The sequence below is a fragment of the Syngnathoides biaculeatus genome, chromosome 9 (genome assembly GCF_019802595.1).
Source record: "Syngnathoides biaculeatus isolate LvHL_M chromosome 9, ASM1980259v1, whole genome shotgun sequence".
Taxonomy (NCBI): domain Eukaryota; kingdom Metazoa; phylum Chordata; class Actinopteri; order Syngnathiformes; family Syngnathidae; genus Syngnathoides; species Syngnathoides biaculeatus.
In genome coordinates, this window is record NC_084648.1 from 10501564 (window position 1) to 11449054 (window position 947491).

The window sequence follows — 947491 nt, forward strand, 5'->3', positions numbered from 1 at the left end:
ATTTCTATCAGAGGTCGGAGTACAAATTCTCTCTTCTGACAGCGGATTCTACCAGACGTTCCCACCAGACCCTCACAAACGTTTTCATCAGTCCATCTGAGATGAGCCAGTCCTGAGACACCAGCGTCCTTTCTAGGTGCTGCTGATATAACACTGAAAGAGTCCCGATTTAAGATCTGTGGACGCGGTGACAACCTGTGAACTCACGATGGTTTTCTCAAGTGTTCCTAAACCTACATGGAAACATCCTTTACACAGTAATGTCATTTGTTAACGCGGTGCTGCCTGAGCGATCGAAGGTCGGGGTATTCGATGTTGCCTTTCAGCCTTGAATCTTACGCGCAGATTTCTCAAGATTCTTTGAAATTTTTTTATTTATTTTTAATATGTATGTAGATGGTGAAATCCCTAAATTATTCACATTTGTAAATTTAAAGATGTTCTGAAAGTGCTGGGATTATTTTCTCGTGAAAATGTTGAACCTCACTCCAACCTTGCTTGTGAATAATTGAGCCTTTTGGGAATGCTTTCACACAAAATGACTTGTTTCCAATTTTTTTCCTTCTCATTTACAGGCATTAAATTCTAAATAATAGGGGGTAAAAAAAATAAACCCAATGTTCATCAGTTTAAACATGAAATATCTAGTCTTTGTATTCAACTGAATACAAGTCGAAAGGATTCCCACGTTCATTGAAATTGGGTATTTCCGCATTACCCTTTTTTTTTTTTTTTAACCTGGAGGCTGTTCAGTCCCCCAAAATGTTTGCATTTAATGTTTTTGTACAATATTAGAGGCAACAGAAGGAAGGCATTTTTCAATTAACCCATTCATGGGCAGGGTGGCAATTTTTTGCCTTATTGAGATAAAAGTCTCCCAACAGGCCACAATCAAGGAAATAACACTTCCTTTTTGTTTATGGTTAAGTTATATGATAACTTTACTAATTTATAATCTCGTCTCAAAAATGGGACGTTGCCCACGAATGGGTTAGGATTAAATTTCGTCCAGGTTCAGACAACACACTGAATGTTCAATAAAAACAAAGCCTTTTTTGAGTCAAAACATTTTTTATTTAAAAAAAAAAAAGAAACAAGAAACAGGAACAAGTCATGAGTAAGACTCCTGTTTCCGTCCACTCGCACAATCAAACTTGGAACAAAAACCTACTTTGAATGACTGCTTTTTCCTCTGCATCCAGTGTTGCGTGACTCCACAACAGATTTGTTTACCTTCCGAGCCTACGAACGCTCACGCGTCTATCTAATAAGTGCAACAATACCAAATGTAAAATGACGCCACGATCGCTCCAATTCATATTGCGAAAAGACGCCCTCCAATGTAGGGCAATCAAAGTGTGACCAAGAATATTTACAGGGAAACGGTATTGATTCATAACCTGGAGAAGGAAGGAAAAAAATGCTGAAACATTGGATCGCCATGAAAGTGTGACTAAGAATATTTACAGGTCAATGGCATTAATGCGCGAGATCCATCACAGGGAAGAGACCAAGTTCCTCGCGAGGGAGGGAGGGAGGGAGGGGACCAAGACTTCCTGGTTTTATGTACAGTGAACTAACAGGCTGCGACATGAAACTCCTGCGTATCCCTGAGTAAATCGAGTTCCAAAGTGGCCTCAAGGTTGGGGACCTGGCTTCTGGCCCTTCCTTCAGCGTTTGTCATCATTCGAGTTCCCAGTGACGCCAAAGTTTTGGACATATAGGTTGAATTCCCGGCTCTTTCATCATCAGCCTCGACGTCCTCTCGTCCTAGCTCTTCTGATTTCCAACTGTTATCGTGGAGAGGCCTGGGTTTTAGCTGCTCAACCTCAGCTTTGACTTCATCTGTCTGTCATTTTCCTCTTTTGGTTTCCAGGCGGCATCAAGGTTTGGAGATCTCCGCGGCAGCTACGGCCTGCGGCTCTTCCTTCTCAGGCTTGGCCTCCTCGGTGTCCTTGTCTTTGCTTTTCTTGTGTTTCTTCTTCTTGTGTTTATGCTTGTGCTCCTTGTGCTCACCGACCTCCTTCTCCCCTACTTTGTGCTTCTTATGCTTCTTGTGTTTCTTGTGCTTCTTGTGTTTCTTTTTCTTCTTCTTGTCACCCACGCCGGCGGCGCCGGTCGAGGCAGAGGCGGGGGAGTCACTGCGATTGCTGTTGGAGCGCTGGCTGGTCGTGGGGCTGCTGTCCGAGGCCTCGTCACCCTCGCTGTAGTCCGGCACAAAGGCGGCCTCGTCCGTCTCGCGGCCCAGGTCCGAGCAAAGGCGCTGCCTCCTGGGCTCGGGGCAGCTAAGGTTCTTCTCCTCCTTCCCGGGTGAACCTCGCTCCTTCCCTTCTCTTACCTCTGCTTTTGACCCCCTTTCCCCCCTAGTTGCCTTCTTCTCCTCTCGGATAATCTTGACTTTGGTGGGTTTGCTGGTCTTGCTTTCGTCCTTGGGCACCTTCTTTTTCTCCTCCTTGGCCACAGGCTTCTTGTCAGCCCTCATTGGCTCAGTCTTCTTCGGGATAGGTGACGGCTCTTTGAGAGTCTCTTGAGGAGCCGCTACCGCTGCAGCCAACTGCTGCTGCTCCTCCTCCTCCTCCTCGTCATCTTCCCGCTCCCACTTGGAGCGAGGAGGCGCTTGAATGAGGAGCTCCTCCCCAACGTTTTGGGGGCCAGACTGAGTCGTTGGCTCCAAAGTTTCCGAAGAGTCCCTGTTCTTCTCTTCCGTTCCAGTGTTCAGCTTGGGCTCCTGGGCGGGTCTACCAAATGAATGTATGCAGTGAACGAAAGACAAAGGCAGAAAGTAAGAAAAAGAAAAAGACAAAAGGAAAAATGAAAATAAAAACAAAATGATGGAAAATTTAAAAAGACAGAAAATGCTGAAAACTTAAGTTGAGGCTCTTAAATACACCGCATCAACCTCTTACCTGGCGGTGCCGGCAGGCTGGCTGGCTAAGACCTTGCGACTGATCTTGGGTTTGGGCTTCGTTTTTGTCTCTCCATCTTTCCCTACAAAGAGAAAATCCAAAACTGTAAATATATATTAAAAAATAATTTTTGAAGAATTCTATCATTTTCCAAGATCAATTTCCTATACGGCTAGATATATTAAACAGATTCCCGATTTCTCAATTGTTCAGTCAAATAATGCTCAATGTTCCAAACAGGGAACTTGTTGAACAATTCCATATTCCCAAATTTCACAAAATCCAACTCAAAATACACCTGCCAAACGATTCACAGAAGTCCAAATATTCATCCTTCCCAAAATCCAACATTTGGAAAAGGGGGTAAAAAAATAAATGCACCCAAGTCCCCCCTTACCTTTAATTTAGAATGATTTTTCAAATTTCAATTGAATAAGTGTAATTTCGTCGCTTGGTGATGGCTTTGGCCATGCAGTAGAGCAGAGGTGTTAAACTTTTTTTGTCACGGGCCACATTGGCATTCCAGTTTCCCTCAGAAGACCGTTATGACTGAAAACATAAAATTCTTTAGCTGCCTCATCATATTTCCACATGGAACTTATAAACTACTTTTGGAATCGGGAATCAAGGGTAATGGGTTTTTCAACTATTGTTTGGTAACACAACAATGCTTGCAGTACCTCAATTTTATGATTTATAATGTAGTAATTTTGGTACGGATTCAAACAAAAATCATGGAAGGGAATACAAAATATGCCCACGCGGCGGGCCGATTCAGGCCCCTGGGCCTTGAGTTTGACACCTGCAGTACAGGGAAGTCGTGGTGGCTCATTTGGCCCTTCAAAAGAGCCCACCACGCAGAAGCGGGTTGTCAACAGTTCATCTTTGGGTATGTTGACAAACGCGCACGATAGACATAATACACCCGCTCACCATTTCACATTGGCAGAATCAGCTTTAATGGCCAAGTATGTAATAACACAAAAGGAGTTTTTCTCTGGCAGTCGGAGCCGCCCTGGTGGGACAAATCCCCACTTCCACACTTTTAGGATTAGATTTTAGGACCACAAACCTCCTATCTTGGAAGTCCTGCAGTTCACACTTGGTCCAGATCCAGTGTTATCCAGACAAAACAAAAAGTCATATGATGTTGACACATGGCCTTGTTGACTCACCTTCTTTGGGAGTGGGGTCAGGTTTCTTCCCGGTGGATGCAGTCTTCGCAGGTCTCTCCTTGGAAACACTACTGGGAAGATGAAAAAAGGAATAAAAAAGGTGCTAGAAAAAAAAAAAAAAAAAAAAGAGTCAAGACACGATACTTTGCAAGACCCACCGATCTGATTTTGCAACTTTCTCCGTGGTCTCCTTGGAGGAATTGCTCGACTTCTCTTGGTTGGTTCCCTGCTTTTTGCTGACGGCCGATTTCTCCGCGATGGTCATTTTGTCCAAGCAAACAGATCTGCTGGCTGCGCTTCCGGAGTTTTTACGGTCCGTCTTCTGTGATTTTTCGCCTACATCAGCATCTTTCACTGCCGAGACCTTCTTTGAGCTTGATCCAGAGACTCTGTCGCGCTCTCTCTCTGATGCCGAAGTCCTGTCCCTGTCAGATCCCGAAGTTTTTTCTCGATCTCGGTCAGAACTAGCGGCCTTTTCCCTCTCTCTATCTGTGGCTTTCGCACGATCTTTGTCTGAACTCGATGCTTTTGCACGATCACGGTCTGAAGTCTTTTCTCTGTCTCTGTTCGAAGCTTTCGCCCAATCTCTGTCGGAACCCTTTTCCCGATCGGAACCCTTTTCCCGATCGGAACCCTTTTCCCGATCTCTGTCTCTGTCTGAACCCCTTTCCCGATCTCTGTCAGAGCCTGTGGTTCTTTCCCGATTTCTGTCAGACCCCAAAGTTTTTTCCTGATCTCTGTCCGATCCCAAAGGTTTTTCCCGGTCTCTGTCAGAGCGCAAGGGTTTTTCCCGCCCCCGATCTGAACCTCTTTCCCGCTCTCTGTCTATTCTCCAGTTACTTTCCCGCTCTCTGTCTAATCCTGAATTCCGGTCAGCGTCTTTGTCAGACACCGAGGATTTCTCCGCAGCTTTTTCTCTTGAGATCCCCCCGTCAGAGGAAGAAAAACGCTCCTTTGCGTCAACGGCTTCAGAATTACTGCTGGGTCTGTCCGCATCTGGATTGTTGGCAGCACCAAATCGGTCCGCGGTGGTCTTGTCAGAGTCCGAGGTGGGGTTGTCTTTTTTGACATGGTCTCTGCTCAGAGGGATGCTTCTCTGGGTCACTGGCTTCACCTGGATAGACAGAACAAACATTACTTGATAGGTTTATGCTTCATTTGGACATAAAATTAATTTTCTACTAGCTTACAAGTAATGGATCACTTGCTGCACAGTGCACCATGATTCTCACAGGCCAAGTTGTCAATTATACACGGATCTTGGTTAACATAACTTATTTCAGCATGTATCATTATTAAAAAAAAAAAAAAAAAAGCCATACGATATGTATCATCAGTCATATGTGACTGCATGAATGTCGTGGCACAATGCTGCATCTCACAGGTCAGTCCTGGTACTACAACAGACATGGAAATACATGTGGTGTGCCTTCTTCCATGTCACATGAACTACACAACAAACAGCTGTTGGTATGCCAATTTTTTTCTGTGATCACTGAGTGGGGTTTGTATCATTGAAAATTGAACTATGTGCCACTTGATTATACTTAACCATTTAAATGACATTAGAATCTACATTTTGCCTACATGCTTCTCGGCTGAACCAAACTCAAGCAACGAAGGGGTGATTGTGTGGATGCCGTTTCTCGGGTGTATTGCAGTAAGACCCACCGGCAAGTCCATGAGCGGTCTGATGGGGCCTCTGTCTTTGTCCGCCCAGACAATCTCGCGGCCCACAAGCACGGGAAGAAGACCAGGTCTGTCAGGCGTGTGTGAGAATCTCGGGAGTGGCAACTGATGGGAGTCGTGGAGGTGCGGGAAGACCTCAACGCCAATCCCGGGTCCATCCAGTCTCCGGAGTTTTCCGGGCGGGGAGCCTAGCAAGGAGCGGCCCTCCTCACCCAGCCGCAAAGGAGGTCGGTGGAGGTAGGGAAGCACTTGTTGGTGGGGTAAGGGGATGAGGCCGCCGCCATGTGGGGGCTCTCTTCGCACTCGGTTGTCATTGCCAGGCCGGAGGCTTTCGTGGAGAGATGGATGTGGTAGAGGTAGGCCTGGGGTGAACAATGGGGGGGTCTTTAGGAGGGGTGGCCTCACAGAACAGCTTTTAGACTTTTCCTTTTTTGGAGCTATTGAGTTGTGGGATTCTTCAGGTTTGGCTTTGGTGGTTTTTGATGTTTTAGCAGCGACAGTAGAAGAGGGCTCTTTCTTTTTGGTCACAACAGACTCACCAGTCTTCTTCTTCACTTTGTCATTTTTCACTTTGGAAGCATCAGTCTTTGCTTTAGGTTTTACTTTCTGAGCCTTCTCTTTCTTTCCCTTGTCAGTCTTAGACACGGGCTTGACCGAGGCTTTTGCGGGTGCTGTGGTAATTTTGGAGGCAGGAGCCTTGGAACTGGCAGTAGATGATGCTGGCTTGGAGGCGATGGGGGACGTTTTGTTTGGCGATAGGATGTCATCCATGGGTTCATCTCTGACGGGCGTGGCGTCACCCCTGTCTACAGAGTGATGCGATTGCTCCCCATCCTCGCCGGCTCGCCTCTTTTTGACTTTCTTGGTTTTCAGGAGCTTGACATTTGTCTTAGATGATGAAGGATTGTGAGTTGGTGGCACTTTCTCATCTCTACATCTTCTCCCTCTGGCTTGAGGGGAGTACTCCCTGTGCAAGGGGGATACCCGTTCCCGCTCTCGTTCCCTCTCCCTGCTACCGCGTCCCCGATGATAGATCACCTGGTGTTGGTTCTCACAGTCTTTGTAATACTTGTTGTACCATTCTCTATACTCGCGCTCCCATTGCCGGTAGCTATCCCGTTCCCAGCGTTCGTGACTGCCGGGGCTGAGAGTCTTTAGATCATAAGGTGGTAATTCACGAGGTGGAGGCTTCCGTCCACCTGGGCTGCGGTTCCGGAAACCGCCAGGGGAGCGGGAATGAGACCTGGACCGGAACGAGGATGCCCCTTCGCCGCCTTCCCAAGTGGCACCACGGAATGAAGGCGGCGAACCAGAGCGACGGTACCCATATGACCTCGAGCGGGAGCGGGACCGGGACCTTGAGCGGGAGCGTCCATAGCTGCGTCCATTGCGTCGGGAGTAAGGTGAACGGGGATACGGCCGCCCGTGGGAGCGTGAACGTGACCGCGACCGACTTGGGGTGTATGAGTAAGACCTTGATCTGGATCTGGACCTGGAGCGAGAGCGAGTGTAAGAGCGGCTGACTGGAGAGCGGCTATATGATCGAGACCTGTTTAGGAAGGAGAGAAAGAACGCAAAATGAGTACAAGTTGATGTTTTACTGACAACACATTTGTGCTGCAGGATATTAGCCAATTTTACTTAATTGTAATTATTTTACCACAAATACGGTATCTTTGTTCATCTATCCCAGCGATGTACAGTGACAGGTACATGTATGCATTTAAATGCTCTTCCACAACATGGGAGAAAGCCATTTACACAGCAGAATAACTGTGTTCCAAGTAATTGGGTCCAGATTTAACACGGACTAGGTACTTCAGGAATTACACAGCAACATACACAACGTTTCAGTCCGTGCATATGTTTTGTGACGTATACATGTGGTGGTCTGCTAAGATTTTTCTTATGTAGAATGCGTATTGCTACTTACTACTACTGTTTTGACGGTTTGGGACAAAATGTGTTGAAGCAATGACAAAATTTGGTTACCTAGAATACGAAGGTCTCTGTCTCTTTGGCGCATTTCGGTACTTCATCAGCTCTTTGTGGAAGTCTTTTGTGAACTCGTCAAGTTTGGATGTGATGCTGTAAAACAAAAAGGTCGCATTTATTACACGGTGGGGCAGCTGGAAAATATTGGCCTCACAGTTTGGAGGACCCAGGTTCAATCCAAACCCGCCTGTGTGGAGTTTTCATGTTCTCCCCGTGCCTGCGTGGGTTTTTTCCGGGCACTCCGGTTTCCTCCCACATCCAAAAAACATGCAACATTAATTGGACACTCTAAATTCCTGCTCGGTGTGATTGTGAGTGCGGCTGTTTGTTTCTCTGTGCCCACGGATTGGCTGGCATCCAGTTCAGTTCGCCTAATGCCAATTGAAAGCTGGGATAGGCTCCACCACTCCTGCGACCTTTGTGAGGACAAGCGGCCAAGAAAATGGATGGATGGATAAATTGTACAAATCTGTACCTTATCAGTGTCACATGAACAGCAAATGAACAGGGTTTCAAATTAGGGTTCAGATTTTTAACTAGGCTAAATTTTCAAATCAGGGCTTCAAACTCAGGTTAATTTTTTTAAGATTTCAAACTAGGATTATGGTTTGTATAAAATTCCTTGGATTATTCCAAGGAGTTCAACTACTCACTTGTCTTGCCGGTGGTGCCGCTGCCTGTAGAAGTCTTCTTTGGAGAGAGAGGGCTGACTGAGGGAGGCGGGCAGGGTAAGTAGAGGGGGCTGGCCGCTGGGAGCTCCCCAGGGAGGGTTGACGCCTGGCGGCCCAGGGCCGAAAATGGGCTGAGGGTGGTAACCCAACGTCGGCGGTGGAAGGAGGCCAGGGCCTGTGGGGTACAAGGGAGGGTATGCCTGCGGTGGGGGCGGGTAGAGAGAGGGCGACACGTACAGGGAAGGTGTGGAAAGAGGGAGTTGGGCCGTCTGGAGGTGGGTGGAAGAGGGCTCGCCTCTGCTCCTGTAGGACCTGAAATTTAAAAAAATGATTTTATTTTGTTTTGAGAGATATATAGTACGAACATATCCTAAGGCTGACCGGCAATGTATTTGTGTACGGTGTGTAGCCGTGTGGCTCGAGCATGTGTCTGTTACCACAGTAATGAAAAATGAAAACATGTAGTGTAAATCTTAATAACAATGCATCACCAGTTTTTAGGCAACTACAATCATCGTTAAGAGTTTCGCATTGACCAAATATGACCACCAGACTACTCAAGCCAAAATATTTTTGATTACATTTTTTACATTTTAGTCTTGAGTTCATGACACCTGTGCCTTTTAGTGTGTCCTCACCTTTCCCAATGTCTCCCTCCCCTGTCCCTGTGAGGTTGGTGGGGCCGGGAATGGGGACCTAAAGAGAGCAAAACACACAATTGGTCATTTGATCATAATGTTTTTTTTTTTTTAAATTACAATCACAAAATATCCTTGAATGTGGTGAATGGTTATTACCTGACAGAAGAGGCTGCCTCGAGGCCGAAGGTGCACTGATGAGAGGCAAATTGTAAGCCTGCGTAAAATAAATGTTGAAACAAAAACGGATTTTTTTTTAAGCTGACCTTTTACAGCATGGTTCATTCAACAATTTACTTTTTTTTAATGTACTTGAATGTATGTTAAAAAATGCACAATGTGCTGTCATAAGTTTGCTCCCTGTAACTAGTTTCACCCACTGGTGCAAACTGACTAAGTAATTACTAGAGTGCTTTGGCCCAAACATATTTTTGGGTGGGTTGCTTAGAAAAAAATGTTTTGCCACTAGTGCTGGTTACAGCACTGAGACAAAATTACTCAACAAAATTCCTCAAGTATTGAGGGCTATAACTATTTTTTAAGAGCAGTTTAGGTTACATTTTGCTCTCCACAACGGTTTCACCAATCTGTGTATCATGCACCTATGGCCTGCCACAATTTTAGAACCCACTAGAAAAAAATACATCTTGACATCAGTTTCACCAAATGATGTGAAATTCTGTGAACATGTTTGTTCCAAAAGAACGCAGGACAAAGTCTGAAGAACACACCAAAAAGACAGCAAGTCTGTAATTTTGGAGTCATGTTGACCATTTTTGAGGTTCCTTCAAAGACAAATTTGCCCAACTCGGTTTGTTCGATTGCTGCCATATTTGAAGCAAGTATACTAGACAAATGGACAAGACTGAATTCCAAAAAGTGAATATTTGTCCCTGCCCAGTCTAAATATGACCTAAAGTTTTAATGAGAGATTTCTTATAATCAAAACAATCACCTGTGATCTGCTTTCTGTATTTTTAGTTGGGCCTTGCATCACAATGGGTGCAGGGGGTTCCGCATCACTATCACACAAAAAAGCATGATAAATTAACACTGCAGATTTGTTGTCGGTTTTGGGGCTAGTCTGTTGAACTCACCCTGGCGGTGGTGGCTCATCCTGATTGACGGCGACCCGAGGAGAACCGTGATCAACGACCGGCGGCGGAACTGGCGAAGCTTCTTTCCTTTCCTCAGTGACATCAGAGTGATGGGGCGGCGATGGCGTAGGGGTGGGAGTGTTAGTGGCAGGAGGGGCCGCGGGTGGGGTATGATCCTGAGGGGTAGCCACACTAGTGGTAGCAGGAGCGTGAGGAAGAACAGGAGGTGGTGGGTGGGAGATGTTGGCCACCAAGGGGTCCTGCTGCCTAGACTGCAGAGGCCGATTGAGAAGGTGAGGCCGTGGAGGAGGAGGAGCTGAAGGTTGGATTTGTTTCCGCCCGTGTTTCGTGTAGCCGGTCTCATTCTTGAAGTTGTTCACAGCCTGCGTGGCAAAATATGAAAACTCAAATCTAACTGTAAAAGGACAACAACTTATAAAAACGTGTTTGACAAAGGGTACCTGTCGAAGGAACTTGTTGGCAATGAGATTGTCAGGCGAAACATCGGATTGTTTGCATGTGAAGCAAATATGTTCCTCAGAATCCAACAAGGTTGTTCGGATACCTGGAGATGGAAAAAAAAAATAAAACAGGGTAATGTTCCGATCTGGACCATGTCTAACTAAACTGGTTACATTCACTTACTTTCCGGATGACAATCTGCTACTTTTTCAGGCCCTGTAAAGCCTGCAGCATATTTAACGATGCGGCTAGAATATATGTGTGTGTAAATTTTTCATTTTATTTTTTTTGTCGCTAGAGGCTATGAGTTTAAAAGTATAAGAAAAAATTGTTCGAACAAACAGGTTAAAACGTGGCCATTCTCAACAATGCACTAAGGTTTGGGCATGTGCAGATGGATGAGGAGGACGCTTTACTTTCACCGCACGTAGAAGAAGAATAAACCTGAATTGTACATAGAAGAAGAATCTACCTCAATTCCCAGTAGAAAAAGAAAGCTACCTTTAGCCTGTGTAGAAGACTGCACAAGTTTTTGGTGCCCTCGCTTAAACCAGGACTGTGCACGACAATCACCAAGCAAAATGCAGATTTTTCACATTAATTTAAAAAGCTTTAACAGAAATTGGAAAAATGCAAAGATAATCCAGTGTTTTTTTTTTTTTTTTAATGCGTGGAGCAGCATTAAAGGAACTAATAACGGATTAAATGCCTGGCCGGCTACATGAGGAGGAACAGCACAACTTCAGTGATAACTCAAGATAAAAATGACTGAGAGGGACAGAGATTGAAATGACGTGAGACTTTCTGAGGCTGTTCAACTCTGATACTTTAGGGGTTTCAGTGAATATGAGGAGGACGAATAAAAATGACTTTTCTGTTACGTTTGAGCCGTTTTACAGATCTGCTACAGTTACTGTTTGGAAACAAGGTTGTAAAAGAACATTTACAAAATGTTTGAATTATCTAATTTCACAACGTACTAGTGCATACAGAATGGGCCAGGAATCTATGACACCTGGCTCTTTTGGTGGTTGTGTATGGCTTTACAGACCCCCCATAACGTACAATGTTTGGTTACATGAATAATGGATGGAAGTCTCAAAGGCTGCATGAAGTTTCATTTAATGACGTATGAAACAGACGACTAAGCCATCAGCAAAGGAGTCGCATTAATGGTAAAACGTACTTTTGTCATCATTGGTTAGCAACATTATAATGTTATTTAAATGAATTTTGAGACTTATTGTACTTTTAAAATGTTGGTATTACATAAAATGCATGAATACACCATTTTGAAGATTCACAATTGTAAACGGCATTCAGTAGTGCATCTACTGACACTTTTCGGAATCACTTCACCTCTGGCAGAGGTCGGCATTTCCGCTCGAACAAATTGTAGTTCACTCGTTTGATACTCACATTCGTCACAGTAACTGTTCCCGCAGCACGGAATGACAACAGCATCCGTCATCAGATCGTTACAGATGGGGCACAGCAGCTCGTCGGGAATGGGATCGGATTCATCCTCAGAGGACGACTGCTCGTGTGGAACAAACGGCGGGCGCTCCTTCTTCCCCTGCGCGTACGCCTCCCTACAGCGAGAGAGACATTTACTCATCAAGGGTCAAAGATTCTTCAGGGACACGGTGATTGTAGACGGACTTTAAACGTACGCGTCTATGGCCGGTATGGCGTATTCTCCCGTGCTGGTCAACATGGCTCCTTTGGTGCCAGGCTCCGCTTTGACCATGAAACTCTGAGGAATCCCCTTGCTGGTTCTCACCTGCTTGGGAGCCTCCACACTCTTATCCTGGACCTAAGAACATGCAGTATTTATTCGAGACAACCACACTCATACACACACGCAAGATATGAATAAATACTTAAACGAATAAAAATCAATCATTACCAGTAGCATTGGGCATTGTCGAATGTAGTGACCAGTTTTTCCGCATCGGAAACAGAGGTAGTGAGCCGGCGGGGGTCCGACTGCCTTCTTGGAGTAACTACAGAAAAAATGTCCAAGTGTCACTTTTAATCCAGTCGTGCCACCTACAACACAAAATACGCAGGGATCTGGCCAAACAGGTTTAAAGTGAGGGCATACTAACTGAATAGGGTCATATTCGTGGTTGGACTGAGTCATCATGGCTTTAATCTTGTCCTCCTCGGATGCATTTGCATCAACCAGATTAGCGGTCTAGAAAAAAAAAAACCCCAGACAACAAAACAGTCGAGATTAAAACTAAAAGGAGGGAAAAGTGTGGATGTATTAGCGGTCCAAAATGTTTCATATAAAAAAGATATGCGCCATCTTCGAGAACGAGTCAACATAAACTCTACCTTGGTGAGCTGGGCGAGAGACATAGACGGTGAGGAGTCGGTCTGCGGGAGAATCAGAATACAAGACATTCAAAGTATTACAACACAATCTCAGATATCCTGGATTGTGGCCAGTCCCTCACAGACGCAACGCCGGAGTGATGAAATCTCATATCTGTCACTTTTTTTTTTCATAAACTAAGTAACAAAAGTAAAAAAATTAACAAAACTCTTACTGAAGACTTTATAGCAGTAGACAAATCGTTAAAAACATGAACTGGGTATACATTGCGCTGACGTAACTAGGTTGACCATTACGAATTTTGTCACGCATACAATTAGCTGTCGAAGACTGGTCATACAGTAAAACAGAACACGATTCATAATTCCAACCAACGCAATGACTACCTAGAAGATTTCCATATTAAGGGAGGCTTTGTTTTGCACAGTAGCATTTTGAAAATACTGGCTCAACATCGTTATTTGGTTTATTAGTCAGTAGCAGCTTGAACAATTCAGATTTGCGTTGGTATCCTTAAAAAAAAAAAAAAAAAACATACTTTAAACTGCGACCTGTCGACTACCACCGAGGCTGCTTAAAATAGTCACCTTGCCAGGCAACTAACAAAAAAGACAATTTTTCATTCGTAAAGGAGGCATTTTCATATGATTAAAAAAAAAAAGGAAAAAACTAACAAAAAAAAGTAGCCGGCTGTTTGGATTGTAAACTGGGTATTTGTGGAGGGAACACACAGGGAATGTGGTGCAAAAGCGGTTCTGACATGCAGAACTCGCTTGAAAACCTTTATTGACAGGCTTCTACAGCTTACAGGACAACTACACCAGCAATAACCATTGACGTGCCACTCAAACGGTGCTGGAAATTTTTTCTTTTTTTTTTAAACTCCCTACGCTCGTCTGTACGTCTTGTGTGTGCACTATCAAAGATGTGACCCTTAAAGTGTGCTTTATGTGTAGTCCATAAAACAAGACATCTTGTACATGAGGAATCAGCTGACAAATGTGACTGAATTACATTAAGAGCGTAATCAAAACGTTTCAATCGGCAAAAAAAAAAATATGAAAAAGATCAAAGAAATCACTTAAGATTCCCCACACACCCCATTCAGTCAGGAATTACATTTAATCACAGCCACGCTTCTCTGCATTGATTGCTTGCAAACCACATGTTATTTTCACAGAAAATACAGTGACATTATCATATGACATTATCATTAGGTGACAAATATTTGCCCGGGCGAAAGCGGGCTACAAAAGCCATTTTCAATATGAAACACAAGTCAGGATAGTGCATACTCCCTTTCAAACTAGCAAGCACAGTACATCAGTAAATAACTGCTTGACTTGCCGTAGACAACGAACAATTTAAGCCCTTAAGACGCCCTCCCACTCCCCAAGAGAGACAGCCAATCACATGTAGAACTGTCAACAGAAATAAACATGACGCAACTAACAGCATCTTGTTACGAAGGAAGAGGGTAGAGGAGTGAGAGGAGGCATGAGTGTTGTTTTTTTTTTGGGTGTGTTTGCTGTTTTTTTGCTCGTTTTTGTTACATACGGGTCTTGATGATCCCGCGACAGACGTGTCAGAACGATCTCTGCGGGGACAAAGAGATGAGGTATCCATAAATAACCACAGCTTTGATCATCAAACGAAATTATAAAAATAGTAATTGACGTACACAATGAACGTCCTGCCAGCCGGTTTGACGCCACCGATTGGTGTTCTACGGACAATCACCGATGAGTGCTTGGGGATGTGGGCTTCATCGTCAGTATATTCTAGAAAAAAGACATCATGTAAAAATGTAAAACATTCAAAAATGTTCGTGTTACTCGGAAGAGAAAGTTCACTTAACCATATGGCCTCAATAAGTAATTTAATTTAACAAACTTTAAGCCCATTTCATAAGCATGATCAGAATCGGGCAATCATTGGCATTTTTTGGTGATCAGCTGACAGGTTTTAATGTCATAATTACATTTAACAAACTTTACGCCCATTTCATAAGAATGATCAGAATCGGCCAATAGCTGGCATTTTATGGTGATTGGCTGACATGTTGTTTTAATGTCATATTTGGCCAATCTAATCATTGACACACTGCAAAAATCATTTACGCTGGGCCGCGGTCGTGCGCAGTATATTTGGGTCCAAAACTTACATTCAGCAATATACATATAAAATTTTTTTGTGCGTTTTGACATAGTAGTGTAAATATCTCTCAACAAATTTAGTTATTAAAAACAAAAACAAAAAACAGCAATATGGGGGAGAGAACACAGATGAGACAACGAAATAATGTGCAGTTCAGACTTCAAGACAAATTTGCTTTCACGATTGTCCAATCTCAGGCTACTGCAATAAAATCTTGTATTCCGATACACCGCATCATGTTTTGTATTTTTTTAAACGATTGGTGGGCTTTATCTCGTCAACTCAAATGCGAATAAAATCGTTACCACGGCAATGACAACATACGTGAATCGCACAGAGTATGTTAGAAGAAAGTGGTGCAAAAACGTGTTGATGGTGACCACAGTTTTAAAACAGGAGAGGACGTTCATATAAGGCTTGCTTGAGGTTTGTTCACGTACTTTTAATACGATATGGCTCACAAGCCATCAAGAAAGCGTTACATAGTGCTCGCGCTCCTGGTTATTTGTAAACATGCTGCCGTTCTGTTGAACACGATCAGACGAGAAGGAAATCACAACCTTTTTGGAGCAAAGGGACATCCTGATACTTTTCAATTGAAAAAATCTCTGGGCACAACAACAAACAACAATGTCACAAAAAGTAGATACATTAATCACTGTATGTACTTACTGCCATCTGGTAGAAGACCACTAATTTTGTTCTGTCTCTATGCCTCACCATCATAAAAATATACATAACATACATACGTACACAATCACATAAAATAAATAAACAGGACATTTTAATAGACTCATTGCTACATCTTGTGATCGGTTAGTTTTTTTTTTTTTTAAACCCGCTTATAGGCCACAAAAATACTGATTGTGTTAAGCTTAATTTAACAACCGAGCAATATGACTGCTTCCAGCCAAAATAGTCAAGTTCATGCAAAATTCGTGTACATCTGTCCTTTGCTTGTGTCCTCTTAAGACATTTAATTCCCATCAAGTTAGGACGTTGTGCAAAACACAGATTAAAATAGAACTCAATTATTCCCAAACTATTTTCAAATTGTATTCAATTGAATATATTACAAAGATATTTGATCTACGAACTGATCAGTTTTGTTTCTTTGCATCAAATCTAGTTGATCATTTACAATTTGATGCCCATGACACATTTCATTAAACCAGAGACTGTCACTGTTACATCACCTTTCCTAACACAACACCAATGGTTTGGAAACTGAGGACTCTCATTGAAGCATTGTAGGTAGAATCTGTATCAATTTTCTCATGTGTTCAACAGTCTGGTGTCTCCGTTGTCATATTTTAGGCTTCATACATTTTCAACAGGAGACTGGTCTTGACTGCTGGCAGGCCAGTCTAGTCGCAAAATTACATTGCTTGGATGTTACAAAACCTGGATCTATCAGCATAATTAGTGCCAGTACCACTAGTACTTTTGAAACATACTATTTCAATTAACAAAATGACAAATGTGAACAAAAAGGCTTCTTACTCTTGACACATCCCGATTCACAGACAAACCACCAGTGTCGTCCCAAATACTGACATGGTTAAGTATTAGTTCACGAGAACCCAATATCCAAAAAGGCTAGCATCAGTATGAGCCCTGTTCTGATATCGCTTATTATATAAATTAGTATAGTAGTGGAATCGGTGGTTACCTTCTCGCGTCTGCGCGTTGGTGATCTGCAGGTCGCAGTCTGTGGCCTTGAGGCGCTCCCTGGACATGATCTGCCGCTTGAGCTCACTTAGCGTGATGTGCAGCCCATCGAACGTGACCGTGTTGTAGTCCAGTTTGGAGGAGAACTTGTAGTGAACACACGACATTTTGCCACACTTTTCTTTTATAACAAGGGTTGGGGAGGAAGAGGGTTGGGGGACGGGTGGAATAGACACAGGCTTTGGGTAACCAAAAACAAACAAAATAATAAACAGCGTCAACACTCAAATCACAGGAGGCCAAACCTGGTAACTTTTTAATACGTCAAATTGGGCTTGAGACACTGGACAAAAAAAAAGGAAAATGGAGGCCGAGTCAATGACGCAGAGTCCTTGTTTAATCCCAACGCAAGAGATGAAAGGCCATGTGCCTTTTTGTCAAGTCCTCTCGAGTCCAAAACCAAAGCGACACACACAAGCCCCCCGAAAATACAAGCAAGGGGGTGGTCCAAGGAGGTCCGAGCTCGCTTCTACCGAGAGAGCGGCGTTCTATCGATGGCCACGTCCGCCACCGGTAGTCCTTTTGCGGCAGAATAGGAAAGAAAGCGAGGGCAGGCCGCTGAGTTAGCAGCTAATGTTGCTAACGACAGTCCAGCCAGTTGCGGTTGTGCGGTGGGGAAATTCCCCACGCCTCAGTTCGTCACAAAACAGTCCACAGAACGAGTCCACGGGATTTATGTCAACGCCAAGTACCCCCCATCGCCGAGACGACAATAATTTACTAATAAATGCAGAGAAAGACGAAAACCGAAAAAACGAATGGTGCCGAGCTAACAAGCTATGGGCAATGATATGACTCCGCTACCCGCGTAACGGTGCCTTTTTCCTCTCCGGGTCCATCGGGGTGCGCTCCTTCTCCTCCACGGCGCGAGGAGGACAAAAAGGTGTAAAAAGAAAAAAAAAAGATAGTCTCCTTGTAGAAATCACACGACGGCGAGGCAGGCAAGCGATTTCTACGCCTCAGTTTCATCAAAATGGCGTCGGGCGGAAGCAGCGGTAGTGTAAAGAGTAACAAACACATGACGATCAGATGGGAACACTCGTTGTTATTCCGTTTTCGTCCGACAAGATCCGTGACGTTACGTTCAACCAATTTTCCCGAACGTTACCTTTTTGGTTGATACCAAACCATTTGATATCAATGCAGCACATTTTGAGGAAAAGTCATATTTTTCCCTGCAAACGGTTATTCCCAGTTCCCTTGCTGTTGTTGTACAGCATTGAGTGTAACCGTATGCAACACGATATGCCGGCATCCTTGTTCTTGCATCCCATTCATATGGACTGGGCAGAGGACGTAGAATAAAAACTGGACTACGCACACGCCCCTTTCACGTGGTCAATCCCCGGTCAGGGCAAACATTGCTTTGGGTACTATTTCACGTGAAAGTTGAAGTCATTTGACATCCTTACAATTTTACACTGTGAAACATAATAACATCGTATTTAATTGGGATACGTTTATCTTTTTCTTTTTTTTTTTTGCACTGTTGGTAGTCGCAAAGAAGTAACTTTTCACCCGGAAGTTTGTTTCATCTTAACCGTCGTAATTAATTATCATAATTAGTTATTATATATTTATTCCATCGTTTTCCATAACAATGTGTGTATGTTTACCATACTTTTTGCCCTGACAAGAAGTCAGAGCCTGTTAACCATGGAGGAACCAATGATGTTCGCAGACTGCGCAGTCCAGTTTTTATTCTACGTCATTGGTCAATAATAATCACTGTCAGTTTCCTCACAGTTTAGACAGTTTTGGCAAGACATGCACTAGAAACATTTCATCGACAAAACTCTCAGAAAAGAGAGTAATTCATTTGCCTGACATATTTGTGCAAACTACAGTTTCCTTCATCAGAGAACATTTCGCATGTGTTCAGTATCCTAGTGGCCGAAATAATGAATTAAAACTAGCAATTTGCTATCAGGGTAGCATGGCCGTAAGTCTGAGGATTATACGGTGATGGAGCTAATTTGTGCATATTTTACTAACGGCCGCAAGGGGGCACTCAAGCGGAAAAGGAGACCGGTGGAATATATGTGCCGAGGAAGTGACTTTTACCGGTATGTTTTTATTTTATTTTTTATTACCTGCCCTCTTAGCGCTGTACTAGCATTAGCGCTGTGCTAGCGGGTTGCTGCAGAGTCTCCGTGATTTTTACTGGTATGTTTTTTTTTTTTAACTCGCTCTATTAGCACTGCGCTAGCGTTAGCACCGCACTAGTGTGTTGCTCCTGTGTTACTGCAGTGTCTCAGTGATTTTTACCGGTATGTTTTTTTCAACAGTCTCTGTGCTGTGCTAGCATGTTGCTGCTGTGTTACTGCTGCGTCTCAGTGATATAGGTATGTTTTTTTTTTTTTTTTAAACAGGCCCTTTTAGTGCTGTGCTACCGTGTTGCTACTGTGTAGCTGCTGCGTTTTTTTTTTTTTTTTTTTTTAACATCCCTGTTCATTAAGCCAACCCAAGGTATTAAAACTTTGAAAACGCTTTATGTGTACAGTCTTTCTTTGTAAGTATCTCAAAGTGGGTATTGTTGGAGGATGTTTTTTTTTTTCCTCCGCGTGTTCGTTTCATTTCGGGTAGTGAGAATGTTGGTTATCCAAATAAAGGCTGGAGACGATGAACAGTTTCTTCGAAGTTTTTTTTTACTTACAGAATATTCCGGGCACTTATGAGTTACAGACAATGGCTGTAGAGAGCAGATCACAGGTGCGACGGTACAGAGAAAGCACACATCCTTTATCTTGTCGGAAGGGCGGACCATGGGTAGTATCAAACCTGTGGCATGACATCTGGACTTTCCACTTAGACAAAGGGTTTCTGTCTCAACCCATTCTAGCTAGCAACGGATTTTTACAAAGTGTCCAGTCTGCAGTTCAGCAAGGTTAGCCTATGTGCAGAGATGCAGATATTGACTCAAGGACAAATCTGGCTACAGAGGAGGGCCCCACTGAGGACATGAGGAAATGATGCAGTCATGACGAAATATGGGCTTAAGACACACTTCAGTTTCAATGTGGGCACTTGCAGCTTTTACACGGGTGCGGCTTATGTATGTACCAAATACTGGTTGAGGCTTATAAGCAGGTGTGCTCTGTAGGCCGGAAATCACGGTAGTTGCTAGCTCATGCTTCGCTAGTAGTACCAGTTGCACACAGATGTCAGTGCACAATTTAGCATGATACTCATTGTACAAGTAGCATGCAGATGTCAAGTAGTGCAGTTTTGCCTCACAAGTAGTTGCCCAACTACTTTACCAAAGTTGTCCTACTAGTCAGTAAAGTTAAAGTGTGTGCTAGTACATGGGCCAAGTATTGGGAATTTACCACAGTACTAGTATGAAATAAGTTTATTTTAATCAGAATGAACCGAAAATGTATTTTCCCCAAGTATTGTATAAATATGCTGTATGTTTGCCATGATCTCTATCTTATATTCGTGGTGCGCAACCCCCCGAACCCCCGCAGAATAAAAGGTGAGACCTGACACAGTTTATAATTGCCTATATTAATGTGTAAATATACCACTAAACACATTTATCATTTCAGAGTGATCTTTCAACATATCCTCTAAATAAATCATTTGCAGTTGAGTTTTTTTTTTTAATAAGCACTCAGTGGAACAAAAACGCACTTGTGTGTTAAAGCAAGCAAGCCAATGTATTTATTTAGCGCATTTCGTACATAATGTGCTTTACATGATTAAAAGCATCTGAGTACAAAGAAATAAAACAATTAAAACGGGAATTTTTTTTTTTTTTAAAAGATAAAAATGGCAACAACAAATATATTTAAAATGTGAAAAAAGTACCATTAAAAACAGCGTCCAGTGCAAGAAATATCATTAAAAAGTGAAAATACACTAAAAAGCATGAGGGAAAAAAACATTTTCAGCTTGGATTTAAAAACATTCACACTAGGGGCTGATATCACCTCTGTTGGCAACTTATTAATTTTTTTTTGCAGCATAATAGCATAAATGCTGCTTCACCACGTTTACCTTGGACTCTGCGCTCCATTATTTGACCTGAGTCTGTCGCTGTCAGAGCTCTACTGGGTTTATATTCCGTGAGCATTTCTTTCATGTATTTAGCTCGTAAACCATTTAGTGATTTAGAGACCAGTAGCAGAACTTTCAAATCTATTTCAAAACTGACCGCAAGCTAACGTAAGGACTTTAGAATTGGAGATATATGCTCTCACCTCTTCGTTCTGGTCACTACTCTTTTGGTTTGTTTACATTCACCCAAGAAGCATCAAACAAACAAGCACATCTCTGAGAATTATGGAATAGTTCCTGATATTATTTGTCAAGTCATTTAGGATGGACGCAAGAAACGGCGGAAGGTTTACTTTTTAGGGCGGAAGTAGAGCTTCTTGGTGAGCATGGAGGCAAAACACGGCACCTGCTTCTTGCCGATGGACCCCCGGTCCTTGCTAACCAAGACGCTCCTCTCGGACACGATGCGGTTGACCAGCGTCAGGAGTTCGGTGAATTCCAGAGAGTCTCCGTACTTCCTCAGCAGTTCGCACAGGTCTTGAATGTACCACGAGCCGTTCGCTGTATCCCGATGTGAGTAGTACCCTTGAGAGCGGAACACCGTAGAAATTCCGGTTATAATGCTGTATGATGATAAATGATTCCAAAGCAAAAACGCCTTCAAATTGGGACTGACCAATTTCTAATTTTTTTTTTTTGGGGGGGGGGGGGGGGGCCTCTAATATCACTGCCCCAACCCTTCAATAAAAACTTGGTCTGAGCTCCCAAGAGGTTACATTTCAAGGCCGAAGATTCAGATTCATGGGAAAGCTGTCTCAATTTGAACTTCTCCAAATGTGATCTTACATTTTTTCCAGGTACACAACAACTGCCCTTGCTCCCAGACTCCTTCGCCACAACTTCATTCGAGTTAAGAGTTAATTAACTAGGATTGATTTGAAGGCCATCCTAACTTTGCCAATGATGTCATAACAGTAGAAAGAGACCATTCAAATTGAATAAGTCCTTCACATGTGACCCCCTTCTCCCTTTTTGGGGGGGTAAGGCTACTACTACCCATCTGCTTCTTTGTTTCACCTCTGGGGTTGCGTATGAAGGGAAACAATGTCAACACTGTGGACAAGCTGTCCCATCTCAAATAGTACTTCAAATGTAGCTACCGTTCCCTTTTTGGGGGGAGGGTAAATGCCACTATGATCCTTGCACCAGCCATCTACGAAAACTTCAGCTCAGTTCAGAGACAGTTTTGAGTCAGATGCTTTAAAGCAGGGGTTCCCAGACTTTTTTTCACCCCAAGATCTACTTTTGAAGCAGCCAGTCTCTCACGAGCTACCGACGACGAGGGGTGGGTGATGTAAGGTAAACTAGGAAAAAAAAAAAAAAAAAAAAAGAGTGTGGCGGAGCAGCGGTTGTTAGAAAAAGTTCTGTGTGCTGCCTAAAAGAAGCCAGTGGCTTCTTTTCATTTTTGCTAGTACATATGTAAATTTTGCCTTTGGATGTAACAACCAGTCATCCCTCACTCATTGAATCACATTGCAAAATGCCACAAACTGAATAGCTGAACGTTATACTTTCAATTTGCATTGGATTTTTTACTTTTTTTTGCGCGCAACGCATAATATCTGCCGAGAGACTGGATCAGTGGTGCACAATTGCGCACACGCAGTTTAGAGGGAACATTGGACGATGTCCTTTTTTTTTTTTTTTTTTTTGGCACACCGTCCTGCGATCGACCAAACAATTGCGATTGACGCATTGAGCACCCCTGCTTTAAAGATACTATGGGAGGGCTGTCCAAAACCAAGTACGCCACGATTATACTTGCTACACCCCTCCACAAAAACGTCATCCCATTAAGTAGGCTGAATTTGAAGGCCATAAAGCGAGTGCATAAACCAATGACAAAATTAGCTTTGAAAATGGAAAATAAAAGTTCTGTTCTGGGTCTAGCTGCTGACCTTCTGCTACCGAGTAGCACATGATGAAGTCAGCTCCGGCCGGAAGCGTGTGAACAGCGCTGGCGTCGACCACCACCTCGTTGGTCTGGAAGTGGCTGTCCACAGCGTCACAGGCCAACACAGGTTCGTCGTGCTTGTCTCCACGACATGCCTGATGGCGGGTGGACATTTTCATTTCCATCTAATCGACAGATAGTGCGCAATCAACTCGTCGGGTGCATACCTGCCAAACAAAAATCTTGGGTTTCCCGACTAGGCTTTGGCACTTGTCTCCTTTGAAGAGCGACGTAATGTGCTGGATGCTGATTTTTCCGTCGTAGGTGTACACATGCTCGTCCTCGCCGTGGCTCAAGAAAATGAGCACGAAGCAATCGGCATCCGAGTGGTTTTCCTCGGCAGCTGGTCGGACAGCAGGTGTTTATCAAACCATCAGAAAACAAACATTAGTGGAGCATTGACCCCTTCTGCATCAAAGACTACATTCCTTTAGATAAAACAAACAAAACAAATGTTAGGCTAATCTAAGACTAAACAGTCTTTGACATTTGCAATGTATATGAAAACCCGTTTCTATATTTTCAATATTAAAAACATACAGCTATATTGCATTTGTAAACAGTTGATGTGGTATAGAAAATGGATGTATGGATTTAATATAATCCTTCTATCAATCAGCGGTAACAAGCTGAGCTCTAGAAAGAAACTTTTAGATCATCACCTTTATGGATGATCTCAAGGACTTCCTCATTTTTGTAATTGTCGTAAACTTTCACCTCGAAGTTGAGCGCCTTCAGCCTAGAACAGACAAATCGACGCATTGCAGGTTTGTACGCAAAAACGCTGGGTAAAAATGGAGGTTGACCAAACCGGATCTCCAGGTTGTAGCGGTCAGAGTTGGTGCCAAGCCGGTCGTTCATGCCAAGGCGCCAGAAGAAGCGTTCCTGGTTAAAAATGAGCGCCTGGCCTCGTCGTTTGTAGTTCATCCTGTACTCCTCGGTGGGGTCCAAAAGCTTCTCGCTTTGTGATCACGGAAGACTGATAATTAGAGGTGGAAACTAGCAGGACCCGAGCTTAACAAAGTGCCATCGTACCTCCTGAAAGCATCCGTCTCCGTTAGATTCTGGACGCATTGAGCTGAAACGACAAAATAATGTGAGTGTTCGCCGTTCATTAAATGGTCACGTGGCGCACCGTTGTATACACATTACAAATGGGAGGTGAGCCTTATACTTTATCCAAACATTTCACCGTCTGAACATTTTCCAGTCAACAAGTGGATGATTACCACTTCTGTGCATCAAGAGACTTGTAGACTTTCATTACATCTAGGCCTTAATTAAAGGTACATCGCCTCAGGCCAGGCAAGTCGGAGGGATTTGGGACCTCATTTATCTGTAACTGCATACATGTATTTCAAGGTCAAGTGTCATCCCGATAAACGTTCTAAAATAGATATTGAAATGAAAAATGCATCCAACATGATTCACTACAATGTCTGTACTAAAGAATAAATTTGAGCGGAGTGCGCGTCATGCATGTGCAAAGTTGCGGAAGTGTCATTCGACATCCAAGTGGTCGCCATATTGGCTGCATCTTCTCTCCGTGACGTCACCCTGGACATTCGCCATTGAAAACACCCTGTGGCCCCCACTGTGGGACACGCCCCTTCAGATACATAAGCTCTTTTCGAAGAAGAGAACATCTCACAATCGAGTGAAGGGTCCGGTGCAATATCACCCTATTGTATTGAGGCATATTTAGATGATATGCGGATCACGGCCACACCATCTCCCCACCCGATCCACCTCCGCGCGGCGGTGATTAAAAACGACGCTGCCCGCAAGCGACGTCGCCGCCGTGGCCAGACGCCTCCCCGTCCGATCCACTTCTGCGGCGGAGATGGGCCACCGCGGTCCGGCGCCGTGACGGGACACCCCGGCCGACAAGACCGGCGGCCAGCTCGGCCTTGTCGACAAGGCCGGCGGCCAGCTCGGCCTTGTCGACAAGGCCGGTGGCAATTCACAAGGCCTTCGGAGGTCGTCCTTCAGCGGCTGCTGCACGGAAGCCTTCTGACGCGCACATCAACACATTTAGCACCCCTGGTTTACGGTTTACGACCCCCCCCCCCCAACTATTATTTCTTTTAGTAGCTGTATACACACCTCCCTGTCATTTGGAACCCTCGAAGCTCTCGTGCAATCCATTTTTCACGACGAACCGGATCTTTTGGAAAAGTATGAAGAGCGAATCCATCCGCCTGAGTGTTTGACCAATATCCGGCAATGCAATGAGCCGGCATTTTGGCTAACACGAAGGAACAACAAGCTACCTCCCCACAGGTAAAACTAATAGAAATAAACGAGTCCGCTTGAGCGCGCGACTGCCCCCAATGTCACTTCCTGCTTCTTATCGAAAACAAATCCCTCGAGAGGATTTTCATGGCGGGAGTAACAAAAGCCATATCCGTCAAAATCATGTTTTGTGGTGAAAAAAAAAAGATGGGTCCATACCGGCTGCCGTTTTTTCATTAATAACACACAAAAAAAATCATCCATTTCATGACACTTGACCTTTAAAGAAAATCCTTGTTGTGAGTGTTGGAAAAAAGCTTTGCTGCATGTCTTTACTTAGCATCATCTTTCACAAACTTGCACACTGCGATTAAAAACCATGAAAACCAGGTTTCTCAGCCAACATTATATGGAAGTACCAATCAATATTGTGCACATGCGCATAACTATGTCATAATGACATTTCATAAACTTTCCCATTCATTATTTATTCAACTTTGAATCAAACAACTGCAGAAGTGAGTTTTTTTTTTTTTTTTTTTTTAACCATGTCACCGTCAACTAGGTGCATCAGCACTGCTAGCATGGGGGTCAAGCAGCCATTGTTGGGCCAGTTTAGAGCGGCATTCAATGGTAAGCGGACAACTGGAGAAAGATGACACCATCGCTAGATTCCTCTTTGAGTACTTTTTTTGTTTTGTTTTAAAAACATGTAAGTTGGGATTTTCACAGAATTGGAAAACTTATGACATTTAAGCAAACCAGGCTCGGAGACAAAACCTGAAGTAGTGGGAGGGGAATTTTTATCCCCACATGGGCCATTCCAGGTTTTGGTTAATAATTGGCTTACAAAAAGGACACAAAACGAAACTTGCCCAATTATTGCTCATCACAAATTTCATGCGTATTCATTTTTTTTTTTACATTTAGATTTTTTTCATGACATATCTTGTATCTTCCGTGATGCTTATCTACTTTTTTTTTTATTTTTATTTTTTTACGTAGGCACAATATAACCAATTTTTTAAGTGGCGATGACTACATTGTGCGTAATTTATTGCAAGATTTAATTACTGTAATTTCATTTACAATACCGGATGATGAACCCTGCTTTATATGTTAAATGATTAAACTAAATGCATAAACAGGAGGTTTCACTTTCAGAAGTTTTTCCATTCATTCCCATTTTTCCCCCAAGTAATAATTTAGAGGAATTTATGACTGAATTTTGGTTTTTAATTAGAAAGTTAGAGTTAATGACTTACTCGTGCTGTCCGTGACGGTCGTCTTGTCCATAGCAACACTCGCTACTTGAAGAAAGAAAAAAATGAAACTAAAGTACAAGTGCAAAGTTGCTTGGCGTCTTCCTGATACTTTTTTTTTTTTTTTTTCAAGAAAATGGCGTGACAGCAGCCGCCTAACATTAAAAAGAGTTGCGTGGCAACTTTCGCTATAGCCTTATAAGACGACAATTATTTAAACATATACTGCAACGAGGAGCTTTCGCGTCTTCGCCCCTCCACGTACAATACTGAAATCCATGTCTGTGTGTGTCCAGATGTCCAAATGTGGTTTTACCTGCAGCGCACTGTTCTCTGGAATGGTCGACGTTTGCCGCCCTGCTCCACCTTTGCCTTTTCCCCTGACGAAAAAGCTCGACAGCTCCTCACAGATACTTCAACTAACCCCGCCCCCCTGCGCTCATTGGCCAAGAGGTGAGAGGCGATTGGCTCTCACGAGCTGTCAATTCCATTTCTTTTCTCCTCCTTCCTTTAGGAGTTCTCCTGTTTTTCGCCCCGTGTGGGTGGATCTTTTTTATCCTCCCTGTACTGTACTCCTATCTCCTTTCCCTTGACTCATTCGCCTTGTATTCTCGTCTATTCTTTTCTGACTTGTTTCCTTCTCTATGTCTCCTTCCCTCCTTTCTTCCTCTACCTTTTCTCCTTGCTTGCTTCCTTCTCGAATTACTTCCCTAGTGTGCTCTTTTGATCCTTCCGTTTTTCTGTCTTCCTTCGTATCGAGCTTTATTATCCTTTTATTACTGTCCCTTCACTCCTTCCTTAGTTCCTTTTCTTAATTCCTCTCCTTGAGGCCCCCCCCCCTCAACTTCTTGTCTTCCTTCCTAACATTTTTTAATTCTTTGCCTCCTTCCCTTTGTGTTTTCCTAAACTCCTTGTCACCTCATTGGCTAATTTCCCTCCTCCACTCTGCGTCTCCCTCCTTTTCTTTTCTCTTTGACCTTTGACCTTTAGCTCCATTGTCTCCTTCCCTTTCTCTTCCTGGTTTGTGGTTCTCGTGTCCTCCTCTTGAACCTCCCCTGGCGTCCTTCTCCTTGTTACCCTCAACTCCTCGTCTCCTTTTTGCTTGACTTCCTCCCCTTGTCTACATATTTACGTGTTTACGTCCTCCTCAGCGCATTCATCTTTCATTTCCTCCATTTTGGCTCGGTCGTCCCATCTCCTTCCCTTCTGGACTTCTTTTCCGTGGATCCTTCCTCCCTTTCCATCTCCTCGCCTCTGTAATTTCCGTGGATCCTTCCTCCCTTTCCATCTCCTCGGCTTCTTTTCCCACCCTTGCGTCTCGCCTCTGTAATTTCTGTTTTGTCGCCCAAGACTCCAACCTAATGTGAGCGCAAACACGTTTTAATGGACCTTTCCGACCTGTCAATAACTCGTACAATAATAGCCAATCAGATAGCCACACTGTCTTAACCCCTGGTTTGATACGCCCCTGCCGCCATATTGTCCCACAAGCAATGCTGGTTGACAGTAGCGTGCGCTTGGAAAAGTTAATGTTACGAAGAAAATGGTATGCAATTCTGATGAAAGATATCCTGCTAGGTTACAAGGGGCCCAGTTGATTCATTTTCCAAAGCCTAAAACACAGTTGATGCAGTCTCTACGATGGATTAAGGCTCACTAAAGAGCGCACGTAGAACTAAATGTGAACAATATCATCAAACACAAGGCTGTACGTTCGAAGGTAAGTGAGGGAGAAGTATCTTCTCTGAGTTGGATTGAATTATTATCAGTGCTTTGTACATTGCAGGAGAACAACTTTCACTTTGTTAGCATATCACTGACCTGCTGAATGAAGTGTGTCGTGTTTTATGCCAAAGAGTCAGGTCGGTGATACGTAAATGCGCCACTTCTTGCAAGAGAAATGTCTATTTTCCCATTTGTATCGCATCAAAGTTTTAAGACAGGGCACTGGGTTTGATTACGAGCTAAGTCAAATGAATACACCCACTCACTTATAAAGACTACAATGATATTACTGATGATCTTTCCAAATAAAAAAAAAATATTCACCCTGCTTTACATGCGCAGTATGATTCCACTATTTTATCCTGTTGGATTTCAATATTAAGTTTGTGAGGCATCAAACTTTTTTTGCATCGATCGCCAACATTTCGCTGTAACTCTGACATTGCGTCCTGCTCCGTCGAAAATCTTAATTCCGTGTAAATATCCTCACGTGAAATAGTTGAGATCTTTCTGTAGAACTCTCTTGGACAGGTCTGACGCATTTGGCAAAAAACATACCGCAATATTATCTGGAATACGCGGTAGAGAATGGACTTTTGGAAGCTTGTGGGAGATGGCTAAGGGGGAGGAGCTTAAGATCGCCATCGGAAAGCTCCATTGCAACTCCTCGTGCGTCGAGTTGGACAGGTTCTGCCGCCAGTGCCTGTAGGGCTTGGAAAAACAAAGCACCGCAACGTAACTTAATTATCATTATTTTAATAAAAGTAACCACTCTCTATGTAAGCATCCAGTGTAAAACTTTTGTCACTTTCCCCTAGCGGAGTAGAGAGTCATTCCAACTCACCTCAAAAAAAAAAAAAAAAGTTATCAAATTAAATTCATCGAACACAGAGGTGATTAATAATAAATTATCTTCATTTTAATGACATTTTCATGTGGGTACAGAACACAGTGATCGTTTGAAAATCTTGAAGTATTTTTAAAACGTGAGTCGATGTGCTTACTGCTCTCCAGATAACCAACATAATCTGTTGTAGTACCAACACTGACCTGTTAGAGGCAGCATGGTGCCACAGGACAGCCAGACCCCACTTTACCCAAAAACCCACAAGTGGACAAAAAAACTAAAAAGCATAAATAACTGAATGCATTTCAAATTATATACATAACATCAGTCAAAAGTCAGCATTTATAATTCTGTGGCAGCTTTTATCCCTGAGAAATCAAGAGTCCGTGCGTACATTTGTTCACAGCTCCTTCTTCACTTCGTACTGACACACGCAGGACTCGCGCTGGCTGTCCATGTACGGCTTGCACCCCAAATGCATCACGGCGTCGAACAGCAGCGTCACCGCCGACTCGCACGCTGAACATAAAAAGGGGAAAAAAAAAAAAAAAAAACAAAAAACAGGAGGAGCAACTGAGTGTAGAAATATGTATGCGCTTAGTTTCAGAATCTCTAAATCAATATTGTGTTTTACAGAAAACTAACACTCAACTATCTTTCAAGAGGCAAGGAAGTTAACGTCTCTTAATCGTAAAACAATAATGACTCTTTAATTATAAATAGTCACAATTGTTATTTCTCTTATGAGTAAACATTGAGATTTTTTTTAATGGGGCCAGAACGGATTAAGCGAGCATCCAATCATTTTAATAGAAAAAGATGATTTGAGAGCTGAGTGTTTTGCGTTCAAATGAAACGAGCAAGTCAAGTCGCTGCCGCATTTCGGAATGAATCAACAGCACCTCTGCTGCCAAGTTGCACGCTCCAATTTAGTTCAATTGCGTCAAGAATTGAAATTTTTGAGCTTGATGAGAAGAGCGTCATTCCCCTGCATGCTTCTCTCTTACCTTGGACACTGTGGGCCAATCCCAAGGTCCGTTGCACGTTCCTGCAGATGGTCTCCAGACAGTCCTGGAACTCCTCGTCGCAGTCGTGTTTGTCGCGGGCGCACGTGTCGTAGCAGCGGTCGTGCTGGTTGCAGCATTTGGTCATGGACGGGATGCCGACGTCAAACTGGAAGCACAAGGAACTTTCACGCTGCCGGCATTTTTTAAAAAGAAAAATGAAAATCACACTGGTGACTAGACCTGGAAATTTTCAGGTTTTGGAGGAGGCACCGCGACAAGCCCTTTTACGCAGCTACAAATAATTCTAACAAGTCTGACTTCGAAATATCTTTACATCAAAGTTACGTTTGTTAGCGTAGCATACACAGGAAGTAAGCTCTTTTCGAAGAAGAGAACATCTCACAAACGAGCGAAATGACCGGGGCAATATTACCCTATTGTTTCGAGCCATATTTAGACGATATGTGGATCACGGCCAAACTGCATGCGGCCACACCACATTGTCGTCTGATCCACCGCCGTGATGCGTAGATGAGCCAACCCAGCCAACGCTGTGATCGGCGGACACGGCGCCGATGGCCACATCGACACATTTAGCACCCCCGACTTGCTGACGCGAATCTTTTGTTACGTTCTGAAAGGATTACACAACCCCCCCCCCCCAACTATTTATTTATTTTTTTAGTAGCTGTATACACACCTACCTGACATTTGGAACCGATGAAGCTCTCGTCCTTTGCACCCGTGCGATCCATATTTCACGATAAACCGGGTCTCTTGCAAACTTATAAAGGGTAAATCCATCCTCACGAGTGTTTGAGCAATATCCAGCAATACAACAAGCCGGCATTTTGCCTAACACGAAGGAACAATGAGCTACCTTCCCGCAGGTAAAACTAATAGAAATAAACGAGTCCGCTTGAGTGTGCTGCTGCTGTTAACGTCACTTCCTGCTTCTTGTCGAAAACAAATCCCTCAAGAGGATTTTCATGGCGGGAGTTACAAAAAGCCAAACACGTCAAAATCATGTTTTGTGGTGAAAAAAACAGATGGGTCCACACCGGCTGCCATTTTTCATTAATAACATACTCAAAATCATGCATTTCATGACAGTGGCCCTTTAAGGTTGTTTACATTGGCAATCTTTAAATGTTCCTGGTCGCTGACATTTTGGCGAGTCACATGACCTACGTGCGCATGTGACATGCCTTGTGCTCAATCTGAGGCTCGGTTACATTCCTACACAATTATCGTCAGCGCTGATTCCACGGATTGATCGTCATCTGATCGATCGGGAAGACGGAGGAATACGCCCATACAAAAGCCCCGCCGAGCTCGCTCGCGGCCAGCTGCCGGACGAAGCTCACTTGCTCGTGGCCGGCTGCCGGTGTGATGGTCTGAGCGCTCCCGGTGCTGAAAAGTCTTCTTGTGAAATGTTTCGAGGAGTGGCTATATAAGGACGAGAAAGACCGACAAGGAGGCTTCTTCTCACCGCTCCTCTGGGAAACTACGCCGCTTGGAACACTTAACTACACAGACACCAGGCTGCCTTTCATTTTTGGACCGGCTGGAACTTTCGCTAACTTGGAATACCCGCTGGGACGCACATTTGCTTGTTTGGGAACACTCGTTCGACATTGGTGACTATTCGCCGTTGTTTCTCAACTACTCTGTTCTTGAACGCCTATTTGGTGCTAGCTATTTTATCGTGTTTGTGTTGTCATGGCGTGCGTGAGATTAAATTGTCAGAAACGCAACACAACTGCCTTGTCGCATTTTGCTGGTTTGAACAAAGGGGACGTTAGTCTACATTCACTCTATGGACATCTCGGAAAGACGAACACAGCGAACGTACGTATATGTGTATATCATTTTTAATCAACTTTTGTTTTAAGGTTAGGTTAGTATATAACGTATGTTAGCTCCCTCTATGTAGAAGAAGGAGGAGGAGGAATTAGCGTCGGCTAAGTACCCAGAGTTCCCCTGTTGGTAACGCATGCGCAATAATCACAAGGAGACGTTTCAGCACGGGGGAGCGCTCAGACCGTCACACCGGCCGGAGCTCTGGGGGCTTTTGTTTACGCATTTATGTCCCGCGCGTAGGCCTCCGAGTAGTTGACTCCGCATCATTCCCGTCCAAAGAACCACCCGAACATTCAACATTATTGACAGCCACAGGTTCAAATCTGTATGGACGTATTCCTCCGTCTTCCCGATCGACCGATACTTCTATTTATTCATCAGATGAGGATAAATCCAATAAATCAGCGCTAATGATAACTGCGTAGGAACGTAGGAACCCATCTGCTCCATTGTTACTTTCAATGAGTGGACTTCCCCTTTAAACAGCACTGACGCAGTCAAGCGGCACTACCTGGAATCCAAAGAGCGGCGTCCCACATCCGTTGGGCGGCGGCAGCTTGTACCCGGGTCGAGGCACCGGCTTGTAACCTGAGAGAGGAGGGCAAAGGTGAACCGACTGCGGCTGATGAACACATCAGCAGCGTGTGCCACTCAAGGTGCAACACACACATTTGAAATGCTTATATTGAAAAACCCTCACATAAATAAAATCACACCAGGTGTGTTTAGTTTACTTGAGTACTTGTTTTTCTGATTACTTTCATACCTGACATTTAAAAACAGATTTCTGTAATTTCTTACATTAAAACAGTCTCGTAACTTTATTCTCCAACCTCCGTGGATGACAATGCAAAGGAAAAACGACGAATAGATCAATGTAAGTTCATGTTAAACACAAAATTGTGAATGCAAGATTGCAACATTGTTTTTGGAGGTAGATGTTTTGAAATATACATTTATAAACGTGAATTTTTTCAGTTTTTTTTCGACTTCATAAAGTTGGTTTGAATTGATCGTCAACTGCAGTTGATTGATTGATTGAATCCATACGAGGCAAAAAAGGACCCACAGTGACACGGACAAAAGTGAACGGGGAGAATTGCTAAATTGTCAAAATGAGTATTCTGTATACTTGTATTTTTTTCTCACTTTATTCGACTTTTATTTAAGTAAAGAAGTTGAACGTGTAGTTGGGCTTTAAGCAGAGCACGTGAACTTCTATTCAAAGCGAGCGACGAGACCAAGTTGGACTTGGCAGCGTGACTAAAACTGTAAAACATCCTAAATTGGTGTCAAATGTGCTTACCGTCACTACACTTGTATCGGCACAAGCCGTCGTCGCCGCCGAACAAGTCGAGAGCCGCGTTGAGGTACGTGTCGATCTTGTGAATGCCATTGCGGATAGTTTTCAGAGTCAATCGCCAGTCGGGAGTCTCCGCTTTCTGTCCACAACAGGACACGGAGGCCACGTATACGACCAGGGCGAAAACAACATGTCTTATCGTTAGCATGGCCCGCTAGGTACAAGGAAGAACTGATAACGGGTAGAGTATTAAAGTAGCACGCGTCGTCTCGATGGCATTTTCGACTGTGTTTGCATTTTCTCGCCAGGTCTTTCACTTCCGGGCTTAGGACAGTCACGTGATGTATGCTGCATTCAAATTGACCGATGTATCTTTCCAAAGTGTTCCGTTATTATTGTTTTGTCTAAAAGTACGTTTTTATTCATCTTAAAAAAGTGTAAAAATTGTTAGAATTCCGACGAATAGCGAGCGGTGTTACTGTAGCTCATTCCTGGTCGAAGGTTGAAAAAAATATATCCGATTTCCGAGTGTTACTGATAGCACCGTCATGATAACCCAACGAGAACATGCCGAGACTTACCTTTACTTATTGTGACGTCATGTTTGTAGGTTACCGAAATTTAGTGGGCCAAAGAACATATTTGACGTTAAAACAAACTCGTGACACGCCAACAAACATTAAATAAAAAAACATATATAGTTTTTTTTAAATTAACTTTTTACTTCTTGATTATTGGTGTTGGACGCGGAAAGCGAGACGGGACCACGATTTTGCAAGTGTTAGAATCCGTCATTCTTTGGGTATGTAACCTTTATAAAGCAATAAATAAATAAAAATACAGAATCTGCAGATAGTCATCCATCTTTTCTACCTCGTTATGTCAGAAAACAGAAATGAAATAAAGGGCCAATTTTTCACCTCAGCGTGCTGTTGAAGCAAACACGTTGCTTGAATTATAAAATTAGAAGTTTATTCACCCTTGTTGCATGATTAAATGTCTTAATCTTAATATTATCCGAAGCGCATAATTGCAGAGGTCATTTTAATTTCCTCCCACGAAAGATTCAGACAACCAGGTCATTGTAATCCAGCATACATAATAGGCAACTCTTGTGGTTTGTTGATTTTTTTTTATAAAAAAAAAACAAAAACATCTAAATAAGACTTATGAAAACATGCTATTACGCTAAAGATAAGTAGCTTGTATCATTTATTCATTTTTGGTACACCATAGATAGGTTTCCAATTACCGGTTGTGACACACAAGATGGCAGACAAGGGAATCCTGGGATTGTGGTGACATCATCGGTAATCTATGTAAGTCATCTACCTTTACTAAGACAGATGCTTCCAATTATTAATATTACTTTATTTCCTTGATAAGTAAGGGTGGAAGAAAATCACTTTCTTCTATAGTTACATAAATATTTGCATAAAGGTCCACCATTAAAAAAACAAAACAAAAAAAGAACATGTACATCTAGTATGAATGCGTGTGGCGAAGTGAGTCCAGTGTTCTTCAGTCCACCGGTGACGTTTCCATCCTTTTTTTCCCCCACATGGATATTCATTCATGCCGAAAGCTGATTGGTGACTTTAACAACACGGGGGTGGATCTACTCATTGTTAGCCATTTTCCTTCCCCCCTTTCGATTTTAGGGAAGCAGCAGAAGAATCGAAAGTAATGGCGTCATTTTTTTTTTTTTTGGAATGTCAAGGTCATTTCGGATCTAACAGTGAGGTACACAAAGTATGAGATATTTTCAGTAGTAGTTTTTCCCTCTCTGTTGCTCCTAGTGTAAATTCTCTTAAAAAAAAACAACAAAAAAAACCCTGAACATACACATCTATTCATATACATTATAAGATTTAACGGTTGTTTGAGCGAGTCATCCGCCCCGAAAGAGGTTGGTCAGTCTGTCCAGTTCTTTGCAGTTGTCCATGGTCATATGCTCGGCCTTCTTGCGCATGCGGTCGTCCCGGTACACCTTGGCAGCGTACAGCAGGTCCGTTTCTGGTGCATAGGGGAAAACATTTAGTTGGATTTTTTATTATTTATTTATTTTTTTTTCAAATTTCAAAATACTTGGATGCTCTATGATAAAAGCATTTAATGCAACATTAATTTGCTGTCATCTATTGATTCTAATTGTCAAACAATTTGATTATGACTGCATTTCTATTAGACATTTTCATATTCAATGAATGTTGACTGATTTGTACTTCAATTTGATTGCATAATATTTCATAAAATGTCACCTTATTTATTGGCATTTTTATTTTTCCTGGACGGAATGTTAATCTCGACAAGAACATTTATTTAACCCATAGATGCAGCGTCCCATTTTTGGGACATCATGATTTTCACGCATTATATCCTTCAATATATCAAAATATTTAAGTGTTTTAATCTGAAGCCATAATTTGGTATCAGGAGAGGATAACTCATTGGTCTAAATTACCGCAGCGTTATTTCCCTTTTCTTCCTGAACCAACATGGCTGCCTCAAGTTATCATATAACTTAACCATAAACGAAAAAGTGTTATTTCCTTGAATGTGACCTGTTAGGAGACTTTTATCTCAATAAGGCAAAAAATTGCCACCCTGCCCATGAATGGGTTAATATAATTATTTCCTATTCAACAAATTGTTGATTCATTTAACTCGATTTTTTTCTCTATTGATTGCATTTTCAGTTACTTTTTTAATTAAATGAAATTGACTTTTATCTAGAGAATACTTTTTTTATTTAATAGAATGTAAAATAATTTCATGACGTTTTTAGTTTTTAAATATTTTCAATTTAATGGAACTAACTAATGATATTTATTCACACTCATATTCATTGGCATCCAGTATGGCATGATACACGTACTTGTCTGCCTCTCCTTCCAGCAATTATTCTTGACATTTGTCACGTAGTCTTCCTCTACATTTTTCTCAACCTGCTGCAACGCCGCCGCCGTCTTGTACTCCGACTTGAAGTCTCTGGTGACGTAGTAGTCCACGTGCAGGTTCTCCGTTTGCCGCTTCACCGTCTGACCCGTGGACCTGGAGAGAATACGTGGAGTTATAATAACCAGGAATCATTGCTAATTTCAGTTAGCTTTCCTCTCTGATATTACACGTCTGTCTACAGCCAGTAAACATTTGTTGGATGAAATGAAATTGAAGATTTTGGTCTTCAAATATATGCCATTTAATTCTCTTTTGTTCAGTCTTCTTGTATGGGATGCAGTGTGACAGTGTGGGGGACATTGAACCGGAGCAGAATGTTCACAATGCCCGAGACTTGTTGTGCTGTTGGTTGTTACAACAGACGAGACAGATATTCAAAGAGGTCATCCTATAGAATACCATCTAAAAAGATGAGAAAAGATCAATGGATTTCGACAATTGAACGTGAAGGATGGTGCCCAACCAAATACACACGACTGTGGAGCGATCACTTCAGGTCGGAATTATTCTTCTCAATCTCAAATTCCCAAGAAGTATTTATAATGCCAAGTTGAGAACAATGTATTTAAAAAAAAAATACAGGGAGTCATCTCCAAACTACACAAAGGGTGTTGAGGCTACACGTTAAACTTTGGTAAACCTCTCCAACAGATTTTTGTATTTATTACGCATTGTTCTCAAATGAGTCTAATGATTCGGACAAAACTCATGTGCAATACATTTTGAATGGATAATTAAAGACAACAAATGTTTCTATATTATTTACTACTGTATTTTAATATTTGTCATTATGGTGGTAATCGGTGAGCTGTGTTTTTCTTAAGGTGGTCCTTGGCGTGAAAAGTTTGAGGGTATAAATAAATATGTTGAGGATTTCAGGAGAGGGATGCAACGCTTACGGTCGAGAGTAGAGGCTGTAGGGAGGGGGAGAAACCATCATCTGGCTCAGTATTGACACCAAGATCAGGACCACGATGGGCATCAGCTGGATAAACATGGAGAAACCCCCCTGGAGAGAAAGAAACGTGGGTTGAACAACGGCACACACTGAGGAGAACGCGAGGAATGTCATGTCACGACACCAAAGGACGTACGTCTCTTCTTTCGTCAGTCCTCTCCTGTCGGTAATCGCCCTGATGGCTGTAGCTGGTCCTGCCGTTGCTGAACGACTGTGGGCTTGCTGAGAGGTGGAAGGGAGAACAAAAATCTATTACTGACCCTTGAAACATTTTTCTTTCTTGTCTTTAGGTAGGGCTTCCCACGACTGCCGGAGAAAAATTCTTTGTGTGTTTTTACACATTTGGCCAATCAAGCTGATTCTGATGGAGATACATCAATGTTCCTTTGTGACACATTTTCAAATTCTTTTATTTTGGAGGTTAAAAAAAAAAAAAAATTATATATATATATATATATATATATATATATATAGTTTCTAATTAGATATGCAGTATGATAAATATTCTATTTCAAATCAGAATACATTCACATTTCTACAATTTATTTATGGTATGATTTTTTTTTTTTTTAAATCATTTTTATGGTGGATCAGCTGGTAAGGTGTTGGCCTCACAGTTCTGAGGACCCGGGTTTGATCCCGGCACCGCCTGTGTGGAGTTTGCATGTTCTCTCTGTGCCTGCGTGGGTTTTCTCCGGGCACTTTGGTTTCCTCCCACATCCCAAAAACATGCAACATTATTTGGAAATGGCCCTTGTGAGGATAAGCGGCAAAGAAAATAGATGGCTGGAAAATGTATTTTAATGAATTAAGATCAAAATTCTGATTTGAATTAACAATTACATGTTTATCATACTACCTACATTGAGCTCGGCATTTTTTAATGAGTATTTTTTTTTTAAGTAGTATATGTAGCATATTCCATCCATCCATTCATCCATTTTACTTAGCCGCTTATTCTCACAAGGGTTTCACGAGTGCTAGAGCCTATCCCAGCTGTCGACGGGGACGAGGCGGGGTACACCCTGAACTGGTTGCCAGCCAATCGCAGGGCGCATAGAAACAAACAACCATTTGCACTCACAATCACACCTATGGGCAATTTAGAGTTTCCAATTAATGTTGCATGTTTTCGAGATGTGGGAGGAAACCGGAGTGCCTGGAGGAAACCCACGCGGCGCAGGGAGAACATGTAAACTCCACACTGGCGGGGCTGGGATTGAACTCGGGTCCTCAGAAGTGTGAGGCCAATGGATTACAGCTGATCCACCTTTCCGCTGTAGTATTTTTGTTATACATTTATATGTTAAGTTTGCTTTCTATTTAATGAATCACGATAAAAAAAATATTAAAATGGTCATTTGTGATCATTAAAAAAATGTAATTGCAAAAAACATTTTTCCAGATTCTTTCTCCATATTGAACTTTGCTCTTAAGCCAACCCAAAAGACTGACACACGTAATCATATGTTTAACTCACAGGATGGGAAGCCTCCTCCAAAGAACATGTTGAAGAGGTCTTCAGGCGTGATGTCGGCCTCGAACCCTCTGTGGAAGTCAAACCCGTTGCCGGCGCCGTGCGCGTGACCCGGTCCGCTCGGCTCTTCGCTTCCCGTGAGATCATACTGCCGCCGTTTACTCGGGTTGCTAAGCACTGCGTACGCGTTACCGATCTCTGGTGGGCGACACGGAGATCCTATTAATTTTAGATCACGTTGTTTGAACGGCATGCGACCGACTGAGACACACTTTTGAAGGCGTCCGTTGCTCCAGGGGCGTGGTTCTTGTCCGGATGGAACTTGAGGGCCAGTTTCCTGTACGCCTTCTTCAGCTCATCCTCACTGGCTTCTTTGGTGACACCGAGAACTTCGTAGTAGTCTTTACAGCGCTTTATTCTGACAAGGAAGAAAAAACATGAGCAAGTAGTAAAGAATAAATGCTATGCCCCCCCCCCTCCCCCTCAATTTAAAACACTTCCCAGAGGTTCAAAAGTTTTGGGTCAAGGGAAGAAATATTCGGGAATGATGCAGAGTCAGACGAGCGAGCTCTGGCGGCAGCCGCAAGCCGAGGTTCCAGGCGGCGGAGGATGTTAGCAGCAGATGCCGAAGCTAGGCTAAAGGCCTCCGCTGCCGCGAGCTCCGGCGGCGGGCCACGAGCCGAGCTTCGACGTCCGGGGAGGCCTTTAGCCGAGCTTCAGTGGCGGTGGAGGCCCTTAGCCTAGCTTAGGTGTCCGGGGCTAACGAAGTGGGCAGCAGCAGGCCACGAGCCGAGCTTCCAGGCGGCAGAGGCCGTTAGCCCCGGATGCCAAAGCTAGGCTAAAGGCTTCCGCTTCCACCGAAGCTCGGCTGTGATCGACTGGAGATCCAGTCCTAAGCGTACGCTGCCTCTCTCGCCCAAAGTCAGCAAGGAATAGTTCCCCTATAACTCTATAATGAGGACAAGCACTACAGAAATGGGATGATTGAGTGTCCTAAGATGAACATTAACTAGTGTCGCCATCATGTTTTAAGCCAGACCTCTCACCTTTGCACGCCTTCCACCTGCTCTTGCATGAACACCTTGGACGATCCCGCTCCCCCGGACTCTGGGCATTCCCCCGCCGCCCGTGCGGCGCCATCTTCCGCATTGTGCGCTGGCCGCCTCCGATGTGCACCGTTAGCCGCGGAGCTCCCGTTCCTGGTTAGCGCTTCCAACAAGGCTGTGATTTTAAAATAAAAATGTACACAAAATTATATGAATGTATTTGATATATAGACTCCTTTCAAGTCATTCATGGTCACCTTGTAAACAGTTAAAAATCAAGCAACGTAAAACCACATTCACTATTTCAGTCACTGTGATTTGACGAGCACGTCGCCCTCACAAATCTGCACAGTCGAGTACAAAAAATAAGCGTAAAATTTGTTACAAGTAGAAAAAAAGACATTGAAAGACGTCGCTTATTTTGTGTAGTCTTGACATTAAGTTACGCGTTTATTTCATAAACATTGTTCACTAAACAAGCCTGCACCTAAACAATCAGTATTCACGCGGAAACAGGAAATGCAAGTTAACCGTACTGAGCATGTACGGAAGTGACGCCAAAAGTGCATGTTCTGAGCTGCTTCACATACTGCAAGCGCATTTACGTTGAAAGTCATCAACATCATGAGCCATGTCAAAGGAAGTTCAGTTACACCAGGGGTGCTCAATGTGTCGATCGCAAGGCAGTTTTGGTTGATCGTGTGACGGCGTGCCCCCCCCCCCCAAAAGACAGACTATCATCCACCTCGTCGCTTGATTCAGGTGTAGCCAATACGTTAACGCACATTAAGGGGCATTCTAGCTAGTCGGCCTCCTATTTACGGCAGTTACGGCAATGCGTACACCCCCCCCCCCCAAAAAACAATACATCACGATTGCCGACAGAAATGTTTGTTCCAATTTATCACTAACTTGTTGCCACTAACGGCGATTATTTTGAACTAAACTTTCAGCGTTTTCAAAACATTGCGGGTACAGACCATTAGTCTTCATTCCTTGACAGGCCAGTGCATTTAACTTTTTTTCAGATACAGTCTATCAGATCAAAAATTTTTATTGATGAAATATTTTAAATACCATTTTATATCATGTTCTACTAGTATCATTTGAAATTGGAAATGATCATTTTTGAGTTTGAATTTTTTGTCCATTTTAGTTATGGATTTGTTTATTTTATTTTTCAATTTACGGTTATGTTACATTAATCCAGTAAGTTATTTTAAGGTCTTGAGATTCCATCCCTAATCACACCCTCAACTTTATCTGCGGGCATGACTGACCACACCCGTACATTTTTCAAATGTGAGTGACTGCTATTTATATTGACAGTAATAAATGACTAAATAAATACAAATCACAATCTGTTATTCTTAGTGCAACTTCAAAATAATAGTCCAAGAAAATGAAAAATCCAATTTGATTATTCGAAAACTGGTAAGACACTTCACTGGCACATTTTGACCGACGTGTTGTACTTCCTACGTGTGCATACAGCAAACTTTTTCTTTTAGCTTAAAATGGCTAGCTTACCACAATTCTTTGCAGTGGCTATGCCACAGGTAAAATTCTGGGGTGTTTCATACTCATCGGTGCCAAAAATTGTTATGGACCGAACCAAGATAGTGCCTGTCTAGCGAGCCTTCTCCACCTTTCCACTACGTTGGATCAACTGTCTCCCATTAAATCTGTCCCTAGGCTGCAGTCACCTTCTCCAGTGATGGCTCCTGAAAATTGCTTAGCGCTTTTCACATAACATGATCTTCAAATATACTAGAAAGATTAAGATGATTTCTGTTTCGTAAATTGGGAGGGTTTTGATTGAGAAAATCATAAAAAGGACATAGCTTCACCTTCAAAACTGTATTTTGGTATATTTCTTTTTTAAACTGAGAACAAGAATATTATGTACCAAATAGTCCTTATTTGTATAGCAAACAATGACACCAAAAGAAATGTCGTCAAGACAAAAAAAAATGCCTTAGTTGGTAAACTTTCAGGTAAAGCCAGTCATGGCTATCAACCACTCGACATTGGCAGCATGTTGATGACGTCACGACACTGTCGGCAGTGCAGTGGCGCTTTGCTATTAGCTCAAATATTGTGCTAACGCGGACAACTACACTAAATAAATACATTTTAGGCTTGTGGATTTATAAGAAATATGAGCACACATAAACATTTTCCACGATGGTTGTGAAGGACGCTCACTTAAAATTGAGCTAACTAGCCGCACAGCTGAGTTTATCTTAGTTTATTAGCGTACAAGATTGCAATTTGCTTTGACAAGCCTTCACTTCTTGGCAACATTTCTTTCACAACATTCTGCGTTTGAAACATGGCCTTGTGGTACTTAAATATCTGCAACGTACGTAAATGTATAAAATCCATTCGTGCAATCGACAGCTCTGGCCGGCTCGGCTAACCGGAACCAACGGCTTACCTTTGGCTTTCCCCGTCGGGAAGAGCTTCTCCGCTTTGTGGAGGAACTTTAGCGCCTTCTCCTTGTCCCCGGCGTCGATGGCTTTCGACGCGATGTTGATACATTTCTCAGCTTCGTCTCGGTTCCCTTCCATCTTCTTTCCTCCTCCTCCTCCTCCTCCTCCTCCTCCCGACACGCGTCCCGGGCGGGTCACATGATACACCGTTTGACTTCTATCTGATTGATAGCGGTTAGCGTTTTTTTTTTTTTTTTTTGGAGCGATTATGTCATGTGGGTTCGGAAATTCTCAAATTCCAGAATTTAATTAACTTAGATCTGTGAGTAAATTGTTTATATTATTATTATCATTTCTCCAGTAAATTATTATTTAGTGTGTGTCTTTTTTAATAGTGACCCCCAGAACTACTATTTTCTGTTTAACCAGATGAAAGAAGGAAACCCCCCCCAAAAAAAGGCAAAACTGAAATTTGCGAGTACATTGAGAGAAGATATATATCCATATGTTAGATAAACCCATACTATTTATACAGTGAGATCAAATTTTCCATATATCCATTCTTTCCAAGGATGTCCTTTGTGACATTTTTGTTTTGGGGTTTCAGCGGCGTAAGATATTTCTGTAATGTGAAAAATTGTGTTTTCACATTAGGAAAGAAAACTGAATCTATATGATGAAAAATGTATCATTTAAAAGATGCTATTTTTTCCACCACAGCAGTAGTTACCTAGTGAGCCCATTTAACCCTTTCCGGGCAGGGGTTGCAAATTTGCAACAGGTTTAATATAATCGAAAATTTCAAGTCATTTTATGAAAGTTTCAGATTCTATTTCGTCCGGAGAGGGTTAGACCCCGTTGTTTGCCAAAACAGCAGCAATTACTGAAGTATGTATCTTACCAACACAATTATTAAGGATGATCTAACATCACACGGAGACCCCATCTTTGACGACAATTAAAATCATTCCCCAATTCATTTTCGTTGCCGTTTATCCTCACGAGGGTCGCGGGGAGTGCTGGAGCCTATCGCACCTGCCAACGGGCAGGAGGAGGGGTAGACCCAGAACTGGTCGCCAGCCAATCGCAGGGCACATAGAGACAAACAGCCGCACTCACTATCACAATCACACCTAGGGGCAATTTAGGGTGTGTTTGGGGTGTGGGAGGAAACCGGAGTGCCCAGGGAAAACCCACGCAGGCACGGGAAAAACATGCAAACGCCACACAGGCGGGGCTGGGATCGAACCCGGGTCATCAGAACTGTGAGGTCAAGGCTATACCACCTGAGGGACCGTGCCACCCTTCATTCCTCAATATTTGATAATAAAAATAAAGATGCCCTATAATCTGCAGTCGAGTAAATAGACACCGCTGGCCAATTACTGTGTGAATATATGTACAGTATATATACCGTTTTATGAGCCGCTTATCCCCACATGGGTCGCGGCAGTGCTGGAGCTTATCCCAGCTACCTCACTTTTCTCACTGGGGGAGAAAACGAGTGGTAACTGATATAAAACGATCTCATTTCAGAGATCATGTTAAAGAGTTGGTAGCTGAGCCTCTTTTAAAGTTGGTTGCTAACCAAAACAGCAAACCCTACAGAATACGGTAAACAACCTATCGGTAGTAAAGAAGTCTCCGGCAAAGAATCAAGGACGATCTGGTTGAACTTTCAAGTTGTTTAATATAATTCTAAAAATGTGTGCAGTTGAGTAAAGATCATTTATATGAGGAAATACAACACTTAAGCACAATAATCCAGTGACAACATCACAAATAAAAAGTGGATTAAAAAAAAACACATTTATGAAAGTTGTGGTGTAAATACAATATTTCCAAAGCCCCAGTATAAGGCATTTACAGTAGAGTAATAAGATGCCCTCGAGTCATGAGGCAGCGTGGAGGAATATGACCATCCAATAATAGAAAGTGCAGTCATGGGAGCGTTCACGCCGGCGTACGCGAAGGCGGCATCTTGGCCGGCAAGGAGCCCAGGCTGTTGAGCACCGCGTGGATGCGGAAGTGGAGCCGCGACTCCATGCTGTAGTCTTTGTAGTCCATCCTGCAAGCCACAACGGCTTCCTTTCGCAATTTGTTTCGGCAAATGTTAAATGAAAGGGCATTGGTGCTTTTATTCGATACTTACTTGGCGCTTTCGATCATAAAGACGGCCTTGTCGATGTCGCCCCGCTGCTTGTGCAGCAGGCCCATCTCGTACATGGTGAACGGCACCAGGTAGTTGTCGTGCTTCAGGTCGCTTTCGCTGCGACGAATCAGCAAAAGCGACACCGGAAAATGAGCATCAGACTGCTTGACTTTCAGTTTTCGAAGAAAATACCCACTTAAAAGTACCCAGTCAGGTTCCTAAAGTACGATGTAAGATAAATAGATGGACCATGTTTTGACTAGACGTGGCCAATCTCCCTTTTTCCCGCCTTTTTTTGGGCATCAAGCAAAACTGTTCAGGCCTATTTAAAGGTCAAGTGCCATGATTTTTAGTATGTTATTAATGAAAAAACGTTTTTTTTCACCACAAAACATGATTTTAACATATATGGCTTTTTCTAACTCCCGTCATGAAAATCCTCTCGAGGGATTTGTTTTCGACAAGAAGCAGGAAGTGACGTCGGACGCAGGTGCGTGCTCAAGCGGACCCGTTTTTTTCTATTAGTTTTACCTGCGGGAAGGTAGCTCATTGTTTCCTTCGTGTTCGCCAAAATGCCGGCTCGTTGCATTGCTGGATATTGCTCGAACATTCGGAAGGATGGATTCACACTTCATACTTTTCCAAAAGATCTGGTTCGTTGTGAAAATTGGATTGCACAGGTGCAAAGGAGGAGAGTTTTGTGGGTTCCAAATGACAGGTAGGCCTGGCTACTAAAAAAAAAAAAAAAAAAAAAACAATAGTTGAGGGGGCGTAATCTGTAAATCAGGGGCGCTAAATGTGTTGATGCGCGCATCGGAAGGCTTCCGTGCATCAGCCACTGAAGGACGGCTTCCGCAGGTCTTGTGAATCGCCACCAGCCTTGTCGATAAGGCCGAGCCGGCCACGGGCCTTGTCGGCCGGGGTGGCGCCGGGCCACGGTGGCTCATCTCCGCCGTGGATGTGGCTATGACGGGGAGGCGCTTTGGCGAATGACGCACTCTCTGCTCAGATTTATTTTTTTGTGTAGACATTGAAGTGAATAATGTTATCAGTATTTTTCAAGTCAATATCTGTTTTAGAATGTTTATGGGGATGACACTTGACCTTTAAATGTTAGGTGAAGTCAATGTGGATCTCACCTGGATAAGACGCGGTTGAAACAGACCATGGCCTGGTCGAGCTGCCCCAACTGCCTCAGACACAAGCCCTTGAGCAGCTGGACCACACACTGGTCATCCAAGTGGTAGTCGGACGGGTCTGTTTAACAGTGGCAACGCGGCGTTATAGTTTTGGAAAAGAGCCCTTTAGCCGCTACCATTGTGTCTTTCTCCTCACTTGAATCGTACTTGAGCTCCTCCTCTGCTTTCTCCAACGTAGCCAGGATGTTCTCCGTCAGGTCGGCCCTTTTGCCCACGATGGTGAAGCCGTTCCACACGTACATCATCTCCTGGAGGGGGGCGGACAAAACGGACGACATTTGTGTAAATGTCGCTTGTTAATATCACCTTCAATAAATCACGTGCAGCACTCCTCACAAGGGCTGGGACGACCAGTTTGACGGGCTTGGAGGAGGCGTAGCGCTGAGCCTTCTTGGCCGCAAACTTCTCCGTTGGGATGGACTTCCCGGCCATCCTCAACCTCAGACCGTCCACCTCCCTGCAAATCACACGTGTGTCACTGTTGTAGATCGAGGTGCAAAATGCTTTTTTAAATTGTTTTTGGCATACCTGTATAAATCCACCACATTTTCACCAAGTTTCTTGACGTCCTCTTCGGGGAGCATGCTCAGTATGGAAGCCTTCTGGAACACGTAGACGGCCTTGACAAAAAAAAAAAATGCATTAAATGGATGAAAAACTAACATGAATTCATCCATCCATTTTCTGAGCTGCTTATCCTCACAAGGGTCATGGGGAGTGCTACAGCCTGTCCCAGCTGTCAACGGGCAGGAGGCGGGGTACGCCCTGAACTGGTTGCCAGCCAATCGCAGGGCACATAGAGACAAACAGTTCCACTCACAATCACACCTAGGGGCAATTTAGAGTGTTCAATCAACCACACTTTTTGGGGATGTGGGAGTGACCAGAGAAAAGCCACGCAGGCACGGGGAGAACACGCAAACTCTACACAGGCGGGTCCGGGATTGGACCCGGGACCTCAGAACTGTGAGGCATAGGCTTTCCAGCTGAGTCACCGTGCCGCTACAAACATTCATAAAAATCAAACAATCTACTGTACATTTCTCAATGAAATCAACAAAAGTCTTTGTTCGTTTTTGTAAACATCAGATAATAACGCAATATTTAACAAATGGCAACGTCAAGTCTTTAATACATTTTTTGTTAAACACGCAAGACGATGAATTTGATGAAACAAAAACCACTTGAACAATCTTCAATGAATCTAACATGCATTTTTTAAAAACATATTTCTTCATTTTCAATACACTCAATGTATTCATTTGTTTCAGTAGACAATTTCACGCTTAACTAACCGTAGTTATGTTATTGTTTCTTCAAAATTGATTCAGTCTGTCACGAAACTAGCGTACATTTTTGTAAATGTCAAAGAATATAAATAAACCCATCAAACACCATTTAGGAAGTTTGTGTTTTCAAATTGGCTCGATAAACATTGTCAAGCATGTAAACTCTGTAGTGAATCGTGAAAATCAAGAAAGGTTTATAACTGCGTATTAATGCCATGAGATCTGCTTGAATGAAGCGCCTCAACTCACTTCAACATAGCTCCTTGGCACCAAGATTCCACAAGATCGGACCATAGCAAAATTTGCATTGCATATTCTGAGCACAAAAGCGGCAAGACAACAATCTGCAAATAGGTGAATAAACTAGTCGCAAATGTACTGTGGAGTACTTCGTAGGTACTGTATTTTTTTCCGTACTCACCCGTGACCACTTGCTCTCCTTGCAGAGGAGATTAGCGTAATGGTACGCTTCCCGCCACTTCTGTTCAAAGGAGTAGGCCCACATGAGCTCCCAGTAGCACAGGTGGTGAATCTGCCGCCACTCCTGCTGCGCGGCGAAGCACGCGTGGAACTTTTCCTGAGCCTGCGCGGGGAAATGCGACAGTCAACACAAACGAGCGGATCCAAAATGCCGTGAATTTCCGCGGGGAGTCCCTTACATAAGTGATGTTTCCTTTGAGCAAGGCAATTCTTGCAACGTAGAAAAGCATGATGGCTCCCTGTTGGATACAAATACACATGAATACATTGAAAAACAATGGCAATTTCTGTTGTTGTTCTTGCTAATTTCCAGAAATATTAAAGAAAATTTCGGGCCTTCAATATATCTATCTTGCCTGTTTTTGTATATATATTATTAAGGACGATTTTGAGTCTTTGATTAACTTAGTAAATGTGTTTTGGCAAACATTTAAGAGCGTTTCGTCTTGTAACGTCAATGTTTTTGGAAATATCAAAGACAGTTTTGAGTCTTCGGAGAGCCCAATATGTGTTTTTGGAAACCAAATGAACACATTTTGTCATTACTAAGGAGCATTTACACTTTAACACACCTGAAGTAGGTGTTTTTGCAGACATAAAAAAATATTTGCTCTTCAGGACACCGAACAGTGACAAGAAACTACCTAGCGTACATCTTTTCCCAATCATCAGAAAGATATAGATTATACTTAATTACAGATCATTTTTTTAGGTACTCAGAGTAGATGTTACCTATTTGAATTTGACAAATTTGTCATTTTTTTGCTACATTATTCCACACTGTGGATCAATAGGTTGCATTTGATGATCCAATATTACTTTAATATCTTACATTTGGGAACCTTTTAGCGTAAGGCTCCAGCAGGGCCTCAGCCTCACTCAGGTCCACGTCGCCGGAACCTTTGTGTGGAGGAGAGAATGATTAAAATAAAATAGAATAATTATAATAATAGCATGCTTCAATTTGGAGGTCAAAAGAGAGACGTCCGTTACCTAGAATGACCGAGATGTAGAGGTGAAACATGAGCAGAGTCAACGTGCTGAGGATGGAGCGCAGACTGTCGCTGGACGCGCCTGCTCGCAACTCGGACAAACCCATCTCCTGTGGAAAAAAATATAGATATATATGTCCATCCATCCCTCCATTTTCCTACCTGCTTATCCTCATAAGGGTCACAGGAGTGCTGGAGCCAATCCCAGCCGTCATTGGGCAGGAGGCGGGGTACACCCTGAACTGGTTGCCAGCCAATGGCAGGGAACATAGAAACGAACAACCAATCGCACTCAAAATCACACCAGGGGGCAATTAAGAGTGTGCAATTAATGCATGTTTTGGGGATATGGGAGGAAACCTACGCAGGCAGAGGGAGAACGTGCAAAATCCACATTGGTGGGCAGGGATTTGAACCCTGGTCCTCAGAACTGCGAGGCCAACAGTCTACAGCTGCGCCACCGTGCCGCCATATCCACATATACAGAGGCACTTAACACACAAGTATACCTGGTAAAGTATTCAGAAAACCATAAGGACACCTACCCTGTCCCCCGAGAAACCTAAAAACTCCATCAGTTTGAGGATTCTACTTGGTAGTAGCGATAGCATCTGAAAAAGAGACAAGTTCATTGAAATACTGCAAGCACTCGGGATGCTTTTCTGTGAACGGCTGTGAGTGCGCGAGCGCTCCCACCAGGTTAAAAGATCCTATGCCCATGCTGACGCCGCCCTTAAAGTGAATATACGTGCTCTTCTTCTCCATTTCTCCACTGGCGTGTACCATAGCCTGACACTCCCTGCACAAACGCAACACAGTATTTCATTTTATTTTTGATGGATTTCCTCAGCCGTTACAAAAGACCCAACACCCGCATCTCGCCTACTTGAAAATCTGATAGCTGTTTCGGATCCTCATGCCTCCCTTGATGAAACCGATGATGGTCTCGTCGAGGAACGTGAGCGCCGCCTTCTGCAGCAGCACTTCGGCGTAACAGAGCTCGGCGTGCATCTCCTCTGTTTGTTAAACATGACGGGATGGGTTTCATAAACCTTAAAATGAAGCCGTACATGTCTAACAAAAGCAAAATATGCATTTTTGGAAATAGAAAAGCCAATTTAGAATATTTAACAAACCTAATGTACATATTTTTGTCAACATCAAAGACATATTACAGTTCGCAAAGATGGAAGACAATCAGCAAAACTAATCTACGATATTTTGTAAACATCAAAGTGAAATTGTGTTGTCATAAATGTTTGTTTTGAATGAAAATAATATCCGCATTTAAAAACATCAGACAATTTAGATTTAATGAAATATAACATGTTTTTGTGACCATTAAAGGTAATTTAGTCATCAATGAACCCATGTGTTTTTACAAAGAATGTAGAGATTTGTCTGTTTTCTATAATCATTTATCTACGTCACAGTGGATTGATCACCTAGAGCAGCTGTGTCAAACTCATTTTTGTCGCGGACGACAATTCATTTCGATACGGTTTCCCTCATAGGGCCCTTAGGACTGCGAAACCATAAAAATCTTTAATTGCCTCATCGTATTTACATGTGAAATTTATGAACTAGTTTTGGAATTAGAAATTAAGAGTAATGTGTATTTCAACCATTGTCAATGTTTGGTAACATAAAAATGCTCATAATCTTTCAACGTAATCATTTATGATCGATGACAATTTGAAATTTTGGTACAGATTTTCAAAAGAATCCTGGAGGTTCACGCAGATGATTTGCCTTTGCGGGCCACATTAAATCATGTGGTGGACCGGATCTGGCCCCCGGGCCTTCAGTTTGACACCTGTGACCTAGTGGGGGAGTGATGTCTCACCTTCTGTCAGAGTTTCAGGTGTTTGTCTGTACCACAGATTGGCTAGAGTCTCCATTATTCCCATTTTTTTCCTAAACCTAAAGGTGGATGAGACAAAACCATGTTTAATGGTCTATAAAAAAGCCAGTACGTAATTCTGTCTTGTAATCGCGTCGCGGTTCCGACTAACGGACGGGCCCCACACCTCTGGCACGTCAGCAGGGCGTCGCTGAGAGACTCCATAGCGACGTTCATGTCCTTCGGGTCAAAAGTCATGCCCGCCTGCATCACGAGAATGCTGCTGTAGCCCATGGCGTGGTACATGCTCTGGCTCTTCCTGAAGCCAAGGCAAATACATCTTGTATCATATCTCGTACTGGACATCGTGTTCACGTGTGGAGACGGAGAAGTGGGACTTACCAGGGTTCTAAAAGAGCTAAGGCATCTTTGAACCTGTTGTTCAGAAAGAGATCAAGGGCGCCAGAGCATTCCTTCAACGCAGCCTCTAAATCCATGGGTGGCGTTCTGGAGGGAATAATAAAAAGCGAGTAAATATGCATGTATATGTATACAATTGCCGGCACGGTGGATCAGCTGGTGAAGCGTTGGCCTAACAGTTCTGAGGTCCCGGGTTCAATCCCGTACCTGCCTGTGTGGAGTTTGCATGTTCTCCCCATGCCTACGTTGGTTTTCTCCAGGCACTCGGGTTTCCTCCCACATCACAAAAACATGCAGCATTAATTGGACACTCTAAATTGCCCCAAGGTGAGATTGTGAGTGCGGCTGTTTGTCTTGGTGTGCCCTGCGATTGTCTGGCAACCAGTTCAGGGTGTCCCCCACCTCTTGCTCGTTGACAGCTGGGATAGGCTCCGGCACGCTCCGCGACCCTCGTGAGGATAAGCGGCAAAGAAAATGAATGGATGTATACAATTCCCCACAAAAGTATTGGAACAGTGAAGCCCATTTTGTTCCATTTCGCTGTGGATTTGGAGCAATATCCAGCCACCGCTGGCCCCAGGCACAGATTAACAAATGGGTCACTGTCAAATCCCCTGATGGGACAAGCGAAAGGTCGCAACAACAACGACCAAATGGTTCAAATCAACCCCACTATTTATGTGGTACGTGACTGACCTGCGAGTACTATTGCCACTTAATCATCATCATCAATGATGTTGTCGGCACCAGAACGAGGAACGAAAGGCAGCATATGAAAGGATGACGCAACCAAACGGAAATGTCACCATGCAACGACACGGTGGGAAAAACTAAATTAAACATTAGTGCCAAAGCAATGGAGTGAATCCAGGGAATGAAGTGAAGGTTTCTAGACTGCCCAAATTAAGCTCCAGATTGAAACCTTACAAATGCATTTTAACAGCTAAAGCTGAAACAGAAGCGAATGACCCACCTAAACTTGACCCAAAATGGAGACCACATGAGTCACAAAGAGGCAATTTGAAAAAAAAAAAAAAAAAAAAAAAAAAAACCCTTTACTGCAAAAATAGTAAAGACATTTCACGCGGTTAATAACAGGGTGACCAAAAGTAATTTTCCTGGAACATCATTTTTATTTGTGCAGGGGTGCAATATAAATAAAACAATAATAACAATTAACCAATACATTTATTAATTAAAAGTACTAAAAATCTTGAAAATAAATTCTGGAGTTGAATGTCTTCATTTTAGAATTTTCATGGGTAATTTTACATTCAGGATGTGATTCATAATGCACTTACTGCCCTTTAGTGTGTGTACAGCATATTACAAACGTTTGGTGTTTGAGCAATGTCTGAATAGTTGACCAATTAGTGACCCAAAACATCCATCAATCAATCCATCCATTTTCTTAGCCGCTTATTCTCACAAGGGTCATGGGGAGTGCTACAACCTATCCCAGCTGCCAACAGGCAGGAGGCGGGGTACACCCTGAACTGGTTGAGAGCCAATCGCAGGGCACATGGAGACAGACAACAGTCACATTCATAATCACACTTATGGGCAATTTAGAGTCTCCAATTAATGCAAGTTTTAGGGATGTGGGAGGAAACCGGAGTGCCCGGAGAATACCCACACGGCCCCGGGGGGTGGGGGGGGAACGTGCAAACGCCACACAGGCGGGGCTGGGATTGAACACAGCACCTCAGAACTGTGAGGCTAACGCTTTCCAGCTGCTCCACCATACTGCCCTGACTCAAAACAATTACATTAAATGAATAATATTAAAAACAAAAAAACTTACAAATTGTCAGAATACAGTTTGTCCACCTAAAAGCAAATGGAATGGGGGGAAAAAATATTTTTTGACATAATAATACGCCATGATTTTTATGTTCATGTCAATTTTAGGATAGCTTTTACACAATTTTAACATGTTGAAAGGAAATTAGTATCAAACACTAACCTGCTTCCGGGAATAGTCTTTAATCTCCATTTGCAAGAATACAAATCTTTTCTGTGCACCTCTGAAGCTTCGTTTAGGAAAATGTTCATTAGGGAGTCCCTCGCTTGATATTTATACCGTGCTGAGGTTTCTAGGGCCGGCCCACTCTTACAACTCCTGATATCACACATATACACACAGCACCACTGTGAGTGCAGGCAAACAATCCGGCGGTTGTTTCGCAATCTAAAAAGCGACCGATGCAGGCAGGGCTGCGGTGTGAAATCACGATTAGCAGTCGGCATTGTGCTCCCGGGATGTTTAAAAGGTCGATCAAAATGCTAACAGAGGAAACTCAAGACTGAGGGAAAGGTTTATTATGTACTCTATAATGAGCATGGACAGTATAGGGCCAAGGGCCATAGGTTGGCCACCCCTTCACTGTATGACATCGCAATGGCTGCTGGAGCTAATTTTCCAACAATATTTTTAAGCTTATTTTAAAGGTAACGTAAGACTCACCAACATGTTTTGTAAACCCCCCCTGCTTTTTTTTTTTTTTGCTTTTCCAACACACAACTGGCAAATGACATATTACATGCCCCCCCCATGTTAGTACATTAAAGGAGGTAGTCTTGTGCTATAAAGCACAAAACAGGAGATTGTTTTATATACAAGTTATAGTTGTTTCATTTCATTATCTTTTTTTTTTACATCCCTATATCACAATCTGTCAAAGATGAAATGAGGAAAACTGACAAACATACATAACAGATAAAAGGACGCATAATAGGAACATAATTTTAAAAATGCCAGGTGTCACAAGTAAAAACCTAATTAAATGACATCCATACATTGAAATGGAAGCATATCATGTTTTGATAGCTGACTTTTTTTTTTTTAACAACAATGTTATATAGTTTTAATTATTTCATAAAGACAAAGAATTGGTTTTCAAATTTTGCGACAAATAATAATAATTATTAATTTGCCCTATTTTTTACTCTTCACAATTGATTTCAGTTACATGATATTTTGTAAAAAAAAAAAAAAATGGCAACATAACATTGCATTGCATTGTGCTAAAATGCTACTACACTGCCTAAAAAAAATATCATGTGCGGACCATTTTTGTGTGTGTGTGTGTGTGTAAAAGTATGAATTCCTGTCCGTACTTTGAGTACTCTACTTTGGACATGGGAATTTTATTATTTGCCTAACTACGATGAGTAGGTGGAAAACGTGGGACAAACTAAAAAAGTAAACACAGGGTTTCACTGTTTTCAAATATATGTTATCTGATATGTTACCCACAATCCCCTGCGTGCCGTATTTTCTAGGTAAAATTTAAACCAGACTTCCTGTCAACTTGGCCACAAAACCACAAATTTTTCCGGACCGATGATATTGTAACCATAATTCCCAGCCAAGCCTCCAACATGATTATGAACAAGACTTTAGTGTTGCGGCTCTGCGGTACCCGTCCTACATTACCCACAATCCCCAGCGAGAGGCTGGTCCTCACTAAACATGGCGGCCTCGACGCCGACGTCGGACTCCAATCCAAACATCCCAGAATACGAATACAACCACGCGAATAGCACAACGTTTCATATCGACTCGTTCAGAAAGGAGTGGCTCAGTAGACTCAATCCGTCAGACTACTCCCACCGGGCCGAGGACGAAGACGCGTTTCACGCCGAATTTGCTCACGAGATGGGAATCGGCGTGGACACGATGCGGGCGCTTAAAGAAATTTGCAGGTTGTCAGGATATAGTCATATCCCATTAAGCAGGCGACTGCTCATTGACTTTTGCTACCGCCAGGATGTGGCTATAACCCTTTTCCCCTTGCCATCTGGTTTCTTCTGTCTATGATTTTGTCTTTTGAATAGCACTGATGCACTCCGTTGCCATCCCGAGGATCAGCAACTTGACCCAGAAGTCGTACCAGAGGACTCAACGTTGAAAACGCTTGTGTACGACTTTTTATTGGCTTTGAACTGGTCTATTCCCAGCTTCGAAGACCCATGTTGACAGCCCGCTTGATTTTGTCTCAACAGGGAGAGGAAGAAGAGGCAAGATTACAAATCCTCCCTAAAAATCGCAAAGAACAGACACGATGCCTACGCAGATGCGCAGGCGAGTTGGCGAAGCCGCCGATGCATGCCTTGGCCTTTGTGTGAAGGTAACGGCTTTAACGAGTTGCGTTCCTGCGTTTCCGCAGGAGCGACTGACCTTCATGATGAAACCTGAGGCCGTGAAAAATCTGGTTCCCGAAGGAGACGTCATTCTGACGATCAATGTCTACTACCCGGCCACTTTCGAAAAGGTGACTGCTGACCTTGGCATGAACCCTTCAGAGCTCGCAGAACTTTTAACAGATGTTGGTTCAGGAAGTAAGTGTTAGCTAAAGCCAAAGATCTCGAGGGGGAACGTTCCTTGTCTTCAAACTTTTTGAAGATTATCTTCTACACTTTTGTCAAAACAAGAAGAGTCTATTTTACTTGTAGCAGTTGTTGGCTGAGAAAATGGATCCCTTTGCCCTAATAGTTCTGCTACGTCCGACCCCACGTGACGCTGCTGTTGCTGGGCTCCCAAAGCTTGACGGAGCTGCGGGACGCCATTTGCTGCATCAGCGACCTGCAGGTGTATGGCGAGTTCAGCGAAACGCCGGACGTTGCGCCGGACTTCGTCAGCAAAGTGAGTGCGAATAGTTGCTGCCCTCCCGTTTCGCACGTTTCTAACGAAGAGGTTGTTTTGTCGTCTTTCAGGACCACTACAAGTCCGCTTACTTTTTCTTCGAAGGGGTGTTCTATAACGACATGCGCTATCCGGAGTGCCGTGACATCAGCCAGTGAGTTTGAATATGCTTCTTTGTCGTGCACAATAATCCATCCATAACTAGTCATTGTTAGGACATTTTGGCGCCTGAGACAAACGGAGCCTCTCATGAATTAAGAGTCCTTGAATAATTGTGCAGACAGGTTTCCGACTGAGTTACCGATGAAAGAGCCTGTGGCATTGGAACTGGAAAGTGGGTTGGTGGGGGGGGGGGGGGGGATTTTGGTGAAAGGCTTGTTTGTGGTCAAATCGTCACTTCGAGGAACCATTTACTACGATAACCACATGTCAGGACTTTTTGTCTCCACTAAAAAGTAGAATTACTCATTTGCAGGAACTTATCTAACTTGGGGTAACATTGGGGGAAACTACTACATGATATCTTGCTGAATTTGTTTTTTGGCGGACTTTGGTTACTGACAAAATGATTAACAGTTTTGATTATGGTCATAAAAACAAAATCAGTCAAAAACATGTTTAAAAAAAGTTATAAAACGTGTAAGATTTGAATTTCAGTGAAGAAAACAAGTATTTGAACACCCTGCTACATTGCAAGTTCTCCCACTTAGAAATCATGGAGGGGTCTTAAATTTTCATCGTAGGTGCATGTCCACTGTGAGAGAGATAATCGAAAAAGAAAAATCCAGAAATCACAATGTATGATTTTTTTAATGATTTATTTGTGTGATACAGCTGCAAATAAGTATTTGCACACCTTTCGATCAGCTAGAATTCTAACCCTCAAAGACCTGTTAGTCCGCCTTTAAAGGTCCACGTCCACTCTATGTATTATCCTGAATCAGATGCACCTGTGTGAGGTCGTTAGCTGCATAAAGACACCTGTCCACCCCATACAATCAGTAAGACTCAAACTTGCAACATGGCAAAGACCAAAGAGCTGTCCGAAGACGCCATAGACAAAATTGTACAACTCCACACGACTGGAAAGGGCTACAGAGAAATTGCCAAATTGCCTGAAAAAAGTTCCACTGTTGGAGCAATCGTTTGAAAATGGGAGAAACTAAACTTGACGGTCATTCTCAATCGGAGTGGAGCCCCAAGCAAGATATCCCCTCGTGGGGTCTCAATGATCCTTAGAAAGGTGAGGAATCAGCCCCAGGGCTACACGACAGGACTTGGTCAATGACCTGAAAAGAGCTGGAAACACCGTTTCCAAGGTGACAAGACGTCATGGTTTGAAATCATTCATGGCACAGAAGGTTCCCTTGCTTAAACCAGCACATGTCAAGGCCCGTCTTAAGTTTGCCAATGACCATTTGGATGATACAGAGGAGTCATGGGAGAAGGTTTTGTGGTCAGATGAGACCAAAATGGAACTTTTTGTTCATAATTCCACAAACTGTGTTTGGAGGAAGATGAGTGATGAGTTACATCCCAAGAACACCATCCCTACTGTGAAGTATGGGAGCGGTCGTATCATGCTTTGGGGGTGTTTTTCTGCACATGGGACAGGACGACTGCACTATATTAAGGAGAGGATGACCGTAGCCATGATTGTGAGATTTTAGGGAATCTTTTTCCCTCCATTAGAGCATTGAAGATGGGTCGTGGCTTGGTCTTTCAACATGACAATGACCCGAAGCACACAGCCAGGAAAACCAAGGAGTGGCTCCGTAAGAAGCGTATCAAGGTTCTGGGCAGTCTCCAGACCGAACCCCAATAGAAAATCTTTGGAGGGAGCTGAAACTCCGTGTTTCTCACTGACAGCCCAGAAACTTGCCTGATCTAGAGAAGATCTGTGTGGAGGAGTGGGCCTGAATCCCTCCTCCAGTGTGTGCAACCTGGTGAACAACTACAGGAAACGTTTGACCTCTGTAATTGTAAACAAAGGCTACTGTACCAAATATTAACATTGGTTTTCTCAGGTGTTCAAATACTAATTTGCAGCTGTATCACACAAATAAATCATTTAAAAAAATCATATATTGTGATTTCTAGATTTTTCTTTTTAGATTATCTCACACGGGACATGCACCTGCGATGAAAATTTCAGACCCCTCCATGATTTCTAAGTGGGAGAAGTTGCAATGTAGCAGGGTGTTCAAATACTTATTTCCTTCACTGTAAGTATTTGACCCCAGTTGGAGGAATCCCTCCCATACCATTCAGTCTCTATATCACCATGGGAAAGACGATGTCAGGGGCTGCATTTTTTTTTTGTAATCGTCGTTGCAGGACCACAATCACATGGGCCAAGGACAACAAGTTCCCCTCGTATTCCCAGGCCAAGATGGAGGACACGAAGCTGGTGGATCTGAAGGTGAAAGTGGGCTTCCCGTACCTCTACTGCCACCAGGGCGACTGCGAGCACCTCGTCATCATCACGGACGTCAGGTGAAATGAAACGTTTTGGTTTTTAAATAGTAAACTTGAACTGGGAGTGGCACCAATCAGTTTGAAGCCGCTTTGTTTTGAAGAATTTGCCAAAGTGCCGCTTATGAGTTGAGTCCACTGCCCCCACCAAACAGCGCTCATATCTTAAGTATGCATTTTGGCACATTCATAACTGCATTTGAACAATAACCCTACTGATTTTAAAGCTCTCACGAGATAGCCGAGCTGAAACGTCAGACCAACGCATACCAAAGATGTCATTGAAGTTTTTTTGCTCTTCACCCCATCAGTCCCAATTTTCAACACATGAAGGGGACCCACCTAGATTTGGATATCAAAGCAAGAAATCGATTGATTGGAAAGGCTTTCTTTTGTAACAGGCTCACTGCTTTGCTGAGTACAATTGTCAACCGCACTTCTCGAAATGTTTGCCTTAATATTCCAAGGACGCTATCACTTATGAACAGCACACAATTCAGGATCGAGGGGCTCAAATTTTTAGATTTAGAGCCATAATCTTCTGGTGTAAATGACTTTTTCTTATTATTGTTTTGGGTGAAATTGAGACTTCAGCCGTTTGTTCTTTTTGTAGAATTGTTCAGTTCTGCACATTATCCTCAGATTCAGGAATTACGTTTCTCTGCTTTGTATCCTGAAACTTTTTTTTTTTTTTCTTCCCAAAGCCACTGAGAATTTTTTTTTTTTTTTTTTTAGCCCGAGATCTTTCAGTTAAATTCTGTGACAAATCGCCTTAAAAGAGGTTTCTAAAAAAAACTTTGAGACATAGGGAAGATTACCTGCGAGTAGATCTCGTTTCACGTGGGACTTCAGAGTCCATCACCTAGATTAAAAAATATTTAAAAACATTCACACTTGGGGCTGATGTCACCTCTGATGGCAACTTATTCCATTTCTGTGCAGCATAATAGCGAAATGCTGCTTCACCATGTTGGGGCTCATGCTTGGACTCAGTCTGTCATTCTGAGTTCTACTGGGTTTGTATTCCGTAAGCATTTCTTTCATGTATTCAGGACCTAAACCATTTAATGATTTATAGACCAGAAGTAGAACTTTAAAATCTATTCTTAAAGCTGACTGGAGGCCAGTGCAAGGATTTAAGAATTGGGATTATATGCTCTGACCTCTTTGGTCTGGTCAGAACTCGAGCTGCAGCATTCTGAATGAGCTGCAGCTGTTTTGATGCTCTTTTTGAGGAGTCCAGTCAGAGGACCGTTAATCGTAGTCAAGCCTACTTGAGATAAAACCGTGAATGAGTTTTTCCTGGTCTGCTTGACACATACAGGTAAAAGGCAGTTTTTGTGATTGATTTGATATGGCTGTTCAAAGTCAGGTCGGAATCTATCAGAACACCGAGGTTTCAGACTTGTTCTTTGGTTTTTAAAGATAGTGAGTCCAGGTATTTACTAACAGCAATTCTGTTTTGTTGTGGTTTAGTTGAAGAAAAAAATTGGCTCATTCAATTTTTTATCTGCTTTAGACAATGGCACACCATCTCAACTATAGTAACTGTGTGTCATCTGCAAAGTTATGATAGTCAAAATTAAAATTTTGAAAGATTCGACCCAAGGGTAGCATTTACAGGGTGAACAGAAGGGGTCCAAGAGCTGACCCTTGAGGGACCCCATAGGTCATTGCCATTTGTTGAGATTGAGCACTTCCAGTGATTCCAAAGTAGCTCCTTTCCTCCAGGTAGGACTTAAACCATTTTAGGACCGTTCCATTTTGTCCTCCCCACGTTTCCAGCCTGTTCAGCAGTATATCATAATCATACATGTCCACATAGAATCCCTCCACATTCTACAGTTTATTTGCTCCAAGGCCGAAGTAGACAATGCAAAAATATTCTATTTATGACGGTAATAAAACGAGAGGTACGGTCACTTGGCTGTTCACAGCCAACCCTTCAGTCTACAGCGAGCGAGTCAACCATGACCTACGCCAGAAACTTGTGTTCAGCGGCGGAAATAAATCGAGTCACACACCTCTCCGGATGAATGAACTCCACCGTTGTGCCTCGGCGAAGCAAATCGCCTCGCGGCCTCTTGGTTTTTAAAGTCGTGACGCGCTTGGGAATCTCTCGTATCGGGTGATATGAAAAGCGGCTTGTGTAAATACTCTTCACAAGAGGCCCTTGTCGCGCCACCAGGCAAACGTTTTTGATGCGTAAGGGCGGGGGCGCTACATGTGAAAGCAGCCTCAACAAGAGGTGAATTTGCTGATGCTTTGCATCTGCTAAAGCAGATTTTTTTTTTTCATTTTATCAAGTGTGTTTTTGTCTGTTTTTAGGCTTACACACAAGGACGACTGTCTGGACCGGAAGTTCTACCCACTGCTAACGCACAAACACCGGGTCACCACGCAGAAGTGTGCTGTCTGCTACACCTTCATTGCCAGGTGTGCTTTTTGGAAAAAAAAAAAAAAAAAAATAATAAAATAAAACACCCAGTCCACACATTTGCCCATTTACACCAGGGGTACGAAAAATGTAGCCCGTGGGCCACATGCAGCCCCCACAGTTTTTTTTTGCGGCGCAGTGCCATTTACATAAGTCCACTTTATTGCATTAATTTACTGATTTTCTCACCCTGAAAGTGGTATGTTAAAATTCATGTATTTTATTCAGCTCGTTCAATAATTCAATTGACTGGTTTTAAATAAGTACCAGAATTATTTTATTGAATGATTCTTCCATCCATCCATTTTGTTTGGCGCTTATCCTCACGAGGGTCGTGGAGAGTGCCGAACTGGTTGCCAGCCAATCGCAGGCCACATAGAGACAAACAGCCACACTCACAATCAGACCTGGGGCGCGATTTAGAGTGTCCAATTAAATGTTGCATGTTTTTGGGATGTGGGAGGAAATCGGAGTGCCCGGAGAAAAGCCACGAAGGCATGGGGGGGAACATGCAAACTCCAGACAGGCGGGGCCGGGGTTGAACCCGGGTGCTCAGAACTGTGAGGCTAACGCTTTAGCAGCTGATCCACCGTGCCGCTTCTTCTTTCCTTACATCCATTTTGTTATTTTTAAACAACCAACTGTTCATGCTCACGTTGACACCCAGGGACAATTTTTAGCCTTCAAATAAGCTAGGCCATGTTTTTGGAACGTGGGTGGGAAGCCAGAGGACCTGGTGAAAAGCCCACAAACAAGGTGAAAACATGCAAACGCCGTCCAAATTCCAAAAATTTGATTTGGGCGGATGCTAGTCACACAACCACTCTGCTAAACTACATTAATCATAAGTAATGACATATTACAATTTAAATTATTCTATTGCGTTACCTCATCTTCAAATGATCTGAGCTACGTGTTCATATTGAAAATGAAACGTGGCTCTTGAGCAGAAAAGTTTGCCCGTTCCGATTCACATCCACGATTGACACCACAGCTGCTGTTTTTCCCCAGGTGGTACACCACGGGCGACCAGTTCGCCCCAACTCACCCGTGTCTGTTTTGCAACAAGTGCTTCCGCATGCTGCACTACGATGCCGACGGCAACAAGCTGGGCGACTTCCTTGCCTACCCCTACGTGGACGGCGGTGCTTTCAACTGACGGAGCTTTTTCTCCATCCTGTGGCTGACTTCCTGTGTTGTACACTTTTATTTATATTTCTGAGACACTCGTAATAAAGTTAAGACTTTGAAAGGTTGCTGATTGTGGTCAAGTAGTTCAAAGGACCAATGAGAAGTGGGCGTAAATAACTTTCAAGCAAGTCAAAGCTTTTCGCCAAGTTTCAAGCAACTGTGGAAAAAACCAAACCAATCGTATGATCTTGCTTTTCAACAACGTACTGGATATTTGCACATCAACCACTTCACACTATCTGTACTTGCTTTAATTAGCTGTAAACATGCATTCAGAATCGGTATTTTATTGGACCCAAACCAGTATCTGTATAGAGCTCGTGCACCTACGTCATAAAATCACGTGACTTTTGTTTACGTCGCCATATTGCTGATCAAGCTAAGCATTGGTAAATGCTAAGTCGATTGGAGACGACACGGAAATATGTCTTGTAGCACGATGCCGAGAGTCTTGTCCGATACCGTCAGACATTTGGAAGGTGAAAATAAATGACGGTATGTGAAAAATTAGATAAAACTCTGCATAGAGGAAGATGTTTTCAGCGATAAGATATTGGACAGTTAATTCGCTTCTGCTTGTCTTCGACAACTGGATCTACACATGGATCTGGTGAGTAAGTCGTTGAGACTTACACAGAAAAGTTTGAAAGCGTAAAAAAGTCTGGATGGATACGAATACTTTGTTGCTAGATCTGTTCTTATGAGGAATAAAGCCCACATAATGACAATTTTGAGAGCTTGTGAACGCGGAAGTGTGTCTGGCGACACGTTGACCTTTGCCGGAAATCCATCGATCTTTTCAGCTAGTATTCAATACAAATGCCAATATTTAAATAAATGACCCCTGGTTTTACACAAACTCGCATTCATTATGATTGGAAAAAATAAAAGAGGGCGGAGTCGTCTCCATGGAATGTACATGGAAGCGATTGCGGCCACATTTAACTTCCGTAAGCCTCTGCGACAAGACAGTTTTTTTTTTTTAAATACGCATTGTTCTCAAATGAGCGAAGTTGGCATTATAAATACTTTTTGGTAATTTGATATTGAGAAGAATAATTCCTACCTGAAATGAAGCGATCGCTACACAGGTGTGTGTGTATTTTGGTTGGGCACCATCCATCATGTTTAATTGCCGAAATCTATCGATATTTTCTGGTCTTTTCAGGTGGTATTCCATCAGATGATCTCTTTGATTATCTGCCTCGTCTGTTATGACAACCAACAGCACAACAGGTCTCGGGTATTATAAATATTCTCCTCCGGTTCAATGTCGCCCACAATGCCGAGCAGCTCTGTTGGACCGGCGATATGGAGCCGTCACGTGCACGAGCTCTATTGGCGGTTACTGCCTCAATCCGTCGATATGAAGCTTAGTGACAAATCTGTTTGACCAGCTATCAGATAAACTGAAGTTAAAGGAGCTTATCGGTCTTTCTGGGTTTCATTATGACATAAAATGGATGTCTGACGTCTCTCAAAGTGGCAAAACATGCATAGTGCCACTCATAATTTCCATTTAAACTTTCAATCCAAATTTAGTAATCTGAATCAAATCCTAAACGGATAAAGGCCACATCTGGAGTCAAGACACTGATCTCGACTTGAATGGTTAATAAATGGTTTTTAAATTTAACTACACTACAAAAAAAAAAAAAAAAAAAATAGTCATAGATCACTGGATAGAACGTTGCACTAGTTTATTTGACGCTGAAACAGTTCAAACCAAAAGGCACAAAAATAACTCTTATTTACACGTTTAAAAGAAACTGCATTTAAAAAAAAAAAAAACTTTGGAGTTCAACATTTTCTTCTCTTCCCTAAGTAAAAGCTGACGAACTGCGTCGGCTTCAACTAGCACGACTACTAAAGGACTGGTAACTTGAAGCAGCGACTTTGACGACAAAGGTCATGAACGTGGAAACCAGTTAAGGTGCTCAGTCAAAAGCAACTAGACGGAACATCCCAGTGTGAAGACCTTGAGGGACCAGTTGAGGTGAGTCAGGTGGAGACCTCCTGGGACACGGGAGCACTGTGGAAGAGCCGACCACCCAAATTAGAGCATCCATCCGTTCATTATCTGAGCCGCTTAGCCTCATAAGGAGCCAATCCCAGCTATCTTCAGCCAAGGGGTGACGTACGCCCTGAACTGGTTGCCAGCCAAACATAGGGCACAAAGAAATAACCGTTCGTACTCACAATCACACCTCAGGGCAATTTAGAGTCTTCAATGAATGTGTGTTTTGGGGATATGGGAGGAAACCGGAGTGCCGGGAGAAAACCCACACAGGCAGGAGGAGAACATGCAAACTCCACACAGGTTGGGTCGGGATTTGAACCCCGGTCCTCAGAACTGTGAGGTAGACACTCAGTTGTCTACCGTGCCGACAAATCAGAGCAGTTGCAGTAAAATCTAATATTCTTAACCTTGAGAACAGCCACCAGTTTCATGCTCAAGAACAATGTAAAATGATATTTGAACACAAAAGGCGGTGCAACACATGTAGAAAAATCATATAACAATTCGTACTCTCTATCCTTTATGAAAAATGACTAATATTGCAGCATCTTACAGAGTAAACTACAGTACACTAATAGAAGCAGTCCATTCTTCTTTATGTATTTTAGCATGCCACAGGTGCTATACTGCCTCCTGGTGGCCAAAGTAAGCAGAGCAGAAGGAATAACTGATTGAATTGCATTGCAGCATCAAACCATGATGCACACATTTCTTACAGTCTATTTATGTTATCATTTTAGTAAAGTACAATATTATAGACCACCACTTATATTATTTGATCATGGTATTTGTATCCGTTTCATTGGGGAAAGAAAACGTGATGAGCGAATTGAATTTGTCTCAAGGCTACGCACGATGCACATTTCCCAACTTTTTTATTGTTTCTTTATGCATTTTTGACTGCTATTGTAAAATTTTAAAAAATAATTAAAAGTTCAGAAGGAGATATAATCAATATCTAATGGACCACATACCAGGTTTTTAATGTATTTATTTTTATTATTCATTTATTATCATTATTTATTTTTCTTTTCCTTTTTTTTTTTTTTTTTTTAAACTAAGTGGCTACCTGAGGTTCTCTCCCGGCGAAGCATCTTCTCGTAGCTCCTGCTTGTTCTCCTCGGCGCTTTGATCTCCTTCGCCGGGCTTGTCTACGTGGTTAAAGCGCACATGAGCCCAGACGTCCCGAAAACACCACAGCAAAGATGATCATTCGGAAGCATGTGATGACGCGTGTCTTAGCCCCAGACCTTGGGGAAATCATTACAATTTTCCATCAATTGGCCGCACCCTCCCCCGAGAAAGGAACATTTTCCACCGAGGCAAAGTATTCATCGGTGTCGGACCAGCCGCTCGAGCTCAGGATGTGGCGTGCCCCGCCTCCCACCCCACCGCAACCTCGCTCCTGTGACCTGCTGAAAAAAGGACGCGGGATGCAGACCGGCAGCGCGGTTCTCAGGGTACTTGCGTGACTTGTCGGTTCGGAATGGATTTCACGGGGGGCCGAAGTGAAATCAGTCAGAACCCCGAGTGACTCGGGCAGGCGTTTGCTATTTTCGTCCCACGTATGGCGCTGTGCTGCGTCCTTGCGTTAAGTACAAAACCGCTCACACGCAATGATAAAACCACACAAAAGCACACGTTGTATAGGCCTTGCAGGGATTCTTTCCACCCGCACCGCTTCCATAGCTAATCATGTGAATCAATAAATGAATCTCTTTGCCCAGCTATCTCCTCCATGGAGGTCATTTAATTCTAACAATCATTACTTTCCCAACATTGTCTAGTATTCTATTTCAAGATGGTTATATTATTTTTCTCCGCCCAAGAATGTAAGACGTTTTTTTTTAATGAGCAGGATGGAGCCCGAATCCTTTCTTGCGTTTTATTCACGAAAAAGATCATAAGTCCTTTATTACATTGGAACAAAATGACGTGTGTTAATGCACACAAAATATCTATCCGGTACAAAGGAACCCCCCTGAACACTACGAGTGCTTCTTTGGCTTTTTCATTTTTTATAAAAATGATTTTCTTTTACGATGCCACCTGAGGAGGATATCAGTGATTGGCTCAGGCCATGCTGTATGGAATTTGTATATTGTCCCTATGCTTGTGTGGGACTTCTCTTGGACCTGCTATTGAGTGGGGACCAGTCCAGGGTGTACCCGGACTCGATCCCAAAGTTTGTTGGCCTGGTACGGGTTACGGGGTACCTACTACCCTAATAAAGAGACACCCTTTTCAAAATGGCTGGATGGATGAAAGCATAATCGTAAAATTTAGCAGAGAAAAAGGCTCCTATGTTACGCTTGTGAGACGGTTAAGGAGGTTAAAATGTGACATAAAATATTGCTCAATGAAACTGGAACAGATTACAAGGGATTCTCAGTTTATAACGTTCAAGGAGCAGTGCAAAAATATGAATGAGTAAGCAAGCTCAGTTACCGCCGTAAAAAAATTTTAACACCAAATTTTCAAATGTTTTGTAATCATTTGGTTTTAGTCATGACTTTGTCATCTAAATATTCATTTTTTTCGACAAAATACCACAAGATTATTGACGAAAACCCATTTAGATTCAGTCGACTAAAAATAAAGTTAGTAAAGGGTGATATTAAAACTTTCCTTTCACTTAGATCAGCAGTTCTCAAAGTATGATACGCAAGCTGTCTTTCGTGGTACATGAAGGAATCACTGCATTCTATTTACTCTTTCATGGAGGGACAAGTATTTTTCAAGGTGGTACTTGGTGTAATTTGTTTGGAACCACTGAACAGGCAAAAACAAAAATCAGAAGACACTTTCGTCATTGCCTTCACTGTCTGAAAATGCATTTTTATGTACCGTAATTTCTCGCGTATAATGCGCACCCATGTATAATACGCACCCCCAAAGTTGACTTTGAAATTCTTACAAATATTTACTTTTAGTAAGATTTCACTACTGCGTTAGTGAGAGGCCCCGCAGCTCAGTGGTTAGACCACTGGTTTGGTACACCAGGGGTTGTGGGTTCATATCCCACTGGGGCCTCCACTCCCTGAGAAGGGTTGCGTCAGGAAGGGCATCCCACGTCAAAATTGTGCCAAACATATATGTGCGTTCATCTGAGATAACACGCTGTGGCGACCCCGAAAAGGACAAGCCGAAAGAAACTTTTTTTACTGCGTTAGTGTAGACTAGTGATAGAGTACAGCGCGTTGCGAGTTGGTTACAAATTCAGCTGACGTCACCACTGAAAGAATGTAATGACCTCCCCCGAACTCTTTTTTTTTCTTTTCCGCGATAGCCAAACAAAATGGAGGTAGACCAGGTTGCACGGTATTTTCACTTACCTGTCCCCGTGCTGTTTTCCTGCGCTTGCTCAGCTTTCCTAAGCGTTCCCTTCTTGGCCTCCTCGTGCTGCCGCTGCTCGGCTAAGGACCTGTTGAGCACCTTGCTCAGCATGCACTCGCCCTCGCCCACAAGGAACATGCTCTTGAACTTGTTGTACAGCATGGTGGCTTTGTCCATGACATCCTGGCTGGCTTTGAACCTGCGGATCTGGACCAGGACTAACAAACGTGACGCGGAGGGTTGGGACTGCGATTTTTCTTTTTTGGGTGGCGGGAGCTAGTCTTGCCTTCTTCAGTGTGGCGATGAGTTCGCTTTGCTTCTGCAGGTGCTGAGTGGTCACCTGAAGGGTGCTGATCTCATCCAGGGCGTCCAGGCACTTCTTCACATCCTTCATACGAACAAATGTGCACACTGTCACAGTTTTTCAAAAGCAGTGTCATGGGAGAATCTCTCATTATAATTCTGGCCTCCTGGTACAACACATACTACCTAGCGGAGACTTCATTATCGTTCCTTTCGCTCATCGACACCAAGCAAATTTACACAAAATGTCGTTGAGTTCCGTTGATTAGTTAAGTAGTAATTAACAGTAGTGAACTATAAAGGAAACCCCAAGCGTTCAGCCTTTTTCGCTGTATCAAATGTTCCCCGGCCTTTTTGTGTTTCACATGTGAACTCCCCTTTTCGAAGGTATCCGTTTGCAAAGTATCATCCTTTAATTGCTTAAAAATAACTCCTTTGGGTATCGTGACAAAAGCATCCCGCGGGCATGCGACGGATCTACAGAAAACTGTTTTAAATTGTAATTAAGGAAAAAAAAAAAGTTTCCTGTGTATGGTCAGGGTCAGAGTGCCCGTAGCGCATTGTCCTTAATTCATCGTATCATCTTCTCAAAATGAACGGAAACACCTTTGCACACATCCTGTTGACATCAATGCAGTAATCAAGCGTGGCAGTAAATTATCACAGGACTGTATTTAAGGTACAATCACAGTCTTATCAACTCACAACAGGATCAATTCTAGCTATTCATCTAGCACAGGGGTGCACTCATTTTTTTGGCTCAGGGGCCACAATGACGTTTAAAAGTCGACAGGCGGGCCGAGTCACAAGAAACAGCTAACAGGACATATAAAAAAATAAACAACACCAAAAAAAGGCATTGCAGTGTTAATACTTAGAATGGGAAATGTGTTGTTGTTGACATTTTTTTTCCAGTCCATCAAAATCTGGTGTTAGTTTGTTGTTGCAATTCTTAGAACAGCAGCTGCCAAGAGGCAGGAATATCATGTGTCCACTACAAAAAAAAAAAGCATTAGCTTAACTGTACCTATTATTTGGTAGTGCACCACACAGGTTAGTTACATCAACATGGACCAATCACTTAAATATTAGTGTGAAAGAACAACTTAGTACAGAATTGACATGACAACACAGTATAGTAAGTAAGTACCTAAAAATAAACAAGAACACTATTCCCAATATACTTCTCTAAAGTGATACCACAATTTCTCGAGTATAATGCGTCCTCAAGTATAATACGCACCCCCAAAGTTGACCTAAAAAAAATACAAATCAGGAAAACCCTTCTACCAATGTACAATGCGGACCAACAATTTGCTCCTATCCATATGCTCAAAATATTAGGAATTATTTTTGTTTATATTTTGTTAGGTTTGTACTTGTGTTATTTTTCAAAAACTGTCCGTCCAACAATCATTAATAATAATAATCATTGTCCATGTGCCGATGTAGCGGTCATATAAAAGTCGGGACAGGCCACAGGACACGCTTGTCCTGGTCCCTGTAATTGTCAGAACAGAATCCCTCAACCGACTAAAATAAATGCTCATGGTGGCATAGCATTTTATTAATAATGTTGATAAGACATATTACAGTCTTAAATTTAAATAAATAAACTATCAAACACTGTTTAACTTAAACATTTTTTTGCATTAAATATTTGTTCATAAAACATTTGTGCATATTGCAGTTTATCCTCTACATTACACATCCTTGGCCAAGACTTCAAAAGAAGCATCTGACTCATCTTCTTTTTCTTTCGGCTTGTCCCGTTAGGGGTTGCCACAGCGTGTCATCTTTTTCCATCTAAGCGTATCTCGTGGATCCTCCTCTCTAACACCCGCTGTCCTCATGTCCTCCCTCACAATATCCATCAACCTTTTCTTTTGTCTTCCTCTCGCTCTTTTGCTTGGCAGCTCCATCCTCTAGCACCCTTCTACCAATATACTCACTCTCTCGCCTCTGGACATGTCCAAACCATCGAAGTCTGGTCTCTCGAACCTTGTCTCCAAAACATCCAACTTTGGCTGTCACCCCATATGAGCTCATTTCTAATCTTATCCAACCTGTTCACTCCAAGCGAGAACCTCAGCATCTTCATTTCTGCTACCTCCAATTCTGAAAAATATCCACCGTAGCTACCTGTGGTGCCTCACTGTCCAACTCATCATTGATGACTTGGTACAGTTCCGGTGCCTCTTGCATTGCATCATGAACATCCCATCTTGCTCCCACATCATGTCATCTTCTGTGCTATGGCGTTTGGGGCACATTTAGAAAAAAAAACAACCATTTCAATTGTCTACGCTCTCACGTTTTTTTTCAAATGGAATCTTTACGCTCGTGCTACGTAGTTTGAGCTCACGTTGTTTTGACAACGACCTGAAGCCATTGAGCTCCGTTGTTTTGGCCTGCTGCGTAGCTGACGGGTTCCTCGTGTCAGCGATGACGCATTTCTTTTAAAAGCGACTGCACAACTAGTCATTGTAGTCGACATTTTTTGTAGTAGTTTAAGTTAAAACCAACTCACGGGGAGTCGTTTCTGAACTTTGGTGCAGGAGCAACAAATACGCAACGCTAACAATCGTAAAACGCGAAGCTCCCCCGAGGAGCTCACAGAGCTCAGGTTGGTGGTACACTTTGACGTTATATAAATGTGTAACATAAGACATCGAATATCATATCGAAATATATAAGTTTCTTCTCCGTGGTCTACTCATGGTGGTTAAAGTATTCAGAGGTGAAGCAGAGTAAATCTGTGATTTCCAACCCTTATAGAGCCAAGGCACATATTTTACAATTGAAAAATCCCACGGCACACCAACAAAAAAAAATGTCATCAAAAATGGATCGATTAATTACTGTATGTAATTCCTGCCATCTAATAGAAGAGGATTTTTTTGTTCTGTCTGTCATTGTGCCTCACTGGCATAAATTGATGAATAAAGATACATTATTTCTTGGAAATAAATTGTTTTGTTTTTTTTAGCAATTACATAAAATTGGATAACGTCCCACGGCACACCTGAAGAGTGCTCACAGCACACTAATATACTCTGGCACACTGTTTGGGAATCACTGGAATAAATAGCTAAAGTCAATTCAATGTATCACTGGACCGACCACCTGGCGGAACCGGTCGGCATTACAAACCAATGAATTTTGTCATAATTTTGATACGATTAGGGCATTTCTATACCAATCTTTGGCAGGCCAGATTGGATTGGTCAACGGGCCGACTGTGGCCCGCGGGCCGTAGTTTGCCCACCCCCCATCGAGCAGACGGTAGAACATTAGTAGAATGACCTCAGGTTCTATTTACGGCGAGGTGACCTATCACAACACTTGATGAAATCATGTAAAAATTGTTCTGTGTATCACCTCCGAAGGGACCCACATGAGACTTTGATTTCCCCAAAATCAAAAACAAAGAGCAACTCACAGGATTGTCTATCTTCAGCGAAATCTTGATTTCACTGTGCAGACGGTGGAGCTTCACATCTGTGGAGATTTCTGTGAACGGAGTGGCCCGATTCAATGGTGCCGTTCACCGATTTCCAAAAAGAAGGGAGGCGTTTAACGGGGGAAACACAAAGAATCACACAGTACTGAGAGGTTACACCAGGTGCTGAACGTACCCTTTTTCTTGACGCCTGAGCGCTCTTCATTTTTCTTGGCTTCATTTTTGTTTGCTCTGTTTAGAGACGGTACCAAGAAAGAAAAAAAAAAAAGATGTTTGACAATTCAAATGACGCAAAATGGGCCTAAAATGAATAAAGGCTATGATTCTTAGCACCACTGTCGGGACACTCCACGTTTAAGGTAAATTAAGACTAATAAAAAAGTGGAACACGAGTCTTTGGTGATGTGTTCACGTATCACATGCACACAGTGTAGTGTACTGATTGCTTCCTCCTCAAGTTCCTTCCCGCTGTACTTCATGCAACTAGCAACACACGTGTCCACTTACTCCTCTTTTCGCCGGCGTGCGTCCTTGTCCATGTCAGCATTCTGATGTTTTTTCTTGCTTTTGTTTTTCTAAGATCAGTAGAAAAAGAAGAGAAAAAAATAACAAGACATATCTGAGAATCAGGGTTTGAATTGCCACTTGGGCCTCCTGGTGTGGAGTTTGCATGTTCTCTCTATCCTTGAGTGGCTTTACTCCAGGTACTTCCAGACACATTTGAGATAAATGCATGGTTAGGCTTATTGAAAACACTACATTCTACATAGGTGTGACTGTGTGAACCATTATTTATGGTGTATATAAAAAGTCGACACACCCCAGTTCAAATGCAACCTTTTTGTGATATGAAATAGGAATACAAGAGAAATCATTTCCCAAAATTTTCCATCATTAATGTGACCTATAACCTATACAACAAAGTTGCCTTTTTTTTTTTTTATATTTTCAAGGTGAGAACTAAAAACAAGTGAGATAGTGTGATTGCACAAGTGTACACACCTCATTACTTTGTATATGGCTGAGTTCAGAATTAACCAGTCCCATCCAAATTCGTTAAAGAGTCAGCACACACCAGTCACCATTTAAAGTGCCTCTGATTAACCATGAATAAAGTTCAGATGCTCTGGTTGACTTTTCCTGGCAGTTTTTTGTTGCTTCCTAATTGCCACATTATCTTTGTAATTTTACTTCCCTTCTTGAAAAACATAAAACATTTTTTTCAATTAAGTTATACATGTTACATTAATGGTGGAAAACATTGTAATTACTGTTTTCCACACTATAAGGCGCACCTTCAATGACTGACGTATTTTAAAACTTTTTTCATATGTAAGGCGTACCGTATTATAAGGCGCATAGAATAGACGCCACAATAGAGGCTGGGGTTCCGTTATGTATCCATTAGATGGGCTGCGCTAAAGGGTCAATATTGATCCATATATAAAGGTGCACCTGATTATAAGGCGCACTGTCAGCTTTTGAGAAAATTAAAGGATCTTAGGTGTGGCTTATAGTGCAGAAAATACGGTAATTATCTTGGTTCTCATCTTTTTTTTTTTTTTAAATCACAAAAGCCTGGGATTTGAACAGAGGTGTGCAGAATTTTTATACCCACTGTATATGTTCCCTGTGATTGGCTGGTGACCACACTTGCCTCGTCATCATCAGAGGCGCCCGAGGAGCTGCCGTCTTTGGATTGTTTCTTCTTCTTGGTCTCGGGCTCTTTCCCGTCGCCGTCCTTGGCTTTCATGTCGTCCTTCCTTCGCTTGTCCTCCTCGAGCGTCTTGGACTTGTCCTCCGCCGCCCTCTTCCTCTTTTTGTCCGACTCAGCCATGTCTCTGAAGGGCCAAGAAAACCAATGTGTCAATTCCCATATTTTTAAGCTTTATGTTTTGCACCGAATGTGTGTGCATATGTTTTTACATTTCATTCCCTGATCCTGGACGGTCGTGTTGCTGCAGCTGAAGCAACTTTTCATTTTTGGGCTTCCTGCCTCGTCGTTTGGGTGCATCCTCACCTGAAAAACACATATATTATTAGTTATTACTATATTATGTGGAATATTATGTGATGACTATGGACATTTCAACTTACCTGCAGGACTCATTGGACTTGCTGGGGGAGCTTCCGCGCCATCAGTCTCCCGCTCACCATCATTCTGAATAAAAACAACAATATCCATAACTGATCTCTAATATCAATAACTGATCTCTTTCAAACAGTATTTCATACACACACACACACACACCACACACACACACACACACACACACACACATTGAATCGGGCCACTCCGTTCACAGAAATCTCCACAGTGAAATCAATTTTATATATATATATAAATAAACACCTAGCGACGTCATTGATTTAAATAAAGAATAAAAAAAAAAGACCTTTCTTTTTCGTCCTCTCTTAGGTTTAGGAGCATCCACCTGGGATGAATCCTGTAAAGTGACAGTTGGAGTCAATTTCCACACAAAAGAAACATTTCAAATACCGGTACATTTATTTTGCTCATGTAGTGATTGAGTAAACAGTTGCTTTAATACATTTTTTCCTCTTGCACCATAGCGACATCTTGTGGTGAGGTAAAGAATGGCACACTTTTCATGGTTAAGCAATGCACTCTTGAAGGGACCCATGGATTCTTAACAGTGGCTTATATTTATAGTACATCTGCGTATAAATGTATTTAAACATTGTGACAAATCTGTTTCAGTTCAATTCAAGATGTATTAAACATATTGGGAAACAAAATGCAAGTATCTTATCAAATTTTGTATTGAAAATAATCTTGCTCTTTTTTTCTTCCATAACATTCTCATTTCTCAATAGGGGAAAATTCAAATTTTCATTGGTTGGAAACGATATACAAAGTTATTGAAAATAAAAATAAAATAAACTATTTCACTCTAAAATTTTAAGATTTAGATTTTCCCTTTTTGAAATGAACTGCTGAATTTTCCATATGCAAATTTATTAAAATGGACACATTTGGGTGTCTGTATATTCTTTTTACTGGAGGACAAGTTTTTTTTAAATAATAAAAGCAAAAAAAAAAAAAAAAAAAAAAAAAAATCAGGACACATCTTAAAAAGAATGAGAAATTGTCGTCGTAACGTTTGACTGTAATTGTGTATAACACACTACATGGATTATAATTCAAATTTACAAGATGCAAAAATATACATCATGCACTACATTAGATGAAAATGACCACGACAATCAGAAAGTTCCTATTGGATCTGAACCAGAACCCTTTTTATAGCAGCATAAATGAAACTGGAATGGAAATCCCCTTTAAAAGGTTCAGATGCAGAATTGAAAGCAGGGCAATAGTGAAACATGCAATGCAGAAGTCGTTTAAAAAGGTCTTGAACATGATGCAAACCACAAAGCTGTGACCCCGAAGTCCAAAAAAGAAGCCATGCGGGAAATTCACTCAATCATCACAGTGTTCGATGACACATGGGCACAGACGTCATACACATGTTTATCTTAATTGTCCTCCAACAAGGTTGAGCGCTTGCTGATGCACTTTATGGAAGGGTGTATTAATTTTAATATAACCACGTTGATGAGTGAAACAAAGGCTGAGCACCTAGTAGAAGCAAACCATGTCCCCCCCACGGGAATTTACACCTCCCGGCATGCAAAGTACGTACATCCTGGTTCTGAAGAACCTGCTCAGAGATCATAGGCCCTTCTTCCTCCACCTCAGCCTCCCTTCCTGGAACCTGAAAGGTTAAAGGGGGTGTGTTCCATTTGGAACCTCAAAATTAGTGGACCTATAATTGGGAAAAATGTTGTCCCCCCCCACCCCTATTTGCCCATTTTTGAAATAATTTGGATTTTTATGCCTGTGTTTTTAGTTTAGGGTCCTAGTAACGCCATAGAAGAAACATGTGATGACACAGGAAACAGAACAAATTGTGACAGCCTTATGAGTGTCAACGTAAAAACGCAAGTAAATGAGAGTAGAATTAATGCATTTTAGCCTCAGTAGACCTAAAGTGGGCGGCACGGTGGTTCAGCTGGTAAAGTGTCGGCCTCACAGTTCTGAGGACCCGGGTTCGATCCCGGCCCCGCCTGTGTGGAGTTTACTTGTTCTCCCCGCGCCTGCGTGGTTTTCTCCAGGCACTCCCGTTTCCTCCCACATCCCAAAAAACACGCAACATTAAGTGGAGACTCTAAATTGCTCCTAGGTGTGATTGTGATGTGGCTGTTTGTCTCCATGTGCCCTGCGATTGCCTGGCAACCAGTTCAGGGTGTACCCCGCCTCCTGCCCGTTGACAGCTGGAAATAAACTCCAGCATTCCCCGCGACCCTTGAGAGGATAAGAGGCAAAGAAAATGGATGGATAAACCTAAAATGTTACTGCTTAAAAGAGGTAACATGTTTTGTATTCATTTGCATTATGTTATTTTTGCAGTTATGTTATGCCGTTGTCATTTAACTATTGTTTTCATGTTTAGCTTATCACACAGTTGTTCCAGTTAATAAAGGTTTTACGACGAATAATTTGAACCAGGAATGGATTATTTTGTTCAGATGCAGCAATATTTTTCTCCAAAATCATAATGTATGTGATTTTAATTAATAGATAAGAAGGCAACAATGAAACAAGAAGCTGTGATGAAGAACAACCACTGTCAGTGAATTCAAGCAGATGACTTGACAGGCAGATTTAATTAAAAAAAAGAACACTTACATTTGGTGAGTTTCTTCCCTTATCATCCACCTCATCCTGTCGCTCTAGGCCAGAGTCTGAATCCTTCTCTGACAAAATTTCAGGACGAATCGGCTGTAAAAAGATACGAAAATAAGGTGAGATGGAGAGGAATGTCATTTTTACTAATACATTTTTTTTGCCCACTCTCGGAGATGCAAACCTTGGGTGCCGTCAGCTCCACTTTGGGGTTGTTCTCAATCTCCCACAGTCCTTCGTTGAAGCCCTTCCTCTTGTTGGGTTTGGCATACTTCTCCTTGTTGGGTTGGTACGGAAATATATCTTTGGGGCCCAGAAAGGCACTGTTGCGGAAATCGTGACTAATGTTAATAGAGCAGTGCCGAATACCTTTATTACCTATCAAAAATTGAGTAATGCCGATTCTGTCAAGTGCCTGTGTGCATATTTGAGTGTGTTTGCGTGCGCGACATCATGATATTTTAGGCTAGTGTTATTTAGATTGCAAAAGCAATGTAAAGCAAAAAAAAGCTAATACATTGGGTAAATACTGACCGACTGCCTTTTATTGGTGACAATTGGTAATAAATCATTTGAGCTCCAGTTCCTATCTCACCAAATTCACTATATTTGTATCATTTTATTCAGCTACATTAGACCAGGGGTCACCAACACTGTGCCCACGGGCGAATGGTAGCCCGCAAGGACCATATAAGGCGCCCACCACGCGGTATGTTCTAAAAATACCATAGGCCACAAATTGTTACTATTATTTGTGCTTTAAATTCTTAACCTGACTTGCTTACATTAATTAAAATTTTAAAATACCCGGAATGTCGATTACTACGATAAATTAAAACAAAAATATTTTATGTACGTATAATGAACTGAGTCGGAAATTTGCCACAAACAGGCCACGTAGCCCTTCATACGATCGGTGCTCACGAAGTAGCCCTCAGCCTCAAAAAGGTTGCTGAGCTCTGCATTAGCCATATTTGAGCCTCTCAGTATGATGAGGTACAACCACCCAGATCTGGCCCACCATATGGTTTTATGTGGCCCGCAAAGGCAAATCATGTGCGTCGACTTCCAGGTTTTTTGTTAAAATTTCAAATAGCCATGTCATAAATGACAACTTTGAGATATTGCAAGCATATTTGTGTTACCAAACATGAACAATAGCCGAAAAACCCATTTACTTTGATTTCTGATTCCAAATCGGCGTAAAGATAATGAGCTGATTAAATTTTTTTATTGTTTCACAATCATAACGGCCCTCAGAGGGGAACCACAACTACAATGTGGCCCGAAGCAAAAAGGAGTTTGACACCCCCAGACACCTTCCAGGCTGTACTATGAAGTCGCTGTGGAGGCGGTAAAAAATTTTTTGATGACATGTTCCTGTGCCACATGCACACAGTTCAGTGTACGAGGTTCCCCAACTATGAGTAAAAAATAAATAAAGCTTTTGTGTCATCACTCACGTTTCATGGGTACCGAAGAAGAAGATGGGTAATTTGATGTTGGATGGCTTTACGGCACCATCCGGGACTTCATCGATCTGTCAGAGGAATAAAAAAAAATAATAATAAAAGAAGTGACTATTATTGATACCATCACAAAATTTCACTTTAAAGGTCCCATATTTGGGCTATTCAGACCTCTTAAGAGGAAGTTTCTTGCATGGAGTCAGGATAAAATTGTCAATTTCATAGAAAAAAAAAACACTTTTGTTTTGTCACATGAGTGTCAACAAAAGGCCCCTGTGACAGCTACTTCTGTTTGACCCAGTTTTGTGTCCACTTTGTCCAAATTTGCACAAGACCACCCCCATTCTCTGATTGGTTGGCTACATTTAGAAGCTCCAATTGTGAGAGCATGTTTGTTATATTGACGGGAGTCGAGAGCAGTGAAATAAGCAGAGTGTCGCTAGTGACGTAAATATATGTACTGTATCGCCAAAATTAAGAAGAACCAAGAACTGAGTCATATTAAATCAATTAATGTTTGTGCATATTTGCAGTTTCAATTTGAAATGTCTTGTTTTCAAATTAGGGGATAGTAAATTGAAAAAATGTATTTTAATCTGATGACTATTAATGGAGAGGTTTCCAATTACGCCATCTTGTGTATCATAGAGGTCAAAGAACACAGGTGATAGGTGAAGCATGAAGTTTTTTTTCTATCGTTAATTTATCCGATTGGTCTAAGGCTGGTGGTGACACACAAGATGGTGTAATTGTAAACCTATCCATTGAAAACTCGGCAGATTAATTGATTATTAAAAATCGTTAGTTGGAGCCCTGCGCAGGAGGTGTTTCTTTTCACTTTTGTGGGTTACCATTTGAATTATAAATACAAATTTGGTGCATACCAGTACCTAATAGTTGTTATTCATAATTTATTGAGCCACAAATTCAGGTCAACTGAGATCAAATTGGGATGAGTGAAGCCCGCTATGTAAAAATAAAATAACACCTCTGAACTTAAACAAGTGAATGTGAGCAATATTTGACAGCAACTAGCTACTACCTACAATAAAGGAACAATTACCCTCACATTCCAAAAGTAACACTTTATTTTTGCATTAAAATCAACAACATTTTTCCCCTAATCACCTAATCAGGAACTAGTGCGATAGCCTCGCAATAAATCATTTGGCTAAAAGTCCACTTACAAAATGATAAAAACAAGGCAAAGCCACCGTAGTTAAATGAGACATAAATCATGTGACTCCGATGTAACCAATGACAGAGGGGTGTAGTGAGTCCCAGAGCGGCCAGACTTTTTAATTATTATTATATTTTTTTTAATTTATACCGTATTAGACTTTGATCCGACCACTGGCAGGTCCTCTCTGCGGTTGAGTAAATAAAGGCCAGATGCACTTCTCATGAAGATGACCATGTAAACGTGCCCGAGTAACATATGTACTTACTCTCGCTGGCCAGTGAGGATAGCCCTTCATTTTGGCAAAAATCAGATCACCAGGCTTCCAGTCTCCGGCCATTTTTTCTGTTACAAAACATGAAGAAGAAGAAAAAAAAATATGACGCTAATACTGACAACACATGACATGCGGGTGCCCCTCCCCCTGACCGCCACCATCTTCACCCATTCATTCGGACACGCAAATATAATTCGCATAGCACACCAATGATTCAATTTCACACGGAAATTTGAATAAATATGACTCAAATCCTCAAGCGCCGTCACGTGGGGTTGCAGCACCGGACGTCAACAAACGCGCTAGCATCTCGCTAGCAGTCGGTAGTTCGATGCTAATGCTTTAGCCACAATAAAAAATAAAACAGCGTCAACCGACCGACTTTGAGCCGCGTGGAGAATACATTGACGTGAACTAATCGTGAATTATTTACTTGACAGTCGCTGCGGCGTAACGTCTCCCCTCTCAGAAAGGCTTCCTATTCGCACACAATCCAAACCACGTTTTCCCCTCCCGCGCGACACGTCATCGGACAGTACCACTAAGATAAAAAAATATACAGGGGGCGAATACAATTTAGACAAATATTTTACAGCGATTAATCATCCAGGTTTCAACTAAGGTAAACAAAAGGTCTATTTTAATAGTATTAAAAAACTAAAATATAAAATTATTTCGCTTGGACAATTTGTTTTATACAGATAAATATATATACAGAACGGCCCACCCCCACGTTACAAGTAGATGGGAGCCGCTATCGTTGCCTAGAAACATGTATGCGCCATGCGCCATGCGCTGATGTCACACCGAGGACAGCAAGGAGGAAATTGTCATCGCTCGTTTGGTTGGCGTGGTGCGGAATTGCTGTATGTCTCCCAATATATTGTCAAATATGTACTCTAATTACCGATCTTGCATTGTTTTGAATGTATTTATAGGAATGCATTTGCCACAAGCGTGCACCATATCGAGATTTATTCATATTATTTAATGGGTTTTTTTTGTTGTTCCTTATCCTTTCTGTGTCCATTACTTTTATATTTCTATTTGTCGATATTCCGGACTTGTTTTGCTTAAATGTATGGATCTGTGCACGTATGTTGTAAGCAGTTATTCATTACTGTATAACAGAAGTTCAGGGAAAAATAAAATTCTGTACAATATATCTATTATTGCAGTGGTACTCTATTCTTTGATCCCAAGTTCCACCTAAATAAAAACGTGAGCCCTCCAAGTACTACCAAAATGACAAACATAAAAATACAAAATCCTGAATGAGGTGAATGGAATGAATTGGAGCAAAACTTCAGTTTCAAGCCAATTTTGACTTTCCAAACACATTTTTACAGTTTGTGGCAATATGAACAAATTGATACATTCAATGATAAGCATCTCTAGTAAGTATAATGTGTTTTATTAATTGAATGTGTTTTATATTATTCGATAAACATTGATTCTGGTATTGCTCCGGATAATGTGAATAGCACGCTTTCACGCTTTATCTATCTATTTATTTATTTATCTATTTATTTAATTAATTATTTATTATTTTTTGTATATTGCTGGTTTCTATAAGTGGGTCGTGTTAGTGGGTGAAGGTAGATGAGGTCGAATATGGGCCCAGGTTGAAAATACATGTCCCGCAACTGCAGTTCATAAATAGTGATTTCACAAATATCTTCTTTTTTTTTTCAGCTTGTCCCGTTAGGGGTCGCCACAACGTGTCATCGTTTTCCATCTAAGCCTATCTCGTGCATCCTCCTTTCCAACACCCACTGTCCTCATCCTCACAACATCAATCAATCTTTTCTTTGGTGTTCCTCTCGCTCTTTTGCCTGGCAGCTCCATCCTCAGCACCCTTCTACCAATATACTCACTGTCTCGCCTCTGGACATGTCCAAACCATTGAAGTCTGCTCTCTCTAACTTTGTCTCCAAAACATCCAACTTTGGGTGTGCTTCTAATGAGCTAATTTCTAATCTTATCCAACCTGCTCACTCCGAGGGAGAACCTCAACATCTTCATTTCTGCCACCTCCAGTTCTGCTTCCTGTTGTTTCTTCAGGGCCACCGTCTCAAATCCGTACATCATGGCCGACCTCACCACTGTTTTATAAACTTTGCCCTTCATCCTAGCAGACACTCTTCTGTCACATAACACACCAGACACCTTTCGCCAGCTGTTCCAACCTGCTTGGACCCGTTTCTTCACTTGCCTACCACACCCTCCATTTCTCTGGACTGTTGACCCCAAGTATTTGAAGTGGTCCACCCTCGCCATCGCTTCTCCCTGGAGCTTCACTCCCCCTCCTCCACCCCTCTCTGTCACGCACATATATTCAGTTTTACTTCGGCTAATCTTCATTCCTCTCCTTTCCAGTGCGTACCTCCATCTTTCCAGTTGTTCCTCCGCCTGTTCCCTGCTTTCACTGCAGATAACAATATCATCTGTGAACATCATGGTGCAAGGGGATTCCAGTCTAACCTCGTCTGTCAGCCTATCCATTACTACCGCAAACAGGAAGGGGCTTACCGCGGAACCCTGATGCAGTCTCACCTCGACCTTAAATTCTTCTGACACACCTATGGCACATCTCACCGCTGTTCTACTGCCTTGATACATGTCCTGTACTATTCTAACATACAGTATTTCTCCACTACACCAGACTTGGGCATGCAGTACCACAATTCCTCTCTTGGTACTTTGTCAAAGACTTTCTCTAGGTCTACAAAGATCCAATGATTTAACAAATATGTACAGAAAAAAAATCAGCAGTATTGCTGCAACTTTTTAATATAATTTACATAGTTTCTAGCCTTGGCAAGCTGCGGGTATACAGTATATTTATCAAGCAATGTTGCCGTGGTGTTAATGAACATACTGACCTGTCTTGTGACTACTTTATCATTCTCCAGTGACTTCTCGCAAACACCCTGAAGACTTGCCAGCAAAAAAATGGGGAAAGATGCCAATCCATGTGTATGACCACACGCACGCGCAAGCTCAAGGACGCCATCACTCATTCAAGTGCAGGAAAGGTGCCCTTCAACACAGGGGTGCTTCCGTGGTCCAGAATCAATGATTTTAGGGAGATATGGATTTTTTTTCGTGTTTAATATTTAGGGCGACGATTTGAATTACAAAAAAGTTTTTGAACAGACCCTCATGAAATTTAGAATTTATCTGTTTTAGACAGAAGGGTCAGATTTTGATATCGCTCAGTCTCTGCAGTGAAATCTCAAAACTGTCAAGGATTTATGAACCAAAGCGTGCTTGGTCTTTCTTTGCCACATCGGGCACAGAGCGTGTTGTATCTGTGTGAGTTACAGTGAAATTTGAAGAGTCTTGAAATGTTCTGGGGGGAAATGTGCCTTCACTGTCAGAAAACTTGGTCTCCATTATGACATGAACGCACAGATATAAAAAAAAAAAAATCACAGGAAGTGTTCTGACAGCTTTTGACATTCCCTCATCAAATGACCGTTGTCATTGGCGTGATGGTCAGAGGGCAGCGGCCAAACAGGGAGAAAGGCAAAAAGTAGCTTCTCAGCGTGACAGCGAGGTCGCGGCAAAGAAGCTTGAACAAATGAAGGCTCTTTGCGAGACCCTCCGGAGACAGAGCGGGCCGGGATGTTGTGCCGGTGCCTCGTCTGTCGGGGTGAAGGATACGCGCTCAGTCATACGCGTCGTACACACTGTCATCGCCTTGTCTGAGCAGGACCCCCACCAAGCTGGCTTAGGTCCAACACGGAAGGTCTCTCACCTGGCATGTTGGGCAGGGGGGGGGGGGCTGCCTCAGTATTATTCCTGGACCTGCCGGACCCCCGTTCTGGCCCCCCATCTCCAGGAGCGTGCGTGGCACGAAGACAAGCGTCCTTCACGTATCACCGGCATCCTTCAATGTCTTAAAAAGACGCACGGGATGTGTGGAGCCCTAATTGGTGGTGTCCATCACGAGAGGCCGCAAGTGCTGTGGAGAGCGTCCCGCACCATCTGCACCGTGTTATTCTTATCATGTGACAAATGTACACGTTTAAACTCTCTTCAAAAGATCACTATTTTCTAAAAGAGCAAAATAATCCAAAGGAAATCATGGACACAGAAATTAGGTTAGCGCTGAATTCAAACAATGTAATCAATGCAGAATTCCTCGATACTCGTTTAGATTTCATTACACACTGCACCAATTCAGATACCTTGTGCCGGATGCATTAAATTTGCCTTGGAACATATACAGTACAAGATTTTTGACACCAGACAGGACAATTTGCTCCCAAATTCCTTGTTAATCTTGAGATTTTATTGTACATTGCACATTTTCAAGACACCCATTGTTGGATGTGGCATCCTTGAGAATTCATTACATCTTGCATCGATTCAAAACGCTGTGGCGGATGTAGTGAAGGAGCCTTTAAACAAAACAAAACAAAAAAAAGATTTCTGGCCCTGGACAAAACATTTCGCTCTATAAGGCTTTTATATTCTTGAGATTACATTGTTCCCTGCACAGATTCAAGACACCCTTTGCGGGATGCAGCACAAGCAGCTCCAGAACATACCTAAGACGTGCTCTTTACATGTGTGTTTCAACATTGAGTTGGTGTGACTTGACAAAAAAAAACATTTTTTTTTCTTTTGTTTGACTTTTGTGACTTGTTAGTTTGCATTTTGACAGATTGCAATATTAGTTTACAGTCATTTCAGTGACCGGTGCTGCTTTATCTTTCTTTAATGAACCACCATTTTGTCCATATCTGTATAAAGTCATAAAACTTACCTGACAATGGTTGAGCAAAACATGGGACAGGTTGCAGTGTGGGAGATTTTCCAAAGGAGGCGTCCAAGAGCTTTTCATGAGATAGGAGGTGAATGTAATTGGGAGGGGATTTAAAGGGGAAGACAGGACCAGTCAGGCCCTCGGACAGCAGGTGAGTGTATGAAGGCAGGGGGATGACAGATGCTTCTGTCAGAGTTCCAACCGTCGCCGCTTTGTGGGAGCTGCGCAGATGCCCAGAGAACCCCCCCCTTCCCTGCACCACCTTCCTCCCATCCCTCCATTCCTGCCGACAGGCCATGAAGAGGGGCTAACAAGACAGGAGCGCTCCCTCTCAGCGGTCAAGTGACCGCGCTGGCACTCCAGTGATGGAGAGGGCCCCGAGTCTGGGTCCGAGGCTTAGGGGGGGTTATAAATGTGAGGGTCATCGCGCGAGGACAGCGGAAGGGCTGTCTCCCACCGGGGCCGCAGCGGCCAGCTGAGGCGCGGGGTCCTGCGGGGGTCCGCGGCAGTCGCGCCCGTGAGGAAAGCAGATGTTTTCGCTCAGGGGCGAGCCAAGTTTGCCGTGCAACCTTCAGCCGCTTGGAGGTCAGCTGTTCAATAAGGGGCGGGGGCCGGGCGCGGGACATTGCCGAGGCAAACGCTTCAACTTTGATACGACAACATATTAATTACAGCGCCGGAGCGTAGGGCCAGAGGGTTGTAGCGGAACATACCACCCCACTGCTGTGTAGCCTCCACCGTGTTGGCGTTAGCCAAAAATGGCTGGCAGAAGTCCTGTTGTCCTAGTACTGACCCTCAACCTAACCACTGGCATGCAACAGAACTGCTACCTCTGAGTCATGTCCAACAAGGAAGTTCTATTAAGATTTAAGGGGGCAAAACTATTCTCCCTCTGCTTATGAACAAATACAGAATACTAAAAAAAAAAAAGCCTCTCTAGTTATGTCAGTAAAACTCTTTAAAAAAATACACTGAAAATGATCAAAAGTAAAATTGAGCCATTGTTATAGTCAATTACTGAAAACAACACAATGAAAAAAACCCCCACAAAAATAGTTCTCCTCCCTTATTTACTTTAATTCTGCTTATAATGAATAGAACAGAGAGCTAGTTGAATATTACATTTTTTTTTTTTTTTCAAAATGATACGTTCACTTAGCTTTGCTCACCAGTGTTGACAGCCGAGGCAATCTTGAACTACAGGAACATTTCATTTTTAACATCCTCAGAGTTCTTTGCCACGAGGTGCAATATTGAACTTCAAGTGACCAAAATATTAGATTAGGAGAGTGAACGAAGGAAATTTAACCCATCTGCTCCAACTGAGGCCTTGTAACGCGATACAAGGAGGGGAAAATGACTACCGTAATTCCCGGCCCACAGAGCGCACCTGGTGGTAAGCCTCGGTACACAGGTAGAGTTTAACGCTAGCGCGGCCGTGCTAACGCTAACGCTAGCGCGGTGGTGCTAACGCTAACGCCAACTCGGGCGGCGGCTGTGAAAAAAGTTGCGGCTTGTGGGCCGGGAATTACGGTAATCATGGACAATTTGGAGATTTTCACTTGGTGTTGTGTTCATTCCCCCCACCCCCCAGCAGTTTAGACATTAAGGACTGTGTGTTGAGTTATTCTGAGGGAACAGTAAATTTACACTACTTATATCGTACAAATGTAACGGTGGCGATCCTGCGTTGGCCAACCTGATCCTCAAACATATACAAGTCTGATTGATACGTCTAACTTTGTGGGGAACAGTTTGGAGAAAGGCCCTTTTCTTGGTCCAGCTGGCCGAAGCGAGGTCTACCAAGGCATGCTTGGATGAGTTTGGTGTGGAAAATGCACGTCAAACACCAGTCAGGATGAGCTTGAACGACAACGAGCCAGCATCGCATCTTAGACCAGGTGTCTCAATAATTTCCTTTCCCGTACAATTAAGGCGCAAGATCATGAAGATGATCAGACTTTATAATGAGTTCAAAATTTAGGGAATATTTGTCCGATATGGTGGAAAAACAAAAAATACACAGAGGCTCAAGATGATGGACACCCTGTGAAGCGGCACAAGAGCACGAAATCATATCATTAGTTTCATCATGGCGCCACTGTGTTTGCAAAAAAAAAAAAAAAGTGATCCCAAGACTTTATCACTTCCCAGCTCGATGAGTTAAGAGGGAAGTTTCACCCCCTCTCAACCTCAGCATCGATTTTCCAAGAGAGTGGGAGATCTAGGGATTACGTCGATGAAGACCTGGCTTACTGGGTCTTTTTTTGTATTTGGCAAAAAGATGGGGGAGACAAAATCTAGGGCTTACGGCCGTGGCACCCAAACGGGGGAACTTGAAAGCGGCGGCGGGATGGGAAGATGGGAGAGAAGGTGCCTCGTTCAGGAGGGGTAAATTTGGACGGGTGGGCACGGGGAAACGCTTTAAGTAAACCGCCGATGCCCCAACAATCGTTAGGAATTGAGACGTTTTTAAACCTTTAACGGGGGACTGTGATCAAAGCCGCCGCCGATCCTCGCTGAAAGCAAAACCGGAGGGAGCAAGGGAGGGATTGCGGGGAGGGATCACGGCAGGTTGAAAACGTAAAATCAGCACATTAGCTTTTATAAGGGGCGTCAGAATACGGGATGATCGGAAGGGATCACGGGACCCCTGGGGAGCCCGCCGGAATCCGACATGTTTCCGAGCTGAACGCGCGAAAACCGGGCCGCTGTTGAGCAGAGAGCCTCTTATCAACTGTGCGCTGAATCCACTGGGGGGGGTTGCAATAGAAAATGAACAACTGAATACAGCATTTCCACCAACGGGTGCACTTATTTACTCATTACCATTCATAGTAAAATGGTATATTCCAGTTTATGACAAGTGGAATTTGAGTGTAAAACGAAACTAAAATGACTATGACAGAGAAAACACAGAGACGGCGAGAATTGCCCGTTACACGGATGCACGCAACACAGGAGAGCGACCACCTAATTGTCTCCTGGAATGCTAATCACCCTCCCCAAGTAATATCCTGAATCCTGCGCAGGGGAATTTATTCTGAACATGCGGGAAATTCCCACACTTTATTTCACGTGAGAGACTGTTTACACGCTTTGGTAGGTGCTGCTATTTTGGTTAGCAACTGAGCACAAACAAGCTCAGTAAGTTAAGACTGTCATGCCTGTGTTGGGAACAATCCATCCATCTATCCATCCATTTTCTTAGCCGCTCATCCTCACAAGGGTCGCGGGAGTGCTGGAGCCTATCCCAGATGTCAACGGGCAGGTGGCGGGGTACACCCTGAACTGGTTGCCAGCCAATCGCCGGGAACATGACCAATAGGATTTAGGAAATGAGGTTATGTTGACAATGTCTATTTGAGGGAAGTGTTTTTTTTTTTTTTGTTTTTTTTTTTTTAAGTGGAGGATACACAGAGAGAGTCTCTGATGGTGTAGTGGTACATGTGCCTGACTTTGGTGCAGGCAGCGTGGGATCGATATCTGCCGTGCGACTGACCGGCGACCAGTTCAAGGTGTAGTCTGGCTTTCGCCTGAAGGTAGCTGAGATAGGCTCCAGCTTCCCCGTGACCCTTGTGAGGATGAGTGGCTTGGATAATGGATGGACACACAGAGCAACTATTTGTGGAAATATAGATGTCCTTATTAAAATCAGGGCAGCACGGTGGATCAGCTGGTAAAGCGTTGGCCTCACAGTTCCGAGGACCCGGGTTCGACCCCGGCACTGCCTGTGTGGAGTTTGCATGTTCTCCGTGGGTTTTCTCCGGGCATTCCAATTTACTCCCACATCCCAAAAACATGCAACATTAATTGGACACTCTAAATTGCCCCTAGGTGTGATTGTGAGCGTGGCTGTTTGTCTCCATGTGCCCTGCGATTGGCTGGCAACCAGTTCAGGGTGTTCCCCGCCTCCTGCCTCTTGATAGCTGAGATAGGCTTCAGCACTCCCTGCGACACTAGTGAGGATAAGCGGCAAAGAAAATGGATGGATATCAAAATCATAACTATGTCAGCATTATGCAGTTCAATGTACAAATTGAGAGTGGTGGATTCCAGAGGGAATTTTAGCGTTACAGGGGCAATGCCCTATGCCAGAACCGCCACTTGCAAAGGATCAATTTGACAAAGTCAACATTTACATAGTCCCCTTGGCTGTGCTGTAAACTTCTCACCTGTAGGAGGAGTCATGGAGAAAAAAAGAAAACTTAACTAACTTCTCCTTCTGAAGTGACTGATCCTGTCTTTCATTTATTCAGTTCATACGCTGCACCTTCTCCAGCTCGTCTCGGCACGCCACATTCTGTGATCTCACGCCTCGCAGGTGCAGGTATGGACCTCACGTCTCTACCTTCCCTTTTTAAATCCACCTCAAACGGAGCACAAATTAGGCGTCTTCTTTCGCTCCAGCCCCTCCACCTCCACCTCCACCTCTCCTCCCCGCTGCTGCAGACTCTCCCAGTCGCGGGTCTCATTCCGAGTCATCCCCTTAGCCTTGGGTTAGCAGGGGGTTAGGGCGGGGTACTACTTGCTTGCTTGCACTGAATTATAAATCAAAGTGCAACTACGTGAAGCTCTCTAATTGCATTGCTTTCTTTCCTTAGCGTGTCACTTTAGTCTGTCAGTGCAAAGTGTGAGGATGCTTCTGAGCGACCATTTTTCTGCCATTACCTTACATTGAGGTTAATGGTCCCTACTTTGGGATCTGTCATGTGCGGCATGTGGCCCAGTGGTGGGTGGTCAGGCCCAGCAAGGCCTCAATACTGCACATTTACAGCCTGAATTATGATAGAGGGGCGCCTTGAGATACAAGTTCAATTTGTTCCGTGACCGCACTTGAAACTCAAAACACTCAAAATGATTATATCTCATATCATTTTCACCCATTGAAATGAATGGAAATGCCGCAATTTCCTTGCACTCTCACGTCAAAAACAAACAAACAAAAATAACATGTTTGTGTATTCATAATATAAAATTAATAATAATAATCATAATAATATAAATAATTATTATTTTAATGACTTTATAACCCTCTTTTTTCCTTCTCAGATCTTTTTGCTCACATTTTACATTTTATTAGTCTTAATCTGGCGGCACAGTGGGTCAGTTGGTAAAGCGTTGGCCTCACAGTTCTGAGGACCCGAGTTCAATTCCGGCCCCGCCTGTGTGAAGTTTGCAAGTTCTCCCGTGCCTGCGTTGGTTTTTTCTCCGGGCACTCCGGTTTCCTCCCACATCCCAAAAACATGCAAAATTAATTGGACACTCTAAATTGCCCTTAGGTGTGATTGTGAGTGCGACTGTTTGACTGTATGTGCCCTGCGATTGGCTGGCGACCAGTTTAGGGTGTACCCCGCCTCCTGCCCATTGACAGCTGGGATAGGCCCCAGCGCTCCCCGCGACCCTTGTGGGGATAAGCGGCAAAAAAGATGGTTGGATGGATGGTTTCAGCTAACTTCATCTACCAATATAGGTCTGTATTGACCTGGCCACATTAGTACAGTTTATAATTAGTATCTCTGTTGAGTAAGGGGTATTTTATTAAAAAAAAAAAATCAACTACTAGATAAATATTACTTGGTAACTGCTGCAGATGATGTTGCATGTTGTGATTTTGTGATAGCGGCGGTAGTCAGAGATGGTTAAGTCCCCACTGAAAGCCTTGGTACCAAATGGAAGGCCCACCACTGGTATGGGGTTCTGTTTGTAAAATTGGAGCACTACACCAAAGATATTTTTATCTACACTGTCTGTATTTGTGACTTCCTCATCCCCTTCGTGTCCTCTGAGTGTCATTCTCCGCCCTCGCCTCCCAAGTCTGCGAGGCGAACCAATTCATCACCAGGCATCACTTGTAGTCTGATTTCCAGGGGTGCTCCTAATGGAAGGGGATGCCGCGTCCTGACCAGTCCACAGAGACTTGTGGGGGCCAAGAAGTTCAGTTCCAGAGTCCAACTTAGGGAAGCAATTATCCCTCAGATGGACTGCTCCCGCACAGACGTCGGCCTCAGTTGTTAGAGAAGCGCCCCGAAGCTGGACGTCATCTGACCTGCATGTGGAGGGGTGGACTCTCCAGGCCTTGGCCCGTGGTTGCTGGTATTGGCGAACGCACACGAGGATCAGTGCCAACCTCAATGGAGACCAATGTGGGGATGGGGGAGGGAGGGGCTTTGACAGGAAGAGGGATGGAGCGTTCCACCAAGATAAATAACGAAGGCGGGTAGTGGGCAGTGGGTGACCCTCAGCAGGGCGGCCTCGTTGGGACAACGACCGACTGACCTACAGGCTGGCTCTGACGGCGTCTGGGCGTGTATTTTGTATTTTTTTTTCACAATTCACAAGAGTTTCAAGGTGTCTGAAAAGCTCTCTAACATTCATTCAAAATACACAATTGATGAAAAGATAAAATTACAGCACAGTAAGTAATATGCATTCTGCCCCAATTCAGTCCTTTTCACTTGGCGACTTTGTGCCATGTAAATCCCAGTACATGTTACCATGACAACCGGGCAGAGATAGGACATTAGCCTTCAGTCAATTGGTCTATTCATCCATCAATTTTCTTTGCCGCTCATCCTTACTTGGGTCGCGGGGAGTGCTGGAGCCTATTGCAGATGTCAACGGGCAGGAGGCGGGGTCCACCCTGAACTGGTCGCCAGCCAATCGCAGGGCACATAGAGACAAACTTTCGCACTCCCAATCACACCAAGGGGCAATTTAGAGTGTCCAATTAATGTTGCATGTTTTTGGGATGTGGGAGGAGAACCCAGGTCCTCAGAACTGTGAGGCCAACGGTTTACCATCCGAGCTACCACTGTGCCGCCCGAATGGTCTATTTGCAAAATCAAATTTACTGACCTTTATGCAACCTTTTATTAACCTTGGTGAAATACTGTATGTCATCAAGTGCAGGGGGGTATGGGAAGCTACTTTTTTTTTTAACATAAAAAATGTACCGCACTGTTTCAAATGAATTTGACTCCACGTTTCCTCACGGACTTCACTGCACAACGCCGAGTTTTGTATTGCTAACGCAAGTCTCTAGCATTCTTTCTTTCTTTTTTCGGTCGTCATGCTCTCTCACTCACAATTTTAAAACTCACATGTTCGTGTAGTTTTCTTTTAACGTAGGGATAGTAATGTTAGTCTTTCAATTATTGAAGAATTAAAAAACAAATGTTCATATTGCAACTTTTCTCTAATACTATATCTGTTTCTTTATATACACTCATCTATTTAGTTATCAAATAGTTAACATCTTTTTAAAGTTTCTAGCAAGAAACACTCAGGTGGACTATCACTATCACTTAAATATGGGTGCCGTAAAGGATTGTGGGCAATTTGTCCTCCTCCTTTTCTTCTATGAAGGTTGGCAAAGAGTTAACTTATGCCACAGGTAGCTTGGAGGTTCCTTTCCACCCTCCATATCTAGAATTTGAGCTATCTATCTTCCAAGTACTTCTGGGTTATCTGGCTTGGATATGAAAAGAAAGTCCCCCCCCCCCAAAAAAATGCAGAATTCTCAGAGGCCCAACAAAACCATAAAATGAGACTGGGATTCCCCCATTTGACTCCACAAACAGGTGAACATCATAGTCATGATATTATGTCAATGCTAGGATGTTGTTAGCTGTTGGCCAAGCGCCCACTGTTTTGTAACAAATTAATTGAAGGTAGATGGTTGTACATGCAGACAGTAAAATATGTGCGAGTGGCCACTGTCAGGACAGTAAACTGATATTTTTGCTGAATGTTAGCATTTAATTAACGCACATTGGACTTTCACTTATCAGCATGATTCAATTAGCATGTTGACTATATACTGTTTAAATGTACGGTATTTTTAATTTCATGTTGAGTTTGACAATATCCAACTACACTTAATGTGATGGATGTTACCAAACATAAATGTAAATGTAAAGCTCAACAACTAGCCAGCCACTGTTTAGCACCCATGAATGGGGAAAGACAAAATGTTTGTTGTAATTTCACTGAACACATTAGAGCGTTTCTCAAAGGGTTAGCAACTGCCTAAGGATAGGCTAGACAGGAATTGAAGGGATACATGCAAAATGCTTGATATGATTTTGTAAATACAGTTTACCTGAACAAACCGACTGCATAGTTCATCTGCCTGTTCCCATTTCAGTTGCCGAGTTATTGATTTCATGGTGGATGGGTTTAAAACAAATGTTTAATGTATAGAGCCAGAACACTTGTCATAAAGTTTTTCCAGTGAAAATAAATGTTGCCGTGTAGTAAAAGTTGAATTCACACCAAAACAAATGTTATACACCAAATTAAGATCCAGAAAAATAAATGAAGATAAAACAAAAGAAAAATATATCAACAACACTGAAAAATTTAATACAGGTATTAAAAAAAAAACAACACATTCATAGAGTGACTAGGTTTCTTTTTCATGTCTAATTGTTCATGAACTGCCCTGTTTTTATTTTTTGTTCAACGTCCTGGTTTTTGCGTTCATTCTTTTTGCAGTTTTAAATTAATTAGTTTTGGCATTTAGTGAATCGTCAAGAAGTGCATGAAAATGCACACTCAACTCTGCTGCTCATTCTGCAGATGAATGTGGCACCAATTAAAAGAGGAAGAAATAATTTCCAGTGGTATGAGACTTGCTGCCAAAAACCCATTGTCACAACAAAAAAATAGTTTACTCCACACAAATCTCCTTACATTTTGTGTTTATGTGCCTTGGCTCGATAAAAGTTGGGAAACTGCATTTACTGGTCTCATCCAAACAACGAGCATTGAGAAGAGACACTGAGCAATTCATTAAAACCGCTGCGACGAGTCACAGTCTTTAATCTAATGCCTGCAAGAGGATCCAGGAGACCACACTGGCTCTCTTCCATTGTCTTGATTGCGGCACGGTTAGCGTGAAAGGGGCTTTTGGGAGACTCTTATGAGTCTCTCACAAACACATCATTGCCCTAGGTGGTCACATGAAGCCGAAATGGTCACAGGGTGACAGTGGGCTGCTCTGTGAATTCAGTGGTCGTTATGATGGCGAGTCGATACTTGGTAAGGGAGTGGGGGGTGTTACATCTTGAAGGGGGGGGGGCAATGGTTGAAGGAAGAGGAGATCAATTTTGCTGTTTGATCTCACGCAGGCTCTGAATAAATGTATATTTTATTCTCTCTCACCGGGCGCAAACATTGACATTCTTCGTGTTGATTCTTGTGTCTCATGTTTGTGGCGAGAGACCTGATTTTTAGCTAAGACAACCCACTTGTAATTCCTCAAGCGCTGCTTTTTACGGCACTTCTGCTGCATCTCAGGCCACCAAACACCAAAAAAAAAAAAAAAAAAGAACTTACAGTATGCCCACTTGTGGAACCAATGGAACCCCCAAAATCAAATACCGGTACCCCATAAGCGCTACGGTCTATGTGCACCAGCCAGGTCCGTGACAGACTTCCGATCTCGCCACTGATCTACAAATTAGTTTCTAATTAATGTCCTTCTGAAAATGAACAGATGGTACAGACCATTTATCCTTAGGAGTACAAGTAATTTGTTTTTTTCTGAAATGTCACTTACCTATCTTTCTATACCGAGTAACTCCCTTTCCTAATTTTATTTTCACTGCAAAATGGTGGAAGCTAATTTGTCTCTTAAAGTCACGGTGCAAAGTGGCATATAGCAGTGCAATTTTTTTTTTTCTTGACTTATTTTTTCTGGCATTGCAAGCGTACTGTCTGTTCCAATTTCCACTGTTATGAATAGAGCATGAATTTCCCCAGATATTAATTTGTTGATCACTGGCAGAATCAAAGGTATGCCACGGCCCTGGTACAATTACAGTAGTCCATTTCTGGATTTCTACCGATGTTTGAAAGATTTCCACCACTTTGTTTGTGGAAAATATGCCTCAAAACCAGGAAGTTCATTCATCAGTGGTCATCCACAGACCATAATGTGGTGAGAGAAATTTCAAGTGTCGTGGTGGTCTACAATAATAATTACACATTTGGATAGTTGTGTCCACCTAGATGTATTAACTTCCCAAGACCATTGATAAATATTACATTGATTTTATTTTTTTTCTGGGAGGGGGGTTGTAGATGAGAAAGGGTAACTGTTTGTAATTGTTAGGTTTATCACCTAACTTGCTGGAATAGTTGCACAAATAACGGACAAGAAGTCGTCTTTCTTTTGATCAGAAGGACGTAAGAGACGGGCTAGTGTCTCCAAACACGTTCTGAACTCTCTTAGGTACTCTTTTTTTTTTTTTTTTTTTTTTTAAATATTAGAAAACACACAAGGTCAAAAGAAGGTGTGAGCAGATGAAATAAGCAAAGGTACAGTTTTGGTGATGATGTGGCGCTTCGTACGATGATGATTTAGCACATTCTTTGGTTATGATGGAGTTGTCCTTGGTCACTTATAGGAAGATACTGTTGGATCTGTGTGTAGGAGCTCGTCCTGTGAACAAGACTCTTCGAAGCAAGGATGATACTTTGGCTTTGTTGCAAGTCCATAATAAATATATTAACGATAACTCTAACAGTAATCCACAAAGATGTCATGGTTTGAAATCTTGCGTGGCACGGAAGGTTCCCTTGCTTAAGCCAGCACATGTCAAGGCCCGTCTTAAGTTTGCCAGTGACCATTTGGATGATACAGAGGAGTCGTGGGAGAAAGTTTTGAGGTCAGATGAGACCAAAATTGAACTTTTTGGTCATAATTTCACTAAACGTGTTTGGAGGAAGACCAATGATGAGTTCCATCCCAAGAACACCATCTCTACTGTGAAGCATGGGGGTGGTAGCATCATGCTTTGGGGGTGTTTTTCTGCACATGGGACTGGACGACTGCATTGTATTAAGGAGAGGATGACCGCGGCCATGTATTGTGAGATTTTGGAGAACGTCTTTCCTTCCCTCAGTCAGAGCATTGAAGATGGGTCATGGCTGGGTCTTTCAACATGACAATGACCCGTAGCACACAGCCAGGAAAACTTAGGAGTGGTTCCGTAAGAAGCATAACAAGGTTCTGGCGGGGCCTACCCAGTCTCCAGACCTAAACCCCATAAAAGAAATCTTTGGAGGGAGCTGAACCTACAGGAAACGTTTGACTTCTGTAATTGTAAATAAAGGCGACTGTACTAAATATTGACATTGGTTTTCTCAGGTGTTCAAATACGTATTTGCAACTGTATCACACACATCGTTTAAAAAAAAAGCATACATTGTGATTTCTGGATTTTTCTTTTTAGATTAACTCTCTCAGAGTGAACATGCACCTACGATGAAAATTTCAGACCTCTCCATGATTTCTCAATGGAAGAACTTTCAATATAGCAGGGTGTTCAAATACTTATTTTCTTCACTGTAACTGAAGCCACGTTCGAGTGTGTCCAAATTCCAATGTAGCTTCCATCACTGACCCAACTTTGCATCCAGATCTAAGTCGGGGACTGGTGGTACTTCTTGCATCTCGCTCTTTCCAGGACAGAAGACACTCTTCTATTCAGCTCTGACTGATGCAAGCTTGTTGCAAAATGCCCCAACACTCGGACAAATAAGCCATCCATACATGGTAAACAGTGTTGCATTGGGTTGCATTTGGCTCCGCTAGCTCTATCACACGTGCGGTAAACAACCAGGCTTGTCTGCGCGAACCTTGGTGTCAAACTGATGCTGTGCAAAAAAAGTTTTTAATTGCCCATCGATGTCTCTGGATGGCAATCAAAGTACGACTTAATCCCAAATGAAACTCCTCACCTCACATCAACATTCTACCTGGATACCAAGATCCCAGACGGCGATGAATCAATAATTTTGTTGCGTTGGCCTGAGCACAAAAAGAACAAATCGATGAGTTTTTCAGAGAATAGGCTCCCCCCCAAAAAAAAATCATTAACGAGGCAAATTCATGAACGCTGAACTGTGACCATGCTGGGATTCACTGACCTTTTTTCCTCAAAAGTGCATCCTTGAACGGGTTGAAAAGAGCTCCTCCCCCTCCTGCATGTCGTCATAATGATTTGATCTCATTTCGGAGGGCCAGATTAAAGTGTTTCAAGGCTGCGCAAATTGGAAATAAAAAGGGATTTGGCCCAGTGCTAATGAATTACGCCGAATGGACATTGGTGTGAATTATTTATTGTCTGTATGGTATTAAAAGCTATGCAGTGATTATCAATTTAAATGTCTCGGGGTGCGTTTTATGACGTTCTTTATACGGTATGTGAAGGGAAAAATGAAATCATTTTTTGAAAAATCAGCTTGTCAAGCCGCGCCTCTAATGTGTTGAAAAAGCTTATTTATTCCTCATCTGCTAGATTTGCATGAATTATGCATACCAGCAGGGTGTGAAGCTGTTTTATTTTATGAAATGCAGTGTAAGTGCAACAAAACTCAAATAACGTGACATCAATGAGAAGAGTAGCTGGGACTGTCAAAAGGTTAACCATGAACTGAGTATATAGGATACACATACTGTGCAATACTGCATCTCTGGAGGAAACTCCTTCACTGTAAATAATCACTCATTCAAAATATCATTGGAGTACATCCATCCATTCATTTTCCAATCTGTTTATCACATTTAAGATAAATTGTCGCTACAACTAGAACAAATGGCAATATTGTTACTGATGTAGTTCATGACAACATTAAAAACACATGCTATGTACAGTTATGTTGTGTTAAAGTGTATTTTTATGTTAAATTATTTTTGTAACTGGCTTATTGAAATTGATGTAAGAAGGGGTGATGCTTGACATCTGTGCATCACATTTTTCTATTTTCATAAGCAACAGAGGAATTGAGAGGACAAGCACATTAGACGTAGATGAATAACATTTATTATACTAGGTTACTGTTGCGGGCTTGCTCGGTTTTGCATTGTAGTATAGTTTGCTTGAAGCATGAAATCAACTCAAACTGATTTTAATGCCTGGTCTCAAAGGCTATTATTATAATTGTCAAAGTTGGCTAGCAGTTTTTGACCAGAAGAATTTCCTGTATAGTTTGCAGTAATAGTTTCTTGGTTCTGGTTGAATTAAAAAAAACAAAACAACATATTATAGTGACAAAATATCTTTATTGATAGACCACGTTTAGTTTTCATTTAGCAACTGGCTAATGTTAGGTAATGCAAGACCTTTGTTTTGGTAACATTTAATGGGAGAGTGGCTGGGGGGGAGACCATTCTGCTGCAGAATGAGAGGAATGAGGTTGATTCTCAGGAAGGTTTGTTTCTTCTACATCAGAATTTGATTGTGTCCCTTGTAGCTCAAACATGTTGGGATGTGTAGGCATGAGGAAGTTGGCAGATAATGTATCATCCATTTTCATGTTGGAGTTGTGTTTGATTGACAGCTGAGCGAGGGGCATGGGTTCAGAGCATTCACGCCCACAGGATTTGAGAGGAAGACGACAGCATTCTTTCACCTCATTTTCCGAGATTTTTTCAGTCATTTAGAAACCATACACTTTTGACGGTGTTTTCTTTCATCCATCCACACGGAATTCTTTCTGTAATTTGGATACAACGTAGTGCAAATCCACTCTGGAGGAGCCTGACCATTATCACCATTAATGTCTCTGTGTTTTTAATAACTGTTTAAAATTTTGTACTCAATCCTGTGATGAAATGGAAGCCAGTGCTAGGACAACAGTGAAATTTGAAAGAAAGGAACAACAAGGGAATGTTCTGCACATGGAAGAATATTTCGTAGGATTTCCATCTGTCAATATGGACTCTTAACCACCTCAGTATATGAGCGAGTGGCGCGCTACGTGACAGCATCTATTTTGTATTCCACTGTTTACACCACGTGTACTCACAGGCTCTCGCTTTGGACCGCCGAGTGCGACCTGGCTCACTAATAACGCGGCGGCCCGGCACTGTGGGGCTCGATGACCCGGCGACCCAGGACCGGGCTAATGAGCAGGTAGCACCATCGCGCCGGGTCTCTACAGCTCCCGAGCCTTCCTCCGTGACATCTGTCCATGAAGGCTGCGTGGATGTTTTATTCGCGGAGGCAAACTGAGACAGGGGGTGTTAATTATTCACTAACGGTAATTATGACATGCCCATGTCTCAGTTTGGCGGGGACCACCCCATTCTTCCTTAGCTCATCTACGACCGACCAGCCACTGGTATCGGCCAGCCAGAGTCAGAGAGAGACTGCCACATGGGACCTAATTAGCACAACATAAATTATGGGATGCTGATAAAGTAGTCACCGGTGGCATCCGAGGGCGAGTACTGCTGAGCCTGTTTTCGCTGTCCATGCGGTGCAACCGACATGGCCGACTGTGCTCACTCGCAAGACTGAGTCTGTTTTGTTGTGTGTGTGCTTGTGTGTGTGTATAACGCCACTCTTCTGAATGCGAATTAGGTTTTTTATTTGCAGGCCCTCTGAGACAAACTTATTGAGTTACTGTATTCAATTAACAACTGTTTTAAAAGACAAAACCATTCAATTTTCATCCCATTGACTGCGTTCTCCCACGGTGAGATGGTCTGCTGCAATCAATTGCTTTTGACAAAAGGCCAGGAGAGGGGCATCAGAATGAGATGTCTACCTTGCACAATGGACTACCCAAGAGATTGTGGTGGTGGTGGAAGACTGGGCAAGTTGAGCCTATACCAAAAACCACCCCTGGTCGTGGATGAGCGGGAGCCCAATTCCTCCTGACTTTGGGGTGAGATTGGTACACCTTGGACTAGTCATCAGCCATTTAACATAGTCAAACATGCATTCCAAACTGACAAACATACAGTCTTCAATTAACCTAAAATACAGGTTTTTGGAATGTGGGAGGAAGCCAGCCGGAGTAACCGAAGAAAACCCACGTAGGCCCAGGGACAACATGCAAACTTCACGTAGGAAGGCAGGAAACCAGATGCAAACTCAGAACTGAGAGGTGGATGTGTTCACCATTAGTCTCCTGTGCCATGCCGCCTCTTTTAGTATCCATCCATCCGTTCTCTGAACCGCTTATCCTTATTAGGGTCGCTGGTGTTCTGGTGCCTGGTGAGAAGCAGTGTACAACCTTAACTGGTTGCCAGCCAATCACATTATTTGAATGCCATTTTTTGAAAATTTGCATTTTTGACAGACTTAAAGTATGCTCTGTATTACTGGATACTCTTACAATATTCTTAAGTAGGTTTATCTCCAAAAAAGTACTGTAAAAAATGGAATGGTGGTTGAATTCTGGAAGTCAGGAGCCAGTCAGCTAATCTAGACATGTCGGGGACCAGCACAGACACCAGACAGCTGACTTAAAAACACTGCAGGCATGAAGGCTAGTTGAGAAGAATAAAGTGAAGCAAACTGTGGACTGATGAGCCATGAAAAGATGAAACCCACCTGCACTGATATCTCCGCCAAGACACAAACAAATAAAAGTCTATTGAGGCGGCACTCGGGCAGTTTTGTTGTCTGTTTATCCGGGAACGAGTGAGGGGGGCGCCTTCCTCCTCCAGGTGCATTGTGGGCATTGCCCATGTGCCCTTCTCGGACGCGGTGTTTGATTCGCGCTCGGCTTCGCTGTTGTGCATTTCTGTGAGCTCTTGACATGTGCACCGCCGCATGAATAATTGAGGCCTCGCACGCAGTCAGGCTCCAGCAAGCACTGCTTTGCTCCGGAGCGTTCGCGTTCCCTCGGACTCGAGAATCCCACTATCCGAATGTCTCACTACCCTCCTTTTAAATGGACTCACATAGTCTATGTGAGGAAGTAGAAACAAAGGTTTCTCTCTCAGCTTTACTTTCTGGTTTTAGTACCCATGGTAAATGTGACCCTCCAGCACGAAACCCGTCAGAAGTCACACAGCTGTCTTTTGAGCTAGCACCTGTAACGCACGCCTTCTGTCTCTGGCGCAATCAGTGGTAGCTGGTCAATAGAGGGTGCAAGGGTGCTCCCCCACTACTGGCGGTAGTCACCACATTACTTTCTTGGAATAAAAGCAATCGAATCAAAATAGTATATAATATGTATATTCCACAAGTGGCAGGGTGAGCTGTGGCTCATTTGCATGAGACAGGACTGCCCAACTCTTAAGAAAAGTTCACTGAGGCTAAAAATATAGGTTGTAAACTAAGTCTACTGTCATTCTTGATCCTTGGGCTATTTTGATGAAATGTGATTTGCTTGATTTTCTGTGCCTTGCAATTGGCTGTCATCTCTCCAGTTTGTACACCGCCTCTCGCCCAAAGTCAGCCATATAGAAAATTGGTTTATAGGGCCACCTCTTGCTTTGACAATATAGCACATAATTACATGGGCAGCTATCCATTTATTGAGCAACTATTCATTTATTCATTTCCTGTATCGCGTAACCTCACTGGGGTCGCGGGCATGCTGGAGCCTATCTTGGCTGGCGCTGGGCAAGAGGCTGGGTACACCTAGGTTGCCACCAATGGACCTTTCCGATGGGGATCTTAAGCTCTGCCCCCTTAGCCATGTCCCACAAGCTTCCAAATAGGCGACTGAACAGAACAGGTTTGAAGTTGATTCTCTATCGCGTATTCCAGATAATATTGCGGTATACAGTATTTTTTGCCAAATGTGTCAGACCTGTCCAAGAGAGTTCTACAGAGAGGTATCAACTATTTCACGCAAGGATATGTCCACAGAATTAAGATTTTGGTCGGAGCAGGACGCAGTGTCAGAGTTACAGCTGAATGTTGGCGATCGATGCAAAAAAAAATTTTGACCCCTCACAAACATCATATTGAAATCCAACAGGATAAAATAGTGGAACCATACTGCGCATGTAAAGCAGGGTGAGTACTTTTTACTTGGAAAGATCACGAGCAATGTCATTGTAGTCTTTATAAGTGAGTGGGTGTATTCATTTCACTTGGCTCGTAATTGAACCCAGTGCTTTGTCTTAAAAGTCGGATATGATACAAATAGGCAAATAGACATTTCTCTTGCATTAAGTGGCACATTTACGTATCCCTAACCAGACTCTTCAGCATAAAACATGACACACTTCATTCAGCAGGTCAGCGATACACTAATAAAGTGAAAGTTGTTCTCCTGCATTGTGTAAAGCACTGATAATAATGAAATCAAACTCAGAGAATATACTTCTCCCTCTCTTACCTTCGAACATTCAGCCTTGTGTTTGTTGATATTATCCACATGAAGTTGTACGTGCGCTCTTCCGCGAGGCTTAATCCATCGTAGACACTTTGTTGACTGTGTTTTAGGCTTTGGAAACATGAATCAAGCAGGCTCCTTGTTACCCAGCAGGATATCTTTCATCAGAATTGCACGTTCCCCAAGCGCATCTGAGGACCATTTTCTTCGTAACATTAGCTTTTCCAAGCGCACGCTACTGATAACCAGCATTGTTTGTGGGACAATATGGGGAGAGGGGCGTGTCAAGCCAGGGGTTAATACAATGCGGCTATATGATTGGCTATTATTGTACGAGTGACTGACAGGTCGGAAATATAGATAAATAAAGATACAACCATTCACACTTAGAACCAATTTGGATTCTTCAATTAACCTCCATTGCATGTTTTTGGGACTTACACAGGGATGGGGAAAACATGCAAACTCCACACAGTTGTGGCCAAATTTGAACCCAGTCCCTAAAAAATTTGAGGCAGATGTCTTTACCAGTCGGCCACTGTGCCGTCACCATTGCTACGCTATCGTCAGATTTTTGATCCAAGGAATACAAAATTTCTGAACTGCAGTCAGTGTACTTTATCAACAAATAAGTATTCCTCGGCCTTCTTTAGCCTTTTTTTGACTGACACAAGCTGGGCGGAGGTTGCTGTCAAGCCGGCAGCAGCGCTCTCAGCTGGAGCGCCAGATAAAGAGCCTTGCGTTAGCCCGGGTCAGACGTGATGAAGATGTGCTAAATCATTGAGGAAAGACCAGAGGAGATGGAGAATATACGAGCATGCCGTCCTTCTCTATCTTTTTTTTTTTTTTTTTTTACCTTTCACTCTTCCTCAAGTCTTTGGGCTTCACGCGGGCCGGGGCTGTTATCAGCCCAAGCAGATAAACCCACTCGGCTGCCAGATATAACTCGAATATGTGGAACTCAATCATAACTCCGCAACAAGCGGCTGGGAATATACGACGGGAGGGAGGGAAATGAAGACTGCTGTGCCCACAGGGCGAAAAAAAAAAAAATCCCAAGTCCCTTTTGGCAGAGAAGTATCACTTATTTATCCACAAAAAGGGGGTAACTCCTCCCCTTTAAATAGATTTTTGAACACTTTTTTAATTTTTTATTATACATCCCAAGGAAGGGAGGGTCATTCCATTATCTGGACACAAGGTTCTTTGTTTTTACACTTCTTTATTGAGCAGGATTTTTCCAATTTCCAACTTGTGAGCATAGAACAGTGATTCGCAATAATTTTGCCATAGGTTGAGGTCCAATTTCACAAAATTGGTCTGGAAATGATTCATTTACTATAAATAATACATACAGTACATCTTTCATCAACAATCTATACCATGGTTTATTCACAGGTACAACATTCTCACGCTCTTCTATTGGATTGGCAGAAGGTCCAATTAACCTGTGTAGCCAACTTTTGCCATTCATAAAGAGAAGACACTAATAGCTTTGTGGTAAGCAGGTCCATATTCTGATCTAAGTACATTTGTGAGCAAATTGAGTCCAGATTGTCATTATTTCTGTATACTGTGCAGTGTTGCACTTACTATTACCCCAGTGTATGTGTTTTTTGAGGTATGAGTATTATGAATTATTATTTTTTTGGATTGTGTTGAATGCTAGCAAGATGCAGATAAGTCGCTGCGAGATTGCAGGTGGGGTGGTGGTGTTGTGGGCGGGGGGGGGGGTGTTGAAGAAATGGCAACAGTTGTAATTTAAAAGGGGGGAAAGTATGTCGAAGAGCTTTGACTGGACTCTTTTGACATTGAAGACCCGGGGAAGGAAAGGGGGACCAACAAGCCCACGAAAGCTTGCAAAGGGAAGAAGAAGGGGTTAGTCAGGAGAGGCTTTGCACTGCCAGGGGCTGCTCTCAGCTTTGAAGCAGCGACTAGAAAGGGGCTGCGGCCACTCTCAGCCCCCTTGATGTGGTTTCATCACGTGTCACTCGTCCAGGCATCGCCTCGAGCGGTGGACAGTTGGTCTCTTTCAGGATGACGGACGCTCACCTTTATGTAGTGACGCCGATCAATAATCAGACCACTGCTGTATTATGTAGCGGGCCCGTGTTGTGATGCTCAGAAGTAGCCCAGAGAGCTGCGCGGAAGTGTTTTTGTTTTGTTGTGTTTTTGTTTGTGAATATATTCACAATCGATGAAGTTATCATTTAAAGTCTTCTGTGATCAGTAATAACACCTCATCAGGCTCTGAACCAATGTTTTGGCAATTTAGTCAGCGTTTGAAATGGACTGTATGTACTGATTTCTAAAGTTGTCAGAGATCTTGTGTGTGTGTGTGTGTATTTTCAATTAAAAAAAGGATCTAAATACTAGTAACAAAATTATTGACCATATTTTAATGGGTGCTTAAACTGTCCGGGTGATTTTTTTTTTTTTTTCATTAACAAAGAATGATCATATGTTTTAAGTCTATTTTAATGAAACTTATAATTACTTTTAAATCTATTTTTTATTTAAAATATAAGCAGTCATCAAGTAAAAATGTTTTGTCAAAAATAAGGATAAAAATAATTAATTTTAATATTTAAAAATACAACTGTTTAAATTGAGTTTAATTAGATTATTGAAATAAAGAATCATTAATAATAAATCAGTGAGTAAAATGTGAACACAAATGACATGATTGTTGACATAAATATAACAATAGATGTTTGTAATAGAGTACTCCAATAATTAAAAAAATGGTATTTCTTAAAAGAATCAAAGTATATATAAGGTATTTTATTGTATGCATTCAAAATGGAGGGGGGATTAATGACTGATCATTATTTAAAAATGTAAAAATAGCAAGTATTAGTAAAATAGTAAAAGTAATATAGTAAAGCATTAATTCTGAATTTGTATTTTATTGTAGTTATTTCAGTACAGAGCCTTATGACATTTTAATAATGGTTTTAATTTGTAACCGTCATTAAAATGAATAACTGATGGTGTACATGCAAAGTTATGATGCTACAAAAAATTGCTACTTTATATTTGATAATGTTGCAGTCTGCGTTAAAGAGCTAACACAATAAAAGATATTGAATAGAACATTAAAATTGTGTTTATGTTGTAAACTCAAACTGGTAGCGGAGGTATTTGAATTAAAAGGAAAAAACGGTCGTTATTTTGGATGGTACAGTGAAAGATTCATGTTTCTTTTTGAGAACCCATTTTGATAGCGAGCCCTCGTCATCATACAGATGTTCGCTATAAAAGTGCAATATAAAATAGTCTGCTGGTGCTCAATAAAGCCCCCCATAGCTCCCTGTAAGTACTATTAGTATTTACTGCCTGTGTTCTGCCCTCGCGTCTCCCTAAAGATAGATTATATCCAAGACAGCCTATGACCAACGGAAAGGGGGCCACAACGCCGCAGCCTTTGGAGAAATATGCGCTTATGAAATCATAAATATTATCGCAAAGGCTAATTAGCATTAATAAGACCGGTGATTGTATTTATCGACTTTAGCCACAATTAATAACCGCAGCCTTGAGAAGAGCAGCGGGCAGATAGGCAGGACATGTTTGGGCGCGTCAAGGCCGTAAACCCATTACACTAGCGTGCTGATTGAGGCGAGCCTGCGCCGTGGGGAATAAGTAATTGTGCCGGAGAATTTTTAATTGCTCCGAAATGCGTTCTAGATTACACTACCTTGTTTTTAAGACAGGAAGAACATGGCTAAAGGGGCGGGATAATAGTGCCGTGTCGCTGCTCTGCCGTGGCCTGCCAGACTATGCATGATTATACAGACAGAGGCCGGTTATCTTAGAATTATGACGGCCAAGGTTAGAATATGTTACCGTAAGTGTAACTGCAGTATTGACAACGCTATACATGTTACAGACAGATAGGCGGTTTACTTTGGCTGTTCAGAGAAAATATTCGTGGTACATTCCGTTCGACAGGAAGAATGATGGTAGCGTCAAGCTAGATACAGAAACAGGTTAAATTCTTGTTGCTTCTTCATGTTAACTTGCGAATAATACAAAGGTTTGAGAGTTCAGAAAGCCGTGGCAAGTTAGCATTGAATGCTAACTAATTATTGGGTGCAATGAATTTAGTTCTACGGATAGATGAAAGTTATCGTGAGTGGTTAACAGTTACATTCTTGCAGGTCAATCTGTGTCGACAATCACATGTGCGTTGTTCCAGAATGCTAGAATATATATTTGGGGAAAAAAGGAACATATCGTAGAAAAAAACCCAAATTATTTTGGTAAATCTGGACATGTACGTGTGAGTGTACAGTGCAATGCTAACAGAAAATACAGCAACATGTTTTTAGATAACTCTTTCTCTATTTTTGTATGCTAACTGATATTTTTTGGTAAAATTTGTTCTTTTACAGGCAGATTAAATTTGCATTGTAAGACTTAAAAACTTGCCTTGCAATACTTAATGTCACCTCTAGCGCTATAAGCATATAGATGTTAAAATGCCTAGGGCTACATTTTAAGATAAATATTCCACACGGAGCAATCAATTATCTGTGAATGTAAATTGTCTCTGGACACTTAGGATGGACTGCTAACATATTTTTTTAGGTGCATCTTTTTGTATAGGGGCGTGTTGCTTATGTGACGAACATGTGAGCATTTAGTTCGGTTCATTTAACTCTTCCGTACGAGGGATGTTAGTCAAGAATCCTATCACTGGATTGGGACAAACCTGAACACACGGACTGGTCTTATTGTCGGTTTCTTTCCAGTGCACGGTTAATGAAATGATCATCTTTGTAATGGTGAAATAGTTTTTAAAGCACGAATGGGTAAAGCTAACCATGGGGGATATGAAGCGATGGGGCAGTCAGTGGTCTCATTGCTAATTATCTTTAATGTGCTTCTCTGGCAGTTTTTCTGTGTGGGGCTTGTCGTTGGCTCTTGTGTGGGATGCTCTCCTGAGCCCCCCCGCATCCCCACCCTTCCCTTCCTCAATGGCCTCTGGCTAATAACTACTCTAGGAACCGTTGATGGGTCACAAGGCTTAGTTCAGTCCTGTTTAGTCCCTGTTGGTTTCATTGCGCTTGCAGGAATGTGTGAACGTACATATGTTCATCTGTAGATGTGCTTTTCGAGAGCTTTTGGTGGTGGGCTTGCAAAGTGTACCCTGGAGTATCAGTGGTGGTCTTAGGGAATGTTGACACGAGAACAATTTTAAACTGATGGTAACGATGGAGTTTCTGCAATTGCTTACTTGACATCTGGAGAACTACGTCTAAATCTACACTGCATAAAATCTGATATGATTTGATTATCTGGCAATGCAATACAAACAGACAAATTGACCCCATCAACATGAGAATAAGATTCAAGATAGAAGATGTTTATCATATGCACACTGACACAAGACAACGGTTCCACTCAGCAAAGACATTCTTATTTTATGAATCTCTCTCCTTATGCAAAGAATGTAAATGATAAAAAATAAACCATTTTAAAAAATGAAAGAAAAAATAACGTGCAAAGATGCAACCGTTCGCCTTCAAGTATACCAGGTAGCAGAGGTGTAAGCAGTCCAGACAGCAGGATTACAAATGAAAAAGTATTGCACAGTAACAGCTCCTGTAAAATCTGACAGATGAAAGCCGTTTGCAAAGTGTGTGTTGTGAATCTGTGCTGTCTCTGATAATGTTCTGTGGCCTCTTGGTGGCACGGCTGTCATAAACGTAGTGTAGTGTTTTGAAGGCTACTCCGCAAATGTCTCGTGTCGCGTTAATCACACGCTGGCGAGCCTTCCTGTCATGTACAGTATATTACTCTGATTGAGGTGCTCAGGATGGTTTCCACTGTCAATCTGGAGAGTTTGCTTAGCAGTTTGTGGGGAACTCAGAATCTTCTCGGCTTCCTCAAGAAGTCCACACTCTGTTAAGCCTTCCTGATGATATGCTGTGTTGTGGATCCTTGTGAGGTCATCGTTTGAAGGTTTTCTCCCTCTCTGCCTCAGTCTCACTGATCACAAGATGTGGAAACTGCTTTTCCTCTCCGTCTTTTTCGTCTTTACAGCATTTAGGAGTTAGTCAGTTGAATTAGAAATATTTTGCTAGACTAAGTCATTTTTTTTATACACAGATCGATGACACTTTTCATTTTTTTTCATATTACATTTCTAGCTTGTCTTTCCCCTCAACTGGATAAAATTAGATCTGATTGGATTTTGTCTCTGCCAAACATTTTTGTCGTTTTTATATAGTGATCAAGGAGTCATTTTGATTTGTCGTAGATTTTGTTTTTGTTTCTTTTTCATCTGAAGAAATAGGTCTGTCGACAACAAGCAAAAGGAAATTATTCATCTGTGAAATTAAAACTGTATTTCTCTCAATATAGCCCAATAGTAGAGCAGTAAGTTGTCTTGTGGTATCTCAAGTGATGGGAGGAGCTTCATTCAGTCAGGCCCGAGCCTTGTCTAATCGAAAAATCTCTTGCTGTCACCTTGTGGCATCTACAGGCAATTAAAAACCTTGCCATATTGTTGTGGTGATTGTGCTTCTTTTATTTCTTATGCCACATTACTTTCATATGTTAAACTCTGAAGGGGGAAAAGGAGACAGACAGAGGTTTTATTCCCAAACAGTATGTTTAATAGAAGCAGGAGTAAGCGACTGTGGGACTATGCATAGTTTGAACATTAACACTGTGTTTAAATGTAAGATTTTTAAAAAAAGTACTTATATAATGATTCAATAAAATTTTAGAGTACTGCACATAAAATCTAACATTTTTAGCCTAAATAAATATTTGGAAACGACATGAACTAAATTTCAATACATGACTTAAAAGTGAAATGCAACTGAAATAAATTACTAAACAAATGTACTGGATTTTAAAAAGTATTCGAATGGTTCCAACCACATTAAAAAAGACATGTTGAACATTTAATTCAATTATTCTTTCACGTGCCAGTAGTAGTATTTGTACCATACTCTGAAAATCACCGAGATTTTGGCAAGTTTTGTGTTCTTGTGAAACTCATCATAAACACTTTTCACTTGGTCACGCTCATGTAATTGTAACGTCGGCACATAATGTCTGGTTTCGGAGACCTGAGGGTAAGTGTGGGGCTCTTTTCTACACGCTTCTCGCTCTCCCACTCTTTGTGTTGTGTGTGTTGGTGGGTGATGGGCCTTGAAGAGTCAAGTAAGTATCATGCAAAAATTTGACAGCTCTCATGCTGCAGGAGACAATGGCCCGTCTCTCTTTGCCCTCCATGATGTGCATTGTGTTGAATTACTATTCATTCAAATGCTTACTCTAGCGCTTGCCTGGCACTCACTTTGGAGCGCTTGCTGATTTTTGATGATTTATGCTCCTCTGAGCTCTGTTTGAGCTGCTGGTTGTTACTTGAGTTTGCATCACCTACATATATAGTTCTGGGGAGGCGGGAGCGGGACCTATCAGATGGATGAAGATTGAGCTGATGTGTTTGCAGAAAATGAGTAAACAACATTAATTTCATATGAAAAAGCAGCGAGTAATTCTCAAGCTGATAAACTTTTAAGATAGAATCCAAGTTTTGAAGTACACTCTCAAAAGTTATTTGACAGTAAGTGCAGTAATTTTACCCTACAACATGCATTTACTGAAAGACATACCGAGTGATTCATCAATCTGAGGCCGTAGAGGGAGCGAGATGCTGATTGGGGTTGGAGCATGCCAGTTGTAGCAAAGACTTCTCTGTACGGTACACTTCTGCAGAATTAGCACAAGAGCCAGTTGATCTTTGTCGCTTGGGGGGGAAAACAAGCACCCCAAGTAAAGCCCGATCTAGTTTGAAAGCACCCCGAGATCATACAGTCTTTAACATCAAAAAAGGTGTCCACACGGATATTCTTAATGGGTTTAACGTGGATGAATTATTCAAATCTTCCCCGACTGCCTCACCGCCGAGCGAATCGACTCTCAAATGGTCGCGGCTAAATGTTATTTTTCTCTTGGTGTGGTGATCTTAAATGTAAATGACATGAAATATGTGTGCGTGACAGTGGGAATAGTTCAAAGTCTGCATTAAAGCGTCAAAGTGTTAAGACAATATCGTATAACAATCTACCCACGCGGCCCTGAACCTCAAAATGGCATTTTTACTAGCGTGTTAGCATTTAGGGACATAATTTATTCCCTTTACCATTCACACATTACACTACCAATGTGAGCTGGAATTATTACATCAAGAATATTTTTCATCTGCCAGTGTGCTAATTCAATTTGAAGCCGAGAGCTGTGGGACAATGATGAGGCACGGGTGGAAAAGTTAGTCAGAGAAATGGGTAAAAACAGGCCCCATGCTGCGCTGTCACTTTGCAGATTTCTCAGGATTTCTGGTGTGCTGGTTTTTTTTTTCTTCCTTTTCCCAAAAGATGCATGTGGTGTTTTTGGAGGGCTGGGGATAAGAGGTGGCTTTAAAAAGCTCAGTTGGGGGAACCTGCTTTGATAGCCGAACCAACATGGCTTACTGTGACAACGGATCACAGGGGGGCCTCTGTGAAGCTAATCTCTAATAAGGGATAAAGCACTCCTCGCGATTGAATAGCTTGGCTGATCTTTAAAAGGACTGCTTCAGGGTTGACTGCTAATGACGACTTCTTCAGGTGGTCGCAATAAGTGACGCTTCTCTCGGATCTGCGGCCGTTTAATGGATTTATGCGGTACACGGCCTGAAGGAATCGCAGCTATTATGCTGCTGGCATTTGCTGACAGCGTGGGCGTAACAAAAAAAGACTTGGGCCCTTCTAGGATGAGTCAATTTGAAAGTTCAATTTGAAATGAGTTTCCTCCGCAGGGTTTCCGGACTCTCCCTTAGGCAGAGGGTGAGGGGCTCAGTGTTGAGCCGCTGCTCCTCCGCATTGAGAGGAGCCAGATGAGGTGGCTGGGACATCTGATCCGGATACCTCCCGGGCGCCTTCCTGTTGAGGTGTTCTGGGCCTGTCCCACCGGAAAGAGACCCCGGGGACGACCCAGGACACGCTGGAGAGAGTATGTCTCTTGGCTGGCCTGGGAACGCTCTGGAAGTGGTGGAGGAAGTGGCTGGGGAAAGTGAAGTCTGGGTATCCCTACCGGATGGATGAATCTGAAATGTTAGTTTTAAATGGTAAACACAAACCTTTACCTCATATCAGTCATCTAAACCGACATATTGAGTTTCTCATTCTCTATGTACCAATCAGAGAACTAAATTTTATCGAAGTCCATTCAACCACTGGACTACACAAGAGTGCCACAAAATGGAATGGTACAGATCGGGTTGGTCGATGGCATCCTTCACAGCTTTTGTCAATGGAAACGAAAAAGCTACAGTGCTTATAATAGGATAAAAACCTTCTCACTGCCTGTAAAATCCAGCATACCACGAAATGGGTGGACAAAGTCAAACTGGCAATTTGCCCTACTTAGGGATAATATCTGAGCAGTAACATAAGTGTGAATTGAAATCCGATACTCAATTCTCTGTTACAAGGAAACCTTTCTGGGAAGATTGGATATTATTGCTCTAAAGCCATATTTCCACTCAGTGATCCAGTTCACTACGGTTTGAAACGGTAAACTTCACGCAATCCTTAAATCATCCCACATGAATGACGATTCTCTGTAGACCAATCAAAGGGCTTGAGTGCCTTGTGGTCAAATCTAGCATGACCCAAGTTTGCGATATTGTACAGATCGGTTATTTTGATGTGCTTCAACTTTTGTCAATGGAAACGCAATGGAAAAATTTGAATATGAGCCTAACTTGACTTCAACCTTTTTTTTTTTTTTTTTTTTTTACACGCTATCTGTGCAATCGTCCTTATTTTGGTGTTAAACGACTATAGCGCAATGACGTTCCTTTTTTGTGTTTCCCAGAAAATAAGCAATAAACGCCGCTGATGATCTTGCTGCCAGAGCTTACCATTTGGTACGTAACGGATCAAATTATGAGAGACCTTGCAGCGCGGCGGTGGGCTCAGCGTGGGATTAGGGGGCAACTATCTCAAGGCTGTGCTTCTCAGATAACTGCACCTAGAGCAACCTTTCCTCAGACACACAATTACCCGCTCCCTCCCCTGATCCCCTTTCCGACCGCCTCCCCTTTGAATTTCATCAGGGGCTTAATTAGTATACAAATAAAACTTCCCTTATCTCCCGCTCGCCCTAATTGGCCTGTCTTTACTTATGCCTGGCGAGTGTGTGAGAGAGTCGGGGCCCCTGTAATTAGAGTGACCGTGTTCACCTTTCCACTCAAGGCACTCGGGTGTTCAGGCGGCCCGCTGGGAAGGTGCTGCCAGCGGTTGCGGTGGGGTTCTCCTCACATGAAAGTATTTGAGCGTTTCTACCGACGAGCGGGGAGTGCGCTCAGGATTATTACCCCGCAATCATCCTCGGACCATCCCCAAAAGTATTCTCATGAGCCAGGAGGGCTTTGGGTGCTGCCGGTTCCCACTGAACAGAAGCACCGTCGTTGCCTTCATTCTCCACACCCTCGCCAAACTTAGTGTTTATCGACTACCTCGGCCCGGCTCCCCGACAACTTAATATTGGGTGACAGTGTGCTGTGTTCTCAACGTAATTAGAGTTCAGAGCTTAGTTGGGTGGGTGGGGGTTGGGGGGGGGGTTGCGAGAGAATGGCGGGTGGGGCAGGTTGCGGGGGGCAATTAGAACTCTTTGTTATTAAACTTGATTCGTCTCCTCCAGCGTGTCTCTGCCCTGCTCCGCTCGCCGATGCTTACCAAGGGTATCGGGCCATCCAGCTCACTGAAATTGGCTAACCTGCAAATTATCGCGTCTGCTGCCAGACGTCCCCCCCCCCCGTTGTCTGCCCAACACCATAACCCCCCACCCTCCTGCACTCCCGCCCTTCACAATGCCAATAACCGCACACTAATAACTGTAAAGATTCCCCAGTCCATCCACACAAATCGACTGGCCTAACAAACATAACAGAGGTCCTAAGACGGCTATGACAACGTGGTCTTTGGGGTATGTTTTGATCTAAAAAACGTTTCTAAAATGGACCGAATACAGGAAGTGAACCAAATGTGTTGCCTTCACAAAGAGGATTGTGCTCCAGAAGATCGTTGGTTTATGACAGTACTAGTGATGGGGATGGCAGTTCTTTTGAGTTTACTGAATCACTTGAATCAGTTCCTTAAATAGATTTTTTTCCATCGTTCACATCTTTTGGCTCTCGCCGGCCGCCAGGACTTTTCTGCATTCCGGTTCACAGCATTTCTGCCATCAAACTGCCACATTGGCTTCCTGCTCACTCACCTTACTGTTATTGTCATCTGATTAGTGGAAACTGTCCGAGTGTTGAGAAATGCTATATAAGTTTAATGTATTGTTATCATATAAAAAAAAAGCCTTTAACAATAGCATTGGAGACACCTGAGGAAATGTGTATGTATATACATTAACATTCATTTTTGATGGCCTTGTTTTTATATGCTTGACTCCCTCAAAATTAGTTAGCTTGAAGAAAGTGAAAGCTATCCCCCCGCGGACATCAGGACTACCTCTTAAAATCACTTATGAGTGCGCTCACTGCGTAGTGCGCTATCCCTCTCGCAATCGAATCGCTCATTGTACGAATACATTGCATTGTAGCGGATCACAAACAAACGAACCACTCTTGCTTGATTTTGGCTGCTCATTGGTCATTCACCTGGTGAGTTGCAAATCAGTCCTGCCCCACCTGCCCTCTCGCTGTGTTCACAAAACTAGTTGGCGTGAGAATATTTTTCCATATGGTACCTGTTTTTCCACACAAATATTGTGAATTTAATCCAGCGTTAGCTTAGCTAAATTCTTTGACGTGTTCCGATCTACCAAATGTGCCGTTGTGGGAAGATTTTTTTGTTTTAAGAAACCAAATTAAGGCGGTGTGAGTTTCATAGTTTACACTCCTTGTTCTTCAGTCAAAGTTCAAGTATTCTCTGCCCCTATTTACCCTTAAAGGCAACAAAAACTATTAGCCAAGCAGTACATGGATGGCCTCTGGAGTTTTTTTTTTCACCCCAGTGAGAGTTTAAATAGAGGGTGAAATCTGTTTGTATTTTGATAAAAGCATGTCCCAGATATTTTTAGTTCTGGGGAAAAAAATTAGAATAACATGGCTCAGTCGACTTAAAAAATATGTCAACACAAAAATTATGCCTCGAGCCTCCGCCGGGACAAAAAGAAAAATCCTCCTAGAACCATGTTTGTGCTGCTGGTGCCCATGTTTCACATGGACTTTTATTGCGGGCAGACGCAAGGTTGGGCCAGTGATAAACTTTGCCAGAATGACAAAAGAGCGTCTGTAAGTGATTTTTAAGACACTGTTAAATGCGTAATGTATATATAAAATAACTATGAGTGAGCTGAATGGTAGCTTGCGTTTTTTTTGACAGTAGTTGTAATCCTGTTTTCTTTTCCTACCCCTCTCTAACCGCTATTAGTTTGATAACACAATGGCTGTTGACAATATCCTTCACCCCCCCTCACTCTCTCACCCCATCTCCACTGCCTGGTGCCCCGCCTCTCCGCCCAACCTTTGTCTGCAAGTAGTCTCCAGGAGTTTGATACCGAGCGTTAAAAAAAGAGAGAGAGGATCAATTCCGGTGTCAGCAATTCAGCGTCTGGCTCTCACAGCAGTGGCAGGACAAGTGTCAGCTGGAGGAGAGGCAGCCATCATGCGGGGAGCAGCGAAGGCGGGAGGGAAGGTGGAGAGGAAGGATGAGAACCCAGCCCTGGAGGGAAGAAGGGGGTGGGGTGGGGACGCATCTCTGCTAGACAAAGATCAATTCCCTCCACTTCACTTTCAGCTCCTTATAACAAGCAAAAGTTCAGCAAGCCCAAAGAGCTGTCTTGCCTCTGAAATGCGCATTCTACTGTCCTACCCGCATCCGAGTGTGTATACTCTGTGACACTCGCAATCGTCCCATTAACAAAATAATGCACTGACGAAACTAGAAATGCAAAAGTGGCGTCCTCTTTAGTTTTATATAACTGTGAACCATCCAAGTTAAATCCCCTTGAGTTTTTTGCCAACAGACTCAAGTCATAAGGAAAACTACAGCTATAAAGTCTCAACCTCAGCTCAGTTGGCATAAACTTCTGGGTCGACAAAGATGGAAATGTGATCATGACCAGAGAAATGGATCTGGGAGTCAATGGTACACATTTTTCCTGGTTGCTCGGTATAATATGGCTGAAGCAGGGTATGAAAGGGCCTTTTGATAGGATCTTTGAAACAGGAAAGCTTCAATGTCGATTTGGTCTTCCCATTCCACATCAATGGCTTTATACAGAAGCGTGAGGAAGGAAAACCAATGAAAATGCTGGCTTTCAAAAGCAGTGTTAAAGGGGCTTCTGTTTCTACCTCAGAATCTGGAGAATTGACCTGTCCCCATCCCACCTCTCCCATTCCAGGTCCGTGCCGTTTATACAGAACAACGACTCAGGGAAAACCTGAGAAAGCGGTGTTTTTTTACAGGCTGTGGGAAAGGAGGCTTCACATACGATTTCCTAAGCCCTTTCTGTCAGTCCTGTTTAGACAGAAGACTGACATGGGGAAATCACGGAAAATGACGTATTTCAATAGCAGTGGGAAAAGGGACCTGTCAGGATAACTCTGAAGCTGTAAAAGTTACTGGTCGACTTTGCCCTTGTGATACCTCAGAATCCAGAAATTGTTGGGTCAACTTCACCCTCCCCATTTACAGAACAAGAAGGGAAAATTACTGACTTGACCAGGAGTACAAAAGGAGTTTTTGATACAACATTGGATGTCGGAAAATTGCAGGGTCGACGTAAAAACCCCCATTGAGTGCCAATGCCGTTTATCCAGAACAGTGGTATGGCAAAAAATCCAGGTCGCCTGAAAAGGGCTTCTAATACTATTCTCTTCGACTGTGGAAAATTCCCACATTGATGCAAAATGAACGGAAAACCAGTTTCTTACTTACCTGTTTGGTGAGGTTGACAAGTCTTCATTTCTGTTTGCTGTAATCTGCTGCGAGTGCTCGGAGGACTCTGCAGACTTCCAGAGAGCCTGATGTTTTGTGACAGTTCCGGAGCTGGTTCTGCTTAAAGACGACCACAAATGGAGAGTACATTCAGCAGAGGGAAGGTTGGAACGCTGCCGCTTCTCATCAGACTTGAAACCCAAGACGAGGATCGCCCCCGTGAAGGTATTCGGCAGACTCACAGTGGCCTGACATTAATCACATGTTGATAAGCTTGGGATCGGTGTTATTTCATTCCTTCCCTCTGCATTCTTTCTTGTTTTGGAGTCCATATGTCACAACAGTCTGGTTAATAAACTTCATGATGAGGTTTCCCTCAACAGATGGCCCTCACATCGTCCCTTCTGTGCATTTAAATGGCAAACCTGTCATGCATTGTTTTTGTCATATTCTTCTTGCAGAGACAGTATCACGCAATTGACCTTTTACATGATTTTCAATTATAGAAGAACGATGAGAGGGGTCCCCGCGGTGCAGCTGTCTCCGCCGTGTCCCGAACATCTGCCCGTCCAACGTTGGCGGCATCTCGTCCTCCCCCTTCCGCTCACGAGGTTGCCAGCCCTGCCCTGGGTGGGCAGGTGGGAACTGGGCCCCTTCTGTCATTAAGCGGCCCAGCTGCGCTGTCACGTCTGGCAGCGAGGCGGCAGTCGTCATCTGTGACCCCCGTCGGGGCCCCCTCGGAGGTCGGCTTCCAGACCTTGACGGGGCGGCCGAGGGTGAGGCTAGCGCGTGGAAGGACGACCGTCCCCCTCCTTTTGCGCCACCTCGGCATGTTTGCCCACACGCCTGACCAAAGGCCTGATGGGTGCCCACCAAACATTTTAACTGCCACTTTGTGAGCCCCTGCCCCCGGGAGTCATGCTGTTAATCACTCCAGACTTGGAAGACATTTTTGTCCTTGCCAAAAAATTCAAATAATCCATGCACAAAATACAGAAACATGCAATTGTCCCGAGACAAAACATAATTGTAGGTATAGTGAAACTGATTCTCAAATATTTAAATAGCTCTTGAGCTTTTTGAGCCATCTTATATATCTAATATAACAGATAAAATACGTTTGAATCCGTTTTAGGTTTCCGTTAGCTGTAAGTCCAAACACAATTTAAGAGGGTGGGGGGGGAATGAAAAAAAAAAAACGTTTTTTTTTACTTTATTTAAAAATAAAGCATTTTTTTACAGAATGCATTTTTCAAAAATGAGGTTTATAAACACCCTTTGGGTATCACTTACGATGTGTAAGGAAAAAAAAAAGTTTGTTCAGATAAAAAAAAAAAAAAAATCCTAACAAAGTTTATTGAGGTACCCACGTTTCAAACAAAGGTTTTCATTTTTTTTTTGGATGTTAGAAGTCAAGAAATTGACTTTTTTTTTTTTTTTTTTGCATGTCCCAGCTTCCCCTTGTACACACACACAGGCACACACAGACACACTGGTATTATTGGCAGCGTGCCTTTATTCGCCGACACCTCCCGGCGTCCCTGGTGGCCTTTGTCACAGAAGAAAGAGAATGATCAATATCCCAGTTAAACTCCATGTTCAAAGCTGATGGCGGGGTCTCGTTCGGGGGGGGGGGTTTACTGGGTATGGGGGGGAGTCTCCTGTTTTTAATGAAGCCGCTTTCATTCCGTGCAATTTTTTTTTTTTCTCCCCTGAAACATCAAACAATAAATCGGCCACGGCGGCACCGTAAAATATTTAGATCTATTGACTGTGTTTGAAAAATGCAGAGGGCAAAAAAAAAAAAAAAAAGACTCCTGTGGTTTTTACGCTGATATGTTGTGATGGCTTCAATCCGTCCGAGTGTTTGCATTTCATCTGGCCAGGTTTTCACTAAAAGCAGACCTCAAAAAATGTGCTCGAAGATCCAGAAAGTACTTTCTTAAAGATCCGTATACTGTATGCTAATAAATAATCGTGTGCCAAAAATGATATTTCGAGGTGGCCCTTTCACACAAAGACCGCAAACTCAACAGAACCCAGCAAAAATACGGATGATATTCAAATGACTCTTTTTTGACACAATGTGGTGGGAGAAGTGAGTGAGGAGTTTGAACTTCCCATCCCTGTCTTATGAAATATCTTCATAAACAGACGGCATCCCTCTTTTATGAATCTGATACCACCTCCGTAGCTGGAAAATTGCTGCATAGACTTAATCCCCGCATTGCGCATTGGTGCCGTTATACAGAACAGCGACAAGGCAAAAATGCTGCAAAAAATGTTTTGCTGTCACATGCAGACTAGAGTTTGCCGTCCTGGCTTTGACCTCTGACAGGCTCCGTTCTTTTTTTGATCAATCAACTGAATGACTTGAATAATTAAGCACCACACCTCATATACATGTCTTACAACACATGTCGCCTGGAGAGAAGACCTGAAGTTTATGATGCAGTACAAAGAAAAAAAATCCTTTTCCAATCATTGCTTCAACACAGCAGGGCGGAATACAGCGAAGAAAATAAGTATTTGAACGCCCTTCTATATTTCAAGTTCTCGCACTTAGAAATCATGGAGGGGTCTGAAATTTTCATTGTAGGTGCATGTCCACTGTGAGAGCGATAATCCAAAAAGAAAAAAATCTGATATTTGTGTGATACAGCTGCAAATAAGTATTTGAACACCTGTCTATCAGCTGGAGTTCTGACCCTCGAAGACCTGTTGGTCCAACTTTAAAAGTCCACCTCCACTCCATGTATTATCCTGAATCAGATGCACCAGTGTGAGGTCGTTAGCTGCATAAAAACACCTGTCCACCCCATACAATCAGTAAGACTCAAACTTGTAACATGGTCAAGACCAAAGAGCTGTCCAAAGACACCAGAGACAAAAATTGTACAACTCCTTACGGCTGGAAAGGGCGACGGAGAAATTGCCAAGCAGCTTGGTGGAAAAAAAAAAGGTCCACTGTTGAAGCAATCATTAGAAAATGGAAGAAGCTAAACTTGACGGTCATTCTCAATCGGAGTGGAGCCCCATGCAAGATATCACCTCGTGGGGTCTCAATGATCCTCAGAAAGGTGAGGAATCAGCCCAGGACTACACGACAGGACTTGGTTAATATGTCCGAGGTGACTGTTGGTAATCCATTAAGACGTCATGATTTGAAATCATGCATGGCATGGAAGGTTCCCCTGCTTAAACCGGCACGTCAAGCCCCGCGTTCAGTTTGCCAATAACCATTTGGATGATATAGAGGAGTCATGGGAGAAAGTTTTGTGATCAGATGAGACCAAAATGGAACTTTTTGGTCATAATTCCACTAACTGTGTTTGGAGGAAGATGAATGATGAGTTTCATCCCAAGAACACCATCCCTACTGTGAAGCATGGGGGTGGAAGCATCATGCTTTGGGGGTGTTTATGACTGCACTGTTTTAAGGAGAGGATGATCGCGGCCATGTATTGTGAAATTTTGGGGCACAACCTTTTCCCCCTCAGTCAGAGCATTGAGGATGGGTCGTGGCTTGGTCTTTCAACATGACAATAAACCGAAGCACACAGTCAGGAAAACCAAGGAATGGCTCCGTAAGAAGCATATCAAGGTTCTGGCGTGGCCTACCCAGTCTCCAGACCTGAACCCAATAGAAAATCTTTGGAGGGAGCTGAAACTATGTGTTTCTCAGTGACAGCCCAGAAACCTGTCTGATCTAGAGAGGATCTGTGTGGAGGAATGGGCCAAAATCCTTTCTGCAGTGCGTGCAAACCTCGTCAACAACTACAGGAAATGTTTGACCTCTGTAATTGCAAACAAAGGCTACCGTACCAAATATCAACATTAGTTTTCTCAGGTGTTCAAATACTTATTTGCAGCTGTATCACACTAACAAATCGTTAAAAAAAAATCATACAATGTGATTTCTGGATTTTTCTCACAGTGAACATGCAACTATTATGAATATTTCAGACCCCTCCCTGATTTCTAAGTGGGAGAACTTGCAATATAGCAGGGTGTTGATGTACTTATTTTTTTTCACTGTAATTGTTTTGTGATGTAACCAGAAATGAAATCAAGACGAATCATGACAAAACAGAAAAAGTGTACTAGAGCAGCTGGGGTTAAATAGCGGCACTTTTAAATGATGGCTGGTGGGTGCCGACTCCCATTTAGCATAAATTTGAATGAACTTGGTTAATTGTGAACAGAGCCAAATCTCTCGTGATAACAGGGCTTGCAGCTGTTTGGTTTTACTCCCCTTCACTAAAATATTTCATCCGTCCCTATTATTTTTGTGTGTGTAATTGAGTTATACAGATTATAGATCACAAAGTTTCGAAATGATTCAGCGTGGTCTCAAAACCTGGCATTTGAACAGGGCCGTGTAGACTTTTATATTCGCTGTAATAATAATATGCTGTTTTTCATATGTTTAATATGGCCCTCAGAGGACTTTTGAACGTTCTCGTGAGGTCATTGCGGCCCTTCACAACGAATGTGCGCTTGAGTGATGGTTATTTTGGGATAAATTTGTATTAGACTGTGCCTTTTTTTCTGCTCCTATTGTGGTAACAAAGTGTACTCTGTGTGTACTTGCCTTTTGCCGTGGCGTGCGTGTGACAGGCCGGCCTCGACGTCAAACATCTGCGGGGTCATTCGATTGGCCGTGAACACGCAGCGACACGCAGGCCCATCTGCCGACGCGCGTGTAGGCGGGCACGGGCCAGGCCGGGCCATCCCTGCAACCTTTGCGATTGCGTCATCCGCCCGTCTTCCAGCACGGCTGCTTCACCAAAGTGACAGCCGCCTCCTCTCCCCCGGTTGCGGACGCGGCACGCCGGCAGATGCCGAGCCTCCGGGAGGTTTTGAGACATGGCAAACGCAATGAACCTCAACTACTTTGTGTGTTTTGCAGGAGATGAACAATCTCAGAAAAATGCAAGACGATGACCTAGTGGATGGCGCGTTTGTTTCATAGATCTGAGGTTCTCCGTTAGAGTCCACATTTTATATCTTCTCTTCGTGCCTCCCTATTTTGAGTCAGAATCGTTGTCTGTATGTGCCATGTAATTGTCTGGCCGGGTCGGCTAGCTGGATAGATTGCAAGATAGCCTGACAGAAACTTGAAGTTAACTGTGCTGTTCGTTCAATATGAAATACACTTAACGCATGCAAAATTAGGTACACATGCCGAATCTAAAGCAGTAGTTTTAGTATTACTTTTACACCTAGTAGCACCTCAGAAATGACTTGGGTTGAATTAACAATGTATCAGGTAGGTAATGTCATATGTACTGTACCTTGAAAATTTGAGGTTAATCCGATATCATTTGATGGTGTTTTGAGAAGATTTTTATCAGCAATTACGAATTTTCATGGATGCCGCCATTTTGGCGAGTCACACGACCTACGTGGGCGGATGTGACGTATTACGTGTGCAAACGAAGGCTCGCTTACGTTGTGACACCACTCCGGCCAGTGCTGATTTCTCGGATTTATCTTCATCTGATGAAGAAATGGCAGTATCGGTTGATTGGGAAGACGGAGGCATACTTCCAAATAAGTTGCTCAGTACTGAAATATTTTATGCCTTCACATAGAATTTAGATGCTGAATTTTATACAGCAAATTGTAGCCGGTTGAATCTCAGGAGACTGAAAATATTGCATTTGAATTTGAAATGTTGAATTTTTATCTATCTATCTATCTATCTATCTATCTATCTATCTATCTATCTATCTATCTATCTATCTATCTATCTATCTATCTATCTATCTATCTATCTATCTATCTATCTATCTATCTATCTATCTATCTATCTATCTATCTATCTATCCATCCATCCATCCATCCATCCATCCATCCATCCATCCATCCACAACCCATCTAATTAATTGTTAATTCAACAACCGGACTTCCGCTTTAAAAACAAGGCAGAAACTGTATTATTAAAAGGTATATTTAATATTATTATGAAACATTATAACATTATGCTCAGTTAGCACTGCGCTGACATCAAGAAAATAAAACAACTGAAATAATGTAAGTAAATAATGTGTATTTTTAAGGACAATTTTTGATAAAATTTCAACTGTTCAATCTCAAGAAAGTGATTTTAGTGCAATACGGGACTGTCTTGTCAGTTTATTACAATTTGGGGAGATGACACATACTTCTCCTGCCTTTATAATGAGGCACATGACATCCATTTTGCATTGAAGTTTGCAAATATGGTTCCCACAAAAGCCGTGTTTTTCTAATCTTCTCCCTCCATTATGAAACCAAATTGCATTTCATTTTGCCTGAAGAGCATCTTTCCGCTGTTTTGCTTACATGAAATCTTTTTATTTTTTTAGTTGAGTAGATATTTAATTTATCAAGGACTCTAAGGCACTTTTACAACAAGGATATGCATATTGTTCACATGCAAGTGATCATTATTAAGTTCAAAACAATAAGGTTTTGATGGATTACTCTCAGAAGAGACCTCCTGGTTGCCAAATAGCGAGCAAACATTCAGATCCAACGCTCAGGCCTCTCGCCACAAAGTGGTCGTGGCTCATTAGTCACAATTTCATGCTGTGACCCTTGTTCCTGACTTACATTATTATAATTATTATAATAATTATTATAAAAATTAAATAATTATGATAATATATTTATAAATCTTTCCGTCTTATAATTTTGTAGGGCTGTGAGTGCATCTCCTGGGCATCCCAGATGTTCCACTTCTTGTTTATTTGCAGCGGTAGCGCCCACCTATGAAATATCAGAAGGACTCTTCCATTAAAATAAATCGCAACGCTTTTATATTTCTTTGCATGGTTGAGCAAAAAGAGCCTTGAGACCTGAGCGCATCCTCATCTCCAGCATCACGAAGACGTCGCTTGGTCATTATCCTTCATCTCATGTTCAACTAAATATACGACTCCCAAGCATGTCGCCTCCTTCAGATGTCATCCTCGCTGAAATAATACAATATCATCTTATTTACAAGGAGCTCACTGAGGCCATTAAAAAATATCAAATAAATTTACTATGGTAGTAGAAGACCAGTAGGTGGCAGTATAATACCTGAATCTACATCCAGGGGCAACCGAGTCATAGCAGCTGATTCTGGTGGCAATTTACGATTTGTATTCATATTATTTGCTATTAACGGCAATTCTGCATTATCATTATTATTTTTAACATGGTACTATGCTACTATTACTGTTTTATTACGCTGCTGTACTTTTTTTCCTCACCAAATTCTCTAAATATATCAAGTTTAATAAGAAATGCTCTATAAATAGCTACAGTGATGAGTAAAATAATTACTTTTTTAAACTTTTGTGCTGTTTTTCTATTTTTTTTTACTGCAAACCTTGAAAGACTGGAAATATCCATTAAACTCGAGCCCTTATTTATTTTTCATTTTTTTGCTTTTTAGTTTTCAGACATTCCCAACATCCTCTTCCACTCTGTAACCTCATTTACTCTACCTGTACTTTTTTTTAATGTTAACATTTAAAATTTTCATTTTTTTTCCAAGCAATTTTTTGCACGTTGACAGTATCTTTTGACTGGCAAAGTATAATTTTCTTAAATAAATTCTCACCAAAGCACTGGAGGCACTTATAAGGTGCCTTTTCTGACACTGTTGCTTCAGTCTACTCATGATTTTATCAGTTTTTTGTTTTTAACTGCAGAGCTCTGCTGACTGGTTTTAGGTTATATATATATATAAAGTTCCAGTTCACAATACAATTAGGAACCGTTTAAAAAAAAAAAAAAGTAAAAAAAGGCACAAAACATTTAAACCACCAATGGTCCTAATATGTAGTAATAAAAATTTGTTGCATCATATTTTAAAGATATATTTAGAGGAGATTAATGGATACTATCCTGGAAAAGTCTTCCGCACTGCTGCTTCTTCAAAATGGTGTTGAATATTTTGCAGCTGTGTCCAAATTGGGAAAATACAGTACAGTTTTTCACTGCCTTCTCTTAGAATTAGAGATGTATTTGTAAGGAGGAGAACCAAGAGAGAAGGCGGTTAAAAAAAAAAAAAAAAAAAAAAAAATCAATTAGTGCTAAATTTATTCATGGATTTCTCGCGATCAATGCGTCCGCTGTGAGGGGCTCGCTGGGACCCGGTTCATCCCAGTTAATGTGTTTGAAGGGGGAATTACCATTGATGTTGTTTTCTCTTCCTCGCAGGTCAAAGGGTAGCAAAGGAGCTGTCACCGCGGCGGATGGAGGAACTCGCTTCCGCTCCAGTCCTTTACCCACAAGGCACCTGGATGAGGGGAGAGGAAGGAAGGATGCGCTTGGAGTGATGTAAATACGCTAAAGGTCAGTTGGCTGTGTGTTTGTGAGTGGAGTTAATTGCGAATCCAATCTAGGTAGCGCTTGAAGGGCGAGGAACCATATTTGGTATCTTAGAAAATGCACGTAGAACCAGGGTGTGCTCAGCTGAAACGTCTACGGAATCCACAGTGGAAGTTGTACGGTAACCCCGCTGGGACAAAACTGCACACAAACTGAGATGCTGTTCAAATGGAACAAAACCCTTGTTAAGTTCTGGTTCATTGAATTTCCACACATGCACGCGCGCACCCAGCAGGCACGACAGTTGCTTATTTTAATAATTTGGTGTTAAAAATAAATTATGTGAAACAAAATCATACTTAAAGGGGAATTTGCTATTCCCTCCTCACCCCCCACACACAAAAAAAGTCACATTTATTCAAAATGTCAACATAACTTTACACCTGTTATGTGAAAAATATATTGCACTCTTGTGGAAGGGGGGGGGGAATAAGAGTTTACAAAAAAAAAATCAGATGTCACTGGTCCCATCTTGTGCCTTTAATTTGATGTACTGTACAAGAAAACAATCCATTTGAGATCGAGGGCGTCATTGACATGGTGCCACTCCTTTGCTGCACTTGGGCAAACTCATGGTGGGCACTCCCCACCGTAGGTAGGCAAGCATAACATTTCATGAAAACGAGAAAATATGTAAACAATAGAATAATGTACGGAGAGTTGAAATGATATATGATGCTGAGATGGTTGTGCAATACAGTAGATTTAATTATTGTGACCAATGTTAACCTTGTATCTGTATATTGCAGTACACATGGGACAGGCTTACACACGGAGGATTTTTGCTATCCTCTGAGGGCCATACTAAGGCCAATTTTTATGATTCTTACTTTTTTAAGCATATGTTAAGTCCACATGCAAATGTTCTTGATTGTCCTTGTGAAGGCAGCTTTTGGTCAAATTTAAACACCAGCGTGGCAGACAACTTGCCAAAACGTTCGTTCATTTTTCTTCCTTGTGTGATTTAAAGTGTTCAATGTGGCTTTACTGGCACTTATAGAGGAACCAAAATACACAATTTCACGTTTTTTCCCCATCTATCACCTAATATATCAGATATTAAACTGTGTATTTAACACTTGTTAGAATACTTAACACTCTTAGCCAACTTAACTGTACTTAAACATGAGGTTGCGTGTGGTACACAATAACTACAGTACGTGGTCGCTCACCACATTAAGGCACGCTCAGTTACTCAGTTTTCATTTGATTTTATATTTCTGATGTTCACGGTTTCACTTAGGGGTGTACTCACATTTGTTGCCGGTGTGATTTTATTTATTTATTTCAAATGTACTGTGCCATGAAAAGATCTAATGCAATTTTTACACCCACATTTTTAGTAAAAATGAGTTATCATTAATCTACTGTGTATTTACATATTCTGCAAACCCTTTTACTGCCAGCCAGTTATCGCAAGGTGTGTATCATTGTAGGATAAAATTACGAAAACTATAATGCTCATTAATAAGTGTAAAAACATCTTTTAATTGACAACGATGACGTTATGTAATTCTCAATCTCCACATCAATTTAACATAGTGTGACATAATTACAATGTTTTTTTTAATGGGCTCGAACGCTTTTAGTTTTAATTGACCTTTCCTGGCCACCTCTTCCCTTCCTCCCAGTTCACGCACGGCGCTCGATCCCACCTCAGAAAAAAAATAACCGGCGCAGCACCGTCGTCCACCTCTGAAATCAATTTTCAAGGCTATCATTCTCGCTCCCCGTATTGATTTGAAGCCATTTTTGCACACTGCGTGATACTGCAGGTCAATTAGACATATTTGTGCATTTGCAAATCTCTCTTTTTGTGTGTGTGTAAATTATCCCCCTCCCCTCACTGCTGCATCCCGAGGCTGTGAAACTGCACTTTTGGCCTCACAGCGTTGCACACGTTCTCGGCGGAGCTTGACATTTTGATCCGCAACAGAGACTAAATGATAACGGTTTCCTTGTAAATGCGCATGCCTGCAGGGGGGGGATGGTTTAAATAGACAAAGGAGGACTTTTCCCTCCCTACTTATTTTTTTGTATATTTGTTGCTCACGTGAATGTGAAAAGTGAAACCACACAGACTGTTCTCTGCATCGTACTGGCGTGCCTCTTTTTGAGAGCGACCTGCGAGAGGTGCCCTGATAATTATTGCCGATGAATGTTAATAATTGACTCCAATTCTCTGCCTTTTTAAAAAAAAAAATGTACACAATGACTTTTTTTCACTCCAGGCTTTCCTCGCAGAGAATCACTCTCTCAATTAAATCTCTTTCCTTTTTTGTCACCCCCTCATGCTTTAAAGGGAATAATCTTTTGGTTATTTTCAATTTCTGCTCAAGCAGGCCCCTTCATTTGAAGTGTGATCGTGCTCATTAAGTCTCTCTCTCTCTCTCTCTCTCTCTCTCTCGCCCCCCCCTCCCAAATCACTTATTTGGTTTCCAAACATTTCTATTACACTGCTGTGTGAGCCTGTACCAACATCTGAGCGCAACAACGACAACAACAAAAAAATCTTCATTTGAAGCCAAGCTGATCGTCCTCCTTAAATATAAATGACAGCAAAATCAATTCAGTTACATCTTTTTTTCCCCCGCTTTGCTACAACTGGAATGAAAGCGGAAGGTTCCCAATGTTCAAATTTGGAGTCCAAACAACATTTTCTAGAAGAATGTGACTCAAAAGCAAGCACTCAGGGTTCAATTCCCACTCGTTGACAATGTGTGAGGGTCAATGGTGGCCCTTTTTCTATGTGCCCCTGTGATTGACTGACAACTAGTGCAGCTCGCTAGATCCCGGAACTGGATGAGCAAATTTTCTGATTAATTAAATATGACTCAAAAGTAAAAAAATAAACCACAAACTTGGATTTCAAACTGGGATTGCACCGATACCACTTGTTTTTACATGAGTTAAAAGTAGAAGAGAGAAAAAAGTACTCACTGATACCATGCACCCAAACTTGATCATTCTTACAATTGTGATAATCTTTTATTCCTACCAAATTTGGACAGAAGTACAAACATCGTATAGGTTTCACTCAAATAGGGAATATTTTTACTGTCATTTTAACATCCGACTGAACTGAGACTCGCCACAAATGTACCCTGCAATGCAAGGCTTTAAATGTACAGTTTTTTGTGTCTGTCTGAAAAGTAAAGGGATCTTTATACTCGCATGGCCGGTAGCCGCGCTAATTTAACTGGATATCTTGCACGCAGTTCCCCTTTAGCCAGAGAACCAACCAAAAGGACTTAAAAATGTGCTGCAGTTCTCCTCCAAGTCAGGGGTGTCGCTAAAGCCAGTATTTCCTTTGCATTTTATAGCCAATTCCAGTAGTAGTTTCTACCTTTGCTGGCGCTCCAACACTTGTAAAACTACCACTGTGGAAATTTCACGCCAGGAGTTCACTGCGTCGTTGTAACTTTTAGCACTAGCATTATAAAAGATGCAAATATTTATGCACTTATTCACACAGCATCTCTTCAATCTGTTCCATAGACAGTGAACACTCAGTACCCGAATGTCTCCGTTCTCGAACAAATCGGTTTCAAATGAAAAGTTAGAGATTTTTTTGCTTCTTTTTTCGGACGAAAGTCGGTACTTGAACGCCTGGGACCAAACCCGGAAATAGCATAACGCCCGCGGCCCAACTAGCTGACCCACGACGCGCTTTGTTGTGAATTCCCACGCCACTGAAAACCCCCTAAATAACATAACACGCGCGGCCCGATCAGCTGACGCACGACGTACTTTATTGTAAATTCGACCGCACCGCGAAGAAACCCGGAAATAACATAACACGCGCGACCCGACCAGCTGATCCAGGACACACGTTATTGTGAATTTGAACGCAACGCGAAAAAAGCCAGAAATAACACAACGCACACGGCCCGACCGGCTAAGCCACGACGCACGTTGTTATTGTGTATAACACAGCCGCTGTACGCAGACGTGGGAAATATCGATTCGGTTTTCGAACAAATTGCTTCTCGAACAGCCTTCTGGAACGGATTGTGGTCAAGAAATAAAGGTCTTACTGTATATATATTTTTATTTTAAACATGGCAGTATTAAGGAACCAAGGGGAAAACTTAGTACGTGGTCACAGCATGTGACTAAAACGGACCAATCGCGAGAGATGATCTCCTTGGCATTCTGTGTTCGGCGACGATGTGTGCCGTGTCCTCGTCGAGTGTCTCGTAGGGGCCGAGCAGCCCAATGCGGTGGTGACAAAGTGCAATGCAGGTGGCGTTGCCCATGCGAGCGCGGTAGTGTAAAGGTGCCTTGAGGAGCACAATGTGAAAGGAGTGCATGGATGTGAGACAAAGGTAAAAAAGAAATGACCAGATAGATTTGTGAGAGTAAATATGGAATGTTATGACTGGGTGATACATTATTAAACCATTGCTTTCTTCTCTTGATGTGTCACGCTGTGGCCTTATGATGGGGTAAAAAGTTTTACTACCTATCTTCACTAAAATGGCTCCCACTTTGAAGCTATATGTCCAGCAGGGGAAATGGTAGAGGTGTGTTTTTTAGAACTACTGTGTAGCACTGTACAGTATCGGAACCGATCCAGTTGTTGCATCACCTACTCAAACTATTCCGGGAAATGATAAATAAATCTCGTGAGACCTCAGCCAATGTAAGGCCACCACAAAAAAGACAACCGTCAGAGCAAGAACAGGAAAGGGGTGATGATAAATAACTTTTTGTGGTACAAGAATGGCTTTGGCTGATGAATAAAGGCAGTTCCTTGGTTTGTGTTGTCACAGAATTAAATGTAAGTAGTAATCTGTCAGTCTACCATGAACATATGGTAATATAGTAGAAAAATCATAATCCTGATCGCAAGCATTGCTTATCTGGTTGTATTTGGATCTACAGTACCATTCTATTGTAACGCGTTATTCTTAACACTGCTCATATTCAGTAACAAATGTTAAAAAGGTTGCCTAAAACATCACCTGTAGAATTAATCCAGATTTTATCATGAGAGCAGTAAATGCAGTATGAATTCACTTTTATTTCTTATGGGAAAACTTCAACCTTAGAAGTTCCGCTTTACATAATTTTTTCAGCGCTACATCTTGACCCTCGTGTGAAGTCATGACAACCCCGTGGCGAGCACCTGACGACTTCCTCCTCCTACTTACAGCAAAAGGCTTACGATCCTTTTTCGTTACGAGCGGAGATGCAGTGTGATGTTGATGTCATTTTATCATCCCCAGTGGGTGGGTAAAAGATCTAGAAATGTATAATTCATATGCTTGCAGATGGTATAATGTTCCAGTTTTCATCGAGCGCTCCCAGATCGCTGATAGTGTTTAGCGCGATGCGGCGGCTGGTTCCGGGGGAAGCGTTGCTTCATGTCACATCCTTATCAAAAGACTGTTTTGTTCCCTCTCATTCTGCACTCAAGGCCTGTGATCCATCACATGCGTACTGCTAATACCCCCCCCCGCCCCCGCCCCCCAACCACAACAGTCTGCTCTGCGCGAGATCAATTGTGATTGTACTCTATGTGAATGTGTATCAAAGAGTCCCTGCAGTCAATGCAGTCACTTATAAGGTAATTTACTGACATGGGAGAATCCGCGGGGACTGAGCAGAGGCTGCGCATGCAACTGGGATAGGCTGGGGGGGGGTGCGGGGGGGTCATGGCAGTCATAGTGCGGGAGGAGGTGAAAGGGGGGGCGCGTGTTGATAAATTATCCCACTTACACAACCCTACGTTCAAGTGGAAAGAGTAAATACATGCACGTGGAATGTCATAAGAGGGTGCTTTAAATAAAACCAGGAGACCTGAGGCATGCGTGCCCCTTGTTGATGCAAGTGTATTTTTATAGAGACCTTACAGAGAACAAAAATCTCAAACACCACATGACTGGATTTCCCATACTGGTATCAGGAAAACAATAACTGTCGATGGAGCCAATGCGAAAAACTCTCGGCTATATAGTAGGCGTGATTATGATTAGTCGAATAGTCGACTTTACTACTCTGCATTGAGGTTCAAAGCTTGAAGTCGACTAACTGAAAATTGTGTTTTTGGTATCTTGTCTTCCAATCGTCCAGTTTTCCAAGGACTTTTGACTTTCAGCAACAGTGAAATGTGAGCATTTTCTGACCCGCAATCTCACTGAGACCTCCACTCGCCCTGAAGGGTTGCGTCAGGAAGGGCATCCGGCGTAAAAAACTGTGCCAAACAAATATGAGCGTTTCATCTGAGATGACACGCTGTGGCGACCCCTACCGGGACAAGCCGAAAGAAACTCAATCTGTGGATTGCGTACCATTGCACCATCTTGGCCAAGAAAAAGCTATCTTCAAAGCCTGACCCTCTCGACTCTGTTGACCTGTCATAGTTGAGCTCAAATCGATGATTAAAAACCTCACCAACTTTCCTGCTGTGCTGCATTTGGGTCCGAAGTCACATTCCCCTCGTGTCAGTTTGTAATGATTGCTAGTCCATAAACCGTGACTAGATTCAGTTTGCTTACTCAAAGATTGGATTCACGTTGCTTTTTATCTATGTTATTGTAACAAAAATAAAGCAACAATATGTTTTGAGTTGCTATTTGTTCCTCCCTGTGTTACTTTCAGCAATGAAATTTTAAACCCCGCACACAGATGTAAGGTATTCAAAATATGATTTTGTGTAAGACCCAGGTACTTCAGTTCTTGGTGAACCTGTGATAAAGGTTTCTTTCTGACATCACCTACCAGTGGCCCGACATGCACTTACACTATTTTCAGTCATTTTGAAAGGTTCACAAAGACCATTTGGTACCACGTCGCTGTATGTTCAACAATTTAAATACAGACTATTCTTGATTTTATGAAATAATGGTCATATTAACATACCCTATGTGTAGGACGGGTGCCTGCTTCAGGCCGTAAAGAGGAGAAGACTGCATTGTGCTGTGGTGTATTCAGAAAAATGTTCACAGAGGCAAAAACTCTTCCTGCTTGCTGTATTAACAGTCAGACCTGCCTGAGCATGGGGGGGGGGGGGGAATAATTCCCATGCATTCCACTATGATATTGACCTCCGAACTAGTCAAGTTTAAGTCATAAATCCATAGTTACTCTGAGCTCCTCCTCCTCTCGCAGCTAAGGTGGGCGGCAGGTCAAACACAAGGCCGGGATTTTTCTGGATTTAGATGTGCCGATATGTATTTTATTGGTAGCCTTTTGATGTGTTTGTATGCGCCTATTTTGCAACGACAGAAGGTCACCCCGCCACACATCAGCGTTTTATCGTGTCTGGTTCATTTGCTGTATACCCGTTTCCACTGGCTGTCAGTGTAAGTGCCCTGGGAAGTCTGATGTTTTTCTTTTTTGTTTTTACCTCTGGAGCCATGCCGTAACGTTACAAAAAAAAAAAAAGCTCAGTGACAGGTTCTCAAAAATCACCCGGGCCATGAATATGCAGAACAAAAAGTCAAAAGAGCTGCAGAAAGGGAAGGAATAAAAAAAAAAGGGGTGGGGGAGGGGGAACCCCACTGCTTGATGTGGCTGAATGTAAAAATAAGTGATTTTGCCATCTTCAAGCAGCAGCGTTGACACTTTGTGCTGCAAAGTGTTCTGTGAAAGTCTCCAAAAGAGAAACCTGTTTCATGCGAAGATAAAAAGTCATATTGCGAGTTAATTGTCACAACAAGCTAAAAGCAAAAAGGCGTTTGCTGCGGGATGAAAAGACATCACGATATTTTTGACAACACACGCATTTCCCTCTAATTGTGTGATTTTTTTTATTTTTTTATTTTTTGCACCAGTAATGCGTCTTGACTGATCGGGACGAGAACCTCCTCTCAGCTCCAAACTTGCTTTCAACCTCGCCTGTTTAATGGAAATCAAGCCAATACACGCCTTTGATATTGAAATCATCCGCGTGCATTCCGACAAACACTTTTAGCTGCCCTGGAAGAAGTGAATTACCCGCTAATCGGGGCCCTCGCCCCCATCGGGACTCCGACTCCCTTTTTTTTTTCAACTCTATTGCACCAATAAAAACATAAGCAAAACAAATATTCAGGAATGTTCTACCTGGAACAATGGCGCAAAATCCTCTGGCGGGACGTTACCGCGTCCAGGGCCAGACAACTTCAAAGCTCTTCGGGTCCGTCGACGGTCCTGCATGAAGGGAAAGGTGTGGCAATGCCATTAACTCGACTGCTTTCCTGTTTAGAACTCATTCCAGCGCAAACACTTTCACCGGCGGGGCACTTATGAAAACATTCTGGAACGTGAGTGAGCGCAAGTACTTTTTATGTGCTAAACAAACTTTACACTTAGTATACATTTTTACGACACACCACTCGCGTGTCTAAATGCATGCGCACGACTCCCCCCCCCCCCCGTCCGTCTTCCTGCTACTTTGTCTCTCTCTCACACACTCCCTTTACTGGAAGGCCACTCTGATGGGCCCTGTCCTAAGGAGACCACCATCCCAGCTGATTCCGAGGGGAGTCCTTCAGAGGCAGCACTTCCAGTGGCCTCAGTGCATTAAGGCTTTTACCTTTTGCTCCTAAAGGCATCGGGACAAAAACAGGCCGGGCTCTCTCTCTCTCTCTTTCTCTCTCCACCAGGGAGCCAGAGAATGCATTGTCTTTGGCGAGGACACTGATCACTTAGAAAATCGGTCATTAATTATTCAAAAAATGGCATACGCGATTGCCTGCACCTTTAGTGACAGGGCGGCCTCTCAAGGCTGGGAAATGCAGAGACACTCCCTGCCCGGTCCGTAAGAATCAATACGAGGCCCCGGGTCGTTTGCTGGCATGCTTTTTTTTTTTTTTCTCACTGTGCTGTCCCACACGTGCTGTAATTTTTATTTAAAAAAAAAAAAAAAAATGAAGGCATTTCTTCGTGAAAAACCTTGAAGTGCCAGCTGCAGACGGAGGCCACAAGGCTGAGGCAGGCCACCATGAAGGCCTGCAGGCTTTGGAAAGGCGCCCTTGGCGTGTCGCTCACTGCTGCCGTGTTGTCAAATTCTGCCCCGGTCGCTTTTTGGTGTCTGCACCGCCGCAGCTGATTAGCTGCAAGTCAGCCTGCTGAATTTCCAGCTTTCGTTCTCTGCACCTGGAGACTGAAGCTGCCTCAAAGATGGACACGTATGAAAAAAAGAAAAGAAAAAGCAAGGACCAGTCTGGAGATGGGACCACCCAGATTTTGAATGCTTGAGGTTTTTTCGACTTTGCTTTTCTTCCTTCCCTTCCACTCGACGGTGTTACCGAGTTTTCCCTGGACCAGACTTCTGGAACACTTTGTACTCCTCAGTCACTGTCACCGGCGAGAGCAGGCCTGTGTCCTGTCCCAGACTGCCAGAACGCCACCACCCAAAACCCCTCACCCTAGTCTGACTTGGAAGGCCTCCCTGCCTCGCTAACACATCCCTCCTCTTACTCGGTTTCAGAGCCAGAACGTTTATTTTGCACAACCGCAGCTCACCAACAAAAGGTCAAACACCCCACGCCAGTGACTCCATCAAACAAATGAAGTGCGATTCTCAGTCGGCTACGGGGAATTCTTTATTTTGCTCTCATGCTCACAATCAGTGGAATCGTTTGTCGTCCAACGCAATCAGTTTCAGGATGGTAGTCAATCTCTGGTTCCTTTGGATTTTGGAAAAACTGCATGAACTCAAGAGTTGACATTTTAAAGTAACATTATGTAGTGTCATTCTTTGCCTGCTCAACTGAGCTCATGTAAAGTTATTTATGGCTTGATATGCTGACATTGTTCAATATGTCATGCCAATGAGAGTCCCTCTATATATTTTTTTAAAAAACAACATTCATGCTGTGACTTCATCCTTTGCCTGCTAAACTAAATAAAATTCTTAGAGGTCTTGTTTGGATACGTTGACACCTTGCATAATGTCATGCACGACGACTGTCCTTCATGTTTGAAGGACATAATTTAACTGACTTTGCAATATTTATGTGTGACAGTTGTTTATCACCTCTTTTTGATTTCTAAAGTGATCGCGCATTCCCCCAAAAGAAAACCTCAAACTCATTAACACTGAGGACTGTATTTTTGGAGACATCTGTGCCGGGGCGGAAATACCAGAGGCTCCTAATTTTCGTGTAAGCCTCGCTGCCAGGGTGTGTCCTCGGACATGCGTCTGGTGGGGTGACATTTTGGTCGTCGGATACTGAGCTCCGTCGACATATATTTAAATCTCTAGCGCTTATCGCCGGCTCTTTCTGTGTTTAACAAGGGTACGGGCTGACATTGTCTTCGTCACACCGGCCAGAGCAGAGACAACGCTCCCCACACACATGGATCGCTTTGATTGACGCGTTGTCCTCTTCCAGACAGCCAGCACTTCCATGTCTCTGCCGAGACTCTGTTTTGTTACATTTATAGGGAATGAGATGAGCTGCTTTGATTGGTGGCGGCTTAAGCCAGGTGGGAACACACCCTGACTTTTCTCGACATCCGCTGGCCTGCGCTGATCTATGAAATAAAGACTGGTATAACTCACCAGTGGTGGAAATCCGCATGCGTGGAGTGCAAATTCTCCAATCACATAGTACTTGGACCATCTTGGAGTAGGGAAATGTTTTTGTACTCCCACCTAGAGTCACTGAAGTAATAAGTGCACTTGCATTCAAATCCTGCTGACAGTTTTAACTCTCAACACCTGCACTTTAATGTAGCAAAAAGCCAATGAAAAATTAAAACTCATGCCGAGGCAGCAGCTTTTCATTCTTTGCTCGCAGAACAAAACTTTTAGGTTAAAGCCATGTTGTTGGCTGAAATGGCGACAAATTTGGAATTCTACATCTTCGGGGACATTTTTTCGGTTCCAGCGCATTCCTCAATGCTCTCCGACACTTCACCTTGCCGGCTTAGGGTCAAACGGTACGTCGGGGCTGTTTATTTGCGGTTTATTTGGCCGCTTGGAGTGCGTCTGTGGTGTAGTGTGTGTGTCACGAAAGAGTGGAATAAAACAGTGTGTGGAGAAGTGGGGGGGAAAAAAAATCACAAGGGTGAGGAAAAGTATGGGAGGACATGACTTGGAGTGGAGCGAGTATAGTGGAGGGCTTGGATAGCGCTGGCTGGAGCCCAAGGCTGGCTAATAGTATCTGACACACTGCAATTTTGAGGCTTATATCAACATTGTTTTTACAGCTGTAATTAAGCCACCTAATCAGAAGCACATTGGTCGGGACAGTCTGGGGCCGTGAGGGGGCAGACACACATTCACTCAACTGTGTTTCAGCCCTGCGGCAACGCAAGCAGCAGCGGTGGCGAGGTGGAGGCCGGCCAAGGCAGCTGTGGGTGGGAGATCATCCGGAGTGTGACACACACACTCGCATTGCACGTCAGCGAGCCCCGGCCACGCTGAATGCAAATGTAGCATCATGTGTGTTTGGCATTACGTTTGCTTGTGTCTGTGGATTCTTGCCATAAATCATTCGGCTGTGTGTGTGTGTAATAGTCATGTAGTGGCGTGCATATCTGTGTTTATCAAACGCTCCCAATCTTACTCGCAATGTGCGCTCGAGTGCGTTTCCATGTGTTTAGCGTGCATGTGTGCGGTCACCGCAGCACCGCAGAGGTTCACCCCACCCTTGTCAGGGCTCACTGCCGAGTCACCCAAGTCTCAAATGGCAACCAAATACACACACGCACACACGCGCGCGCGCGCACACAGTACAGGACGCGGGGCTCAGCGGGGGCCAAAGTCAACAGATGAGCTGGTTTGAACTGGCTCACTGTGTGTTCTGATTGTAAATTGTGCTGGTGATGATTAGAGAACTCCAGCACAGGATGTCGACTCTTAAAACTGTCCAGAGAAAATAATTTTCTACCATGTTCAGGAAAGATTTTTTTTTTTTTTCGTAGCTCCCCCCCCCCACCACTCCTCCTCATCCGTTTTTAATTTAAACATCATGGGGGATGTGGATGAAGTTGGTGTGTAAATTGGTTTAAGCCTTCAAAGTAGAAAGAGCCAGACAATGGAGGTGATTTTCTAGTTTCTTCTTGCAAGAACAGAGACTACAAAGGAGGCAAGAAAAAAAACCAAAACAATTTATCGGGGGCTTTCAGCGGTTTATTACCACTCCCGTTCTCAAGTATATTGCAACTACGCCGTGGCGGCCTCTAACAGGACAAGCCGAAAGAAACTTACTTATTAACTACCTCTAGCTAAATGCTAACACACAGTGCTAAATGGCTTTGACTGGCGAAAAAATGTGATAGCCCTTCAAGCAACAGATATTTGGACAAGAAATGGCAGCAACACATATTATAACAATGTGTTATGTCAGGGTCAAACAGTACGTCTATGTGTTATGTGTTCTGTTGTTTATCTTTGGATGACTAAAAGTGTGCCGCAGCTTACTGAGTCACTTAGTTGTAAAACTCTTCTTCATTTGTTTTTGTATGTCTGTTATATTGTCCCTTGGTGCCCAAAGCATGCACACCAGATTGAGAACATTCTGGGGCGAGAAAATTGATTTCCATTCATTCTTAGGGGAAAAAAGCTTTGAGAATTTCAAGTGGTTTGAGTTCAAAACCGGATACGATGAAGTAGATGTCATTTAATGAGTTTAAAAAAAAAAGTGCAATTCAGTTGTATTTTACGGAAAATACTTCATTTTAGAAATGTTTATACCATTAGAATGTTTTGTGAGACTGAATTCAGAATTTTACCATTAAAAAAAATCTGAATATTGTTGTAAATCGACGGCACGGTGGATCGACTGGAAAGCGTTGCCCTCACAGCTCTGAGGTCCCAGGTTCGATCCCAGACCCAATTGTGTGGAGTTTGCATGTTCTCCCCATGCCTGCGTGTTTTTTTTTTTCCAGGCGCTCCCGTTTCCTCCCACATCCCAAAAACATGCAACATTTATCGAGACACTCAGAATTGCCCCGAGGTGTGATTGTGGGTGCAACTGTTTGTCTCGATGTGCCCTGCGATTGGCTGGCAACCAGTTCAGGGTGTACCCCGCCTCCTACCTGTGTACAGCTGGGATAGGCTCCAACACTCCCGCGACCCTTGTGAGGATAAGCGTCTAAGAAGATGGATGGATGTTGTAAATGAAAACATAACTGTAAGCATATATTATATCACAATTTATTGGAAAAAAAATCATAACACATGAACTTAGTTGTTAGATCGTGAATAAAACATTTTTAAAAATTTCATGGGCATACTACTAATATTTTAAAAATATGTTTTTTTTATAAGAGTAGTAATGTTACAAGAATAAGGTTATCATAGTAAAACGGAGAAAAACAATTTACAATTTTTTTATGGGTATACTTTACTGTTAAAAAACACACTATAGACTATAAACCCAATACTATCATAATACTGCGAGAAAACTGTTGTATATTGAGAGACACGTTTACAAGAAAAAAAATCCCAAGGCCACAGAAAAAAGTACAATATGATGAGAATAAATCACAATATCATAAAACTGGAATTTTAAAGCAGTTTACGGAGGTAACGAGCATCGACATTAATGAGACAAGTTTGATCTTTCTTTTCCTCAAAACTTCTCGACTATTCCCTTAACAGTGCGACTTCTTCCTTGCAACTTTACTCTCGGAATTCTGTTTTCTTTCTCCGTGGCCCTTGAATGTCCCTCTATCGTACAGCCGTGTGCACACACCCACAAGTATCCCTAAAATGTCCCATTTGTGCGCGCACATCTGCAATCACTTTGCCTTATTTGTGTATCTTTGAGCTAAAGGAAAGTCTTCCACTAGCTCCTCGCAGTGTTAATGTGCGCATAATCAACGTTATCTCTCTTTTTGTTGTTATTATTCCAGTGTATCTGTCAGATGCAAGATCAATGAGCCTGCGTGTGCATCATAGGCTGCGGTTGACGGGATGAATTATTCTTGTTCTGCCATTACCTCCCACTCGCCGTGTCATGATGTCATCACCCCGAGACACACAATTCGGACTCATCATTCACTGACCACTCTGAAGCTTCTTTTGTCCGGAGAAACAAACTAACAAAGATGAATGACTGTTGATAAGCGGTCCCTTTATTTATTTCTGTCAAAAAAAAATTTTTTTTTTCCCTTGATGTGGAAAAAATGTTACTTTTGGCATGGAAAAACAGGAACCAGTAATCCAAACTGGACACTTGAGTTGTTGCGCATTATGCAGCCAGCTGGCACTTTGGAGTCTCACATTCTTGCTCTCCTGCTGCGTCCGCCGGAATGTGTTACTGGCTACCGAGACCTCTCGCCACATCCGCCTACCTAATTCAGATTTATTCTCTTTTCTTTTAAAAAAAACAACATATTTTAAAAAAATTATTCTGTTTGAAACATGTAACACTTGATGAAATGTCACAAAGAAGGAGGGAAAGGGAAGTTTGTGTGACTTTGTGTGGGGGTGCAATGGGGGTGGCAAATTAAAGTTGGGGAATTTAGTAAATGTTTCAAATTTGTGAAGTATGGGAATTTTAAGTCAATTGTATAATATTCACGCTGGTTCACCCCAAGGACAAAATACCAAGAAGAAAACTCAGCTAAGTTTCTCAACAGTGCAGTGAGGAGAGCAATGACCTTTATTTTGGAGAGGCTAAGCGGCCGCTGTACATGCGCATGCCGCAACATGGGGGTCCAGAATCAAAAGGCACCATTGAACTTGCACTTTTACAGAGGAAAGTGCCAATACTTTATTAAAGATTTGTTTTTTCTCATTTCCAATGCAATGTTATGCCATTATGTCTGGAGAAAAAGGTCGGAATTTTGCTAGACAAAATTCTCAATTGTCACATCAACGAAATTGAGAAGTTGTGCTCTAATAGCAGAAAAGAGAGGCCATTTTTTGAAAGAATTGTTGCCTGAATTAACAAAATCAATCGACTGAGAATCAATTCAAATCTGAAAAAAAATGAATACTGTCCGATTTCTGTTCAACATTCCAATTAGGGCTGTAAAACAAAACAAACAAGCAATCTCCCCACCCCATGCTAACTCAGCTAAGTCAGTAAGTTTCTTTCGGCTTGTCCCGTTAGGGGTCGCCACAGCGTGTCATCTCAGATGAACGCTCACATTTGTTTGGCACAGTTTTTACGCCGGATGCCCTTCCTGACGCAACCCCTCTTGGGGAGTAGAGGCCCCCAGTGAGATACGAACTCACGACCCCTGGTTTATCAAACCAATGCGCTAACCACTGAGCTAACTCAGCTAAGTCAATCACAAAAATTGGTTCACACAAAAATTTCCGTCTCGTGGCAACAAAAAACATTAATAAAAGCAAATCAGGAATTAAGCTGCACTGCCCGGAACCATTTTGCTACCGTCCATTTACCGCACCTGCGTTTGTTACAGGCGGACACAATGTTGAGCCAATGTAAAAACATTTCTAAAATCAGCAGCGTATCATCTGTATGTGATTTTTAAGACACTGTTACATGTGTGATGTACATAAAACCTGATGTATGAGTGACGTAAACTGTATTTTTTTTTTAATGCCTAAAATGGTGATTGCTAACATGCTAACGGTTTAGCAATGGCTTTTTATCGACTGAAATTCTTTACGGTTTATACCAATACACTCAGTACGAGCATATGCAGTTTAAGGAAAGAAATAGTAAAGTTATTTTTTTTCTTTCTTTTCATGCGGCGATTACTTGAGTACCCGACAAAATAATAGGATAATCGATTCTAAAAAGACTTGATAGCGGCATTGCAAATTGCAGTCATTACGATAATAAAATCTGGTCAAGTCGTCGTACTGTACATTACGAGGAGACGTGACTCATAGCAATTTAACGTTGTGGTACGGCAGTAGAGTTTAGGGAGAACCTGAACTATGCTATTACAATGTCAACACAGCCAGGCCGATGCAGCGTGAAGCATGTGTTCCGACTGCGGTCCCGTGTCTGTGGGGACCCGCGTCTCACGTTGTTGAATGTGCACGAGGGGGGACTTGGAAAGAAAATAGCCCAGATTTATACCTTCTGCTCCTGGAAAATCCTGGGGATATATTAAACGCGACCAGGGGGGATTTTGTGAAAGTCCGCTCAGGTTTCTCTGGTTCAGCATTTTGTCACCGTGAGACTATTAAGCGACGACAACGGCAGCCATTAAAATATGGCCTCCCCTCGTCCCATTTACGCAGCCGTATGTCTTGCTGTCTCTAATTGTTTTCCGTGTCTGGCTAAAACACGTTCCATTTGTATTTTTCAGAAAAATAATAAAGCTCGGACGTGGCTCAGGAAATGGTCTCGCTTTGCAGTTGCAGCTCGTTTCAGCACGTAATGAGTCGGTCTCTTAGCTACGTCGCGCCTTGCGCTAATACAGTGAAGGCCTCATTTCAAAGGCTTTTTCCTCGGAGCTAAATACTTCTCTTATTATAATGGCACTCCTGAGGATGGACCGCTTATTCTGATATGAATGAGGAATGTGGAACTCATGTACAGTACAAAAATGGATGGTATAAAACAGGGATGGTCTGGTGAGAAATAGCTAAGAAGTCCTTTGAGTCACGTTTAACAGTTCCACATGTTGGTGGCCAAAGTGTTTGTTTTGTTTTGTTTTGCTTGGGAGTTTACAAATCATAAAATTGATAAAACATTTTTTTTTGTAAAATTGTACCTTTTAACCCTATATTTTTGTCATTGTCCCAACATTTTTCTCCAAAAGTTGGACTTTCTATTAAACTGTTCATCATATTGCTACTTGAGTACAAATTCACTTTATTCCCTTCAAATTCAGTTTCCTCCAAAATTGTTGAACACTTAATTCACCATTTCTCTTGTTGCCAAAATGTTTTTTTTTTATCATCATGTTCTACCTTTTATTCTTTTGAAAAAAGGTTTGTCCTAGTCGTCTTGTTTTACTGTCTCTTGTCACCTTTTGCCCCAAAATTGCCTTTTTCATTGTAAAATTCAGTCCTTGATATACAACAAAACCAAATCATAGTATTCAGACAGTTGTTTTTCTTGTAAAATGACAGCTTTTCCCTAAAACATGTCAGCATTTTTCATAATTAAAACCTTTTTTCAACATTAATTATTCTTCTATAATTACAGCTTTGTCCTAAAAAAAGGTCTCTCGTAAATTCTGACGTTATAATTCTTTTTGTAGAATTTTGACTTTGTAACGTTCTTTTTCTTTGAGTCTTCATGAGTCTTCAACTCATGATTCATTTTTGATTTAAAAAAAAAAAAAAAAAATCAGAGCCTGAGCATCAAATAAAAAAACTCAACCCCCCACATGACAAAGCGTTTTTTTTTTAATTGCACGTGCAATAATGGATACATTGACGGAGCGGCTACTATGTTGATCCTCATAACAGAGTAAAAGTGTCGATTCTTCATATTTATACTAAAAAGTAAAACGTGTGTTGTTTTCAAACTACTCCAGGGGTGTCAAATTAATTTCTTATTGTGGGCCACATATGCCTTCGGTAGATGTCAAGTGGGCCAGACCATTAAAATTATACCATACTCTACTATAAATAACCAAAATATCATGTCTTCCATTTGTTTTGGTGTAAAGAAGCACAAGAACATTAGGAAAATGTTGAGATTTAATGAACATTCCTTTTACAAAGCATTTCATGAAACACCTCAGATTTCCTCAGACAAATGTGCAATTTACTTTTATCATTCACATATGTCCGAAATCCTCTCTGCTGTAGTATTCCTCGTCAGGCTAACATCGGCAAAATCTTGTTGCTTCTCTGGACATACAAGTTCAACCGCCTTCAACGTGCATCGTTTTCCAAAGTTACCGTCGAAATATGGCTTTGATGCTAATGCTATTTCGCTACCAATTAGCAATTAGCTGGCTTTTACTGCTGTTTCACTGACTTGTTGGCTCTGGACGAAAGTTGACTGCTGTTTCCTCAGACCCGCCTACAATTCGTTGATCTTAGCTCCTCTTAGCTGTCCTTGCAAGCCGTCATATTTTTCGCTGTGAAGAATCTTGAATATTATATTCCCTCAAAACCGAAACTTGTTGCAAACACATTTTGCATTTCTATAAAATAAATAAGAGGTGGTCCATTTTTTCATTGAAAATTCTACTTTTCTCCATTTGGATAATGACATTTTGGCTAATGTGGGCGTGGGGCAGGGGTAGAGACCAGGGTAAAAACAAAGTCGTCACAAGAAGCAGATTATAATACTGTCTGCTGTGTTGGGTCTATCTCAGTGACAGACTGAGAGTGCTGTTCTCTTCTTCTCTGATCAAAACAATATTGTCTTCTACTCTGATCCAACCAGTCCATCCATGAATTGCATCTTATATACTACTATACTTATTACTTAATACTTATTTGTGCATTTTTTCACTTTTAATTGATCCTGCGGGCCTGATTGAACATCCTTGCAAGCCAGGTCCGGCCTGCGGGCCATATGTTTAAAACCCCTGAACTACTAGTACAATTAATGCCAAATGTTACTCGAGATAACGTAACGGTGTAAATGTACGTCTTTTATGTGTAAGCGATTAGCCATCTTTTTTCTACGGAGCTCCTCGCGCTCTCTGGGTTGACATTGAGTGAACGGCAGACCATATCCTGGACCGGTTGTTATTGGAATCACTGGAGAACTTCTAATTTAGTAAGAAGGAACGATGTGGTTTCGGCATCCTGTGCAATAACATGGCAAATTGTATCCAGCGAATGGTCAATATCCCCGATCGATGCCGTTCAGATTCAGGCCTTGCAGACATGAGTTGTATTATTTCAGGCAGAGTAAAGAAGAAGGGACGGACGGACGTCTTGGGATTGTCCAGCACTGGGAATTTGGAAAACCGACTGTTTATTTTCTTTGCATTTATTTGCAGTGTGGAGTTGGGGGAGGATACGCGGCAACTCTTTTGGATCAAAAACACTTGCAGGCAAACAAAGCAGGCAGGAATTTGTTTTCTGTTGCGCCATGTGTACTTTGGAAATACTCTTTGTTTCTTAAGGGTGAGGTATCTGGCAAACAATGTCAAATTTTTCAAGTAAGGAGGACTAAAAAGGTGAAAGGAAAGTTGTTAGGTTAAATGTAATCCTAATTTCCAAAATGTTGTTTCTAGATTTGCTAATTTTATAACACCCAAGGAGAAAAAGTCGAGTTTTTCCCTTTTTTTTTCTTTTTTTTTTTTAGTTGTTGTTTCCTTCAAATTGACCTGCAATTTATCAAGAGGGTTATCAAATTCTGTACAATTAAAATAATGATTAACATTTTAATTAAAAAAAACAAAACTAAAAAGAGTTACGGCAAAGCAAATTCATTTGTACAGCACATTTCATACACGAGGTAACCCAATGTGCTTTACATGATTAAAGGCATTTGAAAACAAATAGACAAAACAGCATGAAACAATAAAAATGACAAACAAAATTTTAAAAAAGACCATTAAAACAGCATACAGTGCAAGTAATATGATCAAAAAGTGGATATATTCTAAAAAGCATGAGAAAAAGAAATCATTATCTACAGTGGAAAATTTGATTTACGTATTTTTTGTAACATTTTTTTTTGGGTCAATATGACGCTCAACAAGAGGGTTCTCAAATACATCAAAAATATTTTTTTTCACATTTTAAAAAAAGGAACATGTGTTTAAGCTTTATGAATCTTATGCCAGTGTGTATGTCCAGTGGAGAAACTTTATTTTCTGTTATTGTTTTGCTTTTGTACTTATATTTCTTGTCAATTTGACCCTTGGTGTCAAAAGAGGGTTATCAAATACATCCATAATAGTAATGATAAATTTTCAAATTTTAATTCTGAAATACAAAAAGTGAAACATAAGTGTAAGTCTTATGAATCTTAGTTGTCAGTGTGTGTATATGCGTGTGTACGTCCAGCGAGAAAATGTTATTTCCTGTAGTTTCGCTGATGGTTTTCCACGTTAATGTGACCTGCGGCATAGGAGGAGAGTTAAATTAGGAAAACAACAATAAGGCCGGCTTGCGACCATCTGTCAGTCCGATGTCGGGGAGGTGCTTCACGAGGTGAAATCAAGCACCAGAGCAGAGGGAGAGGAGGTGAAGTGCGATGGAGATGCCAAGCAGCCAGAGGACTACACGGCGAGAAACTGAGTGCAGGGCAGGGAAAACACCGCCGCGGTGTTCGTTTGGAGACATTCTGTCAAAGTCCGGCTTGGGCCTGACACCGCGGATCACAGTTTGACGGACGGTATGAGTAGCTCTCGCTGACTGGGTCCTATTAAGGTGAATGTTTTCAAAGTTTCGGCTTGGCACTGGGGAAAAAATAGGAAGGACACAGAGGGGAAGTGGAGCCTGAGTGGAGCTGACATGGTTCAAGACCCTCTTCCCCAACCGCGCTGTCGGGGGTCAAATTGCTTTCCTTCCTTCCTTTAAGTCCTTTGCCCACCCGACTGGATGTCTAATGGAGAGCTGGGAATAGCAACACTTCTTACAGTCGCAAACAGGCTCCCAAAGAACACGGGCGGTAGGAAGTAAGTCGCTTACACATCAAGCCCTAAATGACAAGCCCCCCAGTTACTGTGGCAAAAGTCTGGTTCTTTATTTTTTCTCTCGCACCTTGCTTTCCATTCTGCTGCATTGGCCGTGTCACACCTGAGAAATGGCGGAAGACAGTTTGTAAGCGGTACTGATAAAGTGAACAGTCATCACATGACTGGGAGAACCAGTTCTAAAAAAAACTGCTTTTCAATTTCCGTCACTTCTAAGGATATTTAAAATGCCATATTTAGCTGTGGCTCAAAAATGAAGCGTGAAGAGTCCCCATCAATGAACGGGCTGTACATGATCAGCAACATGTCAAGTATTTAGACTATCTCCATTGAGTTTCAGTCTTCTTCTTTTCCTTTCGGCTTGTCCCGTGACCACGGGCATCTGCTTCTTCCTTGATAATTTCACCATGTTGATTTGGGTCCACTACAAAATATCACTGTACAATGTGATTGGACCCTCAATGTCCCCCTACCCAACTCCCCCATGATAACAACACAAGAACTCGATGATTTTCTGTTATGACCAGTTGGTGTGCAAAGGTCAAGGTGTGCGGATTTGAGTTATCGACCGCAATAAGTTTGGGATTGTCCAGTTCGGTGACATTACGACTCTGTTGTTCGGTCTGTGGCAGGCCTTAGTTAGTATCTATATTGCTATTATCTGTATTCCCCATTATTGTTGACTCTTTACTCTTTTTTTCAATTACATGCATCCCCGACATGTCGCTTAGTTCATATATGATGTCGCTGACTAACATTTTCATTACCGCTTATCCTTATTATGTTCAGGGGTGAGTTGGAGCCTCTTCCAGAAGACTTACCGTATAGACCAGAGCTGTCAAACTCATTTTTGTCGTGGACCACATTGTAGTTACAGTTTCCCTCAGAGGGCCGTTTTGACAGAAACCATAAAAACCGTTCATCATATTTACACATGAAATTTATAAACTAGTTTTGAGATCAGAAAGAGAGGGGCGGAGGACGAAGATTAAAGCTCCAGGGAGAAGAGATAACCAGGGTGGATGACTTCAAATACTTGGGGTCAACAATACAGAGCAATGGAGAGTGCGGTAAGGAAGTGAAGAAACGGGTCCAAGCGGGGTGGAACAGTTGGCGGAAGGTGCCTGGTGTTCTATGTGACAGAAGAGTCTCCGCTAGGATGAAGGCCAAAGTCTATAAAACAGTGGTGAGGCCGGCCATGATGTACGGATAAGAGACGGTGGCACTGAAGAAACAACAGGAAGCTGAACTGGAGGTGGCAGAAATGAAGATGTTGAGGTTCTCGCTCGGAGTGAGCAGGTTGGATAGGATTAGAAATGAGCTCATTAGAGGGACAGCCAAAATTGGATGTTTTGGAGACGAGGTTCGAGAGAGCAGACTTCGATGGTTTGGACATGTTCAGAGGCGAGACAGTGAGTATATTGGTTGAAGGGTGCTGAGGATGGAGCTGCCAGGCAAAAGAGCGAGAGGAAGACCAAAGAAAAGGTTGATGGATGTTGTGAGGGAGGACATGAGGACACTTGGGTGTTAGAGCGGAAGATGCACGAGACAGGCTTAGACGGACAAAGATTACACGCTGTGGCGACCCCTAACGGGACAAGCCGAAAGAAAAAGACGTTTTGAAATCAGAAATTAAGGATAATCTGTTTTCCAACTACTGTTGATGTTTGCTAAGTCAAAACTCCTTGCAATATCTTGCATGTTATCATTTATGATATGACAATTTGATATTTTTGTACAGATTTGAACAAGAATCATGGAAGTTGACATACATGTTTCACCTTTGCGGGCCACATAAGATCATGTAGGGGGCCGGATCTGGTCTGGGCTTGAGTTTGACACCTGTGGTATAGCCAAACAATAATTCAAAACAATTTCAAGTCTTCAATGAACCTATTGTGCATGTTTTTGGAACGTGGTAGGAATCCAGAGAACCTGGTGAATACACACTAGCACTGTGAGAAATTACAGACTCCTCACACTAATACCAGAGCCCAGATTCGAACTACCAACCTCAGAACTCGATCAAAAAAAAAAAAAATGCATTATATCACATGTCAACAGAAAAAAGTTCTAGAAGAGCAAGTCCCCTATCCTAAAATTGCAGACTTAATTCTGACTCAAGCAAAGTCATGTGACTTGAGTCCGGCGCCTCTGCTAAATCCGCACGCACGTGAAGAAACTGCACCCGAGCATGCATACACTCAGATGTGCGATTTTGCACATTTCAAATTCGTTTTAGTGTTCCAAGACCAGAGCATAGAATACGCGGCGAGACCTTTCCACAGTTCCCTCCTGCATCAACGCTCCCCTGCTGTCACAGTTCTGTGAGCAGACAGAATCAACCGAGAGAGGCCTGCGAGAACTGCAGAGGCACAAAAAGCACTGAGCGGTAGCGGAGGGAGGTCGGTCGGCGGAAGAGCGAGGGAGGGAAGGAGCGAGGGAGGGAGGGACGTTGGACGCCACGCTTGGATGTGTATGCGGCGGGTCGTCAAGCGAGAGGGCCGAAAAAGGCAGACACGCCGCACCTTGACCACCTATTATGAAGCTCTTTGCCACGATGTCAAGTGAAAGCAAGTTAATTGGGTGAAGCTGTAGAGCATGCGAGGGCGGCGCTGCAAGCCTCTCGACCGCTTGACAGTTGAGTGTCAGCGGGACCCAGTCAAGTGTGGCTGAGAGACAGAGCCCTGTCACCGGGCCTAAAGCGGCGCCGCTGGGGCCGTTAAAGCGCCGAGATGCCCCCTCTCCTGTCTGCACGCACGTGCACATCACACACACCCAATTATACTCACTCATGCCCTCTGGCGCACTCTCACTCATTGTCCCAAATGATTATTTTGAGACACAAGACCCCCGAAAAATGATTCATTCGCTTATTTTGTGCGAGCTTTCATGGCACGACGGTGGAGGAGAGGTTGACGCGTCTGTCTGACATTTGAGAGGATCTGGGTTTGAATCTGGGCTTAGCACATTCCTCAAACAAGTCGATTGGACGATAATAGATTTTTGGTCGTTAGCAATGTTGCTAATTAGGAGCATTTGTGTCGTAAACATAATGGGAGCTGTACATTTTGATGGTTTCAATTTTAACCAAGCGTAACTGTGATGTATCTGCAGGTATGATGAAAAGTACTTTGATGCTCCCACATTAGTCAACTTATCAAATAAAGTCAGTTTTGGTTCACATTATCAAGTATTCATTTAGTTTTTTCTTCTGTTAGCAGGGTCCTCCACAAATTATTTCAGCATGGCCTGAGGCGAGTTCTTCATTCATTGTCTTGGCTGCGGATTCAAACATTGAATTAAAAATGCATTTAATAGATGGCGCCGCGATACCCCGACATTTGCATTTAATTGGGCGGGCTGAGATCGGAACGCCCGCGCCGTTCTGCGCGGTGCGACAAAGATGATTCCGCGCAATTAGCCTAATCGGAGACCGCGCGGTCGGACAAAGTCCTACTAACAACCTTGTCAAATGCTTTGTGCCCTTCAGAATAGAGACCGTGTTCTGGCCCATCAGTTTCATAAGGCCCACCTTATGGATGGTTGAGTATGTTGAGGCACCCATGGCAGGGGGAAATCTACTGCCTACCCGCTGCCAGTGGGTAAACGGCCGCTAACCCTGGCCTCGCATCTATCATTCAGTCCTCCTTAATTAGGGCGTTTTTTGTCATACGGAAAGAAAGGCCACTCAGTAGCACTTGTGGGGGAGCGAATGATACAAAAGAGATGGTCTCATTTCCATCTGACAGCGTGATGGAGATTGAACATGAGCTTTAGGAAGATAAATGGACTCGCCGCGAAGACCTCACTGACATTGTCAACAACGCGGCTCTTCCCCTGGGAGCCGCCTAGCAGTGAATATTTTGGAGCGGTGGGGTCTCTTTCATTAAGTTCTGCTGAGCTCGGTCAATGACATGTCAGGTACGCGACTCCTGGCCATTGTGTACTAGGCAAGCACCTTCAGCGGTGAGAGAGAACCTGAATCAAAGTACTTGAAGGGGGTATAATGCTCAGTATTGTCAAGAATTTTGTTGTTTTAAACGTTGTATTGAGTTTTTGTTTCCAGGACTTTAATAATAACAACAAGTCGGTTTTATTTTGCTTAATGACAAACCTATTGTCACCTAAAACCAGAGCCTCATCTTTCATGCAGTTGGACACACTTCTCATTGCTTTAATATTTCCCCTGTTGTCGGAATGTTCTTGACTATTACCATATTTTCCGCACTATTAGGCACACCGCATTATAAGGTGCACCTTCAACAAATGGCATATTCTAAAACTTTTTCCAATATATAAGGCGCACCGCATTATAAGGCGCATAGAATAAACGCAACAGTAGAGGCTGAGGTTATGTTATGCATCCATTAGATGGAGCTGCACTAAAGGCTCAATATTTATCCATATATAAGGCGCACTGCACTATAAGGCGCACCGTCGGCTTTTGAGAAAATTAAAGGCTTTTAGGTGTGCGGAAAATACGGTAACTGTTTCATGGCTCATGAAGTGTCTGTAACAGCTCAGTAAACCGCTTCAAAGAGCATTACGTTGTCTTGCTTCCTTTGGCATAATGGGTTAAATTTACCGTCAGGCAATCAAGTTAAAAGGCTATAAACATTAGGACTTGAACAACATCATGCTGCGTTAATTTTTTTTTTTTGTAGACATTTTCCACACTTTTAATGTAAATGCAGATTTAGGTTCAATGATTACTTAAAAACTGAATATTTTTTAACCCCAAAAAATACATTTTCTATACTTTGTTTGTCAGACTGTATTACTGTAAATATTTAAATATTTTGATACTGTGACATCCCTTTATTTATGTTTTCCCACAACATGGTGTATTAAAGTTGCCTAACAAAGGGCAACTAAAAGAAGGAGGGAAATCAATAAGCCATTTTAGTCTCTATCTATCAACGCAGATTCCTCCTTGTCTGTTTTAAAGCGGGGGGACGTGGCACTTTAATAGGATAGCGCAGGGCGGTTTGAAATGTATGCCAATGATTCCTGTCATTTCATGGCAGCCCGGCCATGGTTCACTGAGCGCCCACTTCCTCCCTGTCAGCTCGACTGGAGACAAGCATTTAGTTGCAAACTTTGAGCAGGTTGCACAAACCAGATATGATGTGACTGCTACTTCCAATCCTTCTCTTTCATGCTGCGATGCCACCGCCGGGCAAAAGCGAGCCGCCGTGTGAGTGTTATCCCCCTCCATCATTTAGCTGAAAATAAAGGTGAATAACCAAGCAGAAGGGTCACAATAAAGTAAACCAACATGGTTGCTGGGACTGTAAGGCTTACTTAAAGCTACAATTAAACAATTTGTAGTGTACAATTCCAAAAATGTTCTGCTTAAACACGCCTCTAAGAGTGGCCCAAAAATTTTACGTTCCCGGCGTGTCATGTATGATTTCATGACTTATTCAGTTAGCTCTTTTTAAATGGAATATGTTTGGATACTTTAAAAAAATATACCATTTATTCTCATTAAGAGAGTTGTTTTCACCTGAAGGACTCACTGATGGGTTAGCGGTACACACGCCTGATTTTGGTGCAAGGAGCGTGGGATCAATTCCCGCTCAGTGATGGTCTTGAAATGTGCCCTGCGACTGTCTGGCGACCAGTTCAGGGTATATCCCGCCTTCCACCTGACGTTAGCTTGGATAGGCTCCGGAACTCCCGGGATCTTTGTAAGGATGAACGTCTCGGACAATGTTTTTCAATTGAAAACTGATGCGTATAGTTTGTTATAAAGTAGTACAATAAAAATAATCAATATTTTTTCCTCACATGAGGAATAGTCATGCATCCATCCATCTTATCTTATCTTCACAAGGGTCGCGGGAAGAGCTTGAGCCTATCCCAGCTGTATACGAGCAGGAGGCGGAGTACACCCTCAACTGGTTGCCAGCCAATCGCAGGGCACATTGAGACAAACAGTCGCACCCACAATCACACCTAGGGGCAATTTAGAGTGTCCAATTAATGTTGCATGTTTTGGGGATATGGGAGGAAACCGAGGTGCCAGGAGAAAACCCACGCAGGCACGGGGAGAACATGCAAACTCCACACAGGCGGGTCCGGGATTGGACCCGGGACCTCAGAACTGTGAGCTTTTACAAGCTGATCCACTGTGTCGCCAGGAATAATCATGATGACAAAATTGATTAGAATAACGTAATTATTATTTTGACTTTAACCGTGCAACTCTACTCCTGCGGTAAACGCAAATTTCTGGAACTAGCCATAATGATTGGCAACCGAAAAGGGTTATGTCCAACCCTGCATATGACTGTTTAGAAATATTAATTAAACTGAATTTGGAATGTATCCTTCCCGTATCTATTATGTTCTGTGGGAAAATGTTTGTAAATCTGAACAAATCGGAGTTCGAGCATCCCGAATGAATTTAAACTCAGTCTATGTTCTACTGTATTGACCATTTTTTGTTCGTCACATTGGGCTTCCATTTGTAAATCACGTCCAGATTTATTTTACAGCCATTGATATAATGTCGTCGCCAAGCGTTTTACCAAACCCTGCGTCTCAACAAAAGGCCAGTTTAGTCCGTATCAAGTTGGCCCTGCGTGGCCCCGATGACAGTTTGTGTGCATCAAGGCCACGGGCCTGCATTTTCTGCCTTGTAGCACACCAAAGTAAAATCGCTTGTCAGGCCGAGGTGTCTGTGAGCTGACAAGATGCCCTGGTGACATTTCAGCTCGAAAGAGCAAGTGTCTTGCAACTGAGTGGTCAAATATCAGAGAATAGGTCAAGCAGGGCGGAGCTGAGTGCTATGCGGAAGGCCGGTCTCCCCGCCAAACGCCCTCTTGACTTTGACAAGTGGGACCGCTCGGGGGGTCAGCGGGGGCGCCTTTGCAACGGTACAAAGTGATGTTCTGTTGGGCATGGCCAGACACTGTGCACCTTATTGGCTTCAAAAAGGAAAAGACATTGACATTGATTAATCTTCTTAACCCCCCCTTTCCTACATGAATGATGTACGTGCTGTACTTGGTGGTGGTGGGGGAGTTTGGCAGCCCCATCAGATGGCCCACTCCAGTGGTTTGTACGGAGCATGGCCCCTTGAAATGTACTCTGGCATTCATTAGAATATCTTTGACACCTATCATGGGGGGGAGTCAGCCAGGCTCGAGGGGCAGAGCTTGCTCTCGCGATCCCTGTCACCTCTGAAGTCTCTTTAGACTGCTTCGTATGGACAAAGTTTCTTCCTCCTTAAACATAGCAGTCGATCAATAACAAGTGCAGTGAATTCCTATTCACATTCGGAACGCCACGATACACCTTGGTCTATTTTCGTGATGAGCGCTCCGCTTGTCGTCATTCTGTGAAGGGGGGCAGGCTAGTTTTGGTAATTTAAGCACATTTGAAATGGGACATCTTTGCTGCTCTGCGCATCACCGCAGGCGGCTTCACTCCTATCCAATCAAAGCAGTCACTTTCCTCCCCTTTAAAAGTGACAAATAGTTTCTCGTGGAGACGTCAATATATGCTGGAGAGGACTCAACAATCCGACTGTAGCAATGGATTTTAGCGGTATACCCTTATTAAATACAGAATGCGCTTCTGCAGACCTCATTGTCTGATATTTCTGCCAATGATCATTAATTTAAGCCAAAGTGTCATCCCTATAAACATTCTAAAATTGATATTGTAATGAAAAATACATATAACGGTCTATACGGAAAAATAAATATGAGCGGAGAGCGCGTCATCCATGCGCAAAGTTGCAGAAGTGTCATTCGACATCCAAGTGGTCGCCATATTGGCTGCATCTATTGCCCGTGACGTCCCCCCGACATTCGCCATTGAAAACACGCTTTTCTGCCTACTATGGGAGACGAACATGCCCGTTCTGACACAGAAGCTCTTTTCGAAGAAAACATCTCAAAATCGAATGAAGTGACCAGCGCAATATTACCCTTTCATTTTGAGCCATATTTAGATAATATGCGGATCACAGCCAAATCACCTCCCCGCCTGATCCACCTCCGCACAGCGGTGATAAAAACAATGCCGCCCACGAGCAACGACGACGCCCTGGCCAAACCGCCTACCCGTCCGAACCACTTCCGTGGGGGAGATGATCCACCGCAGCCCTGCGCCGCAACAAGCCACCCCGGCCGAAGCCGTGTTGACAGGGCCGGTGGCTGGCTCGGCCGTGTCGACAGGGCCGGTGCCGATCCACAAGGCCTGCGGAGGCCGTCCTTCAGCGGCTGCTGCACGGAAGCCTTCCGATGTGCACATCGACACATTTAGCACCCCTGATTTACGCATTACGCCCCCCACCCAACTATTGTTTTTTTGTTTTGTTTTTTTAGTAGCTGTATACAGACCTACCTGTCATTTGGAACCCATGAAGCTCTTGTCCTTTGCGCCTGTGCAATCCATTTTTCACGACGAACCGGATCTTATGGAAAAGAATGAAGAGCGAATCCATCCTCCTGAGTGTTCGAGGAATATTCAGCAATACGAGCTGGCATTTTGGCTAAGACGAAGGAACAACTAGCTACCTCCCAGCACGTAAAACTAGTATAAACAGACGAGACGCTACTACCCTGTGCGTCACTTCCTGCTTCTTCTGGAAAACAAATCCCTTGAGAGTTTCATGGCGGGAATTCCAAAAAGCCATATACGTCAATATCATGTTTTGTGGTGGGGGGAAAAAAAAAAACGGCTGGGTCTATACTGGCTGCCGTTTTTTCATTAATAACATACTAAAAATCATGCATTTCATGACAGTGGACCTTTAATGTATACAATAATGCATTCAAAATACTAAAATGGAACCCCATGTGTCGAGTGTCGGGACTTGAGCTGTGGTTGACGGCAGTTGTTGCGTGAGTGTACTCATTGTGTGTTTCACTGTTCTGCAGGTGTTCAATAAATGGTTGCAAAGTACATTGGATACTCCTTTGCCAAATGTCACTGCATTGCAGGAAATAAGTATGTTGTAGAATAACACAAGAAACAGAAGATTTCACCATGTATTGGGGATTTGCTCTACCGACTAGGGGAGTGAATGATGAACCGATGGAGCCGTGAAAGTGCATTTTACTTTATCTTATTTTGGAATGAGTTGGTCAGTTGTCACTGCCACTAGAGCGTCACTTACTTTTAGCAAGAATTTGTGTTTTTAGCTCTTTGTTCCTCATAAAGTGTTGCAAAGATGAACAGAGCCCATTTATTTAGCTTTGACTTTTTCTGTCTTTCTGATGGTTTTTTTCCCCCCTACTTTTGCTGCATTTTAATGCCAGCAGAGAGAAGAGAGGGAGAGAGGGAGGAACGGAGAAAGAGAGAGCACACGTGTCAAAGTCCTGACAGCCATCACGGCATTACAGCGGCGCTGACATAAATATTTAACACTGAGGGGCAACCTACAGCATGTCATGTCACGGCCGTGATTAGGGTGAACGGTGACCCCCTCTCATATAACATGGTTTCTTGTTGGAGAGTGGCGGGCAGATGGTTGGAGGGGCGGGGGCATGTGTCAGTGCTTCGTAGGTTCCTATCAGAGGAAGGACACTGTTCCTTTTAACCTTCATTTCCATAAAGTCATTCCTTTGGAACAATGTAACCCTGTCGCTCTCTCCGCTCCCTACCTGCTGATTCTTCACGTCTAGATGGAGCGGAACTGTTGCCGATCCAACTCTCTCTAAATCATACACGATCGGGGCCTGTTGGACGCATGTTTGTGTGCCATTTGCCCCCGCCTACCTCCCCTTTGCACCCCCCGACACCTTTAAGAGCCTGATAGTGCCGTTCAGGAAAGGGCCGTTAATCGTCGAGCCAACGTTTGTTTATCATCGATTGGCTCAAAGATGTTTTTCCAATGTTATGTCATTTTCTTGGGTGCCGGCAAGGGTGAGCCCTGTGTGAATAATTCCGGCCTTAATTGGAAAGAAATCCATACCTGGAGGATGCACGCACCTTGAAATAATTACAAGGGATTGAGGGGTAAGCCATGCCTATGCCTTGCCATTAAAATGTGTCTGAATAACTGATATATAACAGTAACAAAAGTTAATAAAGAAACTGAATACTGTGACCCGGAGTCTGTCCCACCAGACATTTGGCAAGAGAGCCGGGCCACAAACTGGACTGCCATCCAATCGCAGGGCACATATCGACAAAGACAGACGATTTGGTCTTCAATGAGCTTATCGTGCATGTTTTTGGACTGTTGGAAGTAGCCAGAATATCGGGAGAAAATCAACACAATCATGGGATTTCATTACAAAATGTTGGTTGTCTCAATAATGGCTATTACCGGTATGTAGACTTTTCGGAGCTCTGGGTTCAAATGGCCATTAGAACGTCTCCCGTCGAGGATTTCGCATGGCTTCTTCTTGAGTTCCTCTAAATAGCCCATAATTGTGAATGGAAGAAGTATCGTACGTAGGAATGACTGGTACCGAGGATTGTTACCTGTGAATTTAGACGAACGTCCCCTTTGTTCAAACCAGTAAAATGCGACAAGGCGGCTGTATTGCGTTTCTGACAATCTCACACACATTGACACAACGCAAACACGATAAAATAGCTAACACAAAAATAGGCGTTCAAAAGCAGAGTAGTTGAGCCACAACGGCGAATAGTCACCGATGTTGAACGAGTGTTCCCAAACAAGCAAATGTTCGTCCCAGCGGGTATTACAAGTTAGCGAAAACGAAAGGCAGCAGGCGTCCGTGTAGTTAGTGTTCCAAGCAGCGTAGTTTCCCAGAGCAGCGGTGAAGTCGTAAGAAAAGCCCTGTTGTACGTCTTTCTCGTCCTTGTATAGGTAACCCTTGAAATATTTCAAACTTCCGTGTCTCAAAGGACATAGAATTGGCGTCACATGGACCCAAGACCATTAGAGGAAACCGTGTCACATCATAACGACTTAAAGGTAGGAAAGGAAACAGTGTCACAAAGATTTTCATAACAACTTAAAAGCATAAAAGGAAAATAAAGAGAACAAAGAATAAAAATACACACACACATAACAGGATTGATTTCAATTTTTTGGGTATGTTTGCTGCTGCGAGCTGCTCGATGTTGTGGCCTCACTTTGATACATTTGGGACAGCGAACCACCAAAAGGAAGAGATGAAAAGTGAAATGACTCACTGATAGAAATTGTTTGATTGTTTGTTCAGGGGGTCCTCATTTTACGAAGACACTTCATTCCTGTGGTAGCAATGTAACCCAAAACTCAATGAAAGCCAGAACTAACCTACGCTAATGCAACAGTAAAGTCATAAATGGGACTTGGGCGAAAAACATTTCTAGGCCATAAATAAGAAAAACAGTCAAGTTGAAAAGTATGCACAATGCTAACGAAGCTTGCCTTCTTGTGGTGCATGACGATTCCTAGGTTTATTGAACCCTGAAATGTTGTGACTTAGGAACCCCTCCGCCGAATATTTTTCAAAGAAACTTAACATGTGAAACTGTCTCGGGTTTACGCTCTGCGATCGGGAGCTGACTCATTTTCCACTCGCTAATCGGCCTTCCGGTAAATGTCACATTACACCAGCGACTGTGGTCAAAGCGCGGCTCCATCTCTGCAATTCTGTGTTAAGTCACACATCATTTTGTGGCCTCCCTTAAGTGCATCTGTGCTTGTTAAGTGCCCCGGGCCATACCATAGAGTGCGGTGTTAATCCAATTCGGCCTTCGCATTTTGCGAGCGGAGCAGTCGCTGTGTGCCCGCGTGGTGGACGGTGAGCGGTCGGGACACACCTGGGGGTGGGGGATGCTAGCGACTCTCCCTCGGTAAAGAAAGGAAACAAACAAGAGGCGATGAGGACGGCCTGAGTGCTGTTACCTGTCCCTGTGGTCATTTACGCGCACACTCTTAGTCGCGTACAGTGAGACAAAAGTCTCCTGTTAAATTTTAATGGGAATCCTTTTTAGTTCAGCACTATTGTCTTTCCCATTAAAGACTCGGGAATACTTGTATCTCTCCAGTGGACGGTGACAATTGAGGGCCCCCCCCAGTCTTATGTCATGTCCACCTCTTTAGCGGGCTGACGGAAGTGGGATGTTATTATTATTTAATGCCTCGCAAGAGTCTGCCGCTCACTTTAGGGGCCCGGGCTTTGCCGTCGGAGCCTCGTTGCTCGGGGAGCGCTCTGAGTGCACACGCTATTGTTCACTTGCCATTTTCTTACATGGCCCCCGAGCGGAAAGAGAAGCGTTCGCTCAGCCTTGTTTCGCTTGGTAAGACAAGAAAAGCATTTAGTGCTTCGGCACAGGTCAAAGGTGGCAGGCGGAGTAATGGACAAGCAAACGGTGAAGTCCTGTTCACAAGGTCTGCCCCCCCCCCCTCACGCACTACAAACAATCCAAAGCCAATTTACAAATGGAATACACCTGCATTGGGGGTGGGAGGAAATGAACAAAGACAACAGAAGCAGCATGCTAGAATAGTAGCAGATTACTGATAAAAAAAATACATATTGACATTAACAATGGGATCTGGCAGTGTGTATGTTCCGTTAGGGGTCGCCATGGATTGTCATTTTTTCCCATCTAAGCCTATCTCGTGCATCTTCCTCCCTAACACCCACTGTCCTCATGTCTTCCCTCACAACACTCATCAACCTTTTCTTCGGTCTTCCTCTCGCTCTTTTGCCTGGCGGCTCCATCCTCAGCACCCTTCTACCAATATACTGTCACATAGAACACCAGACACCTTCCGCCAAGTGTTCCACCCCGCTTGGACCCGTTTCTTCACTTCCTTCCCACAATCTCCATTGCTCTGTATTGTTGACCCCAAGTATTTGAAGTCGTCCACCCTCGCTATCTCTTCTCGATGGAGCTTCACTCTTCCCCCACCGCCCCTCTCATCCATGTACATATACTTTGTTTTACTTTGGCTAATCTTCATTCCTCTCCTCTCTGTATGTGCCTCCATCTTTCTAATTGTTCCTCCACCTGCTCCCTGCTTTCACTCCAGATCACAATATCATCTGCGAACATCATGGTCCAAGGGGATTCCAGTCTTACCTCATCTGTCAGCCCATCTATTACTACCGCAAACAGGAGGGGGCTTAGAGCGGATCCCTGATGCAGTCCCACCTCCACCTTAAATTCTTCTGACACACATACGGCACATCTCACCGCTGTTCTGCTGTCCTCATATACCTCCTGTACTATTCTAACATATTTCTCCGCCACACCAGACATCTGCATGCAGTACCACAGTTCCTCTCTTGGTACTCTGTCATAGGCTTTCTCTAGATCCACAAAGACACAATGTAGCTCCTTCTGACCTTCTCTGTACCTTTCCACGAGCATCCTCAAGGCAAATAATGCATCTATGGTACTATTTCTTGGCATGAAACCATACTGTTACTCGCAGATACTTCTGTCCTGAGTCTCGCCTCCACTACTCTTTCCCATAGCTTCAATTTGTGGCTCATCATCTTTATTCCTTTATTATTTTGTTGGACACAAATGCAACAATGCAACACATGCCACATGCACTAATCGACAATTAATTTGGCGGTTTTCTGATGAAGTGCTGCCCCCATGGGTGAAAACACAATCCATGACTTTACTGTCTCGCATGGGCTTTGTGCCCCAATCAACAAGTAACCTGGCTACAATTCGGGGTCTATCGCTGTAATACTTAGTAATCGTAGATAAGTGCGGAGCCTTTTTACCCTCACATTCTTAGTGATTTTTTAATTCTTAAGACACCTTTGTGGTTGAAAACTCACTGAATATTTTGCTGGTAATACTGGAGCACACGTTCTGTCCTCTGGTCCCGCCAAGACTCTCTTCGAGCCGCATCAAACTTTAATGCTGTTTGCATTTGACTACATGCGGGTCTGTGGAAGGCATCGGGCTCATTAGAGCGCCACACTTAAAACTGAATTCCTGGAATATATGTGGAAGTAATGAGGGCAAATGGACTGTGCGAGAAATCTAGTTTTAAGATACACAGTAGTGCAGTGAACCCCCGTTAAGCACGGGGCGTAAGTTCCAGACGCACCCGCGGTAGGTACACATCTGCAAAGTAGAGGCCGTATAAAAATCCCCTTAAAAGTAGTTTTACCCTCCCACATTCTTTCAACACATTTAAGGTAAAGAAAGAAAATATGTATCAATTTCCACTGATCGTTTGAGGACATTTCACTTCAGTTAGTGCTGAGTCCATGTCACAAAACCTGTGTAGCTAAGTAGAAATTAAGTCATAAATTCACACAAGTATGGTGCGTAGAGGGTGACACGGTGAATCAGCTGGAAAGCGTCGGCCTCACAGTTCTGAGGTCCTGGGTTCGATCCGGGACCTGCCTGCGTGGAGTTTGCATGTTCTCCCCGTGCCTGCGTGAGTTTCCTCCCACATCCCAAAAACATGCAACCATAATTGGACACTCTAAATTGGCCCTAGGTGTGAGTGCGGCTATTTGTCTCGATGGGCCCTGCGATTGGTGGGCAACCATTTCAGGGTGTACCCCACCTCCTGTCCGTGAGGAAAAGCAGCTAAGAAAATGTATGGATGGATGGATGGATGGTGCGTACATTCCTACTTTATTTTAAAGCGAGCAAATATCTCGTTTTACAGCGAGCGTAATGAGTCTTATGACATGATGCAAGTGAGAGTGGGTCCAATTTCCAGTAAGAGTAAGAAGTGATCAAGACTGCACTACGTAAGCCCGGAATTGTGTCTTCCCAGCACTTTTCAGCCTTTTTAACAGACAACAAGAAAAATCTTGTGTATCATTCGATTTGACTTTAGGGTGTTTGACTGATTGCTGCCATGTCATTATGAATCTGTGTGGGTTCCGGTATTATCTGTGACACAGGCGAGGGCGGCTGAACATGAATGAGCATCGTTGGCTGTTCCTAATAACGAGAAGGAGCTTTTGGTTCCCAGATTGAAAAAAGATGCCAACTTTTAACCACCGTCTTATACAGTGAGCATTAAAGGGGGCGTATTTTGCCAAACCAACTTTTTCTAGTCTTAGGGATGAGTTATTGTCTCTCCCGCGCATCAGTAAACGGGCAAGTTCATTGTCGTGTTAAAAATTGAAGCCCGCAAAAACACCTCAACGTGGAAATATCAATTTATTTATGTATTCCTCAGTTCCGGTCTTTCAGCGGCCATTTAAGAGGCGTAGCGCAGACGTCTGTGGCTGTAATTAATGAAGGAAAGAAAATACGAGTGGCTGTGACCTTTTGAATCAATTGATTGGCACAAATAGACGCTTACAATCTTCTAACCTTCACAAATGTCAAGAGAAACCTAAATTCTGACACCTGTCCTCCCTCCCCGCCCATACTTTGAGTCTCCTTATGTTTACTATCACCTTATTGATTTGTTTGCCAGGAGTCTGCGGAGCTCCATTAAATATTCACAGCTTGTTTTTCCCCTTTCGCCATCACTTTATTCTAAAATGCAATTTGTCTCCGCGGCTCCTCTTTATAAGCCGAGTTCAGCTTACAAGTTGTAGATACATGAAGGAAAATCCTTTCTGCCATTAATTTTTAAATCTCTATTTCTTTGGATCTCTAAATCCCCTTATCTCCTTTGGCAGTTAGCTCGTTTTGTCGAGGAGCCGCTCTTCAAATAATAGCGGGTAAAAAGGAGCCCTCGCGCACTTACACGCCCGATAACTATCACTGTCTGGACGCGGTTCATAAGAGGGACCATCCCGTCTGGCCTCGTAATTGATTCATGGCCTGATGCTCGGATTTTCTCCGCCGCGCAAATATCAAAGTCAACTTGGTGCGTAATTCTGTCGAGTAACCCAAAGTTTCCTGGTATTGATCTTGTGGCAAAACTTTTCCTTTCCCCCTCGTAGTTTGTTGTATTTGGACAGAACATTGTTCAAAACTGTGGCACATTAAAGGCTTGTTCGTGCTTTATTTTTTTTCCCCGGTATTTTTTTTTAGTGTGGGTGTGTTTTTGGGGGGGTCGGGTCCCCCCCCCTCCCCTCAGCATTAATTGTGACGTTCCCAGTAGGGCGAACGCTGATGTCTTTGCTACCGTCAGAGTGATTAGGTGTGGCTGCAGAGGCCAGCATCCCACCCCTCATCTTCACCGCCAGCTAATTTCATTTGACGAGCAGAGCAGAAACGATGCGTTTGGGTTGCGTTTGAGCCTTTTTTTTCACGTTGGAAAACTTCAAAGGGTCTCGTCTCGTCTTCACCTACTCTGAGTGACAGCACAGCCTGGGAGAGAGAGAAGGATGGAAGCGCTCCTCTCTCTTTTGCTGCGTGTTTATCGATTATAGTGAACTAGTTTTACAGTATCAATACACCAAAATTAGATATTGACAGATTTATTTTTTAATCTTGAAGTGTTCACACTACTGTGGTCTATTCTGGATATACTGATGCGCAACTGTATTTAAAAATTGCCCAATTTTCTGATGTGCAAAATTCCCGGGCAGCTTATTTTGTGAATTCTGGGAGGAGTACACGCAAACCTAGATGAAATGCCCAATTTTACAGTATATTTTGTTTCCGTTCGTGTTTTCATTTTTGAAATGCCAGAGACAAAAATGATTGCGCAAATCATCTATTCAGCAGTGCAGGGCCTCTGTTGCATCCACATCGCCAGGAGGTGTCATGCCATGTCACAGATGACAAAAAACGCTTTCAGTTGGGCATTTGCGTGCATTTGTTATTTGGTTATTTCCGAGCAATGTGTCAATTGAGGCTGGCCTCTCCTGGAGCCTTTTTCCATGTGTGCTGTCTCAATTTTTAAATGCAATGCTTAAATCGGCACATATCAAGGCCTGTCTTAAGTTTGCCAATGACCATTTGGATGATACAGAAGAGTCATGGGAGAAAGTGTTGTGGTCAGATGAGACTCATTACCAAGACTTTACTCACGTAAAATTGCAAAATTGTTAAAACAGCCATCCGTCTCGACAGGTTTTCTTTAATTTAACCCTTGTTTCCGATTCTATGGCATGGGAAGGTATCACATCGTAATATCCCAATATCGTATTGAGAGTTACTCTCCGTTCGTCTCCCGCAGGTGAGGGCTGTTAATATATTAATGGAATCCTCCTGTTGGGTGTCTCCTCGCCTCTCACGGAGGGCAGTCATCAGTTAGTTCCTGTCGGCTGGCTTCCTGCGAGGGAGCGGCGGCACTAATCAGAAGTGGCGGCGCTCTCGCAGGCGCCGGGCGTAAAAAGGAGGGCGGTGGGGGTGAGCTGCGCACGAGATGACACCTCACAGATTTATTACCTCCATCCCAAGTCGGGAGAATCTTTCGTAAAGAAGGCAAAAATAAATACAGATTACGTTAACCAAACGTGGCGCACGTGAGTTGAGTAAATCTGAATGAACAGACACCCTGGTAATACTCTACTCATATGATTTTTACTATATAGGTGCATTTTTAAAATATATTTCAGAACTTAAGAACATTTGTATTAGATATGTAAATGTTTTAATAATTTATGTAAATTTAATTCAGTGGGGAAAAAAATTACAAAAATGAACTTGAATATTATTACATTAAATGTATTTGTTGTTTTTCTGTGACCTTATTTATTTACCATCAAACATATTCAACTTTTCTTCAGAAAATTGTAGTTTAGTCAGATTATCCATCTAAGTAAATTATAATGAGAAAAATAGTTCATAATAATCACCATCATCTGAAAAAAATGTTTTGTATTTTTAGGAATCCATCATCCATTTTCCTCCACTTAGCCCTATTCAAACATTAAATATGTACTTCAAAAGTAATAATCATTCTATTTTTTATTATTGTTCAATTTATATAGTGATTTTTATGGTACCCATGGACTTTATTGATATTAATTACATATTTATGTTTTAATTTAATTTTTCAAATATGTAGTTATTTTTTTTAAAATACAGTTACTGATTACAATGTGTCAACTATAAAACCATCACAATGGTTAAATATGAATGCATTTAAAAAAATGAATGCACTGGTGAGGTGCAATGACCCATACGGTACTTAAAGTACGTTATGAAAAACAATATTGACGGTAAAACACGCATTCAATCTTGATATTATTTCCTTTTGTTGTCGCGTTTGTGATGAAGTTTGTTGCCCTAATAATTTCCCCCCCATTGAGCCTCGCATGAAGGCTTTGACCTTTCCATGTACCCAAAGTGGCCTTTTCACCTGCGCATGTTCACCTCTGACCCCCTGCCTCTCGGCACAGGTTATGAATTGAGTATTGATCACGTCTTCAAGATGGTCACACATCGATACTTTTCAGATTTAGTGGCCGATCAGTTGTCAGGTTCACCGTCGACGCGGTGCGATGCCGCATCTCGTCAAACCCGATCGAACACTGCCGTTCGTCTGTTTCCGGCCCCCCCAAAACATCTCCAAAAACATTCACGTTCTTCAATCATAAAAATAGCACTGTACCCTATTGTCCTTGTATGAAAATATACGGTAACAACATCATTAAATAGAACGTTAAGGATTAATGTGTTAGTTAAATTGACATTGTGCGTTTGCATCTCAAAAAAATCTCGTTAATCAGGTCACTTGTAAGTCAAGGTACCGCAATACTGTATTATGATTTAAGAGGTTTATTTCTGTTTGCTGAAGTAATCATGCGGCACATACACACAGTGGAACGGAACCAAAAGTTAAAACGCTTGAATATATTTTGTGATTCTTATTTTTCAAAAATGCTTTTTTCTTTTGGTCTTGCATTGTAATTTTTTTTTTTTTTTTTAAATTTCCCCCATCTGGGCTTTCCTTTTGTTTTCACAAACGCAAGTTAGTAGATTTTCCTAAACATTTTTGTCATATTGAAACTTCATTGGTGAAAAAATTGTTTTCTTTCTTCACATATACTGGATATCATGTTCCAACTCAATCTCTGTATTCTTTGTAATATTTCTTTGCGTACTGTATCTTACCACATAATACTTCGTGACAACAATTGTAGAATTTAGTGAATTCCAGCTTTATTTGGATCAATTTCAGAATTTTTGAAGTTTTTCTGTATTTTTTCTTCTTTCTTTCTTTCTTTCTTTCTTTCTTCTTTCTTTTTCTTTCTTTCTTTCTTTCTTTCCTTCTTTCTTTCTTTCTTTCCTTCTTTCTTTATTCTCATCTCAACTGGTTGTCACAATTTTGTCATTATTTGACATTATTTTTCTATTATTCCAACATCATCATTTAAAAAGTTAGTAAGAGATTCTGTACGTAATTCCTGCACATATTTTTTTCCCTATTATGAACCTTCTATCCATATGGTTGAATGTTAGGTAATCTACATGCAAATATGTAATTACACTGTACAGTCTGCCGTTTATGTAACTTATTGAATGAATAAATGAATGTGATTTATTGTCGCGTAATAATGTTGTGCCATTATTTATGTACGGTATTCACTTGTGGGCGGCACGGTGACTCAGCTGCTGAAGCGTTGGCCTCACAATTCTGAGGTCCTGGGTTCAATCCCGGACTCGCCTGTGTGGAGTTTGCATGTTCTCGCCGTGCCTGCCTGGGTTTTCTCCGGGCATTTCGGTTTCCTCCCACATCACAAAAACATGCAACATTAATTGGACACTCTAAATTGCCCCTAAGTGTCTGTCTTCATGTGCCCTGTGATTGGTTGGCAACCAGTTGAGGGTGGACCCCGCCTCCTGCCCGTTGACAGCTGGGATTGGCTCCGGCACTCCCAAAACCCTTGTGAGGATAAGCGGCAAAAAAAAAAAATGGAAGGGATGGGTATTCACTTGTATTTTGCTTTTAAATTGCTTAGTTGCCGCAGCCAATTCAGCATTACATATGAGAATCTGTTCTAAATATCCATAATTGGATAAATAATGGTTCAATAAATAAATACAAATATTTTGAAAAAAAAAAAGCTGTTGTACACTTTTGGAGTGAGTTTTTTTTTTTCCTAATACACAATCCATCCACCTTTATCTTTGTACTCTGCTCATGAACGGTGGGGTCACGTGTGTGTGTGTGTACACACAAGCACATGCACACGCACACGCACACGCACACAATTATAGGACAGGCTGGTAAAGGTCAGTGCGATGAGTTCAGGAATGACAGGAAACAATGAACCTTCCCAGGTCCAGTAAATTAACCCGTGTCACAGGCCACTCATTCCCGCTGATCAATACTGAACACTTTGCTTTCAGAAAATGAGGGTCATCCTCCCCAGGCCGCCCACCTCTTCGGGGACGGACAGGAACGCTGATAAAACAATCACCATAAAGAGGTTCCAGACTCCGCAGCTAAAAAGGTGGGTGTGTAGAAGGGTGGAGGTGTGTGCGTGTATTTGTGTGTGTGTGTGTGCGGGTGGGGGGGGGGCTTACTTGGCTTGTGGAGGCTTCCTTGTGTCAGCGGGCTTCTCGCTAAGAGCCGCTTGCCTGGGCTCTGACAGCGGCGCGGTCGATAAAGTGGATTTCAGATAGAAATGTTTCCCAGAGTCCTCTCCATCACGTGGAGACACCTGCGGGGCGGTAACATAGCGTCTCTGTCACCGCAACGCCGTCCCGCGTGCTGCGTCTTTCATCCTTACAAGCAGCTCGGGTTCAGTTTGACCAGTTTTGATATTTGACACCAATAAGTGAATACACTCCCTTTTTGTAAAATTACCCATGATGCACAAAAATATAACTACCGCGGTAGCTTGGCTGAAAAGTTCCATCCGTATCACTCGGATCACTTTTGCACATTGGAATGAACGAATATGCCATTCATTTTTCTTGTGTGCGCACTGGAGGCCAGACTAATACATACATACATATACTTACATATGTATGCACACACATACACACACAGATATATGATAGAGGACCAAATAAGATGTAGTAATATTGGTTGTTTTTCACTGATCAATAAGATTACACCGCAATTTCTGCAATTGCTGCGACTTTTTTCACTTTCAATCCTGTGGTTTATGCGGTGATGCGACTACATTGTGCATTTTTCTAACGGCCGCAAGGAGGCACTCGAGCGGAAAAGGTAAGAATATGATCGGTTTGGAATAGTGCCAAGGAAGTGACTTTTACCGGCCCTGTCAGCGCTACACTAGCGTTAGCGCTGTGCTAGCATCTTGTGTTGCCTGTTGCCCGCGCGTCTCAGTGATATTTATTGATAAATGTTATTTTAACCAGCCCTGTTAGCGTTAGCCCGTCGCTGGTGTTAGCGCTAGCTTTAGCACGGTGCTAGCATGAGGACCAGTGTTAGCTTTAAACTCTTTCCGTGTACCATCTTTCTTTGTAAATATCTCGTGTTTCAATGTGAGTTTCAATGTGGGCACTTGGGGCTTTTCCACAGGTGCGGCGTATGTTTGTACTAAATGGTATTTCCTTTACAAATGTACTCGGTGAGGCTTGTAACCAGGTGCGCTCTGTAGGCCGGGAATTACAGTAATCCTGCCAGTATTTTTATATACTGTGTACGCATTGCTGCTCCATTTTTGTTTGTTTTTGTCTACGATTCCATAAAGTGCGTTAGTATGAAGCTAGCGGACTTTCGTGAAGCAAAGTTAATGTGGTATGGTTAAATACACGTAATTGTCTTGTTTTAGGTTTAGTTTTACAGTAAATTTCTGGTGAGAGCTGTGCTAAAAACCTTCAAGCAAGTACACTTGGCTTTTTTGAAGAATTGGTTGCTATGTTTGCGCACGGCACGTTTACGGAGAGTGGTATACATATCAACCGGATCTTCTTAGCACTCACTTTCTTAATACCCATAAAAAAAAAAACAAAAAACAAGAAAAAGCAGGCAGAGTGCAACAGTTACCTGTGCTTTCACTTTGTTGTTAGCTTCGTTACTGCTATCTAGCGGTGAAGTTCACAAATCGCAAACTGACCGATCGCCTTCCGAAGGGTAGCTTGAAACTGTCCCGAGACCTCTCTGTGTTTCCACCACATTTGCACTGGCTCGCAGCTGTCGGGAGACGTAAACCAGCACAAGAATGATCATACGTACGAAACGTAAGGAAAGATGTCGTACATGGCGCATTTACACGGGTAAAGAGTAGGCACCAGCAAAAACAAGTACCTGTAGTGGAGCAAAAGGAGAAAAATGTGGCATGAAAGAGAAATAAATACATTTCCACACTTCACTGAAACATTTATGAAAGATTAATCATCGATTTGTTGATGTCAGACAGGCCGTGAACACATTTTTGCAAAGAGCTTCAATTCATCGTTTGATATAGAACGTTATAATCGGGATCTTTTTGACCCTGGTAGAAACTGACCCGGCGCAGATTGTCTGTGCTTGGAAAATGAACAGTATCTAAAGGTTAAGCACACCACAACAAATATTTCACCTCTTGTCGAGTTTTCTCAAGGAGCCGAAGACAAGGAGAAAGCCTTTTCCAGAGTAAGATGATAGGACTTGGAAAACATTTTTTTTTCTCATCTCCTTGGCTGGAATAACAGTACAACTGTGCCAGTTAGCAATCAGTTTTTCAAGTAAAAAAATGTCTTTTGGAGAACCCTTTCTTCAGCTGTTGTTGTTAACCTGTTGTTGGTATTCCGGACTATATGACATTTGGGTCTTGGAACTCAATGTTCAAATGTATTTGAGTCGAACATCCACACTCAATCCAGTCCTCCGCTCTTCTGCCTCCTGTCTGACCTCAGTTTGCGGTGGCCGCAGTCTTTCCCCGAGCATATTAACGGCTTAGATAAAGGGATCTGGAAGCCGGTTGGGGCCGCTCCACTGGCCCGGAGAAAATGCTTGAAGCAGCAGATGCAGCGGCGACAGAGGGGTAACCCTCCTCCCTCTCTCGCCGCCGCCCCCATTAGGAGTCAGTCTCTCAGTCGGTGACAAAGTGGCTCCAAGTCTTCATTTTCTGCTGATCCAGTGTGAGCCGGAAGGCAGGGAGGGAGACGCCGTCATCAGTTACACGGGCCGCCGTTGTCTAATTGCAGCCGACTGTCGATGCATGCATTTGGTCCGTTCTCTGGCCTACATTATTTATCGGGGGTTCCGGGGGCGTGGGGGGGGGGTGGTGGTTAATATTCTATTGATTTGAGATGGCACAGCCAGATATAAGTGAAGTTGCTAAAGAGCTGACATGACACTCAGTAACTTTGATGCAAATGTCGTTTCGCTCCAGTAAAACACAGTCAATATGATAAGGAATGACTTTCTAGATGTTACTCGTACGCCTTGTTTTTTTTTTTTTTTTTTTTTTTAAACCAATGCTCTAAAGATTGCTTCATAATTTCATTATTGTTCAGCCACGTTAGCGAAAAAGTATTGGTTCTTACCAAGACAGTAGCAAGTTCTGCCACCTCTTTATGTGAACGCTTAAAGCCCCAATGACACGAAAAGCATAATTTTTAGTATGTTTTTAATAAAAAAAAAACGGGTAGCCGAAATGGAGCTATCTGTTTTTTCACCACAGAACGCAATTTTGACGTATATGGCTTTATATAAATCCCGCCAGGAAAATCCTATCAATGGATTTGTTTTGGAGAAGAAGCAGGAAGTGATGAGGTCAGCAGGAGCGCGCTCAGGCGGTCTCGTGTGGTTATACTAGTTTTACCTGCTGGAAGGTAGCTAATTGTTCCTTCGTGTTAGCCCAAATCCCGGCTCGTTATTTTGCTGCATATTCTTCGAGAACTCTGGAGGATGGATTTGCTCTTCATACTTTTCCAAAAGACCTGGTTCGTCGTGAAAAATGGATTGCACAGGTGTAAAGGACGAGAGCTTCGTGAGTTCCAAATGACAGGTAGGTGTGTATACAGCTACTAAAAAAAAGCAATAGTTGGGGGTGAGGGGCGTAATCCATCAGAATGTAACAAAAAATCCGCATACGTAAATCTGGGGGTGCTAAATGAGTCGGCTTCGGCCGGGGTGGCTCATCGCAGCGCCGCCGGTGGGGTTCATACATACTGTTGGGGGAGTCTGTTGTTAGTTAGAAGTGATCCGCATATCATCTAAATATGGCTGGAAACTTCACTCAATTATGAGATGTTCTCTTCTTTGAAAAGGGCTTCCGTGTCCCATAGCAGGTGCCACTACATGTTTTCAATGGCGAATGTCCCGGTGTAACATCTGCTGACGACGTTGGAAGCAATATGGCTACCAGTTGCATGTCGAATGAGACTTCCGCAACTTTGCGCATGGATGATGCGCTCTCTGCTTGTATTTATTTTTTCGTATAGACATTGAGGTGAATAATGTTATGTATTTTTCATTACAATATCTATTTTACAATGTATCAAAGGATGTCAGCGGGGCTTTAACTTTCTTTTTATTCACTTGCTCATATTTCATGATTCAAAGCCCTACTTTTATTTAGTAAATGAACAAACATAGTTGTGCAGAATTTGTAACACAGGTACCATTGTTTGAAGAACACGGGCGAAACACATTTCATTTTAATTAATGGCATTCAAATTAAAGTGTCGAGCATTTCACAAAGCATAACCATTAAGAAATGAATGATGGTTGTTCAGTAATCGGTCATATTAAAAAAAAAAAAAAAATCTTATTTCAAATTTTCCCAAGGTATATAAACGTATGAGCACTATACATACATGCTGTCGGAAATAGCTCTGTCGTATTGGAATGAAAGTGTACAGCTTTTTCACAACCATTGGATGACGTCACACATTTATAAAAGGTGAGAGCCCTCCCTCCATTTTCCCCCTATACCTATGTATAATGCACATTATTGATGTTTGACCATTTTTGTGGGGAAAAATGGACATTGTAATATATGGAAATTACAGTAAGTCGTAAATTTGCGCAGGGGGCAATAAATATCAAGGCAATCCGAGAATTCTGGAGCAAAATGTAGTTTCAGGTATCAGAAAGCTCGGTCTGTTATGTCATAGTCTTGCTTTGCTGTACTCAGCAGTGTGTTTTGAAACTGCACATGATGCAATCAAATCTCAAGACCATATGAATACCTAATTTAACGGTCGGGCATAGAAGCAAAATCAAAAAAGGATTAAATATGCTACAAATTAGTATGATGAATGTAGTTGTTGTAATTAGTTGGGAGCTCTCTGCTCTAGGAGAATAAAAACCCAAACAATCATCTAAAAAGAACCAAGAATGAGTAATAAGAAAATTTCAGACTTTTCGGAAGAACTTCATCTGAATTTATCGCTGAGAGATATAGAAATTCTTTTAATCTATAGTAGTCTATGGTAGTTATCACATTTTTTAAGACACTTTCATTTGTTTCATTTTACACATAATTTAGTAATATAAAAGTCATCATTTTGGACCACAAAAATGTGTTTTTATTTGAGGAATTCAGTGTTTGTCATGTTCAATGGACATTCGAGTCAATCTATTGTTTGAATGCGTTGTGACATCGGCTTACAAATGAGATGGCGCGATGATCCTCTGGAAACTAACCCAGATGACTTCAGCGCAAAAAATGGGGCACAACCTGGACTGATCACCACCCAATAGCAAGTTTTTGTCTTTTCCCGTGCATTTTAATCACCAGTATGTCTATTTGCTTAGTCAGCGCAAGAACAAATGGAGCACTCTTTGGAAAAGAAAAGTACTTGAAGATTTCAAGTTTGGAGTCAAAGTAAAGTCATTTGGTTATCACAATTGAATCAATGCTGTATTGTAGTCCCAAATTCATGTGTCATCCATAATAATCACGTGGACTTTTTTTTTTCTTTTTTTTTGAAGGGGCTAGCTGGCACTCGCCATTTGGTTTATGAGCAATTTCTGCATGCTGGCACACAAACTTGCCATCGCATGCCTTTCGCTCAGGTCACATCGTCGAACCATTCCCTTGATCGCTTTCCAGTGCCATGACGTCGGTACTAATAAAGACTAGCGGTACACGTACGAGCACATTAGCTGCAGGGGCAATGCAGAGTTCTCCCCAGGAGTCCAGAAAACATCGCTCGAAGGCCGGCCCTGCGTCGCGGGGATCGCTCCAAGTCGCTAATGAGACGCGTTCATTTGCGGTGCGACACGTAATCCAGCGCTAATGTTTTCAGACGTTTTAACAAGGCTGACAAGTCGCCTCAAATCAAAGGCAAACCTCTAAACTGCTCCGCCGACTGTAATACTTGGAAAAGGAATCGCGTTGTTGCCGAGCCAAACTACCACTTTCTTTTGTTAATGTTTTAGAATAATCCTCCAATAAAACAAGGCTGGCTTTCGCAGGCGAGCGGGGAGGCGAGGCCTTTTGTAAATCCTGGCTCTCTCTCTTCCCGTGTTCCTATAAAGACCTTGTGCCTAGCATACCTGCGATGTTTGATTCCGCGTAATTGAAACAAGGCGAGCGTGGGGTCCTTGCCAGCATATGGCCTCGCCATGTAAGGTAATGTTTGCGCTGCAAAAAAAGCGGCTAATGAATCCAAGTCTTGGGTGCTGGCACGGCGACTTCTCTCTCACAAGAGGCTGAAAAGCGCCTCGGGATCCCCTGTCCCCCTTATTTTTTTGCTCTCCATGCATCTGTGAGAACTTTAAAAAGCCTGACCCCATAACATGAAACGTGCAAGCATACATGACTACAATTAAATAGCTGGGATATTGCTGCAATATTATATTGGCATCTCTGGGTCATTATCCACTTTATTGCCATTTGTAGTGGTTTTTTTTTTTTTTATGCAAAGGATTGGCTTATAATTGGGGCATTTGCTTGCTTTTCCTCAGTGTTTCTAGATTCTGAATGTGTGATGGGTCGTAATAGCTTTTCTACCTGCAGGGATCTCAGGAGGTTTCCCCCCAAAAACATTTCATTTTGTTTTATTTACATTTTCATAGACACTTCAGAAAATTGTCAATATATTCTGCAATACTGTGGGAGAGTCTTTGTCATACTTGGCCAATTAGTTTAAAAAGTCCAATGCTAACGGGGTGAAATCCATCTATCCATCCCTTTTCTTAGCCGCTTATCCTCACGCGGGAGTGCTGGAGCCTATCCCAGCTGTCAACGGGCAGGAGGCGGGGTACACCCTGAACTGGTTGCCAGCCAATCACAGGGCACACCGCGACAAACAGCCGCACTCACAATCTCACCTCGGGGCATTTTTTTTTTTTTTTTTTTTAGAGTTTCTCAATTAATGTTGCATGTTTTTGGGATGTGGGAGGAAACCAGTGTGATGGTCTGAGCGCTCCCGGTGCTGAAAAGATTCCTGGTGATATATTTTGTAAACTTCCGGCATCTGTGCTTCGTGTGCCATTCAACAACTTGTCGCCGAGCATTCATGTTTGCAGTGGAGACCTCAGAAAGATGAACACAGCAAACGTACAGATATGTGTATACTATTAGGGTTACGGTTAGGATATAACGGACATTAGCTCGCTCTATGTAGACAAAGTGGCACTATGAGATCGGGAAATTTCCCAGTAACCGTCTACTACGTACTCAGAGTTCCCCTGTTAGTAACGCATGCGCATTAATCACAAGAGGAGTTTTCAGCACGAGGGAGTGCTCAGACCGTCACACCGGAGCGCCCGGAGGAAACCCACGCAGGCAGGATTGAACCCGGGACCTCAGAACTGCGAGACCAACGCTTTCCACCTGATCCACCGTGCCGCCCCGCTAATAATCTGATGGGCCCCAGATATCAAACAAAACAAAACAGAAATGTCATTTTGCGGCTTTGCTTCCTGCTATCCATTGAACCTGGTTGGCTTATTCCGGTAACCAGAGCAGAGAGCGCCCTAACTGGCCTAATCCGGAGCCTCTCTGGAGCTCTCGCAGGTACTGATGGACTGATCGGTGGAGATGGATGCTATCTGGTGCGGCGCGCAACCCCGCCAGGCATTTAAAACGCCATTACCGTCACCGGCTAGGCAGAGGAGCCAGGCGCGAGGCCATTAGAATCTATGAATGATGGTCTCCTGACGAATCACTACGCGTCGTGACAAATGCGCCTTTTATGACAGCGCAGTTGTTTGTGTCAGCGCAGATGACGGATGGAGCTCCTCTCGTTTGCGTGCGGCCGGCTTGATCCGTGGCCGCGCGCTCGGGATGCTGCTAGCGGAACCCGACACAGTTGGACCTCCTCGCTTGACATTTGCTTCAGCGTTTCATGCTGCCTAATTTGTCATGATTGTGAAAAGGAATTTAGGGTCTGCTAAAGGTAAATAAATACCTCCCAATAATCATAATAATAATAAAAAACTTATAGACAACAAAAAATGAGCATCTCAGTGAACCCTCACTGACAAGCTTGCTGGCTATCAGATGGCGGCCAACGCTAACAACTCTGCCGCTAATATAGCGTTATTGAAAGAACATAAAATATGCAAGCTGTCTTTTTTGGCAAATAGCTTTCATGATGTTCTGCAGAAAAATTCGCAAATGAGTTTGTGAACCGAGCGGCACGGCGGCGCAGCTGTAGAGCATTGGCCTCACAGTTCTGAGGACCGGGGTTCAAATCCCGGCCCCGCCTGTTTGGAGTTTACATGTTCTCCCCGTGGCTGTGTGGGTTTTCTTTGGGCAGCCCGATTTCCTCCCACATCCCAAAAACATGCAACATTAATTGAACACTCTAAATTGCCCCTAGGTGTGATTGTGAGTGCAGCTGTTTGTCTCAATGTGCCCTGTGATTGGCTGCCAACCAGTTCTGGGTGTCCCCCGCCTCCTCCCCGATGACAGCTGCGATAGGCTGCAGCACTCCTGTGACCCTTGTGAGGATAAGCAGCTCAAAAAATGGATGGGTGGATGGAATTCGTGACCATTCTCAAATCGGTGGAGTTTTACTCTGGTTATGATGTTTTACTTAAGAGACAATCTCGTTTAAACATTTGTAGTTACGTTTATTCCAGTTGAATTAAGTTTATAACAAAAACAGCAAACACATAACAACAAAGTTCATGTGAAGTGTTCAAGATGATCTGTGCTTCCTCCTTATAGGAAGTGAAGGGTTGCCAGTGATGATAATTTTGGAACTATGCAATCAATGTTCATTTTCTACCTAAGTTAGCTTGAATTATTATTATTTCTTTTAAATACAATTTTATCTAACTCGCAAAGTCCTAAAACTTGAACTTCTTCTGTTTCATTGCAGCCTCTTTTATTTTCTCGATCCAAGGGAAAGTCAATGGCGATTAGCTCGATGATACGATTACGCGCGGGATTGATGTTTACTTTTAAACGCGTCGATACACGTTAGCTTTGAAATCAGGCGTGATGCGCCACGCGAGATCTCATTAATACACAATCATGATGAAATTCAAAGGCGGCCATCTAAAACACTCTGTTTCATATATATTTTTGTTCCATCTCATAAAGTTTATCAGGGTGATGGATGGCCTACTTCGTCAAATTGGGTGACAAATCCAGCACGGTTGTAAGTATTTTGTAGCTTTTCCCAGCATTACGGTATCACAAACCATAAGTTGCCGTATGTCTTCATTCAAACTTCATTACCAAATTGAAGTTATGGCAAAAATGGCATTGATGAGAGAGAGAGAGAGAGAGAGAGAGAGAGAGAGAGAGAGAGAGCGTGCGTGCGTGCGTAGCAGTTTGTATCTAAATGTTGCTAGGCAAATATTCCATTATGGTCAAAATATATGCATTTTTTTAATTTTGTTTTACATTTAATATGTGATTTTAAAAAGATGACTATTTGTCAGATAATAATGATGGAATAGTCTTGTAAAAAGTTCAAGTTTTAGTCTCTCCACATATTTTTTAGTTGACTAACTGTAGTGCACTGTTCAAATGTCACATTTCAAGCTAATTATAATTTGTAATTTTTGGTCTCTTTTTCTTAACTTGTAAGTTTTTCCTGGACACAAGCGCTTCTGTTAATGGTCATAAAACACAATACCGTTATTCTTCAAATGCGGCATTAATGACAGGATAGCCCTTGACCTTTCTTTGACTAATTTCTTGTGTAAGAAAGCTTTTCTCCCGAATAAAACAGTTATAGCATAAATCAGGGGTGTCAAACAAATTTTTGTCGCGGGCCACATTGTAGTTATGATTTCCCTCAGAGGGCTGTTACGATGAAACAATAGAAATTCTGAATCGCCTCATCATATTTACACGTGAAATTTATGAAGTAGTTTTGGAATCAGAAATCAAGCGTAATGGGTTTTTCAAGCATTGTTCATGTTTGGCAACACAAAAATGCTGATAGTATCTCAACGTTATCATTTATGATATATGACAATTTGAAATGTTGGGACATATTTTCACAAGGATTCGTGGATTTTGACACAGATGATTTGCCTTCGTGGGTCACATGAAATCATGTGGCGGGCTGGATCTGGTCCCCGGCCCTTGAGTTTGACACCAGTGACATAAATGATGGATTTTTACTTTTAGTTCTATTCCTGATAACTTTTTAGTTTTAAAGCACTACAAAGAAAGTGTAACTTTTAGTGTGAAAATAGCTTCCGTTTGGAATCAAACAACTTTTTGTGTCATTTCTAGGGGTAATATTTTTCTATTTACAGCAATGAATCATCAAATATAAAAACTTCGGGCATATTGTTGGTTGGCCGTTATTCATTTGAAACCTTAGTGAACTTTTTTTTTTTTTTTTTTTTTTTTTTTAGCAATGAAGAAACACGCAATGCAGTAACCTTTTTACAACGTGTAAAAGCTTTGAGGGGGAGCCTTTAACTTTAACGATCCATGAAAAATAAAGTTTGGCCCCCCCCCCTTCTCATGTCAATCACCTCATAAAATCATGTTTAAATAAATGGTCCGCCATATTCTCAAATACATTCACACAAAGGAACGGTTGCTATTTGCAGGCGGTAAAGTCGCAGCGGTGGTGTTTTCATAAATTTTGGATCTGCTTTGCATTATTGCAGCTGCAAGTGTTGGTGACTTTTAAAATGTGCACACGAGGACAAAAAGGAAAGGGGTGGGTGGGTGGTTGGGTGGCGGGGGATGTTTTGTCCATATAACGAGATCGGTCACTGTGGTCCGTTCTGTGCCCGCCTAATCACACGCTCGCGTAGATTGGTTGAAACCTCATCTTCCCTTTTGAAGACACCCCCCCCCCACCCTTCTGAGGCCCCCCCCACCCACCCCCCCAGTCCCTCATGTGATCTGATTAGTGTTTTTACATGGGAAGCCAGCCCGGCCCAATTACACCGGCTTGACCACAATGTTCCAGTCGTTTGATTGGGACGGAGATTCACTGAGGTGGAATGGTAATTTCGGGCGGTTAAAGACGGACCCCCCCCCCCACTCCCTCCCCCATTCCTCCCCCCTGGACACGTGGCTCCCATAATGCAACCGAGGCGGGGAACAAAGGTGGCCCAATTAGTGCCCAGCCAGGAGCATCTTTGCCTTGGATTGCTAGCTCAGTCCTACATTAGACCAGTGGCGGGGAACCTTTTTCCTATCAAGGGCTATTACAGTTTTTATCAGTCCTCTGAGGGCCATACTTTATATGTGAAGGAAAAAAAAAATGATGTTGCCACAGAACAAATGTTAATCATTCCAGTGAAACCCTGCATGTTTGGAATTCTAGAATTTGCCGATGCGCAAATTTTATTTGGGAACATATCTTCTCTTCCTGACTTAAAAACTCCTACTCACTGTTTTTTTTTTGTACAAAGCAAAACAAAGTTACTTTTGGCTCAATCTTGTTGAATTTAGTGTTGGTGTTGGAAGCTTTCAATGTTGACTTTTCATCCGCTTTTCAAATGTTTTGCTGGCGGCACCTCGGTCACAATTGAAGGGAAACCCAAAGTGTGTTTTTATTATATTCTTGTGATGCTTCTAACCAATCGTCTTTTTACTCTACTTTGCCGACATTTACGATTGTGTGGAAATGTCAAAGGCTGAGTTTAAAGTGCCACTGTCATGAAATCCATGATTTTTAGTATGTTATTAATGAAAAAATGGCAACCGACAGCGGTTTTTTTTTTTTTAACTCCGGTATGAAAATCCTCTTGAGGGATTTGTTTTAGAGAAGAAGCAGGAAGTGACATACACGGCAGGACCCCCCTCAAGTGGACTCGTTTGTTTCTAATATTTTTACCTCCGGGAAGGTAGCTCGTTGTTCCCTCGTGTTAGCCAAAATGCCGGCTCGTTGCATTGCTGGACATTGCTTGAACACTCGGGAGGACGGATTTACCTTTCATGAGTTTACAAGAGACACGGTTTGTCGGGAAAAATGGATTGCACGGGTGCAAAGGACGAGAGCTTCGTGAGTTCCAAATGACAGGTAGGTGTGTATACAGCTACTAAAAAAAAGAATAGTCTGGGGCGGACCACGTAATCCGTGTCTCATAATAAAAGATCCGCGTACACATGACGATGTCGATGTGCGCATCGGACGGCTTCCGCGTCGGGCTCGCCCGCGAAGGCTGCCACATCGTGCCTCGTGGATGAGTACGGCTTCGGCCAGGCTGGCTCATATATCCTCTCCGGGAGTCTGTCGCCGCCGCGGCAGTATGTATGAGCCAGCCTGGCCAAAGCCGTGGTCATCCGTGAGGCACGACGCGGCAGCCTACGCCGGGTTTGGCGCTCCACGTCCGCCGGTCACGGCTTGGGCTGGGGTGGCTAATCTTCGGCGCCGAAGTGGCTTATCACGGTTCCGAGCTGGGCCGCTTTACGGTGTTGACATCGCTTGTGGCTGAGTATGCTACATACTGTCATACTGTCGGGGAGTCTGTTGTTAGTTAGAAGTTATCCGCATATAATCTAAATATGGCTCGAAACGGCTAATATTGCCCCGAACACTTGACTCGAAGACTTCCGCAACTTTGCTCATGGATGACGTGCTCTCCGCTCATATTTATTTTTTCATATGGAGATTGAAGTGAATAATGGTATCTGCATTTTTCATTTCAATATCTATTTTAGAATGTTTATAGGGATGACACTTGACCTTTAATGATTTGTAGCATTTGTGTTAATGTACGTCACGTCAGGTTGTGCTAGCATGTTTTTTATGCTAGTATGCTAGCTCATACTATTCAAAAGCCTCAAGTGTGGGGTTGTTTAACGTGAATAGTTAAAATATAAGAATGAAGAAATTTGTGTAGCATGAATTTATGATTACGTAGCTGAATGAATGTTGGTGATGCTTTGATTTTTTTTTTTTTTTTTGGGGTCTGTGTAGTAGAGAGATTTTTTTGTGCAGCAATACGCAAACACAATGAGCACACTCAGACGAGCACAGTGAAGAAAGGAAAGCAAATCTAATCTACACAAGTTTAAAAAGACAGAACTAGAGAAACAAACAAAAAACTGACTAAGTACAGAAGCACAGAAGTCAGAAAACTGGAAACTACTAACGTGCAAAAGTATTGGCGAGGAAGGACAGATCTCTGGCTAAACATGCCCACTCAAAAAGCACACCGAGACCAGGCCTCTAACTATGAGTAGGCAATATTCCGACGTTCTTTCTCCAGCACTTACGAATCTAGTTGATGTTCATGCAGAATCTGTGGGGACAGGAGGCTCCGACCATCCACACCAACGGGCCACTGACAAATAAACAAAAATAAACAATAACAGCAACCAGACACAATCAGAGGATCATGACAGGGTCCAAATGGGCTCAGCACTTGACTTCACAATGTCAACGATATGAATCAGATCAGAATTAACTTGCATCAGTATTTATGTTCCAAGACACAAAAGGGGTGCGACATGGCGGATCAGGTGCTAAAGCGTTGGCCTCACAGTTCTGAGGACCTGGGTTCAATCCCAGCCACGCCTGTGCAGAGTTTGCATGTTCTCCCCGTGCCTTTGGGTTTTCTCCGGGCACTCCGGTTTCCTCCCACATCCCAAAAACATGAAATATTAATCGGACCCTCTAAATTGCCCCTAGGTGTGATTGTGGCTGTTTGTCTCGATTTGCCCACCGATTGGCTGGCAACCAGTTCAGGGTGTACCCCGCCCTCTGCCCGTTGACAGCTGGGATAAGCTCCAGCATTTCCCGCGACCCTTGTGAGGATAAGCGGCGAAGAAAATGGATGGATAGATAGATTTGAACACAACATTGTGGTCAGCTGCCAGTCGATTCGAACTCTAATTGTGGATGTAAATGTCAGTCTGCAAGTTAATAAATTCAAGAGACTGTGTACGTCGTTTACGTAAGTGCTGCTGTTTTCTTTAGCGACAGGGTGCAAATGGGATCAGGAGGTAAAACTAATGGACTCTCGGTTCAGCAAGGGACAACGCAAACTTTGCAAAACTTTGAAGGAATGTGTATGTGTGTGTGGTCTTGGGGCCGATAGTTGTTCAATTGGGTTCTTGAGGTTATGTTGGTTTCTTTCATTATTTCTTAATCAGAATACAAGAAACAGCAGGCTTTCAACCAAATAAAAAATTGGCATTCCCACAACTTGAGCATCTAATCAAATGTTCTTCCGATTTAAAAAAACAAAAAAACAAAAAAAAAACAAAAAAAACCCAACGTTTTTAGACATGTTTTTTACATGTACAGTAGATGTGAATTGACCGCCGGATTGTGGCTCCAGAAGAGGGTGCCATAGATCACAGAGCAAAACAATCCGCCTTTATTTTCCCCGACACACACCACACACATTTTGGAGGTACAGTAGTTGCTCTTCCTTTTTTCAGTTCATATCTGCCATCTCCTAATTCCGGACAGTCTAGCATGATAAGTATCATCCAGCAAAGAGAGAGAGAGAGAGAGAGAGAGAGAGAGAGAGAGAGAGCAGGAATCCGCAAATGGAAGCGGCACAATACTTGGAAAATCAGGGCTAAAAAAAAAATAATTTGCTGCTAAAAGGGGGAGTAATTATGCTTTTATCCCCGTGTCTTTCTCCCAGTGTTACCTCTTTGTCCTCTCTCACCCGTTGTGTGTGTACGCATGTGTGTGTGGTTTGCCGTGTGTGCGTTCCCATCAGAGCCAGGTGAGGAGTTATTTCTGCATCTGGCTTGAGGTTCCTCCGAGCTTTTACATAATCAAATCAATATTGCTATGATTCAGCCGCTGGCAACGGCTGCTTCACGCAAGTTGCTGGCGTATGGGGGGAGGTGGGGGGGGTGGGGCGCAGTGAGAAGAAACAAAATAAAAACCTTGTTTAAAAAAAAAAAATCTCTTCCTTCTACCACTGCCTTGTATTTCATCACCTGTTTACCTGTTGTCGCATCACCCATGATCGGACCTGCGGTTCCAGGTAGATAAACAAGCGTTTTGGAAGCGGGCGAGGCGCGGCGACGCATCGCGGCGAGATCCCGTTCGTGATGTGCTGACTGACGGGGGCGGAATTGTCGGTAAGAGCGAACCACGACTGCCAGATGTTGAGATGAGTGTGAAAACAAAAAGCCCTCCAAAGGCACACGCTGGTGGTTGAAGTGTGGTTATGGTCACGTTTAGGAGGATATTTGACCAAAAATACAATCATTTGTTAAAGAAATGCCAACCCTCTTGACACTACAGTGAACTCCGGATATTTGCCTTTCATTCTCAAATTCCTCTATTGCCCATGTTTAATATTTTTAGGAACATATCCGTTGTTGTGCACTGCAAAGCTCACCTCAGCATAAGCAATAACGGGACTGATTCGGCGCCACCTGGTGGCATCTTGTCTTCAAGGAACTGAAGTGAGTTGAGGAGCTCCATTTTCGACAAACGTAGTGGTTTTCTGCCATTTTATGGTGTATCTGCAGATGCCACATGCCTAAAATTGCATACTAATTGCAAAGTTTAATTTGGTGGCTTGGCGATGAAGTGCCGTCGCAGTCAGAGAAAATGGAACTGTTGCTTTTTCTCTTTGTGGAGGCTCGTGCGCGTTTCACAGTTCGCCTGGAGTTGTCATAGTAACAAAGCAGTAAAGTGGACAGAGGAAGCGGTGCCCACAAGTGACAATATAATCCGTGCTTGCTCTTGCTCTTTTCTCCTCATTCTGAGCTTCCACAAGTAGCAGCCGCTTGCTTCTCGGCAACTCCCGATCTCCGCCCTGGTTGTTGTGGTCACTGAGATTTACTGAGTTCCCTTTTTCATCCACATTTTCGTTTTCCTTTTTCTATCCAGCCCCAGCAATGACTTATTTGCACGAGATAGGACCACCCCCTCGAAACAGCTGAACTTCAGCCACATTCCAATCAGTGTTATTTGGTGATGAAGTGCTGCCGCCGTGAGTGAAAATACAAGCAATTTTTTTTGTCTTTATGGGTATTTGCTTCCTTTAAATTCACATTCTCGGCTCCCACTTCCGCAAGCAGAATGGTAACGAAAGCTTCCCACGAGATTGGGTCATATCTACCAGAACAAGATTACAGGAATATAAATACAGACACTAATATGAATTTTTAATAACACCTGTGCTGTGTGGTTCTCCTTCCGTCTATCTTCTTTGTCCTTTTGATCGGCATCCCTACCTTCCCTCTGAGAAATTTGAGATGACGGGTGACATCGCGGTCTGGAGATGGAGCACAGGGGGCTGTGACACGGGGGGAGAGTAATATGTGTGTGTATTTGGTTGGGGGATGGGGGGGGTATAATAGCACATATCACATCACATTGATTCATTCCATTTGGTGGACTGAACATGAACCCAATAATCAGATCTTGCTTAAGCACGCGCTTCCTCAGTAATTGACTCTCACGTATTGATTAAGATGTTGATGTGTCCCAGTCCTCGCTCCTCTGCTAATGCAACCGAGAATGAGTCGGACCCCCGCCCGCCCGCCGCCCCGCACTCGCCCGGTGTCACTCCGCGCGCACACAGACACCGACGCAGCCGGAACGAGGCCGTCGTTGGCCCCCGACTAATAGATAAAGCTGTCATGCCGATGCTGCGGTGTCTCAAAGGGGCCTGCGGACCAAATTAGCCCGTCAATAATTTATGTAGAATAAGTCGAGATGCCAGAACGCTAAAGTCAACGGCACTCGAAAACAACATGCAAACAACTTCACTTCTATTACATTTGTAACCAGTTTTTATGGACGTTTGATCCAAAAACCTGCAGTATGCAATGTCCATTTTGTAGACCGCTTGTTCTATTTCGGGTCACGGGTAAACTGGAACCAATCACAGCGGACTTGGTTCACTTTGGACTGGACGCACTCCGATTTCTGGGCATACATTAACAAATAACGTGTCACACACTCATCTCTTTTTACACTTACGCAATGCATTGCGAAAGGCAGGACGTCTTTTATTGTTATGTCATTATCCAAGCCGCTTATCCTCACAAGGCTTGCAGGAAAGCTGGAGCCTATCCTAGCTAGCTTCGGGCGAAAGGCTGACCGCACCCTGAGCTGGTCACCAGTCAGTCGCAGGGTAGATATCGACACCATCACGGAGCGGGAATCGATCCCACGCTTCCCGCACCAAAAGTAGACGTGTGTACCACTACACAATCAGTGACCCAAGCCTTTTATTGTTTTGACATTATTTTAACAGTGAAAGGTTCAGCAATTATTACACTTGTATAACAGTAAACGATACATAATAGCAGCAGTTTCAATGATGAGTCGTTCTAGGGTTTTGTTTTCTTTATTCAGAATGGATTGCGTCTGTGTTAAGTTTATCACTGAATACTGAATTTGCATATTTTAGAAGAACTTTTGGAACATTTTGATCCTTTGCGAGTGAAGCATCTTGGTGTCAGTGAATGCTACGTGACTATTTTCTTTCCGCCGAGAAATTTTCTGGCAGGCTTCATTCGGTCTTGGTCGACATCACCTTTTAAAGGGTGGCACACATGCATATATTGGCCCTTTCCGAGTGAACGTCGAACGCTTTAAATCCGCATCCAATAGTCCAAGTTTCTTTCTACTTGTATTTTCTGGCAGGTTCAGTGGATTGAATTTGTGCAAGATTAACCCAGAAAATGGATGACTGCATGGATGTTTCAAATTTAATCTTCGATTCTTCCCGATTATCGGTACGGCGTTGTTCTTCGGTTAAGACGCGTTACATTTCCACCCATATTTCAATTTTGACAAGCAGTATAATGACAGAAGGTTCTTTTGGGTTATTTTTAAGACATTTTCTGGCATGCTGAGTGGGTTCTTGGTCTCCATCACCTTTGGAGGGGAGCACACATGCATACATTGGCCCTTCCCGAGTGCAGACCGCTTGACTTAACTTCGCCGGCGCTGCGAGGTTACGGCGAAGAAGCGTACGCGCTCTCTTGTTTGAGATTAACCCTTAGCTCGTTGGGACTGCCGGTCCCTTGACAAGGAAGACCGTTGCCAAGGATCCGCTTGAAGAAACTTGTTGTGCCGTCTCCAGGAGCCGGGATGCGAGTGTGCGTGCGGCCTTCAGGTCTTTCCCACCCCGGTGGGACCGCCGCCTGTAGCGAGGTGAACCGCCCCCCCCCCACCTCCTCCACCACCGTATCGCGTGCGTCTCTACGGAGTGGGGCGCCGAGGGGTGCCGAGGAAGACGCGGACCCCCCCGCCCTCCTCCCTTGCCTCTAATCAGCCTGCGCTGCCACGGCCTTCGGCTCTACAGCCATGTGATCAGCTCTGCCTTTTCCGTTCCGCATCGCCCCGCATGAATTCATCTTGTGACCACCCGGCACTCACCGTTAGGAATCCGGGCGCTGTTTTCGCTGGGCTGCGAGGGACTGCTTTTCCAAAGACCCTGACAACCCCCCTCTCACCACCACCCTCTACTCCTGCTTCCACAGCTCTCCTCCTCCAGCAGAATGTTTTAACCTCTCGCAAAGACCCATCCGAATCTGCCGTTACAGTGGCAGGAGTGGGCTTCTTCTTCACCTCGACGGGACCTGTGTGGGAAAAAGGCCACGGCTGCACTATTTAAGGGGTTTTTTTTTTGTTTTTTTTTGCTGCTGCTGTTGTTGCTCTAAGACAAATTGAAACGCGGCGGGGCTGCCGAAGAATGTGTCCGTCCACATTTAACAGCTGTTAGTTTTTCTCTGTGAATAATCAGCGAGGTTGACCCGCGCAAGCCGGGGATTGTGTAACACGCAAAATTAAAGGTCGACGCAAACATGTGGCGGAGATTTCTTTTCTTTAACTCCCTTCAAAGCCACTTTCGCGACCCCAATTACATTATGGTAATAGAAACTCGCGAGGCAGATGAGAGTGGCTGTTGTGTTCCGGTGCCGGGCTCGATAATGCGGCTTCAATGGAAATCGTGTATTAAGAGATACATTTTTCATCAACCTCCAGTCCACATTTGAATACGGTCTCACGTGTGTCGAGCGCTGCCAGTCACACTGCACTCAAATAGCTTGTGGCTCCAAGCATTTGAATTTCATATTTGTCTCTTGTTTGCCTTGTTTGTGCATGCAAAAAAAAAACAAAAAAACAACAAAACCAAGTATGCATTTTTTTTTTTTTTTTTTGGTAAGTGTGTGCTTGGCATCACATCAGATCCACAATCTGCACTTTTCCATAATTGGACTTTGCTGATTATTGATTTCCGCATCCTTCTCATTTTCTTCAAGCCAACATTTGGAAAATAAGTCATAACAGACACACTTTGTTGTTGCAAAAACATCCATCCATCCATTTTCTGAGCTGCTTATTTTTACAAGGGTCCCGAGGGTGTTGGAGCCTATCCCGGCTGTCAACGGGCAGGAGGCACACCCTGAACTGGTTGACAGCCAATCGCAGGGCACATCGACACAAACAGCCACACTCACAATAACCTCAGGGCAATTTAGTCTCCAATTAATGCATGTTTTGGGGATTTGGGAGGAAACCAAAGTTCCCGGAGAAAACCCACACAGGCACAGGGAGAACAAGCAAACTCCACACAGGCGAGGCCGGAATTTGAACCCCGGTACACATAACTGTGAGCCCAACGCACTAACCAGCGTTCCGCCTGTTGCGAAAACACCATCCGGTATTTTTTTTTTAATTGCGTATCATAGTTATACATTGTGCCATAGCTAAAACTGCACATTTTTAATACCCACGGGGAAAAAAATACGAGCATCCAATGAATGTTTTATTAATGACAATGCTGGATATGATACTGTATTTTTGTTTTGTATTTGCCAAGAACATCTTTTAAAATATATATTTCCTTTTTTTGCTACTTTAGACAACAGAGTAAAATGGGCTTAAATAAATAAAATGAACAATGAAACCATTTATGAGCTGTCAAAACAGAATTACGTCTTGTTAATCTATGTAAAAAAAAAAAAAATTGTCAAAAAACAAAAAAAATCACATTTCCTTAAAAAAATACCAAAAGTGCCATTTTAGAAACAAATAATTATACGAATTAGACTTAAATACATTATTCATAAAATATTTCATTATACATAAATAACATAACTTCCACAGATTAAATGCTGCTGTTTTGTACACTATATTACTGGTATACAATTTTATTTTCCACAGACACAAGACACAATCATGTGTTTAAAATATCTGCACATCCGAAGCAGAGGTTTTTTTTTTTTAATTTTTTTTTTTGTAGATAAAAATATTTGACCTGCTGGCAAAGAAAAAAAAAAAAGCTCAAAAACTTGCAACATTTCAGTAAGCATGGATTGACACGTTGACTTTTGTAGCCTCAGCACTAAGTCATCTAAGACAAGTTTTCAGACATCCGAAAGCCGAAGTTCCGGAATGAAATATTAATCAGATGAGTTTTTTTTTTTTCATGTTGCCGGGCCCGCTGTCACTCTCCTCTCATCCGCGGGATGCTGCACTTGTTAGCCGGGCAGCTAGCGGCGACGAGGCCCTCGTGGCCTTCCAAAAAAAAAAAAAAAAAAAAGAAAGTGAGTGTTGAAGGAGTTGCTGAGTGGGCAGGTGTCTTTGTGTCAAACCCTTCTCTCCTTCTCTCTTGCTCTCTCTTGTTTTCCTGGACTAACTGTTTGTACGGGGCTGCCTCTGATCATGAAGGCTAACCTTAATCGCAGTGGATGAAGCCCAGTCGTGGTGAGCTGTCATTAAAACATCCCCCGTGGGCACGAGAGTGGGCTTGTAATTTTTTTGCACCCAGGGCAATGGAAGACACCATCTGAGGAATCTCTTCAACGAGATGGCTTCAAAACTGTTCATCCTCGCGATAGTGTCTGATTGAACGCAGCAGCCGTGGTGTTAAACATGAAAGCGGGCCGTGGCTACATGCTGCGGTTGCGGATGACTTCAAGCGAGGGAGCATCATCAGCTGCTTTTTCGCTCTCCACAAAGTTTCAGGGACCGAAAGTAGCTGAATTCCTTTGGGCAAAAGAAGAAGAAAATCTGGTGCATTTGATGCATTTAAAAAGTCGAATGGCTCAAAAGTTGCAGAAACTGCACGAGTTGTCACAGAATTTTGAAGATAACCAGAGAACTGGAAATGGATGTTTGGTGGATTGCATGGAATTGATTGTTGAATCCATTTTCTGCCGCTTTTCCAGATCGGGTTGTGGGGGAAAGAGCTTTAGCAGGGATACCCAGATTTTTCCCTTTCCCCAGCCACTTCATCCAGCTCTTCCCGAAGGACCCCGAGACACAGTCTCTCCAGCATGTCCTGGGTTGCCCCCGGGGTCTCTTTCCAGTGGGGCATGCCAGGAACACCTCCCCAGGAAGGCCTCCGGGAGGCATCCGGATCAGATGCCACATCATCTGGTTCCTCTCAATGCGGAGGAGCAGTGGCTCAACATTGAGGCCCACCCTATTTTTCTCCACCCTGCGAAGGAAATCTATTTCGGCTGCTTTAATCCGGGATCGTTGACTTTCGGTCACGACCCATAGCTCGTGACCATAGGTGAGGGTAGGAATGTAGATTGACTGGTAAATTGAGAGCTTCACTTTTCGACATAGCTTCTTCTTTTCCACGACGGACCAATAAAAAGTCTGCATCACTGCAGACGCTGTACTAATCCGCCTGTCAATCTCCCACTTCATTCTTCCCTCACTTATGAGCAAGACCTGAAGATACTTGAACTCCTTCACTTGGGGCAGGATCTCATCCCCGACCTGGAGAGGGCTTGCCACCCTTTTCCGGCTGAGGACCATTGTCTCAGATTTGGAGGTGGTGATTCTCATCCCAGCGGCTTCACATCTGCTGCGAACTGCTCCATTGAGCGTTGGAGATCACGGCTTGATGAAGCCAACAGGACCACATCATCTGCAAAAAGCAGAGATGCGATGCTGAGGCCACCGACCCGAACACCCTCTACACCCCTGCTGAGCCTAGAAATTCCGTCCATAAAGTTATGAACAAAAATCGGTCACAAAGGGGGTGCCTTGGCGGGGTCCAACTCTCACCAGAAACGAGTCCGACTTATTGCCAGCAATGTGGATCAAACTGTGACACCAGTTGTACGGGGACTGAACAGTCTGTATCAGGGATTTCGGTAACCCATGTTCCTGAAGGAGCCCCCCCTCTCCCAAACCGTCCCTGCCCCCATAGGACTCGCTGAGGGACATGGTTGAATGCCTTCTCCAAGTCCACAACACACATGTAGATTGGTTGGACAAACTCCCAAGCACCCTCGAGGATCTTACCGAGGGTGTGGAGCTGGTCCACTCTTCCACAGCCAGGGTGAAAACCCCAATGCTCCTCCCTGAATCTGAGATTCGACTTTCTGAGGAACCCTCCTCTCCCGCACCCCTGAATAGACCTTACTAGGGAACCTGATGAGTGTGATCCCCTTGTCATGAGAACACACCCTCCGGTCCCCCTTCTTAAAAAAGGGGGACCACCACCCCAGCCTGCCATTCCATAGGGACTGTCCCCGATGTGCACGCGATGTTTCAGAGGCATGTCAACCAGGACAGATGCACAACATCCATTCACTTTTATGTCATATAATTTTGTTATTGCGCATTTCTCAGTTAGGGGTCTCTTGTCACATGACCAAACTCGAGTGAGACTTGAGTTGCCAATTGTAGGATTTTAGACTTGCTTGGCTAAAACTTACGAAAGACTCAACTGGACTTTGACTTGGTATTCATGAGACATGACTTGACTTAAAAATGAACTACTTGGAATTGAAAAGTCCTCCCTATTTATTTTTGAAAATCTGCATTTTTAAAATAATGTGTATTTGTTTTTGAAAGAACATTTTTTTGTTGTTGTTGTTGTCATAGTGCACGCCAACCTGGCAATCCACCAGTTGGCGATGATGTAGAGTTCTTCCATGTCGCTTCTGTCCGTTTTAACCATCTTTTTGGGGCCTCAAGTTCACAATCACTATAAGCCTCAACCACACTTGACTATACCGCTCTCTGCTTGTCTTTTTTTTAAAATCATGTCTTCATTTGGAGGGATTACAAAATCTCAGCACTGATGTTGATTTTGACAAAAATTAAATATCGTAACTAAGTTTAGTTGTACCTTGATTTACAAGTCGACCAACTTCACTTTTTCAAGATACGAGGCATCACATGGAGAATTTGTTTTGCTTTGACTTGCGTGCAATGGAGTGCATCGTGTAAGATTTGTGTAAGAGGATTCAAACTGTTTATTGCCCCTCCCAGTTGGTTTACGATAAAACTTAACATAAAAGAAACTGAATTTCATATTGTATCTTTAAAACAACCACATCACTTTGAACGTCCACTAGCTTAATGCTAACACACGCTGCAAAATCCTGTAGATGAGCCAATAAATAGGATTTATGTAGCAGTTTTCTAACATTTTATGCTACGAATAATAACAATACATATACAGAATGTACATTGCAATTCTCACAAGCATATATTCCTTATCCTGAAAAAAGACTGCATCGCTATTCTTCTTCTTCATTTGTGTTTTTGTGAGTGCATTGTACCAGAAGGAGCATAAGAGCTGGAGCAGAGGATTAGAATTTCCCTTCATTACTGTGAAGGATTGAGATTTTACAATTAGTCATGGAATAAATGAAACTCATAAATCAAGGCATCACTCAACTTCTTCTTTATTACTTCCCAAAGCTGGTCATTTTAGTTTAGTTTTAGCAACACTTATTGTACCACCGATAACTTCTTTCTGCACTTGGATGACAGTTCAGAATGTCTACTGCATATTCAGCAGTGGGTAGTAGTTTCAGGCCAGTTGCACTCTTAGTAAAAAAAAAAAAAAAAAAAAAAAAGGAAAAATGAACCTGAGCAGAAGTAAACAAAACTAAAATGGACTCGGGGCAGTGATACTTAATTGGGAAGACTGGTTTTTCCCCGGGGCTCGTCAAATCACCTCTGCCAGTTCACTGTGACGTGGCCGAGCGCCAGGACTGGATTGATGCCATCGCTCCTGGCGCGCGGTGAACTTTGCCTGCGCACTGGCTCCCATGGTTTCCGTTTAACCAATCCTCCAATCCGCCTTCAATTGTACCTCCACGCCGCCTGGTCCACTTACTTGCCAACGTGGTAGCGACTGAACGCACTGAAGGCTGTTTATTACCACCGAGCTACGCTGTTCAGTGAAACAGACCCTTAAGATGAGTGACTAGGAAAAAAAAAAAGAGCGCGCATTTAAACTAATGGTGCGAGTTACACCAGAATAGAACTCGGTAATCACCCTCCAAGGTTGCGCGCGCTCTCATTTAGGGTTCCTCCTCCTGCTTGCCGATGCTGCTAGGGACTAATAAGCTTGTCCCGTAATCACGTTAGCCACCCTGTCGGCCCCAGCCGGGGGACCTAATTGGGACAGAACCTCGGACAAAGTGAAAATTAATAACTTCGGTCGAGCTCCTGGCGCACAGTCTTCGCCGAGCAGCGCGGCTCAATTAGAAAGCGTGATACGATAAGGTCCGCACAGCGCGGGGCGGCTGACTCAATTAGGACGGGGACTGGACCGTCGAGCGCAGACCCAGGAGGAGATGCGGGGCCATTTTTTATCCCTAAACTGCGGCTTGATGTGCTGTAGGAATGGGCCGTTAGTCGTGTATGAATGCCTTTTGGGAAGTTATAGGAGATGGCGACATCTTGCAAATTCACTTGAGGTGGTCTGGAAATGTTTTGGGAAGCAAGATGTACAATAAATGCTTGCTATTTTTTGAGGATGGGTAGCAAATCCCGTCGCGATTCTACAAAAAAAAAAAAGACAGCTTTGTCATGCAAATAAGCCCATGCTGTGTTTTCCGCAAGGCCAATGTAGCGAACTGATTTAGCTGCCATGAAAAGTAGCGCTAACGCTAGCGTTTGGGTATTTGTTGAGCGCTGAGTTTATGAGAACTGTAACATGCGACTTTCCTCAGAGAAAACCGATGCATTGTAAGACATAAGCGGCAGCACTTCTTCACCACAATGCCAAATTACGCATGTTGATTAGATTACAGTGAAGCGAAAGTGAGAGAGGGAAATTTGCAAGTCTGAGCATGTGGTCGATGCGGCAGACATATTCCATTCCAGTATCAAGATTGTACTTCTGCACTTGTTTTGGCTACATAGATAGAGTAACATAGATATGCAACAAATGACTCAACTCGTCATATTGGGGGGAGTAACTTAACCAGTTAGCAGTCAACAGACAAATCCAAAACCTGGAGTACTTTTCTGATGTTTCCCCTGTTTGAAATCTTGGAAACGCGTCCGATGATAATTTGCGGGCTGAAGCGGAATTACCGACTTCCTCTCAGTTTTTACGACATCATCATTAACAGCCTTTGTGCGGGCTATTTTACTTTATTATTCAGCCCAAGTCGATCCGAGCGTGCGTTCGCTCTTCCTCCTTCCACATGTGCAAACCATTGTGACCACAACACGTGTAATTTAATTGTCAGCTTTTTTTTTTCTTTTTTTTTTTTTGCTCCGTGTCGATAGTGTGTGCGGCGCAACGCAAGCAGCTCGGCTGTGGCCAAAGAATGCAGGATTGCAGATGCTTTTCTTGAGTCAAACACGAGGTTCTTATCTTTTATTCCACATATTGTCCCACTGTTTCCTGCCTCCCTTGCTGCTTCCCGCTGTGCAGGTCATCTCAAACCTGGCCTGTTTTCCACTTCTTGTCACACATTTTACCGTGCCATTGTTTCAACGGCCCCGCACCTAGACAATTGATGGTTTGCGTTCGACATAGGTGGAAGGGTATGTGAACATAAACATTCACTTTGTGAACTTTTTTATTGCTTGGCGCAGATCCTACACTGGAGCCATAGATGCCAACTGTCCTGATCTTTTTCCTTGAAAGGCCCAGGAGGCGGTATGGACTTCAAATAGAACATATATCGCGAAAATGTAAACTCTATAAAGTATGTATTATACCTAAGAGGGGTCTTAGCCCCCACTCAAAACAAACTTGTGGAAGTAAATTAGTACCACTTGAATTTGAATTTCAAACGCCCCAGAAAACAGGATTTGAATTTGAAATGTGAAGTGGTCACATTTTCAATAGTTGCCACAATTCGCTGTCTGAAATTCAACCGGCTACAATTCGCTGTCTGAAATTCAGTGCCAGCAGGCAGGGTTACTTCAGGTCCGAACTGAACACCCAGCCAATCGTAGTTCCGCTTTCTTAGTCACGTGACGTCACATTCTAAGAAAGCGTAACTGGATTGGCTGGCTGTTTGGTTCTGGCCTGAAGTAACCCTGCCTGGCGGCATAGACGGTGAATTTTAGACACCGAATTGTAGCCGGTTGAATTTCAGACAGCGAATTGTGGCAACTATTGAAAATGTCATAACTTTACATTTCAAATTCAAATCCTGTTTTCTGTGGAATTTCAAATTCCAATCCTTGTGGCACTAATTTACCTCCATACAAACTCCAGTATGCAGTGAAAGCCTGGTAGAACCTCACAAGGGTAAACTCTTGAAGATGTTTTGTAAGTTAATGTAACCTCTTAATCAGTTTAATATATTCAAATTCTTACAAGCTTTTGCATAACTAAAATTTACTATTTCTCAGTTTCTTGTAAGATGTGTGTTATTATACTGTGAGTGTGCTCATAGAGTCACAATTTATGGTCGAATAGATCTGGATTGTGTGTCCTTGCATGTTGATAATGATGGATAATTTTTTTTAAATGCATTTGTGTGTGTGTGTGTGAGGAGACATTTGTAATGTCAGGAACTGTGCTGTCTTCTGGGAAATGGCTAGGGTTGGGATCTCTGGAAAGCTACATCCCATTTACTCTAGGATAGCATTGCGGCCACGTCACTCTGCAACCGGACCACCAAAGTAATAGCTAGTCGCGGGTGAACGGTATTTTGAGTGATTGGGAAGTTCGTAAATGTTGACCAACAGTTTAGTTGAGTTGGATGAGGTGACTGTATTGGTGTTGGCAGATGGAAACGCAAAGGACCAGTCATAGCTCCTGGGAAAGTGCCTACAAGGATTTTTTTCGATGATTGTGCCTAAACTACAAGGGAGTGGGACCAAATATGAGAAGTACAAAAGTTCTTTCATATGTGAGTGTGTGTGTGTGTGGGGGGAACCAAATTTTTCTACAAATCATTGTTCTGAAAAACAGACTACACCCTAGACTGGTTGACTCTTGGACTTGGCCGGTTAACATTTCAAGGGTGCAAAGATCAAGAAATAACAAAATGATGAGTCAATCATGGAGTGTTTCAAGGAAAATCGCTGCCGTGGTTTGGATTTTTGGGTGCAGAGGCCAACTGTCCCATACCTTGCCAAAGCACAGCGACCCCCCCCCCCCCCGTGCCTCTTCTCTTCTGTGCCTGAGCATGTAGGCCTTTGTCCTCACATCATTATACGACAACTGGAATGTCTTGGCTTCTACCGGGTAGTGGTGTCATTGTATCATATTTCAGGAAACATTTCAAGCGGTGCAAACCACTTGTCAAATTATCGAATGTACTAATCAACCATCGGACTGTTGCATTCCTTGTTACATCACGTGAAATGGAGGCAGGCTGTTCAATTGTACCATCCCGTTATTTGTACCATCGTAAAAAGTGGCGATTATCATTCAATCACAAGAAAGGAATGATTAATTGCCTGTGCATGAGCAAGTGAACGTCACTCAAGTACACATCTCACTGCCTGGGAAGTGTACTTTGTGTGACCATGCATGGGGGGGGGGCTTAGTAAGAACCGACTAAAGTGAGTGCACCCTCAATAAAATGATTCTGTATACATCACGGTGTAACATGAGGCAGTACATTCTCAGCGAGTACTTTCTAAGTCCGCAGGTGCCTCGCAATTCAATCTCAGGGTTACATCCGCGTGTAACCTTGTAAAGTAGTCTCCCCCCCCCGCCACCGCATTATTGTTCTGACCGACTGCCGTTCCACCCATGGAAGTCTCTGCTCCGTTTCACGCAGGTAATGTAGACAAATGGTCCTTTAATGCTATCCGCAGTAACATCCGACGTTGCCTCGCTTTGTCATCAGTTTGCCAACCCCCCCCACCCCCCCCGCCGCCCCACATTTTTTAAAATGGGTTTCTTCTGCCTTTTAACCAGCACTTTATTGTGGTGTATTATTTTGTCCAATTGGATTAAATGGACAATAACTCGGGGATCCATTTGAACATGATCCTTTTGCTCACGCTTCCTCGACCAATTCCATTAGGTGTCGTACTTGTCCAGAAGGCTTCTGAAGCAATGGCAAAATGTGTAAGTTGATGCATGGTCAATACTGTACCATCCTCTGAGAGAGTTGTCTTTTAAAAAGGAAAACCTTATAACTTATGTCTTCCCGGCGAGGCGCCAGATCAAATCAAGAACAGTGCCGGCTCGTCTTCAATATGTTTAAACACTGATGATGCGGAACTCTAGACTCCCCCCCCCCCCCCCCCCCGGCATGGGACCGGGGCAATCTCACTATCAGAGTTAAAGTGGTCTCCTCCATAAAGTTAGGAGTGTAGACACAGACGCTGAGCTGGTTTAGTCACATTAGAGACTTTCTAACTGGGCTTCTGAGAGGCTCTCCGCCCTCCCCCACCCCTTCTCGTGTCCCTGTCCTGAAGTCATTTTTCCATTCATCCGCGGAGCCTTGAGAGGGGTGAGGCAGGAACACGGGTGTGCGACTCCCTGTGGTGAGTCTTCCTCTCTGGGCGTGTTCTGTGGATCACACCCTCCCCTAATCCCCCCCTCTTCATCCTCTACTGCTGTGCCTACTGGGACTCTCTCTTGATGCTGAGGAGAAAAAGGACACCAATGCCCTGAGCAGCCTCTCAGATTTATTGAAACTTTGTGTCCCGTCTCGGTAGTTCATTTGTCAGGAGACCTAATTTACACTGGCCCTTAAGACTAATTGCAAATTTGCGAAAAAATGCTGATGTCTTTGGAACCGAGCGGGGATTTTTCCCCCCTCCCTCTCTCGATGTCCCTCGCCATGCATTTGCTAATGCGTTTCATCTGTGGAGCATAAAGTCGACAGTGTTCCTGTCCTCTGCATGTGTGTGTGGTTTTGTCAGAGAGAGAGCGCGAGAGAGAGGGAACGAGACCGGGGGATGGCATGCGAACGAGAGAGCAAACGCTCCAAGACAAACCTCCTAATGGGACCTTTAGTAAACAGGAAGTAGTGACAACAACAATTCAATTCAGGCAGCCCTGTGTCCTCTCGAAAAACAACAAGGGGATGGCTAGTTGTTGAGCCCAAAGGCTCAAGGGGGGGTGGGGGGGGGGGGAGAACTCCGAAGCACACCAAACCCCCCATAAAAATAGTAAAAGAAGCACAGATTCTATTTTCCCTTCTGGAGGGACCACTTCACCAACAAGCCACACGCAGTGGGCACATCTGCTGGCGCTAATACCGCACCCAGTCAATTTTGTAATGCTTTTTCGAAGCTAATGATGTTAGCTAATGCTAATCCGTGCTCATTCTCATCCACCGCAACTCTGGAAAAATGTTGGCTTCGACACGATGATGATGTTTCAGGTAACATAGTCGAGCTGTTGCTTGAAAATGGCAGATCTTCACCTAGCTGAGCTGAAAGTCATGGCGGGATAAATCTGGTATGTCATTTGAGTGAAGATGGCATCAAAATAGTAATCCACTAATAAACACCTGAACTGTCATGTCTCTAGAAACCCAATAGGCCAATCGGTTTTCATCAAATGTTTTGATCAATCTTGTGCGGTGGAACTCTTAATGTTTATTATACGCACCTTTGGGTTGTACCATTAAGAAGCCAATCAACATTTTGGGATGTTTGCTTTTGAACTTGTCAAAGTTTGAATAGTGGAACGGAACATCACACTCGACGTCTGAATATTTCACGAGATAGCGCGTTCCAGTGAAGTTCCAAGTATTAAACTATTAGTATGCTATTATATTTTCCCTTTTTTTTTTTAACATGAGAAAAGAATATACATAATGTTCCGCAGGATCACTGACGTCGCATTTTTTGCTGAACCACTGCGCGCCGCCATTTAACCTCTCTAACACGTACCCAGTGTGGAAGTCTACGGAATACTCTCGGTTACTGTTTGAGTTTTTGTCTTTCACGGGTGTTAGCGTACAGGTACGTGCGCTTACTTTGTGATTTCTATCAAATAGAGTAAAAGATCAAGGGCACAATCCTGTGCCTTTGTTACGCAGTCCTGAGTCCCATGATGTTTATACCAGGTAGCTTAATCGTCTGGGCTTGTTTTGGTGTCGGTCGCGTCAATAAATAAATGCGGTTAGAAACATAATGTCGTCCAACTATGTATGAGTAACAGGAGTTTAGGGATCGAAAATGGCTGCCCTTCGAGGCAGCCCAAAGGGTGACGTCACGTGAAAACAACCCATTGACACATATTTAGGGTGGGTTAAATCAAACAAAGCATGGCGAAAATATTGTGGCGGTCTGTTTATTTTCTTCGTCAGTAATAATTTCATTTTTTTTTTTTTGCCGCTTCCACCAACACTTCCAATTCCACTACTTCAAACGTCATTTTACGCTTTCCGGGTTCTTTCCAAATGTTCCACGGTGAAACCTGCCAGCGCTACCTAAAGTGCAAAACCCTCTTTTTAATCACAAGCATTGCATGCAATCATTTAGTGGTTTAACGCGCAATTCTGCGGCTGCTTTTTTAGGAAAGCAGGGAGTCGGTGTTTTATTGTTTTCAACTTTCAACATCGATTGCGGTGAGCCTATTAGCACTTGTATGACTGTTAAAGGGGAAATCCACTGGTTTTGGCACGAACATTGTATCCAATAGGTCATGTAATATGTACTCTATTTTGACAATGTGATGTTAAATCCTCTCTCATTTAAGTGTTTTTTGAGAAGATTTTAATCGACAATGGAGAATGACCTGCGTGCATGGATGTGACGTGTTACGTGCCGTTCCTAATGATCGATTACATAGGACACCATTACGTCCAGCGCTGATTACTTGGATTTAACCTCATCTGATGAAGAAATAGCAGTAACGGTTGATTGGGAAGATGGAGGAATACTTCCATACACAGCTGTGTGGCTCGAGGTAGCCGTGAGCTCGCTCCCTGGCGAGCGAGGTTCAGGGCTCGGGTAGCGAGCTCCTCGCTCGGCCGCTCGGTTGATTGGGAAGACGGAGAAATACTTCCTTATGAGCCGCTCACGACTGCGTATGGAAGTATTCCGCCGTCTTTCAGATCATCGATACTGCTATTCATCAGATGAGGATAAATCCGAGAAATCAACGCTGGGCATAAATGGTGTCCCATGTAATCGAGCCTTTGTTGCGGCACGGTACACGTCGCATCCATGCACGTAGGTCGTGTGACTTGCGAAAATGGCAGCGCCCCTGAAAATTCGTAATTGTCGATAAAAATGTTCTCAAATCACTATTAAATGAGAGACGATTTAACATCGATGTCAAAATAGAGTGTATGTTACATGACCTATTGGATACATTGTTCATGCAAACCAGTCGATTTCCCCTTTAAGAATGTTCACCTGAACCTTGGCAAGAGGCAAGAAGTTAACCCTGGAGTAAGTTCTTTGTATTTCCTTCGTTTCCTTTTGGGAAGAATTGTTTAGAAATCTGAAAACCTTGGAACAAATTGTGTGCGACTGTAGCAGCTCCGTCGTATATTTGCGCACAGTTTTAAGGCAACTACTGCTGTATGCAGTTTTACAAACTGTAATAGCACAGTTCAGTTGCAGCAACAGTGAGATTGCATGCTTTGAGGACGTCTTAATTACGGAAGGTCAGATTCCTGAGGGTTTTCACGCAAATGCTTCACAGATCTCAACACGCGAGAGGTACGGAACGGCCTGCTCCTTAAGACGGATCGCCGTTTCACCCCGGCTATTACGTTTCATTTATAGACCCTCCAAGAATAATGTTTATATCCTTAAGAGGATGTGGAGTATTTGGGAGTGCGCGGCCGAGGGTCCGCGGCGTTGTGCACGCGGAGGAGAGCCGGCTGCGCAGATGTGAACGCCGAGCACATGCTGCTCGACTGAGTCATGCGGCCGCATATCGGCCCGTCCAATCAGGAGATCTGCCCTCGTCGGGATTTTCGACGGCGTGCTTTGTGGCTCTTTTCATATGCAAGTATTTAGACGCTGACAGATTCTTGTCGTGGACTGTGCGTTTTTCCTTCCTCATGTAATTATTCTCGTGGATACGCTTTGGTAATTCTTGCAAAATGTCCTCAGCGAAAGAGTTTTGGGAAAGAAAACAAAAGCACAAATCCCTCTTGTGTTTTGAGGAAGCAGTTTTGGCACATTATTTTGCAGGAGAGACGGAGAGGGGAAAAAAAAAATCTGTTTAGCCGGAGCTTGAAGGGTCGAGCAATTATCTGATTATGAAAAACATTACATGTCAAAAAGAACAACAATATGTAATTGGCGCGATGCATACGTGAGCTGCGCGGGACCAGATGTAGAGATGTCAGCGTAATGGCTTACAGCTTGACCACACAGTGCAGAAAGAGGGCCTCAAACTGCAATAAAAGAGCCACTGGTAGTACAAGGTGCTTCCATTTGATGGGCAAAATTCACACTAATGGCCTTATAAAGGATTACAACAATGAGCTGGAGGGGCTCGAGCGGTGCCAGGTCGTCGATCCCCAGCGACTCTCAGCACCCCAAACCCCGCCCACACGCTCCCATGGCCGTGTTGGGTTCTGTCCGTATGCACCAGTTACCTGCCACACATTTAAAGAAGTTGCAATTAGGTTGTGTTGGGTTGGTAACTAATAACGGGTAACAAGATTAGGTCTTTTTTTTTGATTGGGAGAATTTTGATGTTACAGTTGGGGCGGCAGCTGGTAAAGCGTTGCCTTCACTGTTCTGAGGATGCGGGTTCGATCCCGGCTCCGCCTGTGTGGAGTTTGTATGTTCTCCCCATGCCTGTGTGGGTTTTCTCCGGGCGCTCCAGTTTCCTCCCACATTCCAAAATCATGCAACATTAATTGGACACTCTAAATTGCCCCTAGGTGTGATTGTGAGTGCGGCTGTTGGTCTGCCTCCATGTCACCTGCGATTGGCTGGCAACCAGTTCAGGGTCTGTTGTCAGCTGCGATAGGCTCCAGCACTCCCGCAACCCTCGTGAGGATAAGCAGCAAAGGAAATGGATCGATGGAAGGATGGATGTTACAGTTGCTTTTGGAAATTTCCATTGCTACAGAAGCTCAGATCTTCTCTTTTTTTCCCCACTTCCACCTTCTAAAGCTCGTGATTGGCTCTTTCTGGTCATGTCCCAATCTGCGGTAGTTTCCAACATGATGTATCTTTTCAAATATGACCTGGTGGTGCGACCTATAACTTTGTTGGATGTTTTAAAAGGTAACACCTTAGAACACAGGTGTCAAACTCATGGCCCGGGGGCCAGATCTGGCCCGCCACATGATTTTATGTGGCCCGCGAAGCCAAATCTAGACTATCAATTTCCATGATTCTATTAAAAATTTGCACCAAAATTTCAAATTGTCATATATCATAAATGATAAATTTGAGATATTACAAGCATTTTTGTGTTACCAAACATGAATAGTCGAAAAACCAATGACCCTTGATTTCTGATTCCAAAACTCGTTCATAAATTGATGATGTAATTATGATGAGATGACTAAATATTTTTATTTGACAGTCATGATGGTCCTTTGAGGGAAACCGGAACAACAATGTGGGCCGTGAGAAAAATGAGTTTGACACCCCTGCCTTAGAACATAAAAGAATGTTGACTTCTGTACCTACGCTTCATAATACAAACTGCTGGGTTGCAGTGTCACAGGATTAGCATAAAAATGCAAATAATGAATTTCTCAATAAATTTCTGAGGATGAATGCAATTAGTTGAATTTGTGAATTGTGAACAGTGACTAAGCGGGTGTTGACTGGACATGGGGGGGATAAAATTCCCCCTGCGCCTTGCCCATATGCGGCCAGCACATAGGGAACACATTCACCCAGGCGATGGTCCAACACTTTACGTTCCCAGATTGTACATTGTAAATATTCTCCCTTGGATCGAGCACATCCCCATTTTTCACATCTCATCCTCCTCCCTTCGATCCCATCAGAGGTCGCTGGATCTGATGCCCGTTGGCAGGCGGTGATGGTGGCCAAGACGGGAGTTAAAAACAAAAGCCAGAGATGGGCTTTGGACGCGTTTCCTTTTGATTTGTGTTGCGGCAGGAATGCAGACGTTTTATGCCCTTTTGTCCACAGAAGATTTTACCTCACGGTTCAGACATGTGAGGTCCAATAAAACATGTTCAAACCCACACCGACCCCTCCAATCCTCACCACCATGTGTTCTCGATGTTTGTACCGTATATTTGTGCACGCGACCTCGAGGTTTGTTTGGTCCGCAAGACGTTACGCGTAATCCCTCCAACACCTTCTTATTGAAGTTTACCATACCAAGATTTGAGATATTATATTCCCAGTGGAATGGTGCTACGGTGTCAATATGCCGTCACATTCTCATTTCTCCAGACGAAACGCGGCCACCAGGTAACTTTGGACCACGTTTGTGGCCATGGCAGACTCGAGTGAAGGAGATGCATACTGTACTTTCTGTCAACAACTTCTTGACTAATCCACTGGTTCTCAAAACCTTTTAAGTGCTGCATAAAAAAATGAAAATACAATATAGCAGCATGGTGGAGCAGCTGTAAATCATTGGCCTCACAGTTCTGAGGACTCGGGTTCAATCCCGGCCCTGCCTGTGTGGAGTTTGCATGTTCTCCCCGTGGCTGCGTGGGTTTTCTCCGGGCACTCCGGTTTCCTCCCACATCCAAAAAAACATGCAACATTCGTTTGACACTCTAAATTGCCCCTAGGTGTGATTATGAGTGCGGCTGTTTGTTTCTATCTGCCCTGCGATTGGCTGGAAACCAGTTCAGGGTGTCCCCCGCCTCTTGCCCGTTGACAGCTGGGATAGGCTCCGGCTCTCCCCGTGATCCTCGTGAGAATAAGCAGCTAAGAAAATGGAAGGATGGATGGATGGATGGATGGATAATATAAAAAAAAATCAAAGCACCACCCTAACAACTGAAATTAAAGTCCAGTAGCGTAGCAGACCCATGTGTTCATTTAAAAACAGATTTTTCATTCCTGAAAAGTATATTTCACATCACTTCCATCCATCTATCTTCTTTGCCGCTTATCCTCACGAGGGTTGCGGGGAGTGCTGGAGCCTATCCCAGCTGTCAACGGGCGGAAGGCGGGGTACACCCTTAACTGGTTGCCAGCCAATCGCAGGGCACATGGAGAGAGATAACAGCCGCACTCACAATCACACCTCGGGGCAATTTAGAGTGTCCAATTAATGTTGCATGTTTTGGGGACGTGTGAGGAAACCGGAGAGCCTAGAGAAAACCCACACAGGCATGGGGAGAACATGCAAACGCCACACAGGCGGGGCGGGAATACAACCAGGGTCCTCAGAACTGTGAGGCCAACGCTTTACCAGCTGCCTCACTGTGCCGCACTTCAAGCAACTATAATACCACAGACAATTTGAACATTAACGTTAAGAGGAAAATGAAAAAATAAACTACAAAAATGATAGTTCAATAAACATGTATTGGATAGAAAAGTTAAATAGAAATTGTACTCAAGTCAAATTTTAATACTAAATGCTACTCAAAAATTAAACAAATGTGTTGAATCTCATAATTTAAATAAAACTAGACTTTATCGGCAATGATTATTTCACGTGCCACCAGAGGGAGCCCCTGTGCCACTGGTGGTACTAGTAGCACACTTTGCGAATGACTGCACTAACCTGGCTCTGGTACCGAAACACGCTAGAACCCAATAGTTAGATCGACATTGCGCATTTGCCAAAGTTAACGTAGCTTAAGTGAGGGAAGGCAGTTGCGATGTTTCAAGGCGTGTCCGGCGTACAAATGTTTCATCCCGAGTGGAGGTCGTCGTTGCGCGACACATTTTCAAAGGTAAATCGGAGCAGTTCCAGCCCCATCTGTCAATTGTTGCGCCTTGTCGTGCTGAATGCTTGAGGAAGACACACACACACAAAAAAAAAAAAGTTCACTGCGTGTTTTTTTTGGCATTTGCATGCGTGTGCGTTACCAGAAGGAATTTAGTATTGTGTTTATTTGATCTGATGTGCGTCTGCTTCCCAGCGGTGGTGCAATGGTGGCTGTGGTGGGATTTTGGAGTGGGTGTTTGCTCCCTTTCAACAGTCTCTCCACATGGCCTCCTGTCTCCTTTGTCTTTTTATAGCCTCCTTCTGGGAGAAGCTGCACTCTCCCCGAATGGAACACAAGCCAAAAACACCTCTCAGTTCCTTCGCCAGGGCCCGTTACCCAGGGAATAACGCTATCCCTCCCTTACTCCACGCCTTCTATCATCTATCCTGCCACCCCCAGCCCGGGCTGGACACAAATCTCCGTGTGTTTGTGTGTGCGTGTGTTTTTGGAGCACAAGTTTTGTTATGTGAATCATAATGTTACACTCCAAACTCAAGCGTGGGCTTTTTGGTTATTCCTGTCACCTTTCTGTCATCTTCATTTCATCGTCTTCCCTCTGCAGTTGGAAAACGGCGTGGATCGTTTTTTTTTTTTTTTTTCTGCGCTATGAAATCATTTGGACACGTTTATTGAAAAAGTATGCTGACCAGTGTTTGCTCCTCGGTACCTTTCTGCAAAATGGCTGCATTTTTTTTTTTTACCCCCACTATCTGTAACGCCATGTGAAGAATAGCGCAACAACTTTGTCGTTCTACATTTTTGTCACATTACTTCACATTGTTTGTAGTAAACACAAGTCCATTAGACTTGCATTATTATTATTATTTTTTAGCTTTATTACAGTTCTATTACAATTGCAAAAAAGCCGGAGGGATCGGTGGTCGGCAGCAAGGTGATTGATTGTTTTTCCACATCTGCTTCGCAGTCAAGAGGTTCTTGGTTTGAACTGTGGTTATGTTGGTTTTCTTCGGGTACTCCAGGCCGGTATCGGAAGTTTTACTAAGCCTGTTTTATTACAATTCAGCGGAGGAAGAGGCAGAAAAGGTCCACAACTACCCATCAGTCATAGTCCGTGTTCCCACAGAGCAGGGAGAATATGTGTAACTAAGTATTCTTATTTGGTCTGTTTAGTTCTTGCTGCTCCATCTGTGTTAAAGGCGCAGACTTACAATCAACTGAATTAATAGGTTTGGATCAACATTTCAGGATTTCAATATAAAACATTTAATTCGCTAGTTTTCTATGCCGGTTTTACAGAAATACATTAGTGTGCCGTGAGCGGTCTCCAGGTGTGCCGTGGGACGTTATCCAATTTTATGTAATTGCTAAAAAAAAAAACAATTTATTTCCAAGAAATAATGTATCTTTATTCATCTATTTATGCCAGTGAGGCACAATGAAAAATCCTCTTCTATTAGATGGCAGGAAGCACTTAGAGTAATAAATTGATCCGCTTTTGGTGACATTTACTTTTGTTGGTGTGCCGTGGGATTTTTCAATTGTAAAATATGTGTCTTGGCTCTATAAAGGTTGGAAATCACTAATTTGGAGATCTTTGTGAGCGAGAGAGTGAGAGCAAGTGCTTAAGGAATACTTTCAAGTGTTTCAAATGTTTTTGAAAAAGTATTTTTTTGTTTCGAGAAGCTTCAATGTGTTTCAAGCATGGGGGAGGGGTTGAAAAATGTGAACGTATCCCCCACGATAAATAGCGGTTCACCCCCGAGACCCAAAATTTCTCATTGTTGCAAGGTTGCCACCCACTTTTATAGATCCATCCATTTTCTTCACCGCTTATCCTCACGAGGGTTGCAGGGAGTGCTGGAGCCTATCCCAGCTGTCAACGGGCGAGAGGCGGGGTACACCCTGAAATGGTTGCCGGCCAATCGCAGGGCACATTGAGACAAACAATCGCACTCACAATCACACCTACGGGAAATTTAGTCTCTCCAATTAACGTTGCATGTTTTTGGGATGTGGGCGGAAACCGGAGTGCCCGGAGGAAACCCACGCAGGCACGGCGAGAACATGCAAACTCCACACAGGCGGGTCTGGGATTGAACCCGGGACCTCAGAACTGTGAGGCCAACGCTTTACCAGCTGCTCCACTGTGCCGCCCACTTTTATAGATGTCAAGATCAATTAAGATTTTTCTCTGAAAACACAAATGGAGTGTATTATAGTTTCATATTAGTTTACAATACTGCCAAAAGCATGTTGCTAGCCATGAAATCTGTCAGCCACTGGCTGCACTGTATTTTATTATTATTTTTTTTTAATAGACTAAACTAGTGGCTAGAGCGCTGATGTCAAACTCAAGGCCCGGGGGCCAGTTCCGGCCCGCTACTTGATTTTATGTGGCCCGCAAAGCCAAATCTCCAGTGTGAATTTCCATGATTCTTATAAAACTCTGTACCAAAATTTGAAATTGTCATATAACATAGATGATAAAGTTGAGAAATTGCAAACATTTTTGTGTTACCCAACGTGAATAGTTGAAAAACACATTACCGTTAATTTCTGATTCCAAAACTACTTCCTAAATTGATGATGTTAATATGATGAGATGATTAAATATTTTTGTTCCCCGTTCATAACGGCCCTCTGAGGGGAAACTGGAACAACAATGCAGCCCGTGAGAAAAATGAGTTTTCTTGTCGCTTTCAGACTATGTTCTGTGCAGGAACTTGGACTATACGCCCCTGGACTGTAATGACACAAAGTCAGAATATGACTAGGCCTACGTGCAAATTTTTTGTTCTATGCTACCTGTCTACGACCCGCACAAAATGGTTCTGTGACTCACTTTTGGGTCCCGACCCACCAGTGGAGAATCATTGGTCTAATTGTATATCTTCCTCTCGGTACATCCACGCTACCTGTGCGTAAGTACGGCGCCACATCACGGACATGCTCGTTTATCTTCTAGACCGTCGTGGCAGACAGAGGTGGGGGCTAGCGAGCACCGCACAGATGTCCGCTAAGTGCTGATGGAGGAAGACGTACGCTTCTTTAGCCGTGCTGATGCAGCCGGATGTCGCTGCGCTCCGCCATTATTTGCTGAGAAGGGCCAAAGCGAGCAGCGTGAGTTAGCATAGGTTTGCATTTGCTGTCCCTCCACAAGCATAACGAGGATGTTAGAAGCGGGGAGGGGAGCACAGGGAAGAGGTAAAGCAGCGAGAGACTCCAAAGAATCTTCAAAGTCATCAATCCTCACGGGTCCCTCACGGGTCCAATGCCGTCAACGGAATCTTAGTCTGAGGGTAGCGCCGCAAAGACTTCAATAATGACATCAGCGTGGCATCGGGGGGCGGAGGGTGGAGAGACGGGCCGGCTTCCAGGCACTTTGAAGTCCCCCCCTTGACGAGGGGCTTTGCAGCTGCCTGATACTGGTCATGCCGCTCCCCGCACGGATCGGCCACAGAAGCCACCCGGGTGGCTTATCAGATTTACGGAGGCTTAATGGTAGACGTTCGAGGCTAGCGTGTGCATGTGTGTATGGATGGAGGACCGGATGATTAAGGGAAGGGTCATCGCTTCAACAACCACACCCATCCACCCTAATTTAAAACAGAGTGTGAAAGAGAGCCACTGCTGACAAATGTTTCCAAGGCAACGTCAGGAAAATCATAATAGCATGAATTGTTGTGATCTATTTATCTCCAGCTGTCAAAAAATATTGATTTTTATACTGTATCTGTAAGGCGTGATGACAGATCCTGTCGTAAAAATTGGACCTCGTATGTTCTTTTATTGGGTTTCCAAGATGATTTGGATCGGAAATGCCCAGGATGCCCCTTTTCAAGCTATTGTAGTTGGTCTTTTAAGCTTAGCAGCTGAGACGGGTGGATTTCTCATTAATGTTCAATATGCAAGTATGCTCGCTTGTATTCTTAATGTAAATATGAAAGAGTTTTGTTCTGACTGATCCTTAGCAAACAGTTCCGTTTCGCTCTTTAGAAGTGGTTTTACGGTCATTTTGAAGCTGAATTGGATTGAAGTGAACGTTTGTTTTTAGGGAACAAGAGCTGAAAAGAGGTATGGATGAAAATTAAAAAAAAAAGGGTTACATTATAAATAATTAATATTATATATATATATATATACTTTATAGACTCTTTTTGTATGAATTGGCGGCAGCTGAGATACACTCGGTCTAAATCCGGAAATGCTGTGTTGGCAGCCTTTTTATTTTATTTTTCATTGTTTTTTTTTTTTTTTGGGGGGGGGGCTATCTCATTATTCTTCCTGGAGTCCATATCTTGTCATCTCTGTTCACCTGAGTCGGGTGGGTGGAAGGAAACCTCGAAGTGGCCAGGTACTTGAATATTAATGAAAAAACATTCTGACTAAAAAAAAAAAAAAAAAAAACATAATATTTGGATGGGATGAACAAAAGTGTTGATGTGTGTGTATGATATGTGCATGAAATGATGAATACGTGTATAATTGTAAAGAAAAATCTGAATTACATATTTTTGTCCTCATTGAGCCCTCAGTTGTTATTGAATATAGCATATAGGTGATTTTTGCTAATTAAAAAAAACATTTAAAACATAAAATCCAAATGAGGACCAGACTGAAAGAAAATAATTTGACCCATAAAATAGCTAGCGCGTTAAATAAATTACTTACTGTCTTGTAAGCACAAATGAAGAAAAATACTGTACGTTTAATACATAAAGATATCAGTATTTTGTCGTACGCCAACTCGAACTTTTGATTTTGACAACGCAGAGGCACCAGTCAGGACTTTTCGCCGAGCAAAGCACTTCTCCACGCCCGATATTTTGTCAATAAATAAACCCGTTGTGGTCCTTGTCATGAGAAGGAATTCAACTTGACAGAGCCTTGTTTATCCAACCCCTGCAGATCAACTGTAATGTCTTTTCACTTCATCGGCAACAAGGTCAAAAATGCCGTTTTGCCCGGCGAAAGTGTCTGGCTGGATCCAATTGCGACGTCTACCGCAAACTAATAGGATGTGGAAATGTTACCTTGAAAATGGCTGCTCTTGGAGAAGACAGTGCGCACCACAATCTTGTCTTGTCAGATTTCCACGGCTAAGGTTTCCGACACACACTTCAAACTCCCCTCTAATGAGTGGAAAATCATTACCAGCTCCCGCACGACATTTTTTGTCTGTCTGTGTGTGTGTGTGTGTGTGTACGCCTGCTTTAGGTTTCCGCCTGTCTTTCTTCCAAATGTTAGCAAATCTTTTTCACCTCCAGCACAAACAAACACTCAAGTATCGCCTATTGAAGTGGGTATCAAAGGCAGCATTTGTTTGCAATAAAACGCTGGCTTGAAATGTCTCCAGCACAGATTTTTGGGCTCCGGCGCTAAGCCAACATTTTTTATGCCATAGAAAGGTGGGGGCGAGGTATGGGAGGTATGACTGGGAGAAAGTAAAAAAAAGAATAGCAAGACAACCTCACATCCCGTATTCAGGTTTCTAATGAATTTTGTTCAAACATTAATCTGCTAACAGTTGTTATGCTAACCATTAGCAAGATAGTGACTTGAGTGACAAAAGTGTGAAAGATGATTTTACATCTTGCTCTGTATTCAAGTACCCCTAAGTGATCCAATGCTAACATGCTAACACTTGTAATGCTTACGTAGAGCAACATATCAACCTGAGTAAATTCCATAACGTATTGATGAGCATTTTACATTTTGCCATATACACCGGTACTATTTTTGCCAACAGTTGGTGTATTAATATGTAGCAAAACCTAAATAGAGAAAAAACGGCAAGGCTAGTTCAAAACACTTTCGTATAATCAGGTGTTATTTTCCTCGCGAACTGAGCAAATGCTAACATGCTAACATTCGATATGTTTACAAGATGGCAACCTGAGTTAAAAAAAAAAAAAAATTTCACATTTTGACATTTGATCAAATGCTAAATTCTTAACAGTTAGTACACAAACATTTAGCAAACTAGCAGTCTGAATATACTCTGACATCGTTCGGTGTGATTTCAATAGCTCCTCGCAAAAGCTGCCTTCTTGCTACTGTCATGTATTTGGAGGCCCAGTCCCATTTTAAGAGCGTATCGAATTTGGGACCCGCTTCCCAGCCTCCGTAACAGATATGGAGAATCGATGAGAGCGTCATTAGGCTGTGACACACCGAACCCCCTCCCCCCTCCCCGAGTCAGCTGGTACTGTGACAACGGCTCTCTTCTGTTCTCCCGAGAGTCGGCGGAGGCAGGAGGGGATCGCATTATCTGCGGAGTGTCGCGAGCACCCGTTAACCCTTCGCTGCGCTTTATCCTTTCAATCTCAATGCATTCAAAACATAATCGGGTCCATAAGTATCGAGACATGGTGACAATTCTTAGCTTTTTTTTTTTTTTTTTATATGTAAACATGATCATAATGATTTGAAATAAAGATATTTTTTCACTGCAGACGTTCATCTTTAATTTGAGCGTATTTACATCCAAATAGAGGGGAAAGACTGAAATCCAAGCATTTTTTGTTCATGTATTGTGGTGGTGTTGAGCGCCAACAAGGTATCATTTTAATATTGCTAAACAAATATGAGCGTTCATCTGAAATGTCACTCTGTGGCGGCCACTAACGGGACAAGCCAAAAGAAACTTATTATTTATGGACCTGACTGTACAACTGTGCACTGTCATCCTTTTTAAAAACATTATTTAACATTGGAACATGTCGTTGGTCAGGTACAGGAAGTAAGTTAACAGTAAATTCTCTAATAAATGAGAGATTTTCAAATAAACCAAAATACAGTACCGTGCATATTTTATACACTTACTCATGAAACGTTAGGGATACTATTGCGTTTTTTGGTGACATTTCTATATGAATCTTAAATGCACTATAACATTTAGAGGTAAACTTAATTTGAACTTTGCTCAACTTTTTAATGCACGTTTCCAATTTTTCAACAGTTTAAAAAAGAACTGAGCTATAATATTCACAACAGGAGTTTAATCTATAAATGGGCCAATACATTTCCTGGTTCAATCAGTATTGCTATCTAAACATTTAGTCCAAAACAAATTGATATCTTCATCACGCGAATGAGATTTTTACGTCTCAAGACCAAGACGACGCCTAAAAATCGATCAACTCAACAGTGGCGAGGCTTCACACAGGAACAGACCATCGTCAGCAGGTTAAAACAGAGATACAGAGAGACTGGAAGAGTCACAGAAAGGGACAGAAGTCGAAATGTATTGGCCGATTAATGGACGAAACACCTGCGTTCCTTTTAAAACCAAAGGTAAGCCATTTTTTTGGGTTTGCATTTTATCCCTGAAGGCCTGGTACACACACTCGCATGATATTTCCAATCTGATATAAGACTAGAAGAGAAAAATGAGGCCTTCAACAAGTTTGGTTGTATTTTATATGGTGCGCTCCAGTTATCTCAACCCAGAACACCACACACACGAAGATTCTGGTCCAACACCGATCTTAAATCTAGTCCGCCAAGAGAGAAATTTCGTGGGACCAAATGGGAATTCGTGAACTGACTTTGAGATTTTACGGCACGGGGTAAGACGTTTGTTTTTCTTTAGGGTCATTGTCGTCATTGTTCCTCAGTAAGGTCGCTTCTTGGCTATTTTCCGTTTCAGGTCACCATTCACGGTTTCATATCTCGGGAGTCGTCTGCTTTCCCCGCCCAGATGAAAATTTCAATTCGTAGTTATTAAACGTTTAATATTCAGGATTGTTGGCCCAGATCCGTGTCAAAGCCTTGAATTGGGACAGATTCTCTCTTAATCCACCTCAAACCACAGGAAAATCTTAGCATAACTGAATCAAACATGAAGTATTTGGGCATTTATTGTCCTTGATCATGACAGAAACAACTCAATAAATGGATTTATTTTTATTGGTATACCAGGTCTTACTGTCCCCAATGTGAACTACATCTTACAAGAGTGCCGTTTTCAAAGGTTTGACTTTTTGGGCTCCAGCGTTCTATCGCCACGTTGAACGTCCGTTTCGAGTCCCGCCGAGCTCGGACAAGCATCAGTCCCGATTCCATTTAGGGTCTAAAAATGTGAAAGTCAATCCCAGGTGGTGCTCGCAAGGGAGCAAAGGGGGTGGGGGGGTGGGAGAGGAATCGTTCACCGCGGATAAAAAAATGAGCAACGGGGTTTGTTCGGGTTCAAGATGCGCCGTGTCTGTTGGCAGCCCGTCGGGCCAACATTGTTTGACGTTCTAGCCCGCGTGCCTTTTTGTGAGCATTTGAGGGCTTTATGGCTCGCTGTGACTCTGCCGCCAATGGCTTCCAGATGCCGCCGGTGTGGGAACCGGTGAGCGGAGCGAGAGGAGGGGTGGCGAGAGGGGAAGAAGAAGCATAACCAGGTGTGACCCATTGCAATCTGGGACGCTCTCCACGGATATCCAACCGATTATGCATGTGTGCACTGAAGCAATAATGGGCCTCAACGTGTTTGCAGTCTGACACCAGACAGTCAGGACAGAACATTGGGTGACTTTATTTTATTTAAATTTTTTTTTTTTGCAAACTTTTGCGAGGCCCGTGCGCACGCACGCTGCCAAGGCACGGAGCTCGCGGTTCGGCACATTTGCTGCTGCTGGCACGGGCCGGACCCCGACATATGGCAGCACTCTGAGCTCTCGCGTCCGGCATTTGGTTTCCGATCTAAACCTGCCAGCCCCTCGATGGCCGACGGTACGTGGAGGGGGTGGTGGAATTGTAAGCGAGAGCGTTTAGTCCCAAAGCACCAATGATAAATGTCCATGTTTCGGCATGTAATTACCTTCAATCTGGTATATGTCCCCCACCCACCCCCACCCCGTTTTATTTTTCAAGAGGCCAGGGAGGAAGCAGTGGAACAAAACAGTTTAAAAAAAAAAAGGCATAATAATTCTCTTCCTGCTGGCTGTTCAGAGGAAAGCCAACGTCATTGTTACTTATTTAGCTAAAGTTCCCCTGTAGCTATTTTAGTAGGTTTCAGTCACATAATGATAAGGAAAAAAAAAAAAAAAATTATTCATACCGTGGTTAAATCTCGAGTTCCGGATGATTTTATTATTGGGGGGTTGGTTATCTTAAAAGATGTTAAAAAGGATGCAGATGTTATGCATACCGCTATGCATTTGTGATTCCTCAGTTTTTCCATTTTGCCTAAAGTCAGCTGGGTTGGCTCCCTGCTCACCTGTGACGCTCGTGAGGATATGCGCTATAGGAAATCGATTGATGATCTGACAAATTAAATATGTAAAGAACCAAGTTGCATCAGATTGTTCTAGATGCTGAAGGTTAGCAGCATCATGTGGAAGGCTGTGAAGTATTGCATTTGCCAACTGTCAGGGATATGAATCATTTTGCAAATATATCGTTTCCAATAAGATATCACCCATTAAAGGGAGAAAATGCATGGCAACTCACCAACCGACCAGGCTAAAAATAGGTTGGACTTAACTGTAACAAAAACTGCAAACAACCACAAAACATAACAATTTGAGGATAAGATCGGGGGGGTTAATAGTAGAAGAAATAGACAATCATCGTCGAAGAAAATGTATCTCACCGGTTATGCTCCATTTTTAGTTTTGTCTTCTCCCCCACGTTTTAAACATGGATCATATGAAAGGTTTGTGCCAACCCAGGCCGAAATGGATGGCATTTTTAGTTCTTGGTTGCTTAATCCACCATCATATGTTTCAAATGTTTCATGCTAAAAGAGTAAGAGAGTCAAAATGTGTTTAAAAAAAAAAAAAAAAAAAACTCTGGAAAATAATTGAACTAAAAATGAGTTATTTATATGCATTCTCCGATAGAAAAAAAATGTATTTGGTTGATTGTCCTGCTTGATTCCTTTCTGCATAATTGGTAATATGAAGCATCCATTCATATTTAATATATTAATATATAATTATAATATATTAATATAGCATGTATTTTAATATATTGATAATATAAATTGTCTGAAAACTCTCATTCCTGTAAAAAATATAACAATTAAACAAATCATTCAAAATGATACTGAATTATTATAATACACCGAAAACTGACTAAAATAAACGCGTCTGCATCAAAACATAATTTCGGATGATCTCTTCTGTTTTTTAAGGATGAGTGCTCTAATACTATCCACCCGTTAAGCATATTTTCGCTGTCAAACCGCGTAAAACTGCTTTTGTGGAAGATTCACATTTAAAACTAAGTGTGAGAGATATTAAACACAGGACATGTGTGTTTAAAATGTGAGAGCATGTGTGAAAATAGGAATAGCAAGTTGATAAAATGGAGGTGTATTTGAAGAATGCTGCAGTTTGTTATCTGATGAACGGCATAAATGCTTCCGACATGTTTATGTTTGACTTTGTGGAGTTTCCCCTTCCCCTTAACCTCCTCAAGCGGGCCACCTTCTCCAATTCCCCCCTTGTAGATGAATTCCACGTAGGCGGATGACTATCCCGTGTGACCGATAAGAGCACAGCAGGGTTCCTGCAAAGAGGGTCAAACCCAAAATATAATCTGGAAAAAAAAAAAGAAAAAAATCAAGCAAATAGCATAAAAATATCTTCCCTCCTTTGCGCCCCCAAAGTTCTCCACGGCGGCGCAAGGCTATTACCCTGATAGAAATTCTCCTCGCCGCTCGGCCCAGCACATCTCGAGCTAATTTACAAAGATCCCGAATTATTCTCTTATCTCGGGCTTTAAAGGTTGTGAGGTTGATTAACAAGGCTCCCCGTCCTGTTTATCAGTTCGGGTCCGGGCGCGGAAAATAGCCGGCGATAAGTGCACAGGCCATTAAACATTCTATTTCCCCTAATATTTGTCGGCATCCATCTGCTTAACTGATCTGCCTTCTCTTTAATTAAAAGGGATTCCCGTCTTGTCGGGGTCATTATGCAGCGGCGGATGCCAGCGGAGGAGGTTTGTGATGAGTTCAGCGTTCCCTCTGTCCCAGGGTTGCCAAAGGGCTTTTTTCATTTCTGCCGTCCGGACTCGTCTCTCTCGCTTAACCCTTCCGTTTCTCGCCGCGCTGGCACATCCATGGATAAGCTGAGGTACAGCGTTTTCAAAAATATCTCGAACTTGCCCCTTTCGCATTGCCTCAAAGCCACCAATTTACATTTTTTTTTTCATTACAGCACTCTTCCAATTTTTGGTGGTCAGAATTATCGGAGAACATCCGTCACTCTTTTTTTCCCCGCTTCGTTGTGTTGAAAACGGTTGTCGCTGGGCTGACGGCTACTTCACACTTGACAATTTTGCTTCACAGTTCAGTTCATAACCATCAAATCATCAACCCGTAGTACAGAAAACCTGTTTTACGTTGGGTCACGTATATTTCGCGTCTAGCAGAAGTTACGTGTGTCTTTAATTTCGGATAACAAGAGAGGGTGACAATGCCCAATATGGCAGCCTTCTGGGATGCATAAATATTGTTCAATTGTTCTGTTTCATTCTTATTCCACAAAAGCAGAATGCAGTGGGCATCTTACAACTTCCAAAAAGCGTGTTTGGGTTGTTTTCCCATATAAAAAAAAAGCAAAAAATACAATTTTATTACAGGGAGTCCTCGGGTTAAGGCAGTCTCGACCTAAGACGTTTCGACTTTACAACGCCCGCCCTCCCGTCCGCCATTTTGTCTGGCTTATGCTTGACCGTGTTTGTGCGCCGGGAATATCTTCGCATTTTTCGCCCTCCTTTTTAGACTTTATCGCCCCAAATAAGGAAGCTGTATCTTTTAGAAATGCTTCTGTAGCCAGAAGAAAATCCGTGACCATGGAAACACAGCTCAAGAACATTAAAAGACTGGAGAAAGGAGAGACGCCAACACCACCAAGGCTTCAGTCGGTCCCATTCGACTGTGGTGACAATTATTAAAGACAAAGCCCGTATTTTAGAGCATGTGAGGGGTTCCGTTCCTATCTCTGATCCAATGATCACAAAACAAGGTTCTTTGATACTTGTCGAGATGGAGAGGACTGAGGACCAGGTTCCTTCGCAGAAGCTAAGCACGGCCTCCCCTTCTTGTTCTTCTCCATCCACCTCTCAGCAGTAATGAAAAGTACATCATCTTGTTTATTTCAATGTATTTGCTTTTTTATACAAAGTATTTTGATGTAAATTCGGACTTTAATGGTGGAATCTGACATCAGTCAAACTTCGAGTTAAGTCGCTACTCTAGGAACAGATCTGTCGTGGACCGAGGACTCCCTGAACAGTGGACGTCTGCTATTTGAATGCAGTAGCGCAAAAAGAAATTACATCTTTCATAAGTGTATGGAAAACAACCCCCCCAAGAAAAAGAAAAAATAAGTAGCTTCCAATAAGAGTGTTTGGGGTTATTTTCCCACAAAAAAAGCACAAAAGAAAATTTAATTAATTCAAAAAATTAAATATATTACAAAAAATAGTTTTACATTTTGAAAAAATATATGAATGGTTATGATTTTGTGGGTGCCGAAAAGCAAGCATGCATGAGTCTACCGGAATGTGTGTTTGACTAGTGCCGGCGACCGAGTGAGAGAAAAAATGTTTTGTTTCCCTTTAATTGCTCCCTTTTTTCCGCTTAAATTCAAAACCTGCATTTTAGCCTCCAACTGGGGAAAAAAAAAAATGCAGTTCGTAACTTGAAAAACTCGAAGGCTGAGGCACTTGTAACTCAAGGCGCCGCTGTCCAGTTTATCCGTTGTGGTGACGTTTTTACTTTTCCGGTGCACACGATGTGCTTTTCGTTTCGTAAAAATCCAAAAACCCCTCACCCCACGGGATGTTCATTGCAAAATCATATTTGATTTTGTTCGGATTCAGGGGTGAAAACGGCGCGTCTTTTTTTAACGGGTGCTTCTCAGGGCTGCGTCGCCACAAAGTTTTCCTGCTCACCGGAGTGCCTCTCCGCCCGGAACCTTCCGGGCTCCTAATGGTTTGATTTGCCCGACACTAGTTGGATCGATGCGGCTGTTTACAGTTTCTCCCTCTCCTCATCCCTTTTGTCTTTTTTCTAATTTAGTGTTCCCAAACCACGGCGAGGGGTGGTGAGCGTTGCTTGCTGCGCTTGCATCTTGGCCCCCCTCCCTGCTCTCCATCACTGTCCATTGATGTTCCATCCGGCCTCCCCTTCCCTCTTTCTCCCCTCTTCCCCTTCTTCCTCGCTTTCTTTCCCCTTCCGCGCTCTTCTTTGCTTTGGAAGGAGAGCTGCAAGCCTCCACACTTCTGGACAAGACTGATGGCTCGTCAATAGCGTTAGCCAGCGTTGCAGGCCTCACTGGCGGAGAACTAAATCAATGACGGAGGAGAGAGAGAGAGAGAGAGAGGGGATTTTGTGCGTATTAGGCAGGAGAAAATTATCTTAGTTTACTTTTCAGATGGAAAATCAACTATCTTCACTGAAAATCATCTTTTGGATCGCACACCTCCTGCGCCGAGATTTGTCATCTAATTTCACTAACAATCAATTAGTCGTGGATGGGAATTGATTGCCACTCAATACAGTCACTATGTATGTGTGCATATGTGTGTGCCTGCATAAGTGTGCGTGTGTGTGTGTGTGTATACACTGAGTTAAATGTTGCCGCTTTCCCAAGTCACAATCGTGAATTTAAAAAAGGAATTTATATAAAATTACAATAAAATGTGACTGTCTTTACAAATGTATACCTTACGTTCTGGAGTAACAGATGAGTGCAGTTTTAGATCTTTGTTTCTATATATCCATCCATCCATTTTCTATGCCGCTTATCCTCATGAGGGTCGCGGAGAGTGCTGGAGCCTATCCCAGCTTTCAATGGTAAGGAGGTGGGGTACACCCTGAACTGGCTGCCAGCCAATCGCAGGGCACATAGAGACAAACAGTCACACTCACAATCACACCTATGGGCAATTTAGAGTGTCAAATTAATGTTGCATGTTTTTGGGATGCGGGAGGAAACCGGAGGATCTGGAGGAAACCCACGCAGGCACGGGGAAAACATGCAAACTCCATACAGGTGAGGCCGGGATCCAAAACGGGACCTCAGAACTGTGAGGCCATCGTGCCATTTCTGCTTATCACCTCCTACATGTATTCTTTGTGCCCGGAGAAAACCCACGCAGGCACGGGGAGAACATGTAAACTCCACACAGGGAGGGTTGGGATTGAACCTGGGGCCTAAGAAGTGTGAGGCCAATGCTTTCCAGGTGCTCCACTGTGCCGCCCGTTTCTATATACAGTAATACAAATTATTACAGATATATTTTTTTTAAAAAAAAGGTTTGGTAACTTTGGGCTATTTTTGTTCACTACCATTCAATAAAATGTTTTTTTATATAATCTGTCGCTACAGACATATTGTATACAGCATATCTCTCTGTAGTGGTGTCTAGGCAATTCATTTTTTCCAAAAAATAACAATTGTGGCATTCATGACTTCATTACTTTTAGGGAATTAATTAATTGATGTGAACGTTTTCCCTCCAGATGTTCTGTAAAATTAGGACGGTGAAAACTGTTATAAGCCAAAATGTGTAAACACACATTAAATTTGAGCTCAACTTGGTTGTCAACTTTATTTTATTTTACATAAAACAAGACAGACGTGTGTAAGGTGCATCCGTGCCACATTGATAGTGTCAATTTATATCGCGGTAGTTGTCATCTTTTTAAACTATTCGGAAAATGAAGATTGTTCAAACTGTCTTAGAAGTCCTGAAACACATTGACCTGAACTTTTCAAATTGAATATTACGTATTTAATGTTCCGAAGTTCCTTAAAAGTATGCCTTTTTTTTTCTTTTACAAAATACATATGTACACAAACATTCTACAATCTTAATTCAAAGTATTCTCTGCTAATTTTCCTCCTCCCAATGACCACGCTGCTCATTTGCAAACGCGAGTCGCGGCTTTGCCTCACGCCGCTCCGCCTTTTATGAACTCTTTTAATCTAATCGTCCACTAATTGGTCAAGATAGCCCGTTCCCCGAGGACTTTTATCTTTCGGTAATTAAAGGGCCCCGGAAAACCTGCCGAAATATCGCATGCTGATGGACGGCCGGGCGCGTGAACGTCTTGCGCCGACACCGTCCGTCGCGCGAAATGAGACGGTGTGACAAAATGCCAGTGACTGATAAATCTTTAATATAAAAATTGTACAAGAATTCTGATACAAATTACAAGAGGTATTTGGACAAAATATGAATAAAATTCCATTTACATCCCAAAACCCTTATGCATTTTATGCAACAACAACAACAAAAACACAAAAGAAACATGGACAGTTATGATACAGAAACAAACTCCAAAAAAAAAAGAGCAAAGGATTTTTTTTTTTTTGTGGGGGGGGGGGGGGGGGGCAAATGGGAAAGACCTTTTGAAGTAACTTTTGCAGCGTTGACGATGCTTCATAACTCACCATCATCGCCCCGGCAAAGCACGCACAATACATCGTCGCTGTGACTCAGGCCTTTTTAAGACGTATACGCAGGTCCTCGAGTGTACTAACCTAAAAACGCTTAAGTATGATTGGCACAAAAACATCAGCAATATGAATTTACAACATTTTTATTATTATTCCTTAAGACTCGTTGACACTTCACAGGTTTCCAGTTCAAATTAAGACGGGTGTGAAAAGAAAAACGACGAAGCATCTATACAAACCGACTCGGTGCGGTTATAACGTGATTCTGCGCGAGCTACATTGATATCACACACGTTCGCTCAGTGACGTGAAAACAGTGTCGGAACAGTCCTCCACTCGACTGTATGGAATTGAACCTAAAAGATTCGTTTGGACCAGCAGCGTGGTCACTGACAGTTTGAGCATATTGGAAGCCACGTTGACGCTAAGCGCCGTTCAGTCCGGTCCACTACGGTACATCGCACTGCTAATTCTGGAGATCGGAGTTTGAATCTGGACTTCCTCTCCCGTTTCAAAAACATGCACGTTAGGTTGATTGAAGACCCGAATTCGGTCGTGATTGGTTGTTTGTTGACGTGTGCCCCTGCGATTGACTGCCGAAAAGTCACAAACGTCAAGGTGGGCCGGGTCCAAATCACCCCACACCCAAATGAGGACATTCAGTACAGAAAATAGATGATTGGATCACAACGCGTACCGTACTGAACGGAACCAAAATGTGCAGCTTTGTCTAAGAGCGTTGGTTCTTGAGCTCCACTTCCTGTCGGGCAACAAAAAACTCATGTAAGGGAAACAGATGTCCGACCAAAACCAAAAGAAATCCGATACTTATTGGATGATGACTTGTTACGTCGTGAGCGTATTGTGAACTTTAGCCTCATGGGAATCGCCGAACAATGTATGACGAAATTATTTACCATTTTACCTTGAGGGTTAATTGGATACATTTACCGCGCTAGTTGAAACGGAAAAATGTAGCTACAATGAGACTTTGACTATTTGTGGTTTGGTATTCAGAAATGTATCCATTTCAATTTTTATTCCCTGCAGACACATCTTCAGCTATTCGCCGAACAACTCACAATTTCGCTTTATTTGTTCTTTCTATAACAAATTTACACTGTAAATTTACGCTTATTCACAAATTTACAATGCTGCCAAAGCCCATGCTAAGAGCAAAGTAGTAATCGGTGTCAAGAAAATATATTTAAGTGATACATTTTGACGATTTAAAGATTTTTGTATGCCTGAGAGGAGATATGTTTAGCCTGGGTTGTTAGTGGAAATTAAGAAAAAGTCTTTGCCAATTGTTTATAAGTGGCTATTAAAAAGTTCACGCATTGCTGATACCAATGCACTTCAGGTGCATTTTTTTCTTTGAATTTTATGGGCAATTCTGTAAAACAGGACTTCAAAATCGCATTTAGTAGTTGATTGTTTGTGGTATATTCATGGTTTAAACTCTTAACGAAGGCGATTATACATATTTTGGTGGGCGTCAGTTACGGCGTTGACTATGAAACAAATGGGGAGGCGGTGTTTTAAATACTGTACACATATCACCACGTAACACTGCATAATTTTTCCTTCTGTGTGTAGCACCAAGTCAAGTAACACAAAAAAGTTGTTGTGTAGTAACACACGGCATTGCTCAGACACTGTTAAAAACAAGAAGGAATGAACATTTTTTTTTTTTTCCAAATAAAAAGAGGCAAAAATACTGGACTTAATTAACACATCTCTACCCACCAATAAATACCCCGTTCCCTTGGCTACTTGGACCACTGGATGTAATTGTACCATAAGACAGTCGTGTGTTGTTTTTTTCTTTTTGTTTGTTTTTTTTTCTGTATTTTTTTCCCCACAGTTTTGCAGCTGACGGTGTCAAAGCAGAAAGATTTTTTTGTTTTTAAAAGACTCAAGTGCATCATATCACTCGAAGGGGGTTTTAAGTACATTAATACTGAAAAGAGCTTTTTTGTGTTAGTTTGGTCACAGTGGAAGGACTATTTTGTTCCGATTCCGTTGTACGGGGAGGACAGTTCTTGTTGACAATGAATTATCCCTCCTTTGTTTTTGTTGAGGAAGCGGGGTGCACACACACTTTTTACTTTTTTGTTGAAAAATTATTACCATAATTTCCGGCCTATAAGCCGTGACTTTTTTCACACGCTTTCAACCCTGCAGTTTATGCAGTGATGCGGCTAATTTGTGCAATTTTTTTTTCCAACACCCGGCACTCGAGCGGAAAAGGTAAGCGTGAGACTGGTGGAATATATGTGCCGAGGAAGTGACTGTACTGGTCTGGCACTGTTAGCGCTGCGCTAGCGTTAGCATGTTAGCGTTAGCGCAGTGGTGCCACCGTTAAACTCTCTTTGTACACTCTTTCTTCGTAAATATCTTCAATTGTGTTTCAATGTCGGTTTCAATGTGGCTACTTGCGGCTTCTATGTATGTATGTACCAAAGGGTATTTCCTTTACAAATGTACTGGGTGAGGCTAATAACCAGGTGCGCTCTGTAGGGCGGGAATTACGGTATTTTTCTGAAACACCTTAACCGACTTTCTCAGGTGAACTTGGAGATAATTGATCACATGAGGATTTTTAATCGTACGTATTGGAAAGGTTAAACCGACCCTCGATCGGGGAGGACAATATTTTGATGCAGGGGAAAATCACGCAGGACTTTGTTCATAATGGGAAATAAAATGATCAAATTATAGGTACGTGTACCCTGCTTAAGTGACGGCGTAATAGGGGAATTGTCTTTTTTTTTCAAGATTTATTTGGCCATGTGCAAAAAGGAAACTGGTGCGAGTATGTTAAAGTTTACCGTCAAACAGCACATCTCTTCACTCACCATTGCAAAAAAAAAAAAGTCCTCACTTCTACTAGTATTACACATCCCCTCGTATAGATGCAAAGTGCAAAAAACTGAATCGTGTACTAATAAAGTTCATAAACATGAAAGGGAAACAAAAGAAAAGGGAAAAACAACCGAGAACAGAATGAAAAATCAGTGTAGGAGCCTCAAAGAGCATGCCGGCCGCCTCTGGATATCTAAAAGTAATCTAACAAAGTAATTCACATGATGTTCTCCCTCCCCCTCCCCCCTCATCCCCCCCCCTGTAGTGATAAAATGACTCAAGATAGTTAAGATGCTACCTCTTTCTTGCCTAAAGCTGGAAGTATTGTACTAGACTGTAACATAAAACCATAAGCGAGAGAAGAAAAAAAAAATACAAACTAAAAAAAAAAATAGGAGAAACAAATGACCATCAATACAAGTCTTTTACACCCAAAAGCCTCTCAGGGGACATTATTTACAAATGAAGCTGTCATGCTCCCCCCCCCCCCCTTCTGTTTTAAGGGGTGTTTAAAAGCTATCATTACACAAATACAACAAGATTTTTTTCTTTTAATTCCTCAATACTATCTTGTCTGCAGGCAAAGTCACAAATAAGAGGTTTGATAGATTCTTTGGAGATAAAACGGGGGAAGAAGTCAATCAAACCTAACAAACGAAACAAAAAGAAGAAGAAGAAGCATGGAGTCCTCGCTTGAGTCATTGTTCTTTCTGAAAGGAGGAAAAGTCAACGTTTCGGGACAGAGGCGGCGGTGGTCCTGGAGGAGGGACGAGGTTTCTGCGAGGGGGTTCAGTCTATGAGCGTGGCGAAGGGCACGTTCTTGTGCAGGTTGGGGTTCTGCGAGTGTCTGTTGCGGCTGCGCACCGAGCTGAACATCATGTTGCAGCCGGGCACCTTGCACTTGTGCATCTCGCGCAGGTGCACCGTCTTGTAGTGCACGCGCAGCGTCCCCTTGTTGCTGTACATTTTGCGGCAGATGTTGCACACCACTCCCCCGCCGCTCTCCACCGAGAGGCGGAACGGCGATTCCGAGCGAGCGCCTCGTCCTCGCTTTTCCCGGCTTTCGTCCCCGCGGCCCCCCTCGCAGTCCTCCCCTTCGCTGTTGGCCTCCCCGTCATCCTCCATACCCTCCCCGCCGTATTCGTCATCCTCCTCCAGGTCGTCCAATAGGATGCCTTCGTCGCTGCCCTCGTCAGACTCGTGCGAGGAGTGGATGCTGCCGCTGGACTGGACGCTGGAGGCAGTGCTGAGGTCCAGGACCACGTAGTCGTCCGGCCGGCCCCGAGAGAAGCTGCGGTGGTGGTGGTGGTGGTGGTGGTTGTTCTTCAGGTCGTGGTGGAGGGGGTGCTGGGGATACTCGTTGCCCGTGGGGGAATGTGCGCCGTGCATCAAGGCGGCGGCAGCCCCGAATCCTCGGAAAGCCATCCCGCCCATCTGCTCCAAAGCCATGTGGTGGTGGTGGTGGTGGTGGTGCCCGGCGTAGATCTTGGCCAATAACTCTGCTCGGAAGTCCTTGGGCAGTGGCGTGAGTTGGGGGTCCAGGACGATGTCGTCCAGCTCTTTGGTCAGCAGTTTGCGATGCAGGTTAATGTTGGAGCTGTGCCTGATGCCAAGAAACAAAAACAAAAATAACACATCAGAACGAGTGCTAATGCAGTTTAATTCATCAATTGACAACGCTCTAAAAGATGCCATGCCCGTATTAAAATATATGGAGGGATGGATGGATAGATACACAATATAATATGTTCAAGAAAGATCATTTTAAAAAGAAAATAAAAATAAAAAGGGGGGCTCCTGCTTACATTCTATGCTCCTCACCCCCAGTAGTTGCTTTAAGGCTTCTTTATATTCGCGTGTGCATCGACTGCGCTGCACGTCACTGGTGCAGTTTTGAAAACGTGCTGCAGTTCCTCTCCAAGCCAGAGGTGTCGCTACGGCCCGTATTGGCTGGGACGCCGCGGGGTGGAGATTCTACAGCACATTTTGATCATTTCCGGGAGGCGTTTTTACTTTCTTTTCCATCACAAGGAACAAAGTAGCAACACTGGCAACCGTGAGAAGAGTGTCTGCTTGAACAAATGGACCTAAATGACCAGGCGATGCGTTTAATTACCCTGCAAAATCGTTTGAAAAGGCAGCGATGGGCGGAACGGTGAGGGCGTCATCAAATCATGTGACTAAATCGGGCCAATAGTGACAGATGCGCTCTGCTTTTTTTTTGGACGTGGGGGTTGAACGCTACACAGTGATGCTACACGGGGCAATGCGTAGGTCACACGACACAATGCGGGCCTTTTCGGCTGCGCGACTGCTGGAGTATCAAGTGGCCTTTACTCTCTGCAGTTAAGTCAATAAATGGGCCCGAACATTACATGAGATACATTAGCTACCTATTATGAATACGTTCTACTGTGTATCATTTTAACTTACGTTACATTTACTGGACATTTTTTATGAATTCAATTATATATAATATAATCTGTACTCATATATATTCTGCATTTGGATAAATAAAGGACTCCCACTTAATTGTGCGCCTAACCCCAAATAGTCGCTCGCTACTGTACGCCTCAGCGGGGTGGAGAGGGAGAGAAAAGGAGCATCCTCCCAGTGTTTACCGCTGTCAGCATGTCTGCACAGTGCACGGCCCTCAAATCCAATAGACCGTGACTCAATTAAATAGTCGGAGAATATTGAATGGGAGTTTATCAATTGATTTCGAGCCGCCGTAATGTGATAAGCGAGGGGGAACTGGATAGCGTATTAGCGCCGGGGGCCCCGGCAGCGTTAGCAGCGCGCCCAAATGAACATGTATTTGTGTCACTATGGATTTAATTAAGCTCAACGGGTGGGTGTTTTGTTTTTAGAAGGGGAACCTTGGAGTGTAACGTGCTCGATGTGACAAAGTGCCATTGAGATGCCGGGATGGGATTATGTATACCCCCCCACCCCCGCCAGTAAACACAGGAAAAGCCATGCTAAGGGGGTGCAAAATGTGTGAAAGGAAAAACATCAAAATTCAATGCTTTTGCTTTGCCTTCAGTTTGTCAAGCATCGTGTGAGAGCAGAGAGCGGGGGTGGGGGGGTGGGGGGGGGGGGTCACTTTTCACAATACAAAGCTGTAGTAGACAAAAAGCCCAGGCCCACCATGATCGCACTCAAGCAAAAATAGTATGCAAAAACCTTGACATGTAAGGGATTTCCATGCAGGGAGGTGACAAATAAAAGCAAAATCCTTATTAAAAAAAAAAAAAAAAAAATGGGGCACATACTTTATGGAGTCACAATGGATAAGTAGAGCTTACCAGCAGTGGCAGGGTGGTGCAGTCAAAAAGGGTCCCTTTCCTTTAATTATTTACTTCCCTATCCGACATTGTCCTGCAAGAGGTAGAAATACATTCATTTGAGGGACCCTTTTCCGTCAAGCAGGCCAAGCGCGAGCCCGTCCACTCGAGCATCGTCAGCACCGAGGAAGAAAGTAGGGCCCGTCCATTGGGATCAGCGTGTGTGTGTGTGTGTGTGTGTGTGTGTGTGTGTAGTTTCATGTGCTTTCTATACTGTGTGTGTTTGGGACAATAGCACAGGTTCCATACAGAGGATCAAAAAGACGGCAACAATCCTTTTGTTGGATTTTAGCCTTTGATTGTGAGGCCGCACGCGTGTGCTACCTCATTGCCAAAACGTGACTCTCGTGATTTATACTGGGCGTGTGGATGTTTGGCAGTAGGCCATATGATTTTTTTCATTTTTTTTATGTTAATAATAAAATGGGGTACCACAATGGGTGCCATTTCTGTGTCTAAAAAGCCACACATTTGGTGTCGTTTTGGTTTTTGGTTTTTTTTTTTAATTATGAACATGACGATGCTGCTGCTGATGCTCTGGTAGGCGGGCCCTTTTTGCAACACCTATTATTATTATTATTTTTTTTCAAATACAACAACACCTTCACTGCTAATAAGCTCTCAGTCAGTCTGCAGTAACTCCTTTGAAAAAAATAAAAATAAAAATTCAACACCATATTAGTTGAAACAATCACAATTGTGTTGGAAAAAAAACATAGATAAGCATCTACTAAAGAATAGATATGGGAATTGAATGTGGGGGAAAAAAAAGTGAAATTCAAAATTTCCAAAAAGACTTTATTTGCTCATTGACTAATTATATTAGTATTAATTAGATTAATAATTATTAATTTAAGGTTAGTCTTAAATTATAATTTTTATTCAAAAGAATACTACTAATAATGTAATCTTCCTGGCAAAAAATGGTGAAAAATATTTTTTTCTAAATAATCCATGTTCTTTAAAAAAAACCACATTTTTATTTAAATGGGAAATTACATTTTCTTTAACAAAAAACCCTCCAAAAAAATCTTCCTTTCAAAAAAGACTTTTGACCAAATCTCTGAGTACTTTTTTCCTGATATAGAAAATAAATGGATTACTAATATTTAAACTATAAATAGTCAGAGCTACAGAAAATGTCAGATCACAATGCACCTTCTCTTGAAGAAATGGGACATTAAAAAAAAAAAAACTCTGGAAAAAATTATAAAAATCTAAATGGGATTTTAAAAAATTACAAGAATAAAACTACTAAATAGTGTAAAAATGTATTTCTAATTAAAAAAAATACAACAATAAGAAAACACTGAAAGTCTGACTTTTTTTTTTTAAATCAACAAAACTGACTGTTTAACTCTTCTAATACCTTTTTTTCTTCCAAATGTGTTCCTGATTCAAAAAAATATATGGATTAGCAAGACAATATTTGAACTATAAACAAACCAGAGCTAGAGAGACATTTTCATATAACTCCGCAACACACCCCCAAAAAAGACGGGGAAAAAAAGTCTGCAGAATGCAAGCAGTAATCTCCTCATTTATCAGATTTGAACTTTCTGCCCACATGTCCCGCCCCCTCCATTGCTCTGATTAGCTTCGCTTCTGATTTTCGCCTCTCTTCCTCCCTGTCTTGTTTTTTTTTTTTTTTTTTTTTTTTTTTGGACTCTGCAGAGGAGGACGAAGACCGAGACGGGCGCAACAGCTTCGCCCGTCCCGCCCCGGCGTTAATCACCTTTCACGCTCATCTTGATTATGTCAGCGAGCGGGCGCCCGACACCGGCTTCTTCTTTGTCTTTGCTGTCATTTCGGCCTTTGTTCTGAGCTTTGGCTACAAGAGGGAGGACATGCATTTTATTGATATTTATCATCTCCCCCCCTGCTGGTTTTCGCTGCCTTGCCATCTCTGATGAAGATCAATGAGTTGGGTCTCGCGTGTGACTCAGGAACTCGACGCCTACTTCTAAAAGCTTCATACATTCATTTCGATTCTCGCATTACGTTATAAAATATATTTAATGTTAACTATTCTCTCTGAGCATCACATCTATTTTTTTAATACAGTATATATAAAACAAAATGCAATAAGGAACAAACAGACTGCGAACGTGCGCTCGGAGGGGCCCTCAGATCCTGCAAGGGGACCAGCGGGAGATGGGGTGGAGGCAGAGAGGGCTGGGGGGCGGGGGTGGGGGTACTCTCCAACATAATTAACCTTCACTCTCTCTGCGTTAGCGCCGGCCCTGCCGCAACGAGGGACTACCCCGCCGTTGTGGCTCAGCCTGAAAAGAACAGGTTCAAGTAGCTAAGCGAAGGCTAAAAATACGCTAAATTAAATTGAGATGAATAACTCGTGTCTCCATTAACGGGTCTAATAACGATGGCGGTTTGCTGCACTTAATCACGCGGCGTCTTTCTTTCAAACCCCTGCGGTGAATAATACTTTCTTTTTTTTTTTTTTTTAACTACATGCTTGCACCTCTTTCTGACTTGCATTAAAATACTGACACACAAATGGACATAAATTAAAAAAAAAAAAAAAATTCTAATTACTTGATATTTTTTTGGGGATCTCTTTCCAAAGAAGTGTTTATTTGTTCAAGCGGATTACAAATTACGGGCCACTATTTGTGAATTCAACAAAAAAGTCTGAGAGGCCTTATAGCAGGGGTGTCGAAGATACGGCCCGTGGGCCGGAACTGGCCCGCAGGGAGGTTCGATCAGGCAAGCTCATTTAAAAGTGGAAAAAAATGCATAAAAGACAGGGCATACATTTTTTAATAGGATGCAATTCATGGATTATTATATTGTTTTGATCAGAGAAGAAGACAACAGCAGTCTCAGTCTGTCACTGAGACAGACCCAACACAGCAGACGGTATCAATGCGCCATCTGCTACTTGTTACGACTTTGTTTTTACCTCGGTCCCTGTAATGTTTTGTAAAAGGAATGTTCGTTCAATTTCAACAATTTCCGAATGTTTTTGTGCTTCTTTACACCAAAACAAAGCAAAGACATGATATTTTGATTAGCATGTTATAATTTTAATGGTCCAGCCCACTTGACATCTACCGAGGCCCGATGTGGCCCACAATGTGAAACGAGTTTGACACCCCTGCCTTATAGGAAGGATTTTTGTTGCTCTCTGCATTGCATTAAAACAGATAAACAGATTTTGCTTCTTCCAGATTTGAAATGGCAGAATGGACATGAAGCTTAATAACATCCAGGCCAGTGCGGACCTTTTTATATTCATCGCTGAGGCCGACTAGCAGAAACGAGTGCCAATTAGCTGTTATTGCCACACAATTGGCTGTAAATAAAATTAGCGGCGAGAAGATTGGAACCTGATTTATCTCCGTCCAAAGTAATAACACGCATTGTTATGTCAACATTTCTTCATCTCGTGGGACTAAAAGGGGCTTTTATGAAAACAAGAGCATCGTATCGGCGTTTTTATCGCCGTCGTTACACTCAAACGTGCATTATGTCATTAGAGCAGTTTCGAGGGATGGAGCGGACGTGTTCCTCGCTTTGTAACGCTCCTGTGAGTAATTCGTCCCACATGTTGTCGGGAATTTATCTCCCACCGAGAACATACTGTACTATGCCCACATGTTCAAGGTGTACGGTTTGATGCTCGGGAATTCTTCTCGACTAAGAAATGATTTGTCGACTGAGTTAGTGTGAGACAAACGCGGAGAGTGAACATGAGGAATCGAGGTGCTTTTTACTGAAATGTAGTTTTCAACTCGTGTGTCGCTTTGCCCCATCATTTGCATGACGAGGGCATTTTGGCCTTTTTTTTTTTTCATTTATTTTTACGAGGACACTCTTGTTTCTGTCAAGATGCTGGAAACTGTAGTGTGAAAACGGAGCGTTTGGTGCCAGAGAAAAACATAGACCGGACGTACCCTTGTCGCAATGTTTGTGCTTCTCACGCTTCACCAGCAAAGTGTACGTTTATTTAATAATGCCGCTGCTGCGTTCAAAGGACTACTTGCATACGCCGACATGTGGTACTTAAGTTGTTTTATGGTGAAGACTTGGGGAGGACAATGATTTGGGGCTTTCCTGACATCGCCAACTCCTGGCTCAACTTGTACATTGCGGCGTTTTTAGTCCCTGTTGTCAGTCCTCATTACCAGGGATTATTTTGAAACTTCACATGAAACTTATAACCTTATAAAAATGTTGAAGTTTTTACTTGGTCTTTGTACGGTTTTTACTTTTGACTTCTTTGGCCTTTTAAAAATCACTTTCAGTAGTATAGACAAATGTTTTACTTTCATCATATCATTAACTTAATAGCGTAACAGCAAATTTTTTCATTTTTAACATCCTGCTATTATCGCTGCAGTTGCTTCTTCTTGCTTTTCCGAAAATGTTAAATTTGGCGACGGCAACTCTGCTATTAGGGTGACACTCAGTTCCCGCTGTATTCCTTGTTTTTAACCAGTTTTGCATTTATGACCTGAAAGTGGTTTCATCCAAATATTTACTTTAGGACTTTTAGTGATTTACTACAATACAGCTCCCGCTTAGATACCAATTGGGATTACGTCGCTGCCGTATGAAAGGAATACCGTCGTGAACGGAGGACCGTGCAAAACAGTTATCGAGTCCATATTCGTTTTTCACGATTCACAAATTCTTTACTGTGGCCCTTCTAAAAATGCCCCGTGATAACCCAGATGACTTGTTTAGGGAGGGCCTTCCTTTTCTCAATGGGAAAACAGTACAGTTGTTAATCCAAGGAAGTACAGAATGTCCAAGTGAGGCAAACGTTTATATCTCATATCGTTAAGCCATTTATTTTTTTTAAGATGAGTTTGTAATAGTATCAAATATAATGAGATGATTGTTTTTTTAAATATTACTCTTTGGAAAATTCTAATAGACATTTAGAGGAGGACGTCAATTAATGGTCAAGTTAGTAATATTATAGTTTTTCCACTATATGTGGCAGGGCGCCGTCCCGATCCCCTTTTCAGTTATTCGATAACATCCCAGGAATGCCTTGATTTGGCCAAATAGGAGAGTATATTTTGAACTTATCCTCACAAGGGTAGCGGGGATTGTTGGAGCCTATCCCAGCTGTCAATGGGCAGGAAGCAGGGTACACCCTGAACTGGTTGCCAGTCAATCGCAGGACAGATGGAAACAGACAACAGCCGCACTCACAATCACACCTAGGGGCAATTTACAGTGTCCAATTAATGTTGCATGTTTTTGCGTAGTGGGAGGAAACCCACGCAGGCACGGGGGAAAACATGCAAACTCCATACAGGCGAGGCCGGGATCCAAAACGGCACCTCAGAACTGTGAGGCCATCGTGCCATTTCTGGTTATCACCTCTTACATGTATTCGTTATGAATAAACAATAGCTGTCCCTCCTCATCCGAAAGAGTTACAGTAGATGACGTCTGACGTCAACAGAACACCCAAAAGGTCAGTCAACTGGTTTGTATTCCGTACATGGGTGCGCACTCTCCTGGTTTAACGACGCTCTTCAACTTCTACTTGCGATAAGGCCTGGCGCGGCTCCCCCGTGCTGCTATGGTGAACATACTGTATATTCTGCGGTACGGGAGGGGGGTGTGGGGGGGGGGGGCGGCCTATGTGTTAATGAGGCTGGGTCTGTGCTCACCTTCTCCCGGCGCGCTAATAAATGCAGCGGTTTGACTAACAGCTGTCAGTGTTAATGCAAGCGCCTTCACCTCTGCGCGACAAGGCAGGAGGAGAGAGGGCAGGTAAACAAAATTGCAGCTGGAGGCTTGACGGCTAACAAGTGTGTGTGTGTTCCAAGCTGACACCTGCCTCTTCTGAACTTGGTGGGGAGCACATGTCACGGAATCGAGCTTTTTTTTTAATTTGCATTTCCTTCTAACAGATGCCAGGAGATAAAATATGCAGGTGAAGTGAATGCACTTTTTAAAGTTGTGATGTGAGGAAGATGCCTTTTTGCGGGTCACCGTTCAGTATAAATTGCGCTAACATGGGTCGGGGAGGGGTATGAAGTTGACAAGTACTCTCCCTTCAGAGGTAATATTAGAACCGCGACAGAATCTGAACTGTGCCCTGGACAGGGCTTTTGAAGTTTAATACCAGATGCTCACTTGTGCCGAAAGCAATGTCGTTTTCCGATTAATATTTTATATCCCAGTGGACACTAATTTTCACGCATTTTATTGTCTCGTTCTGGAATACCGTCTCATTATGTGCAACTGTATAAACAGCACTGATACTAAAATTCTACCTTCTGAGCTGGGATCAGAACTGTATCGAAGGATAGGATGAGTCTTTTACGGAGGGAATGCTGGGACAGGGGGGTGAAATTGACCTAACAATCGATTCCCCGAGCATGTCGCAGTGAAAGCAATGCCACTCTCCGACGCTGACGTTTTCATGCACGGAATATTCCACCTTCGGAGGAAGCTACAGAGCATTAACGGAGGTTATCAATTTCCTGCCTTAACTGGTTTCTGCAAAGAAAAAAACAAAATAAAAAATTGCCAGATATTCAATTATGCCTCTGATGGCGGCCATTAAGCTGCATTAGCAGATAGAGAACAGATATCACAGCATTAAGTTGATTAGATTTAGATTTAGGTCTGGTACTATATTGTGTGATGTTTACCATCCAACAGTAAATTCTCCTGAAATCTGTTACACGCAACGTCATTGTCGGAAGATTGCCATGTACAGCACATCCCGGCGATGTTTTAGTGCGTCAAACTTTCTGATTACGGAATGCTGTCTTAGTAATACGTAACGGTGGTTTAGGCCAGCTACTTTGCTAATTACTGTGCCCATGATCATACCTGTGACCGTACAGTGAAGAAGTAAGCGAGAACTAACCTGTCTCGACTCCGCCGGGAAGGGAACGCGGCGTTGCAGCCAGCCACAGTGCACACGTGCATCTCTTTGAGGTGTACGTTCTTGTAGTGCAGTTTCATGCTGTAGGAGCTTTTGAAGCTCTTTTTGCAGACGTAGCAGATCTTAGGGTCCGGACTCGAGCACGGGTCTCCGTCCGGTGACTGGGAAGTGGGGAACTTGGGCGGACTGGCGCCGTAGCCCATCGAGGAGATGAAACTCTCGTGCAGGGCGGCCATGCTGGCGGCAGCCGCCGCCGCCGCCGCCATCCCTCCGTTGTAGAGGCCGTATTGGCTCATGCAAAACATATCGTAAGTGGGGTCGTTGAGCTCTTCCTTGATCTTGATTGATCCCTGGTGGAGGGGTGGCGACAGTTGTCTCTTGCCTTCCATTTCTTTCCTCAAATGGCCCTCTTCGCGGCCATCATCGTTGTGGTCTTTGCCACTTTTGGAGTGTTTCTGCTGTTCCTCCACATCCATCATGTCGTCCCGGTAGTACATTTTGGAGTCTGAATTCTCCGACTCGTTCTCAAAGTCTCTTTCGTGGTCTTGGTCCTCAGATGTGTAGCTGTCCATACAGCGGAGGTCGCTTGAGCCTCGGAGCTCACCCCTGCTGTCACTGCCGCCTCCCTCCCGGCATTCGTCTTCACTTTGTCTCATCATGCCGCGCAGGGTTATGCCGGGACTCATCTCGTCTTGGGAAGGGGATTGCGGCCCGCTGCCACCGCTGTGGTTTCCTGTCCCGCTGTTGTTGTTGCTATTGTAGTTTCCGTTCATTTTGATGTGCGTGTTGTGAAGAAGCGACGAGTGGTGATGGTGGTGATTGTGGTTGATATGATCGTCGTCATCCTCGTCTTTGTCCTCGTAGTCATCCGCGACGTCAATCACCTCCTTCTCGATCTTTACAGGCATGCTGGATTTACGAGGCTTTTTCTTGGGCGTGGGGTCAGCAGGGCCCGTTGTGGCCTCCTGATTGCCGCCAGGCGCGTTCATGCTGTGCGACATGGCTCCCAACTCGGACATGTGAATATTGTTGTGCGAAGCCACAGCCGCAGCCAGCATCTGCTGTTGCTGGTCCATCAGTGTGGTGCTGTTGGTGGTGGTGGGTAAAATGGGGCTTGTGGGCAGTGAAACAGGTGGACTAACTAGATCTGCCGGGGAGAGTAACGTACGATAGAATGGAGGCACAGGTTGCACCGGCTGCACTGACTTTAAAGAGGGGAACACCAGAGGGCTTTGCAGCGGGGACTGAAGCATAGGGTCTACTGGCGGAGTGGTGAAGCCCAGTGGTGGCCTGCCAGGACTGGTAAGTGCGAAGCCACCATTTTTGGTACTTGAGATGACGGGTGTACCAGAGTTGGAGTTGGCACGGATGAGGTCCTTGTCACGGTTGTTGCGCAGCATGGGCATGTGCAGCCGGGGATTGGGGTTGGCGCTGTGACGGTTGCGGCTGCGTAGGGAGCTGAAGACCATGTTGCAACCCTCGATGGTACAGCGGTGCTTAATCTTCAAGTGCACTGCGTTGTAGTGTATCTTAAGCGTGCCTTTGTCATAGAAGGTCTTGCCGCAAGAATTGCAGCACACGCGGCCTTTGCGGGAGGTGGAGCCCATGCGGCGCATGCGGTGCATTTTGGAGGAAAATGAAGTGTGAGTTATTGACTTGGACTGCTCTTCCTTGACAAAGTGGTGGTGAACCTGGTGGTCGCTCAGTGTGTTGGGCTGCTGAGACTGGTTTTGGGACGGCTGTTGGCCCTGCTGCTGTTGCTGCTGGGTTTGCTGCTGCTGAGCCTGCTGGAGGGACGGAGATGGCGAGATGGGGGACGCCCTGTTACTAGGCTCTACTTTGGGTTCAGTGTTGTTGTTCATGGCGCCGAGTGCTCCGCGGCTCGGACTCTGGCCGGTACGAAAGGGCGACAGGGACACGTCTGACTCGCTAGTCTCCACCTGTTCCACTTGGTTGGGCAGGCTGGGCTCCCGAAGCCGGAGAGCCGCTTGTTCCATCGGCAGTCCGTTGGGGGGCAAGCCGAGCATGGGAGCGGACACGGGGTTGATGTATTGGAACGGGAGAAGGAAGGCTAAGCTGTTGGGGATATTCTCAAAGTGGTGAATGCTAGATGGGCTGCTATTTTCTAAATGCGTAAGCAGTCCCGGGCTGCGTGTCCTGTTGTTGCTCTCAATGAATGTCCTAATCCCGGAGTCGGTCTTGGCCGAAGGAACGGTGACAGCCTGACCCTCCTTCTCCTGAATGGCCATCAGCTCCACAATGGATTTGGTCTCGCCGAAGCGCAAGAACTGCTGCAGGGTGATGATCTCCTCTTCTCTGGACATGATGGTCCAACGGTCCAGCACCTTGCCCGCAGCATCCTGCCCGCCCCAGAAGAGACACAAAAGAAAACAAAACAGTTGTATTATTGACTGGGCCTGGTACTCCATTCAAAGACAAGCCTGCAGAATTTAGCGGTTGCTTTAAGGTCCCAGAGTGACAGGAAACTAACAGTTTTCTCTCTTTTAGGAATTTATTTCATTTTGTTAAATCTGCCCCATCAATAAAAGGGGTTGTGAAAATCAAACCGAAAAGAGTCCCTTTCCTACAGTGGCAACATGAACAAGATTTGTACGCATGAAGGAATTAGCCATCATCTATTACAAAATTATGCTAATGCAGTGGTAAAGACATGATTAAAAGAAACATTTATTTGAAAAGCACCCAAAAATTAAATACATTGGTAACGGAGCACGGCTTCTTCACAGCTTTGCAAATAGTTCGTTACGTGCCGTTTGTAACCTCGAAACGTCTGAAACGAGGACCCCTGTGTGCAACAGAGGATTTGGAAATGATCTTTACTCCATATTGAAGTGATTTTCATCGCTGAGCTCTTTTGTTAAGGATGTAAACTCCCATGTCTGACTCCTTCTCCACAAGCTCGCACCTTGGGAACATCACAACCGTGTGAACCAGGGGAAAAAAATCGGTCTAAAGGAGTTGATAGTGGCTTTGTTGTAATATGGGACATAAATACTGAATGACAAATGTGTTTGTGTTTGACATTTCCAATTGGCGCATTTATCTTCTGAAATGCTTGGGAAGGGCTTGAATTTCTCCATTGGGACTTGGATAATATTACAAATTACAGATCCCATCCCTAGTCGAGAGATAACAAGCTTTCTCATTGTCAAACATCAGGAGCTTGTGCAGGTCTCGGAAAAGAACGCCGGCCATTAGCAGAAGATTCAGAGGTACTGGATGCTTGACGTAGTGCTTGGTAAGAATCCTTCACTGTGTTTTGGTATGAAAACAATCAAACCCAATTATCAACTAATGCCTGGCTGACACAAACAGTACACACAAAGCTTCCTCCGAGAGCACGCGCAAGCGACATCTAGGGAATATACACAACCTCATGACAATTAGTCACATTGATATGAAAACATTTCACGCATTCCTTGCTGCTGGCATCTATGAAAGATAAATGGCGACCACAGCGCACCAAAAGCTGGGGGAAAAAAAAAAAAATCAACATCACAAAGCACAAAGGGCCTGTAAGGAGAAAACAGAAGATAAATGTTTCAAGAGAGAAAGTGAAAGAGACACTGAGGAAGAGGAAAGAAGAAAAAAAAAAGAAAAATAAGTGTGAGAGGTTTGATTTCATGCCCTCAGATATGGGAGAGAAGTGGGTTCTTCTGAGAACAAACATCAATAGTCACCAGGGTATTTGTTGTAAAATATACATTAAAAAACATTTTACACTTTCATTCCGTGTGTGTGCGCGCTGGAGTTTTTGCCTGGAGCTATGACTTTAAATTCTAGTCCGACCCACTATTATTTCAAACTGCCTGGCCAGCCGGACGTAAGGGGTTTCTATTGGATATAATTGAAACTAAATAAAAAGGCACCGAATCTCTTCAGTCGCTTTTTGTTCTTTTTTTTTTTTTTTTTTTTTGCTATCCAAGAGGATTCTTTTTTTCCCCAAACAAGTGGAGATGTGGTATGACGTGAGAATAAAATGTGACAATTGTCATAATAAGAATGGTTAAGCAGGGAATAACATTACCCTGTAAGTGCGTATTAAAAGTAAGAATGTTTTTTTAGTTTTACTGAAAAAAGAAAAAACACAATAAGAAACAGAAATACATGCTATTCATTTGGCAGTCGTGAATGCCAGGTAAATACTTTGGAATTTGTTGTTATCGTCACAATTTCTCATGAATAACTTCAAACATGATAACTAACATCTTCAATTCTATTGTGAAGTTAAGTAAACAAAACAAACGGTGTATTGACCCACTTTGAAAGATGTAGGCCCGAACCCTCCTAGTCAAGTCCACTCCCCCCGCATTAGCTTTGCAGCAAATATGCTATTAGAAGCACTTTTTACAAGTAGGCACTCATCTCCCAATTAGCTTAATGTGACCGTCTTCCTTTCCTTCTCCTTTCCAGGCATGCCCCACCTCTCTACCAGTAAAACCTCATCAATCTTCCGACCCTCCCCCACGTCCCACAGCGCTATGACATATTAGTCTGTCATTATGCGTCCCAGAGTCCTATTGAACAATGCGGCTAAACCTCTGTTTGCCAGGTTAATGACTATTAGCAAATAATTACGACGGCCAAGACGACGGGGGGTACGCCGCTTTATCCGGCACGCAGTCTGCCGCTGTTGGTTTATTTTATCTGCCAGCCTCCATGTCGTCTAAAATTAATCTAGCGACGGCTGTATTTATTAATCTCTCTCGGCAGCTGCGGAGCATTCTTAATTCACGGCTGTCTCCATTACGGGGTTGGGGCCGAGTGTTGTTTAGTGGGTTTGAAAGGGGGTCTGGCTGGCGGTGTTGCATGTGTTCACCTTGCAAATCGCTGACGACGACGACGAGCGAATGATGGCCTTGTCACGGGCCGGGCCACAACTGTCAGTTAAAACAAATCGGGCTACTCGCGCAATTAGCGGAGGCGGACGTCAAGCTTTATTAAGATCCTCGGCGTGTCGCAATTTTAGGTTGCAAAGTGTGAAGGGATTAACAACATTACATGCATATGCCAGTAGTAATTACCCGTCATACCCTGTGATTGGCCATGAGCTGCGGAGAGCGTTGCCATTGCCCGCAGTGGGAGAACTGGTCTTGTCCGAATGGATTGGGTCACGATAATTCAGATTTTCATAGTTCAATGGCTGATTTAGCCAGGTGTTTTTCTTTTCTAAAGATGACAAGTGTCAGGGTGATCAGTCAGCCCTTTGTCTTAGCTGATCTTCAAAACAACTTGAATGAAGGAGTTTCAGCGGATGGAGGTGTTTTGTAGGACACTTGTGACAAACACGTTTCCATGGGTTGTCTGTGTTGGTTTTCATCGTGTTTTAACAGTACACACTGGAATACTGACGTCTCATGATGTTAAAAAGCCAGTGCACTTGGGATGACAACTAGCACGGTTCCGCAATAACAAGGGTGGTTGGACTGATCACGTTAGGGACGTCCGGTTCTCACAATGGCAAAGTGAAGCATGGGAACTGCATTGATTCGCCCATCACCTTGCAGTGGATGTGATCTCCATCGAGCCCCGAGGGAAACCACATTGATTTCCATCCTTGCTCTCAGATCCAGTTTCTTAAAAAAAAACATTGCTGTATCCCTGTGTTCGTCACTTCAAGGAAGGTTAAGCAGAAGTTCCTTGTGATCTGAGAAGGTCTTGAACCTTGCCTCTTCCCTTTTTTCATATTCCCGTCTCTCTCCCCGCCCCGTCTTGGGGCCGTATGAATAATGGAGAGGATCGAGTGGCGAGAGAGGTGCCACGGGGGATGGTTTCGCACAAAGCTCACTGCCTGGAGCCATCACATCAGAGGCCAAGAGCTCCCAAGACGCGCACCGTTCCCCCATTGGCTCCCTCGTCGCGGGTCAGAGGTGAGCAGTGAGCAAGTAGCGCTGCTTCTTTCTCTGTGATGGACCGTTGGGAAATCAGTAGCTGTGTCCAGACGTGGGTGGAGGACATTTGTAAGAATCAGAGAGGTTAAAATTTGCAGTGTGATCATGCTAAATAGCTCATTCAAGCGAGACACGTCAGAGGCTTCTGACCTCACGTCTACCTTGCATGAATGCCGCTCTGGAACTCCACCATGGGCTTTGTCCTATTGTTCTATTTCTGCCACAAGGCTTTACACCAATGCAAAACCCCCCAAAAAAGGTGTAAATTCCTGCAATAGATTACAGTAATCTATGCTCTCCAGCTGTCTTACATCACATGTAAAAGCAAAAACTCAACAGAAAAGTTTGTTGCCTATCGCTGATTCTTTTGCAAGTTTTGTGGAATCAATGCCTGTTGTTTTTTTTGCTGAAAATTGTATTGTGGTGCAGAATACATAAATGAAATTATTTTCCGGTTTCTGTGCCAAAAACTCAAAGGCGAGACACCGCGCTGCTATGACCTGAACTGGACCATTCTACTTGCCGGTGAAATGATTCAATTGTCAAAATAAGAGCATGATTAACATTGTGCTGAGGCTGAGTCTACAAGACAGAAGGAGAAGAAGCCGTTGGGCCATTTCTTTGCTCACTGACGCCAACCGGCATGCTTTGCCGTTCAATCGGATTTTAACTCATGCCTGTGGTCAAAAATTCATGACTGTGTGTTAGCTGTTAAGGTGCTAAAGGCACACCAATCAACTAGAGGAAGATTTATTGTCCAGTTGCAGACTGGAAAGGAGGGAGGGAGTCTTCACCGCGGAAGTATAAGTCACGCTCTATCCTTTCCCATTATCCAGGTGGCCCCAGGTAAACTTTTTTTCCCCCTATGTCTGTTCCCACTCAGTTGTCTTTTTTCATTATCTGAAACGGAGAGTAAATCTGTCATTTCGGGGGGAAAAAATACAAAGATTTCCTAACCCCTGATTCATGTAACCCTTCTGACCTCCGCCTTGCTTTTTTTTTTTTGTTCTTGAGCCATCTTTAAAAAGTGGAAAGGACAGTCATTTGGACACAGCCCAGCATAGATGCAGATGGACGGCACATGGAAGCCATTTAAGGCTCCGGTGTGCAGCGAGAACAGAGCAATCCCTCCGAGTTCAGAACCTCTGCCGAACCGCCAGCGACTTCCAATGGGGAGCGGCGTCTTCTCTGAACTATTGATTGGCTCTTTCCCAAAGCCATGTTAGCTCACCTCGCCCAGCTGCTCACCCTAGACAAAACTCAGTGGACCTCGTGCCGAGCCAGAGGGAACGCCTCAGAGAATAAGAAGAGAGGTGGAATGATCGGAGCAGCTTGATGGTTCCCATTTAATTGAGGATGATTCGTGTGATGTGCCGGGTTCTGGCCAGGTCTGTCGCAGGGATCTGCGAGACAGATGTGGGGGCCGCCAATAAGCCCGGGGGGGGAGCAACGAGGCGGCTAAGAAATGGTGGCTGACAACCTGCTTTTCTCCCCCACTACTCTTGTACCACATCACATCTTTCTCTTGATTACTACTTCGGCAAAAGCCAGAACTACGCTGCTTTTATTCATCAATTTCAGTAACTTCTTTCCGATATTTGTCCAGTCTTCAAAACAGTTTAAACATCAATCATTATGTTTTACATTTAATTTTAGCAACTAGTGTGTTCCAACAATTGTCTCGAAAGGCTGTCTAATAATCATACCTTCCAAATAATAATTGATCAGAAGCCCCATGTTCAGGTTCTCCAAAACTGTACAAACGAGATTCTAAAGTTTTACTTTCGGCCGCATTATGTATATTCTTCCACTGTGCCATGGATTGTAGTTGTTTTTTCAGCGGGATTGTCCTTGTATTTGGCATAAAACGGGTGTCACTTTTGATAGTTGGTAGATTTTTGTTGTTCTTGTTGTTTGTCCTGATTACTACTTCGACTACTCTTCAACTACTTCACTGTTTTTGTCAATCAGCCTTCAGTGACTCGCAGGGCATTGCTTCTTTATATGTGGGCCAACTTCCCCAAAAAAAGAACTACTTCCCTCTGACAGTGTGTAAAGGAAATAGAATCAGGCCCTCCGAAGTAAAACGCTCCTACAGTACATTTTGAATTCTTGGCGTTCCTTTCCTTCCGTGGAGAGAATGCGAGAGGCAAAGAGAATAAGCTAATGGACTCTTTACTTAATGTGATCAGAGCCGTTATTGACATGCTGCCAGGCAGATGCGAGACCATTAACTGGAGTCTCTCTCTCATTCTCGGCGGTAGTCAACACTGCCACCTACCCCTTCCACCCGCAGTCCCGCCGGTATTTCACACCCCCAGCTGTCTAGCTTGCAAAGGGGCCACCGGGGGGTCGGGTGCAGGCCCCAAAGGAGCCCGTGTCTGTCATGTTAACTTGCAGTTGGCCTTGTAGGACTTTGGCGTAAATTGGCAACGTGTTAAAGAGACTCCCATTAGGTTTGCAGATGTAAAAACAAGGGAAACAAATTGGTAAAATAAAGCGGCAAAGATTTACTTTCATTCGGGAGTTCCATGACAGTGCTGGAACCATATTTGGTAGTGTTCTATCGTGAGTGTAAAATAGATTAAACATCTCGGAAAAGTAACGAAATTAAAGTCTTGTAATTAACTTCTTGAAGTGTTTGGTTAAAAACTCAATATCTAAACTTTTTATCTGTATTATGAAATATTTTATCCATCCATTCGTTTTCTTAGGCACTCACAATCACACCTAGGGGCAATTTAGAGTGTCCAATTAATGTCGCACATTTTTGGGATGTGGGAGGAAACCAGAGTGCCCGGAGAGAACCCACCCAGGCACGGGTAGAACATGCAAACTCCACACAGGTGGGGCCGGGATTGAACCCGGGACCTCAGAACTGTGAGGCCAACGCTCTCCAGCTTATCCACTGTGCCGCCATATTTTATCATACACTTTTTTTTAAATTTTTTTTTTAATGTAGGGGACATCATCAGAAAAAATGTATTTCTATCTATGTTCATCTAAGTATAAAGTAAAATAAATTCATTTGGAAAATATTACTGATTTATGTCAATAAATTACTGATACATTAGAAAAAAGTGGAAAAAAAGAACCCATATTTGCTCATATGCAGTATGAATTAATCACTTTATTTATATTTAATCTATCAAAAGCATGTTGAGAGCTGCAATACATGATCAACAGTACATTTTTTATAGGATTTTCTTCCGATGTTCTGCAGCTTTAAAGCGCCTTTTTTCCCCCACTGAGTATTTCAATTATTTTTGTAACATTTTCCCTATCAAATCAAGATGATAAACACACTCTATTTTTAAACCTCCTCCCCGGAATGGGTGCCTGGCATGCGGCTCGGCTCATCCATCTTGGGAGGGCGCAGGCGGCGTAACATAGTCGGCGTGCCAGATTACTTCAACCCGTGTGGCCGGCCGGCCGGCTCGGAAGGTACTGTCGGCGTGTTTAACGCGACGGTGCGGCTACGGCAGGAAGCGGCGCTCGGGTCTCCCCCGTCCAACGTCACGTCTTCCGAACACGGTGATTACTAACTGCAAAAATAAACAGCCGTACCATCTGGCGCCGCGTCCTGTCCGGTAACTTACACGGCAAGAAAAGCTGTGGACCATCAAAATGTATAGAACGGAGACGCGTCACGGGAAAGACGCGCTGTTTTCACTCACGTCTGCGTGTGTAAAGCGATCCCCGCACTGGAATTTACTATGTAATTGTATGCTGATAATAAAATTATCAAAGCAGAGGGATACATAAGAGTATGAGATGGGGTTCTCAAATGGAGATCTGGGGGCCGTAGATTAAGGGTCTGCAATCTTGTAATATCATTTGCTAATAAGTGCATACCGACATAGGTGCATCAGCAAAAATGAACATTATAAATCATATACTGGAGTAGTCCTTTCCGCCATAGATTTGGGCCCGTTAAAAGCGCCGTTACTCCGACAAATCTGATATCCCTGCTTGTATTTAAAAAGAGAGACTAAGGGGATATTATATTTTTACAGAAATAAAGTTAAACTGTGTAAAGTTACAGTAGCATAAACATACAGTACTTTACAGTATATTTATGAAGTACAGTTCACTTTAATTTCAAACATTGCCATTTAATATTTAAAAACTGTAGTTTTATTCCTTAAAGTTTGTTTGAAATATTATCGTAAAGCTCATCAAAAAAGCTCATCCATGCTTTTATTTCAAGTAGACTTGACTACTGTAATGGTCTTCTGACTGGACACCCCAAAAAGAGTTTTAGACAGCTGCAGCTCATTCGGAATGCTGCAGCTCGCGTTCTGACCAAAACAGAGCGGTCAGAGCATATAACTCCAATCCTAGAGTCCTTCCACTGGCTTCCAGTCAGCTTTAGAATAGATTTTAAAGTTCTGCTACTGGTCTATAAATCACTAAATGATTTAGGTCCTGAATACATGAAAGAAATGCTTACGGAATACAAACCCAGTAGAGCTCTAAGATTGACTGGCTCAGGTCAAATAGTGAAGTGCAGAGTCCAAAGCAAACACGGTGAAGCAGCATTTAGCTATTATGCTGCACACAAACGGAATAAATTGCCAACAGAGGTGAGGTCAGCCCCAAAGTGTCAATGTTTTCAAATCCAGGTTGAAAACTTTTTTTTTTCTCATGATTTTTAGAATATATACACGTTTTGATCATATTACTTGCACTGTATGTGGTTTTAATTCTTTTTGGTATATTTTGTTTGACATTTTTATTGTTTTAATCCCGTTTTAAATGTTTTATCTCTTATCAAATGCCTTTAATCATGTAAAGCGTATTGAGTTACCTCATGTATGAAATGCGTTATACGAATAAATTTGCTTTGCTTTGCTAAACCATGCTGCACTTACAGTAAATACAGGAAAGTTAAAAAAAATTGCATCTAAATAATTAACAAATAGTTCTTAATGCAAATGCATTATACTTAAAGGTTAAATATAACTGAACTGTACTGTACTAGATTAAAAAAATGTTTTCAAATCACTAACTTAATGTTTTTGAAACATTTGAGTTATCCTTTCATGTACCACTAGAGGGAGCCTGCGTACCATAAGGCAGGGGTCACCAACCACATGGTAGCCCGCGAGGACAATTTAAGGCGCCCGCGAGGCATGTTCTAAAAATACCGCAGCTTTAAATTTTGAATCTGACTTGTTTATGTTATTTACATTTTTAAAATACTTGTAATGTCACATCATACAACAAATTAAAACAAAAATATTTCATGTACGTATGATCAACTATGACTGAAGTTTGCTGCAAACAAGTCATGTAGCACTCCCTACAATCAGTTCTCGCAAAGTAGCCCTCAGCCTCAAAAAGGTTGATGACCCCTCCCATAAGCCATATCACACTTTGAGAATCACCGTAGCATTTAGGACTACACGTTGTAATTGTGTTTAATTCGCATTAAGATTAGAAGAGTGTCCCTGTTAACATTTCGTTTAGACTGTAGCCGAAAAGTTTGAGAACCCCGTTAAGCTCCTCCTCTGCAACATAGGTTGGGCGACGGGGGTCAATCGAGACCGCCGAGCCAGATGTTTGATCCATCCGCCGCACATCTGGCCCTCGGCACACTTAATCTATTTCACTCCGCTTCTCCTTTTGAGATGTTCATTGTTCCTCACGGTCCACTAAACTCAGCACCCCCCCACCCCCCACCCCCACCTCGCCTTCTTTCGCTCTCCCTTCGCGGCCCGCAAATATTCATCCATCATCATTCATTTGAAGAGGGATTTGAACTTATATGCTTTTTCTGAAACAGTCTGTTGTGATTTTAGGCAAGGCGGGTCCAACAACACACACGGTGGCACTAAGCAGCAGGTCAGTGAATGCAATCCCTCTCGTTCTAATGATCCCAGAGAGGATTGTTGGGCGGTTAACAGTGGCGTTGTTTTCTTTCATTGTTGGAAACGCGCAAGAGCGAAGGGGGCGCCTACGCCGACTGTCAACTCCTGGTGACTCAGCCGCGCAATTTCCTTTTGGTAAACGTCAACTCAGTGACCCGACGGCGGTTCGGATCCAACGTTAGTACATAAAAGCATGAGGGAGTTCTTGCGTTTGACGTGTTACGACAGTGTATCCTGTGTGGAGTTTATTGTAGAATTTGACCATTTTTCTACTCCACTGTTCTGTGGCTTAGGGTTCTGCTGTTTCTATTCAGAAAGTTTATCATTGGGTGTTTTTTCAGTCTTGTTTGTGCAGTCTTTTGGTATTGTACCCGTCAACAAATATCAAAACATCACTTTGATTGACCATGTTGATAAGCACTCAAAAATCCTACCAGAATTTCGCTACTTCAGTCGGGAAGTCTGGTCATCAGCCAGATTTTTCAGTCCTTGTTCATCCGATCTCCTGCTTACTGGTCTTCGGGGGGGGGTCAAAAACTCTTGACAAGTAGTACATTGCTTAATAGCCTTACTGTATCGTCAATCACTGACTTTTCAGTCACTGTTCTTGTCGTCATTGTGCCGTAGAGAAGTCAATAATAACCGTATTTTCCGCACTATAAGCCTTTCCTCAAAAGCCGACGGTGCGCCTTATAATCTGGTGCGCCTTATATATGGATCAATATTGAGCCATTAGTGCACCTCCATCTAATGGATGCCTAACGTAACCCCAACCTCTACTGTAGCGTCTATTCTAAGCGGCTTATAATGCGGTGCGCCTTATATATTGAAAAAGTTTGAGAATATGCCATTCGTTGAAGGTGCGCCTTATAATGCGATGCGCCTTAACCCTAACCCTAGTCACGTCTGTTTTCATGCAGCCATCTTCAGTCAACCCAATATATTTTTTTTAAAAACAAATATAGCATCAGATCTTGAAGGATTCTCAATGTGATGCATTCCGGTTTTAATCTTTTTGTTGTTTAATCGTTGCTGTAAATGAGGAAAACGTGCAAAATTTCAGAAGAAACGAGCATGACTTGCTAAGCCATCAACATAAACCACCTGACAATCACTCAAAGCCAGACAAAAAAATCAAATATCATTTTAGCTCCATTTGCACCTAATGATGGCGCGCTAGACATCTTTTGGCTTCCATGTGCGGGTGCGTGTAATGCTATCTTCCTGTGTTTGTGTCTGGCTGGGGTCTGGACTGTTGTGCAGTGTATTGCTATTGATCCCTGCTAGCCTCGCGGTCTTCAGGGTTCCTGTCAGCTGACGAAATAGCCCCGTTTGCCCTTTTGTAGCGCTACAAGCTAAACAGCCATCACAGAAATCCAATACGGGCGGATTCAGCCGCAGCTAGCACCGCTAGCCTAGCGCGGCGTCCCGCGAGGCCGCCGAGTCAATGCGATGTCGGTGTAGCGTCTCACCTTGTGAACCTGTTGCCGGCCTAATATGTCACGCTAATACGTCTCCCTATATCATCCCAGATGCAATAAGTATGGATTTGCTAATGTCTGCGTCTTGTTAGAACGGAAAGGATGGGCGGATTGGACGGGCCTTGTGAGAGTAATCGCCTCTAACAGGGTGTCTGCCTGTGGCTTAGATGTACTGTATGACAAAGGAGGGGGGGGGGGTGTGGGGGCTTCTGGGAATTCTAAGCAGCTCTGGGAAATTTTGTTGAGGAAAAAGAGAAGTGACTGGGAGAGATAACATTGAGAGAACGATTAGCGTGGAATAAAATGAGGCGTTAGCGCTGCCTTTTGTCGATCGATCAGGAGGCAGGTTACTGGTCTTGGAGGGCTCATACCTGGTTTGTTGTTGAGACTCCGTGTTTACTGTGCTTGCTAATTGATTTTTGTTGTTCCTACGATAAAAGTGGAAAGGCGGAGGTACTCGGGGAAAGCATAATGACATCAAAGGTGAGCAAATGGTCAAATCGGTGGTGTTACCATGGTAGTGGAATCTTTAAAAGTCTAACATGATACCACCATTTTGGGGAAAATTGTGAAGTTTTGCAAAAAGATAAATTAAGTTGACATGTATCGCTTTGATGTCACTCAATCTACAAGCAACCAGCCAGGGAACCCAATTATTATTTTTTTTAAACAGCTTTTTGGTGACAAATACAGTTCATAGAAACTTGTGTGCCTCAAAGATGCCCGAGTTAAATGCTAAAATATTTGATAAATTGACATGATTCCTTTTTTATTAGACTTTTTGGTGAATTGTAATCCAAAAAGCCAGAAGGAAAAAAAGGCGAGTACATCGTCAATTGTAATTAAAATTCAAGTCGAGGAGCCATTATTAACATTTTTTTTTTACACTTGCCTAACCTCTCAGAATACAAGAAACACCAATGACCTCAACATTGTTTGTTTTTATTATCACGGGGTTTTTGTTTCGCTCTCGTACAACACTTAAAAATGTTAAAATGTTGCTCCTTACATTGTCTGTACAGTCGGCCGGTTTCTATTTCCTTAATTTTGTGTTTGAATTCCAAACACGTTGGTTTTTCTCTTTTAATTGGTTGATTCAACCACGCCCACAAACAGTATCGCCCCACCTCACTCGGTAGTTGCAGCCGTGGTAAAAATCATAACAATACAAATATCATGTTCCATTACGGTCCATTATCCATTGCATTCTTTACCACAAGCTTGTGCTGCGGTGCATGTAGCCAGCAAAGAACATGCAAAGGCCATGCTTTCCACCGGCCATGCCTGCAGGCAACACGTGTGTGAGTGTGTTGCGTGAAAGTGAGGGAAGGCCGGTCCACAACACTTTGATGGTTATGAGTGTGTGTATGTGTGTGTAAGAGAGGTGAGTGAAACAGCAGAGGGACTGTGTAATCCTCTGACATGCCTGTGGAAAAATACAAGGATCCCTCTGACAGCGGCTTAACTACAGGACCCAGCGGCCAGTTAGCATGTCCACGTTTGTGTGACACACATGCATAGTACGTGAAAGTACGTGCATGCGCATGCACAAACAGTGTACAGTGGCCTCTTTGCTGAAATACTAGGCCTGCAGTCTCACATAATTGTAGCCTAGCTGGGTTGCAGTCCTGTGTTTTGACACAGACACACACCGTGGATCCTCTAATATTGAATATGTCTTCAGTGTCGCTGCTTGTTCAGACTGTGACATTTTCCCATACGAAACTGTGGAAATGGTCACCATCATAAAATCTTCTTTTAATTGTACAAGCAATGGCTTACTGTAAAGCGCATTTTAGCTTCCCGAAACTGTCATGCCATAAATATTAAGTGTAATATATTTATTTTCACATGAAGTAATGGAAATAGTCCATTCCAGGGTCAAACTGTACAGCCAATATTTTAAAGTAACATTTTAATAGTCTGAACATTTGTTAAAAAAAAACGATTAATGGAAATAATCAGTTCTGCGTTAAGTTTTCAACTGTTCAGGCAATGTTTTAAAGTAACTTTTTCACATTCTCCAGTGTTACAGAACAAATAAGAAAATAGAAAAAGTAGAGAGCAGTCTTAACTTTGATGACGAAGGTGAAATATGATTTGCCCATTTTAAGTTTTTAAGTTTTTGCATGGGGGATAATGGAAATAAATCTCTTTACTGTACATAAGTAACATTTTAACACTTTGAATTGTTTTACAGTTCGACGAAGGTTAATCACTTTTCAAATTTAAACACGAGCTATTCAAAAAGAAAGATGGTACACAGAGAGTTTAACGCTAGCACCGCCATGCTAATGCCGCTGCGCTAACAGGGCCGGTTAAATGAAAACATACTGATAAAAATCACTGAGACACGGCAGTAACAAGCTACCGCAGCGCTATCAGCGCCGGACCGCTAAAAGTCACTTCCTCAGCACTATATTCCACCGCTCTCACTCTTACCTTTTCCGCTCGAGTGCCTCCTTGCGGCCAATAGAAAAAATGCACAAATTACCCGCATCACCGCATAAACTGCAGGGTTGAAAGCGTGTGGAAAAAAGTCGCGGTTTATCGTCCGGAGATTACGGTATACACTGAAACTGTTAATTTTAATAGAACTAATTGGAAGCTTTTCAGAAATCTGAATGTTAATGCAAGTGTAATAAACAAATGTAATGTTCCTCTTTTGGTAATCTTTAGCTTTTTAAATAGGTAACACAAAGGCAAAACAAATAAAAACAGCAAAGCCTCTTGCATATTTTCTTGATGCTTCTTTAACGAAGCTCTCGCTGCATTCGCTGGCATTTGAACTGCTGGGACTTCATAAACTTCTGGCTGTGTCTTCTCTGTATTTTGCATAATTTTTGCTTAAATCTTTCCTCTGGCCAAACGACCTGGCGGCATCGCAAAACGAACTTTGTGTGCGTGTAATAAATAAACATTAAGCATATGAATTAGCCACGCAGGATAATGTGAATTCAAACTAAACAATAGCAGACTTTTCACCTCCTTATTGTCTAATGGCCCATCTGACCGGCTCGCTGTTCTTCCCGCTTAACCCACAGATACTCGCTAATGGCCCTCACAATGGAATTATTTACTAGCCGTATCGGGGGGGCAAATAGGTCAAAATTGCGAGCGTGTATGTGTGTCAGCAGTGCCTCCACACGCACTCACGCTGACTAAAAAAAGGGGAGCGGTGGAATCATTGAAGCATGCGGAGAGGGGACGCGCAGAGGAGCGAGTGGCGCTCGGCTAAAGTGAAAAATCATGCCACGGTGCGGAGGGGCCCGCCGGCGTCCGCGGGGACGAGGGACTACAGTACATCCACGCTGGCACTCAAGTGCTCTTAAATACTCCCTCTTATGCTCGACCACATTCCTCTCACAACCCCGCCCCGCCCGCACCCACTCCCACGTCCCCCCTGTCATTTTTCCCGCCTCGCTCCGGTCCAGGTACAAATGGCGATTTGCTGTACAAGTCCCACACCATGTCGAACTCGCGTTGTTGACGCTGACGAAAATAAAGGGGGGGGGGGGAGTGTTTGTTTAGAAAACTGGAAAATGGAGCGGTTAGCACGTTTGACTCACAGTCTAGCGGATCAGGGTTTGAATCTTGACTCCAGCTGTGTGGAGTGGCTTTCCGGCCCATTCTAAAAACGACACGCTCTTTCCAGAAATATTCATCTGAGAGACAAAATCATAATTGCTGGCGTTGCTTATAATTAATTTTTTTTCTTTCGTGATACCGGCTAGTGTTTGACATTTTCGCTGCCGTTTCAATGAGTTGACGACCGCAGAACTTACGCGCTGCACAGTGTTTCCTACACAAGAAATCTTTGCGGTTGAGGAAGCCAAATGTATTATCGCATTAATGAAATTGACGAAAAGCACACCCTCGCAAGTCTCGACGGAAAATCTCGAGTCCTTCCAGTCCGAGACGAGTCAGAGAGTACACCAAAACCTTCAAAACGTGGTCATGGGGGTTACAACGCGACCCCACACCACAGGATATTCGCTCAGTATTCCCTTTTAGTGACATCTGCTCATCGGGCCTTTGCTGGTTTAGATTGGAACGAGGGCAAAATTCTCAAAATTGGCACGGTTATCTTTTCATGTGTAAAACAACTTATTCACTCAACCTTCAGTATTTTGGCATTCCCAAGTGGGCTGAACCGGGCTCAAATTTGCGGCGCTAACGTGGCGGGTAGATGATGTCCGACAAAAGGGATCAACAGCGCTGCAACGTGTCACCTGCTGGGCTCGAACCAATCCGGATGAAACACAGTAGCAGATGCGCCTTTTCATTCTCTCGCCTCGGGGCCGCGTGGCATACTTTCTGTGTGTGTGTGTGTTTCCACAGAGGTGCTTGCGTTGTAGACATATTTCCCCCTACTTCTAATTAGCACGCAGGAGTCCTGGGGGCAATCAGAGGTGAGGTTGATGAGAGGGCGGAAGCATGCGAAAGGGAGGACGGCTGGTTTTGTGGGGCTGCAGCAGAAGAGGGCCTCTCTTGTTATTCAAGATCACGCTTCTCGTCACTGATGTGACAGGTCACAAGTGTATCATATCATATCTCCCACAGTTGTGCCATTTTCCCTTGTCATTGATGAACACGAGCGGCTCAAGCCCAAACTGCAGCGATTTCACAGAAGTCTGATTTCAGCCTGGAGGTTTTTGAGATAGGAGCCACGGTCATATGGTCTGATCTGTTTCTTGATTTCGTTTGCTTGTGCGTTCTGGAACGCAACTAAACTCACTTCACAATGAGCAGCACTTTGACAAATAGTGAACAATTCATAAAAAAAAGAGACTTAAAGATGATTGTCAGTCCCAGTTAATGTTTACCGTCAAACTAAGCGTCAAATAAAGAGAATTACATAATATTTATTTAAAGCAACCGCATAGCTTAGTGTTTCAATCTGCTAGGTTTCTGCCAACGCCAAATGGCATAACCCTTTCGGCGAGGGATTCAACACAAATGGCGCAACAACACACGGAGACAGACAATATAACAGTACATGGTCATATATTATCAGGACTACTCTTAGTCCAACCTACTGAAGAGCTGAGAACATCTTCACCATATACCATTTAAATTTTTTTCCACATTCTCTTCAAACTAGTTTTTACATTTGTTTATTTATTTTTTTTATAGTTGCATCACGTAAATAGCTGTTATCGGCGTTTTTTTTTTCTCTCGACCAAATGCATTAACTGCCCAAAAAAAATTCATATAGAAAATTCTAAAGCTGTACTTAACTTTTTTTGCTTTTATTTTTTTTTGCATTTTGTATATTCTTTCTTCAATAATTGACATACAAATTAACCACTGACTTCATACAATGATTGTAAATTCAACATTTTGTCAATCACCTATTTCTGGACATCATCACTTTTCTTTTCTTTTTTTTTGTGGTGGTACATTTTTAAATCTCTCCCGTGACGCGACGGTATCGGACCCCCACCACTGATGAGGCACACACACACACACACACACACACACACACACACACACACACCACATCGCATCATCTCCGACATGCGCGGCGTGTCACTCGTCTCGTTTCTGCGTGCGAGAGGCCCGGATTCCAAAAAGCTCAACGCAATGCTTCACCTTCTGGAAGCTTCCCTGGCCGAGTTCTTCGAGCGGTTATTAGAATAATGTGTGCGCGCCTAACGGCAACACATGTGCTACATGTGGCTGCGGGAAAAGAAAAAGATGATGTTGAAAAAAATGATTGTAATGACGAGCTGATGCGAACAGCTCTGTTTATTCTAAATTTCTGGCCTGTTATGTCTTCATTCGGCGCACTCGGCTTTACGTTACAGTATTGCATACAGGCACAGGAAGTCATTTTTCTTTTATATTAGGGAAATCTGTATTGTTGAAAAACTTCCAGTATGCATACATTGCATCCAAGAAAACTTGTCGACAGCCATACTGTTGCTTAATTTTTTTTTATGGTGATGTGACAGTATTATTTTTTGGCGATGAGCACCCGATTGTACACTTTCATACGTCTGAATTTCTGACATTAAGATTCATGCATTATTCATTGTAGAGAAACTACCCAAAAAAATCGACACACTGGGCAAAAAGTTGCACGATTAGCTTATAAACCTCGAACATACATATATAAAATTTAGTTTTTAAATTGTAGAATGCTTCTAATGTGTACAATGTGCCTTCATTTATTGTTACTGCGTATATATTTGCGAGCTCAGAAATAACGCGCAAACTTTATAGTTATGGTATTCTAAAGTCAATATTTTGACCATTAGTATTCGTACATACATTTTTTTTTTTTTTTACATTGTGAAATGCGACCCCCAGTCAACACGTGTCATGAATTATTGCAAGTGCCCCGGTTGCGATGCCCCCTTTTTTTCCCCTCTCAGCGTCACTTCACGCTCTCCCCGAGGGGCACATTTGCGCCCCCCGCCCCCCACCCGCTCACTCTCGGTCCCGGCCGTATAATGGCCGCAAGTGGCTGCTGTGGCTTGTGTCGCCGCAAACGCGACGTGACGGGAAACTGCCCGACTTGCATTATTGAGAGGAGCGCCGCCATTTGAGACGTTTTTACAGTAGAATGATTCGATCAGAGCCCGGCGCTGATGCTCCATGCTGACATATTATTTTTCTGGACTCCATCATCCATTGTTGTAGTTCAAGATTTTCTTTTTCTTCCCCACCTGTTGGAGAATTTAACCTTTGACTTATTACCATTATTTGGAACCATCAACATTTAAGACGCACATGGCTTATTTTAAATTAAAAAAAAAAAAAAATTCTTATTCAAATCAAAGTTTTGCTTATTTTGGATTTAATTTTTTAGTGCCCATTTGGCAAAAATATTAACTCTTGACTTCTTCAAACTATTTTAAATTAAAATTGAAATTTCCTAATTTTTAATGTTTTTTTGTTACTTTTTCATAATTCTGTTATTTATTTTTTATTTAATTTTGTTGGTTATTGTATTTATTTTTTATTTACCAATTGGATGAAAAAAAATCAGTTTTGTTAAAATATTTGAAATTCAATTATTTTTTTTTACTATTTTGGGGGTATTTTGTATTTTTTTCTCCAACAATTGAAATAAAAACTAGCCATTCACTTAATTCTAAATTCATATTTTAACCAGAGATATGTATATATACTACACCAGGGCTCAGCAATCTTTTTGAGGCTGAGGGCTACTTCGTGAGCGCCGATCGTATGAAGGACTACGTGACCTGTTTGCGGCAAATTTCAGACTCAGTTCATTACACGTACATCAAATATTTTTGTTTTAATTTATTGTAGTAAATGTCATTACAAGTATTTTAAAATTTTAATTCATGTAAGCAAGTCAGATTCACAATTTAAAGCACAAATAATAGTAACAATTTGTGGCTTATGGTATTTTTAGAACATACCTCGCGGTCGCCTTATATGGTTCTCGCGGGCTACCATTGGCCCCCGGGCACCCTGTTGGTGACCCCTGTACTAGATTGGTCAACAGCATCACTGAGCGGGAATTTAACCCTTGTTCCCCGCACCAGTCAGCCGTCTGTACTTTTCTTTTTTTATTGGCATCACCAAACGCCAGATAAATGATCTGAAATGTCTTTCCAATTCAACAGTTGCACCTTTTGATATTTACCGGACGACTCGACTTTCTCGAAATGTTGCGTTTACGCTCTGCGCGCATTTGTCATCATTTTTATTGAGCAATTGAGCCAATCCTGCAGAAACAAAAACAGCAACAATGCTTTCATAGCAAGATGAATGCTATTCGCCACAAATGTGTCCTCTGCCTGTAATTCACGTCACGGAGCCAAAAGAGGCAAATCATTTCCTCCCCTCGTATCTCTCCCCCCCTCCCCCGCCTCCTCCCCCTCCTCCTTGTTTTTGTATCTCTCACCCGTTAACAATAGCGCTGGGGGCGAGCACAGATGTAAGACATAACAACGCTCGCAAGAAGATGAAGAAGGAGATGAGCGAGCGAAGATAGAAGATTAGACAAAGGGAAACAGACGGCTAATGCTGTTCGCGAGCATCGCTCGTCAATTTACAGCCGCTGCTCCCTGAACCGCGCCGTATAAATTTCCAAACGTGACGTCCGTTTCTACGGCTTCCAAGCCGACCAGATCCCCTCCCCAGACACGTACTTGGAAACCTGATGTCCGCGCGTCGGGCCAGATGCATCTGCCTTTACTTTTATTTATTCATTCCTCGCTTCCCCCCACCCCCCTATTGGAACGGCTATAGGCGAAGGGTTGTTTGATGTGACCGCCGCCGTGCACACATGTGGATGCATAGTAGGAGCATGTGACAGTAAATCACCGGTGTGACTTTTGGGTGAGTGAGAGCGGACGGAGAACGTGGAGGGGGGTGCGCTCGGCAAAGGCCCGATTGACTTAAAACCGAGTCCAAGATCCATTCTTGCGGTACGGTGAAAGACGCTCGAGTGTCACTGCCCAAGTACCGTTCGGTTATATTTAACTTTAAAGGTCAGTGCATTAGCATTTAATCTTTAGTAATGATGTGAACGCATTATGTAGGTCAGGGTCAATTGGTAGAATTAAAACTGTTTAGTATTTAAGAGTGCGGCACGGTGGGTCAACTGGTAAAGAATTGGCCTCACGAGGACCCGGGTTCGATCCCCCGCCTCTGTGGAGTTTGCATGTTCTCCCCGTGCCTGCGTGGCTTTTCTCCGGGCACTCTGGTTTCCTCCCACATCCCAAAAACATGCAACATTAATTAGACACTCCACATTGCCCCGAGGTGTGATTGCCAGTGTGTCTGTTTGTCTCTATGTGCCCTGCCTGGCAACCAGTTCAGGGTGTAACCCGCCTTTTGCCGGGTGCCAGCTGCGATAGGCTCCAGCACATCCCCCAACCATTGAAAGGATAAACGGCTAAGAAAATGGATGGATGAAAGGTATTGTTAGTTGCTCCGTTTGCTATACTAACGTTCATAAAAATATGTATGTGTGGCATCCAAGTATGTAAATAATTTTCTGTTCATGTGCTTGACCTGTTCTCTCATGGATATTGCAGTGGATCAGTTTGTGTGTGTGTGTGTATGTGTGTGTGTGTGTAGGGTGTGAAGGGGGGGGGGGTTGCATGATTACTGTAGGACGATATGACACTAGGCTCCAAAAAAAAAAGTTTTTCTATCTTCTTCTTCTCCTTTCGGCTTGTCATCTTTGCCTATCTCCTGCATCTTCCTCTCTAACCCCAACTGCCCCCATGTCTTCCCTCACCACATCCATAAACCTCTTCCTAAGTTTTTCTATATTTTTTTCCAATTGATTGATTTAGGACAAGTTGGTCGCTAAATCCAAAAATGACATCAGTTTCTCTTGTTCTTGTTAGGTTTTTATATTTGATTTTTTTTACACAATTTATTACATTTTTGTGACATCATTGTTTGATTTTTGTAAATATTTATCATCTGACTCACGTTTTCCTCAGGCAACCCTGGTATAAAGCAAAAATACCTCTCTGTAGTGGCAATGTTCAAAAATCTGACCTGATAGAGCAAAACATATTATCATTAGCATTATTATTATTCATACTATTATTTATTATTATTGTATCGTTATTGATATTTTTATTTAGTACATCAAATGTGTCCTAAATTATCTAAAAATTCTTGGGCATTTTTTTTTTTTTTTTCGCCAGTGTTATCGTTAAAATATCGCTACTTTGTCAACTTTTTGAAACCTCACTGTAGACTCCAAATGAGTCGTCCCAGTTAACCATAAAAAGTCACTTGTTGATGTCTGACTGCTGCGCGACAAACATTTCACTTATTTCATAACCCCCCCACCCCCCACCCCCACCCTGAGACTGGGTGGATTGGCTTCACGATTACAATATCATTTGGGACATTGAGACAATTTGAAACTGATGTTTGCCAGGACTCCACCGAGTTCGTACGCGGACCCCAATCCGTCGACCTTGACGGAGGTCTCTGGCCTACCGAGCGGCGAGTCACTTCTGTAATGCAAGGCAGATGAGAAACGGAGGGGAGGAAGGGTTAGCGGGGTTTCAGCTCCACGTAAGTGACATTTTCTACATCCCCTGCATGTTAATTCATGGTTGCTTTTTTGAAGCGCTGACAAGTTGCGCGCTCCGACGTAAAATTACACCCGTATCCAAACAGCTCCGATGACTCTAAATCATACGGCGGCGCAGAAGAATCCGCAAAGAAAACAGCGCCGGGCGTGTGATCCCAAGGTGCTCGCACACCATCGCAAAGTGCAACACCTGTTTCGACTTAGGCGAGTCGGCGCCCGGTAGCGAGATTAGCGAAACATGCCCATAAAGGGAAAAGAAGGTGGCTGCGCCTTCGCTTCTGATATCAACACAAAAATACTCCATGACTCCATTCTGCGTCCGTTTTTCTGAAGCGCTGACGGCGCTGAGGAATTCACCCCCGCATAAAGCCAAAGAACAAGCGGAGACCGAGCTATTTTCAGCCTACCAATCATGTTGTAAAAAACGTATCTTATTTTATTTTTTTTAAAACAGCAACATTATCCTGTTAGCGGTGCGTTGAGTCACATTGTATGACTCAATTCTGGCATTTTTCGGTAAATCGGCTTAAGGCTTTTACTTAATCGTCAGGATTCAGTTATGCTCAACCGGGTTCACTTTGAGGCGGTCAGCTTTCCGCTTAAAAGTAGTACAACAGGATGGATGGCAAATTCATGATGGACTGTAACATGTCAGCACAAACTCACACACACAAAAAAATAACGTGCAGTGAAGTTGCAACTTGGACTGTTTTCTGCGACGTGTGGGGCAACATTATTCTGCGGTGCTTCCACATTCTCAAAACAAGCGTTTTACATTAATTGGAGAACAAATCTTCCACTGGTGTGGACATACTAGTACATGTCACAATGGACCTTTCCGACCTGTAAATCCCTCGTACAATAATAGCCAATCAGAAAGCCGCATTGTTTTAACCCCTGGCTTGACACGCCCCTGCCGCCATGTTGTCCCACAACCAATGCTGGTTGTCAGTAGTATGCGCTTGGAAAAGTTAACGTTTATGAAGAAAATAGTCCTTAGATGCATTTGGGGAACCTGCGATTCTGAAAGATATCCTGCTAGCTAACAAGGGGCTCGCTTGATTCATTTTCCAAAGCCTAAAACACAGTCAACGAAGTGTCTACGATGGATTAAGGCTCGCAGAAGAGCGCACGTACAACTTCATGTGGATAATATCAACAAACACAAGGCTGTATGTTCAAAGGTATAAGTGAGGGAGAAGTATCTTCTTTGAGTTTGATTTCGTGATTATCAGTGCTTTATACTTTGCAGGAGAACAACTTTCACTTTGTTAGTGCATCACTGACCTGCTGAACGAAGTGTGTGATGTTTTATGACGAAAAGTCTGGTTAGTCTGTCATGCAAGAGAAATGTCCATTTGCCCATTTGTATCACATCAAGCTTTTGAGACAGAGCACTGGGTTCCATTACGAGGCAGGTCACATGAATACACACCTCACTTCTAAAGACTACACTGATATTACTTGTGATCTTTCCAAGGAAAAAGTACTCACACTGCTTTACATGCGCAGTACCATTCCACTATTTTATCCTGTTGGACTTTAATATGAACTTTGTGAGGCATCAAACTTTTTTTTACATCGATCACCAACATTTCGCTGTAACTCTGACGTTGCATTCTGCTCCGTCCAAAATCTTAATTCCGTGTACATATCCTCACGTGAAATATTCGAGACCTCTCTGTAGAAAATCTCTTGGACAAGTCCGACACGTTTGGCAAAAAACATACCGCGATATTATCTGGAACACGCGATAGAGAATCGACTTCAAACCTGTTCTGTTCAGTCACCATTTTGGAAGCTTGTGGGACATGGCTAAGGGGGCGGAGCTTAAGATCGCCATCGTCAGGGTCCATTGCAATGGCAAATTTTGCTGTCAAATTACAAGACAATCCTAGTTTGTTTCATGGACTGTACCCATTTAAATATATGCTCAAACTAGCAAAATATAGCGATTGTCCATAAGCAATAGCCTGTTACTGGTGGTCCTCCGTGATGATGGCGTTACATTGCAACGGTGACAACGTCACCCATGTTTGTATGCAAGTTGGAATCTTCTGTACTCTACTGTGAGCCTTTGCTCACGTAGCACAGTAATAGTCGGAACTACGGTAAATATTTCCACGAAAAACACTTCCAGGCCAAAAATATTAAAGAATCAAATTCAAATCGCGAAGTGCATTGCGAACTGGGCGTTAAGAAAGAAAAATAACTAATATAATACATTGAAAATTTAACCCATTCATTGACAGGGTGGCAATTTTTTGCCTTGAGATAAAAGTCTCCTAACAGGCCACGATCAGGGAAATCACACTTCTTTTTCATTTATGGTTAAGTTATGTGATAACTTTACTAATTTGTAATCTCGTCCCAAAAATGGGACGTTGCCCGCGAGAGGGTACTTGGGTTTTCTTAGTTGATCGTCCCAAAAACCAGAATCAGAATCAGGTTAAAAAAAACTTCAATATTTTAATATACCGAAGGATATAATGCGTGAAAATCATGATGTCCCAAAAATGGGACGCTACCCACGAATGGGTTAAGCTATCTAGCTAGCCCCAAGCTAACCCACATAAGTCTTAAAAGTAACACCTAAACAATTATGTGTATTTATGTATAAAATAAACCCAATTCTAACTGGTAATCAATTCTCAGTAAGAAAATGTAATCATTTTAATGGGGGTAAAAGATGCTTGAAGCAAGTAAAATGTTCTGACAGCAAAAACTGACGAAATATCTTGGCAGGCGTAAAACACGCACTGAAGATTTAATCTTGGTCAGATTGGAGTTTTTGCAGTTTATAACACTAATTTAGCACGTGACCACGTATTTAAATAGTTCATCGCCCACTGTCCGGAACCTCGAAACCTCGTATGTCGGGCCAGACGGAAACCGTGAAAGCACCACGAGAAAAGCCGTTGAGATGCGCTCTGGCAAGCTGTCAATTGGAACAGAAGAAAGAACTGTGCCGTGGAATCTTGCTCTGAAGTGTCATTAGGTTTGTAAAACTCGAAAAACGCTGAGTGCCGTGTCGCCTTCACTGGGTACATTTTTCTCGGGGGAACAATCCCTGAAAAAGAAAAAGGCCACAGTTCCCTGCTTCAAAATGTGACAACACCAACTGCTGCCACGCCGCTGCTGTCAAAGTCATTGTCAGCTTGTCAGGGGGGCGTTAGCACGTTGTTTAATGGTGACTGGCTGCGATTATGTTGTCAGATAGAGCGCGGAGTGGCTGGCGTCGGGAAGTCAGCGAGGGTTTTAACACCTCCGTGACGGCGGCGGCGACCCCAAAATGTCTGCTGATCTGCTGATGCAGGACCTCTGCCCCCTAACTGGCATGACATAAACACACAGAGTGGCGTTGCCACGCGACTGTCGCCTCTCCATAATCGCTTGGTGCCTCGCGGGGCTTTTTCCCGAGCGTTCCCCTCTCTTATCTTTGTTTACGTGCCGGGAAGATCCTCGCGATGAACGGCGTGCCTGTGCGCGAGCCCTCGCAACGAGTGTGTGTTTTGTGTGTGCCTGCCCGTGTGTTCAGGATGTGACGACGACGTGCCTCGCACCAAATCACCGGTTGGCTCCGTGCCTCAGATCGCAGAGATGAGGTTTTGGTTTTTTTTTTTTTGCGACGTGTCCGTCGACACGCAAAAATGAACTGTGGCGGACTTCAGTGGTGTGCACACTTCCACCGAGGCCTCAAAATGTTGGTTTTGTTCTTGTTGTTTCTATTAGAAATGCACACATAACAAAAAAGTTGTTTTCAATATAAATATAAAAACATGTTTACTATTGTCGATCTATTTTATTGACAGGAAAGTATGAATAACACAGATCAAACAAAGCTCTTCCTCTTTTAATACCATTTCTGAATGATTTGAATTTTTTTAGGGAGTTTATTATTGCATTTTTATACATAATCAATATAGATTGAAATGTTGCTACTTCGAGCCGCACGGTGGATCAGCTGGTAAAGCGTTGGTCACAGTTCTGAGGACCCGGGTTTGATCCCGGCCCCACCTGTGTGGAGTTTGCATGTTCTCCCCGTGCCTTCGTGGGTTTCCTCCGGGCACTCTGGTTTCCTCCCAGATCCCAAAATTATGCAACATTAATTGGACACTCTAAATTGCCCGTAGGTGCGATTGTAAGTGCGGCTGTTTGTCTCAATGTGCCCTGCGATTGGCTGCCAACCAGGTCAGGGTGTACCCCGCCTCCTGCCCGTTGACAGATGGGATAGGCTCCAGCACTCCCCGTGACCCTCGTAAGGATAAGCGACTAAGAAAGTGGATGGACGGATGTTGCTACTTCATTACTTGCAACAAAAAAAAAATGGTCGAAAGATTATATTTTCTGTCCTTCTCAGACAACATTTATGCTCACATTCACACCTACGGAAATTTAATTTCCAATGAATGTTTTTTAAAATTTGGGTGGAAACCAGAGTGTGTGTGTGTGTGTGTGTGTGTTTCTTTCGGCTTGTCCCTTTCGGGGTCGCCACAGCGTATCATCTCAGATGGACGCATATATACGTTTGGCACAATTTTTACGCCGGATGCCCTTCCTGACGCAACCCTCCACAGCCTGGATTTGAACCGCCAACCTCAGCACCGTGAGGTGAACACAACATTAATGGAACCAAAAATTCAGCACTATGTTTTAAATTCCGAGACGTTTTGCCGTCGTCTCTCCGGTGCGCTCGAAACGTTTTCTTGGTGTGCCGGCGACAGCTCACCTTGCCCGGTGGTCCTCACTCGCAACCATTTAGCCGTTTAACAAGACAGTCGTTACGAAGACCGAGCCAAGGAGCGCATGCACGGAGCTGGTCTGCGCATTTCGTCACCACCTCATGTTTTTTTTTTTTTTTAACGAGTCTTGCTGGCATGCACTCACGCTGCGCGAGTGTGTGTGTGTGTGTGTGTGTGTGAACTGGTTACCCATTTATTCATTTATTACAACTATTAGCCCACTTTTCTTTCCCTTTCCCCCCTCCCTCCCTCCCTCCCTCCCTCACCTTGGCAAAATCACGCTAATAAACAATTGGGGTAGCACCACGCTGCGATGCCCGTAATGGGCTCCTAATTAGCCACTCCAAACACAGAGAGCGGCCGCTTCACGCCTGCTTTTCTGCACTCATCTGCACAAAGCCGGATGAATTGATTCCATTTGCACGCCACTTAATGTGCTGATTGTTTATTGGCACGGCCCAGTTTGAAAACCAAAAAGACTACAAAAAAAAAAGAAAAAGGCTTTAACCTTGTGAGGAGCGCTGATATTAATCAACACCAAAGCAGGCCAGGCCGCAGAACTTGGGCGCGCCATTGGACCTTGAATGCCTCGTGGAAGTAAAAGCCAGACCGACACTTTGATTGAATAGTTAGGGTTACATTTGCATGACAAAAATTAAAAAAGGGGGTTTTTCGTCTCTAAAATCATCCCCACAAAAATGTTATTATATGCATGCAAGGCCAGTTGGGTAAAGTTTGTTCTCGAAGTTTCATCGCTCGCATAAATATGCTGCTTAGCTTAAAGTACAGATATTCTCGTTACTGCAAGATTGTTGATTACTGTGGGTTTTACTGTACATCCACATCCTAAAACTGAACATTTTACAGATGACTGTTTTTTAGTGTTAGTAGGATTATTAACAGTTAATGTCCACATTTCCAAATCTTCTCCATGTAAATGAGCTGTTGCATTAAAGCCCCAATCGGCATTGCCCATGACCGATGAGCCTTATGCAAGTAAAATGTTCATTTGTGAAATGAAAAAAAAAGTCTTAAATCTTAAAAAGGACCAGGTGTGACTGTGAACTCTAGTGAGCAAAGGCACCCACACACAACACTTATGCAAATATTCTGAAAAGAAACATTTGTTTTTACGTCGTTCCCAACAAAAATGTCATCATAGCTGATTCAAAATTGGTTTAAAGCTTCAAATGTTGGAATTGAGACTTGGGTGAGCTGTTGAGGCCCTGGTTGCAAAGGTGAAACGTGGCTAAATGGCAGATTTCAAAGTGGACGAGTCAATCTTCAGACTTATACCCAATAGAGAATAAATTTCAACTATTAAAAGATTTTCATTTTACAGTAAATTCTCCTCATTGTTCCAAAACTAGGAATACACACCTTGCCAAGTCAATCACAGGGTTGAGTGGGAATGTCAAGGCAGCTGTGTGAACCACTACACTACCAACATCCCTTTTTGGGAGTGAAATTATCCATCCATCCATTTTCTTAGCCACTTATCCTCACGAGGGTCGCAGGGAGTGCTGGAGCATATCCCAGCTGTCAACGCGCAGGAGGGGGGGTGCACCCTGAACTGGTTGCCAGCCAATCGCAGGGAAGCCACACTCACAATTACACCTACGGGCAATTTAGAGTCTCCAATTAATGTAACATGTTTTTAAACCGGAGTGCCCGGAGAAAACCCACGCAGGGACGTGGAGGACATGCGCACTCCACACGGGCGGGGCCGGGATTGAACCAGGGACCTCCGAACTGTGAGTCCAACACTTTATCAGCTGATCCACTGTGCTGCCCATGGTGAAATTCTTTTTTTTTTTTAAATAAGTCTTCAAACACCATCTGTTAAAACTAAACTAAATTAAACTAAACGTAACTGAATTGTATTTTAGTGGTGAGTTCCAGCAGGTGTCAGCCATTGGATCCCATAGGGGTCATTGTCACCATTTTAACCCGCTGACCTTCTGCTCAAAAAAAAAAAAGAAAACCCCATAGATAAATAAAAATGAGGACGTCAGATGTGTTCCACTGCTCTAGGAGCGCGTGTGAGGTCCTTCTCTGTGTGTGTCACGCTAGTCTGCCTGGCTCACTTCCTTTGCCGGCTGCCTTCCCCGCTGCCTTTTATGAGCGAGAGCTTCTCCGGCTTCTCACCTCGGGACACACTCGAGTGTCTAAACGTTTCCACTTGTGGGGGGTTGGGGAAGTGACACGCATTCACTCACGCCATGGGAAGCCTGCCCGCCAGAACTTAACCAACCTGCGTCGGAATGAATCAGCCAGTCAGTGTGTGTTCATAGGTGGGCCGAGCCTGCGGAACGTCACGTCCATGTACTCTTCGGTTACAACTTTTTTTTTTAACCATCATAATAATACTAGCTTAGCTTTATATAGCGCTGGTGGCATCGCTCACGATCACTTCTCAAACCAAATTACTACCACTGCATTTCCGAGCTGTTTTTATATATTTTGTGTTGTACTGATCGCTGTTGGGGTCCCAACGTTTTTTTCTTTTTTTTTTTTTGTGATGTCGATTACGATGTTTCACTTCTCGCACCACACCGCAACTTCATTTCCGGGCTTTTTTTTTTTTCTATCAATTTGCGCTAACCCCATCCCCGTGGGTTCCCATATCACTTTGAAAAACCACGCCGGTGATTTCCGCCGCACTCCTCGATAATTCCGTGTGACAATCAATGCGGGGCCAGAAGATCTTGCGCGGATCGATGCCCGGCCGTGCCGCCGGACCTGCGTCCCCCGCCCTCATTAGTGTCGCCGACCTTGGAAAAAAAAAAAAAAATTCAATTTCCCCCGGACCGCTGTAGAAAAGCCACCCCCGAATTCCAGAAGCCATTTTGCATCTCGCAGCACAGGATATTACAGCTTAAGGAATTCTGATTGAGGCGGTAATTATATCCAAGCCTTTGTGAGGTAAATAAAACTTCCCGATACACAGGCAGGACCAAGTTTTCAATTACGGCGTCTTTGAGAGACTCTCAGATTCTATCCAGGGTCTGAACACTGGGTAGAAAGATAAAGGAGCAAGAGAACCAGAACTCACATTAGAACCATCAGCATCGCGACGTACGATGAGAAAGGTGCCGGTCCCCCCTTAATACAGTCTTGAATATTCTTTTCTTCCCCCATCATGACATGCCGGTACAAGTTAGTTAAGACACTCGGAGACTTGGACTGAGACTTGCTCGTGTCAGAATCAAAGTGAATGTCCAAGTGGCAGCGGGGGCCATGGGAAGCAATGCTACCGGCTCGGCGCATAAAGCTGTAGGATTGGCGACTGCACTTTGAAGTCGGTTATCGGGGGGGATTTGACAGTGGCGAGTAGGGCAATACACTGTGTGTGTGTGTGTGTGAGTGTGTGTGTATCCTCAGATGGGGGGGGGAGGGGAGTAGTCCTCGAGGACCCCAAATTTGGGTATAAAGAGGTGAATTCAGTTTGAAATTCTTAGCTCTGTTCAAAAATGATAAAACCAGAAAGGGATCAGGTCATGATGTCCGATAGTCTCATCTCATTTCTATGGGAGGTGAGCTTGTGCATTTTTCAAACGTCAGAAATTCCCTGAACAGCATTTCCACCCCCCCCCTCCCCCCGCCCCCCCATCAGACGAAGTACAACACACTCTTCCTATACATTTTGCCTTTAAATATTCACAACCTTTAAATCCACCCGGCCCGTGTTAAAGACGTGTGAAATGCGCATCTCGCTGCATAAAGCTTGTAATGCAAAGTGTTTAATGGATTTCTTAATTGCTTAAGTGTCTCTCAGCGAGTAATTTCCTAATAGAATGCGCTTAATCATGTCATTCTCCGAACATCGCGGTTCTTTGTCGTCTCGTCGGTTTAACTCGAGGGATTTTTGGGGGTTTTAAATTGTGAGTGTAAGGGAGGCTACATCAGTGAATCACGTTAAAATAGATCCAAACTGTAAAGAGAATATTCGGCCGGGGAGATATGAGTGACAAGAAAACTGCGTTAGTGTATATTGGACAAGCTGCGCGGCTCATAAATTAGACAGCGAATCAATGATGAATATGATGTCTTTGTAGTAGCTGTGACTTGTTCCGCAGCCAACCTTTAATCTAGTGGAGCCTCTACTTCCTGTTGCGTTTGCCAGATATGATAGATTATCCCAAGATGAAATTGGACTTGGATTCTTTCACGGTTAACGTGAACGTGAATAACTACAACAGGGAGACCTTTAGATGATAGCAGGTTTCGCGTGAACAGCCTGCGCATTCCTGCACGCTTTTTGGCCGCCGGGATCCGCAAATCCCGCTCAAACGGGATTGCGCTGACCTGCTGTGAGACCACGAACGAGTGCCTGATATTGTCCTGAAATCTCGGTTCTTTGCTCTAGAGAATCTGAATTCATACACAGAAGATCACCGGGTACTTTGCAGCGTTTCTGGGCCAAGTTACATGTAAAGCGCCTGTTTGGGCTGGAATCACACTGCTTTGTTCAAGTGACAAAATTCAGATTCATTTTTTTATTGGTTTTAATCTTGAATGAGACAATTGGGATATGCGTCATAAAAAAAAAACCATGGAATCGGACAGTAGACCTCTTCCAAACGTTGAAAACCCAAACCGGATCATGTTAAGTCATTGAGTATGGTGTCAATCCAGCCTTTGTGTCATCAAATGATTGCCAAAGCAAAGGAATTCATTTATGCTGGGTTTAGTTCAGGGTTCAAATTTCTCAGTCAATGTTGCAGCTACAACTTGGTGCTGATCCAAATCTGAATTGGTTCAGGCCTCGGTAGAGTTCGCCCACTCCACGAGCTTGGTTCGCCAGGCCTCGCTGACTCTACGGTCCGATTCCTTCGAATCCAATATAAGGGGAATTATTCCCCAAATTCCCGCATACCATGTAACCTGCTGGTAACCTCGCCACTCCAGCTTGAATTCATTTGGGGCTCAGATTTGGGATCGCGAGGCGCTGAGGATTTGGTGTGCGGTGTATTATTTTTTTTTTTTTGGTCTTTATTTTTCAGTGTGTGTAAGAAGCCTAGTGGCGGCTTTGCGAGCTGTGAGAAAAACTGACCAGTGAGATCCAATCCGACTGATGTTGCCCTGCCGGTGCGTTGGCCGTCCGCCGATCACTGGTTCTCCGTCATGAGCGTTTTGAATCGCGGTTTTGGAACGACATGTTGCTTATCTATAATCTAGAATCACATCCTTTTTGTCTAATGCTTATGTAGGTGAGCAAACTAAACGCAATAAGTGTGTGTCTCTGTGGGGATGGCAGGGGGTTGGGGGTGGGTGGGAATCACCTTGATTAAGTACTGGCGGGCAGTCACGTGGCTAACAAACCGTGCAACCCTTCCAGCAAAAACTGGAGCCTGACCTTCCCGCCCAAATCATAACCATATGAACGTAAGAATTTCCACCTTAAGAGGACGCTCACTCTCACTCTCTCCCATCCATCTCCCGGGGTGAGGCATTAAGCAGTGATAACAGAAAACAGGTTACGAGGGGAAAGGGAGGTGATGGAGGGCGGAGGACGAGGAGGAAGAGTAGGAGGAGGAGGAGGAGGAGGAGGACCGGAGTGGCGTATGGAGGCCAGCAACTGGAGGAGGTGTCGTGAAGGGGATGACCTAAAATGGAAGTTTTAGGCGAGGAGCAGCAGATATGGCCACTTTTGCCACTGATCCGACTTTCTCTAAAGACTTTTTCTGTCCGAAGAAGCGGGTCACCACCTTTTGCCACGGTCTGCACTCCCGGATCAGATTCCGACATAGTTCCTTCTTCTGTTTGGAGGGAAACACGTCTTTTTGAATGTTCCGAACTCCCGATTGAATGGGAGTTGGTATTTAGCAGAATAATACTGGACGAAAGAGTTTTGACGTAGTCTGAATGGAGCGCAACTTCCAATAGCTTCAGGTTGTTTGTCTTTAGACGGCCAACAAGTTGAATCATTGGCGATTACGGCCAAGTGGTGCTCTCCGTTTGCCTCAACTGTGTCATGACCTAATTATTAAAAAAAAATCTATTCCACACAATCAACTGATTTTTAAAAAATATATATATTTATATATAGTTATCGTTAAATTTAGTTCGGACTGACTCGTAATTTTAAATTGAACTCGAGATAATATTGAGATTGCGCCACTAATTGTCGGCTAACTATAAATTTTCTCATTTCCTGAGCTACACACATACTGTAGTTTTTATTGTGATGCAGATGCGAGAAGAACAAACATTTTCTTGCATCTCGTTGACGGGATGTTTCCCATCTACTGCTTCGGTCTGCAGACAACATACATCTGCCGCATTTTTGATTTATTTCTGCTCGAGGGCTGATTTGGATTCAAAGGTTTCTGATTTCCTGAACCGTGTCGTTGAAATTATTCCAGTGTTTGTTTCACTTTTGGGGAAAAAAAAAAAAAAACAGTCTTGGAAGGAATCACAGTTAAAAGAGTGCATATTTCCAAATTACTTTTTCTGGTATTGTTTCCCATACTGTGATCCACAGCCAATTTCACAGTCCTCATTTTTACTGAAGCCCTGAAACAACCTCATCAATTGGCGCTTTTTTGATACATGTCACATTTTTTGGGGCAATATTATCCAAACGTCGAGCTTCTGCTCCCGGTTCCCGAACTGGTGACAACAAAACGAGGAGGCTCCGGCCAGCAAGATTGCACAATAAATAAATCCTGCTTAATTTGGAGCGAATATTGTGTATATTTGACGTGGGACCCCCCTGGTGACAATTTTAGTGGACTAGTACCCAAATTGGAGCCGTATCGTTTGCAATGAAGCTGTGCGGCCTAGCATTAGCCTAGCCTATCTTGCTAACAACAAAACCCGTCTGTAATCAAATATTTGCTGAGGAGGTAAACATCAAATGCCAATACTTACATGACCTGCAAAATTCTGATTTAATTCAGGTTCCCATTTTTTCTGCTCACACGACTATTAAAAGTTGGCTCTATCCAAGCACAGAATTCGCCAATTTTAGCACTTTTATTTGTGCTTGTTTTTTTTCCGCTCTTTACACATTGAAATATTACAATATAAAACAAATAGTACTACCTACTGTAAGGGCTCCACATGAACTCCAGAGACTCCTTGCCTGTCTATAATTCATTCTTCACAAATTCACCAATTGCATTTTTTTTTTGTACTCTATGACGCTCAAAGTTGCCGCAAGATAGTCCTAAAAGCTCAGGAAGTAGAAATTGATGCCAATGAAGTATGTTGTTTATGCTTTGTCCCTATCCACGGCATGGCCCCGTTCTTTCCCCCCCGGCGTTTATCGTATAGCGCCTGGTTTTCCCGTCGCGCCACCACTCCGTATAATTACATAAACCGCACGCATGTTGCTACGCATGTACAGCGTCTTTTGTTGTTGTTGTTGTTCTTTTTTTTTTTTTTGAGCGTGAGCTTGTGTGTATTAACGGTTAGTAGACACCCTCGTGTGGAGGCACGCAGCAGTGAGTGTTGGCGGGCCGCAGTGATTCCGAGGCCGCATGCGCCTGATAGTTTGAATAAGCATTCCTCCGGGTGTGTGTGCAATTAGGGTTAGGGCTGCGCACGCTTGTGTGTGTTGTGTGTGCGCAAAGTGCTGGGAGTTGTTAGTGGTTCCATCTGGGTCTCCTGGAAGCCGTGCGGAGTCAGGAAAACCGCATTTCATAAAAAGCGGAGGCAGCCCAATGTTCTACAAGGACAGAACATTACTGGGAATGTCGCTCAGGAAAAAGCCTGGGACCGGGGCCCGCATGTCAGCTCCTCTCCGCTCTCCTCGGGCCCGGTTCCGCTCGCCTCCCCTTCCTCCCTCGCAACTTTTTCTTTCACCGGGTGAGGGATTAAGGAAGAGGAAGACATAATGGAGAGTGTGGGACATGGAGCGGAGGGGGAACGCTAATGACATTCCCATCTGTGTGCGGCCAACAGCGGAGGGAGCGGCGACGGACTGTGGCCTGAGTGAAATGGAAGGGTGGAGGGGTCGGGGGGCGGGGGGATTGTTGGAAAACAAGCACAACAGTGGGATGACAAGGATGAAGGGCTGAGGGAGGGAGCGTCGTGGTGGAAGGTGGAAGTCAAGGGCTGCGTTCCCGTCGTGTCCCGATTTGAACCCCTCACTGACATCTATGCAAATGTGTAGAACAAGCGTAAACAAGATATTGCACGCAGTATTTTCCACTCATCACATCTGCTCCAAACTACATGTGGAGCGTTGAGACCCGAGCTGCTAAATGATCCGAGGAGATCGGTTGAAATCAAATTGGATATTTGAGTTATTGGCACATCCTTGCTAAGGGGTTTTGCTGCAGTTTCCGGATAATCATAAATTCATGCTCATTTTAGTACAATTCGTTCAGAAAGAAAATTCTGCAAAATCCTTAACAGACTGAACACTGGGGGGAAAATAATTTGAAAAATACACAGAAAATTATGATTGTGGTATTATAATTGCATTGTTTTCAATTTTTTTGTTTTAAACACAAAAACACTCAAATAAGTGGAGAGGTCAATCAAATAAGCATTCTTAAAGAGAGTTACGGCACACCCCACCCAAAAAAAATTTAAAGTGGGGAGAAAAATGGAGGAAAAAAGAGAAAAGAAATTGGGGAAAAATGTGAAAAGCTGAATCTGCAGCTGCAAAACTGGATGCAGTGTCGACTGAGCAGTCTTGTAATTTATTTCATTTTTACTACCGCCTGTCATCATTCACAAGTTCTATGACTGGATTACAAGATTCAAGATCAAATGACAGCATAAACTACTTCTATAATCTGACAAGGCAAACATTAGTGTCTCCACGTATGCGAGGACAATGTGAGACGTGACTGAACAAAACATTAAAAAAAAAGGCAATTATTTATTTTAATGGCTATTGATGCCACGAGTAATTCCTCTCCCCTTTTCAAATCAAACTTCCATCCAGTGCAGCCGTTAATGCTATTGATTAACTTCTGCGCTATGAGCAGCCTATTACAAAGGTAAATTGGCGAGCGTACGCATATTTAGTCACACCCCCCCCCTCGTCCCTCCGTCTGTCTGTTTACTTTTTGTTCTGCTGCAGGCGAGGTGCGCTGTGCTTAATTTCTTCAGTAAATTACCAGCTAAAAGGCCGTAGTGGCACGTGCTATTACTTAGCAGCCAACAATGAGTTCATTGCAGCGGCGGCGGTGGTGGTAATAATAATTATGGTTTCGTGTCAGAGGCACGGCATTGAAGCGCTTCCAGCCTCACGTGCGATTAATTGTGGGTTATGTTAAACAATAAGGCCACCTTTATAAATTGAGTTATGACAATGTAATAACACTGTGGTAAACGGCAAAAAATGAACTATTGCTGCTAAATTGCAAACCCGTGTTTACCTCTTGTAGAAAACAACCTTGCAAACTGAATGTTGACATTTACAATTCATAAGCGCTTCATATGCGTGCCTATATCACCATGGTTTATATGAATGAATATATTTGATGTGTACTCTAATTGATTTAAACAATGATGAAAGTGTATGTAAACGGTTAAATATAACTCAATAATTGTGAAAAGAAGTACTTTGGCTATATTTAGATCCCCCTAAATTAAGTTTACCCCCAAAACACATTTAAAGGCACATTAGATCCAAGACGTATTTACGTCAATGAATGTTGCTGCATAAGTGACCTTATCCAGTGTTCGGAACGGCCAGTCCATTAGGCGCAGGGTCAGCATCTACTGAATTCAGATCATTTTAACAATATTGAAGTTATGTCATTTAGCTATGGGGTAGTCAAAATATTGGGAACAGGTGTCGGTATGATACGGTGCAATTGTACACCTCTGCAAACTACTCGTACATATTGAGTGAGAGTATGTGGACTGTGTGTTTGTGTGTGTTGTGAGTGGATCTGCGAGTGTTTTAAGTCACAGAAGCTGTTTCTGTGCACACGCAGCACCCTCCTCCCCCTTTCCCCAGACACCCCCATTAAACCCCCCCCCCCCCCAACAACATTTCTCCTGCCATGCTGTTCCACTTACACTCTTTGGAAGAGTGCAACACACTTGCATACAGATAAGCACATGTGAACACAACACACACACACGCAGAGTACGAAAACCACATGCATATGTCCGCTCAGTGCACACTAATTCATTCAGGAACACTTTGGGTTTCAGCACCAGAACCCCTTTTTGTGCAGTTATGGAGGAAGAAGGAGGGGGACATGTAGTTTGCTGGCGTGACATTTTTCTATTTTTCTTTCTTTGGGTGTTTTTTTTTCTTCCACCCTTTCTTGTGTGTTGCAAAAAGGGGAAGAAAGTGGAAGTGCGATGGGTTCAAAAGTGGCCCGTAATGGTGGTCTAAAATAAGTGCAAGCTTGCTGCGATACACCTTTTTGTGGACCACTTTTAGAAAATGGTGTAAAATTGCAACCTGTGCACGTACAGTAAATATAATTTTTTTTTAGAAAAATCATCGCGGCAATGCTTTAGAGCAGGGGTGGGTAAACATTTGTGCTCGAGGGCCACATTTAATTTTTAAAACTGCAGCATGAAGAAAAGTTCAAATGGGCATGTAATTTGATAAGAAAATCATAATTCACCCATTTTCCATTTTATTTCATTTGTAAAGATTATTTAATAGAATACAAAATGAATGTAAACTCATTCTGGAGTTTTTCACTCTTATTTACAATAAATCAAGCCATTGTTGAATGAATGAATGAATAAATGTATGAATAAAAACTATATAAAATATAGAATGAACCTTGAATATTTATGGTTCAAACATTTGCAAATTCACTTAAAAAAAAAAAAAATCCAGCCTGTTATCTGCTGAAAACTAAAATCTATTTGCTGTTTTGTTGTTCATGGCAAAGCAATAAAGATACTGCTTTGCCGCCATCTTGTGGCATCTTGGTCCCAAGGAACTATGTTTTAGTGAACAGAGGAGTTTCATTTCAACTAAAGCTGTACTTTGGCGCCATCTTGGTGCCAAGGAGCTATGTTGAATGGAGTTGAGGAGCTTAATTTTGACAGAAGTCATGCTTAGCCACCATCTTCTGGTCTCTTTTGGCAACTATATTTTTACAATGGGCTGGGGGTAATTTATAGAATTTCACTTTTCAATAGATGGCTGAAACCGTGTCCCCAATAAATGCTAGATTCACGATATTTTTTTTTAAGAAATAAAAAAAGGAAAAAGGGAACGTCGCCCGCTTGCCGATATTTTGCCCAGCCCTGCTTTTGGCGGGATCGTCGCTGACCTGCAGTATGTAGCCCCGCACGTAGTCCCGCAGGGTCCAGCCCAGCCCGTGCAGGATGTGCAGCACCTCCTCCTGCTTGAGCACGGAGAAGAGGCGGTCCAGTAGAATCTTGAGCCGCACCGGCACCGCCTGCGTGCCGTACAGCATCAGGCTGCTGATGTCGAAGACCACGTTGGACTGCACGATCTCCACCTGCGTCGGGTGGTACAGGTGCTGTGTGCTCAGCTTGTCTAGGGCTGTGCACAAATAACACAAACACACACAAAAACTGGGTTAGTCATCAGTTCTTAGCTCATAAAAAGTCCTCCACAGGCCGGGGGAGACTGTTTACTTAACCGCAAAAAAGCAAAACTTTTATGTGTATATTTTATGGAATAATGAATAATGATGTTGAATAAAAAATAATGTCAACTAAAAGTGGAGTTTAAAGCAAAAGGAAAAGGACTGAGTACAACTAGTGTAGTAAATTACATAATGCAATCAGGTTTTTTTTACACATTTTTTTGCATATCAGCCACTGTGGCAACTGGTTTCCCAGAGTTACGAGCCACTCAGCATTTTTACCGATTCAAGTAAATTAAATCAGATATTTACTTAACTGCAGCTGTAATGTCACAATGTATCTTAAGTGAAACAAATTGAAAACCAGATAAAAAGAAAATGGTTACGACTAGAAATAGCCTTTATTTATTCGTGGAATTATAATCAACAATATTACCGGTAATGTCAAGCAAAAGTGGTTTAAACCAAATTTAAAAGAGAAAAGATAGTGGAATATGGAACCTGTGAGGAATCTACAAATGCTAATCATTATGACATCGTAGCCTCATCACGTCAGATAAAATGTGATCACAAGATGAACAAGATTTGCCCGTTCCCTTTGAAGGACTCTTTAAATGCTGCTTTTTTGGTTACCAACAGAGTTCAGTTGGGTTCAGCGGTGAAATATTTACATTTAACGACACTTGCTTCCATTAAAAAAACACAACGCGACTTTCATTTTAGGGCAGCACAATGTATTAGCGGTCAGCACGTCTGCCTCACCGTCGAGGTTCTGAGTTCGAATGTCGGCTAATTTCGAGTGGGTTTTCTGCGGGTGCTATGTCTTCTTCGCACATTCCAAATTCCAACCGATGAAGGTTTGTAGTTGGAATTCCTTCCCATTCTTCCTTGATGTACAACTTAAGCTGTTCAACAGTCTTAGGTCTCCGTTGTCATATTTTACGCTTCATAATGCGCCACAGGTCTTCAGTGGGAGACAGGTCTGGACTGCAGGCAGGCCAGTCTAGTATCAGCATTCTTTTGTTATGAAGCCACGCTGTTGTAACACGTGCAGAATGTGGTTTGGCATTGTCTTGCTGAACTAAGCAGGAGCTTCCATGAAAAAAAGACGTTGCCTGGATGGCAGCACATGTTTCTCCAAAACCTGTATGTACCTTTCCGCAGTAATGATTCCCCCGCAGATGTTTAAGTTATCCTTAGTCACTGGCACTAGCACAGCCCCACATGATCATGGATCCTGGCTTTTGAACTGTGTGTCCATAACAGTCCAGATGGTTCTTTTCCTCTTTGCCCCGGAGGACTTGACGTCCACAATTTCCCAAAACAGTTTCTGAGGACAAGCGACTTGGAAAATGGATTGAATTTGAAATGTGGACTCGTCAGACTACACAACACTTTTCCACTTTGTATCGGTCCATCTTAGATGACCTCGGGCCCAGAGAATCTGGCGGCGTTTGTAGGTGTTGTTGATAAATGTCTTTAGCTTTGCATAGTAGAGTTTTAAGTTGCATTCACAGATGTAAGCTGTAAACTGTATTCACTGACATTTCTTTTCTGAAGTGTTCCTGAGCCCATGCGGCGATATCCTTTACACATTGATGTCGGCTTTTGATGCAGTGCCGCCTGAGGGATCAAAGGTCACAGGCATTCATTGTCGGTTTTCGGCCTTGACGCTTACATGCAGTGATTTCTCCAGATTCTCTGAACCGTTTGACGATATTATTGACCGTAGAGGATGATATCCGGAAATTCCTTTCAACTGTACGTTGAGGAACAATGGCCGAAACTGTTGGACTATTTTCTCACGCACTTGTTCAGAAACAGGCGAACCTCGCCCCATCTTTGCTTGTGAATGACTGAGCAATTCACATTTTATGCGCAATTAAGGCACCCCCCCTCTTCTCAATTAGCCTGTTCACATGTGGGATATTTCAAACAGGTGTTGGATGACAATTCCTAAATTTGTCTTTTTTTTTTGCCACATATCCCAGCTTTTTTGGGAAATGCGTTGCAGCCATAAAATTTGTTCGTTATTCATTGATTATTTGCTAAAAACAAAGTTTTTCCAGTTTGAACATTAACTATCTTGTCTTTGTAGTGTATTCGATTAAATACATATTGCAAAAGATTGGCAAATCATATTTTTATTGGTTTATCACAATGTCCCAACTTCATTGGAATCGGGTTTGTATTATAACATAGACAACAAATAGATGGATGACTAGTTTTGAAATAAAAAGTCAACTTTGTTCAACTATTTCGCAAGTTACCATACAGCAAAAAGGGTTCGGTAACAAAAACGTGGTTGCCGTTTTACAACAATATTTTTTTATTTTTCTACAGAATCACGGTGGCTCGAGCACATTATTTGCTTTTGCGGGCCTCATATTGCCCCCAGGCCTTGCGTTTGGCACCTGTGCTCTAAATTGTGCATAGGCGTAAATGTGGGTGTAGATTGTTGTTTTTGCACATGTGCCCTGTGATTGACTGGCAACCAGACCAGGGTGGATCCTGCTTCTCTCCTAAAAAACCAGCCGGGCTAGCCTCCAGCTCAACTCCGACTGGAGTCAGGAGAACTGACACAGAAAACGGATGGATGGACATTAAGTCTTCTTCATTAACTTGAACACATGGCCAGCAATCTAAATTGGGTCATTATCTGCAACACAGTCAAAAAAACCCAAATCTGCTTCACATTGACTTTAGCAGAAAAGTGTCACTTTAGCTCTATTATGCTGAACTCGCCTTGGGGAAGATGTGCAACAAATTGCTACAAGGTTAACGCGCACGGGGGTGGGGAAACCCAAGCAATGCGAGACTGCAACTTTAGTCCCGTCCGTCCACTGTCCTCTCCTTCCTGCGGTCTTATCCCCCCACCTCCTCCCTCGCTTCTCGCACCTTCCTTCCCCCTCTGTTTGGGCGACACCTGGCCCGGGTCTCTCATCCTCTCTGATCCCGGGACGAGGGCCTCGCCTGACAACGCCGCGCCGCCAGACACGAACGTAATAAAAAAAATGAAGAAGTGCTTGTCAGAGTGGCTGCCAATGCTGACATGAAATGAAAAGTTGAGGGAGGGAGAAGGCCCGGGCTGGGCCGGGCCCGGCTGGGGTGTGGGGAGAGGGGGCGGACGCCTGACACTTCACAGGGAGAGGCTGGGAAATATTCACCCAGGTCCTTGTGTTCACTCACCCAGAGAGCCCCACAGCCCGCTACGGTGAGCCAAACAGGTGTTTTCTTTTATCCGACTTTCTTCCACTCATATTTCTCCACGTACTTTTGGGTTCTTTGTTTTTTCATCTTTTTATTACACCTGTATGAAGAAGTTCTAAGGTGTGGTCTCAGCCTTTTTGACCATCAAATATGCACCAATGGAGCTTACCAGAAAAGAACAGTAGAAAGTCTATCCCAGATTTTTGTTGTTTTTTTTTTCTTCTACTTGCTCGGCAATAAAAAGCACAGGTCATCATGCTTTTTTTTCATTAAAAATTAGTTACCTTGTTTTTTTTTTTTTTTAAATGACATGTAGAGTATGAAAATTAAGCTTGTTCAGGTTTTACTTAAAACACTGCCCGAAAAACAAATATTCACTGTGTGCATATTTGGGTTTTTCTTTGGCTTTTCGCAAGAGTTTGATTGCTTTTTAATCAGTTTCTTTTTCACAGTCGAAAAACAAAGAATTTATATGTGATGTACTTCTCATGTAAAATGAAGAAAAACACGAGAAAATATTTATGGCTTTTAGCAAATGTTAATTTCTTTTCTACACGTTAATAACAGAGGTTTAGCCATTCTTTCCAGAAGAGAGAGAGAGAGAGAGAGAGAGTTTGAATAACAGTGATTTACTAATTTTTACATTTGAATGCCAAACGATTAACTGCATTAGTTTTATTGCTATATTATTATTGACTATTAACGGCGGTTAACTTTTCTACGTGGACAAGTGAAATGTGCATCTATGACAGTTTTATTTTTTTACACCTTTATAATTCGAGGGTGCAAATGATTTTTATGCCCCTAAAATTGCCTGTAAAGCTATCAAACATTTTGTGATGTTTGACTACTGGGATGAATTATTTTTGTTATTTTATGTGGGAAAACCCCAAAAAGATTTTACTGTAAATTCATTTTGGAAAGTCGCTTACTTGTTTTTGTACATAGTGACATATGAAATGAATCCGGTCCAAGCACTACACACCAAGTACACGGCAATGCTACAACACCGTTTTAGCGTTTTTAACAATAATAATATTAATAATAATGAGATTCCTTACCGTGAGCCACCCAGCCATGTTTGCACTGGTCACACGTGCGCAGGTGAATCTTGCCCGGCTGGAAGCATTCACACGTGCAGTTGACCAGCGTGCAGCGAATGGCCTGCGGGGGGGGGGGGTGCACAAGCAAAAATCCACGTTATTTCGAGCAACAACACAATATGATTTCATTTCTCAGAATAATTTACAAATCGTGGTCAGAAACAGAGCTCCCCTGCATGTAGCGTTCTGGTTTTGTGCTGTAAATGTGCCAAAGTTCGTTGGGGGGGGGGACCCATCAAACTGTTTGGATGGAAGCTCAATTACCCAATTGGAGGTGCACTTGCGTTGAAAGCTCTCAGCGGCGAGGGGTTAATTGCAAGCGCAACGCATTGCGTCCAACCCCGCCCTCCCCCGTTTGCCCTCGAACGGCGACCCACAAAACGTCGGCCATTCGCACAAATAAAAACATATGTGAAGTACAAACGGGTGGAGCAGCTGCAGGCTGTAAATTCACCTTCGTCAGACAGCACGGCCCGACGAAACGCCGAATAAAACATACGACACGCATTCATCTTAATAAGCCGCGACCGGCCTTTTGTTTAGCTTCTTTTTTTTTTTTTAAATATAGATACGTGAAATAACTTATGGTATAATTTCAGTACAATTAACTGCACTGTTTGATGTCATTTTTACTCAGGTTCACATGAGTCTAAAGCGGTTAACCTCGGATAGGTCACCAGTCAGTCGCAGGACACATATAGACAAACGCTAATGCTCATACCTATGGACAATTCGGAGACCTAACGTGTGATTTTTGGAACACGCAAGGAAGGGGGAGCACCCAGAAAAAACATAGATTCCAACACAAAATATTGCAACTGCGAGGCAGACGTGCTAAACATGACCTCGCTTTGCTGCCTATAGCTAAATAAATAGCAAAAATATGGCAGACAAAGACAATTTCATCTCAATGTGTCTATTTTCAACTGCACCAAACAACCATGTTTTATTAAATTCATACAACTTTTTGCAATTTTAATGAGATGTAGCATACACAATTATAACTTTTTTTTTCCTTCTAATTTATGCTGTTATTATCTGATGTTTTTTTTTTGGGACTGAAACATGACAACGTTAATAAGCGCTATTGGCTAACAGAGCTAGCAGGTACTGCATGGGTGTCAAACTCATTTTTCTCGCAGGCCACATTGTTGTTCCGGTTTCCCTCAGAGGGCCGTTATGACTGTGGAACAAAAATATTTAATCATATCATATTTACATCACCAATTTATGCACTAGTTTTAGAATCAGAAATCAAGGGTAATGTGTTTTTCAACTATTCACGTTTGGTAACACAAAATTGCTTGTAATATCTCAACTTCATGATTTATGATATATGACAATTTGAAATTTTGGTACAGATTTTTACAAGAATATTGGAAATTGACATTCTAAATTTGGCTTCATGACCACAAAAAATCATGTGGCGGGCCAGATCTGGCCCCCGGGCCCTGAGTTTGGCACCTGTGCTGTAGAGGGATTTCTTGGTTTTTGACATTTCAAGGGAATAAAAGTTACCTTTGGTCATTGCCAAACTTAATCTTGTTCATTTAATGTTCTCATTGTTTGTCCTTGCGATTGTGGGCCTCTGCTTTTTTTTTTTTTTTTTTTTTTATTCAGCAGACTCTTGACCATGATCCAGCGTTGTGACTTAACACTTATCACACCATTTATGAATTTATAGTCTGCCGGCGTGAGAATCATGCAAGTCGCAGAATGGTGGCGGGTCATAGTCCGGTGTCTGCGCAATCTGGATTTCACAATGTCCCGAAACGGTCGATGAGAGCGGCTCCGATAGACGACGCTCGACCTTTAAGTTGCACATCTGTCGTAGCTCAGCTCTTTTGTGGACTTTTATGTTCGGTTTAGCAACTAATTATAGGAATTTGAAGTACACTCCTCGATATTAAATCCACTACAAGGATCCAAATCCAAAATCCATCTTCTCGTGTTGTAAACCAGCTCACTGAGTGAAGGTGCCAGTGTGAAAACGAGCTCATCTGACATGAAATGATTTGTTATACCACGTCAGTACATCGTCAGAAAGATTATTCTAATGTGTACATCATGGCCTCGCCACTGTTTTATAATTTTTGCCCTTCATCCTGGCGGAGGCTCTTCTGTCACATAGAACACCAGACACCTTCGGGCAACTGTTCCACACCGCTTGGACCCGTTTCTTCACTTCTTTACCACACTCTCCATTGCTCTGTATTGTTGACCCCAAGTATTTGAAGTGGTCCACCCTCGCTATCTCTTCTCCCTGGAGCTTCACTCTTCCTCCTCCGCCCCTCTCATTCACGCACATCTATTCTGTTTTACTTCGGCTAATCTTTCTCTCTCTCCTTTCCAGTGCGTGCCTCCATCTTTCTAATTGTTCCTCCGCCTGCTCCCTGCTTTCACTGCAGATCACAATATCATCTGCGAACAATATGGTGAAACTTCACTTAAGAGTGCATTAAAAAAAATTCACCGGCAAATTTTGGCAGCGTCTTGCTTGAACTTCGGTTTGTTAGCAAGTTGCAATGCATCCTGGGAGAGCTGTCATTTTTGGTCGAGTTCGAAAGTGGCCGTACTGTGTTTTATATGATTGCTCTTCTATTTTAAACTGGCTAGTTATTCTGTTGGAAAACACTTTTGCGGGTGTTTATCTTGCGGAGTGAACTTTGGTTTGCTAGCTTATTGACAAATAGTGTTTTGAAGTGGCTGTACTGCAGTCTTTCATATTGTTGTTTAACTCCGAACCTACACATTTTTGCAATTTTGGTGGGGAATGTCGTTTTGGCTAGCTATGCCAGGATTCAGTGGATTTCGCTGTCATTTATTTGTCCATTTATCTTCTGATTTAACGTGAATGCTTCAGTTTGAAATTTTAATCCTGCCTCATTATGTGGCGCTCTTTTGCTAGCATTTGCTAGCATGCCTTTTGATTTCATTTATTTACTTGTATCTTATGGCCATGTACTATCCTGTTGTTCTTCAATTGTGATTTTTGTTTTAATACAATCATTTCAGTTGCAAAGTGTTACAGTAAATCATCTTACGCTGTGAAGACATTGTCTGAAATATTCTGGTTTAACCCACCGGTCTCCCCAGTTAGCAGATTGATGCCTTTCGCTAATTAGCTTCATGTGCGCCCGGCCTAACGGTAGCGGCGGCAGATGCAAACAAACAAATGGAAATATCAAGCGCACCTCCGCTGTTTACGAGGCAGCGTCTGACAGCTGACAAGATAGTTAAGGGGCGTCTAATACGGCAATTAGAGCGTGGCACTATCTGCGGGGCTGCCGCTGTGACAAGGCCCCCCTCTAATCACAGACTTATTACGCCAGCTAGCAGCAACCTTTCATATCTGGGCCATTAAGCAGACTGCGGCATTAAGGCACTAAGGGCAGACAGACTAAGGCATCGGAGTTGGGGTGAGGGTGGGAGGGGGTCGCTCTTGTTTTTTAGATTGACTTCGACTTTGAGCCAGGAAGTGATGTTTAAGCCTTCACTAGTAAAGAATGACAGAGGAAGAAGTTGAAAGAATACAAATTGATTACAAGGCTCTTAATAAGGAAACGAGCGTGCAGATGTGTCCAACGCAGCCATCAGAAACATCTGTGTTTGCTTTAACAGACGAAACAAGAGAGACAAAAGAATAAACACGGCTCCTCCAACCCCCCTCGTGTGGGTCTGCTCCGCGCTTGGCCCGGATTCTAGCCTGGCCCGGCTCTGGTCAGGGACGAGTACCGGGCCCGGATCCCACCACTCCCCTCACACATATTTGTCACAGAAGGCTGGGGAAGGGGAGGAGGTTGTGTTATCTGAGGCCAGGCCAGAAACGCGGTATTAGTCACTGTGTTAGCGTCTCGCCAGGGTTTCCTCTTTGGCTCGCAACGAGCAGACGAACATGGGATAAAGGACAGGACCGGAGAAAAAAAAAAAAAAAAGGGGGGGGGGTCTGTGTGTGAGGCTTTTTAGAATAATTTCAGCCAAATTGTATGGCTCAATTCAGTGTTTTTCTGTTCCCATTGCAAAGAATGCCAAAATAACAGACCCACACTTCACGACTTTGCAGCAAACTTTTTGGGCGTTACGAGTCATGTCAGTGCCGGTTGGTTCGGTTTGGTTCTGCAGTTTCTTTGTAAGGATCATAAAATATTTGCCCACACCGTACAAAAATTTCATACTCTTGTTGGTTTTCAGTCACAGTAGCACAGCTTGGTTCATGTTCAGTTCTGCACATTGTTTTTAAGTGTCCCAAAATATCAAACTTTGATGTTTGACTTTTCAACCTTCTTTAGTTAGAGAACCATTTTTGAGTAGTTCTGGTCGGGGTCAGTTCAGTGAGAATTTTCAGCATTTCTTTTGTAAAGACTCCTAAAATATCCCATATGTAGCATATGACCTTTGAGTAACAGTTCATTGCCGTACAGGTCCCAGTCGTACCGGTTTAGTGAAATTGTTAACCCATAACCTGTTATCAGGTATTCAAAATGATTTCATCTGTACGGTTTGACTTTCAAGAACAACTTTGTTTTGGGGGGGGGGCAGCTGTAGTTTGGTTTGAAACACCGTTTCAGCATTTTCTGTACACACTTTTCCCAAATTTGGTTGAGTTATGAGTTGCAGTAGTACAGTTAGTTTCAGTTGTGGTTGGCAAATTGTTGGAACAGTTCCTAAAATATTCAACACGTATTGTATGAATTTTCAGCTACCTTTTGTTGTGCTACCTGTCACAGTTTAGTTTGGAAAGCGTTTGGCCTCCTTTGGCAAACTTTGTTTGGGGCACCATTCACCGTATTGGGTGGTTCTGTTGAGTTTGGTTTTGTGATTTTTGGGGACTTGTATTATAAAGGCAGAGTGCCTTCGGTACAGTTCTCTTGCTTGTTTAGTGGCTGACAAACTTTGAGTCTGGACATACCGAAGCAAATTGAAACACAGCAGAAAATGTGAGTGTTTTGGGGTCTCACATCGCGCAGCTGCCGATTAGCCGTCGCGGTCAACAACTTGACTCATTTTCAGCTCTTATCTGACTCAAGTGTGTGTGTGTGTCATTGCGGGCTAGTGTTTAGCTGGAGGCTTGATGTTTCATGGCTGTTTTGCTTGGCCGGCAGCGCCTGTCCCGGCCCACTTGTAAACACTCATGCGACGGCCTGGACTCACCGTGACGAACGTTAGCACGACAGATGGGTGGAAGCGCTGTAGCATTCGAACAAGATGGTTCCAGGCTGGACTCTTGGCTGGGGTACGCCGTGTAAACAGACCCCGTGGCCTCGGACCAACGGCGACACATGCAACGGGGCCCGAGCAGGAATCAGACGTCAGCGAAGACACAATGAGACCACAGAAGCAGTGGTGATCTTTGACTAATAGCATCCTGTTCAGCTGCACTACCGCGCTGTCGTTTTTAATGTCGTAAATGCACGCCAGTTGGCTTTTTTTTTTTTCCCCCCTCCCAACATCTCTCTAAAATGCAAAGCCACACAGATGGCCCCGTATTGTTCCTTCCCACTTTAATCGAATCCCTTTACCCGTGTTCAACACATTTCCACAGACCGCAATTCTTGTCGGGCGAGTTAAGCAAAGCCGGCTCGTAAATGAAAACCCCGTGTGCGTACCATGTGTGCGCCTCGTGGAATCGGTCGGCCTCGGGCTCGTCCTGCAACACCGGCAGCATCTTGTCCTCTCGTACCCCCCCCCCCCACCCGCGAGATATTATCTCATCTGTGAGCTTTAGCTGCCCAAAACGCTGCCAATTTCCTGACAGAAATCTGCGGCCAATGTGTGCCGGGGAAAAGAGGCGCGGCGGCGTTGCATGTCATAAAGACGGGCCCTGGCCTCGGATTGAGACGTCAGGACCGCACAGTGTCCATATTGGAACCAGGTGACAAATCACACAAGACGCAGAAAGAAAGGCTTTGTACTCAAGCGCAGTCATAACATACAAGGAAGCAAGGAACAAGGAACCTATGCTCAAGATAATTGTTGGTACGTTTTACTTTTTCCTTGACTTTTGTGATGCCACCACAGAGTGGTGGCAATCATGTAAGAGAGGGGCAAAGACTAAAGCATCTTTTTGTGCAATAAAATATGGGCAGTATAATTTTTTGACTATCAAGTACATAAGAGTGAAACCGGCAGATGCTAACATAAATAGCATATACAGTATGTAGATGAAAAGCATTGTTGCTCATGACCAGCTTCCACTGAAGATATTTTAGGTATCTAGCATCTTCAAATGATGAGTTTTGTTACGTTTTCAGTATCTCTGATACATCTCTTTACGCTTTTATCATCGGTAAGGATTTTAAACTCATACTTTAAATGTTGCTTGGACAATAAACTGCCTTGAAAATGATAATTTAATGTTACTCCAAAGTGGTGAACTAACTCTTTAGACGTGTGACAGTTAAGAAAGGGGATACTAAACTGACTGTACGGTGAATGGTGTTACAAACATTTAGAGAACAGCTTTCATCAGTTTTGTGTCTCTTGGGTATCAGCGAATCTGAAGTAGTTTCCCTTCATTTTGTAGTATTTAGTTTCATTTTCTAATGTTTCGATACTTGTTACCCACAAAATTAACAGTTTTAACATCTCGCATGCCATCCAGTAAAAAAAAAAAAAAGTTTTACAACCGGTGACAGTTGTAGCCTAGAACGCATTCATTCACTTCACATCATGCGAAAAACAGTTTTGAAACGAAAACAACTTAGAAGTCAACCGGCGTCATATTTTATATTTTGTTGGCCCCGCTTGTATCGATCGATGCGGTCATTTCGACTGATCCGGATCGGGATTGTTTGTCCTTGGTGGAGTTCTACGCTCCACTTTGATTAGCGAGCTGACTTTTAAATAGCAACGTCATGCGAAGTAAACAAATGCAGATGAAACTCTGTGATGGTTTACCGGAGGAAAAGGATAGCAGTGGACTAGCACAAAAAAAAAAAAAAAAAAAAAAAAAACAGCTTACGCTTGTCCATTCAATCCCGACCGTGCAAAAAATGCCTGTCGCCGCTGTCAGTTCTGCTTTGCAGCCCCAGCGGCTGCCATTCGCCGAGGCAGAGGTCCCTGTCCTCTGTGCAGCTGTGGCTCTGGGCTCTGATACGGGCCGCGGCGGGCCAGAGCTATGCTAATGGCAACCAAATGGGCCGTGAGTCCCTGGTGGATCGGCAGGGAGATGCATGTCTCTTCGCGGATTCATGTGCAGCCCTTCCTTTGCTTTCGAGGCCCATACATGGACGCAACTGCTCTGCTCTCTAAACTCTTAACTAATGATCTCTGACAAACTATGAGTCATGTGTCACTACGGATAATATTAACATTTAGCCGTATTACATGTGAAAATCTGAATTGTAACTGAAGCGGGTTACACGCATACCAATCACCAGGGCTAATTTCAGGATTTTTTTCCTCTCTTCTGAACGAAGTCTGCAAAAGGCCTGATCGTCGGGGGTCTTTGAAGGATCATTCTTCACGATTATCCTGCGATGTAGGGTGTGTTCGATGTGACTTTTCCTCCCTGATCCGCACAGAAAACCCCTTTTGGCTGACAACCGTGAGTGGTAGACCCGTTCAATGTTTACCCTCGCAAATCCTTGAAGTCAACTTTGAGTTGGGAAAATACTGCAACCGCGTACTGTGAAATGATGCATTATCCAATTAAAAAGGAACCTTAGGTTTGCGCTATTTTTGGACAAACAATGAGGTGCATGTAGTTGGGTTGAGTTGTGTTGTGTTTGATGCGATGAGTGACAGGTAGCGCAGCCGACGGTTGCACGACAGAGAACCCGACCGGTACACTCGGGAGGGAGGAGGGACTCAAGCAGAGGCACAAGTTGCACCCAGGTGGAAGAATGCAGCAGGATGTAGTCATGAAATAGCAGAATTTCCCACTTATAACAATTCTTCTTTAAGCTTTGGTGCATTTTAGGAAACTGGAAAACTCGATTTTCCTAGTCTAACTAGAGAAAAGACTTTTACAAGGGGTAGCGAGACAGCACTGCCACGAACAGTAAAAGTTTACAAGTAATTGCTGCCTCCCTAACACAAGCATTACTTTTCTATCAGATGTGGCCATGACTTATCTAAATGAAGCTCCTCACATCACTTCAACATTGTATGTTCACTTGCACCACGATGCCAAAAGATGGTTCCAATACTTTTTTAAAAACAGGGCTTTGGCACAAGAAGTACAGTTCCAAGTTCTTAGACTTCCATATATGCTTTTTTTTTTTTTTTTTTTTACAATTGATATATGGCCTTAGTGTTTTTCATACACATTTACTGTAATTATTGCTGTAGTACTGCATTAATGTAGTCTAATGATAATCTACGACACAGGTGTCAAACTCAAGGTTTGGGGGCCAGATCCGGCCCGCCATATGGTTTTATGTGGTCCGCAGAGGCAAATCGTGTGTGTCAACTTCCAGGATTTTTGTTAAAATGTCAAATTGCCACTTCATAAATGACAACTCCGAGGTATTGCAAGTATTTTTGTGTTACCAAGCATGAACAATAGTCGCAAAACCCATTTACCTTGATTTCTGATTCCAAATCAGTGTAAAGATAATGAGGCGATCAAAATTTCAGAGGGAAACCACAACTACAATGTGGCCCTCTGCAAAAATGAGTTTGACACCCCTGATCTACGGCACATTCTGGCAAATTCAGGTTATGCCGTCGGTATAGACCCATAAACCAAAGATCCCCTCTATATTTAATTGGACTGTATATGTATTACCGGTACCAGTGAATGCATCTATTAGCCAACAAAACTATATTATCAGTCTTCAGCCAGATTGGCTGTTTGGATTTCACCGGAACACTTTTAGCAATCTCCGACTGGGATGTCTCAAAATTCCCAGTTTTCACGAATGCACCACGAGTAGCACGTGGCGTGAATAAACTGATGAAGTTGTGGCAATAGTCTGAGACTGTGGCGGGGGGCAACTGAAGAAAGTGTGAGTCAGAGAGGTTTTTTTTTTTTGGGGGGGGGGGGGGTTTGGACTACGCACACACACTCAGTCACACAAATAGTGTGACAACGACAGGAGGCCACCATTGCTCAGACTCCGCCAGCCTGACGTTTTAGTCATCGCACTCGTCACAGTCGCCTGTAGGGTGCGACTACACATGCGCAAAGCCTCCCACATTCGCGTTAGCGCAAACACACATGCGCAAATTCTTCTTTTCTAGTCAGAGTTCAGCATCTTGAAGCAGCAGAATGTCTTTCACAATATTCATGTAAAAAAAAAAAAAACAACAGAAAAAAAACCTGATCACTAAAAGTGCAACCAGTCCATTATCTTTAAGAGCATTTACCTCCGCCAGCATCGCAAGCAGACGCGTTCAGGTGAGCGGCGAGCATTTCACTTCCATGTTTACCGCCGTCCCGGCCCGGCAGATGACGAGCCACAAGTGAGAGTCGCGAAGGAAGCGATCGAGACAAGACAGGAGGGGGGGAAGAGGCATGACCAATGGCTACATGACGGCCTGCTCCGCGACAAAACCAGAAGTGTGTCACTCCCAAAGCAGCACAAGCGTCTGCTGTGCGTGCAAGTGAGACAGCGCGGCAAAAGAAAAGTTCATCGGGGTGTTTTTCGTCTTTATCAGCCTTACAAAGTTCACGAGATAGAAGAGACGAAGTGGCGGCGAGTCACAGGGAGCAGACTAGAGGCAGATCAAGACATCTGGGACCCTTCAAGATCCTTTCAGACTCCCTGCATTTTTATTTTTGCGTTGAGAAATTCTGCACATTTGATTATGGTCGCTCGACAGTATCAAGACGAAAACTTTTCAACTTTCCCAATGTACTGCCCTAAACTTCGACACGTCAATCATTAGTCGACAGACGTGAATAAAAACACAACCTAAGCTTATGTATTGCATGTTACTGTCACAAAAAGACAATAAACGAGGTATAAGTGTTGATTTGTCGCTTCTTAGTTATCAAGATTGCGCGCCAAAAACACACAACCAATTGAGTCCTGCCCGTACGATGCTCAAATCTTACATCATTTCGATGTGACACCGTGGATGTGTACAACATCGTGTATAACAACCTGCCTACACAAGCAGTGTGTGCAGCAATATAACCTTTTTATAAGCTACCATCCATTTTTTCACTACACGTCATGATGTTGTCATATATGGATTTTTATATCTTCCGCCATGAAAATCCTCTTGAGGCATTTGTTTTGGAGAAGAAGCAGGAAGTGACGGTTTTTTTTCCAGAAGTCCACACTGGCAGTTTTGTGTGTTTATACCTGTTTTACCGGCGCAAAGGTACTGTAATTTCTCGAGTATAATGCGTCCTGAAGTATAATACGCACCCCCAAAGTTGACCCAAACCAATCAGGAAAACCCTTCTACCAATGTACAATGCGCACCACTAATTTGCTGCTTTCTGTATGCTCAAAATATTAGGAATTATGTATTTCTATTTTGCTAGGTTTGTATTTTTAATGTTTGTACTTGTATTGTTTTTCAGAAAGTCATCATTAATAATCATCTTTGTGCATGTACTGATGCAGTAGTAACAAATATGTTACGCTAACGATCGTAACATGTAACGCCCCCCCTCCACCCCGAGGAGGTCAGAGTTCAGATTGGTGGCGCACATTAGCCTAATGTACATAAATGTGTAACATAAGACATCAAATATCATATCAAAATGTATACGTATACCTTTCTTTTTTACCACTCTATGTACCTGTATACGACTATACAATATGATTGTATTTTAGAAACTTACTTACTAGACTTTTCAATATTTAGTGCTAAGTCACTCAAAAAATATTCCCTCTATGAATTCAAATTGTGGAGTCCCATCTGTCTAATATTGTGTTATAACACTATTACAAACGAGAAAGTTTCTTGCAAGCTGACAAACTGTTAGCTAATGTTTCTAAGAGGAATGTATTTGTTTTTGCATTTGATCACGATGGGCGCGTTGCCAAGAATCGGAAACGCTTCGGCCCCATTCTCCTCGGTGGAGTTCGCGTTATTAATTTGTGCGATTGAATCTTGTTGTTTATGTCGACTTGATTTGTGTTGTGATGACACGACAAGATGTTGTGTTTCACCAGGACTTCGCTCGCTGTTTTTCTTGTCCGATTCGCTACGACGCTGGTCCGTTGACTGCCGCACAATTCTGAATGTAGAAATGTATTATTTCTTGAAACTTCTGTTAACAGCTCAGCAAGTGCTATTCTATTTTTTTTTTCCAGGGGGGAGGGGGGGTGTTCTTCATTATAAAGCTATCAACTAAATTCGACATGCTCGCAGTCGTTAACAATGACAAATTGTGACAAACAGCAGATCATGAGAGTCATCCCCCTCTTCCTCTCCTCCCACCCCCTTTTTTTTCTACTTTCCCCACTCTCATTCCTGCGCCCGCCAACCCCGCGTTAACATTTCGCCGCATCCCGACGCAAACGTCGGCCTAATGAATCTCGTGCCTTTGCGCGGGCCCGGCGCGAAAACGGCCCCGTAAAGTGTTCGCAGCTGCGATGCTTTGCCTCGCCTTGGCAGTGGCATTGACTTCGGGTGGGAGGAAGATGGAGGGAGGGTGGAGGGCGGGTTGGGGAGGGGGGACACATGTGAGTGCAGCTGGGCCAGGGGAGGATAGGAGGAAGAGGACGAGCGAGGAGGTGGTATGAAAGGATGAGAGGAGTTGGCAAAAAGAAAAGACCGCAAGTCTCCGTGTTTCCAGCTGCTTTTCTCAGGGGCTCGGTTTCCTAACCCCTCCCCCCTCCCCCACCCTCTTCTTCAGTTGTTTTTTTTTTTTTTTTTTTGTGCAAGGTCCTTCAGGTCCCAGGTTGCTCGCAGAATCACAACACACACGCACACCGAGTCACACAAACACGGCAGAGTTACAGTTCGACGCCCACTTCCCACCCTCCCCCTTCCACGCCTCACTTTGGGCCATCTTTGTTTAGACAGGGCTCAGGAGTTCCAGAAAAGCTCTCTCAGATGTGCTGAAGTAAGGGGAAAAACAAAACAAACTGACCCTCACTCTCTCTCTCTCTCTCTCTCACACACACACACACACACACACACAGGGACACACTCCAAATGTACCAACAACTACTTTGCACTCACACGTGACACACACACACACACACACACACACACAAGCTCACATGTGTCAAAGCCAAAATAACATTCTTAACCACAAAAATCACGCAAAACGGTACACTTTTCTTCACGGAGGTACGCATTCTTTTACGGCGTGTTGGTCGGTGAGCGCTCGCGAGTGCGTGCGTGCGGGCGTGCGTGTCCCGACGCTTGGATCACAGCGGCGCGGCGGGCCCGGAGCATACCTCGACATGTGTTACCTCTTTGTAATATTGACTTTGTTATAGCTAGACGAGTGGGAGAGTCGGGCCAAAGAGCGGGGGCCTTGCAGTAGTGGGGCCCCCCGAGTTCGCCTGAAAACAAATACCTGAATGAACTGTGAAAATAGAAAACACAGAACCACAATGGCGCTCCATAAAAAAAAAGAGAGAAATGGAATCAAATAAACTATAAAATTCTCACTCCCCCTGCCTGACCTTTTATATTGTCGCTCGGATTCCGTCTGAAGTGCTGCATATACCTGATTTTTAAAGTCTGCTTGGTTTTGTTTCCTTCATCAAAGCAGTGAGTAATATTAAGTACTTTTAGCTAAGCCGCTTATCCCTACAAGGGTCACGGAAGTCCTGGAGCCGAAAACTGCTGTCAAATCATAATACCGAAAGTGTTTTTTTTTTCTTCTTCCAAATCTGGACGTTAGCTCGGTGTGAATAGACCACAAAAATATTGTTGGCAAGTGGAATGTTTTTTTGAAAAGGTAAAAAAAAAAAAAAAACAAAGGTGGTAAACTCCTTATAGTAGATTTGGATGAAAGATTATTTTTAATGTTTGTGTAATTTTGCACTAAAAGTGAATTGTTTTGCTTGCTTCGCAGTAAAGAAACAAAACAATTTTTATCTTTACTTTTCAAATTAGTGGATCATGGGTCACGACTCGGAATGGGCATCACCATTGATCAATTTATCGTTGATTAACGTTGATTGCTGATTAATCGTGTCAGTTGCGAATTCACTCTCAAGCAATATGCCACCTAAAAAGCACAAAATAATGACAGGAATTCTTTTAACCCATGAATGGGCAGGGTGGCAATTTTTTGCCTGATTGAGATAAAAGTCTCCTAACAGGCCACAATCCAGGAAATAACACTTCTTTTTCGTTTAACGCATAAAACAAAGGGCAAAAAAGATGTACCCTCTCGCGGGCAGCGTCCCAAAACTAGGACGGGTATGTTATCAGTTCTGTGAAGTGGTACATACTAGAGATATGTCTATTAATGAATTCTTATTCTAGAACGACACTTACGCATTAATAATACTGATGGATTAGCATTTTGAAGACAGACTTGGTTGGATACCGAGAAAGGTCACTTTCTTCTCTTGGAAAACGCTCCACGTGTACTTGAAGCAGCCATGTTGGGTCAGGAAGGAAAGGGAAATAACTCCGTGCTAACTTTGACCAATGAGTTATCCTCTCCTGATACCAAATTCTGGCTTCAGATTAAAACACTTCAATATTTTGATATACTGAAGGATATAATGCGTGAAAACCATGATGTCCCAAAAATGGGACGCTGCCCACGAATGGATAGTCCTCGATCTACGACTGACATCTGTTCCTATGGTAGCGACTTAACTCGAATTTCGACTGAAATCCGATTCCACCATTAAAGTCCGAATTTACATCAAAATACTTTGCATAAAAACAAATACATTGAAATAAACAAGATGATGTACTTAGCATTACTGCTGAGAGGTGGATGGAGAAGAGGAAGAAGGGGAGGCGGTGCTTAGTTTATTGCCAAGGAACCTGGTCCTCAGTCCTCTCCATCTCGACAAGTATCAAAGAACCCTGTTTTGTGATCATTGGATTCGACATAGGAGCGGAACCCTTCATCACATGCGCTAAAATACAAGCTTTGTCTTTAATAATTGTCACCACGGTCGACTGACTGAAGCCTTGGTGGTGTTGGCGTCTCTCCTTTCTCCAATCTTTCTATGATCTGTCTATAATGTCTAAAAATGAGGGCGAAAAATGCGAAGATACTCCCGGCGCACAAACACGGACAAGCATAAGCCAGACAAAATGGCGGACGGGGGACAGGCGTTGTAAAGCTAAAACGTCTTAGGTCAAAACCGAGGACTCCCTGTATAACGATTACTCTCTCAAAGTGATCGCCCGTCGTCACATTTTGTCACTAAATAAACGAAGAGCAGTTGTAACAAAAAAAAGTCTCGTAAAGAAGAGAGAGAAACGACTTTGTACGGACGCCGGCACGAAGCGAGCCCGTTCATGTGTTTATTTGCAGAAATAAAAGATTGATTATCATCTTCCCTTGCGGTCCCGCGAGTGCGACTCCCATCTCGTCTCTCTGCACGTGACTTTTGCTTACGCCTGTGAATAATGAAGATGAGCTATTTGAATATTCCCTCTGTATTTAAAAGGGAGGGGGGTGAGTTTTTTTTAACACGATGCGGCGATTTTAGGCATGCTAATTGGGCTCTTTGGACCTTCCCAATAGAAAGGCTAAATTAATTAATTATGTCGACAAAATGTCAGACACGTCGATCTAATAAGTACATCTGTTTGCGAGCCGCCTCGTGGCTTTGCTGGCGCACTTGCGCGCGCGTCCACTGCACTTGCGTCTAATGAACGAGACGCTAACGCAAAGCTTTGACGTCCTCCTTTTGGTCCTCGAATATTTAGACCCGGCTTCTCGCGCTAATCAGCCACTACGGCATCGAAAGTGACTCTCGTGTGTGTTGTGTGTGTTTTTGCAGTGCGAGCTCATTTTTAATGCTCAAACATGCCTTTTTGTAATTATTTGCGTGCCAGCTCGTGTTTGCACGTCTTTCACATTGGGGGGTTGGGATGGGTGGGGGGGCATGTTGCCTTTTCCCTTTTGCTATTGTTTTTTTTTTTTAAGTCCTCGAAAAAAGCAGCATCAGCGCCTTCTTTTTTTAAATCAAACATGACTAAAACATCGACATGTACAAGATGATGATGAGCCCTTGAAGAGGAAATTAGACTTCTCGCTTATTGTAAGTCAGCAAAGAGTGCAGACCACCAGACTTCGTCACAGACCCCACAAAGAAAGTATCCACAGCACGGTTCAAGTACAGCAATAAAATTCTGTTTTTTTTTTTTTTGTCTTCTGTCAATTGGCACAATTAGGATATGCAACTTGCCAGCGTTAAAAGTAAAAAAAAAAAAAAGATGTGAGCATTCTTCAAATCATAACAAGGCTTTTGACAAATGGGGATTTTAAAAAAATCTGATACATATCAGATATCTGCCCATGTGAATAAGCTAATTCACATTCATGACAATTTTTGATGTATACACAAATGCATCTGCTACTGCTACACACAGATAATTAAAGAGTTAAAAAAAAGCAACCCGCTGTACATCTTAACTACAGCGAGAGCATGGACCATTTAAATATTGTCTTTATTTTGCTACTTAAGAGTTTTAAGCATCATTAAATATTTGCCAACGGTTGTGGCCAGTGGAGCAACGCGGATTGTTTCATTGTGTTCCGTCTGCGTGAACGCAACCATCTCGGATACGTTCTACTTGACAGTCTACATAGAAATACAATATTTAAAAAAATGAATATAAGCATTAACTCAGAAAAGAGAACATGCAAACTCCACACAGGCAGGGCCGGGATTGAACTTTTGATTGAATTGATTGTCCTCAGAACTTTGAGTCCAAGGCGTAACCAGCTGATCCACCGTGCCGCCTTCATTTCCTTAATTTTATATTATTTGATTTTTATTACAAATTGTCCATAGGTGTGACTGCGACCCCAATTTCCTTTGTTTAACTCGCTAAGGCAATCGAGTACCAACTGCCAAGGGGCAATTTAGGGTTCAGTGTCTTGCCCAAAGACACTTAAACAGCAAACAGTTTGAGCTGGGCTTTTACCCGCTCCACCGACCGAGCCGCAACCGCCCAAAAGTGGACCGCAGAAATAAACTCTCTAACGGTGTCAATCACCACAGGCTGAAACTATCTACCTTCTTGCGTGTAGCGTGCATGTAGGCGGGGCGCTCCCCCCGCCCCCCTCCCCGAGGGTCTCGGCCCTGCCACGGGGCGGCGAGCGACAGCTTGCGCAGTGATGCTCCAGCGATAGGCATCATCGGTCTCGCCGCAGACTAATTGGTCCGCCGCTCCTCTGAGTGGCCTCGCTAATTAATTAGAAAGGCAGCCGAGCTGAAATTTTTAATCAGGACATCGGGCTCGCCAGCAAAAAGGTGCGGAGGGGGAAGAGATTTGGGCGGGAGGGTAGGGAAGGTCGGGGGGGGGGGTGGTTCTGGGACAAGCATCACCTCATCATCCTGTGTAATCCACCTGACACTGATCTCCCACTTCATCCTACAAAGTGTCGCGTGTTTCGATACTCACGATCTGGCGAGCGTGATAAGAGAGACCATTACGGCCGTTTTTAATTCGCAGAACGCCGGGCCGTGAGCCCGTTCGCCTCACGGGTTCGGAGATTCGGGGTTGAATCTTGGCTCTGGCCTTTCTGTGTAGCGTCTTATATTCGTCGTTGTGACCCGCGGGTGATCTGAAGTTTCCATTTTCTCTCCTTTCAGCTGCGTAAGAGGTGCCAAATGGTGCATTTTGTGAGGTTTTCACAGCTTTTATTATCAGCAGGATGCAGGTTCTGTATCCGGTTTTTAAACCGCTATTGGAGAACTACCAATGCCACCAAACTACACCTTCTCTTTTGCATAGCCGGTTCAAGCTAGAATAGTCGGGTACATTCCGCCTTTCAGGGTAACAAGAAAACCAGAACGACTGCTGTGTAAATTCTGGAGTAGCAGGACATTGCTGTGAAATTTCGGATTCCTTCCACCACTGTTGTGTCGAAAGCAACGGTTGCGTTCTGAGAAATACTATTTTAAACGTCATACCAAATTGTTTGCTGACTTCATCTGATTACCTGATCGCTGCTTAAGGTGCCACCGGGGCAATATTCCGCTTTCACTGTGGTCTGCATAAAAAAATGAGGCGTTCTTCTTAAACGATTCTGATGCAACTTTTTGTGTTTAAAAGAGGATAATAATGTATGAATCCTGAGACATTTGCAGGCTTTTTAAGCGTACAATTTTGGCACCAACCCAAATTTGGATTGTCAGGCCTTGGTGGAGGTCTGCACGGTACTCCGCTTCGCTTTTCCTTTCTAATCCCATTACAGCATAATATTATTTTCCCCACTTCTCCCCATCTGTACTTGGCTAATTAAAAGCAGTCACTCAATCTTCCTGTAGAGCAACTATAGGAATAACAAGCTCCTTAGGAAAACAGTCGCTCGGTTTCGAGTTTCTTTGAGTGATACTTGAGGGTCGAGGGCGGGGGGGATTTCAGGTTAGGGACAACGTCTGCGAGCAGAAGTCTTACAGATTCAAGAGTCATCGACTTTTTCATCCAAATTTTGCAGTAAAAAATGCACATCGAGTGGAACTTAATGAGGGTCTGGGTCAAACAGAAGGGTACCAACCACTGTGATCTGGTACCTCAAGGGCGGAACTAGATACGCTGCTTTTGCGTGTTGGAATGCGAAGAAGACAGGAAGGCACATTTTCTCCTAGCTGGGATAGGCTCCAGCACGTTGTGAGGATAAGTGGCTTGGAAATGTGTTGTTTAGAGAAACTTTGTCCGCAAACTCAAACATGTTGAAAATGTTTGGCCGCTTGAAGAATGAAACGAATGGTTCAAAACAAACAGTTTCAAACGTGACATAAGGAATGTTTTGTCATAGGACAGTTAGTTTTAGCACAGTTTTTTTTTTTTTTTTTTTTGGGGGGGGGGGGGTTCCAGAACTTGCAAGGAGTACCAAAATTGCCACAGTTACAGTATCAGAACGCCAGAGCTAGCCACACACCTTAACCAAACGCTGTTGCCCCCCCAAAAAAACAAATCCAGATCATAGTTAACTGTTCCAACGCATAAACCATCGTACAACGGCAAGCTGAACTAATACTTTTCTCAACTAAAACAAATCCTGCTGTAGGTTAATCATTCCGTAGCGTACCAGGTTGTCCCACCGTTAAACTAAATGTGGCGTCGACTTCCTCGACCATGATAACAAGCAACACCTCGCCATTGTTCTGCTCCAATCAACACGGCCCGTCTTACCGTCCAAAACAAATACGCGCCGCCATGTTTTATGGCTTTGTTTCACAGGTCGTTAAGCGAAAGAGAGAAGATTAGTTTTCCAGACAGCCGCATTATTATTGCGCAGTTATGGCGATCATCTTCATTAAGGCTGCGGTCGCTCGCGTGGGGAAGACGGAAAGGCGGGTGATTGAAAGTAGAAGGGATGTTCTTATTTAATGCATGTGTTAGACACCATTTCTGTCTTTGAACATCTACTCCAAAGAATCACTGGGGTCGCCTCTCCGGCTCCGCTAATTTGATGGGCATGAAAGAAAAGCTAATGAAGCAGCAGCGGCAGCGTCGCTCCCAGGCCAGGACCTCGCAAGACAGCTGCGCATATGCTCCCAAGGCAGGAAGATGCCTGCCCTGTCGCCGAGCTAATTAGCATGTGTTAGCGGGTGAGAGTGAGTGAACGAGAGAGAGCGAGAGAGAGAGAGAGATGTGGCCCTGTGTGATGTGTACTGAAGTGGAGTAAAACACCGGGGCAAGGACTGCGCTAATGGCCCATTTCCTCCCAGCGGGGGCCCCTCCCTGACGTTGTGTGCAAGGGCTGGCATCAGTGCAGCCACGGGGCGCCCGCCGGGCTGCCAGGGCGCCAGCGGGGGCAAAGGTACGGATGCTGTCGTTTTACGCGCCGCCATGGGCTTTGTAGCGCGGCGGCGGGTGACAACCAGACGCTAATGCGTGCTAACACGTTCGCCGGCCTGTTAAATGCAAGCGAGGTTGACTTACTGGATATGCACATGTTGGGGATTTTATAGAGAACATTTATTATGAAAGGATGCTCTCGAAGTACAACACAAATTCTTTCACTCATTTTTGCAATATGGTTAGAGCGTTGGCCTCACAGTTCTGAGGATTGGGGTTCTAATCCCGGCCTCGCCTGTGTCGAGTTGGCCTATTCTACCCGTGCCTGCGTGGGTTTTCTCCAGGCTCTCCGGTTTCTTCCCACATCCCAAAAACATGCAACATTAATCGGACATGCTAAATTGCCCCTAGGTGTGATTGTGAGTGCGTCCCTTATGTCACAAGGTGCCCTCCGATTGGCTGGCAACCAGTGCAGGGTCTGCCCCGCCTCATGCTTGATGCCAGCTGGGATTGGCTCCTCCACTCCTCGCAACCTTTGTGAGGATATGCGGCTTGGAAAATGAATATGAAGATTGTAGTTTGTGAGTCATTCATGGTTTAAACTATTAGTATAGGGAATTAAAATGTGTTTTACAAGGTTAGTTTTTAATAAGTTTTGAATATATTATTTTAAATTTGATATGCACTATATTAATAATTGATAGCCATGCATTTTTTTGTAGCGGTTGTCCTCATAAGAGGGTGATAGGGTGGTACATCCTGGTTGAGAATCATTTGCAGTTGTTCGTTATATTTGATAGCAATTCCATTAAATCGAAATACACGAATACACAAAAAAAAAGACTCTGTCAAGAATTAGTTATTAGTCTTATAAACAAAAAGCTACATTAATTCACTGTTAGCTAGTTCTTATCTAGTTCACAGATTTCTGCGACTGCATTATTTACCAGACTCCAGGCGGCCTGTTCGGCACTTGTTAGCAGTGGCGAGTGTCTCTCTTGTCAGCGTGAGTAAACAAACAGTGGCGACATGTTTTGACAGAGCAAATGGCGCCACACAGACATGCACGGGGGACAGCAGCGTTGAAAAAGAAGAGGAGATGGAGGGGAGGTAGGGGGGAGGGGGTGCATCCATATTTATAGGGCCTTTCTAGCATTTGTCCCCAGGCCAAATTGTGTGACTACACTCAGCTAATGTCGGAGAAGCACTTAAAGCAGGCATTTCCAACTTGTCGGGGCCAGTGGGGAATACACGGAATGGATACAAGAAATACCCTTTTTTTTTTGCAAATGAAAAAAATGACGCTTTTGTCTTGTTTGCTTGCACGATCGTGTTTCCGCCAGTCAGCATTCGGAGAAGGAAACCCGGAGAATGAAATCTGAGATTTTCTCGTAGTCGACTCGCCTTGCTGATGTCATCGGTGTGACGTCATATTTGTGCGGCGAAGTGTAAAACATATTCGGTGAATGAATGGGCTGCCAGTCATAATCCCGTTTGCTTTCCGTCCCAATTTTATTCCTCAGCAATTTTTTGAGGCCCTTTTCCCCATATTCCTGTTCCGTCTCCACGGGGTCCTCGATTTACACAATTGTCACAAGAAGACACGCTACCAGTGTTTTTGTACTTTTCCACGGAACCTTTCCTTCGCTATACGCTGAAAACGCACGATTTTTGGGACGCATTTTTAAGATGCCAATAGATGGAGCCAAAATTCTGCCAACCAGGAACGTAGTCATTGGTGACAAGGAAGTCTCGTTGAAGTGAGGCATCTCGACTGAGAGACAAACATTGTTCCCTTTTGACAGTTTAGCCTGTGTTGTTAGTGGAAAATAGGGAGAATTTTCTCCACATTTGCATGTGCTTATTTTTCCCTTTAAATCAATTCCCGTTAGAAATATTATAGTGTTTTGGAGTTATGCGTTTTAAATAATTATAAACCATTTGTGAGGGTGTCGATTAGTAATTTTGCATGCTCTACTGTCGCAGTTCTGATGTGGCAATTTTGTGGGATTGCTATTTGAAAGAGTGAACCAAACGTGAACCAGATCTCAATATGTCAAGGTGGACCACCATTTGGTTACGATACCACAGCTGTCGGTACCGGTAATTTGGTGTGGTATCGACTGACTGTGTTGGTACCCTTCACAGGTTTAGACAGTGCTGAGGTGCGCAATTTAAAAAAAAAAAAAAAAAAAGATGTTTACCAATGTTGTTGTGAAAAAAGGGTAATGTCACAACTGTTCTGGAATGGCCTAATTGACTTTGGTCACCTGTTGCCGCGTCGATCCATGTGTCAGACGGCCCCTCCCCCGACACCCTCTGGATACCCCCAACGAGACTGGCGCGAGAGGGGTGTCGGAGCTCCTTTTAGCGTCGCATGTCATCATCTCAGTTAGCACTTAATCGCTTTCCGGAGCCATTACGCGTCCGCTGAGACTTTGGAGGCTTGGTCGTTTTCTTTGCTGCCGGTTGTCCGACGGGATTTTTGAGGCGTACTGAAGTTTTCGAAGGGACATCATTGCACGTTACATTACTGTCGCTAATCCTTGAAGTTTCCAACAAAATAAGCAGAGAGGAGACAGTATGAGGGCTTTTCCAACAGCCTTTGGATGGTAAATTCCATAGACGAGCAAGTGTCACAATTTGCAATCGTGCTTTCAAAGTTTTTAATTTTGGATGTGGTGTTATCGTGAATACCAGTGGTGGAAACAACTATTCTATTAACTAACTATTCTAAAATATAAATTTTATGTTGCGATATATAGCCATGAGGATAAAAAAAAAAAAAAAAAAAACTCCAAAAATAGCAAAGACATTTGGTTAGCAATTGGATTGGGTCTGGTGAAGACAAAAACAGACTTGTTTCATGACTTCCAAGGCCAAGAATGTCTCGTCGGTTTTGTTGCGGGCCACAATGCAGTTAAAGTTTTCCTCGGAGGGTCGTTGTGAGACCATATACGCAATAAATTGACGGCGAACTACAAATACTTGAAAACAATTTGTTCAACTATTCCGATCATTTTCAAAAGTTCAAGAAAATATTGTTGCTGTATCTGTTTTATCTTGCAGTTTTGGTCCAGATTTAACCAAGAAATGTGAATTGGATGCACATTATTTGTTTTTAATGGGCCACCCAAAAAAAATCTGGCTCCCGGGCTTTGGGTTTGCGACTCGGGATCTCGGCTTCAAGTGCAGACAAAGTGGCTTCAACTATCCGTACTTTACCAGTCCACGAAGAAGCCGCTTCGCAATCAAGGCGAGACCTCCACTTAAAGCCCCCCTTAGCTCCCATATTATTATGCATTACCATATTTGGGCCCCGTAGCTTAATGTATGTCAGTGTGGTGTAAAATTAGACCCCCACACACAAACAAAAAAAACCAACACTGCGCTTTAAATCCACGAGTCTTTCCTTCCTTATATGCAGGCTTTCTTCCACTGCCAGACGCTAATAAGCCGGCTAATTCTATTAGGACTTTATCCAAACGCATAAAAAAAAGAGAGACTGTGTGAATACATTTACTGCGGACAGAGGGGGAGGGGGGGACCCTTCTGGATCGGCTTCAGTGTTACAAAAGAGCCAAGTTGTTGCTGAGCTTGTTAGCAAAAGACTCTGATCCGAGGCTGGCGACTACATCGAGGTCTCTTAAGTGTCTGTCACCCTGATCCAACCGGGCTTGAGCGCTTTGTAGGCTCTGCTTCCTCAGCCGGCCTCACTGAGCTGCAAGGGAGGGGGGGAGAGGGGAGGAAGAGGAGTCTCGGCGTGCCTGTAGCTGCAGGTGACAGCGATGCCTTTTTGTTGTCAAATCCTGATACAGCCTCGACATGAAAAGTCCCCCCCCCCCCACCCGCCCCAACTCTGGCCTTGCTTCCTTCCTCTCTCTAGGCCTCAAAGGCTTAGATAGCGAGCAAACGAGTCGCTCTCCTCGCTTTCGCTCCTCCATCGCCACCTGCTGCCTCCCTCGCCTATCATACCCCCTCCTCCGTCTCTGGTTTATAGATCTGAGTGCGCTCTCAGGAGGAAAACACAAGTCAAGCCATTGTCATTTCAAACGGCACCATAACCAGACACTCGGCTGCCCACTGACAACTCTGGGGAACCGGCCTTGGCTTCGACTGTTAGCTCTTCTCTCGCTCACTTCCTCAGTCTTTCTTCCTCTCAAACTCACCTCCTTCCTACCCCCCTCCGCCCCCCACCCCCATTGGAGACCTGGTAGCCAGTTGTTTGTTACTGCGCCTCTCCTCACTTCTGGCAGTGCTCGGGGCGGGAGGGGGGCAAGGTCGGCTCTCTCCGCATGACAGTTCCCTTCTTCTCGACAAGCCGAGAAATCAATACTTTCGGACTTTTGGCGCTGCCCTCTGTGTATCAACAACACTGTCCAGGGCACCGACGACCCATCCCTTAACACCACCCTCCCCCACCCACGCCCTTCAATCGCATTCTTAGCAAACCACTTCAGGCGAGAAAAGATTGCGGCATATTATTAATAAAAATAACACAGAATTAGCCGGGAAGGCCTGCAGCCACAGGAGGAAAAGTGCAATTGAAAAATAAATGGATGGAAATTTGAAGAGCTATTCAGCATCCGTCCAGAACAAAAGGGGGGATTCACCAGATGAGAAATGCGCTAATTGCTCGGTAGTAGAAGGCGGTCAAAGCTGAGCTGAGGGCCACTCTTTTTTTTTAAAACGGCACTAAAGCCTTTTTCACTGCCAGATCGACGCGGGGAGAAGCTACGCGGTAGCACGTCCCACACCGATTGTTAAGCGAGCGTGCGCGAGGCCAATTACCGCCGCCGTCCTTCAGCAGTCAAAGCGACTAAAACTCCTTCCGACCCTGCGGAGGGGGGAGAGCCGCGATCGACCGGCGTCCCCTCGTCCCTCGGCGGGACGCGCTGAGCGTGTTCAGGCGGATCTCCATCAACATTACCCCCCCCCCCACTTGCCTCGCTCCCTCGCTTCGGCCAGAGTCAGGAAAAGGCATCAAATGAAACAGCCACTTTAATGAATTAGATATTGAGCTGTTCATTAAAAAAAATCAAAGTCAGCACGCCAGACACGATGAGGAGTGTAACCCGGGGATGAACGGTTCTTGTTTAGCGGGCTCATAAAACCCACCCCACCCCCTTTACGATCTGATGACTTTACCAAATGTTGGCCAGAAATGTTTCATGTTCGTGAATTAGGTGACTCGGCTGTATTTTTCCTGGCGCGTTGCACTTTAGCGAGGCGACTTCTTGACGTTACACGGAGTGTGGAAGAGTAACGCGATACGTGCACGCAGGAAGATATCTGTTTTCCTTGGCCAGATCCGCGGCTCATTCCTGAAGTCCTTCGAGCCGCTCCCGATGCTGCTGACGGGCAGGACGTTGGCCTTAGAAAGCCTTCTGACAGAGGGGAACGATTCAAATCGAATCAAATCGACAGGAATCAGCCGGTAGAAGACAAACAAAAAGTCAGTCGCCATCGCGGGGATTCGGCCTTCGACCGCAGACGGACATATTTGAGGGAGATGTTTCCTTGCTCTTGAGTCCCGTACAACTCTTTGGATAGGCCGTTGACAAGCTTTTCTCATCAAGAATAAAAAACCCGATTGATTTACCCCCTTTGCGTGATTTTGCAACTCAATGCCATAGAGGTGGGGGTGTGGGAGGGGGGGAGGGTGAATAACTCTGCTAAGTCGACTTAAAAAAATGAAAAATGAGCGGCATAAATTTTTTGCCTCAAGGCTCTGGCACCACTAAAATACAATTTAGTATTTTAAACTCTCAAATTCTTTACAGCATATTTATACCATACACTCACTACCAACAGATGGAGTTTAAGGATTAAAGTCCATCCATAAACCTTCATAAATTACAATAAAAAAAGCATGCTCGTAGTTGTAAATTTAAAATATTTTAGATTTTTTTTTAAAATAGTGACGAGGCAATTATTTGGTGATTATTTGATCAGCAAAAAATATAATTAATTCTAAAAAGTTGGGGGCACTGTGAATCACCTGGTAAAGCGTTGGCCTCACAGTTCTGAGGACCCGGGTTCAATCCCAGCCCCGCCTGTGTGAAGTTTGCATGCTTTCCCGTGCCTGCGTGGGTTTTCTCCGGGCGCTCCTGTTTCCTCCCACATTCCAAAAACATGCAACATTAATTGGACACTGTAAATTGCCCCTAGGTGTGATTGTGAGTGCGGCTGTTTGTCTTTATGTGCCCTGCGATTGGCCGGCAACCAGGTCAGGGTGTACTCCGCCTCCTGCTCGTATACAGCTGGGATAGGTTTCAGGGCTCTCTGCGACCCTTGTGGGGATATGCGGCAAAGAAGATGGATGGATATTTCTAAAAAGATTTGATCGTGACAGCGTTACAATGCTGACACGAGAATGGCAAGATGGGACAAAATGACGGGAACGGATGCTCATTTAATGGCTCGAAGGGTTGATTTCTGATTTTCTTCCAGCTGAAAAAAAAAAAAAATCACTCACAAAAAAAAAAAAAAGCCCACACAATTTGTGTGATGCTCATCTTAGATAACTGCTGCCAAAACAGGCCACTGTAGAAAAGTACCAATAAATAAATAGTGTAAAAATTGTACTCTGTCCATTAATCATAATGTTAATAAGAGAATTTTTGAGAATAATCTATATTCTTAATGTGTATATCTATTCAGTATGTTTACGAGTAGAAAAACAACTTTTTATATAACTATGTATGAGTGAGCTGAAGGGTAGTTAGCTTTTTTTTCTTAAAAGGTCATCGCTCGTGCGCTAATGCTAATCGCGAATGCTTACGGTTTAGCAAAGGCTGACTTGATACCATACATTCAGTAACAGCATATGCAGTTTAAGGATAAAACTCCAGCCCTCAGAATTAATTTTTTTTTTTGGGGATGGGGGAGTATAACCCTAGTTTAAACACATTTTAAGTCATGCGGCAGTTCTTCAACCAAGGAAATGTGTCGGAATACCCATTTCTACTGACTCGAAAAATTTCACATCGACATCCTCCCAAGCCCCACCACACAGCTACTTTTCATGTCGCCTTTGCCAAAAAGGAAGACGCAAAAAAAAAAAAAAAAAGAAAAAGAAGGGGACCACATGAGCGTTGCACATCTGTACACATCTGTACAGTGTCAGCGGCCTGCCTGGCTTGCCAGTGATCAAATAACGAAAAACCAGCACAGCGGAAATAAGTCGTCTGGAGCCCAGGCTGGAAAAAGCCCACTTGTCGTCTCCCGAGGAAGTACGGGGATATCGCAAACAAGAACCCCGAGCTTTATTTTGCTGGGAGCTGGAACCGTAGATGGGCCCTTCCGCGTCATTTGTCCAAAGTGCTGAGCTTTTCTTTTTTTTTTTTTTTTTTTTTTTGCGAAGTCGCGAAAAGGTGGCCGTTTCTCTTTTTTTTTTTTTTTTTTTTTTTTATTCCTCCCCGGCGGACACACAGGGTGACCCTTCCAAATTTTCACTCCACCCTCCCACGATGTACCGCTGCTCGCATCCCAGAAGCCTCAGGGGTGGGATGGCGCCTCGCCAGTAGCTGTTGCTGTTGTTGGCAGCCGGTATCCTCCGTGGCCTCAGTACTTACTTGTGTTGGGGCATATAACACGATACACGCAAAAGGCCGACGAGAGTACACCAGCGCGCGCGTACATGCCGTGCGTGCGCCTCAACACACGTAATTATGCACAAAATCACTCGGCTCGCCACTCATCCACAGACGAGCCGCGGCCTCAAAGGAAACGAGGCGGGTTAAAAAAGCCCCGTGTATCCTTGACGGCTTCATCTGGTTCCATTTTGGTGCAGATGCGCCGCTTTTTATTGCAGCACTTCTTGTGTTTCATGGCAGATTTAGTCGGCGGTTTGGGCGCTGGCCGCTCCAATGGTGGCACGTCGACTTGTAAACTGTGGCGCACCAATAAGGTACTTTGTTAGACCTGACCTGTTGCGACGCATGAACACCCACCTTTTCAATGCACGGGTCTGTTTTTTTTTTTTTTTTTTTTTGGGGGGGGGGGCTCGAGCAGGTAATTGGCCTGTTTGCTGCTGTTGGACGTTGATGTAAAGACAACCTGTAAGGCAATGCAAGCCATTAATGTGTTTGACGCTCCGCGGTCAACACGTTCCGCCTTCATTTTTTTTTTTTTTTTTTAGGAAATGAACCTAATCAACCCTCTTGCAGGCCCTTTGCTGAAATACAGCGCATATCTTAGTATTCATCCCAAGTGTTTTAAGCGCTACTAAAACTTAGCACTTTCCATAATGCAAATTTAAAGGGGAAATCCACTGGTTTGCATTAACAATGTATCCAATAGGTCATGTAATATGTACCCTATTTTGACAATGTGATGTTAAATCCTGTCTTATTTAATATTGTTTTGAGAAGATTTTTAGCCACAATTACGAATTTTCAGGGGCGCTGCCATTTTTGTGAGTCACATGACCTACGTGGGCGTATGTGACGTGTTACATGCCGTTCCAAACCCTCGATTACATGGGACACCATTATGGCCAGTGCTCATTTCTCGGATTTATCCTCTCTTATCTGATGAAGAAATAGCAGTATCGGTTGATCGGGAAGACGGAGGAATACTTTCATACAGATTTGAACCTGTGGGTGTAAATGTTGAATATTCGGATGGTTCTTTGGGCGGAATGACACGGAGACTGACTACTCGGAGGCCGACGCGCGGGACATAAGTGCGTAAACGAAGGCCCCGGGAACTCCGGGCCGGCAGTCGCGGATGTTTCTTCGGATGGGAATGACGCGGAGTCGGATGAGCGAGCTTCCAGGCGGCGGAGGCCGTTAGTCCCGGACGCCGAAGCTTGGCTAAAGGCCTCCGCCATCGCCGAAGCTCGGCTAAAGGCTTCCGCCGCCGCCGAAGCTCGGCTCGCGGCCCGCTGCCAGAGCTCGCGGGCCCACCTTTCGTACTAAGCAGAGTCTAGATCTACATACTACAAAAATCCAAAACATATTTATGAGTATATTGGGGAATCTTCATGTGTAAATGTACGTTTGTGTGCCTTGCATAACCGCATGAGCCAATATTACACAACATAATTAACTTTCAACATTTTTGTAACTATCTGAGTTCACGTTGATGATGATTAAACGCCATACGCATGAAAATGCACACCTGGGCTGTGTCACTCACATCAGTGGATTCGTCAAACTGCAGTGAGAAAAACAATCTCTGATGTCCTTCCGCACATCAACTATGGCTTCACGGCGTATCTATATCGTGGTTTTGTGTTTGCTGATGTGTCTGCTGCATTTGCCACACCCATCGATCCACGCAAATTGTGAAGTGTATGAAGTTAAAAATATGAAGTGCTGCTTCCATTAGTGAAAATTTCTTTCTTTTTTTCTTGTCTTTACAGGTGCTCTAGCCATGGTCGTCATGGGAACAAAACTGTGCTCGGCATTGGCTCAGGAGTTTATAAAGCAAGGTAAACGCTGGCTCACTTGCATAAAACGGGACCACCCTCTCAAAACGGGCTAATTTCAGCGAGACAAGAAATGAGGGGGTATAAAGTGTTCAATAATTACCGGGATATTTATTTCCAAGCAGTCTTGAATGTAGCATTAGTGATGCAACTGCATCTTATGTGTCAAAGAGAGGCCAAAAGGTAAAGAAAGCAACGTCAGAGGCGGTTTTAAACCACATTTCAACAATGTGTGTGTGTGGCAGTAACTGTGGAGTGGAGCTCAGAGTTTTGCTTAACTAGCTCGTTGATGGCTGAAATGATTTCATGACTATCGACAACGGTGACGGCGACCTCCCGCGTTGTTCTGCCAGATGCTCGGTGACCCGCTCGCTTCGTCACGCCGACAATCCTCAAGTCGACTGTTAGGTGGAATCGTTATTCTGCACAAAGCCTGCTACAGCCTTGAGTTTTGTCATCCTCCCTCAAGGTCCCGGTGGAGATGGTGTTTTCGCCCGTTTAAGGCTCAAATGTTGGGGTAACTTACTACGTTTGGATTCCGTTACATCCATCTTAAATTGTACTGCATTTTATTCTGCATTTTTGAAAAATCAAGAAAGAAAAAATATTTGTTGTGATAAACTGATCTTGTTCAACTGGAAAATATTTTCAAGAAAACAGTTCTATTTTACGACAATTAAGTCAGATTTTTTTTTAAAAGAAAAATGGGTTTTTGTGAGGAAAAAAAGTTTGAAATGTTTACTATTTAAAACAGATGAGCTACAAATAGATTTATTTTTTTATTTTTATTTTAATTTATATTTTAAGTTTGACAAAAATAGTTTTTTTTTCCAAGGAAAAATGTTAGATAAAATGTGGATTTTTTTTTTTTTTTGAGAATACCGGTCATAATCGTGGTCTTCGTCTCAAAAAATCCTTACTTTTTAAAGTATGGTTTTTCAGACCCATGTAATATTTTGAGAGGGAAAAAAAAAAGATCAGATTCATGTCCCACTCTATCAGGATGTTGTCATATTCCACGATTACAGTCAGAATTTGACCTCGGGGAACATAGAGCAAGTTGAAGTGATGTGCGAATTTCAACTTTCAGACACACTTGTCACGCATCCATCGCCCGACCGTCCCATCTCTCTCTCGTTCACCCGATTCCTCCACTGCCCTACCTCTTTTTCATGCTTGCTCACAGCAGAAGACTCTTTGCCTCCCATCTGCCTCCCCTGGCTTGGTAAACGCTCAATTGGTCACAAAGCCCCCCCCCCCAACCCCCCCCCCATTTTCACAATCACAGGCGGATGTTTCCAATGCGTGCGCTGTGTGACCTGGCGCTTATTTACAGCCCAATGACTAATCAACATGTGTTTTCACTGCGCAGGTACTCCGGTGTCAGCCTTTTGGACTTAATACAATAACTGATTGCCTTTAATCACAGCCAAATGTGACTCTCTTTTTTTTTTTTTTTTTTCTTTATTTTGTTGTTGTTGTTCAGAAGTAACGCTGAATCACTTCCACATACGTGAAAGTCAGAATATTGATTTAACAAGGCTCATTTGTAAAGTCACTTTGGGAGTGAACTTGAGCGTGGACACTTTGTGTGTGTGCGTGTGTGTGTTTTTGGACGTTAACTTGCACGGTTATAATTTTCCCAGAGCCTCATTGATTCCGAGGCTCCCGCCTCCACGAGAGACAAGGGGGGGGATTATGTGGATGCAGATATTAGGCCATTCATTTCGCAAGCTTACATGTGAAAATATTGACGCTTCCCAGACGCGCCCGACGAGATCTGCTCCGTTCCCGTCCTCGGCCTTGCAGAAATAAATCTGGCCGGCCGCCTCCGCATTGATACGCCATCGATTTATTAGTTGGTGGGGATCTCGTAAATAAGCAAACGTATTGGATTTTGCTAGAATTATTCAAGTCCTCAATTGATTTTTATGGGTATAGTTTAGTATTTTGTGCTAAAATGACAGCCTGAGAATAATTTGATGAAGAATAAAAGGGGAAAAAAAGGAAAAGAGCAGACTTAGAAAGATAGAATTAATCAGTTTCATGGGCCAACTGTTGCCCATCGTTATCAGGAGCACAAACATTTTAATTGTAAAAATAAGCGGAACACAGTGGAAAATAAATTGTGCAACTGTTGCAACTTCACAGCACAAACCACATGTGACTAAAGACAGATCGATTTGGGAAGGGAAGCGACCTCTGGGATTTGTTGCGACTTTAGAGGCCATTTTGCCCAGACCGAATGTCGGCTGTTGCCCGGCTAACCTGTTGAGAAATCCCACAATTTGCTCTTAGCTTATTTTAGCTTAGCCTGTTAGCTAAGAGTAAAGCAGGACATTTGCAACTCCACACAACACCAAGAGAACTTTTTTCTGACACAGACTGACAAGCAAAAGTGTGATTTATAGAGCTAACCCCAAGGTGATGCACTGCCCCCTATTGGCTCGGAGTGTGAGTGCGACCCTCGTGTCTCTAATCGCTCCATAAACGTGAGTGAGTTTAAACGGGTACACGCGCGCGCAAATATACAATAAGTCAGCAGGCTTCCAGTGAATTGGAAGTCATGTCTCAGCATAGCGGACATGGGATGGGCAGTCTAGAGGGGGAACAAAAGAAGCAGGAGAGAGTGCAAAGGTTGTCACACACTAGTCACAGAAGGAGAAGGGTGGAGGAAGGTGGTGAAGTGTGTGTGTGTGTGGGGTGGGGAGGGGGGCGGCGGGGATGTGTTGTGTAGGGGATTTTGCGTTCCAGCCCTCTCACATCTGTTATTCGTTTGTCCCGAGCTGGGAGGAAAATAGCAGGAAGCGTTCTGCCGGTGGCGCGAGATGAAAAGACAAGAAAATTGAATAAAAAAACATGTGTCGCACATACGCCACCGCTGATTGGACGTGTCCCGCAGAATTATGTGCCCTCCCGGGGGGGGCGCTGCCAGCTTGCACAAACACACACAGGCACCAACACGGGAAGATTCCTCTCATTCATAAAAAGAGCTTGGCACACTTTCTCCGTGGAACGACATCACACTGTGGTGTGCGTCCAAACCTCATCCCGATATAATAAAGCCCTGCTATATCGCGGTTCATCTTTTGGGCCCCCGCTATGTTGCCGCTTTTTAAGTAATATTTTTTTAACGGGTTTTTGCAGTGTATAGGCGAGTCCGAATTTAGAGGTGCGTGCTTTTAATGCAGCACCATGTTGGTACAATAATGCCACGCCGAACGGAGCATTTATGAGTGATGTGTAATGTAATAGAATTAATAATTGTCCCCACCCATTGTTACGATTTGTTTTTAAAACCGTTATTGTGCATTTTATTCTCATATACGAGGGATGGATTTTGATCCTCAAATATATCTTGGTACTGAGTGTATGGCATAAATTTAGTGTACAGAATTTCTGACAGCAAAATGCTAAGTGCGAAGCAGTCATAGGTCAAAAAACGCTGACTGCCTGCCCTTCAGCTTACTTATACTTATCTGGTTGTATGTACATTACACATCTAAAAGTGTCTGAAAATTCTCTTGCAGAAGCGACTTTGTCGTTTTTGGCAAAGTTTATCATTGCCTCGACACTGTGTCCGTCTGTAATAAATGTCCGTGTGAAGCAAGGGTTCCGGGCGGAACTAATATTTATGTATCTATACATACTGTCCCGGCGGAGCTGCAATGCAGAAATTTTGTCAGCCTATCTGAGAAGTTGACTTGTTTAACTGAACATTTTTTGTATTTTGCTTTCTAAGCAAGTCTTCTTTTCATTTCCTCAAAGTGATGCTATATTGTATCATTTCTTGACATTGAGAGCATTAGAGCAGGCAAGTTTTAGCTCCATATCGTGGACTTTTCACCTGTCGCTGTTGAGTCCGCAAGACCTCCCCCGAGATAACCGGGACTGACTGCTTTTAATACTGTGTGCAACCAGGAACTCATGTACATAACATAATGGGACCATTCCGTGGGCCGGATCACAACAAAATGTGTACGTGCATGTGCCCTCTCCTGTTTAATTAAATTTCATCTTGGCTTTGAGGCAGAGGCAAACAGTGCTATAATTACCGGAAACGCCTGCTTTAATTTTTCATGGAAATCTATCCAGTGTCTGTATATGTGTTCTTATTTATTCAGCGTGAGCGCTTCAGAAGAATATTTGCTGCAAATAACGTTCGAGTCTAATTTCACCTTTGCAGTGTCTTATTTCACGGGGGCATCAAATAAACATCCCTTGCAAAAATCATTTTCCCCCCTGTTCACTTCTGAACAAGCAAACCTGTAAAATATTTATAGTCGCTTTTTACAGGGCCAAGGAGACAAAAGGAGTGAAGAGACTTCAATCTATCTATTAAAAATGAGCAACACGCATAAAAGTGGGGGTGATGAGCGCGCACAGTCCCGTGGGATGCAAAGGTGCGAGCCACTGCTAAATGTAACACAATTGCAGGGATTTAGGAATGAACAGATCATAAAAAAACAACGTGATTAATAGCACTGTAAAGTGCAAAAAGGATGCGGCATTAGCTCGTGTTCTGAGGCCGGCGGTTCTGTTACCATCGGTGGTTAGCAATGCGGCTGTTTGCAAGTCGGCCAGCGAAAAGTATTGTACATATTTTAAAAATATCCATTTGAGATAAAGTTATATTGTACAAGTGCACATGATCATCCAAAATATTGTTTAACCTAGCTGATTGGTTAGTTCGGAAGAATCACAATTACAGATGCTTCTAAATAAATTTATGGGTTAAAAATATTTTAATAGTAAAGACTTTTCCAAAAGCTAAGAAAGGCATCACATTAAATGAATTAACATTTTGACAAAAAGCATTTTTATAGATGATCAAATAGCAACAAGCTATTTTTAAAAGCATAGCAATTAGCAATTAGCAACTAGCTAGCTAGTTGTTTTGGAAGATTCGTCAACTCAGTCGATCAGTTTCCATTCAAAACGTGTAATAGTTAGTTAGTTAGTTAGTTGGCCAATTATTTGGTAGCTTATTTTGGTAGCTTCACCCCCTATAAATCTTGGGCTTATTTTCGGGTTCCCATTTGTTGCTAGCTAGTGAGTTGATTAGCTTAATTTCCTCAATTGTACTTACACGGACCAAAAATTTTTGACCTTCCACAGTTATAAAGTTTGCCTGTTTGGATTTGGGGGTCGCCGGGTCGGGCAGCGAGCCGCTGGATCAAAGCAGCAGATGGAATCGTGCAGTGAATAAAGCTTGACGAGTCCTGTATGCGGAAGTCAGCATACACGCTGGACTGACAACCCCACTTTCACTTTATCGGATCGGTTCCTGCCATGTCAGCATCATCAGCGACATGAACGTACGCACTCAACGGCAATATGCTAACACGCTATAAGCCCCTGACAGAGCCACACACACATTGTGTGGGGGGTTGCGGCGGGGTGTGGGGGAGTCTGAGCTGCTGGCATGCTTTGCTGCTCTTTGATATGCGCCACTCATTAAAAATAGATGGTGAGCAATCATTACAGGCGTCGGAATTAATCTAATTAGCCCTTCACGCTAGGCCTTTCCCCGTCTCCGCAAACAGAAAGCCACCCGGCCCTCGGCGGTCGCGAACGCTACCTCGCTACTGCTGTGTACTCGAGGGTAAAAAGGCAGAGGGGGTCCGAGGTGGGGGGGGTAGAGATAATCCGCCTTGACTTATTAATACGCGCAAACAAGATTTAGCTCCTCAAAGCAAACAAATGATGGCGAGGGGAACAAGAGGATGGTGGGGGGGGGGTGACAAAGAGCAACATGGAGAGAAAGCGAGCAGGCGTACATGAATTATTTAAGCCTGTGTGGACTTGATACGCATCAGGAAGTGCAGCTACTGGCGGTAAAACACTCAGGGATGGGGGGAAGAAAAGACCGTTATTCCTCACATTATCATGGAAAACACCTTAATTGAGTTGGCATTCTGTACAATTTTGCGCTTTGCAAACAGTTTGAGGGGGAGGGTACTTTTGGAATGAACCTTTCACACGGGCCACCGAAGCCGTCTTTTTCTCAGCTCGCAGTTCTGTGTGGAACGTACCGATGTGGCGATTGGGGGGGTTGGAGTTGATTATCATTATCTGGTGTCCGAAATACTGTGTGTGTGTCACATCTAATTATCTGAATGCGCTCAGCTACAACGGCTCTTCTTCTATTTAGTAGGAAGTCCAAGTTGTGGTTAAGGTCGGGTACACACATCAAGATAAGTAGTCTTTTTTTTTTTTAATTGTGAATTTGTCCCTTCCCAAACAAGGGAGACAAATGTCAGATTATTTTAGTTTTCATCCTATAAATTCATTCTGTGGTCTGCGGTGTGTTAAGAGTGAAGTTGTCCTGATAATAGGGTCCAGATCTTAGATATATATGGTATTTACGAGCAAAAATCGTCACATATGTGGGGAAAGCTGACAACCTCCTGATTTTGACATGAAATGGGATTTAGTCAACCTAGAAAAGACCTGATTAATAAGGAGGCGGCCTTAAACAAAAACCTACAGTGCCTACCTGAAACACAAAGTCCAGGGAACCTCAGAAATAGAGAACCAGACCGTGGAGGGGGGAAAAAAACCAGCCCCGAGACCACCATCATTCTCTCATCTTGCAGGTTCAAATCTTTTAAGAGTTTCAAAACCAGACCTAAGTCTGCAAAGCCTCTCCCCGTCGTCACCTCTGCTCAAGGCGGCTGCCAAGGGGTTAATTTTGCATTACTAAGTGCAAACTGCCCTTTTTACGTTCACCGCTCCACGTTGCCAGGACGTCTCGTCTCGCAAGTGTTCGCAACTCCTCATTCAGCAGAGTTCAAAATGAGATCAATGAATCAGATGCGAAGTCTCGAGTCCAACACTGTTGGAAAGCGGGAAAGACCAGAGGTGAATTTTGTTTCACCCTCCGACTCCCAGAAAGCTTTGAGCTAAGTTACAGTTTGAGGTTTGACCAACATGGTCTTTCATTTCCTACTGATGCTTTGCAATCGGCAAAAGCGTTAATCGTACCTGGTCAGATGGGCCCAAACCATAACGGGGATTGAAACCACCACTAGTCATTTGCTCGCTTCGTACAGAACAGATTGGAATGTTTGAGGACGTAAAATAAACCCACATGCTAATACTAGCAGAACGTATTGCTGCAGTATTAACCCATTCGTGGGCAGCGTCCCATTTTTGGGACATCAAGATTTTGACACATTATATCCTTCAGTATATCAAAATATTTAAGTGTTTTAATCTGAAGACATAATTTGGTATTAGGAGAAGATAACTCATCGGTCCAAATTAGCAGTTAGATTTTTGGAGCAAGATCATAAATTTGGTAATTTATCATATTATAATTTAACCATAAACGAAAAAGAAATGTTATTTCCTTGATTGTGGCCTGTTAGGAGACTTTTATCTCAATAAGGCCGAAAATTGCCACCCTGCCCATGAATGGGTTAACATTCAGACTTTTTTTGGTTTATTCAGGAAAAAATAAAAATAAAAACAACAAAATAGCTTTTTCTCCCAAAATATTTTTCTTCAAATATTTAACTTGTTTTAATTAGAAAAACAAACAATTTTGAAATTGTTTTTTGTGATTCCTTTTTGATGATGAAATTGAGACAATTAACATGTTATTTTTTTTAATTAGTATTATTTAAACTCAATAAATTTGTATAAAACTGAATTTGGTTGGAAAAATATAAATATAAATATTTATAGGCAGACAAAAAATATTTTGTCCATTTTGTTAAATGGATTAAGACATAACTCAAATTCCATCTTTTTTTTTTTTAACCCTAACCCTAACCCCTAACTCTAAGCCATTTTTAGAATATATAAATGCATAAATTCAATAACTGAAGTTAATTGAATGTTAAAAAAAACTTTTTTTTTTTTTTTTTACATTACAGGTTGTGTATTTCATTGAACAGTCAATATAAGACAACAACAAAACAACAGCTGAAGTGCATTCAAGGCATTTTAAATGGCACATGCGTGCGGACTCCTATTGAACATGAGTTTGAATGTAATTTTTTCGTTTTGACCACAACATTTGTTTTTTATTCTTTCTTCACAGATCGAGAACATTACTTTTTTTTTCCCAAATAAGATATAGTAGTTATTGATCCTATTAAAGGTGGCAAAAGTTTTGAAATTATTTCTTGGTCGTTTTTTTTTTTAACCTTTACAAAAACCTATCATTTGAACTGGGGTGTGTAAACTTTTTGTTTTCACTGTAGAAAAATCCCAATTTTTTGTGTCATGTGTGAGTTGCGCCATAAGTGGATTTAGTGTGGGTCCCCACGAAAACACACAAACCGGAAAAGTTAACGACAGGAGACAATTTCAGAAGCGGCTTGCTCTCGATGGGACGTAATCACTCCAAAAGCAAAAGCTACTCTGTGAAACAGGAAAAAGTGTATTTCTTGGATTCCGCTCACACTCCAATTACACGGACATTCTTGGCACGGCTCACCGCGCGCGGCTAACACGGTACGTTCTGTAGCCAAATAACTTTTTCGGGACACTTATCAGGACTTGTGACACCGAACTATTTGCAACACACACAGAAAAAAGGTTTGTTTTCTTGGCAGGCGCTTTGGAGCGTGTCTTTGTTCCTCGTCTCCCTCGCACTCCTCGCCTTGCAGACGCGAGGTGAAGGAATGAGGGAGGCAGAGCGGTAACACACGGTACCATGAGGAGCCGGAGGCCGGCCCTCCCTCGCACGGCGTCCGCTCAACCAGCCGGAGGCCCCCGCGGCTCGCACGTACGCACAATGCGAGCAAATCATACGCTATTCGGACTAAATTATGCCTTATTTTCAAAGACGCCGTTATCGGTTTGAGGTCGGGAGCTGCTGATCTATGGCTGTCGGAGTGAAAGCGTTAACTCATAATTAATCACAAAGTAATTATCGCATTACTCGTGTATTAACTCCGATTAATCACCAAACGTATTTTGACCACGCACACTCCTTTACTATAACCGCAGATGTGTATCTGAATTGCGATGCAGGTTGCTATAAGGTCAGTAATCAGATCAGTGCTTTTGCCAGTGAGAAGCTGAGTCGGCAGAATCAAAGCTGTGCGCTCGCTGGTAAATTCTGCTTTAAGAGTCCCCCTAATGGGACTTTCGAAGAGGGGGAATAAATGTAATTTGCATATAGAAATCACTTTTTATTAAAGCCTAACAAGTTTCAAATGCCATCTGAAAGCAAAATGTGTGGTATGTTTGGTGGCTGTGATTAATGGTGGTTTTGGTATTTGCCTTTTATATAAATCCGCACCTATATGAACAACGTTTTTTGCTCAGATTTCGATTATATTCACTTTGATCTTCAAACGTCACTTTTGCAAGTGGCGAAAGACCTTATTAACATTTTTTGTGAGGGCGGGGTGCTTAGAAAAATGTTGGTTGCTACTAGTGTATAACAAGGGTTCCTCATGTATGAATGCAATTTTTAGCCATACTTTGAAAATATAATCAACTTATTCTTCTTAAAATGCGTGTTTTGTAACAGTTTTGTAAGTTTTGCAGTTGGGGATGAAAGCCCCCCCCCCCATGTCTAAATGTAATATATGTGCTTAAAGTGTGATTATAGCCATCCTCTTCATCTTCAGATGTCCCTATTGTGTTATTAAGTGTGGTTTTTTTTTGTGTGTGTGTTTTGTTTGAAAGAGTGCGGCGCGCAGAAAATGCTGCGGGCTTCTGGTCTCTATACACACACAAACAAACACACACGCCTTGCCTCACTTCCTTCCTCGCTCGCCGTCGGCGCGGCACGCTCTGTATGCGTCCCGTCACATCTCCCCCGGCGCTTAATTGTCCCAACTTGCGACGTCTCTTCCTGCCACCGGCCACAGTTTAGAGGAAGTGAAATCCTCCTAAGTGACTTGTCACTTCGCATCAGCCTCAGGCGGAGGCGGCAAAGGCGTCCTCCCCTCCATCCCCTCCCTTCATCCCTCTTTCTGCCTCCTTCTTGCTGGGATTCTGTACTTCTGCTTTGTCTCCGCGTCGTGCCCCCCACCCCACCCCCATCGCCAAATGCGGTCACTCTGTACTTCCTCCCCCCTTCATTTTTCTTTCTGTCTATCGTCAAGCCGCAGTCACATCATAAGCTGCTCTCCGCTCGCTCCTTGTTCCCCCAACTCGTCTGGAGAGGGAGAACGCAGGCGTCGAGTGACTTTAGAAAGGTACACACGGGCGCGTACAGTAGGCCTTAAGTGGAACCGTGCGGACCCGTGAGGTGACCTTCAAATTTCACAACCCAGTGATGCTTGCGTCACTTTTCCACTTGCTTATGTACGAAATTCCATTAAAACTGAACTTCTTTTCAACAAATTTATTTGCACTCAATCCACTACCTAGATATGATACAATGCTGATAATGCCTATCAACTCCTCGAATATCTTGCTGCATTTGTTGAGTATTTTGTTTCAACCGGCGACATTTGCAGATCCCGCATTTTGCCTCGCGTCCCCTTGCCTGCCGTTTGTAAAAAAAAAAAAAAAAAAAAAAGCTAACAAAACGTTTTGCGTTTCTGAAGCAGGAATGCACCGTCAGCACCCTTCAGCTACATGCACCACCCTCACGGATCTGCACACTAATTGATTGCTGCCTAGATGAGTGAAAATGTTTTGAATGTGTTTACGGGTGCTCCCCCCCCCCCCCCATACCCTGACCTTCATCACCCGTTCTTGTGGTAACGATATCCGGACTCATTTTTGAACCCAGCGCTCCAGCCGCTGGAAACTTTCTGATTTCAGTAAGGCAAGCAATACAGTGTAAAGTGTCTCACGGTTCTTTATCCTTGGAGTATTTTGACAAAAGTGTGTTACGCACGTTATTAAATCACGAGGGAACGCTTTTAAATCCATAATATGTCTCCTGTCTGTGACTTCATCGCTTAATCGCGTCATCTTTCAAGAGCTCGAACTTAGCGGAGGAAGATGTTGGCTAAATGAAGCAAAAAAAGCTGAGGTGGGGAAAATAAAACGGCAATTTGTCATTAGCGAGCGAGCGGATTGCGTGTTTGTTTTGGTCGCCGCCGTGCGTGTTTGCTGATGTTCCGTTAGCCAGAATGGACGCTTTATGGAGCGTTTCATTACGGCCGCGGACGGATCGGGCGCCCATCAATCTATCAACCGTCCACCAATCATGTGCGGCCAGGGGCAGGACTTAGTGGAGGTCGGGCGGAGGGGTGTCTGGCAGAGATGGACATTCGGCGAGGAAATAGAGGGAGGCGGTGGGGGGGGGGGGGGTCACTCACTCATCACTTGCGTCCCATCCGAGTGTGTGTATGTGTGTGTCTGTGTGAGACGAGTGAAAGGTCAGGCTTTGGTCACCAGATGGTAAATGTTTGGGCTGGACCACAGCAAGTAAGAAAGCACAAAAGCAAGGGGGACAGTCTCATTACTCCACTTGAATCCTTCGTTTCTGACTCCCTCAGCCAATCGAAGCAAACACGCACACAGACACACACTCTGCGAGCGATGGCTGATAATGGAGCAGACACTAACAAATATGCACCTCTCGGCTGGAGGCTCTCAGAGGCTCGCTGGCCCGACTCGCTAGAGCCAAGTACAAGAACGGCAGACCGGTGACCCTCACTCGCGAACCTCCCGTAATCTTTTCTTATGAACTTTCTTGTGCACGTGTTTTCTTTTGAGCGGTTTAAATTTGACGTCACGCTACAGTTCAGTTGGGGATGTGTCTTCGACCCAATGGACCTTTCTGAGCTGTCAATCACTCATCCAATGATAGCCAATCAGATAGCCGCATTGTCTTAACCCCTGGCTTGACATGCCCCGCTCGCCATATTGCCCCACAAGCAATGCTGGTTGTCAGTAGCGTGCGCTTGGAAAAGTTAATGTTAATGTTAGGAGCTGCCTGCTCCGTCCAAACTCTTAATTCTGTGTACATATCCTTGCGCAAAATAGTGTAGACCTCTCTGTAGAACTCTCTTGGACAAGTATGACGTATTTGGCAAAAAACATACCCCAGTATTATCTGGAATACGCGAAAGAGAGTCGACTTCAAACATGTTCTGTTCAGTCGCCATTTTGAAAGCTTGTGGGACATGGCTAAGGGTGCGGAGCATGAGGTCGCCATCGGAAAGGTCCATTCAGTTGCTTTCCTGGTCGCTTATGTTACGACGCTAGGTAGCCACATGTGCTTTTATTACAATTTAGAAAAAAGTTCCAAGGTGTCTTCATAAACGTCTGTGACATGCTATCTTTAAGAATCCAAAATAACACCACCCTTTCAAACCTCTGATTTGAGGCTCTGTGAATTTAGCCAGTTTTGTTCCGTTATCATAATAACGAGGGGCAAAGCTGGGAATTGGCTTCTGGTTGAGCTCCAAGTCTACATAAAAAAGGGCAAACTATGACGTGGATATAAAGCCCCATGAAGGAAATCCCAACATGGAATGTATTTTGACTTCGTCACCAATCCATCAGATTTGTTAATCTGGTGAGGAATTGTGGTTATACACAAACAAGAGACCAGAAACCCAATTCTTTGTAAACACACCATTAAACTAGTCCATTTTGGTGTCCCCGAAAAGTCAACAGTTCCACCAAAAAAAAAAAAAAAAAATGTACACACCATTCACAATTGTTTGATTAGCCTCACACCGCAAACCACCAGAAAAAAATCTCCCCAATGTATGTTTTATTGTGATACGGCTTCCCAAGGTGAACAGATATGAGGCGTTCATGCTCCTCGCTGCTTCCAAATGGTATGGCGCAAGGTAAAACAACGTTTCCACGTTATTTAGTTAGCCATCCAGTTTTCGACCTGCCTGCGTCAATCACACATTCACTGTCTGGTTAAAACATTGCGTTCACAAGCCGAAATTGTCGCGACTCGGTTCATTAAAACAAAAATAATGGCGATTCGATCTTAGGGCAGTTCGGGTAGCATGGAGAGAGATTTCTTGTGGGATACTAATGTGGTGTAGTAAAACAAATATTTGTTGGTACATTGAAGAAGACACTGCAGCATTTCATTATATTTAAACATCAATAATGATTTGAATCATGGCCTTCAAATACAGCCTGACGACGGTGATGTTTCAGTTTGCTAATCAACAGACAGCGCCACTGTCTGGTGGCCAAGACTATGCGCTACGCTACAGATTACGTATCGTGATACCCCATAGAACTTTTCAGTCATTCCGTACTGTACCAAACTGTTCTGCTCGGTGGGGTTTTTTGGCTCGCACCGGAGGAGCCGGTCGAGATTTACATAGAGAGAACTGTGCAGGACCTTGTCACCGTGTGTGGCCTTACAATGTGCAGGCTGCCCGGAATATAAGCCCCACTGTTCGTGCGGTTATTAAAAACCAATCCCCCTGCTCCGCGCACACTCACAAAGTGCTTTCCTTTCGGTCTCGAAATCAGCGACATAACAATGTTGGCCGGCCGGTGTTACGCGCGGGGGCCGCAGATGGGAGCAGCTGGACCCAGAAGAAGGGGGATTTGGGGCCAGGACAACCCAGGAGAGAGGGTGGTTTTGAACGTGGGTTGACAAATAAAGACATGAGCGATGGACAAGATGGTGAAAATAGAGATGAGAACTCAGTAAGGGGTTAGGAGAGGAGGAAAGAAAGTAGTACCAGACCAAGCCAATTCAGCACTTTAACAAATCGATGCCCCTTGAGGAGCACCGTCGGCACCCTCACAAAGTGTGTGTGTGTGTGTGTGTGTGTTGATGGTGTCGGTGTGAGGTCGCAAGTCCACGTTAAGGCCTGATAATGTGTTAATTTATAACTCTACCAGCCCACAAGCCGGCCTTATCCATCTGTGTCAGCCGCCGGGTCCGCCGTATTCATCTTCCCGGAGCCCTGAAATGAGCGCTCCGCAGAGATTAAGCCACTCGCTCGCACAATTTCTTCTTTCTTTCCTTTATCTATTGCATCCTTCCAACCCCCCCCCCCCTCTGCCGGCTCGCCGCTCTCGGTCAGGGTGATCAATTAAGGCCTGTCAGACGCCACTCGAGCCCCCACCCAGCAGACATCACTATCTACCCGGAGACGGCACACTTAAGATGGCCTTTGACGGGCTCGACCACCCCACCCCCACCCCCTCCCGACCCGCGCCCGTCCCAGGAGCGCCTGCTGCATGGGTGGCTGCTATTTTGATGATCGGGGGGGACTGAATTACACTCCCCCTTGACTTTTATGAACTCGCCCTGTGTTATTGACATAACAGATTGTAGCGCGAAACAATGCAAACGTGTGTGCAAAAATGGGCTTTATTTAAGGGGGCCCCCGGCACGCATAAATCTACGACGCACAGCTCGGTCTGTCATAACACGTCTGGAGTTGTAATTACTTCCACCAAGGATATTTTCAGTGGCGTTTGGTCGACTGTATTTTTTTTTTTTTTTTTTTTTGTCAGTAAAGCTGAGTACACGCACATTGATTTTTATGATCTTAACCAATACTTAAAATGCGACAGACCTCACACATGATGAAAAAAATACTCTTATCATGTGTCGTGTACGCCACGTGATCAACACACCACATCACACACACGTAACAATTTCCCACCGCAAATCGCGAGTCTTCTCCCTCATGTCTGTTGTAGTGTCAAGACTCACCCATTAGGGGCAGCATTGTACCACAGCACCTCCAGTCTACCGGGAAAATACAAAGAAGAAGAAATAGAAGTAGATAAGGCTGTTAGCTTAGCATCCATCCATCCATTATCTACCGCTTTTCAGGATCGGGTTGCAGAGGAAGTAGTTTAAGCAGGGATACCCAGACTTCCCTTTCCCCAGCCACTTCTTCCACCTCTTCCGGAGGGATCCCGACACATTCCCAAAGCCAGCCGAGAGACACAGTCTCTCCACCGTGTCCTGGGTCGTCCTCGGGGTGTCTTTCCGGTGGGACATGCCCGGAACGCCTCACCAGGGAGGCATCCGAATCAGATGCCCCAACCGGCTCAACTGGCTCCTCTCAATGCGAAGGAGCAGCGGCTCGACACGGAGGAAACACATTTGGGCCGCTTGTATCAGGGATCTTGTTCTTTCCGTCACGACCCACAGCTTGTGCCCATAGGTGGGGGTAAGAACATAGATCGACTGGCAAATCGAGAGCTTCACCTTTCGACTTAGCTCCTTCTTTACCACAACGGACCGATACAAAGTCCGCATCACTGCAGATGCTGCACCGATCCGTCTGTCGATCTCCCCCTCCATTCTTCCCTCACTCGTGAACAAGACCCCAAGATACTTGAACTCCTCCACTTGTGGCAGGATCTCATCCCCGATCTTGAGTGGGCACGCCACGCTTTTCCGACAGAGGACCATTGTCTCGGATTTGGAGGTGCTGATTCTGTTAACCTACCCAATAACTAAATTGTTCCAAACGGTCCTCCTTGTCATGTTTACCATGCTAAACAATACATTATACTCTGTTCGCTACACATATAAGAACTTGCAATCATAAATATTGAACAGATTTAACATTTATGATAGCATATGAAAGACCACCCCCATGCAATGTTAATCAATCAAGATAATTTTTATGGACGTTAAGTGGATACAACATTTTTGAAAAAAGTCCGAAGAACTCTTACAGGGAATACCTAATGCCTGAACACCTTTCAATATTTTACCAGTTCATCAACAAATAAGGCGTCATTTTTAATAACTAAAGTCAGGGGTTCATATGTGCATGTGTGTCGATGCAAATTCATATTGTCCAAGCCTTATCAGCGATCATCTTTGCAAACAGCAAGCTGAATTTCCGCACTTCTGGTGTGAACGTGTCGCCGTAAGTGTTTGTCAGCTTTGTGCAGGTGGCTCACAGGGAGTGCACGCGGGGGTGGGGTGGGGGGGGTAGGAAGGGATCAATACTCATACTCCCGATTCAATTTCACTACATCACCGTCAGCGCACACAAACACGGGCGAACACGTCCACTGAAACGGACTTGATGTGAAAAAGCGGCTCGAACGTGTCCAGTGTTAATATTGGTACGCGTGGGCACGATCAGGTGTTGGGAACGGCGGCGGTCACGGGGCGGTGGTGAGACAAGCGAAAGACAAGCTGGGAATTCTACCTTTAAAGTGTGCGCGAGTCATCAGGAGCGGGGAAAGGAAATCTGCCCATTAAGACTAAGTGGATATCTATTAGATCACGGAGGTAAGGAGGTGGCCATTTACCATCAGTGCAACTCACAAACAACGCCTGCTTGGACCCGACAGTGTTTTGTTAGGCTCTGGCAACTTTCTCGCAAACTTTGTCGTTTCGGTGACGCAAAGATAGCGTCATGACGCATATTGGCAGTGTGTCTACGGCATGAAAGGTAAAAAAGAAGACTCGTTTGAATCATAGAATCGGGCCTTCGGGAATCGGGAACGGTGTCGTTTTGTGTTTTGTACAAGTACTGTCTTAAAGGATAGGAGCAAAATATGCAAAAAAGAACCACTACTAAATAAACGAAGGCCACATTTGAATGAGGCTTTGACTCGGGACGGCCTTCGTGGGATGTTATTACATCACTGGCCTTCAAAAGCAGCCTCAATCTCAGCTAAGAAAGCGACCACCAATCAAAACTTTGGAAAGAAAAAATGTAAAAACAAGCCCGCATTTGAGGTCATAGAATCAGGAAAACCACAGAGCAACGGAGTGTGGTAAAGGAAGTGAAGAAACCCGTCCAAGCGGGGTGGAACAGTTGGCGGAAGGTATCTGGTGTTCTATGCGACAGAAGAGTCTCCGCTAGGATGAAGGGCAAAGTTTATAAAACAGTGGTGAGGCCGGCCACGATGTACGGATTAGAGATGGTGGCTCTGAAGAAACAACAGGAAGCAGAACTGGAGGTGGCAGAAATGAAGATGTTGAGGTTCAGGTTGGATAGGATTAGAAACGAGCTCATAAGAGGGACAGCCAAAGTTGGGTGTTTTGGAGACAAGGTTAGAGAGACCAGACTTAGATGGTTTGGACATGTCCAGAGGCGAGACAGTGAGTATATTGGTAGAAGGATGCTGAGGATGGAGCTCCCAGGCAAAAGAGCGAGAGGAAGACCAAAGAGAAGGTTTATGGATGTGGTGAGGGAAGACATGAGGACAGTGGGTGTTACAGAGGAAGATGCAGGAGATAGGCTAAGATGGCAAAAGATGACACGCTGTGGCGACCCCTAACGGGACAAGCCGAAAGGAAAAGAAGAAGAATAAGGAAAACTGTCAAGTGACATAAGAACGGAAGCGTTTTAGGGTTTTCTCTTGATGGGTAGTGGCAAGGGTATAGAAAAAAAAAAGATGATTGATGGATCCTACGACTTCATGCAATGTCACATTTACCGAAAAACGTTAAATCCTGAACTACTGATATTTTTTCGATAACAGTTGCTTTCCACACGACATCGTTTCAAGTTGTGCACTCGAGCCGCAGTTCCGACTGCAGATTGCGTTGTCAGTATACCGAAGATGCTGTCATTTTGCAATCCAAAATGCTAAAACGATGCCACATTTGAAGGAATCTTGAGTGACAACAGCCTTTGCGTGGGGTTCACCATCTGCCTTTAAGTGCGGACTCCAAACAAATGCAACCCATGAATTGTGGTATAGTTCAAAAACTTTTATGTATCAAGCATGCTTGACTATGTTACAATCAAAACACAGTGGTGGAACGTGGATAACTACACCGTGTTTAACCTAGTCCCGTTATTTACCGAATATTTACGCACAAATCTTCATGGTATCCCAAAAATAGTTCTGGATACGACCTTCAAAAACAGGGAGTTATCTTTTCTGTTTCTTTACATAGTGACATTGTTAACTCCTCTCCTGACATGCATATTACAGCATTTTTGTAAGTCCCCCCCAAAAAAAGCGCTTTTCCTTCAGCGTACTCCGCCTCCTTCGGGAGTTGGATTTGGAGGACGCGTGTGCCTGGGACGTCACCTCAGTAAGAGTGAAGGCCATTAAAAGACCATCAAGAGTCACCGCCCAGTCCTGGGAGATCAAACAAACCCTGTGGCCTCTTTCTCTCTGCTGCCCCCACCCCACCTCCAGCCCCCTGACTTCTTCACCAACTAATCCCCCCCCCTCCACAGCCTCCCCAAACACACGCACACACTTGTGCTTATCACTGTGGTACAGTTAATCCTTCATCCTCCCATCCATCGTTGCGTCCCACCGGGGTAGTCGGGGAAGGGGGGGGGGGTGAGGGGGTCTCCGCTGAAGGCTAAAAAGGAGGGGGGGCACGTTTGCCACTTGTGCTTGCGACACATAATACGGAGCAGCAATCAACTTCGGCTCATCCTTGGGACCCACACTGCAGGGAAATGGAGGGTCGATGGTGAGCGGCGGAGGGGGCTGAGCAAAAGAGTGCTGCTGCTGGTGGGGGTGGGGCCAAATTAACACTTGACATTCAATACGGTCAGGTCCTTAATTGGCCGGGGCCTTCCTGAGAAGGCAATTTTCTATTCCCCAAACTGCGCCCGCACTGCGCCGTGTGTGCCTCTGTCATCTGTGTGTGTGTGTGTGTGTTTAAGTATGTGCACAAGAAAGACCGAGACAATAGCTCTAGTTTTTCCCCGGCTCGCTTCCCCGCATGGAAGCCGCCAAACCCGGGGATGGGAGCGGGGCTGCTGACGGAGAAGCGATCAGACCCGGGACAGATTTACTTGCCCAAGTTCTGCCGAAAGGGAACCCGACATACCCGCGCACGTCATCATCTCAACGTGTCAAACCGCATCTGCCGCGGGAGCCCTCACTTTGCATTGAAGTTCTGTGGGAAAATGACGACTGAATAATCATTACGCCTCCGATTTGCGGCGTGAAAGGGGATTATGGGTGTACACGTGTCTGTCGGTGGAGGAGATAAAGAATGCGCCCGTGACGCTTTCACGCTAACCGTCCGGGGCCGCTAAGGCGGCGAAACAGAAGGTTGGCTTGAAGTCGGGCTTCCGGAGCAGCACCAGAGACGCAACACAGGAGCGTGAGTGTCTGAAGTTTTGCGTTGAAAGCACTGGTGACGATTTGTCGCCAAGCGCGTGGTGACCTCGTTGCGCCGGCGACGAGAACACACAGGGTCTGAAAAGGGGCAAGCGGACAGCCGTCATGCCTCTGCTACACCAATTTGCCGTGAAGGCGGTGTGAAAGGGGCTTAAGGGTGATTGCATATATCTTCCAGAGTGCATTTGCCAGAGGGGACCGACCCCCGCTGGTGGGGGGGGGGGGGGGCGCTTGTCTTGGTCCCATCCCTCGCTCTAATGATGCCAAATGAATTAGTGACACCACTAGAATTGAACGGAAGGGGGGGGGGTAACGTCTGCTCCCCGTTTTTCCTCACCCATCAACCTCACTGCTCCCAGTGTACACGCGCACACCTTAACGTTCAACTGCTTTCAACCACTTCCTGTTGCAGTTTTTTTTTTCTTTTTCTCCCCCCCCACCCCCAGCCTGCCCAGACTCACCCTTGCACTTCCCCGCAGCTCGGGTTACACTTGATGTTATTACAGCTTTCAACCTGAGAGGTATTAGGCTTCCTTGAACAGATCTGACAGCATTTACAACACGGGGCGAGTCGACGCCTCTAATCGCCTCTGTGACTTCGGCCTATTACCAATTGATCCCGCATCCTCCCCCCCAACCCCCCTGCCCCGGACCCTGGGCCTCCCCCTGCTCACACTCCCGCCCTTGTCATAATGCGCTTTCGCCCGTCTTTAAGTGTCATTCCGCTGCAGATACCCTCGTGGGTGTTTTGCCTGCCATTCTCATTGATGTCAGCCCTTAAATCAGAGCCCGAACGTTGATCTTTACCCTCCTGGCCTCCTTTCAAGCCACGGTGAATTTACGAGGACCCGAAACGGGCGCAACATACCTGAGGTCGAGCCGCCTTTTTACAAATCCTCGTCAACGGGAAAAACAAAAGTGGGTTTTGTTTAGGTTTTTTTTTTCCCCCCGCCGGAAAAAACACATCAAATAGATTAAATGGCATGAAATATTAAATGGTTGTCCGAGTCGCGCTCATCACGGAACGAGAAGGCGCTGCAGCCGTCCACTTTACGGCTGAGTGTTTCCCGACAATGGAAGAGGCAGGTCGGGCCATTTACTGAGAAAACATCAACATCAAGTCAGTGTGTGTGTGTGTGTGTGTGTGTGTGTGTGTGTGTGTGTGCCGAGTGTGTCACGGTTCAACAAAACACTTCTCTCTCCTTTTAACACGTAAACAAAATTTCCCATTTAGGCCCAGACAAGATTTTTCACTTTGTTCCGCTGTTCCGTCGCTCCGATCCCACAATGATTATCACGAGAAGGGCAGGTTGGGGAAGGGAGCTGTGGGGGTTTTGCTGATGCCCCTTACATGGGATCGTATGTGACTTAATTGGAGGTATGGGCATGCGACAACACGTGAGCCACCCCCCGTCCCCCCCGCCCCTCCGTCTTCTGTGTGGCCCACACTTTCCAAATAGGACAGAACGCAACCACACAAAAAGTCACTCGGCGAGGAAAACACGAGCTGCGGGACGCCGACGCGGCCGCATTTAACAGCGGCCATTAAACGTTATTAATCCAGCAGCGCAAACAAACGCTTACACATGTTGTAACAACACCAAAAAGTAGCTAATGAGACGCCATGTGTGCAAAAAGGGGAAGAAAAAAGTAGTTTTAACAAAAAGGTTATCTTTTCCTTTAGGATGGAATAATCTGTGTGTTTGTGATGGCACGGCGCCGACAACGGCCTGTACCACTAGCCTCCCGTCTCCAGAACCTCCCTTAAAAAAAAAAAAAAATCCTCCCTGGGCCTCTGGCCATCACATCTCCATTGCGAGTTAAAAAAAAAAAAAATAGAAGAAAGAAAGCACACACGAAGAGACGCGACCTCTTCGTCGGTGGCTTTTCCCTGAAAACGCTCTTTTCGCACCACAATTCTGATAATGCCCGCGTAAAAAGCACTGGCGAAGCACGCGGTCACGTGAGTCATCAGCGAAAATGGCCGTCATTACCCCCGTGGCATGAGGATGATGATTTCAAGTCATAATAATGATAATAACAGCAATCCAGCCCGAGTGCTTTTCTTCAAACAGCGGTGGCGGCATTAGTCACATGGACAACAAGACAAATGAAAGCTTGACCGCCTCGAGAGCTCCCTTCCGCCCGTTTGCCGCTGCTGATGGGGAAAATTGGTAGCCAGAAGACACGGGAGGGAAGTCTCCGTTTGTGTGTGTATGTGTGAGAGGGTCCTTAAAGACAGACATAATCACAAAAGAAGAAGAAAAGAAAGATTTGCCCGGCGCACTGGCCGAGCTCCAGGAGTTGAGAAATAACAGGAAAAGGGAGAAGCCGGCGTGAAAGTATGCCCCGGGTTCCTGTCACTTAGCGCGGGTCACGGGCCGCGTCACCTCGGCCAGGGACGCACGAGGGGAGGTGGAGGGGGGGGAAACAATGTCTCAGACGTGCGCTCACGCCTCCGAAACGCCGACACGCGGGTTTCCCGTCCCCCGAAAAATAATCCGCGAGCGCGACTTCGCTATGGGCCCCAAGCCGGTCGCAGAGTGCATGTTGACCTGCTGGCACTGCAAACGCACACATGCCTTTGCGCGTGTGTGTGTGTGTGTGTGTGTGCATGTGTGTATGTGTGTGTGTGTGAGGCTCATTAGCTTGCAGCAGGGTGGTGACATCCTGAGCAACACACACACACACACACTTTTCCCCTCACACGGGTGACTACTTTCACCGCAAGAAGAAACTTGCCAAAAGCCAAGTATGCGACGCAGCCCTTTTGGACGCTAACCAACGGGGTTAAGAAGGCAATACTGGAAAGTGCTGATAAATCACTTAAAATGCACATTTAATAGAGAGTCTGATTAGCGGCCGGGACGATTACCGGTGCCGATGTTTGGCATTTTGACACAAGTTGGCATCGGCCTTAAAAAAAAAAAAAAAAATTAAAATCATGTGACTGATGAGTGATCAGTTTAAAACGAGGAAAACTTCAGGGAATTATTTCTTTATGTGTCTATCGTCTGATTTTTACCTGTTAACTTTAGACACTGCTGACCTTGGGAGCTTTCTGCACTTTTTATTTTTGCCTTTTCAAGAAAGTCAAATATGTCCATGATGGAAACTTTGTTGACTGTAGACAACTTTTGGGAGCTATCTCAATTAGCTCTATAAGATGTACTGTTGACTCTGGAATCTCGCTATGCACTTTTGTTTTTTGTTATTTTAAAACAAAGTTATCCATTGTGTAAGTTGGAGGGGAAAAAATAACCTCACCTGTTGCAAACGTGAAAAGCTGTTTCACGAAAATATGCTTAAAGTACAGTTAAAGGAATTTTCTCCTTTCAAAAAAGTTCCCTTTGACTGCAAATGAATATCAGCTCCAAATATTGTTTATCGTTCTCTTTGATGACTAATAAGCGGTTTTTATATCAGGCCTGAAAAAATGACATATCCATCTATCGCTCATATTTAAAGCATATTTTCTTCAAATATTAAAATTCAATTAACTGAGTCTGTTAGAATAATAAGGAAATGCACCATAACAGTCACAACTTAAAAAATAATAAGTCAGCGTGGCCATAAATATGTACAAAGGCAGTTACACAGTATTGTGCAAAACAACTCAAACGACAATATGTGCGACGATTGTTGTCAGTATTTTACAGTAGCAATATATCGACTCATTTTTATCATTAATTGTTCAATCATGACAATAATGCCCCCGCGTTGCTGGGAAACCGACACACCAAGGCCATTGCAACCGAGCTGGACAATCGTGAACAAATTGCAGTCGGGACGATTCTCACTTGCATGATTATTATGATTATTCAGTATTACTGTGCTTGTGGTCACATTACATTGCTTGATGACTCTTATTCACAGTGTCATAAATATAGTGCCTTGTTTGATGTAGTACTAAAGTGGACCGAACTACTCGAGAAAACTTCCTTGTTTGTTTTTTTTTTAACAATAAACACGCTTTTGATTGTTCAATCCTCGCTCACATATGTTACTAACTTGCCACAACCAAAAAGCAGGTTTTATCAGTAAACAGCATTTTCAGGCGCAACATCTACGACATACATTTTTTTTGGCATTGTTATTGAATCACAAACAACAGGGTGCAATTGTCAATAGGGAAATGGACTGCCCAGGCTGCTGTAGCATGGAGCGTACAGTCAATCCTGTATTTGAGGGGTTTTTGGCAATGATGACCCCAATTCGTCGACTGCCATCTTGCATTTTTGGTGACAGAGACTCTGCACGCTTTGCTTTTTAGCCACACTAGTAATATAACAGAAGTATAATTGTAAAACATCATATATTTACTGTCTTGGTACAGCTTGGCGGTGTCCCAAGCTCAAGAGATACGATGCATTACATGAGTGAAATTCTGACCCCGTTCAACTGCCATTCAAATTTCAAATCCAGCACGCTGCGCAACACTTCAATCGCGTTCGGCCACATAGTTCCGTGTGCGACGGGCCTCGCTCTGATCTCCTCCCCCATCCCCCGCGTGGCTCGCAGTTCTCACGGGCGGTGTATTTGCATCGCCACGATATGTCGTGATACAGTATAGACCTGATGATGTAGCCCTCAATTAATTCCTTCTTTTGGGCTTTTCTTCACCTTTGACCTTCGTAGCCAAAGGCAATCGGACTCTGTGGTCGTATGTCGCCATGTTTTCTTTGGATGGCCACTGACATGTGCAGATGGGTGGGCTTAAAGGAACATCCATGGAATTATAGTACGCACCTAGCGTTAATATTGTGCGACATCCGCGGAACCAGGACAGAACCAACCGGGCCTTATTGATCTGCCTCAAAAGCCGGGTCCGTGCCAGAAAACATATGCTCGGCCCGGTTTAGCTGTAACGCCACACATGATCAGTACCATGCGTTTGACCAAAATAATATACACGAATGCACATCCCTAAAATTCTGTGAAGATCTGGTTTTGGAGGACTGCCTGTTATGGGACGGTTCAAGATCAAGCGTTCTCACACAACGCACGAAACGCACACTTACTGGACTGTTTCAAGAATGCTAATAAACTATGATATATATTTTAGTGAATGGAGGGTAGGTGTTAAAAGAGTCTGTCACCTACAGCCCGCGAAAGCATTTCGATTTGGCCGGCGATTCATTTCATAAACCGGACAAACCACTTAGGAAAAAGCCTCACCACACAAATGCTCACGATATCAAATAGAATTCATATACTTCTATTAAACGTCTGCGTGTCAGCTCTTGGCAGAAATAAAACAAACATCCTCGCAGGCAAAACCGAGCCGCCGCCGCCACACTGATGGCACTAATGGATCGCTATTTATTTTTATGTATTTATTCATTTTTTTAAAGCACCATTTCAAGGCCATTGTTAAACAGCGTAAAAAGCTTGCGTTCAACTTGTGGTGTTTTTGAGGCTCGGCTGTTAAGATTGAGCAAAATTGAAGGAAAGCTGGCGAACGACAACGCAATGAAAGAGGAGGATGAAGATGAAAGTCAGCAAAGGGAGGGAAAGCAGTGCATCTTTTTCTTGCAAAAAAAAAAAAAAAAAAAATCTCCTTCACCTCGCCGCTCTCCTCCAGCTCCTCCAGCCAGGGCCAGCCAAGAGACACTTCACCTCGCACCCGCACACACATGGAGTCCCGGCCAACACACACGGGCGCGCGCGCACGCACACGACCATACACCCCTCGTGCACGCTCGCCTCGACCGTACACACCCACTCGAGCAACTGGCACATGAGTATTTAGCCACCCACTCAGAAGAATAAGAGGCAAGAGCAGCGGACATAAACTGAGTGTCGGCGCAGTCGCACGCACGCACGCACACACGCGTGACAACAGATATGTAGAAACATCCATCCCACATGCTCCGTGGGTAACGACCCATCAAAGTCAGATATGGAAATACAACACACAATCGGTGTGGATAATTCTGCAAATGTGCATCAAATCTCTGCCGCTCAGTTAACGATACGCACGCATACACGCACGCGCTCGCACACACACACGCACGCATCTCGTGAGTGTATCAATGTGTTACTAAGCACATTATCACTTCCTGATCTGCTCCAAAGCGATTGACAGCATTGTCTTAAAGTTTTTTTTTCGAAATGGGGGAGGCGTCACAATGTATTTTTTTTTTTTTACAAGAATTAAAAAAAAAAAAAACATTTCGTTGTTTTCTGTTATTTCCAATATGGAAGGAATGTTTTTTTTTTCTCCTAATGCATAAAAATGTTTTTTCAATGAAAAAAAAAATGAATTTTGGGGAGGTAGGAAAAGCATTTACAGTCTCACAATTAGACCGAGAATAATAATTCCAAATGAATAAAAACTTGTGTGATGATTATGGATTCACCTCATTTTGTTACCTTTTTGACTGTTTGTTTGCCATATTGCCCGTAACCATTTACATTAAAATTGAAAATGCTGTTCTGACATTTTTAAAGCACATTTTACACTAATCCATTTTTAAGTAGAATTAAAAACAGGTTTACAAATAAATATATATTAATGGATGATTTTCCACGGTGGGGGTGGATAAAAACGCTTACCCCCATATCCGCTATTTATAACGTTTTCAAAGGTTCAACTACGATTGCTATTGCTTCATGTAATTAATTGCAGCGTTTTATGGTGCGTTCAAGAGGTTCTGCTTGCGTGTGTGTTGCAAAAAAAAAAAAAAGGAAAAGGGTAAGGGGTGCTGCTTGAGTTATATATGGGGGGGGGTTGAAACAGTACCTCGTCCAGGTCTCGGCCCATAGTCGACCTGTCGCACTTGATAGGAAGCCGCGTTACAGCACCCTTGCAGGGAGAGAAGGGGAGACGCTTTTTAGAGATAACGCGTACACGCGCGCACGCACGCACACAAAAACACGCAATTTTTTTTTTTTTTTTTTTGCGGCGCTCCTCAAGTGGCGCTCACATTGCAGCAGAGGCGGTCTGCGGGCGGCTTTGTGCGAAAAGCGCAGCGGTGAGGTGATCATTTGCCCCCCCCACCCCAAACAAAATATAATATGCGGTTGGTTGTAAACGTTGCAATTGGGTCGATTTTTCGTAAACATTTAACGACCGCGAAGAGGAAAATAATCGATCGTCTTCGTTTCAATGTTTTTCTTTCCAGGCTTCCCTCCGTAATATGCTCATTGTCTTTGTTTTATTAAACGTGTTTTCCCACTTTTTAATGGAATCGAAGCTGATTTATTGATTTGAGTCACGTTGTCGACTTTTTATTTGGAACTCTTACGCGGCCTTTTTTTTCTTTTAAAGATGTCAAATATTAACATTTAAACAGTTTTCTTAAAAAACAGCAAGCATAGAAAACGAGTCAGTTGAATGTAACAGGAAAATACCCTAAATATAAATTAGTTATTCTTACAAAACGAGAATAACTATTGAAAATGTGGATTTTGTGAAGTGAAATCAACAAGAAGCTGTTTAAAACTATTTCGAAGTTGACGTTTTGAAGTTTTGCCATCTATTTTTCATCTTGACGCGCGCCACTCATCTCTCATCGATGTGTGCCGCAAATAATTTTACATCTCTCGTTTTTGTCTCGCGCATTTTCTCCTCCGTTAAATGTGTATTTTCATTCGTTTATCGAAGGCCGCGTTCCCTGCGAATTCCCACGATTCGCCGCATCTCTTGCATTTTAAGGCCTTCATGGACGCCCAAAAACGCATCCTCTCTCCCTGTTTCTTTTCTTTATGTATTTGCTAGCAGGAGCCCCCAGCAGCACCCAAGGGTGCTGCCTTACACAAAGTCCGTTTTACCTGTTTAGTGACAAGCCAAATAACGGAGCAGATTAACTGTGATTAAATAATTATTTCACCCCAAAAGAGATTCAGATTGAAAGGGGCGGGGAGGGGGGTTTGCAGGTGCTAGACCACTGGATCCCCCACCCCTACATCCACCTGACCCCCCCTCACCCACATAACCATCATCCATTAATTTGCGTCCCAAAATGCATTATAGTTTTTTAAAAGAAAAACAGCTTTAAAATGTCCCGTTAGCATTTGCACAATTTAAAATATTTTCGGGAAGACAAAGATTTCAAATGACAGACCTCCTGCTCGAAAGTTTCTCCCACTTTTTTTTTTTTTTTTTTGCACCCCACATGGTTGTTGCGCAACCGTGACAACGCGTGCCTGGTACCGAGAGCCTCGCAGGTCCCGCAATGATGGACTTGCAAGCCAGCCAGCATCCTCGATCTTTTCTGTCTCCCCTCACACGCGCGCGCGCACACACACACGCGCACACACATATGCATTCACGCACGCACATATCTAGTGCGCCCCCCCCCCCTTTCTTTTAGCGAACCGAAACTTGAATCAAAAACAGAACTGAAATAAAACAACCGATTATCTCACCGTAAAAACAAGTATAAAGTTAAAATAAGAAAGCCTAACATTCGGGGGGTACGGGGTAGGGACAAAAAAATATCAGGGTGGGGTGGTGTAGGGTGGAGGGGGGCGAGGGGGGGCGTTGTTGCCTCTGCACACCGCCTCCATCCCTCAGAGCACCGGACAACCGGTGCTCGCTCCCGGCGCTTCTGCGCTCACGTTACCCAGGCTCCGAGCTCCCTGCCTCGGCCACGTCAAGTCAAATATTCCGCTCCCAGAGACGGAGGTGAAACAAAAATAATAATGAAAAAAGATTAAGATAAAAGAAAAAAAAAGTCCAGGCAGTGAGACTTAAATCAAAAAGCCAACTAGACAGGGCACCACGTCATCCGTCACATTTTGTGTATTTTGCACGAGATGCAAATATGTTTTGTTTTTTTTGTTTTTTAAACAAGATTGATGTTTTGTAAAAGCAGATAAGAATGCAATGGAAAGGAGGTGAGGGGGATCAGATAGATGCTTTTTTTTTTTTTTTTTTTGCGTGTTGTTGAGAAACCCAGCAGCAGCAGCAGCAGCAGCAGCAGCAGCAGTTGAAAGTTTGGCCAAAGAAGCAGAGTGTTGCGAGCCGATGTTCATACCTGCTGGGACATTCTGTAGAGGAGGTTGCCGTCAGTGCTCTGCTGCTGCCATGTCCCCATGAAGCCCGGCTGCTCGGCGCTGGGCGGTCTGGTGCTGAACTGCATGGAGCTCTCGCCCGCTCCCCCGGCTGCCCCCTCACCGCTGCTACTACCGGAGGGCTCGCTCTCCGGGCCGGCGGCTCCGTACTCAGCCTTGGCTGCTGGCTGAGGAAGAGGCGGCGACGTGCTGGGCGTCGACGGGTCACTGCCGGTGCCGGTGGTCGTGGTCGTGGTCGTGGTGGTGGGCTCCTGTGGGGCTGTGTGGCGCTCACTGCTGCCTCTCACATCTGCCTCCTTGGACTTGATGGAGACAGAGAAAGGAGGAGGGGGGTGGTGGTAGTGGTGGAAGGGGTGGGGGGGGGAGAAAAAGTATCAGCGAAGGTGGGTTCTTTTGGGGTTGCTGGCTTTCTTCCCAAACACCTTCCCGCCCTCTTTTTTACGGGGGATGGATAGGAAATGATTGGTGGCAATGAGTGGCCTTGAGTTCACGGTGATGAGAACGCAAAATGAGCCCCCCCCCCAAAAAAAAAAAAAAAAAACCCAAAACAAATAAAGAACCGTGTGTGTGTCCACAATATGGAAAACACACTCACAAAGTGCCATCAAAACACTTCCAAAGTGCCTCGAAAGCAACACACGAGCATGGAAAGCGCCTTACCATCAACTCTGCGTGTGTCCCGGCAAAGTGAAGATGAGGAGTGGCTTGCCCCCCCAGCCCCCCACCCCCCACACCTCTCCCTCTCTCTTTCTCTACTCTTCGACTCTCTCCTAAACTCTTTCTCTCCGTGTTTGACCGCGTCCCCCTTGCTTTTCCTCCTCTGTCCTCTCCTTTTCCTTCTCCTCGCTCCGTAGTCCGCCGAGGAAATGGACTCAGCGCCTCAGCCCGACTCCTGCATGCGCGCGCGCGTGTGTGTGAGATGCTCAATGACATCGCGGCACACGCTTCCTCCCTCTCTCTCTCTCTCTCTCTCTTCTCTCTCTCCTCTCTCTCTCTCTCTCTCTCTCTCTCTCTCTCTCTCTCTCGCAGGCACACACATCTCTTCGGCTCGGGGTAAAGGGGGCGGGGGCAAGAAGGAGGGAGAGGAGTGGAAGGAAGGATGGAGGTGGGGGGGTGTCGGTCCTGCTGCCTCATTAACATGTTTGGTGCATGCGAGTGACTCGGAGCAAGTTCGCCCCTCGCCCCTCTTCTCCCCTCCCTGTGGGACCGTCCCGATACGCACACACACTCGCCCCCCCCCCCAAAAAAAAAAAAAAAAACTTCAATAAATGTAGTCCCGAAAAATATTGAAAAACAATGTATTTTTCCCCATCTTGTGCCAATATCAGGTCAAAATCAGAATAAAAGATTACATAGAGACCCCCTCCATATATATATATATATATATATATATATATATATATATATATATATATATATATATATATAGTCAACAAAAAGTATATACAGATATTTTGCCAAATATTTTAGTACGTGCACTCGGGCTTCTTTGAACAATCTGTCAATGCATTTTATTTTTCGATCCATCAATGAATTAGAATTTTTTAAACTTTTTTTTTCATGACCATCGCTGTATTTAAAAATGAGGCAATATTTTTAATTGAAAGTGCATTAAATGCACAAACATAATTTGATTGTCATCCGGTTACTGGTTTGACCCGTAATGTGGGAATGGAGGTAAAAAAAAAAAAGTGGATTATTGTTTTAAAAAGTGAAAGCAGATGTTTTTGAGTGTCTTCTGAGAATATTTATTAACTGAGAAGCTGAAATTCGGAGGATTTGGATGATTTTAATTTTTTTTTAATTTCAAAAGAAAGAATCAATGAACATGATCAAAGGTTAGTTGTTGATTGATCTTTTTAATCAACTCTTCTGTCCATTCAATCGTTCAGCTTCCTTGGACATTCCAAAATGAGGACAAGCACTATATAGAAAATATTTGCATATTTATAGTACTTTTGGAGGCAATATGTCTTCGCCCAAGAGGAGCCGAGGGTTCTCAACGGGTGGGTCGTGGGTCCAAACAGGGCCCATATGCTTGACCTCTGCTATTTTTCTCTTTCAAATTAAAAATATTCCAAGGCATCTCAGGTATTTTTAGATGTTTTATGTCTATGGTATCATGTCGCAGATGCTCAATATAGAGATATGTATGAAGTGTCACCTTTTCTGACATTATTGACGTTTAAAATGTTGCTCAATAATGTGCATTTTGCATGGACATGTGTCAATGTACCCGAAACGATGCGAACAGATAAAAGATGCTCCGACGACACAAATCCTCCGCCTTTGTCTGACTTTCCGCGACTCTAATGAGAGACTAATGGAACGCGGGCAGTCTGCCACCAGAGCGCACACGTACGCCCGCGTACGCTTCCCCCCGCGGAGACTCTCGGATTTTAATTAAGAAAAAAATGAGGAAGAGGTTCCATTTTAGCCAAATTGGTCCCCACAGCAGCGGCAGTCAAAAAGTGAGGGGGAGGGGGGGGGGCAGGGGGGGGGGCTACGCACACACATGTGGACCCAGGCGCCATCAGAGCATAGAGGTACGCCTCATAGAGTGGCTCACATCTTAAACAATGAAGACATTCCCTCTGCTTCTTCGCCGCCATCTTCTATCGTGAACTCGTCACTCACGTCTCCCCCCTCCCACTTTGTACGTTGGTAAAGCTCAATAATTTCACCTTTTCAGAAAATGATAATCTGGGCAGAGCCCAGACCTAAATCCAAGTCATTTAAATATATATATATATATATACATACCATGCAGTTGTAATAGAAGCGCAGGCATTAAGTGAAGACAATGATTAATTGTGCACCCTAAAATATCATGTCACACTTTATCGAAAGTGTGGCCATAACTCAGACGTAGATCTGGTTTAAAACCTGCGTGGGGGACCTGAAGCGTGTATTGTGCCCGCTCACTCTGACATTCTAGGAGCACCCCTGCACGAATGACTGGTCAAATATCCGCCAGGGTATTTGATTTTAAATCTCAATTTCATTTCTATAACGTTCCTACTCTAGTAAAGCGTTGGCCTCACATTTCTGTAGACCCGGGTTCGATCCCGACCCCGCCTGAGTGCCTCCTGCCCGTTGACAGCTGGGATAGGCTCTGACACTCCCCGCGACCCTTGTGAGGATAAGCGGCAAAGAAAATGGATGGATGGATGGTACAGTGGACGACTGGCTAGAATGTCCATCTCGAAGTTCAAAGGTCATAGATTCAAATCTGGGCTGCGGGCTTCCAATGTGAAGTTTTTCTTGTACTTCCTCGGTTTTCTCTGGGTAGTATGGAGTAGGAAGTGGCAGTATGGAGGCTGAGGTCCACTTTTGCTGTATCATGTTTCAGAACTGCATCCACCCCCCATCCTCGCCTAGGATGTACAAGATTCTGCAGGATGATGCAAACAATATCAAATTACAATTATCCAGGTTCCTTTTTTTTTTTTAAAAAAAAGACTAGAAGAAAGGGCCACCACCAGCCCCCCCCCCACCCCCTCAGGGAAAAGGTCCATGACGAAGGCCGTGTAATTAACTACAGGCTCAGCTACGGATCAATTACCAGACAAGCAAGTGATAGGCGAATCAATGGAAGATCATCAGCCTCGTTATCAGCGTTGCAACTCATTAGAAGAAAAGTGAGGTAGAGAAAGGCAGATGATGCGTGGGAGGTAGGGGCTGGGTGGCTTCTGGTTTTTGGAGGTAGGGAAGGGCGGCGGCGTGGGGGGGGGGATCGGTGGCGGCGCGAATCCCGTAAAAGACAGAGCGCAACCGGCTCTGCGGCAACAGCCGCTGAGGCTTGTACGGATCGATAGAAGAGTGGCGGTGGGGTTAAAGCTCTGCCACTGCATCCTTACTCCCCAGGCGCGAGCACACAAACACACTCTGACATGACAACGACGGCGCTCTGGAAAGTCTGCAGCGGCTCAGCGCGATAACAGCTTGTCTATGTTTGTTGGGAGGAGTGTTGCAAAAGAAGCCCCACAGCTTTTGTAGCGTGTACATTATTTGGGGAAAAAGACAAACAAAATCAGGTTCTATGATTTTAACCTTTTTTTTTCCCTCGAGGAAACATCCAAGGTCCATGGATTTATTCAAAATGAAGAAATGAATCTAAATGTAATCAAATGTAGTTACGTTATTTTACTTTGAGAAAGCAAGTGAAATAGCGACACTAGTATTACATTTTCAACAGGATAAGATTTCCAAAGCAATCTTCCTTAACCTGTTAGCTAGCTAACTAACTTTGGAAATCTTATCCTGTTGAAATTATAATACTAGTGTCACTAGCTAGCTAACAAACAAACTAGCTAGCTAGCTAGCTAGCTAGCTAACAGGTCCAGGAAGATTGCTAGGACGATTGCTAGCTAGCTAGCTAGCTATTTGAAGTAATTTTCCTTAGCTTCAATGCTGCCTAGAAGACACACAAGTTCCTTTTTATAATGGCCAAATCCTTTTCACATGAGAACCAGCGATCAGAACTCGCATAATTTCGATATTCTACTGGTGTGAGTCCATGTTCATTCACCTAAGTGCTGCCTGGACTGAAGCTCAGAGTTGCCATTGTCTTTGGTGTTTGTCTCATATTTTTTACGTGTCATATTTTTCATGTCAACTTCTTGTAACACTGATTGTAATTTAGTTTTATAGTTTGTTAGCTAGCTAGCACGAGTGCCACCTAGATCCAAGCAAGCGTCTGTTAGTTTTCTATTTGTATAGAAGACGGTGCTGAAGAATTGATTTTAGTAAGTCAATGTGGTATTTCTTTGGCCTCGAGCGGAGCTGGAGCACACACGGCTCATGGCCGCGACTGTCAGTGACCCGTTTAGTGGCTTACAGGGACGTTCACACGCACTAAATCTGCACTGTCGGCAAGTGTCCATGTGACACAGCGTGGCGTGTCGATCAGATGGCACTGGGATAGAAGTGTCCCTGTTTGCCGACGGAGCCACAGGACATCACATGATAGCAGCTCGCTTGTGATTGCGGGCGAAGGGGAGCGAGCGGCGGGGCACCCAAAGGTCTCGGCGTAATGAGACACAGCCACATGATCGGCCGGGTGTCACCCGTCGAGGCGCCCGCCTCTCGCTCGATAAGTGCACCTTTTGTCAGCGATGTCGTTCGGCTTCTTTAGAAGACTTCAATAGTCAAAAGGGCGCATTTACAGATTGCAGATTTGGACCAAAGACACTTAGAGGACTGTGGGGAAGAGAGGGTAAAGAACCGTCAAAAAACCGAGGCGGCCTCGTGCAAGGCACCGAAGGGCAACTTTACTGAGATGTGACAGCAATTGCTCCAAAAAAAAATCTCCCATAAATTGACTGAAGAGAATCTGCAACATTTGCACAATCGACGTGACCCTAGACTATCGTACGATTCGTCACTTTGAATTGCAAACACTCCCTGAAGTCTTGACACCCTTTGCTACATTGTCACGGAATTGGACCATCGCTCTAATGAGCATTTTAACCGAGACTGCGTATCCCTTGCGCTTCGTCGTCTGTCAACTGACGGTCTCTCTCCCGTCGTACTCAACGTGTACGTATGTCGTCCTCGGGTCGGCTCTCCAACTGCCGGACACAAATTCCTCGTATGTAGTTTACATACTCGGGCAATAAATCTGATTCTGATTCTAATAAACGGTGCTTAATTAGTGTGTTCTACCAGCACCCGATGCGACCTTTATGTCATCATTGAACAGCACTGGTAATTACTAACATCATTTTCGAGGTTTTTGTACAGATTAATACACCTCCATCTAGAAATGCAAATTATGTCTAAAAAAAAAAATGCAAAGCACGTTATTTATTAAGATGTCAAATGAAAAATACAGACGCACTCACCAATACATTTTTATCCCCCATGAGTTATTTTTTGTTCAGTGTCCTTATATCATCATTATTACTATTATTATTATTATTATTCCTTCCTGACTTTTATATTCCAAATACATGCATGTGAGGTTCAGTCAAGACTCTAACTTGTCCATGTTTGTCTATACATCGAATATAAAAAGTCTACACACCCCTGTTTAAATGGCGTTTTTGTGATCTTAAAAAAGAAATGCAAACAACTGAGATAATGTGGTTGTAGAATTGTGCACACCCTCTTAGAACTGTGGGTTCACAAGAAAGCAATCGATGAATGAGGACAACACGCACCTGGCACCGTTTATAATGCCGCTGATTCACAACCCTCCCAAAAAAAAAAAAAAAAAAAAAAGTTAAGATATTGTCATGGGCTTTTACTGACGATTGTCTGGGAACCGGCTTGAGCTCACCTCTCGCCCGAAGCTAGTGGTGGAAAAAATGGAAATGGGGGGATGGATTGTGTATGGCTCTTAAAAACTGTAATGGTTCTCTGAACTTTTTGGGGCGGATGAAAGACGTGATAATGAGGATGAAGACAACGTTGAGGGAGGAGAGGCGCATCCTCCCGCTCGTTCTGCCGCTTCTTCCCTCCACTCACACTTGGATAATTCTCCTCTAATCATCTCCACCCTCATTTATTTCCCTCTGAGCCCTCCCCACGCCCCCTCCCTCCCTCTCTCCTCACCTCATCAGACAGGCCTCCACCTCATCGCCGCCGCCGCGCCCCCATCCCCTCACTTCTGTCCTCTCCCACTGACCCGTGCTCCCCCCCAGTCACAGGGCCTTGTGTCTCTACCTGCCAGCCTCCCTGACAGCCCCCCGTCCCCCTTTCATCCCCCTTGAGAGGAGACCGCCTGACCATCCGGAACGCTGCCGTGGCAACCCCTGCCAGCGCCCCCTATTTCACACCCCTCTTCCCTCCCCCGCCCTCCCTCCACCACTAGTCTGATCTCCCCTAAACCACAGAGAGTTTGACAAAGTGCTTCTTTGCACTTCTTCTCTTTGTCTCTCATTATTTTCTTTCAAACTTTTTTTTTTTTTTTTTTTGCTTTGACCTTCCTCTGCTCTTACGTCGGTGGAACTCAGGGTACGCTGTCCACTTAGTAGCCCAATACTGGGCCTGGCAGTATAAATCGGAACAAGATGGCAGAAGCCGGGACTGGCGTGGCCCTCGGTTAGGGCGCAGACGTCTGTCAAAGCGGAACAATCCGAAGTTGGATCAACAGTTTTGTCCTCAAGACGCATGAAAATGTTCGAAAATCCAAAGTGACTCTTTGGACCATGGCCCACCGCTTCACAAGGCCTACTGGAACTTGATTCATTGGATTTTTTTTTAAACCGGTACCTCGCAATTGAGAGGTCCCAGGTTCAAATCTGGGCTCTCTGGCGGTTTAGACCTCATCAAACAAAGTGGATATTTAATCATAAGTGCTAGGGATTAAAATGATCTATTAATGTGATGTTTGTGATTTGTAAGTCACACAATTCTTGGGTCTTACACCACCCTGGCACTCGAAGCCATTCCCTGAAATCAATTTCCAGGGATTTCGGGAGATTGGAATCAGAATCCTTGAGTGAGGTATTTCCAAGTAACAGGATTTTGGTTGTTTCCTAGAGCTAAAAGCTTGCCATCAGATATTTTCAGCACCAGAGGTCCACTGAAGTAACTTTTTTGATCAGTTGTACACATCAGACTAGCCTTAGTGCAAAAACTTTGTGCTTCAATTTCAGTATTTAAAAAATTACGATGAGCGACATTCAACTCACTATTTTTATTCACAGATATTCATTATATTATTGATTGTGCAATCTATTTTGGTTTTATTTAGAGACTTGTGTCACGACTTAGTTTCACTAATTCATCATAACTACAAGACCCCGGCTGACTCGATTTGACCAATCAAATGTAGCCAAGGCAGTCACATGACTGTACAAAGTCTCCGCGCGGCCACTTATTTATATACACCATGGGAGAAATCCATCTAATTTATCTTACAGATAGCTCCAGCTCACTTGTGCCCCCCCAAAAAAACAAACAAAAAAATACAGCTACTGTTTATCTTGGGCTGTCATCTGTCTCTGGCGAGAATGGCAGCATTTCAGTTTCCAAGAACCCCAAATGGAACTTGAAAAAACGACGAGACCGACTACAGTGCGGTGGCGAAATGGAATGCTCAATTAATTTAGATATCAAATTAATATTCCCACTGTACTAATACTTTTCATCCATTCAAGCCCCCCTCCCACCACTATTTACACAGTGACGGAACTTGAAAAACCCTCGAATGTAGACGTCGACGCTGAATTCACGCCGACTGTGGCGTTTTACACGACGGGGCCATGTGACTGCAAGGCTACAAGTGCCGTGCGAATGTGCATACGCAGATGTGTTATGGTTGTGGGGGGTGGTCGGTGGGCAACCAGCTGTGCATGTGCGCCGTGGTGAGCTGGTGAAGTAATGGGAACCGCACATTAAACGCGGGCCCCGACTTATTGTGAGTAACGAGGAAGTCCCGCGACTGCTTTTGATATGGCCAACAAAAATGACCTCACGCGAGCCGGGAGACATTCCAAAAGATCTGCGCGCCATCTGAAAAATAAAGAAATAAGTAAATAAATAATACATAGAAGAAAAAAAAATAGAATGCGGCTCTGCAGGAATCGAGGAACATGTGGGTTACATTAGGCGACCGACTATTTATTTACGACGCACACGACAAGGAACATAACCGCTGACAACACGACAAACACTGACGCCTGAATGAAATGTAACGGCGCAAAAAGAACATAGAAATACCTTTAATGGCCGCCGCTTCATTCATGATGAGTTCAAATAAAAAAGAAAAACATTTATTTTTGCTTAGTTTCCTGTTTCTTTAGCATAGTTGATTATAAATTCATGAGGTGTGTGTGTATATATACTTTTGGGATCAAGCTTCAAATATGTAAAAGAATTGAAATTTTTGTGGGGTCTTCATGGAACATAGAGTGGAACAACATAGATGAGTGCTTTCTTCTCTTTTAATGACAACAAGCAGGCCAGCACGGTAGCTCAGCTGGTAAAGCGTTGGCCTCACAGTTCCGAGGTCCCGGGTTCAATCAATGTGTGGAATTTGCATGTTCTCCCCGTGCCTGTGTGGGTTTTCTCCGGGTGGGCTCTGCGGTTTCCTCACACATCCCAAAAAAAAAACATGCAACATTAATTGGACACTTTAAATTGCCCCTAGGTGTGATTGTGACTGCGTCTGTTTGTCTCAATGTGCCCTGCGATTGGCTGGCAACCAGTTCAGGGTGTACCCCCCCTCCTGCCCGTTAACAGCTGGGATAGGCTCCAGAACGACCCGGGACCCTCGTGAGGATAAGTGGCAAAGAAAATGGATGGATGAATAATTTGGCAGTTGTCATGATGGAGAGCTAAATACCGTAATTAGACATATTACTGAAAAAAGTGACGTAGAACGGCGTTACTACCATCGCTGATGGCCAAAACAAGACTGCATCATGGTATTAGCCAATCAGAAGTAGGTAAAAAAAAAAAAAAACGGAAGAGGTGGACTAAAAGTAAAAGACAATTTTTGTCATAAGGTAGGCTTGGCTGTTTCACATTAGGACTGTAATTAGACAGGCATTTAAGTTGGAGTTGCCTTGTGTTAGTGAGTTGCATTCACTGTCTGTGGGACTCTCCGCTTTATGTGTAAATTAGAGTAACCCTAGTCACAGCGATTCTGTGCCTTTTAGTTTGATCGTGTCCTGTTTAGTTGTTAGTTTGCCCCATAGTCATCGGACCTTGCTCCATGTCTTTTGGATCCGCCTAGCCTAGCGTTTCTGTACCTCTGCCTTGTTGGACTGCTCCACTGTCTACGACCCATTTTCCGGTACATTGAACATTATGCCTCTCCCTTGAAGTCCTGCATTTGGACCCGCCCCCGTACCGGCGGTTCGTGACAATTATACACTCGGATACACATCTTTGTTTCGTGTACCTATGTATAATATTCCAATTTTTGGTATGATCCATAACTGTAATGACCTCCAGCACAGCAAATATTGGGAAGTGTTTCCCTGGAAACAAATACAGTGCAGCTCAGCTTCAGGCTTTCGGGCGTCTGTCATAGCGAGTGATATGTTTTAGGTCGTTAAAAAAAACTTATTTGAAAACAATGTGGTGCAAATGGAACATAACATTGAAACAGCTTCTCAAATCAAAGCACTTGGAAATTCTTATTGGTGAAACATTGGTAATATTATGGTACAATAACGTCTGACTGTACGGACTGATGCTATTACATTCGTCCTCGCCGTCTGCTTCCTAAAAAGAATACAATTAATGGGCTTTGCACTTTTCTAATAGGAAAAGGTCTAGGTTGATAAATATAATCGGTCTTTTTTTTTCCTATTGTAAATGTCGTTTGGTTTATATGAAAATCTGAAGTTTAGCAAATGCTAAATTTGGAAGTTAAACACAAAGCTAGCGAAACAAAACAAAATTGAATGAGCCATACCGCAAAATGTCAAAAGGTTAAAAAAAAAAAGGGGGAGGGACCTGCTATAGCTTGCAAAAAAAAGTCGTGATACAGGCTCGTAGTTGATGCTAAAGTCCAAGAAAAATGCTCAGCGAGTGCAGGACGTGGAAAAGAAAGAAATAATGGTTCCACCATCAGGTTTCAATTACAAGCGAGGGAGTGAGGGTTAAGTGAACATCAAGTGGTATTAAAATATATAGGAGGTCACTGGCGTTGGGAGGCTTTGTTGAAAGCGCTCACGTATTAACACACGCTTGCACGCCGCCGAGTCGCGTTATTTGATTATTACAAGCGCAGCCGCAGATTTGGCATGAAAGGCTTTTAGCCTGACACTTTTGGTCCGGGAACAACTTCCACGCAGAAAGCTGGGGGTGCGCCCCTCTCGATTTAAGGATGCTACGGCAGAACAAAAATCATATTTATAAACCAGCTGTTAGCATATGTATGTAAATAATTTGCCTCTAAACAACTTCCTACGCAGTTAAAGGATTTGATCTTTTTCTTTGGCTTTATTTTTATATTTTTTACGAACAACTTTAACATGAAGATTCTAACAATCTAAACCTGTAGACACAAACGTGCACTTTCAACACAAAAACACACAACTTGAAACCGAGTAAATGACCAGAACCTAGAACGACCTCACCTTAAAGACCCCAAAGCACACAACGTGAATCTGAGCACACAAACTGAAGCTGTAGCTGTTGCTTTGTGTTAGTGAGATGCATTCATGCATGGGACTCTCCGCTTCTACGCGTAGGTTAGATTAGCCCTAGTCACAGTGCCCTTTTGTTTTATCTTGTCCTGTTGAGTTAGTTAGTTAGTTTGCTCCAGAATCATTGAACCCTGCCACACGTCTTTTGGATCCCGCCTAGCCTAGCGTTTCTGTGCCTCTGCCGTGTCGGACTGCTACACCGTGTATGACCCAGTTTCCGGAATAAATCACATTGAACATTATGCCTCTTCCTCAAAGTCCTGCATTTGGGTCCACCGCCATACCAGAGGTTCCCGACAGAACTTGACAGCACAAACACAAAAATAGGAATCTGAAGACCACTTACACCCAGCCCAAACCCAAGGACACAGAAACATAGAACCCAAACACAATTTGAACCTGAAGACAAAGACTGAAACACACAACCTGAAATTTAAGACACAACGTAAAGGCTCAATCACATGACCTGAAACTGAGTTCAATACCTAATCCTGACGACACACAACTTGAAGACACATGCTACAACACACAGCAAACCTCATATTGCTAACTAGCTAACGTCTTCTATCTTTTTAAACTCACGACAGCAGAGAAAATCCAACTTAAACATTGCTCTAGCATCAAAAAGGTAACAGGTCCGATCCATCCCAAACCTTTTCCGTTCGTCCTACGGCTCTTTTGTGTGTCGACCATTCTGTCAGTCCTAGTTTGCGCGTCTGTCCTCCATTTTGTCTCGTTCCACGGGGCCCGCAGAGGCCCAGCGATGTCGTCCGGCATCCCCGGAGGCGACAGACATAAAGGAGCTGTGAATGGATGGATGAATGGTGAAGGGGACTAAAGCAGCAGCTAAATTATTAAGCGACACTCCGCTTCACTTTGAGACGCACACATATGCGGCGAGAGGGTAAAAGCATTAGAACATTTAGCCCCCTGAATGCACCCGACAACTCCACTACATGCTAACTCGCGTCAAAATCATCAAACTGGGCCTGGGGCTCTTAAAATTTTTACGCCATGGCTTGAAGGGACGTTGCGGAGCCTCTGAGGCTTTCCGAGAGTGAGTGGCCCTGTCATCGTGGCCATCGTGGCCGATAAATAAGTAACGACGCTAAGCAGCATCGCCGCAGAGTTGACAGCGCTAAGTCATTGTGAACATCAGCGAGTTGACGTGCGTGTGTGTGTGTGTGTGTGTGTGTGTGCCCTCTGACAGCCTTTGGGGGGGGGGGGAGATCGGGGCAGCAACCGTTTGCTCGAATGTGCTAAAGTGGGCTTTTGTTCACTTAGTCGCACCTGGCCTTGATTTCCTCAGGACAAGGAGGAAGCACACCAAGGCCAAGACGCTCTTTAATTTGCACGACGGACCATTTGGCTCGCTGCGGAGACCTGGTTCCACGTTAAGACCGGAACGGAGACAGGAACACGGGCATCCTAGCGCTTAGTGACAAACACGGTTACAAAAGAGGGTGGACTATAGCAGTGGTTGTTAAACTGGGGTCCCCAGACTCCTGGGGGACCCATAAGGGAACATTTGGGGGTGTCAACATAAAAAAAAGTGCATGCCTACGAGGCTTGACTTTACTTCGTTCCTTATGTCGTCTTTTATTTAAACTGTAAGAGCGTGTTTGAACTATTGGTGCATGCCACTTTTAGACTTCAATCCAGGGGTGTAAAACCATTTTTTTTTTCTATGCGCCACATCAGAGTAATGAATTCCCTCTTAGGACTGCGTACCCATGTGTATCACTTATCACCTCACTTATACATACACAACTAACTGATAACTAGTTTACAAATCAGAAGCCTTTCAAGTTTTTCAAAGGGAGAAAAAAATGCTTATTTGCAGTACCTACTCTTAAATGCAATATTGCAATGCTACTCGATGAATGAGAATTGCCCCTTTAGATATTTCCGCAGGAAACATGAACTCGATGCACATTAATTGGTTTTAGGGGGCCAGAAAAAATGATGTGGCAGGCCGGATCTGGGCCCCAGACCCCAGTTTGACACCTCTGCTTTGGCCAAAATGGTAACGCTATCATTAGCAAAAAGTTCTATGCTACGCTTTTTAAAATGTTGCATTTTTTTAAACTCCAAATCAACAGTAACTTTGTTTAAAATAGGTTGTTAGGTTAAACAATTGTATGTAAATAGCCGCGATAACCCTCCATACGTAAGATATTGTGCTTCTTAATTTAAAAAAAAAAATTCTGGATAGAAATTTAGCTTAAACGTGCAAAATATAAGTGTAGTTCCTCTCATCTTTTAACTTTCATGCTGGATGATAAAATCTTGTCTTTGTCTATTAATTGACAACAAATCATTTTGTCTCCATGTGCCCTGCGATTGGGTGGCAACTAGTTCAGGGTGTGCCCCGCCCCCTGCCCATTGACAGCATAGATAGGCTCTAGCACTCCCGCGACCCTTTTGAGGATAAGCAGCTAAGAAAATGGATGTATGGAATAATGTCAACACATTTACAAGTAACCTTCCAAATTTGTTTACTTTTGTACTCTTTCCTTGTAATGTATTGAATGTAAAATATACTAAAATGGACTCTTGGGTACTGGAAAATAGAGAATTTAAAAAAAATTGTGTTTTATTATATTGAGTTAATCATTTTTATCTCTTTAACCCTCTTCAAAAGGGTTTTAAAAAACAGAAAAATGCAGTGAATTGGCTTTCAGCAAGATGAAGCTTTGTTTTTTAATCACAAACCAATTAATCAAATGAAAAAAGTATAAGTAAAATTGGCAAATGAATGCAATTGTTTTTAAAAGCAGCAAGGTCTGAAAATCACTTATAAGCGCGAAATGGAATTCATTTTGCGAGTGGCTATTTGCGGCTGTAATCAACGGTAATCAGAGCTCTCTTTTTGGAGGCCGTAATGAGTAAACAAAACATTTTAGTAGTCCGTAAGTGTTGCTTGAAACAGGACGCAGCGGCGGCGGGATGCCTGCGATGCAACAAAAAAAAAAGTGTTTGTGAATGCCCTTCATTTTGCGCTCACGGCGAGGCCGCCTTATTGCGAGCGCGGACTCCTTTAATTAACACACCGAGAGGGTCCCGGGGGTGGGCTCCAGCGTGCATCGCGCATGTGTGACGAGTTCCTCCGCAGCCGACCTGTGGGACGCGCGAGCCTAATCAGAGCCTTTTAAGTCGTGCCACGCTTGCGTCGGAGGATTCGCCCAAGAATTTTCTTTTTTTTTTTTTTTTTTTTTTTCTGTTTTGAGACAAACGTGGAGGGCCTGTTCTGGTCTGCGGAACAAAACAAGAAAGGCCCTAAAAAATGTTGAGTGAGAAAACAAACACTTTGAAGTCGCTGTTGTTGAAATCCTGGCAAAAGAGAAGAAAAAATATATTTTGGGTCTCGTATGCTGCACGTCGGGGGTAGTGGTTAAGATGCATGCCTCGCAGTTCTGGGGTTCGGATCCCCACTTGCGGCTTCCTCGTCCCTCGGTCAAATTGTTGCTATTCATCCTCAAACAAATTGATATTTTCCACCAGTATCAAAATTTCATAAAAGGTGCTCCATCGGAAAGACTCTTCACTGGCTTTGATGGGTGCTGCTGTTTTGGTTAGCAACAGAGGTCAAATTGGCCTTTAATGTCCATCTTTGACCATGCTAAGAACTAACTGATGGGAGGTTTCTTTTTTTAAATACAAAAATAACCCAACCTTCTCTTTTTCCGCCATTCCTGCCAATTTGGACAGGATCCCCACCCCTTCAAAGACGAATTACACCACATCGCATATCAAAGCCGATCAATCTTACGCCCCTGGAAGGGATCACTCTTCGAAATGAATGATTGCAGCTTTCCAAACAGAAAGTAGCCGTGCCAAATTGTTGCCACCGCCGCCATTTTTTAGGATGCTTGACGACTGATGAGGTCAGTTGGAGGGGGGGATTGCGTGATCCCAGGAGGGGACCAAGTCGACGGGAAGAAAACGAGAAACATTACACTCAAAACAAGCGCAAAGTCCTGTCGAAGTGCCTTTTGGCAACGCGTCGGTTCAAATGTCAGAAATGCGCCCACTCTGGTGTGCTTGGGCTTTTATTTTACACACAAAGCTGTTAAAGTTGGAAAAATGGTGGCCATTTTCTGAAATAGACAGAGTTTGTTTTAATTTTAAGTGATTTGAGCTCTTATTTATATCTTTCTTCATTTGTTTATTTTTGTGCACATGTTCAATTTTTTGCCCCTTTTTTTTTTGTTTTCAGTGAATGTAGATAAGCCAAAACTTTTTTTTCCAATTAATTTGATTGAAGTCTAGTTTTAATTCAATGTCAGTATTCTTTTTTATTTGAAATTTTAAACATTTAAAAAATAATTATTGATTCAATATTTTGAGAAAGTTTACATTTCATTCAAGTTTTCAGTTGATATGTAGAAAAAAAACTTTATTTTCATGTAAAAATATATATATATATATGGAAATATTTAATTTGAGTCGTTATTTTGGTAATTTTTTAAAGGTTTAATTCATTGTTTTTTTATATAAATGCCTTTTAGCAAGTACTGCAAAGATAAGGATGATTGGATTTTTATTTTAATATTTAGTATAGTATTTATTTTACTATATATACACACTGCCATTTGGACCACAGTCCTCAAAATGCAAAAAAAAAAAAAAACTTACAAGATTCCCTTTTTTTTCCCTCTCGATTTGCACATCAAGAAATCTAAACAAATTTAAATTGAAATGTTTAAAAATGTTTAAATTTAAACAAATTTGGTTCCAAATGTCAACAACACCAAATCCAACACCAATAGCAGACAGTGTAAACAAGTGGTGGTTGTCTTTTCCCCTAATTTCTTTCTTCAGGCTTCTGAGTGCCAATTGTTGCGTCGACGTGTGCTTAACGGCGTGTGAATAAAATTTCATTGTCATGATTGGCCAAAAAGGAAAATAAAAAACTTTTGTTTGGATGTAGCCTCAGTCTACACATCCGGGTGGGTCACAATTCATTCATGCATTTTGCCACTTTGGATAGCGGACGTGTTGCGGCACAGCTGACGATGGGATGGAGATAACCCGAATCCCGCGTGATGCAGGGAAGAAAAAAAAATATAGAGATGAATCTTTCCCACGCGTGACAGTAGATAGAGGAAGTGGTGGCGAAGTCGGGAGGGAAAGCAGCAAGAACGACAACAGCACAGGCTGTCGAGATGAGGAGGGGTTGGGGGGGGTTGTCGTTTCAAAAGCAGCTGACTCAGCGATGGCCAGTGGTGGCGCCGCGACACATTGGCGCTCTTGCCACATTATGTAGTCTTTTATTCTTCCTTCAGCCTACCTTTTTTTTTTTTTTTTTTGCTTCATTGCTTCATTGTGTCCCATTACACTTATTATTGACCCAAAAATATGTTGATTTGGATTTTTCCTGTGAAGACTACATTGATACTAGTTTGCGCTGGAACCTGTAAGAGTGATGAAGTGGAGGACTGCAGGAGACCAGCAGTTACTCCACCCACAAAAAAAAGGTATTTCATTTGAAAAATTGCAAATGAGGCATAATGGAAAAAAAAAAATCATGATGCACAATTGAGAAAGTCACACTCACGAAATCAAAACAAACAATATTCAAAGAATTGAAGAAGTATCGGGAATGGATTCCTCACAGCAAGAAGCACGGATTGAGAATTGGAGAATGTTGTATCGATAACAATCTTGCAAGGAACTAAATACTTTACAAATTATAAATTGTGTAAATGGCGAAACTCGGAATTTAAATCACGTCAATGGTGACGAATGATGTTGAATGAGTAGGATAGTTTGAATTTGGAATGGTTCAAATTGGTCAAAAAATGCCATAACAGGAGGTGAATATGTTTTTTTAAAAAAATATATATATATCTGGAAAATAATTTGAACGGTGGTGGCACGGTGGTCAGTTGGAAAGTGTTGCCCTCACAGTTCTGAGGTCCTGGGTTCAATCCCGGACCCTCTAAATTGCCCCCAAGTGTAATGAATGCGGCTGTTTGTCTCCATGTGCCCTGCGATTGGCTGGCAAACAGTTCAGGTTGTAGCCTGCCTCCTGCCCGTTGACAGCTGGGATAGGTTCAAGCACTCCTGCGACACTCGTGAGGATAAGCGGCTAAGAAAATGGGTGGATGGATTTGAATGGGAATGTTAAATAAAATGGCTCGAATCATCTGAACATTTGAAGTGGGACTGGTTTGAATTGATGAAGAAATGTTGAAGGTTGAGGGAATAATGTGGAGAATTTGTCCAAAAATGGAAATTTCATGGGTCAGAAATGTGAAATATTTGTTTGGGATATGGAAAATATTTCATCATTGGAATGCTTTGAATCAGCCGAGAAATGTTGAAGAAGACGGGAATAATGTTGAGTGTCTTAATTTTATTCTCTGGTCAAAGTGTTTGTTTTTTTTTGTCTGTTGGATTTTTTTGGAAAGTTGACAATCAAACCCAAGATGAATTGAGGATGAACATTTTTACTTTGGAATGGAAACGATGCAAATGCATCTTGTCTATTGTGTCATTGGGAATAAATGGTGAAACTTTGAGTCCAAAATAAGGAATTGTGGGAAATATTATGATTATTTTTTTTTTTGATGAAATGAAAAATCCCACCACTGGCACGCATTTTTGGAACATGTTGAATCGGATGAAAAATGGGCATTCGGCATTCACGTAACAAGTCGACAAGACAACAAGGCACACCTGGAATAGGCACAAGTACCCGGAGGGATCTGATTGCCGGACACAAGGTTACAGGGCCGACAAGAACTAGTGGAGATGAAAACCGGACAAGTTGACAAGACCTGAACAAAATATGTGGGGAAGCAAGACGTAAAATGAAACAGAATGGAATTTGTTCAAAACAATGCAAAAGTCAACAAATCAGAGCCAGCAAGGCAGACAAATACACAAAATCCTGGAAGAGGAATGAATGAATCACCGCCACCGCACTCATAAAAGTACATTATTGTGTAAGATCTGCTGATTTTGACACCATCCAGATATGAATCTCGCCGTCGCAAACGTCTCGTAACTTCAAGAGGAAGTCGACGCGACCTTTTTTTTTTTACGAGAAGCGCGCAACAGATGATTTCCAGGGAGAGAGCCCAGGGAAAGTGTGAAGAGTGTGCGAGAGAGCGAGGGAGACATAACTGCAAAATGACTCAAGCCGGCGGGGAAATTCCTTAGACAGCACAACTAGCAGCGAGGGCTAAACACAGCCGCCGCGTCCGGGGTGTTGGCAGACACAAAACACAGCCGCCGTCCCGGGGCCCCGCGCCGACCTTTCAAAAGCCGTCCGCCTTTATCATTTACAACGAGGGCGCCGCCTCCAACTGAGCTTCAGGTGGAACCCCCAAAAATATACAATACGTAGTTGTTTTGTCGAGGTTCAAAGTACTCGTATCGAAAATTATGGAGGGAAAGCCGACCGTGGTTTCAATTCAGTTGAAAAGCAAAAGGCGGTTTTGCTACATCGCGGTAAAAAGAGGAAAATATGCCCTCTAGTGGCAGCATTGGTGGGGGTGGGTGGGGGTGCTGGTGTCGGGAGGGGGGTGCATCAGAGCATCCTTCAGTTTGAAAAAGAAATGACTGTGAAAAATGAATCCTTTAACAATATGCATACTTAGAACATTAAAAACTGCCTGTGCATACGAACTACTAAATGAAATTTAAAGAAGCTGCTGAAATAATGATCCAATTAAAAATGCATTGCACAAATGTTAAAATTGTGTTTAAATGCTTAACAAGAAAGAGCAAATGCAAATGTTGGGGTTCATATTGAATAAGAAGAGGCTGTATTTGAGTAACATTAAAAAAAGGGCTGGACTGGATTTAAAAAGTTCTGAAAGGCTCTATGCATAGCTATAAGCGTCATTCTGGTATCCATCCATCCACTTTCTTTGCCGCTTATCCTCACAAGCATTGCAGGAGTGGTGGAGCCAATCCTAGCTGTCATCGGGCGGGGGACTGGGTACACCTTTAACTAGTTGCCAGCCAATCGCAGGCCACATAGAGACAAACAGGTGAACTCAAAATCACACCTAGTGCCAATTTAGAGTGTCCAATTAATGTGGCATGCTTTTGGGATGTGGGAGAAAACCGGAATTGCCAGCCAATCGCAGGTCACATGGAGACATACACCAGTCGGACTCACAATCACACCTGGGGGGTAATTTAGAGTGTCCAATGAATGCATGATTTTGGGGTGTTTTATTGACTTGCATGTTACATGCTAATGTTACATTTGATTAAATTCAGTGATTCTTTCGTGTACCACTAGAAGGCTCCCACATGCCGCTAGTGGTATCCATACCGTGTTTTGAATATCAGGACGCTAGACAAAAAAAAAAAAAAATGTTCCAAGACCCTTTTCATAACAGTTCTAGGTTCAAAATGTGATCATAAAACCTTTTTTTTTTTCGCCATATGGTCCATCTGTTAGCAAAACGTAAAAATAGGGTTGCCACTGCTGATATCAGCACGTTAAAAACCACGAAACACATCTTAATGTTAGTGATAATTAGCAAAGGCGGAAAAAGAGGATGGTGACGCAAAATGCAGGTACAAAATCCTTCTTGCGTTCCTTCACATGACTTCTGCTCGTTTGGAGTCGGTTTTTCCAAAGCGCCACACAAAAAGCAAGTTCTTCCTGATGTTCATTGAACCGAGCTTGAGGGTTCCAACGCTGACGTTTCACGCGGCTTTCGGTCGATGTCCTCGACGTCGAGGAGCTCAGGGGCGCTCAAGTCCACTTTATACACTATTTCTGTCCCACGGTGTCACATTAAGTAGGCAATAACTGCTCATTAAAAGTCATTTCTTTTTGACTTTGGACCTTGGCTAACGCACAGCTCTGCACTCTCCGGCCTTTTTTTGTCTCGCTAAATAATGCTCAAGCGAACCAGTCAAACGGCGCCTTATGTATTTGCCCAAAAGAAAAATCCGAAGCCTTCATCTTTCATTTTTTCCCCCACTGCCACTAACTTATTTTGCTGGGGACAGCGTGGTCCTAATAGCACGGCAGGAATTCGCAAACAGAGCCGGACGGGGACGGGGGGGGGGCGAACCAAGGTTACAGACACGGAGGGGGCGCGGGCGCGTTCCCAAACGCAGGCGGGCGGCAGTGCGGCCGGCGCAATCTGGGGTCCTTCTGCTGACGAGGACTCACGGGAAGGGAATGCGAGCCCTCGCCGCACGCCAAGTTTTGCGGGCGCGAGGGCAGAACACGTTTGAAGACGGCAAAACCTTGACAAGTAAACTCTGGCTGGCGTCACTCATCACTTCTTGAAGTTGTGGGGGGAAAAAAAAATTTTGGACACACCCAAGCGATATTCCGGAGACGACCAAAGCCTTCTCCTGATGAGACCGATAGGACACTCGCTGCTTGTTTCCTTTATTGAGAACCAAATCATGGAGCTGATACCGCGCAAATATGTCCCGAGTGGCTGTAAGCAGTATCGCGATGCTGTTAATTAATTGACACCCTCCAAAAATGGCCACAAGATGGCAGCAAAGCAGTATTTGTATATTAGACATGGCTTTGGCCGGCACCCGAAAACAGAGTATCAGCAAATAATGGTTCTCCAAAATAATTTCTCCCAAAATGTCCTTGAGTAGGTGAATTCTAATAATGAAGTCCATCCATCCATCCATCCATCCATCCATCCATCCATCCATCCATCCATCCATTATCCACTGCTTTTCCGGGTCGGGTCGCGGGGGAAGTAGCTTCAGCAGGGATACCCAGACTTCCCTTTGCCCGGCCACTTCTTCCAGCTCTTCCAGGGGGATCCCGAGCCGTTCCCAGGCCAACCGAGAGACATAGTCCCTCCACCGTGTCCTGGGTTGTCCCCGAGGTCTCTTTTCGGTGGACATGCCCAGAAACACCTCACCCTGGAGGTGTCCGGGAGGCATCCGAATCAGATGCCCCAGCCACCTCATCTGGCTCCTCTCAATGTGGAGGAGCAGCAGCTTGACACTGAGCCCCTCCCAGATGACCGAGGTCCCCACCCTATCTCTAAGGGGGAAAACTCGGACAACCCTGCGGAGGAAACTCATTTCGGCCGCTTGTATCCGGGATCTTGTTCTTTTGGTCATGACCCTAACCCTCATGTTCTACATTACGATCTGTGACTTTGAGTGTTTATGGCTGTAAAAACCCAGAAAGCGGCGTCGTTTCTGACCACGAGCAAACATCCGACCACATTCATTGGTAGGCCATGTGTGTTAATTTTTTTAGCCAAGGACACGCCCACATGTGCATTTTAAATGGGATTATATGCAGAATTCGAGTTACATGAGAGCCATTGTGAGACGAGCCCCATCCAAGCACATCTGAACTCTCTGCAAAGTGCAAATTTTCTCCTAAAAAGGGCAGTCGGTCAGAACCCGCGACCATTCGTCCTCATTTCCATATTCAGAAACTCACCATATTTGGACCCTTTTAGTGAAAACGAAAAGTGCATTTTAATGGCTCTTGCAGGGATGACCCTCCAAAATCGGCCCAGTAGCGCCCCCTATAAAATGTCTAAAATTCAACTCCCCCAAAGCCAGTTTCACTTTAGCAGGCAAAAAAAAGTCTCAAGAACCCATGCCCGGAAAGTCTTCCATTTTGGATTGGAAGTAGCCATCTTTGGGTCATTTTGTCCATTTTTACAGTCCGTGTTGTTTTAGTTTTGTTCATGTTTATCTTCATGTTGCTTCATTTAAAAAATAATCCTGCGAATATGAATCACATACGTGACACCAAATTGCCGAAAATGTAGGATTTTGTCATTGCGTGTGAGCGTAGCAAGATGGCAAACGTTGAATGGATAAAAGGCAAAACCGTTACGTCAACGCAAGATGAAATGATTCATAGGCAAGCACCCGAGGGTCCGGAATGTGCTGTCTCGCCATCGTGTGGCCCGACGGGACTGGAGGTGCGAGGGCCCGTTAATAGCGACGCTGCTCACAGCTTGAATTTGTCTTGATGTACCGCCTAACAACCCAAAATCTTGCGACATCGTGCCTCTCGCAGCCATGCCAGAACCCACATGACTCGAGTCAACACGGGACTGAGAGGTGCGGTGACGGGTTTATGCGCTTCCTCACATAAACTCCGATTTTAGTCTCATCAGCACAAATTGCTTGTATCCCCCCCCCCCCCTTCCCACGCCCCACCCCATCCCCAATATTTTTACCCAAAACAGCGTTTCTACCTTGCTTCGATTTCTTGGGACTCATGTGAAAGTAATTAAGTTCAGAAAGAGAGAGAGTGAAAGTGAAAAAGAGAAAAGGGGGGGGGGTGCGGGTCTGGGGTGGGGTGAAGTTGGGAGTGGGGGGGGTTATAGTACATTCCGTTTGGCCCAAAGTGAGAGGCTCTGTGGGTGTCTGTGGGCTGCCAGTAATTGCTTCCATATACTGTCGGACCCATCTACGGTCGCACACGTACGCTCTTTGCCATGTAAAAACAGACACGCTCGTTAAAAAAAAAAAAAAAAAAAGCCACCGTTCGAAAAATGTAAAAAGCGAAAGTTCAGGGTGAGTCAGAGCAGCTGCGCACGGCAGACGAGACAGGTTGTTACCTGCGCGAGGGCGTCACATCGCCGTGCAAAAAATAATGACATAACTGTCCTTTGCTCGGAGTCCTTGGAACCTGTAAACCTCTGCACAGACGCGGAGCGGAGTACGATGGAATAAGTGTGTATTGGGAAGGAAGCAAAAACACACTGGTAGACACTCATCAGCTGTGTCTGTTCGGGTGCCAGCTCTAAGAAATAAATCTCATAATCGTGGCCTTTGTGTTGCCTCGTAGACGTATTCCAAAAATGTATTTTTTAATCACACATGTTTTTGTAGTATCTCATTTGTAACATAGCTATTACATAAAACACATGCACAAGCTGTTGCGTGAAAGCAGTGAAGCTACATGTACGGTGTAAATGTTTAGGAAAAAGGTATAAAAAGGAGAAATAATATTGAGACATACGATTTACTCTTTAAATGTTCAATTAAACATTTGACAAAAATGTTGGGGAGAAGTACACCTCCAACCACTAAGATTGATGACGTAACTCAAGGCGACAGCACCAAAACTCACCGTCTAATTTCTCTCTCGCTATTTGCATTGACTGAAATGAGTGACTATCTATCTATCTATCTATCTATCTATCTATCTATCTATCTATCTATCTATCTATCTATCTATCTATCTATCTATCTATCTATCTATCTATCTATCTATCTATCTATCTATCTATCTATCTATCTATCTATCTATCTATCTATCTATCTATCATCATTGCAATATATCATTGTTCTATAAATAAAAACTCCCATTCGATTATTTGATAATGATTTTTTTGGGGGGGTGGGGCGGGGGTGAAACTGACACATTTTACACTGGTGCACAATGACCAAAACATTTCTTTTTTGGCTTACTTTTTGGCTGAATCGGCTTACTTTAACCAGGATCCCTCACCATATCGTGACCTTGAATCGGGGTTCCGATCTGTCTGCGCATGTTTTGTCCTGACGTCGTGTAAATATGGCGGCTTCCAAGCAAGGGGTCATATGGCAGAGATCTTGTTTTTAACAAATTGTAGCTTGTTTTGATCAAGCTGTTGTTTTACTAAAAGTGTGAAAACAATCTCAACAACTGCCGTCATTGTGTGAATGTCGCACGGCCCGACCGGAATAGACCACGTCACATATAAACAGTTTATCAGAGATCTTCAATCGGAATGATTTCATTCGGAAGCACAAAAAATGTCTGCGTGGCTGATCATGACATAGCAAGATGACCAAGTGGAATACAATTAAGATTTTTGTGGCATTCCCCCGAGAACTACAAATCTCGCTTTTCCGTTTTTACGTATTCCGAAGAGTGTGTTCTCAAGGGCCGAACAAGCTGCTCCTTCACCAAACCAAAACATTCCCGAACAAGCCCAGGAATTTCAAGGAGTGTTTCTTTCGGTCCACCCGTGCCCTAAGCTAGGTGAAATTAGGCGCTGTCTTTTTGTCGCATGACTCGGCACGACTCGGGCAATTGTAATCCCTCCCTGCAAGGTACAGTGGTAGAACAAATGGAGCGAGGCGAAGGCAAGAAGAGGATCAGGCAAGAACGATTTGGTTGAAGAAAAAAAAAAATGGGAAAGGTTGAGAGCAGGTTGACACCAGCCGGCACGGAGAAATGTCAGATACTGTCATCACTTTTTCTTCACATGCGTCAGCGGTGGCAGAAGCAGCCAAAGGCATGTTTGATTTTCCTGATACTCAAGCGCGAAGGTTTATGTTTACGACTAATCTAGTATGGATAATGAAAACTACAAAAAGAAAGAATTTTTTTTTTTTTTTGTTGATAAAGCTTTTCTGAAACACTTGACAGTTTCATTTGAATCCCATTAAAATCAAGTTAAATATGTTTCACCCGACCCTTCGTGTTTTCTTAAAAGAATTGTACTGATCTTACAAATTCTGCGAACTAAGTTAAAGTAGGGCTGGGAATTTCAAAATAAGAGCAAATAAATGAAAACATATATTAGAAGCTCCCAAAAAAATACAGCCAATTCTCAGTATGTTTTGACCATATGGCTAGAAGCAAAAAGATGCATTGTAAATATGCATTGTAAATAGGTAGAAGGGTTTTCCAGAATTTTGAGGTCTTTGGGGTACGCATTATACACGAGTAATTACAATACTTGATGCCACCTTTTCAATTTCCTCCCAAATGTCAGAGGTCTTATTCAGCGTTTGAGTTGGATTCTTTTCTCTGTTTTCTCCTTCTCCACTTAGTCCTTATTCTCCCTTATAGAACCCAAAAGATCCCTCGGAATCTCTCAGATTTTGAACGCGGTAGTAGCGATAATTGAAACTCAAAAGAGGAAACAGTTTCCTCCCATCTGACCACGTTAGCTGCCTGTTGGATCCTCCTCATCATCGTCTTCTACGGTTTGCCCGTTCTTCTTTCTCTGTTTGAGAACCCAAAAGACAACGGCTGCGCTCGCGCACGTGACACTACGGCAGGAGCCGATAATGAAAATTTTCAAGTGGTGGTGCTAACCGCCACGTCCATTTGTGTTACCAAATATGGTTCCTTCCCTGATAAACGCTTCACCTCGCAGCGTACCGCAGACACGCTGAGACGTCCTCGATTCAGATGCTAAGAGCAAAATTTGTGGCACTTTCGCAATGCAAAACGCACTCCTTTAACCATATCCCGTGCTCATAAATTAGCTTCCTGTTTATAGACGTCATAAAAGAAGCCGACGGCGGTGTGACTGAATGTGGCCGACGGCACATAAAGAACGCTGCGAAATCCGTATTTAATGGGACTTCATCGTTTAAAAAGCCGTGGCTGCGTGGGAGTCATTGGGAAATCACTTCCAAGCGCTTTAGCAGGTGTAAACGGTCACTGCGACACACACGAATTGGACCAACTATACCATCAAATGGAACCGTAGCTTTACTAGAGTTTAAATTGTAAACAGGACTGACTGTGCAGCAGCGTTTATGTGAGCGACAGCACTTGAGCACAGAGGGCCTATTTGATGGTGTGGGCCCCGCTACTTTTCAGACACTAAAATTAGTGGACGTAACTCACGCAGACACACGGTCGTCTGAACGCGCTCACCAGTTCACGTTCCCACCAAAATTTAATAAAATTAGTTTTTACTCTATTTCTGTTATCCAGGTTTATGGTAATAAATTTTAATGAAGGGGTATTTTAAAATTGTCATTTGCAGTTATATACAGTTATATTTATAGTTATGTACATATTTGTCATTTATATTAAAACTGTCAACCTGACAGTCGAACATTATTAAAACAATTTTTTTAAAAACCATCCTTCTTAAGCTCCGTTTTATCCCTGTAATTTAATTGTAATTATTATTTTGCAACCACTCACGACGCAAGAAAAATAGCCAATCAAAGACTGCAGACAAGGCCACAATTCGAGGAAATACTGTCATCATACGGACAATGGTCCTCATAACTACCATAATTCCTAATGTATAATTCACGTAACGCCCCCCCAAATTGTCAAAAGTCAGTGGTGTGCATTATACATAGGTATAGTAGCAAATGAAAAAAAAAAATCACATTTTTTTAAATGTATGCTTGTAGCTACAGTTGTTGTCATAAGTTCACATACCCTGGCAGAATTTGTGAAATATTTTTTTTTAATTTGACTGATAACTGAATAACAACCATCATTAATTTTTCAGTCTTTTTTTATTGATAAAGTTTTCTGAAACATTTGACAGTTTCATTTGAATCCCATTAAAATGAAGTTAAATATGTTTTCACCCGGCCCTTCGTGTTTTCTTGATTTGTACCCATCTTACCAGTTCTACTAACTAAATCAAAGTGGCTGGGAATTTCAAAATAAGAGCAAGTAAATAAAAATATGTATTACAAGTTGAAAAAAAAACAGATAATACGCAGTATATTTTGACCATATGGGTTAAAGCATAAAAAAATGCATTGTACATAGGTAGAAGGGTTTTCCAGAATTTTGAGGTCTTTGGGGGTGCGCATTATACACGAGATTTTACAGTACTTGTTGCCACATTTTTGTCTTTACTAAATTGTTTTACTAGCCCTAAATTGCATGTATTTTTCTAATCTGCAAACAGCCAAGAAGGAAGCCCACCTTGGCGGCCCATTATAACCATGTTTCCAATCTCCCCCCCCACTCTCCCGTCACCCGACACACATGGCGTGGGCCGCGGCCTCATTGAAGCCCAACCCACATGGGACAACTCCCGCAAGATTGGCGAGCTCCCCGCACATAAACGTGTCCGTCCTGGCGGAGTGGCTGTCACCGTATCAGTCAGATAAGGCGGCGTTCGGCGGCAGTTGCCGGTAATGATGCTGGGACCACTGAGGCGAGTGTAGGGGAGGTGCGCTATCCTGCTGATCTCATCATAACACGGTCGCACAATAACATCCTCGCAGACACACACACACGGACAGATGCACGCAGGTACAGCAAACAAACAAACACCAACAAACAGAATTAGTGGGGAGATTTTGTTTCAGAACTGGACCCCAAAAATGTCTCAAATGAGTGAAGGACATGTATATAATTTTCATGAACCGTTCTACAATAAATGACCAAACATTAACAATGACAAAAATAAATGCTATTGTTTACTGTCGAAATAATGATAGTAATAATGCCTGCAAACCTTGTGAGGATAAGTGGTACAAACAATGGATGGATGATAATAAGCAAAGCAAAAGCAAAACAAATTAATTTGCAATGCACATTTCATACATAAGGTAAGAAAATGTGATTTACATGATTAAAAACATTTTAAAAACAAAGAAACAAAACATTTAATACAGAGAAAAAAAAATTAAAATAATAAAAAATAAAATCAAAGAAATAATAATAATAATATTTGTAAAATTATATTCTTATCATCGATCTTATTTTTTTATTAAATGGCAGTAAACAATTTTTCAGTTAAGTTTTAAATACTGCCATTGTGTTATTTTTACATTTAAAATTTTTTTTTAAAAATGATTTTAAATGTAAAAATAAAATAAAACATAAAAACAAATAATAATAATAATTGTAAAATTATATATCTACTTATTTTTTATTAAATGCAAGTAAACAATTTTTTTTACATTTAAAAAATTTTGTTCAAAAATTTCTTTTAAATGTAAAAATAAATAGAATAATTTCCATAGCACTTCAGTAAAACAAAGACACTTATTTATAAAAATGTGTATATTAATTTAACATATTGTAGTGTCACTCACTTTTTTTTTTTTTGCATTTCTTGACTGAATATTAAACTGAATAGAATCAAATGGGGATCAAAAATATCAACGATAAAGTGGATTAAAAAGATAAAAAGGCAACGGCACAATTTAATTGGGATTTGTTGTCCATAACACGCAAGAATGATTGCAGTGCTGATGTAACAAATACACACTGATTTTCAGGACACATGCTTCTTTCGTCAACCACTGAACTGTGAAAAAACACAAGTGGGTGGTTACTGAGGCGCCCTACTTGGCTGAGTTCGCGTTTGGCAGCCAGTCCGAGTTGATAGAAAAGCAGGTCCAAATCTTATATCCGAGCAGAAAAACAACAGAAAGCGAGCGGCACAAAGTCATTTGTGCGTGGAAATTGGAACTGCAGAACGTAATAAATTCTCCGGCATGTTTCCTCGTCTTAGGCATGACAAAGAGGATGTGGTGAGAGGTCAGAGAAATGACACAACACAAAGCTCCAGCGTCCCGAGCCTAACCCTAAACCGCCGCTGTTTCCTCGTGTCGTCTTTGAGAGGTTTTGCGGTGCAAAACTGCAAGAGCGAAGCGTTGGAACGCTCGCAATCCAAACAGCCTGGCCTACGTCGGATCGCCGCTATGCGCGGCCAGCCCAAGAGTGAAGCCCCCGCCACTGTATGGATGATACGGTGTGACAGTCCATTCGCATAATAAACCATAAAGTATCCACAAAATACAAAGATCCCTTCTAAGAAGGGGAAACAAACAGATCCCCTTCAAAATCAAAGAGGCTCCTCTCATTCCTTTTCAATCCGGCGCAATGGTGACATCTGTGTGGCAGAATACCATACATTGTTGACCTCATGACAAATGTCCACAACTTGGACAACAACCTTGATAAGTCAAGTCTGAAATGATGTCTGAAGGTGTAACTTTGACTCTCATTATTTCAAAATCCCAGGCAAACTAATAGATTATACCACAAGGGGGATCTTGAGGAAAATGTCACATTTGGGACTACGGCAACACCTCCCACACCACCCACGCCCTCAGTGGGGTTTGGCTAGGAGTGTGGCATCGGGTGGCCGGTTGTCATGGCGCCTCAGGCGGGACCCTCCTGGGTCCCTCGGTGTGGGACGTGTACCGTCCGCCGGAAACTGATTGCCGTCTCTCGGGTGGTCTCCTGGGCCCGGTCCCGCCTCTTGATTGATTGGGTGAGGTCCTCAGCCTTCGCGGCCCAGGCCCACTAATTACAGATCACTCCTGTCAGTCCTTGTTGCATGCAAAACGCTGTCAATTCTCTTGCATTTCCCGCAGGCACACACCCCTGGGACTTTTTTTGCCGGGGGTGGGGGAGTTCTCGCTTATTGCGACAAATAACTCAGGTATATGCAAATTACTCGTGTATCCCGTAACTCACGCTTTCTAATTTAGATAGCCACTCCCACCAGTCTTCAATTTTACAGCCGGGTTCACGACCCCTGTCCTTATGCCGTCTTATCTTTTCCTGTAATTTCCTCACAGGGTGTGTGGTACTAGTGTACCACACACCAGTCATATTGAATTTGTCATTGCAGTTATTTTACAAATCTAACGAAAATGAATTCCTCCCACACTGCGTACGTCGGACTGTACGTCGGAGTTAGCTTTAGCTGCGAGTAGAACCTACAAGCCACAACAAACAACCTCTGTGGTAAAAGGCTGCGCGAGGACACAATTTGTACGGTTGCTAAACAAATCGACGAGACTTACAGATATGGCCTGCACGTGTGTGTGTGTGTGAATTGTGTAACAAAAGTACCTCCATCAGAGAGTGACACCCTGACTGAAGAGACGGAGTAGCCGCGTGTGTGATAACGCTTTCCATTAACCTGAGATGAGCCGGAGGACCCGCGAGACCTCGCATCGAGCGCCGTCTCGCTCACACAAACTCGCACAAGGACGCGCATTTTGTGTTCTTGGGGACCCTAATTGTGACACCAGCTGCTTGGAAAAGGACGCTTTTCATTGCACGGCAGTAAGCAAAACGGGTCAGCGGAGGACACAAAAACATTCGCCGCGATCCAACCATTAGTTGCTCGGGCTGTGATCCGCGAGGTGTGATAAAAGCGACCCTTCGGCGTAACTTTCCGAGGAGCCGAGGAGGGACTTAGAGAAACGCAGAGGGCATCAAAGGAGACGGCGCGAGTGGAAAAAGCTCACTTTTGCCGCACAATGGCGCGCCCGAAAGCTTTGACTAGAACCGGGCAGCGGACGCAGGCGGCGGCGGCGGAAGCGGCTCCAGTGAAAGCATGTCATGTCGTGATAAATGGAGGAACCGATAAGAGGCGCAGGTAGCAATTATTGTGGAGAGGCCATTAAGGGCCACGAAGGTGGCTTCTTTAGACTACCGCAGCAGCTGACTAATGGACAACATCTTGTCTTCATCTCTGCAGCGCATATTGTACTCCGTTTTATTTATCTATTTTTTTTAACATTTTTTTTAAAAACGTGGTTATACTTCTTGAAGATGATGTCCTCTTATCATCTGACTTGTACATCTTTGGCACGTCCTAATATATAAATACCCACCAGATTTTACTGACAAAATTTCAAAGTAGTACACAGGGTTTGGACATGAATGTATTAAGTATTTTATATTGCCTTGAATTGTGTTTATTGTACTCCACGTGAAAGCGATTGCAGTTTTCCCCCACTGCAGTTGCAGACTTATTGTGGAATGTATTTACTTGCTTCTTGTGGAAATCCCCTCTATGTCGCAGATATCTGTGGTTTATGGCGATCACTTTCATGGGGTTTTACAGTACTCAACGCTTACAGGGTTAAACCGATTCGTGGTACCAATCCACAGTGATAGTTTGAGATTGAAGACAACTAATTGCCAATCACATGTTTGGGTATTGAGTGTAACAGGTGGGTGGGTTCAGATAGAAAAATAGCTGCAAAAACAAACAAAAAAAGTGCGATATAAGCTAATCCGAACACTCAACCTCAAAACCTCGCTTCGACTGTCAAGTCACAAATTCAATAAATGGTCTCCTGTAACAGAGAAAAAAATGAAAATTAACTGTAGCGTCTGTTTGGACGCCGATAAGTCAACAAACGCAGGTAACGTCGACCGTAAGTGCACCAAAAACAAGCTAGTTTTTTCACTGGGGCCTTCGTTTTACAGAAATGAACCTCTTTTTCGAGCTTTCCATTTGCCCTGCCCCAGATTCACTCACCCGATCGCAAATCATACTCAGACACCTTCGCCGCCTCACAATCGGAATTGATCGCTTTCTATCAAGAATCGACGTACAGCGTCGCTACGACACAAACTATTTCATCAATCGGTCTCGGAATGTGAATCAAGCTAGCGAGAACCGATTTTGATGCTGTTTCTGCCGTTAATTGAATACTGATAGAACAATAAACTACGATGCTTAGATTATTTTCTCCACATTTTATATTTGCTATTTCTTATATATAAGAACACATTTAATGTTGAGTCACTGATGGTGTAGTGGTACACACACCTGCCTTTGGTGCGGCAGCGTGGGATTGTTTCCTGCTCAGTGATGCTGTTGATATCTGCCCTGCGACTGACTGGCGACCAGTTCAGGGTATAGTCTGGCGTTCATCTGAAGCTAGCTGGGACAGCTTCCAGTTTTGCCGCAACCCTTGTGAGGATAAGCAGCTTGGATGATGACGTGACATTTAATGTGTTTAAATTTTTTCATGTGTTTAAATAGTGTGTGGTTTGAATAAAATGCTAACTCACTTTCACCTATAGTGGAAGCTCTAGAACGTGTAGCAGACAAGCGTTGCAACTAATGGTTATATTAATCATAAATTAATCTATTACTTTCTTTCTTTCGGCTTGTCCCATTAGGGGTTCCCACTGCGTGTCATTTCAGATGAACGCCCATATTTGTTTGGCACAATTTTTACTATTTTTATTAATTGATTAACTAAATTTAACACATCATTTTATTTTACATTTTATTAACAAACGGGACTTTTTTTTCCAGTAGACTGCAGAAAATGCACGAACATAAATTGGTTATGATTCAGTCACTGGTTTGTTTTGTAATATCCATCAGAAAATGGGCAAAAATGTTAATCGCAGTTTTCCAAAGTAAAATCAAACCTTTGCAAATGTCTTATTTTGACGAAACGCGACAGAAACGTGGGAACATTTACTGTTGGGAGGCAGAAAATTGATGTTTGGAAACTTTTAAGTTCAAGTTTCAAAATGATGAGCCGTTGAACAAAACAGTTGTCGATGAATCAATTTTTTGGAGCAGAGCGCCGTTTGTTGAGTTGTGTAATACTGAGCAGTTATTCTGGCACTTGAGACAATTTATGATGCACTCGTACTCTGGAGTGCCCATCGCTTACCACTTCGCAGATTCACACACTTCTCCTGCACAAATCTAATATTTTTTTTTCTGTATCGAGCATAACCAGCATGCTTTTCAATCCCATGATGCCCTTCAGCTGGTTGTCCCAAGAGTGGGAGCTGAATTTTAGAAAAAGGGGCATTTACTGCAGCTATGTTGGTCCTTCTTTCTGGAACGAACTACAAAATGACCTCAAATGACCAAGAAGTAATTACGCTATCAGAATTTCAAACTTCTTTTAAAGACTACTAAAGCAGATCAGGTTTGGTCAGGTTTTGCAACTCTGTCTGATACAGCAACCTGTCTATAATCTGAATTCATTGCAAAGATTCTTTGCATGTGCCTGGTCGATTGTTGTTGCAATTCTGTCATTTTTTTCCTGCCATGCGTGGCCAGAGATCGTGACTTGAGGTATCTCCACAATGTTGTGTGAGTCCATGTTTAGATTTGAGGGTGCTTTATTTATTCCGCCCAGTCTGCCTCAATTCTTGCTGCATTTCTATATCCATCTTCCTGTTTCTGTAGTGCTTGTCAGTATTAGGAGTTCATTCCAGATGATTTTGAGCTGGAGGCGGGTACACTCGGAACTGGTTAATAAATGCTCTAAAACTTCCACTTCGACAAATCTCGACTGCACCTTTCCTTGACGATCCGTCACAAGTCAGCAACTTAATAATCACAGGTAAAGGGAAGAGTTGCTAAAAAAAAAAAAAAAAATCTCACACTATGTCCATATGCTTGCAATAGTCTCATCTTTTTCTATATTTTATCTATGCCACGCACACATGGAGAAACCATTGAGATGACACTGTGCTTATTAGCATTTCATCGCCTTGGGTGCCAGTGCTGTTTGCCTTGGGCATGGCTGTTGGCATCTTCCAGCATCACACAAACACACGCGTACGTATTACTGAAGAAGCGCAAGGAGAAAGGAGGCAAAGACTTCATGGTGTGTGTGTTTGTGAGAGAGTGTGTGACATTTAAAGAAACGTGCATGCGTGTTAGCGCTTGTCAGCCAGGCCTTATGTAGCAACTTCAAAATAAACTTACCTTTCATGAAGAAGCAGAGGGAGCGACATGGAAGAGAAAAGGAGAAATGCCAAGTTAAAATTGATCATTGAGCATTTGTTTAAGTAAGCAACTAATTAAAATGTAAATCCATCCATCCCATTTTCTAAGCCGCTTATCCTCACAAGGGTCACAGGAGTCCTGGAGGCAATCCCAGCTGTCATCGGGCAGGAGGCAAGTTACACCCTGAACTGATTGCCAGCCAATGGCAGGGCACATAGACAGACAATAGTCGCACTCAAATCACACCTCGGGGGCAATTTAGTGTCTCCAATTAAACTGTAATACCCGGAGAAAACCCACACCAGTTTGGGGAGAACATGCAAACTCCACACAGGCAGGGCTGGGATTAAACCCGGGTCCTCAGAACTGTGAGGCCAACGCTTTACCAGCTGACCCACCGTTTTATATATATATTTATATATATATATTAAAAATTTCTCCCTCGAGGCAATAAAAAGTATGAATAAATGCATATTGTGGCACCAGGAATCAATTTACGCTGCCCAGAACCTTTTGGCCGCTGTCCATGTGTACTTCGCAAACATTTGTTGCAGACGCACGCACTGTCAGGCCCGTGAAAAACATTGCTAAAAACAACAGAGGAGCCTCTGTAAGTGATTTTTCGACACTTTTGTTGCATAATGTGTAAGTGTTTTATCTGTTTTATCTTTTATTTACCTGAAACGGTCGTTGCTAGCAGGCTAATACTAATCGTGAATGCTAACTAACTGCTAAAGAGATAGATGGATATCTTTTTTTAAAATTGTCATTTGTCGACATCTCGGCCACGATGTTAACGTGAGTTTACGCGCAGGGAGCGAAGGGTTAACGTGGAGCCGCATGTTTTTTTTTTTTTTGAGGAGACAACCTCGCTTCAAATGAGCTGTGCGCCCGCTCTTGTGGCGGTAATGGGAAAATTGCAGCGGAGAGGAAGGACACACGCAATTAGAGTCTGGCGAGTGGCTCTGTGGTGGGTGGGCGGTAGGAAGGAGGAGATACAGTGAGGATTTGGGGGGGGGTTGCTCCACAAGAAGGCAAAAGCCCCTCCACCCTCCCCAGGACTAAAAGTGATTTAGCCGAAAGCTGGCTCTTTGTGCACTCGCGGGCACTGAACATTCCTCGGCGGGTGACAGCGGCCCAGATGTCAATCAAATTAGCGGCCATTTGCGGCTGATTTGCCCGTGTCATTGGCAATATCGCATCTGACGGGCGAGCGCAGAGGAGTCACTCCATCGCAGCCTCTTTCTCCGTGAATGTCATCGGCCCACTTATCGCGCATTCCGCCGGGACGGAAGTGAAGGAGGAGGAGGAGAATCCTCGCTTCCGCCCGGCGGCTCGCGAGCGCATGCAAATAGGCAACACCCCCCCCCCCCCCTCCGTCTGGGGAGAGGTTGGCTCGGCTTTTAATGGAGTTGGGGGCAAAACTCATTTTGCAGCCGAGATCCACAGAAGAGGATGATAATATCAGTGTGTGTGTGTACATGTCTAATATTGTCAATTTCTCACACACAAAAAAAAAAAAGTTCAGTAGTTTCCCTCCAAGTGGCACGGTTCAGTTCCACTTCCCCACGGTGCCGATTTGAATGACGTCATTGTGGACGCCGCTTATTCCAGTACAGACTACAAATCATGAAAGAAATTGCTTCCCCAATTTTACAGGAGCTCTGTGTTCGAGAGGCCGTCGTTGTTGCCCTTTCTGGAAATGACTTTTTTTCCTCCTCGAATTCTGATTGGCTGAAGCCTTGTGGTTTTAGGTTTAATACATTTTGCAATATTTCTTTTTCATTGTCAAAAGTCGGTCACTCATATCACCTGAAGTCCTTTTTGGCAACAGTGGGCACAGCACCTAAAGGTTTAGTCACCGTACACTTGGTGACCCGGCATTTTTGGACAGCTCCAATTGCTTTCAACACAACGGGGAGCGAGAGATGAGCAGCACTAAACTCTCGGCACTGCACCACAAAGGTTTTCATATACCAAGATAATAATAATAATCAGATCATTCAAGATTCAACTTCCTCCTCCGATAGACTGTTTTCAACTGATGTCGCACACCTTCCGATTGAGAACGCGGGCGCCATCTTGGTTTAGGGAATTCACGTAAACACATGTAACTAAGCAGGAATCATTTCAGAAAGGCGCATGAATGGGGGCGCACTGCTATGTTATCCGTTGCTCAAACGAAATTGGGCATTGTAAAGCGTCTTTCTTTCCACTGCCAGCTGCGATCAAGAACCAGTGCGAGAAAACGGAGCAGTTAGCAACCAAACGCGCCAACTGTGGCTGTCTCGTATTAGCAGAGCTGATCTAGCAGCCAAGCGCAATACACGTGTGTGTGTGTGTGTGTGTGTGTGTGTGAATACAATGCAATGCATGTCTCCAATATCTGTATTTTCTGTTTTATTATAATAAATTTGCAAAAACGAGTTACCGCACCGCGAGCTGTTTCATGAGTCGAGTTAAAAATTAAGCCGGGGAAGTGGAGAAAAAGGTACGTGCTCCACTTGGGACTCGTCCCGGTCAAACCTCTCTCTCCCTCTCGGTAACAAAAACGAAAATAATAATCTACACACCTCTTTTGTTGGTATAATCAACATAATTTTACATAATGAACCCAGCCATTGATGAATTGGTTGTAGGCCTCCAGAACTTTGTAATTCTTTAGTTGGTCCACGGTATAAGCGGTTGTCGAGAAGAGGAGATAGTGGACGATGACTGAATAGGTTACCGGTGCCCACACTTCGAAATTCTTGCTACATTTGTGTTTCTCCATGGCAGATGTGTCGTTATTGTAGTCATGTGGTCAAAAACTGTTTTTTTTTTTTTTTGTTAGAGCTGTTAATGCATGAAAAGTGATATTACAGGCAGTGTGAAAGTGGCCGGTTTAAAAAAAAACACGAGAGTTTGTGACTCTTTGAAAAGGACCCAATGCTCTGTGCGACAATTTACACGCGGTGCAGTTTTGCATACGGCGACCGTGACGGGTCGGCCGTCCTCCTGCGCCGCCCAATTTTTATGTCAAGCCGGTGCTATATATGGAAATGAAATGAATCGGTGCATGTTCGCACGCGTCGCTGTTATGTGAGGCTTGATGAGCAGTGGGACGTAGCGTCACGCAGTTGTCATGTCTTGTCCCGGCGGGGCGAAAAATGCGCATGTTTTGGCAGACGCTCGCACGGAGGCAATGGGGGGGCGGGGCTTGTCACAGCTCAGTCACCGACCCCCTCCGTTGAATGCGGGTCCTGTCGCAACACGACGGTGGCAGAACGAAGTGCATCACCTAAAGGCAACACACCTCCGCCACCATGACTGACTGCCTCACTGCTGCACGCACACACAAGCACAAAGACAAAGGTCGTCCTCCACCAGTATGACTTCATCTGTAAGTCTATCCTTCAATTAGGGCTGTCAATATTAATGTGGAGACAATAAAAAAATACTGTTTTAATCATGCATTAACACAGATTAATGACAATTTATTTTGATCAAACACAATTTTGCTTCAGATGTCACCATGATGGATTTTGGGATAAAACAAAGGTCATTTTATTTTGTGTAACGCAAAAGTTGAAAAGAAAAACTCTCAAATCAAAATTTGGTATTGTCTGGTACATTTGGCACCTATGATTTGTCAGGATGAACTAAAATTCAAAAGTGTGATTTATGTATTGGGCGGCACGGTGGATCAGCTGGTAAATCGTTGGCCTCGCAATTCTGAGGAGCCGAGTTTGATCCCAGCCCCGCCTGTGTGGCGTTTGCATGATCTCCCCGTGCCTGCGTGGGTTTTGTCCAGGCACTCTGGTTTCCTCCCACATCCCCAAAACATGCAAGTAATATTAATAATAATATATTGGAGACTAAATTGCCCCCAAGGTCTGATTTGAGTGCGACAGTTGTCTGTCTCCATGTGCCCTGCGATTGGCTGGCAACCAGTTCAGGGTGTACCCCGCCTCCTGCCCGTTGACAGCTGGAATTGGCTCCAGCACTCCCCACGACCCTCATGAGGATAAGTGGCAAAAGAAAATGGATGGATGGATAGATTTATGTAATTTAAAGAAGTGTATTCCGTAATATACACACGTACAAATTACTGAGTTGAGCCTTTTTTTTTTTCCCAGAAACGTCTTTCTTCTGGCTTCTGGTTGGTTAAAATGGATTTAATGTGCAATAGCGCCTCTTGTTGTTGTTTTAAAAATTACAAACCGTCAAGGCAGGATTCACTGTCCATGCGCATACAGTTTGGGTTTGATTGGCGCCCGGCGTGGCTTGAGCGAGACAATGTGGTCATACGAAGTCCAACGGAGGAGGAGGAGGAGGAGCAGTAAAGAAGTACAGTTAATGTCAGGATGTGCCCCATAATGACTCGTATAAGCTCTGCTGGGAGCTTCCTCTCGCGCCAGCTCCGCAGAGGCTAGCTTGATTGGGGATAATTGGCTAGCCTTCACTAGCGGTTAGCATCCAGGCGTGGAGATAGGGGAGGGCACAGGAGAGGGCACGGGGGCTCAAAGCACACACTATGCACAATCACACGCACACACTTTGGAAGATACAAATTCATGCGGACACACAAGGCAGTTTAATAAGACAATCTTGAAGTTCAAAGTAATATCTTCATCATCCGTTCATTTTCTCAGCCGCTTATCCTCACAAGGGTCGCGGGAGTGCCGGAGCCTATCCCAGCGATCATCGGCTAGGAGGCGGTGAGCACCCTTAACTGGTTGCCACCCAATCGCAAAAAAAAACCATTATAAAATGCAAATTGCGCCGCCTGGATCCATGTTTTTACCAGTTGGATATTCATTGCAGGTGAACGCACTTTTGAGCCTGTGAAAAACATTGCCACAAACAACAAAGAAGCTCCTTTAAGTGTTTTTAAGACACAATTATCTGGAATGTAAATATAACATGATGTAGAGGTGAGTTGAATTTTGTTAGCGGTTTTGACCTAAAGAGCTAATCACGAAGCCGCTAATAGACATCGCAATGGACCGACCTATCAATAACTCGTACAATAATAGCCAATCAGATGGCCGCATTGTCTTAATCCCTGGCTTGACACGCCCCTGCCGCCGTATTGTTCCACAAGCAATGCTGGTTGTCAGTAGTGTGCGCTTGGAAAAGTTAATGCTACGAAGAAAATGGTCCTCAGACGCACTTGGCGAATGTGCAATTCTGATGAAATATATCCTGCTGGGTAACAAGGAGCCCGCTTGATTCATGTTTCCAAAGCCTAAAACACAGTTGACCAAGTGTCTACGATGGATTAAGGCTCGCGGAAGAGTGCACGTACAACTAAATGTGGGCAATATCAACAAACACGAGGCTGTATGCTCGAAGGTGTAAGTGAGGGAAAAGTATCTTCTCTGAGTTTGATTTCATTATTATCAGTGCTTTATACATTGCAGGAGAACAACTTTCACTTTGTTAGCGTATCACAGACCTGCTGAACAAAGTGTGTCATGTTTTATGCCGAAGAGTCGGCTTAGTGATACGTAAATGCGCGATGTCATGCATGAGAAATGTCTATCACATCAGACTTTTAAGACAGAGCACTGGGTTCCATTACGAGCCAAGTCAAACTTTTTCATCTGGTGACTGCGGTATTTATTGAGTGAATCACCATTGTTTAAATGCACTGATCGAAAATTGAACTTAGCTCACTTATAAAGACTACAATATTACTCATGATCTTTCCAAGTAAAAAGTACTCACCCTGCTTTACATGCGCAGTAAGATTCCACTATTTTATCCTGTTGGATTTCAAAATGAAGTTGGTGAGGGGTCAAACTTTTTTGCATCAATTGCCAATGTTTCGCTGTAACTCTGACATTGCGTCCTGTTCTGTCCAAAATCTTAATTCCGTGTACATATCCCTGCGTGAAATAGTTGAGACCTCTCTGTAGAACTCTCTTGGACAGGTCTTACGCATTTGGCAAAAAACATACCGCAATATTATTGTTCAGTCGCCATTTTGGAAGCTCGTGGGACATGGCAACTGTAGTTAAGGGGGCGGATCTTAAGATCACCAGTCGGAAAGGTCCATCGCGAGCTGTTACCGTCTCATTGCGATCTCAAATAGTGTCCAGAAATGCAAAAGAAAAATTGTTTCGTCATGTGTCATTCCTGCAGATGCCCTTGTGGGCCACCGTAGTCTTGATTGCATTTGTCTTTTGCCATTCTCTCGGCATTCGATAAATACTATCAAAACGGCATTGTGATTGTGGCTCCCCTCTCTCTCAAGTGAGGGCATATTACAGTAAAGCAATTGCTAAAGAAATATGTAATTTAGTAAGTGGGTAAGCGATGTACTGCGTTAGAGGAGCGGAATGCTCTAAAAGTTCAATAATTAGGAATAAAAGGGTTGTTTCTGAACCACCAACTCAACAGGTGGCCTATCAAACCTTTCCACTATGTTGTTATAGATTTCGGCCTGGTTTCTTAAAACGGCTCTGTAGCAACTTGCCAGTATGATTCATATGCCATCCTAAGATTAAAAAAAAAAAAAAAATAGAAAAGGAAAGCTATAAAAGCATGCAAGAGAAAATTGGTGTTTCATTACTGTTGCCCACACTACACCATACCACCTCCTTCCCACAGCGCCTGTTTTAGCACCCGTGTTACAAGTGGCCCCCGTGCTGCTTTTTTTTAAGGGGTGTGGGGGGGGGGGGGGTGGCTGACCCAGTGTGCTTTGCTGAGTCACCGCTTGGCTGCTTGCAACATGCACACCGTCGCCAAAGCTGCAGGGCGCAACAAGCTTCAGTGGGAGAACACTTGGCACAAGAGTGGGCCTGCGGGGGGGGGTAGAGTGGGTGGCTCTTCTCTCGCTCCATCTCAAAGGAAAGCCATTGTAGTTAAAGGAATGTGTGTATGCATGTTTTTTTTTTTGTTTTACGAGCGCTTCTTCCTTCCCATCTCGTCGCCTTCGCTTGCAGACGCTGATTAATGGACGCTGGAGGAGGCCATCAAGAGAAATGCAACTTTGCACAGCTATTAAACTTTTGCTGGGGTGCGCGCGAGACGGCGCGCGGCCGTCCCGTTCGATCCATTTGCAAAACGCTGCGTGTGCCAACGTGGCGCGTTCCGGCTCCAATTAATTCCCTCCTCAGGCCAGAATATTAGGAACACTGCAGCTAATCCTTAGCCTAATAGCTTGGTTGCCTATGTCCTCTTTAATTATTTTCAGAATGCACAAAATCCAGTTATCGTATTTTCCACACTATCAGGCGCACCGAAAAGCCTTTAATTTTTCTCAAAAGCAGATGGTGAGCCTTATAATCCGGTACGCTTTATATGTGGATCAATATTGAGCCTTTAGTGCAACTCAAGCTAATGGATGCATAACATAACCCCAAACTCTACTGTAGCGTCTATTTTATCTGCTGTATAATGCGGTACACCTTATATATGAAAAAAGTTTTACAATAAGCCATTCAGTGAGGGTGCGCCTTATAGTGCGGAAAATATGATACTTGAATTTTAATCTCTGAAGATTACCATCAAGCAAAATATTTTTTTGGGGGGAAGCAGATTGTTTTTTTCTTGCTTTTGTGGCAGTAAGTAACTCGGGGAATTATGTTATTACCCAGGCTAAAATCATCTCAGATCTCATTAAAAATAATCCCTCTTTTGACACACTTTATCATTGTCACCGCACTAAATCACATTGAGACCCATTGTTAATATTTTGACTCTTACAGAATAGAACATAAACACCCACCATCCAGCCAAATGTGTGTGGATTTCTGCTATGGCAGTTAGCACCCCACCCCCACTAGCCAATTTGGCGATATGCATTTCAATCGTCAAAAATGTACCGTATTTTCCGCACTATAAGGCGCACCCTCAATGAACGGCTTTTGAGAAAACTCAAGGCTTTTAGGTGCGCCTTATTGTGCATGTCCGAACTCACCTGACGAATGTATTTTGGTCATGGAAAAAAAAAAATATATATATACATTTCTAACTTGTCAGTACCACTGTAAAGTGTCTTTGGTGCCCTCATCAATGTCACTCACTTAGTCATCATGAAAATGTAGCAGCTGGGAGCTTTTTAAAGTCTTATGTTCATTGGCCAAACATTTGCGCATATACCAGCACAATGAAAATAATAAAGTTACTAGCAGTGTTGATATTTTTATGGCAAATCCTCAAAATCATCATTGAACTCCACCCACATTAGCTGTCACAGGCAAAATTTTAGCACCATCTTTCATTGTGGGATCCGTGCTTCTAATTGAGGCTCGTTCAGACAAATGACTTTGTCAGGGTTTGTCAAAGTACGAGCCCTGGGACTCACCCAAAATGGCCGCAGAAGAATAAAATGTCCCCTGAGCCGCACAATGAATCGAGGGAATCCCCCTCCGACGTGTCGCCCGACATGTTTGAGCGACCTCCCATTATAAGCGCGACCTCGTGGACGTGGCGTAATCAGCAGAGTTCACGCGGCGGCTTCCTTTTAGCTCGCACGCACGCCACGCGGCTTCACAAAGTGATGTCGCCGGACCCGAGAGGACCCTCTCGCGCTGCTGGGGCGGGGGGGCTTTTAATGAATGGCAGGAAATTCCTTTGTCACTACCTGCTAAGACGCTGAAGGGAAAAAGTTGCTGTGGACATTTCTGGTCTTACAATCTTCCCTCTCTTTGTCACTTAGTATGATTTTTTTTCTTTTCAAGATATGAGCAACTATTTTTTCTGTGACTTGAGAGGGCAAACTTGAGATTCAAGCGCTACTTTGTAGGAGTGAACTCAATTCAACTTCACAATAAGCGGCACTTTGGCAAATATTAAACAATTCATCAAAGAGGCTTGAAGCTGTTTATTGCCACTCCCAGGTGAGGTTTGCTGTCAAATAAAGATAAAAACCAAGAGAATTACACGTTGTGCATATATATAATATATAAAGCACACAGCTTTGCCTTCAGAAACTTTGGTTAGGTTCACGCTTAACAAACAATGCAAAACAACAAATGACGTTAAAAGTTCTGCATTGATTGTTGCAGTTTTAGAAGCAAGAGAACACGAACGGAAGAGCAACGCGTACACAGAAAATTTTGCGATACTTGCGTAGACATATTGTTTATTCTCAATAGTCCTGTAGAAGAAGTACTATTCTTCGTTCGTCTCTAAATGACTGCACCAGATTATACTGCCTCCTGGTGGCCAAGGCCAGTGCACCTGAAGGAGCGCCACAATGAGTTCGAGTGCAGCACTAAATCATGATTCACAAACTCTTTATTTATCCATCCATCCATCCATTTTCTTTGCCGGTTATCCTCATGAGGGTCGCAAGGAGTGCTGAAACCTATCCCAACTATTTTCCAAGTACACCCTGAACTGGTTTCCAGTCAATCGCAGGGCACATTGAGACAAATAGCCACACTCACTATCACCCATAGGGGCAATTTGGACTGTCCAATTAATGTTGCATGTTTTGGGGATGTGGGAGGAAAATGGAGTGCCCGGAGGAAACCCACGCAGGAACGAGGAGAACATGCAAACTCCACACAGGTGAGGCTGGGATCGAACCCAGGTCCTCAGAACTGTGAGGCCAAAAGTACAATACTACACCGACAAGATGTTTCGATTCATTTCAAATGGGAAAGAAGGAGTCCAGAAAAACATTGTTGCAGTCACGGAGAAGCTGCTGTCAACCATAGCTCACAACAAGACAAAACACGCCACCCTGCCAGGGCCTGCCTCTTAAAGGCCCAAAGTACAGTATTTTCTACACATTTTCTATGCGTTTAAACTCTTACTTTTAATCAATTTAAATCCATTTAAAGCACCTGAAAAGGGTAAAACGACTGAATGTAAAGAATTAATGTATACGGTCTGTGTATATCAGTTATCGTCACCTATTGCGGGAGGGCCTGGAACGTATCCGCCTTGATAAACGGGAGTTCACCGTTCGCTTATTGTCTCTCACACACACATGTGCAGATAAATCTACAGCCAGATGTCCACGGGAAGGGAGGCCAGTATGCCCTATTACTCAAGTACACACACAGAGCCTTTAGTGTCAGTAAGCAGGGGAGTGTCCCTGTGCAGGAATGCAAAGGATGATAAGTTCTCAGAGGTGTCAGGGGAAGAGCGGCGCGCTGTTACAGCCAGACACCTAACAACAACTCCACCCCGCTTCCGACTCCTCACTGACCACTTTATCACTTCTTCCCGTTTTTTATATATATATATATATATATATATATATATATGTTTTCCTTTTCTTTTCCTCACCTATCCGCCTGGACTTCCTTCCTCGTGTCTTTGTCCCCTATTTGCTGTTTTTGTGCCCAGGCCAAAGCCATGTCTAACATGAAAATGAGTGCTTTGGTGTTGAGCTTCATTTAGCGAGGTCGGCCGTAGGCTGGTCTAATTACCGTATTTTACCCACTATTAGGCGCACCTAAGAGCCTTGAATTTTCTCAAAAGCTGACACTGCGCCTTATAATCAGGTGCGCCTTATGTATGGATTACTATTGAGTCTTCAGTGCAGCCCATCTAATGGATGCCTAACGTAACCCTAGCTTCTACTGTAGCATCTATTCCATGCGCCTTATAATCCGGTGCGCCTTATATATGAAACAAGTTTTAAAATAGATCAGTCATTGAAGGTGCCTCTTATAATGCGGTGCGCCTTATAGTGTGGAAAATACGGTAATTAAAAAAAAAACACTGCCTCCGTATTGTTCCACTTTTTTGGGTGGCAGTCAGTTCCTAAGAATTTTAATTGAGGTTTCTAATTTGAATAGCAATGTCCATCCAACAACGCAACCTAATAATGAACAGATAAAAACAAATCTGGTATTTTTGTTTGTTGAGCTTCTCAATCAGATGTTTTATTAACAGCGATGCACTTAAAAATTCATATTTTCTCATTTTCAGTAAAACAACAGTTAAAAACTCACATGTGACTCGTGCATCAGACACTAATTTGGATGAAATGTCATCTTTACATTTTTTTTCTCTGCAAGTAGTTTTTTTTTTTTTGGTGTGGCACAGTTCCAAAAAGACAGATTCCCATTGTTGGGAAGGCTTGACTCGCCTCCCATGCTCGATTAGCACTGCTGAAGCTGCAAAACAACAAACGCTGTTGCCAGTGTGACCATATTTTGTATGTCATGGAGAGGAAAGAAAATGTCCACAACAACATACTCGCTCTTCTCTCATTTTGTCAGTATTTCTTCATTTAAAAAAAAAAAGAAAAAAAAGATTTAATATAGCCACCTGGTCACTGTGACCACCGCTGCTACTAACATAGAAAGTAACTTGTTTTTAAGATAACGTCTCCATCATAATTATAGCCCACATTCCTATCTTGATACCAACAAACTAATCAGATTTAATCTCAAAATGATATATTGTGCCTGAGGATTATTCTCGAGATGTCAGGACATAAAATTGCCAAATTTCTTCAAAAGGAGGAAGCAACGTGATTTCTCAGAGGCTAATCAGATGATTTCCAGTAAATGTTGAATATAATACAGATTTGATCACAGTGGAGAAATTTGCCGGCCAATTTTCACATCTCGGGCCGGCCTTGTACACACATACTGATAATTGTTGCCAAATTTGAGCTACATTTCCCCCCCTTCCAATCAAAGTCGGCAAAGGCGCGAAGGATTCCTGTGGTGTGTGGCCTTGAGAGTCATTTTTCCTCCGTGACCTGATTACAAAATAGTCGGGGCCGACGACTCCAAATGTTAAACCGGTTCCAATATTTACGGAGGCAAATCCTTACATGCGTGGTCCACACCAAGTCAGCAAAGGCGTTGTACATCTCAAGCACACTACCCAGTAGAGGTGGAGCTGATTAGTCGACAAGTCGTCTTTACTACAGCACATCGACATGTATAGTTTGAAGTTGACCAATCCCAAATCCCGTTTTTGGCATCTTATCTTCCATTGGGCCAGTTTTATAGGGAACATCCGACAAGCCCGTCTGCTGCTGTCACCGGACTGTAACGTAACTGTGGAGCAGTAAAACGTCTGGCCGACAAGTCTTCATATGTCTGTGTGGCCTCGAAAAGACAGTGGCAGATGAGAATAGCAGTTAGCAACACCATCTTAAAGGGGAAATCCAATGGTTTGCATTAACAATGTATCCAATTGGTCATGTAATATGTTTTCTATCTTGACAATCTGATATTATCCTCTGTCATGTACAGTAATGGTGTTTTGAGAAGATTTTTATCGACAATTACGAATTTTCAGGGGCGCTGCCGTTTTTGTCACATAACCTGCGTGGGCGTATGTGTCTCGTTACGTGCCGTTCAAAATGTTTCATTAAATGGGACACCATTTATGGCCAGCGCTGATTTCTATGATTTATCCTTATCTGATGAAGAAATGGCAGTATCGGTTGATCAGGAAGACGGAGGAATACTTCCATACACAGCCGTGAGCAGCAGAGCCGTTCGGTTGATTCGGAAGACAGAGGAATACTTCCATACAGATTTGAACCTGTGGCTTTAAATAATGCCGCTGAGTGGTGGAGTCGTGAGCTGAGCTCCACCGCTCGGCTGTAAATAATGTTGAATATTCGGATGGTTCTTCAGGCAAAATGACGCGGCGTCTGACGAGGTCGCTCCGCCGCTCTGTATGGAAATATTCCTCCGTCTTTCCAATAGACCTATACTGCTATTTCTTCAGCAGATGAGGATAAATCCGAGAAATCAGCGCTGGGCATAAATGGTGACCCATGTAATTGAACGTTTGGAATGGCACGTAACACGTCACATACGCCCATAAAGGTCACGTGACTCGTGAAAATCGCAGCGCCCCTGAAAATTCCTAATTGTCGATAAATATCTTCTCAAAACACTATTAAATGAGAGGATTTAACGTCACATTGTCAAGATAGAGTACATATGACGTGACCTATTGGACACATTAATGTAAACCACTGGATTTCCCCTTTAAGCTAATCCTATCACCCTGGTCTTAAAATATTCATAAATAGCCGTACCGCAGTCGTTTGCCGCAACACACAAACATCGCGACGCGTTATGAACTGAAAGCGACGTGTGGATTTATGACACTGATGTCAGCACATCTGCACAGGTGACATCTACAAGCCAGTGGAAATATTTCGCCAAAAATGAGAGTAGCAAAGAGCTAGCCGGTAGCATTTACTGCTATCAATAATTTTTCAGATTCTGCTTACGATGTCCCTGTCTTACAACACTTACATCAAGCTTGACCTGACTTTCACCGCATTATAGTCAACCACTAAAAAAAAACTATTTGGTAGCCCCCCACCACCACCACCACGAACTGTAAAAGCAGTAAGCACACTTGTTGCAATTTTTACTTTGTCTTGTGCAAAGTCTTTAAAGTTTTAAAGTCGTATACTGTATTTTCTGTCACCCTGTACTTCCTGAATGATTTAAACAAGCACTGCATGCGTTCCCAGGACTGCGATGACCACATTGTGTCTGCTTTGGATGCAAAACCTAACCTTTGCGAGACCTGGCTTGCGCTTTATTTATTTATCACGCGTTTCTACGAGGGGATTTTGCCATGTTGAAAGCGGCTGGCGGTAGCATTAAAGCGTTGAGTCATGCTAATAAATGCTAGTGAATAAAAGCAGATGGTAAAACTTTCCCCCAGCCGTTAAGCGCTGGCGCAAACGTGCGCAGGAGTGAAGCTGAAGGAGCTGTTTGTGTTTCCAGGCCGCTATGATATCACCTGTTGTTTGAAGTCCTCCTAATGACATTGAGAGGAAGCACAACTTTTACGTGTTAAATGTTTCTTTTTTAGGGGGAAAGTATTCATTGACGCACATGTGCATGTGTCGTCTTGGCATGAGGAGGTGATTGGCTGTTAGCATGTGTGCTCGACAAGTTGCTTTCCAAACGTAATTATTAATTAAAGTGTTTTATAAAACAATAGTACCTTTACAATATTCCTGACTCCTCATGGTAATGTTACACGCAATGCGTATGACACGTTGCAACCAATTTGTGGTGCTGCTATAACGATACTCATCTACTTTGTCAATTTTTAGGGGGGAGGCAGAATAATCCTCCATTATTTGTGGGGGGGTGGAGAGAATCACCTATTCACTCTTTTTATGCTCCGTCCGAAGCCACGTAAAAAGCAAGCAACTATGTTGAATTGAGAGGAGGAGCTTCATTCTGTCAGTCCATAGCCTTGTCTAATAGAAAAAAAAATGCTTTGCTGAAATTTCTAAACTTTGTTGAGCGAGTATCGATTGCCCGAAGATTTGAATAAGTCTGATTATTCACAGTATGGATCTTGGTACTTTACAGTACCATGACTTATTCTTCATTTTATCTATCTATCTATCTATCTATCTATCTATCTATCTATCTATCTATCTATCTATCTATCTATCTATCGATCTATCTATCTATCTATCTATCTATCTATCTATCTATCTATCTATCTATCTATCTATCTATCTATCTATCTATCTATATCTATCTATCTATCTATCTATCTATCTATCTATCGATCTATCTATCTATCTATCTATCTATCTATCTATCTATCTATCTATCTTTCGCTCTCTCTGTCTCTCTCTCTCTCTCTCTCTCTCTCTCTCTCTCTCTCTCTCTCTCTCTCTCTCTCTCTCTTAGTGGTTAGAGCCTTGGGGGACGTGAGTTCGTATCCCACTGGGGGCTCCACTCCCCGAGAGGGGCTGCATCAGGAAGGGAATCCGGCGTAAAAACTGTCCCAAACAAATATGAGCGTTTCACTGTAGAGACCCCTAACGGGACAAGCCGAAAGAAACTTACTATTGATCAATCCCAGGTACTGCTTTTCGTTCCTGTTTTAGAGCACAACGCAATCAATACCGTAAATTGGTTCCTTTTGTAGCACGTTCCGTCCAGTCATCCTCCACATGAGGATCAGCGACAGGGAGAGTGTGTCGGAAGACGAGGCACGTGACGACCTTTGCGCAACCTCTCGTCCCACCCTGCCGCTCCCGGCTGCACCCTACCCCAGAGTCAACGCTTGGCGGCCGGACGAGACGTCGGCCCGGGGTTCGCCGCGAATCCCCCTCGCACCGAAGCGATTATCGGTTTAATGGCTAGACGAGCGGCAATCATTGGAAATTCCACTGAGGCAGAGGACGGGTTCTTCAGCAAGTCTTCCAAGGCGCAATGAGAAGGCGCAGCCTGTCAACAAACATCTGCGCCTCTAATAACAGTGCGGAAGCCAGAGGGCGGCCAAAGGATCCATTTTAGCCCGTCACCGTTTAAGTGGCTGGAATGGGAGTTAAGGCAGCGCGCGACGTGGGGCAACGAGTGGATGCGGGGGTAATTGTCCGAACCGGGTGGAGTGGTTTCCAACGAGGAGGCGGTGCGAAGGAGACACGCTCGGGCGAGCAGGAGGAGGCACGGGCCGGTTTATCACCGACGACAACGGCGCCTCCGAATGGGCGGTCAACTTTCGTCAGTGCGGCACCATTGAACATGTCACAGCCAAATGAAAGGGTTCGACCCGGCCCGGAACAACTGTCAACACCTGATGGATGCAGAGGCACGAGTGACGGATTTGGAAGAAACCGAGACAGAAGGTTGACCTGAACAAAAAGCCTTCGGGTTGAAGTCCAGTTGCCTTTGAGTCAACCTCTGCGGATTACCACAAAGTGTGGTTCTTAAAGTGCCACTGACACCGAAAACATGAAATTTAGTACGCTGTTAACCAAACAAAATCAGCCAGAATGGAATCATCCATTTGTTCACAGCACGTCAGAATGTTGCCGTATATTGATTTATTTTTATTTTTATTTTTTTCCATCTCCCGTCATGAAAATTCACTCGACTGTTATGAGTTGAACAAGATCCAGGAAATGACATTTTTTGAAGACACCTACAGCAGTGGAGTCAAGTGTCTTTACCTCTTGTACCGGCGAGATATCTGTTTTTTCTACGTGTTAGCCAAAATGCCGGCTCGCTGTGTTGCTGGATTTTGCTAGAACACTCGGGACACTTGCTAATCAACAGTCTTCAGAGTAAAAGGTGAAAAGATGAAGAATATACAGGCCTCCTGCAAGATCTAACATGGAAGAAAAAGTCACTTTTGTTCAAGTCAGAACATCTATTTTGTGTCATGGCTGCCATGAATCCGAATTATAATTTCGCATCTGTTTGCCATCCTCCACGAAAAAGGTTTTCTACTTCTTTTGCAGTCATTATATTATTGCTCGAGCAAGCCCAAGTGTTGACTTTTGCGCAGCAATGAAAAATATATAGCACTGTGTCAAACCCGAGGCCTGCGAGCTAGATTTAGCCTGCCATATCATTTCGTTTGGCCCGCGTGAGCAAGTCGTGCTTATTCTAGACCAAAAATATCAAATGTCTTTCCTTTTGTTCACGTTGAGGACTTGTAAGCATTTTAATAAAATAAAGTTTCATGTTTGGACAAAGCCATGACTACTGTACAATGTGGCTTGCAAAAAATAAAATCTGAAGAGCATCATATGTAGGGACCTCCCGGTGCGGGGGCGGACACAAATCCAGGACTTCGAGGCAGAGCCATAATGTTCAGTGTTGTTTATTACGGAAACTGGGTCGTACACGGTGTAGCCGTCAGACAAGGCAGAGGCACAAAACGCTAGGCTAGGCGGGATCCAAAACACATACAGCCAGGGTTCGATGACTCTGAAGCAAACTAACTAACTCAACAGGACAGGTTCAAACAAGAGGGCACAAAATCGCTGTTATTAGGGTTACTCAAACTTACGCATAGAAGCGGGGAGTCCCACAGGGAGTGTATGTAACTCACTAACGCAACGAACTGGCAAATGGCAGTGGCAATAACTTAAATGCCCGTCTGATTACAGTCCCATTGTGAAACAGCCGTGACCGGCAGTGACCTGGCAGTGGCCAAGCCTTGCTCATGACACCAGATGAATATTGCGTATTTATTAAGATTGCGATTGTTTTACGATGTCCCTCTTACTTTCCGGTGCCAGCAATGTCAGTTTCCCGCAAAAAAACACGCCAAAATATTCCCACTCTCAACTACACGACTTCCTGTGGCCGTCCATAAATCTCAGCCGTCACGAGACAAAGAATGTGACACTGGAAGCAGGCGGGGAGGTGCAGGAGAAGTCTTGTGAACTCGCCCTGATCATTGCCAAAGTGCCTTGAGAAAAGGGTGAGGGGGGGGGGGACTGACAAAGATGGAATACCCCCACCAACACACACACATAGACATACTATCCATCCACCCCCCCTCCCCCCAAGCCCTTTCCACTCTCTAATGCAGGTAAAGATTGTGCAGTGCAAGACCCATCTAAGGCCCTCCCCCCTGAGGGGGCGCTGGGGAACATTCCTCCAGCTTTGACTCCTCCACTCTGGGCATTAATCCCCTACAGCTGTGCCCCCCCCACCCCCCCCCCGAGACTACCACCCTCCCACCACTCACTTCTATCTCACCCCCCCCCCCCTCCTCCCCTTACTCCGGCTGTCCCTTAAAGCTCTCGTAATACATTTTTAACAAACAAGTGACATGTGTTCAACAGGCCGGTTCAGGTCCAAGGACGCACAGGAACGCCATCGTCGCTCACATACACAAACACAACAACACGAAAAAGGGCCTCTGGCTGTGCCCCGAAGCCTCTGCCACGGAGAGGAAGGCCGGGGATGGGGGGGTGCGGGGGGCTTCACCGGGAAAGACCTCAGGACAGGCCGACACCACTCCTTCGCCTCCCCTTTGGAGACGCGGCGCACTTCAGCTCCTCCCTTCATATTTAATAGCGAGACGCACAAGCTCGGAATAATTTACAATAGGGCCCCTGCGAAACATCAATTATGGAGGAAATATAGGCGATGGAGACATACGGCGCCGAAGCGATATGGGGAGTCCTTCCTTGCTGAACGTACAGGGGGTCTTATATAAACCCGTAGAAGTCGCACAACTTGCTGTTCGGGGGGGGGGTTAAGTCACATGACCAAAATTGTGGGGCTAAAATGTAGCTGAAGTTGCGCAATTTGGTATTTGACCAGCATTTTCTGAATGATATGAGTCAGAAAAAGTGTCACAATTCAATATTTACCGAAAAAGTCTGTCGTGGGAAAAAAATGTACCTTGAAAGTTGCGCAAAAATTCACATCACGTCACATCGACCTCAGTTATTGTTTCAGTTCCACAAGCACTTAAGGATGAAATCTGCACGTTTCGCTTTTTCCTTCGCTTTCACGCACCCCCGGTGTTCTTTGTCTCTGTCACTTGTTACCAAAGTTACGGTTGACATTTCAAATTTTGACACTCATGTGACAATTAGGGCGGCACGGTGGAGCAGCTGATAAAGTGTTGGCCTCACAGTACTGAGGACCCAGGTTCGATCCCGGCCCCGCCTGTGTGGAATTTGCATGTTCCCCCCGTGCTTGCCTGGGTTTTCTCCGGACACTCCGGTTTCCCCCCCACATCCCAAAAACATGCAACATTAATTGGACCCTCTAAATTGCCCCTAGGTGTGATTGTGAGCGCAGCTGTTTGTTTCTATCTGCCCTGCGATTGACTGGAAACCAGTTGAGGGTGTCCCCCGCCTCCTGCCCGTTGACAGCTGGGATAGGCTCCGGCTCTCCCCGTGATCCTCGTGAGAATAAGCGGCAAAAGAAAATGGATGGATGGATACATTTTATAAAGTGTTTTGACCCAATGGATACCTGGTACTCCTGTACAGTAGTATAAACGCGTAATAACCTAATAAACGCCCTACTTGTATGTATGTGTACCTGACAGGAGGGGTGGGGAAAGTTGGGGGGGGCAGATGAATTGATGGATGTGACAATTATGAAAATGACTTGCATTCATTCCTTTCATCTTTGCGTTTAAATCGTTATACGAGCGATATGATGATCTTAATGTGACACTTTTATGACAGTTGCACTGAGGATTAGCTCCCGACTTACACGTCAATCGTTTTGCTCAATATGTTTTTGCTGTGCGGCATCCAAAGCAAAAAAAAAAAGTTGATAGGTTGCATCTGTGTGTGTGCTTCTGTGCGTGTGTGCGCATGGACATCACTTGGAAGATATTTTGCATGTTTACAAGACCTCTGCTCATCCATGCTACTGACACCTATGATAGTGTGTGTGTGTTTGTGTGTGTGTCCAAACTGAGGAATGTGCTTTGGGTGACAGACAAACACACGAGCGCGCACTATGACGGACAGTAACAGAGTTAATAAGCCATGTCCCGGGAGACGCTGTTGTGCCTTGTGTGCTCATGCGTGTGTGTGTGTGTGTGTTTGTCACAGAGCTCACAGGAGTAAATTAAAACACACTTTAATAAAGTGACCAGAGGCGAGTCCTGCAGGGCACCCGCTTCAACGCACACACAAACACACACTCCTGGGACAGGATGGAGAGGTATCCTGGTGAAAGGAATGTGGACAGATTGGGGCAGGAGGGGGGGGGGCAGCAGAGCGGTCCACAGGGGAGAAGGGTGGAGTGGATGGAGGAGTAAAAAGGGAGGCAGACACGGCTCCAGGGCCTGCAGGCTTATAATGTTTCCACAATCTCCAAGTGGAGCAGCCAGGTGTGTCCGAACACACACACACTGCTGCATCTCCCACCGAAAACATCAAGTGTTTGAATTCTGAATTGATTTTTGTTAAATGATCATCTCTTCTTTTTTTTGTCGGAATGAGTGGGACGAGTACGCCAAAGAAAAACACCAACCAAGACAGGTATATCTTTTGATGTTTGCCTTTTAGAGTTGCCCCCCTCACTAAGGAATATTGTTTGAGTTCTGAATTGATATTCGGTGATGGATATTTTTGATAGTTTCTTTTGAACTCGGGAGTGTGGCAAAATGGAAATGCCGAAGAAAAAAAATCGAGCACAAAAACAAATTCTTTTATATTCGGCTTTAGTCATATTTCCCCTGAGAAGGGTTGCGTCAGGAAGGGCATCCGGCGTAAAAATTGTGCCAAACCAATGTGTGCATTCTGAGATGACACGCTGTGGCAACCCAGAAAGGGACAAGCCGAAAGAAAGAAGAAGAAGAAGAACAAGTAATATTTCCTCTCCCCAAAAAATGTTTGAATTCTGCATATATATTTTGTTGTTCTTTGAACATCACTCATTTCTTTTGCAATGAGAATCACAAAGAAGACAACGAAAAAAGGGAAAAAAATTCTTTGTTAATCCATCGATCTTTGACTTTATGGTCATACTTTTCACAAAAATAGTGTTTGCATTCCAAACTGCTCTTTGATCTTTGATCATATTCTTTTACTTCTTTGTTAGATTCTTCTCTTCATGCCACCCCTTGTCTTTTTTGGGTATACGTGGCACACAAACGCGAAAGAAAAAGCTAAACCCAGTGCAAGCTAAACTTTGTATTCAAATTCTGTCCTATTTTTCTTTTAAAACATTTTGATCCCGAATTGGTATTGATAATTAAATGGTATATCATGTTCTTCTGCTCCTTTTAAGATAAGTGTATCCAAAGGATAAAACGATACGCAAAAGTTTGATGGTTGACTAGAGTCCCATTTTTCTACCAAAATAGTTTGAATTCTGAATCTGTATTTTGGAAATGATGTATTCTTTATATCCTCTTCTTTTAAAGAGTCCCATCAAAGTCAAAGTGAAAAAACAAATTCACATGAGGTAACGATTTTGTTCAACTTTAGATTCAAATATTAACCCTAAGAAATATTGTTTGAATTCTAAAGCTGTACTGTTTTTAAATGCCCTCATAGTTCTTTTGGAATAAGTCTCATAATTTAAAAAAAAAAAAAACTAAATACGTTGTTCAAATTTTGTCATTTCTTCCCTGAAAAAATATTCACTTTTGAATTGATAATTGATCATTTTTTTCTTCTTGTTTTCTTGCATTCCTCTCCTGGCAAAAGAAAATAATTTGACTTTAGAGTCATTTTCCCCTTTCACATCGCAAAAAAAAAAAAAAAAAATCCAAACCGGGCAGATCCCACGCCACCGACTCACTCCCCGTTCGAGTTTCGAGTCAGACGATAATCCGTGAATTCCTCTTCCATGGCTTCATTTGCTACGCGAGGCCAAATACCGTGCAGTACCTCCTACTCGCTCATCCTGTCCCCGCTCCAGTACATTCTAATGGTCCGTTTCCTTATCCTCGCACACACGAGTGGGCTGTCTCCAAGTGCTGGGGACTTCCACTAACATCGCTGCCAAAACTTCCAAAGACGAGGCAGATAGGAGCGTTGCACTCAAACACACAACTCACGAAAAGCCAGTAAGGTTATCTCGGTTGCGAGGGCGCGTCCCCGAGGCCAGGTGAAGGGGTTGGGGTCGGGGGTCCTACACCCTGTTTGGGAAAACCTGTTTTTTGTTTTGTTTTGGAGGATTGCATCCCCGCCACAGCTGTTGAAGCATTCGAGGCGAAGAGGGAGTCCTCCCGGGTTAGGGGTTGGGGGGGGGGGGGGGGGACTGGCCAGCCGGGGCAGTGATGAAGATTCCCCAGGGGAGAAGCGAGGGGAATTCTGTTCTGTTATTTGTTATGGGAAGAAGACTGAGAAGAAAGGGACAGGAGGAGGGTGGGAGGAGGTGATGCTTTATTTTTTATTTTTTTTTTGTGGGAGGGTGGTGATTGTCTGGTCAGGTGCTCCCAAGGCAACACGCCAGCCCAGGGAGCGAGGTGGAAAGTCAAGATTTCGTGGCGGCCGATTATCTCCTACGGATCCCAACATTGGTGGCCCCAGCCGGGACGCCATTCATGTTGTGTCAGAGCTACTAGTGCTGCTAATCTTACTCAGGGTGTTCCGTAGTCCTTGCGCAAACGATGTTGCAGGCTTAAAAGATCAGATGGGTGTAACAAGCTTTGTTAGCGCTTAGCTTAGCTGTAAAACGAAAATATGTGTGAAGTCGTACATTCAAAGCACGCTGATGTTATAACATGGTTGTAGTTGGTCTCGGGGGTGTCGCACCATAACGCCCCCCCCCCCTTCATAAGCCTCCTGAAGGGCACACCATCACCCCTATATTATTATTCGCTGACGGGGAGTGGCTTGTAGGAGTGGACAAAGTTTCACCATCGGAAACTGTTGACAGGGATCTAACAACGATCCCAAAAGGCCCCCTACCCCCTCGCTCGGGGCCCTGGGAAAATGTAAAGTTTTCCTCCAACTTGGACACCCCTGACCTGGTCCACAGTAAACCAGACCTATGTCGCACTTGACTTTTTGCGGTGCTATTTCACATTTTGTTGTTGTTGTAGTTATTAATTTTGATAACACGTAAAGTGTATTTTTGGCACGATATGGTGAACTGGAGAAGAAACTGTGCCAAAGCCATGATGATAATGTCAGTGGAGCAGTTGGGTTTGGGCAGGGCTGTCGAACTCGCTTTTTGTCGCGGGCCGCATTGTAATCACGGTTTCCCCCAGATGGCCGTTATGACTGTGAAACCATAAAAACCTTTAATCGCTTCATCATATTTACACATGAAATTTATGAACTAGTTTTGGAATCAGAAATCAAAGGTAATGGGTTTTTAAACTTTTGTTGACATTTGGTAATACAAAAAATGATAAAAAATGATAAAAATCATTTCTGATGTGAGAATTTGGTTGTAACAAGAATCATGTAAGTTGACACACATGGTTTGCCTTCACGGGCCACATAAAATCATCTGGAGGGCCAGATCTGGTCCCCAGGCCTTGAGTTTGACACCCGACTTCGGGTCAATGCTAATGTTGCTCTTCTCCATTGCGTGCTGTGTTTTCGTCGCGCATCTCAGAAGTAACTTCAAATTGGCTGCCGTAGGAGGAGCACTGCAGCAAAAACAAACAACCCCCCCCCCCCCCCCCTCATTGTTATGTATTGTTGCTTTAAACTCGGCTCTCACACGTCGAACTTTTATGTGAACGCACGCACGGCCATGTGTGTTTATAATGGGACGTTTCCCTACTGTGCACGCATTTGAACGGGACTTGGCAGCGCACGTAAATACCTCGATCCGGCAGCTCTAAACATACACAGACCACAAGTTACAAGTCGCCACCACACGAGCCCACGCGCACGCGATTGCAATAAGGAGTCACGGCCGCTTATCGACCAATGTGTTTCTACTTTTCTAATCTGCATCATTTATTACGGGCAAAAAGCAGAAGCGGGAACGCGGCCACGGTCAATATTTTGCCTTGGCACGGCCGTCGCCGTGTCCTGAATGTACGAGCTCATGCACGATAACACGCGTTCTTCCACATTTACGTTGCTCCCCCGGGACATTTTACAAAAAAACATATGTTTTAATACAAAAAAAGGGGGGATGGCTCAAAAAAAAAAAGAAAGCTAAATAAAGTGAAAATTGCCTTCATAGTGAAATGTGAGCGCTGATACTGAACATGAAGTGTAGAATATGCATTGCTTTTCTGTCCCCACCCCTCCTGTCAGTATAGTTGCTGTATTTCCTCATATAGTGCCCAGGGGGGTTGTTTATTTACTCAATCATTGAAGGTACGGCGTTTATCCTAATGTACAGGAGTACCAGGTATCCATTGGGTCAAGGCAGTTTCTAAAATGTATCCATCCATCCATTTTTTTTTGCCGCTTATCCTCACGAGGGTCGCAGGGAGTGCAGGGGTACCCCCTGAACTGGTCGTCAGCCAATTGCAGGGCAGACATAGCGACAAAGAGCCACGCTCACAATCACACCTCGGGGCAATTTAGAGTGTCCAATTAATATTGCATGTTTTTGGGATGTGGGAGGAAACCAAACTGCCCAGAGAAAACCCACAGAGGCACGGGGACAACATGCAAACTCCACACAGGCAGGGTCGGGATCGACCCGGGTCCTCAGAGCTATGAGCTACCATATCTAGCTATAGCAATAGCTAGCATACCAGCTGCTCCACCGTGCCGCCCTGCAAATAAATTACCAGAACCAAAATAAGCTATTTTTAAAATAATATTTAAATATCCATATGGGCGGTACAGCCCACCAGTGTGGAGTTTGCATGTTCTCCCCGTCCCTGCATGGATTTTCTCCGGGCACTCCAGTTTCCTCCCACATCCCAGAAAACATCCATTAATTGGACACTCTAAATTGCCCCTAGGTGTGATTGTGAGCGAGGCTATTTGTCTGTCTGTGCCCTGCGATTGGCTGGCAACCAGTTCAGAGTGTACCCTGCCTCCTGCCCGCTGACAGCTGGGATAGGCTCCAGCACTCCCCGCGACCCTCGTGAGGATAAGCGGCAAAAAGAAAATGGATGGCTGGATGATTCGAGGCATCTATTTGAGGTGTGGCGTCTAATATTTCCGTTTAAATGAGACACGGAATCATTGTTGTTGTTTTCACCCGTGTTAAATTGGAGCGAGGCGTCTCTGTAACCTCCACCCCCTTAATTGTAATTCCCTAACGTTTATTTATTTGTTTTAGTTTTTTTGGGGGGGTGTCCTTGTGGCCCAGTGTTTCTTTGAGGTGTGGCACAAAAGGACCAACATAAATCCCTGACGCAAACGGAGAAAAGGAAATTGCGGCCGAACTTTATGCGATGAGCAACATAACGTGCGACTTGACCTGCGTGCGTGTAAGATAGGAGTGTTTGAGTAGCACGGGGGGCTCTGAAGGATTAACGGTGGCAGGCCGAGCAGGGTAATCAGGACAGCGGATAAGTCCTGGTCATCCGGGCGTCGAGCTGAATAAACATGAGAGGCCCGCGATATCTCCTGCACGTGCACGGGCGCGTACGTCAAGCGGATCTAGAGGGAGCCACCCTCGTTCCAGAGGAGGACGCCAATCCACAGGCCCAACGTGAACGCGCGTCAAACGGGCCCAATTTCATGCCGTACACGCGATGGACACTTTATTAGGTACACTTTACTGCCGAAAACTTGGCTTTGGGAAAGAAAAAAAAATAAAAGGCTAGCAGTCCCCACCCGTAAGATTCCAATTAACATGACTGTTGTGTTTTAAAAATTGTAAAAACTTTTTCGCAAAATATGATGACTTTAATCATGAGTCCTTTCTCGTTACTATATTCTCAGATTATCATCATCATTATTAGGATATTTTTTTGTAAAAATGTGAATTGATTCTGTCATAATCTTTTGACAAAATCACAAAAATCTTGTAAATTACGACTTTTTTCTTCAATTTGACTTTTCTTCCTTTGATATTGACTTTTTTTCTTGTATCTTTATGGTTTATATTAAGATTTTACTATCAGAAAATGTAAAATAATCAGCATATTGCAAACAATATCTATTGTCTTATTCTGATGTTTATACTAAAAATATATATATTTTATCATATTGTCTTAATATTAAATAAACTTTTTTCTTGTAATATTACCTTATTTTTATAATTTTACTTTTTTTTCTAATGACCCTTCTTATAATATTGATGTTTTTCCCCTTCATAAAATTACTTTTATTCTCATAATCTAACATGTTTCAAATGTCAACTTTCTTTCTCCAAAAATTTGGGTTGAATTGTGGGAATATTACAACTTTATGTCACAAAATTTACAATTTTTTTCCTTACAATAGTGCAAAACTATGACAATGATGAAAATGCTAATAATGTCAATTCCATCTTTCTCACAAAATGAAATATTTTCATGACCTTCTCATAATATAACTTAAAATCATTATCGATGTGTTTGTAATGTCACTTTTTTCTGCCATATCATTTTTTTTTCTTGAAATACATCATTCATTCATTTTCTTAGCCGCTTATCCTCACAAGGGTCGCGGGAGTGCTGGAGCCTATCCCAGGAGGCGGGGTACACCCTGAACTAGTCGCCAGCCAATCACAGAATATTACACATTTATTCCTAAAATAAAGTTAGCTTTCTTTTTTCATAATCATACTGTGTTATTCTGGTAACTGTCATGGGCATGGCCTGGCCAATGCCATGGGCGACGTTTCCTTTCAGGGGTGTGGCCAGGCCACTGCCGGGTTCAACGCTGACAGCTGTTTCTGAGCTGTGTTGCATTCAGGACACTAATTGACCAACCGCTCAAGATGTGAATGTTCTGGGATACTCCACTACTCTGCGTAAGTTAGCGTAGCGCAATCTTTTGTCACAGCGAGTCTGTGCCCTTTTAGATTGACCACGTCTTGTCATGTTTCGTAGTTTGCCTCATAGTCATCGGACCTCGTTTCATGTTTTTGGACCTTGCCTCTACCCTCGTGTTTTTGTGCCTCTGCATTCCAAGCTCTGCCTCGTACTTCGGACTTTGTTTCAGGATTATTGACTTTATGCCACGTGTTTTTTTGCTTCCGCCTTTTTGGACTGCGTAGCTCTGTTCAACCTTTTCCTGAAATAAAACCATTCTTAAGATCATGCCTTCGCCTCGGAGTCCTGCATTTGGGTCCGCCCCCGTGCCGCTAGTTCATGACAGGTAACATGTCTTTGCGCTCTTTGAAAAATCTTGCAATATTACGACCATAACGACCATATTTTGCTAATTTGGCAACGTTGTTCTCAACTAAATGTTTGCTTATTTTTTTTTGTAAAATATTCCGACCTTTCCCCCCTCCCCCTCCATTTCTGAAGTCACAGTAAATGTCGCGTCTTCCGCTCCTGCAATCGTTTAGAGCGAATACGTCGGCCATTACTGAACCTTTTTCTTAGCTTGCTACTCAGAACTTCAACGCACACGTCGACAGCTGCTTTCTTCCACAAGATTTGTAAGATAAAATAATTTCATACAATCTGGGAAAAAAAGACTACCCCTCTCTTGTGTCTGTTACAAAATGCATTCTCATAAACTCAGAACATTACAAGTGGATTATCGTAACTATGTAATAGCATGACTTTTTTTTTTTTTTGTACGGCGTTACTGTGCTATAATCACATGAATGTGAAGATTTTGTAGTGATGTTGATGGCAAAAAAGTGGAGGCCAGGCAGGATGATTCTATAAATAATACTAATTTCTTTCCAAAAAAAAAAAAAAGGCAAACAGGACATGGAAAAAAAATCTAAATATGGAAATGAAAAAGCCCACCCCACCCCCAAATAAAATCAAGATTAAAAGTAACAAAGAAACAAATGGAAACAGAACGCTCACCATGACAGGAAATGTGACAAAATTCAGAAAATGTGACTTGCAGCTACAATGATCCACCCCAGATTTAATAAAATAAATAATAATTTAAAAAGCAGGCAACTAAATACAAGTCAAACTGACGAGACAACGAGGCACACCTGGACAAGACATGAGTGACTGGCGCGAGCTGATTGGTTGACACAAGCCACGAGAGGTTGACGAGAAGAGGCGGTAGCGAAAAACATGAAGACATGAAGGGTAACAAGACATATCGCGAAAAATTACTCCAAACAAAGTCAATAAAAAACACCCGCAGGACGCAAGGTCTATGACTCCCCAAAAACTATTTGCAGCGTGGACACGTCTGACCACAGAAGACTTTTCCACTTTGCGTCACTTCATCTCAGATGAGCTCGGGCTCAGCGAAGCGGGACCGCGGCGTTTCCTAGTTCTTATGAAGTTCTGAGTTTCGACTTGTACCGAAGAACTGTGAAAAGTCTTCCTGAGCCCACGTGGCAATATCCCTTTATGAAAAATCATGCCGATTTTTCATGCAGTCCCACCCGAGAGATCAATGCTGACGGGCGTTCAGTGTTGTTTTTCAACGTTATATGCAGATTTATCTGAATATTCTCAATCTTTTGATGACATTATGGACCGAGCAATAGATGACGGAATCTAAATTCTTTACAATTGTATATTCAGAAAGGTTGCTTTTCAACTTTCGGCATATTAACTCACACAGTTGTCCACAAAAGTGGTGACAGCAAATTTAAAAAAGAGAGAATATTTGCCCTCCTAAGAAAATATCGTGCATCAGTTTTAAAGATCTTTGCAGAGCATCGTATTCTGTTTTTATTTACATTTTGCACAACGTTCCAACTTCCCTGTAATTGGGGTTTGAACATTTTTGTTCTAGTATAAGAAGAATAACTTTTTTCTCCTAAAATGATCTCATCCTCATAATATTATTTCCTGATTTAAAAAAAAAAAATCCCGTTATGTTGTAACATTAAGACTCTTTATCTTGTAATTTGTGTCATTATTTCTTGTCATGACAAATATTCTGGCGACAACACATTTCCAGTCATCTTGTACTAAAATAATTCATTCTGGTAATCTATATTGACTCTCCTAATACTATAACTATATTTTCGTTGATTAATGGCATCTTTTTCCTGCTGACAACTTTCCCCCCCTCCTGAACTTTTTGTGTGTGCGTGCGTCTATGAAACCAGAAGCAAAGTGTGTGCGCCAAAAAGGCAGCGACGAGGTGGGAGAGCGGGACATTCCTGCCAGATGACAAGCCGTCACAGTCACACAGCGGCGCAGGAATGCTGAGAAAACAGACAGCGGTGGGGGTGGGGTGGGGGGGGGGGCACATTGTGGGCAGCAGAGAGGAAAGAAAGCGTGTCACTTCATCAGAACTAGTGGTCACGCGTTATCCACCCCCCCAAAAAAGGCAAACCAAGGGTGGCGGGACTCAAATTAATTTGCGCTCACCAGGAAAGGATGGAGACTTAAAGTGGATGGGAGATGTCTGATTTTTGCCCCCCGCCCACAGTCTCCCCCCCCCCTCAATCCCCCCTCCCTCTTTCCACCCTCCTTGCTGGTCCAATTTCTGTCATGCGACTGAAAAAGCGCCGGAGGGGGCGAAAAAGAGCAATGAGGGGGAGAATCCGGGAACAAATCTGTAGATGCGTGCCTAAACTTTGGAGGTGAGCCCGCCCGTTAACGACAAAGCGGGGGCCGTCCTGAGGGAGGCGGGGCAGCGGGGGCAGTGGGGGGGGGGGGTGCTTGCTGGAATGCGTCTGGTGGCAGCAAGTGTGAACACTTGCGAATATGCGCTCCAGATGTGTCGGCCTGTCATGCCGCGAGTAAACAGCCGTGCTGATGGACAGCTCGGCGGTGGATGGCCGCACTGGCTTTTCCCCCTGGGGAGCTGGAGGGAGGAGGGGCAGTGGGGAGCCGGGGGGGGGGGGCCCGGGGGGAGAGGGGGTCGGCTCTATGGTCAGGGACAGGAGACGAGGGCGAGACGCCACGAGGACGCGCGTCCAAAAACATACACGACAATTCTCGGGAGAGGATGGAGGACTTTTCTGATAAAATTATGACTTTTTTTACTTTTTGATTATATTTTTTAACTAATGGTTGTTTTTAAAAAAATTCTGGTAATAATGCAAAATTTTTACTTGCCCAGTGACACTTTTGTAAATATCATTACTTCATTGTTGTCTGTTTTGTTCTGGAAATATGGTGGCTTTTGTCTTAAAAAGTATTATTTTTCCTCTCCTAAAAGTGCAATTTTATTCAAGTACAAATCTTTAAATCTTCAAATTTATTCCCATAAAAGTGTAAAAATGGGACTTTTTTGACTGGCAATATCCTGACTTTCCAAGTTTTCTCCTCATTACATTACATCATTATTCCCAGAAGATAATTACAATTAAATATTATTTGGCTTGTAACATTAACTATGATTTACAGCTAAAAGCCAAACTTTTTTCATAACATTACAACTTTGGTCTCAGAATATACAAAAATTACTCATTGATGTAAATTACTGGCTTTTTAGCAACATTTTGCACTTTATTCTCAGAATTACTTAAATGTTGGAATTTTTTTAAGGCTAATTAAAAATATATTTTTCTCGAAGAACTTTGTGCTTGCAACCTCTTAATTTTCTATGTAAAATTCCAAATATGTTTCCAACTTTTTTTCCTTATAAAATTGCCCTAGGTATATTACACATGGCATTTTCATAAATATTATAATACAGCATTGTTATTTGGTATTTTCATAATAATGTGACTTAATTTTGATAATATTACAACTTCATTTTCATCTGAGAACTGCAATAATCTGGTAAAACAAATTATTGAAATATTGACTCATGTCATAGTGATGTTTTTCTCACAAGATGAGAACTTTATTCTCATAACAGCACGATATTTTTTTTCAGTTATGATTTTTGTGTGAACAACGTTTTTCCTAACATTCCGTCTTTTTTCTTCATGTCATTACGACTTGATTCTCATTGAATTCCATCTTTCTTTCTCATAAGTAGTTCGACTTGAGTCTGACAAAACGTCCACTTTTTCTTATCAAAACATTACGAGTGGGTCGTGGTCACATTTCGATTTTATTGGAGGACCCGAGCCAAGAGCGGGACACCCCGAGGACCCGTTCATCCTGGCAGTCTGGACACAGACGAGACACTGGGAGAGGAAACGAGAGAACGGGGAAAAAAAAGAAGTTAAGAAGAAGAGGGGGGTGGGCGACGGGGGGTGTAGGGGGGCCGCGAGGAGAGAGGACTGGGCCCGATTGTCCCTCCTCCGTGTGGCCTCCGAGGGGGCTCCTTGCAACCTCAGCAAATTTCCGTCTGGCACGGAGTTGCGAGCTCCTGGGAGCAAACTGAAACCTGAACTGCAAGAGGAGGGGACGCCGAGTAGCAGAGAGCGGGAAGAGGGAGGAGGGCGGGGGGGGGGGGCAGCGGCTGTGGGGGCACCGTACTGAAGAAGCCGCGAGCAGGCGCTCCGCCGGGGGTGATCTGACACATGTACTCCGGGCTTGTTTATTGAACAAAACCGGGCCTCGCTGGTGTTTTAGCAGAAGGCTCATTCCAGTTTCAGGGATAAAATGGCCCGACGTGTAGTACTTAGGCTGGAGTGACACTTTAAGCTGAACAAACACGCCAAGCGAGGGAAAGTCAGTGAGCCAACGCGCGGCCCGCGTGAAAGGTGTAGCGGGCCCCGGGGTTTCCCCCCCACCCCAACTGTGTTGTTTTAGCTGCAACGGACACCGGAGCGCTCCTGCAGAGTGAGGGTGATTGGATGACTGGGCGTACCGCAGGGCAGGTGACCCAGAAGGTGTCTCGGGTCTCTCTGAAACCTTCTGCGGTTCACTTCACATTAGTTCGCTACCATTAGTGATGGCAAGTATGCGACGTCATCACAGAATTGTGTAAGCGGCGATTAATTTTTAGAATGCTTTTCCTGTAACGGCAAAATGTGGAATATTAACCACGGAATGACTGTCATGTAATCGCAGCGTGAGTGAAGTAAGAAATAAGAGTTGAATCGGCACAATATCATAATTCATTGAAGGCAAAAAGCTCTAACTACAGTGGTTATGGAAAGTCTACACACCCCTGTCCAAATGCAAATGATATCACGATAAATAATTTCAAGTTTTTCTACCGTTAATGTAACGTACAATTCACACAACCCCCCAGAAAACATATTTTTTTGCTCAAGTTAACGCAAACATGGCAGCTTTTAAAGTGCCTCTGATTGATTCTACCCCAAATGAAATTGGGCGGGTAGGTGGCACAGCTGGAAAGCGTTGGCCTCACAGTTCTGAGGTCCAGGGTTCGATCCCGGACCCACCCTGTGTGGAGTTTGCAGGTTCTCCCCGTGCCTGCGTGGGTTTTCTCCAGGCACTCCGGTTTCTTCCCACATCCCAAAAACATGCAACATTAATTGGACACTCTAAATTACTCCTAGGTGTGATTTTGAGTGCGGCTGTTTGTCTCAATGTGCCCTGTGATTGGCTGGCAACCAGTTCAGGGTGTACCCCGCCTCCTGCCCGTTGACAGCTGGGATAGGCTCCAGCATTCCCTGCAACCTTTGTGAGGACAAGCGGCTAAGAAAATGGATGGATGAATGAACTTTTGATTCTCTAGTATGGTTTTTCTGATATTTACTCGCTTCCTAGCAGAAGCCTGAAGGTGTTTCGCTGACACTGACCGCTATTTCCTTTAGGTCTTGAATACATTAAAGCATTATTAAAGACATATAAACTCAGTAGGCCTCTGAGATCTGCAGCGTCCGCTCAGATAGTTGAGCAGTGAGTCCAAACAAAACACGGTAAAGGCGCATTTAGACGTTATGCTACACACAAATGGAAGACGTTGCCGACAGAACTGAAGGCAGCCCCAAGTGTCACATTTTTCAAGTTCAGGTTCCAAATTATGAATATTTTTATAGCGCTTCTGACTGAGCATCAAAAATGGTCTGTCTTTTGAGGTAGATTTTCCAGTAATTTTAGTAAACTGTTTCACTGTAGTATGATATTCATGATAAACTGTGTTGTGTTTGCTGCTAACACACATTTTGGAATTTTGACAACAAATGTTAAAACTTGGGTTCATCCAGGGTTGTCACAATCCAATCTTTTTAGAATCGAGTTTTTTTGTAACTAAAGAAGGTGCGTTTAGTTGTGAGTGCTGGAGGTCCATCTTTAAACTGCCTATGTTGGTACGAAGTGTATGATATAAAGTCTGTACCGATTCTGAAACAACAAAATTAGCCACTGCTCAAAGGTTAGCATTCATGATTAGCATTAGAGCTCGCGATTACTACTTTGGGTTAAAAAAAAAAAGGCTGATGACCATTCAGCTCACTATTACATTATTATATTTGCATATTACATCTATTAGTCTCTTAAAAATCACTTACAGATGCCTGTCTGACATTTTTAGCCAAATTTTTAAGCGGCCCAACACTTTGGCCGTCCGCAATAAACATCCGTGTGAAACATTGGTTCTGCCGGTCTAAAAATTGGTGCCGGGCTGAATGAATTTGAACGGAGAAATTTTGCATCAATCTATTATTTGACCTATTTTTAAGTCAACTTAGTCCTACATTTGAGAGATCATGTTATGGCGTGATGAAACCAGGGTGAAGGGTGAAGCTTTTTGGCCAGAATTCTGAAAGGCGTAGCAAGCACTTATTCCCCGAAGAAATCCATACGTATGTTAAAATATGCTGGGGCAGCATGCTTTGGTGATAATTGAGCACATTATAACTTCCATCCAGCCATTTTCTTAGCCGCTTATCCTCACAAGGGTTGCGGGGAGTGGTGGAGCCTATCCCAGCTGTCAAAGGGCAGGAGGCGGGGTACACCCAAAACTGGTTGCCAGCCAATCGCAGGGCACATCGAGACAAACAGCCGCACTCACAATCACACCTCGGGGCAATTTAGAGTGTCAATTAATGTCGCGTGTTTTTGGGATGTGGGAGGAAACCGGAGTGCGCGCCTGCAATAAATATGTAATACTTAATTATCAAGGTTCATCTGAAACACACTTACCGGTGAAAAGTTATTTCTTTGCGACCGCCTGCACAGTTTTGGCAGCCAACAGCGCAACAAAAAAGCCAAACATAACATATTCCCATTAAATTCGATGTTATTATGTTTCACAATGTACAATTGTAAGGATGTCAAAGGACGTCAACTTTCACGTGATATACTGTAGTACCCAAAGCAATGTTTTGCCCTGACCGGGAGTCGACCACGCGAAAGGAGCCTGTGCGCAGTCCAGTTTTTATTCTACGTCATTGGGATGTGCACACTTGTGCAACAACATTATCTCACTTCTTAATTTCTACTTCCCCTCGTAAAAAATCATCTCATTTTTCTCACTGACGTAGAGATTATAACTTGCTTTAATGATGGAAAGAGTTTTGAAATTAACTATATTGGTCTTTTTTTTATATCGGTATCACAAAGTGCTGGCATTCGAACAGGGGTGTGTTGACTTTTTATTTTGACTGTAAATAGGGATCGATTGTTATTTTTTTTGTTTCAGTACATGTTCCGAATCCCTGTTTCAATGTTATATTCAGCAGAAAAACTGGAAAGAAGCTAAATCCCCCTCGGCTGACCGCACGGTTCCCCTTATCAATGCTAAAATCATATCAGGGCCCACTTTGGCGGTGATTCAAACATTGAGAAATGACACCGAGAAGGTTTTTAATCCAGAAGTACAAATCTGATTTCGCAAGCGCACGCTATAAAAGTAATTCATTTTTATCAAGGTGCTGCAAACCCACCACAGTTGATCTACTAAATGTGAGATGGGGGTGGGGGGGAGTCAGGCACGATGTAGCCACTGATGACACCGGTGCATTAAAGCGGCCGTCCACTCCCATGATCATAAGCACGATACGGATGCAGCCGAGCGGGATGCTGCAAAGACAACTCTCCGGGGATGGGGGGGGGGATGAGGGTAGGAAGGAGTTTAAACAACATCCAAGTCACCGGAGCCCCCCGGAGAATCGGCCCAAACTGCTTCACGCACTGACAAACACAGAGGTGTTCCGCTACGTATTTGTGATATAAAAACCCGGTATAGCCACAGTCACAGCGTTAGGAAAAAAAAAAATTTCCTTCCGCTTCTGTTCTCTGTGTAATTTTTCATCAAACTAGCAACCGGTGGGCTAAATAGATAAATAAATTGTCTCCAACAAGCATTTTACAGTTTTGTTTCCCCTGGTACTGCTTTGATGGTGCAGATAAACATAAAAGGAAAAGAACGTGTTTACCTGAGGTCTTCCCAAATAGAAGAAAAAAAAAATATATATATATTTTTTTAAATGTGTTGCAGTTACACAATTCCCATTTTCACCAAATCCGAAATGTGGTCTCTTTCATCAAAAAAAAAAAAAAAAAAATGTTGTTGAAATGTATCATGGTTGGCCAATTATCTTTAAAAAAAACACACACACACACACAATTGAATCCGGGTACTTGGAGTAGTTCAATCGAACAGGTCAAGACGGATCTTCGCTGTGGAAAAAAAAATATTTATGCCGTTGTAAAGTCGAAATGTTTTAGGTTGAGACCGTTTTAACCCGAGAACTCCCTGTACATGTATTTAGCTTTTGTCCGACGATGCCAGCAATAAAGAAAAAATATTCTAGCACGTTCAGGCTCAACCCAACATGTCATCAGCTGGTCATTATTGTTGTGTACGCAGGAAGTTTACCGACTTGATTTCCGGTTCACATAAGGCCCTTTTTTTTCTAACACTGTAAACCTGTAACTTTATTAACTTTTATGGGAAAGAAAAAGAGAATAAATAACATTTCTGCTCGATAGGTAAGTTGATCACCTCTTTTTGATTTTGTATTGATTGTACATTCCCCCAAAAAATAAACTCCTCCAAGTTTGGCAGTTCGAGCTACTTCAGCCTCGTATCGCTGCCGGTCCTTGACATCAGCATCGATTGGTGCAATCCCCCACCCCCCTCCCCAAGCCTGGGGTTCTCCCTCTCCTGCGACCTTCTGTGCCTACGGCCCGGGCCCATCCGCTACCCCGGGATGATCTCCTAGGTCCCGGGGTCGTAGTCGGGGTCACAAGTAACCGTGCGCTCCTGGGAACTCTAAACAACAAAAGAAATACGTTCACATCGCCTCCACTACAATGTGGCGTATAGATATACATACAATACATACGGTGCACTCTAAGAAATTAGCCAAAATGCCGCAAGTTAATTTTCTAATCACGATATATTAGAAATGACGATCTCTGTTTTTCACTTAACGGTAAATGATACACGATGAAGCGGGTGATGATGCTGCTACGAAAGATGACGCCGCTATATTTCGAGTCAGGTAACCGTGTTTGAAAGTGGCGTTCGTGTCATTAGAATAAAGTTGTAAATGTCCAAGGCTAAAAAGAAACTCACTTAAGAAAAATTTTCAAGGTACTGGTAACGTATATATGCTCATAAATTATCAACAAAACGTCGGACCCAGGAATTAACTGGAACTAAAGTGATATATTCGCTACACGCTATAGTCAGTATATTTTTATTGTTCCATCCCAGTTTTTTTCTTGTAGTATCACAAATTTCTTCTCATAATTTTCTTTTTTTTTTAGCATGCCTCTAATCCTCCTTTGTGTAATGGAATTACACGAAGGGGTTAATCCTGCCTTTTGTTTTAAATATATAAATGATGTTACTTTCCTGTTTGAAGGCTAAGCCAACCACCAAAGCAGCCCGAGGGCCCCCCACCTACACTAAAAACCACGGAAGGTGCCCTGCGTAACGCTTCGGGTAGCACGTACGAGCCTTCGGAATCAAATCAAAATCGGAGCACAGAAAAGTATTAGAGCTTAACTTCGTTGCCCTTTAGTCGTCTGCCAGACATAACCTTGTTCTTTGATTATCCCGACTATCTAACCAAAAAAAAAAAAAAAAAGTCAATTGTGGTTAAGACGCAGTGTCTAATTAGCTTAATTACCATCTTTAGGAAGAGGATTAGCAGATATTAATCATAAACGGCTAACGAGTGGCCGAGAGGGGCGGCTCTTTTCCTATCCGATTGGTTGCCGCGAGGTGCGCGACCCGTTATCTGGTCCGAGACGATGGAAAAAAAAAAGCTAATTAAAAGACAGACGAAGAAAAGGCAAGCCCTGAAAAAAAGAAGAATACATTAATTTATATTTGGTTTGTATTTCAGTCCACCTAATTAGCGTTGGTGATTGTGGAGGACTGCTGTCGGTATCGTCATTTCTGGCCATGCTACGACGTCAAGAAAGTTCTTTTGGAAGTCGGCTACAAACGGGGAATTCTAAATGGGGAGGTGGTCTGAATGCTCTTGTACTGGTACGCAATGTCTGTTGTAGTACACATTTCACAGATTTACGAATTTTGTTTTTCTTTTGTCCTCTGAAACCTATGCCCAGCTAGCTAGCTATCTGCTGAAAAACTCGCCTTCGTAGTTACATTTTCTGTGCTATTTCTAAAACTGTCTGCGATGACACACAATAGTACCAAAGCCCTTTGTTAATAGGAAAGTACTATAACGAATACTATGAATGTACTGTATGCTAACCCATTTTGACTTAGAGTCCAGCTTTGTATATGAAAGAGACGCGAAGTTTAGCTTGATTTTCAAATGCTAGCAGTTTCTGTTTTTTTAATATACAATCAATTATAAACTTCAATTACTTATGTTTTTTCTGTATTCATGAGAGGGCTTCCTTCGTATTTTGGGCCAAAGACTTTTGAGACGGGCCATGCTGCCACATTGCATGCAGCCTGCTGGAAGATACCATGGATAAAATAGTAGATGAAAAAGAAGAAGAAATGTAAGAAACCAAGCTAACAGTTAGCTTGTTTGGTAACTACATCGCATTTGGAGTTTTCTCGTTATTTTTTTCGGTGTGGCGCATGACGAGTTATACTCAGTGTCGGTCACAAACGTAAGGATATGGGATCGTAAAATATGAAACAGGTTTAACATTAATGATTGTGAGCCGCGAATGTACCCGACGAGTACGTTTACAGAGCCACGGATGACTCGTATCTTCCGAGCCTGTGGGTTTGAGTGACTACTCGTATCGCGTCGGGACACGGCGTTCCCGGCGGACCGCCGCCTCGCTTTTGCCCGGGCTTGCCGTGCGACGCGGAGGGCAATCAACCCGACCCGGCGAGGCCATTCGAAAAACCACGAGAGTGCTTCCACGTATTTGCGATCGAATCAAACTGGGGGAGTTGAGGACAGAAAATATGGAGGCGACTATTGAAATACCCTCTAATGGCCCGACAAGTGGTCCAAGAATATGAAACAGAGAGCTTTTACAGAGCTTCTTTCAGAGTGGTGGCCCATTGGAAGGATGCCTAGGCGAGTGTCAGTGGATCTGATGTTTATTTTATCCCGCCCGGGAATGCCTCCAGAGCTCTCAGTTCACTCTGAGCCAGAGGGCAGCAGCACAAGGGGGCTCCTGAGGCACTCCGTGTGGGGAAGTCCCCCTCGTCCCGTTAAGGACGCTACACAGTAACATTAGTGTAAATAATCAGAGCACATCTCCAAATACACTGCAACGCGCTACACAGCATCGGCTTTGTGGAGAAATTGCACAAAAAAACATCTGTGATTTACAGCGAGCAACGACAATTTCGTTGCGACAACGCTGACTAAAACTGATGAACATTGTGCAAAGGCTTCACAAAAATATCGGTCATTTGCAACAAAGAGAATGTCAGTGCTAGAGCGCTGACAAAAATAGATTGAAGTACGCGGTCTTAACGCCAATTATTTTGTGTATAGAGCACATAGACTGGGATGTCCTCCTTAATCAGTCATCTAAATAGTCTACTGTACAATGTAAAGTCTCCACTAAAAGATCACTGATTAGCAGTTATGAAATCCATCCATTCATTTTCTTAGCCACTTATCCTCACAAGGGTCACGGGAGCGCTGGAGCCTATCCCGGCTGTCAACGGACAAGAGGCGGGGTTACACCCTGAACTGGTTCCCAGTCAATCGCAGCAGTTACGAAATGTCTCTGTAATTGCAAAAACTGACTAAAACCGCATAGAACGACATCAAGCACGGGGAGTGAGATGTAATTTAAAATAACTAATGCAGTCTATACTTTATATCATACAACGTAAAACAATAAATGATGACCATTGAAGATGTTCTTTTCCAATTGTGCGAGCAATTGCTAAAATCAACATGAAATTGCATCCAGTAGCCTGAGAAAGCCACTACTTTCTATGTTGCTTATATACCGAGGAATATCATAAAATAAAATAAATAGCACCGTATTTATATCGTACAATGTAAGAACTAAACCAACGTAAGGATACACCCTTGGAACGAAGCCATTTCAAACATGTAGAATGTGAGGTCATTCAAATTTAATATTATCCACCGTATTTTTGTACAATGTCAAAATTTCGCTAAAAGGTGACGAAAATGTGCTGCAATTACTCGAGCGTTAACTAAAACCAGCGTTAGAAGACAATTACGGACGTTTTTTTTTATATCACATTCCAAATCAATACCACCCACGATACGAAAAGGTAAGTGATGAACAGTGGATATGTTTTTCTGTAACCGCTCGAGGAAGTTTTAATATCCTCATGTGCTTAAAATCTGTCGCAATGTTTACAAAATAAGACAAAGTTGTGACCGCTAAACAGGAGCATGTCGCATCTCGAGAAGCTTTAGTGTCCTCACGGCTTTAAAGGATCAGCAAAAATATATTGGACTCTAATAAGTTCTTCGTTTCCACCGGGTAACGATTCTTAACGGTTTAAAAATCGTCTCAGAATCGTGACTGCAAAATGAATTGAACTGATGAATAATCCTGTCAGGATGAAAGCTCATCTGAAAATGGTTGTGTGCTGAAAAGGGACTTGTGCAACCTTATTTTTATCCTCATCTTGTGTGCCATCTTGCGCGACGTGCCACTGAAAAATGCTCCTCTGGCTCAGAAACAGTTCGAAGAGCATTGCCTGAGATTTATCGCCGAAATCCCGCGTCGTGCCGCTCCAAACCGCAAAGAGACTACATTGGGACCAGAAGCTCCACCTGCAGAACATCCTATCTCGGCGCCATTTACTAAATTGTGTCCCTTAGACGGAGAGGAAAGAGACTTTCCCCTTTCACATGACTTACCGCCACACTGACAAACGATTAGGCGGCTGAAAGCCTCTCATTAGGGCTATTTACGAGCGAGTCCGCCAGCCAGAGTAATGACAGCTTTACTTCCAATGTGCTACTGTTTCCTCCCCCCCCCCTTTATTTTTTTTCATTTCTACCCCCCTTCCCCCCACCCTCACAATGGGACCCTTACTGCCATCAAAAAGACAGTCAAGCACCCGCCACCCAGTATGTTCTTGCAAACATAAACGACACTATCAAAGTATAAAAACCATGTTTTAAAGTGGTTTTGCTCGTGCAAGTGTAAAAAGAAAATCACTTAAACTGAAATGACTTAAATAATAACGTGCGTACAGAACTCAGGTGTGAGGGAGTGTGCTTTATTTGAATGTTTGGTTTTTTTTTTTTAAATGTATTTGAAATTGTCCATCCATTTTCTATATTAGACTATATTTTCAACAGTGCTTATTTTCATAAAGGAAGTCCAAACCTTTGCAGTGGGCCGGCCATTTTCTCGTGCCCTGTTAGTTTTAGTTTATAATCCATCCATCCATTTTTCTTAGCCGCTTATCCTCACGAGGATCGCGGGGAGTGCCGGAGCTTATCCCGGCTGTCAACGGGCAGGAGGCGGTGTACACCCTGAACTGGTCGCAGGGCACGTAGAGATAAACAGCCGCACTCACAATCACACCGAGGGGCAATTTCGAGTGTCCAATTCATGTTGCATGTTTTTGGGATGTGGTAGGAAATGGGAGTGCCCGGAGAAAACCCACGCCGGACGGGGAGAACATGCAAATTCCATACAGCCGGATCCGGGATCAAACCCAGGACCAGGACCATATCGCCAATCTTTATAATGCCTCGTAAAAAAAAATGCTAATTCAATTTCAGAAGCAAAATTTGTTTTTCTCCACTTTCTGATCGGTGCCAAGGTCTCATTTGTGAAAATATCACTTCTGTATAGACATCAACCTATTAGAGATGGGTTTTGTTTTGGTTCCGAATATGGATCTCTGGGTGGAGCTGCTCTAGTGGAACACAGGGCTGAGGTCCGGCCCAAAATCCTAAACAATCCATTTGCCTAATCACCTTTAACAAAAAACTGTAATGTACCACTTTTTCAACATAACTAATACAAAATATAATTACTTGATGGAATGGTTTTCGCGTCTTCACAAAAAAAGAAATTGAAGAATGTCAAAGTGGCTCTTTAAATTGATCTTTATGTGGCCCTCGAGGAAAAAAGTTTGAACACCCCTGCAAGTAGGGTCACAGGTGAGCTTATCAGTGTGTTTGTCTATATATTTGTGTGTATGTGTGTGTGAGTGTGTGTACACACACAATCCAAGAGAGCAAAGAGATGTCTTATTAGTTTAGATCCTCTTGCCGCTGGGGCCAGAAGGCGATGAGATATTTGACCAAACGCGCAAACCAATAAGTGGCCATCGATTAGAAAAGGATGAGCACCTTATTGGAGACACAGGTGGCTATGTAGAGATTAAAAAAAAAAAAAGTGCAACAAAAGAAATGGAGACGTCTTAAGTTTGAAGCTTCTTTTTACCTCACAGCCTGGAAATCAGGTGTGGGGAAACGTCGCCTCCTGACCAGGGGTCAGTTCTTGTCAAGTCTTTTGAGGGCAATATGTGGGGGCTTTTCGTGACAGCCCCTCTCGGATTTTATTTGTTTTCACAATTGCACGACAGGCGATTTGAATGGACCATAATTGTATGAAGGGGAAGGAAAAAGATATCAAAATCTTTTGTCCATTTACTGGTCACGCGGTGTGCTGGAGTCGACAGGAAGTGACTTTTGGGCAAGAAGCGTGGTCAACCTGAAACTGGTTGCGTACGAGTCTTGAATCACTGAACTAAAATTATTATTTTTTCTTTTTAAATCTGGAAGGAAGTAACAACCACGCAAGGATGACATGCACGAGTCAGAAAGGACGGAATAAAGAATTGAACTGAAACTCTCCAGATCCTCCGTCATTACTTTGTTTTGTAGGCAACATTCCAAATTTATTCAAGATTTTTTCTATTTTCAGTTAGTTCTCCTTATCTTAGTCCAAGCCCAGTGCAATATCCCCTTTTGGAAATAATGGAAATAATATGTGTGTGGGTCAGTCACCATCATAAAACTAATTTGTTTCAACTAAGGTTTTAAAATGATGAAATTTGATCCAATCATAAAAAGTTGTAAGTTATTAATCACTGTTAGTATTTACTTATATATATATCTATCCATTATCCATACGGTGGGTCAGCTGGTAAAGTTTGGGCCTCACAGTTCTGAGGACCTGGGTTCGATCCCGGCCCTTTGTGGGGGTTTGCATGTTCTTCCCGTGCCTGCGTGGGTTTTCTCCGAGCTCTCTGGTTTCCTCCCACATCCCAAAAACATGCAACATTAATTGGACATTCTAAATTGCCCTCACAAGGGTCCCGGGAGAGCTGGAGCCTATCCCAGCTCGCTTCAGGTGAAATGCAGACTACACCCTGAACTGGTCTCCAATCAGTCGCAGGGCAGATATTGACATGACTATTTATATCTATATATAACAATAAGGCCAATGGAAAAAATGTAACGGGATGACGACATGAGCTCATCTGATTTTCTAACCCTTCACAGTTAAGTGTAAAAATAAGTTAATAAGTAATGTCAAGCATTAAAAACAATGAAGGTGTTGCAGTTTTTCTGTCGCATCAACCTAGTATATGTACGCTATCGTTCAGTCACATCGCTCGGTCTGTGGCAGTCCTTACGAGATCATTGACATTAGACGTTCCACTGTATTATAATAATAGTAATTATTATTATTGGGCACGGTGGATCAGCTGGTAAAGCGTTGGCCTCACAGTTCTGAGGACCCGGGTTCAATCCTGGCCGCGCTTATGTGGAGTTTGCATGTTCTCCCCATGCCTGTGTGGGTTTTCTCCGGGGCACGGCGGTTTCCTCCCACATCCCGAAAACATGCAACTTGAATTGGACACTCTAAATTGCCCCTAGGTGTGATTGTGAGTGCGGCTGTTTGTCTCTATGTGCGATTGGGTCGCAATCACTTCATAGTGTACCCCGCCTCCTGCCAGTTGACAGCTGGGATAGGCGCCAGAGCTCCCCGCGACCCTCGTGAGGATAAGCGTCAAAGAAAATGGATGAATGGATTATTATTATAAACTGTTTATTTGTCTTAAAAATGCCTTCAGTTATTGCTTGCTACCCGGGCCCCAATTCGCAAAGGCCGACTGTAGCTTTCCAAACTCAATTCCACATTCCGGCGGGGAAATCGCCGCCATGTTGTCATCGTTTACGGCTCTTTGAAGGAACACGCAGCTCATTTTCCCGAGGTGTAAATGCTGATGTGGACTATCCCTTGGAAAAAAAAAAAGAAAAATAACCGAAAAATGCTGGCAACAGACGCTCATTACAGTCCACGTTTAGCATTGGCACAAAGGCGGGATGATGTTTGTGTTGTAAATACGACACGAGCGGTGGCTGTAATATGAATTGGCTGCAACTGGATACTTGTGACTGGGGGGCAAATGGATCTAATGGTACACTTAATGCCGGCCTTGAATAATGAGGCCTTTGTCTAATAAAACTGGAAAGCCTCCAAATACCTATAGGGACCTGGGCCAGTTAGAGCAATAACAGTCTATCAAAAGAGAGAGCAAAGTCATTACTTAGAGGCTAATAAATACAAACGCCATGCTGGGGGGCGGGATGGAAAGAGTGGAAGACGGACAGGGACGAAAAGAAAGAGGAAATGCATTCTTAATCCCTTTTTTTCCTTTAAGCAGTAAATTGTCAGCGTCTGTGAAGATCGTATATATCAAAAAGTAATACAGTATAATGTTTTCTTCAATCAGCTTATCTTGTGAATATGTTTTCAGCAAATATTAATTCGATTTGGGGGGGGATTATAGCACGTTCTTATTAAATACCTTATAAAGTGAATACTGAGATTTGTTTCGAACTACTTTATTCATGTTTGAAGGTAATTGCTGAAAACGTGCAAAGACTGAGAACGAAGTATGAATCTATTTTCATGGAAATCCGGCCCAGTGGGCGGTGTCGATCTGCACGGAGGTGAGTTAGTGTTGGTAGCGTCGCAGACGAGCATGAGCTGGCATTTTTAAAACGGGGTGTGGCTTGCACAGCTGTGTGACCGAACACAGCTGTCTTCATTTGCCGCCAATCAAAGCAGCTCCTCTCATTCCCTTTAAATGGGGCGCAATGACAGTCTTGCGGAGACCTCTGACCAGGAGAGAACGACGCATAATGTATTCGCAGCCGTTCGTGAGTGACTGGAGCATATTCACTGCTCTTGGTCTGCGTGGCAACAGACAATGTAAACAGGTGCCTTTGTTAAATACAAAATGAGCTGGTGAGAACTACTCGTGACTTACAGTAATTATGTCCACAGACCTCATGTACAGTATCTAGTTCCCCTTTAAACCAGACTATGTTTCAAAGTTTTAAAACTACAGCCCTTATTTTTTATTTTTTTATATGTGTGATTTGAACTCATGTTTTTTTTTTCTTATCCAGAGTGGAGACTTATCAGAGAAATGAGTTAACGTTTGACAATAACACACGTTTATCATTTCAATACAACTTTTAAATCAGGGGTCACGTTTTGCTGCATGCTTTTAATGAGAACAAGTAACATCTAGTATACAGTAGTGCAGAAAAGAATATATGAATTAATATTTTTTTCCATTTTAGAGCATTGAACCCGTTTAAAACCTCTTCAGGTGGAAAAATTAATGCCACGGTAAATATTTTCAGAATAGTTTAACACTTTTTTGTAGAATTTGCATGTAGATTGTGGATTTCTAAGAAAAATGGCTTAGGAAGCTGGACAAAAATAGTCGTGAAGTAGTCTTGAAAGGAGTTTTTATAGTGAGTACCTAAATCTTTTAAATCAACTCCAACCTGAAATATGCTTGGTGGAGATGGATTTTTATTTGTGGGCCATGGTGGGGGGGGGGTGGAGATTTTAATTGTTGTTTGTCGATGAGATATCAAATAAAAAAATTAACAGAAGTTGCTCACTTGCTGAAAAAGAAACTAGGGAATTGCATTAATTTGCTTTCAAATAAAGTCAAAATGTCATATTCAACGGGGCATTTTTGTCCCTCGGGACCAATGCGCCATTTGTTTGTGTAGCTTTTCTATTTTGGCACAAAATGTCCTTAGGATAGCTCAAAGGTTAAAGTAAGCTTGCTTCCCAACACAGTGTGCTAAATGTGAATACAGTCAGCCTTGCAAGTAGTTTCAAAAGATTTGAACACACCAATAAAGACGGATGGACCTTGATCACCATACAGGTGACAAGCACGACTAGAAAGTAACTTTTTTTTTTTCACCTTTAAGATTGAAAACTATTTCACGTGCCGCCTGGTAATTGCTTTGCAAAATGAAGTCAGCTATGCAAGGCCCGCCGAACAAAGAGCACAATCAAAGCCACTGTGAGCGCGTCGACGGTGGCCATGGGCACGGCGTGCACGCACAAAACTGTCCCTTATTCAACGCGGAACAGACAAAAAATAACATTTGAAAAATAGGGGTCAGGTTTAAAAGTCAAGATTGGTTTTTTTTTTTTTCAACATTTTGAAGCACTGATTGAAAAATGGGAAGGTGCAGTTTGGTAGCTTTAAGAGAGGAAACAATCCGGTAATCCTGGTTGTGTTGTGATGTACATTTCTGCACATCCCGACACGATTTGCTTTTCATTGTCTTGTGATCTGATTTGGTTTCGTTTCATGTTTTTTTTTATCCAGTCTCGGAGTTTTGTCTCCACCTCTTCTCTTCAGCCCTGCTCCTTCTATCTACCAATCAGTTGCCTAGCATTTGCCGGTTCATTGCGTTGCGTTGGTGAGTTGCATTCACCGCCTGTGGGACTCTCCGCTCTACGCGTAAGTTAGAGTAACCCGAGTCATAGCGATTCTGTACCCTTTTGTTTGATCCTCTCCTGTTGAGTTGTCAGTTTGCCCCATTGTCATCAGACCTTGTTTCATGTCTTTTGGATCCCGCCTAACCTAGCGTTTCGGTACCTCTACCTTGTTGCAGTGCTACACCGTGTATCACCTAGTGTCTGGAATAAACTACATTGAACATTATGCCTCTGCCTCGAAGTCCTGCATTTGGGTCTGCCCCCGTACCGGAGGTGCGTGACAATTATACACATCTTTGTTTCATGTACCTATGTATTATATTCCAATTTTTGGTATGATCCACAAGCGTAATGAGCTCCAGCACAGTAAATATCAGGAAGTGTTACCCTGTAAACAAATACAGTGCAGCTCAGCTTCAGGATTTCGGGCGTCTGTCATACCGAGCGATATGCTTTTGGTAGTTCACAAAACTCATTTGAAAGCAATGTGGCGCAAATGCAACATGGCATTGAATTAGCTTCTCAAATCAGAGCAATAATAAACTCATTTTGATGAAACATTGGTAATTTTAATACGCAATAATGACTGACTGTACTGACTGATGCTATTACACTCATCTTCACCATCTGCTTCCTAAAAAGAATACAATTAATCTTTTTTGCACTTTTCTAAGAAGAAAAAGGTCTAGGTTGGTCAATATAATCGGATGTCTTTTTCTCCTATTGTATATGTCCTTTGGTTTATATGAAAATCTGAAGTTTTTGGAAATCCTAAATTTAGAAGTTAAACACGAAGCAAGCTAAACAAAACAAATTTTTAAAAAAGTCCTGGATTTGGTTCTGCCCCCGTACCGGAGGTCCGTGACAGATTTGCTGTCGGCTAACAAAGTGTCATTCGTGTTTACCTAAAAGTATCGGTGCCATAGTGTCATTTGTCACATCATGTTGCCCGTGGTCTATGGAGGTGAGGATTTCCCTTGTGTTTCTTTGTGTCTTGTACTTTTGCGTGTTTTTGATCCTGCTAGCTAACCCGTACCTTTGTTTTGCCTTTTCGGAAATAAATATGGATTCCCGCTGAATTACCAATGCTTCCATCTCTTGTCTCTCCCTTGCTTGGGTCACGCTGGTTTGTTTCCCTGCACACCACAACCATGTGGAAAAAGCATACAGAGCCAAGTAGTGGTCAGGCACAGTACTTTTCCTCTTGGCCAGGAACTGTCTGATGCTCGGGGCACTGTGAGCAGGCACGCGCTTCGTCTTGGTGAAGCAGCCACTTATCGTCCTGCCCAAAACTCTTCCCTCTTTTCACACACTGAACAACTAAAATTCCACAGTCCTGCCACAGGATTTCCTTTGTAGACCACCTAGTCTACACTGAAGGGGGAAACTGTCAGTTTGTAGTTTGGATTTGAAACACATCTTTTGTGTCAATGGTCCTGGAACTTTTCTGACACAGCTGTTAGTACAAACCGTTGAAGGAGCAGTGACACTCGTCTGGCTCCTCCTCATTCAAAAACACAAGACCACCATGTTGTCGTTTACAGCCAAACGAGGGCAGGCACTAAGCACTTTTACAGCTGTTGAGGCTATAGGAGGACTTCAAGCATTGAGAGAAAGAGAGACACTCTTGTGACAGGACGACGGATGTAGGAGGAGTAGGAGGAGGAGGCGGTGGGAGTTTCTGTCCTTCCTCGGGGGTCCCGAATTCCTGACCGGCCATTAAAAACTAAAATTCCTACACAAACTGCGTGTGTTTTCACCGCAACTCCTCCAATGCGCTGGTTCGTTCCCGTTTACGTGGACGGCTCACTTTCCCGCCCGCTATTAACGTGTGGCTCGTCAAAGTCGAGAAGAGCTTTCGCCACAGGAGATGGGCGGCGGTGTCAACTTCTTTCCTCCCTGTTTTTTTTTTTTGACCGCCTCTTCTCTCTCCCCTCTGGTCCCGTGGTCCCTCAGAACGGGCCATCTCTCTCTTCATATTGAGTTGCCAGGGTAGAAGGGGGCCAAAGGAATCTAATAACTGTGACAGTGGGGTTTTTTTTGGCATTGTTCCTGAAGCTGTGCAGACTGTCTGCTGGCTCTAATGAAAGGTTAAATGAATAGGACAAAGTGACAGGAGGTACAATAAAGAAACATGGAAGAGGAGAGAATGTGTGCGTATGTGTGTGTGTGTCTCTTGAGGCCATGGCCCTTAGCTAGCAAAAAAAAAAAAGAAAGACATCCTCTCCACAGCGCCACAATATTGAGACCCTATTCAAAAAATGCGTACTAATGTGTTCACTCAGTTGACAAAGTGACATGTTGACTTCATGTCTCATGGCTATCTGGAAGAGAGAATCGACATAATGTCTGCTAAAACTTGAAATTGTAACAATTTTACGCCAAGTTAAATCACTCAATAGTATCCTTCATATTTTCTTTGTACGATTGTACCAAAAAAATTGAACAATTTAAGTTGGATCAGAAAAATGTTGAACCTTTCTTGAATGATCAAGTCAGTAGAAAACCTTTTACTTTCACTTTTTTCCCAGTTATTGCTCATTATGTCCTAAGAAAGTTGTCTTTACATTGCAGGGATTACGTTTGTTTGTGTCAAAAACTTTACAAAGCAATCAAAGAACATGTCACCCAAAAAACATATAATTAGACAATGTCGGAATTTTTAGCTCCTTTTTCCGGGGCTTGTTCTGAATAAAAGTTCCCGAAAGTGGGAATTCATCTGATAAATATTCCGCTTTCCAGGTTACTATCACGGTCAGGCAGGACTGCGCCTGTTTAAAATGTGCTTGGCAATGTTGTTGGGTAATAGTTGGCTAATAATCCATTAATAAACATGATGCCCAGCTCAATTTCCTGCTAAACTCTCACGAGATTGCTTAATAATAATGCACTAAGCAGATGTGTGCATGCCATGCCGACGCAGATGGCCAGGAAGAATTCCAGCACAGGTCCTTTGTTAAACGTTAAGGTCATCATGCAGCAGAACAAGGTGGGGAGGGTGGGGGGGGGGGGCGTGAAGGGGCAGGGTTCCCGTCATCCGTCTTGTGCCTGTGCTTGCGCTTGCGTGTGTCTTGGCGGAATGTAAAGTCACATGAAAGAGGCCCTATTTCTCCCCGCCCGCCGCGCTGGGAGAATTGTCTCTTATGCCCGTCTGAAAAGCGCCACTGTCCCCTCATACCCCCACATCCCCCTACCTACACCAAGCCGACTCGCTACCTGTCAGCAGAATTCGGCCCGCGACTCTAAAAACATTGTCGACGCCGCAACACCCTACCCCCCCCTGTCACTGTGTGAGAGTTAATAATGTTGAAAAATGAGATGGCAGGCATATCTGTCATTTTACGTTTCAATGTGAGCGTTGGCTAACTTGTAGTCTCTTAACAGGTAATAAAGACTGACAAGTTTGGTGGCTGTTCAAAAAGTCCTATGCTTAAGTATATACTCCATAACTATGTAATGCTATATTGAAAAATAGTGTAATGAAAGTCTCGTAATGCACTCCGGGAACTGTCTGGGGTTTGAAATGGAAAGTCGAAAAGTGGCCTGTAAGTGGCTTAAATGCATCAAGGGCTGATTTGACGTGTAACCCCAACGCGACTTGACATTGACGGGGGGCACCAATCCTTTATTTTTTATATTTTTATTTTTTACATGACTTGACGAAAAACTTGAACAAGCTATTGAAGATGCGATTCAATCCAATGAGATCCTGCCCTGATTTATGCGGAATCAAATTCCGAACGAAAGTTGCATGCAGAAAAGAAACAACAACAACAAAAAATGAAGGTCCAATCATTGTCAGTTTAAACCTTGTGACGATAGAAAGAAAGCAGATGAGTGTTTTTGTGAGCCTGTGCAGCATTTTGACTCTCAGGGTTAGGGGTTAACCCTTACCCTGGACTAAATATGCATTATATTGTGTTTTTTACAATACATACAATTCTAGTAAGAATCATTTATCATGAGGGCCGCCCACACAATCTAATGGATCCAAAACAAGTTGAGTTGTGCTGAGTTTTTGTGAATGGAATAGCATCAGGATGTAATTAAGCGCGCTTCAGCATGTTGAACTAGTGGACTAGTTAACCCTAAACCTAACCTCACAGTTTTTAGGTCCAAGGTTTGCATGTTCACCCCTTTGTTGGAATGTACAATTAAAAGAAATTGGACCAGTACGAGCGCCAACTCAATTTGCACATGTTGTCACTGAGCAGCTTTTAAGACAAAAAGAAAAACAACACCGCACAACAATTACACAACTTTAAAGCAGCACCGTGTATAAAAGTCCATCATTGTGATAAATAAGTACTTTCCATCTAATAAATTATAGCATAGCCGCATGATAGATAAAGTAATGGTTTGAGAATTGGAATAAATATAACATCATCATTAGTGATGACATGCTTGTGGTTAGTTTTACACATTACAAAGTTCCCAGAGTGAATGAATGCCACTTTTCTCTAAAAATCTAAATCTCCATATTGCCCAAAGGCCTGAACGTGATTGTGAACTCTTGTTTGCAGATATGTGCCCTGTGAATGACTGGCGACCGGTTCAGGGTGTTCACCTGGGGGCTCATCTGTCACCATAGCGACCTGCGTCGATTTATTTGAAGACACAGTAGCCAACAAAGGTACCGGTGGACACGTCGGGAGAGAATGTCTGGAATGAAAGATGGGGGGGGGGGGGCTACACTTTATCCACCCTTTTGCTGAAAATATAAACAGGTTCTAAATGAGAACATTCTGGAGTGAGCCATTTCGCAGGAGAAGTAACTTTGTCGGGTAGAGCAGCTCCACGCCACCCATTCCAAAGTCAACATGCTACGTCTCGGTCCTCAGGAATTTTTCATGAGCCACCACTTATCTTGTCATATCACATTTCTCACGCCAGCTTTTCGGCAGGGAACAGAAAAGACACCTCCAGGGCAAATGATTCTCTTTTAATCAAATCACCCCCGTGTGGCCCGAGGTGATCTTTTTTCCACCACGCCTTGGCTTCGGAGGCAGACTGGTGTGCAAACATGTAAAGAGCCTGTGAAGAAAGTCACCTGAAGGCACTAAAAAAGAAAAAAGTAACAAAGTTGTTTCCAGCGAGCAGTTTTTATGGCAAAAAGGAGTCGTAAAAGGTAAATGACATCATGTATGCGCAAAAAGTCCCAGCTCAGCCATTTCGCCTCTGTTTGTGAAGGGGTTACTTCCAAAACGTCACTTTGAATTACAGTCGCCTCAACGTATGGATTACCGTTGAAACGCAATTTCGCTACCTGCTGGACCGTTGCCATGACGCCACATGGAAATGTTTTTTATGTAATGTGATTAGTTGTGAATAAACCCAATTAAAGCAGATTACTTTTTCTTCGGTGCTCCCCCTATGGTTGGGAAGCGTAATTGCCATTTAAGACCCAAAAATATATTTGCAGGGGATAATATGCCCTTCAAGTCTGAATTCTGAATAGTATCTTATACATGTCCACGAAACTCACTGTAGCTCAGTTCAGTGAGCATCTGCATGTGCGTGTTTTGCTTTTTTTTTTTCGCACGTATTCCGAAAGAAGGAGTGAAAAGGAACAATTACCGTAATTCCAGGCCTACAGAGCGCACCTCGTTACAAGCCTCACCAAATACATTTGTAAAGGATATACCATTTGGTACATGCATACGCCGCGGCTGTGTAAAAGCCGCAAGTGCCCACATGGAAACACGAGATATTTACGAAGAAAGACGGTACACAGAAAGAGTTTAACGCTAGCACGATGTTCGCGCTAACGCTAACAGGGCCGGTTAAAATAAAACTTACCGGTAAATATCATTGAACCATGCCAGTAACACATCAGCAACGTGCTAGCACAGCACTAACACTAGCGGAGCGCTAACAGGGCCGGTAAAATTCACTTCCTCGGCACATATATTCCACCGGTCTCATTCTTCTTTTCCGCTCGAGTGCCCCCTTGCGGCCGTTAGAAAAAGCGCACAAATTAGCCCCATCACCGCATAAACTACAGCGTTGAAAGTATGTGAAAAAAGTCGCGTGTTGAATGTCGGAAATTACGGTAATTCAAAGCAAATCGATGACATCATTTATTAAAAATATGATTCACTTTTTCGTATACTTGGTTATATAAAATTCAAGAATATAAAAAAAATGAAACTAAACTTGTGTTGTTACTCTTCCGTGCATTACAGAACATTAAAGTCAAGAGTGAGCGTGTTTTATTTTTGTAGACAGTGCAAATGCACATATGTCAGCGGATTCGGATTTTTATGCAAGCGCAATCTGAACCAGGCTAGGGGGTCCCGGTGTGCAGTAGCAAAGTGGGGCTAAACATGGCTGCTCAGACGACATCTAAATCTTCGCGATAATTACGCTAAAGCGCTGGTCTGACTTAATTTTGGTGAATTTGATTGCCGCACAAGCGTATTTAAGTCGGCAGCAGTCGTCACCAGTTCGGTGTGTATTGAAAAATTCACATTGTCGGTTGCCACACCGACCAAAAGCATCAACACTGGTCGACTCAAACACAGATGGCTGCGATTCTCTTCCGCACTGAGATGTCTCCGTGCTAGACTGTCATCACGTCATTTAAGGGGAATGAGAACTGCTTTTCTTGGCGTCAAATGAAGTCGGCTCTAAACACTCCCACAGTGGCGCGCCAACGCCCACTCGGATCCACCGGGGTCCACTGGTCCGCTAAATTACCAACACCGGCCGGCCCACACAGTTGCACCGACCACCGTGGTGGATTTACGCCGGTCCCGAAAGCAGGGCTCAAAACGTTTTCATGTTGATTCAATTTTATGTTAAAAGTATCTAACTTCTTTTTACACTTTATTGACAATCAAGAATGTTTAAAAAATGGGAAAATAATGAAAAACATTTTTTAATAACACTTCCTGATCAGTTTACTGATTTTTATTGTCACTTTTAACAAAGGAATAGCTTCACATTTATTATGTTTTATTTTTTATAAATGTCTTGTACAGTTTTATGGGCTTTTGTGGTAAGGTTTTATGATAACAAAAAGGGATATATATCATCTGTCAAAATTTACTGACGTGAAATGCAAACAAATCTGATGTCAACCAACTTCCCAAACCAAGAGATTGCGTTCGTAATTTTACGTGCTAAACATGATCACATCTGTTAAGTCACCCCTTAAAGGAGAAATCCAGTGCTTTGCATGAACAGGGTATCCAATAGGTCATGTAATATGTACCCTATTTTGAAAACGTGATGCTAAATACTCTCTCATTTAATAGTGGTTCTTCGGGTGGAATGACGCGGAGTCTGACTACTCGGAGGCCCACACGCGACATAAGTGAGTAAACAAAGGCCCCCGGGAGCTCGAGGCCGGCAGCCGCGGATGGTTCTTGGACAGGAATGACGCGGAGTCTGACGAGCGAGCTCCGGCGGCGGGCCGCGAGTCGAGCTTTCATGCGGCGGAGGCCTTTAGCCGAGCTTCGGTGGCGGTGGAGGCCGTTAGCCTAGCTTCGGCGTCCGGAGCTCACGGCCTCCGCCGCCTGGAAGCTCGGCTAAGGGCCTCCCCAGACGTCGAAGCTTGGCTAAAGGCCTCCCCGGACGGTGAAGTTCAGCTCGCGGCCCGGCGCCAGAGCGCGTGGCCCGCCTTCGGCTTTGGCGTCCGGTGCTAACGGCCTCCGCCGCCTGGAACGTCGGGTCGCGGCCGCCAACGGACCTCACTTGTCAGACTCCTCGTCATTCCCATCCGAAAAACTATCCGAATATTCAACATTAATTCCAGCCACAGGTTCCAATCTGTATGGAAGTATTGCTCTGTCTTCCCGATCAACCGATACTGCTATTTCTTCACCAGATATAGGATAAATCCAAGAAATCAGCTCTGGGCATAATGGTGTCACATGTAATCGAGCGTTTGGAACGGCACAGTACACGTCACGTACGCCCACGTACGTCACACGACTCGCGAAAATGACAGCGCCCCTGAAAATTTGTAATTGTCGACAAAAATCTTCTCAAAACACTATTAAATGAGAGAAGATTTCGCATTGTCAAAATAGGGTACATATTACATGATCTATTGGATACACTGCTCATGCAAAGCACTGGACTACCCATTTAAGGTTAACGTGAGGTATCTTGGGCCCCCCCCCACGTTGCCACGGTAACAACACATCTTTTTCTCGCGCTCTCATTATTACAAGTTGGTGAACCATCAAAGCCATTTTGGAATCTATTCCCAAGTTACAGTTTATACAAATTGTTTCTTTAAATCCATTCCAAATTACAGTTAAAATTGTTAAGAATCTCACGTTACTTTGAAGATTGTCTTCCTTTCTAATGGGACATGAAATAGATGCTTTCAACAAATAAAGATGGCAGTAGCAAGTTCACTCGGTGTTTTTGCACATCCCTCCCCCCCCCTGCTATTTTTTCCTTTTTTGAGAAATTGTACTTGGGTTAACATAAAATGGAGCCTTAAAATACAAGTTGGCGTGTCGAAGTACGAGTTTCAGGTTACAGTTTAAACACAGCTTGTAGTCTTGATTGTAATCTGATTAAAGAGCCATCTGTGAGGCCAAAGCTATCTTTTAGATTTCAACTCCTGCAGATAGAAATCTGTGTGATATGGCGGGGGTAAAAAAAACACGCTAAACACTTCTGTCATAACACCCGTTAAGCCAGTTGATCGGCGTCCCTTGTTTATTTAAGGTAGCGAGGAGTTTTTAAAAATGTATTTGCAGGAAATTAAAGTTGAAGCGAGGCGCGAGGATTCAATTTCTTACGCCCGTGCCGCCGAGGCACCGAGAACTCTAATTATATCTATTAAGTGTTTATTGTTTCGGATTATTAACGTCTCGCCCCGTGCTTTCTTAAAATTAGGAACCCGGCCGTGCAATTTGTTTTAAGTACTCCGACTCTCCTGCAGTCGAGTGTCTCATTCCGACATTTTTTCCATCCCGAGCCTCCGCAGGTGTGTGACCCTCGCCCCGCTTCACTCCCTTTTCACAATATTACCTTTTCTGTCGCGGCCAACGTGCACCGTGGGCCATCTGAGACATTACTGGGGCCAAATGGGTGCAGCGGTGACCCGCCCCTGGATGGATAAATACACCGCAAGAATGTTGCTTTGAAATTCACTGTCTGGATGAGTTTCCTCTGAAATAAATGTTTCTTTTTTTTTATTATTATTATTTCCTCTTCCTTCCCTGCGTGTCTTACATACTTTGTATTCACTCGTGCATTGCCGAGGTTTTAACTTCAAAGCAGAACTTTGCGCAGAATGTATGAACATGGAGGCCAATTTGTGATTATCTACCAATCAGTCGTGAGATGATTGATTCTTCCACTACGCTGTGGCTTTACATAATTTTTTCTTTGAAGTCATTGTTCATGCAATCCGTGGACACGCGACATGTCAATCATGACACGCAGCTGGAGTGATTGCTTGTGATAACTTTTAGGCCGACATGATTAAAGCGGGCCATGGCAAAAAAATTAGTTCGCCTCACGTTGCCACACACTTAATGAGTGAGCACCACACATCTACCGACGTGTTGGAACAGAAAAACTGCCATCCTGTATTGAGTTTTATGGCCATGGTAAGCCATGCTGAGCCCCTTTTGGGTTTAATTCTACCATTATTGGCCACTTTTATAGACAGTGTTGTCACTGGGAATGGTCTACATGTCACTCTTACACTACCCAACTTGCACTGAAGTCTTGCCCTGCCTTGCATGCTAACATCTGAATTTTGGCCTGTTTTATTGCCGCTTCTCCTCTCTTCTTTCTTTTATTCCCACAACACCCTCTCTCTTTTGAAACCTGCTTCTTCCTTTGGTGTTAATCTGTCATTTTATGGTTTAAAGGGGAAATCCAGTGCTTTGCATAAACAGTGTCTCCAATAGGTCATGTAACATGTACTCTGTCTTGGCAATGTGATGTTAAATCATTTAATAGTGTTTTGAGAAGATTTTTATCGACAATTACAAATTTTCAGGGGTGCTGTCATTTTCGCGAGTCGCGTGATGTACGTGGGCATATGTGACGTGCACTGTGCTGTTCCAAATGCTCGATTACATGGGACACCATTACGCCCAGCTTTGATTTCTCGGATTTATCCTCATCTGATGAAGAAATGGCAGTATCGGTTGATCGGGAAGACGGAGGAATACTTCCATACAAATCTGTTAGTGCTAGTGATAGTGCTATTCCTTTATCAGATGAGGATAAATCCGAGAAATCAGTGCTGGGCATAAAAGGTGTCCCATGTAATTGAGCGTTTGGAACGGCACGTAACATGTTACATTCGCCCACGTCGGTCATGTGAATCGCGAAAATGGCAACACCCCTAAAAATTCACAATCGTCGATAAAAAAATCTTCTCGAAACACTATTAAATGAGAGAGGATTTAATGTCACATTGTCAAGATAGAATACATATTACATGACCCATTGGATACATTGTTAGTGTAAACCAGTGGATTTCCCCTTCAAGGAAGTATTGAATACACAACATCAGACGCCGATCGCTCATGTGCAGGGTTGAGTTGTGTTGTGGCCCTGTGAAGTCCTTTAAGACTCTTTAGTGAACAAAGGCCAGAGGTGTGTAGAGTAGCACAAACGTCGAAGATGAAGTCTTAAAATAGATCACGCACGCAATAATGGGTATGTAAATGTAGCGCGCGCCATGTCGATCATTGTAATGAAGTAAAAGTATTGATTATTCTTCACATAAATACTCATGTAAAAGTAAAACATACAGGTGGATTCAGACTACACTTACAAGTACAATTTATCCAAAATCTTACTTGAATAAATGGATAGGAGTAAAACTTGAATTGACTCATGTGCATCATCAGAGATCACAATCTGCGCCATGTTGATGGTTAACAGTCATTGACCATCTTTTGCAGTCAAGGAACCATTGAGCAGTCTTTATCAATCATTCTTTGCCCTCGAGTCGCAAGTCAAGTCTCAAGTCGAGACATGCAAGTCCCGAGTCAGGTCCTACACTTTGAGTTTAAAGTCCTTTTCCACTCTCACGTTACCGACAAAATAAAAATGTTTGAATATAAATAATATTTCTAATGAATTCATATGTCCAGTAGATATTATAGACTCCATCCATATTGATTCACAAACATATTTTATAAACAAGTGCATTGAATAAGAAATATAGAAAGCTGATCAATAATTTTTTTTTCAGTTATTCTAGGCAAATGCTACGCTATAATTTTTTCTCTCTCTTCATTTCTGAAGTTACTTGGAACAGATATAACCCCCCAAAAATAAATTGCATCCAGTAGTGCTACCGTTAGGAATCGAGTATTCTCCTGACCGATTTTACCGGAATAATCAAGTATCGGGGGCACGGTGGTTCAACTGGTAAAGCATTGGCCTCACAGTTCAGAGGACCCGGGTTCGATCCCCCGGCCCCCACCTATGTGGAGTTTGCATGTTCTCCCCGTGCCTGCCTGGGTTTTCTCCGGGCACTTCGGTTTCCTCCCACATCTCAAAAACATGCAACATTAATGGGACACTAAATTACCCCTCTCGGGGCACACCTGTAAGTGTGATTGTGCGTGCGGCTGTTTGTCTCTATGTGCCCTGTGATTGGCTGGCAACCAGTTCAGGGTGTACCCCGCCTCCTGCCCGTTGACAGCTGCGATAGGCTCCAGCACTCCCCGCGACCCTCGTGAGGATAAGCGGCAAAGAAAATGGATGGACAATCAAGTATCAGGATAAAAGTTATTCTTACTCGGTTCAAGAGCAATTGTGAATACACGAGGAAAAAATGAGACATGTCCCTTAATAGTGAACAACCAATTGGTTTCCCCTTTTAGATAGTCAACAGACTTTTTTCTTAAATTCACATTGTGCATGTAGCAGGAAACAATTTCTTGTCCACAAACATTTCATATTTCTAATAGATTTCAGTTTCAACTCGACCACCACTTCTCTATGTGTTTTCTGGTAATCCACGACGGCCTCTAAACCCCTGCATCGTGTGACTCGACCATCATCGGTTGTTGTTCCTTTTTTTTCCCTGCAATTTACATGTAGCGGTTACACCCACCGCCAGTATTGTTATGATTACTCACGCCATTCTATTTCAAACAAACAGAAAGGGATATGGCTGTCAGAGGATCAGGCGATCAGGCGGAATGGAGAGGATGGAGTGTTCTGGTCTTGGGCAGTAATCAGAGGAAGTCGGCAGGGGGTAGAGGGTAGGGTTGATGGGGTCGGAGCAGAGCACCTCTAGGCAGCCTTTCTCTTCATTAGCAGCCTCTCTAAGGGGCAACGGCGGAGAGGGTCTTCGCCAGCCCACCTGTCCAGCAGATTATTGAACCGACTAACCGGCGGCTCAGCGCACACACTTCTCTCCCCTCTCATGATTCACGGAGTACCACAGGAATCACGACCGGGCTGACAACCTCCCGGCTTTTTTTCTCTTTTATATTTGCCTTCCACTTCACGTCACTGCTTCATTGGCTGAAGCGGAGCATCTACATCCACATTGCTGTGAATGCTGTGCTTTACGGTAAAAAAAAAAAAAAAAAAAAAAAAAAGGAGGGATGACTTTTGTCCATCCTCAACACTTGCCCAAATGAAAATAGGGAACATTTCCCATCGAATTTACTGAGTGCCTTGTCAAATTGCTCTGATGTCATCCCTACAATGTTGACACCTAATGGGGGAAATACCCGGGAATTGCAATGATATGCTGTGATTCTTTGTTAAATTTGCAGACTCTTTCTGCGGGAATTATGCTTTGTGAGGACTCTTTGTCATTTATGTTTGCTTACAAGACAGCACACAGCAACTCTTATGATCCTAATCCTTAGCTCGCACACTCTCGAGACCTGCACAAGTGAAAGTGTGTTGTTTTGCGGTCAAGGAAATGTGGATTACGCGCACGTACACGCGCATACCTTCTGCACAGGCAAGTGAAGAAAGCAGCATAAAGATAAAAGTAATGAAATGACACCTCTGGAATGTAAATTGGCATTCTTCATGAGCAGAACCGGCTCGGACCTCCAAAACATCCCTGGCGCACAGACACAGACACACATCAGGCCAGGCCGAAAACCTTGTGCGACAACACACACGCTCATTGATGAATGTGCGAGGAGACTTTGGCGGTGCTTTCAAGTGGGGGGGCCATTCATCTCGCACCATTTCGTTATTTCTTCTCCTTCCTTCCTCTTTACCGTCCACTAAAATGTATGACACGCACATCTTGTGCGCGTGTTTAACAAGTTGCCTGATCGCATTCCATCTTCCCTTTTTAATTATGATGAGATGAGACTTCTTTTTGTTCACCTACTTCACTTTTTATCTGCCTTCCAAGTGGGGAAACAAACTTTTTTTTTTTTTTTTGTCAAACTGAACCATCACAAAAGAAGTCAAAAAGTCCCCCAAAACATACCAAAAGTGTAACATGAAGGATATGCACTGCACAGAATAAATATGTGTGGCTCATTGATGACATTTACAAGTCAATTACCCAGTGTAAAAGTGTCTTAAAAACATCAATAAATGGGGCTAGGGGCGCTTTAAAGTGGATTACGTGCAAATGATGTCACTTTTACGATTTCAGTTAACCTTGTTCATCGTGTACATTTGAAATTATGAATGGATTGTACCACAAATTTGCAAAAGTGTCATTTTCTCCTTTACTCTGGAGATGGGGGCTGCATTTAAGGCATTGTTTGATTGACAAGTGTCACGAATAAATGTTTGCTAGGGTAAAATTGTAAAAGCAAAGCAAGAAATGGGGTAAAAAAAAAATAAAGACTCTACTGTACACTGTACATGACAACTTTTCATGTCCTCTGATGTATTCACGAACCCCAGAAAAAAATTTGTAAAGCCCAGTGTCAACATCCACATCTCTGTTTGTTTTAGCGACAGTAAGATTAAATTGGGAAACAAAAAAATTGTAATTACCATGGCTGCATGTCGCATCTGACAGAACCCGCGAACTCCTTTGGCACGTTGGCAAACTTGGCGTCCTGTCGTGCACACAAAAAAGTCTGCTCTCGCCCTCAAGCGGGGAACTTTCTCCTCGTCGCGTGCCGTGAATCGGTGCTCGATTAGAAAACTTAGTAGTTGATACTAGTAGCTGATTATTATTATTGGGGCGGGGGGAGAGCGGGGGGAACGCATCGGAACCGGCTTGTGTGGAAGTGGGCTGTTCGCGGCCAAGTCGCGCGTCACGCAGATTCGGGCGAAAGTTGGACGTTGACGCGTAATCGCGACGTCGCTTTTTTTTTTTTCCCTTCGTCCTGTTTCCCCCCCTCCTCCTCTTCTTTTCTTCGTTTCTCTTCAAAAGATACAAAAAGACAAGCGGAATGTGTCTCTCCTACCTTGAGAAAGAGCTAAGAGAGGAGGAAAAGAAAAACCTAAAACGCCTCCCCAAACACACGCACGCACACACAAAAATACACGCGCGCACACTCCGGTGGAAGGATGGTTGTCCATTTGTGCAGCCCGGCGGAGAAGGTGTGTGTGACTTTTGCTTGTTCGATGAGTTGAGCTGTGCCACGGAAGAATTGTGACGTCTTTGTGCTGCAGCATCAACCACAAGAAATCAGACTCGTTCCTTTTGCTCCACGTGTCGGTCAAAATATTCGAAACGAATGGAGTGCGTTCGAGTTGGTTTATGCGGCATATTGTTGAATGAACCGCGAGCTCAATCGGAAGTGAACGCAGTTATTTTTGTCAAAACATTATTTTTTAAAGCATTGATCGCAAAAAAAAAAAAACAAAAAACAAAAAAAAAACGTTATTTAATGTTATAGTAGGTTGGGAGACCTGGGATCAGTGGTGTCACAAGGCCCATTTTGGGGGGTCCAGCACCCCTAAAACTGGTGGAAGTATTTTTTAGTACAATAGGACCTCGATAGAACGGACAAATAGGGGGCAGGACGAGAAGGGGGGGGGCACGTTTTCGTCCGATAGAGCCAGTTGTCTCTTACATTGAAGCATCAGTTTTTATTTAGTTTTGGGTTGTTGTTTTTTTTTTGGGGGGGGGGTAGATGTCCATATTCACCTACGTTACTATCCATCCATCCATTTTCTTAGCCGCTTATCCTCACAAGGGTTTCAGGGAGTGCTGTAGCCCATCCCAGTTGCCAGCCAATCGCAGGGCACATGGAAACACCACCAGGTATCCATTGGGTCAAAACACTTTATAAAATGTATCCATCCATCTATTTTCTTTTGCCGCTTATTCTCACGAGGATCACGGGGAGAGCCGGAGCCTATCCCAGCTGTCAACGGGCAGGAGGCGGGGCACACCCTGAACTGGTTGCCAGCCAATCGCAGGGCAGATAGAAACAAACAGCCGCACTCATAATCACACCTAGGGGCAATTTAGAGTGTCCAATTAATTTTGCATGTTTTGGGGATGTGGGAGGAAACCGGAGTGCCCGGAGGAAACCCACGCAGGCACGGGGAGAACATGCAAACTCCACACAGGCAGGCTGGGATTTGAACCCTCAAAACTGTGAGGCCAACGCTCTACAGCTGTGTCATTGTACCGCCCCAATTGATTTGTCTTTTTTTTTTCCCCTTGAAGCCTAAAATACTCAGGACATTTTTAATATAAATACATATATTTAAGGGCGGCACGGTGGATCAGTCGGTAAAGCGTTGGCCTCACAGTTCTGAGGGTTCCCGGGTTCAATCCCGGACCCGCCTGTGTGGAGTTTGCGTTCTCTCCGTGCCTGCATGGGGTTCCTTCGGGCACTCCGGTTTCCTCCCACATTCCTAAAACATGCAACATTATTTGGACACTCGAAATTGCCTCTAGGTGTGATTGTGAGTGCGGCTGTTTGTCTTTATGTGCCCTGCGATTGGCCGGCAACCAGGTCAGGGTGTACCCCGCCTCCTGCCCGTTGACAGCTGGGATAGGCTCCAGCACTCCCCTCGACCCTTGTGAGGATACGCGATGAAGAAAATGGATGGATGGATGGATCGATATATACTCAAAAAATTATGATGTTTCAAAGGGATACACCAGTGTGCTTGGTTATGGTGACATTGTTGACGTACAGTACTCATAATACACAAGCCGTTTTCATGAGCTCTGGGGAATTCATGTGCTTTCTTGTTCCAAATCTGTTGCCAAAGGTGAACAGCTTGGATGAAAATTGATGTGTTTAGGGTAGTTGTTCAGCCACTAGCCCTACTAAAACAGGTCTTTAACCCCTTCAAAAAACCTGCAAATATTAGTCTTTTCAAGTAAGATGTGAGGGTAGTGGACTGACAGTTTTGAACATATTTGACAATAAAGCATTAGTAAATTCAAAGAAAGGGAGCAGGTTCTGGTCCTCGGAACACTCGCACTAATTAAATGCCCGAAACCATTCGCGATATGGAAGTGTGCAGGAGCTACATGCGTACAAGTCGGCCAAATTAGTCCCAACAATTTTTTGATCAGTCAATGCATTTGAATTAAAGATAAAGCAAAACCTGCTCATTCCTCAATTGAGTTTCATGAGGGTTACTTGTTTGTAACAGTACTGTAATGGGTTATTATGCAACGGCACTTTTGCGCATTTCTTTATTCATTTATTTTAGCAATAACTGTGCTTTGATGTTCTATCTGTTGATTTTACCCAAGACGTTCTTTGATTCTTATTCTATTTTATTGTCCCTTGCAACTTGTGGAGAAGCAGTCATTATTTCATTGCATGCACAGCATGTAATGACATTAAAGGCTTTTGATTTTATTTTATTTGATTTGTCAACAGAAAGCCAACAGGAGGCACTCGTTAAATAATTTCCAAAAGTGTACTGTAATACACTAATAATAGTTTATTAATACACATTAATTTCACACATTAAACACTGTTCTGTATACAATATAGACCGTTGAGTGGGCACTGTGAAAGAGAGATGGCAGAACCAGGCAATCACAGACATTCCTTAAAATAAAGAAAATCACTGTGATGATTATGAGACAGATTTAGTTAAAAGCGTACTCATTAATTTCGCAATTAAAATGCTGCTCTGTGTTATTTTGAAAATTCACAAAAGTATGACCCAAAACAACGCCATCTGGTGTGCCAACATGTCCACGTGACACCAAATCATGTTTTACAACACACAAGAAAACTGTTTACTTGCTTCGGTGCTGCTGTTTTGGTTAGCAACAGGGTTCCAATGGGTACAGTAGTTGCCTGATACGAAAAGGGAAGCGGCTATTTGTGTCTTAAGCGGATGGAAAAAGGTGGATAGTACAGTCAGCTGAATCCCAAGGCAGTCGTTCCAACCAAGTCAAGCGTCCGGAAGCCTCGCTTGCATGTTTGGTCAAGGGGTAAATAATAGGTCTGGGATTAGGCTTGTGTTGAATTCATTGGCGGCTAACAAGCTACCGAGATCCCACGCTATGCATATTCATATCTTGGCCGAGGCCGTGTGAGAGCGAGGACCATATGCCCGTTAGTCCGAGGGCTCGGCTTTGCTAATTAAATGAGATATTACATCCTCGTATATGAGCCAAAGGCCCACATGTACCATATTGTGGATGTAAACTTACAGGTCACACCATTAGGTACAGCTGCATCTGAAATGATAAACAAACGAAAAAAAAAAAACATCATAATGCTCTGCCAGAGACTGAATTATAATAGTTTGTCAAACACATAAAATACTGAATAGTGACTTATATACTGTATCAGATTTTTTCCTCATACGATTAGTACTTTTTCTCATAAAATTACATATCCATGTGGTGATAACTTTATAAACGTACCTTTTGTTTTGTAAATTTCATATTTTTACTTATATAATTATAATAAGCATGAATATTACTGCTTTTTACTATTTACTATTTTTCTTCATTCCCTGAAAAAAAAAAACTGCACTTTTTGTGCTCAGGCCAAAGTTGAGTAATGCTTCGGTACCATCTTTTTGAATCTTATTGAAATATATATTAAATAGAGTTAAGGAGCATATATAAATATATATACAAACATATTGCTTTGTCTCCACTTGTGGCATCTGTAGCTGATTCTAAAATTTGGAACATAAAAGTACAACTTTTTCACATATTCATATCAGTACAGACAGTGTGCCTTAAAGTTCAAGTTAAATTCGTTCTGTGACTACACTCATAATTCTCAACAGTCATTTCATGAGTTTATTCTGTTCCATCTTTGCAACAACAAAAAAGCCATAAAAAAATGTTGTAGTGCGTGTTTTATGAAAATTGCATTCTGTAAAGTCGTACTTCACGAAAAAAAAACACTCTTTTTTTTGTCACATATCAACAATTGAATGCTGCTCCTTCTGGTGTTCCTGCTTTGCCCACATTGGGGCAATAAAAGAGAAACAAATGGCAAACTGTTCATTGCGGCGTTATAAATCGCGCTTGAGGTGTAGGCAGGACAAGCCCACCTGCCCATGCACGACTGCGTGGAGCAGCCAATCATATTGGAGTCCAGCCTAGATCACAAATGCAGCTCATCGCACACATCTGGCGGATTGTCAGTGCAGCACTAATATTGATTGCTATCTATCTATCTATCTATCTCTATCTATCTATCTATCTATCTATCTATCTATCTATCTATCTATCTATCTATCTATCTATCTATCTATATCTATCTATCTATCTATCTATCTATCTATCTATCTAGCTAGCTAGCTAGCTATCTATCTATCTATCTATCTATCTATCTATCTATCTATCTATCTATCTATCTATCTATCTATCTATCTATCTATCTATCTGTTTGGCTGTCTGTGCGCGTCAGTGTACATGTTGCCTCATTGTTTTAAATCTGTTGTTTAAATGGTTAAAGCAGTGCAAGATAGATGCTAATTAGCGTTACCATCAAGCTTGTGGCCTGAAAGTGGCCTGATTTTCTTTTAAATACACAAGGCACAATTCTTTCTTTTGTTTGACTGTAAACTTCCACTGGAAGTGGCATTTAACAGCTCAAAACCTCTTTTTAGGGAAGAATTGTTCACTATTTGCCAAATTTCTGCCGTTTTTAAAGTGAATTCTTTTGAGTGCACTGCCACCAACAGCACTCGTATTGTAACATTGAACAAATTAAAAAATAAAAAATAAAAATCCCCCGTGCTGTGGCTCAGATATTGGAAAAACACTCATGTTGTTCCACTTGTATGTCAAGGCTCCACTGTACTTGTTAAAATTTCACAATCTCATAACATTCCAAATAAAATTATACATTTATTCTCATGACTATGACAATTTTTTGCTAATTTTTTTTCCAGAAAAGAAGTTTATTCAAATGAAGTTCACACTAATTTTTTTTCTTGTAAAATTCTGGCTTTATTTTCTCATATCCTTCTCATGACATTCCTTAGTTTTTTTTCTCATAAAATTGAGAAACATGCCACAATTTTGTAAATTCCCATACAAATAAACTGTACTTTCAATTGATAGGCATTTTCCATCTGAGGAATACGCAATGTATTATTTCGTCACATCACACAAACAAAATAACACATTTCGAGGCTATATTTGGAAGATTGGGTTAGTTTTAGGGCAAGATTATGGTTTTGATTAAAATTTGTCATGTTTTTCTTTGTAATATACTCTCTAGTAAAGTAAAATCCTGTAGTTTCAGGGCAGAAAAAAACAGCCCGTCTTTCTCGATATTTATCAGTCCAGGCATCAGATTACCACGTTTACACACGGAACAAAAAAGTGCTCTGAAAACAAGATTTCATGGGAAGATCTTTTTTCGATCATAACTCTGTCATTATCACAATCAATCCTTAAATGCTGCTTTTGGCCCATTTTAATGGTGAGCTAAGGTAGTGAGTCAGTAAGTGAGTGTAAAATGAGTGTTTATTTGTTGCTGTGACAAGTTCCCCCACTGTTCATTACTCCGGCGGCAGGTTTAAACGATGGTAATGATAATGAGCTATTGAACCTGTCACCTCCTGGAAGAGTCTTCAGCTACATCAGGACTCATCAAACCCTCCGAGGTTTACCTCTTCATTAAAGTTCCAGTCACTCATGACAGCAGCGCACACGGTAAAAAGTCTGCAAAGGTCACTTGAGCTGCCTCACATTTCCCCAGGCACGGTAGATACACAAAGAACACACCCTTGTTATAATCGTAGGAAATTCAGATGTAAACATATGTGACCGAGATAATTCACAAAGGGGACGCGCTGGGTAAAATTGACTAATTGTAAACAAGGCCTGGAGAAGAGCTGCCATTTTCAAGGGCTACACAGAAGCAGAGCTGCTGTGCTAGCACGGATTACCGATAGCCAAGGAGTTATGAGGAATTACTTTACGTTTTGAACTCATGTTAGCTTTTCCGCTCTGGTTGTCATGTTATTGCAAACATGCCGCTTCCCCCGTTTGATTCATCCACCGAAGATTTAGTTTGGATTTCGCTCAACAACAAAGCAACTTTTATCTTTTTTTCCCCTCTCCTTTCATTTTGGGTTTGAGTTTATTTTGAGAGCTCCTCAAACAGTTGCATTCCTTCATCACTGACCAAGGTGCGTTAGGTGTGTTTGGCATGAGCATTTCATGACTAAACATTTCATTGTTTTAACATTACATTATTAACATATATATGTTTCCCATGGGCAGCTGGAAAGCATTGGCCTCACAGTTCTGAGGACCCGGGTTCAATCCCAGCCCTCCATGTGTGGAGTTTGCATGTTCTCCCCGTGCTTGCGTAGGTTTTTTTCCGGGCACTCCAGTTTCCTCCCACATCCCAAAACCATGCTACATTAATTGGACATTCTAAATTGCCACTAGGTCTGTTTCTCAGCGCAGCTGTTTGTCTCTATGTGCCCTGCGATTGGCTGGCAACCAATTCTGGGTGTACCCTGCCTCCTGCCCGTTGACAGTTGGGATAGGCTCCAGCACATCCTTTTGAGGATGAGCGGCTAAAATGGAAGGACGAATGTTCCTTATAAATATTCACAGAACATTAATTCATTCGTTCATTTTCCAAACCGCTAATCCTCACCAAAGGCGCGTGGCATGCCGTGAATGCGCACGTGGCCGTGGAGACCCACGGCCCTGACATATTTACTATGTGGTGTTAAAATATTGGAGTCGATGAGAATTTTTTAGGGTCGGTCGGGAAATCGGAACCACAAGCTTATTTTTTTGTTTTTCTTTTTTTTTTTTAGGCTTAATGGATTATCAGTTGGCGGCACGGTGGATCAGCTGGAAAGCATTGGCCTCACAGTTCTGAGGTACCGGGTTCAATCGCGGACCAACCTGTGTGGAGTTTGCATGTTCTCCCCATGCCTGTGTGGGTTTCCTCTGGTTTCTTCCCACATCCCCAAAAACATGGCACATTAATTGGACACTCTAAATTGCTACTAGGTGGAATTATGAGTGTGGGTGTTTGTCTCAAAGTGCCCTGCGACTGGCTGGCAACCAGTTCTGGGTGTACCTCGCCTCCTGTCCGTTGACAGCTGGGATAGGCTCCAGCACTCCCCGTGACACGTGTGAGGATAAGTGGCTAAGAAAATGGATGGATGGATCATCGGTTCGCATCAAAAAGTTTCCAATACAGTAATTGAATTGGGGAATTATGAACTTCAATAATGCGGGGATTTCTCTTTGTGGCACTAAATTGGAATTTGGCATTCACACGTGCAGTGTAAAAGGAGCCTAAATTTAAATCGGGTTAGGAATAGGGTAAAAGAGAGAGGTTGACACAGGTGTTGGGAATACTTTGGTCATACCAATGCAGTTTTCACGAAGGGCAACCTTTACATTGGGCAATCAATGTCCTGAGTCCTTGGTCTTTTCCGCTGGACTCAAGGGAAATAAGAACTTTAAACACAGCCTCAACAGTGCAATTTACCCTTTTAGTAAGGAAAGGACAAGATCCCTGGAGAAATTCTCTGATCTCTTGTTCCCACACTCACTGAGTGGATTTATCCAGAATGGTGAGCTGCACGGGACTGCGGACGCGTCAGTGACATGCCCGATTTTACATACAGTTGGTCTGCCTTCAGGAGGCCTTGGAGTGGATCAATTCCTCTTTTATGATGGCTCTTGTGCAGGAACCAGAAGGTCAGCAGCTAAACAAAGGTCCGTGCCACTTTGCTGGGCCTGTGGTAAAGACGTGACCGAGGGAGCTTGTGGGGAAAACATCACATGCATTCAAATACGCACAAGACGGCAACAGAAGAAGAAGAGTAGTGTTAGTGACAAGCTTGGCACACCAGTTTATTTGTCTTCTGGCTGGGACAAATGGAAAAACAAATTAAGGTTATCGTGTTAAATGGAAAGTGGGCCTCTTTTATAACGATAATCAATTGTTTCGCATTCTAGATCATCAAAACTAATATTTTAATACCACTTGTTACTTTCAAAAAGACACTAATACGTGTTCCAAATTACACATTAGGAGTGGGATGAAAACTAAATGCGTTCATATTATCTTGGGCTTTTCTGTGGAATTTTTTTTCCATTGGTTGTTCCTCCTCGCTCTTTAGATCACTCATATCGATCTTGAACATATTTGATAATTAGGTTCACTGATGATTACTGAAGGAGAACCCAGACCTGCTAATAAGTTTTTTTTTTTAAGGTGGAAATCGGTGAAAGGTTTTAAGTACCACTAGTATAGATGATTTGGGGAAAATTAAACTTTATATGACTGATAATTGGCGGTACGTTGGATAAGCTGGTAAAGTGTTGGCCTCACAGTTCTGAGGTCCCGGGTTCAATCCCGGACCCACCTGTGTGGAGTTTGCATGTTCTCCCCCGTGCCTGCGTGGCTTTCATCCAGGCACTCCGGTTTCCTCCCACATCCAAAAACATGCAACATTAATTTGACATTCTAAATTGCCCGTAGGTGTGATTGTGAGTGTGACTGTTTGCCTCCATGTGCCCTGCGATTGGCTGGCAACCAGTTGAGGGTGTACCCCGCCTCCTGCCCGGTGACTGCTGGAATAGGCTCCAGCACTCCCCGTGACCCTTGTGAGGATGAGCGGAAAAGAAAATGGATGGATGGATGCCTGACAATTCAGATCAAAGTCTACATCACGGGTGTCAAACTCAAGTCCCGGGGGCCAGATCTGGCCCGCTGTATGATTTTATGAGGCCCGCGAAGGCAAATCAACTTCCATGATTTTCTTTAAAATCTGTATCAAAATTTCAAATTTTATATCTTAATATGATAATGCTGAGATATTGCAAGCATTTTTTTCTGTTACCAAGCAAACAATAGTTGAAAAAGCCATTACCCTTGATTTCTGATTCTGAAACTAATTCATAAATTTTATGTGTAAATATGATGGTGAGGTTCAAGATTTTTATATTATCACAACGACAATGTGCCCCGCGACAGCCCCGGTGTACACCATTTTGGAATGTTTTTTTTCCCCACAATGTTTCAATGTCAACAGTTGAGCAGTATTAACAACAACAACCCCAGGTGGTAGTTGAAGGCTGTATTATTTAATGAAGCTGAACAAGAACGATAGCATTTAGCAAATGAAAGCGTCAGCTATGCTGCAAGGTGACTCGAGTGACTTCATCTCACTTCCACCCAGCAGGATGGATGTTCTACTAAACATTCTGTGAGTCTTAAAATCCCAGCTGGCATTTGTACAATCACTGTTCCTTTTGTACTTGCGGCTCTTATGTGCCTTTTGTTATCTATGGCAGTTCTTAGGTTCTTTCTCATCAAAGCCATTGACACCATTACTGCATGACAATATCCCCACTTACCTTGAGGCAGCAGGCGGAGACATGCTTTGCACAACTCTCCATGGAGTGTCGTGTTCGGTGTCTCTCCTCCTTGTGCTGCCTGCCTGTGTCGGCACAGTTTTGGAGCTTGTCGTCGGGTTCTTTGGGGATTTTTCTTGCTGCTGCATTTGCATGATCACAATTCTGGGTCCCCTCCTCCTCCGAGCGGTAGAGTCGATGCTCCAAAACAATCGAACTTTTCAGCAAGGATGCTCCGGTGAAAGAGCACTACATCATATTAATGAATTTAAATGGGATTACAGACGAAAGATTAAATATTGTTGCATTTTGCAATAAAAACAGTCAGTTCTTTATATGGGATGGGTCACATTTGAACTACTTTTAAAAGAATGAAATGAATGAATGACGGAAGAAGTGGATCTCTACAAAGAAGAGGTAATTAGCAAGAATGACAAAATAGCATTGATATTTTTAAAGGGTCTTAGCAGTAATTGATCGCCCTATTTATTGACTGTACCTATGCATTTTTGCAACAGAGACTCTCTACGCTTTGCTTTTAACAGCCCCGTTGCGATGAATTTAATGCCCTGAGAATACAATGACCCAAATGATGAGAATATACACAGAAAATGATCTTCCAAGGAGTTTGTTAGTTTTGAAATCATAGATTTGTCTAGATGTAAATTTTCATGGAGATAATTTCATCAATTTATGTGGTATTACCAAGACTGATGTTCCCATTTGTCATGAAATTGGGGAAATACAAGGCTCTTGTGCAGTTAAAACATGGTGGACTATGGCTTTGGAGAGCATGCGAGCGATTGGAAGTGAGCAAATGACAATATAGTATCGGTCTGATGCTGAATTTGTTCATTATTTTTGTAAGCACTTGGATGCGAACAAAATTTTTTTTTTCCAATTTGTCATGCTGTGCGACCAGAAACAGGACCTTTCCAGTGATAGGTGATGTTGATTAATTCTTGTGACTAAAAACAGAAAGGGGAACATTAAAAGTAATCACATATAAGTTTATGTATCTGACCGAGGATGGAGGCAGATGTCGCACATTATCTGCCAATTTAGTGCCACTAAAATGGTTTTCGCAAATGAGCATCTTAATGACGGGCCATGTTCTGGGTCAAGAAAAAGCCCGGCCATGTTCAGTCCGTTGAGTGGAGCAGATGAAACAACATTTGTGTGGCTGCAGGGGAGACAAACTAGTCATCATATTTCTTCATTTTCCTTGAACCCTGACCTCAAGACAGTAAGTACATTAGCCACACAAGATGGAGTTGTCATGTCTGACTGGCGAGGCAGATGTCCATCCAGCCATTCATTTTCTTTAGCAATTGTCCTAATTAGAGTCATGTGTGAGCTGGAACCTTTCCCAGTTGACTTTGGGCGAAAGGCAGGGTACACGGTGGATTGATTGCCACTAAATCGCAGGGCACAAATAAACAAACAAACACTTACACACACATTCACTCTAATGGACAATTTAGAGTCTTCAATTAACCTAAACATGCATACTTTGGGAAGATTGGAAAAACCTAGAATATCTGGCATAGGCATCATTCAAACCTTAATTCAAATCAGAGTTCTGTTTTGTAAAGCAGATGTGTTAACCACAAGACCACTACTAAAAGCTGTTTTACACATTCTAAATTGAAATACAACATATGATTGACAAATTTGAAAACCTGCAATACCTATAAATGGGCACTAGTCTGCACATTATGATTGGAAATTTACAACATTTCCCTTCAAAACGTGCCCCCCCCCCCGTTTTTTTGTTTTTTTTTTTTGCACTCTTCAACCAGTCATTTATTTTAGTTAATGGTAAATTCATCTATGGTTGCTTAGTTGAGTTTTTCTTACTTGTTTTCTGAAAAAAAAAATTATACTGCATGTTCAAAATCAATTAATGAATACCTAAAGCCATTTTTGACAATACTTTTAATCGTAACATAATAGTATTAAAATGTGTGCATACAAAAAAACATTGCAATGTACAAGGACTATGAATGTTATTGTTTGAACTTTATTTTTTATCTATAGCTTATGAAACGTGTTTTCCGTAGGGAGGAGAAATTAAAAAAAAACATACTGGGATATGATGATTTTAATGGAAATGACACAAAATTAATCAGTCTTAAAATACAGAACGGTTCGTAAACGATTCTCTTCATGCCAAATGTTTACTTTTTCTGTCGTAAAATGTCGTGCTTCTCATGACGTCAGCGAGCAACAGCGGGCTCGTTTGAACTCAGGAAGCGACAGCTCGAAAGCGTCTTGGATGCTATTGACAGCCGTCACGTGTGGATTCGCAGGGTCGGAACAGACTTTATAAAAAGTGTCAAGGTTTAAACGCGATGCCTTGGAACACGCACTTGAGTCGTGAGGAAACTTCAGCAGCGGCAGACACTTTTAAGGGAACGAGTGCGTGTCTGCTGCTGGCTAATGCTAGCAGGCAGGCTTAGCTCCGGTGTCCCAAATGCACCAGTTTTGTCAAACGTGCTATCATTGAAGGTCAAACTACAGGTTTGGAGCAGCAATGTCGTCTGCAGACGCCCCTCGTATCTTGGCACTGGAGGAGCAAGTAAGGAATTTGTCGGAGGAGTTGGTGCATTGCCAGGTATGTCGCTCAAACAAGCGCGTCTGGATTACATGTACACTCGTTTACCCAAGTTGTTTTCCCACCTTTATTGATCCAAGGCACAGTTTACATTGAAACGAAAAATCACACGCTACACCAACAAACAAAGACTTCTCAAAAAATGAATTGGCACCTATTGAAAGAGCACATAATTGCTCTGCCACTCGCCGTAAGTCGCTGGCATAGATAGAGGAACAAAGGTCTGCTTAAATACAGTAACGAAAATGTCCTGACTAAAAATCAGTAACAGCAGCATGTTTGTTGTACCTGTATTGAAATACACTAAATCCACCCTCCCCTCGTCATTTAAATCCCGACGCACACAAAAGTCTTCACTGAGGATAAGTGAGAAGGTTCCCTCCTCAGTTTGTGATTGTGGTTTTCCATGCATGCTCACCACCAGGTGGTGCTTAATGACATGTAAACTGTTACCTACTTTGCATAAACCACAACCCAAACGGCCAATTTCCTGCAAGCTCCATTCTTTTGACTAACTCTATTAACGATTATATTAAAGAGCCATTTCTCTGGCAAATGGATGTACTGGGGAAAAAACATGAAAGTGACACATTTTATTTCTCAATTACAAGGAATCCATAATTGAACCATTAGAAAGTCAGATTTAGCTACAACTGCGCAGAATGTGCAGAAAGCTTCAAATGGCGTTGGCCATTGGAAATGGTAAACATTTTGAATTATTTGTTTTTTTTTTAAAAAACTAAAATCAGCATAGAAGCATTTTAGTTCTTATCAAATTAAAGTAAATGGTATGTTATTCTTCAGTTCGTTGTCATTCTAAATCCAAATTCAAGAGTTTTTTTTTTTTTTTTACTGGACTAATGCCAATTCGAGTCACCGCCCATTTGTAAAGAACTGTAATATATTTATAATGTATATTTTCCCCCAAAATGTACGAAAGTAACGTTTGCACACTCAGAGCTCATTCCTTCCTGCTCAGGTTCTTGCTGCACCTAACGTAAAGTGCCCGACACGTATACCGTCCTTGGTGGTCTCATCTTGGAGTACAACATCAGAGCTTCAGACCATCTAATTGAGGGGGCTTTAGTTCTGTAGTGTACCATTTAAATATTGCCATTTGAATACTAGTGATGTCTTAAGTCTCTGGCAAGATGTACTCGGGGACAGCCATTAACTACAAAGGCACCATCTGTCAGCCAGCAAGTGCTCCTGCTAGACTGATGCTAATTTAATTATGATGTGTGGCTGGATTCCAATCGCTCACCCCGGTATGTTTGGCCCATGGTGTTTCAGTGTCTTAACATGTAAAATGAATAATTCATCCAGCCATCAAATCAAATGCACATTCAAGACGTTTAAGCGCCCACTGATGAAGGCCCTGACCAAACACTTGGCAACCCAACGGCTTATGGCGGCTAAAGGGCCAGCGTGTTTTAAAGTTATCTTCTGCTACTTGACTTTAGCTGCATTGCAGGATCTCCAGCACCCCTTCCGCTGGGTCTCCACGCAGATGCACGCGGATTGCATAGCTTGACAGTCCTTCCACTTTATATGTTCTCCTCATGATATCATCAAGGTCCGCGCTGCCATATTTTGCTAAATAATTGATTAGACACTTTTGAGATGGGGGGCGAAAATTCATGTACTAATTGGAGACCAGTGGATTCCAGTGGGAGGTATGACTTTTATCTTGTGATGATGTGAACATAATTTATCAGATAATTTTATATCAAGTCGATTTGGTATAATTCTGTCTTTTAATGTCAGAGTTTTAGTTTTATTTTTTTAGGTTTTATTTTTTTAGATGTCCCTCATTAAACGGAATGTAGCTTAAAAAACTCGAGAGACAATTTGAATTGGAAATGTGTCAAGGGCGGGCTGGGTTCGTCGACTTGAAGATGACTCACTCTGTCATCAGTTTTGAGTTTCTTTGGGGCTGCTTACTTTGGGAAAAACAGATCTAGACTGTGGCTGATTAATGAAGAAACTGCAACCTCCATATCAAAATGGATGTCAGCCCCTCGCCGGTCATAAATAGTGCATTATGACAAGTGTCAATGCACGCTCCCCTTGAGTCGAAGGTCACATCCCAGACGCTTGCGTTCAAGCCACTCATGACTGATTCAGGCAGATCAAAAATTATTTCGTACAAGACATCTTAAATTATTGATCAACTCCTCTTTTTCCTGGTATGCTAATGTCATCAGCGATTCCTCTTCATTTTTTTTTTTTAAGGGAGAGAAAGCTGAGATGTTTTGCTGCTGTCTGTCCGTATCGGAGATTAGCCAAAGGAAAGTGATGTTTGTTAATAAGTGTCAAAACTCAAACAACATACATTCTCGTGCTCTGATTTAATTAAAAAGCGGTGATAAAGTCGCTGTTCTGTGACTGCCTCTTAAGTTGTTATTGTGAGAAATTTGGCTTTTTAGGATATTTTTTCCCCCTTGTATGTGCAATAAAAGCTGAAGCTAAACCAATTAAAATAAACAGTTTTTAATGCCATGTTTCCAGCAAGCTTCTCAAGTCAGCTGCCCTGCAAATTTAGTGTAGACTCTAAATGTGGTCAAAATAAGCTGATGGCAAGAATTCTCCTTCAAAACTTGTGTTCCACATCCAAACACACCTCCCACATTCACTTTTTCACAAAATCTAGAGAAGATTTACACGGATAAGCCATCCATATAAAACATAAACCAATCATAACCACTGTTACCATTTCTCTTTGTCTTTTTATTTTATATATATATCATGTATAATACACACCGCCAAAATTGATTTCAGATTATGAAGTATACATGATTTTTTTTCAAAGAATTATTCTGAAGTTATTTACTTGTTCTTATTTTGAAATTTACAGCCCTAGTGTAGCGCACCAGTATAAAAATTTTGCTAATCCCAGTCCAATTAAGTCATTTTGATCTTATATATTTGGGGCCACAAATAAAATACCGTTTACCGTTAAAATACCATCAAAATCCAAAGGCTGGCCTTGAGGAAAATGTTTCAGAAAACATTTTGCACCAAACCAAACTATTTGTACACAAATAAATACATGAATAAACCTACACTGACCTGAACCTTTGATGCAACCAAAATATCGAACATAACAGAAAAGGTACAGACGTTTGTTTCTCAACGTGTTAGTTATTTTACTTTGGGGGGGGGGGGGGAAATCAAGAAGAGCATGAAGTAAAATAATGCATTCATTTTACAATGTAGTATTTACAAAAATAAGTGTAGAAATACAATGAAGAGTAACTAAAAACAGAACACCTGTTTCTTTTCCCACGTGCAATGATTGTCACCCAGACATTTATTACTTCCGATTGGTCCCGATTTAGCAGAGCAGTGGAGGCTCCACGGTTCTCCTCATCTCACAGATGTATCTCATATGTAAATAATGATGCAGATATCAATCAATACAACTTTTTTTTTCAAATGTATGCAGCAGCACTTATCATAAATATTGCTTTACATTAATTACGAATATATAAATAAATTGATCATCGATCCTTCTCACCACATATAAGTGCCGTATAAATGGCACCCCCACCCCCACATACACACACACAGATCTCAGCAAAACTATCCAAATGTAAACTTGACCTGAGACAACTATTAACAGCATACAGGTCATGCTTGCATTCATACCATAATTTTCAAACGCACCAAAATTGTGTGATGGAAAGTCACAGCAGGCATGTTTCAGTATTGACAGGATTAATACCAGATTGAGCTCACGTAAAATGAGAAATTGGCTTTGTGAACTGAATTGGACACTATTTTAGTCCAATTGAGAATGATAGATGCTCACTTTGTTTTCCCAGGCTGATAAAGACTTTGTTTGGTCCCTGTGGAAACGACTCCAAGTAGAACATCCAGACTTGACCCAAGCTGTGAGTCTGATAGTTGAGCGGTGAGTAGATACATCTTTTTGCAACAAACCTCCATTGCTGTGTATCCCCCCCCCCCCCCCCCCCTTTACTGCTCCAGTTTGGCGAGATAAGCATGAAAGTCACTCGGCAGACGTAAGGCACCTTGGCCGTTCAACTGGAGTTTGGACAGAATTCGCCGCAGATGCGATTTAAGCCTTATTATCCTCGGTATCGCAGTTCAGGCATGGAAACCTTTTTAATGAAAACACTCTTACGCGGCTCCCGTTGTGGACCGCCGAAAGACCCCTGCCAACATGCGTATTTAATGGATAAATAGAGATTGAATATGACCTTTTTCACGGAGTGGCTAAGCCACATAAAGATCAGTGGCATGGGAACGTTCACAAGAGATAGAATATGGACAGTTTTCCCGACAATGCCCATGTGTATAAACGTAATCTAATATAGGAGGCTTCTGTCTTTGGGTATGTTCCTGAACAGAAAGATCCAAGGACGGGAATTTCTGGTGCAGATACTTGAAAGCGCACCGCCTCTAAAGCAAGCCATTCACCCTTTTGACTTCTCAGGTTGTTATGTTTGAAAGCTACATTTTTCATCTCTGAAGAGAAGTCATTTCCCCCGTAAGATGTTGAAACACTTTATCAAGGGATTTTTGAATATGGTTCTGATATCCTTACCGGTTCTTGTCTCTGGAGCTACTGTAGAATTTCTGGGTGTGTACTGCGTACACGCAGGACATCAAGCCATCCATTTTCTAAGCCGCTTATCCTCAAAGAGGTCGCAGGAGTGCTGAAGCCTATCCCAGCTAACTTTGGGCGAAAGGGAGACTACACCCTGAACTGATCGCCAGTCAGTCGCTGGGCACTTAGGACAAGTTTGTTAAATACACTGGTCAACAACAAATTTGTTTTCTAAAAGTTTCTTTTTTCATTGATGTCACATTGGTTTTGCTCAACCAGGGCAACCTATTGAACATTTTTGCTTTAGAGGTTCAAATATAAACGTAGGTTCATGCTCTAAGTATTGAATGAAAATAACGTAACATTCAATTAACAATCAATTCTATCACTATACTATTCACCTTAAAGTAAACAAAGTTTGTAATATTTGATTCATAAACTACGGGTACTTAGCATAAAGATCTGACCTGAACAAGAAAAACAAAAGATTTTTATATTTAAAAAAAAAAAAAAATATATATATATTATTTTTGTTGTTGTTGTTGTAGTCGTTGTACTAGTAGTAGTAATAGTATCCGGTGATATGAAGGTAGTGTGCTTTCTTTAATTCGTCACCAAACTCAAGTGTGCACCAAACAAGGGAACCAAATAGAAATCTCTGGTCAACTGGAAACACGGGGAAGCTATTTGAGGCATTTCGCTGAAATATGACCAGGCTAAATAGACCAAAAAAACAAAGACCACTGTGAAAATGAAAGCCCTGGAAAATAACAAATATGTAATGCCAAAATGCCATCGGACGCACCATTTCGTTGTGGCTGCAAATCAGTGTGCTTTATCACAAGAACATAAAATGTATTCAAAATGTATTTTGTTGCATTATCTAAATAAAAGGCAGGATGTTTAAATTTTGTTTTAAGTGGTGATTTTTCTGCTTAGTAAGTGATATGAAAAAAAAATGCATGGTTTCAATCACTGATGCACTCGGACTCGCACTCCTGCAATATAAATTTAGCTACTTTATTCGAATAAAAAATATCAAGACAAATGAGACCTTTTTTTTTTCTTCTTCGTGCATATGCTAATGGACTGGACCAAGAATCTCTATCTGCAAATTAAGTGACTAGGTTTGGGTGCAAATAAAATGTGGTCCGAACTTATCTATTTATATCAGAAAATAGGTTTTTCGTCAAATTACAACTTTTTTTTTGGTCTAATAATTGGTCAAACACTAATAGGCCTAGTATAAAAGCTAATTTCACTTTTCCTCTTTAGGGCTTAACTGTCTGTTGCTCTAGGCTCCTCAGTTTCCAAAAGATTACAAAACTAGAAAAAACACGGCTGTCAATCATAACGGGACACAGTAACAAACAACAACTTCATGGGAGGAGAGCAACTGTGTTTTTATCTGAGAGGAAACTACCTTAACTTGTATCATGAAATGGTAAAATGTTGTGTATGATAAATCTCCTTGACCGATGTGTGACCACCAGACCGTCACCTGTATGGTATCTGCTTGACACACTTGGCCGATTAAGTACTGGAAATAATACCTATTTGCCAATGAAAACACCTTATAAAACGTGCTTTAGAACTTGGACTGATGTGTGTTATAGCGAATAAGGACAATTGTGGATTGTTTTGGCCTCAACCATAAAACCAAATTATAAGTGCAAACAACAGCTAAAGTAACCATGAGTGCACATTGTATACTATATCAAGGGTCTGAGAGCTGTTAGCAGATTCAGGAGAGTAAAAAATAAACACTGTGAATAACTGCATAGAGAGAGTTACTCAGTATAGGTGCCTCCTTTTCCTTCTCCGCACCCTCTTCAGTTAGTTCATAGCCCCACAGGAAACCCATCAAAGTGTGCCGGTCCACAGAGACTGCCGGGGGAACATCAGCCCAGAGATCGCAGTGTGTACTGTATCACCTGATGCTCAGGAGGATATTGACATGGTAATTGTGTCGACTCCAGTCAAGCGCAGGTTCCCACCGGGATCCTCCGTTCAAACCCCCTCCTTTTCTTCGCGTGGATTATTATTTTTTTTTTTGCAGAGCGATTGGTTGGTTTACAGGGAAATGTGGTAAGTGTAGCCCCGACGCACCAGGAGATGTAGCTAGGGCAGCTCGCGTTCCATCTCCCACCCCCGGGGACCTCACAGATACTTATTTGAGTGTTTGTCAGGGGGGAAGCCTGATCAGAAGAGGCAAAGAGACTGGAGGAAAGGCCTTGAAGATAGGAGGTGTAGCGGGAGTGTGCGATAAGTACATGGAGGAGGGGGGCCCTCGTGGCCTTGAGCAGTTGAAACAAACCGGTCCCCAATTGCTGCTCTGTTATTGTCTCCCTAGAAGTTCACGCGATTAAAGATGTGCTGGGGGCTGAAAGAAAGTTCACCCTGGTGCTGCTGTAAATTTTTTCGAGAGCTACATTTTCATCTGTATTTACATTAATACAGAGAGAGCATTAATTGGCTCCGTATTCATGGCGATGCATTTTAAAGGGCCCACGTTAACATCTAGCCATCCATCTTGGATTGCGCTTTGTCCACATAAGGATCGCGGCTCAGCTGGAGCTTATCTTTGTTGACTTTGTGCGAGTGGCACAGTAAACCCTCGAATGATCGCCAGTGAACCACAGGGCACATACAGTCAAATAACCATTCTCGCTTACCTGCACACTTATGGACAATTTAGTAATCAATAGTACATTGTGCAAATGTGCAATTTCAGTTGCATTGGTAGGAAGCCAGAGTACACACACATGCACACAAAGTCCACACCAGCTCTGGGATGAAACACATAAAGGCCTGAGCTGAGATTTGAAACTGGGGCATCCCAACTACGAGGCAAGCATGCGAACCGCTTGCAGACAGACAGTAGGGCCGCCGTGTTAAGATATTTCCCTCTTATATAAACCACTTTTCCCCATGGAGGAAAAAAAAACAAACTTCATTACCTCAGTTCATAGACACAGTAATTCACGTGACCATTAAAGTCCCCCTGTTCTGCAAATTCATACATTTGTTCCTAAACAGATGAGTCAATGTTTGAAGATAATTGCTGAATATGTGAAGAGTGAGAACTAGTTGTAGCGCTAAACCGTCTTTCACAATTTTATGTGCACTATACTTTTTTTGTTTTGTTTTGTTTTGTTTTTTATGACTTGGCTAAAATGGCTGCTGGGTGACCTTGATGGCGAATGACATGACTCCCCCATCCCTTGTTGTATAAGATCACGATCGCTGCTAATTTGATGTGACCATATTGAACAAAACGATCTGATAAAATGACAGTTAATATACACTGCGCCTTTCACCCCATTAGTATTTTTTTTCTTTTATTTATATTGTTTATTGTATTGTCATTCTGATTGTGAGAAGGCCAAATTGAAATTATATTTAAATTAATTGCCTAGCCCTGAGTTGTCTAGGCATTAGTTTCTCGAAAAAAGAGCATCAATTGATGATTTTGAAGCCTCATTTTACATATTTGGGGAAAAAAAGTAATTCAAATTAGTGTTGTCATCATAACTCTTTGTGACGTGTCAAATTTAGATGTTTATTTGGATTTACATGGACGTTAGTTATTTATTTTTATTTACCATTTAAGTACTTACTGTTACTAAAAAAAACGGCAGCACCTAACAATGCAAGAAAACAGTATCAGGATTTAAGTGTGATCCCTAATGACATGCTGTTAATAAGTCCCCTGCACACAATTAAAAATTATTTTCTATGTAATTGCGCCACTCGACGTGACAATCACTTCACAAATTACGGCTCAGCTTTGTCTTTTATTTGTTCTGCCTGGGATGCTGTGTTATGTGCCGTTTCTAGATTTTTCTCTCTCTCTCTCTCTCTCTCTCTCTCTCTCTCTCTCTCTCCTCTCTCTCTTTTTTTTTTTAAAGATTACTTTAAAATGCCACTTTCTTTTGATGTTAACTTGGTTATCAATACACTTCATTGGCAGTCATTCTTTCCAACTTCTAGCGAAAAGCATAAAGGAGAGATGAAGGACAGGAAGGTGCTAGAGATCCTCCAGGCCAAAGACTACAAGATACAGGGACTAGAACAGGTACTTTTCAGTTTTTATCTCAAAGCTTGTAACATTGAGTAAGAGAAATGGGGCCCTTCTTCTTTCATATTTTTCTCTATCCATTACAGTACACTCCACTACTACTACTACTACTACTACTACTACTACTACTACTTCAACAACCTTTTTTTTTCCAACAGAAGTTTTCATTATTACCCCTAGTTGGGGAATGTGTGCATTCTAAGTTTTCTGTCCTACACTTGAAAAAAAAAAAAAAAAAAACACCTCCCCTCCAATGAGCACAACTGGGGTTCAAATTATTCTCTCCGACCTCATTATCAACGTTTGACTTTATCTGACATGCCCACATCTAAATCTCTGTTAAAGCCCACACTCCCGTGCTCTTAGCACAGTGATCTGAAAGTAGCAAGGACTGCCTAAATCCACGATCTGGATGGATCAGACCAATTTCCTCCATCGTGGCAATTAATTGCATCCCAGAGCACCGTGTTATTTGAGACGAGTGTATGCTCGCAGAAGGCAGTGGATCATAAGACAAGTTCAAATCGCAGCTGCCTGTGCAGAGAGGCCTGAAGGGCCACAAAAGCTGCTGTGGAGCCAACATTAAATTTTTGTCTCTCAGTAACATTGCTACTTGGCTTCAGCTTAGTAAACCTGAATAATCAATAGAAAGAAATATGATTCATGATTGATTAAAACTCATAACACAAGTCTGTCAGTTTAAGTCAATGGTAGTAAATTGCTTTGATACCACCCAGAAGTATCCCATTGTTTACTAACATTATGAAATGGTCTACATCGCTTCCAAATCAGGTGAGATTGTCATTTACTGTGCTTATGTAGGAAGTTTTTACTTTTTTTTTTGGTCCATTATAGCCAGACAAAAATGACCTAATTCTCACCAATGAGATTCTGCATTGAAGGTAAAACTGTATTTCATGACTTGTCTTCTCTTTTGCTGGATGTCTGTCTGCAGAAAGTGTCAGAGAAGCAGCAAGAGGTAAACAAGCTGCTCCAAAGAAACCCTGTGATGGACGAGGAGGCTTCTTTAATGAAGAGCGAGCTGGAAGCTGTGTGTCAACAGCTGCTCGACAAGAGCAAACAACTCCAGGTTAGTCCAATAAATTATTTTTTGTGCGGCATCTAAAGTCACATGTCCCCCTGTCAGTTTCGTCACAGACAAAATAGTGAATTGCTCATGATTGAAGACTGTTATACCGTCATGTCTTTTTCCCCTGGAATTGTTTTACCTCCGACAGCAGAACATACTGTACTTAACATTTGGTAGAGAAAAGCATTTTGTTAACCTGCAGATAAATACTTAATGACTGCATCAGTGGAGAGTAGTGTGAAAAGTGTGTATTATTGCACGGCCTCCAACTAATTATGCCTGCACGGGACCCGACCATGATTAATTGATAGAGGGATGGTCCTCTCACAGTTTTGGTGTGGTCTCACGGTGAGAGGTGGCATGGGGGACAGCATCAAAAGGGGAGTCTAATGGGCCTTGGGGCAAGCGCCATTCTCATTAGAGCCGACACAGTGGCCCTTCTACCTGCATGTGTCCAGCTAACACAGCCAGCGGCTCGCTCGCAGGGGCCCCTCAGCACAGGTGACCTTGGCCAATCAGTCACTTACACAGGCATTTCCTGGATAAAATGGGGGGGGGGGGACAAAATATCAAAGCCTTGCCAATCATTACATATTCATTCAGGCTTAACCCCTTGTGTTACTTATTGGAAAAACCCAGGGGGCCACTCAATCCCGCAATACAGTAAACCGTAGTGCTGTTGGGATACTCAACAAAGCCACCCATGGTTGGAGAAAAAAGGCAATATAAAAGGCTACAGAAAAAAACAATAGTGTAACTCCCCCCACATATTTTAAACAAATTTAGTCATATTGTAATAATGAGTGCTACTTTTATAAGGTATTCCTTAGTTTTCACTTTCGCTCACACGGTTCTCCAAATGAGAAACACAGTGTACTTCAGCTTCTTATTTTATACTACCAACTGTTGTTCACTGTAAAACTGAGAATAAGAATTCAATGTTGTGTATTCAAACACCAAAATATACAACCAAAACATGTATTTACATAATTCAGCTAGCTTAATGCTAGCACACAATGGCTATAGAGTCTGTACATCCCATTTTAAATGTCAAGGTTTTTTTTTTCCATTTAAAAAAAATAATAATTTTAAAACACTTTTGACCATTAAAGGGGCCTGCAACTTGTTGACCAATTGAAATGTCTTTACTCTTTTTGAGAGTGGAAGTTAAAGAAACAACTAAAATAGTGTGATCGTGCCAGTATGCGCGCCCTCATCATCATTAGCTTTGTTCAGAATAACCCAGAAAGCCAAACTCATGTTTAATGGGAGTCAGCACCAAGTTCTGAAAAACAACCCAAAAGAATGATGCTGCCACCACCATGTTTCACAGTTGAGTTTGTATTCTTTTTAGTGATGAGTGATATGCTCACTAAGCCCACATTTTAAAATTATGGCCAAGTAGTTCAGCCTTTGTTTCATTAGGCCATGACATACTTCCTCGTGTCTTTGGGAGATTTTTTGTGGTTAGCAAGTCTACATTTGATGTTGCCCCTTTTCTATCAAATCTAATAAACAATAATTTGAAAAGCTTTGATTTAGCAGGGGTACAAAACATGCCTAAACCGTGATATAGCAAGGGTTCTCTGTTTTCCATTTATATCAAATCTAAATCAGAGGAGTACCTTTTGACTTGTACTGGTAGCAAACAATCATATAAACGTGGGGGAAAGCAAATCCTTCTTCGTAATAACTTTCTTTTTCTTCTGCTATTGTTTATATGGCCCTCTCGACCCCTTCTCCTGACACGCACACCTCCCTCACCCTCATCTAGGAATTGAAGACTGAGTGTGAGAGGAAAGAGGAGGAGGCACAGCAGGCGGCGCATGCACTCGAGGAGGAGAAAGGGGGATTAATGTCCCGCTGTGTCGCCCTGCAAGCTGACCTGGAGGAGAAGGAGAGGCTGGCCAAGCACCACCATGGCCAGAGGGAGGCTTCTCAGGCCAGAGTTAAGGTTTGAATAACACACACAGGATGGTCCTTGTCCTCTATAGCATTTTCCTTTCTTCTGCACACCTTGACACCTGTGATCCCTCACTTCCTCTCAAACTAACATTTGAAATAAAGAAATCGCTGGTGCAAAGTTTAAGACCAGATTCCTGGAAGAACACCATCTGGCATATCTTCCGTATAAAGAAACTTGACTTTTTCTTCTGTGGTGATAGGACACATTGATGACAAAACAAGTACATTTTTTTTTTATAATAAATGAAAATAAAAATGTGTTTTTGATATACAGAGGCAACCTGAAATGGGGAAAAAAAGGAAAATTGGGATAGGCTCCAGCGCTCCCGCTCCCTTGTGAGGATAAGTGGCTCAGAAAAGGGATGGCTGGATGGATATTACAACTACCTAGTACTTATTCTTAGTGTGAGGACTTTATTCTTGTAAAATGAATACTTATTCCTTGTAAAATTAGTTTTTTTGTCGTATCATTTTTACATTATTCCAATAATTTTTCCCTTATTTTTGGTTCTGTCATAAATTACATAATTTTACTTGTAAAATTGGAACATGTTTTTGGTGAAATTACTATTGCATCCTTTTTAAAATTGTAACCTTTTTCCCGCAATCTTACTTTCCCCCCCATTATGACAGTATAGTACTCTTGTAAAGCTATTTCTAATTTCTCATTTTAACTTGATTCTTTGTGTCACAATGTAGAATGCTGACCAAAAGTTATTAGACATTAAAATTGCAATTCTTTTTAATCAGTCAAATTTCTTCCATCGAAATTATCTTTTTGTTCATGAAATTGCATTTTTTATGACTGTTACGACTTCATTCACGTGAAATAATTTCTTTCCCATAGTATAGCAACTTTGTTTTCATAATTTCTTGATACATTGAATTTTCCTTAGAATGTTGCAAATTTATTCTTGCCAACTCCAGCCTCCCCAGTTTACCAACGTATTCTTGTAAATCAAATTATTTTTCATACCATTGTAAAGCAATAGTTCTCCCCGTGCCTACGTGGGTTTTCTCCAGGCACTCTGGTTTCCTCCCACATCCCAAAAACATGCAACATTAATTGGACACTCTAAATTACACCTAGGTGTGATTGTGAGTGTGTCTGTTTGTCTCTATGTGCCTGGCGATTGCCTGGCAACCAGTTCAGGGTGTGCCCCGCCTCCTGCCCGTTGACAGCTGGGATAGGCTCCAGCACTCCCCGCGACCCTTGTGTGGATAAGCGGCTAAAAAGATGGATGTAAAGCAATGATGTCAAACTATGATTCTATTATTTTGGGCAATGATATATTTGAACATGAAAAATACATTTAACAATTCCAGACATGTTAATCTTTGGCAAATATCATTTTTGACAGTCTTTTAGAAATTAGATATCTTACCACAATTAATTCTATGATCAGGATCTTGAAGAAGAAGTATGCAGCGCGTGGCAGGAGATATCCAGGATGCAGAACCTCAACAGCACACTGGCCACTTGTATCTCTATCAAAGAACAAGAGGTGGCAACAAAAGAGGATCAGCTTCGTAAACTTGGGTGGGTTCTGTGTTAGACGATATTCCTCATCTGGTTTCTCCAAACAACTACGAGTAAATTAGTTACATTTTGTGGCGAGTGTCTTTTTTGAATGAAACTCGCTGCGCATGCAGTGCACAGGGATTGATGTAAGTATATTGCTCTCAATACCGAGGCTTGGGGGTGACACTGATATTTCCAACCACGGCTCACCTAAAGCCACTCTGTAAGCCCTGCATAGTGGATGCACTTTAAAGGAGAGAGAAAAGGGAAACTGGGCAGGCTTTGGCTAAGCTGTAGTCGATATGATAAAAACTCTGGGAACCGTTAGGAGCCTTAGAGGTAATCTCAACCTTTTTTTAACTACTTTTCTGTTTTAATGGCCGCTGTGCTCTGATGTGTCAGTCACATTTGGAGCTTGCCAAGCCCTCTCAAGGTTTTAGCTCAGTGATTAAAGATGGCTTCACGTCTTAGAGGAGCACTTTACTCTTGTAATTCCATAGGAACTCAGGGAATTGATCCGTATTACCTGTACTTTATCGGTCACACTGTTGTGCTGAAAATTAATTTGTGTGACACATCTTGTGCGAGTGTGCCCCAGGTGTGAGTTTGCAGAAGTGCAGACGTTGTACAAGCGAAGCGTGGAGCATGCGGAGGAACAGAGTCATCTGATCAAGCAACTGGAGGGATTCAATGTGGACACACAGAGAGTGATGAAGAACCAGGAAAAGGTGTACACCGCTGACACAACCTCCTGCCAGAAGGTACGCACACATTTGGTCTAACAACTTACAATTATTTGAAAAGAATGTTGCATTTGGGCTGTTAATGTAATGATTCACATTGCTGACTTTCCTTATGTTGATACTAATAAATCCCTGGTCAATACCTGATTGACAATGTTGTTTGACTGGCAAGTGGTCATAGGATAAGCAGCACAGGAAATGAATGGATCATGAAATGCATTCACACGTCTTATATTTTTTTCCTACTTGTCCAGATTTTTGAGGGTATCAGTTCCTCCTCACCTAAAAAATATAATGTTTAAGGTTGAATAAAGTCAGTTCTGGGACCATATTGTTTTCCCAAAGTAAACATTGGAAGTCATTTTCTACTTGCAACTTTAAAAATACGTACTAACCCATATTTGTTCATTAAAAGAATTAAATCATTTTAAGTGGATTTGTGCATCTGGCGCATGAAGCGGTCATATCACCAAACACAAATACAGAATCTCCGCCCCCAGATTATTGGAATTATAGTGCAAAACTAAATTATTTAAAGAAATGTACCGTACTATGATTTTCTTCCCCCACAATGTTCAAGAATTGCCAGATGTTTTAATATGTCTGTGATGTTCTTTCATTAAAATATCCAATCCACACATTTCACACTGTTTTTCTTGTCTCTTTGAAATTGGACTGTTTTGAGGGTACGGTTTAATGTAGTTGAACCACTGCTGACCTCTGCCTGCCCACAATATGGCCAATGCCAAGTATGTCTTTCGTCACCTTGATGATGACGAGCAAATCGACGGTGTTAGTACGAGGCGAGTAGCTCTAAAGAGAAAAGTGTAGAGACGTAGTAAAACTATTTGTATTTTTGCTCGTGGATGCAGCACTTCATCACTAATGGCTGAAATGCAGTTATCACTTAGTGTAGCAAATTTGTGCTTTTGGCCTAGCGGACACTGCCAAACACAAATACCCCCTTTCCCATGTCAGTAACCTTCACGGATGTGCCAGTTGTCAGACATGCTGTTTGCTAACACTGCACCTTTGCTTACATTTCGGCTTTGTCACGACAGACATTATGATTAGTTTTTCGGCCAACCTTAGGGACAAGTCAAGGGTGAAGAAATTCCTCCATGCTTCTTCACCTCAGACATTAGCGCATTGTATCCTTCCATGTCAGATTGACTTGACCTTTTTACACACCCCAGTTCTTCCTTTTCCCATCCACACCTTCCATGTGTTTGACAGCTGTATAGTGAGTTGAGTCAGTGCTACCAGACCCTCATGTCAAGTGAGAGTAAGCTGCGGCAGAGCCACCAGGAGCTGAGCAGCCAGCTGGCCCAAAAGGAGCAGCAGATACTGCAACTGCAGACCCAGCTGCAACAACAACAACAACAACAGCAGCAGCAACAGCAACAACAGCAGGAGGAACAACAGCAGACAGCAATTTGCATCTCAAGCAATAAACAAACCAACTTGAAGGTGGGTGAGCATTGGTCTCTTGCCGTAGAGCTGTGATTTCCAGCCACTGTTGCATCATGTTCGTGTCCCATAGAGGATAATTGATAGATTTTTTTTTTTTTTTTTTTGTGTTGAATTCTATGGTGTTGACAAAAGAGTTGACTTCAATTAATCAATGAAGTCTTTCTTATGGTTTTCTTTCCACTTGTCAGTGCCACCAAACAAACCGGTTCACTCACTCCATGATACCAACTTCTTAATAAGGAAAATAGCTATTGGCTATCCTAAAGTGATTTGAAGTCGTGATATACCCATTTGCATAATTTCGTTTAATCTGAAAAAAGAGACATGACTGTTTTCAGAACTAATCACATTCAAACTCATTGAAAGGGTGTCAGTAACCACATACCAGCCACCATTTGAAATGGCCACGACTAGCCCCAAATAGTGTACTACGGTATAATCTAGTTTATAGTTAAAATGTATTTTTTTTTTAATTCTCCCAAATGTCAATTTCAATTTTTTTTTTCGATGGCGCAAAGGTTGAGAAACACTGCCTTAGAGGTTTTTTGGCTGCAAGCTAGTAACAGCCGAGACCAACTCCAACTGAAATGTATAATTGGAGTTTATAGGTGTGGAAGATGATACCAGATGCGTGTGTGTATGAGGTTGCAGTGGCGTGTGATAGCTCGCAATCTTTGAACCGTCACCCTGGGATGATAGAAGGCCTTGTAGTGTGATGAATACAACAGCCAAATGAAGTGGCAATTGGTGCCTAATGAGGTTGAGTTGCATTCTTTCTTTTTTTTTTGACCACACCAAGTCAGACTGAAGTCACACACACCCAACTACGACTGAACTTCGTAAAGATAACATTTGCGGCATCTGATTAATCTTCGTGGCTTGGCAAGCTGTCCTTGCTCTGTTTGAGTTGTTCAGTAATACCCAACCGACTGTCGCACATTACACTCCAAATGTTAAGTAGAAGCTGTTGACCTGCACCACTTTCCCTCATTCCCCACCGTATGTATAAATGGCTCGTTTAGCCAGCAATTAACTGCAGTACTGTATTTTTGCTGCCAGTAATTAATATGGTATTTAGAATAGATGCTGTGTGCCTATAGTTAGTATATACAGTGGATCCTTTAAAATGGAATACTCCTGGGCGTCCGTGGGTCAGTTGGTCGAGCAGGTTGACTAGTGACTGAAGGGTAGGCTTTGCACGGTCAGGATTTTTGGGGCCGATCAACGAGTTTAAAAAAATGCTAACCGATCGCTGATCTGATCACAACATGGCGCAATGAGTATTTAATTTACCTGTTCATTTACTGTATATACTTGTGTACAAATATACTGTATATTTACAATAAATGTATCTTTGTATATCTATGCCAATGAGGCATAGTGACACAACAAATTCATGGACTTCTATTAGATGACAATAAGTACATACAGCATTTCATGTATGTACTTTTTGTGGCACTTGTTTGTTAGGCCGCAGTGAGATTCTTTTATTTGACAAGTATGTGCCTTGGCCCCTTAAAGGTTGCAAATCACTGTTCTGCTCAGACCATGTATTCAACAGAATGGCAGCATGTTGACACACAACCACAGGCGCTAGCACCAGCTTGCAAGGCTATGTAACATTTTGATGACTGCTTGTGACCTGTGTCGTATTAAAATTACGTGAACATCCCTCAAATAAGCCTTACATGAATGTCCTTCCCTGTCTTGATCACCAGTGACCACCAACACGTTTTTTAACCCCCATTTTCTTCTTATAATATAGTCAAATGTACTTGTTGTCATTCTCACAATAATGAGTCTACCTGGTTGTAGTTGAGTTGACAAGATAAATCCCTATGAAAGTTAAAAAAAGAAACAGGATACGGTGGTATCAGAGTACAAGATCTTATTACAGTAATAGTAGTCTTACCTGGGCATTAATGTGTTTTCTCAGCCGTCTTGTTTCTCCCATGCCACCAACATTTTTTTCTTTTTTTAATAATTTTATTGGCTGTCAGACATTAACAGCTCTACGCCAAAAGACACCCATTCATTTCCCAAGTGGGTTATCCTCGGATTGATCGTGAGAGTGCTGGAGCCTTTCCCAGCTAACTTTGGGCGAAAGGCGGCCTACACCCTGAACTGGTCGCCAGTCATTCACAGGGCACATATCAACACCATCACTGAACGCTAATCGATCCCACGCTGCCCGCATTAAAGCCAGGTCTGTGTACCAGTACATCATCAGTGACTCCAAAAGACACCCGCGAAGGCTAAAAACAAACTTGCTTCTTTTTATTCAAACATACTGGGCACGTTGGCAATGCAGAGCAATTGTCTTTTGTGGAGCCATTGATCGGATTGGTGAATTATAACAAAACCGATCCGCATAAAATGCTCATTATTGGCCGATGGCACAATTCAAAACAGCGTAAAGTCTACTGAATGATCGGCAGTTCGACTCCCAGCTCACACTGTATACTGCCGAAGTGCCCCTAGTGAAGGTACTGAACCCTAAACTCCTCCCAGTGGGTCAAGCAGCACCTTGCATGGTGTAGTGAAAAACGTTACAGAAATGCACTTCATTCACACAGCTGTTCATACCTATGAGAAATATATGCAAATTACTCATAACGTTGCTCTTAATTGCTTTTGTGTTTAAACTTTGGGATATAAAGCTTTATTTACTGAACTTGTGTAGCTGTTGTTGTTTGCACTGGCTGTTTTGTTTCTTTAACTTTGGTACCTATTGACAGAAAAGCGACCAGGTAAACAGATCTGCTATCCCATGGCATAGCATTCAGTTGGGCGGGCGTTCTGTTTCCTACTCGGTGTGTTGTGTGTGTGTGTTTGGGTCTACGTGCGTGTGCACGCGTGAAAAGCATTGAATTAAAGGCGCGTGTGTGTTTGAGCATGTAATCGCAAATTCCGTAACAAGTTCCTTCGAAACACCTGTTAAATTCTAATGCTCAGGTTTTCGGGGCAGATGTGATTTTAAATTTAAATGTTTGGTTGGAAGTTACTGTCGGAGGTGATCAAAGTTCTGATCGCAACAGGAGCACAAGGCGGGGGAGACGCAGTGCTCATTTGAAAACAGGCCAGGGTGGCGGCTTTGAACACTCCACACATCCCACGGTGTTATTTTTTTTCTTCTCATTATTATCGTGTGGCTAGGATTAGGGAATAGAAGAGTAGAAAAACATCCATTGTGAGTTACATGTCCATGGTTACTTATGTTTATGCCAAGGTAATGACTAGTAAGGTAGACTATTATGAACATCTGTTTTTGTGCACTCTTGTATGAGGGACTAAGGAATCGTGGCAATCCCTGGCCTATACAAACTCATCATACTACTGCCTGCATATCTACAGTTATACAATCTTACCTTGTATACATCAGAAGTATGATGATCTGAAGTTCAACCAGAATTTTCTGGGAAAAATGTCTTCTTAGAAGTCAAACAAAACTTTAAAACATAATCTGAGTTCAGCAAGTCTCACGAGACCTAAGATCAGTGAGCATCTAAAGCACCAACTGCAAAGGTGTGTTTTGTTTTTCTGTGGCTTTTTTTTTTATTGATGCCACAGCACACATACATTTTTTTAAAAAAGCGTGACATTGACCATCCATTATCTGCTCCTCTTATCCTCATTTTAACCCAGTCATGGGCAGTGTCCCATTTTTGGGACATAATGATTTTCATGCATTTTATCCAGCAGTATATCAAAATATTTAAGTGTTTTAATCTGATTCTGATTCTGGTCTTTGGGATGATCTACTAAGATTGGGTTTTCTTGGTGTACCCTCTCACGGCCAGTGTCCCATTTTTGGGACGAGATTATAAATTAGTAAATCATATATATATATACTTATCATATATATATATACACATGTCATATATATCATATTATTTAGCATATAAACCATAAACGAAGAAGTGTTATTTCCTTGATTGTGGCCTGTTAGGAGACTTTTATCTCAATAAGGCAAAAAATTGCTACCCTGCTCATGAATGATTTAATCGAAAGTCAACAAGTGAATTTAGTACCTACCACATTTGTGTAGATTGATATTACAATACGTTCTTACATACAAGTTCGGGTTACATCACCACCAGAGAGAGCGAATTCAATTGGAAACCCAGAACCCCTCTGTAAGTAAATATACAGGGAAGTTTAAAAATATAGTTAGTTTAACATTAAGTACTTTTCTCTTACTGCCTGCTGACAGTGACAACTTCAAGCAATACTTAAATGGCATTTTTTGAAGGTTGAGTAGTCGGTGAGTTTTATTCAGTTTCATTGGTGAAATTTACATTACATTTGCATTATACATAGTTAAGAATGTTTGCCAGTACAGTTCATGAAGTTTTTCTAATGGCTTGGAATTCATTTCACATTTTCTTTCAAATCTGTTGAATTTCAACCAGGCAGTTGTGTTGCACTTGGAATTTCCACACGAAATTGCTGCTTAGCTAATCCATCGACAACACAGCATCATGTTTACCGTTGTAATTTTGTGGCTGTCTGTCAGTCGCTGCTCTGCGGTGATTAAAGAGAAACATTAGTGTAATCCGCAACAGACCCCTTTCTGGAATCTCCACCGAAGTAGATGAGTGATAATTTGCAGTCATTTCAATACTGGATGCTCGCCCATCAAATACATAAGAGAGGACATTTTATTGGCTTTCAGAAAGTTGTATTTGCTAGTTGTGTTCTGCTTTGTCTTTTACTGTTTTAATGACTCCAGTGCTTTGCATATAAATGTTATTGCAATTAAACTTTTTTTGGGTGCTATGGTAGCTAGAGATGACGCTCCTCTAAATCAAAAGTTAACCACTGTGAGCCGCAGGGATTAGTAAGTATTGTCCAGTCGTTGAGATCGACTGCTATTTGCTGCCACCGGGGTGAGCTCTCCGTTTCTACTACAGGCAGAGTTTATATTTTATGCACTTTGAGCATTTAATTCACTTAATTTACCACAAGAGAGAGCCTAGATCCACCACCTCTAGAAAGTCACTGCTCTAATTCACCTACTGTTTCTTCAATTTAAATAAGTCTCTTCTTTTGATCATCAATTAAGCATCTATGACATTGCTTTTTAAAAGAAAATCTTGGAAGATAATGTCATTCGGTTTTTGTTTTTTCTCGTTCTGACGAACAGTTTACCATCTGCTCCACTCCTTTAGCCTCACCTTCAGAATGTCCATAATAGCATGTTTAATGTAAATGTAATAGTCTGCCATTTCAACGCCATATATTTTCCGCATCTGCATTATTGTCGCTGCAAAAAAAAAATCAATTTCTCACACTAGTCTGATTTTTACGATTTCTTGGAAGTGTAAAACAATATAACAAAAGCCAAAACAATTTTTACATTCCCAGAAATAAATGAACAAAATCCCTTTCCTGCTGTTTCGTCTTTTATAGTTTGTTTCATCTTCTGTAAAAGTGTTTCGGCTTTAGTTACTTTGTTTGCCAAAATATAAGTGTGTTTTGGGTTTTGTTAATTTATTTTTCCCAAAATGTTAGTGTTTTGGAATGTATTCATTTTTCTGAAGTTTAAAAGTGTTTTGGCTTTTGATCATGTTTTCCTAAAATGCAAAACTTCAGGCCACCATAGTTTTTAAAAGATAACATTATCATTGTGAATTGTCATAAGAGGCAAAGCCACTTCCACGGCCAGAGACATTCTTAATGACATAGACTCCAGCGGTGCACTTTTACCAGCACAACCGCTCTCATTAGATGAGAATCGTAGCCCGTCCGCACAGCCCACCTCATTAAAGAAGCACAGCCATGTGCCGCCTTGGCTACATGGCGCTTGTTTAAGCACATATGCACTGGGGTCAAACAGACTGCGTGGGAGGACTCAGGGCTATGTGTACAGACACACACACACACACACACACACACACACACAAATATATACCCTGCTTACCTTCTACTCACTGTCCTTCTATAAAGTCCCTCTCCACACCACTTATCACAAACACTCATACATATATGCACACACTTATTCTTTGAAGAAGTACCCCTTGCATACCAAGTGTACCTCTCGGCCTGGTGGGGGGGGGGCCTTTACCACACAGCCCCCTGCCTCTAAGGCAGCATTTGCCCCAACTTTTTTTTTTTTTCTTGCCTCCGACCACTTCCATACACAGCTTGTTGGCCTCAAATTCAAGACATGAAAATATAAAAATCCTACCTAAAAATAAATAAATATCAAATTCTTTGTCAAAGAAATATTTTCTTTTTATTTGTTCTTTTGTCATTATAGCTCTAAACATATCACATCTATGTACAATTTGAAGTCTTCAATTAATTGCAATTTTGAGAAGTCAGAATACCCAAATGAAAGAAAAATCCAATAAGCTTGCTTGAAGCAGGTCTGGTAACCAATTCACTGTGATGCCACCTAGTAAATATCTGAATCCATCCTTCCATTTTCTATAGTGCATCCTCATTAAGGTCTCAAGTGAGCTGGAGTCTACCCCATCTGAGTTTAGAGTGAGAGGCAGGGTACACCCTGGACTGGTCATTGATTTATTGCAGGGCAAATACAGAAATAGACAATGATTAATACTCACATTGATGGCTATGGACAATTTAGTGTTATCACTGAACCTGACGGGCGTGTTTTTGTAATGTGGGAGGACACACTGGAGTACCCAAAAAAAACACCACCACACAAACAGGTGCTACATGCAAATGCTACACAGAAGCTCTGGGTCCAAGGTTTGAGCCCAGAGCCTCTCAAATGTGACACAGATGACATATCTACGCTGCTGTCTCATGTATGTAAATTAAATAAGGTTATCATGTCAGTGCAGCCTGGTACAAAATGATCCTTTGGCTTCGTACTGGAGACGCTTGTTAGCCTGCCCAATCACATCTTAAAATGTCATCCCTAAGCAGATGATGGCGTGCATATTATTGAATGCAAGTATCTCTGTGTGTGTGTTTGTGTGTGTGTGTGTCTGTGTGTGTGTGTGTGTGTGTGTGTGTGTGTGGCGGGAGGCCCCTCCCGACTTTAGTCACCGTGTAATTAACAGTGATCAGATTTGTTTTGTGGCATAAATGGCACACGGGTAGAACATTAGGTCTGGCAACTCTCATTCTGCATTCAGTTCAAGGGCTCGGCAGCAGACTGGTCATGGGCTTCGGGGAGAGCAATTGCAAGCCTCCCTCCATATGGTCGAGGCTCGCCAGCAAGGCCCGCGAGTCCCAGACAAGTTCCCCCAAGAACCAAATCGTGTTTGGTAATTACCAATGCAGGCTTTTTTTTCTCTTCTTATCTCTCTTCAACATATTCCACCCCATTCCTCTGCCGCCCACTTATATTTGGTGTCTTGTTTTTATATGCGTGCTCTTTTCTCCTTCACACTCATTCCAAATCTATTGTTTTCAACTAATGACATCATTATTATGATCCCTTTACATCAAAGCTCTTCTTTTTATCTTAAACTGTAAAATCAATATGGGGAGTGTTATATATTTTTAGAATCTATTAGAATGTCTTCACTGTTTCTGTTGTACACTTAACTGTGCAGTGGAAGGTAATTAAAAGCTCTATATAGAGGCGTAGCATAACTTGAAAAAAAAGTACAAAAAGCAATGAATGAGCCCTCATTTACAGGGTCCATCTTCTACCACTTTTCTGGATCAGGTCTTGGGGGCAGTAGCTTTAGCAGGGATTGCCCAGACTTACCTTTCCCCAGCCACTTCATCCAGCTCTTCCAGAGGGATCCTGAGGCGTTCCCAGGCCAGCCAAGAGACGTAGTCTCTCCAGTGTGTCCTAGGTTGTCCCTGGGCACTCTTTCCTGTGGGATATGCCAGGAACATCTCACCAGGAAAGAGTACGGGAGCCATCTAAATCAGATGCCCCAGCCACCTTATCTGGCTCCTCTCAATGCGGCGTAGTACCGGCTCGACTCTGAGCCACTCCCGGATGACCAAGCTTCTCACCCAATCTCTAAGAGAGAGCCCCGACACCCTGCGGAGGAAATGCATTTCGACTGCTTGTATTCGGGATCTTGTTCTTTCTTTCAGTCACGACCTAGAGCTCGTGACCATAGGTGAAGTTAGGAATGTAGATCGACGGGTAAATTGAGAGCTTTGCTTTTCGACTTAGCTCCTTCTTGACCAAAACGGACCAATACAAAGCCCGTATCAATGCAGATTCTGCACCGATCCGCATGTCGAGCTCTCGCTCCATTCTTCCCTCACTCATGAACAAGACCCCAAGATACATGAACTCCTTCACTTGGGACAGGATCTTATCCCCTACCCGGAGAGGGCATGCCACCCTTTTCCGACTGAAGACCATGGTCTCCAATTTGAAGGGGCTGCTTCTCATCCCAGCCGCTTCACACTTGGCTGCAAACATTGCCAGTCAGTATTGGAGATCATGGCTTAATGAAGCCAACAGAACCACATCATCTGCAAAGAGCATAGATGCAATACTCAAGCTACCGAACCAGACCAACCCTCACTGTAAACAAGTCCGACTTACTACCAGCAATGTAAACCAAACTCTAACACCGGTTGTACATTACACAAAGTAACTGCTGTGCACATCTTAACCTTTGTGGGGCGGTGTGCTGCACGCAATGAGATGCATCTGAAGTAACAAAGGAAGTAGAAGTTGCATTTGAATTTTATTGAATTTTTCAGAGTTTGAAGAATATATGAAGAGTATTTTTTTATTTCCCCTTTGTATGTTTATACAGTGTTTGTGTACAATTATTATTTTATTTTTTAAACAAGTGCCATGAGTTTAGTGGTAATTTATATTAGCTTATCAATGATAATGTTTTATTCAGTGTGTTAGTTTTGAGCGAAATGATTTTGATGAACAACGTCTGTGACGTATTTTAACAATCTATAGGTGTAAATATCTGTTTAGTAATACGGTGAACTTCAACTGAAGTGTGGAAAAACTTAATGCATGTAACATTGCCACCTTCTTTATTGATTCTGCAGCAAAATTAAACAATTCATCTGGTCATTTCGGTCTTTTTGTTCCACGGTCACCATTGTTGTTGCTTTGTCCTTGTTACAGAAAGGAACGTAATAACGGCTATAGGAAATGACTAAAAAGTGCTGAGGAAACTCCACACTGTTGCATACTAGCCAATACCAGCCGTAGTGACACCTCTGACTTGGAGAAGAACTGGAGCACATTTTCAAAACGCATGGATTGCACTCGAGTATAAAAGCAAACTACTTTCGTGAGAGCCGCAGTGATGTCAGTGCACGCCACACGTGCAAGGATAAAGAGGCTTTTACTTGTTACTCCCTTGTTATGTTACCACTTAGCAACCCGTTGTTGTGATCGCGTAGGCTTCGCATCCCATTCAGGCTGTGCTGGATAGAAGTGCTCGAGCATAGCGAGGAAAGTATTGGTTGTATAAGAGTGGTAAAATCAGAAATTTTAGATCAAGTCTGATATGCTCCTCCCCGATATCGACCAATTTCCAATCTCAAAGATCAGATTGGGACATGCCTAGGAATGGCTGAGTTGCACGTGACGCCATGCTTGTTCATCCAGATACTTGACTGCCATTGTTGCACATCTCCTGTGGGATGTGCCGGGAACATCTCATCTTTTGTCATCATGCCACATTTTTGTTGTCTACGGATGTGGAAATTGCGGAAAGAGAGACAACATTGGGAAGCGATTTCGCCGTGTTCAAAAGATCAGATTGCATGAAGGAGAAGATACAATAGGGTTATCAAAAAAACGGCAACAAAAGTGGCTTGCAAATATACAACGTGCTTATCTGAGCAAAGCTCGAGTACACAAGGCAAATTATTTGAAGGTCTGTTCTGATCATTTTGTGCATTTCTAATGTCCGGATATTCTACTTCAGGCAAATCTTTCAGATCCTTTGAAAGTACATCATTGGGGAGAGTATATAGATCGGTATCTTGGCTGAGGTTGAGCTTCTGTACATATCTAGCTTTGGCGACATCATTGAGTGAATTAAAGTAGGCAGAAAACATCTGCCGTTCGCCACTTACACATGGGTCTGTGGACATTGCCATGGTGATGTCGTCTGCAACACCTAGCTTGCCTGTAGAAATTATCACGTGATTGCAACACAAGCATACTGTATGTAAAACTGAAAGTCAGGAAAACTGCTCATTTATTGAAAACTCCTAAGAAACTAGTAATGAGAGAGAACAGAGGTTTTTGCAGGCACAAACTGCCTACTGGCATTTAATGGGTATTGCACTATAAAAACACCCTCCAAATTGCTTAACATGGCCCTGCTCAAAAAAGTGCCTGTCCACCATTCTTCTGTGAAAGTGATATATAATCGTAGCAGGTACGCTAGTATGGCCGTCGTCCATTAAATTAGGCCCCAGATAATTTGGCCAAGCCCACTTTTGACAGGGCGATTTAATAAAACATGAATAAACTCCTCCTCGGTAATAATTTATCATCTACCTTACCACTCAGCCCGTTTGCTTAAAGTGTATTACTCCAGTTAATAAGATGGCATATGTCTGATAATGTTATCGCAGCCATGTTGGAGGGAAGGAAAAAGGTGATGACACCCTTTTCTGTTCAAGAGTAAGACACAGTTGCAAAGGTCCCTCCTTGTCAGGAGCTGGCGGTGTCGACAGCAGCTGGAATTCATTCCCCCCGTTTTACACCTTCGTGTCACAAGGTTTTAGCAAAGGTGTAAAGATGTCTGCAAATGTCAAGTTTAAAGTGCCAGGTGCCACTTTTCTACAAATCTCATTTTCTTGGTACTTTTTCTGTTCTCGAAGTTGTGGATGGTAGCTAATCTTGCACAAACCAGTTAAATGTTCACATTTTCCAACTTAAAATAAAAGTCACCATGTTCTAATGGGAGGAACTAAGAAGTCTTTAGTACCCTGGTGTCAAACTTTAGGCCACGAGGGCCACGTCTGCCCTGCTCATTACATGTAGCCCGCAAAGTAAAAGTGTGTCAACTTATATGATTTCTGCTAAAATGTCCCTCAGGTTCAAATTCTTATATGTAATAAATAATCATGTGAACTTTTCTTATCAAAACTCCCTTTACGGTTATTTGAAAAATAGTTGAACAAACTATAATGCAATTTCAAAACTAGTTATGTATCAAGCTGTTGTGTACAATATTTTGGAATTCTATGATAAGGCAGTTAAACAAAAAGCTTGTGGGCATTTCGAACAGGATTTAGTTACAAAAGGCGCTGACGGCCATTTACAGGGCACAGTGCCTGTTGAGCTGATACACAGACTGCTGGACTGTCACTCAACGGCACTCTTTAAAAAAAAAAAAAAAAAAGAAGCTTTTCTCATTACTTTTCAATGGCAGGCCACATACTTTCTCATTTAACACTCCTACTTGACTTTCCTTACAGGTGCCTGTGTCTGCGCAGGCAGTTGCTGAATCTCGCAGGCTTCGTCGTGAGCGTTCAGAGGAGAAGGCCCTTCACTACATCTCTCCTGTCAGCAGGCAGCAGGTGGGTCAGCGTCTCCACAGTTTACGCTTTTAGCCAGCTCGAAAGGCGCGTGTGCAAGGAGCTTACATGCCCGCACTTCATGAAAATTACCAGGCTGCGTCAGATCAAAGCCACAGAAGCGACACGAAGGCAGTGGTGTGTTGAGTCATGTGATTCATTAGACCCTTCCTCTGCCAACCTTTTTGTCCTCAACACACACTTACACATGCACACCTCCTGTGATCAGGCCTGGCGTGTGCTGCTGGTTTCACGCATGCCTTGGGCCCAGGCACTGGCTGATTTACCGCTTCAACGGGACATTATGAACACCAAGACAAGCTTTTGATCTTCTCGCTATTCATACTCTTTAAGTTTGGCAGGTTTCTAGATGGTCTCACTCGCACAACGAAAGCTGGCCTGAAGAGACGTTGTTTGATTTCTACCACTGTCCTCATTAAAGCTTCAGCGGGAGGGCCTCTGTTCTTTTTCTGTACACGTGTAATGCAATTATTTTGCACAAAATGCTTTAATGATATTGATGTCATTCAATGTGCTTTCCTGGTTGCTGACTTGTTTGTTTGCCTCAGGACACGCTTGCACATTATGGAACATTGTTGTTGGCACGTAATTATCATTAAGTTGGTGATTTGTATCCCGTTTGCTTTAACATAACCGGGACTACAAGTATATGTATATTGTATGTTTTATTCCTAAAATGAATAGCGTGGATGTGATATTAATCGATAAAAGTAAATCAATATACATGCCTTGTGATTTCTAATCCTTTTTACTCCACGTATTAATCTTTAAAGGTAAATTAATATCCACACCTTATGATTTCTAATGCTTTGTTACTCCACGTAGTGATGTAAATGGGCTCAAGTAGATTGTATATGTGCCTTGTTGTTTTACAGACATAATAGCTAATCCAGTGCTTATCAGACTGAAAGATTTAATTTGAAAATTAAATTGTTAAATTTGTAAAAAAAAAAAAAAGTTTTTGAGGAAGTAAATTATGGGTTTTAGTAACAGAGCACTTGGCTTACCGATACTGAAACTGTATATTTTTATACACTAGTGTTTGTATGGTTGTGTACAACATTTTTGTTCTTTGCGCAAGTTGAACAAAGTTGTGCTTTGAGTGCTCCAGATGAACACGCGACATTTTGCTGAAATCATAAAGAAGCCCATTGATAACCGTGGCCTCTGTCTCTGAGAGATGTGGAGGAAATGTGAAGGGAGGCGAGAAGGTGTCTCTTAAATGTTTCTTCCTGGAACCCCACATCAGCCAATTTTTTATACACGCTCAGAATAGAGGCTGTTTTTAAATGTGTTTTTCACATCTTGCACTCCTCGGTATCCTCTGTGCGTCTGTTGTACTTCTATGTTTGGGGAGACATTAGCAGGTGCAACACGCTGGTCAGGTCGTGGCCGCCAACTAGCTGCACAACTGATGTAGACCATGGCGGCGTCTTTGCTTTTAATCATCATCTTATTCTCGCCGCAGTACTCTGGCTCTTTTTCTGTGTCAAAGAATTCTGGACAAAATAGGAAATACCATCTTTGGAAAATTCCCATTTTGTAGTTTACAAAATATCTTACCTACTGTACCATGAGCTTTTAAATCTGGCGTTGTCGGTACAGTCCATATTACAGTACTAGTACAATATATTATGACTATACAGAGATGCACCAATCACCTATTCAGACAGATGAATTCTGAACAATCTACTAATCCTTTATAATCCTGTTACTAATGATGGCCCTTGAACCTTTTACCGCTCTGAAAGCTGTGAGTTTAACTACCAGTGCTGATTATCCTCCTAAAATGCATTGCGAAACGTTGAGATATTTTTTTATTTTTATTTTTTTTCATTTTAGCTTCATCATTGGTCTTTTTCGGTAGATCTGGGATTCCTCTTCTGGCCATTGGGTTTCACCCCCTGACGTACACGCAGGGTCAGGGCAATTGGCACATCTCGCATCAAGAATATGCTGATCAATCTGCTAATTAGTTGTGTGGAGCCATTCAGGCCGAGTTAAAGCACACATGGTTGGCACTCGAGCAGACACAACGATGGAATGAAGACCACCAGGTCGCTGGAGTCGACCGTCGCACATTCCCACACACATACGCCTCCAGAGTGGGTTTGAATGTGTAATTTAGGATAAACTGCTACAGCGTTTGGTTCAGAAACGGCCATCGGAGCTGGAATTAATGATCTGCCATTTTATCCAGCACTCTTCGTCTTTGCACTTCACACGCACTCCAGCTCAAGGACTGCTGTGTGCTTATACGGTCTGCATTTTTTTTTTTTTTTTTTTTTTTGCCCGCCATCTGGTCAGGCCTCCTGGGCTCCACAGGGCGCCTCCCATCGTCTCCTATTCATATTCCAGTAGCATATTGTTCCCACTGCTTTTTTTTTTTTTTTCATCCTACAGGACCTTTATTTTTTTATGTTAGAAAGGAGGCTGGTGAACAAACTACCCCCCCACACATGCACACACACACACACACACACACACACACTCACACCCAACTCACCCCGCTCCCTGCTAATCGGTTGTCCTATCAAGTGTAACCTGGAGGCCCCTAGTAGAGCAATTAGAGCGACCTCCCTGCCCACCTCTTGTAATGAAGCCCAGCACATTCTGGAATCTATAGCCCCTTTAGTCTCCCCTAATGGGACATCATTATTGTCAAAGAAACAATGTAAATGGAAATGAACATACTCATTAGCCAGTCGCAGAGAAACCTTTGCCGTTCTTTCACACACGCACACAAACTGAACTTTTCTCCCTTCAGTTTACGCAGCCTGGTGCCCCAGCATGCTTTTATTCCTCTGGTAGCCTGTTTGTTTTTGTGAACATCTGTGTGTTCCAAAGTCAGCATTGCAGGGTTTTTGTTTTTGTTTTTTGTCAAGGTGAAGAGTGAGCGATCGGGATTTTTTAATTTTTTTTGGCGGGGGCATTCACTCAGTATCTACAGTACAGATGTTAATTGTTATACTGTTATAAGATTATGCTCTCGACATAGTGCCTCTCTCCGTTTCCCAGGATGCACCTCTGCAGCGATCCCGATCTCTGTCCCCAGCTGGCAGTGCAAAGCTTCATAGTGAGGGAAGAAAAGGAGCACAACAAAGAATTCAAGACCTTGAAGACTTGCTCCGTTTGAAGGTAAACTAGCAAATGTTGATGAAAATCCATAACACTTCAGGATTTGTGCAGTGGGAGATCTAAATATGATGCCCACCCGACAGTTTATTCAATTTAAAAACAGATACAAATTTCATTCCCAAAAAAAAGTCTACTCTCACCTGTAACTATCACCATTGACTACGCTAATGCGATACTGCCGCCATCTACAATGTTTTATGTATTTTTTAATTTCTAGTACGGTGTGTAACTGTAAAGAGTTGTATGACTTATGAATGTTAAAATATTAAAAACCTGCGCAATTGATAAAGGCTTTGTGATGGCCACAGTTTAAAATTTGATATTCGGAAGTCTACCGGCGTCCAGGACCCACTATCATTTTGGTGCCTCCCAAGAAAGACGTGTCAGGAGCTATTGTCAGTAAGTAACTTTGACTTTTGTAAAATTCACTGGTATATAGCGGAGTCCAGCGCAAGACCTGAAACGGGAAAGTTTTGATTATGTGGCCGGTGGCTCACTTATTGACGCTTGATTACAGCTATCAGCTCCACAAGGTGGGAATCTCTGCAGCTCAGTAACTGTCACCATCTTAAAAGGTTCAATTGCGATCCCTCCGTGACCTTCGCTCACAAAAGTGCTATCGAGACACAGTCGGCGTGTGTGTAGACACTGAAGCAGCGGGAGGTAACGACTACACTTGTCCAAAGTGAAAATAATCTGTGCTTCGCTGAACAAATCAGTTTTATTGCTCATTTCACCCAAAATTTTTGATGCAATTTTGTTCATCCCGACTTCATGCTTTCCCTTTGAGTTAAAATTTAACTTTACACTTGTTTTAATTGGGCAACTTTGAATACTTAAGTGCTTTTTAGCTGTCTTTTATTGCACACACAGCACAGTTTTGCTCCCCCTTCGAGGACGACTTTCTTTTGGTGGGCGAAAGTAGGCTTTAAAACCCGTGTTAAGGGTTCACAAGTAATTATCAACATTCTATACACTGGCACCAATCCCTTGAGGTTGTAAAATTTGTAATTCAGCCAACATTTTCTTTAAAAAGTCGGAGAGCGTTAACGGATTAACATTGAGTTTATTTAGCTTGTTCATATCCTTTTGAAGCTTTAAGAACGTAAGGGGTGACTAAGAATGTTCATCAGAACTAAGCACTAAGACTCCCACCATACAAAGAAACCTTATCAAAGCTTATTTTATTTTGTTTTACTTGGGTGAAATTCTTTTTACAATTTTCAATTGGGATGTATCATGCTGGATGTATTTTTCATTAAAGGTATGACTAAAAAGTCTTCAAAACTCTGCAATGTTACTTAATATGGACATACTGTAGGGAAAATTCATTTTCCAGTTGCTCATATAAAAAGATGGTGCTCTGGATTCTCTGCCAAGCTATCAAGGAAAAATCAAACAAATACATTTACAAATACCCCGCTCCCAACCCCCACTCCATTTCGGTCTATCTAGTTCTTATACCCCCACAAATAACAGTTTCACATTACTGGTATTCCCGTTTATTTCACTGAGGAATAATAATTACGCGGCACGGTGGGGGAAGTGGTTAGAGTGTTGGCCTCACAGTTCTGAGGACTGGGGTTCACATTGATTAATGCTTGACATATTTTTCTTAATGAAGTACAAAAGGACAATTTCATATACTGTAGATGGAGCGTAATTGCACCTCCTTAACTTAACCACATAGGTCCTACCCTGGAGCAGTCCTCGTCTTCACCTCTCTCTATCCTTTTCGTCTTTTGGGTTGACCGGCGAGTGAGTGATTAAGCAGAGGTCATCTTACTTTAGAACACAATCCCTGAATGTAGTAGGCATCATTTTCTTGTCAGATCTGAAGTGTCTGACTTAATATCACTCGCAGGCACCTAAGCGGACAGCGATGCTCAGCTTGGATTCAGACGACACGCATGACTGTCTTAGTTAATGGTGCCATTTACGTATCTGCCGCATGAGGAACGTTTCGTGAAGGAATGCACAGTGAGTTAAAAACTGACAAGTCAAATGCAGGGCTGACTGCATTTTTAATGGCTTGAGTGCATATTGGCAGCGGTTACATGCATTTTTTTTTTTTTATTCAGTTTTCCTTGGATTAGGGCTCGTCAATTAAAAGTTAAGCCCGTCCAAATTTCTTCAAGATCAGATCTGAAGCAACATGCTGTATAGCAAGTAATATAAATATTCACATAAAATAAATGAACATTACATTGACTTTTTTTATTGAATTGAGTTTTTTACATGAATGTTGAGCTATAGTAAATAGCCCAAAAAAGAAAAATCGTTAAAAACAAAAAAAGAACGAGCTCGATGCATTCTTTTGCAATAAACTACATTTTCCAACATAAGTAGGACCTAAACAATAACTACTTTGTTCCCAGTAAGATTAAAAAATCATCTAAATATTGGAATCTATAGAAGCACATTTTTTCCAAATTAAAAATGACAAAATATTATAAACTAAATATTTTTTAAAATAAAGACGCCTCCATAAATTGGATCCAAACAATCTGAAGTGATGATAATTTAATGAAAAAAAATGTTGCAAAATTAATCTGTCATTATTAACAGCTAAACAGCAATTTTCTTTGCAGTTGTCTACATTTAAAGCACAACATTGTCTTTTATACTGTGAACTCCGCTCACCACCTGTCTGCCTCGCAAACATCCATTTTCTCTACTCACAAACCTTACTATCATAAATGTCTAAAAATGAGTACATTACAGTAGCTCTTGGCCATATAAAGTTGACACACTCTTGCCTTCACAGGGTCATGCCTGGGCCAGTTGAAGATGAAAAGTATCACGTGTGTATCATGGAGGGCTCTATGAGTGTTGTGTGGATGTCAGTTGATCAATTACTGGTATGTGGTGCTGTGACATTTTTGTTTATTATGGTGACAAACCAAATAATTTGTTAAAGCTGAAACCGATATTACCTGGTAAGCCTTGTGTGTTCACTTTTGTGCCTCCAACTAGAACAAATGCACTTGAGGATTGCAAAATATAGAGTAGTAACATATTACAATAAAGTACAGAAAAATGTAATCAGGACAGCTCATAAATGTAGATTCAAAAATAAATTAAAGCAAGGCATAACTTTCAAACTTGTACAGCAAGTTGATGTATCAATGAACTGTCATTGTTGTGGTCATTGTTTCAGGAGGTGCCTTTATTTAATGGAAATGTAGTTTCTTGTCTGTACATTTAAAATTTTCTGTAAATTACAGTGTTTTAATTTGTACCTAAAGAATACACGAATAGTCTTCAGTGGTGAAAAACTTGAAGGTGATCTTGGGTTTTTGTACTATAGGAAAATGAACACAAATCATTTCAAATGCTTTTCCACCATAAATGTGACCTATATCTTCTGCAACTCAATTGTGGGGAAAATGAAATCTTTTTAAAAGGGGAGGTTTAAAAAAAAAAAAAAAAAAAAAAAACAGGAATGCGGTGGTTCTTATATCAGGGGTTGTGGCTGCATTCAGAGTCGAAACCCATGATGAATTTACACACCTGCTACCATTTTAAAATGCTTCTAATTAATCCCAAATTAAATTAATCTCAACTATGGTTTTCCTGACATTGAAAAGCTTTTGAAATGATTTGTCAGTCTCATTTTTTTATACAGTATCGCCCAAAAAACAGGCAACCCAACATGGGTTTGTAGATTTTTTTTCATTTTTGTTTTTATTTTTATACACTGTATTAAGGCGGTTATTGATGACCTCTGGTCTAGATCTCCTGTTAAAAAGTCATATCGCTGTAAAGTGACCTTGCCTCCAGCCTCTTGCACTCTAGGCTGCGTCTTCTCAAGTCGGTCTTTCGACCAGAATGTCTTTCAAATTGGGATCGCCCGGCTCTGCCATTGACATGTTGACCTTAGCAACTAACGGCGGTGGGGCGGCAAACAAACAGCAATCCTCATTGTCTTCACTTTAAAGCAAACAGTGGCTTGTTGCCGTGTAATTATTTTTCAGCTTGAGAACGTCCAACACACGGGCTGCGTATTGATTTGTGGGCAAGGGGCTGTGGCCTGATAACAGAGTCGGTCCGCCCATGGGAAGTTCTTTAAGAAGCCTGGGAATCCATGATGTGGCTAATGCCCTGCCACTTGTTCCATCCTCCTGTGCGTCATCTCCCCCTGGTCGCTCTACCGCCAGTTAGTAGCACTGCCCCGGCCGTGGACCCTTTCATTAGAGCCTTGTTTTTGAGAGGTTGCGGGCTGCTTGAAGGGGCAGAGGATGTCTTGCAGATGTCCTCTGTGAATAATCCACACTAGGGAAAATCCATACTTGTCATTGGCAGTCTCTGTGTTGGCGTGCGCGTGTGTTTGTGTCTGCACTCGCTGTCCGGTGCATGTTTGTGTGCACTCTCTGTTCTCTTTGTCCTTGTTAATAATAACAGGGCTGAGGGCTCGCATTTCCCTCTCTGCAGGGCAGCCGTGTCATATCAGCAGTAAACAAGCTCTTTCCCTTCAGAAACACAACTCTCCCAAGCCCTGGCCACTCGAGCAGAAACTTAAACCCCCCTCGCCCCATTCCCCTCAAATCCACCAACCTCGCCCCCTCTTCCTTTCAGATTCCTCTTTCTTCTCGTTCTAATTTCTCTGTTTTCACCAGATGCAGCTCTCTCCTTTCACTCGCAACCCTCTGTTCGTCCTGTCCACTGAAAATGTTTTCTCGCTCGGCCTCACTGTTAAGGTCAGACCCGAGGAAGCAGGGAGGGCCTCTCCTGACAGGAAAAAATCCATATGTTGTCTTCTCTTACTCCTCCTTTTTAAATCAGGAGTCCGATCTCGCTGTGTTTTAAAAGCTGTCAACTGTAGTGCTAACAACGCAGTCGACTGTGCAGTGTGAGCTCACCAGTCTTATAGTTTAAGTACAGTGGAACCGCTGAAATCTGACATAATCGCGCTGGTTGATTTTCAAGTTGTTCAGATTTTTTTTTTTTTTTTTTTTTTTAAGGAGGGGATTGAATTCATTTTTTCCTAATTCAAATTTTTGTAACCCATTTATTACCTTTGCAAACCATGTTTTAATATTTTAAAATTCACGTCATACGTTTAACGAGTAGTTAACCACTTCATATTTAGTCAAGGTAAAAGTGATCATGATTTAAACACACCTGTAGCCTGACAGACACGAAATGGAAATGAAAAGGAATGTGTTTGCAGGGGAAGAGATACTGGACTTAAAAATTCCTTGATTACGTGCCATGTGATACATGTATCTTGATGTTGATGCCTTACAGTTCTGAGGTTCTCTGTTCAAATCCTCCTCAAATCCTGGACTTCCTGTGTGGAGTTTCCAAGTTCTCTCTTTACTTGTGTGGGTTTTCCCCAACTAATTCCACCCACATTCCGTAAAACATGCAGTTTAGGTTATTTCATTTTAAATACTCTTGATTGTTCATAGACGTGAATGGTTGTCTGTATTTACTCTACAATCGACTGGTTGTTTGACCAATCTAAGATGTACCCAACTGTACCCAGCTAGCCTCCTGCTCACAGAAAACTTTGAGGCCAAGTGTCATTGAAATTGAATTATAAACATCATTCTGGTCTTTTGATTCAAATATCAGTATCACAAATGGTTTTTCATTTGGCATCAAAACAGTTAATTCCTAAAACAATATACTGTATAGAGTTCTCTATTTTCCAGCCAGTTCCATGGAGCTGTTGTGAGATCTCGATTCAGTTCTATACAGAATTGTTTTAATGACAAAGTACACTTTGCTTTAATTTTTCAATAAATGCGTACTGCATGTTCCTTACAGACAGAAGAGAATGAAGAACTGAGAAGGGCTCACGACAGAAGACGTGAACGTCTATTTTTGGTACAGAAGAACTACAAAGCTGTCAAAAACCAGCTAAAAGCAGTGGAAAAAGCAAATGACATGTATGTACAATGTTTTCATATTTTTATAAATGAAATGATGTATGTTGCGACAGTACTCTGTACATGACCATCGAGGTGCTGTACACTGACAAAGCAGACCAAGTTCACTCACACAAACTGATTCAGACTGCAAAAAATGAAAAAGTGTAAAAGAACCAGACATGCCACAGGAAGTAGTTAGTATTTTCCTCACGAAGTTTCCAAAGTGCTTTCATATTAATGTAGTATTTTAAAAAATAATAATTTTACGTCCAGACCATTCTTGTACTGTACTTCCAAGTACTTTTAACAAACTATTCTTTATCACAGTTAAACCAAAGTGCTTTAAAAGGTTTGTACTGTAAGTACTATTTTGGTTGCTTGACACTGTTTTCTGTCTCCCTCAGCGTTAATGGCCACTCATTTAGTAGAAGCATGTGCAGTGAAAGATGTTTCATCAGGCTGACACTTTTGTCCATGGCGTAATGTGCGTTTGCTTATACACTCTTTCCATGAATTTCGTTAAGAGAAAAGTAATTTCCAGTTAAAGAAAGTCGCTTTGCGTGGAGATTTAAACAAACTCCCCATTCTTGTTCATAATTGCTTAATAATCTTTTTCTAATTGAAAAGAAGTCCAATATAACTAATTAAAAACAACAAAAGCTACCAGGAATATTTGGAAAAGGATACTAGAACATCTCTGATTCATTTGGGGTTAATCACTTTAAATGGCCTGCTATGTATGCTGAAAACAGTTGTTTTTAATATGTGCGTATATGCATTTTTTTTGGGTTGTTATTATTATTATTATTATTTTTCAATTGAGTTGTCCCGGGACATCACAGTGGATGACTGGTGAGTTTCCGCTTCACAGTTCTGATGATGCATGGTTCAAATCCCAGCCTCGCCTGTTTGGGGTTCACATCTTCTCCCAGTGCCTGTGTTAGTTTTGTCGGGGCACTCTGGTTTCCTCTCACACCCAAAAAACCTGCCTGGTAGGTTGTTTGACGTCTAAATTGCCCAGAGGTGTAAATATGAGTGGGAATGGTAATTTACAATATACATGACCTGTGATTAGTAGACCTCTTCACGGTGTACCCCGGCTCTCGCCCGAAGATAGCTGGGATAGGCTCCAGCACGTCCAGGACGCTAGTGAGGATACGCGGTACATAAAATTTACAAGGAAGCCCTCGCTATACGGAGTTTGAAAGGATCAGAGCGAAGAATTTGAGAAAAGGTGTGCACAAATTCCTTCCTCTCCCCTAGAAATGCTTGCTGATTTTAAGACAGGTCAATTTTGAGGCATTGTGTGCCAAGTACATCCTCCGGTGTCTCTCCTATTTCTGCGTTCATTAGGATGTGAGAGCCAGAGGCTCGAGGTGTCTACTCCTGCAGGGTGCAAGGTGCGCAGGAAAGAGAGAAGGCCACTTCCTGCTATCTTTACGAGTAACCACAGGATGTTTTTTTAAAAGTGTCAAAATATAATTAATAAGACTGTACTGTTATCTCCATTCATTCACTGAGGGTGTTTAAAAATGCATGTTCGAGTGCACATGGGTGGCGGCTGAACAGGAGCGAAGTGCAGACCCCCCTCAGCTGTTTTCTCTCCGGGTTAATTAAAGAAAACAGCAGTGCAACGTGCGCCCGTGAGAAAGTGTGGCGAGCGTGCTCAGTGCCCTGGCTCACGTCAGCTTAGCACGGCTCAGCGCTGTGTGGCTCAGGCGGTGAGAACAAAAGGCGGGCAGCGGCAACACTGCTTTGGCCACAAGTTTTTCACAACGCTATCCCTCCAAAAGGGGCATACGCTTGAAAAGTTCGAAGGAACCAGATCTTACACCTAGCACAGTATAATTATCAAAGTGTTGTTTTTACAGTGAAGAAAGTAAGTATTTGAACACCCTGCTATATTGCAAGTTCTCCCACTTAGAAATCATGGAAAGGTCTGAAATTTTCATCGAAGGTGCATGTCCACTGTGAGATAGATAATCTAAAAAGTAAAATCCAGAAACCACAATGTATGATTTTTTTTGTTTGCAATTACAGCGGTCAAAAGTTTCCTGTAATTGCTCTCCAGGTTTGTACATACTGCAGGAGGTGATTTTGGCCCACTCCTCCACACAAATCTTCTCTAGATCAGACAGGTTTCTGGGCCGTCGCTGAGAAACACGGAGTTTAAGCTCCCTTCCAAAGATTTTCTATTGGGTTTAGGTCTGGAGACTGGCTTGGCCACGCCAGAACCTTAATATATTCTTATGGAGCCACTCCTTGGCATACCTGGCTGTGTGCTTCGGGTCATCGTCATGTCGAAAGATCCAGCCACGACCCATCTTCAATGGTCTGACTGAGGGAAAGAGGTTGTTCCCCAAAATCTCACAATACATGGCCACAGTCATCCTCTCCTTAATACAGTGCAATCGTCCTGTCCCATGTGCAGAAAAACACCCCCAAAGCATGATGCTACCACTCCCATGCTTCACAGTAGTGTTGGTGTTCTTGGGGTGGAACTCAACATTCGTCTTCCTCCAAACACGGTCAGTGGAATTGTGACCAAAATGTTTCATTTTGGTCTCATCTCACCACAAAACTTTCTCCCATGACTCCAAATGGTCATTGGCAAATTTAAGACGGTGAAAATTTCAGACACCTCCATGATTTCTAAGTGGGAGAACTTGCAATATAGCAGGGTGTTCAAATACTTATTTTCTTCACTGTAAATGTCAACTGCCATCCGTTTGCGACATTGCAGTTCCACTAAACCCGCTCTTGCCAACTGAGGATGACATTTCATGCTGCTTCTTAATGCTAATGCTTGAAATAACATTAGGAGCATAATAGGGAGCGTCCCTTTTTATTTATGCCTTGATTTGTGCTGACAAACTCCGTAAAATGGTGTTTATCCACTTTCTGGGAAAGCCCACTAATGGAAAAAGGTTCAGAGTTTGAGAAATGTATTTATTAAACTCGGCGCTTCAAGGTTGCGGACGTTTGTGTTTTTTGGTAAACAAATCCCCGTATCTGCACCTTTATCCAGATTTTTACCAAAATAGGCTTAAAGTTGAATGGAACTCAGCTTTGTATTTAAAACAAAATAAAGTTGATGGTGGTTTTGCTTATTAATGTAAACTTCATTCTACAACTAAGAAAAAGTAACATTTCCAGTTATCCAATCACGGTGTTGCTCAGTGACATTCTTCACCAGTGAGTTAACCAGTCAAACGTGAACATTTGAAGCACCAGCCAATCACAAAGCTGGTATGGAAATTGCCTCATTAGAATGCAGGCAGTGTACAGCCCACCAGTCCCAGTGAAACCTCTTTGCTACTCAACATTACCGACATATTTTTACAAAACGGCGTGGTCGAGAACGGGGAAAAGACAACTTCCTGTTTATATTAGAGATGGGAAAAAGTTTTTTAATCATACTGGGTGTGATGGGGGGTGCGCAAATAAAATTAAAGGTTATTAAAGCATCCGTACTCTGATCAAAGCGGCGCCCATAAACAGATTCCCCCTGAATCAGAGCAATTAGCCGTAGCGGTGTGGAAAAGTTCTCTCTGTTTCCCCCTGCTTAATAATGGAAACTAGGATTCCGTAGAGGGGAAGCACTGAGGCCTGAAGACGATAGCTCTCTCATGGCTCTGTGTTCAACAGCTTTTAGGAGCACTCCAAACAAATTAAAATGTATAAAGCTTTACTGTGACTTAATAAAGCATCTTACACATTTCTTTAGAACTAAACTAAATTTCGCACTGAGGGGAGTTGAGAGCACTATTAAGGTAGGTGAGGCTAAATTCACTGAATATAGAGATTTACTAAATGGGCCCATGCGTGACACACATACTAAAAGTTCAAGTGATCCAAATTATGTATCCTGACTGACATATTAGCTGTAATGAAAATGAAAACATTTGTCATTCCTCAGACGCCAACTACTAGGAACCGGTGTTTAAATAGCATTAGTGTGACACGGCAGCGTTTACATGGCCAATAATGGCTTCTCTCGTTCTCTCTCACTCTTGCGTTCTCTCACTCTCTTTTAACTACAATGTCACCTAACCATTAATATACTGTAAAATGTACAACTACCTTTTGATAATAATTGATAAAACATTTTGTAAATGGCCAATAACCAGCTCGCTAACCAGCTGATTTCCAATGTATAGATGCATCTCAAATTTGAATGTTGTGGAAACCTTCGTCAAAAGTTTAAAAAAAAAAAAAAAAAAATTTTTTTTTGTTTCCCTAGTTTTTTTTCCATAACTGATAATTACATCTTGCAGTTTACGAAAACCCCAAATTCTCCATTTAAAATAAATAGTTTTTTTTAAAAATGACAACATAATTTTAACATGGGGAGCATTCTTGGCTTATACATTTTAGAGATTTTTAACATGAAATCGGATAGATGACACGTTCAACCTTCAGGAACTTGTTTTGGGAGAGCTCAATCACGCATAAAAAAAAATAATTAACGGTGGATCCTTGTGGGGATAAGCGGCTCAGATGATGGGTGGATGAATGTTCAGAAATGGATTGTGAAGGCGGTCCCGCCGGGCATACTGTTGATGTATTACAAAGATTCAGTATTGTATGATCTCCAAGAAGACTATCTTTTCTTACATTTTATGTGGCCCTTATTCTATCGTGATTATTTTTATTTTTTTAAAACAAATTAAGCAAGAAATATGGAGGAGAACAAATTATCAGATTAGCAGCCACATCCCAGAAATATCAATAACGAAAAAAGTGTCATATTTATGTAAAAATTAGTCATGGATTGGCCTTTTTTATGGAATACTATACTAATTGTGTGTCCCATGAATGACAGTACACTTTAATTTTTTAAATTGAACTATTGCATTTTTTTTCCCTACTACATTCCAATTGAAATGCCCAAGTATCTTCTCCCATTTGACATGTTCTTCTCTCATTGCGATTGGACCCTTCTTTTAGCTAAAACCCAAAGAAAGAGCAGAGCGCGTGCCGAGGCGTTTGACGCTTAATTAACCGAATTCTTGTGACGCATGCTGGAGTTTTGCATGACATTTCACATTTGGAGACCCCACTGTCCACTTCAGCACTTTGATTTGGTGAGAATGAGAGCGCTTAGTGTGTGTGAGTTGTCGGGGACCGCTTCCGAAGGTGCAAAAACTGGTCTCATTTTTCCAATCTGCAAATTCCTCTTTAAAAGCCATTTTAGTTTGCAAATGAAAGGCTAATTGGAATTGAATACCTCGGGCAACGACTGATTCGGCAGGTGTGTGTGTGTGTGTGGTGTGTGTGTGTGTGTGTGTGGTGTGTGTGTGTGTGTGTGGGGGGGTGTATATATATATATATATATATATATATATATATGTGTGTGTGTGTGTGTGTGTGTGTGTGTGTGTGTGTGTGTGTGTGTGTGTGTGTGTGAATTGACTGGTGGAGCCAGCTATTGAAGAAAAAACACAAAGTGTCATTAAGTATTTATAAGTGAAGTGTAGACATTGGAAGGTCCAAGCCATTACATCTTCAAAGCACACAGGGAATGCTCCGCTGTGTGGCCGCACAAGGCAGCACCCCGGGCTAGAACAAAAACGCATCGGTGGCAACATGATTTGCCACTAAAATGTCAAAGTCAAAGTGACTCATTTGAATATGGCAAAACCGGGCAGGTTAACGAAAACAGTGTGACTAGGGGCCTCGTTAGCCCCCCTCCAAATTAGCCAAAGGCAGGAAGGTAATGTACAGTACCAACCTTTATTCCCATAGTGTAATACGAGCTGTTCATATGTATATCTCTGTGTTCCATAAGCTTTGCTTATGTATAATGCAATAAATTAACTGGAACAGTTTGCTATTGCACGTGCAGGATTTAAACAGTAGACTATATGGAGCTTTCGCTCTCATTTTAACTGGATAATAACTTCCACTATTCTGTAAAAATGTTGAAGATTTTGTCCAACGTTGAATATAATCCATTCCATAATGGTTATCTCCAAAATTGTCCTAATTTTGAAAACAAAGAACTAATATCTCAGTACAAGGCAGTATTATAAGGAGCGTCTCACATTCCCAACAGTAGAAGTAGCCTTTGGCTTTTCCCTGTCAGGGGAATACCACAACCACCACCGGCCTGCCTTACACTGTACATTTGTTTACTGTAGTACAGTATTATAAACAATGGGTGGGCAAAATATGGCCTGGAGCCCACAAAATACCCACCCAGTTTTTTAACTCGGCCCAAAGTGCATGTACAATATCAATAGACTTTTACTATCACATAACATAATTTTTAGGAAATCAAAAAGAGACACCAATGCTCACACAGGTGTCCAAATAAGAGGCTAAGCATGGTTGTTTCAAGCTGTTTATTTGTCACACCCAATTGATTGCAAAAGAAAACACTCAAACAACGGCATGTTTTTTGAAACGTTGTCTTTGCCTCATCAAAGAGAGTAAGCCACTTTTTTTTTTTTTTTTTTTTGCATTGTGCTAGACCATTTGCACTATTATGGCGTTTTAGCTGTGGATTTTCTTTTTTTCTGAGGACATCCACATTCTACGATGTTACATCCAACCTGCATCCCCTTCGTGAGGGATGCAGGTTGGAGAAGGTATGGATGATAGCAGGTGCTGCAATGAAGTAAAGTGAAGTGGCTATTAGACACTTGCAGTTGTTTACATTCAAACTTTAGCTCCTCTAATGCAACTGATGTCATGTGCACTTTTTTAATTTATTGTGATCTCATCTGCAATACAGCCCTTTGTTACAAGTGCAGTTTTTTATGTGCTCCATGAATCAAGTTGCTTTTCCATTTCCTAGCTCTTTGGGGAAAAAAAAAAAGTATGTTATTATGATGTAAGACAGACCCTTTTCCGATTACCATAAGTTCCATTTCTACTTTTAGGGATATCATCGCACTTACCCCACTGTGGTGTAATCACCAGGACAGAAAAAGAGAGGGATTAAGTTCACACACTTTTTTTGTGAACTTAATCCCTTAGAAGCGCTGACATTTTGTGTATATCACTCATTAAAAGGACTTTAATCACAAATTTTACTTGTCGTTTGAGCCATATATTCGCGGAAAAAAAAATTGGTTGGAGTCCAAATTGTTCTAATATTGAGCAATCGCCTTTGAACGTTCCACTGTAGTTCATCCGGAAGTTCGCTATTGGAATGAAATGAATCATGGTATGCACAGGAATTTAAGATTCAGGGAGAAATTAAAGAGTCTCTCCCACAATCGAATGGTTACTTACAGAGCATTCTTCATTCTTTATACTTCAGGCCACATGGACGGATGCCACGTGCCGAGCCCTGGCAGCTGAGACAGGAGAACAGCGATGCTGTGTGGAATGAACTTGCCTATTTCAAAAACCTCACCCGGAAACTCACACTTGAAAAGTAAGTCACTTTTCTAGTAACTTGAAACACTTTTCTGGCTTATCTGCGCCTCTGCGAGAATGCTGACACACTTATTTTTATTTTTTGTATTCACTTTGACCTTCCCAATTTGACAGCATCCCCTCAGTCCGTCACATCATTACCCATCAGCGGGGGTCAGAGAAAGATCATTACACTCTGCTCATTTGCAAAATTGGCCACCTAAACATTCACACATAGAAGCGCACCGGAAACAAATGATGTAGTCTCACCCAAGGGTGTTTTCACACCTTTAGTTAACTTTATCCAGTACGAATCATTTGATGGTTCATGTAAAATTGCCAAGTGCCCCCCCACAAATGCTAAAAAGTCGGCAAGGAAATTTAGCCAATTCCCTCGACTTGAGAAAATTATTCTTTAAAGGGTAAAAGGGAATGTTGTTGCTCATAAGTGACATTCTAGTCTTAATGTAATGTAAGTAATGTATCATTGCTCATCCATCTATGACATCATTGAATCCTGACGGGCAAAATAATTTCACTTTTATGAGGTAGCATAAGGTAAAATTAACGTATATCCACCTGTTGCCATTCATAGAACAGAATGACTTCATATGTGTGTGTGTGTGTGAATATCTTTTTTTTTTTTTTTTTTTTACTCAATTTGATCCTGAATTTACACTAAATTTGTTTGTAAATAGAGACAAGCTCATCATTTCAAAATATACTCTAGATCCTTTGTGATATTTGTGTGGCAGGAGCAACAAACATGCTTTCAATATTTCACTGTCTTGTAAAAGTAGTAAATTACACATTCTTTCTGCTTTGGCCTTCATAAGCGTTCGAAATGCACTTCAGTGCCATCGTACTCAGTTCATTTTTCACGCGTCCTTTTTTCTTGTTGTTGTCTCTTTTTATAGTGTAGGCCGTTATCTTTTTTTGATCGTGTAACTGCACCACTAGGTGACCCTTCGTGACGCTTCACACAAAGCTTGGCCTAAAGCCATCGTCTCGGCTCCTCCCGTCTCCCCCGGCCTTCACCTTTTCTCACCTCCTCCATTCTCTCTCCTGTGCCTCTGCACTTTCTTTCCTCTTCACTTTTCCGCCTTGCCTTTCCCAGTTGCCTCCCCCTGCCCCTCTGCAATGCCGCAGTGTAGGTTGAGGCCACAATTGTGGTACCCCGTAACGCCTCCCCTTCCCTCCGATGCTTCCCGTCCGCTCACCCCCCTACCCTGTCCTCCTAATCCCAGCTGAGCTCATTATGATATAGCCCGGCTGCCTCTCTCCAAGCCTGAGCTGTCTGAGTTAATTACAGACTAGTAGCTCTAGTGCCGCTGATGCTGCCTGTTAAGGGATGTCCATCCGCCAGTTTGCCTGCCTGGAACTGAGCAGTCCACTGGATGGTCTGGGGGAAATCGGGGTTGTGGTTGGGGGGTGGATGGCAAACATACTACACGCAGGGTCCTTGAAACTGACCTGCAAGTGGAAACCATGAGAGCTGACCCGCAGCTGGTGTCTTTTCCTGACGGTGTAACTTGCCCGTCATCAGGGCTTAGAGTTGATCCCCTTCATGTGCCGCTGACCAGCTACACTCACCAGAAACTTCTGGTTAGTGGGACAAGACTAGTTGTGGTCAGTGTATGGCATGTTGTGTTGGTTATGTTCAAGTACAGAGGGATCCTCAATGTACAGCAAATGGTGGTAGTGTTTTGCATGTCTGCCTTCCAGTTATGACATTTGAGGTTCGAAACTCTGCTCCAGACTTCTTGCATTGGTGTGAAAAGTCCTCTAAAAACATCTTAGTCTTCTGTCCTCAGACTGCATAATTTAGTACGGAGTGTGTTGTTTAGACTTTGTACAGAATTTGCGACGACAAAATCAGCCTTTAATAAACAATTAGTATTCGCGATTATCATTAGCAAACTAGTGATGACCATTTTATGGCAGGGGGAAAAAAAGGCTACAATTCAGGTAACTCATACATCATGTTTTATGTGCATTGCTCATCGAATTTGATTTTTTTTAATGTTATTTACAGGCTCTCTTCTGTCATTTTCGGGAATGTTTTTGATGGGTCCAGCAGTTTTTCCATCTGTAGCAAATGTTGATAAGGTAAACATGGACAGTGGTCAAATAGTTCTAGGCAGGTGGGGTGGAAATATAATTTATTTCAATCCATCCATTTTCTTTGCCGCTTATCCTCACAAGGGATAAATGCTGGAGCCGGCCCCATCTGTCAACGGGCAGGAGGCGGGGTACACACTGAACTGGTTGCCAGTCGATCGTAGGGCACATAGTGACAAACAGCCGCAGTAGCAATCCCACCTTGGGGCAATTTAGAGTGTCCAATTAATGTTGCATGTTTTTGGGATGTGGGAGGAAACCGGATTGCCCGGAGGAAACCCACGCAGGCACGGGGAGAGCATGCAAACTCCACAGAGGGAGGGCTGGGATTGCACCTGAGTCCTCAGAACTGTGAGGCCAACGCTTTCCAGCTGCTCCACCGGGCCGCCATGTCATTTATTTCTTTTTTTTATATTAATTTATTTATTTTTGCATTGACCAATGTTCATGGTCGACTTAGCCATTTATTGTAGCTATTTACTGGAAACCCCTCCTTGGTGTACCCAACCTCTCACCCAGTCAGATGGGATGGGCTCCAGCTCACCCAGTGCCCTAATGAGAATAAGTGGTATAGAAAATGGATGGATGGATATTTCGTGGCAGGGTGGTGGACAGATGGTAAGCATATCTGGGTTAAAGTTTGGCCCCTTTCATATGGCAGTTAAATTTTCTCCCACTGCTTGAATGGGTTTTCTTTGGGTACTGTGGTTTCGGTTACATGCTTGTTAATTGATCGTTTTATTTAAGACTTAAATTGTCCTTAATTGCATATCTGTTTGTGATTTTTGTTTGCCTTTATGTGCCCTGCCACTGATTGGTGACCAGTCCAGCATGTATGATGTCTCTTGCACAAAGTCAGCTGGGATAGGCTCCAGCTCACCCATGACCCTAGTTAAATGGTATCCAGTAGGAGGAAAAACTATGTGAAACCTTTGAAATTTCTTTTACAATTTTCAAGTGTCTGCATGAATTGGACTGAACTTTGAGAAATTCCAAAGATTTCACGCATACTTTTTCTTCCTTCTGTAGGAAATGGGTAAATGGATGTTTTATATTTATGGCCTATTTGAGTTTTTCATACACTACTGTAATTATAGTTTGTTTGTTTGTTTGTTTTTTGCCTTAGTATAGGTTAGTGATAGAATAAAGTAATAAAATAAAAATTCCTAGTTAGGTACTAAATCATGTTCCGTCGCTGCCGTAGAAACAAAACTCAATTATGCGTAGTAATGTTACAAAACACAAAACGTCTTTGCAATAGTAGATTCATCGTAAAGCACAAATAGCCCAAATTTTAGAAAGTATAACTCGTGGGGCAAGTCGTCACAGCTTGCTCCACCGTTGACCGTGTGATGATGATTACGCTTGTGAAGGTTATGCTGTGCAAGTGTCGGGCAATAATGTACTAATGGCTAATTAGCTCCCACTAGTTGAGAATTTAGGGCCAAATGAAGACCCATTTAAAAGCTTTAAATGCCAGTGATGTTCATCAGTACATTTGTCTTTTCCTTTCTGTAGCCTTCTTCGTCATGAGATTGCGCGCAGATGTTCCCGATCACTACTTCCGCAAACAACGCTTGTAAAACACCTTCCAGAGGTCCAAAATGACTCTTTGGCTCTTCGAGTACAGCTGTTTTTTTTTTCTTGCACAGTGGGTCTCGCATAGTGCTAAAAGAAGGTTAGCTCCTCGTGTAATATTTCCGCCATAATTTAAGGTTGAGTGAGAAGGTGAAAAATGTGGTTCGATTGACTTTGACTCTGACCAGCAACTGTTACAAAAATTATTATGACTGCAGGAACTTTTGCCCACAATAAGGACCATTATGTGTTTAGAAAGCTCGAACTGTTGTAAATTTAGTTCCATTGTAATTACCCTGGCCCTAAAAGATTTTCCTCCCAGGGGGCTTGTACTTGCTAGTTATTAAGCGAGGTACACAAATTAAGATTTTAACATCTGAACCAATATTCAAAATACATGCTGAGGAATAATCAAACATCTTCTTACTGCTCTTGATGTGCGGTGTACTCGTGATAACAAACACAGTACACTACACACATTGATATCTCCACTGACAATTGTTACTCCTCTCTCAAACCTAAATGGCTTTCATCTCAAAACACCAGAGCCCTTGGGTCAGCTGGCCTGACTTCACCAAACACGTGCAGGTTTCTGATTGTAAATAATAAACGTTTAACATTTACGATTGTCGGCCTAACTGTTTTTCGTACAGATCTGGGAGGAAAAATCACTCTTACCACACTCCACAACATAGGATAATTGCTCTGGATTATCTGTAGAGACATCTGACAAGGGGACATTTGTTGACTTTCACCAGAAGCTCAGGCTCACAAATGGCCCAACATTCAGTGTACTGGTACTGGCTTGAGGTATACCAGCACTATCTTTATCTATTAGAGCAAATTAAATAATGCTCAGTCATGTTCATAGCGGTACCATATAAACTAGAGGTAATCAATCAATAAATCTATCATTCAGTATTCTGACGATTTTGTGAAATCAACTCATTAGTTTGTTGATTCACTTCCAAGTACGGTCAATTATCATTGTACTGTTTTCTTGTTACAAAGAAATTGTTTGAAATGAGCAAAAATAGTTTCAAACTCAGATTTTTTTTCTCATTAATTATTTTTTTTAATACACACACACACACACACACACATATATATATATATATATATATATATATATATATATATATATATATAAATACGTTTTCTGAGCTGATTATCCTCACAAGGGTCGTGGGAGTGCTGCTGCCTATCTCAGCTGTCAACGGGTAAGAGGCATTGTACACCCTGAACTGGTTGCCAGTTAATCGCAGGGCACATCGAGACAAACGGTCAGTCACACCTAGGGACAATTTATTAAATTAGTGTCCAAATAATGTTGCATGTTTTTGGGATGTGGGAGGAAACCGGACTGCCCGGAGGAAACCCACGCAGGCACGGGGAGAACATGCATACTCCACACAAGCGGGGTCGGGATCGAACACAGGACCTCATAACTTTGAGGTCAATGCTTTTCAGCTGATCCACTGTGGCGCCATATTTGTTTTGTTAATAACAAAAATCTCGTGTTACATTTTGGAATAGACTCCACAGTAGTTCAATGAAATTTAGCCAAATGTATCCATCCAAATTGCACTTTACACCTACATAAGGATTAACATTGTTTACATCTTAAACTCCAACTAACATCACGTGTGACGTCACTCAAGATGTCACCTAGCCATCATCAGGTCCTTGATTTCTTTATTTCCACTGCAGACTGAATCAATTAAAAGCAAACCATTTAAGTCATGATTGGATCACAGCAAAATGAGTAGAAATGAAATTGAATCTTCCATCCATTTTCTGAACTGCTTATGCTCACAAGGATCGCGCGAGTGCTGGAGCCTATGCAAGCCATCATCAGGCAGGAGGCAGGGTACACCCTGAACTGGTTACCAGCTAATCGCAGGGCACATAGAGACAAGCAACAGTCAAACTCACAATCACACCGAAGGGCAATTTAGAGTCTCCAATGAATGCATGTTTTTGAAATGTGGGAGGAAATCGGAGTGCCCAGAGAAAACCCACGGAGGCATGGGGAGAACATGGAAACTTGCCACAGGTGGGGGCAGGATTTGAACCCCGGTCCTCAGAACTGTGAGACCAACGCTCTTGCATCACCGTGCCCAAATTGAATCACAACCGAAATAATTTAAATGTAATCAAATCAGGAGGTTCGTCACAATATCCAGCCCTGTGAATCATTAACAACTTGCTGTCAAAAGGCCCATTGTGGTCAAATTATAGAACAAACATTTCTGCTTTTGTGATTGTGAACCTCGTGGTTGACTGGTAAGAATGAAGGGGTGTGGTCTCGAAAAACCCGCAACGGGATCCTTTTATCTGCCTCATTATGCGTCTTTCTCCACTTGGTGTCCGCGCTTGTTAATTGTTGTAAAAGGTTTGTTGGTAAAAAGAGGCAGGGATTATTTAGGCCTCATAAGTAGAGTAAACACATGCAATGCGCCCTCAGACTTAAGATGCTGTACTCAGACAACATCAAAGTATAAATTAGCCAGCGTTTACTGGCGATGGGGGGGGAAAAGCCTTTGAGATCAGTTGCACTGCAGCAGCGGTAGCAGCAACAGTGTGCGATCCTCTACATGGTGACCATTACGGACATGAACCTCCCCAGTGAGCGACGTTGACTGTAATTAAGTTTAATAAAGTTTACCACCATGTTCCTCATCTTTCTGCTCGTTTCATCTTGATTTGCTGAAAGGTAATACAAGTAATGAGTATCTTCTGCCGCCCCCTCGACCCCAGGCAGAGTTGGAGGAGGGACATATTTTGCTCGCACAAACAGAATGTTTTATGCATGTTTTTAAATCAGTCTACTAAGGATTTTCCCCTTCATTAATTATTTGGGAAATTAATTATTTTGAGGGGGAAAATTTGTTTTGCACTTTGTAATTATAATGCAAGCTTCAGTGTTGCCATCCAGACTTAGCCTCTCTAAGTATAAATGAATTGCAACATAAATAATGCACTTTTTTCAATGAAATCGAAATCAGAAACGTAATACACTCCAAGGTAAAATGCTTATCCATCCCCGAAGTTAAATCACGTGTCGATATCATCAACACGGATACGCATTCCAATTGTGTAACCGTGCCTTTTGAGACATCTAAACATCTTTCACGCAGACATCTCCAAAAATTACACGGAAGATCCAGAATTGTGGTTGTGCCTTCTATACAAAACAGTGATTCTGAGATGCATGACGACATGACACATGGAATTATGGTGACATTGTTTTCAAAACAGTGGGGTAGATATGAATGTCAGGTATTTAGTTCCGCACCGGTCTCGCCGTTGTGAAGTACTCTTCCACCCGCATACCGTGTCTAAATCTCTGATACTACCTCTACTGATTAGAAATGATCAGATTGACACTGTCCCTCAAATCCATGTGTGTGTTGTTTATAAGGAAAAGCATTACACCAAAAAGCTGGAAATTGCTGATTTTTCCAGGCATTGTGAAAAGGGGCTTTACATTCCCCTCATCTAAAATACAGCACCACCAACGACCCACTTCAGCCGCTCGAGACCCTCGAAGAACAAGGAGCCCTCCAGCTCAAGTTTGACTCCAGGGGTTTCCCTCAACAGCCCTCAAAACAAGATTATTTTTCCGATAATGGAAATGCCAGAGGTCCTTCCACTTTCATTCCTTGATTCCTTGTGAATTTGTATGTTGTGAGCAAGAGCAGTGTTGTCTTCCGGGCACAAGCACAATAGCTGGGAAGGATGCAGCTGTGTTGCACACCCTTGTGGATCGAGACCAGCGGTGTGCGCTTGGTGCAGCATCGGCAGACCTGAGATTAAATGACATGGAGGGTATTGCTCTGGGCTAAGGTTCTTGCACTCCACAAGAGAGATTGTTTTAAAAAAAAATGGGGCCAAAAGAGCAGCTTGAAACACAGACTGCCAGTGTCAACCACAGCACCAACCATCCATCATGTCTGTTTCTCCAGAAATCTGCTTTTGCTTATAAATCTACTAATCATTTTTTTTTTGCCTTTGACATGTAGTATAGTAGAAGACCAGGTCGTTACTTAATTTTTTTTTTAGGTTGTGTTCTGACCGCATGACAGCTGTGTACAAAGTCAATGACAAGAAAGCAGATTCACACACGAAACTCGCTTCCCTCACCCAGTGGATAAGCAGTTGTGGCGGTTTTCGCCTTCCCTGGGTTTTGTTTAAAGGAAGGCAAGATGTTCTCTTTCTGCTCTAATGTGGCTGTTTTTTGTTTTGTTTTTGCCCAAGATATCTGTGTGAAAGAATGTCAAGGATGTAAAAGTACAGTGGCCGAGAAGGGTCACAACAGCTGTAAATGCCACGACAAAATGACAATAGCCCACATCGCAGCGAGATTAAGCTACAAAGGAAGTGACCGTGTGAGTTTGTGGCTTGTTTAATTCGTCAGAGTAATCAGGGTCCCCTATCATTGACAGACCAAGTGACCAAGTCGTGACGTTGCACAATTTTTAATGAACTAAGTTCAAATATTGATATTACTGGAATCCAAAATGACATTGATCACTGCTATGAAATATTTTCGTTTTGCTTGCTTTTACAACTTTTTTTCATGAAAAGTTGTGCAACCTGCTGCCTTTGGTCTCTTTTTTTTTTCCCCATACATAGTCGAGCTTTACAATTTAAGCGTTACACAAGGAGATAAAATTGAAGAACAGAACATGTAGGGAACATTACATATAACAGGATAGGGAAAATGAATAAAAGTCAGGTCTAGTCAAACAAACTGTAAACAAACTGTACACAGTCAGGGCTTGTTTTTTTTTTTTTTTTTTTTAACAGACTTCAATTACGTTGAAACTGTTTATAATATCCTTCTTGTGCCCGTCTCATTCAAATTGCTCCACTGTGGGACTCATACAAAGTACAGTTCTTGTTACCGTTAAGACTACGTAAAAAGGTAGTGAGGTGGCTACATGTTGAGCATTGATTTTATTTTTACTGAAACCGGCACCTCATCGCTGAGCCCACTTTTCAGTTAGTGCTCAGCTCTGTGTATGAGGTGTATACACAGAGCCACACACATCCAAACACAACCCAGTCCCCCCCTCCCCAGCTCCCTTTTTGAATTGAGACATCACAATCTGGCAAAATTCAAACCGGCTTGCTCACAAAAGATTTACTTGGTGGTTTGAATTTCACTGTAGCATTAAACATGAATGTTGGCAATTTTGACAAGTTTGACCATTAAGGTTGGTGGCGCAAATGTGCTTGAACCAACAGAGAACCTTTTTTAGGGAAAACACTGGACCCTCCAATAACCACTTCTTCTGCAGAATCACACAAAACCTTCATGGAAGTTTTGTGGTAGATCTAGACATCTGTAATGCTCAAACATCTCAAAACACTAAATATATTTTGTTCTGTGCTTTCAGTGTAGCCTTTGTAGCCACTGTGATATCCTTGGATCGGTTTCCCAATGTATGTTAAATCCATTAGTCGCAGAGCATGCTAATAAAGGATTCCTAGTGAAGAATGCACATGGCTTCTAACTCCAGGTTTGGAGGGAAAGCGGAGGCTCTCGGCCAACAACATCCATATCTTCAATTCAATCCTCTCTTCATAACGAAAACATTGTGACCCTTTAACAAAATTGAATGTTTTGCATGTGATTTTTGGCTTTGGCATCAATAACGGAGGCATCTTGACGCACATACAAGAGAAACATGAGCTGCAACAGGCACCTTCCACTTACTGCATATTTCAGCTCATTTGTCCCATTAAGAGGCGGGACACAGGAGGCAGCGATGGTGCCTCATCGACTTGAGTTCATTTATGGAGGAAAATCCATAAAGGAGCGACACATATCCATCTGCTTCCTCTCCCCCACCCCTCAGGGAGAGTCATTTGTGTACTTATTTAAGCTGCGGTCAGCCATTAGGCCAGGCGTTTACTGGACTGTGAGGGCTAAAAAGCTAATTATTTCCTTTCCCTGTGCAATGGCTCTAACTTTTCCCCAGGTCATTTTCCTGACATTTGGCAGGGAAAACATCTGCCGTAAAATTAAAGTTGTCTCGTTAGTTAATTGCCATCGTCATCGCCATTGTTCGCCGCTCGCTCAAGTGACCTCTTTAACTCCACAGATTGGCTCACGTATTTGTTTTCTTTTTCTGTGCAAATGAGGTTAACAGACGGTAGAATGCCACTACACTCGCAGAAGCTTGTTTGTGCCGTTCCACTCTGCAGCAGAGGGGAGGGATATGAGGTGTGTTTTGTTCAGGTGTGCCCGTCTCAGCGGGGCCTTGCGCGTATCCTCACTAGACGTTCACTGTGTCCTAATAATAACTTGAAAGTGCAAAGTCTCCAGAATGGCTCAGCGTAATTAGCCTTTAGCAGGAATCAAGCTAATTGTGGAGTGGTAATTGGGCACACTTTCACAGTCGGATTGTCTGTTGTGTTGCATGCGAACGCTCGATGCGACGACCTCTTCCTACCTCGGCGTTTCATCTCACTTGTCACTTTGATTTCCATGTGAATAAATAAAAGGCACTTTAATTTCTTCCTGTGCTCTTTTCTGCGGGGAGGTGAATGTGGAGAATGGGATTCCAAAAGGAAACTGCCAGCAAATGCTACTAAATTAATGGAATCTGCAGTGGGATGTAATGGGATATTTGTAGAAAATGTAACACTATTCTCATTATACACTGTGTTACAATAAAGAAAATGGCATGTTTTGAATATGAATTAATACAGGGCGGCCTTGGAAGAAGAGATGGACATGTTGCGAGTCCAGGCTGCGATGGATCAGGCTACGGTGAAGGAGCTCCACCTGTGTCTCGCTGAAGAACACCAAGGTTAATCATTTTGCATTTTATTAGGATTTCTTTTGGTGGATTTCCAAAATGTTGGAATGCAGAGTTGATTTATATATATATATATATATATATATATATATAAATGAATACTTTTTTTTTTTTTAATTATAGACTGCACACTAGTTGACTGAATCAACAGTGCCTCAACTTCTTCAAGGCAGACTTAATCACAAATCAATTGCACACATTCACAGAACTTTTGACAATCAAGTAATTGACTAATTGTTCATTATGCCATCCCTACTTAAATCACCTTCTTAGTCCCTTATGGTTCACTTTCCATAGTTCAATAACTTACTACCAAAGTAGTTTTTCCAAAATAAAGGCCTAAAATATAGTTTAAAATGACGTTCGAAAAATATGTTGTGTAGGTTTGAATTTTATGACCTGCATCTTATGGGCTTAGCTGCAGTATTTATGTGGTAATAGTTTGTTAAATAGCTCCTGAATCACAAACAACCTGTTCCAAATACATTTTATTTTTTAAATTTATGTTCTTCCACAATTGATCATCTCAAAACACAAATTGCTGAAAGCCAAAGTTTATGAAATGGCTTTTGAGGTTAATATACTGGATATTATGCTACCGCTGTGATCAGCTGAACTCAAAAGATCTACGATTTTTTTTTCTATGTACACCAAATGCTATTTCTCTCAAATATTCACAAATTTTTTAATCTGTTTTAGCAAGGCCTTCTCTTTTGCTGACATAGTCCATCCATCTCACGGGTATTTCATGTAAGCATGATCATTGTTCAGGTGTGCCTTAGGCTGCCCACAATAAAAGGTGTGTATGTAAGGGGTGGGGGGGTGCATGAGGGTCTCGGAAAAGCGGTCAGTATTTTTTTATTCATTATATTTATACATATTGTTTGTACAACATTGAATTTGTTCATTCTCGACATTTTAATTTATTGCAGGATACTGTTTTAATATTGTTTACGGTTGTTCCTGAGCGAAAATGTTGACATCCTTAAGGTGACAGCACTTTTGACTCCCATCTGTGCCAATTTGCGAGCCAAATTAACGAGGCAACTCTCGTTGGAATTAATTGGACAACTCAATTAAGACTTGATCAACCCCACCGCTAATTGATTGGTAGATCAAGGACTGTTCATCTTGTCAGCGTGAACCATTCCCGATGTTTTTTAAAGCGCATCGCTTTTAATTCAGTCGACAGTCTTTTGTCAGTTGGTGACCACCGCAAACTCTATGGCTTTAATTAAGCAGTTCAATAACAAATCTGTCCTGGATCACTTTAATTTTCCTCACCACCAATGATGGTGTCGGGTGGGAGAGGTTCTAGCATTTCATTAAGAGGATGGTACTAATTAAAATGGAGAGTCCTTTGCAATATTGACACTCGAGGCGGGAACTCAAAGTATTGAGCTACTTGGAAAGGACATTCTAATTTTACATTTTCTTTGACAAATAATCACTCCGTGGAAATGTGTAGTTTCATCTTGTCATTATGATTAATGTTAAGAGTGGATGTTAAGTGAATTACTTCAAAATATATGGTGTCAAAACAGCTGAGTCCCTAAGGGAATGATTTGTCAGGATTTCAGGATTTTTTTTTTTTTCCAAAAACAAATCCATTCCTAGAGTCCAGAATGGCCACTGTACACTATACAGGCCATGTTTTGAGTAAAAATCCAATATTCTGACAAGCCATACAATTCTAATAACAGATTAATTGCTCTAAAAAATGACAACAATCAATAAAATAGAACACAAAACTCCCAAATGACCAAGTGGCATTTAGCAGCTAGCGCTAGCATTAACCACCGACTGCGTAGACTTTCCTGTCTTTTGAAACTCACATTTATCTTTACCAGTATGTCAGTTTGACCTCCAGGTCTTTTCATAGAATTGTGAAGGAAAATTAAATGTACAGTAGCCAATCAACAAAGACTGACGAACAATGAAACGACAATAATGAAAACGTCTTACCCGATCTCCTTTTATGGGTAAGAATGGGTTCCTCAGGTAGTTATTTTCCAAAGCAAGTCATTTTTTGACAACAAAACAATTTTCCAAGGCTCTCGGCACTGGCAGCCGGTAATATTCTGGATCTCGCGAGACTTCAAGATAGGCAGCGCAATAGAATATTTGTGTGTGGTCTGCTGTGTTGAGATTTTCGGTGCACACCACATGCATGACAAACGGAATTGTTAAATGCCCGATTTTGTTTTTCCCTCCATCTTTGGTTGGGGTCTAGAGAAGATAATCATTTGAGTGGAAAAATCTTGTGTACCTTTTCATGAGGGTTTAGGGTTAGGGTGACCAAAAGCAGCCCCTGCAGGAGTTTGTTTTACTTTTCTCCTGGGGTTCACTAAACGGCTGTACAACAACAACTGCGACTCACCTTTCTAAAAAAACGAGGGACATTACAGTATTTATGTATTCTGTAAAATATATTTTTTTAAGAAGGCGGTATAGCTTTTGTGCAAACAATGAACTGCGATATATAAGAGACACATTACCTTTGTGTAATAGAAGAAAATAGGGTGAAAATAAAAAGCTTAACTAATGCTTGTTGTGACAATTGGCTCTGTCACGATAACGTTTGGCACGTTTGGAGTCACATTCTTTAAAATTATTCATCTAATTACCTATGGGCCCCATCACGAATAGTTGGACTGTAACCCGCATGTCAGGAGTTGTGAGGAGCTCACCTTACCAGTACTGGAAAATAAGTTGAGAGTGACTACAACATTCACTCCTGAAACCTCTGTGACCTGATCAAAGAGCTGCGGGGTTGAGGTGTTCACACAAGGATTATCTCTAACGAAAGGCAGCACATGAAAGGAAGCGGGCCTTTGTGCCTTAGCTCATGAACAGACATGGAAGGGGACACTAATGTATGCCGCCGTGCCAGGACCTCCTCCAACAGCGGGTGACTAGGGAGCCACCGCCTCTTCTTTTCAAGGTGGTGCTGAAGTGACAACTCCCAATCCGTCTGAACTGGATAATTTACTCCCAGTGCTGGTTATGTATACCCAACTAGCACACTCTTGTCCTAGTGGGTTCTCCTTCTGATTGGATGTGACATGCCATGAAGACAAAAGAGACGGCTAATTCGAAGTAACAAACTTCCCAGGACAAAGCATCGATGCAACACGAGGGAGCGGGGGCTCCGCCGAACGGATTTTACTTTGTCCTTCTTTTGTCTTTGACAGTGCCCAGATAACTGACCTGAAATGGTCACGTTCAAACTAATTATTTTGGTTGCGTAGTCATCATTTTACCAAAAGAGGAAAAACTTGTTTGCTTGTTTCGTCCTCCAAAAAACTATCATGGAAGCTTTGATTGCAGTAGCGCTGAAAAGGAACACAAACTCCATGATGACGACCCATAGAAACTCAAATTATTAACCCACTGAGGACTGGATTCAGAATAAGACCCAACATTAGGGTGGAACATTAGATCACGGAATTATCCATTTCAAAATTCATGTGTACGGGCTCCAGGCATCTATCTGCACTTGGTTTATTTTGAAAAATGAACATCTCACTGTGCAGATGTTAAGGAATTAAATATTGTAGTTGTGAATGACATGAGAGGCTCAATGGAAACCCAAATTACGAACCCACAGAGGACTCGATTTGGAATAATTTTCAAAATCAAAATGGAAAAATTGAATCAGAAAACTGATCCAGCTCATTTGTGTGCATGTGGTCCACAAGCCCATATGCATTCCTTATCAGTTCTGGGTATGCTTCTGACCCACATAGGGGATGTCATGCTGATTTCCTTCCCTGTGGAATATTGCTGAGCACTTTTCAGTACAATATCACAATATTTTGCCAACGTTAGCATTATTTTATAGGCTGGATGCCATACTCACTGCAGTGAAACTAGTCATGTATTGTCACTCATCAGCTCAAAAACATATGTTCATAATCATAGTTGTTTTCACTTGGTTTATAAAAAAATAATAATATTTAAATTCTATGCAAATTTTTGCAAGAAAAGTCAATGTGACTCTGGTATTGTGTAAGACCCCCATGTGCTTGTATGCGCTCCTTACAACATCTGGGCGTGCTCCTGATGGGACACCTGCAAAATGTTTCATCATTCCCATTTGCACAACAGCAGGTGCAATTGACCCGTACCTGTCATTGCTTCCTCACTGGCCAGGTTGGCGTCCCGGGTGAGCGGTTAACAATATGTCGTAATGATGTTGCGTTCCCTATGTATGGCTATGTTTTAAGAAGTGTATTTGTTAAAGGGCCACGGACATACCTATGGATATTGCAATGAAAAATACATATAACATTATTCACTTTGTCTATACGAAAAAATAAATATGAGCAAAGAGCATCTCATCCATACGCAAAGTTGCGGAAGTCTCACTCGACATCGAAGTGGTAGCCATATTGCCTGCGACATTATCAGCTGACGTCACACTGGGACATTCGCCATTGAAAATACGTAGTGGCACCTGCTATGAGAGTGGAACAACATAGATTTGCTGATTTTTCCGACGCCCCGACACTGAAGCTCTTTTTGAAGAAGAGAACATCGGGGCAATAATACCATATCGTTTTGAGACATATTTAGATGATATGTGGATCAGTTCTAACTAACAACAGAGTAATCGACAGTATGTTGCGTACTCAGCCGTGAGCAACGACAGTGCCGTATAGCAGCACGGCTCGGCACCGCGATGAACCACCCTGGCCAAAACCGATATTGGCGGACATTGCACGCCAAAGCCATGATGTGGATGTGGCACGCTGACGCGCACACCGACACATTTAACACCCCTAACTTACGTACGCGAATCTTTTGTCAAGTTCGGAAAGGATTAGGCCTCTCCCCCAACTATTGCTTTTATTAGTAGCTCTATACACACCTTACCTGTCATTAAAACCCACAAAGCTCTCGTTCTTTGCTCCTGCACAAGCCATTTTTCACAACGAACTGGATCTTTTGGAAACACATGAAGAGTAAATCAATCCTCCTGCGTGTTAAGACAATATCCAGCAATACAACGACCCGGCATATTGGCTAACACGAAGGAGCAATGCGCTACCTTCCCGCAGGTAAAACTGGTACAAACACACGAGGCCGCCTGAGTGGGCTCCTGCTGATAACATTACTTCCTGCTTCTTCTCCAAAACAAATCATGGCGGGAGTTACAAAAAGCCAAAAACGTCAAAATTATGTTGTGTGGTGAAAAATTGGATGAGTCCATTCCGGCTACCTTTTTTTTTTTCTTTTTTTTAATTAAAAACATACTAAAAATCATGCCTTTCCTGTCAGTGGCCCTTTAAGTTTAATTGTGAGCTTTGTTGTATGTAGCAGTGTGTTAGTCTGTTCATGTACACTAAGCTGTGCATTGGGGGAAACCTAGTGGACTACAAAGCAGCGCAGCCCAGAGCTGCATGTACACTGTTCACCAGAGATTGAAATACTTCTCGCTTTTGTTTACGATCCCTTGAGAGAGGTTGAATGTTGTCTGCGTTTTCAACATTGGTTTTGCATTTCTTTGTGGTCTATTAGATAAACACAATATGTTATTTAGGATGTCGATTACTTTGGCTGAGTCGGAAAATGCTACCATGTTTCATTTTGAATGACAGCAAGGAGGGGAAAAAAGCGAATAACAAATGTGCCATATTAAGAAAATTAGGCCAATAGCAGCACTAATTGATTTAATGTATCCCCTTTTTATCGTCCTATTGATTGAGCCGCCTGGTCTTGACGCAGCATGTCACAACAAGCACCTTTGTTCTCTTGCGCAGCACTACTTCGCAAAGTGGAAGAGGAGAGCCGGGTCAAAAGCAGTTCTCCGAAAAGGCCATCTGCTTCTTCGAAGCGATTGGAACATTCGTTTATGAAGGTACAACGCTACGCCATCACTTAGTGTTCTTTGTCACCAGTGCGAAAAAAAAAAAAGAAAAGACAGCGCCTAGCACAATGGCTCTGGGAAAATTAGCCTGTAGTCTGTCAGACATGAAGTGAATGTGCATATTGAATCTAGATATATATATATATATATATATATATATATATATATTTTTTTTTTTTTTTTTTTTTTCCCCTGACACATTTTGGTCAGTGCCTCATCGTGTCAAGTCAACTTCAATAAGCAGTGCATTAAGTATAATTAGTAAGTCATTAAAAAGATAATAACTCATCTTTAAAGTCCCATCCTTTTCACATGCTACCTTGTCACCTCCGGTCTACTTTTGTTGGATTGTCTCCTTCTGGAGGTGGCTGCTTTAAGTTAAGTTGAAAGGTACTATAGTTCACCAGCGAGCAGAACAAATCACAAAAGTAAAAAGGATTTACAAAAAAATGCCCAGAGGCACAGTCCCAGCAGGCATCCACTGATCTATGAGACAATATGCGCAAAAGATCTGACAAAATGATTCAGGGCCTGATTTAGTAAAGGTTTGCACATGCAAAACTAGCACAGACTTGACTGCTCACACAAATAGTGGGAAAAGGGCGCAGCCAGCATTACACCTGCAAAATGCACAGAATTCCCATGCATACCACTTTTGTGCACTGTCGGAGGAGTTCCAAATACTGTAGATGTTTAGCATGCGGAGTTTTTGTTAACCCTGCTTGTGTGACTTTTTTTGTACTATAGTGTTAAAATGACGCAAAGTGTATAGGTTTGAAGTTTTAAAAATCAAGAAAAGATGATAAACCCATCAAGCAGAAATGTTGCTCATTTTGCATCGTTTCTGAATTTTCTCAGCTGCCTGAGGTTCATTCTGCGGCAGATAATCCTATCATGCCTTGTCTTTTTTTTTTCTTCATTGTAGTGGTTTCTTTAAAAAAAAAAAAAAACTTTCCCTTCCAAGTTGAATTTTTTTTTTTTTTTAATTTCAACGATACTGTTGCATGCTCCGACCCTTAATGTTCATGATAGATATCATCACATTGTAACCACAGAGTTGGAGAGAATTTGTTAGAATTTTGATTAGATTTTCCCCGTGGAAATAGAAATTTTATGTCCCTGCTCAAACTGCAAACCTACTAAAACCTTTATTACAACTATTTTTGCCATTTTAAGAACACAAGAAAACAAGCTGACAACAGCATAATATTTCATAGTAAAAGTCATAAAATTAATCTAGTCACCAGAGGCAACCTAAATGCACTGGAACATATAGTGAAAAGGAGATTGAAGATTGCTTTATATTTTTTAGTTAAAGTTGTTGGCATTCTAAACGTTCAAACAAGTGTAAGAAGAGCATTGCTGTAAAGTTAAAAATGGTAAAAATTACACTGCTTCAGAGGGAGACTACAGGGAGGGAGCTAAGTGTCTTCAGTTAAGACAAACACAGGTGACTTCACACCTTCTTTCAAGATTCTTGAGAGGTTGAGCCATATTGTAAAGAGCAGCCAAGATAGAAATGAATGGACCACTTTGGCCACAGGGTCATCATCAGATTTGACCTCTTTTCAATCACCAGTACTTTTCTGTAATAGAATCACAAAATAAATGCAAACGCCAAATAAAAAGAACAACATGCCTGTGGCATTAATCTTTCGATGCTAACTGATCTGAAATCCCAAGAGATGTAATTGAGTCCCTCGTGATGTCATGCAGCAGCTCTGCCTCAGTTTTTTTTTTTTTTAAATTGCAATTAAATCATTTAAAGGATTTGACCATTTAAAGTAAAATGGCTGATGTGCAAATCTCTTTGATACCACCGACGCTCCAAATCCTTGATTCCCTCAGATTGAGCAGCTGGAGCGGAGGATGATGTCTCTGGAGGTTGAGACGGTGTTGCTGAGGGAAGAGAAACAGCAGCTCCTTGAGGCCAAAGAAGACCTGGCCCGCGACTGCCATGGACTCCAAGTCTCAATGGATCATCTGCAAACCCAGGAAGCTGTCCGCCTACAGACAGCCCAAGCACAGGCACGGGCCCTGGCTTCGGCCCAGGAAGAGCAGAACCGCAGTGAGATCGCGGCTCTCCAATCCTGGCTGGCCGCCTCTCAAAAAGAGTCAACCAAGCTCCGTTGTCAGCTCCTGAAACTGAGGCAGGAATTTGGTATTCTCAGAGCAGCTAGGGACTTCTACAGGAAGCGCGCAGCGGGCCCACCACGGTCCAGTGGGACCGCTGGCAACGTTAGCAGCAAGACTAAGTTGAAAACAATAAGGCTCAAGGGTTCATTATGCCAGCGCAGCCACCCGACAGTCATCCCCAATCAAGCCATCAGCTGGCAGGGCCGTAGCGCCAGTCCCTCAAAGGACGAGTGGGAGGACATGAGCGTAGCGAGGTAATGATACACACGCACGCGCATGCACACTCGCTGCTTCCAACCTCATTATTTTTAGGTATTGAGAGTGGGCTGGCGGGCCACAGAACATCGAGGGGACAATGTGCATATGCAAAGCAAAAGCAAATGGGTGATTGAATTTCATCCTCCTGTCTAGTTGGTATTCAGGAGCCAACGAGGAATACAAGCAGGAATGATAGAGAGGTAGGGGGAAACCACTCAGCCCGTCAAATGTCCTGGGACGCCTCTCTCGGAGCTTATTGACTGAAATTTGCATGCAAAATTAGAAGTCTGTATACAAAGTTGAAGTGTTGCCAGAAAAGCCCAGGGATAAGGGGGGTGCCAATGCCTTGATACCTTTCAGCGGTGCCATTTTCATGCACTAGTAATGCAGCCCAGGAATTGACAGTTTGGCAGTTTGATTTAATGTACTGGTCTTTTGAATATTCACTAACACCGCACCACCACCCACCCTTGACAACTGTAAGGATTCCCCTGGAAGCCCTAAATCACCCACCGTACACACAGCGAACCTCGCCCTGTGCCTCATTGTTTCTTATCTTGTCGAGTCAATTCACAAATGTGTCTTTGCCACTCGCTGTCTCTCTATATCTATATATTGCTTCCGAGCACACACATACACACACATTACTCTAGTTGCCTTAATTTAGTTGGATAAATTTTGAATGACCCTGCTCGGCTCTGTACCAGATGTCGACAAGCTGTTTAACAGCCTCTAAATTAAGACCCATCGACAGTAATTATTTCATGTATGTTTTATGCAAAAAAGTCACTGAGCCGTTTATTGAGTGATGGTCGGAATGATTTGATTTCAAACTCTCAGAGCTATTGCTGATGCTTGGTCCCAACCCCCTCACCTCCTACTTCCCACCTCTCCCCCCGAACGCTCCCTTGCGCTCGGCCCTGCCTCTTCACCGACTAATTCATCAGATCGTAATCCACCCCGGCCCACTGGAGGCAGTTTAGCGGGGACTGGGTGCAGCTAGGCTATGGCTTTCCTAATGCCCTCCATGTGGCTAATAAGCAAGAGTCTAATAGATGTTTTACCTGCAAGGAAGGATCTGAGTGGATTTGCAGAGACGCTGTCTAAACTGCGATGTTGTCTTATTTAAGGCACCTACCGACTCATTTGTTAGTGTTCCTGTAAAGCCCTTCCACTTTTCTCATCTCACTGGGCCCTTCCTCAGCAATATGTCGGCCAATGTCGTACTTCTGCCTAAGGAAGTTTATCCTAAAACGTGACAGAGATGTCAGGCCTGTTAAAAGATGCTGAAATGTCTTTGTTTCCGTCCTCTGGCTCTCCCTCTCTTTCTATCAAGTTTTAAACAGCTGGAGGCAACTGACTGTTTTGACCACATCAGCGATTTTGTTGTTTGAGGTCCGGAGCGAATAAGAGGTGGGAGGAAGGGGTCAGAGTCAGCTTGTTATGGAATAGAGATGGGCATAAGGATTGGTTAGTAAATCAAAAATATTCAATTTTTGTCTTGAAGCAATTGAGGCAAAATTGAGTGCACCACTCCAAAGAGCAGAGTTGATTCGGTTTCAACTTGTTTGAATGTCTAAAGAAGAACAGCTCTGCTTTTGGAAGTAGCGCTCCATTCTTCCACAAAGAGATTCCCGTGTCTGACTAAAATAGTGTACTATTTTAAAATGTAGATTTCATCTAAGTCTTTAAAAGCCCTCTTCCATCCCCAAAAATAGTTTTCTCGTTATTTGCAGAACATAGATCAAAATGAGTCTGCAACATGGTTTGTTTGAACGCCATAAGACTTGCAAGACGGGGAGATTTGAAATCGCTGTCATTGTGATGCAGTTTATCTTAACATTCAAATACATGCCCACTTGTTGTTACACACCCACTTACGTTGGCTGAATGGCAACACAGCATTTGCAGGTTTTAAGCGAGCGAGTCGCTTTCAAATCCGTCCCTTTTGTTACCCATTGCAGTTGTTACAATCAAGGGACCAAAACAACACAACTTTTTACACAATTTTTTAAAACAGCCCGTTTTTGTTGTGAAAGCTATCGATGATATTGTGTACAAAAACTTTTTTTTTTTTTTAAATCAGTTAACTTCCTCTTTCCTCTTTGCTGTGCTCATTATTGTGGCACTGAGTGGTGGTCTGCTTCTTCAGGGTCCCTCCATCTGTTTGTGCAAACATATTGTTTGGTATTATGTCAAATCTCTGACGGACCGGCTATGGTGGAGCTTGTGGGCAGCCCTGCGCTACGCGAGCACCTGCACTGGTTCATCAGAACTCCCTCCTGACCAGTTTTAACCCTAACTAGCCTCCGGCCTTGTCATGTTCCTGTAAGATCCCCTTACTGTGGTCTCTCCTGCCGCCGCCTTTCCCCGTGCTCCACCTTAATAACCCCACCGGCGTAAATGTCACTGGCTTCTACCTTCACGTCAAAGGTCACTGTCAATAAACCTGTGTGTGCGTTTGTGTGTCTCAGCGAGAGGCCTTAGTGTTGCTGTCCATCAGACCCAACCTGGTTTGCTTCTGCTCAGCCGTGCCTCTCGCACACGTCTGTCACACGTTGGCTGGCTAATGAAGGCCACAGCCGCTCTCATACATGTTGATGCATTCACTGTCTGCAACAGACGCTGCACTTTTTCCACTTAATTTACACCCACGTTTACACTTCCTGCTTAGAAACTGGATGGGGCATTGATTTTCTGTTAAAAGGTAGGAGGAGAGCTTGAAATGCACATATTTTGCTTGAAGTCAACTAAATCAACCATAAAAGGCAAATTGGATTTTTGGTTCAAGGGTGGTACACACACAGGCTCAGAATCAACTCTCAGAGTGTAATAAACTTCAACTTTCTCCGCAGCGACAGTGAGGAATACTCAGACAGCCTCAACAGCGCGCCCTTGGGCACCACCCCTCAGAGAGCGCGCAAGAGAGAGGTGAGTCTACTCTTTTGGAGTTTAACGTTCATATGCTACATCCCATTTAGCACCCCAAAACACCCATCATAAATAACCTCAACTGCCAGTTTCAGATCTGTCAGATCAGTCTCCACGTTTAATGGTATATAACCTACTGTGGTCCACAAGATTAAGATTTGTGTAATTATGATGAAGGGGTGCGAATCTTTTAAAGTTTGGAAAGGTGTGCTCTACGATGTAAAATCAAAGATGCTTTCCACTAAACGGGGTTCACTCAGATTTTGGAGGAGTCGTGCTACCAGGAATAGTTGTGCTCCAATTCTTTTGAGTTGTAAGAGGCTGCATAACTTAAAATAAGTCTTTTAAACAATATAAAATTAATGTTTGCGGTAGTAATGGATAGGCTGACAGATGACGTTCGACTGGAATCCCCTTGGACCATGATGTTCGTAGATGATATTGTGATCTGCAGGGAGCAGGTGGAGGAACAATTAGAAAAATGGAGGCACACACTGGAAAGCAAAGGAAGGAATATTAGCCAAAGTAAAACATTATATGTGCATGAATGAGAGGGGCAGTGGGGGAAGCGTGAAGCTCCAGGGAGAAGAGATAGCGAGGGTGGACGACTTCAAATACGAGAGCAATAGTGAGGAAGTGAAGAAAGGAGTCCAAGCGGAATGGAACAGTTGGCGGAAGGATTCTGGTGTTCTATGTGACAGAAGAGTCTCCGCTAGGATGAAGGGCAAAGTTTATAAAACAGTGGTGAGGCCAGCCTTGATGTACGGATTAGAGACGGTGGCACTGAAGAAACAACAGGAAGCAGAACTTGAGGAGGCAGAAATTAAGACGTTGAGGTTCTCGTTCGTCCTAAGCAGGTTGGATAGGATTAGCAACGAGCTCCTTAGAGGGACAGCCAAAGTTGGATTTTTTGGAGACAAGGATAGAGAGAGCAGACTTCGATGGTTTGGAAAAGGTTGATGGATGTTGTGAGTGAGGACATGAGGACATTGGGTGTTAGAGAGGAATATGCACGAGATAGGCTTGGATGGAAAAAGATGACACGCTTTGGCGTCCCCTAATCGGGACAAGCTGAAAGGAAAAGAAGAAGAAGACAATATAAAATCAACATAGCAATATGATATGCTGGGTTTATTTAGGAATTTAGGAGGGGTTGTTGCGCTATCGGGATTTGTGGTGTGTCAACTCTGTCAGGGTGTTGAAGGGGTGCTAAGTTTAAGATTAGACAAGGCCTTTCTGCAGCGTAAAATTGCCATACCCATACACTTAACTTCTATGAATTCATTTGTTTTTTGGGAGGGGTGTGGGGTTGTTGTGATAGTGGCGCACCAAATCCTTTGGGAGAATTAAGGGAGTGTGTGGCTTGATAGGTTTCAGGAAAAAGCTCATCTACAACATTTAAGGAAAAAAAAAAAACAGCTGTATACTAAATTGTGTTTAAGATTTCTTTTTAGAATAGAATATTTATTGTCATTGAACAGGTACAACAAAATTTTAATGTGCAGTCATCTAAAAGGTCCATCTTTTTCGGGGTATTGTAGTGCCAGTGGGTGCAGTGCACCAAATAAATATATACATATGCTGGCATTAATAAGAATATTTTTGGGGGGAAGTGTAGAGCTAGGAATATTGGTGTAAATTGTTCGAGTTAGTGTTTTGAAAAAAATTGGGATTTTCTGTAATAATGTAAAATTAAAATAGCAATATGTTAATCTAGGCTCGGTTAAAAAAAAAAAAATCGGCGGGTCTCGTGCGCCAACTCTGTCCGGGTGTATGAATTGAAGCATTTGTAAAAGGTACGTACTTCAATGTAAGGTCAATGAGCAAAAAATGTTTTGTTTTTGTGTTTTCAGATTTGATATCCTGGGATGAGGGTGTGCAGTTTTTTGTTTTGTTTTTTATACAATGATATGATGTATCTAAACTGGGAAGGGAAAATGAAATCATTTGAGCCATGTAAAGTAGATGTTACGGAAAAGCCACACACTTCAAATCAATCATCAATTGTTAACAATCTTCTTATCCCAAGTCCTGCTTTCCACTGGTTTGTTTTGGGCAAGACGGAAAGGAACAATTTTTGAGCCCTGCTCTATTTTTTACTTGAACTTAACAGGATTTGTTGCATTGGTAACTCCATGTCAAAGCTATAAATTTTTAAACCAACCATTTCCTGTGATCCTTTGTTCGGAAAGGTTTCCCGTCTCTCCAGGCCATAAAGCACAGTCGGTGCTCTCGTGTCTATCAAATATCCTCATAGTAGCACATGGTAATCCCAACCTCTGACAGAGATTCTTATGAAATTCCTGTCTTTTTAGAGCGGATGAGAGTAAAAGGTAGAGAGGAATAGTGGATGAGCAGATTGGCCATCTCCACACCAAAACAGATATTGTATTTAAAGTCCTTGCAAAGTGAATTATATACAGTGTGTATATATATATATATATAAATGCATTGCACAGGTTCAGAAGTAATTTCTGAAACATATGCCAAGTTAGAAAACAATGTAGAAATGAGTTGTGGAGATGTAACGTTCAACTGGTTTCACCATTTTAGTACTCCTTTTTAATATTATAAATGTACTGTATTTATTCGTTGTGTCGGCTTTGCAATGATGTTTCTTCTTCTTAACCCAATTGCCTAGCTTTTTCGTTCGTTTCCTGTCCTGAAACTTCACCTCCACTGCTTACTATTTTCAGACCTGACAAATTAGCACATTTCATCAGTAACGTGAATTCTATAAATTTTTGAGTGCCTGTAATTATCTACGCTGTTTCACCAGCACTCATGGCAACTTCTCTTTGGAAAATTCTCACTTGTGTTTCAAGACCACTCTGAAAAAACTAAAGCACAGAGGGGAATCAAATGTGCTTGGTTATAAGAGAATATTTGTCTTTGAAAATAAAAGAAATGGCTTGAAATATTTGTAATAGGAAAGAAATCAGCAATTTGGAGCTCTTCCACCATCCCCCCACCACTCAAAGACAGTGATTTAAAGCAACAAAGGTCTGTTAATCAAAATTTCACTGATATTATGGAGGTGAACCGAAATTACTTCCACCATTTGAAGATTCCTGGACTACACAAAACATTGAACTCGATATTAGAGATCCTCTGTGGAGGAGGAGGAGTGAAGCTCAAGGGAAAAGAGATAGCGAGGGTGGATGACTTCAAATACTTGGTCAAAAATACAGAGCAATGGAGAGTGTGGTCAATAAGTGAAGAAACGGGTCCAAGCGGGGTGGAACAGTTGGCGGATGGTGTCTGGTGTTCTATGTGACAAAAGACTCTCCGCTAGGATGAAGGGCAAAGTTTATAAAACTGTGGTGAGGCCAGCCATGATGTATGGATTAGAGACGGTAGCACTAAAGAAACAACAGGAAGCAGAACTGGAGGTGGCAGAAATGAACATGTTGAGGTTCTCGCTCGGACAAGATGAATAGGATTAGAAGGGTGCTGAGGATGGAGCTGCCAGGCAAAAGAGCAAGAGGAAGACCAAAGAAGAGGTTGATGGATGTTGTGAGGGAGAACATGAGGACAGTGGGTGTGAGAGAGGAGGATGCCCGAGATCAGCTTAGATGGAAAAAGATGACACGCTGTGGTGACCCCTAACGGGACAAGCCGAAAGGAAAAGAAGATTAGAGATGCTCTGTCCCAGATTACAGCATTGGAGCTAATTAACATCTGCAATCCCCTTAGCAGGGAACAAATAGAAAAGTTCAATTAAAAGAGATGGGACTGTCGTAAGCCAAGGACACCCTGTACCAGCTCGCTTTCTAATGGAAACCCGCCAGTACCGCAGTGGAATTTGTTCCCGTGCATCCAGTTTCACTAACTATCCCCTGAAGTTCCTCCCAGGGTGATTAGCAGCATGACTCCCATCACCTTTACAATGAGCTTCGGTCTTTAACAGTTCATCTGTCGCCTAAGCACGGCTTCTGGTGTTCAAACATGGTGCTGATGAAATCATACCTGACTGTCCAGGAAGCAAACAGAGAGGAGTTAGTGAGGCAGAAGAGTGCAGGGGAGGAGGAGGCTTGGAAAGGGCTTGCCTCTTTGATGTCACTACAAACGATCTTGCGCTCGGGAGATGTCACACATTCACGCAAATGACTGCGCTGAGACGTGTCATACCGTAGGAGCGCATCAGGACTCAGAGACAGTGATTGAACAAAGGCGGCCTCCGCAAGCTCCCGTCACGGCTAATATCACTGAGCGACGTTGGCTCCGAAAGTCGAGCAAGCGCGCTCAGGTGAATTATTAAAGCGCCGGGTGATTTGTCTTGTCGTGTTAAACCGAGAGAGGCCTGTGATCACGGTGTCGTTATGAGCTGCGTTGTGGGAAGCGCAACATGTCAACCGCTTGTGTTAGATTATGCACTTGCTTTTCATCACTGTCTCTTGACTGCTCTTTTGCTTTTAGTTCGACAGGTGTCAGCCAAATGCAGACGCACAAGTGCTGGCAGAGTCGGTTTCGAGTGGGAAGCGTCCTGATTTTGGCAAACAAGGTACCCAATGTTCGCCGATTACACTAAACCAAAACTGCCCCAAAAAAGACACTTGATGATGATCCCTCTTAATTACCCTTAAAAATAAGTAACTGACAGATGATTTTTTTTTTAATGCTCCCATGTACATTACTTGAAGACTCTTTGTAATGACCAGTAAAAACTCGGGTTAATCTTGGGTCCAACTCAAAATACAAGGTCATTGGAACATTACTAGCCAAAATAGTAGCACCCACTAAAGCATGTTAACCCTCTCTCAGTTGAACTAAAATGTGAAGACTTACTATCTTGTAAATTTATTTCCTGCACAGTATATAAGTATAATTTTGCATTTGGTAATGAAAACACTAAATTTTGTGTGTGCCTGATTCGTTGCACCCAGTTTCAATTCCTGCTGTTTTGTAGCATTTCTCAAAACGGTACTTTTGCTTTTTTTTTTTTTTTTAAATACTGTAAGCATTCTTTTTACTGTGATCCCCTGCTTGCAGTTAACAATTCAGTAGTCACTTTTTTTTTTTTTTTTAAAGCCTACGTTAATTTGTAGTAGTTTATGTCAAGGCAGTACGTCCAACTAGTGCGTCTCAAGTGAGAGACTAAAGGCCAAATTAGATTTTCCAATTTGTGCACACTTGGTTCCGTTCGTACTACGTTTTAGGGCCCACGTCGATATGCGTCCCACACATGCATATTTAGTCAAAATGTTGAACCCTGTGAACGTGCATCATTTTGAAAAAAATCTAAATTGTTTTAGGATCATTGTTCATGCTATATTAACTTTATATACTAATACAACCTATAGCAGGGGTCACCAACGCAGTGCCCATGGGTGAATGGTAGCCCGCGAGGACCATATAAGGCGCCCGCGAGGTATGTTCTAAAAATACCATAGGCCACAAATTATTTGTGATTTAAATTCTGAATCTGACTTGCTTACGTGAATTAAAATTTTAAAATATGTGTAATGTCATTTACTACAACAAAGTAAAACAAAAATATTTTATGTACGTTATGAACTGAGTCTGAAAATTGCCCTTCATACTGCTCAGAAAGTAGCCCTCAGCCTCAAAAAGGTTGCTGAGCCCTGACCTTTTTTTTTTTTTTGGGGTAGGGGGGGGGCAAACTTTGCTTTACTAAATATTGTACAAATCAAGTCCTCCGAAAATGTCCTTCATCTGCAGTTTCATAAATGGCTACTATTTGCAGGAATGTAGTAATTACGATCTGTTTGATGTGTGTGGCATTAGTCTGTACACTTGTGATTGCTGCATGTGTCTTGTTTTCTCCCGTTAGACAAAGAGCGCAAGCTCAGAACGAGAGGTGAGAAGAGGAAGAAGTGGCCTCTAATAAAGGCCTGTCACGGCTCCTCCACCTCCTCTTCCTCCCTGCAGCACCGCGTCGAGTCCCTACAGCGCCACCTGTACGTACTGCAACGTGCCCGGAAAGAGGCAGTGCTCTCAGCCCGAGAGCTGCGGAGCGCCAACGAAAAGCTTGCGGCACAGCTCAACTCCCTTGCCGAGAAACTGGGCAGTAGCAAGCATCTCACACAGGTAAATCCTGCTGTAAAATATGTGGAAGTTTGTTCCCTTTCTCTTCTGTGCCTGTCATATATTTGCTGCACGGCTGGGAGTGCTGAGTAGCACCTCCTCATACTTGGTGAGTTGCGCTGACTACCAAAGGCTTTGCGGTGCCGCTCCATCGCACCTTGTGTGACTACGTGTTGTCTCGTCCTGATGAATGTTTTAACAGCAATCTGTCACTTCCACTTTCCTTTCTCCAAACATATCCACCAATGCGCCCCTTACACACACAAGCACGTCTGTTGTTGGCTTGAACTGCGACTAACTTTGAATGTTCTCCCGCTGAATTCTGGTTCTACTCTTGTGGCCCTGCTAGATTGCAAATTTTGGGGAGGAACATCCATCCCTCCATTTTCCAAGAGTGCGTGAGCATGTAAACATGAAATCCCCATAGTTTAGCTGAAATATGTGGTTAATAGTGGGGCAGCAGTTTTGGAATGAAATAATAATAATAATAATCCTGCCAAAGTACATAGTAAAATACAGACCCTAAAAAAAACCTAACTGGTTTCTCATTGTAATGAGTAAGTTTCTCATTGCCATTCTCTCAGCTGACATCCTCAAAGCAAGTTGTAGTTTAGAGGTTACCTGAACGCAGGAAGCTACCGCTAGCAGATAAATAAGCTACAACTACCTGAACGCAGGAAGCTAATGCTAGCAGGTAAATAAGCTACGACCCATAAATAGCCATTTTTCGACACTTTCTCATTGTAATGAGTAAGTAACTCATTACAATGAGATACCAGTTAGATGTTTTTTGTTTTTTTTTTTCAATGTCCCTTTCAGGGCTCCGTAGTAAAACACCCATACAGATTTGATTGTATTTCTACTCATGGTAACAGCACCTCATCACCAAGGTATCAAATTAACACTATTAATTACTGTTGCCGACACATCACCAAATCCAAGCACACGTCCAGGCCGATGGTCGTCACTTGAAAATGGCCGTCCTTCATTTTATCTTCCAAGTCATGAGCTGGGAAAGTGTGTGAGTGTGCATGTGTGGTGAGGGGAGGGCAGTTGATATAAAAAAGAAAAATCTACACCCCTGTTCAAATGCCAGGTTTGTGTGTGTGTGTGTGTGGGGGGGGGGGGGCAGACCAATATTAATGATTTATCTTGGTCTGTTTTTCTTCTACACGTCATGTGACATACATCATGTATCCGCACCCACTCGTAACTGTGATATTGCCATGTTCAGAATTAATCTATCAAATTCAAACTCATGTTAAATGGGAGTCCACATACACTACACCAGTAACTGTTATTAACCTCCTCCAGAAAAATCAGCAAATACATTTCTGTTCCAGAAGACTTTTTTTTTTTTTTTTTTTTTTACCTTCTAATATAACCCTGAAGGCATTGTGCTTACACTGACTTCCCTTTCGAACGGTTTATAATTTATCCACATTGTCTAAATCCAAGTTCCAGCTGAAGAAAAATAGCCCCAAAGCATGATGCTGGCACCACTGTGCTTCACTTTTGTTATGGTATTCTTTTGGTAATGAGCGCCAACAAACCACAGAATTGTGGCCAAGAAGTTTTCCCAGAAATTACGAACACATAGGGTGAATGTCCTACCGCATTATTTCAGTTTATTTGTACATCCCCTCTCCAAAATGTTGTCTCTTCTTGGACTTGTACAAGTTTGGTCACTGTAATGATGCAAAATACAGTATTTTGAAATTTAATTTTGTCTAAAATCTTTGCCATAAAACTTGCTGGCATTTGAAGAGCGATGTCTAGGCTAATTATTTCTACTGTACGTAAATCAGTCAACCTGTCAACAATCTCGCACGGAAACATCGGGGAACACGCGTAAAACTATACATTTACTTGGTTGTTTGATTTCACACTCGATGGTCACTTCTGAGACACCTATTCCTGTTCAAGAATGGAAAAAGTAAAGTTTCCATTATATGATTCCCTTAAACACAACACTTAATGTTGATCAGAACACAATCGTTTTCATATCAGGGCTACCTTGTTCTCACATGAACATGTTCGAAGAGATCCACACTAAGGCATGCACACTGAATCCCAGACAGACAAGGTCATTAATCTGACTGGCTGCAGAAACATCTTCGGCGGATTCCAGCATGGGACTTGCCGGCAAAGGAAACCACCTGATTAGGTGTATGTATGTCTGCATTTTCACTCTGTGCTCCTGGAGTCGAGCGGGTCGTAGTACTGACCTTACAGTGATGTTACCTAGGATGTGGCCCCGGTGTGCTCCCCCCGAGGCATCTGATTGCCAAGTCCAACCTCAGAAGTCCACCACACACACAAACACAGACACAAGTGTAGTCAGAAGGCACTGTTGTCTTGTTTGCTTCCTTTTTACCCGTGCAGTATTAATGCCAATCTGCCACAGAAAGTTGGAGCCGACTGAGGTGCACCGAGCTGGGTCTTGTTGCCCTCCCCCGGAAAGGCCAAGAGGTGATGCACTTGGGGTCCGATCCAAATGGTCGCGTGTAATTGGCTTAAGTCAGTCTCTACAGGGGGGATCATGTGAGAAGTTCTATGGCACTTTCACAGGAATTTCTTTGTACTATCCACGGGTGTCTTCACCAAAAAAAAATTACACCGATTTCTTTTAAATGTGTGAAAAATTTACCAGATTTTATAAAACTCAACATTTTCCAAGTTAGATTCAAGTTGTAAAATTTACTGGAGATATTTAAAGTTGAATAAGAAGCTTTAATAAAAACAGGTGACAAAAGCAAAAGCCCCTTTTGACGAAATGTTCCTGTCATGCATATCATCCAAATACAAGATCATTTGCTTGCTCACTTGGATTACTTTGCTCTGCTGATGCAGCCCGTTTAGTCGGTTTTGTGACATTGATCATGTTTTTACCTGCCTTATCTTTTTAAGCGTGAAGTGTCTTACCCTCCTCTTTCATGTAAAGTGGTGGGATTATGGTGGGATTAAAGTGTGCACTGACTGATCAAGGAAAAATAAGACCTAGTGTTAGAAGAATGTAGATGTTGGTTGCATTAAAAAGGAATCCAAATATTTTATTTAACATGATTCTATATTAGTCACTGATGGTGTAGTGGTACACACACCTGACTATGGTGCGGGGATCTTGGGATCAAGTCCCGATCAGTGATGGTGTCTATCTGCCCTGCGACTGATTGCCGACCACTTCATGGCGTAATCCGCCTTTCGCCCAAAGATAGCTGAGATAAGATCCAGCTCTCCCGTGACCCTTGTGAGGATAAGCGGCTTGGATAATGGTAGGATGGATGATTCTTTATTGTTCCCGCCCCAAAAATGAACAAGTTGACGTTTTGCTGGCAAGTGTGGCTTCACACATTGACCGGCAGTCATGGACATGTGGCTATTTCTGCAACCTGTCCTCTCTTATTTATCCCGCACATGATTGACTGTCACTCTGAGCCATGTTAGTCAGGAGATGTGTCCTGTCTTTTCCAGCCTAATGGACTGCCAGTATGTCATCAGTCTATGTCGGTGTCACGTCTCACCAAGGGTCTGAAAATGGCCCGGTTGAAATCAAAGCCAGTGTTACAGGAAGTGTCATCAATGCCACTCTTAATCCGTGTAGCGCTGCCGCCGCATCCGGAGCCCTGCCGACCCCTCTCCATCACTTATCCACCTCTCTGTGGGTGTGGGGGGGGGACACGTGTCTTCAATTGAGCACCAGAAACCGAAAACAAGACTGATTCTCTTAAAAGGTGTCAGGCAGCAACCAGCTATCAATAACCACAGTGGATCCAGTACAAAGATCCAACCTATGGGAATCTGCGGTTTCAAGTGTGTATATGGGTGACATAAATCTTCATGTATCAAGTCTCCTATTAGTGCCATTAGTCATTAATTTTCAGGTAACTAAAATATTCTTATTTTAAAGCATCCGCATTCATATTTACTATCATCAATAGCCAACTTAACCCATTCATGGCCAGTGTGGCAGTTTTTTGCCTTATTAAGATAAAAGTCTCCTAACAGGCCACAATCTAGGAAATACTTCTTTTTCATTTAACGCATAAAACAAAGGGCAAAAAAGAAGTACCCTCTCGCAGGCAGGGTATGTTATCAGTTCTGTGAAGTGGTACATACTAGAGATATGTATAATAATTCATTCTTATTCGAGAATGACACTTGCGCATTAATAATACTGATGGATTAGCATTTTGTAGACAAACATGGTTGCATACTGACCTTTCTGCCTTTCTTGTCTTGGAAAACGCCCGATGTGTACTTGAGGCAGCCATGTTGGGTCAGGAAGGAAAGGGAAATAACTCCATGCTAACTTTGACCGATGAGTTATCCTCTCCTGATACCAAATTATGGCTTCAGATCAAAACACTTAAATATTTAGATATAATGCGTGAAAATTTTGATGTCCCAAAAATGTGACGCTGCCCACGAATGGGTGTTATCGTTTGACACTTGGCACTGGCATTCTACAACCTTCCTTTAGTTCATATCTTGAATATTCATCCCACAAAATTAATTGTAATTGTATTAATATGTTCAAGTGTCAAACTGTTTCCCTGATTAAACCTGTATGAAGATGGAAAATGAAACCCTGGTTATCCATGGGATATAGGGACTGACCCCTGCCACAAATTGCAAACTTTTGTAAATGGTTCATGCAACCCCACCCAAAAAAAAAAAAATACACAAAACCGTGTTTTTATTGCATGCCGATTCCAAAAGTTGGTGGCAAAGGACTGCAAACGGGCCGGATCATTAAGCACCAATGCCATGCATGTACACACCCATGGACCCATGTTACATCAGTGACTGTATTCAGTAGTTAAATTATTCAACAAAAACAAGCCACCTTCACGAGGTTCATCAATTATTAGCTAGCACTGCATCCTAGCCAGAATAACACGCTAGCAGAAACCAACATGATATTACACATGCACAAACAAAAGTGCACACTAGAATGTTATTGAAACTGTATGAAGTAATTAAACACACACTTTGGCAATTGCATACAATAATAAATGTTTGGGAAGCTCTGCAAATTGTAATAGAAAAATGGGTTGAACAATTAATTGAAATGTAATTACGATTTAGGTTTTGGCTTCTCATGATCATACAAAAATAAACGAACAAATATGATTACTGTGCTGAATGCTCCAGTGTGTATGCATGTTCCTGCATTGTAAGAGCACTCTAAATCCACCAATCCTGTTTGCAGTAGCAAGTATGTGATGTATGTTATTCTACCTTCCCTGAGTATGCTATCAGCTGCTTATTGACACGCCAGTTGAAGTTCACTATAAAACTAAACGCGCAACAAAAAAGAATTACACACATTGTAGATATTCTTCGCTTTAGCTTTGTTCCTGAAATGCATCAGCTTGATGTTTCCACATAATTAAAAACCCCATTGATGGGGAAACAAAAAATTGCTAGTCACGGTAGGGATTTATTTTCAAACGACAAATATTCACACTGAAACAGTAGAAACACACAGACAATCGCCAATCCCTACAAGCTATCATTAGTAACTGCAATGTGGAAGAAGCAGAACTATACTTTAACTTTCCCATTTGACAGTGCATGAGACACATTCAAGGACACCAACAAAACAGGGAATCTCAAATGCAGGTTAAAAATTTAATCAAACTAAGCAAAAACACCCAAGATTTCACCGGATGGTGCCAAAGTAATAGTTTTATTCCTTTGGCCTCAACACAAAATCAGACCAAATAGACAAGATTTTCTGCAAACAACAGAGGACCCCCCAAAAAAAATCTGTAAATATGAAGTCTGAACTGCAAATATACCTAAAAAAATGGAAACGTGGGTAGGACTGAATGGAACGGTCATCAAATGGTTTAGGTTTTATCTGGAGGAAACTTTGTGACCATTGGAGGTGCCCGGTTTTAGCGAATGGCAATGACCTATGGGGTCCCTCAAGGGTCAGTTCTTTGACCTCTCCTGTTCAGCCTGTAACCCTTGGGTCAAATTCTTCAAAATTTAAAAAAACTTTTGACTACCATAGCTATGCAGACGACACACAATTATATTTAGCAGTGTCTCCAGATGTCAACAGTTCAATTGAGGTATTGTGCCACTGTCTAAATCTGATAACTGGATGAGCCAAAATTTCTTCTGTCACGATGCAGGGCTCAAGGGTGGACCCAAATGCACGACTCCAGAGACAGCAGACAGTACAGAGGAAACCTTTATTCGGTCCGAGGTCTGAGATCAGGTAGACAGTCCAAACAATCCGAAGTACCAGTACGAATGGGCTTACGAGGGTGGTCAGTAGACAGGCGTGGGTCGGTGCACGGAGATCAGAAGTCAGAAAAGCAGGAGTGCGGGAACGAGGCATGAAGAGCAACGATCTAGCGGAGTATTTGTCGTCCCCCGGGTCCTATATGTACTGGGTCTACTCAGTGTTCATGAGGCGCAGGTGTGCACCTTCTGATTAGCTGGCCACGCCCAGCCCTGGCTGGAATCCAGGAGCATGACATCTTCAAGTAAATCACAACATAACTGGGACAGTTGTTTTTGGCAAAAAAGAAAAGAGAGTTGCTGTAAGTAAACACCTGGACTCTCTATCTTTCAAAACCTAAGTCCAAGTCCGAAACCTTGGTGTTCTGATTGATTCTGACCTGACTTTGAACAATCATATCAAATCAATCACAAAAACTGCATTCTACCATCTGAGGAACATATCGAGAGTGAAGTCTTTTATGTATCAAGCAGACCAGGAAAACCTCATCCATGCTTTTATCTCAAGTAGGCTTGACTACTGTAATGGTCTTCTGACTGGACTCCCAAAAAAAGAGTATTAGACAGCTGCAGCTCATTCAGAATGCTGCAGCTCGCGTTCTGACCATAACAAAGCGGTCAGAGCATATAACGCCAATCCTAAAGTCCTTGCACTGGCTTCCAGTCATCTTTACAATAGATTTTAAAGTTCTGCTACTGGTCTATAAATCACTAAATGATTTATATACATATAATACATGTAATACATGTAAAGCACATTGAGTTACCTCGTGTATGAAATGCGCTATCCAAATAAATTTCCTTTGCTTTGCTTTTCTTTGCAATAAATAAATTACAACAATCAACCCGCTCCAGCTTAGCATGTTGCTGTAGTATTATACGCTATAGTCTCTGTAACTCTGGAGTGCTCCTTTTTCTTTCTTCGCCCTCAGTCTCCTCTGGAACAAAGTAATAAGTAGGTTAGACAAGGTCCTGTTTTCACTGCTGGTCACTTGATCGAGCATTTTTGAGGATACATGGAAGATTCAATATGTATTACTATTAGATAACTGTTATGGCAATGTTATTGCCATTAACCCACCAACTCTTGTTTCCTGGTCACCCTGTAGAAACTGACCGCAGAGTTGGTGGGTGTGGAGCAGCAGAAGAAGGTTCTGGAGATGGAGCTCGAGCAGTGGAGGCAGAGCACTTTCCCCCATCGCGCAGCTGAGTGCTCCTGCCAGGCCCGAGAGGCAGAGGTCAAACAATTTCAAGCCAAACTTAAGGTCAGTCCAATCACCGGACACGTCATTCAATCGACCTCTCCTGATTGGGCTCCAATGTAAAAAATTCTGTTATCAAAAAGATGCTCACTTTCAATGGCACTTTGTACTACTCGCCACCTTTACAAATGAATGTGGATAATTCCACTTTGCTGGAGTGTCCTATATTTTAAGTTGACCATTTTGTAGTGTTGGTGGAATGTGTAGGAAGTATAGTTTATTTCCAATATAGTACTCTCTACCCTATAAGGAAAAGTAGCGAACAATAATGCTCACTAGAAAATCAAATATGTCCAATGATGTAGGATGATCATGTCTAAAAAAATATATATATATTTTCCATTTCCGGGGTATTGATTTTATGTTATTAGGAAGCATCAGTCACAGTGATGAGTCACGGAGAGTAAAGGCCACATCAGATTCTCGCGGTCACCGAGTCGACAACACCCACATTGCATCATGTGACCGACGCATTGCCCTGCGCACCACCTCTGCGTGGAGAAAGTCGGGGAGATCGTCTCTTGTGATTGGTCCGCTTTAGTCACGTGATGTGATGACATACTCATAGTTCCTCCCGGCTACACATACCACCTACGTCGCTGCCGCCTTCAACGATTTTACAGCATAATTAAATGTATCATCTGGTCATTTGGGTCAATTTATTCAAGCAGACACTATTCCATGGTCACCATTGTTGTTGCTGTGTTTCTTGTTATAAAAATGAAAGTAAAAAACGGCTACCTTAAACGAGCAAAATGTGGTGAGGAAACTGCACCCTGTGGCGTCCTAGCCAATACCAACAGTAGTGACACCCATGACTTATCAAAAGACTGTTGTATAGGGAACCTTCCATAATGAACGTTGGCGTCCTTTAGAACCTAAACCTTCAAAATGCAACCATTGTCTGAGAAAAACAAAGATGATAAAAAGATTTTGAATGCTTATGAAATAAGTTAACTTCAAAATGCATTTGGCACTATATAATGTAAACTTGTTTTCTTGCCAATCTGACTAATAGGCCATTTCAGTAGCGTTTGCTATTAAAATGTCCAAAATAATCGCTTTAACCCAAGATGACAAACTTCGAGTTCAATTCCACAGGGTCTGAAGGATACTCGTAAATCATCATTGCTTGCTAAACAGGAAGAAAAAAAGAATCTTTGAGCAACCCTAACCATATTAATGGGGGTGACTCGTAAGTCGAGGTAGTATGCCACTGTACTTCCTTGACACCAATTACTACTTTCCTATGAGTCAGGCTGTTGGTAAAATCTTCTGGTATCATATATATATATATAGAATGAGCACAAAAAACATTTTTTTGTTGTTGTCAGTATCAGTCACTCACATTTGAAAAATGTACAAGTGTGGTCAGTCATGCTCGCAGATAAAGTTGCGGGTGTGATTAGGGATGGAATCTCAAGACCTTAAAATTACTTACTGGATTAATATAACATAACTGTAAATTAAAAATAATATAAACAAATGCATAACTAAAATAGAAAAAAATGTCAAACTCAGAAATGATAATTTCCAATTTTAACTGATGTTAATAGTAGTTTTCATCAATAAAAATTATTGATCTGACAACCTTTATTTGAAGTAAAGATCAATGCACTGGCCTGTCAAGGAATAAACATTGAACAGTCTACAACCCACAATGTTTTGAAGATGCTGAAAATTTTGTTCAACATAATCGGCGTTAGTGGCAACAAGTTAGGGGTACCTTGGAGCAAACATTCCTGTCGGCACTCATGATGGATTATGGGGGGGCGCATCGCGGGACTGCCGTAAATAGGAGGCTGGCTTGCTAGAACGCGTCTTTACATATTTGCTTGACATATTTGCCACACCTGAATCAAGCGACGAAGTGGGTGATAGTCTAACGTCTTTTTTTTGGGGGGGGGGGGTGCACGCCTTCAAACTGCCTCACGATTGACGCAATGAGCACCCCTGGTGTAACTGAATTTCCTTTGACATGGCTCATGATGTTGATGACTTTCGACGTAAATGCGCTTGCAGTACGTGAAACAGCTCTGAACATGCGCTTTCAGCCTAACTTCCATACATGCTCAGTGCAGTTAACTTGCATTTCCTGTTTCCGGGTGAACACTGTTTGTTTTGAAGCAGGCTTGTTTAGTCAACAACGTTTGTTGAAATAAACACGTCAATTAATGTCAAGACTACACAAAATAAGCGACTTCTTTCAATATCTATTTTTTTTCTACTCGTAACAAATTTTACGGGCGTGATTTGTCGTGCTCGACTGTGCAGATTTGCAAGCACGGAGGCGCGCAGCCGTCAAATTTAGTGAGTGACCGCAGTATCCAGTGAATATGTTCCATGGGGGAAAAAAAACATGCAAATAGGTGAGTTCTTGACATGCGAGCCACAAATAAGGCAGAGTTGATTATATAACGTTCAGGGCATGGGCGGGGTGCTTTTTCTAATCAGGGGCCTTTTCTAGTCCTCCAAAAGCCGTATTAAATCAATGAAGAGGAAAAAAAAGATACAACACATCATTATGTATGATGAGCATTTGTGAGTTGAATTTGATTTAATGTTTCTGAGCGACCCCCTTTATCTCATCCACTTCGAGAACTCCAGTTTCCTCTTAACCTCTTTAGCACCTTCCCCCCCTCCCGCTGTAACTATAATGAGGAGGCATGCTGCGCCTGACCTGTCATCAGCCGTGTCGTGAGACACCCCCCCCTCCCCTATGAACCTCACCTCCCCCCATATATTGCACACTAAAACACATTAACACACACCCACAATATGTGCCCATTCCTCCTTCCTCCACCAGAGTACAAGTGCGGAGGTCACGAGGCAGGTGGCGGCTAACAAAGCCTTGCGAGGCCAAGTTCAGGAGAAGGAGGACAAGCTCCATCAGCTACAGGACAAGTTAGTCACTTCTTGTTCTTCTTTTCTTGCTCTCCTTTCTTTCTCCAGCACCCTTCCCCTATTTCTTTGTCTTCCTCCCCATTCTGCTTTTGCGCCGTCGCTGCACTTCAGCTGCAGCTCTATTCTGCAGTGTTTGATTCCACCATGTGGCAGCACACAGACACAGGCTCCTTCACTGTGCATCTTCGTAAAATAAATAAATTTAATTAAATAACTTGCACAAAGAACTAATGCCATGGTCAATTTATCACAAAATATAGCAATTCCCAAATGCAATTGAAATATTTCCACTAGTGACTGTAATCAATCCAGGGATGATGCCATTTGACTATTTTGGTTGTATTTTATTACTTCATGGGTGGAAAAAATATATAAAAAGGTTCCTGCAATGACTAATTAAATATTAATAATGATTTTTTTTATTTTTAATGCATTCTAAAATTATTAAATACTATATTTGTACAATAAATAAATTTAAATATATTATGAATAAATGTCAACATTTTGTTGATTGAAATTAATTAAATATGGTTACAAAAAATGAATAAATATTTAATTATAATTCTTTATTTAATCTGGATAATATATTAGTATAACAAGTTACTATCTCTATTATTATAAAACCATTATTTTTGGGGGGATGGGTCTCCCACTGATTTACTTTACTGGACATATTTTTGTCCTGCCTGGGAATTTTTAAGAGCTCATATTATAGATGGAAATTTTTACAGCATTTAAAGTATTAAAACATGACTATGTATTAATAAAATCCCAATTTTGTTACATTTACTTGAAATATTATATTAAATAGATAAATTATAAATATTCATTCTACAAAATAACTTGCTTACCTCCCGATAGACTCCAGCTACTCTCTGTGCAGGTGAGTAATTAAATGCCCAAAAATTGTAATTTAAAAAAAAAAAAAAGCTGTACAATTGTAACCAATTGAAGTATTTCAATAATATTTTTAGATTTTTAAAATGTTTTTTTTTTAAAAGATGTTTAACATCACACCAAATCCAAATGAGATTCTGATATTGTTTTTTTTTTTTGTTTGTTTGTTAAATACATAATGCAATGATGTGACAAATTTGTATTGTTTTTATTGTGTATAGTGTGAACTCTTGGGTATCAGCATTTACATCATTATACTGTACATGAGCAAGAGAATGCAAACAGCTGAAAGAATTAGCGTGTGGCCGTGTGGGTGTCTTCTGATTCTCTCTCTCTCTCTCTCTTCTCTCTCTCTCTCTCCTCTCTCTCTCTCTCTGTGTGTGTGTGTGTGTGTGTGTGTGTGTGTGTGTGTGTGTGTGTGTGTGTGTGTGTGTGTGTGTGTGTGTGTGTGTGTGTGTGTGTGTGTGTGTGTGTGTGTGTGTGTGTGGTGTGTGTGTGTGTGTGTGTGTGTGGTGTGTGTGTGTGTGTGTGTGTGTGTGCGCGTGCGCGCGCGCGCTTGCATTCTTGCATATGTGTCATGTCGCGCTGCTGTTGTTTATGTGGGCAGCTGATGTGGAGTGCTGATCAAAGCAACGCATCGATCGATTGTGTGCCGCAGGAGGCGTCGTTTTGGCCCGTGACAATAAAACCCACGCAGCATCACTCTTTGCCTGTGGGCCACGAGCCTTAATGAGTTAGATGGCACACACACACACACACATACAAGCTCACACATTGTGGCACCCAATGTGTTACACACTTTTACACGTAGGAGTGTACATAGAGACTTCTGAAGTTGAACACAATCTGTTCTGGAATGCTGGTCAACCACTGAATGATTTGTATTTAAAAAAAAACCACACACACACAAATAATGGAAATATAAAAACAATCCATTCCTAGTTCAAAATGTCACCATACTTAATCATCATACATGTAATAATCAGTTTACCACATTTAATAGTACAAATTAGAACCGACTAAACGGTAAATCTTAACTTTGAGAAAAACATTTTGAAAATACATGTTTATCTTTTAACAGTTTATTATCTTGGTGACGCAGGTCACAAGTACAGGTAGTGCTTGCATGGGTTTCCCCCTCGTATACTACTGCTTTGTCTCAAATTCCCACAACGTGCATAACCTCATTGAGTTCCGTCTTAAAGCGAGGACCCCCTGTACTCTCACAAAAAGCCAAACGCATGTCAGGAGGTAATCCTGATGTGCCATTTTAAAGGCTTTCACCAAATCCATCCATTTTCCATAGCGGCTGTTCTCATGATGAGTACGCGTGGACTAGAGCCTATTCCAGCTGACGTTTGAGAGGGATGCACCCCGCAGTGGTCACCACCCAGTCGGAAGACAACCGAGCAGTTGCACCCACATTCACACCCATGGGCAATTTAGACAGAGTACAGGTGTGGAACTCAAAAACTAACAGAGCGCCAAATGATTGTATGTACCCCGCTAAAGTAAACCATCTTTTCCTCTAAAATGTTTCTAAAATCTGTACCAAAGTTCCAAATTAACACTTTTAATAATGTTTAAATTGCAAGATATTTTTATTACCAAACTGTTTTTTGAAAAATAACAAATGATCATTAAATAATCGGGTAGTGGCACTTCTAAAGGGGCACAGGGGAGGCCAGTGGCCCCCTGACTAAACTTCGTTACTCAAGAATTGAACCGAGAGCTTAGATATTTATGACAGGCTTGCTAACCACGATGCCACGTGCTGCATTATTTTTTTTTTTTCCCACCAAATATGTGTCAAATTTCAAACTGATCACGCTTCCGTTGCATCGTCACTGTTGCTTTCAGGCTTCGTCTTGTACGATCGCTGCAAAGGGTTTTCCATCCTCTCCCACGTTCTTCGCCTTTGTCAGGCATGCTGTGTCGTGTGTGCCCCCCCCCCCTCAATAATGCATCCAGGGCATGTGTAAAATCACAGTGGGTGTGTTGTTTTTGTATGTGACCAAAGCGCCAGGCGGATCACAGCGCAGACAGAGCGAAACATCCCCTGCGCTCAGTTTCTACGACAGCCTCTGACCCGCGCTCCAGAAACCCAAAGCACACACACATTTGTAGCACACCACGCTGTTTGGCTCTTTGGAGGGACCCCTCTTCTCGGAATGTAAGACCATGTCTAGACGCCTCTGCAATATACATCTCAGCGCACACACGGGGACCCGTGCTGCTTCGACTTAAAGAAGAGAGAAGCACACAAAAAAAAGGGAATTTCAAAGTACACCGGCATGTCCTCAGTCAATATCCGGCGCCGTGGCGCTGCTTTATTTATGAAGGCACCGCTTTCATCTTTTAGCCCTGTTGTCTGTCAGGCACATCAAGTGTCCGCTCTATTCTTAACACGGCTGGAAAAAGAATGCGTGCTCGCCGCTGTTATCATTACAATGCGCGCATGTTTGATGAACAATATTGCCGCAACAAGCGCGAGAACAAAGGGAACAAACGCGGCGAGTGATCGGAACCGTAGTTTTCTCGCTCTGCCATCTGCTAACACTCATAAATACAGATCACACACTGGAGACGAGGCGGCGTATATATTCCTCATTCTTTTTCATCCTCTATTCTTTTTGGGCTGCACAAGAAGGGAACATCTAAAATAAATGTTGTCCATCTAATTGCCATTAGCGTCGGGGCAGAGGGAGCCTACCGGGGCCGTTATTGCCGCGCTTCATCTTTAAATCAACACCAGTCAGTCATCTGAAACGTTCAATATGGGTTTTCTCATTAATGGCCAAATCCACTGGGGTAACCAGTGAGCACCACTCTTCGTCTCCTTCCCTCCAAAGTCCCCCGGCCAGACTCCGCTCTTATTTAATTTACTGCCACTCCGATAGGACGAGCGAGCTCGCATTTTTTTTTTTTTTTTTTTTCAGCCGGCGTGCCCTCGGGCACTCCTCCACCCAGAGACGGGGGGGACATTTACTTTCACGAAAGCATTTGCTCAAGCATCATATGTTTAGTTTAAAGAGAGCACGGCTAGGGCGGGTTGCAAGTCACTCACCCACGTAAGGTATCCTTATCCTGATTTTGATTGTTCCAGTCCCCCAAACTACTGACAGCCATAGTAAATTGCTTAAAAACATGAATAAAGGGTGCTGTAGTTAGCCCATTAAAAAGAAAAATACCACAGAGTAGAGCGCAGATCTTCGCAAAGGCCTGACTATTGTAATTCAGATCAGCACCATGCTATATACAGCCTCACTTATACCCATGTTTAAATTTTGATTTATGGATACACAAAGGGTCATTATTTACTAAAGGTTTGCATGCAAAAATGGGTGCATATTTGATTTCACTTGTATCTTCTTAGACAATCTAAACAGTTCAGTTGTGATTGTTTCAGTGGACCTGAGAATGAAATGATCTGGGCAACTGATATTTATTTTGTTTTTTCTTGTCATATTTAGACTGGTAATTGAAATTAGAGGTGACATTAGATGCATTTTGTCAGAATTCAAACAGCTGGTGCAGAATGGGGCGCACATGTCTGAAGAGGATTAACTTCAGCATCTAAATATTTTCTGTCATCCACACTTAGACCCCCTCCTCCTGCGATGCAGTCTTGTATGTGACTTGTGCACTTTGGATCATAATTTAAACATTTCCATTCATTGATTACCATCTGCCATGCCATGTCACTGCTGATTGAAAATGCTGTTTGTCAACAAGAGGACGGATGGGCCCCTCGCAGTCACTTCCTGATCCTCGTCGGCGCACTTAACGTAATATGTGTCTGTTGGGAGGCATCTTTAATTCAGCACCTCTACGTGTATTTAGTTGTCATAATGAGCTGTCATTCCTGCTGCACTCTCAGCGGACACGGTGCCTGCCAGCGTTGCGTTAGTTGCGTGTGCGCCTTCACGCATGTGTCAAGGTTACAATACTTGAGGATTTTTTTTTTTTTTTTTGTGAAGGAAACCTTCCATCAAAATCCTAAATTTACACTGTTTTTGACATAAGTCTGTAATTCTGGCATACAGTGTATGGGGTTTTGTTTGCATTAGGCTTCCAAATTAGTTTAATTTTAATCTACCTTTGTTGTTGTACTATGTTATAATAAAATACTTCAAAATGATCACTTGAAGACAATTTGCCAGGCGTTTTTTTTTTTTTTTGGGGGGGGGTGTTGTCTTTTGGGGTATTTGAGGCTGATATTTTACAGTAATTAGGCAGGAGTCCCCAGACTCCTTCTCTCCTAGTTTCCCTTATTTGCCAGGATAAATAGGTTACATGACCATTTATACAATTAGAAACCTTAATATTTAGAATTGCATCTCATGTCTTTGTCCTTTGCTGATGTCTAAGAGTTTTGTGCATAAATGTGAAGTCAATATACGCTGAATGCAATATGTGCAGATTGAGCCACACCGAGCGAGATGTGACCACGAAGAGGCAGCTGGTGGAGGACCTGAAAACAAGGCTCAAGTTTCTGCAGGAGATGGAGAAAAGTCACCGTGGTCAAGTGGAGGAGCTGGAGAAGAAGGTGCTCAAAATGCATCATCCATCCTATTTCTGTACCTCGTACCTTCACTAAGCTATCAAAGTTTTTTGCTTTTCTTTGGCAAACACTGTCTTTGAGATGAATTATGTCTCCAGGGAGCACGGTTTAGCTAGTGGTTAGTGCATCTAGGTCGCTGATGCAAAGTTTGAGGTTTGAATCCCAGCTCATGTTCGGATGACCTTACACGGGTTTTCTGCGAGTATTCTATCTTCTTCCCACATTCCAAAAACATGTGTGCAAGGTTCAATGAATATTCAATATTTTCCATAGGCCTGAATGTAAGTGTAAATGCTTGTGATTGGTTAGTGACAAGTCCAGGTTGTACTTTGTCTCCCAAAATCAGCGAGAATAGGGTCCAGCCCATCCGCAACCGTCATGAAGGCGAAATGTATCGAAAATGAAAGGCTTGATGATTTCAGGCCTTCATTTTTATGGCGACTGCGGGATTTGTCGCTATATTTCCTCCTCATCTTCTAACTATTTGGAAAAAAAAAAGTGGGGTTTAAATTGATTTGAATAAATTACTTATCCGGAGGAAGAGATTTTATTTTAAGGCCATATTGCCCAGCCCTAATTAATGAGTCTTCCAAAAGGTATATTTTTCCTGGCCACTTTGGTCAAACTGCAAATTTTACAAGCCTTGAAGAAGACAATGGTGGTTACAGTTCTCAAAGATGATGATCCATGATGTCTTCAAATAGCAAATTCCTCTTATCCCTCGATGGAAAATGCAGATTGTTGCAACGTGAGCACACAGCTAATCTGCTGCCAAATGCAACAGTGATGATGTCATTTACCTGACTGATATGTGCGTTCCAACGGACGCAATGCCGCTCGCATGAGTCATCCGATGTCTTCCACACTAAAAGAACATCGGATTATAATCGACCCGTCTGATGCGTGTAGCGACGTGGTGTCATTTGCGCACTAATTCCATTAAGGTAAACAATGAACAGCAGTGCGTAATGGCCTTTGTCAAAGTATAGCTTGCAGGCGAAGGCCATTCAAAAGTCATGGTGTGTGTGTGTGTGTGTGTGTGGTGTGTGTGTGTGTGTGTGTGTGTGTGTGTGTGTGTGTGTGTGTGTGTGTGTGTGTGTGTGTGTGTGTGTGTGTGTGTGTGTGTGTGTGTGTGTGCGTGCGCAACATGGTTCTTATCCATTGTTACACTCTTCACTGCTTGTGTTTGCTTCAAATAAACAATGTCACCCTTTTGCTCTCCCAGGTCAAGTGTTTATCAGAGGAAGCTACCAACAGAAAGGCCTTCATTGAATCTCTAAAGAGGAGATTGAGCATTGCGACCACGGAGAGGAACCAGCATGAGGCTTCCTGCGGCAAACTGAAGGATGACCTGGAAAAAAAGGTTTGGACCTTGACCGGTATAAGTAATAAGCAATTAATTACGACATAAGTCTTTTCGAGGTTTCAAAAGGCGCGAAATGATCTGGATTGCGCTGTGGTATAAGAATATGTCGTCAACTCAGTTACCACTATATTTAATGTTCATTCATTTGATTGTTTTATATATTTCCTAGAATGTTTGTAATACACAAATGTACTGAAATTGTCACATCTACCACTGCAATAGTGTAGGGTAGTGATAAACTATGGTCTATTTCGTTTTACATAAAAACTATGATTTGATGAACAGAACTCCATTGTAAACCAGGGACCACCTTCGTTCCAATCATCCATCCATTTTCTTAGCCGCTTATCCTCACAAGGGCATTCTGGAGCCCATCACAGCTGTCAACGGGCTGGAGGCAGGGTACACCCTGAACTGGTTGCCATCCAATCGCAGGGCACATAGAGACCAACAGCTGCACTCACAATCACACCTAGGGGCAATTTAGAGTGTCCAATTAATGTTCCATGTTTTTGTGATGTGGGAGGAAACCGGAGTGCCCGAAGAAAACTCAGGCATGTTATCGTGGGTTCACTTGTGGTGTTATGCTTTCACAAAGCTGATGATCACCTAGCGATCAGTGTAGGGTGTAGATAGATTCTGTCAATCCTCAACAATTCAGATATACTTCTAACAATATATGCATCCACAGGGCAGTAGCTGTGAAACAAGTACACATCTTAAAATGGAGAAAGTTTAGCAATGTTGCTCCTCTCCCACAGATTGGCAGTCCTGTAAAGATGCCTGCCACAGCAAAATGCTAAATGAGGTGAAGAAGAATCTGAAAGTTTTGGCTAAAGACGTACAGAAATCCCTGGCAGGCGCTCATATTAGTGTTGAAAGATCCGTGATAAATAAAACATTAAACAAGAATGGATCCTATTGGAAGAAGTCACTGCTGTACTGAAAAACATTTCTACAAGTTTGAAATGTTCTGAGAGTGCCTGGATGTGTCACAGCTCTTCTGGCGAACTGTTGTGTGGGCAGATGAAACCAAAGTTGAGTTGTTTGGAAGGAACAAACAACACTGTGCGTGAAGAAATAAAGGCACAGCACACCATTAATACTTCATTTCAACTGTGAAATGTGTGGTGGATTATCGCGGTTTGGGACCTTTCTAAATCAGGGCTTGGATGGAAAAATTAATTCACTTTATCAAAACACGCTGCAGGCAAATTTCTATCAGACAGTTGAAGCTCAACAGAGGATGGGTGATGTAACAGGACAACGATGCAAAGGACAAAAATAAATAGCAGAATAGCTTCGGCAAAAGAAAATACACATGGAAAGGCCCAGCCAGAGTCCCGACCTCAACCCAATTGAGAGGCAGCGGCATGAACTAAAGTTTACACAAATTTACACCATTAATAAATTGAAGCAACAATTGGAAATGTTTAATTGAGGTAATCCATAATCATGGATTAGATTATCTACCGTGGGAGTCAGTTCCAGAACGAACGAGTGATTTTTTTTTTTTTAATATATAGTTTGAACCTAAATCATATTCAAGCCTCAATTTTAAACATTTAGAACATATTTTAGTCGAATCAAAAATTGAAAGCATCAAACTTATTAAAAATAGTTATAATAGAAAAATACACCTCCCTTGTGCTTTAATTACATTGACACTTTTTAACAGTTTTTAAATATAATAGCAAGAGATTAATGTACTGGCAAAGGAGGGTTAACCAGTTAAATTCAAAGTCACACGTACCTTTCCCTACCATGTGATATTTATTTTCTACAGTTATAAAAAACAGTTTTGTGTGGTATTAGTTCAAGCAATATTTGTCCACTTTTATGATGATCACATCACATTTTAGAGCCAATTTATGTATAAATCCAGATATTTTCCAAAGGATTCACAACTTTGTCTTACAACTACGTATTTGATTGAGCCACTCCGGTTCGATTTGTTTCTTCAAATCGGACCAACGCTGTGCAGACCGACGTTCCCCACCTTCTTTTTACATTCCTGACCATCTCTGCGTGTTTGTGTGCAGGAGCAGCGTATTGAAGCCCTCCAGGCTCGCGTGGGAGCCAGCGAGCAGGCCGTGGCCACTCTGGAGCAGAGCGCCACTGAGCAAATGGAGCGGCTGACCCAGCAGCGCTCCCAAGCGTTGGACGGGCTTCAGAGGCAGCTCGGCCAGGCCTCGTCCCATCTGGAGCAGCTTCACTCTTTCATCAAGGTGCTCCGCTTAAAGTCTGCGCTTGATCAAAAGCCAGTGGGGTGCAACATTGAATCATCTAACTCTTCTTAAATCACAGTCCTGGGCCAACAAATTCTTTCCCAGACAAAAAAAAATAAATATATAAAATGAAGATTGATGTCATTATGCATGTTTTTCCTGGGTATAAAGAGATAAAGGCCATCACAGGTAGATAAATGAGTGGTTAGAGGGAATTGGCATGGTTGTTTTTGTGAAGATGTGATCCATCATGTGGAGGTGTGTTTATGTATCTGGCAAATAGTGTAGAAGAGAAAAAAAACGATAAAGACTGTCCCGCAGCTCTGCTCTGCTGACACCTGTCTGTCAAAGAAGGAAGAGGGCAGGTGGAGATAGCTGAGTCTATTTCTGCACATACATAAATCATGCGCTGAATTTGGTAGCGTTTTGCCATAGCGCTTCAGATTTTATGTGGATAAGGGCATGTTTTATCTCCACTCTCCTTTCCCATTTATTTAGCTACCCTTCCAATCTTAAGCACAGACAGCACAATTCATTTCATTACTGTACATATACGCCTTATTAAACATAACGTGTTAGTCTGGCTACTACAAAGAATGTTCCGGTTAGTGTAAAGACTTTTCATTCCATTATACAGTTGATCAAATCTCAGTTCATTACATTTCTCCTAACTGTTATGTGGAAAGTTGTGTCAGTAGTGGGGATGATAAAACCTGAGCCCATTCGTGGCAAGCCCAGTTGTTAGGGCACAAGTTAAAAAGACGAACCCTTTTGTTTTGTACACAAAATAATATAGCGAGCCAGATGTGGCCCCCCAGCCTTGAATTTGACACCTGTCCACTGAACCATGATTAAAATCTGAATTGTGCCAGAGGTCTACAAACAATTGGTGTCAAGAGCGCGACGGTAAACTGGAGTCACTCACATTTGAAAAATGTACAGGTGTGGTCAGTCATGCTTGCAGATGAAGTTGCGGGTGTGATTGGGGATGGAATATCAAGACCTTAAAATAACTTACTGGATTAATAAAACATAACTGTAAATTAAAAATATATAAATAAATACATAACTAAAATAGAAAACAAAAATTTCAAACTCAGAAATGATAATTTCATATTTCAACTGATATTAGTAGAACATGATATAAAACTGTATTTAAAACTTGTCATCGATAAAAATTCTTGATCTGACCAACTTTATCTGAAGAAAAGTTAATTGCACTGGCCTGTCAAGGAATAAACACCAACGGTCTATACCCGCAATGTTTTGAAAATGCTGAAAGTGTAGCTCAACATAATCGGCGTGAGTGGCAACAAGCTAGCGATACGTTGGAACATTCCTGTCAGCAATCGTGACGTTATGATCTAGCGTAATTTACGGCGGTATCTATTGTCCATCCATTGATGAAAGCTAGCAGTAGATAATCGATATCTTCCTAAAGTATGTAAAGGGGAAAAGTTTTCAACTTCAAGATAACGTGTACCACATGAAAATGACCGTTAGAACTTAGATCAAGTCAAAGTAAATAATCTCATACTTGTTATAGTTAGCGGGATGGGGAAAAGAAGGGGGTGCACGCATGCATCGCCGCGATGGCCGCAAGTAGGAGGCCAGCTCGCTAGAAGCCGCCTTTATGTGCGTGTGCTCGATGTATTGGCCACACCTGAATCAAGCGATGAGGTGGATGAGTCTGTCTTTTTTTTATGGGGGGGCACGCCGTCACACAATCAACCAAAACTGCCTCGCGATCGACGCATTGAGCACCCCTGGTGTAGCTGAATTTCCTTTGTCATGGCTCATGATGTTGATGACTTTCGACGTAAATGCGCTCGCAGTACGTGAAGAAGCTCTGAACATGCACTTTTGTCATCAATTCCAGACATGCTCAGTACGGTTAACTTGCATTTCCTGTTTCTGGATGAATACTGATTGTTTAGGAGTAGGCTTGTTTAGTTAACGTTTATGAAATAAACACATAATTTAATGTCAAGACTACACAAAATAAGCGACGTCTTTCAATATCTATTTTTTCTACTCGTAACGAATTTTGCGCGCGGAATTTGTCGTGCTCGACTGTGCAGATTTGCGAGCGCCCTCGTCAAATGTGAGTGACTGAAACTGTGATCTCTTTCGTGGTTAAAACTACTCATGTCAAAGAGTGTTGCTGCTGTTGGTCAGTGAGGGTTCACGTTAATGATGTCATAAGTCAGCTGGTTAGCTAAAAGTGAAAATGGGTACACCGGTAGTTGTGAAGCCGGGGTGAGGTTTACATTCAGTTCTGTGAATAATGGTGTCAGAATTATGATGAGCTGCGAGACTCCGTTAAGGTTACTGTTCCTGAATTTAAAATGAATAAATAAATAAAAATGAACAAAACCCTGTCAGAAGTGGGGCGTTTAAGTAAAAGAGTACCATGCAAAACATTGAATTCATTAATTATTTTGGAAGTAGTTAGTACCATTGGGGTGGTACCTTAATTTATTTACATTACTCGGTACCATACTTAAATTATCCATTTACTAAGGACGCGCATCCATGAGCTCTATTGCACATATCTTCTATAGACAAAAGATGCATTATTTCAATTCATAGCAGCAAAGATGTATCAATATCGAGTCGATGCTTGCGTTGCTTCTACCCTCCGCTTTCCCATAACCTCAGGCGGGCGGGGCCGTTGTGTGGTGTTGTGTTGAGGATTCGCATGATTGTTTGTCTGCCCCTGGCTCCTGTGATCCCCTATAAGAACAGCGATCCCTTTGATTGGGCTGCCTTACGTCCAGAGGAGATTTACTCTTGTCGTGTATTGATCACGACTGGAGGGGCTGTGCATGTGTGTATGTGTTTATATATATATATGTGTGTGTGTGTGTGTGTGTGTGTGTGTGTGTGTGTGTGTGTGTGTGTGTGTGTGTGTGTGTGTGTGTTGTCTCGGTGTCTTTATGAGCCTGTTGTTTCTGAATGTGTGTGCATTTTTTTCGTTTCTACTGGGGGCTAGCAAACCCTTTTGGCCCCTGCGCACGCCTTAGGCTTTTAAAACTGCTAAAAAGTCGCCTGTATGCAGTGGCCAAGTTCAAAATAAGTTTCGCATTATTACATTATTGTCCTCATAGAGTACAAGTAGAATTGGTTTTAAGTGAATAGAATCTGTCAAAACTTTATCTGCGGGAGGCCTATGCTCTTACTAGATACATTTTCGGACATCAAATGAACATTGATCATTTTCTGAAATACTTCGTGTGGTCATGAACGATCCGTGTGTGTGCGTGTGTATGTGAGAAAGAGTGAGACAAGGTTGAGAATGAGCTAGTTATTATTGAAGATGTCTTTTTAGGTGCTCATTTGATCCCCATCGCAACTCGTTAATCCATGCCTCGTCTAAATTGGTTTTCTGGCTATAGCGATTGTGCCACTCGCCCGTCTTACAGTCCTCAACAAACACTCACTCAAGTACTACACACGTACAACTACAACGGCGACTGTGGGTAGGTGTGTCTGTTTAATCATTCATTCACACGGCTCAGAACATCATATGAATTCTTTCCTTAATCTCATTTCTGGTTTACTCCACATGCATGGATAGGTCAATTAAACTTAACTACTTAACAGTGAATATCTATTTAGGTGAAAATTAAAGAATGGGATCTGTGTATGTTGGGTAATGCGCTATGGATAAACACGATCTTTCATCACCAAAACCAGTTTGGGCAGCAGTCACTTACAGTGAAGAAAAAGTATTTGAACACCTTCCTATATTGCAAATTCTCCCACTTAGAAATCATGGAGGGGTCTGTAATTTTAATCGTAGGTGTATGTCCACTGTGAGAGAGATAATCTAAAAAGAAAAATCCAGAAATCATAATGTATGATTTTTTTTTATTTTTTTTTTAAAGATTTGTGTGACACAGCTGCAAATAAGTATTTGAACACCTGTCTATCAGCTACAATTCTGACCCTCAAAGACCTGTTAGTCCGCCTTTAAAAGTCCACTTCCACTCCATGTATTATCCTGAATCAGAAGCACCTCTGTGAGGTCGTTAGCTGCATAAAGACACCTATCCACACCATACAATCAATAAGACTCAAACTTGTAACATGGCAAAGACCAAAGCTGTCCAAAGACAACTCTACACATCTACGGGCTACGGAGAAATTTCCAGGCAGCTTGGTGAAAAAAGGTCCACTGCTGTAGCAATCATTAGAAAGTGGAAGAAGCTAAACATGACGGTCAATCTCAATCGGAGTGGAGCCCCATGCAAGATATCTCCTCGTGGGGTCTCAATGATCCTCAGAAAGGTGAGGAATCAGCCCAGGACTATACGACAGGATTTGGTCAATGACCTGAAAAGAGCTGGGACCACCGTTTCCAAGATCACTGTTGGTAATACACTAAGACGTCATGGTTTGAAATGTATGACACGGAAGGTTCCCCTGCTTAAACCAGCACATGTCAAGGCCCGTCTTAAGTTTGCCAATGACCATTTGGATGATACAGAGGAGTCATGGGAGAAGGTTTTGTGGTCAGATGAAACCAAAATGGAACTTTTTGGTCATAATTCCACTAACCGTGTTTAGAAGAAGATGAATGATGAGTTACATCCCAAGAACACCATCCCTACTGTGAACCATGGAGGTGGTAGCATCATGCTTTGGGGGTGTTTTTCTGCACATGGGACAGGACGACTGCACTGTATTAAGGAGAGGATGACCGCGGCCATGTATTGTGAGATTTTGGGGAATCTTTTTCCCTCCATCAGAGGATTGAAGATGGGTCGTGGCTGGGTCTTTCAACATGACAATGACCCGAAGCACACAGCCAAGAATACTAAGGAGTGGCTCCGTAAGAAGCATATCAAGGTTCTGGTTTGGCCTAGCCAGTCTCCAGACCTAAACTCAATAGAAAATCTTTGGCGAGAGCACCTACGATGAAAGTTTCAGACGCCTCCATGATTTCTAAGTGGGAAAATTTGTAATATAGCAGGGTGTTCAAATACTTATTTTCTTCGCTGTATCAGATAAAATAAATGACTATGATTTACCCATATGCTGCTTGCAATGTATTAAATGTCACCCAGGGATCCTGGGTGTCCAATTTTTGTCCGATTTTATCTACTCAGGGCTGCAAGCGGGGGAGCCACATCACCTTCTGTTAATAAACATGCTAATAACCATTTCAGGTGCCTGGAAGTAAACATATGTTAAGCAGTTAACGTGTTCAAAGAGAAAAAGTAAATCTCAGCACGTTTTGGCAATAAATTAAAAGTTTTTTAAATTTGTGAGAATATTTAAATGCATTTAAAATTTTAAAGTAGAAAAAGTAACTTTCATTAATTGCCATACATATAAGTTGAATATAAATAAATTCTTACCACAAATGGCCACTCGGCCAGCCTTTGGACAACTCTTATGCTGCTTTATCCGTCATTTTTCATGGTAGCTTAGTGAAGATAAACTAGGAAAAAAACTGTAACTTTGCCGTTTTTCCCCACTATTTCAATCAGTATGATATTTGTCTGTAAATTGCATCGCATCCCAACTCTGTTTCTATGTATGTTTTTATTCTTGCTGATGGGCTAAACCCAACATCACCGCAGGCTTTATTAACGCCACCAGTGTGCAACTACGAAAGCAATAGATGTTGCCGGCATGAAAAATCTTTATCAAGCCTTTGTACTTGTACGTTTCCCCCTCCCCGTCCCTTGCTCCGAGAGCAAGTTGCACACTTCTTTTTGTTTATTTGTTTGCGCACAATGAGAGCCGGAGCCATCCCTAGCTCCCCGTGTCTGACCATCTATTCCAAGGTCAGCTTTTCAGCGGGCTTGCAGGGGAATGATACGGAAGATTATTGCCTCGATCAATAAGCTCACAATGAAGCAAAGGGGAGTTTGCTTTATTGACTTGCTCGTGTACAGTGGCAGTTTTAACATTTAATTGTCTCTCCGTATTTAGCGCACACGCTCCCATTTAGCGCTCGGACAGCCGCGCCATCTCGGGCCTTTGCTCACCTCGCTTTGCCATCCACTCGGGCACCATTTTGAAGCGGCCCCTCGCAAGCTTAATTATTAACCGTGTTATGCTGCCCTGTTGTGCCGCGAGACCTTCAGAAAGCAAATAAATAAATGAATGGCTGTATCTTTCACGAGCCCCCGTTTGCCTGTTCTGCCTCTGATGAATGATTCTCTGTCTGTGGAGATTTTAGGAAAAACTCGAGGTGCATTCGATATCAAAGCCACGTTCCCGCAGCTTTTCAATCGACAGGGCAACATACCCTTAGGACCGCATTCCTTCAAGGGAGCGCGCGGCAAAAACCGGAGAGAATCTGTGCGTGTCAAACTCAATATTTCTCCATAATGTACTAAGCCGCTCTGGCGCATGCTTGATCAATTTCATTTATTCATCTGCCGGAGCACGGCCGTCCCTCACACTTTTACTCCGTCTCCATTTCGTCATGTTCTTCTCACTTCTATTTCTTCTCTCCCCCCCCCCCCCCCCCCCACGCAGGCCATGGCGAGTGAAATGCTGTTAGACGTGCACGAGGTCAAACAGCAGCTGATGAAGAGGAGGAGGTTGGGGCAAGCCAACTCTATTGCAGCGAAGGGCGGCCCATCAGCCAAATCCATGATTAAAGCCAAGTCCATCGCCGCCTCCATCCTCAATATGTCCGAGAACGATCTGGCTGACATCATGGACTCGGACCAGGTGAGGCAGAGGCACAAAGAGCCGTTGGTTTAATACAAATATAATAATCAGGGGTATCCAAACTTTTTCTTCCACAGGCCACATACAAAAAAAAAAATAATGCTAAATCCTATCCATCGGTGTAGGTAAAGATTCTGTATGCTCAGCAGTTATGCACTGTGTCCTCTGAGATTCCATAAAATCGTAAAAATCTATTTTTTTTATTACTGTTTTTATTTGTATAATATGCACTACATGGCTACGGTTTTACAAAAACACATTTCAATTTGTTTGCTCCACTAATGGGGCGGTTAATGGGCAAAACTTACTTTATTGGTATAATGAGGATTTTCACTGGATGTCTAACAAAATGATGGTGTGGTCAGGATATTGGGTGACAGAATAATTGTTTTTGTTGTTGTCTGCCATCATTTGGAAGCCAAAGGTGTAGATCAAGTCTTAAATGATGCCCACTGTGGCGTGCATACCTACAATTCATCACACTAACAATGGTAAACACGATAATGTAAAACAACGGTAAGATTTGCTCTGCCACGATGGAATGATTGACTTGTTGCTTTTAGGCATCATCTTTGTTGACGGAGACGAAATGAACACAGTAACCTCAGCCTCTTCTCTGGGAGTCGAAACTGTCGATTGGCAGCGGAGTGGAAAGTCGTTCTGGGTTCATTTTTGTTGTTTAGCCTCGCTGCGCTTCTTTGCTCCTGGTCAACCTTGTGTTATTGATGGGTAAGCAAATGTGGGCAAGGCTGAACACAAAGCAAACTTTTATGAAGAGCATCCATCTATTTTCTGTAACACTCATCCTCATTAGGGCCACGCATGAGCTGAAGCCGATCCCGTCTGACTTTTGAGGAGAAGTGTGGTATTGAACTACTTGTTATTGGTACCTGGACTACTTGCCAGCTAATCACAGGGTAGATTTAAAGAAAAAAAATCATATGCAGTCACATTTACACGTGTGGACAATTTAGTGTCGTCAGTGAAACAAACACGCATGTTTTGGCGATGCAGGAGGTTTCCGAAGTACCTGGAGAAAACCCGCGTAAGCACAGGGAGAAGATGCAAACTTCACATAAGAAGGCCAGAAGCTGAGATTCGAACGCAGAACCTCAGAACTGGGAGGCAAAGACTTGCTCACCATCGTGCTGGACACCCGTAACATCCAATCGATCATTCGTTCATTTTCCATACTGCTTATTTTACTCACAAATGTTCCGGCCACCTACCCACAGCACAGTTTTGGTGCTTACAGAGCTGAAGTCATTTAGATGTTTATTTACAGTATTTATTGACTAATAACATTTATTTATTCAGGTAAGGCAATTAAGAACTGATCTGGCTGCAGACAGCAGAGCAAAATACAAATAAAAGAAACTGCACCGAATGATAGAATTATATGTTTACATGGATACAGTTATGAGGGAGCATGGTGGATGACTGCTTAGCCCATCCACCTCACAGTTTAGTGGTCATAGGTTCCAATCTGGGTTCCGGCCTTCCTGTGTGTTTTTTTTCCAGGTACTCTGCTTTCCACCCAAATCACAAAAGCAGAATTGGTCGGTTCATTGAAGGCTCAAAATTATCCATAGGTGTGATTGTGAGTGATTGGTTGTTTTGTCAACATTGCATGTTTGCATATTACAAGTGGCTGGCAACCAGTTCAGGGTGTACCACATTCTTTCACCCAAAGTCAGTTGCGATAAACTCAGCACACCTATGACCCTTGTGAGGATAAGTAGATGGATAGAATAAAATTGCATGTGGACATAATGAGTTCATTTATCATAGTTCATAACAAGCCAAAAACAAGTGCAGTGTTCATTAACCTTTTGAACAATGATGTAAGAATAAATGACCTGCGTTTTATTCTTTGTTGCAAAGTGTTCTCGTTATTTGGGGAAGATTTTCGTTTTTTTTTAATACTTTGGGAATGAAAGACTAAATTCATCTGCTGCCACAGACAGTGCAGGTGGTTGTATGCATGGTGAGCATAGAGCAAATATAGGGTGGAGTCTGCCAATGAGTCTTTCACGTTAACATGGACCTGGATTGTAGTTAGACAATACGTTTTAATACCACAAACTACAGTGAATACCCTTCTTTTCAACTCTTTCCTCATTCCTGTCAAATAATTTCACTCTTTCCCAGGCTGGCCAACTTTTCTGTCCGCCATAGATCACACCAAACAGTGCCTTCAATTAGCAAATCCGTGTTGCAATCAACCTCGACTCCCCCGAGACGTCCTTTTCGTCTATCAGGAGATGAGAGTGGGCGCGTCCGGCACTTACTCACACTTGAAACCAATTTCATTCCCTCGCAGCTCAGCTCCACCCAGGAGGATGTAAGGGGAACAAAATGTGCCACTCATCACCGCTGAATGGTTTGCGGGTCCACAAATCCCTCTTATCTCAGCGTTTGTTTCTTGACAGCAAATCTTGTCTCAACCATAATGTGGTCACCAGTCGCGGTTGAAATTGTGGACTACACAATATCACAGTATTTTTGGCAACAATAGCAGTATTATACTTATTGTTATTAACTGTCTTGAACCCCGTTTTTTACGGCCAATCTTGAAAATGGTCCGCCAATATTTCACACCATCCTCTGTGCTTAAAGATATTTATAATTTTGCATCATGACCACCACCAAACTTTTGGGACACTTTGCCCCTTTGAGAGTTTGACCGGAAAAGAAAACAATACTCACTATTAAATGTTCTTTTGCGAACAAACTCTCAAAAGGGCAGCGGTAAAACTATTTAAAAAAAAAAAAAACATTTATAGGTTGCTTTCTATCTACAGGGTTTCAGGTGTGTGTGGAATGTATCCCCCGCAATAAATGGGGCTTCGCTCTAATCCTGTTTTAAAAGTTCCTTTAAATGCACGGTGTTGACAGTGCATCAAGAGCAACATTTACATGTACGTCACAATAGTTGACCTCATTAAAGCCAAAGCAAAGCAAATGTATTTGTATCGCGCATTTCATACACGGGGTAACTTAATGTGCTTTACATGTTTAAAGGTATTTGAAAACAAAGAGATAAAACATTTAAAATGGCATAAAAACAATAAAAATAACAAAATATTAAAAAGACACTTAAAACCGCATAAAGTGCAAGTAATATGATCAAAAAATTGATATATTCTAAAAAGCATGAGAAAAAAAAAGTTTTCAACCTGGATTTGAAAACATTGACACTTGGGGTTGACCTCACCTCTGTTGGCAACGTATTCCGTTTGTGTGCAGGATAATAGCTAAATGCTGCTTCACCGTGTTTGCTTTGGACTCTGCACTTCACTATTTGACCTGAGCCAGTCAATCTTAGAGCTCTACTGGGTTTGTATTCCGTAAGCATTTCTTTCATGTATTCAGGACCTAAATCATTTAGTGATTTATAGACCAGTAGCAGAACTTTAAAATCTATTCTAAAGCTGACTGGAAGCCAGTGGAAGGACTCTAGGATTGGAGTTATATGCTCTGACCGCTCTGTTTTGGTCAGAACGCGAGCAACAGCATTCTGAATGAGCTGCAGCTGTCTAATACTCTTTTTTTTTTTTTTGGGAGTCCAGTCAGAAGACCATTACAGTAGTCAAGTCTACTTGAGATAAAAGCATGGGTGAGCTTTTCCTGGTCTGCTTGACACATACAAGACTTCACTCTAGATATGTTCTTCAGATGGTAGAAGGGAGTTTTTGTGAAAGAAAAGAATTCGGGGAAAAAAATAAAATTTTGGGGTCTTCCAGTTATTTATCTGATTTAGACAATGTCACAATACCTCAATTGAACTGTGGTCATCTGGAGACACTGCTAAATATAACTGTGTGTCATCTACATAGCTATGGTAGTCAAAATTAAAGTTTTGAAGAATTTGACCCAAGGGTAGCATATACAGGCTGAACAGGAGAGGTCCAAGAACTGACCTTTGAGGGACCCCATATGTCATTGCCATTCGCTGAGACCGAGCACCTCACATCAGCAAATGCGCAACCACACCTTACCGTACTCCGACATATAGAGCAACTGCATCAACACGTAATACTTCAAGTATGTCTGTCCCCTGGTCTCCAGTGCTGGAGTGCAGTCATTTCTGCTGCTATCTTTTAGTAGACACATTATTTGTGGGAACTTTTCACATAGCACTACTGCATTACTAATGTTCTTGGAGAAAGGAGAAGATACTTGTAGACCTCGTGTAATGTCCCGCTTCTTCTCCAAAAACATGTTTGCCATCAATAAATTCAAGTCGGCAATTCTATTTCTGCTACGTTGATCTTTTCCTGGAGCTGTTTTACTCGATCAACTCATCATAAGTTTCTGTGATATTAATTGGTCTTCATAGGCAATAAAAATCAAACATCTAAGCTGGCCTTTTAGATTGGGACGCCCATGCAAGATTCATAAGAGCAATAGAAGCGTACCTATATAGACTCTGTGCCCTCATCTCCCACTCAAGTACATGCTGCTTCTATGCATGTGTCCATTTCATCGTATGCGGCAAAGGTTCAGCGAGGGGCAAGCAGCTCCGGGCCTTTGTAATCGCCTGTCGAGTGGAGGATGAGTGCATTGTTCTGCATGCAGATCACCTCTGACACGTTTTATGTTTGAAGACCACCTTCTCACACTCCTCTTCTTCTCACTTATGATAAGCACCATCCATTAATTAGGCATACGCTGAAATTAGCCCGATCCGTGGTGTTATCGCAAAGGATCGCACCTGTTGTTCCAGGAAGCTGATAAAAGGCCAAGGGATAAACCCACACTTAATCTACTTTAAGTGTTCAGCCATGTCTGTGTGTGTGTGAGGTGTATAGGGCGTCTTGTTAATATGTACTCAAACTATTGCTTGCGCACTTTCACAACACATTGAGAATAAGTTCCGACTGAGAGTAACTGTCATATTACAATAATTCTCAAAAACTCTTTTATAGCCAACTACTGTAGCTCATGAAAACACACCACAAATGTCTGTTACACAACAGTTTTAGTACCAGAAATGTACATATGTCTGTATGTGGGATACAAATATCCCGATGGTCAAGACAAATGTTTTGATTTTAGTTCTATTTGCGCTGTTTTTAAGTCAAGTGACTCTGAAACATCACAGGTATTTTGACGGAGCAGACTAAACAAAAGGGTTGACAAGCTATGTTGAGAAATAGTTTTACTCTAATTAGAAGGCATTTTTTTTTTTTACCCAATTTGCTGAAGGCAATATGACATTCTGCAAAAAGGCCATTTTTTTTCCAATGCGAAAATATCAATTAGATCAATTAATCAACTAATTCATTATCTTATTAATCAACAATGATTTTTGATAAATCATTTTAAAGACCCTAATTCATTATTATAATATTTATATTACTAATTATATTCCTTTTTATTTTAAAAAGCAGAATGATTATCTGTATTTCTTCAAAATAACAAAAGTACAAAAATCCTTTTACTTTGGAAAAACAACTACCAAAATTGTTCCCTATTTTCTGATGTTTTGGACCAACCCATTAAGTGAATTAAGTCAATTTATGTTCGTACATTTTCTTTTTTTTTAAGAGTTGGATTTTTTAATCCAATTCATTTATTAATTTGTAAAAAAAATCAACAGATGATTCGAAATTAGTCTTTATTTTTTAAAATAAAAGAGGGTGATTTTTTTTTTTTTTTAATTTAAATCCAATTGTTTTTTGTTTTTTTTAATGTAGACATGAATCAGGTTTTTACGTCTTTATTTGCTGCACTAAACTCATTTTCTTGTCATGCTAACATCCTTTTACAATGAGTGGTATTATGTAATCTTCCAGTGGCTGGAGCAGACTCGATCAAAGTACGGTACAAATGAAGTTTGTATGGCCGCGTCGGTTCAGGCTTTACAGGATTTATGACCGTTGGGTCAGCCACACACAGACGGGCACTTTCTCCTCTGCTCGGCCATGTCATGGTGAGACAGTACCCGGCTTGTCGCCTCATTTCGAGCAGTAACACCTGGTCCAAAGTCAAGAGGTAGAGCGGTGTGGTGCAGTCACTCTTGACTGTGTTCATTAGCCGCTACAAGGCTATCGCTCTATAGGGTCGTTTTGCACGAGGAGGATGTAAACATTCGCTGGCGTCTGCTCAGTCTCTGGGGAGAGTCCTCAAGGTCCGGACCTAGTTACTCTTGGAAAAGCCAGTGTTTGGATAAATAGTGGCTCGTTCTTTTTGGAGAATTCAAGGTTAATTTTGGTCCTTGGTATTTCTCTCACTAATTGGCCGTATCATCTTCATCTTTGCAGGGGACAGAGAGCCTTTCAGGTTTCCCCAAAGATCAGGAGTGGATGGACCATGTAAGCCATATCCTCCAGCAGAAGGTTGGTCTTATTTATAAGATTTGATAGTTATATAAGGATGTGTTAAAGTTCTCAATAGTGTATGAAAAACTGCATCTGAATGAAGTTTTCAACATTTTTTTCTCAGACTTGCATCTTGTATGCATCTTAATCTCTTTAGCCCATTTTGTATTTTTGTTGTGTTGGTGAATGGTCCTCCCCAACACACAGATCTTATATCCCAATCTTTGCTCACCATGCTTCCTCAACATCAATGTACTACTTTCCTGTTAGACACGGATTTGCCACCATCTTGTGACATCTAAAGTCATTTCAAGAAAGAGCACAAAAAAACCAGCAATAGGTGAGTTTATCATCAAATACCTGTCGATCGATTCCACAGAGAGAGAAAAATAATTTGTGAGTCGTATACAACAGCGAATATGATGTGGCCTGTCAACTTTTTTTGGCTCACATCTCCACTGCCAGACATCGCCTAGAACGATGCTGGCCCGAAAGGGTCAAAAATGCTCAATATCGGATATGTGGACTCAGAACGTGCTGCACGTCCATGTGTTCGAGGTTGAAATAGTTTATTCACCCGCAGGACTCTGGTAACCCACGCTACGCCTCACTGTAAGGGGTTACAGCGCCACCTCTTGCTTTGGCATGCATTTGACTCTTTCGCCTTTTCGTAAAATGAAAATAATAATAATAAAGCAACAAAATAATTTAAGAATATCCATTTACTTGTGTGGACATGGGCCTGAGAGGCATAGCTGTATCTTCCCAGGGAAAAAAAAAAACAAAACAAAAGAAAGCAACTCTGGCCACTCATCTGCGAGCGCTCCGCAGGAGCTATACTGAAGCGCTGTCAACGTCTGCTCGCTGTGATATGTGTGTGATTGAGTGTTGCGCCGCGTGTGTATGTGTGTGTGTGTGTGTGTGTGTTTGTGCGCGCGTCTCGTCTGTGTTCTTGTCAGAGGCTGCCGCAGGCACTCATGCGTCGCCTCCGCACCACGACACACACCAGCCACAGTTCTGTTGTTCCCCAGATCTTCCTCTGACCTTTCCACCTTCCTCTCCCCCTCCCACACTAACACACGTACACACTCGCCACTCTACTTCAATCTATGTTTTTCCCTTCTAGCTGGACAGCTTTCAGTCCCTGTTCTCTGTCTATCTCTGCCATCCTGCCCTGTCCCACATTTCTCTCTCTCTCTCTCTCTCTCTCTCTCTCTCTCTCTCTCTCTTTCTCTCTCTCTCTCTGGCTCAGACCCCGAGGCAGCTTGTTAGTGGGGAACTAAATATTGATTTGGCGGGCCTGTCGATGCCGGGAGAATGAGCTAGTGTTCACTAGAGACCTCGGCACCGGCAGCCTGCTATCGACGTTTTCCGTGGGCTGAACAGGGGTGATGGAGGGGAGGGGTGGTGGCAAGGAAGAGAGGAGCAGAGTATGACAAGCCTGAGACTTGCCCCCGGGTCCCTATGGGGACCGCTGGGACCCTTAAAGTCAACCCCCCCCCCTTCCCTCCCCCCGCTTACTCCAGCAGACTTTTTCCATCTGCTTTCAAGTCCATCTTGTTCTCTTTTCTTTACTTATTTATTTATTTATTTGGAGCTATTTATTTTTCAGCTCTCTTCTCAATCTGGCTTGTTTCACTCATCTCGGCCTTTGTCAAGGGAAATATTTTGGTGAGGTTTGTTTTTTTGCACTTCAGCATTCATGCATTCACCTATTTCCAGTTTAGCGGTGAACCTTTGTTATTCTCTGAAAAACTCCCCCATTAACTTTCGTGCTTAGGCCAAAGCGAGTAAGTTTTACTTTCATGCCTTCTGATGGCATATCCATGCCTATGTACTTCATTTTGAGAAAATTTAGTTGGTGTTGTCATCTTGTGACACCCATAGGCAATTGGAAACCCCTTTTTTGGAGGGGCAGGTGGATTCTTGGTGAGTTTTTGACGATTTGTGGAAGAGCTCGGTCCCTATCCCCCATCGATAGCAGCGGTTTGCTGTACTCAAAGCCTGGTGATGAGGATAAAAATGTGTGGTTATTGCTCTGTGTAGTTTTGATGACCTACACAATGCAACATGTAGTCACTTGGAAAAATCTTGTCAGAAACATCTGCGAATCGGGCCTTTGCTGACTTTACAGTACAGTATAAATGCTGCCCGATTGGCGGTAGGTCTGTCCCTCGTTATTCGGCTATTTTTCTGTTTCACGTCACAATCACATAGTCCACTGCTTGGCCGTACTTGCATCAGGATTTGAAGTAGGAAATATTGAACTAACATATACGATTGTCGGCTCCAGCTGTTTTCCAAACAGGTCTGGAAGGGAGAAATAACTCTTAATGCAACCCACACCCCCAGACCGCAGGATAATCTTATAGAGAAATCCGATAATCGAGCTTTTGCTGACTTTGATTGCATGGAGAGGGGAAAATGCTAAAATTTGGCCTGGCTATTATTATGTATGTCTATATACCCCACTTAAGCCGTCTCTCTACCACTTCTCCCTTGTACAAGCGGGAAAAAGCAGTTGTAAAGGGCCGCTTGTCAAAGAAAAAGTGAGCTACCACTCTACATCCCCATGTATTCTTCTCCTCCGTCATTGCTTATGAAAAGCTCGCCGAGCAGAACATCTATGAAGTAGCTTCATCCCCGCCTGTCACCCTACCCGTGACACTAATAGCACTCTCCCCTAATGGTGATATCATCCAACTGCGGATCCCCACTTCCAAAAATACAAAGACACAGAGGAAGACCGGAATAGACAGATGAGGAGGAGAAGACGAGTGTCCTTAACTGGCTGGGCTGTCACCGGCGCAAGATGAGGCTGCGTCTGTTGGCGCAGCCTCCTCTTGTCACTAGCAGAGTCTAATAGAGCTGCCAGTGGGACAGCGCTTTATTATCTCAGTGGCCCTGTCAATAGTCGAGCCATCAGTCATTCAGTCGGTGTGTGCGTGTTTGGGCGCCGGTGAGGGCAATTGTTCTCCGTGGCTGTCATGTTCAGCCACATATCAACATAACAAGAGCGGCAAACGGCCAACAGACGTGCTGTAGTGTCTTTTTGCTAGAGGAGAAGCATCAGAGCCCGCCCACTCAAAGCCACATGAAATGTGGCCTTCATCGCATATAGAAACGGGAACTTAGATTAATCAATAATGTAAATAAAAGGCAGATACAGTGGCACCTTGACTGACTAGTTTTGATTCGTTCCAGGATGGAATTCACTCATATACAAAGAAAAAATTTCCCCATAGAAAGGATTTGGAATGTCAAATCAGTTCCAGCCCTCAAAACAACACAATTTTTGTTATGCCTTTTAATAAAGAAAAATTGCTTCTTGCGTTTTTTTTTCAAAGAGAATAAAACTGTAAAGAAATACACTTTTTATAAAGTTAGTTACTGTATGTAACTGTAACTGTATGTATGGGCGGTGGGGGAAGAGTGAAGCTCCAGGGAGAAGCAATAGCCAGGGTGGATGACTTCAAATACTTGGGGTCAACAATCCAGAGCAAAGGAGTGTGTGGTAAGGAAGTGAAGAAATGGGTCAAAGCAGGGTGGAACAGTTGGCGGAAGGTGTCTGGTGTTCTATGTGACAGAAGAGTCTCAGCCAGGATGAAGGCCAAAGTCTATAAAACAGTGGTGAGGCCGGCCATGATGTACGGATAAGAGACGGTGGCACTGAAGAGACAACAGGAAGCAGAAATGAAGATGCTGAGGTTCTCGCTCGGAGTGAGCAGGTTGGATAGGATTAGAAATGAGGTCATTAAAGGGACAGCCAAAGTTGGATGTTTTGGAGACAAGGTTGGAGAGAGCAGACTTCAATGGTTTGGACATGTCCAGAGGCGAGAGAGTGAGTATGTTGGTAGAAGGGTGCTGAGGATGGAGCTGCCAGGCAAAAGAGTGAGAGGAAGACCAAACAAAAGGTTGATGGATGTGGTGATGGTGGACATGAAGACTGTGGGTGTTAGTGAGGAAGATACACTAGATAAAATCGAAAAAGATGACACACTGTGGCGACCCCTAATCGGGACAACCCGAAAGGAATAGAAGAAAACAGCTGTATGTACTGTAGAATTTGTGAGGTGACTGTGTGACCTTACGTGTGGCCTCGTGAGTGACTATAGGACCGAGAGTCTTGTGGACCGGTTGTCGGCCGGCTTTTCATCCAGACTTTTTTTTGTCATTTTGATTGAAATCATTCTGATCAGAGATCTCTGGTCAAGTGTTTATATGTGATGTTATGTATTGCAATCGGGTGTATACTAAACGATCCATAAACCTGCTTAACAATCAGCGATACAACTAGAGTCTACCATCGTGAAAAACTTCGTGACACGAAGCAATTAACTACCCCACAGCAATTGATGTGCTGCAATTGCCATTGCCTGTATCCGGTTTTGAGGCTCCACATACAATAGTGTACTGTATTTTTAAAATCATAGTGCCATTGGCAAGGAAGAAAAGTCATTTAATCATGTGGAAAACATGCAAACTCCAAGCAGAAAGGCCAAAGCCAAGATTCCAAACCTGACCTGCAGAATTGCGAGGCAGACGTTCTAACCGCTAGTCTACCCCGCCGCTTTTCACGATTCTCTAGATGCCGTTCGATTAAGTTTGACAATATTGAGAAGTTTATACAATTTGACTCATCAAACAAATCTTAAATTGCTCGCTTATGGTGGTGGGCTAATGGAATCAAAGCCTACGCCGGTCAGTGGAGAGCCACCACGAGCGGCACTCTGCAGCTGGAATCGAGGGATGGTGCTGTCTAATAATCATGAGCAGGCCGGGGGGGTGCAGTATGGCTCCACCGCAGCCCACCATGAATAATGCCAGCGGTGAAGATGGAGTGTCCACGTGGGCCACGGGGTCCAGGCACCAGCCCAGGGAAGCATTGATTTAATTGCCTTTGGTTTATTTGTGGAGTCCTAATTATCGAATAGAGGTAGATTTTAATGGGCCAAGTCTTTATGAAGACAGGGAAATGACTGGCTTCTGCTGCCGGCCAATAATGAAACGGAGAAACGCGTGCACCCAAACACACACACACGTTCCCTCCAGATCATTTTTCAGACTCATTTTGCACACACACATGCACGTCTCTGGCCTCATGACAGTATATTAACATTTAAAAAGTCATTGGGTCTGTTGATTTCTTTATGAGAGGACAGTGGTTTACTGGCGCGGGGCGACGCCGAGGGCCCGCTAATATTTATTCGCCAATCACACCCCGGGGAGACCTCCGAGCATCACTTCTTATCAGCCTCGGAACCATAACAAGCAGGTGAACATTAGGCCGGTTGTGTAGAGACAAGCTGGACCAATCTGGAAGGGGGCTCGCTATAAAACGTCAAAGGCCTTTATGGATTGGCTACAGGGCTGACATAACTCCTTTCATTTTAAAAGGCTATTGAACTTTGTGAGGGGAGGGGGGGGGGCAAGCTGCAGCTCACTGCTGCTAAATAATACACTTAATTTGTGTTGCCACAGCCGGTTACATCATTATTCCTCTGCGCTAAACATATCAAAGACGCCGCGCCTTGGAATAAAAAGAAACTTTTATTGTTATTATCATCGCTGTTGATGCGGCGCGTCGTGTTGTGTGGCTCATTATGGCTCGGTAATGACAAGGAACGGCTCCGAGTCGGCGCGCTTCTCCCAAGGAAAGTGACTCTAATTAAGCTTCATTTAATTATTGAACTAATTAAATCTTTTTGGGTGCCACTAAATGTGTTTGCATGCATGCGGCGGGGACTGGAGCCCGTGGCTTTGTTCCGGTAAATATGTCACAACACAGTGACAGGGCAAGGAGGACTCTCCAGAGAAAAAGCTTTATTTTTATTTTAGTTTTTCTTTCCCCATGATCCCACACGAAGTTACTTGGCATGTTGATGTGGCTTTCGAAAGTCGAAGAATCCTCATCACGTGCGGCATTTCTGGCCGTTTTGATGTGCCATTAACTTGTTTGTGTTATTAGCAAACACCAGAAGCTGCAGCACAGCGTGGGCCACGTTTTCAGGGGATGTGTGAAAACAAAAAGACCAAGTTGATAAATTGAATGATACTTAACATGGATTTACATATTTTCTCCCCTATTTAAAACAATGGAAATTGAAATCCCATACTGTATTTACAATTATCTCATTATTATTTTTATTTATTATGTTTATTGATGATGAGTTTCCTCCGCAGGGTGTCCGGGCTCTCCCTTAGAGTTACGGTGAGAAGCTCGGTCATCCGGGAGGGGCTCAGTGTCGAGCCGCTGCTCCTCCGCATTGAGAGGAGCCAGATGAGGTGGCTGGGGCATCTGATTCAGATGCCTCCCTGGTGACGTATTCTGGGCATGTCCCACCGGAAAGAGACCCCGAGGACGACCCGGGACACGCTGCAGAGACTATGTCTCTCGGCTGGCTTGGGAACGCCTTGGGATCCCTCCGGAAGGGCTGGAAGAAGTGCCTGGGGAAAGGGAAGTCTGGGTATCCCTGCTGAAGCTACTTCCCCCGTGACCCGACCCGGAAAAGCGGTAGAAAATGGATGGATGGATGGATATTTATTCTTATTCCCCTTCACATCAGGATTAAAAAGATCACTAACTGGCACTGCTTTGATCCTGTTTTAATTCTCGTTCTCTGGTTATCTTTTAAAATAATTTATTTAAAAGGAATTATTAATCTATCGTGAGGTTACAATAATGCTTCATTGGGAAGTGGATTTTGACCATATTTTACTGAGCAGGCAGAGCACCTGCCACTACGTAAGTAATCGTAAATCAGGTTCTGTGGTTATCGTCACATTTTTTTCCTTTTTAAAATGAAATGATTATAAAAATATATATAAATTGATTGCACAGGATTCAATGTGAAGATCAGAGTTGATTGCTTGTGCTTGGAAGGTGACTCTTCACAGTGAGATTAGGGTCTGTCATGGAATACCTCCAAAGTCTCGCGGGCTTTGTAAAGTCTGGCCTATTAGGCTTTGTATTTGTCCAAATGGCACAACTTTTTGGACTTGCTATATTTCCCACAGTTTCACTTGATAGTGCGCCGTAGGTACAAAGTCTGATGTCGATCCCTCCGCTACTTCTTGGCACATTACCCTCGGCCAACGAGCCGTGCCGAAGTCGCCAACGTCTTCTTGATTGCTAAATCCGACCCGAGGGTTGCATCTGCTTTGTATGAATATCACCTTTCTATATTTAAACCCCAGCGGTGCCCGAAACACCTCATTTTCGCACCTAATGAGTGTAGCAACCTGAAACAAAGCTCCGGTGCTTCCTTGTGTTTAATCTGGGGTGTATTTAGGTCAGATCCCTAACAAATGCACGTTGCACACCGAAAATGATGTTTCCAAACAACGTATCAAGCACAGGAGAAGTTTTTTAATTACCGTACGTGTGGCCCCAAGTGTCCAATTCCCTTTCATATCCATCTCTTGTGGCTTAAAGGGGAGAAAGGAGGGATCCACTCCGCTCCAGGGGTATGTAATTATGAAGGAGAGAATAGGCTTGTGTGTGTTGTACTTACCTGAGCCCCACTTTGCAAATGTGACATATTCATTATCGCAGATAATCAAATGCAAGATTTTTATACGGACTTTTTAAATCTATTTATCACCCATGTTGTTGTTGTTGTTATTATTCCCCTGTTTGATTCATTTGATTTTCAAACAAAAGTGAGGAGATCAAAGATCAGCGCTTCTTTATTCCTTCTCCCTCCCCCCCCTCCCCCCTTGTTTGTACTCACCTTGGTTGGTGGCCTACATCAGGGATGCCTCTGAAAGTGGGTATGACAATTCTTTCATAAATGTTGCACCTAAGAGGTATAAAGAAGTGTAGTGATTAAAATAGTGGATGATTTGGACCTCGACTCATCTTTGCTCCCTGCTGTTGACCACAGCCTACAGGAAGGCTCGTCAACATCAGCACATACAGTGAAGAAAACAAGTATTTGAACACCCTGCTACATTGCAAGTTCTCCCACTTGGTAATCATGGAGGGGACTGAAATTTTCATCGTAGGTGCATGTCCACTGTGAGAGAGATAATCTAAAGAGAAAAACCCAGAAATCACATTGTATGATTTTTTTTTTTTAACGATTTATTTGTCATACTGCTCCAAATAAGCATTTGAACACCTATCTATCAGCTAGAATTCTGACCCTCAAAGACCTGTTAGTTCGCCTTGAAAAGTCCACCTCCACATTATCCTGAATCAGATGCACCTGTGTGAGGTGGTTAGCTGCATAAAGACACCTGTCCACTCCATACAACCAGTAAAACGCAGACTTGCAACATGGACAAGACCAAAGAGACAAAATTGACAAAAAATGAGACCAAAATGGAACTTTTTTGTCATAATTCCACTAACCGCGTTTAGAGGGAGACAAATGATGAGTTCCATCCCAAGAACACCATCCCTCCTGTGACGCATGGGGGTGGTAGCATCATGCTTTGTGGGGGTGTTTTTCCTCACATGGGACAGGACGACCGCACTGTATTAAGGAGAGGATGACCGCGGTCATGTATTGTGAGATTTTGGAGAACAACCTCGTCTTTCGTCGTGTTTCTAAGCGACGGCCCAGAAACCTGTCTGCTCTAGAGAAAATCTGTGTGGAGGAGTGGGCCAAAATCCTTCCTGCAGTATGTGCAAACCTCGTAAACAACTACAGTAAGCGTTTGTTTCCTCTGTAATTGCAAACAAAGGCTACTGTACCAAATATTAACATTGGTTTTCTCAGGTGTTCAAATACTTATTTGCAGCTGTATCACACAAATACATTATCTTTTTATTTATAATAAAAATCATACATTTCTGGATTTTTCTCTCTCACAGTGGACATGCTCCTACGATGAAAATTTCAGACCTGTCAATGATTTCCAAGTGGGAGAACTTGCAATATAGCAGGATGTTCAAATACTTATTTTCTTCACTGTACGTACAGTACGGTATTCCCTATACCTTTTCTGCTTCTAATTTTGGCGGTTGTTCAAATACATTTACAGTGCGTTTGAAACGTGTTTTCATATGTTTAAACGTTTAAAGTGTCAGAGCTGGTATGGTTGTTTTTTGTTTTTTTTAATCTGTGGCATAAATTTTGACCTGCAAGCGAGTAGGTTGACTGTTGCCTGTTTTTAACACACTCGAGCTGTCCTCCCCACCCTGGTCTCGTTTTAGATATTCACCCGCCTGACACAGTCTCCCAAATTGAGCCCTTGAAAATAATTGCGCTAACCTGTTCCGAGGGAAAAGACAAAAGACGAATTGATGGATCTGTCTGGTAGAGAAGGGGGAGACAAGAAAGGGGAGTGGGGGAAAAAAAAGAAAAGAGAAAAGTTGGCCCGTGTAATGCCACAAGCAGACAATGGCCACTGGAGTGCCGCAAACTCATCCGCCCTGAGGTGCGCCCCGGGCTACGGAATAGCAATGTCATTTAATTGGCTCATGAAAACACCTTTTGCTTGCACAGCAGCTGTCCTTGTCCACACACATGCACACACACTGCGTTGTCAGTGTCAGTGGCTTTCCATGTCAGTTCACTTCTAAAACATGTTCATGGAATCACAGCGAGACAAAAGGTCTGCTCTGCGGGGCCTGTTGAATAGTAATGGGCGTGAGTTATCATGGCTTAATGCTGCTGTAGCAATTTGCCTGTTGCCAACGGGGACAGGACCTTCTTGCCAGGGTAAAAAAAAAAAATAATAATAATAAAAAAAAACTAGCTCGTCGGGCCTGCTTAGTGTGCTTTTTGACACTCGGCGCCGACTTTCGCGCGCCGCCGAAGGGGACGGGGAGGCCCGGCTAAATCAAGTGTAGCATAACATTAGCGGCTGGCTGCTAACACCTTTGCCGTAAGCGGCCCAGGGGATGCAGGAGAGCAGCTGCAGAGCCTTTTGCGCCTCTAAACCAGACTGCAGGGTATCAAGTGTGCGGGGGATACAAACCAGAGAGAGAGAGAGAGAGAGAGAGAGAGTCCTTCTCGGTCCTTGTTGGTGGATTGGTTGCACAGGCCAACACAAAATCCTTCTTTAAAAACATATTTTTCATAACAAAGGCCGTCTTAATGCAGTAGTACCTTGGCTTACAAGTTTAATTGGTTTTGTGACCACGCTCATACTGTAATGCTGTTACTTACTTAATTGGCCATTAGATGTTTACAGTCCTATGTCAAAAGACATGAAAAAAACTCTATAAATACTACGAAATAAAAGTCAGATAGCTTGACGTCATTGATCAGATTGGCAAATTATGACATCAAAGCCGATCAGCAAAAAATGCCAATTAATGCCGATCAACTCGGTGTATAGTCTACTAATAAGGCCACAAAATCTGCCATATTTTCTATTTTAACTTCTTTAACGCTTTATTGACAGTTAAACTAAGATTTGTGGGACGTATGTGCAAAGCAATCAACTTAACATTACGTCTTTGTTGAGAAACTGACCTTTTATTGTCCATTTTAACTTCGCATTGGTGACTCAGCTGGTAAAGCGTTGGCCTCACAGTTCCGAGGACCCGGGTTCGGTCCCAGCCCCGCCTGTGTGGAGTTTGCATGTTCTCCCCGTGCCTGCGTGGGTTTTCTCCGACCACTCCGGTTTCCTCTTACAACCCACGTGCAACATTAATTGGACACTGTAAATTGCCCCTAGGTGGGATTGTGAGTGAGACTGTTGTCCCTATGTGCTGTGCGATTGGCTGGCGACCAGTTCAGGGTGTACGTTGACAGCTGGGATAGGCTCCAGCACTCCCCCGTGACTCTTGTGAGGATAAGCAAAATGGATGGATGGATTTCTTAGAGTTAAAAACCTTTGTCTGAAGCGTGAATAAACACTTTTTTTGATGGTGACAACTTGAAAATGTGATGGATTTTCAATTTTATTTTCCATTGGAAAAATGACAAAATCCAAGTTCTGTGTCCCAGAACAGATTGGTCTAGAACTTGTTTTCCCGTATCACGTCATGATTCCCATAGGAATTGTAAAACTTAATCTGGATCATCTGTTATTACTATTTGTAGTATAACATTGTCATAGTCAGCCTCTCTTCACCTGGGAGTCCCGTCGAGGCCTTCCTGTGTCATGGCCGCCTCTCTCATATGTTGTTTGGCCCTAGTTTGTGTAATTAGCTGATGAGGAAATAGTGCACCCTTGTGTGGGTGTGTCTTTGCGGGACCTCCCAGGGGAAGCCGGGGGGCCTGCAGGGGGTCGACGTATCAGCAGGTACTTTCGGCACCGGTGGTCCTCTGAGGGCCCGCGCTGTGTTTGATGTTACAGCGGACTCCCACTGCACACAAGTGAGCGCTGCGCGGCCTTGTGTTCCCTTCTCTTGCTACCTTTTAATGAAGAGGAGGCAGGTTTCCAGGGACGGGGAGACTCTTTGAATGTGTGTTTTTTATGAGTTTCTCGCTCTCTAGACAATAGTGCGGACTGATCTGAAGGTGGTTTTGAAGCTCACCTCGGCCGTCAGCGGACTTCAAGATATGGAGACCACTTGTTCTAATGCGAGGCGTTCTCAGTTTACGACGAATTTTATGTGCACACAAGTCGAAAGACAGTTATTCTCAGTGTGGTACAGTACATATCACAGTAAATATTGAATGACTTTTAGGTCATAACTATAAAGCAATCCAATGGAGAACACTTCTTTCCAAGACACTCTTCCGCCCATGATTTCTTGGGATCTCTATTGAAACAGTTTTCTTAGATATTTGAACCCTGAACCTCAAAACTGTGAATTCTTCTTCTTTTCCTTTCGGCTTGTCCCGATTAGGGGTCGCCACAGCGTGTCATCTTTTTCCATCTAAGCCCATCTCGTGCATCTTCCTCTCTAACACACAGTCTTCATGTCCTCCCTCACCACAACCATCAACCTTTTCTTTGGTCTTCCTGTCGTTCTTTTGCCTGGCACCTCCATCCTCAGCACCCTTCTACCAATATACTCACTCTCTCACCTCTGTACACATCCAAACCATCCAAGTCTGCACTTTCGAACCTTGTCTCCAAAACATCCAACTTTGGCTGTCCCTCTAATGAGCTCATTTCTAGTCTTATCCAACCTGTTCACTCCAAGCGAGAACCTCAGAATCTTCATTTCTGCTACCTCCAGTTCTGCTTCCTGTTTCTTCAGAGCCACCGTCTCTAATTCGTACATCATGGCTGTGGTAAGGCACCGGCGTTTTATAGACTTTGCCCTTCATCCTAGCGGAGACTATATGTCACATAGAACACTTTCCGCCAACTGTTCCACACCCCGCTTGGACCCGTTTGGAACGTTTAGCAAAAAGTCATTTAATTACACTATGTTAGCACCCACTATTTGTCAAGTTTTAATGTTGGTTTCACGTGAGTGAAAACTCATGTCGGTGGTCGTTGAATCCCCCCCTACAGGTCATTGTTTGAATCATGTTTTGTCTAAAATGTAATTGAACACTTTCAAAGATACTCATGATACAATACACAAGTATATTCAGTAAATGAAGAAGTCATTTTAATAAACACATTGCTCCATCTTCTAATTGGAACAGTGACAAGTTCTGTTTCTTGTGTTTTTTTTTTTTTTTTTTTTTTTTTTTTTTTTTTTTTTTTTTTTGCTGATCGTTTATCAGCTCCCAAAATCCTCCAAAGATCATGTAAAGCAGTGGTGTCAAACTCATTTTTGTCGTGGTTGTAGTTCTGGTTTACCCTCAGAAGGCTGTTATGACTGTGAAAACATAAAAATCCTTAACCGCCTCATATTTACACATGAAATTTATGAACTAGTCTTGGAAGGGTAATGGGTTTTTCAACTATTGTTGATGTTTAGTAACATAAAAATGCTTGCAATACCTCAGCATTATGATTTATGATATGACAATTTGAAATTTTGGTGCAAATTTGAACAAGAATCACAGAAGTTGACAAACATGATTTGCCTTTGCGGGCCACATAAAATCATGTGGTGGGCCGGATCTGGCCCACGGGCCTTGAGTTTGACACCTGTGATGTAAAGCCCAGCATCAGGTGAATACTAGGCTTTATCAGTCACTTTGATTTGACGGCTGCGTATGCGCCCGCACGCAAATCTGCACACTCGAACACGAAACATCACGCGTAAAATTTGTTACAAGTAGAAATACATAGATATCGAAAGACGTCGCTTATTTTGTGTAGTCTTGACCAATGTTCCTTCTAAGCTGCACCACTGTGCAATTGCGCACTTGTCACACATGCTCAGCGCACATGAAAACGGATCCAGGGCAGTGAATTTGGAAATTAAGTGATTAATTACGAATCCTTAGTTTGTCCTGTATGTTCCATGTTTGGACCGGTTTGTATGCTTCCAAAAAGAGGAAGTCCCTTATCTGTCATGCACAAAGAAAGGTCCCTAAAGATGGTCTTGGATGATTGGGATGGAATGGCCATCGAGGGCCTTTCACTATAGATGAATTTGAACAGAACAAGGCCATATTTTTCACACTGGAGATTCCAAATCTATGTAGGTGCACATATTTTACTGATGGGTACTTGTAGGGTTTTTTTTTTTTCTTTCTTTCCTCTCACCCGTTATTCTGCCATCACCCTGACACCCCCGTGCCCTCCTCCTCCTCACAGATCCCCTCTGCCGGCCAGCTAATGGAGGCTTTGCGTGTGAAGATGAAGGAGAGGAAAGTGCTGACAGAAGAGCTGGCCACGCTGGCAGCAGCCAGCGCAGTCAGCGAAAAAGCCTGACTCCCCGGGCTGAGGCTTGGAAAACTGTCATCCTCTTCTTCTTCTTCTTCTTCTTCTTCTTCTTCTTCTTCTCCTCTCGCTCCCCCCAAAACTCACCTCCCGTCTACCCTCACCCAGCTTCGACTCAGTGGGAACTCGACCGAGCTGAGCCTCAGAGCCACTGCGGGCTGAGCTTCTGTAATGAGCCCCTCAACATCTGCGTTAAAGAAGCACCTTTTAGCCCCAAACTCCTCAATAAAGACAAGCCCTGATAAGACAATGCTTACATTTTTTCTTTTTCTTTTTTTTTTTTTTTTTGCTATGCCACCTCAAGGACTTGGGGGGGGGGGGGGGGCAAGGCTTTAACCCGGGAAACGGCAAGTTGAGACTTTAACATCATGGTATTCATGTGTACGGGAATGTAATCCATTTTGTCTGAATTTATCCCCTCACGGGGCGCACATAATTAATACTTGACTTTTTGTTTGTAATATAAAGAGTTGCGTCTCTTGTCGTGACATATTTAACAAGCAAGTTAATCTAATTCATCTAGTTACAAAATTATGTAAGTGCGTGCCTTTCTGCCCCGTTGTCATCTTTTGGCCTAGTTTGTACAATAACCACCCTTAAATAGTTTCTCCACCCATGATTTGATCAGATAAACTGAATGAATATCCAAAGCCACTTTCAAATGACTACACTGTCTGAAACACTGTTGTGCAGAGTCCCCCACAACGTGCACAGCTGAGACGTATCCAACTGTCATGGGAATACCAAAAGGTAAGCAGAGCTGCATTGCATTTTTTTCCCCTCTCACAGATCTCTGTCCCAGACTGTACGAGCTACAATGAAGAAAATAAGTAGTTGAACACCCTGCTGTATTGCGAGTTCTCTCACTTAGAAATCATGGAGGGGTCTGAAATTTTTATCATAGGTGCATGTCCACTGTGAGAGAGATAATTGAAAAAGAAAAATCCAGAAATCACAATGTATGATTTATTTTTTAATGATATATTTGTGTGATACAGCTGCAAATAAGTATTTGAACACCTGTCTATCAGCTAGAATTCTGACCCTCAAAGAGATTTTTTTGTCCACCTTTAAAAGTCCACTTCCACTCCATGTATTATCCTGAATCAGAAGCACCTCTGTGAGGTCGTTAGCTGCATAAAGACACCTGTCCACCCCATACAATCAGTAAGACTCAAACTTGTAACATGGCCAAGACCAAAGAGCTGTCCAAAGTCACCAGAGACAAAATTGTGCATGGCTGGAAAGGGTCACGGAGAAATTGCCAAGCATTTTGCTGAAAAAAGGTCCACTGTTGGAATAATCATTAGAAAATGGAAGAAGTTAAACATGACGGTCAATCTCAATCGGAGTGGAGCCCCACGCAAAAAATCACCTCGTGGGGTCTCAATGATCCTTGAAAAGTTGAGGAATCAGCCCAGGACTACACGATAGGACTTGCTCAATGACCTGAAAAGACCTGGCACCACCGTTTCCAAGGTAATACTCTGGCACGTAATGGTTTGAAATCATGCATGGCACGGAAAGTTCCCCTGCTTAAACCAGGAGATGTCAAGGCCCGCCTTAAGTTTGCCAATAACCATTTGGATGATACAGAGGAGTCATGGGAGAAAGTCTTGTGGTCAGATGAGACCAAAATGAAACTTTTTGTTCATAATTCCACAAACTGTTTGGAGGAAGATGAGTGATGAGTTCCATCCCCAGAACACCATCCCTACTGTGAACCGTGGGGGTGGTAGCATCATGCTTTGGGGGTGTTTTTCTGCGCATGGGACAGGACGACTGCACTGTGTTAAGGAGAGGATGACCGTGGCCATGATTGTGAGATTTTAGGGAATCTTTTTCCCTCCATTAGAGCATTGAAGATGGGTCGTGGCTTGGTCTTTCAACATGACAATGACCCGAAGCACACAGCCAGGAAAACCAAGGAGTGGCTCCGTAAGAAGCGTATCAAGGTTCTGGGCAGTCTCCAGACCGAACCCCAATAGAAAATCTTTGGAGGGAGCTGAAACTCCGTGTTTCTCACTGACAGCCCAGAAACTTGCCTGATCTAGAGAAGATCTGTGTGGAGGAGTGGGCCAGAATCCCCCCTGCAGTGTGTGCAAACCTGGTGAACAACTACAGGAAACGTTTGACCTCTGTAATTGCAAACAAAAGGCTACTGTACCAAATATTAACATTTGTTTTCTCAGGTGTTCAAATACTTACTTCACTGTACATGCAGTATTTCAGTAGCCACTGCTGTGATCATATGACCATCATGAGCCAATCAAACTGTTTACCAGAAGAGATTTGCAGGAAAAGATGCCGGTGGCATTGCCTGTTTCAAAGTTTGCAAAGTGGACTCAGAAAGAGATTTCAGAGGAATTTGACTGAACGGACCAGAACTTTTCTATTCTTCCAGAAGCACGCGTCAAAACAGTTTGTTGTCTCTCATATGTTATGAGATTATGACTTGAAGAGAAATTGGGAGCGTTCAGCGCTTCCAAATGGAACACAAACCTTCTGGTCATCACTCGCTAACTCAGAACCAGGAAGAGCAAAACCCTCATGATGGAGAACTTAAATAAAATCAAGTGAATGCTTCCTCGAGGTTGCACGTGGACTTCGAGACAATGTTTTGGTCATGAAGGAATGTGTCATTACAACACCCGTGGTAATACTTGAAAGTAAAACAAAATCTTCTTTTCTCAAAATGTGCATCTACCTGTCGTGATGGAGTGGGAGGTTGGGCTCCATTCTTCAAAATATTTTCCAGCAATTATTTTTTGAGCTGCAGGTGTCAAAATACAATTTTGTATTGAAATTTCGGTCTGGTTGTTTTTTTTAATTTGGAATTGTGTTAATTGTTTGGATGTTTTAAAAAGCAATTTGTATTGTTTTGTTTGGGGAATTCTTTGTTTTTTTTTAATGCGTTGTTGACCTTAAAATATTCATTCACGCTACAGGCAGATGGTGTTTTTTTTTTTTCATGGGAAACAAAACATATATTTGCAAAACCACAAATGTGAAAAAGAAATGCGCCGTTTTGATGCTGTTGACAGGTTGACCGCATGATGGGCGACCGCTTGGCACATCCTCCTCGCAGTTCAGAGGTCATGGGTTCAAACCCAGGCTCCAGCATCCCTGTGCCTTCAGTTCCCCCAAGGTTTCTGGTTTTTCTCCGACAGTCCAAAAACATGTACGGTAGGTTAATTGACGACACGAAATTGAAGAAGTTTGGTGTGATTGTTTAATTGAATTTTTCTTTTGTACTCCTTATCGGTTCCATTTTTAAATAAAGCCGTTTGGCAGCCCTGCTTATCGTGCTGCGGGACTTCACGGGTCACGGGCTGTCAGTGAGGCTTTCGGTTTGGTGGGTGGCATTGAAACTTTACCCATCTCTATCCATCTCTCTCTCTTTCTTGCTCTCACTCTCTCTCGTATGATTGACGGGTGTGGGCAACCCCTCACCGTTGACTTCGTTAATGTGCAGAGAACACAGTCGAGGGTCCTTCCTTGACCCCTTTCCATATGTTACGCCTCTCGTTATTCACATTTTAGGCGCTACTCGGGTCTCCGCTGTCCTCGACTGTGCGTCCTCCCCTGGAGACCACACACATTTTTCGTTTACTTTTTTAAAACCACCTCCTTTTTTGTTTGTCTCTCTCTTCGTATTATGTATAATTAACCGTGCAAAGAATCCTCTGTTGAAGAATTAAACCAAAAAGGAAAAAAAAAATCCACTTTTTAATCCCCTCACCAGCAATGCCACCACCCTCCCTCTCCCTTCTCGAGCATATGCTAATGATGTCGTTTTCCTTTATCTTTTTATAATAAAGGCTTAAGCTAGGACTGTCTCCGGCTGCATCTCGGGGACCAATTTAGCCAAGATCCAGGAGAGACGAGCCCTGGTGGTTAATTACCATTCATTAACATAGTTTGCATCTCCTCCGCTCCAATACCCACGAGCCAGCTATTGTCAATATTTGTCCCATATAAATTTCTGCCTGTTTGTGTGTGTGTCTTCCCACCCCCAAATTTCCCCGCCGCCTTTTTGTCACTGTCCTCCGGCGTCTCTAATGACAAACATTAATAACTCGCAGCAATCCGGCGGCCCGCTGGGTTTCGCAAGTGCCACGCAAATTAGTGCCCCTTCTTCCTTTTGCGCAGTCAACATGTTTGTGGGGGGCCCCCCCCTCCCCCCCACACACACAACTATTCTATTTCTGTGACGTATTCAAATTCAGCCCGCCGCCCCTTTAGCTGCGACCCCCTCGGGTTTAATTAACCTGGCCTTGCCGCTGTTGCTCCTGCAGTGAAGACGTGAAAACCATCTTGAACACACGCACACACACAAATGTCCCACTCCAGACATCTTTTTTTTTTCTTCCCCCCCCCCCCGTGTCTGTATGGTGTGCCATTCCCTTTCTTCCCCACGTTTCATTCTCCTCATCTTCCACTTGTCTTTCCTTGTTCTGCTCTCATTAAGAGCAAGGCCTCCACTGGGAACGACTTTGATCGCTTCTTCCAAATGCAGACTTTCTCTTGTCTGTTTATTCATTCCAGCACCGTCAACTCAGTGTCATTTCCCCTCCTCTTATCCCCATTTCTTTTTTTTTACTTTCTCTCAACTTTTTGGAAAAGATTGTCAAGGTCAGCATCGCTTTTGCCCCTTTTTGACAGAGCAGTACCTGCTATTCGGAATGCAGCGGGACCTTGAATTACGAGTTTAATTTGTACCATGACTTCGTTTGTCTCAAAACATTCACATCTCAAATCATTTTCCCCTTTGAAATTCATGGAAATTCCATTCAGATCAGATCATTTGTAGTAAAAAAAAAAAAAAAAAAAAACAGCAATTTGTAACATGGACAAAAAAAAGGTGAGCTACAGTACTGTATTGTACTTTGAAAAAAAAAACAGTAAATTAAATTGAATGTAAAGAATTAAACTAATTGTGCATCATGATTTCAAGCTAGGCGGCACAGTGGATCAGCTGGTAAAGCGTTGGCCTCACAGTTCTGAGGTCCCCGGTTCAATTCTGGACCCGCCTTTGTGGAGTTTGCATGTTCTCCCCGTGCCTGCGTGGGTTTCCTTCGGTACTTCAATTTCGTCCCACATTCCAAAAACATGCAACATTAATTGAACACTCTAAATTGCCCCTAGGTGTGATTGTGAGTGCGGCTGTTTGTCTTCATGTGCCCTGCCATTGGCTGGCAACCAGTTCGGGGTGTAACCCGCTTCCTCCCCGTTGACAGCTTGGATAAGCTCCAGCACTCCACGTGACCCTCTTGAGGATAAGCGGTGAAGAAAATGGACGGATGGATGGATTTCAAGCTTTAATTCAATGACTATTGTGCAGTTCCTGTTGTATGTGCCTTTAACTACCAGGGGGCAGCATAATAATCAAGCCATCTAGCTTCTGAGCCGCATATCCTCACAAGGTTCGCAGGGAGTGCTGGAGTCTATCCCACCTGTCATCGAGCAGGGGTCGGGGTACACCACAAACTGGTTGTCACCCAATCGCAGGGCATACAGAGACAAACTACAGTCGAACTCACAATCATACCTAGGGGCAATTTGGAGTCTCCAATTAATGTTGCATGTTTTTGGGAGGTGGTGTGAAACCGGAGTGCCTGGAGAAAACCCACACAGGCACAAGGAGAACATGCTAACTCCACACAAGCGTAGCCAGATTTGAACTCTGGTCCTCAGAACTGTGAGGCCAACACTCTAACCAATCAACCACCATGTTCTCTGTCTCTGTCTCTCTCTATCTCTCTCTCTCTCTCTCGCTCTCTCTCTCACCCCGCTATTATGTATATATGTATATGAAAGATGAACTGTCTTTTTACATTTGGGGTAAATGTAACGTGATTTCCTAAAAAGAAAATTCTACCAATAGTCAAATTTGTTAGTGTGATTATCTTAGGCTGCTTTGTCCATTAAGGACCTGAACAACTTACGGTGATGAATGGACTCATGAATTCTGCTCTTCCTGATGATGAACGTTCAAGCATTAGTGTTTGACCTCAACCTGAAGCGGACTTGGGTTCTGCAGCAGGAAAATGACCTGAAACACACCAGCAAGTCAACTTCTTAACGGCATAAAAAAAACTAAATGAGGGTATTGGAGTGGCCTACTGCAAGTCCAGACTTGAATCCAATTGAAAAACTGTGGCATGACCTTAAAAGGTTGTTCATGTTCAAAAACCCTCCATTATTGCTGAATTCAAACAATTTTGACAGGAAGAGTGGGCCAAACTATCTCCACAGAGATGTGGGAGACCATTAATGTAAAAAAAAAAAAAATGTATATATAAATCTTATATGTACTTGATTTCAGTTGTTGCTACTGAGGATTGCTCGACGAGTTATTACATTTAGGTAGTCGTTACTTTTTCACACTTTTTCCTGAATGAATGCACTCACGGTAGCACGGTGGCTCAACTGGTAAAGCGTTAGCCTCACCATTCTGAGGTCCCAGGTTCAATCCCGGACCCACCTGTGTGGAGTTTGCATGTTCTCCCCGTGCCCGCGTGAGTTTTCTCCGGGCACTCCGGTTTCCTCCCACATTCCAAAAACACGCAACATTAATTGGACGCTCTAAAATTGACCCTAGGTATGATTGCGAGTGCGACTGTTTGTCTCTATGTGCCCTGCGATTGGCTGGCGACCAGTTCAGGGTGTGCCCCGCCTCCTGCCCGTTGACAGCTGGGATGGGCTCCAGCACTCCCAGTGACCCTCGTGAGGATAGGCGGCAAAGCAAAATGGATGGATGGATACATGCACTCACAATTTTAAAACTGTGCAAAAAATAGAATTTCAGAAGGGGGGCCAATACTTTTTTCACAGCAGTGTGGGTACAATGAAAAGGGAGTAAACACGCTGCATTATACATGTGTCAAAATTGCATTTGGCTGCGTGTCCCGGGTTCGCTTGTTGTTTGCAAAGCGAGTGCCAAACGTCTGCGGCGGGCGATATCAAAGTGGGACGTTGGCAGTGTAGAGAAGTGTGTCAGGCAAGCAGAGTCACCAGAGAGGCTCTCCTACAAACGACTCACCGTGAAGCCGGAACGCTCTCGTTGTTTGGCACTTTTTTTTTTCCCCTTCCCGCCCAAGTTTACATGACGGCGACCCAGTAAAGCATATTAACGTTCTCCTTTGCGATCACGCCGGGAATTGAACTGTGATGTTGCGTTCAGCAGCGTTTCCCAAATTGTTGAGAGATGGTTTTTGTCACACTTTCTCGTTGAATTCAATTCACATTGTGCTGCTCCCTGCCTTGTCCAGTATAAGAAAGATGCATCAGTTCATCGAAGCGTTACGAATCTGACTGGTTTCTACGCAGTCCTGCCTGGTTGCAGCAGCCAATCATATTGCTGTGTGGCATGTCCTGCCTAGAACTCAAGTTGGGTTCATAACGACACTTCATTGAGTTGTGTTAACCCCTCTCAGTTCATCACTACGTCACTAATATTAATACAACAGTGTTCTTTTGAATCTTTGTGAGGAACCATTATCCATTGTATATTTTAAAAGTATCATTTATTTTCCATCAATCAATGGGGTTTTCGTGTTTTTCTTAACCCATTCATGGGCAGGGTGGCAATTTTTGGAGATAAAAGTTTCCTAATAGGCCACAATCAAGGAAGTAACACTTCTTTTTCATTTATGGTTAAGTGAGAAGGGTTGCGTCAGGAAGGGCATCCGGCGTAAAAATTGTGCCAAACATATATGTGCGTTCATCTGAGATGACACGCTGTGGCGACCCCGAAAGGGACAAGCCGAAAGATACTTACTTACTTTTATATAATAACTTTACTCATTTATAATCTCGTCCCAAAATTGGGACGCTGCCCGCGAGAGGGTGCTTGGGTTTTATAAGTAGATCGTCTCAAAAACCAGAATCAGATTAAAACATTTAAATATTGGGATATACTGAACGATATAATACCTGAAAATCATGATGTCCCAAAAATGGGATGCTTCCCACGAATGGGTTAATCAAATGACTTCTCACCAACACCAAAAAAAAAAAGGAATAAAAACAAAAAACAGGTTTTGCACAACATTGTAATGGACAACCATGCCACTGCTTTTTTGCACTTTAATTAAATGAGAAAGATAATATTGAAACTTGTCTTTAGTGGCCCAGTGGCTTTGAAACTAGGTTCCACAGATGTCTGAAAGTCACAGTTCAGGGGTCAGCAAAATGATTTGCAAAAACTTATGTTGTATCATCGTCAAAAGGCCGTCAATAAAGTAAACTAAGCCAACCTTCAGTTTACAATGTAGACGTTTGTATGATAATATCAATGCCTGGCGGGCAGCGCCCTGTCGACACGGGTCGAGCAGGCCAGCATCACTGGGACCAATTAGAGCAGAGCGCAGGTACGTTAGCATGTTTGAACGGAGGGCCACAGCGTGGTAGGTGGTGTGGTTTGGAAATAGAAATACAGTGGTGCAGTAATCACACCACCGCAATAGGTGAAATTGGTCAAGTACCGACCAAATATTTATAAATATACATATATATTATATAATGATATAAAAACTGCAGCTTGCAGCGATATGAAAGACTTGTTTCAGTACTTGAAGTCTTAAAGAAAGGGGGAAACTTTATGCAGCTAATTGAGTCAATGATAGATGTGACATTGCAGCTCGTGTCCACTAGAGGGCAAAGATAAATGATGTTCACTTAGAGAGGAGGCAGTAATGGAATGTAGAAGAATCATTGGGATTTGGAGGTCAGAATTCTTTTCATGTTTATCATTAATGTATTTATAAAGTGATTGTTTTATCATTGAAAATCATCGCACTATCAAGTATCTTAATTTGATATTAAGTTTTATTAAATACTTTAATTTGTTAGAGAATGCAGAAAAGTTATTTTACATTAGGTGCTACAGTTTAAGATGTTTTTTTCTAAATATATTTTTGATCAGTTGTGGAAGGATTATGTGTGATTTGATGTATGAATGCATGAATTATTGCATAAACTCACTTTTATTTGGATATATGGATAGTTATTTTCAATTGACTGTTTCTCAAGATTTTTTTTCCCTTGGTGTAATATTCTTGATCTCTGTTTTAATCTGTTGAACAGAAAATAATGCACATGACACTCCCAAAAATTTTGCTAATTGCAATCCATCCGTCCATTATCTGAGCCGCTTATCCTCACAAGGGTCGCGGGTTTGCTGGAGTCAATCCCAGCTGTCATGGGTAGGAGGTGGGGTACACCGTGAACCGGTCGCGGGGCACTCACAATCACACCTGGGGGACAACTTAGAGTCCCGGAGAAAACCTGCACAGGCACAGGGAGAACATTCAAACTCCACACATTTCAAATCAGGACCTCAGGACTGTGAGGCTCTAACAGGCCGCTAATTGTAATATTGAAAATGATTCTGCTACACTACAAAACTTTTTTTTTTTTTGCCTTTGTTACAGATTAAAAGCATGTTTCTTGCGGCTTGTCCCGTTAGGGGTCGCCACAGCGTTACAGCTCAGATGAACGCTCATATTTGTTTGGCGCAGTTTTTTCTCATATTTTATATGAATATTTTTAACAAGAAAATGTATACATTTCTTTATTTTCCGTTTTTTCCAATTTTAGAGCATCAATGGTTTCCTCCTCCAGGAATACATTACTAATCAAAATAATAAATATATATATAAATTGTGCTACGTTTCAGCAGTAACTTTTTATTGAGTGATTTTTAAAATGCATTTATTTATGCAATCACTTAACTGGAAAAAACACCTGGTCATCTTTGAATCTTCACTATAATAATTGTTCTCAATTACAAGACAATCACAATAATATTACTGTGTGTGTTTTATATATATATATATATATATATATATATATATATATATATATATATATATAATGTATTTTTAGATTTTATTGAATCATGATTTTTTTTCCCTTTTATTATTTTGGATCACTTGTTTAATGGGTTTATAATGTAGTCCTATTTTGTAATATAGAAAATAACCGTTATAATCATTCTCCTGTATCATAAACGCATTCCTTTGTAGTTTTGTCATTATTTTTGCTATCCAAAAATCTACCTTTAGCTATACCAGACATTAAATCAATAAACTAAAGAGGCGAATGGTTGGCAACCGATTGCTGTATTTTTTCTTCGTCACCACTAGATAGCAGCATAACACGTCAAGTGTTTTTGCTTGTTTTTATTGACGCCATTATTCAATGGTCTTTTGATTGTACGGCATTCTGACCCTTAGTACAAAATACAAAATATTATACCACACCATCCGGATAGAGTAACGATTGACCCTGCAGCTGGACTTTGTTAAATTATGACATTTCCCGCTGTTCTGAAACTAACAAGCGCGCCCCTTTTTTAATGTTTATCTTTCTTGCATAAACTCTAATCCCCCACAAGATGGCGCTGCTTGGAGACTAAACCTGGCTGCCTCGTTCCAAACTAGCTTCCGCTCGAACAGTAAGGACGTTGTAATACTTAAATGAAAAATGTGTATCAAATGTCTCACCAAACTGTGCATTATTATTTTTTATATTCCTCATCAGATTGTGCACCTGTACCTATGACTTCCTGGGATACGATATGAGTTTATTTTTATGTGTTATTATTTTATGGGAAGGCAAAATTTTATTTATTTTGGGCTTGCCATTAGTGACAAGCATGCTTGTAATATTTAACTTTGTTTTTGTATTTTGTGTATAAAAAAAATCGATAGAACCAGCACCATGGACAGCACCAACCAATTGAAGTGCATGATATTGATACATTTCTTTTATATTTTTATATTCTTTGTGAGTGTGCAGCCACCATGGCACCCACCGGAAGTCGCCCCCACCCACCCCAACGTCACTTTATTTACACCAAGGAATCACTTGACTCGTAGTAATTATGCTTTAATCGGGGATTTAAGCGGGGGGGGGGGGGGGGGGGGGGATTAGCTCTTGAATGCACCCACCTTCGTATAATTACACTATTTAGAGTTTTACTTTACCTGAATATTAAAAAAAAAAAGGAGTGGAATAATCTTGAGTTCCAACAACTGTTTTAAATGAGATTTTTGAATTTTCGGAGTCCCTTGAGCGAAGGGGGCGGGGTTTGGGTCTCTGACGTCACCCGGCGCGTGGTCACGTGCTCTCTCTGCGTCCAATCTGCTTTCCGAAGAGAGGGAGAGACCCCCCCCCTCCCCGCCAAAGTGAAGACGAACAGCGTTGGCCACACACTCGAATCTAAGCTCACCGTGCAATATCCGTAATAAATTCACTTTATTCCATCTTTTTTTTTTTTTAAGCTTTTTCCGAGAGCCATCTGTGTCGTGTGCCAACATGTCCGTCGCGGGTCTCAAGAAGCAGTTCCACAAAGCCACTCAGGTAAGTCCTGCCAATGTCGAGCTGTTCATTAAAACATGTATTTTTATTAATTCCCGCGTGTCACACCAATATCTAATTTTTCATGTTAATGGCGGGCTGCTTTGTCATCATTGAGTCTTCATCCTACCCTTCAGATGACATTCTGCGTCACGTGACGTGGGCTTGCAGCCGAATAACGGTTTTTGTGTGTGCGTGTGTTTTAGGGTTTTCTTTTCTTTTTTTATTTGATTATTAGTAATTTCAAGACGGCGTCCACGCGCGCGCACCCCGATGAGCGTGTTATGCAATCGTTAAGTGCGACTGGTCGGAAATCCTCTGGTCTCCTCTCAGCTGCGGCACGCCATGACCTGAGCGCCCTCTAAGAGCATTTATAGGGGCACTTCATTAGGCACGCTCCCGCTAATATAATACATCAAATGTAAATCATCATCATCATTATTAATCGGCATCCAATGCTGGAAGCTCCCGTTGTTAAACTATATTGACGATGTTTTTAGTTTGCAGTACAATGCGGCCTTGGCTTGCAAGTTTAATTCATCCCGTGACGAAGCTCTTTACTCAAACGACTGTCTTCATCACCTTTAACCGGGCACGTGCACACATGGCCATGAGGTGGTGCTCAAGCACCTGCAGTTTAAAAATAATAATAATTTAAAGCCTCTCTGCCCTCTATTGGCCCATTATTGATTATTTCTGATTTTATTACTGGTTTGATGACTGAGAAGAATGTGGATCATTGTTTTTGCACAGTCAAACCACCTGGATGTCTTGTTTTGATGAAACCAAAATATCAAGCTGCTTTCATGAAGGATGACAGAAAACAGGGAATATTTCTTATAAAGGAGTAGCAATTCTGAAGATTTTGACGATTTCAAGCTAAATAAGGGCTTGTAACGAATAGTCAATTCATTTGATAATCGATTAGCTTGTTTTGACCACATTTATAAGCTTCATGTTTTCCGTAGCATTTTTAAAACTTATTTTACGCAATCTTAGTTCCATTTGTAACATCCATACTCGCACTACGTTCTTGGGAAGATGTTCCATTTCAAACATTTTGCAGCAAAACATTAAAGGCAGTTTATTGTCTTTTATTGTTTTGGGCGAAATTGCAAGCACAAGTTTTTCACTTCAGAATTCTTCAACATCATACCATGTTCTCAGAAGAGTTTTGTTGCATTTTGACCACTCATAGCAGCATGTCACCTTTTTTCAAAAGACGTTGTACTATTTACAGGATCAATAATATTTTCATGAATATCTTTTGTGATTCTTGACAAAATTTCAGTTTGGAGAAATTCCTCGATTTTAACCACATTTGTAAATGTCATGTTGAATGGACTCTTATTTTGACTATCCAGTTAAAAAAAAGAAAGAAAGAAAATGTACAATCTATTTTTTTCTCCATACCTAAATGGTGTGTACTCCCATACTATGAAGTTAAATTTTACATTATATTTGAAATGTCTCCTTGGGCTCTAGTGGGATTTTAAAGCGCCACTGTCATGCCTATAAACATTCTAAAATACATATTGTAATGAAAAATACATACAAGATTATTCACTTCAATGTCTATACAAAAAAATAAATATGAGCGGAGAACACGTCATCCATGTGCAAAGTTAACGGAAGTCTCATTCGACATCCAAGTGGTCGCCATATTGGCTGCAACGTCATCAGCAGATGTTAGACCGGGTCATTCGCCATTGAACGTAGTGGCAACTTGCTATGGAACACGGAAACTCTTTTCAAAGAAGAGAACACCTCACAATCGAGTTGAAGTGACCTTATCGTTTCGATCCATATTTAGATGATATGCGGGTCACTTCTCACTAGCAACAGACTCCCCAACAGCATGACAGTATGTAGCGTACTCGGCCGCGAGCGACGACAACGCCGTGGCCTGGGCGCAACGAGCCGCTCACGGCTTCGGCTGGGGTGGCTCATCGGCACCATCATCGGCGGGGTTGTTTATCACCACCCCCAACGGCGGCGTTGTTCATTGCCGACGGCGACGTGCTCGGGCGATAAACAGCGCCGCCAACATTGACACACTCGGCCGCGAGCGACGACACATTTAGCACCTCTGACTTATGTACGCGGATCTTTTGTTACATTCTGAAAGGATTACGTCCCCCACACAACTATTGTTTTTTTTTTAGTAGCTCTACAGACACCTACCTGTCATTTGGAACCCACCCGTGCAATCCATTTTTCATGACGAACCGGGTCTTTTTGAAAAGTGTGAAGAGTAAATTCATCCAGCAATATAACGAGCCGGCATTTTGGCTAACACGAAGGAACAAAGAGCTACCTTCCAGCAGGTAAAACTAGTATAAACACACAAGACCGCTTGAGTGGACTACTGCCCTGTACGTCACTTCCTGGTTCTTCTGGAAAACAAATCCGTCGAGAGGATTTTCATGGCAGGAGCTCCAAAAAGCCGTATACGTCAAAATCATGTTTTGTGGTGGAAAAAACGCATGGGTCCAGGTCGGCTGCCGTTTTTTCATTAATAACATACTAAAAATCATGCATTTCATGACAGTGGAGCTTTCAATACCATATTGTGTTCACTTGAGAATTTAGTCATATTTTAACAACCATATTCTAAGATCTCGTACATTTTTCATCGCTTTTGAAGCACCATATCATTGATTTCTCTTGATGATTTTGTATTTTGAACATTTTAGGGACCATATTTGGCTCTTGTGTAGGATCTGTGACTGAACTGTATATCCCTTGTTGTGATGCGGATTTATAATTTTGTATGATTTGGAATATTTCAGTCAATGTTATGTGCTTGTGAGAGTCTTGTAGGATTTTGAGTTCATTTTAAAGCGCTATTTTGTCATGCTTTATATAACTTAGTTAGATTTGAAACATTTTAAGTACCTTGTTGAGTTCTCAATAGAATTTAGCGGTAATTGTGACCTTTATGTTGATATCCTTTTGTCCGTTATTTACATTCAAAATGTTGAACGCGACAACGTGCATCAAGCCAGAACTTTTATTTCCACAATTAGCAGGCCTTGTTTGGCACTCTCGTCTGATTGTGAGTCATTTGTGTTGTTGTTTACGCCATCCACTGAGTGGCTCGCAGAGGTAATTTCAAGCAAATTAATCTTGAAACTCCATCATTACCGGAAGTGTTCAAGAGAGACGGGGGGGGGGGGGGTGAGAAACCCGCTCCCGTCCGTGAGTTTGTTAATCGTGAGCTCATTTTCACCGAGGACTGGCCCCAATCAAATCGTTCCGGTGCGATTGTTTGATTGTCGCCCGTTGGTTGCACTTCTGAAGGACTTGCGTGCAGCGTGATTGGGGGTGGGGGTGGGGGGGGGGGGGTTGGAACGCAGTGTTTCAGCATCGTATTTCTTGTTCCCTGTCACGGTCGCCATCGTGCACCTTTCTTTATGAACTGCACAGGCAATGTTTGATTATTTCATCATTGCATTTCTGTACCAGCGTACTTAACCCGCTTCGGCCTCTCCGACTCGAGCAGATCAGTTTCTTCATCACGTCAAAGTGCGCCGCTTGCATACCACATTTAGAGGGATTGAGAGGAGTCCCTCTGATTGGACAGTGTCGAAGTTGACCGTGAACACCGCCACACCAGAGTAGACATCCATCCATCCATCCATCTCCTCAGCTGGTTATCCTCACAAGGTTCACGGGCAGCCATTATCCAAGCCGCTTATCCTCACAAGGGTCACAGGCAAGCAGCAGCTTATCCCAGCTAGCTTCTGGCAAAAAGCGGGCTGCACCCTGAACTGGTCGCCAGTCAGTCGCAGGGCAGATATCGACACTGTCACTGAGCGGGAATCGATCCCACGCTGCCTGCACTAAAGTCATGCGTGTGTACCACTACACCATCAGTGACCCAGAGTAGAAGTCCCTCTTTAAAATTAAACAAAAATCGAACTGCCAGTGTTGACTTCAAAGTTGAAGATGACACATTGGAAGGTCACTGCATAGAAAGTTAGTTAACGAGTATGTCCATCCATTATCTTTACCGCTTATCCTCACGAGGGTCACAAGGAGTGTTGGAGCCTATCCCGGCTCTCAACGGACACCCTAAACTGGTTGCCAGCCAATTGCAGGGCACATAAAGACAGTCAACAGCCACACTCACAATCACACCTAGGGGGAATTTAGAGTGTCCAATTAATGTTGCGTGTTTTGGGGATGTGGGAGGAAACCGGAGTGCCCGGAGAAAAACCCACACAGGCACGGGGAGAACATGCAAACTCCACACAGGCGGGTCCGGGATTGTACCCGGGACCTCAGAACCAGCTGAGCCACTGTGCCGCCTATTAACGATAGCAGAACAAAATTCTACTTTCACTTTGCCAACAATTGTACTTGAAGATGAAAAGCTCCCAAACACACCTGGGAAAATGTTTTACGGTGTCATAAAAATCAAGTTTGAACTTTGTGGCGATTATTCCTAAAATTATGTTTGGCCAAAATCATCGGTGGTGGTGGCGACGTTTTGCCTTTGGGTTGTTTCTCATCAGGTGCAACTGGGCCTGTCTTATTCGAGCTGGAAAGAATTATGAACAGTTCCAAATGATAAGTCAGTGTTAGAGCAAAATTTTCAGGCTCCTGTTGAAAAGAAACGGCAGGAAAAGCCTACTAGAACTTCAGAACTTTGGTTGGGGTTTATCAGAGGCCCCTTAAATGGTGGCAGCCTGCACGTGTGCATTGATTCCCAATGCAAATGGCTGTTTGTCCATAATTTGTAAGGATATTCGATACTTTTTTTCCCCCCAACTTGATACCTGCACCCTACGAATATTCACTCGTGAGCATGAGTACGCTTGATACATCAAATTTCAAGATCACCATGACACCAATCTGCCCTGCAACTGACTGGCGACCAGTTCAGGGTGTAGTCCGCCTTTCGCCCGAAGCCAGCTGGGATAGGCTGCAGCTTTCCTGCAGCCCTTGTGAGGATAAGCGGCTTGGAACATGACATGACATGACAGCAAATTGTGTTTTATTTCTTTTTGACACACACGAGGATTCGCCAAAATGTCAAATTCCCGTAGAGTCGCACCAATTTACCCAATTTCAGATTTTATTTTTTTTTTGTTTATGTACTTGAAGTATCAACGGCTGGTATCAGCAGCCTTCACAAGTACCCGATACCTTGAAATGAAATCGTTATCATCCCGATATCGATACCTGCTATATGTACTGCGGCTAACTGGCGTTCAGTCTCGGATGTACCCCGTTTCTCGCTCCCAAACTCAGCTGGGATGGCTCATTTGCGACACTAATGAGGACGGATGAAATATGAAATTAATGAACTGATGCTTTGTTTTTGTTTTGTTTTTTTTTTTTCATACTGCAGCAGTTCCTTCCCTTTATTTAGGTCTTCCACTGCACTTGCAGTAGCGCATCCTGCGATTTAAAACCGAGGGGAACGACACGGCAAGTGGCTTATAGGCCCGGGCGGGAACAGATGGCCCGTCCGGGAAAAAAATGCTGCAGTGACCTTAGCCCCGCCCATCTGCTGGTCGCTAACTTAGCTTCGTGGCTTTGCGTCGAGTCGCCTTGTCAATCGCGTCGAGGCGTCGCCAACGGGGACTCAAGGACACGGCAGCCATTTTGCAAAATGCGCAGGAGCAGCGTGAGGGAAGGGAAAAACTGCCGTCTTTCTCGACGCTAATTAATTTGACAGTAGTAGCGAGGACAGCTGTGTGAAAACACGTCAGTCAACTTTACCTCATTACATGTTGCACTCATGTAACACCTCTCGTGTGTTTCCTGTTTTTATTTCTTTTTTGCATCGAGTTGCTGTTTTCCAGTGCAGAGTGTGAGGGGAGTCCTTGATTTTACAGTGTGTGTGCGCGGCATACTAATACACGCTCATTGTCAAGGTGCGGGTGTGTTCAGTGTTGTGAATGATTCATGGCGCCTGGATGCTCGGTGGGGGAGGGGCCGGGACGGGGAGAGGTGTGGGGTGGGGTGGGGGTCTTTCCTGAGGAGCTGGTGATGGCTGCACAGCTTCACCCCAATAGACTTTCTGCTATGTTTAAAATGGGACGCAGTTTAAGTCGTATTTTTGCAATGGCCACACGTCAGGGTGTCACGGTTCTGAGGACCCGGGCGATCCCGGCCTGTGTGGGTTTTGCATGTTCTCCCGGTGCCCGCGTGGGTTTTCTCCGGGCAATCCCATCCCCCAATCACATCCCTAAAAACACGCAATATTAATTGGACACTCTAAATTGACCCCAAGGTGTGATTGTAAGTGCAACTGTTGTCTGTCTCTATCTGCCCTGTGATTGGCTGGCAACTAGTTCAGGGTGTTCTCCGCCTCCTGCCCATTGACAGCTAGGATAGGCTCCAGCACTCCCCACGACCCTTGTGAGGATGAGCGGCTGAGAAAATGGATTAATGGAATTGTATGATGAGGCAAATACTAAAACACACAATTGAGACTGGCTGTTATATTTGTAATTTATGTACACTTTCATTTCAGAAAGTCGTGTCGCGTCGCACACGTCATGCAAACGATCAAGTTTTTTTCCCGTGTCGACGTGCCAGAGGACAAAACCTCCTCTCGCTGACGTCCTCATCTCTCACACGCATGCACGCAGGCTGTTGTTATATGATCACATTTTGTGTCCGGTCCAGCCTTTCCTGTCCCATCTATGTTTTCGTCTCGAGCTGCATGCACCTGCAGCACTTGCTTCTTACTCCTCTTTCTGGGTTTCCGGAAAGAGGGAGAGAGAGAGGGGGGGGGGGAACCTTTTCTGTTTCCTTTTTTTTTTTTTTTTTTTTTGATCACAGCAAAGTCTTCACTTTCCCCTCCGGTGTTTTTTTTTTTTTTTTTTTTTTTTTTTTAAGACATCCTCCTGCAGAGACGAATTGGTCAGCTTCTGATTTAAAGCCTTGTTTACACAGCGCCACTGTTGCGATCAATACAGTAACGCTTTCCGGCGTAGCCACTGGAATAAACTTCCGCTGTACTTACAGGACCAAAAAAATAAAACAATAATGGCAGCACCCAATGAAAGACTTGAGCAATTGGTAGCAAGCTTAGGCCCAGGGGCCCATAGGTGGCCCAAGAGAGTATTTGATTCGGTCGGCCGTGCAACGGTGCCCAGGAAACGGCGAGTCATCAAACTTCACCCACAAGGGAAAACAATTTTAAAAATCACAAGGCACGGTCGCTCAGCTGGAAGGCGTTGGTCTCACAGTTCTGAGGTCCCGGGTTCAATCCCGGACCCGCCTGTGTGGAGTTTGCGTGTTCTCCCCGTGCCTGCGTGGGTTTCCTCCAGGCACTCCGGTTTCCTCCCACATCCCAAAAACATGCAACATTAATTGGACATTCTAAATTGCCCCAAGGTGTGATTGTTACTGGGGCTGTTTGTCTCCATGTGCCCTGCGATTGCCTGGCAACCAGTTCAGGCTGTACCCCGCCTCATGCCCGTTGACAGCTGGGATAGGCTCCAGCGCTCCCCGTGACCCTTGTTAGGATAAGCGGCTATGGAAATGCGTGGATGGATAGTTTTTTATTAATTGGAGATTCGAAATTGCCCCCAGGTGAGTTTGTGAGTGCGACTGTTGTCTGTCTCCACGTGCCCTACGATTGGCTAGGAACCTGTTCAGGGGGTACCCCGCTTCCTGTCTGCTGACAGCTGGGATAGGCTCCACTACTCCCGCGACCTTCATGAGGATAAGCGGCAAAGAAAATGGATGGATGAAATTTGTCTTTGAATGATTCGTAGAAAGGGCCTTAAAATGGAGGCTGAAAACCAAAGTGGCAGACTTGCTGTCTTTTCCGGTGCAGGTTCTTGAGTATTTTCTTTTGTGGGTCTACTCATTATAGACATGTCTACCAGATTTTATGTCGCAAATAAAAACAGTCTCTGGAATCATAAAAATAACTAATAGTCTTGTCAATTTTCTTGGACAAGCCTCCTGGAGAGGTTACCCCAAAATAGATCACCTTCTGTGTCTTTCCTGCCACACGAGACTTTTGACTTTACTCATGACAGAAATGCCAGAATTTCAAGTGCGTAATTGAAACGTTCTTTTGAAACTGTTTTTTTCCGGCAGTTTCCCCCTCGCCTCTTCGTGTTTATTTTCCCCAGACGCTCGATCAAGCCACTTCGACGGAAAAGCCGACTTCCCTCGCTTGCTCTTTTCTGCCTGTGCGTCCAAATGAGTTAAAAAGCCTCACGTGCGAGCTCGACGCATTCCCTGGCGTCGTATTTGTTCCTGGGGGGGGGGGTTAATGGCAGACGGCGGCTGCGCCTATTTTTAGCCGGTCGCGGTGGGAGCGCCAGCGCGGTCACCTCGTTTGTGAAGCCAAAACCAAACGGCGAGTGAAAATGAAGTGAAGATGTGCCGAACTCTCATCCCCTTCTCCTCCTCCTCCTCGTCGTCGTGCTCCTGCTACTTTTGCGGCATCAGTATTCAGGCCACGGCTGATGTTTTATTCAGTGTGTGGAACATTCCGGGGATCCACTTCTGCAGGGAAGAGTGGATTGAAGCTTGAGAGGCTCTGAAAGGGAAATTCTTGGGATGTGCTCGGGTCCAATTTGTTTCCTTAAATTGACCATTTGTGAGTAATAGAAATTGATTTTGCGGGTATTCTCTAATGATAGACATGTTCACACAACTTTGGTCTCGTGACGGCCATTTTGTAATTTTTGTGATAATGTCGAGCTTTGTTTTTCGCGGTTCACTTTTTTTTGAGGTTTCAACGTATTGCGGGTTTTTCATGGGAATTTGCAGTGATTTATTTTTTTTCCCCACTCCGACTGTTACAACAGTGTAGTAAGCGTGGGAAATTTGCAAAGAGTGCATATCGAACAGAGAATGTCCAAAGTTTGGGATCATTTCACACATAATAAAAGATGCTGAAGTGAAACGTGGCGATTACAAAGGGTACGACTGCACATTTACGGTAAAGCTAACATCATTGGCTAATTTACTGCAGCCTCTTTAGAACAAATTGTCATCCTTCTATACATGATTAAGTATCGACAGCGCTACTGTTGCGTTGTGAATCGCTTTATTGAACGGAGGAACCAAAATCAACACAAGCACATATTTACACATGACCTGCCGCTAGTGGCGAACGGTTTAGCCAGTTAACATCCGAACAACGTTCTCATTCGCTGACTCCCGAAGTCTCTCAACAGGGCTTTTAAAAATCACACGCAATCAGTCACAGATACATGTTGAGAATGGGGGGAAATGTGGATGAAAATAATACATGTGCCTCACTTGCATATATTTTGCTATTATAGGCATGAAGTTTTAAAGTCTATCAATGATAAGATAGTCAGCACTTTGTGAATTTGGGCTTGTTCTGGCACGTAACTCCTGGAATAAGTGGGGGTTAGTTTCGTTAGTTAGGTTACTTTAGTCTGCTAAGAAAAATGTTTTTATAGGTTATTAAATGTCACATTTGATGAGTGGCCAAGCCCTCCAGGGACCTCACTACAAAATCAAGCAATTTAAAATGTTGATTCTACAGAATATGTCCCCATGAGGCTGGAAGACCTAAAGAGGGCTTCTGAGGTCCCTCAGCGCGTCCTCATAAATTGTCCTGAGGGTCGGTGATGTCGTCGTTAGCTAATCGAATGGAGGTCGCTTGTCACTTTCTTGTGGTCTCGTTCAGTCTTTTTGATTGGCTGAGCGCATTGACTGAAGGGCGCATCTATACACGGCAATACGTCATGATGAGCACGTGGTGTTTACTGCCTCGGAGACCTTGCACGTGAATATCGGCAAGATCGAAGTTCAGCGATCGGTCAATCGCCGGTCAGGAACTGGCTTCGAGTTCTGCCATTTTGGACAAATGTATCCTTGAGCTGCTGTCCAATGCAGTTGCTACCAAATTTGAACAACCTAGCATATGAAACAGATGGGCGATGCCACGTGCACCCCCCCCCCCCTGCTGTCCACAGCCTGGATGATTCGGCCTGGATTAATCTGTCATTAATCCGAGCGCAGTGACTTTGCATCCTAGTGACTGAGAATCCGTGCGTCCATAATCTTACGTAACGCCCACGCATCGCTGCGCCCACTCCTGCATGTTGTAGACGGAAAAATGTGTGTGGCGTTTAATGGGCCAAAAAAACGCAAGCAATTTGAAAACCATTATCAATCATAACTCAACTGTAATTGGACTGTACAAGTGAGGGAAAACAAACATCTGGCCCTCACTTAAATAGCCAACGTGCTGTGACATTTAAGTACATTTAACGACTATTGTTTGTTGAAAAATATATATTGCGCAATTGTCGGAAAAATGTTGATAACATATTGGGATTATGAGTGGGTTAAATATTTTGGGGCTTTTTATAACAGCTACGTACAAGAATTTGACATTCTGGCTCCCAGAAGCCCATTTCACTAAGCAACATAAAACTTTGCCAGTGAGCTAACGTGAGCAGAACTGCAGAAATAGAATCAAGAACCTTTTCCCTAAACGACACAGCAAGTGTTGTATCCTGGTTTAAAGGAGCCATTTTGTTTTTCTTTTGCTGGGGTCCTTCAATATAAGGTCTGTTTGCGAACAAAATTTCAACCACATGTACCAAACAGAGCAATGACCAGGATTTTAGTCGTTGCAAGTGGCTAGAATATGGCAGAGATGTTTGAGGATTCTCTGTAAAATGCGAAACTCTAATAAGTCAACTCCACAAGGTCCGAGCACGAACAAACTTTATGTGTAATGAAGTGTGTGTGATGTCATAAAGCGCAAAATTAAGTCTGAAGTGATGGAATGGGAAGTGTCAGTGGAAGATCAACAAAAGAAATCCATCACTAATTTGGGGTAAACTAGCAAACATAAATGAAATGACAATCATGGTTACTCACAACGGTCTGATTTGAACGTGCAGTAAAAAAATTATTTGCTGTTTTGAACTTGTCATGCCACCTCCCAAAACGGGCAAAACGTACTGCGGAGCAACTGCACACGAAGATGCGCACGACCTTTCACAATCATCCCTGCATGCAATCTAAAAAAAAAAAAAAAAAAAAACAGTTCAAAACAAATCCCATTTGTTCAAGATTTAGCAGAACAATCAAAAAGCCAGTTTTGGTCTAGATTACGGTAAAATCTAATCAGTAAAGACATCAGATGAAAAAAAAAAAAAAGATAGTCAATACGAAGCGTACAAAACCGCAGATGCGTTCCGTGTTTTTCCTCTTTTATTAGGTCAAGCAGGCCCCGGGATGCTTTGCTCTTTATTATTTTGCCAAAGGATCGTTGCGTCCTGATGGAATGTCTGCAGCGAAGAAGAATCTGTTTTTCTCCCTTTTATCTTCTCTCTATCGATCCGAGCGCGAAGGCGCCAATGCGTTCGGGTGCATTACTGCGCGGCTCCCTCGAAAGACAATTTGTCTTCATCGGGCGCGATAATGAATCTTCTCGCGGGCCGAGCGGCAGTTTCGCGGCTTCGCGCCGTTAAATGTGGAAACGTGCTCGGGGAGGCGGAGTCAGCTTTGTTTGCTTGCCGTGTTTCGGTTCCCTCCCTTTGGCTCAGCCACTGATTGTCTTTGTGCGCTTTGCGTCTTTTCTTACTGCAAAATGAAACAACTCTAATCTAGTCTCGGTTTATGCGGGCTCACCAGAAAGTGGCGGTAATTTTCCGCTCCCAAAAACTACAACATTACTACGATGTTCTCTCATATGGTGGACAGGTGGGAGTTTGCGTGTGTGTTCCTGTTGAGTCACTCCCGACTCAGGGGTGATTAAATGAATCATCACTTTTATTTATGGACTTGTTTGTCGACCTCCCTCTTGTGGATGATTGGACGCACACACACCCCAGAAAAAAAAAAGCCTGCATCGTAGTGACAGCCATTTTTTACGTACATCAATAGTAACCCTCTGGCTCCACCTCTTTTCTTATTTTTTTTGTATATCTGCCCCCCCCCCATACACACACGAACACATTTGTATTTTTGTTCTATAGACATCTATAATTTAGCGAGTTAATCGTAACACATTTCAATTGTACAGTGGGATTCACGACCCTTGACCTGCATGCTTCTTTTCCTGTCCCTGTCCTGTCCCTGTCCAGTCCTGTCCTCCCTTCAAATGATATAGCGCCGCAATCCCAGGCAATATCTACATTTAATTTTGCTTTGTAGTAGATATGTAATGATTTATTTTGGAGATGTCTTATTTTGTAAGGGAGTCCTTGAAAGCACCTTCCGGCTTTCTCCTCGGCCATTACGATGCGGTTGTATAGAGCTCATGCACGTGACGTCACCATTTTCACGGCGCCATATTGCCGGTCGCTTCACTTCAGGTAGGAATTATTCTTTTCAATCTCAAATTACCAAAAAGTATTTATAATGCCAAATTGGCTCATTTGAGAACAATGCATTTAAAAAAAAAAAAAAAAAAAAAACAACCGACAGGGAGTCATCTCCAACGTACACGGAAGCGTTTTGCGGCCACACGTTAATCTTCGGTAAACCTTTCCCCGACAGATTTTTTTTTCCCCCTTTTAATATGCATTCTTCTCAAATGAGTCCAATGAGTATTTAAAAAAAACAAAATAAACCATCGGTCACAGTGATGTTTACGTAGGTTAACGTGTGGCCGGTACATGCTTCTGTGTACAGAGGCTGAAGCCTATCCCAACGTTTTTTGTTTTTTTTTAAATACTCATTGAACTCATTTGAGAACGATGCATTTTTTTTTTTTAAATGTCTGTCACGGAGAGGTTCACTGAAGTTTAATGTGTGGCCGCAACACGCTTCTGTGTACAGAGGAACCGACTCGTTTTTTTTTTTTTCAATCATAGTTAAAGAATGCGGGTTTGTGTAAAACCAGGCGTCATTTATTTAAATATTGGTATTTGTGTACATATGTAAAAAAACTGAGTGGCTCCTTCACTATCAGGGATTTATTCCCTGTCCTGATTGAGAACAGATCCAGCAACGAAGTATTTATGCGTCCAGAATTTTCTATGCTTTCAAACTCTTCCATGTAAATCTCGACGACTTACTCACCAGATCCATGTGTAGATCCAGTTTTCCAAGACAAGCGGAAGCAGGTTAATAGTCAAATTATTTAACTGCAAAAACATCGACTTCAGCATTAAATATGGGTCCTCTATGGCAATTGTCTCTCATTTTTCCACGTACCTTCTAAATGTTTAACAGTATCGGACAAAACTCTGGGAGACGTATTTTCGTCTCGTATCAACAGACTTAGCATTGAACAATGCTTTGCTCAACCGGCAATATGGCCAGTCACGTCACTTCGGTGACGTAGGTGCACGAGCTCGATTCCCTGGCATTTATAATTGTGTGTAAATCCCAAAAGGTGAGTTGAAATGACTTCATAGCCTGGTGTGAAATGTGAGTGCGCATATTTTCCGTTTGTTTGTTTGGTGGTGGTGGTTCACTACGGTGGCTCGATTCATCCAAAATTGTCCACGTCAATTTCTTGTCATTATACAAATTGACAGTTGTGACAAGAACTTGAAGAAAACGCGAAACTCTAATAAGTCAACTCCACAAGGTCAGAGCATGACCAAACGTTGTGTGTAATGAAGTGTGTAATGTCATAAAGCGCAAAATTAAGTCTGAAGTGATGGAATGGGAAGTGTCAGTGGAAGATCAACAAAAGAAATCCATCACTCTGCTGATATTCCAGATTTAATCCTGTAGTTCCACGAAGCCTACGTATATTTTTCAATCACAGAATTTCCCGCTATCTCCTATTGTACTCGCTCTTTATTAAATGCAGAGAGAACATTAAAATATTGATATAATAAGCCAGCACAAGCAGGAGCTAAATGTCAGGCACAGCTCACACAAAGATGTTCACGCAGACTTTTGGCGACAGGCCCCGCCTCTTAAATGCAGAGACCCTGAAACTATAATACATGTATTTTTGCTCCATGTTATGTTGGTGTTTTTGTGTACATGTGTGCATGTTGAAATACATTTCAAGTGTGTTCAATTTGAGATTTTGTGTAAAGTGTGTGGGAGTGTTGAAACTGTTCACAAAAAAACTTCACTTCTATCACGTGTGAGCTTTCTCCTCCCCACAGTCTTCATCATTCATTGTGCATCCCGACCACACACGCACACACGTAGGGCGCCAGCTGGCTTCCTCCCCCGCCGACGTAGCGCCGCAGGGACGGAGGTTGGCGCGGGCCTTCGGCTCCCCGGGGCGACGTTCTCACGGCCATTGTTACGTAAGCGAAAGGCTTTGCCGTCACGTGACAAACGCGCCGAACAAACGTGGAGGTCAGTCACGCCGGGACGAGGCAGCTGAGTCATGTCGTCTGATGTACAGTGAAGAAAATAAGTATTTGAACACCCTGCTGTATTGGAGTTCTCCCACTTGGAAATCATGGAGGGGTCTGAAATTTTCATCCTAGGTGCATGTCCACTGTGAGAGAGATAATCTAAAAAGAAAAATCCAGAAATCACAATGTTTGATTTTTTTTTTTTAAAGATTTGTGTGATACAGCTGCAAATAAGTATTTGAACACCTGTCTATCAGCTAGAATTCTGACCTTCAAAGACCTGTTAGTCCGCCTTTAAAAGTCCACTTCCACTCCATGTATTATCCTGAATCAGAAGCACCTCTGTGAGGTCGTTAGCTGCATAAAGACACCTGTCCACCCATACAATCTCTAAGACTCAAACTTGTAACATGGCCAAGACCAAAGAGTTGTCCAAAGACAACTCTACACGTCTACGGGCTACGGAGAAATTTCCAGGCAGCTTGGTGAAAAAAAGGTCCACTGCTGTAGCAATCATTAGAAAGTGGAAGAAGCTAAACATGACGGTCAATCTCAATCGGAGTGGAGCCCCATGCACGATATCTCCTCGTGGGGTCTCAATGATCCTCAGAAAGGTGAGGAATCAGCCCAGGACTATACGACAGGACTTGGTCAATGACCCGAAAAGAGCTGGGACCACCGTTTCCAAGATGACTGTTGGTAATACACTAAGGCGTCATGGTTTGAAATCATGTATGACACGGAAGGTTCCCCTGCTTAAACCAGCACATGTCAAGGCCCGTCTTAAGTTTGCCAATGACCATTTGGATGATACAGAGGAGACATGGGAGAAGGTTTTGTGGTCAGATGAGACCAAAATGGAACTTTTTGTTCATAATTCCACAAACTGTGTTTGGAGGAAGACGAGTGATGAGTTACATCCCAAGAATACCATCCCTCCTGTGAAGTATGGGAGCGGTCGTATCATGCTTTGGGGGTGTTTTTCTGCACATGGGACAGGACGACTGCACTATATTAAGGAGAAGATGACCGCAGCCATGTATTGTGAGATTTTAGGTAACAACCCATTTCCCTCAGTCAGAGCGTTGAAGATGGGTCGTGGCTGGGTCTTTCAACATGACGATGACCCAAAGCACACAGCCAGGAAAACCAAGGAGTGGCTCCATAAAAAGCACATCAAGGTTCTGGCGTGGCCTAGCCAGTCTCCAGACCTAAACCCAATAGAAAATCTTTGGAGAGAGCTGAAAATCCGTGTTTCTCAGCGACAGCCCAGAAACCTGTTTAATCTAGAGAAGATCTGTGTGGAAGAGTGGGCCAAAATCCCTCCTGTAATGTGTGCAAACCTGGTGAACAACTACAGGAAACGTTTGACCTCTGTAATTGCAAACAAAGGCCAAATACCAAATATTAACATTGCTTTTCTCAGGTGTTCAAATAGTAATTTGCAGCTGTATCACACAAATAAATCGTTAAAAAAAAAACATACATTGTGATTTCTGGATTTTTCTTTTAAGATTACCTCTCTCGCAGTGGACATGAACCTACGGTGAAAATTTCAGACCCCTCCATGGTTTCTAAGCGGGAGAACTTGCCATATAGCAGGGTGTTCAAATACTTATTTTCGTCATTGTAGTTTGAAATCAATTCTTGTGGATGAGAGAATTTTCAAAAATGAATTAGAGATTGAAAATGTGAGGTTGAAGAAAATGGTTTCAAAAAACAGGAATTGATGAACAAATGAAGTTTGAAGGAAACGAACATTTGACTCGTTAAAAAATAGCAAGAGCGAACTGCCGACTCGCCCTTCTGGTTGCCGATTGGATGTCGGGATGTCATCCTAAAAAGTGACTGCTGGCATTTTGATGTTTCGAAAGCAAGAATGGATTTCCCTTGATTGTACGAGGCCGCAACCAAGCGGACCAGTCATGTTCGGTCACGGATGAAGAATCAGTCCTTTGACTGAGAATGGAAAATTTGAGTGGACGCTCATGACTGATCTCTCTTTACTGTTTGTGTGCGTCCACGTTCGGAGGACTTCACTCACGATGGTCACGTCTCTGGGACCCCTGTCCGATTCCCCCCCCACCATGCAAGGTGACGAAAGGGTCATAAGATTGACCGCAAGGACTCCCTGTTCTTTGTTTCCACCTGTCTAATCACTTTTGTCATTTTTAATCTGCCGCTTCCACGCCACGAGTGTATTTAAAGGCAGGAAGGCTCCGATTAAAGCTTTGAGCAGGAAGAGGGGGGGGGTTGTCGTGGACGGGAGGCGGGGTTGTGGGTTTGTCGAGCAGCGTGCGGTCTCACATTGGGAGCCATGTGAGCCATCTAATGCTCAGACAGTTCAGAAGATGGTGCGGGAAAGAAGCCATTCCTGCTCGTGCGCTTGGATGTTGGTGGGGCTCAGCGGGGTGGTGGGGGGTAGCATCAGGTCATCGGTCAAAAGATAGTCCTGAATCTGTTTTGCGAAGTTGTCATTCTCAACTGACACGTTGAGGTTTGAGGCCTTGATGAGGAGAACCGAACGGCTGTTTTCAAAAATGTCAAAGACAATTTGAAGCGTTTGAAAATCCACGATATCGACAAACCTGACAGCACATCGGGGACTGTGGCTGTAAATTCCCATCACAGTGCATAAAGTGAACTGGGAAGTCTGCAAAATAACAGGTTTTAAGACTGCTCATGTTTTGGGACTGTGGGAGGAAGTGGGATTAGCGCCGCAGCACAGTAAGGACTTGCAACTTTGTCATCATCGGGCTAAATGGGCGACACGGGCAAGCATTCTCTTAGTTGTCTTCACGGACGTACGAGACGTCCTCTGGCCACTCCAGGTCGTCTTCTGGGTGCGCGGTAAACGCCGCTGGCCGTGGTGCGGGGGATTTGGGTTGACGAGAGGCCGCGATGTCGCCCCGCCTGCTCGCCCGCGGCGCTTCCTCTCCATTTTTAGACCATTTAATCCGATCTGATTGGGGATGCGTGGGTGCCAGGTGCAGAAGAGATGGGGCGCCTGGAGTGTTTCCCTCCCTGCCATTTAGGACGAACTCGGTGACGAGAATGTCAGTTTAACCTTTATAATGACCAAAAATATTTTATCATTTGCCCCCACACACATCCCTTTACGTGACATTCACAGTGATGCTTCCAAATACTTTTTTTTTTGCGATTTAATGAAAATTATGAATATATTATTTTCTGTTATAATTGATAAACATGACACTTTAAAAAATGTCTATAAAAGTACATGGGTGTTTTTTTTTACTTCTCAATTAATTATAGTTTTAATGGCAATAAGATGATTAAAACTCATTTACTAATTGTTTTTATGGAAATAAAAGGTGATTAAAAATAAGGAAATACATTTGATTAAAAAAATAAAATGCGTTTTTAACTTGTCATATTGTTTTTTATATTTAACATGTATTTTTAGCATTAGAATGTTTTTAAAAATCGAACTGAATAACACAGTGGAACTGTGGAGCACCTGGAAAGCGTTAGCCTCACAGTTCTGAGGTCCCGGGTTCAATCCCGGACCCGCCTGTGTGGAGTTTGCATGTTCTCCCCGTGCTTGCGTGGGTTTTCTCCAGGTACTCCGGTTTCCTCCCACATCCCGAAAACATGCAACATTAATTGGACAATCTAAATTGCCCCAAGGTGTGATTGTTACTGGGGCTGTTGGTCTCCATGTGCCCTGCGATTGCCTGGCAACCAGTTCAGGTTGTACCTCCTGCCCGTTGACTGCCGGGATTGGCTCCAGCACCCCCCGCCACCCTTGTGAGGATAAGCGGCCAAGGAAATTGATTGATGGATGGATAATTGAATAACATGAAACAAACGTTACTTAATAACATAGTTATAGAGTTGCTGTTTTTTTTTCCCATCACTAGTTGTTTGTATATAATATTTTCTTAAGGAATTAATTATGCAAAATTTTTCGGCATCCATTTTGTGTTTCACTTCATGTATGATTAATGCATATTTCTCAATTTGAAAGGTCCTGTCTTTTTTATTTAAATACAATACAATGCTCGAATGCAAAGGTAACGGATACACAAATAATTAGCTGTAATGGATACATTAATAATTAGCCGTATCTTTATTTGTTGTGGTGTCTCCATCCGCGCTTGGGCTCCACCGACGCGCCCACATTTGCTCGCTCATTAGCCTATTAGTGTTCAGTGTAATACTATTTTTCCCATCGGGTACGTACGTGTAGTATGTACAGTATTTATGCAAATTCGGCGGGTGGCTTACGCAGCAAGTACCGGGTGTACCTGACGAGCACGGCGCAGGGCAGATAAAGGTCTCCATGGCAACCGGCGTGGATGGAAGGAGCCGTGGTGATGTGCGAGACAGTAGTGTCAACGGTGTGTGTGCGTGTGTGCGTCTTTCGCTGGAATGACTCAGAGAGCACATAAATCCTCAGGAAGTCGTACGCAGCATGAACGGCTGTTGCGGGCTTAACATCATAACCCTCCATCTCAACATCCATCCATCCATCCATCCATCCATCGCTCTATTACAGATTACCGTCTTTCATCCCCCCCTCCCCCCCCCCACACACACACACACCGGACACTTTATTAGGTACATGTTATCTATTTTAAGAGGTATGGCTCAACAAAAGTCCTTCTACAAAATGAGTATCCATCCATCCACCCATCCATCAATCCACCCATCCATTTTCTTCAGCTGCTTATCCTCACAAGGGTCGCGGGAGTGCTGCAGCCTATCCCAGCTGTCAACGGGCAGGAGGTGGGGTACACCCTTAACCGGTTGCCAACCAATCGCAGGGCACATCGAGACTGACAACAGTCGCTCTCACAATCACACCTACGGGAAATTTAGTCTCTCCAATTAACGTTGCATGTTTTTGGGATGTGGGCGGAAACCGGAGTGCCCGGAGAAAACCCACGCAGGCACGGGAAGAACATGGAAACTCCACCCAGGCGGGGCTGGGATTCAAACCCCAGTCCTCAGAGCAGTGAGGCCAACACTTTCTAGCTGCGCCACCGTGCCGCCTACAAAATGAGTAACGCACTTTATTGTTTTAAATGTTATTCATTGAACAATACATGGTCATTTTTATGGTTAGCTAAAAATGGATGGATAAAGATGGATAAGTGCAATGCATCATACTCGGGAGGGTGTTCATATTTTCACCTGCCCGTCTCAATAAATAGCTTAATGTAAATGTTGCTTGAGTCACTCGTGGAAATGTCGCCTGAAAGTTGTTTTCTTTATTTTTTGTCCCCCCTCCCACAACCGCCATCTGTCTCATTCATTCCCCGTAGGGCAGAGTGTCTTTTTTGTGTGTGTGTGTGTGTGCGTGCGTGCGTGCGTGTGTGTGTGTGCGCGCCCTCATTGTGTCAGCCGACTGGCAGTTTATGAGGCAGAAATATGAATGATTGACGGCGTGCGCGTTTGTGTTTCTGGGGACGGGAACATGCTCTGCTCGACAGCAGTTGTCCATATTTCATCTGAAATATGTCATTGTTCTTTCTTTTCCGTAGCTGCTCTCTGCTTTCACCTCTCCGACTGTCTCGCATGGAGGTTACATTTTCAGCAATTGGCTTGTCGTGCTTTCCTCACATAATCAGCCACAAGTGTGATCAGTTTTTGAGTTGCTGTGAAACAAAGAATTACACATTTAACCAAATTGCGGCACTTGCTAACAGACAGTGGATAATGCAATAGACGGGCTAACAAAATTAACGTAAACGTAAAAAACTATGTAAGAAGACTTGCAGGCATATATTCTTGATCCTCTGTGAAGCGCAACTAATATTGCTGCATCTTACTGAGTCGCATACTTTCATGTATGACGCGTTTTTGTAATATACTGCCCCCTAGAGGGCCAAGGTGCAAACACAACAAAGAGAGCAAAATCAATGGGCACTGAAGCATGAAATTATGATGCACAAGCAGTTGATTTTTTGTTGTTGTTTGTTGTTTTTTGTTTGTTTATATGTATCTATAACCACTTTGTATATCCTGATATTGGTAATGTATATTTTTATAAATTACAATACTGTAGTGTGCTACTTTTTCTTTTAAAAAAAAAAAAAAAAGTTACAAAAACGTATTAAAGATTACCAGAGAGCTGGGATAGGCTCCAGCAGTCCCGCGACCCTTGTGAGGATGAGCGGCTCAGAAAATGGATGGGTGGATGGATGAATTCATTCATTATGTTGTGATTTTCCTTTGCAGAAAGTGAGTGAGAAAGTGGGCGGAGCCGAGGGAACAAAGCTCGATGAGGACTTCACCGAGATGGAAAAGGCGAGACTGCAACTCCATGAATGGCGACTTCGGTGACGCCTGTGGGAAGAATTGTGATCAAAATTTGGTTTCTCACCTTTGCAGAAGGTGGACACCACCACCCGGGCAGTGATGGACATCATGACCAAGACCACAGAGTACCTGCAGCCCAACCCAGGTGACCTGGCTCAGATGCTGTCATTTTTTTTCTCTTCTCTCTGTCATTCGAGTGTTCTGAGCCCTTTTTTATTACCCTGATTCTTCAAAAACTACCGTAATTTCCGGCCCACAAGCCACGACTTTTTTCACACGCTTCCAACCTTGCGGTTTATGCGGTGATCTGGTAAATTTGTGCATTTTTTTCTAACGGGCGCAAGGGGGCACTCGAGCGGAAAAGGTAAGAATGAGAGCGATGGAATATATGTGCCGAGAAAGTGACCTTTGCCGGCCCTGTTAGCACTGCGTTACCGCTGTGCTAGCATGTTGCTGCTGTGTTACTGGTGTGTTTACCGGTAACTTTTATTTTAACCAGCCCTGTTAGCGTTAACGCTCACTTTAGCGCAGCGCTAGTGTTAGCACTAGCATTAGAGCCAGCGTTAGCATTTGTGTTAGCGCCGCACTCGCGTTAAACTCTTTCTTTGTAAATATCTCGTGTTTCAATGTCAATTTCAATGTGGGCACTTGCGGCTTTTACACGGCTGCGGCCTATGTATGTACCAAATGGTATTTCCTTTACAAATGTACTCGGTGAGGCTTGTAACCAAGTGTGCGCTGTAGCCCGGGAATTGCAGTACTTGAGAGCAATTAGCACGCCAGCAGGCACAAGACGTGGATTCAACGTTGAATTAACGTTGTTTTAGGTCGCGACGTCAAACAACCTAAATTCAACGTAAATTCCACAGTTGGATTTTTCCGTTGTTTGAACGTTTCGTTCAGTGTGTGCGTGATGGGTTTGCATGTTCCGCTTGCCAGCAGGTGGCCGTGGGTTGTTTGCCGATGTGGTTGACTGAAGGAGAAGAAGAAGTCCGAGCCCGCCGAAACACAGGCTGCGCGTTGTCGTTTAAGGACCAGCGAGCCGTTGTTTTTTTTTTTGTTTGTTTTGCAGCCACCAGAGCCAAGATGAGCATGATGAACTCCATGTCTCGCATGCGGGGCCAAGAGAAGGGACCCGGTTACACCCAGACGGAAGCCATCCTGGGAGAGTCCATGCAGCGCTTCGGTCGGGAGCTCGGCGAGGAGTCCAATTTCGGTGAGGGGGCTGAGAGACGGTGCGGCAACCGGTTAGAGCGTTGGCCTCGCGGTTCTGAGGACCGGAGTTCAAATCCCAGCCCATCCTGTGTAGAGTTTGGATGTTCTCCCCGTGCCTGCGTGAGTTTTTTTTTTTTCTCAGGCACTCTGGTTTCCTCCTACATCCCAAAAGGTTGATTGAAAACTCAAAATTGCCCATAGCTGGGTGTGATTGCGAGTCCAAATGGTTGTCTGTCTCTATGTGCGCTGCGATTGGTTAGCAACCAGTTCAGGGTGTACCCCGTCTCCTGCACGTTTAGAGCCGTGATAGGCTCCAGCTCTGCCGTGACCACTGTGAGGATAAGCGGCTCAGATAATGGACGGCCGCAGTATAAGGAGTGATTGTGGATGCCACTGAATTTGCTTTCTGTTCTTCAGGCCTGGCTCTGATCGACGCCGGCGAATGCATGCGCGAGCTGGCAGAGGTGAAGGACGCCCTGGACATGGAAGTCAAGCAGAACTTCATCGACCCGCTGCAGAACCTCCACGAGAAAGACCTCAAGGAGATCCAGGTCGGTTTCACATTGTCTGTTGACGGATGACAACGAAGTGGCGGAAGTTATTTGACTCGTATTCCAGTCGCCAAGTTTAGAACTTGGCTTTGGCTCGGCTGAAACTTATGAAATACTTCATTTGACTTACAATTGTTCATTTTCAAGTTTGCCTTTTGTTTTGTTTATGAATGGAAAAATGACTTTCACTAACCTGGGAAATTGCGATTATGCTATGAAAGGATGATTACGTTTTGGATTTAAGGATTCCAAATTTCCGCTATTTGCTAAATGTCAGGATAATTATAATTTTTCACGAGTTTCTTCAAAGTCAAAAGTTTTTAGTATTTGGTACCATTGGCTTTAAATGGGTCAGACATTTTGTCTGGAATTTTTGCTCATTCCAGCCGGCACGGTGGAGCAGCTGGTAAAGCATTGACCTCACAGTTCTGAGGACCCGGGTTCGATCCCGGCCCCCCCGACACTCTAAATTGGCCCTAGGTGTGAAGTTCAACTGTTGTCTGTCTCTTTGTGCCTATGATTGGCTGGCACCCCGCCTCCTGCTCGTTGACAGCTGGGATAGGCTTGTGAGGATAAGCGGCTAAGAAAATGGATGGATGGAAGGGTTTTTGCCCATTCCTTCTGTCAGAACTGGTGTCAGGGAACCAGGTTTTTAGGCCGCCTTGTTTGCAAATCCCTTTTAAGGTTTGGCCAAAAATGTTATTTTTCATGTCAAATATTAAACTGCAAGTCATGTTAACGTGACAGATGATCAAATATGAACTAAGCTTCATGTCACATGCGATGAATCGAAATATGATAATGAAGTGAAACTGTTCTGAATGTCTCACAGCATCACCTGAAGAAGATGGAGGGTCGGCGTCTGGATTTCGACTACAAGAAGAAGCGCCAGGGCAAAGTGACGGACGACGAGCTCAAGCAAGCGCTGGAGAAGTTTGACGAATCCAAAGACATCGCCGAGCTCAGCATGTTCAACCTGCTGGAGAGCGACGTAAGCGTCGAAGTCCGAGCGTTGATGCGGGTCACGATAAATCCTTGGGATCATCAATCAATCTTCACTTCGAGGCCTAATTATAACAAACGGTTGCATAAGTACAGCGGAACCTTGATTTCCGTACTTAATGGGTACCGGTGGCAAGATGCCCGGGCCGCCTCATCTGGCTGGCAGAGATCTCGCCTTTGGGTCTCATAAATCACCATAAGCCTTTTTTTTTATTTCTGCCGTTGACAGATCGAGCAGGTGAGCCAGCTGGCGGCGTTGGTCCACGCTCAGGTGGAATATCACAGCCGGGCCACCGAGATCCTCACGCAGCTGTGCAGCAAGATCGATGACCGGTCCGTTAAGTAATCGAGTGACTTTTTTTGTAATCATTTTTTTTTAGCAAAGCAACATCTTTGGCGCGCGTTCGCTTTTGTTTGGCACCTTTTGACCGTGTCGCGCTTGCGTGTCGCCGGGCCTGCAGGATAAAGGATTGTTCCCACAAGCCCCGGAAAGAATACGTCCCCAAGCCTCGGACCACTCTGGACTTCGCCTCCATCAGCGAGAACCACAACGGAGGCATTCACAGCGCTCGTTCTCCGGGTGAGTGCTGACCCGAGGCCCAGGAACGAGAAATTCCCATTTAGAAACGACTTTTTTTTTTTTCTGGAACCACTTGACGAGTTCTCCTGTTTTTGGACCATTTGAAGCTAAGCAATGTTTTTCAAGAATGAGTTGAATTATCATAATAGGTGTCAATAATTGTTATAATCGATTAGTTATCAATTATTGGTTGCCCCTCTCACGTGTTGAGTGACGTTTCCTTGTCAGGTGGTTTTGTAAGGGCCTTTTTTCCATTTGCTAATGTTCTTTTTTTTGTTTGTTTGTTTGACTTTTCACTTTTTCACGCAATAAATAACTTTTTTTTTCCTTCCTCCCTTTCTTTTTTGTGTTGGGTGGCGCAGGGGCGAGGTCACCAGGTGAGCCTTGGTTGAGGTCACACGTCTCGGTCTTCGCTTGACCTCCGCGTTCATCCCGGGCTTGAACTGACTTGCGCTGTTTTCCCTTCTTCCCTCCCTCCCTCCCTCCCTCTTTTTTTTCTCCCCCCCTTCTCCGCTTCCCCTTTGCAGCGAGGTCTCCAGGTGAGACAAAGCGGAAGCTTCGGCGTCGTCATCCAATCCGTCGTCGCCTCGCCCTTTTTGTGTTGAGAGAGTGAATTCCCCCCCCCCCCCCTCCATGTCCACCCCCCACGTCATTGACAATGTTTCTTTTCACCCGTCTCTCCATACTTCCACCTCCATTGGCTTGTGCTGTGATGCATTTTATTTTTGGCGGGAGCGCTCACCTCTGTTCTCCTCTCCTCTCCTCTCCTCTTTCACAGCAAGATCACCAGGTGAGCGCGAACGAGCAGCAGGAGACGGACGCCACGTCGTCCTTCCTCTTCCGCTAATGTTTTGATTTGAACGCAGCGGAGGTTCCTCGTCCGTCCCCGGCGCGGAGCGCAAAAGCCGCCTTGACTTGATTTTGTGCGCTTGTCTGTCTAACCCTTTTTGTTTCTTCTTTGCTTCTTCAAAGTTTGACACTCAGCAGCCCCAAAAGCAAAAGTCAGCCCCACTTTATGGCAAAAAAAAAAAAGGACCTTTGAAACATGTGGAAATGATATTTAAAAATACAATTTCTATTCTGTACCGCTACATTTATTTTAAATTTGGGATTCAATTTAATTAGTTTTAATTTTATTGCTTGTGATATTTGTATTTTAAAGATATTTTGGGGGATTTTAATTTGAATAAAATATTTTACTAGATTTGAATCTTTTGTATACAATATAAATTAAATAAATATAAAATTTAGGTAAACTTAAATACATTTTAAATTAAATATTTCAATATCAGACTATGTATTTTTTCCAAATGTTACTTTTTTCTTGTAGAAAAAATAATGCCAATTTATTTTGTACTTTTTGTTTTAAAGTATATTTTATTCTTACAATATTTTAATTCCAATTATAATTTAATGAATATATTAATATAATTATAATAAACATAAAAATAATAATAAATTAATAAATGGGTTAACTAATTACTTAATTAAAGGTCACAAAAATGACCCCCCAAAAAAATTCTGTTGCAGTTTGTGAAAGATTGCTGAGGTCAAAGGTCAAATCTATTGGGTCAATGTACCTTGAGCAGTGCTTGAGCTTATCACTAAAATAAAGTTAATGTCATTTTTTCAGTTAACCACAACCAGTTAAAATTGTATTTTGTTAATAAAAGTAACTTTTATTTTAAGTAATTAAATATGGGATTGACAAAAAGGTTTTCATAAGACAGTAAGATTTAGACTTCTTTTTTTTTTTTATTACTGGGAAATATTTTTTTAATTCATTATTAGTTTTTGGGTCATTTATGTTACCATATTTTGTGTTTTTATTTATTTCAGTTTTAGTGTAATGCAGTTAGATTGTTTTTACACTTTTTTCTTGTTTTCTGATTTTCTTGAACTTAATTAGTACATTTTATTTCAGTTATGTTTTCTTTTTTTTGTCAGGGGGGGTGAATATTACACTTTCACCTTTATTGACTTTCATCTTGAAAAAGTGGGCCCCGGGTTAGCTTAGCGTAGCATTGGCTCTGCTTTTGCTGAGCAAAATGTCAACGTACACCTTTGATGTGTCAAATTGTTGTGGTAGCCATCTTGTTACTGACCTTTTCCTTCTCTTTGGGGTTTGCGGCGCATCCTCTCGCCCGTCTTCTTGCCTTCAGCCCGGTCACCAGGTGAGCCCGTCTGGTCAAATTCCAGTTTTTGTTTTTTGTTTTTTTTTGGCGGGGGGTTGTATCTTCTACTCTGAACAAATGTTTTGGGTTTGTGTTTTTTCCCAGCCCCCATGGACCAACCGTGCTGCCGCGCCCTCTACGACTTTGACCCGGAAAACGAGGGCGAGCTGGGCTTCAAGGAGGGCGACATCATCACCCTGACCAACAAGATCGACGAGAACTGGTACGAGGGGATGCTGCACGGCAACTCTGGCTTCTTCCCCATCAACTACGTGGACATCCTGGTCCCCCTGCCGCACTAGAGCGCCCCCTAACGCTCGTCGCTGTAATGCACAAAAAAAATGCACCGAAAAAAGACATCTCTTCCCCGAATAACCCTTTTATTCCCTATTGAACCCAACTTAAGGGGCTCTATTTTCGTTGACAGCACATCCGCGCTGGGGCCCGAAACCCCGGCGGGTCCTGATTTCGAGAAGTCAAGTTTGCAAATTTGGCAGACCGGTCTGCGCCGCGTTTGGCCTCTCAGCGCAGAAAAATGATATAAACGTAAAACCTGCTCAGACCACATCTAAATTTTAGTGCAATGTTGACTGCTGGTTTCATGCGATTTTGGTGAATTTAATTCGGGTACAGGTGCTCAGATATTGCCTGCGCTAGTCTGTGAAATTACCGCGACGGGTCTGACCCACCTCTAGCGCAATATTTGCTCCGCCCACCACGCAGGATTTACGCTCATCAAGAAAATAGAGCCCAAAGAGTGCAAACGTCTATATGCAACAATTAAGCAGCTAGCGGCCATCGAGTAGTTTCAATTCTACATCCGTTTGGTTGTCCATCGTTTTTCCACTCCCTTCTCAGCCCACCATCCCACTTTACGTCCGTCGGCGTACTTTGTGAACGTTAGCTGCCAATAGATCTAATTTAATAGAGTGCATCTTATTTTTTAAGCAATGAAGCGTTTTCACCGATGTCCATGACGCTCGCATCCTCCATTTTTTTTTTCTTCTATTTTCGACAGCGTCGGGTTTCTGACTTGCGTGCTTTTACTTCTACGTGTCATGAGGTGTGAAATTTACCATTCTAGTCATTCATTAATGCTGTCTTGATTTCACAAAACGTGACGTAACGTGAGAAAAATACGAATTGTGTCCGAAATGAAAAATTTTTTTGTTAGATTTTTTTTTTTTTTAATTCTGATATAATTTTATTTCACCTTCTAGAAGAAAATTATAAGTTTTATAAATATTTTTTCCACTTATAACACGTGAACAAAAAAAAATGAATATTGGACTCATAAAGTCCAGTTTTTGGGTGTTTTCTGTTTTTAAATCGGTAACGTCGCTACAATTGTATTTTCGCCCACGTTCTGGGGAAAAACGTTCATTAGTGACGGTAGATAAAACAACCAATATTTCCGTAAATATTTTCGGCACGGCGGAAAATGGCTTCGGGTAACAGACGTCGCAAAGAAAAGAGCGGGAATGGCTTTCTGATCTTTCTCACTATTTTAATTTTGCCTACGTGATGTTGTCGTTTCTATGAGTGTTAATCTACGTCCGAGCCGATGATTAGTGACGATGTGAAAATAATAATACAAGCTGTGATGTTGCGTTAAAAAAATAAATCCAAATTGAAACTGAGTGTGTGACGTCCCACATCCGATAAATGATCAAAGTTGTGCTGCGATTTTACGAAAAATACAAGCTGTGACCTAACGTCAGAAAACTACACAGACGACGTTGATTTTTAATCATCAACAATAGTTTTCTCTCGTATTCAAGAAATAACAATAGCGATAATCATAATAATAGTTCTAAAATAGGACATTTATGCAAGTGTTTGTCACGATACATCCTTCATCGTGGTCGGGTTTTTTTTCTTCAATATTTTAACTTGTAACATAGGCTTCTTATACCAGTATTTTTATTTAGGTGGTTTTGGCATTGCTCAAACGTGACATTCGACGTCTAACGATAACGGTAGATTTTACGAAAAATACAAGTTGTGATGTCACGTACGAAAACTACAGTCCCAAATATCCATCCATTTCTGAGCCGCTTATCCTCACGATGGTCCGTGCTTGAGCCAATCCCAGCTGTCAACGGGCAGAGGAAACCCGCGCAGGCACGGGCAGAGCATGCAAACTCCACACAGGATTTGAACCCAGTTCCTCAGAACAGTGAGGCCAACGCTCTAACCGGTTGACCCACCGTGCCGACACTCACAAATATCTGTTTGCTTTTCTTTTTATCATCAACGTTGTTCTAATAGATCTTAGTTGGTCAAAACAAGCGTTTCGAAGAATACATCCGACACCCTTTCGATGACTTTGACGTGCAAAACGATATTCACCATTTTTTTATTTTTTTGCACATCGGAGATTCCAAAGTGTCTCTGCGAGCGTTTGACTTTGCACTTTTGAGCCAGTCTTCATGAAGTGAAGTGATGATATGATCCCCCGCCCTCCACCCAAAAAAAAAATTGTGGTGTTTTCAAAACAGCAGCTTGTGTACAAAAAAAATGTTGATGTCAGGCTATAATCCAACATGTAGAGCTTTACTGTTTTTTTTTTTTTTTTTTTAATTAATTTCTTTTTTAAGATCAATGTTTTATTTCGTCCGTCTGGGTGCATCCTCGCTATAGTCCAGTAAGAACTTTCTCGTAGTTTAGCCAATCAGAGAAACCAGACTCTTTTTTTTTTTTTTTTTTTTTTTTTTGTTTGTTAGTCTCACTGGCTTGAACTATTAACCCTTCAATATCCATTGATGTCATCTTCGTAGCTAGTGTATAAAATATAAGGAGTATTGCAAACATTCCCATTGAGGACTGCTGGTGGGTTGGTTGTCCACACAGGGGAAAAAAAAAAAAAAAAGTTGTGACTGGAATATTTGTGATGTGGTTGGCATGGTTACCATAATAACAGGCACTGCAAGCGAGTAGCAGCGCGGAAAAAAAAAAAATTAAACACGTGAGTCAAACAGCAAAAGAACAAGTTTGGTTTTGTTTTGTTTACTTGCAGTGCAGATGTCGTTATTGTCAAAAAGATGAAAAGTTGAGCCAAAATAGTGGATTGTGTTGAACAATTTTTGAACTGGATACGACACAAGTGGCAAAAAAAGAAGAAAAAAGTCACAAGTCATAGTTGTGTTATATGCATATAAAATGCTGCAAATTCATGTTTTGTTGTTTTTTTTGGAGTAGACTAGTTTTGTTCGTTTTTGTATAAGACCAAAATATCAGAACATAAATACAGCGTCCCCATTTAAAATGACGCAGAAGGTTGCATTTTTGCAATATATGAAATTTCAAAATATAAAAAGAAAAAAAAAAAGCAATTGTTTGCATATGCTGCTTCTGTTATTTCCACCTTAAAGATTCCAAAATTTGACCAAATGCACTCAAAATGTGACCGGTTTCTGAATTATTTTGGGTTCAGCTGTGAAACGTTTTCTTTATGCTGTGAATGTAATGGGCCGCTGGCACGAATGGTTAATTTCACTGAGCATTTCAGGAGATTTGTGTAACAAATGTACTATAAGCATGTAATTACACAAAATGGTTTACTTAGTGTGCAGCGTTTGGTCGGACGACTCGAAGGGTAATGTACCTTGACAGCAGTCGCGCCGCTTCTTTGAGGGCTGCATTCTGATTGGTCCGCTCATTTTGAGGGGATTATGCTGTTCAAGTTTATGTTGTTTCTTGTCAAAAGGGAAATACAACATTCAATTGTCAGTTGCTGGCTATCCACGAATATCCCCCCATCTATTTCCTGAGCCACTTATCCTCATAAGGGTCACGGGAGTGCTGGAGCCTATCTCAGCTATCTTCAGGCAGGAGGCGGGGTACACCCTGGACTGGTTGCCAGCCAATCGCCGTCCACGAATATCATGTTGTTATTTATTTTTAATAAGGGTTATTTTTTCCCTCTTTTTCTGTTTGACTTAAAAAAAAAATACAATGTGTATCTTTGCCCTCAATGAGGACTGTACAGCTATTTCTGTTTTCTTTTTGTGTGTGCGTGTATGTGTGTATAGTCGCTCAATCACAGTAACGTAATCTTATTTTTGTAACCATGACAAAGTATTGAAATGATTATCTAGATGTAAATATATATATACACATAATATATGATGGAAGGAAGGAGAGATTATCTGTGCTGCACATGATTGTTCTTTTTTTTCCTCCTTGCTGTTTTGTTTCATTCTTGCACTTTTTGGATTTGAAGAGCGTTAAGCTTGATGTAAAGACAACAACAATGTCATAAGTCAATGTCATTTATTCCAATAAACAGAGAAATGTGATATGGTGCGATACCCATCTTGCATTCTTGGACAATGACGTGGGAAACACTGAAATGCAGTTAATGTGTCATCATAACTAAATTGTTCATGAGATAACGCTGACTATAACGATAACACACTTCATTAAAGTTATTCTAATTTCAAAATAAACTACAAGAAGCATTTAGACTTAAGGTGTTAAATTTTTTAACAGGGGCGTGCACGGATAGACCCCAAGTGGTGCTCAAGTACTAGCCACTTTTGGCCTTTTTTGGTCCGGCACCTCCCCATTTGTCAAAGACAACTTTCCCATCGACAAGTATTTTCATCATTCATTCATCATTTTCATTATTCATTCATCATTTTAAAGTAGCGAGGGAATCCTGCACTATTTTTAAGATATATAATCTAATACAGTGGTACCTCGGTTTTCGAACGAAAATTTGGAGATTTTTTTTTTTTTGGTTTGGTTTTCGCACAAAAATTGGTATTCGAACACCCCGACCAGCTGACCCACAAAGATTTGTTATTGTGCTTTTGTTCCATTAACCCTACCTCTAGTTGCAAGTTAATTTTTTTTGTACGTTACATACTTTCTGAGAAAATAATCAATTTGTCTGTCACCCCACCCCACCCCCACCCCCGGTATTGGTTGTTTAAAGGTATTCTGCACTTTTGTTAATTTAAAAAAAAAAGGTTTATAAGGCTGGGGGCCGAGTCGCTACTGATACGGCAATGCACTCCCAGCCTAGCATACTATAGCATACATTTTAAGCAAAAACTAAATACATTTCTTAAATGATTTAATTATCTAAAGTATTTAAACTATACATGCATTCCTACTATGCAGTTTATTATCAGGAAACGCTAAAAAAAAATCGCTTAAAAATGTTTTGTTAGGTTTGGGACGCATTATTTCATTTTCCATTCATTGTTATGGGAAAACGTGCATTGGTTTTTGAACGTTTTTGTTTTCAACCAGCCGAGGAACGGAAGGGTGGGGGTCCAACTCAGACCCTCGCGCGAATGTGTGCGCCCTTCGGGCGTCTCCCGTCCGCTTCGCCGTCATTCAAATAACGCGTCCCACTTTATCCTCCTCCGAGTCACGACGCAGGAGAAGGGAAATACGAGTGGAGGGAGAGCGCCATCTGGAGGCAGCACGATGCACACATGTTCATGCACGTCTCCGAATATCGAATTCATAAATCCAACTTGTTTGTTTTATTACGTGTCGAAGGAGATGTGGTTTGTCCTGACACGCACACACGCCCCTGTTGGCATCCACGCTAAAACGTACACACACACCACACACACACACAAAGGCGGGGGGCAGGGGGCAGGGGGGGGGGTGATGAAGCAACGGAGTAAAAAGCATTCCAAGGAAGCCTCGTTCCTGGTGGGTGGCCCGCATGGACACAGAACCGCACAGACGTGATCCATCATCGCAACTCGTCAAGCGTTTCACACGCGTGACAATTTCCTTGATTTTTTTTTTTTTGTGCAAATATTGTAACTGGTATTTTACATACATCAATATCGCCGACAACGAAGGCGCAACCACAATGCCACGATGTGTGCAATCTATATTTTGTATCGTATGTTGACTAGCTTTGTTTGTGCACTATTATTTTTAGAAGCACTTGTAATAATATAATAATAACGTAATAATAGCCCTTTTTTAATGTTATTTGCATTTCAATGATGAGGTTGAAATTTTTTTTGGGGGGGGGATATAAAACACTGTCTACATCTGGTGGTGGATGTATAAAATTAAATGCTCTGTACTACAATAATTTAATGTGGATTATGTTTTATCCAGCCATCCATCCATCCATCCATTATTTGAGCTGCTTATCCTCACAAGGGTCGCGGGAGTTCTAGAGGCTATCCCAACCAACAAAAGGTGGACTACACCCTGAACTGGTCGCCAGGGGACACATCAACACTGCGGGAACCCAACGTATGCTGAATGCAACGTCAACCGTGTGTACCACTACACTATCAGTGGATTTGCAATGAAATATTTTTTCTTTTTTTTGTCTGACAAAGATTTATTTCCAAATTTGACCTTCTTTCCCTTCCTCTGTTTATCACGTTTGACTGTCTACGCATAAACAGTCGGTTGCTTCTGGCTGAGCCGGAACCACAACGGACGCAAAAAAAAAAAAAAAAAAAAAAAAACAAAAACATAAAGCAGTTGTCACAGATGCGATCGCATTTTCACTCACGCACAACTCAAGACAGGAAACCGGTTCTGCAGATTGTATCCGTGAAGACTTTGCTCGGGGAGCACAGATTCTTTCGCCCAATTATTAATAATAAGCTGTCACTCGAGAGGAACAAATTGAATTTGAAAACAATAATAACGCACTGACATCCATTAAATTATGTGTAGCGCTTATCTACAGCCCACCACCACCACCACACACACACACACACACAGAAAACAAAATGAAAATGATTAATTATGATTAATTACAAATGTACACAAAACCTTCAGGTTTCAGCTAGAAAGACAAAACATGTCGGGAAAAGCCTACTAAAGCAACTAAACTCTCATTCGACCTACGAGTTTGAATGAAGAGGGTGTTCATACTTGTGCAACCACATTAACGCAGTAATGTCAAATGTAATGAAGGGTTAATAAAAAGATGAATAAAAGCGTGCACACACACACACACACACCCACGAAGCAGGTGTTGGTGGGAGTGAGCCGGCGTGTGTGTCATTACACGTTTGGCTGCGGCGTTCTTACATACTTTTGGCTATTCAGCAGGAAAGCTCAGCTCTCAACACCCGACGCGGGCGGCTAATACCCGTCTGTCACACGAGCGCGATGACACACCAGCCAGAAAGGCCGGTCCGGCGGCTACAGGGCCCCACGCGTGTGCGGGGGAAATTTGCTCGCCGTTCAGCAAAGGGCTCGTGCCCGAGTATTTCTTCGCTTCCGCGTGGAATTTCGGAGTCCAGCTTCAGAACAAAATGGCCGACTTCCTGTTTAGTTTTGGGTTGAGAAGTTTTCATGCGTCCTTGTACGATGATGTCTTTTGGTCAAAATTTGAACCAATTTTGAACCAAATTCCTCCGAAAAGTTCAAAAATATTCTTTTTTAACATCTGGAAAAAATTCTGTTTTTTTTTTTTTTTTTTTTTACTTTCGAACCAAAGTTCTCTGAAATTTTCTGTCAAAAATTCAACTTTTTAAACCAATGGACCAAATTCTAGATTTTGTTTTTTTTTGTGGTTTTTTTTTTTTTTACTTTTGAACCAAATGTGTCTATAAAATTTCAGCCAAAAATTAAACTTTTTAAATTATGGACCAAATTTTAGATTTTTTTTTTACTTTTGAACCAAATTTCTCTGAAGATTTTAGTCAAAAATCCAACTTTTTAAACTCTGGACCAAATTCTAGATTTTTTTTTCTTACTTTTGAACCAAAGTTCTCTTTGAATTTTTCAGTAAAAAATCATTTTTTAAAATTATGGACCAAATTTTAGATTTTTTTTTTTTTTTTTACTTTTGAACCAAATTTCTCAGAAAATTTTAGTCAAAAATACAACTTTTTAACTTCTGGACCAAATTCTAGGTGTTTTTTTTTTTTTTACTTTTGAACCAAATTTCTCTTTGAAATTTTCAGTTAAGCAGCTGGCCCACCGCGACAGGCAAATATTAATATATATATATATATATTGCCCCCGGGAAGAAAAAAAAAACAGAAATGACATAACGCGCGCGGTGCTACCAGCGCACTTTTGTTATTCTATATAACGCAGCCTCTGGACACAGACGTGTCCCGGTTGTGACTGTTGTTTGTCCCAAGTGCTGACAACAAAGCCATCTGTGCCAAGTGGAACGAAATCCATAATTTCCTCAAACTTCATCACCCCAATAAATCTGAATGTAGCAGAGCAGTCCAAAATTTGAATGATGTCGTGATGAGCCACTTTAGAAATGTTAAGACACAGCCGAAACAAATGGCATTAGTTTTGTTCTTTGTTAAAAGACATTTGATACGTACAGTTGTTGAAGCATTTCTGCATTTTTGTTTTGGTTGTTAACCAATGTTATTGTGTGCTACTTTTTGTAATAAATAAATAAATAAATAGATCAGTATTGTTTGTTTAAAGTTATTCTGTACTTTTGTTTTTGTGGCAGAGTCGCAACAGATACAGGAATGCACTCCCAGGCTAGCGCACTCTACTACTAAAGCATACATTTTAAGCAAAACAATAAATGTATTTCTAAATTATTTTATGATATCAAGTATTTAAACTATACATGTATTTCTACTATGCAGTTTATTATCAGGAAAAGCTAAAAAAAATGCTTTAAAAAGCCATTTTTTTAGGCTTGGCATTATTTCTTTTTCCATTCATTGTAATGGATTCAGTTTTCGAACAATTCACTTTTCGAACCGTTTTCTGGATTGGATTGTGGTCGAGAATCGAGGCATCAGTGTGTGCAAAAAAAATTCCGGTGTGCTGTAACAAAAATGAAAACGAGAGGTTTGGGTACCTCTGAAAAACAAGCAATTTTCTTGCTCGGCTTCTATCCAAAACCCTTCCTGAATTTCAGGCACATTATGCACATTGAGGAAACTGCTGCCATTTTTTTTAAATTTCTAGGAATTTTTCTGATCGCAACTACTTGAAATGATCATCAAAATTTGATGCTGTGCTTTGGCGCGGACAAAAGAATCTTTGCAATTTATGATGTATCAGATGTCCATCGGGGAAGGATCACTATCAAGTCAAATATACACGTTAACAGAGTGAATCAAATTGTAGGTAATTTAAAGATTACAGCGGAATGTTTGTTTGTTTTTGTTTTTTTAAGAGATGATTACAAAAGGGCGGCACGGTGGATCAGCCGGTAAAGCGTTGGCCTCACAGTTCTGAGGTCCCTGGTTCAATCCCGGACCCGCCTGTGTGGAGTTGGCATGTTCTCCCCGTGCCTGCGCGGGTTTCCTCCAGGCACTCCAGTTTCCTCCCACATCCCAAAAACATGCAACATTCATTGGACCCTCTAAATTGCCCCTAGGTGTGATTGTGAGTGCGACTGTCTCAATGTGCCCTGCAATTGGCTGACAACCAGTAAAGGGTGTACCCCGCCTCCTGCCCGTTGACAGCTGGGATAGACTCCAGCACTCCCCGCGACCTTCGTGAGGATAAGCGGTGAAGAAAATGGATGGATGGATGATTACAAAAGTTAATAAGCAACAACAGCAGCGTTCACAAAAGAGGCCAGCATGCAAAACACGACAATGGCGGCGTGTTTGGCGTGCAAATCCACCGAAAAGTTGCTAGACGAACAATTAGCTCCAGCCCTCCCGCGACCCTCGTGAGGATAAGTGCCTCAGAAAATGGATGGCTGGATAATTTGAAAATGACAAAATGCACTTACTTTGATTGAATTATCTCAAACAAATGAATAAATCAATGAAACTAATTGAATGTTAGACCACTGGGGAACAAATTGTTGATAGCGTATTATGTAACATTTATTGGGGGAGGGGGGTCTCGCAAGAACGGAACTCAAGCTCGGCGCTCCACTGGTTGCAGGCCCCCCCACGTGAAAGGTGGCGCATCGTCGCAGAGCCACGCAGGCTGGTGGAACCTGTCTGCTTCGTGGATCCTTTCAGGCGCATTTAATCCCGGAGACGGGCGCACCCAGCCCGCGGCCCATTGTGCGGGCCGTGCCTCTCCACGCATGACGGCGCCTCTAAGCGCCACGTTTTCGGACCGCGACGTGTCCCGTAACCGCAAACGTGCGCACTCGATGGCCCTCGGTCACAAGTCAATTAACGTCTTGTCTCAGACAGCATGGCTGACGGCTGACGGATGTAAAAATGCCAACGAGGTTTTAGTCCAAGTCCCCGTCTCCGTCCTTTGGATGGAAATGCTTATTAGTTTTCATTTCTACGTGTGATAGTTTTAGTCAAGGGGGAAAAAAAACTAAACGGGTTTTACTCGAAGTTCAAAAATGAAAAAGAAAGTATTACTAGTTTACCTCATGTACATCATCATCCAAATTCCTGCATGTTCTACACATCGCAGTAACAAATTAAGCGAATGAATTGACGCTTGCGGAACAAAGCTACGTTTAGCCTGAAGCTAGCTAGCAAGCTAGCAGCCAATTTGCATCAGGATTTATGTGCAAAACTGAACACTTATTGTGGAATTTTCCACAAAACAAATTGCCAAGTGACTTTTTTCCTACATGAGGTGTATTAAAAAAAAAATCTCGGTGAAAAATTATCCAAAGTCCTCGAACTAGAGAATTCATTCATCCACCCTTCCATCCATTTTGAAAATTGCTTATCCTAATGGGATTGCAATAATTTGCATTGTATCATTTTTGCGGCCAACGACCGATCGCAGAGTACATATAACCGAGCAACCAATCACGCTCACATTCCTTCCTATGTACACTTTAAAGACTGCAATGAAGTTTTGTTTTGGAACATGAGGAGGAAGATGAAGTTCCTGTGGAATTGTGAGTGATATTTGCAATTCTTCGGGTACTGCGGCATCCTCCCGGAACCACACTCGAATGTGTGAACCTGATATGCAGTCCATCGGTGGCACTTTCAATGTCAGCTGTGCGCTACTCACTTCTGCCCACAGCCACGTCTAGTTAAAGGAGGGTGTGCACACATCTGCAACCACATTATATCAGCTGCTTATTTTGAATTTATCCTTTCCAAGAGATTTTTGTTTCAGTGGCATACATTCATGACCGAAAAGTTTTTGAAACGACTTTGTCTCATTTTGTTGCTCCTCAAAAACGCGACATTTGAGCAGACGCGCGCTGGTTTTTCATGCCTGAACTGTCGTAATTCCTGCCATTGACGCAATTCATCTACCTGACTGCACCTTGCCAACTTGCACCCGGTCTACAAGTTCCCACGTAGCACATACGGAACGGATGATAACAGACGGATGTTGCGTGAGTTGACATCAACCCCGAGACGGCGGCGAGCAGACCGTGACGCGACGTTTTATCCCGACAAAATCCGTATTTGTTTTTGTCGCACGATTGTTAGCAAACTGTGGACGACAAGTACTACTCAAGTACCACCGTCATGACTAGATACGTGTTCACCCAAAACAATTTTACTTCCTAAAAAATGACATTAGCGTTATTTTAAAGCTAGCTTGTAAATTAGCACTACGCTTTAAAAACAGTAGATTAAAAAAAAAACTGTTGTGAAATAATGATGAAATGAAAATTGCACCTAAATAAATGATTTCAAACAGTTCTAAAATATTAAATGCAAACATGTTGAATTTTACTCTGTAAATGTACTCTGGCAATGACTGTTGTAGTTACCACCAGAGGGAATCCCCGGACCACTTGTGGTCCTCGTACCACACGTTGAGAATCGCTGTTGTGAACGCAAAAAGACGCAAGCAAAGACGCCGCGATTGCACGCGAGCCCTTTTAAGCTTTTTGCAAAACATCGGAATACGGAGGTCTTATTTTCATCACGGCAGCGGTGCGCCGAAGAGCGCGAGGGACGTGCGCGCTCCCCCGTTCGAGCGGCTCGAACGGCTGCCGGCGCGCACAAGACGCGGCTTGCGTTTGCCTTTTTGACCTAAGTACACATAATCCGCCCACGTCAGTGATTGAGAAGGTACAAATCCTCTTGGTAAAAGACACACAGGTGGAACTGCAAAGGAAGCACATACCGATCTCGACGCTCGTTGCCATCCTGCCACTCAGCTGGCCGGTGACCAAGTCGCCCTTGAATGCGGGAGGCGGGAAATCATTGCGGAAAAATGCAAGATGGTGAATAGACACACACACACAAAGTGCTCAATAAGTATATTAAATCCTTTTGATGGATGTGATTCATTGCGGGTAAATGATATTTTTTTTTCATAACGCAGCATGTGGCTCGTTCATCCTGCACCTTTCTAGAGCTCGGATCCTCATTTTGGTCACAACCCGGGCAAAAGGCGACTTTGACGACAGGGTCACCAGGTCGAAACCGGCCCAAAACTACAACCAATTGGCACAAAAATGTATATCTATATGCCTACTTATGTACATATAGGTGTACAGAAGAAATCAAATTTTAGCCTGAAGCTAGCTAGCTAGCTGTGATAGTTTTAGTCAAGGGGGAAAAAAAACAAAAAAAAGGATTTACTCTAAGTTAAAAACTAAAAAAAAAAGGATTATTAGTTTACCAAATGTGCATCATCATCATCCAAATTCCTGCATGTACTACACATCGCAGTAACAAATTAAGCTAATGAATTGACGCTCGCGGAGCAAAGCTACGTTTAGACTGAAGCTAGCTAGAAAGCAGCCCATTTGCATCAGGATTTATGTGCAAAACTTTTCAATATTTAACCATTTTGAATATAGCTTATCCGAATGGGATTGCAATAATTTCGGTCGTATATTTTTTACGGGGTGCACCACGGACTGACTGACGAGCGATATTTTCCGATATGTACGTATGTAAAAATATCAGAACAATAAGCCCGGTATTTACAATTCCATGAACGTGTTTGCCATGTAAGCCATGTCATGTTACACGAGGTAATGCTTTGTGGATGCATATCCGCATATATAAACAGTTACGCCATCTTAATTATGTATCGATTGCACCGCAAAGGCCTCCGAGTTCCGATGAATGACAGCCATTTCTGTTGTGTGAGTCCCAAAACAGTGACCGATTGTGACCAAAATTGATATGGGTATCCATATTTATGGCCACTTACACCTCTGATATCAGAACAGTCAGCACAATATTTCCAATTTTATTGATCAAAACATTTTCCTTTTCATAGACAACAATTTGTGGAAAAAGAAAGTGCAACATCCATAAAATTCAAAATATCAGTAGGTATAGGTGAAGCTGTCATGAGAGACATCCAGATACATTTTTTTGATGATTGGTGAGTTGAAATGTTTAAAGCTTGTTGGAGGGAGGTAAAATATATCCATCCATCCATTTTCTTTGCAGCTTATCCTCACAAGGGTCGCAGGGAGTGCTGGAGCCTATCCCAGCCGTCAACGGGCAGGAGGCGGGGTACACCCTGAACTGGAATTTAAAAATGGAAAACTCTTTTGAATCATTTACACTCAAATAATGACATTTAGGGGTGAAGCATTTAATTCCGAGGAGGCCTTCATTTTTCAAAATGCATATTGATTTTTTTTTTATTATTTCCCCCTTCAACAATGAAATAGAAATGAAAAATACTGGGAATATTTTTACGGAAAAGGTTTTAATTTCTTTAAATGCATTAACTCTTTAAAAAATGTGATTGAACGCATTTCATCCATTTTCTTTGCCGCTTATCCTCACGAGGATCGCAGGGAGCGCTGGAGATAAATATATATATATATACACAAAACAAATTACATGGCGACTGTAAAACGTGTCACAGATTTTCAACTGGTGCAGGTGCGTCGCAACAAACTGGTGCTTACTGGAATTAGCCCCAAATCTCCTCACGTAACTGAAGAGCCTGAACAACAAGAAGTCACAATGCGTGTCGAGGTGAGCCGAGGTCTTTTTTTTTTCTTCTTCTTTTTTTCGCAAGAGCTCCGGAGGAGCGTGACAGCTGAGAAAACACGAGAGCGCGGGCGGCGGATCTGGGTGGAAGCCCCGTGAGCGCTTGCGTCTTGCCGCCCGCCAGTTCGGGGGGGATTTAAGCGGCGCTGAAAGCGACGGATGCACAAAAGGCGCCTTGTCCGGCGGTCAACGACAGCTACGCCGAAAGCCGCACTTACGATAAGCTGAGGAGTGAAGGATTTATTTTTTAGGAGGATTCATTTGTTTTTATTATTCATCTATGCGCACTGCTGAGCCTTTGTTAAAGCAGACTTGGTTGTGAATAAAAACTAAAACTCCATTGTTGGGTTACACGATAGGTACATAACAGATGTCAGGTAGCATGTTAGCCTAGCTTAGACTAAAAAAAAAAAAAGATTAAGTAAATTCAGTAAAGAAGATTATTAAAAATTGTATTAAAAATCTGTTCATCGTAACTTGCTGCTATCATGTCAAACTCAAGGCCTCGGGACCAGATCCGGCCGCCCACATGATTTTATGGGGCCCGCGGAGGCAAATCATGTGTATCAACTTCCATGATTTTTTGTTCAAAGCTGTGCCAAAAATTCATGAATGAAATAAATGATAACATGAAGAAATTACTAGCATTTTTGTGTTACCAAACAACAATAGTTGGAAAAACCAATTATCCTTGATTTCTGATTCACAAAAGTAGTTCATAAATTTCATGTGTAAATATGATAAGGCGGTTAAAGTTTTTTTTTATGGTTTCACAGCAACAAGGGCCCTCTGAGGGAAACCGCAAGTACAAAAAAATGAGTTTGACACCGGTGGACATACTGTAGGATTTTAGGGGTGCACGGTTAGGGTTGGGTTAATGCAGCCCTATGGGGGCACAAACCAGTGCAATCTGTAGGCCGGTCCCAAGCCCGGATAAATGCAGAGGGTTGCGTCAGGAAGGGCATCCGGCGTAAAAACTGTGCCAAACAAATATGAGCGTTCATCTAAAGAATCCCATACCGGATCGGTCGTGGCCCGGGTTAACAACGCCCGCCCCCGGCACTGCTAACCTACAGGGAGTCGGTGGAAATTCAGCTACTGTGGGTCGAAGACAAAGAAGAGGAGGAAACCGGATCCAGCGTCAGAAGAAAAAGAGGAATGCACAGAGCCTACAACTGAGTGTAGGGACTTTGAATGTTGGGACTATGACAGGAAAAGCACAGGAGTTGGTTGACATGATGATTAGGAGAAAGGTTGATATTCTGTGCATCCAAGAGAGCAGGTGGAAAGGTAGTAAGGCTAGAAGTTTGGGAGCAGGGTTTAAATTATTCTACCACGGAGTAGATGGGAAGAGAAATGGAGTAGGGGTTATTTTAAAGGAAGAGCTGGCTAAGAATGTCTTGGAGGTAAAAAGAGTATCAGATCGAGTGATGAGACTAAAATTTGAAATTGAGGGTGTTATGTATAATGTGGTTAGCGGCTATGCACCACAGGTAGGATGTGACCTAGAGTTGAAAGAGAAATTCTGGAAGGAACTCGATGAAGTAGTTCTGAGCATCCCAGACAGCGAGAGAGTTGTGATTGGTGCAGATTGTAATGGACATATTGGTAAAGGAAACAGGGGCGATGAAGAAGTGATGGGTAAGTACGGCATCCAGGAAAGGAACTTTGAAGGGCAGATGGTGGTGGACTTTGCAAAAAGGATGGAGATGGCTGTAGTGAACACTTATTTCCAGAAGAGGGAGGAACATACAGTGACCTACAAGAGCGGAGGTAGAACCACGCAGGTAGATTATATTTTGTGCAGACGATGTAATCTGAAGGAGGTTACTGACTGTAAAGTAGTGGTAGGGGAGAGTGTAGCTCGACAGCATAGGATGGTACTATGTAGGATGATTCTGGTGGTGGGTAGGAAGATTAAGAAGACAAAGGTAGAGCAGAGAACCATGTGGTGGAAGCTGAAAAAGGAAGAATGTTGTGCAGCCTTCCGGAAAGAGGTGAGACAGGCTCTCGATGGACAACCGAAGCTCCCGGAAGACTGGACGAACGACAGCCAAGGTGATCAGAGAGACAGGCAGGAGAGTACTTGGTGTGTCATCTGGTAGGAAAGGGGAGAAGGAGACTTGGTGGTGGAACCCCAAAATACAGGGAGTCATACAAGGAAAGAGATTAGCGAAGAAGAAGTGGGATACTGAGAGGACTGAGGAGAGGCGAAAGGAGTACATCGAGATGCGACGTAGGGCAAAGGTAGAGGTGGCAAAGGCTAAACAAGAGGCATATGAAGACATGTACACCAGGTTGGACACGAAAGAAGGAGAAAAGGATCTCTACAGGTTGGCCAGACAGAGGGATAGAGATGGGAAGGATGTGCAGCAGGTCAGGGTGATTAAGGATAGAGATGGAAATGTGTTGACTGGTGCCGGTAGTGTACTAAATAGATGGAAAATACTTTGAGAAGTTGATGAATGAAGAAAATGAGAGAGAAGGAAGAGTTGAAGAGGCAAGAGTGAAGGACCAGGAAGTGGAAATGATTACTAAGGGGGAAGTCAGAAAGGCACTACAAAGGATGAAAAATGGAAAGGCAGTTGGTCCTGATGACATACCGGTAGAGGTATGGAAGCAATTTGGAGAGATGGCTGTGGAGTTTTTGACCAACTTATTCAACAGAATACTAGCGGGCGAAAAGATGCCTGAAGAATGGAGGAAAAGTGTTCTAGTTCCCATTTTTAAGAACAAAGGGGATGTTCAGAGCTGTGGGAACTATAGAGGAATAAAGTTGATGAGCCACACAATGAAGTTATGGGAAAGAGTAGTGGAGGCTAGACTCAGGACAGAAGTAAGTATCTGCGAGCAACAGTATGGTTTCATGCCTAGAAAGAGTACCACAGATGCATTATTTGCCTTGAGGATGCTCGTGGAAAAGTACAGAGAAGGTCAGAAGGAGCTACATTGTGTCTTTGTGGATCTAGAGAAAGCCTATGACAGAGTACCAAGAGAGGAACTGTGGTACTGCATGCGTAAGTCTGGTGTGGCAGAGAAGTATGTTAAAATAGTACAGGACATGTATGATGGCAGCAGAACAATGGGAGGTGTGCCTTAGGTGTGACAGAGGAATTTAAGGTGGAGGTGGGACTGCATCAGGGATCAGCTCTGAGCCCCTTCCTGTTTGCAGTGGTAATGGATAGGCTGACAGATGAGGTTAGACTGGAATCCCCTTGGACCATGATGTTCGCAGATGATATTGTCATATGCAGTGAAAGCAGGGAGCACGCAGAGGAACAATTGGAAAGATGGAGACATGCACTGGAAAGGAGAGGAATGAAGATTAGCCGAAGTAAAACAGAATATATGTGCGTGAACGAGAAAAGTAGAGGGGGAAGAGTGAGGCTACAGGGAGAAGAGATAGCGAGGGTGGACGACTTCAAATACTTGGGGTCAACAATACAGAGCAATGGAGAGTGTGGTCAGGAAGTGAAGAAACGGGTCCAAGCAGGTTGGAACAGCTGGCGAAAGGTGTCTGGTGTGTTATGTGACAGAAGAGTGTCTGCTAGGATGAAGGGCAAAGTTTACAAAACAGTGGTGAGGCCGGCCATGATGTACGGATTAGAGACGGTGGCACTGAAGAAACAACAGGAAGCTGAACTGGAGGTGGCAGAAATGAAGATGTTGAGGTTCTCGCTCGGAGTGACCAGGTTGGATAGGATGAGAAATGAGCTCATTAGAGGGACAGCCAAAGCTGGATGTTTTGGAGACAAGATTCGAGAGAGCAGACTTCGATGGTTTGGACATGTTCAGAGGCGAGAGAGTGAGTATATTGGTAGAAGGATGCTGAGGATGGAGCTCCCAGGCAAAAGGGCGAGAGGAAGACCAAAGAGAAGGTTTATGGATGTGGTGAGGGAAGACATGAGGGCAGTTGGGGTTCGAGAGGAAGATGCAGGAGATAGGCTAAGATGGCAAAAGATGACACGCTGTGGTGACCCCTAACGGGACAAGCCGAAAGGAAAAGAAGAAGAAGAAGAAGACGGTTAGGGTTGGGTTAGCATTAGGAGGTAGGAAAGATGTTTACTTCAGCAACTAAATATGGTTTGTAGTCAACTAAAATGTGATGAAAGGCTAATCAAAGTTGACTAAGCGATGATGTCATTGATATTTGGAAGGTTGGACTAGCTGAAGCATGCAAGGCTAACGGTTATTCGCAAAAACTGCCATCTGAGTGTTTTGCCACATTGGCACAGTTTTCTTTCAACTTGAGGAATACACTATATTATAAAGATTTTTTTAAAAATGTTTATTTATGGGCAAAGACAGACTGGAGTGCAAAATTGTGCGTCCAGTCGCATCACTCGGCACTTGACGACAACTAAATGTCCTTCCAAACTTTAAGCAACTTCGCAGAAGGGAACGGCCATCTGTCAGACAGCACCCGCGTCCAAAAAATAAATGAATGGTGCCTGCTGAAGAAGAACAAAAGCTCAGAGGTCCGCGCTCGGGTCCGAGCGCCGCGAAGGGGGCGGCTTGCTCTGCGTGGGCCGGGCGGCGGCGCACAGGCGCAACCGACACAGTTCTGGTGACATTTGCAACCTGGTGTGGGAGTCACGCCGGGTGACTTCAAAAAAAAAAAAAAAAAGGCGGTGGGCCCTGAGTTCAAGAAAACCTGAACTGCAACAGACTGTGAATGGCAAAAAGAGAATGCGATCGGCCACCTGATAACCGACCGGAGGAGCGCCATGTTCAGCAGGCGCAAGACGTGCAAGGACAGCGAGTTTGGCTGGCTTTGGTATGAGCCCAAAATGTCATACAGAGCTGAACAGACCAGCACCAACTCCAAGCTTTATCCCTTGAAAAAACAGCATTGGGAATCTTGCAAAAAATACCCCCCCACCCCCACCCCATCTGTAATAGTTAATGCGCAATTAAGATGAAAGAGTACAATCATCACACTCATAAGATAAAAACAGTTGTCATAAATGTTAAGTTGTAATAAAAAGTTTAATATTTTCCAGATTCGTCATAATAGTATGATAATGAAGTTGTATTGGGGGGGTGGAGTTTTATATCTTTGTAAATATGAAATCTAATATCTTTAAGTCATGATCTTAATTTGTTTGTATTTCCCCAGATTTCTTGTGTCAACCGTCGAAACTTTCAAGTTCTTGGGAATTCCAGCCTCAGGGGACCTAAAGTGGGAGACGAAGATCAAATCCATCCTCAAAAAAGCCCAACAAAGGATGTACTTCTTGCGGCCTGTCACAAGAGCTGCTGAGACAGTTCTACACAGGGGTCATCCAATCAGTACTGTGTCACATGTCACATCACAGTCTGGTCTGGGACCAGCACAATAAAGGACAAACTCCGACTGCAACGGACAATCAAAACCGCTGAACGGATTGTCGGCACCACGCTACCCATCAAGGACTTGCACGCAACGCGAACTAGGTCCAGAGCAGGCAGGATCCTTTCGGATCCACCTGGCCACCAGCTCTTGCAGCGCTTTCCGTCGGGAAAGCGCTACAGATGAATGAAAGTCAAAAGTAGCAGGCATTTGAACATCTTTTTTCCCGTCTGGCAATTAAGTCATTAAATTTGTGATCAGCGAACCTCCTTTTTTTCTGCTCACTCACATCCTGCTGGTCCAATCAGTATTAGCATTAGCAGTTGATTTTGTAGACTATCGCATGATTCATCACTATAAACTGCTACTTTTGCACAATTGTCATTGCACTGGTCTATCACAGGAACCACGATCGGGTAAAGGGACGTTGGCACACTTATGTTGTACCTGTTCTAAATGAAGATTTTACATCTTTTACATCGGAATCATTCCTATAAATAGTAATGTCTCTTGTTCTTTGTTCTGAATGTCGTACCAGGGCAGCACCGACTGCCGGAGAAAAATTCCTTGTGTGTTTTTACACACTTGGCCAATAAATCTGATTCTGATAAATAATTGAATACTTTTGAGCTTCAACTCCTACTTATACAAGAATAAAGTTGGAACTTACATTCAGGACCCAACTCATTTCCGCCAAATGGACTTCAGATGGGCGGCACGGTGGGTCAGCTGGAAAGCTTTGGCCTCACAGTTCTGAGGTCCAGGGTTCAATGCCGCCCCCAACTGTGTGGAGTTCGCATGTTCTCCCCGTTCCTGCGTGGGTTTCCTCCGAGCAGTCCGGTTTCCTCCCACATCCCAAAAACATGCAACATTGATTGGACACTCTAAATTGCCCCTAGGTGCGATTGTGAGTGCGACTGTTTGCCTCCATGTGCCCTCCGATTGGCTGGCGACCAGTTCAGGGTGTACCCCGCCTCCCGCCCGTTGACAGCTGGGATGGGCGCCAGCGCTCCCCGGGACCCTTGCGAGGATAACCGGTTAAGAAAATGGATGGATGGATAGACTTCAGGTGTTCTAGTAGGCTTTTCTCTGATATTATCCTATCTCTGATATTGCCACTGCTTCACTACAGTACGACAAGAGTAATTTTGAGCACACTAAAAAGAAAGTACCCTGTCGGTGGAATATTACGTTTACGGGTATGCCTCAATCACAGCGAATTAACGGCGGCCAGAGCTGGGTGGGTGGGGGTGGGGGCAACACAACGCTTCTTCAGTTATGTAAACCGGCCTGGGATGGGAGCAAGTCAACCGTCGGACTTTGCATCCGCAACAAGACCCCGCAGCTCTTAATGCAAACGTACACAAAAGCTGCAGCCAGGCTACAATATTTTATGTCAGTCATTTAAGCGCAAGAAGAAGTTAACCCCAATTTACATTTAAGGACATAAAAAAAAAACATCTGTAACACTCAGTTGTGTATGCTTCAGTGGCAAACTTCACAAATAATACAAAAGAAACAGCACAAAAAAATATATGTATATATAATTTAAGTGGCCTTTTGTTGTGGGAAGCAAAAAGGCACACGTGATTAATGATCATGCTAATCATGACACCTGTGGATGGATTATCACAGCGCTCAATAATACAGATTTAGCCAGACCTGCGACCGATATTTGAGAAAAAATGGGGGCTCATTAAAACTGGGAGCAAGAAGTGTTGCTCAGCGTCAACGTTAGCCGCCGTGCTTTGTTGGCACGACGCGCTGCCATCCAAGCGTTCACGGCACCTGCGAGCGTTCGTCCCTGCGCCGCATGCTCCAAGTCCAAGTGTTGACATTCAAATGTCTCATTTGTTTGCCTTTGTTTGCTCAGGGAGCATTTCTCGCCGGGCCCAAGTCAAAAAGCAGCAGAACAAAGCGGTCATTTGCCTCCGACGCAGAACACTCGCCCCACACCACACTGACGCCGCCCCCCGCCCCGTTTCACTGAAGCTAAGGAAGACCTCATCTCAGTGAGAAATGCCAAAGATCATCCAAAAAAGCAGAGGCGTGGGCTGGCCCGGGCTTGTTCGCAATCATCCTTCGCTTATGCTGCCGCACGCGCGTGAGAAAGCGGCTGTCATCGTTATGTCAGTCGCGTACGCCGCAGTTCGTGTTGGCCAATTACGCTAATTAACGTTTGCCATCACAATGGCAACATTCATTACTTAGTAACACTTACGACACGGAAAAAAATACGTACACGGCGACACAAGAAAAAAAAATGAATAACACTCATCTGTATATCAAAAGTGCATAGAGACGCTGTCATTATCAGGATAATTTTTCAGTATGAATTTCATGAATTATATTTTATATGCATTTTCAGCTTTAAAAAAAACTTGGAACTCGCACAGCTTTGGCTATCAATGACTACTTCATATTAAAAATGATGCTTCATACTGCCAATCCCCAACTGAATGAAACACAATAAAATAATTTAAAATACTCTTTGTCCCCCAAAATGGCTAAAGATGTAAAAAAAAGAAAATACTTAGATCAAATTAGAAGAACAAATAGCTAAAAAATAAAAAAGTTACAGTATCGTACCATATTTTGGGTGTATTTTTCTACTTTATTATTACCATATGATTATATTTTGGTATTATTTCACTCATATTTTACTTTTATTTTCTAATGAAATAATAGAACAAGAAATATTGGATTGATGTGGTTTATTTTAAAACATTATTGTTACTATTAATAAATTGAGCAATTTATACCAAAATGATTTAATTTCTATTAATTATATTGCAATGGTTGTTCCTTTCTCCCATTGCTACTGTAATAGAATTTATCAAAAATTATTTCTTTTACCACGCTTGTATTGGTTAATAAATTATACATTAGTTTGCTTTTTTTTCCCCAAATGAAAAGATTTCTTTTTTTTTTTTTTAAAGTGTGAATATTTTCAAACTATCACAGCACAATGACTTCACAAGCATAACAATGCGCATCTGTCATACTTGTCATTCGATAATAGCACAATGACACGCTCTTGTTGACCTCTCGGTGCTGCCAATCCATATTTTAATGCGGCAGGCGATCAAGAGGCTCATGAACAAATATGAAGCGTACACATTGTACGCCAGCCAGATGGTGATGCATGAGCAAACTATGGCAAATATGAGCTTGAGCGAGCTGGGAAACGAGTCAGCGGCAATTGTTCGCTGCCACCGAGCATAAGAAGACGTCTTAGGGCCAAGGGTGAGGCCGGTCCATGAAGGGGAGGCGGAGGGGGAAAAAAACAAACGGCTGTCAAACGGAAAAACCAAGCACACAATCAAACTCGCATTATCCCAGGCAGGAAGACCAAACTTCCAAATGTTTACACGGCGCTTCACAAAACAGAAACCTTTTATTGGTGCGAAATTTCCAATTGGAGTCGTTTGGGGCTGCGCCTTTGTTGTGGTAATTGGGGCCATGCACATTTGGCTACTTATTAATTGCACATGCAGGTGATTCGCAAACATTTTACAGCGAGTGCCAGCTAAAGAAAGACAAGACAAACATTACCAGTGGTGATCCAAGATGGCAGGTTTCATTCTTAAATAGTATATTTAAAGGGAATACGCCACTGAAGCATATGTGTCATATGTACTGTACCTTTAAAATTTGAGGTTAATACGATATCATTTAATGGTGTTTTCAATCGGCAATTGCGAATTTTCATGGGCGCCACCGTTTTGGCGAGTCACATGACCTACTTGCACGGACGGATGTGATGTATTCTATGCGTAAACAAAGAAATCATGGCCGATTTGTAGTGTTATCACATGCATTACCGCCACCATCACACACGTGAAAATGCCCTACTGTATCGCGAAATGATGCCATAATTCGGATAGAAATAATCCGAGGAAGGCTCGGTTGGCATATTCTGCTCAGTAAGAAAAAGAAACATTTAAGGACCCCGTGGCAAGCCAAGTGTGGTCACCCTGAGCCGTACAACGTAAGTACAGATGTATTTTGCGCATTTATTTAAGACCAACACTTTTAGAGTACCCTATTTTCTGCACTATGATGCGCACCACATTATAAGGCGCACCTTCAATGACTGACCTATTTGAAGACTTTTTTTTTCATATATAAGGCGCACCACATCATAAGGCGCATAAAATAGACGCGACAGTAGAGGCTGGGGTTACGTTATGCATCCATTAGATGGAGTTTCACTAAAGGCTCAATAGTGATCCATATACAAGGCGCACCGGATTATAAGGCACACTGTTGGCTTTTGAAAAAATTAAAGGCTTTTGTAGTGCAGAAAATACAGTACAATAAGTCTCTCAATTCTTTAAAATAACATTGTTAGGATGTTGCTAACCAATGATGACAAAAGTACGTCTTGCCATTTATGCGACCTCTTGTGCTTTCACACGTCTTGCAGGCATTGAGACTTCCGTAATTCAATTTGATTCTCCATCACGATTGTACGATGGTGAACATTTCTTGCCGAAAAAGGCACGTCTTTTATTCCTATGATTATCTTGTCTCCATGCAAAGTTGGCAAAATGTTGATTGGTAACGTCGAGTACGCGTGCTTTGGCGTACTCCCCGTGTGATCACAGCAGAACACTCCCTTCCCCACAAAGGCTGTCCATTCTTCTCAAAAATAGTCAAAATGACGAAGCTCATACAAAAATGTCATTACTTGGATAAAAGAGCACATTAAAAATATTATTTGGAATTTTTCTGGATATGCTTATATTTATAATGGATTCATAAGATAATCACCAATGTTATTTTAAGGCACTGTAGCATTATGCAAGGTTTGAATAAACACTATGCTTAAATATTGCGGGGACTTGACCAATGATTAAATAAAGATGTACTGCACACAAAAATTGAAATGCAAGATTTACCTAAATATGTTTCAACATAGTGTTTAACGTAATTTCTCGGAACACAAAAGTTAAATACAACCGAACTGTACTTTCGTGGGTATTGATTCTTTTATGTCCCACTAAAGAAAACCACATCACACACACAAGGACAGGACGAGAAAAAGTGAATAATAATATATATATATATATATATATATATATATATATATATATATATATAATCCATTTGATTTAATTCCATTTGTGGCAAAAATTAAAAAAAAATCTGAGGGGAAAACACCTACAAAACATTAGAATTTTACAAGTAGAAAACTACTTAACTCACTAGATGTCTGTGAAATAAAATTGCGATTTCAAGAGAAAATTATTCATTAGAATAAACTCACACTACTGGGTGAAAAACTGAATTATTACATGTGGGAAAAAGTCAGAATTTAGCAAGAGGAAAATTTATTGTGACAAAGAAACTATGGTTTTAGGTTTTTAAAAGTTGAACAAAACTGTCCTATTACATGACAAAAAAAATTTTAAAAATTACTCTATAAAGTTGTTCTATTGAGAAAACTAAAATGTGTTTTGAGGATAGTTGAAAATTCAATCTAAAAAAATACAATTGTGTTAATGATGGAATGAAAAGTTTTGATTCCAGAAGATAGACTAACTTGAGAAGTTAAAAAAAATAATTTATGAAAAAAACAATATGATAATATAATAGTACAGTAATATTGCATGGAAAAACTCATACTCCTCTTAAAAATTATTATTATTTTTTTTTTTAAGTGGGCATGTCCATTTTAATGTGGAAGGATCTGGATTGTTACTGTCAAAATATGGTATTTGGGGGATGTTGGGATTTGTGTAATGTGGAAATTTCGAATTTGCAATGAGAATGATATTTTCTTGAATGTCTCATTAGTAACGAATGGGAAATCTGGGGGTGAAAAATGTGGGTCACACTGCTGACGGAATAACAGGGGATCGGAAACGCGAAAGGCGAAGCCGTCAGGCCGGCCCGGCCCGGAACGACTGAATCTTTCATCGGCGGCGAACCCGGCCGACGCTCTCTTGGCGCCCGCTCGCCCGAACTCGCGGCCGTGTCGTTGATAGGCGGCAGTGTTTCGGGCTGTCTTTCTCGCCTGTTTGCTTAAGGGATTAAGGCGGTGAAGCCCATCCTTGTTCGGCCCAAAGCAGCGCTAAGTCGGGCCATTTACACACATTAAAAACCACAACAACAACAAAAACGAACCGCAGTGAAACTTTGCTACATGTATCACATATTTGGAGGCCATCGTTTTTTAAAGTACGCATTTACTCTGCTACCGCATTGTCCCGAAAAGTGCCAGGCACCCCTGAGCTCTTCTCGATGCAGCTGCCAACCTTTAAAAATTCACTTCCAGAACAAGTTTTCCAAATGTCTGATTTTCCATATTTTCAACATTTTATCAAGAACATTTCCATCCCATACAGTCAATCCTGATGGTTAATAAATGATGGTTTCGATATTTGTCATTTTAACATTTTCATAACATCATCATTGTGTTGGTGGACGCAGTTGCAGACTGAATAAAAGTACAAGTACAAGAGATCTTTACATTTCCATCCATCCATCCATCTATTTTCTTTGCCGCTTATCCTCACGAGGTTTGCGGGGAGTCAAACACCAACACTCACAATTACACCTTGGGGCAATTTAGAGTGTCCCGATTCATGTTGCATGTTTTTGGGATGTGGGAGGAAACCGGAGTGCCCGGAGAAAACCCACGCAGGCTCGGGGAGAACATGCAAACTCCACACAGATGGTGCTGGGATTGAACCCGGGTCCTCAGAACTGCGAGGCCAACGCTTTAGCCTAAGAAATCACATTCATTGTATTAATTTGACATCTCCTTGGATGACGCTGACAGCGGCAGCACATTTTAAAAGAACGATCTCCGTGAGATGTTGGTGGCCTGAAATTTGCATGCTGAAATCACAGTTTGGGGGGGGGGGGGGGGGGAGGGAAACAAAAAAAAAAACCATTTACATCCCTCAAATGCAACCGTCTGGTTTTCGTGTGGGCGCAAAGCAAACATGGAAAGCCACGTAGAACAACAAGCGGCGTAACTCGCCGCTAAAGAGCCCATTTAAGCCCGCAGATTCCAAACGACGTGGACCAATTTCTTTTCTTTTTTTTTTTTTTTAAATAAACTGATGTTAATTTAGGATGAGGAGTTTGCATATTGACTGAAATTAAAGCAACAAGCAGTGACAATCTGGTGAACCCTCTTAAGCAAATTGTCTATATTTTTTGTCATAAATTGATTATTATTCACCCACTGGTTTGTCTGTAACATGTCTGAAAAGAGAAAAACTTCAATAGCAGATGTTTGACAATTTATACTTTTGGTTAAATAAATTTAATCAGCCTGCTTGCATATAAAACTACAGAAATCAGCGAATACTTACTTTTGAGAAACTGAAAAAAGAGGATTTGGACAATTTTAAGTGAAGCAATGGTTCTAAACAATTAATCGATTATCCAAATAGTTAATCTGCAAAATAGTTAATGTTAGTTGTTGATTAATCGTGGCACCTTAGTAACTTTCTCTAAACTGCTTTACTTTACTTTTTACTTTCACCCTTGCTTTATTCAAAAAATTTACCCCTAAAATGGTTCCTTCAAATTCGGTTCCTTTTGTATCCATATTAAAAATGTCAACCAATTCTTTTACGACCTGGGAAACTACTGTCCGTGACAATTTTTTTTTTTTTTAAATGTTTACCGTAATTTCCGGCCTAGAGGGCGCACCTGATTATAAGCCTCACCCAGCACATTTGTAAAGGAAATACTATTTGGTACATACATAAGCCGCACCTGTGTAAAATGCCGCAATGTCCCACGTTGAAACCCATATTAAAACGTGAGATATTTACAAAGAAAGACGGTAGTAAACAGAAATTGTTTTCAAAGTTTTAATACCTTAGCTAAGCTTAACATAGCAACAACACAGTCGGATGAACAGGGCTGGTAAAAAAAAAAACAACAAAAAAAAAACAGCAGCAGCAGCTACACAGTAGCAACAGCACTAACAGAGCCAGTTAAAAAAAAAAAATAAATACCTAAATCACTGAGATGCGGCAGTAACACAGCAGCAACTACCACACAGCACTAATGCTAGCACAGCACTAACGCTACCACAGCACTAACGCTAACGCAGCGCTAACAGGGCCAGTTCAAAAAAAGAAAAAAAACATACTGGTAAATCACTTCCTTGGCACATATATTCCAGGGTTCTCACTCTTACCACGAGTCCCCCTTGCGGCCGTTAAAAAAAAAAAAAAAAAAAACTGCATTACCACATAAGCCGCAGGGTTGAAAGGGTGTGAAAAAAGTCGCGGCTTATAGGCCGGAAATTACGGTACTTTTCAGTTCCGGGGGCATCCTGTAAAGGAACCATAAAATACGTACTTTTGGCAAAGTAAAGAGTATTTTCTTGTAAACACACAAATGTATTCTTGCGAAGTAAGTCATTTTTGAAAATGGCAAGTCCACCCAGTTTCGTGTTGTTTAGCCAAACCGATTTCGTGGGGGCTTTTCCGAGGAGCGCTACTGAGTTGGTCAGGCTAATTAGGCCCTAAAAATATTTTTACTAAACAGTCCTAACTTGAAAAAAAATCGGGAATTTCTGGGGATGGTGTAACCAACAGGAAAATAAGAAAGTTTTTTTTTAATAGCAACTTTTTCAGCTTGCCTGGGGAGAAGTTGACAACTGACTAGTGAGTGAGTTTCAGAGAAAGTTATTTAATACGCAACGTGCCTGTTTTATGGTGCGCAAACTTTATCGACTGTGGAAATCCTGTCAGGTGGTGGGGAGGGAATGAAAGTAAATTTCTTTGCCGATGTAGAAAACCCTTCGAGCATGCAGGGAGACAAAAGCAAAGAGGCATGCGAAGAGCGTGTGATGCTCACACACGGGGGTGTGGCCCCTCAGGTGCTCGCTCGCTCGCTCGCGGTGGCGGAGGAGGTGGTAACGCTCCCCAGGTAGTGCGCTGACTCACTCTCAAACACGCCTCAGACGCCAACGCATGGAGGACGCGCCGCTCGCCGCTTCCACCTGACCTCCGAAGACCCGGTTGCGAACGAGCTCCGAGGCGCCGGGAAAAGCCCTAACTCGTTTGAACGCCTTGGGTAGGAGCACTGGATTTGGACACAGACCGTGAGTTGCCGTTAACAGACGACGTTTTGTTCTGCGAAAATATCGTCAATCGAACGCAGCGTCACCTCGCGATTTTTTTTTTTTACCCACTTGCGGAATTCCTCAGAGCTTACGACAAGGCGAGTTCTCGCTACAAGTAGTTTAAAAAAAAAAAAAACAAAATAAAATTGATTTTTTTATGCTTCTCGCCTCAGTCTCTCAAAAAAGCATATTTAAATGGAACATGTTCAAGATTTTTAAACCTTATGTTGCAATAATTTTTAAAACTGGAGGGGAAAAAATGGAATGGGGATGAGGATGAGAAAGTTTTATGTATGCCTTTTTTTTTTAATTATTCATTTCTAATCTCATGTATTTGAAATAGATTGATTGCAGCGACACAAAAGGCGTTACAAGCGTCAAGTGTAATTTGCAAGGGTTTTCTGGATAAAACTGCAAATATTATACACCCATACTCACTTTTATTTATATACTGTATGTCAAAACATAAGACAAAATATAACGCAAAGCACACGTCGCCAGTTTACATAAAAAGTTTAAAGGAACGCGTTGCCATTTAACCATAAATCAAAAGCTACAAATCATGCTGCTGATTGGCCGTTTACTTAGTTTTATAGTTAGTTGAACACTATTATTATCTTGAAGATGTCTTTTTAATCATGAAAAATTCTGAATAAATTATGTACGTAAATTTCACCTTTAAGACTACAAATTATGTTGATGATTATCTGTTGACTTGCTGTAATGTGAGTTAAATGAACCATTTGGCAGTAATGTAACACAATAATGTTATAATTCTAACACCCCCACCCAAAAAAAAAAAAAAAAACAGGCTATAAGTCATGTTTGTTCTTAAATAAAATAACTTCATGAAAATTGGAACCCTTAAGATCCGACCGTCTGTAGGCCTTCCCGGGGAGCCACAGAGGATGCCGGTGGTCAAAGTGGAGAAAGACTCGCCGGCGGACGCGTCATCACCGGCTCCCGACCCATCCGAGGAGCAGCCCAGAGGTCGGCGACGGAAAAGACCCCTGCAGCGAGGCAAGCCGCCCTACAGCTACATCGCCCTCATCTCCATGGCCATCACCAACACCCCGGACCGCAAGCTGACCCTGGGGGGCATCTATAAGTTCATCACGGAGCGTTTCCCCTTCTACCGAGACAACTCCAAGAAGTGGCAGAACTCCATCCGCCACAACTTGACACTCAACGACTGCTTCATCAAGATCCCCCGGGAGCCGGGGCGCCCGGGAAAGGGCAACTACTGGGCCTTGGACCCCAACGCCGAGGACATGTTTGAGAGCGGCAGTTTTCTGCGACGCAGGAAGCGCTTCAAGCGATGCGACCTCAGCACCTACGCCTCGTACGTGCACGACAACCCGGTTTTCACACCGGTCCAGATCGCGAGGTCAGCACCGTACTCCAATGCGGTCTACTCCAACATGACCGTCAGTCCGTCCTACGGCCAACAGCTGCCTTCGGCCTACTACCCGTCCCCGTCGTCCCCCACTTTCGGCCCGGCCCAGACTCACATGTTCAGCATCAACAACCTGATCAGACCGCCGGTCGGCGTGCTCGCAGCTCAGGGGCCAGACGGCACGCAGCACTCCGCTCGCAGCTTCACCCCCGAGGGGGTCCACAACGGGCCCGGCCCCTGCAGTTTGGCACCGCCGGTTTTCCAGAGCCAGGGGTGCGGAGGGGCAGCCTCCGCGCACCCGGGGTTCACCTACTCCGGACAGAGCGGCCACCCTCACCACCACCACACCGCCCCGCACGGCCCCTACGGACAAGGCCAAGGCTACGCCGCATCCGGCCGCCTGGCCCCCTCGGGCGAGCCGGCGGACCACTACGGCAGGGTCTCGCCGGTGCAGCTGGGGTCTTTCTCCCATTACAACAGCGCCAATGGAGGGGGTTACCTGCGACACCCGCCCTACACCGGGAACATGGACAGATTTGTGTCTGCCATCTGACAGCGTCAAACACTTTTATCACTAATCCGCCTTCGTCTTTATACTTATTCGACTCGGACGTCGTCAGTCAGGCGTGCCCCCGCTTTTAATTCCGAGAGCCGTGTACAGAACAATCTAAATCGTCATTTTTCATTTCTGTCCCATGCTAAAAAAGGGTGGGTAAAGATATCCTAACGAATGATATTATGTAATGTATAAATATTTATTTTTAAAAAGAGATAGATGATAAAGCAAAAAAAAAAAAATCAAAGATTTCTCAGGCTTTTGGGGGTGGCTCTGTGTCTATTTAGAAAAGTACTGAGCAGCAACAAAATCAAATCTCGTCATTTACAACAAAAATAACCGCAATTCACACGAAATTCAGAATTTTGTTCCTATTTAACTTAATACTTTCCTTTTTTTTCTGTTGCAAAACTAGAAAAGCAATATATAAAACTTCTCCTGCCTTGCCAGCCAACAATGAAATTAAGTACAATTCAGACAAACAACACCGACCATATTATCCATCCATCCATTTTCTTTGCCGCTTATCCTCACGAGGGTCGCAGGGAGTGCTGGAGCCTATCCCAGCTGTCAACGGGCAGGAGCTGGGGTACACTCTGAACTGGTTGCCAGCCAATCGCAGGGGACAAAGAGACAGTCGCACAAACAATCACACCTATGCGCAATTTAGGGTCTCCAATGAATGTTTGGGGGATGTGGGAGGAAACCCGCGCAGGCACGGGGGAGAACATGCAAACTCCACACAGGCGGGTCCGGGATTGAACCCGGGAGCTCAGAACTGTGAGGCCAAGTCTTTACTAGCCGAGCCACCGTGCCACCTCGACCATATCAATTGATAATTATTGTATACACCTTGGGACATGAAAATTTGCCTGAAATGGCCCGCGGGCTATAGGTTGGACACCCCTGTCATGAGTTACAATTGTAGCAAATGTTTCCTGGTAGGATCACCTTCCAACCGCAGTTTTCGCTCTGCTCCTCCAAGACGTAATCACAAATGTGCAATAATATAGGATTCAGTTTTTTGGTGCTGGCCAATCACCACACATATAGGTTATATGAAACATTAACTGGAACTTTCTTTAACACCCACACGTTGATGACATCATACCCAGTGCACCCAAATATTCTGTAAAATACTTCTCATGCATTCCTGAGGACAAAAAGAAAAGAAAAAATGACACAGAGTCTTAACCTGACGAGCTATTTTTCATGTGGGCCGTTGGTGAGTGCTACAAAAAAAAAAAAAAATTAACACCACCACCGTTTGAGCATACAAATTTTGGTTCCGTTTTAATTCCAGTAACATTTTGTCGGAAGTTCTTGGGTTTTATGATTAAAGGCTTTGCAATAAGCGGCTTGTATGAAGAATGTAGCATGTGTGGTGTCGCACCCCAAATACAAAAAAAAACCCAAAAAAAAAGTAAATGCTATTTTGGAAATTGTGACATTTTTTTAATAATAAAAAAATATTAAAGTGGACCTTTTCAAATGGCGTCAGCGGGTGCATTTCTCTCATCTCGAAGGCTCCGTCTGCCGTTTCGGCCCAGCTGCTTGTGAAGTAGCGTCTGGAGCCGTGCAGGGTTTTGCGCCCACCACAACACTTGAGATTCGGCGAATCTGCTCAGGCGACAACGCAATGATTTGTAACACGATAGTTCAGCCCGGTAAGGTTTGAGCAGTAGTTGCGTCTCAACCCAGACAAGATGAGACCTGAAAGGAAGCACTTCGTTAGAGTCGGACACGTGGTGAGGGGCGACTAATGCAATAAATATTTAAGGTTATTACGAGCGGGTGCAGAGGGAAAAGTGTTCAAATTTAAAAGCGGGACATGTGGAACAAGTGTTAGAAATGCAGGTGTGATGCAAAAAAATAGAAAATAGAACAAGGAAAGACACAGCAGAAGTTGCACTTTGCAGCAGAGGTGTGCAACATTTGTTTGGTAATTGGAATCATAACAAAACAACCAATTAGTATATTTTGTGTACAAATTATATATGAGGCTGGAGGTGTGGGGGGCAAATCATTTTCCAAACAGCAGTAAGTGACTGTTTATTACACAAGTTACTATACTGTAGTTAATAATATCACTCTTTCACCACTGGAGTTTTTTGACACGCGTGTAAAAATCTTTTTTTGAAAATCACAAAATATTTCACTGTGTACAAATAGCAACAGCTGCTGTAATAACCAGCCGTGCATCTTTATGACTTTCTGCAATTTTTTATTTGACTTTTAACATCATTCGATAAATTGCGCTGCCACTTTTTGACAAACTGTGGTGTGATACAAATCAAATTGACTGCTAATCTAAAATGTAAAACCATAATTCACATTTTGTCTAATGATAGCTTATGTTAGTGCATTTTTTTTTAACAGTGATTAGTTTTACACATGGGAAATTTAACCAAAATAAACCTACGCGCTAACATAATATAAATAAGCTGCACCAACACTTCCTTCAAATATTTACATTAAACATTACAACATAAAAAAGCCCTTAAACAAAACACAGTAAAGTTATAACAAACATTGGCGGAGATTTAAAAAAATGGTTTAATACTTTAATAAAATAGAACACTTAAAAAGTAGCGCGCACAATGCATGTATACAGAAAACAAAGCTCATCTGCCTAAATATTTCAAAAGCTGCTGTAGCTGCTCACACTCCTTCAACTCTTCGGGCAACGAGAGCAACGTCTGCGAGGAAAATTCAAGAAAAATAACAATTATGGAACAGGCAACTTGAACGCTGATGTGTCGGTTCGGAATGAAGGACGAGCGCTTACCTCCCAGACTTTCGCCATCATGTTGTCCAACATGCGCACCTCGTTCTCGCACTTCTCCTGGTTCATTTGATGGATCAATTGCTGCAGCGAGGTGACGACAAAGCGGTCAACACGGAAGCCGCTCAGTGGATGCACGCCGGGCGCTGTTTTGTGTGAGTGTGTGCGCCTGTGTGTCGTCCACTTACATGTCGCTTCGCCCGTTCGATCAGTTTCCCTTTGGTCTGCTCCATCTCCTGAAGGCGATTCTTCAGTCGCTCCACCTAGATAAGATATGAAGGGGGGCTTAGCAAGAATAAATATTGGTAATAACTGCATTATAAACATTTCTCCCCTATATAATTACATTATTACGTGAAATTAAAGTTGAGTTGGAAAGACAATTTCATGGGAATTAAGTCATAACATGACGGGGGGAAAAATGGTAGTTATGAAAATTAAGTTTGAAAAAGTCACCACTACCCGTTCAAATGTTTTGGTGATACAATAAAAAAAAATGCTTAGCAAAATTAAATATTGGTAATAAGTGCATTATAAATATTTTCCCCTATGTAATTACATTATGTGAAATTAAAGTTGAGTTGGAAAGACAATTTGATGGGAATTAAGTCATAACTTGACAGGGGGAAAATTGTACTTATGAGAATTAAGTCTGAAAAAGTCAATTCCCCATTCAAATGTTTTGGTTAAAAAAAAAAAGGTGAAAACTTTCACTTTTATTGTACTTTCTTAAATATGACATTTTACATTTAATCAACAGATAAAGTGTTGTCCATTTGCTAATCAGACAAGGATGTGTTGTGGAGCGCAGTGGCTGTCTTTGATCTTTGTACACAGAATCCTACTCTCCAAGCATTGCCGTGGAGACGACCGACACCAGATGAGGAGCGGAAAGTTACTATCCGGTCCAGGACCAGACTGCGGGGGGGGCAGCCACTTTTACCATGGACCCATACATACAGTATAAAAACCTTGTGTTACAGGGCAGATTTTGCCGTCTTCTTTGGGCTATCCTGCCAGAATACACGTCTCGTGTCCGGCAGATGCCTAGATAAGACCCGGACGTCTGTATTGCACATTCCTTTGTAATAAATCCATTTACTCATCTATTGGTCATCTCTTCCTCGATCCGTGAACACGCTTGGGGTCCAAACTCGCAAATCCCTACAAAGGCTAATTCATTCATCTTCAAAGAATGCACGTTTTTTTGGGGACGAGGGAGGAAACCGGATTCCCTGGAGAAAACTCACGCAGACACGGGGGAGAACGTGCAAACGCCACACAGGTGGGGCCGGGATTTGAACCTTGGCCCTCACAACTGTGAGGCCAACGCTCTAACCAGTTGTTCCACCGTGCCGCACAATTGAAACAATGCCCCCATAATTGGGGATGTGACTGTCTTTAGAATTAACTTTCAATTTTATAGTTATAATCACATTTAAACTTGCATAAATTGGGGGTCAAAACGCAGCTGCCACTATTTAAAACCCCTTTGCTCGACCCCAAATGAAGATCAGATGATCCAGCGGGCTTTTCCTGATGTAATCACAAATAGACTTACCGGTACTCACTGTGAAAGCTGACACACGAGCAAGAATCTGTGATTTATTCTGTCGCATGAATGGCAAGTAATGTAACCAGAAATAAATATCTGGATTCGTTTAACAGGGTCTTTAATTGTTTGGTCTGTCACTAAACATCGCTGGCATTGATAGATGAAGATGGAAGTGGAATTAATAATTTAGTGGAATTGGATCGTTTCCCTCGGCAACGCTGATGATCGCTCATCCAAAAGGACAGCCAGAATGGTCGTACCTCTTTCAACAAGAGAAGCTTCTCCTCAATGACGTCAACCTTGCCGTCCGGATGTCTGCTAGCTTTCATCAGCTCGCCACGCAGGATTTGAACTTCTGATTGAGTCTGCTGGAGAGAGCGACGCAGCTCTGTTGTCTCCTTACGCAACGCCTGTTGAGGGACGAAAATTTTTAAAAAAAGGACATTAAAGGTCAAGTGTCCTCCATATAATATATAATATCTGGATGGAAGAATATGCGTAGCTGAACGGTGTACAAATCCGGCACGTTAAAAATGTAAAAACAAAAGCGAACTGGAGAATGCAGCCCAGAGTGACATTTTGCAGGTTCTTACTTCACAGTCGGTCTTGTACTTGTGCACCATCTCCTGAGACTCGGCGACTTCAGTCATCAGCTTTGTGATCATCTTCACATCCTGTCAGTAGGAAAAACAATAATTTCAATGTTCTTCACTGTAGTAAGTTTTCACAATGGTTCACTGTTCCCATATTTTGTTCATGTTTTCATTTTTAAAGCAGTTTCCAAGGGCTGCATGCAGAAACATCAATGCATGGAAGGGCCACTTTGACATGCATCAGTTTCATTAGAGAATATGGATTTAGTTAATACACTATGTTTGTTTTTTGTTGCTAGAAAAGCTTTTAAAAAAAAAAAAATGTTTTGGCCTCCGACCTCAGCTTGCTGCTGCAGCGCCTGGTCACGGTGGGCAGCCTGGATCCGGGTGCGGCTCAGTTCAAAATTTAGCTCTGACACTGCCGCTGCGTGCTTCTCGTTGGCAGTCTGCAGCGCCATCTCCAGGTGAGAACTGGAAGAAGGGGTAGGAGGGATCAGAACGTGATCATCTCTCTCAAGTCAAGGCATCCCTGTACTTTGACAAAACAGCCAACAATGACATCCTCATGCACAGTGAAGAAAATAAGTATTTGAACATTCGCTATATTGCAAGTTCTCCCACTTAGAAATCATGGAGGGGTCTGAAATTTTCATCGTAGGTGTATGTCCACTGTGAGAGAGATCATCTAAAAAGAAAAATGTATTGTAGCATTACAATAAATAGAAGAAAAAAAATGGAAAAACATCCCTAATTACAAAACAAAGGCATAAAAAAATGAAAAGACCTGCGCCCCACAATTTTAATGTCATAATTTTATTTCTGTGAGGAATATTAAAAATGTATTGTTTAAAATGAAAAAAATGAAATGTGTTCAATCACCTTTTTTAAAAAAAAAGTTAATGCATTTTAAGAAATTAAAACCTTTTCAGTAAAAAGGCCATTTTCCGAGTATTTTTCATTTCTATTTCACTGTTGAAGGGGGAAATAAAAAAATTAATTCGCATTTTGAAAAATGAAGGCCTCTTCCCTATTAAATGCGTCATGTCATTATTTGAGTGTAAATTATTAAAAAGAGTTTGCCATTTTTAAATTTTAAAAAATGAATAAAAAAGAAAAAATACATTTCTTACCATTAATATATATGTGTGTGTGTGGGGGGAGGGGGGTTATGTATACATTACATAATTAAAGTTATAAAACCAAAAAGCACTGCTGACCTTTTCCCAATCGACTGAAGATAGCTGAGATAGGTTCTAGCACTCCCTAAGCGACTCAGAAAACAGACGAATTCCTTAACGCTAATATTTACAATTTAAATGTCACCTTTTTTTGTGGAACAAAATTATGGCAAATTTTTGGAAAATGATCAAATAACTGTACCGAACCTGATGAGTAGTAGACGTCACAATTCCGCTCCTTTACCCAAATATGTTCCCCGGGGCATTGATGTAGGAGATCAGAACCTTCAAAGTGAGATTCTCAAACCTCGATAATAATTCCCTGATAGTTATGGATTGATTTGGGGTTTTCCCCACGGTCGAAAAACCTACAGCAAGTTAACAGTGGTCTGACTTTGTCTACTTACGCGGTGCGTTTCAGTTCCTCCTCCCGGGCGTCTTTGTGTCGCCGCAAAGACTTGAGGGTACTGACGATCTCTGTGACCGTCTTGCTCAGGTGGGCCAGCTGGTCCAGCACGCCGGCCTGCTCCCCGCCCTCCTCCGCTTCCTTTTTCTTTGCTTCAAACTCCTCCACCGCAAAGTCGTTTTTACGAATCACCGGCAGGCGGGTGAAAGCACTCTTCTCGCTGAAGATGCTTTCTCTTGGCAAGTCTACGGCAACTTCAGAGACAAATTATGAACTTAGACATCTTAATTTTTTATTTTTATTCTTTTTTTTTTTTTCAAGGGGGCTCTTTTCATTTAACATTTGCAATGAGACTGCTGGTATTTTCGCATTGGCTACATTTTCATAAATGTTTTTCAAAGCGTTGGGTTGGATGCTTTTTTTTCTTCAACGAAAACTGATTGGACAGTAAAACATTGGGAAGATCTCCCTACAAATAAATGTTTGTATGGATGTGTGCTTATGATAAAACAAAACGTTTATAGTGATGTTCGAATATGATAACATTCCAAAGTCTCCCCCCGTTTAACTTCCTATGGAAATTTACTGGTAATGTTCCAGCCCTTTGAAAACCTTGCATGTGGGCTCACAATAAAATTGTAAATAATAAACAAGTGAATAATTAAATTTAATCAATTAAATTAACCTGCTGGTGTGATAGTTTCCTTCTCCTCGGCAGTTGATGCAACCATGACGCTGTCGACGCCGGGTAAGTCTGGACACTCCACTCTGAGAGCGGGTTCCGACTTCTTTGGTTGCGGCTTCTGAAAAATAAACGTGCACCGGGTCGTTTCAGTCACGACGAAAAGACCACGAGAACTCGCTTTGCTCGGCCACTTTCGCGTTACCTCGCTGCCGAGCATGTCGTGCAGCTCGTCGGTCACCCCTCGCAGCGTGTAGTGCAGCAAGGCGGTTTCCGTCACGGCCCGATCGACCTCCTCAGCTTGCTTTTGTTGAGCCGTGCCAGCTCGAGCCCGTGCCGCCTCCAGCTCCTCCTGCGCACTCCTCTTCTCTCGCCTGAGCATATGCACGTTTTAAAATCAGGGGCACATCACAAAGGGCACACTGTGTTTCCTCATAACTGGTCTGCCACTTTTATCGGCAGATATTAGCAGGCATGTGATTTGCCTGAATGAAAAAAAAAAAAAAGAGTGAAAAAAGAAAAATAGCCAGGGGTCTGGGGGCTGCAAGCATGATCAAAGGATGATCACTAATTTTAATGTGCAAGTTTTATAAATAGTATTATGAATGGAAAAATATCTAGTACATCTATTCATAAATGTTATTCTGTTTTCAAAATGTACACAATATGATCGTTCATTATTTAGATGCATACCTTTACCCCCAAAAATTACTAATTCAACCAAGTAATCTACTTGAAGTGAAACTAAATTGAATTCAGATTTGCATCATGGCATTCAAACGTGTTTTCATAGCATGTATATTGTATCCATTGAAAAATCTTTTAATTCTTGTTTTTGTAAATGATTGAAATGCATGAATTTGAAAACAATTATTAACGATATGTTTTGTTATCGGTAAATAATACAGACATTTTTACAAGTAATTGCTTCTGAACTCTCACCTCGTGTCAGAGCAAACACACTAAAGCCCGTGAGCGCCCCCTTTGACCACTGTGAGCAACATCAGATGTATGCAATGTGGTCAGATCAGTGTCATCCATTGAAGCTACATGGCTCATTCAACAATTCAGATTACAGCATTTACATTCCCATCAGAATATTTTTAAGAACAATTTTGTGTTTTTGCAAACCTACAATGAAAATGTCAACAAACCAAAAAAATACATTGCTAACCCAACCAAGCCAACTATGAACTACAAAGTTGAAAGGTCGCTTCCAACTTTGTTTCATTTATTTATTTTTAACCCACAATGATATCCCTGTCTGTAAAACTGAATCATTGCTTGCAGAACATCTTTAGCAATGCATGTTGAAAGCTGAATGATGCTCCCAAACAGTTTTAGGGTTAATGTTATCTTGCGTCCTATATTTAAAATACAGAATTAGCTTTTTGTGCACTGTATTGTCTGTGCTTTCATCCTCGATCAGGCGGTCCCATGGTGGAATTTTAATATTGTACACCATCTCATCCTGTACTTTCTACTTTGGCTTCAGACCAGACCTTTTTTATTTACTCAAAGAAAGAGAGAAAATCTCATCCAGTTTCAAGACTATTCTTCTATTATTCACATACACCGACATTCATTAAAGCAACAGCACTTTTTTTTTTTTTTTTACTTTTACCATTCTTATCAAGAGTTAACGTAAGCAGCATGTATAACTCTCTTTGCTCTACGTTGCCCGGACTGTGTTGCTCACTAAAGCACTTGGTGGTGGACGGTGTTTGTAATTACATATGTACCCCTTTTAAAGGGAGGGGGGTAGAGTCGGGTAAACAAGGAAGTACAAGTAGTCTGAGCAGCAGACGTTGTGCTTCCATGTTAAAAAAAAAAAAAAAAAAAAAAAAAAAGGCTGTGGTTCACTACGCCGGTCGTTTTCATGTGCACTGAGAATTTGCAACAAGTGCGCAGTTGCATTGGTCTGGAATTGTTTTCTTTTTATAATCCATGCAAATTAAAAAGATGGAATCCCGCCTATAAATGGAAAAAAATCACATCTGTATTATTGTCCTTTGCACAATCAAAATCGACTGGAGTTTTTCTATTTTGCTGCAGCTTTTTTGGCCACCATTTAAAAACAGCAGTTTACCTATCTTTTGTCATCTAACAGGGACAAAGCACCTACTGTACTGTATTTTGAAGGGATGCCATTGAGGAAATACAATAAAAAAAAAGTGACTATGAGGCAATCATAATTTGATAGAACACTCACTGCAGTTGGCAGAGTTCTCTTTTCATGTCTTCACACTGGATGTTCCTCTCGTGCAGAATCCTGAGAATGTTTTCGCTTTCAACAAGCTGCTCCCGGGCCACTTCGTTCTCTGCGTGTAGGAACTGGAACCCAAACGAACCACAATATACAATGCCTTGTCAAAGTATTCGGCCCTCTTAAACTTTTCAACCTTTCGCCACATTTCAGGCTTCAAACAAAGATATTAAATGTAAAAATTGTCATCAAGAATCAAGTGGGAGACAATCGTGATGTAGAATGAAATTTATAGGACATTTTATACTTTTTAAAATATTTTCACCTATTTTTGTTTATGTTTGAAGCCTGAAATGTGGCGAAAGGTTGAAAAGTTCGTGGGGGCCGACTACTTTCACAAGACACTGTACACTAGGGATGGGGAAAGTATGGTTGGCGGTCCACATGCAACCCATTCCATTCTTTAATCTGTTGCACTGGACTTTATCAAGCATCTTGTCATATTTTTTCCATTAATTTAGATGGATCGATAGCCAACCTCATTCATCTCCACCACATCCTTGAACTTCACGCATACGGCACTCAGTTGCCCGATTTGTATGCTCTGCGACTCCGAGAGCGCCTGCAGGCGGCCGAGTTCTGACTCTCTCTCGGCCAGGTTACGACTGAGCTCGTCGGCCCGCTCTTCTGTCTCGCGCAGTGCAGACAACAACCTGTCGGTAGAGGACGCAAACAAATTCCATGCATTTAATTAAGAGCTTGAATTTCATCACACCGCCTGCAAATACGTTCTGGGACGTCACTTACTGATCTGCCATTTCTTTAGCCTGGCTTGCGTCTCTTTGTGCCTGCTGCAACCTGCAACAACATTTGTAACAATAGATGATGTAAAAGTGCAGTACAGTGTATCTTCACTTGTTGGGTTCTAGCTTGGAATTTGTAGTGTACAAGAGTCCTTTATTTATAAAAGAGCTCTGTTCCTCCGGCCGCGATATCACCCAAGTGTGTGCGCAAATTGTGAGGCAATATAGTCTAATATTAACTCAACAGTAAAGCCATTATTGCAGTAAATGTGTATCTATACATTTTCTGAGCCACTTATCCTCACGAGGGTCACGGAAGTACTGGAGCCTATCCAAGCTAGCACTGGGCAGGAGACGGGGTACACCCTGAATGAGTTGCCAGCCAATCACAGGCCACATAGAGACAAGTCAAACTCACAATCACACCTTGGGGCAATTTAGAGTGTCCAATTAATGCATGTTTTTGGGATGCGGGAGGAAACCAGAGTCGTCATCTTCTTTTCCTGGCGGCTTGTCCCGTTCGGGGTCGCCACAGCGTGTCATCTTTTTCCATCCAAGCCTATCTCGTGCCTCTTCCTCTCTCAGACCCACAGTCCTCATGTCCTCCCTCACAACATCCATCAACCTTTTCTTTGGTCTTCCTCTCGCACTTTTACCTGGCAGCTCCGTCCTCAGCACCCTTTTACCAGTATACTCACTCGCTCGCCTCTGAACATGTCCAAACCATCGAAGTCTGCTCTCTCTCACCTTGTCTCCAAAACATGCAACTTTGGCTGTCCCACTAATGTGCTCATTTCTAATCCTATCCAACCTGTTCACTCCCAGCGAGAACCTCAACATCTTCATTACTGCCACCTGCAGTTCTGCTTCCTGTTGTTTCTTCAGTGCCACCGCCTCTAATCCGTACATCATGGCCGGCCTCACCACTGTTTTGTAAACTTTGCCCCTCATCCCAGCAGAGACTCTTCTGTCACATAACACACCAGGCACCTTCCGTCAGCTGTTCCAACCTACTTGGACCCGTTTCTTCACTTCCTTACAACACTCACCATTGCTCTGGATTCGTGACCCGAAGTATTTGAATCAAATGGAAGAATAGTCAGTCCGGCGGTACTCAGGGCATTGAATCAATAGCAACCGCACTGTTCTGGTTGTCTTAGAAAACGCTTCTTATCTGAACTCCCCATGATTTCATTACGTGACAATTGTAACCTTCAAAAAATACAGTATGTCAGCACTAGAACCCGTCATAAATTTGAATAAATTATTCAAGATTTTCATTCTGTATCTCCTTGGCGAGTCGTAGGAGGGCATACTTGGACGTCTCCTCGGCCAGCGTGTGCTCCAGGAAGGTGTGGGCGGCCGTCGTGGAGGACACGGTGGCTGACATCTCCGTCACGGTCCTCTCCAACTGAGCTCGTTCGCCCTCATGCTTGAGTAGCTTCTGCCGCAGCACGCCCATCTCTGGGTGGGGGGGAGGACAAAAGTTACACTCGACAGCACTGCAAATTGCGCCGCAGCTTCTGTTGGGTACTTAGTTTACCTGAGTTCAAAATTGTAACCTGGAGATTTAAATCACCAATCTGTTCTTCGGCAGATTGGAGACTTAGCGTGGCTCGCTTTAGATCCTCTTCCAGCTGGATGTAAGACAATCAATAAGCATTAGATGATGATGGGGCTGGACTATTTTTTGATTTGAATTTGTCAGGATTTTTTTTTTTTTTTTGTGGTTTCTCTAAGTCACCCCATGTGTCCACTGGCACGCACTGCTTACACTGACAACCTGGTTGTGAAGAGAATATAATAATTGGAGGAGCCTGACCTGCCCTCTGTCCTCCAGAGCTCGATCTCGTGCGGCCATGTGCTCGTCTCTCTCTCTCAGAGCGGCTGCCGTCGCCTCGTTCAGCTTCACCATCGAGGGAGCGACCCTATGCATCAGATTACTGACCCTGGACAACTGCAGCAACAACAATCAACATGCGAGGAAAAAGACATTGGTGACCCTCATGCTGACTTTTAGAATCAAGAAAAAGAAATGTTTCAAAATTGAAACGCTACATTAAAAGAGAACATGTAATTGAAAATATACTTTAGGAGGGGGCTAGCAAAAGGTGCAACCCTGTGATGGTACACGTGAAGAAAAAGTTACACGAAAGCTGTTTCTGCTGTCGCTGAGATGCCAAACTCTGTTGACTGTACAAGAAAACAAAAGCACATTTCTGCTAAAAAAAAAATCACTGATCTTTTAAAACAACAATTCTTCGCTTCAAGCAATTGTAATATTTAGCCGGGAGGTAAACGAAATGCTTCCAGAAACAGGAGTAGTTGATATATTTTATTCCTTTAAAATTGGATTTGGTTGCTTTTAGATAAGCTGTGACAACAGCTAGATGAGGAAGTTGGCAGGCGACACCTATTTCAATTATTGAAGTGGAGGGATACCTGGGAGAGTGAGCAATATTCCAAAATCATTCAAAATATTGAGACAGCAAAAAGCACACAGACTGAAACATTTTCCAGCTGTCAACAATTTTTAGTCACACAAGCCTCATCAGTGCCACGTGAGCAGCTTTACTATTTATTGCACAGTATCTAGTAAGTCGGGGATGTAAAAACTCATTTTTGTCACAGGCCACATCATAATTATCGCTTCTCATTGGGGACCGGTTATGACTGTGAAACTATATAAAGGAATTATCACTTATAATTAATTACATGACAAACTGGTGAATTTGGGGGGGGGGGAGCAGATAAAAACATTTTAGAATTACTATATCTCTTTTCAAAGGGGGGTTGGTGACCAAAAAAATGCTTGCTGTACAAGAGAACACATTTATCATTTTTGACATGCTTTCGTGGGCCACATAAAATGATGTGGCAGGCCAGAACTGGCACACTAGCCACCGGTTTGACACCGGTGTATTACGTCATTCATTCAGAATTGCAGTTAAGTCGCCTGCGATGATTTTTAAGTGTCAGTATTGAGTGACACAGTTGTAACGCTTCCCAAGGTCTCATGAAGTACATGAGGGCCGCCGTTAGGACACCATGGTTTATATTTTCACACGCAGGGGCAGCACTTCATCAATAAACCTCTGAAAAACACGTTGCCTCAACTTGAGGCTCTGTACTGGTGTTTGGCTGCATGCGTCACTTGCATCGATTCACTCAAGCTTCGGAAAATTAAAGTTGAGTTCACATTGCTCTGTTTATGTATTTTTTCCCACCACTGCATAGAGCTCATGCACGTGACGTCACCATTTTCACAGCGCCATATTGCCGGTCAAAAAGAGCTGCTTGGCAGTAAGGGGGACATTGAACCGCAGCAGAATATACACAATTCCCGAGACTTATTGTGCTGTTAGTTTTTACAACAGACGAGACGGATATTCAAAGAGGTCATTCTATAGAATACCAGCCGAAAAGACGAGAAAAGATCAATGGATTTCGACAATTTAACGTGAAAGATGGTGCCCAACCAAATACACACGACTGTGTAGCGATCACTTCATTTCAGGTAGGAATTTTTTTTCCTCAATCTCAAATTAGAAGTATTTGTAATGCCAAGTGGGCTCATTTGACAACAATGCATTAAAAAAAAAAAAAAAAAAAAAAAAAAAAAAAAAAAAGAAGGGGCATCACCATAGTACAAGGAAGCGTGTTGCGGCTACACGTTAATCTTTGGTAAACCTCTCCCTGATAGTTTTTTTTTTTTTTTTTAATATGCATTGTTCAATGAAAATGAGTTCAATGCGTATTTAAAAAAAATAAATCAAACCATCTGTCAGAGAGGTTTAGAAGGTTAGCGTGTGGCCGCAACACGCTTCGTGTATGGAGGAGCCGACTCGCTGTTTTTTCCTATAATAGTTAATGAATGAGAGTTTGTGTAAAACCAGGGGTCATTTATTTAAATATTGGTATTTGTATTGAAAAAAATCTGAGCAGCTCCATCACTATCTGGGATTTATTCTTGATTGAGAAAAGATCCAGCAACGAAGTATTTGTATGTGTCCAGACTTTTCTACCAATTTCAAACTCATACAGTCTCCAATCGACTAGACCGTCAATATGGCCAGTCAAGTGACTTCGGTGACGTAGGTGCAGAGCTCTATACCTGGATAGATACAATCTTAAATTTAAAAAAAATAATCATAATAAAACACTGAGCAGAAGTCACCGAGTGCTATAACGAGCAAATATAATCAACCCACTTCTTTGGTCAAATTGGACTGATCCTCCATAGTTTGGCACACAAGCTCCGAAGCAGACTTGAGGGTTTCGGTACTGGTCTTGTTTAGTGCAACCTATGTGGTGTGAAAGATAAACCGGATTAAAAAGGGACATCATAACACAGTCGTGAATTTGCTGTATTGTGTTCCTTTCACCTGCTCTGGGAGAGCAACGTTGAGGACAGCGAGGAGTTCCCGCTGAGAGCCGACGTTTCTCTCCAGCGTCGCCATTTCGCTGGCGCAGCGGGTCCTCAGCTGCGCTAACGTACTGAAGGCCTGGACAGGCGCAAACAAACAAACAAACAGGAAGCCTGATCACCTTTTCTTCCACAGTGTAAAGTGAGGATTAATAAAAATATCTGGGGAAACTTACAGCTTCCTTGGCTGCCAGAGCATCTTCCATTTGAGTCTTCATCTCGTCTCTTTGCCTGAAAGTTTCTTTGACCTTCTGGCTCATTCGCATTTGCGTTTCCTTGAACTTGCTGCACAACAACTTCATTTCACCGTACTAAAAAGGAGAACATTAATGGAATTGTAGCCACACTCAAAATTTGCTGAAAAACCACATTTTATTCACACATTATTCCAACTTTGAAAAGAAATACAACAAACAAAAGATTCTTGGGAAAAAAAAATGGATTTCTTCAGGAATACAACTTCATCTGAGCTATTCCAATTTTATTCTCTATTTTTTTAAAAATACAATCTTGCTTCATAAAATCCAACTTTTATGTTCATAACTGAATTTCTTGGGGGGAAAAAGTAGCGCTTTCTTTATGAAATATTCAGTTTCTCTTTACTGATGATTTTTTTTTTTATTTAAAAGCTAAAGCTTCATTCTTAAAATGTTTTTTTCCCTCAACATTAAACAAAAAAAATCCAATATACCAATATTTTTATTACCATTTTCTTAAAAACAGTCACTTTGTTCTCAAAAAATGTGTTACAAAAAAGAAGTTGAAAATGAAAAACCATATTTTTTTATAAGCCTTACATGCGAAGTGAGACTTTGATGATCGTCTCTCACAAGCGCTTCAATTTGCTTCATGTCGGAAAGTGCTGCAACGGTGTCATTGCTGAAGGATGTCTGCTGGGTCAAAGGTTATCAGAGTTGTGGAAAATGAACACAGTAACAAAAACTCAAGTTCAATAAACAATTGAATTAATGAAACAACAGCAAAATGAGTGTTAAAAAAATTTACAAACTATACACTTCATTCTAAAGAAGCTTTTTTTATTATCCTAAATTATCGTCAGTGCAAATGACACTCGGCATAATTTTAGATTTATCAACTGTTTGATCATAATTGAAAACCAAACAAATGATGTTTTTTTTAATTAAGAAAACTTGAAAACGTACTGATCCATTTGATTATGGGGGGGGCAAAGAAGGGTCCACCCCCCCTTTGGGCACAAATTTTTTTTTTTTATAAAACACACTGTTAAATGGTGACCTCTGGTTGTTTGGATTTCTTCAGAGGATGTCAAAACAGTCTTACAGAGGTGCCGTTTGGACGTGAACTCCCACCCACCCTCATAGAACCTTTTGCTCGAGAATGGGGGAAATTGAAGTTAGGATTATGAAAGTGAGTGTGCTGTGATCCGGGATGATCCGGATGGATGACCACCTCATAGCAACAAGGAGGAGGCAGGTTTATATTTTGGGTCAATTTAAAAAAAAAAAAAAAAAAAAAAAAAAAAAAAAAAACCAGCAGCATAACTCATAGTGGAACCATGATCCATCTTGACCTTAACCCAGTTGAGAACCTTTGGAGCGTCCTCAAGCGAAAGATTTATGATGGTGGGAGGCAGTTAAAAAAGATGTATTAAAAACAGGAAGTAGAGTCTCACCATGGTGGCACGCATTCCTTGGATATACTGGACGACTTCCTGTAGAGACCTTCCATCTTGCTCCAAGTCACCAATCCTGTTCAAAGCCGCCATATACAAGTCCCTGTGCATTGTGGTCTAGGTCAAACACACACACAAAAGAAAAGAAAGATTACACAATGATTTGAATTCATATCTATATTTACACATCAAAGCATTCACCTGTCTGAGCTCAGTGTGGTCCGTCTGCACCAATCTGTCCCGCATCTCGGACAGCGGCGGGCCCGCAGGGTGGCCACGCGCTGGCGCTCGGGCCACGGCCAACTGCTGCACTAAGGCCTCCGCCATGATCATGCTTGACATCAGCCTCTGCTCCAGTTCCTCTTTCGAGATGCACTCCAGGCTGCCTGGGGGACAGCTGCCCGTGCACATGCAACAGTAAAGACTGCTTAGAACTGAGTGAGAAAGTTTCATTTTTATTTCTATTACTTTGATTATTTTATTTCAGTAAAAAAAAAAAAAAAAAAAAAAAACAATATCCCCAAATTAAAAAACATTCTAATAATGTAAAAGTGATGGTACTTTTTCTTGGGTGGAGGGCAGGGGAACAAATTTACTGGTGCGATTTAGCAAAATTTACTCTTACAATACTTCAACTTTCCAAAATAAAACTACTTTCCCACCACCAAAAAAAATACATTATATTTACAAAGACAGCGACAACACTTTAAAAAAATAAATAAATAAACTCAACCAATTCATAACCCTGTAATTCTATAATAATGTCCCTTAGTTGCAATTAAAATGGATATTTGTTTTGCTTGTTTATACTAAACATTGAAACTAAATAAAACAGTAACATCCAACTTTTTTTCATGAAAAAAAAATGTAACTAAAGAAAATACCGCCATAAAACAGGCAGATATTTTTTATACTTTGCAAAATAAATATATATATATATATATATATATATTACTAAGGCTTATTACAGGAGGAGTTTTCACACAGCACAATGCGCTGCTGTGGTGCATTCACAGAACGCCGTCAGGTGGCGGAGTGATTTCAGAGCGAAAAGTGGAGCATGATTTTTTTTTTTTTTTAAATAATGCAAAAGCAGCACAGAGAAGCTTGCAGTCCACCTTAAACCGGTCTCCAATCAGCTGTAGTCCACAGAGGAACCTGAACTGGCAGAAAATCTTTGCTGTGCATTTATCATCAGATCCCTTTCAAACCAGGGGATAAAAAAAAGTCACTGGGTTATCTTCTCTGGTCGCTTAGCAACCAGCGACAAATACAGGAAATCCTCAGGTTAAGACGGTCTCGACCTAAGACGTTTCGACTTTACAACGTCCGCCGTTTTGTCTGGCTCATGCTTGTCCGTGTTTGTGCGCTGGGAAAATCTTGACATTTTTCGCCTTCCTTTTTAGACACTATCGCCCCGAAGAAGAAAGCTGTGTCTTTGAACAATGCTTCTGCAGCCAAAAGAAAATCCATTACCATGGAAACGAAGCTCAAGATCATAGAAAGATTGAAGAAAGGAGAGACACCAACATCACCAAGGCTACAGTCAGTCGACTGTGGTGACAATTATTAAAGACAAAGCTCGCATTTTAGCACTTGTGAAGGGTTCCGTTTCTATATCGGATACAATGATCAGAAAACAAGGTTCTTTAATACTTGTTGAGATGGAGAGGATTGAGGACCAGGTTCCTTCACAATAACTAAGCACAGCCTCCCCTTCTTCTTCCCCATCCACCTATCGGCAGTAATGCTGTAAGGGCTGTGTGAAAGCCTCATATTTCATTTACATCTAAATGAATTATACTTCGATCATTTTTTTGTTTTGATTAACCCATTCTTGGGCAGCATCCCATTTTTGGGACATCATGATTTTCATTTATATCCTCCATTTTTTTCCTTTAAAAATATATCCTTTAATGAGCAAGGTCCTATTTTTGGGACGATCTACTAAGAAAACCCAGGTACCCTCTGGCGGGCAGCGTCCCATTTTTGGGACGAGATTATAAATTAACCATAAACGTAAAAGAAGTGTCATTTCCTTGATTCTGGCCTGTTAGGAGACTCATCTCAATAAGGCACAAAATTGCCACCCCGCCCATGAATGGGTTGAATCGATTCATATGTAAGGTATCGTCAGACTATCGTGGTCAAATCAAGATTTTGAATTACGATTACGGCGCTAACATTTTTCTGCCCGAAAATTCAAGCACGCAAGAGTTTCCAGCACTTACTTCCACAGGAGTGGGTCGGTGAGCGTGCAGGCATCCGCGACGGAGAAACGGCCCTTCCTCTCAAATTCTCCGGACGTATTGAGGCTTCGATCAAATCTTTTCACGGGGGTGACGCCCACGCAGACGCTGCAGGAGGCGGGAGGAGGAGCGCTTAAAGGAGCAGCAGGAGGGGCAGCGAAGTCCATCTTTCCCGACACCAGGATGAGAAACTCTGCCATTTGCCGTAGCTGCTGCTGGAGCGGACCAGCCGGAATGGAAGAACATCCAGGAGCACCTGACCCCTCCAACTTCTTACCCAGATGCTCTGGCTGGGGGGTGTTGCACACAGTGGTGGAGCTGAGGAGGGGACAAGGCATGGGGCTCTCCAAGTTGTCTTCCCACAAAGCGCCCAGCTCTTTATTGTCGGGTGAAAACGGGTTCTTCTGACAGACGTCGGCGGGATTCCTGAGAGCCTTCACGAGGGAAAGTGACCTCCTTCGAACCGGACTGATGAGCTGCAGAGCCGTCGCCAAAGAGGAGCACTCTGAGAGCGCTTTTAAAACCTCGGGCATGGTCGCCGCGAGAGGTTTGTCCGCAGGTGTTTGCACATTTGGTCCATTTTCTGACGAGCCAAGGGCGCTGTCTTTTGCCTCACTGGAACGGCTGAGTTCTAGACGCAGCGGCAAGGCAGGGAGGGGCTTGTCGTCGCTCTGCATCTCGGGTGTCCCGTGGATGTCTTCTAAAAAATATGACGCTGGAGTTAAAGTCTTGCCCAATAGTGTTTCAGGCGTCCCTGTAACATCGTCATTTTGAATGGGATCCATTTTGAGCGATTTGTTGTCAGTGAGAAACTGGGAGGTCAGAGCTTGCTCCCCTGGAATGGCAACAAAAGTGCTCGAGACAACTTCTTGTTGTAAACTGTCCCGATTCGTCTCAACAAGAGGATCCGGGCAACATGTTGCAGAGGGACCATTGTCACAATGACAGTTTGGGGGTTCTTGGGCTTGTAAATTAAGACAGTCACGAGTCTGAATCTCGTTTGACGCTGGTGTGAAATTTCTTACGTCAACGTTTTTGTTCTTTTGAATGGGATCCGGTGTGAGAGATTTGTTGTTATAAAGGGACTGAGAGTTCACAGCTTGCTCTTCTGGAAGAGCTACAACAGCACTCAAGACTCCGTCTTGTCCAAAAGTGTCCACATTGCTCTGAAAATGGCAGTAAGGATGGTCAAAGTGAGGAATGCAGAGCTGCACATCAGCACCTAAAAAGCTCAGCTCTGAATGATCGGTCATTCTTTGCTCTGCTGGAAGAGAAACCGTCTCATCTACCATTTCAGTGACGTTGGGGATTTCCACCTCACCCCCACTGCAAGTGAATGACTTGAATGTTACGTCGCCGGCTGCACGAAGAGCGCCCTCACACTGACAGTGGCTTAGATTAATCTCACATTCGCCGTCCAGTGCGAGAGGAACGGCTTCATCGGGTCGCGTGGAGCCATCCAAAACTTCCACCTCACTGTTGTCGCAGACAAACAACTTCCGAGTGACATCCATGGCACTAACGTTGGCTGGAACAAGATCATCAAGAGAAGGGTCCGTTCGCTCAGAGCGGCTGTAGGGATGTTCCGCGTGTACGCTGCAGGTCTCACTGGTGCCTGTGTCCTCAGTTTCAAAAGTGTGACACGCAGTTTGGCGCTGAGGCAAAAAAATGTGGTCTTCTGTGCACAGTGAAGGCTCCTCAGAAATCTCCACTTCACCACCAGAGCAGATGAAGGATTTAAATGTGACGTCGGGGTGTCCACGAGCAGCCATTTCCATGCTGTGTGTCACATCAGACGGTGGAGGAGAGCACCAGGCAAAACAAACATCCTCCTGTTGGTAACAATGACTGTGTTAGAGTAGCAGAAACACACACAAAATACATACGTTATTGGATTTTCAACATTTTAATTTTAGCTGAAAAAATATTCAAAATAATTATACAACAATATTCTTTTAAAATATTACATGTGTATTAATTATTTCTTTAAATAGCCCCTTCCATTGAAAAAAATAATAATACTGTAATCTACTTTTTTTTTTTTTTTAATGTATGACATAGACCAATGGTTCCTAAATGCTTTTTGCACCGCCTACCTTTTGGAGATTAAATTAATCAGCAGATTTCCGTGTGCTTGTGGTGTAAAAAGATAACTCATTACACTGGAGAAGACAATGTTTTGCGAAGTTAGGTCCGACAGCTGTTTTTAAAAAAATTTGGGAGGGGAATCCAAGAAAAATCTCAGTTTTTCCTCTACCTTGTCAAGTTTTTTTAACTACTGTATCTCCATTTCCTTTAAAAAAAAAAAAAATATCTGAAAAATACATGTGTAAATAAAACACAAAGATGGAATGCTTGCAATTTTTTGAAAAAACAGCATAACATGAAATAGAACTCACAACAGTATGCCCGTGGTTACAAGATTCAGAGAAAAGCCAGCACAAATCCTTTTAATTCCAACTCTGTGAGCTTTCTGTGTGCAGATATTGATAGTCCTGAACTATTAAGTGCCCCCCCCCCTTCCCCGCCACACACAAAAACATTTTTGAAACATAAACTTGGCACCTTTTCTTTCAGTGATTTGGACTTCAGTATGAGTGGCGTAGACCGACGCTCCTTGTCATTCTCCACGCTTCTCAAGGGAGGGCGCAGTACCCATTCCCTGCAAGGCTAAATAAGCGTCCAAATTAAAATACGAACTATTGTTGTGTGCTTGCAAGCGTGACCATATTACAACAAAGCAAAAATATCCTCTTACCGAGCCTTCCACACTTCGGCTCGACATTGCTGGAGTGTTGGAACACGACTGGTATCAGCAAGTGGGACCCTGCTTCCTGTATTTAAAAAAAAAAAAAAAAGGAACGATATAACTGAAACATAGCAACTGACTATCTTGCATTGAGTTACACAGCAACAAAAAGAGACACTTCAGCTAGAAATAGGGTTGGGAGGGTATCTTTAATGGATGGATACAAAAAGGCGACTTTCAACCGTATCGACATGCACTCGCGCAAAATGCGACAAGATATTTTCTTTTAATCGCACGAGATGAAAAAGAGGTCGCCGAAACGCTCAACTCGGTCACAGTCTCGAGCTCTGCATTATAAATAAACTACTTAATGGTGACTGGCAAGAGATATTCGAGTCGCTTGCTGGCAACCTGAAGCTAAACAGTTGTGACAATCCTATCGTATCGCACCGGAATTCGATTGTGTTTGGCAAGACTACAAATGGAAACAAAACCTATTTCGTAACCATCTCACGATATTAATTAAAACGTGAAAATACACAGAAATTCGAACCTAGATGAAGATGTCAACAACCGCGTATCTTTCAAACACTAGCTCCCTCGTTGCTATTGGTCAATTTTCTTCTTTGTCGTCTTTTGACCGGCAAAAAGGGCCGTCTTTAGACTCATTCGTTTAGTGCTGCCTCCTACAGGACATTGCGAAACTGCATCAATCCACCATTGAGCCCTTTTTTATTTTTTTTTTGCACAAAGCGATCCTGGTGAGGATAAACGGTACAGAAAATGGATAATTGTCTTTTTAAAACACACAATAGATTTTTATGGCATTTATGTGATGAAAGCGTAAATATTTTTGCAATTAATTAAATTCAGTCGTGCAGGGGTCACAAACATTTTTCTTTCTTGCAGCAGCCACCTTTTAGAGATAAAAATATTTCCATACAAACACACTTTTACGCAAGTTCGGTAGTGAAATTAGCGCCATCTGCTGAGTGTAACAATACTGTAATGCAAAGTGTTCATTATAGCCCCGCGTCCCCAGTCAGTACACCGGGTCCTCCCCTAGGGGGCACAATCACACGTTTGAAAAACTGAACTAGTTAAAAGTTTCACATTTTTAAAATTTACAGCTATTCAATTCAACAAATTTCTCATTTGTATTATTTATATGTATTTGCATTTTAGTTTTCTTTGTTCCTTTTCATTTTTAGCATTTAAAAAGTAAGCAGTCATGAGATACAGATTGAAAACATACATTGCACATACAGTTGTAGAACTTCTATAACACAGAAAGAAGAGTAATATGTGGGAACCCAAAAAAAAAAAAAAAACTTTTATTAGATAAGAATTTAACAACAACAACAACAAAAATGGCAGCCATAAAGAATAATCAGTCAACGGGAGTCAATGGGGCACTGAACTTGTTGAACTCGCAGCACCTCAGCGAAGCCTGATCCGAACCAGCAGGTTACATGTGCAGCGTCCAGGGTGAAGAAGAAGAGTTTGTCCTTGCATCGAGTCCTCCTGTAGACCGACCTCGGGTCTGCGGACAGCACCCCTCGGATGGCGGCGGCGGCCTCGTCTGAACTGCGCAGAAACCTGAACCTCGGACGATCGCTGTCGGCGGGAACTGGAAGGCGGGACAAGTTTGGATTAGCGCTAGCGCTTCTGTTTTAATTATCTCGTCTGGACTGAAAAACATTTTGAATACTGTTTCCATTGAGTGCTCCAGTTTGTTTCGGTTGGCTATGGTGGCGAATTTTAGCATTGCCATTATCAAAAATAACCAAATAACCGCCTGACTAGGAATCGAAGTAAATGATCGCCTTTATAATCAATCGAACAACCAACCAATCCACAGACCAACTGGATATCTAAATTAAATTACCTTACTGAATTGACGAGATTTTTTTTTAGGGACCACTCTGTGGAATTGTGGCCGATCTGTCGAACAGGAGTCCAAAATGATTACCCGACTGGCTGGCGGGAAGGAATTCCGCCAACTCCCTCTGGGCGTGAGGGGTGAAGCGCACTTCCAGGCTGGCGACTGGCGGCTCTCTGATCCATCCAGCGATCGTGCCGTAGGCCTCCTCGGTGTAACGCGGCCCCAGGTCCTGCTCGGACACCAGCAGGTCTGCGGGGTCCTGCTCCCGGTCGTCACTTAGCTGACCGAGGTCACTTTTGCACACGTAGCACTTCACTTCCTCGAGCACCGCGAGAGGGTCCAGAGGGTTTGAACGATCATTACATTGACATTCTCCTTTTTCAGTCAACTGCCGTTTTACTGGTTCACTAGGCAAGAAAGGGGCAGGCTCTGCGATTGAGCCGATGGTCTTCCTACTGTAGGGGGAGTCGTAATCGGGGATGTAGGGTTTAATATCCAGCACAGGGGTGCCTGCAATCATGTCAATGTCTGACAGATGTATTGTATCACCTGGAAATGAAGGAGAGAAATGTCAGCCCATAAATCTACATTTGTACATTTAGCAAGAAAAATATACTGAAAATGGGGATTAATTTAGTTACTTTAATTTTTTCACATGCTTTCAACCCTGCAGTTTATGCGGTGATGTGGCTAATTTGTGCATTTTTTCTAACGGCGGCACGGGGGCACTCGAGTGGAAAAGGTGAAAGTGAGACTGGTGGAATATATGTGCTGAGGAAGTGACTTTTACCGCCCCTGTTAGCGCTGCGGTAGCGTTAGCGCTGTACTAGCGTGTTGCTGCTGTGTTACTGGCGTGTCTCAGTGATCTTTACCGGTAAATTTTATTTTAACCGGCCCTGTTCGCTTTAGCTAGCGTGGCACTAGTGTTAGCGCTAGCTTTAGCGCCATATTACCAATAAGTTTTATTTTAACCGGCCCTGTTAGCATTAACTAGCATGGCCCTAGCGTGTTGCTGCTGTGTTACTGGCGTGTCTCAGTGATGTTTACCAGTAAATTTTATTTTAACCAGCCCTGTTACCGTTAGCTAGCGTGTCGATAGTGTTAGCGCTAGCTTTAGCACCATTTTACCGGTAAGTTTTATTTTAACCGGCCCTGATAGCGTTAGCTAGCATGGCGCTACCGTGTTGCTGCTGTCTCAGTGAACTTTATCAGTAAATTTTATTTTAACAAGCCCTGTTAGCGTTAACTAGCATGGCGCTAGCATTAGCACGGTGCTAGCGTTAGCGCTAGTGCAACATTAGCGCTAGCATTAAACTCTTTCTGTGTATCATCTTTCTTTGTAAATATCTCATGTTTAAATGTGGGCACTCGCGGCTTTAACACTGCTGCGGCATATGTATGTACGAAATGGTATTTTCTTTCCAAATGTACTCGGTGAGGCTTGTATCCAGGTGCGCTCTGTTGGCCGGGAATTACTACTGTACACAACTGTCACTACGTTTCGTGACTCTGTGGGTATTTTGATGAAAGTGTTCAAGGAATTGTGGCAGGGGTGGTGGAAGTTAACACTGTTACGAACCTACAATTTTGTCCAGCTTTGCAAGAGTCAGGCCCAAAGCGTTGGGCCGGTGCGGACTGCGAGTCGCATACAGGCCGACCTTCTCGCCGTTCAACCTGGGGGGCTTCACTTTGGCTTTGTGGCTCAAGTGACCGTTTTTATGGAAGAGAAAAATAATCCTGGCATGGAAAGAAGCAAAATTCATGAGACACCAATTTAGTCAGCATGCATTTTCATGTAATGGCCTCACAAAAAGATGCCAGAGAGGACACAAAATGGAGTAAGGTTTAGCATCTCTGTCCTGGCTTCCATTAAGAGGAATGTAGTTATCTTGTTGGAGTCTTACTGTGAAGAGACTCACTTCCTCGCACTGCATGCATTGGTGGCAGGATCAAAATCAGTCTTTTAAATAGTATTTTAGTCCACATACTTACTTTAGTAGACTTAACTTTTTCTTACACTTAAATAACGTAAAAATAAAGTTACCTGGAGACGATCAAAAGTACTCATTGTGTTTAGTTTATTAGTCCTGGTTACCTCCGGTTCCAGAAACAAAAACGGAGTCGCCATTTTGTCTGTAGTCACATTTACAGCAAAAGCTGAGAAACCTTTGGTTATGGATACTCTTGGTTCTGGAAAACTGATCAAAACCCAAAAAATTCCATCTTTAGCCACATTTCAGCCTAAAGTTCTGTGAAATGTTGGTTCTGCAAACTTTTAGTCCCAGTAACTGCCGAGACAGGACAGTGAAAGATGAACGTTAACTCTCGATCAGGGGTCACCAACACGGTGCCCGCGGTCGAATGGTAGCCCAAAGAGGACCATATAAGACACTCGCGAGATATGTTCTAAAAATACCGAAGGTCACAAATTGTTACTATTATTTGTGCTTTGAATTCTGAATCTGACTTGCTTACGTGAATTAAAATTTTAAAATACCTGTAATGTCATTTACTACAATAAATTAAAACAAAAATATTTTATGTACTTGTAATGAACTGAGTGTGAAATTTGCCGCAAACAGGTCACGTAGTCCTTCATACGATCGGTGCTCACGAAGTAGCCGTCAGCCTCAAATAGGTTGCTGAGCCCTGCTCTAGATCAAATATCTATTCATGTAATTTGCCTTAATTTCAATAGTGTCAGTTTTCATTTGAACAATTCCGAGTGGTTCCGGAAGTGTGAGACAATACAAACAAAGTTAGAGCATTTTAAAAAATAGATACCGTAATTTCTCGAGTATAATGCGTCCTCAAGTATAATGCGCAACCCCAAAGTTGACCGAAACAAATAAGGAAAACCCTTCTACCAATGAACAATGCACAGCACCAATTTGCTGCAATCCATATGCTCAAAATATTGGAAATTATCTATATTTGTATTTTGCTAGGTTTGTATACTTTTATTGTTTGTACTTACATTCTACGACTATACAATGTAATTGTATTTTTTATTTTTCCATCCAAACTTATATATAATGCGCTCTAGTGACTTTTTGAAAATATTTTTGGGAAAAAAATGCGCATTATTTTCGAGAAGTTACGGTACCAGCCCATGTGACCTACCAGATGTGCGAAAAGTGCTCTAGCCCTCCCAGGGCATGCTCAGGGTTATTGAAAACACTGCGCTGCAAGCGAAGTTCCCCCCTTGAGGGTCCGCAGACGGTTGGCTGCCTGGGCGTGCCATTCTTCTCAGAGAAACACGAATGGATGTAACCAATCGGCAATGTTTGTAACTTCCCTACAGTAGCGCAGACAGTTGTACATTTAGCTTTAAAAAAAAAAAAATAGTGAACACAACAGTTAAACGCTGTTGGTGTTATAGACGTCTGCCGTCATCGTTACCATTCTCTAAAGATGCCTGGGGTGAAATTGGCGGAGGTGCCGGCCGGGTTTTCTCAGGTCCCCAGACACCAGCCTTAGACACTGCGGACTCAAGGGAAAGCATGTGTTTGCGATGAGTTCTGGTTGCGGTGTCCAGCATCTGCCTGTTGGTACAAGCCAAAATACAAGAACTTCAGATTTACAGTAAAGTTCCATTTGTAACTCCAATTTGTAGTCACAACGTGCCTTGTCTCACTAATTTATATTAATTCAGTAGTAAAATCAGCTATCCATCAATCCACTTTCTTAGCCGCTTATCCTCACAAGGGTCGCGGGGAGCGCTGGGGCTTATCCCAGCTGCCAACAGGTAGGAGGAAGGGCACACCCTGAACTGGTTGCCAGCCAATCGCAGGGCACATAGAGACAAACACCCGCACTCACAATCACACCTAGGGGCAATTTAGAGTGTCCAATTCATCTTGCATGTTTTTGGGTTGTGGGGGGGAAACCGGAGTGCCGGAGTGGACCTCAGAACTGTGAGGGCAACGCTTTACCAGCTCATCCACCGTGCCGCTCGTAAAATTATAATTAGAGTAAATATTTGCATAAAAGCCATTCATGGCCATGGATATTAAACTTTTGTATGGAAAGCTAATACATAAGAGTTGTGGCGAGTTACAACATATTGTTATGCCATGGCAAGTGGCGTTCATAACCTCAAAATGTCATCATGAGATGACAACAAGTACATTACTACAAAAATATTGTTTAAATGCCCACCAAATTTATTAATTTTAATCTTAATATTAAGGCGGCACGTTGGGACAACTGGTTAGAGCGTTGGCCTCACAGTTCTGAGGACCGGGATTCAATTCCCGACTCCGACTGTGTGCCGTTTCCACGTTCTCCCCGTGCCTGCGTGGGTTTCCTCCCAAATTTGCAAAAAATGACTTCATTGGAGACTCAAAATTATTCCTATGTCTGATTGCGAGTGCAACTGGTTGCTTATTTCTCTGTGCCCTGCGATTGGCTGCCAACCAGTTCAGGGTGTACCCCGCCTCCTGCCAGAGGATGGCTGGGATGGGGTCCAGCAATCACCCGAACCTTGTGTGGATAAGCGCCTCATAAAATCCATGGATGGAGTCTTTCAGAGGTTTAATTAGACTTGCCCTAAACATTATACGCGCATTTGTATTGATTATTTCATAACTGCAATGCCTTTTAACACCACTGTCCTTTGCAGTAATGTATACCGAAAGAAAAGAGATTATTGTGCAATAATTATCAAGGTTAATACATTTTTCGGAGAGCTCTTGTTTTGTAAATCCTCAACCCGTACATGCGTATCAAATATCCTTTGTATATGTTTAAGGAAACAGTGAAGGAAAATGAGCAAGCAATGGACACGTATACGACTAATCCCAAACAAGGAAAAGGTCCAAATGTATACTTTAATGCCAACCACGGAATCTCATTTTGTTTGCATACATGACGAGCGCTTAGGTGCTATTACAAATGAACTTTGAAAAATTGCAGTAAAACCGTTTACGACAAATACAAAAACAAAAAAAATTCAAAATCCTACCGAAGATTCTTGATTTCTTTTCGCATAACAGACACTTGCTGTTTCAATTTATCGACGTGTTCTCCACAACAGGGGCAGCAGGGAGCCATTTTCTATATAAAACACTCAAATATACATAAAATCAAATATCAAATATATGAAATACTCAAAATAATTACTGAACCAGTTGAGAGTACGAATCTAGTACCCAGGATTCAATGCAAATATACTTCTTTTCGGGTTTATCATGGCAATGTAAAATAGATCACGGAACGCTGCTGCCACCTGTCGATCAGACGGGAACTGCGGTTCGAGGGTGTGTCAGCAGCAATAACCGTGAATAATATAAAAATTACACTAGTTCGACGTTTTGTCTCTTTTTTGGGGCTTATTTCTCTGTTTTGTTTCACATGTGCGTGGCCTTTACGAGTTTATTTAAATTTATATAATATTTTAGAATTCAAACATGAAACTAACAGGATCTGAACTGTACAGGTCATGTAGTTGTTGTTGTTTTTTTTTTTTTTTTTTTTTTTTTTTTTTTGCCAGCTCAGGGCTGCCAAGCGTTTCCAATTGTTCCGTTTGCCTTTGCTTTTTTAAAGAAGTCCGGTGGTTTGGATGAACAATGTATCCGATAGGTCATGTCATATGTACTGTACCTTGAAAATTTGAGGTCAATCCTCTATCATTTAATGCTGATTTCTCAGATTTATGATCATCTGATGAAGAAATAGCAGTATCGGTTGATCGGGAAGACTGAGGATCCTCTGTCCGTACAGATTTGAACCTGTGGCTGTAAATATTGTTGAATATTCGGACGGATCTTCAGATGGGAATGACGCGGAGTCTGACAAGCAAACTCCGCCAGCGGACTGCGAGAGAGCTCCGGCAGCGAGCAACCGGCGGCAAACGAGCTTCGGCAGCGGCACTGAGCGAGCTCCGGCGGCAAGCGACCAGCCGCAAGCGAGCTCCGGCGGCGGGCCGCGAGCGACCTGCGGCGGTAAACGACTGGCAGCAAGCGAGCTCCGGCAGTGCTCCACGAGTGAGCTCTGGCGGCGGGCCCCAAGTGAGCTCCGGCGGCGAGCGACCGGCAGCAAGCAACCTCTGGCAGTGCTCCGCAAGCGAGTTCTGGTGGCGGGCCCCGAGCGAGCTCTGGCGGCGGGATCGAGCGAGCTCCGGCCGCCTTCGTTTACGCACTTATGTCCCGCACGTCGGCCTCCGAGTGGTCAGACTCAGCGTCATTCCCATCCGAAGAACCATCAGAATATTCAACATTATTTACAGCCACAGGTTCAAATCTGTATCGACATATTCCTCCGTTTTCCCGATCAACCGATACTGCCGTTATCTTCATCAGATGAGGATAAATCCGAGAAATCAGCGCTGGCCATAGTTGTGTCCCAATGTAAGCGAGCCTTTGTTGGGGCACGTTACATGTCACATCCGCGCACGTAGGTCATGTGACTCGCCTAAATGGCGGTGCCCATTCGTAATTGGTGATAAAAATCTTCTCAAAACACTATTAAATGATAGAGGATTAATCTCAAATTTTCAAGGTGCAGTACATATGGCATTGACGTATTGGACACATTGTTAATCCAAACTAGTGGACTTCTCCTTTAACAGCAATCTTGTGCAAGATTGACTCAGCAAAGTATGGCTAAAGCGACAATAAGTATACCTCTGTATCACTTGCCATTAAAATGTGAGGATGCGATTTATCATTTTTGAAGTTTTAACAGACTGCGGTTAACTTGATTTTACACTGGTATGACAGTTGAGCATGTTTAAAAATTGTCTGGTCTAGAACGGCTCTAATCTATAAAATGACAAAAATGGGAGTCGAAGCTCAGTCTCAACACATTTATTCTAGCCAAGGGAAGATAACAATGAATAGCAATAACCAGAGACATTCTCAATATATTTTATAGGGTGAAACAGCTTTCACAACCCCCCCCCCAAAAAAAAAAAATCCCCATTTATAATTGCATTTTGAGACAAATAGAGAAATACAAAATTAAAAATAATCCTTGGTAATGGCGAGAAAGTAATTGGTTTTATGAGAGGGAACAATTAATTTATTGTTTGTTCTGGCGCAACATCCGTCACTGTATTTGGAACAAAAATAATACTACAGCAAATAATGGAAAATAAAGACGAAAAAAAAAGCCCGTCAGGGGAATGCGCCACTTGTAATGAACCAGTGTCTCAAGAGCAGTTAAAGAGAATCAATTTCCAGGGAGGTAGTCTTGTGGCGCCACAGGCAATAATGGGATTGTGCATCTCTCATTTTGTTCCGGCTCTTTTTTGGACAAGTTCTTGCTCATATCTGGAAAAGGAAAACTGACAATATGTTGCTATGCATTTAGATAAACTGTCTATATTTCCCCGTGGACAAATTCAATCACCTGCATCAGCTGTTCGGGCCTGAGTCGCAGGTACACCCTTTTCCGTCTCGTCTGCCCCCAAGTCTTCAACTAGGACTAGATCTAGGTTCTCCCTGTCTTGCGTCTTGGTGGACAGGGTCTCCACTTGTTGAGGGGCACTGTAAGGAGTTCCGACTGCTTCTGTTAAAAGGGCTTCGGATGGACCTGAGACTGGAGAAACTTCTGGAGTTGAAACTGAAACAAGATCTGGAGGTGAAGATTGAACTGCGGCTGTGGACAGGTCTTGGGCAGAAGCTGGAGGAACTGTGGTGGGAGGAGGGACAAAATCTGGATCTGATACTGCAGACTGAGTGGAAGATGGGGCTGTGGACAGATCTTGGACAGGAGCGAGAGGAACTACAGTGGGAGGCAGAACTAGATCTGAAACTGGAGATAAAGCCTGATCTGGAGCGGTGGACAGATCTGCCGTGTAAGGCATAGCAGAATTTGAAGTTGAAGTTTGTTCTGAAACGGTTGATAGATTTTGGGCCAAAGTTGAAAGAACTGCAGTGGGTGGGGGCAAAAGATTTAGAGCAGTGGATGGATCTTGGGTTGGCGCTAGAGGAACTGCAATGGGTGGTGTAACAAGATCTGGAGGTGAAACCAGTGCTACGTTAGGAACTGGAGTGAGGGCAGGGTTTGGCAACCATGTCAAGACTGGTTCCACAGATCCACTGGCCAGAGCGGGTAGCGAGTCTGCACCCAATGCTGGTATCACCAAACCTGATTCTGGAGGAACCAAAACAACGGGAGCTTTAGGCTCCACGACCTCACATTCCTGGGTGAAAGAACTTTCTGGTATGTCATCCGCCTTCCTGGGTCTCCCCCTCCTCTTTGTCCCACTCCTCTGTTCAGCTTTCTGTCTTTTACTGAAGCTCTCCAATCTGAAAGACCCCACAATTGGAATTAGTCTCGACAATTGTGTATGTTGTAGTAGCTGTTTAGATGCTTTTAGAAAACCTAATACTGTAGTACAAAGTCTATCTACTTGGATGTGTGGCATCAATAGAGATGCCTAGACGGGATCAACCTTTGGTAGTCGCACTTGCCCCATTTCCAATTTCAGCAGAGGAGTGATAATCTTAAGTGGTGATAATGTTTTCATGCTGCATGTTGTTTGGAAACCACACCCTTTGCAGACTCTGTCATTATAGATTTAATATGTTGAACACGTCAAGGACCCAACCATGCTTTTTAAATGTCACCTAGTGGACTATACAATACTTTCTTTTGTACAAATTTACCCCAAAACCCACTGGTAAGTCTCCTTCTCCTCGGCTTCCGCTCTTCTCCGCTTGAGAAGTTCCCTGTCCCTCAATCGGCGACGGATCCCGCCTTTCAAAACAGAGAAACCAAACTGGTCAACAAGATCAATGCAACATCCTAAAAATGTCCACCTAGCAGAGGTCTTGTTAATCTTGATATTAAAAATAGTATGTCTAAGTGCAGTCATTGGGAAACGCTACTATGATCGGACGATATTTGGTCATCCAGTTCGCGGTAAGCAACTAAATTTGTCCATTGGTTACCGAAGAAGCCTGTAGGAGTTTTGAACAACAAAGTAGTCTGGTTCTTTTGGAATAAAGATCAACTTTATTTAGCACGCTACGAAGAATTCCAGTTTCCTTTGATTCGTCTTGAATTTTTTCTTTGTTCTGACCGACTGTTCACCTTTAATCCAAAAGGGGCTTTCATGCAAGGTTGAACATTGGTTTCTTCAGTTCTTTTGTATTAAAGGTGGTCCTTTCTCACTAACCAAAACCAAATTTAAAAATCAAAGGCGATCGGAACCCTTCTTTGTCGCTGAAGACATTTCATCCATAATCCAAACTGTTTTTGGTATGTATGATTGGCTCCTTCACTTCTTTTGGATTCAAGATAAAAGGTGTTTCACAACCAAGAATAAGTCGAGTAGCCTTGGATTCTTCTGTGTTGTTAAAGATGATTCAGCTCTCACGCAAAAGGCTTTTCCCTTTTATTTTAGAAAAAATATTTATCGTCTTCAACAACCAAGTCGCAGTCTTCTGTTTTTTATGATTACACTTTTTTTCAGAAACCAAGACAGAAATCCAGGAAGAACTGAAGACAAGCAGACTTCCTCTGTTACTTTCTTCTTCTTGGATTAAATTTTCTTTTGGATTAAAGGTGAACTGTCTTCAACAACCAAGGTGTCTGGTTGCCTTTGAGTCTTCATGGGTTTATTCTTGGTTGGTGAAAATTTTTTGGGAGGGGGGGGGGGATTGCTGGATGACAATTCCAACGGCTGAAAAACACTAAACAATTCAAACAAGTGCCATGTTTTTTTTCTGGTGTCATTAAAGTCGCTCTTGATTCACAAATAATAAGCAAGTGTTCACTTTACCTTGGTCTTCTTCATTCTGGCTTTTATATTTAATCTCTTCTTGCGACGTCTCCTCCATGGCAGATCCTGGCTATGAATGAACGGCAGCGTTCAACAACAAAAAAAAAAAGGGCTAAACAAGTCCGTTTTCAACTCCCGCCCAAACATGAAATTATCTGGTTAACCATTACCACCGTGCTGCGTGAGGCCCCGTGGGGCTGGTCTTATCATATTTATGAAGCCGGAGGAGTTGGCATGACTCTCGACAGAGCTAAGTACAAGCGGCGAGTACAACAGGAAATATCGTGCGTGAAAAAATTTGCTGCTTGTCTGTGAGCGTTTAAACAACGTGAAATGTGAGTTGTTGCGCAGGACGGCAGCACCCTTTGACCAACATTAGATAATGATTGCTACATGAGCCAATCTCAAATGGGCGAGGGTGCGAGTATAGCTCTTTTTTGAATTGCACAACAGAAACACTCAACACACAACTCTTGAGAACCCTGGAATCCTAATTTTTACATTTTTTTAATCAAATTATTATTATTTTTTTTCTAATTGTCCACTACACTTATCTCACACCAACGGAAAGGAGCTCAGTAGGCGTGTGTTCTCAATCTTCCCACAGCACACTGACCCCCACCCCCAACCCCCGAGTGTGTGCACGACCGTGTTTGTGTAAGTGTGTCCGTCTAAGTCGAAAGAGGGAGGGAGTGCAGCAGAGTAAATAACACTTAACTAAGCCAATAACCCCCACAGCTACTGTATGTTAGAAGTGAGGATTGCTTTCTTTCTTTCTTTTTTTTTTTTTAAGAATGTGCATGGTACACGCAGCACTTTCAAACAGTATTTCACACTTTCATTTTTCTCTCTGAAAGATGACTTCCATCCCAAGAACACCATCCCTACTGTGAAGCATGGGGGTGGTAGCATCATGCTGTGGGGGGTGTGTTTCTCCACATGGGACAGGACGACTGCACTGTATTAAGGAGAGGATGACCGTGGCCATGCATTATGAGATTTTGGGGAATAACTTCTTCCCTCAGTCAGAGCATTGAAGATGGTTCGTGGCTGGGTCTTTCAACATGAAATTGACCCGAACCACACAGCCAGGAAAACGTAGGAGTGGCTCTGTAAGAAGCATATCAAGGTTCTGGCGTGGCCTAGCCAGTCTCCATACCGAAACCCAATAGAAAATCTTGGGAGGGACCTGAAACTCCGTGTTTCTCACTGACAGCCCAGAAACTTGTCTAATCTAGAGATTTGTGTGGAGGAGTGGGCCAGAATCCCTCCTGCAGTGTGTGCAAACTTGGTGAACAACTACAGGAAACATTTGACTTCTGTAATTGCAAACAAAGGCTACTGTACCAAATATTAACATTGGTTTTCTCAGGTGTTCAAATGCTTATTTGCAGCTGTATCACACATTTAAAAAAACAAAAAAATCATAGTTTTTTCTGGATTTGTCTTTTTAGATTATCTCTCTAACAGTGGACATGCACCTACAATGAACATTTTAGACCCCTCCATGATTTCTAAGTGGGAGAACTTTCAATATAGAAGGGTGTTCAAATACTTATTTTCTTCACTGTAACAATTTCAATTACTTTCTCAAAGTTCATAATGTCCATTTTCCAAGCTGCTTACCCTAAAAAGGGTCGCAGGAGTATGGAAGTACATTAGTGCCACCAGGATTTGAATTTGAAATGTAAAGTGATCACATTTTCAACAGTTGTATGTCAGTGTAACTTTTCAATGTTAACAATTCAAACGGCTACAAGTCGCTGTCTAAAATTCACCGTCTGTGCCACCCCCCATCCTACACAGTAGGGATGGTGTTCTTGGAATGGAACTCATCATTCGTCTTCCTCCAAATACAGTTAGTGGAATTATGACCAAAAAGTTCCATCTTGATCTCCTCTGACCACAAAACCTTCTCCCATGACTCCTCTGTATCCAAATGGTTATTGGCAAACTTAAGGCGGGCCTTGACATCTCCTGGTTTAAGCAGGGGAACTTTCCGTGCCATGCATGATTTCAAACCATTACGTGTCAGAGTATTACCTTGGAAACGGTGGTGCCAGGTCTTTTCAGCTCATTGAGCAAGTCCTATCATGTAGTCCTGGGCTGATTCCTCAACTTTCTAAGGATCATTGAGACCCCACGAGGAGATATCGTGCATGGGGCTCCACTCCGATTGAGATTGACCGTCATGTTTAGCTTCTTCCACTTTCTAATGATTGCTACAGCAGTGGACCTTTTTTTCACCAAGCTGCCTGGAAATTTCTCCGTAGCCCGTAGACGTGTAGAGTTGTCTTTGGACAACTCTTTGGTCTTGGCCATGTTACAAGTTTGAGTCTTAGAGATTGTATGGGGTGGACAGGTGTCTTTATGCAGCTAACGACCTCACAGAGGTGCTTCTGATTCAGGATAATACATGGAGTGGAAGTGGACTTTTAAAGGCGGACTAACAGGTCTTTGAAGGTCAGAATTCTAGCTGATAGACAGGTGTTCAAATACTTATTTGCAGCTGTATCACACAAATCTTTAAAAAAAAAAAAATCAAACATTGTGATTTCTGGATTTTTCTTTTTAGATTATCCCTCTCGCAGTGGACATGCACCTACGATGAAAATGTCAGACCCCTCCATGACTTCTAAGTTGGAGAACTTGCTATGTAGCAGGGTGTTCAAATACTTATTTTCTGTTATAGCACACAAATAAATTGTTAAAAAAATCATTATTGTGTTTTCTGGATTTTTCTTTTTAGATTATCCCTCTCGCAGTGGACATGCACCTACGATGAAAATGTCAGACCCCTCCATGACTTCTAAGTTGGAGAAGTTGCTATGTAGCAGGGTGTTCAAATACTTATTTCCTTCATTGTATAATAATAAATGTGATTGTTGCATTTTAAGTGTACAACATTTGGGAAACCACCATACGATGCCTTGTTGACCTAATCACAAATGCGCACAACTTAGATAAGATTGCATGATCGCCAGATAAGCGAATGTTCCATAAATAGTCACAAATTATAAAAAGGAAAATGTTCAAGATCAAAAGTTTAACGATATATGATGAATCTAAACCTGGTGGCAAAAAAAAAAAAAAAAAGGAATTAAGATTGCACTTGGTCACATTTTCAAAAACTACCTTTAGATATAGGGCAGAATGACACATGACCAGAGAAAGCCAATCACAAGCATCGGCTTTCGAAGGACGTGATATGCAAAAACAATCATAGCTTTTGTGGCTATTTCGCAACTGTAACTAATATTGTAATGACAGAACTTTCCAAAGGCAACTGCATTTTCATTTCTCCCAGTAATGTAAGAGATTACAACTACATACATTTTCTATTGACATTAAGACACAAGGAGACTAACTATCCAACAAGTGAGCTTGACTTCCTCGAAAAGTATGCAAACGTTTCTTAAGGTACATCAATGATGACTGTATGGACGCCATGTGCTGGGGAGGAAATTTAAAAAAAGAAACTGCACAATGCAGCCTATGTTGAAGAATCACAAAACACTGCCATCTTCTGGCACAGCACACTTAGCTAAATACCAAAACACTGAATTGCAATATTCATGTACAAATTTGAAAAGGATAATTGGATACGTAAAGAGCTATCTAACACGCTTAATGTTTATGAACACTGGGAAAATGAAGCTGTTCTGCAGTTCAAATGCATCATTCTTAATTCAGACGAGAAATTGTCATCTCTGGAGAAATTACCAGTGACTGCTGAAGACTAAAATATTGTAAAATTAATTTGATTGGATGGAATGCCAAATGTGAGACTATGAAATGACTGAAGATGAATTACTGTATAAGATATATATGTGTAAAATTCCTCTATAAAGCAGGGACTTTTGACGACAATGACTTTTGAGACAATCGTGTAAAAATATATAATTGACCAAATTTCGGTTTTAGCCTGACCCCGGCGCTTAGCTTTCATCCAACTTGTGAAGTTGTAAATTTAGGGAGCTCCTGTTTCAGGAAGTAAAGGTAGGAGGGGTGTAGTAAAGAGGGGGACCCTGACCTCAACAGTACAATGCTCTCTTTTATCCCCCCCCCCACCTCATAAAAACAAAAACAGCAGCAAGATGAATCCAAAAGGTCATTTATTGATCCACACCCACATAATTACAGTTAGCCACTTTTTAAAAAAACGTGAGACATTTTTGATAAATTTAAGGCCTACACCAAATCTGTTTTCATACTGTACTACGAAAAAAGTGTGTATTGATTGCAATGCATTTTCAAATTGATGATGCATGAACTTTCATATACTGCCGAGTGCGTATATGTATGCACGTGTGTGTACTTATTTGCGTACATGCATGTGAGATTTTTGGGGGGTTCCCAGTCAGCAGACGACCGACCAGTCCGTGAACAGCCCCACCATTGTTTGATACACGTTCTGCAAATGACAAAAAAACAAAAAAATAACCAGCATAAAAATGAAACATGCTGCAGTGTGACGTGGACAAAAATGTTTTTTCACCTTTCTTACCAACGTGTAGGAGTGCATCTGCAACTGCAATTCACATAAAAATGCACATACACCACAAAATATGTATGTTGCTACAGTGTGATGAGGAAAGGTAAAATAATTTCTACATTACATAGTTTTAGTGCACTTCTATGAATAAAAGAACGACAATCCAAAAAAAAATACATATCCAACTCATCTAGCTACTGATGGTCCACGTTTTTTTTTTGTCCACGGCATGCATGATTAGTAAACGTGTAGTTCACGTTTTATTACACGTTGCATGATACAAATTGTAAAACGGAGTAATTGCCCAGTCTCGTCCAAAAATCCTTTTTGACGTTAGTAAAAACTGTTTTAGAGTGTCTTGTTTTTCAATTGATCCGGCTCACCGTGTCTCTCTCGGCAACCACGCCCCTGCAACGCTCCATCGTCAGAAATACTGGACTGTAGTCCAAGTCAAAGACTTCACGGGTAGTCAGGATAGTCTTCCTCTGACATGCAGACACAATTCTGATCAAGGCTACTGCTGCCCTCTAGCGTCCATTTAACATAGTACAATCCCACCCTACCCTGAGATACTTGCTATGGAGCTGCGCCAAACCCGCTATTTCAACATAATATATTAAAAACAAAACACATTTAAAAAACGAAGAAAACATGCATTATTACGCCCGTGGTGCAAAACGGATGTGTTTATGAACACGTATTAACAAGTTCCTTCATATCATACAATGCAAAGGTAAAAGTAGGCAATTTTAGCAGATGACTGTGTCAAACTAAATGCATTATTTTGTTTGAATTCAAAAGCGGCGGCAACATACGTAGGCCTACTGTTGTTTATGAAGCTTTACCGCTTCCCCTTTAGGAGGCGCTGGGCTGGGCGTTTCTGGTCGTAGGTGGCGCTGTTGAGCGTTCGATTTTGTTTCAGTCCGGTTTCCCTCCATGGTTTCTCCTCTCCGACTAACTTAGCGTCGGCTCAGTTCATTATACACGGCCTCCCCCCCCCTCCCCTACCCCCCCTATATTCTCCCTCCGCCGTCAGGGCATCTCTCTACGTTTTGGACTGAAGGACCCTCTTAAGGAAAAACAAAAAAAGCCCCGGCGAGAAAAGTTTCACCTCCGGCGGGCATCATGTTAATGGAAAACAGGATCCACTTGGAGCTAAGAAACAAGACACCGTCTGAAGTGAGTCGTGCTTTTTACCCCCCTTTCTTTTTTTTTTTTTTTTTTTTAAAAGCAAAACCATTTGGTTTTCTCTCGTGCTAACCGCGTTAGCTTAGCTTGCTACTTTTTCCCCCACCTCAGTTGATTTTCCTTCAGAGTACCGTTAACGTAGAGGACATCCGCGCAGTTCTCCTGCCGATCGAAGCGGAGCCTCTAGCCGGGAGACGAGGCGGGCAACGCGGCGTTCGTTCGACACTTTGAGAGGGCAATTCCTCCCGCTCGCTTCGGAGGTTATTGCGGTGCTGCGGTCTGGCTCGAAAGCCAGCCCGAGCCCCTATCCGACAACGAGGACGCTCTTTCTGGGGGATATTTTGCAGGAAATGTACTGCCCCACGCTTGCTGCATTTCGGTGCTCTCGCACTGGGGCTTTCTCCCGACGTGGGTAGCCATGTTTGCTGCTACTTAGCATGCTGTGTAACAGCGCTCCCTTTAAAAGAAAAATACACATTTAACTACTTGGGTTTACGCATAACGCAAAAGGGATTGAAGCGTTAGAAACTTTTGAAAAATATAACCGCCCCATCCATTTCCTTTTGCTGTCACGTCTTTATAACTAGGTTAACGCTATTAGCCACGCTCGGTATGTGGATAACAAAAAAGACACTTTGCTCCTTGCAAAGCCCAAATACATAAAATATGTACCCTTAACTCGTTTGTTTTCCCACGGTTCATATCTGATAATCAACTTGGGAGTGTTTCCGTATTCGGCGTGTTGGGAAGATGTTACAAGTTGAAATGGGAGTGTTGCAAAACTCAACGAAATAAGTCATGGCGCACCACAAAATGACTAACTTTGTTCGTACTCTTACAAACGTTATTTTTCTTTTACCACAATAGTTACTTAACGGCCACAAGGCTTGTTTTGTCCCCATTTTAAACGGCAGCCTCACAACTTGCAGTCTTCCCGCCATATTAGCTGATCCGCCATAGTGGTGGCAGCCCTACAAAAACGCATGGCGTCATTAAATCCCCGATACAACAAAACGCACGCCACGACGACTACGAACGCAAAAGTTGACAAAAATCGACATATTTTCGAAACAATTGTATTCGTGGCTGGGGACCTGATTAACCCGAAAGTCAAGGCTTCCTTCGGGTTGACACGACCTAGCGGCGCCATGCGTAGGCACACAAAAACTCGACGCCCGCTGTTTGTCCTCGGGAGCAATGAAAAAAAAAAAACCGTCGACGAAATGTATTTTAAAAAAGCAGCTTTGATAACGCGTCAATCTCCACAATGTCTATTTAGCTACGCATGTCGCTGATTTTGGGGAAAAAAGGCTCGCAGCGGCATACTGTTTGTCCGTAGGTCGCCATGTTGCCATTCTGTCGTTTTTGAAGGTCTGGAAGAATGAAACAGTCTCCATCTTTGATTTTTTTGTGGGGGGGGACTAAATTTCCGTTCGCAGTGTTTTTCCTCTTCGGAACACTTTTACAACAAAATAGTCGTCGAAACAAAATCACGGGCGCCGTTCGCTCGACGACGAGGAATATTCCGTTTTCTCCACCGAATGCTAACAAAACGTGAAAATGTGAAAAGGGTGTATTGGCAATCCTGCTCGTCGCTGCGGCGAGGGCTAATGGCGGCCGTGCACACTTCTCGTCTATTGCACGGCGGCGTTTAAAAGGGGCAATGGCTGCTAGCTTGTAGCTTAGCGGACCAAAAAAAAAAAAAATAAAAATGCAATTGTCACACACGCTATGCGAACACGCTACTGTAGACCCAACCGGGCCAACAATTATATACACCGACGGTGGACGTAACTTGTGGTGGACATGATTTTAAAATGGAACTGGCCTCCTTTTTTGTCTGTTTTATTCGGAGAAATCCAAACTTTTTTTCTAGTCCTCCAAACGTGTTTGCTGAACAGCGCAGGCAGTTTGTAACTCAGCCGAACTAATTCCACCATCATACCGGCCCCCACATTTTTTATACTGATTATGACTTTGAATAATGTATTAGTTTATATAGTTTTTAAGTGATTAATTACCATTGCATAACTTTGGTTGTCACTGGTTGTCGTAGTAATGTAGTGTGAGTAGCATTACATGTTAGTTGTATTTAGTGCAAAAAATGCCTAGTGTGTATCAAAATTCAAACCACGAGACTGTTAAGAAAGTATATTAGGTATAAAGTCCCAAAAAATTGCAGAAAGGGACTCTTCAGTCTCTTAAATAACAGAAAGACACGAATCCTTAAATTTTCAGAAAGAATACAGTTACAAATCTGTGATATAGGAGGGGATTAGTGTAAAACACCTTTGGGGTCCTCCCTTTTCATTAAATATACAGCTATTTGTGTTCCTCAAACTCAAAAACTATATGACTCCTGTCGTGTCAGGCCGGCGTTAATAGTAATTGATGGACACCTTTGAGTGTTTTCCATATTTCGTCAATGTCAAGATGTTTGTCAGTGTTCCAGAACACATTCACAATCTACATTACAACAACGTAGGGGTACAGTCATACAATCCATTTTAAAGCTCGTGGGTTCGAATCTCAGCTCCTGACCTTCTTATGTCTAGTTTACATGTTCTCCCCGTGCCTGGGTTTTTGCGATCTACATTACAAAAATATGCACATTAGGTTAGGTTAATAGAAGGGTAGGTTTCAGCCCACCCTCGACCATAGTGAGGATGGGCGGTAAAGAAAACAGATGCAGGAATGGATGCCTGCACCTGCATGGTCCAATGAGATCAAGTACAAGAGCCATCACAAAAAGTCTCAGTTTTGTATTTACCGTTGAAGCCTGAACTTTACATTGTGCAAAAACACACATTTCTTTTTTTTTGTCTCACTGTCTGAAGTCAAATCAGATTACACTGGAGAGGTTTAAAGAAAAAGCTACTTGATAAGAAAATGTATGTAAACTTCACCTTGAATAAAATACAAAATTCTGAAAGAATATCTCCAATTATTGTGGCATTGAACAAAATGAAATTTTTTCGGTGATCCTAACCGACCTGAAACAGGAGAGGTTTAGTCCGATTTGACTTCAGACAAAGAGATAAAAAATGAAATGGGTATTTTTGCGCAGTGTATGTAAACTTCAGATTTCAACTGTGCATATATATATATAAAATCTATCTTGTTTTCCCGACTGCAGGTACGAGAACTCGTCCTCGACAACTGCCAAACGGCCGAAGGGAATACCGAAGGCCTCACAGATGAGTTTGTCAACTTGGTTTTCCTCAGTTTGATAGATGTCGGCTTATCATCCATCTCCAATATACCCAGACTAGAAAAACTCAAAAAGGTAAGGCGGTCAGACACTCACCTGACGCTGAGACGCCGCTGCGAAGACTTAACATCTCTTTTCTCTCAGCTGGAATTGAGCGAGAACAAAATCAGCGGTGGCCTGGAGGTCTTGGCACAGAAACTCCCCAACCTCACACATCTAAATCTGAGCGGCAACAAATTGAAAGAGATCAGCACATTGGAACCGCTGGTATGTGAAAAACTCTGAATTACTAAAATCTTTTGTGACTATCTCCAAAGTCCAAGATTCTCTTTTGCCCGTTGACTGTCCCAATTTCTTTCTCATTGGAAGGAATGGAGATAATCTATTTCAATCTCCTGACTGTTAGATCATAAAACACTTTATTTGTTATTTATTTTATTTAAAAATGGAGTACGCTATCAATGAATTAATGTCATGAAAAAGAATTCTGTTATATATGTGTAACACTTGGATTGAGTGTATATCAAAATAATACCAACAATATAGGGTTAGTTTTTTAGTAGACATTTTTGTCTAGCACTATGATGCATACAATGAGAATATATATTTTTTATATATTTACTCTTGGGGTCGGCTCACATACCAGAAGGGCCGCAAGCTACTTCATTGCACGTTCGTGACCACAAAACGCCATAAGTCGAGACCTTCTCTAATCACATCTGGAGGCAAAATGGAGTACAGAGAACCAGTGCACGTTCGTCTTTCACAAATTTGTCAAGTTGTGGATGTTTTGGGGTCAATCGTCCTCTGTTATTTGCTGAAATACTCACCTATTCGCTGTTTGGGCTAAGGCCGTAGCAATTTCTAGTATAAAAATTGCCTTGCTACCATCTTGTCGCATCTTGGTGCCATCAAACTATATTGAAATTAGGGGAGGAGCTTCAATTTGTCAGGCCACGGCCTCACCTAAGACAAAAAAATGTCCTTTCTGCCATCTACTGGCATCTACAGACAATTATGTTTTTAAGTGCGTGTTAAGTTACTGTAATTTCCGGCCTGCAAGTGGCGAGTTTTTTTGACACGCCTTCAACCCTGCGGTTATGCCGTGATGTCGCTAATTTGTAAAAAAAAAAAAAAAAAAATTTAACGGCTGCAAGGGGGCACTTGAGCGGAAAAGGTAAGAATGAGACCGAGGAAGTGACTTTTACCGGGCCCGTTAGCGCTGTGCTAGCGTGCTGCTGCTGTATTACTGGCATGTTTCAGGGATATTTACCGTTTTATTTTAACCGGCCCTGTCAGCGTTATTGCTAGCTTTAGCACTACGTTAAACTCTCTGTGTACCGTCTTTCTTTGTAAATATTTCGTTTTTCAATGTGGGTTTCAAAGTGGGCACTTGCAGCTTTTACACAGCTGCGGCGTATGTATGTACCAAATGGTATTTCCTTTACACATGTACTCGGTGAGGCTAGTATCCAGGTGCGGGCTGTAGGCTGAGAATTACGGTAATCAGATCTTCGGAGCAGGGATCAGTTCGTATCCCCCTCGTGAATAGCGGATGTTCCCCATACACTCTGAATTAATGTCATTAAAAGGCAGTTTTGTCAAAAAAATGGACTGTTACATGGTTGCTTCAAATACATTTTTTTTTGTAAATTATCCAGTAATTTCTGTAATTTTGGCATTGTGGGACTAATAGAGGCTAAATGCATTAAATATGGTCCTATAGTCTAATCATTATTTTAGGATCATCTTATACACTTAACTGCCTCCCCTCCCAATTAGGATAAAAAAAATGTTGTGCACATAATTTTTCCAAATGAACAAGGGTGAGGGTTACATTTTTGGCAAGGGACAAGAATTGCAACTGTCCCATTATGTACCCACACCTCCACTCTGTTCACAAATACGATCCATCTCAGCGTCTGGCAAATGACATTCTTTTGGCAGTACGTCAAACTGTTTTACTCATTTCAAACTCGTCACGCCGATGTCAATATCAGAGCAGCATGTGCAAAAAAAAAAAGAAAAAAATAGTTCAGTGATGCCTCGGTTCCTGACCTCAATCCGTTCCAGAAAACTGTTCGAGAAGTGATTTGTTTGAAGACCGAATCGATGTTTCCCATTACAATGAATGGAAAAAGAAATGTGTTCCAAGCCTAAAGGGGCGGGGGGTATAAAGCATTTTTTAAAGCTATTCCTGATAATAAACTAAAATAATTCCACGAATATATTTATTTTTTGCCTAAAATGTATGCTTTAGTAGTAAAGTACGCTAGGCTGGGACAGCATTGCCGTATCTGTCGCGACTTGGCCCCCAGCCTTGTAAACATTTTTTATTAACAAAAGTGCAGAATAACGTTAAACGAGCAACTTGCCTTCTTTGAAGCCATGATTGGGGGTTAATACGGTAGTCCTGGATAAGAAGAAAAACAACAGTCACTACCAGGACACGTCAGTGTACAGAGGCTGCGTTATACAGAATAACAAAAGTCCGCTGGGTGCGCCGCGCGTGGTATGTCATTTCTTTTTTTTTTTTTTTTTTTTTTTTTTTTACAGGGGGTTAGAATTGACAATAACAATACTCGTCGTGGGTGGGTTAGCTGCTTGCGCGCGCATTATGTTATTTCCGGGGCATTCGAGTACCGATTTTCGTTCAAAAACAAGGAAAATCTCGAAATTTTCGTTCGAAAATCGAGGCTTTACTGTACAATGCAAATGCTTCATTTTCTTAATTGTATTCCTACTCACACAATATATGCCATTTTTTTAGACTTTAGACCGATTTGATCGGCCTTATCGGATCGGCCGATCGGTTTTGATGTCATGATTCGCCGATCTGATCAGTGACATCGTTGATCAGCTCCCAGAAAGACATTTTACTCCGGGTCACTGTCGTGTACAGTGTATCTGAATCCAAAAGCTAGTATATCGTTACACAGTCCTATTTATATTGTATTTTTTTTTCCATGCCTTTTAACATAGTACCGTAAATATTTGATGGCCAATAAAAAAAAATGCCGCCATGGAAGAGACAAGAAGTGAATTCCAACCTTTATGGAGTCAAGTAATATATTTTATAGTTTTAAAGAAGTCTCATGGTACACCAGCAAACAAAAACTGTTACAAAAATCTACATTCATTGCTGAATGTACTGCCGTCTAATAGAAGAATATTAATTGGTTCTATCGCTCCGTCTCTGTGGAATAAATAAATGATTTATTGGGTCCTTTGGTTGAAATTTACTGTAAATCTTTTTGAACAATTAAGTGCACAAGTATATACAGTAAACGAACATGTTATATACATTGACTCATTGCGCCATCTTGTGATCAGATCATTGATCAGTTATCCATCCATCCATTTTCTTTGTCGCGTATCCTCACAAGGGTCGCGGGAGTGCTGGAGCCAATCCCTGCTGTCAACGGGCAGGAGGCAGGGTAGACCCTGAACTGGTTGCCAGCCAATTGCAGGGCACATAAAGACAAACAGCCGCACTCACAATCACATCTAGAGGCAATTTAGGGTGTCCAATTAATGTTGCATGTTGATGGTGTAAAGCCCAGTCTGCTTCCCTTACTGGAATAATTGCGCCCTAAATTCAAATGTGTGTCTCTCTGCTTGAACCCACAGAAAAAGCTGAAACACCTGAAAAGTTTGGACCTGTTCAATTGCGAAGTGACCAACATGAACGACTATAAGGAGAGCGTGTTCAAACTGCTGCCCCAGCTTACCTATCTGGACGGGTTTGACTGCGAGGACAAGGAGGCTTCCGATTCCGATATAGAGGTGGACGACGACGATGACGAAGGTAGGCGGGAAGTAGCCGAGGATCTGTCGCCGATCCAGTGGGTGGCAAATCTTGTGTGGCGTTTCACCGCCAGGCAACCCCTTGAAAAGTTCAGAGGTTTTTATTTTGTTATATGCAGCAGAACCGGAGTGTGACAAGGGTACCTCAAGTGGTTGTCGTAAATCGCAAAACATGGGCCAGACTGAGACTTAAATTGGCCCCAAGGGGTGCGGGGGTCAAATAATACCAGTGAAAAGACTTCAAAAATAGATTGGCACGGATTTTTCTAGTCTCGGAGCTCTGGTAGGACAAAAAAAAAAAAAAAGTACCCCCCCCCCCCCAGAACCTTTTTTACGCTGCCGGAACACATGTTTCACAGACAATGATTGCAGATGGACGCGGTGTTGGTCCAATGAAAAACTTGACCCAAAATGAGAAATGAGTGTCTGTAAGTGATTTTTAAAATACTGATCAATCTGTAATGTAAATATGAGTATGTAATAAGTATGAATGAGGTAAACAGTAGTGTTTTTTGACTGAAAATGGTAATTGCTAGCGTGCTAATGCTGATCGCGCTTGCTAACTTTTAGTATTTAGTATTTTACTTTCTCAAATTCTTATCACAAAATCTATGCCATACTCCTAGTACCAACATAAACAGCAGGAGTGTCAAACTCATTTTTGTTCGTTTTTACAATGTAGTTACGGTTTCCCAAATCAGTTGATGATCCGGTGGTGGGCTCCGAGCTGCAAGTTCGGCTTATTGCTAGCAAAAGCACGACTATCATATGCCGTTCTAACTTGCTCGGTAGTGTAAATATTTGCATTTTGCGACATAAACAAAACTTGTTTGCGACAGATTACTCGATTGGACAACACAGTTATACAGTATAACGATCCAATGGTGTTAGTGGTTAATCGAGTTGCACCATTGCCATGTACGTGTGTTCTCGGTTCTCAGAAATCCCAGTGTAACTTGTTACTTAGCCAAGTCACTAAGTTTTACGATGGCAAAAGTGTTAGAAAAAAAGGATGAAGAATGCAATTGACAAGGATGCTGGAATCAAAAACTGTTTCAGATGGGCATGGCTTGAAAAAAGTGTAACCGTGCAGATAGGACCGAAAACGGTATCAACATGTCTAACCGAACACTTACAAAAAGTGGACATTCCCGGCAAAGTGCTGTGCACTCTGTGTTCCGATAGGAGCAAAAAATATCCAGGAGGACACTCAAACACCCCACCCCCCATCGACAGACATTTTCAGTGTTTTCCAAAATTGGTCATTCTCATCCCTGCAACTTAGAGTGTCCAAGTAATGTTGCATGTTTTTTGGGATGTGGGAGGAAACCCACGCAGGCACGGGGAGAACATGCAAACTCCACACATGCAGGGCCGGAATCGAACTCGGGTCCTCAGAACTGTGGGGCCAACGCTTTACCGGCTGACCCACCGTGCCGCCCGAGAACAAAATACATGAGCAGGGAAAAAAAAGTGGGAGTGTGGAGGGATTATTGTTCAATTATTTGATCTGTAGGAGAATACATTTGAAAAAGATTCGATATTGGCAGCCTAACAAGGAAACTTCCTTCACTCAATGTGTGGAAGGCATTTTCTAACAGGTATGTATAAAATGTTTGACTAACTTGTTTTTAAGGAAGTCAGCGCAACGAAATGCCGAGCCTGCTCGTAAACAATAGTGTGTATCTTTCGACACAATTGACAGTACCTCATGTCTTTTCAATTGACCCCCGGAAGTACCGATGACCCCTCGCGAACACACGTAAGGACCTACAAAATGCTTTGTACCTTTTGTCTTCCAGAGGGCGAGGGAGAGGACGAGGAAGACGAGGACGGAGAGGACGATGACCTTGACGAGGAGGATGACGACGAAGACGACGAGGAAGAGGTCGAGGGAGAGGAAGACGACGAAGAGGTCAGCGGAGAAGACGAGGTGAGGACCGAAAAGCCGTAATGACGCCGAGGAGGTGGCCATCTCGCAACTTGATGTGACGACAACAAAAATCCTCCCTGCTAGGAAGAAGATTATGGGCTGGATGGAGAAGTAGATGATGAAGAGGAAGATGAGGAAGAAGACGATGAAGGTATTCAAAATCACCCATACAGACAACACTTCATTCATTCATGTTCCATTCAGCTACCTCAGATAACTTTGGGAGAGAGGCGGGATACGCCCTGAACTGGTCGCCAGTTAATCGCAGGGCACACTAACGACCATCCACACTCAAATTCTCACTTATGGGCAATTTAGAACCTTCAGTTAACCTGCCACGCATGTTTTTGTGATGTGGGGGGGGGGCCTAAACTCCACACAGGCGGGGCCGGGATTTGAACCCCCCCGTCCTCAGAGCTGTGAGCCACTATTTGGAGTGAAATTCTGAATGTTTCCAGGGGGAAAATCTGAAATTACGAGAACAGTCAATGTAAGAATAGTCTAAATTAGAGATGCCATAATGAACAACAAATCGATGAGCAAATTAATTGACAATTATTATGATAAGCAATCATTCAGAGACACAGTTTAGTATCAAAATTTCAAAATCCTCAGAATTTTAGTATTTCAAAATTTTCTCTTGTCTTCCACAAAAGCCGACTGATTATTTCCGTTTAATCGAAATGAGACATTTGTTAACATCTGCTCCCACTTTGGAAAACAATTATAAACATTTTTTTCTTATTTTCTGAGGAGTTATGGACCAAATCAATAACTGAATTGTAATTTACGTTATATCATGCCATAATTTTGACTCGTCACCGTCGGTTGCACTCCTGCCTTTTATTGAGCTGACGTTGCATAGAGATGCCACAGGATGGCAGCAAGACGCGCATTCCTCTATTAGACAAGGCTACGGCCTGACTAAATGAAGCTCCTCCCTTCACTTCAGCATAGTTCCTTCTTTGGAGTCTTCCAGTTGCGTTTCAGGCTTTTGCGCGGGGTTAAAAAAAAAAAAAAAAAAATGGGAGTTTAATACTTGAAGGTACCTTTTTCTGATTTTGGTTGGGTGGTGTGCAGTCATAGTTTTGAAGTGTAAAATCTGTGCCTTGCTTAAAGTTTGCGAAAAGTGCGGGGACAGTAAAACCAGCGTTAACGCCGACCGACATTTTCGCCGCCATTTCAGATACGGCGGCCGGCAAAGGCGAGAAGAGAAAGCGAGACCCAGACGACGAAGATGAGGACGAGGACGAGGACGAGGACGACTAAAAAGCAAGAGGAGTGCGTTTAGCCACTTCCTCCCCCGCCCTCGTACCAACCCGAACGTCCGACCTCCTTCAACTTGCGATCCCCCCACCCACCCTTCTCCCTTTGCCCCCCCCCCCCCAGGCTCCGACCTCTTTTTCTGGGCCAAGACTGTACTGGATGGGTGGTTCGCGTGGACCAACCGCCACCAGCACCCTCCCACCAAACAACTTTTTTTACCTACCTACCTACCTACCGCCTCCTCCCGGCTCTCCCCCATGGACCTGAGAGCCCCCCCTCGCCCCCGGTACCCCACCCCGCAACAGCCCTGGGGTTCTCAGGCAGCCTTGTCACTCAGCATTCCACAATTTCACTGTCGATCCCGCTTTATGTATCCCGTGTGAGGACTTTGGGACTGGTCTAGTTTTTGGTTCTGTGCTTTTAATATTCTGTTGACTGAAAAAAAAAATTTTTTTTTTTTTTTTTGTTTGGCTTCATTATTTCTTTTTGTTTTTGTGTTTGTTTCCTTTCGCCCCTCTCAACTACCACCACCCCCAATAAAATTATTGCTATAGCAGCCGTGCAGCCAGTGAGCCATGCGGATTTTTTTGTTTTTGGGCCTGGCCACCTGTTGCACAAATCATGGTTGTAGCGACATTTTTACTTTCTGTATGACAAGAAAACAACTTTGTAAATAAAATGTTAACATTTTGTGCTTTCCTGTTGTCCCGAATGTGCTGTGTAGGAAGTAGGGTGGTCACTAAATCTTATTAGAATCAATTCTCCTATCGAATAAGAATCGCACCCCTCACTATAGACCGTTTTTGACCACATGAGTACATCCGGGACACCTGGCCACGTTGGATGGGTTCACTCTATGGCTTTTGCATACAGACGGTCTGAGCACTCCCCCGTGCTGAGAATTCCCCTTGGGATTAATGCGCAGGCTCGTAGAATTTTTGCAATTTTTCTGCTTCCGTGCCAGTCTGAAACTTTCCCATCCGAGCGTCTTCCGCGTGTTCATTTTCGGTCCGCGTGCGTTTCGCTATGGACGTCCCACAAAGCCAAACACAGCGAATGAAAGCTCTGCATGCTGCTGACAATATAAGGTCATTTCAGCGCGTGAAAATGATATGACACTTTCATTATCCCAAATGTGCCTTCATGACTAAGCCCGAACAATTCTCTGTTGATTCTTGTTCAATGCTGGAACGTGCTTTCCAGTTGATAAATAAACAATACGTTCGCATTTGTTTCTGTATATTTTCATTCGCTGCGTTCGGCTTTGTGAGACATCCATAGCGAAATGCACGCATAGATGGGGAACGTTCAGTCTGCCACGGAAGTAGAAAAAGTAGAAAATTCTAATAATTCTACCTGCACCCGCATTAACCTGAAGAAAGACGCGGAAGCGGAGCGAAAATGAACACGCGGAAGAAGCATGGATGGGGAAGTTTCAGACTGGCACGGAAGAAGAATTTTTTTTTTAATTCTACACGCATGCGCGTTAACCTGAAGAAGACCCAGAAGCGGATCAAAAATGAACATGTGGAAGAAGCATGGAAGTAGAAAAATTACAAAAATTTTACACTAATGCTCATTAACCTGAAGAAGACGCGGAAGCAGAGCGAAAATTAACATGCGGAAGAACCATGGATCAGGAAGTTTCGGAGTGGCACGGAAGTAGAAAATGTAGAAAAATTGCAAAAATTCTGTGCGCATGCACATTAACCTGAAGAAGATGCGGAAGCAAAGCAAAAATGAACATGTGGAAGAAGCATGGATAGGGAAGTTTCAGACTGGCACGGAAGTAGAACATCTTTTTAGAAATTCTACGCGGATGCGCGTTTACCTGAAGAAGACCAGGAAGCGGAGCGAAAATGAACACGCGGAAGAAGCATGGATGGGAACGTTTTAGACTGGCACGGAAGTAGAAAAATTTTGTAAATTCTATGCGCATGCGCGTTAACCTGAAGAAGACACGAAAGTGGTGCGGAAATGAACACGTTGGATGAAGCATGGACGGGGAAGTTTCAGACAGGCACGGAAGTAGAAAAAGTGGAAAAATTCCAAAAATTCTACGCGCGTGCGCATGAACCTGAAGAAGACCTTTCAGCACTCGGAGCGCTCAGACCGTCACACCGGAGTTCCACAAATGTATGACTGTTAAAAGTGATGCATGATCCCTAAAAAGACTGGAAAGTTATCGGGGCTCATTAGATGTTGTTTCAAAAAAACGTTCCGACAAAAACTGTGCTTTGATCGACAATATCGACCCGTATGCCGTAGAGAAACACAAATGTGGGCGTCGGTAACCTATCCAGACATCGTCAACTATCTCCTCTTCTCGACAAGCGTTTATATCAGGGGTGTCAAACTCATTTTTGTCGCAGGCCACTTTGTACTTGGGGTTTCCCTCAGATCTTTAATCGCCTCATCATATTTACACGTGAAATTTATGAACTAGTTTTGGAATCAGAAATCAAGGGTAATGGGTTTTTCCAACTATTGTGGTTTGGTAACACAAAAATGCTTGTAATTTCTCGACGTTATCATTTATGAAAGGACAATTGGAAATTTTGGTACAGATTTGAACAGAAAAAAAAAATCATGGAAGTTAATACACGATTTGCCTCCGCGGGCACATAAAATCACGCGGCGGGCCGGTTCTGGCCCCCCGGGTCTTGGGCTTGACACCTGTGGCTTATACCATGGAACAACTAAAGAATGATAAAGGTCTGGAGGCCTACAACTGATTCATCAATGGCGGGGTTCATCTTGCAGCGGTATCCATAGCAAGAAACTTGTCTCCACACTGCTAAGGTTAGTGTACCGCGTGATTACAGTCAGTGTTGTGTTAAATGATGTTTATGATAAGAACAAAAGAGATGTAGATTATTATTTTTGTTTTTGTTACCGAGAGAGAGGTTCGACCGGGACGAGTCCCAAGTGGAGCCCGCACCTTTTTCTCAGCTTCCACGGCTACATTTTTGAGCTCGACTCACGAAACAGCTAGCAGTGCGGTAACTCGTTTTTGCAAACTTATTCTAATAAAACAGGGAAAAAAAACAGATTTTGGAGACATGCATTGCATTTATACGTGAGTATTACGTAGGCCAGGGGTGTCAAAGGTATCCAATACTTAACCAAGAACAAAATGCTTCGAGAAAACTCGGACGTAAGGGAATAACTCGGCTGCTAGATCGGCTCTGCTAATACGAGACAGCTACAGATGTCGGCGTTTGGTTGCTAACTGCTCCGTTTTCTCGCACTGGTTCTTGATCGCAGCTGGCAGTCGAAAGAAAGACGCTTTGGAAACGCCCACTTTCATTTGAGCAAACGATAACATAGCATTCATACGCCTTTCTGAAATGATTCCTGCTTAGTTACTGTTTACTTGAATTCACCAATATGGCGCCCGCGTTCTAAATCGGAAGATGTGTGACGTCAGTCAAAATAGTCTATTACAAACGTTTTTTGTTTTTTTTTGTTATTGCCAACATGAGTTTTATATTAATTTATAGCGGGGTTGACTTAAATCCTTTAGCTGCAAGTTGGTGCTGTGTTTTAGTATAAACTTGGTGTCCATATTTTGAGACCCCAAAATGCTAAATTATTACCAATCGCGATTAGCATTAGCGTGCTAGCGATTACCATTTTAGATAAGGGGCACAAAAAATAAATTATCATTCAGCTCATACACATGTTGTATAGACATTTATACATCAAATAGTGTCTTAAAAATCACAGACGCTCCTTTAAAGTTCATCATTGGCCCAATACTGCGTCCGTTTGAAGCATAAATATGATTCTGGGCAAAACCTTTTTTTTTTTTTGTCGTTGTCTAGGTGGAGTTTCAGGGCAGAACTTTTGCGCCAAACGTCTTTGGAAGTCAACTTTGCCTACCTTTTTGATCGAAGTAGGAACACGAACCGGTACGGTATGTGTTGAGGAAGCCCCGGTACTGATGGAGGGAAGAACGAAGATGGATAAAACCGGACGACTATCGTTAATCGGGTTGCATGTTTAGCGACTGGCAATGGTTGTGAACAGTCATGTTTTGTCTAAAAACCAGACAAAAATTGTAATGCTCAGTCTCAACCACGAGATGGAAGCAGAGAGTACAAATGTAACACCAAATTTCAACCACCAGACGCAGAAAGTTGTCACTACAATGCTCATTTGAAAATATATAACGTGTAAAAGCTTAGAGTAGTACAAGTAAAAAAAATAAAATAAAAAGGTCATTATGCATATATGATTATTTTTAAGAAATAGTCAACACTTGTGAAAAGAAAAGTTATAAAAAGATATCTGTTTTTAAAGTACTGTAATCCATCTACTTAATTCAGCATCTATTTGGAAATTATTACACAATATTATCGATGTTTGAAAGCAAAGTAAACAGCGTATGCTAACAACAAAAGTTTAAATTTGGTAACAGTGGGAGAATTTGATCAACGAGGTCAAGACGAACTGAGTTGACTTGTGTTTCATTCGGAGAAGGGAAAAGCCACACCAGGGGGACGTATCTCAGAAAGGGGGGATATTTTAGCCCTGAGAAAAATGAAATTAGAATAACGACAGTTAAGCAAAACATTGATAGCTGTTCGGGGTGTCTCGTGATCACTGAGGTAATGTTTGATTCCGTTGTGCAACACTATTAACAGTACAAGCAAAAGATGTGAGGAATCGGGACTTTTTTGCTCCTCAGGAAAGGCGGACTATCAGGTCGTTGTTGCACTTTTCTCTTTTCATTATTTGTGTGAAACGTAGTACCAACTAAAAGGCCGAAATGAATTGGATGAAATGAACTAACTAACTAATTGGTGCTAACAAACATCAAGCGAGATTAGCCCAGCCTAGGACATTAGCCACCTCATTATTAGCGACATCAGCCATTCGATCTTTCTCTCCGGATCCAAAACCTATTCTCTGTTTTATTTGTTTTTTTAGGAATGTTTGACCTGATCATTTCTCATTTTAACAGAATATTTTCAAGTTATTAATGTCACACATTTGGGACTTAAGGTTTCAACTTTTGTGACTTGAGAATTTTATATACTTTCCTTTTTGTTGGAACATCTTTCTTTTACATTTCATGCAAACAATTGTGAACTTTTCTATTACGTCAAGAGTGAGTATTCCTTTTCCTCACTTGTTTTTTTTCCTCTATGTTGTTCTCATGTTCAATTAAAATACTGTACTTTTATTTTCTTTTGGATTGTAGTGTTTCCCTTGCTAAACTTCATTAAATTGAGATTTTTGAGCATTTAAAATGTCCCTTCCATTAAAAAAAAAAAAAAATCTTTAGAATGATCCATTTCCGAGGAACAATTCTGAACACTACGAGTGGAAACTGAACTCATAATTCGGGTACGAAAGAATGACAAAGGAAAAACTGTATGACGGACTTGTACAACTGGTCTGAGGGACTTGACAAGATAGCCACTCCAGGGCCCCCACTGCAATTTTAGGCCAGAAAAAAATTATGTATGAGGGTGGATTTTTTTTTTTTTTTATAATCCTAAGAATAAATCTTACCAGAATAAAGTGCAATTTACAAAAACAAAATACAAAACATTGAGACTAAGGTTTTCCAACTTTTATGAAACTGTATCAAACACTCTGAATCAATGTGATTGATGAGGAAAAAAGTAGAAAATTCACCAAATATTGCAGACGAAAAAAAAAATGCAATATTGTGAGAAACAACTTAAATTTTACTAGAATTTTTTTTTAATTCACCAGGAAAAATGTAGTATCAGAAAATATTCCAGGTTATCAGGTATAACAAATTTCAATTTTAAAATTTTTAACATCGGAATATGAAAACATATGAAACATTTTAAGATAAAGCTGCTGTACAGCAAAAATCACTTTTTGATTTAAAAAAAAGTAATGAATGAAATCTATAGCATGTCAGAGAAGGCATTTTGACAAGTGTGACACTTTATTCCTGCAAAGATGAACATCCATCAATCCATTTACTGTGCCGCTTAACCTCCCAAGTGGTGAACGTGCAAACTCCACACAGGTGTGTGCCGGGATTCGAACCCCGGTCCTCAGAACTGTGAGGCCGACGCCCTAACCAGATGCCCCGCCCAAGATAAACAGTCAAAGGGAAACGAACAAGCGGTGCTCACTGACGACTTTTAAATATATTTATATTTATTTTCTTTCACAGTAAGGAAACACGGCAGCATTCATCCGAAAGACGCGCGCGTACATTTTAGCACCTCGACTTCCTGATTTCAGCAAACCAACGCCAGAGAGAAAAGCATGAAGATGCACAATTTGGCCTCCGCGTGTACAAAAGTTTGCTATTAAAAGAGTGGATTAAAAAACAAGTCAAATCATCTTTCAAAAATAATAAAAAAAAAAAAAAGTCAAGATGGAAGCTCAGCGTTGTCAACGGTTTCATTTGTATCAATGAAAATAAAATAAACCTTATGGAAAACGTTGTGCTACGGCAAAATGTTTTTCTTGCTATAGTCCAAGTTTTGTAAGGACAAAATTTACCAAGCAAAAAAATTTTAGTATTTCTATTTAGTATAACACAAATATGGGAATATTTGGGGTATTTGAAAGAGTATAAATACAATCCAAATTTAGACTGCAAATTTTGAATGATAGTCAGGTTTATGGGAATTTTCGTTTTTCTTTTTTTTACAAGAATGGTTGTGAATTTTACCAATTACACTTCACAACTTTTTTCAAGCTACTATTTTTTTTCTTTTCCGTGTACTTTTTGAAAGATTGACATAAACAAAATTGTGTACAATCACTTTTTTTTCCCCCCCAGCGGAAACCGTTGCCTTTTTTGTCTTTCGGCAAATAAAAAGCATTAAAAAAAAGCTTAAAAAATTTGCATAGCTGCGATACAAGATAAACGTGCAAAGTTCATAAAAAGCGTATGGGTGAGAATCGCTGAGTGTATTTACATCAACAATATGTGCACCTTGTGTGTGTGTGTGTGTGTGTGTGTGTGGCGACTATAGGAAGGACTTGCATATTTAAAAAAAAAAAAAAAAAAAAAAAAAACGATGTTGCTAAAAGTGTTCAAGTGAGTTCTGCTGTGAGTTTTTCATGTTGTTGATCTCCAGCTCCAGCTGCTTGATGCGCACGTCTCGCTGGTGGAGAAGATCCACCAGCCGCCGGATCTCGTCCTGCTGCTTGTAGAACTTCACGCGAAGCTGCGGACCACATCGACATCGCGGGGATTACGTGGCGTTCCGGACCGGCGCGTCGTCCTACCTCGACTGACGAGTAACCATTGAGCTGTGTTTTTTTTAACCGATAACCGATATTTGGAGCCGATATTCATTTGGCGGTCAAAGGGAAAAGCTTGCTGGTTGGTATTAATTGATAGGAGCAATAAAAAAAAATCCTAATACCATAAATTCTATAATTTAAAAATAAAGTATTGATTTGCTAGTTACATTTTCCCCAACAATGAACAATTCGGTATTATATTTGTAAATAAAAATATATTATTTTATATAAGATGATTTTTTCACAATTATTTACTATTTTATTAACATTGTTATTTATTTTTTTGTAATGATTTAATAAACATTTTAGTTTGGTTAGTGGTGCAGCGCTTCTTCATTCTATTACCATATTTAGATATTTTTTGGAACAATTTAATTGACATTTTATCCATTCACATCCTGGAGAAAATAAACTATAAATCGCTAAAGACAAAAATCTCCTGCAAAATGACGAGTGGAGTTAACCCATTCTGGATTGCCAATCAAAGGCCACGCCCACGTGACGTCACCCGGGCAACGAGAGTTTAGCGTTACCTCGTTTTCCGTCTTGGGCGGTGAGCAGAGCAGGAAGTCTTGCCCATTGCTAACAGTCGTCCCGCCGTTCCCGGCCACGCCGTTGCTGTCCGTCTTGCCGCCATTTTTGGCGATCAGCCGGTCTCGGATGTACGCCTGATCTTTCTCGCATTCGCCGTCAGACTCCCCCGTGGGGTGGCCCGGCTTCAGCGACATCAGCACAGGGCCTGCCCGCCAGACGATGCAAAGAGAGGGAAATGTTTCAGTTAGCACCGATGACATCCAGTACCACAGATAAAGTTGCAAGACTTGGAAAAATTTGGCTCCACAAAGCAATGTTGAATGAAATAACAGTCATAATAATCATATAATTAATAATATTAGGAGTAAAAATGTCTAATATCTGAAAAAATATGAATACAAACTAATTTTTACAGCTAAAAAAAAAGTCAGATTGTCACTTGTAATTTAATGGGGGGGGATCTGAAAAATGTTGAAATATTTTGAGGGAAAAAAATATATATATGTATATATATATATATGCTATAAGAATAAATGTTAAAAAATACAAGAAAAATAAAATGCCCAAAAATGAGCAATGAGAACAAGAAATTTACAAGCAACAAAAAAAATGTTAAACTATTCCTTACATCAACAAATTTACAAAAATGACTCCACTCCCCCCAAAAAAATACTAGAAAAATATCGCATATTTGTGACGATTAAAAAAAAAAAAGTTTACGAGAAAAAGCAATAACGTACAGCACAAAAGTCTGCCCTGAAGAAAATTGTAATATTACTAGAAATAGAAAACATGAAAAAGAAGAAATAGAAAAGGTCAGAAATATTTTGAGAATAAAAATCACATTTTTACCCACCCCAACCCCCTAAAGAAGTTAAGATAAAACCATGAGGAAAACAAAATAGTACTTAACTACATTTCCAAGACATTTTGAAAAAAATACCACGAAAAAGGAAATATTATAAAAAGAAAGTCAATTTAAAAATAAAGTATTGGTTAAAAAAAAAAAAAAAAAAAAAGCAATGACAATAAAAGGTAATCCTGAAAATGATAGTGACCTCGGTCGATGCCGGTAAGCCACTCGTCCGCAGTCAAGGCGGCCTTGTTGCCCGCCGTCATCGGGTAGATGTCCTCCTGGTACGACTCCGACTGCGGACGCCACAAAAGAACACGTCTCTTAAAACCACTGGCGGCCGGCGTGAAATGCCTACGCCCTCTTTTGTCTTTTTACCCTGCGAGGGACGATCATGGACAGAGGCTCAATGAGGGCCTTGATGGTCACCAGTTTGTAGAACCGGAACACTTCGCATGAACTCACGTCCAAACCTCGCTTTGGCATCACACCTGACAGCAGGAAATGAAAGTTAGTGCAGTTTTGTTATTATCTATGATCAGTGAGTGCTTGTCTACAAGAATGATCTCAAAACAGTTCAGAGATTTTTTTTATCATATTTCTATCCCCCCAAAAAATCAAATTCTATGAAGAATGAATAAAATTTGTCTTGAATAATTTTAGTATTTCACCTGAATGGACTTAAAATGTTACGAGCAAAAAAAAAAGACGCACCATGAACAGACAGAACATTCATTTTGTGGCAAGATTATAGAAAGACGTTCAAATTAAAATATTTCAAGAATGGATAAAAAATTTACATTTAAGAGAAAAAAAAAGTCAGATTATTTGCAAATATAGTCAAAGTTTTACAAGAATGCAAATTGCAAAAAAATATATATTTTTATGTTTTTATTTTATGTTTTATGTTTATTTTTTTACATTTTCTTAATATACACAGTACATATTTTATATTTCTCCTTAATGGATTCAAAATTTTAATAATCTAATGTAATAATACAAGAATAGAAATAAAAAATATAATTGTAAAAATAAATGTACTTAAATCTACAAAAATAAACTACACATTTTACAAGACTAAATATCTTAATGTCGTTGAAAATAATTCGGATTACAACAAAAAACAAAAAGTCATGTTCATAAAAACTTACAATAAGAATAAAGAATACAATACAATAGAAGAATATAAATTTTACTATCAGAAAAAAGTTGGAATTCACTCAAAATCCTCCAAGAAATGGTCAAAATTAAACTTAAAAAAACCCCACCATATTACTATAAAAAAAAAGAGATAGCCCATTTTCTGCTAATATGCGGAGCCTAAAAGGTCAGTTTTCATCCATTTTGAATGTTCAAACACTGCTGACACACATGCAGCTTCAATGGTGCTCAGATAAGATTTGGGTGGTGTGTTTCTTACCCATCCCTTTCTGAGGTAAATTGGAGCGGTACTCCGTCAGGTAGTGGATGTATGGCTTTTCAGAGCTGATCTCGTAGTACCTGATGTTCCCGTCTCCCTGCAGGAGACATGAGCGCGTCTCAGCCAACTCAGAGTGTTTGGTTGTACAGCGGTACTTTGGCTACTACCCCAACTTAAACTTTTCCCCATTATGAATTGTCACATGGTCTAATGGTATAATTTGCCATACGAGTGAGCTTCTGGGAACCCACTGAAAGAGGCAATATATACAGAGAAGTATACTTCACAATAAAGTGTAACAGGACAGTTAAAAGTCATGTGGTATTAAAATAATATGTAAGAATTTGAAAAAAGGTTGAGTGTGCTTGCTTGTTTTTTTGCCACACTTGGTTGAAGTTTACTTAAGAGTGCAACAAGGAGGTGTCTTATTGTCAAAATCTGTAATGGGAATTGTAATTGAATTGATAATTTTCTTCCAGTAATAATGGATTTAAATTACACACATTTTATATCTGAATGACATGATCTCATTATATGTAATTAGTTTACCCCCCCCCCCCCCCATCACTGATTTAGTTGTTATCTTATTTGACTATGCTGTTTTCCTTTGTATGGTTGGTGGAGGCTGCTTGTAGTGGTTGTTTAAAAAACAACATATAATTCTCTTTGTTTCAGAATTGGAATGCTCACCTTTCCAGCCAGGTACAGCATGTGTGTGTCGGGGTCGTAGAACGGAAAGAGGAACCCCGACGAACCATCCAGGTTTTCCTCTAACAAAGGCACTGATAGGTCATCCTTAAAAAAACAAAACAAAAAAAAAACAACTTCATTTTATTTACTAAATTTTCATGCACTGAATACGAAAACTGACATTTATGGCAAACACAGTTACATTAAAAAAAAAAAAAAATCAATCATTTCATAGCCACAAGAAAGCCAGTAAAATCAAGTCAAATAAAGCAAAGTATTGGAGAAAAAAAATGTAACATGGTAAAATAAAGCAAAAGGTTGAACTAAAACAATGGGTGGGAAGTTAAAGAAAGTTTAATTACATTTTTTTATGTAGTAAAATAAAACAGTTAAAAAAAATAATGTCCTAAAATAAATTAAAGCAGAATAAAAGTTAATAGTTAAAAAACAAAGAAGAATTTATAAGGATAAAAGAACAAAAACGTGTTAAAAAGTGAAATAAAACAAATATGCAAAAAAAAAAAAAAAGTAAGGTTGTAAAACCAACTAAAATAAAAACTGTCAGCTGAAAAAAAAATCCAACTAAATAAGGTCGTAATGTGCCAAAATAAAAAGATAAAACAAAGCACGGTGTGCTTATAAAAGTGAAATAAAACCCTGGTGGATAAATACAAGACAGAAAAATTGTAAAACAACCCCAAAAACTAAAAATTAACTACACACATACTTTCTTTAGAAAAAGTATGGCAGTAAAATAGTAAAAAAAAAAAACGAAAAAAGCTGCTTAAAAAGCAAAATAAAATTAGGTGGATATATAGTGAATCAAAAAAGTGTGGCAGTTAAAAAGTAAAGTACAATAAAGGTGGTAATTTGAAAAAAAAGTATGGTGGTTCAAAACAGATGAAAAAAAAAAACAAAACACACATACAACATATTTACAATTAAGTGCAGTGGGAAAATACGACCAATAAATAACGACGGTCTGATATAAAAAGTCTCTGTGCAGGAGGGAGAGAGAGTTAAAAGAAAAAAAAACACTCAATCGCTAATCCTTCATTTTGGACATAATCTTCTTTGCATGTCAAAACACCAACTGACCCCTACTACACTATACTGCACTGTACTAAAATACGAATATAGTGGTGCGTAGAAATACAAGTTCAGTTTGTTCCATGACGCTTGTAACGCAAAGCATTTTTTTTCCCTCAAATCATCTTTGCCCATTAAAGTGAATGGAAATGCCCTTAATCTGTTGCAAATACACACCCCCGCCCCAAAAAAAAGGAAAAATAACCCTCTATAAAAGTGTGCATTATAAAAACATAAAAATAACATTCAAAAGCTAAGAAAGTGAACAGTTTGTGCATCATGATTTAGGTGCAATACAATTGAGTGTACTGCTCTTCTGGTGTGCCTGCCATTGCCAATACTGCACTGTCACCCAGACACAACCAAAAGAAAAACTCAACATATCATCCTTCCAGGAATGTTGTTTCTCAAACTACCAATGCTAACATTAGCAGGTCATCATTTTGCATTGTTGTTTAGCTGTAACCGAAAGTGACTTCCCCTTAGCCAAAGATTTGTTGTCTTCAATACACAGTGTAATATTCTCTTCAAGTTTAGTTTCACAGTAAATGAAGTCAAAGTAAACATCTTGAAGTCCCTTTTTTTTTTGCAAACTGTTCACTATTTGCCAAACTGCTATGTAGTTTTAAGGCAGTTATGTTGTACTTACAAGTGTGCGTATCCTTAAATCTGACCACTAGATGTCAGACTTGTGTTACTAAGTACTTCATCTCCTGTTCCACATACTGGAGTCGGATGAGACTTTAATGAGGCGTTACATCAAGGTGTGTACTGACTCAGGGAGGCTATTTGACACTTGGTTACCTTGCTAAGCATGTATATGGTTTATTATATTTAGTACTGTTGTTGGTTTAGTAGTACTGGACCGGAAGTGATGTCACTGGAGACAAAAGTAAAATTAGGTCAAAGGAATATAATCTGCAGAGGACACTGAAGCCACGTGACAGATGTCCACATCAGTACAAATTGCTGAAAAATATTTTTCCTAGTGTCAAAAATAATGTATATTTATGAATACCAGGGCACAAGTGAAATGCAACTGAATAACAAGGTGGTAAAATGAAGCCAATAATACAAAAATGAACTCTAAAAATATGTTGCTGTATTTCCCTTTTAGAGCGCTCGATAATGATCATTTTCTTTTAAGTGTTAAATGGTGAAATTAATACATTTTAAAAATCAAAGGTATTAAATTGAGTTAAATAAAATGAAGTATGACATTATGATAACACAAAATAAGGTATTCAAATTTAGTGGAAAATAAAAAAAAAAACAATGGTAAAATCAAGTGGGAAAAAAAGTACAATAAAATAATTTGGTCAAAAGAAGTAAAATAAAGCTAAAAGTGAAGTAAAATAAAATAAGGTGGTAACGTCAACTAAAATAAAACAAAGTAAATGTAAAACTGAAATGATTTTGCTAGTTATAAAGGAAGATAAAACAATATACAGTGCTAAAATAAAACCGTAAAGAAAAATTGGCAGCACGGTTGATGACTGGTTAGAGCGTCTGCCTCACAGTTCTGAGGTTAAGTCAAATAAAACCAAGAATGGTGTTAAATAAAATACGTTTTTTTAAAAAAAGAAAAAAAAACAAGGTAAAACGGTAAAGTAAAAATAAAGGCAGTCAAAAACAGAATTAGCATAATAAGGTTTCTTTTTTGTTTAAAGGTAGTAAAAAAAGTACAAAAAAAGTTGATAAAAAAAGTAAATTAGGGGGTAAAATAAAGTAAAATGTAGTTAACGTAATATCACAAAACAAAATAAAAAAAAGAAAAAAACCAGAGTAACAAAAAAAAAAAAGATTGAACAAGAAATTCCAAGCTCAACCTGTGTCCCGGTACAATCCCAATACCTCCCCTCTTAAGAAATAACGGAATAGAAGAACGTTGGTCCTCACCAGATCCCAGAGCGCAATTTGTCTGTCGTTCCATCTAGACGTGCCTGAGGTGAGCAGCTTGTTCACGTTGTCCAGAATCAGCACCTTGCTGGCCTTGTGCGTCTTACAGTTGGCCTCCTGACAACCGACACAACACAGACGCACTTCATCTCCACAAATGTAACTCACGTCACAGCGTTTCAGACACGTTGTCAGAAGCAAAATCACACGTGAGCGTGCGGTCCAAATGGCGGACAACGAAGGGGTCGATGCCCCCGTCTAATCGCCCGCAACGTAACGCGTGGGACAGCCCTGTTGTATCAAAATCAATTGTCATTCTGTATCAATGGCGACTCAAAGAGGGGGATAAAGTTGGGAAAAGGTCCTAACAAGGCCAAAACAGACTGATCACAGCCTTAACTTTCACACCTTATTCTCACTTTTCCCCCATTTTGTGTCAAATTCAATCTCCATTCCGAACCGATTAACTCATTTATACTTCCTGCAGCTTCTGAGGAAACACGGCATGGCACCAAAACTGGTGAGGCGGTTCTATATTTTAATCATCGGATCAGTTCTGTGTTCATCCATCACAGTCTGGTTTGGTGTTGCCGCGAAAAAAATAAACTTCAACTGCAATGGGCCACCAGGAAAAAATGTCAGTACCCCACTACCGACCCTCGAGGACCTGTACCCTGGTAGAACTAGAACTAAGACAAAGACCGACTGACAAGGAATCGGTAGGATGATATCAGAAAATAGTCTGCCTACAGTGCTTTAACAGTCTATGGATATTCCAAAAGAGTGTGAAGTTTAATACCTGATAGCTCACTTCTGTCTCCCTGTTGTGTCAAAAGCAATTGACCTTCTGCATTAGCAGCACTTAACCTGAACATGATGATAAAGTCGGAAACTATTCCTGCCTCAGAGCGAGCTTTAAAGCCATAGCAGAGGTGGGATGTTTCGCACTTGATTCCCTCATCTCCTGCCCTCTGTGTCGAAAGCCGTTGCTGTTCTGTGTAAATGGCAGTGGAAGGATAATCCAAAACGAGTGAATTCTGACACCTGACACTCAATTCTGTTGCCCTGTTGTGTCGGAAGCAATTGACGTTCTTAATGAACACCACACTAAAAACACTTCAACTGAATTTGGGTATAAAGTCTGGAAATATTCCGCTCTGCAAGGTAGTATGAAAAATGGAACGAGGAATAATGGCGCAAAGTTCAACATTTGACATCCACTCGTAGGACGTAAAGCAAAATTGACATTTAATAATCAACGGACACAGAACGAGGGGGATAATGTCAGGAAATATTTTGCTCTCAAATGTAGTATAATTGAATCCGTAAGATATTTAGTTTAACCCCTGATTGAGTCACTACTACCGGTAAGTTGTGTGGAAAGCAATTTATTTTCTGTATTAACGAATACGGAAATAAAGGGATGAAATTAGGGATGATTCAAAGGTAGTATCAGAGCTATAACCGAGGCTGGATGAAACCAATTAACATTCAGTATAAAACTATAACTGCAGTGGCCAGGATGGTTGAAGAAGACTTCCTTCCCATATATTCTAAGATTACCTGCAACAGAGTCCCCGACCGTGGCTCCAGGAGCCGGATTTTCCTGTCCTTGCACGTGGTGGCCATGAGACTGGCGTCCACGTTGAAGGACATGGACAGTACAACATCTGTGTGGTGGCTGATGGTCCGCACGGGATTCTTAATCACCTGCTCTGGACAGTCCAGGTTCCAGATCATCACCTGGAGGTAAGAGGAGACATCGCATGAAGCATGGTAAACTGGCCAAACCTTCATCTTTGGCTTGCTTTGTGACACGAGGCAAGGGCGATTCAGGATCCATCTCATATGTCGCTAATTGGTTCCAAATGGTGTCGCTTGCCTCTTAACTGGAACATGCAACGAGTGAGCACATGACTCCTGTTCTCACCTCCCTCCAATCTCCAAATGGTCTTGCCACATCTTACTGCACTGAGCACAAGACAAGCTCCTTTCGTTTTAGCTGCGGTTGTTTTTCAATGTGTTCTATGAATGAAATTTGATTTCTTTCGTTGCCAGTTTTGTGGGTTCTAAATAAATGGCACTGATTGACAAATGTATCCAGTCCCAGTCTATTTTGTGAAGCTGGGGGCGATCTTTATCATAGGAATGCGTCTCAGGTAAATAGTTAAGACCTGTTCGGCTGCATTTCGATATACTCCAGTGCGTGCTCGTAGAGTTTGAAACAGACTGTCAAGATGTAGCTTGTTACCTTGTAGTCGTACGCGGTGCTGAAGAGGATGTTTTTGGCGGTGGGGTGCCACTCAATGAGGCCCACCCGGCGGCTGTGACCCTGTAGCTCTTTCAAGGCCACAGTCATGTTCTTGAGCAGACCGTGAGGGGGGATCTCCCACACTTTCACCTTTAGATATACATTTAACACCACAACAAAGAGATTTGAGCTATCAAACATCCTATTACATATTTTTTGTTTTGGCTATATACAATGGCCTTTAGCCATTGTTGAGATTTTTTTTTTTTTTTTTTTTTTTTAAGTCTTCAATCACAAAAATTGTGGCAACAAACAGTGAACAATTCAATGCAGAGTGCTTGCACCAGACATTATACACAAAGCAGTTAATGTTTTAACAAAAAACAAAGATAATTACACAATGTATTTGACCAAATCAGGTAACTTATGAAAGTCTGCTAGCTTAATATTAACACCATGCAAAAACACCATAAAAAGTTTACAAAAGAAATGTCTCTCATTCTGTGTCACACTTTCAAATTAAGCTACTCATCTCAACCAGCCCTCAAATACCTTCAAAGCAACAAAAGCTAAGAGCGCTCCTAGCTATAAGGCTGCATAATAACACAAATGGTGCAGACATGAAAACAATACTTACGGGCACAATTTCTTAATTTTCGGGAAAAGACAACTAATATTATTGCTGTTTACAGAGTCATTTAGTTGTGAAATTCTTCTTTGGTGATGCGTCTGTATTAAAAAGCCACCTGGTGGCCAAATCACACGTTTAATTCTTTACATTCTATTTAGCAATCCATCCATCCGTTGTTTTGCCGCTTATCCTCGCGGGGGGAGTGCTGGAGCCCATCCTAGCTGTCAAGGAGCAGAAGGCGGGTACACCCTGAATTGGTTGCCTGCCAATCGCAGGGCAGATTGAGACAAACATCCACACTCACAATGACACCTAGGGCTAATTTAGAGTGTCCAATTAATGTTGCACATTTTTGGAATGTGGGAGGAAACCGGAGTGCCCGGAGGAAACCCACACGGGCACGGGGAGAACATGCAAACTCCACACAGGCGGGTCCGGGATTGAACCCGGGACCTCAGAACTGTGAGACCAACGCTTTACCAGCTGAGCCACCGTGCCACCCTATTTAACAATTAGATTACATTTTAGTTTGCTATTTTTCCATTTATAAAACTATTTTTTGTGGGCTGCAATGGATAAATGGCATTTCCATTCATTTCAGCAAGGAAAAGCTGATTTATGATAATTGTGTTTAAAAAAAAAAAGTGTTGCACTCGTAAGTCAAGGTAGCATTAAAACTCTTCTGAAGAACATGGAAAATATTTTTTTTCCTCACTATTATTCTTACAAAATGGAAAAAACATTTTATAATTGGAACCGCATTTGAAAGTCAACCAGCGAAGTGGAAATGCGATTTTGGAGGAGGTAAAACACATTGTGAGGAATGTGTGGGATGATTCCTGGTGCCTCTTGAAGCCTTTTGTGAGGCACCAGAAAAAACATCTTTCCTCTACTCCCTCATATTCAAGGGAATGACGCCTCAGTGGAGCATGCATTGTGTGTGCACGTCTGTGTGCAGTTCCAAACCGTGGCATCCTCGGAGCAGGAGGCGATGCAGTAGTCATCGAAGGGATTCCATTTCACATCCAACACGTTGCCCCTGTGGCCCGACACTCGCGGGTGGTGAGGGTCTACTTTACCCGTCTGAGGAATAAACATAATAAAAAAAAAAAGTAATAAAATGCACAAGTTAAATCATCATATCACTACTACTTACCCTGTCATTTCGCCCTACAATACGTCATAAATTGCTGATGAATTACATTTAAAGGGACACTACTGAATCAAAACACCCTTTGAGACAAAAATTTGTTTATTTAAATATTTACTGATTTAGAAATATTTTCAACATATTTAATACTTGGATCTCAAGGCATGTATAAATCAAACATCCAATCTGCAAAGAAGATTATGAACATAAGCGGTAATAATACATCCATCTATCCATTTTCCAAGCCGCTTATCCACAAGAGGGTCGGGGAGATGCCTGAGCCTATCCAGGCTAACTTTGGGTGAAAGGCAGACTGCGGCCAAATATAAAATTTAAATGCATTCAAATAAAATGTTAGTAATAATTTATAGTAATAATTTTAGGGCTCTGCTTCTGAATATGAATGTATTTCCTCACCTCCTCAAGTTTTAGCATAGTCCCTCAATACCAAGAAAAGCAAGTAGAATTATTTATTAGTACAGTACTAGTAATAAGCCTTATACTAATACTGCAGATATTATTAAAGATATACTCTTCGTTTTAAGGCTTAATGATGACCCCAGAGAGTATCGATAGTTAATTCCCAAACTAATATACATAAAATATAACATCTTGCGGGATGAAAACTCACATGATGAACAGAAAGAACCAGGAAGGCTCCACCCCCCGCACACTCTGTGACGACGGCAAGGAAGCGAGGGTTGACAGCACAGAAGTTGTTGTCCTGGACGCCGCGCGTGATTGGCACACCGTCGAAGCAGTTCTCCTTGGTGGCCGCCTTGCCGTACACGTGTCGGAACTTGGAGCTGCGGTACTGAGGACGCCATGACATCTGACAACAAATTGGAAGACACGCCATTTATAGACTCTGCGTCCAAGAAGAACCAAAGATTCTACGACAAAGAAAAATCTCCACTACTTTAATACCCCCACCAAGAAAGCACAAGACAATAACTAGGAAAATCAGGATCATATTTTAACTTTGCAAAATGGAAATAATATAGAGATACAATTTAAATGTTTTGATTTAATGTAAAGTCTTAGTTGCCAATTACAAAAATATTTGATCACTGTGGGAAATCATAATGTACTATTAGCATCTCAATACCCAGAAAAAATGCTATACAAGCTAAGAAGAAATAGTAGAAACAGTAGCAGTAAAAGTATATGTGGTAATAGCAGTAACAGAAGTAGTCGTGGAAGTAGTAGAAGATACTGTATATGCCAAGGTGACTGCAGCCTAAACAGAGAGATCCAATGTCACACCAGACTGCTTGGTGTGTGGCGTTTCACAGGGTAGTGTTTTTGATCCCACATTCTTTCTACAAGTCTTTAATCTCTTCATCATACAAAACCACATTTCCAATGACTGTTTTTCATTTACATAATATATTCACCAGTCCAGTATGACAACTCACGCAGAGCTGATTAGAAAACCATTAGTGCATCTGTGTGTCTGTGCGTGTGGAGAGGGTGCGGATTAATCAAACATAACCGTTTTTGAAACCTCAGTGGTTTCTTTCATTCTTGCTAATTAATTTTCTATGTGACATTCATAGTTGTTCGACTAATTCAATCAGTCAGGTAAAGGCCAATGATAACAGGACATTTCCAAGAATAGAAGTATATGATTTCTTTTTTGAGGAGGGTGTGGGGTAGTGAGCTTCCCCACCTGATAGTTGATGCATATGTCATTATAGCGCAAGATAAGTGAGTCTGGTCCACTGGGACTAAGGCTAGCCAGCCAGCATGTCTGCTTGGTAACTCTGCCCTGCCTGCCTGCTGCCTGCAGCATGCTCATTACTTATGAATAAAGGGTGGAGGAGGTTTAGATGGACAAGACGTTGAGAATGAACAGCTGCTTACATGGAAACTTAAGTCCTGACAGGGAGAAACCTGTCAAAACATACGACTGCATCCAAGTCACCTCAAACACTTCTCGTATTGTCAATTAATGAGTTTCTAATTTATGCAAGCGGCCTACAAAACCTTCAGCACAGACACTGACGTGCAAAAATCACGACTATGTTTTACTTGGACCAGTCATTTTCACATTTTCAATGAGAAAAAAAATTGGCCGATCCAGAATGTTTGTCATCCTCCGTGTACCAAGAAATACTGTAGCATGACTCAAAATATTACCATTTTTTGTAGGTGTATCACTGTCCAGATGATTCCGAGCTTGTTTTACATTTCATTTGTAGTGTCCAATACCGTAGCATGAGGAGGTTTTGTGCCGAGAGCATGGCTACAGGACAGGACACCAGGTGAGATCCAGGGGGACAAAAGGAGGGCAACAACACAGTAGAAGATATACAATCTGACCCTTTGTCTCACAGTACAATGTCGAGTGGATAAGAATTATCAGGAGACAGGCCACTACACTACCTATAGGTCATATGAGGGTGGTAAGCAGTGGAGGAGATATCAGGAGACAGGAAAATAGTAAATTAGTTAAAGAGGCCAAAAACCAAGCATATGTTGCTTTGTCTCCCATGGTGTCAAAAACTTGGAGAAGATACAGAGAGATAGATGACTACCCCAGAAGGTGTCATAGGATGACTACAACGCAGCAACAGGACCACTATCTACTTCTTTGTCTTGCAGCACAGAATCAAGAATGCAGAGGACATACCAAGAGACAAGCAAGTATGCTGAAAATCAATCAAAGGAGGACAAAAATGTGGTAGTTGACAAGAACCCCTCTACTTTTTCCCCCAAGCAGTGTCAAGAGCGTAAAGGAGATGTCAGGAGACAGGCCAGGTGGTGGTCGTAGGAGGACTGTAACCTATGTAGGAGATTCCAGGAGACAGAACAGTCGAGAAGTGTGTGGGAGCAGTAAAATAGTAGCAGGATGACCATCTGTTCCTTCGTTTCCAAGGACAGTCTCAAGAGAGCAGACGAGATACCAGGAGACAGGCCGGTCCAAGAAGTGGTGGTCCTAGGACATCAACAACCTAGCTAGGAGAAGGAACACAATATGCTCCTTTGTCCCCCAGTATCGTGTTAAGTGGAGAAGGGATAACAGGAGGTGGGGCAGTACACCAGAACAGGTGCAACACAACCAAGGAGCAGAAATATTATATTCTCCTATAACCTCAGTGTCAAGTATATAGAAGAGATATTAAGGGGGGGAGGGGGGTTAGAGCAGAGCTAAAACTCAGCAGTTGGACCATGATCTGCTACTTTCGCCCACCTCCAAGTAGATGGTCAAGAGTGTGGAAGCAATACCAAAAGACAGGCCAGCACAAGAGGAGCTGGTCAGAGGAGAGCAAAAATCCAGCAGCAGGACCACTAGCTTCTCGTTTGTCCTGAGGACAGTGTCAAACAGTTGGAGTAGATACCTTGAGATAAGGCACGAGACAAGAAGGTGGCTATAGATGAGCAACAACTTAAGATTACTATCTGCTCAATTCATGCCAAACAATATGTCATGAATGAAAAGGTGTCAGTACACAAGGTCATCATCCTGGCAATAGAACAACCAAACATTGGGACCACAACCTGTTCCTCGGTCCCACAGCACAGGGTCAAAATTGTGGAAAGTGTAACAAGAGAAAGACAAGTATAGGTGCCCTTATCAGGACCACTGTCTGCTCCTTTAAGAGTGGGTCTTGAGCTTAAAAGAGAGAGATCAAGAGCCATGCCAGTATGTCATTAGATGTTCAGAGGAGGGGAAAAACTTAGCAGCTGCAAGACTGTCTTCTCGTTTGTCTCCCAGCGCAGTGTCAAGTGTGAATGAGATACGAAGAAACAGGCCAGCCCACCAAAGGAGTTGCAGGGAGTTGCTAAATTCCAAAGACGACAAATCTAACTGTGCGCAAGTCCTACTGTAAACGACAACGCTAATGGTGATACTTTCAGATCAAATTAACTGTGCCACAAAAAGTAGGAAAAAAATAATAGAGACGCTTCAAGTCTCAATTTACGGTTTCCTCTATCTCCTTTTGGCCTTGGGCTGCCATTGAGAAGCCGGAATGTCTCCTCTCCATGCCGAGGAGATTCGTGAGCCCTGGCAGGTAAAAGCGATCCCGTCCGTTACAACCTACTGAATCAAGTGGGGTTTTATTCATCTATTTCCAAGCGGAAGTATCAACATACTAGACTTTGTTCCACACATTCCTTTGTGGAGGTAAATAAGAAGTCTCGCTTGTAAAAAGAGACGCCACCTGGTTTGCTCCGCAATAAAAAACAACAAAAAAAAAACCACCACCTATATTTGAATATGGCCAAGGGTCAATCAGCCTTACGAGCTACTCCACTCCTTTTTTAACTGCCTCATGAAAGCTTGCCCTGACAGAGATTTGTTTACACTTAGCTATGTGCGATAATCCATGACAGCATTTAGGTCATAGTACCAGAAGCCAGATCTTTATACTTTCGATTCTGCCAAGATAGAACGCCCAGACACTTCTTGGAGCAACCCGACATACAGCTGGAATCACATTAATCAGATCTTTCAATGCTTATGAGTGCTGTGTTGTGTTCATTGACATAAAATAATGAAAAGGGGTCGGTGGAAAGAGTTATGAAGACTATATAACCATGGGATTTGATGAAGAGACAGGATTTTGAATATTCCGCAGCATATCACCGTGTTCACTGCTTTTATACTGGGTGTGTGCATTAGATGCTTTCCTGAATAAAAAGCATCGACATGGAATTATAGTCATGGGTCGACCTGGCAATTCTTCATCTTGTGTGGTGCATTTCTATTTTCCATTAAAAGCACCGACACAGAATGGGGTAGAAGGCGATCTGGCACTTTTAATGGAGTTCTTGCGTGTCCTTTCTGTATACACAGCACTGGCATGGAAGTTATTAGTCGACCAAGCGATTTTCCGTCTTTTTCATGAAAACACGATTGACACGGAATGGTTGGTCAACCTGGCAATGTCCTGTGCAGCGGGGCATGTGCATGGTGCAACATATGCGGGCAGCTTCTTTAGGTCCAGATTTAGCAGTTCATTTGCATCTCAAGAAGAAGGATTTTTTTTTTAAAGGACAACAATATAAAAAAAATATATGACATATATACAGAGGATGGTCATTTCACTAACCAGCCAGGCAAAAGACGTCACCCTATTGGTGATCCCTACCATGGGACATCTCGCCCTCTGGAGCATTAAATAAGGAGGCCATAATGTACAGATTAGAGATGGTTGCACTGAAGAAACAACAGGAAGCAGAAATTGACGTAGCAGAAATGAAGATGTTGAGGTTCTGGCTTGGAGTTAGTAGGTTGGATAGGATTGGAAATGAGCTCATTAGAGGACAGCCAAAGTTGGATGTTTTAGAGACAAGGTTCGAGAGAGCAGACTTCAATGGTTTGGACATGTCCAGAGGCGAGAGAGTGAGTATATTGGTCGAAGAGTCCTGTGGATGGAGCTGCCAGGCAAAAGACCGAGAAGAAGACCAAAGAGAAGGTTGATGGATGTTGTGAGGGAGGACATGAAGACTGTGAGTGTTAGAGAGGAAGATGTACGAGATTGGGCTTAGATGGAAAATGATGACACGCTGTGACGACCCCTAATCGGGACAAGCCGAAAGCATAAGAAGACTCTACAATGAAAATTTAGAACTGAAGAAACTATTTGGATTAAAGGTCTTCAACAAACAAGAACAATCCAGTTGCCTTGATTAAAACTTTTGCAGAATACCATGACCTGAATGACTGAGAATCTAAAAAGACAGCATTTTTTTCCTGCATTGTTGTTGGTTAACTCAAACGGGTCAGCCCAGCAATTTTCTGCTTTTCCTCCATGATAGTTTTGTATAAAAGGGTAAAGGGAAAAAAAGCAGGAAAAATGACAATTTTCCTTATTTTTAGACAAAACCCTATAGCTACCGTTTCAGACTGTTTTTTTTTTAAATGTTTCTCTGTGTTGTATCAACAGTCAAGTCAACAGTTTTTATCCTGTTTTCTATTAAAACATAAGTACACAATAGTGAGCAAAACCAGTATGCATTTTTAGATGCCATCTTAAAAAGCAGGTCATAATGAGGCAATAGTAGCTTGGATGTTGCAGTCTCAGCGGTGGGCGGGCGGCCCATCTGAGATCCTGATGACGTAAAACACCAATGTGGCTATTTTTACACATGGCTCCTCACAGATCAAAAAAAAGAGCAAAAATAATCCTTGATGTATTCATTTATGCCGGTATGTTTTGACCACATCTGGCTCAGAAAGCGAAGAAGTAAAGGAGTGTACAATACATCTGCGTCTGTCTAGGATAATGCTGCAGTACTATATGGAGCACACCCCATTTAAAGCAAGTCATAATGTAGTACACGGGCGGCCACGCCTCTCTTGGCCAAACAGTTGTGGGGAGTTCAAAGTTTACATGTGATGTCAACATAGTGCTAAGTCGGGCGGGGCTACACATAGCACGCTTCCATTCTGCTAACCCACATCAATAAGACAAATCCAATTGTCGGCCAGGACTCCCAATCCAAACAACGGTGACCTTGTGCAGCCTTTAATCCAAAAAGCCAACCTTCCCTCCCTTGTCCTTTCACATTGTGTTTTTGTTAAACCCCCAAGACACGGAATGTACAGGTGCTATACTTTGTGCCTGTCTCAAATTTTCTTCTCTTCACCCTTATGGAAAAAAATAGTATTCATACAAAAACTATAAAGTAAAATCAATATAGTTTTTTTAAATCTGTTGTGAATCACTTTAAATCATCCATCCATCCTTCTATTGATTTTCAACCGCTTACCCAAGGTCAGGTTGTAGGGGGAAGGATCTTAAGCAGGGACACCCATACTTCTCTTTCCCCAGCCACTTCATCCAGCTTTTCCGGGGAAATCCCGAGACACTTCCATTCCATCTGACAGATATACTCTCTCCAGCGTGTCCTTGATTGGTCCCCGGGGTCTCCTTCTGTTCAGACATGGCCAAAACTCTCACCAGGGAGGCGTCCGGGAGTTCATTTGAATCAGATGCCCCAGCCACATCTTCTCTTGTTCTATTCTTCCCTCATTCACGAACAAGATACTTGAACTCCTCCACTTGGGGCAGGATCTCATCCCTGACATGGAAAAGGCACGCTACGCTTTTCTGACTGAAAATGGTCACAGATTTGTAGGTGATGATTCTCATCCAAGCCACTTCACCCTCAGCTGCGAACCACTCCAATGAGAGTTGGAGATCACTGGCTGAGTTGGCCTCCTTCCCTACCAGAGAGGTGACATTCCAGGTCCCTAGAGCCAGTTTCTAGAACTGGGGATTGGATCGCCAAAGCTTCGCCCACCGGCCAGCACACACTGCAACCGACCCCTATGGCCCCTACCACAGATAATGAGCCCATTGGAACAGGGACCCACGTTATCCACATCACACTTTTGGGCCGTGCCTGGCCATGCCCCACCACGCGCTCACCTTCAAGCCCCACCACCAGAGGCTTGGCTCCAGAGGGAGCCCCCGGTAACCCGCTTTGAGGCAAGGGAAACCGAGATCCGCATTTCAAACTCATCAGAGGGGCTTTTTTCTGTGGATGACCCTAAGAGACAACTTAGCTCCTAGCATCATAGGGACACACAAATCGTTCCACCATGATAATCTGAGGGCTCAAGGAGGGGTATTTTATTTATTATTCAATGTTATATTCCTATTCAACAAATAGAAGTGTGTTGTGGCATTGCTGGTGCATAGACTCTTGGATACGTCAAACATTTCCAATACAAGTGTGTTCATATTTCATGGAGTTCCAAATAATCCCTCTGGACATCTTTTTTGGGCATGAAGGTACATTAAAAAAAAAACGGAAAAAAATTTTATATTTCTGGCAAAGTTTCATGGCACAAGCTGCAAAAATGATGAAAATTTAAAGAAAAAAGAAGACAAACACGTGGAAAACACTGATGATGTGTCAGGGTTACATGAAGGTCATTGATCAAGATGGGTTTCCACTACAAGTGCTAGCGGGAGTCCTGGCCTTTTGTAATTGGATAACTGACAATCGAATCCAACAGCTGCTTCTAGGAGAAAAAGTGCATAGACTTTTGCGATTTCCCCACATTTGCATGTATTGCCGTTCTGAATAAATGACACCGGGGACCAAGTGAACCTGTCAATTTTGCAGTTTTCCCCCTGGATTATACTTTTATATAAAATTCACTAACAAAGAATGCAGTAACTCAACCCGGCACTCTGCCTTTTCTACCTCCATTTGTGATCTATGAATAGCACATAAAGAAATTAGACCACATGGAAAATAATTTTTAATGTACAGTGGTCATTTAATTGAATAGCTAATGCCATTAATACATTACAATCCCCCACAAAACTCGTGCATCATGATTTCATGCTATAATTAATTATGTGATCTTTCTGGTGTTGCACCTTGGCCACCGCGGGGCACTATGAGATATACTGTACATGCGCATATTCACAAAGAAGACAGTAATATTCATCGTTTTTTTTTTGCAGAGGATAAAGTTCTGTTCGAATACAGCGGTTCCACAATTAGTCGTGGTGCAGCACCCACAGATTTCACAAATTTCAATTTTTTTCTAAATTTCTTTCCTTTTTTCCCTTTTTTTGTTGTTTTTTTCTGCAGAGAGAACCACTCCTGAAACTACTCTATGCTTGTGTATTCTTGCTTATTCAAGATTTTCTTTAGTTTAATTTTTTTTTAACCATTGCAATTATAACGGACGTCAATTATTCACGGATCCAACAATTTTGTGTCTTATTCTGTATGAACTACACGGAAGGATTTGTGTGTAGTGTTTTGATGTTTCCGTTACTATGTTGAATCACATGAAGGCAACCTTGTCTACGTCAGCATGGTAGAGTAATTTTTAAAATTGTGTTATTCATAAAAGCTTCAACTTGTTTTGAGTCTCTCAGATTGTGTTTGAATAACTGTTGGCGTCTACCTTCATCCATGATCAGATAAAGTACTTTTTTACAAGCATACGGCTGAAAGAACACACTGAAAGATGTAATGATTAACGCATACAGGACTGAGCGCACAGGGCGGGTGCAGGCAGCTTGATTGGCAGAAGTCGTGTTTTAGGATAATGACTGTCTGGAACGGAAAACATTTTTTCAAAAATATATATTTAAAACATGTCAAGGGAAAAGGAAGTTTAAATAAAGCAAATGAAAAGCTTCTGTTGAAATGCGGTGAATGCTGAAGAGTTGAATAGTTAAGAAATGTGAAAGAAGGTGAATGTGTGTCAAATATCTCTTTGATTTGAGAATTTTATTGTGAAAATTTGGACATTTTGGGAATAACTCCCGAGATGCCGTTAATGAGTTGAACTGAATTTAGAATGGTTTGAATTGGTCAAGAAATGAAGAAGTGGGAGGTAAATATCGTCACTGTTGGGTGGAATCCTCACAGAGAATCTCCAAAACCATAACTTTTCATGAAATAGAAAAAAAAAAAAAAAAAACACATACCTTGTATTTCTTAAAAACTGTATTACAAAAGCGAGCAATCGATTTGTAAAACTTTTGAAAACTTGGGTCAATTTATAAAAAAACTAACGGACTGGCACATTTTTGCGGTGACTTGCAAGCACAAACTTGAGATAGGAGTGCTGCACGGAGGCACTAAACGCAATTAAACTCACTTCACAATAAGCAGCTGTTTGAAAAATAGTGAACAATTAATCAAAAAAAAAAAAGGGACGCCTCCAGGTATTTGACACCACTCCCAAGTCTCGCAGTTGAAGTTTACTGTCTGCGTGACCTGCCAGAACAAAGCCTCACAAGCTTAATCCTGACATAAAAAGGAAAATGCAAATTATCATGTTACCTATTAGGATCGATAGTTGTGGTTTTGGAAGCCCTGCATATTTGAACACAAACGGTGAACCGACACACAGAATAATCATCTATGAATAATGATTAACATTAGTAGTATTACTATGTTGTGAAACTATTCATTTGTGTCTGAAAGGAAAAGCATACAGACAAACTATACTGCCTGGTGGTAAATATAGAGTACAACATTATCCTGTGTTATGTTCTTTATTAAAAAATACAAAATTTGGGGTTTTGGTGTCTTTATGTGCGTGGTGTAGGGGGCCTGTAACAGATTAATGGGATTTCCATCCATTTCAATGGGGACAGATGATTTGAGAAGATCCACACCAGCACATGTAAAAATTAAGCAAAGATTTGAATTGAGAATCTGAGAACTATGAGGCAGACATGCTAACCACTATGGTACTATGTCAACCCAATGAAAAAGTATTTTTTTTCATACAATGTTAGAAGCCAAACCACGGACCATGGTGGCAAGAGACCAACCAGTTATTGTTCTTGTCAATGATGTGGACAGCATTCCACATTCAGTGACAACTTCAGGAAGAAGCCGGAACAAAAGTGTGCCTGCGGCGCAACGTTTTGAGGATGACACAACCAAAGTTGGCATTACAGAATTGCGTTTCATCTTGTCCAACCCCGTCTAGAGTTTTACTCTAGGAGGAAAAAGTGCAGCTGCGGACTCACCATCCAGTAGAGTTAAAAGATCAATAAGCCAACACCAAATTCCATGCAGTGACCTGTCACACCAGGACATGAAAGCGCTCACTCGGGGAGGAGAACGAGACTCACCCTGACCGAAGGTGGGGGACCAGCGGCAAGGGGTCCTTGAGGGCCGATCTGTTATGTCTCCGGGGCAAAGCGGATCGACACGGGGCAGAAGAAACATTGACTTTATCTCCACTTTATCCACTGCCGCCGCCTTTTTTTTTTTTTAAAGACACACTCAGCGTGAAGGCAAATGCGTGTGTGGACAAGCGGAGGGAAGACGAGTGTGTACACTCCCTTTGACAGAGAGAGGGAGGGGGAGAGAGAGAGAGAGAGGGAGAGAGAGAGAGAGAGAAAGAGAGAGAGAGAAAAAGCGTTGTAAGACTATAGGAATATAGACATAATAATATGGGAACAACGTTGTAATAGTACTGGACTGAAATTGAATAAAGTTGCAATACTCCGGAAACAAAGTTGGAGTAACACTGGTATAAAGTCTTAAAACTACAGGAATAAACTCAGAATACTGTGGGAATAAAGTCTTAATACTAGAAGAAAAAAGTTGTAATTCTAATGGAATAAAGTCATAATACTACTTGAATAAAATAGACTACAACAGAGATAAAATCGTAATAAGATTAAAAGCTGTAATATTACGACAATTAAGTCACAATATGTGAATAGAGTCAGTACTAGGAAAACAAAATCTTACAGGAATAAGATCAAAATAAATTAAATCTTATATATCATCATAAAACTGGAATAAAGTCCCAGTGTTTGGAAAAACACGTCAATTTGAAGAGAAAAATTTATTCTTGTAATATTATGCCGTTATCCTTGTACCTTTTCTCCTAATTGTACTATTAGTTCCGATGTGTTTGAACCAGTCTTTGCACACTCGCCAGTCCACAACGGCCGCCAGTCAAAGCCAGAGGTTACACAAGAGGCCATTAGGAGAGCGAGCGGAGATATGACATCTGATTGGTCCATACGAGGGCAGTAGAGGGGAAAAAAAAAAAAGGGAATTGGCTTTATCATGGTCAAACGAGGGAGGAGCACAGTCATGGGGCTGATCAATACCTGTTGCACTAAACTCAATGGTGTCGTCATAATCAGAATATGGATTATATATCAATTATTGGAAAATGTGCCTAACTGAAAATCTTCAACCTATATTGCTTTGCAGACAACAAAGTCTATAGGTCACTCCAGATAAAACTTGCAGGATATGTGGGAATAAATAAATATTATTATTTTATTTATTATTATTTATTTTTTTACTTAAAATGTATGGTTTAGCCTAGTAGAGTATGCTAGGCTGGGAGTGCATTGCCGTATCTGTAGCGACTCGGCCCCCAGTCTTGTAAATCTTTCTTTACTAACAAAAGTGCAGAATAACTAAACAAGCAATAATGAGGGGGGAAAAAACAAATTTTTTATTTGCACAGAAAGTATGTAACGTAAAAAAAAAAAATTAACTTCCAACTAGAGGTGGGGGTAATGGAACAAAAGAAAAAAGCAATGCAAAACAACAGTTTCAAATGTCTTCAGTGGGGGGTGACTCGCCCCTTTTACACAAAACGAATCTCATGTTTGTTTCTGCCATCTTTTAAGCACTTTTCTGAAGTGGCTCATAACAACATTAAAATTTTGTAGTGCTCTGCAACAATCTTTATTCGGGTGATGAAGTTCTCCAAAATTATCGATGTCATTCCATTTAGCGCAGATAGCTTTAATATCGGCAATTGAGACATCCTTCCTGCCTTCAGCCTCACCAGACGACATCTCCTCCCTTCCTCGCCAAAACTATTCCCAGTCACACGTTACGTCTTTTGCATTTTTTTTTCAGGGGTGCGTTCGAAAGCACAATAACAAATCGTCATGGTCAGCTGGTCGGGGTGTTCAAATACCGATTTTCATTTGAAAAAAAAAAAAAAAAAAAATCTAAATTTTCGTTCAAAAACCGATTTGTATGAAAATCAAGGCGGTCGAAAACTGAGATAGCACTGTAATACTAAAGTAACTTTGGAGCTGTCCAATAATAGTTAAAAAGGTAACCCTCAAGATGAGGAAAAATATAACACTAGCAAAACAACAATAACAAACAGTTTTGCGTTATCAATTTTATTTGATAAAGGTATTATATTTTTAAATCAGTTTGAGCCACAATGGAATGGTTCTCCCACCCACAGGTAAGATAATGGTACGGCCCTGTCATTTTACATCATTCTGCATGAACCAGGAAGTAGCCTGTGGGATAGCAGGCGACCAAATAAGATTTCACAATTTTCTTTAAAATTCAATTTAGGATTAACAAAATTGTGTATCCACTGGATTCAGAAATAATTTCCATTAATAATTTTCATTTGCGAGTTTATATTGTGTTATATATTATTACAGAGAATGGCCATGAATGAATTTTGGGCCATATCGCTCATTCTTAGCATCGACTGCAACAAAAGGCAAGGTGTTTAGCAGTCAAAACAGTCATACTGCTAATCACAACAGACAATGCCAGGCCCTCAGAAGGTCAGCGTCAAAAGACTAATGCTTGTGTTCTGATAGAACTTAGCTAACTAACTAATTGGCGCTTATGTTTCTCACGGAAGCTAGCTATTAGCTTAACTACTTAGCTCTTGTGCTGTATCCAGCAATTAGTCTAGTGGATGTTTTGATCACAGAGCATCTCTTTGGAATTGGAAGCACTTGCCCTGTCCTTTATAGTAGCCTCCACGCATATAAACACACACAAGCAAGCACTTAGAAACTCGGCACTGAGCAGCATGTTGGTGATGATTTTAAAATAAAAGATCATGTCACTGAGTGCAGCATAGATTATTATATGATGTATCGTTAACAAAAAGCAATGTTTTAGCTACTTTATGATGTAAAACGGCCATTTTTAAATCTAAAGCGAGGGGGAGAATTCCATTGTGACTCAAATGGCAAGAAGTAAAAATAAATGGCTAAAAAAAAAAAAGAAAAGACTATTTTAGAGATTTTGAAATGGGCTGGACTTTACTCTTTGCATTTTGAAAGAGGACGCTCTCAGTGTGCCCTTTGTGCCAAAAAGAACAAATAAAACATTCGGGAAGTGAGCTAATTTTGTTTGTCTGTCTGTATGTTAGCACGAATATTTCTGATTCACTAAAGAATTCTATAACATGACGGGACCGTGCTATTTTGAGGAAATGAGGAAACAGAAAACTGCTCGTCCAAAAACAAATTTGAGCAGTTTGCCCAGATGTGACACCACTGTAAGAACGCTGTTGTTCACCTGATTGTCAAAGAATTCCAGACTTATAATAAAAGGCTCCATTTCATCATTTTGACGGCTAAAGTACAGCATGTCACCGTGATGTCACCCCCTAACCCCCACCCCCACCCCACTGCCAGTCACGTACACTTAGCGTGCCCGTGCAGCACAGGCCATTCCATTGGCACAACGAATATCTTAACATGCACGCAGCGTGATCTCACTTCATGGCTAAAACATTAGCCAGCCAACTGCCAACAAGTCACTGGCTCCACATCAGAGGAAACTTGCAGACGCGCTAGTTTGTTTCGTCCAAAAATGAAGATGAATAATGGCTACACAGTAAATGAATGGAACATCAGGTTGTTTCTCGCTTTTGGTTTTTCACGAGATGCCAATTCAAAGGAGGGGGGGATACACAAGAAATTAGGCAGTATTGTCTGGAATTCCCATGTCTTTCCCACGATGGCATAGTGCATATGATGTGAGGAGATTTTGACGAGGTAAGTCACTTGTACTTATTTAGGCCATATTGTACAGCCCTCGCGTAGACCATAACAATGGCACTTAAGGTTTTTGCTAGTGGAAACCGTCAGCTTGCTAACCACAAGAGACAATGTGAGGCCCCTCATAAAGTCAACATCAAAAGTCCATTTCCAGACTTAAACCCAGCAGAGAATGAAGTTTGGCTGCTAAAAGAGAAAACTTAAAAGGGAGCAAACCCCAAAAACAATCCATCCATCTTCTACCGCTTCTTCGGTTCGGGTCGCGGGGGAAGTAGCTTCAGGAGGTATACCAAGATTTCCCTTTCCCCAAACACTTTTTCCAGCTCTTCTGAAGGGATCCTGAAGCGTTCCCAAGTCAGCTGGGAGACGTAGTCTTTCCAGTGTGTCCTGGGTTATCTCCAGGGTCTCTTTCCAGTGGGACATGCCCGGCACACCTCACCAGGGAGGCGACCGGGAGGCATCCAAATCAGATTCTCCAGCCACCTCATCTGGGTCCTCTCAATGTGGAGGAGCAGCAGCTCGACACTGAGCCCATCCCAGATGACCAATCTTCTCACTCCATCTCTAAGGGAGAGCTCAGACACCCTGCGGAGGAAACTCGTTTCGGCCGCTTGTGTCTGGGATCTTGTTCTTTCGGTCACGACCCACAGCTCGTGCCCAGCGGTGAGGGTAGGAATGTAGATTGACTGGTGAATTGAGAGTTTCGCCTTTCAATTTTGCTCCCTCTTAACCACAACGGACCGATTCAAAGTTAGCATCACTGCAGAAGGTGCACCGATCAGTCTGTCAATCTCCTGCTCTATTCTTCCCTCACTCGTGAACAAGACCCCAAGATACTTGAACTCCTCCACTTGTGGCAGGATCTCATCCCCGACCCGAAGAGGGCACCCCACCCTTTTCCGACTGAGGACCATGGTCTCAGATTTGTAGGCGCTGATTCTCATCCCAGTCGCTTCACACTCAGCTGCAAACCGCTCCAGTGAAAGCTGGAGATCGTGGTTTGATGAAGCCAACAGAACCACATCATCTGCAAAGTGTAGAGAAGCGATGCTGAGGCCACCAAACCGAAAACACACTACACCTCAGCTGCACCTAGAGATTATGTCCATAAATGTTATGAACAAAATCGGTGACAAAGGGCAGCCTTGGCGGACTCCAACTCTCACCAAACGAGTCCGACTTGTTGCCGGCAATGTGGACCAAACTCTGACAGCGGTCGTACAGGGACCGAACAGCTCGTATCAGGGGGTTTGCTACCCCATACTCCTGAAGAACCCCCCACAGGACCTCCCAGAGAGACACGGTCGAACGCCTTCTCCAAGTCCACAAAACACATGTAGACTGGTTGCGTGAACTCCCATGCACCCTCAAGGATCCTGCAGAGGTTGGAGAGCTGGTCCACTGTTCCACAAAAACCACATTGATCCTCATGAATCAGAGATTCAACTTCCCGAGAGAGCCTCCCCTCCAGTACCCACAAAACAATCCACGCATCCATTTTTAATAGTGATTGTCCTTATGAGTGAGCTGGAGCCTATCCCAGTTGACTTTTGGTAAACCTTGGACTGATCGCCAGCCAGTGGTCGCCAATGTCACTCAGCTACTGTATGAATAAACTACATTCTTTGATGTATCTAACGTGCATGGTTTGGGAACACGGGAAGAAGCAGAGAACACTCCAACTTGAAATCACTTCACACTGTGACGTCCGACGACAAGCAAGAATCCTTTACACTTTGAATTCAGAGTGCTACAGGCTAACCGTAGAGACGATCGTCAAGGTGAGTTTCACTTTCTGCGGCTCAAGTGTGGGGGAGTGGCGGGGGGGGGAATTATCTTCCTTGGTCTTTACACTGGGCTGAGCCTCGCTGGTAAACAACACTGGCCGCTAATCAGATCTCCTCCATCAGCTAAACGCATTAATGCTTTGCAATACTCAACACACAGGAAGCAGCGGCTAGCAGCTGTGCTAATAGCACTTGGAGATCTGCTGCAAGTAATGTATACCGGGTGGGTGGGACAAAAGTCAGCATCCATTAAAAAAAAAAAAAAAAAGTTAGATATACTGTATGGCTATTTTTTCATGTAATTTGATCAGTAAAGACAATTAACTGAAAATTAATTTTACTGAGTATTTGAATGATCAGAATCAGGTTTATTGCAAGTTTTGTTTAGAGAGACCCTCATTATGCTGTTGCAATACACCAGAGGTGCCATTTTGTACATCCTTCTGTCCTTTTCACTTTTCTTCCTCCTTTCTTCCACTTCAAACCTTTTCCATTTTCCTTCCTTTCCTACTACCATCCAATGTCCCTTTTATTTGTCCCCCCCCCCCCTTCTGTCTCCCAGACTAACTTTATTGCCATTATTCAAGGTAGTTGTTAAAAAAAAGACATTTTGTGAAAGTTGATGTCAGTCTTCCTGGAAAAATGGCTGTATCAAAGTTCGTTACATATGCTATCAGGAGAAATACAGCAAATGTTCGGATTTTTTAACCAAATATTTTTAGAATAGAAACCAAAACGGTATGAAAAGCGAACATTTAATCAGCTGAGAAAATGTATAGTTTTGCGCTCCTGGATGTTAGCATCTTTATGACAACCACATAAAACCAGGTAAGTGACACCTAACTGGGAATACTAAATACATTTTTCAGGGAGTAAAAGGTAGCATATGAGGTATGAATTTCTTGAATTAATATGGTGGACAACAGCAAACAACAGCCAATCTTTGTTTTTCTTGTCATGAATAATGATTCACACTCTGATGATCCATCTGCTGCAAAACAGCAGGAAAAGCTTAAATAAATAAATAAATAATAATAATAATAATGACAATTGTGTTAAATTCTCCCAGGTACATCACTGATTCCATTAAATGTTTCATAAAGTTGGTATGGTCTTACTTTTGGAGGACTTAGAATTGGAATGCACCCAGACAGGAAAAAGGATTGGCATTTATATTAATAAAGTCTGTATGTACATTCATGGCAAGGCAGTGGATTCCCTTCCAGGAGGCTGTTTGACCCTCCATTTGTCTGATTTTGCATTGTGATTTCCCCATTAGAAATAATGCAGATGGCAGAAGTTCAACCATGGATTGGACTAACTTTTAAAAACATTTAAATAGATGCTCTATAATTGTTTGTTGTTTTCATTTTTTACATTTGTCTGGTCTGTGTTATTTAATGATCCAATAAATGGATTGCTATTTAATATTTTAACTGATTACATCTTTTAAACAGATTTATTATCTTTTAATAAATTATTTTAATTACTTTTATATCTACACTGTACATAATAATTATGCAAATATGAGAAAAATCTTAGTATATTTTTAATGAATATTTTTAGATATTAGTCATCAGTACCCCCCCAAGAAATACTAAGTTTAAAAAAAAGCTAATTAAAATCATGAATAAAATTGCTTTTTTTTTTTTTTTTTTTTAGAGGGGGGTCTTTATGCTGCAGCATCAAGACACAATTAACTAATGAATATGGTAATACATCCATCCCCGCCTGAAACAGATGGTGGGGGCTGGGGGGGATCTGAGGCAAGAAAAGGATAAATGAAAAACTTTGTCCACCAGTTTTGATGCTCAAAGTCCAAGGATCTGATCGGATTACGGTGCTCTTTTCCACCCCTAAAAAACCCCAACCCAAACCCCAATGTGTGACACGGAACTAATCCAAACACACACACACACACACACACACACACACACACACACACACACACGCAGACGCAATTTTATGATTCGAGGTAATCCTCTGGCAGTGTGGGCCACGTGGGAGTCGCAGCAGATAATCCGCAAACGCACTGGCGCAGCTGTCGTGTCGACCTCACGAGCGAAAGAGACGTTAAAGAGGAGAGACTAAGCGGAGAAGCGCAAAAATAATGCCATCTCTTGGTCACAATAACAAATGGAGATACCACTTCTGGCCTGTGGTAAGATACAGTATATAAGAATTGGAAGATGTCCCCCCCTCCCTAAAAAAAAAACAAAAAAAAAAACAAACAAAAACTGACTCGTATCGTTTATCATTTAAAATGGAGTACCAGTATTTCGAGTTTGAGTCATACAGTGACAGAGCTCGTAATCCATTTTAGATCTAATTAATTTTCGCCATTGAAATCAATTATAATGTCGTTAATATATTGACAGAAAAATTTTTCTGATGCTTTTTGTTTGAATGTTGGAATGGATTAATTTTAGTGTGAATAAAAAAAAATTTGAAATCTTTTAAAAATAATGTAAATCTCTGTTTTATGTTTAGTTTGACAGTAAGCATCATTGTGTCATTAAACAAATTGAAGCCTCTTTTTTTGTTATGAATTTTTGCCTACTTGCCAAAATGCTGCATCTTTTGAAGCGAGTTGCGTTCACTGCCACCACACAGCGCTCATGTCTCAAGTTTGCGACTGCAAGTCAAAGCAGAAAAACCTCCAATAAAGGCTCACCTCGTCAGGGATGAGAATGACCAATTTGGAAAAACACTGAAAATGTCTGCCTTTGAATGTTTTTTTTTTTTTTTATAAAAAAAAAACCTGTTAAATAGTGACCTCTTGCCACTTGTAACAGTGTAAACACAGGGCAATCATAACATTGTGAAAACTTAAAATATGAGTCCAAAAAAACAAAATAATTTTGCCAAAATTCAGACATAAAAATGTAGACTGAGTGAAATTTACATTGAACAGGCTACTGCACTTACAAGTTATACTACAGTAATAAGTGCACAATTAATTTGTGCATATATAGATAGATAGATAGATAGATAGATAGATAGATAGAGATAGATAGATAGATAGATAGATAGATAGATAGATAGAGATAGATAGATAGATAGATAGATAGATAGATAGATAGATAGATAGATAGATAGATAGATAGATAGATAGATAGATAGATAGATAGATAGATAGATAATAGATAGATAGATAGATAGATAGATAATCATGAAATGTAAAACAGTGATAAAATGCGTGATCTACAATGCCAGTGCTACATATAGGCAAGTGTTAATCATATTAACAGTTGTCAGTTATATAATATTTGACAAATTTACGTCCAACTTACCTTTGTGTTTGCTGGGTCAGATATGCACCTGGATATTTTTTGTTCCTCGGCTTCCATAATTGATGATATCGGAACACAGAGTGCACAGGACTTTGCCGGGAATGTCCACTTTTTGCATGTGTTCGGTTAGACATGTTGATACAGTTTTCGTTCCTATCTGCACGCTTACACTTTTTTCAAGCCATGCCCGTCTCAAACAGTTTTTCAGCGGTGGGTTTTCGTTACATAGCTAAAACTGTGAGTCATGGCTTGGACAAAGTGCGAGAATGTCAGGTATGTGTTAACAGCTCGCCAGATAACACGCCTTCACGTAGCAACTTTTACAAACCCACATGAAAGCACGCGGTACAATTCGGCTACTCATTTCTCAGTTTGAAATTACAGAGTGATTATTCCCTGTCCGGTTGGGATACGACATGCTTTTTGCCCCACAGCCTGTAAATGTAACCCCGCGTGTTGTCAGCCCAGGGTGGCATCACACCTTTTGACTCATTTATTGCAAACAGGACATGTCTGCACCGGTCTTTAAAAGAATATGTTCTGACTCGGGCTGAAGATAATCGAACAGTGTTTGAGTAACATGTTCAAACTGATGCCCGTGTATGAATTCTATTTATTTATTTATTTATTTATGTTTTTAATCAGGAAGCTCATCGGAGTTTATATAAGATCCTCCAAAATGGGTGCATCCGAGCCATACCAAAGGAGTGAGCATTTATCAGGTTTGACAAAGAACTGACATTTGGATTCAAGAAAGCAGCGTGAATCTTGTTTAATATTTACTGTAATTTCCCGCCTACAAGCCACAACTTTTTTCCACACACTTTCAACCCTGCAGTTTATGGGGTGATGCGGCTAATTTGTGCATTTTTTTCTAACGGCCTCAAGGGGGCACTCGAGCGGAAAAGGTAAGAATGAGACCGGTGGAATATCTGTGCCGAGGAAGTGACTTTTACCGGCCCTGTTAGTTGTGCGCTAGCGTGTTGCTGCTGTGTTACTGGCGTGTCTCAGTGATATTTATTGGTAAGTTTTATTTTAACCGACCCTGTTAGCGTTAGCGTCAGGGTTAGTGCTAGCGCGGCGCTGGTGTTAGCTTTAGCATGGCACTAGCATTAGCACTAGCGTTAGCACCGTGCTACCGTTAAACTCTTTCTGTGTACCGTCTTTCTTTGTAAATATGTTTCAATGTGGGTTTCAATGTGGCCACTTGGGGCTTTTACACAACTGCGGCGGATGTATGTATGTACCAAATGGTATTTCCTTTACAGATGTATCTGGTGAGGCTTGTAACCAGGTGAGCTCTGTAGGCCGGGAATTACGGTACATCAGAGTGTTCTACTGCCCGCAGTGCTGTTCTTACAGATAAAGTTCAATTTCAACTACTGTATTGCGAAATTAAAAACCCGTTTTTCCCTCCTTAGGTGCTGCTGTTTTGGTTAGCGCGACTGTGCAAATTGGCTAAAACATAGCACGTGTGCATACGCAACCCAGCTCCTCCCACCGCCGGCTGTAGCATTAGCGCTGGGTCATTACACGCTCACATCGCTTTTGTCTTAAGTTTGTTTACATGAGTGAGAAGCGAGAGCGCCGACGCACAATGGGGACCCCCAAACTTGTGCCCCATTGGTGGTCTCGTTAAAAACAACATCACCCCTGCAGGGAGCAGAGAATAGATGTCATGAACACGCCATCAGTACAAGCTTAGAGAGCAAAGTGCTCCTTTAAATGGAAACAAACAACGCTTCTTGTCAAATTCCATATTTTTTTCACATTGGTCAATGACTATTTTACATTTAAGACAGACAATTGGCGACATTTGTGAAAAAGATGTGAATATAAGTGTGTCAGGAATGATGATTTTTTTTAAAGTAACATCAAATCAAACTGCAAAATGAAAGATTTTTTTCCCCCCACCATTTGCACGTTGGGCAGTTCTGATTGAAGTCTATGATTTGTGCCTAGCAACCAAAATTATACAAAGACACTACATCGGTCATTCACAGATTATGACAAATGAGCCAATTTCACTTATTTGGTGGCAAAATGATTATTTATTCAGCCATCCATTTTCTTTGCCGCTTATCCTCACAAGGGTCGCGGGGATGATTATTTATTTACTAGAAATTATGCATCTTTATTCATCGAGCCTGGAGTGAAAACGTATGGCATGTGAGTGACTGAAATTTCATGGTGGCAATAAAATTTGGACTAATTGTATCTTGGTGATTTAAATGGAATATTGGGGGTTTTACTTAGATTTTTAGTTTACGCCAAACATCTGTCAAATCCATCAACATGTCGGTGTTTTTGTATTCAATTTTAATTTATTTTATTCTGCTATAAAGTTAGCAATGCAAATGAGAACTCTTGGTCTAAATGGCGTAACCTGGAGAAAAAAAATAAAGGTAAGATAAAACAAAGTATTTTAGGAATATGACTTAACAAGCGGCGGCACGGTGGTTCAGGTGGTAAAGCGTTGGCTTCACAGTTCTGAGGTCCCGGGTTCGATCCCAGAGCCACCTGTCTGGAGTTTGCATGTTCTCCCCGTGTCTGCGTGGGTTTTCTCCAGGCACTCCGGTTTCCTCCCACATTCCAAAAACATGCAACATTATTTGGACACTCTACATTGCCCCTAGGTGTGATTGTGAGTGCGGCTATTTGCCTCGATTGGTTAGCAACCAGTTCAGGGTGTCCCCTATCTCGTCCCTGTTGACAGCTGGGATAGGCTCCGGCGCTCCCGCGACCCTTGTGAGGATAGGCGGCTAAGAAAACGGAGGGATGGATGGACTTTACAAGCAAATGCCTGGTGGCGTGAGAACTGCTACCCCCAAACAACTCCTAAAAACTAATTAATAGAGTAACACTACAGTACTTGTACAGTACATAACACCTGAGAAGGATGCAAGTAGAGCTGAAGTGAAGAGTGACAACAGTGATCCTTTTTTCACTAAGATGCGAGTTTAAAGTGGTCGAGATGGTTGCTAGTTCTCACACAGTGGAAAAATAGTGCATCCACTCGCCTCAAAAAATCATTTTTGCTGCATTCAATTGAAGTTGGCTGCTTATGATGTTAGATAGGAGTTAGCTGCTGATTTCTGTGCTGGCCAGTGACAGCACCACGGCTGTCTGCTTTGACTCAAATGAGAGACGCTAGCTGTTGTATCAAGTGCTGATATTCAAGTCGAGTTACTCCTAAAAAGCTCATAAACTACACAATACAACTCCCATGGAGACCCACAGAAGGAGCAGAGAGTATTTTAAATGAATATTTAAAGTCTATACGAAGGTCAATTTCTGGTAACGGGTTTTACATGCTGTACATAGGATTTCGTGTAAAAGTCCAAATAACACGTCCAAAGTCCTCTTTTTTTTTTTTTGGGGGGGGGGGGGGCAAAAATAAAGCCATACTGTTAACGTGTATGTAGGGAGTGTAGCTTTATATAAATGAGTCAGAAATGTATAGGGTTTGCACTTCAGGTGAACATTTTTGCCAGTGTAGCATATGGACGTGCGTTGGGCCTATTCATGGTTTTGCCTTTGCCCAAAAAAAATAAATTCACACCTGCATAGAATACGGAAAAGGTCCAGTGTGCTTTTGAACGAAAAAAAAAATAGAACGCAAATGACCAATAAACACCAATTTTTGTTTGTCGTATTTAAAGTGTTCGTGCAAGCTTGAGCTAGCCTGGCTTGACGTTTTAAAGTTGTATAAATGTGAGCGGCTTCGTTTAAAGTTAGCAGGTGCACGTGTTGCGGTTCATTTGGGCGAAAGTGCTGACTCGAAACAGCCGTCAAGATGTCGTCTTGGACTCGACGCGCAAGGCGAAGGAGGACTCACCTTTGGGATGGTTCATGCGGCGGCGGCGGGGGCGGTGGACAGCGGTTCCCGCCTCCCGCGGAATGCAACCGTGGAAAGCCGACTCCCGGTTAGCGAAGAGCCGGTGTCATCGTGGTGCTCGGCGGTGATGAGTCCGGGAGCTCAGAGCGGCGGGAGTGGAGAGGAGGAAGACCACGGAGGGAGGGAGGGAGGGAGGAAGAGCTGGACTCCAAACAAGCACTATTATTAATAATTCAAACCTTCTTTTAAAATAATTGCCGCTTTGTTTAAAAAAAAAGACTTAAAAATAAAATAAAATCATCCATCCATCCATTCATTTCCTTAGGCGCTTATCCCCACAAGGGTCGCGGGGAGTGCCGGAGCCTCTCCCAGCTGTCAACGGGCAGGAGGCGGGGTACACCCTGAACTGGTTGCCAGCCAATCGCAGGGCACATGGAGACAAACAGCTGCATCACAATCACACCTAGGGGCTATTTAGAGTGTCCAATTAATGTTGCATGTTTTTGGAATGTGGGAGGAACCCGCAGTCCCCGGAGAAAACCCACGCAGGCACGGGGAGAACATGCAAACTCCACACAGGCGGGGCCGGGTTTGAACCCGGGTCCTCAGAACTGTGAGGCCAACGCTTAACCAACTGAGGCAGCGAGCCACAAAATAAAACCTACGTTTATCACAGATTAGATAGATAGATAAACAACTCAAGTTATTTTTTTAACATGTCGTAAAATAACAGTACAACCTTGAAATACGAATTTAATTTACTCCTTGGTCACATCAGTAATTCAAAACAAATCATCTTTCCCCACAGAAATGAATGAAAATGCTATTAATCTGCTCTAGTCCCGCCGCCCGCCTCTCAAAAAAAAAAAAAAAAAGAAAGCTATCAAATATTTTTGGGTAATTTTCTAAGTACAAGAGAGACAATACAGACATACTGTACAGGAGTCTTGACTCATCTCTCTGCCCATCAGTACGGCAGTAATAGTCATTCTTTGCAGAGGTCGAATAATATATGCCTGTAATTATATATATATTTTCTATGTACTCGACCATTTTTGTTCAGATTGTCATTGCTGAAAGGCAGAGAATGGAAGTTTCAAATTGCAAGCAAGATTCGAATCCTCCCTTTTACGTCCCCGTTGCTGCCTTGCGTGCCTGCATAAACAAACACCTCCAGCTCACTTAAAAAAGATCCAGTAAGGCAGTGACTTGTCCAAGGATTTTAAGAACGGAATGTTTTTTTGTTTTCATTTTTTCAAACTGCAAATTCCAGCTTTAAATGGTAACAACAGAGCCACGTCAAAGCTAATTGTTAGCCCATGATGTTCCCCATTATATGCTAGGGGAGGCTAAATGATTTCTCTCCATATACATATTAGGCTATGTGATTTGTTTTGTATATGTGTAATTTTATGTTTAGTTTGACAGCAGCCATCTTGGACTGGCATCTCTTTTATGAAGTATCCTCACTAATCATATCTGCCAAACTCCTGCTTATGAATTTCGTTGAGTCAGCTGTCACCATTGAGCACGATGTCAAGTTTGCGCTTACAATCGACAGCCCGCATCTCAAAAAAAACTTGTAAATTGTGTCACTTGTAGGGATAGCTCGCCACCACTGGACTGTAAAAGCTTTTAGTCAATTAAAAAATACGCTGAATTAATTTGATGAAGCATTTTATTACACGGGCAGCACAGTGGAACGGTTACAGCATCTGGCTCACAGTTCTGAGGACCAGGGTTCGAATGTCGGCCCCGTCTGTGCAGGGTTTGCGTGTTCTCCGCGTGCCTGCGTGGGTTTTCTCCGGGCGCTCCAGTTTTCTCCCACAGCCCCCCAAAAAAACATGCATTGATTGGAGACTAGCTTGCCCTTAGGTGTGATCGTGGGTGCGAATGGTCGTGTCTAGGTGCCCTGTGATTGGCTGGTGACCAGTTCAAGGTGTACTGAGGATAAACGGATGAATGGATTTAATGAAATGTATCAGGCAGACTGTGCCCCAATGGTTATCAAGTTTGCCCCACTGTTTGGGGGACCTGGGGTCAAATCTCTGGTCTTCCTGAGTGGAGTTTACGAGTTTTCTCCAGATGTTCCTTCCACAGGCCAAAAAACAAATTTTAATCCCATTTAAAAAAAAAAAAAAAAAAACCATCATCTATATTTTAAAAATTAACAGTTTTCAAAGTGTACTCTCAACAATTAAGTGGCAAAATTGAATAAATTTATTTAATCAATTTCCACATTTCTGACTTTATGCTCGCTCAGTCCAACCTTTTTGTCAAAAACTAACAGTACATTGGAGCAGTGTCAGTACAGCAAGCGGGATGTGTATTTTTAGAAAATACTGCAATGGTTAGGGCATTTTTATTTTAAATGGTGGGTGTTTGCCCCCCCTAGTGTTGAACAAGAGACAATGCAATGTAAAGTGAAGGAAACACCCACCAGCAAAAACAACTACCTATAAAAATGTAATAATTAATGCAAACAAGGAACATTTTAATTTAGTAAAATTTAATTTACCAACAATTATAATTCTTCCATAAATCTTTTCAAGTTGGCTCATAAATGTTTACACAGTATAGTTGGTTGACAAAAATAATGTCTTTTCCCCCCTCCTCTTTTTACATCTTGTGTCAGTTTATGCAGCATATTGTAGAGCAATTAAACATGATATTTATGCAAATTTTTTTTTTTAATAAGACTAAATGTGTCAGGTGAGTTTAAAAGAACTTTTTGTTGTTGCTGTTTGGAAGCGTGTTAACTCTAGAGATGAACGCACGGAGTTGTTTGTTTTTGACTCAAGATGCTAAAAAGGGAAAACAGATTGTCACGTGGGGCGTGAAGAGCAAACGGGCCCATCACCGCAGACAAAAGAACCAGCGACACCTGCTTCGCTATCAAAGTCCAAGTTCCTCACGCCGGTCCTTCTAGTCTTCTAAATCCTCGTCTTCGTCGTCCTCGTCTGTCTGGTCCCTGGTGTCCAACTCATCCTCGTCGTCCACCTGCAGGCGCAAAATGTCGTATGTGCTTACATTTGGTTCGTAAAAGTAGGATGAAGGTCAATTAAAATGGGCCGACAATCTTGTTGTATAGCAAATAGTAGCAAGTTTTACTTGAATTCGGTTTTAATCACTAACATAATTATCGACATCAGGCATCTTTGAAAGAATTATATATATATAAACAGTGGTACATCGATTTTCGAATGTCTCTGTTTTCGTACAAATCTGTTTTCGAATGAAAATTTCTAGATTTTTTTGCTTTGGTTTTCGAACGAAAATCGGTATTCGAACGCCCCGAGAAACCGTGTTGACCGAGGTGAGGCTTGGAGGAAGTCGAAAAGTTGCTTCTTTCTTTCTACGCTAAATCGAACGACATCCATAATTTTGGAGATCACCCTAACAAAGCAGAATGTTGCAGAGCACTGCAAAATTTCAATGACTTTGTTATGAGCCACTATAAGAAGGTGCTGAAAAGATGGCAGAAACAGCCTACATTGGAATCTTTTTTTGTCAAAAAGGGGCGAGTCACCCCCACCGAAGACATTTGTAACAGTTGTTTTGCATTGCTTTTTTTCTTTTGTTTCATTAACCCTACCTCTAGTTGCAAGTTCATTTTTTTGTACGTTACGTACTTTCTGTGCAAATAAAAAACAAGTTGTATGCCCCCCCCCGCCTCATTATTGCTTGTTTAAAGTTATTCTGCACTTTTGTGAATAAAAAAAAAAAAAGGTTTACAAGGCTGGGGGCCGAGTTGCTACAGATACAGCAATGCACTCCCAGCCTAGAATATTCTACTACTAAGGCATACATTTTAAGCAAAAAAAATATATATTTCTTAAATGATTTATTATATAAAGTATTTAAACTATACATTTATTTCTATTATGCAGTTTATTATCAGGAAAAGCCAAGAAATATTTTTAGGCTTGGAACACATTATTTCATTTTCTATTCATTGTAATGGGAAAACGAGCTTCGGTTTTCGAACGTTCCACTTTTAAACCGGCTCTCTGGAACTGGATTGTGGTCGAGAACCGAGGCGCCACTGTATTTTCAAAATATACTGCTCAGTTTTATAACAGAGCGATGCTGTCACCTTGTGGCATTTTGTGGGCATTTCAGAAATTAAAAGGTGGTGTGATATTGCTCATAATGTAGCCAGACCACTTGCTATGTAGCATTAAGGACAATTTCTGGTTCTGTGATTATCTTTGTGATTTTTCTTCTGTTCTATTTAGCATTACAACAGAGTGATTCAGTCATTTAGTGGCATTTTATAAATTTTACAGGAATTCCCAAGTGTTAGGAGGTCCTTTCCTATATCACCATAAACTCAATTTCCAGTACAAAGGTTATCGTCATCAGTTCTACTGCATACCGTCTCTCCGAGGTCTTTGAGTCTCTGCCTGAGGTTGTGGATCTTCTGGTCCTGGTCGGCGAGCAGCATGAGCAGGTCGTCCTGCTCTTTCTTAGACTCGAGCAGGTCCGCTTCGAGCTTGGACGTCTCCGTCTGCAAGATGGCCGCCGAGCTTGTGGCCGAGGCCGCCTGCTGTTCCAGCTGCGCCCGGCCCTCTATCAGGCCCCGGACCTCCTCCTGAAGAGTGAACGAAGACATAGCAAAGAAAAGTGTACCGTGAAACGCCATTTGTTGCAGGGGGATATGTTGGAGACCCATCCTCTAGAGAATTTATGAACTAGTTTTGAAATCAAGGAAAATGTGTTTTTCAACTATTCTTGATGCTTGGTAACGCAAAAATGCTTGCAGTATCACAACCTTATCATTTATGATATGACCATTTGAAATTTTGGTACAGATTTGAACAAAAATCATGGAAGTTGATACACATGATCACCTTCGCGGGCCACATAAAATCATGCGGTGGGCCGGATCTGGACGCCGGGCCTTGAGTTTGACATCAGAGATATAGACAATAAAAAATAAAATAAATATATATATATATATATATATATATATATATATATATAGTTTTACACATATAAATGCACATTAAATAATTATAAATATAAGTTAATATAATATTTAAACGGAAATATTTTCGAATAAATTGTTATATAATATATGAACACAAAATTGTAAGCATAGAATGTATAGAAAAAAACTGTACATATTGTAGTTTGTTTATGTTATAAGCCTTTAAGGGGCGGGGCTCAGTAGGGTGGCGTCACTTCAGACTCTGCAGTCCTCTGTGTGTGCTCATTAGTTTGTGTTTTACCGTTTCCCAACATTCACTCAACAGCTGCAAAGTGCATCAATGAACCCTAATATAGCAGGAAACTGTACCCGATTTTTAATTGATTAATTAAGTTCCAGTGAGAGATATTTTCCACACACTTTCAGTTTCTCCATCTCTGACGTCTGCACCACCAGTCTGCTCTCCAGTTCGGCCACCTTGGCGGCGTCTGCTGAGGTGTCTCTGCTCGGGGAAGCATCTGACGACTGAAGAGTTTCATTTTTATTAGGAATTACACTAAGTGTAGGGAAGAAAGAAGGAATGATTTTTCCCGTGTTTACCTCAGTTTCCGATCCTGTAAGCAGGCCTTCATTGTTCATCTTCAGCTGGTTGATCTCGGTTGCTTGCGATTGGACCTGACTCCTCAGAAGCTCCAGCTCCTAGAAGCGAGACAAAGTCGTGACGATGAAAACCGGAAGCACATTGTATCATCATCGTCGTCGTCATCAGTGGTGATGTGACTATCACCTTGAGGAGTTCCGTGTTGTCTGAGTCTCCTCTGGTGCCTTCACTCGGCTGAGATCCTTCGGACCGCTTAGAGAATAAACACAAGCGTAGAAAATGAATGCGCAGTACACAGTTTTTTGTGTATAGTGAAGCGCCGCAATTCACAGGTACTGAGCCCTGCCACGAAAAGTTAAAAAATCTGCGAACAGGTGAAACAGGGTGCATAATGTGCGATTAAAATTCTTGATCTTTGGGGTACTTACAAAACATTGCAAACATGTTATTAAGACACGTGGGAACTGTTCTGAATTCCCGGGGAAAAAAAAAACATGGCTCCTTTGAAGTAGTCAAGATTCAAAGTTGTCCTTGATGCGAGGCAAAATATTGAACACTATAATAACAGAGGTCATCTGTATAAAACTGCTTTTATTCCATCCATCTATCTATTTTCTTAGCCGCTTATCCTCAAGAGGGTTGCACGAGTGCTGGAACCTATCCCAGCTGCAAATGGGCAGGAGGCAGGGTACACCCCGAACTGGTTGCCAGCCAATTGCAGGGCTTTTATTCCTAACTTTGTAATTAATATTTAAGTGAAAACCAAAAGTCAACATTTTAGGCAAGTTAAACTGTACTCAAAATTCATTGCGAGCCACCACTTACTAGGGCTTCAATAATGGCGTCTTTTTCACTGAGCTGCGACTGGAGAAGGCCGTGTTGACTCCGCAGCGCCTCCATCTCCTCTCGAAGCTGCGCCGCGTCTTCGTTCTGCATGCCATTGAAGTGGGTTCCATCTCCCAGGGTGTTGTTGGCGTGACTCGGGTTTTCCTTACCTACATGCACGCATATCAAATCCATTTGATCATGGGTGGGGTAACATTAGTGCTTGAGGGCCATGTTTGATTTTTAAAATGGAATGATGGTCCAAGTCACACCGTCTGAGGGTATGAGGTTAAAAAAGCTGCAAGTGTATGTAAAATAAACTATTATATAGTTGTTGTTTTTTTTAAATTAAAGATAACATTTTATTGTACTCTTTAGAATGAGTGTAATCATAATTAATCAATAATTTCAGACAAAAGTTACATGTATTAGTAAAATATGTGCTATTTCGCTTAAAATGGGTGACAACAGAAAATTGGTCAAAGCCGTTCCAGCCTATTTTGAGCTTGTCTATGTCTACTTATCCGCAATGTAAAAAAAAAAAAAAAAAAGGAAACTAAACAAATTGGATTACTATATTTTTTTCTTCCTAATATTTTCAATAAACTGTCACATACAAGTGTTTATAAAAGAAATGTCCAAGAAAAAAGATCTGTAAAAATACATTAGATGCTTATTATCATTTCATTCCGCTGTAAAATATTTTTTGAATTGACAATTATACAGATTATCCCAATCTGACAAATTATTACTTAAACAGTATCAATAGCAAATAAGATGCATGTTATTTTATATTGGCTAACAACAACATATTAGCTTGTGTTGGTGATTGTAAACGCGCTGTTGTGGTAGACATCACAGATGATCTTAAATATGAAATGATCCCAAACTCTGAATATTCCGCTTAAAGCCCCGATTTATTTCTACATGGAGTGGCGCGTGCAAGTGATGTAACAGTCTATGGAAAACATGATCCTTCAGAAGCTTTGAGCAAGAGATATTATTTCGACCTTTCGCTGTAATCAAATTATTCGATCAATTATTGATGGAAGAATGAATTAAAAAAACACTAAATACAATTTAATTAACCTGTTTTAGGATAAAGAAAAAAAAAAAAATCAGCAAAACCAATCCAATGAATATTACAGGACTGATCATGCAAATGCTCAGTGGGTCACATGGAAGAACGGAGCGGAGCGCATCCAAAATATTCGATGGTGGTGGCATTATGTATTCAGCTATGAGGTTAGGTCGGTGAACGCACCCAGCTTGAGCTTGAGGAGGTTGTACTGGTCCTTGTGCTGCTGGATCTGGCTCAGCTGCTGGGCCATGGTGGTCTGCATCTGTTCAGTCTGGGTGGTCATGGAGGATACCTGCTCCTTCAGCTCCTGTATCTTGGCGTCCTGACCACAGAAGGAAAATCAGTTGCAGAAGTACTTACACACGGAACGCGGGTTTTCCCCCAAGGAGGAGGGAGGAGGGGGCTTACCTGTTCTCTGATCAGCTCTTTGTACTGTGTGACGATGTTGTCGTGCTGCTCCAACGTCTTCTTTACCTCCTCTTCCTTCTTCTCATCCTCGCTGGACTTGTGCACCGCTTTGGTTATGACACCTGTTTACACCAGAGAGACAAATAAGTTTTGAATTATTCTGGAAAGTATGCTTCAAAAGTCACAAAACTTAACCAAACAGGACATTTGAGTTTTTCTGTCTTTTTTTTTTGTCAGAGTGGGGATGTGGGGGCTTACATCACAAGACTTAACATAACCTGCAAGACCTCAGTTTACCAAGTATAAAATGTTCAACTATGCACATTTTGCTATTTGTTATATTTATTAAAACTGATTGACTGCCCCCACAAATGCCTTCTTACAAGATCTCAGCGTGCCTCTCAAGAGCTCAGTTCAGTGAGCATCAAAGAATTACCTCTGCACACCCATGTTACTTTTTCTTGAGGTTTTGGCAGTGCTTATTGGAAAAAAAAAACTCCAAAGGAAGTTAGGTCAGATTATATGCTAAATTCAGTGTTTTCATTATTTTCCATTTGAAACTTATGTAACAATTAATAGTCAAAAATAGTTATATACAGCGTGTCCCAATGTACTCCGTGTATTAAAATTTGGACTCTCATTGGCAAGTAAGTTACTTGAGCGTCTTTCACATTTTAATAGTGGTTAACTCGGCTTTACATACGATTCCGTCATTAAGGGGTGAGTGGCTTTTATATCAATTGTTAGTACAGCCTTGTTAGCCATTACACTTGTGTGGAATTTCAAAGCCTGTACAGTTATCAGAAAGGATGGGAACAGTTTAAAAGATTGTTTCTATTTGAATCATTGGGTGAAAATAAAACTAAAAGAGGTTTCCTGTATACTGACCCTCCAGTTCTTTGACCAGCTTAGTGAACTCATGGTCAAAGAGCATCTGATCCGGGGATGGGAAAACTGGCTGCGGCTTCTGGGCGGCACGCGAGTACAGCTCGTGCTTAGTGACAAAGCCCAGCTTCTCCACAAAGTTCTCCTTGCCAATTCGCTTTTCGATCAGCTGCTTTAACTTCTCTCTAAGGAGGAAAAATACACCCCAAAAAATTATTTTTAAATCTTAGGCTCCAAGTGAAGGGATCTTATAGTGAAGCAGAGGCGAGCAGCTCACTTGGTGTAGTTTTCCAGCGAGTTGTCATTGTAGTAAATGCAGATGCCCAGCAGCAGCGCACACAGGCCCTGGACCAGACGTTCGTCCTCTCCCAGGTTCTCGGAGATCTGCGCTGTGAGCTTTTACAGCCGAAGAGTCAAGGGAATTTACAGAAAATTTACATTAGCAGTGATGAGACCCATTATAAATGTGTGTCTATGTCTTGGTTGACTAACAGTGGCAGCTAAGAAGCCAACATAGCTAAACTAATGCTCATTTACCAGACTTCCTGGTCACAAAAAAAAAAAAAAACCAATTAAATATTTGAATCAAACTCTTCTGTGGTGTATTTTTCTATTATAGAATTTTGATCCAGGCCCAATACTGAATTATGAAATGTATTTTCCCCCCAAAAACTATTTCATTACAAACAAATTAAACATTCACTTTATTTTTGATTTTCAATTGAAAACAGCAAACAAAATGAGCATGATTGAGACTGACCATGACTCCAAAGCCACTACAAGGATACAAAGGGGACATTTTCCTGATTGTGCAGAAAGTGCGTGACGGCGATGGGACAGTTGTTGATCCACGTGCACAGCAGTATGAGGAGACCCACTCTGGTTTGCACCTTGCTACCCTGTGAAACACAATGGACATCTTCAATAATACTATATTATATAAATGAGAATTTCAGCTGGAAGCAGCCGCGCAAGATGACGTGCATGTTAATACGACGTTGACTGCATAAAATTGTCTTAAAAAGATTTATCAAGGGGCAGCGACATCTCAACAAAAGGTAAACAATGAAATAGGTGATGTTCAGTCAAATTTTTGCATCTTAAAAATAAAAAAAAATAAAAAATAAAACAATTCTAAATTCCTCCTCAATTACAAGGATCTTTTACACTACCTGAAAATGTTTTTTAAAGTATTTTTTGTAGTATATGTTATATCTAACCAAATTTTTATGTTAAAATGTTTTAATTATACATTTTAATAAAACTAAATATTAGTTTACATTTTAAAAATCCTTAAAACATTTTATAATCAAAATATTTAACAATAAATATTTAAACCTAAAAATGTAAACTTGAAGTTACATTAACTGCCCCCCGATTAAAAAGTCACCATTTTTCCATCTTTTTTCCTTCTCACTGTCCTATATGATGATACGGAATATGAGCTATTAATAGGGTTAACACAAAAATAAACAGCCACAGCAGATGTGGTTAGGGTGAGCAATACAAGCATTTCTTACAACAATCTCGGAATGATGGGGAGAAAGGACATTTTCCAAATTAATATTACACAACATGACAGGGTTTTGAATACAGACTAAATATGTAACTGTCCACGTGATTTTCTTTCATCCGTAATGAATCATTCCACATCTTGTAGGGAACAAAAAGTGTTGTCTTGAAACCATAGTGGGGTGGAAAGTAGCTGCAGTTGGAGGCTGTGAGCCACATGCAACAAGCTATAAACTTAGCATTTCAGAACCTATGTACCTTAGAAAGAAAAAAAATAAAATGATTGTTTCAGAACTAGACTCAGAGTAGGATGCAATGCACAAAAGTGAAAAACAAATTGACTTATTGGACAAACCATCCACAATGAGCTATGTATGTGTGAATCTTATCTTCATATTATAGAGATATGCTCAGGACTCACTGAATAAAAAGTACAAGCATTTGCACTGCAGGCCAACATGGGTTGGAAAAAAAAAAGATATACTATGTTTCCGGAAAAATGCCCCCAACACACATACTCACAAACAAAACACAAAGAGAAAATATATACAGATAATAGGTAGAGCCAGTATGGGATTGTAGAACGCCTGCAGAGTAGACGTTGCAAATGTAAAGCTGGCATTTTCGGTGCTGGTTGAAGAAGTAATGTTACTGCTTGCGAATAATAATATTTTTGCTACGTGATAATTGATGATGATGCAAATGTGAATCGTTACTCCAATTAAACACGGAGGATGTCATTTTTTGTTCTGTCTAAAAACAAAAAGACAAAAAATGTAATGATCAGTCTCGACCACGAGATGGAGGTATAGAGTAAAAATGTACTGAAATACCTATTTACTAGTCATAACACTTGTGAGAGGAAAAGTTATAAAAAGATGAATCATTTATCACTTTTAACAGACCGTAATCCATATACTTAATTCAGCATCTATTCGAAAAGTATTCTACAATTGTACAGATTGCTGAAAGTAAACAGTGTATATTAACAACAAAGTTTAATTCTGCTAACAGTAAGAGTATTTGATCAACAAGGTCGAGATGAACTGAATCAACATGTTTTCATTAGATAAGGGAAATGAAACCCAGAGTTTCTGGGATGTGGGAGGAAACCGGAGTGCTCAGATCAAAGCCACAGGCACGGAAGAACATGCAAACTCCACACAGGCGAGCGACGGGGATTTGAACCCCGGTCTTCAGAACTGTAAGGCCAACGCTCTACAGCTGCCAAACTGTTCCGCCGCGAATAATCATTTTAATGCTAATGTTTTTGCTGTGTTGTAATTGATAATGCAAATGTTGTGAATGATTACACTATAAATGCTAATAATCCAAGTTATTCTAATTAACATTGAGGGTGTTTTTTTTTTAAATGTGGTAAAGTCAACCTGCCAATTATCCACATTTGAAGGTAATATATAATCAGATTATAAATACTAATAATTAATAAAAATGTTTCAATTAAAAAAAGAAAGGGAATAAATGATAAAAATAAATATCTTTATTCTGCCCTGTGATTGGCTGGCAACTAGTTCAGGTTGTACCCTGCCTCCTGCCCGTTGACAGCTGGGATAGGCTTCAGCACTCCCGCATCCCTCATGAGGATAAGCGACTAAGAAAATGGATGGATGGATGGATGGATGGATAAATATCATGATAAAAATTTATATGTACGAATAAAATCCTCCCCAACAGAATACAATAACTTTATAATTTTGCAAATGCCAGTAGATGCCTGGCCCTCTGCAGTTGAGTAAACAAACGCTAAGGAGGATCCCCGCATGAAGAAATACGATAACTGAAAAGCCCCAAAGGTGCAATTTTGCACATGTGCAGCCTGATTATAAGCCACAGGATAGAAAGGGGAACCACGAGTTGATAGTCACCATTATCCCATTCACACACAAAGCGCCCCCCCCATGGAAAAAAACATTCAAAACCACCTTCCTCCTACACAAGCCAAGCTGAGAAGCAGCAGAAAAAAACTAAACATGAAAATCAGACACTCAAATGACACACAAACACATGTAACACGCACTTTACTCACCCGCCGGCTGATCTTATCACCCTGAAAAACCACAACGTGACACCGCTCTAAATCAATGAAACTCGAACTTTGACTTCTCAAACTTTATCACAGGAAAAGTCTTCCCAAGTGCTCCGAACCATAATGCCAATAAAACATCACTACCACCCCCTAAGTTTCAAAGGTACAGATATTATCAGTGTAGTAGAGGAGTGCGAGCTCCCTCTAGTGCTATACGACAGAATTACTCCCTAAGTAGAGTTCAGTTGCATTTAACTTCAACTTCATTCAAAGCATTTGCATTGAATCTTTCCGAATAGTTTATAAGTAGCTACAACAGAGAAATTCATTGATAAGAAAAAAAAAAAACATTACTCTTGCAAACATTTTTTTCCTAGGTATTTCAAATAAAAACACCTTGAAACAAGTGAAAATTGTCTAAAACAAGTGAATTTTTAGGTAATGAGTTACTTTAACTGTCATCAAATTACTTTTAACTAGAAATGGTTAACCACATTTGCAGTGTACACAATTTTTTAAAATGATACCCAAAAATACCAAATTGTATTTTAAGTGTTTAGTATTTTGCATACCCCCACGTTCCGACTGGCAGATACCAAGACGGGTACGGGGACCCCAGTTTGACAACCACTGTAGTCAAACATCACCCCCCACCCATAACACCTTAACAGCGTCGACTTCTTGCTTGTCTACCTGGGAGAGGATGTTGGTACACTGCTGCAGCAAGGACACGGGAGGCTTCCCCAAGCTGGTGGCCAGCTGGACCCGCAGCAGCTGCTCCTTCTGGGTGAGGTTGTCCTGCAGGGCATGCGCCAGGGCCACCGACGCACACCAGTTGGACAGGGAGTCGGCCGAGAAGAGCCCCCCGCACAGCAGCTGCCCAGCTGAGATGGAATTGGCTGAGGGGCGCACACAATACAATAGGTAAATCATTACGTTAGCGTTAACACTGGAGAATAGACTCCATAACATTAAACTTTAAAAATACGCAACGTCTTTAAAATTAGAATAATTTCAGCCATCATCAACAGAAATGTATTGTTTGGATAGCCCACAAGCTATCATTTACACTCAGGGCTGTCACGTTTCTTCAGATGTACCGAAACAGAGAATACTAAAAGACCCACTAAAGTCTGTCTGTCCATCCATCCATCCATCCATCCATTCATCCAGCTTCCTAGCCACTTATGCTCACAAGAGTCGCAAGCTGTGCTGGAGCCTACCCCAGCTGTCATTGGGCAGGAGGCGGGGTACACCCTGAACTGGTTGCCAGCCAATCGCAGGGCACATTGAGACAAAACGCCACATCCACAATCACACCTAGGGGCAATTTAGAGTGTCCAATTAATGTTGCATGTTTTTGAGATGTGGGAGGAAACCAGAGTGCCCGGAGAAAACCCACGCAAGCACGGGGAGAACATGCAAACTCCACAAAGGCAATTCCGGAATTGAACCAGAGACCTCATAACTGTGAGGCCAACGCTTTCCCGCTGATACACCGTGCCGCCCCCACTAGTCATTTTTGTGATTTGTTTCTAAGTATGTTGAATGCGTTTGAAGTGCTGAAAACATGCAATGACAGAACAATATAGTATTGAATTGTTGAAATTAGTATTATACTCCTGAGGCCCCGTAGCTCAGTGGTTAGAGCACTGGTTTGGTAAACCAGGGGTTGTGGGTTCGTATCCCACTGGGGCCTCCACTCCCTGAGAAGGGTTGCGTCAGGAAGGGCATCTGGCGTAAAAATTGTGCCAAACACACAAATGCGTTCATCTGAGATGACACGCTCTGGCGACCCTGTAAGGGACAAGCTGAAAGAAACACACAGTATTATACTCTTTCACCATCTGAGTTGTCTGGACAAAACGTTATCCTATAGAACACAAAATGTCAAAGGGAAATAGGCTCTCCTATTAATTACAGCCAATTCTTCTTCTTCTTTTGGCTTGTCCCATTAGGGGTCACCACAGCATGTCATCTTTTTCCATTTAAGCCTATCTTGTGCATCCTCCTCTCTAACACCCACTGTCCTCATGTCCTCCCTCACAACATCTATCAACCTTTTCTTTGGTCTTCCTCTCGCTCTTTTGGCTGGCAGTTCCATCCTCAGCACCCTACTCCCAACATACTCACTCTCTCGCCTTTGAAAATGTCTATTTTTTATTTATTGATGCTATATGATGCTCAAGGTCACCCATGGCATGGTTTGATTTAAACGGGACAGGCGCATAAATGCTGGATGTCGTCTTAAGGTGATGATGCAGCATCTCTGTGTCAAAGAGGCTCGACAAACAAATTGCCTCCCTGCTAACGTACGATTGCCTATAACAGCTGACTCATGAACACTGTGACTGACCGTCAATAGTGGAAGGCAGTAGAGTGGCCACGATCTCCCCTTGCCCTTTCTGGTTCTTGTACAGGAAACACTGGAAGCAGTAAAGCACAGCGCAGCGCAGCACAAAGGGTTGCCTCTCGTTGACCATGGACATGAGCAGGACCACAATTGCAGGTCTACAGACAATGACGAGAGCACAGATGAGGAGATTGTTTAGGTGTACAGTAACCGCCTGGTCGAGCCCAAGAGTTATTGACAACACCCTAAAAATGTTTAGAACTGACTACAATAAGAGTTTAAACTTTAGCTATATTGCAAAAATGATTCAAAAGCAGTAAGGTATCATTTCCAAGGGAACAATTAAAACTAATAGGCTCACAGTGCAGATTATTTGATTTTGAAAAAAATGCACAAGAAGTGTGTGTCTATATTCATCTGTAGTGAAAACTAACTTCTGCTAACAAGCCAGGGTAAACAAGGCCCCACCTTGGATGGAAGATGTGCTTCTCTTCAACATATAGTGAACACTTGCATTATCGTGGGTTGGTGTCCACAAATTCAGCTATTTGGATTTTTTTTCGGGAGAAATTCTCCTTATTTGTTGAAAAAAATTACCATTAAGTTTTAGTGGTAATGTCAGGCCAATGGGACAGTTGTTGATCCACAATTACTTTGGCATCATATTTTCGTATGTCGGCATCATGGAACGAATGTGTGTTGAAATGAGTTGAGGAATTTTATTCAGACAATTGAAGTTATCCTTGGAATTTCATTTGGACAAAATTAGCGCTTTGCCACAATTTTGTGGCATCTAAAAGCAATACATTTTCTATGGCAAATTTTCCTGCTAAGTTACAAGGTTTGTGGTCGCTAGCCCTCCCAAATATTTGGGTTCACTACTTTTTTTATTTAGCCAGGGCTTTACAAATAAAGAAACACATTACTGTACTTAACATTGCATTGTTTTACCTGGGTGGGTTTGATGGCGCATTGACTGATGCAAAGTAGTCCTGGTTGACCTGTGACCCCCTGATGACTTCTGACACAGTATTGATGGTCTACAAGGAAGTGATTACATAAAGTTAGAAACAAGAAACAAGCATACTTCTCCAATACTCAACTACCGATTGCGATTTACCTCAGTAAGAATGTCTGCCGGCACGCCGGTGGCCATGAGGATGGTGCACAGCTGCTGTAGCAGGCCACACTGATACATGGACTTCTGACAGCTGGCCGTAGCTCCTGGCGAGTTCACCGGGGACACCATGACTCGCACCAGCTGGGGATCAACCAAGACAACACAGAGAATTTCGGTTCTCTCTACAAAACAGAGCCAGGCCTGGGGAATTACAGTCTTACTCATTAAGTAAAATGTTTGTGAGGAAAAGTATTTTTCTTGAAGATGAAATTTTGACTTCCACAGTTCGCTGAGGTGCACTTCATACACAAATAACGTGGCTGTGAGCTGATTTACAAAGTAGTTCACAAAAGCACAGTGATTTTCCAATTTGGCCACTCACGGTTAATGATTTTTCTAACCCCGCTGGCGAGTATTTTTCAAATAAATGCTTAGGTAGGTTTACTAGTACTAAGAAAAAGAGAACACAAAGAGCAGAACAACTTTCACATCAACAATTGGCAAGATGGTGGGCCCAATGACAGTGTCCATTTATATGCGGCAAAAGCAGTGATTTATCCACATATTGGAAAATTTTGACCCCAGCTATGTGCTTCCAAGCAGCAAATATTTTACTATTATTTTATTTTTTAGGTCACCGTGTCTCAGCTATATAACTTTTCATGAGTAAACACTGCAGGAGCGTTAGCAACGGACATACAGCTGAGCCATGCAGTTTGACACTACATTTTAATATTATGTTTAATATTTAAAATGTTCACTTGTTAAAGGATTGTGTTTGGACCAAAGGAACATTTTGTCAAGGGGAAGTAATTACTTTCAAATCATCTGTTAAAAAAAAAGATAATTTTTGGAGAAGTTGATAATTATTGCTGGGGGTGAGATGATCAGAAGCGGAAATTTAATTTTTATGAAAGAAAAGTCGGGGATTTTATGTTAAGGTCATATCACCCTGCCTTAAAAAGCCCAACAATGATGCTGTATGGTACCTGCAGCATTAAGTGGAGGTTGGTGACCTTCTGCGCAGACCAGCCGGAGTTGTCGTCGCCGACCTCGAACCACGGCCTCATGCGCTGAATGAACGAACCCTCCTTGAAGAAGTTCTGGTTGGAGCTGTTATTCTTGAGGAGGTTACGCAGTAGTAGCAGGCAATCCTCCACCACAATGCCTGCGCACATGAGTGACGTACAGTCTTAATAGTGTATTTTTAGTGGAGGAAATCCACCAGGGTGGATTGCATTTACAAGACACTGAATCACCAGAATAACATAACATTAGGCAGCAGCAAATATTTTCAAACTTCAGCTCTCTGAGAAGCTAAAAAAAATTATTCCACAGGTGTTTTGAGTCCCACCCCCCCCTTGTACTTGACCACAAACATTTTCCCACTCTTGCATTTAACACAACATATACAAGAAATGTTTTGTGAAGCTGGATTGTTCGACCTGTAATAGAGTGATTAATAATTCATTCATTTATTTATTAACAAATCAGAGATAGTGCCTACGTATACAGAAAGAATTCCTGCATTGGAGCTCCTTGTACCTCCGTCGCTGCTCCCTTCTTCTGTGATGATATCCAGGAGGCGCTCAAAAGCGTTCTCAAAGGCCACAATTTTCTGAATGGCTGCGTTGCCTTTAGTTAGCTGCTGGAGCAAAAGCAAGCCCTGCGGAGATGGGAAAGGAGCCAATTTGGTTGCTATATTTTCCACAAAATCAATACTAAAAGAAGAAAAAAAAAAATCGCAAAGTTCTCACATCATTTCGGATGACTTCTCTGGAATCGGCCAGCAGGTCCATCAATCTGGAGACACCTGCAGGTGAAAATAAATGGTTTATACATACCAGAAAAAGCTAGAGGACATGCAGCAAACAACGGATCACAAACGCACCCATGGGGCTGACCAGGATGATGCTCTGCAGCTGGACACACTGGTTCCTCAGGAGGGCTGTCAGCAGTTTCACAGCAGGCCAACGCACGTGGAAGTCAAACTCCTAAAGAATAAACGTGCAAAACAATACAGGGTTCAGGTGGTATCTGTAAAGCTGACAGTTAGCGCAAAATTGAAAGAAAGTTCTTGCCAAAAATATTTGATACTTATTCCCACAAATAGTGGCCAGAGACATTTGTTATTCAACCTCAGATCAGGGGAAGCCAATTATTTAGTGAGTTATTCATACAAAATATAATTTATACACAGAACACAACTGTGGGATAGCAACAGTACTAAGAAAAAAAGAAATCACAAGAGGAGGGATTCCTTTGCAATAATGTATTGTGATGGCCCTGAGGATGTGTTACATGGATTGTTGCTACAGCTCCAAAAGCCCTTGAGACAGTGGAGGTGTCTGTGATTTGTGATTAGATAAGCGTGTTGGGGAGGTGGGAGGGCCAGTAGGAGGAGGAAGAGGTCTGTGGGATGAAGGCTGAGCATTGAATGAAACAAGTTATGTTTAGTGGGGGGTGGCTATGGCCTTTTCAGTCGGGCGTGCAAAGTCCTTGTGCTTTTATTATATTTTAGGATAGACTAGCATATTTTCCAAGTGACCATGCTGTCATATTTCCTGCACCATTTCTCTTTCCTTTTTTATCAATCCTCCACTTTTGAGGCAATGCTACTTGTTTCCTGTAAAGTGTCCATATTAATATTAAAATGTGATGGGCGATGAGTTCGCTTCAGCCTCATAACGATAAAGTCAATGCATTGACAAGTCCGTCCAACCCCGAATATATAATAACTATAAAAACACATTTGTGCAAGTAAAGCCCTTCTCTGTCGAATAAATGCCTAGTACTTCATGCAAAGTCGACTGTGGTACTGCATGCGCAAGTCTGGTGTGGCGGAGAAATATCTTAGAATAGTACAGGACAGGTATGAGGGCAATTGAACAGTGGTGAGATGTGCCGTAGGTGTGTCAGAAGAATTTAAGGTGGAGGTGTGACTACATCAGGGATCGGCGCTGAACCCCTTCCTGTTTGGGGTTGTAATTGATTGGCTAACAGATGAGGTTAGACTGGAATCCCCTTGGACTATGATGTTCGCAGATGATATTGTGATATGCAGTGAAAGCAGGGAGCAGGCGGAGGAACAATTAGAAAGATGGAGGCACGCACTGGAAAGGAGAGGAATGAAGATTAGCCGAAGTAAAACAGAATATATGTGCGTGAATGCGAGGGGCGGAGGAGGAAGAGTGAAGCTCCATCGAGAAGAGATAGCGAGGGTGGATGACTTCAAATACTTTCGGTCAACAATACAGAGCAATGGAGAGTGTGGTAAGGTAAGGATGTTTTGGAGACAAGATTCGAGAGAGCAGACTTCAATGGTTTGGACATGTTAGGAGGCGGGAGAGCGAATATATTGGTAGAAGGGTGCTGAGGATGGAGCTGCCAGACAAAAGAGCGAGAGGAAGAGCAAAGAAAAGGTTGATGGATGTTGTGAGGGAGGACATGAGGACAGTGGGTGTTAGAGAGGAAGATACAGGAGACAGGCTTAGATAGAAAAAGGTGACACCCTGAGGCGACCCCAAACAGCACAAGCCGAAAGGAAAAGAAGACTAAATCAAGCCCCTCCCCTGTCCACTATGTGAAAAGAATAGGTGGTACTATTACCATACCCTTAATCTTAGCGGCATTCCCCCTCACAGAAGAGAACAGTACCTCCAACATGGTGAGGAGCAGCGTGATGTGCTCGGAATCCTGGATGAAGGCCTCTGTGAACTTGGCACCAAGGTCATCTGCTTGCTTCTGGGAAGTCTCATCTGTTCAAAAAAAAAAAAAAAAAAATATATATATATATATATATATATATATATATATAATATATATATATATATATATATATATATATATATATACACACATATAATGTGCCAGAAGAGCAAGCAAACACAGGAAAGACTACTTGGAAGTTTGCCATATTCAGTTGGCTGTACTCCAACACTGTGAAAGCTCCTTAATTAGATCAGTAGTTTAACTCTAGCCTCCGCCACACAGGGATCCAGGAAAATTAATGCCTAACTTAGGGTTCGTTAACATAAATATCAATGAAGTGGGATATTGCACTACTTTAAGTTATACGATCAAAATACAATCTGACGCCCCTTAATATATAGTTTTTGATACAAAATACATTGACTGTTCATCTATTATTAATAACGATGAACTGTCTTGTTTATTAAAAATATTGTTGATATGAGGTTTGGCTCGGAAAGGTAATCTTTTTGGGGTTTTCAGGAAACGATGCATCTGCACACCTTGGCTGGGATTAGTGAAACAGCCTACAGCCACACAACGAAGCATGTTGCCAAAAAACTGACCAACACTCCTGCGATCAAAGCCAGGAACGGAAACCCTCGTTGACAACATGGTGCCCGTACACCATTAATACCAATGATAAACAGCGACGAGTGTTCAGACTTTGTTTACTCCAGCTTTGAGTCACAGATGGGTCGAAAGAAATTCCAAAATCATGCCTTCTTTTATTACTGGTTCACTCACCTACCAAAGATGATTTTTTTCAGAAACTTAATTACCGCCCCCTCCACATCAGAAGCTAACATCATCTTATTATCTAATTATGGAATGCCGTGTTGCTGGATGAAAGTGGACACCACTGTGGCACCGTTTTGCCTTGGTTCTTGAAGTCGTTTAGCTTGAGGAAACTAGCAATGGCAACGTAAGTGTTTTTCAATGCATTATTAACGATGGCCTTTTTCAACGATGAGCAATGACTCGTGTGTGTGGTTGCATGTGTATGGTAATGGTAAAAGGGGGGAGGCAATCATGCACAGTGAAAAAAGTTTTACCTTCTGATTCGTCTGTGAGGTTAACACATGGAAGAGAAGGAGAGAGAGAGACGACAATCTTTACATTCAAAACAGACACTGTCGGCGTACAGGAGGAGGGCAATTGCTCACATGAAGAACAACAAATTTGCCTTTTTTTAATAATCATTATGAAATTCAATGTTTCTAAATCAGTGGCAACGTGGTCTCTACCTTGCTCTTCTTCCTCGTCGTTGCAGATGATGTTGTACAGCGTGTCCAAAGCATAGCCAAGAATTTCAGAGTCAGACCTAAGTCAAGGAGACAAGAAATTGCTGGGCAAAGCATGCTTCAATTCGATTTTGACAAAACCATATCACGGTCATGTTAGTAAGACACCTGGGAACTGTTTTGAATTGCTAATTGTGAATCGTATATCACCTAGAATTTTAGTTTTACATTATAGCTGACAACTCCTTTTTACACTCGCATTGCAGCTTTGTAAAAAAACATTACTTGTATAAGGTGACAGTTTCAGTGTGAAATTAATTATTTCTTATGACGATAAGAAAAAAACAAAATGAGTCTCAGGCACATTAATACCTACCTGTCAGTTTGCAAGATGTTTATCAAGTGATCCATTGCTTGCGTGCCAACCTCTATGCGATATTTCTACAAAACAAAAATAGAATTATTTTAAAACACACCAATACAAAACATCTATCCATCCATCCATTTTCTTAGCCGCTTATCCTCGTAAAATTTGAGGGAGTGCTGGAGCCTATCCCACCTATCAACGGGCAGGAGGCGGGGTACACGCTGAACTGCTCACTATGGCCGGTACAAGACATTAAAAGCTAAATTATTCAGAGCTCCATTTGTCACGATAAACTCATGGAAATGAAATTCCTAACAATAAGCCTTCCAATTGGAACAATTTTTCCTGGATTGATAGCCTTAATTCTGTTTAACGGCGGGTCTGTCATTCACTTGACAAATGAAAATAAATTTTTCATTTAAATATTTTAATTCAATTCTGCTTGGTATAAGAGATACTGTGAACACACAAGAAAAAAAATCCATTTCACTTAATAATTAGCGACCAATTAGTTTTCATGAATGTTTCATTACAAAATACCAAGGCTTTAATTTAAAAAGCTAAACAGTCTTCATGTGTTGTGCACCTTGTTTTGAGTAGGCAGCATTTTGGCATGTGATATCATTTACTAGGATTATGCAATAATATCATATTTTGAAATACTACATATACAAAGAATTCTAAGGTCCATGTTTTGTGTTTCCATTACTTTTCATGATGTTTTGGTTTAGTTCCATTTGGCAAAACCATCTTTGATTTATGATTTCTTGTAGGGCTTTCTAAAATGCTAAGCTAGACTAAATGAAAAGTGTGAATACTTGTCTGCTTCTGACTATGTTGCGACCTGTATTCACAAATGAATGGATGTTATGCGTGTTGCTGACAGCGTTTTCAATATTGGTATCAAGGTACTTTATGCAGGTTGTAATGTGAAGATTGCAGTTTTGGTATTGTGACAACGCCAATAAAAACTATGAGGCAGATGTGATTAGAAGTCGCTCACCTAAAACAACTGCAACTTGAGACCTTACCTTAGAGAGGGATTTAAGAGCACGGACCGCATCCCTGCGATCTTCTAGGAGAGTCGACGAGGCGACTCTGTCACACAATTTCTGGATCTGTCACAAGAGGAAGTGTTATAGTTATAAAGCTAATGTTTCTGCTCAAAAATGAGAAACTCCAATTCTGATTTCATTTACAAACAAACCAAGCAGTTAATGCAAATAAAACAACTGCGTGATTGGATCAATACTTGACTGCCTGCTCGCCGAGGCTTGCATTTTATACTTAAATGTTGCCGGTGAATGATCTCAAGCATTGATAATGAAACATTCAATATTAAACTTCAACAAATGACATCTGTCCAGGAATAATAAAACAGAACAGCTGTCAATATCAAATATTTTTAGAATCAATTATTCCATTACTTGACCAACAAAAAATGTATTTTGGAAAATAAATCAAAAATATTGTTTCCAATTAGTTTATTACCCCAATTATTGTTTATTTGGAACAGTTTAATGACTGAAATTTTTTTTTTAAAATAAACAACAACCAAGCAATATGATGTAAGAGGGAGTTCCATACTCACAAACCTTTTTGAAACTGAGTGCTACTTCTTCAGTATTGCTTAATGCAAAGGTTTTCCTTTTAGTTTGATGGAGACTTTTGAGGCTGCATCCGGTTCAAATGTCAATTCTCGGGCTGCAAATAATTCTTTAATTTAATTGACATTTTTTTCATAAATTGATTATGATTAAATTACTGGTTTGGTCTTTAACCTCCCAGAAAATAGGGAAAAATATTGATCTATGCTTTCCAAAGTCAAAAGAGATGTTTGTCAATATCTTACTGTGATTTATTAAAAAAAAAAAAAAGAAAGAAAAAAAAAGGGACAATCTGTGAGCTTTCAGAAGGACTACAGAAATCTGACAATATTTCCTGCTTACAGGGTGAAATCATAGGATGTAGAAAATTTCAAGTTAAGCAATGCCTTTAAACAACTACTTTTCGACATAGGTAATGTTTTATTGATTGTTGTTGCGCCTATGATAAAAAGGACACAACCCAAACAAGAATGCAGCTAAAGCAAATTGGTGATTCGATTAATATGTGACTGACCTTTTTAAGAAAGGCTTACATTTTATACTTGAATGTTGCTAATAAGTTAATAACATACGATTCAATCAAGCATTCAGTCTTATACTTAAACAAAAAATAAAAAATAAAAAAATGACAAACACGAAATGTACTGCATAAATATATAAAATTAATTAAAATTACACTAGATTATATTAATTTAATACATTCAATACACTCAAAGAATAAATAATAAAATAGTGTGTAACAACGCCACAAAATGACAGGTTAGCGGAATTAGCCCATTAGCATTCACGAAGCTAATTATTTCAAACCATGGGGTAGACCAGATATATAATTGTAAAGTTTCTAACTTATGATGATGACGGGCGTTTTTAAGTGGAGTTTAAAGGCACTTTAAACCCATCGTTGCAGTGATTGGGAGTAAATGATAAACTAATCTTAATCAACCAGAGTTAGCTTCGTACCGTCTCCGCTCCAGTCGGCTGCGGCCCGGCTGCCTGGCCCCCCATCACTCCTCGGATGAAGTTCATCTTTGCAGACGTCCCCTTGGGTAAGTACGAAACTCCAGAGTCTCTTCTCAATGATTTGAGTGAGAAAAATATATATAATGGAAAGTTGACACAGCCGTGTGTGTGTGTTTTTGTTTGTTTGTTTTTATGTGTGAGGTGACAGATCGACCCCGGAACTCCTCGCAGGAGAAAGAAAATGCGCATGCGCGAGGACGTGGCGATACGTGTCCCATTAGTGGTACATTTAAAGGGCCAGAACCACATTTTGTACCCATTACATTTTGACCTTCGTGCCGACGACTCCCCTGAACTACGGAGGTCAAAGTCGGCTGCAGATTCAGTGGTATATTGTGGTACATCCGGTTGCATAAAATGCCGTACAGTAAAGACAAGGAAACTCGGAATCCCATTCAAATGAAAATATAATTTTGGTGCGTTTTTTTTTTTTAATATTACCCTCGGTGCCTGTAAAGTGCAAACACAAAAACAGAAGCGGAGCGGAAACACCAAAACAAAAGCTCGGTGCAGCATAAGCTTAATTTTTAATATATTTTTTAACAAATCCATATTTTTGAAACAAATCTCAAATTATATTTTTACCAATGAAAGGTTATTCGTATTACCCTTGTGGCAATTGTATAACATTGAACGTAAGTGGGACAATTTGCCGGGATCCTTGTTCGCACACGGAATGCAATTTACCACTACGTACTCGTTTAACGCTTCCATTGACTAGTAGCTCAAAACAGGTCCGTCACGTAGGGCAATTTAGGACAAAATTAAATAACCATTTAAAATGATATAATCAAATGTTTTGAAGTTATTTTACTTTTCAATTAATAAGTTAGATACATCTGCTCATATCAAACTTGTGTAATCTTCAGGTAACTAAAATTGTACAAATACTGTATACAACTTGGATGGAAATCCAATTTACAGTATTTACTTTTGTTAATGAATTAACTTTCAAATTAAAAATTGTAACCCGAGAGTTTTTCAAAAATGTATATTTTTTTCCAGTGTATTTTTATTTTTCTAAATTATTTCTTTGTGGTGGCACAGTCGTCAAACAGCACATCTGCCTCACAATCCTAAAGTTGTGATTATGAATCCAGTGTCAAATCCTTTCTCTGTAAACAGGTTCCGGCTGTGCTTGCGTGAGTTTTCTCTGGCTATCTGGAGTAAAAGTATGAATGTGAACGCTTGCTTGCCTATATGTTCCCTACGATGGATTGGCGACCAATCCAGTGTGTAACTCACCTTTCACCCAGACTCAACTGGGATAGGCTCCAGCCCAACTGTGAAACTGGTGCGGATAAACAGTGTCAAAAATGGATGGATAACTATATTGTTGTCACAAAGTGGCATAACCATAGAAACAGAAATGGAATTTGAGAAAGTCTGTCTGAAATAACAGTAAATCACAGATGTTCATGAGATTTGGTTTCATACTTTTGAGAATTTTTTTTTTCCCCATAAAAGCAATTCATTTTCAAGGTATTTAATTTGGGATAAACCACTGTACAAATAATGGGAAAATTGCACAACACACGAGCAATGTTATAAGTGGTGCTGATATCAGTAGTTTATTAAGTCTGACACAATTCAAAAGGGAAAGGAAAATTAAAGAAACCAAGTAAACGTACTGTAGCAACAAGGGTAAACACAGTAAAAGATGGCTGTCATTGTTTTGAAACAGTATTTTCATTCAAAAAAAGGACTTGCATGAATTATTCTATCCAGTCTACTTGCAACCAGAGAGAAAACTCATAATTATAATGACAATAATTTACACATTCATCTGCTTTTGAGGATCTATGAGGAATGGGTTATAATTCTCTCTTAAAAAAGAAAAAAAATGCCTATTACTCTGAAAATAGGGTGTGCCAATTCAGCTGAATCTTGGAGAGGCCATGTTCCACACAGACAGGTTGCACCTGGGAATGTTATCCCCCTCGCCCCCCAAAAAAAACCTACCAAAAAAAAAAAGTAGTGCATTACTCTCCGGACAAGGAAGAACAATTTTTTTACTACATCACTTTCCCCCGTTTTCAGTGCAAGATTATCAAACATCTTCGCCTTGCAATCTGAATCCAAGACAGACACAAAAAAAAAAAAAAAAGCAGAGCCCGTGTAGGACACATGAATATATTTAGTACGATGAGCAAGTGGCATAAAAAGAAAAATACAAATGCAGCTAGAAAAGTGATCCCATGTATTTTTTTGGTGATCTATAAAATTATATATTTGAGTAACTATTCGGTTTCTACTTCAAGAAAATAATGTAAAGTTATGTAAATCCTGAGCAAAAAAAAAAAAAAAAAAAGAAAAAAGTGAAACCTGGAAAACCTTGTCTTCAACGTAATTTTTGGTGATAAAACGTCAAAAGTTGCTTTTTGGAATTTTGTCATGCCACAGAAAGGTACCATAAAGCAGGAAATGAATTGTTCAACATGAGCAATTACCCAAATATGACATTCACACTATTTACCAAGAGGCTGCTTACAAAATTGCTATTGTCTAATGGGGAGTAGTTTTCTTTACTTTAATTGTATAGCATAAGGTGACTTAATTTTACTTATCATAAGCCATACATTGCCTGCACATTTTTTTTTTACTTAGCTTTATGCTCCCCCCCCCCATTTGTTTTGCATTAGACCACCACACATTTAACTTGGGCAGACCGACTTTGTCAAAAAGAAATCACAGCAGCTTGTTTGGCGCTCTGATGAAATTTAAAAATGTACCTTTGTTGCTCTTTAAAAGGAGGGCAGGCTCAAAACGCAGACAAATGCAAAGAAAATGAACACAAAGTTACATCTTAAAGCAAGAAATTATCCGTATCCAACCAAAGTCCAAAAATGGCATCGCTTTAGTAAGAGCGAGGAAGGTGAAAGCAGAAGGCACTGTTTTTTTTCATATATCAAGAGAAAATAATGTGATACGGTAAACGATGACTTTTGCTGTACATTTATTCTGTCACTTTTTGACAATAGGGTAGGTGTCCTTCATCCCTAGCTGACAAAAAAAAAAGTTTGAATGATGATAAACCACAGAACCAGTCTTCCGTTCTTCTTTGTCACCAACCTGACCCCTTCCAAACATCCTGTCATTTTGGCGGATTCCATTATTTATACTTAGAAATGAGGCAAAAATAGGTCATCTTGTCCATCCAGCAGTAAAAGGAAATTTTCGGTATACGTTGGTCACAGCAGCGAGGCCTGCCCCGTTTGTGTCATTTTGCTTCAGTGAATTTCCAAGTGAGAATATTGACATAAGGAGAATGGGGGGAGGGAAAAAAAATATCCATGAGTTCATATTGGCAAATGTGCAATGCAAAATTTGAAACTGTGGTCTCTCGAAAAGAGGGGGGGGGGGGGGATAGGCCTTTCCCCTCACAACAGTACAACTTCTGCATCTTCCAACAGTAACTACCATAGAAAATGTGCAATGGAAGGTTAAGTCAAGGCAGATAATCTCATATCCAAAACGACGGGCTGTCTTTTGCTTTTTAAAGTTATGTATTTAAAGTCTTTCAGTCCCTCTGAATGTGGCACAAGATGACTCCTGGTTGCGTTCACCACACAAAATGTATAAATGAGTTTGTGATTTCTTGCCGTAGCAAAAAACAAAAAAAAAAATATCTTCGGCTCACAATTAAATAAGCTCAACAGCATGTGTCACATTCCAACGTAAAGAGGGGAGGAGAGAAAAAAAAAAAAAAAAGCACAACCAAAATATATATGTTTGAAGCCGGCGGTACAAATCCCCGCTCTCATCAACGGCGCTGGGTCGTGAAGCGACCTTCACCGAGGCCCACCGAGCCCCTTCCGGACCCCATGCCCGGTTTGGGCACCATGCCGCCCCGGGGTGGGGGTCCCCTGCCGTCGCGCTCCCGCATCATGCCGCTCCCCATGATGCCCCGCGGGCCTCCGGGCCCTCGGTCGTTGCGCCTCATGTCTCGACGGTCGTCGCCCCGGATCTCTCGCTCACGCGCTGCCCTTGTCTTCTTCTCCTCCACATTGAGACGCACCTCGCCTCGGAACATGATGGGCTGTGGGACGAAGGCCAAAGTCAGATCGGGGTGCCGAAAGCACACAAACACCAGGATAGATTGTTTCCAAGAGTAAAAACTAATTTTATATCTAACCTATTAACGTACATCTGTGGATCTTGATGAAGGTTAATGTTTGGGGGACAAATGTGGTGGGGTTCTAAACTTACAATAATCATTAAACACAACAAAATGGATCAAAAGCAATGGGATATATGCGTTCGTATACCCTCAGTATCAAACCCCCCGCTTACATTCACATTTTCGTACACCCATGCACAAACGCATATTGAATATCATGAACATCATTGTTTGCTTTTGCTACATGTCTAGGTGATAAAAGTCCAATTGAAATTGTGAATCAGGTTCTTATAGAACACCATAATTACACATTACTAGTTGTGGATGCGATATTGGGGAGTGTGGACAAATATTAAATCGGCGCTTTTATGCATGAATGTCACTCTTGACAATTTCCCTGACATAATATTGTCATATAATGGCTGTGTCACAACTGTAGGAGAATGTATTGTGATGTGGTGAGATACGAGAGGGATCATATTTCAAGTTATTTGAGAACAAAATTTATATTTTGCTTCCACCACATTGTGCTATAAATGATTTGAATTCTTTTAAGAAACACAAAGAATCCTAAATGAGAAAAGAAAAATCTCATAGCACATCATCAGACAAAAATAACAGCCAGATCAATCACATACCTTCGACCATCTGGTCGAAGGACATTTAATTGTTCCGTCTGAGACTATAAAGTCAAAGGAATACATATATTAAAGATACATTACTTCTATGGAAATCAATGATTTTAGGATCAAGTGTGTGAATCATTAGTTGGAAATCAATGACCTACACCAAAAGCACCATCCAGTGGGTAAAAGTGGATAATGAAATGTCAATACATGCCCCGTCTACCTTGGCCCCAAGGATTTTCTGCACGGGATCTGAGTCATCAAACACTACAAATCCAAAATTCGGGAGCTTTCCACTGACGCCCTTTGTATTGATACGCAGCTCAACAACAGTCCCATAATCTGGAAAGTCGAAAAAGACAAAAATGAAATCTGGGAATGAAAAGTAGCTCCAAATCCACAGCTGCGGGTGTCCACAATGTATTCCACCAAGTGATGTTCAAAAATGACACGGCGTACGTACTCATGAAGAAGTCTTTGAGCTCACTCTCGTCGATATCGTGCGGGAGGTTGCCGACAAAAAGCTGGTGGCTGTCCGGGTAGCGCACGGTTCGCCTAACTTCCATTTCGCCGGACTCACCTTCCCCTCTGCCACCTGCCGTACGAACCACAGAATTTAATGAGTGCACAAAAATCCATTGCATTACTATTGCATTTCATCAAAGCCAAAATATTGAAATACACTCCCCACGGCTGAGTAATACAGCAAAGAAAGACTTCTATTCCTCTGTTGAGGAGGCCCTCATGCTGAGTGTCCAGATGGGGTGAAGAATGAAGATGGATGAAACTCAAGACTCAAACATGTTAAAACTAAAAAAAAAAAAAATTGTAAAGCTGGGTCTCGACCACGAGATGGAGGCATAGAGTAGAAATGTAATAACTAATTTCAGCCACCAGATGTAGACAGATGTCCCTCAGCAATCAAACGGTTAGTCAATCTTACAATATAATTAGTGATGCCTCGGTTCTCGACCCCAATCCATTCCAGAAAACTGTTCAAGAAGTGATTTGTTCGAAAACAATCGATGTTTCCCATTACAATGAATAGAAAGAAATAATGTGTTCTAAGCCTCAAAAATTAGGCCTTTTAAAGCATTTTTTAGCTTTTCCTGATAATAAACTGCATAGTAGAAATACAAGTATAGTTTAAATACTTTATATAATGAAATAATTTAAGAAATATATTTACTTTAGTAGTAGAGTACGCTAGGCTGGGAGTGGATTGCTGTATCTGTAGCGAATCGGTCCCCAGCCTTGTAAACTTTTTTTTTTTTTTAATTAAAAGTGCAGAATAGCTTTAAACAAGCAACTTGCCTTCTTTGGAGCCATGATTGGGGGCTAATACGGTAGTCCTCGATGAGAAGAAAAACAACAGTCACTAGCGGGACACGTTTTGTGCACAGAGGCTGCGTTATACAGAATAACAAAAGTGCGCTGGTTGCGCTGCCCGCGTTATGACATTTCCGGATTTTTTTTTCCCTTTTTCTTTTTCGAGGGGCGTTCAAATTGACAGTAACAAAACGCATCATGGGTGGGTCAACCGCTTGCGCCGCGCGCGATGTCATTTCCATTTGTTTTTTTTTTTTCAGGGGGCGTTTTAAATTCACAATAACAAAACGCGTCGTGGGTGGGTCAGCTGCTTGCGCAGCGCACATTGTTATTTCCGGGTTTTTTCAGCGGCGTGGGAACTCACAACAAAGCATGTCGTGGGTCAGCTGGTTTAGCCGTGTGCAATATGTTTTTTCCGGGTTTTGTCGGGGGCATTTGAGTACCGATTTTCATTTGATAACAGAAGCAAAAAAAAAAAAAAAAAATTTTTTTTTTCAATTTTAATTCGAAAACGGGGACGTTCGCAAACCGAGGCTTCACTGTATATGCTTGTTATATAATGCTTAGTTGCAAATGCATAACCTGGAATAGCTCAAGTAAAAAAAAAAAAAAAAGTCACTATGCTTGTATCAATGTTTTGAAGAAATAGTCATAACACGTGAGAAGAAAAGTTAAAGATGATAATTTAAACATTGTAATCCATGTAATTAATTCAGCATCTCTTTTGAAAGTTTTCATTATTAAAGATGGTTGCAAGTAAACAGCATATCCTAACAAAGTTTAAATTAAGACAGGTATGACATGACCATGATACTTTTTGAAGTATTGACGATTCTATAGTAAGTTCATGTTAGACAGTAACCTTATAAAAGATCTAAACGGACAAAATAGAGGACCTTTAACACATTGCTATGGTCTCTGATCAGGACTCAGTACTGGTAGATGCCCAAAAATGAATTGATTTGGATGTAAAAAGTGATCAGGATATCCCTTTTGCACGCAATTGCAGAGTAAGATTGATTAGGAGTAAATAAAAGCTATTTCAGGAAATATTCTACATACTCCCCCCCTTCTTTTCTTGAAAAAAAAAAAAAAAAAAAATCATAACTTCCTTCCATGAACATTGCACTGTGTTGAGGTTTATTAAAAAAAAAAAAAAAAAAAAGCCACCATTCCCAACTGTAAAGAGACTTCAAAATGCAGATTTACCTTTGTTAACAAAACTCAGGTGAGGTTTTCCCATTTGCCCCTCTGATGATGGGACAACATCTATTATGAGAGCAAGAAGAAGGCGCATCAATTTTTAAATGTCATTCAATTCTGTCAAGGCAGAAACTGAACGAATCTGGGCAGTACCCGGCCGGGGTCCTCGCGGAGGGAAGGTTGGTCTGTCACGTGTGCGCTGGTCTCTGGGTCGGAGCGGCGCCGGCTGAGTCTCTAGCTTGGCTTCAACTCGGGGCTACAGACAAATGCGAGAAACATAAATGTGTGAAATTGTGTTTTTGGGTAAGTCGTTGGGGATGATTAATGAATTTCAATTTAAAAGGTGTTTCAAAGTATGGTTACCTGCGAGCTCGGAACCTTGACAACATGGGGGGAGATTCCAGAGGTGCCAGCAGGAGGAAGGTTTTTGCTGGTCACAGAGGCCCATGAAAATGTCTGTGGAGGAAGGGGGCACAGTCAACTTTCCCATGAAAATCTTGTAGAACCACAGTATTGAATTGAACAGCATTTTGCCATTTTTGCGTTATAATGCTCAAAATAAGATGTGGCCTAAAAATAAATAAAGTAGTATCCACGACTATCACTACTTTAGTAATAACAGATTTTATCTACACAATCATCCTTCCAATGTGGCCATTTTGCATCTGTGTAGACAAGTGCAATTTATTACTGTTATAGTAACGACAGGAACAAGGGCGGGAAAAACAAAACTACGCCGATTGCGTAAATCGTAAGGCTGGAATTCAAGGTTTAAAAAAAAAAAAAAAAAAAATGTAAGCATTAAGAAACGTTATGATCCATTGATCCACACGGGTTTTAAGGCTTCACGTTTAATTCCCACATACCTTGGGGGGCTCCTGAGCATGGGGTGGAGACTCTACTGGGACCGGCGAGGGAGGTTTTTCCTCCATTTCTTCCAGAACCTTCTCATCCACTTCAGCCTTCACTTCCTCGACTTTGGGCTCAGGCTCCATTTCTAATTCGGGAGCCGGCTCCTCCATGGGCTCTTCCACTCCGTTGCTGCAAAGCACAAAATGGCCTCAAATTTAATATCAATACCACAAAAGTGAATTTAAGGAGAAAAAGCACGAGCGTACGTGACAGGGTGAGGCTCGTAGTAGGCGGTGTTGTTGGGGCTCTCTTGCAGCGGCTCAGGAGATGCCTGGCTCTCTTCTGGCTCCTGCTCAACTTCCTCCTCTGATTCTGAGAGGAAAACAATTAAATTCATAACTTGTCAGAGAATTCGAACAAGAACAAGAAGAACAAAAATGTGGTTAAAATCTGACAAAAACGGCACCCTGGAACCGCTAAGGCAGTAATTCCTCCAGAATTCGCCACACCATTCTATCATCAGGTGCCCTGCATTAAAATTATTTAATTTCACTCACTAGTCCGAACATATGATTTGTCGACTACAAATGGACTAATGGACACTGATCAAGGTATTAACAACACTTTAAATTATATATATTTTAACACCCAAGGTGCAGAAACACAGACAATGTAACTTTTGAAAACAACATTCTCTATCTCTCGCTCTCTAAATTTACTAACACCACAGCAGCTTACTGAGCTGTTCTGTCATGGTCATGTATTAACTTATTGTACTTGTTTTTAACCATATTATTAATCTGTTTACATGAAGCACAATATGTTACACTGAGGTTTTCCAAAAAAGTTGGTGTATTTCTGAGGGCTTGAAAGAGATTAATGGCATTTTCATTTATTTCAATATGGAAAGGTGATTTGATAAGAGTGTTTTGAATAGGCTTTACACGATCATGGTTTTTGGGACCGATCACTGAGTTTAAAAAAATTAACTGATCACCGAGCCGATCACAAGATGGAGCAATGAGTACTTTAATTTCTGTGTATACGTCAGTACTTAATTGCTCAAAAAATATAGTTACAATAAATGTAACTTTTTTCATCTATTTTCTGCTAGTAAGGAGAAGTGATAGACAAAAATTAATGGCCTTCTATTAAATGGCAGTAAGTTCATACACCAATTAATACTACTATCATATTAATCTACTTTTGATAATATTTTTATTTGTTAATGTGCCGTGAGATTTGTCAATTCCATGTGCCTTGGCGCCAAAAAGGTTGGAATTCACTGCTTCAATCAGCTCATGTTTTCAACATAAAGGCGGCATATTTACAGACAACCATGAACGCTAGCTAGCACGAGCTTTCTAAGCTACGTAAAATTTTGTTAATTGCTTGTGAGCCGGATCGTATTAAAAGTATGTGAACATACCTCAAGCAAACCTTAGACGAACATCCAAACCAGGTCCTGAGCACCAGTGACCACCACGTTTTTCCCCCCCTTCATTTTATTTTTATAGTACAGCCGGCACAATCTACTCGTGTTATCACCACGGTAACGAGTGTATTTGCATTTTTAATTATGTAAAGCAGGTACCTTGTGTATGAAATGCTCTACACAAAAAAAAAAAATCTGCTTTGCATTTGAGTGGACAAGATAGAGCCCAATGATCGTAAAAAACAGGATGCCGTGGTATTGGAATACAAGATTATATTGTAGTAGTCTGACATAATGCAATTGTGAAAGAGCAAATTTGTCTTGTAGTTTGATCCGCACATTATGTATCATCTTGTCTCAACCGTCTTGTCCCTCCCATGCAGCCAAGATTTTTTTCAACAATTTTATTGACTGCCACATATTTACACTCTGTCAAAAGACACAAGGGGTGGGGGAAAACAAACAAATCCTGCAATATAAAAATAAAAGCTTTTGGATTCAGATATACTGCGCATGACGGCGATGTGTTGTAAATGTCTTTTGGATATTTGATCAATGATGTCGTAGATTGGATCGGCAAACGCATCAAAACCAATTGGCCGGAGGAAAAAAAAAAAAAAGGCCAATTATAGGTCGAATCCAATCAGCCCGATAAAAATGTAACAAACTATTTAATTTGGAGGAATAGATTTCAATTCATTGCATTGAAGAAACTATTTGATGTGTAAATTAAGCATGGTCAGGAACAAATTAACCTCATAAATCAAGGAATCAATCACTGTATTACCACAAATATGCTACTTTTCCTGAAAGATTGAATCAAATTTCACATTTCAGCATCCCATTTTATTTGTGAATGCCTTACCTTCATCAAGTTCAGCTTCAGAGTCGCAAAAAACTTCGTCCTCGTAACGGAAGATGTCATTGTGTACGTAGAATTTGTTGGCCACGGAACCCTGGCAAAGGTAATTGAAAAGATTGATCCAATTTTCATTTTATGATGACCCAATCAAACAACCGTGAACAATAAAGCAAGATTTTTAACAGCAGCCAACCTCTGGGGCGAGCACAAACGTCTGCATGAACTTCCGCATGGGCTGCCCGTTGTTTGAGAGTTCACCGAGAACCTGCACCACCACACCGTCGCCGAGTGTGGCGTGGGCATCCACGTGCCGGATCTTCGTGCGGCACTCGCTGAACTGCAGAGACATGACCTTCTTGTGGATATCCTACAAGAGACACAACAAAACGTGTCAATCAAGCATCTTGTGATTTGGACGATGAAATTAAGGGTAGCACAACAGATCGGGCTGAGTAGAGAATTCAGAGATTAGCAAAAAAATGCAAGTTTTGATTTTTTTTTCCCTCTTTTTCATTGTCACCACAGAAGAGAACCAATGAGGGTTAAGACTAAAGGTGTGAAAATGACCATGAAACCCAACGGTAACAAAGGAATGCATCTCCCCAATAAAATACAAGCAATGCAACTTAATACAGAGGAACCTCAGTTTACGAACAATTCATTTTGTGACCCCAGTTTGTAAACAGAAAACTTTGTAAAAGCAACGAATCCACTCCATCTACAGAACGACGTTTGTGTAATTTCGATCGTCGTGTGGTTAAAAAAGAAAATAAATGCACAATATAGAAATATGTGAAATTGTTTTATAATGAAATAGTGGGTTCACAGCCAAATCACCGCTGTTGAGCTTTTAGGGTTATGTTTACATTCAATCAGGTCACCGCTGGCCCTAAATGCCACCACCTCCCACAATGCAGTGCAGCTTTTGGACTGAATTGTGGGATGTGCTGGACACTGTAGGCACAAAAAAATAAAAGCAGAAAGTCATTGATGTTGATGTAGTCCAAGAAAAAACACAAAGTTCTGAACTTTTCACAGCCATGCCAGTACCGTTCGTAAAGTGGAAAAAAAACGAGTGCAATCTGAGATCATTTTTCTTTTTTTATACATTGTTCATAAACCAAACTTCGCAAACCGAGGTTCAACATACACGCAGCAATTCATTTTTACCAAGCAGGCAAACTGCCCCTTGAATCGTGTGATGTCAATCCAGCCTGCGTACAGTGATACACTTGATTTACTGGTTAAATTGATTGTGACCGAGGTCTTAACTTTATCAAATATTTTTTTCACTGCAGATGAATTGAAATGGGGTGGCATGGAGGATCAGCTGGAAAGCATTGGCCTCACAGTTTTGAGGTCCCGGGTTTGATCCGCCTATGGGGAGTTTGCATGTTCCCCCCGTGCTTGCGTGGGTTTCCTCCGGGCACTCCAGTTTCTTCCACATCCCAGAACATTAATCGGACACTCTAAATTACCCCTAGGTGTGATTGTGAATGCAGCTGTTCGTCTCCATGTGCCCTACGATTGGCTGGCAACCAGTTTAGGCCGTACCCTGCCTCCTGCCCGTTGACAGCTGAATAGGCTCCAGCCCTCCCCGCAACCCTCGTTGAGTTAGATAAGCGGCAAAGAAAATGGATGGATGAATTGAAATGCCATGAATCCATTCCTCCCCAAAACTTACATTTTTCTAAAAAGAAAAATACCCTCGTTTTAGAAAAACTATATAAAGTAAAGAATTTTTTTTTCCATAAAGTGTAATTATATACTGCAGTATTCTTATGTCGGACGTGTGGATGAAGGCCAAGTGAGGGACTTCGGGAGATTGAGTCAGTAAGTGCGAGTTGTGGCCTACACCATCTACACCACATGCGAGCCCTCACAGATTCCACAGCGCACCACAAGTGTGGCTCTCCTTGCACATAAATGTGCAAAACAAGGCAAAAATTATTATTTTTTTAAATGACCAGCCGACTCCTCTGAATAAACCCACAAGTTGAGGTACCACTGCACTGCGTTTACTTCTGTTGGGGGAACAAAAACTGTGACCTACCGCCTGCCCGTACACTGCTTCTGCCGGCTTCCCACTGGCGTCGAGACCCCCATGAACATAGGACGAGTTCCTCCCATAGAACCTGACAACAAAGCAGCGTTAAACAGCAATTGGATTATATGTCGCAGACAAAGCACCTCGTCCACGGCGGTCGATCGTACCTGTGCAGGAAGTCTGGTGCCTTGTTTAACAGTGTGTAATACTGCCTCACAAACTCCCGCCCGACAAGCAGGGGACTTGGTTTCTCCATCACCATTTCTTTGGTAAACAATCGTAAGTGCTAAAGGAGAGAGAGAGAAACACAGTTTGATTATTTCATTGCTCATCTCCATTAAGCATAACTTACTCGTTGTACAAAATGGAAAAGGTGGCCAACATCTTTGTGGAATTTTCTATTTAAAAATAAATAAATAAATAAAAAATACCATGTAAAAGAGCTCTAAACCTTTATTACAAGTTATGAAAAAAAAAACTGTTTTGCACTTTAATCCATTTTTTTCTCCACATTCTTCTCACAAATGTTCCTTTGTGCTATTTGTGCCGAGTTTTTAGGGCAAGATAGGGCATTAAAAACTTCACCATAATTTCGACACATTGAACCCCTCTGGGTCCTTTATCTTAACGGTTGATGTTTTTAACTGAAAATGGTCAACAATGCTGACGGCGCTGCTCATTTAAAGGCATTTTGCGACCAGATTTTCTATAGGAGAAAAAAAAAATAATCAAACAAAAATAATCAAAAAAATATTTTCACTACACAACATTTTCCCAGAATCCTTAGTTTGATTTTCAAAATTCTTTGTGTTGTACTCTGGTTAAAGTGGCCATGCAGACCAACTTAAGCAGATTGTCTGCTAAAGGGGTCTTAATTGAGAAATCTCTCATTTCTACTTGCAGTTAGTGTGTCTTTATCTTCCCAAACTTGATTTACTGTCCAGGGTTTTCATGGTTCAATTTAAAACAGAGGTATTGTGGCACCATTCTTCTGATTATTCGGGGCTTTTGAGGTCACAACAGCTTTCATAAGATATGAAGTGTAAGTGGCAGCAGTGGCGACTTCCAAATTCCTCATGCAGGAAAACTCCTGACATTTAGGATTTAAAAAAAATAATAAAAAAATAAAATAAAAAAAAAAAAAAACAAGTTCCACTTCTTGGCCAGCGTTTGACAAACAACTGCCGATGTTAGCACGGAGGCTAAATCAAAAGCTAAGTGTGACATGATCCAAAATCACGTCGATCCTCTGGGAGATAGACGCTGATCGGGACAATAATGTACGCTATAGAAAACGCATAAAATAAGATTGTTAACCCCTGAATTAATTTATTTAAATCTCCCTGGTTATACAGCGGCGGCCTACATGAACAATACAAGCCTCTCGACTGTAGCATTATGTCATGTATTAATTGACGTACAAGTCTTTTCAATTACAATGCAAATAAAATTACAATGACATTTTGCCGACTTCCGTGTGCGAAAAATAAACAAAATGTCGCCCCGCGGAGAGCCCACACTAACTAGCGTTAGCACCGGCTAGGCTAACTTGTGGCGTCGTCCTTATTTCTTTGTCTTGGGACACTCGCGGTTACATCAACCAGAATATCGTGCAATTAATACGTTTTTAATAGTTATTCTATCAAAGCCTGTAAGAATAACCTAAAAATGTAAAAAGCATGTTGCTAATTTTAATCCCATTAACAGCAAATGGAGGGGGGGAAACAAACAGCGACAAAACAAAGATAACCGTTTGTAACATCTTATCGTTACAACTTGGTCATTTAAACCCATTCGATGCCACAGTTTGGCGATAAAAAAAAAACGTTTGTAATTTAATTTGTAATTAGCTTTACTATCTTAACTTATCAAACGTTCTGCAGTGTAGAGAACAAATGCCAGCTGCGAGAATGCAGAACTCCTGCTAAATGCCAGCTACTGCAGGGTGGTTACAAAGGGAAGAAAACTACGAGTTTGGTTGACATTAAAATACTGAAAGCTCCTCTTAAAAAAACAGTTTGACGAGACAATGCGGCTAAAGTTAGCATTTAGCTTGTCAGCCAGCCACAACATTGACGATAACGCTAACTTACCGTGTGAAAGCCCTATCTATGTAGGCAGAATGGATTACAGTAATAATATTACAAGCAAACAGTGTACTGCGCATACACAACCAGGTGCTTATCGTCCACTCGGCAACGATTAATGATCACTGAGCGCAACGAGGAATCGAAATTTAAAGCAATAGGTTTCGATTTATTGTTTTACCCCTGCATTTTGGGGCGAGAACCCCCAAGATCGTCGCGCCGACCAATCAGCGGTCAGCATTAGGCAGCTGGAACATAGACATGAATGCGTATAGGTAACACCTTTTGTCGTGCTTACAGTGACGCTTCGATAGGAGGGTCAACGCCTTCGGCGCATTCCTTGTGTTCGGACGCCAAAAGAACCGAAGCCGGCAGACTTTTGCTGCATATGGATGCAAACAACGCCATACTGTGAAAAGCTTTCACAGCTTTGAAAAAAAAAAAAATATATATATATATATATAAAATTTGGAAGTTTGTATTAAATATGTACAATAGTGACATCCCACGCTTTGGTGTGAACAAAAAAAGTAAAAACTCGTGAAAATTGGTTGAGAAATGAGTGAGTTACGACTTCATTTCAAGGCCACTATAAAAGGAAGACGAAGCACATGTTGAAAAACCACTGACGAGCTTGTTGTGGTTGATACAACAACGTTATGTAATGTCATCAAAATACAGGAATTAATTCTTTATTTACTTATAATATAGTATATTCATCAATATTACACTCTCCAAAACGCCGACGGCCTTGGTGGGGATAAGTGGATAAATGGACAGGTTTCCAATTACGCCATCTTGTGTGTCATAGAGGTCAGAGAACACATGTGAGAGGTGAAGCGTGAAGTTTTTTTCTATCGTTAATTTATCCGATTGATCTAAGGACCGTGGTGACATCATTGGAAACCTGTCCATAGATGGTGATTTTTTTTTCCTAATCACGTAATATTAATGAAAAATGTGTTTCAGAAAAGAAATTAGTGTGCAAAAAATTTTTTTTTTTTTTTTTCCAAAAACAACCACAACCATATTGGTCCCTCCACCAAGGAAATCCCTGACCTGCTTGTTGTAGTTATGATGGTTGCCATAGTAACTGCTTAGCAACTTACTGAAGAATGTTACGTAACTTTATCCAATTTAAACAAATTAAATACTCACAATTTGGTAATTGACACACGCATGCATACCAACAAGGGAATAATCACTGTCAGGAAAACTATTGGGTTTAAAAAAAATTAAAAACAATTAAAAAAAACAAGAAAATCACTGTAAAATAGTAGTGATGCATTTTAAGTAGCAAAAAAAAAAGTTTCAATAGGCAATGTTTCCCTATTTTCGGTGATTTTATTCGACCCCATGACAGTTAATGTAATCCGAGAATGGGACTGTTTTTAGGGATTGGGGTTGGGAGGGGGGCAGCGTGAAAGAACAAGATGGCTGTCCCGGGACGAGAAAACTTCTCTCGCTCTCGTCGTTTTCACGCGAACACAGCAATTTTCCGTCGTTGATAGCGTTTATAGAAGAAGGCATCCAACGAACAACAATTTAAAGATCATAAGGCATCTTTTTTTGGGGTCTGCGTTTGCTTTTTTTTTTTTAGGGCGACGTGAGCCGTCTTGGAGGTGAAACTCGTTGGAAGGATTTTTGGCTAACGACGTCGAGTTTGTCTAATAAAATAAGTAAATTTCTTCTAAACTAATTCTATAAACTACTTTTCTGTTTCGCTGTGCAACATTTTTTTTGTCTTTTCTTTTGTGTTTTGATTTTGTACTTTTTTAGGGGCGTTTGGTGGGCGGGTGTAATATTCCAGTTGTTAAACTCAACCGTGACGTATGATAGTTTGGATTTTTTTTTTTCTTATAGCAAGCCGTCTACCATGAGCTCATCGTGGGTACAACCTCAGCACGCCGCCCGTTCGCCGCACACCTCCGAGGCGAGAGAAGGCATCGAGATGGAGAACATCCAGCAGCATCGTCAGGACTCAGCGGCCGGGGGAATCGCTGCGGGTGCCCCGTCCTCGCCGTCCCGACAAGCCTGGAGCCGCGACAACCCGGGATTCGAGCCCGGGGACGAGATCATGGCAGCGGACTGGCCTGCGGCCAGCCCCGGGAGGAGGTCGGCGTCCACGGGCTCCGGCAACAGCAGCTGCAGCAGCGGCCTGGGCAGCTACGACGTCAGCGGAGGCGGTGGAGGAAGCCCCCGGATCGACGGCCGAGGAGCCTACCCGAGCCCGAGTGGGGATGAGGGGCAGCGGGGGAGGCTGGAGCACAGCAGCTGCATGAAGCAGATCCTCCAGAAAATTCGAAGTAAGACATCCTCTTCCTTCTCTTTAGACCAAAGTTTTGGTTAGTTGAGATCGGTCCTTTCTTAAAATTAATTTATCTCCTTAAGTAGTTAGTTGATTTATTGTAAACGATCAAATTAAATAAAAATAGTAAGAATAAAAAAATACTCATCCATTGGTGCGTTTCTTTGACTTACCTGTTTAATTTGTGGCGTGACCACACGGGTAACTCAAAAACATCCATCCATCCATTTTCTTTGCCGCTTATCCTCATGGGGGTCACGGGGAGTGCTGGAGCCTATCACAGCTATAAATGGGCAGGAAATGGGGTACACCTTGAACTGGTTGCCAGCCAAGCAGCCGCACTCACAATCACACCTATGGGCAATTTAGAGTGTTCAATTAATGTTGCATGTTTTTGGAATGTGGGAGGAAACCGGAGTGCTCAGAGAAAACCCACGCAGGCACGGGGAGAACATGCAAAGTCCACACAAGCGGGACCGGGATCGAACCCGATCCTCAGAACTGTGAGGCCAACGCTTTACCAGCTGAACAACCGTGCCGCCCTAACTCAAAACACTCATATTCAAATCCTATTTCCCTGTTGAAATGAATGCAAATTCTATTAATCGGTTACAGATCCCAATGAAACACCAACAAAAGTGTTTTTTGTTTGTTTTGTTTTCTTGGGTTTGGTGTCCCAATGTATTTGAGGCTTTTTTTTAATTAATTGGAAGCATACAAAGCCATCATTTATCCCCCCACCCCTGCTGCAGTTCTGTGGGGCACGGAGCTGATGGAGGACAACAACAGTAGTCGAGAGCGGTACCTACGGAACGTCTTGAGAGAGATGCTCATCTACGTCGCATTCCTCATCACCGTTTGTGTCCGTAAGTAAACATTTCCGGCGATGTAACTGTGAAATTTCACTCGTGACCCAGAAAACTGCACACACACACGCACAAAAAATCCAATCAATGTGTTGAGCAGACGGAATAATGCGGCACAGGAATTAAATTACACGACTGGGCGGGAAATGTGAAGTGTGCCGGATGATCATGGTTACTTTTTGCTCTTTTCTTTTTGCTGCTTCAGTTAAAAAAATAAAATAAAATGCCAGTGTGTGGTTAGGGGGCGGTTCAGGAAAATGTTTCCTGACACATTTTAGCATGCAGAGGAGGAGAAGCTGTTCTCTCTTGAATAGACTTGAAGTTGCTGTGTTGGGGAAAGCCTCTTTGACACAGACATCCTGCAAAATTGTCGCCTTCTACCTGGAACCCAGTGAAGTGGGATATTGATGTGTAAGATGTCACAATGCAACATGGAGTCCCACTCAGATGATAACATTAGCATTGATCTGCGAACTGGTTTCAAAACAATAGGGAGAAAGAAGAGAGTCGAGTGTTAAACTTCACACCCCTATCAAAGGACTAAAGGTCTAATCCAGAGGAAATGTATTTTATTTGTCTATCATACAAATGTAGCTAAAAAATGTCAAAAATATTTTTAAAATTCTCACCACAACAGAAATTAAATAAATTAGCATCAAAGTCAGTCTTGAGATTTTGTACGAAATTTCACTTAGATTCGGCAAGTTCCGTAACTCCCCGGAATGTGACGTCATTCAGCCAGAGTGTCAAAAAGCTAGCAAAGATGGTGAGAAAGTGTGTTGCATACGGCTGTTCTGTGTCAAATTGTTTAGTATTGACGAGTATCTACCTCATTTTAAATGTAAGTACAATAGCGATACATACATATATACATATATGTGTATATATATATATATATATATTGTATATGTATATGTGTATATGTATATGTATATATGTATATATACATATATGTGTATATATATATATATATATATGTATATGTGTATATGTATATGTATATATGTATATATATATGTATATGTATATATGTATATGTATATCTATATATGTATATATATATATATATATAATATATATATATATATATATATATATATATATGTCTATGTATATATATATATATATATCTATATATGTATATATATATATATATATATATATGTATGTGTGTGTGTATATATATATATATATATATGTGTATATATATATATATGTGTATATATATATATATCTATATATATGTATGTGTGTATATATATATATATATATATATATCTATATGTGTATATATATCTATATATATATGTGTGTATATATATATATGTATATGTATATATATATATGTATATATATATATATGTGTGTGTATGTATATATATCTATATATATATGTATATATATATATGTATGTGTGTGTGTATATATATATATATATATATATGTATGTGTGTATGTATATATATATATATATCTATATATGTATATATATATATGTGTATGTATATATATATATATATTGTCTATGTATGAAGCCATTTCCTTTACTGGGGTTGTCTTGGCGGGACGTCACACAGAAGCAGCTTCAACAGAGCCTCGGTTTGAAACAGCCATTGGAGGCATTCGGATTACAAAAAAATGTGCACTTTGGCGCTAATTTATTTCTTAGCGATAGTATTGTGTTGAGAATTTTTAAAATATTTTTTTAAATAAAAAAAATAGCTACGTTTGTGTGATAAATAAAATATAGGTCCTCTGGATTAGACCTTTAAGGCCATCGCTTGCGCCCATGTTACAAATTTGACTGTACATAAAAATTGTCGGGTTAAATTTGCCTCCCAAATTCGAGTCGGTGCCTTGGAAAAAAGTTGCACAAAAAAGATAGGTGTAGGTGCCATTTTCACGACAGCGGTAGAAAAAAATACAAGCCCCGGCAAGCAGTATCCCCTATCGTAGTGACTGTAAAAACTGGAATTTTCCAGGTGGAAAATGTATGGGGTGGACTTTGCCGCTTTCCTTGTTGGTGCTGTCTACAAAGAGCTGTGAAATGCTAAAAATAAGGAACCGGCATGAACCTCTTGAGGCTGGTGTGGTGGGGAAAAAAGCTGGAATTTTAGACATTTATGATACGTGACTGGAGAATGCCGTGTCGCGGTGTTCAAGCGCAAACCGTTAAGTCAATATCCTGCTTTGGTGGGTTCTTTGTAAAAGGCACAGGGAGATAAATGCAAATCTCCTTTTGTGTGTCTGATTTACTGCACCGCTATTGAAATGTGTGTATTCGTGCGTTTGTGTGTGTTTGTGTTGGAAATGGTGTGAAGTGACGTACGGGATGGTGAGCACCAACATGTATTACTACACCAAAGTCATGTCGCAGCTTTTCCTGGACACGCCCCTTTCCGCGGGAGACGTAGCCACGTTTCGGAGCCTCACAACCATGGAAGACTTCTGGAAGGTACTTGACAATATAATCTAATAAAGGGTATCACCAGCAGCTAATAGCGTCACGTAGGCTTGGTCTTGTGGGTGGGGGGTCAAAGGATGGCCTGAGAGCTGACTCTGTTTTTGTAAAGGGCTTCTTCCATCAAAATCATTAAAATAATTAATAATTAACATTATTTTTTATTAGTTAAATCATATTAGAACTATTTTCCATGTTTTGTTATTAATTTTGTATTACAGTGATTACCCCCCCCAACCATCACTGGGTTTAAGTGCCAGACCACCCCTGCGCGGGATTTCACGGGTGTCAAACTCAAGGCCCGGGGGCCAAATCTGGCCCGCTGCATGATTTTATGTGGCCCAGGGAGGCAAATCATGTGTATCAACTTCCATGATTTTTTTTTATTCAAATCTGTATCCAAATTTCAAATTGTCCTATTATAAATGATAATGTTGAGATATTACAATTTTTTTTTAACCAAACAACAATAGTTGGAAAAGCCCATTACCTTTGATTTCTGATTCCAAAACTAGTTCATAAATTTCACATGTAAATATAATAAGACGGTAAAAGATTTTTATCATTTCTCAGCCAAAACGGCCCTTTGAGGGGAAACCGCAAGTACAATGTGGCCTGCGACAAAAATCAGTTTGACACCCCTGCTCTATTTGAATAATCCCAAGGCTTTTTTTATAGCACCGATTTTTTTCGAGGTCTTTAAACACACTTTTAATAGAACAGAAACACATTTAAACACAATATATTAAGAGTGCAAGTGCAATCAATAACAAAAATGTTGGTAAAAAAATAATATATAAAAAATAGTTAAAGGTGGACTTAGAAAAAAATAGCATTATGACAAGAAGTGTGAACCAGGTGGCTGTTTTTTTATTTATTTCATTAAATCATTGGTTAATTGATTTTGTTGTAAATTATTTTACAAAGTTACAACAATAAAATTATTTAACATCTTAAATTTGACTAAATCAGTTAATTACAATGACACTCCAGGTCCATTTAAAAAAGTAATTGGCCTCACAGTTCTGAGGACCCGGGTTTGATCCCGGCCCCACCTGTGTGGAGTTTGCATGTTCTCCCTGTGCCTGCATGGGTTTTCTCCAGGTACTCCGGTTTCCTCCAACATCACAAAAAAATGCCACATTGGACACTCTAAATTGCTCCTAGGTGTGATTGTGAGTGCGACTGTTTGTCTCTATGTGCCCTGTGATTGGCTGGCAACCAGTTCAGGGTGTACCCCGGCTCCTGCCCGTTGATAGCTGGGATAGGCTCCAACACCTACCGCGACCCTCGTGAGGATAAGCGGCAAAGCAAATGGATCGATAGATTAGCAGTGGCTGTTGACAGCTGGGATAGGCTCCAGCATTCCCTGCGACCCTTGTGAGGATAAGCGGCTAAGAAAATGGATGGATTTGCAGTGTAGACTTTAATGGAAGCAGTTTCACAAAAACACGACGCTTTGCATTGAGGCAGCCATTTTTTGTACCGTAGAATGTGTCAATTTTTGGGGTAACTACAGTACAAGAAGTCTTGTCCTCTTCCTCGTAGTTCACAGAGGGCCCTTTTCTCAACGGTATGTACTGGGAGGTGTGGTACAACAACAAGAGCCTGCCCGAGAACCAAAGAGAACCAACCATCTTCTACGAGAACCTCCTGCTCGGGGTGCCGCGCCTCCGGCAGGTTAAGGTCCGCAACGAGTCATGCAGCGTGCACGAGGACCTGCGCGACCAAGTCCGCGACTGCTACGACGTCTACACGCGCGCCAACGAGGACACGGCCCCCTTCGGGCCCGGGAACGGGACGGCGTGGACGTACGTGGCGGAGGGCGGCTCCAACGCCAGCGGCCACTGGGGTCGCGTGTCCAAATACGGCGGCGGGGGTTACTACCAAGACCTGTCCCGGACGAGGGAGGAGTCGGCAGTCCAGTTGCGCTTCCTCAAGGACCACCTGTGGCTGGACAGAGGCACCAGGGCCGTTTTCCTCGACTTCGCCGTCTACAACGGTAACATCAACCTCTTCTGCATTGTCAGGTGAGAGTTGTTTTCACGAATATTGGGGGTTCCGCAGTCGCAGATTCTTCCGTTCTCATATAGTAGCATGACTAATAACTCTAATGAAATTTGTCAGGTTGTTGGTGGAGTTCCCAGCGACGGGTGGGGTAGTGACATCCTGGCAGTTCCAAACGGTGCGCCTGATCCGATACGTGTCCGGCTGGGACTACTTTGTGGGCCTGTGCGAGGTCATGTTCTGCGTCTTCATCCTCTACTACGTGGTGGAGGAGGCGCTAGAAATCCGCATCCACCGCCTGCATTACTTCCGGAATCTGTGGAACTGTCTGGATGTCCTCATCGTCACTGTGCGTATCGAGTCATGCTGATGAGTTTTTGATCACAAGTATGTTTTTCACAACATTTTTTAAGCCGATATATTTTCCCCATAATCTATACCACCAATATAATTTTTTATGATCCAAAACTCATGATAAATCAGGTCCTCCCCCGGTCTGCAAGACTGTGTACCGTAATTTCCGGCCTATAAGACGCGACTTTTTTCACACGCTTTCAGTTCTGTGGTTTATGCAGCGATCCGGCTAATATATGCTAACAGCTACAAGGGGGCACTCTAGCGGAAAAGGTAAGAGTGAGACTGAATATATGTGCTGAGGATGTGACTTATACTGGTTCGGCCCTGTTAGCGCTGCGCTAGTGTATGACTGCCATGTCTCTGTGATTTTAACCAGTACGTTTTTTTTTTTTTTAACTGGCCCTGTTAGCGTGGCAGCGCTAGCGTTAAACTCGCTGTGTACCGTCTTTCTTTGTAAATATCTTGTGTTTGAATGTCGGTTACAATGTGGCCACTTGCGGCGATTACACGGCTGCTGCCTGTGTATGTACCAAATGGTATTTCCTTTACAAATGTACTGGGTGAGGCTTATAACCAGGTGCGCTCTGGAGGCCGGGAACTACGGTAGTTGGTTGGCTGAAGACGAGCCCTTCACTTGTCAATCAAACATGTTTATGTTCGCTGTACTCAACTACCGGATGAATGTGTGCCTCTAGGGTTATGCTTAATAAACAGTTAGCATTCCCACGTTTGTGTTAACTAGCACAACTCTGGAGATGCCGATGTTTTTAACAACTTCGCTGTGGTGAACTGTTTTACTCCCAAACATGCTAGCTCACGGGCTAGCTCGCAAGCTAGCTAACACAGTGAACTTAATTAGGGACAAACACACATAAGACTGAGTGAAATGCTGATGTTTTAAATGACATTAGCGGAGTGGAGGGAACTGTTTAGCTTTCTAACTGGATAACCCATTAGCTGGCAGGCTAACTTGTTAGCTTGTGGGCTAGCGAACGTAATAAACATTGGTCCTTCCGTAAGTGTCTTTTTTGTGTGAATCTATGTGCTGCACACAAAGCAAGGCAGCTATTCACCTCTGTCAGCTTACCACAACAACAACAGTTTATCTAGTCAGGAAAAATGATCTTCGGTTTAATATTGATCGAGCGATACGTCAATATAGCAATTATTACCGTGACGGGGCCTAATCACAAGGCTTTGGTCAAGTGTCCGTTGTGGTCTCGTTTTGCAGCTGAGCGTGGTGGCCATCATCATGAACATAACAAGAACAGCGATGGTGAGCCACCTGCTCAAGACCCTGCTGGAGAACTACACCACTCACCCCACATTCGAGCCGCTAGCCGACCTGCAGCTGCAGTTCAACAACGTCGTGGCAATCATTGTCTTCTTCTCCTGGGTTAAGGTATGCGTGTCCACGCCAGTACTTTGACTGTGAATAAAAGAGTAGATTTAGTACCTCCGTCAAGGACCAGGTTTTTACAGTCAATCAATGGAGATGGGAGGTATTCTTTCCTTTGAATGGGTACAAGGGACACACTGAATCCAAAAAAAGATGACACCGAGACCCTGTCATACTCATTTTTGTCGTGAGCTACTTTGTGGCTACGGTTTCTCCCAGAGAGTCGTTATGAGTTCAACCGCAAAAATATTTAACCACATTGTCATACACATCAAGTTCATGAACTATTTTTGGAATCAGGAATCAAGGGTAATGGGTTTTCTAGATATTGTTGATGTTTTGTCACAAAACAATGGTTTCGTTATCCCAGTGTTATCATTTATGATACGCCAATTTGAAATTTTTGCACAGATTTGAACTAGAATCATGGAAGTTGACGCGCATGATTTGCCTTCATGGACCACATAAAGTCCTGTGGCAGGCCGGATGTGACTCCTAGGCCTTGAGTTTGACACCCAAAAACATTTATTTTTAATTGCAACAGAAACAGTTTTGTTTCAGGAAAATGTTTTCCAAAGAATTACGAGAATTAAACATCGGCAGACAACATGAGAGGCGCTCTAAAGTTGACTCACCTCCTTCAGCTCTTCAAGTTTATCAACTTCAACAAGACCATGAGCCAGCTGACCGGCACCATGTCTCGGTGCGCCAAGGACCTGCTCGGTTTCGCCATCATGTTCTTCATCATCTTCCTGGCGTACGCCCAGCTGGCATATCTGCTCTTCGGAACCCAAGAAAACGACTTCAGAACCTTCCAGGCCAGCGTGTAAGAAGCACAAACAAGTACAGTGAACACTCGGTTGTTGAACAAATCAGTTTTGGAACGAAAATGTTGAGATTTTTCTGCTTCTGTTTTCGAATGAAAATCGGTACTTGAACGCCCCCGAAAAAACCTGGAAATGACATAACGTGTGCTGCCCAACCAGCTTACCCAGGACACGCTTTGTTATTGTGTATAACGCAGCCTCTGTACGCAGATGTGTCCCGGTAGCTAAATTTACTGACTGTTTTTTCTTCCTGTTGAGGACTATTCACCCCCAATCATGGCTCCAAAGAAGTGACACTTGATAAGTTCTTTGGGAAAAGAAAATAACTTCCAAGGGGCGAGTCACTCCCAGCGAAGAGATTTGATACAGTAGTTGATAGTTTTGCATTGCTTTTTTCTTGTGAACTTGAATAATGCTCTGTTCCATGAGCATTTCTGCATTTTTGTTTTGTTTCAAAGATTTTGTTAACTCAAGTTACGATTGAATGTTTTTGTATAGTTTTTTTTTTAGGCTTGGAACACATTATTTCTTTTTCTATTAATTGTAATGGGAAATATCGATTTGGTTTTCGAACAACTCACTTCTCGAACTGCCCTCTGGAATGGATTGTGGTCGAGAACTGAAAACTTTCTGTACTGTAATAGCCTTAGCTGTTGCTAAAAAAAACAGCTGCACCTTTGTAATTATGTTTTGTGTGTGTGTGTGTGTGTGTGTGTGTGTGTGTGTGTGTGTGTGTGTGTGTGTGTGTGTGTGTGTGTAGTTTTACTCAATTCCGCATCATCTTGGGAGACTTTGAGTTCTCCGAGATCGAAGAGGCCAACCCGGTGCTGGGGCCCGTCTACTTCACCACCTTCGTCTTCTTCATCTTCTTCATCCTGATGGTGAGAAGGAGCTTGTGCGACCGACGCAAACAGACTAGCGTCCGCTAACCCGTCGCGTCTTCGCTGCAGAACATGTTCCTGGCCATCATCAACGACGCGTACTCTGAGGTGAAGGCGGACTTTTCGCAGCAGAGGTCTGACATGGAGATGAGTGATCTCATCAAGAAGGTAAAGCGGCTTCTTCTTCTTCTTGCTTTTAAGCCGTAATGGAGTTAAGGGAACTCAAAAAGTGCTCGCATGCGTCAGGGTTGTAACAAAGCCTTGATGAAGCTCAGGCTGAAGAAGACGGCGGTGGACGACATCTCGGACGGCCTGCGTCGGGCCGGAGGCAAACTCAACTTGGAGGAGCTGCGGCAGCATTTAAAGGGGTGAGCGTTGTTGTTTGCGCCGCCAAGGGACAAGTTCTTCAAATTGGGGGTGGTGACAAATGATGACAAGATGTTTGACAAGACTAAAGAGGCCATTTGACAAGGATAGGAATGTAATCCATCCATCCATTTTGTTTGCCGCTTATCCTCACACGGGTCACGGGGCGTGCTGGAGCCTATCCCATCTGTCAACGGGGAGGAGGTGGAGTACTCTCTGAACTGGTTGCCAGCCAATCACAGGGCACATAGAGACATATAACAGTTGCACTCACAATCACACCTCGGGGCAATTTAGAGTGTCCAATTAATGTTGCATCTTTTCGGGATGTGGGAGGAAACCGGAGTGCCTGGAGGAAACCCACACAGGCGGGGCCGGAATTGAACCCGGGTCCTCAGAACTGTGAGGCCAACGCTTTGGCAGTTGAACCACTGTGCTGCCCAAGCAATGCAATATTACGAGAAGAAAAAGGTCTAATGTCTGAATTAAAAAAAAAAAAAAAAGTAAAATGATTTTGTAAGAAAAAAATCTGAATGTTAGGTTAAAAAAAGTCGAGAATTTTGCAAGAGGAAAGTCACATTTCTTTGAAAAGTAATAATTAAATATATTTAAAAAAATCTATCATGACACGAATAAAGCTTTAACGTTCTGAGAAAAAAAGGAATAGTCTTCCTTTATTAAAAACACGATACTTTAACGGGAAAAAAAATAGGTATTTCGTAAGGAGAGTTGGAATTTTGTAATAAAAAAGTTCCAAGCATGTAATTTTATGGATTTCCCTAATTTTATGACACTTTGAATTTTACAATAGCTTTAATTTTACTGCAGAAAAATGGGGGTTAAGTTGTTTGACTTTACAAGAAAAATTGTATTTTGATGAAATAAAGCTGTAACATAATGAAAAAAATTATCACAATTTAGCAAGGACCAAAATGCAAAAAAAAAGTTCCTATAGTACAAGGACCAATGTTAATTTTGCAAGAAATAAGATAAACAGTTTCAAGAAAATTTGTTTTTATAGCAAAACTCATTTTAAAGTCATCATTTTAATATATCTGCATTTTTATTTTGCAAGAAAAAAACCAACAAATTTTAAGAACATAGTGATAGTCTACAACCGTAAATAAATATCCTGTATGTAACTGACACCCCCAAAAGGCTTACTAATTTCCTTCCGATACCCCAAGATGGCGGTAAATGAGTACTTTAGTCCAAAAGAACATCTTCAAATCACTCCCATGAACCTTTCCGATGGCGATCTTAAGCTCCGCCCCCTGAGCCATGTCCCACAAGCTTCCAAAATGGCGATTGAACAGAACATGTTTGAAGTCGATTCTCTATCGCGTATTCCAGATAATATTGGGGTATGTTTTTTGCCAAATGCATCAGAATTGTCCAAGAGAGTTCTACAGAGAGGTCTCAACTATTTCACGCAAGGATATGTACACAGAATTAAGATTTTGGACGGAGAAGTGAGTGGGTGTATTCATTTGACTTGGCTCGTAATGGAATTCAGTTCTCTGTCTTAAACATCCGATGTTGATTCAAATATAAAACACTGACAATTCAATCAAACTTAGAGAAGATACATACTTTTCCCTCACTTACCTTCGAACATACAGCCTTGCGTTTGTTGATATTGTCCACGTTTAGTTGTACGTGCGCTCTTCCGCGAGCTTTAATCCATCGTAGATACTTCGTCAACGGCGTTTTAGGCTTTGGAAAATGAACCAAGTGGGCCATTTGTAACCTAGCAGGATATCTTTCATCAGAATTGCGCATCTGACGACCATTTTATTTGTAACATGAACTTTTCCAAGCGCACGCTACTGACAACCAGCATTGCTTGTGGGACAATATGGCGGCAGGGGCGTGTCAAACCAGGGATTAAGACAATGCGGCTATCTTATTGGCTATTATTGTACGAGTGATTGACAGGTCGGAAAGGTCCGTTGTTTCGTTGGCGCTAGGATGTCACAAAATGGCATCCTAGCAACACCTAAGCAATGCTATTTGACAATATGTTGTTTAATATAAATCCGTCTGTTGGCGCCGCCTCGGCACAGGAAGGGCCACACGGACGCAGAGATTCAGGCCATCTTTGCCAAGTACGAGCGTGACGGCGAGCAGGAGCTGACGGAACAGGACCACCAGCAGATGAGGGACGACCTGGAGAAAGAGCGAGTTAGTGCACGCGCCCCCCAAACCCTGGAACACCCAAAATGTTTCACCACTTTGTTCTCAGGAGATTTTAATATACAGATTTTTGTATTACCACATTGTTCTCGTGATATTACAACTGTTTGGATAGTTTTCAGTCCGCTCCAACTTTGTTCGCTCGCAGGAGGACTTGGATCTGGAGCGCAACTCCCTGAGCAGAGCGTGCAGCGGGCGCAGCCTCCCTCGCGGCCAGGACGACTCGGAGGAGGACGATGACGAGGACAGCGGGCACAGCTCGCGGCGCCGCGGCAGCAGCTCGGGCGGCGTCTCCTACGAGGAGTTCCAAGTGTACGCGTTGGGAGGAGGAGAGGACGCCCGGGGCCGGCGTTCCGGACGCTTACCCGCTGTGTCCGCCGTCTTGTCGTCCCGGGCAGGTTGGTGAGACGCGTGGACAGGATGGAGCACTCCATCGGCAGCATCGTGTCCAAGATCGACGCCGTCATCGTCAAGCTGGAGGCCATGGAGAGAGTCACGCTCAAGAGGAGGGACGTGTTGGGGAGGCTCTTGGAGGGCGCCGTGGAGGTACGCCATCCATCCATCCATCGGTCACTACACCTTCGTTTATCGGCTTGTGGATTTTTGTGTCCACGTTTCAATGAAACGTCAGGCGTACCTAATAATGTGGCCACCGGGATTTCCGACTCACTTCCTGTTATACGCATGCGTGTTGTCAGGAAGAGCGCGGCGGCCGGGACTCGGACCCCCACGGCGAACAGGAGCGCCTGGTGAGGGAGGAACTGGAGCGCTGGGAGTCGGACGACGTGTCCTCGCAGGCGGGCGGAGCAACGCCGCGGCCCCGCCCCCACCCCGCTTCCTCGCCGTCCGTGGACGCCGACGGGAGCGCTCACGTGTAAAGAAAATAAAGCAAGGTAAAAAAAAAAAAGACATTTTAAGGGACACAAGGGCTGTGAATAATTAATAAGAGCAATCACAATGACGGCAGTCGTCATGTCCGACGCAGGCTGCGGTTCTCGTCATTGTCTAGCGCAGTATCCGTTACAAAAACAGCAATACTTGATTATTCCCGTCAGCCAAATGGAGGATTGATGAAGGAGTAGTATTAGGGACCACCACGCCGAATAGTACATTTGACCAAGTAATGCCACATTTTTACAAACAATAAAGTGAGCCACTGAAAACTACAAGAGTGGGATTACTCCATTTTGTTATTTTACGGTTGAAAAAAAAAAACAAAAACTAGCACTAGCGGGGTAACTCCAGCTTGTTACTTAACAGCTGAAAAAAAACTTGAGGGATTTATATCTTGTTTGTTTGAAAGTGTAACCATGAATTACATACCGTAATTCCCGTCTTACAGAGCGCCCCTAGTTATGAGCCTCACCCAATGCATTTGTAAAGGAAATACCGTTTGGTACATACGTAGGCCGCAGGCGTGTAAAAGTGACCACATCGAAACCAACATTGAAACACGAGATATTTACAAAGAAAGACGGTACACAGAGAGTTTAACGCTAGCGCCACCGCGCTAACAGGGCCAGTTAAAAAAAAAACCCACTGAGACATGGCAGTAACACGCTAGCGCAGTCAGTCACTTCCTCGGCATATATATTCGATCTCAATCTTACCTTTTTAGCTCGAGCGGCCCCTTGTGGCCGTTAGAAATAAAATCCACAAATTAGCCGCATCATCGCATAAACTGCAGGGTTGAAAGAGTGTGAAAAAAAGTCACAGGCCGGAAATTACGGTACTTGCAAGTTCTTTCAGGTATAACCTGAGATCAAAATGATTTTATTTTTGTGGGGGGGGGGGGGGGGGGCTTTGACTTGCTAGCAGATACTTGAGGTAAACCGGCGCAGTATGGTATATGGTATGTATGCTATATGGTATACAGACGCTCGCTGCAATTGACGGCTATATCGTTCGAAAAATCCCCATTAACCAGGAAGGAAGGGAGTGAATGCTCTAAAGTCGTTGTCCCCTCCCCCTTTTTTTAAATTTTTTTTTTTTAATTTTGTTCTTCCTTGTCATAAGTTCTTGTTTTATTTTTCTGGAAGATGTAGCCCGCTTTCATGGGCAGCCATTTTAGAAAAGGAAATTGGCACGGGAAAAGCGCTGCCGAGTGCGGTAATGCGTGCCCCATATATCTCAAAATTGGAACGAAATATTGATTGAAACCAGTATGTGTCTGCTATATAAAGCTTTTCTTTATTAATTTCTCCACTTTTATATGACAAAAATGGAGATAGCCCAAGCTGGTTCTCAGTGGCTCTATTGTGAGAGAATGAGTATAAATGAAAACTAAACAGTATTTACCATAGGTGAGAAAAGGATTACGATATGAGAATATGTTTTGTACTATTACAACGGGGGGAAAAAGTTTACATTTTATGAGAAAGTCGTGTTTTGAGGGAAAAAAATATTATTTAGGGGTGGGCAAAAAATAATATTTTTAAGTGAAAAAGTTTTTTTTTTTTTTCAATGAAGTTGTGATATCACAGGGAAAAATATTTTTAAAACTGGTATTATTTCTTGGTATGAAAGTTGTCCGTTTACGAGAAGAAAATTTAAATGTAGGAGAATAAAGCCATAATAATGCAAGAAAAAAAGTTGGAATTCTCAGAGAATCATTTTGTGATACTGTGACGGGGAAAACAAAAACATTATTTTCAAGTCTAAAGATGTCATATTAGTAGCAAAAAAGCTAGAACTTTCCAGATGCTATATTACAAAAGAAAAAAAGCTGTACTTTCTCCAAGAAAACAATTGGATCTTCTTCTTTTTCTTTCGGCTTGTCCTATTTTTGGAATTTATCTAAAAATATTGTGACAAACTTTGACTATTTTTTGTTAGAACTTTGTTGCTATTGTTGTGACTTTTGTTGGTTAAAACCCATTTAAAAAAAATCATAAATATTGTTTTTGTAATATTGGTACATTATTGTTTCTCTAATATCAAAAATATTTCGTTGCAAATTACAAATTTGATCTTGTGCTGTACAGCACGTCAAAGATGGATGTGGATCTTGTATTGTTTCAGCTTCCATTTTCTTCCTTGTCAAAATCGTTTTCTCGTAAAATTAGCTTTTCCCTCACAATATTACAGCTTTATTTATTCATCTTTTCCTGTCAAATTCTGAGCATTTTCTGTAAATATTACAGCTTTTTGGGATTTTTTTTTTACCCCTCATAATATTCTATTAAAAAATATTTCTGATAAAAATGATTGTAACATTTTTCTTGTGAAATTGCAACTTTTTTTCATAAAACCCAGACTTTTCTTGTAATATTACAATTTTATTTCCTGTAAAATTCCAACTTTTTGTTCCCTCATAAAATGATGACTTTTTCATGTAATAATCCAGTTTAATAATATCCTTGATCTTGGCTGCTTGTGTTGTGCTCCTCGTATCCATTTTAGGTTGCCAGCATGTGCAAAAGGTTCGCTCTCGTTGTTTTTCACACGTTTAAACGCAATACAGTACCAAAGGAAGCACCTTATTTTTCCCAGTCATCATTTTGTTGATTTTAATCCACAGTAGTTGCGTTACGCGGGAATTTTCCTTTTGAAGATTCCAAATGAATTTTCTCATTATTATTATTATTATCATTCTTGTAACATACACACAGACACACATGCACACACACAATGTAACTTGAAACAAACTTCAATTTGGAGTGCAAATAGTATTCATGGGAAGTCCATGCATTCATGTTTTTATCACGTGCCTTAATATTTTCGATTTTTTTAAATGTTTATCTAATAAAAGTGGAGAAAAATTAAAATTAGTGTTGTTGTGTGTTTTATTTTTTTAAGCAACTTCCTTATAGTAAAAAAATGAAGTGGTGGTTACAGTGGTGCCTCGCCTTAGGAAATGAATCAGTTCTCGAAGTCGTTTCTTAACGTGAATTTTTCGTGAGTAGTACATGTAAATAGCATAATCCCTTCCAAGCCCCCCCTGCCGCCGCCAAAAATAAGCATTCAAAGTCCATAATGTAAAGAATAATTTAATAATTTTATCTTTGGCTTTGACTTCATTCCACTAATGTATCTTTGGCCCATGGTGAAGAAAGATGAATAAACTTGCAAAAAACACAAACGAAAAGGTGGTACTAGTTGTACAGCTAGCATGATTCTGTGGCAGTCAGGTGTCCAAGGGAATCGAAAAGCATCGTATGTAATCATTATATTTGTAGTTGATCTGTGCATTATATATTGTATTAATTGGTCATTTAAAATACATTTAATATGTATGACTGAAAAACTAAATACAAATATTGTGTAATTTAGATTATAATTTACATTTAATTATCATATTTTTGTAGCCAATTAAAATATTTTAATATTTACATCATTACATTTTTGAGTAAAAATATGTTTGAAATTAATACATTATTTGTGGTGGCTTATTAATAATGAATATAATTAATTGTGCAAGAATTATTTAATTATAATTTAATTAAATTAATATTTACTCTACTTATATTCATACATCAGTTAGGTTATTATGTTTGGTAAGTAGAGTAATTTTAATCTGTTATTATTTATATCTGTAGGTTATTTTTTTTAGATAATTTTAAATATTTTTCTTAAACAGTACATTTTAAGTCTGGTCAATATATATTTGAAACAAGACAATAAAATTCAAAAAGTTTGAGGTTTCATGATGACATTTATACATGAATCGAATTGTACAACTTGTATGGAATAACAAAAAAATGTTGATAACATTTTTCATCTACAATTACTCACGTTCACTTGTGAGGTAAATGCACGGCCCAAAATCAGAGTTACAAATAGGAAAAAGAAATCGCATCTACTTTTAAAATATGACTATTTATAAATAAACATTTTGAAATGTAAATTTTTGTACAATTTCCTACTAAATGATGATGATGATTATTACAATTATTATTATCATTATTTATTTTTTTTTAAGTGAACTTCTTAATGTAGCGAAGTTTCAGGTAGGAAATGAGCAGGAAGGCCGCAAGCATGACGGCGAGCGCCACGTGGTTTTCCCACAGTCCCCACACGCCGTACTGGATCCCCAAATAGTCCAGGTACTGCTCGCCAGTACATCTGAAACAAAAACCACCCCAAAAAAATTTTAAAAATCAAAATCAAAATACTTGGTCACTACATCCTCGACTGTGAAAACACAGTGTCTTTATTAATATTATTATTTGTATCAAGTAAAAAATATTTCTTGGCACATTTAAATTCACAATTCCCACTTTATTCCCATAGAATTACAATTTTTATTTCTCAAAAAATTACCACTTTAATTGGGGAAAAAAAACTTTTTTTCCCCTTGTAAAATACCACTATAATAGAATTAGAATCTTTTCTCGGAATATACCGTAATTCCTGGCCTACAGAGCGCACCTGGTTGTAAGCCTCACCCGGTACATTTGTAATGGAAATACCATTTGGTACATACATAAAGCCGCACCTGTGTATAAGCCGCAAGTGCCCACATTTAAACACGAGATATTTACAAAGACGGTACACAGAGAGTTTAACGCTAGCGCCACCGCGCTAACAGGGCTGGTTAAAAAAAATATACATATACCGGTAAAACTCACCAAGACACGGCAGCAACAGACTAGCACAGTGCTAACAGGGCCGGACCAGTAAAAGTCACTTCCTCGGCACATATATTCCACCTGTCACACTCACTCCTTTTCCATTCAAGTGCCCCCTTGCGGCCGTTAGAAAAAAAAATGCACAAATTAGCCACAACGCCGCATAAACTGCAGGGTTGAAAGCGTGTGAAAAAAAGTCGCGGCTTATTGGCCGGTCACTTGTTTTCTCCTGAATTTTGCGATTTAACTTTTTACTTTTCTTCTTGTAAGATTCAAATTTTCATAGGTTTCATAAAAAACAAATTTTATGCTTGTAAAATGACAACTCATAGTCGCAAAAATAATTCTAGTATAATACCTACTTTATTCTTGTAGAATTACAATTTATTGTAAAATCATCTCTTTGTTCTCATAAAATGACATTTAACCCCTGAATGACTTTTTGATTACATATAAAAATCATAGCTCTATTCTGCAAATTTCACCAAAGCTATCCTAACCCTAACCCTTCTAAAATTACCACTTTACTCTGTCAAATTAAGAGTAAACCCCCCCCCCCCCCGAAAACGACCAACTTTATTCTTGTATTATTACACCCTTTTTCTCATATACAGTATTTGCCACTTTATTTTTTATAAAATATTGACGACTTCGAGCTGTTCACATTTACAGCTGGGCTCTCCATTTTTATTTCAATGTCTATTGACGATAAAATAAATATATATCATTTCGATCGCCACTTGGGCAAATTTGTTGTAATTTCCAGCTGTATTATTATTTATTTTATTTTAATTTTTACTCACGTGAGCAGTCCGGCAGGGGCGCCGCCGCTGCAGCTGCAGCTGTCGACTGCGGTGGACGTGTTGACGTTCTGGCAGAACTTTAACCCCACAAACTCGTTGACCTTCAGGGCCTGAAGGTCCGAAACTCCAAAATGAGAGAGACGGACACCCCCGAGATAGTTTTGGTCACCTGGAGCCGGACTTACGGCGAGCCCGTAACGAGGAATACTGAAGTACTTGAGCCAGGCCAGCCAGTCCATGATACTCGGAAGGTTCACCAGAAGACCTGAGAATATCTACAAATTAAAATGAAAAAAAAACATAAAAATTAAAAAAAGCAATTAAGGCCTGGAAGCAATGATTATTGTAATAATCAATTTATCTGTTGATTATTTGGGGGGGATTAATTGATGAATCGGAAGGGGAGACAAAAAAGTTTTGATTTACATCTTTTTATTAAAAAAATAGGACATTATTTTCAGTTGATGGTCAAAAAATATTCACAAATATCAATTGAAAATGATTCAGTTGCTGTTTTGGTCTGTAACATGTCAGAAAATGTTGATTGTTGTATTCCAAAGTCAAAGCAGTTGTTTGTGTACAAACGTCTTATTTAAGATATTCCGTCTGCTTTTATAAGACGACGTGAGAACATTTATTTTTAAAGAGATGGAAATTTCAAGCATTTGGACAATTTAAAGTTCAAGAAAACTAATTAATTATCAATATAGTTGCTGTTTGATTTAACAGTCGATGAATTGACAAACAATTGATCAATTGTTGCGCCTCTGCTGGAAGGCATCAAGAATAAATTGATTTTGTTTTCTTTAAAAAGCCGTAAAAGGACAACAACACAGTCGGATTATTACCGTGAGGTTTAAATATGACGAAATAAAGTCAGATTTTATTACGTCTTTATATGATGACAATAATGTAGAAATATATATATATATATATATAGATATATATAGATATATATAATTAATTTTTTCAAGTGGCTAATAACTACTTTATTTGTTGTATCTGGTTATGTTGGCTTTTTGTTTTTAATTTTACGTTCACAGATCATTTTCATTTAACATTTTAAACATGTTTTTTTCCTTTTTTATAATTTTTTTTTTTTAACCTTCCCTTTGTTGTAAAAAGTTAGCACTGAAGTCTTTATTACTTAATTGTTCTAAAATTAAGTTTGAGTAGTTTTTAGTGGCTCTTTTAAAGTAAAAATGTTTTTTATACACATATTTACAAATTAATTCTTTCAAAATTAGGATTCAATTGCTGTTAAAGAAAATATGATTTCATTCCTGAAAATCTATGATTTAACCCATGTAAAATTAAATTAAAATCTTGTAAAATTATAATTTAACCCCTGTAAAACTTCACATTTATTATGGGAAAAAAATAGTGTAATTTGTAAAAACAAAATAATGGTGCAAAAAGTATGATTGTAATATTTTATTATAATTTTTTAAACTTCTTTTTTTCCTAGTAAAAGTACAATGTAATTATTGTATGATTACAAATGAAGTATCAAAAAAATTAGGATGTAGCTATTAGAAATGACAAAATTTCGACTGAGCTGTTGCACAACGACGACTATTTTCCAGTATTATAGCAATTTATGATTTCACGTTTATTTTCACCAGACAAAAAAAAAATCCTGAAGAATGTCATATTTTGGGGGGGTGGGGTGGGGTGGGGGGTAATAGTACTAGGAGATTATCATCAATAGCATCACGGGCAATATAATATGAGCCAATACTGTGATAGTACCGCAAGAGTACTAATGTTGAGTTTCTCGCGGGGACGTCAGTTTCCTCACCATCATGAAGACGAAGGTGATGGTCATGAAGATGTTGGCGAGCGCCACCGCCGTCTGGTCCGCCGAGATGGCCATGGTCATGGCGGTGGCCGTGTACGCCACCAGCGTCACCGTCAGCGTGAACACCCAGAAGGCCCACAAAGTGCGTTTCAGTCCTGAACAGACGGAAAAAGAACCCAAAACTCAGCGGCGCCTTGAACTCAACACCCAACTTTGCTCTTGTGAAATGACACGTTTTGCCGCAGTTTCTTTTCTGGAAAACCTCCACATAATTACCAATCCATCCATTTTCTTAGCCGCTTATCCTCACCAGGGTCGCAGGAGTGCTGGAGCCTATCCCAGCTGTCAACAGACAGGAGGTGGGGTACACCCTGAGCTGGTTGCCAGCCAGTCGCAGGGCACATGGAGACAAACAGCCACACTCACGATCGCACCTACGGGCAATTTAGAGTGTCCAATTAATGTTTCATGTATTTGGGATGTGGGAGGAAACCGGAGTGCCCGGAGAAAACTCACGCAGGCCCGGGGAGAACATGCAAACTCCACATTGGTGGGGCCAGGGTTGAACCCAGGTCTTCAGAACTGTGATTCCAACGCTTTACAGCTGTGCCGCCCCGACATAAATAATAATGTGAAAATCACTACTTTGCCCATGAGAAGGACTCACTTTTGGCAAATGTGACCTTGTCGGGGTTTTTTTTTTTGAGCACATAACTGAGGTCAAAATTTCCCAACATGGACCCAACATTGCTTGGATTTTTAGAATTATTTTGGTACACAGATATGAATGTATATATACCGTAATTTCCAGCCAATAAGCTACGACTTTTTTCAAATGCTTTCAACCCTGCGGTTTATGCGGCTAATTTGTGAATTTTTTTTTCTAACGGCCACAAGGGGTAAGAGTGAGTCTAGTGCCGAGGAAGTGACATTTATCTATGTTTTTTTTTAACCGGCCCTGTTAGTGCAGCGCTAGTGTTAGTGTTAGTGTGGTGCTGCTAGCGTTAGCTTGGCGGCACTAGCTAGCATTAGCGTGGCGGCGCTAGCGTTAAATTCTGGTTGTACCGTCTGTCTTTGTAAATATCTCGTGTTTCAATGTGGGTACTTGCGGGTTTTACACGGCTGCGGCTTATGTATCTACCAAATGGTATTTCCTTTACAATTGTACTGGGTAAGGCTTATGACCAGGTGCGCTCTGTAGGCCGGGAATTACGTTATATCAAATACATTCAGAAAATAACTCTCCTTACAAATTGGCATTTCGCTCGCTTTGGGATCCAACAGATGAGAGTGAAGAAAGGTGGAGATGGTCTTACCAATCATAAAGTACACGCCGCAGCTGAAGATGACGGAGGTGACGGTGCGAAGGGCCACGTCGGACAACACTTTGGACAGGAAGTAGACGGACACCCTGTAGTAGCCGCTGATGTACTCGTGTCTGCGTTAGCAATCAAGGCGCAAATCGTAAAACGCTTGCCATTTACAAATGTTTTAATTATTTGCTGTAAAACACCCCTACTCGTGTATATCTGGATTATTAATTTTTTATGTATTTGTGTGAGCGCTTTTCCGCAATGACGAAATGACCAAACTGATGGTTCAGCCATTTTGACAGCAAACAGTGTGGGAATGTCTCAAGATGATGCAAAGAAAGTTCCGGATTGTTACTGCAACTGTGTGCTGGGCAGCCGAACGCCCGCTAGCAGCTAGCTTTTTTGCGACTTTCGGTTTGTTGTTAAGAAATAAGACACTATCTATGCATCAATGAGACAAACACAAAATGGCCAACAAAAAAAGTAGTATTTTTAATTTTTTTACAAATTGTAATTTTTTTTTTCCCAAAAACAAAAATGAAACGCAGTTTAACACGCAAATACTTCGGATATTTAGGAAAATATGTATTTTAAGTTTGGCAAATGCTAAAATTGTCTGTGATGTTTACAAAAATATTTACTTTACATTTAGCGAATACTCGAATGAGTGTGATTTTTACGATAATACTTATTTTTAGTTTGTTGAATGCTAAAATTGTCTTTGATGTTTGCAATAATACATACTTTAGGTACATGTCGCATACTCACACGAGTCCTTGTAACATTGATGAAATATAAATACTAAAATTGTCTATTATGTTCACAAAATACTTGTTTTAAGTTTTCTAAATACAAAAAAGCATCTTTGATGTTCATGAAATACATATTTGAAGTTTGTGAATTCAGCATCAGAAATGATTTGCCATGTCTAAAAAAATGAGGAATTAAAGGAATTTCTCTCCAATAGTCGGAGTCGCTTTAGCATGACAACAAACATCTGTTTTGACCCCAAAAGTCCTTTTGAGAGATAAAAACATAACATATATGCCAGCATCCTTCCAAGTTCTTTACGCCACTGTATTTTTTCAATATCAAATGATGTGCGAGCAGTTTATTTTTCATGTTAAAAGTAAAATACAACTTGAATGTTTTGACATCATCCTTTGGAGTTTGAGCTACTACTGTTAGAGTTATAAAATGTGTGGGTTTTTTTTGGGGCGGGGGCATCCATTACTGACATACTGTATATTCAAGATAGAAAATTCTTAGTAAAAACATACACAAAGAGCTTCCGCTCGGCGATGAAGAGCTCGGCCGCCGACACTGTGCTGAAGCACTGGTTGGTCGTGATGAAGAAGAGCGCCCCCATCCTGGAGGAAGGAGAACAACGCGACAGACGTGAGAACCGCTTTCCACTCTGTGACCCCGAGCGGCGTCCTTTCAGGCGTGCTTGGCTGGCCCTGCGAGTACCAGCTTGCGCCCACGTTAAGAGGATTAGCGAGTCCCCATAGGAATGAATGCAATGCGGCGTACAGTACGGGGATGTATAGTTGGTGGGGTTTTTTTTGTAAGTGACTGAAACCAAAGTACATCTCTGATTATTGCTTCTATCGGAGGATTTTGAAGCGATTATTTTTCTACGCGTATTGTTACTGCAGAGCAATAAGCGCAAGTCAGGAGGAAAGAGAGATGCAGACAGAGAATGGCCAAGGTTCGGAAACACAGGTGTCAAACTCAAGGCCCCGGGGTCAGATCAGGCTCGCTGCATGATTTTATGTGGCCCGCGAAGGCAAATCATGTGCGTCACCTTCCATGATTCTGTACAAAAGTTTTAAATTGTCATATCATAAATTATAACCTTAAGATATTGCAAGCATTTTTGTATTACCAAACATCAACAATAGTTGAAAAGCCAATTACCTTTGATTTCTCATTCCCAAAACTACCATAATTTCTGGACTATAAGCCGCGACTTTTTTCACACGCTTTCAACCCTGCGGTTTATGCGGTGATGCAGCTAATTTGTGCAATTTTTTTGTTAACAGCCGCAAGGGGGCACTCAAGCGAAAAAGGTACGAGTGAGACCGAATATAAGTGCCCAGGAAGTGACTTTTACCGGTCCGGTCTGGCCCTGTTAGCGCTACGGTAGCGTGTTACTGCCGTGTCTCAGTGATTTTTACCTGTATTTTGTTTTTTAACCAGCCCTGTTAGCGTGGCGCTAGCATTAGTCGCTAGTGTTAGTGCTAGCGCCGCCGTGCTAGCATTAAACTCGTCTCGTCTTTCTTTGTAAATATGTCATGTTTCAGTGTGGTCAGTTGCGGCTTTTACACGACTGCGGCCCAAGTATGTACCAAATGGTATTTCCTTTGCAAATGTACTGGGTGAGATTTATAACCAGGTGCGCTCTGTAGGCCGGAAATTACGGTAGTTTATGAATTTCATGTGTGAATACGAGGAGGCGATGAAAGATTTTTATGGTTTCAGTCATAATCGGGGTAAACGGAGGGAAACCGTGACGACAATGTAAACTGTGACAAAAAAAAAAAGAGTTTGACATCCCTGCGGCCAAAAAAAAAAATATGATTAACAGGATTCCCAAAAAAGTTTTAAAAACTCATTTGACTCAGTTTACAAATAAAATTAAATTGAGATGAATTCTTCATTTGGTAACTGCTCACCTGTTCTGGATGCCGCTCTGATCATCTTTGACCCTGAAGAAAATGGCCCCCACGATGAGAGCCAGGATAATGTGGACCACGACCTGTGCACACGTTGACACAAATGCAGCTTTGAGGAGCCTTCATTTTGAAGAATTTCCATGCGGAACGGACAGAAGAAAAGACCAGACTATATGTGGTGATGCTGAGCAAGACGACGTGACTTATGAGGTGGGACTCGACATGACTCGTTTGATTTTAGCCACAGTAACTTCAACGTGCAAAACCAGAAACTGAAGATTCTGTGCCTCAGTTTTTCGTGCATTTACCGTAACTTTTTTTTACATGCTTTCAATCCTGCGGCTTATGCGGTGATGCAGCTAATTTGTGCATTTTTTTCTAACGGCCGCATGGGGGCACTCGAGCGGAAGAGTTAAGAGTGAGACCTGCGGAATATATGTGCCGAGGAAGTGACTTTTACCGGTCCGGCCCTGTTAGCGCTGCGTTAGCGTGTTACAACTGTGTCTCAGTGATTTTTACCAGTATGGTTTTTTTTAACCGGGCCTGTTAGCGTGGCGGCGCTAGCGTTAGCATTAGCAGTGCGGCGCTAGCGTCAAACTCTCTGTGTACCGTCTTTCTTTGTAAATATCTCATGTTTCAATGTGGGCACTTCCGGCTTTTACACGGCTGCGCCCTATATATGTACCAAATGGTATTTCCTTCTGTAGCCCCGGAAGTACGGCATTCAATCATAAATTTATACAACAATGGCAGGGTGGATGGTGACCCTTCCCCCCTCCAGCCGCCCTCCCCGGTGGTGGCGAGGGCATGTTTGAGTGGGGATTTGACAGCAGAGAGTGAGAAAAGGGAAAAAGGACAAATTTTAATCCCAACAATTGACACATTATGACATGAATAAGCGGTTCCCAGGGTGAAGGGATCAGCTAATAAGCTCCAAGGGGCTGGAGTGACGGATCGTGACAGCGTCATGTGACGCGTCAGCCATAACCGTGGCGATGCCGGGGCGGCTCAGGCCAGATATGATATCAGGCCCAAAGGAGGCAAGAGTCGGGTCACAGCAGTCACGAAAGCCGATTAGGGCGCCCACGCCGTCCAGATCCCCGCTGCGTGGATTACGGGGTCTTATCTGGGCCCAATTGCCTGTTAATAATTCTTAAAGTGAAGAGACGTTGAAAGGTGGCGTTGATCCCACCAAAGAGCGGGCCAGGTTAGGTTCACCGACGACAAAATCATCTTTGATCTTGATGAAAACATACGTTCGCCTCAGTCAAGACTCCAAATTGTCTGATGAAGATTCTAAATTCCTCAGTGTTTAACAATAAAAAACATATACGGTCCGTTGAAGACTAAATTGTTTCCCGGGTTTACAGAAACGCAAAGAGAACTGCTCAGTTAACAAAAACGTGTATGTGAAGTCTTTGAAGTAGACTCAAATATGTATTTTAAGTCTGGTCAAATATATTAGTCTTTGACATTTTCAAAGCCTAAATTGCCTTCATTGTTGACAAAAATGTGTTCATCCAAGATGAAATTGTTTTATTGTTCCGGTACGTGAAATTAAGGCTCACTATACTGTAAGTATCCATCTTTTTTTTAGCAAAAACTTAAAAGTGAACTAGTTCGAAGACTAAATAATCTTTAAAGTTGAAGAAAAGACATTCAGTCTGGTTAGTTGAATATAAAATTGTCTGTGATGTTTACCGAAATACAAAAGTCAAGTTTGTTGAAGTGTCCGTAAAGTTTGCAAAAACATTGAAATTACATTAGGTGAGGACGTAAATTTTCTTTTTACATTAACGCAAAAACAAATATTAACGGCGGAAGCGTGCACCTGCGCCACGGATGTCTGTGGGTTCAGCATGAGGTTCTGGAAGGTTCTACGCAGCACCCAACGGAGCTGGTGTCCAAAGGAGCTGTTGTAGGTGACGGTCCGAGTGGCGGACAGCGGCGAGCGCCGCTGCTTATCCCGAGCGATGCGCTCCAGCTGGGCCAGCGTGTCGCTGTAATAGTTGCTGTTCTTGTACTCCTCCACCAGGCGCTCCTCCATGCTCTGCCGGGAACCAGATGGCTGCTCCAAGTCCAAATCTATCCCAGGAAACGGGAAGGTTAAGACCAGGTCGTGGCCAACTTTTTTTCAATGGTATTTATTATTATTCACACAAAATTAATCAATGACAGTGAGATTTGGAAGGGAGTGATCAGAACCCGAGAAGTGCTTAGTTTATGATAAGCAATTTCACCAAAATAAATGGAAAAAAAATGTTAGCTTCATGGCATAGGTACCTATGTCATATGTAAATATGCAAATATCAAACTGGTGAAATGAAATTGTACACACAGGGCATCACCTTCAGACAGGTTGCCTTTGGACCTGCTGGTGACGGCGAAGTCTCCGTTGATGACATCCAAGAAAAAGTCGGCTGGGTTGTTGTGGGGCTCACAGGAATAACCTGAAAGACAAACGCAAAGGCTAATTTTAAGTTTAGAAAAACATGTACTGTAAGCGAGGGGTGCAGATACAATACTTTGAGTTGTGATACCATACATACAGCTAAGTAAAATTGTTTTCAGTCTGGATTTGATCGCTATAGTCGAGGCCTTGTCTGGAAGACTGTTCCAGTTTTAATCAATGACAAAACTGAATAGCTGTCTTACCATGTTCAGTCCTGACTTCTGGGAGACCACTCCCTTAAAGTGCTCAGTTTGACACGCTTCAAACCGCTGCATGCCTTTTATGTCAGAGATGTACTTTGAGGTTAAGACTATCTAGAAACTAGTGCACAAGCAGATATGATTTGAAATGTACCCTCTTGAGCGATCGGGAGCCAATGCAGTGAGTGACCAGAGCAATGGACTAATATGGTCACATTTGCTCAACTGGAGCAGCTCCATTCTAAATGTACTGCAATGTACTGCGTTACAGTAATATAACCGGCCGGAGACCAATTTTCAGGCTTCCTATGATTTTGGCAATGTTTTTAAGATGGTTAAAAGACTTAATCCATTTAATGTACTAGGTATATGTTAAAATTCAGGACAAAGTCCAATACTAATCTTGCATTTCTAACTTGATTATTAGGTTTTAGAGATGAAGTCTCAAGGTGACTCGTAACACTTTCTCTTTGTTTCTGTGGGTCACATACATTGATTCCAGTCTTGTTTGAGTTTAGCTGAAGAAATTTGTTTTGCGTCCACACATTGATCTCCGATGCAGTGACAAAGTGGAGATATATGCCCATGTACACAGGCCGTCAGTGACGCATGTAGTAGATCTGAGTGTCTTCTGCTAGCCTAATGGAAGCCTGTCTAGATATAACATTAGGGGTTGCAGGATTGACCCCAGGGGAATCCCACTGGCCAAAGGCATGACAAGACTAAACAGTCCTGGATGTTTAGAGATGTTAGCTTCATCAAAGGTTAAATTGTCTTCTGTGTTTCTTGGCATTGTTGTGAAGACAAAACTCTTTCATGTTTATAAAACGTGTATGCCACTTTAATTGAAGGCTAAGTCATCTTTGATGCTTACGGCAACATATGTTTGCCAGTTTTGTTGAGGACAAAATCATGTTTGATAGAAATTATTTACATGGGGGCGATTGAATACTACGTTTTTTAATAGTTATGAAAACATTTTAAATGACAAATTGTTTGATATTTAGAAAACAAATGTACTTTAGATTTACTGAAGAAGATAGTCTTCAGTTTTTGAAAAAAAAAAAAAAAAAAAAAAGAATTTTTATGCTTCATAGAACAATTTTTTTCTGAAATTTTTTTGCCGATCTAATTTTTTATTGCAATGTTAACCAAAAAATATATATATTTTGTGACAAGGTTTGCACTGAGAAGATTTAAGAGAAGATGATATTAATGGTGCAGATACAGGAACGTATTCTCTACTTTTTGCTGTGCAGTCCACTTTCAGGCCAAGTGGCACAACCATCAACCAGACTACAGTTCAACATTATGGTTTTTTCAGGAAAAAAAAAACGAGACCAAGTGATCACCGATGTTTGCGAAGTAGTCCAAAGCATTTGGCGCTGGTCCGTGGTACACCATCTTGCCTCCAACCAGCAAGGTGAGCGAGTCAAAGAGTCTGTAGATGGAGTAGCGGGGCTGGTGGATAGACATGATGATGGTTCTCCCTTGGTTGGCCATGCTGTAACCGCACAAGTCAGTACAAATGTAAACATTTTTAAAAACGATAGATAAAATCAAACCTGAAAAGATTCGTACCGCTGGCAAATTCTGACTCAATGCTACATTTATTCAACCAGCATTTTTTTTTTCTCAAAGCTTACAAAAATGTTTGTTCAAGGTTCTATTCTAAGATGTGGTCATGACAGCATTGGTAAAACAACAAATTTGGAAGTAGCAGACTTTTTTTTGCACAGTATTCCAAGAGTACTGCAAAGATTGAGACGGTACCTTCGTAACAACAGCAGGACAGAGTTAGCCGTGCTGGCGTCGAGGCCTGTGGTGGGCTCATCCAAGAAGAGCACGGGGGGGTCGATGATCAGCTCCATCCCGATGTTGGTCCGCTTCCTCTCGCCTCCCGAGACGCCGCGAGTCATCTGCGTGCCCACCTGGGGAAAGAAACGCCACAGGAACGTTGAAACAAAAATCTCCTTCCTGAAAAAAAGAAAAAAAATCTTCTCTATAACGTAAAGGTTCACCTTGCAGTCGGCCACCTTGGCGAGACCAAGTTCTGCAATGAGGTGATCGACGCGCGCCTCTTTTTCGGGCTCGGACACGCGCGTGGGCAGACGCAACGCTGCTGAGAAACGGAGATTCTCCCTCACTGTTAGCGTACCCATGACCACGTCCTCCTGGTAGAGAGGAAAAAATACTGCGTAAATGCCAAAAAGTCACTTTAACGACTTGATGCCATTTGTGTAAAGTGCCATTCCACATTTTGTTTGCCCATGTATGAGGTCATGTCAATTAATGCTAATATGTTTATTTAGGCTACTCTGCTAGTTAATGCTGTTGATGGAGCTCATGCACACGTAGTTTTTAATGTGTTGAAGAATTAAACTACTCAATACCGTTGTTCATGTAACATGTGTTCATGATTGCGTATATGCTAGACGCATGGCTAGTGTTTTAATAATCCTCTTTGTTTTAATCACTTGGCCATCATTTTGTGGAATCAATAATTAAAAATAATTATAATTATCTTAGATGCTCATAAAAATGTGTTTGACTCATCATGGCTTTGATTTTTATGAAAATGTGCACGTTTAACGTCACTATTTAGTGAATGTTGACTTCGTTGATGAGTCTAAACTTGAGTAGAAACGAATCTTAGATTTGTTGAAGGGTGTAAATAGTCTTTAGTGTTAATGAAAACAGAATTTAGTTTGGGTGAAGGCTATAAAAGTGACTTGAATGTTTAGAAAAATGCTCACTAGCTTCTTTGATGACGACCTCATCGTCCATGCCTATGAAACCACGTGCATTAGATATGTTAAAGGCTCTTACCGTAATTCCCGGCCTACAGAGTGCACACCCAGTACAGTTGTAAAGGAAATACTATTTGGTACATACATACGCAGCTCTGTAAAAGCCCCAAGTGCCCACATTGAATCACGAGATATTTCCAAAGGAAGACGATAAACAGAGAGTTCAACGCTAACGCTAGTGCCACGCTAACAGGGCCAGTAAAAAAAAAAAAAAACATACCGGTAAAAACAGACGCGGCAGTAACACGCTAGCGCAGCGCTAACAGGGCCGGACCGGTAAAAGTAACTTCTTCGGCACATATATTCCACCGGTCTCAGTCTTACCTTTTCCGCTCGAGTGCCCCCTTCCGGCCGTTGGAAAAAAATTGCACAAATTAGCCACATCGCCGCATAAACCGCAGGGTTGAAAGCGTGTGAAAAAAAGTCGCCGCTTATAAGCAGGAAATTACGGTAATCGTCCTGATTATTTACAATAATGCATACATTAGTTTCCTGCAGGATGCTTATGAAAATATGCATGTTAGTGAGAGAAAATCTTTCAGATATTTAAAGAAAATCAACTAATTGAAGAATTAATCGTTAATTTTTCCCTGAAGAAGGACTTAGGCTTGTGATACTAAATTCTCTCTGACCTCATTGAAAATACTGACTGAAAGTCTCAATTAGCATGATGAAAATGCTGACATTGACAAAACGTGGATGTTAGCTTCGTCGAAGGCCGTAAATGATAAATTTTAGTCTTTGTTTCTAGAAATGTGTTCGTTGCGGACGCTACGGAATATCCCATGGACGTACCTGGACCACATACCCCGACAGACACTTGAAATTTGGGGGTTGCGGCGCGCCGTCGATTAGAACTTCCCCCGAGAGGCCGCAGGGATCCTTCCTTGCAGCTAGAATATCCAAAAAACTACAGAAAGACATAAAAAATATCAAATAGTCATGCAGTCATATTAGTGTAGTTTAGTGCACTCACGATGACTTTCCGCTTCCGGTCGGTCCAAGGATTGCGTTCAGACCCGGCCTCATGATACCACTACGACAATTCACAAACAAATAGCACAATATATTAACAATGACAATATTACAATACAGAAGAATTAACAATGTTTGTAATTCAAAATTACAAATTGACAAATGATTTTCATCAGACACCAACAATAATAATCGATATTGAATTGATATTGTAAAAAATGCCGATATATTGTCCCGGCATTGCAGTAGAGTACAAACAATATTTAACATATTGTCAAATTAAATGTGCCATGATAAATCATCCAGTGTGCTGCGGTACAATATCCGATTCCACTCAATTAGTCGAAAGATGATTTACTTTTTTTTTTTTTACATTTTTGCTTTGCGGTGCCGTAAGCCAATTTTGGATGAAAAATATTTGCCCTGCCTCAATTAGTTCAGTTAAAAATGAGCAATATTACCTTCACCAAGGACACATTTTTGGCAAAAAAAAAAAAAGATTTTGGTCATTATAAAAACATCCAACTAATTTTTCAGTATATACAGTTAATAAAAAAAAAAAAGTGAAAAACTGACAATATTAAAACATGCCAGAGTTGGGTCTCCATGGAGTTGTCAGTCCGGATTAATCGGGTCTGCCGAGAAGGCAAAATTTTGGATACAGTTCTTGTATTTATCTCATTAATCTGTGGAAGTGGCCAAAGAGTTCAGCGAGAGCAAACCAAACACACACACACCACACACACACACACACCACACACACACACACACACACGATGTGTCGTGTAAAAAAAAATGGAATTAAAAGATTGACTGCAAGCCTGGCTCTGGGTCACGTGACACCTTTTTAATGCCTTTTCCTGGCAGACGGTGATTTTATTGAGAGATTATAAGCAAGAAATCATGCTTAGTGTCATATGATTAATGCAAGGAAAAATTCATCCTAGCATGGGAATCGATACACGCGCACACACATTTACCATCAGAAAGAAAGTTATGTAAATGTGGCCCATTCACTATTGTACAAGTTTGGGTCGTAAAGACTAAACGTACGGCAACTATTCATTTTTTGGTAGTTGTTGAGTTGAGTTGAGCAAGTTGTGTTATGATTAAAGGCGGGTAAAGGAGGTAAGATGTCAGATTCTATTGATTTTTTTTTAAGATGCAGACGTCACACTATTATATTTAAAAAAAAATAAGGTCCACCAAAAAGGACAGAAAGCCCCCCCCAAAAAAAAAAAAAATAAAAAAAAAAATATATATATATATATATATATATATATATAGTAGCAGTATTACATTTTATAATGGTGTAAAATGTAAGAAATTCACGATAACAGACCACTCATGGAACCCAATTTTTTTTTAAATTTTAAAACAACTAGACCAAATGATTAGAATTAATAGTAATTAATAGCAGTGTCATATTGCATTTTATGCTGTTCCCCCCAAAAAAAATTAAAAAAAGGAGACACCCACAAAAAATAGACTTGACTCTTATGTTTCATTGACAAGTTACAAAATTATTGATATTTACTTATTTAGGAGAGATGAAATTCAGCAGTATTTTATGTTGGTGGAAAAAAAGCCCCGCACACACACATTCATGAAAACATCAAAGTATAATTTTCTTTGAATTATGGTAACAATGGAATCAGGAATTTTTAAACCATATTTTATGCTAGTAAACAAGGACAGAAAGCTACAAACACACACACACACATGAAAACACAAGGATGGAGCGCAAAAAAATCACTTTACTATTGTTTATTAATCTACAATTATTATTTTTTATATTTTAAAACAATGTAGTTAAGAGGAATAAAATTCTACAGTTGAGGTGGTACAAACAGACTGACCTTCATGAAAACACACCCAAGTGTGAAATATCATTTTTGGGGGGAGCAAATATACAAAATTATTGCTATTAATGGTAGGTGTCAAATGATATGTATGCTACTACAAAAAGACAAAAAAATACATACAAACACAGAGCAAACACACATACACGAAAACAAAGCCAGGAGGGACCTAAAAAAGCTTAAATAAATAAAATTGACTGTTTTTCATACTGACAATCCACAATATTATTAAAGTGATGAATGAACGAATGAGAACAAATTTTGTGATTAATGAAGTTTGGAAGCATAAAATGACAGTTGCAAACACAGATACATGAAAACAAAGCCAGGAGGGAACCCCGAAAAAAAAAAGATGGTTTGTTTGTCTTATTAACATTTTAACAAATTCTAAGGACTAACGTCGTCAAATTATTGGGAAGAAGTTGGGAAGAGTATTATTTATTATATTTTACGATGGTGCAAAAGTTACCATTGATACACGACTCTGCCAATTCACACACACAAAAGGTATGTGAAAAATGTACTAACTTGAGGTCCAGTAATATCTGGCGAGGACTTGACGTGTTGTTCCAGAAGAAGCCGTCCGTGGCGTGAATTTTGTAACGGACGTCGTGGAAGCTGACGGTGGACCCACACGGCTGCTTGGCTGGCGGCTCCGTAGCCGTGGCGACCTTTGAACCCGCCCCGCCGTTGACGCAAACGTCATCCAGCATCGCCGCGTTGATGTGACAGCCTCGCTCCATCTTGTACGCTATCAGCCGAAATACACATGGTAGCAAAATAACAACAAAATATCTAGTTCGATGGTAACGCCGAGAAAAAAATAACAATAAAGAAAACCCTAAAAGGTGGACGTCAAGCCAAATCTGCAGTCTTGTGGCGCAAAATTGCAACCGTTGGCGATTTAACATCACCCATCTTTTCAATAAGTGGTTCAAATTTGGTGGCAATCGGACAAAATCTTTGGGGGTGAAACATCTTTGAAGGACCCTTGGAAATGGACAAGATGAACAGAAAAGCTTAATATTTTATTTATTGGAGTGAATCGTGTGCATGATATTGCTTTCCAAAAAATGGTAACAAATGCTTAAACCATTAAAAGGCACAACAAGGCTTGGGCTGACTTAAAACGTCCAAATGCATATTTACTTTTGCCGCCTGAAGTACTTTGTAAATATCCATCCATCTTCTTTCCCGCTTACCCCCACAAGGGTCACGGGACTTTGTAAATATTTCAAATTAATTTTATATCTTTGTGTCGTGTACAAAACATAATTGGATGTGACTCACGTTTAATGCTACATGATGCTATTGAACCCTCAACTCTTATACTGTGCACAACCTATAAAATGTATTCAATTTCAATATTTTATTGTGTATTGTGTTCCATTTTTAAAAACAACATTCAGGGAAAAACTAAAATTAGCTCTGACGTGCGTCTATTTGGGTGAGCAGCATATTTTGAAAATAAGTACAAATATTACTTTTTATAATTTTACAGTTTGATTTTATATGCTTTTTTAATTCATTTGTCTCACCACATAAAAAAAAGAAAAAAATGCATGTTTAAGCAATATGTGCCTGTAGCTGAAAGTATATGATAGTAATACAGTAAAGATACTCATATTTTTTAATATTTTAAGAGCTCCTAGACATATTTTGGACATATAAGTACAAATACTTGGATAAGTACAAGTACACTATGAGATTAACAGATTGAATAAAAATACATCCCACAATGATAATTTATACATATAACATTGATAGCCTTAATATATGTATTAATATAGGTTATATGCTTAGATAGCTGCATATGGTTACATACAACAAAACAACACAAAGCAGACACATGCATATGAACAAAATCATAACAGCGGGGAGGTTCTTTCAATTTAGTAGTTATGTTTTTTTTTATTAAATGTAAAAAAAAAAAAAAAAATGTGAGGAGAAACTCACCTGCAGAAGAGTGAAGGTGAGGGTGAGCGGCGCTGGACTGGTCAGGAGCGGCCCGGGCGGTCTAGCCAATATCTTGCGAGGGCTCAGGGACTCGGGTCGCCGTCACAGGGCGCCGCTTTAACCCTGTGCTCGCCGCTCTCCGTGCGCCAACACGCGCAATCTCAAAACAGTCTCACACGTTCGCATACTTGACGGTTTTACTCAGCTGTGTTTCTCCACACCAGCATCCCCCTCGCAACTGTACACACAAAAAGTTTGGGTAGTTCATGGAAAGAAGTAACCGTACTACAGGAGTAAAATTGTTTAGACATAAAATTGGGATTTTTTCAGGAACCTTTTCTAGCTATAAGGGTTCTTAACATATCATGCAATATTTAAACTATATTCTTGATAGCTAAATTTATTTTCCATTGAAGACTTGATCTTTACAATATTACTCATTTATTCATTTAATTTACACATTTTGTCACATCATTTTACAACTTTAATCTTGTATCATTTCCACCCTATTATCATAAAATTGAGTTTCTTCCCACATACTACAATGAAGAAAATAAGTATTTGAACACCTTGCTATATTGCAAGTTCTGCCACTTAGAAATCATGGAGGGGTCTGAAATTTTAATCGTAGGTGCATGTCCACTGTGAGAGAGATAATCTAAAAAAAAAAAAGTCCAGAATTTTTTTTTACGGTTTATTTGGGTGATACAGCTGCAAATAAGTATTTGAACACCTGAGAAAACCAATGTTAATATTTGGTACAGTAGCCTTTGTTTTGCAATTACAGAGGTCAAACGTTTCCTGTAGTTGTTCACCAGGTTTGCACACACTGCAGGAGGGATTTTGGCCCACTCCTCCACACAGATCTTCTCTAGATTAAACAAGTTTCTGGGCTGTCGCTGAGAAACACAGAGTTTCAGCTCCCTCCAAAGATTTTCTATTAGGTTCAGGTCTGGATCAGAACCTTGATATGCTTCTTACGGAGCCACTCCTTGGTTTTCCTGGCTGTGTGCTTTGGGTCATCGTCATGTTGAAGGACCCAGCCACGACCCATCTTCAATGCGATGACTGAGGGGAAAGGGGTTGTTCCCCAAAATCTCACAATACATGGCCGCGGTCATCCTCGCCTTAATACACTGCAGTCATCCAGTCCCATGTGCAGAAAAACACCCCCAAAAGCATGATGCCACCACCCCCACGCTTCACAGGAGGGATGGTGTTCTTGGGATGGAACACCTGATCATTCGTCTTCCTCCAAACACGGTTAGTGGAATTATGACCAAGAAGTTCAATTTTGGTCTCATCTGACCACAAAGCTCAGCTCTTTGGTGTTGGCAATGTTACAAGTTTGAGTCTTACTGATTGTATGGGGTGGACAGGTGTCTCTATGCAGCTAATGACCTGACATAAGTGCATCTGATTCAGGATAATACATTGAGTGGAGGTGGACTAATAAAGGTGGACTAACAGGTCTTTGAGGATCAGAATTCTAGCTGATGAACAGGTGTTCAAATACTTATTTGCAGCTGTATCACACAAATAAATTGTTAAAAAAAAAATCATACATTGTGATTTCTGGATTTTTCTTTCTAGATTATCTCTCTCACAGTGGACATGCACCTATAATGAAAATTTCAGACCCCTCCATGATTTCTAAGTGGGAGAACTTGCAATATAGCAGGGTGTTCAAATACTTGTTTTCTTCACTGTACTTCTAGTGCTGTACATTATTCAAACAAAAACAAATGCAAATTTTTACGTGTTGCACTTTCCGAAAAAGTGCCAAAATATAAAATTTTGTATGTACAGTACATATCAAGATAGCGGGACACCAATTTAACCGACTTGTGATTTAAAGGACAAAAAGTGTCCAGTCGAAACGCTAAATCAACACTTTTGTGCACCAATGAGGTAAGTTTGAATAAACTAAGTCTTTATATTTATTTGCAATATTTTTGTACTTTACTGACACTTTTTTTTTTATCCCACAAAGAAAGAAAACAATTTTGTACAATAAAGGTGTTTTTAGGTCATAAAAAAGTGCTTCAATTTACCGGACAATGACCCCTCCTCTTTTAGTCCGTTAAATCCAGGTTCCACCGTATTATGAACTCTTATCAAAGAATATTTTTACAATAAAAATATTTTTTTGTAAAGAGACAAATCATAAAAATGAAAACATATATTACACCTTTATTCCAATTATCCTTCTTAAAAAATATGTTGTCCAATAAACATGACACTACAAAAACAAAAAAAATCAAAATTACAGAACACAATTTGGATTGGACAGGTTCAGACACTTTTTAATCAAATATAGCAAAATCCCTATCAAAACTAACAAAAATGGAAGCTCTAAAAATGAACTGTCTTGAAACATTTTCAACACATCGCTGTCCAATAAATAACCCATAATTCACATTTTGTGATTTTCTTTTTTTCATTCACTTCCCTCATTTGACCTGAAAACCACTAACTAAGAAATTTTGTTTTGGACCAAAATAAAATAAAATGGATACATTTTTTATTGGACACCAAATTTCAGAATTTACTTTCAATAAAATACATAATCCAAAATAATTTCACTTCATCACAAGAGAGGAAAATGATCAAATTCTTTCTAAAGTGAGCAATATTGCTATTTAAAATTTTATAGCACTCTTGGATAGGATCTTATTAACAAATAATGAATAATTAACAAATACAAATAAACAAGACTTTTCGTAGATTTCCATAAGCACAGATTTAATGAAGTGACAAGACTGTGTAACACAATACATTATGTGCAGTACAGGTACATCCCGGGTATACATTCCACATGTAAGAACGATTACGTGGTTCAAAATAAAAATAAAACGAGAAAAAAAAATGGTGACGTTCACAGATGAGCAGTTTTGAAATGAGGTTGTTTTGTTTTGTCGATGGTGATTAATATTTACAAACAGGGATGGAGGCACGCAGTAGAACATGAGGTGTGTGGTTTATGCAACGTTGTCATCCACGCAATTAAAATCAACAAAGTTTTGCATAAATAGCTCATATTTACACAACCTGTACACGTCTGTACCCTGAATACATCTCAGCGCCGATCTCACTCACCTCAGTCTATCATTTGATTGTGATCACAGAAAAAAAAAAATGATCATAAAGTAGAACACGCAAAAATGTCAGGTTCACTCTTAACGGTGCCTAAAGAACATTCTGGCAAAAAAAAAATAGATGCTTTTCATTCACTTCTTTGACCCGCTAGACTGTGCAAATGATTCCTATACGCAGACGACGCAAAGGTACAGATCATTTTATTTTATTTTTTGGTAATGATATTGAGGATAAAGTGCAGCGGTGGGCAACCTAAATCTTGTACAGTATAATGCACACGTGTCAAACTCAAGGCCCGGGGGGCCAGATGCGGCCCGCCACATGATTTTACGCGGCCCGCTAAGGCAAATCATGTGTGTCAACTTCCAGGATTCTTGTTAAAAGCTGTACAAAAATTTGTAGTTGTCAAATATCATACATGATAACATTGAGATATCGCAAGCATTTTCGTGTTACCAAACATCAATAATAGTTGAAAAACCCATTCCCGCTGATTTCTGATTCCAAAACCAGTGTGTAAATATGATGAGGTGATTCAAGATTTTGATGGTTTCAGTTATAACGGCCTTCTGAGGTAAATAGCCCGCGACAAAAATGAGTTTCCTACCCCTGGTATAGTGGAACCTTGACTTATGAGTGGCCAACGTACAATTTTTTTCGCGTTAAAAAACATTTTTCTCATTATTATTGTTGTTTGTGCGCATTTTTTTCCCCTCAATCTTAAACTCTCTCTGGGCGAGCCGTGAACAGTTTGGCAGACAGCCAACAGTTCTGTAAAAGGGGTCCTGTGTGCTTGCTTCAAGCTGTTTATTTCCACTTCCAGGTTAGTGGAAAACTAAACATAAAACAAATACAATTACACGTTCATTTCGCCAAAACCAAATAACTCTGTCATAAAAAGTCTACTAGCTTCATGCTATATCACGCAAAACATAACTGCATTACACGTTTGTATGCATTTTTCTCCAATTTCGCGAGAGTTGAAACAAATGACGGTCAGCATCGTTTTTAAAACACTTGAATTATATTCTGAGGTTTGGAAGTTGAAAATGATGTCACCTCTCATTTGCTTCATCTCTTTTCAAAAATCAGAGAAAAACATTATTTGCATACTAATTTGGAACGCAGTGTAGAAACGGGCAACGATATCATGGACGTGTTTCATCACCAAAATCTACCTGCGTGATACGGTATATACAGTGTGTATGTAGTATACTGCCCCCTGGAGGCCAGGTTGTGCACACCAGAAGGAGCAGAACAATGTCCTTTGATTTGAAGCGTTAAATCATGCTACAAAGGTTGTTTACATTATATTTTACCGTGTTATTAATAGGAATGGGACTAAAGAACAGGTTCATTTTTAGAAATCAGTTCTTAATAATTCTATTCCTAGGAATGATTTTTTGTTTTGGTTGGCCGACGATTCCGCTCATCAATTACTTTCGCTTTAATGGGAAAAGTGGATTTGCAATTCAAGTTGTCAGTTCTCCATGTCAAAATTTCTATTTCAATTAATATTTGAATTAAAAAGCCGTCAATGGGAGTTAACGAGTTTTAACTCACAAAAGTGGCCCCAGAACAAATTCAAATTGAAACGTTTCAGTTCAGGATTTTGATGACTACGGTCCGCTGACCTCAAAGAAGAAAAGCGACAAAAACCAACAAAGAAGAAAGTGCACGAAGACATGCTTAAACCGAACAGTGGCGGTGAACAAAATTGTCGTCTTTGTTGACAGACTGCTCGGTGAAATACTTGTATTCAGATTACTTTGGAAATACTTGTAATCAGATTATGTTGTGCAAAGAAAGGGTTTCTCGCCTTCTCGGTTTACTCTACGTTTTCACAATTCACCGGTCTCATGTAAAGTTACTTTTCGTGCCAGAATGTTGGGGGGGGGGGGGGGGGGGTTCCGCTGCATACCCTTCAAAATAAAAGGCGACAACCTTAAAACTGGAAGTGAAGTTAAAAACGCCACATGGAAACCATTAGACGTAATACAACCGTTTCAAATAATGCTAAAATTAACTTTCAGCTGAAACATGAATTAGTATGAGGTCAAGTGAGTTAGTTCCGCACACATTGCCTTGCCGTTCATAGGTTTGATATCGATACCAAGTTGAAAATGGACGTTCATACCGTAATTTCTGGCCTATAAACCGCAACTTTTTTCACACGCTTTCAACCCCGCGGCTTATACGGTGATGCGGCTAATTTGTGCATTTTTTTCTAACAGCCGCAAGGGGGGACTGAAGCGGAAAAGGGAAGAGTGACACCGGTGGAATATATGTGCCGAGAAAGTGACTTTTACCTGTATGTTTTTTTCTTTTTTTTTAACCGGCCCTGTTAGTGCTGTGTTAGCGTGTTGCTGCTGTGTCTCAGTGATTTTTACCAGTATATATATATTTTTTTTAACTGGCCCTGTTAGCGGCATGTTACCGTTAGCGCCGCACTAGCTAGCATTAGCGCCACGTTAGCATGTTTCTGCTGTGTTACTGCCGCGTCTCAATGATTTAACTGGCTCTGTTAGTGATGTATTACCATGTTGTTACTGCGGCTGTTTTTTTTTTTTTTACCAATATGTTTTTTATTTTAATAACCAGCTTTGTTCGTGCTACCGTGTTGTTGCTATGTTAAGCTAAGTTAAGGTATTAAAACTTAAACTCTTTCTGTGTACTGTGTTTGTAAATATCTCGTTTTTCACTGTGCGTACTTGCAGCTTTTACACAGGTGCATCTTATGTATGTACCAAATGGTATTTCCTTTCCAAATGTACTGGGTGAGTTTTATAATCCGGTGCGCTCCGTAGGCCGGAAATTACGGTAATTTGGACATCTTTTATTTAAATCATACAAACTGTTTTGACCAAGCCCGCAAAAAGAATCGGAAGCGAGACTCGTTTAGTACCGGGATTGAAATGAGGAACCGGAATCGGGACCGCAATCGCTCGAAGTTGTAACGATGCCCAACCCTACTCATCATGTATTGCGGTAATCCTAAAAACAAACGCTCGAAAGCCACTCAAATGCTGGGTTCCATTGTACCGTCATGTTTTCATGCTGTACATAAAATATATTAGTGTGTCCCACTGCCAAATGGCCCTTGATAGGTTGCCCACCTTTGCTTTAGTTCCAGGAGGTTGTACAGTTATATACACCAGAAATCCTAAAAATGCATTGAACAACACATCCTCTTTTATCAAGAGTCTGAAAATGGACTAATGCGACTCATTTCCAAACGAAACTCGTCCCAATTGATTTTTCCTTTAAGTGCAAATGTAAATTCTGCGACAGCAACAGTAGAACCTCTAAGGTCCGACACAATCTCATGTTCTTCAAGGCAACATCACCCATTTCAGATCAGTTTTAATGCTCCATTCCTGACCCCCCGAGACAAACTATCGCCATCATTAAATCATTTATGAACTGCTTGGACAAACCATATGAGTGTAAAATAACAATAATTCAAAAAAAGTTAAAATGTGTACGCGCCCGTAGGTTTGATGACTTGTTAATAAACATGCAGCTGACTTGCAAATTCTATTCTTTTTTTCCTTTTTGATGTTGAGAAACCAAATTTGAAAATATTCAAATTTTCTTGTAATATAACATTACCGTTTCGGTAAATGAATCACTTTTTCTTCATGTCACAACACTAATTTCCTTATATCACAACTTTTTTTCGTGAAAAACATTTTTTTTGCAATTGTTACAATTGTTCAAATATTTTTTTCACATTATTTGTAACAAAACAACTTTAATCTCTAATAAGTCAATTTTTCCACATAAAAATGAAAAAGCCGTTGCTCGTGAAAATTGTTTTTTCTATTTTTCTGGAACATTTTTCTGCTATTAAAATGTTATTGTCTGGATTCCTACAACTATTTTTTTGTAATTTACAACTATTTTCTGTAAGATTACAACTTTATTATGTCACAACTTTATTCACAGTAAAATAACCGTTTTCCTCATAATATTGTCATAACTTTTTCTCGCAATGGTATGAGAATATGTCACTGTCCTGAAAACAAAACAAAATATTTTGTCGAGAAAAAAATTTTGGTTGGCATTTTGGATTTAAAAAAAAAAATATATATATATATATATATATATATATATATATATATATAGGTGATGAATCCTTTTGATTTGACAATGTGACATTTAAATGAATATTTCTGGAAAACCGTACTTATACGTTACATTAAAATTGTAATTGTGGTCTTATGAGTGCTTAAGTCATATTATACTGATCAGCCAGAATGAAAAATTTCACATTGTCGCTGTCCAATGACAAACTCAAAATTTTATGTGGAAAAGGGGAAAATAAAAAAGGTTTTGTCTCTCCGCTACGCCAGTGCAAGTGCGACTTTAGAGGTGAAACTAAATCCCGACTGGTATGAACACAACTTTAGAGGTTCCACTGTGTTTACAATTTGAGTGTATTGGAATGAAACTACCAAACTCCACGAGCCAGTCCAATACTTCTCCACCACTGGCAGCAAAAAGCTTATTGACGTCATAAGAGAGAAAAACACCGGTGAGACGTTTAGTGCATTTTTTTTTCTTTTTGAATCAAGCTCACACAGCGGTTGTCTTACACGTCAATTTTTTTACCCGCTGTTGTCGACTATTGCACTTTCCGAGCGGGTCCGCGGACCGCGCCCTTTCTACTCAGCACCCCCCCGCCTACCGCTGCCACTACGCCCAGCGCCCGCTCGACACGAAGCTTCGGCTGAAGGAGAAGCTGGTTTCCGAGCTGGTGTGCTTGCCCCAGGCGCCGAAAGGCACCACGATGATGGTGCTGTTGTCCTCGGAGCCGTACTGCAGAGCCTGCCGGAGCACACGCCGAAGTCGTTTAGTAGCCACGGGACCAGACCGGACATCACCGGAGCAATTCATGAGCGCGTGTGTGTATATTTAAATAATAGCCTAGTAATCTAGCTAGTACTATTAATGAGCATCAAGCGAAGGTGATTTCTATGAAATAATTAAAATTACTGACTACAGTTGTTAATATAACATGGCCGTGTACATGCGAGATCCATGGTGTTGAGGCTTCACGGTCCTCTCCGCTTTAAGTGCTGTTATTTCTGTGAAACGTTTAGAATACATTTTTGGTTGTACCCTGATTCCAATATTTCTTTTATTAGTATAACCCATTTGTGAGCAGCGTCCCATTTTTGGGACATCATGATTTTCACACATTAGATCCTTAAGTATATCCAAATATTTAAGTGTTTTAATCAGAAGCCATAATTTGGTATTAGGAGAGGATATCTCATCAGTAGAAATTAGCACGGAGTTATTCCCTTTCCTTCCTGACCCAACATGGCTGCCTAAAGTTATCACAGTTATAACCATAAACGAAAAAGAAGTATTTCCTTGACTGTGGCTTGTTAGGAGACTTTTATCTCAATAAGGCAAAAAATTGCCACCCTGCCCATGAATGGGTTAATAGTTTCTTTATTCTGAGCTTGCATTCGGGGTAAAATAAGAAATTGGACAGCATGAAGTTCAGTCATTCATCTTTTGTTACGCTTATACTCTATTAAAAAAAATTTTGACTGGAAGTGTATATTCTATTCCTGCTGCTTTTTGTGTCCATATTAAAGTAGTACTGTTAATTTTTCAGTCAATCAAGGAAAATTTCAACAATTTACTTTGTGACTAAGCTAACTAGCAGAATATGAACATTGGCTGAGCACATTAAAAACAGCATTATGGGCCATGCCGACGTTTTTTTTTTCCCCCTAATGTAGCTGGTTACTGAATTATATTTTAAAAATTATTAAACATGAAACGACAACTTTTGAACTTCTAGCTTTAAATGAAGTCACCTCTATTGAGGCCGCGTCAGCCCGTACCTGCTCGGAGATGCGCTGCGCCGCCTCCTTCGGGTCGTGACACTGGTTGATGACGTTGCAGATCTCCTGGCTGTTCATGATGAAGTTGATGCCGTCGGTGGTCAGCGCCAGGAAGGAGTCATGCACGGGACTCAGCTTGGGGGAAAAGAAGATAACAGTCACAAAGTGTTTCTTCGAACATTGCCCGGGTTAGCTGAAGATTCTAAATGGCGTGAATGTATATTTTTGACTGCATGTATGAATCTATGAATGACTAGTGACTGATGACCTCATCTCTTACAGTCTTAGAAATCTTTTCCTTGTGGATGCATCTATTTAGAGTGAAACCCCTGCATAGTTCCCATTTAGCACCCACAAATTTGCTTATTCTTTTTTAAACCATGTCATCATATCTTGCTGAAAAACTTGTCCATTGCTTTGGTGCCATCATGTGCCCAGCTGGGAGAAATTACAGGTTTAAGTGACCATCTACAGTTCTTGTCCTTGTCCATGAATAACCCAAAGGGACTTTTACCAAGTATTTAGTCTCATCAATGTACCGTTATTCTCTTGGTCTCTGGCTCGGCAATGACCCCAATGTTCTTTAAATCAAAGTCACCGATGCTTCGCGTCATGGCCAGCCTGCCGTTGACGTTGGACTGCCCCAAACTGTTCCAGGTGATGAAGCCTCCGCTCCTCTTGATCCTAAGCAGAGGAATTATAAGAATAAATTCACTTTCTTGATGAAGATTTTCATATGAAAAGTTGGACCTGTTTAGGTATAAATTGTATTTTCCTTCACTGAGCTGCACTTCATGATTGTACTCTGTTATAGTATATTTATTGAGTTAGACCTTGGTAAATCTGAAATTTTTGGGTACATTATATTTTTATCATCCATCATTTATCCTTAAGATTGAATTTCATGGTGAAAACTGTTTACATAATGTTTGATGAAAAGTAGCGTAATAAAAATAAGGTTTTCATTTAGGTGTAAATGTTGAGTATACTTTAAAATAAAACCAAAAACTATGCACAATCATGTGCGATCCCAACAAGGGATCTGGTTATTTACTGGGCACCGAACTGTGAGGTCAATGCTTTACCAGCTGATCCACCCTGCCGCCCACTTATTTTATTATATAAAGTATTTAAACTATATATGTATTTCTACTATGCAGTTTATTATCAGGAAAAACTAAAAAAAAAATGCTTTAAAAAGCCTAATTTTTTAGGCTTGGAACGCATTATTTCTTTTTCCATTCATTGTCATGGGAAACATCGATTCGGTTTTCAAACAAATCACTTCTCGAACCGTTTTCCGGAACGGATTGCGGTCAAGAACCGAGGCATCACTGTACATTACATTACATTGCCCCCGCCATTGTGGCTGGCATGTTGGTATATCATTAGCCAGCCTGAGGGTACATCACACACCTAACTTGCGTGCTAATGAAATTTTCATCACTAGCCTTAAGATAATGTGTAATGTTTACAGCTTTAAGCAAGTAGTTGACTGCCGGTGACGTTGACACTATCAGCTAATTAGCCAAATGGCTTAAGGAGATGACTGTTCCTCTATGTAAAAAAAAAATGAATCAGCTCCAAAAGGCTTCCTTCTTAGATGCAACACTGCGCACCAGCACGGTTTAATTTGGGGTTGAACTCCAAACATGTACTATATTTTTGGGCCGTTTACACAGTTACCTCTCTTTCTCGTCCTTCCTCTCGGGTGTGTGGTCGACGGTGAGCTTCAGGGCCTTGCCCTTGCGGCACAGCATGGCGCGGCTGTCGCCCACGCTGGCCACCACCAGCTCGATGCCGTCCCTCAGCAGTGCCACGGTGGCGGTGGTGCCCGCGTTCGCCCCGGGCGCTACAGAGACATGACGGACGGCGGGCGTGAGAGGGGGGGAAGAGTTGACGCTTCGCAGTTGTGCACAAACAACCACAGGATATATGTATACACAGGAGCGCGCACACAGAACACACACGCATGAACAAAGGGATGGGCGGGGAGGTCACGTCGGAGATAATGCAGTTGTCAATGGGGGGTGGGGGGGGTGTAGTGGCACATGCATCTTGAACACAGTTAAGTGTGTTTAGTTGTATGTACACTTAGCTATTCTTTAATAACCAAACAAATATTAAGTCATCTAATATGAAGACATGTTGATGTTTTTTTTCCCCCCCAATTATTTTTTTACGCATACACCAGCAGGAAAAATGACATTTGTCAAACTAAATTAAATGGTCATTAGACATTTCGTTGCTGTTCAAGTCCGATGACACATGGAGTGTGCTGACTTTATATCGACTCCATGAACAAAATTTTATTTGTTCCTCGTTATATAAACAGTCGCGCCGGAGTGCCTGCGCGCCAATCGAGTGTGCAATTTAACAAAATACATCTTAAATTGAGTTTTGCTGAATGCACAGATTACCATCGGGTGTTAATGGATGATGTAGCATTGAGACGTAGCTGTCAGTGTTTACGCTGCGTGCACCACATGCACTGATCTGCTCACAAATTGAATTGAAATCCATCTTAATGATGAAGAGCTGCCTCCACCAGTTAAAATAAAATTCATCTTGTCTTTAGGAGGGCTTGCTTGAAATTCGCTTTTTGAGATTCTGGCCTCAACAAGCAGCCCCTCCCTAGCTGCGCCCCATACACAACATGTTAACGAAAAGCCATACTCAGCACTAGTCTCGCCCTCCCTTAAGCAGTGAGCATTGGTAATTTCAGCGAGGCTCAAATTAGCGAGTGGAAAGTATGCTGTAATTTATGATCCAAAGGGTATTTTGAAGAGTCATTAAAACCTGAGAGGGATGGTATTTAAAAATATGGACGAGATATTAGCAACACATATTATATTAATATTATCACTAAACAGCTGTCACAATATGTTGTAAGTGTATAGTATTTTCAACGGTTATAGTAATCAATTTCTTCTGTCTTAACTCATAGGGATGGACAGGAAGAAAAAAAAAAAAAAAACAATTCCGTGATAAGGATCCACCCATCGGTCTGAAATAAAGAATAAAGTACCAAAGGCAACCATATTTACAGATTGTATAATTCTACAATTTCCAAAAACATTAAGTCACCACATTGCAAGTTCTACAAAGGGGCAATGAGGTCTGCAGGTATCGAATAGTTGTAGAATCGACTAATCATATATAAATGTTTCTTTTTTTTTTTTTTCGTATAATTCAACACACTGCTGTGCGCATGAGGTTCCGATATCTTTGTCGACTTGGTGTTGCTATCCTTGCGTTCTCCTGTAGTATCTCCGACTTTGGCTGTGTATGCTTTCAAAAGGCGGTGCCCCTGAACTTAGGGGTGTCGAACTCATTTTTGTCGTGGGCCACATTTTACTTACGGTTCCCCTCGCAGGGCCGTTACGACTGTGAAACCATAAAAATCTTTAATCGCCTCGTCTAATTTACATGTGAAATTTCTGAACTCTTATTGGAATCGGAATTCGAGAGTAATGGGATTTTCAACTATTGTTGTTTGGCAACAAAAAAATGCTCGTAATATCTCAACTTTATCATTTATGAGACAATTTAAAATTTTGGTATAGATTTGAATAAAAATCATGAAAGTTGATACATATGATTTGCCTTCGCGGGCCACATAAAATCACGCGGTGGACCGGATCTGGCCCCCGGGCCTCGAGTTTGACACCAGTGTCCTAAACCGTTGGGATGGTAGCCTATATTAAATGAGATAACGCCGACGTTACCTTGTGTTGACGATCATACTGTTGTAGGAAAAATTTCACTTCTTCATTTGTAAGCGTGAAATGATTCCAAACATAGATCAGTCCCTGTCTTTTATGGAGCATTTCCTCCTGGCACAGCACCATCAAGCCAGGTGTGTAGCAAAGGTATGTACTGCAGAGATGCTTCTTAAGACGACAACATAGTAAAACGTGTTTTCATTGGTCATTTACTGTAGACGCAGGGTTGTTGGAACATAGAGATTAACATTATATTCAAACCGTCACCATTTGGACTTCTCATTGGACAGCAACGATATGCTTAAATGCATTATCACGAATTTTATCTCTCAAAACCTGCTCCATGGATGAGCTACGCTAACTAAGAGCAGTGTCCCGAAGCCAAATGTGCACATTAGACATGCTGCGTCGTGTGGAGTAGTTCTGGCAGAGGGTGACGACAGACGTTCTCAAACTGACACACACTCTGACAAGAAGCTCTCGCATACACTCTGTAAGAGAAGGAAGAGAGAGCTAGAGAGAGAGAGTAGAGATGAGAGAGAGAGAGCGAGAGAGAGAGAGAGAGAGAGAGAGAGAGAGAGGAAGAGGGGAGTGAGAGAAAGATAGGGAACCTTCCAGAAGTCCAGGAATTAGGACCCGCTGGACTCTCTCTCCTTCAATATCTAGCCCCTCGTCATCCACATTGGTGCCAAGGGCCTCCAGCTCTGAGCTGGGTCCGCAGCTGCCGTAGATAACATGCACACACATACACACACACAGGCATATTGGGACATTTCACACAGCGCGGCCCCCCCCGGTGGGTGCCACGTCAACAGGTACACTAACGTTAACATTAGCAGTCGGATAATGTTAAAATGTCAAATTTGATTCTCTAAGGACCACCGTCATCATGACCGACATTAAAAAAATACATTGGCGCAGTAGGGTTATGTATTCAAAACCGAAGCTGAGGTTTTGTTCATAAAAAGTATATTTACTATTATATTAAGACACTCTAACATTACAGTCACTCACATTTGACGAGCGCGTTCGCGCCCGCATGCCATCGCGCTCGTAAATCTGTACAGTCAAGCACGAAAAATCACGTGTGTAATATTTGTTACGAGTAGAAAAAAATAGATATCGAAAGACGTCGCTTATTTTGTGTAGTCTTGACATTAATTTATGTTTATTTCATAAACGTTGTTAACAAAACAAGCCTGCTCCAAAACAATCAATATTCACCCAGAAACAGGAAATTCCTGAGTTACAGTGAAAACATTTCTGGGATATATAACACAGGTAATGTTTCAGTATCTAACTTTAATAAATATGAATTGTGATTTATTTGGACTTGATCTAATTTCTAACGTTAGACTAGTCTGTACGTATTTCTAAATGCGAGCGGTCATTTTCCCCCGTGGTACCGCGTTCTCTTTTCCCGTTATCTCCGTGCTTTAGGAAGATATAGATCATCTACAGCTAGTTTTCAATGGATTGACAATAGATAGCGTCGTAAATGATGCGAGATTATAACAATACATCATGATGAAATAAAAGGATTTGATTATATGAATTTTGAAATTGAATGTTTATTGACCTCTTTAAAAATGTCTGTCTCAGTCTGTGCAGTGTCAATAAATTATGATTATGGTATTAGGTAACAACTACATACTCAGTAAGTTATGAGATTCCATCCCTAATCACACCCGCAAGTTTATACCTGCGGGCATGACTGGTGGACAACACCCGTAACTTTATATCTGCGCGCATGACTGACCACACCCGTACCTTTTTCAAATGTGAGTGACTGCTATGCACACTTTGGACATTGTAACTGCACTTAAATAAATGGAAATATAAACTTGTTACTCTATTTTAACCAAGTTAAATAAAAATTGTACCTAAATGTTTGAAAGCAAACAGCTCAAAAAGATTTCATCTAAATTTAGTGTATGTACTTTCCAGTTAAATACAACTGAACTGCAACTGACAAATGTAAAATCCTAGATTAAAAACGTTTAAATACAGTTAGAACACTGAATTCAGTGATTCTTTGCATCCAACTAGATGGTGCCCATGTACCAGTACCACTCTTTTGAGGATTACTATTAATATATGAGGTACAACACTTTTTTTGGTCATTCTACTGTCTCTAAAAAAACATCCAGAGAGTAAATGAGTCATATTTCTTGAACGTTACGAAACAAAAATACATGCAAAAAGGTGTTTTGATGACATTGAGTTTAAAACTAGTCTCCCTTCCCAAGGGCATTCAGTCCACATCACGGTTCACATCTACAGTGATTGTTTTGTATAGAATGGAAGCTTTAAAGGCGTTAAATAATACATTGCGGGAAGCTGGTCCATCTTAAAAAAAAATTGTTTCGACATGGGAAATGCAGGGGAGGTTCCTCGGTTTATGACAGTATTGGCGTCAGAATAGGACGATCAATTCCAGTATGGTTGTCGAGCTAAGATTTAGACCACTTTTACCAAAGGGGTAATGAGAGAAATAAACGCCCTCTGTTACACGGTGCAACTGTGGCGTTTAATCTTACTTATCATTAACTGAAGTTCTTTTGACATATCATACATACACGTCATAGGAATATAAAACCAAGATACCCACTGCAATAGTTCAAGTGGCGAGGAAGTCGATTCAACTTTATGTTTGTTTTTATTCCAAACTAATTTAACCACAGTTGGGAAACGGAAAAAGAAAAGTTAGGGAGATTGCATGTGACCATATGGTGAGGTTCTTTACAGCCTCGTGTGAGCAGCCATATTGTATATTCGATTCTTCTTTCATCATTTTCAACATTTGGTCACTTTAGCCATACTACACTTAGCAACCGGGACAGAAACACATGCTGCTGCTAGTTCCATTTCCAGCTCTGAGGCCGTTGTTAAATTCTTTTTCCGCTCTGACATCACTGACACCCTTCATGCAAACAGCCAAAGAAGAAGGAAAAGCAGCACAACCCCTAATTTGAATACGGAATAATCTCAATGACAATCAGTAACATACACTTTTGTGTCACAGTGACGACAGGTGCTGGCCTCTCTCTCAGTTTGCGAGACATTCTGAGTTTATAAGTCACGCTTATATCTGTAGGCTACAACCAATTGCTACACACTCAGGGTGAGTGTAATCATTTTTATTGCCCGCTATTCGGGATCTTTGTAAATCAAACCTTAATTGTTGTATGGCGGAACTGTCGTAAACTGAGCAACCCCTGCATTCTCTGGATTATTTTCCTTCATTTATGCTACTAATCTCATTTAATACAGAAAGGAGTTGAAGAGTAATTAGTGTGCACTGTCATTTGTGTCTTTTGCTCATCAATCATTAGTTAACCTTGGCTTTAAAATACAGACCTCCGTGCTCAGTCTTAGACTCTTGTTGAAGGAATAAAACTAAAAGGTATCACCGTGTATGACTTACGACTCAGTTGCAAAAGTCTAATAATAGTTTGGGTCAACCTACCAATTGAAGAGTGGTGCAAATGCTTGGCTAAAGCTTTGTCTACTTCTAGGAAAGCTTTGGTTAAAACCAGTTCCAGATTGTCCTCGTCGACCACAAGATCCCTGGAACAACAAACAAACAGAATTTAGTACACAGGGATCAACTATGACTTATCTGTAAATACTACGGTCAAAACCGCTCTAAAACACCTCAACATTGAGCCGAAAAGAACTAAAAACAACATGATCTCCTCTGACAAGAGGAGAACTCACAAGTCCCGATGAAAACTTAATAGCTGCAGTTGATGAAATAAAACTGTATGCTTACTTGATAAAAGACTCCATGTATTTGTCACAGAAATCCGCCGCTTCTGGCCCGCCGTGCCCGTCAAACACGGCAAAGTAGATGATGTTGTCGGTCATTTGGGAGAGCTGGAAGCGGTCCTCATTCTCCTTGCGCTGTCCGATGAGCGAGGCGCAGCCCACCTTGGACAGGCTGACCTTGGGAATGGGCTTGCCGTAGCGGATGCTGGACGGCAGCAGGATGGGCTCGTCGATACGATTGTCCCAGATGCCAAACGAGTCCCAGGTGGTGGGGCGGCCGCTGCTGTCGGCGTCGAAGCGTGTGCCGCTGCGGCGCTTTTCTGAAGGTGTGTGGATCTGCCTCCTGGGGACGGTCGAGTGAAGGGCGATGTCCTGCTTCAACGCGAGGGGCACTAAGGCCATTTGGGGAAGGCCGTTGCGTCCAACATGGAGCCCACTGCACCTTGTCAGGTGGGCGAGATAGGCTATTGACATCACCCTAACAGCGGAAATACCGGAGAAGCACTGGATATCGAGATACGGGATCACCTAACAGTGGAAAAACAAGGAAACTATTTTTATCATTCGACTTTTTAGTTGCTTGTACAATCTTCCTCTACTATTTGTAGGGGATAGAATGAGACTAAGCCTTGCTGCGAATAGCAAAAATCCAAAAAGGTCCAATCATGACAAGACACTAGTCATTTCATTTTACACACGAATTAGAATTTAATTTTTAATTTAACAAATTTAAAATTGAAGGTGGAGGTCGAACTGCATCAGGGATCCGTTCTGAGCCCCTTCCTGTTTGCGGTAGTAATGGATGACAGATGAGGTTAGACTGGAATCCCCTTGGACCATGATGATCGCAGATGATATTGTGATCTGCAGTGATAGCAGGGAGCAGGCAGAGGAACAATTAGAAAGATGGAGGCATGCACTGGAAAGGAGAGGAAGGAAGATTAGCCGAAGTAAAACAGAATAGATGTGCGTGAATGAGAGGGGCAGAGGAGAAGAGTGAAGCTCCACGGGGACGAGATAGCGAGGGTGGACGACTTCAAATACTTTGGGCCAACAATACAGAGCAATGGAGAGTGTGGTAAAGAAGTGAAGAAACGGGTCCAAGCGGGGTGGAACAGTTGGCGGAAGGTGTCTGGTGTTCTATGTGACAGAAGAGTCTCCGGTAGAATGAAGGGCAAAGTTTATAAAACAGTGGTCAGGCCGGCCATGATGTCCAGATTAGAGACGGTGGCACTGAAGACATAACAGGAAGCAAAACCTGAGATGGCAGAAATGAAGATGTTGGGGTTCTCGCTTGGTGTGAACAGGCTGGATAGGATTAGAAATTAGCTCATTAGAGAGACAGCCAAAGTTGGATGTTTTGGAGACAAGGTTAGAGAGTGCAGACTTCGATGGTTTGGACATGTCCAGAGGTGAGAGAGTGAGTATATTGGTCGAAGGGTGCTGAGGATGGTGCTGCCAGGCAAAAGAGCGAGAGGAAGACCAAAGAAAATGTTGATGGATGTAGTGAGGGAGGACATGAGGACAGTGGGTGTTAGAGAGAAAGATGCACGAGATGGGCTTCGATGGAAAAAGATGATAGGCTGGGGCAACCCCCCACTACTAGAGAACAAACGTTCACTATGAGGTAACAATCTCGACCATGAGATAAAACAAAGTTACATACTGTAGAAACTCGATTTAACAGACCCCATTTAACGGATTTAGATTTGTCAATCTGCCTGTTCCTTGGAGGAAGCATTCCAGAGATGAGTTTCGCTGCTGGTCAATGTGAATTTTTATTGGGTGCAACAGAATGACAACAGAAAATTGTGTGAGTATCTTTTTGTTTCCTAAACTACAAAAAAGATGACGGAACTATTGAACAAGTGTTCAAATATGAGGATGATAGCATCTCAGGCAGTTACATTAGTCCCGCGAGGTTCTATCTGCTTTGAAAATTGCATGGGGGTCCTCCACCACATAAATCTTATATTATTGTTACTCCTGCATTCATTTATGGAAACCTATTTATACCTTTTCAATACACTACGCTGCAATTTGTCGTGTTTCATTCAAAATATGCACCGTAACTACGATTACGTCAGTCGAAACGACGCGTGACCAAGTCATTCGGCGAACATTAGTCGGCTGTTTGACAACACGGAATCGGCTTTCGCATTCATATATTTCATATTCGTCAAATATGTTATTCAACATTGGAGAATACATAATTGAAGAAAAACCCAGAGGGTTACATTAAGCATTTGTTTTTATCTCACAGGGCGAGTCCTAGCATGGTCCAAATCGTTAGCAGGTGTTAGCCGACTTGCTAGCTTCAATTGGTTCTTCTCAATTGGATAAAGAATACAGTGCCGAAAAGAAAAAAAATCATACCTTGGATGTATTTTTGAGATAATCGTCTTGTTTTATCGCCCTTTAGGTGCCTATTTTATTGCCCCGTTGAACAGTTCCCGAACGACACTCCTCTAGTCGTTTCGCATAGCTTGTATAACACAATGTTGTTAAACAAGGGAATAGAGAGGCGCCAGCCAATCGGAAAGCTCGGAGTTTCATCTCCGCCGTCGACGCCCCACAGATAATGCAACTGATTGGTTGTCAGGAATGTAACGGACAGCTAAAAGACCCAATCACAGAATACGAGCTTGCAAATCAGCCACTTCGTGTGTTGCGTTAACGCAGACAGAATATCAGCACGGTCCTCAAAAGGTGACCTCCATACTTCTGTTTACGACTCCGGTAACGAAAGCCTTTGGCTATTATTCTACCCTAAAACAACAGACGAAGATAAAACGTAACTAGACAATATAATACAATAAATATATGACCAATAGTATTATTAATTGATGGTGATGATCAAATGTTAAACCAACACCTGCTTGTTGACCCAGTAAGACAGTAACTACATCGTAATAGCAGGAAATGTTTAAAAAAAAATAAATACAAAACATTTTTGGGGGCATTTCCTGCTTGGTGAACCAATCAAGGGATTGCTTTTTTATCATGTGCGTGACGTCACACCACGACACTTTAAAAAAAATACGTACATCCATTTATGTTTTAGGGAAATTAAAAAAGTTTGAACAAATGTAAAAAAAAAAAAGAGTTTGGATACAAGCAGCATTCAACTAGCTAGGTAATAACCTTAAATGCTGCTGGGCAACGAAGGAGCAGGAACGAAGAAGCAGAAACTTCCATTCATCTGTTTTCTGAGCCGCTTATCCTCACAAGGGTCACGGGAGTGCAGGACCCTATCCCAGCTACCGTCAGCAGGAGGCGGGGTACATGACAACATGCAAACTCCACATCAAGTGAGGGGGGGGGGGGTTTGAACCACAAACCTCAGAACTGTGAGGAAGACGCTCTAACCAGTCGCGCCACCATGCCAAGCAGAAACTTACAAACCACAAAACAAATCCAAAAGAAAACCACAGAAAAAAATATTAAAAAAAAGAAAAAAGACCAGGGAAATCGACCCCATCCTAAGACGTTAGTTGGATTCACTGGAAAAAGTTGGCGAACATCAAAACATTCAAATATATTAAGCCAAAGTGGTTAAAACGAAATAAAATAAACTGTAGACTTTCATTCTCTTCTTCAAAAGGTCGCAAACTATTTGCATTTTATTTGCCAAATTCTGAGCTCCCCCCACCAGGAATTCCATCAAGGTGGGAGGATGTTGACTTGACTTTGAGATTAGCTCAATGTGTGGCGAATGGTGCCAAAAAACACAATCATTTAACAACTGGTCAAGGGCATCACTATAAAAGCATTTTTTTTAAAATTGCTTTTAGCATTACCGGGAATTTTCACTCTAGTGAACAGGTGTCAAACTCAAGGCCCAGGGGCCAGATCTGGCTCCCCATGTCATTTTATGTGGCCCGCTAAGGCAAATCATCTGTCAACTTCCACGAGTCTTGTGAAAATCTGTCACAAAATTTCTAAATGTCTTATACCATAAGTGATAACGTTGAGATATAAGCATTTTCGTGTTACCGAACATGAACAACGGTTTAAAAAAATCCATTACTCCTGATCCCTGATTCCAAAAGTAGTTCTGAAATGTCGTGTGTAAATATGATAAGGTGGTGAAAGATTTTTATGGCATAGCGGCCCTATGAGGAAAACAGTAATTACAATGTGTCCCGCGACAAAAAAATTAGTTTGACACCCCTGCACAAGTGAGGAGTTGCTTTTTTTAAAACACAAAAGCAAAAAAAAAAAAAAAAAATCCAGACAAAATCCACAGAGGCCAAAGAGTCAGTAAAAATATCTTTGTTTTTTTTCTCCATTCATATTATTTACAAGATACAAATACAGCATATGTACTAAAATGTACACACTGTCAACGTGTGAAGCCTCGCCAGTGCTCGTGTTCAATAAAAACGTAATTCACACAGATCAACTCATCCATGTCCATTTGGGAGAAACGTACGTGCTCACACAAATGTAAACATATGCATACGTTGTCCACATTTACAGCAGGAGGGAAAACATTTGGACATTTATTATTATTTTTCTTTTCACACCAATTTTTTTGTACACTTGTGGACTACAATGAACAAACATACTAGTCCGATGTTGCTAGTGATCAGGAAATACACATTGTGAGTCTTAGGACTGTACTATATGCAAGTATTATGGGCCACATAAAAAAAAAAAAAGACAAAAAAGCGAGGCAATAAAAACTGTGCCCGCTTTTAGTTTTTTGCTTTTTATAGTAAATATGAAGATTGTGGTTTGAATTCAGATTAAAGCAAATTGAGAGATGATATTCAACAAACAGCAACAATAATAGTCAGAATACTCTAGTGGGAACAAGTGGAAACCAGTACGATGACAATGGAACAAAAGTTGCAATTTTACACAACATTGTCATTTTTATGAAAAAAAAAAGTGGAAGTACATACTCTTGTTACTTAAAAAATTGTAGTATAAGTTTGTGTTCTCCCCAAATTATTTTTTCTCATCATATTGTGACTTTATTCACAGCTAAATATAAATTCAGCTTGCAATATTAAATCCCGCGACCCTTATGAGGATATGGGGCTCAGCAAATGGATGGATGCAATATTAAAATATTCTTTATTTAAGCAAATTCATTTTTAATTCTGCAATATAAATGTCAGTAGGTCTCGCACCTTTTTTTTGGTAAAGATTACAAATATTTTCCCACTGTAATTAGATTACTAAAATCTAGATCTTATGGATTTTTTCTCCTTTTTGTGCAAAAATACTACATTGCATGACAATATTATCATTTATCATTGCAAAAGGTTTTCATTTTTACATTTCCCCCCTTTAAATTACTATCTTATCACAATATTTGTTTTCCTCACACAAATTACGTGCTGAATATTCATCAAGTCTTACAAATATAATTTTTTTTTCATAAAAATCACCTATTTACTCACTAAAATGTGGGTCTTATTGTGTCTTTTTCTCAGAAAAAAAATACAACTTCATTTCAATTTTTTGCCCCCATAAATTACAGATGATTTGTAATCCTACAACTTCATAAATAATTTAATTTATTTAGAATTGTATTTTTCCATTTTAATTGTGGCCCATAATACTCATTTTAAGATAACTGGATATAGACCAGTTTGCCTACGAGCAGAGGTCAGATCAGACGTTAAATCTCCAACAAATATAAAGTCTCCCGTACAAAAATATCCTCCGCCATCTTCCTCGCGACATTTTAAAAAATAGCATTTTTCGTGTATCATTTCTTTAAGACTTCTATGGCAAAAGGTGAGAAAGGTCGTCGTGGTGCAAAACGGACACAAATAAATTAGTAGTACAGGCGTGAGAGTTTGCGGTGAAGTTTTGGGGTTCTACGCAGCGCTTGGGAGATCTTGATCCAAACTGTTGGGACCAAAGTCTGAGATTTTGCTCATATGAACTTGGTGGACTCTCTTTTGCTGATGAGCACCTCGAGTAGCTTCAGTTTGGCTTTGACGTGCTTATACTCGTTGTACTCGGCGGCGAGAGGCGAGCGGTCCTCCTTCTGAACGTTCCTGAGGAAACACAACAACAATGTCTAGCTTCGCACCGTGGACAACTCACATGGGTGGGGAACGTAAATAATGCAATTTAATCAGACGTTATCTCACCAAATAATATCTCCAAGAATGAAGTTGTGTAATATATAGAACATTAGTGCGTACAAATAAATTAAGACCAAATCCAAATAAGTGCAAAGCAAGGCATTTCACTTTAGGTTGCACATGAACAGTTCATGAACCTTCTTAAACTGTTTTACGGTCTTTGAGAACTGAATTTTCCTTAGCTCACCTCTCAAACCCTTTTTCATTTATTTTTAGATATACTTCATGTTTTAGAAAATAAAACAGAAGTAACAATTTTTGAAACAAATACAGTAGTTGTTCATATAGTTTCTGTTCTCCATCTGCATCAAATCCTGTAATTCTGTTCTTACCTTCCATTTTGTCGAAAGAATTGGTCCTCAAACTCTTTGAGATTCTTGCGGATTCGCTTCTTCTCCTCTCGGGCCTCCTGGAGCTGCTCCACAAGCTCTTTTCTAGAGGATGACAAGAAAATCTCATATGATTCAAAAATCAATCTCAATTACCTGACTCACAACAAGTTTTGGCTCTCATTGGGTTCCAGGTGAAATTTCTGGAGGATATTCTAAAAGTTGATATTGAAATGAAAAATACATATAACATTATTCACTTCAATGTCTACATGAAAAAATAAATATGAGCAGAGAGCGCATCATCCATGCGCAATGTTGGGGACGTGTCATTCGACATCCAAGTGGTCGCCATATTGGCTGCGTCACCTGCCCGTGACGTCACCCCGGACATTCGCCATTGAAAAGACGCTGTGGCCCCTACTGTGGGAGACGAACACGCCCCTTCTGACACGAAGAAGAGAACATCTCACAATCGAGTGAAGTTACCGGGGCAATATCACCCTATTGTTTCGAGCCATATTTAGATATGCGGATCACGGCCAAACCACCTCCCCGCCCGATCCACCTCACGGTGGTGATAAAAACAATGCCGCCCGGAAGCGACGACGATGCCGCGTCCAAACCGCCTCCCCGTCCGATCCACTTCTGCGGCAGAGATGACCCACCGTGGCCAGGCGCCACAACGAGACACCGTGGCCGACAGGGCCGGTAGCGATCCACAAGGCCGTCCTTCAGCAGCTGCTGCACAGAAGCCTTCCGATGCGCACATCAACACATTTAGCACACATGACTTAGGGATTACACCCGCCACCCCAACTATTGTTTTTTTTTTAGTAGCTGTATACACACCTACCTGTCATTTGGAACCCATGAAGCTCTCGTCCTTTGCACCCATGCAATCCATTTTTCACGAAGAACCGGCCGGGTCTCTTGGAAACTTATGAAGGGTAAAACCATCCTCCCAAGCGTTCAAGCAATATCCAGCAATTCAACGAGCCGGCATTTTGGCTAACACGAAGGAACAATGAGCTATCTTCCCGCAGGTAAAACTAATAGAAACAAACAAGTCCGCTTTAGTCACCGTCTGCTACTAACGTCACTTCCTGCTTCTTGTCAAAAACAGATCCCTCCAGAGGATTTTCATGGCGGGAGTTACAAAAAGCCATACATGTCAAAATCATGTTTTGTTGTGAAAAAACGGATGGGTCTGTTCAGGCTGCCTTTTTTTTTTTCATTAATAACATCCTAAAAATCATCCATTTCATGACACTTGACCTTTAAGCTCAGTGGCCACTTTCCTCAAAGAACAATTTTAGATCTCAACCTACACTCAAATTACACGTTATCATGCATTTTATGTTCATCCTGAATTTCAAGCTCAACTTCCCAAACTATTTGTGAGTAAAGTGTATATTAGTGTGTAGTCCATGGGCCATTATTTTGGGCTTACGTGCTTGCGGAGTGCAGGTTGGACAGGCGCATGTCGGTGACATTCTTGGAGGGCATCAGTTCATCCACAGGGGAAATAAAACCGTCCACTTCCTCATCCACGTGGCCGAGGAAGCTGAGCACGTTGAGGTCAGGCCGAGCGGTGACCGAGAACTGCGTCTTGGGGTCGGCATCGTCCTCGGAGCCTTCCTCTTCCTCCTGCGTGAAGAAAGAGAGGATGAGATGGAGCGCCAGACTTGCCGTGACTTGTCAAATCTAGTCGAGACTGGCTGGGACTGTTAGTGAAAGGTTTGGACTGGTCGAGACTGGCCGAGACAAGCCATGATTGATCAAGTTAGGTTGAAATTGGGTCTAACTGATCGAGACTGTCTGTAACTGGTCGAGTCAGTTTGAGACTACTTAAAACCAAGTAGCTAATTGAGTCAGGCTGAGAATGGGCGCAACTGGTTGAGTAGTAGAGACCAGTTGCTAAGTTGCGTCAGTCGGACTACATAAGACTGGCTGTGACTGGTCGAGTCAAGCTGAGACTGACCAAGACTTTTCAACAGGGGCCGTTACCACAGTTAAATAAGTTCGAGACTATTCTGAACATTTGAAATGGCCATTAACTTCTTGAGCGAGTCGTAGTGGCTGCGAATGGTTGAGTCTGGTTGAAACTGACTAAGACTGGCCGTGACTAGTTGAGTCAGGTCGAGACTGGCTATCACTATGTAAGTGAGGTCATTACGAGGCGAGTCGGATCAAAACTACTCGAGACTACTCGGGATGGGCCTGGATATTTGAGTCAGGCCAAGACTGAGTCGGAATGAAACTGGGCGAGATTGCTCTTGATCGGTCAAGACTGGTCTGGTCTAGATAGGTCAAGACTGGTCTGGTCAGGTCTAGACTGGTTGTGATTCGGGTTAGTGGTTAACAATCATAACCAACCCTTCTTAGCCCTCATTTGGACTCCGAATGTTAGTTCATCACGACACAATCACAGAGTATCGCATATGAAACATGATCTGTCTTGTCAGAGGTCTGTGCTCCAAAAAGCGTAAAACCAAAGTTTAAAAAAGAAGAAAAGAAAAAGAAGAAAAGAAAAAGTAATTCATGCTCCACAGCAACAACCCCCATGTCAGAAATACAGAAAAAAAAATAAAATAAAATAAAACCTCGTCAAAGAAGAAGCAAATGCATTGAGAGTTTTTGCCGTGGTTGCGGTCACTCGAATGTACTGATGGACACTTAGGTTGCATCTTTTTATTTCATGCGCTTTATGTATTTGCCAAGATCCATGTTAGTACAACATTCCAAAATTAACCATTGCAACAACAAAACTAAACCCAACTACGTGTTATCACACACAAGCTATTGATTCGACACGAAAAGGGCACGGAAAACGGCAGGCAGCTGTCCAATCAAGAGGCAGCCATGATGGGGGTCATTTGAGAGCAGGGGTGGGCAAACTTTGGAGCTCAAGCCACAGTGGAATTTTAAAACAGCCAGTTGGGGCAAGTCACTTATAAAAAAGAAAACAAAATATGTATTATTATAGTAACATGAATCATGAATCATTTTTAAACTGTATTCGTGATTTTTTCAATTACCATTGATTAACCAATTATTTCATATGGATCATGTAAAATTGCCTATTTTTAAGGCTTGAACAATGACTGCTGCAAAGATCGCATTGTTAACACTACTTTTTATGTCAATAATTAAATAATTCAATTTTTTGAAACTGTTTATATTTTATTCATCATTAATTATTCAATAAAAGATGTAAAATTGGTTATTTGTCGCAATAAATTATATTATTTTATTATTATTTCTTTTTTAATTGGTTACATTTGATAAGTTCCATTTATCTCAATAGATGAATACAAATTTTATTTGTATTATTTATAATTAATGTAATAAAATAAGGCAAATTTTTAAGTTCCATTTATAATTGTAATTATCTTTACTTAACCAACTAAAAATGAATGTTTTTACTAGTAATAATTTATTCAGTTTAAAAACATTTAATAATACGTCCTTTTAAAAATGTTATTCATAATCAATGTAATTATAATTAATTAACAAATTGTTTAATATGGTCCAATTTTTTTGCAATATTGTAGCTTATTGTTAACAAGAAATAAATTGAAAAATAGTAAAATAAATGAATACGTAAACGTAACGAATTTCAGGAAATAACGCCAAAATGAATGTTCGGTGGCACGGACTATTGAGCGGAGCTGGCCGTGTGTGTCCCTCGGGTCATAACTTGCCCACCCCTGATTGAGAGGGTAGTCAGAAACATAAAAAAAATGAAAAGAAATAAAAATAACGTAGGATCTGATTATGAAGCAACGCGATGCAGCATCAGCCCTTTCACCTTGGTGTCGTCGAAGAAAAGCGCGGTTACGCCCTCGATAATGGGCTGCAGCAGCGGGCCTCGGCGCTTGCTGGAGGGCGAGCCCTGCGGTGACGTTGAGAAGTAGTCGTTAACCGGCGTGGAGGTTGCAGCACCGCCGCCGCCGCCGCACTGGCCACACGGACAGTTTTTTTTTTTGCGTTAGAATCGCAAAAAACACCACGCCTACAGTTTCATGGTGACTTGTAATGAAACGGACAGAGTTGGGGGAGAGGGGTTCCCTTGGGCATTGGAATAAAGCACGTCAGAAGGTCGCGCATACACAACTATTGAGAGATGGTCTTTAACGCACTCTTAAAAAAGCTGGAACAGGCTCCAGTGTTTCTGTGACCCTTATATACAATACAATAAAATATTTTCAAAATGGCAAAAAAAAAAAAGAAAATGAATAAGATAAAATAAAGAATAAGTAAAGAATAATACTCCATCAAAGCGCATTTCTTTACATCCTTACAGCAAACTAGGGGTGAGACGTTCAATACACAGCACGGGACAATGAACCATTGTGGACCGTAGTGGTTTTTTTTTTTTTTTTTTTTTGGGTATGAGATTCCTTTTGCATTGCATATAACCGTTATGCCTTCAGAGTACAGCTCACGGACGCAGCGAAACGTAAACCCACTACCAAAAACAAAGGATTTGAGGAATGAAAATGTGAAGAAGCACCGGCTTCATGGAAATCTCCAGTGTAGATCAATATCGATTTCATCGTCGAATAAGACAACTTGGGATTAAGAAGACCTAACAGACATTTTACTGTTTGCAGGCACGGTTCGCTACTACTGTTTTCTTTAAACATGCCGTACTTTAAAGAAAATGTAGGCAAGACGACCAAGCTTTTCCTGTGTTCACATCCTGATATAATCCTTGCCAGGCAGATAGTTGAGGGACTCGAAGAGGCACAAATGACTACAGGAGTTGCCTTTTGACATCAGCCAAAACATTGATAGATGGGCTCAGCTCACAACGGCTCTTCACTTTACCACGCCTCAGTTGGGCTGGTTATCAGAATTGCGTTCAAGGCACGCACACAGTGCATTAATAATGAGACTTTCGGAAACATCAACATTGGGCAGCAAAAGAGGAACCCTACAAAATGCCATCTTTGTTGACAAGCAAAATAGATCATTTTGGGTGAGAAAAAGAGATGTTCTCTTCATGCACACAAACATATGGAAAATGTACGGACCGTACCGCGGGATGGAGGCCATGTATTTTTGGGCTTGCACGTGTTTTCTTGAGGATTAAAGTCTGTATTTTTGTCCCCATATTTGCATACCTTTCCAAGAATAATACAGACCGCGGCATCGCGAAAACTGCGAGGACGGTGGTTCCAACTTGCGTGATGCGGGGGGATTTCACAAAGAGCCTTACGTAAGCGAGGATCATTTCTTACATAATGAACAATGGTTAACAAATACAGGAACGAGTGGGTAATGTGGGAATGCGATGTTGTTTGGGAGCGATTTTTTTTTCCCGCCCATTCGGCCCCATGCAGGGTGAGCAGCGCACGTGTGGCCACAGCCGCACCCCCCTGTCAGATGCTAAAGCCAACAACATGACCTGGGATTAAGCCTCCGCAGATGTTTGGACAATGTGCTTTCAACAAGAGCGAGGCTAGAGGGTGGGTTGGAAAAAAAAAAAAAAAAGAACGAGATTACACCACAGTGACTTACAATGACTGGGATGGTGGAGGCTCGGCACAGGATCTGCTTGACCAGCCGGTACCTGTCGTACAGCGGCTTCATGATTTGCCGCTCGCTCTTGGTCACCTGATGAGACGAAAACGGCGACATCTTATTATTAGAGCGAGCTTCTGTTTGGGTTAGCGACAGAGTTCAAATCGGCAATGAAAGAAGCGGGAAAATCTTGAACAATAGCGTCTGTGAACTGAGATAATCACCATGACTGCTTGAGTCATTGTTCACACTCCACTGGCGATCTGGGTCAAGGCGGAAGCATAAAGATGTTCATTCTCAGAATGTGGAACCGAGGGACAGGCAGGGGATCAGGTCAAAGGTAAAAGAACCCTATTTAATATTGTTACTTTCCAACGGCATAAAAACGCATTGTTAGTTTGCCAAAAACACTTTAAAATTAAATAAAAAATTGTGGGCACATAGAGACAGACAACAGTCGTGCTCACATTCACACGTTGGGAATATTTAGAGTGTCCATTGAATGCATGATTTTGGAGATGTGGGAGGAAACCGGAGTGCCCGGAGAACACCCACGCCGGCACGGGGAGAACATGCAAACCCCATACAGGCAGGGATTTGAACCCCGGTCCTCAAAACTGTGAGGCCCATGGTCCAACCATTTGTTTTTTTTCCACCGTGTCACCGGAAAAAAAGTCTTTTTTTTAAATTTTCATCGCTTTATTCAAAAACAGGACATTATGTCAAAGCAACCATGCACAGACTTAACTTGATTTTGATTAATTACCTGTTTTTGTTTGTAACATGTCAGAAAATGGGCAAAAAAGATTGACTGTTGTTTTCAGGTGTAAAAGCAGATGTTTGCAAATGTCTTATTTTGATGAAGCAAAAAAATAATCAGTCTTGTTTCATGGAGGGCTACAGAAATGTACTCGGCAGGTTTAAATTCTAAGGAGTTGAGCAATTTTAAGCTAAATATCGTCTATAAGTGACTCTAGAAGTTTCCAAATAGTTGTCCATCAATTGATTATTTAATTGTCGCACCATTACATAATAGTAATAATAATAAAAAGTGTTGGCTTACAGGCCGTCCGTGGATGCTTTCGTAGTACAGGAGAGCTTTCTGAAGGGCCAATTTCTCAGCTCCAATCTGCTCTCTGGTCATATCCTGTCAGGATGGAACACACCAAGTCAAATGCTTGAATATCATCATATCATTTTGATGCTCAAATACCACCACATAAGTGGTACACCTGTACCTTGATGTCTTCGGGGCGGTCGACCTCCTGGCGCTTCTCCTGCAACTTCTTAAGGATGCCCTCTAGCGTGCTCTCCACGGGGGGCTTGGGCACCTTCTCCTGGGTGGGTTTCTTCTCCAGCTGTGATCCGAAGCTCTTGGGCAGCGTGTTGCTACGTTGCCGCGTCAACGGCGGAAGGTCCTCCTCGGATTTCATGAGCTTGTGTTCTGGGGAAGGAAGGGAAGACATTGCGGTTGGTTATCATTCATTAAGCACTTGTGGGATGTTTTTTTTTTTTTTTTGGTGGTTACCTTTGAGTTCTTTGCGCAACCTGGCCAGTTCGTTCATCCATCGCAGCACCTCTGGGTTTCCAGCTTTGTCGCTATGGGAAGGCTGGGGGCGGGGGAAAGAAAATGGTGGACATTTTAAAGCCTCCTGTGATGTCACACGTCAAAATGATCTGTATTAAACAAGAATCAACTAACACACAGGAGGCTTTTCACTGGTCATAATTTAGTAGGGGTCAGAATGAAACAAAAGTGGTCCAAAATGATCCACATTTACCATATTCTTGTTATGCTGTGGCGTAAAATTGTATGAGAGTTTTTTTTAACTCAATGAAAAAAATTACCGTATTTTCTGCACTATAAGGCGCACCCAAAACCCTTTAATTTTCTCAAAAGCCAGCAGTGCGCGTTGTAGTCCGGTGCGCCTTATGTATGGATCAACATTGAGCCTTTAGTGCAGCCTCATCTAATGGATGCATAACATAACTCCGACCTCTATTGTAGCGTTTATTCTATGCACCTTATAATGCGGTGCGCTTATATATGAAAAAAAGTTTCAAAATAGGCCATTCATTGGAAGTGCGCCTTATAATGCGGTTCCCCTTAAGTTGGGGAAACTACGGTAATTGTAAATTTTAATGTCATTAATTTCAGAAAAAACAATAATTAAAATATTATTCAAAGAACATGTACAGTACCTCCATAATCTGAGCTTTTTTTTCTTTTTATGCCTTAAACATTTTAATGGTTTCCTAAAAATGTGTGTTCCATATAAAAGTAAAGTTTTCATCGATTGACCTCATACAACAGCGTTGTGTTCACTTACCCGGTATTTCCGCTCGTCTTCGAACCTCTCCTCAAACCTGTGAATCTTCTTCTTTAGGCCGTGGATCCTCTTAGTGAGCTGCACGGTGGTCAGCTCCTCTTTGTCATCATCGCAGGAGCCCAGAGAGGAGCTCCTCCTGCGACTAAACGCATATAAATAATAATTAATACGCTGTTCTGACACTGCAAAAACTAAAATCCAACCAAGGTTAAATTGTCAATTGCTTTTGTTCTGCCAATTCTGTACTTTGTGTAACTACTATATTGTACTGTAGTAGGGACAATGGCGTTTACCTGACGAAGGAATGGGCATTGGGCGGGGACGGCGGCACTTCTGTGTCGTCCAAGTACTGCTGGGACTGGCCGTAGGCGTAGAAGCGGGGGGACAGCATGGGGTCGCTGCCCTCCTCCAGCAGCTGTCGGATGAGGCGCCCGCCGGCGTGTGGCGAAAGACGGGCCTCCTCCCGCTCTGCGCTCTCGCGTTGTAATGCGGAGTAAGCCGGAACCGGTTCTGTTTGAGCGAAAAAAGGATGTGCATTCATATTAACTGTCAATGTCATGCGCAAAAAGCACTCACTGAATAAAATTTGTTGAAAATAGATGCTATAGTAAAATTCAATTGTAATTATATGTTGTTCATTATTATTATCATCTACATTTTGAATGAAGCTTGAAAAAGTGGTTACCAAATGTGGTTTCTGACAAAGAGTGGAGGGCAACTAAATTGACATTTCATTAAACATAACTAATTCCTGTAGGCATAAAATATAAAATATGTTGAATTACAATGCATCTATCTATTTTCTGAGCTGCTTATCCTCACGAAGGTCGCAGGAGTACTGGAGTCAACCCATCTGTCATCGGGCAGAAGGCAGAGTACATCCCGAACTGGTTGCCGGCCAATCGCAGGGGACATAGAGACAAGACAACAGTAGCAAGAGTGTAACCTGCCTCCTGCCCGTTGACAGCTGGGATAGGCTCCAGCACTCCCGCGACCCTCGTGAGGATAAGCGGCTAAGAAAATTGATGGATGGATGGATTTCAAAGCCAAAGTGAAAACAATTCCTATAGAAAACTGATGGAGAATAAAACGAACTTTTTGAACACCCATCATTATTAAGTTTGATAATAATTGAGTGTACAGTATATTCTAAGAACATTTTCAATAATGTTTCATTTTGGCTGTGAGTAATCACCTTTTTTGGAGATGTGGTTAAGTTTCCAAATATGGTGCCCCCAAGAATGAAATGCTATCCAACTAATCTGGTAACACTTGGTAAAAATCTACTATTTGACTTAATTGTTAGACATAGATACTGTAAAATTCTAAGTTTGGTATGTTTTGAACTGAAATTTGTACAACTTGAGAACGTTAGCTAATATATAGCATATCTATTGAATTCTTGAGCTGCACGAGTAAGGACATTTTGTCCAGTTGGAGCGCGGTCAAAAGACGTAAAGTGAAGCCTCAGTGCTTGTGTTGTCTCGCCGCTCGTATTCAAAGACAAAAGAGGACACCGTTACCATAGCAATGTTCTAAATCTTCTCTTGTTTCTGGCAAAGTTAGAGCACAGCAGCACAGTCCACCAAAACTAAAAACACAACCCGCAGTCTGTTTGGACCTCCAGTGGGAAAACTTCCACCGGGACTCTCTCTATTCTGTGTTTATCCTCTCGTCTCCACCCCGGCCGTAATTATGTCTACTGACAATCCTCGCTCTAGTAATAATGCCTGGCGCGCTGTCGGCGGGATAATGTCAGAGCGCGACCCCTGCTGAGAGGTACACTTTGTTCTCTGGTGCCTCGCCCCATATGGTGGGACATTAAATATGTGCACATGTGCACTGAAAACAGAGCTGAAGCTTGTCAATATTGCCACATCACAAGATGTGATAATTGTGCCTTTTTTTACACAGAACGCAGCAAAGGCAAGACTCCCTTTCACACAAGTAGGTCCTGGCGTAAAAATAAATAAATACATAAATAAATGATAAAATGCAAAAATGAAAATAGCGTACAACAAAATGGACCTCCATTTTTTCATCTTAAAAAAAGTCAGTACAAGATATATTTGAAAGATTTTCTTGGTGCTTTGGACTTTACAAAAATAATAAAGTAAAATAAATGAAGATAAACTGTATCTCTAAATCGTGTGCTTGTTATATTTTAAAGACCATCCAACAAAAAGCAAATGCTCAGTTTTATTTGTTTTTAAAATATATATATATCTCCATCAAAAAGAGTACATGTACAATATCTCCAAATGGTGAGATTTTAAATCATTCATGTCTTAGAAAAAAAAACCTAAAAATTCCCTCACACAGTCTTTTTTTTTTTATTATTAGAAAAATGGCCTCTTGGAAGCGCCGTATGTAATTGATCTTCTCAACAAGACCCCCACCCCCCACCTAAAAAACCCACCAACTATGTTTATCTGAGAGAAAAGGTATCTGTTTTATGGGTCCTCAAACTGAACCCCCCCCCCAAAAAAAACCCCACCCTTCAGCTGTTCAGAACTAGAAAAAAAAATCTGCCCCGAACTAATTCAACACTATCTTAGGTTGTGTATGACTGTAGATTTCCCGTCCACGCTCTTGTTGAGGGATCTTAGTAGAACAAGAGAAAAACAAGCCAAGCATCAGTAAAAACACTGAAGGGGTCAGTGCACAGCAATCAAAATATGAATGCCCTAAAAGTGCAGATGTCTATTTTCCTTCGCTGCGGTAAGTTTGCTTAAATTCACCACAGGGGGAGGAGAGGCTTGTATCTTCCTGCAGCCTCCATGTGCGTGCCCTTCATCACGCGGCAGAAAAACCGTTACATATAAATGCCTTTGCTAGCATTGCTCCTGAGAGAGGATGAATCCTCTTAAATCAATGGCATCGAGATGAAGTGCACTAATAAAACACAAAACATCTCAGCTTGCCATTTAGCTAAAGGTTGACGCGATGTTCCCGAAAGCCCAAGCGTGTTGCCATGCAGACCAGAAAGGTCGTTGTGCCGACTTCTCCGAACGACAGGTTATACGACATGCCGGCGTAAACACGTACAGTACATTAATGGATGTATTGCTACACGACATAAAGCATGTACCAAAAAAATCTTTGTTATAGATTTTTAAAAAATTATTGTCCAACAAAAAGGATGTCTCCAAATTTTGTGATTTATTTTTAGAAAAGAGGGAAAATATTACCCAATATAGATCTTTTTGTATGTTTAAATTGTGTTTTTATACTTACAAGTAACTAATTAATACATAATAAGATGAATTTTAAAAAAAAAAACTTAAGAGCCACATTTTTTCCTGTTTATTTTGGTGTTTTTCTTGTCTTGTTATTTTAATTGCAATAGGTTATTATGAGGAAACATGCGTCAAGGGACCTGTACTAATCCATCCTTGTCGTAAAAAAGTGAATAATGTCCAAAAGATAACACACAATTGTCAAATTGTACTGTGATTTTTTTTAATTTTTATCAAAAAGAAACAACAACATCGTAAGTGGGCAGAATAACTTGGACCCTTTTTACCACCATAGCATAATGCATTTGGCATTCAACCTATGCCTCCAACCTGAAAATTACATCTTCTCTGCTGTATTATGCATTTTTGGGGTACAGTGTCTCTGCAGCGTGCACCCTAGCATGGGGCGCCGTGCAAGGCAGTGGCGAACCAGACAGTCCCGCGGCCCCACGCTAGTCCGGCGGACAGGCATGGGGGCCGGTCCAACAGCCAATCCTTCGTAGAAAGTTAATTGGTTACTACGTGCACTAGCACGTGAGCTAATGAGTTAGCAAAAGTAACAGGCCAGCAAGGTCACCAGTATGAGGTTGTCAAATAAGTCAGTGCCTCACATTTTTGGTCATGTGAGCATCTGAGAACGTTAACACTTTAATAGATACAGTGACTGTCATCTTGCGGCTATGGGAGCCACAAAAACACATACTCGAATGACAGCGGGGCTTGTTTCCTGTGCCTTTTTCACAAAGGCCTGTCTATTTTTGCACAATTTGGGATCCTCAGTTTAAGTGCCCATATTTCTATGTATTAAAATTTGGCAGAACAATGCTCTTGTTCTGTGTCTGACTTCAAAACTGACCCGTAAAAAAAGCACTGACCACCTTTCTTCCATTCGTAAAATGCTAACTTTGCAAAGTGGGATTTTGGCAGCAACCAAAACAAAATTACAAAGTAGACCGGATATAAGTAACATAGTTTGAGTGGCATTACCCCAAGATGGAATGACTTGCTGAAGAGAGCATAACTTACACTAACAACTACACTTTTTTTTTTTAAATAATTTGTTTCTATGCTGGCACTTCTAAAACAGGGGTCTCAAACTAGCAGCCCGCGGGCCAATTGTGGCCCCCAAGATCATACTTTGCACCCCCCACCTTACTATGAAAGTTAAATGATAGTGTGGCTCTGAAGTTTTATATGAATGCCACTTTCACAGTGTTATGTGCGGAGCTGATGAATCAACCAAAAAAACATTTTTCGTTGAAAAGTTACAGTGGTGTTGCCATCGAGAGTTTCATAAGTGGTTTTGCACACAACTTGTTTACGCCAGCTTCTTTGCTTATCTTATTTTGTGCAACAACAACAAAAAAATCAAGACTTTTTTTTTTAATTTCTCATTTAAATTGTGGGTATGTGCGCCAAGGCTGCGGCCCAGCCTCAGTTAGAACGTGCCCACAGCGGCCGCCGAGGCAATTGATTTTGAGACCACTGTTCTAAAATAGTCAGAAAACAGGTCAGTGGTGCAAAAAAATACTGCTGATGTAAACGAAGTGAACAAATTCTCCTCAAAAAGTCATATGCCTTTTACGGATGTGACTTTCTTGGCCTGACGCCTGAAAGTCATTAGCTATTGTCGGCCTTTCGAGGTGAAAAAGGTATTTTACACATGTGCCCTTATTTAGCAGTACAGATACTTTTAGCGTGACTTGGCTGGAATGCGACAGACACATTGGAGTAGATCACGCCGTCTCATTGGCGCATCTGCAGTGACGACTTTAAACGCCAAATCTCTGCTGGCAGACGTACAAGGACACAGCTCAACCCGACTGTCGGGTCACCATGACAGATGCTGATGGCATGAAGTCGATTGGGGAGGGGGGGGGATGAGAGAGAGAGATGCCTCTGCTGCCATGCCTGTTTATTTATACAGTATGCATACAACCTGCATAAGGTTTGCAATGCTCCAATCGTAGCACTGCTGAGTCAGCAGGGATGAATTCACTCGGGACATTCTTTCATCTTGACTTTGCTTGGAGTACATTTAACATCAAAGTGACAATTATCTGTCAACCAACCAACAAACAGCAGTGTGTCTGGCTCCACCCTTTACGTAGGTAATCACTTAGCCCTATAGGGTGCCAAAAAGTCAGTTATTTTTAGAAAAGACAATGCAAAAAAAACTCGCTGGGCAGAAACAAGGAGTTATAGGCAATGTCAATCAATTTTTCTCTGAAAAATTCATTGCAAGTCAGTTGATTAATACTGAAATTTTGCTCCATTAGTGTTTAATTTTAACTCAGCAAGCCTGCTTGAAAGGTTTAGTTAGCAAAAGCAGCAAGTTCTAGTAGTTTTGTGTAGATTAGTGTTGGAACTTAAATGTTCTTTGAACTGAAAACCTTCTGGATGTTTAGTTGGGTAATTTTGTAACTTTTTAAAGTTGAAAAGAATGGGCTGTTTTAAATCAAGACTATCCAGCAAAATGTCTCAGAGCTATAGACCAACATATAATTTTGCGGACTGTATATTATTCCTCCCAATTCCCATAAATCTTGTACCATAAATTCAAAATTTTCCAGCCCAAAGAAGTACTGTATTTCAGTATGTCCACCCTTTTAGCATTTTGTTCAAACACAGTAATACTTTGTTTCTCAAACTTGTACAAATACACAACGATCTTGACATATAAGGTTTCAAGGTTAGAATGGCATGCAGTTTCTCAGTCAACTGTTATGGCATATAAATACTTTTTCATACAAATATTTAATGTAATTCTGACTTAACTTCTGTGATGGAGTACGAGTGACAGACTATAATGCGCTGGAACTGATCTCAAGGCCCTGGGAGGACTGAAAAACATTCACACCACTGTCGTGCTGTCGTGCACGTCCTCTCTTACATTTTGCCTCTAGAGAGCGCCCGAGAGACTCTCCTTCTAACTACCCCCCCCCTCCACACACAGACTCACACCCCTAACCCCTCCCTGAGGTTCTGCTTAATTCAAGTTGATAGATTTGTTATTTTGCCAAACATTTGGAAAGTCTGCAAAATTGGGGTTCTAAAAACCTGCTTTTGTCAACCTGTTGCTCATCATTCCAACTCACAAAAAAAAAAAAGCCACACCGGCTTGGAAAGCATGGTAAGTAAAATATCTGGAGGTGTTTAAGGAAAAAAAAAAAAAAAAACTTGGGACTTGAATAGAATGCATAACTACGGCACATGTAAATATATAGCACATGTGTAAACTGCAAAATTATGTGGAAAAACAAACAAGTGGTGCAAACAAGGGTGTGCAACATGTAACAAAACAATTTCAAATCTGTCCCTTGCATATGGAAAATATTGCTGCGCATACTTCCGATGATCATTGCCAGTTAAATCCTGCGAGAGCTTTTGTGAGCAAAGCAACATGCATGTTGCGTGGCAAGCAACCAGAGCGTATTTCCTCGTCTCACCTCCCCAGTTGTTGTCCAGGCGGGGCATGTCCTCACAGCTCGCCTTGTCCCGCTCAGGATCATAAACCTCCCCGCCGCCGCAGGCCACGACGGACGACTCCTGGATCTTCATTCTTAGCGTCTGCACAACCATCAGAGAAGAGACGGAGAGACGGAGGCGCTCGGTTGAGCTTTGAATCCAAGTGTATGCACACACAGTGTCTTAAAAGCTAGCTGCGGAAAAGGGGGGCGGCGTCCTGGCTTGCTATTGGCCACCAGGGGGCTCGCCAAAACATACGCCCATCTGTTTGTGGCTGAAGTGGGAGAGAGGGAGTGTTCTCTTTCTCTCGTCTCCACCCAGGACTTGTTTGTCTCACATTGGCAGCAGGAGGGGAGGAGGGGTGCCGGAGGGAAGTGGGAACAAAAAAAAAAAAAAAAAAGAGACTGCTTGTGAGCCAGCACACGTAGGCTGACAGGCTGATTTTTTTTTTTGATCCTCCAAAACAAACATTCATCTCAGATAAGAAGCGTTTGCACTTACGTTCCTCCATCTTAACTCCTACGTCTGAATTAAAGTCATACATGCACTCCCATGCAAAAGGTATTGGAACATTGAGGCAATTCTTTTGCTGTACTGTATTCCCATCCTGCCACTTGACCGGAAACAAATCTGAATCATTTCACGAGAAGCATGCAGCGCAAATCCCGCCTTGTACTAGTAAACGCTGGGACCAAAATAAAAACCTATTGATAGAAAACAAGGAATTGGAAAGTTGAGAGACAATGAAATATCAGTCAGAGGCATTGAACAAACAAGAGCTAAAGCTTGTAAAACCATTCGGGATGCCCTCTAGAAACAAATAAACCCTCTGCTTTATTTACCAAATTACATCTACATCGAATAAGTAGACCAAAGAAATAAAAAGAAAAAACCTAAAACAATTCTTTGGGCCTGAATTACTAAAGATTTGCATGTTCAAAAATGGGCACAAACTCGACTGCTCAAAGAAACAGATTTGGAAGTAGATCTACTAATCGGGCGCATGCAGGATGTCTGCCAAACATTCAAAATTGCCACACAGTTTTTTTTTTTTTTTGGTGTTCTGGGAGGAGTACAAATACTACCGTTAGATGAGTTTAGCATACACAAAGTGGGTTATCATTTTGTATCTTTAAACAAAACTCCTGATCTCCATCATCGACCCACACAGCTATGCGTAACGATGATGAAAGGGAGCCAGTCACAAGAAGGTGTCATGCCATGTCACCTATGGCAAAAGACCTTTTTACTCTGCATTTCTGTGCGTTTGGGTCATTTCAATGCACTCCAACAATTGAAGTTTTTCCAGTGTGCTACTTCCACTTTTAAATGCGATTTCACACAGGATGGGAAGATATATTCAATTACTATGCATTTGGTGCACGTTTTTTTCATGTGGTTGCTGTTTTTTTTCCGCTAAATTGTCAGCACAATCAATTTATTTTCTTTAAATCATGATGATGTTTGTTTCCCTCTTTCATTAACACTTTGAGTTCCATTACATAAAACTTAATTTCTACTTGTAGTGCTCTCCTAAATTTTCCAAAGAAACATCAGAGGTAACTATAAGCGCAAAACTGTCTTTTGAATACGGCAGTCTCCACCACTTTTATACCCGTCGACAACATCGCACAAAATGTGTGAGAGAATACACAATTTACCGGGCGCTGTTTGAGATCTTGGCTGAAGATTGCAATCTTAGTAGATAATGTGTGACACACCCACCAACAACGTGCAGGAATCTGTTTCCGTGAACACTATTCAGTGCCAACTATTTGGGATCTAGGTTAAATCTGGCCCTTAATGACATCAGCAACGACCTCCGTAGGGCAGGAGGGAAGGGATTGCAAGCTGCTGTTTACAGAAGACGTGTTTATGAATAGTCATTCATCCAGGTCCTTTCATTCTCAACTGTACTGTTCTGTTTTGTACAAGAACAGCCAAACGCCTCTCATCCAAGCAGGCTTCATCATGTCATGCACGTAGACAAGCTCCCATCTAGCTTATGTGCATTACCTGATGACGAGAGAATGCGAGGCCCAACTTATTCGAAAACAACCGGAACAGTACAGTTATGATCGATTTAATACTCTGAAAAAGTTTTGTGGAGGACGCCACGGAAAAAAAGGGTAGAGGCTATAAGAGAAACAAGAGAAACGATTTGTCATTACAGTGAATACTCGGTTCTCGACTGTCTCTGTTCTCGAACAAATTGTTTTTCGAACGAAAATCGGTACTCGAACACCCCGGGCAAAACCCAGAAATAACATAACGCGCGTGGCCCGACCAGCTGACCCATAACACGCTTTGTTGTGTATTTGCACGCGGCCGAAAAAAAAAAAAAAACGGAACATAATGCGCGCAGCCCGATCAGCTGACCCATGACATGCTTTGCTATTGTACATTCGAACGCACCGTGAAAAAACCCGGAAATCATAACACACGCGCGGCCTGATGAGCTGATCCATGACGCACGTTGTTATTGTGTATCACGCAGCCTCTGTGCGCAGACGTGTCCCAGTAGCTACATTTGTAATGGGAAATATCGAACAAAATCACTTCTCGAACCACCTTCTGGAACGGATTGTGGTCGAGAACTAAGGTTGTACTGTATTTTTTTTTTTAAAAAAAGATGCAAACAAAGTGTTTCGGAGATCCTTTCAACATACAGCAAGATAATGACCCAAAACACACGAGCCTGCACAAAAAAAGGAGCTCATCAATGGAAAGAAGAGGACTTTACACTGGCCAAATCCGTCTCCAGACTTAAAGCCTATAGAGTATGATTTTTATCTGCTAAATAGGAGACTAGAGAAAACTTGGAAAAGCATCAGAAAAGAAGACAAAAGTTTGGGGACGACAACAACAATAAAGGAATTTGCCTTGTTTTTTCAATACTTAAATAAAAGAGGAGCGCAACCGGAAAAACGGCACATACACCGAGCGGGCCGTGTAGTAACAGTGTGTTCGCGTCGCATAAACTGATAGCGTCTCATTTCCTCTGAGTCAGGGCGTGGGATCAGGCTATTTTTAGGTAAAAAGAAGATCGGGACACAGCATGACAGGAGCTCCCTAAATGCCACAGGCGACTTACTGGAAGGGTCCCACTTGGATCCGTCCATCCACCCGTCAACCTCACGCAAGCTTTTCTGGGATGCTGATTTCAATTCCCCACCATCGTAAAAAACAAACTGTACAGACCATGTTTTCTTTGTTGCAGTGTTTCCCGATATTTTCTGAGACAAGGCTCATATTTCACATTTAAAATTTTCAGTGCACACCATACGGACTAAGATACCGCAAAAAGCATATATGTACAATTTAATAATGATGGACACGTGTATGAATCACTTTTTTGCTTCATCTATGACAACCCCAAACCGGCCTATGGATTCTCAAAATATGTTTTTATTATTAGAATTTTTAATAAGCACAAGGTGAATTGCCCCCCTTGCTTCTATTTTTCTGTATGTGGCCCAGAGTGGAAAACATTTGGGGGCTTCAGCTGCTTCTGTTACTGTTCTGACACTGCCTTAGAAGACTTTCCTGACCCCCATTGGGTGTCTGTTTATCCAGAAGAGTGACACTGGAAAAAAACCTGGCTTCTGCAAGAGTTTTAAAGGGGTTCATGCGTAGCAATGTCTGGCTTAACCTGCTGTTGTACCAGCTGGGCTTCTCCCAATGACATAATGGTACTTTAAGGGCGCACGTGTGTGCGTGTACGTGTGTGTGTGTGTGTGTGTGTGTGTGTGTGTGGCTATAGCATATCCACTCGTGTTTAGCCCGGCTGATATTACTTGGAGAATTCTTTATATTGAACCTTGCGGTGATCCCGTACTGATTAATCAAAAAAGTGTGTTGATGTTCACGTGCTGAATCGCCTTGAATAAGAAAGCAATGAAAGAACCTATCAGTTCTTAAAAAGCAAATTGCTGTTTATGTCATAATGCTGATGTTAGTCACTCAGTGTTGGTCTCGCAGTTCTGAGGACGTGGGTTCAAATCCTGGCCCTGCCTGTGTGGAGTTTGCATCTTCTCCTGGAGCCTGCGTGGGTTTTCTTCGTGTACTACGATTTCCTACCACATCCCAAAAACATGCATTCATTGGAGACTCTAAATTGTCCCGAGGTGTGATTGTGAGTGCGATTGTTGTGTGTCTCCATGTGCCCTCCAATTGGCTGGCAACCAGTTCAGGATGTACTTTGCTTCCTGCCCGATGACAGCTGGGATTGTCTCCAGCATTCCCGCGATCCTTGTGAGGATAAACAGCTAAGAAAATGGATGGATGGAGTGATGGAGTTTCAGTTTTGGGATTAAATTACTAAGATTTGTTATTGCCAATTCGAACGCCCCCCGTAAAAAAAATGGAAATGACATAACGCGCACGGCGCAACCAGCGTACTTTTATTCTGTATAACGCAGCCTCTGCTATGCAATTGATTATCAGGAAAAGCTACAAAAAATGCTTTAAGGACCCTATTTTTTTTTCAGGGTTGGAACGCATTATTTCTTTTTCCATTCATTTTAATGGGAAACATCAATTCGGTTGTCAAACAATTCACTTTTCGAACCGTTTTCTGGAATGGATTGTGGTCGAGAACTGAGGCATCACTGTATTTTAATTAATTGAGACTTGTGAAATAGCATTACCAACAACTTTTGGCTTCTCCAAAAATAGACAATGTTTATTTTGTGTTTTGTTCCAACATAATAGTCATTACATCCATGTCAACTTTGACTATAAATGATGAACGAGCAGGTGCCAAGCATTGTAGGAGCGTTTCTTTGATGAGAAGGGCCACTTAGACACTCACAATTGTTTTCTGATCAACAGTGTACCACTGCAACACAACACCAAACAGCTGCAGAGATTTGATAAGGTCATCTGTTGGCTCTGTGCCCCTGATACCCCATAACAATTATGTTGTAGTGTAAAAAAACAACTAAGTAGTACGTGGTGCACTCAAACGCCCTGTTGGTTGTACCATTCACATTGCAACAAACATCTATAGATCCATTTTCTATGCTGCTTGGAGTCATTGGTATGAGCTCATTTGGGTCGTGGAGGGGATGGAGCCTATCCCCAGATTTGGGGTATTACAATATGTGGAGGACCAGTGAAAAAAAAACAAAAAACAAAACATGCAGCAGGACGTAAATAGCACTCGGGCCTGATGTTGGACACTCCTGCTACAACTGAATGCCAGAAAAGCGGGTCAATGGACATGGCCTTCTCCTGCCCTGTTGTGTTGAAATTGTCTATCCATCCATCCATCAATTTTCTATAGCACTTGTCCTCAACAGGATCGTGAGTGAGATGGAGCCTATCTCAGCCGATTTAGCAGAGAAGCAGGGTCACACCATGGACTAGTCAATCACAGGGGACATTTAGATAAATGAAGATTCACAGTTATGGGATTAAATCATTCATTTTCTTCACTGCATCTAACGGATATGTTTTTGGATTATGGGAAAATACAGGATTACCTGGAGAAAACAATCATGCAAACTCCCCACTGGATGACCATATTCAAACCCCTAACCTCAGAACTGTGAGGCAGATGTGCTTACCTCTTGTCTAGTGTGTTATTGCCAACAAACATTTTTAGAGGGAAAACTAGATTTTTCTCTTGCCCTGCTGTGCCAAACATCAGGAAATATTTTATACGGCACACAAGTTAGTATTGGACTGTCACAGGGTAAAAACCGTGTACACAGTTGTCGCCATACTAGCCATGCAGTAATTTGGTTCTGTGTAAAAGGTACAGTCGGATTATAAATACCTGAACTTCTGCTTGTTTGTATCTAAAAGTGCATTATTGTGGGGCCTCTGTTAAAAAAAAAAAAAAAAAAAAAAAGAGGCTAAAAATAAGCCCCATTTCGCCTTGCATTCCAGCTGGCACACTATCCTGCTTTGTTGGGGCAAGTGTAAAAGGAGAACTATTCAATCATGGATCTTCTGTTATAGCTGTGATGATACAATTTTGTTGGAATCTGCTTTACTTTTTTTTTTTAAAATATGCTATCAATCCCAAATGTTTGAGCACTACAAAATACATTTGAAAGCCAGAACAAATGGCATAAAGAAGAAAGGTGAAGTCTGACAGACTAAAGAGTAAATAGCAGCCACACATACTGTAAAAGTGGTTTCGCCAGCGACTTTTGTTTAAAAATGTACTTTTAAAGGTTCAGAGTGTGCGTCATGACATAATTTTACACAGCCTGTGTAAGGTGGCATTTTCCCATCATTTCCTCACTCTTGCTGTTCTATGGCAACACAAAACGGGGGTGATAAAGTCAGGTCAACATTTTTTTTACTTTTGGAAGCTGTATTACAGCAATAGCAGAGCTGGGACAGACCTTGGGTATAAGTGTATTCTGTATTGGGGGAACAAGGAGTCAAGTTTAATATTCCATTTTCAAACTCTGTTTTGTCGAAATCAATTGTTGCTGTCTGATAAGTTTTTTATACATACTATGTGACTGCAGGAGGTCATGTTGAGTTGGGCTAATATCCCATCTTCCGTGGGTTTTACGTTAAAAAGGCACATGCGGCTAAGTGCCAGGTCTTCTGTTGCGGCTGTCAAGTTCATTTTGGGATAATTCGCTGTGAAGAACTTTAAAAATTAGCCCCACTTACTGCTGACATTTTTCATATTTTTTATGTTTATGTTGCTGTTCTGTACCGACATGGTATGGGAAGGTGCAGTTGACCCTGCAGCTTTCCATATTCAGCATATTCAGAGATAGTGTCAATGACAGGACATGACCTGTGTGTCAAGGAATGCGGGTAAGGTGTTGGTCATAGGTCATGTTATGGCAATATCCCACAGCACTGGGCTTTTACGCGTACAATTTATCAAATCACTTTTGGGAAAGACTTGAAATACATTTATAATGGATGTAAAATCAACCATTTTCCCACCAACTTTTACCTATTTATTAACGATATAAAAGGGACAGAGAAAGAATGGAGGTACAAAGTTGACTTGGAAGGTGGGCTGCTGACTGTGAGTAAGGGAAATGCGGAATTACGGTATATTAAATCATACTGTGGCAATATCTATATTTATTTCCATTACAGCGCTGATGCATTAATTTTGTGAGGTCTCTGTTTAAAAGATGACACGCCCGCCTCCCATCATCCATCGAGACTCTGACTGACATCTTTGAGCCTTTTCTTAACATAAGAGTGATCTTACCTGTGAAGTGGAAGGAAGGTCATCTTTTCTTGAAGCGTCTTTCCTGGAAAATTCAATGGAAGAAAAACATTCTGTCCAGTGGCTCAGTGTACCGTATAAACACTACGATGCTGAGATCTACGGGTGGCAGCCACATGCCCGTCAACCCAAAACAAATCTTTTACAGGCGATGGTGATGTTATCACGTTTTTTAAAAGAAAAATTTCAGCTGCTCACCTTTTCTTATAGGGCTCCATGTGGCTGGACCTGGTTCCCTCAAAGGTTGCAGACATGGCACCAGATTCCTTCAATGGAAAAACACTTTCAATTCTCGCTTATGGGTCCTAATTCATCATTGTAAAATTATTGGGTTTAAAAAAAAACAACAACTAAAAAAACGGCACTGTTTGGGTGGCTTCTGGAAATAATTCTGTGTTTTGTTAGTGCTAGTTAGTGTTTGTGCTAATTGTTTTTTTCTTGAGGACGCAACTCAATATGAAATTCTGCACGTGTTACAACAGCGTGGCTTCTTGGTAAAAGTGAACGAGTACGAGATTGGCTTGCCAACAGGCTCGACCTGTCTTCCACCGAACTTGCGGCGCATTATAATGTGCAAAGTATGACAATGGAGAGCGCAGAATGCTGAGCAACTCAAGTTGAAGAGTTCAGACGCAAAAGCAGATCTATGTTTGTTGTTTCTGTACGTTTTATATTATATTAATCTAAGAATCTATAGAAACAACAAAAATGGATATATCTGCTTTTGCGTCTGAACTATTCAGTTGTACATCAGGAATGGGAAAGAATTCCACCAACACCACTATATACATACACACACACACACACACACCACACACACACACACACACACACACACACACACAAGATGTGCCCTTGCTCATTCACGGTTCACCGTTTGCAGCCTCGCATATTCGCATGCTTTGCACTCCAAGCTTTTTTTTAATGTACCGTAGTATTTTCACGATCGTAGAAGTCTTAAATTCTCTTCTAAATAGACAAGGCGCCACATTAGACACGGTGTGTTACAATGTGTTGGACCTGATATGCACAGTGAGTTCCAACATTGACAAATGTTGTTGTATGACTTATCCAATAAAGTACACTTAAACACACTGGTTACACTGCTAGCATGCAAGTTTGCACGTGTTTTAGCATGTATGTAGGATACCATATAATGGTGCTCATGAAGCAGTGAGGAACAATTGCATTTAAGATCTGTAAACAGAAGAAGCTTACATTGTCCCACAAACTGCCTGTGTAGGTAGGTTATTACGATGTTATTCACACTCATGGTTTCCCATTAAAACAAAAATTATCACACTACAGCAAACAGAATAGCGTAACTAGCAAATAATAAAACAGGATAATGAATGACTCAAGAAATAATTGACACAAACCAAGCACTTTAAAGGCTATTTACATTCTCCCGGTATGCATCGTGGCACGAAGGACCGCCTTACCATCTTGTTTGTTTTATTATTTGCTAGTTATGCTATTCTGTTTGTTGTGGTGTGAAAATTTTGTTTCAATGTGACAGGCTTTGCGTATACATTCTTCCTATTAAAAAAGCTGAACTCACATGTTTCTATCATGTCACGTCATGTCCTGTCGCAGACCTCAGGATACTGGGCTACTGCACTTGTAACTTTTTCCTCCATTTTCTCTATGCTCCCATAATCTTTTGCTGTTGTCACTCTGAAATTACTTTACTGTCAACTCTCCTTTTGAATGCGGCGAGATGTCTTTGGAGAGCACTGAATGTCAAAGCTCATTTATTTGTTGATGTGCCATGTGACTGGATGGCAACCTGTCCAGGGTGTACCGTGCATCTTGCCCAAAATGCGCTGGGAAAGGCAACGGCTCATTCGTAACCCTCACGGGGATAAGAGTTCTAGATAAGGGGATGGATGCTCAGGCTTAATGCTTTCACTGTAGTGAGGGAGATTTTGAAGGTTAATTTGAAAGGATGGCGCTTCCTTGGTGCCACAAGCCCGAGGTATGCATAGACTTACTCTGATGTCACCTTGAATAGTCAAGACACTGCAGGCTATTCCGCACATAAGCTTCCCAAAGGGTAAATGACACTATTTGAGTGTTTTGTGTTTATGTATCTTACAAGGTTTTATAACTAAGAGAATAAAGCAACCAGTAATTAAAGAAAACTCACTCTGTGGGTGTCCTGTTTGAGCTGTGCCAGGGTCGGATTGTGTTTCCCCCTCCTGGATTTTGGCAGGCACACCACCTGAGTGCTCTGCCCACCATGTGAGTCAACGCCAACAATGGTTGTGTCCTCCCTCAAGTTTCTACCACAGACGCTCCTGGCTTCTAATGTTGGGATATTCTCCTTGTTGGTGTCAGTTCTGTGAAGAGAAAGGATGGAAGAACTCTGCTTTGTCTCGTCTGCCGTCTTTGTGGAGCTGGACGTGGAGTGAAAGCACACATTTTATAGTCTTTGTGCTGTTTAGTATTCCGGGCTAATTCTATTTACTGTCCACATGCATCGTATTGACATTTGGTGCAGTTATTCCTAGACTAATGCACTCATCTAATCCCAGTCATCCATATCTCCAGGTGTTTTCAACAAGGGTTTACAGAGCTGCCAACTTATAAAAACTCGCTTACAGAACAATCATCCATCCAGTTTCCAAATGACTTATCCTCACCACGGTCGCGGTTATGCTGGAGCCTATCTCAACAGACTGCGGGCGAGAGGCAGGGTACACCCGGAACTGGTTGCCACCCAATCCCAGGGCACATAGAAACAACCAACCAATCACACTCACATTCACACCTACGGGCAATTTACAGTGTTGAATTAATCTCCGATTCTTGTTTTTGTGATCTCAGAGGAAACTGGCGTACCCAGACAAAACCCACCCAGCCAAGGGGAGAACATGCAAACTCCACAAAGATGAGGCTCGATTAGAACCAGTATTCTTGCATGAACTTCGTTACCAACATACCTGCTTTTGTCTCCATATCCGGAGCAGTCGTCCTGCTGCTCTCTACGGTGGCGTCGTCTCTGCCTTGCTGTCGAAACGAGCCGCTGTAGGATCACCTCCCCACTGTCGGACATATGATGGACATCAAACAGGTGCTGCTCTACTGTCGAACGAATGGTCCTATCCAGGATTCTGTTCAGAAGGGGAAAAACATACAGTGTATTAAATATGCTTTGAAGTTTAAATTGATGAATATGTTTATAGGAGACATGACATACTTGATGGCATCGGGTGAGCGAATTAAAGGGGAGCAGTGGGAGCTGAAAGAAGGAAAAGAAAAATTAATTAAGATGAATTAATGTTACACAAACTGAGCATGCTCAACCTCCCCCACAGTAGCTCCTTATGCATCCATTAATGTTAGTAGCCTCATGACTATTGTGATTTTATTAGCGTTAGTGTGACGAACAAATCTATTATTTTAACATTGTACTGAGTAGTCAGACCTTCCTGTGCCACATTAAGTCAACAATGGTACTCTTCTCAGATAGGAAAACAAAACATAAAACCTACCTTCCAACAAATAAATTAATCAACCAACCAACTATCCAACTCAACGAGAATGAGCACATATACACATTTTGCCTTTGAGACCGAGGGATGTCTACTTAACCAAACCATACATCAAACCAACAACCCAAGAGACCAACCGACCTATCAACTATCCAGCCAACTACCCGACCAACCAACCGACGAACAAACCAACTATGGAAACAGACAAACAAACCAACCAATCAACATTCCAACAACCTACTGACCAACCAACCATCCAGCCAAGCATCCAATAAACCAATTAACCAAACCAACAAAAATAACAACAACCGACCAACCACAACATCTACCAAACCACTCAACCCAGCAACATACCAACCAACCAACCAACCAACCAACCAACCAACCAACCAACCAACCAACCACAACGGCTACCAAACCATTCAACCCAGCAACATACCAACCAACCAACCAACCAACCAACCAACAAAATATCTACCAAACAATCTTGGTTTAAGACCAAATTTCATGACTTTTGTGTGGTTTGGCATTGGAGGTTCTAATGTCTTATCATTATGGGGATTTTCACAACAAATTAAAAATGTTTCTATCAAAGCGAGGGCATACAACACACAAGGAAATCCTGACTTATAATGTGTCTGGTGACCTGTGAAAACTCTTCCACAAACACCAGTGTTTATAGTAAAGAGCAGAGCGTGGCATAGGGTGAAGGATGAAGGGAGCGATTGATAGCACACAATGTGAAGGTGACAGCTTCTGCCCATTATCAAAATGTTGTCTAAGCAATAAGATAAACACGGACCCCTTCAGAAACCCAAAATAACAAACATCAGAATGCCAACACTCTAAAAATATACCTGCCATTTACTTTTTATATGTATCCTTTGGTTATCCAGGAATTGTCCCATTGAGATAAAATATCTGTTCATCCAGAAAGTCACGTTAAAGCAACATAAAACAGGTTAATGGCTTACCATTGTTGACTTAACCTTTGACTTCAATTGCTGGAAAGGTGGCAAGATTAAACGCTCTAACTCTAGCGTGTGTAACTTTTAGGTAGCATAGTGTATTATGCACCGCAAACAATGACCTTCTTTGGCCTTTTCGCTAAAGCGCAAGTTGAATGAGAGTGTAGTAAAGTACTTGTTAGATCAGGCTGGTACTGTGTAATCCGGGCCCTCCGCACCTCTGCAAATCCCGTGTTACACTCCAGTGGCATATTAGCCAGGACCCTCAGAGGTTGTGCTCCATCACTCAGTGGAATAATAACACAATAACCAGTGGGCAGTTAAAACAAGACTTTGAGAGTGGAAGCGTGTGAGGAACAGTGTAAGTCGGCTGTAGGAGTTTTACTTGGGAACGATGTGCAAGTTAACGATGCCTGGAGTTAATTTGTGTTTGTTGTTATGTTAGCAGGATGCGTTCTGGTTCATGGAAAATGACTTTGGGATAAGAAAAACGGACTATTTTGTATTGCGGGCCAAGATGTACCATTTCTTTTTCACCCAAATGTGAAAAACATCCCTCAAACAAAAGTGGCAAACTCATTCGACTGACAAATATACTCTTGTAAAATAAGCAAGTACCGCATTTTCCACACTATAAAGCGCACCTTCAATGAATGGCCTATTTTAAGATTTTTTTTAATATATGAGTTGCACCAGATTATAAGGCGCACCACATTATACGGCGCATAGAATAGACGCTACAGTAGAGGCTGGGGTTACATTACGCATCCATTAGATGGAGTTGCACGCAAGGCTCAATATGGATCCATATATAAGGCGCACCGGATTATAAGGACCACCGTCACCTTTTGAGAAAATTAAAGGCTTTTAGGTGCGCCTTATAGTGCGGAAAATACAGCAATTTGTAAGGCGAGGTGACAGTGAGGGGAATCCTGAATGCAAGTTATATGGTGCAAAAAAATTATAGCTAGTTTGTAAAAAATAATTCATGTCACTGATGGGATCATTGAAGGCGAAAGAGTGAGATAAGACATGGCGGTGAACCGAATGTGTTCACTTGAGGAGTAGTAACATTATATGAACGCAAAGCTGATGCTGGTAAAGCGACATCCATATTTAGAATGCTAAGAAGTTAAACCGAAAGTGTCACCATAATGTATAGCGCAGATCTTCTTGAGGTCACCATTGTTGCTCTTTGGCATGACGCTGATGTGAGTGTGGAAATTGTGCTGTGATGGGAACACTTTAGTGTGGATGCAAGATAACTAGAACATTTTTGATGAGGAGGACAAGGAAGATGATGATCATGATCCACCCTGGCAGTAACTTCCCTGATTAACAAAACATTTAACGGGCTTTCCAATAGGGCCTACCTCATGTAGAAAGGAGATATTGGCCTCTCATCTTCCTGACCGCTAAAACATGAAGACAAAGACAATGGTTAGCTTTGTGGTGACTGGAAGGTGTCCTGGTTGATTACGGTGAGCCTCCACAGGATATACTGTAGGCTGGCGGTGCTGACTGGATCCAAGCCAGCCAGAAGCACATGCTTAAATTATGCAACCTCCCGGCACTGGCAGTGGAAGTTGTGATTATTGCTTAATATTTTCGGACACTGTGGCTAACATGAGGAAATGTCATAATCGCTCAATCCTAAATCTGACTCATATGCTGTGTCTTCTTCCTTAAAATTCACGGCGGAGTGGCATAGATAACACTGAAAACAAACCAGTGCCGAAATCAACTGATGATTGCCAAAAGCTATTTGGGGGAATTACCATGTAAAATGCCATTTGAAAATGTGATTTTATTAAATACAGCTCTTTCACACAAATATTGGCACAAAATTACCACACAAGAGCCACAAAAGAAGACTTTCACAGAAAACACAGCAAAGTGGGATATGGCATATTTTATAAATGTGAAAATGTTTTTTTTTTCTAAATGTATTTGTTTGTTTTTTAATAATTTTGACATTTTATTCATTTTTATTTTATATTTTTACATTTATCTAGACATATGCAGTTTTAAACTTGCACAACATTTCTAATGTCATTGATTACATTAAGTCTTTTTAAAAAATATTTTAGTTCCTACCGAGACCTAACCTGGCCTTCTCTGATGCATTGAAATAAGTGCCCTTACTGATGTCAGTGGCATTGCTGTGTTGTATCAGGTTTAATTAGGAACAGGAAATAGAAAATCAATGTTCAAATCAACGTCAGCCTTATGGCGACACACCAGGTCTGGGACAAAGATGTTTTCTTTCCCACAAATGTTTTAATTTGATTGCTAAGCTGATGTGTTTTTGGTACGTGACTGGCCAACATGTGGCCTCCCGTAAGGAGCAGGCAGGCTGCACGTATAATGTTCAAAACAAAGGATTTAGGTTTCCAGTTGGGCAGTGAGCAAAATGGGCCAAAGTTCAGTGAACTTCAAAAGTCTTCAGGAAACAACAGAAAGAATAAGAGACAAGGACCATTCCATGAAGCATTAGCTGTTTTTTTTTTGTTTGTTTTTTTAAATTGTCCTACCTGCCATGGTGGTGTTTTTAAAGTCTGGCAAGCATATTAAATATTAGCTCATGCCGACTTGCATTGCAAAAGAGCGGAAATCCATCTTACCCACTACCTTACTGTAGGGATAACAACATGCTTTGTGGGGCTGCAAAGAAACATACCGGTCATTCTGGGCTGAATGGAAAACTACCCGGAACAAGCCAGTCTATCATGAGTTGGTCCGGTTTTGTACCTCAGCTTCATTAAAGATGCAAAATTCTTCGCCGTTTACAAAAACACAACTGTTCAGACGGACTGAAGACACGTGTTTGTTGGGCTGTCTGAAGGCTAGATCGCCTGTTTACAAAAACATGTTCACTAGGTTTAGTAAAGGTTAAATTGTTTGGGGAATGATGTACATTATGTTCAGAGAAAAGTCTAAATTGTTTTCGACAAAAACATGCGTTCGGTTGTTGTTTACAAAAACACATTGGGTTTGTTCAAGACTGACATTGAAAGCTGTAAATTATCTTCAATGTTTTGCAAAATATTGTCATTGCCGTCTCGTCAAAACATGTACATCAAGTTTGTTGATGACTCCAATTTCCCTTCCATGTTTATAAAAACACACCGGTATGTGAGGTAAATTGAATGTCATCTATGTTTATGAAGAAACATTAGAAAATAACTCAAAATTCTCTCTGATGTTTATAAAAACACTATGATAAGTTTGTTGAAGACTATAAATTGTCCTCAATGTGTTCCAGTACACACGATAGGTTCATTGGATGACCTAAAACGGGTGCTCAATGCGTCAATCGTGATCAACCGGCAGTGTTGATCGGTTGCTGGACGGCGTGCCCAAAAAAAAAAAAAGTCAGCCAATGTTCCCTCTACACTTCGCGTGTGCGCAATTGCGCACCGCTGATGTAGTCTCTTCGCAGATATTCTGCGTTGCGCGCAAAGAACAGGAAATCCAATGCGAATTGAAAGTATGTACAGCTATTCAGTTTGTGGCATTTTGGCAATGTGATTCAATGAGTGAGGGATGACTGGTTGTTACATCCAATGGCACAATTCACATACGTACTGTAAAAAATGAAAAGAAGAAGCGACCGATTTCTTTTAGGCAGCATACGGAACTTTCTCTAACAACGACCGCTGTTCCGCCACACTCTCTTTTTCCTTGTTTCCCTTACACCAGCTGCCCCACCTCCCGCTCCTAAAGACATACATTCATAATTAAAATTGTGAGAGTTCTTACGCAGCCATCAACGTGTTTTATAATGACAGCGTCCACCACCGCTGCGTTAGTTAGCAACACAGTCCGGACAATGTAGAGCAAAGACGAGCTAGACATGCTGCTTGTGGTTACTTTCGATATTAATGGAGAAATTTAAAAAAAGAAATGCTGTCGTTTTAAGATGCAATGACTGCCGGTGTATGTGAATAATCTAAGAAAAAGTGGTTACACTGGACGAGATTTTCTCTTTTCCGAGTGGGAAAGGTCTGGTCTGAAGCCAAAGTAGAAAGTGCAGGATGAGATGGATGAGATGTAATCTTAAAATTCCACCTTGCCACAGCCTGATCCAGGATGAAAGCACAAACAATACAGTGCACAAACTCTAATTCTGTATTTTAAATATAGGAGACAATATAACATTAACCTTAAAACGGTTTGGGAGCATATCGCCCCCCACCCCCTGTCATTGGTAGCTCGCAAGAGGCTGGATGCTTTAAAATTGAGGTAATATAGTCAGAGCACTCGTCATCTAAAAAGTCATCAATGTTGACAAAAATGTATCTTGGTCCATCAAAAGCGTAATTTTCCATGTTTTCTAGAGCAGTTTAGGTTTGTTTAGGAAGCAGGTATTTTAGAACCATTGAAGAGGAGAAATTGTTGATTTTGTTTATCCAAAACATACATTTTGTTTGCTGAAAACTAAGTTGTGTTGGATTTATTTTGAAAACTACATTTGGTTTGTTGAGGATATTTCTCTAATGTTGTGGAAAACGTATGTTACAGGTTTGTGGAAGTCACTAAACGCATTAGGTTTGCTGAAGACTCGAATGGTTAGGATGTTTTTGATACAGTAATATGTATAGTATGTTAGGTTTAGAGAAAACTAAATTGTCTTTGGTGTTCCCGACAACGTAAAACTAGGTTCACCGGAAACCCTATCGCTTGGGCACCGAGTTTCCAACTCCATCTTTGGTGCATTCAGAAAGAAGACAGATAAGTCTTGCCCTGACAGCCTGCCAGCAACGCCATCGCCACTCACCCTCGCACCTCATTGCGACGTTCCTCGCTCCCACCCAGCTTCGAAGGCGCTTCTGAGAATGCGTCAGTTGCATAACAGCCATCCTGTGGACCATAGCAACTGCACACAAAAGCCAGCATGTGACCGGGAGCGGGGTAAATTCACATGACGCTGCTATGTTGGTTCATGTGTGGCGAGTGAGGGTGGTGTCATATTTCAGGTGGAGGTGAGACCGCCAAGGCATTTATTTGACACAAAAGGGGAGGTAGCCACGTGTTAAGATGGTCAATTTCAAGGTCTCTTCCAAGATACATGAAGTCACTTCCAGGAATCCCATTGGGGCTTTTGTTTCTAGCAAATTTCTGAACTTGACATGATCTGAGAGTAGGGCATCGTGATAAGGATAAAGCACAGACCACATACTGTATCTGGCGACAGGCTGGTCTGATCTAACGTGCCCATGGAAAGAAAGCGTGCATTGTCATGAATGCTTGATGGCGGATATGAAAAGTACAGATTAAACCCGTGGAAAATTAGTGTAATTTGTTCTAGATTTGTCTCAAAAGAGTAAATAAATGTGAGATTGTGCTATTGTACAAAGGTAATGGGAGACCTACACCCTTAAAAGCTGTACAGGAATTGCAGTTGCTTATTTTATTATCCAGTGAGGAAATTTTCTAATCATTTATTCCAAATTTATGCCAAAGGACCGCAGTTATGCCAGCCCACACTGGCTGCCGCAATGGAGGGATATCGCACCGCTAGCGCTGACAGAATGGGACGGGACAATCAGCTTATTTGGGACAATTTTCAAGGAAAACTCCGCAAACTTTTTTGCATCTTCTAAAAGAAAAAAAATAAATAAGTGCTTGATACTACGCAGAAGCGAACAAATACAGTGTGCATGTGTTTACTAGTCATGCGCAGCCCTGCTCATGGCTTAAATGCCTCAGTCGTTGTAACTTACTGTCACAATATTCCTCCATCCATTCATCAATAAAAACAATACCAATGTGCTTGGGAAAAATTGTGTTCTTTTCTTTATGTCTGTGTAGATTTTGAGCCACCCAGGTCAAGATAATCCGCAAATATTGAAGGCAACTGAACTCATCGTTTGTTGCTTTTTTCTTGTTTTCCAAAACAGTAAAAAAAAAAAAAAAAAAAGACATAACGGCCACATCACAGTGCTTACATAGATAGCAACCAGTCAATTATTGGTATGCACCAAACATTTTCTATACAGTTCATGCTTTCAAATTGTTTTGGTTTTATAAGACATTTCCCATTTATTTTAAAAAGTGTGTTTTATTACATTTAAAGCATGTGGGAGGGGTAAAATTATCTAACTGAAAAAAATCCATGGCAGTTTTTCCACTTATTGCAAGTGACTGAAATGTATCCCCAGTGGCGAATGGTGCTCACTGTACACAGTGTAAATTATGGACTTTTTGGTTACGTGTGTGAGTGTCTGTTGGTAAATAGTATCGCAGACTGCTGACGCACTTTCCTCAAGTCCCCCGCCATACTGTCCGCCGGTCCTGAATACGATCTGACATGGGGTATGTCGGGGTCCATCCGGAAGATTAGTTGCACCCCTTAACATGTGACGACAAGCTATTTTGAGTCTTTAACGGGACAAGCCAAAAGAAAAAGAAGAAGTACAATATGTACAGTACATGAGGAGAGGTAGTGTATAAAATGGGTTAAAGAAGTGAGATTGAAGTAGAAGTATCAGTCAAATAGTTCTCAATTAATCTGCGGTTAATGAGGTTATCCTGTTAATTTGTAATGGCGGAGAACCCCCCAACCCCACTCATGTGCAAGTGACATACAAACTTTTATGTAAAAGTAAGTTTCATTCGGCTTGTCCCTTTCGGGGTCGCCACAGCGTGTCATCTCAGATGAACGCGCATACATGTTTGGCACAATTTTTACGCCGGATGCCCTTCCTGACGCAACCCTTCTCAGGGAGTGGAGGCCCCAGTGAGATACGAAACCACAACCCCTGGTTTACCAAACCAGTGCTCTGACCACTGAGCTACAGGGCCTCCATACAAACTTTTATGTAACAACTCAATAAATCTAGTGCTGATACACTATTACAATGTGATTTAATGTGACAGTACAGGTTTTAAGGCCTAGGTTGAGAGGTAGTGGACACCTAGATGTGGATGTTCCACCTTGCAGCTTCAGCATCATCACACAGACAGCGTTTTATTGTTTTCCTCGATATTATACGTTCTTTATCATTAGAGTTGTGCCTGGAGCGACAAAATTTGGAACCAGCCCGATTCATTAATGGTTTATTCCGGCACACTTCTAAAGGTTTTTTTCTCATGTAATACAAAAATGAAAACAATGAAATACGGTAAATAACTAACCCAAAACCAAGCCCAACATTAACACAACTCTATAATCGAATGTTAACAATAGCTGACAATGAACAATTCATAAGCTAACTCTTTTAATCATAACGCCAGCCCTATTATAACCCTTAGCTGTAACCCTGACCCATGACCTACTTTGGGTCTCAACATGTTGCTAAGGTCAACGGTTAGAAAACTACAGAACGTGCTTGTGGTCAGCACTCCGCATTCCTCATTGTTCAATGAGTCTCTAAAGAGTTGAGGATTCAAATGCGTCTGCAAGCTGGATCGAAAGGTGAAATTGATTTTCTACACTGCTAGTCAAAATCAAGACTTGAGTCTGGGTGATTTCATCGCGAAGTGGGAAACTAAAATGGGACCGCGACAACTATTTTACTTGTCGTACTGTATTTCAACACATTACGGTGGGAGAAGAGTGGGTCAAGTTTTAAATTTCACACCACGGTTGCTGTATGCCCGATAATCTTACACACAGATATCAATACTCAGAATGAGGTAAAATCACGTCATCATCAACTGCATTCTGTTTATGTGCGGTTTGTATGGAAAAGCAAAAAAAAAATAATAATAATAATAACTGAAAAATGCTGTCTTTTCCATGGTGAGTGAAAGGGGCAACAATGTTATTTCACCGTAAGGAGAATGTCCCTCATTGTTTGAACATGCATGGTATTCCTAGTTCCAAAGGGTCTTTTCTATTTACCCAACATCAGAAGCCACTTTTACAGTGCTTGCTTTATCAATGTGACTATTTTTTTCTGTATCACTGTTACGTATAAAATGGATGTACACGGAATAGAGCACGGAGTATCAGAGCTAATAAATCAATTGTCTTAGAAGCTGCCTGTCAAATTTATGTTTTTCTTTTGTTGCTGTTCAGTGTGAACGGTGCCAAGACAGAAAGGAGAGACAAGTCCACCTCGCAATGGTGAGGCTTCAGTAGTCTCAGAGCAATAAAATCAATAGCCGCTTTGACACAGCCAATCAGAAACAGTCTTTTTCACGCGCTGCAGTTCTGTGTAAAAGGTACTGACACGGTTTCAATTTCAGATGCTTATAATAGGCTGCTGTGCATGCCTCAGGCTCAAGGCCATGGAGCTCAGGCTTTAGATTCCCGATTGCTGTCAAACACTCACCTTTCATCCCACACCTCACAGTCAAGGCTAAACAGCATAAGTTTGTGAAGGTCCTGTAATTTTATCATCAAGAAAGGAGCCTTGCCTGGTATTGACACTGGGATGTTAGCTTTTCATGTGATTTCGCTTGAATTATGGTTACTTCTGTCTCTGCTTCCACATTTTATGTACATAAAAGGAGTCGACTTTTTTATAGTGCTGCAGCTTAAGTATTTCTATGTTAATCAGATGCGTGCTCTTTCATTTCAATTCAATTGATTCAATCATTAAATGTTGAAGATTTTGTTAAATGTGTGTTATACTGTATATGTGTTGATTCTCCACATCTGGAAGAAGAACAAAATGGAGTGCAACGTTAGACCAGCAAAGGTGCTGTGGGGTCACTTTTAACTATTGTGCTCCGTTTGCAGATACCTGAAATGCAAAATCCAGGAAGTAAATATTAACTAATAATAATAATAATGCTAATATATGTGTGTGTGTATGTTTAAATGTGTTTTGTTTTTGCTTCTCCCCAGCTAATTAAAAAAACTATGTATGTGACTGGCGACCAGTTCAGGGTGTAGTCCACCTTTCACACAATGTTAACTGGGATAGGAACTAACACACCGATGACCCTTGTGAGGATAAGCGGCTTGCCGAAGGGATGGATGTTTTGTCATCAAAAATGAATAACTGTTGATTGTTGGCTTTTGTATTGCAAAATGTATATACAAGTATATATAAAATGTTGATGTTTTGTGGATAAATTTGTAAAAAAAAGCAATATTTATGTTAAGTGTGTTCCGTGTCATCTTACCTAACATCCAGGTTGACATGGCAACAGGCAGGGTCCCCATGACGTGTCTTCGTAACCTCTGCGGGGCTGACGCTTCTCAGAGGCACCACTATTGGTATGCCGAGAGCCCCCACGTCATGGGGTAGAGGCACTGTTACCGGGTGCCCGGGGAAGGCGGGCTCTGGAGGGGCACCCCCTTCAGTCTTGGCTTTCCTCACCTGTTCATGACCAGAAGAGAAAATTTGTCGTGACGGAAAAGGCGAGTCAGAATGTAAGGCCAGTGATACATTGCTGATTTTTGCATGCTGCCCACCTGATATCTCACACACACACACGCACACACACATTTCTTTCTAGATGCAATAAAACGTGCGTTCAAGGATTGCTGCAGGTGAGCTTGAGCAATAAAACTAGAGATGAAATATTAATTAACGGATCAGCCAATGTTTGGTTTACCGTGCCATTCCGGAGTTAGCGTTAGTGGGTTGGCCTCGCAGTTCTGAGGACTGGGGTTCAAATCCCAGTCCCACCTCTGTGGAGTTTGCATGTTCTCTCCATACCTGCGTGTGTTTTCTCCAGGCAATCCGGCTACCTCCCAGATCACAAAAACATTCATAAATTTGGGATTCTAAATTGCCCTTAGGTATGATTGTGGGTGTGACTGATATTTGTCTCGATGTGGCCTGCGACTGGCTCGCAACCAGTCGGGGTGTTTTTGTATTTAATTACGGTAACCTATATTTTTTGGTTTCTTTTTTCTATTTGAAAAAAATGTTCCATTTATACTGAGCAAAGAATGTGGTTTTGGGAATGGAAAATTATTTTTAACCATAACAAAGAAAATCTGTCCATCCCTTATCTGAGCCGCTCATCCTAACAAGTGTTCCGGGAGTGCTGGAGCTATCCCAGCTATCTTTGGGCAGGAGGCGGGGTACACCCTGAGTTGGTTGCCAGCCACTCGCAGGGTACACATAAACAAACATTCCCACTCACATGCACACATACAGGCAATTTCGTCTTCGATAAACCTAACATGCATTTTTTTGGGATGTGGAAGCAAACCAGAGCGCCTGGAGAAAAACCCATGCAGGCACGGGGAGAACATGCAAACTCCACACAGGCTGGCCTGGGATTTGAACCCCAGTCCTCAGAACTGTGAGGCAGACGCTTTAACCAGTCACCCTTCGTGCTGCCCAATACTAACATGTTGCATACAAATCAATGGCAATGACCTTCTAACCGGTCAGTTACAACGCTGCCAAGAAGAAAATGTGATTTTAGTTTTTTTTTTTTCACATTAATACCATAGCCTACAGTAGTACCTTCACTTATGAATCCTCCAACATATGAGTTTAACACGTCTTAGGTCAAATTATTATTTTGTGTTGCAAGCCAAAATTTATTTTCAAGCAGCATTAAGATAGGCTACTACACAAATGAAGTGGGGGGAAAAAAATGAGTTACAGTATGCAATACACTACGGGTGTGTGTGTGTGTGTGTTTAGATACACGTCAGAGCTAATCTTAAGCAGCGATAATAAGAAAAGATATATTTTATTACCAGAAAACATCTCACAGGTATGTTTGGCCTTGAGGGTGAGCGACAGCTTTTATGAAGTAAGGTAATAAGTGTGGTGATGATTAATGAGTTCATTAATCATTAAGGGGTCAAAGGCAGGAATATACGGGATTCAATTGTGTCATTCCAATGTCTTCTTTTTCCTTATTTTAAAACAGGTTAACATTTGTATTATCTATGTATTACTTAATTTTAGCAAAAAATTAATGAATTAGGGCATCGGCGTGATAAGCAATACATATAGTATCCAGTAAGTTGAATGTTGCCCAAGTTTCACATCTAATTTTTTTAATTTTGACAATGCTTTTTGGAAAAATACCTTTAAAGTCGCACTCAAAGCTTTTAAAACTGCTGCTCACACACAATGGCGGTGGTGTACCTACTGTTATTGCATTTCATTGTTTTATATTTATAGCCTAATGCCTTTGAAAGATATTATTGAAGGTTAATTTGACATGGATGATTTCAAGTTGCAAAATCCTATGGGAAAAAATATAAATCAAAACATAATGGACGAATCCCAATCAGTGTCAAATCTCCCTGCTCTCGCACGTGTCATTTGAAGTGCCCATAGCCGTGTTTTAGTTTGTTTTGTTTCCTTCTGCTGAACACTTCTATTTATCATGTGACCCTCATCCGATTAGGCCTGACACATAACTATAATGTGTTTATTTGTGGCAAGGCAAAAAAAAAAAAAAGGCAGATAAGAAAGCAGGAACTAGTGCGTGGAAAGAAAAAGAAGTAGATAAGTGGCAAAGCCTTTAATATGTCGATTGTACCTTCCTCTTCCTGGGCCTCACATGTGTGCTGCTTCTGAGTTGGCACAGAGGTGCTGTATTATTATGCCCAACCTTTGGGAAAAAAAACAGAGGTGAATGACTTTTTAAAAGTTTAATCAATTAATTACTATTATTGTAATTAATACAAAGAAAATAAAATGAGTTGAAAATAAAATTGATTTTCTCCACTTCTAAAAACAGCATTGGATAAAATAATTTATTTAAAGTAAAGTTAAAATTGAAATGTATATTTTTCCATTTAATTTAAACAATGTATGTTTTTTTTATTATTTATATATTCGTGAATTTAAATATTGTCAAATTAAAATTTCAATTTAAATATTCTTAAATGTAACAATTTTAATTGTGTCATGATAATTTCTATTAAAATGTTACAACTACTGTGATTTACATTTTTAATACTTTTATAAAATCATTTTTCATTGCAAACATTTCCAAGTAAGTCATTAAAATGTTTGCATATTGATGTGTGAGAATAACTTTCCCCCACCACAGTCAGCTGATAACGTCTGTAAAGCCGCGAGCGCGTGCAGAAAAACAGCTTTTTCCACAAACGGGCCTGCGTCACGCTAATCACGGCAAATGCGTCACATGGTCGGTGTTAAAAGGGCCTATGTGAGGGAATTTGAAGGGCGCACACACCTGGGGATGTCGGGCATAAACAATAATGCTAAACCCTTCCGGTTAAGGAACACTCGGAAGGTTGCATGGGGGGAGACAAACATTTCATCCTTGAGGAATGTTGCATGCATTGAATGGGAAAAACATTAATTAGGACATTCCCATTCTTAATCTAACTTGTTAAGTCCAGCAATCGCTACAAAATTCCAAAAGGTGACCGTATGGCTCTGCAAACTCCTTCGATTTTTTTCGATCGCTCACTTGTCTTCAAAGTAAGTCGATACAGTATCAAAACTAAAACTGGAGATGCTCCCAAAGTCACGAACCTGTATCGCCTTTGAAATAGCAAAACCATGACACGCCCCATCCAACTTCCACAGTTTGTCCTTACAGTTAATATATTGTCAAATGATCACCCACTGCCTCCAAACTTAATTTAGATTATTATTAATTTAATTTTAAAAAATTTATACATTCCTTCAACAAGGCTCCTCCTCCTAGTTTATTCCTGTGATAGTCATCTGGTCGGAGCATACAAAACGGTGGTTACAGCTACTGGTAATTGAATTACAAGCGCACCAGGCGGTCAAGCAACTATGGCTAGTGTTACAAATAACCCTGAAATTGCAGACGCTCCAAGCTCATTTGGGTCAGCAGCACGGGAGAATTGCGGCTACCCGGTTGAGAACAAATGGAAATCGCTTAGTCTGTTGCAATGACGTGAAAAAAGAGAACCGGAGTGGATTGCATGGACTGCTGTGTTGTCACTACGTCAGACAGAGGTGGAGACAGCCTGGAGCGACAGATACTGTTGGACTTGTTGGATGCTTTTCGGTGAGCGCGCATGTTTGTATGTGAAGCGAGCTTGTAAGGACAGAGTTTCCCAAAAAAGATCACGGCGTCAGGTGGTCCAGTAACCTGGCGGTCAAAGTCGCATTTCACTGTTCCTTCCACCTCCATCAATCCATAACACACAAAGACATCACTGTGAAGGATATCTTTCCTGAATGGAACTTCAATCAGGGTTTTGTCATTTTAAACATTCCTTGCACAGGAACTGTCACCGTAAAGACAAAAAAGACTAAATGCATAGACTTGAAAAAATCTGATTCATGTTAGTTTGTACAAGAAAGAAAAAGCTACAATCACTAAAACAATTTGTTCTGGCACAGGCGGTCTTGAATCTGTGAACTGAATATATAATATTCAATAATTATTATAGTTCAATTATAATCTCCAAGATATCAATTAATTCTTCAAACTCTCTTCAACTCTCCAAACGTGCTGCCAGTGTCAGAAACCTGTCTCGGTCATGTTCTGGGGCTGCTTTCTACTTTATTCAACACAGGCTTTCTTGAGTCAATGTGCAATACAGCGAAATCTCAAGACTTTAAAGGGCAATATGGAGTGAAATGGGGTATGTAGTTTCATGAAAACCTTTGCACTCTTATGTTCTAGGGCTGCTCTATGCTGCATCGAGCTGTCTTAAATCAGTGCAGGGTACAGTAAAATCTCAAGATTGCCAAGTCCGAATGTTTGTAGTCTTCTACGCATTTGGCGTCGGGTGGTTTGAATACGTGCAAGATACTGTGAAATCTGTCTCCCCGGACCCAAAAATAAAACACAAAAAATAATACACACAAGTAAAATAACACAAAAAAGAAAAGGCAAAACACAAACACACTAAATGCATGCACACACAGGCTTGATGTTTGTTGAACTGAGATCTCATATTACATCGGGCATGAGACTGTTCTTTTGCAATAACCCATTCATGGGCAAGGTGGCAATTTTTTGGCTTATTGAGATAAAAGTCTCCTAACAGGCCACAATCAAGGAGATAACACTTCTTTTCCGTTTATAGTTAAGTTATATGATGACTTTACACGTTTATAATCTCAGCCCAAAAATGGGACGCTGCCCGCAAGAGGGTACTTGGGTTTTCTTAGTAGATTGTCCCAAAAACCAGAAAAGGAATCAGATTAAAACAAGGATATAATAATGCGTGAAAATAATGATGTCCCAAAAATGTGACGCTCCTCACATATGGGATAGTTGAACAAAACCTTGAAAATCCGAAGAAAATGAATAATAACAAAAATCCAAAGACAAAGAAAAATAAGCAACTGCAGCTTCATCGTAAAACGCTAATACAGTTTTTGGCATTCTGGAAGTGGATATCCATCCAAAAGGATAACTGTGTTGCTGTAGGCTGTCGCACTCGTCCCGGGTGAGACGTACTGATGCATCATTTTCCATGAAACCCAGAAAGACAATGTATTCTTTTTAAAATGAAAATAAAGTGACTACTGTATTTATTTTTGAAATAAGGGAGGTTAATTGTTTCTTTATGGTAATTAGTAGAAAGTAGCTGTCAGATAATGGTCACATTTAATTGTTTCGGAAAGTTTTAGCACGTTAACAATCAACTAATACTAGACATACTGTACTTCCATGTGCGACATGGCTGCAATGGAATCTCAATAGTTTATTCAAACCAAGCACAGCACAGGACAGTTATGTAAAAGGTATTAAAGACAGAATTGTATATTGGGTTAATACAAGGGTTGGGAACCTTTTAGGCTTAGAGAGCCATAAATGCCAAAATGTAATTTCAAAACAGCCATGGAATATTTTAAAAACTAAATACAAGCCTATTTGAGCATTTATGAAGAACGAACACTTTTAGAGTATGATAAGTCTCTGAATTCTTTTAAATAACATTGTTGCTAACCGATGATGACAAAAGCCCTTCTTACCATTAATGCAACCTCTGGTGCTGCATGGTTTAGCTGATGGCTTTATAGTCTTTCATACGTCGTTATATTAAGCTTCATGCAGGCATTGAGACTTCCATCCAATAAATATGAACGTAATTCAATTTGATTTGCCATCTTGACGGTACAATGAAAAACAGTTCTTGTCAACAATAACGTGTCTTTTATTTGTTTGATTAATTTGTCTTTATGCGAAAAGTTGTCAAAAATGCATAGGCAACATCAGGCACAAATGCTTTGGGATACTCCTCCATCTGTGAATGGCTGTCCAGTCTTGCCGAAAACTGTAGTTTTTCCTTTGACCAATAATTTGCACAATTAGTTGTTGCTACCTGCTCTGCGTTGGACACTACTTGACTGCTACAGTGAACTACGGCAACCCCACTAGGACAAACTGTCTCTGCTTATTTGCGTTGCCTACGTGGCAGAAATGACACTATAGTGATGAGGGGTCTGATATGGCTCGCGAGCCATAGGTTCCCGACCCCTGGGTTAACATTATGCAATTTTAAACACACAAAGTTCCTTGAGATGTTTGCTTGTTAATATTTGTAGGGATAAGCGGTTAGTGAATGCAGCCGAAAAGCGATTGCTGGTACTACATAAGGTGGGTAACAACGTGGTGCCCGACAACATAGCTAGCCACAATCTCTTGGTATATGGTTTTGACTCCTGGTACATGTACCACACTTTGAGAATCATTGATCTAGCGGTAGAGAACATCCATGGATGTTTTCTTCCCTTCCAAATAAGCTGATCAATAGAGACGTAAGACAAGGGCCACCTGTGACAAGATGTCCACCCGCCCCATAATCAATACGCCAATCAATTCTCAGCCTGGGGTGATGTAAGCTGCTGGGTAAATAGGCCAGGTCTGATCTCATGGGTCAGATGCTTGAAGAGGCATCAAATGATGTCAGCCATCCCGCACGCACCACGAACAACAAAAACAAAACCGGCACACACCTTGACCAGGACGACGTCATCTTGATCTTCTTTTTCTCTGTCTTTTGTGTCTTCTTCGAATACGCTGCTGTAGTTCTGAATGAACCGCACTAGGATCTTGTTGCAGATGTTCTGCTCGTTCAGGGCCTCGAACCCGGGAGTGACGCTGGACCGCAGGGAAAAAAGTAAATGTGAATAAACATGGTCAAACTTAGGAGACACACAACACTTGTGCATCAGAGTGAAATGCTGACGAGGACGTGGTTGGTACTGCATGACAGTGCAGTGGTAGTAATCTGAGAGTTTCTGTGTTTAGGTAGGTGCCCCTGTTTTGGTTAGTAGCAGAGTTAAAATGGGCTAAACACTTAACTTTATCATGTCATAGCATCTCAATGTAAAACATTACATATTCCATCAAATGGCGACCTCAACTACAATAGAGGCCTCAATTAGTTGCCAGGCGTGTTGAGCAAATAAATGCCTAGCCTCAATTTGGCACTTCCTCTTTCTCCTCAGGCAAAAAACAAAACAAAACAGGTGTTCCCACTCGGGGACGATGATAAGCATGCGTAATTATGTGCGATGTCTTTGATGCATCGCACGAACGTTTCAGAGCAGCATGACGCGGCATTTGTAAAGCTCCTAAGACATAAACGAAAAAATAATAATAAAGGCCTCACTTCTAATAGAGGACTCCTTTTTCGCCTTAGACATAAATGCTGTCACTGAGGGACTCTATGAATGTATCACAACTTTACCACACTACATGCATGCTGCACAGCACAACGTGGTAAATGTAAAGCTTCCTGCAACATAGACAAGGACACACACAAGACTGTGGTGCCACCACACGTCAAAGTCCATTGGAACGCTAAAGTTTTCTAAAAAAATAATTTTTATTAATGTGGGACTCATTATGGACTTTGGTGCTGCTGTTTTGCTGTACAATCAACCTCCACGCATACACACATAAGCTGTATAGAGAAGAGCATTAACAGTATAGAACATGACCAGATAAAGGTTTTACGACCACAGCAAATTGAACGCTGCCTGGGGAAGGACTCTGGGGGAAAAAAAAAAAAAAACAGCATGCAAGGTGAGGCAAAACTGCTCAGTTTATCGCTTATTTATGACACCCCAAAGCACCTTGAGGTCGCACTGTCGTGTACACAGCCTTAAGAGACATCTTACGTACATTAATTCATGTATAATGTAAGACTTTGTTTTCCATACCCATTCATCAATTGTAGTCATTTCTAAACGGAGGTGGAAAATAATCCAACTGAGACCAGAAATAAGTAGATCCGCAGACTCTTAGTTTGATCTGTTCCACACAATGTAAAAATAATCTCATCTATTAAGAATCATGGTTAAATATTAATATGGTCATTTGATGAGGAGGAAAAGGGACTGTTAAAATAACAAGACTTCTCGAGAGGCAACAGCACCGCCTGCTGGCCATATATATCTCAGACTGTTGGCTATATGTGGCCAGATTCAGGAGACTTTCAACCAGAAATGGGGGAGGAGGGGAGGATGACAATTGAAGATCCAAAGGAAATTAAAATTTATTCCAAAATAAATCATGGCTCAGCTGGAAAGCGTTGGCCTCAGAGTTCTGAAGTCCCGCGTTCGATCTCAGCCCTCCTGTGTGGAGTTTGGATGTTTTCCCCGTGCTTGCGTGGGTTTTCTCCGGGCACTCCGGTTTCCTCCCACATCCCAAAAACATGGAACATTAAATGCACCCTCTAAATTGCCCCTAGGTGTGACTGTGAGTGCGACTGTTAGTCTCTGTGTGCCCTGCAATTGGCTGGCAACCAGTTCAGGGTGTGCCCCGCCTCCTGCCCGTTGACAGCTGGGATAGGCGTTAAAAATGATGCATTTGGGTGTCAGGCATGAGTCACATCCCCCCCGCTATATAAGAACTAACCACCTTCGTTAGCACCAGCGGTTATCAGGTGGAATTCAGTTGTATGTTGTATAATGTATGCGTTATTAATATGTGGCCCATTCTTACCGCTATAGCATGCAGTTAACTACTTAGTGTTCCACCCATCCATTTTCATAGTCGCTTATCCTCACAAGGGTCGCAGGGAGTGCTGGAGCCTACCCCAGGCGTCAATGGGGGGGGGGGGCGGGGGGGGGGTACACCCTGAACTGGATGCCAGCCAATTGCAGGGCACACAGAGACAAACAACCACACTCACAATCACAATCACACCAAGGGGCAATTTAGAGTGTCCAACTAATGTTGCATGTTTTTGGGATGTGTGTTTATTTTATTTGGGTCTTCAATTGTCACTGCCCCCCCCCCCTTTATAATTGATAGTCCAACGCTTCACCAGCTGATCCACCGTGTTCCCATAGTGCTATTAAATAAATTCCTTGTTTTCATGCCTTATTTTTTTCAGTCATAAAAAGGATAAGTAATTTAAATAAAAATCTATTATTACTCAATTTATTCCACAAATTCAATTTCTTTAACCCCAAATTCTGAAAGGTTAAGACGTGTGTGGGCCTTGACTGTTGTGCACTCACTGGAAGACGCTGGGTCCGAAGACTGTGGCCAGGTTGTGGGCGTTCATGCGGTTGTCCTTATGGTTGCCCTCCACCAACGTGAGGAAGTGACACAGGTAACGCAGAAGGCTCAGGTGGACGCCCGGTAGCTGTTTCAGATGCTCCCTCAGGGCTGAGCAGGACACTTCGTCGCCGCACTCTGTGGACACGCAAAACACGTCAAGGTGTGAGCTAACCAATACTATGTGGGACAAGCTCATTTATGTTGAAAATGTTGTAATACTTATATGGACCCTTGGATACTGTAATCATACTAAGAGTGGTTTGTACTCAAAATCTGTATTAATTACCTTGTAAAATGAACACAAGGCCCCTCAATGGTGACAGTGTTGGGCACCTTCATGTCTCCTGTGGAGGCCCCTGGGTGGTGTTTTTGTCTCAAATTTATTTTAGGCATCTCGTGCCCTATGGGGGGCCCAACAGAGCTTTTCAAATATAGAGCAAGCTGATCATCAGGAACGTTCCTTACGATACTTGTGTGTTGTAGCCTAACGGAAACTTAACCCAGCTCTGGCGCAACGTGATCAGAGAACATAATTTAAATACGTGACATGTTCATTATGGAATCTTTTCTCCAGTTCCTTTAAAAAAAGGAAAACGAAAAAAAATGGTGTTTTTCCCCCACCCGGCTGTGGCAGGCACGGAAAGACGCCTCCTACCCAATCGTGAGCTGTGCCGGGTCGTATACGTGAACATTCGTGTACCGCAAAGAGCCTGCAAATATGTTGATACTATTACTAGGGAAACACAATGGGGTCAGTTTGGTAATCACGTAGGAAGACTGATCCCAATGTGCTCAATGACGCACATTAGTGTGTGTGTGGACGTTTGGCTCCGTACGTTAAGATGTGGAAGTCCTATTTTTCATTCAGAATTATCTTAAATTTGAGTACTGTAACTGCATTTCAGAATAGTAACGATTAAGAGAAGGAAATAGCCACACAAATGGGGAAAAAAAAGTACAGAAGTTTTAATTTTCTGACACATATGGTAAACATGTTTGTAAAAGACAAAACATTGATTAAATTTATTGTAAGTAGTATTATATAATCCAGGATTTCAAAAGATACACTTTTATATTGGCATGAATATGTACACATAATATGACAGGAAACATTTCAGAATATACCTCGACTCAGGACTTATATTTAATAAAAAATCTCAATTTCCCTATAAATACAAAACTAAAATAAAAAAAGTTTAAATTATACTACAAAGAAAATTGGTGGTAATTTGTTGTTAAAGTTAGCATTTAAAGCCTGAAACAACAATTAAGAATTTGAACCTTCAGTATTCAGCACTTATACATAAATAAAAATCCTATTTACATCCATCCATCCATTACACAAGCTGCTTATCCAAACAAGGGTCACAGGAGAGCCGGAGCCGAACCCAGCTAGCTCCGGGCGAAAGACGGACTACTGGTTGCCAGTCAGTCCCAGGGCAACACCATCACTGACCGGGAATCGATCCCATGCTGTCCGCACCAAAGTCAAGACGTGCGCACCACTACATCAGTGACTCCGTAATGATTTACATACTAAGAATATCAAAAAAGACAACAAAAGACTAAAAAATACAATATTATTAAAAAGGGTTAATTTTCCAAGATCCTAAAAAAAAATCCATCCATTATCTAAACCGCTTATCCTCACAAGGGTTTCGGGAATGCTGGGGCCTATCCCAGCTATCTTTGGGCAGGAGGCGACATTAAACTGGTCGCCAGCCAATCGTAGGGCACATAGAAACAAACTACAAAAAAAAAAAAAAAAACGTAATGTATCACAACAGGCCGCCTCTAGTGTAGTTGTGCATCATATGACTGATATCGCAGAGGAATTTAAAAACCAAAACAACGCAAGCACAGCTTTGCCTGACCTTGGTAGAGGTGCACCAACACCTTTTGGACTGCTGGCTCCACCAGGCTTTGGGGGAGGTCCCTCAGGTACCTTTTGAGCAGGCTGGCCACCGTGCAGGTGTCCACGTCACTGTCGATACCGGGGGCTTCGTCGCTCTCCAGGCGCTGCCGGAGGGCCTCCACGGCCCGCACGCTGCCGTTCACCCGGAACAAACCCTCCTGCTGCAGTGCTGCGGGTCACAAGCATCTTTTTCTCTTACTGACATCTAACGGTGAAAGATAATCACTACAGCATTCACAATCACACCTACTGCCAATTTAAAGCCTCCAATTAATAAATGTTTTTGGCATGTGGGAGGAAACCAGAGTGTCCGGAGAAAACCCACGCAGGCACGGGGAGAACATGCAAACTCCACACAGGCGGGGGTGAGATTTGAACCCCGGTCCTCAGAACTATGTGGCGAACCCTCTAACCAGTTGCTCTACTGTGCCACCGTAGAAAAATACAATGTTTTTTTTTTTTAATGTTCTCTTGTTTTCGGCGGAACCAACACCAAAATGCTTCATGGCTGTTTATCCCTGATTAAGTAATAATCTTTGGGGTCAATTAAAAGAAAGGAAAAACAAACAAAAAATGCCAATGCAATTTAAATGTGTATCCTAGCTGGGTCTCCCAAAAATAGCAAGAGTCCATTGTTTTGCTTCAGCACCATCTTGGGCTTCTTTGCACTTAGGCTCTACATTGAAGTGTGTTGAGGAGTTAGATTTAGACAAATGTAGTGCTTTGACTGACCACCAGGTCAAAGCCGTAACCTGCCTTTAGTCCAAAAGTCAGATGGGATAGCCTCCAGCTCACATGTGACCCTTGTGAAGACAGGTACAATAGAAAATGGACGGATAGTTATCATCTCACCATGGTTGCGCAGGTACTCCACCATCCTGCGTACTACCAGGGGCACACCGTCCTCAGTCAGGCCCCTCTCCTGCAGCTCGGGGAGGGCCACCCCGAACAGCCTGGTCTGCTTGGCTGCCACCGAGCATGACCTCAGAACGGGCATCTGAACCATCTTCTTCATATCTTCCTTCACCTGCACTGCCGCCTCATTGTGCTGCAGAGAAAACGGGAGTTACTCAAGAAGAACAAGAAGAAGAAGATGGCCGTTGCCATGCTGCGCCCATGTGCTGGTAAGAAGAGAACAGGGAGAGCCGGACTGTGTGAGTTGCTATGACAGATCTCGAGTTACCATGCAACACCTTAAATGTGCCACACAAACAGACACTTGACAGAGAAGTCCACAAGGGAGCTGAAAGATGTTGAAAGCGTGCGGAAGAGGCCGAATTTCTCATTTGGGTGTCAAACAAGCATACAGTGCATGTGGAAAGTCTGCACATGAGAGCTTCACTTTTTTTACATGGGCCCTTATTCCAAAATGGATTCAATTCATTTTTTTTATACCAAAGATCCCAAGTTACTATACCATAAAACAAGCAAGTCAAGTCACATACGTCAGCATCTGGGTTAAGATAGTCATGATTCATGTCATTCTATCTGCTTATTTCATATGCCCACTTTAGCCACTTTGCGCTCATTCCACGAGAGTTCTTCATGTTTTATAATTTATAAGTGTGCAAACATTTTAAGTGATGGAATCATGGGGTGATGCATGTAGAATTCTTTGGGGAAAAAATGAATTTATTCCATTTTGGAATAAGCCTGTATGCTTAAAAAAAAAGGGAAAAATGTGAAGCGCTGTAGCAACCTTCTGGATGCATTGCACAATTTAATGACCCCATCAAACAAGCCTCACTGGGCACATTACCCTCTACAGGTAAACATTAAGCAGCTGTTATTACCTCTATCTTGTCTCATTTTGTGCTTGTACGCAAATACACTTTACAAGCACACCTCTCACCGGCCATGTTTGCACCAGGCACGACTTGCTGAAATATGCTTGTGAATGTTATTCTAGATTCAAGTCTATACATGTTATTGTATTTATTACATTTTTTTAAAACTGTTTTTGCTTACGCCCCATATAATCCTTCTTTTAATTTTTGGTATTTATTTATGTTACTAATTTATACAACTATGCTTGTAAGTGTTATTCTAGAGTCAAGTCTATACACATTATTGTATTTATTACATTTCTAAAAACTGTTTTACCTTACTCCCAATATAATCCTTCTTTTAAGTTTTGGTATTTGTTTATGTTGCTAAATTATATGCATTTGGGGTTTTTATTTTAAATGTTTACTGCTTACTCCTAACATGATTATTTGTTCCGGAATGTATTTTTAATGCAGTTGCTTATCCTCAATATGATTATTTGTATTTTCTTAATGCAGTTATCTATTTTTTTTATATTTTTTGTATTCATTAAGATTTTATTAAAATTTTGTATGGACATATTGCTTCCTCAATATGATTATTCAATTTTAATTAAGTTTTATGTCTTTTTTTATTTTCAAAATGTTTTGCTTATTCTCAATATGATTATTAGATTTCAATGTTTTATATTTGATTAAATATTCTTATTACTTATTTTTGTATTCATTTATTTATTAATAATTGCTTATTCCCAATGTGATTATTCATTTTTTCAATACAGATTTTAGTTACTTCCAATATGACTCTTCTGTTTTAATAAGATAGTAATTTAAAAAAACACTTTAATGGTTATTGCACACTCACAGTATGTTTATTCAGCATTTTCACAATTTCTTTCACAATTAATACAGAAAATAAACGATAAAATCATCAGTTCAACGATCAAACAATCAAAAAATCTTTAGCAACTGTACAGGCAATATTTTATTTTGCACAAACAACATTTAAGACAAGTGTGTAAAAAAAAAAAAGTTGAGCGCTATAATATGAACATGTAAAAACAAAACACTCAGTTGTTGTGACTTGTGACTTTCGGCTTGCCCCATCACGTGTGTCCACAGCAAGTCACTACTTCAATATCAAAGGCAAACCTATTTTTTGTGTGTAAAAAGTTAACAGGTACAAAAACTAAACAGTCCCCTTTTTATGACAAACTTCAACAGATTTCTTTGGAATCCGTCAGAGTTGGTTTCCATGGGGACAGTGGGTCAACACGCATACAATTGAGCAGATCCAAACTACGGCTTAAATCGACCACCCAAGATCACCGTCTTAAGCCCCCCACCCCACCCCCACCCGCCACCCCCAATGCCCTCCTCCGATCCCCCCAGCAGATCACATATGTCAGTGATTGGACTTTAAAAGTCCCAGACGCCACACACGATTCTTCTTACACCAGTATCAGACAAGAAATTACCGATAAAGTGGTACCGTTACTCTCGTCATGGCAATTGATGTGAAAACATGTTAGGTTTTCCTTTACTAACAAAGCGATATAGTTACTGATGTGCATGAGGTGTGATGTTTCCAGTTTGGTAGCATTAGCTTTACCAATGAAATGGCACGGGCACTGACACTGCCATTGATCTGTACGCAAAATGTTGTATTGGGGGGCTTAGTGAATGACTAGTTAAAGCTTCTGCCTCGCAGTTCTGAAGTCCGGGTTTCAAACCCTGCCTGTGTGGAGCTTGCATGTTCTCCCCATGGCTGCGTGGGTTTTCTCTAGGCACACCAGTTTCCTCCCACATCCCTAAAACGTGCATTACTCTATTTGGAGAGTCTAAAATTTCCATTCGGTGGAACCCCGCCTCCTGTCTGAAGGTAGTTGGGATAGGCTGCAGTAATACCGCAACCCTTGTCAGGATAAGCGTCTCAGAAATGGATGCATCTTAGTATTGTCTATACCAATAAAGTGACACGCATTGACAGAGAATCAATGTTTGCATTTTCAGACGTTTCAGCAACATGTCAGCATTTTATTTCCCAATATAGTGACAGTGACAGAGTTTGACGTTCAAACAAGTTAGTTTATCTGCATTCTTTACCAATAAAGTGAGATTGCAATTGATGTGTGACCAAAATGTTAGCATTAAATTTTCCTATAACGTGAGCTATAGCCATTTTTGTAATGAAAATTTTCTTTACTATGAATAAAAAAGTTGCAATCATCACTCACTCCGTTTGTGGCTCAACAGCACGTGGAATGCATGCGCTACTCCACAGGTGTGAAACGCATGGCCCGGGGGCCAGATCTGGCCTGCTGCATGGTTTTATGTCGCCCGCAATGGCAAATCATGTGTATCAACTTCCATGATTTTTGCTCAAATCTGGACCAAAATTTCCTATTTTCATATCCGAAATGATAACGTCGAGATATCGCAAGCATTTTTGTGCTGCCAAACATCAACAATAGTTGAAAAACTCATACCCTTGATTTCTGATTCCAAAAGTATTAAAGAAATTCCACGTGTAAACATTATTAGGCGGCAAAAAATGTTTATGATTTCAGTCATGACGGCCCTCCTAGGGAAATCGTTATGAGAATGTGGCCCGTGACAAAAACGAGTTTGACACCCCTGTTCTACTTGGTAGAAATCAGATGATTTGAATGACCACTCAAGAGTAACACATTTATTTGTCTTCAGGACTTTCTTTCTTTAAGAAACACTAAAGACCATAACACTACCTCCACCATCTTTGACCCATGATGTAGTATTCTTTGGATCATTTCGACTTTAATTCCCCCCGATTCCATGACTTTCAGTTACATTCATGTTGTTCATGTAGGTTTTCTAAGACAAAACTAATGTTTTGCCATCTAAAAGTCAACCTAAAAAGAGCATATAAATAGCTATAAGTCAAATGACCATCCTTGTCATCATCTCAATACATGTGGAGGTATAAGTCCTCATATTGGTACTGCGCCTTTCCCAAAAGTTGCTTTCTTCTGGCTTCTAATTGACTAAATTCACCATGCATCTTTGAAATGCACATAAACTTGAAAATGCTTTTTGAGGACAACTAATTGCATACTTTTCAAAGGAGTTAAAACCAAATGAGTTATCTGCTCGGCCCCCTTTTGAGTGATGTCACAGAGTATGTGATGGGAAGGCTGATGTTTATATACACTATATGGTCCTGGTTGATGACGTCACGTTTCACCAGTGACAAATGGGGGTGAGGGGACATTTTAGGGAGCACAAAGCTAATTGTTTTTTTTTTTTGTTTTGGGGTTTTTTTTTTTTACGCAAAAGCTATTTGGAACATCATTACAGCAGCGTGGCGGCAATGAAATAAAGTTACACCAAAGATAGTCACGAAAAAGTTCACTTAGGGTGTTAGAAATTGGATATTTTACTCACACAGATGGTCAGCGCTCCGGCCCCCATTCTTCCACTCAAGGTAAGGATGGGGGAAGAAATGAGTTTCTCCTTAAACTCGTCTAGAGGAAACTTCCCTCCCTATACGTAGGATCATTTTCGCACCTAAATGTGCTCTTAAATTACCCCATAGCGAAAATTAGAGGTTGAGCAGTGTGCCAAAGACGCAACTAAACTTGTACCGCTCGCTAGTTTTCTTTTTTTTTTCTTCCATTATTAAATCGCTTCCTTCCTCCTCTCCGACTCCATGGGCTGAAATCTGAGTCGGGCTCTCCCATTGGCTGAGACCCCCGGTCACGTGAACTAGCCCAAACTTCGAATGGGCTTTCAGTTGTTTCGTCTGGAGGAATCCCAATTTCGACGCATGCGCAATTGCTTACATCCGACCAAAGTGCTAGCCATTAGCATAGCAACGTTGAAACAAATAAAGAAATAAGCAGGGTTTAAAAGGGCGTGATGTCTCATAATAATAATTACTGACAAAATAAAAAATACATTTAAGTTAATACAACCCCACAAAAAACTTTGGAAACCACTAATTTAAACTGTACAATGTCATTAAAAATTAATCACGAATTTAGGGAATTGTAGTGATGATAAAGCGGTTCAGAAAATGGATGGCTGTTACAAAATATGAAATAAAGTGGTTATAAAAAGTGAACACAAAGTCTTATCATTCTGCCCCCCCTTCCAACACCACGCATCGAATTAACAAAATGCATATTTTAATAGGGAAAATTAGAACTATAATATTATGAGTTGGCATCACAAAATAATTGGACACACCAGATGAATTGCAGTTGAATATTAATTCTCAACCCCTGTCCACAGGAGGCATAGTGGAAGGTAGATAAAACATAAGGTAGAATGAATACTAAAAGGTAACTAAAAATACTTTAGTGTACTTTATAGTAACATACAGTGTGCTTACTTCAAGCTGCACATTACCATTCCCAGTTGAAGTTCACGGTGAAAATAAAAACAATGACAATAACAGGTTACAAATTCAACTAAACCGCAAGAACTTTGTTTTAAGAAAGTCTGCTAGCTTAATGCTAACACATCATGCATAATGGGCAAACAAAACTAGCATCGATATTAGATCGTTAGAAACCTTTAAACCACTAATATTTGAACTCAAACACTGTGGCAACACATATAGTCAAGAATTCTCACAAGCAAACATTCTTTATGTTCAGCGAAATACGACTATTAGTACTGAAATTTTTGTTATAAGGGTCCTCTTTGTGTTTCATCGTCAAATCTGTGTTTTATATTTAGGATTTCTACGCATTATTTTGCTCCCAGGTGGCCAAGGCGCATACATCAAAACAAGCAGCACAATGTCCATTGATTTGAAGCATGAAATCATGATGCAAAAAATGTTTAAATTCATTACATTTGATTAACTGTATGTTATTATACAGTAGGTGCAACACTGTCCCTGGCTATTTTTCTTATCAGATGGTCACAGAACAAATTAAACTTGTAAGTCAAGGTAACACAGGATCTTAGTGGTCCCTTTCATATGTGAACCTCCTGATGTTGTCATGGATCCAGTGGCTAAAGGCAGAAACGCGCGTAAACACCGACGGCTTCTTGTCCTTGATGCATCCCTGGGGTCCGAAACTGACCACGCCGTGTACCTCCCAGGTGGCGTTGGCCCCGCCAGCCTTGCAAGTAAAGGGGCCCCCAGAGTCGCCCTGAGGGGTGGAAAGAAGAAGCTGCAGCCAAGAATAATACAATGCCCCTACAGTATTTAATGTTTGGTCTGCGATTATGCGCCCACACATATTTTGGATGAGTGATCACAAACAAAGTAAGCGGTTACGTGAGCACCAGTTATGAGAGGACAGCATACATTTCCAGGTCCAGAATTAACACTGACAAGTGTACAAAATATGTACAAAGTAGTTAATACTTTATAAACCTGTGTCACACAGAGATCCTGAAAATTTGGCATATCAGAGTCAAGCTTGAAAATTTCAGAACAATGTGAAATGGGCTATTGGATTATTTGACTATTTCACACTGAAATCGTATTGAATTGGTGCATCGGCTCCTGACATTTTCTGACTTTCACACAGAACCCAGAAAAGGCAGGATATTCTGAGATAGTGAGTATTTAAGATCATTTTTCTGTCTGCGCATTGTAGAATAACCTTTACACACAGGCGGCGTCCTACCTCTGTTACGGGTCCGATACTACTTCTGAAGCTAGAATATTGATGGACTTAATTCTTACAATCTGTGATGGTATTTTTCAGACAGATCAGTGACACGGGGTAAAAAACAAAATAAAAAACAAAACGAGTGAAAAGGACCAATGATTCACACCCATGCTCCTGCACTCTGTTAAAAATGGCCCCTAAGGACAGAGGTGTCCTCTCACCTGGCACGCTGACTTGAGCTCATCCGGGGACTCGTAGCCAGCGCAGATCATGTTGGGCCGCAGGATGTCCCACCAGTAGGCGGGCTTGCTGCAGGTCTTGAAGTCCACCACAGGAAGAGCTGCTTGGTTGAGTTTCTCAGACACTTGAGAGATGAAGTTCCCTACAAATCAATAGAGCGGGTAAAAAGTCCAAGTCAGCCTGCATGTATTCATCCGCTCTCCTGTGAGATGGGTTTCTGTTTACGCTCGGTCATTTTCAGAATTCCCCCCCCCCCCCCCCCCCCCAATTTCAGATCCCGCAGAATTCTCAATATCTTGGGTTTTTCAGTATACCTTTCTCATCCCCCCAGCCGGTGACAAAGCAGCTTGTCCCTGCCTCCACCACAACCCCGGACCGGGGCAGACAGACGGGGCTGATCTCCCGTGTCATGTTGACGCGTTGGGCCAGATGCACCAGGGCGATGTCATGGGTGATGTCGCTGCGGTCCTGCTCGTAGACGAAGCCCTCGTGACGGATGATGCCGTCCACCTTGTAGCATTCTTCCGCTGACGGGACGTCCCTGGAGGAGTTCATGTGGTGCTTCCCTAGGCACATGCGCCAGTACGAGGATTGGTTGAAGGGGCTGTAAAGCAATGAAGAAATTTCAATTCCAAAGAGTTGCTTTAATAAAAAAAAAAAGGGGGGGGGGGTCACTTTTCTATTGTGTCTATCTTACGTCATGAAACAGTGGGCAGCTGTTAGGATCCACTCCTCATGGATCAATGAACCGCCACAGTTGTGTATGTAAGGGATGAAAGAGACCGGCTTGACCTGGAGAGGGAATGAAGTACAGGGTTTGACTTGACTTGGGTCCCAGGTCACCTGGAGCTTATTCGAGCTGATTTCAATCAGCTTGTCGTCAATCAATTGCTGTGCACACATCACATCAACCTTTTGACCAATTTACTCTTTCATTCTTTTATTTACATTTTTTTTTCAAATCTGCATGTGTAGGGACTGAGCCTTGCTGCGAATGGCGAAAATCAATGAGTATATAATTGCCCATAAATGCCACAATCTAAATATTATAATAATATATGAATATGAGGCTCCTTAACTCACTTCTCAACATGACATAACTTGTGGTGCCCAGGCCAAAGTAAGAAAAAGTTGTGGTTCGTCCTGAGGGCAAAACACCAAATATGGGATGTTTTCACTTAACACAAGAAAATCCACTAACAGAATTAGTAAGTATCCATCCATCCATCCATCCATCCATTTTTTAGCCGCTTATCCTCACGAGGGTTGCAGGAGTGCTGCAGCCTATCCCAGCTGCCAGTTGTTCTTCACAGAGGATAAAGAATATACACCTCTAAGTATTGTTATATGGTCTGCAGCACCATTTGTTTTCCGATATCCGATGCTTAACGGGTAACAATATTGCATCATCGATCCATTTTTTGAGCCGCTCATCCTCACAAGGGTCGGGGGAGTGCTGGAGCCTATCCCAGCTGTCATTGGGCAGGAGGCGGGGTACACCTTGAACTGGTTGCCAGCCAATCACAGGGCACATAGAGACAAAGAGCCGCACTCACAATCACACTTAGGAGCAATTTAGCGTGTCCAATGAATGTTGCATGTTTTTGAGATCTGGGAGGAAACCAGAGTGCCCAGAGAAAACCTACGCAGGCATGGGGAGAACATGCAAACTCCACACGGGTCCTGGATTGAACCCAGGACCTCAGAACTGTGAGGCCAACGCTTTACCAGCTGCTCCACCGTCTTTTATTTCCATAATTTTTTTTCAAATCTGCAGGTGTGGGGACTGAGCCTGGGCCAATAATTGCCCATAAATGCCACAGTATGGCAGCAAAGCACTACTTTTGTCTAAAAGAAGCTCCTCAACTCACTCCTCAACATGAAGTTAGCATGGTGCCCAGGCCAAGGCAAGAAAAAGTTGTGGTTCGGCCTGAGCGCAAAACACCAAATACGGGATGTTTTCAGTTAATAAAAAAAAAATCCACTAACAGTGGAATTAATACGTAGCATATTGCAAATAAAAACATGATCATCTTTCATGTACTGGGGAATTTACTGCTGAGGGTTTTGAAGTTTCATTTTGAATGTCACAAAATTTGTAACTGTTTCCACTGACACAAAACAACATTTGGTTCCCATGTATTGTTTTACTTCTAAGGACTTTCACTTCTTTTTACACTCATGAGGGTTAAGATGTTAAAATGTGTCTTGAAAAAAAATCATCTGTACAGTTAATAAAGGTTTGATGATGATTTCCATGATCCTCTATGGGACGCTTACCTGCATGGAGACTTGCCAGGGCCAGGAGTGGGGCACCGCTTCTTCTCCATTAACCACCTTCGCTGTGCCAGTATTGGGGGCCACTGCCGGATTCCCGCAGTCCTGTGGCCAGCCTGGTACGAGTTATCCCGATTATTAGATGTGCTTTGTCAAACAATCTTTTAATAAAACGAAATACACACTGTTACGGCGCTGAAACGGCGCATTTTTCCAGAAATCTGTTTGTGATTTGTATTTCTGGTAACCGTCACTTCTACTCCACTTCAATTATATACTTTCATATATTTTCTTGAAGCATCTTGGTTCCTTGTTACCACAAAAGCAAATCACAAAAAAAAAAAAAAAAAGAGTGTCTTTGACAATAATGGCTGAACCGCAAAGCCAAAATAGAAAAGAATAATATGATATGACACGGGTGTTATCTACTTATGCGTTATCTCCGGAAATTGCTTTTATACACTGGCCTGAAAGCACCTCTTACTGTATGTGTACCTAAAAAAAAACTCCCTACCCAGTTTGGTAGGTTAAATTAACGTATATCAATCCAGTAAAATCACAATGTGCTTTTAGTTATCATGAGCTTGTTTAGCCATAATGCTAAGATGGCGGGAAAGCTAAAGCGTGTCTGTTTACGTCGATCATTAGCTAACAGACTACACCAATGAAGTAAACAAATAAAAAGTCAAATGAAAAAATCCAAACACTAACTATGCACTTTTCAGAAATGTGTTCGCCTCCAATACTCATACATTTTATATAAGAAAATCACAAGTACACCAAGTATCTGATATATAAGACTTTGACTCAGTTAAGTTTAATGCCAACTATAGTTATTTTCTGTTATGATATTTGCACTTTTACTGAAGTATCACTTTCAATCAATTTATCCTTGAAAAGTATTCTTCTAGACTTCTTCTCATTCTTCTCATTCTAGACTGTAAAAGCAACGGGTCACATCTCAAACTCACTGATGGTGATGTTGTCCCACGGGTTGGGCGTGGGAGGAGGTAGAGTCGGGATGAGGTCGGCGTCGGTGGTCCAGTAGCCGCGGAAACCCTGCTGCCGGTTGACGCTGTTGCTGAGGAAACGGATTACCACCGTGTCGCCCGGCACGCTCAGTTCGGGTGGTGGGGCAAAGCCGCAGAAGCGACCTGTGGGGGAAAAGAAAATGTGAAAAGCAATTTACAGACTCATGCAGACACTTAAGGAAAGTTTGGAAAATTCCCAGCGGTTTTCAAATTGGGGGTATTTCAGCTCCCCCCATCTGCCTCCCACTTGACAATTTTTTTCAACCCCCACCCCCACCATTTCCAATTTTCAGCACCTATCACCCCCCTGTTTGCGATAAGTTAAAGTGGAGTTAGTGGGGACCAACCTTGCGACGTCATGTTCTCCCCGTTGAAGACCTCCACATAGTCTACGCAGTTCCCGAGCACGTTGACGGCCTGCAGCTCAAAGTGCGTGAAGGCCACGTGGATGCTTTCGGCACCGGAGACCCGGATCCTCCACGTACACACGGCTTGAGCAGGGTAGTCTTTGGGCCAGTCGGGACTGGTGAGCTCACCCTGGGGGCTGCTAAACGTTCCTCCACAAGGAGCTGAAAAATAATGAACTCGTAGTCAACAAAACATTCTGAAGTCAAACTTTTTCTTTGTCAAAAAAGTATTTTTTCATCTTATTTAAGAACACGCTAGTATCTCCAATCCATCCATCCATTTTCTTTGCCGCTTATCCTCACAGGGGTCGTGGGAGTGATTGAGCCAATCCCAGTTGTCAACGGGCAAGAGGCGGGGTACACCCTGAACTGGTTGCCAGCCAATCGCAGAGCACATGGAGACAGACAACAGCCACACTGACAATCACACCTAGAGGCCATTTTGAGTGTCCAATCAATGTTGCATGTTTTTGGGATGTGGGAGGAAGCCGGAGTGCCCGGAGAAAAGCCACACAGGCACGGGAAGAACATGCAAACTCCACACAGGGAGGGCCGGGATTGAACCCGGCTCCCCAGAACTGTGAGGTCAATGCTTTCCAGCTGATCCACCACCAATCTCAAATCACTACTATATCAAATCAACTTTCAAATGAATGTAATAAATGCCATTAATCTCTTCCTGCCCCACAAAAAAATAACACTATTGTGTGCTATAAAAACATGCAGTAATAACATGATAGAATATAAAGAAGTCTGTAGCTCAGTAAGTCAAATTTAAAAATTTTAAAAAAGTCAAGCTGTTATTGTGTTTTGATGGGATAAAAAAAATCATAGTCTTACTTAAATATAGTTGCATTGTTTTCAAGATACATTTGGAATAATAACATATTAAGGTCAGTGTGCAGAGGGCTGGACATCACGTTTTAACAAGTAATTAAAAAAAAAACATTTATGATGGCGGCACGGTGGTTCAGCTCGAAAGCGTTGGCCTCAGAGTTTTGAAGTCCTGGGTTCAATCCCGGACCCTCCTGTGTGGAGTTTGCATGTTCTCCCCATGCTTGCGTGGATTTTCTCCAGGCACTCCGGTTTCCTCCCACATCCCAAAAACATGCGACATTAATTGGACACTCTAAATTTCCGCCAGGTGTGATTGTGAGTCCGGCTGTTGTTTGTCTCTATGTGCCCCGGGATTGGCTGGCAACCAGTTCAGGGTGTACCCCGCCTCCTGCCCGTTGACAACTGGGATAGGCCCCAGCACTCCCGAGACCTTCGTGAGGATAAGTGGCTAAAAAAATTTATGTATGTATGTATGGATGGATAACATTATACTTGCATTCTTTTATTGTGGAAAGATACCTTTTGAGAACCACTGTCCTAGTGAGACCTTTTACCTTCCGAAGGGTCCACCGCCTTCCACGTGGCCGCGAAGCCGAAGTCCACCACCTTGTCGTTGGACGAGAAGCTGATGCGAAGCGAGTTCCCGTCGCTCACCAGGTCCTTGGGTGGCGTGTGACTGCAGTAAGTGCCTGACACGGGGAGAAGGAACATGCACAAAGTGTCAGTAAAATAGTCCTAATGAATAAAATATCTTGTAAAAAAAAAATAAAATGTATATAAAGTCCAATACATAGAGTGTTTTAAAGTGTAAAAATACATTAGATGTCCATACCCAGACTTCCCGTTGCATCCGAAATGTCGACTTTGTCGCTCAAGCACATTTGACTCTCCTCCAGAGAGAAGTTGCTGAAGTGAAGGTGCACCAGTTTGCCCACCGGTGCGTGGATGTTCCACTGGCAACGGGCTTTGTTGCTGTAGCTGGCTGGGAAGCCCATGGAGGACAAGGTGCCGCCTGTGCCCGTCAAGTTCTTGGCTCCGCCACACCCGGATGCTTGGCCACAAAAAAATCGTTTCTCAATTTAACGGACAATCGGATTGAACGGACAATCCGTCGCCTCTGTTCATCTGTTAAACCGAGGTTCCACTGTACAAAATGTGAGTACTTCTGTGAAACAACAAAAACCTCAAGAATGAACCCTACTGTGTTGGTTGTAGATGTCCTTGCGTATGACGTTGCTGATCCAGGGGAGGTAGGCGGACGAGCGGGTGAACACCGAGGGTTTCTTGTTCATGATGCACCCAATGGGACCGAAGCTGGTGATTCCGTGCACTTCCCAGGGACTGTCGGGAGTATCCTGGCACACCAGAGGACCGCCGGAATCTCCCTGTGTCGCAAAAAATCAAGGAAACGTCACAGGAGGGACCCTGTAGCCCGCCCATCTCCAGTTGGCTGTTTTTTTTACCTGACAGACGGACTTGAGCTCGTCGGGTAGCGTGTAACCACAGCAAATCATGGAGGCCTTCACCTGGAACCACCAGTAGTCCAACCTCTTGCACGTGTTGTACGGTACCACAGGTAAAGCCACCTGGTTTAGAGCGTCTGCCACTTTAGGCTTGAGGGAATCGCCTAAAGACAGAGCGTGCAAAACCGTGTTAATCTTCCAATACCCATCCATAATTTTTCGCAGTTTCTCAAACTTTATTGAGCCATATTTAATCTTTGGGGGGGGGGGGATCAAAACAAATCATAGAAAATAGTATTTTGTTACATTCTGCTAAAAGATTAATTTTTAATGTTTTCCTGCTCTTGACGTCTGTTACAATTACCTGACATTTTAAGTTAGGCGACCAAGACTGACCACCAAAATGTATCATCCATTAAAAAGTGTGATTTTGACAAAATTATTCCATTTTATTCCTGAGCTACTTGAAGTTCTTAAAATCCCTCTTTAGGAATATTATCTAACAAGTCAATCATCTCAACACTTTCACTGTAGTCAACAAAAACATCGATGAACATTAAATATGTTCGCCCCTTTCACACTGCCTGTCGGAACCATCTTTTTCCTGCACCTGTCCCGTATGAAATGTACCGACATCAAATGGAAGGGAAAATTTTTCTCGTCAGAATGGATGCCGACGTACCCGTCTCGTCCCCCCATCCGGTGGCGTAGCACTTCTTTTCCCCGGGCAGCACCTCCTCCGGAGAGGGGAGGCAGGCGTAAGCGATCTCGTCCGCGACTTCGGCCTCTCCGTCCAGCCTGACCAGGGCGATGTCGAACTCCACGGTGGGCACAGTGGGGTACTTGAAGGCCTCGTGGCGGTAGATGCCCGTCACGCCCAAGCAGCGCTCGCTGGGCTCTGTGACGGTCAGGTTGTGCTTGCCCAGGCACATTTGCCAGCGGTACAGCTCGTCGGCGTAGCTGGAACAGAATTTGCATCTCACATGCATATTAGATTTTATATACTCTACGTTTGCTACTTCTTGATAACTCTTAACAAACTTACTTAATGAAGCAGTGAGCTGCTGTGAGCACCCAGTTCTTGTGAATAAGCGTACCGCCACATATATGGAAGAAAATTGGGTCAGGTTGACTGGACGGCCACACCTGTCAGTCAAGACCACACCACAGTGGTCAGAGTTGTTGTAAAAAACAAATACTGGCTTTAAGGGGCCAATCTCCCACCTGCATGGACACTTGCCAGGGCCACGAGTGAGGCCTGGCTGCCTCTCCGTTCACAATGCGCGACATAATATTCGGAGGGATGGCTGGTTTACCGCATTTGCTGGGCCAGTCTGGAACAGGACCAGAAACGGACTATTAATCTCTTTGTTGTAGCAAAAGTGTACAAATTGTATGGTGTCGTACTGCATAGCCCCTAATCTCAGCTTTGACACCAAATCCATCACTTTCCCGAACTCTTAACACTCAACTGTAAAATGAACCTTACCCTAACTAACTGTACCACTTAATCCTAATACTCCAACCTAATCCCCTACCCCAACCGTAACCACATAACCTTAACCTAACCACCCCTTAAGAGCTTAACATAACTACGAACCTGAAGCCTGAAACGCCTTACCCGTATGCAAACCCCTACCTAACCCGTACTACTTAGCCTAGTCCTAACCCTAACCTCTGCGCTTCCCACTTTTATAGTAATACTCCACCTATTTTAATTCCGTCCCAAGGATTAGGTGGTACAGGTGGCTCAGTCGGTGCAGGCAGGCTGGGATTTGTAGTCCAGTAGGCCCTGAAACCTTTGTCCTCCAGGAATAAGTCTGAATGGAAGCGTACCACCATCCTGTTTCCTTTGGTCTGGATGCTCCGAGGGATCCTGGTGCCACAAAATGGTCCTGAAGGATACCAAAAGTAATTGGAGTTGTTTATGGTGACAAGGTGGTGTGGTCGTGTAGCTAGCGCCCACCGTGCTTCTGAATCAAGGCATTGGTCACGCCGTTGATGTCGTACACCACGACGTTGTCGTTACACTTGGACAACAGGAAGTTTTTGGGCTCCAGCTGAAAGTGAGTGAAGGTCAGCGTGATTTTCTTGCCGAACGGCAGCGCCACGTTCCACATGCACTCGGCGTTGGCCTTGTAGTTTTTGGGCCAGTCGGGCGACTTGATAACCCCAATCTCCTCCTTGGACGACAAACCACATCCCTGGATTTCTGGACAAAAAAAATGAAAACCGCAGTTTGTGCGTGTCCTTTCCTTTTGGCTTTCAAGTGACTCTGAGTGGCACTTTTGTGGTACTGACTGAAATATATCATATTTTCGGTCTTTCATATCCAAAATATGACCCTAAAACTGATTTATTGTTGGTGTTATTTCATATTTATTACGACATTGGATCCATAAAATAATACATAAAGCTGATAATTGTTTTTACAACTATTCTTATTATAGATACTCAAACAATTATATCAAATGACACAAAAAATATGCATTGAAAATATACAAATTGAATACAACACATTAATTGAATAGACTGTGACTGCTGTCAATTTTAATGGGAACCATATATTTTAATGTCACATTAATATTTTTTTCAGATAATTTATCATTATAGAAACACTAAATATAGGATTATGTATGTTGATACCACTAAAACATAATTATTCCAAAATATACATTTACAGTACTTTAACTTTACTTTAGTAAATTCAACATTGCATGTCAACCTACTACTATGACGACCATTATTACCAGCAATAATAATAATATGTAAAAGAATGTAATGTAAAATGTATTAAAAAAATGCAAATATAATATAATAACTCACAAAATATAGAAATCTGCATTGTGACTCTTAACGAACATGCATCAGTATTACATTCTTAAAACGTTCTTATGTACATTATATAAGAATGAATAATGACAACTGTAAATACTGTACATACTATTGTTGTATTGCATTATTATTATCGTAACATTCGATAAATGACATGCCCATTATTTTAAGCACTATGATACAATATGTACACTCATGTATAAAAATCACAACATTGCTATAAGAATGGTTATTATTGTTATTTGTTTCATTATTATTATTGCAGTCCATTATTATTATTATTGTTACTTTTATTAGTATTGTATTATGTAATTATGTGTTATACTGTGTCTATTATAAGTTGTTCCACTGATGCACTGTCACTTAAAATGCACAGACATCATTTATTGTTATTGTATTGTTATTGTTATTGCACAATGATAATTATGTCTCTATCACGTCCATGTGCAACTTTGCTTCTTTATCAAGAAAGCCATAAAAGATTCCTTTTTTCTTTTTTTAGGGGGGGGGGGTCACACGGCGGCTCAACGTGACAAAGTTCCTGTTGCATTTTGTAATATAATTCAGTCTGACTGCAGGACAGAAGGCGACGCGCTTTTATCGTGGGGCTTCATGAGCTGCTTCTCGATGTGTGTGCGCGTGTACATGTGTGTACCTGCTATATCCTCGGGGTGCACGGCCACCCACTTGGCAGAGAAGCCTCTGTCAGTGAGGCGACCGTCAGACAAGAAGGAGACAGACAGAGTGTCGGTGGCGCCCACCACAACTGGAGGACGGAGGTAGCCACAGTGCGTGCCTGGAAATTGACATGGGAGACTGTTAGGCCGGCATGCAGAGGACGCTATTTGTCATTCAGACTGTTGTTGTGTGTGTGCGGGGGGTGTGTACACTTTGATGGTATCCTATAATCATATCCACTACATCAGGGATCGTCAAATTTAAAGTTAAGGAGGCTCACTTCAGGGGAAATGTCTTCAATCTGTATCTACAATCTGATAGCATTTTGAGACTATGTGAAAGTAGAGGACGCACAGCAGGTGCACGGCAGCAAGGTTGAGACTACGGACAATAATAACATCTGTCTGTCGGAAAATCAGTTACCTATTTAGTCAAAAATATGAAGAACGGATAGGTTTGTGTCAAAAGACATCACCTAGCGTGCTATAAGCGTCCGATACGACCAGCTTGTCGTCCTTGCACTGCCCCGTTTCTCCTGTGATGGCCAATTCGACGATGTCCATCTTAACCAGAAACCCTTTGGGTACTCTTATCCTCCAGGACACGTTCAGGTGAGCGGGATATGGATTCGGGAAGCCCTCCGACTGGATGGATCCCTTGCGCCCGTTGAGAATAACCGGACCACCTGAGAAAAGAACAGTCACATCAAGAGAGACTCATTGTTATTCGAAATGGTCAAACAGTGAACCCTGGACATTCCAGAAACTTCCGCGAGACGTGAAAATTCGCAATATAGGTGGATAATGTTAAAAAAATTACTGCAATATAGAGGGACTATATTAAAAAAACTTTTTTTAAAATAGCTTTAACCCTCACATGCTTTTAAACACCATTTAAACACACTTTAAAAACATCTCAGGAATGCATTTGCACACATCCATCCATCCATTTTCTTCGCCGCTTATCCTCACGAGGGTCGCGGGTAGTGCTGGAGCCTATCCCAGCTGTCAACGGGGAGGAGGCGGGGTACACACTGAACTGGTCGCCAGCCAATCGCAGGGCACATTGTGACAAACAGCCGCACTCACACTCAGACTTAGGGGCAATTTAGAGTCTACAATTAATGTTGCATATTTTTAGGATGTGGGAGAAAACCTGAGTGCTCGGACCAAATCCACGCAGGCACGGGGAGAACATGCAAACTCCACACAGGTGGGTCTGGGATTGAACCCAGGACCTCAGAAATGTGAGGCCAACGCTTTACCAGCTGGTCCACCGTGCCATCCATTTGCACACACACACAAAATTTCAAACGTGACATTTATAGAAAATATGTCTGTGTACATGTTTCATCCTAATTGGCCACTTGGAGAGTACCTGCAAATTTGCCACTTCCCTTAATTTTCTTAATTGGACCTTCACTGGGGATTTACTCGATTTAATCCCCCTCTTAATTCTGCCGTAGAGACCATCAATACCATACCAAAAAATGCAATCCAGTGAAAATATGTCAAACTGAATTGAGGCGCTCCATTTAGACTAAAGAGCTTTCCTACCATCTTGTGACATCTTTATTTCAAGCAACAATGTTGAAGTGAGTTGAGGAACTTGATTTAGACTAAATACATGTTTCGCCGGCATCTTGTGATATTTGGGTGCGAAAGGAACTATGTTGAGGTGAATTGAAGAGGTTAATTTAGATTTAAATAGTGCTTTTTTTCAACATTTACATGCCAAGGGATTATGTTAAAGTGCATTGAGGAGGATCTTCGAGAAAAAGCAGTGTTTTATCACCCTCCTGTGGCATCTATATGCTAGTAGAAAACTTTACAGATGTATTTAAATTGCAGTTTTTCACTAATATCCTAGTGATAGTTCACATTGGGCAGCACTTCGGAGTCAATATAATAAAACATAGCACCAGAAACGAAAATTACATGTGTGCAGCTCACTACAGGTGTGTTTTCCTTGACCAGCCAATCAGAGGACAGAAAAATATTGAGCAGCTAAGAGGTTTTGGTGCATTCCCTAACAAGCATTACCACCGCCTACAGGACCAAATTGGATGATTTTTTTTACCGGTAACTGCGGTAGTGGGTGATGTCTGGGTGATGGGTCTGGATGTGGCTGTGGGCCTCATAGTGGTGGGGACCACAATAGGCGGGAGGCTGGACTTGGTGAAGGTGGCCCGGAACCCTCTGGATCTTTTGGTGCTGTCCGATTTGAAGCGCACCATCATTGTGTTGGTGCTGGACTCCACCGGCTTGGGCAAGGCTCCACCGCAGAATTTACCTTGCAACAGTCGGGTAAAATTGAATACTGTAATCCTTTTGAAATAGAGTTCATTAACCAAGTATTATGGGTTATTATTTTGGACTTACCTAATGACAAAGCGCCATCGTAAACTTGCACAAAGTCTCCGCACACCTCGGGCACCAGGTCGAAGGAGGTGAATGTCAGTCGAACCCTCTCGCCTTCGGGCACGGTGATTTTCCACTTTTTAAAAAGTAATCAATATTAATCAATTAACTAATCAGCATTAAAGATCATCTCCGTCATAATTTGCAAGGCATCAGTAGGGGCTGCTATTTTGTCGCGCATCAGAGTTCAAACGGGCTCTAATGAATCATTTGAGCAAAATCATCTCTGAACTGAACGTTACAAAATTAGTTACGAGCAAAGATGTTGCCTTGTGGAATTGAGTTATGAGTACATTTCATTTTCAGTCGCAAAATGTCAAAATCATCAGCAAAGTTTGAGCTTTTGCGAGTTAGCATTGCCCATTAGTCCAGGATAGGCTAATTTGTTCCGTTTGGAGCTTGCTTTTCCAAATTCACAAGCAGGAGTTCAGTCAAGCTAAGATCTTGTAGAGTTAAGTTACGGTTTTTGAGTTCCCGTTTCCATAGAGAATGGAAATTTTGGATTATGCCCAAACTGCTGACTTTATGTTTTCAATTTGGAGTCTGAGTCCTTCAGACTTTTCATGTGCTGTTGAAGCTGGTGTTGGGGACTACAGTATTCCTTTTCCAAGTGAGTTTTGAGGTCTTGTGTTCAGGACACCCTGAAATACAAAAGCTTTCACCTCCTTTAAGACTCCCAAGGCCACATTATGCGTTACCTGGTAGAGCGCTCCATTGGGGTAGTTCTGCTCGGGAAAGCCAGGGGTCAGCAGATCGCCCCGGTCACCATGAAGAGGGCCACCAGCTCCGGCTATTTCTGGTGGCATCATGGAGGACATTTCATTCCAGAGGGTACACGCAGACTACACACCCACAATCCCCTTCTCCCACCTTCATCCGGCGCCACTCCATTTTCTAGGTCAACGGAACACGGCGTCATCTTACCTGAGGTGCGCTCCGGAGGCACGGCTTCGTAACGAGCCTTGAATCCTTGGTCTGTTTTTCGGTCGTTGGTGTCGAAGTAGACGGTCAGCTGGTTGGTGAGGGACACCAGAGGCAACGGTTTGCTGTAGCCGCAATATTTGCCTGCAAACGGCACGCAAAAATAGTCATCAAGAGCTGGCTTGTTGGAACATCACGCCGTCGCGACATAGGCCCGACTGCTAACCAATGACTCCCGAGGAATCTCGCAGCGTGATGAAGTCTGCAGTGCACAAGTTGGTATCCTCCAAGGCAAACTCTTCAAACCACAGAGAAATCACCTGCAACCAAAACAAATTTTTCATCATTTATTTATTTTTTTTTGTGGTGGGGTGAAATGAAATGTTGCAAACGGGCGTGGACGTGGAATCTACTCTGATAATGCTACAAGAGTGCGAAGCTTGGCGCAGAGGCAGCACTGCATCAAGGTTTTCTCTTCAATCTTTTTTTTTTTTTATCAGGGAAAGGAATGATGAAAGGGGACAGAGGCAGCCATCTGTCTGTTTTGCGTTTTGTCTATCCCAGCTGTCCTCCACTGCTTGGCCTCACATTAGACAATCAGTAAACAAACTCTGCTTACGATCTGGCAACGCGCTGAGCGTCTGTCGTAGTACTTCAAACGAAACGATGCTTTTCAAGAGGGAATTTGACTTCTGGCTGCAGTAAAGTCTATGCAGCGCCAATTTAAAATGTCCATCCATCCATCAATTTTCTTAGCCGCTTATCCTCACGAGGGTTGTGGGAGTGCTGGAACCTATCCCAGGTGTCAACGGGCAGGAGGCAGAGTACACCCTGGACTGGTTGCCAACCAATCGCAGGGCACATAGAAAAAAACAGCTGCATTCACAATCATGTCAATTTAGAATGTCCAATTATTCGTTTCATGTTTTTTTGGGATGTGGGAGGAAATCGCAGTGCCCGGAGAAAACCAAAGCAGGCACGGGAAGAACATGCAAATTCCACAGAGGCGGGTCCAGGATTGAACCCTGGACCTCAGAACTGTGAAGTCAGCGCCTTCTAGCTGAGACACCGTGCCGCCAAATTTAAAACAGAAGGAATGAAAAAAAAATGGAACTGGCATCACTGCAGAAATAGAAATACAAATAACATAACAGTCATCATCAAAAACTTAAAACTGAAAAACAAGAAAATGTAAGTACAATTTCATTTTTTAATTAAAACCCCTTATACCCATAAATCATTGTAGAAATTCAATATCCTTCTTATCATCCCAGAAATAAAACCAAAACGTTGAGCGTCAAAGAAATTCACTTGAAGAACTGGAAAATGTTATAACTGTTCATTATTACACGACTAAAACAAGAATCGAAATTTAACTGAAAAAATAAGAAAAATAGATTCACAATTGTCCATCCTCACAGAAGTCAAATGATAAAATTTAGCGAATCCTTAAAACAGCAAAATAAGAAAATGCCACCGCTGTCCATCAGAGGAATGAACCGTCACAAAAATTGACAACATTTTCTGCGCGCCATCAAAGAAATGAAAATGAATCACAAAACGAACGACAGAACTTCATCATCCAAGAAATGAAAGTACCATCGTCACAGAAGTAAATTGAGAGAATCTCATAATTGTGGCATGTGCGGAATATTCCAAAAGGAAGAGAGTTCGGACAGATGATTTATAGATCCGTGAACAATGTGACAGCGGGCGTCAAATCACCTTGTCAGGGTCCACGGTAATGTGCCAGGAGCAACTCCTGCCGTTGTCATAGCTACTGGGGTAGTGGCGGCTGGTGAAGGTGCCCGACGCTGCGGTGAGCTCCTGTGGACCGCCGCAGCCGGAGTCCGGCCCTGAATAGGGGAAGACAATAAATATTTTGCAAAAGCAGTGATTCAGCATTGTGGAAAATTTTGACCCGAGGTATGTGCAAATAATTTGCTTCATCTGTACAAGTCTGGAAAGAAAACCATTTGTATTTCTGTAAATATTCATGAAAATAAATTCTGTAGTGAAAAGAAATTCGTGATTTTAATCCATTTGATGAAAATAAATTATGTTTTTGAAGCGTAATTTCTGCCTTTCCGCACATTGTATCCACGCAGCCATTTTCTTTCGCACTTATCCTCGCGAACTCAGCACCGGCTCATCCTCACCCTCTTGAATCGGCGCGGGGTCTTCCTCGCTGCGGACGAAGTGGAGGACCACCAGAGCCACGCTCAAAGCGGTCATGACCACGAAGAGGACCACCAGCAACGTTTCCAGGGTGCTCAGACCCCGAGAAGGCCCACGCTCCTCGCCCAGCTCCATGTTCCCCTTTCTCGCCATGGTGGCGACACTGAAGTGCGGTGCATGCGTGTACTTTAGCTATCAGGTGTGGTGTCACGCTCATAAATGTGCACTGAGGCCGATTGCTTCATTATCTCGAGCATTTATCAGACAAGGCCCACGTGAGTAGCGTGCGACTGAAAAATATTGGGTTATATAAATCATCCGACGGTTTTGTTTTATTTTTTTTTAACGATTATTAAAGATCGCTGTAATGACCAATATGGTGGTTTTCAGGTGTATTGTGCTGTTTTTGTTTTGCACTTACACGGCACCATAATAATGCACGCGAAAAACAAAAACAGCTGACACTGATGCTAAGGCTGTCTTCTACGGGGTTGTCACAAATACTGGACTGGACACGACTAGGACTGCAGTTCTACATCTTGTTGGAGGTTACGGAACCTGCAACTTTCACACGACTTTCATGGAATCCTTCATTCGTGTTTGGGCGGGGAAAGGTACATTTTAAATTCAAAACAGGGACAGTATATTTTTAGACATTTCACCTAAACATATAATCAATGTGTTCAAACAACAAAAACAAAACAAAAAAAAATCACATGAATAAACTGGAAATTAATGTGACATTTGCTTTTGCCTTGGCAAGTGAAACTCTCATCTCATTTTTAAGTCGAAGTCTGTTCCTTTTCTTTGTCTTTTTGTTTATGCTCCTCGAAAAGGCCTGCTGGATAAAACACGCCTGGTGTTGGCTTTCCATATTTGAAAGTACTTGAAGTTGCACGACTGCTTTTTCCATTTGTTAATCTATTGCTTTTGAAGATATGAACACTAGGTACAGAAAACATGGACCTGTTACTTGCGTGCCTGAAACTACGCTATGCTAGTAGGGGCAAAGTATCACCACTTTCCATGTTTGTGGATGGCACACAAAAAGAACATTGTGCTGCTGAAAGGTGCTCACAACTCACAAAGAAACTGGGAAGCACCTTTCACAAGAGAGAATATTTTGGGGCTCTTATTTTCAAATATTCGGTTTTAATAGCACATGCTTTGACACTGAAAAAAGTGACCCTTGTGAAAATCAGTTGAGGAATGAGTCTTCTTCTTTTTCTTTCAGCTTGTCCCGTGAGGGGTCACCACAGCGTGTCATCTTTTTCCATCTAAGCCCATCTCGTGCATCTTCCTCTCTCACACTCACTGTCGTCATGTCCTCCCTCACAACATCGATCAACCTTCTCTTTGGTCTTCCTCTCGCTCTTTTACCTGGGCACCTCCATCCTCAGCACCCTTCCACCAATATAATCACTCTCTCGCCTCTGAACATGTCCAAACCATCGAAGTCTGCTCTCTCTCACCTTGTCTCCAAAACATCCAACTTTGGCTGTCCCTCTAATGAGCTCATTTCTAATCCTATCCAACCTGCTCACTCCGAGCAACAACCTCAACATCTTCATTTCTGCTACCACCAGTTCTGCTTCCTGTTGTTTCTTCAGTGCCACCGTCTCTAAATCGCACATCATGGCCGGCCTCACCACTGTTTTATAAACTTTGCCCTTCATCCTCTTCTGTCACAAAGAACACGAGACACCTTCCGCCAGCTGTTCCACCCCACTTAGACCCGTTTCTTCAATTCCTTACCATACTCTCCATTGCTCTGTATTGTTGACCCCAAGTATGTGATGTCATCCACCCTCGCTATCTCTTCTCCTTGGAGCTTCACTCTTCCTCCTCCGCCCCTCCCATTCACGCACAGTTGAGGAAAAAGTGAGTTAATTTATATCACTGTCTATGAGAACTTTGCTGGGAACAATGCCCTCGCCAACATGGCCACCACATCGCTCAGATAGGCTGCTACAGTGCAGTCATTTCACATTCCACAAACTTCATTTCTGATTTTATTTGTTCTAATTTCTTTGTATGAATTGATTATGTTAGTCACATCTGGTGAAAATTTCATGTCAGTAGCACCTTTGAGAAATATGAGGAAAAAATGGTGACACGTCTCTTCCTTTTTCTGTTTTTTTTCCCTATCACTCCCCTTTAAAAGCTTGTTTTGTCCAACTGAAATTTTCAACAAATATCTACCAGAATGCAAAGAAAGTCACAGTTGCAGTAGAAAAAATGAACTGCGGCACAGTAAAACGGCTCCGGCACAAAAAAAATGTTAGCAGTGTGCTAGGACTAACACGACAAAAGAAGGCCTGGCTGGTCCAACAAACACTAAGTAGATGTGAGATGGTATCTACCTTATTCCATTTGACATCATTATGATTTTTTTTTGGGTAGGTCCCACTTCTACTGTACGCGTGCAGACTTTGAATATTAAATACATCCCTTATCTCTTCATCTTTCCTGCCTCAAACACTTTTCCCTTCCTTGTACTTGTTCTTATTTCCAGATTAGTACTTTCGTTTTATTTTTTCTCTGTCGTGGCAGAGCAGCTGATGCAACAAAAGCAGCTTATGTCTCTGCGGGGACACGAAGACCAAATCAAAAAAAGGAAAAAAAAAAAAACAAACTTACATAACATTTATTTTTTGCCAAGGTTGGGTTTTTTTTTTGGGGGGGGAGGGGGGTATTACAGATTGATAAATGTGCCGCAGTCCGCCTTTATTGCCGTTTGTGTGGGGATCTTCGCCTGGGGGAGTTCGTGGTGATTTATAGCCACATCAGTCAGCCATATTAAACCGGCCTCTAATGAAGCCACAGAAGGTGACCTTTCCGTGCGCTTGTTTGTGTGCAAAAATAAGATTTCGAGCATAAACGTGCCAGTCGGGAAGATTTAACAAATTACGGACTCCTTTACTCGCCATCAATCTACCATAGTTTGAACATTTTAACTACTTGGTGACCGCGTGGGGGGGGGACTCCCTCATCCCCTAAATCTCTGAAAACGATGGATTATGCGTGGCACCTTTTTGGTTTTTGTCAACATCAAAGACAAATATGCGTTTTCAAAAACATCAATGCCGATTTCATGATTTAAAAAAAAGACGTTTTAGTTCTTAACCCTTCACAAATGTTTTTTTTTTTTTTTTAAATACAATTAAATGTGTTTTGTAAACGTGCAAGACAATTTAGTCTTCAACAAACCCAACATATATATTGAGGAAACATTAATGATACAATGTGTGTGACGTGTCAGGTCAAATTATTCAAAAGCCCAAAAAGAAAAAAAAGACCCCTAATAGAATCATGAAGGGGATGCAGGGAAAGAGAAAACTTAGTGCTTAGATGAAGCGCCGTTTAAGTCGAAGGACCGGACCGCAAACAAATGTAGGCCACGTATTCCGCCGGGAGAGGATCAGCCGTCAGGAAGACGAGCCGCGACTTCTCCGGCGACACAACACCCGGATATGTAATAAAAAGGCAGGAGAGCTTGCATGCTGATTCGCGGGAGAGATGGGGGGAGAGTCCCGCAGATTAGGTTTTTAATCACTCCACTGTGCGGGAAACTCAAATGCTTCATTACAAATCTCCGAGAAAATAGGGCATGCGAGTTGAAGGTGGACATTCATGCACAGTATAAAGGTCTCAGTTAGACCTCAAACCAAGCCGTTTTCTGCATTTTGTCATTAATAGTCACGCATTATTCAATTAAATCCAATCAAAACGGGACTATTTTGAAACGGTAACATGTCAAAACTGTCAACTCTATTTTGTTTATGAGAGAAAAATATCTATTAAAATGACAAAATCAACTACAAATACAGCACAAGTTTTACTGTTGGTTCAAAATTGGAGAATCAAAACCTGGATTAAGGAGGATTAAATTGCACGACTGCCCGCAAAACCCCGCGCTGCATTCCCAAGTTTTTACTGTATCTGTTAGATGTCAGTGACGACTTCAAAATGCTGCACCCAATCCAAAAAAATGAAAATCATAGTTTGAGGACACTGGCAGAGGGATGTCGTTCCAAGCCATTCTGGCAGACGGTCAGCGATTTAATTTTAGCTGCTAGATAAATCTGGGCTGGGCTTTCCCTGTTTATACAAAAACACTTGAAAAGACACACAACAGTCTCTGTCAAGATGATGTATCTAGTTTCATAAACATCAAAGAAATACGTCATTTCGTAAACAAAACTGAGTCATCAATGAAACAAAAGTATGTACATTTTTTGCAAAGAGACGATTTACAGACATGTTTTTCAACTAATCATACATGTGTGAAACATCAAAGACAAGTGCAGTAAGTGAATTTGTGAACAACACACAAAAAATGGTGACTTTCATTGAGTATTTCATCTTCAGCAAATTATACAGATAATTATGTGTCACCACTGAAAATAAACAAGTCTAATATACCGTAATTTCTGGACTATAAACCGCACCTGATTATAAGCCTCACCCAGTACATTTTTAAAGGAAAAAACATTTTGTACATACATAAGCCACACCTGTTTATAAGCCGCACATGAGATATTTACAAAGAAAGACAGTACACAGAAAGAGTTTTCAAAGTTTTAATAATATACCTTAGCTTTTCTTTCCAAACAGTGCGGTAACACAGCAGCAATACGGTTCAGCCCACCAGCTTTTATTACCTCTGAAAGCTTTTTTCGTCTTTTTACGTTGGTCCAGTTCTTCCCGCAGCCGTTTCCAGCATCTCATCCTCGATTCATCTATGCCAAGTTTGTGTGCAGCAGCTCTGTTTCCTTCTTTATCGGCCAGCTCGATTGCATTTAACTTGAAAGCTGCGTCATATGCATTTCTTCTTGGATATTCCATGATGAGGGTCTGTTCATGCTAATTGTATTCATGCACAAAGCGCAAAGTTACACTAAACTTGCGTCTTCCTCAAAACATGTATTTCACCTGTCTCACGCTTACTTTTTCTGCTCGAGCGCCCCCGGTGGCCATCACAAAAAATGCATAATTTAGCTGCATCATTACATAAACCGCAGTGTTGAAAGCGTGTGACAAAAGTTGCGGTTTATAGTCCAGATTATTATTAGATTTGATTATCTAATAGATAATTATTATTCATTTTCAGACAATTATCTAACTAGATAATGAGATAGATTATTAGATGTTATTAACAATATGTATTTTTTCTTCTAACAGCAAACATACATTCTAAACACAAGGCATGCATTTATAATTTTACTTGTATTTGTATTTATTTGCATTTCTTGAACAACATAAATGTAATGAAATAGAACATTCATGTCCATATTTGGGCAGCATGGTGGAGCAGCTGTAGAGTGTTGGCCTCACGGTTCTGAGGACCGGGGTTCAAATCCCGGCCCCACCTATGTGGAGTTTGCATTTGTCCCCGTGTCTGCGAGGGTTTTCACTCGGCACTTCAGTTTCCTCCCACATCCCCAAAACATGCATTCATTGGTGACTCTAAATTGCCCCCCAGGGTTAGGGTTAGGACTGGTTGGCAACCAGTTGAACGTGTACCCTGCCTCCCGCTGGACGATAGCTGGGATTGGCTCCAGCACTCCCGCGACCCTCGTGAGGATAAGTAGCTCGGAAAGCAGATGGAATTATAATCAAATAAATCATTTAAAAAATATAATTTTAAAACGAGAATGAATCATCCATGCAAGATGACAGGAAAGGCGGGAGGGAGGTGATTAAAATTTTAAAACATGGCTAATTAAAGCTGTGGTTCAAGACCTCCCTCCCTGCGCCTGCCCAAAAAAAAAAAAAAAATCTGTAATGAATCATAGTAGAGAGGACACACATGACTTGTGAGTAGAGGTGTCTGTCCTTTTATTACCGCTTGGGACGTTGCACTGCACATGCCGTCCATATAACCCAGCGATCACAGCCACGATGATGACACGGAAGGACGTGCTTGTTAAGACAATAACGTCAGCCTCCCGGTTATCAGTGATACACGATTCAGACGCATCGTATTTTACATGCCGAGCACAAACATGCGAGTCGGACAGATTTAACTACCGCTGTCGCTCGTTTCCGTCAAGCTACCGTAACAAAAACTGGAACGTTTTTAAACATTTTACCAAGGGGTGACTGCGTCAAAACAGTTCCTTGTCGCAAAAAAATGTCTGAAAACGATGGAATATGCATGCCACATACTGTACTTGTTCATTTAAAAATCAAAATACACATTTTGGTAAACATCAATGATACTTTGGTCTTCAACAAACTACACAAATCGGTGTCATTTTAAAGTCTTCAATGCAGCTAAAATACATTTTTTTGGTGACCTTAAAGACAAATCCTTGATTTTGTCAATGGAAAAGACAAATACGTCTTCAAAAGATCAGATATGACAAATTTTAAAGCACAAAGAACAATTCACTTCCATTAACGGGTATTGAAGTCAAATATCCACGTTACTGGGAGGGGTGCCAGTGATTTTGCGACATGTCCGGTGTGGACGCCACGTCGCATTGAAAGGGTTAGAATCCACTCCACTATCTTTATAGGAATTTGATGGACGAAAAGACACGTAAATCTTTTCTAAATATCAAGGATAAATGCAGGTTTGCTTAAACATCTACCTCCATGTTTCGGAAACAGCAAAGTCAGCTTAGTCTTCAACATAACGACACACTAGCATGAATTTGGCGCCACAGGGAAAAAATGGGCAAATTCCGCAAACGTGTGGTGGATATGTCAAACATATTTCATTCATAAATAAACAATTCGTAAGTCATCACACTCGCCAATATGGAGGCAAAGCACACACAATGTAGGCAGCAGAGTTTACACTGTTCAACCACACGGACTTGAACGAATCAGTTTCTTCTTCTGCCATCAGTTCCCTGCTCATACACCACATTTAAAGGGAATGAGAGGAGCCGCTTCAATTGGACAGAATTGAAGTTGCCTGTGTTCACGCCAACATCGAAGCAAAACTCCCCTTTTTAAATACGCTGCCCTGTGCTCGTTTGTGAAATTTGTAACATCTGGTGTAAAACATCTCTGCAGAGAGTGACACCATTGCATAGAGGTACTGGAAATAGAGCCCTTAATCTTCAGTGAAATTTAAAATACATTTTTGTCAATGCCAACGACAGAAATGCGATTTAGTAAATGGGAAACAATCTTCAAACACATTTAAATTTATTTCAATCACATTGAACGTATTTCATATGAAGTCAGGTGTGATGGATGGAGCGATTTGCTAGTTGCGCATTTACCAATTTGACGAAAGAATTATGTATTTTAACTCTATGCTCGGTTATTTGCTGAAAAGTTCCTCTATTGCCATAGTATTGATACTATTATGACACTGTTATTTCCACTGCTTTTATTTTTTTTTGGGCATCATCTCGTTGCAGCTTGATCACAAGAAACTCTCCTGAAGGGAGATGAGGAGCTTCATGTATTATTTTGCCACCTCTTGTGACATCCATAGGTGATTACAAACATTTTAGGTTAGGGATAAAATATTCAAGGCACAGCTCAGACACTGTCTTCATCAAATAACGAGCAATCCAAATAATGCATGTTGGAATTAAAGAATATGTAACACTGGACTTTTGTTTTTTCTCCCATCTTTTAATACAAAACCAAAGAGTAAACATACATACAGTCTCTTTGTCTTTTTTTTTTTAACAGCATGAGAAAATAAAAGTTCATGAAAGGTGAACTGGTGGGACTTCCAAAACACGGGACCCAGGAACACCTTAAAAATAGCAGTAATGAAATATCGGTATTGTATAATTGCACGAGGACTTTGACAGTAACTCACACCCGCCTGCGACCGCAACAATTCTATTTTTTTTTACGCGAAGTTCTTCATTCTCAAATAACCAACTAATACACATGCTTTTCTCTATTATTGCCTTTGATTACTTTATAGACATATTCTCTCATTTTTTAGTTTTAAATATCAATTTATATAAAAATTATTGTTCATTTGTATACCTTTTCACTTCCTTTGATCACAAACGTCCCAAATAGTCTACTCTACAACATTCTGAGATACTCACGGGAAGAGGCGTCCCATCACGTGGCATCGCTACAGCGACCACCTTCAACTTTAGGGCGGGGGGCTGTCGGTGGGGGTTTGGAGAGTTTAACATTGGCCCAACCTCTAATCGAGGACAGCAGAGGGAGGTGGGCGCGCGCAGCATTTTGGGCGGCGCACGTTACGCAGCATGGACCGAAACGGATTGTGCTGCCGCCGCTTACTCTTCTTACCGGCTCTTGGCGAGTCCGGGCCCGTGATGGACTTGCGGAAAGAGGTCTGGGCGATCAGTTTCCTCTCCTGCTCCTTGATCTTGCACTGCAGGTGGCTCTGGATGGCGAAGCCCAGAGACTCAGGGTCCACGGATGCGCCGTAGACTTCCCAGGTCATGCCCTGTTCGTCCCAGACCACGTCGTGGACGCTCTTCCGAGTGTTATTCTCATCATCGCTCTCCACCACTGCCGTCTGCTGGTTGCCATTGTCGGCCTCAGTTTCGAAGTCTTTTGTAACGTTTGGTTCCTCAGACTTGGATGAAGTTTTTGTGGTTGTGGATGGTTTGGTCTGGGTTGTAACAGCCTTATCTGCAAATCTGGGCCTGGCAAGGATGTCCTTGTTTTGGGATTCTCCTGATTTGGTGGCAGGTATTGCCACTATGCTTCTGTTCTCCGGTTCCTTGCGATTGCCATGTTGAATGTTGATCTGATACACCGGTTGGATACTGCTGAGAGGTGAGAGGCTTTCTTTAGGTTTGGTCCCCATTTTCGAGTCGACCACTGCAGCGGGGCACATTTCCGCCTCAACAATAAGCCTCTCTGTGGTGGACGGTGACTGCACATTTGTTGATGGTCCAATCTGCCGGAAGCCTAAACTCCCATCGGCCTGGTAGATGACAGTGAGGCTCTGCGCATCTTCGAGGGCGGCGACGTTGGGTCTGAAGGGCAGCAGGCTCAGGCTGGTGGACACGGCTTTGCAGCTAGTACCGGCTACCGCCTGGACCTCGGCGTCGCGGCCCCGCTCGACCGTGGTGGAAGGCAGTCGAGGGGAGGTCATCGTAGAAGCCTCTCTGTAGAGCTTACAGCGAGGCTCGGTCTGAGCATCCTGATCTTGAACTTGTTGTGTCACCTGAGGCAAATAAAGAGGGTCCTTCTGCAGGGGTACTGTCTTGTGTTTGTCTACAGGTACTTTGTCCATAGATAATTTGGCGATAGCTACTTTATCTATAGATACTTTGTCTATGGATACTTTGTCTACGGATACTTCTTTGATGTCCTGGCTGTTGGACGAAGTCAAAGTCGAGTTTCGTACGGGTGTAGTTTCCGTGCTTTTCTTGAGCTCGGTTGGCTCTTGAAGAGAAACGGAGACCCTTTGTTTGTGACTGGGATCCTTTGGATTCGAGATCTTCTTGTTTTTGTGACCAGAGATGCTCCCCGCTTCTGTCACTGTACCTGGTTCAGGCGCTAGGTGTGTCGAATCACGAGTACTGTTGGGGTTGGGTGAGTTATTCAGTGCCGCGGTTAAGACAGTAGCCTCGGCCTTGGGCGTTCTCACGTGGCAACCAGGACTCTTACAAACTTTGTCATCAGCCAGGCTTAACATGTTGCTAATGTTAGCATTAGCATCCCTTAGCTCTCCCGCTTCACCTGCACCTTTACCTATCGTGTCAACAGTCTTCTCAAGGGTACTAACAGGCACGACCGAAGCAGTTTGATCCTGATTGCAGCCGGGCGATGTGAGAGAAGCCTGGGATAGTTTCATGTTCGCCTCCGTGGTCCGGTGGGTATTTGACTCCTTACTGGCGAGCGAGTCTGCCGCAGCCAGCTGAGGCACCATCTGGACGGTCACTGTCCTTTTTGGGTTGGATCCCATGCTGGACGGCCACGTTCACGCTTGAATAGCTGGTGTAATCCAAATGTGTACTGTCCTATGGTGGGAGGGAAAAAAAACACCAAAAAAATAATCATTTAGAGCTGTTAACAACCACAACAAAGGTAACACAAGTGACCAAATAATGCACACCCGGTGCTGGCACATGCGTCCTTGAGCCCCTGTGCAAAATTTGATCTTGCGGTCCTCTGTTTTTGGCAGTAGTATTGACGATTAATCCTTCATACACCAACTAAATAATAAAAAATAAATAATTGTACTGCAGTCATGTTACACCGCAAGAGAGGATTCTAGAAAGTGTCATGTACTGTAGTTAATTAGTTTTGCTTTAAAAAAAAAAAAAGGAACAGCAGTCTGCAAAATATTTGCTGTTCCAGAAGTCCAACAAATAATATTATGACTTCAAATGCAAATAAAGAGTATTGAATAAAATAATCGGTGAAACGGAGCAAAGAAATAATGATGTAGCTGAAACAAGGTGACAGAAGTAGTTTAAAAGAACAATATTAAAGTTGGTTAATTAGTTAATTAGGTCTTAATATTATGTAAAACGGGTCAAAACTTTGTTTGAAAAAGAAAATCTAAATAAACTACTTTAAACTTTATGTTACATTACTCAGTTCTTCTTCTACTCCTACTAAAAAAAAAATAATAATAATATACTACTCCAGGGGGCATAGGTTAACTACACCTATTGGCAATGTCGTTCACGTGTCAACTGCTGTTGCCATAGAGATGGATGTCAATAGATAGATAGATAGATAGATAGATAGATAGATAGATAGATAGATAGATAGATAGATAGATAGATAGATAGATAGATAGATATAGATAGATAGATAGATAGATAGATAGATAGATAGATAGATAGATAGATAGATAGATAGATTCCATCAGATATTTTGTCATATTATTTGATGTATTAGATAGATAGATTCCATCAGCATTATCAATTTCATTGATGACATTATTGAAGGTGATCAGTTTCCTATCCCCCACACACAAACAGATCATTTTTCTTTTTCTTTTTCTTTTTTTTTTTTTTTTAATATAAAATTCAGTGATCGCATGATTAGAAACCATGAAAGAGACACACAACATGCGAGTGCCTTACTGGGCAGACATTTGAAACGTTTGTGTTTGCCCTCTCACTATTCATGCACTCGTCTGTCACCACAGTGCAAATATTGATGGGAAAACGCACCCTCGTAGCCTTTACATGCATTCGGCTTCAGTTTCATTCATCTTGTTGGCTCTGCTTTGCAGGAGGAAGAAATCACGCCATAAACACAAACATGCAATGTGAATTTTTCCTCCACCCCTACCCTCCACAACCCCCCCCCTCCCCTCCCTCCTGCAGATTTGACCTTGCGGGTGCACGCACCATCACGATAAAGCACCGCACTACTGTGTGGTTGTGCATCAGGGGTGCAGCGACAAAAGAGTGCGGGGTCGCTTACCTTGACGGCGGCGGCTGCGGTTGGGGCATCCGTGTCGGCCGGCGATGAGGAGGCTCGAAAAAGCCCTCGCACGAACGCCGAGAAACGCACACTGGGTGACATGAGCCACGCCCTCCCGCCGCCTGCCTGGAGCGGATTTTCCTTTTTCTTTAAGCGGGCCGGGGCTCCGCACACAGTTCGATATCAGCTGCAATGAGTCACCGCAAGCCCCCCCACGAAAAAAAAAAAGTGGCTGGTTGGAACCCTGTGCTTGCACGATGCATCAGACTAAACCCCCCAAAATAAGGTGATGAATGGATGAATGGGGATATTTTCTTCAGTTTTTGTTCCAGCAGTTTCATTCACCTGCAAGGGATTATCCTGACGTGGAATATGTCACATACAAACGGGGCAAATTATGACAAGGTGCAATATGCAACATGTGCCATCACCTTAATTGTGTAATATGTACATTTGTATATGCATAGTTTTCCCACTTTCATGTTTAAGATCATCAAACTAAACTCAACATAGTGTTGTTAAATGACCATTTAAAAAAAATACACTATTAAAATCTTCCTGGACTTAATTGTGTGGAGAAAATAAAGTAATATTGTCCTTGATAAATCCTGAATTAAATGTGGCTATTAATGTATATTTTGGACGGTTCGTCTTAACTGACCACTTGTGTTTGAAAAAAAAAATGCAGTTAGGCAAAATATATGAAAAACTTGTGAAAAACTAAAAACAAGTGCTGCTTCTACTATACATGTTTAAAAAAATGCACAGCGGTCCATATTACATTTTTGTTTCAACATAGGGAATAGAAATCAGTGTTTAATGTTGGAAAATATGTAATGAACCGATTATGAGATAAAATTATAGAATTGAATATTTTTTTTAAACTCCAATAGCCCCCAACGCACAACTAAAGTGAATGGATTGTATTGTCATATGCGTTACATAATTATTAAGACGCAAGCATCCAAAAGAAAAAGTTAAAAATGATTTTTGAACTGTCAGTTATAAAATATGGAGTACCCCTTTTCATAGCTCGGCACAAAGGAAAACAAAATACTTGAAAATATCTGTTGCACGTCACGTTTTGTTTCGTGACATTAGGTGGAATGATGTGGCACATTCACACACTTGTAATTTAAACGCAAAAGTTAGAGAATCCCGTGGCGTTATCTTGTGGTCGGTTTGGGAATTGAATATGATATGAAAATACACCTGGAGCAGCATTCGAGTAACACTGTGCTGCGTTCATGGCCATCACGTAAAACCGGCGGTTCAAATATTTGTGTCTCATTTATAAACTTTTAACTGACACAACGGCGTGCAAAACCAAAATGCTATGATATAACAAAGGTAGGTACAGAATGTATTCAATTATTTAAGGAGGTAATGAAAGAAAGAACGATAAAAAGAAGGGAAAACTATGCATGTGTGTTTTCTGGAGTCTGTCTATGGCGGAAGTACTTCCGGTTGCTCCAGGAAGTTCCACTTTGTCATGACTGCGTATTTGTCGACTCTTTTGGATACATTTTTATTTTGCTTGATCCTAGGATAATAACAAGGGTAAGACAAAAACATAATTTAAGGAAACACCGAGGTGGAAACAGGTTCAGCCGAGTGAGCTAAACTATTTCCAGGTTGGCTGGCCACGCTGACAAACCAACCTGTTGTCCGGATGACGCTTTAGTTTAGCGCTCGTAAATTTAGCAGCAAGCAAGTTTATTGATTTGTTCGGCTTATTCACTCGCAATAGACGCCACAATTTACTCACCTGCGTTTCGAACATTAGCACAAAATTTTCTAGTTTTTGCGAGCAGTTAGCATCGCCGCTAGCTCAAATTAGCGATCCCCACTGCGAAACACTCTGAATTTAATAACCAAATAGTTCAACATACATTTGTTTTAACGCCAGGAATATTACTGTTTGATCATTTAAATTTTGAGCCATATTTTTTTCCTCGTTGTTTTGAGACCAATTAATTTAACGCTACTACTTAACGTCATTCATATAACGCACGAAATATTAATTTTCTTAATACTGTAATTCAATAATAATAAGGAAACTACCAACCACCCTTTCATGTTTAAATTACAAACATATATATAAGAGATATATGAATTCATAATGCCTTTGAAGATCAGCCAATATTTTTCATATCCAATTTGTTATTTAATCATGATATTTTTTATGATTTTATTTGCTTGCCTAATTTAGTTTATTTTTCAGTGTTCACATGATGTAGAATCCTGAGATTTTGATTTATTGTGTGTATTGGAAATCAAAAACATTTATAATCTGCAAATTATTTTTCAGTTTCCATTTTTAGAATCACCGCCAGCGTTTTCTTGGCCAAGTATGTCAAAAGCACAATGAATTCATCTCTGGGAGTTGGAGCCATTTTAGTGCAATAGCAAACAAGACAACATGACAAAATATACATTTAGTATATAAACACAGTCGAGGTATTGACCAAAGTAACACCAGTAATGTGGTAAACTGATAGAGTGACAATTGTTCAAATAAGAGTTTCTGTGTTCTACCTTTGATTTGAGTTCAAATTCATCACTTTATTTTTCTCTGCTGACATTACAGGAAGTATGCTGATGCACATCTGGCAGTATGTGTACACAACCTACTTGAGGTACTGGATCAAGTGGATCCTCAGGCATGTGACGGGGACGTGTGAGCTGCAGAGGATATGCTCGAGATACCAGCCGGGGGCGGCCAGAACAATGAAAACGGGTAGAAAAAAAATGCTTATATGGATGTAGTATATAGAGCTTGTGCACCTACGTCATAAAATCACTTGACTTGCCATATTGGCGGTCAAACAAAGCATTGTTGCAACTTAATTCTGTTGAGCCGAAACGTAAATACATCTTATAGCACAACATTCAGAGATTTGTCTGATACCGTTAAACATTTAGAAGGTGATAATAAAAGAAGGTACGTGGAAAAATGAGAGACACTTGGCATAGAGGACCCATATTTAATGCCAAAATCAATGTTTTCGCTGGTAAGAAATTGGACTGTTAATTCGCTTCCGCTTGTCTTGGAAAACTGGATCTACACATGAATCTGGTGAGTAAGTCATCGAGATTTACACGGAAAAGTTTGAAAACGTATAAAAGTCTGGACGCATACGAATACTTTGTGACTGGATCTGTTCTCATCAGGAATAAATCCCACATAGTGACAGTTTTAACGGCTCGTGAACGCGGAAGAGTGTTCGGCGACGTGTTATCCTTTGCCGGAATCGATCTTCTCAGCTAGTATTCAATACAAATACCAATATTTAAATAAATGACCCCTGGTTTTACACAAACTATGATTGGGGGAAAAAAAAAAAAGAGGACAAGCGAGTCGGCTCCTCCGTAGCGTTTCCCAAGAAGTACTTATAATGCCAAGTTGGCTCATTTGAGAACAGTGCATTAAAAAAAACTAAGACAGAGTCGGCTCCTCCGTACACGAAGTGTGTTGCGGCCACACATTAATCTACGTAAACCTCTGTGTGACCGACGGTTTATTTTCTTTTTTAAATATGCATTGGACTCATTTGAGAATAATGCATATTTAAAAAAAAAAAAAAAGTCTGCCGGGGACAGGTTGGCCGCAACACGCTTCCATGTATGTTGGAAATGACTCCCTGTCTTTTGTTTTTTTTTAATATGCATTGTTCTCAAATGAGTCAACTTGGCATTATAAATACTTCTTGGTAATTTGAGATTGAGAAGAATAATTCCTACCTGAAATGAAATGATCGCTACGCAGGTGTGTGTATTTGGTCGGGCACCATCCATCACGTTTAATTGCCGAAGTCCATCAATATTTTCTCGTCTTTTCAGATGGTATTCCGTAGAATGATCTCTTTGAGCATCTGTCTCGGGCATTGTGAATATTCTGCTCCGGTTCAATGTCTCCCACGATGTCGAGCAGCTCTGTTTGACCGGCAATATGGCGCCGTGAAAATGGTGACGTCACGTGCACGACGTCTATTGTTGGGGTCCATAAAGCAGAATCCTCGCATCTCTTAAACCATCACATTTAAGGAAATAATTAAAAAGGCATGTTTATAGCACTATTAACAAAAAAGGAATTTTCAATGGATGCCGGCAATATAGTATTTGTGTTAATATTGATTTGTGTCTTATGACTGCATCTATGCCATTGCAGAATACTCCCTCAAGTCGTCGAAGAGCAAGGTAAGCAAGATAATGCGTATCTTGCTCGGTGTCAACAGTTTTGCTTAATCTAGCTGATGTAAGAAATGGCACAGTGGGGCTCCTTGAAACTCATGTCACAACACAATTATCAGCCGTGCAAAGGTCTGCACTGTTGACAGGATCCTTTCCTGATGTGTTTTGTCCACTCTCTGTCACTAGACACTACATTAGATACATTTGTACACTGGTGAAGAGATTCAGCAGAAAAGTTGACTTTTGTACATCACGTTTTAGTTTTTTTTTTACAGTTTTACGTTATTCCGTCTCCCTACGCAGCTTCTACGAGGTGCCGTGGAAAGCAGCAAGGAGCACTTGGGAAAACACGTGGAGCAAATCATGAAGGAAAAGAATATCAAAGTGCAGACAAATCTCCTGTAATGTCGCATTCATTTGAAAACGGACGAATCAAATGTCGTTACGTTGACATAACAGCTGCTTCCTTATTTCTAGTTTCAAGGAAAGCCTGCACACGTCACTCCTGCAGATAACGGGATACAAGAGCCTGTACGTTTCCGTGGAAGACGTCAGAAAGGAAACCTTCTGCCCGGAGAATGCGCGACACGAGGCCATGCTGTTGAAGGTGTGTAGAGGAAATATTGTGAAAAAATAATCTATCCGGGGTCGTGTTGTCATGACGCCCAAACTCCGATTTCTGTACTGCACAGTTATTTATTATAAGTGTATATATATATATATATATATATATATAGTTATTTATTTATTACTTTATTTATTTATTTATTACAGTTACAGTTATTGAAACAATAACTTAAACGTTCGATGTTCCGCCGCGTAATGCGAGAATTGTGCGTCTCCCTCAGCTTTGGCAGCTGCTTATGCCGAGCGTCGAGCTGGAGTCAAGGGTGACCAAGCAGTGGGGGGACATCGGCTTCCAAGGGGACGACCCCAAGACGGACTTCCGAGGAATGGGCATGCTGGGCCTCGTAAACCTTCTGTGAGTGACTTCTCCAGTGTGAAATTTTACAAGCGTCTCTTCTGCCAATCTGGACCTTTGATGTATTTTTTTGTTGTTGTTTTTGGTTCCTTCACAGCTTCTTTAGTGAGCACTACACACAAGAAGCTCGCCTGGTCCTGTCTCATGCCAACCATCCCAAACTGGGGTGAGACACAATCCCCTTTCACACTTTTACTGTTTTTCCACCCATCCCCCCCTCCCCGTTTCAAACAGCACTGACACGGATTGAGTGGAGAAAGAGTCAACACCCAGTTTTGCACATTCTGAGGTAGAATCGGAGGCAGAACGGTGATATTACATTCAGATAAGGGTTGCTGCTTTTTAAACACTAAAAAACTGGCGGGGTTGACTTTTAGTTTCAACTTAAGAGAGAGCGCGACCACTGCTCCCTCTAATTTTTTGCGTGTCTGAGCAAACATACTAAGCCCGTGAGCGACCCCTTTGACCACTGTGAGCAACATCAGACGTATGCACTGTGGTCAATCAGGGTCATCCATTGAAGTTAGACGGCTCATTAAAAGGTTCAATTTACATTCTCAGAACATTTTTGAGAACAATTTTGTGTTTGCAAACTTACATTGAAAATGTCAACAAACAAAAAAATACCATACTAACCAAACCAAGCCAACTATGAACTATAAATTTGAAATGTCGCTTCCAACTTTGTTTCATTTATTTTTTTAACCCACAATGATATCCCTGTCTGTTTTTCTTTGTGTAAAATTGAATTATTGCTTGCAGAATATCTTTAGCAATCCATGTTGAAAGCTGATGGATGCTCCCAAACAGTTTTAAGGTCCTTCTGTTGCCTCCTATATTTAAAATACAGAATTACCTTTTTGGGCAATGTATCATCTGTGCTTTCGTTCTCAATCAGGCTGTGCCAAAGTGGAATTTTAACATTACACACAATCCCATCCTGCACTTTCTACTTTGGCTTCAGACCAGACCTTTTTACTCAAAAAGAGAAAATCTCATCCAGTTTCACCACTTTTTCTTCCATTTCTCACATACTTTTACCATTAATATCGAGAGTAAACGTAAGCAGCGTGTCTAACTCTTTGCTCTACGTTGCCCAGACTGTGGTGTTAACTAAAGCTCTGGTGGTGGGCTGTGTTTGTAATTATGAGTGTACCCCTTTAAGAGCGGAGGTGGGCGTGGTCAGGTAAATTAGGAAGTAGAGTGTGGCTGAGCACCAGCTAGATGTGAGAGGCAGTGTGCTGCCGTGTTAAAAAAAAAAAAAAAAGACACCATGCTGTAGTTCACTGCGCTGGATCTATTTTCATGTGCGCAAATGCGCAGTTGCGCAGCTTAGAAGGAACATTGAGCGCGACTATGGAAATATAGTCTGTAAAAGATTGCATGATGCCGTGTGTAAGTGTATCTTCCAGTACATACTTGCTTGAAAATTGTTAATTTTATATGACGTTTGTGTGGAGAAGGCAGCAGTGTACGATTGGAGCCTGTTTTAGAGTGCCTGTAAAAGACATGAGACGATGTCTGATGGATATTCCAGGTACTCATACGCCATCGTGGGGATCAACCTGACAGAGATGACGTACAGCCTGCTGAAGAGCGGCGCTCTCAAAACTCATTTTTACAACACGGTGCCCGGTGCCCCCGAGCTACAACACTTTCATCAGCTTTACTGTGAGTACCCCGATAGGACTTTTGTGGTAAAAACTGCTACATGTTTGGAGTGTCTTTTTTTTGGAATGCTAAACATTGCCCTGGGGGCGGGGGGAGAAATACTTTGCCATCTTTATGAAATGATGGAAAACAATGCTTTCCGCGATCTGTGTACAAAAATTTTGGATGGCATGTCATTACATATGTACAATTTCCTCTTGGAAATATGTTGCCTCTTTTTGTGCAGCCTGTTGGAAATATTTGTGGAATCCTGGAAAATAGTCCAGTATGCATATGGAAAGCAATGCCCTGTAAATTTTGTGATTTTATCATTCGATTTTCACTGTTAAAAATATTGCATTTTTAAGTGCAAAATGGCGTCCATTTCCGCAGACTCTCCTAACGGCTTTATTTCTCAAAAATAATCCTATTTACAACAATAATTTGTCTTTTTCTGGTGCAATCTGGCGGACATATTTGTGAAATGCTGCAACAATGGTAAAGTATGTGTGGTATGTGAACAAAAAGCAGTGCGCTGTAATATTTTTCTAGCATTAAATATCCATTTGCAGGGGTATTTAAAAAAAAAAAAAAGCATTTTTAGTGTAGCACGTCAGCCGTTTTTGTGGAACATCTTTACTTTTGTGGAACATTCTCATCCTTGTATGAAATATGATGTTAAATCATTTTGGCAGGGGGAAATAATGAGTTTCTTGTACAACATTTCAGGCAATTTTGTGGAATGTTGGAAATTAACCCAGTAGCTGTCATTCGTGTACAAAAAATTTTTTTTAGCCTCACGTACTGTAGTATCCGTGTTTCTGGTTTTTGTGCAATACTGTATAATAGAAATGTATTTCATGTTGCCTAAACATTTTCTTCATGTGGTACGAATAGAATTTATCTGTTCAACTTTGTGGTATATTGCATGCCTTCACCTGTTGTATTAAAAAAAAAAAATGCTCAAGGCACGGAACTAAAAGCACTTCAGTATGTCTTGATTTTTTGCTCGTCTCCCGTGACAGGCTACCTGGCTTTTGAGTTTGATAAATTCTGGCTGGCGGAGGAGCCTGAAAGCATCATGCTGTTCAACCAGTACAGAGAGAAGTTCCACCACGTCGTCCGGACCCTCCTGAAGGATCCGCACGCGTCCCTCCAGCTGAGCTCTCCCCGTCTGCAAACTAACACTACAGCCAGCCTGGAAGCCAACTGAATGAGGCAGGAGGACAAACCTCTGGAAAATTTCCAGGTAACAGCCATATTGTGAATATTGTTACTAAGGTCCAAAGACACTTCAGCAGTGGAAAATGGTATTTATGTTTTGGTCATCTAACACCAATAAAATAATAGTAATAATGCAGCTAATGCACACAAGCAGTTACTTGGCCATCTCAGGACTTGGATACTTCTGTAATATTGTGATCAATGTTTTTTTTTTCTTCTTTTTTTTTTTTAAGACATTGTTTTATGTGTCCGCTCCGTTCGTCCATCCTTCCTTTTGGAATCCAAACTGTACAATAAAGGAGCACGCACACAGCTGAGTGTAAAAGATTATATTCATATAGTATTCATATAAACAGCTTTTACATGTTAGTACCTTGGACATTTGGGCACATTTTGGTCTTGGTATTAAAGTGCAAACATGTTCTTTCACCGTTAACACTCTCGTTGGACACAACAATTGGTACACTTAACTAATGCCTTAAAAAATAATCTCCAAGGGGAAAGGCTGTAGTTATATAGTTGGTAAACTAAAACATAACTTGTTTTGAGGAAAAAAAACAACAACATGAAATATGTTGATAAAGTAAACAATTACAAATGCCGTACATGACTGCAGTGTGCCCCAGATGAGGCTTTAGCCAAGTGGAACATCTCAGCAATTTATGGATCTCATATTTAATTATTTAAAATTTTGATTGAATATAACTCGTGTTTTCAGTATCAAATGTATTTGATATATTTATACAATAAAACAGTAATGATATGTTTATGGAGCAACAATATATCTCCATATTGTGTTTTAGAAATACAGTAAACAGGAGTAATGAGGTATTTTTAATATAAATACAATGTGATGTGTGATGACATGGTATATTTAATAATTTACAGATGTTATATACATTGTACAGTGGTACCTCAACTTGACTCCTTCAACATCTGAACAGTCACCCCACCGCTCATTTTCCACCACAAATTTTGGTACGAGCCGTAGATGGTTGAAGCAAACTTCCTAACAAGCAGGAGATATTGAGCCATTCCTCAAAAATGAGTGCTGTATGTAACCAAAAAACATAATTCACTAATGTTCATTTAGTTAATGTTAAAACACTCATGAAACGAGCATGGGTGTCGCAAACAAATGGTGTAGCAACACGTTAAGACAAACAGACCATATAGCAATACTCGCAGGGATATATTTGTTCTCTGTGAAAAATTACTGCTATTATTGCAGCTACTGATCTTAAGCGAGACTGTCGTATTTGCGAAGCAATAGCCTATGCTGACCCCAAGTGGAAATCTGCCCACGGCATGTAGACCAGGAGCAGAATAACATCAATGAGCATGAAATCATGAAGTCATGCTGCAGAAATTGTGTAGTCCTTTACATTCGTTTTAATTATTATTACATGTTTTTTAAGAGTACATTACAGTACAATGCTATCTTCTTATTAATAAAACACGTTACATTTTTTTTGGGTGGTGTTTAATGACATTTTCATTCATCTCAGTGGGGAAAGAGTTTTGAGTTACAAACATGGTTGCAGAACAAATTTAGCTTGTAAGTTAAGGCACCACTGTATCATATTCTACTCATTTATTTTTAAAGTTGTATTTACTATCCATCCATCCATCCGTTTTCTGAGCCGCTTATCCTCATGAGGGTCGCGGGAGTGCTGGAGCCTTTCCCAGCTGCCATTGGGCAGGAGGCAGGGTGAATTGGTTGCCACCCAATCGCAGGGCACATGGAGACAGACAAGAGTCGCACTCACAATCACGCGTAGGGGCAATTTAGAGTTTTTGGGATGTGGGAGGAAACCGGAGTGCCCGGAGAAAACCCGCGCAGGCACGGGAGAACATGTAAACTCCACACCGGCGGGGCCGGGATTTGAACCCCGGTCGTCAGAACTGGGAGGTCGACGCTTTACAGCTGCACCACCATGACGCCTGTATTTATTATTATTTATTTATTAATATTTTTCAAAACAAAATATTTTAGACTAAAATCCAGTCAAATATATTTTGAACTGTAATTAATGTACTTCAAAATATTCAAGACTAATTTGTTGCATTCATTACACTGATAGTCAATAAATTGCGCTCTCCTAAAATGTAATTTTAGAAATATTTTTGTATGATAAATACTCAATAAATTATTTATTTTGCCCAGTATTCTCTCTGGGAGGGGTACTGAGTGTACCTAATGTTGTGTCTGGTGCGTTCATGTTTAGTTGGAGGCGTCAAATCGCTTCTTGGTCACCATCATGGCGCGCTTGATTTGCTCGAAGGAGACGAACATGACCACGTTCCATGAGCCGAGCCTTAGGAAGGACGGCACAAAGCTGAAAAACACAAAACAGGGGAAAAAAAAAAGGTTTTTGTACTACTTTTTTTCAGACCGATACTCGTCTGAGTATTCCCTCTTGAGGACTTACTGTTTCCAAGTACCAGTATAACTAGTACTTTTGATACATGAACTTTTCTAAATTTTGAAGCGGGGATTGTCTGGGAGTGGCTGACCAAAATTAAAAAATTGTGAATGGGGGGGGGTGTAAAACCCATCTGCACCCCACCCCCCATCTTGAAAACCACCACTTATCGATGGCTGGTATCCCCAACCTTCAGCTGTACCCAATTTCTTTGAAATAAGGCAGGTATCCCGTACTCCCCTGTCTGTAAATTATTATTACTACTGTATTTATATGAAATTCAATATCATAGAGTGCTATTTTTCCATCAGGCAGACTGGAACAGATTAATAGCATTTCCGTTAATTTCAATTGGGAAACATGATTTGAGACCCGGCGGCACGGTGGATCAGCTGGTAAAGCGTTGGCCTCACAGGTCTGAGGACCCTGGTTCGAGGACGATCGGGTTCTCCGTGGGTTTTCTCTGAGGACTCCGGTTTCCTCCCACATCCCAAAAACATGCGACATTAACTGGACATTCTAAATTGCCCCTAGGTGTGATTGTGAGTGCGGCTGTTTTGTCTCGATCTGCCCTGCGATTGGCTGGAAACTAGTTCAGGGTGTACCCCACCTCCTGCCCGTTAACAGCTGGCATTGGTTACCATCACTCCCACAAACCTCGTGAGGATAAGCGGCTCAGAAACTCAATATTATTGTTATGTATTATAAAATATATATTAAAATAGATTTCATTACAGTTATCTGATATTAGCTTGATTTAATTTGGAGTTGTGATTGTGAGTGCGGCTGATGTCTGTCTCTACGTGCCCTGCGATTGCCTGGCAACCAGTTGAGGGCGTGCCCCGCCTCCTGCCTGATGACAGATGGGGTAGTCTCCAGCACTCCCTGCGACCCTTGTGAGGATAAGCAGCAAAGAAAGTGGATGGATGAGCAATATCATAGAGTCCAATTTTTCCATCAGGCAGACTGGAACAGATTAACAGCATTTCCATTCATTTCAATTGGGACACATGATTTCAGAGCCACACAGACACCGAACGATTTAATCCCAAGGTGCCGCTATAGTATTAAAGTAGTTGAACGGCTGGGTACAGGTCGACTGTACTACAGTAGTGTGCAGAATTGTACTTCGTGAGTGCAAAAAGCGTACTAGTAGTATGTGACTGACATGCTCCCAGAGCTTTGCCTCACTCACCCCTTGTAGAAAGCCGTGGGCCCCTCTTTGGTCAACATGGTCCAGGCGCAGTTGATAGCGCTGCGGTACTGACCCGGAGGCGAGTTCATGTACCTGGTCTTCACCACGTCGACCGGGGAGGCGATCACCGTGGTGACGAAGCCGGCGCCGAAGGCCGACACAAAGTGACACGGCAGGTTGTCTGTAGGGGAGGGGGGGGGGACATCACTGACAGTCTTATCAGCTGGAGGGTGTGAGGGCCTCGGGCCAATGGGCTGCCTCCGTGCGTGCGTCACCTGACATGAGCCTGTGTCGCAGGATGGCCTCTTTGATGAGGTCGTAGGTCACCAGCTCGGTGCAGTTGACCAGCGCGTTCCTTGTGATGTTGGGCAACGTTCCTGGTGGGAAGATTTTCGCAATTGCTAATTGGCAGTGAAAGTGATCCAAAATCAAATTAATGTCAGGAAAGCCCCCAAAATGTAGAAATGAATACAATAATAATAGATAAAAACGTTTAAACGTTCACATTCCAAGTTTTGCTTTGAATTATGTTTGCTCCCTTTTTGGATCAACGGTGTCGAAATAATAAACATTCAAGGACAGTAAGTAAACAGTAAAAACGTCCATCTATCCATTTTCTGAGCCGCTTATCCTCACAAAGGTCGCGAGAGTGCCGGAGCCTATCCCAGCTGTGATAGGGCAGGAGGCGGGGCACGCCCTCAACTAGTTGCCAGCCAATCGCAGGGCACATACAGACAGACAGCTGCACTCACAATCACACCTCCAATTTAAATCTAGCTAATATCAGATAACTGATAATGAAACATGATTCTATTTTAATATATATTTTATAATACATAGTAATAATAACGAGTGTTCCAGACTGGGGGTTTTGTTTGCTTTTTCAAACTTTGAGCACTTTTTGAAGAATTGTGTTGAAATGATAATAATTAAAGAATTCTGCCTGATAGTAAACAGTTAAAAATAAAACAAAAAAAAAATGAAATTTTTTATTTTTCTTACCCAGTTTTTTTAAATTCACATCTCCATAAACAATATAATATGAAATTAACACCAATTATACTTTAATAGTGATGAAAATGCATTGAAATATTTGTATATTTTAAAAACTGCATTTTTTTTTTTTGTAATTTACTTTTTTTTATATATATACCGTATTTTCCCACACTATAAGGCACACCTAAAATCCTTTAATTTTCTCAAAAACCGACGGTGCGCCTTATAATCCGGTGCGCCTTATATATGGATCAATGTCGAGCGTTTAGTGCAGCTCCATCTAATGGATGCATAACGTAACTTCAGCCTCTACTGTAGCGTCTATTCCATGCGCCTTATAATGCAGTGCGCGTTATATATGAAAAAAAAAAAGTCTTGAAACAGGCCATTCCTTGAAGGTGCGCCTTATAAAGCGGTGCGCCTTATAGTGCGAAAAATACAGTATATTGCTAACATATACCGTGATGCACCATCATCAACAAAACGCCACCCCAGTATCATATTCAATGGCTGGTTTATTACTTTGTCAATAATTACAGTGGCAAAATATGGCGCCAGCGCTAGCCGTTCACCGATTTTGCACTCTCGCTGTACCAAAAACGCACCGGATCACTGCCCAAAAACCGAGCTCCAGAATATACCGGATTACCTGTTCCCTCTCGTCCCCGGTAAAGCAATATTTTTGTCGTAGCCACAACACCTTTCCAGAGTCCGCGCAGTCCTTCGTTGCGGAAGATGTGCTTGTAGGCCTGCATGGTGCCGCTGTAGCGCCGAGCCACTCCGTCCAGGTTCATCTGGGCCTGGAACCTCACCTTGACCACGTCGGTGGGCTGAGCGAACGACACCGCCATGGCGCCCGTCGTGCAGCCGGCCAGGATTCGCATTACCACGCCGGCATCTGTAGACGGACGCACAGGGAATGACAAAACTTACATTTTGCAAGGCGCCGGACAAAATCTCTCGGGGAAAAATGGCCAAATGGGTCCTAACGTGGCCGCTCGAAAACAAAATGGCATACTTGCTGTCGATTCGGGCGCAGGTTCGCGCAGTGAAAATCCGTTTTCATGTCAAACATTTCTCAAAATCTGCTTTCACAATCGACAGACCAATCATCGTTATTTGCAGCCCCATTTTCAAGCGTTTCGAGGCAAATTTGGGCAACGGCGCTCGGGCGCCGACATCAAAACCTCGCTTACTCTCTGCTCCTCCCGTGTAGAAGTCCCTGACGTTGTCGTAGAGGCCGATTCGCACCGAGGCGAAGCACACCTGCCTCTGCAGGCCCGCCACCAGCCCGTTGTACAGCGCGCGCGGACCCTCGGTGCGGATCATGGTGCTGATGGTGCCGAACACGCCTCTGTAGCGGATGGCCTTGGCCTCCGCCGCCGCCACCTTCTTCTCCCCTTGGATCTGAACCCAAGAAACACGTGGGGTGCGCTCGCTGTAGCCAACCGCGTGGTCGCGGAAACGCACGCCGGCATCGATTTACCTGTAGTCTCACTTTGGCCGTGTCCAGGGGAAAGGTGACGATGTCGGCGATGCACGCCGCCGCCCCCGCGCTGGCCATTTTCACCCCGAGAGGAGGGGGCACGTCTGAGGGTTTCAGGCCCACCATGTCGCCTGCAATCTAAAAATCACACACACATGCGCGAGGAATAGACCTCCACTCCAAAAGGGTTGTTGTTGCGTACAGGATGGCAGCAAAGCACTTTTTCTTTCTATTAGACATGGCTACGGCCCAACTAAATGAAGTTCCTCCACTCGCTTCCTGGTACCAGAGCAATATTTTTTTTCTATTAAAAACATCGTACAGTATACTGAAGCACAAAATCAGGATTTTTTTCATATTTATTTTTTTGCAACCCATCGTCCGTTCTTGAAAAGTTGGGGGAAAAAAAATACACAAATTGTAACTAATTCACTAATCCTGAACAACGAATATGCGGTCATTCGCTGTAACATTTATGACAGTATTTTACCTGTTGAATGCAGTACCCCCAACATAACTTGTTCACTTACCTCTGAGTATTATACATAGAACGATACTTACCCGTTGCTAACATTTTTTTTGTGCTTGTATTTATGATATTCATACAATAAAGTATTGTATATTATTTTCTAATGTGTTATCTTTGTGGTTCAGTAAAAACTCCAAAACCAGGTCTGACTCCCATGAGATTTACGTATTCAACTGACTGGAACACAACACTCGCAAAGTAATTTTGTTCAGTAAAATTGGTAATCGGTATCAATGACTACTCGACTGAATACTCGTAGTGGTCTGAAAAACGAGGTATCTGGGGAAGCATATAAAAGTGATGCAGTAGCACACAAAAGTAACGCTACACCCTGTCAATTTGTAGCCTGTGTCCATCCATTTTCTTTGCCCCTTATCCTCACAAGGGTCGCTGAGAGTCCTGTAGCCTATCCCAGCTGTCAACGGGCAGGAGGCAGGGTGCACCCTGAACTGGTCGCCAGCCAATCGCAGGCCACATGGAGACAAACAGTCACAATCACACCGAGGGGCAATTTAGAGGTTCCAATTAATGTAGCATGTTTTTGGGATGTGGGAGGAAACCGGAGTTCCCGGAGAAAACCCACGCAGGCACGGGGGAGAACATGCAAACGCCACACAGGCGATGTCGGGATTCAAACCTGGGACCTCAGAACTGTGAGGCCAACGCTTTACCACCTGAGCCCACCGTGCCGCCTGTAGCTTGTATAATAGTGTAAATTTGTTTTCCCCCATTATATTAACGCAACACATAATGTCAAAAGTGCTGGCAACAAAAGTGAGTACACCCCCACGTGAAAAGTAGTTAACGGAATGCGGTGATGTGCAATGAGAGCGGCAACTCGTCGGATTACACAGAATTTGGTTTGATCACGTGCAAAGAATCAATCTTTGTGCATCAATCGACGCTAGCCAGAGGCCGAACAATTTGTTATTATGACCATGTTATTGGTTATTAATTATAACGGAAGTTGCAATCAACATGTAGGTATTCTTGTTGTCATTCATAAAACAGAATAATAACTTTGTGTCCAACTAAATATAGCATTTGTGAGTACATTTTAGAAATTGATGTATCATTTTTGTGACATTTTTGCTTATTGGCGTACCGTTTTTTTTTTTTTTTTCCTGGAAAATGTGTGCCTTTGTTCACGAAAGGCTTAGGGAACACTAATTCGAACCGCCTTAAAGTATGAACATAAATTGCATTTAAAAAAAAAAAAAAAAAAGTTGACTTACATGGCGTGAAATGTGGATTCTCGCGAGTCCCCAGGCAGGATTAGCAGATTGTAATCCATAAAGGTCAGGTAGGATGTGGTTTGGCACTGCTATTTATGTACCCCCCCCCCAACCCCGAGTGTCCCCCCCCACAGCTTCTCTATCTCGGACGTCTTTGTGAAACACGACGAGGGAGGCGTTACTTACAGTGTCCCCCGGAGTCAAAAGTCCAGCCACTGTCAAAAAGTCAATGTTCAATTGAGCACTCTTCCGACAAACAAAGTCGTCATTGGCCTACTGCGCCACCGCCCCCCCCCCCCCCCCCCCCAACACGATACTCCCACACCTCCACCTCTGGAAATATCTGTCATTGACATATTATTCGCAAAATTTCATCCCCCTTTCATTCATTCGTATTATCGTTAACATTTTTTGTTTAAACACAACTAGAGGCTTAGACAATGTGTTTGTAACCGTGTCCACATTTTCTTTGCTTTTTTTAAAATTTCATTTTCTTTTATTTTGAAAGGCGTTACGGCGATGAAGGTAAAAGTTGTGACTGAAGTTCACAGTGGAACAGATAAGAGATTTTTTTTTTTTTTCATCATCGCAGCACGTTGTCCTGCTTTCATAATACATTGCGCCACAGTCATACTAGAATAACAAAAAAAAAAGATGTACAGTGGATATGAAGAAAAAATTTACAACCCAAGATAACACAAGTTATGATTACAAAAATGTCACCAAAAGCCTCCGAGAAGGTCTTCATTTAATTCATCTGTGGCGTTTTAAATGGTGACAAATGTATGCTGACTTCCATTTAACATGTTTGAATGTGACTCACAACACAGTCATAACCCAGTTATAAGAGGGTGTGCACACTTGTGCAACCGCATTATTTCTATTTTTAATCACCCTCTCAATGTCATTTTTCATTTGAATTCTAGAGGTAATTAAGGTAAGTATTTATCTTGGTCTTAATCTAAAAAACGTGCTATTTGAACAAGGGGTGTGTAGACTTTATAAATCTACTGTACATGAAAAAGGTGCTAAGATTGCAACACATGGCCTGTCGTGTTTATTAATCAATTATGAATGAATCTATGTATTGTACTCTGGGAGATTGTTTTAAATGTAGTTAAATACTGTTTTATTTTTATATTTACATTATTATGATCATTATTACTGATTATTTTTCCAACATATAGACCCCGATGATTATATTGAAAGTAATTATTTACTTCTATTACATTTAAATAACTTGTATTTTTTATATTTTTATAATATTTTGTAAATTTGATAATTGAAAAAAATTTCAGTTGCTTTTTTTAAAAAACTAGAATTGTTACTGAGAAAATATTGTGTACCTTAGTGTTTAATAACCAAAGTCCTCATTTATCGCACAGGAGGAGAAACGAATAAAAAATGAAATGATAAAAACCCATTAAAATGTATGAAGTAAAGCAAGTACTCATTTTAAAAAAATATATATATCTGCTGCATTCTGGCATATTTATTAGATAAGGTTTTTCAAAAATTGAATCCATAAACGTGTAACCAACATTTGTTAGTTTTAACTCGCTATACTATTTATATATCTAATATAAATATATCTAAATATAAATTGTATGTTTATATGTATACGTGTATAGAAATGAAATTTCTCATCGACAAACACAACGTTCCCAACCAGCCACTTTCTGGAAAGACAATACATAACGCAACAGCGCTCTCTAGTGGAAAGATGTGACAACTACGGCCTGCCAAAAACCTAGATCTCGAACCAGTTTCCTTTTGATTAATTATTAATCATGATTTTTTTTTTTAAAGTTAAAATAAAAATAAAGACTTTTAGATCCGGGAGCACGGTGAAATCTTTCCTATATACATCGTGACCACAAACACTCAACAAAAATGAACTTTTTCATTTCTTTTATGAGCTCCACAAATGGTTAGCTGCGTCAATATGCAAGCATAATTGCCTAAATCACTATTAACTGACTGTTACCTAATTCATAAATAATATTAATGCAGGTGTACTTACCCCCCACTTTTTTTTTTTTTTTTTACAAAAATGTTCCAAATATGACTAAACCAATGATACTTTTAAGGTCAGGAGCACCATGGAAGCTTTCACGTACACATCAGGGGCCTTGATTTTTTTGTTTTCTTTATATATATAATTTTTTTTCCAACCCAGGAGTGCCTGGAGTGACTCAAAAAATAGGAGGAAAAGGGGGATTTTTGTAGGTCGTTAAATCGAGATGCCTAAAATGAAATAATCTGAATTAAAGCAACAAGTCTTATTTTTGATGGTGAGGTCAAAAATAATGTGTAAAGCAGCGGACTCAAGTCTTAATTTCATTTTATTTTTGACGGAGTGCTATTTAGTGCATTGAACATGTGAGGCAAAAAAAAAAAATATGTACAAAAATTGTAAAAAGGTAAAAAAAAAAAAAAAAAAAGGCATTGGGAACAAAGTCTAAAGTACACGACGAGTGGCTTGTATTAGCTTGTAGCTTTTTGCCGCATAAAGTGACCGTGTGTCCATACAACAGCGCTTTAGTGTCATTGTCATCCTCCACTAACTAAACACTTTCTACTCAACTGTACACTTTTCAACACTTCCTGTACAAAACTCTTCATCGGATTCGTTTGGAGGAATAACGTGAATATTCACCCCCATTATTCGAGAAGGTAACGGTGGCGTAACTGTACGCTACTCGCCAACTTGCGCGGTACCCGCTGAGCTTTACTCTCCTCTAACTGGCAAAAGCAGCTCGTTTCTAGTACCTGTTTACAGGCTGCTCATCTCCAATTGGTCGAAAATGAAGCAGCTGACATTAGCTCCTGCTGTGCCTTAGTCTCCACTTTAATGCAGCGCTCCAGTTTTCTCACAGCCCGCAGTCTCACTTTTGATTTCTTTTTCTTTCAGGCGCATTTGTGCCCAATAACTAATTCGCCTTAGTTTTGGATCCTGCAGTATTCGTCTTCACAGTCTCCACTTTGCTGTAGCTCCCAGTTTTGCCCACAGTCTCTCTCGGATACAATTCCTAAAATTATGAAAAGTTAATATGAGACCCTGTAATATAGTGCAGTTTCCACTTTTTCTTTTGACTAAAATCTGTAACATTTTGGGAAAGGAATACATGGGACCCTGTGTTATACTCCGCAGTCTCCACTTGTCACTTCCTGCAGGCTCCTTTACGATCAAATGAATTTCCGGAGAACCATAATACACTCCACAATCTCCACTTTGCTGCAACATTTTGAGAACGAGATCCTGACGACTCAGCCGAGTCTCCGCTTTTGTTGCAGCTGCTTGATTTTCTTGCTGCCCGCTGTCTCCTCTTGGATAGTGCGTTTCTTTCGGCTTGTCCCGTCGTCGTTTGTCTCGAGCTAGCCGATGTGTTCATACGCCGCTTGGTTTTCTGAGATTTTTTTTTTTTTTAATGGGAGGGTGGGAAATATAATAAACGAACTGAGGTGGTCCCGTGCACTCGTGCAGAACTTAAAAATTGTCATTGTCTTTCTCCATCTTTGATAGTGACTAATAACGAGCAGCGTACGGGCATGCGAAATTGACAAACGCGGGCAGTAATCCCCAAATCATCCAATTTCGCTACATTGTTCCGAAAATGATGATTCACCACATATATCTTCGTTCATCTCATCTATGCAAGCGAATTATAGTGACGGGCAGTTATTAATTGCTTTTCCAATTTGCTTCGGCGCAAGGTCCAACGAACCCGCGTCTGCCCGCCTGTTGCCGTTCATACAACTGAATAATAGCAAAGGCTTCAACTACACAGACATAAAGTAGACATCTTGCAACATTTTGTGTGTGTGTGCGCGCAGTGAGCTTTTTCTAACATGAAATGTGTCTTTGCTCGGTAAAAGTTGGGAAAATATGTCCCAGATTACAGTGATCGCACTATCTACTGTACAGCAACTACACGTGATTACAGTAAGTTGTCTCTACTTGTGAGTTTTTTTGGTCACATTCATTGCACTATTGGGCATGACAGTAATCCCCGCTGCGTATTGGCAGATCGCTCTTCATAAATTCACTTTTCTTCGAGTCGGTTGTCATATATTTTACCCGTTAAACCACGGGTGTCAAACTCGAGGCCATGGGGGGGTCAGATCTGGCCCCCCGCATGATTTTATGTGGCCCGCGGAGGCAAATCACGTTTATCAACTTCCATGATTTTTTTTTTTTTGTTCAAATCTGTGTCAAAATTTCAGATTGTCATATCATAAATGAAAACGTTGAGCTATTACAAGCAATTTTGTGTTACCAAACCACAATAGTTGGTAAAACCCATTAGCCTTGATTTCTGATTCCAAAACGAGTTCATGAATTTCATGTGTAAATATGATGAGGCGAATAAAATTTTGTATCCTTTCACAGCTATAACGGGCCCTTTGAGGGAAACCGCAAGAACAATGTGACCCGTGACGAAAATGAGTTTGACAACCCTACGTTAAACTATCATTACTGGTAACCCCTTGTACAGGGGGATATCGATCGGGTATCGATTATGGTGAACCTCCGTGCGTATTTCTGGCTTTTGACGCCATCTTGGTACCAAGTAACTGTTCAAGTGAGTGGAGAGGAGGGTCACTTCGACAAAATTAGTGCTTGGCCACCGACTCGTGGCATTTTGGTGCCAAGCAAGAATTCTGAAGTGAGTTGAGGAGCTTCATTTAGTCAAGTCATGCATTGCTACCATCTTGGAGCAGCCTTTGTCCATCCATCTATTTTGTTTTGCTGCCTATCCTCGCGAGGGTCGCGGGGAGTGCTGGAGCCTATCCCAGCTGTCAATGGGCAGGAGGCGGGGTACACCCTCAACTGGTCGCTAGCCAATCGCAGGGCACATCGAAATAAACAGTCGCACTCACAATCACACCTAGGGGCAATTTAGAGGGTCCAATGAATGTTGCATGTTTTTGGGATGTGGGAGGAAACTGGAGTGCCTGGAGGAAACCCGCGCAGGCACGGGGAGAACATGCAAACTCCACACAGGCGGGGCCGGGATTGAACCCGGGTCCTCAGAGCTGTGAGGCCAACGCTTTGTGCCGAGCAATAATGTTGAAGTGAGTTGAGAATCTTCATTTTGAACAAGATCGGGCTTTGCCACCATCTTGCGGAATGTTGGTGCCAAGCAACTATGGTGACGTGATTTGAGGAGCTTCTTTTTCGAGCGAAGACGCTTTGTCGCCATCTGGTGGCATTAAAGATTTTCGCCGTGGTCAGCAGGTTCTATCCACCGCCAATAGTGGGGGGATTACTGTCAATATTCATCTAAAACGCACGTGAGACAGCATACAAATATAAATATAAATACGAATAAGAAGCGGTAAGAAGTCTCCGTCTCAACCGGAGAGGGATATTTCGTAGTCACTGGCGGACAGAAGGGCTTTGCGTCCGACTTTGCGGACGTTCTTTGCGTTGGTGATGCGGGCCGACACGTCCGCGGGCTTCTCGAAGTACTGCACCAGCGCCTGCTCGGTGAGCACGGACGCCAGGAACTGCTCGAAGGTGATGGCCCAGTCTTTGTCCACGCCGGGGTCGGCGGTCGTCTTCTTCTTCTTCTTCTCGTCCCCGTCGCTCCCCACCAGCACGGTGTCGTCGGCGAGGTCCTCGCAGCGCAGCCTGTTGTTGTCGTCCGGGTCGTGCGAGCCGGCGCTGAGCACCGAGTACGACGACACCGACGTGTCGTCCTTGGCCTCGTCGTCGGAGGTGAGCATGGCCGATTTGGGGGACGCGTCCTCCAGCTTGATGTCCTGCATGGCTGGCGAACGCTCCTCCTCTTCCTCCTTCCAAAAACATAGAAAAATGAATTCCACGGCAATTTGGAGAAAGAAATCCAGTTCGACTTTGAAGTTAGAAGTCAGGTTGACTTCTCGCTTTGTGTTCCTTTGCGCCCGCAGTCTCCTCTTGGGTAAAATGTGTACAATTTGAGAGCCAGGATTACACTCCACGGTCTCCATCCAGTTTCCTCAATGCCGACACTTTGATTAAAATTGGTAATATTAAATTTGGAAACTCAGTATTAAGAATTTGCTGCATCTTCTCGCTGCCCTTAGTCTCTTCCTGGATAAAATTAGTACAAATTTAAAAAAACAGGAGACCATTTATTATATCCCAAAACCTCCACTTTGGTGCAGCTTTCTTGCCTTCCACAATCTCCCCTTGGATAAAATTTATTCAAAACGAGAGACATTTTCCATTTTGCCGCAATTAATTTATTGTTATTGTTAGTAGTAGTAATAGTACAGTTACGATTTCGTGTAGTTTGTTTTCTGTTCAAACACTAAAACTGCTGTTATTGCTCGCCAACGACAGTCTCATCTTGAATAAAATCTCCTCCTCCTCCTCCCTCATCTCGGGAAGACGCCGTGTGTTTTACGTACCTCAGAGGAGGGATCCCCCCCGCGTTGCTGGTCCCGGCGAGCGGCGCAGAATAGCTTGCCCACCTCTCCCATCTCCAGCAGCAGGCTGGCGACGGTGGCGGTGGCGTGGTAGAGCTGCTGCTCGGCGGGGTCCTCGCTGAACATGCTGTACAGCGTCTTGCACAGCTCGATGAACTGAGTCTGCACGGCAACACACATACACGCGCCGTATGCTACCGGGTGACTCGGCTCACTTCACGACAAGCTGCACTTTGACAGATATTGTTAGTAGTTGTATTATAATATTGTTAGTATTGTTCAAAAACTAATCTTTAACCAGTTAAACCTCACACTTCCGAGGACCGGGGTTCAAACCCCAGCCCTGCCTGTGTGGAGTTTGCATGTTCTCCCCGTGCCTGCCTGGGTTTTCACCGGGCACTCCGGTTTTCTCCCACATCCCAAAAAACATGCAACATTAATTGGACACTCTAAATTGCCCCTAGGTGGGATTGTGAGTGCAGCTGTTTGTCTCTATCTGCCCTGCGATTGGCTGGCAACCAGTGCAGGGTGTACTTCGCCTGCTGCCCGTTGACACCTGGGATAGGCTCCAGCACTCCCGCGACCCTTGTGAGGATGAGCGGCTCCGAAAATGGATCGACGGTGTGGTATTTAAGCAACGGATATCGTAAAACAAATGGCGCTGCAGACTACATTACAATACTCACAGGTGTATATTCTTTATCCTCAGTGAAGAACAATTAACATTACTGCCGTACTGAGAATTTCAAAGAGGAGCTGACCCTCCAGTACACCAGTATGTCTGTCTAATCCTGCCCCCAAGTGGCCAAAGTGCACGCACAAGAATGAGCAGCACATTTGAAGGATAAAGTGGGACAATAACTGTTTAAGTCTTTTGAATTATATTTACATTATATTATTACTGTATGCTTTCCATCCATCCATTTTCTTTTCCGCTTATCCTCACAAGAGTCACAGGAGTGCTGGAGCCTATCCCACCTGTCAACGGGCAGGAGCCGGGGGTACACCCTGAACTGGTTGCCAGCCAATCGCAGGGCACAGGGAGACAGACAACAGTCAAACTCTCAATCGCACTTAGGGGCAATTTAGAGTGTCCAATTAATGTTGCATGTTTTTGAGAAGTGAGAGAAAACCGGAGTGCTCGGTGAAAACCCACTCAGGCACGGGGAGAACATGCAAACTCCACACAGGGAAGGCCGGGAATGAACCTGGGTCCTCAGAACTGTGAGGCCAACGCTTTCCAGGTGGGCCACTGTGCCGCTCCTGTATGTTTTTATTAAGCTTAATAAAATTAAGTGTGTGCTAGAACGGATTAATGGCAATCCTGTTCATTTCAATGGGTGAAGATGATTCGAGCTCCACTACAGGGCTTTTGTGTGTGGTTAAGAAAATAACTAAACTTTTATGTCAAGACAAAACCGTTAATGTCTTTTATTTTAATCTTTTTTCATTCAACAGACCCCAAAAAACTGTCTTGTGATGTATCATGATACCACAAAATGATTGGTAACAAGGTGAACGTGAACAAGACCTTCTTACCTGATTGAGCTTAGGGAGATCTTTGGTGCGCTCCGTTTTGGAGTTGCTGTCCTGGTTCCACAGCTTTAAGTAGTGGCGATAATCGTGGGCGTTCAGCTTCTTCACTGGAAACACATTTTCACAAAACATCAGCCGCTATGACATTGCGTTCATTCACGCTTGGCCAGACAACAATGAATCTTGCCCAGTGTGCCCGGAAATCAAGCCAAATGGCGTCGCTCTTAACAATTGTCATATGAGCGCCATTAAATAGCCTAAATTGTTCCCGAGGGGGGGTTTTTCCCCTACCTTGTCAAATTTGGTATTTTCCTTGGAATCCTGACGCAAAAGTGCACGTGAAGATGTTTTTGGGCATTTCAAGGAGAGTTCAAGCTTCCTTTTGTTTTGAGTGAACATGTTTGTATGATCGTTCTTCAAAACTCATTTCAATGTTTGTTTTATGCAAAGCAATTTTATTTGTCAAATATTTCATACACAAGCTAACGCAATGTGCTTTACGTCAATAAAAACATTTAAATACAAATAAATAAAACGGGGAAAAAAATTAAAATGAAAATAAATGTATAAATAAAACTGCGTACAGTGTAAGACATATCATTTAAAAATAGAAATATTTTAAAAAGCATAAGAAGAAAGAAATGTTTTTAACCTGGATTTAAAAACATTCAAACTTGGGGCTGACCTCACTTCTTTTGGTAGCTTGTTCCATTTGTGTGCAGCATATTAGCTAAATGCTGCTTCACCATGTTTGCTTTGGACTCTGCGCTCCACTATTTGACCTGAGTCCGAGCCATACTGGGTTTATATTCTATTTGCAATTAGCATTTCTTTCATAATTCAGGACCTAAACCATTTAGTGACTTATAGACCAGTAGCAGAACTTTGAAATCTATTCTAAAGCAGACTGGAAGCCCGTGTAAAGACTGGAATTGACCACTTTGTTCCGGTCACAACTCGAGCTGCGGCACTCTGAATGAGCTGCAGCTGTTTATGATGCTTTTCTTGCGGAGTCCAGTCAGAAGATCATTACAATAGTCAAGTGTACGAGAGATCAAAGGACTAATGATGATCTCCTGGTCTGCTTGACACATAAACGTTGAGGTGTGCATATTTCTTGTGTGGCACTCACCTTTTTCCGTTTTAAACATAACCCTGACAAAGCCGTCGTCCTTCTCGCTTCGGTTCTTCGGATCCTGGCCTGCGGTGAAGAGGATACATTTGTAAAATTGTAACAATTTGTTTTTGTCACGCGCGTAAAACACTCTACATTGTCATTTGTTAGTCTTGGCTGTGCATCCATCCATTCATATATACATACAAACATATTTATGGGGTTATTGATTTATGGTCTCAAGACTTTGAGAAGAGACTATTTGTAATCCTGGTTTGTCGGTTGTGCTGAGGCTTTGATGTGCAGTGTTGACGATAAAATAGTTACCTGTGGATGTTTCCGGGGTGATGTCTTCAAAGAAGTACTGCGTGGCCTCGAAGGCAGAGTCGGGCTCTTCGTGTTCGTTGGTCACCTCTTGACACGAAACCATATTGTGTTATTCCGTGCAGTGATGTGATATCCTGTTTTTAGGCACTTACCAGGTAAAATGTGCATCTTGTAAAGGAGCTTCAACTTTTCAGACAGGTCCCCATGACACAAAACGCCTGCAATACACCAGTAATTCAGAATAATGCCGTAATTCCCGGCCGAGTGAGCGCACCTGGTTATAAGCCTCACCCAGTACATTTGTAAAGGAAATACCATATGGTACATACTTGGGCCGCAGCCGTGTAAAAGCTGCAAGTGCCCACATTGAAACCGACATTAAAACACGAGATATTGACAAAGAAAGACGGTATACAGAGAGTTTAACGCTAGCGCCACCGCCCTAACGCTAGTACCGCCACGCTAACACTGCTGTGCTAACAGGGCCGGTTAAAAAAAAAACATACTGGTAAAAATCACTGAGACACGGCAGTAACACGCTAGCAGTGCTAACAAGGCCGGACCGGTAAAGGTCACTTCCTCGGCACATATTTTCCACCGGTCTCACTGTTACCTTTTCCGCTCGAGTCCCCCCTTGCGGCCGTTAGAAAAAAATGCACAAATTAGCCCCATCACCGCATAAACCACAGGGTTGAAAGCGTGTGAAAAAAGTCGCGGCTAATAGGCCGGAAATTACGGTAATAATCCAGCCATCCAGCCATGTTCTACAGTGCCGGTCCTTGTTTAATCTTCAATACATTAGAATTGAATAATGATTTTAAGTGGTCTCCAGTCAATCCCATAAATATGAGATGATAATTGTGGCCATGTCTCGTACATTTTGGGCCCGATTGTATGCATGTTTAATGCTAACATTAGTAAAAGGCTAGCAACTTCACGATAGACACTATTATATGGTTTGGGAGAACACTTTGGTGTTTAAATATAGATATACATAGAACTAATGTTTGATTTGATTTTGATTTATATGTCAGTTGTATAGTAAACCTCACACTGGGAGTGACAGACAGCTTGAAGCAAGCACGCTTTGCCTCTTCTTTGGAGAATTGTACGAACAAGTATTCTTTTTGTTTCCTCAGAGCGATGTTGAAGGAGTTCTAAAGTGGTACGCCACAGTTATCTGGGGACCTACCGAGGCCATTGATGAACTCGCGGAAGTTGATGAAGGCGTCGCCGTTGTGGTCCAGCAGGTGAAAGAAGCGCACGGCCAAAGGGTCCGAATGGGCGCCGTTGGCCCAGGGGAAGAGGAGCTTGAAGAGGTCCTTGAACTGCTCCACGTCAATGCGGTATTGCTCCAGGTAAGGCAGGCTGGGATCGTGGCGCTCCATCGGGTTGCTGCTGCCTCCCCAGTAGCAGCTGGTCAGGTGCTCCGCCTCAAAGGACACACGCAAGGGGGAAAGGATTTCAGTCCCACGTGGTTTACGTGTAGAGATGGAACAACAGATCCTGCGTGTCTTCTTAATTTTGTCAAAATACCCATGACAAAAAAACGAAATTTGTTGTCGTGGTGAAATTATCTCGTTAGCATGCAAGTGAGCGACCGTAGCCAGCCCCGTGTCCTTCTGGCCTTTTGGCGATTGCCACTTGCATCACCATGACGACGGGGGCAGGGACTGAACATTGCGGAAACGTTGAGCGTCAAGGGCGGGGGGAAAAAATGTGATCGCCTTTACAGTCAACAAAAGAATATTAACTCACGGAGGCAGCACGGCATACACGACGGTGGGTGTACTGTGCGGTACAGGACACGTATTGCCTCATTCAACGGGAAAAGTGGCCCGAACGAGCTGTTTTGCCACAAGTCAAACAAACGACTGATTTGTATGCGGGACGTTTGTTTCACTAGTCACGCTGCTGCTCAGTTGCTTTTTTGCTTCGCATTGCAAACTGATTTGAGTTACAACTGCTAGACGCTGGCAGCGAAAATGACAACATATATCAAATTGCACATAGGTTACGGTTAGGTAGGACTATACAATGTTTGAAAAGCACGTAATTAGAATGCATAAACTATTTCCTACTTTACATTCTATTCAGTTGTGTTAATACTGTGTGTGTGTTTTTTTAGAGTGGTATTTTTCATTTTAAATACTCATTTTAAATTAAATTTGCGAGGGAGAGGATTTTGATGATTTTTTTTTTCCCCAGTCACGAGTAGGGTCATACAATGAATTAAACCAATATCAAATGTCACGTTCCCCTTTGATGAATCATCTGCAGATGACGGTAATGAAACAAGGTTACAAAAAACATCCATCTATTTTATTTGCCGCTTATCCTCACAAGGGCCGCAGGAGCGCTTGGACCCTATCCCAGCTGTGAACGGCCAGGAGGCGGGGTACACCCTGGATTGGTGTCCAGCCAACCACAAAGCACATGGAGACAAACAGTCGCACTCACAATCACACCTATGGGCAATTTAGAGTGTCCAATTAATGTTGCATGTTTTTGGGATGTGGAAGGAAACCGGAGTGCCCGGAGAAAACCCACGCAGGTACAGGTAGAACATGCAAATTCCACACAGGCGGGGTCAGGATCGAACCCTGGACCTCAGAACTGTGAGGCCAATACTTTCCAGCTCCACCACCGTGCTGCCAAAAAAAAAAAAAAAAAACATATTTTTAAAATTATTTTGTATTATATATTTTAAAACTAGATTAATTGGACACTCTAAATTGCCCCAAGGTGTGATTGTGAGTGCGGCTGTTTGTCTCCCTGCGAATGGCTGGCAACCAGTTCAGGGTGTACCCCGCCTCCTGCTTGTTGAGAGCTGGGATACGCTCCAGCACTCGCCACGACCCTCGTGAGGATAAGCGGTGAAGAAAATGGATGGATGGATATTTTAATAACTGATTCAGGACCATTTTGGATCACTATCACAATCCAAAATTATCTTCCCCTTACTCCTGTTCTTGTCAGCTTCCTATCCCAAGTGGTTAAGAGTTTATTAATCAAATATTACAAACTCTGTTTACCTTATATTGAATAGGAGATGTGAATAGAATTAGAGGAAAATTAAATGTTATGTCATCATTTGTCAAAATTCAGGGCACAAACTGCCATTGATTTGAACCTCTAAAGCCAAAATACCTGTAACTGTAAACAAAACCATGCGAGCATAGTTCAAAATGTTGACCTGGTTGAGCATAACCAATGCGGTAGTTTTGCCTAAGCACATCAAAATTGTCCTAAATCATCTTAAAATCTTTTGACAATAGCTTTGTTGTCGACCAGCGCGACGCACGCAATGATGACGGATTGACTTTCAACTTGAGGACAGCCAACAAGCATGGCAAGTCTGAGAGGGGGGGCTAACCTTAAAGAGGACAAAGAGTTCCTCCAGCTCGTCGATGCTGAAGGCCGTTTCTGTTACAATAGTTCTGACCTGGAAAAGTCACGGCATTTGACACAATGTTAACTGTGAAGAAAGAGTGGACCGTCCAATGACCACAGTTGCACTGTGGACCTTTTTTTGTCACGCTCCGATCTCGTTTGACATACACTACAACGTGACATTCGGTATGAGGATTTTCTTACCACGTTGCGTTTGGTTGTGTCTTCGATGGTCTGGATGACCCTCAGCCTCTGCTTGAAACGCATCTGCTCGATGACGTCAGCGCGGATGGAACCAAATTTCTAAAAGCGGAAAAGAGCGAGAAATGTGGACCTTACACCTGATGGATGGCTGTGAAAGCTTCTGTGACCAGAGAAAACCGCAGGAATTGTAACACCATTCACAACAGGCAGAAATTGGAAAGGTTAAGATGTATTAATGTCACATTAAGATTTCTTCCAGAAGAAATACACGGTTTACGTTTCCATGAAGAACAGATGATTTACGTCCCTCATAGCTGGAAACACGAGGGTAGCATCGACTAATTCACAACCCTGTTTTCATTGGTCATTGGCGGTTCATTATTCATGTTCCTCGCAGCTTGTATATGTATATACCGAGGTGAAATGATGCTGCACATTTCCATTAAGCTTACAAAGTCTTGAAAGCATTATTAACGGATGTTAAAAATTAGCCTCATTTGAGCACTAATGGCGAATTTAGGAACCCAATTTCAGTCTCTACTCATCAATAATCTGCTCGAAACATAAGGCTCATTATCCACGGCTGTCGGCACTCAGGTTATTAAAACAAATGAACAACTGTCGGTTACTTAAAAACTCAAGGTTATAGGTCAAGTGTCATGAAATGGATGATTTTTATTTAGTATGTTATTAATGAAAAAACGGCAGCCGGTATGGAACCATCTGTTTGTTGACCACACAACATGATTTTGACGTATACAGCTTTTTGTAACTCCCGCCATGAAAATCCTCTCGAGTGATTTGTTTTCGACAAGAAGCAGGAAGTGACGTACATGGCAGGACTGCCCTCAAGCGGACTCGTTTGTTTCTACTAGTTTTATCTCCAGGAAGATGACTTGTTGTTCCTTCGTGTTAGCCAAAATGCCGGCTCGTTGCATTCCTGGATATTGCTCGAACACTCATAAGTTTCCAAGAGATGCGGTTCGTCGTGAAAAATGGATTGCACGGGTGAAAAGGACGAGAGATTTGTGGGTTCAAAATGACAGGTAGGTGTGTATACAGCTACTAAAAAAAATTATAGTTTGGGGGGGGACCACGTAATCCGTCTCTCATAACGTAACAAAACCTTTTGTTTGCATCAATCAGACATTTTGTCAATCTTCTGCTTAGGACATTATACTCATTATATTATAAGATCATGAGTTACCGATTGATTAAACCAAAAGTAAAGTACGTTTTTACTGCTTCGTTAGTCTTTATCATCTTCTAAAAATAGATCACAACATATTTCATCTGTCATTAAGCAGTTCAAGTTTGTCAAAAGTCGGAGAGAATACCAGCTGAATTATGGAAAATTCCACTTATTTCTGCAACAGTTTAACATCAACTGCTCTTGTCAATAAGACACAGGATGATTCAAATAAAATCATAAATGACTCGATATTATTTTCTAATTAAAATATACAAGTGCTCCCGTTAAACTGGCACTCGGCATACAGGAGGTGCTGAGTTTTATTTCCTCTTGTTGCGCATTGTGTGAAGCCATTAGTAGATGAGAGAAAGGAGCAAGAGTTGGTCTTCAACAATCAGTAGGAGGGCCCCAGGGTCATATTTTACGATGAGCGGGACAGGGATGAAACAGCAAGCGCCATTACGCTTCACCAAAGAACGTTACGCCCAGAAAATGTCCAGACACAAACAGTCCTTGCCGATGAAATACCTCGTAAGAGCTGCGGACCAGTCTGAAGATGTCCACCTCTGGATGTGGTTCTCCGTTGTCCGTCAACAAGGAATGCAGATGTTGGATGGGTGGCAAGGTGCTGTCCTTATTGGTCACGTTGTCCAAGTATCTACGATCAACAAATGTCTTGTCAAGAAAACAAGATGATGGCACCTGACCTCTCTGTGTGGTCCTTGTCTCACCTGCCCAGCACCGTCATGGCCTCGCCGTCGTCCTTGCAGCTGAGCAGCTGGTGGATGTTGGCGTGCAGCACGGCGAGCGCTAGCTGGAAGATCACCTTGATGCCGTCGTAGAAGAAGCAGTCCACCACCACAACGGCGCTCTCGAACGGCATGACCGACAGGAACAGCGTGAGGAACCACGATAGCGAGATAGTGGAGATGACGCCAAGGTCCTGCATGCAGTCGTACAGCTCAGGCACGTACTCGTGGGCCAGCTCCTCGAACACGCCTTGATCCACCAGAGCTCCTAAAAAGAACACGTCACAGAGATCAAGCTTTCGGACATCGGGTAGCATTTGGCTCCAGAATGTCTTGAGGATCTTGACTTTTCATTGGACCCTTCACAGATTCAACTCAGCCTTTGCCAAATCCGGCAAAAAGCAGCCCCAGGACCAAACCCACTCCAAGTTTTCTGTCACTGCACTGTATATTTGTCTTTTAATCTTGAGAATGTCCTTGTACCATAAATTCAAGCAGAAGGCACTCAAGAACATAAAAGCTATCACATGTTTGACTGGAGAATTTCCAGATAGTCTTGAGATTTGACTGCATCCTAAATAAAATCAAGACAATCTGTGTCAAATGCAGCAAAATGCAGCCTAGAACATAATGTACGACAACTTTTCTGACATGGGACAGATGCTTGACTCCAGTTTGATTTGGTAGTCTTGAGATTTGAGTTTACCCTGTACAAGATAGTGCTGGATGTATTTTCAGTAACCATTGCCCCCCCCCCCATTTCTTTAACTGTTTTTTTTTTTCTATCCAATTTTGTCCACACTCCAACAAACGTGTGTGCTTTGGAAAACTGGCTAAATGTTTTCATACTAACCTACAACCCTGGTGTTATAGTAGTCCGGCAACATCCTTTCACACAGTGCCACCAGTAGCCAGAAGGCCTCCTCTTCTTTAGCGTAGAGGAGCAACACCGATGTCACAATATTCATAGCCTGCGATGTTATCAAAATACCAACAAACAAAAAAAAACGTTATTGCGTGTCATTTTCAAATCACTCCACAGAAACTAGTCACTCCACCTGACAGTATCCAATGTTTGGGTTTCTGAAGGCGTAGGCGGTGAGGACCCGACGGAGGGCAGCTATCCCGATTTCATTCTGGAAGGCAGGATGCTCGGGGAGGGAGCGGTGGAGGTCCCGCTCAATTTCCTCTGTGGCCAAGTTGTATTTGCCCATGGAGCGCTCTACCAGGTCTTCGTAATAGCCCGGATGGGTGGCCATCTCGTTGATTGCCCCTAGACCACAACATTATGCCTGGATCAGACTATAAGACAAATTTGGTCGACACAAAATGTCAGACAGCTGCCCTAAAATCTTGCTCTAGCTCAGTCAGGTAGAAGCAACACTGTCATGACCAGAACACGGGGTTGGGCCCAAATGCACGACTCGGGAGATGCAGAGGCTGTTCGGGAAAACTGTTTATTCGGTCGAGTGTCCGGGATCAGGCAGGCAGTCAACCGGAGCAGCAGTAACAAGAACGTCAGGCGTAGGAGGCAGGTCAGTGGGCAGGCAGGAGTCGGTACACGGGAGATCAGGAACGCGATTACAAGAGTGCGGGAACGTGAAGCAACGATCTGGCAAAGGCCAGACCGCAGGTGTGGTTCTATGTAACTGGGACGTAAATTACTAGAGACGAGGTGCAGGTGTGCGCCTCCGCCGATTGCAACAGGTGCGTGCCACCTCGGGGACCGGTACGGCTAGGACAGGAACCGGCAGGGCCATGACAAACACTTCACGACATATATTCTGATACCACCGTATTGCATCCTTTACGATCACTGAGTTTTATCTTGTCAAACCAAGCGCTCTCGGGGAGAAAATGTGTCACCTTTTATCTTAACTGGCTAATAACTAATACACATTACCATGGTGACAACAACTTCTCAAACAGTTGATTGGTGCGGTAATGGTGGGAGGTAGATATTTTAAGACATTTCAGGTTATGAACTAGTTTGCGTGGCAGCATAAGACGACGTCACGTGGCACATCAAGGCACACTCAGTTGGTGACTGTACTACGGCATTTGGTGAAGTTAGTCACAGAATATGTCTCATGACAAATTTTGTAAAAATTGTGATTTTGTTGTTGCCATGGGAATGAAACTCATTCCATCATCAAAAATGTTCTCACGACCCACATCAAACATGACAAATACTGTATCTCGCCTTGTATTTTTTTGTGTAGACGAGCTTGACTGATTCATTGAAGCTCACCAGAGAACAGTAGCCACAGATCTCCTCTCATGCTCTCAGGGATGCCTTTGAGGACCAGTTCTTTGGTCTTGTCAGTGCGGTACATGCACACACCCTGGCCGAACTCGGTGAAGTGGTTCTTCCAGGCCTGTTCCTTCAGGAATTCCTTTGCCTGAGTACACAACAACGCAGTTTAGTGGGCCATATGTGTCCACTTTTTGTTTTCTTTCATATTTCTGTCATTTTTTTTAGCTGTTTGCATCTCTGTGATTCCACCACATACAGTACTGACAACTGGTGCCAAAGAGAAACGACGTGGTGACATGCAGCAATATATTATTCACTGAATACAAATTACGTAATAGTGCTTGGCGATGTGGCTTTTAAATCACATATCAGCTTTTTTTGCCACCATTTTATAAACTGATTCCACCACCCCCTCCTTTCCTGAAATTGTTCAAGTGAAAATGTCCTGATTTTGGCTGTTTTATCACTTCTGACATTTATTTTCTTTTTCTCCAGTAACAGGGGTTCCGCCCTCTCGTTCTCTCATGCTCTTTTCCATGTAATTGTACAGGGGAGGCAAGGCGACCTCGGCCAAATATTAGCACATGCCTCTGGTCAAAAGTTTCTAGCATGTCAGTCACTGCTTTTGCAACCTATAAATGGGAACAATGTCTTTGGCAATGTTGCTGAGCAAGTGGCTTTTTTGAAAAATCATATGACAGAGTAGTGTAAGTGTGACAGCCCCTTACTAATTACATTTAGTTCCGGATGGCTTTTTGGCTCACCAGTTTGGGATTGAACTCTTCTGGCGAGCGGCGTCGGTACATGGTCATGAGGGCCTGCGAAGCAGTGGGCACACTGCTGTCATTGAGATTGAAGGTGCGCTCGCCTTCTGAGCCGATACTCTGCTGTGGGCTGCTAGACAGTAGCGATCCGTAAACCTAGAAAGCGCAAGGAAAAAAACCATTCGGGAATTAAAAGGCCAAGGATTGACCACCACGCACTAAATCATCCATTCTCTCACCTCGTCGTCAAAACTGTTGAGGCTCCCCGTGAGTTCCCGCTCTTGGCAGCTTTTGGAGGGCGTCTGCTGCAGGAAGTCGGAGATCCTCTGGACCAGGAAGTCTCGGTCCTTCAGGTTGGCAAACAGGAAAGTCATTCGGTTCTTGGTGCTGATGGAGACGGGACTGGGGAGCACGTTGGAGCTGTCGGCCTTTTCCACAATTGTCACCTGAAAGTTGTCCATTCTATAAAGTACCGCTGCACAGTCGAATGAGATCCAATACAAGAGCGATATGATGTTAAATCGAAGCAACAAAGACTTTGTTGTAATGCTGAATTTCAGCGTTCCAGAAATGGCTGATTATGACTTTATGCCAATGACAAAGGTAAAGATAAAAGTGAAAGAAATACATGTAAAATATGTAAATAAAATACTTTGTTCAGATATTGTGCAGTTTTGGGGTCACCGGGCTTTCCGCGCATGCCGGCTGACAAATCTGTCTGCTGACAAGTCAGGTGGTGTCAAACGTCTCTGAAGGACGTGACTGGTGATCACTAAAATTGCACAAGGTCGCAAATTTGTTTCATTTTTTTTTAACCTACAATGATATCCATGTGTGTTTTTCTTGGTATAAAAGTGAATTATTGCTTAGAGAATATCTTTAGCGATGCATTTTGAAAGCTGAATGATGCTCCCAAACAGTTTTAAGGTTAATGTTATGTTGCCTCCTATATTTAAAATACAGAATTAGCTTTTTGTGCACTGTATTGTCTGTGCTTTCATAACTCCATCAGGATGTGCCAAGGTGGAATTTTAACATTATACACCATCTCATCCTGGACTGTCGACTTTGGTTTCAGACCAGGGCTTATTTTTACTCAAAAAAGAGAAAATTTCGTCCAGTTTCATCACTTTTTCTTATATTATTCACATACCCAAACATTCATTAAAGCAACAGCACTTCTTTTTTTTACTTTTACCATTATTATTGGGAGTAAACACAAGCAGTGTGTCTAACTCTCTTTGCTCTACGTTGCCCAGACTGTGTTGCTAACTAAAGCGCCCTGGTGGTGTTTGTAATTATGAGTGTACCCCGTTAAGAGCCGGAGGGGGGCGGAGTCAGGTAAACTAGGAGACTGTGTGCTTCCATGTAAAAAAAAAAAAAAAAAAAAAAAGACGTAGGGCTGTGGTTCACTGCGCTGGATGGGTTTTCATGTGCGCTTAGAGTGTGCGACAAGTGCACAATTGCGCAGTGGCCCATCTTAGAGCGAACATTGGTCCCAATGAAGTGTCCGGTGTTGTTGTTCTTCCTGACTGACCTCACGGAGGGGAATGATGAGGCTGCACTGCATCTCCTCCTTGCTGGTGAAGCAGATGTAGTTGGTGGAGACAAACATCTGTCCCAGGACGTGAATTTTGCTAAAGGGGGTCCACAGAGTGCAGTCTGTGTGCCCATCCAGTTTTTCATCTTTGGGCAGACGGAAGAGCGCCCTGTAACGTTCGCTCTTGGCTCTGGCGTCCAAGTCCCTGCAGGGAGAATGAAGATGTCAAACATCAAGTAGAACAGGGAAAGAAACCATCCAAACTGTCATTAGCGAGTCACCTCTTCAGGGCCGACACCTTCTTGGGTGACTTCTTCTTGAGCTTGGGCAGCGAGCGGTCCTCCTCAAAGCCCTTGTTATCCAGCAGTTGGCGCATGGCGATGTTGGCCAGTTGCTCGGCCAGTTTGAAGGTCTCATTGATGTTCAGGAAGACGGAGAAGACGTGCTCGTGGCTGCGCGTGCTCACCTTTATGCCGTCAGGTAGAAGCAGGGTGGCGCTCTTCTCCAGCTGTGTGATGTCTGCCCAGCGCACCACCAGTTTGACTGAAAGATATACAGTTACAAAATTACATGGACTACGATTTTTACTTGGACCTTGTCCATACCACAACCACAGATTCAAATTCACCTCCTCTCTGACATTATCAATCAAAACTGAGCATTTAGAACCCTTTTTCCTAATCGAGTGCCAACCTTCTTTCCCAAGTAGGTAGGAATAGAAGCACAGGTGGTTGATGCTGAGGTAGAGCCAGCCTTGACGCGGCACTTTGCCCTTCCAGTAGCTGCACGAGTAGTAGTTGACCAATTTCTCCTCGTCCGGCATGCCGAACAACTTGCGGAACTTGGAGCTGGCCTCCTTGAACTTGTCGGTGTCGTCATCCTCTTTCACGTCGTGGTTCTTGTTGTACTCGGCGATGATGCCCTGGGGTGGAACACACACACACAAAGAGAGGATTGATTCCCTGACTTAGCGAGACGGCAGCGTGCTAATTGGCAGAACATTTTCTCCGGCGCACATTGTCAGCGTACTTTTTACGCTTAATTTCATGTCATAAATGTGATGCGTAAATGGTCGGATATTCATCAGCAAAGCAACTCTCCGCCGTGAACGTGTTACTTGTACGAGACATCCCACATAATGGCCGTGTGCTGGACCCACTCAACATGTTGCTGTTTAATACAGGGATGGTAGAAGTCAAGGATTCCCTAACCTAGGTGAAAATTAAAATTGGTATTATTTGAAAATATTATATCTGTAAAATGACATAAACAACCTTTATTTGTGGCTGTTTAAGGTAAAGAGTTCCAAATTTGTCAGTTTGTTAAAAGTGTCCATGAACTTCAGGAGTAGAGTAACCAGCTGCAGAACCAAAATATAGGATTAGCCCCTGAGCAGTGAACACTACCTTTGAGCAAGGTACTGAAACCCCCTAAAACTGCCCTAATCCCTACTGATCATCAAGATCTTAGCACAGTTTATCCATTTTCTGTTGTGCTTTGTCTTCATTAGCTGGACCATATCCCAGCTGACTTTGGGGTCAGAGGAAGGTTACAGCCTGCAATAGTCACCAGCCAATCCCAGCGCCTGTGTAGTCAAACAACCATTCATCACACCTATGGAAAAGTTGAAGTCTTTTATAAACCTAACATCATGTCTTTGAATCTGTAAAGAATTCAGAGTATGTGGAAAAACTCAGAGAAAGCAGGAGTTCAAAAATGGAACCCCAGAACGATGTACCAGCCATGATAACCACACGACCATACAATAAATATATAAATGTATGCTTGTGGTCAGTCATACTTGTAGATATGGTTACAAGTGTGGTCCACCAGTCATGCCCACAGATAAAACTTATAGATATACAGTCTTGAATCAAGCGACGAGGTGGATGACAGTTTTTTTTTTTTTTTGTCACATTGCCTCGCGATCGACGCAATGAGTACCCGTGGTGTAACTGAATTTCTTTTGATATGGCTCATTATGTTGATAAATTTCCACGTAAATGCACTCGCAGTACGTGAAGTAACTCTGAACATGCGCTTTCGGTCTAACTTCCCGACATGCTCAGTACGGTTAACTTGCATTTCCTGTTTCCGGGTGAATACTAGTTGTTTTGCAGCAGGCTTGTTTAGTTCACGTTTATGAAACAAGTAAATTTTTGTCACGACTACACGAAATAAGCAACGTCTTTCAATCTCTATATTTTTCTACTCGTAACAAATTTTACGCGCGTGATTTTTCGTACTCGACTGTGCAGATTTGGGAGCACGGAGGCGTGCGAGCGTGATCGCGCTCATCAAATGTGAGTGACTGCCCAACTGTCTTTAATTTGCAGTAAGGCATTTTTTTTTTTTTTTTTAGAAGAAGCCGCCCTGGTGTACGGGGATCGGTAAATGTGAAAATGGTTACGTCCGTGTCACAATGGGAATTGAATGTACAATGTCTCATTCTTGTTTTCCACTGTATCCAGTGCACAATGGAGGGAAGTTGAAAAGGGAACTAATTGTTCCTTGCTCGAGATTCTGCATCATTTACATACAAATGACGCAGTTGGCTGAACAGTGTGGCCAAAGTGGAGAAATTTGAGCTCTGGCCATGTTGTATTTAGTCAAGTCTGCACTTGGTGCACAGTTGCGAGCCCGTGCTAATGTGTATTTTGTTTGTCCGAATGTTGCGTTAACAAAATGCGGCCTGATTATTTGTCCAACATATATCAACTAAAATATAAGTGACTGTGTTTTGTACTGGAAGTAATCATTTTTTTTGTGTGTGTCGATGACTTGCCTGGACTTTCCCTTTGACAAAGGTGGTGATGTCGTTTTCATTCTCAAAGATGGAGAGAGTCTGCAGCATGTTGTGCTCCAGCCACTCCCAATGCTCTGTGATTTCTTTACGCGACGTTCCTGAGGAAGAAATGGACGCGTGGTTTGTCATCCTTTAACCTGGCAACACTTTGGAATATCAACAAGCAGTGATAGCTAAATTGTTTTGTTCGAGCCACGACTAAATCCATTAGTGGAATTCCCCAATCAATCAGTCTCCCTCAACACAACTGTGCTCTGGGTGATTGTTGCTCTGGACCGAGGAATTAACAACAGGGGAGAATAATTATTTAGTTAACCTAACAAAATAATGTTAAAACCTAACAAATGTATAAACGATTTGCATACAGTCTAAATTATAATGAAAAGTCTTCACAGTCGAGTGAGAGCCGCTAAGAGGCAGCTAACTCCATTGTTTACAATATGCGATGACTCGACAAAATACAATAACAGAGGAAACACTTGCAAAGGACAGGAAAGCAAAAAGAAACTCTACATTCTCTCCTTTAAATCCAGTGGGGCCATGAAGTAATGTTCACAATTTGGCTGGTCACATGGGAAATGACAGGATGTGCGGTGGGTGGAGGGAGTAGGGCACATCTCCTCCCTTTAAAAGAGGACTGTAACCCTAAACTGCTCGAATTGACATTGACGCACCGTGAGCAATGATCCAGTAGGAGAGAGAGTCCGGGGTTTGGTAGAGAATCCTGTAGGGAGCCATCCGGGCGCTTGAATCCAAAACCACGTCTAAGGTCCCCACCAGAAGATCTGTGACAATACACAAAACACAGGGCTTTTTGTCCTCGGGTAAACTGAGAGGTAGCGCATCTTAGGCGGGGCTTGGTTTTGTGTCAAAACATTCAACACTCTGATGTTTTGGGTTAACTAGCGAAGCCCTCAGAAGATGCCAAACTTGACTGCTCATGAGGTAAACTATATTATTGTGGTTTCTGTTCCGTAGGTGCCAGTTGTACATCTTCCAAACTATTGGCGATTGTCAAAATAATAAAAAAAAATGGCATGTTTTCAGGACTCTGGATGCAATTATTGAAAATGACGCTAACAACCTTCTAAACCTTGTAGAACAGGGGTGTCAAACTCGTTTTTGTCGCGGGCCACATTGTACTTGCGGTTTGCCTTAGAGGGTCGTTATGGCTGTGAAACCATAAAAATCCTTAACCGCCTCATCATATTTACACATGAAATTTATGAACTAGTTTTGGAATCAGAAATCAAGGGTAATGGATTTTTCCAACTATTGTGGTTTGGAAACAAAAAAATGCTTGTGATATCTCGTTATCATTTATGATATGACAATTTGAAATCTTGTTACAGATTTGAACAAAGAATCATGGAGGTTGATACACATAAAATCATGCGGCAGGCCAGATGTGGCCCCAGGGCCCTGAGTTTGACACCTGTGTTGTAGAATGTAATCATTCCGCAGCTCCAACAGTACAAGGTTACTATTGGGCGCCATCAAAATTTCTGACACATCTTCAAGAGTGGCCAATCATTCCTTGTTCCTTCCTGTATACTACGCAACAAATATCCCTTGCTGAGATCTTGAAATAGGCTTATTCGTTACTGTCTATTTTGAATCAACAAGTGATAAGAGTGATTATCGGCTGGGCCAGTTACTACAGCCCATATTTGGCGTTTTGGCACCAGTTGGCATCAGATAATCTACAAAGTTGAAACTGGGTCCAACTGGGTTATTTTGATGAGTCGTACAGCAGAGTAACTTCAAACTACACAATTACATGACAGGAAATTACAAATTTTGCAATAAAATCATGAAATGTTCTCAAAGTAACACTGAACCAGTATTGAGCAAATATATTGTATTTGTACTGAAGAATTTCCTTGGCCCGCTTGAATTGTCACCTTGTTGATGGGAAAGTAAAAGTTTCACATACAAACTAAAATCAGGGTTTCTTAGAAAAACCGTGCAACATACATCAACCATAAATAAAACACGTAAATAAGGTACAGAATCAGTGAACTACTGATAACACAGACACACAGACAAGAATTAACACGATTAGGACGTTAATAATTGCGATTAATCAACACTGTAATGGCACACTGCAATCTGTGTTAACATCCCTTATGCTTGGGGTGGTGGGGGGAGTGGGGGGGGGGTCACTTCTTATTGTCACAACGGTGGTGGTAATGTACATTTAAACATGTCCAAAGTAGATGTCATAGTCTAACCTTTGGACTCAAACTTTTAGCAACGCTAACAACAAAGTTATGTATAGCATGTGCCTCCCCTTATCATTTCCTGTGCATCTAACAAGAGAATGTTTTGGGAATGAGAGGGGTGTATTTCTTTCCTTTTCCGTCTGTCTCTCTTGGAATTTTTCAGTTAAGGGTAACAACTCGTGACAACTTGTAGCTTTTCTTTTCTTTCTTGTCATCAAACTCAGAAAGACAAGATTGGGTCCTTTTTTCAGAAAAAGACATGGCAAACACCATTAGTAAAACCTTCATTAGTAGTATCGTATGTGAAGATAAATATATTTTGTAATCTGGATAGTGATACAAACTCTGTTGAAGTCTATTCATTATTTTAGCTGTCTTTATTACTGATGAACGAGATCTTTATCGCTAGTGGCTTCGCTAATGCTACCGTCAAGTGTAAGAACTTTGGTTTGGTAGCTTTTTTTTGTATCGTTTTATGTACATTATCAAAGTCCCCTTTCATTCACTATTTGTTTGACTTTTATTTTCTCTAATTGTTCTTTTTTTGTCTTTTGTTTTCAGATTTTAAGTGGAGGGAGAGTCAAAAAATAAGAATTTCATTGCTCAGTGTTACCGTTGCTTTTCACTCCACATGACAAACATCTTGAATCTTGAATCGATGTGCCGAATAGCCAACACTTTACTTCAGTGAGTATTTTCCTTGATTTCTCACTCACGACATTGTGTGAAATGTACATTACACAACTGTACACAACACAGCCACATGTGTCAAAAATGCAATCATTTTAAATACTAAACCCGCAAACCTTCCATGAAAAAGACACGAAGCCTGGCATATCTAATATGCACTACATGGTGTGCATATATTTATGACGGGCTAACATTAACAAAGAGAGAAGCGGTATTTATTTGACATATTCGCTCTGGCTACACATTTGAGTCCACCAGAGAAAGAACATCCTTGAGGCAATCGGCTGACAATGAGACAACGGAACTGACAGTTGATATCAGGTGACATTTACTGCTGTTGAGTACGGCTGTCAATACCAAATGTTTACAAAAATCAGTTATCCTGTCTATCATTGTATTAATTCATTCACAGAATTGTTATTGACGAATATGATGATCAATGACTAATAGCTAATTGTGACACCTTTACTGTTGAGTACAGACAATAATAGCACAGAGTATTTATTGATGTGAATGGTACCAGTTTCTTGCTTCTAGACTATTTCTTTGTGCTACCTTGTACTGTGTTGCAAGGGATCATTGTTGGAATACTCAAAGTAAAACAAGTAAACGAAATACCAACCTTGCAGTTTATAGGGTGATGTTTGTGCATTTTTTCTAATGGGGGCACTCGAACGGAAAAGATAAAGCAGACCGGTAAAATATATGTGGCGAGGAAGTGACTTTTACCGGTTTGGCCCTGTTAGCGCTGCGCTAGCGTGTTACTGCCGTGTCTCAGGGATTTTTACCGGTATTTTTTTAACCGGCCCTGTTAGCGCGGCATTAATGGTAAGAAGTGCTTTTGTCACTATTGGTTAGCAACATCATAACAATGTTTTTTAAAAGAATTCAGAGACTTATTACTCAAAGTGTTGGTTCTACATAAATGCTCAAATGCACCTCTATTTAGTTTGAAAAATATTGCATTGGTCTTTTGAAATTATATTTTGGTACTTATGGCTCTCTCAGCCTAAAAGGTTCCCAACCCCTGCATTAGCGTTAGCGCGGCGGCGCTAGCGTTAAACCCTCTGTGTAATGTCTTTCTTTGTAAATATCTTGTTTCAATGTGGACGCTTGCGGCTTTTACACAGCTGCGACGTATATATGTACCACATGGTATATTTTTCTGTACTGGGTGAGGTTTATAACCAGGTGCGCTCTGTAGGCCGGGAATTACGGTAATACCAATTTGGTGTTAATGAGTAAATTCAAGCAATGGATTATTCCGTCCCATTTAAATCTAAACATTGTCCTGTTAAATCTGGGGCCTTTTTCCCATCAGGGGAGAATTCATCTTTTGTATTTTAAAATATAGCTCAAGGGCATTTTCCCTTGGTTTTAGAACTACATGTCACATCGGATCAGATATGGCCTACAAAGTGTACATTGTCCACCACTGGTTCCAGACTTCAATTCTTCCCTGTGACTCCCACGCTTCGTCTCCTCATTATGAAGATATTCATCATCCATGACTTCAGTCTTGCTCCCTCAATCCCCGATGCAACCTTTATCGGAACAAATGTTCAACAAGGCGCCATAACAAATACCACGTCTCCAAATTAGATGGTCATTTCCCGTCATATACCCTGTAAATCACAACGTGGATTTTTCTGCCTCTTAACTGCCTGATGGGAACATTAGAAAAGAGGTCTGGTCAGAGTAATGAGATAATGCAGGATGACGTTATTTTATCACCAAGATAGGGAGTGAAATGTTCACGGTTCTCTCAATGCTGAAAGAAATACAAACCAACAAAAAATATATGTTGAATCAGCAACCATCCAATTTTTATACGGATGATTCTGTTCAGGCTGGAGTCCATACCAGCTGGGTTCGGGTGAAAGGCACACAACGCTCTGGACTGGTCGCCAGCTAGGCACAGATCTCATATGGAGACAGAAACACAAACTCATATTTACACTGTCACTGAATCGCAACTGAATCCACGCTACCTGCACCTGAGGCAGCCGACTGCAACACTGTAGCATCAGTGACTTCAACGCTATACGCGTGAGCCGATAGCTTACTGTCTGTATTTTGCCTCACAAGGCCTTGAGACAAATATCGAATATATTTAAGGTTTTTTTTTTTGCCTCGTGTGGGTGGTTAGCTACTTGAGCAACATGGCGCTTAGATCAAAAACGTTAGCATGGTTTCAAAAATGGCAGCTCGCGGCAAAGATGTCAGTGGCTACATATCAGAGGACAAAATGGTCTATGTAGTCAGACGTTCCCTCTTGCCAATTTATAAACAAAACTAAAGACACTGACAAATTGATGTCGCTCCTCATATTGTTCATTCATTTTTGCCACGTGTTGGAATGTCTGCTTACATTTCTACCCTCAGGATTAAGCTCAAGTACGGCATGCAGTGAGTTTTTTTGCCACAGAAGGCGAAATACAAACACAAAATAACAAACGTTACATACTCAGATACTGAGGTAGAAAACTCACTGGAAATTACACTGAATCTGCTGAGCAAACAGACTCAAATGAGTTTTTGCTCAGTAGATCGTTCCACCGCACGGCACCCTTAAAACCGTTTAATCCCTTAACGCAGCTTGATGACAAGACACAACAACCAAAAATTACTGACAAGTCAAAGCACTTTCTCGGTCGGGTGACGTCAACAAGGGCTTTCAAGAACACGAGGAGGCGTTCGGCCTGCAAACAGGCAGCTTGAGGTTTTAACGCAGGAAACCCACGTTTTGTGGCGAGACCACCAATGGTGTCAAGAGCACTCGACAGCTACCCACGCTGTCTGATCCTGCAGTGAAATCTGAAAAAAGTGTGGCTTTTGCAATGGGTTCGGCATCGCCGTCTTTTTATTGTTGGTATGGCAATCAGTTCATTTAAAGCTTGGCGTACAAATATATATATATATATATAACAATAAACAAACAAACAATAAAACAAGTTCTGTTCCTGTGTCCGACACTCCGCCTCCGAATCCTTTTCTCCGGCGCTACACTGGTGACCCCGACGTCAGTCCCGGCGTTTTCGAGACTGAAACGAACATGGCAACCGCCATCCTCAAATTGCTGGAGTTTTGGGAGACATCCGCGGCAGCGTGGTTCACACAGACGGAGGCTCAGTTCGCCCTCCGCGGGATCTCAGATGATTCCACGCGTTACTACCACGTTGTCTCAGCACTCGGGAGCTCAACGGCGGCCAGAGCAGTGAACTTCATCACCTCTCCCCCTTCCCGAGATAAGTATGCTGGGATCAAGGCTCACCTTCTCAAGGTTTTTAAACTTTCATGGCCGGAGCGTGCCCGACGTCTGTTGGCTATTAATGGACTGGGGGACAGCAAACCTTCCGAACTCATGGAAATGATGCTAAACCTGCTGGGCACGGAAGAGCCCAATTTCATTTTCATGGAACTGTTTATCAGGCACATGCCACCGCATGTTCAGACGGCGCTCGCTAACAGTACTGTCACTGAGCCCCGGGCCCTGGCCGAGGAGGCCGACCATTTCTTCCTGGCAACCCAGCGCTTCTCCCCTGAGACGCTGGCCGCGATGCGCAGTTACTCGCCTCCGGGCGCGGGGGTGGCATCCAGCAGGGGCCCCATCGCCACCGACGGCCGTGCTGGCACAGGCTAGTGCTACTTACATGCCCGTTTCGGTGCGAAAGCGAAGAGGTGGGGCGCCCCTTGCAACTACGATGCGTCGGGAAATGCCAAACCCCACGCTTCGCAGACTGTTTTTGTTGGTGCGCTTCCGGAGTAAAGGTTAACAGAGTTCCTGCCGTTATGTGAGTAGTTTTTTGATGTCGAACAATAAAACAAGTTCTGTTCCTGTGTCCGACACTCCACCTCCGACTCCTTTTCTCCGGCGCTACATTGTGTGCGTGTTTGCGTGTGTGTGCATGTGTGTGTGTGTGTGTGTGTTGAAGCTCTTGATATTTAATAGGAAATAAAGTTGCATCAGGATTTGTGATCCTATACATGTAGAATATATTACAAATAATAACATGGACATATCGACTTCAATAATAAGTGGACGAAGAATTTCTGCCTTTAGGTCAGAACCATGTTTGCGTCGCAGGAACCAACGTTTCACACGGACATTTATTGCAGACGAACGCAGTGTCTGCTGTCTCATAAACGTTGCCAAAAATGACAAGAGAACGTCTGTAAGTGATTTTAAAGACACTATTAGATGCAATGTACACAAAACTTAATATGTGAGTGAGCTGAATGGTAGTTGGCAGTTTATTTTAACCCAAAATTGTTGTCGCTAGTGCGCTAATGCTAATCGCGACTGCTAACTGGTTAGCAAAGACTGCTGTCTCAAATTCTGTACAAAGTTTATACTATACGTTCGGTACCAGCATAATTATGCAGCTTAAGGTTAGAAGTCCAGCCCTCGGGTATGAAAATAAAAAGCTTGTCAGCAGTAACAATAATAAAAAAAAACCCAAATTGCTATTTACTCAAGTATGCAACAAAATATCTTAAGGATTCCAAAAAGATTAGATTATAAAGACAGTCTTATTATTACACGGGCCTTGTCTAAAGACATTCCTATGTTAAAGCCCCCCCCCCTTTTTTTTTTTGGGTTGAAAAGTGACATTTCTATTGAGGCTTCTCCCCATAGGACTAATCCTCAGAAGAATCCTGTCATAATGGGTTAAAAAAAAAATCTACACAAACCAATTTGTCCAATAACATCACATACTTGGTGATGTAATAGGATCTTTTTTTCGTTTATCCTTCCCAAAAGGCTCACATCACCAACCCCCCCAACCCCCAATCCTCTCCAACCACAAACATCTCAGAAAACATGTGATAACTTCTTTCCTTGGACTCATAATTAATGCTTTGTTTATTAGTAGGAGCAAAACAAATCTTACTTTGAAGCCTTTGTTTCATTTCTCTTTTTTACCAGTTTCATTTTTCACACATTGTCACCAGAAAAGTCAGTTTTAAAGTCACTGTCAAGACATATGACTGGACCTGGAGACAAGTTTAATTACATTGCAATCCAGTGAAAAACATTAATTTCAGCTACAAAAATAAATCCCAATATTTGGAATTGCATCCATTTTACTGCACACTTTGAATCTCGTGAGGATAAGCAGTACAAAAAATGGATGAATGAATTTCAAACTATGCTTACACTTGAACTGATGTGCTGACATTCAACCTGGAATAACTGCTCACATTATGAAATAAGGCTGCACCAAAGTACTGTCTCTCTTGCCAGGTTGCATAAGGCGTGTTTATGGTCTAGTTCAGACTTTTATTGGGATTTATTTTGGAGGTTGTTAAACTAAATCCAACTCGATTAACCAGCAGAGTTTGTAGACTGAAACAATGCAGTGTTCCAAAATGGTTGTTCAGATTGAGCATTTGAAGAATAAAAAATCGAGATCAATTGTCAACAAATCGCAGGCTCCTGTGAGTTTGTATGAAAAGCAGCTTGCCAAGTTGCAGAAGACCAGTATTTATGGACTATTTGTGAGTTTCATTTGGGTTTATTCTGTGTCTGTTAAGCTTCTGGCTTAATAAGAACAATTTGTACGATGAAAAACACAATGTTCCAGTTTGAAAGTTGATTATTTAAGTACAGTACAGCATAAAAGGCAGTGGCTGTGGGTTGAGTAACTCTCAACTTTTGTCACCCCTGGGCCTGCATTTTTCTGCAGTTGCAAAGCTGTAATTCACTTTCATGAAGGCTACAAACAATAAAGATCTTTTTTGGATAAAAATAGCCTCTGAAAACATGGACAGGATATTAACATTTTTAAATGTCGTTTCAGAGTTTGCTGTACCCTCAAAGGCATATTGCTTGCTGTGATATCCGCCAAACAAGAGTTGAACTGTCCTGTGTTTGTTTACAAAGAGGAGTTGAGGCTAGAGTGCAAGTAAGAAATATTTCTTGTCGATTTCCTACTATTTTCTGTGTGCACTGTATGCATGCATGTAAATGACTTCCTAGCTGTCCGCAACCCACTATGTTCCGACCTGCCACTATTCTCAAATAATATCTTTATTTTCAAATGAGTGCAAAAAGTGCAGGTCTGGTGCTACATTTGGAGGGTGAGAGCAGTTGAAGGGCCCATTTAAGGAAGTTTACAAAAGTAGCACGGCCCAAAAAAAAAAAAAAAAATTCTCAGAATGTAAGTGCATCAAAGTGCTGTATGTACAAAAAAAAAGAGGAAGGAGATGAGCATGTGATTGGGTGCCAGCGTTTCTGCACTGCCAACTGGCACACAGTGCAAGCCAAGCAAGATCATGATTTACATAAGGATGACATCATCTCGCAGCACTGCCAAGCACGCTGCAGCAAGAGACCCCGGAGAATTTATTAGAAATTCACAAGTGTTGTTTTCAGTTCGGCCAAAAGGACGCTGTTCATGCCACGGCAACGATGTGATAGTCTAAATACAAAATGGAGAAATGACTTGTCTGTTACCAGAAATGAGATGGTTAGAGTTAAAACTGGACATAGAGTTATGCAGTTCCAACTCACACCGGAAGACCTTGCGGCAGAATGTCAAAGCTAGCGATTGAGCGACTCACTCTATACGTGCAGAGGGTAACTGTTCCACTTGCTCTAAAACCTGTCGGTGTTGGTAGAGATTGAAAGTGTCAAAACAAATCAAGAGGAACAAAAAATGCTTTGGATTGCAATGCAACAAACCACAAAGGAACACATTCCACTTATCTCATCAAAAGAAATTGACTAATAGACCTGCTAGGACTAACTGGTAGGAGGGACCAGCTAATTATTTTTTTATTCAAGCCATACACTTAATGCTTGACCACACTATAAATTGCATTTGATTAAAAAGTCGGGATTGGAAAGATCCCTTCCAACTGCTTTACAATATGACCAGGTAAAAACGGCAGGTCATTGAGAAGTTTCACGTACAGACGACAATGCTGAAAAAATGACCGTGAAAGTGAAAGCGCAGGAATATGCATGCCAGCCCAGCAGGTGGCGATGTCACACAAACACTATTTTACCGTTTACTGAAAAACACTTCAACTTCACTTTCAAGAGAAACGGCAGACTTCATGACCTTATAAAAAGTATTTTTCAGAATTCAGATGACAACAACAGTGATTCCCGTGCACAAGGTTTACTAATATATATACACACTATTGGACATGCCAAGCCAGTATGTGGTGTTGTCACTCGGTAAAGAAACAACACGAAAACATACTGTAGTGCAACCATTTTCTATTCTATTCAATTTTCCAATAAACGCATATGAAGGACTACCATGGTGTGCTTTCTTTTGAAAAGAACTAAACGGCGAAATAACAACAACCTTGTAAAATGTCTGTTCCATGCAATATGTGTTGTCTGTCCCACACCACAAACATTTTTTTTAAAAAATAACTATTGGCGGTCAGATAATTACAGTACTATGTCAAAATAAAAGGCTATAAAGAAACTAGCTTTTGGATTCAAATATATTGAACACAATGGTGACATGGCGTAAATGTCTTTTGCCAAGGTGATCACTGTCACTGATTGGATCAGCGAACTATGATACTGAACCCGATCTGCATAAAATGCTAATTATCGGCTGATACCAATGAAACCCATCAGATTGTTGTCAAGAAAGGTGTCAAACTCAAGGCCCGGGGCCAGCTCCGGCCTGCCACATGATTTTATGTGGCCCGCGAAGCCAAATCTAGTGTCAATTTCAATTATTCTTGTAAAAATCTGTGCAAAATTGTCATATATCATAAATGATAAAGATGATATATTCCAAGCATTTTTGTGTTACCAAACATGAATTGTTGAAAAACACATTACCCTTGATTTCTGATTCCAAAAGTAGATCATAAATTGATGATTTAAACACGATGAGACGCTTAAATATTTGTATTGTTTCACAGTCATAACGGCCCTCCGAGGGAAACCAGAACCACAATCCGGCCTGTGAGAAAAATGAGTTTGACACCCCTGTTGTAAAGTAGATTACCACCTACCATTTTCATTACTTTTAAAATACCTGGCAGTCCCAGGCCTTGTCATGTAAATGAACAGCCCAAGAAAAAAAATGTTCATCCATGACTTAACGTCATTGAACACAATACACGCGTTTTCACAGATTACCGGTTTTCTTTCATTGTCAGGTTGAAACTTTACTCACTGACCAAATGATTGATTTTCCCAGCTTTGCTCTCACGCTGCAAAATGTGCCAACCATAACGAACAGAAAGTAGGATCGGCTTATCTTTTTATTCAGTCGAGTTCTGGTTACACCGCTATAAAAGGCATTCAAAGGTCCACACGTATATGAAACTTTTACGATGCTCCTGATCCACTTTCTCACTCCTATTTAAATTGGAGTGAATTTAGGTCAAGATTACAGTGACACAAACCCTAATTTGGATTGTTAGAAAGAAAAAAAAACAGCTTTGTTGAAACTTGCTAATTTGCAACAGAAAGCAGGGGTCAGGAAGTGAAACCTAAACCTGCATCACCTGTTCTGTGGTGTGTGTCCCCCCCCCCCCTGTCCTTTTTTCTGATGTCCGTTTGGCCCAGTTTGAATAGAAACAGAAGAAGGGAGGTGGGAGGAGGGGAAAAAGGAAGCACAATGATTCAGCACGAAGGACATACTGTACATAGACTAGCTGCACAAGCACACAAGCGTCTGCATTGTCAGGATGTTTCATTTTGTAAACAGCCAGAAACACGCCTGCTATTCTCGCTTTGAGTTTTTTTTTTCTTCTCTTCATGAATCTTCTCCTGAAGGAAATCCTCGTTGTGCAACACTTCAAGTTAAAAAAAGTTTCTGCTTTATGTTGAGTTTCGGTGACGTTTAAAGTCCACCTGCATCACCTGATGGGTCATGTGATTAGGACGTTGTTCCCCTTACGCTGCTAAGCAACCCAAGTAAACATCCAATGGCATATAATCCAAGAGCTGTACCCCGAAAAAAATGATAACTCATTTCAAGGCCTTCTTGATCCGTTTCCAAGCCTAAAAGCTATGATGAATCGCACATTTGCACGAATCTATGCACAGTCAAATTGATTATTTGACTTTATCTGGTTTAAAGAGATCATCTTGGGCGAGGAGTAAACAAAATTTTGTGCGGTAATAACAAAGGAAGATAAAATTAAAGAACCGGAATGGGGTTACATTGAATATGACCATATGTTTCTCAATAACAACACGAGCAATATAACCTATCGATTTAGAGGACGGACCCCCTTCTGATCAAAGTCAACAAAGGCACTAGTCACTACAGACTGTTTTCAACCACTTGACTACATCCGGAGCACCTGGCCATGTTGGATGGGTTCACTCTACTGATGCTCCGTTCACGCTGTGGCTTTTGCACAAAGACCAGAGTTACACAAATGTTTGTACGACTGTTAAAAGTAACGCATGACGGCTAAAAAGACTTTGGAAAGTTATCGGTGCTCATTAGATGTTGTTTCAAGAAACCGTTAGGACAAGAAGTGCGGTTTGATCGACAATATCGACACCTATGCCTTGGAGAAACACAAATGGAGCACACAAATGTGGGCGTCGGTAACCTATCCAGACATCGTCCACTATCTCCTCTTCTCGACAAGCACTTATACCGTGGACCAAATAAAGAATTACAAAGGTCTGGAGGCCGACAACCAATTGACCCCTCCGTACAGGGCACTTAACCACGCCTCCTGAAGTGACGTCACGCCACGTGCGCTGATGTAAGACAAACAGTAAAAATGGCAAATACAATACAATACTTTCTGAACTGAGACAGACTCCATGCTTCTGATTTCATTCAAATCAACGATATATTATAGATTCTAAATACAATACATTCTTAACTGAGAGAGACGCCATGCTTCTGATTTCATTCAATCATTCACACGTAGCAATGTTATGCTAGCGGAGAACGTCTCATTCATTTATACGAGACGTGTATTAAAAATCAAATTTAGGGCATATCTTCGTGCAAACACAGTCTGGTTAAGCTTTGGTCGTGAGCCAGCAAGAAATCGATACGTTTGTGCAGTCCGATCATCACTAAATATCGCTCAACAAAGAATAAGTGTGTCAATCGTTCACACGTAGCGGTGTTATGCTAGCGGAGAACGTCTCATTCATTTATACGAGACGTGTATTAAAAATCAAATTTAGGGCATATCTTCGTGCAAACACAGTCTGGTTAAGCTTCGGCCGCGAGCCAGCAAGAAATCAATACGTTTGTGCAGTCCGATCTTCGCTAAATATCGCTCAACAAAGAATAAGTGTGTCAATCGTTCACACGCAGCAGTGTTATGCTAGCGAAGAACTTCGAATTCATTTATAAGAGACATGTATTGAAAATCAAATATAGGGCATACCTTCGTGCAAACATATGTGTTCCGGTTGATATTAGATGGATTTAGTTGATGATGCGGTCTTCCACAAAGTTTGATCCATCGAAGGCATTTTTCGTACTGGGTCTTCGGTTTTGGAAAGGGTACGAATCGAACTCCAGCAACTAGCCTTTCAGGATACCTGTCGTCACTATTACAAAGTCCGTGACTACACCTCCTAACCATTTTTTTTGTTAAATAACCCAAATACGCGATAAAACGCTAACTAAACCTATACTGGACCATGCAATGTTGTCTGAGAAAATGGCGGGAGCAAAAACGGGCTTTGGTTTATGCAGATCTCTGGCCTCTGATTGGTCAGTGACGCAGATTGCGCAATATCCACGGAGGGGTCAATTCATCGATGGCTGCGTTCGTCATGCAGCGATAACCATTGTAAGCACACTGCTAAGGTTAGTGTACCGCACAATGCAATTTCAATATGTACCGCGTGATTACAGTCAGCGTTGTGTCAAATTATGTTGATTATACCAATGAAAGAAGTGTCGATTATTATTTTCGTTTTTGTTACCGAGAGCTGGAGCGAGAGAGGTTCGACCGAGACGGGTCCCAAGTGTAGCCCGCATCTTTTTCTCCACTTCCATGGGTACATTTTTAACTCGACTCACAAAACAGCTAGCGGTGCGGTAACTCGTTTTTGCAAACTTCTTATAATAAAACAGAAAATACAGATTTTGGAGACATACATTGCATTCACACACATGAGTATTATGTGGGCCCTTGCCCCAAAAGAATACTTCTCCTTCACGGAACTTAATTATAACTAAGTAGGTGTGAAATTCTTAAAAGGTATCCAATAGTTACCAAGAACAAAATGCTCTGAGCAAACTTGGACGTAAGGGAATGACTCGGCTACTAGATCGGCTCTGCTAATACGAGACAGCCACAGTTGTCGCCGTTTGGCTGCTAACTGCTCCGTTTTTTGGCACTGGTTCTTGATCGCAGCTGGCAGTCGAAAGAAAGACGCTTTACAAAGTCCATTTGAGCGACCGATAACATAGCAGTGCGCCCCCATTCATGCGCCTATCTGAAATGATTCCTGCTTAGTTACTGTTTGTTTACTTGAATTCACCAAACAAAAATGGCGCCCACGTTCTAAATCGGAAGGTGTGTGCCGTCAGTCGAAAACAGCCTATTCTGTTGGGAGTTAAAAGCATTTTTACCCCCACAATCTGCTTGGGAACAGGTTTAGCCGACATTGGCACATGTTGGAATAGAATAGACTAGACCTGGTTTCATATTTACAAATGCAAAATTGTCTATGGTTTGGGTCTCCTTTTCTGTACTTTATTCCTGCTGTGGCGTGGAATTTAAGAGAGAAGACGAAACGAAACTAGTAACAACAGTTAAGTGTTGAAAAGGTAATAACAGTCACTGAAATTTTCGCAAAATTTTCCAACTGCCTTAGATATTGTTTTTCAAAACGAACTAGCGACTGCAACGTAAGTCTAATAGTATTAATGTTGAGAAAGGACCCTGGTGAAAGACAAGTACTTGAACAATTGTATTATATCATAATTGGCTAATTGTCATGAAAAATCTCCTGAGCAGAAAATACGCCACAGAAAAAGAAAACAACACCCACGGGTAAAGTTATGTCATAAAAGCTACTAGTATTTCTCGCAATAATACATAATTATGCAACGTTTGCTCAGATGTGGTCTGCCCGGTGCAATAATAAGCGGCGTGAAAACAAATGGTGCACTTCAAAAGCAGGGCAAAAGTGGAGCGTTTGCCCCCCTTGGTTCCAACACTTCTGCTTCTAGGTGAGGCTAATAATACAAATCCATCCATTTTCTTTGCCGCTTATCCTCACGAGGATCCCGGGGAGTGCCACAGCCTATCCCAGCTGTCATCGGGCAGGAGGCGGGGTACACCCTTAACTGGTCGCCAGACAATCGCAGGGCACATAGAGACAAACAGTCGCACTCACAATCGCACCTCGGAGTGCCCGGAGAAAACTCACGCAGGCACGGGGAGAACATGCAAACTCCACACAGGCGGGGCTGGCATTGAACCCGGGTCCTCAGAACTGTGAGGGCAACGCTTTACCAGCTGCACCACCGTGCAGGCATGGTAGCTATTTATACATTCTACAGGGCCAAAAATAGCATTAGGTGTAAAACTAAGCATCACCTGAACTAGTAAACATCTAAACGAACAGTAATTATTGTGGACTAGTATATGTAAACAGTAATAATAATAATAGTCATAATAATTATGACGAAAAAATATTATTAATAGTAGTAATAATGAGAATAAGAAGAGGAATATCAAGCCACTAACCAGCCAGTCCTCCGCCAGCCCCGCCGTGGCCCTTCCGCTTCTGGAGGATGAAATAGGGATTGGCCCGCTCGGTGATCCACAGGGCGCCCGCCAGTAACACCTCTTCGGGACTGACCCACATGATCTTGACTCATGGACCACTAATTGGGTGTTATTAGTAGTAATGGTTAAATGTGGGGGGAGTTAAAAAAAAAAAAAAAAAGCAAGAGGAATGGCTGTTCCCGACGTGTACGAGCCAACCTCCTAGCTAAAAATAAACAGAGCCGAGCGCGAACGTCCAATAAAGCAACGAACGTCTTCCTCTATGTGGCATCGATTTAAATTAAAAAAAAAAAAGAGAGAGAGAGAGAGACCGAGAGAAGAGAGAGAGACTAAAATATGACGACGGCTACTATTTCTTCGAGGTCGCAGCCATTTTATAACGCTTTAGTTGTGCTCCGGCGCTGTGGCAGGTGCGCGTAACCACGACGTCTCTCGTTACACGGCACACACGCAAGACCGCGTATTCATTTTCGCCTCCCTCGGGGAAAAAGGTAGAAAAAAAGAAGTAAATGGTGCTGCGGTGCGCCAGCGGCGATGTCGACAAGCGAGGGTCAAGCCGAATAACAATGAGGCTGGCCGGCAGACACCATCCTCCTTGTTGTCATTCTCCTCCTCCTCCTCCTCCTCCCTCTCCTCCCTCCTTCTTCGACGGAAAGTCAAGCACGAGCGCCGCTCATGACGTCACAAACTGGGCTATGCGCGTTACGTCACAAAACAAGAGCGCCAGAAATATCGTATTGGCGTATCTTGGGGCATAAAAAAAAACATCGAGCCTTCCCAAATAAATAGCATTTGTGAAGTAGTTTCTGCATTTGTGTTAATTATGTATGATTAAATTTTATAATCTTTCTTCGTTCTTAATCTTTATAATCCCCTTATCCAACTGAAAACTGATCTCTTCTTCTTCCCTCTCAAAATAATTTGGGTGTCCATAAAATGCCTGGCACCGGGAGAACATGCAAACTCTACACAGCCCGGGCTTTGAACCATGGTCCTCAGAACTGTGAGGCCAAACGCTCTAACCAATTGCTCCAATGTTCTGCTGTCAGAGAATCACCACCCCCCCCCTCCCAAAAAAAAAAAAAAAAACAGAAAAAAGAAAACTCAAAACAAAAATTGTCATATTCATCCTGCGGGCTGGATTGTACTCCCGAGGCGGCCCATTTTAGCCTGTGAACCTTATATTTGACATCCCTGCACTACAGTACAGTACGGTATTTACACATCTGAATTTCACTTAATTTAAGAGTTAAATTATGTATGAAGATATATATTTGGTTTAATAATCAATATTTTAAAGTGATTTAATTAACATTTATTTAGATGACTCCATTTTAAAACTTAAAAAAATGTGTGAAAAATAAATAAACGAGGAGGTTGTTGGAGATAAAAGAGCAGAAACAACAAGAAGCCACTTTGATAGCTTGCTGCATGAAACTTCACAAAATGTCAGTCACAAAATGATGAAAAAGCTAAAACATTCCCCAATGAACTCGGATTTTTTGGTGTGTCCTATTTCCCCATACTGGGAAATATGAAAATTTTCTGGATCGGTCATCTCTCACTCGAGTTCCTCTAACTTTGTCAACACAACATCTAAATTAGAAATTGGTTCCTCCTTGTATTGACCAAAGTAACGGTAAATGAAAATAGCTAATAATATTGTATGCAGCCAAATCGAAACTGGCTTAAACTTGTTTGGGGAAACTCCACTTAAGCACCCTGTGCTGGACATAAACCAGTTTCAACTCTCTTACTCACTTTTTGAGGGAGAAAAAAAAAAGTGAATTTTTAAAAACAAAATGGTTATACTTTTTTTTTGTTCATTTTTTTAAAAAGTCTGTCTGTGGCGGCACGGTGGATCAGCTGGTAACGCGTTGGCCTCACAGTTCTGAGGTCCCGGCTTCAATCCTGAACCTGCCTATGTGGAGTTTGCATGTTCTCCCCGTGCCTGTGCGGGTTTCCTCCGGACACTCCTGTTTCCTCCCACACTCCACAAAAAGATGGAACATTAATTGGACAATCTAAATTGCCCCTAGGTGTGATTGTGAGTCCGGCTGTTTGTCTTCATGTGCCCTGCGATTGGCCGGCAACCAGTTCATGGTGTACCCCGCCTCCTGGCCATTGACAGCTGGGATAGGCGCCAGCACTCCCCCCGACCCTCATGAGGATAAGCGGCAAAGATAATGGATGGATCGATATCTAGTGCAAAACAAAAAAACATTTCATTTTAGAATATGGCAGCAGATCTAATGAAAGCTAAGCTGTTGAGTAAAATAGTTTTATGTGCGCATAAAATTCCTGATGTGCTTTCTCAAATATTTTACACATTTGTCAAAAAACAAAAACAAGTCTTCCCCAAAGTTTTCCTTTCACTTTATTCACGACAGAATACATAGGCCAATATACTGCACACACGCGTGATTGTATAAAATAATTTGGAAATAAAGCAAACAAGAAATTAATTGAATATATGCTATGCATGAGTAGTAACTTTGTATCACCAATGTTTTGATCTTCATAAAATCCTTTTGGAATCTATCATGTATATGTGTGTGTATATATATATATACACACACGTTTCCGCACTTGTTGCAGTGAAAAGGTGAACCATCTGTAGTTTTTGTTGCATCCACATGGGATGTGGCTGTGCAAAGTATCGGACATTCATTCATCCAAAACAATTAACATGGATGCTTAGAATTGAAAAAAAGTAAAAAAAAAAAAAAAAAACAAACAACAACCTTTATCTAACCATGTCCCAACACCATGGCAATACATATTTTGATTCATATACTGTAAACATCCTTCAAATCACAAATCAAAAATGGTGTCAGTGGATAGATACTGAAACGGCATTTATGACAATACCTGACACACAAAATTATCTTAAAGGTAACGATGGATACCCCTCAAATAGAAGCCATTTATTCATTTTTTTTTTTCGGGGCAAGGGTGGATACTTTAGTTTGTTGATTGGCCGACAGAGAATCGTTACAATGGGTGTAGCTTCTGTTTATCTGTCCTTTGTTAATGTAGTCGTATCGGTACTTGTGCTTCCCTCATGATCCAAAGACAATGCAAATGTGAATTTCGTTGACATAGAGTTACCTCTTGTTCATTTTAAGACAATATATTTTTACACAAAGGGGAACAAGGAGACATTCCTTTTTTTTTAATAGTTAATTTAGGCACAGAGTCTATTAGAATGAACAATATACAGTAAATTCAATTGATAAAAATATGGTCTGTAAACATATAGGTGCTGAGAACAATATGTTTTTAAAGTGACGACACAAAAAGAGTCTCCAACTGGTGGTAATGTTGTCCGCATTTTATTAAAAAAAATGTCACCGGCCGTCCTTCATGCCGTTCCGCCGTTAGTCAGGACGACCTCGCAGTCGCGCAAGGTGGGCGCTCGACACACGCCCTTACCCACGACCTCCAGGGGCACGCCCTTGTAGGTGGCCACGCACTGGCCGTCTGTGCGGAGGTCCGAGCAAACGGGCTCACACCCTTTGGCCGAGTCCAGCTCCTTCTCCGGTTGACCTAATTATGAAAACCAAGCACCATACACAAATTCATAGTTCAAAATCCCAGATCCCAGCTCACCAATTCTCATAACAAAGCAGCTCCTTCTACTATTAAAATATTTTACGGTCCATCCATTCACTTTTGTCCTCTTCCAAAAAAATAAAATAAATCAAATATGACACCAGAGCATAAACATTTTCCCACACTTACCCGACAGATCAACAGCTGGACCCCAAAAATGATCCTCACAGATCAATGGGAATCAATCGTTAAAATCGATTAATCACCCAGCCCAGACTGTATGACTGAAGAAAAAATATTGAGCAGCAGGTTAAAAGTCCTGCTTTGTGTGTGTTGAGTTAATTAATTACAACATTAGTATGAACTCCTCCGATTGAGTCATGACTGTACGTTATTATTAAAGTGCCACTGACACCAAAATATACATTTTAAAATAGATGTTATCTAAACTACATATAATATTAATCACTTTGTTGATAATACGAGTCGAAAAAAGTGAGCTGGGAGCGTTTTTGTTAAAGCGCAAAGTTGCAAAAGTATGACTCGACATCCCAGTGGCGGCCATATCGTCTGTGACGTCATGTCCAGACATCACAGTGGATCCCTCGCATTGAAAACACGCTGTGCCAACTGCAAATGGAAGATGAACAAGTATGATATTTGGATTTTTCTGACGCCAGACCCACGCACCTCCGGGTCGGAGGAAACGGCGGCCCGCGCCAACATTAACGGTGCCCCACGCCACTGGCACATTCTGAGAAGACTCCCATTACGTCGTCTGACGCGGATTACGAGAATGTTCTATAAGGACGAGGATGGCTGTCGACGGAACTTTTATTCATACTGCTGCTTTCGGACAAGTACACAAGTACACAGACACCACACTGCCTTCCCGGAACATTCTCTGAAGATAACATTCGCCTATTTGGAAGATTCGTTCGAATTTAGTGACTATACGTCGTTTGGCTAGTTAGCTCGTCTTACATGCTACTAAACTGTCTTTGTACTTCTATTTTGTTATTGTTTTGTGTTGTATTGTGTGTGATTAAATTGTCTTAAACGCAACACAAGTGCTTTGTTATATTTTTCCGGTTTGACCAAGGGGATTTATTCTAAATTCACACATAACATATGCTATAAACTGTGAGACAAATTAGTGCCTCCCAACTATTTATTTTTTAATAGCTCTATACACACCTACCTGTCATTTCGAAACCCACAAAGCTCTTGTCCCTTGCAATCCCATTTTTCACAACAGATCGAGTCTTTTGGAAAGGTGTGAAGAGTGAATCCATCCTCCCGAGTGTTCGAGCAAAATACAACGAGCTGGCATTTTGGCTAACACGCGGAAAAAACAAGCTAATTTCTCGCCGGTACAACAGGTATAAACACTCTACCCCGCCACTGTAGGCGTCTGCAAAAAATGTCAAATCCTGGTTTTTGTTGTACACAAAAGCCTCGAGGCACTTTTCATGGCAGTCTTCGAAGGTGAAATATAGTGGTATTATTTTGGATTATTTTTTTATTGTATTATTTTTAATTTGCATCTTATATCGCAAGAGCGGCACTCTGCTTATTGGATTGTGTTGATGACGCTCAAATGATGTATTGTACACCTAGAGTCAAACATGTTTAATGGTACCTGTAAATCCCTGGATCGTGACTCTATCACCAGGTACCGCTCCATTCGGAGGTGCGAGGATTTCCACGCCGCCCGACGACCTTACGCACACCACCACTGCCTGGGACGCCACGCCTCGGACCTGAGCGGGCTTGAGATTACACAGCAGGACGGCCATGCAGTTCTGTAACTGCGCAACACAGCACGTACGTTAATATTAGCTTTATTGTCAGACCAGAACGGGAAATCAAGTGGTGCCTTGACTTACTGTACGAGTTTAATCTCTTCCATGACCACAGTCGTAACTCAAAACACTCTCATCTCAAATCATATTACTGTAATTTCCGGCCTATAAACCGCGACTTTTTTAACACGCTTTCAACCCTGAGGTTTATGCGGTGATGCAGCTAATTTGGGCATTTTTTCTAACGGCTGCAAGAAGGCACCCGAGCGGAAAAGGTAAGAGTGAGAACGGTGGAATATATGTGCCGAGGGAGTGACTTTTACTTGTCTGGCCTTGTTAGCGCTGCGCTAGCGTGTTACTGCTGTGTCGCAGTGATTCTTGCTAGTATGTTTTTTTTTTTTTTAACCGGCCCTCTTAGCGTGGTGGCGCTAGCATAAGCGGTTCTAGAGTTAAACTCTCTGTGTACCATCTTTCTTTGCGGCCTATGTATGTACAGAATGGTATTTCCTTTACAAATGTACTGCATGATGCTTATAACCAGGCACGCTCTGTAGGCCGGGAATTACGGTATATAATCTTATATGATTTGAAGATATCTTTTTCACAAAAACCTGTGGGAAAACGCACAAACTACTAAATCCCATCAAGAAGGCCTTCAGGGGGAAAAAAGCCAGTTCTTTCGGTTCTCCTGCATTCGTTTCATTGCCGCACCTGTACCAAGAACCTTCCTGGAAATACATCCCTAGATATTACTTTGTTTTTATAGAGTACAATACTGTAGTGTTATTTTTCCAAAAAAAAAAAAAAAATAATAATCATCATTTGAGTTGGGAAAATGAATTTGACAGACGAGCAAGGTCAAAGAACCGCTTCAATTCTTCAGTCAAGGGACAGCCGCAATTCTCGGTGCTGTACCTGATTGACGGGAACGCACTCGCTGACCACCGTCCTCGGGTGAGCCTCGCCAACATCCACGTGCTGCAAGTACAAGCCGTCCGTTCCGGGGAGCTCCATGGTCCTGATGATGCAGCCCACCCGCAAGTCCAGGTGGGACACATCCATTTGCTCCTGGCTGCCCACCTTGGTTCTGTCCTCATTGGAGGCTTCTGCAGTCTTCTGTGCTTTCTTCCTTTCTGGCATCGTAGAAAGACCAAAATGATTGACAAACAATCAAAATCACATTTATATTGCTGCTTTGTTATTAAAATATCTTATCTGTACAGTTGGGGCTAAAAGTTAGGCGATTTTAAGTTCAACACTGTTAGTAAACGATTAATGAATTTGATCAATCATCCTTTGACCTCTGCTAATTTATATTGACTGTTGAGGGACTGAAAGACCAAGCATTTGAACAACTTTAAGTAAAACAAAGTTTCTAAACAATCGATTTCGATCACCTATTAAGTTATTTTTCAATCAATCATAGCACCGCTCTGAATAACAAATGGGATGTAAAGAATAAAACAGTTTTTACATCATTAATACTGCAATCCAATTCATTGTTTTGTTCCTTCTGGTGTGCCCAGCTTGGCCACAGGGAAGCAGTACTACTGCAATACAGTGCTCATTTCGAGCCAAATCATACAATATAAATGCAGGTGTTTGCAAAATGTGTCATTTTAATGAAACAAAACATATTTGTGAGCTGTTATTGCATACAGGCTGAAATATGACAATTTTGAGTTAGTGCCTCTGACCAATTATTAATCGATTATCAAATATAGTTGAGTAATTTGATGATCAATTTGTCGTAACTCAATCAATTGTGAGCGCTCTAATAACCACATCCACATGTTTTGCCAGAGAAAGGGCTTTATGACATATGATTAAGTAAATTTGTTTTGTTTTTTGTTGATTGCATTGCTTTTGACGGGGACGTCAACTTTCCCAACATGGCCGCCACTTAGGCACGTCGTTTCGCAGTTTTGTTATTATTATTTTCATTAACAGGGCATTGGCGAATCTAATCTTCACATCTTTGGGTTCGGCGCCCACAATTTCCCTCGTTCGCTACGCCATCCAAACACTTTTTGTATCACTCTTGAGCGACTTGGATGTTTCAATCACAATGGAAATTATTGGGGTATTTTAGCTAATGCTAACTCCAGCATAGCTGGTCAGCACTCAAATCAAACAAGACAGCGGCCCGCTAGTGAACTACGAACTGCAATAAGAGACTAAATAATGGAGAGTTTGGATAAAAATGACGCTGGTCCTTCTCTTGGCGTCTAGTAGGCCCCCCGCCCACAGGACCGTCACCAACCTTTGGTTTTGCTTTCGGAGGACGACCGCCGGCTGAGGCCCATCTCCCGAAGCTCCCTGCTGACGGTGGCCGCGCTGACGTTGGCCCCGGACGCCCGCCGGAACTCGGCGGCGAGCGCCTGCAGGGACGGGAAGGTCTGCTCCTGGGCCATCCGCTCCAGAACCTGCCGGTGCTCCTCCTTGAGCTTGTGCGGCCGGCCGCAGCGGGGCAGCGGGCACGTCCTGCCCTCCCGCTTCCATTGCACGATGACGTTGTTGACGGTGGACCGCGGCAGTTTGAGCAGGGTGGCGATCTGACGGAGGGACTTTTTGCACATGTGGCATCCAACCACGGTGCCCCGCTGGAAGTCGCTCAGCTCCCCGCTGCGGCCCATCCCTGCCGACGCTCCCGAGACAACAAACTACGCCTCGGACGGCAGGTTCTTCTTCCTCTCTCCTTCCGGAGGAAACGGAGGCCACCGCCCCCTAGATAGAGCGCTGTTCCATTGGGAACCACCGAACCAGAAGGAAGGGTCCTTTCTCGTCCTTCCGTGGCTCGCAAACCCTTCACCCGGAAAAGTGTGGGTGCTAAAACAACGGTACACCTTGCGGGTGTGATGCCGCGCGTGGGTATTAATTATTAGTATTCCGTACCATTCGTTGTGTAGTGACAGCAGGTGGGGTAACTGGGTTTTAACCCGTTCTCGTGTTTGAAACAACCACATACCCAAAAATGTGGGTGACGTCTGGATGTCTCGATACGGACAATGTCCGTAGGTGCAGGGACAAATTTGTCCAGCAGATGGAGGCAGAGCGTGATATTGTTGGTGCGTCTTGACGTGGCAAAACTTTGGGCCTCAGAATCATGTGTCTTAGTTTGGGTCCTGCTCATCCTTGTTTTTCCTCAATGCGTCTCCTTTTAATCTGTCCCACGACAGTTCTGGATCCAATATGGTCCACTTGTGACTCACTTACCAAGTTGAGTATGACGAAAAGCTGTACAATAACACTGCTAACACTCGATATAAAAAGACTATTGTATGACACAATCCTCTATTACTAGATTAACCATGCCAGCCATAGATCATTTCACGCCTGATACTGTGAGTCTAGGGATGCACATGTTATGGAAACTTGCAGTTCATCCTCACGGAATACAAACACGGTATAATAATCCTCCACGACATCACAATTCTTGCTTGGTGGTCCTGTCACATTGCAGATTTCTATTACAATTGCTTCCCTTATCCTACTTTTTTTCCAATATTTTTCATCAGAGCTCTTACTCTCTCTTTATCAATACAGTCCCCTCCAAAGTTATTGGAAAGGCAAGGCAAATTCCTTTGTTTTTTTGCATATCGAAAACATTTGAGTTACAAATCAAAATATTAATAGCGGACAAGAGTTCGGAATTCCATCTTTTATTTCATGCTATTCACATCTTGACGTGTTAAACAACACAGCACAGAGTACCTTTTGTTTGAACCCAGCCACTTTTAAAGTGATCAAACCTATTGGAACGTGGCTGATTTTTGTAGTTGCTCATGTCTTGCCTTTTAGAAGAGGGAAAATTGATCGGAGCTATTGCATAAACAACAGGCGTCGCCAATACAACAATTTGGAATGTCGGGAAAAAGAAACTACTTGTGTACTGAGCGCCAGATGTCCCACAAGCCGGCCAAGGGTCTCAACTGCCGTTGCTGACAGAAATACTGAGAAAGCTGTGCAGAATCACCCAAAGACAACAGCCAGTGAGATGACTGCCAAGCTGCACAGGGCAGCGGTG

General features: G+C 42.2%; 28 protein-coding genes, 5 long non-coding RNA genes and 1 other non-coding gene across 77 annotated transcripts; 11 read left to right on the forward strand and 23 right to left on the reverse strand.

Annotated features, from left to right (window-relative positions):
- Positions 1 to 1057: 1057 nt before the first annotated feature.
- LOC133505934 (E3 ubiquitin-protein ligase RBBP6-like) lies at positions 1058 to 18174 on the reverse strand. Of its 4 annotated transcripts, XM_061829502.1 has the most exons (21): positions 17111 to 18174; positions 16807 to 16986; positions 14659 to 14758; positions 14535 to 14574; positions 12977 to 13018; positions 12745 to 12833; positions 12543 to 12639; positions 12307 to 12449; positions 12053 to 12225; positions 10633 to 10736; positions 10172 to 10554; positions 10030 to 10096; positions 9234 to 9291; positions 9075 to 9132; positions 8419 to 8748; positions 7763 to 7858; positions 5753 to 7319; positions 4240 to 5195; positions 4082 to 4152; positions 2907 to 2988; positions 1058 to 2738 (listed from the first exon to the last, which is right to left on the reverse strand). In XM_061829502.1, the coding sequence occupies exons 2-21, from the start codon at positions 16970 to 16972 to the stop codon at positions 1883 to 1885; spliced, it is 5478 nt and encodes a 1825-aa protein (XP_061685486.1). In that variant the 5' UTR covers positions 16973 to 16986; positions 17111 to 18174; the 3' UTR covers positions 1058 to 1882. The 4 variants fall into 4 exon arrangements, with proteins under 4 accessions (XP_061685486.1, XP_061685488.1, XP_061685487.1 ...); XM_061829504.1 differs by having other exon boundaries at positions 1059 to 2738; positions 12307 to 12443; positions 16807 to 18173; XM_061829503.1 differs by having other exon boundaries at positions 1059 to 2738; positions 4082 to 4149; positions 16807 to 18173.
- Positions 18175 to 20501: 2327 nt separating this feature from the next.
- LOC133506415 (caspase-6-like) lies at positions 20502 to 26823 on the reverse strand. 3 transcript variants are annotated; one of them, XM_061830536.1, is made up of 8 exons: positions 26695 to 26823; positions 26382 to 26423; positions 23917 to 23959; positions 23693 to 23842; positions 23544 to 23620; positions 23049 to 23224; positions 22826 to 22976; positions 20502 to 21452 (listed from the first exon to the last, which is right to left on the reverse strand). In XM_061830536.1, the coding sequence occupies exons 2-8, from the start codon at positions 26410 to 26412 to the stop codon at positions 21217 to 21219; spliced, it is 864 nt and encodes a 287-aa protein (XP_061686520.1). In that variant the 5' UTR covers positions 26413 to 26423; positions 26695 to 26823; the 3' UTR covers positions 20502 to 21216. The 3 variants fall into 3 exon arrangements, with proteins under 3 accessions (XP_061686520.1, XP_061686521.1, XP_061686522.1); XM_061830537.1 differs by having other exon boundaries at positions 26382 to 26426; positions 26695 to 26805; XM_061830538.1 differs by lacking the exon at positions 26382 to 26423 and having other exon boundaries at positions 26695 to 26791.
- Positions 26824 to 28997: 2174 nt separating this feature from the next.
- pla2g12a (phospholipase A2, group XIIA) lies at positions 28998 to 33688 on the reverse strand. The gene is made up of 4 exons (XM_061830540.1): positions 33127 to 33688; positions 32332 to 32408; positions 29958 to 30123; positions 28998 to 29469 (listed from the first exon to the last, which is right to left on the reverse strand). Exons 1-4 carry the CDS (start codon positions 33329 to 33331, stop codon positions 29351 to 29353), a joined length of 567 nt encoding a protein of 188 aa, XP_061686524.1. The 5' UTR covers positions 33332 to 33688; the 3' UTR covers positions 28998 to 29350.
- A 630-nt stretch (positions 33689 to 34318) lies between these two features.
- On the reverse strand, positions 34319 to 42204 carry dnajb14 (DnaJ heat shock protein family (Hsp40) member B14). Its single transcript, XM_061830539.1, has 8 exons — positions 42006 to 42204; positions 39566 to 39740; positions 38792 to 38937; positions 38523 to 38717; positions 37179 to 37264; positions 36984 to 37093; positions 36002 to 36177; positions 34319 to 35139 (listed from the first exon to the last, which is right to left on the reverse strand). Exons 1-8 carry the CDS (start codon positions 42136 to 42138, stop codon positions 35015 to 35017), a joined length of 1146 nt encoding a protein of 381 aa, XP_061686523.1. The 5' UTR covers positions 42139 to 42204; the 3' UTR covers positions 34319 to 35014.
- Positions 42205 to 43714: 1510 nt separating this feature from the next.
- On the reverse strand, positions 43715 to 53238 carry LOC133506024 (tetratricopeptide repeat protein 39B-like). Its single transcript, XM_061829719.1, has 18 exons — positions 52342 to 53238; positions 52180 to 52205; positions 50358 to 50462; positions 50143 to 50274; positions 49959 to 50035; positions 48999 to 49128; positions 48809 to 48911; positions 48658 to 48723; positions 48114 to 48222; positions 47953 to 48020; positions 47300 to 47359; positions 47062 to 47223; positions 45880 to 45971; positions 45688 to 45808; positions 45488 to 45599; positions 45292 to 45409; positions 44153 to 44269; positions 43715 to 44068 (listed from the first exon to the last, which is right to left on the reverse strand). Exons 1-18 carry the CDS (start codon positions 52369 to 52371, stop codon positions 43954 to 43956), a joined length of 1743 nt encoding a protein of 580 aa, XP_061685703.1. The 5' UTR covers positions 52372 to 53238; the 3' UTR covers positions 43715 to 43953.
- Positions 53239 to 53799: 561 nt separating this feature from the next.
- Positions 53800 to 61187, forward strand: snapc3 (small nuclear RNA activating complex, polypeptide 3). The gene is made up of 9 exons (XM_061829789.1): positions 53800 to 54083; positions 54216 to 54299; positions 54384 to 54462; positions 54548 to 54652; positions 54874 to 55023; positions 55095 to 55177; positions 57361 to 57519; positions 59827 to 59934; positions 60947 to 61187. The coding sequence occupies exons 1-9, from the start codon at positions 53851 to 53853 to the stop codon at positions 61092 to 61094; spliced, it is 1149 nt and encodes a 382-aa protein (XP_061685773.1). The 5' UTR covers positions 53800 to 53850; the 3' UTR covers positions 61095 to 61187.
- A 1624-nt stretch (positions 61188 to 62811) lies between these two features.
- psip1a (PC4 and SFRS1 interacting protein 1a) lies at positions 62812 to 83916 on the reverse strand. Of its 3 annotated transcripts, none has more exons than XM_061831017.1 (17): positions 83832 to 83916; positions 77877 to 77953; positions 76423 to 76499; positions 75144 to 75282; positions 74963 to 75055; positions 73917 to 73988; positions 72645 to 72695; positions 72346 to 72409; positions 72175 to 72268; positions 71906 to 72089; positions 70756 to 70823; positions 70424 to 70479; positions 70228 to 70298; positions 66769 to 66870; positions 66482 to 66689; positions 64216 to 64297; positions 62812 to 63158 (listed from the first exon to the last, which is right to left on the reverse strand). In XM_061831017.1, the coding sequence occupies exons 2-17, from the start codon at positions 77946 to 77948 to the stop codon at positions 63128 to 63130; spliced, it is 1464 nt and encodes a 487-aa protein (XP_061687001.1). In that variant the 5' UTR covers positions 77949 to 77953; positions 83832 to 83916; the 3' UTR covers positions 62812 to 63127. The 3 variants fall into 3 exon arrangements, with proteins under 3 accessions (XP_061687001.1, XP_061687000.1, XP_061687002.1); XM_061831016.1 differs by lacking the exon at positions 83832 to 83916 and adding an exon at positions 78319 to 78410; XM_061831018.1 differs by lacking the exons at positions 73917 to 73988; positions 83832 to 83916 and adding an exon at positions 78319 to 78410.
- Positions 83917 to 119718: 35802 nt separating this feature from the next.
- Positions 119719 to 122229, reverse strand: LOC133506135 (uncharacterized). Its single transcript, XR_009796410.1, has 3 exons — positions 121895 to 122229; positions 120569 to 120685; positions 119719 to 120479 (listed from the first exon to the last, which is right to left on the reverse strand). It is a non-coding gene; the product is annotated as an uncharacterized LOC133506135 (long non-coding RNA).
- On the forward strand, positions 121967 to 426822 carry LOC133506136 (uncharacterized). The gene is made up of 5 exons (XR_009796411.1): positions 121967 to 122057; positions 162657 to 162760; positions 299064 to 299132; positions 409947 to 410056; positions 426550 to 426822. It is a non-coding gene; the product is annotated as an uncharacterized LOC133506136 (long non-coding RNA).
- Positions 139596 to 153379, reverse strand: LOC133506719 (uncharacterized). Its single transcript, XR_009796586.1, has 4 exons — positions 152982 to 153379; positions 152824 to 152912; positions 147652 to 147757; positions 139596 to 142632 (listed from the first exon to the last, which is right to left on the reverse strand). It is a non-coding gene; the product is annotated as an uncharacterized LOC133506719 (long non-coding RNA).
- bnc2 (basonuclin zinc finger protein 2) lies at positions 213625 to 419885 on the reverse strand. Of its 7 annotated transcripts, XM_061829955.1 has the most exons (8): positions 419353 to 419885; positions 327059 to 327397; positions 324820 to 324882; positions 270833 to 270935; positions 266280 to 266515; positions 226990 to 229367; positions 220089 to 220161; positions 218245 to 218383 (listed from the first exon to the last, which is right to left on the reverse strand). In XM_061829955.1, exons 1-7 carry the CDS (start codon positions 419368 to 419370, stop codon positions 220131 to 220133), a joined length of 3168 nt encoding a protein of 1055 aa, XP_061685939.1. In that variant the 5' UTR covers positions 419371 to 419885; the 3' UTR covers positions 218245 to 218383; positions 220089 to 220130. The 7 variants fall into 7 exon arrangements, with proteins under 7 accessions (XP_061685933.1, XP_061685934.1, XP_061685935.1 ...); XM_061829949.1 differs by lacking the exon at positions 220089 to 220161 and having other exon boundaries at positions 213625 to 218383; XM_061829950.1 differs by lacking the exons at positions 220089 to 220161; positions 419353 to 419885 and adding an exon at positions 409991 to 410084 and having other exon boundaries at positions 213625 to 218383.
- Positions 426823 to 430193: 3371 nt separating the features above from the next.
- Positions 430194 to 552091, forward strand: cntln (centlein, centrosomal protein). 5 transcript variants are annotated; one of them, XM_061829568.1, is made up of 28 exons: positions 430198 to 430355; positions 435554 to 435642; positions 440296 to 440380; positions 441339 to 441473; positions 443248 to 443427; positions 444845 to 444978; positions 445559 to 445721; positions 446940 to 447173; positions 458541 to 458642; positions 461679 to 461798; positions 467574 to 467695; positions 474948 to 475064; positions 485468 to 485568; positions 491343 to 491440; positions 493298 to 493839; positions 496699 to 496774; positions 501194 to 501278; positions 502569 to 502825; positions 510193 to 510348; positions 513152 to 513249; positions 518569 to 518695; positions 519936 to 520073; positions 522119 to 522304; positions 528803 to 529000; positions 535270 to 535344; positions 535597 to 535666; positions 549721 to 549777; positions 552072 to 552091. In XM_061829568.1, the coding sequence occupies exons 1-28, from the start codon at positions 430248 to 430250 to the stop codon at positions 552074 to 552076; spliced, it is 3858 nt and encodes a 1285-aa protein (XP_061685552.1). In that variant the 5' UTR covers positions 430198 to 430247; the 3' UTR covers positions 552077 to 552091. The 5 variants fall into 5 exon arrangements, with proteins under 5 accessions (XP_061685550.1, XP_061685552.1, XP_061685553.1 ...); XM_061829566.1 differs by lacking the exons at positions 549721 to 549777; positions 552072 to 552091 and adding an exon at positions 548902 to 549298 and having other exon boundaries at positions 430194 to 430355; XM_061829567.1 differs by lacking the exons at positions 430198 to 430355; positions 549721 to 549777; positions 552072 to 552091 and adding exons at positions 431178 to 431726; positions 548902 to 549297.
- An 8131-nt stretch (positions 552092 to 560222) lies between these two features.
- On the forward strand, positions 560223 to 590759 carry sh3gl2a (SH3 domain containing GRB2 like 2a, endophilin A1). Its single transcript, XM_061829571.1, has 13 exons — positions 560223 to 560397; positions 580854 to 580922; positions 581007 to 581079; positions 582007 to 582150; positions 582567 to 582700; positions 583533 to 583691; positions 583932 to 584035; positions 584164 to 584282; positions 584645 to 584659; positions 584810 to 584821; positions 585061 to 585072; positions 586445 to 586456; positions 586562 to 590759. Exons 1-13 carry the CDS (start codon positions 560353 to 560355, stop codon positions 586756 to 586758), a joined length of 1095 nt encoding a protein of 364 aa, XP_061685555.1. The 5' UTR covers positions 560223 to 560352; the 3' UTR covers positions 586759 to 590759.
- Positions 590760 to 615515: 24756 nt separating this feature from the next.
- On the forward strand, positions 615516 to 618401 carry foxe1 (forkhead box E1). The gene has a single exon (XM_061830208.1). It carries the CDS (start codon positions 615551 to 615553, stop codon positions 616649 to 616651), a length of 1101 nt encoding a protein of 366 aa, XP_061686192.1. The 5' UTR covers positions 615516 to 615550; the 3' UTR covers positions 616652 to 618401.
- A 420-nt stretch (positions 618402 to 618821) lies between these two features.
- spag5 (sperm associated antigen 5) lies at positions 618822 to 638639 on the reverse strand. 2 transcript variants are annotated; one of them, XM_061828614.1, is made up of 25 exons: positions 638494 to 638639; positions 637950 to 638025; positions 637757 to 637861; positions 635174 to 637023; positions 633144 to 633339; positions 632943 to 633059; positions 632086 to 632178; positions 631465 to 631599; positions 631248 to 631367; positions 631074 to 631166; positions 628685 to 628819; positions 628406 to 628499; positions 628179 to 628326; positions 626867 to 626917; positions 626598 to 626772; positions 626066 to 626187; positions 624059 to 624227; positions 623857 to 623974; positions 623173 to 623425; positions 621926 to 622058; positions 621588 to 621668; positions 621255 to 621404; positions 619628 to 619702; positions 619443 to 619523; positions 618822 to 619353 (listed from the first exon to the last, which is right to left on the reverse strand). In XM_061828614.1, the coding sequence occupies exons 2-25, from the start codon at positions 637974 to 637976 to the stop codon at positions 619279 to 619281; spliced, it is 4596 nt and encodes a 1531-aa protein (XP_061684598.1). In that variant the 5' UTR covers positions 637977 to 638025; positions 638494 to 638639; the 3' UTR covers positions 618822 to 619278. The 2 variants fall into 2 exon arrangements, with proteins under 2 accessions (XP_061684598.1, XP_061684599.1); XM_061828615.1 differs by lacking the exon at positions 638494 to 638639 and adding an exon at positions 638391 to 638487.
- Positions 633242 to 634534, forward strand: LOC133505534 (uncharacterized). Its single transcript, XR_009796271.1, has 2 exons — positions 633242 to 633380; positions 634349 to 634534. It is a non-coding gene; the product is annotated as an uncharacterized LOC133505534 (long non-coding RNA).
- Positions 638640 to 638708: 69 nt separating the features above from the next.
- Positions 638709 to 645026, reverse strand: trmo (tRNA methyltransferase O). Of its 3 annotated transcripts, none has more exons than XM_061828616.1 (6): positions 644792 to 645026; positions 643228 to 643370; positions 642949 to 643153; positions 641405 to 641562; positions 639913 to 640374; positions 638709 to 639570 (listed from the first exon to the last, which is right to left on the reverse strand). In XM_061828616.1, the coding sequence occupies exons 1-6, from the start codon at positions 644878 to 644880 to the stop codon at positions 639335 to 639337; spliced, it is 1293 nt and encodes a 430-aa protein (XP_061684600.1). In that variant the 5' UTR covers positions 644881 to 645026; the 3' UTR covers positions 638709 to 639334. The 3 variants fall into 3 exon arrangements, with proteins under 3 accessions (XP_061684600.1, XP_061684601.1, XP_061684602.1); XM_061828617.1 differs by having other exon boundaries at positions 638711 to 639570; positions 642949 to 643123; XM_061828618.1 differs by having other exon boundaries at positions 639434 to 639570; positions 639829 to 640374.
- A 1592-nt stretch (positions 645027 to 646618) lies between these two features.
- On the reverse strand, positions 646619 to 658654 carry hemgn (hemogen). 12 transcript variants are annotated; one of them, XM_061828621.1, is made up of 8 exons: positions 654869 to 655047; positions 654437 to 654538; positions 653889 to 653972; positions 649559 to 649628; positions 648441 to 648531; positions 648246 to 648338; positions 647179 to 648080; positions 646619 to 647099 (listed from the first exon to the last, which is right to left on the reverse strand). In XM_061828621.1, exons 3-8 carry the CDS (start codon positions 653892 to 653894, stop codon positions 646999 to 647001), a joined length of 1263 nt encoding a protein of 420 aa, XP_061684605.1. In that variant the 5' UTR covers positions 653895 to 653972; positions 654437 to 654538; positions 654869 to 655047; the 3' UTR covers positions 646619 to 646998. The 12 variants fall into 12 exon arrangements, with proteins under 12 accessions (XP_061684605.1, XP_061684606.1, XP_061684611.1 ...); XM_061828622.1 differs by having other exon boundaries at positions 653889 to 654089; XM_061828627.1 differs by lacking the exons at positions 654437 to 654538; positions 654869 to 655047 and adding an exon at positions 658549 to 658580 and having other exon boundaries at positions 649559 to 649624.
- On the forward strand, positions 655054 to 666148 carry anp32b (acidic (leucine-rich) nuclear phosphoprotein 32 family, member B). The gene is made up of 7 exons (XM_061828632.1): positions 655054 to 655232; positions 658378 to 658527; positions 658597 to 658719; positions 662083 to 662260; positions 664062 to 664192; positions 664277 to 664343; positions 665379 to 666148. Exons 1-7 carry the CDS (start codon positions 655179 to 655181, stop codon positions 665459 to 665461), a joined length of 786 nt encoding a protein of 261 aa, XP_061684616.1. The 5' UTR covers positions 655054 to 655178; the 3' UTR covers positions 665462 to 666148.
- A 5938-nt stretch (positions 666149 to 672086) lies between these two features.
- Positions 672087 to 706753, reverse strand: coro2aa (coronin 2Aa). 2 transcript variants are annotated; one of them, XM_061830746.1, is made up of 13 exons: positions 706403 to 706753; positions 693807 to 694019; positions 683861 to 684061; positions 683046 to 683162; positions 681449 to 681598; positions 680761 to 680940; positions 679198 to 679314; positions 676210 to 676314; positions 675520 to 675616; positions 674478 to 674590; positions 674305 to 674395; positions 673246 to 673451; positions 672087 to 672633 (listed from the first exon to the last, which is right to left on the reverse strand). In XM_061830746.1, exons 3-13 carry the CDS (start codon positions 684059 to 684061, stop codon positions 672490 to 672492), a joined length of 1521 nt encoding a protein of 506 aa, XP_061686730.1. In that variant the 5' UTR covers positions 693807 to 694019; positions 706403 to 706753; the 3' UTR covers positions 672087 to 672489. The 2 variants fall into 2 exon arrangements, with proteins under 2 accessions (XP_061686730.1, XP_061686728.1); XM_061830744.1 differs by lacking the exon at positions 693807 to 694019 and having other exon boundaries at positions 706403 to 706752.
- A 2141-nt stretch (positions 706754 to 708894) lies between these two features.
- Positions 708895 to 730351, reverse strand: uso1 (USO1 vesicle transport factor). 2 transcript variants are annotated; one of them, XM_061830737.1, is made up of 25 exons: positions 730096 to 730351; positions 728560 to 728646; positions 727538 to 727602; positions 727165 to 727241; positions 726973 to 726984; positions 725825 to 725925; positions 724059 to 724161; positions 723925 to 723980; positions 723713 to 723833; positions 723157 to 723335; positions 722168 to 722308; positions 721999 to 722087; positions 721051 to 721205; positions 719388 to 719593; positions 715924 to 716034; positions 715413 to 715531; positions 715139 to 715320; positions 714251 to 714372; positions 714026 to 714164; positions 712762 to 712931; positions 712123 to 712188; positions 711936 to 712034; positions 711756 to 711860; positions 710781 to 710996; positions 708895 to 709402 (listed from the first exon to the last, which is right to left on the reverse strand). In XM_061830737.1, exons 1-25 carry the CDS (start codon positions 730342 to 730344, stop codon positions 709328 to 709330), a joined length of 3045 nt encoding a protein of 1014 aa, XP_061686721.1. In that variant the 5' UTR covers positions 730345 to 730351; the 3' UTR covers positions 708895 to 709327. The 2 variants fall into 2 exon arrangements, with proteins under 2 accessions (XP_061686721.1, XP_061686722.1); XM_061830738.1 differs by lacking the exon at positions 726973 to 726984.
- Positions 720321 to 720393, forward strand: trnat-ggu (transfer RNA threonine (anticodon GGU)). The gene has a single exon. It is a non-coding gene; the product is annotated as a tRNA-Thr (tRNA).
- Positions 730352 to 731706: 1355 nt separating the features above from the next.
- Positions 731707 to 744928, reverse strand: g3bp2a (G3BP stress granule assembly factor 2a). 2 transcript variants are annotated; one of them, XM_061830435.1, is made up of 13 exons: positions 744723 to 744928; positions 742797 to 742915; positions 742636 to 742717; positions 740776 to 740949; positions 740586 to 740676; positions 738552 to 738657; positions 738300 to 738474; positions 737797 to 737889; positions 737587 to 737689; positions 737440 to 737499; positions 735365 to 735496; positions 735125 to 735243; positions 731707 to 734194 (listed from the first exon to the last, which is right to left on the reverse strand). In XM_061830435.1, exons 2-13 carry the CDS (start codon positions 742889 to 742891, stop codon positions 733919 to 733921), a joined length of 1506 nt encoding a protein of 501 aa, XP_061686419.1. In that variant the 5' UTR covers positions 742892 to 742915; positions 744723 to 744928; the 3' UTR covers positions 731707 to 733918. The 2 variants fall into 2 exon arrangements, with proteins under 2 accessions (XP_061686419.1, XP_061686418.1); XM_061830434.1 differs by having other exon boundaries at positions 735116 to 735243; positions 744723 to 744927.
- Positions 744929 to 745605: 677 nt separating this feature from the next.
- pkd2 (polycystic kidney disease 2) lies at positions 745606 to 761928 on the forward strand. Of its 2 annotated transcripts, none has more exons than XM_061830314.1 (15): positions 745606 to 746338; positions 746580 to 747022; positions 747777 to 747890; positions 750212 to 750345; positions 751900 to 752381; positions 752479 to 752707; positions 753947 to 754117; positions 754759 to 754940; positions 755702 to 755822; positions 755892 to 755990; positions 756069 to 756190; positions 758255 to 758372; positions 758533 to 758696; positions 758783 to 758930; positions 759083 to 761928. In XM_061830314.1, the coding sequence occupies exons 2-15, from the start codon at positions 746593 to 746595 to the stop codon at positions 759260 to 759262; spliced, it is 2694 nt and encodes an 897-aa protein (XP_061686298.1). In that variant the 5' UTR covers positions 745606 to 746338; positions 746580 to 746592; the 3' UTR covers positions 759263 to 761928. The 2 variants fall into 2 exon arrangements, with proteins under 2 accessions (XP_061686298.1, XP_061686297.1); XM_061830313.1 differs by having other exon boundaries at positions 745607 to 746395.
- Positions 761929 to 763077: 1149 nt separating this feature from the next.
- Positions 763078 to 780976, reverse strand: abcg2d (ATP binding cassette subfamily G member 2 (JR blood group)). Its single transcript, XM_061829796.1, has 16 exons — positions 780805 to 780976; positions 779377 to 779599; positions 776988 to 777047; positions 776807 to 776921; positions 775223 to 775375; positions 774975 to 775132; positions 774554 to 774705; positions 772898 to 772999; positions 772381 to 772634; positions 770550 to 770632; positions 769152 to 769241; positions 767875 to 767996; positions 766559 to 766713; positions 764943 to 765032; positions 764758 to 764867; positions 763078 to 763448 (listed from the first exon to the last, which is right to left on the reverse strand). Exons 2-16 carry the CDS (start codon positions 779589 to 779591, stop codon positions 763301 to 763303), a joined length of 2007 nt encoding a protein of 668 aa, XP_061685780.1. The 5' UTR covers positions 779592 to 779599; positions 780805 to 780976; the 3' UTR covers positions 763078 to 763300.
- Positions 780977 to 788036: 7060 nt separating this feature from the next.
- Positions 788037 to 799850, reverse strand: ppm1kb (protein phosphatase, Mg2+/Mn2+ dependent 1Kb). The gene is made up of 7 exons (XM_061830825.1): positions 799640 to 799850; positions 797268 to 797791; positions 796962 to 797062; positions 791454 to 791619; positions 790307 to 790451; positions 789768 to 789902; positions 788037 to 788733 (listed from the first exon to the last, which is right to left on the reverse strand). Exons 2-7 carry the CDS (start codon positions 797735 to 797737, stop codon positions 788602 to 788604), a joined length of 1149 nt encoding a protein of 382 aa, XP_061686809.1. The 5' UTR covers positions 797738 to 797791; positions 799640 to 799850; the 3' UTR covers positions 788037 to 788601.
- Positions 799851 to 801522: 1672 nt separating this feature from the next.
- On the reverse strand, positions 801523 to 855720 carry fam13a (family with sequence similarity 13 member A). 6 transcript variants are annotated; one of them, XM_061830283.1, is made up of 25 exons: positions 855423 to 855720; positions 851086 to 851281; positions 850193 to 850402; positions 848276 to 848453; positions 845759 to 845903; positions 841374 to 841445; positions 839037 to 839233; positions 834736 to 834834; positions 831329 to 831370; positions 828693 to 828734; positions 828436 to 828606; positions 827640 to 827832; positions 825689 to 825756; positions 825473 to 825515; positions 818253 to 818373; positions 811858 to 812074; positions 811565 to 811706; positions 810763 to 810844; positions 810473 to 810678; positions 810298 to 810381; positions 809232 to 809327; positions 807517 to 807600; positions 805156 to 805352; positions 803706 to 803807; positions 801523 to 803283 (listed from the first exon to the last, which is right to left on the reverse strand). In XM_061830283.1, exons 1-25 carry the CDS (start codon positions 855447 to 855449, stop codon positions 803160 to 803162), a joined length of 3138 nt encoding a protein of 1045 aa, XP_061686267.1. In that variant the 5' UTR covers positions 855450 to 855720; the 3' UTR covers positions 801523 to 803159. The 6 variants fall into 6 exon arrangements, with proteins under 6 accessions (XP_061686267.1, XP_061686266.1, XP_061686271.1 ...); XM_061830282.1 differs by having other exon boundaries at positions 807517 to 807666; XM_061830287.1 differs by lacking the exon at positions 850193 to 850402 and having other exon boundaries at positions 807517 to 807666.
- A 559-nt stretch (positions 855721 to 856279) lies between these two features.
- On the reverse strand, positions 856280 to 877629 carry zgc:154142 (uncharacterized protein LOC555481 homolog). Its single transcript, XM_061829388.1, has 27 exons — positions 877563 to 877629; positions 876281 to 876401; positions 874654 to 874751; positions 872446 to 872576; positions 870947 to 871040; positions 870724 to 870864; positions 870498 to 870595; positions 869761 to 869875; positions 869459 to 869671; positions 867855 to 868064; positions 867357 to 867497; positions 865833 to 866078; positions 865576 to 865761; positions 865091 to 865200; positions 864912 to 865012; positions 864549 to 864826; positions 863867 to 864030; positions 863605 to 863788; positions 863236 to 863454; positions 862958 to 863092; positions 861507 to 861728; positions 861100 to 861282; positions 860132 to 860244; positions 858549 to 858643; positions 858166 to 858455; positions 857833 to 857993; positions 856280 to 857143 (listed from the first exon to the last, which is right to left on the reverse strand). Exons 1-27 carry the CDS (start codon positions 877627 to 877629, stop codon positions 856952 to 856954), a joined length of 4308 nt encoding a protein of 1435 aa, XP_061685372.1. The 3' UTR covers positions 856280 to 856951.
- Positions 877630 to 880624: 2995 nt separating this feature from the next.
- gprin3b (GPRIN family member 3b) lies at positions 880625 to 884368 on the reverse strand. Its single transcript, XM_061830227.1, has 2 exons — positions 884257 to 884368; positions 880625 to 882833 (listed from the first exon to the last, which is right to left on the reverse strand). Exon 2 carries the CDS (start codon positions 882776 to 882778, stop codon positions 881039 to 881041), a length of 1740 nt encoding a protein of 579 aa, XP_061686211.1. The 5' UTR covers positions 882779 to 882833; positions 884257 to 884368; the 3' UTR covers positions 880625 to 881038.
- A 1327-nt stretch (positions 884369 to 885695) lies between these two features.
- On the forward strand, positions 885696 to 892724 carry elmod2 (ELMO/CED-12 domain containing 2). Of its 2 annotated transcripts, none has more exons than XM_061830159.1 (9): positions 885696 to 885816; positions 886847 to 886996; positions 888428 to 888456; positions 888754 to 888851; positions 888928 to 889057; positions 889299 to 889432; positions 889530 to 889598; positions 890970 to 891103; positions 892108 to 892615. In XM_061830159.1, exons 2-9 carry the CDS (start codon positions 886852 to 886854, stop codon positions 892293 to 892295), a joined length of 927 nt encoding a protein of 308 aa, XP_061686143.1. In that variant the 5' UTR covers positions 885696 to 885816; positions 886847 to 886851; the 3' UTR covers positions 892296 to 892615. The 2 variants fall into 2 exon arrangements, with proteins under 2 accessions (XP_061686143.1, XP_061686144.1); XM_061830160.1 differs by lacking the exon at positions 885696 to 885816 and adding an exon at positions 885823 to 885890 and having other exon boundaries at positions 892108 to 892724.
- Positions 892725 to 892926: 202 nt separating this feature from the next.
- ucp1 (uncoupling protein 1) lies at positions 892927 to 900262 on the reverse strand. Of its 2 annotated transcripts, XM_061830158.1 has the most exons (6): positions 898410 to 900107; positions 898120 to 898330; positions 897624 to 897821; positions 896203 to 896304; positions 895928 to 896108; positions 892927 to 894645 (listed from the first exon to the last, which is right to left on the reverse strand). In XM_061830158.1, exons 1-6 carry the CDS (start codon positions 898533 to 898535, stop codon positions 894531 to 894533), a joined length of 933 nt encoding a protein of 310 aa, XP_061686142.1. In that variant the 5' UTR covers positions 898536 to 900107; the 3' UTR covers positions 892927 to 894530. The 2 variants fall into 2 exon arrangements, with proteins under 2 accessions (XP_061686142.1, XP_061686141.1); XM_061830157.1 differs by adding an exon at positions 900174 to 900262 and having other exon boundaries at positions 892927 to 896108; positions 898120 to 898547.
- A 2238-nt stretch (positions 900263 to 902500) lies between these two features.
- tbc1d9 (TBC1 domain family, member 9 (with GRAM domain)) lies at positions 902501 to 938721 on the reverse strand. 2 transcript variants are annotated; one of them, XM_061830998.1, is made up of 22 exons: positions 938063 to 938721; positions 923147 to 923257; positions 922452 to 922570; positions 920360 to 920588; positions 919948 to 920209; positions 919664 to 919871; positions 918366 to 918572; positions 918127 to 918282; positions 917357 to 917507; positions 916164 to 916378; positions 915959 to 916076; positions 915088 to 915373; positions 914885 to 915014; positions 913165 to 913263; positions 912944 to 913012; positions 910760 to 911000; positions 909720 to 909785; positions 909568 to 909654; positions 909259 to 909327; positions 908130 to 908233; positions 906573 to 906752; positions 902501 to 905975 (listed from the first exon to the last, which is right to left on the reverse strand). In XM_061830998.1, exons 1-22 carry the CDS (start codon positions 938181 to 938183, stop codon positions 905532 to 905534), a joined length of 3672 nt encoding a protein of 1223 aa, XP_061686982.1. In that variant the 5' UTR covers positions 938184 to 938721; the 3' UTR covers positions 902501 to 905531. The 2 variants fall into 2 exon arrangements, with proteins under 2 accessions (XP_061686982.1, XP_061686983.1); XM_061830999.1 differs by lacking the exon at positions 912944 to 913012.
- LOC133506664 (uncharacterized) lies at positions 929479 to 943295 on the forward strand. Its single transcript, XR_009796574.1, has 3 exons — positions 929479 to 929562; positions 931192 to 931296; positions 942918 to 943295. It is a non-coding gene; the product is annotated as an uncharacterized LOC133506664 (long non-coding RNA).
- LOC133506661 (aminoacyl tRNA synthase complex-interacting multifunctional protein 1-like) lies at positions 941424 to 946360 on the reverse strand. The gene is made up of 4 exons (XM_061831004.1): positions 945728 to 946360; positions 944380 to 944597; positions 943302 to 943470; positions 941424 to 941653 (listed from the first exon to the last, which is right to left on the reverse strand). The coding sequence occupies exons 1-4, from the start codon at positions 946098 to 946100 to the stop codon at positions 941469 to 941471; spliced, it is 945 nt and encodes a 314-aa protein (XP_061686988.1). The 5' UTR covers positions 946101 to 946360; the 3' UTR covers positions 941424 to 941468.
- Between the last annotated feature and the right edge of the window lie 1131 nt (positions 946361 to 947491).

Excerpts from the sequence above, each read along its gene's own strand:
- anp32b (XM_061828632.1), top strand. The coding sequence starts at position 655,179 with ATGTTAATGGAAAACAGGATCCACTTGGAGCTAAGAAACAAGACACCG. Across the intron at positions 658,528-658,596 it reads GACTAGAAAAACTCAAAAAG|CTGGAATTGAGCGAGAACAA; the intron begins GTAAGGCGGTCA and ends CTTTTCTCTCAG. Across the intron at positions 662,261-664,061 it reads GGACGACGACGATGACGAAG|AGGGCGAGGGAGAGGACGAG; the intron begins GTAGGCGGGAAG and ends TTTGTCTTCCAG.
- snapc3 (XM_061829789.1), top strand. The coding sequence starts at position 53,851 with ATGGCGGCCTCGACGCCGACGTCGGACTCCAATCCAAACATCCCAGAA. Across the intron at positions 55,178-57,360 it reads GAGTGCCGTGACATCAGCCA|GACCACAATCACATGGGCCA; the intron begins GTGAGTTTGAAT and ends TCGTCGTTGCAG. Across the intron at positions 59,935-60,946 it reads TGCTACACCTTCATTGCCAG|GTGGTACACCACGGGCGACC; the intron begins GTGTGCTTTTTG and ends GTTTTTCCCCAG.
- gprin3b (XM_061830227.1), bottom strand. The coding sequence starts at position 882,778 with ATGGGATCCAACCCAAAAAGGACAGTGACCGTCCAGATGGTGCCTCAG.
- spag5 (XM_061828614.1), bottom strand. The coding sequence starts at position 637,976 with ATGTCGAGCCGAAGTGTGGAAGGCTCG. Across the intron at positions 633,060-633,143 it reads ACCACACTGAGCTCAGACAG|ACCACAATGCACAGGGACTT; the intron begins GTGAATGCTTTG and ends TGTTTGACCTAG. Across the intron at positions 628,820-631,073 it reads AGTCCAATTTGACCAAAGAA|TTGTCCAGGGTCAGTAATCT; the intron begins GTGGGTTGATTA and ends TTGTTGCTGCAG.
- ucp1 (XM_061830157.1), bottom strand. The coding sequence starts at position 898,535 with ATGGTGGGCCTGAAACCCTCAGACGTGCCCCCTCCTCTCGGGGTGAAA. Across the intron at positions 897,822-898,119 it reads CTACACGGGAGGAGCAGAGA|ATGCCGGCGTGGTAATGCGA; the intron begins GTAAGCGAGGTT and ends GTCCGTCTACAG. Across the intron at positions 896,305-897,623 it reads ACTGCGCGGACTCTGGAAAG|GAACGTTGCCCAACATCACA; the intron begins GTGTTGTGGCTA and ends TCTTCCCACCAG.
- LOC133505934 (XM_061829502.1), bottom strand. The coding sequence starts at position 16,972 with ATGTCGTGTGTTCACTACAAGTTCTCCTCCAAACTGGACTACAACACG. Across the intron at positions 10,097-10,171 it reads GATGAGCCACCACCGCCAGG|TGATGCGGAACCCCCTGCAC; the intron begins GTGAGTTCAACA and ends TTTGTGTGATAG. Across the intron at positions 8,749-9,074 it reads GGAGGGAGACATTGGGAAAG|GTCCTACAGGAGCAGAGGCG; the intron begins GTGAGGACACAC and ends TTTAAATTTCAG.
- hemgn (XM_061828619.1), bottom strand. The coding sequence starts at position 658,582 with ATGTTAAGTCTTCGCAGCGGCGTCTCAGCGTCAG. Across the intron at positions 648,532-649,558 it reads CCAGAATGAAGAAGACCAAG|GCGGGATCCGTCGCCGATTG; the intron begins GTAAAGTGAACA and ends CTGTTTTGAAAG. Across the intron at positions 648,081-648,245 it reads CTGCTGAAATTGGAAATGGG|ATTGGAGAGCTTCAGTAAAA; the intron begins GCAAGTGCGACT and ends GGGGTCTTTCAG.
- ppm1kb (XM_061830825.1), bottom strand. The coding sequence starts at position 797,737 with ATGTCAATAGCCTATCTCGCCCACCTGACAAGGTGCAGTGGGCTCCAT. Across the intron at positions 797,063-797,267 it reads TACATGGAGTCTTTTATCAA|GGATCTTGTGGTCGACGAGG; the intron begins GTAAGCATACAG and ends TTGTTGTTCCAG. Across the intron at positions 790,452-791,453 it reads AGGAAGGACGAGAAAGAGAG|GATCAAGAGGAGCGGAGGCT; the intron begins GTAACTGTGTAA and ends TCCTCTGCTTAG.
- abcg2d (XM_061829796.1), bottom strand. The coding sequence starts at position 779,591 with ATGGAGCGAGGCTGTCACATCAACGCGGCGATGCTGGATGACGTTTGC. Across the intron at positions 767,997-769,151 it reads GCCGAGCGGAAGCTCTTTGT|ACACGAGTACATCAGCGGCT; the intron begins GTATGTTTTTAC and ends TTGCTAACGCAG. Across the intron at positions 766,714-767,874 it reads CGGCGTGTACTTTATGATTG|GACTGAAACGCACTTTGTGG; the intron begins GTAAGACCATCT and ends CCGTCTGTTCAG.
- elmod2 (XM_061830159.1), top strand. The coding sequence starts at position 886,852 with ATGCTGATGCACATCTGGCAGTATGTGTACACAACCTACTTGAGGTAC. Across the intron at positions 886,997-888,427 it reads GGCCAGAACAATGAAAACGG|AATACTCCCTCAAGTCGTCG; the intron begins GTAGAAAAAAAA and ends ATGCCATTGCAG. Across the intron at positions 889,058-889,298 it reads ACGAGGCCATGCTGTTGAAG|CTTTGGCAGCTGCTTATGCC; the intron begins GTGTGTAGAGGA and ends CGTCTCCCTCAG.
- dnajb14 (XM_061830539.1), bottom strand. The coding sequence starts at position 42,138 with ATGGAAGGGAACCGAGACGAAGCTGAGAAATGTATCAACATCGCGTCG. Across the intron at positions 38,938-39,565 it reads CAGGTGGAAGGCGTGCAAAG|AATAAAGCGCTGTAAAGACT; the intron begins GTGAGAGGTCTG and ends CTTCCTTGTCAG. Across the intron at positions 35,140-36,001 it reads CTGGAAGGAGAGGCAGACAA|AAACGGACCTGCTGTACGCT; the intron begins GTACGTGTATCA and ends CCTATGCACCAG.
- g3bp2a (XM_061830434.1), bottom strand. The coding sequence starts at position 742,891 with ATGGTGATGGAGAAACCAAGTCCCCTGCTTGTCGGGCGGGAGTTTGTG. Across the intron at positions 740,950-742,635 it reads AAGCAGTGTACGGGCAGGCG|GATATCCACAAGAAGGTCAT; the intron begins GTAGGTCACAGT and ends TGTCTCTTGTAG. Across the intron at positions 738,658-740,585 it reads TGAAGCTGAACTTGATGAAG|AATCAGAGGAGGAAGTTGAG; the intron begins GTAAGGCATTCA and ends TTTTCCTCTCAG.
- LOC133506024 (XM_061829719.1), bottom strand. The coding sequence starts at position 52,371 with ATGGAGATTAAAGACTATTCCCGGAAGCAG. Across the intron at positions 47,360-47,952 it reads ACGCTAAAAGGTTCCCAAAT|GGAGCCATCATGCTTTTCTA; the intron begins GTAAGATATTAA and ends TGTATCCAACAG. Across the intron at positions 44,069-44,152 it reads TTTATGATCGAAAGCGCCAA|GATGGACTACAAAGACTACA; the intron begins GTAAGTATCGAA and ends TGTGGCTTGCAG.
- LOC133506661 (XM_061831004.1), bottom strand. The coding sequence starts at position 946,100 with ATGGGCCGCAGCGGGGAGCTGAGCGACTTCCAGCGGGGCACCGTGGTT. Across the intron at positions 943,471-944,379 it reads AGTGCGTTCCCGTCAATCAG|TTACAGAACTGCATGGCCGT; the intron begins GTACAGCACCGA and ends TGTGTTGCGCAG. Across the intron at positions 941,654-943,301 it reads CACGATCCAGGGATTTACAG|GTCAACCGGAGAAGGAGCTG; the intron begins GTACCATTAAAC and ends TTTCATAATTAG.
- cntln (XM_061829566.1), top strand. The coding sequence starts at position 430,248 with ATGTTCAGTCCGTTGAGTGGAGCAGATGAAACAACATTTGTGTGGCTG. Across the intron at positions 502,826-510,192 it reads GTAGCAAGCATCTCACACAG|AAACTGACCGCAGAGTTGGT; the intron begins GTAAATCCTGCT and ends GTCACCCTGTAG. Across the intron at positions 535,345-535,596 it reads GCCATATCCTCCAGCAGAAG|ACACGGATTTGCCACCATCT; the intron begins GTTGGTCTTATT and ends CTTTCCTGTTAG.
- psip1a (XM_061831017.1), bottom strand. The coding sequence starts at position 77,948 with ATGGCCGGAGACTGGAAGCCTGGTGATCTGATTTTTGCCAAAATGAAG. Across the intron at positions 72,410-72,644 it reads AGAGAGGACGAAAAAGAAAG|AATGATGGTGAGCGGGAGAC; the intron begins GTCTTTTTTTTT and ends GTTTTTATTCAG. Across the intron at positions 66,690-66,768 it reads TCATCGCCACACTGAAGAAG|ATCCGCAGGTTCAAAGCCAG; the intron begins GCAAGACTAGCT and ends GTCCTGGTCCAG.
- LOC133506415 (XM_061830536.1), bottom strand. The coding sequence starts at position 26,412 with ATGGACAAGACGACCGTCACGGACAGCACGA. Across the intron at positions 23,960-26,381 it reads GACCGTCACGGACAGCACGA|CTCAATGCGTCCAGAATCTA; the intron begins GTAAGTCATTAA and ends TTGTCGTTTCAG. Across the intron at positions 23,843-23,916 it reads GAGACGGATGCTTTCAGGAG|CGAGAAGCTTTTGGACCCCA; the intron begins GTACGATGGCAC and ends GTGATCACAAAG.
- uso1 (XM_061830737.1), bottom strand. The coding sequence starts at position 730,344 with ATGCGCATTTTCTTTCTCCTGCGAGGAGTTCCGGGGTCGATCTGTCAC. Across the intron at positions 715,532-715,923 it reads ATCAGGAAAATGTCCCCTTT|CTCACAGCGCAGATCTCCGA; the intron begins GTATCCTTGTAG and ends CGGCTGTAAAAG. Across the intron at positions 712,035-712,122 it reads ACAACACGGAACTCCTCAAG|GAGCTGGAGCTTCTGAGGAG; the intron begins GTGATAGTCACA and ends TCTCGCTTCTAG.
- fam13a (XM_061830282.1), bottom strand. The coding sequence starts at position 855,449 with ATGGGGGCCGGAGCGCTGACCATCTGT. Across the intron at positions 834,835-839,036 it reads CATGTCAACCTGGATGTTAG|TTGCTATGGTCCACAGGATG; the intron begins GTAAGATGACAC and ends TTTTGTGTGCAG. Across the intron at positions 803,808-805,155 it reads AACCTGCACTCCGCAAGCAC|AAAAGAGCTTGTGGAGCAGC; the intron begins GTAAGCCCAAAA and ends GTCATCCTCTAG.
- zgc:154142 (XM_061829388.1), bottom strand. The coding sequence starts at position 877,629 with ATGAGATGCTGGAAACGGCTGCGGGAAGAACTGGACCAACGTAAAAAG. Across the intron at positions 868,065-869,458 it reads ACCCACTACCGCAGTTACCG|GTGGTCCGGTTATTCTCAAC; the intron begins GTAAAAAAAATC and ends TTCTTTTCTCAG. Across the intron at positions 863,455-863,604 it reads GGACATCTACAACCAACACA|CATCCGGGTGTGGCGGAGCC; the intron begins GTAGGGTTCATT and ends TTTGTGGCCAAG.
- tbc1d9 (XM_061830998.1), bottom strand. The coding sequence starts at position 938,183 with ATGTGGGTCAGTCCCGAAGAGGTGTTACTGGCGGGCGCCCTGTGGATC. Across the intron at positions 911,001-912,943 it reads AACTCTTTGTCCTCTTTAAG|GCGGAGCACCTGACCAGCTG; the intron begins GTTAGCCCCCCC and ends GTGTCCTTTGAG. Across the intron at positions 908,234-909,258 it reads TATGTTTAAAACGGAAAAAG|TGAAGAAGCTGAACGCCCAC; the intron begins GTGAGTGCCACA and ends ATGTGTTTCCAG.
- foxe1 (XM_061830208.1), top strand. The coding sequence starts at position 615,551 with ATGAAAATTGGAACCCTTAAGATCCGACCGTCTGTAGGCCTTCCCGGG.
- pkd2 (XM_061830314.1), top strand. The coding sequence starts at position 746,593 with ATGAGCTCATCGTGGGTACAACCTCAGCACGCCGCCCGTTCGCCGCAC. Across the intron at positions 747,023-747,776 it reads GATCCTCCAGAAAATTCGAA|TTCTGTGGGGCACGGAGCTG; the intron begins GTAAGACATCCT and ends CCCCTGCTGCAG. Across the intron at positions 758,697-758,782 it reads TCCTACGAGGAGTTCCAAGT|GTTGGTGAGACGCGTGGACA; the intron begins GTACGCGTTGGG and ends CGTCCCGGGCAG.
- sh3gl2a (XM_061829571.1), top strand. The coding sequence starts at position 560,353 with ATGTCCGTCGCGGGTCTCAAGAAGCAGTTCCACAAAGCCACTCAG. Across the intron at positions 580,923-581,006 it reads ACTTCACCGAGATGGAAAAG|AAGGTGGACACCACCACCCG; the intron begins GCGAGACTGCAA and ends TCACCTTTGCAG. Across the intron at positions 581,080-582,006 it reads GTACCTGCAGCCCAACCCAG|CCACCAGAGCCAAGATGAGC; the intron begins GTGACCTGGCTC and ends TTTGTTTTGCAG.
- bnc2 (XM_061829949.1), bottom strand. Across the intron at positions 270,936-324,819 it reads TGGGCCGAGACCTGGACGAG|GCCATTCGCTGCACGCTGGT; the intron begins GTACTGTTTCAA and ends CCCCCCCCGCAG. Across the intron at positions 266,516-270,832 it reads ACATGGCTGGGTGGCTCACG|CCCTAGACAAGCTGAGCACA; the intron begins GTAAGGAATCTC and ends ATTTGTGCACAG.
- pla2g12a (XM_061830540.1), bottom strand. The coding sequence starts at position 33,331 with ATGCTAACGATAAGACATGTTGTTTTCGCCCTGGTCGTATACGTGGCC. Across the intron at positions 32,409-33,126 it reads CCGATACAAGTGTAGTGACG|GTTACAAGCCGGTGCCTCGA; the intron begins GTAAGCACATTT and ends CTCCTCTCTCAG. Across the intron at positions 30,124-32,331 it reads CGCCGCTCTTTGGATTCCAG|TTTGACGTCGGCATCCCGTC; the intron begins GTAGTGCCGCTT and ends TTGTGCTTCCAG.
- trmo (XM_061828616.1), bottom strand. The coding sequence starts at position 644,880 with ATGGCTCCCTGCTGCCCCTGTTGTGGAGAACACGTCGATAAATTGAAA. Across the intron at positions 643,371-644,791 it reads AAAGAAATCAAGAATCTTCG|GCAGATGCTGGACACCGCAA; the intron begins GTAGGATTTTGA and ends TTGTACCAACAG. Across the intron at positions 641,563-642,948 it reads GAGCACTTTTCGCACATCTG|GATTATTTTTCTCTTCCATA; the intron begins GTAGGTCACATG and ends TTTCCATGCCAG.
- coro2aa (XM_061830746.1), bottom strand. The coding sequence starts at position 684,061 with ATGTCATGGCGTCCTCAGTACCGCAGCTCCAAGTTCCGACACGTGTAC. Across the intron at positions 676,315-679,197 it reads AAATTGCGCTCTGGGATCTG|GATGACCTATCAGTGCCTTT; the intron begins GTGAGGACCAAC and ends TGTTTTTTTAAG. Across the intron at positions 672,634-673,245 it reads CGCCCAAGACGGAAAACGAG|CTTCGCGTGAAGTTCTACAA; the intron begins GTAACGCTAAAC and ends TGTGGTCCGCAG.